The sequence below is a fragment of the Loxodonta africana genome, chromosome 17 (assembly GCF_030014295.1).
Source record: "Loxodonta africana isolate mLoxAfr1 chromosome 17, mLoxAfr1.hap2, whole genome shotgun sequence".
Classification (NCBI taxonomy): domain Eukaryota; kingdom Metazoa; phylum Chordata; class Mammalia; order Proboscidea; family Elephantidae; genus Loxodonta; species Loxodonta africana.
In genome coordinates, this window is record NC_087358.1 from 37,937,806 (window position 1) to 39,091,238 (window position 1,153,433).

General features: G+C 36.1%; 2 protein-coding genes across 3 annotated transcripts; one reads left to right on the forward strand and one right to left on the reverse strand.

The window, feature by feature from the left end:
• Positions 1-30,569: 30,569 nt before the first annotated feature.
• Positions 30,570-518,196, forward strand: KLHL1 (kelch like family member 1). Of its 2 annotated transcripts, XM_003409439.3 has the most exons (11): positions 30,570-31,060; positions 196,197-196,379; positions 220,425-220,561; positions 242,660-242,856; positions 315,549-315,761; positions 379,099-379,285; positions 429,794-430,018; positions 473,893-474,055; positions 493,245-493,457; positions 511,800-511,971; positions 518,137-518,196. In XM_003409439.3, the coding sequence occupies exons 1-11, from the start codon at positions 30,570-30,572 to the stop codon at positions 518,194-518,196; spliced, it is 2,241 nt and encodes a 746-aa protein (XP_003409487.2). The 2 variants fall into 2 exon arrangements, with proteins under 2 accessions (XP_003409487.2, XP_010587725.2); XM_010589423.3 differs by lacking the exon at positions 196,197-196,379.
• Positions 518,197-724,208: 206,012 nt separating this feature from the next.
• On the reverse strand, positions 724,209-766,595 carry LOC100667583 (coiled-coil domain-containing protein 70-like). The gene is made up of 2 exons (XM_003409337.2): positions 766,561-766,595; positions 724,209-725,354 (listed from the first exon to the last, which is right to left on the reverse strand). The coding sequence occupies exons 1-2, from the start codon at positions 766,593-766,595 to the stop codon at positions 724,580-724,582; spliced, it is 810 nt and encodes a 269-aa protein (XP_003409385.1). The 3' UTR covers positions 724,209-724,579.
• Between the last annotated feature and the right edge of the window lie 386,838 nt (positions 766,596-1,153,433).

The window sequence follows — 1,153,433 nt, forward strand, 5'->3', positions numbered from 1 at the left end:
GTTGTAGAAGCTAACAAACCCAAAACTTGCAAGTCAGGTGGCAGGCTGGAGGACTCTGCTGGCTCACAGGGTTATGGAGTTGGAGAATCCAAATTCTGCAGGTCAGGTGACAGCCTGGAGGCCTCTCTCAGCTTATGTCCTAAGAACAGAAGGTCAGAAACAAGGTTGAGAGGGAGCAAACGTTGCCAGAATATCCATTCATATACTGAACGCAGGCCACACTCCCAAGGAAACTCCCCTTCTGACTGGCTGCTCATATCAGATCACAAAATGAGAGGTGATTACATAGTATCTGCCAAACCACTGAGAATCACAGCCTAGCCAAGTTGACACATAACATTAACCATCATAGACTATAGAATTAAAGTGAAAAAATTAAGTTTTGGGGGGGAAAAATACCTAAAGTCCCTCAAGCGTGCACATACACACATTCAGACGACTGAGAGCACCAAGGTTATTTATATTTTTCTACTATGCTTGACATGGTACAATATGTATGGCTTACTTCATAATTTTATCCGATAAAGGATAAAAAATGAGCAAATGTAACAATCAACTACAAAAATAGACAAATGTCATGATAAATTCAAAAGAAGAAGAAAGATTAAAAATAGTCAAATTTCTTTTCACCCTTCAAATTTCATCAGGTTCAAATGGTTTTAACAGTAATTTTTTTTTTCAGTCTTTCCAAAAGTGTCAAGTTTCTATTTGAATTATTACCATTTCCTGAAGGGGGAAAGTAGTGGAGGAAATCTCTCTGAAAGAATACATTGCTGAAATAAAACAAGGAAAGAATAGCCCCAAAGTAAAAGTTATATATCAAGTTTACTGTAATATAGACATGGCATTAGCAAATCAAATCCTGCAGTATAAATAAGTAAAAAAATAAATTTGTTATAAATGTTGCTTGTCCTCAGAGGCGGTCATAAGGTTCCACGCAGCCACATGACTACTAGAATAAGAACCCTAACCAGCTGCATCAACACCTCTACAGTCCTATATCGGATCACATCACACACATAGACGAAGTGTTTGCAGATGAAAGCCATTTAATTATTCAGAGAAAACAGCATACAACAGAACAGTTCCATGGTGAGTGGTCCTCCCCACCCCCCGAAAGAAAAGCTGTCTGGGAGGAGACGGAGACACTTCTATTCATATCACTACTTTGTACCACAGGTTTTTACACTACAGGGGCTAAAAGAATCACTGCATGATGCACAATGTAGGTTTTCCAGCCTGACAACACAAGGAGAAGACAGCTGGGCATCAAGAGAATTTTATCTCTTATTTGGGCAGAACAACAGCCTTGGGGAGGAGAGGGGCAATGGCTGGTTCCTGAGGCCTAAAGATACTTGCAGTGGGAGAGGATTAAGCATGGGGAAGTGGGGGCAGCGGGGCATAATAGTTGGCTGTCTGAAGGACTACCTGTTCCCAATAACATATAACAAAATAGAAGTAATCCCAAGAATGAAAATGACATTGGCAAATCTATTAGCATAATGTGTCATATCAAGAAATTTTTAAAAAGTCACATTATCATCTCAACAGAATTCTAAAACAAATGTACAAAAACCAGCCAAATTTATCACTTACCAGAGATTAAGTGCAATAAGCAAACAAATAAATAAGCTATAATTTAGCTAGGGACAGCACACCCCATGAGAAAGGAAACTATATAGGGATCCTATAAGAACAGAGTCAACATTTCTAAAGCTGAAAGAACTAAATAAAAAGTTCAAGCCTCCAGTTGCAATTCTGAAGTATTCTGTGGGCAAAATATTGAAATACTTAGGAAGCAGCAAAAGAAGATGGAAGGAATACACAGAGTTACTATACCAAAAAGAGTCAGTTGATGTTCAATCATTTCAGGAAACAGCATACAGTCTAGAACTGAAGTCATTTTTCGTAGTCATCTAGTCCTGCTATAACAGAAATGCCACACATGGATGGGTTTGACAAAGAGAAATGTATTCTCTCCTAGTCTAGGAGTTTAGAAGTATGAATTTAGGGTGTCAGCTCCAGAGAAAGCTTTCTCCCTCTGTCTGCTCTGGGGAAGGTCCTTGTCATCAATATCCCCTGGTGGAGAAGCTTCTCAACACAAGGACCATGGGTTCAAAGGATGTGCTATTTCTCTGGTTCTTAATATTCTTGGTGGCATGAGATCCCCGTCTCTCTGCTAGCTTCTCTTTTTATATCTCAAAAGAGATTGACTTAAAACACAACATAATCTTGTAGATTGAGTCATGCCTCATTAACACAACTGCCACTAATCCCACCTAGTTAGCATCACAGAGGTGGGATTTACAACACATAAGAAAATCACTTCAGGTAACCAAATGGTGAACAATCCCACAGTACTGGGAATCATGGACTAGTCAAGTTGATACACATTTTTGGGGGGCACAATTCAATCCATGACAGCATTGAAGAAAGAAGTTCAAATTGCACTAAAGGCATTGGCAAGTCTCCAGAAATTGACAGATACCAATTGAGATGTTTCAACAAATGGATGCAGCACTGGAGGTTCTCACTGGTCTATGCTAAGGAATTTGGAAGACAACTGCTACCTGGCCAACCAACTGGGAGAGACCCATATTTGTGCATTCCAAAGAAAGGCGATCCAGTAGAATGTGGAAATTATTGAACAATATCATTAGTATCACAGGCAAGTAAAATTTTGCTGAAGATAATTCAAAGTGGTTGATCGGCACATCTGGAGGGAACTACCAGAGATTTAAGCCAGTTTCAGAAGAGGACATGGAATGAGGGATATCATTGCTAATGTCTTATGGATCTTCGTTGAAAGCAGAGAATACAGAAATATATCTACTTGCGTTTTACTGACTATGCAAAGGCATTTGGATCATAACAATTTATGGATAACATTGTGAAGAATGGGAATTTCAGAACACTCAATTGTACTCTCATGAGGAACTTGTATATAGACAAGGAGACAGCTGTCCAAACAGAACAAGGGGATACTTCATGGCTTAAAGTCAGGAAAGGTGTGCGTCAGGGTTATATCATTTCACCGTACTTATCCTGTCTTAATGCTGAGCAAATCGTCAGAGAAACTGGACTGTATGAAGAAGAATGCAACATTAGGATTGGTGGAAGACTCATTAACAACATGATATGCAGATGGTACAAACCTGCTTGCTGAAAGAGGAGAGGACTTGAAGCACTTACTGATGAATATCAAAGACTATAGCCTTCAGTATGGATGACAGCACAACATAAAGAAAACAAAATCCTAATAATTGGACCAATAAGCAATGTCATTATAAATGGAGAAAAAATATTGAAGTTGTCAAGCATTTCATTTTATTACATCCATAATCAACATCCTTGGAAGCAGCAGTCAAGAAATCAAAGGACATACAGCATTGGGCAAATTTGCTGCAAAAGACCTCTTTAAAGTGTTAAAAAGGGAAGATGTCACTTTGAGACTAAGGTGTACTTGACCCAAGCCATGTTATTTTCAGTCACTTTCTATGCGTGTGAAAGCTGGACAGTAAATAAGAAAGATCAAAGAAGAACTGATGCCTTTGAATTATGGTGTTGGCAAAGAATTTTGAATATAACTTTGACTGGCAAAGGATCAAACAAATATGTTTTGGAAGAAGTACAGCCAGAAAGCTCCTTAGAAGTGAGAATGGCGAGACTTCATCTCACGTAAATTGGACGTGTTATCAGGAGGGCCCGGTCCCTGGAGAAGGGCATCGTGGTTGGTAAGGTGGAGCATCAGCAAAAAAGGGGAATACCCTAGATGAGATAGATTGACAAAGTGGTTTGAACAATAGACTCAAGCACAGCAATGACTGAGAGGACTGTGCAGGACCGGACAGTGCTTCTCTCTGTTGTATAGAGAGTCCTCATAAGTCAGAACTGATTCGATGGCACCTAACAACAACATGTGAGACTATTTTTAAGGCAAAATATTAGATCATTCTTATGAAAGGCAGAGTCAGGAATGACAAAATACAGCTGCCGCTTAATTTCTGGTCTGTCCAGTTGTTAAATAAATGATATTATATATATATCTCTTCTTCATGTACTGTATTTTTACACAAACAGCATGTGCCCTCTATGTATGTTTGCCAAGGACACCCTCACCCTACAGGGTGTTTTCATAAGTGCCACTATGCCATTTTTTTTTACATGTCGTTATAAAAATAAATTAGCATAGCATACTTACGAGAATACCTCTTGGTGAGATGTCGTGTTGGCAAGCATGTAGAAGGTATGAGTTATTTGTTATAAATGTGGTATATAAGATTAGAGGGATAGAAGTATTACATTCATATGGTAGACTGCCTACTAGACTATAAAAGAAATTCAATGCCAAGAACACTCAGGTAAGCTTGCTGGATGTAAGGTTAAAATAATTACTTTCTGTAATATGGGAATAATCATTTACCACTGGTTAGCAAACTACAGTTCATGGGTCAAATGTATCCCAGTCCCATGGTCTGTTTTTGTACAACTCTTTAGTCAAGAATCATTTAAACATTTTTAATGTGTCATAAAATTAATAAATAAATGAAAAATAATTTGCCACAGAAGATTTATGCCATCCACAAATTTAAAGTATACCGTCTGAACATTTCTAGAAAAACTGTCAATCCCTAACTAGTGATTTAATAAAAAAAATTCTTTCACTATACAAATAAACACTCTGTTTTTAGTAAGTCTATGGCAGTTCCAACCCGCCAGGCGCTCCTTGGAAACTCCATGGGGGGCAGTTCTACTCTGTCCTATAGGGTCGCTATGAGTCGGAATCTACTCGACGGCACTGGGATGGGATGGGACGGGTTAACAAAAATATGTAAAACAAAATAACCCAAAAACAAAATAAATATAACTTAATATGAGTATTAAAGACTTAAAGGAGATTCAAATAAATAGAGATACGAAGAGATTCTTTGAAGGGAAGACAATACGTTGTAAATATATGGATAGACTGGCAAATCAGTTATAGTGAATTCAAAGCAGCTTCAAAGAAAATAATTGTAGGACTTTCATGTTGACTGATTAGTTAATCTCTAATATTATGTTAATGTTAGAAGGTCAGTGAAAAAGAGGAAGACCTTCAACCAGATGGACTGAAACAGTGGCTGCAACAATGGGCTCAAGTATAGCAAGGATTGTGAGGATTGTGGAGGACTGGGCAGTGTTTCCTTCCGTTGAGTATAGGGTCACTATGAGTCCGAATCCACTCGACAGCAGTGGGTTTTGTTGTTTTTTGTATGAGTAAGAACGGACTTGATGGCACCTTACAACAATAACAATGTCATGTAAATAATATAATGTGAAAATGTTGCCAGGACTTTAGAAAAATGGGAAAAAAAAATTGTCCTTAAGTATTTGCTAAAGATAGTATATTTTTGTACTTATTTAAAAGTGCTTTATTAATGCAGGTACGTGAAAGTGAATACACAAAATAAATAGGGGATTAAGAAAAAACATTCATATATAAAAAAAGCATATATAATTTCTAAGAGAGAGGACATTTTGAAACAGTATAAAAAATTTTTGTCAATAAGTATAAGGTCGCTATGAGTCAGAATCGATTTATCAGCAATGGGGTTTGTTGGGATAAGTGCTACGGCTGCTAGCCAAAGGATCAGCAGTTCAAATCTGCCAGGCTCTCCTTGGAAACTCTATGGGGCAGTTCTACTCTGTCTTATAGGGTTGCTATGAGTCGGAATCGACTCGACAGCGCTGGGTTTCTGGGGTTATGTTTTTTTAAAAACAAAACATCTTTTATTTTTACTTCACGCCATACAGAAAAATAAATAACAGATGAAATTAACATTTAAATGTTCAAAATGGAACTTTAGAAGTGAAACGAGAAAAAACAAAAATATTTCTTTTTAATTGGCAGAGAAGGGCTTCTCGGATAAGAAGGAAAAGACAATAAATAAGCAAAAATAGTGGTCTTTGAATACGTAAGAATTTTAAACTTCTGAAATGCAAATAAGATTATAACAAAATTAAAACACCACCATCTGGCTTTAGAATACATTTGCAACTTACATTACATATAAAGAAACATTAAGGACATTATGTGATGAGAAGCCACAAATCAGTTTCAAAGCAAGAGAAATTCGATAGAAGAAAAAAATTGAAAAACTTTTTTTTTTTTTTTTTTTACTGGCAAGAGAAAACAGATGTTTAATAATCATCTAAATAGACCCTCAATATAATTTGTAATCAGGGCAAAACAAATTTATGAAAGAGTGAGGCATATATGTATTTTATCCATCATCTTGGCAAAAGTTTCAAAAGCACCTTTTCACAGGTGGAAGTATTGTTCATTAAGCCTTTTTAGAAGGCAATTTGGCCATATACATCAACATGAAAAAAACATAAATATTTTGGTTCAGCAATTTTGTTTCCTGGTCTATATCTCAAAGAAACTTTCAAAGTATGTGTACTAAATAAAGGATTGTATATTGAAGCGTTGACTGTAATCTTGAATAACTGGAAACTGTCTAAATGCACATGTTGTTGTTGTTTAGGTGCCATGAAGTCAGTTTTGACTCATAGTGACCCCATGTGACAGAGTAGAATGGTCCCATAGAACTTCCTAGAACTTTACTGGAGCAGATCACAAAGGCTTTTTATCCGAGATTCCAAGGGTGCGTTCCAAACGCGAACCATTCTGCTACTAGACGAGCATTCAACCATTGTTCCACCAGGTTTCCTTAAATGCACAAAGGTAAACAAATTTTTAAATGTATTTTGATATTTCTGAAACATGGGAAAGTGTTCAGCTATCAAAAAGTAGTAATACATGTGTACATATATATGTGTTTGTGTGTATAATATATACGCATACATACCTACACACACACATTTATATCCTGAGATGAAAAGAGCACCATGCAAAAAGGAAATGTTAGAGACCAACACATAATGCATGATACTGTTAAAAAAAAAAATGTCTATTATATACCTGTATTATGTACATGATTGGAAAAAAATGGAAGAACACATTTCGGACAAATAACCACAGTTATCCTTTGGACAGGAATTGAAATTAGGAGGAAAAAAATATTTTTTATTACTTTTCTTTGTATTATTGTGCATAAAAAACAAATTCTGACTGATAGCAACCGCATAGGACAGAGTAGAACTTCCCCACAGAGTTTCCAAAGAGAGCCTGGTGGATTCGAACTGCTGACCCTTTGGTTAGCAGCCATAGCTCTTCACCACTATGCCACCACGGTTTCCATTACTATGTATACATGTAGTTTATTCTTTTAAAGGCAGTTATACTCATTCTTAAATATACTTAAAAATACAAATAATGTGATGGGTGGATCACAGCTATATATTTTCAGCCCGAAAATGGTTAAAAACACTGAAATGGGTTGGAGAGGCCTAGAGAGTGGCTATTCTAGGAGGGAAAAATACACACACACACACACACACACACACACGAGGACTTCCTGCTGAGATTTTCTACCACTAGAGATAACAGTTAATTGAGTCATCCATTTAATTATTTTTCTCTCTTCCATTTATTGTTTCTGTAACATGTCAAAACAATGCCTCAGAGACTTTCTACTTGCTTTCCTTCTGCCTAGATGACTATTGTCCTGGTAACCGCAGGGCTGCCTTTCCACCCTGCCCCCACTTTATTCAAGCTTCTGCTCAAATGTCACCGTTCTTGTTAGATACTCTCTAACCATATTATCTAAAATAACTGCCACAGCCCCCTCAGCATTCTTTAGCTCTTTGCTTGCTTTATTTTCTATATAATAATTAAATCCTCATGACATTATTTACTTGTTTGTTTGCCTGTCTTTTCTCACCAGGATGTAAGCGCTATTAAAGCATCTATAACAGTGTTTGACACTAATATGAAACAGGAAACATCAATTATTTAATGTCTTGGAAAGGAAAGAGCTAAGACTTGCCTCCAAGCTTCTCTGGGAAATGATGGTTACTTGGTAACTTACAAAGGAAGGAAATAATTCAGGAAAAAATATGTTCTATCTTCTTTAAATCATAAAGAAAGAAAGTGAACAAATATGACATATGGAATCAAATAGAAAATATTTTTTCCCTGGATTTAACACTGCATTTCTAAATCTATTACTTTTAAATTAAGAAAATAAATTTACTCACATTTATATTCCATCAAAGAAAATCTTATTTTTCAAAAGGTCTTCCTCTTGTACTTAACATACCCTGAAATGACATCTCTGCGGTTGAACTACAAATTATAAATAATAGCAAAATCATATATCATTTATATATAGTTATCTTAAATAAATTGATGAATTCCATAAAGTGGTATATTTTGTGACAACCTCAGGCACTGAATCAATTATTTATTATGAAAAGGATTTTTTTTTTTAATTTGCAAATAATTATTTTTTCCTCAGACTTCTGTTTTTCTTATGCATTTTCCATTATTCCACAGTAAATTCTTGCTGGTTTAACATATTTGGAATCTTTTCTACTATCCACATGGTTACCACTTGCTTTCTGTTGAGGGGCTGTATGTTGTTACCTACCAGTGGTATCTTCAGACCATCCCTAAATGCAGGGGAGTAACAGTGGTGTCACATCTGGCCACTACCCTCTCAAGGTAATGCTTGATGACTGGAATCTTGTAAAGGAAATATAAGGAAGTGGTTACTTCTGGTAGGGACTATGGGATGACTGGAAAATAGCACAAAGGAATGTTCTAGAGTTATGGAGATAGTCTATATATTGTTCTGGGTGGTTGTTACATGAATGAATGTATACAATTGTCAAAACCATTAAAAATCGGTAATATTTTCAATAGTGAATGGAACTTTGAATATTCTTTACAATCACTGTCAAGACTTAGTCACTTACTCAGATGACTATCATGGATGACCAAAATTTTGAGAACAAAATCTTGTCACACATCACCATTAATCAATGTAATATCTGAAATTATCATCAGAGAACTTACTGATTGCTGTTTAAGTCAACTTCAAAAAGTCCTCTTTTCCTTTACAATAAAAGGTCATGAATGCATTGGTCTAATATTTAAACAACAGTAATAATTTCTGTCTATAACATTCGTAAAATCTAAGAGTTTCATAATTTCACTTAATGGAATAGTAGTGCAGTTATCCTGAACCATTTCAATGTAGAGGCCGAATGAGACAGATACAGATTAGTATTTGCTGAGTACCTTCTCTATGCTGGGCCTCGTAATGAAAAGATACAATTTAATTTATTCTTCCCCAAACCCTTGTGAGGTATTATTACTTCTGTTTTACAGATTAGGAAACAATGTCTCTGAGAGGTTTTGAAATTATTTCAAATTCACACAGTTCATAAATAACACGGATGGAATTTAAATCCAGGTCTTGCTCCCCCCAAAATAAACTCATTTTAAGATTTTGGTAGATTTTGATAAAGCTTCTCTGGTTTATCCAAGATTAAAGACTTACTGTATCTCTCCTCTTGAGGCAGTTCCTTGCTCCCTTTATTATTTTAGCTTCTTTTTGGACTTCTCCCAATTCTGTTAATTTGCTATATATTTGTTTCAGAACAGTCTCAAAACATATGCACCACTGTTATAAAAATGTATAAAAGAATTTTTTTTCATTATAATCGTTCAGAGAAACGTCATGTTTGACTTACAGTTTCAATTTCTTTATTGCTCAGCAATTCCAGTTGCTTTATTAATCTTTTCTTCTCTGGGCTAATCTTGATGCAGATCTTTGTGTAAGAGAGAGAAGGTAATAGCATTAAATGTTTTACTCAGTTAATTTTCAAGAATTTGTGGGTATTTACAATCATGTTTTATTCAGAGCAGCGTAACTCTCTGAAGTTAAATCATAGAATAAAATGGACTACTAATAGTGTTCAAAAACTTGTGAACTTTTCATTCAAGAAGATTAAAATGCAGGTTAAGTGTAGAATACCAGATAAGATGAAATTGAATTAATTTTCAGGAACTTGGAGCTAGACTGGTGGAAAAGTAAAATTTTGGAGATTTCCCAAATATAATTTATGATATACATGCTAAATGGTCTCTGGCATTCAAAATTTAGGTATTGGTTTATCAATTATTCTTACTTGGGATACAGTGTTTTTCTTTATGAATATATTACCTCAATTTTTGCAAGAGGGATGTTAATCAAATGTAAATCCTAGTCCTGGTAATCCTGGTTGTTGTTGTTAAATACCATCAAGTTGTTTCTGACTCATCGCGACCCTAAGTACAGCAGAAGGAAACACCGCCCAGTCCTGTGTCACCCTCACAATCTTTGCTATGTTTGAGCCCACTGTTGCAGCCTTTGTAGCCACTGTGTCAACCCACCTTGTTAAGAGTTTTCCTCTTTTTCACTGACACTCTACCTTACCAAGCATGCTGTTTTTCTCCAGGAACTATTCCCTGCTGATAACATATCCAAAGTCTGTAAAACAAAGCCTCAGCATCCTGGCTTCCAAGGAGCTCTCTGGCTGTACTTCTTCCAAGACAGACTTACTCATTCTTCTGCAAAGCCATGGTAAATTCAGCATTCTTTACCAACAGCTTAATTCAAAGGTGTCAATTCTTCTTCCGTATTCCATATTCATTGTCCAGCATTTGCATGCATATGAAGAGACTGAAAGTATGGTTTGAGTCAGGAGCACCTTAGTCCTCAAAGTGGTATCTTTGCTTTTCAACACTTTAAAGATATCTTTTGCAGCAGATTTGCCTAATGTAATGCATCATTTGATTTTCTTGACTGCTGCCTCCGTGAGCATTGATGATGGATCCAAGTAAAATGAAATCCTTGACAACTTCAATATTTTCTCCATTTATCATGATGTTGTTTATTGATCCAGTTGTGAGGATTTTTGTTTTCTTTATGTTGAGGTGTAATCCATTCCAAAGGCTCTAGTCTTTGATCCTCATGAGTAAGAGCTTCAAGCCCTCTTCACTTTCAGCAAGGAAGATCGTCTCATCTGCATATCAGGTTGTTAATGAGTCTTCCACCAATCCTGATGCAGCGTTATTCTTCATATAGTCCAGCTTCTCAGATTATCTGCTCAGCATACAGATTGAATAAGTAGGGTGAAAGAACACAACCCTAACACACATTTTTCCTGATTTAAAACCACACAGTATCCCCTTGTTTCTGTTTGAATGACTGGCTCTTGGTCTATGTACAGGTTTCCATTTGAGCACAATTAAGTGTTCTGGAATTCCCATTCTTTGCAATGTTATCTGTATTTTGTTATGTATATCCATTCAAATGTCTTTGTATAGCCAATAAAATACAGTAAACATTTTTCTGGTTTTCTCTGATTTCAGCCAAGATCCATCTGACATCATCAATGATATACCTTGTTCCATGTCCTGGTCTGAATTCTTCTTGAATTTCTGGCAGTTCCCTATCAATGTACTGCTGCAATCATTTTTTTAAATTATTTTCAGTACAATTTTACTCATGTGTGATATTAATGACATTGTTCAATGATTTCCAGACTCTGTTGGATCAGCTTCCTTTGGAATGGGCACAAGTATGGATCTCTTCCAGTCGGTTGGCCAGGTAGCTCTCTTCCAAATTTCTTAGCATAGACAAGGGAGTACCTCCAGTGCTGCACTGGTTTGCTGAAATATCTCAATTGGTATCCTGTTAATTCCTGGAGCCTTGTTTTTCAATGCCTTCAGTGAAGCTTGGAATTCTTCCTTCAATAGCATTGGTCCTTGATCAATCCTGAAATGGTTGGAAGTCGACCAGTTCTTTTTGGTACAGTGACTCTGTATTCCTTTCATCTTCATTTGATGTTTCTTGGGTCCTTCAATATTTTCCCATAGAATTCTTAAAAATTGCAACTTGGGGCTTGAACTTTATCTTCAGTTCTTTCAGCCTGAGAAATGCTTAGCTTGTTCTTTTGGTTTTCTAATTCCAGGTCTTTGCACATTTCACTATAATACTTTATTTTGTCTTCTCGAGCCACTCTTCGAAATCTTCTGTTCAGCTCTCTTACTACATCATTTCTTCATTCACTGTAGCTACTCTACATTCAAGAGCAAATTTCAGAGTCTTTTCTGACATCCATTTTGGTCTTTTCTTTCTTTCATGTCTTTTTGATGACCTCTTTCTTCATGTATGATGTGCTTGATGTCATCCCATAACTTGTCAGGTCTTTGGTCATTAATGTTCAATGTGTCGAATCTATTATTGAGATGGTCTCTAAATTCAGGTTGGATGTACTCAAGGTCATATTTTGATTCTCATGGACTTGTTCTAATTTTCTTCAGCTTCAACTTGAACTTGCATAAGAGCAAATGATGGTCTGTTCCATGGTCGGCCCACGGCCTTGTTCTGACTGATGATATTGAGCTTTTCCATCGTCTCTCCACAGATGTAGCTGATTTGATTCCTGTGTTTTCCATAAGGTGAGGTCCAGGTGTATAATCTCAGTTTATGTTCTTGATAAAAGGTATTTGCAATGAATGAGTTATCGGTTTTACAAAATTCAATCACATGATCTCTGGAGTTGTTTCTATCACCAGGGCCATATTTTCCAACTACAGATACTTCTTTGTTTTCAACTTTCACATTCCAATCATCAGTAATTATTAATACACCTTGACTGCATGTCTGATCAATTTCAAACTACAGAAGTTGATAAAAATCTTCAACTTCCTCATCTTTGGCATTAGTGGTTGGTATGTAAACTTGAATAAAGGTAGTAATAACTGGGCTTCCAGTGTTGTATTTCAGGATAGATCTTAAAATATTCTTTTTGGCAATGAATGTGACACTATTCCTCTTCAATTTGTCATTCCTGGTATAGTAGACCATATGATTATCTGATTCAAAATGGCCAATACCAGTCCATTTCAGCTCATTAATGCCTAAGATATTGATCTTTATGTGTTCCATTTCATTTTTGATGACTTCCAATTTTTCTTGTTTCATTCTTCATATATTCTACATCCCATTAATGGGCATTTGCAGATGTTTCTTCTGAATTTTGAGCCATATCACTTCAGCAATGAAGGCCCTGAAAGCTTGAATCAATTCACAACATTAAAGTGGACTCTACTTTGAAGGGGGCCATGGTTGCACAGTGGATATACCCTCAGGCTGCTAAACAAAATGTCAGCAGTTCGAATCCATCAGCTACTCCTTGGAAACTTTGTGGGGCAGTTCTCCTCTGTCCTATAGGGTTGCTATGGGTCGAAACCTACTCGACAGCAATAGGTTTGGTTTGTTTTTTCCTACTTTGAGCAGGCAGCTATTCTCCAGTCATATTTTGAGTAAATTCCAGCCTGAAGGGCTCATCTTCTGGCACTATATCAGACAATGTTCCCCTGCTATTCATAAGATTTTCATTGGCCAATTTTTTCTGAAGTAGGCTGCTAGGCCCTTCTTCTTTGAATATCTTAGTCTGTAAGCTCCAGGTTCACCATAGATGACCCTGCTGGTATTTGAAATAACCGTGGCATAGCTTCTAGCATCAAATCAACATGAAAGCCACCACAATACCACAAACTGACAAATGGCGGGGTGGTAATCCTGGAGGCTAATATAAAAATGTCACTGGTTACGGCATTCTGTTTTTAAATTCTTCAGTTTAATCATCAAGAAAAGAATAATTACTGCCTCTCTTGTCTTTCAAAATTACTTCTTCCCACAAAATCTTTCAATTTATTCATTATGTCAAGCTCTTTCTTAAGCCAGGGTGCTTGCATACAGTGTTTCTTTTCTCTTCTTAACCCTTCTTGCTTTTCCTGCGGTTTTTTTCCTTCTCATCTCTCATCTATCACTTCTGTGAAGCCCAGTTTTTCCCTTAAGAGTTATTACAATTTATAAAGTGAGATAACATGTTAAAGTGCTTTGAAAATACAAATCCTACCCTGTAATTTTTATCTATTTATGAAATAAATCCTAATTCCTAAAGTAAATTAAGAGGGTAACTCTTAAAATCTTAAAACCACTGAGCTCTCATTTTCCCAACCTTATTACTGAATGAGCAGTGGCTACATTATTGAGTCTTTCTGTTGGAGAAGAAAATATTCCTAAATGAAGTAGTTTTTTTCTTTTGACTCTTGTATTCCCTCAATTCAATCCATGTAATATTAAAATCTATGTACTATTATCTTCTGGTTAAAACCCTTCACTAATGGTTCATTTTAGATAGAACTAAAATCTAAAAGTTCCATACTGTGAACTCTAATACTATCTCTAGCCCTCTCCTCCCCACACCCTCACTTCTAGGGGGTACCCTATTGAAAGCGGACAGATTAGAGATTGTATGTGTCAATGATGACCTAAAAATTGTGATTTTCTTAGTAACGATAATAAAATAACAACATTAAAAAACAAAAACAATCTACAATTGTATGGAATTCAATGGCTCCTACAAAAAATTTTTTTTTTTTTTAATAAATTGACTCTTCTCAAAGTATTGAAAATATTCTTAAATTATCTAACAAAGGTTATTTACCACGTAAGCTGATCCCCTCTGTCATAAAAAAAATAAATAAATGCCAAACTACTTGTTTTCACTTCAACACCTTTGATTATATTGTTCCATGTGATTGCCGTTTATTTCAAACTTGGCATGTATGTACCTGTATATATGTGTATATATATGTACTCACAATCTTACATACACAAACATACACACATAGTATGCCTTTGAATAAGAAACAATCAGTTCATGCTGTAATGAGTACTTCATTCTATAACTTTACTAGAGATCAACTACAACAGCAAAAGGAAAGAGGCTCTTAACTGACCCAGTGAAATACAACCTTAAATAGAGGGAAGTAGGCAACTTCAGTTGTTTTAGTTGTTATTATGTTACATATAAAAATTAAAAATTTAAAAATCTCTATAACAAGTGTTTGTCTCTAATAACAACACCAAAAAACCAGACTCATGCATGACTGACTAGAAGTCTGGAAAACTGATTCCTAATAAGTCTTTCTAAATTTTGTCTTTTGAACGTTTGACAAATGGGCAAGTGAAATAGTTATGCAAAATAGTTGCAAAGTGGTGTGTATATAAGAATTACACATCTTATTTTGTTGGCTAGTTATAATTTTAAAAATTCATTTTCCTTTTTCTGTGTCTTCTATCATGATTATATCCCCAAATACTTCACTGCACAAGACAGAGCACAAAGGCAACTCTCAACACTAATTTATTGATTATTGAGATATTGAGTGGTTTCAATTAGCTCAGCATGTCTAGACATTTTTTTTTCCTGAGTGTCAGAAATCCATAATCTTGGTTTGCAATACTAATATTGAAATATAGATTTGCAGCAATAGATTAGAAATAATGAATCTTCTGGTTTGCCAGTTCTATTGGATGGAAGTGTCAATCTGGAAAGTCAGAAGTATTTTAAGTCTATCCTATGATGCAAATTATTTTAGTAGCCTACTGTATTTATGCAAATAACATTAATAACTGTGGGAGTATTCATCTATAGGAAATTTTCTTCTTTAAAATAAATTAAGTTTTGTTGTTGTTGTTGTTAGGTCATGTCAAGTCAGTATGCTATGTACAACATACGGAAACACTGCCAGGTCCTGTGCCATCTTCACAACTGTTGCTATTTTGAGCCCATTGTTGTAGCTGCTTTGTCAACCCATGTCTTTGAGGTTCTCCCTCTTTTTCGCTGACCCTCTACTTTGTCTAGCATGATGTCCTTCTCCAAGGACTGGTCCCTCCTGATAACAAGTTCAAAGTGTGTGAGACAAAGCCTTGCCATCCTTGCTTCTAAGGAGCATTTTGATTGTACTTTTTTTCTTTCAAGACAGATGTGTTCGTTCTTCTGGCAGTCCATGGTATATTCAATATTCTTTACCAAAACCATAATTCAGAAACATCGATTCTTCTTCAGTCTTCCTAATTCAGTGTCCAGATTTCACATGTATATGAGGCAATTGAAAATACATGGCTTAGGTCAGGCACACCTTTGTCCACAAAATGACACTTCGCTTTTTAACACTTTAAAGAAATCTTTTGCAACAGACTTTCCCAATGCAATATGTCACTTGATTTCTTGATGGCTGCTTCCAAGGGCATTGACTGTGGATCCAAGCAAAATGAAATTTTTGACAACGTCACTATTTCCTGTTTATTACGATGTTGCTTATTGGTCCAGTTGTGAGGAATTTTGGTTTCTTTATGTTGAGGTGTAATCCTTACTGAAGGCTGTGGTCTTTGATCTTCATCAGTAAGTACTTCAAGCCCTCTTCTCTTTCTGCAAGCAAGGTTGTGTCATTTGCATATCACAGGATGTTACTGAGTCTTTCTCCAATCCCCATGGCACATTCTTCTTCAAATAATCTAGCTTTTGGAATTATTTGCTCAGCATACAAATTGAATATGTATAGTGAAAGGATACAACCCTGATGCACACCTTTCCCGATTTTAAACCAATTAAGTTTTATTTTCCATGAAATACAACTAAATTTTCAATGCAAAACCAACAGCTTGACTACCATATGTGTATTACCTTCTATCAGTGGACAAAGCAAGAAAATAAAAGGAGAAACAAGTTATCTTTGAGGAGAAAAAGATGGACAGCACTTTAAATTTCTAAACTGTAGCTACCCATCTAGAAAAGTAATAAAAAACCATGAGCTTTCTTATTTTCCCTAGGACTACTAAACCTTGCCACAGCTTCATGTATTTTTACAGATTATCTCCTCCTGGTTCAAGTTTACATCATGTTTTACATGCTTGGTTACAATAGTCTCCTAGCTAATTTACTTTTTCCTACTTTGTTTTCCTCTGTTTATTCTCAACATACCCAATAAAGTAACCTTAGAAAATGTAAGCTTGAAGTTATCATTCTAATGGTCAAAATTTTCCTTTGGTTTCTCATTTCATTCTGAATAAAAGCTGAAGTCTCTGCATTTGCCTGTAGGATCCTACAAATGATCGGGTGTCTGCTGCTTCCTGAGCTCATCTCCAGCTCCTTTTGTCTGCTTACTTTGCTCTCTTATATAAGCTAAAATGTACTATGCTTCAGGGCCATGCTTTTCTACTTCATCTGCCTGGGGGACTACCCCAGATACAGGCACCTCTCCTTCCAGTCACTGCTGAAATGTCACCTTATCAGTGGGACCTGACCATTCAGAGTACTTAAATGTCAACACCTCCCTTCAAAAATCCCTGTCTTTCTTCCTAAATTTATTATTTGTTGATTACCTGATACACTTACTTATTTACTTGGATTTTAATTCCTACCCCTACCCTTAAAAATGTAAACACAATGAGGGCACAGGTATTGGTGTAATTTTCTTTTCTTTCTTTCTTTTTTTTTTTTTTTAACAGCCACGTATCCATCGCTTTGACTATGCTGTTAGGCATCACTGAGTTGATTTTAGACTGATAGCCATCCCATGTGATAGGGTAGAACTGACCATAGGGTTATCTAGGCTGTAATCTTTACAGAAGCAGATATCCAGGCCTTTCTCCTGTGGAGCTGCTAAATGGGTTTGAACCTTTTACCTTTAGGTTAGTATACAAGCACTTATCCTATGCACCACCAGGGCACCTTACTTTGAATACATTAAGTGCTCAATAAAATTGCGTTTGAACAAATACAACGAAGCATGAAGAGATGGATGGATGGATGGCATTTTTAATGTTATTAAAACTCTTTCAAGACTTAATTTTTCCTTTGAATTTTTTGTTGATACCATGTGTATTCACTAATGGAAAGTATGCTGATTGAAGGGACAATTCAAAATTTTTATTATGATTTATGGATTTTGATACCCATTATGTGGGATCACATGTGTCCCAGCAGACCCTGAATATCATAAATCCTGCCAATATAAGTCAATGATAAAATCTTTTTTTAAATTTTATTTCTTGAAAATTTGTAAAACTTGAGCTAAAACATGAAGGCACCAGGCTATGACTGCACATACATTTTATTCTAGTCTCTGTCTTCTTAGCCTTTTATTATTTTTCATGAAACTCTTCAAAACACTGTACAATGCATTCTTCCTTATTGCAGAAGCAGTATGTACAGCCCAAATAAAGCCAGCAGATTATTTTATCTCAGGAAAATTAGAACTACAATGCATTCTTTATCACTGCAAAAGCAATACTAACAGGCCAAATGAATACAACTAAAGGAATTAGAATCTCAGGAAAATTACCACTACTATGTATTCTCCATTATTACAAAAGCAGTACTAACACCTAAGAAGCAGAAACACCCGCCCTGGAATACTGCAGAATTGGTGCATTCCACATGCTATACGTGGAAACAATCATTAGGACCTAAGATTGAATGTAGAGTAAGAATAACTTATAGAAGTTTGAGTCTTTTGAAAAGTACCACTGCAATACATTATTCTGTATTACAAAAAAACATTACTTAATATTTAGAAACTAGAAAAGCAGGGACAGTAATATCTGGAATCAATAAATGGCTTCAGGAAGAAAATGGCCACTATGACTGAACGAAGACAGGAAATAGCTTATTCTAATGACAGACAATTACATCCTTAAGAGATCATAGCAACTAGGAAACATAGTGAGGAGGCTTATCTCACAGAAATAAAGAAAACTTGTCTAAAGTTTAGAAAATTCACACATATAGGAAGCACCACTTAAGACAATGCTCCTTTTTTTCAACTCAGGGTTCTTGAGGCTCCAACTCAGGGTTCTTGAGTTTCAAACATTTCAAAAGGCTCTCATCTTGAGGCTAAATGTGTTAAAATCAGGCTCCCTCTTTCCCCAAAAAACTCCAGAGGCATAAAATTCAGTTGGGATCCTATATGTCTCACAAGTCACAAAAGGGTTTTAACAACCTTAGATATTCCTGAGTCACACAACTTACGAAAGTATATTGAGAACTACCACCTATAATAACGCTTTGCACTGGGCAAATCTGCTGCAAAAGACCCTTCTTTAAGTGTTAAAAAGCAAAGATGCCACCTTGAAGACTAAGGCATGCCTGACCCAAGCCATGGTATTTTCGATCGCCTTATATGCATGCAGAAGCTGAACAATGAATGAGGAAAACTTAAGAACAGTTTATGCCTCTGAATTATGGTGTTGGTGAAGGCTATTGATTATACCATGAACTGTCAAAAAAACGAACAAATCTGTCTTGGAAGAAATACAGCTAGAATACTCCTTAGAAGCAAGAATGGTGAGACTACGTCTCACACAGTTTGGACACGTTGTCGGCAGGGATCAGTACCTGGAGAAAGACGTCATGTTTGGTAAAGTAGAGGTCTGCAAAAAAAAAGGAAGGCCTTCAAGGAGATGGACTGACACAGTGGCTGCAACAATGGGCTCAAGCATAACAACGATTGTGAGGGTGATGCAGGATCAGGCAGTGTTTTGCTCTTTGTACATCGCTATGAGTTAGAACGGACTTGGCAGCACCTTACAACAACAACCTGTAATGAATGTGTTATTCTTTTTTTTTAATTTACTATTGTGTCTGATAGGAGGAAAAATAGAGCTATGGAAGTTGTTGTTTTTATTGGATGCTGTTCAGTCAGTTCCAACTCATAGCAATGTACAAAGAAACATTGCCGGGTCCTGCAGCATCTTCACAATAGTTATTATGCTCAATGTTGTAGTCACTGTGTCAATGCATCTCGTCGAGGGTCTTCCACTTTTTCACTTACCCTCTACCTCACCAAATATGGTGTTCTTCTCCAGGGACTGGGCCCTACCTATAACATGGCCAAAGTACATGAGATGAAGTCTCACCATCCTTGCTTCCAGAGAGCACTCTGGCTATAATTGTTCCAAGACAGACTTGTTCGTTCTTCTGGCATCCCATGATATATACAATATTCTTCACAAACACAATAATTCAAAGGCATCGATTCTTCTTCAGTGTTTCTTATCCATTGTCCAGCTTTCACATGCATATGAGGCAACTGAAAATATCATGCTTTGGTCAGGCATACCTTAGTCCTCAAAGTGACATCTTTGCTTTTCAACACTTTAAAGAGGTATTTTAAAAGCATCAGATTTATCCAGTGTAATAATAAAAAAAAAAATTCTTGACAGCTGCTTCCATGGACATTTACTATGGAGCCAAGTAAAATGAAATCCTTTACCACTTCAATATTTCCTCCATTTATCATGACGTTAATTATTGGTCCAGATGTGAAGATTTTTGTTTTCTTTATGTTGAAGTGCAATCCATACTGAAAGCTGTAGTCTTTGATATTCATCAGTAAGTGCTTCAAGTCCTCTTCACTTTCAGCAAGCAAGGCTGTGTCATCTGCATATGGCAGGTTGTTCATGAGGTTTCCTCCAATCCTAATGCCCCATTCTTCTTATAGTCCAGCTTCTGGAATTATTTGCTCATCATACTGATTGAATAAGAATGGTGAAAGGATTCAAGCTTGACACACACCGTTTCTGATTTTAAGTCACTCAGTGTACCCTTTTTCTGTTCGTATGACTGCCTCTTTGCCCATGTAAAAGTTCAGGATGAGCACAATTAAGTGTTCTGGAAATCACATACTTCAGAATGTGATCCATAACAGTGGAATGCCTTTGCATAGTTAATAAAACACAGGTAAACATCTTTCGGATAGTCTTTGCTTTCAGCCTCAATTCATCTGACATCAGCAATGATATCCCTCATTCCAAGTCCTCGTCTGAATCCAGCTTGAATTTCTGAGAGTTCCCTGTCGCTGCACTGCTGCAACCATTTTTGAATTATCTTCACCAAATTTTACTTGCGTGTGATATTAATGATACTGTTTGAAGATTTCTGCATTCTGTTGGAATGGGCACAAATATGGATCTCTTCCAGTCAGTTGGTCAGATAGCTATCTTCCAAATTTCTTTGTGTAGACTAGCGTGCACATCCAGTATTGCATTCGTTTGTTGAAACATCTCAATTTGTATTCTATCAATTCCTGGAACTTGTATTTTGCCAACGCCTTCAGTGCAGCTTGAATTTCCTACAATATCATCAATTCTCGATCTTATGCTGCCTCCTGAAATGGTTGAACATTGGCCAATTCTTTTTGATACAGTGACATCTTCTTTTGATGCTTCCTGGGTTGTTCAATATTTTCCCCACAGAATCCTTCAAAATTACAATTTGAGGATTAAATATTTTCTTCAGTTCTTTCAGCTTGGGAAATGTCTCAAGTGATCCTCCTTTTTGGTTTTTTAACTCTAGGTCTTTGCACATTTCATTATAGTACTTAACTTTGTCTTTTGGATCTGCCCTTTGAAATCTCCTATTCAGTGTTTTACTTCATTTCTTCCATTAGATTTAACTACACTACTTTCGAGAGCAAGTTTCATAGTCACTTTTCACATCTATTCTGGTCTTTTCTTTCTTATTCATCTTTTTAATGGCCTTTTCTTTCTTCATGAATGCTGTACTTTATGCCATCCCACAACTTGTCTGATCTTCAGTCATTAGTGTTCAATGCAAAAAATTTATTATTGATATGATCTCCAAATTCAGGTGGGATAAATTCAAGATCGTATTTTGGTTCTCATGAACTTGTTTTAATTTTCTTCAGCTTCAACTTCAACTTGCGTATGAGCAATTGATGGTTCTTTCGCCGGTGGCTCATGGTCTTGTTCTGACTGACAATATTGAACTTTTCCCTCATCTCTTTCCACAGATGTAGTTGATTTGATTCCTGTGTTTTCTATCCAGTGAGGTCCACCTCGCCATTTATGTTGTTGAAAAAAGATATTCACAATGAATATATGGTCGTTCTTGCATAATTCTATCATATGATCACCAGTGTTGTTTCTACCAGCAAGGCCATATTTTCCAACTACCAATCCTTTGTTTGCAACTTTTTTGCATTCCAATCGCCAGTAATTACCAAGGCATCTTGATTGCATGTTTGATCAATTTCAGACTGCAGAAGTTGGTAAACATCTTCAATTTCCTTATCTTTGGCATTAGCGTTTGGTGTGTAAATTTGAATAATAGTCATATTAACTGGTCTTCCTTGTAGATATATAGATATTATTGTGTCACTGACAGCATAGTACTTCAAGATAGATCTTGAAATTTTCTTTCTGACAATGAATGTGACATCATTCCTTTTCAATTTGTCATTTCTGGCATAGTAGACCATATGATTGCCTGATTCAAAATGACCAATACTAGTCCATTTCATCTCATTAATGCTTAGGGTTATCCATCTTTATGTTTTCTATTTCATTTTTTGAAGACATCCAATTTTCCTGGATCCATATTTGTACATTCCACCTTCAAATTATTAACGGATGTTTGCAGCTGTTTCTTCTCATTTTGAATTGTGCCAGGTCAACAAATGAAGGTCCTGAAAACTTTATTCTGTTCATGTCATTAAGGCCAACTCTACTGTGAGGAGGCTGCTCTTTCTCAGTCGTATTTTGTGTGCCTTCTAAACTGGGGGGTTCATCATTCAGCAGTATATCAGTCTATGTTCTGCTCATATTCATATGGTTTTTGCTGACCAATTTTTTCAGAAGTAGACTTCCAGTTCCTCTTCCTAGTCTGTTTTTGTCTGGAAACTCTGCTGAAACCTGTCCACCATGTGTGACTCTGCTGGTATTTGAAATACTGGTAACATTGCTTTCAGCATCACAGCAACACACAAGCCACCACTGTACAACAAACTGACAGATGCATGATTGAATTTTGGAGGACTGTCTAAAATAGATAATGAGATAAACTTTCCTGGGGCAAGTGGAGTTTTGAATTTATTTTTCTTATATTAGGTGTGTCTTATAATGTTTGACTACTGAGATTTTTATGAGGGTGAAATAAAATAGTTGCCTGGTACTTAGTAGGATACAATGAAATGGTAGTTTTCGTCTTAGTACCCTTGGATCATTATTTAAGAAAAAAAAGTTTTTAAAACAGAATGCTTTGTTTGTGTGTGTGTGTGTGTGTGTGTATGTGTATACACAAAAAGTATATCTATACATACTCTAAGGAACCTTAGTGGAGCAATAGTTAAGTGTTTGGCTGCTGATTGAAAGGTTGATATTCAAACTCACCCAGCTAATCTGCAAGAGAAAGACCTGGAAATCCACGCTTGTAAAGACTTCAGCCTAGAAAACACTAGAAACTGTATGGGGCAGATCTACCATGTCTAATGCAGTGGACTATGAGGGAAAATCAACTTGATGACACCTAACAACAACAAGAACTTATATAGTCTATATTTCATCTAAACTTTTTCAAGTGGAAAGAATTTTAAAGAGTGTCATATAATCTGCACATTCATCATGTATTTTGCCACTGTCATCTTAGATTATAATTTTGTCCTAGACCCGTACATTAAAACTTAACTAAGACCAAAAATTCGGGAACTATAAAAAACAAAAAACCAAACTCGGGAATTATATGTAGGATTATTTGAAGCAATCACCTGCTGATCAAAAGTTCTGCTGTCAGAATCCACCAGTGGCTCTGCACGAGAAAGATGTAGCAGTCTGCTTCTATAGAGATTTACAGCCTTGGAAGCCCTATGGGGTCATTATGAGTCGGAACTGACTTGATGGCAGTGGGTTTGTTTGGTTTATGTAGGGTTATGATTTTCAGATTTATCTCTCTATATTTTTTTAGACTTTACAATAGGCCTGGATGCAGTGTATGTCATAATTACTCTGCTGAATAGAATGTGAGAATTGCCATCTTTCAAGGTTAACAACTGTAGCCTCAGGGGAAAGGAGAGGACACCATAGACGCAGGAGATCAACTACATACAGGGCAGGAGGTCACACAGAACTGACAAATAATATTTCTTTGGACTAGAAGCCAATGGTCATTTTGAGTGAGAGTCAGAAAAATATCGTAAATGTCTTGGTGTTGTGATATTCAAATTAGAAATTAGAAGACAGTTTGCTTACAGTAAGAATGTTCAGATGGAATTTAATTTCTGAAAATAATCTCCTTAAAGCCCTTTGAATCATAAAATTTACTTGAAATAAAAATCATGATACTATTTCTAACACAGGATCTATAGAAAATAGTTTTTAGCTATTGTGAAGTCACATATGATTTACACATGAACTTCTGGGGAAAAAAGGAGCATTGGAAACTATTTTGTATTTTATGTCCTGTTCTAATCAGAAATGCGTTAAAGCAAATGCAACCTCAGATTCTAAGCCATGCTTTCTCACCTCTAGATTTTAAAAAGATTTGGTAATCTTGCAGATGAATATAGATATAAAGATTTGGCAGATGTGTCTCAAGATGGAAAGAAAAGTGTGAAATCAGACATGGAAAAATCTATTAAAGCTTTCAAAAGTCTATTTAGTTTTCCGTATGAGACATGAGACAATAAAATATCATCCACAAAGTTCATTCAGGAATAAATGAAAATCAGAGGGCATTTTCAGGTCTCCTCAGCAGGTCAAAAAATAAAAAATAAAAAAGCAGTCATTGTATCAAAAGTGAAGTAAACATTGTAAATTTTTGTTTTTTATCCAGGTTTACTCACATAACAAACTCTTGTTTATAACTTCCAAATGTGTGTTATATAAACTGTAATCTTACTGTTTTGTTTTAATAGTGATTAAAGTGTCACCTCACAGTGATCGGCAAATTAAAGTACTTCATGAAAAATAATGAGATTATTTTGTTTACATTATGCAAATCTGAATATAAAGTATCATCAAAGCAGTTTTTCCTTTAAAAAGATTCTGATGTTATATTACCAGAATAAGGTTTTGCCTCTCACTGGTCAAGAATGAGCAGGTAAGGCACGTAGTTTTCCACATGAGCAAAGCTTTATCGAAGAGGCTTGCAAGCAAAGATGAGGAGGGCCTAGAGCAATGCATACTCTCACCTCACAAAACAGAAGACAGGAGAGAGTTTTTAAAAGTTATTGAGCAGGAAGAGATTCATGTTTATTCACAGACACAGGTGGAGATATGCTAACTAAGGTGGTGGCGCAGTAGCTTTCCAAGATGGCTCCCACCTTGGAGGCCTCTGGAATTCGTAGCAGGACTTAGTATGGGGTGTCGCGCCTGCACAGTCTCCTGGCTGGGGCTGTAGCCCCTCACTGCTCCTGGTGGAAGGTTACACAGCGGTCACAGGTGGACGTTCTGCGCATATCCCTTGGCCCAGTTTTCTTCAGCTGCTTCTGGAAGGCATCTTCAAAGAAGTTTGCGGGCTATTTTTAGATATCCTGCCCCATTGTTCTGGGCAATGTCTTTGTTTCTGTGCCCTGACCCATTTGTTGTTACTTTGTTTGCAGATTTGGGCGCCCCACTGTTCCTTGTCTTACTAAGTCTCTAGGTTCCACACTCAACCCTCTATTACCTCCTTGATAGTATAGTCTATTTCTCTTTTACTTGCTTCTCCTGTAACCATAGCAGTCTCTTCGCTATTTCTCGAACTGGCACCCTCCCATCTCAGGGCCTTCGCTCCCTGTCTTAGTTAAACAAAATGAAGAAAATGATAAAATCTATGACAAAATCTATTCTATAATAGAAAATATTATTAAAAAATAACTATATATGTAACTATATATTTGTGCCTATATAAAACTACGGAGTCCTGGTGGTGCAGTGGTTAAGAGCTCAGATGCTAACCAAAAGGTTGGCAGTCTGAATCCATCAACAGCTTCTTGGAAACCCTATGGGGCAGTCCTACTCTGTTCTATAGGTTTGCTGTAAGTCAGAATTGACTAGATGGCAATGGGTTTTATATAAAACTGTGTACTTATTTTCACACTAGAAATGCTTTCATAAAGGGAGTAGGAGTTATCTTAATCATATCATACTGCCCAGAAAAATGTGATTTACTAAATGAGACCCAATACGGAAGTCAGAAAAATGGATTTTCACAAACTGTCTTCCACATTGTACCCACAATTTTGGGAAATAAAAAGACAAATAAAGAAGACCTAGTCATCATTAATATGAATGTATTCTTTTAATGTGATTTTGAATTCACACATTCATGCAATTATCTCAGCAATTGACATATGACAGTTTCTGAAGTATGCACATTTATTGCCAGAGCCAAAACAAAAGGTCAAATAAACCAAAGTGGTCGAGTGGATTTAAAATGGTCTCCGAGGACCAATTAACACCTTACAAATGTTTATTAAGCACTCACTTAATTGCTTCTAAACTACACTGTACTTATACTGTAATGAAGATTAATAAGCCTTGAACAGGTTACATTTACTTGTTTTAAGAAGAAATAGAAGCCCTCAATATCATACACGGGATAACTTAATAGTAGTACACTGTGGTATTACGTTTCAATCCTTATAGGCAAGAAAATGCCATTAAAAAGCTATCTCCATTTACTTTCCATGTTCAGAATGTTGTGCAGTTATGTTAAATGACATCCACTAGTTTTAAATGAAATTATTTTCTAACGTACATAAAAAAAATGTACATAACATAAAAAAATTTTTTTTTTCATAGATAAGGTTAATTAAACAAAATAAAGACAAAAAATAATACCACAGGAGCCCATTGTACGGCATGAACTTTTAAATTAGAGAATAATTAATCACTCAAATGCTTTTTTTTGATGTTATTATACAGAATGCAAATTGCTAGACACTGGGGAAAGCTGGCAGAAAGATTCAAGAGAATCAGAAGTCACTTTTTCTAGAGAAGCACACACTCAATTGAGTGTGTTTAGAACACAATTACTGAAGTACAGTAGTTTTAAGCCAAGAAACTGCTTGAGGCCAAATCCAGTTTTGACTGTCACTTAGATATTACAGCTATAAAAATTTTCAATGTGGCTTATTTACCACCTGTGTTGTAGTAAATGATTATGCGAAAAGTTTTTTTTTTTTTAATATCTGTATTACAGTAATTGCAAAAGCATTTGCCAACATTTCAGTACCCCGATTAGCTTGTACTGCTAAGACATTCGTGGAATTACAAGCTTGTGAATATCAACCATACGGTCATTCATGTGGGAGATCCTGTGTGATAGAAGGAACAGTTCGATTTAGTTAAACAATCGGGGTAGAATAACTGAATTCTTTTTGTCTTTAAAACAAAGTGTAAAGTGACCTTGTTAGAGTTCTTAAAAGTGATCTGTATTATGTCAATGCCTTCTTCCCTGTGACCTTAGATACATTAAAACTTAATTTAACCAATCATAAGTCAATTATAAATTATGATATGTTAAACATTGTAAACAATGGTCCCATGTTAGCTTTTCAATCAGGCTGTTTTTGACGGCAGAGAACCTAGCTCTATCATATTTGGCACTACTTGGAATTGGGCTCAATATATGGTATGTGCTCAATTAAATTTATATATACATATATATATATAAAGAAAAAAATAGCCCTGGTGGTGCAGTGGTTAAGAGCTCAGCTGCTAACCAAAAGGTCAACAGTTTGAATCCACCAGGCGCTCCTTGGAAACCCTATGGGGCAGTTCTACTCTGTCCTACAGTGTCACTATTAGTTGTAATTGACTTGACGACAATGGGTTTGATTTTTTAACTGGAGGGCTGCTATGGGATGGAATGGACTGGACAGCAATGAGTTTGGTTTTTTTGGTATATGATATATATAAGATGTATATGATTTTGATATACATATTTTTAAATATATATTTTAAGTATATATTTTTTAATTATTATAGACAAATGAATTCATGAAGCATTTCTTAAGAGACATTTTTTAAGGATTACATCTAATTTATAAAACTGATCTGATACCTAGGATAGTTCTTTTCTCTGTCTTTATTCCTTCTTTTCTTCCTTCCTTTCTCCCTCCCTCCCTTTCTTCCTTCCTTTCTTCTTTCCAGCCTTCCTTTTCCTTCCTTCCCTTCTCCCTTCCCCACAATAGAATGGTAACAATAAAGTTAAAAGAATATAATCATGTTTTTCAATTGTCATTTCACTTTCATTATCAGAATTTCATACAAAGTTTATTTTCCAAATCATAAATCTTTTCACTTAATAAATAAGATGAATTATATTTAAAAACTTCCTCAGCAAACAGTTTCTGTTTATGTGTTGTATGTAGGTTGATACTCTTAAATAATCAGTTGCAACAATATTATAATCATACCAAATATTGGCAAAAGACTAGCAAATACACATTTCTCAGCATCTGTTAAATGTATTTCAACAGTTTTAGTTAATTTTCCTTTATATCAAACCTTAATCTTGATTTCTTTTGGGTCATATTAAATACTGAGTTTTAAACATAACTTTTAAACTGTGCGTTAATAGTACTAATATTACAGAGTAACTAACAGGAGAATGTAGATGGAATTTCAAATAACAACAAAAGTGAATTTTGTATTACAATTTCTAATGGTGATAGATATTAATGAATAGACATTATATAGATAGAAATAACTTTTAAAATTAGTGTAAATTTTTTTTTAATAAATTATATCAAAGTAGACAGTCCATGAAGGAGCAATATCTATAGGAATCATTTAATTATATGCACTTCAAATATTCACATTACCTCTGATGCCAAGTTTTCTCTGTCCCGTTTGTGATGTGTAATTTCTTATGCCGTTTTCTTCCCTAAGGGAAACACTTACTTGATTCAGTTCTTGGATAAAAATGATCTGTCACTATTGTTTGCTTTAAAGGGTTTTTTGCTTTTTTTTTTTTAACACTGAATACTGAGAGAAAAATCAAGGCACAGGGGACTGCAGTCCAGCTGTTGTGGCATAAATCAATATTTAAAATGCACAATAGTGATTTTTCTTCCCAGAATGTAGGGCTTTTATGCACTTAATTTCCTGTTTTATAAAATCTCCAACTTTGCCTAGGAAGGACTTCAAATTGAGCTTTGGTTTCTGCTTTTTTTTTTTTTTTTTCTGCTTAAGCTTACTGCTCAATAACGGGATGCAGAACAGTATTATGACTGTGTTTTAAGTTTAATTCCTATGCCCTGTTGGGGGTTGTTGAAGCTGTGAATTTCATGAATGGACAATAACCATATTACTGGTTGAGTGAAGGAACCATTGCTTTCCTGCCCTCTTTGCCTTTAGCAAAGGTTACTGGGTTCTACTTTAATGGCCCATTAAAGCAAACCAGGAAACAATTCCAAGTGTTCATACCTAGAAAGGGCTCAGAAGCCCCATGATTCTAAATATAGGTGAAAGAGAAAAACATGTCTTCCCTTCTCCAAACTCCTATTTGCAGGATAGAAGCCTTTGGATATACTCCTTTGTTAACTAAACTCTCCCATACATTTTACATCATGATTTGTGGACTAGAATGTGATGTCTTTTATATAATAATATAATTGTCTTTTATTATTTCACTATAGTTCTTGGTTTATAGTGAGAACAGCTTTCATTCTGAAGCTACACAGCAGATGTACTGATTTTGCGAAGTCTGCCCTCTATGCTCCGATGCCCATCTTCAAATTTCTACCCTGCGCCTCTGGCCCCCAGAGTGAAGGGCTGCCTGGGTGCATTAATAGACAGAATCACAATGTCAGTGTCAGGCAGGTGGCAAACACAGCACTTTGACGCCAATATCCTTGTTTCTTCTGCCTCTCACTACAGAAAAACTAAGGCTAAAGGTTAAATTACGCGGTTTATTAAATAATTCAAGTCATTAACCTGCAACCTGCAAACCAATGGCACCCTATTAAGTTTCCACTGCCATGATTCATGGTCGGTGTTTACTAATGCTAAAATATAATGCCTGTTTGCTTTACTTTTATCGCTCCACAGTAATGCAGCGAGGAAGAAGGAGGAAAAAAAAAAAAAAGGTGACAGAGCCCACGCAAGGGGACAATAACAGCAGCAGACTCACTTGCATAAAGAAGATTGAAGCCTTCCCTCCCTCCCTCCATCTCTCTGTATAGGCCCCAGTGCACATCTGCGTCACTTACGGGGAAGGAGGAGGCGCTGAGGCAGAGAGAAAATTGTACTGTGAGGATCTTGACAGCTTCATGGGCGGGCTTTTCCTTTTGCCTCCCTATATTTTCTGGAATATATATTTTTCTCTTTTACAAACTGACTATATAAAACCGCCCCTTTTCTCCTTGCAGAAGGCATTTGACTTTCTCAGAGATACTCGGCAAGCTGTCAGGGTACCCTCAGAGAGGCCAGGGACAGGGGCGCAGGTGCACAGAGAAGGCTGAGGGGTGCGCTTCTCCGCGACTTGGGGCTCTTTCTCTCTGCGCTCTCCAGACACTGAACTCCGAGCTGCAAGGACAGGAGCGCCAACACCTTTTCGGCTGAGGCTCGGCCACGGGTGCATCCCAGTAAGGTGTATCCAGCTGCCGCCGCCTCCCGCTTCTGAGCGCGCAGATCTCACTCCCTCGAGCATCCCCAAACACCAGGGCGTTCCTCCCCGCCGTCACCACGGGGTCCCCGAGCTGGGCTCGCGGATTCTCAGCCCTCGGAGCCCCGCTGCTGCCTCAGCTCCCGGCCGGTCGGCTCCCCACGCCCAGGTCCTGAGGACCTGACCGCGGCTCAACTGCGCGGGTTTGCAGTCCGCGCTCGGGTCCTTGCCTGGCAGGGCGCGCAGCCCGCGGCGCCTCACGTCTGTCTCCCAGGGTGCAGAGTGCGCATCCCGCCTCCCTCTGTGCCCCCGCGCTCCTCTGGCCTCCCACAGTCTCCTCCTGCGTAAGCTGCCGTCCCTTTGCCTTTCTTGCGTAATAAAGCATGTCAGGCTCCGGGAGAAAAGACTTCGATGTGAAGCACATCCTGCGACTCCGCTGGAAACTCTTCAGCCACCCGTCGCCTTCCTCCGGTGGCCCGGCGGGGGGCGGCTGCCTGCAACCTGACAGCAGTGGCAGCTTCGAGCATTGGGGCCCCAGCCAAAGCCGCCTGCTCAAGAACCAAGAGAGAGGCGGCGTAAGCACTTTTTGGAAGAAGCCTTCCTCCTCCTCTTCTTCGTCGTCGTCCTCCTCCTCTTCCTCTTCTTTCAACCCGCTGAATGGCACCCTGCTGCCAGTGGCCACGAGGATGCAGCAAGGGGCGCCTGGGCAAGGCCCCCAGCAACCCACCAGGACACTCTTCTACGTGGAGTCCCTAGAGGAAGAGGTGGTGCCAGGCATGGACTTTTCTGGACAAGAAAAAGGGCTGGTCCTGCAAGAGCTCAAAGTGGAATCAGCCCACTCGAGTCAGGCAACAGGTGAAGGATGTGGACACAGGTACCGTAACTCCTCATGGGGCATTCAAGCATCTCCCAATTTCATGCATTTCCCCCATGTGCTCTTAGGGTTTCTGAATCTAAAACTTTCAGGTTGGAATTTTTGGTTAAGTGATGCCAGTCCTCTTTTTTATTACCCAAGTTGTAGTCTCATTAAAGTTTGCTCATTAATTTCTATTGGTTCATACATATTACTTTTCTTTTTTGCAAGTTTTCAGAGTTGTAACCACAGATTGAATATACATGGATTTTAGTAACACTTCAGGTGATGAAACTGTCATATTTCTGAGATGATAGGAATCTTCTGTCATTAAATTATATCAGTCTTCTAGTTACCTGGTGTAATGTGAAACTTGCTTTAAACACCATCAAAATTCATCTCATATCCTGGCCCTGCAACTGGCTTAACAAGTCGCCTAGGATCTCTTTAGCTTGAACCGATATATCCTAGGATTAATGAGGGGGACAAACGAGGCCACAGGACAGCAGCATAATCCTCCCTCTCTTCCATGAAATACAGTGTTACTGCTCTCCCTCCCAGTTTCCCTTTTAGCCCTTCTACTTTATGTTCATTTTTGCCTCATTCAGGCAGGGTAAGTCAGAATTAAACTGTTGCTGAGTCCCTTTGGAGCCATGGTGGTTAAAGCGGTGGGGCTGCTAACCAAAAGGTCGGCAGTTTGAAGCCACCAGCTGTCCCTGGAAACCCCATGGGGCAAGTCTACTGTGTGGGGCAAGTCTCCTCTGTCCTGTAGGGTCACTCTGAGTCAGAATCAACTCCACAGCAATGGGGTTGTTGTTGTTGAGTTCTTTTGCCCTCAGCAGTCGTGGTTTGTTGGTGTAGTATGGGGACTGGATATCCACAGCAGGCAGTTCATCCTTTAGTTCTAGTTTATTCCCGATATCACACCTCTTTGTGCATGGCTTTGCTATTTTCCAGACGTAGAGAAACATTCTTCACATAAATAAATCTCCTTCTGATTTTTACATTTTTAGAGAATCAACTAGTTATCATTCTGCACTTCACCATTACTAGTTTTTGCATATAGTGAGGATATGAAAAAGAAAAATTCATTTAAAGTCATATGATATCAGGATATATTACTGAACCAGAAACATCATAAAAATATAGGAAAATGATAATGAGTATGTTAATAAATTTTAAAGAACTCTCAATAAAAAATTACAAAAAGAAGCAACTTTTTAAACATTGGTTTGATTGAACCAGCTTTTTATGAAGCTAACTAAGCAACAAGAAGAGTGTATAAACATAAAATAATATGTATAGGGGTTCTTTAATTATGTTGACAAAGTGAATGAAGTTGGAACCACAACAAAATTATCCCTAAAAATTTTCACCTGACTACATGGATTTACATTGAGTTTTAAGAGCCTAGAAGATAAACTAATATGAAGTTTTAAGACATTCAATAAAATGTAAGAATCATTTTACTGACGGAGTAGTTTACAATTTCAAGTACGTTAGATATACCCCCCCCACCCACACGTATATAGGAGACTTAATATAAGTTTATCTGCTACTCAATTAGGTAAATTATTTTAGCAGAATGGTTATAATTTGAATCCAAGGAAGTTTTTGATTTAGGAGTTCATCAGTTACCTGTTATTTTATGCCTTTTTTTTCCTTACAAAATATGTTGGGCTTTACTCCTTTTGTTAGGTAAATTTAAAGCCTTTTTTTAATTTGGAAAAAGCATTCATGAACATTTAACAATTCACCTTATGTAACTAGAAGAAAACAAATTCAGTTAAATGTTTACAAACTACTACTTTATTGAAAATGATTTTTTGGTAACTCAGCTCAGAGAAAATATTGGATTGATAGTATTTTATTTCAGTTTTGTAAAGCCTTCAAAACAGTTTGACATATCTGATGTTCAGGGAATATTAATATAAGATGAGGACAGATTAAAAAAAAAAACACTATTTGCTTTATAACAAATACATTTTTAAGTAAATGACTTGTATTTGGCATGGGTAATTTCTTGAGACTTTCAGGTGAGTCGGAAAATTTGAAAATACTAACTTAAATTACAATGAACAAAACATCTTAAAAATAATACCAATTAATATTTCAGTTAGTGGGGGAAAAAAAAAAGCATTCAGTTTAAACTCCAAGTCTCTTACTTTTGAATATGTTTCAGTGTTTTTAGTCACAGAGTTGTAAGTGACAAGAATTCTGAAAATAAACAAATATCAACCAAAATCATCATTGGTGTTGGAAACCATGTATTCAATGAGATCTTGCATGTAGAAAATACTGAAAATCAGGTCTAATTTAATTTTAAAAGTCTTAATAATACTCAAATGCCTTAGATAACTCTGAATTTCTCACCAGACATGTCATTTAACACTGTTAGTATTTGATAGATGGTGTGTGTTCCTAAACTTTCATAGAACATTGGGTCTGTGCTCATGACTGATTGAAAACCATGCTATTAAACTCAGCAATTAATCTCTATTAAGATATATTATTTAATATGTGGTAAGAATAGGGTTCACTGCTTGGAAGAAGATATGGCACATCCAAAGTAAAATACTGAATGGAAACTTTATCACAGTTCAGAACTTTACTGAAAATAATCAGTAATATGGAATCGCCTTTTTTGTTGCCGTGCTGTCATGGCACATTTGAAAACTACTTGGTGCTTATAATGGTCAGACAGTAAACAGGCTGTAGAAAGCTGGCATGATAACTATGGCTGCATGCATCACTTATGTATCACCAAACTCTGGTGTCGCGGTTGATATTTAGCATTTGGTTCTATCAATTCTGACTTCTATGCTAAATTAATCTCCATGTATAAAATATGGGTTGGCCCGTCTTTATGTAAGAATCATTTTACATTTACAAATATCCATTTCTTATCTTTATTCACTTGGCCTCATATTAGTCCAGAATGTTGATTTTTATAAGTATCTCAGCTGTGTTAACTTGTTTTTACAACAGCAGCTAGAGGCACCTCGGGAGAAGGCTGTCCTTAATCTCTAGAAGGTCCAGTTAAAATGGATGGAAAAAGAAAGGTAGCAGGAGGACAGTGGTAAGCAGGTTTGTTGTCTGTACCCCAATTTTTTTTATCCTGCCGTATGAGCCATGCATAAGCAAATCTCAATACTCTACTCCCTTGACCATTACATCAGTAAGGTTTCTAACTTTCACAGCATTAAGCTGCAGACCGATACCGTAAATCACTTATTTTCTTCAATATTCTATACAGACTTAGTTGTTGGAAACTGTATAATTTCCTGTCTGTGTATAATTTCAGATCACTGTGCATTTTGTTGTGGATATTTTTCTCCAAAATCCCCTATGTAATTAGTTTTCTGAGTTCTTACATGGTGCAGTCATTCCTTCGCATGGCTTCAGTTATTCTGTATAAACTGTACTTCAAGGTTTGCATCTCTAAATTTGGACCTTCCCCTGAACTCCCATCCCATACTTTCACCTCTTGACTGGACACCTCTGGTGGATAGCAAAAAGACAACTTAAGTTCAACGTGTACAAAATTAAACTCATAATTGTTCTTTCTTGTTCAATCTTTCTTCCCTATATGAGAGGATAGCTCACTATACATTAGGTTGTTCAAGACAGAAATCTGTGACGATAATTGTCAACTTCCTCCCTTCTGGTGGAAACCCTGGTGGCTTAGTGGTTAAGTGCTATAGCTGCTAACCAAGAGTTCGGCAGTTCAAATCCGCCAGGTGCTCCTTGGAAACTCTATGGGGCAGTTCTACTCTGTCCTATAGGGTTGCTATGAGTTGGAATCGACTCGACGGCAGTGGCTTAGTGGCTTCCCTCCTGGTGATCCAATACTTCACTAAGCTCTGTCACTTTTACTCAGAAATTATCCTCTTGAATTTGTTCCACTTCGCTCCATCCCCATTGGCTGCAACTAATTTAAGCGCCTATCCTGTTTGTATAGGTGCTTATCCTGTTTGTAGTGAACTTCTGCAACTACTCTCTATGTCATTGCCCCCTCATTACTTTTGCCTGCTGCAATCAATTCTCCACACTGAAGCCAATGCAAACTGTAAAATGACAATTGATACAATTTTCCAAATCCTTTTCTCTCCATTTTTTTTTTCCCCCAGGAGATTTCCAAGATTCTCGAATCACAGGGTAATTCACAGGCCATTAGGTTCTGAATAATCTGACCCTTTGCTGTCTAGGGCCTTCATGTACCATCCTTTTGCTCACCCTCTACCTTCCAGAACCAAGTTCTGTCTCTCTGTTTCTTCACTGACTCTAGGCCTTAAATACTTGCTTGATTTCCTTATATACCTGCCCTTCTTCCCTCAACCCGCCCTTTGTCAAGTTAATTCCTATTCATCATTGAGAAGTCTTGGATGTAAGTCCTGTAACTTTGTCAGAGAAGCATTCCTTGATCTCTCAGACTAAATTATATTCCTCTGTTTTTATTTTCTTGTATAACTGCTGTCTATTTCTCAATTTCTTATCGTAGACTATATGATATTAATTTCTGTGTTGATTTGATTGCTTGTCTATAACTCTAACTCCCAACAGGACAGGGGTGTGTCTGTTTTGCTCACCATGTTATCCATTTCATAGAGCATGTAGTTACTCAATAAATACTGTTGAATGAATAAATATTTCTTGTAATCATAATGAGTCACATTAAGAACCTATTATTTGCCATAATAGTATATTGAGTATTTATATGTGTAAGTTTATATTCACAACAGCCCTATAAGTCTGGTACAATTATATATCTCTGATACTATGATTACACAGACAAGAAGACTAAGATTTAGGGAGGGTAGTTTATCTGCCAAGAATCAGAGGTTTTTCAGTAGTAGAGCTAGACTTTTAATCTTTGTTGTCTAAACCCAGACATCATACTTATAGCATAGGCCAATAAAAAAAAAAAAAAAAGGCCAATATGCTAACTTTAATTCTGCTCAAACAAACAGGAGTTTCCTACTAGAGGTGCAGAAGCAGTTCTCTTGTTCCCTATGTGAAAATTATGTTTGTATTTTAATGTTTAAGAAAGGCTTCTTAAGATGGCAGTACTGGAGAGAAGGCTCAATCAAAGAGGACTTCTTCACCCAAGTTAGCAAAGACACCATTATTTCCTGACTTAGGGTTCATTCAGTGCATTTTGCTTTATAATTGAGGTAATGTATGATGGAATAATCTAGATACGTGCAAAAAGAACTTAATTTTGGAGCTCATAAGAGAGCGTTGTGATACAAAATATGCTTGTGAAGGTCAGAACAGTTGATACAGAATAGTCAGGTAAAGAGACTAGGCACATTAAAATCTTACAGAGGTTTTCGGGAACAGAAACAGGCATTTGTTTAGAATGAAAGACAAGGAGCCCTGCTTCAGTCAAAGGAAAAACCAGCTTTAAACATGTTAAGAGATGATTTCTTCAGGAAATCTTTTCTTAAATTACACTTTCATGAAACACTAAAATAAAATAAGCTTTATTTTCCCCCTTTCTCCAATTGCAGAGTGAAAAATAGTGTAACGGAAGGACTTTATTGAACTTTTCATTTTTCTTTGCTAATTTATCCTAGGCTTGAGTGTTTTATAGTCTACTATTCATTTAAACCAGAACTAGCATAAGACGATAACTTGTTTGGGGTAAGCTTATGCTACTTATTTTATGATGAATTTATCAACATTACATGGTTTCTCTAAAGAAGCTCACAGTATGTAGGCACTCTCTTCTCTGAGGAAATTTGCTTCAGGAAAACTAAGAAGATCTTAAAGGAAAAAGATACAGGATCACGAGACTGGATTTAAAGGTATCCATAACCCCAGAACTTTCTGAGAGAAAGATGTGCTAGCAGTGTGAGATGAAATAGTAATTACAACTTTTAATTACAGAAAAAGAAATGCTAATGGAGAGATCATATTCTGGTACCAATTATAAATTTTTTTTTTTAATGAGCACTTTAAGAAACTGTTTTTAGCATATTCTTTTAACACATTTAAAAGATTAAAGAAGGCCTCCCTATTCAATCAAGTCAGCATTTGACTACCACAGAATGCAATATTGATCTTTGTCTTTTCATGCTTCAAAAGAGCAATTGTGTATCTGTAGATAAGTGATTTCTAGCAACTAAATCTTAAGTAAAATTTCATTGTTCTTAACCAAGTGCTCTCTAAAATTCACAGAACATTCATCCACAGGGTAGTTTAGAGTTAAATCAAGTTTCTGGACATGAAAATGTTTAATATTTTAAACAGAGTCTCAAAATAATGACCAAACACATCAGTTTATTGCTTTTATTGTGCTGTTGAAAATAACTGCAGGTACTTTTTTGGTGGCTGTTTAGAATAAAATGCTCTGGCAGTTACATATTAAAAAATTTAGAGCAGATAATAATTAGTTTACTATTTTGCATTACAAATAAACTAAGAAGGAAATGTCTGACGTAGATGCAGATAAACTGAACAGAATTAAAAGTAGTAGCAAAGATCTTTCAAGTCAAAGATGGGCAGAAATTTGGACTAAATTGGTTTGATGTTAACTACCTTTGCTGACTTTTTTAGCCAAGATCTGAAAACAAATAGATCTAAATGCTTATGGGAGCTCTATAAAGACAATCTAGACCAGAGACAATGGTGCACTATGACTTTAGGACTCTGAAAAACTGTTTGGAATGGTAAGCCTATGACGCAGATCATTTTGTTTGAAGATCGTCTCATGGCAATGGTGCTTTCTGAAAATGATCTGAGACTCTTCCATAACAGCAAAAAGTGGAATCAGTCTGTGCTAATTCTAAATTCAACCTCCCCCATTCTTCCGGTAGTCTTAAGCCAGTTTTGATAACTGATTAGCATAGGAAATCTCTCAGTTTGATTCCTTAATCCTCACACCCTTCTGCTTAGTAATGTTAATAGACACTTGCTTGTGAAAATTAGCATTTTCATCTCTACTTAAACAAGATGGAACAACTTAAAGAATGTGATTGAAAAAAAGGCAGGGTTTTCAGTATAAAGAAAAAAAGAATACAACTGTTTTATAGTTTTCAAGAGGGCAATGATGTTTCAGTGGTAAGATTCTTGCCTTCTCTTAGGGAGATCCTAGTTCCATTCCCCAGCCATGTATCTGTTGCACAGCCACCAGCCATCTGTCAATGGAGGCTTATTCCTATGTTGCTGAACAAGGTTTCAGCAGACCATTCAGACTAAGACTAGGAAGCAAAGCCTGGCAAGCTACTTCTGAAAATCAGTTCCTATGGATCACAAAGGCCCGATTTGCAAGCAATCATAGGGAGGTACAGGCCAGATAAGTGTTTTTTTTTTTTTTTTTCATTGTGCATTGGGTCACCATGAATCGGGCTGGCTATGTTGCAGCTATCAGCAACAACATAGTTTTCAAGAGGTACGTGTCAATATCTCTTTGTATCAACAAGAAAATATCTTTTTTTTTTTTTGTTTATTTAGTAGATTCTAATTAAAAATTAATTTTTCCCCCAAATATCCAGGAGATATTTTCAGTCCACGGTCTTCATATATCAGAGCTTCAGAGAAAATTAAAAAAAAAAAAAAAAAGCTTTGGGATTAAAATTGTTAACTTATTTTTTTGAATGAATTAATAAAACACCAATCTGATTTTATATCTTTGAGATTTTATTTTAAAATCTACATTGTTTGAAAATAAATTTAGAGCAGCTTTTATTAGTTGTAATAAAATTTAAGCATAATTTCTACTGTCTCAGTCACTTTTTCTTTTTTATGTTTTTATATGATTTCAATGGAGAATTTTATAGAAATTAGAACCTAGACATTTGATACTAGTTGATCCACTGATAATTTTTTAAACCTTCATATTTGATTATTTTCTCAAAAGCCATGTCATTGTGTGTTTGACAGTTCTGCTTTGCAGCCATTTTAGTTCAGTCAGTAAGTTTTTACTAGCAGTATGAATATGCCCATATTATCTGTCTAGAAAAATAAGAATTTGAAAAAGCTATTAAGGTGAAAAAAATCCTGGGTGAATTCATTAAGGTCAACATAAAAGAAGAAATGGAACTCTTGCTTCTGGATGAGAGAGAACACCACTGCTGACATTTACTTTCTTGCCTGAAACATCAACAACAATAGCATCTACCATGACAGAAAAACAATATGTAAAATAACATTTTTAAAGACACAGAATATCAGGCATTGAAGTGAAATGATTTCTGAGGTATGGAGAATAAAAGAGGTGAACCATATAATTGCCCCAGATGTCTCCTTGAAAGATACTCCAAACAATGATACACAAAGGGGAATATCAGGAGGGCCCCGACCGACATCCTGAATTGTAAAGATAAAAGTGAGAGGTCAAGGAGACCAAGGCAGCAAGACTTCACAGGACAGTGTCAGAAAAGAGAGCTACATAGAAAACATCAGAGATATGAGGAGAGACCCCTTGAGAATAATAACTGTTAGAGGAAACTATTCAAGGCTGGAGGAAGAACTCTTCTAGAAGATCAGAGGGAATAGTGTTTATTCCCACTAATTAGAAAGGAAAACATCATATTTCATGGGATTGGATGATATATAAGTGTCCATACTTACATGATACAGTAGAAAGAAGACTGGATGAGACATTAGAAGACCTATGTTCTAGCGTATATTCTGCCTATATAGGAAGATGTCACCATTATGTCATTTAAATTGTCTTAAACCATTTACTCATTGGAATATAGTGGGAGAGGACATGGAATGCATCACATCTAAAATCTTCCAGTTTTGGTCACAAAAGAAGATAGTAGAACTTGCCCTGTAGTTGACTCAGTTTAACATCTAGCACATCAGCATGAATTAGGCTGTTCTTTGTCTTCCTAAGGTATGAATTAAGCTCTATTTTTAATACTTAAATTATATCGTGAGCCAAGTGTACACAAAGGAAAAACTGAATTTTCTTTCCCTCAGTGAAGCCATGTTGTTGTTGTCAGTGTCATAGGTTCAATTCCAACTCATGGCAACCCCAAGTGTGCATAGTAGAACTGCACTTAATAGAGTTTTCAAGGTTGTGACCTTTCAGAATTAGATCACCAGTCCTTACTTACCTGTTGCCTCTGGATGGGTTTGAACTGCCAACCTTTCAGTTACTAGTCCAGTGCTTAACTATTTGTGCCACCCAAGGACTCCACCAATGAATACTATTTTTAATTTATTGTTTTTAGGACAATATGTGAGCCCCTGGGATACAAAATGTCATAGCACAAACATTTAGCAATAAAAATAAACAGATAAGTAATTATAGAAATTTAATTTGTGCTATACCGTAGATCTATGCTAAAAGGGTTTTTTAATAGGTATGAAAGAGGAAAGGCTTCCTAAGGGATTTAATAAAGTTTGTTGTTATTGTTGTTAGGTGCGATAGAGTCAGTTCTGACTCATAGCGAACCCATGTGCAACAGAACGAAACACTGCCTGGTCCTGTGAAATTCTCGCTATCATTGTTATACTTGAGCCCATTGTTGCAGCCCCTGTGCCAATCCATCTCACTGAGGGTCTTTCTATTTTTCATTGACCCTCTACTTTACCAATCATGTTGTCCTTCTCCAGGGAATGATCCCTTCTCATAACATGTCTAAAGTATGTGAGATGAAGTCTAGTGTCATCCTTGCTTCTAGGGAGCATTCTGGTTGTACTTCTTCCGAAATTTGTACATTCTTTTGGCAGTCCATAGTATATTCAGTATTCTTTGCCAACACCGTAATTCAAAGGCTAATAAAAGTTTAAACAAGCATTAATATGTATATTTGCTAAAAAAGACTAGAATGGCAAGTAATATAACTGTGCCTGGTTACAATGTCAGTTGATCTGGCTGGGCCTGTAGACCTTAGACGGAAAATGAAAGCCCTTTTATATCAAGGGCTTTATATTTTATTGTAGATGATTAGAAATGATTGAACCTGGCTGATGAGATACAAGCTTTAGAAAATCTTTCTGGTACTAAAGATGAAATGGGTGAAATTAAACATTAAAAAAATTACAAGTCTGAGACGACAGTCTTAATGATGAATTATTAGAAAGAAATGGATAGAAGAAAACAAATTTGGAAAAATTAGTGTTAGGGATTGAACCGTGTCACCCAAACATATGTGTTGTAAATCCTAACCTCTATGACTATGATTATAGTCCCATTTGGGAATAGGTTGTCTTTGTTATGTTAATGAGACAGGATTAGTGCAGTGTGTGTCCAGAGTCATTCTCTTACAAGATATAAAAAGAGCAGATTAGATAAGCAGAGATTGGGGGAGACAGATGTCAAGCCACAAGATCACCCAGGAGCAGAAGCTCAGAAGAGATAAGGACCTTCCCATAGAGCGGACATCCTGATTTCAGACATCTAGCGTCCTGAACAGTGAGAAGATAAATTTCTGTTTGTTAAAGCCATCCACTTTTGGTATTTCTGTTATAGCAGCACTAGATAACTAAGACAGAATTTGGTACCAGAAGGCTGGGGTGCTGCACTAACAGATACCTGAAGTGTGGAAGCGGTATTGGAATTGGATAATGGGTGGAGACAGGAAGAGTTTTAAGGTGGCTTGTAGTAAAAGCCTAGATTGCTTTGAAGAGACCGTTGATAGAATTATGGATGTCAAAGGCAATGCTGGAGAGGGCTCAGAAGGAAATGAGGACAGCTATAGAGAAAATCTCTATCATCTTAGAGAATACACATGGTGCCAGCAACAGAATGTTGCTAGAAATGTGGACGATAAATGATGAACATATGATTGGAGAATGGGAGAAGAGAGACACCAAACCACAAGAAATCACCTGGAAGCAGAAGCCCAAGAACACAAAAACCATCCCCCAGAAAGACAAAGCCTTCCCCTAGAGCTGGTACTCTGAATTCAGACTTCTCACCTCCTAAACTCTGAGAAAATAAATTTCTCTTTGTTAAAGCCATCCACTTGTGGTATTTCTGTTATAGCAGCGCTAGATAACTAAGACAATTAGAATGGTAAAATTATCCATCATTTGAAGGTTTAATTGTAAAGAAGAGGGAGAGGTAGGAAGATTCTAACAATTCTGAAAAGGCAGTTGAAGGGATTTTTGTCATTCTCATAGGGTAGTTTAGTGGGACAAAGAAATTAAATAAAAATTTGGGAAGTAGTAATTGGAAAATAGATTGAAATTTAAATTTTCACACGGGGAATAAACCTGGACAGTGACATCAGATATGTGCTCACCAGCATGGATTTGTAACTTGGGATGAGGATGAGGAATTCAAGGAACCACGAGTAAGTAGTAGGTTGTTTGATGAATCATACACAGGAAACTGAAGATGCCCAAGATCATAGTTGGATTTTGAAGAGTCTCAAAGTCCTTGATGATGAGAGGGTGTAACAATGGCAATGTGAGGTAAATTTAAAAAAAAAAAAAATTTTTTTTTGAGGTAAATTAGGGCAAACAAATTGCCTGAGTGCCCATAAGGGAAAGAACTTTTCTTTTTTGAGGATGAGAGGCTGATAATGTAGGTGTACAAAATCAGGGCTAAATGTTTGCAGACATTGCCTGCAGTTGCCATAGTACGTGATGAATATGAATACCTCCTTAGAAGAAGACTGCAGGGGAAGCAGTGTCATGTATGAAGCACTTTTGAGGGGACAATGCAAACTTCACACTGAGAATCTCAGGAAAGCAACTGAAATAAAAATACGAGGCTTTTTGTGTATGAGGTTATGGGAGGATAGAATGAGTAGTGAGGATGCTGTTTTGTGTGATTATCAAACGTGGTAAGAATGAAGAGAATGGGAGAAGTGAGTTGGATGTAGTTTGCTGTGGATCAATAGTGAAATGTTGGTAGAGAGAGTTCTGTATTTCAGGTGCTCTCAGAAAAGTTGATTATGACCAGTATATGTCTCACGAAGCTACTGAGAGATTGTTTCATGGATGGCAGGAGGGAAGTGAGTGCTATGATTATGAATAGACTCAGGACTGGTGCAGTAACCTTCAGGGACCATTAAAAAGTGAAAACATGACACCACTTCAAAAAACTTGAATAGATATTTCTCTAAAGAAGGTATATAAATGGTCAATAAGCATATGAAAAAATATTTAAAGTCATTAGTCATTAAGAAATTTCAAATCAAAACCATAAGATACCACCTCACACACACTAGGATAGCTATTATGAAACAAACGAGCAGAGAAACCATGGGAAATAGTAAGTGTTGGTGCAGATATGGGTAAATTAGAACTCTCATACATTACTGCATGAATGTATGTGGAACGGCCACTGTTGAAAACAGTTTGGCGATTTTGGAAAACATTAAATACAGAAGTACCATATGACCCAACAGTTCTACTTGGGATCACATATGGGGCTCTTCTGAGCACGGAGCCTTCCACAACTGCTCAACTCATAAGCCCATGAAGCTGGCCTTGGTAGACTTGTGACTCTAACATTCTATATACATGCTTACATAGATAACATATAATCTAAAGGGACCTGTTTTACACAATATTAGGAGCAAAATGCATATTGGAGTGCCAAGAAATGAAAAATCACTTCCAGATGAAACAGCTACATCTTCAAGTTTTTTTCATTAAATAAAGTTTATAAATGACATATAATTAGGAAGCTTACAAAATACTTCCTTATAAAAATTCTTTGTAATTCATTAATTTCAAGTAGTAAAATAACTGCCCAAAAGACTACAATGCTTCTGAAATATTCAACACATTAATTCACCTGAAGGAAAGGCTACTGGATGCAAGAAGATAATATTGTGAGCCTTAAAAACCCAGCCGTGTGGGCCTTGGGGGATGGGAAATCAGGAAGAAAACGGTGAGATCTTAATAGTGTCATGAAACTATGTGATTAGCTATGATGGTTAAGTTATGCAATAATGCTGGGTGTATTAAAACAGTGGTGTCGTCTAGGCAATGCCTACTCTAGTCGATGCTAAGATTCCCTGACAGTAATTATGATTAGGCTACATGTTGCAGGTTATTGTAACTATATCCTGATCTGAAAATACACTTCAGTTGTTTTAGAGGGTTCTTGTGGTTTTGTCTGCTGAGTATTATATTGACAGCTCCTTTTTGACCAAGGCGGATTCTTCAAAGTTGAACTTTCATCTATTTCGTATTTCCATAGTTTAATTTCAGACGGTACTTTCAGATCTTACCCCAATTCTGAAGATCCCTTGTATTCTTCTCTATGGCGATTATGGACTATGATATGTTATTATTTATAAACATTCATTTTACAAATATAAGTAAATATATATTTATTTTTCCTTATTTAGGGCTGACTAGTTTCCTAGTAAATAACAAATATTTTAAATTTATTTTTAAAATTCTTAAAAAAATACCTTTTAAAATATTTTTTTTAGTTTTCTAGTAAATAACAAATATTTTAAATTTATTTTTAAAATTCTTAAAAAAATACCTTTTAGTCAATAAATTTTTTAGAAATCTCAAATTTCTATGCTTACAGATATTAAAAAAAAGCAGAGCTTAAATGAAATGCTTTTATTTCCTCAATAACTTATGTATTTTTGACACAAGGCCAGTACTTACACTTAAGACTTAATTGAGAGCAGAAATACTTTTTTGCATTACTAGTTCAATTTTGTTGCTATATATAACACCTAAAATACCTTTTAATATGAGTCCTTTAAAACGATTTTGAGCTTTTTTAAAAGTATGCTGCATAAATCTATCTCCTGAGTACTGGGTTAAGCGTGTACATATCATAAGTAAGTATGTGTGTTGTCAGCTCTACTTCAAAATAGTTTTAATATTTAAACACACTTTCAACTGTGTTTAGTTGCCAATTCTGTGATTTTAGTATTCCATTTGGTTAATTTTATCCAACTTGGCAATATAATATATGTTGGTCATCTGTAGGAACACATAATTATTAAACAGGGAAAAATTTAGAGTAGAAAACTACTTTGGCTCAATGCAAGCAGGAGGTTTTTACCCACATCCAACATCCATAGGTTCTGTGACCATGGACAAAGCTCTTTAAAACTCCTCCACTGTAAGAGAAAGCAAACGCTCCTCTCCAGGTCCACTGATTGAAGAGCAGTGGTGATCACCAAATGTCCTCCCCTTACCGCACAATCTTTCTTCCCTCCTCATATGCTACTTATCTTTGGTAGGCTATAAAACAAACAAAATTGGCAAGGTATTGTCTCACTTTAGAAGTAGTTCAGGTCTCTGAGGGAGAGAACATAGATCCATAATAGTTTATTGTCTATTATACACTGGTTCATTAAACATTTCTATATTTTCTGTTGATTGAACTTAAAATTGGAATGAAATTATCTGCATTAACCATTAAAGGAGAAGCTGCATTAAACTTGTATTTCTCTGTACCAGTGAGAAATGGCGAGAGAGTCAGTGAGCGGGTAAAGTCGGGATGCACAGGATAGGAGAGTGACACTGTAGCAGAGATTTAACTAGCCAGAAGTCTAAAGGAGCTCAGGAAGAGCTATTAGCTAAATACTGTAGCTTTAGGACTCTGAAGTTAGTGCAGGCAAACCTACGTAGCCAACTTATTTACTACCACAGTGTTTGTATTACAGTCCAGTGTTTATAAACAACAACAACAAAACCCATTGCCTTGGACTCAACTCCAACTCATGGAGACCGAATGTTACAGAGTAGGACTGCTCCATAAGTTTTTCTTGGCTGTATCTTTACATAAGCAGATTGCCAGGAGTTTCTTCTGTAGTGTCACTGGGTGGATTTGAACCACTAACTTTTAAGTTAGTAGTCGAGTACAAACAGCTTGTGCTACCCAGGGACCTTTATTCATATTCTGCATTAAGAATCATGGTACCACAGAAAGAAGAATGTTCTGCCTCACTTCTGCCTTTAATTCTGTGAGTATGGGTAAATCAGTTAACCTTTCTAGGTTTGAATTTCCTCATTCTAGTTCACTGAAGCACAAAGATACACACACACACACACATATATAACTTTGTGATTGAATTAAGTAAGCACGTGTGACAGATATTTTATATCCTAATGAGTATTATGACCTTCAGATCAAACAATTTTAAAATGAAAGTGACATTGCCAGAACCACTGTTGGAACCTCTTATTTTGTCTAAGTTTATAACCTGGGAAACTTCTATTTTGGTTTTCTTACCTATAAATAGCCTTCAAGAGGTGAAAGAGAAATTGATTTGGAAAATAGTTGATGATTTTTTAGATTAGAAGTTTCTCAATGAAAAGAATGTTCTGGCTAAGTTCAACTTCTTATATCCCAGAAAGGTGGTTCCAAGCAGTATCCTTTTGCTACTAAAGTATGCAGTTTAAGAAATGCAGGATTTGTGTGTCCAAAAAATATATAAAGGTATTCACAAATGTGACTGAAGGTAATATCTATGTTTTCAAAATCTTGAGACAAGATATAAAAGTCAATTTTAGTACATATGACAAATTAAGAAAATAAAACACTCAATAAATGAGAAAGACAACCAAATATACTAGATATAAAATAGCAACAAATAATTTGTTACCTATTAAGAGACAAGACTGCAAAGTGAATCAAGTAAAGTATACCAAAACCCACTACCATTGAGTCGATTCCAACTCACAGCAACATTGTAAGACAGAGTAGAACTGCCCCATATGGTTTTCAAGGAGCAGCTGGTGGATTCGACCTGTTGTCATTTTGGTTAATAGATGAGCTCTTAACCACTGCACCACCAGGGCTCTTAAGTGTCCATGTTATTTCAGAAAACAAGGAGGAGTAATTCAAATCAGTCTCTAATCCCCCATTTTTTAAATATTACCAAAATTTACTTAATCTTTTTCCGAAAAAATAATAATAATAATAATTTTTTTTGGAGTTTCAATGAGTTAAGCGCTCAGCTGCTAGCCAAAAGTTTGGCAGCTCGAACTGAACAGCAGCTCTGAGGGAGAAAAGACCTGGTCATCTGCTCCCATAAAAGTACAGCCTAGGAAACCCTATGGAGCAGTTCTGCTCTGTTCTACCTGGTCCCTATAAATCGGAATTGACAGCACATGACAACAACAACAACAACAACCTTGCTGTTGTTTTTAGGTACCTTCGCATTGGTTCCAATCTTTAGCAACCCTATGTACAACAGAATGAAACGCTGCCCAGTCCTGCATCACCCTGAAAATTGTTGTTATGCCTGAGCCCATTGTTGCAGCCACTGTGTCAGTCCATCTCATTGAGAGTCTTCCTCTTTTTCATTGATCCTCTACTTCACCAAGCATGATGTCCCTCTCCACGAACTGGCACCTTCAGATAACTTGTCCAAAGCACATGAGAGGAAGCCTTGCCATCCTTGCTTCTAAGGAGCATCCTGGCTGTACTTCTTCCAAGACGGATTTATTCATTCTTCTTACAGCCCATTGTGTATTCAATATTCTTCTCTAACACCATATTTCAAAGTCATCAATTCTTCTTTGGTCTCCCTTATTCATTGTCCAGTCCTCACATGCATATGATGCAATTGAAAATAACATGGTTTGGGTCAGGAGCACCTTAGTTCTCAAAGTGTCATCTTTGTTTTTCAACACTTTAAAGAGGTCTTTTGCAGCAGATTTGCCCAATACAATGCATCATTTGATTTCTTGACTGCTGCTTCCATGTAGATCCAAGTAAAATGAAATCCTTGAAAACTTCATATTTTCTCTGTTTATCATGATGTTGCTTCTTGGTCCAGTTGTAAGGATTTTTGTTTTCTTTATGTTGATTTGCAATCCATACTGAAAGCTGCAGTCTTTGACCTTCATCAGTAAGTGCTTCAAGCCTTCTTTGCTTTCAGCAAGCATGGTTGTATCATCTGCATATCGCAGGTTGTTAATGAGTCTACCGCCGATCCTGATGTTTTCTTTTTCGTCATATAGTCCAGTTTCTCAGATTATTGACTCATCATACACACTGAACAAATGTGATGAAAGTATACAATGCTGATGCACATCTTTCCTGACTTTAAGCCATGAAGTATCACTTTGTTCTGTTCAAACCACTGAATCGTGGTCTGTGAACAGATTCCTCATGAATACAACCAAGTGTTCTGGTATTCCCACTCTTCATAATGTTGTCCATAATTTGTTATGATCCACATAGTTGAATGCCTTTGCATAGTCAATAAAACACAGCTAAACATTTTTCTGGTATTTTCTTTGTTCAGTCAAGATTTACCTGACATCAGCAATGAGATCCATCCTTCCAAGTCATATTCTGAATCTGGCTTGAATTTCTCACAGTTCCCTGTCAATATATAGCGGCAAAAGTTTTTGAATTATCTTTAGCAAAATTTTACTTCCGTGTGGTATTAACAATATTGTTCAATAATTCCTGCATTCTATTGCTTTACCTTTCTTTGGAATGGACATAAATATGGATCTCTTCCAGTCAGTTGGCCAGGTAGCTGTCTTCCAAATTTTGTGGCACAGATGAGTATGCATCTGTTTGTTGACATATCTCAATCTGAATTCTGTCAGTTCCTGGAGCCTTGTTTTTCACCAATGCCTTCAGTGCAGCTTGGACTTCTTCCTTCAGTACCATCAGTTCTTGATCATACGTTACCTCCTGAAATGGTTGAACATCCACCAATTTTTTTCGGTAAGATGACTCTGTGTGTTCTTTCCATCTTCTTTTGATGCTTCCTGCTTTGTTCAATATTTTTCCCATAGAATCCTTTAAAATTGCACCTTAAGGCTTGAGTTGTTTTTTTTTTTTTTTTTTTCCTTCAGTACTTTCAGCTTGAGAAATACTGAGTGTGTTCTTCCCTTTCAGTTTTCTAACTCCAGGTCTTTGCACATATCATCATAATACTTTACTTTGTTTTCTGGAGCCAGACTTTAAAATCAGACCTTTTACTTCATCATTTCTTCCTTTTGCTTTAGCAGTTCTATGTTCAAGAGCAAGTTTCAGAGTCTCTTCTGACATCCAGTTTGGCCTTTCTTTCTTTCCCATCTTTTTAATGACCTTTTGCTTTCTTCATGTATGTCGTCTCTGACATTATCCCACGACTCGTCTGGTCTTCAGTCATTAGTGTTCAATGCATCAGATCTGTTCTAGAGATGGTCTCCAAATTCAGGTGGGATGTTCACAAGATCATATGTTGGCTCTCATGAAATAAACAATTTTCTTAAGCTTTAACTTGAAATTGCATATGAGCAATTGATGGTCTATTCCACAGTCAGCCCTTGGCCTTGTTCTGACTGCTGACATTGAGCTTTTCCATAATCTTTTTCCACAAATGTAGTCGATTTGATTTCTGTGTATTCCTTCCAGTGAGGCCTGTGTATTTAGTTGCTGTTCATGTTGTTGAAAAAACGGTGTTTGCAGTAAAGAAGTCGTTGGTCTTGCAAAATTACGTCATGGGATTTCTCATCATTTTTATCACCAAGGCCATATTTTCCTACTATAGATCCTTCTTTCTTTCCAACTTTCACATTTCAATCACCAGTAGTTATCAATGCATCTTGATTTCATGTTCGATCAATTTCAGACTGCAGAAGTTAGTAAAAATCTTCAGTTTCCTCATTTTTGGCATTGGTGGTTGGTGCATAAATTTGAATAATAGTAGTATTAACTGGTCTTCCTTTTAGGTGTATGGATATTTTCCTATCACTGACAGTGTTGAATGTCAGCATAGATCTTGAAATGTTCTTTTTGATAATGAATATGACACCATTCTTCTTCAATTTGTCATTCCTAGCATAGCAGACCATACGATTTTCTGATTCAAAGTGGCCAGTACCAGTCCATTTCAGCTCACTAATGCCTAGAATATTGATCTTTATGCTTTCCATTTCATTTTTGATGATTTCCAGTGTTCTTAGATTCATACTGTATACATTTCACACTCTGGTTATTACTGAGTGTTTATAGCTGTTTTTTCTCATTTTGAGCCTTGCATATTAGCAAATGAAGGTCCCAAAAGCTTGACTCCATCCATATCATTAAGGTCAACTCTACTTTGGGGAATCAGCTCTTCTTCAGTCATCTCCTGGGTGCTTTCCAACCTGAGTGGCTCATCTTCTGGAGCTATATCAGACAATGTTCAGATAGATAAATAATATAAAATAACAATAGAAAAATGAAGCAAACAAACAAGCAAAAATCACAGGCCCTCTTTAGACTAATTCTTCAAAACTTTTTCTAATTATATTTCTGCAGTACAATGTGAAGACAGCTTTTGGTAGTCTAAATAAGCAGTGCATTTGCAGGTCTAACTTTTGCTATATATTTCAGAATATCACATTGCTCTGAAGCTGGCAATTTCAACTAGAGTTGTCTAATTTAGCTAATTGTTTCTTAAATAATTAGAATTAAATTATGTCCTTATTAAGATTAGATAATGTGGCAAGTGATTCTCTTCTTTACCCCTCTTCTTAAGGAAGACTCTCTAAACTGAAAATTTATGGGTAAATATACATCCCTATCTTACCTGGAACATGAGGTCAAATTATGGCACACAGAGTAAAGGATTTTTATCTTTTGAGGGATTTTTGCTGTTATTTTTAAAAGTATTCTTGCCACAGAAAATGCACTTTAAGAAAGACTTTCGCATATGTGAGATTTTCCTTGTTGAGTGCAAACCCTTGCCAATTCCCAAAATGGAGGTTTTCCAAAAAGTCATATTGAATTTTCTCATAAGGACAGTGGTGGAAAGTTATCAAGTCACATAATGTATGTTAATTATAGTAAAGCTGGATCATCACACTGCAAATGCTTTTAAAATTTCAACTTGGGGATTCTAAGATAATATTTTTTTCTCCCAGTGCCATACTTGGCATTGGAATTAGTTACTCATTTCACTAAACTTTAGAAACAGTATCTAATGTAGCTGCACACCAGCACTGGAGCCAGCTATTACCTGTAGAATCCAAATCATACTTGTCCTGTTTTTCCCAGGAGCCTGCAATTGGTGATTTTTTTCCACTTTCTCTTGCTACTTTCTCTTCCTAACAACATTTTCCCCATGCTTAACCTACAAAAAGAGGTAGCAACACATGTTGTGATTTCTCTCCATCAAGTCTATCTTTGAAAAGATGACAAAAGGATATATTTTAAGGGATATTATTGTTGGTAGCAAAAAAAAAAAAAAAATAAATAAATTAAGTCATGACATAAAAAGAAAGTTACAAAGTGTCAAGATTTCTCATAAAAAGATAAAATATTCCTAACAGGTCCAGTTCCGTGGGCATGAAATCAGCCCAATCTCACAGGGCTCAGTGCTTAGAAAGGTTCCATACTTGTTTTAATGCTCTGTGGTCACCCTATTGAAATTCTTAATAATGTTTGCACAAGGTGTTCTTCATTGTCCTTTGCATTGGGTTCCACAGTTATGTAGTTTGCTCCTAATAAGTAGAAAAAGTCCTTCTCTTTCTTAGGTTTTAACCAAAAACAAAACGAGTTGCCATGGAGTTGATTCCATGTGTATCAGAGTAGAACTGTGCTCCACAGAGTTTTCACTGGCTGATTTCTCAGAAGCAGATAGCCAAGCCTTTCGTCTGAAGTACCTCTGGGTAGATTTGAACTGCCAACCTTTTGGTTAGTAGTCTTAACCATTTGCAACACTAAAGGATCCTCTTAGATCCTACCAATAATTAATTTCCTCTTGAGAACTCTACCAATCACTGTAGAACTTCTTATTTTGAAATTGGTGCACCTATCACTCTCACAAAGGGGTCCAAAGGCCCATGATCTTTCTAAAATTAACTTGGATCCAGTTACTGATACCACCGATTTCATTGAGTAGACCGATGGCTGAAGCAATGTTCACTATTTACAGAAGTAATTAGACATCCAGTAACTTATCAGGCTGCATAAAACAAGGCTGTATCAGAGGCTTTGCCTATGTTGCTCAGAAAAGAGCGTGGTCCAAGCACAGGCAATGATGAAGAGTTTATTTTTAGAAGCAGTGGGACTGGGTAGAGGAGATGACCATTAAGATTTATTCAACTCCCACCTTTCCCACTTTTCTTGTCATTAATGCCATTGACTAACACAGTGTTCAAGTGAATTTAAAGACAAGGATAATTCTTTACTATTTTTGGAGAGATGTAAGAATATAAGCATATTGTTAGTTGCTGTTGAGTCAGCTTCAACACTTTGCAACACCATGAGCAATGGAACAAAATGTTACTTCGTCCTGCACCTTTAAGATTGTTGGTATGCTTGAGTCCATTGTTGTAGCCACTATGTATTTTGAGTGCTATCCAGCCTAGGGGCTCATCTTCCTGCACTATACAGGACAGTATTATGTTGCTATCCATAAGGTTTTCACTAGCTAATTATCAGAAGTAGGTAGCCAGATTTTTCTCCCTACTCTGGAATCTCTACTGAAGCCTGTTTACCATGGGTGATACTCCTGATATTTGAAATATTTGGTAGCATAGCTTCCAGCATCACAACAACATGCAAGTCACCACAGTACAACAAACTGACAGGTGGGTGATATAAGCAGAAAAACCAAAAAACCAAACCCATTGCCATGGAATCGACTCTGACTCATGATGACCCCATGTGTTGCAGAGTAGAACTGCTCCATAGGGTTTTCTTAGATGTAATCTTTATGGAAGCAGATCACCAGGCCTTTCTTCCACGGCAATGCTGGATGGGTTGGAGCCACCAACCTTAAGGTCAGCAGTGATGGTATTTACAATGGACAGGACAGAGAAAGAAGTGATAGGTATGAAAAAGATGTCCTACTCTTTCAAGACCAGCCAGGGAAACTACTCAAATTGATGTGTAAAAATGAAAATTCTGTAATTTTATCCCAAATAAGACAAAATACACCCAGAGTAGAATAGCCTGTACCGCATTAGTTGGGAGACTGCAGTGTGGTGTGTCATAACTTAATTCTAAACCTTTCTAAACACAATCCACTCAAAGGTTTACTGACTTCTAAGAATTGAAATTTTCTGTTTTAGGCCACTTGAACCTACATAATTTTACAAGGTAACCTTTTCGTTTTTCCACTAAAAGCCACATTTGTCCTCTACCTACATTCAATCCAGTCATCAATTAATGAATTAGTATACCCTGTTATACATTTTTAGGGACTGTATTTTCACATAAATCTTGAATGCATTTCTAGATGTTCTCTGACTGCCTTTCCGCCTCCTATAAGAGGGCCCATTCCACATAATATCTTGTTTAGAGAATCCAATTTTCTGATGTTAAAAAGAACTACTGGTAATTTAAAATGAGAATTGTTCTCATGGTTGGTAAAATTAAGCATAGTTCCTTATGGTTCAGTAAAATACATAATTTCATAAGCAGATATGAATGTTATTTCCAAATTATGTCACCAGAGAATTTTTTTCTTATTCAGTAAGTTATTGGAAACTATTTGTTAACTTTCTATGCCTATGATCTTGATAAAATGCATATGCCAATCACAGTATGAAGTTCAGTTCTGAGCTGCCTGGCTTTTATTACTTACCCTTCATACTCCACTTCTCGATCTCTCATTTGTAGCAAAGCTGCTAATCCAAACTTAAGTACGATATAGTTGGTTCAAAATGTCATAAGGAAAAAAAAATAGTCATAAAATACTTTGTTAAAAGCAGGTTGGTGCCAAATACAAACTTAAATTTGGAAATAAATAATTACTTAGACATCTGCCAAATACAGTAAAGCTTTCCTACTTTCTGTGTAAAACATTTTTCCTAACATATTTTTCTTGCAATGAGGGAGATATTTCAGGACATCAAGAGAAAGAGACTGGAAAAATTAGATATTTCTGCTCCTTTATTTTCTGTAAATACACTGCTAGGTGTACCTAGATTTTACCGCCACTGTTTCATCCCTCAGATGTCCCTGGGTAATGTAAGCAATTTGTGATCCACTGCTATCCCAATGATTTCTGGTTCAAACCCACCCAGTGGCTTTGCAGAAGAAAGATCTGGCAATCAGCTGCCCTAAAGATTACAGCCGAGAAAACGCTATGGAGCAATTTTACTCTGTAACACACGTGGTCTCCATGAGTCGGAATCAGTTTCATAACAACAGAGTTTTTTTTTGGGGGGGGGGTTCTGCCCCTCTATCTGTAGATGAGACTCTAGTTATGTAAGTGACCCAGGATTTCAGAACTAGTTCCCTTCATTTGATCTTTGAAGACAGATGCCACAGGAGGTATGCTTTCCTGTGGATTAGCCTCTTTCAGCAAGACAGACTAAGAGTCCACTCACTCCACAAGGACAGATACTCTAGGATCCTCTCTCACTCTCTCCCATCCTTTATCTCTCTCTCCCTCTCTTTCTTGTTCTCTTTCATCTCTCTCTCTCTCTCTTTCTCAATGTCCCATCTTATGTTAGACTTATCTAGGTATTGATTTCTAGACAATGACAGAATTTTTAAAAGAAGCATCATGTGGTCTATTTTATTGTACTATACCACTTTCTTCTGAAAAAAAGGCTCATACAACTTGGTACAAATTACTTGAGAAGTTTCTATAAGGAGAAGCATTTATGAATGATGTCATGAAATGGTATTTTGTCTTTTTTCCTCCAGGTGCACTGAAAAATCAGACTTTATTATTTTCAAAATTTTGTTTTATTTAATATTTATTCATAAATTTTGGATATAGACTCTTCTTTTTCTCCAATATAGAAATTCTGTAATGATGAAATTATTTTGTGCCTGCATTGTCCAATATTGTAGCCACTAGCTTCATGTGACACTTGAGCATTTCGAATGTGGTTAGCGTTACTGAGAAACTGATTTTTTATATTATTTTAGTTATTTTAACCCTAAAAGTAAACAGTCAAATGTAACTAGCTGATACCATATTCAACTAACACAATCTTATACTAAAAACATGAGCAATGTTTCTCTATTTTTAGGATAACATCACGACGGAATTAAGAATGAAAATTGGCTCATAAAGATGGTTATGATGATTATAAATTTTCAAATTTATGATCCATTGGATGCTTTACCCCATTGTCATCAAGTTAATTTGATTCATAGTGACAAATTATTATATTAACATGAAATACTATTTTCATTAAAGCTTTGTGTAAAAAGATAAAAGCTTTATGTTACAAATTATGATCAAAAAGTTTACTTATGTTACAAAATTAATGCTTTTACTTTTGATTACCATGCATAAGTGAAGATGAGAATGGTTAATATTTTATTTTCAAAAGGAGGGAAGATTTTGGGCAAGTTTGGAGGAGGGAATCAGACATTGTAAGTGGAGGAGGCAACATGAATCAAATCATATATTTTGGATACAGAATAAACCTAACCCCATGAGAGTTGACCAGGCAATTAGTAGATTTGGGCTGAAGAATAGATTAGAAAGCTGTATTAGTTTTTGAATGGTGCACAACCAATTACTACAAATTTATTGAATTAAAACAATACACATTCATTATTGCACAGCTTTCATCAGTCAAGGGTCAGAGCATGGCTTAGACTGGTCCTCTGTCCAGAGTCTTACAAGTTTGGAATCAAGGTGCTGGCTGGGCTGCATTCTCATCTGAAGGCTTGACGGGGGAAGACTCTGTTTGCACACTCACTCTGGTTGTTGCAAAAGTCATTTCCTTGTATGAATTAGGGCTTCAGCCTCTTAGTTTTTGCCAGCTGGAGGCCACCTCAGATTTTCAAGGTTGTCCACACTTCCCTGCCATGTGGCCCTCTCCATAGGGAGTTCACAACATAGCTTTTTATTTCTTCAGGGTAGTAGGATAATCTCTCTCTACAGTCCTCTGAGACAGAGTCTCAAGTAGTGTAAACTAATCAAGGGGATGACATCCCATTACCTTTCCCACATTATATGGTATGGTTAAAAGAGCATCACAGATTCCACCTGAATTCAAGGGAGGGGATTATACAAGGTTGTAATTTATGGGGGTCACTGTAGTGTGTGTCTGCCACAAAGAGCTATTTTAGAGCTTGGTCGCAGAATGTATTAGGCTTATCATTACCAATGACTGGTGACCCTCACACATTGTTATTGGATGCATATTAAAGGAGAAATATTTTGAGAACAGAAATTACAATGTGGGATGAAGAGGACAGGGATTCAAGTTATCTATTACAAGTCTTCACTCAAGTGTGTAAGTTAACGTTTTTCAATGTAATTAAAGTCGAAAGGATAAATAAAAACAAAAGCAAACCAAAAAATCCCTTGAAATACTGTAGATATGAGGTGAAGAAGCCCTATACTTTATTGTAGTGGCAGCTTCTATGTTTCAAAGAGCAAAAACAGTGATTAGAAAAAGAAAAGAGAACTCAGAATTCTGATTCTCTTAGAAATGTGAGCCGGAGGCACAGCTGTCAGCCATGTCAGTGATACTTCTCTAATTAGAGGAAAGCAAGATTAATAAAAGAAATATTGTTGTTGTGTGTCGTCAAGTTGATTCCAACTCATAGTGACACTATATGACAGAGTAGAACTGCCCCATAGGGTTTTCTAAGCTGTAATCATTACAGTAGCAAATCGCCAGGTTTTTGCTCCCCCAGAGCTGCTGTTGGGTTCAAACCACTTATCTTTCAGTTAGCAGCCTAGCAGTTAGCCCTTGTGCTACCTGAGCTCCTCAGCAAAGAAATGAAAGTAACAAAATAGAGAAGGAATATGTTCCCAGAAGTAGTAAGTGAAAATAAGAATAGTTCAATATTATTGAATTATAAAGGACTTTTCAAAAGAACTTTTCAAAGTAATAGTCTTATCAATAGTTCTGTGTTTAATAATTAGGAACAGATCATTGATAGTCTGGTAGGGAGTGAGGGGATGAAAGCGGGTATGATGTTTCTTTTTGGGGTGATGAAATTTTCTAAAATTGAATGTGGTAATGGTTGAACAACTCTGTCAATAAAACAAAAGCCATGGAATTCTACAGTTTAAATTGATAAATTCTATGGAGTGTGAATTAATATCTTAATAGAGCTGTTACATAAAAAATAAGAAACAAATTATTTTAAGGAAAGGAAATTGGCATTTATAAAATCTTTTCCTATATAGATATTTTGTATATCCACAAAACATTAGGAATTGAAATATTTTGACCTAATAGAACAATATGAGATCTGAGATATATAATTATAATTTTTTCAATATAACAGCCTTCCAACTCTATGTGTATAACTCTGTCAATTAACAAATTGTGCTGAAGTGTTCACATAAACCTCTCTAACTTTTGCATATTTAGCTCATGCTTCTACAAAAAGTTTATTTTTTAACTCAGAAAAATTAGGCATATGTCACAAAGGATCATTTGCTTGTCTCAGTGTTCTAAGTGATGGAAGTGAGGTAGATATCATTATCTAATGCTTTACTCATCTGTTGATTGAGATCCATGGAGGTGAAGTGATTTTTCCCAGGCAACCTTTAATGAGCGTTTCTTTGGAATCATACTTCCTTTTAGAAGCTGAAGATTCAGAGATAAATAAAAGTTAGCTCACTTGTTCTCACTGCCCCATTATTCCCACATCTTCACTCTGAACAGTTTGCACAAGGAGCTCCTGTAATATTACTTTGTCAGAAGAGCTTATTGCCAGAGTTCTAGTTGTTGTTCTCCACAGTTTTTAACTCCAGTGGCTAAAGCTTCAAACAATATCTGAAAAATGAGAGAGGACTTCGGGTTTGCTAGGCAAAACAAAGCATTTGGTTTGGGCACTGGGTTTACTAGGTCCTCATCACAACTAATTTTTTGTTTTTATTTTTCCAAAGTCTCTTTACGGTCTTTTCTTCACATGCGGTGTCCTCAGGGAAAGCGGAGAGTCTCTGTGTGAGATTCCTGATAATTACTGAGACATTGTAAGTGTTATGATAAGTGTCTAACCTTTCCATTTCTTTTCCTGTGGACTGACTCTGAGTTAACCTCAACCTACCACAGCGATGAGGCAGTGCTACTTGCCATGCATTCAAAATGTGACAGGTTGAAAATGGAATTTGTTATCTTTCCTTCAAATCTACTTTTTCTTCTTTACTCACAAATTTGTTATGTAGTCTAAACATTCATCCCTTGACCAAACCAGAAATTTAGGCACCATCTTTCAATCCTGACTTTCCATCTTCAATTTGGGGCTGATCTGTAATCAATTATGTCTCCTGCTTATAACCTCTTTACTTTCTTCTATCCTCAATGGGAACATCTTGGTAGGTTGAGGTAGTACCCTTTTTCACCTGTACTCCTCTGTAAATATGTCTCCGTGGTTCTAATCTTGTCCCACTTCAGTCAATTCTCCCCACAAATCAGGGTGATTTTCAAAAACTCAGAATTGATCATGCCATTCTGTACCGACAGTGCTTTACAAGACTCCTGATTTGAGTTCTGTGCTCATCCCATGCTACTCCTGTGGCTCCAACATACTTAGTGCTTACTGGCTCCTTGGCATTATTGGGACTTAGGAAAGATGAAGTCAAAATGATGTTTTATTTTTCATCAAAACTCATAAACTATCTCAAAGAATATTGGCACACTCGTCTCACGATCGTTCTACCTTATCTGAAGACATTTCCTGTAGGAGATAAAATCTGAAGAGATTGAAAACACAATCAGAGACTGTGATTAGAAACCAGAAAGAAAATACATAGCTAAATTCTCTCTTCTTTTGAAATTGTTGCTTGAAGCCCTTACTCTGGGCCCAAAACAAGGGCATAGAGACCAACCCCTTCACAACATATTTTTAGCCTAATCTTTTCAAGGCCCTGTGAAAGGCCAGTTTCCCTTTTCTGCTGCTGCTGCTTCTGTTTTTGTTTTTTTCTTTTTATCACTGGAGGCTTCTGCCTCTCAGTGTGTAGAGATTCAGCTACTATGTATGCATTTCTTTGGAGAGAAAGTAGGCATATTAGCATGGAATACTACTCACACTTATTTCTATTCCTAGTAATAGAAATCATTATGTAAATTATGTAATTGAAAAAAATATACATAGCTAAAAGTAGAGCAAATTATACTTAGCAATATAAAATGCCTGTCACCGTATATATAGGTAGCAAATTAACATAATCCTCTTCACTTAGTGTTTTTGAAATATTAATTAAGAATTTTATGATGGCTAAATATTGACAATAACAAATGTCAATATATAAAAAAATATAAAAGTTAAAAATAAGCACTGCCTTATTTTGTGTCAATCTTTGTTAATCTCTCCTGAACTTATACATTTCTTTACCAAAATACATTAAATCTCAGAACTATATGCTAATAAGACTTCATGAAAACCATTTGGAAGCTTTATACTATGTACTTGCAATGCCGAACTGCCGTTTAAATAATGCAATTTAAAATAATGATGTTAAATTTTAATCATGTAAGGGTTTATAACCTAGTTGTGAGAAGATATTCCTCAACTTGTTGTCTACTTCTTCCTCCCTCCCTCCTTCCTGCCTCCTGCCTATGTTCTGTCTCTCCCTTCCTTCCTTTCTCTCTCTCAATGTGTATATATTTCCTGCCTCCTGCCTATGTTCTGTCCCTCCCTTCCTTCCTTTCTCTTTCTCTCTCTCAATGTGTATATATACTTACACACACATAGGTACATAAAAATAAAAAACAAACCAGTTGCCATGAGACCATTCTGACTCATGGCAACCCCATGTGCTTCAAAGTAGAACAGTACTCCATCTACACTCATATATATATGTATATATATTTATTTATTATACACCATATTTATAATTATATATCCTAACATCACATATGTATGTATAATCTTAGTGTCTTCATTTGGACATTCAAAAGTTACCATATGTATGTCTTCAGTGGGTGATATAGTGCATCCATTAACCGAATTGAACTGTCCCACACTTTACTTTCTATTTGTATTTACTTACGGAAAATCTTCAAAAATAAGCATATAAACAGATATCAGATTATGTTCTCCTTTAAAAACATAACATTTTATTATAAGACGGTAAAATCCTGAGGAGGGAAAAAAATAAGCTCAGGGTGTTTTTTAGAATTTCTGTTATGATGTGAAGTACTTTAAAAAAATAAACTAAGAAATATCACTAAGAATGACAGTCATACAATAAAAATGATTGTTTATGGTTTTATTCGACATAAAGTCTCAGCTCAAAAAGGGTCAGCATGAAAGAAAAAGATTTAATGGTCCATTCATTTATCTTGATTAAGTACAGTTGTTAGGTACTTAACTACCAGGCATATTTCCAAGTTTTGGGATGCATTATCTCATTAAATTCTCACAAAAACTCTATGTGGTAAATGCTATTATCACTTTGCAATCAGTGTCACCCTGTCTCGTGCATACAATTCACCTATTCAGACACTAGGATGTTATTTAACAACCATTCACATTTTCACATAGCCCTTGAATGACCTTAATTTGACAGGAATAATACCTTTTCCTTTCATAAACTGTTTCATTTTGGAATCAAAGTGACTCATAAATTGAGTTGAGAGAAATTCCATACTTTTCTATTATTTTAAGAATCCATGTAACATTGAGCACATTATTCTTTGTTCTATTGTTGAACTCACTTGCAAAACCATCTGAGCCATGCTTTCTGATTTTGAGCTTTATTACCATGGGATTGGAAAGAGTAAGTTTTCCAATCATGATTTTATTCCTGCATTAGCTAATGGACTGTATTCTGCTTTGCTAAATTATATATTTTTTTGTTTATTTTTTTCTAATTCTAAAAATGTATTGAAAGCCATTCTAATATTTTTATCTCTACTATATATTTAGTTTTATTTTTATGCATTGCTAACCTTTTGCTTTTATTTTCTTGATAAATCTGCCAGAGCCATTTATGTTTTATTTGAATTTTGAAAGAACTAATTTTGCCTTAATTATCTTCTTTACTTTACCTTGGTTATCTCTTTCATTATTTTTGGCACTCATATCTAATTTATTTGGATATTTTTTTCTAATTCCTTGGCTTGTTTGTTTTTTAGTAGGAGGTTCTATGGATGAATATGGACTTAGAGCTACTACTTTAGCTGAATTTCATAAGTTTTGATAGGTAAATTTATTATTATTATTTAGTTTCTAATTTTTAATAATTTTATTTGATTCCTGACATAATTGATAGTATTATGCTTTTGTGTGCAATTTCCAAATAAGTATGTGTTTCTTGATTTTTCAGTATTTTTTCTAACATGTGCATGTGAACCAGAAAACGTGGTGTGTATGCCATTGATTTTCTGATGTTAGTACCTGTTTCGCACACTAGCATGTAGTCAGTTGTAAGTCCTTTAGGCATGCTGGAGAATGTATGGCTTCTCAAAATAATGCTTCTGTGATCTCTGAATATTTATCAAACCAGCTTATAAATTAGACTTTTCAAATAATCTATATACTTAATAATTTTTTTTTTATCTGATTGATTCATCAACTATTGAAAAAAATAGTTTCCAATCTTCTGCTCTCATGGTGGATTTGTCAGTAACTCCTTATAATCTTATCAGATTGTGCTTAGATATTTTGAGTATATTACTAAGTAAAAACGAGTTTAGATGTGAAATATTTTCTTCAGGATTTGAAATATGTAATTCTGAAGAGTCTTACTATATTAACATTAGCACTTTTAAAATTTTGCATTAAAATCTACTTTGATATTAATATTGCAACCTCGGCTTTTTTTTTTTTTTAATTATTTACTTCTCTAGAATACATCTTTCTATCCACTTACACTCTAATCTCTCTTTGGGTTTTGGCACAGTGTCCTGTAGAGAGTATACAATAGGATTTATTTTTAATCCAGACTGTTAATCTTTGTTAAGTGTTGTGGTGAGAGCAATAATATATTTATTGTGATTATTTGTTTATTTGGATATAATGTTAGTTTTTTTTAATGTATATTTACACAATGTTTTATACTTTATTTAGCATATTCTGCTGTTTCTTTGATTAAACTTTTTAAAATTGTTTCAGACAATATAGAAAAAATACACATTCTTTCTGATTTTTTAGTGGTTATCTTCATGACTGCAAGATTCATACAAGTATAAAATTTAGTAAGTACCTTTTTCTGCTTTAGAAATAAATAAGAATATATTACTACTTTAATTTTGATCATCTTTTCTTATCTTACATGATACTTGTATTGAATATTTTAGTTTCATTTAAATGACCTCTAAAATAATATAGGGTCACTAAACTGGACAGCGACGAGTAACGGATTAAAATAGTATTACTTATTTTTAAAAAATAAATAATCATATAGATTCATTTCTACGCTTACCAGTTTCTTTGATCACCATTACGTCTTTCATCTCAAACCATAAGTCTGGGATAAGTTTTCTTCTTTCTTTAAGTTCATTCTTTAGAAGTTTTTTTAGTAAGGAATCTGTTGACATAAATCAACTTGCCTTGTATTTTTTTCACGAAACCCTAGTGGTGAATCCACCAGGTGCTTCTTGGGAACCCTATGGGGCAGTTCTACTCTGTTCTGTAGTGTCTATAGGGTTGCTGTGAGTCAGAATCAACTTGACTGCAATGGGTTTTTTTTGTTGTTGTTTTTTTTTTGGTGTGTTTTTCAGGACATTGCCTATTTATCTCTTATTCTTGAATAATAGTTTCATGGGTTATAAAAATTTCCTCTCAGTATTTGCAAATGTTTTTCTTCTGTTTTGAGCTTCATTTTTTGGTGACGAAAGGTTTCTGTGGGTGTCTCAGCTCCATTTCCACCTACAGGTAAGCCTCAGGCTTAGTCCCCTGTTCCCTGCCCACATACCTCCTATTGTGGCTTTTTTCTTCTTTTTTTATTTGTGGCCCCTGGCTAAGCTGTAGGGTGGTGAATTGCATTAGTTTTCCGTTACTATGTAACCAATTACCACCAATTTCATAGCTTAAAGAAACAAACATTTATTATCTCACAGTTTCTATAGGCCAGAAATCTGGGGATAGCTTAACTGAGTTCTCTGCTTCAGAATCTCACCAGGCTGCAATCCAGGCATCATCTGGACCTGTGCTCTGAGCAAAGACTTGACTGGGAAAAATCTGCTTCTATTCTACATCAGGTCTCTTCCAAAAGTGATATCAGTGGAGGCTCTCTCTCCACTGCCAGATTTGGAGAAGTGAGGCTCACCATTGTGAGAATGCTTACGGAGAGATCATGGATCTGCTGGAGCCTCTAGAAGCTGAGAGCCACACCTAGTTGATATCAAGAAAGAAACGGGACTTTAGCCATGTAGAAACAATATAATTAATTATCTCAGAATGAGCTTGGGAGTGGATTCTTCTCTAGTTGAGCCTCTAGATGAAAATTGAGCCCAGCTAACATCTTGATTGTATTCTTGTGAGAACCTGAGCAGGGAATCATCTAAGCTGTGTATGGACTAAAACAAAAAAAAACCCGTTGCCAATTGAATCGACTCTGACTCATAGTGACCCTATAGGACAGAATAGAACTGCCCCACAGGGTTTCCAAGGAGCAGCTGGTGAATTCGAACTGCTGTAGCTTTCAACCACCTATAAAAACTCTGAAATAATAAATTATGTGTGTTTTAAGTTGCTTAATCTGTGATGATTTATTATGCAGCATAGGAAACTAATATTTTGAATCAGGGTAGTGTTGTAACAATACCTAAAAATGCAAGAGGGGCTCTGGAACTGGGCAGTAAGTAATGGCTAGAAGAATGTTGAGGCACAAGTCATAGAAAGACTAAGTCACCTTGAAGAGACTGCTATAGAAATCTGGACTTTAAGAACACTGCAAATGAGTGTCCAGAAGGAGTTAAGAACATGTTATTGGAAGTTTGAGGGAGGGAGATTTATTGCTATGGAGCGGCTGAAAGCTTAGAGAACTTATACATCATACGTTTATACAGAAAGCAAAACTTGTAAGCGATGAATTTGATCATGTACCTAAGGAGGTTTCCAGGCAATGTGTTGAAGATATTGGATAGTTTTTTGCTGTTTATAATAAAAATGCAGGAAAAAGGTGATAAATTGAGGGGAAAATCTGTTAAACAAAAGGGAAGCAAGGTCTGATGATTGTGAAAGTTCTCATCCTCTCCCAATATTAGAAAGATGCTAAAGTTGAGTCACTCTTAAGAAATAGTGCTCTAGAGTAAAAATCAAGGGTGTGACAGTACAATGTTTTGCTAAAACCTCAAAAAGATCAAAAGTTCAGAACATTCAGTCAATCTAGAGGCACTTTCAAGAGATTAAAGTTGTGCTTCACAGATCCCCTCAATCTCACCAGAATGCTTATGGATATTGTCCCTCTGCCATCTCAGCAGAAGGCCAAAGTAGAGATTTATCTCAAAAAGATGTGGGTTTCATCTAATGGAATGGACCCCACTGTAACACATGGAAGACCCACAAAATTCTTGAGAAAATTCTTTCAGCAGGAATACTGGCCAGTTTGACTAAAAGGGACAGAGTATAAAATGAGACAGGCTTTGAAAATTTTACAGGGAGGCAGTAGGCTAATAAAATTACTCATCTACAGATAGGAGCTACCTTCCATGACGAACAAAAAATGACCAAAGGGTAAAGTTGAAAGCCATGGAATGTTATTTCTAAGCCTTGAAATCTACATACAGGAACTTAAACTGGAGTATTCCTAGCTGGATTTCTGAACTGTCGTGGACCATTGCCTCCTTTTTGCATTTTATTTCTTCCGTTTTGAATAAGGATGATTATAGCTATCACCCAGTGCTTTCCCACTGTTATATGTTGCAATGCTGGGTGCACGTAATTTGTCTCCACTTTCACAGGTTCACGGGTGGATAGGAATATTGCTCTACTAGTTGTCCAGTGGAGTCTCTGCATGTTGCAAATGGTTAACTTACTTGGCTGCTAACTGAAAGGTTAGAGGTTTTAGTCCACCCCGAGGCACCTCAGAAGAAAGCCCTGGAGATCTACTTCCAAAACACCAGCCACTGAAAACCTTATGGAGCACAGTTCTACTCTGACACACATGGGGCCACCATGAGTCAGAATGGACTCCTCAGCAATATGATTTTAGCTGTACAGTAGGTTATTACCACCTGCCAGTTTATTTTACTGTGGTGGCTTTCCTGTTGCTATGATGCTGGAAGATATACCACTGGTATTTCAAATACCAGCAGGATCAGCCATGGTAGACAGTTTTAGCAGAATTTCCTGACTAAGGCAGACTAGGGAGAAAAGCCTGGTGATCTACTTCCTAAAATTAGCCAGTGAAAACCCTATGGATCACAACAGGCTATTGTCTGATATAATGCTGAAAGATGAGCCCCCTGGACTGGAAGGCACGCAAAATACATGGTGACTACGGCAATGGACTCAGAGATACTAACAGTGGTTGTGAGGATGGTGCAGAACAGGGCAATACTTTGTTCTGTTGTATGTGGGATCCCTATGAATTGGAGCTGACTCAGTGACAACTAACAATAACAAGCTGTGTTCATAGATTACAGCCAGAAGTCTCATCCATACCTGGAATTGATTTAGATTTAGATTATGAGATTTGTGGACTTTGAGTTGATCCTATAATGGGATGAGACTCTTGGGAACCTTGGGAGGTTCGTAAATGTATTTTGCATGTGGGAGGGACATGAATCCTTGGGGCCAAAGGGTAGATTGTGGACAGAATTTAGGTCATATCCCTCATATTTACATCCTTTATAATTCTCTCCTCCTGAGTATGAACAAGACCTGTAACTTGCTTTACTTGCTTCTAAGCAATAAAATGTGACAAAGATGATGGGATTTAACTCCTGTGATTAGTATTATTTGGCAAAGGTAACGGGATGACAGTCCCTTGATTTTGATACATGTGTTTATGTATCATATGTATATATTCTTGTTGACTTTGACAAAGTGAGATGACATGTTGAGAGGGAACCTATGGAGAGGTCTTCATGTCCTGGATATGCTAGTGGCCTCTAGGAACTGAGAGATGCCCCTGAATGAAAACCAGCAATAAAACGAAGACCTCAGTTGTATAAAAACCAAAAAACCAAATAACCAAATCCACTGCCATCGAGTCGATTCCGACATATCACAACATTGTAGGACGGAGTAGAATTGCCCCACAGGGTTTCAAAGGAGCCGCTGATGAATTCAAACTGCTGACCTTTTGATTAGCAGCTGAGCTCTTAACCATTACGCCACCAGGGCTCCTCAGTTGTACAGTGGCAAGGAAATGAATTCTGTCAACAATCTGTGTAAACTTAGTAACATATTCTTCCCCAATCAAGTCTCCAGATGAAAAAGTAGCCCCATCAAATTCTTGATCGTAGCTTTGTGAGACCCTGAGCAAAGCACTCAGTGCGACTAGACTCCTAAACTAAGAAAACTGTGCAATAATAAAGGCATGCATTGTTTTAATCCTTTAAGTGTGTAAAAATGTGCTATACAGTGATAAGAAGCTAATACACCAACCCTCCCAATTTACCTAGAACTGAAGTGGTTAATAGGACACAAACTCAGTTTTAAATCTGAGAAAGTCCTGGGAAAACTGGGACAAGTTGATTATCCTCAAGTGCCATTACCTTCTTATAAGCTCAGATGTGTTTTAAAGGACATTTGTTACGATTATCTGCAGAATTTCTAGGAGTTTTATACACAGAATTATGCTTTCTATAATATTTAGTTTATTATAATTTCCCAGAAGTTCCTGAAAGAGGCACTACGTGTATTACCTTCCTAAAGATAATATCAGAACCAAGCAATGATATTTTATAATGTCCGAACATTAAAAAACTGAATTTTACCATTATTTTAGCTGGTCAGTGTATCAGTCTGTCAGTATATTTATTAAACTAATATGAACAGATGCTGTAGTGACAAAAGGGGATACAACAAATTTAAGAGGCAATATCATGCCTCTAGGTTTCCTGGTAGATACAAAATGATATTGTTTTAAAAAATCATTACAAATGATTTAATTTTAAAGATCTTTCCTCCCATTATCATACCTCTTTTTTTATTATTTTCTTTTGGGAAATATAAATAATCCTGTGGTCACTAGGAGGCTGTACTAGCTGAGCCTTTGCCAAATGTTGACAGGTGTCTGAAATAAGAGCCAAGCTTCTGCTGGTGAGCATCTCAGACTCCTCCAATCAGCCAGCACTCAGACGAGCAGTCACACAAAGACTGTCTGAGGCCCATGCCAGCGTTCTTCCTCTCAGACTCTCCCAGATTCTTACACCAGGCTGCATGTCGGTTAATGAACAGCATGCTGTATGCGTTTCAGTAGGTGCCGCATGAAGACACATCTTGGTACCTGTCCACAAATCCCATCCTTCACTTACTGAACAAGAGATGGAATCAAGGATTATGAGACACACCATAGTGTTCAGATCTGAACCTGCGCTGGAGCTATCTTATGAAACCATTCTAAAAACACTCCCAAAGAATGAATTAATTAAAATAGCATGAGAAGGGAAACCCTGGTGGTGTAGTGGTTAAGTGCTATGGCTGCTAACCAAGAGGTCGGCAGTTCAAATCCCCCAGGCACTCCTTGGAAACTCTATGGGGCAATTCTACTCTGTCCTATAGGGTCACTATGAATTGCAATCAACTCAATGGCAGTGGGTTTTGGTTTTAGCACGAGAAGGTTATATAGCCTATGGGGTTAAGAGGACAAGTTCCTTAAGCTCAAATCCCAGCTCTAATACTTATTTAGCAGTGTGCCCACAAGAAATTACTTAACCGCTTTGTACCGCAGTTTCCTCAGCTATAAAATAGGGAAAATAACATCTACTTTATTAGGTCATTGTAAAAATTAAATGAGTTGATATTTTTAATGTACTTAAAATCTGGCACCTTGTACTCGCTATACATATGTTTGTTATTATTATTATTCCTCCTCTGAGAATGTTAAAACTGTAGGCTATGTAACCCAAAACCAAACCCCTTGCCCTGGAGTTGATTCTGACTCATAGCAACCCCATAGGACAGAGTAGAGCTTCCCAATAGGGATTCCAAGGAGCAGCTGGTGGATTTGAACTGCCGACTTTTTGGTTAACACTTAACCACTGTGCCACCGAGGCCCCATATAAGATACGTAAATAGCCTTAAAAAATAATACTTCTGTGCTTGCTATGCTTATGAGACAAAGATAAAACAAATAACCTTGTTCCTGTCCTTGATTCCATGGAACATTAAGAGCACAGATTACATAAACATCATGAAGAGACGCTTTAGAGAGTTATGGGTTTTGGTAATTTACTAAGCATCTACCGTAGCATACTTGTGAAGGATAAGAAACTTTTATGTACAGGAGAATTACTTGGGAAATTTTGAACAATACAGATTATTAATTCCTACCCTGGAAGATTCTGATTTGGTAAATCTGGAATGAGTTCTGGGAAACTTCAGTGATTCTCAGGGTAACGAGGTTTGCATTCCACTGACTGATTCTCATTTACAGAAGTTCTTAAGCCTGCTTTCATCCAAGTCTACATTCTAGAAGGCTTAGAGGGTCTATGTCAACTGTAGTATGTATACCATGTTATACAATTGTCTAGTTTACATTTCTGTCCAATACTGTAGAGAATTCTGTTATTAACTATTTGGAGTAAGTATGTTAAAATTATTACATTGCTTTTTCAGCCACCAAATTGTCCAGCTTATCAAATGTAAAAGCTGATAGTTTGATGTTAATGAGAGAACTAGTGTGCATATCTTGAGATAGAAGAACATTTTAGAGAACCAGTTGTTTAAATTGATTCATTTGAAACTAAATGCATTTCAATTTTTTGTTAAATATTAAATGATGTATATTAAATTAATTACTATGTATATTTATGTATTTATTTTTAATTTAGATGTAATAATTCTAGTTGAGGGAGCAGTGGTGGTTCAGGGGTAGAATTCTTATCTTCTGTGCTGGAGACCCAGGTTCTCTAACGCACCTCAAGCGTAGCCACCACTTCTCTGTTAGTGGAGGCTTTTATGCTGCTATGAAAGTGAACAGGTTTCAACAGAGCTTCCAGACTAAGATAAACTAGGACAAAAGACCTGGTGATATACTTTTAAAAAATTAGCTACTGGAAACAATATAGCTCATAACAATTAGATTCCGTTGTCTATGGGGACACCATGAGTAGGCGGCGGCTGACTCTGTGGCAGCTAGCAACAGCAATTCCAGTCGAAATGCATTTATACTTTCAAAGACAATGTTTATGCCAGTGCCCGGAATAAAGTGAGGGCATTAAGGGAACAGTAGAGCTGGTAGTGGTTTTATAGACGAGAAGGCAACGAGACTAAGGATCTGAAATGTTAATTGACCTTTACAAGGTCGCAGATCTCATTAGTAGCTTCCCCAGTTCTAGAAAACTGTCTGACTGCAAAGCCAGTAGCTTTCATTAAGCTCTGTGGCCTCCAGATAACTCCCAGTTTACTATTTTTTTTTCTTGTTTTCTTTTTATGAATTTTTAGAAAGAATATTTGGAAGTTATACAAATGAAAGTTTTTTTATGATTAAATTTGTCATTAAAAACCTAATGGGGTATTTACATAAATGTTCTTTGAATATCATTAATTTGACAGTCCCAATTAATTTAATTCTTGAAATGAAGAGCTTATTAATATGAACTTTTTAAAATAAGCTGATGTAACTGAAGCTAGTTTTCTCACTGTGAATGTTGTTAATAAGAAGGTCATTGCCTGGTGCTTAAGTAGTATAAGAATATTCTGTTCTATTTTTTTTTCTTCTTTTCCCAGACTGAATTAACTCCCTTCATTAAAGCATGCTAGACAGACATAGGGAGCTGAATTCTGCCAGCCCTGTAAATCCTCCATTTCTCAGATTAGAATAAACAGAACAGATGCTGAGATGCTGTCAGGTAAAGAGTGAGCCCCCTGGAATGGAACCTGCAGAGAACAGGTTAATAGAATCCTTTCCGAAACGGAATTCTTTAAAGAATAATAAATATGGGCTGAATTCTACTTGACCTTTTATTTAATGAGAAGAAAGGCTTTCAAAAGAACACAAAACCTAACAAGGTAAATATCACAGAAAGGGCACAGAGCATACACAGATATTTTGCATTAATTCTGTTTCATTGGATATTATTTTCTCTTAACTTCTTGTGCTTTTAATGCAATTCCTAATATTTTTAACTTCAAGTTTGTTATTTTTAGGTGTAGGAAAACACAGAGAGTATTAGCAAACAAAAAAACCTATTTAGATATTTACATGAATTTATTACTGAACATTTATTTCAGAATTTAAACAAATCCCTCAGATATTTAGTTCTTTCATAGATGAGCAAAAATATCTTTTCTATTTTCATTCAGAAAAAAAATGGCACATTCTTATACATTTGATATAGGCACTCACTGCACAAAATGACCCCCAAAACATCTTCTCTATTATCACTCAGAAAAAAAAAGGAGCATTTTTACACAATATAGTATAGGCACTCATTGCAAAAAATGACCCCGATTGTGATATCGTAAGTTTCTTCTAGGTGAGGTGACCTTTATGAAACTTAACTAGGGGTCCAAAATTCAAGTGTATGCCACTGTACAAAAGATAATGAGTTTAAAAAACAATTGACAATAGCCAATGCAATATGCAATATAGAAGACCTTAACATTCTTAATAAAATCATTATACCATTCACTGGTTTATATGTTCCTGTAAATGCAATGAAAAATCACATTATTTTTGCACTTATACCATGTCCAATGGTCAATGATGAAACTTTATGCATTGTATTAAATTTAAAATAGTTGAAACGTTTCTACCACTTTTTAAACATGTTCTAATTTTAATTGCAATAGCACCCTTTGCCACTGCCATCAGATTGGTTCTGACAAAAGAGACCTTATAGAACAGAATAGAACTGCTTCCATAGGGTTTCCAAGGCTATAATCTTTTCTGAAGCAGACTGCCACATCCTTCTCCCATGGAGCAGCTTATGGGTTCAAACCACTGACCTTTGGTTAGCAGCTGAGCGCTTAACCATTGTGCCACTCAGGCTCCAAATTGCAAAAATACTAAGTAATAAATACTTAGAAACACATATAATTTTCATAGGTCATAACTATCAAAGTGTCAACATTTAAAATTATTGTGACAATATTTGCATAACAATATTTAAAACTAACGAGCTTGGTTTTCATGTTATAATTAGGTGTTAGCACCTGCACTGGATGGATATTTACAAAAAACAAATGCAAACATTTTTTTTTTTAACATCGAAAGTAGTCTACTGAGTTATCAGAGTGAGTAATTCAGCCACACCTCGCCCACAAAGGCGTCTGAGGCATGATGATGGCCACTGTGACTGAGATGGTCTGAACTGGTCACTGTGCAGGCTTGCCAGTGTTTTTGGAGTGTTCCTTCTCGTTAGACTTCTTTGGGTAACAATCGTTGCTTCCTGTTTCTTATGTATGGAGCCCTGGTGGCATAGCGGTTAAGAACTTGGCTGCTAACCCAAAAGTTTGGTTTGAATCTACCAGTCATTCCTTGCAAACCCTATGGGGCAGTTCTACTCTTCCTATAGGGTTGCTCTGAGTCAGAATCAACTTGGCAGCAACAGTTATTATTTGTTTCTTATGTACCTTTTTCTTTGGCTCTAGGTTTGTGTAAAAATTTGCTCCACTGATTGGGCAGGTGGACTGAGAATATCGATGGTTGTAGTGCAAATAGTGGTACAGGATGGTGACTCTCACTGGTCCCTACTGGAATTATGGATTCCACAGCTCTTGGGAAGTCCCCCTCTTTGTGTGTCTTGGCTTCTTTATTGAGCCTCCACAAGTACCTTCTGTGTAGGTATGTGTCATCCTTGGTCCCTCCCCTAGCACTGCCTGCCCCTTTTTCCTCCTCTGAGAAGGCTGGATACCAGTCTGGGCAGCAAGTGATTTGGATGGCAGGTGGCCCCTCACTCCCCACAGCTAGGGTACAAATCTCTGGATAACCACTTAGTGGCTGTGTGAGATTGGAAGAGCCTCTCACCTCTCAGAACCTTAATCTTCTACTTAAAAAGTAGGAATAAAAGTAGTACCTACCTCACAAGGTGTTTTAAAAATTAAATGAAATAATGCTATTCACTCATTATATAACATGGTAAAAGCAGAATGGAGGGAATTGTCTTAGTTACTGAGTGCTGCTGAATAGAAATACCACAAACGAGTGGCTATAATGAAGAGAAACTTATTTTCTCACAGTCTAAAGGAAAAAAGTCCAAATCAGTGTCTCAGCCATCTTATTTCTGTGGGCCTCGCATAGTTTCTGATGTCTGCCAGGAATCCTTGATATTCCTTTCTTCATCCTCACATAGTGTCTCTCTTCCCCTGTGTAGGTCTCTGTGTCTCTTCTGCTGTTTTTATAATCCAGAAGTGATAGGGTTTAGGACCCACCCTACTCTGGGATGCCCTCATTAACATAACAAAGCAAAAGTCCTGTTTCCAAGCAGTATCACATCCACCCACAGGTACAGGGGCCAAGATTTCAATATATATTTTGAGGGGACATGCTTCAGTCCATAACAATAGTTAATCATATTTCATCGCTTTTCTTTCTAAAGTATAATGTGAAAATGCTTTACACATTTCCCCAGGTCTGATGAATGTGGTCTCTATTTAGATACTGAACATTTGTGCAGCCACTGTTTGGATGATCATATATAAAAGCTTTGTTCTGCAGAACCACCTTATAATGCTGAACTCAGGTAAACTAGAATGGCAGCATCATGAGCGCAGGGGCTTGGTTTTCTTAAGGTTAAATTTCCAGTTCCTTGGTGGAACCCTAGTATATAAAACTAAAAACAAAACAAACCTGTTGCCATTGAGTTGATTCCGACTCATTGCAACCTTGAAGACCTTATAGTGACCACATAGGACAGAGTAGAACTGCCCTAAGGTTTCCAGGGAATGGATGGTGGATTCAAACTGCTGATCTTTTGGCTAGCAGCAGAGCTCTTAACCATTGCACCACCAGGGCTCCGCCTAGAACATGGCGTGCAATAAATATTATTTTATCAGTTAAACACTGAAAACTATATTCTCAAAATCATAATGAAAATATGACTCTGAACAGGGGCAAACATGCCTAGGTAGGTGAATAGATAGATTACTATTCAAGGACTGTTATAAAGAATGAGTGTTGTTCATTGTGTTATATGTATTTGGCCACTTTCAGCAGAAGTATAACAGGTATTGTGGTTACACAGAATTTAATAACTTAGTAAGGCTGTGATTAAAAAAAAAAAAAAAATGTCAGCTGAATTATCCATTCTAAATCCCAACACTGACAGTGAAAAAGACTCCTTTGCAGTATGTGTTGTGAGGCCTGTGCATTATAACAAGAAGGCATTGTAGGAAACTTTGCCAGTATTACCAGGTTCTGGCAAAAAATCATTTTCTACTACCAAGGAAATATTATGAATCTGTGTCCAAAGCTGGGGTGATACTTGGAGTTTTTTTATTCCCAAACCTGGGCTCAATGTAGATCTAAAAAGAAATTCTTCTCATTTCTCTGATATAAGTAAGTACCCTGATTTTAAATCATTTATCAAAAAACTACTTCACAATGTGTTTTTTAAAAATTCAAGTCACACTCTTAATGCCTCATTTAAGGCTATATACTGATGCTTCATACAGTTCATGGCACATAGTAGGTACTCAATAAAGGCTTGTTAAACTTGTCTTCATAATGTTTTTAAAAAATAAATCTTTCATTACCAGATGATTTAAAGCAACTAAATTAGTAGTTTCATCCTTACTTAATAAGCTCCTAAAATGTACTTCAATTTTCCACCACCTCTTGAGAACTCAAAGCTTGAGTGTAAATTCACAGTGCAGACAGTAAAAAGCACAGCTGGTAAACCACAGGGCAAATTTACAAATCCTTGTGTTGCTTGATTTAGTTCAGTTAATTACTGTTTATTTTGAATAATTATGCTGTAGTCTGTAGTTTAAAAAAAACATTTTTGTCTGAGTAAATTGACAGAAATATTTATCAATGTCTTTAGTTAATGCTTTAATTTCCCCCTGATAATCACTGTGGAATGCAAAATTTAGCTCACTAGTCTCCATAATAGGAGTTGATATATGCTTAGCCTTCTCTTTTAAATATTTTTTGCTTTATCTCAATTTTGATGAAGCAATGAATGCTAGTAGTAAACCTGGGAATTCTGACTACCATCTGTCTGATCCACCTGCTAAGCCCTTAAGTCAACTAATGCTCAGGTGTCATTGAACAAAGGCATTGCTTCTGGTATTAAAGTAAATCAGTTAGAAGTTCCAGTTATCACAGGCCTACATTCCTCCTTTGCTTAGCTCATTGCCCCCACAGCACTTAGACTTAAAGAATAAAATTAAAATGAAAGATGTTTTGCCCTCTAAAATGTTCAGTTTTCCTTAAAGGTTTATTTTACATAGCAATTGCTGCTGCAGGGTATATTTCTTTCCCAGTGTTATAAAAGAGAAAATTAAAGAATGGCTGCTTTCTTGTCACGGGTAGCAATAAGAATAGGCCAAGTGCATCCATGTTCAGCCTTTCACTCTTCATCAGTTGCCTCCCACCTCTTCCCACCCTGTTGTCCTCTCTCTAATATGCAAGGCATAGGGTTGATTGACAAACGTAGCATAGTCTAAGGAGATTTGACCAAGAAGCTGGAGCTGCCAATGTTGCTTGGTAATTATCAGCCGAAACATTGGTGGTTCAAACCCACCAGCCTCTCCACAGGAGAAAAATCTGTCAGCCTGTTTCTATAAAGATTTATAGCCTTGGAAACCAGATGCTGCAGTCCTGCACTGTCCTATAAGGTCACTATGAGCCAAATGGCATTGCGTTTAAGACAGGCAATGGTACTCTACTGTGAGAGAAATTAGATCAGCCTTTTCCTAGCTGGGGCAAATGGATAATGGATATGAAATGTGATTAAGATAGAGTTGGTGGTTTCATACCACATTAGTCAAAATTAGTCAAACTGTACACTTAATATGTATGCTACTTGTTTTATGGAAATTATATCTCAATACAATTAATTTAAAAAAGTAAATGATCCAGGAATATGAAGAACTGAAAGCCTCTGGAAACAGTGTCAGGGAGACTTTATTTAGGAGTCAGTTTCTATCTCCCTGCTTTAGATCTAATTCCGACAGATGGGCATATCTCAGGCACTAATGGCCATTGCCAGGTGACCTAGGTAATTGCTCACTACCTTTTTTTCATTTTCTCAAGACATATTTACTATACCACACACTGTGTTACATACGACAGTTATAACAGTATGCCAAAGACAGTAGTCACTTATGAAGCAATTGAAAATATGGAACATAGCAACCATGACAAGGGCAATGAAGGCTATGGCAATAGGTGGAAGGCCCAAGGCTCAGGAACACCTTCTAAATGGCAAGGTATAACACCTCCGTAAATGCCAACCTGAAACAAATCGTGGAATGTGTGTGTATTTAATATTCATCTCTGAAAAGTTTCCTCTTACTGAACCAACCCATCCTAGCCCACCCCCAACTTACCACATAATGGTGAGCTAAATATAGAAGCATCCTTCACACGTATTTACGACACTTAACATATATTTTTAAAACTTTTATATGTTTTTTCTGACATTAAACTTTTGAAAGACATTGAATTCCTTGAAGGCAAGTACTGTATTATTCATCATTTTGCCCAAGAAGCCTAGCAAATTTTCTGTTACCAATTGGCCAAATTATATCACTGTTGCTTTGTTCAGTTTGTTCCCATGTCCTTTAATTAGTCCTCTAACTAAAGCTTGATAGCCAATTTTCAGGATAGAGTTTTTTTTATAACCTATGATTAGTATCTTAATTATTTCAGTGGATTTTTTTTTAAAGAAAACATTTCATAAGATTCATGTTTTAGGTTGTTTTGAATAAGCCCTGCTGAGTTTAAGAATGATTCACACCCTAGGAGGAAAAAGAAACTGTCCCGTTACATAAGCCCACCTATAAATATAATCTAAGCAGGAAATTTATATTTTCAAAGTTAGTTTTTTCAAGGCAGTAAATCTCAAATGCAGTGTAGCAAGACACCCATGCATCAAGGTCAGTTGTTGGGTGGCTTTAAGAATGCCATATTAGCAATGATGTGAAGATTTTTATTTTTATTTTTTTTCAAAATTAGAATGAATTTAGGTCTCTGTCAACAGTTTTTCTTTCTTTCTTGAGTTTCTTGGAAATAAAAAAGGTGAGCCTTACAACATTTTTTAAAACCAGAAATTTCACAAAACCAAACCCCTATTTTATTTGAAGTTTCTGGTGCACTATACTGTTAATTGGGGTGGTTTTAGCAATTATTTAAAACAAAACCAAGCCAGTTGCCATCTAGTCAGTTCTGACTCTTGGGAATCATGTGTGTTGCAGAGTAGAGCTGTGCTCCATAAGGTTTTCAAGGATGTGATTTTTCAGAAACAGATTGCCAGGGTTTTCTTTTGAGGTGACTCTGGGTGGGCTCAAATCACAACCTTTGTTTAGTACTCGAGTACTTACTCATCTGGGCCACCCAAGGACTCCCATAATAGTGCTAGTAGGTTTTTACTCTATCCAAAAAAAAAACCCAAAAAACCTGTTGCCTTTGAGTCAATTCTAACTTATAGTGACCCTATAGTCTCTTTATTTTTCATTTGCATTTTTTAAGGGATAGATTTTTAACAAAATATCATGGGAAAATGAAAGTATGAGTTGAAGTCATGATATAAATATTCCTGTAAATAACAGCTCATTAGTTATAATGATCAAATCAGGAGCCATTTGATGATGCCAGTAAAATTTTAGCAAATGCTTTATATTAAATTGTAATTGTACCTTTTAAAAAGAAAAAATTATGCTTCTGAGATGTAAAACAAAATATGTACTTATTAGTCATGCATTGGGAGTGCCTACCTGGAAAAACCAAGACTCTTAGAAAAATGGAATTATTGGGATAGAGGGAACAATTTTCTCTCTCAAGGGACTTGCACATTCCACTTAGGAGTCTTCTCAGGGGTGAACCTGAATGCTTAGAGGCTTAGGTGAAGATTTCAAATCACCAATGGATTATAGCTAAATTACATTCAGGGGAAACTAAATTGCCATTAGGCAGGTCAGAATCTGTGGCCAAATGTAACAGTACTGAGTATCTCTAGGAAGTAACCATGATGTGATTAAAAAAAAAAAAAAAAACTTTTTTTTTTTTTTTTTTTGTGATTGGGAGAGCTAAAATGAAAAACAAGCTTTAGAAGAGAAAATAAGTATTAATTAAGGAAAAAAGAAAATCAGGAAAAATATCATGTGCCTATGAACAGGAGAAAAAGCTGATAACTGAAAATGCAGATGTGTTTAATTTTTAAAATGTTCTTCTCTAACAAACTTCAACTGTGTTCATACAATTAGAGAACAACTCTTACACAAAAGTGATCCAGGAAGAAATTACTCAAGCTTGTAAGACAGGTCATTATGAGTCAGAATTGACTCAATGCCAACAGGTTTGGTTTTGGTTTTATAAGATAGCAAGCTTGTCTACAGATGAAAGTTTCAAATATTAAGAAAATTAAACAAAACAAATAAAGGTTTTGACAAAATAGGCATAGGTAGATGTTATATTTACTTAATTACCAATTCATTCATCTATACTCAATTTACTGAATATCCATTTTATATCTTGCACTGATTAAAATTGTACAATTAAACTTTACTGGAAAAGAATAGCAAGAAAATAAATAGTGCATCTTCTATTGAGAAGTTTTGATCTAGACTTCTAGTTTGATATATTTAAGAAATATAAATTATTTACCTTAACAGGTTTCATGCAATACAAATAAATTTAATAAAGACACATCTTATTTTTACATCTAAATTACTCCAATAGCTTATACTGCTAAATTCAGGTAAATAAACCTCAAATTTAAAATTTTCAGGTTTACTCCAAAATTTCTCAAAGGTCAAAATGTTCTGCCAGCTCTCAATTTTATTGCATGTAGAAGAACACAGTATGTATGGTTATGGCTATGTCATAGAAGCTGGACTCAGATTATCCCTTTAGCTGAGAATGAAAAAAGCTAGATTAAAAACAAGCAAGCACAGAGTCAAAAACAGAACAAGACAGAAAGGATTCAAGGACGCACAGTCCTGGAGTTTAGGTGAGTATTGCAATTGCAGACAATTTTGTTTTTACCTTCAAAGTCTTTGACATTCACAGGGAAGGGCATGAGAGCTTAAAAAAAAAAAAAAAAAAAGACATGAATTGGAAGCTTTGACCATAACCAAGCAATAAACATCTACTAAAACCAAACCCATTGCCGTCCAGTCAAATCATCTACTAGGGGCTAAAAACCAAAAGGAAATTTCAAGGCACTGGTCAGATAAATGTTACAATTTGGGCCTTTGAAGAAGGGAGGCCTGAGGAAAATACCCTAGGCTTTTAGCTGACATCTCTGAAAAGCTATGTTCTATGATTAAGTTCAAACTGGATTTAGATACTTCAATGTGGATAATGTCGTGAGTTGAATGGTGGCTACTCAAAATATATGTCCATGTCCTAATTTGTGAAACCTGTAAATGTTTCCTTATTAGAAGAAAAGATCTTTTGAAACCTGTAAATATTACCTTATTAGGAGAAAAGCTCTTTGAAGATATAATTAAGCTAATGATCTTCAATGAGGAGATCCTTTTGGATTACCTGAGTGAGCCCTAAATCCAATGACAAGTATCCTTATAAAAGATACACACAAAGGAGAAGACACACACAGAGGAGAAAGCAATGTGAAGACAGAGGCAGAGATCGAAGTGTTTTGGCCACAAACCGAGAAAGTTAAGGAAGGCTGACCATCACAAGGAGATGCAAGATTCAAGGGAGGATTATTCCAGAGCTTCCAGAAGGAGTTTGGCTCTGTTAACACCTTGGTTTTGGATTTCTGACCTCCAGAACTATAAGAAAGTAAATTTCTGTTATATCACCCACTTTGTGGTGATTTGTTGCGACAGTTACAGGAAACTAATACAGATTTTGGTACCGGGAGCTGAATGCTATAACAAATACCTGAAAATGTGAAAGAGGTTTTGGAATTGGGTAACGGGTGGAGGAAGGAATACATTTTGAGAACCTGTTGCCATTGGGCTAATTATAATTCATGGTGACTCCATGTGTTACAGAATAGAATCTTATGTGCTACAGGGTCTTCTGGGCTATAATTTTTATGAAAGCAGATTGCCAGCCCTTTCTTCTGTGATGTCACTGTGTGGGCTTGAATTCCCAGTCTTTATGTTAGTAACCAAATGCTTAACTATTTTTGTCACCCAGGAACCTTGATAGCAAAAGCCTGTGTTACTATGAAGAGACTCTTGTTAGATATGTGAGCCTAAAGGTGGCGTAGTGGTTAAGGCCTATGCCTGCTAATCAAAAGATCCGCAGTTCAAATCCCCCAAGTGCTCCTTGGAAACTCTTTGGGGCAGTTCTACTCTGTTCTGTAGGGTCGCTATGAGTCAGATTCAACTTGACAGCAATGGTAAGGGTAAAGGCAATTCTGTTGAGGGCTCAAAAAGAAAAGGGGAACATGGTGGAGAAAGTTTTTATTGTTTGAGAGGATACAAACATTTTCTTGAATAGAATGTTGATAGAGAGCTGAATGTTAAAGATACTTCTGGTGAAGATTTAGAAGGATCTAAGGAACATATCACTGAAAATTAGAAAGAAGGCAATTTTTGTTATATATTAATCAAAAACTTGGCCAAATTTGTCCTACTGCTGTGTGGAAAGTAGACCTTCTAATTAATGAACTTGGATATTTAGCTGAAGATATTTTAAAGTAATGTATTGAATGTGTGGCCTGGCTTGTCCTTGCTGCCTATTGTAAAATTTGAGAGGAAAAAGATAAATTGAGGAAGGAACTGTTAAGAAAAATGAATTAATGCTTTATGATTTGGGAAATGCTTAGCCTATCCAGCCCATATTTCAAAACATGCTAATATTAAGAGTTACACTATTAGAAGAGTATGCTTTAAAGAGAAGGCCAAAGGTGTTGCTGGATGACTTTTTGCTAAAGATATTAGGCATATGACTCATGGATCCACTAAGACATCTTAGCAGAAGGCAGAAGTAGAGATGGAGTTATCTAGGAAGAACCTGTAGATGAACTTCTTGTGTAATGGTCTGAATTCCCATGACATATATGGGAGACCCACAAGGCTTTTGAGAATGTTGTATCAGCCAAATACTGCTGGCTTTGACTAAAGAGAACAGGCCTATGTGAAAGAGGGCTGTCAGACTTCCAAAATCCTATAAGCAGTAAATGGGCTGATAGAGCTACTAGATGCAAACATTCGCTACTCTTTAAGAAAAGTAAAGAATAACTGAGGGAAGAGACTTGGACCCAGAGAGCAGAGTCATGAGCATTGAGGCAGAAGCTAGTAGTGCTGTGGGAACAGTGACAGAGGCTGGTAAAGTCATGGTGCAGAGGCAGAGTCTTGCAGTGCCATGGGCACAAAGCACAAAGCCATGGATGCAGAGGGCAGAGCTGTGGGCCCAGAGAATGGAGTTTCAAGTCACAGAAGATTATTCTCAAGGCTCAAAATCTATTGGAATTTACCCTGTTGGATTACAAAATTGCTTATGCCAAAAAGAGTTCATCCCTTTATTTCTTCCAATTTCTCCCTTTTGGAATGGAAATGTCTATACAAGATGTGTCCCATTATCGTACTTTGGATGCAGATAGAGTATGTTATGGATTGAAGTGTGTTCCCCCCAAAATGTATGTCAACTTGGCTAGGCCATGATTCCCAGTATTGTTTTGTTGTCCTCCATTAGTTGATCCAATGTAAGTATACTATGTGTTGTAAATTCTAACCTGTATAATGTTAATGAGGCAGGATTAGAGGCATTTATTTTATTGAGGCAAGACATAATCTACAGGATTAGGCTGTATCTTGAGTCAATCTCTTTTGAGATATAAAAGAGATAATTGAGCAGAGAGGAGAGGGATCTCATTACAATGAAGCAAGAAGAGCCAAGAGTGGAACACATTTTTGGACCCGGGGTCTCTGTGCTGAGAAGCTCCTAGACCAGAGGAAGACTGATGAAAAGGAGCTTCCCTCAGAGCTAACAGAGAGAGAAAACCTTCCTCTGGAGCTACCCCCTGAATTTAGACTTTTATCCTACTAAATTGTGAGAGAATTTCTATTTGTTAAAGTCATACACTTGTGGTTTCTATAATAGCAGCATTAGATAACTAAGAGTGTGTTTTCTACTTTCACAAGTGAACAAATAGAGAGGATTTTTTTCCCCAGGAAGCATCATCCCAAGAGCTTCACTCATACCTGATTTAGATGATGAGATTTGTGGCTTTTAAGCTAGCAATATTTGGATAAGATTTTGGACTTAGGGTTGATGCTTTAACAGGTTAAGACTTTTGAGAATGTTGCGTTTAGGGTGAATATATTTTTTGCATGAAATGGTTATGGATTTTGGAAGGTAAGAGGCGTGACTAGAGTCAATTGAATGGTGGTGTCCATAAAGATATGTCAACATCCTAATTGTCAAACCCTGGGAATGTTATCTTATCAGGAAAAAGGGTCTTTGCAGATAGATGTAATTAAGTTAAGGATCTGGAGATGAGATCACCTTGGATTATCTGAATGGGCCCCAAATCCAATGACAAGTATTCTTATAAGAGACACACAGAGGAGAAGACACACAAAAAAGAGAAGGTGATGTAAAAGATGAGGGCAGAGATAGGAGTGTTGTGGTCAAAAGCCAAGAAAGTCAGGGAATGCTGACAGCCACCAGTAGCTGAAGGAGCTAAGGAAGGATTCTCCCCTAGTTTTTCCAGAGGGAGTGTGCCCCTGATGAAACTTTTTTTCAAACTTGTTACCTCCAGAACTGTGAAAGAATAAATTTCTATTGTTTTCAGTAATTTATGTAAGTTTTTGTTAATTTGTTTTGTTAATTTTTTCTGCAGACATAGAAATCTAGTACACATAATACGGGAAAATTCCTTGAAAAATTTCTTACTGAACTAATACAAGAAAAAAATAAAAGGTCATAATTTTTATACAACTATAAGGAAATTGAATTTGTATTAATTTTTATCCAAAAATAAAATCCCTATACTAATGGTTTCACTGATAATTTCATATAAACTTTTAAGAAGGAAATAATACCACTTTTATACGAACTCTTCCAGAGACTGGAAAAAGTTGGAACACTTACAAATTCATTTCTGGAGTCTAACAAAATTTTGATATCAAAACCTGATATTACAAGAAAATAAAGTTAAAAACCATTTCATTCATCAAATCCAAAATAAAATCTTAGCAAATAAATATATGAAAAGAAGTGTATCATATACAAGTTCCCATGGGCCCAAGTTTTTTTAGCATTTGAGTACCAATCCCAGTAAACCCACATGCTAATATTTTAAAGAAGAAACTTTATTTGCTAATTATCTCAGTAGATACATAAAAAGATTTTGACAAAATCTAGCAGTCTTTCAAAATATTACCACTTAACAAAATAGGAATAAAAGAGAATTTTCTTAAAACTAAATTCAACACTCGTAATTATATATTTTTTTTCTATTTGAATTCAAAATTAAAACAGGGAAAGTAAAAGAGAAAGAAGGAAACTGAAGACTCAAAGAAGAAATTATAGGATTAATAGTCTACACAAACCACAGCCATGGGTCAGAATTGACTAGAAGTCAACGTTTTTTTTTGTTTGTTTTTTAACATTGTATATAAAGACTGGAAAGGAAGAGATTAATTTGTCACTATTTTCAGATAATGTGATTGTCACTGTAAAATTTTTTTTTTAAATCTGCCAAGAAAAGTTAAATTAATGAGCAAATTTAGTATGGTTGCTAGACACAAGGTCAATATATAAAATTCAGTTTTAATCTTCTAAATTAGAATAAACTACCAGAAAATAAATATGTAGAAGATACTTTTTATAAGAACATTAAAAAATTGATCAATTACCATGCTATAAATCTCACAAAACGTGAGAATTCTACACTCACATACACACACACACAAACACTACAAAGACAACTAAGAGGGAAAAAAGAAAAGCTAAATAAATGTAAAAAAAAAAAAATAATAAGGATACATCATATTTAGGATTGGGAGGACTCAGTATTATAAAGGTATCAATTCTTCCCAAATTATTTGTAGAATAAATTATATTCTTATTAAAATCTGTGCTTTTTGTAGAAATTATCTGATTCTATACTTTAAAAATTTTTTTTTTAATACTTTTTAAGAAATTAAGTCTTAAAAACAATTTAAACAACCTTGGAGAGTTACTCTACAAAATATTAAAGAATATTTTAAAACTAAAGGAATTAAAAAAAAAAAAGGAATTAGAGCACTGCATTATTGATACTGGGATAGATGAAAATTGATGTAGACAGCCAGAAACACAACTAGAAATATACAGTCATTTGATATATGGAAATCTCACAATGACAACGTAGTGAGGAAAAAATGGTGTGTTTAACAAATAATACCTGGTCAGTTGGGTATCTATAAGCAAAAAAATAAAATTAAAAAAAAAATCCTTGCTTTACACATTATTCTCTTAGACTTAACTATAAAAGGAAAACCAGCAAAACATCTGAAAGATAATTTAAGATTTTTTCATGAGTTGGCAGACAAAGATTTCTTACATAACATTCTCGAAGGTACTATCCATGAAGAAGAATGATTGATAAATTGGACTTTATTGGAATTTAAAACTTCTGTAATCAGAGATCACCATAATGAGAATGAAAAGATTAGCCACAGTAAAAAAAAAAAAAAAAAGTTATGTCTGGAGGATTAAAAAAAAATATTCCATAAGCAAGAAGACTTGATAGCACAGTGGTAAGCACTCGGCTGCTAACTGAAAGTTTGGCCATTCAAACCCACCAGCTGCTGCAAGGCAGCAAACACATGGCAACCTGCTCCCGTGTAAATTACAGTATAGGAAATCCTGTGCGGCTGTTCTACTCTGTCATATAGGGTTGCTATGAGTCAGAATAGACTCAACAGCACATAACAACAATAACATAAGCAAGAAAGATGCCAAACAAACAAAAAATTAAAATTTCATAAATCATGAAGGGCACTTCATAAAATAGTGCATCCAAATGGCCATCATCAAATGCAAATTAAAACCACCATGAGCTATAACTAAACACTCATTAGAAGGGTTAGTTTTTTTTTTTTTTAAAGAATAGTATATAATATTTTCAAAGATGCAGTGTAACTTCTGGTGTGAGTGAAAATTGGTACAACCACTCTGGAAAAATATTTGACAGAATATACCAAATATGAACAAATACATACCCTATGAACTAGTGATTACACTCCTTAGTATACACCCATACCAAAAGTAATTTCATATGTGAACCAAAACATACATAAAGGAATGTTCACATCAATGTTATTTCTAATAACTCAAAATAAAAGTAAGCCAATGTCCAACAATTCAATAGATAAAATGTGGAATATTCATACATTGGGCTACTATAAAGCAATAAAAATGAACTACTGCTCTAGGCAACAAGGATGGATCTCACAGCTTAACTTAGAGGAAATGAAGTCAGATACAAAATACTGTATGTTTACATCAATATAAATTTCTAAACACACATGGTTTAACATTTATAAATTGTATCTTTGTCATTGTAAATGATAGGTAAGTTATCTTTTCTGATAACCTTTTCCTTCTACATAACATGGAGATATTTATGTCTATCTCATTATTCTTTCATACAGTTCTCATGGGAAGTAAATGAGATGAAAAAAGTGGCAGTTTGTGACACACAGTAAGTGCCAGTGAAGATCCTCCGCAACTCTTTCACCTGAACCTATTCATTCCAGATATCTTGTGCACTGTTTTTTTTTTTTTTTTTTATCTTGTATTTCAGACTAGAAATCTTGGAGACAGTCCCTTTCTTTTGTGCTTGATTAAAGGTTGAAGGTTCAGACCCCCCTAGTAGCACAACTGAAGACAGGCCTGATGATCTGTTTCCATAAACAGTACAGCCAAGAAAACTATGGAGCAGTTCCACTCTGTAACACATGGAGTCACTCCATATTAAAATAATCATTAATCTCTTATCTCTCAAATATGTTTCCACCATTTTTCTTCTTTTTCCAATGCTTCTGCCATAAATACACTTTCCCAATAGTAATATAATTTGCCTGTCTTTAACCTCTTTCAGTACAGTCTTGACAAAATTCTCTGAATTAATTTTCTAAAATACATATCTTATTTTTACTTCTTTAAAAAGCTTCAAGTTTCTCCCACTGCTTACACCATAAAGAATAAAATTCTTATTGTTACATGTAATGTTCTTCCATATACTACATTGTCCATATTTCACATCTTATATTACCCACATGATATTTAAGGTTCCGCCAATCTGGATTTTCTTGGAAAATTCTTGTAGTTAAAAACTTCTTTCAATGTTTACTTTCAGGAAATCTAGAACACTATTTATCCCTTTGATATCATATCTTATTTTTTGAAATTCTGTATTTTCTTTAAGTCAAGTCAAATTTCACCATCTACAAGTAGGTTTTCTATCTCTTCCTGAATATAAGTTAATGATCTATTTCCTTGTGCACCCAAACGTTTTACTTTTTTTTTTTTTTAATCACTTTTTGCCTTGTATACATGTCTCTTCATTGTGTACTTACCTGGTTTTCCCATTCAAATGTATTTTCATGAAGGGTAAAATCCATGTCTAATTCAGCTTTTTATACTGTGTACATTCAAGAACAGTGCTTTGCACTTTGTTGGTGCTCCCACCCCCTCCACACTCCCTTGATGGTTTACTGAATTTATGCCTCATACATGTGCATGGGAGAAGGGTAAAGAGTCTATTTCAGAGAAAACAAAAAATTTGAATTGGATTTTTCTTTTCTATTGTTGTTGTTAGGTCCCATCAAGTCACTTCCACTCATAGTAACCCTGCATACAAGAGAATGAAACACTGCCTGGTTCAGCACCATCCTCACAATTGTCATTATGCTTGAGCCCATTGTTGCAGCTACTGTGTCAATTGTTGAGGGTCTTCCTCTTTTTCGTTGACCATCTACTTTTCCAAGCATGATGTCCTTATCCAGGGACTGGTCCCTCCTGATACCATGTCCAAATTATGTGAGACAAACTTTTGCCATCTTGCTTCTAAGGAGCATTCGCCCATACTTCTTCCAAGACAGATTTTTTTCACTCTTCTGACAGTCCGTGATATATTCAATATTCTTTGCAAACACCATAATTCAAAGACATCAATTCTTCTTCAGTCATCCTTTTTCATTGTCCAGCTTTCATATGCATATGAGGCAATTAAAAAATACCATGGCTTGGGGCAGATACACCTTAGTTCTCAAAGTGACATTTTTGCTTTTTAACACTTTAGAGAGGTTTTTTGCAGCACATTTGCCCAGTGCAATTTGTCCTTTGATTTCTTGACTGTTGCTTCCATGGGCATTGATTGTGGATCCGAGTGAAATGAAATCCTTGACAACTTCAATCTTTTCTCCGTTTATCATGATGTTGCTTATTGGTCCAGTTGTGAGGGTTTTTGTTTTCTTTATACTGAGGTGTAATCCATACTGAAGGCTATGGTCTTTGATCTTCATCAGTAAGTGCTTCAAGTCCTCCTCACTTTCAGCAAGCAAGGTTGTGTCATCTGCATAACGTAGGTTGTTAATGAGTATTCCTTTAATCCTGATGCCCTGTTCTTCTTCTTCATATAGCCCAGCTTCTCATATTATTTGATTGAATATACAGATTGAATAAATATGGTGAAAGGATACAACATTGATGCCCACCTTTTCTGATTTTAAACCAGTCAGTATCCCCTTGTTTTGTTGGAACGAATGCCTTTTAATCTATATGGAGGTTCCTCATGAACACAATTAAGTGTTCTGGAACTCCCAACCTTGGCAATGTTATCCATAATTTGTTGTGATCCACACAGTCGAATGCCTTTACATAGTCAATAAAACACAGGTAAACATCTTTCTGGTATTATCCACTTGCAACCAGGATTCATCTGACATCAGCAATGATATCCCAGGTTCAAAGCGCTTTCCTGAATTCAGTTTGAATTTCTGGCAATTCCCTGTTGATGTACTGCTGTAAAGGGGAATAAAGAAGAAAGATTTTTTAAAATATATATCTTTTAATAGTTTATACTACTAAATATTGACACACTAAGTTAGTTATTCAAAATGTATCAAGGAGTAACTAATATTAATATATGCCATGGTGTGTATAGGAATTTTATTCTTTTTAGCAAAAATATTTTTTATTAAATGCAAATTTTAAGTAATGGGTTCAAATTTGACACACTCTTGGTTTGATTGTGTCTTCTCAATTTGGAAGAAAAATATATTAAGTTTATTTCTTAGAGCTTAGCTGTCATCACAGAAGAGGTCTCCTCTTTTAATATACAGTTGCTTCAAAATACTCCTCACAGATACTGGATAGAAAAAAAAATATGAAAAATAACTTAAACATTCTGCAGAACTGGGTCTTTTTCTCACCAGTTCCCACAGGGCCAAAGTATTGGTTTTATCTTTATTTTAATGGTTAGGGGGATAATTTGTACCTTTAGAAGAAAGACACTCAATATACTACATCAACAGGAAACATAATTCGTATTTCATTAAAGCTTCATTAACTTGGAATTCCACTGAGCAAAGATATTTTTCGTGCATTAGGATTTTTCCTGCTTGTCCAGAATTTGGCTTCTAGTATGAACTGAATTGAATTTCAATGTCCTAGGCAGCTGCTAAGAAAGTAGAGAAAAAAGATAAACGATGTGAAATCTAGGCGTCTAAAATATTGGAAATATTTGTCATAAATGAGAATAAAATATAAGCTACAGACATGTAGCTTAATAGAGTTTGACAGATCAAGCATGGTTTCTACAAAACCAAGAAGGGACAAATGATTTTGATGCCTTTTCTTTTTTAAGCTAACATTTTTTTTGTTTGTTTGTTTTGGAGCACACAACAAAAACAGATGTAAGTTACCAAGAATTTCCCTAGTGATTTCCTACTATCTCTGAACAATAGGCAGAACAAATTGGCAGAGACTCCGTAATGTCAGCAAGGATAGATAGAATCATAAATCATAGCTGTTAAGGTTCCCCAAATCATCAAGCTTATCCACACATATTGTCCAAGAAACTCTTCTACAACATCTTTGTCACATTCCCCATTTGCCATTATTTAAACATTAAAATTAATATGTAATCCACTATCTTCTTTAGACGATGACAGTGGTGGAGATTTCTTCCTTTCATAGAATTAAATGCAATTTGTGGCGTTTCTCCTTAAAGTGCTTGGCCATTTTACAGGAAAGCCTCATGTGCTTCTCTCTGGTGAAATCAAGCATCTGTAACATTGTATTTTCCAAAGTATATGGTAATGACTAAGACTATGGTGTAGAAATGGCTCGAGTGTATTAGTTTACTATGGCTGCCATAACAAACTACCACACAATGGGTGCCTTTAAGTAACAGATTTATTGTCTCACAGTCAGGAGTCTAACCCAGAATTCAGGCTGTCAGCAGAGATATGCTCTCTTCTAAGTTTGGCTGTCTCTCCTCCTTTGGTCTGTCTGTCTGTGTCTCTTCTCTTTACAAGTCACCACTCAGATTCAATTGGGACTCACTGTGCTGTATTATGACCTCATGTTAACCGATAACATCATCAAAGACCCTTTTTCCAAAAAAGGTTATATCTGCAGGTACCAGGGGTTACTACTTCAACATAACTTTGGTGGGGAGTGATTCAATTTATAACAGTCCCCCTCTGGGCTCTCAAATTTTATGTTCTTTTCACATATGAAATGTATTTACCTCATCCTAGCATTTCCCAAAATATTAACCCATTCCAGCATAAATTCTAATTCCAAAATCTTCTAAATCAGGTATGGCGGAAACTCTAGCCATGGTCCATCCTGAGGCAAAATTTCTTTCAACCTGAGAAACTTAGAACACAAGTTATCTGCTTCCAAAATATAATGGTGGTACAGGGTAGACATTCCCATTCCAAAAGGAGAAGTTGGAGGGAAAGAAGGGACCATGGGTACAAAGCCTGAAATCCAGCAGGGCCAATCACATTTCTGGACTTGAAAATAAGTCTCTGTCCTCTGGCACACTTGCGTGGTGTCACTGATTCCTCTTTCCTGAACAGTAGCCTCAATCACCAGAACCAAGGAGGCAGAGGCCCTGACCCCTAAACCTATGCTAGCAGTCCTTCAGGCTGATCTGGTTTTGAGATACTCCTTTCTTTTTCTTTGAAAACAACAGCTGCTTAGGGCAGGGGTCTGGGGATCACAGTTTCAGGGGACATCTAAGTCAATTAGAATAACAAATTTTATTAAGAAAATGTTCTGCATCCCACTTTGATGAGTTGATTCTGGGGTCTTAAAATCTAGCAAGCGGCCATGAAGATACATCAATTGGTCCCAACCCACGTGGAACAAAGGAGAATGAAGAACAACAAAGACACAAGAAAAATACGAGCCCAAGAGACAGAAAGGGCCCCATAAACCAGAGACTCCATCAGCCTGAGATCTAAGGAATTAGATGGTACCTGGCTACCACAAGTGGCTGTCCTGACAGGGAAAAAAACAGAGAGTCCCTGATGGAGCAGGAGAAAGGTTGGGTGCAGAACTCAAATTCTAGTAAAAAGACCAAACTTAATGGTCTGACTGAGACTACAGGGACCTTAAAGAACATGGCCCTTGGACTCTCTGTTAGCCCAAAACTAAAACCATTCCCGAAGCCAACTCTTTAGGCAAAGATTAGACTGGATTATAAGACATAAAATGATCTGGGGAAGAATGTGCTTCTTAGCTCAAGTAGACACATAAGACTAAGTGGGCAGCTCCTGTTCAGAGACAAGATGAGAAGGCAGAGGGGGACAGGGGACAGGAGCTGGTTGAATGGACATGGGAAATACAGGGTGTGCTGGGGGGGAGTGTGCTGTGACATTATAGGGAGAACCACTAGGGTGGCATAACAATATGTTTAAGTTTTTGTATGAGAAACTGACTTGAATTATAAACTTTCATTTAAAACACAATAAAAAATAAATAATAGCTGCTTTTCTGAGCAGCCCCATTGTTCTACTTCATATCTGTTCAATCCCAATAGTCTCCCAGCTTTACTTGATTTCATCCCATCTCTGTCCCCTTCAATCTGAGTTGACAGAGTTTCTACAGAGATAGTTGTTGGGATACATAAGGCACATATCAAATTGTTTTAACAAGCTCTTGTCCAGTGACAACCTTTATGTCCTCTCCGGAGCAGACATTCTCAATTTTTACAGTAGGAACAGGCTAGCAACTTCCCAAATCTTCAAGTTCTATTTTCCGCAGAACATTTTAACATAATTAACCCAGATTCTTTGCCACTTTATAGGTTTTCCTTTTCTCCACGGTCCAATAATATGGTCATCATTTCCTTTTAATTACTCATCAGTTGCACATTCAGTGTCCACATTTTTAGAAACATTCTGCTCATGATGATAGAAGCCCTCCCTACAGCTCTACTCACTTCATTCTGAGCCCTCACTAGAATCACCTTCAATGTCCATAATTGTACCAACAATCTCTTCAAGCACTAAAAAATTCCTCCAGCCTCCATTCACTACCAGATTCCAAACCAACTTCTACATTTTTAGGTGTTTTTTTTTTTACAGTAGCACCCCACTTCTTTACACCAAAGTCCTTATTGGTTTCCTAGGGCTGCCACAACAAAGTACCACAAAGTGGGTAACTTTAAACAAACATTTATTGTCTCACAGTTCTGGAGGCTGATGTTGTTGATTGCCATCGAGTCAGTTCTGACTCATGGCAACCTCATGTGTGCAAAGTAGAACTGCTCATGGGGTTTTCAAGGCTGTGACCTTTTAGAATCAGATTGCCAGGGCTGTCTTCTGAAGAGCCTCTGAGTGGGTTCAAACTACCAACATATTAGCTAGTAATGGAGCATTTAACTGTTTGTTTGTTCACCCAGGGACTAGAATAAGAATTCAGAGTTCTGGCAGAGCCATGCTCTGTCTTTTCTAGGGGAACATTCTTCCTTTTCTCTTACAAGTTCTGGTAGACCCAGGTGTTTCTTGATGTTCTTTGACTTGGAGATGCATCTGCACATGACAGACTACCCCCATGTTGTGCTTCTATGTATCTTATCTTTTATGCATACATCAGTCATATAGGTATAGGATCCACTCTTTAGTATGACCTCATGTTAATTGATAACATCTTCAAAAATCCTATTTCCAAACAAGGTCACATTTACTGGTATCAAGGGTTAGGATGTCAACATACATTTTGGGGGGACACAGTTCAATCCATATCATCCAAGATAACACTAATGTCTTTTTCTCATCAAAAGCTGATAAGCCAAAGGCAACTATCAGTGAAGAGTGTGACCATCTGTCATTCATTTTAATTTGCTAATTATGGGCAGAAAGAAAATTGTTATCAAATGGTTATCTTGTTAGTGGTTAAAGCTCTCAGTTGCTCACCAAAAGGTCAGTGGTTCAAACACACCAGCCACTCTGTGGGAGAAAGACGTGGCAGTCTTGGAAAGATTTACAGCTTTGGAAAACCTGTGGGCAGTTCTACTCTGTCCTACAGGGTCACTGTGAGTTGGAATTGACTAGACGGTAGCAGGTTTCATTTTTGGTTTTTGATATAGTATTACTAGTTATGGTTAAATAAAGTAGTATAAGGTACTCTACCGAATACCAGAAGAATGTTTACCTGTGTTTTATTGACTATGCAAAGGCATTCGACTGTGTGGATCATAACAAATTATGGATAACATTGTGAAGCATGGGAATTCTGGAACACTTAATTATGCTCATGAGGAACCTGTACATAGATCAAGAAGCAGATGTTCAGACAGAACAAGGGGAGACTGAGTTGTTTAAATACGGGAAAGGTGTGCATCAGGGTTGCATTCTTCCACCATACTTATTCTATCTGTATGCTCAGCAAATAATCCAAGAAGCTGCACTATATGAAGAACAAAAGGGCGTCAGGATTGGAGGAAGACTTATTAACAACCTGCATTATGCAGATGACACAACCTTGCTTGCTGAAAGTAAAGAGGACTTGAAGCACTTACTAATGAAGATCAAAGACCGCAGCCTTCAGTATGGATTGCACGTCAACATAAAGAAAACAAAAATCCTCACAACTGGACCAATAAGCAACATCATCATAAACAGAGAAAAGATTAAAGTTGTCAAAGATTTCATTTCAGTTGGATCCACAATCAACACCCATGGAAGCAACAGTCAAGAAATCAAAAGACACATTGCATTGGGCAAATCTGCTGCAAAAGTGTTGAAAAGCAAAAGTGTTACCTTGAAGACTAAGGTGCACCTTACCCAATCCATGGTATTTTCAATTGCGTCATATGCATGTGAAAGCTGGACAATGGATAAGGAAGACCTAAGAAGAATTAATGCCTTTGAATTGTAGTGTTGGAGAAGAATATTGAATATACCATGGACTGCCAAAAGAATGAACAAATCTGTCTTGGAAGAAGTACAACCAGAATGCTCCTTGGAAGCAAGGAAGGCAAGACTATGTCTTACTTAATTTGGACATATTGTCAGGAGAGATCAGTCCCTGGAGAAGGACATCATGCTTGGTAAAGTACAGCAGTAGAGAGGAAGACTCTCAACAAGATGGACTGACACAGTGGCTGCAACAATGGGCTCAAGCATAACAATGATTGTACGGATGGCGCAGGACCAGGCAGTGTTTCATTCTGTTGTGCATAGTGTCTCTATGAGTCGGAACTGATTCGACAGCACCTAACAACAACAACAAAAAGTACACTACATAATATATTAAGAATTATCAGATCCTAAATTTTTGCATGAGAAAATATCTTAATAGTTGCTTAGAAGAACATTCTAATTCCCTAACCAGCATATCTATTTTATAGAAATCTGTAATCTAGACTCTTCTAATGTCTTTCCCATGTTATATAAAAAAAAAAAAAAATCATATTTCAAAGAACCCTGGGGTTGCAATGGCTGCTAACTGAAAGGTTGACAGTTTGACCCTGCACAGTGGCTCTGCGGGAGAAAGACATGATGATCTTTTCCCCTAAAGTTTAAACAAACAAAACAAATTTGTTGTCCTCAAATCGATTCTGACTCAGCGATGCTATAGGACAGAGTAGAACTGTCCCATAGGGTTTCCAAGGCTGTAAGTCTTTTACTGAAGAAGACCGCCACATCTTTCTCTCATGGAGCAGTTGGGGGGTTTGAACCATTGACCATTTGGTTAGCAGCAGAGCACTTAACCACTGCTCCACCAGCACTCCTTCCTGTAAAGATTATAGCCTTCAAAACACTGTGGGGACAGTGTTTCCGTCACATAGGAATGCTAAGAGTCAAAAATAACTCAAATGCATATAGCAACATGTCCTATTCCAAACAAGCCTGACATTGGAGCCTTATATTCACTTGTTGTTGTTACATGCCATCAAGTTGTTTCTGACTCAGAGCCACCCTATAGGGCAAAGTAGGACTTCCCCATAGGTTCTCTAAGGAGTGGCTGGTGGATTTGAACTGCCGACCTTTTGGTTAGCCGCCAAGCTCTTCACTAACATAGGTTTATCTTTACAATTCTATGGTAAGCATAATGTTAGAAAGTTACCTCTTTGTTACAATTGGCCATGGGAAATGTGTCAATTTCCTAGGATTAATAATAATCATTACAAAATCAGTTAATACATATAAAAAGTATGTTCAAAATGGCAAAATCCACACAGATGTTAGTGATCCTAAAAGGAAGATTATTGTGAAATTGCTCTCATAAAGACATGTGAATATGATATTTATTGTTTGATAGTTAACAATTACCAGGTTAATAATTGTCTCTTGAGCATGATCAAAAAGCTTTTTAGAATTTTGTATTGGCTTGAGAAGTGGAAGTTTGTATCACCGTAATGAATTGAAGCTCAGTGAAAAAAACATGTAAGTAATTAAATCACGGCAACAAATGGCCAGGTAATATTTATTTTCACCAACTCAGCATACCGGTTATGTCACATAAAAGAGAAATCAGTTAATCACCATTGTCCTTTAGGGAATTTCTGAAGTAGACTTTATCTCAGTTCTTAAGCTCTGTCTGAAGAAAAGAGTAAGAATGAAAAACAGGAAAGACTTGGCTTGCGTTAATTGAACACATCAGAACCTCAATCCTCATTTTAATATTTCATCATCTTAAACCTTATAAAACTTTAACTCTCCAGATAAAAGTTTAATACACCAGTAGAAGCTGGCTTCTGAAGAAGAATTTTATGGAACGGTTTCTTAAGGAGGAAGAAGCAAAGTCACCAGAATCGTATGTGAATATTTCATGCAACAAAAGCCAGTTTCAATTAAAAGAGTTCCTTCAAACCTTTGACATACAGAACATTAAAAAATGGCTTTTAAACTTTGGATGAGTTCTGTTACCAAGAGGAGGCCATTTCTTCTTTTATAATTTTAATCTGATCAATTAAAATGTTTAATTAATAGTGGCAATATTTTCACAGTAAAAAAGTTAAGGCAGTAAATTGTTATATAATTTTAATTCTATAGTTCACATTCTTGAATGATACTTTTTAAATTGCCCTTTTCAAATTAAATTATCTATTAGTTTGCTCTGTAACTCATTTTCTCTGCCAGTTTTATGTTGTGCAGTTTTAGATATGTCTATAGTCATTTATCTGTATTAATATTTTTTCCAAAAACTGTAAATAGGACAATTTTTTTGAATTTATTTTAGGATAAAAACCCCCCAAAAAACCCAAACCCAGTGCAGTAGAGTCCATTCTGACTCATAACCACCCTATAGGACAGAGTAGAATTGCCCCATAGAGTTTCCAGGGAGCACCTGGCGGATTCAAACTGCTGACCCTTTGGTTAGCAGCCGTAGCACTTAACCACTACATCAGGGTTTCCTATTTTGGGATAAGCCAACGTAAATTTAAACAACCCTAAAATTGAATTTCTAACTTGATGTACTGGGAACATCACAAAGTTTATCTTGACTTCATTTTTATCATACATAAAATGGAGAAAAAGTACTTCCTTTCTTATTTTTAAGTTTGTTATGGAGTTACAAAAGAATAATTTTTATAAAAACACATTGTAAATCATAAAATCTTGTGTAGATAGACTTATAAGTTCACAAGCCTTAATATGGAGTCAGTGATATTTAAAAAATTATAAATGTTTATGTTTATGACAAAGGTGATGATACTCTTCATCAGTTGGTAGGAACATCAGTAAAATAACTGCAATTCTTTCTGTTTGCTGAGTGAGGGGCTTGTTAAAGTTTATATTCAAACCAAGATCAAGCAGTAAGACTATTAGAACTCTGAAACTTAGTAAGTTTTTGCTAAACCAAAAAAAAAAAAAAAGTTTTTGTTAAGTATTTTAAATTTTAGGTAGACAATTTAAAAAGGAAAAATGTAGTTTAAACAATTACCAATTACATTTCTTTCATGTAGGTTTTTAAATAGAAAGAAATAAAAAAATTGGATACAGTAATAGATAGGATAATTGTTTTTGTCATTTACTAGGCCTCTAGTGGATATTCATTTAAGCCTCCTTGGACTCAAGATTTCACATGCATAAAATGAGTTTTAAAGTTCCAATTCTAGGAAAAAAAATTAAACAGTATAATGAACAAGAAAGTGCTTTTGAACCATAATCTGTGATCCAAGTATTTATTATTGGTAGTAGGAGGATTTCACTCAGTGAAATATAGTCAAGTTGTCATAAACGAAGTTTTTTTTTTTTTTTTAAAGTAAACCTATATCAATAATTTAGGCCATCTTCAAAGAGTATGAAACGATTTTTTTTTTTTTTCTAGCCTTACCACTATACCTGGCTCCTTTTTGCTTATTTTTGCCCATTTATTTTACCCTCTTTAGGTTTCAACCAGCTGGTTGCCCTGTCATATAAAGTTGAAGTAATGCTATCTGCCTATCATTACTGAGTAAACTCTCTGCTTATCAAAGAATATGAGTTGAATCAATCTGTTCTTAGTTATCCAAATAGGATTAAAAGCAAGCTTAGATATAAACACAAAATTTAAGCTGAATCTTATATTCTGTAGTATACATAGAAACTAGGCTATTGAACATTCTAAGTGACATCAACATTTGTAATAGATGAAAAATCACATAGCATGATGTTCAGGGTTTTCAAAGTTTCCATTTCTTGTCAAGCTAACCAGCCTTATTAAAAATCTAGAAAATATATATTTGAGCTAAATCCCAGGAGATAACAATTTTTTCAGTTTTCTAAGATTTGCCATGAGACAACATACCAAATTACTGGGAGATCTACACCAGAGATAAAGAGTTGAAGTCTCTCCCTCACCCCAAAAGGGCGATTTTGAAGTGGTTTCATCAATGATTTATTAGAACATTTACATTCTAATATAAGATAGCAGAGACAAAGTGGTATTAAGGGCCATGCCCAAGATTTTAAAGCTGACCACTGAAAACACCAAGACTGGACTCCTGGCTTACATGAAGTGCTTTTTCATGGCCCCTTTCCACATTGTTTCTATTGACTGCCTGAAAATATAGAAGCTGACAGAGAGGAAGAATCAGTAAGAAAAATGCCCACGAAGGAGAAAAATTGCTTATTTTGAGGTTCAAGGTTTAATTTTTTTTAATATGAATTTTCAATCATACACTCAGCCACATTTTTAAAGAAGTACATCCAGAATTTGTCCAGCTACAATGAAACCACTATAATGTGACATAATAAGACTAGTAGCTACAAGTGAGAAGAATTTACCCTTCCATGTGTTCAGAATTTTATGGTTAATGAAGAAGTTATTTACGTTATCAACAATAGTGAACAGAGGGAGAATATCACCTTCATAAACTCTACTACAAGAGGCCACCTTGGAGCTGAGATGGTTACTATATGTACATCAATGAACCGATTTCAATTTTAAGCTAGTCTTAGTTTCCTAGGGCTGTTGTAAAAAAAAAAAAAAAAAATCACAACTAGGTGACTTATAGAACAGAAATTAATTGTCTCAAGGTTGTGGAGGCTAGGAGCTTGAATTTAGAGCGTCTACATTGCCAAGTTCCCTTTCTGTTATTTTCTTCTACATTGCCAAGTTCCCTTTCTGTTAGCTCTAGAGGAAGATCCCTCCTTGCTCCCAGCTTCTGATAGCTTCAGGTGTTTATTGCCATTCCTTTGCTTGTAGATGCATCTTCACATGGCAGTCTTCCTCCTGTGTGTCTGTCTATGTCTATTATCCACTTTTATAAGCACAGCACTCAGATTGGATTAGGACACATGTTACTTGAGTATGTCTTAATGTTAACCTAACTAATAAATTGTTCAAACATTCCCTTTCCAAATAAGGACACTTCCACGAGCACTGGGCATTAGGACTTCAATATATCTTCTGGGAAACGCCGTTCAATCAATAACAAAGCTAATTTGGGTAATATGGATATTTATACACAATGAACTCATTTCTAGATTGGAAATTTCTTCAGTTAACCAAACTTTGTGTTCTTTCTTTTTTCTTTTAAATTCAAATGGATCAAGCTGAGTTTTATATGTTTTCCTATGAAACTTTGTTTTTAGAAAAAGATTTAGTGTAGCATAGACATTTCAGACCTGAGCTATTTTTATTTTCTTCCTTGGTCAGTCCATGTTAATACTACTGTGTTATAGTAGGTCGACAGTTTGGTTGCAAGCTTCATGAGGGCATAGCGTTCTATTGACCACAATATTCATTATCTCTAGCACAGGATAGTTTTTGTTGAATGAATTTATTAAAAGAAATCAAATAACCTGAGTATATTACTAGGGAGGGAAGATCTAGTGACAATAATCTCTAGAAAAGCAGCTGCCTTAATGTTTGGAATGAGAGGAGATAAAGAGAATTCAGGATTGTAGGTTGAGTGCTCAGTATGGTACCATATAAAAACCCTAGCTGGGAAGTCAAACAAACCTGGGTGTGACAGTAAAATTTGCCACTCTACCTGTGGGATCTTAGCGTGTGATTTATCCTCTCTGAACAGCACATTCTTCATTTGTAAGATCAGGACAATTATCCTTACTGTCCAGTGGTTTTGTACAGATCATATGTAATAATGAAGGTAAAACATCATAATAAAATCTGCCATTGTGATCCTCCTGATTATATTTTCCACCTTACACTTTGTGAACTTTTTGCTCACACTCAGGCCTCCACTGATAGAGACACGCACAATGTATTCAATTCTTTGCATGTCTTTTCACTGGCTGCTTCCTCTGCCTAGACTAGGATACTCTACTACTCTACTCTGTTGGCTTCCTGGTCAACATGAATCTTCTTTCTATAGCCAGCTCACCCTGCTATACAAAAGAGATTCAAAATTTTGCCTTCCTTTCATCCAAGAAAGTAAAGATTTTATAAAAGAACAATAAACAAAAAACATTTCTTTAAAGAGGCCCATTAAAATTTTGGTTGAATGAAAGATAGCTTTATGGTGATGAGAAAGTTTTTAGGCAGGAAGTTTAAAGTTGATTAAAAGTTTTGACAAACTAATAGAGGAAAATATCTTGGCTTCTCTGGAAAGCAAACATTGCTTCTTGTTTTTATAACAGAGTAAAGATAGAAAGAACTGCACACACTGCTTGCTTATCCACATGGCTATGTTCCAAAAACTAGGTCATTGTGCAAAAATCGACATCATGTGAAAATGGAGGATGACTACATCATCTCACAAATGAAGGATGACTACATCATTATGTAACTGCTAGATTACATCACTACATAACTGCTAAACTGCTGAGAATCATAGCTCAGCCAAATGGACACATATCCTTAAGCATCACAGCCAGGGTTACTCTTGCCTTGCAATTTGGCATGCATTACTGATAGATACATGTCGTTAATGTTCAAAATAGTTGGATTTTACTATTGCTGTAAATGCAAAATGTTGGATAAAAAGATAATTGATAAGCAAGGAGTAAGTATAATCTGAAGCATTTGATTTTGGCCAATAAGAAAACATATTAGGGGGATGTCTATTAGTTATTTAAGAAAGACACCTCTTTTTAATCTAGATAGGTATTTGTAAGAAGAAACCCAGCAATGGTTTTAAACTCTTTTTTGCCCAGTCACCTTTAGAAATCCAGTGGGTATCTTGATGTTTGTTTGTTTGTTTTGTTAAATGGAGTTCAAATTTTGATATATATTTATTGTCTTTCTCCCACACTTCATTGCTTTCAGGATATGAAACACTTCTGTAAATATCTCTCGCTCTTTGCAATCTATCTGACAAATGATAATTATTTCATAATTGTGTGATGAATGAATGAACAGTGGTTTTGTTTTTAGAACACAATAGGGGGAAAAACTATTTTTAGAGTATATTTGCTAAATGATTTCAAGAATTTTGCAATTGAGGAACTGTACTTAACAAGATTTAAGAATATAAAGATTAAGATAAAAGTATAAAAAGGTCATTTGTGTGCTTGTTTCTTGGATTTATCTTAGATTATGTTACTCCTAATGGCAATACATTTCACTTAATGGTTTAGAAGCAAATCCTGTTTTTCCCTGGGACAGGCCTTTCACCTTAGAGAAAGGCTTCACAGACTTTAGAAGATGGATGCATGAATCAAGGTCATATTCTTTGAGTTATGTGTTGACTTTGGTGTAATGGTTCAAATAGCAATTTGTTCTGTGTGTATGAAGGTCTTCAAAATTACTTCAGATATAACTTACTGTACATAACACCCATGAGAGATAAGTGTTGACGTTTCCTTTTTATACATAGGAAACATGGTAACAGAAAATTAAACGACTTTTCCAAGATTACCTAGCAAGTTACAATCTAAACTGGAAATAGTGCCCAGGAGCCCAATTTTGTTCTATGGCTCCTGATCCACTGACTATTTAAAAGATGGGAGGTTGACTGTATTTTGCGTAGAGGCTGAGTTATGTAGTAAAATTTTTTTTTAAATAATGATCAAGATAAATTGGTTAGTCTTACTTTAATCCTGAAATATACTTCTAAATTAGAAAATGCAAATTCGTAGCATTGCACATAATAACATCAAACTCATTTAAATTAGTGTTTAGAGCAGGGACTCATTTTCTTTCCCATTCAGACCAATCTAAAGACCACATATTTATACATTTGGAAATGTAAATACTATTTGTCAAAAGTGAAAATAAGGTAGCACACACCTAGGCATATATCTTGCTACCAGGCATTTTAAAGAGAAAATTTCCTAGAGAGAATTTTCTGATAAGGAAGGAAGAAAGAAAGAAAGAAATATAATACTCTATGATTTTTTTCATTTGAACTATTTAATTTTTTAAAAGTTTTGAATAGTTTAATTTAATTCAACTAATATTGATTGGCTGCATACTATTTTGGTAAAAAAATCAAACAAGGTAAAGAGATAGGGAGTGACTGGAGTAGTGCTGTTATTCTAGATAAGCTGAGTGATAAGTTGTTCTAGGAAATTTCCTTTGATCAGAGATCTAAATGCAGTGAAGGAATGAGCCTTGTCAATAACTGCGGAAGATGTGTTGAAGAGGAAAGGATGAGTGAGATGCCTTTAGGAAAGCGCAAATGCGAAATGGCTGGGAATACAAACAGACCCTAAAAGTCCACAGTAGACTGACCTATGGGACAAAATAATAAGAGAAAAGGGAAGAAGGGAGTCAGAATACAGAGGGACTTATGAATCCTAGTAAGGATATAGGATTTAATTCTAAGTGTGATAGGAAGCCATTGGGGAGTATTGAGAAGACGGCGGTCATGATCTTGCTTACTTTTGTATAAGATTGTTTCTGCTATAGGACAAGAATGTGTTAGAGGGTGAGTAAGAACTATAGTAAAGGCACCAGTTAGAAAATACTTGCAGGAAGGCAGACGAGAGATGGTGGATTAGTGTGGGAGTGTTGGAGGTTCTGAGAAACTGTTGCCTCAAAATAGAGTTAGGCTTTCAAGTTCAGTAATTCTTTTCTCTGAATTCTCCATTTTTCTGTTGAGCTATCAATTAAGATTTTACTTACATTATTGTATTTTTTAGTTCTAAAATTTCCATTGGAACTTCTTTGTATCTTCTATTTCTTTGATGAAATAGAAGACAGTAGATGTACTCTTCCCTATTACGCCTAGAAAATACAACTAAGAACCCAAAACAATATATATAAAAGGAACACAAAAAAATTGAAATGTAGAGAAGAGTCAGGCTGGTTAGGGATCTCAAGACCCAAGGAAAGACATAGTGATGAGTTCTACGGATTTTCTTTTTGACTCATATACCCCAGCCTGGGCTCTGGAGAAGCCCTCAACCTGAAAACAAAAAAAAAAGACACGAACAGAAAAGTCTCACATCTCTCCATCCAAAGGACCAGAAAGGGGCAGCCTAACAAGACAGAAATCTCTGAGGTAATAATCAATACAGTCCAGCCAAACAACACAGAAAAAAACTGCAGTCCCACCCCTACTCCCACCAGTAAAGGCTGAGTGGAAAATCTCGACACCCACCATTTCCAGGCTGTAAGGTAGAACCTTAAGTTCTTCGCTGTGGTGGTAGTTGAGAAATTTGAGTAGAAAACTTGGACTTTTATTCCTGCTTAGCACTGATAGGAACCCCACCCCTTACAGAGTCAAGGGAGACCATGTGAAGAGCCTGAACGTCTGTCTCCAATGAGTGGTAATAAGTCACTCTACCCACTCCTGCATGGGGTGGTGTCCAAGGAGGCCTAGAGGAGAGTTAGAATTTTTACTGCCACTCAGCAGTAACAAGCTTGCCCCTCCGTGGTGCCAGTGAAAGCCATGTGGGGAGCAATAATGAGGTCCCTCCTCCCCTTCTAGCCAGGGTTGTATCAGTCGACACCTAGTGGGGAGCCTAAGCTCCCGCTTCATGCTTGTGTAGCAGTAACAGAGAGCTACTTTCTCCTCCCTATCCTTCACCATCAAATGAGCCTCAGTGGAGAGGCTGGACCTAAAACCTGACCTGGAAATAATGTGGTAGTACACCCATACTCCACCCAACAGAGCAGTGTCAGAGGAGAGATGCTAAAGTAAAATATTTACATAAAATTCAGTCTTATAACATAAACCTCAAGATGTCCAAACCTCAACCCACAATCTCTCACTGTGCCAATAAAAAGGAAGATCTTAAACTGAATGCAAAATAGCAATCAACATATGCCAACACTGAGATGATGTCAGTGTTTGAATGAACTGACAGTCTTCCACAAGCATTACAAACATTTCTGATACAGAGAAAATGTAGAACGTTTCAGCAAAGAAATAGAAACTGTAAAGAAAAGCCAATGGAAATTATAGAACTAAAAAACACAGTAAGCGAAGTAAAAAAAAAAAAAATTGATGAGCTCAATGGAGAGGTCAGAGGAAAGAAACTAAACTTGAAGTAGATCAATAGAAATTACCCAACCTGAAAAACAGAGAATATATACTGGGGAAAAAAAGAAAAAAGAGCATTGCTTCAGGGATTTCGTACTATTAGAAAATACCAAACATTAATGCAATTGGAGTCCCACAAGGAAAAAAGAGAGGTGTGACTTAAAGAGTGTTCAAAGAAATAATGACAGAAAATTCCTCAAATTTGAATAAAAAGCAATATAAAATTTGATTCAGAATATACACTCTTGGACATTTGTGCAAGAGAAGCAAAAACTTATATCTGAACAAAAACCTACATGCAATCATTAATAGCAACTTAATCTGTAATAAGGAAAAACTGGAAAGAGTCCATATGTCGATTAAGAAATAAATGATAAACTGATATATCAATACCATGGAATGCTACTCATCAATAAAAAGGGACAAACCATTGACAACAGCAACTGGGATTGATCTCAAGGGCATGCTGCTAAGTAAAAAAAAAGTCAATCTCAAAAAGTCTGATGTTTTATGATTCAATTTATATAATGTTTCCATAATTAAATAATGATAAACAAAACTAACAAACAAAAACCAATCTTGTTTCTGTCAAGTCAATTTCAACATAGTGACCCTACAGAACAGGGTAGAACTGCCCCATAAGGTTTCCAAGGAGCAGCTGGTGGGTTCTAACTGCTGACCTTTTGGCTGGCAGCTAGCTCTTAAGACACTGACCCGGGCCCAGAATGGAAAAATACGTTAGTGTTTGCCAGGAGTTAGTAATAGCGAGTGTGAGGAAAAAGAGCTGTAACTGTAAAGGGGTAGCACAATGGAGCTTTTTATGGTAATGGAGTAGGACTGTTAATTGATTGTTGTATTGGTCATACAAATCTAGACTTGTAATAAAATTACATAGAACTGTATACACACATTGTAACTTTGTCAATTTTCTGGATTTTGTATTATACTATAATTAAGATGTAACCATTGAGCAACAACATGTAACAACTGGTGAAGGGTAAATGAGTCCTTTCCCGTACTTTCTTTTCTACTTCCTGTGAACCTTTAATTATTTCAAAATAAAATGTAAAACTAGGCACGCATATACAACTATAATAATATTAACCTGACCTAATTAACATGTTCTTAGGTGCTGTGGAGTTGGTTTCAATTCACAGCGACCCCACGTACAACAGAATAAAACAACATCTGGTCCTGCGCCGTTCTCACAACCTTTGCTATGTTTGAGTACATTGCTGCAGCCACTGTGTCCATCAGTCTCACTAATGATCATCTTTTTCTCTGACCCTCTACCTTACCAAGCATGATATCCTTCTCCAGAGACTGGTCCCTCCTAATAACATGTCCAAAGTACTTGAGATGATGTCTCACCATCCTTGCTTCTAAGGAGTATTCTGGCTGTGCTTCTTCAAAACAAAATTGGTTCATTCTTCTGGCAGTCCTTGGTACATTTGATATTCTTCACCAACGTCATAATTCAAAGCCATCAATTGATCTTTGGTCTTCCTTATTTACTGTCCAGCTTTCACATGTACATGAGGCAATTGAAAATTCCATGGCTTGGGCCAGACACACTTTAGCCTCCAAAGTGACATCTGTGCTTTTCACACTTTAAAGAGGTCTTTGAAGAACACTTGCCCAATGCAATACGTCCTTTGATTTGTTGACTGCTGCTTCCATGGGTGTTGATTGTGGATCCAAGTAAAATGCAATCCTTGACAACTTCAACATTTTCTCTGTTTATCATGCTATTGTTTATTGGTCCAGTTGTAAGGATTTTAGTTTTCTTTATGTTGAGGTATAACCCATACCGAGGGCTGTAGTCTTTGATCTTCATCAGTAAATGCTTCGAGTCCTCCTCACTTTCAGCAAGGATGGCTGTGTCATCTGCATATCTCAGGTTGTTAACGTGTTGTCCTCCGATCCTGATGCCATGTTCTTCTTCAGATAGTCCAGTTCTTCAGATTATTTGCTCAGCATACAGATGGAATAAGTATGATGAAAGGGTACAACCCTGACATGGAACTTTTTCAATTTTAAAACATGCAGTATACTATTGTTCTGTTCAAATAACTGCCTCTTGATCTATGTACAGGCTCCTCATGAGCACAATTAAGTGTTCTGGAACTCACATTCTTTACAATGTTATCCTTAATTTTTTTTAGGATCCACACAGTCTAATGCCTTGAATAGTCAATAAAACAAAGGTAGACATCTTTCTGGTATTCTCTGCTTTCAGGCAAGATCCATCTGATATCTGTAATGTTATCCCTCATCCCACATCATCTTCTGAATCCAGCTTAAATTTCTGGCATTTCCTGTTGATGTACTGCTGCAAATGTTTTTGAATTATCTTCAGTAAAATTTTACTTGCATGTGACATTAATGATATTGCTTAATAATTTCTGCATTCTGTTGGTCACCTTTCTTTGTAATTGGCATGTATATGGATCTCTTCCAGACAGTTGGCCAGGTAGCTGTCTTCAAAATTTCTTGGCATAGACCAGTGAGCTCTTCTAGTGTTGCATTCGTTTGTTGAAACATCTCAGCTGGTATTCTGCCACTTCCTGGGATCTTGTTTTTTGCCAATGCCTTCAGTGCATCTTGGACTTCTTCCTTCAGTACCACAGGTTCTTGATCATATGCTACCTCCTGAAATATTTGAATGCCAACCAATTCTTTCTGGCGTAGTAATTCTGTGTATTCTTTTCATCTTTTTGATGCTTCCTGCATCATTCAATTTGACCATAGAATCCTTCCATATTATAACTTGAAACTTGAATTTTTTCTTCATTTCTTTCAGCTTAAGGAATGCCAAGTGTGTTCTCCCCTTTTGTTTTTCTAACTCTAGGTCTTTGTACATTTCATTATGACTTTGTCTTCTGGATTCACCCTTTGAAATTTTCTGTTCAGCTCTTCTATTTCATTATTTCTTCAATTTGGTTTAGCTACTCTATGTTTAACAGTAAGTTTGAGTCTCTTCTGACATGCGTTTTGGTCTTTTCTTTCTTTTCTATCTTTTTAATGCTTTTTCTTTCTTTGTGATGCCGTTGCTGTCATCCCACAACTCTTCTGGTCTTTGGTCATTAGTGTTGAATGCATCAAAGCTATTCTTGAGATGTTCTCTAAATTCAGGTGGCATATATTCAAGATTGTGTTTTGGCTCTTATGGACTAGTTTTAATTTTCTTCAGCTTCAACTTGAACTTGCATAGGAGCAATTGATGTTCTGTTCCACGGTCAGTCCCTGGTCTTGTTCTGACTGATAATATTGAGCTTTTTCTTTGTCTCTTTCCACAGATGTAGTCAGTTTGATTCCAGTGTATTCCATCCAGTAAGATCTATGTGTATAGTCATTGTTTATATTTTTTAAAAAAGGGATTTCTGATGAATAAGTCTATCATGCAATCCCCGATGTCATTTTTATTACAGAGGCCATATTTTCCAACTGCTGATCCTTCTTCTTTGTTTCCAACTTTGGGGTTCCAATCACCAGTAATTATCAATACATTTTAATTGCATGTTTGTTCAAATTCAGACTGCAAAAGTTAGTAAAAATCTTCAATTTCTTCATTTTTGGCATTAGTTGCTGGTGTATACATTTGAATAATAACTGTATTAACTGGTCTTCCACGTAGGCATGTGGATATTATCCTATCACTGACAGTGTTGTACTTCAGCATAGATCTTGAAATGTTCTCTTTGATTATGAATGTGATGCTATTCCTCTTCAAATTGTCATTCCCGGCACAGTAGTCCATACGGTTATCCAACTGAAAATGGCCAATATCAGTTTATTTCAGCTCACTAAATTTTTAATGCCTAGGATATTGAATGTGTGTTCCATTTCATTTTTTATGACTTCCAATTTTCCTTGATTCATACTTTGTACATCCCACTCTGATTACAAATGGATGTTTGAACTCTTTCTTTTCATTTTAAGTGGATCTGCATCAGCTTTACTTCATCCATGTCATTAAGGTTGACTCCACTTTGAAGATACAGCTTTTCTCCAATCATATATTGAGTGCTTTCCAACCTGAGAGGCTCATCTTCCAACATTAAATCACACAAAAAGGAATCAAAATCAAAGTCAAGATAAAGAAGCAAAAAAAAAAAAAAAAACAGGATAAATAGAACCAGTAAAAATCTCAAAATTTGATTAGAAAAATGAATAAAAATTTAAACAAGGGAAAAGGAATATTTGATCTCAGTGAAAATGAATGGTATGCAGCTATATACTCATCAACATATGTAAACCTAAAATACGTTGAGCAAAAAGGCAGTTTATATACAAATAGGTTATATACACATATGCTGCAATATAGAGACTTAAACAATTCTTAGTACACACACCACATGCATACACATACAAGAATATATGTTGTGTGTTGTTAGTTGCTGTTGAATTGATTCCAACTTGTGGAGTGATACAGAGTAGAACTATGCTTCATAGGGTTTTCTTGACTGTAATCTTAATGGAAGCAGATCACCAGGCCTTTTCTTCTACAATACAGTTGGATAGGTTTGAACCACCAACCTTGCAGTTAGACCTTCAAAAACATATATATATATATATATATATATATATATATGCACTTACAATCCTAATTAGGGTAGTGGTGGTTTTATTTGAGTTAGTAGAGAGAAATGTAATATGAAAGAGACACAAAACACAATTTAAAGTTCTGAAATGTACTAATTTTAACCCTGTGTAGTGAGTATATATGAGCATTAACTCCTTATATTCTACCTATATAGTATATGCCCTATTTTATGTGTCTGTTATGCTTATTATAATAAAGCATTAAAGAATAAGTGGAGAGCATCATTCAAGTAAAGCTGGTAAGTACAGCAGCAAAGTTTGTAGAATCCCTAAATCCACTGACTTATAACTGCTGTGTGAAATTGCTAGCTGTAGTTTTATTGCATTATTATCAGACAAAATAACATTATGAAAGCAAAGTTAATGCTCAAAATAATTGTTTTCTAAAGGTGATTCTTATTTCCAAATATAAGATTCTATGTAATCAATAGAATTATTTAATATGTTGTTACCTATCATTGAAATTTTTATATATTAAGACATAATTATAAATAATATTTCATCACAGAATTGCTAAAGCAATAAACACCAAACCAAACCGAACCCAGTGCCATCGAGTCAATTCCTAGTCATAGCAACCCTATAGGACAGAGCAGAGTTACCCCATAGAGTTTCCAAGGGGCACCTGGCAAATTCGAACTGCCAACCTTTTGGTTAAGAGCCGTAGCACTTAACCACTATGCCACCAGGGTTTCCTGCTAAAGCAATAGCATTTTAAAATTATTTCCTTTAAGAATCTTTCTTTTTGACAAAGTCTTTCCCTGTTCCTAACATTTACAGATTAGAAACACTCCTGAGTAAAGTATTAGACATAGCTAGTTCTTTAGCATTATCCCTGGTTTAACTGCATAGCTAAGTCTTGGTTAAAGCCTCAGATTCATGTGATTTACCCCAAATAAAAATGCACATCAAAACTTTTGCCCTTTCTTCACTAAACTCAGGTTCACTTGCTCTTGCTTTTTATATTCTCAGAACTGTGCTTTTTTGGTTGCCTTAATTTTCTGAATCTCCTACGTTATTTACAGCTAAACAATGGATCAACCTCAGTCTCTCCAAACACTCATAAACAGACCTGCTAGTACACAAGGGACTCTTCATTTTCATTTAAGAGAAGAGATTCTCCATAAGAGATTTGTCTTAGTAATCTAATGATGCTATATATATATATATAAATACCACAAGTGGATGTCTCCAACAAACAGAAGTTTATCCTCTGACAATCTAGTAGGCTAGAAGTCCAAATTTAGGGCCTCAGCTTCAGGCAAAGTCTTTCTTTCTCTGTCAGTTCTAGAGGAAAGTCCTTGTTCTCAATCTTCCCCTGGTCCAGGAGCTTCTCTGCGCAGGAACCTTGGGTCCAAAGGACATGGTCTGCTCCTGGTGCTGCCTTCTTGGTGGTATGAGGTCCCCAGCTCTGTGCTCACTTCCCTTTCCTTTTGTCTCTTGAAAGATAAAAGGGGATGCAGGCCACACCCAGGGAAACTCCCTTTACATTGAATCAGGCATGTAACCTGAGTAAGGGTGTTACGTCCCGCCCTAACCCTCTTTAACATAATCTAATCTTACATCATTAACCACAGGAAGAGATTAAGATTTACAACACAGGAAAATTACTTTAATCACAAAGTGGAGGACAACCACACAATACTGGGAATCATGGCCTAACCAAGACATGTATTTTGGGGGACCCAATTCAATCCATGACAAGGTTACTGATAAAAGTGATTTTTTTTTTCTGTTTTTTTTTAATTTAATGTATGTATAATTTTAACTTATGTTATTTACAAATGTTATTTGTATTTTGCTACGGTCCCATTTTAAGAAGCGTGCTTCGTTATTCTGTTGTTGTTAGTTGCCATCTAATCGGCTCTGACTCACAGCAACCTTGTATATGAGAGAGAGAACAGAAGAAAAAGTTGCCCAGTCCTGGACCATCTTCATGATCATTGATAATGTTTGAGTCTATTTCTGTGGCTATTGTGTCAATTCATCTCATTGAGGATTACCTGCATTTTTGGCTGACCCACTACTTTACCATGCATGATGTTCTTTTCTAGCAATTGGTCCTTCCTATAACCAAAAACAAACAAACAAACCTATAGGACAGAACAGAGCTGCCCCATAGGGTCTCTAAGGCTGTAAGTCTTTATTGATGCAGACTGCCACATCTTTCCCCCATCTGATGGTTTCAAACTGTTGACATTTTGGTTAGCAGCCGAACACTTAACCACTGCAACACCAGGACTTCTTGTCTACCGTGTAAGTACTGTAAATATTTGTACTCATTGCTACACAAAATACTCAATTTTAAAATGAAAAATGGGATTTGGGCAAGACAAATCTCTTCATTCTAATTCCGTAACTTTCTTATAACACTGATATACAACTACACACAGAAAGATTAGAGGTATACTCAAATTGTTGGCTTATTTAGTAATCCGATTCAATTTCATGTAAGTCAATTAGGGTGTAAATATGTTGTTCTTATTTTAAACTTCATATAGCCAGTTAATGAAATTCAAATGTCTCTCAAAAAAGAACAATGGTTTATAATTTCCTAAAAGAATGCTACTTTTCCTCTTCCTCAAAACATACACATGTACACACACACATACACAAAGATATGTGCACACATTTTTTTTCCTCCTGATAAAAATGATTACAAAATTTTATTTTGTTTTCATTCCCTGTCTGACAAGGTAACTTTTTTCTAAGTCCTGCTCCTGATCCTATACAAGCAGTGATGTATAGAAATGCAGTTGCCATGACAACTGTTTCACAACCGTAAAGCAAACTCATATCCCCACTTAACTGCTGTGTTCTACTGGTCAGTGAACAGCTGAATGCTTAACAGAGAAATGGACATTCCAGGTTCGTATACTTTGGTTTTCTAACTCCTCTGACCTGAAGAATCTATTTTAGCTTAGGGAAAATATTCCTTTTTTTTTTTTTTTAATTCAAAGTCAGTACTAGTTTTTTTCATTCATATTTGTTAAAGTTTGTACTCTGTAACTTATTTTTTGCAATAAAGTGTTTGTACATATGTTCAATAAGTTTGTAACAATATCTCATTAGATTTAATACGCATTCATAGACTAAAACAGAGCAGTTAAAATTAAGAGTGATTTAAAAGACGTGGTGAATAGGTTCTGGAAAGTTTTTGAGATTTAGCTTGTATATATATTGGAACCCTGAATACTCAGGTAACAGAAACAGCATTATATTTGCCACTCTTTATTTTAGGGATGTGACATTATTTGTAGAAGTGTTCCAGAATGGGTCCGTATCAGGAGGGATTATTTCTGAGGATTTGATATTTAGTCTGTATTAGTGATGCTTGTTGTTATGTGCCATTGAATAGATTCTGACTCATAGGGTTTCCTAGGTTGTAATCTTTACGGGAGCAGACCTTTTCTCCCATGGAGCCACTGGTGGGTTCCAACTACCACCCTTTTGGTTAGCAGCCAAATGCTTTAACCATTGTCCCACCAGGGTTATTTTTGCATTGGGGCTTTATGGTTGGATTTTCTCAACCAAGATTTATTAAAAACTTAAGAGCAGATCTTTCTATAAGCCTTAAAGGTTATAAAGAGAAAACTCACAAACAAGGTTTTTCCCTCTTTGGTTATTTAGATCAATGAGGGTTAAATCTTTTTTTTTCTAATACAGATCAGTGAAAAACAAAATATTCCATTATTTCGAGAGAAATGGAAACAAACGGTTCAGAGGGAAAGTATTTGAGAAAAATCAACATAATTTAAAAAGAGTGAAGTACACATTTTAATGAATATACACTTTTTAAATTGTTTTTATATATTCAGATGGGTAAGGATTAATAGTCAGCAAGGAATACTATTAAATTCCAAATGTCAAATCATAATTTTTAAAAATTGATATTTCTCCATATGGTCTATGTTATACTCAAAAACTCAGAGCTATAACTGACATATAATGAAATTGAAAGAATCTCATGGTATTTAGTGTTCACATAAAAGAATGATAGTTATTTAAAAAATGAAATTTCAATTATGATGTGTGAAAAGTAATCTATTTTAGTCATTTTTGAGTGAAATGAGCAGATACATAATTTTTGCATGCACGTATTTGATACACACCCAAAACGCAAAAAACAATAAGAGTTCGTTCATGATCCATTGAATCTTTTGAAGATTGTTTTTACATATTTTAAATGAAGAAAATGTTAAACTGCATAGTGGCCCATAGAGCTTTAAGGAATCATTTTGATAGTATAATGTAAAAGAAAAGGATAATAAAGTTTTCACACTATAATTTAACGCAAACCTCTATGGCAGAACAACCTACAGATATTTCATGGCATTATAGGAGCTTCATTTTTTTAAAAAATAAAATTCGATTCTGTTCAGTTTACATTTTCTATCTTTTGCTCTGGTATTGTATCATCAACCAGGATTTATCCTGAAATAAGATGTAGCGAAATGGTGCAAGAATCCATTGGTTGATATTTAAGCACATTGGCTTCAAATCTTCCCTTCTTTGATAGTGAGGGGAAGAACAGCCTGCCTACCTATACATTTAGGTTCTTGGGATCTTGCCTATGCTGCAATTCACCACGATTATTTTCACTGTCAAATAAAAAAACAAATACAGACTTAGATAGGGAGAGGCTTTATTCAGAATAAAGGTCTATGGCGGGGAGATGGCAGGGAGGAAATATTACTGAAGGGTCCATTAAAATAGAGAAAATGCTGTCACTATAAGATCAGTATGCATCTCAAGAATTAGGCAAATGGGTTTTTCCTTCCTACAGAGGAGCATAAACAAGGCTGGAAGAATCAGGTGTGGAGAAGCGTAAAGCAAGTGGAATAGAATCACATAGTGAATCAGAGAATGTTTTATGCTGGGACCAGCTTTTCTGATAGAGGCCCTTAAGGAGAGGTTCAATGCTGGCTGAGGATGAGGGCTGGCCAAAGTTCAGGGACTCAGGGAAGGAGATAAGCTTAACCAAAGTTTAGTTAACAAGCATTTTGTTTCTAACTAATCGGGGGATTGAAAGGCAAGCAGTTCAGTGAATCATTTATGAGGCAAAGAATGGGAATGTGAAGGGTTTGTGTCAAACCTTGATATTGGTAAACAAAAGAGGCATCCATGAGCCTTAGATGTCTAAGTCATTTAGGGAAGGGTGTTTACATGCTATAAGCCATTTTCTGGAATGCAAAATGAGGGATTCTTTAAGCGTAATATACAGCACTTCTCACTGAGTTTCTTGAAGCTAAGATGTAGATGTTCTTGGTGGTGCTTTTCAGTCTTGGCTACCTTTCATAAGGGTGTGCATGACCTGAACATTTTACCAGACTTCTTTAGTGACCCAGACAGTGGCTTGTCCAGGAAGAAATCCACTCCATGCATGGTCTGCTGTGGTGATGTGTCCTTTGAGATATATTTCAAGTCATTGGACTTTAACACTGGGTGTTTCTTCAGATCCTGGGAGAAAAGGTCAACTATAAAACAAACAAATCTCAAAAAAGAACTGAGCATTCAGGTTACAAGTCTCAGTGATGCCAAGTCAGGCATGTGGGAAGAAAATTGGAAAGGTTAATTTGAAGTGGCCACATATTGAGGAAATTAGAAGAAATGAAAATTTATTATGGGTTGACAATGACAAGATCCAGTCAATTTACAGGTAGATAACACAAAAAGGTCAGCAGTTTGAACCCAACAGCCTCTCTGTGGGAGAAAGATGTGGCAGTCTGCTTCCATTGAGATTTACATCCTTGGAAACCTTATGGGGGCAGTTATACTCCGTGGTATAGGGTTGCTGTGAGCCAGAATTGACTCAATGGCAATGGGTTTGGTATTGGTTTTTAACAAAACCTTCCATTACCCATAACCTGTAGTTATAAAAAAAAAAAAGTGTAAAATACTTCAAAGACAATGATCACAACCAGAATCTGATAACCCACAATAGTGTGCTATAGTTTTCTATTTAAACAAAATTTCTCTATATATCATTTTCTCCATTAAGCTCTTTCTTACTTTTTTGTGTTGCCCCTCCATCGCTCCATTAAAAGAGCCATAGCATTCATACAGAATATTAGATCCTATGCTTAACAGTCAACATACATGATGCATTAAAAAACGCTTGTAATAACTCATTGATGCTGTGTTCTAATTTCACTGGTCCTTTTGCTTCTTATTATCCCCATATGTATTTCTTATTAGCCCATTCTAGATGGAGTCACCCAAACAGGTTTTTTATTATTATTAATCTTTTGCATTGCCTATCAAAATATTTTCTCATAGTATAATTTTCTATCACTAACAGAACAACTGGGGTAACCATAACCTCCAATCAAACAGCCTTTTATTCCTTTTTCTATCTGGTATAAGCTGAGCTGCTGTTAGATATATTGCTGCTCAGAGCAGCCAGTTAATTTCCAGCACATAATACCAATACCCCATGCCCATCTGCAAAGAGTGTAAAAGACTGCAACATTTTCATGGCTCATATTGGGTAACGCTGCATTAGATCTCATTGTTTCTTGAGCAGTGTCTTAGACCACGTCTAAGGGAAAATGAAAAAGTTTTTTTTTTTCCAGACTCTTTTACCTCATGTATATGAACTAGATTTTGCTCGAATAACTTTGAGTAACTGACAACCCCAAAATATTTGTTGTTTTCATCAACATTTTTTCTCATCTCCACAGACACCTGGGGGCCTGTTGATATGGCCCTGCCTGAGGTTGTGATTTGGCTTGTTTGTCCCCACATGTTTTCATATTCTGTGTCCCAAACTGAAAGAGTATCTCCTGTCTGAAATTTGACGTTCATATGGTGGAAAGAAGGAGTTTGGGAGAGCTGGCCAAAACTTGCAATACTTCTCACTCTATGCCTCTGTGTAGAACTCTAATGCTGTCACTTCTTCCTTATTTTTATTGGTCAAAGCAATTTACATAGACAAAACAAAACCAAACTCATTGCCATAGAGTCGATTCTGACTCATAGTGACCCTATAGGACAGGGTAGAGCTGCCCATAGGGTTTTCAAGGAGCAGCTGGTGGATTCCAACTGCTGATCTTTTGGTTAGCAGCTGAGCTCTTAACCACTGTGCCACCGGGGCTCCGTAGACAAATCACAGACCAAGAATTTCAAATATTTGACTCCACTTAACCCAGATTTGGTTATAAAATATACAGTTAATATTTGCTGGTCTATAATACATTCTACCATGGTCTGCATTTTTGGTTACAGGAATTCACTATTCCCGCCTCCTCTTTCTACACACGAAATACATTGAGCCTCCCTCCCCCAAGACAGATACCCTAAAATTCTCATCCAGTTATTGCATCAAACTCAAAGCCCAGAATCTTGTAATAATTTCAACCTAAGCCCTAATGTTACTCTTTTTGAATCAGAGGCCTAAGGAATATAAAAACAAATTACCTATCCCCACTTACCCACACATATACTTATACACTCAATATATAGTAAAAGAAGGCCAAAATAACTCCAATGAACACTTCCATTCAGAAGAGGAAAAATATCTCAGAGGACTTACTGATCATAGCAGTTCTGAGATACTCCTGGCAAAGTATTGCAACATCTTCCTACCCAGAAAGTAAGGAGTAATTGTTGATTATGTCCCACTATTGCTCTCTGGGAGTTACTCCCCACTCATGGCTCTTGGATGTTCCCTCTGAAACAATCTTCCTTTTCCATTATCCTCCTCGGCTACCTTTAATGTAAAATAGGAAGATATGTGTTCATTATCCCCAGAGCAGCATTCTTAGGCTGCTTCCTGCCTGTAGAAATTAAAAAAAAAAAGTGAGAATCATTTTAAATTTCACACTGCCAAGGTCTCTTTTAATGCAGGTTGGCACCCTTAAAAGTATTTTTAAAAAAATATTTCTGTCTAATCAGCTACATTACGCATAACCACACAACAATTCTTTCTTGGGCTTTGCAACTGTCTATACAAAACTCAATTACAAGTACTTTGAGAATTTCAATTTTCCATGCACCTCACCCTTGCCCACATTTCATTGAGTCATTTTGTCCAAACATAGAATTTACTAGCAGTCACATTAATCCAACCACAGTTATTTCACAAAGATCTTATGACTAAAAGCATATGTGGATTTTTTTTTTCCTCTCATGCGTAGGAGAGAAACAATGATTTCATTTTTTATCCCTCTAAATTCTGGACTTTCTGGATTCTCCCTCCTCTCCCCCTCCCCTTCACATCTTCACAAATAGATTTTTTTCTTTTTTTCTGAGCTCACCTTCTTATAGTACCTTATCTAATGCAATTAAGAGTACACAATTTCTTCTATTAATTTTCTTCTAGGAGTTTCTTTGGCCAGAGTTACAACTTCATTAAATATGTATTCTTGCTCCCAATGTATTTGAGAAATTAGTTTCAGCAAATGTTTTAATTCTATATTATATGACCGTTATTATTCCTGCCTCTAATAACAGTTTCCTCATTGTCCACCACCCAAAGCCTATTACACGTACTTCAGGTTAATTTTAGTCAAATGTTGCAGTGATGACACTGCTTATCAAATTCCCAAATCTCAGAGGCTTAATTTTTTTTTTTTTTTTGTAGTTTTCACTCTCAGGCTGCAAGTGGGAGGAAGAGATTGTGCTCCTAGCTAGTAAAACACATTGTTCTTCAGTTCAAAAAAATTTTTTTTAGTGTTGTGTACTTTGAAAATGCTCCCTGTTAGTTGAGATTAAAGGATATTTGAGGTTATCAACTGTTATAGTCAAATAGCAATATTTCCTTTTGAGATAGGCCCCCTCCTCAATCCAGCTCCATAAAATGCAATCACTCTGGACTCCTAGAATATAGAAGTTATATTTGTATTCATATCTTGCCTTGGTTTTGTGACTGCACGGTTCTATCCTGAAGAAATGTGGGCTTTGTAGGGAGCCACGGAGAAAGAGAAAGGAGTAACTTTGAACTGATTCTAAAAGAGATTTATACTCCTACTATTCTCCTTAGGCATTATCTGCACCAAAGCAGTCAACTGGATCTCTGTGCCTTCTTTTTTTGTCTCTCTTCTTCCTGACCAGCATTCAGAAGCATACTACCTGTAAGTGAGAAGGAATTCTAGTTTTCTACATTTCAAAAGTGGTTTCCTTGTGAAAACAATCAAATACCCACAAGAGTCTTTTTTTATGTAAACTTCCGATACCATTCTGCCTTATTTCTTCGTTTAATCTTTTATATTTACTCTTGCATTTGAAAATGTCCCTTTATGACATGACTCTGTAAACTGTCAACTCATTTACTCACCTGTCACATTAACCTATGACATGAACTTAATGTCATTACTTAGGACTCTATTACCGTAGAATTGAAGTGTATTGCATAGTTTAAAAAAAATACTGATAAATTATAAAAATCAAGTCCAACTACATTATTTTGTGTGATACTTTCCAAAAGCTCTACTTTCTCATTCCTCCGTAACTTTGTTGTGTTTTTCTTTTTATACCTTGCTTCCCCTTTTCAATAATCCATTCTGTACAAATCAATTCCTTCCTTCTTGTCATCCTTTGGTTTCTCTCTCCTTCAGCACACACACACACACATACACACTCACAGAACTCCAAGTTCCTAAATGATAGCAACTCTTCCTTATTCACCTTTGAATTTCCAGCAACTGCACAATTAGCACAATTCCTGGCCTTCATTAGGAGACTTGGAACAATTTTTTATATTATTTTTGTAAATGAGGAAATAAATGACCAGATGGTTAATTGATTTATTCAATATCACAATTAGTGGTGATAATAGGGTAGGAACTCAAATACATTAACTTTCAATACAGCGTTGCTTAATATGCAATACACGATTAAATGTAGCACATAAATACAAATTTGAACTTTGTAAAATCATATTTCTAAACTCATACAATTAAATTTCTGAAAAATGGCTTAAATATTTCAATTTAAATATACCTGTTACCTTGCTGTTGAGTTGATTCTGACTCATAGTGACCCTGTAGGACAGAGTTGAACTGCCACATAGGGTTCCCAAGGAGCAGCTGGTGGATTTGAACTGCCGATCATTTGGTTAGCAGCCTGAGCTTTTAACCACTCCACCAGGGCTGTTAAAATAGTCATATTTAAAAACAATGGATATAATTCTATCCATTTTGTATGAGCCAGGGAATCCTAGCTTTTTCCGTTTGTTAGTTTATGATTTGAATAATACATTTACCTTATTATAATATTCTGAAACAGTGATTTCTAAACTAATTTAAATCTCCATGCGTAACCTCTTTTGGAGATATCAAGTATTTATTTGTTTGTTTATTTATTGCTGATCCTTTTAGGCTTTAACAAAGAGTTCTTTTAACATAAAAAATGTACCAGCCAAAAGGATTTCCCCTTTGCCTTTAACTTCAGGATGTTTCTGCTGCGAGCAGGGCATTTTAGAGTGCCTCAAGCAGAAGGTCAATGGAGGAGACAGAGCTTGCTCTGCGTTTCCTGAAGCTTCAAAATATTTCACCTGAGTCAGTGCTTTCAGGATTGGTGCTTTATTAGCTTTAGAGTTTCTATTGAGACTGTTCTGTCTCTGTTATTTAGCAGCCTGGGCAGTCTGTGGAAACCCTGGTGGCATAATGGTTAAATGCTACGGCTGCTAACCAAGAGGTCAGCAGTTCAGATCCACCAGGTGCTCCTTGGAAACTGTATCGGGCAGTACTACTCTGTCCTATACGGTTGCTATGAGCTGGAATCGATTCGACGGCAGTGGGTTTGGTTTTTTTTTTGGGTTCGGGCGGTCTATGGCTAGCATATTATCAGAGAAGATTTACAGAATAGAAATTTAAGCACTCCAAATTGCTTTTAGATTAAAAAAGTATATATTTATGTATATATATGTGTGTGTATGTATAATAATTTGTGAAGTTCACATGCCTACGAACTGGGGTTATGTTTTGAAATAAAACATTTGCCAGTTGCCTTTTTCTTAACTCGTAAATATACAGTAGTTGGATCACAGCTTTTGGGATCAGTAATTTTCTCAAGGAACCCTGGTGACACAGTAAAGAGCTCTGCTGCTAACCAAACTGTTGCAAGTTCAAATCCACCATCTGCTTCTTGGAAGCCCTATGAGTCCATTCTACTCTATCCTATAGGGTCGCTGGGAGTTGGAACAGACTTGATGGCACCTAAGAAGAATGACAGTTTTCTCAAGATACATAATCAGTTACCCTGGAAGACACAACTTGAAGATTTCATGCAAATTTTTGTCCAGATGTCCTATTCAGCAGTCAGAGTGCATTTGCAGAGAAAAAAAGAAGATGGGACCCCAGGACATAGCATGTGTCAGAGTTCTTGAGGATAAGAAATAAACGAAAAATTAGCCAGAACATCTATAGTGACACATAGAAAAATTTCACTTCACAATGAGCTAAAGAAGATAATCACTTAGACTCACAGTCTCTGCTTTGAATAATTTGAGGCCGTGTTCCTCTTCACAGCACAGCACATTTATAAATTATATTTGAAACATCCATGAAAAACATTTGTTTAGCATTGTGTAAATCCTGAACCTCCTTTAGGAAAATGGATCAAAAGGCCTTTGATTTTCACGTATATAGCTGCAAAGAGTGGAGATAAAGTAGGCAGTGGAGTCTCCTGACCTGGCGAGATTTCTGCCATGAGTAATCCACTAATTCACGTGCATGCAAATCTTAAACACTTTAAATACCTTCTTGAAGGGAATGTTGTGAGGCTCGTTAAACTTTTTTAAAGTGTCTGTCATATATTAAGAACTCAAAAAATATTCCTAAGATTGTCCTTTAGACCAGGGTCACAAGAAGACCCTTCTGGAGGTAAAAAGCTTGGAATAGCTTTAGAGAAATCAGTTTGCAAACCCTCAAGTTTAGAAACTACTCCTTTCTAAAACTAATCTGTCTAAGAATGCATCTGTGTTGTGCAAATTCTCTTTTTTTTCAACTCTCTTTCACGTTGACATTCTCCTAAAAAAAAAATAAATACTCTTTCCCTTCCACAGTCTGACAATAGAGCATTGCTACAGGGTTAAAAAACCTCCTGGATGCTAATTAAAGACACAATTCTAGAATGCATTTCTTTTGAGGAAGACCACCAGAAAAGAGAGTTTTGGTAAGAAAAAATGAAAAGGCCATTCTATCAGTAGTGTCACTAGGGCTGGTCTCACCCAGTGCCATCATTCATTGTGCCAGCCCCCACCATGCTAATTACTGCAATATTTTGGCTAACATACCAGAAAATTTGACAAAATCAGCGACTGTAAAATCATTGGCAACCATGAATACAACATTGTGTGATTGTAGCACGTACAGACGAAGCCACGTAATTGAAAGCATCACTGTACATAGATGATAATGACAGCTCTGGCCAGAGTGCATTAGAATGTTCCAAAAAAAAAATTTTTTATGAAGTGTTAGCCTTGTAGGTATATTGGCACATGAAAACTGGACTTGTGGGGAAAAAAATTGTTGTTACTAACTACAAGGATATTTGTATTAAAAACAATAAATTTCTAATGAAACACTGCTCAACAATTTTATAGACTGTCATTTTGGGGTCACCCCTTCTGACAGTGTCACCTGGTGTGGTCCACACTCCCATACCTTCCTAGTGGTGCCACTGCTCTTTTCTTCATCCAGGTGACAAACTTATGACTAGTGTCCCTGCCTCTCTCGACCCCTTCCTTCTTCCTGCCTACTTATAAATTACACTTCTACGAATTTGGAAGTGGAACGATTATCACGGGAATATAAATTACCATGTTTCTTGGAATTTACATAAATAATAAATAAATAAATTCACACTTCTTAAATTAAATGAAGCCTGAGCTGAGTCATTTGCCAATTCTGTTAAATAGAGATATCTTCCATGCATTGAGTTAAATCTGAAGCTTGAAGGTTTCGAGAAAAAATATTTTTTAAAGCATGTCAATAATACTCAAAGCACTGGAACATACATCCTTTGCAACTACTAAATTCATGATAAACATTTTTGATGTCAACCTAAAATGTTTGATGTAGTTAATTACAAAAGAAAAATATGCATTTATAATGGAATTATTTGGTCATCATTAACTTAAGCAAGTCATTAAACTTTTCATAATTTAGAGTGGGCAACCTGACATTATGTGGCACACAACTGAGCCAGTTTATGACCTATACTGGAAAAATGTTTAAATTCCAGATCGAAATTTTCATTTACTGGCAATATAAAAGGTATAACAACAAGCTAAACAACACCAATTAACAAATACACATTGTGAAATTACCTACAGAGAACTTCCCTGGTTACTGTAAGAGTTAATGTCATCTAAAACAAAAAACAAGAAAGAGAGGTCTGGAGTACATAAAGGTGTGTCCTATGTTAAAAGATACCAAAGAGGTACACCAAACAAAAGAAATCTGTGAACTTGATTGGATCCTAGATTTAAATAATAACAGCATAAAAGATATTTAAGGGAATTAGAGAATTTGGATATGAACTTATGAATTACTGTTAATTTTCTAATGCCGAAAATGGTATAAGCAAAACAACTTATTGCCATCAAGTCAATTCCAACTTCTAGTGACCCTGTAGAACAGAGTAGGACTGCCCTGTAAGGTTTCCAAGGAGAGGCTGGTGGATTCAAACTGCAGACCTATTGTTTAGAAGCCATAGTAGCTCTACACCACTGAAACACCAGAGCTCTGAAAATGTTATAGTGGTTTTTAAAAAGAATCAAAACTCACTGAAACTTGAACATAAGGTTTATTCTGAACAGATATTCTATATGCATATAGGGAGGTCATTTTGATTCCAGAAAAAGGAGATGACTCCAAGAAGTTGGGTACGATGAGACTTAAAAAGAGAAAAGGAGGGAAAAAATATAGAAGAACAACCATTGGCTGATCCTAATATGATTGAATTGAACTCTGCCTTCCCACCTTTTACTGAGTGAGATCACCTGCTATCAGTTTGCTTCTGGCTTGGCTGCTAATAATTTGGCCCTTCACCTACATGGAGCCATGAGGCTTTTTGAGATTTAAATTAAGAGCTCATGGTTTGACAATTATCTTTTTCTAGCAGGATAAGACAAATTTAAGTTGCTATACAGCAGCTTCTGGGAGCTTTTGCAGTTTTGGTCAGGTTTTTTATGGTTAATATTTGGTTTCCTGGATAAGAAAAACCCTAAAATAAAACTAATATGTCTGGTCTTAATTTTTCTACTCAACAGTGGTTATGTCACAGGTCTTTATTCTTAGGAATTTCACGTCAAAGTATTTTGCTATGATATTCTTAACACACTACCCATTGTTTCAGAGAAAAACAGATGTGTGTGTGTGTGTACAGCAATGGAGCAATAAAGCATATGTGACAAAATTATAACAATGAGTCTGGTAAAAGGCATATGGATGTGGTATTCTTTCAACCTTTTGATAGATTCTAATATTTTCTATTAAAAAAAAAGAACTTTCGGAAATTGTCTTAGTCATTTAGTGTTGCTATAACAGAAATATCACCAGCGGATGACTTTAGCAAAGTGAAATTTATTTCTTCACAGTAAAGTAGGATAAAAGTCCAAATTCAGGGTGTCAACTCCAGGGAAAGGCTTTCTCTTGCTGTTGGCATTCTCATCAATGTTCCCCCAGGTTAGGAGCTTCTTGGCACAAGAACCCCCGGGGTTCAAAGGAAATGCTCTGCTCCTGGCACTACTTTCTTGGTATGAGGCCCCCAACTCTCTGCTTGCTTCTCTTTACTTTCATCTCTTGAGAGATAAAAGGTGGTGCAGGCCACACAACAGGGAAGCTCCCTTTACATTGGATCAGGGAGGTGACCTGAGTGAGGATGGTGTTACAATCCCACCCTAATCCTCTTAATGTAAAATTACAGTCACAAAATGGAGGACAACAACACAACACTGGGAATCATGACCTAACCAACTTGATACACACATTTTTGGGGGGGACGTAATTCAATCCATGACAGAAATGTTCTATATCCTCTCAGAAATATATGAAAGAAGACACACTTTTTCAAAATTCTGCCAGTATAGTGAAGACACTATGCAAACAAAAAATGTTGAAGACCACTCTTTAAACAGAGGAAACAAAAGGTGATAGACGATGTGCTATGAATGTGGAAAACACGATTTAACTTGCAGCATAAAAAAACCACAATGTCCCTCTGGGCTTTGTGATGTAGTTTACTCAGTGTAGATTTTGTCTTTCTTGAGAAGTCTTAATACAGTTACAGTTTGCCAGATTGCTTGCCTTATGAACTATGCATCAAAGAAAGCATGAGATTAAGGCATAAAAAGGCTTAAGCTTCAGCATATGCTTAGAGAATAACTTCACATCTGTCCATTTCAGATGGTTGCATATAAAATAACCAGCTCTTTGTTTTGCTAAATTCATCTAACCTCACTGTCTAGCTCACTAATTTGCGTATATAAAAAATCAAGGATTTTTACTCACATAATCATATCTGTAAAATTATGTGCATAGTGATTTTCAGGTATATCTTAAAATCTAAATGATGTTTTTATCAGTTTCTTATTTTTTTTTGTAGAAACTTTTGCATAATATGCTTGTTCAAATTTCATTACCGGTAAATTATTTTTTATTTCTTAATTAAGAAATATTTACAGTACAAAATAAAAATAATGCCAGAGAATATTTTGATGTGTTTTTAATATATAAAACTCTGTTTTAATTCCATCCTGAAAAGCAGATAAATGTCATTTGTCACAGCAAAGACAAGAAGAATATATATAGGAATCAGCTTAATCCATAACTAGGGTAAAATAATACCACACATACAAAAATAAAGCATTTCAGCCAATATACTACTGCTATATCAGAAGCATGATGTTAGTATATATAAAAAAGAATTTCCTATTAATGCATTTAGGAGACTTTCAATGAGTGCCTTCTATGTACCTTGCATGGTAGGTATGTAGAGAAAAAAGTTATAGCTCTTGCTATCCAGGCCATCTCAGGATAGAAAGGTAGACAGCAGAATTAACCAATGATGGGAATGCAATGAAGTGTAGTGATAGATCTACATCCATGGTGCTACATACTGAGAAAGATGTTTAACCTAGGACATAAGGACAAAGAAAAGGGATCATAACAGGTTTTTTAAGAAAATGGTGATTTTGTGAGTCTTGAAGGAATAATGTGAAATAGCTGCAGTAGAGGAAGAAGGACATTTCAGAAGGGAACTGAAAGCACTTACTTGAACCATATATGCTGAAGTACAAAGCTGTTAGTAATAGAAAAATATCCATAGCCTACAAGGAAGACCAATTTATATAACTATTATTCAAATTTATATAAAATCAAATTTAAATAAAAATCAACCACTAATTCCAAAGATAATAAAATTGAAGATTTTTACCAAGTTCTGTAGTCTGAAATTGATCAAACATGAAATCGAGATGCATTGATAATTACTGGTGATTGAAATGCAGAAGTTGGAAATGAAGAAGGATCAGTAGTTGGAGAGTGCCACCTTGGTGATAGAATCAATACTGGAGATTGCATGATAGATTTTTGCAAGTCCAACCATCTGTTCATTGGAAATACCTTTTTTCAACAACACAAACAATAACAATACACATGGACCTGGCCAGATGGAGTACACATGAATCAAATTGACTACATCTGTGGGAAGAGGGTGATGGAAATCTAAACACCATCCATCAGTCAGAACAAGGTCAGGGGCCAATTGTGGAACAGACCATCAAGTTCTCATATGCAAGTTCAACTTGAAATTGAAGAAAATTAAAACTAGTCCACAAGAGCTAAAATAAGACTGTGAGTAGCATATCTCACCTCAATTTAGAGACCATCTCTAGACCAGATTTGATGCACTGAACAAAAATGGACAAATATAATGTGAGTTGTGGGATGACATCAAGAACATTATACACAAGGAAAATAAAAGGTCATTAAAAAGACAAGAAAGGAAAAAAAGAGCAAAATGGATGTCTTGTTCTTGAATGTAGAGTAACTAAAGCTAATAGAAGGAATGAAGAAGTGAAAGAGCTGAACAGAAGATTTCAAACAGCAGCTCAAGAAGAAAAAGCAAATTATTTTAATGAAATGTGGAAAGATCTGGAGTTAGAAAACCAAAAGGAATTACTTGCTCGACATTTCTCAAGTTGAACAAACTGAAGAAAAAGTCAAGTCTTGAGTTGCAACATTGAATGAATATACAAGCAAAATATTGAATGACACAGAAACCATCAAAAGAAGATAAGAGGAATACACAGTCACCATACCAAAAAGAATTGGTCGACATTCAACCATTTCAGGAGGTAGCATGTGATCAAGAGCTGATGGTATTGTAGGAAGAAGTCTAAGCTGCACTGATGGCATTGGCGAAAAACAAGACTCCAGGATTTGAAGGAATACCAATTGAGATATTTCAACAAATAGATGAAGTGCTGGAGGTACTCATGCCTCTATGTCAGGAAATTTGAAAGACACTTAACAGACCAACAAACTGAAACAGATCCATATTTGTGCCCATCCAAAGAAAATTGATATAGGAGAATGTGGAAATTACCTAAAAATATCATTAATATTACACACTAGTAAAATTTTTCTGAAGATAATTCAAAAACAGTTGCAGCAATACATACACAGGGAACTGACAGAAATTCAAGCCAGATTTAGAAGAGATCGTGGAAAGGGGCATACCATTGCTGATGTCAGGTGGATCTTGGCTGAAATCAGAGAATACCAAACAAAGGCATTGGACTGAGTGAATCATAACAAATTATGGATAACGTTGTGAAGAATGGGAATTCTAGAACACTTAATTGTGCTCGTACAGAACCTGAAGCAGTTGCCGTAAAGAACAAGAGGATACTGTGTGGTTTAAAATCAGGAAAAGTCTGCATCAGGCTTATATCCCTTCACCACACTAATTCAGTCTCTATGCTGAGCAAATAATCTGAGAAACTGAGCTATATGAAGGAGAATGTGGCATCAGGATTGGAGAAAAATTCGTTAACAACTTGTGATATGCAGATGACACAACTTGCTTGCTGAAATTGCAAATGACTTGAAGCACTTACTGATGAAAATCAAACTACAGCCTTCAATATGGTTTATACTTTGACATAAGGAAAACAAATATACTCTTGACCAGACTAATATGCAACATCATAATAAACAAAGAAAATACTGAATTTGTCAAGGATTTCATTTTACTTGGATCCATAGTCAATGACCATGGAGGCAGCAGTCAAGAAATCAAAGGACATAATGTTTTGGGCAAATCTGCTCCAAAAGACCTCTTTAAAGTATTAAGAAGCAAAGATGTCACTTTGATGACTAAGGTGTACCTGACCCAAGCCATGGTATTTTCAATTGCCTCACATGCATGTGAAAGCTGAACAATAAATAAGACTGAAGTGATGAGTTTGAATTACGGTGCTGTCGAAGAATATTGAATATACCATGGACTGCCAGACGAATGAACAAATTTGTCTTGGGAGAAGTGCAGCGGAATGCTCCTTTAGAAGCAAGGATGGTAAGAGTTCCTCTCATGTACTGGGGACATGTTATCAGGATGGACCAGTCCGTGGAGAAGGACATCACGCTTGATAAAGTAGAGGGTCAGAAAAAGAGAAAGATCCTTAATGAGTAGGATTGACACAGTGGCTGCCATGATGGGCTCAATAACAGCAACAGCTGCGAGGATGTTGCAGGACAGGTCAGTGTTTTGTTTTGTTGTACATAGGGTTGCTATGAGTTGAAATTGACTCGACGGCACCCAACAACAAAAACCATAGGCTTGTGAACAGTTCTGAAGAGAAGTTCACCACCTTACTTGTTGATGCCAGTGCAGTTATTTAGCTTTAAACTCACCTTAGCTTTTGGTGCAACTAGGAAATCATTTGAAGTTTTTCTTAAATTGCTCTTTTGTTCCATTTAATATTTTAAATATTAAAAAGACAATATAGTATAGTAGTTAAAGGTGGTTAAATTGCCTGGATTCACATCAGCTTTATTTACAAAATATGTAATTTTGTGCAAGTTATTTACCTCTTTGAGCCTCAATTTCATCCTTTCTTAAATGGATATAAAAATATTACCTAACTTCTTAAGGTAGTTGTGGATATCAAAGGAGATAATACTTGTAAAATATTTACCACATAATCTGTCATATAGTTAACAGATGTTAAACGCTGTTATTCTTTCTCCAATCTCCTGATTCAACACTAACCCCTCACTCTTAGCACGTAGCCAAAAAAGTCAAGCCCATTACCCTTGAGTATATTCCAACTGAGTGGCACTATAGAATAGAGTAGAACTGCCTGCATGGAGCTTCCAAGGCTGTAATCTCTTTACAGAAGCCAACTGCCCCATCTTCTGCAGAATGGCGGGTGAACCACAGACCTTTCTGTTAGCAGTGGAGTGCTTAACCACTGTACAACCAGATCTCTTTTGGAAGGTTATGCAGCTTGTTAATTCACTGAGATAAGTGAGGCTGGGAGGGAAAACTTGCTCAACTTCCCTTCTTAGTTCTACACACTAGGTTTCCAAGCTCGAGGCCTTCTTCAACTGACTGGATTGCTCAGCTCTACAATCTTCCCTCCTCCCGAGTCTGGAGTCTATCCCTCGGTTTTATTCCTCCCCCTTCCCACCCCATTTTTACCTTCTTGAGGAACACACTTTTTTCCCCTGGTTCTTTCTTATAAACTTTTAAACCTCTCGTCTTAGTCTTCTAGTGCTGCTATGACAGAAGTACCATAAGTGGTTGGTTCTAATAAACTGAAGTTTATTCTCTCACAGTCTAGGAGGCTAGAAGTCTGAATTCAGGGTACCAGCTCCAGGGGAAGGCTTTCTCTCTCTGTCAGCTCTGGAGGAAGGTCATTCCCATCTAACTTACCCTGGTCTAGGAGTCTCTCAGTGCAGGAGCCACAGGTCCAAAGGATGCACTCTTCTCCCAGCTTGGCTTTCTTGGTGGCATGAGGTTTTCCCTGTCTCTCTGCTCACTTCTTATTTTTTATTGCAAAAGAGATTGATTTAAGACACAACCTGATCTTGTAGATTGAGCTCTGCCTCATTAACACTGTGGAGGTAAGATTCACAACATATGAGAAAATCACATCAGATCACAAAATGGTGGACCATCACACAATACGGGGAATCATGGCCTAGCCAAGTTGACACATATTTTTGGGAGACACAATTCATTCTATGACACCTCTGAAGCCTCTTCTGTATCAAAATGAAATAAACAAATAAAAATAATAACAATTTTCCCTGGATTAGATGCTGCCCTCTGGCTACTCCTCGGAGTATTTCTTTGTGTTCAAGAGCCTTGAGGAAGTAGTTTACACTCAAACTTTTCCTTTTCTGGAGTCTGGTTTCTGGTCATGACAGTCCATTGAATGAACTGCCACTATGTGGTTAAAAAAAAAAAAAAATTAAATCTAATGTACCTTTTTCTTTTCAAGTGTGACATCAATTTTATATAGCTCTGATCAGGCTGATATCTCCCTTCTTTTTGAAATCTGACCATCCTTTTGATTTGCTGGCACTGAGTTTCTCTGTTTCTCTCCTGCTTCTCTGGTTTTGATGCCTTCTCATCCCTTTAATATTGTTGCCCCTAAAGTCCCTCTAAAGGAGTCCTGGTGACTCAGTAATAGAGCACTTGGTTGTCAACTGAAAGATGGATAGTTTGAATCCACCAGCTGCTTCATGGGAGAAGGATATAGCAGCCTGTTTCTGTAAAGATTTCAGCCTAGGAAACTATATGGGGCAGTTCTCCACCGTCCTAAAAGGTTACTACGTGTCAGAATCGACTTGATGGCAATGGGATTTTTGGTTTTAAAGTCCCCCTATTTGTTTTCGCTTTACAAAATTTCCTGAGGTTACTTCATTCTAAACACTGATTTCAACTGCTAACTATGTACTACTGAGTCTCAGGTATCTTTCTATACAGACCTTAATCTTCAAATGCTTTATTTGACTTTCTGTTGGAAGTACTTATATGGATTATCTACATGTCCCTCAAACTCCACATTTTTAAAAATGAACTAAACATATTTTCCCAACTTTTTCTTTTTTCCTTTGCTTCCATTTTCATTAAATGGCACAGTCATCCAACAAGTCTCTGAGGCCCCAAACTTCAAAGTCACTCTTAACTGTTCTGTCTCTACCTCTCTCTAAAGTCAGACACTAATCTCCACGTATTTCCCCCCTTATTCTGCTTAAATGAAATCCTCATTACTTTTTGCCTGTACTCCTACAATAGCTACTTTATTAGCCCTGAAAAATGGACAACATAGTGGTTAAGAGGACTGACTCTAAATCTCTACAGTCCCTGTGTGATGCAAATGGTTAACACACTCAGCTACTAACCAAATGTTTGGAGGCTCCAGCCCACCCAGATGACCCTCAGAAGAAAGGCCTGGCAATTTACCTTTGAAAAATCAGCTGTTGAAAACCCTATGGGGTATGGTTCATCTCTATCACACTTGCAGTTGTCATTAATCAGAACTGGCTTGACGGTAACTGGTTACTTCCTTTTTCTAGCTCAATTCTTGCTTTGTCACTTATTTGCTGGCTGATACTGGAAAGTTACTTTATCTCCTATCTCTCAATATCTTAATTTACAAAATGTGTATAATAACATTACTTGTATCATAGGGTTGTTGTGAATAATAAATGTATTAACTTAAGCAAAAATCTACCTGACGTAGTAAATGCTGTATCATGGTTAACTGCTTACTGTTGCTGTCATTGTTAGTTACCATCAATTTGATTCCTACTCAAAGTTTTCAACATATATTTGAAACATTTTTTTTTTTTTGCCCTTAGGACATAATGCACTTTATGATTTCATGCCCAACTTTACCTTTCTAAAGTACTCAGCTTTAGCCACAGAATGAGATGTGAACTCTACATGTTTTCGCTCTTCTGTTTGGCTTTATTTCTACATCATAAGTTCTATTCCCTTTGCTTTTTTTAATATTAGGTTTTGCAGTTGTGTGTTTATGTCTTTCTTATTTCATAGATGACTTGGTTAACTTCAAGAAACTATTGAAGACTTTCTTCGGGTTAAATGGTACAGCCCTTTTAGAGGCTAGGAAAGGATCAGTAAAAAAAAAAAAAAAAATCAGTAGTGACCTGCATTTTCAAGGGTGTTCCTTTTGTATGAAGGCCACTACATGTTTGAGAAAATGTTAAGAGTTTAGAAATTGTTATTTTTATCAAAATGTGTAAGAAATCATTTAACCTCTTTATATCTTGTTTTTTTTTTTTTTTTTTAAATGGAAGTAATAAAAAAACTTAAGTTCTACCAGAAAGGAAAACATAAAAGTGAAATAATGTAATATATATGACAAAGTGTATTTTAGGAAATAAAAATATGTTCAGGTATGTTAAGAATATATACGTTTAGATATATCCATTGAGTTGAAATTAACTCTAAAGCAATGGATTTTTTTTCTTTTTTCTTTTTTCTTGCTATTTCCAGGATCCTAGCTCAATGAAGAAATATGACCATGTTTGTGAATCACTGCTAATTCGTAAAAAGCAATTTAAACTTCTTAAGTGTTTTTTTAAATTTTTCTTTGTTTTACTTAGATTTCTTTCCTAAATAGTACTACTTATGTTGTAATACTGTGTGTGCTGTTTGAAAATTGTTTAAAATACTCTGCAATAATATATACTACTTGAAACATGCTCCAATTAAGGGAAAAATGAGCTAGTATATCATTTTTACCAGCCTCTTTTTTCCCATTAAATATGTTCTGACTGTACCTTTATTGGTTCCTCTTCTATATTTCAGTCCCAGAAACTCAGTGAAAATGAGTAAATAACAACATCATCATCATTCATACTATATGTTGTTACAAGACTTTACAACACATTAAATACATTGATATTACATAGAGATCCCATAACAATTAGAATATTGTTTTGAATCTTGGAGATTATTATATACACATAGATGATAATGTGAAGAAATATGAAAAAACCCAGATTTTATTTAGTACTCCCTCATCTTTTTTACTAGTTGCCAATTTGACATACTGAGTGATGATTTTCTTAACTGTCACACTCAAAATATACCATTTCTATACTCTTCCCCCTCTACTTTTTTTTTTTTTTGGTATCATCTGATAAATGCTGTTTGAATTCTTATTAGGACTGCACTAGAAAAACCCTGACATTCTTCAAATAGAAAAACAATGACTTTTGTAGCCACATAGAGTAATTGCTTTTTAAAATTTTTATTTTGTTGTTTTTACTGAGAATATACACAGCAATTTAAGTTTCTACATGTACCATTTAGTGGCATTGATTACATTCTTTGAGTTGTGCAAACATTCTCATTCTACTTTTCCGAGTTGTTCTTCTTCAATTAACAGAAATTCACTGCCCTTAAGATTTCTATCTAATCTTTGGAGTTATTGTTGTCAGTTTGATCCCGTATAGATAGTTCTTAAAAGAGTACAATGCTCCAGGCAGGCATTTTTTACTAGTTGAGCTAAACTCTTATTTGGTTTTAAAAAGACTTCGAGGGACATCTTTGATTTAAGGTTTAAAGATGAGACTTGCGCATTTATTTTAGCTTCAGTATTCACTCTCTTTGATCTTACAAGCTTGTAATTAACTTTGGTTTATTATGAGACTAGAATATATTGTATTATTTGGAGAGAAATTGATATTAGCATTGGAAATACTAAAAGAATTTTAGCTCATTTTTTTCTCAGTTCTTCAGAAAAAAAAAATCTGTTGTTTTTCTCATTTATATTGATCCAGCTGAAATCTACATATATATTTTCTGTCTTTAAATTTGTGTCCCAGCACTGTTTATATTAGCAACCAAACAAACCCAACTTATTATGTAGAGATTTGTTTGTGTGTATGTGTATGTGTTTGTACTTATTTGGCAATTATAAATTTTAGAGTAATACCATTACCTCATATTAAATAACTGCTTTTGGTATCTATAACAGATAAGTGATCGAACGGGCTTGTTTTATAAAGTCTGGATTTTACCATATGGAAAAGCCCATATTTTATGGGTCTGGAATTTGTTCCATAATAGAGCTCAACCAGCATGTAGGCATGTGTGATAAAACAAGTTTCTGCTGTATTAGAGATAAAATAATACATCCAAGAATTTTTTTTAACAGCCTTCAAATATTTCATAGTACTTGAAATACAAATATGATATGATACTGAATTTCCATTGCTGTTAGTTGCCATCAGTCAACTCAGACCCATGGCAACCCCACATAAAACAGAAGGAAACATTGCCCAGTTTTGCAACATCTTCATGGTCATTGGAATGCTGCAGTACTTGATGCAATCACTGTATTTTGAGTGTCTTCCAACCTAAGGAGTTCATCTGCCAGCATTGTATTGGACGATATTCTATTAGGAAACTCTAATATGTAAAACGATTCATTTTGTGCATCAACTCAGGAAAAAAAAAGAAGAAATAAAAAAAAAATAGTCGCAGGCCACTAAAATACACAGAGTAATGCTTCAATTCCAGGAGGTATATTCCACCCTAGTATAATTAAGGTAGACGTTCCCAACTATTTTTACACTATAATCTGGCCCTTCCTTCCAGTTACCAGCAAGGAAGGCAATCTGTGGTGGGAGACCTATGGTTTTACTATCATCCGGTGTAATTAAAAGGGCCATATAAAACCACTTTACAGTCAAGCACAGTAATACTGTAATACTTCATCAGAATTGGCATTTGCTGATGGATTCTCCCATTTCTTTTTTCTCCTTTGGTCAGAAATATTTTTGAAAATATTATCTTTAAAGTTTAGAATTGCTTTCAGTTCTGTATTTTGACATGGAACTACCTTTCTGATGCTTTGATTCTTATGATGCTTTTGACTACTGCTATCTTTTCTTTGTATTATGAGTTTCTCTATATTTCTTTCCAAATTAGTAGAGCACCAGGATTTGGTGTAGTTAGCCTTTATTTTCTAACACTGTTTTGAAATATTTGGTTTCAGAGTCTAATCCAGAGTTTGTCATGGAAGAGAATTATAAACAATATACAAAAGCTTACATGCAATAATATTTGAAATGGAGACTAAAAAAGGCGTATGAAAAAATAAATATAGGATAAAAATATAAAAAGTGTGGTATAGGTTTGTTTTTTTTTTTTTAAGAAAAAAAAAAAGCTCTATGGGTTTCTAGCACAGTCACAAGTTGGTTGTTGATGTTAGTTGCCTTTGAGTCAAATCCGACTCATGACGGCTCCATGTGTACAGAGTAGAACTGCTCCATAGGGTTTTCAAGGCTGTAAACTTTCAGAAGCAGTTCACCAGGCATGTCTTCCAAGGCTCCTCTGAGTGGGTTTGAACTGCTAACTTTTGTTAGTATTCCAGCGCTTAACTATTGAGCTACCCAGGGCCTTCTTCATAAGTTGGTACTACCATTCAAATTATATGTTGAAGTTTTCACCCTCCCTATGGAGCAGTTTTACTATGTCTTATAAGGTTGCTGTGAGTTGGAATCAAATCAATGGCAAAAGGTTTTTGGTAGAAGAGAAATTAATGACAGCTATATTTTTTATTGCAGGCACCTTTTCATTAGGTTTCATGCAAAATCTCTGGTTTTCCAAATATGACACAGAAAAATCAAAACAAATCCAACAGGGCTCCCTAACTATCACACTGGAAAGTCATAATTATGCTTGCAAGCCTTATCTCACAGAAATAAAGGAAAAAGGTAAAAGTTTACAAAACTAACACATCCAGGAAGCATCGCTTAATAGAATGCTCAACCTACACAACAATGAGGCTCTAACTCCAGTCTGCTGCGCTTCATACATTTTAAAAAGGACTTACCTCAACACTAAATGTGTTAGAACCAGAATAACACTTTACACCTGAGGTCCAGAGACATAAAAAATGGCTGGTACACCGTTTACCCAATGGTAATGAAAAGGTAAGAACACTGCTCCTTCCCTGAAGGAGGCATAGTGGTACAGTGGTTAAGGGCATGGTTACTAACCAAAAGGTCAGCTGTTCAAGCCCACCAGCTGCTCTGCAGGAGAAAGATGCGGCAGTCTGCTTCCATAAAGTTTACAGCCTTGGAGACCCTATGGGGAAGTTCTACTCTGTCCTATAGGGTTACTGTGAATAGGAATCAACTCATTGGCAACTGACTTTCCTTCCCTGCCCTACGGCAATGTAACTCTTAGTGATCCTTAAAACACAGTTTATGAAATTTCTTTAGGAAATCTTATTTTATACCCAAATCCTGAACCCCAGAGACTGAACTGAATGGAATGCCACCTCGCTTACTCACGCCTTATTGTGTATTCCTTGTTCACATCATTGCGACACTCTGCTGTCCTTGGTTTACTTATCTGACTTCCCCAAAGATTTCTATTGGTGGTAGAAGCTGTGACTTACTTCTGTATATTTTTAAATATTATTACCCTCAGTACCTAAAAATTTTCATAATTATGGTATGAATAAATAGGATTTTTATCCTAAAAATAAAATAAATTTAAGAAAGATAATGAACGTTACAATCTTCATTTATTTGTTTTTAGCATGCTATAATTATGAACATAAATAAGCAACATCATGATAAATGGAGAAAATACTGAAGTTGTTGAAGATTTCATTTTACTTGGATTCACATGCCATACCGACAGAAACAGCAGTCAAAAAATCAAATGACATATTGCATTGGGCAAATCTGCTACAAAAGACCTCTTTAAAGTGTTAACAAGCAAAAATGTCACTTTGAGGACTAAGGTGTACCTGACCCAAGCCATGGTATTTTCAATAGCCTCATATGCATGTGAAAGCTGGACAATGAATAATGAATTTTAAAGAAGAATTGGTGCCTTTGAATTATGGCATTGGCCAAGAATATTGAATATACCACGGACTGCCAGTAGAACGAACAAGTCTGTCTTGGGAAAAGTACAGCCAGCATGCTTATTAGAAGCAAGGGTGATGATACTTTGTCTCACATACTTTGGACATGTTATCAGGAGGGACAAATCCCTGGAGAAGGATGTCGTGCTTAGTAAAGTAGAGGGTCAGTGAAAAAGAGAAAGATTCTCAGCAAGATGAATTGACAGAGGCTGAAGCAGTGGGTTCTAACATAGTAACAATTGTGAGGATGGCTCAGGACCAGGCAGTGTTTCATTCTGTTGTACATAGGGTAGCTATGAGTTGAAACTGACTCAATAGCACCTGACAACAACAACAATCATGAACATTAGTGACTAATTTAACCTCCAAAAAGAGAGAGAAGAAACGGTTCCTTTGCACTTTGAGAGTAACCATCTTACTGACCCACTTTTGAGGTTGTTTTCTATTGTAGGTTTACATTTTTCTAAATCAATGAAAAATAATTAATTTGATTACATTAAAATGGCAGATTTATAAGATGGATAATTAAATATATATATCTCTGTTTTTCAATATATATTCAGTGCAATTCAAATACTTGGTCGATTTGTCTTTAAGTAACTAAAAAAAGACAAATTATCAATTGCCATTATCAGCATTTGAGTGAGAGGTAAGCAAAAAGGGGTGTGAGGCCAAGAGTTGTATCTTAAATGAGAACAACACAATGAGGATGAGATGCAGGAAAGACAGTGGATATATTAGAATAAATGACCATTTTTATTGCCCCCAGGAGATTTTTAATGCTTATATCAGATTTTTTGTTGTTGCTGTTAACAGCCCTCAAGTCGACTCCCAATTCATGCTGACTCCATGCACAACAGAACTCCGTGAACCATTTTGATGCTAGGGTTTTCACTGGCTCATTTTCAGAAGTATATCATCAGGCTTTTCTTCCAAGTCCGTTATAGTTTGAAGCCCTGCTGAAATCTGTTCAGCATCACAGCAACACACAAGTCTCCCTTGAGAGACAAATGTTAGCTGTACTTGAGGGGTATTGTTCAGAAATTGAACCTCGGTCTACACCTCTTTATTAAGGTTATGACCAACCAAGCACATGATTGCACCCACATATGGGGGCCCATATCCCCAGACACATTAAATATATACACATTTGCTCTTTTGTCCACAGGATAACAAAAACCTGTGTGACTCTGGAAAGACAGGACACTAGACATGCAAGCTAACTATGAGACACAAGTCCATGCTTTCAAATAAATGAAAACAACTTAAGGTTTCTTATACAACCCATATTTCTAAGAGAATGAAGATTTTCTCTCTGAGTCAGAGATATCCGAAATTATTTATTTTTACATAAATTTTCAAAATGAAAACTGGAAATACTATCACAGCAGCCTTATTTTCACTGTAATAACTTTTGAATATGAATAAACTGTGTTAGAGACACTTCAGAAAATGATACTCTAAAATAAACACTTCCAAAGATTTAGAAATTGGAATATGTAAAACAAGAAAAGTATATCATGATACTCAGGAAAACAGAATAGTACTACAAACTCAACATGTACCGATATCTAGTATCTCAGAATATGTTATATAGGCAAACTACTGAACATATCAATGCCACACTACATTTATTTTCAATATGGAATCATAATTATATACTTTATATATCATCTAGCATCTTGGGAAATGTACTTATCCAATTTTTTCTAAGATTTACTGGCAATAAAAATACAAATTGTTTTATACCTTTTTTATTATGATGATTATATGAAATAAATAAAAACGTGTTGACTAAAATCAGTGATTTGGGGGCTTCTTGAATAATATTATTTATTGAGGAATATAAGAAGGAAAAATGTTATGGAAAATACAGGAGGTTGATGTCATATCTCACTACAAAGAAGGATGTTTTCATGATCCATTAAAATTTCATTTTAATGAGTGAGGGAAGTTGCAGCTTCTGTAATGGTAGGTTTTAAAGTTAACTGGTAATGTAAACATTGAATGCTTTATTGTTAAAAGCATGTTCAACATCATTTAGAAAGAAAGCACAACACTGGAGATCAATACACAATCTCTCAATTAGTTGAAAACATTCTGATTTTCCTTCAACACAGATGTAGCTTTCATTGTTATTGTTGCTGTTGTCGTTGAGCACAAGATTAATTACCTGATCTATAGTTTGGTGTCAGAAGGCAGAACAAGTATGTATTTCAGCCTGTAAAATTACCCTCAGCATGATAATATGGTCTCACTGAGAGAGATGTGTGGGAACTGAGACCACCTGAAGGACGAGATGTATATGCGTTCCAATTCCTATTCAGTACTTGAGTGAAATGGCACAATTGCTTATTTTATTCAAATTCTGTTTATTTTCCTTCCATTACTCTCTCTTTTATTCACCTCATTACTTGAACTGCAACATGATCAGAGCTTATACATTAGGTTTACTTGTTCAAGGCTAGAAAATTTATTTTCACAGTGCCTAAGAAAGAGTTGAGTGAGCAAATACAAGGCTGTACTAGAATACATTCAGAGAAGGAGAAATTCTATGAAGCCAATCAATGGCATCCCCACAGTCACCAAATTCTTATAATGAGCGTGTGCCTCTGTGTCTGTGTTTTTATTAGTTTTCTTGCCATGTGTTTTAGGGCATGGCTATTGTTTCTATTTGTCCTCTTTAAAAATTACTGCAATGTGTAAAGTGGGGAATTTCTATGGAAGTTGAAAACCTTTTCTATTTGATGATCCATCAAGAAAGCTTAAATAGATAAAGGTGGTTGTTGCTGATATACCATAGTCAGTTACAACTCATAGTGACCCTATGTACAAGAGAACGAAACACTGTCCTATCCTGCGCATCCTTACAATCATTAACTGAGCCCATTGTCGCAGCCATTGTGTCAGCCCATCTTGTTTAGGGTCTTCCTCTTTTTTGATGACCCTCTACTTTATCAAGCATGATATCCTTCTCCAGGGATTGTTCTCTCCTGATGACATGTGAGACAAGTCTCTCCATCCTTGCTTCTAAGGAGCATTCTGACTGTACTTCTCCCAAGACAAATTTGTTTGTTCTTCTGGCAGTCCATGTGGTATTCAATATTCTTAGCCAACACCATAATTCAAATGCATCAAATCTTCTTCAGCCTTCTTTGTTCATTGTTCAGCTTTCCCATGCATATGAGGCGATTGAAAATACCATGCCTTGGGTCAGGTGAGCCTTAGTCCTCAAAGAGATATCTTTGCCTTTTAATACTTTGTCTTAGTTATGTAGGTCTACTGTAACAGAAATACCACAAGTGAATTGCTTTAACAAACAAATTTATTCTCTCCCGGGCAAAGCTTTTTCTCTCTGTCAGTTCTGGGGGAAGGTCCTTGTCATCAATATTCCTATGGTATATGAACTTCTTAGCACAGGGGCACTGGGTCCAGAGGACGTGCTTTGCTACTGCCATTGTTTTCTTGGTGGCATGAGGTACCCTCCTCTCTGCTGGATTCTGTCTTTTATATCTCAAAACAGATTGACTAAACATAAAACCCAATCCTGTAGATTGAATCCTGCCTCATTAACATAACTGCCCCTATGATTGCCTCATTAACATCATAGAAGTTAGCATTTATGACACATAGAATAACCACAACAGATCACAAAATGGTAGACAACCACATAATACTGGAAATCATAGCCTAGCCAAATTGATACCCTTTTGACGCAATTCAATCCATAACACACTTTAAGGAGGACTTTTGAAGCAGATTTGCCCAATTAAATATGTGGTTTGATTTCTTGACTGCTGCTTCCATGGGCATTGATTGTAGATCCATGTAAAATGAAATCCTCAACAACTTCAATATTTTCTCTGATTTTCATAATTTTCCTTATCAGTCCAGTTGTGAGGATTTTTGTTTTATTTACCTTGAGGTGTAGTCCATACTGAAGACTGCAATCTTTGATCTTCATCAGTAAGTTCTTCAAATCTTCTTCACTTTCAGCAAGCAAGGTTGTGTCATCTGCATATCATAGGTTGTTAATTACTTGTCCTCCAATACTGATACAGATTGACTAAGTATGGTGAAAAGATACAACCCTGATACATTATGAGGACACTGTCTCTCTTTATATAAAGGAGCCTTGGTGACGCAGTGGTTAAAGCGATTGACTGATAACCAAAATGTCAGAGTTCTAAACCACCGGCAGCTCCCTGGGAGAAAGATGTGGCTGTCTGCTTCCATAAAGATTTATAGCCTTGGAAACTGTAACGGGTTACTATGAGTTGGAATCAACTCCATGGCAGTGATTTTTGTTTTTTTAATATATATATGGGTGTGTGAGTAAATGCATGTATCAAATACATACATTTGATATTTTCTTTTACTTTATTAAAAAAAATGGAAAACCTGGTGGCTTAGTGGTTAAGAGCTACGGCTGCTGACCGAAAGATCGGCAGTTTGAATCCACCAGTGGCTCCTTGGAAACCCTATGGGGCAGTTCTACTCTTAAGGTTGCTAGGAGTTGGAATCGACTCAACAGCAAAAGGTTTTGGGTTTTTTATTAAAAAATACATCAACTCAGGGCACATCATTATTGGTTCTAGGCTACATTCTGCTTTAAACTAGAAATTTTTCAAATATATGTTATGAGTTCAAAATTTAAGTTTCACTTAAATAATGGCCATATCAGTACATACATAAATAGATGTATATATGCTTGTGTGTGAGAGTGATTTCTGAGAATTGGATTTTTTTGAACACAACAAAATTATTGGAAGAAACTTATAATGAAGTCTAACTTCTATAATTTTATTGTGAGCCTTGAAAGTAGATATTTTCAATCAAATGCACATGATTGATCTATTGCAATATAAATTTCAAATATACTTTTTCCATTTCTGATTAGTATCCCAGAGTATTATTGATAAATTCTCATATTAGTTTCAGTTCAAATTGCCAAAGGCATTTCCCCTAATACCTATGATATATGAGAAAACACAGGATTCATAATTTAATCAAGTTGTTTTCTTACACCTAAATTTTGACAATAGTTTCATAGCTTTGATGATTATCATCCACAATGCCGACTGTAATAAAATACATTGGTAATATATTTTGATATTAAAAAAATAACAAAATAAAGTGAAATTTGTGTATATAAGGTTAACTTGGAAACATGATTTTTCATTTCATACTGATTAATTTTACTGATTAATGAAAGGAATATACATTCTCTGCAATTAATTCTTGTAACAATTCACCTTGTTTTAAGACTTCTTATTCTCCTCTAATTAAAATGGAATGAGATAATTTAAATTATTCTGTGAGACTTTTATATAATAAACTGTTTAAACTGATAATGTATTTAAATATTTCACTACAAACATCAATTTTTTTTAATCCGTAGAGAATGTTGTAACTTAAACATTCTTTGATTATGTACTTCACATTCTAATACAGTTCTTTTGTCACAAACAAAAGCACCTTTCAGAATAAAAGTAAATTGAACATAAATTAAAAAAAAAAAAAAAAAACTATATTGACCTTGTCATGGATCACCTATTATTTTTCTATTTCTACATATAGTTTTAGAAAAAGCATTGATGATAAAAGGCATCAATTCCTGGTGTGAGATGCCGTCTTTTAACATGTAGGTGATTTACTGATTGAAGCTAAACAATCATGCATTTTGAGTTCACACTGTCAAGCAGTAGAAACATTGGTAACTGCAGTTAATTACTAATTATTAACCTAATTATTAATACATATAATTTAAAAATACATAGAATATGAAATAGTTCTTAGACATGTAAGTCAAATTCTTTTATATCAATTTATTTGAAGATTTTTTTTGTGTTCTAATTAACTTTTGTATATGAGCTTGGCTGTGCTCTTAACTCAACTCTGCCAAATCATACACAATAGATTCTATAATTCTCTTGAAAATTAGTACGGTGGTCCACAATTTCTTTTTCCTGAATTTTAACAGGATTAGAATTCTTCAATTGGTCCCTGGTAGTGATAAACCAAAACTAAAAATTTACTTATGGGAAAACAGACCTTAAAGCTTATTTAAATGTTTGAATTAGATTAGTTTACATACACTGAAGTGTGTACTACTAGATTTACCACTTTACCTTATATATATCCATGTATGATAAACTTCTCCTTAAGATAGTGCCCCTTTGTGTGTGCACATATATATATATATTTCAAACCTCATTTACTAAAATCACTTAACAAAAGAGAATGGAAATACCCAACGTGCGACTTTTATACAGCCCACTCCCAGTGTGATCACTTTAAAACTGATAGATGTTTTCTCTTTGCCGAATTGACAGACTACATTTCCAATGGTAAGATGAACTTTTGAGATCCATCTGGAGACCATTCACTTACTGCTGTGACATACTTTAATCTTTTCCTGCCAAATGACAACTTTCATTAACCAGATAACAAGCAATAAATTTTCAGATACGTGATAAAAAATCTTGGGAAAATCGTATCCACATTTTACCATAGGGGAATAAAATTTCCCGCAGTTTTGCAATACTCATTTTAGTATGTTTTAATGTAAATGATGTTAAAATATTTTTTTTATTTGGAGAGCTATATTGTAAAAGCTAGAAAAAAGAATATATTGTTGTAATGAATCCAATAACATATTAACTAGTAAAACATAAATTTAAAGTAATTTAGATTATGAAGTATAAAAAACAAACAAAAAAAAAACCTTTGTCATTGAGACGATTCCAACTCATGAGGATACTATAGGACACAGTAGAACTGGCCCATAGGGTTTCCAAGGAGGTTTTGCTGAACTTTCAGTTAGCAGCTGCGTTCTTTAAGTACTGTTCCATCAGAGCTCCTTGCAAAGCATAAAGCCAAAACCATACCTGTGGGCGACGAGTTGATTCCGACTCATAGCGACCTTATAGAACAGAATGGAACTGCCCCATAGGGTTTCCAAGGAGGGGCTGGTAGATTCAAAGAACATACATTAGCATGCAGAAAATTCCATTACAGTTTTCATAATTCAAACACACATTAGACTATAAATTCCTTCTTGGTAATATGAAAATTTTAATATTGAATAATTCTCACTTGAGGGAAGGAAGGTGAAGTTTCTATATTCAAAACTGTATATTCTGATACTCACTATAAAAGAAATTGGGTTTTGTATGGTAGACATTGAGAAAGACTTGATTTATACCCTCAACAGTTGTTGTCGTTTTAGGCGCCATTCAGTTGGCTCTGAATCATAGAGACCCTGTGTATAACAGAAAGAATTGTCACCCAGTCCTGTGCCATCATCACAATAGTAGGTACATTTGATCCCATTATTGCAGATACTGTGTCAATCAATCTCCTTGAGGGTCTTCCCCTTTTTCACTGATCCTCCACTTTATCAAGCATAATGTCTTTCTCCAGGATTTGGCTCCTCCTGATAACATGTCCAAAGTAAGCTAGACAAAGTGTCACCATTTTCACTTTTAAGGAACATTCTGGTTGTACTTCTTCCAAGGCAGATTGGTTTGTTCTTCTGGCAGTCCATAGTATATTACTGACACCATAATTCAACAGTATTACTATAAAAATCTATTACTTTCCAAAATACTGTCCATAAAATGTCTTCTAATAAAAACTGAGAGGATAAATCTAAGATTCAATTGAAATAAATATCAAGTTGAATGAAACCAATTAAAGTCTTTCATTGAATTAGAAGTGGAGATATGTAATTTTAATGTAGCCAGTAAAAGTATTCATTTATTCAAAACTAGTGTATTAAAAACTTGACTAATGTCTAGGCGTATTGTCATGAGTAAAAGACAATTCCTGATTCTCAATGTTGACAAAAACGAGCCTAAAAACAAGTAAATAAATAAAATGTTGACATGCCATCATTCATGTCAATACTTTGAGAATACAAGGTAGAACCAAAAAGAGAGACAAAGAATGTGAAATGCAATAAAGCAAAACCCTAAACTCAGAGTTATGTACAAACTACACCAAAAACAAGAAAAGGATTTATACTTTGTTTTATCCAACTATGTTACCCTTGGGCTAGATATGGTGCAGAGAGGGGACAAAAATGAACTGACATAGGATTCCAATTCTGCTGGTTGGCATTGAGGTTACAGATTTTTACAGCAGTTTTAAATGGGGATTGAGAGCATTAAACCGTTGAATGGCTAAATTCATCTATATAATAGGTCATAGAGATAATGCCTTTTCATGATCTAAACCTTGCTTATCTTTCAGAACTTATTGTCTACAGTTCCCAATATATCAAATTAATTCCAATTCTACCTTAGAAGTTTTGCGATATTAATACTTTCCTGTCCCTGCTTATGGGTATTCCTCTACATGAAAAAACCATCTTACTACCTTTTCTACACATCTTTTGAATCTTAGTTCAAAATTCACATATTCCTTGAAAATTATCGTGAATCTTCAAGGCTTGATAAACCACTTCTTTTGTGGTTTTTTTTTTTACTCTTTTATTTTAATTATTATTATTTTTTTTAATTTTTATTGTGCTTTAAGTGAAACTTTACAAGTCAAGTCAGTCTCTCATACAAAATCTCATACACACCTTGGTATGTACTCCTAGTTGCTCTCCCCTAATGAGACAGCACACTTCTTCTCTCCACTCTGTATTCTTGTGTCCATTCAGCTAGCTTCTGTCCCTCTCTTCCTTTTCATCTCCCCTCCAGACAGGAGCTGCCCACATAGTCTCATGTGTCTACTTGAGCCAAGACGCTCACTCCTCACCAGTATCATTTTCTATCTTATAGTCCAGTCCAATCCCTGTCTGAAGAGTTGGCCTTGGGAATGGTCCCAGTCCTGGGCTAACAGAAGGTCTGGGGACCATGAACTCCAGGGTCTTTCTAGTCTCAGTCAGACCATTAAGTCTGGTCTTTTTTTTTAAAAAAAATTACTATTGTGCTTTAAGTGAAAGTTTACAAACTAAGTCTGTCTCTCATACAAAAACTTAAGTTGCTCTCCCTCTAATGAGACAGCAGACTCCTCTCCACTCTCTATTTTTGTGTCCATTTGGCCAGCTTCTGACCCCCTCTGCCCTCTTTTCTCCTTTCCAGACAGGAGCTGCCCACAAAGTCTCGTGTATCTACTTGATCCAAGAATCTCACTCTTCACCAGTATCATTTTCCATCCCATAGTCCAGTACAATCCCTGTCTGAAGAGTTGGCTTTGGGAATTGTTCCTGTCTTAGGTTAACAGAAAGCCTGGGGATCATGACCTCTGGGGTCCTAGTCTCAGCCAGACCATTAAGTCTGGTCTTTTTACGAGAATTTGAGGCCTGCATCCCATTGCTCTCCTACTCCCTCAAGGGTTCTCTGTAGTATTCCCTGTCATGGCAGTCATTTTTTGTAGCCAGGTACCACCTAGTTCTTCTGGCCTCAGGCTGATGTAGTCTCTGATTTATGCAACCCTTTCTGCCTCTTGGGCTCATAATTACCTTATATCTTTGGTATTCTTCATTCTCCTTTGTTCTTCTGTGTTTTGAGACAAATGATAGATATACAGATATCTATCATAGAACTTTAGTTAGAACTTTAGTTAGGTTATTTTCAAATTTTCAGAAATTATGGGTCTCCAAATATTTAATTTTTCTTTCATTTAATTCTAGTGTAAATTAAGTTAAATCAAAAATAACTCAAATTTCATGTTATCTTAGAAATATAGTATTGTGCTTATCTAAATTTTAATCTGAGCAATGTGTTTCTCCTAATACCTAATACCAGATAGTTTTATAGATACTTTGAAGCTGCGTCATTAGAATTACATTCGAGGTGGGAAATTGTCCACATTCATCTTTACTAAAGAACTTCACTATAAAAATTCAGTGTAGACTGATGAATCTTGATAATTCACAAAGGTGATTGGGATAAGTCATTTAGGAAGTTTTTACAAGTAGATGTAATTGATTTAATCTGATTTAATGTGTGTAACAAGGAGGAATACTAGTGCATAAATGAATTCTTAATTCTCCAGGTTGAAATTGCATTTAAAGTATAATGGGAAAAAAAAAAAAAAGGACATATTGAAGATTTTCATACACAATACTTAAAGGAATATTTACACCTATTAAGCAACTGAAAAAAATATTATAGCTATAAAACCAAAGCTGCTTTAGGAATAACTGCCAAAAATAATTTTCTATAATGTACTCAAAATTAAGTCTCATTCACATCAACAATTTTCCATTTTGGTCCTAATAAATTTTCTTCCGTGAGATAAATGCCAAAGGAGTTCTCATGACACAGCGTTAAGCACTCTGCTGCTAACAAAATGGTCAGCAGGTCAAACCTACCAGCTGCTCTGTGGGAGAAAGACGTGAAAGTCTGCTTCTATAAAGATTTACAGCCTTGGAAACCCTATGAGGCAGTTCTACTCTGTCCTATGAGGTCACTTTGAGTCAAAAGCAACTTGATGGCAATGAGGTTTGGGAAGATAAATAACCAGAAAATATGGTGGAAAACTTCATTTTCACTTTATATTATTAACTAACACAGTGAATTTTTCATACAAATTTAAAATATTTGTTTATTTTACAGCTAGTGCCCGTAGAAAATATTTTTATCAGAGAACAACTGAAATGTTTATGGAAATGTTGGGCCATGATCAAAGGTGACCTAGCTTTCCACCAAAATAAATAAAAATGTAGTCATTGAGGGAATATTTATCACCAAAATACTTATGCTAAGATTGTGACATCCCTCTCCTCAGACATTCCTTAAACTAATGCTCCCTTTATTTTATTCCTTAGCTTTTATCCTCTTAAAAATACCACACATTAGTCTTACTTCTTTCTTGTATGTTTGTACTCACTAGGCTGTAAGTATATAAAGGCATGCTCTGCTGTAACCACAAGATATTTTAATGCAATATCAGCAAATAAGAACTGAATGAATAGATTCATGATTTGCAGGCAAACTAAGGCTTTTGTGAAGTGAATGAAGTATAAATTTATCTGTAAAAATAATAATTTCACACTATTGTGTCTTGAATAGGAGTGACAAGAAGTGGAAAAGAATGTTTCTGTTGATACACCAAGTACCTAGCCCTGTATTCTGAAAACTATAGCCCAAGCCCAAGCCTGTTGCTGTCGAGTTAATTTTGACTTATAGCAACCTTCTAAGACAGTAGAACTGCCTCACATCATTTCAAAGGAGCTACTGGTGGATTTGAACTGCCAACCTTTTGGTTAGCAGCTGAGCTCTTAACCACTGAGCCACCAAGGCTCCTGAAAACCATAAGTACTCCATAAATGTTTGCTGAATTAACTCAAGCTGAAAAATGCCACGTGTTCCCTTTCCAAGTAATCAGGGCACACTGATCCTGACCATATTTACGACTAACAGTTTTTATCCATTAATAAGACTCATCTTTTCTAATTAATAGATTTTATCTTTTAGAGCGGTTTTAGGTTGACAGAAAAATTACACAGAAAATACAGTCTTCTCAAATATCCTCTCTCCCAATAGCCACATTTTTCCCCATTATTAATATCTTTCCTTTATGTGGTAGCTAGATAGATTGCTTCAGTCAAGTTGACTCAGACTCATGACAAATTTTATACAGAACCAAATGTTGCCTAGTCCGCTATCATCCTCACAACGGCCAACATGTTGTGGCTATTGTGCCAGTCTAACTCACTGAGGGTCCCCCTTACCCTTGCTGCCACTCTATTTCACCAAACATGATGTCCTCCTCCAATGGTTGATCCCTCCTGGTTACTTGTCCAAAGCAAGCAAGTCTGACAAGGTTATGTGGTGATCCATATGATTTTAATTGGCTTATTTTTGAAAGTAGATGACCAGAATTTTCTCCTCCTTTGTCTTAATTTGGAAGCTCTGTTGAAACTTGTCCACCATAGGTGACACTGCTGCTGTTTGAAATACTGGTGGCATAGCTCCTAGCATCGCAACAACATTCAAGCCAGCACAGTACAATAAACTGACAGACTGGTGTGGTGGATTATTGTGGTACATTTGTTACAATTGATGAACCAATATTGATATGATATTATTAACAAAAATCCATAGTTTCATTAGGGTTCACTCTTTGTATTATATAGTTCTATGGGCTTTGACAAATGTATGATGACATGTACCCACCATTACAGTATCATACAGGTTAGTTTTACTGCCTTTAAACTCTCCTGTGCTCCATCTATTTATCTTGCCCCCACCCTCAGAATTTTCCCCTGTTCCCTGGAAACCACTGATTATTTTACTCTTTCTATAGTTTTACCCTTTATATAAAGCCATATATTTGAATAATACAGTATTTAGCCTTTTCAAACTGACTTACTTACCAATGCACACTTAAGGTTCCCTCATATCTTTTGGTGACTTGATAGCTCATTTATTTTTATTTCTGAATGGTATTCCATTGTATGAATGCACCACAGCTTGTTTATCCATCCATATATTGAAGGACATTCTAATTTGTTCTACTTTTTGGCAATTATGAATAAAGCTGCTATAAACATTCCTACACAGGTTTGTATGTGATCATATGTTTTCACCTAATTTTTTAAATTTACCTAGGAGTGTGATTGCTGGATTTATGTGAAGACACTGTTCAGCTTTGTAAGAAACTGCTAGATTGTTTTCCAAAGTAGTTGCACAATTTTGTATTCTCACCAACAATGAATGAGAATTCCTGTGGCTCCACACCCTAACATTTAGTTGTTGTTTTGTAATTAAAACATTTTAATATGTATAGCAATATCTCATTGTTGTTTTAATTTGCTATTTTATAATGACATAAGATGTTAAGAACTCTTTATCTTTTAATCCTATTAATTTTGTAACTTTCCTCTGAGACAGCAACTTTACCTCATTAGGTCGTCTTCCAGTTGATTCCAACTCATTCAACCCCATGTGTGCCGAGTAGAACTGCTCCACAGGGTTTTCACCACTGTGACCTTTTGAAAACAGATCACTAGGCCTATCTTCTGAGACACCTCTGGGTGGGTTCAAAACACCAACCTTTCAGCTAGTTGTGGAGTACTTAACCATTTGCATCACCCAGGGATTCTAACCTTATTTACATTGGTAACCTCAAGTATATGTTTTTGCTGCCCCATAGCTCACCCTAAAGGAATTCCATTGCCTGTCATTGAGCAGGGGAATAGACATTTCCCTCATTATATCAATTATTTTCCTGAAATTGAAAATAGATTAATTTTCCAGTAGTGAATCTAAACCATACATACCTGATGTGTATATTTGATCATATTATGACCATTGTCATTTTTTTAAACTTTGTTTTTATTGCTATGTTGTTAGGTGCCATCAAGTTGGTTCTGACTCAGTAATTCTGTGTATGAAAGAATGAAACACTGCCCAGTCCTGTGCCATCCTCACAATCATTGCTATGTTTGTTTAAGCCCACTGTTGCAGTTCACTGTGTTAATACATCTCTTTGAGGGTCTTTCTGTTTTTCACTGACCCTCTACTTTACCAAGCATGATGCCCTTCTCCAAAAACTAGCGTCTCCAGACAACATGTTCCAAGTACCTAAGAGGAAGTCTCACTACCTTCACTTACAAGGAGCATTCTGGCTGTACTTTTTCCAAGAACATATTTGTTCGTTCTTCTGGTAAGTCCACAATATATTCAACAACGTTTGCCAACACCATAATTCAAATTCATCAGTGCTTTTTCATCTTCCTTATCATTTTTAAAATTATGAACCTTACTGTTGAAGAATGAGGATGCCATCCCATGGAAATTCAGTAGACTGGATAATAGTGTCCCAAGTGAGTGCTGTCTTCTTTCTTCCTGTTCTTCCATTTTCTCAACATCAAAGACCCTCTGTCATTTTAAGAACTTCCTTTCTCAACTTGTGATATGATAGCTTGATAGCTCCATTCTTTTTATACCTAAATAATATTATTGATTCCATTGCCCCCCCAAAATTAACAAGACACTCTGTTTATGTATCTTACTGTTATTGATACTTTTTTTGTCAGTTATGAATCAAAGATATCCTTTCTTGCTTTTCTCTACTTCTGGGAAGAGAAGAAACGAAGAGTCATTTCTTAAGAACTGAAATAGAGTTCATGTAATTCTTTGGTTTTTAAGTTTAATTTTTCTTCTGTCCCTAAGTTGTTATTGTGTTCACATAATGGAGACAAGAAGAAAAAAAAAAAAAAAAATCCGACTACATTTTGAAGTTGAAGATTTCTCTAAGTTTCCCGCCTCACCTCCAGTTGTGAAAACAAATCTTGCTCTTCGCTTTTAACTAGCATACATACATTATTTATAATAGGAAAAAAAAAATTAGAGGATTAAAAACTAAAAATAAATAGCTGAGGTTAGATCTTGGAGAGTGGAGGTCAAGGAATTAAAATAATTATGTCTTGGAAGAAGTAAGATGGTGCAGTGCGATAACGATTAAAAAACAAACAAACAAAAAGCTCAAGTGAGACATGCTCTTAAAGACAAAAAAAAAAAAAAAATTATAAGGGGATATGACTAAAGATTGTATTGTGAAATCCCAACTTATTTTTTGATATAAGGAAACTTGTTGCCTAACTACGGTCCCAGCCATCCCGATTCTTTACAAACTTTCCTTTTTTTAAATATAAAAAAAGGATTTATTAAACTAATTCTTGAGAGAAGAGATATGGTGCTATGACATGCTCCTAAAGCATGTTGCATGTGGGTGTTTCTTTGGGAGTACTCAGAGTGGTAAGTGGCATATAAATAGAATAGTGCTTTTCTCACTTTCTCAGCCACAAATGGCAGGTAATAGTGTTTTGTAATTTAGTGTTTAAGTAACGGCGAAAAGATCTGCCTGCAGAAAACATTAAGCTAAAGGAAAAATAATGCTGAGAGTCTTGCTGTGCCTTCCACTACTGCAACTAGAGGAGAGACACGGTCTGTGTGTATAAAAATGGAGATTATATTTTTGACATCCACTTGGATTTGTGGATATAAGCAGAGTTGACAGTTTTAAAAAATTTAATCATCAGGGGAGTATAAAGAGTAACTTTTCAGTGGAAAAATCCGACAAATGCTCCCTCAGCTAGGTGATCAAGTTTAACATCAACAGTGATAAGTCATGTTGATAGCATTTACCTTTGACAGATGTGATGGGAATGGCATTTTACTTCTGTGGTATTTCTCTCAAAAAACTCTTAACCCCAGTCTAGCCATTAGAAATACATCACAAAAATTCCAATCAAGGAACAACCTATAAAATGCTTGACCAATATTCCTCAAAACTGTCAAAGTCATTAAAAACAAGGGAAATAAGAGGAACTGTTATAGCCAGCAGAAGCCTAAAGAGACATGATGACTAAATGTAATCTGGTATCCTGGATGAGATCCTAGAACTGAAAATAACATTAGATAAAAGCTAAGAACACCTAATTAATATATAAAAGACTTCAGTTAATAATGGATCAATATTGGTTCACTAATTTTAATAAATGTACCATACTAATGTGAGACTTTAACAATAAGGGAAACTAAATATGGGGTATATGGGAACTCTCTGTACTGTATTTGCAACTATTCTATAAATCACAATCTGTTTTAAAATTTTAAAAAAAGCTTATTAAAAAAAAGCCCAGAAAAGAGCCAGGGATGTGCCATAACATTAGCCATTATGTTTTTTAATTGAATCAGCTAGGCAATTAATAATTATTGAGCTCCTATTTTACAGTATTTTTACAATACCACACACATACACACACCAGACAAGGCCCCAGCCTTCACTGATAAAAACCTAGTGGGAGGAGTCAAACACAGCCTGGAATAACACACAAATGATGGTAAATTACAAATGTGATAAATGTTATACAGAGCAGTACAGAGTGTTTTGAAATTGCAAAATAGCAGGAAGACATTCCATGATCAATTCCACTGTGAATAGAGTTCAGAATACAAGGGGTACAAGGTGGGGGGAGGGGCGTGTGCTGTGGGTAGATTCTGAAGAGATTAGGTAGAAGTCAGACAAGGCAAAGCAATGCACGTCAGTTAAGAATTTTGCTTGTTAAGTCAAGAGCAATGAAAAATCATTGCCTTTTAGAGTAGGAAGATGACCTTGCTAGATTGATGTCATCATTAGCAAGAATATCCACTAAAACAAAGATCCAGTCTTTAGCTCTCTGATCCCTACACAAAAAAAAAAAAAATTTTTTTTTTTTGAGAGCATTAAATAATCGAGTAAGGGAAAGACACTATACTAATAAAAAACCGACTGCTGTCGAAACTGTCCTGACTCATAGCGACCTTATTTAAAAAAAAAAAAAGTTGCTGTCGAGTCGATTCCAACTCACAGGGACACTATAGGACAGAGTAAAACTGTTGCATAGGGTTTCCAATGCTGTAAATCTTTTTACAGAAGCACACTGCCACATCTTTTTCCCTGCAGAGTAGCTGGTGGGTTTGAACCACCAACCTTCCTGTTAACAGTGGACACATTAACCACTGTGCCATCACGGCTCTTGGTACTCCAATACCAAAAAAAGCAAAGCAAACCTGTTGCTTTTGAGTGGATTGCAACTCATAGTAACCCTATAGGACAGGGTAGAACTGCCCCATAGAGTTTCCAAGGATCACCTGGTAGATTTGAACTCCCAACCTTTTGGTTAGCACCCGTAGCTCTTAACCACTATGCTACCAGGAGTCCAAAGTCTACTATCTAGTGCAGACAAGTACTTCTTCCATTTGTTTGTTTATTTTTTATGATATTTTTCCTATAGTACCTTCAGACTAAGGAAAATAACCTGAAACAGTGTTAACCATGGCAGTCAGTATGGTTTGACTGGCTCTGGATTGACCTACTAGCAATTACCTGATTATTTTTTATGATATGCAGATCTTCTCCAAAAGGCATGGAATGTTTTCCTGAAAGAAAACAGCTTCACATGAAGAGTCCAATATACCCACATCAATAGCAAAATATAGGTACATGTGTGTCCTGTATTTTAGTATTAATGAATATTTCTTATTCAGGGGTTGAGATTTGGGACTGACTACCCCTAAGACTTTGAATTCTGCCACAAATTTATCAACCAGCCTTCATGTGCCTTACTTGGGCTGAGGCCCACAATGCTATCTTAGGCATTTTTCCTACTCTTTAAACTTCCTTGGGAGTCCCTGGGAGGCTTGACTACCAGCCAAAATGTTGGCAGTTCAAACACACCCAAAAGTGCCTTGAAGACAGGCCTAACAATCAGCTTCTGAAAGGTCACAGCCTTGAAAGCCCTGAAGAACAGTTCTACTCTGACACATGGAGTCACCATGAGTCAGAATCAACTTGGTGACAACTAACAACAGCAAAGTTCTTTTAAATTACAATTTTTCCTCCTCTACCTTGAATGAACTTTTAATAGCAGTGAAACTTCTGGAGCTACCCGTGGCTTCTTTGGATGTGCTCATTGAGATTTATTCCAGATTCCTTGGCATGTTTACCCACCACCCTTGGCATCATTTACAAATCTTTACCATGTTTCCTTTATGGGTCATATGCATTTCTGCTCTCAGTCAGACTGGAAGTCAGAGAGAGGATGATTCTATTCCATTTCAGCTGACAAAACAATGTTGACGTTCTAGATACCCTAGGACTACAAGATAAATAAGAGAGATTCTAACGAAAAGGTGTATGCCAGAACATCACAGCTGTAGTTCAGTTGGGTGAAGTGTAAAGGGAACACCATTATCTGTGTTTCAGGGCTCTCATCTATTAGGGAGTGTCCAAAATATTGCTTATCAAATTTAAAAGTGCACACAAATCTTGCAGATTTTGTTAAAATGCAGAGTCTGAAATCACTACATTCCTGTGGGACCTGGGCTTTACATTCAGTGCTGTGTTGCTCTGAGACTCATACTTTGAGTATCAGGGCTTTAAAATTCCTGTCATGAAGGAATTTTTTAAGGAGATCATGTTGAATAGATGACTACTAATTAATAGCATTATATTCCTGTCGCAGACCTGTAGGCATACCCTTCCTAAAATTGCAGAGAAAAAAGACTAAATGGAACATGGGCAGATTATCATGCTGTCAATAAAGGCACATAAAACGATGTGGTTCTCCCAATGTGAAGTACCCTAGACTTCTCAGGAAAGGGGATGTCTAAGTATTGGATTTATAGAGTCATGATAAGCAAATACTTATTGCTGCTGAAGGCACTACAACTACTACTAATGATAGTGATAATAAAAATAATACTTGAATTCCTATTTTTCTAGTTATTATGGCAAATAATTAGTGCAGAATATGGCATTTAATCTTTGGTACAGTCCTACTAGATGGGCATTATTATCTTATTTTACAGAAGAAACTGGAACATAACGACTTGATGAGTAAGTGTGTGACTAATACTCACACTGGAGCAGTCTGACTTGAAATACTACTGTGTTCTAAGCATTACATATTAATTAAGCCAGTAAGTGAAAAAGAGGAAGACCCTCAAACAGATGAATCAATACAGTGGCACAACAATGGGCTCAAACATAACAACGATTGATTGCGAGGATGGTGCAGGACCAGGCAACATTTTTGTTTTGTTGTACATAGGTCGCTATGAGTTAAAACTGACTCTACATCACCTAACAACAGCAAGAAGCCAGTAAGAATTTTTTAATTAGAGAGGATTCTCAGAAATCACATTCCATTGACTGATTGAGAGAATAGTTGGAGATGCATTTGATTCCAGATGATGGAACTGTATTTGGAACTTTGGAACCTTGCAGCAGCACGAGCAAACTTATCAAAAAGGAGTTTGAAATTGTGCCTTAAAAATGAGGTCAATTTTCTCTTGCCAGAATAACATATGGGATCACATAATATCCCAGACAAGAGTACAGTGACACCTGGGGAGGATTTCAACCTTCACTGGTCTGGTACTAACAAGGAGGCACAACTATGAAGACACTGGTGATTTTCTGGATATTATTGGTGATTTATTAAAAATTGACAAATTAAGTCCTTCACTATATTGATTCGAGGTTAGGTTACTGGGACATTACCATAGACCTAATCTTGTGGACCCTTGAGTCAGGAGGCTAGCCTGACCTACTTCTTTCATTATTCAGTTTAGATTGCTATGGTTAAGTCTATTTAGCAGGCATGTAAAATATTTTTGGTGCTTGAAAACTCAAAAATCAAGCATTAAAAAAAAAAAAAAAAAAGAAGAAGCAGCCAGAGGAAAGACAGTATTTTGTGGTAAACTCTGGCAACCTAGAGAGCTTTATAAGATTATTCGCTACTCATGACATAAGTGAATACCAGTTCAGCATTATCAAATTTCCAGTTTTGGGTAGCAAGAAATTTTGTTTTTACACAGTCACATAATCTTTCCATGTTGTACATTTATTCAGATTCCCTTAAATCACAATGAGTATCATGAAAAACTCATCTACAAGTCGTTTTGATTTGGGGCTGCCAGTTTTGTATCTCTAATTTATTGTCTCAGCTAGCCAATGTTCCTGTATATTCAGTATCTGTATTCAGAAAGCCTTTTATTTTAAGATACTGATGTCAAGTTGGGGTGCTAGATGCTGTTCTGTATGTGAAGGATTTAGTGAAAGAAATATATAGAATTTCTTATTTGGAGACATATCATTGCAAAATGTAGTCTGTTTAAAGGTTTTATGGTTGAAGATGGTTCCCTTGCATCATGGGAAGAAAATAAAATTTAAAAAGATAGTTATAGAAATATAGCATTGAAAGGTTGTGATTTCTTTTTCCCTGTCACGGGAATGGCACCTTTTAGCAGTTCCTAATGACTGGTACATTGCCTCAGGAAAGGGCAATGAAAGTAACTTGCACTCATATACTATCCGCCACGCTGTCAGTTAAGTGTGGTTGAGTCACTTCTGACTCACAGTGAAACTTCCTAGTCCTGTGCCAGCCTCACAATCATTCCTATGATTGAAATCTTTGTTGTAGCCACTGCATCAGTCCACCTCATTAAGGGCCTTCCTCTTTTTTGCTGACCTATTTTACCAAGCATGAGGTCCTTCTTCAGCATCTGGTCCTTCTGATAACTTGCCCAAAGTAGGTGAGATGAAGTCTTGCCATCCTTACTTGTAAGGAGCATTCTGGATGAACTTTCAAGACAGATATGTTCGTTCTTCTGCAAGTCCATGGTTACCTTCAGCATTGTTCTCCAACACCGTAATTCAAATGCATCAATTCTTCTTTGTTGTTATTGGGAGCTGTTGAGTCGGTTCCGGCTCATAGTGACCCTATGTACAACAGAACGAAACACTGCCCTGTCCTGAGCCATCCTTACAATTGTTGTAATACTTGAGCTTATTGTTGCAGCCACTGCGTCAATCCACCTCGTTGAGGGTCTTCCTCTTTTCTGCTGACCCTGTACTCTGCCAAGCATGACATCCTTCTCCAGGGAATGATCCCTCCTGACAACATGTCCAAAGTATGTAGGACACAGTCTCGCCATCCTTGCCTCTAAGGAGCATTCTGCCTGTAATTCTTCTAAGACAGATTTGTTTGTTCTTTTGACAGTCCATGGTATATTCAATATTCTTCCCCAACACCACAATTCAAAGGGGTCAATTCTTCTTTGGTCTTCCTTATTCATTGTCCAGTTTTCACATACATATGATGCGGTTGGAAACACCACGGCTTGGGCTAGGCGCACCTTATTCTTCAAGGTGACATCTTTGTTCTTCAACACTTTAAAGAGGTCCTTTGCAGCAGATTTACCCAAGGCAATGCGTCTTTTGATTTCTTGACTGCTGCTTCCATGCCTATGGATTGTGGATCCAAGTAAAATGAAATCCTTGACAACTTCAATCTTTTCTCTATTTATCATGATGTTGCTCCTTGGTCCAGTTGTGAGGATTTTTGTTTTCTTTATCTTGAGGTGCAATCCATACTAAAGGCTGTGGTCTTCGACCTTCATTAGTAAGTGCTTCAAGTCCTCTTCACTTTCAGCAAGCAAGGTTGTGTCATCTGCATAACGCAGGTTGTTAATGAGTCTTCCTCCAACCCTGAGGCCCTGTTCTTCTTCATATAGTCCATCTTCTAGGATTATTTGCTCAGCATACAGATTGAATAGGTATGGTGAAAGAATACAACCCTGATGCACACCTTTTCCGACTTTAAACCAATCTGTTTCCTCTTGTTCTGTCGGAACAACTGCCCCTTGATCTATGTAAAGTTTTCTCATGACAGACACTGGAGAATTCTTCTTTGGCCTTCCTTATTCATTGTCCGTCTTTCTCATGCATATAAGGCAATTGAAAACACCAGGGCTTGGGGCAGGCACACCTCAGTCCTCAAAGTGACATCTTTGTTTTTTTAACACTTTAAAGAGGTATTTTTGCAGCAGATTTGTCCAATGCAATACGTGGTTTGATTTTTTGATTGCTTCTTCCAAGGGTGTTGATTGTGGATCCAGGTAAAATGAAATCCTTGACAACCAATTTTTTCCATTTACCGTATTGTTGCTTATCGGTCCAGTTGTGAAGTTTTGGTTTTCATTATGTTAAGGTGTAATCCATACCGAAGCTATAGTCTTTGATCTTCATCAATAAGAGATTCAAGTTCTCTTTACTTTCAGCAAGCATGGTTGTGTCATCTGCATATTACAGGTTGGTAGTTAGTCTTCTACTAAACCTCATGCCATGTTCTTCTTCATACAGTCCAGCTTCTCAGATTATTTGTTCAGCAAAAATTTTGAATAAGTATGGTGAAAAGATATAACCCTGACCCACAACTTTTCCAGTTTTAAACCATGCAGTATCCACTTGTTCTGTTTGAGCAACTGCCCTTTGGTCTATGTATGGGTTTCACATGAGCAAAATGAAGTGTTCTGACATTCTCATTTTTCATGATGTTATCCATAGTTTGTTATGATCCACACAGTTGTATGCCTTTGCATAGTCAGTAAAACACAGTAAACACCTTTCTGGTATTCTCTGCTTGTTCAGCCAAGATCTATGTGGCATCAGCAATGATATCCCTCATTCCACATCCTCTTCTGAATCAGGCTTGAATTTCTGGCAGTTTCCTCTCAATGTATAGCTGCAACTGTTTTTGATTTATCCTCAGCAAAATATTAATTGTGTGTAATAGTAATGATTTTGTTCTATAATTTCCACATCCTTTTGGATCCCCTTTCTTTCGAATGAGCACGTATATGGCTCTCTTCCAGTTGGTTGGCCAGATAGCTGTCTCCCAAATTTCTTGGCATAGATAAGCAAGCACTTCCAGCACTGTAACCCTTTCTTAAAACATCTCAATTGTTATTCTGTCAATTCCTGTAGATTTTCTTTTTTTTTCCAATCCTTTCAATGCAGGTTGAACTTCTTTCAATATCATCAGTTGTTGGTCGTATGCTACCTCCTGAAATGGCTGAATGTTGACCAATTCATTTTGGTACAGTGACTCTGTATTCCTTCTTTAGATGGTTCCTGCTTCGTTCAATATTTTGCCCATAGAATCTTTCAGTATGCATCTGGAGGCTTGGTTTTCTTCATTTCTCTCAGTTTGAGAAATGCTGAGAGTGTTCTTTTTTGGTTTGCTAACTCCAGGTTTTTCATTAAAATACTTTGTCTTTTCAAGTCACCCTTTCACATTTTCTGTTCAGCTGTTTTACTTCACCATTTCTTCTATTTGATTTGGCTACTTTATATTCAAGGGCAAGTTTCAGAGTATTTTCTGACATCCACTTTTGTCAGTTAGAAATTAAATAATAATTTGCACAATCTTGCTTTCTTAAGTCTTCAGTGACAGAGTGGGTATTGGGTGTGTTTTAAGTTAAAAAAGACTCTGGCAATGTGTAAGAATTTTCTTTCTCTTTAGAGTTTTCAGTCTTGATAATTGTCTCCCAGATCCTACATGTTTCATGTAGTTTTCTCAGTGTTCATAAGGATATGTTTTTCTTTAGATTCAACTCACCAAGAATATATTATCATGTATCATGTATATCATGTACCATTATGGAAACCCTGGTGGCACAGTAGTTAAGCTATGGCTGCTAACCAAAATGTAGGCAGTTTGAGTCCACCAGGTTCTCCTTGGAAACTCTATGGGACAGTTCTACTCTACCCCACAGGTCGCTATGAGTCGGAATCGACTTGAAGGCAGTGGGTATGTGTGTATAACTTACTATAGAGACCTTTGTTTATGTCTTCCAAGAGTACCATTTGTGCCTTGGGTAGTTAGTATATAATACTTTCATTTGTAAATTCTGAGATATTGGTAAATATTGATGTATATGTGAATTTCATTATTTTTTTACTAATCTATGCCAATACCATATTGATTTAATTTGGACAGATTGAGGGTATTTTTCTAATACAAATAAGGTAAAATTCATTTATACTTATTTTGTATCATTTTATTTGCTATTCTCACATATTTTCCATATGAAAGGTTAGATACTTTAATCAAATTAAGTAAAAACATTGGTTTTTAGTCAGTTAAACTTAACGATTATTTTACATGGTTAATAGCGGAGTAAAAAAAAACAAAAACCAAACCCAGTCCCCTCGAGTCGATTCTGACTCATAGCTACCCTATAGGACAGAGTAGAACTGCCCCACAGAGTTTCTGAGGAGCGCCTGGCAGATTCGGACTGCCAACCCTTTGCTTAGCAGCCGTAGCACTTAACCACTATACCACCAGGGTTTCCAAATAGTACAGTAACATGTATTTAAAATGAATCATTTTTCAGAATATTTTAAGCAATAGAAATATGTTAATTTTAATAAGTTTAACTATAGTGAAACAAATCTTTGCATTTTTCATGCAAATTCACCTTAAAATTAATTTCTAAATTAACCAGTTTGGTTATTTGTTTTGGAAATGAATGTTGAATTTTCTTTAAATCTATTCACAATCATCTAATTCACATGGATATTTATATTATGAAAATGTCTGTGTATTAAGTCATTTTTCATAGTTTTATTTGAGTTTGTGTGTTGTATGTGTGTGTGTTTCAGCTTTTCCGCATTATGCTGGAAACCAGGCACATATGCTTTTTTTTTTTAATAAAATGGATGTGAACACTGTTTAATTTGTCATTTCTTAAAAAAAAAAAATGAGCTCAAGTGAATTTTTAGCTTCAGTTATCGAGTGAATTTGTGTGTAAAATTCATTTCTCTGGGTTCATTCTGTCAGAGAATATATTGAAAATATGCATATGATACTCATGATATATGGATTTCTTAATTCATTTTGCACCTCCTTAAACAAGATACATTGCAGTCATATTAGTACATGGATATGCTTCTTAATTTTAAGGCCATTCACAACATATTAGCACTGTAGAAACCTGCACAGCAGGAAATTATTTTCTAAGGAAGACACTGCATTAACTGGCTTTATCTTTTTAACCAAAAATAACTAGTATTTTTATGGATATACATATATATCCACAAAAACAATAAGTTAAAATATATTTGTAGAAATTTTAATTACAAATATAATCATCAAAGAAATTATTCAAAGTTAATGTTTTTAGCTAGTAGTTTTTTACCTATAATAATAATTTTGTTTTTTTTTATACCTATATCACATTTTATTTCATATATTTGGGGATAATAAAAAGTGGAAAAAACAAAAGGATATTTAAATCTAAGCTATTTCACTTTTAAGAACCATTGGACAAGTTTTCAATATACCATGTCAATCCTTGGTACACAATAGAAATGTGATGCAGGAATAGGCTGATAACAGTAAACACATTATTTGCATTAAATCACCAAGATTAAAGCAGAGAGAAAAATATGAAATAATCAAGGAGAATGGCAGGGTAAAAAGCTAGCAATTATAGGATATTCAAATTAGATCATAATTACTATATAGTCAAGCTGTATCCCTCTGAGAATTCTTCCATGGACAAAGAAAGGGCCAGGAGGAAGATTAAAGTAACATAATTTTGGAGGTCTAGTATCGCATGGGTTAACTCTTGGATTACTAGTCAAATGGTTTTGTGTTGCTCCTTTTGTTTTCTTCTGTTATTTAGTTCTTTATTCTCTGATCCTACTGTTTCCTAGCTGACTATTTTAGCACAGTATTTGATACTTTTCTCATTCCCAAACTTTGTATCTATTGCCAAGAACCAATCATTAGATAATAGATTTCTCTTTAGAAAACCAGTCAAAACTTTCTCACATACACCCCCTATTATCAGCTGATCTTAAAGTGAGTTCCTGATAAATGTTATAACCTGTATGAATAAAGTAGTAATTATATGTAAGAATGGCTATATATGGTTTAAAAAGAGTCCCTGGGTGGTGCAAATGTTTAAATACTTGACTACTAGCTGAAAAGTTGTTCGTTCAAACCCACCTAGAGGTGCCTTGGGAGACAAGCCCAGTGATCTGCTTCAGAAATGTCACAGCCTTAAAATCCTATGGAGCAGTTCTCTGCACTCGTGTGGTCTCCAAGAGTCAGAATTTATTTGGTGACAACTAACAATGATAATCATATGACTTAAAACCAAAAAATATGTTCATGTACTAAGCTTTAAAAAAAAAGCTTTAGATTTTGTTAATTTTACCTAAACTATGCCCTTTCTCTTAACATTGTCACTATATTAATCCTGATCTAGCCCAGGTCTGCAACATCTCTTCCTTTGGTTAGTAAAGTAGCCTCCCAATATACCTCTCTGCCTTCAATCTCTTCTTCTGATCTATATATATTATCTCACTCTTCTGCTTTTAAATGGTTAAATGCTTAAAACAGCTTTTTCCAAAGTGTCCTGTGGTACACAAGACCCATGAAATATTAATAGGCGTTATCCTCTGTGTCACCCTCCTCTCTGAAAATAAACAAACATAACAAAAATTAAATATTGTTTTAATGATAAATGCATTTGGGACAAAGAGCTAAACAAAAACTCATTTCATATCTTTTATTATTTTCAAGCATATTAAGAACCTCTAAAGGGAGACAATGAATGTGACATTTTCCAAATTGGTAATCTTTCCATTTTATTCTCATGACACAATTATTCCATGAAACACATCTCATTTAATGCAGCGTAAAATTTAAAAGATAAATTGCAATCTCTGTATCATGCAATTCAAAATATTTTCAGCCTCTCCTCTCAACACACCTCTGTAGGCATCTTGGTGTATCTGATTGCTTCCTCCTCTCTTAAAATAGCATCCACTTTTCTCTGACTCTTTTATTTTGCTTTCTTAAAAATTTAATTAGTTTCCTTACCCACCAAACAAATTCTCATCATGCTTCAAGTCAAAGCTCGATTATTATTCAATTAACAGCCCTTTAAAATGTTTGAAATATTATGGGAAAAAAATCTTTATTATAATTTGCATGTTCAAACTTGCTGTTCAGTTTGAACATATTTTAGTATATTTATTGTTCATTTGTTTTTATCTTTATGAATGAGATGAAAATATCCTTTACTTTTCTATTTATCTTTTTCATTTTTTTTAAGTAACTTGTAAAATCTAGGAATTATTCTTTGAGTATTTTATAAGGTTAAAAAGTTTTTCAAGTATTCTGTGAAAAATAAGTGTAATGTTGTGAAATTCCATTTCAAATGTCTGTACCATTTTAAACTGCCCCAGCCATATATTTAAATGCTCACTTCATGCCTTTGTTATCATTGAGTACCATCAAAGGCGAAAACAACAAAATAACAACTAGCCAATTTGACAGATGAAAACAATATTTAACTTTTATATTCGGGAACTAGGAGTAGATCTCTATAGTCAGTTCTTTTATTGTGTGTGTGTGTGTGTGTGTGTGTGTTAAAATACAAGATGCATATATTTCTTGGTAGGTTTAATCCTAGTTATTGCAGGTATTCATTGATATTTGCAATAAGACAGTTTTACATTATACTTTGTTTCATTTTAAAATTTTATTTGATTTTTGAAATAGGTGAATTCTCTGTAATATTTCCTGGGCCGGAAATATTTGTGGAGAGTACCTTTTTGGAAAATTTCTCCATTTCTACAACGGAAATTGGTTTTCTAGAGACCTGTAAAAAAAAAAAAATTGTGGTTGAGTCAATTCCAACCCATAGAGACCCTATAGGACAGAGCAGAACTGCCCCAAAAAGTTTCGAAGGATCACCTGGTGGATTCCAGCTGCCAGCATTTTGATTAGCAGCCGTAGCACCTAACCACTATGCAACCAGGGTTTCCTTTCTAGAGACAGTGTAAATAAATCTGACAACTTGGATGAAAGAAAAATTTCCAAGAACATAAAAAAAGACAGTACTATCAGATTACATTATCCTCGAAAATTGTTCTTTTCATCCAACTGGTCACACTTATTTACATGCCCAAGCCCATTGCCTTTGAGTAGATTCTAACTCATATTGACCCTATAGGACAGAGTAGAACTGCCTAATAGGGTTTCCAAGGAGGGGCTAATGGATTTGAACTGCTGACCTTTTGGTTAGGAGTGGACCTCTTAACCACTATGCCACCAGGGCTCCATATTTAAAGCTTAGTTACATAGAGCTGGTTAAACTATTTACATATGATTGATTTCATTTTCAGTGTTTTTACTGTTTTTTTCTGCCTTGTGACTGCTCTCAGAAAGCACACATCTTTCCTTTGTTGCTGACTTCGGCTGTGGTTACGGATATTTAACTCTCAAGTATGTTTTCTGATAGTGGTAATCAAGTTAGTTTAATGAGCATTGCATTCTACCAAATAATATTTCTTTTCAGGATCTACTGAGATGGTTTTATAATATGCATTTTAAAATCTATTAATATTTTTAATATATATATTATATATATGGGTTCCACAATGATGAAACAAACATTCCTGTAGTCCTGGGATAAACCAACCTTGTCATGTTTTATTATTTTTTAAATACGTGATTATATAATTCAGTTTATAAGTGAGGGTTATCTTATACTTTCCTTCTTTGCTTCTATCCTTTTTCTGTTATTAGAATCCAATTGTACTAACCTCATAATAAGGTAGAAAGTTTTCCATAATTTTTCCTGTGCAAAAATAATTTGTGTAATATTAGAACTCTCTGTCCTTAAATGCTTACAGAATTCATAAGTTAAATTATATAGGACTGGCATCTTTTTTTTTTTTTAATTTTTGTTGTGCTTTAAGTGAAAGTTTACAAATAAAGTCAGTCTCTCACACAAAAACTTATATACACCTTGCTACATACTCCCAATTGCTCTCTCCCTGATGAGACGGCCCGCTTCCTCCTTCCACTCTCTTTTCGTGTCCATTTTGCCAGCTTCTAACCCTCTCTACCCTCTCATCTTCCCTCCAGGCAGGAGATGCCAACATAGTCTCAAGTGTTCACCTGATCCTAGAAGCTCAGTCCTCACCAGCATCCCTCTCCAACCCATTGTCCAGTCCTATCACTGTCTGAAGAGTTGGCTTCAGGAATGGTTCCTGTCCTGGGCCAACAGAAGGTCTGGGGGCCATGACCACTGAGGTCCTTCTAATCTCAGTCAGACCATTAAGTCTGGTCTTTTTATGAGAATATGAGAATTTGGGGTCTGCATCCCACTGCTTTCCTGCTCCCTCAGGGGCTCTCTGTTGAGTTCCCTGTCAGGGCAGTCCTCTGTTATAGCCAGGCACCATCTAGTTCTGGTTTCAGGCTGATGTAGTCTCTGGTTTATGTGGCCCTTTCTGTCCCTTGGGCTCATAAGTACCTTGTGTCCTTGGTATTCTTCATTCTTTGATCCAGATGGGTTGAGACCAATTGATGCATTTTAGATGGCCGCTTGCTATTTTTTAAGGCCCCAGACGCCACCCTCCAAAATGGGATGCAGAATATTTTCTTAATAGATTTTATTATGCCAATGTACTTAGATGTCCTACCCCTGCCCCTGCTTTGCTGGCCTTCAAAATGTTCAGTTTATTCCAGAAACTGCTTTCGGTTTAGTCCAGTTGTGCTGACCTCGTCTGTATTGTGTGTTGTCTTTCTCGTCACCTAAAGTAGTTTTTATCTACTATCTAATTAGTGAATACCCCTTTCCCACTCTCCCTCCTTCCCCCCTCTCATAACCATCAAAGAATATTTTCTTCTCTGTTTAAACTATTTCTCGAGTTCTTATTAATAGTGGTCTTATACAATATTTGTCCTTTTGCAACTGACTAATTTCACTCAGCATAATGTCTTCCAGATTCCTCCATGTTATGAAATGTTTCACAGATTCATCATTGTTCTTTATTGTATTCCATTGTGTGAATGTACCATAACTTATAGTGTATTTATCCATTCATAGGATGGACACCTTTTTAAGAGGTAAACATTTGCTCTATTTTCCTTAAATTATTCAGGTGTTCTTTTAAGTTATATTTCTTGTTTAATATGTTTTAGGAAATTATGCAACTCACCAAGATATTAGAATTTATTCGAATGATATTTTAGTAATCTCTAAAATGAAGAACTAAATAAAAAATAAATAACTACTGATAGTTACAAACCCAGTGCCGTCAGGTTGATTCCGACTCATAGCGACCCTATAGGACAGAGTAGAACTGCCCCATAGAGTTTCCAAGGAGCACCTGGCGGATTCGAACTGCCGACCCTTTGGTTAGCAGACGTAGCACTTAACCACTATGCCACCAGGGTTTCCTACTGGTAGTTAAGTGCCATTTATTCCTCTTCTCTCAAATGTCATCTATTTCTATGTTTTGTTTTATTTTGCTTAATCATGCTTGCTAATAGTTTTTCTATTTTGTTAGTCTTATATTTTGTTAGTATTATTAAGGTAAAAAAATTAATTAATTAAGGTACTGGCTTTTATTTACTTATTTTTACTGTGACTGTGATTTTATTGTGTGTATGTGTGTGTTTTTTTTATTTTGCTGTTGTTGAGAATATACACAACAACAAAAAAGCAAACCCATTGCTGTTGAGTCGATTCCAACTCACAGCAACCCAATAGGACGGAATAGAACTGCCCCATAGGGTTCCAAGGAGCGGCTGGTAGATTCAAGCTGCTGACCTTTTGGTTAGCAGCCATAGCTTGCCATAGCTCTTAGCCACTGTGCCACCAGGGCTCCATACACAACAACCATACACCAATTCAACCATTCACCAGTTTCTAAATGTACAATTCAGTGACATTGATTAATTCTTCAAGTTGTGCAACTGTATTCACACTCCTGAGTTGTTCCTACTCCATTAACATAAACTCACTGTCCTCTAAGGTTCCTGTCTAATCTTTTAAGTTGCAGTTGTCAGTTTGATTCCATATAAATAATTCTTGAAAAAGCATAAAGGGAATTTTTATTGATTAAATATTCTATTTTGTTATTTTTACTTTTCAAAGTTATGCTATTTTTTCCAATTGTTATTTTATTTTCTCAATCTTTTTCTAATTAATATTCTTCCTTGCTTTTTTCTGAATAACTGTATATAACAAAACCTAAAACAAATGTGTTGATTCTGACTCCCAGTGACCCTGTAGGACAGAGTAGAACTGCCCCATAGGGCTTCCGAGGCTGTAAATCCATATGGAAGCAGATTGCCACATAATTCTCCTGCAGAGCAGGTGACAGGTTCAAAACAGCGACCTTTTGGTTACCAGCCAAGGATTTAAGGCTCTTTATTTTCCTTAATGTAACATTTTAACTTCATTATACACGTACTTTAAATGCAATGCTGTTGCTTTTATTAACTTACAAGTAATTTTTATTGTCATCTGCAATTTCTTCTTAGTTCAAAAATTATTATTTTTAGAATTTTTTAGTGAATGAACATTTTACCTACAGTTTCTCCTTAATTTCTAGTGACTGTGCATTGTGGTCAGAGAATGTGCTTGGTGTCATTTATTTGTCATGTGACACAAAGTACTTTTCATGAATATTCCAAATGTGCATGCAAAGATTAGAGATACTAGGTTGGGAACAAAGTTCACTTAATACATTTTTAAAATCAAACTTATTAATAATATTATTCAGATGTTCTATGTAGGTATCTCTTTTGTTTTTTTCCATTTGGAGAAGAAATATTTTTAAACATCTCACTGTGGATTTGTCTTTATCTTTTTCTTTTTCTAGAAATTTTACATTATACATTTTAACATATTTTTATTTATGTTTATGATTTCTTCCTGATAGACTGTTTTAGTTTTCTCCTTTTTGTCTTTTTTGATGGTTATTACCATGACCTCTGTGTGTCTGATATTAGTGTTACCACCATCTCCTTATGTTGTTACCATGGGCCTCATAAATGCTTTTCCCGTTTTGTAATTTCAACTTTTCAGTGTCTTTTGCTTTAGATGTGTCTCAGTAACTGTATATAACTATGTACATGTGTTTGTGTAGCTATAGGTATTTGGTCTAGGTATAAATTTAGATGGTGGTCTTGGTGCAGGTGAATGTGCGTATCAGCTTCTAGCTTTATGTCTATGTCTGTATTCACTTCTGTTCCAATTATTGCAATTACCGTTACTACAATAGCTGACATTTTTTGTTACGCTTTTTTACTTACCATAAATATTTGTATTTTTAAAAAATCCCTTTTCCGCCTTTTGTTGGATTGAACAAATTTCCCTTGATTTTTTGGGGGGAGGGTATTTAGGTCCATCTATGTGTTTGGTTGCTAGGCATATCATATCTATTCTTCTAGTGATTTTAGATATAAATTTTAGCTTTTTTGCCACCTGTTTTTTTATCTTTTTCTGTCAAGGTATAGTTTTATAATTTTCTGTATCTTTCTTTAAGTTAAGGTAGTAACATTTGCCTAATTTCACTTTTCTTCTCTCTGTGCATCCCACAAATCCTATTAACAGGACTTCCAAGTGTGAATCTTATAAAATATCACTGTGTTTTATATTATGATTCAATTAACTATTGTGTCATTATTATACATTTTACAGGCATTTTAGTTATCACTTCTTATACTTTATATCTTATTCTTTATACATTTTGGTTATCACTTTTTTTTTCTTCTTAGATTATTTAAAATTTTGCTTGAATACATCCTAGTGTAATTCTTCCAGAGTGGTTCTCTCCGTCGTAGAGGTTTGGAAAACTTGAGCGCCCAAAAAGAGGTTTATTACGTCCTCCCCTTTGAAGGCTTTTTAGTTGACTATAGAACTCTAGTTTCAAAATCAGTTTCCACAAAATATATGCCTACTGCTCCACTGTCTGTATGATTTCTTAGCGCAGAGAAGTACGATGGAAGTAAGGTGCTCATTCTTTATAAAGATTCCACTCTATTACATATTTTAATGTATTTAGGAAATTATGTTTTACTTTAATATTCACAGATAACAACAGTATTTTTGAACTTTTTAAAAAATAATTCTTCTTGGAGATGTTTAGAGCCCTGATGGTGCAGTGATTAAGAGCTCGGCTGCTGACCAAAAGGTCGGCAGTTCAAATCCACCAGCCTCTCCTTGGAATCCCCAAGGGGAACTTTTACTCTTACCTATAGGATCACTATGAGTTGGAATCAACTTGATGGCAAGGGGTTTGACAACGGGTTTGGAGATGTTTCAATTTGATAACATTCATCTTTCTTCTCTTCAGGAAAATTTATCATTATTATTTAATTCCGTATATTTTGTCTTTTCTTACTTTTTTGAAGTTACATCAAATTTATTTGAAGCTTCCTGCAAAATTCTTAACTTCGGTTAATATTGCAATATTGCTAGTATCTCCCACTATTAATGGTACAGCTTGAGTGAATTCTTAAGCAAAAAATTTCTAGCTCTCTCGCTATTCTTTGTTTATCTTCTGTTATCCAGCTAAGTAATTTTTAAATGATTATTGTCATGATTTTAATTGAAATTTATCACTTTTAAAAGATTTTTTTTTTTTGGTTGGTACTGTATTTTTATTCCTTCTGAGGACATTACAGATGTGTATATATAATATATATATTATTATCTTATTTTAATATTATCGTTATATTATTATCTCATTTTCTGAGTATTCAGTATTGCATATGTAACATTTCATGATCTCTTCATGGAATTAGTTTTCCTCAAAATTTTGGAGGTTTTTAATTTTATGCTCATCTTTGTATGTGATAATCCCTGTTCACTCTTCATAGACTGTATTATAGCTAAGCATTTCCTGAGCACCTACCATATATCAAGTAGTGTGCTTGATGATATTACAGATTGTAGATGAATGATTATAGATGAATGATCATTCTCATTACTAGTGTTTATTCCAGGTTATTGGGAGGAGAAATGAAAATGCTATGCAGTAGTTGTTTTTCTGGTTGGGGGGACTCTCACTTCATCCTTGTCATTTAAGTGGGCATTTACATGTATATTTATCCCAGGAGAAAAATCTCTTGGTTATTTTGAAGTTAAAAATTTCTACTGCTTGCTATTCATCACAGGTTAGGAAGGGTGTAGCTGATCCCTGAAGAGTAAACAGTTATGTACTCATTAGCCTTAATCATACTATTTTGAGCTTCAGGGGAGATGTACCAGATCTTATTCCATTTTAAATCTCAATTACTTAGCATACTGATTGAGTCAATAAAAGTTAGTTGAATACATATTTTCTATTGAATAGTGACTTTATTTTCCTTTTTGACTTTTTCTATTACTTGAATCAGTAATGGATTATAGCAAGTGTTAAATATATTGTACATGTTGCACTTCTGTGTATAATTACAATTCTGGAAAGGCAATTTCTCACAAAACCCTACATCTAACCTAAGACTGTTGTCAAGTATTAATTCTTCTAGGCAAAATGAATATGGAGCTATTAATTGATTTTGATACTTTTTTGACTTTCATTTGTTTAGAAAGGTTTGTTGTTGCTGTTAGGTGCCATCGAGTCAGTTCCAACTCATAGTGACCCTATGCACAGCAGAACAAAACACTGCCTGGTCCTGCGCCATACTTACAATTGTTGTTATCCTTGAGCTCATTGTTGCAGCCACCATGTCAGTCCACCTCGTTGAGGGTCTTCCTCTTTTCTGCTGACCATGTACTCTGCCCAGCATGATGTCCTTCTGGATCTAAGTAAAATGAAATCCTTGACAACGTCGATCTTTTCTCCATTTATCATGATGTTGCTCACTGGTCCAGTTGTGAGGATTTTTGTTTTCTTTATGTTGAGGTGTAATCCATGCTGAAGGCTGTGGTCTTTGATCTTCCTTAGTAAGTGCTTCAAGTCTTCTTCACTTTCAGCAAGCAAGAGTGTGTCATCTGCATAATGCAGGTTGTTAATGAGTCTTCCTCCAAACTTGGTGCCCTGTTCTTCTTCATATAGTCCAGCTTCTCATATTATTTGTTCAGCATACAGATTAAATAGGCATGGTGAAAGAATACTACCCTGACACACACCTCTCCTGACTTTAAACCAATCAGTATCCCCTTATTCTGTGAACAACTGCCTCTTGATCTATGTAAAGGTTCCTCGTGAGCTCAGTTAAGTGTTCTGGAATTCCCATTCTTCGCAGTGTTATCCGTAGTTTATTATGATCCACACGGTCAAATGCCTTTGCATAATCAATAAAACACAGGTAAACATCCTTCTGGTATTCTCTGCTTTCAGCCAGGATCCATCTGACATCAGCAATGATATCCCTGGTTCCACGTCTTCTTCTGAAACCAGCCTGAATTTCTGGCAGTTCCCTGTCAATATACTGCTGCAGCCGTTTTTGAATGATCTTCAGCAAAATTTTACTTGTGTGTGATATTAATGATATTGTTCTATAATTTCCACATTCTGTTGGATCACCTTTCTTGGGGATAGGCATAAATATGGATCTCTTGCAATCAGTTGGCCAGGAAGCTATCTTCCATATTTCTTGGCATAGGCCCAAGTGAGCACCTCCAGCGCTGCATCTGTTTGTTGAAACATCTCAATTGATATTCCATGAATTCCTGGAGCCTTGCTTTTCACCACTGCCTTCAGAGCAGCTTGGACTTCTTCCTTCAGTACCATCGGTTCCTGATCATATGCCACCTCTTGAAATGGTTGAATATCGACTAATTCTTTTTGGTATAATGACTCTGTGTATTCCTTCCATCTTCTTTTGATGCTTCCTGCATCATTTAATATTTTCTCCATGGAATCCTTCACTATTGCAACTTGAGTCTTGAATTTTTTCTTCAGTTCTTTCAGCTTGAGAAATGCTGGGCGTGTTCTTCCCTTTTGGTTTTCCATCTCCAGCTCTTTGCACATGTCGTTATAATACCTTATTTTGTCTTCTCGAGAGGCCCTTTGAAATCTTCTGTTCAGTTCTTTTACTTCATCAATTCTTCCTTTTGCTTTAGCTGCTCGACGCTCAAGAGCAAGTTTCAGAGTCTCCTCTGACATCCACCTTGGTCTTTTCTTTCTTTCCTGTCTTTTCAGTGACCTCTTGCTTTCTTCATGGATGTCCTTGATGTCCTTCCACAACTCATCTGGTCTTCCATCACTAGTGTTCAATGCGTCAAATCTATTCTTGAGATGGTCTCTAAAATCAGATGGCATATACTCAAGGTCATATTCTGGCTCTCGTGGACTTGCTCTGATAGTTATCTTAATATTACATCATGTTTTTGTTAAAGAACCACTGTAGACTTGATACAGTTTAGTGATATTTATAATTCTGAAAATTTGTGATAGCGTAACTATCAAATAAGTTAGGTTCATTAAAATGATGGTATGTTACAAGTATATCCAATCACTTAAGATTGTTTTATAGTAGAAGAGTTATTAATAAGAAAACTATTCCTAAATCATTCATAAGTGAAAAAAGCAAATTGTGTAATATAAAAATTAGAGGTATAATATCTTCCTAATTTTCAAATGATAAATAATATACACATTTTCTCCATTATACATGCATTTATCTTCCTTAAGAAGAAAATTCTAAGCATTTGTTTTGAACATACCATTATCCAAACACAGAGCACTATATAGATTAAATTAATTGGAAACAGTACACGAGAGAATAAACCATTGATCATAGAATCACAGGACCTAGAGAGGCGCTTACCTAGAGAAAAAATCTCCAGGAACATAAGCAATGGAAATAAAGTGACTTCAGAAGTAAATGAAAAGGTGACAAACTTCTTTACCATGAAAAATACCTCTTTTGGGATTTATCATGTGCATTTGCATATACCGTCTGCTTCATCTAAAGTGGTCTCTTGCCCCTCCTCTATCTTGCAATTTTTATGTTATTGCTGGGTGCTAATGAGTCAGTTCTGCCTCATAGTGACCCTATGTACAACAGAACAAAACACACCTGGTCATCCTCACTATCATTGTTATGTTTGAGCCCACTGTTACAGCTGTTGTGTCAATCCATCTCATTGTCTTCCTGTTTTTCACTGACCCTCTACTTTACCAAACATGATGTCCTTCTCCAGGAAGTGGCCACTCCTGATAACACGTCAGAATTACCTGAGACAATGTCTTGCCATCCTCACTTCTAGGGAGCATTCTGGCTGTACTTTTTCCGAGACAGACTTGTTCATTTTTCTGCAATCCATGGTATCTTCAATATTCCTTGCAAGCATAATAATTTGAATGGATGAATTCTTCTTTGGTCTTCGTTATAAATTGTCTAGCTTTTGCATGCTTATAAGGTGGTGGGAAATACCGTGGCTTGGGTCAGCACAACTTAGTTCTTTAAGTGACGTCTTTGCTTTTTAACACTTTAAAGAGTTCTTTTGCAGCAGATTTGTCCAATGCGATATGTTGTTTGATTCCTTAACTGCTACATCCATGGGTGTAGATTGTGGATCCAAGTAAAATGAAACCTATGACAACTTCAATATTTTCTGTGTTTATAATGATGTTGCTTATTGCTCCATTTGTGAGGATTTTTATGCTTTCTTTATGCTGAGGTGTAATCTGTACTGAAGACTGTAGTCTTTGAACTTCATCAGTAAGTGTTTAAAGTCCTCTTCATTTTCAGCAAGCAAGACTGTGTCATCTCCATATCAAAGGTTGTTAATGAATCTTCCTCCAGTCCTGATGCCACATTCTTCTTCACATTGTCCAGTTTCTTAGACTGTTTGCTCAGCACACAGACTAAATAAATATAGTGAAAGGATGAAACCCTGATCCACATCTTTCCTGATTTAAACCATGCAGTATTTCCTTATTCTCCCTATTTTGTTCAAATGACTACCTCTTGGTCTAAGTACAGGTTCCTCATGAGTACTATTAAGTGTTCTGGAATTTTCATTCTTTGAAATGTTATCCATAATTTATTATGGTCTACACAGTTGAATGCCTTTGCATGGTCAATAAAACACAGGTAAACATCTTTCTTGTATTTTCTGCTTTCAGCCAAGATCCATGTGACATCATGATATCCCATTTTCCAAGCTCCATTCCTCCTGAAATGTTACCAATTCTTTTTGGTACAGTTAATCTGTATATTCGTTCCACCTTTCTTTGATGTGTCATTTAATATTTTCCCCTTAGAATCCTTCAATATTGCAATCAGAGGCTTGAATTTTTTCTTCAGTCCTTTCAGCTTGAGAAATGCCAAGTATATCCTTCCCTTTTGTTTTTCTAACTTCAGATCTTTGCACAGTTCATCATAATACTTTGTCTTCTTGAGCTGCCCTTTGAAATTTTCCATTCAGCTCTTTTTCTTCATCATTTCTTCCATTCACTTTACCTACTCATTTTTGAAGAACAAGTTTCAGAGTCTTTCTGACATTCATATTGGTCTTCTCTTCATTTACCGTCTTTTTTAATGAACTTCTGCTTTCTTCCTGTGTGATGTCCTTGATGTCATCCCACAACTTATCTGGTTTTTGGTCATTAGTGTTCAATGCGTCAAATTTAATCTTGAAATGGCTTCTAAATTCAGATGGAATATACTCAAGGTTGTACTTTGACTCTCTATACTCATTTAATTTTCTTCAACTTCAAATTGCATATGAGCACTTGATGATCTATTCTGCAGTTGGCCCTGGCCTTCTTCTGACTGATGATATTGAGCTTCTCCATCATCTGTTTCCACAGATGTAGTGTATGTGATTCCTGTGTATTCCATCTGGTAAGGTCCACGTGTATAGTCATAGTTTAGGTTCTTGAAAAAACATATTTTCAATGAATAGCTCGTTGGTCTTGTGAAATTCTATGATGAGATCTCCAGAGTCATTTCTACTACCAAGGCCAAATTTTCTAACTACTGATCCTTCTTCATTTTTCCAACTTTTACACTCTGATAATGAGTAATTATCAATGCATCTTGATTGCATGTTTGATCAATTTCAGACTGCAGAAGTTGGTAAAAATCTTCATTTTCTTCATCTTTAGCATTACTGGTTGGTGTGTAAATTTGAATATTAGTTATATTAACTGGGCTTCCTTGTAGGTGTATGGATATTATCCTATCATTGACATCATTGTACTTCAGGATAGATCTTGAAATATTCTTTTTGACAATGAATGCAATGCCATTCTTCTTTAACTTTTCATTCCCAGCATAGCAGACCATATGATTATCTGATTCAAAATGGCCAATACCAGTTAATTTCAGCTCACCAATGCCTAGAATATCAATCTTCAAGCATTTCATTTTATTTTTGACAACTTCCAATTTTCCTAGATTCATACTTCATACATTCCACACTCCAGTTATTAATGGATGTTTGCAGCTGTTTCTTCTGAATTTGAGTCTTGCCGCATCAGCAAATGAAAGTCTCAAATCTTGATTCCATCCAAGTCAGTAAGCTCACCTCTATTTTAAGGAGGCAGCTCTCCCCTAGTATTATTGTGAATACCTTCCAACCTGAAGGGCTCATCTTCTGGCACTATATCAAACAGTGTTCCACTGCCATTCGTAAGGTTTTCACTGGATAATTTTTTTAAAAAGTAGATCGCCAGGTCCTTCTTCGTAGTCTGTCTTAGTCTGGAATCTCTGAAAACTGTCCACCATGAGTGACTCTGCTGGTATTTATATTACCAGTGGCATAGCTTTCAGCAACATGCAAGCCATCACAGTACGACAAACTGGCAGATGAGAGGGGGGTGATATCTATATCGCTCTTCAAACAGCTCAAATGTTACATATATATATATATATGTAATAGCTAGAAAAATCTGAGTGAATATTTAGGTTAATCCTCTCTTCTCATTATATGGCAGATTAAACTGAGGTTAACAAATCTAGAAACATATTCAATTTATACATCAAATTATCAGCATTTGACAGACTGGTATTGAGTTTTCCCGATTTCTAGGCATTTATTCTATGTACTTTATCTAGTGCTTAAAGTAAGGTTGCAATCTTGGCCCCACCACTAACTAATTGTTCAAATTTGGGAAGTTAGTTTAACAATTTGGGTACTCAGTATTATGATATGTGTAGTCCCAAGGTGGTGCAAACCGTTAAGCACTTGCTTGTCAACTGAAAGTTTGGAGATTTCAATCCACCCAGAGGTGCCTCAGAGGAAAAGTTTGGTGACCTACTTCCAAAAAATCATCCATTGAAAATAAGAAGTCATAGCTCTTTATGGAGTACAGTTCCACTCTGATGCATATGGTATTGACTTGACAGCAACTGCTAGATCGTGATCTTTAACATGGAGATATTATTAGTATGTATTTCAAAATGCTACTGTGGAGAAGGAAGAAAGAGAGTTCAGTATCCTTCCTCTCTTAAGTAGTCATGCTCATAGTCTGTATGATGATTGAAGATCAGTTGTCCCTGTGCCAGTTTGTGTCCTATATATGAGCCCTGATAGTAAGCACTCAATAAATGTGTGCTGAGTTAGATGGTGAATAAATTATTAGAAAAAAAGGAATGTGGTAATGTGCATGACACAAAGCTTTTTAATTGTAAATAATATAGAAATTAGCAATACTTCATGAAAATTGAATGTTTAAATGAATCCAGGGTTCCTCTATAGGCCGTGCAGCAAGATTCTTGTGTCAGTGATTCTCAAACATGTGCATTACTCAGAACCATCTGGAGGGATTAATAAAGTGCCTGCTGTGTATCCCATCACCTAAGTTTCTGTTAAGTGCTAAACTGCTAACTGAGAGTTTGGTTGTTTGAACCCACTGAGTGGCTCCGCAGGAGAAAGACCTGGCAATCTGCTTCCGTACAGCCTAAGAAGCCCAGTGAGACCATCCTACTCTGTCGTGTGGAATTGCTATGAGTCAAGAATTGCCTCAACTGGACCCAACAACAAGATCTCAGGGTGCATAATAATTTGCATATCTTACAAGGTCACAGGTGCTCTTGTTTCTGCTGGTCCAGAGACCACACTTGTAGAACCACAGCTCTCCTAACAGCAAAACTTAAAGTACATTTTATGCAGCAAGCATCAAATAATTTATACGCACTACAGATTTTATAGCTATAGTATTAAATTATCCTGTGATGTATAGCTCTGTTCTCGCTCAAATACAGGGACAAATATATATCAACAGATGCATGAAGAAGGTAATGTTTCAGCTACAGTTCAAAGGCCTAGAAAGGACTGAGAAAACCTGGAGATTTTTTGTTTGTTTGTGGTTGCTGCAGCAGTTTTTCTTGCTGTGGTGCTGACCTACATTAAAGACTGGAAACCGAACTAAATTATTTTATTCTTATTATTTTGTGATTTATTTTCATTGAGAATTTTTTAAATGAAATTATTTGTTAGTTAAAGTATTTGGAATTGCAAATAAAACACTCATGGAACTTAAGTTTGTCAGTAGCAGATTTTGCTTTTAATGTATACCTCTATTCATTATAACCGTTTCTTTAGTCCTATTTTGTAACTTTTAGGGGAACATTGAGGGAGGAAAGTACCACTGGGCTGGTAATAATATTTCTTTTTTTTTTACCTAATTATTTATTTAGGCTGGGTTATGCCTCTTGGAAAGTAGCCCTGGTGACACAGAGGTTAAGTGCTCAGCTGCTAACCTAAAGATTGGCTATTTGAATCCACCAGCTGTGCCGAGGAAGAAAGATGTGGCAGTTTTCTTTCATAAGGTTTACAGTCTTAGAAACCTTATGGGGCGGTTCTACTCCATCCTACAGGGTTGCTATGAGTCAGAATGGACTCAAAGGCAATGGGTAGATGACTATTTAAACGTGTTTACTTTGTGATACTTCACAAGAAGACTGAAAAAAATAACTTTTTTTTTTTTTAATTCAATAGTTGAAAATGCAAATAAAACACATTTAATTCATGTTTTCTAGTATCAGCCTTTGAGGTCATGTCTAGTTTATCTCTCTAAATTAATTGCTACAAGAACATATTTTCCTTTTCTGTTATTGTATGAAAACAAATTAGTTAAGGTAATACAGCTCTAAGAGTTTCTGTTTTCCAAAGAAAGTTCTGTTTTACTCTAAATTAGTTTATTGAAGAAGATAAAAGATACCATAGGTTCGATTGCTAATTTTCTTGAAGTCAGACATGATTTGTCAATGGAGGATTTAAAAAGAGTGAATGTATTTAATTTTTAGTAATCATGGGATTTTAGAATGATATATAAATATTTTAACTTCACTCCATTGAGGTAAGAGAAAAACGCTTTGCATGATTTCAGTCTTTTTAAATTTATCAGGACTTGCTTTGCGACCTAAAGTGTGGTCTGTCCTAGAGAATGATCCACATGTACTGGAGTAGAATGTATATTGTGCTGTTTTTTGGGTGGAGCGTTCTATACACGTCTGTTAAGCCCAGTTGGTTTATAATGTCATTCAGGCCCTCTATTTCCTTACTGATTTCCTTTCTATATGTTATGTCCAATATTCACAGATTGAAGCCTTTAACTGTTATTGTAGTACTTTCTATTTCTTCCTTCAATTCCATCCGTGTTTCATTTTACATGGATCCACAATCAGCACCCATGGAAGCAGTAGTCAAAAAATAAAAAGACAAAATGCATTGAGCAAATCTGCTGCAAAGAGTTCTTTAAAGTGTTGAAAAGCGAAGATGTCATCTTGAAGACTAAGTGCACCTGACCTAAACCATGTTGTTTTCAATTTCCTCATATGCTTTCAAAACCTGGACAATGAGGAAAACCGAAGAAGAATTGATGCCTTTGAATTATGGTGTTGGTGAAGAATATAGACTATACCATGGATTGCCAAAAGAACAAACAACTCTGTTTTAGAAGAATTACAACCAGAATGCTCCTTAGAATCAAGAATGCTGAGGCTAAGCCTCACATACTTTGGACATGTTATCAAGAGGGGTCAGTCCATGGAAAAGGATATCATGTTTGCTAAAGTAGAGAGTCCATGAAAAAGAGAAGATCCTCAGTGAGACAGATTGAGGCAGTGGCTACAACAATGCATAACAGAATGAAACACTGCCCAGTCCTGGACCATCTTCACAATTGTTTTTATGTTTGAGCCCATTGTTGCACATTGGGTTGCTGTGGGTTGGAAATGGCTCAACAGCACCTAAGAACAACAATCTATTTCTCCCTTCAAGTCTATCAATGTTTGCTTTATATACATAAGTGCCAAGATAATGGGTGAATATATATTCGTGATAGTTAAATCTTCTTGATTAATTTATCCTTTTATCACTATATAATGTTCATATTCGTACCTTTTGACAGATTCTGTCTTAAAGTCTATTTTGTATGATATTAAGATTGCCACTTAGCTCTCTTTTGGTTATTATTTGCATGGAATATTTTTTTCCCCATCCTTTCACTTTCAATTTATTTGTGTTCTTGGGTTTAAAGTGTGTCTCTTGTAAACAGCATATAGTTGGATCATTTTTTTTTTTAATCCATTCTGTCACTCTCTGCCTTTTGATTGGAGTGTTTAGTCCATTTACATTTACTGTAATTACTGATAAGAAGTGACTTACTTCTGCCATATTGTTATTTATTTTTTTGTGTGTCTTAATCCTTTTTTGTCTTTGCCCTCTAGTACTGCTTGCTTTTGTGTTTTGTTGGTTTTATTGCACTGAACTATTTTGGTTCCCTTCTCCTTTCCTTTTGTGTATGATTTTTTTAATACATTTTCTTATTGGTTACCATAAATATTACATTTAAGAGCCTGTACTTATAACATTCTAAGTTGGTGCCAACTTAACTACAGTAACATACAGGAAATTCTATATCTATACCAATCCTTCCCCTTCTCTCTCCGTTTGATGTTATTGGGTCAAGGAAGATATATCAAAAGAGAAATCACAATTTTTTTAAAGTCAAATGAAAATGAAAGCACACATACCAAAACTAATGGAATGCAGCTAAGGTAGTTCTCAGAGGAAAACTTACAGCAGTAAATGTCTACATTAAAAGAAAGAAGAAATTTTTTTTAAATTAACAGCCTAACTCAACAACTCCAGGAACTAGAAAGAGAAGAGCAAGCTAAGCCTAAACTTACCATAGGAAAGGAAATAATAAAGATCAGAAAATAAACAAATAAAATTGAACACAGAAAAACAATAGAGAGAATCAAAAAACTAGAAGTTGGTTCTTTAAAAGATCAATACAATTTATAAACCTTTAGCTAGACTGAAAAATAAAGAAGAGAAGATACGGGAATAACCAAAATAAAATATGAACGAGGCATCATTACAACTGACCAGATTGAAAAAAAGAGAATTATGGCAAAATATTATGAACAACTAACTATATGGCAACGAACTGGATAGCCTAGATGAAATGGAAAAATTTTTAGAAGCACACAACCTACCCAAACTGACTCAAGAGGAAATAGAAAGTAACAACAGACTCATAATAAGTGAAGAGATCAAATCATAATCAGAAACCTCCCAACGAAAAATAATCCTGAACCACTGGATTCACTGGGGAATTCTACCAAATATTTAAAGAAGAATTGACACCAATACCATTTAAACTCTTCCAAAAGATAGAGAAGGAAGGGTTACTCCCTTATTCACTCTATAAGGAAAACATAGCCCTAATACTCAAACCAGAAAAAGACACCACAAAAAAAGAAAACTACAAGCCAATATCTCTTATAAATATAGAGGCAAAAATCCTCAAGAAAATTCTAGTAAATACAATCTAATAGCATATTAAAAGATTCAAACACCATGAGCAAGTAGGATTCATTTCATAAATGAAAGGATGTTTCAGCATTAGAAAATCAATCAACATAATACACCACATCAATAGAACAAAGAAAAATAGCTACGTGACCATATCTATGTATGAAGAAAAATCATTTGATAAAATCCAATACTCTTTCTTGATGAAAACTCTGAAGAAGATTGTAATAGAAGGGAAATTTGTCAATATGATTCAGGGTGTATATGAAAAGTCAACATTATACTTAATGGAAAAACACTGACAGTTTTCTCCTTGTAATCAGAACAAGACAAGGGTGCCTGTTCTCACCACGTCTATTCTATATTGTATTAGAAGTCCTAGCTAGAGCAATAAGACAAGAAATAGAAATAAAAGTTATCTAGATTAGAAAAAAAGCAGTAAAATTAGCTCTACTTGTGAATGATATGATCCAATATATATAGAAAATCTCAAAGGGTCTACAAGAAAACATCTAGAGCTAACAGGGGAAGTTAGTAAAGTTGCAAGGCACAAGGTAAACAAAGCAATCAGTTGGATTTCTATGCAGCAGCAATGAGAAATCTGAAAGGGAAATTAAGGAAACAGTTCTGTTTACAATAGCATCTAAGTGATTAAAATACCTATGGACAGCTATAACCAGGGATGTGATTGACTTATAAATGAAAACTATAAAATCCTGCTGAAAAAGATTAAAGAAGACTTTAATAAATGGAAAGATGTTCCAAGTTCATTGATTCGAAGACTTAATATTGTTAAAATACCAATACTACCCGAATCAATCTATAGATTCAATGCAAACCTGATCAAAATCCCAACAGAGCCTTCTTACAGAAATAGAAAAACAAATCCTCAACTTCATATGGAATGGTAAGAGATCCCAAATAATGCTGAAAGAACTAAGTTAGAGGACTTACACTTCCTGATTTTAAAGCATAATGCCACAGTAATCAAAACAGCTTGGTACTGGTATAACAGTAGACGCATAGGCTAATGGAATAGAATTGAGAGTCCAGAAATAAACCCAGCCATCTATTGTCAACTGATTTGGACAAGGATCCTAAGTACATTTCAATGGGGGAAAAAAGAGTCTCTTCAATAAATGGTGATGGGAAAATTGGAATTCCAAATGCAGAATAATGAAACAGGATCCATACCTTACACTATACAGAAAAAACAAATTCAAAGTGGAATTAAGGACTTAAGTGTGCAAGCAAAAACCGTAAAATTCTTAAAATAAGAAACAGGAGCAATGCTGTCAAGCCCAGCTTTTTACAAGAGATTATCTAGTGTGATAATAAAAGCACAAACTGCAAAAGACAGCATAAATAAATGCATTAAAAAAAAAAAAAAAAAAAAAAAAACTTTTGTTCATCAAAAGATTTTACCAAAAAGGCAAAAAGACAAGCTACTGACTGGGAGAATATCTTTGGAATCCATATATCCAACAAGAATCTAATAACCAAAATATATACAAAACAGTGACAATTAAACAACAAAAAGGTAAATAACCCAACGGGAAAATGGGCAAAGGATTTGAATAGACATTTCACCAAAGAGAACATTCAAATGGCCACCAATACATGAAAAGATGCTCAACATCATTAGCCATCAAAGAGAGGCAAATCAAAACCACAGTGAGATACTATTTCACTCCTACTAGGATGGCTAAGATTTAAAAAAAAAAAAAAAACCGAAAATAAAAAATGTTAGTGAAGATGTGAACCCTTATTGTTATTGGAAGGAATGCAAAATGATACAGCCGTTGTAGAAAACAGTGTGGTCGTTCCTCAAAAAAAACTAAAAGTAGAAATACATAAAAAAAAAACAAAAAACTACCATATGACGCAGCAATTTCACCCTTTAGGTATATACCCAAAAGACTTAAAAGCAGAGACTCAAAAAGAGACTTGCACAACAATGTTCATTGCAGTACTATTTACAATACCCAAAACATAGAAACAACCTAAATGCCCAATAACAGAATGGATAAACAAAATGTGGTGCATACATACAATGGAATACAACTTAGCCAGTAGGAGAAATGAAGTCTTCATACATGCGGCAGTATGAATGGACCTTGAAGACATTATGCCTAGCAAAATAAGCCAATCACAAAAGAACAAATATTATCAGACCTCCCTTATATAAATGGACAAGAAAAGACAAAAAATAAGTATTTTAAGTAGTTCATTGCACAGCTATATGTGTATGTGTGATTTAATAATTTAATAAAAAAGCTTTATTTAAAAGTTTAATTATGGAGGCGGAACCAAGATGGCAGACTAGGCAGACGCTACCTCGGATCCCTCTTACAACAAAGACACGGAAAAACAAGTGAATCGATAACATACATAACAATCTACGAACCCTGAACAACAATCACAGATTTAGAGACGGAGAACGAACTAATACGGGGAAGGAGCGATTGTTTCCAGAGCCTGGAGCCAGCATACCAGTCAGGTACGGCACAAGCACAGTGAGCTGCTCCACCCCCCTGAACTAACCCCGGGAGGGGGACCAGCCGGTTCCACGGGCGGCGTGGGACGCAGCCGGTAGGAGAAGTCCCCGGGAGGCAGTGACTGGTCTTGGAACGGGAAGAGCAGCGTCCCAGCAGGGGAACCGTCCCGCTGGGATTTGGACTGGACACAGGTACGGCATAAACACGGAGAGCTGCTCCACCCCCCTGAACTAACCCCGGGAAGGGGCCCAGCCGGGTCACGCAGGCGGCGTGGGACGCAGCCGGTAGGAGAAGTCCCCGGGAGGCAGCGACTGGTATTGGAGCGGGGAGAACAGCGTCCCAGCCGGGACACTCGGTCACGGCACAAGCAAGGGGAGCTGCTCCACCCACCTGAACTAACCCCAGGAGGGGGCCTAATTGGTTCGCAGGAGTGGCACGGCAACGCAGCTGGAGGAACGAGAAGTCCCAGGGAGGCAGCGACTGATTTTGGAGTCGAGAGTGCACCATCCCAGTAGGGGAGCCTTGACGCTGGGCGTGGGGCTGGAAGCGGAGGATCTGACCGTGACTCCAACGGGCCAGACCCCCCGGGGGCAATCTCCACACAGCCAGCACACATAGGCGACGCGCCCCACGGGAATCTCAGATATAATAGTCATTCCAAGCAAGACAAGCAACTCCGGCTATATTCTGAGGTGCTACTCTCCTATCTCTCTGTTCCCTCCCCCACCCTCCCCAGGTGGCTTCATTAACATCCGAATAGCCTGAGCCAGAGGGAGAACTCTGATAGGGATCTGACTGCATTTTTTTTTTAGCAGATTTTCTGGAAAAACTAGTTTCCCAGTGATGGCTAGGAGACAACAATGCGTATCAAACCACTTAAAGAAGCAGACCATGACAGCTTCTCCAACCCCCCAAACAAAAGAATCAAAATCTTTCCCAAATGAAGATACAATCCTGGAATTATCAGATACAGAATATAAAAAACTAATTTACAGAATGCTTAAAGACATCACAAATGAAATAAGGCTAACTGCAGAAAAAGCCAAGGAACACACTGATAAAACTGTTGAAGAACTCAAAAAGATTATTCAAGAACATAGTGGAAAAATTAATAAGTTGCAAGAATCCATAGAGAGACAGCATATAGAAATCCAAAAGATTAACGATAAAATTTCAGAATTAGACAACGCAATAGGAAGTCAGAGGAGCAGTCTCAGGCAATTAGAATGCAGACTGGGACATCTGGAGGACCAGGGAATCAACACCAACATAGCTGAAAAAAAATCTGATAAAAGAATTAAAAAAAATGAAGAAACCCTAAGAATCATGTGGGACTCTATCAAGAAGGATAACCTGCGGGTGATTGGAGTCCCAGAACAGGGAGGGGGGACAGAAAACACAGAGAAAATAGTTGAAGAACTCCTGACAGAAAACTTCCCTGACATCATGAAAGACGAAAGGATATCTATCCAAGATGCTCATCGAACCCCATTTAAGATTGATCCAAAAAGAAAAACACCCAGACATATTATCATCAAACTCACCAAAACCAAAGATAAACAGAAAATTTTAAAAGCAGCCAGGGAGAAAAGAAAGGTTTCCTTCAAGGGAGAATTAATAAGAATAAGTTCAGACTACTCAGCAGAAACCATGCAGGCAAGAAGGGAATGGGACGACATATACAGAGCAGTGAAGGAGAAAAACTGGCAGCCAAGGATCATATATCCAGCAAAACTCTCTCTGAAATATGAAGGAGAAATTAAGATATTTACAGATAAACACAAGTTTAGAGAATTTGCAAAAACCAAACCAAGGCTACAAGAAATACTAAAGGATATTGTTTGGTCAGAGAACCAATAATATCAGATACCAGCACAACACAAGGTCACAAAACAGAACGTCCTGATATCAACTCAAATAGGGAAATCACAAAAACAAACAAATTAAGATTAATTAAAAAAAAAATACACATAACAGGGAATCATTGAAGTCAATATGTAAAAGATCACAATAATCAAAAAGAGGGACTAAATACACGAGGCACTGAACTGCCATATGGAGAGTGATACAAGGCAATATAGAACAATACAAGTTAGGTTTTTACTTAGAAAAATAGGGGTAAATAATAAGGTAACCACAAAAAGGTATAACAACTCTATAACTCAAGATAAAAGCCAAGAAAAACGTAACGACTCAACTAACATAAAGTCAAACACTATGAAAAAGAGGATCTCACAATTTACTAAGAAAAACGCCTCAGCACAAAAAAGTATGTGGAAAAATGAAATTGTCAACAACACACATAAAAAGGCATCAAAATGACAGCACTAAAAACTTATTTATCTATAATTATGCTGAATGTAAATGGACTAAATGCACCAATAAAGAGACAGAGAGTCACAGACTGGATAAAGAAACACGATCCATCTATATGCTGCCTACAAGAGACACACCTTAGACTTAGAGCCACAAACAAACAAAAACTCAAAGGATGGAAAAAAATATATCAAGCAAACAATAAGCAAAAAAGAAGAGGAGTAGCAATATTAATTTCTGACAAAATAGACTTTAGACTTAAATCCACCACAAAGGATAAAGAAGGACACTATATAATGATAAAAGGGACAATTGATCAGGAAGACATAACCATATTAAATATTTATGCACCCAATGACAGGGCTGCAAGATACATGAATCAAATTTTAACAGAATTGAAAATTGAGATAGATACCTCCACAATTATAGTAGGAGATTTCAACACACCACTTTCGGAGAAGGACAGGACATCCAGTAAGAAGCTCAATAGAGACACGGAAGATCTAATTACGACAATCAACCAACTTGACCTCATAGACTTATACAGAACTCTCCACCCAACTGCTGCAAAATATACTTTTTTTTCTAGCGCACATGGAACATTCTCTAGAATAAACCACATATTAGGTCATAAAAGAAACCTTTGCAGAGTCCAAAACGTCGAAATATTACAAAGCATCTTCTCAGACCACAAGGCAATGAAACTAGAAATCAATAACAGAAAAACTAGGGAAAAGAAATCAAATACTTGGAAACTGAACAATACCCTCCTGAAAAAAGACTGGGTTCTAGAAGACATCAAGGAGGGAATAAGGAAATTCTTAGAAAGCAACGAGAATGAAAATACTTCCTATCAAAACCTCTGGGACACAGCAAAAGCAGTGCTCAGAGGCCAATTTATATCGATAAATGCACACATACAAAAAGAAGAAAGAGCCAAAATCAGAGAACTGTCCCTACAACTTGAACAAATAGAAAGTGAGCAACAAAAGAATCCATCAGGCACCAGAAGAAAACAAATAATAAAAATTAGAGCTGAACTAAATGAATTAGAGAACAGAAAAACAATTGAAAGAATTAACAAAGCCAAAACCTGGTTCTTTGAAAAAATTAACAAAATTGATAAACCATTGGCTGGACTGACTAAAGAAATACAGGAAAGGAAACAAATAACCCGAATAAGAAACGAGAAGGACCACATCACAACAGAACCAAATGAAATTAAAAGAATCATTTCAGATTATTATGAAAAATTGTACTCTAACAAATTTGCAAACCTAGAAGAAATGGATGAATTCCTGGAAAAATACTACTTACCTAAACTAACACATTCAGAAGTAGAACAACTAAATAGACCCATAACAAAAAAAGAGATTGAAACGGTAATCAAAAAACTCCCAACGAAAAAAAGCCCTGGCCCGGACGGCTTCACTGCAGAGTTTTACCAAACTTTCAGAGAAGAGTTAACACCACTACTTCTGAAGGTATTCCAAAGCATAGAAAAGGACGGAATACTACCCAACTCATTCTATGAAGCCACCATCTCCCTGATACCAAAACCAGGTAAAGACATTACAAAAAAAGAAAATTATAGACCTATATCCCTCATGAACATTGATGCAAAAATCCTCAACAAAATTCTAGCCAATAGAATCCAACGACACATCAAAAAAATAATTCACCCTGATCAAGTGGGATTTATACCAGGTATGCAAGGCTGGTTTAATATCAGAAAAACCATTAATGTAATCCATCACATAAATAAAACAAAAGACAAAAAACACATGATCTTATCAATTGATGCAGAAAAGGCATTTGACAAAGTCCAACACCCATTTATGATAAAAACTCTTACCAAAATAGGAATTGAAGGAAAATTCCTCAACATAATAAAGGGCATCTATGCAAAGCCAACAGCCAACATCACTCTAAATGGAGAGAACCTGAAAGCATTTGCCTTGAGAACGGGAACCGGACAAGGATGCCCTTTATCACCGCTCTTATTCAACATCGTGCTGGAAGTCCTAGCGAGGGCAATTAGGCTAGACAAAGAAATAAAGGGTATCCGGATTGGCAAGGAAGAAGTAAAGTTATCACTATTTGCAGATGACATGATTATATACACAGAAAACCCTAAGGAATCCTCCAGAAAACTACTGAAACTAATAGAAGAGTTTGGCAGAGTCTCAGGTTATAAAATAAACATACAAAAATCACTTGGATTCCTCTACATCAACAAAAAGAACACCGAAGAGGAAATAACCAAATCAATACCACTCACAGTAGCCCCCAAGAAGATAAGATACTTAGGAATAAATCTTACCAAGGATGTAAAAGACCTATACAAAGAAAACTACAAAGCTCTACTACAAGAAATTCAAAAGGACATACTTAAGTGGAAAAACATACCTTGCTCATGGATAGGAAGACTTAACATAGTAAAATGTCTATTCTACCAAAAGCCATCTATACATATAATGCACTTTCGATCCAAATTCCAATGTCATTTTTTAAGGTGATAGAGAAACAAATCACCAACTTCATATGGAAGGGAAAGAAGCCTCGGATAAGCAAAGCATTACTGAAAAAGAAGAAGAAAGTGGGAGGCCTCACTCTACCTGATTTCAGAAGCTATTATACAGCCACAGTAGTCAAAACAGCCTGGTACTGGTACAACAACAGGCACGTAGACCAATGGAACAGAATTGAGAACCCAGACATAGATCCATCCACGTACGAGCAGCTGATATTTGACAAAGGACCAGTGTCAATTAATTGGGGAAAAGATAGCCTTTTTAACAAATGGTGCTGGCATAACTGGATATCCATTTGCAAAAAAATGAATCAGGACCCATACCTTACACCATGCACAAAAACTAACTCCAAGTGGATCAAAGACCTAAACATAAAGACTAAAACGAAAAGATCATGGAAGAAAAAATTGGGACAACCCTAGGAGCCGTAATACAAGGCATAAACAGAATACAAAACATTACCAAAAATCATGAAGAGAAACCCGATAACTGGGAGCTCCTAAAAATCAAACACCTATGCTCATCTAAAGACTTCTCCAAAAGAGTAAAAAGACCACGTACAGACTGGGAAAGAATATTCAGCTATGACATCTCAGACTAGCGCCTGATCTCTAAAATCTACATGATTCTGTCAAAACTCAACCACAAAAAGACAAACAACCCAATCAAAAAGTGGGCAAAGGATATGAACACACATTTCACTAAAGAAGATATTCAGGCAGCCAACAGATACATGAGAAAATGCTCTCGATCATTAGCCATTAGAGAAATGCAAATTAAAACTACAATGAGATTCCATCTCACACCAACAAGGCTGGCATTAATCCAAAAAACACAAAATAATAAATGTTGGAGAGGCTGCGGAGAGATTGGAACTCTTATACACTGCTGGTGGGAATGTAAAATGGTACAACCACTTTGGAAATCTATCTGGCGTTATCTTAAACAGTTAGAAATAGAACTACCATACAACCCAGAAATCCCACTCCTGGGAATATACCCTAGAGATACAAGAGCCTTCATACAAACAGATATATGCACACCCATGTTTATTGCAGCTCTGTTTACAATAGCAAAAAGTTGGAAGCAACCACGGTGTCCATCAACGGATGAATGGGTAAATAAATTGTGGTATATTCACACAATGGAATACTACGCATCGATAAAGAACAGTGACGAATCTGTGAAACATTTCATAACATGGAGGAACCTGGAAGGCATTATGCTGAGTGAAATTAGTCAGAGGCAAAAGGACAAATATTGTATAAGACCACTATTATAAGATCTTGAGAAATAGTAAACCTGAGAAGAACACATACTTTTGTGGTTACGAGGGGGGGAGGGAGGGAGGGGGGGAGAGGGTTTTTTTATTGATTAATGAGTAGATAAGAACTGCTTTAGGTGAAGGGAAAGACAACATTCAATACATAGAAGGTCAGCTCAATTGGACTGGACCAAAAGCAAAGAAGTTTCCAGGATAAAATTAATGCTTCAAAGGTCAGCGGAGCAAGGGCGGGGGTCTGGGGAACATGGTTTAAGGGGACTTCTAAGTCAATTGGCAATATAATTCTATTATGAAATCATTCTGCATCCCACTTTGAAATGTGGCGTCTGGGGTCTTAAATGGTAACAAGCAGCCATCTAAGATGCATCAATTGGTCTCAACCCACCTGGAGCAAAGGAAAATGAAGAACACCAAGGCCACACGACAACTAAGAGCCCAACAGACAGAAAGGGCCACATGAACCAGAGACCTATATCATCCTGAGACCAGAAGAACTAGGTGGTGCCTGGCCACAATCGATGACTGCCCTGACAGGGAGCACAGCAGAGGACCCCTGAGGGAGCAGGAGATCAGTGGGATACAGACCCCAAATTCTCATAAAAAGACCATACTTAATGGTCTGACTGAGACTAGAGGAATCCCGGCAGCCATGGTCCCCAGACCTTCTATTGGCACAGGACAGGAACCATCCCCGAAGACAACTCATCAGACATGAAAGGGACTGGTCAGCGGGTGGGAGAGAGACGCTGATGAAGAGTGAGCTAATTATATCAGGTGGACACTTGAGATTGTGTTGGCAACTCTTGTCTGGAGGGGGGATGGGAGGATAGACAAAGAGGGAAGCTGGCAAAATTGTCACGAAAGGAGAGACTGAAAGGGCTGACTCAAGAGGGGGAGAGCAAGTGGGAGTAGGCAGTGAGATGTATGTAAACTTATATGTGACAGACTGATTGGATTTGTAAACGTTTACTTGAAGCCTAATAAAAGTTAATAAAAAAAAATTTAAAAAAAGTTTAATTATTTTTAAAGAGCTACATAACAAAAAATATATATGTGGGTATATAAATTTACATATAGGCATGTATGTGTATAGGCATGTATTTGTGTGTTTTTATGTAGGTGTATGCATATGTATGTGTATATACATCTATTTGACTGTATGCATATCTATTCATATATGTAATAAAGCACGTAGGGGACACAGTTATGGATACTTCTTAGACATAACCAAACATCTCAAGGGATTGGATTTCTGGGTTTAAAGGATTAGGACCACAGTCTCATGGAACATTTTGGTCAATTAGTATAATATAGCTCAGAAGGTTATATTCTACATCCTAGTTTGGTGAGCAGTATCTGGGGTCTTAGAACCATGTGAGCGACCATCTAAGATACAGCTGTTGGTGTCTACTCATCAGGTGAAAAAGAGAAAGAAGAAAACCAAAAACTCAAAGAAGAGACTAGCCTACAGGACAAATAGACTACATAAACGACGGCCTCATCTACCCTGAGACCAGGAAAGCTAGAGGGTGCCTAGCTACCACTACTGGCTGTTCTAATCAGGGCCACAATAGATGGATCCTGGTATAATGGGAGAAAAATATGGAACAGAACCTCAAATTGCTAAAGAAAACAAAACAAAAACCAGACCTGCTGTACTTGTTGAAACTGGACAACTCTCCAAGACTTTTTACCTGAGATAATATTCAAACCTTCAACTGAAACCAACCCCTGAGATCACTTTGTAGCTAAATAACAAATTGGCTCAGAAAATATCACCTGTAAGCATTGTGCTCCTTTACAAAATCACCTATATGAGAACAAATGGTCAGCCATTTATTTAAAACAAAGATGAGAACGGAAGGGAGCAGGAAAACAAGATTAATGGAAATGGAACAACCAGAGCAAAAACAATGAAATGTTCACCCACGTAACCAATATCAATAGACAACTTGTGTAGAAATTGTTGAATGGGAACCTAAACTGCTTTCTAAGCTTTCACCTAAATCACAATAAAATATTACTTAAAAATTCTAATTATACAGTAAAATTTTACCCAGAAACATTAGTGACTGTATTCATTCTTATTTTTCAGTGCTAGCACCTGGTGCTTGAACTTTATCCATTAATAATATTTCCTGGATCTGAACTTTCTCTCAAGGGTTCTGAAACAATTTGAACATGGATGTGTTTACCATACTATCTTATACAGCCACGGTCTTTTAACATCCACTATACCTTCCATGAAATAGGACATTATGTGATTTGGACATGGTGCAAACACCCTGGTCCACAGAGCTCTGGGGCCCATGGTCGCAGGGGCTGCTGTGTAGTGCACAGCCCACAACCCGGGCCCCTTCCACTGCAGACGTCTCAAACGAGAGCTGAGCCAGGTCCCACCTGGTGAGCAGCCCTGCAGCCCAGTGAAAGTCATGGTGGGGAGGCTCTGGCATGGGCCTAAGGTAGAAGTGAAAAGGCTTTGGTAACCCAGTGCGCCCTCCCCAGCCCAGCCTCCAGATGCCTGCTGAACTTGGGCGCTCAGGAGCAGGATCTGGTGTCCACTCCTCCCAGGGGTGCCTATTCCCGAAGGCGAGGGTCAATGGGGTGAGCTTGATACAGAGCTGGACTGTGGGCATCCAATGTATGTGTGGTTAGACGTTGCCCCAAGGGACGTTATGCACTGCATGACTGTATACGTTTATTTGGAACGTTGGTTTAGTCTTCCACACTGATACATGATGATGATGATTTGTTCACTACTAATATAATCCAGGAAACACTGGTGGCTAGTGGTTAAGAGCCACGGCTGCTAAACAAAATGTCGACAGTTGGAATCCACCAGGATCTCCTTGGAAACCTTACGACACAGTTCTACTCTGTCCTTTAGGGTTGCTAATGAGTGGGAATCGACTGGACCCCAACGGTTTTTTTTTTTTTTTAATTGTAATGCAAGAAGCCCTGGTGGCTCAGTGGTTGAGCATTTTGCTGCTAACCGAAAGGTCGGCAGTTGGAATCCCCCAGCCGCTCCTTGGAAACCCTATGGGCAGTTCTACTGTGTCCTGTACGGTTTCTTCGAGTCAGAATTGACTTCACGGCAACAGGTTTATTATCATGCAGAGGTACTATTTATATGTTTTAGTTTAATAAATTATAAACTCTAGGATTAAGGCTTTTGAGTTTAATTAAAACATGCAATGTACTTTTTAATCTCAAAATTTTTGGTCATTTTTTGAACTTTGATGTTGCCGGTAATAATGATTTCCAATAATGACTTTATGCTTTTTAAATTAAAATAATATGTTGGTTAGCAGCTCAGCTGTTAACCTGTGTCACCAGGGCTCCAAAATAATAGATGGTATAAAATATTTAAGCAACATAAAAAGTAGGCAAATAACCAAAATCCAGTATCTTATAAAGAATTTTGTTTTTAAGTTAAAATATATATTTCTCTGATGGAAACAAAATTGGGAGAAATGTACATTTCCTAAAATATACACCATATTACAGGACTAAACCAAATAGTTAAATTTTTTAATTAAATAAAATCATTTTACACTATAGTCAAGTCTTTCCCAAGAGCTTTTTTATGTATGAATAATTACTTTGATATTATTTAATTTTTTTCTTAAAAAAAAAGCTCATCCTTATCACTCAAGAGGAACAGAAAATGGCTTGCCATTATTTTGTCATTTTAGTTAGACTTTTAGTCATTCAGTTAATAAAAAAAAATAATATCTTTGGGATCTAGTCTTAGCCATAGATCCTTGTTATCTGTTAAAAGAATATTTCTTAGTATTTTCTTTAGTATATATAATGTATTTATTACTATTTTCACAACAAACATAAATATACTATGAGAGAAGTATGAGAGAGTTTTTATTCTGGGTAAATCAAGTATTTATGTTTTTTTTTCTTCTTGTGCTCTGGAAACTATTCAATATTCAACAATCACAATTTAGACAAACATTAACTATCATCTGTGTACAATTAATTGAGATATAAATGTATTTGCTTATTTTCTTAGTGCTAGATTTTTGTGACAGTGAAAAAATACAATGGAGTTCAAATTGGTACCTGGCCAAAGCCACCTTCTCCTAAAATATTCTTCAGTCATTAACCTACAAATAGTTATTGAACTCCTATAATATTTCACATGCCAGGAATGTATTTAAATTATAATAGGTTATTAACATGAAGCAGTAGCCCCTGTTCCTCCATATAAAGATTAAGATTTTTTTGGAAAAAGTAATATTTAAAGTGATTCCTGAAGGAGTAGTCAGAGTAAGCAGACGAATGCTAATATGTTATAAACGTTCCAGATAAAGAAAAATGTGTGTGTAGAGGCTACAGAAGAAAGAATGTGTGGCAGTGAAGAAAGAGTGTATGGCATATTGCAGAAACTGGGATTAATTGGTATGGTTAGAATTAAAGCTTGAAGTGGAAGGGTAGTAAAAGTTAAAGAAAGAATCAGGTCATATAGGACTTGGTCTAATGAGGCATTGAAGGCTGGGGAAATGCCAATAGATAAAGTTTATGACTTTATAGTTTGAAATTAGTGGGTAGATAGTTAGGGGTCTTAATATGAAAACTGAAGGGTCATCCATTGATTTTAATAAGTATGCTTCTTTTGGATAATTTACAGTCTAATTTTCCGGAAATAACTATTTCCTGATGTAAGTTTTATCTGCTTGATCCCAATATTTAGCACAAAAATAGGAAAAATATGCTTCATCTCTAAATTGTTTGTTACAAGGAAAGTGAGGATGTTTAATCCTGAATTGTTTATCAAAAGAACAGAAAAGTATGTTGGTCAGTTTTCAGCAATTAAGATAAGAATGAAAAATGAAAGTGAAATAAAGCCACTAGGAAAATGCTGGTACCCTTGGCACCATCAGTCTCATTAGAGCTGTGGTTGCGGAAGTCAGATGGCATTCAGGTGAGAAGTGTTTGGAGGATTAGGAAATGAAGATAATGAGTGCAGATCACTCTTTAAAGACATTTGGTTGTGAAAGGAATACAAAAGATAAAGCTATCGTTTGAGTAGTTCGTGAGATCAAGGGAAGTTTTTATTCCTTTTATTGTTATATTTTCAGGGTTGAGGGATGCTTAAACATGTTTAAATTCTGATGGGAAGAAATTATATTAGATTTTTTAATTGTATTTCTTGTACCTTAAAGCTTTATGTTGCTGGACCACAATACAGATAAAAAATAGTCTCAGATCATCGGATTTAAAATTCTTAGATTAGAAAGAAACTGTACAGTTGATTTAGGCTGAAGATGTGAGAGTTCAGACAAGAATAAGAAATTACCTAATGTCACATTTTCGTTTATCTAAAGATAAAACCTCTATTTTCCAAAATTTGACTGCCTTCCTTATTAAATTAGTACGGCTAGATATAGTGACGGAGGAAAGTAGGTTAAATAATGAACTTAAGTTTTTAAAATTACTGGGGTTCTGATATGGAAGGTCTTCTTTAAATTCCATCCTAAATCAAACATCTGGGACAAGGAGTCCTACCCCAGATCAGGAAATGATTTATGAGGAAATGTGTCAGCACCGTGACAATGACTTTACAGGAGAAAATCAAGTCAAACCTACCTAACCATTTCTCTGACAGATTGACCAACCTTTTGGAAAAATGGCTAGTGTTTAGATAGAACACAGAGAGAGTCCAAGCATGAGATGTCATAGGAAAAAAATCCAGGAATGATTTTAAACTTTGGAAAAAAAAAAAAAATCATAGAGCCTAGCTTCCAGCTTTCTGTTCTGAGACTTACTCTTTCAAATGACTTTCAAATTCTTCAGAAAATGCCCAGGTCTATTTTATATTGAGATAGGTTAAGTTACTTAAATTATGTAAAAGAAGATCTTGTCATGGCAGTGCTTAGCTTTTGGACTTTCAGTAAATCCTGTCAAATTCTATGCCCAAGTGCTATTTTATTTCTAAAGTATCGCCAAGTTCTAAAATTGTATTATTCCATTTCTTTCACTATTGACTCTAGCATTGTACGCATCAAAACCCGGGTGACTTCAAAATGAAGTATATTACATTATTTTCTTAGTAACTTTCCCAAGACTATGAAATTCTTAGTGAGGTGTGAAGTTTCTTGCCTTTAGTATTTTAATGAAAAATAGGATCTAAATGGAACCTTTATCCTCAAATCCCTTTAAACTCTTCTGGAGCTATTCTGTAGAATTTCCCCTAATATCTTTTCTTTTAGACCCTATTCAGGTAGACTGGGCAACAGACTAGAAACATCAGGGGCTCTTTCAGGGTAGTTTTATTAATCTGTTTGGCAACTTAAAGTCCTGGCTTGATTTTTCTTAGTTATCAGAGAGTCAGTAATAATAGCCCTGGAGGAATTTTGTGATTTTCTGTTCAGTGTGTTAATGTGTAGAAGAATTATGTTGCTCTTGCTACATATGCAGAAGTTTTAACTTCATATTCTGGGCTTGTAATTTGCAAACTTGTAAAAGGAAAAATTATAATAAAGCAAAAGTTGTATACATTTCAAATCATTAAAGAAAAACTTGTAAAGCCTAATGAAATCAGGCAGAGTGTATAGACAAATATAGATAACTGAGAACACACATAATTTAAATGGATTTTGATTTGTATGTTTGTAGATTCTTTTGGATTTTCTACGTACATAAGCACATCTAGAAATAATGAGAGATGCATTTTTTAAAAATATAAATCCAGTGGGTTCTGGTCACTTCCCCTTGGTTACATTACACTGGCTAGACTTTCCAGAAAAATGAATAGAAGTGGTAAAACAGATCTTATAGCTAATATCAAGGAGCCCTGGTGGTGCAGTGGTTAAAGTGCTTGACTGTCAACCAAAAGATTGGCAGTTCAAACCCCATCCACTCTGTGGGAGAAAGATGTAGTAGTCTGCTTCCACAAAGATTTACAGCCTTGGATACCCTATGGCTTGATTCTATTCTGTTGTAACAGTCACTGTGAGTCAGAATCGACTCAGTGGCAATGGGTTTTGGTTTTAGTTTATAATTAATATAAAGAAGGAAAATGTTTCTAGTAAATATGATGCTATTAGTTGTTTTAGGTCTCTGGGTGGCAGGAACATTTTGCCCTCAGCTGCTTATCTAAAAGTTGGCAGTTCTAACCTACCCACTGGCATCATGGAAGAAAGCCCTGATGATCTGGTTCCATAAAAGATAACAGCTGGTAACAAAAACAGCAAAAAAACAGACAGCCTAATCAAAAAATGTGGGTGAAGAATGTGAACAGATATTTCACCAAGGAAAATATTAAAATGTCCAACAAGCACATGAAAAAAAAGACCAAAGTCATTAGCCATTGTTGTTGTTGGGTGTTGTTGAGTCCACTCCAACTCAAAGGCAAATCAAAACTACAAAGAGATAACATTTCACCACCGTAAGAATAGCAATGATTAAAAAAGAAAAGAAATGGAAAACATTAGGTGTTGGTGAGGCTGTGGAGAAACAAGAACACTCATCCACTGCTGGTAGGAATGCAAACTGGTACACCCAATGTGGAAAACAGCATGGCAGTTTCTCAAAAAGTTGAACATAGTTCTAACACATGACCCAGCAATTCCACCCTTTGGTACATACACAAAAGACCTGAAAGCAGTAACGTGAACAGACGTAAGTACTCCAGTGTTCATCAGAGCACTATTCACAATAGCCAAAAGGTGGAAACAACCAAAATGTTCATCAACTGATGAATGGATAACCAAAATGTAATATATATATATATATATATATATATACACACACAATAGAACATTACTCATCCATAAGGAGGAATGAAGTCCTGATGCGTGCCACAACGTGGATAAACCTTGAGGACATTATGCTGAGTGAAATGTCAGTTATAAAAGGACACATATTGTATGATATTCCTTATATGAAACCAAAAGTAATTAGTAGTTACCAGAGGTGGAAGGGAGAGGGAAAGAAGGATTTTTTTTTTTTTTGGCTTTTTTTGCTTAGAATCTATTAAAGATATATTAAGGTGGTTGGGGTAATTTGGAAAAAGGAAAAGTTGCTGCATAACTTGAATAATATAATCAATGTTACTGAAGTGTGCTTGTAGAAACTGATAAATATCATATATGTTGTTGTGTGCGTATTACAATAATAAAAAGAAGTACACAGAAAATAACAACAGCAAAAAGATTACAGTCAAGAAAACCCCATAGGGGTTGCCAGGAGTAGGAATGGACTCAACAGCAGCGGGTTTGGTTTATTAGATGCTTTTATATGGTTAAATTGTGTTCCTGGAGCCCAAATTAGTTGTGACGCAGCATCCTTTTTATATATTCTATATTTGCTAGCATTTTGTTTTGAATTCTCGAAACAATATTTGGGGAAAAGAATGACCTATAATTTGTTTTTCTTGTGACATGCTTCTCAGGTTTTGTTTCAATGCTATCCTCTAGATATGATTTACCTATTTGCCTGGAGCCCTTCTGGCACAGTTTAAGAGCTCAGCTGTAACCAAAAGGTCAGCAGTTCAACCCATCAGGTGCTCCCTGGAAAACCCTATGGGCCAGATCTATTCTGTCCTATAGTGTCGCTATGAGTCATAACTGACTCATTGGCAATGGGTTTGGTTTGGTTTGTTTTAGATGTGAAAACCAAATTAATGCAGTTAAAGATGTTACTGATTCAAATCTATGTTTGGATATTCGTATTATCTTGGTGCTTTCCTGTTCCTGTTACACATAGGATATAGCTGTCACGGGGGGCAAATTGAGAGTCTGCGCATTTACCAGAGACCCATATACTTGAGTGATCCCTAAATTAAAAATTATGTGTCTTGAGTTCTACTTCACTTCTTAGCCTCCTACAAGCCATTTTCTTCTTGTTTAACGGCACTGGGTTTTTTGTTTTTGTTTTTTTTTTTAGTAATGCTCAAGAAACAGCAAATGACTCCAGGGTAAAAGAGGTACAGAATGATAATCTTACTTAGTTGAGTTTTCCTGCTTGTTGAGATCTTCATCTCTGAAATTCTGGTTGCTTCAAGCGTCCAGAATTCCAATATCCATCCTATATTATATTGGTGGTTTTAACTTCTCCTTTTTCAATAAAGGGCGGTATTAAAAAAAAAAAAAAACTCAGTGGTGAAACAGCCTATGACTTTTCAAAATCTCCAACTTCGTTACATGTGCCTATTAGTATTTAAAATATTTATAAATGCTGAACTAATACATTCTGTATACTTTTTGGTTTAACTAATTGAGTGCCAAATATGAAACAATAATTGTCTTTGAAATTTAATTGTCAACAAAAAAATTCCTCATTTTTTTAAATAATAAAACACCTACTTCTGTAAAGCAACATTACGTAAAACATCCCAAGAATCATAATTATCTAGAATGATATAATTAAATTAGCTCCTTCAATATCACGTGAAAAACTAATATTTCATTAGTAATTACTTTTAGAATAAGTATATTAATATATTACTATTTCAGTGATTTTTTTCAGACTTAATAACTACAGCATAATAATTATGGACATGTTTTAATTTTTTTTTTTCGTTAAGTCAAGATACAAAGAGATAATTTTCTATTCATTTATTGCTCACTAGTGTATAATCAGAAAACCTGGTGGCTTAGGGGTTAAGAGCTGTGGGCTCCCAACCAAAATGTCAGAAGTTCAAATCCACCAGGCACTTGTTGCAAACTCTATGGGGCAGTTCTACTGTGTCCTATAGGTTTGCTATGAGTAGGAATCGACTCCACAGCAACGGGTTTGGTTTGGCTTTGGTTTAGAGTATAACCATTTAATTTGAAATAAATTTTTCTGAATTGTGTTAAAAATGATAAAATAAGGACAGTAACATGAATTTTCGCTATGAAATTCTCAAAGTCTGTCTCTAGGTCTGGAGAATCGGTGGTACTTTATGAACACCGTCTTTCTTTTGTGGTTCACAGATTGTCAGCAAACTGCCATTCTCTGACACCTCAAAGTGATATGGACTCCAGTAGCTCTGAAGAATTCTACCAGGCCGTTCACCATGCAGAGCAAACCTTCAGAAAGATGGAAAGTTACTTGAAGCAACAGCAACTTTGTGATGTTATCTTGATTGTTGGGAACCGAAAGATACCTGCGCATCGGTACAGTAACCTTTATTTATTGAGCATATGTGTCATGTGTTTAGAAGTGATAGGATCTTATATGTAGATTGGAGAATATTCTACTATAATTGCAGACTTGAGGACACATTTCTAAGGGACTTTAGGTCTTTTTATTCTTTCAGGGAATAGGCCCTATTTATAACTACTATAATTTTTTATAATTGCTATTTTAAGTAGTTAATTTTATTTAATAAATAAAGCATGTGTAAATGATTTAAAAAATAAACTTTTTATAACAAGAGATAACTATGGAGAAAAAGTACTCATCTTTGTCTGACTCACATTTATACTAAGTGGAAATCAATTATAATCTAGGCGGATGTATATTTGCATAAGATCTGAAACGAGACATGCTTTTCTGTCATTTTTTAAAGAAAATCATGTTATATTGAAGACATTATTTGTTTCAACTAGGAAATTTAATGTGCTTCATATTTACTTCTTTATTTTGTTCTTATTGAAAATTACTTAATTTATGATAATGTTATTCCCAAGCCTCAATATATTTGAAAGCTAACCCACTTACTACCACCTTACTTATAAAAATTCATTAAATTTGATTTTGGTTTTATACTTTATTTTTCTAATTATTTCTTGAAATTTTAAGTGAGCAAAGCACTGTTATTTAAGTCAGATATGATTATTTCAAAGAGTTGAGTCCATGTGCAAGCAGCCTTAGACTATCTTGAAGTATGTCACATTTAATACTATTAATACTATGAATTTAATAAGAAGGGTAAATTATGCAAGTATACAAAAACATCTTAAATGCTTTCCCTATCCCATATTTTTAAAAGTAAGTGATATCATCTGGATAATATATGTTCACCTAAGCATGGATTACTAAAAATATAGCTATATTACTACCATGATAGCAGGATGAACATGTAAATACTGAATCCAAGTTTACACTGAGAACATTAAGATGTGGACATTGAATTTTCGGTATTGGAAACATATAAGAAGGAAAAAAATGACACTGAATAACTAATCAAGATCATTTAGACTTTCAATCTGCCAGCTAGCTATGCCACAAAGTCTAATAATATACTATTCACATTTATTTTTCAAATATTACTGTGAAATTTCATTATCATAGGTTAGAGAACAATTAACATAAATCATCACTATTATTGAAAGAAATATTCAATACTGTAATGTGTCTAGCAAAAATGCAATTATTCTGTTTTTATCTTGCTAGCATCCTTTGGTTTCAAAAGCAATTATAGCTTGAATTAATGATAGAAAATCTTAAGAGTAGTACCTTTATGATTATTTAAAATTCTTGATTATTAAATATCACACAGATAATGATTTACTCATTCTTAACCTTTACTTAGAATTTTGAATGATAAATAATTCCTCAAAGTAATTCTTAAACATAGTTGATTTAATTTTTATTGCTCTCATAACCTTGAAATTTAGTTATGACTAACAAAATATGTGACTTTAGATTTTTTGTTTTTGGGTTTTTCATACTTTTCAGTAATTAATCTATGCTGAGGTTGTGTGTAAAAGCAACCTTATTTCACTTTCTCAGGTAGGTTTAAAATTAATGAGCTATGGAAAATTAAAAGCATAATAACACAATATTATGAAATACAGATATTTTTTCTCTTTTTAACCCCAAATAAATTAAGCAATAACTAATCTTTTCTTTATTTCCAGTTAAAAATAAAAAAATAGAAATTCTATTACATTCTTCAGGCTAAGCGATAGTATTGCTAATTTGAGAGTATAACTAAATAATTTACTGTATTCAGTTTACAAATTAGTTAAGTGATTACTTTTCACATGTTGAACATACTTATTAAAAGATGGACTCGATCAACTCAAAAATACATTAAAACATAAGATGTTCATTATTTTTTAATGACAGTTGTGTTTCATTTAATTTATAGCATCTTATTTTATAATCTTTTATTGGTATTAATTGAACATTTTCTCTTCTGAAGCACATTTATCTAACTTATTGAACAATTCCTTGTACTTATAATACCAAAACCAAATAAACCAAATCCAGTGCTGTCGAGTTGATTCCGACTCATACTAAAAAAACCCATTGCCATCGAGTCGAATCTGACTCATAGCGACCCTATAGGACAGAGTAGAACTGCCCCATAGAGTTCCCAAGGAGCGCCTGGCGGATTCGAACTGCTGACCCTTTGGTTAGCAGCTGTAGTGCTTAACCACTACACCACCAGGGTTTCCTTCCAACTCATAGCAACCCTATAATACCCCACATTATTTTTCTTATTACTCTTTTATCTAGTTCTTAATATTATTTTATAAATGATTATGCAAGTAGCTTTATAATAATCTTAATGACTAAGAAATAATATCACTTTTTAATTTAGGTTACTCTAAAAAATCTCAGCAATTAATTACTTAAATATGAATTTACATGAATATTTAAATTTTATGCATTTAGAATATATTAAAACAAAGACATTATTGTCAATCAACTACACATTCCTTAAGAGTAATAAGAAAAATTTTATAGTTTTATTTTGTCATCATGTCTATATTAATTCAAATAAAGTTTCATATTTTCTTTACACTATGATTAAAAATGCTAACATTTTCTAGTTACAAGTAATTTATATCCTTACAATTCTAAGCCAAACAAATATGAACACACATGTGAAAAAGATATTTATGGGGAACCAAAAAAAAATTGTGTGAAAAATTACAGATATAATGTGTCCCCTAATTTATACTTTAACCCAATGAAACAATTGCAATTAATAGTGGACATTTTTAGCCCTTTGCTTAAAAGGAAAAATCATATTAGCAATAGTAAGCAAGTTGATGATTTTAAAATTATACTCATCTTTTTATTAGCACAGTTAAGTATTGTCTTTGGGCATAAAACATGGTGATGCAATAATAAAAACCAAATCCACTACCTTTGAATAGATTCCAACTCATAGCGACCGTATAGGACAGAGTAGAACTGCCCCCATAGAGTTTCCAAGGAGCACCTGGCAGATTCCAATCGCTGACCTTCTGGATAGCAGCCGTAGCACTTAACCACTACGCCACCAGAGTTTCTGATGTAATAATAGCATTGAAAAATGAGGGAATGGTATAACAATCTCAAACAATGAAAAAAGAAACAATGTGTGTTTAGATGTACTGCTTTTTCAGGAAAGGCGTTGCAAGCTAGTAACATAAGTACTCACTAAATATTGAGTCATAAGGATCATAAATATTTAAATTTCATATTAATTACCTCAAGTCATTCAAAACTTTCAAATATATTCTTATTTAAGTGAACAAAATTTTACCTTTTTAAAAAACACTCCATAAAATTATTTATATGCTGGTTATATTATGTCTAGGTTTTTATCCTGATGTAGGTTGCAATTATCAGTCCATTTATAAATGGCATGTCTGTTTAGATATGTTCAGGTACAGCTACCTACATTTTTTAGTAAGGTCTGAAAGGCCAGTAGAACATAAAGGTGATACATTGATATATTTTCTTTTGAAAAATAATCAAAATTATGAATTCATCTCTACTACAGGCTCCAACAGAAATCCGAAAAGAAATATGACCTTCTCACAAGTAGCCCGAAATAATTGATTAGCAACAAGTGAACTAAAACTTTTGCATGTAAATCCCTGAATACCAGACACAGAAGATTATTTGATAGGTAGGCTGCTTGTAATCAGGACTGTCAGATGCTGCAAATTAGACTGACAAAATCAATATTAATAATTGGGAGCTGAATATTCCAATGGTAGGAGAACTGCAGGCCTTGTCATTATAAGGTCGTGATATATATGTGGTACAATTCAGCTAGAGAAAGCTTTTTATTTTTCTTCTTTTTTTTCCTTTTTAGCCATTAGTAAGAGGAAGGGCCTTGGACAGAAATAAATGAGAAATCTATAAATATCTAAGATCATCTGATTTGTAAATAATGTTATTTATAATTTTTAAAATTATATGTTTATAAACAAATTAAATATTTATAAATTGACATTATAGAAACAGTCTGGAAAGATATACAATACACTGTCAGCAAAGCTTACTTTTCGGTAGTTGGGCTTAGGAAGCAGGATGAAGGAGTGGCTATTTTTTAAAAATGTATGAAAATATTGTATATATATATATAGTTTGAAATATTTAGAATGACGTGCAATAAATTAATGATTAAATGAAAAAGAAAATATCAACGTTTGACAAGGACAAAAAGGATCTTGCACTACTGATCAAAACACTGGACATTTCAAATGTGTAATATTTTCATTCTTTCTCCATCTTAATTAATTAATTTTAATAAAGTTTTATTATCTTAATATTCTTATACTAAACTAAAGGAGTCCTGGTGGCACAACAGTTGAGCACGGGACTGCTAACCAAAAGGATGGCAGTTCAAACCCACCCAGTGGCTCCACAGGATCAAGACCTAGGGGTATAATAAAGATTATAGCATAGAAAAGCCCATTTCTACTCTGTCACATGGGGTTGCTCTGAGTACAAAATTGACTCAGTGGCACCTAACAAGGACAACAACAAATGTCATGTAAACACTAGTTAAAGATAAAATTTACAATTGAAATGATACATTTCCCTTCACTTAAATTAGTACAGTAGAGAGTAATCATTTTTGTGAGTAACTTAGATATTATTACCTAGGAATAAGCAAGTAAAATTGCTTTTCTGTTTTGATAGAAAATTATTTACATAGATTATCTTTGATGGGAAAGGAATAATTCATTTCTACCATTTCATTAAACCCAACACTCACCTAAATCTCTCAATCAGCTTGATAGTTATAACAATTATTAGAATCAACTGCAAATTGATTCCAAGTGCAAGAGGTAATAACATTAAGGAACAAGTAGCACATATAAGAGTAGAAAGAAAAGATTTTCGGAGGACTTGAGTTTGAAGTCAACCTAGGAGAAAATAATAGGTATGCTATTTTAGGTAGTAAGAACAATATGGACAAAATAAGGAACTAAAGAATATATATATGTATATGTGAAAATGATGATGATAGTAGTTAGATGAATGTAGAAGGAGTTATAGTGGGAAATTACACTGTAAAAGTAGAGAAGTTTGAATTTGTGATTAGAAGTTAATGTAGATTCTTGAGGTAGGGAGAAACAAAATTAAATTGTTAGTAACCACGCAAACAATAAGAAACAGTCATAATGGTGCTGAGTCAGAATGGACTGGAGGGAATGGGTACTGTGTGAAATCCTTAAATGGAAGAAAGTCCTAATTTTTCCCCTCTTTTTTTAATAGAATAAAAAGCTGAGGTATGGAAAAAGTGAAGAATTTTGTCAAAGTTATGCATTTAGTAAGTGTTAGAAAACAGTTCAAATCCAGGAAGTTTGGCTACGATAGTAACGCCTTTAACCTCTATAATAGTTTGGCTATCAAAACTTACGAAGGAAGCTGTGAAAATGGTAGAGCTTTAAAAAGTGTACAAAGAATGGCCAGAGCAGAACCTAGTAAAATAATCTGGGAAGCTATTGCAGTTGATCCAGGCATGAAATAAGGACTATATGAATATAGAGAAAGATAAATTGAGAAATGTGCTGTCATAAGTCAGGTTCCCTAGAAGTAGAGCCTGAGACAGGAATTCAGGTATGTGTAATCTATTTAAAGGTGTCCTCAGGAGAAAGGAAAGCAGGATTGGACATAGGAAGGAGCAAACCAAGGGTGTGTTCCAGCTGGAGGCTTACTTTAGCCTGACCCCCTAATAAGCTCTGCAGGATGACTTGTTTCAGAGTTGGTACCATGCTCTGGCAAATGGGCAGCATTTCATAGCCTGGTTCTATTAGTCACTGGCATTAGATTCACCCTCAAGGTGAGGGTGAGGGTAAGGGGAGGTTATAGAGGTTGGGAATAAAATGAGGGAAGCAGGGGCACATACATTATCAGGGAGTGAGGCAGCTCTTTATTGGGCAATTCTCTGGGCAAGGGACAGCTTGGAACCAGTAGCTGCTAATATCATTGTTTCTGGGAGCACAGACGTGCCTTGCAAAGGGGTAGGGAACTAGCCAATCCAACGTAAAAGAAAGATGAATTTTGTGTCATATTGATATAAGCAATGAAGAAGAAGGATATTTAAACGATGATTTCATTATTTCTACTTTGCAAGTTTAACGTATTGGTGTACCTATTAGAAACAGAGAAGGGTAAAATGAGTTTATTTTAGTTTTTGAGTTTAGCTTAGGGCATACTGAAACACTATTGGGATATTTGAAGAGCAGTTGTTATAGGCCATATAAGGATTATTCTAAGGCATTGATTGCTAAGCCAAAAATTTAGAAGCCTAAAAAAAAAAGAAAGTGGAGCAATGAAAGGGTCAAGGAGTAGGAATGGAATGAGAAGTCAATAAGAGGTAAGCTAAGAAAATGTGTACTGCCTTAGCTAAGAAGGGGATTTAAAGGAGTGGGAGGTCAATAATATCAAACACTGCATCAAATTGGAGTGGAGCTTAGACAAGTTTTATAAATTTGGAAGGAAGTAAATTTGTGGCGACCTAAATAAAAGATTTTTCAGAGTGATTGCCTGCACACACACAAACTCATACACACATACTATACCCAAAACCAAACCCAAACCCAGTGGCCTTGAGTCGATTCCGACTCATAGCGACCCTACAGTACAGAGTAGAACTGCCCCATAGAGTTTCCAAGGAGCGCCTGGCAGATTCAAACTGCCGACCCTTTGGTTAGCAGCCATAGCACTTAACCACTATGCCACCAGGGTTTCCATATATACTATATGTATATATATATATATATATATATATATATATATATATATAAAATATACACATATAAAAACATACAGTATATATATATATATATTTGCTAGCTTTTAGAACCCCAGACACCACTCACAAAGCTGAATGAAGAACATTTTCTTAATGAATATTGTCGTGCCAATTGACCTAGATGTTCCCTGAAAGCCATTGTCCCTGGACCCCCCTCCCCCCACTCTATTCCTCACAGCGTTTGGTTGTTTTCAGAAAACTTCTTAGCTTTTGGTTTAGTCCACTTGTGCTGATTTCCCCTGTATTGTGTGTTGTCCTTCTCTTCACCTAAGATAATTCTTGTCTGCTATGGTTTTTTTATCTAGTTAGTGAATATCCCTCTCCCTCCCTCCTCACCTCGTAACCATCAAAGAATATTTTCTTCTCTATTTAAACCTTTTCTTGAGTTCTTATAATAGTGGTCTCATACAATATTTGTCCTTTTGCAACTGACTAAATCCAATCAGCATTGTTCCTTCCAGATTCATCCATGTTGTGAGTTGTTTCACAGACTCATCCTTGTTCTTTGTCATTGCATAATATTCCATTGTGTGAATATACCATAATTTGTTTATCCATTCATCCCTTGATGGGCACCTAGGTTGTTTCCATCTTTTTGCTATTGTAAACAGTGCTGTAATGAACATGGGTGTGCATATATCTACTTGTGTGAGTCCTCTTACTTTTCTAGGATATATTCCAAGGAGTGGGATTGCTGGATCATATGATAGTTCTATTTCTAGCTTTTTAAGGAAGCTCCAAATTGTTTTCCAAAGTGGTTGTACCACTTTACATTCCCACCAGCAGTGTATAAGTATTCTAGTCTCTTCACAACCTCTCCAGCATTTATTATTTTGTGGTTTTGGGATTACTGCTAGCCTTGTTAGGGTGAGATGATATCTCATTGTAGTTTTGATTTGCATTTCTCTAATGGCTAATGATCACTGATATTTTCTTATGTATCTGTTAGCCACCTGAATGTCTTCTTCGGTGAAGTGCCTGTTCATACCGTTTGTCCAATTTTTAATGGGGTTATTTGTCTTTTTGTTGTTGGAGCTTTGCAGTATATTGTACATTTTAGAGATCAGATGCTGATCAGATTTGTTGTATCCAAAAATTTTTTCCAGTGTATAGGTTGTCTTTTTACTCTTTTTGGTGAAGTCTTTGGATGCACATAAGTGTTTGATTTTTAGGAGCTTCCAGTTACCTAGTTTCTCTTCCGCTGTTTGTGCATGGAGAGCAATGCTTCGTATTCTGTTTTATGCCATGAATTAGGGCCCCTAACATTGTCCTTATATTTTCTTCCATGATCTTTATTCTTTTAGATTTTATATTTAGGTCTTTGAGCCACCTTGAGTTAGTCTTTGTGCATGGTGTGAAGTATGGGTCTTGTTTCATTTTTTTTCAGATTGATATCCAATTATGCCAGCACCATTTGTTAAAGAGAGTGTCTTTTCCCCAAGTAATGGACAGTGGGCCTTTGTCAAATATGAGCTGCTCATGAGTGGATGAATCTAGATTCTCAATTCTGTCCCACTGGTGTGTGTATCTGTTGTTGTACCAGTACCAGGCTGTTTTGACTACCATGGCGGAATAATATGTTCTAAAATCAGGTAGAGTGAGGCCTCTCACTCTTCAGTAATGCTTTACATATCCACAGCCTCTTCCCTTTCCGTATGAAGTTGGTGATTTTTTTCTCCATCTCATTAAAAATGCCATTGAAATTTGTATTGAGATTGCATTGTATATGTAGATCACTTTGGGTAGAAGAGACATTCTGACAATGTCGAATCTTCCCGTCCATGAGCAAGGTATGTTTTTCCACTTATGTAGGTTTCTGCAGTAGTGTCGTCTAGTTTTCTTGGTATAGGTCGTTTCCAGCTCTGGTTAGATTTATTCCTTAATATTTTATTTTCTTGGGGGCTATTGTAAATGGTATTGATTTGGTGATTTCCTCTTCGAAGCTTTTTTTGTTGGTGTAGAGGAATCCGAATGATTTTTGTATTTTTATCTTGTAGCCTGATACTTTGCTGAAATCTTCTATTAGTTCCAGGAGTTTTCTTGCGGATTCTATGGGGCTTTCTGTGTATAAGATCATATCTTCTGTAAATAGAGATATTTTTACTTCTTCCTTACCAATTTGGATGTCCTTTATTTCTTTATCTAGCCTAATTGCTCTGGCTAGGGCCTCCAGCACAATGCTGAATAAGAGCGGTGATAAAGAGCATCCTTGTCTGGTTCCTGTTCTCAAGAGGAATGCTTTCAGGCTCTCTCCATTTAGGATGATGTTGGCTGTTGGCTTTGTATAAATGACCTTTATTATGTTGAGGAATTTTCCTTGTATTCCTATTTTGCTGAGAGTTTTATCATCAATGGATGTGGACTTTGTCAACTACCTTTTCTGCATCAATTGATAAGATCATGTGGATCTTGTCTTTTGTTTTATTTATGTGAACATTTACATCGATTGTTTTTCTAATGTTGAACCATTCCTGCATACCTGGTATGAATTCCACTTGGTTATGGTGAATTATTTTTTCAGATGTTGATGAATTCTATCGGCTAAAATTTTGTTGAGGATTTTTGCACCTATGTTCATGAGGGATTTTGGTCTGTCATTTTATTTTTTGTGGTGTCTTTTTTTTTTTTTACCTAGTTTTGGTATTACGGCTATGCTGGCTTCATAGAATGAGTTCGGGAGTATTCCATCCTTTTCTATGCTCAGAAATGCCTTTAGTAGTAGTGTTATTAACTCTTCTCTGAAAGTGTGATAGAATTCTCCAGTAAAGCTGTCAGGACCAGGGCTTTTTTTTGGGGGGGGGGGTGGTTAATTACCTTTTCAATCTCTTGTTATAGGTTTATATAGTTGTTCTACCTCTGTTTGTGTTAGTTTAGGTAGGTAGTGTGTTTCTAGAAATTTGTCCATTTCCTCTAGGTTTTCAAATTTGTTAGGGTAAAATATTTCATAGTATTCTATTATGATTCTTTTAATTTCAGTTGGGTCTGTTGTGATAGCACCCATCTTATTTCTTATTTGGGTTATTTGCTTCCTCTCGAGTTTTTCTTTCGTCAGTTTGGCCAATGGTTTATTGATTTTGTTGATCTTTTCAAAGAACCAGCTTTTGGTATTGTTAATACTTTCCATTATTTTTCTATTCACCATTTCATTTAATTTGCTCTAATTTTTATTATTTTCTTTCTTCTGGTGCCTGAGGGATTCTTTTGTTGCTCTCATTCTATTTGTTCAAGTTGTAGAGTTATTGTTTTGATTTTGGTCCTTTCTTCTTTTGGGATGTATGTGTTTACTGCTATAAATTGACTTCTGAGTATTGTTTTTGCTGTGTCCCAAAGGTTCTGGTAAGATATGTTTTCATTCTTATTTAATTCTGTGAATTTCCTTATTCCGCCCTTAATTTCTTCTATAACCATTAGTTGTTGAGGAAGGTGTTGTTCCATATGTTTGATTTTTTTCCCTGCTTTTTCTGTGATTGATTTCTACTTTTATGACTTTATGGTCAGAAAATGCTTTGTAATATTTCAATGCTTTGGATTCTGTTAAGGCATGCTTTATGGCCCAATATGTAGTCTATTCTGGAGAATATTCCATGCACGTGGGAAAAAATATATACTAGGTTTCTTTTAGGTGGAGTGTTCTGTATATGTTTATGTCATGGATTGAATTATGTCCCCCCCAAAAACGTATCAGCTTGCTTAGGCCATGCGTGGTTGTCCTCAATTTTGTGATTTTCCTGTTTGTTATAAATCATAATCTTTGCCTGTGGTTTAAAGGATTAGTCTGGGATTGTAACACCACCCTTACCCAAGTCAGCTCCCTGATCCAAGGTAAAGGGAGTTTCTGTGGGGTGTGGCCTGTACCACCTTTTATCTCTCAAGAGATAAAAGGAAAGGGAAGCTAACAGAAAGTTGAGGAATTCATACCACCAAGAAAGCAGCATCAGGAGCAGAGTGCATTCTTTAGACATAGGGTCCCTGTGCATGAGAAGCTCCTCGACATGGGGAAGTTTGATGACAAGGAATCTTCCTCCAGAGCTGACAGAAAGAAAGCCTTCCTCTGGAGCCGACACCCTGAATGTGGACTTGTAACCTGCTAGACTGTAAGAAAATAAATTTGGGTTTTAGTTTGTTTGTGTCTTTAAGTCTAAGGTGTGTCTCTTGTATGCAGCATATAGATGGATCGTGGTTTTTTGTTTTTTTTTTTTATCCATTCCACTACTCTCTATCTCTTTATTGATGAATTTAGTCCATTTACACTCAGCATAATTATTGATAGGTTTGAGTTTAATGTTGTCATTTTGATGTCTTTTTTTGTGCATGTGTTTTTTATTGACAGTTTCTTTGTTCCCCTTAATTTTCTGTGCTGTGTCATTTTTCTTTGAGTATTTTCTTTTCATTTTTTCATTATTGTTGAGTTTGTATTTGCTGAGTCTTTATGTTTTTCTTCTTTTTTTATTTTGATGTGTAGAATTATTAGTTTCCTTTGTGGTTACCTTTATATTTACCCCTATTTTTCTAAGTTTAAACAAACCTTTTATTTTTTTATATCACCTTGACTTCCTCTCCACGTGAAAGATCTATGACTACATATTTTAGTCCCTCTTCTTTGTTTTAATGTTGTCATCTTTTACGTAATGATGTCTTTGTTTCCATATTTTTAGTGCTTTAGCTTTGACTAGGAAACTCTGGTGGTGTAGTGGTTAAGTGCTATGGCTGTTAACCAAGAGGATGGCAGTTCAAATCCACCAGGCACTCCTCGGAAACTCTATGGGACAGTTCTACTCTATTCTATAGGTTGACTATGAGTCAGAATCGACTCAACGGCAGTGGATAGATGAGCTTTGATTAGTTTTTGTTACTTCCCTATCTGGGTTAATATCTGGTTGTGCTGTCCTGTGTTCTAGTCTTGGGTTGTTATCTGATGTGGTTGATTTTCTAAATTAGGACTCCTTTTAGAATTTCTTGTAATTTTGCTTTGTTTTTTCAAATTCCCTAAACTTCTGTTTATCTGGAAATGCTCTAATTTCCCCATCATAATTCTTGGCTGACAATTTTTTTTCCTTCAAGGCTTCATATATGTCATCCCATTGTCTTCTTACCTGCATGGTTTCTGCTGAGTAGTCTGAGCTTAGTCTTACTGAGTCTCCTCTGTAGACAACTTTTTGTTTATCCCTAGCCACTCTTAAAATTTTCTCTTTATCACTGGTTTGGCAAGTTTGATTATAACATAATTATAAAATTGGTGACTTTCTTTTGGGATGTACATATGTGGGATTTGATGAGCTTCTTGGGTATCTTCTCATCTTTCATGACATCAGGGAAGTTTTCTGCCAACAAATCTTCAACAACTCTCCCTGTAGTCTCTATTATCCTCTTCCATTCTGATACTCCAATCACTTGTAAGCTATTCCTCTTGATAGAGTCCCACATAATTCTTAGGGCTTCTTCACTTTTTGAAATTATTTTATTTGACTTTTCCTCAAATAAGTTGTTGTGAAGTGTTTTATCTTCAGTCTTCCTAGTTCTGACTTCCATTGCCTCAATTCTGCTTCTATGACTTTCTATTGAGTTGTCTAATTCTGAACTTTTATTGTTAATATGCTGGATTTCCATTTGCTGTCTCTCTATGGATTCTTGCAACCTTTTAAATTTGTCATTATGCTATTCTATAATCTTCTTCAGTTCCTCTATTGCTTTATCTGTGTTCCTTATTTTGTTCTGCTTTTTGCCTGCTCTCCTTCTTGATCTTTTAAAGAGTTCTGTATATTATTTGTATTCTACCTCTGGTTATTCCAGGAAGTTCTCATCTTCTGGCAGATTTCTTAATATTTTGTTTTGAGAGCTTGCTGAAGCCATCATGGTCTGCCTCTTTGTGTGATTTCATATTGACATTTGTCTCCGAGCCATAAGTAAGTTATTGTATTTATTTATTTATTTATGTTTGCTTACAGTGTCCTGGCTTCTTTGTTTTGTTTTGCTATGCCCAAATAGTCTGCTTCTGTGAGCTAGTTTGATTATTGGTGCCTTTGAAGCTCTAATGTCCTGTCACTTGGTGGTTAGATCTGTTACTAGGTATGTGAGCACAGAAGTTCATTTACTTTTCTTATATGGATATAGCTTATGTGTCAGGTAGTTGATCACCACGTGTGTGGTCCAGGCTCTCACCTACAGCCCTAAACGTGTAGGGGTGATTGATCTAGGCACAGGTATCTGGCTGCAATAGGGGTAACGCTTTGAACAAGACAGGGGGCTGGCAGCTGCCCCTGACAGTCTGAGAGGAAAGCATGCCCCTGTCCCCTAGAGTGCATAGGTGGGTGGGTTTTGTAGCTAGGCTATAAGCACCCAATGCTGTTGGCTGTAATGGCTAGGAGGCACCACTTATTCTTGGACCCCCATCACAGAGTGGCTAGGTGGTATGGGTGGAGCCACCAGTCCTCAAGCCTTGATGTGGGTAGGTGAGGACTCTGCTTAATAGGCAGAGTGGTGTCAAATGTCACAAACCTGCCCCTCCACCACATAGCTGATACAGTCAAAGTTAGGCTTCAGGTATATACCCTGTTTTACTGGGCTAATGAAGGCCTACACTGTTGAAATGGGCCCACACAGGTCTACCCGGGGGGTGAAAGGCATTCAAAGTCCATGGACCTCTTATGCCTGTGACTAGGCAAAGGAGTTGTGCTTGCCCTGAGTTCCTGGTTTAGGGGAGCTGACAGATTATTTTTTCCTGTTTGTTAATTTGTTCCCTCTCCAAGGCTGGGAGAATGGCTCAGGACACTTGACGGGTCCTACTTTAGGCCCAGAGGATGTGGCAATCTCTGAAGCCAGCCCAGGACCTGATGCAGAGCAGGGAGGGGCCAGGTAAATGGGAGAGAAATTTTTCCCAAAGGGGTGTTTTTTGATTCGTGTGGTAGGTTAGACAGACCTTGTCTTTTGTCAGTTTAGCACCAGTTTTCACTGGCTCTGGAGGCTTGAGTTGACTCTCTGCCACTTGGTTTCTTCCGATGTAGATATAGTGTTCCAAGCGCCACTGTTTGTCTCACTGTGCACGCCAGCCTATCTGGCCTGCAAAGTGTCAGTTCCTGCTGGATAAGGTCTGGCAACTCCTCGCTACTTCTGAACTGTCTCTCCCTTCCCCTGCCACTCAGTTCAATTCCTCAGCTTTGCCTTTGATGTTCAGGGTTCCTAGATTGTCATATATAATCAATTCATTTGTTTTTTTCAGATATTTGCTGTAAGAGGGAACAAGGAAGCTTCTGACTACTCTACAATCTTGTCTCCGCCTCCCTTCCAAATTTCTTGGCATAGACGTGTGACCACTTCCAGCTCCACATCCATTTCTTGAAACATCTCAATTGGTGTTCTGCCAATTCCTGGGGCCTTGTTTTTTGACAATGCCTTCAGTAGAGCTTGGACCTCTTCCTTCAGTATCATCAGTTCCTGATCATATAGTACCTCCTGAAATGGTTGAATGTTGACCAACTTTTTTATTTTTTAATAGTGACTCCTTGGAAACCCTGGTCGTGTAGTGGTTAAGTGCTACGGCTGCTAACCAAGAGGTCAGCAGCTGGAATCCACCAGGCGCTCTTTGGAAGCTCTGTGGGGCAGTTCTACTCTGTCCTATAGGGTCGTTATGAGTCAGAATCGACTTGACGGCACTGGTTTTTTTTTTTCGCTGTGTATTCCTTCCATCTTCTTTTGATGTTTCTTGGATCTTTTAACATTTTCACTATAGAATCTTTCACTTTTGCAACTTGTGGCTTGAATTTTTTCTTCAGTATTTTCAGCTTGAGAAATGCAGAGTATGTTCTTCCCCTTTGCTTTTTTAACTCAAGGTCTTTGCACATGTTATAATAATACTTTACTTTGTCTTCTTGATCTGTCTTTGAAATCTTCTGTTTGGCTCTTTTACTTTATCATTTCTTCCATATGCTTTAGCTACCTGACATTCAAGAGCAAGTTTCAAAATTTCTGTTGACATCCATTTTGGTCTTTTCCTGACTTTTTAATGCCCTCTTGCTTTCTTCATATATGATGGCCTTGATGTCTTTCCACAAGTGGTCTGATCATTAGCATTCAATGTGTCAAATCTATTCATTAGATGGTGTCTAAACTCAGATGGAATATACTCAAGGTCGTACTTTGGCTCTTTTGGACTTGTTCTAATTTTCTTTAGCTTCACCTTTAACTTGCATGTAAGCAATAGGTTGTCTGTTCCGCAGTCAGTCCCTGGCCTTGTTCTGACTGATGATATTGAGCTTTTCCATCATCTCTTTCCACAGATGTAGTCTTTTTTGATTCCTGTGTATTCCACCTGTTGAGGTCCGTGTGTATATTTCCTGTTTCTGTTATTGAAAAAAAGGTATTTACAATAAAAAAGTCATTGGCCCTTCAAAATTTCATCATGAAATCTCCAGCATAGTTTGTAGCACAAAGGCCATATTTTCCAACTACTGATATTTCTTCATTTCTAACTTTTGCATTCCAATCACTAGTAATTCTCGGTGCATCCTGATTGCACGTCCAGTCAATTTCAGACTGCAGAAGTTGGTAAAAATATTCACTGTCTTCATCTTTGGCCTTAGTAGTTGATGAGTAAATTTGAACGATAGTCATATTAACTGGCCTTCCTTGTAGGCATATGGATATTTTCCTATCACTGACAGCATTGTACTTCAGGATAGATCTTGATTTTTTTTTTTTTTTTGTCAATAAATGCAACACCATTCCTCTTCAAGTTGTCATTCCCAGCATATTAGACCATATGATTGTCTGATTCAAAATGGCTAATACCAGTGTATTTCAGCTCACTAATGCCTAGGACATCAATCTTCAAGCATTCCATTTCAGTTTTGATGATTTCCAATTTTCCTAGATTCATACTTCCTACATTCCATGTTCCAGTTATTAATGGATGTTTGCAGCTGTTTCTTCTCATTTTGAGTCATGCCACATCAGCAAATGAAGGTCCTCAAAGCTTGACTCCATCCACATTATTAAGGTCAACTCTACTTTGAGGAGGCATCTCTTCCCCAGTGGTCTTTTGAGTGCTTTCCAATCTGAGAGGCTCATCTTTAGGCGCTAATTTTTTTAAGAAGTAGGTCCTTCTTCCTTGTTTGTCTTAGTCTGGAAGCTCAGCTGAAACCTGTCCACCATGGGTAACCCTGATGATATTTGAATACTGGTGGGATAGCTTCCAGCATCACAGCAACATGCAAGCCCCCACAATAAGACAAACCGACAGACACATGTTTAATTTTTCTTTCTTTATTTAAAGATATAATCCTGGAAACCACTCCATGTCAAGTTTTATAAATTTTGCTTTTATAAATGTATGGATGTACTCTAATTTATTCTACCAATATATGGGCTTTTTGTTTTGTTTTGTTTTCAATATTTTACAATTATAAGCAAAATTGCAACAAATATTTCTGTGTGTGTGTATTTCTGTATTGTTGGAAACATTCTCAGGCTTAATTCTCTAGAAGTATGATTGCAATGACAAAGGAAATTATTCCTGTATTTTAATTAGGTATTGTCAATTTCCATGTGTAATGGTTGTGACATTTTGCATTCCCATCAGAAATGTATGAGAAAATCTTTTCCCCTTTAGTTTCACTCAAGTCCAATTTACCCATTAAGTATAGTGCCTAAAGCCCAGAATACACTTGGGAGCCCACTTTTTTTTTTTTAATTTTCCTTTATAGTCAGAGAACAACAAAATATTGGCCTTTCAAATTAAAGAATATATTTTAATATATATTATATTTATGTATTTAGTATTAATCTTTAAACCAATGTAGACGTAATATTTATTGCTTATTTTCTATTTATTTATTCATTTGTTTTGTTTATTTAGAGAAAGGACTCAAAAGGCAAAAGTGCCAAGAGCCCAAAAGACTCATAATACAGCCCTGTTTTAGCCAACAGAGAAAGAATTGACCTTTTTTATTTATTAGATAGGAAGTGCTATCATAATTTAGTTTGAACTTGTAGTTCTCAATTTTGAACAAGTAGCCCTGGTGGTGCAGTGGTTAAGAATTATGGTTGCTAACCAAAAGGTTGGCAGTTCACATCCACCAGAAACTCCTTGGAAACCCTGTGGGGAAGTTCTACTCTACCCTTTAGTTCACCAGGGGTCAAAGTTGACTCAACAGCAATGGTTTTATTTTTTTTAACATGTTAATTTTGAACAAAGTTTAACGTTTTTTTAAAAATAAACAAGACCATTTGTATGGTTTTTTTTTCAGAATTATCTGTGTAGGTTGCTCATTTTTCTCTCTTTTTGGTGTTTTTGTCTCTCAAATCTGTTTGTATTACATATTAGTATTTTATCCCAAATATTTTTTATTAGATTTTTTTAAACATGCAAATATTAACGTGGCTAGAAAAATTCAAAATTATGCTGTATATTATACTCAGAGAATTTGTGTGTGTGTGTGTTGCTGACATTTTCTTTGTTCTTACTCTCCTGTGTTGGATTTCTTTTGTTTGTGTTTTTTCTTTTTTCATTTCTTTTCGTGTTCGTGGATCTTGTGTTTACTGAGACTTTGTTTTTTTCTTTATTTTGATGAATAGTTTTGTTAACTTTTTTCTGTTTACCTTGAAATTTACCCTTATCTTCATATGTTTGCACCAGTCTTTTATTACTTGATATCACCTTGCCTTCTTCTCCATTTGAAAGTTCTGTACCTACACCATTTATTTCCTCTTTTATTGTTCTGATGTTGTTCTCATTTACAGACTAACCTCTCTGGTTCTCTATTACAAATCTTTTAGTTTTGGATAATCCTTTAGAGTTCATTACCTAGATTGGTATCTGGCTGATTCAGCCTTGCATCCTAGATTCAGGCTGTCATCTGATTTTGTTTGTTCTCAAACTGAAGGGGTCACTTTAATAATGCTTTTGAATTTGGTTTGGTTTTTACATATTCCCTTAGTTTCTGTTTATCTGGAAATGTCCTAATTTCACCATCATATTTGAGTGAGAGTTTTGCAGGATATATTATTCTTGGTTGACAATTTTTTCTTTCAAGGTTTTATATATGTCATTCAATTGCCTTCTTGCCTTCATGGTTTCTACTGAGTAATCAGAACTTAGTCTTATTGTTTCCCTCTGTATGTGACTTTTTGTTTTTCTCAAGCTACTCTCAGGATTCTTTCTTCATGTTTGGTTTCAGTGAGTGTGATTATGATATGCCTTGGTGATTTTCTTTTGGGGTCTATCTATATGGGGCTTGTTGAGCTTCTTGGATGGTCAGCTTTTTACCCTTCATGATATTAGGAAAGTTTTCTGTCAGCAATTCTTCAATGATCCTCTCTGTGTTTTCCATTTTCTCCCCAGTTCTGGAACTCCAATCACTTGCAAATTTTTGCTTTTGATTGTATCCCACATCATTCACAGGGTTTCTTCATTTTTTTTTCTTTCATTCTTTTCTCTGATTTTTCCTCAATTAAAGTAGTAGACAAGAATTTGTCTTCAATTTTGCTGATCCTGCCTTCCATTGTTTCAAACATGCTCTTCAGACCTTCTATGACACTATCCCTTTCTGAAATATTGTTTATCTTTTTGATTTCTAGTTGCTTTTTTGTATGATTTCTACTGAATTTATTTTGACATTTTGTTCCTGTATTATTTTCCTGAACTCTTCCATTATTTTGTCTATCTTTCCCATGATTTTGCTTATGTTTTCCATGATTATGTCTATTTTTTCCCCATTTTTGTCTCCTTTCCTTCAATTCTTGAATAGCTCTGACTTGAATTTCCTATCGAGTAGTTTGGTGCCTTTTCTTCTACCAGAAGATTATCTGGTGTTTTATGTTGGATGCCTACTCGAATAGTCCTGTTTTTTTTTTTTTTTTTTTTTTTTTAACATGTTTTGATACTGTCTGCTGTCTTTGGGATGTTCAGTAGTTATTTTCTTTGCTTATTGATTGTAGATTTGTTTGTTTCATCCTGCTTTTTTCTTTATTTGATTACGTCTGAGTAGGGACGCTGTGCTTTCTTTGTTGTTTCCTCATCTGTAGACATGATATTCCGCACCACCTCATCCAATGAGCAGGACTAGTTGCTCAGCTATGGTGCAGCAGGGCAGGTCCAGCAGAAGGCGAGGGGCTGGGCTGGGTTGTTTGTGTCATGTACTGGAGCCAACAGGGCAGAGCTGATGGTGCAGGCAGGGCAGGTTCTGTTAGACCATGCATATGCTGCTCAGGGATGCAATGTTCATTGCATAGTGCAGATAGACAGGAAGGCAGGGGGAGGTTGTGATGTGTGGAGCTAAGTGGGTGTGAGAAAGAGAGAAACTAGAGCCAAAAACAAAAAAATAAACAGTGCTGAAGGAGCCTACTGTTGGAGCCACACAGACCCAGGGAAGCCATGTGCCAGTGGCTTTCTAGCCAGGTGATGAGACACAGCCAGTCAAGAACGGACAAATATAGCACATGCAGCTAGATAGCAGGGAGAAAAGAAAGGAATGAAGGGAGACAGAGAGATAAGAAACTAAATTTTAAGAAGAAGGAGGGAGAAAAGCACATGTAGGTAGGTGATCTGGAGAAAGGAATGGAAATAGTGTAGAGAGAGACAAGAAACTGAGAAAAAATGCCAAGTGGTTGGGAGGAAGGAAAGGAAGGGAGATAGAGAGAGAGAAAAGAAACTGAAAGAAAAAAAAAAAAGATTAAAAAATGCCCCAAGGGAGCTGACTGGAGCTGGGTCTCCAGCTGAGTGGCACTGCACAGCCCATCACAAAGAAGCAGAGATGACACATGGCACCAGGTGTTCAGTAGAAGGGTAAGGAATGAAAATGGAGGGAGACAAAAAGAAAATGAGAAGAGAAAAAGAAAAAAAAATGCCCTGAAGGGGCCACCTGATGTGGAGGGGCTGAGCAAGGAAGTGGCTCCCCAGTGGCATGACATTGCACAGCCCATCCAGAAGGAGCAAAGATGGCACACAGTGCCAGGTGTTCCGGAGCCAGGAAAGTAGGGAGAGATTAAAAACTGAGAAATAAAGAAAAACAAAGAGGAAAAATAATTTTAAAAAATTCTCTTAGGTATCTCACTGATGTGGCAGCCCAGGCCAGGGAAGTGGCTCCCTAGCCATGCAGCTCTGCAAAGACATTCTAGAAGGAGCAGAGATGGCACACATCATCAGGTGTTAAGGAGAAAAGAAGAGAAGGATGGTAGATAGAGATAAGAAATAGAAAGGAAAAAAAAAAAAAAAGGCAAAACAAAACAAGTGATCCCACTGGCTTGGCAGCACAGACTGGGAAAGTGGCTCCCAAGCCAGTAGGCACTGTGCAGCCTATCTGGAAGGTTTGGGATGCACACAGTGCCAAGTATTCAGGAGACAAGAAAAGAAGGAAAATAGAGAAAAATGAGAAATTGAGAAATGAAGAAAAACAAAAAAATAAATAAAATATTAAAAAAAAAATGCCCCCAGGGATCCCACTGGCATGGTGGCATGGACTGGGAAAGTGGCTCCCAAGCCATGTGGCACAGCCCATCTAGAAGGGGCAGAGATGGCACACAGTGGCAGGTATTTAGGAGACAGGAAAAGAAGGTAAGTAGAGAGAGATGAGAAACTGAGAAATGAAGAAAAGGAAAAAGAAAAAAAAAAAATGCCCCCAGGGATCCCACCAGCATAGTGGCACAAACTGGAGAAATGGTTCCCCAGTTGAGTAGCACTTCACAGCCTGTGAAGAAGAAGCAGAGATGGCACGTGGAGCCAGGTGTTTGAGATAAAGTAAAGGAAGGACGTGAGAGAGAGAAGAAACCAAAATAAGTTGAAAAAAGCAATACCAGCCACAAAAAAAATGGCACTGAAGGAGCTGACCAGTGTGGGCTGGATGAATCCAAGCAGCACAGAGCCAATGTCTCCCCGGCCAAGAGACTGCAGCAGAGACCAAGCTGGGGAAGAAGGGTGGGGGGTGAGAAAGCATGTATTGCTGGTTACCAGGTGCTCTATCTTCTGCTGGGAGCTCCATGAAGCTGCCTTCCCATACTCCCTGCGCATTGATCTCAGTGGCTGAGGAGTCCAAGATGGCAAATGCATGCTGCATTAGCTGATAGGGGAACTCCACTCAGTATCTCTCCCCGCTCCCTGTTCTAGTCAGTTTCTTATTCCACTCGGTGTTTACTTGAGTTCTTTATTTCTTCATTTGACACTTAGAGTTTCAGGATTGATGTTTGTCTCTATTTCACTTAGTTTTTCAGGTCTTTGCTATGGAGGGACAGCGTGGTACTTCTGTCTATAGTGCCATGGTGGCTCCACCTCTGCTTCCTTTTTTTCTTTGTCTTTTTCTTCTAGAAAGATCTCCCCTTTCCTTATGTCCAGGTCTTGCATACTTTTTTTTTTTTAAAAAAAAAACAAGAACGGGAAGAATCAGATTGATATCAGATTTCTCCAACTAGTCCTGAATACAAGAACATAACGGAGTAACATTTACAAATTGACTAGGAGCCAAACTTCTATATTCAACCAAATTTTCTTTTAAAGTGAAGAACCAAAACCAAACCCATTGCCGTCGAGTCAATTCTGACTCATAGTGAAAGTGTAATAAAAATATTCTCAGACATAGAAGACCAAAAGAGGCTTGCATTACAAAGCTCCTCATTAAAATTCTTTTGAAAAAAATAAGTAAATAAGAGAAATAAAGGAGATGCTGCAATAGAGGTAGGAGATAATTGTACCAATTGTTATTGCCATCTTAGAAAAAAATAAAAGGTGAAGAATAAAAAGACAAATATGTCCTTAATGTCCTAGAAATAAAAGATAAAACAATGTTAATATGAAAAAGAGATAGAGAGGCACGAAAGGACATGAATGTATGCTAAAGTACTCAACTCTTTAAGACACCTTGATCATAAAAAAATATGATTAAATAGCTTGGGCTATTAAATTTGTTTAGACCTTTACATACATCACTTAGAGGCTACACATTATTTTCATGTCAAATCTTTGCAAAATAGGCCATATATTATGCCATAGGGAAAAGCCTCAGTGGATTTATAAAATCTTTATCTGAAAGAATATATTTTGTGGCTGTATTGCAATAAAATTAGAAATTAGTAACATAGCTTACTATGTTACTTAAAAATCCAAATCTTTACCCTTGATTAGAAATCAATAAAAGGAGGTAATATAAATAAATGAATGTTAAAGAAAATTGTGCATTTGTGGAATAAAGCTAAATAGCACTTAGAATTTTGTGTTTTTATGCATATATCAAAAAATGAGAAGGGTTGAAAAAAACTGAACTAAAACTTCTGAGCAAAACATTGCACAAAAGAAAAACAGAATATACCCAAGGAATCAGAGAAATGTGAGATAATATAAATAAGCACATAATTTAATAAAACAGGTATTTTTTTTTTAATGAAACACTGGCAAGATTGATTAGGAAAAAAAATGAGGCCAGGAGAAAAAGTGAGCAAAACACTTCATGAGAAATAGCTATAGACTCAACAGAGATTTAAAATAGTAAGTTTTATGAACAATATATATTCATGAATTTTAGAACTTAGATAAAATAAATTCTTAAAAATATATGAAATGTAAAAGTTTGTACAAGAAGAGTTAGAACACATGAGAAAGCCACAAGTTATTGATTAATTGCTATGATTTTGAAAGACAACCCTTCCCCAAATAACAGGTTTTTCTGGTACGTTCTGTAACATTTTAAGGAAAGTATTAATTACTTTCTTCTACAATTTAAAAGAGTTAAAGCTGAAAGCACCTTTTACTAAGCCATTATAATCTTGATTTAAAAATGAGATAAGGGAAATACCAAAAAAGGGAATTATAGGTTCATTTCTATTACCATCATAAATACAAAAATTCTAAAGACAAATAACAAACCTCTAACACATGATTTGATACAGAAAAGAAAAAAAACTATTATGTATTTTAACATTTATATAAGAATGTTTAGCGAAGCTAAGAATTAAAGAGATCTTCCTGATTTGGGAAAGCTTATAGGGTCTCTATGAGTTGGAGTCGACTTGATGGCAGTGGGTTTGGTTTTTGATTTTTATGTACAAAATGCATTCAGCAAGCATCATACGGAGAAACTTCAGATCTGTGCCTTTTAAGACAGAGAAGAACACAAATACGCCTCCTTAATGCAGTCACTGATTAACGCAGCACAGGCAGTCCTAGATGAAGCTATAAGCAAGGAAAGAAAGAGTTGTAGGAAATGGTGATGTAGCAATGTAGCAATAGGTGAATGTTAAATTATTTGCAGATGATAAAATCATCTACCTATGGAGAAATAGAAGAATAAAAAGGTAAATTAGTAGAACTAATAAAATCATTCAGCAAGTATGCTACATACAAGTTGGACCAATGACAGGGTCACCAATGAATTCTAAACCAACAAAAACAAGAAGAAAATAGAATTAAAGGAGGAAGATTAAAAAAAACACTATACACAATAATAACAAAACTATAATGTAAATAAACAAAGACTACATGAGGCAACTCAACTGTGGGAATTTTTTTTTTTTTTTAAATTCTGGTAGAGGACAGAAAAGCTAACCAGAAAAGAATGAAGCAATATTCCATAATACTCTTAGATGGTATGACTTTATGTGACAAATATGCTAATCCTCCACAAATTAAATCAGAAAATCAACATATTGCTATTAAATTATGCTTGCACTAACTTGAAGAACTTAACAAACTTACTCTAAAATGTATTTGGAAGAGTAAAAGTCTATTAATAATTAAATTGAAAAAATATATGCCCCATTGGTTATAAAGGCATATTTAGAATTACAGCATATAAAAAAGTATTGTATTGGCACAAAAACAAGCAAATATAGTAAACAAAAAAATAGGAGAAATCTCCGAGTTATATTAATACACATTCAGGACTCAAACACATGATAAATGTAGCTCCATAATTAATTGAGGATAATCAGATTCTTTAGTAGATAAATACCCCCCAGTAGATAGTGCTGTTAAAAAGTGGGTCAGTATGTAGATAAAAATAAATTGAATTCTAAGGGGGAAAGGAAAAAAATTAAAAAGTATAGAAGAAAATATAGGAGAATGTTTTGTGACCAAAGGATGTAACAGAGCTTCCTAAATCAGTTTTTATAAATCCATAAAGCAATCCGTAAATAAATATATTGACTGATTGGTTGGTTTTGTCCTCTCTACTGTGTTCTAACTGGTACTTGTAATTTTTGTTATTACATACATGGGTGAAAGTAGATCCTGTGACTCTTTCAGGCTTGTTCTGAGTTCAGTCTCCGACTACTTTGCGGCCATGTTTACAAGTGACGTATGTGAAGCTAAGCAAGAGGAGATCAAGATGGAAGGCATAGACCCCAATGCCCTATGGGACCTTGTCCAATTTGCATATACAGGTACTGTAAATGAATTATACCGTAGCAGTGATGTTTTGTTGTGAATTTCAGCTCATTCCTTTGAATAAATGTTTTAAAGCCAAAAAAAAAAAAAAAAAAAATCATAATCCTAGCCTGTATTTTCCATTATGTCAGTTGAAAGACTATCTAATGGGTAAATAATAAGATTAACATTTCTTTTCATTTGTCACTGAAATCACAGAGAATATATATATTTATACATATACTCTATTTCCTTTCACAAGGGAAATAAATTGGTTCAGGAGAATAAATAAAATGAATAGTCAAGTGAATGATCTTGGGAGAGGATGAGGGAGGATATAAATAATTAAGAATTTTTTATGTCCATACTTAGAGCACTGGGAAGGGAAATGGACACTAATTTTGGAAATCATGAGTTTAAGTAACTCTTATTTCCCTGGAATGTGTGATTCCAATGATAAATGGTAACAGCAATTTTAATGTGGGATTTTCAGACTTAGTTGAACAGGAAAATGACTAGTTTTGAAGCTCTTATTTTCTAATCTACTGTATTGACATTTTCTACTTTAGCACTCTCAGATAATTTTGTCAATTTAACAAACATTTATTGAATGTGCTTCAATCTACACATATTAGCTATAGCTCTGGAGAATAAATTAACTGATAGGCTGAGTCACTTGCCCTCCAGTGGAGAGAGGAGTTAGACACAGGAATAAATATGATACAAGGCCAAATAAATGGGAGTTAGGAGGCATAAAATCTGTTGCTCAGTGCATCTTGGGTTAGATTCATTTGAAACATTTTACTTATTTTTCAAGATTAGAAAGAGTGGTATAACTCTCTTCTATATCGAAAAAGAGGAGACATAACAATAAAATATTGTGAGAGTAGTGAGGATGGATAGCATGGGTTGTTGACTGGTTTGCTATAACATTTTTTAGGAACAGCATGCGGTTCATATTGGCTGAACCCTGGACCATGGGTGAAATGAGGAGAGAATGGAAGATCAGGGCCTGTTGATCAAATCAGCATTTGCATTGTGAAGCATTTGCATGTTCTCAGCATTTCTGGTAACAGGGAAACAGGACGTGGTATTGTGAATGTCAGCCACTGGAACCAAAGGCCCTGGAACTGAGCTAAGATTAGGTTTAGCACAGAGAGGAGTTTGCTAACACTGAACAAATACCAAGTGAATTAAACCTCTTTGCAAAGGAAAATATCCTTGCTGAAATATTCAGCTGGGTGCTGAATCGCAAGGCAATGATAGTATGGAAAGATCTAAACATGTTTAGACTTCAGTAATCTTTAAATAATATTTCAATTTGGATATAAACTAAAAAACGAATATAAAGGGAACATTGGCTTCTGAGCCAAGAGACAGCAAACATAATCAATTTATTTTTTCCTGGACAGAGAAAAATCATGAATGAGCTAACATTTTAGGAAATCTTCTAGCAATGGAAAGGCTTAGAGCCTCCATGCCCTGGCAGGCTTGCATTCCTTGTGTGCAAAATTAGGTCAAAAGACTCAGCATCATGCTGCACAAAGTTAGAAGGTGTTTCAAAGGTCTCTGCTGAATATAATGACCCAGATTTGGGCTCTGCTTTTTAGAGGGCAGACAGGATCCAAAGCTACCTCAGCTGCCACTGTCCCTTTGGCCTTTGCTCCAATGCCCTTATCTCCCTGTTGCTTGATAATTTTCTAATTGTTAATTTATAGAAATGTGCTAGACCAGCAAATTAATTTTATTACTTTGTCTTTTGCTATATACAACGTAAGAAATTGTAACAAGAAATCAAATGAGCAATGCTATCAAAAACGGAAAAATAGGCCAGATAGCTGTATATTTGTCTACTTAGCTAGCTAGCTCATCTCTAAGAGTTTCCTTTCTAGAGGCTAAAAATAGAAGTATTCAGATAAGGGGCGGGGGAATGAATGAGTGGAAAGGTAGGTAGAGTGTTAGCCATTTGGGGATATTTGCCTAAGTTTTCAGGTTCAAAAGGTTTTGGAGAACCCAAGAAAGGTCAACTACGTCAATATTTGGCAGTTAACTAATAGTTGTAGAAGCAATGTATTCGATGGGTCAGAGTGCTTTAAAAATTTTAAAGAGGTATATTTCCATGAGTTCTGGAAAGATTGCCAGGTTTGAAAGAACCATGTTTAGCTAATTTATGTCATTAATTTAAGAAATTAAAGAAAAGAATAAGTGTATACAGTTTTTTGGAATGGATTTTTGATTAAAATAAGCTTCTATAATCACTTCATTGTTGTTGTGTGCTGTCAAGTCAATTCCTACTCATAGCGATGCTATAGGACAGAGTAGAACATTCCCATATGGTCCTCTAGGCTGTCATCTTTACAAAAGCAGATTGCTAGGTCTTTTCTCCCACAGAGCAGTGCATGTGTTCCAACCTGTGAATTTTTTCTGTTACCAGTCAAGCAGTTCACCATTGAACCATGAGGGCTTCTTCAATAATCAGAGAGATTAATAATCTTTGATATGAAGAAAGTTTCATCTTCTGATTTCATTTAGTACAAATGTGTAGTAAGACTTGGAAAACACCCTCCCTACTCACCTCTTCTTTTCCCTAGTCCAACAGATTTGAGTAAGGAGGAATGGGATCAGAAACCTGTTAGAATTTCCATAAGAACTAAAGCAAATATTTAGGTTTTTTTTTTTTTTTTTACTCACCTCTTCTTTTCCCTAGTCCAACAGATTTGAGTAAGGAGGAATGGGATCAGAAACCTGTTAGAATTTCCATAAGAACTAAAGCAAATATTTAGGTTTTTTTTTTTTTTTTCCTGGTAGGATGGATACAGATGAAGATGGCGTAAACCTTTAAGCCAAGTTGGTAATACATAGAATTATTGGACCAGGGCAAAGTAAAAAGGCTTTTTGTTTTCAAAAGTAGTGACAACTATGCACTGCTATCTGCTTGATGGTATTAGCTGTTGTATAGTGTTAAACTAACCTAAAATCAGCTTTTTAAACATTTGTAGCAGAGTCTCTGTACTGTAATTTACCTCACCGAGAAATAGAGACCCGGGATATCATTCTTTAAATTTGCAATAAAATCTTTGATTTGGCATCAATGAAGCAAAGCTGTCCTGGAGTGATTCTACAGAATATTATCAAAAGCAGAGAGTTGAAGACAAAAAAGAATAATGATGCTTTACAGTTTTGCAGCATTTTATTTTCTCAAATCATTTGGAAAGTTAGAGATGTGTAAAAGAAAACAAAACCCTTTGCCATCAAGTAAATTCTGATTCATAGCAACCCCAGAGGACAGAATAGGGCTGCCCCATAGGGTTTCCAAGGAGCAGCTGGTGGATTTGAACTGCTGACCTTTTTGGTTAGCAGCCATAGCTCTTAACCAGTGCACAAGCAGGGCTCCTACAGATGCGTAGAACTTTAGAAATTCCAACCTGAGCATTTTATATTTTACAGACAAACGTTTTATTATGGCTAAGTCTATAGTGAAAAACAGAAACACCAAAGATAGCTTTTTTTTTTTTAGAATTATGTGTCTCATATTTCAAGTAAGTACTAATAAGATCATGATGCAAATAAGGACCTTGTTGGTCTCCTTTGAAATAATATGAAGGGACAGATAATTTTTTTTCATTACTTAAGAGCAATCGCATTCCAGTGGTAGAAATCTTGCCTTCCATGCAAGAGACGTGAGTTCCATTCATGATCAAAGGTCGGAATCAACTTGACGGCACTGGTTTTTTTTTTTTTTTTTTATATACCTCATGTGCAGCTACCACCGACCTGTCAGTGGAAGCTTGCATGTTGCTCTGAGCTTCCAGACTATGACAGACTAGGATGAAAGCTCTGACAGAAGAAAGGTCTGGTAATCTACTTCCAAAATTCAGCCAGTGAAAACGCTATGAATCACAATGGTTTGTTCTACACCAGATCATGGGAATGGCACAGGTCTGGGCAGCATTTCCTTCTGTTGTGCACAAGGTTGCCATGAGTCAGGGCTGACTCCCTGGCAGCTAACAAGAACAAAGTTTCTAATCTAGCCCAGTCAGTGAAGTGAAATAATCTGAGAAAGGTGAGTATTAAAACCTTGAATCTGTTACTAGCATGTAAGAATATACTGGAATGTAAGAATGTAAAACACATGCTTTTTTATATACCATATCACTGCCCATTTGTAAAATATTAGTTATGACAGTTTATTAGAGTGACTTTTGACTCTTGCCTTCAAAATTGTTAGAGTAGCTAAAGTTGACTTCCATGTTGCTATAAAGTGGCTCCCTGCAGGTTTGGTTCATACATCCTTTCAATCTAATGCTAGTTCACTACAGGTAACAATGGTGCCTGATAATTTAAGCACATTAATGCCTAATTGCCCTTGTCTTGTGAATGTGCTAAATGACACTCAAGTCTTATTCCATGGCTGCTATGTGCTATGCCCTAAATAGGCTCTGGGAAACAACATGCTGAATTACACATAGTTCCTGATTTTAAGAAACACTCCAATTTAGGGTTTACGGTAACTACCTTTTGGTATTTTCTTATCGATATAAAAATAATATTTTTTGATCACAAAGCCTATTAATATTTCCTCATTAGAGAATGGTACAAAACACACTTTGAAAGCTAATATATTTATTTGGCTTATATATTGTGGGATTTCAGTTCTAGGCAAATATTGACAATCACATTGTGAAAATAAAAGAGGAAATATATTCAAAAAGGAAGCCCCGGGGACCGTTCTAATTTAAGGTTGCTTTCAGAATGATCAAAATTCCCTCCCAGTTTATCTCAAAGATGTGGAGGGAGGAGGAGAGAGGCACTTGCCCCCGGGTGCAAGTCCAAGGTGGCACCAGACAAGGCAGGCCTTAGAATCACAGCCCCCTACTCCTGGCCCATGGGGCGGGAGGGGAGGGGTACAAACTTCAAGATTGCCCCTCCCTGTGCCTCTGGCTTATCTCTTACATAGTCCCTAGTATCCTGACATTCTTGAAAATATGCTGTGTTCATTGATGCATAAGGAAATAAAGTTCTAACAAATATAGGAGATGGAATTGTAGGCTTACTAGTGAAATGTCAGGTCCTGTAGAGACCTGATAAGGATAAGATTTAAATAAAGGAAGCTGTCCATCTAGCCATGGTATTAAGAGGGGTAGAAAATTAAACTGTCAAATGGCAAACCTTAAATCATCATGAAGAGTTAACTCCCTTGTAAAAAAAAGGTTTGTGTGCCACTGAACTTAATTAAAGTCTTAGTACATGCTAGGGAACGTTAGGATAGCTTCTGCTTACAGCCAGATATTTGAATGAAATAGAAACACATACGTAAGAGCAGAGATGTTTAATGTCCTGCTTTGATATTAAAATGTATATCTCAATATATTCAGCCTGGACTTTATCATCTAAACTCCCTTTAGAATTTTTATGGTAATTAAAAGTAAATTTTTATTGTTTCATTTTTTATTACTGGTTTAATTCAAGTGGCATGAATTATGCAAGCACATTCGTAGAATATTAGTTTTAAACTTAGGGCTTTTACCAGATGGCAAAATTCTGTTTTCTTAGTTTAAGAAAATGAGCCATTAAAGACTGGTTTTATTTATTATTGTCACTCATTAATTAGAAATACTGATTTCAGCAATTTTTATAGGATGCTGAAACAACCTGTATAATCACTAAGGAAAAACAATAAAAATAAAATCAATAAAACCAGTTGGTTATTGCTACCATAGTCTTATATTTTCATTATTTTACCAAGAAAACTTGTGTGTATGTGAGGACTGAAAAACATCTTATGAAATTAATTTGTGAAAAAATGTTGTATCAAAACAGGCCATCAAAAATAATGTATATTTTGAAAATATTGTACAAATTTTTGGTTTCTGTTATTAGAAATAGGCTTTTTGTGCTGGAATTTCATAGAGGGACACTAAAAGAAATAGCTATGGAAATGATATTTATATCCGCAGAGGAATACTATAATCACGTTTACTTTCTGTGTTTCCATGTAAGGAAAGCCTCTCAGGTCTCATAAATATAAAAGCTTTGCTTCCTTAGAAACTATGCTTTTATTTTTATTTTATTGTTGCTCTCAATCTTATAATTGTTTATATTTTCATCTGCTTTGGGTGCCAGGAAGGCAGGAAACATATTACATACCACCATACCAACTGTGTAGGGCACACGTCATGTCGTTGTTGTTAGGTGCCATCCAGTTAGTTCCAATTTATAGCTACCCTACACAAAACAGACCAAAACACTGCCCAGTCCTGCGCCATCTTCATAATTGTTGTTAAGCTTGAGACCATTGTTGCAGCTGTTGTGTCAATCCATTTCGTCCAGGGCTTTCCTCTTTTTCCTTGACCCTCTACCTTACCAAGAGCGATATCCTTCTCCAGGGACTGGTGCCTCCTCATAACTTGTCCAAAGTATGTGTGATGAAGTCTTGCCAGTACTTCTTTGAAGATGGATTTGTTTGTTCTTCTGGCAGTCCATGGTATATTCAACATTCTTTGCCGACATCATAATCCGAAGTCATCAATTCTTCTTTGGTCTCCCTTATTCATTGTTCGCCTTTCTTATGTGTATGAAGTGATTGAAAACACTAAGGTTTGGGTCAGGTGCACCTTAGTCCTCAAAGTAACAACTTTGCTTTTTAACCTTTAAAAATGCTATTTTTCTTCAATTTTGACTATTTCTCAATAGTTTCCATTAAAATTTCATAGCTATAACATTATTTTCAAATAGTATAGGAGGAAAAACAAAACAAAAAACTAACAGAAAAAAAAACCCGTCACTGCAATGTTTTGAACCTCTAAAGCCTCCATAAATTAACATTTTATCTGGCTTTCCAACTTTATTGAGGAGTTTACTTCCCGTTCATGTTAGGAAAAGGGACTTTATATGCGTGTACTAAGCATTTTAATTTTAAATGCTTTGTCTATCTCAGATGAAAAGTGTAAGCCATATCCAAAAGGAAAACAGGTTTTGGTCATAAGTGGATAGCAGGCTCAAGATTTCCTGGAGGAATACCTTGATCCCTGACTCCTTTGGACTGTGTGATTGAAACTGCACTTTGTGACTGCTCTTGCATTCTTCTCATATTCCTCAGCTAGAGAAAATATTTTCACCAAATACCATTCAAACTAGTCTGATGTATTTTTTCAAACCCATCTCTTCTTCTCTGAAAAAATGAGTGGGAGGGGTGAAAGCAAGGTATAAAGCAAAATCAATAATTGAATTCAAAAAACTAATAGTGGAAGTTTAAATTTTTAAGGAGAAATGTAAACAACCCTTTACACTCATTTAATATTTTCATTTTTGATACCTTCATGCATGCAAAATGTAAACAATATTTTTAAACATATGTAATTACTCATATGTTTTTCTTGATAATGGAGTCTACTCTCTGATTAATGGTCATTTGTCATTTATGAGCAAATTCGATCCATTCAAAAAATGATAGAACATGTTGAAAAATATTGACAAATTATTATTTTATTTACCAAATAAGTTAAATGGAATTAAACATATTTAGGGGGTCAAGTATAAACTTCCTTTTTTTATACTTCTTAAATTTAAATTTTCCATTTCAGAAAGCATCTTAAAATGACTTCAAAGTAAAATATGTGAGAGAGAATAGGTATGAGAAATGTGATGTACCTGTGTATGCTAGGTTAGTCTTTTGGGAGATAATTTCACACTTGTTGGAGAATTTACTATATACTTCCCACCAACAAAATTCAGTTCATTTCTGTCTAAGAAATATTGATTATGAATATGAATTATTATATGTGAAGATTTCAAAAATATAAGAATTTTTATAATCAGGAAAAGGAAGTTGTAATCTCTGAAAATGACTATACTCATAGCAGAGAGGGGAAAGAAAAATATATTAAGAATAGTTCCAAAGTGAAGATAGTATGACAAAGAAAATTACCTGTTAAACAAAGGCATCCATTAACTTAGAATACCTCAGGTAAAGAGGGAGTGTAACCTAAGGCGTAGGTTGGGTGGTAGGACTCCCAATCAGGGCAGACTGTTGGGTAATAAAATATCAAAAGTACTGTTTTTTTTTTTCTTCTTCCGTATCACAGACACCCAGTTTAGTACATAAATCCACATGGGAATTATCTGTATCACAAAATTTTGCCTAAATTCATTTAAGAAATCCATTTTTACTCAGAGATTTTTTGGAAGATTTTTTAATAATGCTTTCATTTTTCTTTGACTATTGATTTATTCCTTTATTACTCTTCTACATTTATATAATTTAACCACACTTAGTCTTAATTATTAATAACCAGAAATAAGTAGCTATGTTCTCAGTTTAATTGGATAATTTTATGATTTTAGATTTTTTTAAATAATTTTTATTGTGCTTTAAGTGAAAGTTTACAAATCAAGTCAGTCTCTCACACAAAAACCCATATACACCTTGCTACACACTCCCAACTACTCTCCCCCTAATGAGACAGCCCGCTCTCTCCCTCCACTCTCTCTTTTTGTGTCCATTTCACCAGCTTCTAACCCCCTTTACCCTCTCATCTCCTCTCCAGGCAGGAGATGCCAACATAGTCTCAAGTGTCCACCTGACCCAAGAAGCTCACTCCTCACCAGCATCCCTCTCCAACCCATTGTCCAGCCCAATCCATGTCTGAAGAGTTGGCTTCAGGAATGGTTCCTGTCCTGGGCCAACAGAAGGTCTGGGAACCATGACCACCGGGGTCCTTCTAGTCTCATTCAGACCATTAAGTCTGGTCTTATGAGAACTTGGGGTCTGTATCCCACTGCTCTCCAGCTCCCTCAGGGGTTCTCTGTTGTGTTCCCTGTCAGGGCAGTCATCGGTTGTAGCTGGGCACCATCTGGTTCTTCTGGTCTCAGGATGATGTAGTCTCTGGTTCATGTGGCCCTTTCTGTCTCTTGGGCTTGTAATTGCCTTGTGTCCTTGGTGTTCTTCATTCTCCTTTGATCCAGGTCAGTTGAGACCAATTGATGCATCGTAGATGGCTGCTTGCTAGTGTTTAAGATCCCAGATGCCACTCTTCAAAGTGAGATGCAGAATGTTTTCTTAATAGATTTTATTATGCCAATTGACTTAGATGTCCCCTGAAACCATGATCCCCAGACCCCTGCCCCTGCTATGCTGGCCTTTGAAGCATCAAGTTTATTCAGGAAACTTCTTCGCTGTTGGTTTAGTCCAATTGTTCTGACCTCCCCTATATTTTGTGCTGTCTTTCCCTTCACCTAAAGTAGTATGATTTTAGATATTTTTTGAGAAAGGAATGTTCTGTTCACCTTTCTGAGTCTTCTAAATTTAACTAGAGTGAGTTTGAATTATCCAAGCTAGTTTTATATATGTATTTACCTGAGGAATACCTGAATTACATATATGTGTGTGTGTGTGTGCGGGTGTGTAGTATTTTAATTAATTAGTAAACTTGAAAAACATGCTGCACTAAATTTGAAACACAAATGTAAGACTACTGGAAAAAATATAATTCTGATTAATCTTCATTATTAACATGCTGTCCTTTCATTGAAATTTGTAAGCACATTCTGAAAGTAGAGAATACCAGAAAGATATTTACCTGTGTTTTATTGACTATGCAAAGGCATTCAACTGTGTGGGCCGTAACAAATTATGGATAACATTTCAAAGAATGGGAATTCCAGAACACATAACTGTGCTCAGTGGAACCTGTACATAGACCAAGAGGCATTTGTTCTAAGAAAACAAGGGGATAGTACGTGATTTAAAATCAGAAAAGGCATATATCAGGGTTGTACCCTTTCACTATACTTATTCAACCTGTTTGGTGAACAAATAATCCAAGAAGCTGGAGTATATGAAGAAGAGCACAGCTTCAGGACTGTAGGAAGACTCATTAACAACCAGCTATAGGTTGATGACACAACCTTGTTTGTTGACAGCAAAGAAGACCTGAGGCACTTACTGATGAAGATCAAATAATACAGGCTTTAGAGTGGATTACACCTTAACATAAAGAAAACAAAAGTCTTCACATCTGGACCAATAAGCAACATCATGATAAATGGAGAAAAGATTGATGTTGTCAAGGATTTCATTTTACTTAGATCTACAATCAACACCCACGGAAGCAACAGTCAAGAAGCCAAAAGACACATTGAATTGGGCAAATCTGCTGCTAAAGACCTCTTTAAAGTGTTACAAAGTGAAGATGTCACTTTGAGGACTAAAGTGCCCCTGACCCAAACCATGGTGTTTTCAATTGCTTCATGTGCATGTGGAAGCTGGAAAATGAATAAAGAAGATTGAAGAAGAATCAATGCCTTTGAATTATGGCGTTGGCGAAGAATATTGAATATACCATGCACTGCAAGAAGAACAAACAAATCTGTCTTGGAAGAAGTACAACCAGAATGCACCTTAGAAGCAAGGATGGCGAGACTTTGTCTCACATACTTTGGACATGTTATGCGGAGGGACCAGTCCCTGGAGAAAGACATCATGCTTGGTAGTATAGAGGGTCAGAGAAAAAGAGGAACACCCTTAAGCAGATGGTGTGACACAGTGGCTGAAACATTGGGCTCAAGCATAACAAAAATCGTGAGGATAGTTCAAGACTGGGCAGTGTTTCATTCTATCATACATAGGGTTGCTTTGAGTCAGAACTGACTCGACAACACCTAACAACAACAACAAAGTGCATTCTTGCCACCTCGGTTATATTTTCTACTTTGTGATGTTACTATCTACGAATTTTTCTTAAATTTATTGAAAATTCCTATTAATATATAGAAAAGTCGTCTATTTTCAAAAACCCAGCTTTAAGGATACAGTATTTTTAAAGAAATATCTTTACAAATGAATACCATTGTTTATTTTTCTCCACCAAATGTTTTATCTTAGAATTTTGTCTTAACCTGTAGAATTTGCAAAAATAGAATAATAAACACCCATATGCCCCTTATCTAGCTTTAACATGTGTCCCCATGTTGCTGTATTTATATATATGGTATATTATATGTAATATATATGACATATAATATACACATTGTATATTACATGCATATATGTTTACATGTTTATATTGTAGTTGCTGAACTATTTCAGGGTTACTTTTACCCATCGTGACAACTCACCCAAAATTCTTCAGCATGTATCATCTAAGAATAAGGGCATTCTCCTGCATAATCCTGATATAATATTCAGGAAATTGATACAATGATATTTGCTAATATACATATTTTTCCAAATGTCTAAATAATATGCTTTATGTATTTTTTCATTAAAATCTAATCAAGGATCACACATTACATTTATTTGTTATATCTTGTTTGTCTCCGTTAATCTAGAACAAGGAACCCTGGTTTACAGCGGTTAAGTACTCTGCCACTAACTGAAAGTTTGGTGGTTTGAACCCACAGAGATACTCTGCAGGAGAAAGACCTAGTGATCTCCTCCAGTAAAAATTACAACCTAGAAAACCCTATGTCTCAGTGCTACTTTGTTACGTGGGGTCTCTATGATTCAAAAATCGACTTGAAGGCACCCAACAACAACCACCTAGAATATACCATAGGCAGTTTTTCATTTACGACATTTATATTTGTGAAGATTCCAGGATAGTTATTTTGTAGAATTTCTTAATATGGATTTGTCCATTTCCTCATGATTAAATTTAAAAAAAAACCCTTTTGGCAGAGACACCATGTAGGTGGCATTGTACCCTTCTCAGTGCCATGTATCAGGAGGTACATAGTATCTGTCTGTCTCATCATTGGTAGCGCTAAGTTTACTAGTTTGTTTAAAGTGGTGTCTGCCAGATTTCTTCATCTTAAAGGAACGTTTTCCTTTGTAATTAATATATATATATATATTTGGGGGTGGTGAGGGATACTTTTGCTTTCAAGCCTGGCACTACATCCGTAACTTAACGCGTTTAGTAGATAAAGAGCACTATGTTTTATTTATGAGTTGCAATAAAAAAAGAAAAAAATCAGACAACTAAGGAATCTAAAGCTTTGATTTTAAGTGTAGTGGGGGAAAGAAAAAAGAAACTGATAATATGCAGATATTAAAATGAGGGGATCAATGGCCGAAAGCAAATTGCAAATTATTTTTAATTCTATATTGATTTTCAATGTCATTAGCTGTCTAAATATTAGTTTTGATGTACTCTTTATAATTGATTATGTTTAACAATTTTTAGTGTATATATATTGCGTTATTTCTACATTATTACATATATTATATTAAATAATATATATAATTATTCAATATATATACACTAAGGTGTATATATATATATACATATGCATATATGTATCTATATCTTTAAAATATTATCATGATTTAAAACCTTCAAAAGAATTTTATCTGAAATTGTTCGGTAATGTCATCAAGAAGATAGTTTCCTCCTTCTTCATAGATCTTGTGAAAATGAGATAAAAGAATAAATGCTGATAGTACAACTGTTAAAGATTTCAATTTACTTTCAGAGGACAACTTTCATTAATTTTAATTAACTATGTATTCTCATTACCAATGTAATCAGAACAGTTGGCAAGCTAGGTGAATGTACAAATATATGGTGTTCATTTTTTTTTTTTTATGTATTCTCATTACCAATGTAATCAGAACAGTTGGCAAGCTAGGTGAATGTACAAATATATTGTGTTCATTGGGTAGAAGATACAATATTATTGAGATTTCAAATATCCCAAATTGATTTATAGATTAATTACAATCACAATCAAAATGCTGGTGATTTTTTCTTTTTTAAGTCTTATTCAAAATTGTTATGAATTCTTGGAAATACATGAACTTAGAATAGCCCAAATCCCTTTGAAAAAGAACAAAATTGGATTAATAACACTACTTGATTTTAAGATTTATTATAAAGCTACAGTGATTAAAACTAATTGGTATTCGTCTAAACACAGACAAATAGATAAATGAAGCAGAATATAGAGTGCAGAGATAGACCCACACATATAAGAACAACTGATTTCTGCAAAGGTTCAAAGGCAACTCAGTTGAAAAAGGATAATTTTTCAACCAGTGGTGCTGGCGCAATCAGATATCCATGTGCGGAAAAAAAAAAAAAATTTCAATCCGTATCACATACAATATATAAAATTACTCAAAATGGATCATAGACCTAACTGTAAAAACAAAAATACAAATAATTCTTTAAGAAAAAATATCCTTGACCTTGGGTTAACCAAGTGTTTATTTGATACATCAAAATCATAATCCACAGAAGAGCCAATTGATAAATTGGGCTTCATAAAAAACACTGTAAGAGACACTATTGAAAAAAAAAAACAAAAATATGAGCCATAAACTAGAAAAATATTTACAAAACATGTATCTGATGAAAGACTTGTATCCAGAATATATAAAAGAAATCTTGAACTCAATAGTAAGAAAACAAGCAAGCCAATGAAAAGAAAAAAAAAAAAAAATGAGGAAAAGATTTAAACAGACATTTTACAAAAGAAGATTTGCAAATGTAAAATAAATCCAGGAAAATAAGATAGCCATCGTTAGCTTTTAGGATAAGGTTAGTTAAAAGCTCAATGAGATTATATTACACATCTATTAGAACTGCCAGTAGGAATGTGAAATGGTACTACTACTTAGGAAAAGAGTTTGGCAGTTTTACTAGGCATATGATCAACCATTCCACTCTGAGGTATTTGTCCAAGAAAAGTGAAAGAATATGATGATACAAAAACTTGTAGGTGGGTATTCGTAGTAACTTCGTTTGCATTGATCAAAAACTGGAAAGAACCCAAACGTTCACCGACAGATGAATGGATAAACAAATTGTAGTATATTCATACAATAGAATACTACTCACCAACAACAAGAAATGAACTATTAATAAATGCAAAATCATGCATAAATATGCTTAGTGAAAGCAACCAGATAAAAAAGAGCACAAAATGTGATTCCAGTTAATTAAAATTTTGGAAAATCCAAACTAATCTGTAGTGTCAGAAAGCAGATCATCGTCATTGGCACCTGGGTATGAGGTGGGTTCAATGAGGGCCAAAAGGATCAATACAAAAGGTCCTGAGCAAATGCTTGTGGTTGATTGGTTCTGTTCATTATTTTAATTGTAGTAATAATTTTATGGGTATATGAACATGTCAGAACATATTAAATATGTATATTTATTACATACTAATGATTAATCAATAAAGCTGTAAAAGTATTTGTTACAAAATTTGGTTTGAATCGGCTATTAGATACAAATATTATCTCAGAGCTTGGATTTGCACTAAAAAAACACAAAGGTCAGTATTAATAATTTAGAGAAATGGTAGATTACATGTTAATAATTTTTTGCTTAATGTTTTCAGTGTTTTGAACATATGCTATGATTATAATCATGGCAATTTCACATACACTATTATCATTTTAAAATACATGACAAAATATTGGTAAAATGATCTTACAGGTGTTGTTCTGTGCCATCAAGTTGATTCCGACTCATAGCAACCCTATAGAACAGAGCAGAACTGCCCCATTTGGTTTCCAAGGAGCAGCTGGTGGATTCAAACTGTCAACTTTTTGGTTAGCAGCCTAAGCTCTTAACTACTAGGTTAATATACAATTATATATATATACCTTGCTATATCAATGCTTGAAAAGAGAATCAAGGATAGTTCAGAGATAGTAAGTCAGGGCAATTAGTTATAAGATAAGTAAGATATTTGTTTGTAAGAACGAACAATTCTTTAGTCCAAATTCAAATTCTGAGTCTATCACTAAACTTCATAATAATTCTGACAAAATTTATCAGTGCATTCCCCCCACCTTGTCCCCACCATCCTTTTCCAGAAAAAGAAGAAAAATTGCTAATTTTCATAGGTTAAATGTAGAATATTTTTTAAAAACTACCTATCGATACAAGAATTATTTGTCTCATAGTTAAAAATGCTCTCCCCCCCTCAAATTGGACCATATCCAATGAAAGTATTCATTTGTAAAAGCCAAAAGGCACAAATGGAATATTAGCGAGTGTTGAGCTTGAATGCACACAAATTGAGCTACCTCATGCATGATGTACTTCTTTACATCTATAGCTTTTTTTTTTTTTTTTTTTTTTTTTATAGCTGGTTATTTCTCTGACAGACTTATATGGTAATAAGATAAAAATCTGCCAACTACCCTTTCATTCAAAGTTAATTTTTAAGTCATAAAGTTCACAAATACTTCTGGGTTTACTAAGAGGAAAACTCTACATTTTTTTTTTCTTGAATTGCCACAGAAAAATATCATATACTCAAATGAAACTTTAACTACAGAATGTACTGTATGACTTATATAACAGAAAACCCTGATTTGTTTTTCTAAAGTATTAAGAAAATATTTAAAATCTCTTTTAAGTCCAGAGAAAGATTTTCTTCAAAGATAATTAATTCAAAGTGTCTACACATCATCAAGAAAAGCCATCTATCTTCTCAAGTGATATGCTCAACTTTCCTCAAGATTACCATAATTCCAGGCTTCAGTTTCAGAACCGAAAATACTCATCAGAAGAGAAATTATCTCTTCATGAGTATTTCTCTTGCATCAGTGAAGACATCTTTGCCAAAGTCCTCTAGCAGTCTTTCCTCCGTGTTTCTTTGGAAAAAAATTGTGTCACATGACTCAGGAGCCCTGGTGGTACAGTGGTTATTGTGATCGACTGCTAACCTAAAGGTTGGCAGTTCGAAACCACCGTGGCTCCCTGGAAGAAAGATGTGACAGTCTGCTTCCATAGAGATTTACAGCCTTGGAAACCATGTGGGGTCACTATGAGTTAGAATTGACTCAACAGTAGTGGGTTAACTCAAGAGTTAGGAAAGGGGTAAAACCCAAAGGTTGGTTTCAATCCTATAAACTGGTTATGGAATTAGAGCCACTCTCCACTATGAAAAATGGGAGATTAAGAGGGGAATGGTTTTTTGAACCAGGTACCAACAATGTGGCTACATGTATCTACAACCTCACTTTTAGTAAATGCTAAAGCTTCTAAAAAAAAATGTTCCAAATTCTTATCATTAAAATCTGATTTTCTACAAAAGAGTATAGTTAAATTCACACCGTATTAGAATAAAACCATGTAAAATAGAATGGGAATGAAAAAGTGAATATTATAGAAGAATATGAATCTGTGCTCTTCTTTTTATTATTTTTAATTTAAAATAATATATTTTATTTTTGTGATGTTAAAAATATACACAGCAAAACATACAGCAATTAACAATTTCTACATATAAAATTCAGTGACATTGATATATTCTTCAAGTTGTGTAACCATGCTCACCTTTCTTCACTGAATTGTTCCTCCCTCATTAACTCACTGTCCCCTGAGCTTCTTATCTAACCTTTTGAGTTGTTATTGTCAGTTTGATTCCATATAGATAATTCTTTAAAAGAGCACAATATTCAAGGCAGACTTTCTTTGCTAATTAAACTAAACTAAACTTGTTTAGTTTTCAAAAGGTGTCAGGAGATATTTTTGTTTAAGGTTTAAAGATTATCTCAAGACAAAAGTTTTGGGGGTTCATTCCCCCTCATTGGCTCCAGAAAGAGTAATTTCCATGAGATTTTGAAAGTTTGCTTCCCATTTCCCCCTTTTTGAACAGGATCCTTTAACAGAATGTTAAAACATTCAGTAATGGTAGCCAGGCACTATCCATTTCTTCTGTTCTAATGGCAAAGAAGGTTGTTGCTCATGGAGGCAATTAGACGCACACCCCGCTTCTTCCTTCTATTTCTGACTCTTCATCCTCTGTTGCTCCAGGTGATTAGAAACCAATTGCTGTACCTTGGATGGCCACTTGCAGCCTTTTAAGATCCCAGGAATTATGCAATGAAGTAGGAGGTAGAATGTATGCTGTTCTACTTCTTAAGAGACAGATGGTCCTTTATTAGCAACTTTGCCATATTCCCAATTTCATCTCTAAAATCATTTAAATTGAAAAAAGAATACATGCTTCTAAAAATATTGTATTAGAAATGTTTATTTTACCAGATTAGTGTAAAAACTATGTATAAAATCTATGAAGTAAATTAAGAAAGTATTGCTGTACAAGATTTATTTTAAAAAATTAAAAAAAAACAATATTTTAGAAATTATTGAGCTTTCAAAATTTTTTAAAATATTAGAATAGTTTTAGATTTAAATGTTATGAAGATACTACAGAGATTTCACACATACCACACACCAGTTTTCACCTATTATTAACATTCTACACTAGTATGTTACATTTTTTTTAATTAATGAACAAATGTTGAATTATTATTAGCTGAAGTTCATTCTTTAAGGTTTCCTTAGTTTTTTCCTAATGTTCTTTTTCTGTTCAAGGGTCCAATCGAGGATAGCACTTTTTACTTATTCATCATGTCTCCTTACCCTCCCCTTGGCTGTGACAGTTTATTGTACTTTAATTTTTATGACTTTGACAGTTTTGAGGACTGCTGGGCAAGAATTTTGCATAATGCCCCTCCATTGGTACTTGTTTGATGTTTTCCTCATGATTAGACTGAGATTGTATGTTTTGGGGAGGAAGGTCACAGAGGTAATGTGTTCTTTCATCATATCATATCATATTGAGGGTACGTACTATCAGCCTTGCTTATCCCTGTTGATGTTAACCTTGAACGCCTGACTGAGGTAATGTTTGTCAGGTTTCTCTACTGTAAAATTTCTCTTTTCTTCTGAGTTTCCATACTGTACACTGGAAAAAAGATTCTATATACACAACATATACTTAAGAAGTGGGGAGTTGCACTTTTTTTTTTTTTTCTCCTTGAGAGTAGAACAACTACATAAATTATATGAACTTTTCTAAGTAGGACATTTTTCTATTATCTCTCCTTTATTTATTAAAAAAAATTACTTATATTACTAAATTCATAGGTTTTAATAAAATATTTGAATAAAGGCAGGAAACTTTAGGGAATTTTATTTTCCATCATTTTGCTACCATTAGAAGCTTACATGCCTTTTTAGCAGTTATCAAAAACAATTGATTTTTGCTACAAGTAATGCTTTCATCGCCATCAAGTTTTCCTTTTTGCCAATATGGGCCACATCACTTGCACTCTGGCCTCATCTCGGTCTGGAAGAAAATGATAGTTATGCTCTAAAATTGATAACAAAAGCATTTTAACAAACAGAATGAAAATCTTTACACGCCAAATTCTCTAATCCTAGAGAACCTAAATCAATAAACAGTATCTTATATGCCTTCTAGCCACAAGAAAAGCATGGATTCTGTTTTATAATTTCTAAATATATGTTAGAACGCAAAGGTTCACTTCTATAGAAGACATCAGGGAAAGCTGTACAAGGATGACTAGAGAAGTACCTGTGACACCAAAGGCCAACGGTTTTCCATTTCTCCCTGCCTGGCTAATCCCTTTGAAAGTCCACTAGGTTTCAGGTTATAAGCAAAAGGGTCAGTAGTTCTAATTTACTGAATTTTTTTTTAAATCTAGTCTGTTTACTTAGTCATCTTTTGGTAAGAGGAAGAAATTGTTTTCTGAGTAAAAATCTTGGTCTTATCTAAACTTATTCCCTTAACTCTCTCACACTCAGGGTTTTAACTTCTTCAGTTTTAATGTTGGAGTACACTGTTTGTCTTCCGCATGTCATAGTATTACTAACAGAAAGGTTGGCGATTCAAATCCACCCTACAGGTGCACTGAAGAAAGGCCTGGAGATGAGGCTCCAAAAGTCACAGCCTTGAATACTTTATTTTACAATATAACTGATTCTGTTATTGACTTTGTCTTCATGACTGAGAAGCCAAAATGAATTGGTATTCCATTTCTATAAATATAAACAGAGCCTTAAGACCTTTACTTATGGTGCAAATCATACCATGGGTGTTGTGGATTTGAATTTCAATGCCTTCTCCAAGACCTCTCATTTTATTTTATTTATTTTGTTGTTGTTGTTGAGAATATACACAGCAAAACATACACTAATTCAACAGTTTCTACATGTACAATTCAGTGGTATTGATTACATTCTTCCAGTTGTGCGACAACACTTACCCTCCTGTTTTGAGTTGGTCCTTCCCTGTTAACATAAACTCTCTGCCTCCTAAGGTTCCTATCTGATCTTTCAAGTTGTAGTTGCCCCTTTTATCTCATATAGATAGTTCTTGAAATAGCTTAGTGGCCAAGGCAGACATTTTTTACTAGCTAAGCTAAACTACTGTTTGGTTTTCAAAAGACATCAGGGGATATTTTTGGTTTAAGATTTAAAAATTATCTTACTGCAATAGTTTCAAGGGTTCATATAACCTTCATGGTTCCAGAAAGTCTTCGGTCTGTAAGAATTTGAAATTCTGTTCTACATTTCCCCCCTTTTGATAAGAATCCTTCTATAGGATCCTTGATGAAAATGTTCAATAATTGTAGCTGGACACCATCCAGTTCTTCTGGACTATGACAAAGGAGGCAGTTGCTCATGGAGGCAATTAGCCATACATTCCATATCCTCCTCTTATTCCTGACTCTCCTTCTTCCTTTGTTGCTCCAGGCAAATAGAGACCAATTGTTGTGCTTTAATATCAGCTTATAAACTTTTAAGATCACAGACACTATACAACAAACTAGGAGGTAAAAGAGAAGCACTAAACACATTATTAGGCCAGTTAACTAGGATGTACCATGAAACCATGACCTAAACCCCCAGTCTAAGGAACCAAATCCCAAGCTGTTTTTATTTAAATTCTGAAGCCGTACACTCCATGAATGCTTCAGGACAAACCAAGAAAAAGCCATAGTCTTGTAGCTCCTTAAATATTTTATTTTGTTGTTGTTTGTTCATTTTGTTTTGTTTTTAATTTTCTTTACTGTGTCTTATTTCAATCAGATAAATAGAAGGAAGAGAGAAAGGGGTGAGAATAAGACAAGATACCTTGCTAGATAGATTTGAACAAAATTAAGCAGGGGCATATGGTTATAGAAATGAGTTGAAGTTATCTGCAAATTTTTTCCACATGAGGCTTTAAATTTTTAGTGTCAGGATTAAACAGAATATGTATCAATGAAAGTATCTATAAATGTGAAGGTGGGTATGAAAATATTACAAACTTTGGTGGTACAAGTAATTTTCATGGGGATATTTTGAGATGGAAACATAAAGTGCTTACCAAAGTTTTAAAAATCAGGTTTAAAGAGAATATTAGATATCCTAAAGAGATAATTAGTGTATGTGAAGATCTGAAAAAATTAGACATGTGGGAGAGACTAAGATGATTTAACACATATCCTTAGGATTGGTCTTTAACAGAAGAGAGATGAAACAAAGGTGGGAGAGAAGAAATGTTTAAATAAGAATGAGCAATAATATTCCAGAATTAATAAAGCCATGCATCTTCGTATTCAGCAAGGACTAAATTCTAAACATGACTAATATAATTATACTCCTAAAAATACTAGATCTCTTATGACTACTGCATATTTTCCATTAACAAGAATCAAAGGAGGTGATTCTCTGAAAAGATTAATCAGTTAGGCTATCTACTTAAAAGACTGAGTAATTTGACAAAGTAGAAATGATAGAAGACAAAAATAAACAATATATAGCATGAAAAATTTTACATAATTACAGGTACAGGCTAATTAGAATAAAATAAAAAATTGAATTTAGAGTAGACTAGGCTGCAGACATCAATAAAAGAAAGTGTATATAATGCATCAAATATTAGTTTTTTACTAGCTTATGCAAGGTAAGAGTTGAAGCTCATATTCTCGGGGGCCATTCAGGAGCCTGGCTACTTACTTCTTGTGTACTCTCTGCCCACTAGGGTATTCTTGTCATCTCTAGTTAGCTAGTAGAAGAGAAAAGGGTTGGATAAGGCACATTCATTCATTTTTTAAAATGCCTTGATCTGATAGTAACACACATCTTTTCTGTTCATAGTCCATTAACAAGGACTTGCTATATGTTAGAGCTAGTTTAAGAGAAAATGTGGTCTAGCTCTGTGTACAGGAAAAGAGTAAATAGTTTTCTAGTGAAGAGCGAGTAATCTTTACAACAGAAATTAAGATGAAATAAGCCATTTTGGAGCATGTGTAACATACAAAATCTTACTTCAATACAATAGAAAATCTGAATGGCACTAAAACTGTTACAGATTGAATTCCTATTCAAAATCAAACTAACTCCAGATAGTTAGGCTCAGACAATTTCAGAGATGAGTTCTGTAAACATTCCAGAAACAGCTTCATTCTTTAATCAGTTATTCCGGAAATTAGGAAAAAAAGATGAAACATTCAAGAACTCAATTGATAAGGCTAAGGTAACTCTACAAAAAGGAAAGAAAAATTATAAACGTGTGTAAGTGAGAAATAACATGTTAGCAATCTACAACACAGATGTATATAAATATATATATTAATTATTCACACATCATATTTCATATTCTTTACTCACATGTATGCTTGGTCAGATGCTTTGTGAATTTCAGAATTCCTCAGAACTTCTATAGTATGGAAAAAATATTTAGATGCATAAATCAGCAGGTCTATTTGTCAATTTGATTTTCAATACCATCTAAGCTTACACATGTATATTCTGAACCTTGTTTCTCTCTTTTTTGAATTTTTTTCTTCCTTAATTCACAACCAAGGCAATAACAATAATTCCTGCTGAAATGGATGTTGTTGTTGTTGTTCTGTGTCGTCTAGTTGATTCTGACCTGTAGCGGCCCTGTAGGGGTCAGAATACCCCTACAGTACAGAGTACGACTGCTTCGTAGGGTTTCCAAGACTATAATCTTACTGAAGCAGACTAACACGTCTTTGCTTCACGGAATGGCTGGCAGCCCAGAGCTTAACTTTTCCCACCAAGACTCCTTTCTCAAATGGATACTGATACTGTAATTGAAACCGCTTTTGTGTGCAATGGATACATTTGAACATTATTACATCAAGTAAGAAATGAAAGATACTTCAAAAAGTTGCTCGCCTATGGTGACCTATTATATTTATCTTGATTCTCAATAACTAGGCTCAACGGATTTCGAGCAGACAGGCTTAATGATTTGATTAATAGAATGAGACACGTTATTTTATGCTTTAAACAGATGGTTTCATGATTCTCTTTACTTTTGTTTAGGTTGCTTGGAATTAAAGGAAGACACCATTGAAAACCTTCTTGCTGCAGCGTGCCTTCTTCAGCTTCCTCAAGTGGTAGAAGTGTGCTGCCACTTTCTCATGAAGCTTTTGCATCCATCTAACTGTTTAGGAATCCGAGCATTTGCAGATGCTCAAGGATGCATTGAATTAATGGAGGTGGCCCACAGCTACACAATGGTAAGGGCATTTAACATTCCGATAATAGAGCCATATAGAGGTTAGAACAATCATTCTCATGGCACTGAACTACTTCTTTTTTTTAAAATTAGCTTTGTTTGCTTGGCATATTTTTCATTATGGGTTACTGTGGGTCATATTTTATCAATCAAAGTACAAAAAACCTTATATAATAGACTTTATCATTGCTTTATGGTTGGAATTACATTTTATGGGACATACAGACATAGATATTGATTACGGGAATTTTAAAAGTTGTAAATACTAATTTAACTTCATTGCTCCCACCATGTCTCTCTTTTTATATTCGCTGTCAAGGCTTGCCTTTCTTCCTTTCTTCTGCGTTTTTCTCTCAACCTCCCCATTACAGGCTACTATGTTTGGTGTGGTTTGGTCTGCGTAATTCGTGGAGAAAACATTAAATTTTGTTATAGTAAATGTTGAATTTCAGAATTCCTCAGAACTTCTATAGTATGGAAAAAATATTTAGATGCATAAATCAGCAGGTCTATTTGTCAATTTGATTTTCAATACCATTTGCATAATGGTTTTAAACTAAGTAATTACCACTCAGTAAGTTTTTTAAGTATTCTTAAAATAATTTAAGCCTGTTTTATATTTTATCTTTGAATTTATATCTATCTAGCTAGCTAGGTATTTATTTGAACAGTTTTATTGAGATACTAAAAACCATTGAATTGTACACTTTTAAATGTATCAATTTTATGGTGTATTTTCATTTTATTCTTACACTATCTCTATTTTAGAAAATAATAACCAATTACAACAGTCTCATACTCCTCATATTTCATACCTGAGAGTTAATAAAATGTTTGATACCAAACCTGTTGTTATCAATTCTGACATATACTGACCCTCTAGGACAGAGTAGAATTATCCCGTAAGGTTTCCGATGAGTGGCTGGTGGAGTCAAAGTGCCAGCCTTTTGGTTAGCAGTGGAAAGCTCAACCAGTGTGCCACAAGGGTTCCACATTTAATGTAGTCCCTGGCAAATCGCAAGCTCTAGATAAATACTTGCTATTTTTGCTATTGTTATTATTAATGTTCTTGTTATCATTGAAAAAACCAATGGTCAAATATTACAGAACTTTCCCTTTCCAACTCATGGAAAGAATTTTAAAGACATATATCTGCATTAAGCTTTACAGTTGCTATTTATTACAAAGCTCGTATTGTGAAATTAAAAGTTTTCAAATCAGTAATGAGAATCAGCCATTTAAAGGTCTTCTAATTGTTATTCTTAGACAGATTTTCAATGTTATTTTCCTTTTCTTCTTTAATCTTTTAAGCAGATTAGTAAATTGAAATACAGAAATAAGAGATGCATGACATAATTCTATTGCCAAGTCCTTCTATAGAAATACGCCATCTCAAAGCTCAGTACTACTATTGAAATCATATGAACCACATAAAATCAATGTAAACAAATTTTTCATCAACTAAAATATCAAAGTCCAACTGCCGTGATTTAATTATGCATGCCTAATTACAATTAGCAGCTCCTGGCTTAGCTAACTTAAAGAACAATATGCCTCCGTGTCCAGAGGGGTAATTGTCCCTTCTGGTTTACTTTGAAATTACTAATTTAGTAATAAAAATGTTTTCCTTGCAGCTGCTTGGGTTGTTCTGCAATTTATTATACCATAGTAACAAATTCTTTTAGAGACAAAAAATATGTATTCTGTAGGAAAATATATTTAAACATAGAATGGTTCTAGCTAAGACAATCAACATTCTAAACAACTGTCTTAAATTATTTTTGAGACTTTGACTGTATTATATGTCCTGTCATGTTGACTGAAATTTAAGCGATTTTTTTTTTTTTAAACATGAAGCTCTAGTATTCTCCTGATGTTCATGGGTCACTATTTTACTCCAGAAAATTTACTGAGCAGTTGTCTTACAAGAATTCTATTTTTCCTCAGTTCATCACCCTAAAATGAGTGTTTTGATCTGATGTTATAATTCCTTGCTAATCAGGCACATATCTTCGTCTAATCTATTCAATATTTAACTTCCTTAGTTCTTTACTTGATTTTAAAAGTTCAGATCTTAATTTGCTGTTTATATGCCCTGACTGTTTATATGCTTTGCTATCTTTCCTTTGGAAATCTCACTCATTTATATGGCTTCAGCTACTGATTTTGTATGGATTATTCCAAAATTTATTCAGGAAAGGTGACCCAGCTAGACAGTGGTTCATGTGTAAGATACTGAAAAATTTTGATAATAAGCTCAATATGAGGCAGAATATATTCTAAAACTTTAACATGAATTTAGGCTGCAAAAATACATGGATGGTGTCCAAACAGTCCCATTCATGGAAACAGTCCCATTGTACTCCATTGGCATTATAAGGCTCATTCTTAATTCTGGGCATCAGATTTTAAATGCAGTAGAGAGTGACAAACAAATAGTTAAGAGCAATAAAAAAAAAATTTTTTTTTAAAGGAATAGGATGGTAAATCTCCTATAATCATGATATAAGAAGAAATGTTGAGAAAAAAAAAAACTGGTTGCTTATAAAAAAAAGTTGCTTACAGAGGAATAAAATTGGGGCATGACAATAGCTGTCTTCATGTATATGACAGAATGAATTTGTGTTTAAAGCAATAGCGTTTAATTGTTTCTAGCTCTCTTTTCTTATTTTTAGTAGTGTAATCTTCTATCAGAAGAAAGGCCTGGAATCTACTTCTGAAAATCAGCCAATAAAAATCCTAGGGATCACAAAGTTCTGAGGCACAAGCTATCATGGGGATGGCACAGAACTGGTCAGCATTTCATCCCTTTGTGTATGAGGTCAGCATGAGTCAAGGCCAACTTGATGACAGCTAATAACAGGAAAAATTCTCTGTTTAAGCATTGTATGAAAGCACAGCTTTAGATTTAATTTGCTTTAATTGAAAAAGGATGGAAAATCCAGCATGTTTTTCCTGTTTTCCTGATTCTCTTAGTTATCTAGTGCTGCTATAACAGAAACAACACAATGGATGGCTTTAACAAACAGAAATTTGTTTTCTCACAGTCTAAGAGGATAGAAGTCCAAATTCAAGGTGCCAGCTCCAGGAAAAGTCTTTCTTTCTCTGTAGGTTCTGGGGGAAGGTCCTTGTCATCAATCTTTCCCTAGTCTAGGATCTTCTCAGCTTGGGAATACTGGGTCTGAAGGACACTCTCTGCTCCCTGCTCTTCTTTCTTGGTGGTATGAGCTCATCTCTGCTCATTTCTTTCTTTCATACTCAAAAGAGATTGACTCAAGATACAACCTAATCCTGTAAATTGTATCCTGCCTCATTAACATAAGTGCCCCTAATCCTGACTCTTTAACATCATAGAGGTAGGATTTACAACACATGGGGAAATTATATCAGATTAAAAACGAAGGACAATCAATACTGGAAATCATTGCCTAGCCAAGCTGACACACAATTTTTGAGGGACACAATTCAATCCATAACACTGGTCTTTTTTTATTCTCAGATTGTCTATTTTGACTGAAAATCACTTCTACTCTTTTGTAAAGTGAGCTCTAATTCTCAAAGAAAATCCTGCCTAGAACTGCATTTCTCAGAAATCTGTATGGTTCTGTGTTGAAATTTGTCAATAAGGGATATTTATGTAAGATACTGAAAAAAAGGTGGCAAAAAAGAAGAAACCATTATTTCTCTTGTAGTTGTAGGCAGATATCTAGGCAAATGAAACGGTGAAAAATTATGCAAGAGAGCTCTTGACAACTATTTGCTTCACTTCTCTAGATTGAGAAGGTTGATTGGAGCTTTCTGGAAGTTCTTAAGGAATGCAGCAGCTTCCAAGAGTATTTTTGAGACTATATCACTTTAAACTGAAGGCTGTGATCATTATTAGAGACTTCCGTGATCTTCATTCTTAATGCCCCTTCAACAGTTTTTTAAGCCTCCAGTTCTCTCTCCACTAACTATGGTTCTGAGAACACAGGGAGCTTTCTTTTCCTGACCCAATCCTAACTTAAGCACCTACCAAAAGTAACAGGCTGCACATCCGTATTCTGATACACCCAGCCCTCCACATCCAGTTTCTAAACTGCTAGTTGATCAACACGATGAGAATAATTAATATCACTGAACTGTACATGTGAAAATTGTTAACATGTCAAAAATTTTATTGCAAATATATTCGTTGCTGTTTTTTTTTAAGTGCAGTTGAATTGGCCTGACCTACAGTGACCCCATGCACAACAGAATGAAACACTGCCCGGTCCTGTGCCATCCTCACAATTGCTGCTACTTATAAGCCCATCTTTGCAGCCACTGTGTCAATCCGTCTTAAAGAGGGACTTCCTCCTTTTCTACTTTACCCAGCTTGATGTCCTTCTCCAGGGCCTGGCCCCTCCTGATTGCATGTCCAGAGTTTATTAGACGAAGTGTCACCATCCTGGCTTCCAAGGAGCACTCTGGCTGTACTTCTTTTAAGACAGACTTATTCTTCTTTTGGCAGTCCATGGTATATTCAGGATTCTTTGCCAACACCGTGATTCAGATGCATCAGTTCTTCTTCTGTCTCCCCTATTCATTGTCCAGGTTTCCCATGCATATGAGGAGATTGAAAATACCATGACTTGGGTCAGGCATACCTTAGTCCTCAAATGATATCTATGGTTTAAAGAGGTATTTATCACAATTAAAAAAAAAAAAAAAAACGGGATTGATCTGCTTCTTTCTGAAGTTTTTTTTTTTTTTTTAATTTTTATTCAGCTTCAAGTGAACGTTTACAAATCAGGTCAGTCTGTCACATATAAGTTTATATACACCTTACTCCATACTCCCACTTTCACTCCCCCTAATGAGTCAGCCCTTCCAGTCTCTCCTTTCATGACAATTTTGCCAGCTTCCAACCCTCTCTACCATCCCATCCCCCCTCCAGACAGGAGATGCCAACACAGTCTCAAGTGTCCACCTGATACAAATAGCTCACTATTCATCAGCATCTCTCTCCTACCCACTGTCCAGTCCCTTCCATGTCTGATGAGTTGTCTTCGGGAATGGTTCCTGTCCTGGGCCCACAGAAAGTTTGGGGACCATGGCCGCCGGGATTCCTCTAGTCTCAGTCAGACCATTAAGTATGTTCTTTTTGTGAGAATTTGGGGTCTGCATCCCACTGATCTCCTGCTCCCTCAGGGGTTCTCTGTTGTGCTCCCTGTCAAGGCAGTCATCGATTGTGGCCGGGCACTAACTAGTTCTTCTGGTATCAGGATGATGTAAGTCTCTGGTTCATGGGGCCCTTTCTGTCTCTTGGGCTCATAGTTATCATGTGACCTTGGTGTTCTTCATTCTCCTTTGATCCAGGTGAGTTAAGTCTTATTGATGCATCTTAGATGGCCGCTTGTTAGTATTTAAGACCCCAGATGCCACATTTCAAAGTGGGATGCAGAATGTTTTCACAGTAGAATTATTTTGCCAATTGACTTAGAAGTCCCCTTAAACCATGGTCCCCAAACCTCCGCCCTTACTCCGCTGACCTTTGAAGCATTCAGTTTATCCCGGAAACTTCTTTGCTTTTGGTCCAGTCCAGTTGAGCTCACCTTCCATGTATTGAGTATTCTTCCCTTCACCTAAAGTAGTTCTTATCTACTAACTAATCAGTAAAAAACCCTCTCCCACCCTTCCTCCCTCGCCCCTCGTAACCACAGAAGTATGTGTTCTTCTCAGTTTATACTATTTCTCAAGATCTTATAATAATGGTCTTATACAATATTTGTCCTTTTGCATCTGACTAATTTCGCTCAGCATAATGCCTTCCAGGTTCCTCCATGTTATGAAATGTTTCACAGATTCGTCACTGTTCTTTATCGATGCGTAGTATTCCATTGTGTGAATATACCACAATTTATTTAGCCATTCATCCATTGATGGACACCTTGGTTGCTTCCAGCTTTTTGCTATTGTAAAAAAAAAAAAAAAAAAAATTTTTTTTTTTAAACAGAGCTGCAATAAACATGGGTGTGCATATATCTGTTTGGGTGAAGGCTCTTATTTCTCTAGTGTATATTCCGAGGAGTGGGATTTCTGAGTTGTATGGTAGTTCTACTTCTAACTGTATAAGATAACGCCAGATAGATTTCCAAAGTGGTTGTACCATTTTACATTCCCACCAGCAGTGTATAAGAGTTCCAATCTCTCCACAGTCTCTCCAACATTTATTATTTTGTGTTTTTTGGATTAATGCCAGCCTTGTTGGAGTGAGATGGAATCTCATCATAGTTTTAATTTGCATTTCTCTAATGGCTAATGATCGAGAGCATTTTCTCATGTATCTGTTAGCTGTCTGAATATCTTCTTTAGTGAAGTGTTTGTTCATATCCTTTGCCCACTTCTTGATTGGGTTGTTTGTCTTTTTGTGGTTGAGTTTTGACAGAATCATATAGATTTTAGAGATCAGGCGCTGGTCGGAGATGTCACAGCTGAAAATTCTTTCCCAGTCTGTAGGTGGTCTTTTTACTCTTTTGGTGAGGTCTTTAGATGAGCATAGGTGTTTGATTTTTAGGAGCTCCCAGTTATCTGGTTTCTCTTCATCATTTTTGGTAATGTTTTGTGTTCTGTTTATGCCTTGTATTAGGGCTCCTAAGGTTGTCCCTATTTCTTCTTCTGTGATCTTTATCATTTTAGTCTTTATGTTTAGGTCTTTGATCCACTTGGAGTTAGTTTTTGTGCATGGTGTGAGGTATGGGTCCTGATTCATTTTTTTGCAAATGGATATCCAGTTATGCCAGCACCATTTGTTAAAAAGACTATCTTTTCCCCAATTAACTGACACTGGTCCTTTGTCAAATATCAGCTGCTCATATGTGGATGGATTTATATCCGGGTTCTCAATTCTGTTCCACTGGTCTATGTGCCTGTTGTTGTACCAGTACCAGGCTGTTTTGGCTACTGTGGCTGTATAATAGCTTCTGAAATCAGGTAGAGTGAGGCCTCCCACTTTCTTCTTCTTTTTCAGTAATGCTTTACTTATCCGAGGCTTCTTTCCCTTCTGTATGAAGTTGGTGATTTGTTTCTCTATCACATTAAAAAATGACATTGGAATTTGAATCAGAAGTGCATTGTGTGTATAGATGGCTTTTGGTAGAATAGACATTTTTACTATGTTAAGTCTTCCTATCCATGAGCAAGGTATGTTTTTCCACTTAAGTATGTCTTTTTTAATTTCTTGCAGTAGAGCTTTGTAGTTTTTTTTGTATAGGTCTTTTACATCTTTGGTAAGATTTATTCCTAAGTATTTTATCTTCTTGGGGGCTACTGTGAATGGTATTGATTTGGTGATTTCCTCTTCGATGTTCTTTTTGTTGATGTAGAGGAATCCAAGTGATTTTTGCATGTTTATCTTATAACCTGAGACTCTTCCAAACTCTTCTATTAGTTTCAGTAGTTTTCTGGAGGATTCCTTAGGGTTGTCTGTGTATAAGATCATGTCCTCTGCAAATAGGGATAATTTTACTTCCTCCTTGCCAATCCGGATGCCCTTTATTTCTTTGTCTAGCCTAATTGCTCTGGCTAGGACTTCTAGCACAATGTTGAATAAGAGCGGTGATAAAGGGCATCATAGTCTCGTTCCCGTTCTTAAGGGAAATGCTTTCTGGCTCTCTCCATTTAGAGTGATGTTGGCTGTTGGCTTTGCATAGATGCCCTTTATTATGTTGAGGAATTTTCCTTCAATTCCTATTTTGATGAGAGTTTTTATCATAAATGGGTGTTGGACTTTGTCAAATGCCTTTTCTGCATCAATTGATAAGATCATGTGGTTTTTGTCTTTTGTTTTATTTATGTGGTGGATTACATTAATGGTTTTTCTAATATTAAACCAGCCTTGCATACCTGGTATAAATCCCACTTGATCGTGGTGAATTATTTTTTTGATATGTTGTTGAATTCTATTGGCTAGAATTTTGTTGAGGATTTTTGCATCTATGTTCATGAGGGATATAGGTCTGTAATTTTCTTTTTTGTGATGTCTTTACCTGGTTTTGGTATCAGGGAAATGGTGGCTTCATAGAATGAGTAAGGTAGTATTCCATCATTTTCTATGCTTTGAAATACCTTTAGTAGTAGTGGTGTTAACTCTTCTCTGAAAGTTTGGTAGAACTCTGCAGTGAAGCCATCCGGGCCAGGGCTTTTTTTTTTTTGTTGTTGGGATTTTTTGGATTACCGTTTCAATCTCTTTTTTTGTTATGGGTCTATTTAGTTGTTCTACTTCTGATTGTGTTAGTTTAGGTAGGTAGTGTTTTTCCAGGAAGTCATCCATTTCTTCTAGGTTTGCAAATTTGTTAGAGTACAATTTTTCGTAATAATCTGATATGATTCTTTTAATTTCAGTTGGGTCTGTTGTGATGTGGTCCTTCTCGTTTCTTATTCGGGTTATTTGTTTCCTTTCCTGTATTTCTTTAGTCAGTCAGGCCAATGATTTATCAATTTTGTTAATTTTTTCAAAGAACCAGCTTTTGGCTTTGTTAATTCTTTCAGTTGTTTTTCTGTTCTCTAATTCATTTAGTTCAGCTCTAATTTTTATTATTTGTTTTCTTCTGGTGCCTGATGGATTCTTTTGTTGCTCACTTTCTATTTGTTCAAGTTGTAGGGACAGTTCTCTGCTTTTGGCTCTTTCTTCTTTTTGTATGTGTGCATTTATCGATATAAATTGGCCTCTGAGTACTGCTTTTGCTGTGTCCCAGAGGTTTTGATAGGAAGTATTTTCATTCTCGTTGCATTCTATGAGTTTCTTTATTCCCTCCTTAATGTCTTCTATAACCCAGTCTTTTTTTAGGAGGGTATTGTTCAGTTTCCAAGTATTTGATTTCTTTTCCCTAATTTTTCTGTTATTGATTTCCACTTTTATGGCCTTGTGGTCTGAGAAGATGCTTTGTAATATTTCGATGTTTTGGATTCTGCAAAGGTTTGTTTTATGACCTAATATGTAGTCTATTCTAGAGAATGTTCCATGTGTGCTAGAACAAAAAGGATACTTTGCAGCAGTTGGGTGGAGAGTTCTGTATACGTCAATGAGGTCAAGTTGGTTGATTGTAGTAATTAGGTCTTCTGTGTCTCTATTGAGCTTCTTCCTGGATGTCCTGTCCTTCTCCGAAAGTGGTGTGTTGAAGTCTCCTACTATAATTGTGGAGGTGTCTATCTCACTTTTCAGTTCTGTTAAAATTTGTTTTATGTACTTGCAGCCCTGTCATTGGGTGCATAAATATTTAATATGGTTATATCTTCCTGGTCAATTGTCCCTTTTATCATCATGTAGTTTCCTTCTTTATCCTTTGTGGTGGATTTAACTTTAAAGTCTATTTTGTCAGAAATTAATATTGCTACTCCTCTTCTTTTTTGCTTATTGTTTGCTTGATATTTTTTTTTCCATCCTTTGAGTTTTAGTTTGTTTGTGTCTCTAAGTTTAAGGTGTATCTCTTGTAGGCAGCATATAGATGGATCATGTTTCGTTTTCCAGTCTGAGACTCTTTGTCTCTTTATTGGTGCATTTAGTCCATTTACATTCTGCGTAATTATAGATATGTAAATGTTTAGTGTTGTCATTTTGATGCCTTTTTATGTGTGTTGTTGACAATTTCATTTTTCCACTTACTTTTTTGTGCTGAGACGTTTTTCTTTGTAAATTGTGAGATCCTCATTTTCGTAGTGTTTGACTTTATGTTTGTTGAGTCGTTACGTTTTTCTTGGCTTTTATTTTGAGTTATGGAGTTTTTATACCTCTTTGTGGTTACCTTAATATTTACCCCTATTTTTCTAAGTAAAAACCTAACTTGTATCCTTCTATATCGCCTTGTATCCCTCTCCATATGGCAGTTCTATGCCACCTGTATTTAGTCCCTCTTTTTGATTATTGTGATCTTTTACATATTGACTTCAATGATTCCCTGTTATGAGCATTTTTTTCTTTTTAAAATGAATCTTAATTTGTTTTTGTGATTTTCCTATTTGAGTTGATTTCAGGATGTTCTGTCCTGTGACCTTGTGTTGTGCTGGTATCTGATATTATTGGTTTTCTGACCAAACAATTTCCTTTAGTATTTCTTGTAGCTTTGGTTTGGTTTTTGCAAATTCTCTAAGCTTGTGTTTATCTGTAAATGTCTTAATTTCACCGTCATATTTCAGAGAGAGTTTTGCTGGGTATATGATCCTTGGCTGGCAGTTTTTCTCCTTCAATGCTCTGTACATATCATCCTCCCATTTCCTTCTTGCCTGCATGGTTTCTGCTGAGTAGTCTGTACTTATTCTTATTGATTCTCCCTTGTAGGAGACCTTTCTTTTATCCCTGGCTGCTTTTAAAATTTTCTCTTTATCTTTGGTTTTGGCAAGTTTGATGATATGTCTTGGTGTTTTTCTTTTTGGATCAATCTTAAATGGGGTTCGATGAGCATCTTCGATAGATATCCTTTCATCTTTCATGATGTCAGGGAAGTTTTCTGCAAGCAGATCTTCAACTATTCTCTCTGTATTTTCTGTTTTCCCTCCCTGTTCTGGGACTCCAATCATATGCAAGTTATCCTTCTTGATAAAGTCCCACATGATTCTTAGTGTTTCTTCATTTTTTTTAATTCTTTTATCTGATTTTTTTTCAGCTATATTGGTGTTAATTCCCTGGTCCTCCAGATGTCCCAGTCTGCCTTCTAATTGCTCGATTCTGCTCCTCTGACTTCCTATTGAGTTGTCTAATTCTGTAATTTTATTGTTAATCATTTCTGAATGCTGTCTCTCTGTGGGTTCTTGGAACTTAATAATTTTTCCACTATGTTCTTGAATAATCTTTTTGAGTTCTTCAACTGTTTTATCAGTGTGTTCCTTGGCTTTTTCTGCAGTTTGCCTTATTTCATTTCTGAGGTCATCCCTGATGTCTTGAAGCATTTTGTAAATTAGTTTTTTATATTCTGTATCTGATAATTCCAGGATTGTATCTTCATTTGGGAAAGATTTTGATTCTTTTGTTTGGGGGGTTGTAGAAGCAGTCATGGTCTGCTTCTTTATGTGGTTTGATATCCACTGCTGTCTTCGAGCCATCACTAAGATATTGTAGTGATTTATTCTATATTTGCTCACTGAGTCTTATCTTGTTTTGTTTTCTTTCAATATATGTAGATGGGCTACTAGATTGAGCTGTCTTGATTTTTGTAGCCCTTGAGTCACTTATGACCTATTACCAGCTGGTTTGGGCTGTTACCAGATATATATGCCTGAGTCCATTCACTATTCTTGAGTAGAATCTGATTTTGGGTCATCAAGTGTGTGATGCATGCTGTCACCTATCCACCTTGAGAAGTAGTGGTGATAGTTGCGTGCACCAGATTCTAGTAGTAGCTGGGGTTCACACTCCGGAGGGGGGAAGGATGCTAACAGGCTTCCCCCAAGTGTCAGTGAGGTCGGTGTGTCTCTATTCCTAAAGCACCTTGGTGGGTGGGCTCTGCAGCTGTACCTTAGGCCCCCAGTGCAAGTACCTTTACAGATTGGTAGGTGTCACCCTCCTTAGACCCCTAAGGCAGGAGGCTAGGTGGTCTGGGGGGAGCTTCAGCCCTCAGTTCCCTGTTGTGGGTCAGTGAGGGCTCTGTTGAATGTGCAGAGATATCAGACCTGGGAAACTTGTCTTTCCAGTAAATCCGCTAAAACAAATGCAGTCAGATCCCTATCAGAAATGCTTTTACATTATAATAGCCACCTTGTTCCCTGTAGGGTTGAAAGCCGGAGACTGTGGATCACATATGCTTGGCTGGAGTTGGTTCTGTGTTTTTAGTCCAATTAGGGAAAAATTTTTGGTCCCTGGGTTTTTTTGTGGTTGTTTCTCTCAGGCCAGAAGAATGGGTTAGGAAAAGACCAAAAAAAAAGAAAAGAAAAGAGAAACTGCAGAGCAGTTCTCCCTCTGGCTCAGGAAATTCCAATGTTAATGAAGCTGCCTGGGAAGGGGAGGGGAGTGTTCAGAAAACTAGGAGAGAGTAGCACCCCGCAATATAGACAAAGTTACTTATCTTGGTTGGGATGACTGTTTTATCTGAGATTCCCCAGGGGCACGTCGCCTGTGTGCGCTGGCTGCGTAGAGATTGCCCCCGAAGGTCAGGCCCGCGTCCCGTGCTTGCGCTGTCTCAGAAGCCACTGTCAGTTCCTCTGCTGCTAGTCCAAAGCCCAGTGTCAAGGTTCCCCTGCTGGGACGCCGCACTCCCGGCTCCAAAACCAGTCACTGCCTTCCGGGGACTTCTCCTCCCACCAGCAGCGTCGCTGCGCCACCTGTGTGGACTGGCTGGGCCCCCTCCCAGGGTCAGTTCAGGGGGGTAGGGCTGTGCCCCGTGTTTACGCCGTCACAGGATGTTGTGTTCAACTCCCCTGCGCCCAATCCAAAGCCCGGCGCCAAGGTTGCCTGACTGGGACGCTGGTTCCAGGCTCTGAAAACAGTCTCTGCTTCCCCATAGTTGTTTGTTCTCGGTCTCTGTTACTCAGGTCAACTCTTTAAATCTGTGTTTGTTGGTCAGGGTTCGTAGATTGTCATGTATGTGATCGATTCACTTGTTTTTCCGAGTCTTTTTTGCAAGAGGGATCCGAGGTAGCGTCTACCTAGTCAACCATCTTGGCTCCCTCCTCTTTCTGAAGTTTTGCTGTGCACTCCATTCACTAGTATTTTACTTGTAATATTTGTATTATCTGAGATCTGTGTTATCTAAATCTAAATAACCTCTCAATTTCCAATTTAAGTTCATCCATGCCAAAGAAATACTTCAAAACTTTTCTGACTTTCTACCCCTCCTTAGGGCTATGTGATGTCATTATAAACTTCCTTATGTAACTTAATATCTTTTTACATCTTTGTGACTGGTCTTTACAATGATCTTACAAATTTTTTTATGACAGAGACCAAATCTTCTCCGTTAAATTTGTTTTGTACCAATAAAGTGTCTAGATCATTTCCTTGCATTCCACATGAGTTCACAATATGTAGTAATTAATTCTCATATTTCCCTTGAATGTTCTTTTAGAATTATTAGTCTCAGCACCTCTGCATTCACTGTTTCAACACTACTCCATATGGCTTGCCTTTGGCTTTCTTTCCAGTCTCATGTCCTGCCATTATTTTCTCTCTTCACACAGTTCCAGCCACACTGACCTTCTTGATGTCTTTTAACTAAACCAAAAATCAAACCCTGTGCTGTGGAGTCTATTTCAACTCACAGGAACCTATGGGACAGAGTAGAACTGCCCTGTAAGTTTTCCCAGGCTGTAAATCTTTATAGAAGCAGCCACATCTTTCTCCTTGGAGTGGCTGGTGGTTTCTAACCACTGGCCTTTTGATTAGCAGCCAAGCACTTTAACCACTGCACCACCAAGCATAATTCCAGCTAAGGACAGTTGCACTTGCTCTTTTTTCTCTCTGCCTAAAACTATAAAATCAAATAATTACATGCCTCTTCCCTTGCCTCATTTAGATTTCTGCTCAAGTCACTTCCACAGAGATTTATTCTCTCAACATTCGACATAAATTGGAACTATCTTCAAAACTCTCTATCCCCTTACACTGCTTTACGTTTTTAGAGTACTTAAAAGTTACTGACTTTATATTATATATTCTGTTGTTCTTCTTGTTGTTGTTGTCTATTTCTCCCATTAAAGTAGTAGTTCTTTAGTAGCTATATATATATTTAAGTTCTATATATTTATGTATATATTTAATTTCTGTATGTCAAATACCCTGATCAGTGTCTACACATAATGTTCATTATTGAATGATTGAGTGAGTGTTGACTACTGTTTACCAGAAGCTGTGCTAGGAACTGGAGCCCTGGTGGCACAGTGGTTAAGAGCTACAGCTGGTAACCAGAAGGTTGGCAGTTCGAATCCACCAGCCACTCCTTAGAAACCCTGTTGAGCAGTTCTACTCTGTCTTCTAGGTCAAAATGAGTTGGAATTGACTCAATGGCAAGGGGTTTGGTTTGGCACTAGGTATTGGGTATACAGTGGTGAACGAAATAGACATGAGATTATTTTTAGAGTTCAAGTGAATATGTTGAATGCAAATAAATGATCTTTATAAATCATCATTATATGTTATACATACATATATAAATTATACACACATGTATATATATATGTGTGTGTGTGTGTGTATGTGCAGGTATAGTAAATGCGAAAAAGAAAAAGAAAATTAGCAGATAATATGAAAGAGTAAGGGACCCTGTTGGCTCAGTGGTTAAGTGCTCTGCTGCTAACCAAAAGGTTGGTGGTTTGAACCTACCAGCTGTGCCATGAAAGAAAGATGTGACAGCCTGCTTTCCTAAAGATTACAGCTTTGGAAAACCAATGGGGCAGTTCTCTTCTTCCCTGTAGGGTCACTATGAGTCAGAATTGACTCCACAACAATGGGTTTTATTTTATGGGTTATGGAAGAGTAAGCCAGGGAAACCCTCTCTAAACAATTAATGCTTATACTGTGATATAAAGGATAAAGTGGAAATGGTTAGGTGAAAACTTGGGGAAAGAATGTTCATGACAGATGGAAATGGATGTGTCAATTATCTGAGATAGGAAAGAGCTTGTTCTGTTTATAAATATTCAGGTGTGATGGGTTGGTGGAGAAGGAAACAGAGTGGAGTAAGTAATGAGGCTGGAAATTTAGACAGAGCCAAATTATTCAGGGCTATGGAGATTTTGCTAACACTTTGGATTTTTATTTTGAGTGTAATGATATACCACTGAATGTTTTTGTATAAGTAGTAGCCAAGATTTGGCTTATTTTAAAAAGAAAAGGGGAAAAGAGGGACTGAAAATTGAGGCTAATACTTCACTTAGAGGCTGTTACAGTAGTCTGGGAAAGATAAAAAAGGCATCTTGAAGTAGGCTGATTTCAAAGGAGATGGAGAGAAATAGACTGACTCAAGATATATTCTTAAAGGCACAAAAAATAACATTTATTAATGAATTGGATATAGAAATGAGAGAGAAAATACTGTCTTTCGTGACTTGCAGATTTTTGTCCACTGAAAACCACATTACAGAGTTGGTTAAAATCAGAGCAAGATCACATAAAACTCATTTATTCTTTAACTATTTAATCATTGTTATTGAAACCCTCCTCACAATGTGTACCCAAGCTATACCACATTATATATGGTATGTTTTCCTAAATGAGGTCTTTTGTTCTTCCTCATCCTATGCTTCTCTTCTTGGTTAACAGTATTTGGTCTTTTCATAAGACATTACTGGGGCTCATCTCTAAGTACCACCAGGTTAGATTTCATATGTATTGCATATGAAAAATATAGCACAGCTGGCTGATTTTGATCTGTGAGTTTTTGTACCCTTAGCTCAACACAGGGTCCTGGATCACCTTCTCTAAGTCTGCAAAGCATGGAATTTAGAACTTGACCTAGATTTCTAGATAAGTAATAAAATGAAGAGTTCAGAGTTAGGTCTCTAAGCCTAAATGAAGAAATATAGTAAAAGGTAGTCAAGTCGATAAGTTAGAAAATAAAAATTTGAAAACTAAGAGAAGCTAAAGCCCAAGGAAGTTGAAAGAAGCTAAAATGAAAGACTGGAGAACTTTGATGAGCTGAGTTTCAGCATCCCCTGGAATAGGTGTAAATAAAGTGGCTAAAAGAAAGTCAAATTATAACAAACGATAGCATGAAAGAACCTTAAACCATACTAATGTTTTAAAATATTTGTTTCTTTCTAGATTTTGTGTCTTGAAGGCACATGATGATGATAGATACGTAGGTAGGTAGGCAGGTAGATAGATTGATAGACAGATATAGGGAGAGAAGCCTCTAGCTTCTGCAACTGTGTTTAAGTTTGACACCTAAGTAGCAGCTCTACTGATGGCAATGCTTATCACTGCTGGTGCCGGTAGTGCCATCAGATAAGTGTTTGGTGTATCATCATGCATTCAGCTAGGTGTTAAACATTATTATTTATTTATTTATTTTTCAAAATCACTAAAAAGTGTGAGTTATTATATCCATTCCACAAATTATAAAAATATGATTCAGGAATGTTAAATAATTTACGTAAGAACAAAAGATAGAACATTCTAGAATGGGGACTTTCTTGTTCCAAATTTCATGCCCTAACCAACATGCTAAATGAATTAACAGCGATTTTATTGTACCCAGTAAATAAATCCCAAGCCAGATTTCTGCTGTCATTAACACTTAGAGACATCCATTGTTATAAATCTAAAACATAGATGAGACCGAAGAACTCCACAAACACTTTGTTCCTCAGCTTTCATTTACCTGTTCATTTCACTCTCACCTTCTGCCAAATGCTTTGAGCCTGGCTTATAACATTTCACAATGTTTATGCTGGCGGCGGAAGTGGCAATAGGACTGGTTAGAGGCAGAGGTATTCAATCAGAGGCCTTGGAAAGCAGAAGACTCATAACAGGAGTATAAAGCCCTCTGGAGTCAGTGTTTGCTTTTAAGACTAGCTGCCCTTTCAGAGCCTGGTAGCACTAAAAATCCTGTGAGTTGTTCACCTGTCCTTCAGGTCCATTAAAACGATGCCTGAGAAAGAGACCAAGTTTTATTTATGTGGTTTCTGCTTATGGTCTTGAAATCCCTGATATTTCTCATGAATTCTAGCTAGGAGCATGTTTTTAATCTTTACCAATAACTCTTAAATAAACCCTAACTTAGAATTTGCTTTGAAGAAGAAATGGAATTTAACTTTAAATTCCTTTGTTTTTCCAAGTCATCACAGTAAAGTTTGCTTCACCGTATTTTTTTCAGGACTAGTAAGTGATAACTTAGCACTAAAATTTGTTTTGAATTTTACCTTATTTGTTTTCTTTTATTTATTACCCTGTGTGTTCCTTTTTTAAGTGTGTCAAATGTCATGGTCTGAATGATTAGTTTACTAAGTTAGTGTATAAAACAATGTCAAGTTGAAAATTAGTAAAATGTGGCCTTTCAGAAACTCTCTGTAAGTTGATAAGAAATGAAGGCATGAAGGTGGGTACGATGAGTGGTTTGGAGAACAACAGCTATTGATGGTTAATGACCAGAAGCATGTGGAAGCCTGGGTAGAAAGGAACCTCTTTTTTGTTGTTTATTTTTCCTCTTAATCTGCTCTGTTCCCCAAATTAGACTGATTACTCCTTGCAAACAGTTCTTGTTCTGTTCTAAATCATAGTCATTAGTAAAATTCTATACTGCCGACTAGCACTTGAAGTTGTTTTGAGGGAAGAGGTTAAAAAATTGACTTCCTTGTATTGAATATGATGCATAAATAGCATATTCAATATACACTGTGTACATTGATAGCAGTAAGCAACACACAGTAATGACTCTATGCACTGTGTAAGGTCCCTAGGTGGTGCCAAAGGTTTGCCCTTGACCACTAATCTCAAGGTTGGTGGCTTGTCCATAAAAGAAAAGGCTTGGTGATCTACTTTCTTTAAGAGTATAGCCAAGAAAACCCCATGCAGCAGCTTACTCTGTAACACATGGAATCTCCGTGAGCTGGAATTGACTGGACAGCAATTACTAATAACAGCATTCACTGTATATTAGTAATGTGACTTTGTAGAACATAGCAGTTGTCAGGTTTCTATAAAATCATCACAAATGTGTATTCATGACGATTTCAAAGACTAAATAAGCATAATCACAGAGTGTTCAGTGAAAATAATAGGTTTTTTAAGGATGTCTTTTAGACACAGGGGCCCTGGTGGTGCCCTGGTTAAGTAATCAGCTGCTAACCACAAGGTCGGCAGTTCGAATCCACCAGGCGCTCTTTGGAAACTCTATGGGGCAGTTCTACTTTGTCCTATAGGGTCGCTATGAGTTGGAATGGACTCGATGGCAAAGGGTTTTTATTTTATTTTTTAATTTTAGACAGTTTATTTCTTTTACTCTAACACTGTTCAAATATGCCTTGACTTCAGTTTCTTATACCTCTACTGGAGAATATTCGATTTTAAGGAATGCATCCTTCTTTTGTTTTAGTTGGTGAAGATGATGATGTTGTTCTAATTAAAAGCCATTGTGTTCATTTTAAAGGTTCTTTTATCTGCAAGGTTTAATTTCATTTTCATTTCCTCTGCTGTACTATAAAGAATGAAATATAACAAACAGCTGTATAAAGCTGTACCACTCATAAACACAAATCTGTTATTAAATCTGATGACTTTCTCTCCTATCTTCCAAGAGATTTCAGTTCTTTGTAGATGAACTGTACGTCACAAGTTGATGTTGTGGCAGCAACATTAGGAACAAAGTTATAAGGAGCACTAATGATGTAAACTATATTACTATACTATAAGCATATATTTAGATGATTTTCACAGTAATTTGTAAGTGGTTTCTGTTTAATGGTTTTAGTCATTTCATGGATAGAATTCCCTTCTGTGATAAGTAATGTTCCTACATTATTAGAATTGTTCAAAAAGTGCTTCTTACGTGATGTCAGCAGAAAGAAAAGCCAGGAACTTTCCGGTGACAGGGACTTTTTCAGTTTGCAAAGCACCGTACTTCAGCAAATGAAATCAATAATATGGTTTTATCCAAATAAGAAAATTTTCTGATATTTATGGGTATGAAAGTTTCACTTTTTCTTATGATAATTTTCATGCCATAAACTAATCCTACAAACGATTTATATTTGCTGATGAGATAATGACTCACATATTATGAAACTAATTTGTTTTTATGCTTTCCTTTTAGATATTTCTGAGATGACATTACTTCGTTAAGGACTGTACTTGTGCTTAAAGGTCTTTAACGGTGTTATTATTATCTTTTTTTTTTAGAGAAATAAAAGTGAAATCAATTATAGTTCAAAAGAGACATGATAAATCAGCCTTTGCCTGAGAGGAACACCAGTCTGCCCTTTGTGCACAGGGCAGAGTGAAAATGGGGCTGATAATCTCCTTAAAGGATTGCTTTCTTAAATCCATTGTGCAACCTTATAAATCTCAAGGAAAAAAAACTTGTAATAGGGCATCAGATGCCCCCCTCCCGATTTATTCTAAATACATTAAAATTATGCATAGAGCTAATTACGTGGTCTCTGAGGGAACAAACTACACCTGATTTATTCCCTGGTGCACTCTTAGTGCTTAGTACAGCACTTTTTCCCAGTTTAGGTATATAATAAATGATCATTGACAGAAGTATTAAATGAATAAATGCCTATAATATTAGTAATTTGAAGTACACTATTCAACAAGTTTAAATGAAATATTCCTAACATCAATAATTGGAAATAAAATGTTTTATCCATATCCCTCTGTATATGTAAGTAGATGGATATATAGTCTGCTTTTATTTGTCATAGCTCTTTATTAAAATGTAATTATAAATACCCATGAATCTATGATCTTAATAGTTTATTAACTTTCTTATCAGCTATATTAAAACTGTTTAACATGGTGTATTATATTCCATCTACTATGTATATATATATTTTTTAATTAAAATAGATTTTCAATGGAACTATTTCATATTGAGGATCTATATTTAATAATTTTGATTGTTTAAATGATAGTTAAAATTATTTATTTATTTACTCGTGGAAGGGCCTTCATCCTCCTATCAAGGTGTCAAACCTGGAGGCCCAACACAAAGGATGCATCCCAGTGGAAGAATTAATACTAGGCCAAAGGTATACTATTTCATACATGATTGAAAATTATATAAAATAACACATTGTAATTAAAAATTCCTGGATACAATAAACAGAAGAGAGCAAATATTTGAAGAATAGGTTTCAGCTACTGATAAGACAAAGGGGTTTTATTTCCATAAACTCTTATCACTCACTATTCAGCCTTCTTACTGTGTAAGATGGGGCTAATTAAAACAACAGGAAAAGACATTTTAATTTCATTAAAATTATATAATTTACAACAAGTAAAGTGATGATTTCTTGGGAGTAATGAAGAGTAAACACTTTTTTAAGCAAAATGCACAATTTCACCAATCTGAAACCTGTGTAGATTGACTTACGACTGAAGAGGTTCAAGCCAGTTATCATCCTAAGCATTTGTTAAAGACAATTTGGATTTTAATTGGATCTAAAGTTAAAGAATATGAAAAGGTTTCCAAGTATGTAGATAGGAATGGAATTCAGCTTCTATACCAGTTCTCTTTGAAAGAATAAGTTAGCTATCAGTTTAAAAAGTAATGTTTCTACTCCTATTTCTAGTCTATAAAAAAAAAAAAAAAATTTTTTTTTTTTTTTTTTATTTCTAGTCTATACGTATGTAAAAATGACTAAATGAAGTGGTGGTGGATAACAAAATATAGAAGAAACTTTGTATAAATAAGTGTATTACAGTTGAATTAGAAGAAAGTGGTGACGTCACATGTAAAAAAAAAAAAAAAAAAAAAAAAGAAATGATTGGCATCAAGTCAACCCTGCGTGAAGAAAGAAGAAACAGCTTGAAGTCCAAGCTGACTTCAGTCTTCTGTGACTCGTGGTGACCCATCTGTGTCAGAGTGGAACTGTGCTCCACAGGGCTTTTCAATGGCTGATCTTTATGAAGTAGATCACGAGGCCTTTCTTCCAAGTAGCCACTGGGTGGACGCCAACCTTTCAGTTAGCAGCAGAGTGCTCAACTGCTTGCACTGCCCCAGGATGCCTTTATTGTATATAGTCACTGATTAAGACATATATATATATACATAATTTATATAAACTCCTAACACAAATGGACATCTGTACCAGCTTTGACTGATGCTGAATACACAGAAAAGGCTGTATTTTAAAGTGGTAACCTTCACTTGCATTGTTTTAAAAATTCACGTTTTCTTTTTTTTTGTTATGCATATATACTTCTATGGTCATCATCTTATTAATTTTTATACTTAAAATGTGTTTGAGATTTGATACAGAACTAGAAAAAGAAAAAAAAAAAGCCAATGACAGGATATATCTTCATTAGTTAAGCTTGCTTTGTCATATGTACTGGCAGCTGTCACTTGAAGATGCAATGATGTACTTTCTTTCTCTTTGGTATGAGAATGTGGCAAGTTGTATTCTTGATTATTCAGAAAGACTATGGGGAAGAAAATCAGTTATATTTAAAACTTGAAAATCTCAGCTAGTCTCAAAGACTCTAAAGCTTGGCTTTAAGTGGCCAACGAAGTGTTATGCATTTGAATAGCCTGCTTCCATGGGTAAGAAACCTTTAGTGTTTTGCAAATGGTTTGGTTGTCAGTAGATTGAGGCATTACTGGGCACAGGGAGGAATATTGTTTTACTAGAGCATTTAGAATAAAAAATGGACACTTTGATGAACTCGAAATCTATCACAGTAAATTGACAGTTTTTAAAACTTTTCGAAGTTATAAATTGCTCTGAAAATTATTAGCCTATTTTATTTCAAGAAGATAGAAATATGAGTGATATATTCCAGCTTAATACAAAGAAAACTTGGCAATAGCTGTAAGTTGAACTAGAAATCTCTAGGATCTGTAATACACTTCTCAAAGTAAATGACTGATTAAATTGCAAAAACCAAAATGCATATAGTAATCAGAATTTTCCCTTAGAATGCTCAGAAAAGCCAATATGATGTATATCAGAATTATATTTTTAAAGGTACACAACCCTCTGCATGTATTATCATTGCTGTGTTTTAGCCCAGGCCTATTGCTAATACTTAGAATCTGTACAAATTTGATGTTAACACACCATATCCTTAACATTAGTTACTGTGACCTAGACTTCTAAATAATAAGACCTTAAAGTTTACAACATATTCATTGAAGGTTAGTTTTAAAACTATTACAGAGTAGAACACCACTGAAATTAAAAGAAAAAAAAAAAAAATCCTGGCATGGGTATTGTAGAAGTAATTAAAATAAGGAACCCTAAACCCTGTTGCCATAGGGGTTAAGAGCTACAGCTACTAACCAAAAGGTCAACAGTTTGAATCCACCAAGCAGTCCTTGGAAACCCTATGAGGCAGTTCTATTCTGTCCTATAGTAGGGTCACTGTGAGTCAGAATCAACTCCACTGCAGTAGGTTTGGTTTGTTTTTTTTTTGGTGGAGCAATGATTAAGCACTGGGTTGCTAACTGAAAGGTTGCTGGTTCTAACAGACCCAGCAGCCCTGTGGGAGAAAGATCTAATGATCTGCTCCCATAAGGATTACAGCTTAGAATACCCAATGGGGCAGTTCTACTCTGTCAAATGGAGCCAGTATGAGTGTTTGTCAACTTAATAGCACTTAACAACAACAATTCCAAATAGGCAGATAGACTAAACTTGATAATTTCTCAAGTTCTTCTTTAAAACATGGGCTGTAATCTAGCCTGAATTTACTTCTGTATTTATTTATTTAGTCCAGGATATGCTTCCAATTGCCACTGGCATAATTTTTGCCAACAGTTACTTTTTTTATTCTAGTTTGTTTTGAAAGTTTCCATTATCTTCTTATCTTCCTGATCCTTGAAGGTATTTGAGAATTCAACATTTACTTTGAACTGAAAAGGAAAGTTAAAAAAAAAAAACATACACACCTGTATTGAGAACTAAAAATATCAGCTTCTTAACTATGCTTAATGCAGTACGTGTCTTTGAACAATTCACTTGAGGTCTCTTTCAATAACTCTCTAATGATGAACTTTTGGAGTTTGTTTGAAATCATCGGTAAGGTCCCTTGTGTTCCCTTGCAGCATTATTATTTTTCAAATATCCCCTTAAATCTGAAATTCCATAACATGAAAATGAATAATGCTGATAAAACTGAACCAAACCCGTTGCCGTCGAGTCGATTCTGACTCATAGTGACCCTATAGGACAGAGTGGATCTGCCCCATAGGGTTTCCAAGAAGCACCTGGTAGATCTGAACTGTCAACCTTTTGGTTAGCAGCCATAGTTCTTAACTACTAGGCCATGAGGGTTTCCATAATGTTGACAGGTACCATTATGTCATTACATAATAAAATCTTAATTTTCCAGCTAGTAGAGTATTTATTACCTGACACATCCTAGGTGCTCAGCAAATGACTGTTGAAGAATCAATAAACTTCTTCCTGCTTCCAAATAAGACTTTTTAAAATTTTTTTATAATAGCTTTATTGAGATATAACTTACATACTATACAATTCACCAAATTAAATTGTACAATTCAGTGTTTTTTTTACCTTATTCAGAGTTATGTAACCACCACCGCAATCAATTTTAGAACATTTCCATCATCCTCTAAAAAATCCATTAATCTTTTAGCAATCACTCTCCATTTCTCCCTAATCCTCCTCCCCAGCCCTAGTCAATCACAGATCTGTCTATATTGAATTGTTAATTCTGGTCATTTATACAAGATCATATGTGGTTTTTTGTGACTGTTTTTTTTTTTTTTTTTCACTTAGCTTGATTTTTCGGTTCTAATCCCTCCTGTAGCTTTTATCAGTGTGTCATTTATTTCCATTGTACAGAGGTAACACATTTTATTTATTAAATCAGCATTTGATGGATTTTTGAGGTTCAAATTTTGACTATTTTGAACATCTAGGGGAAAAAGATCCCTGATTCAAATTTAGTAAAAAGAGATTTTTATTAAGCTAAGGCAAAGACAAAGGCAATCATTGGATTGAGGAAGACCGTCAGCATGTATCCAGTACAGGGCCAAAGGAATTCACCAAATGATGGTCATGGTGTCTATTGTATACTATAGAGGATAAAGAAAATCATCATAAGGTCATGATTGGTAGCAGGCCAATTCATCACTGTCGTAGGTGGGGCTTCAGAAGCAGGGAAGGGACTATGAATAGGACATGTACATAATAATAGGTTAAAAAGGTTATAGGATTGGTTCTGGGGTTTTAATTACCTGGCTATAGGGTGGCTATGTTGACTCATGATCATGCAATCGTGAGTCATAGTCACAAGGTAGTCATAAGACCATACCAGGATCCCAACCTTTAACTTAAACCAGATAACATGAGTCAGGGAGCATTTCCTTCTTGGTTTTACTTTACTCTCTGACATGGAGTTGATTGCGACTCCTAGTGTTACCATAATAAGGTTCTTGCCTCTCACTGGTCAAGAATGATCAGGTAAGGCAAGTAGTTTTCCACATGAGCAAAACTTTATTGAAGAGGCTTACAAGCAGAGATGAGGGCCTACAGCAACACATACCTTCTTCTCAGGGAACAAAAGACAGCCCCAAGTTTTTAAAAGTTCTTGGGTGGGAAAATACTCGTGTTTATTCATAGGCACAGGCTGGGATATAACTAAGGTGCGGGCACAGCAGCTTTCCAAGATGGCTTCTGACCCAGAGGCCTCTGGGATTCGTAACAGGACTTATTATGGAGTGTCGCGCCTGTGGAGTCTCCCACTCCCTGGGGTTCAATCCCCTGCCTAGGGCTATAGCCCCTTACTGCCCCTGGTGGAAGGTCACACAGTGGTCACAGGTGAATGTTCTGCACATGTCCCTGGGCCTGGTCTTCTCCAACTGCTTCTGAAAGGCAACTTTAAAGAAGTTTGTGGGCTATTTTTACATTCCCTGCCCCACTGTTCTGGGGAATGGCTTTGTTTCTGCACCTTGGCCCATTTCTTGTGACTTTGTTTGCAGATTTGGAGGCCCCTCTGTTCTCTGTCTTACTAAGTCTCTAGGTTCTCCACTCAACCCCCTATTACCTCCCTGATAGTATAGTCTATTTCTTTTTTACTTGCCTCTCCTCTAACCACACCAGTCTCTTCGCTATTTCTCAGTCACACTCCGATCTCAGGGCCTTTGCTCCCTGTTTTACTAGTGACCCTATAAGACAGAGTAGAGCTGCCCCATAGGGTTTCCAAGGAGTGGCTGGTGGATTCAAACTTGACCTTTTGGTTAGCAGCTGAACCCTTAACCACTATACCACCAGGGCTCCTTATTCAGCAGCAGAGAAAACTGTTATGTCAGTGTTTCTATCACGTAACTAGGGGAAAGGGAAGCTGAACCTTATCCTAACTTTCCTTACTCTGGTCAAGCCCTATAAGATTCCCCAGACAAAAACTTAGGGGTCTCCAATCTCCAGATTGGAGCCCTGGTGACCCAGTGGTTAAGCATTTGCCTGCTAACCAAAAGGTCGGCGCTTCGAATCCACCAGCTGCTCCTTGGAACCTATGCAGCAGTTCTACTCTGTCCTGTAGGGTTGCTATGAGTCGGAATCCACTGGACAGCAATGGGTTTGGTTTTTTTTGTTTTTTTTTTTAATCTCCAGATCGTGAGTAATGCTGCTAGGAAAATCCCATCAACTTCTAACTAGATAAATAAAATGTGTTATATAAGTGTTTGCATGGACTTTCTTTTTATTTACCCTGGAGTGGAATTGTTGGAAACTTTGTTTAACCTTTAAAATAACTGCCAGACTGTTTTCCAAAGCGACTGTATCATTTCACATTCCCACCAGCAATGTGTGAGGCTTTTGGTTTCTCTATATCCTTGCCAACAGTTTTACTTTGTTTTTTGACTATATGGAAACGGAAAGGTATCTCATTGTGGTTTTAACCTGCATTTCCCTGATGGCTAATGAAGTTGAGCATCTTGTCTTGTGCTTATCGGTAATTAGTACATGGTACGATGGTTAAGAGTTCGGCTGCTACCCAAAATATTGGCAGTTCCAATCTACCAGCTGCTCCTTGAAAACCCAATGGGGGCAGTTTTGCTCTGTGATATGGGCCTGCTATGAGTCAGAATCAACTTGAAAGCAATTTTTTTTTTTTTTTTAGTCCTTGAAGAATGTCTCTTCAGCTCTTTTGCCTGTTTTTTAATTGGGCTATTTGTCTTTTTATTATTGCGTTGTAAAATTTTGTTACATACTGGAGATACAACTCTTTTTTCAAATACATGATTTGTAAATATTTTGTTTGGATTGTAGATCTATATGATTTGCAAATTAATTCTATGGACTCTTTTTTCGCTTTCTTGATGGTGTTCTTTGAATTGCAATGTCTTAATTTTGCCTATATTATATCCATTTATCTCTTTATCCATTGCTCCTTATAGTGTTGTTGTCATATCTAAGAAAGCATTGCCTAATCCAAAGTCATGAAAATTTATTCCTATTTATTTTTTAAGACTTTTCTAGTTGTAGTTCTTATGCTAAAATCTTTGATCCATTTTGAGTTTTTTTTTTTATGATGTGATATAGAAGCCTAAGTTTTTTGTTTGAATGTAGATATCCACATTTCCCCACATTGTTTGTTGAAGACTATTCTTTTCCCATTGAGTTGTCTTGACACCCATGTCAAAATTCATTCGACTTTAAACATGAGGATTTATTTCTAGAATCTCAATTCTATTCCATTGATCTATATCTCTATCCTTACGCCAGTATCACATTGTTTTGATTCACTGTAGCTTGTAGTACTCATGGCAACCTTATATATTACAGAGCAAAATGTTGCCAGGTCCTGTGCCATATTCATGATCATCGGTATGTTTAAGACCATTGTTGCCACTATTGTGTCAATCCATCTCCTTGAGGGACTTCCTTATTTTCACTTACCTTCTGCTTTACCAAAAATGATGTTTTTTTTCTGTTTTTCTTTCCTGATGATGTGTCCAAAGTAACCGCAGTCTTGCCACCCTTGCTTTTAAGAAGCATTCTAGTTGCATACACATTTTTGGCATTAAAATAACTCATTTCAATTGTATATTTAGGACATAATAGATTTAATAATACAAGTCATTTTCTTTATTCCTTGGCTTCATCTAAAATTGTTGTATCTAATATCTTCAACTGTTATTCTACTCTAGAAAACAAGAGTATTAACACAATTAACACAAATGTCATGGTGCCTGATATAGAATAGTTTTAATTAAAAGTTATCATGGCCTTCCCATGTGTTTATCAAGATGCTTTCCACATTTCACACACTCCTCACTTATCACCATGATAAGTTCCAAAGACCAGGTCCTTATGCCAAAATGGGTGTTATGTGAGAGTCAGGGCAGCACCCTACCTTTGGTGCTGGTGTCCCCCTCACTGCTTACCACAGGTCCAGTGCCCCTGGCACCTCTAGGGATGTTTGTGTTGCAGCAGGCCCCCTTGCCCACCAGGCTTAGCCTACCACCACAGAGTCTGTAGGGGTTGAGAGTGGTGGTGGTTGCCCACCACTTTCAGAGCAGCAGAGGCCCACAATCACCTGGCCATGCTCCAGGCCTCTGCTCGGACCTCTCCACCTTCCCACTCCACTATCCCCAGAGACGCGCCTTAGCAACAGGCAGCTCTCAGGTCTGTGGGCAGGTGAGGCCTCTCCATCTGGGTCTTGGGAGGCCGCAGCGGTGACAGAGGTGCCTCTTTGGAAGAAAAGATTTCCAAGCCCCCCACCCGACTCCTGTGGCCCTGGTCCCATTGCCTCTTTGCAGCCAGGCAGCTTCCACCTCCTTCATGCCACCTGCTTTCCCCACGCTTGTGGTGAACCTGGCCTGGCTCCTCCACCCAGCCCGGACAATATGACCTGCCGGCAGCCCGGGAGGCCTTGCACCTTCTCATAAATCTCACCCTCTTCCTCCTCCCCCTCTTGCCTTGTCTCTTTGTTAATGTGCAAAATAGTCGGATAGCAGATTTTTACTACACCCACTCCTCACTTATCAGCATAGGTTTCACAGACCAGGACATTATTCGAAAATCAGCGTTATGTGAAAATGAATTTTTTTTTTTTTTTTCAGACTATCCATTTGTCCATTTTTTTTTTTTTTTTTAATTTAGAAAACAGGATCATAGGAATAATAACAGCTAAGGTTTACTGATGTACTCATCACTGTCAGGAGTCCAGTTATGGATTATTCCCTGGTGGAGGAGAATCAGAGGAGAGGAGTGGGATAAAACTAGGCTGTATGACTGGAAGGCCCAGGGCTTAACCACTTCACCTTCCTCCTGTGCTGGCCAGAGCTCCCTGTGGAGATCACTCCAGGGCTCCACTCCCACCCCTGCAAGCCCTACATTTACCATTCAGGAGCCTGCTCTGACCTCCAGATCTGGTGGCTTACCAAGGCTCAGGGCTTCCTATGAGGGTGCTGGGAACCTTGCCATGCACCCAGCCCCACCAAGGCATAGGCTATAGGCCCAGTTCCACTCACTTTGGGATGTCATTAAACTTGCATGCATTTGTTCCAAACACCCTCTCCCATTACCTCTTTCTTTCCTCCTTTCTCACCCCACAGCAATTTTGAGCTGCAGGGCCTCAGACCCCACAGGAAGTAGGAAGCAGAACAAGAGGCTGCTGGCTCAGTGCTGCCTGCACATTCCTCCAGCACAGGAGGTTCCTAGGCCTCCATATTTAGGAACAAAATAGAAAAGTAATGGTTGCCTGAGGGAATAGGGGCAGCTTGACTATTCCTAGGTTATGAAGAAACCAAAGGCTCTCAACGTATTATAACATTTCTATACCCAGAAAAGGATGTCATGATTCCAAGTACAGGTTTAATTTATATTAAGGCCTATGTTATATTGGCTCAATATTATACTTTTCAAATATGACATAAAAAGGAAATAGAATCATCCATTTGCCATTTTTACAGCTTTTTATAATATTTCTCAACAATATAGACAGCAGCAAGACAGGGCAAAGTCTTACCCAACATAGTGAAATCTGTGAGAGCCAGAACTCAATGAGACTTCCTTGTTTTTGTGAGTCTTGCAAGTTGCCCACCTTTGTCAGGGTGCACTCTTAGCATTTTTCTATTGCTCCTTTTAGAGGAAAATATTTGAGTTTTCCTTCTCTGCCAGGTTTCTGCCTTACACAGGCTCTGCCTTTCACAGGTTTTACAGTATCACTAAAATAATAATATTAGTGCTTTACATATGTTAACTAATTGAATCCCAACATTCTATGAACTAGGTAAAAAAAAAAAAAAAAAACGTTAAATTAAAGAACTGAGGAGCAGAAAACCAATTAACTTTCCCAACACCACTCAGTTAGAATGTGGTGTAGCAAGGATGAAAATTATTGAGACTAGCTCCAAGTCTGTAATTTTAACCATTGTACTATACTTTCTCTCACTAACTCTACATTTTAATTTTTCCTCAACTATATTAGTGTGGCGTAGTGGTTAAGAGCTACATCTGCTAACTAAAAGGTTGGCAGTTTGAATCCAGGAGACACTCCTTGGAAACTCTATGGGACAGCTGTACTCTGTCCTGTAGGGTTGCTATGAGTCAGAATCAACTCGACAGCAAGGTTTTTTTTTTTTCTTTTGGTTATATTACTGTATAAAGAGCTTCTTTTTACCCAGCTTATTAAGTTTGACTCAAAGGGATCTGTGGGTGTCTTAAATGGTCTGACAGGTGCTGCACGAGAAAGTAAGACTTACACAGGAAGGCTGGAAAGTGAATAGAATTCAGTACTCAAAACTCCCAGAGAGAAAACCACAGCCTGCCTAGACTCAGGGCTACACAAGGGATTCTACTGAGGTACAAGGTAACAATAGACTGAAATTATAGGAGGGGGCTTATGTATGGCAAGCAAGATATGACCCATGCTGAAGTCTTATTGGTCTGTTTAAACGTTTCCAGTGCCAACCATGAGATATCACTTGGATGGCTAAGATTAAAAAAAAAAAAAAAGGAAAAACAAAAAACGGTGGTGAGGATGTAGAGAAATTGGAACTCTTTATCTTTTGCTGGTAGAAATGCAAAATGGTACAACCTCTGAGGAAAATGTTTTGATGTTCCTTGAAAAGTTAAACATAGAAAAAAAAAAAAACATAGAACTACCATGTAATTCAGCAATTCCACTCCCAAGTATATACCCAGCAGGCTTGAAAGCAGGGATGCAAACAAGCACATGTACACCAATTTTCACTGTAGCATTATCCACAATAGCCAAAATGTGTAAACATCCTATATGTCCATCAATAGATAAATGGATTTAAAAAAAAAAAGTGGTACGTACATACAATGGAATATTACTCAGACATAAAGAGAAATGAAGTGCATGCTACAACATGGATGAACTTTGATAATGTTATGCTAAGTAAAATAAGTCAGTCTCAAAAGGATAAATATTGATCTTATATGAAATATCTAGAATAGGCAAAGGTGTAAAGACTAGTTTTATTAGTAATTATCAGGAGCTGGAGGGAGGCGGAGGGGGAGTCATTGTTTAGGAAGTAGTGAGTTTCTGTTTATGGTGATGGAAAATTTGGCAAGGATTTTTGTTGATGGTTGCACAACCTGATTAACTGGTATCACTAAATGGTATATGTGAAAAACACTGAATTTTCAAAATATTGTATTACACATGTCTTTTTTTGAAGAGGTGGGATAAAAGTTTCTAGTGCATTTATCACAAATACCCACATGGGACATGACCAGGAAGGGCAAGGAGTAACTACAGCCATTGAAAGGCTGAATTATAAGATAGCAATGAGTTTGTAGTACGTAACCCATGTGGGGCCCACCTGGAGAACCGTTAGAAACCACAAGTTGAAAGGCCCTGTGAAAACATATGAACGGCCATGTCAGGAACTGGGTTAAAGGGCAACTAGGAGGAATTAATAGATGCCAAGAAAAAAAAAAAAAAAACACTAGTTTTTTTTTTTTTTAAGGCAGCAAACTATGTAGGCTGTAAAATAGCTTTATGTCATCAGCCACCTAATAAGTACAGCAGCACCTTCTATAATCACCACAAAGATAAATCATCACCATCATGATTCTTATTCCAAATTGACACTTTAAAAAATTATGTATAATGGGTAAATAAATGAATATTTATAATGTAATTTTTTTTTTTTATTGTTGTGCAACAGACACACTTAAAAAAATATGCCTTTCTCTACAATTGCAACTTCAAAGCAAAATTCCTAACACTTGCCCTCCAAACCAGATCACCCTAAGCAACTCCAGTGTTGGAGTTCTTGAACCTTCATCACAACATGGCCGCTAAATCACTAACACTGCTGTAAAACTGACCAGTGACCTCAGAGCTTAAAAATCCAATTGTACGTTACTGTTCCAATTTTCTGCAATGTTTAAAACTAACGACCATTTTTTTTTTTTTTCCTTGAAAATCCCTCTGACCTTGGATTTTGGGGCAACCTTCATTCCTGTTCTCTTTTCTCCATCACCATTTACTGAACATCATGTCTTCCCTTTCAACCTGAAGTTCCTGCCCTGTTAAGTTCCTTATTCTTTCCCACCTGAGCTGTTGCATTAGATTCTATCTTCTTCTCCCTTCACATTTAGTTCATGTTAAATGTTTTATTATGTAGTATTTGAAATTCATTTTGAAAGCTTTCATCTTTTATTCTTAAATGTCTTATTAATTCATTTTCAATGTTTTATGATGTAATATTTGAAACTTAAAAAAAGAATAAAACTAGTATTATAAGGCTTAATATTAAAATAATCAACGATTAGAATATGACCCAGTTTAAGATATAGAACCTCTTCAGTACACTTCTCAAGTACTTCTACCTGTGTACTCTTTGAAATCCCATCTAACAGCCTCTTCCTCAAAGATAACAACTATCATTTGCTGATAATGAGAATTTATTTTGCATCTATAATATCTCTGTTTTTTAAATACATTTTTTACATGTCTGTATCTCTAAAAATACATAGTTTTACTGCTCTTGAGTTTTTTTTTTTTTAAATGGTATTACACCACAGTTTTCATTGGAGTAAAATACAAATTCATTATTTCCTTTTTTTAAGGCAGGTGATTACTTTCCTTAAATATAAATATGATCAAATTTATTCCAAATTTCAAATCTGTTAGTGGCTGGCTCCCTGTAAACTCTAATATAAAGCATAAACTGTATGTAACACCTTGTTACAATTTGGTGCCTACCTACTTCTCTGGAAACCCTGGTGGGGTAGTGGTTAAGACCTATAGCTACTAATCAAAAGGTCAGCAGTTCGAATCCACCAGGCACTCCTTGGAAACCCTATGGGGCAGTTCTACTCTGCCCTATAGGGTCGCTATAAGTCGGAATCGACTAAAAGGCAACGAGTTTGATTTCTCTTTTTATTTATTTATTTTTTTTGGTTTTACCTACTTCTCCAGGTATGTCCTTAGATTTCTAACACCTGCTCTTCTGTAGGATCAAACACTTGAAGCTCCCCACCATTCCACATCATTTTATCATTGTGTATCTTTACACATTATCCTACCATCTAAATGCTTTTTCCCTTCTCTTTTGAATGTCTTTGAAATTGTTATTTAATTTTCAGCCCTGAAACATAACTTTCTAGGTGAAGTCTTCCCTCACATATCCCCTATCCCCCAGCACTGCTCCTTTTACTATATTTTTGTGTAACTTTGTCTTTACTTCTGTGTGAGAACTTATTACATTTTATGTATATTATTTGTTCCCATTACATTTACATTATATTCCCTTAACTAATGTTACATTTTGGGGGCATTATTTGTTCCAAATGTGTTTTGGACATTACATGTTTTTAAGTTAAAGGCTATTGATCCAGCTCACCTAAAACTTGATAAAATTGTTTTGATTGACTGATGGAAGGAATGAATGAATGGATACTGAAGTACGCTCATGTTTGAAGGAAACAGCAGAAATGAAACCATTCATAGTGTTTAGACAGGGAGAGAAGAGTACTTGGGGCTTGCCTTCATCCTGATTTGGAAATGAGCAAGTTTAACAAGTAGGGAGGATACAATTTTAATAGACTCTCACTACAGAGATTCAGAACACTATAAAATAGTTTTAGGGATGATTATAAGCCAAGAATAATGAGACTATGCCAACTTTCAGTCCATAAACCATGACATTTGTGTAGCAAATGGTCACCATAAGCACCTAAACCGCTGCTGAGCAAGACTGAGACTGGCTGGATAGAACCCCATTATTGTACTTGCGGGGAAGGACAGGGATTATGTCTGCATTAATAGATCTTCTACAAGAGACATGCATTATAAATCATGTTGCAGACAATAGGAGTGACTTGACCTGCTGTGTAACCTTATTTTGTCGGGTTTCTAGTAAGGTGTTTGTTAATGTTTCTTTTTACTGAAAGAAGAGGTTTTTTAGTTTATGCCAAAGAAGATGCCATTGTAATTGCAAACTTATTTTAGTCTTTACCGGCCAGATTTTCTTATGGAGAAGAAATATATGTCCCCTGTTATTTGGTCAGTAAGGTCATTTACAGTTTAACGTACAGAAGCCCCCTCAGTATCTGCCAAGTTGGTGCTGAAACAGCCTGAGTGGGTTAATTGTTATGCAAAACAGACCTTATGGATATGCTGAAACAGGATAGGGGTTAACATTTATGACTTTTTATGTATTTGTATATTTAACATTGCTGCTTTTTTTCACACACAACCTTTACTTTATGAGTGCATATAGAGGAAAATTAATGTTTGTGAGCTGTTTTATGTCAGAGATAATATACGAACAAATATTTTTGCTAACCTCTCTTTTTCTCTTAAAAAATTGTGAATGAAAAATCCCAGTGAACAAGTCTTCTTCATTTATTCTTGTCGTATGTTCTTTGACTGTTTTAAATGTGAAAAGCGTATCCATATATGTGTCGATAACCTAAAAACATAAAATTTGCAGGAAATTCAATACTTTCCAAGGATATGTCAAAGCAACATAAATTACAATAATACTCATTTATATCTTATTATTTCCTTTTAACTTTCATCAATTAAACTTTAATTTTTCCAAAGATAATTTTATTATTATTATTTGATTTACCCCTTTTTACTTCCTGATATGTATGCAGCAACTTCACCAAATTCTTCATGGTAGGTTTGAATTAAGAATGTTGTTTTATTATATTGTTTTGTTGGGAACTGGGTACCTCCTACCTATCATAATTCTTCCTCTTGAGTGCTAACTTTATATCTGTTCCCACACCAGCTCTGCAGTTTCTTTTCTAGGCTGTAGACATGAGGCCTTCAAAGCACTTACTGAGGAGCACCCAGAACATAGTGCTAACTTTGCACATTTAAGCTTTTTGCCTCATTTTCAAATATATTTTATGAGAGAACTCTGAAGTGATTTTAATTTGACAATTGATTTATACATTATGTATATATATATATAACCAAAAAGTCAGCAGTTTGAATCCACCAATAGCTCCTTGGAAACCTTGTGGGGCAGTTCTACTCTGTCCTTTAGGGCCTCTATTAGTTGGAACCAACTGAACACCACATAATAACAACACAACATCATACATATATACAAATACATTATACATATTATAAGACCATCCTCTAATTGAAAGAGGAACTATACTAATATATAACATATTTTTTTATTGAGTATATATATACTCCTTACCATGCATCTGTCAGCATGTCATACCATGGTGGCTTGCATGTTGCTATGAAATTGGGAGGTTTGCAACTAGTATTTCAAATATATGCAGAGCCACACTTGGTGGACAGATTTCAGGGGAGTTTCCACACTAAGACAAGCTAGGAAGAAGGACTTGGCAGTCTACTTCTGAAAAAACTGGCCAGTAAAACTTTATGAGTAGCAGGAGAACATTGATATAGTGCTAGAAGGTGAGCCCCTCAGGTTGGAAGACGCTCAAAAGACAACTGGGAAAGGGCTGCCTCTTCAAATTGGAGTCGATCTTAACGACCTGGATGGAGTCAACTTTCGGGACCTTCGTTTGCTGATGTGGCATGACTCAAAATGAGAAGAAACATCTGCAAAAATCCATTAATAATTAAAAGGTGGAATGTATGAAGTTTGAACTTAAAAAAATTGAAAATTGTCAAAAATGAAATGGAATTCATAAAGATCTATATTCTAGGCATTAGTGAGCTGAAATGGACTAGTACTGGCCATTGTGAATTGGACAATAATATGGTCTGCTATGCCCCGAATGACAAATTAAGAGGAATGGTGTCAAGTTTATCGTCAAAAAGAACATTTCAAAATCTATCCTGAAGTATAATGCTGTCAGTGATAGGGTAATATCCATACGCCTACAAGGAAAAAAAATTTTTTTTTTTCCTTGTAGGGTATGGATATTACCCAGACCAGTTAATATGACTATTATTCAAATTTACACACCAATGACTAAGCCCAAAGATGAAGAAACTGAAGTTTTTACCAAATTCTGCTGTCTGAATTGATCAAACGTACAATCAGGATGCGTTGATGATTACTGGTGATTGGAATGCAAAAGTTGGAAATAAAGAAGAAGGAATGGTGATAGATGGTCTTGGTGATAGAAACAGCACTAGAGATTTCAGGATAGAATTTGCAAGTCTGAGGACTTCTTCATTGCAAATACCTTTTTTCAACAACATAAATGGCAACTATCCATGTGGACCTCACAGGACACAAAACATAAGAATCAAAATGACTACATCTGTGGAAAGAGAAGGTGGAAAAGCTCAATATCTTCAGTCAGAACAAGGCCAGGGGCTGACTGTGCAACTGGTCATCAATTGCTCCTATGCAAGTTCAAGTTGAAGCTGAAGAAAATTAGAACAAATCCATGAGAGCCAAAGTATGACCTTGAGCATATCCCACCTGAATTCAGAGACCATCTCAAGAATAGATTTGACACATTGAACACTAATGACCAAAGACCAGGCAAGTTGTTGAATGACATCAAGGACATCATACATAAAGAAAGAAAGGAAAGACCTAAATGGACATCAGAAAAGACTCTGAAACTTCTCTTGAAAGTAGTATGGCTAAAGCAATTGGAAGAAATTATGAAGTAAAAGACCTGAACAGAACATTTCGAAGTGCAGCTCAAGAAGACAAAGAAAACATTATAAGGAAATGTGCAAAGACCTGAAGTTAGAAAACCAAAAGGGAAGAAGACACTTAACATTTCTCAAGCTGAAAGAACTGAAGAAAAAAATCAAGCCTCAAGTTGCAATTCTAAAGGATTCTACAATCTCACGATGCTGAACAATACAGGAAGCATCAAAAGCAGATGGAAGGACTACACACTGTATCAAAAAGAACTGGTCAACGTTCAACCATTTCAGGAGGTCGCATATGATCAAGAACCAGGGTACTGAAGGAAGAAGTCCAAGCTGCACTGAAAGCTTTGGCAAAAACCAAGGCTCCATAAATTGACAGAATACCAATTGAGATGTTTCAATAAATGGATGCAGTGGTGGAGGTGTTCACTCATCTGTGCCAAGAAATTTGGAAGACAGCTGCTACCTGGCGAACGGTCTGGAAGAGAGCCATATTCCTGTCCAATCCAAAGAAAAGTGAGTCAACAGAATGCTGAAACCATTGTACAATATAATTAATATCACACGCAAGAAAAATTATGCTGAAAACCATTCAAAGGAGGTTGCAGCAGTACATTGACAGCGAACTTCTGGAAATTCAAGCTGGATTCAGAAGAGGGTGTGGAATGAGCGATGTCATTGGTGACATCAGAAGAATCTTGGCTGAAAACAGAGAATACCAGAAACATGTTTACCTGTGTTTTATTAGCTATGCAAAGGCATTGTGTGAATCATACAAGTTATGGATAACATTGCAAAAAAAAAAAAAAGGGAATTTTAGAATGCTTAATTGTGCTCATGAACCTTTACATAGACCCAGAGGCAGTTGTTTGAACAGAGCAAAGGGACACTGTATGGCTTAAAATCAACAAAGATGTGCATTAGTGTTACATCCTTTCACCATACTAATTCAATCTGTATGATGAGCAAATAATCCGAGAAGGTGGACTATAGGAAAAAGGATGTGATAACAGAATCTGTGGAAGACTTGTTAACAACCTGTGTTACACAGATGACACAACCTTGCTTGCTGAAAGTGAAGAGGACTTGAAGCACTTACTGATAAAAATTGAAGACTACAGCTTTCACTGTAGATTACACCTAAACACAAAGAAGGCAAAAATTCTACAACTGGATGAATAAGCAACATCATGATAAATGGAGAAAAGATTGACATTGTCAAGAATTTCATTTTCCTTGGATCCGCAGTCAAAGCCCATGGAAACAGCAGTCAGGAAATCAAAGACATATTGCACTGGGCAAATCTGTTGCAAAAGATCTTTTTAAAGTGTTAAAAACCAAGATGTCACTTTGAGAACTAAAATATACCTGGCTCAAGCCATGATATTTTCAGTTTTCATATGCATTGGAAAGCTAGGCGATGAATAAGGAAGACCGAAGAAGAAATGATGCCCTTGAATTACGGTGTTGGAGAAAACTGCCAAAAGCACAAACAAGTCTGTCTGGGAAGAAGTACAACCAGAATGCTCCTTGGAAGCAAGAATGGAGAGACTTTGTTTCACATCCTTAGGACATGTTATCAGGAGGGACCAGTCCCTGAAGAAGGACATCATACTTGGTCATTGAAAAAGAGGAAGACCCTCAGCGAGGCGAATTGACATAATAGCTGCAACAATGTACTCAAACATAACAATGATTGTGAGGATGGCACAGGACAGGAAAGTGTTTCTTTCTGTTGTACCTAGGATCACTCTAAGTCGGAACCTACTTGGTAGCACTTAACAACAACAAATACATATACTTTATGCATATATATATATATATATATATATACAATCTCCTACATATCTCTCTGTTTCTCTGTGTGTGTGTGTGTGTGTATCTGTATATATCTATTCTGTATCTCTCTCTCTGCAATTATAGGAAGATGCAGACCCTACCTGTAAGGAATTTATAGGACAGTGGCTTAGATGAATATGACAACACTATATGCAAAAATTCACGAACGTACAAAATGCTGGGAAAATTATGAATACTTTAGTATGTTTATCACAGGGCACATGAGAAGCCAGAACCCCTGTTGGAGTAGTGGTTAAGCACTTGATTGCTAACTGAAAGGTCAGTGGTTCGAACACACCAGCTGCTCACAGCAGGAAGATGTGGCAGTCGGCTCTCATAATAATTAGTCTTGGAAACTTTATGGGGCAGTTCTACTCTATCCTGTAAGGTCACTAAGAGTCAGAATCAACTCTATGGCAGTGGGTGTATTTTTTTTTTTTTTAAATGTGAGATACAATGTCAGGATAAAAAGTTAGAAAATTAGGAGATGATAAAATGTGAAAGCACTGGAGTATCCTAGTAAATAACTTGGATATTTCCTGTAACTGAATGGGAATCAAGGAAAGCTTTTCGATGCAAGAATTCCATGATCAGACTGTGTTTTACAAAGGCAATGGAGAGAAGAATGTCATTAACTGATTAGAGGAAGGACACACTACAAGCCAGAAAAATTGTTGTAGTTTCTTGCAATAATCTCCTTATGAGATGGTTGCATTTAGACTTTTACCAGGAAGGATTTGGGAGGTGTTACAGAGGCAGAAAACAACTGGTGAAAACTGGAAACTAAGTCTGTTAAGCCTGACCTTTAATTACATTGTGTAGTTTTGTTTGACATCAAACTATATTAGGTTTTTGGCTTGATGAAACAAGTCCAGTTATCGAAAACATCTGTTAACTGACCTAAGCTGACTGCAGCAGATATCCTTTCAAAAAGATCTAGCCAGGGAGCTAAGAAAAAATAAAGTCTTTGATTTTTCCACATCCAATAATTCAATTCCATGGAATAGATGGTGTTGGCCAGGGTGAAAAGAAACAATGCCCTTAAAATTACGTGCTACGTGAGATAAAATGCAAGTGACAGGTTAAGAGAAAATATGTAAAATATTTAATAGAGAAAAAGGGAGTCTGCACTCTGTTTCTCTTTATGTACATTTATGTGTTGCACACGCATACCTCTGAGATATTGCATGTTGTGTTCCAGACCACCAAGATAAAGCAAATATTGCAATAAAGCTAGTCTTAGGTATTCTTCTCAGTGCATGTAAGTTATCTTTATGCTACACTGTAGTCTATTGGGAACCCTGATGGTTAAGTGTTGGGCAGCTAATCAAAAGGTCAGCAGTAGAATCCTCCAACAGCTCCTTGGAAACCCTATGAGGCAGTTCTACTCAGACCCATAGGGTTGCTATGAGTTGGAAATGACTAGATGTCAATGAGTTTTTATCTAGTCTATTAAGTGTGCAATAGCATTACGTCTAAGAAAACAACATACATACTTTAAAAATACTTTATTGGTAAAAAAAAAACAAACTGAGCCTTCAGTGAGTCATAATCTTTTTGCTGGTGGAGGGTCTTGTCTCGATGTTGATGGCTGCAGTCTGATCAGGGTAGTGATTGCTGAAGGTTGGAGTGGCTGTGGTAATTTCTTAAAATAAGACGACAATGAAGTTTATTGCACCAGTTGACTTCCTCTCGCAAAGATTTCTCTGTAGCATCCCATCGTGTTGGATAACATTTTACCCTATTAGAGCTTCTTTCAAAACTGGCATCAATCCCCTCAAAACCTGCTTCTGCTTTATCAACTAAGTTTAGGTGATATTCTAAATCCTTTTTTTGTCGTTTCAACAATGTTCACAGCGTCTCCACCAGGTGTAGATTCCATCTCAATAAACCACTTTCTTTGCTCATCCGTAACAAGCAACTTCTCATCCATTAAAGTTTTATCATGAGATTGCAGCAATTCAGTCATAACTTTAGGCTCTACTTCTAATTCTAGTTCTCTTGCTATTTCCACCACATTTGCAGTTACTTCCTCCATTGAAGTCTTGAACCCCTCAAAGTCATCCATGAGGGTTGGAATGAACTTCTTCTAAACTTCTGTTAATATTGACATTCTAACCTCCTCCCATGAATCACAAATGTTCTTAATGGTGTCCAGACTGGTGGATCTTTCTGGAAGTTTTTCAATTTACTTACACAGATCCATTGGAGATATCACTATCTTTGGCAGCTATAAAAGCTATAGCCTTACAAAATGTATTCCTTAAATAATAACACTTGAAAGTTGAATTTACTCCTTGATCCATGAGCTACAAAATGGTTGCTGTATTAGAAGGCATGTAAACATTAATCTCCTTTTACATCTCCATCAGAGCTCCTGGGTGATCATGTGCATTGTTAATGAGCAGCAGTGTTTTGAAAGAAATCTTTTTTTTCTGAGCAGTAGGTCTCAACGGTGGGCTTAAAGTATTCAGTAAACCACGTTGTAAACAGACATGCTGTCATCCAGACTTTGTTTTTCCATTTATAGAGCACAGGCAGAGCAGATTTAGCAAAATTCTTAAGATCCCTTGGATTTTTACAACGGTAAATTAGCATTGGCTTCCCCTTAAAGCCACCACCTACAGAAGCCCATGACAAGAGAGTCAGATTGTCCTTTGAAGCTTTGAAGCCAGGCACTGACTTCTCCGTAGGTATGAAAGTCCTGGATGCCATCTTCTTCCAACATAAGGCTGTTTCATTTACATTGAAAATCTGTTGCTCAGTGTAGCCACCTTCATCAATTATCTTAGCAAGATCTTTTGGATAACTTACTGCAGCTTCTACGTACCACTTACTGCTTCACCTTGAACTTTTAAGTTATGGAGAGGGCTTCTTTCCTTAAACCTCGTAAACACTCACCTCTGCTAGCTTCGGATGTTTCTTCTGTGGCTCCCTCACCTTCCTCAGCCTTCAGAGAATTGGAAAGGGTTAGGGCCTTGATCTGTGTTAGGCTTTGGCTTAAGGGCATATTGTGGCTGTTTTGGTCTTCTATCCAGACCACTCAAGCTTCCTCCATATTGGTAATAAGCCTGTTTCACTTTCTTATCATCCACGTGTTCACTGGAATAGCACTTTTAATTTCCTTCAAGAACTTTTCCTTTGCACTCACAATTTGGCTGTCATAAGAGGCCTAGTTTTCTGCCTGTCTTGGCTTTCAACATGCCTTCCTCACCAAGCTTAATCATTTCTAGCTTTTGATTTAAAATGAGAGATGTGTGACACTTCCTTTCACTTGAACTATTAGAGGCCATTGTAAGGCTATTAATTGCCCTAATTTCAATATTGTGATGTCTCAGGGAATAGGGAGGCTCAAGCAGAAGGAGAGAGACAGGGAACTGCTGGTTGGCGGAACAGTCATAACACACACAACATTTACAGATTAAGATTATTGCCATCTTATATGGACACGGTTCTTAGTGCTCTAAACAATTACAATAGTAACATCCAAGGTCACTGATCACAGATCACTGTAACTGATACAATTAAAATGAAAAAAAATTTGAAATATTGTGAGAATTATCAAAACGTGACACAGAGACACAAAGGGAGCAAATGCTGTTGGAAAAATTGTGCCGATAGACTTGCTTGATGAAGGGTTGCCACAAACCTTCAATTTGTAAAAAACACAATATCTATGAGGAGCAATAAAGTGAATCACAATAAAATGAGATATGCCTGTATGCATTCTTCTGTACAATTTGAAATTAAGTTGTAGGTATTCTAAAATTTTACATTTTACATCTTTCAGCATTTCACTCCTAACCATAATGACGTTCTCTTACATAATCATATCATTATACTTTAAAAATACCATCTAGTAGAAATTCCATATTCAAATTTACCCAGTTGTTTGATAAATACTTTCCAAAGCTAATTTATTCCCACTTCAGGATAAAATCAGATTTATTCAGTATATTCGATTTTCAGATTTTGTTTCCTTTAATCCATCTTTGTATTTGTTTTGATATTGTCATTTTTTGTAGAGCCCAAGACATTTGTCTTGTAGAATGTCGTATATATGTAAGTGTGTGTGTATACACATGTATATATATATATATATATATTTTTTTTTTCCTTCATGAGTAGAGCCAGGTTAAAAATTTTGAGCAAGGATGCTAACTGAGTGAGGTTGTATTCCTCCCATTGTATTACACATAGAGACACATCTTGTCCTTTTGTCCAGTTATTGATAATCTAATTTAATTTCAAGATTTGGATATTATCTACCAGATCTCTCCATTGGAACATTTCTCTGTAAGTAATAAGTAATCTATTTTGAAATCATGGGAATATCGTATTTCCTGATGATTATCACCCATAATGAAACATTGATGATTATTGTCCAAATGGCTAAATTATATTAGAGTTTTCAAAATGATGATTTTTCTAATAATATATATATATGTAATAAGATATATAACTGGAATGTCCAGATGTCACAAATGTTTAAGTGCTAGATGACCAGCCAAAAGCTTGGTGGTTGAAACCCACTCAGAGGAGCCTGGCAATCTGCTTCCAAAAGGTCATAGCCTCGAAAAACTTACGGAGCACAGTTCTAGTCTGACACACATGGGGTCCACATGAGTAAGGATCAACTTAAAAGCAACTAACAACAACATAATATATAATATTTAAATGATATGTGAGTATAGTTTACATGTCTACTTACCTTATGTAAATGAGGCTAATTTTTTTTCTTACATTCAAAAGCGTTTGCACTTACATTTATATAAAAAGTATATTCACATATTTTACCCATTTTTCTGCCAGATGGTTGGTCTTTCTCTTGGCAATTCGTAGAAAGTCTTTATATTTTAGGAATATTAGTCATTTGTGATGCAAGTTGCTGTTTTTGTTTGTTTTGTTTTGTATTTTGTTACTCATCTTTTGCTTTAGTATTTTGTTTTAACAGCAACTTTTTTTCATTATTCATGTAGTTGATTTTTTTTTTTTTTTCCTCGTGCTTCTGGATTTTAAGTCATAAAACCTTTTGCCACTAACAGGTTAAAAGACATTTTTTTTTTTCTTAAATGATTTTTTTTTAAATAAGTATATATTTCATATATTTGGTTTCTCCAGTTGCACAGAAGAAGGTAAGAATGCAGCTTGTTTTTACCAAATTTCATCATCTTCCCAGTGATTTGGAGCCCTGGTGGTGCAGTGGTTAAGAGCTCAGCTGCTAGCCAGAAGGCGGGCAGTTCAAAATGATCCTTCAAAACCCTATGGGGCAGTTCTACTATGCCCTATAGGGTTGCTTTGAGTCAGAATCGACTCGACAGCAACTGTTTTTTGTTTTGTTTTGTTTTCCCCCTCAGTGATTTAAAATGCCACCTTTGTTATATACTACATTTCTGTATTTACTTGAGCTTGTCTCTGGACTTCCTATTCAATTTCTTTGGTTTGCCTATGTGTTCATATGACATTTGTACATTTTTTCAGTAACAGAAGCTTTATGGTATGTTTAAACATCTGTTAGGGCTATTCCTCCATCATTGCTCTTTTGTTTGAAAAATTTAAATTATGTAGTGTTGCTTGGTTACTTTTCCACATGAATTTTGGTATTAAGTTCTCTATCTCCAGGAATTTTTTAAATGTTTATTTTAAAACATGAATTGGGAAAAAAATTAAATGTACAAATTAACTTAGGGAGAATTTACATCTTTATAATATTGAGTCTCTGAATATGGTGTGACTTTTCTTTGGATAGTCTTAATTTTTTTCCCTTCAGTGAAAAACAAAAACGATGTTTTAGTGTTTTTTAATGTTCTCCCAAGTGTATCTGAAAAAGCCCTAACATATGTTTTAAGAGCAAGCTTAAATATCTCCTCCTCTGTGAAGCTTTCGCTCGTTCCCCTAGGCTGTCATTTTCTTCCTCCTTTGTGACACCATGGCACTCTGCTCGCATACCGCATTTGAGAATTTTAGTATGTTACTTCTCCATATCATTTTAGCATTCTGTTTATACCCTATTTCAGCATTATAAGGAACACTTATCTTTTTGGCATTATTAGCTGTTTGACATATACGCCTCTTCCACTATTTCCTGAACTTTAGGTTAGGGTTTTGAATATTTAACTCTAGATTCACAGGTTTTAATATAATGTTTGATAAATACATCTAAAATTAGTGGGTTATTAAGAGTAGTAAAATATTCAGTTAAGGAAATTAGTGAATAAATAAAAGATTCTTGATAAGCACCTTGCTCTATCTTGAAAACTAAATATCAGGTTTTCATTTTGAAGTTTTTTACCTCCAGGAACAATAAAACTCATTATGTCAATTTAGGATTAATTCTAAAATAGTGTAATAAAAGTGTGAGTTTCACATATTCCTTTGATAACACCATCAAACCTTATCTCCAGATAAGTTCATACACACTCTAATAGGTGACGTTAGAGGATTCATAGACTGCCTTACTCCATGACCCTAGATTTCAGATTAAGAATCCCTATCCTAATTTATTAGGAGCCCTGGTGGGTCAGTGGTTAAGAGCTATGGCTGCTAACCAAAAGGTTAGCAGTTCGAATCTACCAGCCGCTCTTTGGAAACTCTATGGGGCAGTTTTACTCTCTCCTGTATGGTTGCTATGAGTCAGAATCGAGTCCAAGGCAACAGGTATATAACTGAAAAAAAAAAAAAAACATTGCCATTGAGTTGATTCCAACTCATAGTGACCCTATACGACAGAGTAGAACTGCCTCATTGGATTTCCAAGGAGCACCTACTGGATTCGAACTGTTGACCTTTTGGTTAGCAGCCGTAGCTCTTAACCACTATGCTACCGGGGTTTCCAACAGGTATATAGGTATCCTAATTTACTGAATTATAACTGCCTCGTTTCTGGGAAAGGGAATGTGTGTTCATTTCTTGATATATATATGTAGATATATATATATACACACACGTGCACACGTATGTACACACATATGCAGTGAAACCTGTGAAAGTTGGAACTAAAAGGGACTGCCTTATTTTTCTGGGTCTTCCAAGTTTTCTGCCCTTGACAGGATGTAGTCCCCACTTTTCTGTTGCTTTCTGTTTAGTGGAAAATATGTGAGTTTTCCTTCTTAAACAGGTTTCCGCATTACACAGGTTCTGGCTTTCACAGGTTTCACTACATATACATAAAATTAATAAGTAGTTGCCATAGAGTCAGTTTTGACTCTATGGCAACCCCATGTGTTTTAGAGTAGAACTGTGTTTCACAGAGTTTTTATGGCTGTGACTTTTCAGCAAGCTCAGGGTAGGCTCAAACTGGTAACTTTTGGGTTTATAAATGAGCTCTTTAACCATTTCCACCACCCAGGGACTTCCATATGTATATATATTACACACTTATATAAATACACATTATGTTATTGTTGTGTGCAGTCAAGCTGATTCTGACTCATAGTGAGCCTATAGGACAGAGTAGAGCTGCCCAATAGGGTTTCCTAGGCTGTAATATTTACAGGAACAGAGCGCAAGATCTTTTCTCCCACCAAACCTCTGGTAAGTGTGAACCTCTGACATTTTGATTAGCAGCCAAGGGCTTAAGCACTGTATCACCAGGGCTCCTTTATATATATTATACATATATTTAATATACATAAATTTATGTGTATTTATATACATGCATGAAAATTCTGAATGAGTTAAATTACAGTGAGCTAGATAATAAGCTAAAGCACATAAATAAAATGCAGATTGGTTGTATTGATGCTGCTTGATCACTGCAGGTAGTAAGTTCTTTTTTTCAGTGTGGCATCTTTGATGAATAGTAAAATTAATAAATAATGATTACTTGGCTTTTAAATAAAAGAAAAAAAATTTTTTTTCTTTTATTTAGGACCACTCTATTTCACATTTCACCATTAAGTTATTTTCCCTAATCTCATTGTATTTTGTTACCTTAGTGGAAAATCCCCCGAATTATATCTCATATATCAGTAGAAAACCACTGAGTGAAAAGAAAATAAAAACTGATGGTTCTTGTGTGCCTATTCTGAGACAAACTAGAACCATGAAAATCACTAAGTGAATTATAATAATTGCGAAAAACAATAAACTATATACCATAATTTAGAACAATTTCATGATTTTTTTGGTATGTAGAACTCATATAAAAGTGCATAATATGAGTATGTATGATTTTATTGGATCAGTAATCCATTCCTGCCTAGTCCCAAATGTTTTGTCTATTCAAAATCATATTTCAAAAATTCCTTCCACCCTTCCTCAAGGGATCGTGTGTTTTCCAGAACATATGCAAAATCATCATTTCTGGTACAAAATGATATATTTTAGCAGTTTAAGTCATTGAAAGACAAAACTAAAAAGGTATAATTCAAAGCTGCACGCCTTATGAAAAAGTGAGTACGAGTCACATTTTTTGCCAAGGAGTTTGTACCTCCAACTTCAGAGTTAATGAGAAATAGCAAAATAGCATTTCAAGGAGAAAGTGGAATAAGCTATTAGCAAAAGTCCTTATCAAATGCAGCAGGTCATTCTCTGATGACCAGTGAGCAACGAACAAATAGAAAGTTGGTACATATACTAAAAAGGCCAACGGTAAGATTAGCTTTGGGCTTGGCCTAATAAAGCATTCAAAGAATTGGCTTCAGTCCCAAATTCTGCATGATTCATTTTGCCATTATTTCCTGTTCTGTGAAAAGCAAATCTACCTCCTTAGTAAATCAAATAATATCTTAAAACTCTATCTGATTGATCCAAATTGGTCTTTAAGACACATTCATCCCTAAACCTATCTCTGTGTCCAGACATATGCTGAGTTAGGCTAGGTCATGTGTACTTCTGCTGGTGCCAGACGTGCCATTAGCTTTTCAGGGAACAGCCAGTTTTTAGGATAGGGCAGATACAGTTCCTTCAAAGTAAAATAGATCTGCTCTTTTTTTTTTTAAAAAAAAGTGGAAACAATGTCAACTTTTCTCCATGTAAAATGACAAAGTTTTTTTACATGCCTGCGAAATAATGTGGGAGTGCAGTTGCCATCACAGACACATACCCCAGATATTTAACTTTAAATTTCAATGAAACAACTCATTTGCAGAGTATGGATCAGGTTTTGGCAGCTCTGTGACACACAGATGAGAGGCAAGTGCTCTAAAGTTTATCACTAAAATTCTTGCTGTAGCAGAGTCATCATCCATTTGCTTAATAATTACTTTGGATTAGTTACTAGATGGGAAAAGTTCATTCATATGAATTACTACTCTTGGAACATCTGCCACTTGCATACAGAGTTAAGTTTGTCACACAAATGAAGGAGGTTGGTTCTCGATGCCAAACCCTCACTATTTTATTGGCAAAAACAGCTGACTCGTGATTTTGCTTTCACAGAATGTTTGCTTTCTGATTTGATTCATTGCTGAAAGAAAACCATTGACGTTATGATTAAATAGCGTCTGTTGAGTTTGTTGTTTGGGAAGTTGTGCGAAGAAAAAACACCACCAAACACAAAAAAATTTTCCACACAGAAGTTTGCTAGCAGTTGAAGGAGTAGATGATAACACTGAGTTATTGAAATAAGAAGTAAAATAAAAAGTATGACTTCATTATATTTATACTGATAGTAATGATTAGTACTCTTTTTCTGGGGTTATTGATCAGAGAATAAGTCTATTGTATTAAAACAGAGAAATGTATTAAGCTTTATTAGTAGAAATTGACTATGTTCAATTAGTGCTTTTGGACAAGAGACTAGGTGAAACAGAAAAGAGGAAACAACTATTGACTGCTTTCACTCTTACAACATGATGGTAGGAATCTTTGAATGGATCCATACTTAAGAAGACCAATGACCAATCAGGCTGTACTTTGCTTTTTAATTTGCTGTAAAAAAGTAAAAGTATTGGTAGCTACTGAGGAAAACTCTATATTTAACACTGTGTGCTAAGAGCTTTAGTGCATATCAAGTAGATAAAGTAGCCCTTTATATAAAAAACTTGTTAAAAGACATATAATTTTTTATACAGATTGCATTATAGTGCATAAACTATACATACAGTAAGGCTGGACACACGATTAAGATTGTGTTTACGGCTGGTGTCCTTCAACATCACAGATTATTATCTACCATCTAATCGACTCTGACTCATGGTGACCTTATGTACAACAGAACAAAGTCTTTCCCTGTATTGCCTCATCCTCACCATTGTCAGCATTTTCCATCATTGCAGCTATTGGGCCAATCCTAACTGGGCCAAGCCACTTGGATAATGTTCTGTTGTGATCCATAAGGTTTTCATTGGCTAATTTTTGGACATAGATCTCCAGGCCTTTCTTCCTAGTCTGTCTTAGTCTGGAAACTCTGCTGAAACCTGTCTGCCATCAGTGACACTGCTTGTGTTTGAAATACCAGTGGCATAGCTTCCAGCATCACAACAGTGCACAAGCCAGCAAAGTACAACAGACTGACAGGTGGTGGACATAACAGCTAGAGGAAAACAAAACAAAATAAAGGAATACAATTTTAAGTATAAATGTATGGATTTGTGGGAGACCTATATACCTATAAAAAAAAAAATTAGACTACTACTTTTTAAGTAATGTTTCATCTTTTGATTCTAAGTAAATCAGTTGTCAATGCGGTACTACTTTTGAAGGATTCAAACTTGACTAGATGATAGCAACATACTATTGAGCAAATAACTAAATTTGCTTATCCACTTCTTCAATTTATAAAACCTCATAAATATATTGAGTTCCTTGAGGGAAAAAGCCAGATCTTTTCATCCTTATACTTACATTCCTTAATAAAGTGCTTAGCATGTTTAGATGTGTGGTAAAGTTTAGTTGAATGACTAAATCCTCTTGAGGCTTAGGCTTTATCCATCAACTTTGCCCATAAAGCCTTTGAGTAACAAACATGGAAAACTGATAAACTTAAAAGGCAGATCAACTGTGGTAGGCACAAGTCTAAAGATATCCCCTCCCCAGGTTCCCTGTTTATTCAATCAAACAATAGCTAGGTAATGCTGTGAAGGGACTTTACATATAGAATTAAGTTTACTAATTAGTTTAAAATAAAGATATTATTCTGAATTATCCAGGTACAATCACATGAATGCCTAAAAGCAGAAGAGGAAGTCAGAGGAGTTAGTCAGAGAGCTATAGTCAAAAAAGAAAGAGAGAGATGAAGCAGAAGGAGAGAGAGAGAGATTTGAAGCATGAGAGGAATTTGACCCACCATTTTGAAGAAAGGGGGCCACAAACAAAGCAATACAGAGGCCCTGTATACACTTAGTATGACCCCCAGCCAACAGTCTTGAAAGCAGATTGATTCTTAGAGCCTCAAAAAACAAGGAGCCTTCTCAGCACCTTGATTTTGGCCTTGTAAAATGCAGAGCAGAGAACCAGCTGAGTCACTCTCTCTGTCAAGATTTCCTATCTACAGAACTATGATATAATAAATGAGGGTTGTGTTAAATCATTACATTTGTGATGATTAGGTCCAATGTTATTGTATTTATTGGGTGCCATTGAGTCTATTCCGCCTCAGAAGGACCTCACATGACAGGGTAGGGCTGCCCCGTAAATTTCCTCGGCTGTTATCATTATGGAAGTTGCTCACCAACTCTTTCTCCGAGAAGCTGTTGGGTGCTTTCAAACCACCAACTTTTAGGTTAGCAGTCAAGGGCTTAATCATTGCGCCCCCCAGGGAACCTATTAGTTACAATAGCAATGCAAAACTAATAACAAAAACAAATATGTTTCAATTAAATATAAAAAACGCAATACTTATTTAATAGCTTCACAAACTGTATAAAACTATATTTGGAGTATTTTCTGAAATAATGAATAGCTTTTTTTCATGTCAGGAGCCCGAGTGGCACAAGTGGTTTGTGATCTGCTGCTAAGCTAAATTTTGGCTGTTCAAACCCACCCATGGACTCCACGGAAGAAAAGCCTGGCAAGCTGCTTCCATAAAGATTAATAGCCAAGAAAATCCTATAGGGCAGTTCTACTCTGTAACACATAAGGTTGCCATGAATCACAGGCTGACCAGAGGGCAGCTAACAATAACAACAGTATTTTCATATTGAAACTCTCTGGGATGGCAATGTATATATCATATGTGAGTTAAGAACTTCTATTTTTTTTCACAGTATTCCTTGATTCTTTCTATTCCTCATTCGTTTTATTTATTAAAAACATGATATGCATGGAATTATGTTTGGCACCAACTTTCACATGTAATGTATGTAATGATATATGTTATAATGCAACTAACTGGTCTTCTTTTGCTGAGAGATAAATTTTAGTGACATGCATTAAATTATTATTTGGAAAACTTGGGGAACATTTATTATATATATTATATTTCTGTGACTACCAGGATTTTCCCTCTTAAGCCATTTTTTATTTCATAGAGCAAAGTGTACTCCTCATTAATTCCCATCTTAGGTTTTTCTTGGGAGGAATTTTTATAGTTAGCTTTTGATCTTTAATTTTTGACAAGGATTACAATTATATCTCTGTTTTAAAGGTTTTAAAATAGATTAAATATAACAGACTATACCGTGCTGTGACTTTGTAAATGTTGGTTGTAAGCAACTAGTAAATTAGTCTAGCCCTGGAGGGAAATAGTCTAAGTCCTTTTATTAAGCAATAAATAAATGCAAAGTGATAATTAAAATTTTACATGCTTCTGTAGAGACTATTTAGATCTTAAGATTGCAAAACTGTTAAGTATCCTTTGTGGGGAAATGCTAATGCTGTTTTTCACTGCAAGATAATCAACGTGGTTATGGGAGCAATGTTCATACCCATTCCTTTATCTTCTACACATACTCTTACCTCAACTGTCTGGCTATTTCAGGTTGTGTGTATACCAGACTTCCCTGAAGGATCATTTATGCTTATAAACATAAGGACAAAAGGCAATATAAATCTAGGTTAACAAAACAACGCCTTTTGTCCGAAAAAAAAAAAAAAAGGTTTTCAGTTAAGGGATACACTTTCAATTTTCTGTAAGTATAGAATGAGCACTGCCTGGTAAAATACACCTTTTACAGATCAAAGGAGTTTCTTACAGTCAATTTTCTTCCAGATGTCCTTGTAGGGAAGACAGAAATACTGTCTTGCATTTAAATTGTTTTGTCTAGCTAGGTTGCCATTGAGTTGATTCCAACTCATAGTGACCCTATAGGACAGAGGAGAACTGCTCCATAGGGTTTCCAAGGAGTGGCTGGTGGATTCGAGCTGTGACCTTTTGTTCAGCAGGTTGTTGATCATTATTTTTATGCTTTCATCAAGCACTGTAACTCCTTTAAGGAAAAGGCTTACACGGTTGACTATCCTAGACACTTTGCTGCAATGTAAAAACACAACTTTGAATACATTGGTATGCTACTGTCTCATAGTTTAATTGGTGGTGGTGTCATTTCTGCTGTGGGCTGGCACAAACATATGGCTTTCATAAGGATTGTGCAGAAATTTTCATTTTCCCTCAACCTTCCTAGCTGCTGCCACTCTCAATCATTTCTATTTTTTTTTTTTTCCACTGCCATAAGACACCATAAAGAAACTTGGCAAATACTGATCTGTGGCAATTTATGAAAGAGAGATAGTGAGATAAGTTTTGACCCTACTAAGGAATTAATGTGCCTAATATGAACAATTTTAAAAACTAATACCACTAATCTAATAGTTGACACACTCATGGTATTACACAGTTTACAAAACAGTTACACATGTAAGAATAGCTAGCTACGTTTTGTTAACCAAAAGATGAAAGTAGAACTGTTTATCTGACTGGTCATTTTTTTTTTTTTTAATAATGGAGTTTATGAATAATTTCTGCATGTTCTTTTCTCCAGCTGCAATAGACAGCATGCACCATATATCAATACTTTTGAACAATGTATCTCCAGTATCAGAAGGAAGCCGTATTATTACAAAGGTTAAAGAATTCCCCCAGAATATTTGCATACGCTTTATACATCATTGTAAATTTTAGGCTTCTTTTCTTTCTTCCTTTTTTTTTTCTTTTATCTTAATTGAGTTTGAAAAGAAAAAAATCTTTTTTGGCTAGGCGTGGCTATGTAACCCATTTTGAAGGTGAGGTGTTGGTGTCAGAATGATTAAGTACCTTTCCCTGGGAAATCATGACTAGGACATATCAGAGTTAGGGCATTATTCCAATCATTTTCACTCAAAAGTTATTGCTCTTTCTACTGTAATATCTGTCTTTTCTTATCTCTTTAGTAACAGTTTGTCAGAAAACTCTTCCAGGCAAGGAATCATGTATTTTCAGAGGACTTAAAATAACAAATTTAGCTTTTCTCTCCTGTGATAACTTTAAAGATGGCCATCAGAGACTGTTGCTGGTACCAGATACAGCTTTGGAATTAAAAGAAAATGCTACTTTAATGAAGACTCCGGCATTTTGAAAAAAAAAAAAAAAAAGTTACTACCAATCTAGCCATAATTACTTAGTGGTGGTATCTTAGTTATCTAGTGCTGCTATAACAGAAATACAATAAATGGATGGGTTTAACAAATGGAAATTTAATTCTTCACAGTAAAGTATGCTAAAAGTCTAAATTCAAGGCGTCAGCTCCAGGGGAAGGTTTTTTTCTCTGTCTGCTTTCTCGTCAGTCTTCCATCGGACTAGGAGCTTCTCCGCGCAGGGACCCTGGGATCAAAGGGCACGCTCTGCTCCCAGCACTGCTTCTTTCTTGGTGGTATGAGGTCCCTGTCTCTCTGCTTGCTTCCTTTTCCTTTTATCTCTTGTAAGATAAAAAGTGGTGCAGGCTATACCCCATTGAAACTCCCTTTACATTGGATCAGGGATGTGACCTTAGTAAGGGTGTTACAATCCCAACCTAATCTTCTTCAACATAAAATTACAATCACAAAATGAAAGACAACCACACAATACTGGAAATCATGGCCCAGCCAAATTGATACACACATTTTGGGGGGGGGCATAATTCAATCCACGACAGATGGTAAACAACTAATAAAGAAAACAGGCAGTCTCATTCACATTTTTTTGTAGTAATATGACCTTGAGTCGATTACAACCCATAGCAACCCAATGTGACAGAGTAGAACTGCCCCACAGAGTTTCCTAAACTGTAATCTTTACAGGAGCAGAATGCTAGGTCTATTCTTCTGCATCACGGCTGGTGGGTTTGACTGACCTTTTGGTTAGCAGCCCAGTGCTTCACTATTCTGCCAGCAGGCCTACTTTCATTCATGTTAGTCTGGCAAATTTAGATCAAGGTAGTTTTACTGTAGCTGAGGGAAATTTGGAAGACTTCATATGTTTAGGTTCCTTAACCCACCCAGTGCCGTTGAGTAGATTCTGACTCATAGCGACCATTTGGTTAGCAGCCGTAGCACTTAACCACTGTGCCACCAGGGTTTCCTTGGGGAGTCTAATTTCCTAATAGCACTGTTCCAAAGCTAGATGGACCATGCAAAATGCAAGGTTTCGTATGTGTGTTAAATAACTTTTTCCAATCTAAGAAAATGTCATTATTTCCAGTTTAATAAAAGGGAGCCAAGAGAGTTTAATAAAAGGGTTTCCTTGGGGAGTCTAATTTCCTAGTAGCACTGTTCCAAAGCTAGATTGACCATGCAAAATGCAAGGTTTCATATGTGTGTTAAATAATTTTTTCCAGTCTAAGAAAATGTCATTATTTCCAGTTTAATAAAAGGGAGCCGAGAGAATAACTAGGTATTATGTACCTTCTGATGTGTCAAGAGAAATAAACCAAATCACAAAGAGTAGCAGAAGCAGCAAAAGGAAAAAAAAAAATGGTTCAGATATTTTTGTTTGTTTATTTATATTTAGACAGGCTCTTCATTCCATAAATGGAATTTGATCAAATGCAGAGGAATGAAATAATCTTCAGCAATTAGATTATGAAGGACATGGCTGGTTGCCCAGACAAACCAAATGGGGATAAGCAAGAAGAGAATGCAAGTTAGGATAAAGAAAAACAAAGAGAATCTTTGAGCAGGAGTTTGTGTCTAACCAATCACTCCTACCTACAGAGACACCACTAAGTATATTGTGTGGGCATGGTGAGGGACACAATAATCTTAGGATATTTAAGTCATGTTTGTCTAAATTATGTGCCAGCAAATTTATAGATTTTTAACCTGTGGAGTGATTTAGTTTCAACGCACTATCTCTTCATAATTTTAAAATCTCAACTACACACATGTGATAGTGTTATAATACCAAAACACAGATGGCCCTTATAGCTATCCATTCTGTATACTGCTATTAGTAAGGGAGGACTGGTCATATAGTTGGAATACTTAAAGAAATTCTATTCCATATTCATTTCCTAAAAACTAATGAGAAAGTTGACAAGAAACAGGGAACCAGTGTTAAATTAGTATACACTGATGACTTTTAGAACATTTGTTTTCTTTGTTTTATCTGAATAGTGTTAATTACATAGGTATATTTAGTGAAATGATTAAAATGAGGATTTTATACAGTGATTGCCTCTTATGTTTTTCTGCCCTTACTTGGAAAACACCTTTGGGAAATGTCTTAGTTAGCTAGTGCTGCTATAGCAGAAATACCACAAGTGGATGGCTTTAACAAAGACGAATATATTTTCTCACAATAAAGTAGGCTAGAAGTCCAAATTCAGGGCGTAAGCTCTAAGAAAAGACTTTCTCTGTTGGCTCTGGAAGAAAGTCCTTCTCATCAATCTTCTCCTGGACTAGGATCTTCTCCACACAGGAACCCTGGATCCAAATAATGCACTGTGCTCCTGGCTCTGCTTTCTTGATAGTATGAGATGTCTCCTACATCCCCCCCCCATCTCTCTGCTTGCTTTTCTTCTATATTCCAAAAGAAATTGGCTCAAGACACAATCCAATCTTGTAGATTGAGTCTTGCCTTTTTAACATAACTGCCGCCTATCCCCCCTCATTATCATAATAGAGGCAGGGTTTACAACACATAGGAAAGTAACATCAGATGACAAAATGGTGGACAATCACACAATACTGGGAATCAAGGCCTAGCAAAATTGTTGCACATATTTTTGAGGGACACAATTCAATCCATGAGAGGAAAGATAAAAGTGTATGTATTTGTTGGTTTATTTTGGCTTTATTTGTTTATATTTCTGTAGGAATAAGGAAAAAAATGCAGGTATTTCTGAGAAAACTCAGCAAACACTATATCTTCTATTCTAAAATTTTTCCCTGATTGTGAAGATTAACACACTTTAGAGAGATTAAAGAATGGTGGACCCATAGCCTTTAAAAGAGATGATGTAAGGGAGAAAAAATATTCATCTTCAAGTATTTGAAAAGCTGATGAATAAAATAGTAATTGATTTACCCAGAGATTAATGTGAAAATATTACACAAAGATAGATTTTATTTCAAAATGAAAAAAAAAAAAAAATTTTTTTTTTTTTTTTTTGGACAAAGCTATTCAGCAATGATATGAGAGTTTTTTTTTTTTTTTTTTTTAATAAGGTTAATAGTTTTTGCATCCTGGGCATTACACAGGAAAAAATATAAAGGATGTAACTTAAAATAAGTGACTCCTAAGGTCATTTCCAATTTTGGATTATGTTTACAAAGAGGACATAACCATTTTATATCCATTCAATTCTCTAGTGACATGAGAATTTGACCAGATGACATCAACCGTCCTTTGTTGTTGTTAAGTGCCATTGAATCCATTCTTACTCATAGTGACCCTACGTACAACAGAAGAAAACACTGTCCAGTCCTGAAACATACATGCAATCGTTATGTTTGATACCATTGTTGCAGGTACTGTGCTAATCCATCTGGTTGAAGGTCTTCCTCATTTTTGCTGACCCTCTACTTTACTGAGCAAAATGTCCATTTCCAGGAACTGGTCCTTCCTGATGACATGTCCAAAGCATGTGAGACAAAGTCTCACTGTCCTTGCTTCTAATGAGCATTCTGGCTGTACTTCTTCCATGACAAATTTGTTAGTTCTTTTGTCAATCCATGATATATTCAATATTCTTTGCCAACACCATAATTAAAAGGCATTAATTCTTCTTCCATCTTCCTTATTCACTGCCTAGCTTCCACATGCATATGAGATGATTGAAAACACCATGGCTTGAGTCAGGTGCACCTTAATCCTTAAAGTGACATCTTTGTTTTTAACAGCAAATTTGTTCAATGCAATGTGTCATTTGATTTCTCGACTGCTGCTTGCATGGGCATCTATTGTGAGTCCAAGTAAGATGAAATTCTTGACAACATCCTTCCTTTTGAAATCTACAAATTTATGATAAATATTGTCTTGGAAATTGTTATTTTAGAGAGAAAAGGTTAGTATCTCCTAACTTGAATCTCACTCTTGCCTGCTTTATTCCACTTCCATTCTCATTTCTTGAACTCATTAAGTTTCCCATTTTTTCTACCTTATCCTATAATATATCTCTCTCTCGTAGCATCATTATTGTTCTCCTTATTAGAGAGGGAACTTCTTAGGGGCAAGAAACTTTCTCTTTTTTTGTCTACATATTCCTAATATTAAGCACATACTAAGTGTACAGAAAGTACTCAAAAAAATTTTGTTGACTGAATGACCAGAAATTTAGGAAAAAAAACTAAGTAAAAGAACAAAACATGAAAGTACAATGTATAGATAGCAATAGGAGGCTGACATGAAGAGTAAGTGTGAGATGCAGAATAATAATAGCTAACACTTATATAATGTTCGCTATGTGCAAAACGCTTCTCTAAGCATTCTAAATTTATTTTTTTTCTTCATAAGAGTGCATTAAACTGGATACTCTTTGTATCCCCACTCACAGGTGAGAAAACAAGGCAACTTCCTAATGTCACACAGCCAGTGAGTAGCAGGGTTGGGATCTAAATCCTGGCCAACTATCCAAAGTCAGTGCTCCTAACCACCATGGTATACCTTGGAACTCAGAAATATCCATATCCAGGTTAAGAACAAGGATGCATACACATTGTATAGGTCAAAGCAAGACAGTAAGTCCAAACTAGACGGGCAGAGGTGAAGAAAAAGAAAATTAACCAAAGGACAGATAACTTAATGGGAAGAGTCAAAGATTTAAAGGCAAGAAACTGAATTCCTATTTAAAAATCCAGGCAAAGAAAATGATCAAAACCCCATGTCTTAGTTATCTAGTGTTGCTGTAACAGAAACAGGAAACCGTGGTGGCATAGTGGTTAAGAGCTACGGCTGCTAACTAAAAGATTGGCAGTTTGAATCCACCAGGTGCTCCGTGGAAACCCTGTGGGGCAGGTCTACATTGTCCTATAGGGTCGCTATGAGTCAGAATTGACTCAATCGCAGAGGGTTTGGTTTTTTTGCTTTATAACAGAAATACCACAAGTGGTCTTAACAGACAAATACATCCTCTCACAGTTAGAATGCCTAATTCAGGGTGCCAGCTCTAGGGGAAGGCTTTCTCCCTCTGTCAGCTCTGAGAGAAGGTCCTTGTCATTAATCTTCCCCTGGTCTAGGAGCTTCTCAGTACAAGGACCCCAGGTCCGAAGAACATGTTGTGCTCCTGGTGCTTCTTTCTTGGTGGAATGAAGTCTCTCATCTCTCTGCTTGCTTCTGTCTCCTTTTATCTCACACCCCAGAGAAACTCCCCTTAAATAGGATCAGGGCTGTGACCTGAATAAGGGTATTACATCCCACCCTAATTGCCTTTAACATAACCTATTCTTGCCTTATTAGCCACAGGCAGAGAGGAAGATTTATGATACATAGGAAAATTATACTGGATCACAAAATGGAGGACAAACACACAATACTGGGAATAATGGCTGAGCCAAGCAGGCATACATTTTTGGGGAGCACAATTCAATCCATAACACACAGGAAAACTGATTTGCAAACTGAGAGGGTTAGAATCTTAATAATATGTCAGTGAAGCTACTTGAAGATAACTGTTACAAGAAGCTGTTGAGAACTGGGGAGAAGCACCCCAGCCCCTGCCTTTTTAGGATGTTTAGTTTCTAAAGGCACTAGAAAAAAATATACATAAGCAGATTGATCGTGAGAATGGACCACTTTTTTCATGTCCCTGACATTCCTTTGGGTTATGAAAAACCTAATATTTCTTAAAGGTATTGTTCTTTAAAATAATCAGTTAAAAGATTGCAAATAATTACCATGTTTGCTTAGGTTTATGTGAGAGTTCTTAACAAAACTTCTTTTAATCCCTCTTATGATATAACAGAAAGGACACTGCTTCAGATGTCAGATATAAGCTTTAGTCTTGCTCCTGACAAGAGCAGGATCATTCATAAGTCATTAAACTCTTAAAACTGTACTTCAAAAAATGTTTAAGGACAAAACTTTAAAATTTTATGACTTTAGACCAATCGTTTCAATTTTTTACACTAACACAGTAAAAAGAATTAGCCGATGTTCAACCATTTCAAGAGATGGCATATGATTAGGAACTGATGGTACTGAAGGAAAAAGCCCAAGCTGCTCTGAAGACATTGGTGAAAAACAAGGCTCCAGGAATTGATGGAATATCAATTGAGATGTTTCCACAAACAGATGCAGCAGTGGAGGTGCTCATTCATCTATGCCAAGGAATATGGAAGACAGCTTTCTGGGCAACTGACTGGAAGAGATCCATATTTATGCCCATTCCCAAGAAAGATGATCCAACCGAATGCAGAAATTATAGAACAATATCATTAATATCACATACAAGCAAAATTTTGCTGAAGATCATTCAAAAATGGCTGCAGCAGTGTATCGACAGGGAACTGCCAGAAATTCAGGCCGGTTTCAGAAGAGGATGTGGACCCAGGGATATCATTGCTAATGTTAGATGGATCCTGGCTGAAAGCAGAGAATATCAGAAGGATGTTTACCTGTGTTTTATTGACTATACAAAGGCATTTGACTGTGCGGATCATAACAAATTATGGATAACATTGCAAAGAATGGGAATTCCAGAATACTTAATTGTGCTCATGAGGAACCTTTACATAGATAAAGAGGCAGTTGTTCAGGCAGAACAAGGGGGTACTGATTGGTTTAAAGTCAGGAAAGGTGTGCGTCAGGGTTGTATTCTTTCACCATACCTATTTAATCTGTATGCTGAACAAATAATCTGAGAAGCTGGACTATATGAAGAAGAACAGGGCATCAGGATTGGAGGATGACTCATTAACAATCTGCGTTATACAGATGACACAACTTTGCTTGCTGAAATTGAAGAAGACTTAATGAAGATTAAAGACCACAGCATTCAGTATGGATTGTGCCTCAACATAAAACAAAAATCCTCACAAGTGGACCAATGAGCAACATCATGATAAACGGAGAAAAGATTGAAGTTGTCAAAGATTTCGTTTTACTTGTATCCACAATCAACAGCCATGGAAGCAGCAGTCAAGAAATCAAAAGATGCATTGCATTGGGTAAATCTGCTGCAAAGGACCTCTTTAAAGTGTTGAAAAACAAAGATGTCACCTTGAAGACTAAGGTGTGCCTGACCCAAGCCATGGTATTTTCAGTTGTATCATATCCATGTGAAAGCTGGACAATGACTAAGGAAGACTGAAGAAGACTTGATGCCTATGAATTGTGGTGTTGGCAAAGAATATTGAATATACCATGGACTGCCAAAAAAACGAACAAATCTGTCTTGGAAGAAGTGCGGCCAGAATGCTCCTTAAAGGCAAGGATGGCGAGACTGCATCTTAAATACTTTGGACATGTTGTCAGGAGGGTTCAGCCCCTGGAGAAGGACATCATGCTTGCAGAGTACAGGGTCAGTGCAAAAGAGGAAGACTCTTAACGAGGTGGATTGACACAGTGGCTTCAACAATGAGCTCAAACATAATGATTGTGAGGATGGCTCAGGACCAGGCAGTGTTTCCTTCTGTTGTGCATAGGGTCGCTATGAGTCAGAACCTACTCGACGGCACCGAACAACTACAACATAGTAAACCCCAACCAGGGGGTGCCTGAGAAGCCAAATTTTAGGCTTTCCTTTTACTTTTCCATTTATTTATGGAGCCCTGGTCAAATGGTGGTTAAGAACTCAACTGCTAAATCAGCAGTACAAATCCACCAGCTGCCCCTTGGAAACCCTGTGGGACAGTTCTACTCTGTCCTTCCTATAAGGTGGTTATGATTAGAAGTCAACTCAGCAACCATGATTTTGGTTTTTGTTTGTGTTTTTACTGTTCCATGTACTTGGCATGTAAGCATTTTAAGAATTTATCATTCTAGCCAATAAACTTTTTAATGAATAATTAAGTAATTTTCATCTCACCGATAGCCTTTGGTGAATTAGGATCAAGCCAGAGATTCTATGGTGGTTGTGGCAAAGGATTAACCTACCCACCATAATGTTTAGGTAAGTGATTGAATGTCCCACAAAGTGACCACTGGTTATAAAGTACAAAATGATATGATGTCTGCTTTAACTTAGTGGGCTTTCATAGAAGAGAGGAATTCCTTGAGTTAATCATAATATTACATGGTTTGGTGTTGTGTTGGTAGTAGCTGGTAATGAAGTGCAGAAAATTAAAGTTTGTATTACTTATTTGCACATGAGTATAATATTAAATGTGGTTTAAACTAAATCAATAAGTAACATATGATAACTGAAGGGGATTTCCTTATAATCTTCTTGATCTGATGTGCCATTTAATTTTTAGTTAACTTTTTAAATAATATAGAAAAAAGGTATTTCTAATAGAATTTCAATTGAAGCAGTAATTATTGATAAGGAAATAACAATAATAGAGTTAAGGGACAGCAAGAAATGAATACTGGAAAGTGTACTTATTTTAAATTCAGGGAATAATTAAACACAAAAAAATGGTAAGAAGCTTCCATCTATTTTAGTATAAAAGTAAAACTGAATTGTTCATTGTTCATAATTACCAAAATTACTATAACATTTTATGAAGCAGCAAAAGTAGATAAAGTGGGGGTTTGTCTCGGTTATCTAGTGCTGCTTTAACAGAAATACCACAAGTGATGGGGCTTTAACAAAGAGAAGTTTATTCTCTCACAGTGGTGTAGGCTACAAGTCCAAATTCAGGGTGCCAGCTCCAGGGGAAGGCTTTCTTTCTCCATCGGCTCTGGAGGAAGGTCATTGTGATGCATCCGTCTTCCTTTAGTCTGGGAGCATCTTAGCACAGGAACTTCAAGTCTAAAGGAAACGCTCTGTTCCCGACATTGCTTTCTTGGTGGTATGAGGTTCCCCAACTCTCTGCTTGCTTCCCTTTGCTTTTAGCTCTTGAGACATAAAAGGCCACACCCTAGGGAAACTCCCTTTACTTTGGATCAGGGATGTGACCCCGGTAAGGGTGTTAAAATCTCACCCTAATCCCCTTTAACATAAAATTACAATCACAAAATGGAGGACACCTACACAATAGTGAGAATCCTGGCCTAACCAAGTTAATACACACATTTTTAGGGGGAGATAATTCAATCCATGACAGGGTTTTAGTCTGTATTTCTATAATTGATAAGGATTATTATATGTTAAGCACTGGCAACTTATATTTGGTGCCAAAATATTTCTTTATAATAAATGTTTCAACCTATATGTAGAAATATATATGTACGTGCATTTAATGTGAAGACCAGCACAGTTTTAGAGTAAAACTTCAGAACTCCATAATATGTAAAGAAAAAAACCCTTATATGTGGCCAAGAGTAAAGGACCCAGTTATATCTAATACTAGTTTCCTAATGTCCAGTTTTCTTATAGCAGTTTTTATGAACGAAATTATTTGCTCCTCAAAGATTTAAGTAAGATTCTCAAAGGATATAAGTTACAGGAATATACTGTAAATTAGATACAGAAATAAAAGAATCTAATGCAATGATATTAAATGAACTATTATCAGAGCTGTCTAAAAAAGAAATCAAACTATAAAAGTCTATAGACTTCATACCAGATGAATTTCAATTTGACTCTAAGTTTTCTAGTGTCCGAATAAAAAACGGAATTTGATCAATTTCATAATCTACAATATTCATAATAAAATAGCGAACCAGTTTACCCAGGAGAAGTTCAATTATTCCTGCTACTAAAACTTGAAAGAAATTTCTCCCAGGGGTCATCATAAATAGGACACTATAAAATATAATGAAATATGCCTTCAGCAATATATTTATGATAGATGCCACTAAGAGCTTCATAAGGCTTTTTTTTTAAATAATATTCTTCAATATACACTGACTGCCCAGCTATACAATTGTGTGTGTAGTTTAACAGAGGCATAGACTTTAATAACTGGAAAAATAGATGGACAAGAAAACCTTTAAAGCTTCATCAGAAGCATCTTTATCTTACTGTAGCTCTTTAGAGAAACTTGGCGGCAGTAGGTCTCAGAACACTTAATCTGTTCATTCAGTAAACAATTATTGGATATCCAGCCCCGGAGGTGCACTGGTTAAGCACTTGGCTGCTAACAAGAAAGTCGGCAGTTCACATCTGCCAGCCACTCTTTGGAAACCCTACGGAACAGTTCATCTCTGTCCAACAGGGTTGGCATGAGTTGGAATTGATTCGATGGCAATTTCTTTTTTTAATAATTAGCATGGAGTCCCTGGGTAGTGCAAATGGGTAACTTCCCAGCTACTAACCAAATGGTTGGTGGTTCAAACCCACCCAGAGACACCTAGGAAGAAAGGCCAAAAGGTCAAAGCCACTGAAAACGCTATGGGCCACAGTTCTACTCTGAAACGCACAGGGTTGCCTAGAGTCAGAATTGACTTGATGGTAACTGGTATACTTTATATAGTACTGTATTAGGCTCAGAGAATAAACAGAGAACAAAACAATTTCCCATAAGTCTGTTATTCTTTGATGTCAGTTAAGTATAAATAAACATGACAAATGACCTGAAAAAATGTTAATGTCCTCTTACAAAGGTAAGGGCATTTACTCCAAGGACACACTCACAATGTAGATCAGATTTTTTTCTCAGAATGTAGGTTTGAATCTGCTCTAACATACAGATTAACAGGCACTTGCAGGATGTTCTACTCTGCTTTAGTGTACAGGAAGTCCCCTGGTTATGAACATCAGAGTTACCGACAACTCCTACTTGCTGTTTAATGTCGGCAAAATATTGAATGGCACACGAAGCATCAGAAGCAGATGGAAGAAATATACAGAGTCACTGTACAAAAAAGAATCAGTCAACGTTCAGCTATTTCAAGAGGTAGCATATGATCAAGACCCAATGGTATTGAAGGAAGAAATCCAAGCTGCACTGAAAAACCAGAAAAACTAAACCCAGTGCCATCGAGTCGATTCCGATTCATAGCGACCCTATAGGACGGCGTAGAACTGCCCCATAGAGTTTCCAAGGAGTGCCTGGTGGATTTGAACTGGCGACCCTTTGGTTAGCAGCCATAGCACTTAACCAGTACACCACCAGGGTTTCTGCTGCACTGAAGGCACTGACATACAACAAGGCTCCAGGAACTGACAGAATACCAATTGAAATGCTTCAAAAGTGGATGCAGAGCTACAGGTGCTCATTTGTCTATGCCAAGAAATTTGGAAGACAGCTACCTGGCAAACCAACTAGAAGAGATCGATGTTTGTGCCCACTCCAAAGAAAGGTGATTCAACAGAATGTGGAAATTATCAAACAATGTCATTAATGTCACATGCAAGTAAAATTTTGCTGAAGATCATTGAAAAGCAGTTGCAGCAGTACATTGTCAGGGAACTGCCAGAAATTCAAGCCAGAATCAGAAGAGGACATAAAATGAGGGATATCATTGCTGATGTCCGATGGATCTTGGCTGAAAAGAGAGAATACCAGAAAGATGTTTACCTGTGTTTTACTGAATATGCAAATACATTTGACTGTGTGGATCATAACAAATTATGGATAACATTGTGAAGAATGGGAATTCCAAAACACTTAATTGTGCTCATGTGGAACCTGTAGATAAACCAAGGAATAGTTGTTTGAATAAAGCATAGAGATACTGTATGGTTTAAAATCAAAAAAAGGTGTGTGTCAGGGTTGGGTAGTTTCACCGTACTTATTTAATCTGTATGCTGAGCAAATAGTCTGAGTAGATGGACTATATGAAGCAGAATGGGGCATCGGGATTGGTGGAAGACTCATTAACAACCTTCGATATGCAAATGACACAACCTTGCTTGCTGAACGTGAACAGGATTTGAAGCACTTACTGATGAAGGTCAAAGACCACAGCCTTCAGTGTGTATTGCATCTCAACATAAAGAAAACACAAGTCCTTACAACTGGACCAATAAGCAACATCATGATAAATAAAGAAAACGTTTATGTTATCAAGGATTTCATTTTACTTGAATTCATGATCAACCCCCGTGAAAACAGCACTCAGGAAATCAAAGGACATATATCATTGGACAAATCTGCTGCCAAAGACCTCTTTAAAGTGTTAAAAAGCAAAGATGTCACTTTAAGGACTAAGATGAGCCTGACTCAAGCCATGATATTTTCAATCACCTCATATGCACGTGAAAGCTGGACAATGAATAAGGAAGATCAAAGAAGAATTCATGCCTTTGAATTATGGTGTTGGCAAAGAATATTGAATATACTGTGGTGTTATGGATTGAATTTTGTCCCCCAAAAATATGTGTATCAATTTAGCTAGACTCTGATCCCCAGTATTGTGTGATTGTCCACTCTTTTGTGATTTTCCTATGTGTTGTAAATCCTAACTCTATGATGTTAATGAGATGGGATTAGTGGCAGTTATGTTAATGAAGCAGGACTCAGCCTACAAGATTTGATTGTGCCTTAAGCCAATCTCTTTTGAGATGTAAAAGAGAGAAGTGAGCAGAAGGGCATGAGGACCACATACCACCAAAAAACAAGAGCCAAGAAAATAATGTGTCATTTGAACCTGAAGTCCCTACAATGAGAAGCTCCTCAACTGAAGATTGATGACAAGGAACTTCCCCAAGATCCCACAGACAGAGAAAGAAAAAGCCTTCTTCTGGATTTGACACCCTGAATTCAGACTTCTAGCCTCCTAAACTGTGAGAGAATAAATTCTTCTTTGTTAAAGTTATCCACTTGTGATGTTTCTGTTATAGCAACACTAGATAACTAAGACAGAATTTGGTACCAGGAGTGGGGTGTTGCTCAAACAGACACCTAAAATGTAGAAGTGGTTTTGAAACTGTGAATGCGTAGAAGCTGATTGAGTTTTAAAGTGCGAACAGTAAAAGCATAGATTGCCTTCAACAGACTGTTGATGGAATAATGGACGTCAGACAATTCTGATGAGGACGCAGAAGCAAATCAGGAGAGCTGGTACACTGGTGATGGTGAAGATAGTGAAATCGCACCAGCAGGACCAGGAGACCAGCTCAAGGCACAGGTGGAGCTAACCTAAAGAGCATAACAATGATCAAGAGAATGGCATAGGACGAGGCAGTATTTAGTTTTGTTATACATAGAGTTGCTATGATTTGGAACCAACTCAGTGGCACCTAATAACAACAACAAATTTGCCCTCACTTTGAAACAATTGAACCAACCCATACTCACAACAAATTCTTCATCACAGTCGCCTTCACTTGCTGCACGTGCTGCTTTTAAATCATTGAAAAACCTTCAAGCCTTTTATTGCACTAAGGTAAAGCTATTTAAGAACTGTATACAACTGTTCCAACTCACCTACAAATTCTACCTAAAGACTCAAAGACACAGTTTAAGGCCACCAGTAGTCACAATGCCTTAAATTTGGAAGAGTGCCACAGGTTTTATCCTAAAGCAATGGTCCTATTGGGAACTCTATCACAACTACGGCTTTAAAAGTATCATCCGAGAAGCACTAGATATATCTTCCTTGGGGTTGTCTCAAGGGGTAGAGCAGATCGAACAGCTGGATCTCTGCCTTCTCCAACCTTGCTTTAGCCACCGAAGACTTGCTGCTTAAAATGTAAATTATTTTCAGGTGTCCCAGCCATGATCTTTTCAATCACTTTTTTTTTAAAATAATTTTTATTGTGCTTTAAGTGAAAGTTTACAAATCAAGTCAGTCTGTCACATATAATCTTATATACACCTTACTCCATACTCCCACTTACTCTCCCCCTAATGAGTCAGCCCGTTCCCTCATTCCAGTCTCTCCTTTTGTGCCAGTTTTGCCAGTTTCTAATCCTCTCTACCCTCCTATCTCCCCTCCAGACAGGAGATGCCAACGCAGTCTCAAGTGTCCACCTGATACAAGTAGCTCACTCTTCATCAGCATCTCTCTCCAACCCATTGTCCAGTCCCTTCCATGTCTGATGAATTGTCTTCAGGACTGGTTCCTGTGTGGGCCAACAGAAGGTTTGGGGACCATGACCGCCGGGATTCTTCTAGTCTCAGTCAGACCATTAAGTCTGGTCTTTTTATGAGAATTTGGGATCTGCATCCCACTGTTCTCCTGCTCCCTCAGGGGTTCTCTGTTGTGCTCCCTGTCAGGGCAGTCATTGATTGTGGCTGGGCACCAACTAGTTCTTCTGGTCTCAGGATGATGTAAGTCTCTAGTTCATGTGGCCCTTTCTGTCTCTTGGGCTCTTAGTTATTGTGTGACCTTGGTGTTCTTCATTCTCCTTTGATCCAGGTGGGTTGAGACCAATTGATGCATCTTAGATGGCCGCTTGTTAGCATTTAAGACCCCAGACACCACACTTCAAAGTGGGATGCAGAATGTTTTCATAATAAAATTATTTTGCCAATTGACTTAGAAGCTCCCTTAAGCCATTTAAGCCATAGTTCCCAAACCCCTGCCCTTGCTCCGCTGACCTTTGAAGCATTCAGTTTATCCCATAAACTTCTTTGCTTTTGGTCCAGTCCAGTTGAGCTGACCTTTCGTATATTGAGTATTGTCCTTCCCTTCACCTAAAGTAGTTCTTATCTACTAACTAATCAGTAAATAACCCTTTTCCACCGCCCCCCTCCGCCCCATGTAACCACAAAAGTATGCGTTCTTCTCAGTTTATACTATTTCTCAAGATCTTATAATAGTGGTCTTATACAATATTTGTCCTTTTGCATCTGACTAATTTCACTCAGCATAATGCCTTCCAGTTTCCTCCATGTTATGAAATGTTTCAACAGATTCCTCACTGTTCTTTATCGATGAGTAGTATTCCATTGTGTGAATATACCATAATTTATTTAACCATTCATCCACTGATGGACACCTTGGTTGCTTCCAGCTTTTTGCTATTTTAAACAGAGCTGCAATAAACATGGGTGTGCATATATCTGTTCGTGTAAAGGCTCTTATTTCTCTAGGGTATATTCTGAGGAGTGGGATTTCTGGGTTGTATGGTAGTTCTATTTCTAACTTTTTAGAGAAAACACCAGATAGATTTCCAAAGTGGTAGTACCATTTTACATTCCCACCAGCAGTGTATAAGAGTTCCGATCTCTCCGCAGCCTCTCCAAGATGTATTATTTTGCGTTTTTTTTTGGATTAATGCCAGCCTTGTTGGAGTGAGACGGAATCTCATCGTAGTTTTAATTTGCATTTCTCTAATGGTTAATGATCGAGAGCATTTTCTCATGTGTCTGTTAGGTGCCTGAATATCTTCTTTAGTGAAGTACGTGTTCATATCTTTTAGCCACTTTTTGATTGGGTTGTTTGTCTTTTTGTGGTTGAGTTTAAACAGAATCATATAGATTTTAGAGATCAGGCACTGGACGGAGATGTCATAGCTGAAAATTCTTTCCCAATCTGTAGGTGGTCTTTTTACCCTTTTGGTGAAGTCTCTAGATGAGCATAGGTGTTTGATTTTTAGGAGCTCCCAGTTATCGGGTTTCTCTTCATCATTTTTGGTAATGTTTTGTATTCTGTTTGTGCCTTGTATTAGGGCTTCTAACATTGTCCCTATTTTTTCTTCCATGATCTTTATCGATTTAGTCTTTATGTTTAGGTCTTTGACCCACTTGGAGTTAGTTTTTGTGCTTGGTGTGAGGTATGGGTCCTGTTTCATTTTTTTGCAAATGGATATCCAGTTATGCCAGCACCATTTGTCAAAAAGACTATCTTTTCCCCAATTAACTGACACTGGTCCTTTGTCAAATATCAGCTGCTCATATGTGGATGGATTTATATCTGGATTCTCAATTCTGTTCCGTTGGTCTATGTGCCTGTTGTTGTACCAGTACCAGGCTGTTTTGACTACTGTAGCTGTATAATAGGTTCTAAAATCGGGTAGAGTGAGGCCTCCCACTTTCTTCTTCTTTTTCAGTAATGCTTTACTTATCTGGGGCTTCTTTCCCTTCCATATGAAGTTGGTGATTTGTTTCTCCATCACATTAAAAAAATGTCATTGGAATTTGGATTGGAAGTGCATTGTATGTATAGACGGCTTTTGGTAGAATAGATATTTTTACTATGCTTTGTCTTCCTATCCATGAGCAAGGTATGCTTTTCCACTTATATAGGTCCTTTTTAGTTTCTTGCACTAGTACTTTGTAGTTTTCTTTGTATAGGTCTTTTACATCTTTGGTAAGATCTATTCTTAAGTATTTTATCTTCTTGGGGACTACTGTGAATGGTATTGATTTGGTGATTTCCTCTTTGTAAATTTTGTGTTCCTCATTTTCATAGTAGTCAAATTTATGTTTGCTGAGTTGTTATGATTTTCTTGGTTTTTATTTTGAGTTATGGAATTGTCATACCTCTTTGTGATTACCTTAATATTTACACCTGTTTTTCTAAGTAAAAACCTAACTTGTATTTTCCTATATCACCTTGTTTTCCTCTCATATGGCAGTTCTATGCCTCCTGTATTTAGTCCCTCTTTTTAATTATTGTGATCTTTTACATATTGACTTCAATGATTCCCTGTTTTGGGCATTTTTTTCTTTTGAAAAATTAATCTTAATTTGTTTTTGTGATTTTCCTAATTGAGTTGATATCAGGATGTTCTGTTCTGTGACCTTGTGTTGTGCTGGTATCTGATATTATTGATTTTCTGACCAATTTCCTTTAGTATTTCTTGTAGCTTTGGTTTGGTTTTTGCAAATTGTCTAAGCTGTGTTTATCTGCAAATGTTTTAATTTCACCTTCATATTTGACAGAGAGTTTTGCTGGATATATGATCCTTGGCTGGCAGTTTTTCTCCTTCAGTGCTCTATATATGTCATCCCATTGCCTTCTTGACTGCATGGTTTCTGCTGAGTAGTCTGAACTTATTCTTAATGATTCTCCTTTGTAGGAGACCTTTCTTTTATCCCTGGCTGCTTTTAAAATTTTCTCTTTATCTTTGGTTTTGGCAAGTTTGATGGTAATATGTCTTGGTGATTTTCTTTTTGGATCAGTCTTAAATGGGGTTTGATAAGCATCTTGGATAGATATCCTTTCATCTTTCATGATGTCAGGGAAGTTTTCTGCCAAGAGATCTTCAACTATTCTCTCTGTATTTTCTGTTATCCCTCCCTGTTCTGGGACTCCAATCACACGCAAGTTATTCTTGATAGAGTCCCACATGATTCCTAGTGTTCCTTCATTTTTTTTAATTCTTTAATCTGATTTTTTTTCAGTTATAATGGTGTCAATTCTCTTATCCTCCAGGTCCCCCACTCTGCATTCCATTTGCTTGATTCTGCTCCTCTGACTTCCTATTGAGTTGTCTAATTTTGTAATTTTACTGTTAATCTTTTGGATTTCTGAATGCTATCTCTTTATGGATTCTTGCAACTTATTAATTTTTCCACTATGTTCTTGAATAATCTTTTTGATTTCTTCAACTGCGTTATCAGTGTGTTCCTTGTTTTTTTCTGTAGATTGCCTTATTTCATTTCTGAGGTCATCCCTGATGTCTTGAAGCATTCTGTAAATTAGTTTTTTATATTCTGCATCTGGCAATTCCAGGACTGTATCTTCATTTGGGAAAAATTTTGATTCTTTAGTTTGGGGAGTTGTAGAAGCCATCACGGTCTGCTTCTTTATGTGGTTTGATATTGACTGCTGTCTCTGAGCCATCTCTAAGATATTGTAGTGATTTATTCTATATTTGCTCACTGAGTCTTGTCTTGTTTTGTTTTCTTTCAATGTACGTAGATGAGCTACTAGATTGTGCTGTCTTTATTGTCGTAGCCCTTGAATCACTTATGTCCTATTACCAGCTGGTTTGGCCTGTTACCAGATATATAAGCCTAAGAGTCCATTCACTATTCTTGAACAGAATCTGATTTTGGGTCACCAAGTGTGCAGTGCAGACTGTCACCTATCCACCTAGAGGAGTAGTGGTGCTAGTTGTGTGCACCAGATTCTAGTAGCAGCAGGGGTCACACTCCGGGGGGGGGCAGGATGCTGACTGTCTTCCCCCAAGTGCCAGTGAGATAGGTGTGTCTCTATTCCTAAAGCACTTTGGTGGGTGGGCTCTGCAGCTGTACCTTAGGCACCCAATGCATGTACCTCTACAGACTGGTAGGTGTCATTATCCTCAGACCCCTAAGGCAGGAGGCTAGGTGGTCTGGGGGGAGCTTCAGCCCTCAGTTCCCTGTTGTGGGTCAGTGAGGGCTCTATTTAATATGCAGAGATATCAGACCTGAGAAACTTGTCTTTACAGTAATCCGCTAAAACAATTACAGCCAGATCCCTATCAGAATTGCCTTTACATTATAATAGCCACCTTGTTCCCTGTAGGGATGAAAGCCCAAGACTGTGGATCTCATATGCCTGGCTGGAGCTGGTTCTGTATTTTTAGTCCAATTTCGGGAACTCAGGGAAGGATTTTCGGGCCCTGGGTTTTTTGTAGCTGCCTCTCTCAGGCCAGGAGAATGGGTTAGGAAAAGACCAAAAAAAAACAAAAAAAGAAAAACAAAAACCACAGAGTACTTCACTCTCTGGCTCAGGAAATTCCAATGTTAATGAAGCTGCCTGGGAAGGGGAGGGGAGGGGTCAGATAGTTAGGAGAGAGTAGCACCCCGGAATATAGACAAAGTTACTTATCTTGTTTGGTGATGACTGTTTTATCTGAGATTCTGGAGGGGTGTGTAGCCTGTGCATGTTGGCTGGGTTCAGATTGTCCCCGAGGGTCAGGCCCCCATCCTGTGCTTGTGCTGTCTCAGAAGCCGTGGTCAGTTCCTCCACTCCCAGTCCAAAGCCCAGAGCCAAGGTTCCCCGGCTGGGATGCTGCACTCCAGGCTCCAAAGCCAGTCACTGCCTCTCAGTGACTTCTCATCCTGTGAGCCGTGTTGCTGTGCTTCCTGCATGCACTGCTTGGGCTTCCCCCTAGGTCACTTCTAGGGGCTAGGGCTGCATCCCATGTTTGCGCCATCTCAGGATGCCGTGGTCAGCTCCCCTGCACTCAGTCCAAAGCCCGGCACCAAGGTTTTCTGACTGGGACGCTGGCTCCAAGCTCCGAAAACTGTTATTGCTTCCCTGTGTTTGCTCGTTCTCAGTCTCTGTCACTCAGGTCAACTCTTTAGATCTGTATTTGATGGTCAGGGTTTGTAGACTGTCATGTATGTGATCGACTCACTTGTTTTTCTAAGTCTTTGTTGTAAGAGGGATCCGAGGAGCTTCTACCTAGTCAGCCATCTTGGCCCCCTCTCTCAATCACTTATGATGCTTGTAGAAACTATGGAATGAAAAAGGAAGACCAAAGAAGAAATGGTGCATCCAAATTGGGTGTTGGTGAAGAATATTGAATATACCATGGACTGCCAAAATAACAGCAACAACAAAAATCAATCTTAGAATACATTAACCGGCATACTCTTTAGAAGCAAGATGGTGAGATTTAGGCTTGCTTAATTTGGACATATCATCAGGAAAAGGACATCTTATTAGGAAAAGTAGAAGATCAGCAAAAATGAGGGAAATGCACCACTGAACATGAAGATGATGCAGGATGAGGCAACATTGTGTTCTGTATGCATGAATTGGAGCCAGAAATTGTTATGATAGCAACTAATAATAACAACTTTAAAAAATATGTATGAAAAACAGAATACTATACTATTTTTCTCCATAAAGATCATTAATGCATCTATTTAATAAATATATACTCTGTTCCTGCTGTCTTCCAGACTTTATGCCAGGGGCTAGATATACACAGTTAAATAAATCAGGGTCTTTGTCTTAAGTAGCTTACAGTTTGTAAAGAGACCTTCTGGGTGAACCAAAGTTTAAGCTCAGTTTGGTAACTGCTGTTTCAGGGGTATTCATACCACACACTGTGAAAGGACAGAGGAGGCATAGCCAGAGCAGCTGGGATTGAAGAGAGGGCTCAATATACAAGAGGTGGCCTTTGAATTGAATCTTGAAAAATAATAGGAATTAGGAAAAGAAGGTGGATAAAGCCATTTAAAGCACTGGAGTGGGTGAAGGAGTCCATGCCAAACAGCACTGTAAATTGAAAGAAAGGTGAGTAATATTCGTGACTGAAATTCAAATATGAGAGAAAATGAAGTATTAGAAGCAAGAAGAGGGCAGATCATGGAGAGCCAGAGAGCTTAACCTGCGAAGTTTGAACCAAAAGACAAGAGGACACCGGAACAAACAGAACAAATAAAGAAAACAAAACTTCAGAGTAATGCCATGATCACATTTCTGTTTGAGAAATATTACTCTGGTATCATTATAGAAGATACAGTCAAGAAGCTAAGGACAGAGACAGAGTAATTAGAGATTATGGCAGCAATGTGGAAGAGAAGAAATGGGAATCTGAATTAAGCTAGAGAAATTGTTATCAGAGGTGGAAGATACGAAGATAAGGGGGTGCAACATGTGAGATTTTGTGACTTCTGTGGCCTAAATGTCTTGTTTTCCCTTTTGAATTAACAATGTGTATTCTTATATTACTTTTCTCCATGTTATTTTACTCTCACCTTTTTATGCATGTATATGAAGCCGAACTTTCAAAACTTTGAAATGGTATTCCTTTCATATTCACCAAATCTTATATGACGGTCGACTTGAAACTTGAATATTTGATCACTTAGTACATTCTGCCTGTGTAACAAAGTTCATCGTTATAACCTTCCAGTTATTACAAGTTCTGTGCTCTCTCAAATACGTATACACTTCAATTACAATTGCAATGCTTTTATTTTAACAGATTCTAGTTTCTGAAGGACTGAGTTTCAAGGATTATGTTATAACGAGAACAAAGGTTATTGACTGCATTTCTCATTTCTTTCTGAGATACCTTACTAGCTAAATAAAACAGAATTTATGCCAAGATGTTTTCTCCCTGCAGGAAAACATAATGGAAGTTATCAGAAATCAAGAGTTTTTACTCCTTCCAGCTGAGGAGCTCCATAAACTCCTAGCCAGTGATGATGTCAATGTTCCTGATGAAGAGACCATCTTCCATGCATTAATGATGTGGGTCAAGTACGACACACAGAGGAGATGCAATGACCTAAGTATGCTTCTTGCCTTTATAAGACTGCCATTGCTGCCACCACAGGTAATTACGTGTGACTCTGTTTTAATAGCTATGACTTGCTCAAAAATTCTATATTGAAAGTAAGCATTACGATCCATTTTTTATTTTTACTCATATATTGTTTCTGTTTTAATCAAATACTATCTTTAAGGGAAATTTCATAGTGGAGACTTAAAGGATGATCCACTAATACTCTGAATCCCATCTCTGGCACTTTCTTGAATCATGGTCACTTATATGACTGTGAGAATATCACTCAACTTCTGTGATCATTAATTTCTTCATCTATACACCAGGGTACACTGACGCAAAAGTTTTGTGAGGACCAAATTAGATAATATACTTGAAACACTTTATTTCAACACAGTATCCAGGTGATTTTTTTAAAAAAATACCTTCTATGTATGTGTATGTGTATATATATATATATATATACACACACATATACATATATAGTCAAGAAAGTTGTGCGTCAGGATTGTATTCTTTCACCATACCTGTTCAATCTGTATGCTGAGCAAATAATATGAGAAGCTGGACTACATGAAGAAGAACGGGGCATCTGGATTGGAGGAAGACTCATTAACAGCCTGGGTTATGCAGATGACACAACCTTGCTTGCTGAAAGTGAAGAGGACTTGAAGCACTTACTAATGAAGATCAAAGACCACAGCCTTCAGTATGGATTACACCTCAACATAAAGAAAACAAAAATCCTCACAACTGGACCAATGAGCATCATCATGATAAACAGAGAAAAGATTGAAGTTGTCAAGGATTTCATTTTACTTGGATCCACAATCCATAGGCATGGAAGCAGCAGTCAAGAAATCAAAAGGTGCATTGCATTGGGTAAATCTGCTGCAAAGGATCTCTTTAAAGTGTTGAAGAGCAAAGATATCACCTTGAAGACTAAGGTGCGCCTGACCCAAACCATGGTATTTTCAATCGCATCATATGCATGTGAAAGCTGGACAATGAGTAAGGAAGACCAAAGAAGAATTGACACCTTTGAATTGTGGTGTTGGCGAAGAATATTGAATACACCATGGAATTCCAAAAGAATGAACAAATCTGTCTTAGAAGAAGTACAACCAGAATGCTTCTTAGAAGCAAGGCTGGTGAGACTGCATCTTACATACTTTGGCCATGTTGTCAGGAGGGATCAGTCCCCGGAGAAGGACATCATGCCTGGCAGAGTATAAGATCAGCAGAAAAGAGGAAGACCCTCAATGAGGTGGATTGACACTGTGGCTGCAACAATAAGCTCAAGCATAACAATGATTGTAAGGGTGGGTCAGGACTGGGCAGTGTTTCATTCTGTTGTGAGTAGGGTTGCTACGAGTCAGAACTGACTTGACGGCATCTGACAACAACAACAACAAATATATATATATATATATATATATATATATATATATATATATATATCTGCAGTAATTAGTTCCTAGCTTCCCCGTTTTTGAAAATAACAAGGAATAATTTATAACTAGTTTGACCTAAAATTCAATGTGTTCATTCTTTGGTCAAAATGCATATTATATGGTCATCTAAGGATACTTATTAAAAATCAGTTCATGCTATTTCAGACATTATAGAGAGATAGAACATTCTTACTCGATGGAGGTGAATTATGAATAGCACCTAGCAACTGGAATTATGGAATCTTTGATAATGGGAGCTAAGGGAAATACAGACACCACATGATCTAATCACCTCATTTTTAGAAGGTAGGTAGGGCACAGAGTAATTGAACAAGGACATTAAGTTCTCTCAACTAATGAGAGGAAGGATTACTTGTTCTCCCTGATTCTGATACTTGTGTCTTTAAACTAACTTGTAATGCAAATTTATCTATGTGCTTGTCATGCTATCCAAAAATTAACTTTAAGGATACTTTAATCTCTGAAATGACAGACAAAATTGTGTTTTTGTGTATTTTGTGACATGCGGAGATGTAAGTCTTGGAGAAGGGGACCTATAACATTAATTAAAGTCTTAATTTGGATCCAGACCACTGCCAAAAAATTTACTAATCCTTATACTACTAAGATTGTAAGTTAGAGAATTAGAAATTTGGGTAAGAACGGTAGTCAAGTATGAAGTGCTAATAACGTGAACAAATAATGTTGTATGTCAAGATTAGAAAGTTAAATAGGTCTATTACACAGCTTTTGCCAATTTAAGTTTTTTACATTGTATAGCTTATTGACAGCACTTAACAATATTAGGCTAAGCAAACCTTAAAAACTTACACAGTGATTTTTCCACCATTGTAAACCAAAACTCAATGATTCATAGAAATAGCCCCCCTTCCCCCTCACTCCTGCCCCTGGTAACTACTAGTAAACTTTGTTCTCTATACATTTGCCTTATCTTTTTATATAAATGAAGCCATACAATATTAGTCCTTTTGTGACTGACTTACTTCACTCAGCATAATGTCTTCAAGCTCCATCTATGTTGTGGCATGTACCAAGACTTCATTAATCTTATTGGCTGAGTAGCATTCCATTGTATGTATGTACCATTTTTTTGTTTATCCATCAATCCGTTGATGGGCATTTAAGTCATTTCCACTTTTTGTCTATCGTGACTAGTGCTGCAATGAACATTGGTGTACAGGTATCTAATGAATCTCTACTTTCAAATCTTTTGGATATATACTCCTCCCCAAAAAAAAACCAAACCCACTGCCATCGAGTCGATTCCGACTCATAGAGACCCTATAGGACAGAGTAGAACTGCCCCATAGAGTTTCCAAGGAACCCCTGGCGGACTCAAACTGCTGACCTCTTGGTTAGCAGCATATCACTTAACCACTATGCCACCGGGGTATATACACAGGAGTGAAATCGGGTCATATACTAGTTCTATTTTTAGTTTTTTGAGAAACCACTGTTCTGTTTTTCACAATGACTCGTAGTGCTTGGGATTTTAAAAGCTTTCAAGTGGCTATCCGTGGCACAAAAACTGGTCTCTATTTGCCTGGAGCAACAGAGGAAGAAGGAGAATCAAGAATAGGAGGAAGAAATGAATGTGTTGCTAATTACCTCCATGAATAACTGCCTTCTCTGCCATGAGACAATAAGAACTGGGTGGTGCCCAGCTACCATTACTGAACATGTTGATCAGGGATTATAGAAGAATCCTGATTAAAAGGGGGGAATATGAGACAGAATTTCAAATCTTAATGGAATCCAGACTTTCTGGAACCCTGAGGGATGGATGAACCCTAGAAACTATTGCTGTGAGATAATCTTTAATCTTTAAACTAAAAATATACTCTGAAGTCTTCTTAAAACCAAACCATAGTTAACTCAAAAAGAACATTTTCTGTGAGCATTATGCTCTTTTAAGATCTATCTATATGGGATCAAATTGAAAATAGCAACTCAAAAGATTAGATAGGAACCTTAGGAGGCAGTGAGTTTATGTTAATGGAGGAAGAAGAGCTCAGAAAAAGGGGGTGTGAATGATTGCACAACTGGAAGAAAGTAATCAATGTCATTGAATTGTACATGTAGAAATTATTGAATTGTGTACGTTCCACTGTGTACATTCTCAACAACAACAACAAAATAAAATAAATTAAAAAAAATATTAGGGATATTTAAAGCATGAAGGGTCTACATATTTCTGGTGATATAAGTGTTACATTTCAAAAGGAGATAGTACTTGAACTAATTTTTTAAGTAGACTTAAAAAGGAATATGGTTTGTTTTTGTAGGGTAATTCATGCAGACGTAAATGATAGGTTCGAGGTAGTAAAAGAACAATATTTGGGAGATCATTTGTGAGCTGCTTCCGTTATTGCTATAATGCTATACAAGACATCATAAAGCACTGACTAAGGCAACAGTAGAAAAGATAGAGAAGGCGGCATGGTTTAAAGAAATGTTTAAGACAAACATAAATATAGAGAAAATATATACTTTCAGGTTTAAGTTAAGCTAAATAGCCTGTATTAATTTTTACAGCTCTGAGTTTCTTTGATTCTATTTAATAAATACAAGAAAAAAATTTCTGGAATTAAAAAAAAAGTAGCCATAAGGACAGAAACTTCACAGACAAAGAAAATATTAGATTACAATAAATCTTTTGTTATATTTGTAAGGCAGTCGACCAACTTGACTTGGGAAAATTTCAGTTCAATCATTTCTCATTATGTGCACTCTACTGCTTTTTTTTTTAATTACTAGTTCCATTATGCGTATCTATGTTTAGTTATATCTTAAGCATGCAAGAGATAATCAATTCTGAGAGTTTCTATTATTTATGCATTAATATATCCCATTATGAAGTATAAATTATGGTAATTTGGAGTTACAAATATAATGAAGATGGAAAGATTAGTAGAGAATATGGATTTCAGATAAGAAGAGTGGTAGAGAAAGTAGGCTTCAGAAAAGAATAGGAAAAAAGATAAAAAGAAACAGAAGCAACAATGTCTGTTTTATTCTCTAGTGAAATACAATAGTTGGTACTAAATAAATTTAGTTATTTAACTTTGCTATTTTTTTTTTTTATGGAAAAGATCAGAGGAAAGACAAAAAGAAAGAAAAGATAATTGAATTATAGACTAAGAAATGGTAAATGACTTCTATTCCCTTTCTAAATAAGTGAGGGATAGATTTTTAACTAATAGTTTCCATATTTTTCTTGAACTTCCTGAAGTTAAAAATTTCAAAAGAATTGAGAAAAATCGTGGAAGTTTCAGTCATTTTAGAAAGAATGTTATATATATTACATTGCAAGGAGCATACCAAATTCGATTTAATCATCTTTGTTTCCTCTTTTCAGGAGGCAACAAAGAGCTGCCACTATGCAATAAACAACATGGTTTAATTTTTTCTTTTTTTTCTTTTATTTTTATTCCACTCCTTTTAACTGGCTTCATATGTTGCATCTTTTAATATGTGTTGTTGTTGTGTCTCATCTAGTCAATTTCCATTCATAGCGACCATATAGAGCAGAGTAGAACTGCCCCATAGGATTTTCTAGACAATTTTTTTTTTTTAATCTTAAAGGAGCGAATTGTCAGGTCTTTTCTCTCTCAGAACAGCTGTTGGATATGAACTGCCAAGCTTTCAGTTAGCATCTGAGTGCTTAGCCATTGCGCCACCAGGGCTCCTGTAATATATATACACATATTTACTTATTATATACATATTTTAAAATGATATGTAAGTATCAGAAATATGGTGTGTTCTCTTCTAGCGAATGATATATAAAGTAGGGGAATGCTGTTTTAAAAATCAAGCAAATGCATTTCTACATAAAACCAAGTCAATAAATACTCAGGAAAATTCAGTATCACAGCCAGAGATTATTTAGAAGGTTGAGATATAGAGATAACCTTTGCTTCATTTCTTAGGACCTGCATTACCTCTTTTGAGACAACAAGGAGAAATATTTCTCACAACAAACCCAGTGACTCGTAAGAGAAATATCCAGCAATGTGTGTGTGTTAGTGTGCCCACATACTTACTTTTATTTTCTGTAGCAAAAAGTAAGAGAAAAAAGTTTGAAATATTTTATTTTCTGTAGCAAAAAGTAAGAGAAAAAAGTTTGAAATATAACAAGAAAATATTGCCTAGGCTTAGAGAAATGTAGTTTAATCTCATGACCAAATAATAAAAGTAATAATAACAATGAGATTCAACTAAGTGCTTAAATTTGAAAAACAAATGTTAACTTTATGTAAAAAAAAAAAAAAAAGGGTTTACAGAAATTAACTCTTTCTATTCTAAGTTGTGGAGTAATAAATTCTTCACAAAAGATTATTTATGGTAGTAACGGAGCTGTGAAAAGGATGGGCAAGATCTTCAACCTTTTATCCACTGAAAAAATACGATGACTGACCTGATACTAGTGACATAAGGACTCTGTTGTCCATAAAAATTATAGCAACAACTAAGAAGCCTAATGAAAAGCAAGCAAAATGGCAAAGAGAAAATCAATATAAAAAGAGCATTCATGAATCATAGTGTAAGATACATAGAGTAGGGTAGACTCTTGAGTTGCTTATGTTTTGTTTGAGTTTACTTCCCCATAGCAAGCATTGGTAAACTACTCCCTGATAAATCCGACAGGTCTCAAAGTTTGCCAACATAAATGTTCACCGTTTAGTATGTTATATATCTTATCTTTACAAAGGAAAACAGAAAAACTCTTATAAACAAGTAAAGCAAAAAGAATCAAACACCTTAACAGAATCCATTACTAGTTTTGTTACTTCATCATTTTTTATTCTTTTTTTTTCTCCCTCTGATTTCCTTGCTGTTAAATTAATGGTTATACAAGGCTATCAGTGGATAGTTAGTATTCTGTACAAAACTAAGATGATAAAAATAAAATAAAAATAAAGAGATAGTGTTACTCTTCTCTAAATACACACACATTAAAATCATAAGTCTTTAAATGAGAAATATGTGACAACATATACTCCTAAAATCCTATAGATTTATGTTACATTACTATTTAGTTACATGGTCACTTAACACACTATGATGATTGCGGTACAAATTATAACATTAAAAAAACACAAAACCTTTTTTTATTTCAGCATGCTTATAAATCAACTAGAGTATCAATGTAACAAAAAATGTGTAAACACATTTACAAGCACAAAGTCATACATACATACATGACTCTCCTTTCTATAGCAAAGAGAGTAATGGGGAAGTTGGGGCCTAATCCAGAAGACTTTTTACTACAACAGATGAAGTGCCTCTGCTTTTATCGAGGGCCGATCCCACTACTTGTGATTCATATTCCATCTTCCTTGCCACTGGAACTTCACTACCATAATTATTGCTCCACTATTTTACACCATCAATTTTCACTCTTTATTAGATCATTCCAATCAGCTTACAAAGATGTGTTGTTTCAAGCTTATTAAAAAAAAAAAAAAAATTCTCATGTTCTTTTCTAACTAAACTGTTCCCATCCTCTACTTCCTTTTCCAGCAAAACATCCAATTATTTATATCTATTAAATACTTATTCATACCATCATTCTCTCTTCAAATCATTCAGATCAGTCCTTTGCAGTAATCAAGATTGTCAAAAGCCTCCTTTCCGTAATTTTTTTCTCCCATTCCACTTGTTTTTATTTTAGTAAGCTTCTCAGCAGTGTTGGACACCATTGATCTGGCCATTCTTTCTCCATTACATACTTTCTAATGTCGTAATGCCCCAGTCACCACATGTTCTGCATGGAAAATAGCATTTACTCTCATATTTTAAATACCTCATGGAAAAAAAAAAAAAGGGAAATCAACTATAAATTGTGAATTTACATCCCTAACAATACATTTTTCCTAAAAGGGTAGACTCAAATACCAAGTTAACTACCTAACATCTCCAGTTGGATATCCCAATCTCCAATTGGCATTCCAAACTGCACAAGTCCAAAATGGAAGATTTCAAAATCCCAAACCTTTTTTTTCCCCATTCTTAGTAAATGTCACTACCAACCATCTAGTTACACAGTCCTAAGTCCTAGAATCATTTTTAATTTTTCTCTTTGTATTACATTCAGCATTCAATCCTTTAGGGAGTCCTTTTGACTCTACTGCAACTCATATCCTGAATAGGCTCTTTTTTTTTTTTTTTAATTATTATTATCGTTAGCATCTCAACAGTCTCTTTCTAAAACAAGGCATCACCATGTTTCTCGTGCACTAATGGGAGACCCTCCTATCTACTCTTCTTATTTTTATTCTTGGCTACTCTAATAATTCTCCATTTTACAACAAGACAGGAATTTTTTGCAATATGAATCAGTTCATCTCAAAGTTTAGTTTTATCTTGTCCGTAGGACAAAATTCTAATGTCTACAAGGCCCTACATGAATTTTCCCTTGCCTACTTCTCTGACCCCATGTCCTACCATCACTCAGTGCCTTTCAGAAACACTGAGCTTCTTTCTTGTTCTTGAGCGTGTCAAGGCCATCCCTTCTGTGGTATACTTGTATCAGCTGATCCTAAGGACCAGAAGCAGTGGCATGCCAGGGGAAGAGGTTGGCAATGGTGGGAGCAGTCCATAGAGAATTAAGAAGAGTAATAAAACCAATGAAAAGTCTGATATGATTATTTACTATGTCTTGGCAATGATAACATAATCCGACCTGCTGAGATGAACTGCCCTAATGATATCCCCATTTTTGTTTTGTTTTGGTATTTTACTGCCTAGAAAGCTGTTTACCCTTGTCATAGCATGACTGACTCTTTCTTATTAGTCATGCCTCACCATAAAGGCTCCAGGTCCTTAGCATAGCATACTAGTATGCTACTTAGCATACTATTTGCTTGCATAGTTTTGGTTTATTTGTTTTTATCTCTTTCTCTGTAACTATATTTTTCAGAGCACCAGATGTGAGAGTCTTGTTTACCAGGTGACTGGCGTAATTAGTACTCAATATATATTTGCTGAATAAACAAATGAAAAATATATTCTAGGTCTTAGGAATTTTACTCTCACTTATTTTAACTATCTGCTGCTACATGATTTATCTGAAATGTGACAGAATTCTCTACAATGGTTTGTTATGATGAGGCTAACAGAGGGTGCTAGGAACACTATCATAAAGCAAGATAGGAGATTGTTGGTTCAGACTTAACTGAAAATCATTTATTAAATGGATTCAAATAGGATATAATCTCTCATCTTTTTTGCTTTATTAGCTATATTTCTAAAAAACACAAATTTACCAAAATTCCTCTACTTAAGCTAGCTGTGTATTTAATAACAGAGTAGCCTCAAGGTCTTTAATTCATTTTCCTAAGTCTGAAAAATAAAAACCATCCCAAAAGGAAAAAAAAAAAAAACAAACACTGAACTTAAAAATTAAATTGTTTCATAAACATATTTGCACATATTAAGTAATACTATACTTAGCATTTGCCAAAAGGTCACATGGTACAAGAACAATTACTCTTCTCAAGTAAACATTAAAGGAAAATTCATTTTTTATTCATGTCTACTTAATATAAGAATGATAAAATTAAAATAGAATATAATAATTTGTAAGAGGACTAAGAAAAATTGTGAAACATTTTCAACAAAGCAAATGCCATGTAAATCATCAAACCTGATAATTCCAGTGGTTTTAATTCAGGATTTTTGGAAAACTGAATTAACTCTTTGAAGCAAATTTAATATTATAGTAAATGGAAATAGTGGAAGTGAACATCAGAGGTCAAAATAGGATACTTAAACTAAAGAACACTCAAACTCTGGGCAAGTCTCAGAGCCAAAGCCTTAGAGTAAATTTATATCTATCTAATTATGGAATTTTTTAAAATTTAGTAAGTAATATATGTGGGATAGCTAAAATATATATGTTCCCACTAACTCTTCTCCAATTGCTATTTTTGTAACACATTTATGCTTGTTACTCTTTTAATTTGAGGAAAAATAAGGTGGTTGTATAACTGAAGCAGAGAGATACAAGGGGTCAGTTGTTGGAAGAATTCAGAGAAGTTATATAAACAATCACTGAACACCTTGTAAACCATTGTACAGATCTCGTGGGGTTTTTTTGGAGTGTAATGGGAGCCATTGCAGGATTTTGAGCAGAAGAGAAAGCTGATCTAACATATACTTTTAAAAGGAAACTCTTGCGTTACTGTGTTGACAAAACACTAAAGGGAAGCAATGGTAAAAACACGAAAATAAGTTAGGAAGTGATTACAATAGTAGAAGGGAAATATTTGGGGGAATAAGAGGAGAGCAATGTGGATAGTAGCAATGATGATAGGGAGGAACATGTACATTCTAGTTATACACCCACTTCTCACGTATCAACATAGTTAGGTTCCAGTGATCAAGTCATTATGCAAAAATCAGCATTATGCAAAAGTAGAGGATGGTCACATCAGATCACACAATGGAGGATGACTACATCATTACATAACTGCCAAACCACTGAGTATCATGGCCCAGCAAAGTTGACATATAACCTTAACCATCACATCCAGCATTACTCTCACCTCACGCCTTGGCGTTTGCTACCACCAAAGGTACATCATTAATGCACAAAATAGATTTTTTACTATTGTCGTAAAGGTGAAATGTTGGATAACAAGAGTGGAAAAGTGAGGGGTAGGTGTATTTTAAAATAGAGCTAGTTAGAAGGCAGATACCAGAGAAAGTGAGGGATCACAAATGAGACCGTGTTTCTTGGGTTGAACTCAGAAGAAAGATGGGGAAAGATTCTTTGGAGCACTGACTTCGAGATGTCTATTAGAACTCTACAGGAGTCCCTGGGTGGCACAAATGGTTACGCACTTGACTACTAAGTTAAAGATTGGCAGTTCCAGCACACCCAGAGACATCTCAGAAGAAAAGTCTGGCAATATGTGTCTGAAAGGTAACAGCCTTGAAAACCCTATCGAGTAAAGTTCTACCCTGTACACATGGAAAAAAAAAACAAAACAAAACACATGGAGTTGCCATAAATTGCAATAGACTCAATGGCAACTTTTTTTTTTTTTTAATTAGGCCTCTAAGTGGAGATGATTAGGGCATAATTGAATATCTCAATGTGAAGGTATGGAGATCTGACTGGGAGATAAAAATTTTGAAGATTGGCATATAATTTAAAGACACAATATGAGATAGTATCATAAATGTTGCTAATAGGTCAAGTAGAATGTGGCCTAATAATTGATTGTTAAATTTACTAAAATGGAGGTCATTAGTGACCTTGCCAAGAGGAGTTCTGTGGAATGCATCTAAGAGAAAATGGGAAGACAAAATTTTAAAACAGTAAATACATACAGTCTTTAAAAAAATATTATTAAGAAACTGAACAGAAAAAAAAAATGGTCTGCATTTAAATGGGTGTATTAGTCTGGATTCAGCGAGAAGAGAAAAACCACATTGTAATTTCAACAGGGAAAATTTTTATAAAGAATTATTAACTTATAACAAAGACTTGGAAACCCTGGTGGTGTAGTGGTTAAGTGCTACAGCTGCTAACCAAAGGATTGACAGTTAAAATCCACCAGGCGCTCTGTGGAAACTCTATGGGGCAGTTCTACTCTGTCCTATAGGGTCGCTATGAGTCAGAATCGACTCGACGGCACTGGGTTTGGTTTGGTTTGGTAACCAAGAATTGGAGTTAAGTATGGATTGGAAAGTAAACAGTTAAGAGAACTCTAAAAAATATAGAAATAGAAGATATAAGGAACAGCCACTTCCCATAGGGTAGAAAGAGAGCACCCAAGGAAGAGCACTCTTCACTCCCCCACTCCCTCCCCAGGATTGAAATCCAGACCTCCTTGCAATAGGCATAGCCCAGCCACGGCTCATGGGATGGAAGAGAAGTCATTGTGGTGATCCACTGGTGAAATTTTCTGGAAATAGCCCTCTAGGGTGCTAGGGAGATCTCTTCATGGAGATGTGTTCCTACTTGAGGCACTGTTCTACAAAATCACCTCAGGAAGGCCTGGGGGAATCTGGTGGGTGCTGCTAGCCACCAGACACTGTAGGAGTTAGGCACTGGAGAAGTTGAATTCACCGCAGGAGCTTGGTGAGTGAGCACGCTCAAGTTAGCAATCCAAATGTCTCCCCTACAATGGATCTCCAGATCCCGCTGTGGACAAAGCTTACTATAGTGCAGTTAGAAAATGAAAAATATTTAAAGGGCCCAGATCCATTTTCACATAAAAGGTAAAACAGTGTTTTTTTGGAGCTGAGAGTGTATAAATTGATAACCACCAAATTTGGGAAGTGGAGTCAATCATACTTGTATATCCATGGAATGATCCAGAAGAGAGAAAATTTAATAATGTCATAAAGAGAAATAAAGCATTCTATTTGAAATAGCTGGGCAAGATTTCCTGTACAAGTGGTATGATTGACTTTAGAAAAGAGAATTGAAAGAATGCATCAAAAGTTGAAAGGCAAAGACATGTATGTACATACAGATGTTGGTAGGAGGGTAGATATAATGGTAAAATTCTGTGTTTATTGGATTGTACTTTTGACTCTAACATTAATTCACTGTTTGATCATGAAAAGCTTGTTTTTTCTTTAGTCCTCAGTTTCCACACTAGGCCAAGGAGGACATCAGACCCATGACCTTAAAGGTTCTTCTGACAGTAATATCCTATGAGTCAAAGTAGGTTTTAAGTTCCTAAAAATTATACCTGTTCAAAATAATGTGACATAGAGAATTTTATAAAGAAATTATATATATCTCATCTATAAATATATATAATAATAATAATTTTCATTAAGTCTCAAACCTATCAAGTACATTTTATTCATTTCAAAATGTACTGAAAAAAATTAATTTCCTTTTGCTTATCAATTAAATTATCTTAGTGAAAATTGGATTCCTCCCTTTATAGTGAATTTTTAATTTTAGTCATCTTTCACAGATTTTAAGTGAAAGGGAATATTGTTACTTTAAAGATGAATAAACCATTTAAAATTAACTTTATAACTTCTGTAATTTAACAATATCCCTAAGCAGAAGAAAAGCAAACTCTAATCTATGGGAAGTAGCCTCAAGTGAATTGAATTTTATCACGTATGTGTGGAAACAACTACTAATGAGGTTTTAATTTCCAAGAGTGTCAGACAAATAAAATAGTTTATTTTTATAATGACTCTGAAAACTGAAAGAAAATAACCCCCTGAAGAAGAGAAAATTCAACATTAATGACCATCCAGAGAATCAAGCATACACTTTCTTTTCCTTTCTAATAAAGTGAAAAATACCTTCAGGTTACCAAAAATAAAAGTTGCTAGTAAAAATATTTTAAAAATTAGAGTGCACTGCTACTGTGAAGGAAACCTTGGTGGCACAGTGGTTAAGAGCTATGGCTGTTAACCAAAAGGTCAGCAGTTTGAATCCACCAGGCACTGCTTGGAAACTCTATGGGGCAGTTACACTCTGTCCTATAGGGTCGCAATGAGTTGGAATTGACTCGATGGCAATGCATTTAACCAGCTACTGTTAAAAAATGATAGATACATGTAAAGTTCTTTGTTATAAACATTCCAGATTCAAAGAATATTTTATATTCCTTTCAAAATATTTTCAAAATGTCTTTGAAAGAGATCCTGGAATAATCGTATTGATGCTGAGTATCATATGGTATAAAGCTTACTATTGAGCAAATGGTACACATATTAACTTAATATTTAGGATATATACTTCACATATTTCAATTCAATATTCCTGATAAATATGAAGAAATATCACGTTTGTTTCCATTAGATCATTTTAAAGTAAATGAAAGCAACTCAAGGTTTGTTGTTATTGGAAATTTGGGTGGCCTTCTGTCACTTGACTTCATCACGTAGAATTAATTGAGTCCATTACATTTTTCTCTGTTTTTTCCCCCTACTTTGATTCAGACAACAATTTAGAAAACATTAATGTGACCTTTGTTAGTTTACAATTATCTTTACTCCAATATTTTCTACCCACTCTTAATTTCCTTATCAGACCAATTTTATTACTGAAAGTTCAGGATTTATTCTTCCATAACAGGCAGGGAAAAGACACAAATCATCACACAATGTCATCATAAAACTTGCATTTACCTTACATTCATATATTATTATTCCGGAAGGGCTTTAAAATAAGCCTTTTAATATTTTAGAATAGGAACAACGGTGATTCAATGGTAGAATTCTCTTTTCCCTGAGGTAGACCAGGGTGCAGCCACCACCAGACCGTCAGCGGGGGCTTGCATGTTACTGTGATGATGAACACATTTCAACGAAGCTCCTAGACTAAGATGGAAGAGAAAGAAAAATCTACTGATCTACTTCTGAAAACTTGTTATTTTTGTTGTTAGGTGTTCCAACTCATAGCGACCCCATGCACAACAGAAAGAAACACTGCCTGGCCCTGCAACACCTCACAATCATTGCTATGCTTCAGAACATCGCTGCAGCCAATATGTCAATCCATCTCATTGAGGGTCTTCCTCTTTTTCACTGACCCTTTGATTTACCAAGGGGCTAGTGCCCCTTGATAACATGTCCAAAGTACGTGAGATGAAGTCTCTCCACCCTTGCTATTGAAGAGACAAGTTTGTTCATTCTTTGGCAGTCTATGGTATATTCAATATTCTTTGCCAACACCATAAGTCAGATGCATCAAATTCTTCTTCAGTTTTCTTCATTCACTGTCCAGCTTTCACATGCATGTAAGGTGATTGAAAATAACAATGGCTTGGATGGGGCACTCCTTATTCCTCAAGGTGACACTTTTTAACAGTTTAAAGAGGTCTTTTGCAGCAGATTTGCCCAAGGCAATATGTCATTTGATTTCTTGGCTGCTGCTTCCATGGGTATTGATTGTGGATCCAAATAAAATGAAATCCTTGACAACATTATTTTCTGTATTTATCATGATATTGCTTATTGGTCCAGTTGTGAGGATTTTTTGTTTTCCTTATGTTGAAGTTTAATCCATACTGAACGCCGTATTCTTCAATCTTCATCAGTGTTTCAAGTCCTCTTCACTTTCAGCAAGCAAGCTTGTATCATCTGCCTATCACAGATTGCTAATAAGTCTTCCACTAATCCTAATGCCTCATTCTACTTCATGTGGTCTGGCTTCTCAGATTATTTGCTCAGCATACAGATTGAATAGTTGAATGGTGAAAGGATACATACCTGACACACACATTTTCTGATTTTAAACCACACAGTATTCCCTTGTTCTGTTCGAACAACTGCCCCTGGTATATGTACAGTTTCTTCATGAGTACAACTAAGTGTTCTGGAATTCCGATTCTTCCAATGTTATATTTTGCATAGTCATTAAAACACAGGTAAACATCTTTCTGGTATTCTCTGCTTTCAGAAATTTTCTGACATCAGCAATATTTCTCATTCTATGTCCTCTTCCGAATCCAGCTTGAATTTCTGGCAGCTTCTACTGCTGCAGCCATTTTTTAATTATCTTCAGCAAAATTTTACATGTGTATGATCTTAATGATATTGTTTAATAACTTCCGCATTTCATTAGATCACCTTTCTTTGGTATGGGCGCTTATATGGGTCTTTTTCAGTTGGTAGCCGTCTTCCAACTTACTTGGCGTAGACGAATAAGCATTTCCAATTTTGCATCCACTTGTATTTTTTTTGTTATAGCATCTCAATTGGTATTCCATCAATCCTGGAGCCTTATTTTTCACCATTGCCTTCGGTGCAGCTTGGATTTCTTCCTTCAGTACCATCATACTGCTACGTTTGATCACATGCTACCCCTTGAAATGGTTGAACATCAACCCATCCTTTTTGAAACAGCAACTCTGTGTATTCCTTCCATCATCTTTTGATGCTTTCGGTATCATTGAACATTTGCCCATACAATCCTTCAATATTGCAAGTAGAGGCTTGCTTTTTTTTTTTTTTTTCAATTCTTTCAGCTTGAGAAATGTTGAGCGTGTTCTTCCTTTGTTTTTTTTTTTTTTTAATTCCAGGTCTTTGCATACTTCATTATAACATTTCACTTTGTCTTTTTGAGCCACCCTTTGAAATTTTCTGTTCAGCTCTATTCATTATTTCTTTCGTTCTCTTTATCTATTCTACATTCGAAAGCAAATTTCAGAGTCTCTTCTGACATCCATTTTGGTCTTTCCTTTCCTGCCTTTTTAATGACCTTTTGCTTTCTTCATTTATGATACCCTTGATATCATCCCACAACTCATCTGGTCTTCAGTCATCAGTGTTCAGTGCATGAAATCTGTTCTTGTTATTGTCTCTAAGTTCAGGTAGGGTACAGTCATGGTTGAGCTTTGTTTCTCATGGATTGGTTTTAATTTTCTTCAGCTTCTGCTTGAACTTGCAGATGAGCAACTGATGGTCTGTTCAATATTCGGCCCCTGACCTTGTTCTGACTTATGATTCTGAGCTCCTCCATTTTCTCTTTCCACAGATGTAAGTTGATTCAATTCCTGTGTATTCCATCCAGTGAGGTCTACTTCTATAGTCGCTGTTTATGTTGCTAAAAAAAAAGTAATTCCAATGAAAACTCTATGAAGCACAAAGGTCTGATACACAACCAATCATGGGGATAGCACAGTACCAGGCAGCTTTTCTTTCAGTTGTGTCTGGGGTCACACTGAGTCAAGTGTTGACTTTATGGCAGCAAATGACAATAATATTTTAGAAATTAAGATAGATATTGATTTTCTGAGCATTAAGGTAAAATACTTTAGGTAATGTTTTTAATCGACTAACTCACTAAAAAACGTGCAATGGAATTTAAGAATCCTAACTCACAAACATGGAATTTTTGAACCCATGAGACAAGTTTTCAAACAAACAAGAAAACATCTTTTGAATCTTAACTTTTAGTATGTAATACAAGCTGCATTGTAAGCTGTTATCACAATGGCCAGAGCAGAAACGAGGGCACAGATTCTGAAGAGCTCCATTTTTTGGGGTTTGACTCAGTAAACAGTCGGACTATTTAAACCACAAAGTATTATTTTGTTGTAATTGAAAGTACATTTTTTTACCTGAAAAATTAACTCACATTTACTTATCTATAAAAGTTTCCCTCAAGTTTATAATCACATAATTTTATTAACTGAGCCTCTCAAAGTTGATTAAAACCATCGTATACAACTGTATATACTCATATGCATATATATACAAATACAAAATATATATACATATATATATGTGGAGCCCTGGTGGCACAGTGGTTAAGAGTTTTGCTGCTAATGAAAAGGTCAGCAGTTCAAATCCACTAGCCACTTCTTGGAAACTCTGTGGGACAATTCTGCCCTGTCCTATAGGATCGCTATGAGTCAAAATTGACTAGATGGCGAAGGGTGGTTTTATATATAAAATATATAGAGACAGGTAGTCCTTGACTTACGACAGGGTTTGATTCCAACAACTCTTTCATAAGTTGGCTCTGATGTAAGTTGCATACCTCAGTTTTTTTCTAGTTTTCATTATCATTGCCTTTTATTATCAGAACCTTTACAAATCTGATATTTATTTGTCTTTGGTGGTTGGAAGCATTATAAATAAATATACAGATTATTTTAATAAATGCACACAAAAATACACAAATCATAAAAATTTACCCTGACGATGAAGAAGAGTTGGACGACATTGGCATTTTGTTAGATGCAGTAATAACTCCACTTGTGGAAAATTCTGGATCATCTGGATTATCCCTGGGAATGAGGAAGGCAGTTCTAACCAGAAAACTGGTGAGAGTTGTCTGTGTGTTCCTTTTCTTTTTTTCTCCAAGTATTTGGTGGTAACATCTCACTGCTTCCCGAATTTGCCTATCCACCTTAGCAGAGCAATCAGCCTTTAGGTCCATGTTTTTAAGCAACTGAAGCCCCTGATTTACTTTAGAAAACTAAATCTATATGACAGTATTTTGATCAGTAAATCATAAAATTGGACATCTGTGAGTGAATATCAGAGAATGATAGCATCTGCAAATTATTTGCCACAGCAACATGGTATGTAGTACATATTACTAACCATAAGATGTACAGAAAAAAAAAAAGTGCTTCTAAGTGCTGCTTTTCTAATTTGATTACATACAGCTTGAATACAGGAGCTGCCTGTATTCATATCATTAAGCCTGTTGCTGTCAAGTCAATTCTGACTCTTAGCCATCCTAGAGAACAGAGTACAATTGCCCCATAGGGTTTCCAAGGCTGTAAGTCTTTACGGGAACGAACTGCCACATCTTTCTCTTTCAGAATGGCTTGCGTTCAAACCACCAATCTTTCTGTTAGCAGTCAAGCACTTAGACACTGTATCATCAGGGCTCCATTTTCACGTCATTATTTACTCTGTTTTATAGTAATACTGTCTTTAAATATATTTAATTATATTATGGTGAGAATTAATAACATCATGTTTATATTTAATATATGTTCTAATATCTATGTATATTTATTAATATTATGAATAGTCTTAATATCTATGATTTATTTAGCAGTTAAAAATGCTCATATAATGCTGAGTTCTTTCTGCATATTATCTTATTTAAATGTTTTACTATGTACCTATTGTTTTTTCATGGATATTTAGTCTATAAATGAGAAAACTGAGAATTTGAGAAATTAATTTATCCAAAATCAAGTATTGTAGAAGAGAAATTAAAGAGGAAACAATACTTAAAATCTTTAATAAATTTTTGCACAATGCCCTTAACTTTGAGCATCACAGCCCTATCAATTTTCTTGTCAATTTACACATGCTCTTTATTTCATAATTATAAATGAATTATAGAACAATAACCTAAAATCACTGTCAAGATACTTTATAACATTTTAGGTATACTTCCAAGGACTCGTTCTTTTCACTGAAGAAAATCTGGCTTTATTTGGCATCGGATAATGATTTAATAAAGTTTAAGGAATCAAACTTAATTTTTATTTTAAGGTAAATTATTTTTCTTCTGAGGAAATGTAAAAGAAAAATATAAAGTGTCAACCAAGTGAAAAAATAGTTTTTAAGAAGAAAACTTATATAAATGATATTTTATGTTATATCAATATGTTATTATTGCTACCACAAAGTATTTGAGGTGTCATTGAAAGGTTTAATGGAGCTGCAATAACTAGCTTAAACAAATCATGATTATGACTGGGCAGAATTAATCAGTGATAAACGTAAAGTAAAAATAGAAGGGGTAGACTGAAAGGTACAATTTTTCTTAACTATTTTAATGTTGCTATGTATTTTTTTATGTATTTATGACCGGTAAATCTACATTTAAATGTTTTCTAAAAAAATTTAAAATTTTTCATATAACAGTATTACCTGATAGACAATCTAAGACCTTTGTTCTTTTTTTCACCTGGTGTTAATAAAATCATTTTATAAGGCTATACATTCCTATCGAGATATTTTTGCAAAATTCAAATTACTTACAATTTCTTGGTTTACCTCTACCTTCTTTTGGTACTTCAGGCCATCTAGAGTTATGTACTTGGGAGGTAAAAACCTATGTATAAGTATTAAATAGGTGATATTTAAAAGCAAAATACCCCATTTTTCCCACCTGATAAACTGACATATGTTGATGCTGAAATTATAAATTACTAAAACAAGCCAGCCTGTTTTTGTTACTAAACGACCTTATTGTTACTACATTTACTCTCTGACATATTCTCAATGATTTGCTCTAGACAAGTATTTCCCAGTGATTTATCCTTGGACAAATACTACTGGAAGGTATTCATCAAATAAGTGCTTCGTCTTAAAAAAAAAAAATTATGTATATATAACCCATTGCCATCAAGTTGATTCTGATTCATAGCGACCCTGTAGGACAGAGTAGAACCGCTCCATAGAGTTTCCAAGAAGTGCCTGGTGGATTCGAGCTGCTGACCTTATGGTTAGCAGCCGTAGTGCTTAACCACTACACCATCTGGGTTTCCATATATATATATATGTTTTATATATATATATATAAAACATTCCATATCACTTTTTTGAAAATTCACACAGCAGATTGTTACAGTAAAGTCCCCCAGATCTCTTAATAAAGTGAGATACTTATCTTTAACTCATGAAATTCCTGTCTTAACTGAAGAACATTTATTTCAAGTAATATCTATTATTGTCTCATGGGAAGAATGCTCTAGGAAACACACTAAGGAAGCACTGTCCAGAGTGGTTACATTTAATGAAGTGTCTGGAATTCTTAACCGTAAGTTTGATAAACAATGGATTTTCTTTCAGAGTAAATTATCCTAAATTATGAGTGGTTGAGGTGTGGTTATAGTTAAAGAAATTGGCTTTCTTCTATTTCTATGTCTTTCCAGCTCAAAGTAGCCTGCAAAATTGGCTTTGCTGAGCTGGAAAAGCAGTATATTCAGTGATTTCAATAAGCTGACCTATAAAGACCTGGAAATAAAGTCATAAATAATAATAAGTATGTTATTCCCTATTCAGTTAGCTGTGGGAGTTTTCCAAACCACTGAACAACTTCCCAATTTGCTACAATTCAGCATAAGTGCTGCACTCTTTTCAAAAAGAGCCTAAGAGTAAGAGATGTCAAATATATAGTAAGAATTCAGGGAGTGATGAATACTTAATCACAGTGAATATCTGAAATCTGGTCTCACTGAGTAGTTGCTTATAATACTCATGTATTGTAGAAATAAAAGACGGAATTTTATCCTGCCCATTAGATTTCACCTCACGCTAATATATATTTGTACTAATGTTCATCATTCTCATTATATATTAAAATATGAATAAAATTCGGCATATAAATATCTTACACCTGAAATTCAAAGTAAGAATCTATTTAAATGGTAAATGCCTACTTCATCTGATCGGTTAATTTTTTAGGAGAGTAGAATGACATTTAGCCTTGTTCCAAAGTCCAGAAACAAATGTACCTAGAAATTTGTTTTCTATGTACATAAAGTTCTTCTCAACTGTTACTGTCTTCTTACTCCAAGTGCCTACAAGTTTTGCTTTGTTTTAAATCTTCCCGTGCCATGTATACTTTTATCGTCCTTAGATCAAGCAGTATCCTTTTTTGTAATAGTTTTCAAGAGTAATTGCCAACTTCCAGTGACATCTTTCGCCATCTAAATCCATTCTTTAGAATGTCTCCAGAGTGAATTTTCTAAAACACAAAATTAATTATAATGTTCAATGGCTTTTAAATGCATAGAATATAGATATACAGACACACATACATATAGATATGCATAAAATATGCTTATAATATACATATAGTTTATATAGTATAGTATACCCAAGGATATAGTATGCCATATGCTTAGGATTATAAACATTGTTCTTCATTACAAATTCTTTCCTGCTATTATTAAATTTCTTATAAAATGCAGCATAGTTTTTTTATTTTTTATTTTGCACATGATGAGTCTTCCAAACTGAGCCTTTTCCCTGACACCCTGGCCCCCAGACCTAGACATGCACACACTGGGTTATCTGCCTGGTTCACCGTTAAAAACAATTCAAGATTGACATTCCAAGGAGGGACTTCCTGAACCACTCCTATCCATCGTCAGAGATGGGTGCTCCTCCTATATATATTCCCATAGCATTTTGCTTTAACTTTATTCATAGCACTGATAACATTTTATTTATTTAGAGATATGGGTCTACTTGCTGTAATAGGCTGTTAAGTTCCTGGGGATCTTATTTCTGTGCCTGTTACACAGTGGGCACCTAATACTGACAGCCTCTTGTAATGTTGTTGATGTTTGTGACTCATTGTTTTTCTCTATCCACTTTTTTCATACCTTTCAATGACTTTAAATATCATGTCTAGATGTAGAAATCCAGAGTCAGTGCCTTCATCCATGATTCTTTTTATATCTATTCTTATTGCAAGAAGTCATTACACAATATCTTTTATGGCCAGTATTTAAGCAGATCACTCTCATCTTTATTAGTCTTTTATCTTTTGATTATGACATTTTTCTTGAACCAGTAACTATATTTGAACTATTGAACTTAAGTGTTTATGTGGAGATGTGATAAAATGCTCAGAAAAAATACAAAATATAAGTGATACACAACTTAATTCTGAGTGATAAAGGCTGAAAGCCATTACATTATTTTGTCTTTTAAAACTCACATTATTTTGGAATATTTTGCAAAATTTCAAAAGTTTTCATTTATTGTCTGTGTATGTATGCATATATATGTATGTATTCATTATTCATATATGCATATAATATACATATATGCATATATATTTATATGCATATAAAGAGAATATATATTTAATTTTTTTTCCCTTATCATACTAACTTTTTAGTTTAGTGTTATTTTTCAGGATGAGTACCTTGATAGCACAGAATATCAAGCTTTATGATTCTTCATAGGAAACTAGAAGTAAAGCTATTTTACTCTTTGCTGTGATCATGACAGTTTTCTCACAGTAAAACAACCGTATTACTTCTTTCACTGTGTAACAAAGTAACAGAAAGATGCAGGAAAAACAATGCTATTGTTTCAGGAATTTTTTTCCCCCCCAGAGTATTATTGACTCAGGATGATATTTGAATGTTTCATGACTCTGTCCTGAGATTTAGGAAACAAATTTAACTATAAATAATTTTAACATTTATATTAATTGTATTTTGCATTTATATAATAATATATATGCTACATGGCTTAGTTTCCTGGGGTTGCCATAACAAAATTATAAAAGTAGATGGTTTTGTGGAACGGACATTTATTTTCTCACAGTTCTGAAGGCTAGAAGTCCAAATAGAGTATCAATCCTGTCAATTCCTTCTGGGGCTTTGAGAGAGCAACTGTTGCCTGTCTCTCTCCTAGTTTCTGGTGGCTGCCAGTAATCCTTGACTTTGCTTTACTGCTTATTTATGCGTCTTCCTCCATGGTATCTTTCTTCCCCTGTGTGGCCATGCTTCCATGTGTATTCTCCCCTTTTCTAAAACAACACTCAGAGAGGAATAGGGTTTGGATGTATCCTACTCCAATATAATCTCATTTAAGTTAACTGATAACAAAAGAAAAACCTTATTTCCAAACAAGCTAATATTCACAGGCACAGGGGTAAGGACTTCAGTGTACCTTTTGAATGCAACATGAGTTTTCCAACATCCCATCAATAACATCAATCAATAACAGTGGACGACATAAGACAAACTTTAGACAAGGTCCTCAGCTCAAGAAATAAAGAGAATACTGGCCAAAAGAAATTTTTAAAATAACACCGAGGATGGATTATGACTGAGTGTTAGGTTGAGGTGAGTGCAAAATATTCAAATAAAGATGCCCCGAGAGAAACGAGATTGGAAAATCGTCCGCTGTGTTGCAGGAAAACCGAATGTGGATTTTGGTTTGCATCATTCAATAGATACTGCGTGTGAGTACTTGTATCATTCGTGTGACAGTTGAAACAAAGAAAAACAGATAATTCATTCAAAATTTAAGTATTTAGACAATATTAAAGAATGTTTATATTCAAGGATCATGGAATGTGATAAATAACTTAAAATATAAATGCTGTCTTACACGTTGAGGTAGATTGTTTATCAAGAGATGAAAATGCATGTCAGGGAGCATAAAAATGTCATTTCTTAGGGTTTTATTTCCAGAATGTATTCAACCCCAATTTCTAACGAGGAAAAAGTAGAAGTGAATAAAATATATTCTATCCTTATTTTACTTGTGTCCCTCCTTCTTTCAGTACCATCTTTCCCAAAGCCCTGGCTCCCAAAGTCCTTCAAACTTAAAATATTCTATTCTTCTGTTTGCTTCCTATGCTGAGTCTCGGATTTAGGACTTTTCTTTTAATATTTCCTTATGCTTTGTTTTCACCAAAATGGCAATCTGAAGTGTTCCATCCTTTCAGTGTTTCTAAGGGTTGGTTAAAGTATATGAGAACCAATGGAAAGAAAACCAAAAACTAGCAGCAACACAATTGCATAATATCAAGTAATAGGTAAAAAATATATATATATAAATCTGATAGGATAGCATGTCTCTAAGAAATTTCAAAAGAATGGATAAAGACAGTTTAGCAATTCAATTTCAAAGCTGTGGAACAACTTGGGGGAAATGTATTAATCATTTTCTTAGACTCTTTTTGGAAATCAAGTATAAAATACTCACCTTGTATACCCGCTTTTATTTGCCTTATGCTTACCTTGATGAGTCTTGATAGTCCAATGATCATTGGGACCATTTAATGACAACAAAATTAACTGTTTTAAAACATGTCAATGCAACTATCAAAATAAAAATGTTAAAAATAAACAAACACCTTATTACTGAAAAGCCACATTTGAAGGAAAGGGCCTTGAGAGCGGTTCTCATATCTCTCAAGTGTAGGCATTAAAGCATATGCCCCACCAGGCTGGCATTGCCTAGAGCACATTGGGAGAATCCTATCTTGGAATTAGAAGTTGAGATTTTGTTCCTGGGTCTGCCTCTTTTCTGATACTTGGTTTATTTTGTGTAAAAACACTATAATTATTTATATTTATTCAGAATGAATACTGTATCTTCTGTTTACTTCAAGTTTTCTCTCTAATCACAAAGTATATATCATTCACTTCTCTATTAAGTACTTAATAACTAGCCTGTTTGTTGGGAACAAATCATTTTGTTTGGAACAAACAGCTACCAAATACATCCACACATGGACAGCTGAGCAGGGCAAGCCCCCAGCTGTGGAACAGTGGAGGTTATGGTCTCATTGACCAAAAAACACCTGAGCTGTCTGTTTTTTCCTCTCCCACCACAGAATGAACAAATCTGTCTTGGAAGAAGTACAACCAGAATGCTCCTTAGGATCAAAGTTGGTGAGACTATGTCTCACACACTTTGGACATGTTGTCAGGGGGAATCAGTCCCTAGAGAAGGACATCATGCTTTGTAAAGTAGAGGGTTAGTGAAGAGAGGGAAGCCCTCAAGGAGATGGAATGACACAGTGACCTTAAGCATAACAAGGATTGTGAGCATGGTGCAGGACCAGGCAGTGTTTTGTTCTGTTGTGCATAGAGTCACTGAGTGAGAGCGACTGGAAGGCACCTAACAACAACAACGACAATTAAGTTTCCTGGAAATCTTTATTATCTTATTATTTGACACTCACTTTTTAAAAGATACACTTCCTTTCCCTGAATCAAGTAAGTGGTACTTTGTAAAACAAAATAATATGATCGCTGCTAATTGTCTACTATTCTTTGCTCTCTTATTTTCTTTCCCCCCTTTAGTGGCACTATGAGACATTAGACCAACCAAATAAAACACAAATTTGTTCCTAAAATGTTGCATTAGTAGTAAATCATTGAAGCTATTTTTAAGACTGATAAAATTATGTCAACAGATAAATAGAAATATTAACAAAATGTGCATAATAGAAATGATTTTCGTATAACACTGTGAATCATAAAGAGGTAGGGAGATTAAGGAGAGAAAGGCTGAAGAGCAGAGGGTGACAAACCTCTGAAAACCCATCTGAGTGCTAGAGATTTAAAAACAATTCATTCTACTCTTGACCCATGATGCTACTTTACTTATTAGTTGACAAGGTAAAGTAAGACATTTTGAGTAGAGCACGTAGTATAACGTGTACAAACCAGGTTACTTGGGACATTTCTGAAATAATTCAGAGTTGCTACCAAAAAAAAAAAAAAAGGTCATGTCTTCCCTGTGGACTAGATTCTCATTATTCTCTGTGTGTATCAGAACTTTTCATATGGGATGAGACCACACAGGAGACATAAAAAGCTACTAGAATTTATAAAGTACACCCATATGAATATTGTAGAAGAAAAGGTAGCTTTTAGTTAGCCAAATTTCATCAACTTGTTTTTTTAATTAAGAATTCTATTGGTAAGTTTCTTTCAAACAATGGAATTGTAAAGACAATGTTCAACTAGAATTATGTAAGCATTAATAGATTTGGAAAAATCTGATAAAATTAAAATGCATGTTTTACAGTATATATCTTTTCCTTTACCTTAATTTTAGACTTACAGTTGAACAATACTTTTTTACATGGTGATAAATGATATAAATATGTGCAAATATTTTCATATACTTGATAACATTTTGATTTAATATTTTGAGATATGTGAAAGAGGCTTTATTATCAATACTTTTATATGAAGAAATTAAAAATCATTAGATTGAGTTGCTTGATCAAGTTCATAAATTCAAAAGTTAAACCCAGAACTCATATCCACATTTTTGGACTCCTAAATCTATTAACTTTTCATTAAATTCTTCCATTTTTAAATCTGTGATAAAATATTCTGTCATCTATACAAATACAGGTAAATTTGTTCACTATAAATGAAGCAAAAAGATGACCATGTCACCAGCATTTTTCTTCTGAGAATGTTGCCCATAGCAACTGAATAATTATACCTCATTAGATAAAAGGAAACTTGATATGTTCTTATATGTTTGTTTTCTACTTCTAATGTTAAGAATGTATGTTTTCCCAATTAGATATTCTATGTTGTACGGATAGAAATGATATCTTCTAACACTGCATGTCCTTAATAGTTTCCAGTATACACGAAAACCAAACTCCTTGCCATCAACTTGATTCCAACTCCTAGCAACCCTATAGGACAGAGGTTTCAAAGGAGAGGCTGGTGAATTCGAACTCCTGACCCTTTGGTTAGCAGCCATAGCTTTTACCCACTGCACCACAGTAATAAATATTAACAGATACTTAATAAACTTATTAATACATATTTTGGATCATATCTGCAGCTATTATTTGTGGCTGAGCCTCTCATTAATTTGAGTCAAAATTTCCATTTCATTTGTAAACACACTAAATAATTTCAAACTAGTGACTAGATTGCTTTTCTGCTCAAATAATTTGTCTCTTTAGAAAGTGAGTGAATCAGGGATGGCAACACACACTAAGTAGGTGCTGTTTAGCACTTGAGAGTGATAGTTTGAGCTTTGCTGTTATTTCTTCTCTTATTCCCAGAATCAACTGTTGCTTTTATACATATAGTATATTAATAGTCACTTATGATGAAGTTTCTTAAAATCAAAGCTAGATTTTCCACACAAAACAAATTTTACTGTTTCTTGGCATTTATAGGTATTTTGTTAAATCATATTTAGGAATTTATATATTATTTTTATTTGGAAAAATTTAGCTTAACTATTTTTTTTATCTCTGTTGCAAATTTAATCGATTGCTGTTTTTATTGTTTCTCAAAAAACCTGCAGTTATTAAAATGTAAAGACATCATTTTTAGATAGATCTATTGAGCATTGCTTTTATAAAATAATTCAATCGCATAGCAACGTGAAGCTACTTAGATCAAAATATAGATGATAAATAGGCAAATAGAAAGATAAGTTTTTTTAATAGTACATATTGCCACATAAAAGAATCATTATAATTATTTGCGAATATCAAATAAGTAAATTTTATTTAACAGAAAAAGACCAAAGGCATAGAGAGGTAAATTGGACTTATTTTCTCTTATAAGAGGACATTGCTGGTTTCTACATTTATTTCTCAAATATTCTATTTTTAAAACCACTAAATCCAGATTATCAGTGTACTCAATGGTCCATGAAGACTTTCTAAAGTCCAAATTAAATTACTCTAGTTATTTTTTTCTCCTCAAATTTTCTGCTACCTTTGTCGTTGTAGACCTACCTTCTTTAATATTTTCCTTCCTTCTCTTTGAGGTCTACCCAATTATATACCTCTCTATATATCTTTTTTTTCTGTATATCTATATCTTTCTCCATATCTTTATTTGTACACAGTTTCATGCTAGCTCAGGCTTCTTTACATTTTCCTTCTTTATTGCTCTTATAACTGTACCTGTTCACTTAGGTTGATGTTTGTGGCTCATTATTTTCCTCTATCCACATTCTTTCATACTTATCATCCCTTTCAAAGACTTTAAATATCATGTTTAGGTATGGAAATCCTTAGTCAATGTCTTCACCCATGGTTCTTCTGATATTTATTCCTATTGCAAAAAGTCATTACACAAACATATATTTTGCTTCATAGAAATATTTTTACATCAATAATTTAAAAAGGAAATTTATTTTTATCTTATGAATATGTTATGTTGGTTAAAATACAAACCAACTATAAATATACAACAGAGAAAGCAATAAAACTCCAAAATACTACTATCAATAAAATATCAGAATTAATCATTTTGTGAAATTCATCCCAGAAATCTCTTCATTCACCTGTTCCATTATTCACTCATTTCGCAAAGATTTACTGAGAGCTGCCTTCGTGCCAGAAACATGTGCTGTGGGTTTAGCATAGAATCAAACAGACCAGTCTCTACTCTGATGTAGCTTATGTTTTGGCAAGAGTGGGGGTGAGGTCTTGGCAAAAGGCATCAAACGAACCATGCATTTATTTTAATTTATATTATAAGAGTTATGAATTAAAGTAAATTAAACCAGGTGAAAGAGTGATTCCTTCATAGAAGAAAGGTCTCAATGATGATTTCAGCAAACAGAAAGTTATTCTCTCAGTCTAGTAGGCTAGAAGTCCAAATTCAAGGTGTCAGCTCCAGGAGTAGGCTTTCTGACTCTGTCAGCTCAGGAGGAAGGTCCTTATCATTAATCTTCCCCTGGTCTAGGACCTTCTCGGCTCAGGAACCCCAGGTGCAAAGGACATGCTCTGTTCCTGGCACTACTTTCTTGGTGGTATGAGGTCCCCATCTCCTGCTTACTTCCATCTTTTATATCTCAAAAAAGATTGACTTAAGATATAAACTAATGTCATAGATTGAGCCTTGTCTCATTAATATAACTGCCTTTGACCCCACCTCATTAACATCATAGAGGTAGGATTTACAACTCATAGGAAAATCACCTAAGATGACAAAATGGGGGACAACCATACAATACTGGAAATCATGGCCTAGCCAAGTTGACCCGTATATTTTGGGGACACAATTCAATCCATGACATACCTAATGTGTGAAAAATAAACTATATGGTGATGCAGTAACCAAGATCCCAGTAGGAAACAAAATTTATTAAAGATGGTTCAAATGAAGAGAATTCAATGCAGGTAGTACTTATAGAGTTGTGATTAGGATTAAGAAGACTAGCAAGGGATATGAAGGGCACAGATTCCCTGAACTAAAGACGAAGAAAGAAATATTATTACCACAACACTGGAAGATAAGAGCTGTGGCAGAGGGACTGTCCTATATGAGCTGTAGTCATAAAAAGATACTAATGCAACTATAATGTGAGGAGTAGGGATGAAATATTTTTAGCTTTGTCTGACCCTCTGACCTCCTGCTTGTAACCCTCGCTGTTTGGATCCAACCAGAAGCAAATCAGCAAAAGAGCCAGATGATACAGATTCAGAAGGTTCAGTCTTGGGAGGCACCAAACAAGAAAAAGGAGAGACATATGGAAAATAACCAGTACTGAGAGGAAAGAGTGGGATGACATATACCAGTTCAGAGGTGTTACACAATCCAGGTGATGATGTTAGCTTGTTCCATGTATTAGTAGTGTTGACCTTGCTCATATCTCTATTAAGAGTCAACACTACTAATAGTAGAGTTTTTCTTATTTGTTTTTACAGCTACATCTCTTTTTGTTAGTAAATTATGAAGCTTTACAGTTCAGAAAAATAGTTCAGTTTATGTATATGCTCCCAGGACCAAACCAAAACCAAACCCATTGCCACCGAGTCGATTTCTACTCATAACGACCCTATAGAACAGAGTAGAACTGCCCCATAGAGTTTCCAAGGAGTGTCTGGTGGATTTTAACTGCTGATCTTTTGGTTAGCAGCCTAACCACTATGCTGAAAAGGTTTCTGTTCCCAGAACAGTCCCATAAAATAGTAGGAATGTAAGAAATGTCTATTGTAACAATTAATTAAATGCCCTCTATTAGATGTTAGAATTCATCACTTAATTTCCACAAATAGAAAAGTAATTAAAATTTTAAAACTGATGTTATTTTGTTTTCAAGTTTTCATTCCTACTGATAAGGCCATGGCGGCCCGGTAGTTAAGCATATGGCTGCTAACCAAAACATCAACAGTTCGAAACCACCAGCCACTCCTTGGAAACTGTATGGGGCAGTTCTACTCTGTCCTATAGGGTGGTTATGAGTCGAAGTTGACTCAATGACAACAGGCTTAATGGCAAAACAGTTTATACTTAATAATTAGAGAACTTAGGAATAAGTCTATGTGGTTTATAACTATGTCTTTCACGTAAGTAGTCAATACACTAAAAGTTGAGAGGCAGTATTTGGGCTGTCTCTCCCCCTCAAGGGGTGTCACCCTAAGCACAAATCAACCTCCTCCCTAACATGGTGTCTGTCAGAGGAGGGTTATATATCTTTGCAGCGGTGGGAGGAGTGGCTTCTCTTCCTCAGGTAAGCATACATTGGAGATATTGTGGGTTTGATTCCAGAATAACAATAAAGCAGATAAGGCAATAAAACAAGTCCCACAAATTGTTTGGTTTCTGAGTGAAATAAAAGTTATGTTTATACTATACTGTAGTCTATTAAGTGTGCAATAGCATTATGTCTAAAAAAACGTACATACCTTAATTAAAAAATACTTTGTTGTTAAAAAATGCTAACAATCATCTGAGCCTTCAGCTAGTCATAATTTTTTTGCTGGTGGAAGGTCGTGCCTTGATGTTGATGGCTGTTGACTGATCGATGTGGTGGTTGCTGAATGTTAGATTGGCTGTGGCAATTTCTTAAAATAAAACAACAATGAAGTTTGCTGCATCGATTGACTTTTTCTTTCATGAAAGATTTCTTAGTAGCATGTGATGCTGTTGGATAGTTTTTTTTTTAAGGTTGTTGTAAGGTTTATTTATTTTATTGGCTTTAGGTGAAAGTTGACAGCTCAAGTCAGTTTCTTATACAAAAATCTATACACCCACTGTTATGTGACACTAGTTGTAATCCCCACAATGTGACAGCACACTCCCCCTTCCCAACCCAGGCTTCCCATATCCATCCAGCCAGCTCCTGTCCCTTCCTGCCTTCTCATCCTGCCTCTGGACAGAAGCCACCTGTTTGATAGCATTTTACCCACAGTAGAATTTCTTTTGAAATTGGAGTCAGTCCTCTCAAATATGTAATATTCTAAATATTTGTTGTCATTTCAACAATGTTCACAGCATCTTCACCAGGAGTAGATTCCATCTCAAGAAACCACTTTCTTTGCTCAACCATAAAAAGCAACTCCTCATCTGTTAAATTTTATCATGAGATTGCAGCAATTCAGTCACATCTTTAGGTTTCACTTCTAATTCTGGTTCTCTTGCTATTTCCACATCTACAGTTACTTCTTCCACTGAAGCCTTGAACCCCTCAAAGTCATTCATGAGGGTTGGAATCAACTTCTTCCAAACTCCTGTTAATGTTGATATTTTGACTCCCTCCCATGAATCACAAATGTTCTTAGTGGCATCTAGAATGGTGAATCGTTTCCAGAGGTTTTCAAATTCCTTTGCCCAGGTTCATCAGAGGAATCACCATCCATGGCACCTATAACCTTACAAAATGTGTTTCTTAAATAATAAAACTTGAAAGTCAAAATTACTCCTTGATCCATGGACTGAGGCAAGAATGCTGTGTTAGCAAGCATGATAACAGCATTAATCTCCTTACACGTCTCCATCAGAGCTCTTAGGTAACCAGGTGCATTGTCAATGAGCAGTAGTATTTTGAAAGTAATCTTTTTTTTTTCTAAGCAGTAGGTCTCATAACAGGCTTAAAATATTCAGTAATCTATGTTGTAAATAGATGTGCTGTCATCCAGGCTTTGTTGTTCCATTTATAGAGCACCAGCAGAGTAAATTTAGCAAAATGCTTAAGGTCCCTCAGATTTTCAGAATGGTAAATGAGCACTGGATTCAACTTGAAGTCACCAGCTGCATTAGTCCCTAACAAGAGAATCAGTCTGCCTTCTCAAGCTTTGAAGCCAGATAATGATTTCTCTCTAACTGTGAAAGTCCTAGACGGCATCTTCTTTCAATATAAGTCTGTTTTGTCCACACTGAGAATCTGTTGTTTAGCGTAGCCATCTTCGTTAACTACTTTAGCTAGATCTTCTGTCCAACTTCCTGCAGCTTCTACATCAGCACTTGCTACTTCCTCTTGCACTATTTTGTTATGGAGATGGCTTCTTTGCTTAAACTTCATGAACCAACCTCTGCTACCTTCAAACGTTTCTTCTGCAGCTTCCTCACCTCTCTCAGCCTTCACAGAATTGAAGAGAGTTAGATCCTTGCTCTGGGTTAGGCTTTGGTTTAAGAGAACGTTGTGATTTGTTTGCTCTTCTATCCAGACTACTAAAATTTTCTCCACATCAGCAACAAGGCTGTTTCCATTTCTTATCATCCATGTCTTCATAGAAGTAGCACATTTGATTTCCTTCAAGAGCTTTTCCTTTGCATTCACAACCTAGCTAATTATTTGACACAAAAGGCCTAGCTTTTGGCCTATCTCGACTCTTGACATGCCTTCTGTCATGGATTGAATTGTGTCCACCAAAAAATGTGTGTGTCAATTTGGCTGGGCCATGATTCTCAGTATTGTGTGGTTGTCCTCCATTTTATGATTGTGATTTTATGTTAAAGAGGATTAGGGTGGGATTGTAATACCACCCTTACCCAGGTCACATCCCTGATCCAATGTAAAGGGAGTTTCCCTGGGGTGTGGCCTGTACCACCTTTTATCTCTTATGAGATAAAAAGGAAAGGGAAGCAAGCAGAGAGTGGGGGACCTCATACCACCGAGAAAGAAGCACAGGGAACAGAGTGTGTCCTTTGAACCTGGAGTTCCTGTGCAGAGAAGCTCCTAGTCCAGGGGAAGATTGACAAGGAATTTTTCTCCAGAGCCAGCAGAGAGAAAGCTGTCCCCTGAAGCTAACACCCTGAATCTGGACTTTAACCCACTAGACTGTGAGACGTTAAATTTCTCTTTGTTAAAACCATCCATTTGTGATATTTCTGTTATAGCAGCACTAGATGACTAAGACACCTTCCTCACCAAATTAATCATTTTTAGATTTTGGTTTCAAGTGAGAAATGTGCAACTCCTCCTTTCATTTGAACACAGAGGCTGTTGTAGGGTTATTGATTTGCCTAATTTCAACACTGTTGTGTCTCAAGGAATAGGGAGACCTGAGGAGAGGGAGAGAGACAGGAGCAGTTAGAATATACATATTTATCAATTAAGTTTGCCATCTTATGTGGGCACCCCAAAACAATCACAATAGTAGCATCAAAGATCACTGATCACGGATCGCCATAACAGGTACAATAATAATGAAAAAGTTTGAAATATTGCAAGCATTATCAAAATGTGATATAGAGACACAAAGTGAGCACGTGTTGTTGGAAAAATGGTGCTGGACACAGGGTTGCCACAAACCTTCAATTTGTAAAAAACATAATATCTGCAAAATGCAATAAAGCTATGCCCCATAAAATGAGGCATGGTTGTACTGCTCACTGGGTCCTGATGAACCCAGCTGAAATGTCTCTCAGTATCACCTATGATAGTTGCTGATGTTAATTGATGTCTAAATTGAATTCATCATGCTGATCTCAGGGCATCGGCCTCAGCTGATGCAGTCAGTTGGGCAATTATTTATTGTCCAAGTTCAGGATACATAGCATTTCTTCATTATTATCCTTTTAATTCCTACAAAGTTTTTCATAAAATATTTATTTTTGTCAACAGGAATCAACCACCCACTTTAGGAGAATATATTTTTTATACTAGATGAATTTCATTTTTAAAGCACAATTTATCCTAATCATTCCCTAGCCAAGGATATCAACAAGTCTTTTTCTCTGAACATTTGAATGTTAATAATTATTTTTCTATTGCATATTTAGTTATATCAGTGTGCACTGAATCTAACACTGAAATACTTAGGAGAATAAGTATTTCTGTAGTGGCTTCTAAACAAAATACTGTACTAAATATTCACTATCCTTTTGTGACTTCAAACATAAAATGAATGGAAAATTTAAATCTAATATATAGCTCATTCTTGGGGAAGAAACATCTTTGCAAGTAAATTATTCAGTCAATAATGGGTCTTAAATGTATCGTTTATTGCTAGGCCCTTTGCTAGTCATGGGGAGTATAAAGATGAATAATAACACTAAGGGGAGAGAGACACAGAAATAAATGTGTGCAACTACATGTTGTAGGTGAATATGATGCCAATAAGTAGCAGGAATACTAGATGGCACAAAGTAGAGTGGTAGTGGACATCCTCTGGATGCCAGGGAAGGATTCAAAAGGGAGGCAATATGCACTGAGTCTTGAAAAAGAAGTAGATGTTTGCCTGGGACGCAGGAGAACATGAGCTTTGCAGTTTTTTGTTGTTAGTGCTTTTCCAGTCTCTCTCACTCATAGCATTCTTATGTGTAATACAACGAAATGTTGCCCAGTCCTATGCCATCTTCACAATTTTTTGTATGTTTGAGCTCACTGTTGCAGCCATTGCGTCAATCCATCTCATTGAGGGTCTCCCTCTTCTTCACTGGCCCTCTACTTTACTATGCGTGATGTCCTTCTCTGGTCCTTCCTAATGGTGTGTCCGAAATAAGAGAGAAAAAGCTTCTGCATCCTCACTTCTAAAGAGCATTCTGGCTGTAATTATCCGAGACTGACTCTTTTGTTGTTCTGACAGTCCACGGTATATTCGATATTCTTCACCAATATATGACAGTTTAAATGCATCAATTATTCTTCAGTCTTCTTTTATCATTGTCCAGCTTTTGCATGTGTATAAGAAAATTGAAAATATCATAGCTTGCGTCCGGCACACCTTAGTCATCAAAGTGACTTTGTTATTTTTTTTTTTGCAATGATGTCTTTGCATCTTTTGCAGCAGATTTGTCCAATCGAATAAAAATAAATAAATAAATCCAATACTTAGTTTAATTTCTTGACTGCTACTTCCATGGGCATTGATTATTAATCCAAGTAGAATAGAATACTTGACAACATCTGCTTCTGCCCATTTATCATGATGTTGTTTTTTGGCCCAGTTGTGAAGATTTTCATTTTTTTCATGCTTAGGTATAATCCTGAAATGTAGTCTTTTTACCTTCATCAGTAAGTGCTTCAAGTCATCTTTGTTTCCAGCAACCAAGATGTGTCATCTGCATATATCAGATTGTTAATGAGACTTCTTCCAATTCTGATACTGAGTTCTTCATATAGTGTAGCTTCCAGGATTATTTGCTGAGTGTACAGATTGAATAAGCAAGGCAATGTGAGGTAAATGTCATGGTCACTTTATTACAAAGACTTTGGCAAATCAGAAGCCTAAGAAGTCAAGCAAGCACAATGATAGTGGCATTGGAAAAAATGATCAAGAGCCAGAAAATTCAGAGCTTTCTGTATTGTATCATCAGGTCTGAAATTTACTTTTAGTCAGTAGAGGAACCATTGAAGGTACTAACCAAAGTAATGGCATGATCAGATTTGTGTTTTTGAAAGAGGTAGAACTGGGGCAGCAGAATGAAGGAGGGAATGAACAGAAGACAAGTTTGGTGATTTTGTCAACATGCTGGATATTACTGAACTAAGGCAGCAGCGTGTGTTTTGTTTTGTTTTTCCAAAAGAGTCTTTGATGAACTCTCAGTACAAATTATATGTATTTTGCCCAAAAAATAAGACTTGATTATACACATTAAAAAAAAAAATTAGTAATTCAATGTCAGATTATCTGCTATTCCCTATTAATCTAGTGATTACTATTTATATTTGTTTATATTTATGTATATACATGAAATTATAGGTTACATATTGAGAAATAACAATAAAAACTTATCAATTGCTATTGAAGTATGAAAGCAAACATATCAATTTGTGAAAGATGGCAGTATTCTAATAAAATGTTACTTATAAAAATAGGCAGTGGGCTGGATTTGCCCTGGAGGGCATAGGTTGCTGACCCATAATTCCACATAAGAAATTACCTTATTTGCAAATGTAATTTGTAACTGAAGGGAGGATTTCAGATCCTATTTTAAATGACTTATTGAGGCTAGGAGAAATCAACCCATTGAGATTAGCAAAAAGGCAACCAGAGGAAAAGGCCTTGGCAGTGCCCTGACAAGCGTACACTGCTACATACATGGCTGGCTTACCTATGCCAGGGGAGTCCCAGCACACAGGGGACATCGAGGGGTGTATCACAAGGAAGCTACCTCAGCCAGGTCCCAGAATGTGTGAGGTGCTCCTGTGGGACATTTACCCAGAGGTATATCTAAGGAAGAAGCGTGACTAAGCCGGTAGTAAATTCTGGCCTTTTGCAATTGTCAGACATGAATGAAATGGTCCTAAATTTTTATTAATTTTGATTTTTTCTTTTACTTTCGTGATGATGTAAACTTGCATAGCAAATGCTGAGTCAGGACTGTAGCCCAAGTGTTATATATGTAACTATAGGTTCCACGTTGGTGAATAAAAAAACAAAAGCCAAACCCATTGCCATCAAGTCGATTCTGACCATAGCAAGCCTATAGGACAGAGTAGAATGTTGATAAATGGCGTAATAGAAACACCAACATCGCTTAGAAAATTGCACCTTGAACTTGGGTTTATGTGAATGCCATCAGGATGAAGGGTTCAGTGAAGGTAATTTCCAAAAGAGTTGTAAAATAAATATGTGGATTGAGTTTTAAAACAATTCTAGGACTTAAAAAGCATGATGCTAAAAGTATCTGTCATGGATTGCCTGGGATATTGAACACAAACTTCAAATACAACAACACAATTAGAGTATTTGCAAATCAATAAGCCTCAGAAAATGTGTAGTTTTAAATATTTTAAAAATCTGAATTAACTTTTGAAGCAGTTTAGGGGAAAATGTATAAGACCTCTGTTTTTGTTGATGTCTTTTATAACGTCATAGGAAAAAAATAGGAAAAAAATCCTTGTTTCCTGTGGTGATTCAGAAAAAAAAAAAAAAAGTCTCCAAGAACATTTTAGTAATAGCATAATTTGATGTAGATAAAAAACACATTCCCAAAAGCTACTAATCATAATCACTGCTAGAACCAGGAATCAGTGTATCTAGCCTATGATATAGATAAATTAACAGATAGATAGATAAATATGAAAATCACAAAAAGGTACCAGGAATCCTTGTTTCAGCATGAAATTTAACTGATTTATTCCAGGTCTATTATCAAAACAAAGTAAGAAACATGTTATTATTTTTATGATGGCATTTGAACAACACCAAAATACTAGAGTAGATTTTTTTTTCATAATTACCCTAAGATGATATCTGTGGGAAAATCACAATAATGAAGACTTTTCTAGAATATTTTAATTAATCATGCATTAATATTTTAGATTCCTTCAGGATGCAAGATCCAGAAATATACTTAGATATTATCAGATTATATGAGGTCACTTTAAGACCATATTGAGAAGTAAGAAAAAACTGAATCCTATCTCATTAGCCTAACCAAAGAGAAAGTAGTTGTATATTTTGCTAAAGCAATTCTTGTGTCTGACTCAATGACAATAGTTTATCATAACATAACACAGGTCTTCATTTTTTGCATTTTTCTTTACCAGTTTCTTTCTGGTTTGCTATCAACAATTTTCTCCTTATTTCATGGTTTCTCCTTACTCAATTCTTCCAATACCTCTTGGTATCTGATTCCTGCTGTCTGTGTGTTTTTCTGTGCTTGTTCACTAATTATTTGGAATGTATTTCCTTCAAATCAATTACCTTTTCTGAGACTGTGTTCCTACTCTGTGAAAAAGGGAAACAATATTAAGCTCTATCTAATAAGATTGCTATGAGATTAAATAAATTAATACATATAAAGACGTTCTATAAACTCTAAAGAGCTGTCATTGCTGTTAGTTATTTTCAAGTTAATTCTGAATCATGTTACAGAGTAGAACTGCTCCTTAGGGTTTTCTTGGCTGTAATCTTAACAGAAGCAGATTGCCAGGTCTATCACCCTCGGTACCACTGAGTAGGTTTGAAGAGCCAAACTTTAGTTTAACAGTTGAGCATAAACCATATTTTTCAACATTTAATTAGTAGATAAAGTTTTTTGAAGAGTAAAACCCAAATGATGGCATAGATTTGGAGATATTAAATTCAATTGTATAGATAAGAGCAGATTTAAAGTTTACATACATGAGATTAAAATACACAGACCAGATCAAAACTCAAAGAAAAACTCTAAAAACAGTTTATTTTTTATTCAAGGAATTGTAAATTATCTTCATGTACTAATTTTTGATTGCTTACAAATAAGAAGTAGTTATCTAACTTAAATTATTAAGATTTAGAAGTTGTATTCAATTGAACAAAATTTAATCAATAAATAAATGTTCTTTTACTTTGTATTTTAGAAGCTAACTTTATATCAAGATAGAACAAAAATAAGCAGAGATAGAACATTGATATTTTCAAAGTGTATTTATTGTCCTTCTCTTCTTTACCAGTTTGGACCTGAAGATAACATAAAACATGAGAGAAGAAAGTAGGAAAATATGCAAAAAAATATATGATCCTCTTTGACTGATAGACAAGTCCAGGCAACTAGAAGATGAACGTTCTGTCTTAACATAGCGTACTCAAAGCTGTTATCTACTTCAGACAATGTAAAAATTGTTAAGGGACTAAGGGTCTTGATTACTTTCAAGTTAATGATTATTCTGCAACTATTTCATGGCAGGAAGTGTGAAAGGACAGTCCTCCTTCAGAAGTCTCAGATTTTGTTCTTAAGGGCTTCAACTGCCTGTGTATGTCCCAACCACATTATGGAAGGTAATCGGCTTTACTTAAGGCCAACTAACTGCAATGCTAAGCACACACAAATGCTTCATAGCAGCATCATGACTAATGTTTGACCAAACAACTGGGCACCATAACCCAAGAAGTAATCCTCTTTGGTTTCACCTGGAATAGGATTTATAAATCAATATGAGAAGACAAAATGGAGGAAAGAGGGAAGGATTCAGGAATAATTTTGGTTAAGTAATTTCTCTGTTAAAAGCTTTATGCTAGGCAAACCCCTCCCCCACTCTGCTATTCCCTCTCGTATTTTGAAGTGTTGTAAAGTCTTCATTTTATACATAAAACACAGATACAAAAACAAACAAAAAAATGAATCCAAGCATATTTAGAGAAAATAAACTGGGTTATCTAGAATGATATTGTTTATGGCAAAATAAGAATATGGCTAGTTCCCATGTTAAGAAACTATAATATTTCCACATTCACTGGTGAGCGCCTCTGTAAACAACTCTCTGTCAACACTAGTCTACTTCTTAAATTGATTAATACAGATGTTTGCATTGACTTTCAATTGTCATGCAAGCCCAGGAGGATCATGTAAAGAACAGACAAATAGTGGACAATTTAATGATGCCTGTTTTGAAAAAGACAACCAACTGAAAACAGGTTGTTTCTAACACAGCTTATTATAGTCCTGGTTAACTCTACCAACCAACCAACCCAGTGCCGTCGAGTTGATTCAGACTCATAGCAACCCTATAGGACAGAGTAGAACTGCCCCATAGAGTTTCCAAGGAGCACCTGGCGGATTCACACTGCCATCCCTTTGGTTAGCAGCCGTAGCACTTAACCACTACACCACTAGGGTTTCCTGCTCAACTCTAAGTGCTGAGAAATAATAACCATATATTGTATTAGATGATAAATCTCTTTAAGTGAGGGACTAAGGCATTACTTTTGTATGTTCCACAGCATTTGGCACATTCCAAATGCTCATTAATATTCATGGTATTTATATTAATAAACTTTTATTTTACCTTATCCCTAAAGTTTTTTCAGTAAAGTTGTTTGAACAACTTATCTTTGTAGCCCAACTTTAGAAACTCTACAGGCAGAGTGTATACCCAATGGAATTAGCTTTTCTTGGGTGAATTATTTTAATCCCTTATTGACTTGCAAGATGCATCCACCTTGATGTTTTCACAGGAACTTATTTCACTGATGATGATCAAAAGAGGCATGTTGGGCTTTGATCAGAGTAAATCTAAAGAAAGCTGGAAATCTGCAAATATGCAGTGATTAAAATTCTTTCCCTAACATCCCTTGGTGAAATGTGGAAAGCAAAATACTGACGGATGCCTTATAATTAGTGCAAGACAAATGAAAAGATTTTTATTTAAAGATGATTGAGACAGGACTAGAGCAAAATGAAATATTAAGACTAGGTCTGCATTATTATTGAAATTGAGGACTCCTAATTTCAATAACAATAAATAGTAAACTGAATGGAGTCTCTTTGGTCACTTTTTTGAAGATTCATTCTTAAGAACTTCCAGGAGCATCTTCTGCTTCATACCAGCAGAATTAACTCTTCTGACATAAAATATTCAAGAAGTAGAGGAAGGATTCTCACTCTTGTAGTACCAGGTGCTTCTCACAGGCTTACAACTATTACCTATCCTGGATATAGTGTTAGGCCACTGGCGGATTCATGCCTTTCAAAGTGAGTATGACCACTACACTTATCACATTACGCTTGTTAGCTATGGTCAGTCTAAGGCTAAATGGTGTTTAGTCTTATCTCTTGACTCAGAGCAATTTCTCATAAAAACAGAAATCCATTATAGTACTGAGCATCACAATGGAATTTTATTCTTTCAGCAGTATTTTATTCATCGCAAGATATTTGAAATTGGGTTATGATTTGAGTACCTTATATGGCTATTAAAATTTTCATTAATTTCAGGTAATGATAGCTACTAGAGAAATATAGTTATTCCTACAAGATGTTAGTAACATTGTCTGACTAACAAAAATTAAATCTTTTGAAGGTTTTTTTTTTTTTTTTTCTTTATGAGATTGATTCTTTAGTCTTGGTTACTAGCAAATATATGAGTTTTGCAAGAAAGGACGGTTCAGAAAGTTAGCATAAATTCTATCTAGGGAGCCTGGTAGTGGTTAAGTACTACAGCTGCTAACCAAGAGGTCGGCAGTTCAAATCTGCCAGGCACTCCTTGGAAACTCTGTGGGGCAATTCTACTCTGTCCTATAGGGTTGCTATGAGTTGAAATCAGCTCGACGCCAGTGGATTTGGTTTGGTTTTGGCTTAAGAAGCTAGTTCAGGCCAGGAAATTCTATAATAGGGTCTAGGCACATAGGGGCATGATAAGCATATTTAGAAAGCAGGGTGAGGGGGGAAGTTTTAGAAAAGTGAGCAGAAAGTTAAATACAAATATCTATTAACAATTTTGTTCTAGGCAAAAATATTTTTATTGACATATTCAAAGAATATTTAGCAAGTAAAAAAAAAAATGATAATGTTCTTATGTGTAATATCTGTGAAAGTAAAGACCTGGTCTTAGACATTACTCTATCATGCTGGGTATAACAGAGACACAGCCAATAAATACTTAACATATTGAAGGGTAACACTTTATGCAACTTGAAGGTCAAGAATACCTTCAATTCTGCTGCAGAATTAGCACATCTCTCTAATATAAGCCCCATTGTGTCCTCAAAAAGTACAAGTGTGCAAGTTACATATTTTCGATTTGAGCCTGAGTTTGACTGAGATGTCAAAGATGCAGTTCCAATTCCTACAATCTGGGCTGCCGAATCATAAACTTTTGGTTGAAAGACCTAATGGAAGCATAACCAAACCAAAGAAAACCAAACCCAGTGTCGTCGAGTCAATTCCGACTCCTAGCAACCCCATAGGACAGAGTAGAACTGCCCCATAGAGTTTCCAAGGAGTGCCTGGTGGATTCGAACTGCCAACCCTTTGGTTAGCAGCTGTAGCACTTAACCACTGTGCCACCAGGGTTAGGCAAGAATAATGGTTCCCCATTAACACATTATTTTCCAATTATCCTCTTGCAAAATAAGATTACATATAATAGAGTTTTATAAAGATAAACTACTCCCGATCTGATTTTTAAATTTTAAGTAAATAGAGTTAATCTGTAAGGATAAGACCAAACCAAAAACCCCAAACCCAGTGCCGTCAAGTCGATTCTAACTCATGATGACCCTATAGAACAGAGTAGAACTGACCCATCAAGTTTCCAAGGAGCCCCTGGTGGATTCGAACTACCAACCCTTTGGTTAGCAGCCATTGCACTTAACCGTTACTCCACCAGGGTTTCCAAGAATGAGACAGCTACACAAAAAATCACATAAACAAGAAAAAACAGTGTATTTTTATATTGGTGACTACTAAGTATAGGCAACACAGTACAGAATCATAAACTAAGGGGATTACAGATCTAGTATAAGATAACACCTAGTCCTAAGGAGATTCATTTATAGGTGAGGAGAAAGATAAACTTAGAAAAAGTTCAATACAAACACAGAGTAAAATAAGTACATTCAGCTAGGAGTCGGACAGATCAAAAGTTGACAATATCAAAGTAAAGATGCATTAAAGGAATAGTTTCTGTGGGGGATAATAAATACAATAGCCTTGTGAAAGTAGGAACTTGATCTGGAGGTACGGTGAGAAATGAGCCAGAAGTAGATGTTTTACATTAAATTAGGAGAAGCTTTCCATCATAGTTCAAAGAGTTTGAACAAGACAGCAAGGCAGTGAATGACGAATATTTGTGTTTTAGGACATATCTGGGAATAGTCTGGGTTTCATATATGATTGCTTCTACCCAAGACAAAAATTCAAACTATTATTTTTCCTAAAAACTTCAGAAAAGAGCTCGTGAGGACGTCAAACAGTAGAGACGCGTTTGTAAAGGGCAGGAGATGGTGACACAGGGTGTGAGGTTTACAAGGAGATAAAAAACTTAGCGTAACAAAATTTTCAGCAGATCATGGAGGTCAGAAAAGAGAACAAATTTTGGGAATAGTTATATATTCATACAGAACTTTTTTCCAAAATATTGTGAAGCAGCCTAGAATAAAAGCTCTTTAAAATAGGAATACATTAAACCATCAATAAAAAATGGAGGACATTAAGTCAAGTAGATGAGGGAGAATTATAATGCGAAAGAATGCATTTAGATTTAAATGTGTGAACTTGAATTGGCAATGGAACACTCTGAGTATAATGTTTCCTAGCTAAGAGTCTAAGCATCTTACAGTGATGCCCAAGGTCTGCCAAGCTCTTTCTGTTACGGATTTTTGCTATTGACTATGACTAGAGATAAGCATACTATCAGCTAGATCTCAGAGAATTTGTTTAGAATATAGACATTTGGTTGATCACGAACCAAAAGTACTTCTGAAGCAGCATAAATATTTATGAGGATGATGAATTTATAGCTTAGGTTGAGGTGTGATATTGAATGTATATCTGCCTCTATACTGTCTATTTTCTGGCTTCATACTAAATACATTATTTAAAATAAATTTATAGAATTCTTAAGAGCCTTTAACCCTGTTAATGGTGCCCAAAAAGAGTTTTCAGACATTTTCCCTGATATCTACAAGTTTATAATTTAGCATGCACATGAAGGCTTTAAGTGATTTCTTAGAATGTAACTGATTAAAATCCAGTTTTTTTTAACTGATTAAAATCTAATATGGCTGATAAATACAAATGATGTTGACAGTGGCGTGAGCATATTTAAGTAATAGGACTTAAATGAGACTCTGAAGACTGGGTCATATTTGAATAGGAGCTCCAGAGAGAAAAGGCTTTACAGATATTAGTTTATTAAAAAAAAAAAAAAAAGAGGCTTGGATTGATAGCACGATCCATTCAGATTAAAGAGATCAGAAAGCTAAGACGTAGAATAATGTACAGTAGAGTGCTGGGGAAAGTGGCTGTATATATACAATGCATCTGTATTATAAGATTTTTAGAAAACTGGTATGAGGATGAGGGACAGTGGGGGTTCAGTGGTAGAATTCTTGCCTTTCATACTGGAGACCCTTGCTCAATTCCTGGCCAGTCCCTTTCATTTTTAGTCACCACTGTCTGTTGATGGTGGTTTGCATGTTGCTATGATGCTAACCAGGTTTCAGCAGAGCTTCCAGACTAAGACAGACTACAAAGAAAGGCCTGGCAATCTATTTCAATAAATCGGCCAACAAAAATCCTAAGGATTACAAAGCTCAGATCCACAACTACAAGACTGGGCAACATTATGTTACGTTGTCCATGGGGTCACCACGAGCTGGGGACTGATTCCAACAGTTACCAACAACAAAAACAAAGTTTGAGGACATCAAATAATGTCTTACAAACAGTAAGAAACAAATGCATGCTTGTGGATATAGCCTAAAAACAAAAACCAAACACATTATTGTCAAACTGATTCCGAGTCATGGCAACCTCACATGTGTTAGCGTAGAACTGTACTCCATAGGGTTTTCAATGGATGATGATTTTTTCAGAAGTAGATTGCCAGGCCTTTCTATCAAGGAATTCCTGAGTGGACTTTTCCAACCTTCCGGTTAGGTATGAGTACACTTTAACAGTTTGCTTCATCAAAGGACCCCAGATATAGTCTGTTGTTTTTGTTGTTAGGAGCCATGGAGTCACCTCTGACTCATAGTGACCCTGTGGACAACAGAAAGAAACACTGCACAGTCCTGCACCATTCTCACAATCGTTGTCAGGCCGGAGCCCATTGTTGTAGCCACTGTGTCAATCCATTTCCTTGAGGGTCTTCTTTTTTGCTGAGTCTCTGCTCTTCCAAACATGATGTGTCCTTCTCCAGGAACTGCTCCCTCCAGATAACATGTCCAACATATGTGAGATGAAGTCTCATCATTCTTGTTTCTAAGGAGCATTCTGGCTGTACTCCTTCCAAGGTAGAATTGTTTGTTCTTCTGGCAGTCAATGGTATATTCAGTATTCTTCACAAACACCATAATTCAAAGGCATCAATTCTTCTTCGGTCTTCCTTATTCATTGTCCAGATTTCACACTCATATGATGTGATTGAAAACACCACAGCTTGGGTCAGGCGCACCTTAGTCTTCAAGGTGACATCTTTGCCTTTCAACACTTTAGAGAGGTCCTTTGCAGCAAATTTGCGCAAAGCAATGCATCTTTTGATTTCTTGACTGCTGCTTCCATAGGCGTTGATTGTGGACCTAAGTAAAATGAAATCCTTTATAACCTCAATATTTTCTCTGTTTACTGTGATGTTGCTTATTGGTCCAGTTGTGAGGATTTTTGTTTTCTTTATGTAACCCATACTGAAGACTGTGGTCCAATAGCCTAGACATGTGTAAATTAAGGTGTTCTTGGGGTGAACGATGCAGGAGAGCTTGAATAGAATAGATTAGTGTTGAGAGAGACTGCAGGTATTCAGGACTTAGCATATTACCTGGCACAAAATAGGTGCTAACTAAATGTTTGTAGAATGAATGAATTAAAGAAAAGTCCAGAGCCTACTTATGAGGCAATGGAACTGCTCAGGTGAAAGTAATGCTCGTGCAGGGCACAAAATCATTTATTTTTGTTTTAGGAATTCTGAACTTTCAAACTATCTGTGGGACAGGAAGTCCAATTAAAATAAGTAAAAGTTAATTAGAAATTACAGCAGTGTAGAACCCACTTCACTTGACACTTATAAGGACTATTATTTGGGTTAATTTTATGAACTCTACTTGTTTTGATAATGCCATTCTTCTTCTCTATTTGTATTGTTATCTTAGCCTATTATTTTTCATTTTAAGGTAATGAAATAATTCTATATTTAGAATAAAATTAATGAACCTATTCCTTATTTCATACAGTATTTCTCCTCATTTTCTGAAATACCTGAACAGGAATCACTCAGATATACCTGATATAAGTTTTATTATGACATTAATTCATGTTTTTCTTTTAAAATGAGAGCACCAAAAGAGAATATAGAAAGATCTATTTAATTTACTTTTCTTATTTATTTGAAATATAAATATCATTCTCATATTAGTTTAGCTAGAATAGTGGTTATGCCAGGAGAATGGATTGGAAGATATTTCATTCTCTTAAAATTTCATGATTCTATCCTTTGTCAAAACTCTTTTCAATTGAAGCTAACGGGATTCTGATGTGTAACATGACAATCCAGCTGCTGAAGCTTGATGTACTCCTTTCAGACTGCAGGTTGATATTCTGGCTACAGTTGAGCTGGCTCCTCTTGAAGTTTAGGCTGTGCCAGCCATAGCCAACACTCAAGTAGTCACTGATGAAGTGCTGCAAGTAGTGATGATCCAACTAATTAATATTGCCAAGCTTTTCAGCATTTTTTTTTTCAGCATTATTCTTCTTTTCCTTCTCTGTCTTTGAAAATCTGAAAGGGAAGAAATATTCAGAAAACCTTTTTAGTCATGAGGCAACTGCTATTTACCCGTATAAAATGGGACAAGCCTACTTTTTAGCCCACTGTTTATTTTGTTGCTACAAAGTTCCATGATAACTAAACTTTCTCCTTTCTCTGGCATTTTCTACTGACCAACATCATAGAGCATAATCACTAAATCATCGTTTTCCCAAAGAACATTTTAAAAGCTGCTTAATTTGAATGCCTGAAAGTATTTCATTTGTAGGAGACCTATTGATAAGACACTGAATTAGAATAAGGCCCACTTGCAGCATATGGTATATGATAAGATTTTATAATTCATCTTATTCATTTTTTGAAGCAGAAAACTTGAGAGACTATATATGACATTGTCACAGATCTCTACGGACTGCCAGTTCTAATAAGAGTCAATTATGTTTTATAGATTTAAATTCTGTGACTTGATTTTTTTTTTTTTTTTTTTTTTAGCACAACACCTAGTAACAAAACCAAAGTTTGAAACATTGTGAAATGATATGCTATGGTATTATTTTTCTGAGGTTTGGTTTTTTTAATAAATGTAGGAATGTTTTCATAACCTGAGTAGCCCAAGGAGATAATGTGAGAAGAGTTGATGCTTCTTTTGGTCTGTAGTAATTATAAGTTTATTTTATTCAATATCACATGCTGTTTTGCAATGGACTCCTTGTCCCGTTGAAAAGTATAAATGTGCTTGTTGTGCATTGTAGATTCTGTTACCTGGTTTTTCAAAGTTTCTGTGTGTATAGTATTACTGTCATTTAAAGAATAGCTTACTTACAATATAAATGTTCTTGTTTCCAGCCAGTAAAACTATGGAGATGTGTTGCTGTAACTTAAATTTCCTTAATAACATTGCTTTACAATATTTTGTGAAAAGCTGTCTATAATGCAAATTTTTATAATGTAAATATTTTTTATTTTTACTATAACATTAGAGTTGTATACCCCTTATCTAACAAGAATAAGCTGTGCTGCAAAAATCATTGTATTTGATTCTTTTAGGATAACAGAAGGTATTATTTCAATGTTAAAGCAGTATTTTCATAAGCAACTCTATGCCAATTTTTTTTACATGTTGCCCTTATGAAAATACCTCTCATTGGGAGCGTGAATTTGGCAAACAAACATAGAAGGCATGCAATATTTTCATAAAAATACGGTAGTTAATGATAAAGCCAAACTTTAAAAAAGATTATGTTAAAAGAGAATAATTCTTTAATACCACTGCAGAGAATACATTTATTCTAATCAAAAGATAAGGACATTTCTGACAACTAGAATGTTTTGTCAAAGTTATTGTCAAAACTTCTAGCAATTTATGGTTACCTTATTCTGATTTTTTATATCAGTAAATTCTGAAGATCACACATGGGATTCTCATGTATGTTTCATGGCTATATACTATTCCACAGCTACAGGTTGACCTAATGTATAACTCATTGGTCATTATTTAGTCACAAGAAAAACTTAGTAAAGTTGTAGCAAGAGAAGGCATATTTTTAAAGTGATGGTCTGACAGAATTTTTAATGAAAAAAAGCATTGCTGACAGTAAAGTACTATGTATTATGTGCCCTAGATATTCTAGCGTCTGCATGTAAATGGATAACAATACTGGAAATTTTTCTTAACAAGTTGCAATAGGTGATAGATTTTTTTTCTTTTTTTTTTATTAACTTTTATTGAGCTTCCAGGGAACGTTTACAAATCAAGTCAGTCTGTCACATAAAAGTTTACATACATCTCACTCCGTACTCCCACTTGCTCTCCCCCTAATGAGTCAATCCTTCCAGTCTCTCCTTTTGTGACAATTTTGCCAGCTTCCCACTCTCTCTATCCTCCCATCCCACCTCCAGACATGAGATGCCAACACAATCTCAAGTGTCCACCTGATATAATTAGCTCACTCTTCATCAGCATCTCTCTCCCACCCACTGTCCAGTCCCTTTCATGTCTGATGAGTTGTCTTTGGGGATGGTACCTGTCCTGTGCCAACAGAAGGTCTGGGGACCATGGCCGCTGGGATTCCTCTAGTCTCAGTCAGACCATTAAGTATGGTCTTTTTATGAGAATTTGGGGTCTGCATCCCACTGATCTCCTGCTCCCTCAGGGGTTCTCTGTTGTGCTCCCTGTCAGGGCAGTCATCGATTGGGGCCGGGCACCAACTAGTTCTTCTGGTCTCAGGATGATGTAGGTCTCTGGTTCATGTGGCCCTTTCTGTCTCTTGGGCTCTTAGTTGTCGTGTGATCTTGGTGTTCTTCATTCTCCTTTGCTCCAGGTGGGTTGAGACCAATTGATGCATCTTAGATGGCCGCTTGTTAGCCTTTAAGACCCCAGATGCCACATTTCAAAGTGGGATGCAGAATGTGTTCATGATAGAATTATTTTGCCAATTGACTTAGAAGTCCCCTTAAACCATGGTCCCCAAACCCCCGCCCTTGCTCCGCTGACCTTTGAAGTATTTAGTTTATCCCGGAAACTTCTTTGCTTTTGGTCCAGTCCAATTGAGCTGACCTTCCATCTATTGAGTGTTGTCCTTCCCTTCACCTGAAGCAGTTCTTATCTACTAATTAATCAATAAAAAACCCTCTCTCTCCCTCCCTCCCTCCCCCCCTCGTAACCACAAAAGTATGTGTTCTTCTCAGTTTTTACTATTTCTCAAGATCTTATAATAGTGGTCTTATACAATGTTTGTCCTTATTGCCTCTGACTAATTTCGCTCAGCATAATGCCTTCCAGGTTCCTCCATGTTATGAAATGTTTCAGAGATTCATCACTGTTCTTTATCGATGCGTAGTATTCCATTGTGTGAATATACCACAATTTATTTACCCATTCATCCGTTGATGGACACCGTGGTTGCTTTCAACTTTTTGCTATTGTAAACAGAGCTGCAATAAACATGGGTGTGCATATATCTGTTTGTGTGAAGGCTCTTGTTTCTCTAGGGTATATTCCGAGGAGTGGGATTTCTGGGTTGTATGGTAGTTCTATTTCTAACTGTTTAAGATAACTGCCGGATAGATTTCCAAAGTGGTTGTACCATTTTACATTCCCACCAGCCGTGTATAAGAGTTCCAATCTCTCCGCAGCCCCTCCAACATTTATTATTTTGTGTTTTTTGGATTAATGCCAGCCTTGTTGGAGTGAGATGGAATCTCATCGTAGTTTTAATTTGCATTTCTCTAATGACTAATGATCGAGAGCATTTTCTCATGTATCTGTTGGCTGCCTGAATATCTTCTTTAGTGAAGTGTGTGTTCATATCCTTTGCCCACTTCTTGATTGGGTTGTTTGTCTTTTTGTGGTTGAGTTTTGACAGAATCATATAGATTTTGGAGATCAGGTGCTGGTCTGAGATGTCATAGCTGAAAATTCTTTCCCAGTCTGTAGGTGGTCTTTTTACTCTTTTGGTGAAGTCTTTAGATGAGCATAGGTGTTTGATTTTTTTCTATTAACTTTTATTAAGCTTCAAGTGAACGTTTACAAATCCAATCAGTCTGTCACATATAAGTTTACATACATCTTACTCCGTATTCCCACCTGTTCTTCCCCTGTTGAGTCAGCCCTTTCAGTCTCTCCTTTCGTGACAATTTTGCCAGCTTCCCTCTCTCTCTATCCTCCCATCCACGCTCCAGACAAGAGCTGCCAACACACTCGCAAGTGTCCACCTGATATAATTAGCTCACTCTTCATCAGCGTCTCTCTCCCACCCGCTGACCAGTCCCTTGCATGTCTGATGAGTTGTCTTCGGGGATGGTTCCTGTCCTGTGCCGACAGAAGGTCTGGGGCCCGTGGCTGCCGGGATTCCTCTAGTCTCAGTCAGACCATTAAGTTTGGTCTTTTTATGAGAATTTGGGGTCTGCATCCCACTGATCTCCTGTTCCCTCAGGAGTTCTCTGTTGTGCTCCCTGTCAGGGCAGTCATCGATTGTGGCCGGGCATCAACTAGTTCTTCTGGTCTCAGAATGATGTAGGTCTCTGGTTCATGTGGCTGTTTCTGTCTCTTGAGCTCCTAGTTGTCGTGTGACCTTGGTGTTCTTCATTTTCCTTTGCTCCAGGTGGGTTGAGACCAATTGATGCATCTTAGATGGCCGCTTGTTAGCCTTTAAGACCCCAGACACCACATTTCAAAGTGGGATGCAGAATGTTTTCATAATAGAATTATTTTGCCAATTGACTTAGAAGTCCCCTCAAACCATTTTCCCCAGACCCCCGCCCCTGCACTGCTGACCTTTGAAGCATTTGTTTTATCCCAGAAACTTCTTTGCTTTTGGTCCAGTCCAATTGAGCTGACCTTCCATGTATTGAGTGTTGTCTTTCCCTTCACCCAAAGCAGTTCTTATCTAGTGATTAATTAGTAAAAAACCCTATCCCTCCCTCCCTCCCGCCCCCCTTCGTAAACACAAAAGTATGTGTTCTCAGTTTTTACTATTTCTCAAGATCTTATAATAGTGGTCTTATACAATATTTGTCCTTTTGCCTCTGACTAATTTCGCTCAGCATAATGCCTTCCAGGTTCCTCCATGTTATGAAATGTTTCAGAGATTCGTCACTGTTCTTTATCGATGCGTAGTATTCCATTGTGTGAATATACCACAATTTATTTACCCATTCATCCATTGATGGACACCTTGGTTGCTTCCAAATTTTTGCTATTGTAAAAAGAGCTGCAATAAACATGGGTGTGCATATATCTGTTTGTGTGAAGGCTCTTGTATCTCTAGGGTATATTCCGAGGAGTGGGATTTCTGGGTTGTATGGTAGTTTTATTTCTAACTGTTTAAGATAACGCCAGATAGATTTCCAAAGTGGTTGTACCATTTTACATTCCCACCAGCCATGTATAAGCGTTCCAATCTCTCCACAGTCTCTCCAACATTTATTATTTTGTGTTTTTTTGGATTAATGCCAGCCTTGTTGGAGTGAGATGGAAACTCATCGTAGTTTTAATTTGCATTTCTCTAATGGCTAATGATCGAGAGCAGTTTCTCATGTATCTGTTGGCTGCCTGAATATCTTCTTTAGTGAAGTGTGTGTTCATATCCTTTGCCCACTTCTTGATTGGGTTGTTTGTCTTTTTGTGGTTGGGTTTTGACAGAATCATGTAGATTTTAGAGATCAGGCGCTGGTCTGAGATGTCATAGCTGAAAATTCTTTCCCAGTCTGTAGGTGGTCTTTTTACTCTTTTGGTGAAGTCTTTAGATGAGCATAGATGTTTGATTTTTAGGAGCTCCCAGTTATCGGGTTTCTGTTCGTCATTTTTGGTAATGTTTTGTATTCTGTTTATGCCTTGTATTAGGGCTCCTAAGGTTGTCCCTATTTTTTCTTCCATGATCTTTATCGTTTTAGTCTTTATGTTTAGGTCTTCAATCCACTTGGAGTTAGTTTTTGTGCATGATGTGAGGTATGGGTCCTGTTTCATTTTTTTTGCAAATGGATATCCAGTTATGCCAGCACCATTTGTTAAAAAGACTATCTTTTCCCCAATTAACTGACACTGGTCCTTTGTCAAATATCAGCTGCTCATACGTGGATGGATTTATATCTGGGTTCTCAATTCTGTTCCATTGGTCTATGTGCCTGTTGTTGTACCAGTACCAGGCTGTTTTGACTACTGTGGCTGTATAATAGGTTCTGAAATCAGGTAGAGTGAGGCCTCCCACTTTCTTCTTCTTTTTCAGTAATGCTTTGCTTAACCAAGGCTTCTTTCCCTTCCATATGAAGTTGGTGATTTGTTTCTCTATCACCTTAAAAAATGACATTGGAATTTGGATCGGAAGTGCATTGTATGTATAGATGGCTTTTGGTAGAATAGACATTTTTACTATGTTAAGTCTTCCTATCCATGAACAAGGTATGTTTTTCCGCTTAAGTATGTCCTTTTTAATTTCTTGTAGTAGAGCTTTGTAGTTTTCTTTGTATAGGTCTTTTACATCCTTGGTAAGATTTATTCCTAAGTATTTTATCTTCTTGGGGGCTACTGTGAATGGTATTGATTTAGTTATTTCCTCTTCGGTGTTGTTTTTGTTGATGTAGAGGAATCCAAGTGATTTTTGTATGTTTATTTTATAACCTGAGACTCTGCCAAACTCTTCCATTAGTTTCAGTAGTTTTCTGGAGGATTCCTTAGGGTTGTCTGTGTATAAGATCATGTCATCTGCAAATAGAGATAATTTTACTTCCTCCTTGCCAATCCGGATACCCTTTATTTCTTTGTCTAGCCTAATTGCCCTGGCTAGGACTTCAAGTACGATGTTTAATAAAAGCGGTGATAAAGGGCATCCTTGTCTGGTTCCCGTTCTCAAGGGAAATGCTTTCAGCTTCTCTCTATTTAGAGTGATATTGGCTGTTGGCTTTGCATAGATGCCCTTTATTATGTTGAGGAATTTTCCTTCAATTCCTATTTTGGTGAGAGTTTTTATCATAAATGGGTGTTGGACTTTGTCAAATGCCTTTTCTGCATCAATTGATAAGATCATGTGGTTTTTGTCTTTTGTTTTATTTATGTGATGGATTACATTAATGGTTTTTCTAATATTAAACCAGCTGCATACCTGGTATAAATCCCACTTGATCGTGGTGAATTATTTTTTTGATATGTTGTTGAATTCTATTGGCTAGAATTTTGTTGAGGATTTTTGCATCTATGTTCATGAGGGATATAGGTCTATAATTTTCTTTTTTTGTGATGTCTTTACCTGGTTTTGGTATCAGGGAGATGGTGGCTTCATAGAATGAGTTGGGTAGTATTCCGTCATTTTCTATGCTTTGAAATACTTTCAGTAGTAGTGGTGTTAACTCTTCTCTGAAAGTTTGGTAGAACTCTGCAGTGAAGCCATCCGGGCCAGGGCTTTTTTTTGTTGGGAGTTTTTGGATTACCGTTTCAATCTCTTTTTTTGTTATGGGTCTATTTAGTTGTTCTACTTCTGAATGTGTTAGTTCAGGTAGGCAGTGTTTTTCCAGGAATTCATCTATTTCTTCTAGGTTTGCAAATTTGTTAGAGTACAATTTTTCATAATAATCTGATATGATTCTTTTAATTTCAGTTGGGTCTGTTGTGATGTGGTCCTTCTCGTTTCTTATTCGGGTTATTTGTTTCCTTTCCTGTATTTCTTTAGTCAGTCTAGCCAATGGTTTATCAATTTTGTTAATTTTTTCAAAGAACCAGCTTTTGGCTTTGTTAATTCTTTCAATTGTTTTTCTGTTCTCTAATTCATTTAGTTCAGCTCTAATTTTTATTATTTGTTTTCTTCTGGTGCCTGATGGATTCTTTTGTTGCTCACTTTCTATTTGTTCAAGTTGTAGGGACAGTTCTGTGCTTTTGGCTCTTTCTTCTTTTTGTATGTGTGCATTTATCAATATCAATTGGCCTCTGAGCACTGCTTTTGCTGTGTCCCAGAGGTTTTGATAGGAAGTATTTTCATTCTCGTTGCATTCTATAAATTTCCTTATTCCCTCCTTGATGTCTTCTATAACCCAGTCTTTTTTCAGGAGGCTATTGTTCATTTTCCAAGTATTTGATTTCTTTTCCCTAGTTTTTCTGTTATTGATCTCTAGTTTTATTGCCTTGTGGTCTGAGAAGATGCTTTGTAATATTTCGATGTTTTGGACTCTGCAAAGGTTTATTTTATGATCTAATATGTGGTCTATTCTAGAGAATGTTCCATGTGTGCTAGAAAAAAAAGTATACTTTGCAGCAGTTGGGTGGAGAGTTCTGTATAAGTCAATGAGGTCAAGTTGGTTGATTGTTGTAATTAGGTCTTCCGTGTCTCTATTGAGCTTCTTACTGGATGTCCTGTCCTTCTCCGAAAGTGGTGTGTTGAAGTCTCCTACTATAATTGTGGAGGTGTCTATCTCACTTTTCAATTTTGTTAAAATTTGATTTATGTATCTTGCAGCCCTGTCATTGGGTGCATAAATATTTAATATGGTTATGTCTTCCTGATAAATTGTCCCTTTTATCATTATGTAGTGTCCTTCTTTATCCTTTGTGGTGAATTTAAGTCTAAAGTCTATTTTGTCAGAAATTAATATTGCTACTCCTCTTCTTTTTTGTTTATTGTTTGCTTGATATATTTTTTTCCATCCTTTGAGTTTTAGTTTGTTTTTGTCTGTAAGTCTAAGGTGTGTCTCTTGTAGGCAGCATATAGATGGATCGTGTTTCTTTATCCAGTTCGAGACTCTCTGTCTCTTTATTGGTGCATTTAGTCCATTTACGTTCAGCGTAATTATAGATTAATAAGTGTTTAGTGTTGTCATTTTGATGCCTTTTTATGTGTGTTGTTGACAATTTCATTTTTCCACATACTTTTTTGTGCTGAGACTTTTTTCTTAGTAAATTGTGAGATCCTCGTTTTCATAGTGTTTGACTTTATGTTTGTTGAGTCGTTACGTTTTTCTTGGCTTTTATCTTGAGTTATGGAGTTGTTATACCTTTTTGTGGTTACCTTATTATTTACCCCTATTTTTCTAAGTAAAAACCTAACTTGTATTGTTCTATATCGCCTTGTATCACTCTCCATATGGCAGTTCTATGCCTTCTGTATTTAGTCCCTCTTTTTATTATTGTGATCTTTTACATATTGACTTCTGTGATTCCCTGTTATGAGTATTTTTTTTTAATTAATCTTAATTTGTTTTTGTGATTTCCCTGTTTGAGTTGATATCAGGATGTTCTGTTTTGTGATCTTGTGTTGTGCTGGTATCTGATATTATTGGTTTTCTGACCAAACAATATCCTTTAGTGTTTCTTATAGCTTTGGTTTGGTTTTTGCAAATTGTCTAAACTTGTGTTTATCTGTAAATATCTTAATTTTGCCTTCATTTTTCAGAGAGAGTTTTGCTGGATATATGATCCTTGGCTGGCAGTTTTTCTCCTTCACTGCTCTGTATATGTCGTCCCATTCCCTTCTTGCCTGCATGGTTTCTGCTGAGTAGTCTGAACTTATTCTTATTGATTCTCCCTTGAAGGAAACCTTTCTTTTCTCCCTGGCTGCTTTTAAAATTTTCTGTTTGTCTTTGCTTTTGGTGAGTTTGATGATAATATGCCTTGGTGTTTTTCTTTTTGGATCAATCTTAAATGGGGTTTGATGAGCATCTTGGATAGATATCCTTTCGTCTTTCATGATGTCAGGGAAGTTTTGTGTCAGGAGTTCTTCAACTATTTTCTCTGTGTTTTCTGTCCTCCATCCCTGTTCTGGGACTCCAATCACCCACAGGTTATCCTTCTTGATAGAGTCCCACATGATTCTTAGGGTTTCTTCATTTTTTTTTAATTCTTTTATCTGATTTTTTTTTCAGCTATGTTGGTGTTAATTCCCTGGTCCCCCAGATGTCCCAGTCTGCATTCTAATTGCTCGAGTCTGCTCCTCTGACTTCCTATTGTGTTGTCTAATGCTGTAGTTTTATTGTTAATCTTTTGGATTTCTGAATGCTGTCTCTCTATGGATTCTTGCAACTTATTAATTTTTCCAGTATGTTCTTGAATAATCTTTTTGAGTTCTTCAACAGTTTTATCAGTGTGTTCCTTGGCTTTTTCTGCAGTTTGACTTATTTCGTTTCTGATGTCTTGAAGCATTCTGTAAATTAGTTTTTTATATTCTGTATCTGATAATTCCAGGATTGTATCTTCATTTGGGAAAGATTTTGATTCTTTTGTTTGGGGGGTTGTAGAAGCTGTCATGGTCTGCTTCTTTATGTGGTTTGATATGGACTGCTGTCTCCGAGCCATCACTGGGAAACTAGTTTTTCCCGAAAATCTGCTAAAAAAAATGCAGTCAGATCCCTAACAGAATTGTCTTTGGATTATAACTGCCACCTTGTTCCTTGTAAGGATGAAAGTCTGAGATTTGGATCATATATGCTTGACTGTAGCTGGTTCTGTGTTTTTAGTCTAATTAGGGGTGGATTTTTGGTCCCTCGGTTTTTTTTTTGTTGTTGTTGTTCCTTCTTTCAGGCCGAAAGAGTGGGTTAGGAAAAGACCAAAAGAAAAAAAAAGGGGGGAAAGCAAAGCCGCTGCGGAACCAGAGCCGTTCTCCCTCTGGCTCAGGGAATTCCAATGTTAATGAAGCTGCCTGGGGAGGGTGGGGGAGGGATCAGAGAGATAGGAGAGTAGCACCTCGGAATATAGCCAGAGTTGCTTGTCTTGCTTGGAATGACTATTATATCTGAGATTCCCGTGGGGCATGTCGCCTATGTGTTGGCTGTGTGGAGATTGCCCCCGGGCGTCTGGCCCTCTGAAGCCACCCGCTGCCAGTGCAAATCCTGGCGTCAAGGTTCCCCTGCTGGGACGCTTTACTCCCGGCTCCAAAATCAGTCGCTGCCTCCCGGGGACTTCTCGTCCCGCCAGCCGCGTCACCGCGCCGCCTCCACGAACAGACTGGGCCCCCTCCTGGGGTTAGTTCAAGGGAGTGGAGCAGCTCCCTGTGCTTGCACCGTGCCAGCGCCCAGTCAAAATCCCGGGAGGACGATTCCCCGGCTGGGACACTGCTCTCCCAGCCCCAAGACCAGTCACTGCTTCCCGGGGACTTCTCCCACCGGCTGCGTCGCTACGCTGCCTGCGCGAACCGGCTGGCCCCCTCCTGGGGTGAGTTCGGGGGGTAGGGCTGGGCCCCTTGTTTGCGCCGTCAGCTCCCCTGGGCTCTGCCCTAGATCAGGCGCCAAAGGTTACCTGACTGGGACGCTGGCTCCCGGCTCTGAAAACAATTGCTGCTTCCCCGTATTTGTTCGTTTTCCGTCTCTAAATCTGTGTTTGTTGTTCAGGGTTCGTAGATTGTTATGTACGTGATCGATTCACTTGTTTTTCCGAGTCTTTGTTGCAAGAGGGATCCGAGGTAGTGTCTACCTAGTCCGCCATCTTGGCCCCGCTCCTTCATGATAGCTTTTTTTTACTCCAGTTTACCTAATTAAGTTATAAAACATCTTATTAAAGATTTTATTTTCCTTGGAAAGTGCCATTTTCTTACAACTACTAGAGTTTATTTTCTTTGACAGAGTATTCTTCAAATTCTGTATTTTGAAGATATTTAAATTTTGTCTCCAAATTATGGCTGCCTCTCGGTACACAAGATCTGGAAGCAGTGATATATGAAATATGTATTGATAACAGAAATATAGTATCTTATCATAAGGCCCACTTAATGGTTCATTCCTCTCTATTCTCTATACAATTTTGTTATTTTATTAATAGCTTTCTTAGAGATGTTCATATTAGTGTTAAATTTTAATGTAATATTACAAAGCATAAGCTTAAATAAGTTCTAGAAAAAGAGTATCAGTAATTTTTGTGTTTGCTAAGTGTACTTAAGTTGTCTGGTTTTTATCAAAAACAATATACATGAAATCTCTTAGTGGGTACTTTCATTCAGCAACACATACAGTTAAATACAATTTCAGCTATTTAACATTGTTCCTTATTTAAATTGAAATTGCCCACAGGGTAAACCATACCAAAAACTAGTTAACTTCTACTGCCACTTAAATTCTTACATGCTATAAATAGTAAATAGTGAAGTGTAAAGTAGAATGGTCAAAAGGATAAGCTCTCAGTCTACTTGATTTTATTCTTTGAACAGTACATTTACCTAATTTGCAATTTATCATCATTATTGGTGAGATATATATTGTGTTGACGTCCCATAAGAACACAAAATAACTTTTTTTTTTTTTTTTAAATCAAGCTAGTGACTTTTTCAGACTTATTCCAGTCTAAACAGAGTCCTAATAATGCATCAGTGGAGAAAATCCAGGTGTGGATGTTTACAGATTCTAGAATACAGGTTATTTTAAAGCAGCCTTTGCAAGGTGATAAAATGATTTCACAATAACTTTGGATTGGTGGGTACAGTGAGGTAAGGATCTCGAAGCAAGTAATGATGGGTAACCTTAGCAATTTTTGTGGATTTGTAATCCTATCCTTCAGGAGTAAATATTTACTAAGTCAAACAGTTATTTTGTTTGTCATATTGCTTTACATAGGGAAAGGAAACCAAATGTTATCCTAATTCCTAGATGTTTGCCATGAAGACAGAATCTCCTTTATAGCTATGAAGTCAGGGGATTTTAGATTTCTGCCTCTTGTCTATTAAGATGCTTGCTATCTAAATAGACAGATTTCAAGTCTTAGTTACTATAAATAAAGCTGTGTGAATAGCCTGTACAAATATTTTTGTGGCCAATACACATCTATGTTCAAGAAAAACATAAGGCGGTGTTATAGAATATATACCTGTGAAAAAGAGTATGCGTAAAAGTCATTGTGGAAAATATCGCTTTATTTCTTGAAAACTGTATGTCACTAAGTAAATCACAAAGAAATTGCTGTTTTCCCTATGTTTAATTATCAGCGAACCCATTCACATTTTCAGGTTGTCCTCTACCCCCTTTTTTTCTTTCTTTTTAATAGCATTTCATGTGTTGGATAACAACCTGGGTTTTTTTTGTTCGTTTGTTTTTTGGCATTTTATTTTTAGCTTGCAAAATGTTATAGAATGCATTTCTATGTAATGTCAAAGCTTTTGAAGATGTTAGCTCTGTTTCACATTCAGGCAGTCTTGATGCCTGGGTTTGAAAGAGTGCTTTAAAAACAGGCATCATTAAAGTGGCTCATAAATATAAACAGAGACTTGTAGATAATGATGTATGCACATAATGATATACCCACCAAGAGATCAGTTAATAGCTGGAACAAAATTCATGAATAAATACCTAGAAAACTAACAAGTTATTATAATGAATTGGCCACATGAAATCACATTGCATCCCAAGGTAGTTGTAGAGTTTAGCCAATTTTACCAAATTGTAGTTAGATATTAAAATCTTAAATGGGTGACTAAAAAAACCCAAAAACAAATGCACTGCCGTCGAGTCGATTCCAGCTCATAGCGACCCTATAGGACAGAGTAGAACTGCCCCACAGAGTTTCCAAGGAGCACCTGGCAGATTCGAACTGCTGACCTTTTGGTTAGCAGCCATAGCACTCAACCACTATGCCACCAGGGTTTCCAATGGGTGACTAAGGACACAAAAAAGCACGAGTAAGTTTAAAGAATTATAGTTAAAAGATAGCAAAAGGGGAAGAAAAATATCTAGGAAAATAGTAGAAACATAGAGATTAAAACATCTTAATGAGCCCCTGAGTATCTGAAAATTATCATATGGCATTGTTGGGTAGAAGCTATCTGTGTCATACACTCCACTATTTGATCAAAGGGCCTTTAGTTCTGGCTGGCTCTTACAGAAAATTATCTGCTTGGGGAGAGTTCTTATCTTCAGGTTTATGGCTGAGACAGGTCTTCGATAATTTATCGATGATGTATTTGTCCTTAATTTAAACCCACAGATACAAGGATCAACACCCTAGAAGTTTACGTAATTTTAATTGTTAACATTCCTCCACCATGTCCTTTATATTGAGGCTCAAGATCTTTTCTCTTCTTTTTTTTTTTGTTGCTCTGACAGCTGTCATGTAAGAGAAAATATTCTTAAACACTATTAGATTGTAAATAGTGGGATCCTTTCTTGACATTTAATAAACAATTTATAGAAAGTAATCAATGATTATTCTAGGAGTGGTGGTTTTTTTTTATTGTTGTTAGTTTTCATTGAGTCTTTGTGTCATTCTAGAAGTAGAAAGATATAAACAGTGATGATATTGGGGAATTCCAAGGGATTTCACTTACACCGTAAGTATAGGTTGTCTATCTGTAATTGTCAAGAGTACTGGTATCTTGTATCCTTAGAAAAAATTCTAATTTATACCTTTATCATCAGTGTATATTATATTATTGAATTATTATAAACTTTAACAATCCCTTTAAGAAACAGATAAACAAATTTTTGCTTTCACACATATCCCTACTTCTTTATAATCTTTTGTATTAATTGCACCCTTTAACCAAAGTAGCCAACTTTGTTTTTCAAAACCAAAAACCCATTGCTCTTGAGTCAATTCCAACTCATAGTGACCCTATAGGACAGAGTAGAACTGCCCCATAGGGTTTCCAAGGAGCAGCTGGTGGATTCAACTGCCAACCTTTTAGTTAGCAGCCGAACTCTTAACCAGAGTTAACAAGAAAACAAGACCTGTCTTGTTCATCTCTCCCACCTCCACCAAAGGGCAGGCATATTTTATCAAATTTAATCACAAAATATAATTTAAAATATTTTGTACATTCTGTTTATCTCCTGCCATTTTCTGTGTAAAATAAAGAACTAGAAAAATTTAAAACTATTTCAATGTCCAAGATTCATAACTTTTTCTTAGAAATTGAAAAAGGCAAATAAGTTTCCCATTAATTAATTCAATTTAATGTTTGTCTAGTCTCTTAAAGTTCCCCAAAGAAATAAAAATTATAATGTAAGTGAACACATCCTTTTATGATTTGTGGCACTACAAGAATTCAAAAAAATTCAAACCCTTTAAAAGATATCACTGTTGCAATTTTTTTTTTAATTAAACAAATTTATATTTTGGTAATCCGAATACACATGGTCTCCAGGAGTAAAAATGTACTCAACAGCAACCGGTTAAATAGTTTATGAAGTAAATGATAACTTACCAGACTGCTACCACTAATGTAAAGTTTAAAATATGAGAAATTAAACTCTTCATGTATTCACTAGAGTATTGTGCTAACGTTGCTTTAACATGGTGGCAAATCAAGAAGGCATAGAGTTCATTTAAACTAAAAAGAAACCACTCTAATTGGTCTAAAGATTTGTCTAAATATGAAGAATAGTATGTAAACTCTTTTTGATAGAAACGACTCTGTTTTCATGTGTCAAAATTTTAAAGACTTTTGAGTACGTGACATGAAACTACTTATCTAAAATCTAAGATAATATCCAAAATTATAGTTAAGCTGTTTTTGTCTCAGTTATAGTTTGGCAAAGAAAAACATATAAAAGAAGGGCATACGTTTTGTTTATTTATTTTTTTTCTTTTTTATTTGGGATATTTTAACTGTTGATCTAGATATGACATTTCTTGTGTGTATGCCTAATGACGGAACAGTACTTTTTTATTTTATTTTTATAATTATCAACTAGTCCTTAAATTTTTTCAAGAGAGATAAAAAATAAGGGATGGAAAGTGTTTGAAAAAATAGAATTGAGAACGAGCCAGCTTCAGACATATATAAATTTATCCCTATAAAACCTAATTTATTTTTCCTTTATAAGAAAAGGGAAAGGTTTAGGTGTAGGAACATTTTTTCACTTACATAGATATTAAAAGATATCTCTTGTTTAGTTTCTAAAGACCACTGATATCTTGTTAGAAATAGATATTCTATTTGGTTTTTAAAAACAAACTTTTTACTGAAAAAGTAAAATAGTAGTCCTCTTAAAACTTCCTTTTGGAGATTCCCTATCCTATTCCATACCATTTTTATCTTTATGTATTTACTTATCTTATTTAGTGTTCAGGATGAAAGTGGGTAGTAGGAACACAGGCAAGGCTATATTATACAAGAAAGGGAACAGGGCCAAGAATTTAATTAAATATCTTCATTTTCATAATTCCAAGTCATCTGGTAACTAATATACCAGACTGCTTATCAGCCTTAGAGCTCTAGTGTTATCTTTCTCACGTTATATATGAGTGTTTTATATCTTTTTATGTTCTTCATGATGTCTCCTCCAGTAATTTATGTATTAGAGTGGCTAAATAAATATATTTAAGATTAAAAATTATACCCTTAAAATTAATTACTTAATTACGTACTGCCATTATGTATTAATTTATTTATTCAATAAACTTTTGTGCGTAGATGTGGCATTTTTTCGCACTAATGTAGATTAAAAAGTCAGTGAGTCAATGTTAAATTTTCTACTTATTACGTTTCGAAATTTATGCAAGAGATTTAACAGCCACTGCAAATGCAACAGGTTCCATTCTAAAAGAGAAAGCAAGACTGAAAGAATGAAGGAAAAATGGAACTCAAAGAGGGACTAAAAAAACCAAAAATAAAAGATACATTGGATGTGTTGAAAGAAATGTACACAGAGGAATTTAAGGGGACATAAACGTGTTATTAGGTGCCTTCAAGTCAGTTCCGACTCATAGCAACCCCGTGTACAACAGAACAAAACACTGCTTAATCCTGAGCCATCCTCGTGATCATTGTTATGCTTCAGCCCATTGCTGCAGCCGCTGTGTCCATCCATCTCATTGAGGATCTTCCTCTTTTTCCCCGACCTCTACTCTACCAAACATGATGTCCTTCTCCAAGTACTGATCCCTCCTAAGAACATGTCTAAAGTATGTGTGGTGAAGCCTCACCACCTTGCTTCTAAGGAGCATTCTGGCTATACTATCTGAATACCAGCGGCATAGCTTCCAGCATCACAGCAACACTCAAGCCCCTACAGTAGGACAAACTGACAGATGTGTGAGGGACATAAACCTGGTGTAGCAAAAAAAGAAAGAGCAAGGTAGAAACATAATACAGCCTACAGGTTCTGTCACACTGTTTTATTCCATCAAGTTTTGGATTTTTTGTATACAATTTCTTAGTTTTCCCTATTAGAAAATATACTTTACCTGATATAAAGCTTTAAAAATGCTTGTATCCTTGAAGAAATGTTAGGAAGATAGGTTTTTTATTTTTTTTTTTTTCATTTTCTTTGAGGTTCTTGAATTTGAAAGTGGTTGAAATTATACCCGGAACATCTTAAATATATACATACTTAGGATAGGCTTGCTATGACCTAATATATTGAAGGTTATTTTTCAGTTTCCTTCATCAGATAAGTTTATGACCAACACAGACAATTATACTTGATTTATAATCAGTCTTTCTAAGAAGAAATGGAATGAAAAAAAGGGATGCCTTAGAAGTCTCTTTAAACTCTGTGTAGTGTAATGATACCAAATGTTATGGTATGAACTGTGTACCCCAAAAATGTGTGTCAGCTTGGCTAGGCCATGATTTCCAGTGTTGTGTGATTGTCTACCATTTTGTCATCTGATGTGACTTTCCTATGTGTCTTAAATCCTGCCTCTATGATGCTAAAGAGGCAGGATTAGAGGCAGTTATTGAGGCAAGGCTCAATCTATAAGTTTAGGTTGTTTCTTAGGTCAATCACTTTTAAGATATAAAAGAGAGAAGTGAGCAGAGAGGAAAGGGACCTCACACCACTGAGAAAGTAGTCACAGAAGCATAGTGCTTCCTTTGGCCCTGGTGCCCCTGTGCAGAGAAGCTCCTAGACCAGGGGAAGATTGATGACAAAAACCTTTCTCTAGAGCCGACAGAGAAAGAAAGCCTTCCCTTGAAGCTGGCACCCTGAATTTGGACTTCTAGCCTACTAGACTGTGAGAGAATACACTTCTGTTTGTTAAAGCCATCCACTGGTGGTAGCTCTGTTGTAGCAGTACTACATAACTAAGACACCAAATAATATTGGATCAAAAGAATTACCATTCTGTTTCTTTGGAAGCCATGAATTTTAATCATATTTATTTGTCAATGTAATGAATTCATATTACATTCTGCCTCTTTCTTTGTATGGAGTGATATCATCGGAACTCAGCTTCTAATTTTATCTACTGATATCATATGTACATTCCTTTAAAAATATTATTAACAGTGATTGTATATTATTCACAGATATTGGCTGATCTAGAAAACCATGCATTATTTAAGAATGATCTGGAATGTCAAAAGCTGATTCTAGAAGCAATGAAATACCATCTATTGCCAGAAAGAAGAACTTTAATGCAAAGTCCAAGAACTAAACCTAGAAAATCTACAGTTGGAACTCTGTATGCTGTAGGAGGAATGGATAACAACAAAGGTAAATTATTCTTGATCTGTGTGTAATACACATTGTATGTCATACCGCAGAACAATTTTAGTATTGTAATTGGTTTGACACCAACAAACCTCATATAAACTTAGCTTTATCCATTATGATTTAAGATTCAAGGGAACATTACATGGGCTTCTCTTATTTTCAGTATGTATTTCCTGTTTCTGTTTGTTATCTGTCTTTAAATCCTTACCCATTTCTTGTGTACTATGTACATGAGGACACTTCATATGAAATTAAAAGGGGATTTGAAATGCTTAGAAAACACAGGCCAAATAATTTGTTGGCTGTATTGAGAACTAACTTTCATTTCTAGCGGAAAGTGATATTATGTGCCAGGCACATGCTTGCTGAGAGTTCAATTAAGAAGAAAAGAGATTCTGATTTTGAGGAGCTTAGAGTCACACTTAGAAACCAGACAAGTAAATAGTGTGACTTGTCTGGTTTTACAAATTTAATTTTGCTTACCAATTTATTCCTTCAAAAAGGGAGTGGTTTGTTTAAAAACTAAATGTATTCATTCGAAGGTTGTATTCTTACTTTTATATAGTTATTGGAAAAATCTCCATGAATATTTATTCTTTTTTGCCTTCTTATGTGTATCTTAATTTCCTTGAATAAGTGCACAAATTATATTAAAAAAATGAATTTGCATATTTTGTTTTTAATAAATGATACAATTAGATATAATATATTTAGAGTACATGTAAAAATATAATTAAAAATAATAGAGGCTAATAAAGCACTGAAGCTTTTTTAAAGGAACTTGGTTATTAAAGAAGTAACATAAAGTAATTGGAAAACCTGGTGGTGTGGTGGTTAAGAATTCAGCTGCTAACCTAAAGGATGGCAGTTCGAATCCACCAGGCACTCCCGGAAAACTCTATAGGGCAGTTCTACCCTGTCATATAGGGTCTCTGTTAGTTGGATTTGACTTGTAGGCAACAGGTTTTATTTTTTGTTTATAGAGTAATTAAACTTACTTTACAGTGAGTTGAGATCCCAAAATGGTAACTAAAGGGAAACTATGTAATCAATTGAGAAAGATATATAATTGCATTTATTGTCTGTCAAAGAGATGTCTAGTGGCTTTTAGATGGTTTTCACTAGCTTGTTTCAGAAATTTAGTTCCTATTCACTGGGAAGTTGCTTTTTCAGTAATGTATTATGAGTCAGAACAGACTTGAGGCTAATGGGCTTAGAGTGTTAACATATGAAAATTAAAGAAGTGTAAAGAAACTAGAATCCCTTTACAAGTACATAGAAAATCGAAAGATTAAAAGGGTAAACATCACCACATGAGGTGGACAGAGTTAAATGTAAGAAAGAATATGATAATAAGATGTTGATGAAGATGTAGGAAAACTGTTTTGGAGCCCTGGTGGCGCAGTGACTAAGAGCTACAGCAAGCTACAGCTGCTAGCCAAAAGGTCAGCAGTTCGAATCCACCAGCTGCTCCTTGGAAACCCTATGGAGCAGTTGTATTCTGCCCTATAGGGTCACTATGTGTCAGAATCGACTTGACGACAATAGGTATGGGTATGGTATGCAAGTCTCAGATTTCACAAATGAGTAGTGATTTCATACAGGTGGCACAAATAGTTAAGTGCTCGGCTACCAACAAAAAGATTGGCAGCTCAAATATAGCCAGAGGTGTCTTGAGGGAAAGACCTGGCAATCTGCTTCCAAAGGTGAAAATACTGTGTAGTAAAGTTCTACTCTGCACACAGGGGTCACCATAAGTAGGAGTTGACTAGATGTCAACTGGTACTGGTATCAAATGTTAAGATCAAATAAGTGGCTATGTTTTTTAAGAAAACTGCATTCTACAGAAAGAATGTCTATGTAAGATTAATTCCACTTGGAAATCTGCACATGATAGTATTTTCTTTTAGTATTCTAGCCTGTGACTAGGATTTAACATTACTCTATAAACTAATATTAGTACAAGAATTACAATGCCTTTAAGGAACAAAGGACATTAGTTTTTACCTGTTTAATATACATCATTAACTGATCTTCCTAGAGTGCTTAAAATTAAGGCAAAGTTCTCCATGAATAAACTGACACATGACTCAGTAAAATACTTGTCTAATTGCACAAATGTTCAAGCAGGAATTAAAATTTATAGAAGCTGTACTCTTTGAATTCTATTTTAGTGTTAGTAAATTGATTCAATAATGCTGTATTTTTATAAAAATAATGCATGATTTTTCCTTTTGTTTATTGTCTGTGCCTCCCCCAACCCCCACAAGGTATTTTCTTAAGTGTGCTATGCTAATTTCTTTATAACAACTTGTGGAAGAGGATTGATTGGCATGGTGGCAAATTGAGGGTGCCTTTTTTGGCTGGCAAACAAACACAGAGAGCACATGTTATTTGCTTAAAAATATGATATCCTCTAACTTATTAAGTGGTGAAACTATGGTAACTAAAAAGTAATTGCTATAGCATAAAAGAGCAATATATTATGGAGTCTATCAAGTTAACAGTTTGTCAGAAACTTGAATTTCTCTAATCTTACTTAGAGTCTTGTGAGACTGAAAAAAATTATTTAAAAGTTGAACTTTCTTAGGGATACTTAATCTCTTCATTTTGGAATTGGATAATACTAATAACTTACTGCTACAGTTTTGCGGTAAGATAGAGGCTTAATAGAATCTAAAATACAGAGGAATTTAAAGACAGCAATAAAAACAGGAAAAAATAACTTGCTTGATGGAACTCAGAGGAGTTCTTACCACATTCTAATTGCCTCCATGAACAACTGCCTTCTTTGCCATGAGACCAGAAGAACTGATTGGTGCCCAGCTATCATTATTGAACATTTTGATGGAAGATTCCATAGAAGAATGAAGATAAAAAAGGGAAAAAATGCAGAACAGGATTTTGAATTCTCACGGCATCTAGGCTTTCTGGAGACATGGAGGGTGAATGAACCCCTAAAATTATCACCCTGAGACAATATTTAAACCTTAAACCAAAAATATCCCTTAAAGTTATCTTAAAACCAAACAACAGTTTAGCTTAACTAGTAAAAAATGTCTGCTTTGAGCATTATGTTTTTTTAAGAACTATACAGGATCAAATTGACAACAGCAACTAGAAAGATTAGATAGCAACCTTAGGGGACAGTGAGTTTCTGTTAGTGGGGGAGGAACAACTCAGAAAAAGAGGGTGAGAATGGTTGCACAATTCAAAGAATGTAATCAATGCCAATATATTGTATATGTAAGAAATTGTTGAATTGATGTATGTTTTGCCGTGTGTATTATCAGCAACAAAAACAAAACATATAAAATTTAGAAGGAAAAAAGAAAGTATATGATAATTAGGGTCAGTACTACTTTAGAATACAGTATTATTGAAGTAGGAATGCCTTCTAAAATTCTGTAAAACAAAATGGAATCTTATCTTTTTGGGTTAGTTTCCATCCGAAGAGGAAAAATCTGAGTGGCTAATATCCCCAAGGAGCCCTGATGGCGTGGTGGTTAAGAGCTATGATTTGGAATCAACTAGATGGCAACAGGTTTTGGATCATCCTCAAAATTAGAAACCATCTCAAAATATATTCTAACTTTTTCTGTTCAAAGTTATAATGATTTCCCCATAGGAAGCTATTAAGCATCTTTTCTATTTTTGTTTCTTTCAAAATATATTCTGTGGTTGACACTCTTCTGGGCTCAGATTTAATTTTAAAATTGATTTTCCACTTGAAGGAGTAATATCTTAAGCTGTCCTAACACATTATAACCAAAGAATTATTGGACAAAAAAATAAGAACTAACATTTCTCTAAGCAATGAGCTCATCCTTTTTTAATCACAATGAGTTGTAGCTATGAAGTCATTATTTTATTAATATTTATAGTCATTGATTTATTTATTTAAGACACACCCACTTAGTACCTATTTGTGACTTGTCCTCAGCATTAGGAACCTGTTATTTTTATTATTTAATTCACGAGCAGTTAGCATTGCATTTGTCAAATAAAATCATCACTAACATGGAAAAAAGAAAAAAAATGCATGATTAAAAAAATATATGAATTATTTATTTATTTTTTTATCAACTAAAAATTATAAATAACTTGTTGCTTTAAGAACTAGGGCATGACATTAATATATATCTCTCTGCCTTCCTCCCCCTCTCCTTTTTTTTTTTATTATTATTAACTTTTATTAAGCTTCAAGTGAACTTTTACAAATCCAATCAGTCTGTCACATATAAGTTTACATACATCTTACTCCGTACTCCCACCTGCTCTTCCCCTATTGAGTCAGCCCTTTCAGTCTCTCCTTTCTTGACAATTTTGCCAGCTTCCTTCTCTCTCTATCCTCCCATCCCCCCTCCAGACAAGAGATGCCAGCACAATCTCAAGTGTCCACCTGATATAATTAGCTCACTCTTCATCAGCATCTCTCTCCCACCCGCTGACCAGTCCCTTGCATGTCTGATGAGTTGTCTTCGGGGATGGTTCCTGTCCTGTGCCAACAGAAGGTCTGGGGACCATGGCTCCATCTGTTTTTTTTTTTTTTTTTTTAACATAAGAGAGGTTTATTCTGGGTTCACATCACACTTGACATAGCATGTATTTGTATGTGGTAGGGGTGGAAAGAATGAAGAATGGGCAGGGCTGTGTTCTACTTAGTCATTCAAAGGGCCTCTTCCATTAAGTTTCTGCTTTCTCTAGGGCCTCAAAGCCCTCTACTGGATCTCTTGTATCTGGCCAACTGGCAAACCAAGAGAGAGAACATGGAGGGTCACACTACCTCTGCCCATATTCCATTGGCTAGAGTGAGTCACATGACTCCACCCAATTGCAAAGGGGCTGAGAAATGTAGTTCGGTTGGTTGTCAAGAAAGAAGAAATTGACCTAGAGAGTCTCTGCTATTGAGGCTTCTTTTTTTTTTAATAACTTTTATTAAGCTTCAAGTGAACATTTATAAATCCAATCAGTCTGTCACATATAAGTTTACATACATCTCACTCCCTACTCCCACTTGCTCTCCCCCTCTTGAGTCTGCCCTTTCAGTCTCTTCTTTCTTGACAATTTTGCCGGCTTCCCTCTCTCTCTATCCTCCCATCCCCCCTCCAGACAAGAGTTGCCAACACACTCTCCAGTGTCCACCTGATATAATTAGCTCACTCTTCATCAGCGTCTCTCTCCCACCCGCTGACCAGTCCCTTTCATTTTTGATGAGTTGTCTTCGGGGATGGTTCCTGTCCTGTGTCAACTGAAGGTCTGGGGAGCATGGCCGCCGGGATTCCTCCAGTCTCAGTCAGACCATTAAGTTTGGTCTTTTTATGAGAATTTGGGGTCTGTATCCCACTGATCTCCTGCTCCCTCAGGGGTCCTCTGCTGTGCTCCCTGTCAGGGCAGTCATCGATTGTGGCCGGGCACCAACTAGTTCTTCTGGTCTCAGGATGATGTAGGTCTCTGGTTCATGTGGCCCTTTCTGGCTCTTGGGCTCTTAGTTGTCGTGTGGCCTTGGTGTTCTTCATTTTCCTTTGCTCCAGGTTGGTTGAGACCAATTGCTGCATCTTAGATGGCCGCTTGTTAGCATTTAAGACCCCAGACGCCACATTTCAAAGTGGGATGCAGAATGATTTCATAATAGAATTATTTTGCCAATTGACTTAGAAGTCCCTGCAAACCGTGTTCCCCAGACCCCCGCACTTGCTCCGCTGACCTTTGAAGCATTCATTTTATCCTGGAAACTTCTTTGTTTTTGGTCCAGTCCAATTGAGCTGACCTTCCATGTATTGAGTGTTGTCTTTCCCTTCACCTAAAGCAGTTCTTATCTACTGATTAATCAATAAAAAACCCTCTCCCACCCGCCCTCCCTCCCCCCCTCGTAACCACAAAAGTATGTGTTCTTCTCAGGTTTACTATTTCTCAAGATCTTATAATAGTGGTCTTATACAATATTTGTCCTTTTGCCTCTGACTCATTTCTCTCAACATAATGCCTTCCAGGTTCCTCCATGTTATGAAATGTTTCACAGATTCGTCACTGTTCTTTATCGATGCGTAGTATTCCATTGTGTGAATATACCACAATTTATTTACCCATTCATCCGTTGATGGACACCGTGGTTGCTTCCAACTTTTTGCTATTGTAAACAGAGCTGCAATAAACATGGGTGTGCATGTATCTGTTTGTATGAAGGCTCTTGTATCTCTAGGGTATATTCCTAGGAGTGGGATTTCTGGGTTGTATGGTAGTTCTATTTCTAACTGTTTAAGATAACGCCAGATAGATTTCCAAAGTGGTTGTACCATTTTACATTCCCACCAGCAGTGTATGAGAGTTCCAATCTCTCTGCAGCCTCTCCAGCATTTATTATTTTGTGTTTTTTGGATTAATGCCAGCCTTGCTGGTGTGAGATGGAATCTCATTGTAATTTTAATTTGCATTTCTCTAATGGCTAATGATCGAGAGCATTTTCTCATGTATCTGTTGGCTGCCTGAGTATCTTCTTTAGTGAAATGTGTGTTCATATCCTTTGCCCACTTCTTGATTGGGTTGTTTGTCTTTTTGTGGTTGAGTTTTGACAGAATCATGTAGATTTTAGAGATCAGGCGCTGGTCGGAGATGTCATAGCTGAAAATTCTTTCCCAGTCTGTAGGTGGTCTTTTTACTCTTTTGGAGAAGTCTTTAGATGAGCATAGGTGTTTGATTTTTAGGAGCTCCCAGTTATCGGGTTTCTCTTCATCATTTTTGGTAATGTTTTCTATTCTGTTTATATCTTGTATTACGGCTCCTAGGGTTGTCCCAATTTTTTCTTCCATGATCTTTATCGTTTTAGTCTTTATGTTTAGGTCTTTGATCCACTTGGAGTTAGTTTTTGTGCATGGTGTGAGGTATGGGTCCTGTTTCATTTTTTTGCAAATGGATATCCAGTTATGCCAGCACCATTTGTTAAAAAGGCTATTTTTTCCCCAGTTAATTGACACTCGTCCTTTGTCAAATATCAGCTGCTCATACGTGGATGGATCTATGTCTGGGTTCTCAATTCTGTTCCATTGGTCTATGTGTCTGTTGTTGTACCAATACCAGGCTGTTTTGACTACTGTGGCTGTATAATAGGTTCTGAAGTCAGGTAAGGTGAGGCCTCCCACTTTCTTCTTCTTTTTCAGTAGTGCTTTGCTTATCCGGGGCTTCTTTCCCTTCCATATGAAATTGGTGATTTGTTTCTCTATCCCCTTAAAATATGACATTGGAATTTGGATCGGAAGTGCGTTAAATGTATAGATGGCTTTTGGTAGAATAGACATTTTTACTATGTTAAGTCTTCCTATCCATGAGCAGGGTATGCTTTTCCACTTAAGTATGTCCTTTTGAATTTGTTGTAGTAGAGCTTTGTAGTTTTCTTTGTATAGGTCTTTTACATCCTTGGTAAGATTTATTCCTAAGTATCTTATCTTCTTGGGGGCTACTGTGAATGGTATTGATTTGGTGATTTCCTCTTCGGTGTTCTTTTTGTTGATGTAGAGGAATCCAAGTGATTTTTGTATGTTTATTTTATAACCTGAGACTCTGCCACACTCTTCTATTAGTTTCAGTAGTTTTCTGGAGGATTCCTTAGGGTTTTCTGTGTATATAATCATGTCATCTGCAAATAGTGATAACTTTACTTCTTCCTTGCCAATCCGGATACCTTTTATTTCTTTGTCTAGCCTAATTGCCCTGGCTAAGACTTCCAACACGATGTTGAATAAGAGCGGTGATAAAGGGCATCCTTGTCTGGTTCCCGTTCTCAAGGGAAATGCTTTCAGGTTCTCTCCATTTAGAGTGATATTGGCTGTTGGCTTTGCATAGATGCCCTTTATTATGTTGAGGAATTTTCCTTCAATTCCTATTTTGGTAAGAGTTTTTATCATAAATGGGTGTTGGACTTTGTCAAATGCCTTTTCTGCATCAATTGATAAGATCATGTGGTTTTTGTGTTTTGTTTTATGTATGTGATGGATTACATTAATGGTTTTTCTGATATTAAACCAGCCTTGCATACCTGGTATAAATCCCACTTGATCAGGGTGAATTATTTTTTTGATGTGTTGTTGGATTCTATTGGCTAGAATTTTGTTGAGGATTTTTGCATCAATGTTCATGAGGGATATAGGTCTATAATTTTCTTTCTTTGTAATGTCTTTACCTGGTTTTGGTATCAGGGAGATGGTGGCTTCATAGAATGAGTTGGGTAGTATTCCGTCATTTTCTATGCTTTGGAATACCTTTAGTAGTAGTGGTGTTAACTCTTCTCTGAAAGTTTGGTAGAACTCTGCAGTGAAGCCATCCGGGCCAGGGCTTTTTTTTGTTGGGAGTTTTTTGATTACCGTTTCAATCTCTTTTTTTGTTATGGGTCTATTTAGTTGTTCTACTTCTGAATGTGTTAGTTTAGGTAGGTAGTGTTTTTCCAGGAATTCATCCATTTCTTCTAGGTTTGCAAATTTGTTAGAGTACAATTTTTCATAATAATCTGAAATGATTCTTTTAATTTCATTTGGTTCTGTTGTGATGTGGTCCTTCTCATTTCTTATTTGGGTTATTTGTTTCCTTTCTTGTATTTCTTTTGTCAGTCTAGCCAATGGTTTATCAATTTTGTTAATTTTTTCAAAGAACCAGCTTTTGGCTTTGTTAATTCTTTCAATTGTTTTTCTATTCTCTAATTCATTTAGTTCAGCTCTAATTTTTATTATTTGTTTTCTTCTGGTGCCTGATGGATTCTTTTGTTGCTCAGTTTCTATTTGTTCAAGTTGTAGGGACAGTTCTCTGCTTTTGGCTCTTTCTTCTTTTTGTATGTGTGCATTTATTGATATAAATTGGCCTCTGAGCACTGCTTTTGCTGTGTCCCAGAGGTTTTGATAGGAAGTATTTTCATTCTTGTTGCTTTCTATGAATTTCCTTATTCCCTCCTTAATGTCTTCTATAACCCAGTCTTTTTTCAGAAGGGTGTTGTTCAGTTTCCAAGTATTTGATTTCTTTTCCCTAGTTTTTCTGTTATTGATCTCTAGTTTTATTGCCTTGTGGTCTGAGAAGATGCTTTGTAATATTTCGATGTTTTGGACTCTGCAAAGGTTTGTTTTATGACCTAATATGTGGTCTATTCTAGAGAATGTTCCATGTGCGCTAGAAAAAAAAGTATACTTTGCAGCAGTTGGGTGGAGAGTTCTGTATAAGTCAATGAGGTCAAGTTGGTTGATTGTTGTAATTAGATCTTCCGTGTCTCTGTTGAGCTTCTTACTGGATGTCCTGTCCTTCTCCGAAAGTGGTGTGTTGAAGTCTCCTACTATAATTGTGGAGGTATCTATCTCGCTTTTCAATTCTGTTAAAATTTGATTTATGTATCTTGCAGCCCTGTCATTGGGTGCATAAATATTTAATATGGTTATGTCTTCCTGATCAATTGTCCCTTTTATCATTATATAGTGTCCTTCTTTATCCTTTGTGGTGGATTTAAGTCTAAAGTCTATTTTGTCAGAAATTAATATTGCGACTCCTCTTCTTTTTTGCTTATTGTTTGCTTGATATACTTTTTTCCATCCTTTGAGTTTTAGTTTGTTTGTGTCTCTAAGTCTAAGGTGTGTCTCTTGTAGACAGCATATAGATGGATCGTGTTTCTTTATCCAGTCTGTGACTCTCTGTCTCTTTATTGGTGCATTTAGTCCATTTACATTCAGGGTAATTATAGATAAATAAGTTTTTAGTGCTGTCATTTTGATGCCTTTTTATGTGTGTTGTTGACAATTTCATTTTTCCACATACTTTTTTGTGCTGAGGCGTTTTTCTTAGTAAATTGTGAGATCCTCATTTTCATAGTGCTTGACTTTATGTTAGTTGAGTCGTTACGTTTTTCTTGGTTTTTATCTTGAGTTATAGAGTTGTTATACCTTTTTGTGGTTACCTTATTATTTACCCCTATTTTTCTAAGTAAAAACCTAACTTGTATTGTTCTATATCGCCTTGTATCACTCTTCATATGGCCGTTCAATGCTTCCTATATTTAGTCCCTCTTTTTGATTATTGTGATCTTTTACCTATTGACTTCCATGATTCCCTGTTATGTGTATTTTTTTTTTAATTAATCTTAATTTGTTTTTGTGATTTCCCTATTTGAGTTGATATCAGGACGTTCTGTTTTGTGACCTTGTGTTGTGCTGATATCTGATATTATTGGTTCTCTGACCAAACAATATCCTTTAGTATTTCTTGTAGCTTTGGTTTGGTTTTTGCAAATTCTCTAAACTTGTGTTTGTCTGTAAATATCTTAATTTCGCCTTCATATTTCAGAGAGAGTTTTGCTGGATATATGATCCTTGGCTGGCAGTTTTTCTTCTTCAGTGTTCTGTATATGTCGTCCCATTCTCTTCTTGCCTGCATGGTTTCTGCTGAGTAGTCAGAACATATTCTTACTGATTCTCCCTTGAAGGAAACCTTTCTTTTCTCCCTGGCTGCTTTTAAAATTTTCTGTTTATCTTTGGTTTTGGTGAGTTTGATGATAATATGTCTTGGTGTTTTTCTTTTTGTATCAATCTTAAATGGGGTTCGATGAGCATCTTGGATAGATATCCTTTCGTCTTTCATGATGTCAGGGAAGTTTTCTGTCAGGAGTTCTTCAACTATTTTCTCTGTGTTTTCTGTCCCCCCTCCCTGTTCTGGGACTCCAATCACCTGCAGGTTATCCTTCTTGATAGAGTCCCACATAATTCTTAGGGTTTCTTCATTTTTTTTAATTCTTTTATCTGATTTTTTTTTCAGCTATGTTGGTGTCGATTCCCTGGTCCTCCAGATGTCCTAGTGTGCATTCTAATTGCTCGAGTCTGCTCCTCTGACTTCCTAGTGTGTTGTCTAATTCTGTTATTTTATTGTTAATCTTTTGGATTTCTACATGTTGTCTCTCTATGGATTCTTGCAACTTATTAATTTTTCCACTATGTTCTTGAATAATCTTTTTGAGTTCTTCAACAGTTTTATCAGTGTGTTCCTTGGCTTTTTCTGCAGTTATCCTAATTTCATTTGTGATATCATTAAGCATTCTGTAAATTAGTTTTTTATATTCTGTATCTGATAATTCCAAGATTGTATCTTCATTTGGGAAAGATTTTGATTCTTTTGTTTGGGGGGTTGGAGAAGCTGTCATGGTCTGCTTCTTTAAGTGGTTTGATATGGATTGTTGTCTCCGAGCCATCACTGGGAAACTAGTTTTTCCAGAAAATCCGCTAAAAAAAAATGCAGTCAGATCCCTATCAGAGTTCTCCCTCTGGCTCAGGCTATTCAGATGTTAATGAAGCCGCCTGGGGAGGGTGGGGGAGGGAACAGAGAGATAGGAGAGTAGCACCTCAGAATATAGCCAGAGTTGCTTGTCTTGCTTGGAATGAGTATTATATCTGAGATTCCCGCGGGCTCGTCACCTATGTGTGCTGGCTGTGTGGAGATTGCCCCCGGGGGGTCTGGCCCGCTGGAGTCACGGTCAGATCCTCCGCTTCCAGCCCCACGCCCAGCGTCAAGGCTCCCCTACTGGGACAGTGCACTCTCGACTCCAAAATCAGTCGCTGCCTCCCGGGGACTTCTCGTCCCTCCAGCCGCGTGGCCTTGCCGCCCCCGAGAACCAGTTGGGCCTCCTCCCAGGGTTAGTTCAGATGGGTGGAGCAGGTCCCCGTGCTTGTGCCGTGACCGAGTGTCCCGGCTGGGACGCTGTTCTCCCCGCTCCAATACCAGTCACTGCCTCCCAGGGACTTCTCCTACCGGCTGCGTCCCACGCCGCCCGCGCGACCCGGCTGGTCTCCTTCCCGGGGTTAGTTCAGGGGGTGGAGCAACTCTCCGTGTTTATGCCGTACCTGCATCCAGTCCAAATCCCTGCGGGACGGTTCCCAGGCTCGGACGCTGCTCTTTCTGCTCCAAGACCAGTCACTGCCTCCCGGGGACTTCCGCTACCAGCTGCGTCCCACGCCGCCCGTGGAACCGGCTGGTCCCCCTCCCGGGGTTAGTTCACGGGGGTGGAGCCGCTCTCTGTGCTTGTGCCGTACCTGACTGGTACGCTGGCTCCAGGCTCTGGAAACAATCGCTGCTTCCCCGTATTAGTTCGTTCTCCGTCTCTAAATCTATGTTTGTTGTTCAGGGTTCGTAGATTGTTATGTATGTGATCGATTCACTTGTTTTTCCATGTCTTTGTTGTAAGAGGGATCCGAGGTAGCGTCTGCCTAGTCCGCCATCTTGGCTCCGCCCCCGAGGTCCATCTGTTTTTAATGTATGACATTACTTAAGAAAACATTTCAGAATTTTTCCCTGGAAAAGATGATTTAAAACCTTTTTTTCTTAATATGAGGAAACCAGAAACATTTTATTGGAAACAAGTCTGGACAAAAAATACAATCAGAAATTATAAATAATGTCAAGTAAATTTGTTGAAACTAAGAAAAAAATATATATATATTAAGCTGTATCCATGTTGTCTTTGTGAGAGGATAAATACCAAATAACATCCACCACATTTGTTTAATTCCTGAAGGACATATTAGTCATTTCTTGGGACATATTAGTCATTTCATGAAGCAATGAAACCTTTATTACAATATCATGAAAGATTTATTTTATCTGTAACAGAAAATACAGTGATTTTCAGTGACTTTCAGTGAATACATTTAAGTTTCTATTCTCAGCGTTATAGGAATTGGTCATTAGCTATATCCCATAAACTCTAATAAAAATCTAACACATAATATCAAATCTCAGAGAAAATATTCTTTCTGATGAAGCAGGAACTTATAGAAGCCCAATGCTTCAAAAGATTTAAAGTGCAGCTAGGGCATTTTCAAGATAATTCCTTTTATTTGTGTTATGCTTTTACTGCTTAAAATACATTTCCTACAACATAATAACTAGTGTTATCTGTAAATAGGCATTAAGATTTTATCTTAAAATTGTTTTCTCTTTTCTTAATAGTGTGGCAAAAGAAAAAAAAAATCCTTAGGAAGAAACAGAGAGAAATTAAAAGCAAAACAAATTTAATAAAAATACAATTTATTTTGCATGACTAATTTGAAGAACTATGCAATACTCAGAAACCGAGGGCACTGGGTGGGTTATGCAATACCCTGGGCTATCTTTTGGAATTATTGCCATATTTATACCATGCCTTATAAAGAGCTATGTTAATAGTTAATTGGGGTCCTCTTCAGCTCCATAAAGGAGTCCTGGTGGCACAGTGGTTAAGCTCTCCCCTGCTAGACGAAAGATCAGCAATTCAAACCCACTCCCACTCCATGGGAGAAAAGATGTGGCAGTCGGCTTCCGTAAAGATTAACAAAAAAAGCCTTTGCCGCTGAGTGATTCCGACTCATAGTGACCCTATAGGACAGAGTAGAACTGCCCCATAGAGTTTCCAAGGAGCACTTGGTGGATTTGGACTGCCGACTTTTTGCTTAACAGCCTTGCACTTAACCACTACACCATGAGGGTTTCCTCTGTAAAGATTACAGCCTTGGAAATTCTAGCAGGCACTTCTACTCTGTCCTGTAGGATTGCTATGAGTCAGAATTGAGTGAAGGGCAATGGGTTTCGTTTGTTGTTATGCACCTTCATAATTGGTTGGATTCAGATATTTCATGGAATTGATAAGCTATGAGCACAACTCTTGCAGATGTTCCATACATATTATGAAAAATTCTGAGCATTATTCTCTTCTCTTTTCTTTCCTTCCTTTTCCTTGCCTTCCCTTCACTTGTCTTCTGCTCTCTTCTATTCCCTGCACACACCCCCACCCCGGGCCACTCCCTTCACTTTCCCTCCCCTCTCCTCTCCTCTCTTCTCTTTATTCTTACATTCATATAGGGATGCATTCGTTAATGATCTTTTGCACATCTATTTTGTGTCAAAATGTGTACTAACAGTTGGTATACAGTAGTGAACGTCAAAAATATTACCTTTGTCTCACAGAGCTGCTAAATTAATCTGGGAAAACAATATCAAACTAAATATTTATGAATAAAATTAATGTTACAAGAGAGGAATCATAAGTGTGTATGTATAATGTGTGGGGACCAAGCCAAGACTAATCTGGAAAATTATAAAAGTCCAGATAAAAAGTTTTTGTTGTCTGCCTTTCCCCCGCTCTGATCGAAATCTAAAGAATTAATAGGCATTAGTTAATAAATTACTTGGCCTGGGAGGGGGGTGGTAAATTTCACACTGTAGCTTCATCAAATATGAAGGCTTACAATTAGAGAAATGACATCTTCAAAAAATGGAGAGAAATCTGTTACATCTTCTACATAACCAGCAAGAAAAAGAAAGCCTGGTAATGGGAGGATAGGCTCAATAGGAAATTAGTGAAAACTTACAAGATCGATTCTGCAATATAACTCCAGAGGCCTTGGAAAACAGATGGAATTCCTAGTGTAAAAAGCAGTCTTTAAATCAGAGATAAAGCCATCCAGTCAATTCCAACTAACAGTGATCCTGTAGAACAGAGTAGAACTGCCTCATAGGGTTTCCAAGGAGCGCCTGGTGAATTTGAACGGCCAGCTTTTTGGTTAGCAGCCAAACTCTTAACCACTATGCCGTCAGGGTTTCCAAATCAGAGATACACCTATTCAAATTCCAGGAATGTCACTTAAAATCTTTAGTCCACTGGAATCTTTCTAAGTATTATACTCTGTTTCTGTAAAAATGATGATGATTGAATAAGAGAGTATTTGAAGAGGCTAATCTAATAAACAAGTCATTCCAGCATGTTTGTTTGGTACTACAGGGAGACCAGGGGACTCAGCAGTAACCCTGGCTGGCCTTCTTAACCTCGTTATGGACTAAGCCTAAGTAGTCTAGAAACTTTGGAGGCATTTGCCCTTTGCACCCTAAAGTCAATTTAATCGAATAGCACAGTTTTCAGGGATGATGATCTTAACACAAAGATTAAATATAAAATGTGTGTGTTGACTTCAACTTTTATTCTATGTTTGTCTATTTCTTCAGATTTCTTATTATATACCATTGATATACGGGCATCAAAGTCCATGCGCATGATAGTTTTTGATATACTCTTTTTACTGGTTCTTTTTTTTGTTTCACCTTTTATGTCTTTAAATCTTTCATACATTATTATTTTATACCATGTGTCTGATAATTCCAATATCTAAATCCTTGGTAGTCTAACTCTGTTGTTTACTGTTTCTGACAACTCCCATTCATGTTAGCTTCATTCTCTGAGAGCTAGGCAATATTATTTTGAGGTTGTAGGTAATTTCCTTTTAGTCTGTGGAACTTTTGGAACCTAAGTTGTGGAAGCTTCCCTCCAGAGAAGGTGAGTCTGTTTCACCAAGAACTAGGAAGAATATCGACATAGGGGCACACAAACGTTCTTCACTGGTCTCTCATTTATTCTCCCCACCTTGCATTAAGCTCAAGGAGTTTGTTCCAGAATTCATTGTGGTAAAGACATCTGTCCCAAGGAAACATTGGGTTCCATATTTGCCTAGCTTTCTACCATATTTCACCTCATAGTTCTTTCAGATGTTTGGTTGTGCCCTTGAGGATCTAACTTATTTTCTTTTGTTGCAATTTGCCTAGGTGCAATAGTATTATTGCTAGAGGGCATTTTAACATAAGTCTGCTATTCTCTGGCAATCAGAAGTCTACCATTTCTTTTCTATTATGAATTTTTCTCCATAGATTATATTACTTGTTTTATGTTCTATAATTATTGGAAAGTTGGTATTTTTTGTATAATTATTGTTAACAACCTAATTTTCTTTACTCCTTTTTTAATATATTTTAAAGTAATCCATTGACATTTCCATGGTCAAATAATCTTTAATTATTGGCAAATTTGATAAAACTATATTCATATCTAATTTCTTCATCTCTAAAATGGGGATAATAGTTCCTATCTCAAAATATTAAATTATATCCTGTATTGAATTACAGCAATACATCTAATTGCTATGTAGAGATTATTCACTAACAATTTGACCACGTTATATACAATCTTCTAGTTGCAAATATAATTCAAACTCATACCTGAGCCTAAATAGAAATTGATAGAGTCTTAGATCTGTGGGATCAATTATTAGGAAATATTCATATTAACAAGTATAAATTCATGAGCATATCTATTCTGCTGTAATAGATCTTTTCCATTTTCTATATTACAAGCAACATGGAGACAAGAGCTATATGTTTCTAATTTTGGAAACACTTTTAATTTATAATGTGTTACCAATAAATACCTGCTTATTTAATTGACCTTTCTGGATGTCTAAAAGGGATAAATCTCATATATACTATTCATGAAACATTAGCTTTGAAGTATAACAAATTGTTTATCAATATAAACTTGTTCTTAATATGAAATCATCTTTATTTTTAATGTTTTGAAAATTTAAAAGTCAAATGGCAAATAGAAGATTGCAATTACCTAATTTTTCTCCAGAAGCCCATTCAAGCAGGAAAAAAAAAAAAAAACTATTCCATTTGACCTCAGTAGCTGATCATTTCAGAATGATGCAATTACTTCATCAACAACATATTTATAAATTCCTGCTTCTAAGCATCTCCATACATAATTTCATTTACTATATCCAGAAAATTTAGGATGAAAGTATTTTCCTGCTCCTTTTAATTTTGACAGAGATAAAGAAACTTGCTTAATTTTTCCTGTTTAGTATAGGTATGCTCCTTGAATCTAGATGTATAATTCCAAGATTCATGCATTTTTTTAGCCTTTTTTCACACATTAAGCCTATTAATGCTAAAATATGCTTAAAAAGATTTTTTTTTTTAAGGCCAACATAAAAGCATGAAATACTTTTGTTGGCATTTTTATCATGTTGTCTTTCTTTTTTACAGAGTAGAAGTAGTTTTCTATGTAGTGGGTAAACAAAAAATCATGTGGCCAGATAAATAAACTTTATTTTATGAATTTAGAAGATGCTTTAGGAATATAAGAAAGTAGGTAATTGAAGATATTGAATATTCTTCATTATATTTATTTCTCTTTCATGTATTATGAATTAATTTTATCCACACAGAACTATAAATATTTTAACTATTTCCTCTTAATTTCGAGTTCCTTGTTTGATCAATTTCTGATGAGCTTTAGCTTTTAATGACATGTCTTCAATATGTAAAATAACTGACATTGCATAAAATTGAGCCTACATATAAAATTTTTATTCTAAGGATAATTATGAAGAAATACTAAATTATTATGTTCAAATGCCCTAGAAATGTATATATTTAAATGTTCAGATAAATTATGTCCAAGAATGTGGACACTAAAAAGGTTATATGTAGTATATTCTCAATATATAAAAACTTCACTACAAATGCTATAATACACTCAAAAAAGTATTTTTTTTTTTTATTTAACTGTCATGGGAATATTATTTCCTCAAGAACGAATTATCAACGACTAAAAAGTAACTTTAAGATGTGAGAAAAGTATAGTATTATAATGAAATGTGCAAATACTAAAGTTAGAAACACAAAAGGGAAGAACATGCTTGGCATTTCTCAAACTGAAAGAACCAAGGGAAAAATTCAAGCCTCGAGTTGCAATATTGAAGGATTCTATGGGCAAAAAAATGAATGAGGCAAGAAGCATAAAAAGAAGATGGGAGTAATACACAGAGTCACTGTACCAAAAACGATTGGTCAGCATTCAACCATTTCAGGAGGTAGCAAATGATCTAGAACCAAAGTTACCAAAGGAAGAAATCAAAAGTGCATATGAGGCAATGGCGTAAAACAAGGGCCCAGATATTGATGGAATACAAACTAAGATGCTTCAACAAATGAATGCAACCTTGGAAGTGCTCACACAGCTATGCCAAGAAATTTGGAAGACAGCTACTGGCCAACTGGCTGAAAGGGATTGATATGTGCCCATTCCAAAGAAAGGTGATCTACAGACAAAACCCAGATAAAGCCAAGGAATACACAGACAAAGGAATAGAAGAATTTAAGACGATCATAGAAGAGCAGAATGACAAATTTAACAGACTGCAAGAATCCATAGAAAGACAGCAAGCAAAAATCCAGATTAACAGAAGAATTTCAGAATTAGACAACTCCATAGAAAGTCATAGGTACAGAAATGAGGAAATGGAAGTCAGAGTTAGTGAGGTTGAAAATAAAGCACTTGACACCAACTTATTTGAGGGAAAATCAGATAAAAAAATTAAAAAAAATGAAGAAACCCTAAGAATTATGTGGGACTCTATCAAGAGGAATAACCTATGAATGACTGGAGTACTAGAACAAGGGGGGATAACAGAAAATACAGAGAATATTTGTTGGCAGAAAATTTCCCTGATATCGTGAAAGATTAGAAGATAGCTATCCAAGATACTAATTGAACCTCACACAAGATAGGTCCCAACAGAAAGCCACCAAGACATATTATACTCAATCTTGCCAAAACTAAAGATAAAGAGAATTTTAAGAGCAGCTAGGGATAAACAAAAAGTCATCTACAAAGGAGAGTCAATAAGACTAAGCTTGAACTACTCAGCAGAAACCGTGCAGGCAAGAAGGTAATGGAATGACATATATAAAGCTTTGAAGGAGAAAAAAAAAAAAATCTGCCAGCCAAGAATTACAAATCCAACAAAACTCTCTCTCAAATATGATGGCAAAATTAGGGCATTTCCAGATAAAGAGAAGACTAGGGAATTTGCAAAAACCAAACCAAAATTACAAGAAATACTAAAAAGAGTCCTCCAGTTAGAAAATCAATAACAGTAGATAATAATACAAGACTAGAACACAGGACAGAGCAACAAGATATAAACACAGATAAAGGGAACTCATAAAAATAAATCAAAGCTAAAACACTGAAAATAGGGAAACAGACATCAATATGTAAAAGATGACAACATTGAAACAAAAAAGAGGGACTGAAAAATGTAGTCATAGATCTTTCATATGGAGAGGGAGTCAAGGCAATATAAAGAAATAAAAGGTTGGTTTAAACTTAGAAAAATAGGGGTAAATATTAAGGTAACCACAAAGGAAACTAACAACTCTACACATCAAAATAAAATGCAAGAAAAACAAAAACTCAGCAAATACAAAATTGACAACAATGAAAAATAGGAAAAGGAAATATATAAAGAAAATTGACTCAGCACAGAAAATTAAGTGGAACAAAGAAACTGTCAACAACACACACAAAAAAAGATAGCAAAATGACAACACTAAACTCCTACCTACCCATAATTACGCTGAATGTAAATGGAATAAATGCACCAATAAAGAGACAGTGACAGAATGGATTAAAAACCATGATCCATCTATATGCAACCTACAAGAGACACACCTTAGACTTAAAAATAAAAACAAACTAAAACTCAGAGGAAGGAAAAAAAATATCAAGTGAACAACAATCAAAAAAGAGCAGGAGTGGCAATGTTAATTTCTGACAAAATAGACTTTAAAATCCACCACAAAGGATATGGAAGGACACTATATAATGATTAAGTGGTCAATATACCAGGAGGACATAACCATAATAAATATTTACACACCCAATGACAGGGCTCCAAAATACACAAAACAAACACTGTTGAAAAGAGAGACAGACAGCTCCACAATAATAACAGGAGACTTCAACACACCACTTTCGTTGAAGGACAAAACATCCAGAAAGAAGCTGAATAAAGATATGGAAGATCTAAATGCCACAATCGACAAACTTGACCTCGTAGACATATACAGAACAGTCCACCTAAGAGCAGCCAAGTATGCTTGCTTTTCCAACTCACATGGAATATTCTTCAGATTAGACCACATATTAGGCCATAAAGCAAACGTTAACAGAATCTAAAACACTGAAATATTATAAAGCATCTTTTCTGACCATTAAGCCATAAAAGTAGAAATCAAAAACAGAAAAAGCAAGGAAAAAAGAAATCAAATACATGGAAACGGAATAACACCTTATCATTCTTTTTACATCAATCAGTTACAATGAAAAACATATTTATATGTAAATTTTTCATCATATAAAAAAGTCAAAAGAATCATACAATGAACATCCATATACTTATCTAGACTTTATAATTAATACTATGCTAAATGTGCTTTATCACATACCTACCCACTATTTCTCTACCCATCCATCAAATTTTTAATTCATTTAAAAGCTGCAGACATGAATGCACTTCACCCTAAAAACATCAGTATGCACGTTATTAACTAGGTTTAAAGCATTAAGTATTAACTAGGCTTAAAATTTGCATTTTAGCAAAATTTACATACAGTGACACATATAAATCTTAAGTATAAATTTTAATGACTTGTGACAAATAAAAAATAGATACACCTATGTAACTCAAACCCCTAACAAGATATAACAAAAAAAACCAAACCCACTGCTGTTGAGTGGATTCTGACTCATAGCGGCCCTATAAAAAAAAAAAAAAAAAATTTTTTTTTTTTGAATGTTATAATTATCCCAAGAAAGTTCCCTCATGTCCCTTCTCAGTCAATCCTTCCCTCCACGCTCCGAAAGACAACCACTCTTCTGAATTTTTTTCAACATCGGTTAGTTTGCCTGTTCCTGAACTTCATATGAGTGAAATCGAACATTCTGTACTGTTTTTTTTTAATCACATTTTATTGATTTTTGGGTGAAAGTTTCACAGCAAGTTAGATTCCCGTTTGACAATGTCCACACAAATTCTTCTGTGACATTAGTTATATTTATCACAGTATGTCAACATTCTTTTTCAAAGTGTTCTGTTTATTTCATTTCCAGTACTCTAATTTCCCTGCTACCTTATCTTCTTATCTTTGCTTTTGAGTAATTGTCAACCTTTTGGTCTTATATTGATGGTTTTTAAGTATAGCACCAATCTGATGGGTAATATCTTTTGTGTGTCACTCTGCTATTTTACTAAAAGGATAAGTTCAGTTTTAGGTTTAAAGAATGTCTTAGGGAGTCCTTCGTTCTCTACTGTTTCAGTTTGTCTGGCTTTTTTATTTTTTTTTAAGTAATAATTTGGGTATTGCTCCACATTTTTCTCTCATTCTATCCATGGCCCACTATTGTGATCCCAGTCAGAATGTCCAGTGGTGGTTGCAGGGTACCATCTAGTTCTTCTGGTCTCAGGGTAGATGAGTTTGTGGCTCATGCAAATTTGTTTCTTCTCTGAATATTTGGTTACCTTTTTACTGTTTTGCTTCAGACAAGCAGTGACCTCTGGTTGTTCCTTAGATGACTGCGTACAAGTTTTTAAGTCCCCAATTTACTACGTACTTCACTAGGATGCAGATCATGTTTTTGTGAACTATGTTATGGCAATTGACTGAGTTGTCCCATGGTCCTAAGTTTTCACACCCAGAAAAACAATCTTGGAAGGTGTTTTGTTTTGCCTATGGAGTATCCATATTTGTGTCCTCAATGAATATATGTGCCTGCATCCACATATTTGTATATACATGTACCCACAGATACTTTCATCTGTTCTCACCTTTGTACACACCTGTCCTTACTCATATACCAATATTCCTATACCTATTTATATGTGCTCAAACACTCACTTTTACTTTGGTGGTGCTCACTACATCCATATTCAGTGCTGCTTTTCCCATCACCAAAAATAAAAGTCTCTACAATCTAAAGTGTACTTTACCCATCCCCCCAGGTAAGCAACATTGAACATTGGCCTATCATCCATCCATCTATCTATCTATCATCTACCTATCTATCTATCATTTATCTCCCTCTCTCTATCATCTATCTATCCATCTATCATCTATCTTTCATCTACCTATGTATCTATCATCTATCTATTCTTGTCTTCTTATAAAAGAGATATACAATATTTGTCCTTACATGCTTGACTTACTTCTCTTAGTGTTATGTCCTCCAGATCTATTCATATTATAATATGTTTTGCAGACTCATCATTGTTCTTTATGGTTGCATAGTATTCCATTGTATGTATTACCACAATTTGCTTATCCATTCACTTTGGTCGTTTCCATTTATTCGCTATTGTGAATAAAGCAGCAATGAACACAGGTAGGCATATGTCTGTTTATTTTATTATTTTGAGGTCTTTAGGGTATACACCTTGGAGTGGAATGGCTGGATTATAGTTTTATTTCTAGTTTTTTGAGAAAGTGCCATTACCTTTTTCCATAGTGGTTGTATCATTTCACAATCCCACCAGCAATGGATAAGGCTTCCTATTTCCCCACATCGTTACCCACATTTGTTATTATCTTTAAAAAAAAAAAAAAATCAGTGTGCTTTTAGCTGGGATAAGATGCTATCTCGCTGTAGTTTTGATTTGCATCTCTAACAACTAATGATTGTAAACATCTGTTCATAAGCTCGTTGGCTGCTTGAACATCCTCTTTGGTGAAGGTTCTATTCACATCCTTTACCCATTTCGTGATTGGGTTTTTTTGTCTTTTTATCGTTGAGTTGTTGTAGTTTTCTATAGATTTTAGAGATTAGACCCTTATCAGATAAGTTCTTTGCAAAGATTTTTTTTTTCCTAGTCTGTGTGTGTTGTAGGTTGTATATATTCAGTCTTTTAATAAAGTCTTTTGATGAGCATAAATTTTTAATTTTTATGAGGTCCCATCTGTCTAGTTTGTCTTCTTCTATTCATGTATTTGTAGTTATTTTTTTAATCCTATTTAAAAAAAACAAGTTTTAGGTACCACACTTTTCTTCCAGGAATTTTATGCTTTTACGTTTTAACATTTAAGTCTTTGATCCATTTTGAGTTAGTTTTTGAATATGGTGTGAGGTATGGGTCCTGTTTCATTTTTCTGCAGGTGATATCCAGTTTTGCCAGCACCGTTTATTAAAGAGGCTCTTTCTGCCCCACTGAGTGAACTTTGCCCTCTTGTCAGAAAATCCATAGATGACTTGATTTAGTTTTGAGTTCTCATTTCTATTACCAGTCTGTGCGTCTATCATTGAACCAATACCAGGCTGTTTTGATTACAGTGGCTGTGTAGTATGTTTTGATAGTGGGGAGTATGAGGCCACCTGCTTTATTCTTTCTCTTCAATATTTCTTTGGCTATTTGGGGATTCTTTCTTTCCATTTGAAGTTGGTCATTAATTTTTCCATTTCAGTAAAGAATGTTGTTGGGATTTGTATCAGGATTCCATTGTATCTGTAGATACAATTTTAGGTAGAATTGACACTTTCACTATATTAAGCCTTTGGTCTTCTACATATAGGATCGGGTCATTTGCTGATAGTTCCACTTCTTTGTTTTTAATCTGGATACCTTTTATTTCTCTTTCCAGTCTGGTTGCTCTGGCTAGGATTTCCAGTACAGTTTTGAATAAGAGCAGTGATAATGGGCACCCTTGCCTCATTCCCATTCTCAAAGGGAAGACTCTCAGTCTTTCTCTATAAAGTGTAATGTGGGCTGTTGGTTTTGCATATATGCCCTTAATTGTGTCGAGAAGTTTCCCATCTACTCCTATGTTGCTGAGAATTTTTATCAGCAAAGGATTTTGAATTTTATGAATTGCCTTTTTCTGCATCAATGGATATGATTATATGGTTCTTTTTCCTTTGTTTTATTTATGTAGTGGATTACATCAATGGATTTTCTAATGTTGGACCGCCTGTGTAATCCTGGTGTGAATCCCAGCTTATTATGGTAACTGATTTTTTTAATATATTGCTAAATCCTGTTGGAAACCCTGGTGGCGTAGTGGTTAAGTGCTACGGCTGCTAACCAAAAGGTCGGCAGTTCGAATCTGCCAGGTGATCCTTGGAAACACTATGGAGCAGTTCTGCTCTGTCCTATAAGGTTGCTATGAGTCGGAATCAACTCGATGGTAGTGGGTTTTGGTTTGGTAAATCCTGTTGGCTAGAATTTTGTTGAAAATTTTTGCATCTTGGTTCTTAAAGGATATTGTTCTGCAATTTTCTTTGTTTTGTGATGTCTTTGCCTGGTTTAGATATCAGGGTTAGGCTGACTGCATAGAAGGAGTTTGATAGTGTTCCTCCCTCTTCTATGTTTTTGAAGGGATTGAGTAGGATTAGTGTCAACTCTTCTCTGCATGTTTGGTGGAATTCTCCAGGGTAGCCATCTGGTCCTGGGCTTCGTTGTTGTTGGCAGATTTTTGATGACATCTTCAATATCTTTTTTCCTAATAGGTTTGTTTAAGTTTTTAACTCCGTTTGTGTTAGTTTGGGTTGGTAGTGTATTTCTAGGAATTTGTCCATTTCATCTAGATTTTCAAATTTGTTAGAGTATAATTTTTCATAGTAATTAGTTATGATTTTCTTTATCTCTTTTGTATTCGTTGTAATGTCACCAATTTCATTTCTTAATTTGGTTTTTGGCCTTTTTTTTTTTTTCTTTTGTCAGTCTAGCCAATGGTTTGTCTATTTTATTGATCTTTTCATATAACCAATTTTGGTTTTCTATTTTCTATTTCGTTTATTTCTGCCCTGGTCTTTATTATTTTCTTTTTTCTGGTAGCTTTTGGCTTCTTTTGCTTTCCCATTTCTATTTCTTCAAGTTGCCAGTTAATGATTTTGGATCTTTCTTCTGTTTTAAGATAGGCATTTATTGCTATGAATTTCCTTCTTAGTACTGCTTTTGCTGCGTTCCAAAAGTTCTGATATATTGTTTTCATTTTTGTTTCATTCTAGAAATTCTTTAATTTCATTTTGATTTCTTCTATGACCAAAAAGTTTCTTAGTAGTGTATTATTTTGTTTCCACGTATTTTTTTTCCCCTTATTTTTCCTGTTGTTGATTTCTGGCTTCATACCATAATGGACAGAGAAGATGCTTAGTATGATTTTAATCTTTTCAAATTTGATGAGACTTGTTTTGTGTCCTAACATATGGTATATTCTGGAAAGTGACCCATGTGCATTGGAGAAGAATGTGTGTTGTTCCAATGCTGAGTAGAGTGTTCTTTATATGTCTGTTAAATCCAATTTTCTTATGATTTTATTTAAGTGATCTATAGGGTCACTATGAGTTGGAAACAACTCGATGGCAATGGGTTTGGTTTGGATTTTTGGGTATGTCTTTAGCGATCTTCTTTTTGGATGTTCTGTCTATAGTTAAAAATGGTACGTTAAGGTCCCCTACTACTATTGTGGAGTTGTCTACTTCTTTTTTTGTATTAGTCAGTATTTGTTTCATGTACTTTTACCCATTGCTGTGAGTTGCATATATGTTACAATTGTTACATCTTTTTGCAGGATTGATCCTTTTATTATCATGTAATGTACTTTTCTGTTTCATGTAATAGATTTTGATTTAAAGTCTATTTTATCTGAAATCACTGTGTCCACCCTGCTCTTTTTTGTGTACTGGTTATGTGGAATAGTTTTTTCTATCCTTTTATTTTCAGTCTGTGTCCTTATGTTTAAAGTGTGTTTCCTGTGGACAGCAAAAGAACGGATCTTTTTTTTAATATACATACATTCTGCCACTCTCTGCCTTTTTCATGGTGTGTTTAGACCATTTATATTTAAGGTTATTGCTGAAAATGAAGTTTATATCTCACTCATTAATTTGGTATTTGTTTTTTAAGTGTTTTGCATGTTTTGGTTTTCTTATTCTGATTTTTCTATTTTTGTTTGTATTTGGCTGCTTTCTTATGATAAGCCTTTTTGCTTTCTTCTTCTGAATGTTTTTTTATTGGTGATTTCTTAGTGATTACCGTGTATATTACATTACACAACTGACAATTGCAACAATGTTTAACATATGAACAACAGTTAAAATTTTAACATAATAAATCTATTCCTGGTATGCTCCTCTCTCCCCCATTTCTGTTGGTGTGTCTCCATTAATGTAAATATATAATCTATATTCAATAAGTTTATTTTGTGTTTATTTCTTACAAACTTGATGTTGTATTATTTGTGGGATTTAATTATTGAGTTTTTTCCCTGAAAATACCATATACTTGGTCTTTATGATTGCCTGTGTTGTTGCATTTTCTGGAGGTCTCTCTTTTTATTTGTTTGCTTATTTTTCTCCTGAAGAAATACCAGTATTTCTTTAAAGCTGTTACCTTCCCATTCGGTACTCCCTTGAGTAATACTTGCAAAGTTGGTCTGGTAGTGGTAAATTCCCAGAGCCTCAGTTTCTTTGGGAATTGTCTTGATTTCCCCCTTATTTTTGAATGACAACTTTGCTGGATAAAGAACTGTTGATTGGCAATTGTTTTCATTCAGTATTTTGTATATGTTACTGCATTGTTTTCTTGCCTCTAGAGTTTCTGGAGAGAAATCCACACTGATTTTATGCAAGACTGTAGGTATATTTTATTTTTCTCTTACTGCTCTCAGAACTCTCCCCTTGTCTTTAATTTTCAAGAACTTTATTAGGATATGGCATGTAGTTGACCTTTCTATGTTTCTTCTAATTGGGGTTCATATAGCTTCCTGTATTTTCTGCCTTTATTCCCTGTTCAAGTCTGGTAATTCTCTCTGATTTTCTCTTGGAAAATTGTTCCTTTGTTTTCATCATGGTAATCTGGAATTCCAATAATTCTAATATTAGATTTCTTAATTGAATCCCATGTTTCCTTTTGGGTTTGTTTGCTTTTCTTTATTCTTTTCTCTTACTTCTCTCAAGACTTGATAAGTTCTATTATTTTGTCTTCTAGTTCATTTGTTCTTGCTTTTTCTAAGTCATTTGGTTTATTCTTCAGTTTCGGTAGTCATCTTTTTTTTTATTTTTTGTTTTCAGTTTCCTTGTTGATTCTCTTATTTCGTTCCTCTATTTGTTTAATGATCTCCAATGAAAAAAATCCAAGCCAGTTGCCGTCAAGTCTATTCCAACTCATAGTGATCTTATAGTATACAGTAGAACTGCCCCATAGGGTTTCCAAGGAACAGCTGGGGGATTTGAACCACAGAACTTTTGGTTAGCAACCAAGCTCTTAACTACTGCGCCACCAGAGCTCCTTCTGATCCCAACTAGTTTGTTTTTTCTGTGCTCTTTACTTTCATTAAACATATCTAGCACCACAGTCTGAAAATTATCAATTCTTTGTGCTAGTCTGTCCTCCATAAGAGGAATGTCCTCTTCTTCATGTTTTGCATCTGATAGGTTCTTATTCTTTTGTGATTTTTTGTGTTTTACTATTTTTTGTTGAATTTGGTACATTTTGGTTTTTTTAATTTAAATTTTGTATTCTACTTTTTGTGGGAATATTTTCTGATTGGACACCTTGGTGGTGCAGTGGCCAAGCACCTTGCTACCAACCTAAAAGCCAGGACCTGCACCCACCAGCCACTCCATGGGGAAAGATGTTAACAGCATGCCTCCACAAACATTCATGGCCCTGGGAACCCCATGGAGCAGCTCCATTTCTCCCCTACCACAGGGTCTTTATGAGTCAGAATCAAACCACAGGCAGTGGGGCTTGGTATCTTTTCCTGAGAACCACCAGAGGGCACTCTTATCCTTAGAGATTTTATTTTATTTTTTTCTGTGCTGTTTCAGGACTTCTGCATGCTTGATTTCTGGAATTGAATATGCATACACAGGCATAGGGGTGTTAACTAGTTGCAGGCTCTGATATAAGCGGTGGGGCTCTACTTTCCTACAGTGCAGCTGAGGGTGTCTCTATGTCCTTCCTTCCCTCACACAAGTCCTTGCACAGGCTCTCCCACGAGGTCACACTGTGGCAGAGAGCCAGCCATTTCCCTTGGTTTCACCCATCAGTCTGAAGTATTCCCCTCGCCCTGCTGCCCTTGTAGCTTCTCCCAGTCCTAATGTCCGCTTGTCTCAGGTTCAACAACAAGATTCAACAACACTCTCTGGAAGTGCCACAGTCTCTCTTCACCCCCTCCCAATTGTGTGACCCACAAACTCCCACAGACAATTTGCACCACTTTAAAAAATTTGGCTACAGCTTCCTCAGATTATCTCCCTTTTTGTGTTCCCTGCTTGAGGTGTTGCCAGCCCCTTCTCAAAATGGTGCAATGAGTGAGTGCTCCCGATGTTAGCAGGTAGGTTCCCTCAGATTCTGTGCTGTCTCTGTTCCTTCTCTCCCCTGCTCCTGGATTCACTCGACTCTCCAATACCTCAGCTGCTGTCCAGAGTTCTGAGATTTCAGTCGATGCTTGTTTTTATTCATTGTTCAGTGAGTTAGTTGCTGGGGAAGTAAATGGGAGCAGCCACTCACTTTGCCATCTTGCTGCACCCCATTTTGTACTCTTTTATCTAAGATTTCCTTTACTCGGCGTAATGATTTGAGATTCGTTCGCGTTGTTTTATCTATCAGTAGTTCTTTCATTTAAACTGCTTAATAGTGTTCTGTTTATTCATTTTTGGGCACCTGAGCTATTTCCAGACTTAGCTACTATAGGTAAGCTGTGCAACTTGCCTGTACAAATATATTTGTGGTGACTGCACATCCATGTTCAAAAGGAACTTAAGGTGATGTTATATGATATATATACCTGCAAAAAGAGTGTGCGTGAAAATCATTATGGAAAATATTTCTTTACTTCTTGAACACTACATAAGTATGTCACTAAAAAAATCACAAAGAAAATGCTATTTTCACTATGGCTAATTATTAGCCAACTGATTTACATTTTCAAATCCTCTCCCTTTCTTTTTAATAGAATTTTATTTGTTGGCTAACAACCTGGTTTTTAATTTTTTTGACATTTTATTTTTAGTGTGTAAAATACTATAGGATGCATTTCTATTTAATGTCAAAGCTTTTGAAGATGTTAGTTCTGTTTCGTACTCAGGTAGTCTTGATGCCTGGCTTTGAAAGAGTGCTTTAAAAACAGGCATCATTAATGTGGTTTATAAATACAGACATACACTCGTAGATAATGATGTATGTACACAATGATATACCCACCAAGAGATAACTTAATACCTGGGGCAAAATTCATGAATAAATACCCAATGGATAAGCATATTTAATTTACTCTATTACTCTGGAGTCACATTAACCCAAGGGATTCGTCTATACCTGCTGAGGGAGAGCGATAACAATTTCAATAGTTATGAGGATGTTATTCCTCCATTTTTCTGCAAGAAGAAAGAAACAGGGTAAGCAAAAAGGCTAATGCCTCAGAAAGCCCCAGAATTCGTGCGGTATGCGAAGTACAGATGTACTTTTAATTCTTTATTGTTTTACTTTATACAAAAGAAAACAACAATAAAAATTAAATTAAATTCTTAAAAAAAATCACTGAAAAAAATTTTTATAAACAGCAACAAAATGCCACGGCAACAATAAGTTTCCGTACTATATTTAAACCGACTTTTTAAAATATAGCTATATATGTATTATTTAAGTTCATGTTAATGTATATTTATTAGAAATGTAAAGAATATTTCAACAATAATTTTTATTATTTTAGGACTTTCGCTTATACACATATCTTAGAATCTGTCTCCTCATAACCAATAATTCAAAATATCTTGTGCTGCATTGTTTTTCTAATTAGTTAACACTGAAACACTTGCAATCTTTAGCAAGATAATTAAATGTTCCAAATTTTCATGTTCTTTATCTGTAAAATTGGAAAAATACTATTACTTTTCTTTTTCAGAAATAACACACATACACACAAAATTACAAACTCAACTGAATGGCAATTCAGTAAATGATGATGCGAGTAATAGTTTGAAATTTTATGGTATGTATTATTCATCATAGCCGGCAATTTTTGTTCATACTTAAGCCTCTGCTTATTGAGATTGTGGCTTCTAAGGCTTCACAAAACAAACTTAGCTAAGAAAAAAGGTCTTCATTCTAAGCATTTGACTTCTAGATAAAGCTTCTCTTGAAAGAAAGTTTTGAACAAGGTAAGTTCAGTTATTAAACAGAGTTATTCTTTTGCATATTTGCTTTTCATGTACATGATTCAATCTCATTATTTAACCATTGTTCTTTAAAAAAATTTTATGTTTCAAAATTTTAATATATCAGTATCAATTTAGTCTTTATCAAGTATTTTAAATGAGCTAGCATTCTTTATCATGAGAATAATTAAATTTATTTTATAGCAAATATACAAATTAATTATTTTCACATATATTATTGTTAGAGTTCCCTGAGTAGTGCAAATGATTTGTTCTTGGCTACTAATTGTAAAATTGACTGTTCAAACACACCCAGCAGCATTGTGGAATAAAGACCTGGCAATTACATCCAAGGAAACCCTATGGAGCTTAGCTCTACTATGTAACACATGGGGTTGTCATGAGCCATTATCAACTCCATGACAATAAATTTGATTTTTGATTTGTTGTTGTTGGCTGCCTTCCAGTGGACCTGGACTTATGGTAAGCCCTTTTACAACAGAACAAATGCTGCCCAGTCCTACACCATCCCCCTATCAGTTTTGAATTGGACTGCTGTGATCCATAGGGTTTTTATTGGCTGATTTTTGGAAGTAGATTCCCAGGCTTTTCTTCCTAGTCTGTAAACTCCATTAAAATCTGATAAACATCACAAGAACGTTCAAGCCTCCACTGATAGATAGCTGCATGTGAGGTACATGGGCGGTGAGAATTCTACCACTGAACCACCATTACAATCTTCACATGTATTATACTTTTTTTTTTTTAATTTTGGTGAAAATATACAAAGCGTGACATACACCCATTCAACAATTTCTACATGTACAATTCAATAACATTGGTTATATTCTTCACATTGTGTAACCATTCTATCTCAACCAATATTGTTTCACCATTATTGACTTAGACTCACTACCACCTAAATTTCTCATGCATGCTTTAGAGTTACTGTTGTTACTTTGATCTCATGTAGATAATTCTTTAATAGAGCATGATGCTCATGACAAATGTTCTTTACTAATTTAGCTAAACTACTGTAGAGTTTAAAAATGACTTTGCAGGATAATTTCAATTTATGGTTTGAAGACTTTCTTAGAGAGATAGATTTGGGAGTTCCTCCAGTCTCAATAGGTCCAGTACGTCTGCATTCTGTAAGAATTTTAAATTCTATTCTACATGTTTTCCTCTTTTGGTCAGAATTCATATATAGATTCTTTGACCAAAACTTTCAGTAATGGTAGCCATGCAGTTCTTCCGATTTCATGGCAAGGGAAGCAGTAGTTCATGGAGGCAGTTAGACCTACAGTCAAGTCCTTCTCCAATTCCCCTAGGTCTTCTCCTTCCTCTACTGCTCCAGGTGAACAAAGATGAGTTGTTGTATCTTGGATGAGTTCTGATAAGCTTTTAAGACCCTAGACACTACTCACTGAACTAGGGAGTGAAATGGAAACCCTAAAAACAGTGTTAGGTTAATTGACTGCACAGTTTTACAAAGCCATAGCCCTATACCTTCAAACCAATAGAACTAATTCATGAGAAGCATGGACGTACCCAAGTAGTATCAGCAACTTTAGCCTTTTTTTTTTGGTTGCTGTTGTAAAATTTTGCCCTTTTCCTGTTGTACAACTTAGAGATATCAGTTATATTCATCAAATTGTTTAAACATAACACATAATTTATGCCAATTTCCCCACTACCATAAACATAATCCCACAACATGCCAGAGAATGATTCCCTCTCTTCCTCCCTCCTCCCATCCCAGAGAAATACTAATAGCCATTGGTCTCTATGTATTCAGTAATTTTTGTCTTTTCATATAAGTGAAGTCATGTAGTATTTGTCTTTTTGCAATTGATTTATTTCACTCAGCATAATGTCTTCGAGGTCTATTCATCTTGTCTCATGTATCAGGACTTCATGCCTTTTTACAGCTGAGTAGTATTCCATTGTATGTATGTACCACGTTTTTTTTAATCCACTCCTCTGTTGATGGGCGTTTAGGTTGTTTGTAATTTTTGCTATTGTGAATAAATACTGGTGTAATGAACATAGGTTTGTATATGTCTGTTTGTGTCACTAGTTTTAGGTTCCTATGGTATATAACCGAGGTGCCTGGTAGTGCAGCGGTTAAGTGCTTGGCTGCTAACCAAAAGGTTGGCAGTTTGAACCCACCAGCCACTCTACAGGAGAAAGATGTGGCAGTGTGCTTCCATAAAGATTACAGCCTTGGAAACCCTATGGAGCAGTTCTACCCTGTCCTATGGAGTCACTATGAATCAGAATCGGCTTGATGACAATGGGTTTTAATGGGATGATAGGAGTGGAATCACTGGGTCATGGGCCATGCTGTCCTATAGGGCTGCTCTGAGTCGGAATTGACTTGATGGCAATGGGCTTGGGTTTTTTGTTTGTTTGATGGTAGTTCTTGGAGCCCCATTGAAGCGGAGGTTAAGAGCTTGGCTGCTAACAAAAAGCTCATCATTTTGTATTTATCAGCCACTTCTTGGAAACGCTGTAGGGCAGTTATACTCTGTCTTATAGGGTCTCTATGAGTTGGAATCAACTCAAAGGCAGCAGGTTATGGTAGCTATATTTTTAATTTTTTGAGGAATCACCATCTTGTTTTTCACAATGCTTGAACCATTTTACATTCCTACCAGCAATGGATAAGGGTTCTGAACTCCCATGTCCTCACCAACATTTCTTATTTTCTTTAATCATTGGCATTCTAGAAGAAATGACATGCTATCTCATTGTAGTTTCGATTTGCATCTATCTAATGATATGAGCCCTGGTGACACAGTATTTAAGAGCTTGGCTGCTAACCAAAAGGTCAGCAATTCAAATCTACCAGCCACTCCTTGGAAACCCTACGGGGCAGTTTACTCCATCTTATAGAATCTCTAGATAGGAATCAACTTGACAGCAACAGGTTTAATGACCATGAGCATCTTTTTATGTGTTTGTTGGTCTTTGAAATATCCTTTTTGGTGAAGTGTCTGTTCATGTCTTTTGCCCATTTTTGATTGGGTTATTTGACTTTTGTTGTTAAGTTGTAGTTTTATGAATATTTTGAATTTTTCCCAGTCTATTATATATTTCTTTATCTTAACTTGGTCATTTATCGTAAGGTTCTATTAGAAATATTTTTGTTTTATATAATTTACAATTTCCTTTTATGTAACTTTTTTACAGGTATTCTACTTGTGACCATTGCCAATGCCTACCTCTGAAACATGGGCGGGAATTCATAATAGTTTTGTATATTTGGCAGTCTTACTAATTATAATTCTATTACATTAAAATAATTTTGTAGGCACTCACATTTTGAACAGAAAATAGGACTTTCTGACAGTTCTTCTAATATTTTTTTCTCTCAAATTAGGAAAAGTAGACTTTATTTTCTTATCTCTCGTCACTCTTTTCTCAAAAATTAGAAAGTATAAATTATGAAACAAGGTTATAATTTTACCATTCTAATGCATATTCCTCAGATATTTCTTGAGTTCACAGATCATAAAATCACTTTTTTGAGATTATCTAGTTCTGCTTCAAATATTTATTAGCCAGGGTTGTCAGTGTTGGTGAACAAAATAGAAAAATTCTCTAACCTATTGTAGCTTAAATTATATCCAGGGACAATAAACAAACAAATAGGTTAGTATAACATAGGTCATGTTGTGATCAGTAATGGAGAAATAAGGAATAAAGAGAAGGGAATGAGATTATAGGAGTGGGGTGTAGTGCTATTATCTTATATATGTTGATTGGGGAAAGCCACTTTGATTAGTTAAATCTGGCGTATACAAATTGCTTTCTGGAATTCCATAAATTTCATTTTAAAAATGAAGATATTCTGATTTTCTATGATAAACAAACACCTTTTAAGTACCATTTTCTGCCAATATTTATATTTTATGGGTATTTTGTATAACAGCAGTTGGCAAACTATGACCCACAGGCCAAATGTAACCCACCAGTTGTTTTGTATGTCTCCTGCACTAAGCATGGTTTTTACATTTAAATGGTTGAAAACAATCAAAATAATAATGATATTTCATGACAAGATTTGAACTTTGTGTTAATTCAAATTTTGGTATACATAAATTTTATTGAGCATTGCTCACTTTTTATCTATTACCTCTGGCTACTTTCACTCTATAATAGCAAAGTAGCTGCAACAAAAAGACCCATAAAAAGACTCATAAAACCTAAATTTCTATTATCTTGTCCTTTATAGAAAGTTTGGCAGCTCCTATTATAGAATAAAATAAGCATCTACTCCCAGTTTCTAGGAGACATTGTGGCATCAAATGCCACACCCTTTTTACCCACATTTAATTTGAGGTTTGCCTGTATGGATCATAACAAATTGTGGGTAACATTATGAAATAGGAATTTCAGAACACTTATTGTATTCATGCCTTTGGATAAAGCAGTCATTTGAAAAGAACAAGAAGATAATGAATACTTTAAAATTGGAAAAGCTGTGTAGCGTTGTTGTATCCTTTCACCTTTTTGAATGTGTACTTCAGGTAAAAAATCTGAGAAACTGGATTATATGAAGAAAAATGTGGCATTAAGATTGGAGGAACTCTCAATAACAACGTGCAATATGCAGATGACACAAACTTGCTTTCTGGAAATGAAGACGACAGGAAGCACTTACTGATGAGGGTCAAAGACTACAGCCTTCAGCATGTATAATGCCTGAATGTGAAGAAAACAGAAATTCTCAAACTGGACTGATAAACAATATCATGATAAATGGAAAGAAAATTGAAGTTGTCAGTGACTTCATTCTACTTCAATCAATCAATGTCCATAGATGCAGAAGTCAAGAAATCAAATGAGGTATTGCACTGGACAAATTGGCTGCAAAAGAACTTTTGAAAGTTTTAAAAAGCAAAGGTATCACTTTGATGGCTAAGGTGCACCTGACCCAAGCCATGGTTTTTTCAGTTGCTTCATTTGCAAGGAGAGCTGGACAATGAAAAAGGAAGACAGAAATAAAAATGATGAAATTGAATTGTAGTGTTGGCAAAGATTATTGAATAACTTGTGGACTGTTACAAGAATGAATAAATCCCAGTCTTAGAAAAAATATCACCCAGATGCTGCTTAAAAGTGAGAATGGTGAGACTTCATTTTACTTGCTGTGGACATGTAATCAGGAATGACTAATTGCTAGAAAAGAATATCATGGTTGGTAAAGTGAAGGGTCATTAAAAGTGAGGGAAATCCTAATAAGATGGATTGACACAATGGCCTCAACAATGGACTTAAACATACCAGTGATCACAAAGACAGTGTAGGACTGGGAAATGTTTCATACTGTTGTACATAAGGTACCATGAATCAGAGCTGACTTGATACAAACTAACAACAAGAACAATTTATTGACAGCTTCTGTGTATGTTTACAATGTTCTGTCACAAGCAACCTCCTGGTCTATCTGCTCATCAGCCTAAGAGTTCTCTCTGAGGTAGTGAGAGCAAACTCAGCCTGCATGGCCCTTTCACAGGAAGCCCAGTGGTACAGGGAGAGGATGGCACTAAATCTCCAGAGGCAATCTCCAAGTAGCTGTGGATAAATGCTCCAGAATCCCCTCCCTAAGATGAACAATTCTGACTCATTTTCTACATGATTCCTCAAAAAGTCCTCAGCAAAAAGGCACTCCTGTTGGCCATAGTAGTAATCATCTTAGTACTGCACCCTTTTTTCCCTCTTCCTTCTTCATATTTCACTCTTCCTGCTTCCTCACTTTTGTTTCCTGAGATCGCCTTCCAAATAAACTTCCTGCTTCCTAGTCTGGATCTCAGACACCTCTTTCAGGGCAATCCAAAGTAAGATAGCGTAAAAGACAATTTTTCACAAGCAATATTTTAAGGGAGGTAAACAACGTTAGAAAGGCACAAGTGAGTATAAAACAGGAACGTTCCATTGAGAGAGGCCCAAATCTAGTAAGTATATACAGGCAATCCTCACTTTCCACGGTAGTACGGGACTACAACAATGACCATGCAAGCTGAAACTGAGCGATCTTCTAATCAATAGGAAAATTATAATTGCTCAGTGGCCTTGAAAAATACTTGTCAAAACATTATATACTCTCTTAATATTAGTTATAAATATTTAAGGAAATGAAAAAATAATAAAATTAATATTTATTTAGTATATTGTAATTTCAAAATTAGTTGCACTGAAGTTGATTAATCGAAGTGTTTTATTTCTTTGCTTGCCTGTCTTTCTACTTATATAACTTATGATACTGTGGTACAGAGTGTGAATCTTTCTATGCCTTGGCAAATTATCATACTCTTTTTCTATGTTTGGATCAGCTTCCAATATCATGTGATTTGTTTTTTCAGTGCCATGAACTATTTCCAAGAATTCCTCTAACGTGAAGGGTTTGCCAGCATCACTTTGTCTGGGATATCTTCATCCTTTTCATCATGACTACCTCTTTTTGGTTACATATTTAGAGTCTTTTGAACAGTGGCAGTGTCAGCATGTTCCCTGCCAATTATATCTTCTATAAATCCATTTTCATCCAATTCTAATGTCACTTACAACAGTATCACTTTTCAATTTGTTGATCAATTCTCTCTTTCAATTACCCTGTTTAAAAAATTTCGGTAAGCTTATTACCGAGAGAAACAAGGCAACACGAGAGATACACAATAACTAATTATCTACAGTTAGTGACATGATCCATCATTGGGCATGATATACATCTGTTATTTACGTAGTGATTTGTGGACTGAAGAGCTAGCAGCAGAACGTGTACTTCATGGAATTACTTACTGCCAATATATTGCAGTAACTAAAATTTGAACTAAACTTTGGTAGCTCAGAAGTATACATTTTGGAACCATGCAAAGTGAGTAATGTCTTTATTCTTGGAGAATAGAAATATGCTGCCTGAAATGCAAAAATAGGAGGAGTGGAATGGCAGGGTATGTGCAATCCTATTTCGTACCAAAGAATGAATAAACGGAGTTAAAATCTCCGTTAAAAGTTTGAATCGATATTCTTTGGCAGTAAAGTGAAGAAAATAATAAGTGTATTGCATTATTACATTGTTCTGGTATCACCTTAAGCACGATGCTTTTGAATTTCAAATGGAACCTAGTTAGAGAAATATCAAATATGCTGATGGTCTGCCAATACCACGCTAGCAGTGACTATTTTCTTAGACAGTGATTAACCACGTGGACAAGTGAAGAAGAATCAAAGCCATTCTTTATTGCTACATATTTTGTTTTGGCTTCTAGTCGATAGTCCCAGTTGCAGGTACGGATCAATTATTTATTTTGATTAATAGCTAGTGTCTGATTAGACAGCTTTATCTCTTTTATACGAACTGAAAACAAATCTTCTATGATTTCTGGGATATGTGGCTTATAATCATAAGCATGTTGTCAGAAAAATATGAAGGATAGGATAGCTTCTGCTCTTAACGATAAAATAAGTATTTTATTACATGAAGATTTCTTATATTAAGCCATTTTATTACAGAACATGTATTATATTTTAATATTTAACACATGCTTTGGATTTGCATATATTTAAAACAAAGAAATTGCCTAGCTTTAGGAAAACTTTTCTTATTTTTCTCTTTCTACTCTAAGGACTAAGCTGGATCATTTTATCTTGAATTTGTCTCTTTACTGTTCATGCCATTATCAGTCTTGTTAAAGGCAAAAATGAAAAGTGAAATAGGTAAGTAGTGTTAGCCATCTTGACCTGATTTTTACTTCCTTGGCTGCACTATCAAGAACGTGTAAAGTACAAATTTTCATACAGCAGTTCAATGACTGGATAATTTTTAAAGCATTTAACTCGATAGAAATCACCATATGACTTTGAGAAATTATTCACTTGCAATTCTGTGTCAGAGAAACCAGATCATTTACAATTAAGTAGGGGAAAATAACTTTAAAATACTGTGTGACTTTTCTAAAGAAAAGCAGTATTAAAAAGAGAGAGAGAGAGAAAGCTTATTCTTTCATCTTTGGCCGTACAAATACTGCTCTACTTGATGTTTGCCTCAGTAACTCTATTCAGTCACTTTGGTTCCACTTCAGCACCTTTTCTTTGAACTTGAAGTATATCGTTGGAGATTACCAGTTCAAGGTCATCAGTTTGCACAAAGTTATAGAAGCAACTCCAAACCCCAAATAACATGTCAGCCAAAGCTCAATTTGCTTTTCAGACACCGAGAACCGTCTTCTGGAATATTGGCTGCTAAGGGGCATTTTGGGAGAGAACCATATTTCCCCAAAGGTACTAAGCAAAGCCGTGGTATTTGCATCCTTAATAATCTTTAGAATCAGGAACGATGCTCATGTGTGAAGCTGAATTCTTGTTGTTTACACAGTCCCCAGTGAGTCTGCAGAGGAGGGACTCCAGTTCCTGGCTGCCATATTCCTTAGCGAAGAGTGAAAGAAGGGCTCTCTCAAGTGAAAAGTCAATCACCTGTCAGGAAAGTTTCCTTTCATTGCCTTATCCTCCCTAGAAAGAGACAATGCCTAGTTACTATCTTAGCTGAAATCATTCCTAGTATCTTTTCTACAAATGGATCAAGAAAAATATAGATCAATTCTTCTAAATTTAGCCTACTAATCACTTCAGCTTGCTTTTGAGTAGTCAGACTTTTTGGGCCACATCATTGTAGATTCTACAAATCTTTCTGTGAATGCAGACTGGATAAGATTGTGTTTTTAAATAAAATGCCCAGCATAATTATACGCTCTTTTGTAGACAGTATATTCTTTTTGATCAATCTCCTGATGAATGTGCAGTTAATGTGGGTAAGCACATATTTCCTCCGCATTAAGTCTCTTTTTGCAGACCCAGAAGAGAAGTAGTGTGTGTGCAAGTGTGTTTCATCATACCTAATCTTAGCCCTCCAATGTATGGCTATACTCTGGCAAAGAAAAAGAGGCTCCTTAGTGCTACCTTAAATTACTTCTAGGGTAGAAATTTACAGATGGTAAAAGGTAAAAGATTTACCTTCGCTCCTAATGTTACACAAATGTTAACCTTAATTTTGAAATGAGTAAAGACCAGTGAATCACAGATAGCCTTCAATTAATGTGTCTTTGCAGAGGTGGTACTCATTTATGAAAACAGCAAAATACTCTTCCCAGAAGTTTATAGATTAGGTAGAGATCAATGGGACTGCATATTCTTCTACTAAATTTCTGGAAAGATATTTCAATGACTTGGATTTCTGCCACGCAGTCAGAAATACTAGATCATGTGTGCTATCTTTTTCTTTTCATCATCAGTGCCCACATTTTTCAATGAAGGGTAAAAAAAAAAAATTGAAGAAATAATAAATGAATGATGTTTATTGGCAGCTGGGGCATTTTAATAGCAATATTAACAACAATAGCTTCTTTGATTCTTGGAAAATTATATCAGTTATGAAAATAAATATTTTGAAAATGTCAATAAGCATTAGCTTATGTTCAGAGACCATTTATTAAGGAGACAGAAAAATGAAATGTGCTTGCAATAGTACTTTTTAACGTGTGTTCTTTGCTGTAAAACTATTTTAGTATGTGAATTTGTTGCTGTAGAAACAGTAGTTAAGTAGCAATGATAAAAATAATAACTACAAGCCTTCACTCACTTTTTCTGTAGACTTTTGTCTGGGACATCGTTAGCATAGCACCAACATGATGGAGCTACTACTATAGAATAAAGCATTACTGTTTGGAACCAACTTGATGACAAACTAACAACAACATCATTTTAATTATGATCTAATATAAGATCTACATGATGTTAGCAAAATATATTTTTAAGTATTTTTTGGTAAAATATTAAAAATAGACAAACTTACACATTAGAAATTAAACTCCCCCATTTCCTAAATTTATTACATATTTACACACACACACATACACACACATCCCCCCCAAAAATGTACTGATTTAGGGTCAATCAGTTGGTAATGAAAGTATACCAGAATTACTTGTTTTCTGATTTTTTTGGCAATTTAGTAAGATTATTAGCAGGCAAGCTTAAGTAATTTTTCTGATGACTACATTCTATTCATATTACATTCCTCTTAAATGCCTGTTAACATCATTAGCATGTTTTTCTCTTTCAATATCTATTTTTTCTTGTTGATTTATACAAGTTTTTATCTATCAAGAAATTATACCCTTTGTTGGCTTTATTAAAAGGTTTGTTGCATATGTTCTCGGTTCTTAGGGTTTTTTCTTGGTTCTTTTTTTTTTTTTTTAGTATGTTTTTTGTCATAAATATATTTTATATTTAGGTCATCAGTTGTCAAATATTGATTAATATTTACTTTTATAACTTCTGGGTTTTGTGTTTTCTTCATGTTCTCATGGTCTTAGGCTCTTGTAGATGTAAAAAATAATCATCTAATTTTTTATCTTCTAGTACATTTAGATTTTTGTATAGTGTGACTTTGGGCAAATTACTTAAAGTTTCAGTTATTATATTTGGAGCCCTGAGAGGAGAATCAATTAGTGAGTTACATGGCCATGTGAACTATGTTTGAGTCTTTGATTCATCTAAAATACATTCAGATGTAAGGACTGAGACAGGGATCCAAGTTTATTTATTTACCTCAAAAGGATAATTAGTTTTCTTAACACTAATAATTTGATAATGAAATTGTTTCTCAGTGATGTGAACAGACACTTTTATTATATTAAAAACATCCATATTCACTGGGGTTATTTCTGGATTTCTTTTCAAATATATTTATCTATCTGGTTTCCTTCGTCAGTTAGAGAAAAAATGTTTTCATCTATATAGCTATACATTGCATTACCTGGTAGGGCATTTTACCCATATCCAGACCCAGTGCAATCGAGTCAATTCCGATTCTGGAAATTCAAATATAAAATATTAAGAAACACATTTTTAAAAGCCAGAAAAAACTATAATATAAATTTTACCCATAGGACTCCTTTATATTATAGTTTTTTTCTGGCTTTTAAAAATGTGTTTCTTAATATTTTATATTTGAATTTCCAGAGAAACAGAAGTAATGTTTTATAAAAACCTGTACAAACATCATTATTATATTGTGACTATATGATAATTGTTACTTCTGCAATAATGAGGAATCTCATTCAAAATCAATATAGCTCATTCCATTCGTTCAAGTCAACATCCCTCAAAACAGTTCTTTTTTTTTTTTTTCCTTCATCTGGAACTGGCATGGATATTGTTACATTTATTTTTGATCATTCATTTTTTGGTATTGCTATTTTTAATAACTTCTCTTCTCTATACAATAGTAGTAATTTTTATCTTTATAACGAAATTGTTGTTGTTGTTAGGTGCTGTTGAGTCGGTTCCGACTCAGAGTGACCCTATCCACAACAGAACGAAACACTACCCGGTCCTGAGCCATCCTTACAATTGTTGCTATGCTTGAGCTCATTGTTGCAGCCACTATGTCAATCCACTTCATTGAGGGTCGTCCTCTTTTCTGCTGACCCTGTACTCTGCCAAGCAGGATGTTCTTCTCCAGAGACTGATCCCTCCTGACAACATGTCCAAAGTGTGCAAGACGCAGTCTCGCCATCCTTGCTTCTAAGGAGCATTCTGGTTGTACTTCTAAGACAGATTTGCTCATTCTTTTGGCAGACTATGGTATATTCAATATTCTTTGTGAACACCACAATTCAAAGGCGTAAATTCTTTTTCAGTATTCCTTATTCATTGTTCAGCTTTCATATGCATATGATGCAATTGAAAATACCATGGCTTGGGTCAGGCACACCTTAGTCTTCAAGGTGACATCTTTGCTTTTCAACACTTTTAAGAGGTCCTTTGCAGCATATTTACCCAATGCAATGTATCTTTTGATTTCTTGACTTCTGCTTCCATGGCCGTTGATTGTGGATCCAAGTAAAATGAAATCCTTGACAACTTCAATCTTTTCTCCGTTTATCATGATGTTGCTTATTGCCCCAGTTCTGAGGATTTTTGTTTTCTTTATATTGAGGTGCAATCCATACTGAAGGCCGTGGTCTTTGATCTTCATCAGTCAGCGCTTCAAGTCCTCTTCACTTTCAGCAAGCAAGGTTGTGTCATCTGCATAACGTAAATTGTTAATGAGTCTTCCTCCAGTCCTGAGGCCCCATTCTTCTTCATATAGTCGAGCTTCTTGTATTATTTGCTCAGCATACAGATTGAATAGATATAGTGAAAGAATACAACTCTGACGCACACCTTTCCTGACTTTAAACCAATCAGTATCCCCTTGTTCTGTCCAAAAAACTGCCTCTTGATCTATGTAAAGGTTCCTCATGAGCAAAATTAAGTGTTCTGCAATTCCCATTCTTCACACTGTTATCCATAATTTGTTATGATCGGCACAGTCCAATGCCTTTGCATAGTCAATAAAACACAGGTAAACATCCTTCCATTATTCTCTGCTTTCAGCCAGGATCCATCTGATAACAGCAATGATATCCCTGGTTCCACGTCCTCTTCTGAAACCAGCCTGGATTTCTGGCAGTTCCCTGTCGATATACTGCTGTAGCCGTTTTTGAATGATCTTCAGCAAAATTTTGCTTCCATGTGATATTAATGACATTGTTCTATAATTTCCACATTCAGTTGGATCACCTTTCTTGGGAACAGGCATAAATATGGATTTCTTCCAGTCAGTTGGCCAGGAAGCTGTCTTCCATATCTCTTGGCATAGACGAGTGAACACCTCCAGCGCTGCATGTGTTTGTTGAAACATCTCAATTGATATTCCATCAATTCCTGGAGCCTTGTTTTTCACCAATGCCTTCAGAGCAGCTTGGACTCCTTCCTTCAATACCATCAGTTCCTGATCATATGCCACCTCTTGAAATGGTTGAACATGGACTATTTCTTTTTGGTATAATGGCTCTGTATTCCTTCCATCTTTTTTTAATGCTTCCTGTGTCTTTTAATATTTTCCCCACAGAATCCTTCACTATCGCACCTTGAGGCCTGAATTTTTTCTTCAGTTCTTTCAGTTTGAGAAACACCAAGCATGTTCTTCCCTTCTGGTCTTCCATCTCTAGTGCTTTGCACGTCATTATAACACTTTACTTTGTCTTCTCGAGATGCCCTTTGAAATCTTCTGTTCAATTCTTTTACTTCATCAGTTCTTCCTTTTGCTTTAGCTGCTTGACGTTAGAGAGCAAGTTTCAGTCTCCTCTGACATCCATCTTTCTTTCCTGTCTTTTCAATGACCTCTTGCCTTCTTCATGTATGATGTCCTTAATGTCATTCCACAACTCATCTGGTCTTCAGTCACTAGTGTTCAATGCATCAAATCTATTCTTCAGATGGTCTCTAAATTCAGGTGGGATATATTCAAGGTCATATTTTGGCTCTCGTGGACTTCCTCTGATTTTCTTCAGTTTCAGCTTGAACTTGCATGTGAGCAGTTTATGGTCTGTTCCCTGGCCTTGTTCTGACTGATGATATTGAGCTTTTCCATCGTCTCTTTCCACACAGATGTAGTCAATTTGATTTCTGTATCTTCCATCTGGCAAGGTCCATGTGTATAGTCGCCATTTATGTTGGTGAAACAAGGTATTTGCAACGAAGAAGTCTTTGGTCTTGCAAAATTCTATCATTCAATCTCTGGCATTTTTTCTATCACCAAGGCCATATTTTCCAACTACTGATCCTTCTTCTTTGTTTCCAACTTTTGCATTCCAATCATCCGTAATTATCAATGCACCTTGATTGCATGTTTGATCAATTTCAGACTGCAGCAGCTGATAAAAATCTTCTGTTTCTTCATCTTTGGCCCTAGTGTTTGGTGCAAAAATTTGAATAATAGTCCTATTAACTGGTCTTCCTTGTAGACATATGGATATTATCCTATCACTGACAGCATTGTACTTCAGGATAGGTCTTGAAACGTTCTTTTTGACGATGAACACGACAGCATTCCTCTTCAGTGCATTGTCATTCACTGCATGGTAGACTATATGATTATCCAATTCAAAATGGCCAATACCAGTCCATTTCAACTCACTAATGCCTAGGATATCGAGGTTTATGTGTTCCATTTCATTTTTGACAATTTCCAATGTTCCTAGATTCATACTTCGTACATTCCAGGTTCCAATTATTAACAGATGTTTGCAGCTGTTTCTTCCCATTTTGAGCCATGCCACATCAGCAAATGAAGGTCCCAAAAGCTTTGCTCCATCCATGTCATTAAGGTGGATTCTACTTTGAGGAGGCAGCTCTTCCCTAGCTGTCTTTTGAGTGCCTTCCAACCTGGGGGGCTCATCTTCCAGCAGTATATCAGACAATGTTCCGCTGCTATTCATAAGGTTTTCACAGGCTAATGTGTTTCCGAAGTAGACTGCCGGGTCCTTCTTCCTAGTGTGTCTTAGTATGGAAGCTGAGCTGAAACCTGTCCTCCATGGGTGACCCTGCTGTTATCTGAATACTGGTAGCATAGCTTCCAGCATCACAGCAACATGCAAGCCCCCACAGTATGACAAATTGACAGACACGTGGGGGAGAAAGAAATTGCATGGATTTTTATATATTGCTTTTCTGATTTGCCATCTTGCAGAAACATTTTATATTTTTCTAATAATTTAAGGTTTTACTTCCTTAGTTCCTTGGGTGTACTATTACGTGAACTATAGCAGTGACAATTGAACCTCATACTTTTCTTTTCCTTGACTGTGAGCCAAAAAATGGGAATCATTTTATATTTCCTAATTTTAAGGAGATTATTTTGACATTAACCACACTACTGGATTTTGGAGATTTACATATCTACTTCAAAATCCAGCATGAAGTGTAATAGTATATTTACATTTTTATCTCTATACACGATCACACAGACATCCATTAGTATTTTTCAAATGGCTTATATCAGGGATTGGTATGAAATTTTGTCAATTGTTTATTAGGCACCTATGGAATTATCACGATGATTATGAAATGCTTACAAGAATATCCTTATAAAATAGAATTACCTAGAAAATAAAGGCTTATTTGCATAGAAAAATATTTTTTCTGCAATAATACCTTTTATATAAGTGTAAGGATGCTATTCCAAAGCTATCTTTTTCATAAATATTTGGATATGTGGAAGTCAATGGAATGCTTATTCTAGGAAAAATTCAAGAAATAAGTCATTCTTTTAAATCATATTTTCCTTTAAGAGTAAGGTCTAATACTTCATGCAGTATGAAAAGTAACTTCTGTTTTAAAATTTTCCAAAATGTTTCTGATATTTGCTGCGTTCTTAAAGAGAAGAAAACATAGTTTAACTTTCTCCTAATGATTTCATGGCATTGGGATCACCATCGTTCATGGGCCAAGATGCTCTTTACGCATTATATAATTTCTTTTCTCTTTAAAAAAAAAAAAATTCTCTTTAGGTAGCTTTAAATGACTGTTTCATTTGAGTTAAATCAATGGAATTTTTTTTTTTTTTTTTTCTGGCTACTCTCTTACAATCAGCTAGTCCTCCTTTCAGCTGCCCCATATCACCCTAATTTATGGACTTCTAAAAAGCTTGGAAGTCAAGTAACTGAGCTTATTAATATTGCGTTAAAGTTGTAGTAAAAAGACTGTGCGAAGACCTCAGGGCCTTTCTGGTGAGTTGAATAAAAGGGTTTTATCTTCTTTATAGAAGCTTTTTGTGACATCTGTATCGTCAGTTCAGACAACTTTTATCACTTAATTCTGTGCTGTGGTCAAGATGAGTAAAGTTGCTTACAATTTAATTATGGATACTGAAGTAAGCTCTGCTAACGCCAAAAGAGACTGTACACACATTCATTCTTATTGTGTCTCCTAAAAGACAGCCATATTTTACTTCATGGATCAGCAACCCCAAAGGGTCCCCGAACCACACTTTGATAACACCTTGGTTACTTTTTTGTTTTAGATTTTGAGTAAGGAACCTGTTGTTTCTTTTATCAGGAGGAAAATACAAAATGTACATAATACCTTGTAATTATTTTCTTGAACTTAGAAAACAAATATGTCATAAATTTTAAAAATGCAAATTAAAATGAGCTAGAATGTATGGCTTCCCTAACAAATTACCACAGACTTAGTGACTTAAATCAACAGCTCACAGTTCTGTAGGTCAGAAGTCTGGGATGGCATGGTTAGATTCTCTGCTTAGGTTCTTGAAAGGATTAAGTCAAGGTATTGGCTAGGCTGCACTGTCATTTAGAGCTCAGAATTCTCTTCAAAGCTCATTCAGGTAAACTCAGTTCCTTGTGGTTATGAAACTCAGTCCCTGTTTTCTTGCTGGCTATCCACTGAGGAATTCTGCTCCTGGAGGTGGCTCCTGTATTCCTTCTCATGTGGGCCCACCCCTTCATCTTTAAACCAGGTACAAGTCCAATCCTGTTATTGCGATTGTTGGGTTGTCCAATTGACTCTGACTCATAGTGACCCTATGTGACAGATTAGAACTGCCCCATAGGGTTTTCTTGGCTGTAATGTTTATGGAAATAGATCACCAGGTCTCTCTCCCGCAAAGCCACTGGGTACTTTGAACTGCCAACTTTTTGGTTAGCAGCCAAGCACGTAATTGTTGTGCCATCAGTGCTCAAATCCTACCAAGCTTCTAATCTCTCTGACCTCCCCTTCTACCACTAGCCAGATCATGCTCTGTATTTTTAAGAGCTTGTGTGATCACCCTGGTGGTCTAGTGTTTAAGACCTACGGCTGCTAACCAAGAGGTCGGCAGTTCAAATCCATCAGGTGTTCCTTGGAAACCCTATGAGGCAGTTCTACTCTATCCTATAGGGTTGCTATGAGTTGGAATTGACTCAATGGCAACAGGTATGTGATCTGCATTACCCAGTTAATCTCCCCATATTAAGATCAACTGTGCCATATAACACATCCCTGGATGGTACAAGTGATTTGCAATTGACTGATAACCCAATGGTTGGTGGTTGAACCTACCAAGTGGCTCCAGAGAGGCTTGCTTCCATAAAGATTATATTCAAGAAAACTCTATGGAGCAGTTCTACTCTGTAACACATGGGGTCGCCATGAGTTGGAATCAACTCGAAGACAACCGGTTTGTTTTTTTTGTTTGGTGCCATATAACATAGCAATCAAAGGGTGTAATATCTAATTATATCCACAGTTTCCAGGGATTAGGTCATGGAATCTTGAGAGGGGGCATTTTAAAGATTCTGCCTACCACATATCTATTAATTGCAATTAACTCTTTTTATAATCGGGAAAAGAGGTGGTAAAGGGATAGACAGGGTGTGTTCTAGAAACAGGCTCTCTTAGTTCTATTATTTGAGAGACATTGAGAAAATTATTTAAGCTTTCTGTGATTTGGTTTCTGTTCTGTAAAATTGACATCGTAATAATAGCTAACTCATCACATTTTCATGGAAATTAAATGCATTAATACCTGTAAACCTCTTAGAATTTAAGACCCATTGCTGTTGAGTAAATTCTGACTCATAGCAACCCCGTGTGTTACAGAATAGAACTGCTCCATAGAGTTTTCTTGGCTATAATCTGTTCAGTTTGCAGACGAGCGCTTACCTATTTGCACCACCAGGGCTCCTCTAAATAAAAATTCAAACCCAAACCAAACCCACTGCTGTCAGGTAGAATCTGACTCATATCTACCCTATAGGACAGTGTAGAACTGCCCCATAAAGGGTTTCCAAATCTGTAATCTTTATGGAAGCAAACTGCCACACCTTTCCTCCAGGTAGCAGCTGGTGGGTTCAAACCACCAACCTTTCAGTTAGCAGCTTAACACTTAACCACTGTGACACCAGGGCAAAACCCCTTACCATCGAGTTGATTCCAACTCATAGTGACCCTACAGGACAGAGTAGAGCTACCCCATAGAGTTTCCAAGGAGAGGCTGATGGATTTGAATGGTTGACCTTTTGGTTAGCAGCCTCAGCTCTTAACCACTGTGCCACGACAGCTTCGACACCAGGACAAGGGGGTATTCATGTTGTAGACAGAATCAAGGTAGCTAATCAACTGATCTTAACATAAGGATGTTATTCTGGATCAAATCAGAGTGGGCCCAGTGTAACCATAAGGGTCAAGGATCAGAGAGATGCAATGATGCTGACTTTGGGTAAATGTACTACAAGCCAAGGAATATGATTGGCCTCTATGAGATGAAAAAATGCAAGGAAACTGATTTCCTCTAGAACTTCTAAAAGGAATGCATTTCTGCCAGTACCTCCGATTGTAGTGCAGTGAGACTTCTGATCTCCAGAACTGTAAGACAATAAATTTGTGTTGTTTAAGCCACCAAATTTGTAATAATTTTTTATGGCAGCAGTAGGAGATTAATACAGCATCTAACTTGAAAATAAAAAAGATAGGAACGAGTTACTATTTACCATGTAGCAATACTAACCCATTGCCAACTAGTCGACTGTGACTCATAGAGTAGAACTGCCTCATAGTTTCCCAGGGAGTGCCTGGTGGATTCAAACTGCAGCCCTTTTGGTTACTAGCCGTAGTTCTTATACACTATGGCACCATGGTTTCAGTAGCAACCTTAGGATCAGTAAATATGTCACATCTGAGGACTGAAATTCAAGGAAAAACATTGTAAAAGTCACAAATTCTGTCATGTATTGAGATTGAAGACACATCTAGCTTGTTGGAAGAGGCTTTGAAACCCAAATGAAATCCTCAGTTTCTCCTTTTAATAACAACTTCCTTGATCGCTCAGACGTGGTTAATTTTCACCCATTGCAAACTATTTCCTCTGAGGAGGGTAACTGGATCTCAGATTTTCTATCAAGGTTTTGACCAAGGTTTTGGAGATTAACAGAAATGCAGTTGTTCAAATACTTACTTCTTCCCACTTATATCTAAAAATTGTGGGTCTCATGGCAGTGAGTTATCTATAATCAGGTTAAGCTGTTTCTTCTGACAATCATTTCTCAAGAATTAGCCACAGGAGATAGGCAACTGCACTTAATTCTTAATTTTTAGTAGGCATTTATGAAATACCAGTGCTACCAAACTTTTAGAAAGCAAATTACCTTGAAATTATTCAGCAATGTACCTCACTTTGGAATTTTGATTTATACACAGTTAAATTAACCATTCAGTATAAAATGTAAAAAGCATATTAAAACACAAAACAAGTCCTTTTGTTTAAAATAACATAGGTATTATGGTAATAGTCAGATAACTTTTCTAAATATTAATAATTTTATAATACCTCAAATTTAAGTGAGTGTGGAAATTAGCTCATTTATCTTCATTAACATCAGAAAAAAAGGATTTAATTCATCTAATTCAGTATCTACATTATTACTACTCTGTTAACTTTGAGTATAGGTTGAACATAATTTATACAATTTTTACTTCGATTATCAAAATGATAATTTTGTTTTTGTTTTAGTTCATTGCTGGTTAGGTTCCAAAGAGTAAATGAGTCCCCGGAGGAGTGTTTTCCCTACATTTGCAAGCTTTTATTATAATACAAATAAAAGAGATTGTCAATGCTTAAGTGAAAGCACACAAGAGAGCTGAATCCCTCTGCAGGGATGTTTAATCATTAAAGAGGAAACGTTGGTGAACGTGAGTCTGAACATTAAGATCAAACACTGAAGCAACATCAGTGATGGTTAGCATATATTTTATCACATAAACATTTATGAACTTGCTGTAGGAAGGCATTTTCGACATAGAATGTGTAATCGAATCCATCAAAACAAAACTCACCAGCAATTTATGTTTCTTTTTTCTTTTTTTTCAATATCCACTTTAATAGAATTATTGTATTTCCAAAATTCATATACAAAAATATTTTAGGAAAGATGAGCCATTTTATGTAGAGAGTGTAACCTGTTTGGTGAAGGATAGAAGATAATTCTATGCCTCTGAATTCTATTAAGCTATTCTCCAGAGAAGGAATGGTGGTGGCACAGTCATTAAGCCCTCAGCTGTTAACTGAAACGGTGGTGGTTTGAACCCACCAGCTGCTCTGTGGGAGAAAGACAAGGCAGTCTGCTCCGATAAAAATCACAGACATGGAAACCCTATGGGGCAGTTCTACTCTATCCTATAGGGTCGCTGTAAGTCAGAGTTGACTGGACTGCACACAACAATGATAATTTTCCAGAGGCATATACATAGATGTATATTTTTTAAGGGAGGTTAAAAAAAGAAAAGCATAGCAGTTATTTGCTTATATGTCTTTAACTGACTTTTATAACCTTCTGGTTAAATCATCAAACAAATGTTAATGGGAAACACGGTAAAGATTTTATTCAATCAACTTCTCTTAAATTTATACAGATAAATTTCTTTGTTATTCAAAAGGTTTTATGTGTTTTTTTTCAAACCAGGATAATGCTACTTTTTTTTTGATGGGAAAGAATGTTAAAGAGAAGTTGTAAAATCTACTGGGAGCACTGTGTCATGCCCAATGATGCGTCTATTCAATCAATAATTTATCATGAGACTTTTATGCAATTCAAGCAAACCTAACATTTTGTCTATTTTGATCATTAGCGTCTGCCAAGAAGAGAAAAGAAAATAGTTGAATTACTGCCTTTGTTTTTCTGGTACTTTTCTTAAGAAAAATGAATGTGACAAGAGTGTTTTCACATCCTCATTTGTACACTGTCTTGAGCAGGCTGTAGTTTGGATCAGTAGCAATTGGTGACTTTGATTTTGTGTTTTAGCAGGAGCTACAACCATAGAGAAATACGATCTCAGAACAAATTTGTGGATCCAGGCAGGAATAATGAATGGCAGGAGGTTGCAGTTTGGAGTGGCTGTTATTGATGACAAACTCTTTGTAATTGGAGGTCGAGATGGCTTAAAGACTCTGAACACTGTTGAATGTTACAATCCGAAAACCAAGACTTGGACAGTCTTACCCCCAATGTCAACACATAGACATGGTCTAGGTAAGATATCTTACTTTATTGATGTTGTTTTGGAAACATTTTATTGATAATGCAAAATGTTTAAAATATAGTATTATGATCATCAATTCCTATTAACTTTAGATAAATTATGGAATATTTGAAGTATTTTTCTTAAATTCTTGATATTTTCATGTGTTGACCAAAGTGTGTTAAACTAATAAAGGTGATGATGAAGATCCCAAAATGAGTTGGACCCAGTCTATCCTCTAAATTGTCACAATATAGTATTCATACAATAAGCATAATTTAAAAAATGTAGAACTATCAGGGAGAGGTCAGAGTAATGCATCCCAGAAGAAGGAATAGCTAATATGGAATGAGGAACACTTAACTGAGATGGCTTATTCCCAAATTACTGGATATTGTTGTTGTTAGGTGCCATCGAGTCAATTCCGACTCGTAACGACCCTATGTACAATAAAATGAAACACTGCCTGGGCCTGCACCATCCTCACAATAGTTGCTATGTTTGAGCCTATTGTTGCAGCCACTGACAATCCATCTCATTTAGGATCTTCTTTCATTGCTGACTGTCTGCTTTACTAACCATGATGTCCTTCTCCAGGTCTGGTCCCTCCTGGTACCATGTCCAAGGTATGTGAGGTGAAGTCTCCCCATCTTTGCTTCTAATGAGCATTCTGGCTGTACTTCTTTCAAGGCAGATTTATTTGTTCTTCTGGCAGTTTGTGGTATACTTGATATTCTTTGCCAAATCATAATTCAAGGCATCGAATCTTTTTTTTTTTTTTTGATTTTACCTAAATGAAGGTTTAAAGAAGCTTCTCATTAAACAATTAGTAAGTATATTGTTTTGAGACTTTGGTTGCTAACCCCACGACATGTCGACACTCTCCCCTTCTTGACTTTGGGCTTCCTATTAGCAGCTTTCCTCTCCCCTCCTGCTTTTTCGTCCTTGCCCCTGGGCTGGTGTGCCCATTTAGTCTTGTTTTGTTTTATGGGCCTGTCTAATCTTTGGCTGAAGGGTGAACCTCAGGAGTGACTTCATTACTGAGCTAAAAGGGTGTCTGGGGGCCATACTCTCGGAGTTTCTCCAGCCTCTATCAGATCAGTAAGTCGGGTCCTTTGTGTGTGTGTGTGTGTGTGTGTGTGTGTGTGTGTGTGTGTGTGTGTTAGAATTTTGGTCTACATTTTTTTCAGCTCTGTTCGGAATCCTGTATTGTGATTCCTGTCAGGGCAGTCAGTGGTAATAGCTGGGCACTATCTAGTTGTGCTGGACTAAGTCTAGCGGAGGCTGTAGTACTTGTGGTCCATTAGTCATTTGGACTAATCTTTCCCTCGTGTCTTTGGTTTTCTTCATTCTCCCTTGCTATAGAGGGGCCAAGGCCAGCAGACTATCTTAGATGGCTGCTCACAAGCTTTTAAGACACCAGATGCTACCCACCAAAGTAGAATATAGAACATTTTATTTGTGAACTACGTTATACCAATTGAGCTGGATGTTCCCCAAGACTATGGTCTCCACAGCCCTCAGCAAAGACATCATTTCTTCTTCAGTCTTCCTTATTCATTGTCCAGGTCTCACATGCATATGAGGTGATTAAAAAACCCATGGCTTTGGTCAGATGCTTCTCAGTCCTTAAGGTGACATCTTTGCTTTTTACACTTTAAAGAGGTCTTTTGCAGCAGATTTGCCCAATGCAACGTGTCTTTTGATTTCTTGACTGCTCCTTCCATGGGCATTGATTGTGGATCCAAGTGAAATGAAATCCTCGACAGCTTCAATCTTTTCCCGTTTATCATGATGTTGCTTCTTGGTCCAGTTGTAAGGATTTTTGTTTTCTTTATGTTGAGGTGTAATCCATACTGAAGGCTCTTCATAAATAAGTGCTTCAATTCTTCTTCACTTTCAGCAAGCAGTGTTTTGTCATCTGTCTAATGCAGGTTCTTAATGAGTCTTCCTCCAGTCCTGATGCTATGTTCTTCTTCATATAGTCCATCTTTTCAGGTTATTTGCTCAGCATTCAGAATGAATAAGTATAGACAAAGGATATAACCCTGACACACACATTTCCTGACTTTAAACAATGCAGCAAAATTACTGGATAGGCAACCCTATCTAAAGCATTGCACTTAATTAATTCCACTTTGAAAAATCCAGGAGAAAAAGTGAGACTTCAGCTAGCACTCTAGGTCAATATGGTATGATTTTAATTGATCCTGCCCGTAAAGTAAGCATATAGGATTGCTATGAGTTGGAATTGACTCAATGGCAACAAGTATTTGTTTTTTGTTTTGGGTAGAGTAAACAGTAGAATAGGGAGAGCTGTATTCGGATTCAGATGAGCAGCTCAATCTACTACTTTCTATTTGGATGACTCGGGCCAGCACTTAAATGCTAAGCCTTAGAATACTGATTTGCAATGAATAGATTTAAAAAAATCAAATAATGATAATATATATAATATTACTTTGTAAATTGCAAAGCACTATACAAATATTTGTAAAAAGAGAAATTTAATAAAGATTTACGCTTCCTCTTTGTATTATGAAGAATGTAAAGTAAAATGCAAATTACTTTTTTTGAAGACCTGCAATATATCATATGGTGCCCTTGTGCCACAGTGGTTAAACATTTGTCTGCTAACCAAAATGTTGGCATTTTGAATCCAACAGCTGCTCCTTGGAAACCCTGTGAGGCAGTTCTACTCGGACCTATAGGGTTGCAATGAGTTGGAATGGATTTGACGCAACAAGTTTTTTTTCTTTAATATACCACATAGTAGACTAAGTGCTTGTTCATATATTTAGAATATACACATTAAGGGGATATCATGGTTTAATTGTTTATTTCTATTATAACTCTACATATTTAGACAGGCAAAATTATACAACATTTCAAAAACAAATATTAATGATGATTCAACTTCAAGGTCACCAGTATTGTTATTCTCGTTCATTTATATTCCATCATGAAACAAAGTAAAAATAAATAAAAATAACTCTGACCTAAAGGAAACTACCTTTTTGGTCTCTTCTAGGCTGGTTTACCCCCAGTTTCTTCAGTTTGCTTATTAGTAATGCAGTATTTTAAATAGTCAAGAAGTGTTTTACCATTCTGCTGAGTAAAATCATCACGACCTAGTACGGAAAGAGTCCTGATGATTTCAATGCTCAGCAGGTTAGTAAAGGTGATTCTTGAATAGTCTCTTTCACTTCAGCTCAGATAACCAGTTTTAATTTTGAGGGGATTGACAAGAATAAATCAGTAGAAAACTTAGTATTTTAAATGATCTTATAAAATTACCTCTTCTTTTTTGAACCACAATCATTTTTCTTCTCTCGGTTTACATTTTTCTAATAAAAATTGCCTCTTTTCCTTCCAATTTCTCACAAAACCGTATGTTGCCTTTCTAATACTTTGTAACAAAGGAATAGATATAACATGATAATATGATAAGACAGGATTTCTTGTCCTAAGAACTGTATTTTATTTTGCATAACGTATTACTTTACTTTTTTTGCTTTTCTTAATACCTTAGCCTGTTTATTATTATTCAAATATATAAAATGTTGCAATTTAATATAATTTTAATGATAGGGATTGATATGATTTTGCCATATTCACACTAAGAGATTGGGCTTTCTTATTCACATTTTTAAGATGTGGGAAGTTAAAGAAGTTTGTAAGCCAAATATGAGGTTGGATTTAAGGCATCCATGTGGAATAAGCCTGAAGGTGATTTTTTATTTCAGCTACACCGTGTATGATTTATTGAAAAGATATATTGAATTCCCTTTATCATAAAACTGTTTTTGCTTTGCACAAAGCTATTGCTACTTCAATCCTATTGATTCATTACATTGTAGATTAAGGAACAATGCAATACGAAAATATTCTTCATTTTTCTGAATGCCTAAACATTTCCTGGTAGTGAATTAGGCAATTATGAGTGCATTCTCACATCCGTAGAACATGACATAAACAAGTTGACAATAAATTAAAGGTCAATTAGCTAATTAGTCCACGCACTATTAAAAAATGACCAATTTATTTTACCAAAAAGATTGCTTTCCATGTTTTTGTAGCCATAATCTAACTTTTAACTGCTAATATTATATTGTTTTCATAATATGCTAAATAGACCTCAGGAAGCATGCATTAAATGTTGTTTTAATGTTATCGATCAAGAATAATTAATAAGTGAATGATATTGGAATGATATGATGTGCCCTAGATAGGAAATCCAAATTGTGGCTACTTCTTTGGGTTCTGATACTACTTTTCTTCATGACATGAGGCAATTATTTGTTGAACACCTGCCATTTTCTTAAAGTAAGTCGTCATTTCTTCATCTCTAAACTAAAGTTAGAAACCCTGGTTGTGTAGTGGCTAAGTGCTACAGCTGCTATCCAAAAGGTCGGCAGTTCGAATCCACCAGGTGCTCCTTGGAAACACTATAGGGCAGTTCTGCTCTGTCCTATAGGGTCGCTAGGAGTTAGGAACCAACTCGACGGCAAAGGGTTTACAGGTAAACTAAAGTTAATGGTACACTTTCTATATAAGTTGAGAAAATTAAGTAAAATCAATTATTTGAAAACACTTTTTAATTTTAAAGCATTGTTTTAAAAGTCTAAGGATTTCATTGTAAGATGAAATTGTAAACTATATAAACTTCAAATTTGTTAATGTATAGCCTACATTTGAATAGGTTTTGAAGTGTAATATACATTGGTAATTCCATAATTTATAAATGATTTTACTGAATTTGTCATTCTAAATTTATTTCCTTTACTAGTCATTCAATTTTACTGTAAGAGACTATAATAAATTTTCTGATGGCATATATTATTACTCAGAATTTCCTCTTAAATGTTCTTGATTTGATTTTTTTAACCTTTTATTTTAATGGAAAGGTTATTTTTTTCTCCTATGAAACCCTGGTGGTGTAGTGGTTAAGTGCTACCTCTGCTAACCAAAAAAAGTTGTCAGTTGAAATCCGCCAGGGGCTCTTTGGAAACTCTGTGGCACAGTTCTACTGTGTCTTATAGCATAGCTATGAGTTGGAATCTACTAGATGACATTTTTTTTTAATGCATGTAATACTAGTGAAAAAAAATTAGTGTGAAATATTATACCCAGAAACTCTCAAATTAAAACATAGGTTCAATGGAGTTTAAAATTTCATTGAATGTTTTCTATCATTACCATAATATATACAAGTGATTTTAAACATCATCTAAAAATACATATGTTTGAGATCACCTAAGAAAATGTTGATAAAAAGTAAGAGAAATTTTTATTCTATTAATAGTTTCAAAATTATGTTAGCATTTTTTATGGGGAAGTAGGATCAACTGTAAATTAGTATAGTGAAATTGCATATTTCATTGCATATTCCTACAAAGAATAAGCTATACATTATCTTTTCAAACATTATTTTCATCTCTCAGTTATTCTTTTTTTTTTTGTATAGTATCTTTATAATTATTTTGAAGATTTTTCCCCAGATAATCTATATTACAAATGCATTGTTATTAAAAGTGGACTTTTTTCCATATTATGCCAATGATGATTATTAGATCAATATTTTTTGAAACTTTACTAAAATCTTATTATTCCTAATCTTTTAAAAATTATTCTTTTGAGTTTTCTACTCTCTAATTTTACATTATGATAACTACTGTTTTCCTTTTATCATTTCATTTGTTGATATATATACCCACTAATTCATAACACAGTGTGGTACTGTCAAATTGACAATCAAAGAACAGAATGGAGAATTGAGATTCAATCAGACTATTGAAATGTTTTATATCTGTTTATTGTTTTCCTGCTGTATCTTCTCAACTGAATAAGATGTGTGAAAAAAATCTCTAACCAAAATGATATATTTATCTTTTTCTGTATAAGATTTATCAGTAATTACTTTGAGTTTTCTGGTTACATTAATTTTATACATGTGCCTAATTAGATCTTTCTGTTATACATCAATCTGTAAATTTTGAAGTTTTTATCCCTACTTGGTAATTTATTGTAATGTCTGCTCCTTCTTTGTGGTATTAATATCGTCCCTTGTTTCTTTGAGGCTCTTTATTACGCTTATTTTCAAATTCTTATCTGACTTTTTTGTTGATTTCTTTCTCTTTTTTTAAATAGGTAACAATTTTCCTCCTATTCCTTTTTTAGATTCCATTCCTCTAAATTCTCCTGCTGGCTTTCCCCCCCCCTTACCCCTTTTTCTTTCTCTTTCCCTCTTCTTCTTCGTCATTCTGGTCTTCATCCCTCTTCCTCATCTCCCTCCTCTTCTTCTTCCTTTTCTTTTTTTTCTTCTGCTTCTAATTCTATTTAACAGTAGTTACGGTGACTGAAATGTGTAGTTATTCTGTATCTGTGCACTCACAAGGCCATGTCAGGTGCTTGGCTAACTGTATGATGGTTAAGGTGTTTTTCCTACATTGCAGGAGGGGTACGGGAACTTATACCTGCACATGGAGATCTGACCCTGCAAGCTGACTTTGCCCATCCTGTTTTCTGTCACCCCTAATATGTAACCCCCAAGAACACATTTAACTCCATTTGCACATTACTCCTCAAAGACTTTATTCCTTTGCTTCCTTTGTGATGCCCTAGCCTTAGGGCTGGGAACTAAAATAAGAAATGTTCTGGACCAGCAACTCAATTAGCTTCTGCACTCTGATGATATCCCCCTGTTATTTCACCAAATTTGGCAAGCTCTGCACTGGTGCTGCTGTTGCAGTATCTAACAATGTGGAAGATGCAGTAACTCTTCTTAAGAGAACAATATAAAAAGAACAATACAGGGTAGCAAAAAGAGAAAAAATGAAAAGTTTTTCTCTGAGATATTCCCTGATGACTGTGCCCTGTATTTGTTTGTTTGTTTGTGTTTAACAGCCTTGATATTAGTATTCAATTCCATACATTGTCTGTCTTTTCAGTGTAATTGCCGAGATTGGATTTGAGTCTACGTCAGCAGTCTGTGCTAATTTTCATATTTGTTCAGAAGCTAGAATTTCCTATTTTGTTTGTTTCATAGTTAATCAGTACCTACTCTGCAGCATGCAATGACATTACAAAAATGAATATGTAATCCTATATTACATAATTAGAAGGAGTCCTGTGGGTCAACAGTTAAGCATTCTGTAGCTAACCAAAAATTGGCCCTTCAAACCCACGCAGAGGCTCAGCTGAAGAAAGAACTGGCTATGTGTTTCCATAAAGATTACAGCCAAGAAAACCCTATGGGACGTTTCTACTCTGTCACTTTTGTTCTCTATGAGTCAGACATTATATAATTAAAAAACAGTGAATTAGAATCTAATGTAAAATTGGAAAAAAAATTATTAAAATTCTTTTCTCTGACCTATATAGCTTCTCATAAAGCCCTGTTGGCACAGTGGTTAAGCACTCAGCTACCAACCAAAAAGTCAATGGTTTGAACCCACCAGCTCAGCAGGAAAAAGATATGCAGCTTACTTCCATAATGATTACAACCTTGGAAACTGTATGGGGCAGTTCTAATCTGTCCTAGAAGGTCCCTATGAGTCTCAATTGACTCAATGGCAATGGGTTTGATGTTTGTTTGTATAGCTTCTTGCTTCTTGATTTGTGTGGAAAAAAAGTTCTGACATAATTTCCTAAGTTTATGCGTTGCTAAAGATAATTATGTGATCAAAATGTTTCATAGCTGACAATAAATGAAGAAAGCTCTTTCTTCTGTGGTTAATATAATGGGCAGGTAATCTTAAACTTACAATGGGGTTCTGTTCCTATGACTCCGTTTTAAGTCAGTTCTGACATCTCTTTTTCTGTTGTTTGTTTTCATTATCGTTGCCTTTCATTTTTAATATCTTTTTTATAAATCCAATCTTTATTTGCCTTTGGGAGTGGAAATATTACATAGAAACTTACAGGTACATTTTAATATATACATACATTAAAAAGTATGCAAATCATAAAAATTTACTCTAACAATGAAGAAGAGCTGGACAACTTTGGCATACTGTCAGTTGCATTAATAACTTCACTTGTGGAAGGTTCTGGATTGTCTTGATTATCCCTAAGAATGGGGATGGCATTTCTAGTCAGAAAATTAGTGAGAGTTGTCTATAAGTTCCTTTTCTTTTTTTCTTCATGTATTTCACAGTAACATCTCACTGCTTCCTGAATCAGTCTCGAACACATGTGATAAGATACCATTGAAACGAGCAGTTATAAAAATGAGAAAAGTTTGAAAAAAATGACACTTCAAATTTAAAACCTTTGCTGAAATTAAGAGTTAATGAAAGTTTTGGAGGAAAAAAATAAAATTGGGGCAGTCTCTTAAAATTAATAACAGGAAAAATATTAAAATTATGGAACAACAGAGAAGTGACCAAAAAATCAATAATCAAGAAGCCTGATGTTCCTCTCACTCATGGTAGTTTTAGAAGTAGTGAACCAAGAAAGTGGAAAAGACAAATAGCAATAATATGAGAGAATTTCCCTGAGGTATGGCACATGGTCTCTAAAATGAGGCACCTAAAAATCACTAGAAAAATGAGTGAAGAAAGAGCAAGTTTAGTCTGTCTGTATCAAACTTCAGAATATCAAGGATAAAGAGATTATTACGTTTCCTTACGTACAGGAAAAGAACAAGCTAAGCTTAATAAGAAAAATAAAACAGCAATGAAATATCCAAGCCAACTACGAAGGTAGGAGAATCAGATCATATCAGAATTTTTATTATCAATCTTAGCTGCTAGAAAATAATGAAAGCATACTTCAAACTTTCGAGGGCCAAAGGTTTTTAATCTATTCATGTCAAGGCAAACTATCTCTCAAGTAGGGAGGGAGAAAAAAGGACATCTGTAGAAGCTGCTGATTCTGCTGATTTCAGCAAGGATACGAACCTCAAAATCCCTTGTCACAAATTTGAGAAAAGAAAAAAAAAGGATCTTGAAATTGGAAAACCAGGAGCTTCTCAAAAAGAAGAAATATTTTGCTGTTAGGATTTAAAGATTTCCTCTCATAGCCGGAAAAGGTAGAGGACACAATTTTGTACATACAGAGAATTCTTGGCCTCACAAAAGAAATAGGCTATTAGATACATACCTTGACGAAAACAAACACAGGATAGTCTCCCACCTGCAAGGATTTGGGCAGTCCTAATGAGTCAGAGCCCTGGTAGTGCAGTGGTTAAGAACTCGGCTGCTAGCCAAAAAGGTCAGCAGTTTGAATCCACCAGCTGCTCCTTGGAAGCCATATGGGGCAGTTCTACTCTGTCTTACAGCATCGCTATGAGGTGAAATTGACTCGATGGCAATGGGTTTAATGTGCCATTAGGGAGCTGTGGTGGTGCAATGGTTAAGCACTTGGCTGCTAACTGAGATGTCTGTGTTTGGAATCCACTTGCAGCTCTATAGTAGAAAGATATAGCAGTCTGCTCCCATAAAGATTGCAGCTTTGGAAACCCTATGAGGCAATTCTACTCTGTCCTATAGGGTAGCAGTGAGTCGGAATCGACTCCACAGCAATGGAGTGGATAGTACGCCATTGATGAAGTTCTTAGGCAGTGCAAATGATTAAGTGTTCAACTACTAACCAAAGATGGCGGTTCAGGCACATCCAGAGCTGCCTCAGAAGAAAGGCCTGACAGTCTGCTTCTGAAAGGTCACCAAACCTTGAAAAACCTTTGGAGCACAGTTCTTCTCTACAGCACATGAGATGCCTGTGAGTCAGAAGTGATTCGGCAACTGCTTTGATTTGTTCCTTGGTTGTAATGTGCTACTGAATTGCCCTCCTTGTTGCTTATAAGGAGTCCGATTCCACGTCTGGTCCATTATGCTAGACTGAAGAAAATTACTAAAGCCATGTGGGATGCTCCTGTCTGCATAGGGGACGGGGAAGGGCCTGTGCCTCTGTGTGCTTCTGTATATCTTGAAATGCTCACATGGCAGGGGAATAAAGGAAATGAGCTTTTACAAGCTGCATGAGAAAAAAAAATATGTTGTTAAAATTAACATATCAAAGGGTATTTTCAAAACAATATTCAGTATTTAAATGAACAAAACTTCTTGAAAATATGTATAAAGAAAAAGAACCCAAAGTGATGTTTATGATCATTCTTCCCCTGGCTTTTAGGAACCTTACAGATAACAACAAATAATGAGTGGACTAAAGAAAATATCAGCATAAAAAAGTCCTTGTATTACTCTGTGATATAACCCATTAGACTAGAAAATCTCATTTTAGGCTGTCAGTTTTCATTGCCTCAAAAGGGACCCTTGTTTCGGCTTAGCCACTGTTTCTCTAATTATATCAGTATATGTTTGTCCTCTTCATGTCTCTTTTACTTAAAAAATACCATTTCTCACTAGATCAAGATAACCTACATTTCCTTAAAGGGGTTCTCCCATCAATAGTTTTCAAATGGAAATCAAATTCAGATGTGTTCATTCAGTGTTATGTACCAAATGTCAAAAACTGTGATATATTGAAAAACAAAATAAAAGGATGGGTTGGGGATGCAAGAAAAGGTTTAAACTTTTGATGATATATACTCAGATACACACTCTCAAATACACATACCTAAACTCGGATACACAGTTTTCAGTGTGTGTGTATTTTATATATATATATATCTATCTGAATTAGTCCATAAATGTGTTTTATCTGTCTCCATGGTGCTCTATTAAGGAACACAGAGCCATGTATTCTGCAATGATGTTAAGGTTTGGAGGACTGAGAGAAAAAAAAAATCCTTTTACTTTACTATGCTGTGATAAAAGCCCAACACCCATGAAAACCTTCAAAGAAACTGGCCCTGAAAACGAGGACATGATTCCAAATAACCTAACCTAACCAATTGTCATGGAGTCGATTTCAACTCATGGCGTTCTTATGTATGTCAGAGCAGAACTGTGCTTTGTGGATTTTTCAATGGCTGATTTTTTGGAAGTAGATCACTAGGTCTTTCTTCCAAGGCACCTTTGGGTGGACTCAAATCTCCGACCTTTCGGTTAACAATTGGACACGTTAACCGTTAACCATATGCACCACTCAGGAACTCCCCAAATACTAATGGTTTCCTCTTCATGAGACACAAGAGTCTCAGCACTAATTTTCTCTTCCTGAGAAATTTTCAGTTTTTAAACATTGTAAATGATTTAACTATCTAGGTCTTCCTATGTGAGTGAAAGGATTAAAATCAAATGCAGAGTCTGATATTAGCAAATATGCCTGCATATTTTGTAGCAGTCTCCCAGTGGTTCCATTTTATATCTTTTGGCTTGTTTTGCTCTTTTCTCTGTCTCCTTTTTTCTTAATCAAATGTATCTATCTCTCTAAATTCTTTGTTACCTTAAATTTTTCAATAATAACGTGAGTTAAAAATATTACTAAGCTAAGGAGAAGTTAGCAAACTTAGTCAAGTTAAATATGAGGAAGATTCATGCAAGGATATTCATTAGTTAAATTCTTATTCATACAATTAAAATTTCACGTATTTCATACTACAGTACTCCTGCTAGAATAAAAGACAATAAATAAAGTTTCTTCTCCATGGACATTACAGCCAGAAAATAAATAGAAAATTAAAATTAAGTGCTACAAGTATAATGTATAAGGGTGCTATGATAGCACTGTTTTAAGTCAGAATGGAAATTTAGGAGCGGTATCTAGAAGGAGGTATGCCTAAACTGAATCATAAAGGATAAGCAGTCAAGAAAATTAAGGAAAGTACATTTCAGCCAAAGAAGCAAACTGTGTGAAAACATAAATGTGAGACTGTAGCTAGTGTATTTGCATAGCAAACTATAAGTTACTGGTAAAACTTAGTTTCAACGATATAGATTATCTCCTGAAAATATTTTAAAATATGAGAACTATCCTTTGTCACGTTTAATATGAGATGTGCCAGGACGTTGGATAGTAAGATCTTTATAATGCCATACTATGAAAGTATTTCAGTATTTTAAAACTGGTATTTAATAATGAAATATTTATTTTGGCATAATTGTTTTATCCATATAACACTGCATACTTGAGTTTAGCCTAACTTAAAAATAATCAAGATGTAAGGCCACTTGATAGCCTTTTCTTATTGAATAGGATGTTTTGAGAGTCTATTTTTAGAAAACGTGAGGACAATCTGGTCATTCCTGTGAATCACTCAGAAAGAATTACTAATGGAGGAAGAAAAATACTAATTCACAGCTACAGAAATCTCACAACTTCAGTTTCTGTTATTCAGGTTCCAATTGCTAAATTATTGCCTGCTTTTTGCTTTTGTAGTCTTTTCTGTGAAAAAAAAAAAGTATTTTAACTTTATTCATAAATAAATTTAACTTGCATGACCATGAAAATTTTCTATGGCTCAATTTAAAATGCATGTTAACTTTTTTTTTTTTTAATTCCTACAGTAGTTTCCAGCTCAGTGTGTAAGTGTTAATGAAACGCTAAAGCAATCAAACCAAAAAATTATGTAGACTAATAGATATTTAGACAGAAACGGTACTTAAGAGAATATTTGCTTCAGAATCTTAATTTTACAAATAAGAAAACTGAGATTCAGAAAGATTGCAGAGCTTGTTGAAGTTCATACAGCTCATTAGTGGAAAATCTAGGTCTAAAATTCTCCATGGAGTTGGCAGATATTCTTTGTTATGCTTTGCTTTTTTTTTTTAGAATTATTTTTTTACCTCATTCTGATCATTTGTGTAATACTGCTTCTAGCAATATATCAAGTTCCTTTTTCAAAGTGTATGGTGAGCCCAGTGGCAGAACGAGGGTTTGTGGGAATTAAGGAGAGGCTCTATTTTAAGAACATACACAATTACTATTTGAACACATTGTTAGGGCCCCTTCCTAGGTGAATAAGGAAGCCTGAGATTTCAGCTTTACCTGTATCACAATAAATCTCTCCACGAGCAGATTTTGTGTTAGAGGTAAAAAAAAATTACATAATTTAACATGCTTTTCAATTTGTTGAGGATTTCTGAATGGATTAGAGTCGAAATAAATTTATATGACATTAAAGCTTGTTTTCTTTTTTATGTGTAAGAAAAATATAAACATCATGGTCTATATCTTAAGATTATAAATTTGTTTAGGCTTAAAATAAATTTGAAAAATATTTTATTTATGTATATGTTGTTATATGCCTTCAATTTGATTCCAACTCATAGAGACCCTATATGACAAAGTAGAACTGTCCCATAGGGTTTCCTAAGCTGTCATCTTTACAGATACAGATTGCCAGATCTTTTCCCCTCAGAGTAGCTGATGAGTTCAAACCCCCTACCTTTTGATTAACAGCTGAGAGCTTAACCATTGCTCCACCAAGGCTTCTAATTTATATATATATATATATATGGTTTTTTTTGGTTGGGTTATAGTTTTTTGGGGGGTTGGGTTTTATATATACATATATATAAAATTATTTATAACCACATATAAATTGTTACTATTCTTTTGGATTTTTGTTTTTTCATTAGTTAATGTAGACTCCTTGAACAAAAGTTAAGATCATTTTTGTTAATTTTGTAATATAACTAGTTGCCACATTTGTATCTGTATTAGCTATGAATATTGATTTGTTTTAGCACTTACAGATAAATCAAACCTGTTGTATTATTATACTAGATTTAACCTTTGAAGCTAATTTTTATTCATGCAACAAATATATTGCTAAGGACAACTCAAGGAGCCAGAGAGACAATTGTGAAAAATTAAGCATAACACCTGTCTTCATAATGCTTTGGGATTACCATGAAAGATGTGGCAGTCTGCTTCTGTAAAGATTACAGCCTTGGAAGCCCTGTGGGGCACTTCTACTTTGTCCTATTAGAGCAGGTGTGAGTTCAAATCAACTTGACAGCAATGGGTTTGGTTTGGTTTTTTGTTTATCCTAGTTAGAATACAATACTTCTTTTGTTTTTCCTCTGTAGTGATGGAATGATAATATGTCTAGGATTACAAATTTGCAATGTAATTTCCTTTTTCTTTTTTATGATAATTAAAACTATAGGGATATCCCTGTTTTGAGTTGTGGAGCAAAGAACCAAATATAGTAAATGATATTTTACAACTGAATTTAATACATTTACTTTATATATCCAGTATTCACAGTGAATAGCTGTTGAATAAATATTTTTGATTTTTGACTCAGAGCAACCCTGCATAGAACCCAGCTCTCAGAGTAGAACTGCCCCATAGGGTTTTCTAGGTTGTAATCTCTATGGAAACAGATCATTAGGTCTTTCTCCTGCAGAGCCACTGGGTAGACTCAAACCACCAGCCTTTCGGTTAGCGCCAAGTGCGTAACTGTTGTGCGACCAGGGCTCCTTTAGTTATATATAGCATCATCCAAATAACTGAGATAGATTTTTTTTTTCTGTTTTAAACCCCAAAAATATAAATGGTTGCATAATCCTTAAATCATTATGAATAAAATACTGGTTATTCAACATTCTCAACTTGAATATGATGCTGGATCTCAATAGCTGCTAAGCATTAAGAATAAGTTTAAGATATCATTATTATTAAACTTTGATGTTGAGTCAATTCCCACTCATGGCAATCCCTTCTATTACAGAGTAAACGGCTCCATAGGATTTTCTTGTCTGTAATCTTTTCAGAAGCAGATCACTAGGCCTTTTGTCCTTAGAGCTGCTGGGTAGATTTGAACCACCAACCTTAGTAATTGAGTGCAAACCATTTGCCCTACCATTTGCAAACCATTTATAACTAAAAAGAATGTCAAGAGGGCAACAGTAAGAAAAATGGTATAACAAACAACTGGTTTTAAATGAATCCAGATCATTTGTTTGGTCCTAGCTAGACAAAGTTTTTACCTTAGCCTTTTCTTTTTCCTCAGTACATTTAATCACATTAAACTAAGAATTACTTTTTATTACTAGAAATATTCTGCACAGGTTCTGGCTTAGGAAACACCTGCTTGTCAATCAATTACTCCCAGGTAACGGGCAAACCCCTAAAACTTTTTAATGGAATAGTGTATATCCAGGCAGAATGAAGGGGAAAAGGGGTAAGAAGGGACATTTCAGGGACTTGTGAGCAGTTATTTTAAACTTCGAGCAGTTACCTGTTTTGTTTAGGTTTATTTTAACTTGCTTCAGTTTAATTAAATAGAGCTGACCATATTTAGCAGGCCTAGGATTAGTAACTCCCATGTGTGTGTCAGTTTCTTGTACTGTGGGGTCTTGCGTATTGCTGTGATGCTGGAAGCTATGCCACTGGTATTCAGATACCAGCAGGGTCACCCATGGCAGGAAGGTTTCAGCTGAGCTTACAGACTAAAACAGACTAGGAAGAAGGACCTGGCAGTCTACTTCTGAAAGGAATTAGCCAGTGAAAACATTATGAATAGCAGTAGAAAATTGTCTGATATAGTGTTAGAAGATGAGCCCCTAAGGTTGGAAGGCATTGAAGAGATGACTGGGGAAGAGCTACCTCCTCAAAGTAGAGTTGACCTTAATGATGTGGATGGAGTCAAACTTTCTGGACCTTCATTTGCTGCTCTGACACAACTCAAAATGAGAAGAAACAGCTGCACACATCCATTAATAACAGGAATCTGGAATGTATGAAGTATGAATCTAGGAAAATTGGAAATCATCAAAAATAAAATGGAATACATAAACACCGATATCCTAAGCATAAGTGAGCTAAATGGACTGGTATTGGCCATTTTAATTCAGACAATGGCATGGTCTACTATGCTGGGAATGACAACTTGAAGAGGAATGGCATGGCATTCATCATCAAAAAGAACATTTCATGAACTGTACTGAAGTACAACACTGTCAGTGATAGGATAATATCCATACGCCTACAAGGAAGACTATTTAATATGACTGTTATTCAAAGTTACGTACCAACCACTAAGGCCAAAGATGAAGAAATTGAAGATTTTTACCAACTTCTGCAGTCTGACATTGACTGAACATGCAATCAGTATGCATTGATAATTACTGAAGATTGGAATGGGAAAGTTGGAAACGAAGAAGGATTGGTAGTTGGAAAATATGGCCTTGGTAATAGAAACAATGCCTGAGATTGCATGATAGAATTTTGCAAGATCGTGGCTATACACATGAACTTCGCCAGGTGGAATACACAGGAATCATTTGTGGAAAGAGACAATGGAAAAGCTCAATCTCGTCAGTCAGAACAAGGCCAGGGGCTGGGTATGGAAGAGAACATCAATTGCTTATACGCAACTTCAAGTCGAAACTGAAGAAAATTAGAACAAATGCAGGAGAACCAAAGTATGACCTTGAGTATATCCCACCTGGATTTAGAGACCATCTCAGGAATAGATTTGATGGACTGAACACTAATGAATGAAGACCGAATAAGTTGTGGAATGACACAAGAGCATCATACATGAAGAAAGCAAGAGGTCATTAAACACACAGGAAAGAAAGTAAAGATCAAAATGGATGTCAGAAGAGACTCTGAAACTTGCTCTTGAATATTGAGCAGCTAAAGAAAAAGGAAGAAACGATGAAGTAAAAGAACTGAACAGAAGAATTCGAAGGGTGGCTCAAGAAGACAAAGTAAAATATTATAATGACATGTGCAAAGAGCTGGAAATACAAGACCAGAAGGGAAGAACACGCTCTGCATTTCTCAAACTGAAGGAACTGAAGAAAAAATTCAAGCCTTGGTTGCGATACTGAAAGATTGTATGGGAAAAATATTAAACAACACAGGAAGCATCAAAAGAAGATGGAAGGAATACTCAGAGTCATTATACCAAAAAGAATTGGTAGATGTTCAACTATTTCAAGAGGTAGCATACGATCAGAAGCTAATGGTATTGAAGGAAGTTCAAGGTGCACTGAAGGCATTGACAAAAACAAGTTTCCAGGAATTGACAGAATACCAATTGAGATGTTTCAACAAATGCATGCAGCCCTGGAAGTGGTCACTCATCTATGCCAAGAAATTTGGAAGACTGATAGCTGGCCAACTGACTAGAAGAGATCTATATTTATGCCTATTCCCAAGAAAGGTGATCCAACTGAATGCAGATATCATCACACAATATCATTAATATTCCATGCAAGTAAAATTTTGCTGAAGATCATTCAAAAGGACCTGCAGCAATACATCAACAGGGAACTGCCAGAAATTCAAGCCAAATTCAGAAGAGGACATGGAACTGGGGATATCTTTGCTGATGTCAGACAGATCTAGTTGAAAGCAGAGAATACCAGAAGGATGTTTAGCTGCGTTTTATTGACTATGCAAAGGCATTCGACTGCATGGATCATAACAAATTAAGGAAAACTTTGCAAAGAAAGGGAATTCCAGAACACTTAATTGTGCTCATGAGGAATCTTTACATAGACCAAGAGGCAGTTGCCCAGATAGAACAAGAGGATACTTCGTGGTTTAATATCAGGAAAGGTATGCATCAGGGTTGTATCCGTTCACCATACCTATCCAATCTGTATGCTGAGCAATAATCTAAGAACCTGGACTATATAAAAAAGAATCGCGGATCAGGATTGGAGGAAGACTAATTAACAACCTGCATTATGCAAATGACACAACCATGTTTGCTAAAAGTGAAGAGGACTGAAAGTACTTACTGATGAAGATCAAAAACCACAGCCTTCAGGATGGATTGCACCTCAATATAAAGAAAACAAAAATCCTCACAACAGGACCAATAAGGAACACCATGATAAATGCAGAAAAGATTGAATTTTTCAAGGGTTTCTTCTTACTTAGATCCACAATCAACACCCATGGCAACAGCAGTCAAGAAATCAAAAGATGCATTGCACTGGGCAAATCTGCTCCAAAAGACCTCTTTGAAGTGTTAAAAAGCAAAGATGTCACTTTGAAGACTAAGGTGCACCTGACCCAAGCCATGGTATTTTCAGTGGCATCATATGCATGCAAAAGCTGGACAGTGAGTAAGGAAGACAGAAGAAGAATTGTTACCTTTGAATTGTGTTGTTGGCAAAGAATATTGAATACACCATGGAGAGCCAGAAGAACGAACAAATTTGTCTTGGAAAAGGTACAACCAGAATGTTCCTTAGAAGCAAGGAAGGTTAGATTATTTCTTACATACTTTGGACATGTTGTTGGGAGAGTTCAGTCCCTGGGGAAGGACATCATGCTTGGTAGAGTATAGGCTCAATGAAAAAGAGGAAGACCCTCAACAAGACGGATTGACAAAGTAGCTGCAACAATGGTCTCAAGCATAAGAGTGATTATGGGCATGGCACAGGAAATGGCAGTGTTTCTTTCTATTGTATAAGGGGTCGCTATGAGTCCTAACTAACTCGATGGCACCTAATAACTACCGGATTAGTAAATCAACATACTTTTCTCTGATGGCTCTTAGACCAATATTTCCTAGTCTCAGCTAAAACAATACAAGTTAATTATGATAAAATGAAAATGTCCTCAGATCAAAATCTTAATTTTTTTTTAATCAAATTAACACCATTTATTGATAAGTTTTGCTGTACCACAGAAGATATAAGTCAGGAACATAGCTTAGTGGAATTATCTGCTTTGGAGTCATGTCTCTACATTTTGGTTTCTATGTCTCTTCATGTTGGTCATTTTATCAAGGGATAAAAGATACGAATGTTACAGCATTTTCATTTTTAAATAAAATTTATTTTAAAAATATGTAATCCCTGTATCTTAGAACTTCGGAGTCCCTGAAATTTAAAGTTATACACCCAAAGCCTTTCACCATTAGCCCCTCTTGATAAAGAAAGAATGTCTGGTTCTTATTTTGCATTTTCACAACTGCTTTTGACAAGAAACAGTTTTAGTGAATACATGTTAACAAAGGTCAATTGTTGCTCAAATGTAAGTAAGAATGAAATGACAGCAAAGAGCTGTTACTTGGAAAGTCTGTAGAAGTGGTCTCTAACCTTGATCCTCAAATCTAGAAATTTATAGAAAGTATACTAACCTGTCAGCACACACCTAAAAGATTTAACATGGGGAGATAAGGATAAGTAGCTCATTAAAAGTAAATTGGGGCAGTTAATTTTACTGCTTAAGACAGTTTTGAAGACAATGGATAAAAATGTATTATCAATATTACAAGATATCAAGGATTAGGATAGTCAGTCTCTTTTTTTGTTGTTTTGGGTTTTTATTTGAAATTTTATAAAAGAACCCAATGTTAAATGCTTGTTTAGACAGACAGAACATGCTAGAATGAACAAATATGCAACACAGAACAGGAGTCTTCAGGATGTTGGAATGTCAGTAGACTCAGATTAAGATGTGGACAGTGGTGGTTAGGTAGGAGGACTCTTGATGTAGAGAAATATAAGGCCAACAGAATCAGGTTGGTAAAGCCAGAAAGCATATATGCCAATAGACTACCATTTTCTTGATGACCAACTATTACAATTTTGAGATAATTCAAACACAGCTTCCCAAAGAGCACCCTGAAAATTATTTGTTTGTTTCACATTTGGTTATGCCATCTTACTTTAATATATAAACAACAAACTTAGACTATGATCTAGGAATAATAAGCAAATGATTAGAATCATATTGTCATTCTGTTGTATAAGAGATTAGTAGTTTATTCCCTTAGTTTCTCCCCTTTACTCATTTGCCCTGTTAGCAAAGTTTACTTACTAAAGCAAACCTGTTCATTTATTTATCTGTCTAGAAGTACAAACACCTTAACATGACATTTGTAACTTGTCAATATTTATCTTTTTTCTCTTATCATAGCCTAATCTCTGTGACTTTCATCTCCTACTATAACCTGAGCTTTATCACACTAAATATTATACCAAACTCAAAACACACAAAGCTCTTCTATAGCTGGTTTTACACAAGCTGTTGTTGCCTCTCCTATTCCTTACCTGGATAAGCTCTATCCATCCCTTAACATTTGTGTCTTCTTTTCATTTCCTCTGTAGTCTTCCTTCACCACCCTTTGCACACCAGTTGTCCTCTCTTCTCCCAGTTACCAGTTGCCAACAAGTCAATTCCAACTCATGATGATCCCATGTGTAAAAGAGTAGAACTATGCTCCATAGAGTTTTCAATGGCTAATTTTTTTAAAGTAGATCACCAGTCCTTTCACTGAAGGTTTCTCTGGGTGAACTTGAACATCCAACCTTTCAGTTAGCAGCCAAACTTGTTAACTATTTACATCACCCTGGGACTCCTGTCCTTTCCTCTAGGTTCCTGGTATATAATGACTATATTATAGTATCCATGATTGTAGATTATAATTATTTTTCCGTATATCAGTTTATTACCTTCTATAATGAAAGACTATGACATGTTCATTTTTAATTATTTGTCCATAAGGGCCCAAAACACTGCTAGCTCTTAGAGAAACTATGTTAAATGAATGTAAGACTTCAATTGCAGAAAATTGTTAATGGAAATCTTTTTTTAAAAAAAGTCAGTTCCTTATAAAGATAGGGACCATACTTGTTCAATTTGTGTATATACCTAATGTTCAAGCATAACTTTTTTTTCTTTTAGCCTATAGAACCTAGCATGAACTCATGAATGCTTAATTTAATCAATAATAATTAGTAAAGGCATTAACAGAATCTTAATTAAGTTTTTAATAATTTCTAGAATCTTACTCATATCAGTTCAAGGTCAATGTATGAAAGAAATAAAAAATATGGGAAAAATTATTCTTTAAGAGAGAGTCAAACTGAAAATGATTTTTAGCATTAAAGTGTGTTTGATTGCTGGAAATCACTTGATGTGTGTAGCCTTAGACTTGATAAAATAGGTCCTTTAAACCTTTAAACACTTGTTTTAGTCCAGACACCAGTACAATTTTCTTTTCATTTGCAGTTCATGGATAAAGTTAAAAAAAAAAAGAGAAACACTTATATTTTACTTTTTTTTATCTTTTGATAACTCAGAAAAAAAGAACATATAAGATTCAAGTATAATTCAAAATATGCTGACTTAAAAACATTGACATCCTATTTCAATTTCCAATGTGAAAATCACTCTTTTCCTATGAAAATTAGATGGTAAGTCACATTATTCTATCAGTGATAATGGGCAAAAAAAGAAAGCTTATAGCCTAAACAGTATTATTTCCCTTAAATAAAATATCTAATATCTTTTTTGTAATTACTTAATGATTTAGAAATTCACTCTGTAAGCATTTATTAAATAATTACTATTAACTCAAACTGTGCTAGACCCTGAAAATTAAAATGACCCAGAAACAGTATAATTTTCTTATGAAGAAATTTTCTCAAAGCTTTATCTTTTAATTTTTCTTTTAGACTACTCACCAACACTTTGACATTTTTAAAGATTCTATAACATTATGTATTTCATTTCAAACCGCTGAGGGAGACTAATTTGTGATAATAGGTTTTAGTTTATCTAATTAATCAGTTTCATTTCTTCATTTTTCTCCATATTTCTGCCCATTCATGCCTCTAGTGAACACCCATTTATTGATTGTCCACTAGTTCCAAAGCACAGTTGTAAATGCTTTTAAGGATGAAATAATTAAGTAAAAAAAAAAAAAAAATCCGACTTTCGAGGAGCCTGCAGTCTCTTGGGAGACACAGACTCTAAATTACCTTAATACCCTCTAAGAAGAAATACAAGCTTTACACACACACACACACACACAAAGTCAAAGCATGTTTGCATTCTTTGTAGCTTGGTAAGTAGAGAACGTTTGATCTAGTAGAGACTTGAGTGGAGATTTGAATGATGGGTAGAATTTAAATATGTTACCATAGTGAAGGAGCCCTGGTGGCTCAGTGGTTAAGAGCTCAGTTGCCAAACAAAATATCGGTAGTTCAAATCCACCAGCCACTCCTTGGAAACGTTATGGGACAGTTCTAGTCTCTCCCATAGGGCCGCTATGAGTCAGAATCGACTCAAGGGAATCAGTTTTGATTTTTGGTTTATCATAGTAAAAGGATATCTGGGTGATGCAAACGTTATGTGCTCCACTACCAGCCTAAGCGCTGGTGGTTTGAACCCATCCAGAGGCGTCTCAGAAGACAGACCAAACTCTCTGCTTCCAAAGGGTCACAGCCTTGAAAATCCTATGGAGCAGTTCTACTATGCACTCATTGGGTCACTACAAATGCAATTGACTTGATGGGAACTAACAACAACCATAACCAAACCAAAACCAAATCCATTGCCGTTGAGTCAATTCTGACTCACAGCAACCCTATAGCGACCTTGTAATGAAAGGTTTGTCCTAGCATAGCATGCAACAAGAGAAATGTTATGAAACATAGGATACATGAAACATAGATGAAACACAGAACATCGTATTTTACTGAACTGAATAATTAATGAATAAACTAGTGCCATATAAAATGAAAAAAGGAGTTTGGGACCAGATATTGAGCAACATTTTACATAGGTTATGACATTTTATCTTTAACGTCTTCTAAGCAGTGGGAAATCTGTGAAGATTTTCAGTAGGGATAATATGTACCACTGTGAGATTAATTTTGTAGAAGCATCTACAGCTTCTTGAAGAACATAGGGGCAGTAAGTGGTGAATAGAAGGCTATTGAAATATATGAGGTTATTTGTTGTCATTGTTGTTAGATGGTTTTGAGTTGGTTCTGACTCACAGCAACCTTATGTACAACAGAGCAAAACACAGCCCGGTCCTGTGCCATCCTCATAATTGTTATGCTTGAGCTCATTGTGGCAGCCACTGTGTCAATCCATTTCATTGAGGGTCTTCCTCTTTTACGACGACCCTCTGCTTTACCAAGCATGATGTCTTTCTCTAGGGACTGATCCCTCCCGATAACATATTCAAAGTGTGTGAGACAAAGTCTCGTCAGCCTTGCTTTCAAGGAGCATTCTGCCTGTATTTCTTCCAAGACAGATTTGTTTGTTCTTTTTGCCATCCATGATATATTCAGTATTCTTCACGAAAGCCATAATTTGAAGGCATCAATTCTTGTTTGGTTTTCCTTATTCATTGTCTAGCTTTCACATGCATATGAGGCTATTGAAAACACCAAGGCGTGGGTTAGGCTTACCTTAGTCCCCAAGGTAACATCTTTGCTTTTGAACACCTTAAAGAGGTCTTTTGCTACAGATTTGTCCAATGCAACGCATCATTTGATTTCTTGACTGCTGCTTCCATGGGCGTTGATTGTGGATCCAAGTAAAATGAAATCCTTGACAATTTCAGTATTTTCTCCATTTACGACAATGCTCCTTATTGTTCCATTTGCGAGCATTTCTTTTTCTTTGTATTGAGGTGTATTCTATACTGAAGGCTTTAGTCTTTGATCTTCATCAGTAAGTGCTTCAGGTATCTTCGCTTTCAGCAAGTAAGGTTTTGTCATCTGCATAACACAGGTTGTTAATGAGTCTTCCTCCAATCCTGATGTCGTGTTCTTTTTCATATAGTCTAGCTTCTTGGATTATGTGCTCAGCATACAGATTGAATAGGTATGGTGAAAGAATATAACCCTGATGCACACCTGTCCTGACTTTAAACCACATAGTATCTCCTTATTCTGTTCAAATGACTGCCTCTCAGTCTATGTACAGGTTCCTCATTAGCACAATTGTGTGTTCTGGAATTTCCATTTTGCCCAATGTTATCCATAATTTATTATGATTCACACAGTCTAAAGACTTTGCACAGTCAATAAAAGACAAGAAAACATCTTTCTGGTACTTTATGCTTTCGTCCAGGATCAGTCTGACATTAGCAATGATAACTCTTGTTCCAAGTCCTCTTCTGAATCTGGCTTGAATTTCTGGCAGTTTCCTGCTGATGTATTGCTGCAACTGCTTTGGAATGATCTTCAGCAAAATTTTACTTGTGTGTCATATTAATGACATTGTTTGATAATTTCTGCAGTCTGTTGGATCACCTTTCTTTGGAATAGGCATAGATACGGATCTCTTCCAGTCACTTGGCCAGGTAGCTGTCTTCCAAATTTCTTAGCATAGATGAGTAAGAACTTCCAGTGCTACATCCATTTGTTGAAACATTTCAGTTGGTATTCGGTCAATCCTGGAGCCCTATTTTTCAACAATGTCTTCAGTACACCTTGAACTTCTTCCTTCAGTACCATCCATTCTTGGTCATATGCTACCCCCTGAAATGATTGAACTTTGACCAATTCTTTTTGGGACTATGACTCTGTGTATTCCTTCCATCTTCCTTGGATTCTCCTGAGTTGTTCAATATTTTGCCCATAGAATTTTTCAGTATTACAGCTCAAGGCTTGAATTTTTTTTCTCTAGTTTTTCAGCTAAGCATGTTCTTCCCTTTTGGTTTTCAAACTCTAGTTCTTTCCATGTCATTATAATATTTTACTTTGTCTTCTTGAGCCACCCTTTGAAATCTTCTGTCCAGATTTTTACTTCATCATTCCTTCCATTAGCTTTAGCTGCTTGATGTTCAATAGCAAGTTTCGGATTATCTTCTGACGTCCATTTTGGTCTTTTTGTTCTTTCCTGTCTGTTTAATGACTTTTGCTTTCTTCGTATATGATATCCTTGATGTCATTGCACAGCTCATCTGGTCTTTGGCCATTAGTGTTCTATGTGTCAAATCTATTCTCGAGTTGGTCTCTAAATTCGGGTGGGATATCCTCAAGATCCTACTTTGGCTCTTATCAACTTGTTCTAATTTACTTCAGCTTCAACTTGAACTTGCGCATGAATAATTGATGGTTTGATCAGCAGTTGGCCCCTGGCCTTGTTCTGACTGACGATATTGAGCTTTTCCATTGTCTCTTTCCACAGATATAGTTGATTTAATTCCTGTGTATTCCATCTGGCGAGGTCCAAGTGTATAGTCACCGTTTATGTTGTTGAAAAAAGGTATTTTCAATGAAGAAATCAGTGGCCTTGCAAATTTCTATCATGTGGTCTCCCAACTCGTTTTTGTCACCAAGGCCATATTTTCCAACTATTGACCCTTCTTTGTTTCCAACAATAGGCTCCAGCATAACAATGATTGTGAGGATGATGCAGGACTGGGCAGTGTTCTGATCTGTTGTACATAGGGAAGCTATGAATCAGAACCGACAGCACCTAACAACAATAATAACAATGGTAGAATTCCAACAGATAGTGAAAAGTGCAAAGTGGGTTTAAACCCCATGGGTTTATGATGAAAAACAGTGAAAATATCAGTTTCTGTTAAGGCTCTGGACAGACAGATGCTCTCTGTTCTGCAGATCCCCTGTACTTTCTCAACCTCAGAAGGTTGAAACAATATATTCAGCTTGTTTTTGCCTTCTTTGGGGTCAGGGAAATCCAAAGAGTCATTTGAAGTAAATTTCAATCTTCTCTTTGGTGACCAATGTCTATGAAGTGAACTTTTTCTTGAATTTACTTTTTTCTGATTCTTATCTCTGGGTCCTAGAGCTGTCTCCCAGAAATTTATCCAGCCAACAAGGTGGAAGCCCTGTACTAAAACTCTCCAAGGAAATGGTGTAACCTCATTTCTACATTGAAGCCTGAAAATCCCACTCTCTGTTTATCTTAGGGTAGCAAATAATTTGGAGTTGGAAGTAAAAAGGAAAGGAGTTGTGTTCAAGTGGCTATTGTCCAAAAGTACCTGCTTGAATTTCATGAATACTGTGAAATGAATCTCCAAGTGAGCCTGACACTTAGGTGTAAATATATCTAGATTGACAATATTTTATTTTATGTTTTAGGGCTTCATATTATTATTATTATATATATTTATATATTATATTATTATAATATATTCATATTATATTCTATTATACCTAGAATTGAAAATTGATACTCACTACAAGCAACAACTCACTTAGACAGTTGGTCTCAATATTTAATGAATGGGTAATAATACAACAAACAATAATTAATCCTTCAGATTTTTGCCACATGTGTTATGAGGTTTAAAAACACATTGTAAATTATTGCTTAAAACAACCCAAGAAGAAATGCTCACATTCCCATTTTAAATATTAGTAAAGTGAGAATCAGAGTTTAAGTGACTTGCACAAAATCACACAGCTATTAAATGATTAGGTTGAATACAACCAACCTGCCTTCAAAACCTGTGATTTTTCTACTCACCTGCTTCATTTTCACTTAGCATAAAGATAGAATTATTTCCCCAATTGCATCTAATTTAGTATTTATTAAAATCTAATAAAATTATAATCAACAAAGTGCATTAAGTGAATTTTAGAATTGAGTACTTCCACAGTGCTATTCTTTTAAATTACTTTTGAAATTAATATAAATACAGAGAATTATTTAAATTACATTTAAAACTATTTCTCCAGATTGACATCTATCATATTTAAAATAAATGATAGTAGTATAAAATGAATATAAACAGCAGATATGTTTATTGCTACTTTATAAATAATTGGAATATCACATAGCTCCAAAATATTCAGCAGGAAGTTACCTGACCCAATTTGTGTTACAGTGATTGCGCTGGTTGCAATGTGAAGAGTGGATTGTAAGTAAACAACCTAGTGGCATACTCTGGCAATATTACCTTATATTAGGTGCTTAGGGGAGTACATAGTACAAAGTATAGACCTTGTCTTTAAAGAGTTTACAATCCAGTTAGGGAGGCAAAATACTAGCTTTTGAGAAGATATATAATACTAGAAATTTTCATATAAAACTCACCAAATTTGTGAACTCATTCATTCACCAAAATGTCTTGAACTTCTTATATTTGTCTGCTGTTTGATTAAACGTGGATATGTGTGTATACAAAAGAGACATATACTTGGTCACTGTTGAATAACAAACAATAAGAAAAAGGTATAACTACATTTAATTCACTTTGGATTACACATTTTATTTTTCACATCCTTGTATAACATGTAGTATGTCACATATCATTGACAATATTTGTGACAACTCAGGGAGAAATCGGTTGTTCTGAAAACTCTATTGAGTATCATTTATTTTTCTAAACATCCTGCCATTCCTTAAAAGGGAGAAGTTACTGGAAAATATAAAGAATATTTATTTTAAATTTTGTCTATGCCATTTAATGACAGTGAGCATGGAACCTCAAGATGCTGATATTGGCATATGTAGAAACTTTTGTATTTCTGTAGAGCACAGCTCTGATACGGTAGATAACAATCTTCAAGTCTAAGTAGCCAGTGAAAACCTTATGGATCACAACACAACAGTGTCTGACTCACTTCCTTTGCATATGTCATCATTAGGGATCAATTGCTAGAGGAGGACATCATGTTTGGTAAAGTAGAGGAACAGCGAGGGACACCCTTGGTGAGATGGATTGGCACAATAGCCACAGCAGTGGACTCAAACATACTGGCAATTGTGAGGAAGACGCAGGACTGGGCAATGTTTTATGGCAGCTAAAAGCAAATATACATATATAAATATATATGGGATATATATACATATTAGCATTCCCCGTAATGCCAGTTATTTTTGTTTAGTTCTCTGCTCAGAACAACTAAAAGATAATATTTTTTACTACCTATTAGTTATTTTTTGCTTCTGAAGTATAAGTATTTAATTACACTGGAATTAAGTCATCCGATTATTTTTCTTTATTTTTTTTTTATTATTAGTTATAATTATTTACTGGGTTCTATTTTTTTATGATACCCCTGGTGCATAGTGGTTAAGAGCTTGGCTCCTAACTAAAAGGTCAGCAGTTCGAATCCACCAACTGCTTGTCGGAAACCCTATGGGGCAGTTCTATCCCATTCTATAGGGTCCTCGTAAGTTGGAATCCACATTATGGCCATGGGTTTGGTTTTTAGTTTATTATACCCTTGATGATTATGTTTTAAAAATAGTTTAAGAAAGAAGAAAGAAAAGTTATATGTTAAGGGTCATATATTTATATATATATATATATATGATGAAGTCATTGATAATTTTCATATACTTTGTGATTTGTAAGAATTATTAATATAATGATAGTTCATTTAACAGTTATTAAAAGAAGTTTTAATGTATTTTTATTATTTTCAAAAGAAACTTTCTCTTCCTTAATAGAATCTAATTTTTCATACTCTTGCTTTTCAAATCAAGATGTAATTAATAGGTTATAAATTAATAGCTTATATGCAAACATTAAAGCTATACTGAAAATTAGCTTTATCATTATTTTACGAAATTAAAACATATATTCTCCTTCAATTGGAACAGTTTTGAAGTTAGAATAAAATAATATTTTGAGTGAAGAATATTAATATGCATAAAGAGAAATAACTTAGTTTTCAGAAGAACATTAACTCTCTCAATGCATTTATGTAGAAATAATACAACAAAAATTTTGATGTAAATTTTGCAACCTCTAAATTTTATTGGAAACCCTGGTGATGTTGTGGTTAAGTGCTACGGCTGCTAACCAAAGGGTTGGCAGTTCGAATCCACCAGGCGCGCCTTGGAAACTCTATGGGGCAGTTCTACTCTGTCCCGTAGGGTTGCTACGAGTCGGAATCCACTCAGCGGTACTAAAAAAAGTTTTAAACTTTGCTATTACATAAGCATATTTTGGGGAATGACCTGTACAGACAGTCCAACCCCGTTCATCATACTCCATTAGTCAAAAACCTAAGTCTTCATTGCATTTATTTGTGCTCTATAATTAGTGGAGAATTTCTCAACTTTAACCTGGGCTGTAATTCTATCTGAAAAATTAAGGATGGTTTGCTTTTTTACTGAACTATCTTGAAGTAAAGTTCTGTGGTATAATACTGATAAATATTTAACTGCACAATTCTCAAGAGGAATAATGTATGCAAGGAGTTATATTTTAAAAATAAGTATAAATATTGAAAAAGTACATTTTGATTATATAAAATATCAAAATAGGCATTTTATCGTAAGTAATAATGGATTTAGTAAAATTCTGCATTTTAAAATGACTTTAGATGTTTGCATTCTAGCCATTAGATTATTATATTTTGAATGCAGAGTTAATATTGAGACTGAACGGAGTGCAGAAAAAACATTTTTTTAGACTTTTAAAATTGATTTTCTGCATCTGCAAGTATATTTTTAGTAAACATCAGGAATAAGTTGAATATATCATTCTGATTTTGAAATTATTTTGGTTCAATTATTCACTCAAGTTAATGAGACCTTTCTGCAAGGAGCTCATAACAGCTGCAAAACATGTGCAAACCAAATGATAAGAGAGCTAAAGTTCAGAAATGGTGCACCAGTCTACAAGATAAAAAAGCATAAAGTATGAATATGTTAAAAAAATATATGGATACATTAAAAACCCAAAACCAACCCAACCATTGCCATCGAGTCAATTCCGACTCATAGCAAACAGATAGGACAGGGTAGAACTCCCCGTAGGGTTTCCAAGAAGGACCTGGTGGATTCAAACTGCCAAACTTTTGGTTAGCAGCCATAGCTCTTAATCACTATTCCACCAGGGTTTCCACATTAAAAACCATAGTTATTAAACAAAGCCCTGTGAATGTATTACTCGATCATAATAATTATAGTTACAGATGTTTGGGCGGGCAAACTTAAGTTTTAAGGGTCATTACAAATCTCGCTATTGCTCTGTCATTGCTGCTTCCATTGTTAACATCTTAGCTTCAATGACTACTTGTACAAGTGACCGTCCTGACCATTGTATTTAAATAATAATTAAATTAAGAGCTTATGATTTCATAAACAATGTCCTAAACATTGTTTTTATATTTATCCTTACATAAATTCCATAGGCAGGTAGTCTTTTAAGAATGAATATACTGAGATAGATATTTAAGTTTAAGTATTTGTCCATTGTCATCCAGCTGGTAATAATGGATTGGTATTTGACCTCAGGTAAATACATTTTTATTTTTTTTTAAATACATGGCAAAGCCAGAGCAATTAACTACACAACACTCTCCTGCTTTTTTGCCCTGCCGTCAGTCCTCATATAAAAAAACAAACAAAAAAACCTATGTCAGGTCGACTCTGACTCATAGTGACCCTCTAGGAAAGGGTTTCCAAGACTGTAGTCTTTAGAGGAGCAGGCTGCCGCACCTTTCTCTCACAGAGCAGCTGGTGGGTTCAAACCTCCTATCTTTTGATTCACATCTGAGTGTTTTAACCACCTTACAACCAGGGCTGCTTTATATTTGCCCTGAGCATTGCTAAATTTCTTTCCAAAATAGTGTTACTAAGTTATAATTCCCAATCAATATAAGAATTCTTATTTTCTATTTTTCTTAATAACATTTGATATTGTCTTAATTATGAAATTTTTTCTGGTTGTCAAAAACATTCCAATTTTTTTATGTGAATGTCTCTGGTTATGCTGATCACTAGTTATACGGTGCATTTTATACATTTATAGGGTTTTTACATGTCTTCCTCTGTAAATTTTATATTCTCCCTGTGATTTGAGTATGAAAATAATAATAACAATTATGAGAACTTACAAAACTTGAGTGTCTGATTACTGGCATGAATTAAAAAAAAAAAACAGAAAATAACAAATTCTGGAAAGTTTGAGGGAGATTGGAACACTTATGCACTGCTGGTGGGAATGTAAAATGGCACCACCACTATGGGAGATGATATGACAACTCCTTAAAAATCTAGAAATAGAAATACCATACGATCCAGCAATCCCACTCTTAGGAATATATCCTAGAGAAATAAGAGCCATCACACAAATAGACATACACACAGCCATGTTCATTGCAGCATTATTCACAATAGCAAAAAGATGGAAACAATCTACGAGCCCATCAACAGGTAAACGGATAAACAAATTACCATAGATACACACAATGGAATAGTATGTGACGATAAAGAACAATGATGAATCTGTGAAACATCTCACAACAAGGATGAACCTGGAGGGCACTATGCTGAGTGAAATAAGTCAATCACAAAAGGACAAATATTGTATGAGACCACTATTATAAAAACACAGTAAAATGTTTACACAGAAAAAAACAATTTTTCATGGTTACAAGGTAGGGGCGGGTTGGGGAGGAGGAATCGCTAACTAGATAATAGATGAGTGTTAACACTGGTGAAAGGAAAGACAACACACAATATAGGGGAAATCAGCACAACTTGATCAAGGCAAAGCCATAGAAGCTTCCTAGACACATCTGTACACATAGAGGCACCAAATTACTAGGGCTGAGGGCTAGAGACCCTAGTCTTGGGGGACATCTAGTTCAATTTCATGACATAGTTCATGAAGAAAAACTTCTACATCCTACTTTGGTGGGTAGCTGCTGGGGTCTTAAATGCTTGTGAGTGGCCGTCTAAAGTATTGGTCCCATCACCTTCAGCACAAAGGAGAATGAAGAAAACCAAAGACACAAGGAAAATATCAGTCCAAAGGACTAATGGATCACATGAACTACAGCCTCCACCAGCCTGATCCCAGAAGAACTAGATGGTGCCCACCTACCACCACTGACTGCTCTGAAAGGGATCACATTAGAAGGTCTCAGACAGAGCTGGAGAAAAATGTAGAACAAAATTCAGGATAAAAAAAAAAAAAAAATTACTGGTCTGACAGAGACAGGAGAGACTCCAGGACTGTGGCCCCCAGATACCCTACTAACACAAAACTGAAGCCATTCCCCAAATCCACCTTTCAGCCAAAGATTAGACAGGCCTATGAAACAAACATGAGGAATGTCCTTCTTAGTTTAATCGAGTACTCGAGACCAAATGGGCAACATCTGCCCCAAATCAAAGATAAGAAGTTTTGAAAGGACAGAAAAGCTGGAAAAATGGACACAGGGACCTCGGAATGAAAAGGGAAAGGGGGAGAGTGGTGACAAATTGTGATGGTTGCAAGTAATGTCACAAAACAATCTGTATGGAAATTTTTGAATGAGAAAGTAATTTGCACTGTAAACTTTCACTTAAAACACACACACACACACAAGAGTGTCTGTGATGAATGAGATTCTATGCTAAGTGTTTTATGTACATTTTTTCATGTAATCCTCACCTTACACCACGGAGTCACTATTATGTTTATGTCCACTTTATTATGAGAATGATGCAACATAGAAAGATTAAGAAACTTGCCTATCTAAGTGATAAAGCTGAAGCCAAATCTTAAATACACAAATATAATTAGAAAGCTAAAATATTAATGACAGATTGATATATTTGATTACATTATGTTATTAAACTTCCGCATTAAGAAAACAAAGTAAAAAATAATACACATATTTAACTCAGGCCTTGAAGAAATAGCTGGTATCAGAGTGACCCTTTTACAAAAAATAAACTTTAAAATCTGAATAAAATAAATAAATAAAAATTTTCAAGGCTTCAGAAGGCACCAGGGGAGCCAGACCTTGAGAACAAATTCCCCAGTTGGAAGAGAAGAGTACTGGGGTAAGCTCCACATATACCTTTACTCTTTCCAGGGAATTTGGATTTAAAATTGGGCAGTGCTACAATAGAACCTATTTTAAAGTCAACAATGACTCCCATCTTTCCAAATATGAGTGCACTTGTTCACTCAGCTTATACAAAGTAAATTATTATCTATTACCCCACTTTCCTAGAATCATTCTCTATTCTTAGTTTCTAGATACTGAAAGCTAATAATTCTCTCCCAACTTATTGGGCCAATTCTTCTCTGTCTCCTTTGTTCTGTCCTCATGTAATCATGTTGGAGTTACTCAGGTTTTGAATTATTGTCTCCATTACCTTCACTATTTACATAATTTTCCTAATTGACCTTATCTAGTAAAAAAAAAAAAGAAAAAAAAAATTTTTTTTTTTAGTTCCAAAATGTGTATGTATCGCTAGAGCTCTGAATTGAATTTCATATTTATATATTTAAATGCCTATTTTAAAGCTTCACTTGATGTGTTGTTGTTAGGTGCCATTGAGTTGGTTGCCACTCATAGCGACCTTGTGTACAACAGAACAAAACACTGCCTGATCCTGCGCCATCCTCATAGTCATTGTTATGCTCGAGTCCATTGTTGCACCTACTGTGTCAATTCATCTTGTTGAGAGTTTTCCTCTTTTTCACTGACCCTTTACTTTGCCAAACGATGACTAGTCCCTCTTGATAATATGTCAAAAGTATGTGAGATGTAGCCTTGCCATCAGTGATTCTAAGGAGCACTCTGGTTATACTTCTTTCAAGACAGATTTGTTCATTCCTTTGGCAGTCCAGAGTATATTCAATATTCTTCACCAACACCACAGTTCAAAGGTGCCAATTCTCCTTCGGTCTTCCTTATTCATTGTCCAGCTTTCACACGCTTATGAGGTGATTGAAAACACTACGGCTTGGGTCAGGCACACCTTAGCCTTTTCTACACTTTAGAGAGGTCTTTTGCAGCAGATTTGCCCAATGCAATGCATCTTTTGATTTCTTGACTCCTGCTTCCATTGGTGTTGATCGCGAATCCAAGTCAAATGAAATCCTTGACAACTTCAGTCTACTCTCTGTTTATCATGATGTTACTTATTGGTCCAGTTGTAAGGATTTTTATTTTCTTTGTGTTGAGGTGTAATCCATACTGAAGGCTGTGATTTTTGATCTTTGTCAGTAAATGCTTCAAATCCTCTTCACTTTCAGAAAGCAAGGTTGTGTCTTCTGCATAATGCAGGCTGTTAATGAGCATTCCTCCAACGCTGATGCCCCATTCTTCTTCATATAGTCCAGCTTCTTGGATTATTTGCTCAACATACAGATTGAATAAATATGATGAAAGGATACAACCCTGACACAAAAGTTTCCTGACTTTAAACCATGCAGTATCTCCTTGTTTTGTTTGAACAACTGCCTCTTGATATATGTACAGGTTCCTCATGAGCACAATTAAGTGTCCTGGAATTGCCATTCTTCTCAATGTTATCCATAATTTGTTGTGATGCACACAGTCGAACGCCTTTGCATAGTCAATAAAACACAGGTAAACATCTTTCTGGTATTCTCTGCTTTCAGCCAGGATTCAGATGACATCAGCAATGATATCCCTGGTTCCATGTCCTCTTCTGAATTTGGCTTGAAGTTCTGGCAGATCCCTGCTGATATATTGCTGCAGCCCCTTTTGAATGATATTCAGCAAAATTTTACTTGCTTGTGATATTAATGATATTGTTTGATAATTTCTGCACTCATTTGGATCACCTTTCTTGGAAATAGGCATAAAAAAAATTAAGTATGGGTAAATAAGCATAAATTGGCCAAGTAGCTATCTTCCAAATTTCTTGGCATAGATGAGTGAGCACCTCCAGTGCTGCATCTGTTTGTTGAAACACCTCAATTCGTATTCCATGAATTCCTGGAGACTTGTTTTTTGCCAATGCCTTCAATGCAACTTGAACTTCTTCCTTCCATACCGTCAATTCCTGATCATATGCCACCTCTTGAAATGGTTGGACATCGACTAAATCTTTTTGGTATAATGACTGTGTGTCTTCCTTTCATCTTCTTTTGATGCTTCCTGCATCATTTAATATTTTCCTTTTAGAATTCTTCAATATTGCAACTCGAGGCTTGAATTTTTTCTTTAGTTCTTTCAGCTTGAGAAACACTGAGCATGCTCTTCCCTCTTGGTTTTCCATCTCCAGATCTTTGCACACGTCATTAGTTTGTCTTCTCGGGCTGCCCTTTAAAACTTCTGTTCACTCTTTTACTTTATCTCTGCTCCTTTTGCTTGCTTGTTTAATCTCTCTTATATCTCAAAAGAGATTGATTTAAGACACACCCTACACTAATCCTGTCTCGTTAAGATAACAAAGACAATCCGTTCTCAAATGGGATTATAACACAGACGTAGAGGTTGAATTCACAACACATATGTTTAGGGGACACAACTCTATTCATAACAATACCTATTTACTGGTATGTGTAAAATAGCATCTCCTATTTTGATTGCGGAGCCCTGGTGGTGCAGTGGTTAAGTGTTCCACTGCTCACTGAAAGGTCAGAGATTTAAAAGCACCATCAGCTCCATGGCAGAAAGATATGGCTGTCTGCTTCCTTAAAGTTTATAGCCTTGGAAACTGTGTGTGGCCGTTCTAGTCTACCCTCTAGGGTTACTATGAGTTGACATCAACTCTACCATAATGTTTTGTTTTGTTAATGTTGAATGTATGTATAAGAATAATTTAGTATTCTAATCAGCTACTTTATCCTTTATAAAACTACCTTCAAGTAATATGGGAGAAGCAGATTTGCTCATTGTGAATAGTGCACTTATTCCACTTTAGTTAAATGCTCACTGACTAATATAAAAGAGCTACATGAGGGCAAAACCTTTGTTTGAAACTGTGGCCTTAGTGATTAGAACAATTCCTGACATGTAATAAAAATTTAATAAATGGTAGTTGAATAAATGAATGAAGTACCATTTTACCTTTACATCAGTGCTGGGAGATGGTTCTCCATGAGTCTCTCATGTTTCTTCATGACTTGGGAACAAGGCATTATCTTTTGTTCTGGACTATCTTTAAAAGTGTACTTTTATAATGGGCAACCTAGGGAGATAGACATAGTGCTTTTCTCCAAAATAAAAGGCAAGTATGCTTAAAGGCATAAAGATCAGATCTCTCTTCGGAGCAATGGGTAGATAAGTTTACTGCACATTATAAAATGGGTTCCTTTTCTGTAACACAACCCATTGAATGTACAGGTCTAATGTGGCCCTCTTCGTATTACCTGTGGAAACTGGGACTTGGAGTACGGGTACAAACTGCCAATACTCTTGACTATTGTGACACACAGCCAAGGAGTCTTAAATTTTCTATCAATATGAATAAACCTGCATCAGGCTAACTTGTCAGCTTGCAAGTAGGGTAAAACCCTAGACCTTTCAGAGTTCTTGACAATCAGACATCGAATTTTGAACTTTGTGTAGGAAAAAAATCATTGGAATATCTCTACATATAAAGGCTTTAAATTAGGCATAGGATATTTAAATACATATCAACTCTTTAACTTTGAAGAAAATTCATTTACGATGAAGGCAATTTACTGGAAAAGCAGTATATAGGAGTTGCATATATTCTCTTATTGACAACTCACTAGTAATTTTATTTGTTTTAATTGCTTGTGTTTAGTGATTTCAGTTAAGAATATTAGAGAAGGTGTCAAGTTTCCTGAACAGGAAGCTTTAGGAAAATTTATTGTTATGAAATTATGTGGGAAGCCAAAACACAGAGAACATTATCTTGAAATTCAATTTGGTAACATTACATTGCTTAATAAATGTGTCACAAGTGCTTTAAAATGCAGTGTAGAAATACTTTTCAAAAGCAGAGGCACAGGGGAGTCGGAGCCAAGATGGCGGACTAGGCAGACGTTACCTCGGATCCCTCTTACAACAAAGACACGGAAAAACAAGTGAATGGATCACATACATAATAATCTACGACCCTGAACAACAAACACAGATTTAGAGACGGAGAACGAACTAATACGGGGAAGCAGCGATAGTTTCCAGAGCCTGGAGCCAGCGTACCAGTCAGGTACGGCACAAGCACAGAGACCTGCTCCACCCCCCTGAACTAACCCCGGGAGGGGGACCAGCCGGTTCCACGGGCGGCGTGGGACGCAGCCGGTAGGAGAAGTCCCCGGAAGGCAGTGACTGATCTTGGAGCAGAAAGAGCAGCATCCGAGCCGGGGAACCGTCCTGCAGGGATTTCGACTGCACGCAGGTACGCCATAAACACGGAGAGTTGCTCCACCCCCTGAACTAACCCCGGGAAGGGGACCAGCCAGGTCGCACGGGCGGCGTGGGACGCAGCCGGTAGGAGAAGTCCCCGGGAGGCAGCGACTGGTATTGGAGCGGGGAGAACAGCGTTCCAGCCGGGACACTCGGTCGCGGCACAAGCACAGGGAGCTACTCCACCCATCTGAACTAACCCCGGGAGGGGGCCCACCTGGTTCACGGAGGCGGCACGGCCACGCGGCTGGAGGGACGAGAAGTCCCCGGGAGGCAGCGACTGATTTTGGAGTCGAGAGTGCACCGTCCCAGTAGGGGAGCCTTGACGCTGGGTGTGGGGCTGGAAGCAGAGGATCGGACCGTGACTCCAGCGGGCCAGACCCCCTGGGGGCAATCTCCACACAGCCAGCACACATAGGCGACGCGCCCGCGGGAATCTCAGATATAACAGTCATTCCAAGCAAGACAAGCAACTCTGGCTATATTCTGAGGTGCTACTCTCCTATCTCTCTGTTCCCTCCCCCACCCTCCCCAGGTGGCTTCATTAACATCTGAATAGCCTGAGCCAGAGGGAGAACTCTGATAGGGATCTGACTGCATTTTTTTTTAGAGGATTTTCTGGAAAAACTAGTTTCCCAGTGATGGCTCGGAGACAACAATCCATATCAAACCACTTAAAGAAGCAGACCGTGACAGCTTCTCCAACCCCCCAAACAAAAGAATCAAAATCTTTCCCAAATGAAGATACAATTTTGGAATTATCAGATACAGAATATAAAAAACTAATTTACAGAATGCTTAATGATATCACAAATGAAATTAGGATATCTGCAGAAAAAGCCAAGGAACACACTGATAAAACTGTTGAAGAACTCAAAAAGATTATTCAAGAACATACTGGAAAAATTAATAAGTTGCAAGAATCCATAGAGAGACAACATGTAGAAATCCAAAAGATTAACAATAAAATAACAGAATTAGACAACACACTAGGAAGTCAGAGGAGCAGACTCGAGCAATTAGAATGCAGACTGGGACATCTGGAGGACCAGGGAATCAACACCAACATAGCTGAAAAAAAATCAGATAAAAGAATTAAAAAAAATGAAGAAACCCTAAGAATTATGTGGGATTCTATCAAGAAGGATAACCTGCGGGTGATTGGAGTCCCAGAACAGGGAGGGGGGACAGAAAACACAGAGAAAATAGTTGAAGAACTCCTGACAGAAAACTTCCCTGACATCATGAAAGACGAAAGGATATCTATCCAAGATGCTCATCGAACCCCATTTAAGATTGATACAAAAAGAAAAACACCAAGACATATTATCATCAAACTCACCAAAACCAAAGATAAACAGAAAATTTTAAAAGCAGCCAGGGAGAAAAGAAAGGTTTCCTTCAAGGGAGAATCAATAAGAATATGTTCTGACTACTCAGCAGAAACCATGCAGGCAAGAAGGGAATGGGACGACATATACAGAACACTGAAGGAGAAAAACTGCCAACCAAGGATCATATATCCAGCAAAACTCTCTCTCAAATATGAAGGCGAAATTAAGATATTTACAGACAAACACAAGTTTAGAGAATTTGCAAAAACCAAACCAAAGCTACAAGAAATACTAAAGGATATTGTTTGGTCAGAGAACCAATAATATCAGATATCAGCACAACACAAGGTCACAAAACAGAACGTCCTGATATCAACTCAAATAGGGAAATCACAAAAACAAACAAATTAAGATTAATTAAAAAAAAAATACACATAACAGGGAATCATGGAAGTCAATAGGTAAAAGATCACAATAATCAAAAAGAGGGACTAAATACAGGAGGCATTGAACTGCCATATGGAGAGTGATACAAGGCGATATAGAACAATACAAGTTAGGTTTTTACTTAGAAAAATAGGGGTATATAATGAGGTAACCACAAAAAGGTATAACAACTCTATAACTCAAGACAAAAACCAAGAAAAACGTAACGACTCAACTAACATAAAGTCAAACACTATGAAAATGAGGATCTCACAATTTACTAAGAAAAACGCCTCAGCACAAAAAAGTATGTGGAAAAATGAAACTGTCAACAACACACATAAAAAGGCATCAAAATGACAGCACTAAAAACTTATTTATCTATAATTACCCTGAATGTAAATGGACTAAATGCACCAATAAAGAGACAGAGAGTCACAGACTGGATAAAGAAACACGATCCATCTATATGCTGCCTACAAGAGACACACCTTAGACTTAGAGACACAAACAAACTAAAACTCAAAGGATGGAAAAAAGTATATCAAGCAAACAATAAGCAAAAAAGAAGAGGAGTAGCAATATTAATTTCTGACAAAATAGACTTTAGACTTAAATCCACCACAAAGGATAAAGAAGGACACTATATAATGATAAAAGGGACAATTGATCAGGAAGACATAACCATATTAAATATTTACGCACCCAATGACAGGGCTGCAAGATACATAAATCAAATTTTAACAGAACTGAAAAGCGAGATAGATACCTCCACAATTATAGTAGGAGACTTCAACACACCACTTTCGGAGAAGGACAGGACATCCAGTAAGAAGCTCAACAGAGACACGGAAGATCTAATTACAACAATCAACCAACTTGACCTCATTGACTTATACAGAACTCTCCACCCAACTGCTACAAACTATACTTTTTTTTCTAGCGCACATGGAACATTCTCTAGAATAGACCACATATTAGGTCATAAAACAAACCTTTGCAGAGTCCAAAACATCGAAATATTACAAAGCATCTTCTCAGACCACAAGGCAATAAAACTAGAGATCAATAACAGAAAAACTAGGGAAAAGAAATCAAATACTTGGAAAATGAACAATACCCTCCTGAAAAAAGACTGGGTTATAGAAGACATCAAGGAGGGAATAAGGAAATTCATAGAAAGCAACGAGAATGAAAATACTTCCTATCAAAACCTCTGGGACACAGCAAAAGCAGTGCTCAGAGGCCAATTTATATCAATAAATGCACACATACAAAAAGAAGAAAGAGCCAAAATCAGAGAACTGTCCCTACAACTTGAACAAATAGAAAGTGAGCAACAAAAGAATCCATCAGGCATCAGAAGAAAACAAATAATAAAAATTAGAGCTGAACTAAATGAATTACAGAACAGAAAAACAATCGAAAGAATTAACAAAGCCAAAAGCTGGTTCTTTGAAAAAATTAACAAAATTGATAAACCATTGGCTAGACTGACTAAAGAAATACAGGAAAGGAAACAAATAACCCGAATAAGAAACGAGAAGGACCACATCACAACAGAACCAAATGAAATTAAAAGAATCATTTCAGATTATTATGAAAAATTGTACTCTAACAAATTTGAAAACCTAGAAGAAATGGATGAATTCCTGGAAAAACACTACCTACCTAAACTAACACATTCAGAAGTAGAACAACTAAATAGACCCATAACAAAAAAAGAGATTGAAACGGTAATCAAAAAACTTCCAACAAAAAAAAGCCCTGGCCCGGACGGCTTCACTGCAGAGTTCTACCAAATTTTCAGAGAAGAGTTAACACCACTACTACTAAAGGTATTCCAAAGCATAGAAAATGACGGAATACTACCCAACTCATTCTATGAAGCCACCATCTCCCTGATACCAAAACCAGGTAAAGACATTACAAAAAAAGAAAATTATAGACCTATATCCCTCATGAACATTGATGCAAAAATCCTCAACAAAATTCTAGCCAATAGAATCCAACGACACATCAAAAAAATAATTCACCCTGATCAAGTGGGATTTATACCAGGTATGCAAGGCTGGTTTAATATCAGAAAAACCATTAATGTAATCCATCACATAAATAAAACAAAAGACAAAAACCACATGATCTTATCAATTGATGCAGAAAAGGCATTTGACAAAGTCCAACACCCATTCATGATAAAAACTCTTACCAAAATAGGAATTGAAGGAAAATTCCTCAACATAATAAAGGGCATCTATGCAAAGCCAACAGCCAATATCACTCTAAATGGAGAGAACCTGAAAGCATTTCCCTTGAGAACGGGAACCAGACAAGGATGCCCTTTATCACCACTCTTATTCAACATCGTGTTGGAAGTCTTAGCCAGGGCAATCAGGCTAGACAAAGAAATAAAAGGTATCCGGATTGGCAAGGAAGAAGTAAAGTTATCACTATTTGCAGATGACATGATTATATACACAGAAAACCCTAAGGAATCCTCCAGAAAACTACTGAAACTAATAGAAGAGTTTGGCAGAGTCTCAGGTTATAAAATAAACATACAAAAATCACTTGGATTCCTCTACATCAACAAAAAGAACACCGAAGAGGAAATCACCAAATCAATACCATTCACAGTAGCCCCCAAGAAGATAAGATACTTAGGAATAAATCTTACCAAGGATGTAAAAGACCTATACAAAGAAAACTACAAAGCTCTACTACAAGAAATTCAAAAGGACATACTTAAGTGGAAAAACATACCTTGCTCATGGATAGGAAGACTTAACATAGTAAAAATGTCTATTCTACCAAAAGCCATCTATACATTTAACGCACTTCCGATCCAAATTCCAATGTCATATTTTAAGGGGATAGAGAAACAAATCACCAATTTCATATGGAAGGGAAAGAAGCCCCGGATAAGCAAAGCACTACTGAAAAAGAAGAAGAAAGTGGGAGGCCTCACCTTACCTGACTTCAGAACCTATTATACAGCCACAGTAGTCAAAACAGCCTGGTATTGGTACAACAACAGACACATAGACCAATGGAACAGAATTGAGAACCCAGACATAGATCCATCCACGTATGAGCAGCTGATATTTGACAAAGGACGAGTGTCAATTAACTGGGGAAAAGATAGCCTTTTTAACAAATGGTGCTGGCATAACTGGATATCCATTTGCAAAAAAATGAAACAGGACCCATACCTCACACCATGCACAAAAACTAACTCCAAGTGGATCAAAGACCTAAACATAAAGACTAAAACGATAAAGATCATGGAAGAAAAAATTGGGACAACCCTAGGAGCCCTAATACAAGGCATAAACAGAATACAAAACATTACTAAAAATGATGAAGAGAAACCCGATAACTGGGAGCTCCTAAAAATCAAACACCTATGCTCATCTAAAGACTTCACCAAAAGAGTAAAAAGACCACCTACAGATTGGCAAAGAATTTTCAGCTATGACATCTCCGACCAGCGCCTGATCTCTAAAATCTACATGATTCTGTCAAAACTCAACCACAAAAAGACAAACAACCCAATCAAGAAGTGGGCAAAGGATATGAACACACATTTCTCTAAAGAAGATATTCAGGCAGCCAACAGATACATGAGAAAATGCTCTCGATCATTAGCCATTAGAGAAATGCAAATTAAAACTACGATGAGATTCCATCTCACACCAGCAAGGCTGGCATTAATCCAAAAAACACAAAATAATAAATGTTGGAGAGGCTGCGGAGAGATTGGAACTCTCATACACTGCTGGTGGGAATGTAAAATGGTACAACCACTTTGGAAATCTATCTGGCGTTATCTTAAACAGTTAGAAATAGAACTACCATACAACCCAGAAATCCCACTCCTAGGAATATACCCTAGAGATACAAGAGCCTTCATACAAACAGATATATGCACACCCATGTTTATTGCAGCTCTGTTTACAATAGCAAAAAGTTGGAAGCAACCAAGGTGTCCATCAACGGATGAATGGTTAAATAAATTGTGGTATATTCACACAATGGAATACTACGCATCGATAAAGAACAGTGACGAATCTCTGAAACATTTCATAACATGGAGGAACCTGGAAGGCATTATGCTGAGCGAAATTAGTCAGAGGCAAAAGGACAAATATTGTATAAGACCACTATTATAAGATCTTGAGAAATAGTAAAAACTGAGAAGAACACATACTTTTGTGGTTACGAGGGGGGGAGGGAGGGAGGGTGGGAGAGGGTTTTTTATTGATTAATCAGTAGATAAGAAATGCTTTAGGTGAAGGGAAAGACAACACTCAATACATGGAAGGTCAGCTCAATTGGACTGGACCAAAAGCAAAGAAGTTTCCGGGATAAAATGAATGCTTCAAAGCTCAGCGGAGCAAGCGCGGGGGTCTGGGGAACATGGTTTGCGGGGACTTCTAAGTCAATTGGCAAAATAATTCTATTATGAAATCATTCTGCATCCCACTTTGAAATGTGGCGTCTGGGGTCTTAGATGCTAACAAGCAGCCATCTAAGATGCAGCAATTGGTCTCAACCCACCTGGAGCAAAGGAAAATGAAGAACACCAAGCCCACATGACAACTAAGAGCCCAAGAGACAGGGCCACATGAACCAGAGACCTACATCATCCTGAGACCAGAAGAACTAGTTGGTGCCCGGCCACAATCGATGACTGCCCTGACAGGGAGCTCAGCAGAGGACCCCTGAGGGAGCAGGAGATCAGTGGGATGCAGACCCCAAATTCTCATAAGAAGACCAGACTTAATGGTCTGACTGAGACTGGAGGAATCCCAGCGGCCATGGTCCCCAGACCTTCAGTTGACACAGGACAGGAACCATCCCCGAAGACAACTCATCAGAATTGAAAGGGACTGGTCAGCGGGTGGGAGAGAGACGCTGATGAAGAGTGAGCTAATTATATCAGGTGGACACTTGAGATTGTGTTGGCAACTCTTGTCTGGAGGGGGGATGGGAAGATAGAGAGAGGGAAGCCGGCAAAATTGTCAAGAAAGGAGAGACTGAAAGGGCTGACTCAAGACGGGGAGAGTAAGTGGGAGTAGGGAGTGAGATGTATGTAAACTTATATGTGACAGACTGATTGGATTTGTAAACGTTCACTTGAAGCTTAATAAAAGTTATTATAAAAAAAAAAAAAAGCAGAGGCACAATATGTATCATTTCTGATTTTCAGAATTTGCCTATTCATATGATAACATGTATTTGAGGAAATAAATTAATTTTCTTTTATAATTCATCTAATTTATACTGTTTATTTTTTGGTTCTAAATTTTGTTTCCTCTTTAATGAAACGATTCAATTAATAGTATAGAGTTTCTTCATCATTGCAACTCTTTCTTCACAACCAGTGCCTGTACTGAATGAAGGGTACCTGAATTTTTACTGTTGAAGTATCTCACTGTGAAATAAGCACATTCATTTATCATTTCTCCAATGTTTCAGGTGTGACAGTACTTGAAGGCCCTATCTATGCTGTAGGAGGCCATGATGGTTGGAGTTATCTGAATACAGTGGAGAGGTGGGATCCACAGAGTCAGCAATGGACATTCGTAGCCAGTATGTCAATTGCCCGAAGCACAGTCGGGGTAGCAGCATTAAATGGCAAGTGAGTAGGCTTTTCTTTCTTTACCTGAAAAAAAGTTTATTGAATGAATATTCTTTTATTAAAAAAAATTACTAAGCTGATTCAATAAAACATTTTTTCAATATTTTAAGTTTTTGATGTTTTTCAATTTAACCTTTAAGGGTCATTGACAAATTAGGACTTTGCATTTTTCTTTCTTTCTTTCCTTTTCCATTTCTCCATCTAAAACAGAAATGAAAACTTCTTCACATTAATTGCTGATTAAGGAAGTATCAAAATATTTCACAAGAATTTGTACACTAAAAGCCTTTATATTTATGTCATCTCTGGCTAGTCTGAGTAGCTTTCAAAAGAAGAATAAAAATTTGGTGCTCATTATATATACATTTTGGCAGGAATTGCCAATTTGTATTTTTCACCATTTCCATTCATTTCACCCTAAATCAGGGTCCTCAACCTCAGCATTATTAACATTTTAGGGTGGGAAATTCTTTGTTGGTGGAATGGGGGGCTGGACTGTCTTGTGTGGCCTTGAGCAGCATTCCCAGGCTTCTGCTCGCTAGATGTAACTAGAGACACTCCCCCACCCCACAAACACAAGTTATGACAAATAAAAAAAATGAGAATGTTTCCAGACAGTGTCTAATGTCTCCTGGAGAACAGAATAACCACCGCCACCACTCCCTGCCCCACACCCCCGCCCAACACACACACCCCTGAGAAAACCAATGCCCTAAGCAAAATTAATACTTTAAAAGCCTCCAATCCGATCCCCTTTTTTCTTATCTTTCCCTTACTGTTCATTTGCTAAAGCAAATTGCCAGAGCAAGGCTTTCACAAGTGTACGTATGTCAGTCTTCTTCAAATGCTCCTCTTGCAACTCCAATACAACGCAAATCTTTACTTACCAGGACCCACTGGATCTTGTCTCAGCCTACTCTACTTTCTTCACCGTGCATTAACCAAATTGCCCTTCTTTCTATTCCTCAAATATGGCAAGCTCTATTCCAACTCAATGCCTTAGAATTTATTCTTTGCTTTTCCTGAGATTCTGTTCCCGTCGATCCGCATGTTCCTGAGTACTTATTGTTCAGATTTCGTCTGAAAATTTGTCAGACAGAGTTATTTACTGTCCCTCCTGTTTAAAATAGATCACCCTCCACACTATTCCAAACTGTGTTTACTCATTGCTTTTGAAACTGCAAGTTTATTTTCTCTTTTCACCAGCACAGATGTTCAATAAATGTTGAGATTTTGTCTGCTTCACTTATTGTTATATTGCTGGGCATACTGCATATTTTACTAAATCTGCTGAGTAGATGGTTAATGAATTACTCTATCCAATTTAATTAACCTTTGATAATCTGTTTTTGTTTTGTTCTGTTTTTATATGTGTGTATTTGCATGTGTGCATATTCAAAGTTACTTTTTAAACTACCTTTCTCACTTAAATGAGCACTTTTCCATGTCATTAAATGTTCTTAGAAATTCGGTGTTTAATGGCTATAGTTCTCTTTATGCAAAAAATAAAAACTAAATGTAAATAACTCATTTTAGACTTTTGACATTGGAAATATTTCCCAGATTTTGATATTATAAACAGACCTACAAAAGCATTATTAGATGTAAATCTTTTGCCACATGTCCGATTATTTTCTTTGGTGGTAGGGTGATTGACTGGAAAGGAGCAGGACAGAAATTTCTGGGGTAATGGAAATGTTCTATATCTGGATGTAGGTGTTGGTCAGAAGAGTGCTCGGCTGCTAATGAAAACTTTGACTGGCTCAAAACTACCAGCTGCTCTGGGGGAGAAAAGATGTGGCAATGTGCTCCCATAAAGGTTTACAGCCTTGGAAACTCCCTATAGGGTTGCAATTCGTCAGCATCAACTCCACAGCAGTGGTTTTGTAACTAAAGTAAAATTTCCTTGGTCATGTTACATTATTCCTTCAGTGTTTTGCTATATTCCATTGGCTAGAATTTTAGCTATGTTTTTACATCGGTATTGGTCTATGTATTTTTTTGAGAAAACATTCTGCAACATTTTGCCTTATGATATAAAACTCATCTTAGCATAATAGCAGCATAATGTGAATTGAGAAGCTTTACCTTCCTACAATTTGTCTGATGTAAAAGGGTCTATAGATGTGAAAGTATTTTTTCCTTGAATATGAGAAAGAAATGATGATAAAATTATACGTACTTGCAAATGTATTCTCTTTAAAATTGTGATTTTACTGAGATCCTAAAATTTAGTAGAAGGAAATCAGCAGAGGGAAGTTGTACCTTTGCAAATTTATTTCTCACTATCGTAATGAAAGATGTATCCTCTGGACTAGGTTGGGCGGGTAAGCAGGTCTTACATGACAAATTTACTACCATTCCAATCTCCTTAAACCAAATTCAGCCACCCCAGGATTAGACTCTGAGTTTGAGTTTTAGAAATCTCAATTCTGTGGATACAGGACATTTTGGTTCCTTTTTGGTTTCAAGACAGATGTAGAAACATTTAAGTCACTTAAGCAAGGCTTGAGCTGAGTGTTTGAAGCCATGAGCTTATCCTTTTCTTTCCCAACTCTCCAGTGCACTGAGGAGCAATCAGATAATCTCATTATAAAAATTGGTTAGCTTGACAAAAATTTTCCTAAGTATCAAATATATGGTCATCCAGAGGCTTGTCTTTTATACATATTTGATTAGAAATAGGCAATGGTGATACTTTTACATGTCTCTATTGCCACATATTGCTCCTTGGAAACTCTATGGGGCAGTTCTAATCTGGCCTATAGGGTCGCTATGAGTTGGAATCGACGGCATTGGGTGATTGGGTTATTGCCACATTATACCATGGACTATCAATGTCCTCTTTAGCCCTGGAAATAGGGTCATTAGTACCTCAAAATCTAATCAGATTAAAAAAAAAAAAAAATCCAGAAACTCCAGGACCAATTCAGAAACTCATCCTTAAGATTACATTCTTCTAGAACCACTCTTGGTACAAAATTCTTTGTCAGTCAGGTTTATCCACAGAAATAGTCAGCAATAAGTATTAAGGAGTTGTCTCATGTGGTTCTCAGGGCGGGCAAGTCTGAAATCTTGGTGTGGTTGACCAGCAGGCTGGAAACTAAGGCAGGCGCTGACACTATAATCTTGAGGCAGACATTCTTCTCTAGGAAACTCAGAGTTTGCTCTTAAGGACTTCGACTGATTGAATGAAGTCTGTCCATATTATTAAGTGTGATCTCCTTTACTTAAAATCAGCTGATTGTAGATGTTAACCACCTAAAAAATACCTTCACAGCAATACCTTTGATTAAATATCTGGGTACTACAGCAAATTTCAGACATAAAATTAACCATCACACCAGGATACAATCTGATGCCTACTTTTTATTCTTTCAAGTTAATACTTGAAAGTTAATTTAAAAATCTCAAATACTGTGTTCCTCTGCTTGGGAACTTTTTTTTCTATTGAGATTTTTTTAAATTGTTCTTTTTTCTGTTACTGTGGTCGTTTGATTTGGGATGTATAGTTTAGTATGTATACGTTAGTGGTTTCTTTTGTGTTTGACCACTGTTTTCTTGTCTATAAATGCCTCCTTCCCTCAGTGTTTTTCTTTCTTTTCCTCTTAACCTGGGAGAAGTTTTGTTCTACCTCATAGTTTCAGTCACTGCCAGTCAGTTTATGATCTTTATTATTTACAGTGTATATTTTTTACTGGATTTTAATACTTCCAACATAATATCCTTATTTCAGACACCTCTTTTTCAATGTTTTATATCTATTCTACTTAATTTTAAAGTGTCATCTTTTCTACTCATCTTAAAAATCTCTGGCATTACCAAATCCAAGTTTTCCTTAATTTTATTGGGAATGTAATTTATTTTTCCTATAAAACACATTTTGAAGCATACACCTTCTCTGCTTTAAGAGTAGTATCTTTTTATGTTATAAAAAGAATTTTACCCATGCTTTGTAGTATTTTGTTTTGTTTCCTGTCTCCGGGCAGTATACAGGTTACAAACATCTGACTTACATACAATCCTGGTTACAAACCAACCGTTGTAAAATTTGAAGTACATACAATGGTTCGTAATACCAAACGGGAGCTACTTTGCCATGCACATCAAAATATTATTATTATTTCTGTATTATTATGTTAGAGATGTTTTAGTGCATCTGGAAGTGTTTCTTTAATATTTTTTAATGCAAGTAAGTACATTATGTACTATATACTAAAACAAACATTCGACCAACTGATGTTAGATACGAACTTTATCTGACCTGACTTACATACAAATTTGACTAAAAGAAAGACTTCGGAATGAAACTTGTTCCTAATATGGGCACTGTCTGTACCTATCCTTGTGATTTTTTTCTGTCACATAATCTTTGAGTTCCTTCATTTCTGTTATGACACATCTAATTGCTCCCAAAATACTAATCAAATATTCTAAAAGTTTTATTTAATGTCAATATGCATTATTATTTCAAAAAAGCTAACAGATGAGAGAAGAAAGGTTGAATAGAATCATGGAAAAACAAAGTGAATAACTACCTGTCAACATAATTTTTATGTGCTTGGTAAAGCTATTTTTCTGCAACATAGTTTTCTCTATAAACTTTCTATTACTTCCAACCTTAATATCAAATAATATTTGTAGACATTCAGGCTGGATTCCTTTTGGCTGCCATTATTGAGAAGAAACAAGAATCCTACTAGCCCTGCAGCTTTGAAATCTGATGTGTAGGAATGAAAGGGATTTGAAACTGTATAAACAATATTGATCCCATAGAGCACGCTTTATAAAAAGTAGGGTGTTCTTGCAGTAATATCCAGGGATGCTGGAATTTTTTGGAAGAGGGATTTGAAATTTGGCCTAATAAACAATTTTCTATCTGCTCCCATATACAAGTTATCTAAAAGAAATTTCTTGGAATTATTTCTATATGAATTAAGTACATGCTACCTCTAATCCCCTTTTAATAAAATTTTTCATTCTGTTGTACCTTTTAATATCAATCATAGAAAAATATTTTCATTTGTGTTAACATTATTTTCTTACTTAGTAGCGAATACATATATTGTTAGTATCACTTTTCCATCTACATTTCAGTCCTCTTGAAGTAGTAGCTATTTTTCTTAAGTATTAAAATAATATTTTTGTAGAGAAAAAAATCACTTAATTTAGAAATTAAGTAAAAATTTCACATCCTTCTGTATCATATTTTATTTTATTTTAAATTCTTCTCCAGGAAATGTCGATTCATGGATGATAAAACGTACGATAAAAGAATGGATGTTTCTCTTGGATGCTAATTTTCATAACTCCTATAGAAGAAGAAAGTATATCCCTTTTCTGACTCCTTATTTTTTCTAATGTTTACAAATAAGTACCAATTCATCTGTTTATTTAGAGACTTTTTTTTACCTTTCATTCTGATGCAAAATATTCATATCCTGCTTTGTTCAGAGAATTGGTATCTTATTGAATAGCCTACGCAGCAGATTTGCTCACATGGATGAGAATTATTCTCACTACTTTATTATCTTTATTTTCTATATTATACTCAGATGAGATATACACACACAGGCATACAGATGCACACACACTATATAATATAATGAATGAAAATGTACATTATTATTTCAAGAACCTATCCGATGACGGAAGAGAAGTGGACCAGAATCATGCAAAGACAAAGCAAATAACTACCTGTAAATTTATTTTGTGTGTGAGTTTGGTAAATCTGTTTTTCAGCAGCATATATATACTGATAATTATTTTCCCCTTGCCTTACTCCTTTTCTTCCTTATGATTTTTTTTAAAAGATCTTAATAAAAATGACACTGGCAAGAAGTGAACTTCTTGGATCAAGTAGACACATGAGACTATGTGGGCAGCTCCTGTCTGGAGGGGAGGTGAGAGGGCAGAGAGGGTCAGAAGCCGGCTGAATGGACATGAAAATACAGGGTGGAGAGAAGGAGTGTGCTGTCTCATTAGAGGGAGGGCAACTAGGAGTATATAAAAACCAAAAACAAGCCCACTGCCGTCGAGTCGACTGGGACTCATGGCGACCCTAAAGGACAGAATAAAACTGCCCCATAGAGTTGCCAAGGAGCACCTGGCAGATTTGAACTGCTGACCCTTTGGTTAGCAGCCATAGCACTTAACCACTATGCCACCAGGGTTTCCAAGAGTATATAGTAAAGTGTATATAAATTTTTGTATGAGAGACTGACTTGATTTGTAAACTTTCACTTAAAGCACAATAAAAAATGAAAAAAAGATCTTAATATGTGTATAAAAAAATGTGTATAGTTCATTATATATATTCTCCAATCTTAATTTGAAATAAATGGGATAAGAGTTTAATAAATAAAATAATCAAAGGACAGTCTTGTTGCCAATTTTCACATATTGTTATAACTGAATTGTCCATCCAGTTCCTTCTAATATCCTCTTTAAATTGACTATAAACCAAAGCAAACCAAATCTGTTGCTCTCAAGCCATTTCAAACTCCTAGTGACCTTATAGGACAGAGTAGAACTGCCCCCGAGGGTTTTCAAGTAGTGGCTGGTGAATTTGAACTGCAGATCTTTTGGTTAGCAGCCTTAGCTAAACTGACTATAAAAAAAAATAAAAATTTATTTTTTTTACATGCAATTAATTATCCAAGTTGTTTTTCTAATCCTTGTATTTTTGGTCAGCTAGAAAATTTTTTTTTTTTTTAGAATATGCAGTATCTCAAGAAATCCTGTTTTACTCTGTCTTAAGAGGAAAAAAAAATCCTGTTTTACTTTAGTACCACTCTTCATAAAAAGTATCCGAGTGTGATCTTAGCATAACAGCATTTCAGGTTTTTATTTTTAAAATTGTTTGCATTTTAAATATATATATTTCCCAATTGTTAATCCTATTTTATGAAAATGTTTAGAATGATTTCATTTTTTGCATCAAATAATCTTTCCTTCAAAATATTACAGCTCTCATTTGGACACCTTTTATTTTTTCCTGAATGTTGTTCAAAAGATCTCAAAACTCTGTGGTTGATGACTATTAGCATCTGGCTGTGTTTCTCAGAGGGAAACGTAATCACTAGTCAGTGACCTTTCACTCCAGACCCATAGCAGAAAATTGTTTTATTAACACCCTCTGACAGTTGTTTATTTTTTTTTCCCACCTTTATAAATGTGATGTTTTCTCCTGGTATTCTTTTTACAAATCACTAATGTGTCATCCTACCCTGGCTGTTGCTTTCCTGAAAACTATTTTGAATAATTTTCCCAATTAAGATTAATAAAACTCCAGTGAACAGCCCTCTGGATCATAGGTTATCCATGACACCATTTGTTGTAGAAAAGCAAAACAACAACAACAACAAAAACGGCTCATGGCTTAAAATTAACGAGTGTGCTCAGATGGATTGAAGAGCAAAATTATATCAATTTCATGATGCATTTTGATTGATTTTCCAGTAAAGAGTAGCTGTATCATCCCACGTTAGTATAGTCAGAGTCTTATTTGGTGAATAAAGGGAATATAAGAAAACAGGAAATAGACATTCTTAAAATAATATTTGCATGAGTGATTCCTTTCCTTATTGCTCTCAGCCTTGGCTTGATTCTTTTAAATTTTAGGTTGTAGCTAAATGACTTTCTGTTTTATTTATCTTCATTTCCTGAGTTAGTTCACAAAGGGGACTGACACTGCCTGAACACATCCACAAGTAGTCTTGAGTTTTAATCAATGTATAGTATGGCCACTAGGGAATCTGCAAAACACACTGAAACAGTGAATTCTTTCATGATTCACCATGCCACAACTTATTCACATATTTATTCAAAACCTCATGTTAACCCACCTGGAGCAAAGGAAAATGAAGAACACCAAGGTCACACGACAACTAGGAGCCCAAGAGACAGAAAGGGCCACATGAACCAGAAACCTACATCATCCTGAGACCAGAAGAACTAGTTGGTGCCCAGCCCCAATCGATGACTGCCCTGACAGGGAGCACAACAGAGAACTCCTGCGGGAGCAGGAGATCAGTGGGATGCAGACCCCAAATTCTCATAAAAAGACCATACTTAATGGTCTGACTGAGACTAGAGGAATCCCGGCGGCTATGCTCCCCAGACCTTCTGTCGGCACAGGACAGGAACCATCCCCGAAGACAACTCATCAGACATGAAAGGGACTGGTCAGCGGGTGGGAGAGAGATGCTGATGAAGAGTGAGCTAATTATATCAGGTGGACACTTGAGATTGTGTTGGCAGCTCTTGTCTGGAGGGGGGATGGGAGGATAGAGAGAGAGGGAAGCTGGCAAAATTGTCACGAAAGGAGAGACTGAAAGGGCTGACTCAATAGGGGGAGAGCAAGTGGGAGTACGGAGTAAGATGTATGTAAACTTATATGTGACAGACTGATTGGATTTGTAAACGTTCACTTGAAGCTTAATAAAAGTTAATAAAAAAAAAAAACCTCATGTTAATGAAACCCACATGGCAGTTGCAATTTTTGTGCAGCCCAAAGTTTATACAGCTAAAAGTATCATGAGAACACGAGCCAATGTCTGTCATTTTTTCCATTACATCCAATTACCTCGTACAATGTCTTTCGTTTCAAGACCCCTCACTTGCATGGCCCATTCTAAGACCTTATTTCTATTTTCAAATGTTATATTCTTTTCCATAAAGATTACACCCAAAATTGCATAACTTTTAGTCTATCTTGGAATCACAAAGAGACAGAGAGAGGGAGGGAGAGAGAAAAAGAAAGAAAAAAGAGAAAGAAAAGAAAGGTAGAAAGAAAAAGAAAGGAATTGCTTGGGGCTACTAATAGGGTCAGCAGGTTTGTAAAATGCCTTTTGAAGGAAATGATTTTTAAGCTGGAACTTGATTGATTTATCAGATTTCAGGAATGTATGGAAGCATTGCAATGAGAAGGAACAATTTGTGTCAAGTGCCTGAGTATGCCATGCAAACAAAAAGAGAAAAAATTAAGACATACCCAAATCTAATGAGAAAGAGTGGCCAAATGACTAGATAAAAAGAAAGGTCTTCGGTCATATAGCAACTTAGCAAAAGTGAGGACATTGTCCATTCTTAAACAGGGCACCGATATTGCTGTATTTTGATTTTATAATATTTACTCTGGCTGTAGAATATTTTATATAAGTTGAAGGAAACTATAAAACTATTGGAATCCCATCTGGACTACTGAATGTACCTGCTAAGACATTACAGTGGTTCAAAGAGATTGCTTCATATATCACGTGTCAAAATAAGAATGTATAGCACCAGCAGGCAAGGTGTTGTGACTCCCTATTTGAGCATAAAACCAAACCAAATCCATTGCTGTCGAGTGGGTTCTGACTCATAGTGACCCTATACAACAGAGTAGAACTGTCCCCATAGGGTTTCCAAGAAGCAGCTGGTGTATTCAGACTACCAACCTAAGCAAATGCAGCTCTTAACCACTGCTCCACCAAGGCTCCTATTTGAGCACAGTTCCTGGGGAACACCTCAGTCTGGAATACAGTGACTTTAATGATTTAGACTCCACCTTTTTTCCTCTTTTCACTGTAACCAATTGCCTTAAATGAAGCCCTGGTGGCTAGGTGGTTAAGAGCTTGGCTGCCAAGCAAAAGGTGGGCAGTTTGAATCCAATACCCGTTTCTTGGAAACCATATGAGGCAGTTCTACTGTGTCCTATAGGGCCTCTACGAGTTGGAATGTTGAGGCCGACAGTTTTTTTTTTTTTTTTTTTTAGTTGCCTTAAAGCCATCCTGTTTCCCTTTCCAAGTCGTTTGAATCACTCACCCTTTCAGAGCATGCCTATATTGTTGACACTCCCACTCCTTTGCCTTTGCAAAGGGGAGGAGCCCAGGCGGTGCAGTGGTTAAAGCACTTGACCGCTAACCGAAAGGTCAGCGGTTTGAAACCACAAGTGGCTGTACGGTGAAAGGTGTAGCGGTTTGCTTCCTCAAATATTACAGCTTTGGAAACCATATGCAGTCGCTGTAAGTCAGAATCCACTAACGGCAGTAGATTTGGTTTGGTTTGGTGTTTTGCCTCTGCACATATTCGTCTTTGATTCCCTTTCCGTTGCTTTTTTTTTTTTTTTTTGGTAACTTGTGACTGACCACCGGTGACTGTCCACATAATTTCTCTGATTGCCACCCGACCTTTGGATACATTTGAAAGCTTTCTTTAGTGATAGCCTAAGACAACTCCATTTCCCTTTGTGCGTTTTCTTGTGGCAGGATCAACAATTATAGGATTCCGCTTATTGTACTGGAGAATAGTGTCAGGGAGTATTAAAAAGATGTTAAGAGTCTGTTTGCCTAAAATCTAAATAAGATAATTTGTAGTATTTTCTGTCATGCGAAGTCTTGTTTAATTTGTACCTTTCCCTTGAAACCTTTTCTTAATGCACCCAGTTAAAATTAATCTTTCCATCTTTTGTGTTCTCGAGACACATTTTTTTTCCCCCTGCCACTTGTTAAAGTCTTGTTTCAGTGGGCCTTAAACAGAGACTTTTTTGTGACAAGTTTTCACAGATGAATCGCCTTTTCTTTAAAGTTGAAAACCAATGATTTATTCTTTTTTGTTTTTTGTAATCTCACACTCATTTACTGACCACGGTGATATATCAAAATCAAATCTACCCTCAGAAAGCTCACATCATATTGAAAGGAAATAGGTGTGGAAGGATTTCTGGGTTCCCCTGGTGGCCTAGTGGTTAAGTGCTATGGCTGCTAACCGAAGGGTCGGCAGTTCAAATCCACCACGCGTTCCTCGGAAACTCTATGGGGCAGTTGTGCTCTGTCCCATGGGGCCGCAATGAGTCGGAATCAACTCCACAGCACGTGGTTTGTTTTTTTTTAGGTTTGGAAGAAGTAGCTATTGGCTTGTAATGGTGTAGAACGAAGGTTGGCAAGGAATCATGGAGAAACTGACCATTTCTGCCAGGTTTTGGCTGGTGATTTTTACCAAGTTTTGGGGTATGGTGAATTAACCTAAATTCATTTATCTTTTTACAATTGTAAGGTTCTATTAGTAAACATAGATTGTTGCTGTTAGTTGCCAAAGAGCTGGCGCCAACTAATGGCAACTTTATGTATAATAGAATACAACACCGCCGAGTCCTGTGTCCTCTCCATGGTCATTACTATATTTGAGTCCATTTTGGTAACTACTAGATTTTGACAATTAAAGATATATGGGATCAGTCACATACATTTTGATTACCATCTTGATTATACCACGACTTTGATTACCATGTCATAAGTTATCATGCAAGTGAGTCTCAGTCTGAATTTGCCGCATGTATAAAATTTTATTACGTCTCTGGGTGGCCCGAACAGTTTGCACTTGGCTACTAACCAAAAGTTAGTGGTTTGAATCCACCCAGCTGTGCTGCAGAAGAAAGGCCTAGAGATATACTTCCATAAGACATTGCCGTGAAAACCCCGTGGAGCACAATTCTGTTTTGACACACATGGTATGTCTGGAATTGACTGGATGGCGGTGGTCTTATTTTTGGTTTGCCAACATTTATTAGTAAGTAGGAACAAAAGCAGTCAGACGTTTATTGGTGTAAGCTTGGTGAACTCACCCTCACCGTACTGTTTGGTAACAAGAATTCGAACAAGTACCTCTCATGAAAAGACAAATCCAAGAGTATTCTGACAGCAGGATCAACAAACCTTCTCCTGGGATTAGATGAAAGAGTTCTGCACTAATTGGGAAACAAAGGACCAGTTTTCTGGATCTCGGGTATTGCTTTGAAGATGTTACAATGCTGGGCTTGTGGAATTCTCATGCATAGACTATGCGGGGGCAGTGATGCTTGAAAAGTGTTCTTCAGTTAGCACAAAAAATAAAAATTATGATACTTTTATTTAATATCTCATGCTAATTAATAAAAACCTTCCAATATTTAAATAATGATACTGGAAACACTTGCCTCAGCCATTCCTGAAGTATGCACTATATACAGGTAAAGTAGGGCAAATATTAAATGATCTGACCCAGAAAACGGATTAATTTATTAAAAAAAGTTAAATTTCAGGGAACAAGACAGAGGGTTATCGGGAAAGACTGCCTACTAAAAAGGCACATGAATTGATTAAGGGAAGATGAGTTAATGTAATGGCATAGTTAATAATAGTTACCTAGGGTAGAGTGAACACAAATGCGTGATGGCAGAAAGGGCTGGAAATGGTCTAGTGTCATGACAGAAACCTCGAATTGTCCCCTAATACCCATTTCCCCCTTTTTATATGACAATATAAACACCAATTTTTAGCTGGGCATATGACCATTTGAAATGAAGACAACTTTATCAGTTTGGTATTGCCAGGTGTTAAGTTCTGGCATGTGAGAACTGACATGATATCTTACAAAAATGACTCTTAAAGAAGTTATACTCCTCCCATCTTTCCTTCATCTTGCTGTTTGGAATATGACTGTGATAGCTAGGAGTCCATCTTGGAACACCAGGACAAGAGGGTTAGCTGACAATTCTCCATGGACCTTTAGTTCTACTGCATATTTTCTGATTAAGAAGTACAGACAGCTTTATTTCACTATCTTGTCAAGGATGTTTGTAAATCAAACAGTCTTGGAAGCTGGAGATAGTCTGTCCCTCTGAAGTAGAGAGGAGATTTGTTCCTTGACCAGTAGAATAAAGCTAATATCTCCCTCCAGGGCAACGTGTGGGCAGGTTTGCCATAGAGTCAGTCCCAAACTCATAGTGATCCCATGCATAATGCAACAAAATTCTGCATGGTTTGGAACCATCCCCTGTTTGGTTGTAGATCAGATCTTCGTGATCCGTAGGGTTTTCATTGGCTAATTTTCAGAAGTAGATCTCCAGGCCTTTCTTCCTAGTCCACCGTAGTCTAGAAGCTTCACTAAAATCTGTTCAGTATTAGCAACACACAAGCCTCTACTGACAGACGGGTGGTAACTGCGCATGAGGTGTGTTGGCAGAGAATCAAACCGGGGTCTCCTGCATAGAAGGCGAGACTTCTACCACTGAACCACCACTTGCTAATAAACCGAAAAATCAAACCCATTGCCGTTTAGTTGATTTCAACACATAGCGACCCTATAGGACAGAGTAGGACTGCCTTATACTTTCCAAAGGGTGCCTAGTGGATTCGAGCTGCCAACCTTTTGGTTAGCAGCCATAGCTCTTACCCGCTATGTCACCAGGGCCCCTTTTTAAAGGATTGGTGTTCCCTAAACTCAGGTTTCGTCAGCTATAGAACAAATCCTCTGTGTGTGCAGCATACACCTGAGTCACTCTAATCACCCTGGGGGAACATGGGAAGAAAAGGGAATCAATACAAAAATGAAGCTTATGCTGCCTGTTGTCATGTCATGACAAAAGTCATGTCTCTTTGACCCAGAAGTCTTGTGTCTTCTGCTAGCGCTTATGAAACTGTAGCAGACTAATTTTAGTTTGCAAGCAGAGTGAATTTTCAGACCCTTCACAGTTCTTGACAAAGGGTCATACTCTAGAGTTGATGCAGTAAAAAGAGGGATGCAAGCTGCGTCTCAACATTTGCAAAGCTACTCTTAACGCACATCTAAATGTAAATGCTAGCTAATGTAGATGTGTTTCTTAGAAATGGTACATTGTGTGTAATAGGGTATAAAATGTGGCACTAACTTAAGCAGACACTTGACAACAAAGTCTGAAGACACTGAAGGTTAAGTAAAACTCATCTACATGCCAATTAAATATACAGATTAGGGAAAATTCACAATGTTGTTGGCATTGTAAAATTATTGCCATTTTCTGCAAAGTTTTAGAAAAGTCAAATATGTTCAGGAATACTACTGGATCTGCTGCCAATTCTTCGCATTCAAGGAATATACTGGACAATACTATAAAGGGTAACCTCCTTATGATCCTAAAGAATATTCTTTTTTTTTCCTATTCTTTTCTCATTGCTTCAGAGTGAAATTCCAATTCCACAACACCCTTCATTCACAGTGGGTCTTTCCATCCTACCAGCCGCATCTCTTCCTCCTCTCCTTCGCTACCACCCATTCCATCATCAGGACACACTTGACACTCTATTTATCACCAAAAAAAAAAAAAAAAATTTTTTTTTTATGACCTTTCATGGAAACCCTGGTAGTATAGTGGTTAAGTGCTTCGGCTGCTAACCAACAGGTCGGCAGTTCAAATCCACCAGGTGCTCCTTGGAAACCCTATGAGGCAGTTCCACTTTGTCCTTTAGGGTCTCTATGAGTTGGAATCAACTCAAAGGCAAAGGGTTTTTTTTTTTTTTTTAGATGACCTTTCACGCACCTTGTCTTTACACATGATACTTTCCCTGTAATGCTTTCCCCTTACTTCTTCATCTTGCAAATTTCTACTCATCTTTCAACTCTAACTTAAAATGTTACGCCTCCTTTCTTGCTGTGAAGCTGTCAGCTGTCACTTCCTATGTTGTCAGTGTGCATTTACCTCCAGCATCAGCTTCTCTGTCCTTCAGATTCTTGACATCTCATTTGTCATTGTAGTGAAACAAAGAGGGTGATTGGTATCAAGTACGAATAAATAGGTTGTGAAGGGAGATCTGAGAAGATTATCTGTGATGATTGTTCATGAAGTTTTGTACATTCATTATAGCATTTATTCTAACTTCTTAGAGTTTATTGTTTCTATCCCGAAGTTATTTTTGTAACTTTAACAAAACAAAAGTAACTATGTTATCATCATCCTCTATTTTTACATTCTAGTTCTTAGTCACTTAATTTATGTTTCCAAATAAATGGATTATAGATAATATTGATAGCATATATTCATATACTATATTATATTCAAAATCTTTGTTAATATTGAAATGTGTCTGCTGGTTTTAGTAGTGGATACACGAATCAGACTAAAAGAACACTATTATCTCTTTGATGCAAATTATAAATTACAAAAATATGCAATTTTTTTTCCAAAGCTTTTTGGAGGAAAAATTCATAGTGAATTTTTCCACCTAGTTATACTTTAATATTAATCACTTTTTATATTATTAAAATTATAATAACTTTTTTTTTTTTTAATCTGCAGAGCATCTCACACTGTGAAGGGCATGAAAAAGGGCACAATATAGGTCAAATGAAGAAGCCACTAAAAAGGAAAGAAACCATCACCTAGCCTAGATTTTAGGAAGTCATTTATAAAATAACATCTACCAGATATCAAACATTTATTTTACAAAAGGAACGATCAAGTATTATCTCATTTTTATCCAAGCACTGCTTACATTTCTTGCTGGTATAAGTCCCTGAGCTCTTGGGTTTTATCATGGGAAGGGCCATGCTGAAGGAGGAGAGACTGAATGAATAGTGGTTTATAATAAATGCAATTATATAAGTCATAACCTGTGAACTTAGAAGGAATATTTTATTTCCAAATAAAAGACAATGCTAAAAAGTTTAATATTCTTCTATAAGTAGTGTGTTTAATAATCATATTATTTCCAATAATCCGAGAGAGGTTAAATGTGGAATATTCATAACTTACTTATTCCTCTTGCATAATAAGTAGATTTTTTATTGGGCAAATTTCCTTTAACCTATAACATTCTAATTATTTACCACAGCTTTTTATAAACATTTAAGTTTTCAATTTGAGTATATGATCAATTGCAAATAATTTTAGAATGAAAATGAGTATATTATTGATTAGAAATATTGATTAGAAATATTTTTCTTATCAGAGATACAAGGTTCAAGTAAATCAATAATGTAATCTATCAGAGGAATGTGTATGAATAAATACAGCAGCTTAAAGTAAATATTTCCATTAAAACAATAGAAGAAAGACAGTGTATCTACTTTTGTATAAACTGTGTACCAGGGACTGAGCTAGGTTTCTTGTATAAAGTTACTTAACCAATAAGTGAAATCCCTGCAAACATGTTTGTGTTAAATCTTAATATTAAAATCGAAAGATTATAAGATACTTCGTTTAAGTTACATCTTCAATTTAAATGAGACAGAGAAATCAATGCAGTTCGGATTTCATGAAGTGTTTAAAATGATAAAAAGCTTCTGACTGAATAATTATTTCACTTCTGGGTGCTGTTGCAAGCTAAATTGTCCAATACATTCCCTTTAAAACTCTTCTCTTGGTTAATCTTAACATTTTGCGAGATTGAGGGTTGCAGATAACTTGTGTACAATGAAGCAAAGGAGCATTATATCCATAAAGGAGCCCTTGGGCAGTCAGAAATATTTTATCATGGTAGGCATTATAAGAAACATAAACAGGCTTTTTTTTTTTTCTTCTTTTTTAACATGTGTCCAGAATTTATGATTTGGTTAAACAGTGTATTTTAAAGTTACACATATTACAATTTGTAAATCTAAAATCTTATATAAGGGTCCCTAGTTTTTTTAGTGGCACAATGGTTAAGCACTCGCTAACTCAAAGGTCAGGGTTCGAAACCATCAGCCGCTCCATGAGAGAAAAAACTTGGGATCTGCACCTGTAAATATTTCAGCCTAGGAAACCCTATGGGGCTGTTCTACTCTGTCCTATGGGGTCACTATGAGTCAATTGACTGGGCCCCACCTAATAACAGCAACAATGTCTTATATAAAAAAAGCCCACACCAATAAAAATAATAATAATAATGGCCTCTGTGCATTTATTTAGAAACTGAAAAGTAGGAAATTAAATATCTTAAACAATTAAACAATATATTAAGCATAATGTCCACTAGTAAAGGAGAAATTTCTATAATCTCTAATGTTATTCATGAATTAGTCATTTACCTCTCGACTCAAAAATTGCCAAAAAAAAAAAAAAAATGCTTGTGACTTCCTGTTACTCCCAGGGTAAAGTGTCTGTAAGCACCAGGGTAAGCTGTCACCCCCTACCCCCATCACCTCTCACCTCACCTGCCACATACCCATCAATCGCTCTGCTTCAGACTTTCTAGCTTTCCTGCTACTCCTGAATCTTTGCACTCACTATTCCAATTGCCTTGAATCCTTTTCCCCTAGATATGCCAAAATCCACATCCCCTAGCATCCTTCTTTAAGTTTTTGCACAAACATCACCTTTATGGCAAGGCATTCCTCAAATTATGTAGTTAAAATTGCAGCCACAACCCCTACACTCACTAGCTACACTCCTAATCCTTCTTCCCTGCTCTCTCTGTAGCACCTAGCACCTTCTAAAGTACTGTGTAATATATGCGTTTATATGGGGTTATTTGTGCACTCCCACTAGAAATAAGTACAGGGATTTTTTTTTTTCCCCCCATTTTGTCGATGGATATATCCATAAATGTGGAGCCCTGGTGGCACAGTGGTTAAGAGCTATGGCTGGTAACCAAAAGGTCAGCAGTTCGAATCCACCAACCACTCCTTGGAAACCCTGTGGGGAAGTTCTTCTTTGTCCTCTAGGGTCACTTCATGACAATGGTTTTGGTTTTATATCCATAAACTTAAGATAGAGTGTGATACATACTAGGGTCTCAAAAATGTTTGTTGAATGATGGAGTGCATGAATAAGCACACTGAGTAACTTTCAGACTTTATGCCTCATATGATCAAATCTTCCTGACGACAACCAAATAGGCAAAAAAAAGAGCTATTTTATTAGGAAAACACAGTGTATTTCTTGTCATTTAAATATTATTATACTTTTTTACTGTTTCCTGGGTTCCTATCACACTTCTCATTAATAACATAATTATAACAAAATGAGTGTATCAAGTGAATTTTAGCATTATTCTCTTGGTTAGAGTAACATTATTGCACTGTTTTGCATTGTTTTTTCCTATAAATTCTTGCCCATCTCCATACATAGAGTACAGGCACTGATTAAGGAAGCTGTTGTTGGAGAAGCACTCATTTAGATTATCAAACCAAAACAAACCAAACCCACAGCCATCGAGTCGATTCCGACTCATAGTGACCCTATAGGACAGAGTAGAACTACCCCATAGAGTTTCCAAGGAGCGCCTGTGGTTTCAAACTGCCGACATCTTGGTTAGCAGCCGTAGCACTTAACCACTACGGCACCAGGGTTTCCTTTAGATTATTACATTTATTTATTTACTTACCTACTTACTATCTTTTTTTTAATTGTGCTTCAGATGAAGGTTTACAGAGCATATTAGTTTCTCATTAAACAATTCATACACATATTGTTTTGTGATATTGGTTGCCAACCCCACGATGTGTCAACACTCTCCCCTCCTCGACCTTGGGTTCCCCACTGCCAGTTTTCCTGTCCCCTCCTACCTTCTCATCCTTGCCCCAGGACTGGTGTGCCATTTAGTCTCATTTTGTTTTATGGGCCTGTCTAATCTTTGGCTGAAGGAGTGATTTCAGTACTGAATTGAGTGTCCAGAGGCCATACTCTATGGTTTTTCCAGTTCTGTCAGGCCAGTAGGTTTGGTCTTTTTTTGTGAGTTAGAATTTTGTTCAACATTTTTCTCCAGCTCTGGCCAGAACCCTCTATTGTGATCCCTGTCAGAGCAGTTGGTCATGGTAGAGAGGCACCATGTAGTTGTGTTGGACTCGGTCTGGTGGAGGCTGTGGTAGCTGTGGTCCATTAGTTCCTTGAACTAATCCTTTCTTTTTGACTGGTTTTCTTCATTCTCCTTTACTCCAGACACTTTGGGACCAGTGGAGTGTCTTAGGTGGATGCTATTACATTGATTTATTGTTCTAAGTTGTGAGGTGAGAACATATGGGGTAGACATGACTTACACACTGGCAAATAATTGCTGATCAACAAATAATATCATTAATTTTTTTCTGATTTCATTTTCAAGAAAAGAATGGAGGTAAATTCATTTTTTTCTATAGCTTAAATTGAAATTCCTAAACATTTATTAAAATTAATATTATTGATATTCACAATAAACAATTTAAATCTATATAATTTCTAGAAACAATGGAGGTTAGAAAAATATAGTTGTTACCAAATTCTATTCCATAATTCCGCTTACTCTAGTATCCTGCATATTGGAATAATGAAAACTCTATGTATATTTAATAATTTGAAGATTACCTTTTCAAAAATCTCCATGTGGAGTAATATATTTCCAAAGCATTTTAGATTCATACTGTGATTGAGATTTGTATTTAAAAAACATGTCCTTATTTACATTTTTGTCATCTTAATTCCAGTATTAAATTATGTTTTTCCAACTGTTTTTAGGTTATATTCAGTTGGAGGCCGTGATGGAAGTTCCTGTTTGAGTTCAATGGAATATTATGACCCTCATACTAACAAGTGGAACATGTGTGCTCCAATGTGTAAGAGGCGAGGAGGTGTTGGAGTGGCCACATGTGATGGTTTTCTTTATGCAGTAGGAGGCCATGATGCTCCAGCTTCAAATCACTGTTCCCGGCTACTAGATTATGTAGAGAGGTAAGACCCCAAGAGCACTGTGAGAGTGAAAAAGACAATGCAGATGACACCATGGCCTAATTCAAATAATTGTAAAAACTGCACAGTTTAGGAAAGGTAAATTCAACTCTTAGAGCTACCTTTTTCCTCCCTTCCCTCCTCCCTCTCTTCTTCCATCTCTCCTTTCCTTCCTTCCTTCCTTCCTTCCTTCCTTCCTTCCTTCCTTCCTTCCTTCCTTCCTTCCTTCCTTCCTTCCTTCCTTCCTTCCTTCCTTCCTTCCTTCCTTCCTTCCTTCCTTCCTTCCTTCCTTCTTTCCTTCCTTCCTTCCTACCTTCCTGCCTACCTTTCTTCTTCTTTTTTTTTAAATTAATATTTACTTAAAGCTGTACAATGTTTCTCACAAGTACTCTTTAGATTTTTCCTTGATTTATTTTAAAGATTGATTAAATCAAATCTTTGAGTAATTTACTAAATATGTATGTTTGTTAATTCTTTTTATGAAGATTGACATTTTATTTATTTGCTCTCTTCATCCTGTCTTGCTTGTTCTACTACCTCTTCAATAGAGAGTTATGGACTTCTTAGTTTTATGGCAGACCTTTCTCAATGTAGGACAGAATTATTAAAACTACGTTTATTATCTATAATCCTGATATATGTAGAAAATATATATCATCTCTCACTTCTTCTTAACTATGATATGCACAGAGACTGAAGTAGAAAGGCACCTTAGCTTCAGGCTTAGTCTAACAACCTGGACCCTTCCCAGCATGGTTCTAGCTCAGCTGTCTCTAAAGGCTGGCCATCATTTGGAAATGTTATGTAGTGTGCAGTGAGGTACAGTCAGTGAGAAGACTTTGGTGATTTTCCTGTTACATAATAATTGCCCATGCTCAATATGGGTAAATGGGAATAGAGATTATTGGAATAAATTATTTTATCAATTAAGGTAGGTTGAGTTATTCTGTGAAGCCCTGGTGCCACAGCAGTTAAACATTTGGCTGTTTATTTTGTGGTAACAACCTCAAAACTCTCTGTGGCTTTATTCCAAATGCTTATTTATTATTTCTGCTACATAGCCATGATAGCTCCATGATATTACCACTCTGGGACCCAGAGTGACATAGAAGCTACAATCTTGAGCACTGTTGAGCTGCATGTTCAAGGGAAAAAAATCCCAAGAGTGGTGAATTGTTCACTAGCTAAGTAACACAATGCTCCTCTGTTCACATTTTAATGAACAGGTTTGGCTGCTCACATAGCCACCCAAAACTTCATGGATGTTGGAATGACACTATCCTACCTTGCACCGTTTAAGGACCATTATAATTTTCATTTTGACATTAAGAAATCACAACCTTTATAATCATGCTTGTAAGTGGTAGAGTTACTGGAAGAAAAAGGCTCGTTTTTACTTCTGATTATTTTTTCTGAGGAAATGCGATTATTTTATTCTGTGGATAGACCATTAGCAAGCGATGGGTTTTGGTAAACAGGCTCTTCTCAGACTTAAGCCACTTCACAGATAAAACACAGAACCATGCTTATTAGTATTGCTATTCTGTGAGATGTACTATAGCCTTATGGCTGTATATGCATAGAAAAGGGCATTAAACAACACATTTTCATATCGACAGGTGTAACATGACAGTGATCAGAGTTAAAATAAACAAGATGCATACAAAGGAAAATGCAATCATATATTTAAAGCATATTGTGATCAGACTGACAACTTACACTTTCCTCTCCTAAATTCTTGTGAGAAATGATTTAAAAAAGAATATGATGAGGCTCCTACATTTACCTTGAATATCTAATATAAATGCTGCTAACAAAATGGTATTTTACTCACATATTCTCTTCTAACTTTACTGTATAATATATTGAAATGTTGTTTGTGAGAAGCATAAATAATTCAGTCTAGGATACATTTATGATGCAAAATTAGATTCAAATAAGTGTACCTATTTTAAGTACCGTGGGGATGAGCAGCTTAAGTAATGCGGAAGCACACAACATTAACATGATTCTTATCCTAGCTCTTAGTCCATGTCAGGTTAATACCATTTTTGTACTTTCTGTAATTTATATTCTATATTAAATGTTTTACATGTAAATCATCAATAAATCAAGACACAATGATGTATTTACAGGACAATTTTATACATATAATGTGAAGAATATTTTTAATATGTAGTCATAGGCAATCTGATCATTAGAAATAGCAAGAGATAGTTTACAATCCTACGTTTTACTATATATATACATATAATATATACGACAATTTTCTTATATCACAACCACTTTTTAATTGTACTTTAGATGAAGGTTTACAGAACAAACTAGTTTCTTACTGAACAGTTAGTACCCCTGTTGTTTTATGACATTGGTTAATGACCCCAGGATATGTCAACACGCTCCCTTCCCAATCTTGCACTCCCTGTTACCAGCTTTCCTATCTCCTCGTGCCTTCTAGTCTGGTGCGCCCCTTTAGTCTCATTTCATTTCATGGGCCTGTTCAATCTTTCGCTGAAGGGTGAGCCTCAGGAGTGACTTCATTACTAAGCTAAAAAGGTGTCTAGGGCCATACTCTCGGGGTTTCTCCAGTCTCTATCAGGACAGTTAAGTCTCGTCTTTTTTTTGTGAATTAGAATTTTGTTCTACAGCTTTTTCTAGCTCTGTCTGGGACCCTTTATTGTGATCCCTGTCAGAGTAGTCAGTGGTGGTATCCAGGCACAGTCTAGCTGTACTGGACTCAGTCTGGTGGAGGCCATGGTAGATGTGGTCCATTAGTCCTTTGGACTAATCTTTCCCTTGTATCTTTAGTTTTCTTCATTCTTCCTTGCTCCTGAAGAGGTGAGACCAGTGGAGTATCTTAGATGGCCACTCACAGGCTTTTAAGACCCCAGACACTACTCGACTCGCCAAAGTAGAATGTAGAACATTTTCTTTATAAACTATGTTATCCAATTGACCTAGATGTTCCCAAGACCATGGTCCCCATGTATCACAATTATTTTTTATGGAAATGTGAAGGTATTATATATTGCTAGTATTAAGGTACGGTCATCTAATGCTTAAATATATTATTCAGATTCAGGCTCTCTTGAGCATAAAGAACATGGGCACTTCATATCAGAGCAGGTAAGAAAGCAAGGATTGGGCCAGAAATGGAAGGAAACCTAGAATAGTTGATGAAACAAATGTAAAATACTTTTGTGGCCCAGCCTCACCCTAGTGGAAACATCTTGGTAAATCAAATCAGTGTCAGAAAGGTACAGTAAGTTCTGGCAGAATTCAGGTGACTTCATGAGTGTCAGAATACAATTGTGCTCCATAGAGTTTTCAATGACTGATTTTTCACAAGTAGATTGCTAGGCGTTTCTTCCAAGTCACCTCTGGCTATACTCAAACCATCAACCTTTCAGTTAGAAGCTGAGCACATTAAGCCTTTGCACTACCCAGGTACTCCATCCACATACTAAGAACTTCCTAATCCCACCTTTGCAATATCCAGTCTTGTCCTCAATCTATTTTTCATACAGCAGATGGAAGTATCTTTTCATAATGCTAGTAGCACAAGGGAGTTTTCCTTTGTAAAAATTATCAGTATTATAATTAAAAAATATATTTAAGTCATGTTTTCCACTAATTAAGGTTCCATGTGCTAGTAATGACCAAGATTATCTTGTCTACCTCTATATTCTATATTCTAGCACCTTGCAAATTCCTGACGCAGAATACGTACTCAAGGGTTGCTCAATTAGTTATGCACTAAGAAAATCAGACGTCAAGTTTTCCCCAAGGAAAAGCACCTTGGGGGAAACTGCAAATACGTACTCACTAAAATAGGTAGATGATGGACAGATTTTTATTTGTTGTTTCTAATTTACATGTTAGTGTTCATTTTCATAATTATAGACTGTGTATCAACAATTTATATGTATTATAGGTGTTTACTCAATAGAAAATTTTAGACCTAGGTGGGAGCCTACAACAGTTCAAATATTTATTTAAAAGATATTGATTTATATCTTATCCAAACGCTATTAACAATTAAGTGTCAAAAATACCTTTACATAACTACAATAAACAGAAAAATCTTTGTTCACTATTTAGCAAAATCTACCCCAGTCATATCAAAAAATGAATCTAAAATAAGAATTTTTAATATAGTTCTGCCAAAGTAGAATAGATAGAAATACTGTCATATTTTGACAGAACTGTATTAAATATTCTTATTTTAGATGACTTTTTCTGAGGTAGATTTATGTCAGGTATATAAGGATGGATATATTTTTCACTTAAATTAAAATCTTTTTAAAAATAACTGTAACCATTCAGATATTAGGTAAAAATGGAAATTTGGATTATTTCATTTCTCTACAATTTCATCCTTTTGGTTTACACATAATCCAAAAGTTGCAGCAATTCTAAACAATGAAGAGAGATATTAAAGGAAAGACTTTAATTTAAATTATGGATACATAAAAAAAATTTTTTTTTTTATCCTATGCTTTAACTACGCTCCCCTCCCCTTTGCCATCAAGTCGATTCCAACTACTACCCTCCCCATTGCCATCAAGTCTATACTGACTCATAGAAACACTATAGGACCGAGTAGAACCAGCCCATAGTTGTTCCAAAGCTGTAATCTTTACAGAAGCAAACTTGCACACCTTTCTCTAGCAGAGCAGCTGGTGGGTTTGAACCTTGGAACTTTCAGTTAGTAGCTGAGTGCTTAACCACTGTGCCACTAAGGCACCAGGCCTTAACTAGCATGTACATATATAACTGTAACTCATGTTTTGATATATTTGAGCTTCTTAAGTTTTTACAAACCAGTATTGTTTAAAGTTAAAAAGTTAGTTAAGAGCTTTTGACTTTTTTCAAAGGTAAGTGTCTTCTTAAGATCTTATTGCTGGAGCCAGCTGAATAGGTATAGCAAGACTACCTAGTTTGTTGTTATTTTTGTTTTTCTATTACTGTGCTTGCATAATCTTTGCCATTTCTTTGTCAGTAAATTATATTTAATTTCCTGGTAGCTATATAAAAAAGATGGAGATTCTGCGACAGCCTTCAGACTTAGAAAAAAAAAAAAACCATTGGCATCAAGTTGATCCCTACTCATAATGACCCTGTAGGACAGAGTGGAGCTGCCCCATAGAGTTTCTAAGGCTGTAAGTCTTTATGGAAGCCGACTACCCCTTATTTCTCCCATTCATATGTAGAAGCCCTGCTTTTTAAGTGGATGCAACCGTTGTTAACTGACACCACCTCTAAACTAGTCTGCAGTAGGATTAGATGTTTGCTCCAATGGCTTACGAGCTAGGTGCCATTTTTCTAAGTGCCCAGTTAGAGACAAGGAGTGACAGAATAACCTGTTGTCTTTGGAGAAATATGGAGAGCTGGTAAAGTGGTAATTTACCTACGAGTTTTAAGGGAGAAGTACAATTCTGTGGAAAGGTAGATAGGCATAGGTGACATTTCCTGTATAGATGGAAGGATATAATCCTGTATCAAACTTCAAAATTCCTTTTCCTGCTGGGAAAGGTTGTTTAAAAATGCATAATTTGGGCTCACAGTGTTAACAATAGCCAGATATTTGTCATATTAGTAGACAAGGTGATTATATAATATATTGCTACTTAGTTTTGAGCTGTTAAAAAGTATTTTTAAGTGAATTTTAGCCAATATTAAGATCCCTTGAGTATGCTCTATGTTCTATTGATTGACAATAGTTCGTCATTCTTAAAGCTGTAATTAAAGAACTCTGTCTGAGAAGAGTCAGCATAGCTTGCCCTTGCTTTCTTTCTGCTCAGTTAACAACTCATTTCCTCTCCTCAAACATGAATAATGGATATAATGAAATATGACCTAAGTCAAAATAGGATTCTTCGTATACCTTCACAGAGAAGATAAATCTAATTAACTTTTTAAAACACTTTTATCTAAAAATGAGCAAAGGATATTCAGTAGGGAAAGAGAAATCTAGTTCTTCCATCTTCTTAATTTTTCTGTGTCCATGATATTTTTAAGGGAATCATAAAGGAAGATAGCAAGAATATGGTATCAACAAATGCATCCCCAAAACTACTATATTTTTTTTTTAAATCAAGGTTAAGCACATAACAATAAGTCTGGAATACACTGAGAATGTTAAGAAAAGTATTTATTTTTTAACACTGCTCTAACTTCTTCCTACTTTATTATAGAGTTGAAATTGACAGGTAATCTCCTGACAGTGAACTCCAAACCATTTCATTTGACCCAAAGTAACAAGACTGCCGCAGCTGAATAGAAACAGGGAATACTCTCTTAGAGTTTATGTGGAAAATTCTATGTCGAGGAATATACTTTGATAAGAGAATAATTTATATCTTGAAATGTGAATTTGAAACCAGAAAGTCCTGTCTTATTTGGCTGCACCCTGATCTTTCAACCATTTTCCAGTGTGTATTTTTTTTTAGAATTAATAAGTGTTTATTGCAGATGACATGAAAATTTTTGGGAAAAATTAATAAGGGAAATCAAATTCAACTGTAACTTTGCCACCCAAAATTACTCGTTAACACTCAGATGTTTTTGATTCTCTTTCTGTCTTTTAATATACACATTCTAGCAAAAATTAAATTCTAGCAAACTTTTATTCTATTTCTTGGTCATTTTCTACTAACGCAGACCCTTTTTGTGAGAAATACATCATATAATGAGTATTGAAAATATTAGCTGAATAAATAAATAGATGATGGACGTGCATTGTCTAATGGTCTGAGTCTTTTGATCTTAAATCCTACTGAAGTTTATGCCATTTTTTTAAAGTGATTTTGATCAACAAGACATTCTCACTAGGACCAAACCCTTAGTTTCTTTATTTTAAAATAAAACCTATTAGATATAGACGTCATTAATCATTTATCACTTTTTTACAGTTTTTTTCAAGATTGTTCTTGTAATATATGCAGATATTTTACACTTTTTAAAAATAAATGTATTTTCTTCATGAGCTTATTGATTACCTAATTTGACTAACAAACTTCCCAAAATCTTGTTGTTGGTAGGTGCTGTCAAGACAGTTCCAAATCATAGTGACCCCGTGTACAACAAAATGAAACACTGCCCAGTCCTGTGCCATCCTCACAATCATTGCAATGTTCAAGACCATTGCTATAGCCACTGTATCAATCCATCTCATTAAGGGTCTTCCTCTTTTTCGCTCACCCTCTGCTTTACCAAGCATGATGTCCTTCTCCAGAAAATAGTCCCTCCTGATAACACGTCCAAAGTACACAAGATGAAGTCTCCCCATCCTTGCTGCCAAGGAGTACTCTGGCTTACTTCTTCCAAGACAGATTTGTTCTTTCTTCTGACAGTCCATGGTATAGTTAACATTCTTTGCTAACACTATAATTCAAAGGTAGAATTCATTGACCACCTTTCATGTGCATGTGAGGTGACTGAAAATATCATAGCTAGGGTAAAAAAATTTTTTTTTTTTTAGGGTGGGGTACACCTTAGTCCTTAAAGTGACATCTTTGCTTTTTAATACTTTAAGGAGATCTTTTGCAGCAGATTTGCCCAGTGCAATATGTCATTTGATTTCCTAACTGCTGCTTCTATGGGTGTTGATTGTGGATTCAAGTGAAATAAAATCCTCGCCAACTTCAATTTTTTTCTTTGTTTATTGTAATGTTGCTTATTGGTCCAGTTGCGAGGATTTTTGTTTTCTTTATGTTGAGGAGAAACCCTGGTGGCGTAGTGGTTAAGTGCTAAGGCTGCTAACCAAAGGGTCGGCAGTTTGAATCTGCCAGGCGCTCCTTGGAATCTCTATGGGGCAGTTCTACTCTATCCTATAGGGTCGCTGTGAGTCAGAATTGACTCAACGGCACCGGGTTTGGTTTGTTTTTTGGTTGTGTTGAGGTATAATCTATACTGAAGGCTGTAGTTGTTGATCTTCATCAGTAAGTGCTTTATGTCCCCTTCACTTTCATCAAGCAAGCTTTTGTCATCTGCATATCACAGGGTGTTAATGAGTCTTCCTCCAAGCCTGATGGTCCATTCTTCTTCATATAGTCCAGCTTCTCAGGCTTTTTGCTCAGCATACAGATTGAATGAGTATGATGAAATAATATAAACCTGATGCACACCCTTCCACATTGTAAACCACACAGTATCCCCTTGTTCTTTTCCAATGACTGCCCCTTAGTCTATGTACAGGTTCCACATGAGCACAATTAAGTATTCTGGAATTCCCATTATTAGCGGTGTTATCCACAATTTGTTATAATCCACAGAATTGAAAGCCTTTACACAGTCAATAAAACACAGGTAAACATCTTTCTGGTATTCTCTGCTTTCAGCCAAGATCCCTCTGACATGAGCAATGATATCTCTTGTTCCTTGCCCTCTTCTGAATTCATGAATTCTAGCAGTTCCCTATCAATTTACTGCTGCAACAGCTTTTGAATGATCTTCAGCAAAATTTTACTTGCATGTGATATTAATGATATTGGTCGGTAATTTCTAAATTCTGTTGGATCACCTTTCTTTGAAATAGCCATACATATGGATCTCTTCCAGTGGATTGGCCAGGTAGCTGTCTTCCAAATTGGTATAGACGAGGAAACACTTCCAGTGCTGCATCCATTTGTTTAAACATCACAATTGGTATTCCATCAGTTCCTGGATCCTTGTTTTTCACTAATGCCTTCAGTGCAGCTTGGAATTCTTCCTTCAGTGCCATCAGTTCTTAATTATATGCTACCTCCTGAAATGATTGAATGTTGACCAATTCTTTTCGATACAGTGACTCCTTCCACCTTCTTTTAATGCTTCTTGAGTCATTCAATATTTTGCCCATAGAGTCCTTCAAAGTTTTGTCTTCAGGTCATTCAGCTTGAGAAATGCCAAGCATGTTCTTCCCTTTTGGTTCTCTAACTCCAGGCCTTTGCACATTTTGTCTTCTCAAGCCACCCTTTGAAATCTTCCATTCGGTTCTTTTACTTCATCATTTCTTCCATTTGCTTTAGCTACTCTAAGTTCAAGAGCAAGTTTCAGAGTCTCTTCTGAAATCCATTTTGGTCTTTTCCTTCTTTCCTGTCTTTTTAATTACTTTTTGCTTAGTGGCTTCAAACAACTATTTTAGCATCTTTCATGATTCTATGACTGGACTCAGCTAGACTCTTCTACTGTACTTGATAATGGCTGATGCGTCACTTATTTAGGGGCTAAACAGGGCTGGATCGTTCAAGACAGTTCTTTTACAGGGCTGACATTTGGTATTGGCTATCATCTGAGAGCTCAGTGAGGTCTGCCAACCAGAGCATCTTGGTTCTACTCCGCATGGCCTCTTCTTTTACTTAGGCTTCTCATAGTGTAGTGGCTAGGGTCAAAAGAGATGGTTCCAAAAGAACGAGGCTCTAAGAAGACAAGCACCCAATGGGCTACAAAAAAAAAAAAAAAAGGGCTAAGTCTCATTAATTCTCTGCTCGCATTACATTTGCTAATGTCCCATTGACCAACACTTTTAACAGTGATGTAGAAGTAGATGGGAATACCCAGAGGGATGGCTAATTAGGGAACAACAAAGTAAACATAAAATGCAATTATGTTTACATATTAAAAATAAATTTCCCCCCTAAAATCAGATACATATGCATCTACATTTTATACTCCCCTTATAGTTTCTATGAGTCAGAATCCATTCAAAAGCAATGGGTTTGGTTTGTTTCTTTTTTTAAATGTTTGGACCTGGAACTGGGTTCTGCATTCATCCCCATTTACTATTTTCTTCCAAGTAAGTCACTACTCATTGAAAAATTATTTTAATTTTACCCTAATTTATTATAGACTAAGTTTTATATTAACTAGCTTTCTTTCTGATCTACCTGTTTATATGATTTTATCAAATGTTTATCCACATTGTCTAAGCTATGTAATTATAATCATCCTATATACATTTTTGCTTTACAAATCTCTTTAATGTCAAGCTTTCTGTATCACGTTGTGTGTGTATGGATTTTTTTATATATAATTTTAACATAATTATTAGTGGTGCACAAACTCTGCCACCAGTATTATTCTTTAAAATGACTATTCTATCCAATTTATTCATTAAAACTAAAGTTGGAAAAACAGGTGAGAATGAATAAAATTTCCCTAAGATAATAATAAAAGTTCTTTCAGGCTATAGCAGCAATTTTCCAACAACATGTAAATTTAACTTAAAAAAATCTAAGGATTTTTTTTTTCTCTCCAATTAAATAAGAGAAAGAGAAATAGAGAAAAAGTAACTGCATCGGAAATAAAAAATTGGGCCTCACTATATATTGTGTAGACTATAAAAATAGAGTATTTTGAATATATTCATACCAATAAGTTGAAATTTTAGTTGAAATAGAAAATCCATTTTAAAAGTCACAACTTAACAAAACCTATACAAGAAGAAAGAAAAATCTCTTATGAACATATATGCAAATATCCAAAAGAAATATTACCATACATATAAAATATCTCTCAATAAATTTGTGTTCATTTCAGAAATACAAATTTGTTTTAAAAAAAAGTCCAATCCCTGTAACTCAAAACAATTCAATCACCCCATATGCATGTGAGAGCTAGGTGATGAAAAAGGAAGATGAAGAAGATTTGATACCTTTTAATTATGGTGTTGGAAAAGAATATTAAATATGCCATGGGCTGCCAGAAAAATGAACAAGTCTGTCTTGGAAGAAGTATAGCCAGTGTGCTCCTTGGAAATAAGGATGACGAGACTTTGTCTTACATATTTTCATGCGTTATCAGGAGCGACCAGTCCCTGGAGAAGCACATCAGGCTTGGTAAAGCAGAGGGTCAGCGAAAAATAGAAAGACCCTCAAGGAGATGGACTGACACAGTGCCTGCAACAATGAGTTCAAGCACAGCAACAATTGTGAAGATGGTGCAGGAGCAGATAGTGTTTTGTTCAGTTGTACAAAGGGTTACTAGGAGTCAGAACCAACTTAAAGGTACCTAGTAACAACAACAAAGTAAATAAAAGGAAATATCTCTGTTAAATTACCTAAATTAATAAATTAAAATACCTTTAATATATTAGGAAACTGGATATTATAAAAACATGACTTCTCCTCTGAAGTAATTTATAGATTCAATGTAATTCTAATTAAATTGTAAATGCTCTGTGTGGTGTGATTTTGAATATATGTAAATTGAAAGACTGATCTTAAAATTTAAATAAAATTGCAAAAGGCCCCAAATCCCAAGACAACCTTGAAGAAGAATTAGATATTAAGACTTATTAAAAAGTTTTAGTAATTAAGAAATTGTGCAATGGCACACTATAAACAACTTGATAAATGGAAAGATTATTGTCCAGAAACACAATACAGGTCTACGGACATTTGATTATAAGACCACCCCCAGTTTTGATGCTGTGCTAGGGATTCTCAAAAGTCTGAGCACGTAGTCAAACTCACAACTATGACATATTACAGTGAAACAAACACAGCACAATCAGCAAATGGTAGAGGTACACAGGGCAAAGCCCAGGGGAAAACCCAGGCACTAGCTCCCAAGATTTCCCTCCCAGTGGAGTCACATAGGACAGGAATAATTCCCCAGAAAACAAATGTGAAATGTTGTCTACCAGAGATTCTTGTTAAAGACTAAGTGCCCAGGGTTTTTCTTGGGGGCTGGTCACATAGGCTCTGTTTGCCTAGCACTTACCTGAATTCTGAAATCTCAGAAATGATGCAGGTGTTCAGCATAAACCATATGATCTGCGCAAACAGTTTAGATACAGTGAACCATTCTTATTAGGGAATGGAAAAAAAAAAAAAAAAGGCCAACAAGTCGATTCTGACTTACAGCAATCCCATATGATTTCCAAGGCTGTAAACCTCTATGGAAGCAGATTGCCACCTCTTTCTCCCTCAGAGCTACTGGTGGTTTCCAACTGCCAGTCTCTCAGTTAGCAGTCGATCGCTTTAACCACTGTGCCACCAGCGCTTCTTGGAATGGGGAAAACATTCCTGAAATCCAGGTTCTCATACTCTTGCCAAGGGTGAGCATTTCAATTACACCTTTATGAGCATGTCAGTCTCAGGTTTGCTATGCTAACACCCTTCTGTACTATGACAAAGGTAGAAGTGAAGAATACTGAGAAAAGGCCAATCTTTGTAACAAATGGGGTAGAGTCATTTGGATATCTCATGCAGAAAAAAATAAGTCTCAGCTTCTATATCACACCATACCAAACCAAACCAAACAAACCCATTGCCATGGAGTTGATTCCGACTCATAGAGACCCTATAGGACAGAGTAGAACTCCCTTATAGGATTTCTAAGGCTGTAAGATTTTTTTGTTTGTTTTTAATCTTTGCAGAAGTAAACTGCCATGTCTTTTTCCCATGAAGCAGCTGGTGGGTTTGAACAACTGACCTTTTGGTTAGCAACCAAGTGATTAATCACTTCTCCACCTGGACTTCTTATCTCTCGCCGTACTAAAGATCAATTCAAGAAGAATTTTAGATCTAGATGTGAAATACAAAACAATAAAGCCATAAAGAAAAATATTTCTCTTAAAATTAGAAACTTCAGTTCTTCAACATACATCATTAAGAGGGAAAACATTTAAAGAAGAGAGTAGGAGAAGTACTTGCAGACATATTACCACAAAGACATAGTTTCCAGAAATATAAAGAAATTTTTAAAATCATTAAGAGAATCGCAGAAAAACATGAGAAACATAGGCAAAAGACTTAAACAGGATCTCTTCAGCAGAGGATATCCAAATGGCAAATGAATAAATGGAAAAAGTGCTTGACACCATGGATCATCAGAGAAATGCAAATGAAAATCACAATATCATACTACTACCTACCCACCAGAAAGGCTAAAATGAATATAGCAGATAATATCAATTGTTGGAGAGGGTTTAGAGCAAATTAAACTCTCATGACACTCTTTGGCTGATAAATTGGTACAACCTCTTTGTAATACCATTTGGCAGAATCTACTCCATTTCAAAATATTCTTTCTCTTTGACCAATGAATTCCTTTTCTAAATACCAAACGGAGTTGCACGGAGATGAGAACAACTGAACAAGAATTTCATAGGAACCTTATCACAGTTTTTATAAAGTTTTTTTTTTTTTAATTTTATTTATTTTGTTGTTGTTGTTGATAATATACACAGTAAAACATGCACCAATTCAACAGTTTCTATGTGTACAATTCAGGGACATCGATTACATTCTTCGAGTTGTGCAACCATTTTTACCCTTTTCTGAGTTTTTCCTCCTCCATTAACATAAACCACTGCACCCTAAGGTTTCTATCTAATCTTTAGAGTTGCTGTTGTCAGTTTGGTCCCATATAGATAGTTCTTAAAAGAACATGATGTTCAAGGCAGACATTCTTCACTAGTTAAGCTAAACTATTGTTTGGTTTTAAGAAGACTTCAGGATATATTTTTGGTTTAAGGTTTAAAGATTATCTCAGGGCAACAGTTTCAGGGATTCATCCAGCTTCTATGGCTCCAGAAATTCTGGAGCCCATGAGTATTTGTAATTTTGTTCTGCTTTTTGCCCCTTTTGATCAGTATTCTTCTGTAGAATGTTTGATCAAAATGTTCAGAATTCTATGGAATTTGTGATCAAAACATCTCAAGGAAAAGGAGGCAGTTGTTCATGGATGCAATTAACCACACATTCCATACCCTTCTTCTCTTTCTGGCACTCCTTACTCCATTGCTCCAGATGAATAGAAGCCAATTGTGTCTTGGATGGCCACTCGAAAGCTTTTAAGACCCCAGGAACTATGCGATGAATTAGGAGGTAGAACAGAAGCACTAAACATGTTATTAGGCGAATTAACTGAGATGTTCCATGAAACCATGACCCTAAACCTCCAAACCAAGGAATTAAATCACATGAGGTATTTGGTTGTACATAAAAAGCCTCAGCAGCTGCTCATTTTTTTGTCATTGTTGTAAATATGTTTATCACACATCTTTTACCAATTCAACCTACTGACAGCACTTACAATAATTGGTGGCACAGCCCTACCATTAATCAATGCTACTTTTCCATCACCACAAACGGGAACTCACTCCTACCCCTGATAACCATTAATAAACTTTAGAATTAATTTACTTTACATTTCCCTCACATAAGTACTTCTAAAGCCATATGTATATATATTTTTATAATCTCATTAGGCCTGGTAGCAGTTGGCTTTCTTTACAAGAAGCTAAAATCAATTGTTTTGTTAATAACAGCGCTATTTTCACTCTTAATTGCTCAATTCACAAATAACTTATTAAGATCACTTCCAGTATAGAATGTATAATTCATTTATCTGAAATCTGTAAGCCGCTCTTTGTTGTTGATGTTTGCTGCACTGGAGGAATCCCTGACTCATGGGGACCCCATGTATAATGAAACAAAAAGCCGAATTGCAGACAGGGCCATCGTGATCCATAGGCTCTTCATTGTCTGATTTTCAGAAGTAAATCATCAGGCCCCTCCATCTGTCTTAACCTGGAACTCTAAAACCTGTTCAGCATCATAGCAACACAAACATCTGCTGCTACATGGGTGCTATCTGCTCATGAAATGTATTGGCTGGGAACAGAACATGGGTCTCTGCATGGAAGGCAAAAATTCTTCTACCAACGCCCCATAAGTCTCTCTTTAAAAGCCGTTTATCCATGCTCATTGCAAGGATTTTCACTTTTATTTTTCTTGTTTCTTTGTTTTCTAACTTGTTTTATTTTGTGTTACAGGCAAACATACCTGAGTGCTAATCACTTTTCTATTATTTAATTTGCTCTCTGGCTGAATATTGCCTCCACAAATTTTTGAAAACAGACATTCCCAATTCTGTTACCACAGTAATACTTTTATATTAAAAAAAAAAAAACTTTTATGTATTTTAAGTTGAATTTTAGTCCTTAAAGTTTGGGAAAACAATAATGCTTGCAAAATTAATGGTACCTCAAAAATTTTAATAGGAATTTCAAAGAAAAACTAACTTTTGTTCTCTTACCATATGCCTCCAGCAAGTTTGCATTTTACAGCCAATTTTAGCCACTATACACTGGTGCTTCTCTTGCCTGAGGGCTATCAACTTTAATAGAGTCTCTGAAACATTGCTCATATTCTGACTATGAAGGCCAAGGTGAGACATTGGAAAGGCAGACAGCCTAAATGCAAAAAAAACCTCCCCCTTTTATTTTTATAAACAGACAACCAGAGGCCAAAGAGAGAAGGCTTAGAATTGAATCTGTCAACAATGTGGAACTAGCAATGATAGAATTCATTCTTAGTAATTGTTTGGAAACTGTTTATACATCTGCCTATCATCTCCTAAGCTAAAACGGCTGTTTATTTCATTTTGGGGATAATAACTTTTTATGTCCCCAGGCTGAGAGGTGAATCCACCAGAGTTCCTGAATACAGAAAAATCCATTTAGAGTCATTAATGTGAGAACAAAGGAAAAAGCCACTGGGTACCACTGGGTAGTTTTGAAGTTATGTGGTCCTCCACCAAATATCTAAGAATGAGGGAAAAAGCAGCCTCAGTTTTGTCATTTTTTTTTTTTTTTTTTGCTGGTAACATATAAATTTAAATATTGTCATCATTATCATATATGTATTAAAAGGTCCTTATTATACATTAAAAATGTATTACTTACCACTAAAGATAAAAAAAAAAGATAGGCACATCAAATTTTAAGATTTAATGTATAAGAAGAATCCATCAGAACTTTGTATTTTAATATATTTATTTTTTATTATTAAAATATAAGACAATAGTCCTAAATGTCTAAAGTATTTTCTTACTTTCCTATGCAATATGAGTAGTTGAGAATTGTGTCAACACTAGAGTTTCACTTGAAGAACCAAGCTTTCAGAAATTCACTTATTATTGCCTAGCTTGCTAGAGTTAACTGTTTTCTCAGTTCTTCTGCCCTTTTTTGTTTCCTTATTTTTGGAATGTGATAGATAAAGTCTGCTTTGCAGACAGTGCTTGAAAAACAGTTCTGTAGAGCTGAAAAACAATTAAATGAGGACAAAAATATGACCAGGAAAAGCTGTTTAAATGAACGGATTGTGACAAAAGCACAACAGGATTCTACTGAGGAATGAATAAAATGAAAAGAAATTTAACTTATCACTGAAATTTACAATGTATACATATATTCTTCCTTTTTAAGTTATCTTTACTATAAAATTTCTAACAAACACAAAAGTAAACAATAGACAACTCCCTTGTATTCATTACTTGCTTACAGAAATGGATTATTTTAAAGAAATTCTTAAACAAGTCATTTCAGTCTGAAATATTTTTAAATTTATCCCAGAAACAAACTAATGTGATTAGGATCTTTTTTTTTTTTTTTTTAACATAGTTGTAATGCTATTATTCCGACTAATAAAAGCTATAATAATTATTTATTGTAATTTCATGTCCAGTTGATTTTAAAATTTTCTTAAATGTCTTTAACTTCTTTTATCAGCTTGTTTGCTTGAATTAGACTCCAAGTAACATTTACTTATTTATTTTTTGTTATGTTTCTAAGTCACATTTCATTTAGGAAAAGTTATTTCTTTTCATTTATTTATTTTTTCACTGAGTGATTGGAAATTTAGTTTGTTTTCCTGTAGAATGTTCCACATTCAAGTTTGCAGTGTGCTGGCTTCATTGGGGTCTTTTCTTTTACATTTTTTTGTATTCGTATTTTATCTTTGTATATTTCAAGAAATGCTCTTTAAAAAGTTTAAATATTTTATAGAAGATTTTGATGACACAGATTTTGTATATGTTCTGTGTGTGAGGTCTCATATTTATTAACTAAATTCTTATGTGCTAACCAACCTAGGCATTAAGATGCTCCTGGTTTTGCAGGCATTCAACCAATCTGTCGTTTCACACATGCCATTTGTACCAGCCCTCCAATCATGCTGTGCATATGCGTATAATATCTTCTACGGAATGAATATTCACTGTGAATTATAAATTCCAGATTGTTAGGATTCTCCAAACCGTTTCTTCGGTAACAGCCTTCTTTATTTTCAATTACCTGTAAGCTTTGTTTTTATGTTTTCTTTTTGCTTGTTTGTTTTAATAATCTGTGTGCTGAAATTTTCAGCTGGTGACAAAAAGAATTTGGAGCAGTAAAACAAAGAATGTATTTGCTGCGTTTATCAGTTTTTTTTTTCCAGTCTTATATTTACTCTATAGAGTTCTCATTGGCTTTTTCCTGTTGGTATCTGAACCTGCAATTGCAGATTAAAGGCAAAGGGAGTGGTTTATTCATTAATTTCTAGCTGAAATAAAGTACTGTAATCAAAATATTCTTTAGGTTTCTGTCAACCAAGTATAAAATAACCATTTGTAATATATGGTAATTAGCTTTTTTGAAAATAAAATCACTTTTGGTTTAAATTAAATAGTGGTAATGTGTGCTCCCTGGCTTTAGTCTCTTGATTCACCAATCTTTCCCAAAATCATCACTAACAGTTCTCTTCCTGTTGCAGTTCTTTTCTCAAGTTTCAAAGGTTCCCTAAAAAAAAAAAAAATTTACTACTAAGTAAACTCAAAGCACCTCTGCTTGGGAGTCAAATCCATGAGCTTATCAAAAACCATCTTGTCAGTCACGCTTCCCCCACGTACTTACTTGAGCCTAGTCACACAATACACATTTGCCTCCTTTGAAACTGGTCTTTTTTTTTTAACTCTAGTTTTTTGGTTCTTCTCCTCTTTCTAGCAGAGTTAGACTAGCCTTTCAGACACAGTTTAAAGAGACTTCATCTGTGAAATATCCCATGCTTCTCCTACATTTTTAACCATGCTTTCTATTTCTTCACCATAACACTTTGCTTAGGTCTGTTTTAAAGACATCACTCTATTTTTGAGAACCAATTATTTACATATCTGACTTTTCCTTGTGGAAAAAAATCATGACAATCATTTTTGTGTTTTTGTTAAATGACTCAGCTTGCTTCTAAATAACAGTCTGGGTGTGTTTTTAAAATACCTGAACATTGTGGCTATTAGCTTCGAACACCTGATCAAATGATTGAGACTTAAAAGAAACTTAGTCTTCCTTGTCATGATATGTGTATTCTCTGCTGCGATAGACATGATTTTGACTCATAGCTACCTTATAAAAAAAAATATAAGACAGAGTAGAACTACCCCATAGGATTTCCAAGGAGCAGCTGATGGATTCGAACTGCCGATCTTTGGTTAGCAGCTGAGTTCTTAACCAGTATGCCACCAGGGCTCCATGATATGTGTATAAGGGAAGTCCAATGTGATTATAATATTTGATGTTCTATTATCTTTGCATTTTAGATATGATCCCAAAACAGACACATGGACCATGGTGGCTCCTTTGAGTATGCCCAGAGATGCTGTTGGGGTCTGTCTCCTTGGTGACAGATTATACGCTGTTGGTGGCTATGACGGGCAGACATACCTCAACACTATGGAATCCTATGATCCACAAACTAATGAGTGGACACAGGTAAGATTGTCTCCAGAATAATTAGTAATTTACTTTCTTATGGGGAGGAGGGGGAACAGATTACAAATAATCTATGGAGTCAAATTTCCCTGACCCAAAAATAATTGATTTACCCAATGGAGGTGTTCATTTAGTAGAAAAAAAAAAAAATCATTAAATAGCATGCTTTTTGATTTATATACTTTTATGTATATTATACTTTAATAGAATTTATATTTAAAAAATGACATTCATACTTCAATGGATTTCCATGTCTTTATAAATAGTAACAATTAGCAGGCACTGAATTTGAATTTGTTGAAGCAAAAAAAGTAAAAGTGGAGTTTATTGGTGCACAAAATCCTAACTTTAGCATATTTAGTTTTAGAGATAGGTGGAACAAAGAAATTGAAGGCTGCAGAAATCCATCTCTCTGCCTCTCATTTTTGCCCGACTCTGTGAGGTCCATTTTTAAGTCCCAAAGAGAAATGGGACTTTTGGAAGCTCCAAATAGAAATCCACAGAGCAATAAACTGAAAGTAAAAAATTATTTGCCACAGTTCAAATATATAACAAATAGCAAAGGGTTTCAACTGATTCGTCATGTATCAAATCCTCATTCCTGGATAATCACTGTGGCCAGGCAGATGGTGTGGAATGATTGAAGAGCTTAGGTGAAGTGTTAACCCCTTGAATAAACACTGCAGTTAAGAAACTCAAGGTTTGGCTAGAATAAAACTGCTCCCATTGTGATCACTTAGCTAGAGGATGTGCGTTGGTATATGTGAGTGGGGACAGAGGGCATGATGGGTGATAAGGCCAAGGCAAAATTAATTATACTGAAAAACACTTTTTGTTGTGTAGATATTATCGCCTTGCTTATAATAGAGGGCATGGATCTATTCTTAGAGCTTTGTTCTTATATTCCATATTTCCTTATTTTCCTTCTCTTTTCTCTCTCGATATTTTTATTTTCTCTCCTTTATCAGAAGCTTAAAAGTAAGACACCTTGTGAAAAAATAAAATGTAGTTTCTATCAGTGAGTACAGTGAAATTCCAAAGCTTTACTTAGTTAAGAGAATAATAACCACATCTCTTCATATTTCTCAATGAGTGGAGGGTTCTCTTTTTCATCACAGGCATTGATTAAAGTTGTCTGAAGAACCTAAACACCGATTAAGGTAAATTTCTTTTACAGATACTTAATATGTTTGGAGGTGACTGAACTCATCCATATAACTTCCTTGATCGTGCAAGTTCTGACGGTGTGTGTTCAACAGCAATGCTTAGATAGACTGACTGCAGTACCAACCCAAATTCCTAATGGCTAGGCTAAGGGTTCTCCATTATGAATCGTCCTCGTCCTTTAAGGAACACTCTTTGAAGTCAATCTGGATACATGAATTTGGCTAAGGAGGAAACAAAAAAAGGGAAATGAGAAAGAAGAAGGGGGGAGTACTTGATGAAATAAAGCCAAAAACCAAACCAAACCTGTTGCCGTCAAGTCAATTGATTTTCTGTGTTTTACTATAATTGTGAGAGAAGAAACATTTTATCTAAAGGGCAGAAAATATAAAAACAAGCTATAATGATTGCTTTTTGCATTATTGCAGCAAAATCTTAGAGAATATATTTTAACTTCTTGCCTTTCTGATTCCCTAGCCATCCCATAGTGTGCACTGCATGGATTGGTTGTTGATTTGCTAAGAAACATGCCTCCTCAATGGTATATATTTTAAATGTGCCACTTATACAAATAAACATTAAATAAAGGAAATTTACAGGCATATAAATGATATAATGTCTTCATTACATATTTATAATAACTAGTCATTATGCTTATCGTTCCTCTAAAATTGAAATGAAAATAATGTATGTGGTAATAATAAGTAAAAGCTTCCTAAAAACCATTTCCCCTTATCTGTGTTTTATTACACTCTTTTGCATCATATAGTATCTTACAAACAGCAAAAAGGTATTTAAAATGTTTTACAACTTTATTTTAGTAATATAAACATTAATTTATTAATTTTAAAAATCTTAAATTACAATTTTACTCCCATATCTTTTCACTATTTATGTTTTTAAGACTCTTGAGGGACCATTAGCCGTCCCACATAAAATCCCTTTGAAAACTCTCAGGATTCCAGCCCACTAGACAGAATTTCCATGTTTGCAGAGTCATTTCTGTCACTTTTTCTCAATGGAGTCCATAAGTGGACAAATTCACCTGTTATCCCATTGCTTATTGGCATCCCAAATGACTGATTATTAGAATAAATTAGCAAACTATATAATAATGTGCAAGGTCATGCATTTTTGGACATAATGATGGGAAATAATGAACATGGATTATGGAACAGATGCCAGCTTTGTGGTTTTCCTGGCTTGTTTTAAAGAGGATACATACTTTTTCTTAAAAAAATGTATATATATATATATAAACTTGATTTTTTTGTTTCTTGCATTTGATCAGGAAAAAAAAATAGCTTGTGTTTCAAGACACAGAAAGAAAAATTTATCCCATCCCTCCTTTTGTTGTAGTTGTTGTGTGCTGTCCAGTAGATTCGGACTTATAGCAACCCTCCATGGCAGAGCAGAACTGTCCCTTAGGGTTGGTGTTCTCGGCTGTTAGCTTTATTAGAGCAGATCTCCAAGTCTTCTCTCCCATGGAGCAGCTGGTGGGTTGGAACCACCAACATTTCTTTTAGTAGCCAGTACTTTAACCATTGTGCTGTTACCCTAGGTAAAATGGCTCTTTTATGTTTTTCATGACACACTGTCATAGTGCTGTCATACTGCACCCATGTGCTGGCTATAAGGAAAAAAGACCTGTGTCTCACTTACTGTCATGTCTCCAAACATTCACATGGTCATTTGCAAGATATAGGAGGTGCCTAATCATTTCTGAAATAAGTAATTGGAGAAGTAGTCTTGCACTACTCTTATAGCAGTTGTGCCAAGGCTTAATTTATTTGCACACTATACATATATAGGAAATTGATACTGAGTTCCAGAAGCCTGGTGATATATCTACAACCTCAGTTGTTTTAATCTAATTTGTTTTACTACTTATCTTTTCAGGTTAACATACCATTCAGGCTGAAAGGCATAGCTCACTGTAGAGAGACCAAGGGCAGATATGAAAACAAACAAAAAAAAGGAAATAAAATTGAATTATGAGGAAGAGAGGGTAAACCTGACGTAACTATTTCAAACATACTTACCTAGAATATATCGAATACTTAAAAAATACTGATATATTCTGTGGTAAGAGAAATACTTGGCATTGTGATGACAACGAAGTATGTCGGGTAGAGAAATCTTCCTGCAGGAAATGATATGTAGGGTAAGGCCATAAAGATTGGTAAGGGTTAATCAGATGATAATATGGAAGTGTTACAACTATGAGTAGGAATTGACTCGATGGCAATGGGTAGTATATGACTTAAGGAACAGCATTTGTAAAGAGCTATAGGAAAGAAAGGAAATGGCATGTTTCATTGGACAAGAAAGGAAATATTGGGGAAAGTTTTAGGAGAGATGATCAGGCTCTATATTTCGTAGGGAGTTCCCCAGTGTTGTAAACTGTTGATGATCTTGGCTGCTAACTGAAAGCTTAGCACTTCAAGTCTGCCCAGAGGTGCCCCTGAAGAAAGGCCTGGAAATCTGCTCCCAAAAAATCAGCCTTGGAAAACCCTGTAGAGCACAGTTCTACTCTAGCACACATGAGGTCACCATGAGGCCATGTTAAGAAGCTTTGATATTACTATAAGAACAAAGTAGAGTTAATGAAGGGTATTAAGAGGGGAAAGTAAATGATAAGAATTTTTTTTTTTTAAGATCATACTTTTTAGGATGTGGAAAATGGTCAGGAGATTGCAAGCTTGAAGTCAGAGAAACCTATTAGCATGATATTTTAATAATCCACTCAAGCCAACATTGCAGCCTGAATTAGGATGAAGACAATAAGGACTGACAGAATTAAACTGGTTGGAGAGATATTTAGAGGGCTGGATGATTATTTATATGTTGGGTTGGGTGAAGCAAAAGAAGAGGCATAGTTGTGCTCTAGGATTCTGTCTTGAGCAACTAAGTAGAAGTTGGTGTCATTTGCTGACATATGTAATACACTGGTAATAGCACATTTTCGGGAAAAGGAGATGGGATTATTTTTTGCACACATATACATGAACACATAGGTCCTTGGGTGGTGCCAACAATTTCCTCTCGACTGGTAATCTAAAAGCTGGAGGTTTAAACCCACCCAGAAGCAACATGGAAGAAAGACCTGGTGAGCTGCTTCAATAAAGATTACAGCAAAAAAAAAAATCCTGCAGAGCAGTTGTACTCCAACAAATGGGGCGACTAGTTCAAATTCAGTTTATACATGAACACTTACAGATATAGTTATAAACCAAACCAAACCCATTGCTACTGAGTCAGTTCTGACTCATAGCGACACTATAGGACAGAGTAGAACTGTCCTGTAGGTTTTCCAAAGCTGTAATCTTTATGGAAGCAGACTGCCACATCTTTCTGCCACAAATTGGGTAGTGGGCTCACACCACTGACCTTTCAGTTAGTAGCTGAGCACTTAACCACTGCAGCACCAGGGCTCCATGATATAGATGACAAAAAGTAGAGCTACTCACTCAATGATTAGATTAGAATACATACAGAGAAAGTCTCAGTATTGGATGAACATCGTAAAGCATCTGGGAAACTTCTTAAAATTCCTCCTAACAAGCCCTCATTCCATTCCTACTGACTGGTGGGAATTGAGTACATATACTTTGTAAAATCTCCTTGGCTGACTCTGATGTCGAACAACGTTTGAAAATTATTGAATAATAAAAGGGAGACATTAGAAAGTGTATGTTTTTGGGAGTCACATACCTTGGGTTTGTATACACTGATGGCTTGGGATTTACTTATTGTCTCTGAAACAGTATGCCCTTACCTGTTAGTAGGAGATAACAATATATGATGTGACTATGTAGGTGTCTATGGTGATCTACAAAAATGTTTTTTAACACACAATATGCTATCAAACATTAACATCTCAATATATTTCCATCTCTCATTTTAAGACAAGAAACTTCACATTAAATTAGCTTTTACAAATAATGTGTTTAATGAAAGGAAAAATAAATGGCATACAGAAAGTTTTTTTGTTTCCTTTTTTATTAAAACTACAGTGGAATGAAGGGTAATAATAAATACATTTAAAAGAGCTGGTGTATAATGGAGCCAGTTTTCATATTTGGAGAGCAAAGGCATGTCCCTTCTCAATCAATAAAATAATCTATGTGATTGGAGGTTATTTTGCTCTTCGCTATTTTCTTACACTTTATTCACTTTCCTTTCATTTGACATAATATTGTTTTTTAATATCTAGTCTTCTCTTATATTTTTATGTGCATAAATTATTCCTACAAAACTGTAATAAAGAATCATTGATATGAAAAAGCTCAAACTGTTAAAATATTGGCTTACCTCCAAGGAATAAATTTTCATTGCAAACTCTATCAAAAATATTGTTTTTAATATATTCCTAGACAATATTATAGTCAGTATTATTAAAAAAGAAACTCAGTTCTCATTTCAATGACTGTCGTAAGGAGGAATTTTTTTTTTTTTAATAAGCCCTGTAGCAATTGTAATTATGGCCTATTTCTGACAAAATATTAAAGTTACTTCATTGTATGTCTCTGTCTAGAATGAATGAATAACACATTTAATTCAGCATAATATCTGGGGAAATAACTTCAGAAAAATTTCAATAAGTGTTATAGATCTTTCATCTAAAATATGCCCCAAGGTATCAAGATGAAATATCATCACAAATGTGCCCATACATAGTCCAGATCGAAACTTTGCTGGAACTTTTTCTATAGCAGCTTTATTTAACTGAAAATAAGTAAACACTGATACTGCATTTAAAATAAAGTCAATGAGTGCTAGTTTTTAAAATTTCAATATACAAACGATTTGCTTTTTTTGTAAAAATGCTATTTTTAATATTTTCATCTTTATTGCATTATTTGTGGCTAACATTAAAAAAATCTAAGCACATTTATTTTTGGTTTTCATATATACGAGCCTTTTAAATATATCATAATTAGTGTATTCTTTCCATGACAATAAAATTTGCCTTAAGTTGTTTTCATCTTTTTTCCACAGATGGCTTCTTTGAATATTGGAAGAGCAGGTGCTTGTGTGGTAGTCATCAAGCAACCTTGACTTACTCTTATTTGGCAGGATTTTATGTGCTGAAGTGATTATTTTTATATCAGAAGGCAAGAATGAGAACATCATGGGAAGAAAACTCTTCAAGAACAGTGGTTTCAGTAGATTCACCTACTGATGTCAAAAAGGTAGAAAATCAAATAGAACTGTAGGAAACAAGAAAACATCAAACCATTAGAGGAACGTCTGGCCATTTGGTAGTTAGTTCAGGAATGGTTATTGGTAATTTGTTTTGTATTGTAGCATACAATAACTTGAGTTACCAAAGGCTTGTTTTTCTTGATCAATTAAAAAGAAAGCCTGATATTTGTGACATGGTTGATTTCTCGACTACAACTCATTCAATCACTTTATAATATGTGGCCAAATCTATGAGGTTGCCAAGAGTAGAAGACATGCTATTTCCCTGGACAGAATCTGAGTTACTGTTCTCCTAATCAGATATGGTCATACAAGGAAGCAGAATGATGTTTTATTAAAACAAAGATGCTTCTTCCTCATTTCCCTAAGCTACAAGGACAAGGACGATTAGAGAAACAGATTCATGCTTGTCTCTTGCATTAAGAAAACAAATTGTCCTGCTAATCGAAGCTGCATACTTCACCCGAGGTGGTGGTTGATTTTATTGCAACCATGTTAGCAATCTGAAGCTGGCAAACACAAAGGATTGTTTTAGTTAGCCTGTCACATTGCTTTGCTTTGTAAACACACTGAGCCAAAGAATCAGTAGAATAATGGGCTTTTGCCTTATGTTGAGTTCAGTGTAAGCATGGGAGCTAGTCCTTCTGAATGTTATATATATCCACTGCATGTTGAAGTCCTTTAGAAAGTCATTTTATTTAGAAATAAAAAAAACTTAGAATTGAGAGAAAAAAATATCCATTAAGTTGGAGTGTTTATGATCATTGTTAGAAAGAAGGCATTTCCTGCTTTTCAAAGTTGTTACTCTGATATGCACATTATTTTAAGACAAATGTTTGTAATTGTTTAAAACATCAAATAAAAACATTAAAAACATCTTTAATAGAACCATGTGAATTTTAAATACAATTAATAAATGATAGAAAATTTGCTTTTATTAGTGTATTTTTTAATAATTTTAATTCAGATCTATACTGCTGAGACAAAATTTTATTGCCTGACTTTTCAAAATTTAAGAAGTATACCTACAGCAACATGTAAGTCCGTTTCCTCCAAAATGTAATAACACACTGACACCAAATGCAATCTTTAATTATTGTTTTCTCCTGCAGTCGCTCAGTTGAGACGGCTAGTGTTAGTGCCTAGAAAACACACATCACGTAATAACAGTGCTGAGAATTGTGGAGGAACTAGAAAAGGCAAGAAAAATCCTCCTGTAAAGGTCAATGAAATCCATGCAATTGAGCTTAATTACTGGGTGCTGACACAAGTCTGAAATAATTGCTAAATGAATTTGTCATTTGCTGCAAATTTTGAACAACTAAGGAAAATAGTGATGAAGAGTTTTTATCCAGGAAATAGAAAATCTGAGGTTTCTCAAGATGCACTCTGAATTAAATGTATTAGTCACATTTTATTTCAGGAAAATCACGTCATCATAACTATAATATGCTGAGAAGGTATCCTTGATTTTGAAAGTCAGTTATCATTAATGCATCTTCTATTTCCTATTCTCATAAACACATCATTACACTTGTGAGAAATACTCCAAAGTTAAATAAAAGCACAATTAATAAGCAATTAGTGGTTAAGTCGTTAAGAGCTCAGCTGCTAACCAAAAGGTCAGCAGTTCGAATCCACTGGCCACTCTTTGGAAACCTTATGGGGCAGTTCTGCTCTGTCCTATACAGTCACTGTGAGTCCAAACCAACTAGACAGCAGCTTTTTTTTTTTTTTTTTTTTAACCAAGAAAGGAAGATGTGTTACTATAGGTGCAAAGAAACACTTTTATTTTTGATTATTTCTTGAAATTTTGTGAATAGCCAATTATGTGATTATTTTCTATTTCAAATTCTTAGGATACAAATGGTCCATTAGAAACAGACCAATAAAATCTATTGAAATATTCATGCTAAAAAGATTTTCAACATAAAACATAAAAACTAGTAGGTTCTACTGCTTCAGCCTATAGTTTTTAGAAATATTCAAATAGTTTTTTTTTCTTGAAAGTATTAATATTGCTAGGAGTATTCTAAATAAAGTTTGCAAAGTAACTACATAGTTTTAATCTAAATATGGTTTAGGGTTAGTGTAATTTTAATAATTTTTTTTTTTCTTATAAGAAATAAGCTCAGTGTCATTGTGGGAGAAGTATTTTTTTTTTCTAAATTTCATTCATTTTGTTGTTGAGAGCACATGCCAAAGAATACACCAATTCAACAGGTTTTACATGTACAATTTAGTGACATTGTTTACATTATTTGAGTTATGCAACCATTCTTACTGTCTTTTTCTGAGTTGTTCCTCATTAACATCACTCGCTGCCCCCTAAGGTTCCTATTTAGTCTTTCAAGTTGCTGTTGTCAATTTGATCCCATATAGACAGTTCTTAAACAAGCACAATGCTCAATACAGGCCTTTTTTACTGGTTAAGATGAATTATCATCCAGTTTCAAGATGACTTCAGGGAACATTATTGGTTTAATGTTTAAAGATTATGTCAGGGCAATAGTTTCAGCAGTTCATCTACTCTCCATGGCTCCGGAAAGTCTAGAGTCCATGAGAATTTGAAATTCTGTTCTGCATTTTCTCACTTTTTATCAGGATTCTTCTACGGAGTCTTTGATCAAAATGTTCAGTAATGTTAGCTGGGCACCATTCAGTTGTTCTGGTCTCATGGCAAAGGAGACGCTTGTTCTCGGAGGCAATTAGCCACACATTCCATATTCTCCTCCTATTCCTCACTCTCCTTCTTCCTCTGTTGCTACGGGTGAATACAGACCAATTGTTGTGCCTTGGAGGACTACTTGCAAGCTTTTAAGACTGCAGGCACTGTGCAATGAGCCAGGAGGTAGAACAGAAACACTAAACATATTAGACCAGTTTGCTGAGATGGCCCATGAAACCATGATCCTAAATCTCCAAACCAAGGAGCCAAATGTCATGAGGTATATGGCTGTACATAAGCATCCTCAGTAGCTACTCGAATTTTTAACTGTTTTTTTTTTTCCAACTTTTAGTTTGCAAAATGTCTGTTACCTATGTGATGTTTAAAGTTGTGTGTCACCTTGGCTGGACCATGATTCTCAGTGGTTTGGCAGTTATGATGTAGTTTAACAGTCATGTAATGATGTAATCACCTCCATGATGAGATCTGATATAATGTAATCATCTCCATGATGAAATATGCTATGAGCATTCAATCGGTTGAAAAAGAGAATCCTTGGGGATGTGGCCTACATCCAATTATCTATGGACTTTCTGGCAAAGCTCCTTGGCTTTTGCTCTGCTCTGGATCCTGCATTTGGCTTGTCATTAACTGACCTCTGGTTCTTGAGGCTTGAATAAGCAGCCTCCGTCTGATCTGCCAGTCTTGGGTTCATCAGCCTCATAGTTACATGGATTAGGAGAAGCTTCCAGCCTGATGCCTGACTCATGGACTTGGGACTTCCCAGCCTCTACAACAGTGTGAGGTATTTCCTTGGCATACATCTCTCTCTCTCTCTCTCTTTCTCTATACCATGCTTCACTGGTTTTGTTTCTCTAGAGAACCGAGCCTAAGCCACCTGTGCTCTAATATAAATTAAAAGATGGCCAGTATAAATACACATGATTTAAAATTAAAAATAAAACTAAACAATCAAAAATTCTCTAAATGAACTTAAGCATTTCTTTGATTTAAAATTCAGATAAAAGTGATTTTTTAGCATTTAATTTCATTGAAATAACCTAAAAAGAAAAAAAGAAATTATAAGCTTTTATAAAAGAAAACAAAACAACTTAATAAATTTATTCATTGCATTTCTATCCTACAAAGTATAATACATTCAAAATAGTACTGAGGCCATTTATAATATTGCAGATATTCCCAAAAAATGTTTATTTTAAATATAACTAAGGAATTACTTCTGTCATTTTATTTTATATTAAAACTACTTCTTACATCGATTCAATTTGCAATTAACATTTATAGTTAACAATAATAAAGACTACTAAAGGTCAAAATGGTTAACTTCATAGTTGCTCTCCGAACGAATGGGAGTTCAAACCCACCAGCATCTCTACAGAAGAAAAGTCCTGGATCTGTTTACTTAAAGATTAAAAAAAAAAAAAAAAAACAGCCTAGAAAACCCTGTGGAGCAGTTCTACTCTGTCATATAGGGTGCTATGAGTCAGAATTGACTCAACGGCACACAACAACAACAAAGGTCAAAATGACAGAGTATAAAGTAGTTCATATTACATTCTTGATTATAGGTGCCCAATACTTCAATTAGTACAAGTAGCCATTATTAAACTCACTTTTATATCTAGTCCTTTATATTGTAGAGGGCTGTGGTTTCTTCTAGTTGCTTCAGATACCCTTTGCTTGCTTTACTACACACTGTTTTCCCAGTGTGCACAACTTCTTTTGCCCACATATTTTCCCCAACACGTAGATATATAGATAATATTAGCTAACTGGAGTGGACGCCTTAATTTTGGAACATTTAAAGAATAGAGAAGAAAATAAAGTCACCTGTCTGTATCTGTTTTTTAACCAGATTGAAAACTTTGTTAGGGAACTCATCAATGTTTTAACAAATAAGTTTTTTTTGTTTTCTTTTTCCTGAGAGAAAATGTTCCTCCAAAGAAATTTGCTACATTCAACCAAATCGATTGTCTATATAGCTCAAATTAACCTACTACTGCTTCTATTGCAAACAAAAATTGTGTGTACCCAATTTATTACGTGGAAACATTGAAGAGCAGTTTGGACAATGGACTCTGAACCTGTATGAGATATTTTCATGTGACAAAATAGATTAAACTGAAGGTTTAGTTTAAGCTATCTACATTATCTTTAATTGGTAAGTTTATTTTAAAACTAATACAATGTATACATGTTAGACATTATATTTTTCTTTCAGGTAAATTTGACTGATCTAATGATGCAATGACAACTTGCTTATTCCTTTTTTTCTTCTCATGTGTTGTTTAACTTATTTTTTAATAGATAAATGTGCATTCTCATAATTAAATACTCTGACTAACTAGGAGTTACTTCATCTGCCAAAATAAAATTAGCATTTTGGAGAGAACTGGATTACACCAAAATATATTCTTAAAATCATTGCCTTATAAGCACACTTTCTTCTATTTTTGATTATTCCAAAGCCTCCTAATACATATATTGCATTGTACTAAGTTCGAATATTTTCCTGGTGGTTCATGAGCACTGAGGACATTAGTTTCTATTTTACCACGTGATAGAAACAGAATATGAAAACTACTTGGCTCATTCTTGTTTAATCCCAGGACATCCTTGGTGTCAGTGTGTTATTACATTTTGGAGGAAACGGACTTACATGTTGCTGTAGGTGTACTTCTTAAATTTTGAAAAGTCAGGCACAGAACTCTAGTTGAGTTTTGTGGTGTTCATGTGGGAGAGTCAGAATCTTAGATCTGCTCACACAGCCATTTTCCCAGCATTCTCTATATTTATGTTAAATGAGATTACCATGGAGAACAATGTGAGAATTTGATATAGGTATTATAAAGGCATTACAGTCTAACGTATAATAAAGTGAGAAAAGATTGAAGTTGTCAAGAATTTCATTTTATTTGGATTCACAATCAATGCCCATTGAAGCAGGAGTCAAGAAATGAAATGACATATTGCATTGGGCAAATTTGCTGCAAAAGACCTCTTTAAAGTGTTAAAAAAAAAAAAAAAAAAAAAAGCTGTCACTTTGAGGACTAATGTGCACCTGACCCAAGCCATAGTATTTTCAGTCGCCTCATATGCATGTGAAAGCTGGACAATGAATAAGGACAATTGAAGAAGAATTGATGCCTCTGACTTATGGTGTTGGAAAAGAATATCGAATATACCATGGACTGCCAGAAGAATGAACAAGCCTGTCTCAGTAGAAGTACAGCCAGAATGCTCCTCCTTAGAATTAAGACTTCATCTCATATACCTTGGACGTTATCAGAAGGGACTTGTCCCTGGAGAAAGGCATCATGCTTGGTAAAGTAGAGGGTCAGAGAAAAAGAGGAAGATCCTTGATGAGATGGACTGATACGGTAGCTGCAACAGTGGACTCCAACATAACAATGATTGTGAGGATGGTGCAGGACTGGGCAGTGTTTCATTCTGTTGTACACAGGGTCACTATGAGTCAGAACTAATTGGACTACACCTAACAACAACACCTAACATTGTCTAACACAGTACCAGTATTGATTCATAGTATCAAAGTTGTAGCCTTAAATGACAGTTCACTAGTCACAGTGTAAGAAATAGTTATATTTTTACTGAGTCACTGTTACATTTTTATGGTCATTGTGAATTATTCAAGGGCTGTAACACTGAAGAAGGGAAAAGTGGGCTGGCCGGCCCACAGAGAAAGATGGCTATGATGGGCTTGCTGGCCTATGGAGAGAGAGATGGGCACCTCTCTGCAGGAGGTTTGTGTGCTGCTAGAGAGCTATAACACCTGCTTGTGCAGGGCAGAGGCCCAAGTGTGCCCTGTGCACACGGCCTCTCTCACCCCACCCCAGGCAGCAGGGCAGGAGCAGTGCAGACCTGGATAGAGTGGCAGCAAGAGAGAAACCCAGGCCTGGGGAGTATGACAGGGGCTAGTCACAGGCTTAGAATGGCCCAGTGGCAGAAGCTAGGGAGGTCCTGTGCAGGTGACTTCCCATCAGAAAACTTCCCCCCAAAGTCAGGTCCTTTACCTCCAAATATTCAGAATGCCATAATATTCACTTTGTGAGCTAATTAAAACTTCATTTTATCTTTCTGACTACAGAGATTTTTATTCTTCACATATTTTCTGAAGTCCTAAGAGAACAAGGCATACATTAAAATGTATAGTGAATTGAATCCATTCCTAAAGAAAATAAACTTAAATTGTAACAGAAAATCACAGGTAAACATATATAGTTTACATGAACTACAAAATAAATAAAGACAGTGCTATCAGGCAAACTTATACACAAGGAAACTGTTATGATATTGGTTAAGCACTTTACAGTTAGCCAAAAGTTTGATGGTCGAAACCCACATAAAGGTACCTCAGAAGACAGGTCTAGCCATCAGCTGATCTGTTTCCAAATGATCACAGCCTTGAAAACCCCATAGAACATTCTACTCTACACACGTGGGGATGCCACGAGTGGAAATCAAATCTACGGCAGCTAACAACAATAAAGTACAATACCACAAAATAGAATAAAAACAGTCATTCACCATGCAATGAATACTGTAGTTATTTATTTGTAAGTTCATTATCCCACTGCACCCAGGAGAATGTAAAACTCTGTACAGGCATCCTGCCTGCCTTCTTTGCAGCTGTATCTCTGTTATACTGAACAGTATTTGAGAAAATTGTGCTGAATAAATGATTGATTGGACATCTTTAACAAAATATATAGAATTGGAAAAAAAAACCACAGCATCCTAAAATACAGTTAAGTAGCATCAATTTAAAGAATTAAGACCTTTGCAACTTACCAAAGAAGAAAATATTTTTATCTTTAGCTTTTATGGCCCACTTGTACAATAAGATCAAAATAAAATTTAATAAATGGCACAAAAACCCATGAGTAGTACATGCAAAATGCATGAGCAATTAATACATGTTATTTATGGAAGGATAAATGAAAAAAAGATGCATATATTCAATACGTAGTCGAAATAATGTTGTAAATAAGAGGAGAAAAGTAAGGTTTACAGGAATAAGCTTTTAAATATTCCAAAAAATTAAAATATTAATTTAAGTTCATGACATGTGCCAAAAGGAGCATCATAATGATGGAAAAGTTAATGTAAAACAAAAGGAAAGAAAATAATGTATAGCTCACAAAGGAAAAAAATCAACAGGACCCTGGGAATAATCATAGAACTTCTGTTGGTTTAAATAAATAAGTAATAATTAAAGATTGAAAATAAGTTAAAAATTCCTCTTTGGAGTGGTACACATTTTTCTGTCTGGGGTGAGCAGCGAGGGGCCGAAGTCCTCCTCAGTCTGGCCTTGGTCTTCTCTCTCATCTGGCATCCTTCTGCTGGGGAGGAGGAGGCCAAATTTGTCCTGCCTGAAGAAGAGGTAACATCAGAACAGCTCAGGAGGCCAAAGGCACTCCACACAGAGCAGAACCCTGTCTCTATGATAATGATTTTGAAGTGAATACAGTTTCAATAACTAAATAAGGAAATACACAGAGAAAAACATTTCTGCAAATAGCTAAAAAAAAAAAAAAGATGCAACTATTTATATATATAAGGAATCTAGACAATGACAGTATATTATTTTGTTTTAACTAACATATTAATTTTCTTACTCAGACTTATCTTAGTTCAAATACAAGTTCAGTGCCTATCTAAGAAGTTATTTAAACCCTATGGGCCTTAATTTCCTTATCTGCTAAATGGGGAATTTTTGACTAAGAAAGATGGAAATTTTAAGGGATTGCAGATTGGGTTATAGAAGACATATGATGTTCAATCTTTCTCTGATTTCCACAAAACTATCACTCACAAGGCATTTGCAGCACTTTTTTTTTTTTTTTTTTTTTGCCACAGCCTTGATCGGACAGGTTTTTAACATTACAATCGTGTAAACAATTAAAACTTATGTTAGGAACTCCCATTTTCAGAACTTCCTTGCTTTCCCAGACAAGAGGAACCCTATCTTTCCACAGGGCTGCGGGGTCCCCGCCCTTTTCCATTTCCTCTTTTCTTTCACCTTTGCCTTATCTGGGCCTTCTCTTTTCAAGTTGCCTTCAACCACAACCAGACATAGGCAGAAAAGCTTAGTTCTTAATTTCCTTGTTTCTTTCTAACCTATACTCCCCAGGTTTCAACTTGGAACCCAAAAGATTTCACAGTGCTTTTCTAAACAAAGACAGTTCACCTTTAGGAGCTTATTTTCTCAATTTCAGAACTACACCTTTAAAGCAAAATTGGCTGCTATCATTGATAGACTTTAAAATCTTGAATTTCAACTTTGAAAGAAGAGTCATAACTTACTGAACTTATGCCCGACTCAGTATCTTAATTTAGTCACTCAATATCTGTTGCTCATATAACCATAAAAAAAATGAAATGAAGAAAAAAGCAGAGAAATGAAGGAAACTCTGAGAGCATAAAGTATAGCATACATGTGTATATACTCACACATAAATAGATTATGATTTATTCACAAAATATGTAAAACATTAAAATATATCTAACATAATTAAAGGAGTATTCACATTTTAAAAGAGTAGAAAATAGATACATTGTATCCTTTGTGAAGAATAATTTTATTTTACAATTAATAATTAAATACACGTCTTCCTATATTTAAATATTGTGGAGAAATTAATATGGTGCTTCTAATCTATAAGATAAAGTTATTTTTTTATTTCAGTAACACCATGATATTATTGGCATAATATTAAAACATAATTTTATACTTTATTATGTAATACATATATTCTATTATCTGTATATATGTATGTATATACATATTGTATGTATGTATATATATTATATACTTAAATATGCACATGTATATATATGGTTCAATTTAATGCTGACAATAATATCTTTGGAAGGTCAGTTATCTTACCATAGGTATTTAATTACTTCCAGAAATAGAGTGTTCTGAGGAAATCATAAAATATAAACTATTTTCTACATATCACTTTTTTTTCACATTTTATTTTACTGGCATTTGACTAATTGTATTCTAAATTTTATAAAATTTTGGTTGACATTTGCCTGTGTATTTGTCATGAAATTTGGATGCCACAAAGTTCACAACCATCCCAACTCTTAATTTTTTCCTTAGAGACAGATTACTTTAGCTAAGGAAGTTTTCCCTTATCTTTAATAATTGTCTTCAATAGTTCTTACTGTGAAAACATTACCATGACTACCATGGAATAAAAAATGACGTAGTTTAAGATGAAATGATATTGTCCCCATATAAATCTGGTTTAGGCCATAAGGAACTAGGATAAACACACACGTTCTTCCAGTAAGCTAAGGCAGTGCTGTCTGCAAAGGTGTTGTTTGCACTTGTGATGACCCTCATAGCTATGCTGTGAGATAGGGAGTGTGGATACCACTGTCTCTTTATTAAAAGGACACTGATTCATGAAGATCACATACTGAGTGAGTACTAGGCCTTACAGCCAAGTCCGCTAACTCTAGCCATGACTTCAATCCAGGATTTCTGAAACTTGATTATCTCAACTGATAACTCATTTACAAACTCTAAGGATCTCACCAAAACAAAATCCCTGCAGTGGAGCTGGTTCCAACTCATAGTGACCCTGAAGGACAAAGTAGAACTGCCCCAGAGGGTTTCCAAGGTTGTAATCTTTACGGAAAAAACACTGCCACATCTTTCTCCCACGGAGGTGATGATGGGTTCAAACCACCAACCTTTTGGTTAGCAGCCAAATGCTTAAGCACTGAGCCACCGGAAATCCCACAGTGAGGTAAAATTTCTGCTAAAGGCAGAGGTATCACTGTTACAGCTCTTTAACTAGTGACCTGTAACCCATTGCCATCAACTCCATTTCAGCTCATAGCTACCCTACCCTATAGGACAGAGTAGAACTGCCCCACAGTTTCCAAGGAGCACCTGGTGGATTGGAACTGCCGACCTTTTGGTTAGCAGCGGTAGCACTTAACCACTATGCCACTAAGGTTTAACTAATTAAAAAAAAAGAAAATTTTTTTTTTTTTTTAGTAAGACATGTCTACATATATAGAAAATGCTATCAATTTGGCTAGTTTTTGCAATTGTTCAGTTTGTATTACATTGCTATTTCTGGAGGAAAAGTTTTTTTATTAATAACCAATGAAATCTTAGAATATATTGCATGTATTTTCAATTTTAATGATTACTATTAATACAGGATAGAGTTGAACTGCCCCCATAGAATTTTCAAGGAGTGGCTGGTGGATTCAAACTGCCAGCCTTTTGGTTAGCAGCTGAGTTCTTAACCACTGAGCTACCAGGGCTCCATAGACATGCATAATATAGCTCAAAAGTGTTTATGAAGTATATAATTATTTCCAAACTTACACTGCATTTGGTCACATTATGTTTGCAGATCAATCTACATTAAAAGCAAATAAAGTCAATCTTAAAATATAAATAAAATCAAGGAGAAAATACTTGTAAGTTTTTTCTGGGTCCTGGAACAATAAACTCAGTAAAAACAGAATCGTTACTGCAATCTACAGAGAGATACTGGTTACCCAAAAAGACCCCAAGGAGTTTAAATTAATTGCATCATGTATGATTGGAAGAAACAGAAAGCCTACTTAGAGAAGAAAAAATTGCAGGTGACTAGGTAAAACCTGTGATAAAATGTCAAAATAAACAAAATATAAAACAGCTCTAAAAAAACCTGACATTTAAATATAAGATAAAACATAATATGCACATATAATTTTGGCAATTGCTATTTTTAAAATATTCATGTCACTTGTTAAAACCATGTATAGTATCTTAAAAAGATAAAATTTGTGGTATAATTAACAAGAGGAATGAGAATTAAAATTAACCTTCTAATCAACTTTATAATTTATTCTCTACAAAGGTCTTAACCAAATCAAAATCCAAACCCATTGCCATTGAGTCAATTTCCAACTCACAGCAACCCTATAGGACAGAGTAGAACTGCCCCATAGAGTTTCCAAGGAGCACCTGGTGTATTAAAACTGCCAACCTTTTGCCAACTTAACTGCTATGCCACCAAGGTTTCCAAATTGTCTTCTACCACGTCTATGAGCTACTTGGGTGCAGATCATGTGTCTTCTTCAGAGTGTACCCTCAGAACAGAACACAGTGCCTGGCACATGTACGGTTCAATTTCTGTCTATAGAATTAATGAGTAAATATAATAAATGCAATTTTTTTTACAATGAGTTTTTCATCTATTTGAATATGTGAGTATTCTTGTGTGTATTAGCTTATTTTTATTACCATTCATTTTCAAGCGTAAGAAACTTAAATATCAATTATTTGTCAACTACCAAAGTTCACAATTTAATCTAAAAAAAAGGGCGTGATATATAAACGCATATGTCTTTCCATATTAAAATATTTGTATATATTAAATATGTAATTATTGTGAATATTAGATCACAGGAATATACAGCAATAAAAAATTTACCTAATCTCATGACATTAATTTTTCCAATGAAACTACTACAGTCCACAGAAGTTTGGAATGTTAAGCTTTTTTAAAATTATCTAGTACATAAATAGTGATCTTCTTTTTCTTTTTAAGTCCTGTTAAGACTTTTATGTTGTTAAGAATTTATTCTCTACAAATGTTTTTACAGGATTTTTTTTAAAAAACTAAATTTTTCACTATTTCTATACTAGATAATTTCAAGAGGCTTAACATTCCAAACTTAAATTGTAGACTTTTGTAGTTGACAATTAATTGATATTTAGATTTGTTTTGTTTGAAAATGAATGGAAGTAAAAATAAGCTAATATACACAAGAATACTGTACATATGTGTGTGTGTATGTGTGTATATATATATATATATATATTTCCCAATTGTTTTTGTGTCTAAGCTTCAGGATACCTGTTCTTTCTCTCCTTCCCTCTCAACCAGGGTCAGCATGAGGCAGTGACCTGGGTCAGGGGTCTGCAAACAGCAATCTGGAGGTCAAATGCAGCCTGCTGCTTATTTTCTTACAGCCTATGAACTAAGAATCCATTACAAAATTTTAAATGGTTGGAAAAAATCCAAAGAAGAATATTTTATGGCACAGGAAAAGTACATAAATTTCACATTTCAGTGTTCATAAATGTGTGTTATTTAAACACAACCATGCCCATTAGTTTACATTGTCCGCGGTTGCTCTTGAGCTACCTCAGCAGAGCTGAATAGTTAGTTGCAACAGAGACCACATGGCCCACAGTCTGAAATATTTACTATCTGACTTTTTACCTAAGAAGTTTGCTGATCTCTAGTCTAAGTCCCTGGAAACCCTAAGGGGCAATTCTACTCTGTTCTATAGCTTGTCTATGAGTTGAAATCAATTTGACGACAACAGGTTCCTCTATAAACTCTACTTAGCTCTCTGGTTTTCTCAAGAAAGGCATTCTGAATTATGGAGTTAATAATTTTGTTTGGCTGTCTTACATAAACCATGTATCCAAATATCATCTTTGTCAGGAATAGCAAATTACCGTGAGTTGTTTCTGTCTGTGTGTCAGAGTGGAACTATGATCCCAAGCATTTTCAGTGGCTGATTTTTTGGAAGTTTAGAAAGCCAGTCAAGGTGCCTCTGGTGAATGTGAACTTCCAACCTTTTCGTTAGCAGCTGAGTGCATTAAATGTTTGCAGCACCGGTGACTCTTACTAACTTAGTTCTCTTTACGTGATAAGGTCAGTTTGCTTGGGAATTAAATCTTAGCTTGTTTAGAAGAGCAAACCTGTTCCCCTGCCTAATGGAGAAATAGAAGAACTCTCACCTGAGAACAAAAAGGCTATCTAGAGCTTGCTATAGCAAAGCAGTCAGCCACCATCTCTTCATCTGGCAGAAACTCAAAGGCAGGCAGGAAAGTGGCAAAGCTTTATAATGGAAAAAGAGAAGGCTTCTGTTTGGTATGCTCTCATTGGAGACTGTTGGCATAGGGAAGGTGTAAGCAGGTTGTTATGAATTGAATTATGTCTCCCAAAAAAATATATGTTGTAAATCCTAACCCCTGTAGTAATTATAATCCCATTAATAATAACCCATTGCTGTAGAGTTGATTTCAACTCATAGAGACCCTATAAGAAAAGTAGAACTGCCCCATACAGTTTCCAAGGAGCAGCTGGTGGATTCCAACTACCAGCCTCTTGGTTAACAGCCAAGCTTCTAACCACTGCCCCACCAGGGCTCCATAGTCCTATTAGGGAATAGGTTTTGTTTGTTATGTTAGGGAGACAGTATTAGTGTAGGGTGTGTCTTAAGTCAATCTCTTTTGAGATGTAAAAGAGATTAAATCAGCAAGTTGTGAAGCAGAGACAGGGGAAGAGAGATGCCATGACATATGCACATCACTGAGGAGCCAAGGAATACAAGTTAAAGAGACAAGGACCTTCCCCTCAGAGCCTACAGAGAAAGGAAGCCTTCCCCTAGAGCCGGCACACTGAATTTAGACTTCTAGCCTCCTAACTGTGAGAAAATAAACTTCTGTTTGTTAACGCCACCCACTTGTTGTACTTCTGTTACACCAGTACTAGGTAACTAAGAGAGAATTTGGTACCGAGAAGTAGAAGTGCTGCTCTAACAAATACCTACAAAATGAAAGCAGTTTTGGAATTAGATAATGTGTGCAGGCTGGTTTGGTAAAAGCCTAGTTTGCCTTGAAGAGACTGTTGGTAGAATTATGGACGTCAAAGGCAATTCTGGTGAGGATTCAGAAGGAAGTGAGGAGAGCCATAGAGAAAATCTCTGTTGTCTTGGAGAATACAAGTAGCCTCCGACTTATGACAGGGTTCCATTCCGAAGTCAGTTCTGACATAAGTCAAATGCCTTTTTTTTTTTTTTTAGTTTTAATTATTATTGCCTTTTATTATCTGTATCTTTATAAATTCAGTCTGTATTTGTCTTTGGGGGTTGGAAACGTTATATCTGAGAATTATAACATCAGCAAACTATGTGCTGCAATGTTGTATGTATTACAGATTGCTAACGATAAGAAGTACAAAAAAAAATGTGGTTCGTTGCAACTCGAATTCATCATCAGTCAGGGACTACATAAGGCACCATCAATGGAATTCTTCTAGACATGTGGATATTAAATGTGCTTCTGGGAAAGCTTAAAAAAATGATAAACGTGATTGGACAATAGAGGAAGGGTGATACCTTTATGCAGTGGCAAAAAAAAAAAATCTGAATTACGTTCAAATGTTTGATAAAAGGTAGAACTAGTAAGTGATGAGTGTGGATATTTGGCTAAGAGATTTCTAAGCAAGATCTTAAAGGGACTACCTGGTTTCTCCTTGTAAAATGTGAGAGGACAGAGATAGGCAAAAAAATAAACTGTGCAAAATGAAAACAAAACTTAAAGTTTTGGAAAATTCTGTTATACAAACTAAGGACACATGTCCTAGAATTTTCATCAAAGACGTGGCAACACAATCTTTTGTTAAAGAGACTAAGCCTGTGACTGATGAATCTAACCAACTACCACAACAGAAAACCCATCAGCTGAGACCGAAGGAGACAGAGACAGGAAGAAAGGAAAGAAAGCTATCTGCCTCTTGGAACTCTACTTACAGAAAATAGACAAAAGGGCATACATCTCCTGTCCTCCAAGAAAAGAAAATCTACTTATAGAAAATAGACAAAAAGACATACATCTCCTGTCCTCCAAGAAAAGAAAAAAACCATCTCTTGCGCATTTTGGAGCAGAACTGTTGGAAGGAACACAGGAAGCAGAGCTGCCTCAATTTCAAAGGGTGGCGTCACCACCTCCTAGGTCTCAGAGGGTGTAGACACAGACTCCTAGTTTGCAAAGAGTCAGATCTGCACCAGATCTGGGCCTAGAAGGTGGGACTGAAGTCCAGAGCATGTATTAATAAAGGAATCTCTTAAAAGGATTGTCAACATTTGCTAGATTTAAAACTAGAATACTAAAGCTTTGAAAGTTAGATTTAGAAGCTTAAGGAAAAATTGTTTTTGATATAATTACTTTAGAAATGTCTTTTTTATTCTATGAAAAACCTAACAACTAATCTTTCCCTTGAACACAAAATATTCTCACTCATAAACATAAAAATCTCTTTGATAATTATGAGGTTTTTTAACATGTATTATTAATAAATTACCTTCATGTTCAAAATACAAATTTCTTCAAAGTTGCACTCTGTCCTTCATAGAACAGAATGCAGAACTGCCCATTTTGTTAAATATAATTGAGAAAAATACGTCATATCAGCTCAAATTATCAAACTAACTTATAGAACCTAGGTTACTAACAATAAAATTATAAAATCTTTTTTCTTTATTTTAAATAGAGCTACTCATTATAATTTCATATTTTTGCTGAGTATATTTGTATTGTACTTCATATATATGTAGGTAATATATGTAGGTAAGTATGTACAAATACACATATATACACTTGGGGCCCTGATGGCACAGCGGTTAAGAGTTCGGCTGCTAAACAAAAGGTTGGTAGTTCGGATTCACTAGGGGCTCCTTGGAAACGCTATGGGGCAGTTCTACTTTGTCCTATAGAGTCGTTATGAGTCAGAATCGACCCCACGACAATGGGTTTGGGTATGTATATATGCATATATATGTATGCATATGAATATATATACACACACACATAAACACACACACACATATATACACGCACACATACACATATATATACATACACAGACACGTATATACATACACCTGCACATATATATACACACACACACATATATATATACATACACACACACATACACAGGTAGTCCCAATTTATAATGGGGTTCCGCTCCTACTACTCTGTCTTAAGTAGGTTCTAATATGTGTTCGCATTATTACTGCCTTTTATTATCAGTACCTTTGTAAATACAGTAATGTTTTGAACATTAAATCTGAGAATAACATCAGTAACTTATGTGCTGCAGCATATTACTAACAATAAGACGTACAGAACAAAAAGTGGGCTGTCGTAAGTGCATTGTAGCTCAAGTACTTTATATTTTTTCTATTTAGAGTGGATCATATTTGTTAGTTATAATAGGTGAAAATAATTTTAAATAAGTCTATTTCTGCTTAGTAGTGATTCAAACCCATTGCTATCAAGTAGATTCCAATGCACAGCAAATAGTGGTGCAGTGGTTAAGAGCTCAGGCTGCTAACCAAAAGGCTGGCAGTTTGAATCCACCAGCTGCTACTTGGAAACCCTATGGAGCAATTTTACTCTGTCCTATAAGTTCGCAATGAGTCAGAATCAACTTTAAGGCAACAGGTTTACTTTTTTCTTTAGTAATTTAAAAAGCAGAGATATGACTGTTAGAATCTCATAATGGATGTATCCTCTGTCTCCACCCACTCCCCACAAAAATTGCATCACGTTTAGAAAAAGAATTTATTCGAAACTGTATGTATCTCCATAACATCCAAAAGCCTTTTTCTTTCCCTCTCTTCCCAGATGAGATATAAATGATGTGCAATAATTAGGTGGTATTCATGACATATTCACATATTAACTGGTATAGAAGATGCTCAGACAGAGTTTATTTTCAAATTACATCTTTGGAAAGAAGAATTCTGTTAAGGGTAGATTAAAGTCAGTTTAAAAATTAAAAGCATCCATAAAGGACTCTAAAAAACAGGACCTTAAATGTATACATTATGGACAATAGCTAAATTGTGTGTCTAAACTCGATTGATTTTTACTGTGATCTTCTCAACAAATTACATTTACAAAAGTAACCATGGAGACTAAAAGCTTGACTACTGAATCGAACTAGCAAAGTAGTGCCAAAGAATATAGTAAAAGGAAAAAAAAGGAAAGCTAAGGTGATTTCAGAGTCAAAGAGGTACCTCATTTTAACATATAAATATGTCACATTAACATGTCTAAGACCTAGGAATTCAATAGCATCTGCCTATGATGAAGAAGGAAGCCCTGGTGGCTTAGTGGTTAAGAGTTAAGGCTGCTAACCTAAAGGCTGGCAGTTCAAATTCACCAGGCGCTCCTTGGAAACTCTATGGGGCAGTTCTACTCTGTCCTATAGGGTCGTTACAAGTAGGAATCGACTTGTCAGCAGTGGGTTGGTTGTTGGTTGGTACTATGAAGAAGAATAGGAACAGATAAGTAGATTAACAGGTCAGTAAGATGCCCTATTATTATTATTTTTTTTAAATGCCCTAGTGGTACCATGGTTAAGAGCTCTGCTGCTAACCTAATGGTCAGTGATTGGAACCCATCAGCCCATTTGAGGGAGAAAAGACCTGGTGATCTGCTGCCATAGAGATTACAGCATAGGAAACACTATGGGGGCAGTTCTACACTGTCACATGAGGTAACTATGAGTTGGAATCGACTCAACAGCACACAGCAACAACAACAAAATGCCTATGTGTTGATTTGTCTTTAATTTTCTATGCATTTGTTGCTTGTCAAGCAGTGTAGCTTATATAACCATGTTTTTTTAATATATCACTTTCCTAGATACAACTTCACAACCTGAATTAATCACATGTTTATGGCCATAAGTTAATCATATTTATGGACATAAAAGACATTTTCATGATGGAAAAAATTCTCAGGCTAATGCTATTTTTCAGATATCATATTATTAATTTAAACGGAGTATCTATCATAACAACTCAGAAATTTAGAGACAATCCGATTCTTCAATTGTTTTTGTAATTGTGTTAGCATACAGAAATTACAGATCCCAATCAAAGTGGACATATGATTGTCTATAAATTATAAGCTAAAGATAAATACAATAAATTCATCAGGCAAAATTCACTGAATACCTTGCGTAATGCCAGGATTTCAAATTGGTAGCATAATTTTAAACTATGCATGCTTATTTATATACATGAGAAGAGTGGGAAGGAAGACACTTGTAAGCATTTGATCTTTGTACCCTGTGTAAGTGCTGCAATAGATTTAAGAGTCAGATATAAAAGGAGTTGATGAGGGAACATGAAATTGCTTGGGGAGATGAAGAAGGGTTTACCAAGGAAACTCATATTTGTAAGAATAGAAAGGCCTGGAGGAGGAATCTGATTTGGGTAGAGAAATAGAGAGCAATTATATTCTTCTTTCTCTAACCACCTCTCCACTGCCCCTGCAAGCTCACCACTGTAAATCTTCGCAGAAGGAAGGCACTTGTGTAAGGTCCTTTCTTAGAGACTCAGAAACAAATCTCAAACTTCTGATGAAGGCCTAGCAAATGTCAACAAATTAATATCCTTGAATTCTTATTAACAGTGACAAATTGGCTCTGATTTTGAAAATTTTATGTTGCCTTTTCTGTCATCTGTTCAGGTCTTCAGAAAAAAAGAAATATTACAAGTATTTATTGATCGACTTGTTTGTAATAGAGTCAGAGAAAAAAAATAATGTTTGATAGTTGAAAAAAGGAAAAGCTTCCTTTCCTAAAAGAGTAAAAGTAAATGGGCAAAAGTTAAAATAAGGATATAAATATTTAAAATTATCTCTCTGTGTCATACCCAAAACCTACAAAACATCCAAGCAATTACTAAATTCTATTAATTTATTACTAAACAGGTCTTGTGAAAGACAAAATGCACCAGTTAATTTTTTTTTAATTATTTTATTCAGGCTATTGAGGTAAGTAGAACATTAAATAATGAGACTATGTAAAAGAAGAGGAAGAAAATCTATGTATGATTTTATAGAATCAGGTAAACAAGGAAGTTACGAGGAAGAATGACAAAGTCTTATTTGAAGTGTGAGGATGAGCAGTTCTTAGAATATGCAAGGGAAGATGATCTTTTGCCATTAGCCATTCCTCAGAACACAAAAAGTGTAGGTTGCGGGGAGGTGTTTCTCATTCATTTCTGCCTTCCACAAGTCAAGATAAAGTTCAACATTGCCAGTTCCCCCTTTAGTCGAAGACAAATGTCATTCATTGTTGAACAATTCAGAGACTGTTCTAAAGTGTAGAGTGGAATAAATCAGAATCTGAGGAAGTCTATCAAAGATTCTTATTAGTGTTTGTCTTAGTTATGTAGTGTCGCTATAACAGAAATACCGTAAGTGGATGGATGGCTTTAACAAACAGAGATTTACTCTCTCACAGTTTAGGAGACTAGAAGTCTGAAATCAGAGTACCAGTTCTAGGGAAAGTCTTTCTCACTCTGTTGGCTCTGGGGGAAGGTCCTTGTCATCAAACTTCTCATGGTCTAGAAGCTTCTCAGTGGGTGGATCCTGGGTCCAAAGGACTTACTCCACTCCTGGCTCTTCTTTTTTGGTTGTAATGAGGTCCCTCTCCTCTCTACTGGCTTCTCTCTTTTATATCTCAAAGGAGATTGACTCAAGATACAACCTAATCCAGTAGATTGTGTCCTGGCTCATTAACGTAACTGCCTCTAATCCTTCCTCATTAACATCATAGAGGTTAGGATTTACAACACATGGGATAATTACGTCAAATCACAAAATTAAGGACAACCATACAATACTGGGAATCATAGCCTAGCCAAGTTGACACACATTTTGGGGGGACACAATTCAATACATAACAGTTTTGTTTCTGTAAAACCAGTGGAGCCATCTGTTAAGAGGTGGTGACAATGGTTAGTTTATTTAGGGTCCTGGATATCAGACATCTTAAGAAACAGATGTTAAAATGTAAAAGAAATATTAATATAAACATTTGTATTACTTTCAGGAATGGAACCCTGAAGGTAAATAGTTCAGTGGATTCTAAGAAGTCGGTGGAAGAAAATCTTTAACTGGATGAGTCAGTAGAATACCAGGTAGTCAGCAAATATCTACATTAACATTTCAAGTGTGATTTTTATCAAAAAGATACCAGAGGAGTTTGGGGGAACAATTGTATAGGAGTTATTACTGGTCACTGCACATGTATTTCCTCTGGAGGCCAGAATCATGTTCAATGTCAGCTGGTTAAACAGCATAGTTCTTTGAGTTTCTTGAAGGTCTAGAGGTAGAATGTTGATGCTGTTGGTGATGTTGTGCACAATCTTGATTTCCTCTCTTATAAAAGAATCCAAGACTAGAACATTTTGCCTGGCTTCTTTAGTGGCTTTCTTAGGCTGGATTTTCTAGAGGAACAAAACCAATGAAGCAGATATATATAAATATACAAAAAGATTTACTTCAAGGAGCTGACTCACACAATTGTGGAGACTGACAAGTCCCTGATCTATGGACTGAGTGGCAGGCTGGAGGTTTTCCCTGACTCATGTGTTTGCAAGGGCTGACAAAACCAAAATCTACAATCAAGTGTCAGGATGTTGGCTTGTGGGGTTGCGGGAGATGCCAAATCCAAAATCTGAAGGTCAGGCAGCAGGCTGAAGACTCCTCAAGCCCTAAAAACCAGAGGTTAGAAGTTGACAAGATGAATGCGGCATCGAGAGAGAGAGAGATTTGCCAGAATATTTGCTTATATCAGGAATGCAGGCCATCTCCCTGCCTCCAAGGTAACACATCTTCCAACTGATTGGCTGCTCACATGAGATCACAAAATGTCTGTCAATCCACTAACAATTCTAGCCTAGCCAAGTTGACAAATGACATTATCCATCACAATGGCTTAGATAGCAGATCGGCCAGGGAAAAATCTAGCCTATGCAAGATTTGCTGTGGTGGTGTCTTTTAAGGTTCTTATCAAATTGTCAGCTTTCAGCTTACAGGGTTTCGGATCTCACAGAAAAAAACCAGCTGCTGTGCAAATGATAAGCCTATAGGGATTTGAGGCATTAGATTTTAATACTCATTGACTCTGAATCCGTTGGGCTGGAGAAAAACTAGAAACATTAGTTTGGAGGGTTATAGAGAGATATTATAGGAAACTGGAGGAATTTAATTTTGGGGCAAGGTAACAAATCCAGTCCAATTTGTAGGTAGGTATTCATACTGGTTTTTTTCATAAAGAAGAGGACATCAATTAATTATTCACCAGACAAAATAAGAGTTTGCAACCAAAGAGGAGCAAAACAGCACAAAGACACCTTACAGATCACAGTCTGAGAACCTAGAGGGGTGTGTTACAGGGAATGCATAGTTTTTCATTGAAACACAAAATCTTTCTCTTTGGGTGTATCTATTTTTGTTAAAACAAAACAAAAACAACAAAAAACCCAAAGAAAGATTATTCTTTATAAATAAATATTTATAAATTTTATAAAGAAAAGCTTTGCAAAATAAGGCTGGACTCATTAGATTTGTTCTGATTATTTTCATAGGTGCAGGAAGGATGATAATTTACCATGTAAAAATCCATTGCTGTCCAGTGGATTCTGACTCATAGTGATCCTGTAGTAGACTTCCCCATAGGGTTTCCAAGAAGCAGCTGGTGGACTTGAACTGCCAATGTTTTGTTTGGCAGCTGAGTTGTTGACTACTGCACCACTGGGGCTCCTATTATACGTATAAACAAAAACAAATAAACAAAAAACACCCAAACCTGTTGCTGTCAAGTCAATTTCGACTCATAGTGACACTATAGGACAGAGGAGAACTGCCACATAGGGTTTCCAAGGAAAGCCTGGTGGATTTGAACTGCTGACCTTTTGGTTAGCAGCCAAGCTCTTAACCACTGTGCCCCCAGGGCTCCAATTTACCATATAGGCCCCTTAAATTTACTTAAGAATCTCAGGTTGTACTTTTAAAATCCATTTCAGACTATGAAGCAAAACTAAGAGCTAGGACTCAGAGTTTAGTAGCTACTAATTTGGGCAAATTCTTCCCACCTTGATGTTCCCAAACTTCTGGACTCACCAGGACGTGAACTCCCTTATTCACCTGTAAGGCTGGGAACACTGAAACCCAGGTAACAGACTAGAAATTTTCCCAGGAGGTAATCATTGGTTCCATAAAGCCAACCTCAGATTCTTAAAAGTATCTAGTCATATCTGATTAAATAGACGTCACTCTCAAATATGACATTACAGACAAGGACTTGATTGCACAACCAACATTTCTGATATTGTCCTGGTAACAAAAAAGACAAATTCTTATTGTACCTGTGGAAACAAATGAAGACAACCACTCAAATGAGAATAAGCAAAAGCTGTTTACTGAGAGCTTCCTGTAGCAAAGGAGTCAGCCACCATCACTTGCATTTGACAGAGGCTCAAAAGCAGGTAGAAAAATGGGAAAGTTTTGTAGTAGGGGGAAAAAAAGAAGGCTCTACGTGCGTTCTGTTTGGAGCGTCTTGACCTCCAGCCTGACTGAGGAGCCTGGAGGCAGGCTAACAGGAAAGCAGAGCATCCCGTGTGATTAATTTAGGGGAGCATATCTGGCTTTTTCTAGTTGGTCCTAATGTGAAAGTGGGGGCCAAAAAAAAAAAAAAAAAGAAACGTAAGTATAGTAAGACCAGTTCTCTTACACATCACAATGCTGACTATATACTCAGCTAAATTTAAAATCACAAATTAAAAGCCAGTTCATCATTTTAGATCAGAATTTTGGGAACTAGGCTGTATCAGTACGATGATGCGCAATGCTTAGTTTCTTTCTGATAGATAATGATAGCAACATAGAAATTTGAGGCAGGGGAGTGTTAACTAGTCTGCCATAGTTATGGTGATATAAGGGAAACAATACTCAAACTAAATTCTCCAATGCATCAGACATTTCTTAAGCAAATATTTAAGTCTAAGCGAGCACAAAACAGTTTACCCAATGTTGTTGCTTTTGTTAGCTGCCATTGAGTTGGCCCCAGCCAATGGGAGCCCTATGCACAACAGGGGAAACACTTCTATCCTGCACCATCGCCATGATTGGTTGCGCATCAGGCTATTGTGATCCATAAGGTTTTCACTGGCTGATTTTTGGAAGTAAATCACCAGGCCTTTCTTCCTAGTCTGGAAACTCCTCTGAAATCTGTTCAGCATTATAACAACATGTAAGCCTCCATGGACAAACTGGTAGTGGCTGTGCTTGAAGGGCATTGGCCAAGAATCAAACCCGGGTCACATGCATGGAAGGTGAGAATTGTATCACTGAACTGCCAATATCCCCTTCACTCAACATAAACCAAAGAAAGCCCAGCTCTCTGTCCCTTATGTGGGACTGACCATCCCCTTGAACAAAAGGTTCACATGTTGGGCAAGACAATCTTCTAGAGGCAGGGATCTAGTACTTTTAGAGTCACTATCAGGAAACTGGAAACTCTGGTGGAGTAGCGGTTAAGTGTTATGGCTGCTAACCAAAAGGTAAGCAGTTCAAATTCACCAGGTACTCCTTGGAAACTCTGCAGGGCAATTCTATCCTGTCCTGTGGGGTCACTATAAGTCAGAATCGACTTGACAACAATAGATTTGTTTGTTCTGGTATGAGAAAACCAGGACTATTCCTGCAGCAAAGGTTGGATACTGGATTATATAATGTGCCAACTTTAAGGTACAGGCCACAGGTCTTGGTAGGTTCTTTCCTGTTCAGGGATGGGCATTGTCTCTAAAATATCTTAGCTAATCCACAAAATTTAAAGACATTGAATTCCACCAGTGAAAGCCCCTACCTAACACTAACTTGTTAATTTTTGCCAATAAACCAGCAAACTAAATTCATTCCTTTAGAGTTTTTCTCCTAGTATTGAACCCTCAATAAAATTTCCTTCTATTCAAATCACTTCATTTTTAAATTAAAATGAAGGGAAGAAAATGTCAAGATGATTTTTCTAAATCATTAAGCCATAAAACAACATCATATATTTTAAACTCTACCAGTAGTGTATATGGAAGCAACAATTACAGACTCATTATAGTATGATTTTCTAAAATTTTACTTTCTGAATAGTATTAAAAAAAAAAATGCCGTTGAGTTGATTCCAACTCATAGCAACCCTATAGGATGGAGTAGAACTGCCCCATAATTTCCAGGGAGAGACTGGTAGATTCAAACTAACCAGCTTTTTGATTAGCAGCCGAGCTCTTCACCAGTGTGTCACCATATGTTCGATATCATCATCTTAATAGGAAACCCTGGTGGCATAGTGGTTATGAGATATGGCTGCTAACCAAAAGGTCAGCAGTTTGAATCCACCAAGCACTCCTTGGAAACCCTATGGAGCAGTTCTACACTGCCCTATAGGGTCGCTATGAGTTGGAATCGACTTGACGGCAACGGGTTTGGGTTCTTGGGGTTTTAAAAGGAGGAACATACTCTAATCCCCATGACAATCTGCCTTGTTGCTGTTTAAAGGAGGTGCATTACCATTTTCAGTTTGTTAAAGTGTAATTTATTGGTATTATTTTTCTTATTTTTCACAAGAGCCAAAATATGACCTTCAGTATATCCTACCTGAATTTAGAGACCATCTGAAGAATAAAGTTGATGCATTGAACACTAATGACCCAAGACCAGACGAGTTGTGGAATGACATCAAGGACATCATCCATGAAGAAAGCAAGAGGTCACTGAAAAGATAGGAAAGAAAGAAAAGACCAAGATGGATGTCAGAGGAGACTCTGAAACATGCTTTCAAATGTCAAGCAGCTAAAGCAAAAGGAAGAATTGATGAAGTAAAAGAACTGAACAGAAGATTTCAAAGGGCCTCTCGAGAAGACAAAATAAAGTATTATAATGACTTGTGCAAAGTGCTGGAGATGGAAAACCAAAAGGGAAGAACACGCTCAGAGTTTCTCAAGCAGAAAGAACTGAAGAAAAAATTCAAGCCTCGAGTTGCAATAGTGAAGGATTCCATTGGGAAAAAATTAAACGATGCAGGAAGCATCAAAAGAAGGTGGAAGGAATACACAGAGTCATTATACCAAAAAGAATTAGTTGATATTCAACCATTTCAAGAGGTGGCATATGATCAGGAACCGATAGTCTGAAGGAAGAAGTCCAAGCTGCTCTGAAGGCATAGGTGAAAAACAAGGCTCCAGGAATTGATGGAATATCAATTGAGATGTTTCAACAAACAGATGCAGCCCTGGAGGTGCTCACTCGTCTATGCCAAGAAATATGGAAGACAGCTTCCTGGCCAACTGACTGGAAGAGATCCATATTTATGCCTATTCCCAAGAAAGGTGATCCAACCGAATGTGGAAGTTATAGAACAATATCATTAATATTACACGCAAGCAAAATTTTGCTGAAGATTATTCAAAAATGGCTGCAGCAGTATATGCATAGGGAACTGCCAGAAATTCAGGCTGGTTTCAGAAGAGGACGTGGAACCAGGGATATGATTGCTGATGTCAGATGGATCCTGGCTGAAAGCAAAGAATACCAGAAGGATGTTTACATGTGTTTTATTGACTATGCAAAGGCATCCGACTGTGTGGATCATAACAAATTATGGATAACATTGTGAAGAATGGGAATTCCAGAACACTTAATTGTGCTCCTAAGGAATCTTTACATAGGTCAAGAGGCAGTTCTTGGGACAGAACAAGGCGATACTGATTTGGTTAAAGTCAGTAAAGGTGTATGTCAGGATCATGTTTTTTACCATGTCTATTCAATCCGTATGCTGAGCAAATAATATGAGAAGCTGGACTATATGAAGAAGAACAGGGCATCAGGATTGGAGGAAGACTCATTAACAACCTGCATTATGCAGATGACACAACATTGCTTGCTGAAAGTGAAGCAGACTTGAAGCACTTAGTAATGAAGATCAAAGACCACAGCCTTCAGTATGGATTGCACCTCAACATAAAGAAAACAAAATTCTCATAACTGGACCAATGAGCAACATCATGATAAACAGAGAAAAGACTGAAGTTGTCAAGGATTTCATTTTACTTGGATCCACAATCAACAGCCATGGAAGCAGCAGTCGAGAAATCAAAAGATGCATTGCATTGGGTAAATCTGCTACAAAAGACCTCTTTAAAGTGTTGAAAAGCAAAGATGTCCCCTTGAAGACTAAGGTGTACCTGACCCAAGCCATGGTATTTTCAATTGTATCATATGCATGTGAAAGTTCAACAATGAATAAGGAAGACTGAAGAAGAATTGATGCCTTTGAATTATGGTATTGGGAAAGAATATTGAATATACCATGGACTGCCGAAAGAGCGAACAAATCTGTCTTAGAAGAACTACAACCAGAATCCTCCTTAGAAGCAAGGGTGGAGAGACTGGGTCTTACATACTATGGACATGCTTTCAGGGGGGATCAGTCCCTGGAGAAGGACGTCATGCTTGGCAGAGTACAGGGTCAGGGAAAAAGAGGAAGACCCTCAACAAGGTGAATTGACACAGTGGCAGCAACAATGAGCTCAAGCATAACAACAATTGTGAGGTTGGCTCAGGACCCGGCAGTGTTTAGTTCTGTTGTGCATAGGGTCACTATGAGTCAAAACCGAGTTGACAGCACCTAACAACAACAACATTTTTCTTATTAGAAAACTTTGATAATTCTTTCAGATTTCTAGAACTCTTTTTGAGGAGTATAATTGCTTGAGATGGTTATTGAAGTTTTAATGACCACCAACACTGTAACTGTATTTAAGCTAAGAAAAAATAAATTCACTATTACCACTCCCAGTGTTTATCATCTTCCCAATACTAGGAAAGATACATCTTTCATTTTTGATTCTTAAAATAATTTTTTTTATTTTTGTTTCTCTTATCATCATTATAATAATTTTTATTAAAGCAATTTTGTTCTATTTTCCTTTTCTGTGTAGTCTAAAAAATATTTAGCCTTTTCAAGCCATATAAAATTAGATGCAAGCTCCTATCTGTGAAGGAAGTTCTTGTCTTTTATTATGATTTAATAAAGTACCTGCATAAAACCCAAAAACCAAACCCAGTGCCATCAAGTCGATTCCTACTCATAGCGACCTTATAGAATGGAGTAGAACTGCCCCATAGAGTTTCCAAGGAGCGCCTGGTGGATTAGAACTGCCAACCCTTTGGTTAGCAGCCATAGCACTTAACCACTATGCCACCAGGGTTTCCATACCTGCATAAAGTGAGCATATAATAAAAACTAGCCATTATATGTGGTAGACGTATATAATAATTACAATATGTAGGTTATTTAATTTTTAATGAAATTTGATTTTTCTTTTTACTCTTTATAAAATATCTCAACTACATTTTACTACTGTTTCAATATGTTTCTATTTTGTTTAAAGGAGAAACATCACTGGTTGTTTTATTTGTTTTGAGAATAGTACTTTATTTATATTTGTACCTCTGTCTTTGTTAAATATTATTTACCCTCATAAACTATAAACTTTCCATATCTGATTGGAAAAGTCATCCAATTCCTCCTAATAACAGAGCCATGGTTTATCTTTAAGTGGCAGTACAATAATAATGAAGCAGTCTCAGTGTGTGTGTGTGTTTTCCTGCATTGTTCATAGTTGGCAATAAAAAGAAAAATTGAAATACTCATTAAATTGTATATCTGATAGATTTTATAAAACAATCTTCAGTAGCAAATAAGAAAGAAATGAAATTGAGCAGTAAATTAAGCAACCAAATGGAAATGAATTGCTCATTGCCTGGAAAATCATGAAGGCAAAGAATAAGAAAAAAAATGTTTGTGAAACAAACATTCCTTACTACTCTTTTTTTGTTTTGTAAAGGTTATTTGGGAAAAAATAGTTTTCTTTTGTTTTGTTTTTTATAGGTCAATTATAATAATTACCTTTAAGCCTTCTTTCCCTCTTTGCCAGGGTATGATATATTCACTTAGTAATTTGACCAATGCCCCATTTTAACTCTTCCTGTATACCATCCTACTACTACCACTTATGTATGTACTGATGTTGTTGGAAACACAACACTGCTCAGTCTCTCTCTCTCTCTTATTCAGTTATAGAACTCCACTTCTTCTAAGAAAAATATTCCTGCATTTCACCACATCCGTTGCTGAGTTATTCAAGAGCTGTCATGTTAAATAGTATAGTATTAGTTACTTGACCATATTTGGGCCTATCATTTACTCGAATATCATGAAATTAGGTGATAACAGCACCAGAGTTTTAGCAGATAACCTATTATCACCTCTTGTAGAGTTTAAAATAATCCCTAGTGGCACAAGTGTTAAGTGGCCAGCTGCTAATCAAAAGGTGGGCAGTTCAAACCCAACAGCCACTCAGCTGAAGAAAGATGTAGCAGCCTGCTTCTGTAAAAAAGTACAGCCTTGGAAACTCTGTGGGGGAAATTCTACATAGGATTGCTATGAGTTGGAATCAACTCATTGGCACACAGCAACAACAACAGTAAAGTTTAACATAGATACTTGGAACACTTATCGTATTTGAGTGTGACCCTAATACCTCGCAGCATGTTTTCTCCTTTTCAAAATGGGCAATAGAAAGCTTGACATAACTAAACCCATAATGGTACTCTAAGTAACCTATAAGTTTTTTTTTTTTTTTTTTCTTGTCATTTCGTACACTCTCACTTTCAATGTCCTTTTTTATTATACCAGCTGCACTGGTCTCTTTCCAAAGGTGTGCAGGCCTTCCTCAGCTCTTGTGGCCTTGGTTACCTTCCTTTTCTTTGTTCTCTTGGGAGATGGCCTCAGCCTGCAAGGCAGCAGCTAGGAAGGCTGCCTGGCGCTTTTGGTCTAACTTTCTTCTTGCTCCTTATTTCCATTAGAGTAAACTTGGCAGGCTAGTTCCAGATGTCCAGCATGCATACATTTAGTTTGATAAAGAGTTTCTTGTAATTGTCTTGTGACATATACTCATCAGACCACCTTGAAAACACTATATAACCCTTGCAAAAATGATATATAAGCTCTGATGTTGAAATTGCCTTTTGGGACTCCCTAGAGACAGCCTGTGTTGTGTCAGGCTACCCATTGGTGTCACCTCCTAATAAACTTTCTCTCCCTTTCTGACTTGGAGTATGTTTCATTGGCTCAACTGCTCCAGGGCATGGACCCCAATGAGGTAACATGAGTTTTACAGTATCTTTTGTGCTAGAAATAAAATTCCAGGGGTAGCTAAAGTAGATTCTTTGATTGTATCTCAAGGCCACTCTAAATGGAGAGCAGGTGCAGAATGCTGTTCCATATCTGTTTGACAATTTTCAGATCTCCACATAAAGATAATTACACACACAAACAGACACATGATACATGTTGCCTAATCAGTACTTTTCAAATTATCTATGACAAGTTCCCATTTAAAAAAAATAAAAAAAAAGAATCTAATTTGGTGTAAATCAATTCTTCTGTAAAAAAAAACAAAAACAAAAACAAAAAAAGAATATGCTATAAAAGTTTCTAAATCTTTTTCTACATTTGTACTTACTTTGTCAAAGTCCTATGACAAAGGACTCATGTCAGATCACACTTTGAGAAGCACTGGTCAGAATATGTTATTCCCATGGAAATGACACTATCTCTTTAGGAAATAAGTCTTAATGCAAGGATCAAAATAAAAATGTCTCAAGGAAGACAATAGGGCTATATTTCTATTTAATGCATGGTCTGAAGGTATGCAGACCAGGGCTGGTATGGCAGCTATTCCTCATGAAGTTTTCAAACGTCTATGCCCCTTCCACTCCATTGTTGTGATATTCTTTGACTGTATCTTTTGTCCCTATGATGCAAGATGGTGATTCAAGGTCTTACCATTGTATCTATATAAAGGCAGCAGGAGGAAAGGAAAGAAAATAAAGAGGAAACAGATTAGTGTTAAGTGTCTTGTGAAGAAATTCCAAGCAGCCAACTTATGACACTCCATTTTTATTACATTAACCAGGAATTAGTTACATGGCCACACCTCAGGAGAAGATGTGTGAAATGTAATCTTTATTGTGTGGTAGGCTTGATTATATTAGATGACTTAGAAAAAACAAAAAACCAAAACCCATTGCCATTGAGTCGATTCCAACTCATAGTGATCCTCTGTAACAGGGTGGAACTGTCCTGCAGAGTTTCCAAGGGGTGCCTGGTGGATTTGAACTTCCAACCTTTTGGTTAACAGCTGTAGCACTTAACCACTATGCCACCAGGGTTTCCTCTTAAATGAATAGAAGAAGAAATTGCAAATAATCCCTGATACATTATTAGGTACAATTTAGTGTTTAAAAGAGCTTCCAACCATCATGCATTTGATTTATTATTTTAAAATTCTATCTAAAGCTCAAAACTTTTAGAAATCGTAGAGAAATACCTATTTTTTTCCAAAATTGAAATTACTGGAGCTCAGTTTCTGATTATATTCTACCCATTCCAAGAAATAAAATGTAGATTTAACTTTAATGCAGTTCAGTGGCTTACTCTATGAGATATGAGTGATAAAGTTCATTTCATTGCCTCACTGACTTCGATATCACTGGACAATTATTTCCCCAACAGTGTCATTTACTGAAGAGACAAAAGGATGATGCAATATTACCATTTTAACTTGCCAAAAGCATTTGACTTCTGGGATGCATTAAGTACTGCCATGGCAAATTTCATGGTTACTTGTGATATTTCAGAACGAACTTTTATAACATATGCCCTATAAAGACCTAATACAAAAGGATGGTGCTTAAAGACACCTAGAGGACTTACTTTTTGCGTAATAAAATTTAAAAAATTCACAATTGCCTAAAGCTTTTATCAATGGAACTTGCTAATCAAAATCACCACTATAAGGGTATAATTATCTTGTATTTGTTTTAAAATATTAAAAGATTACAATGATTTAAAGAACAGAGATTAGCTCTCTTGTAGTCCTGGAAAAGGCTCATCATTTTTTTTTTTTTTCTTTTTTTGCCTTCTTAACAGCTCTCCTGTCCTGCCCTCACCCCTAAGAAGGAGTCCAGATCAAGGAAAACCTGATCCCTTAGAAAGAAAGAATGGTAGCGAGAATAGAAGAAATTGGAGGGTACTATTTAAATGACCACCAAGAGCCTGTCAGTTTGTAATAATGTGGGGGCTTACATACTGCTATGACACCAGTATTTCAAATGCCAGCAGGGCCACCTATGGTGACAGGTTTTGGTAGAGCTTCAAGACTAAGATGGACTGGGAAAAAAGGCCTAGAGATTTATTTCTGAACATTAGCCAATAAAAACTTTATGAATAACAACAGAACACTGTTTAACTAGCTTTGTTTTGGACACATCATCAGGAGGGGTCATTTGCAAAAGGAAAATATGTTTGGTGAAATGTAGAGGGCCAACAAGGCGTGAAAGGCCCTCAGTGAGATAGGTTGGCACAATTGCCACAGTGATAGACTGGAACATGCTGGTGATTGTGAGAATGACACAGAACCAGACGGTTTTGTTCTGTTGTACTTCAGATCATCATGAGTCAGAGCTGACTTGCAGGTAGACAACAACAACAGCTTTAAAACACAGTTATCAGGGGTGCATACGTGGTGGTGTAAATGTTCATGTACTAGATTGAATGAGTCTCTATAGTACTCTCATCTTTCTAAGATTGGCTAAATGTTTTAAGTAGACATCTTTTCATATTGTAGCCCTAAGACCTGAATCAAATTTGGGGTTCAGAGAGAAACAGTTCAGTAGGTAAGAGATGATTATATCTTAGATGAGATTAACGAGAGTAAAGATGAAGAGATTTAGGGTTATTCTTTGGAGCTTACAACAAAGGACTTAGAAGATGGATTGAATATAGAGGAAAAAGAGGTAAAAAGAGTCATGCCTGGGGTTGCTGGTTTACAGAACTAAATAGATATTGGTGCCATTAACTGAAATAGGAAGAACTACAAGAGGTTCAAATTTTGAGTCATGCGTTGAGCACAATTTTGGGACGTAACAAATAGCATTAGTATATCGCACAATACCAAAATAATAAATTATTAGTATATAAAATGTGTTAGGAGTTATCTAATCCACAACTTTAACCCATGACAGCTATACTGCCTCTGTTTGGATATGTCACTAATATTCTCACAACTTAACACACATACACACACACACATAAAATTTTTTACTCTAGGCATGTTCTAATATTTTGCTTTAAGATGGGACATCTGCCTTTTTGAAGATGATAGCAACAACTTTCAATGTAAAATAGACTTGTATAGAACTTGTTCTACATCATCAAGAAGATATTGGTATTTCTTAATGAAATATTTGTGAAATATATTTATAACAAAACATTTATTTATTTCATTTTGCTTTTTATCACACAATATACACTGTAATATAAATTCCTATGCATGCATCAAATGAAGCATCAAAAGAAGAAGGAAGAAATATACAGAGTCATTATACCAAAAATAATTGGTAAACATTCAACCATTTCAAAAGGTAGCATATGATCAGTAATTGATGGTACTGAAGGAAGATGTCCAAGCTGCACTGAAGGCACTGGCAAAAAACAAGGCTCCAAGAGTTAATGGGATACCAGTTGAGATGTTTCAACAAACGGATGCAGCAGTGGAAGTGCTCAGTCATCTATGCCAACAAATTCAGAAGACCTGGTCAACCGACTGGAAGAGATCCATATTTATGCCTATTCCAAGAAAAGAGATGGAACCAAATGCACAAATTATTGACGAATATCATTAATGTCACATCCAAAGAAAATTTTGCTGAAGATCATTCAAAAGCTGCTAAAACAGTATATCAACAGGGAACTGCCAGAAATTCAAGCTAGATTTGAAAGAGGATGTGGAACCGGACATATCATTACTGATGTCAGGTGGATCCTGGCTGAAAGCAGAAAATACCAGAAAGATGTTTATCTGTGTTTTATTGACTATACTAAGGCATTTGACTCTGGGGACCATAACAAATTATGGATAACATTGCTAAGAATGGGAATTATGGAACACTTAATTGTGCTCATGAGGAATTGGTACATAGACCAAGAAGCAGTTGTTCGAACAGAACAAGGGAATACTGCATGTTTTAAAATCAGGAAAGGTGTGCATCAGGGTTGTAGCCTTTCACCAAACCTATTTAAGCTGTATGCTGAGCAAATAATCAGAGAAGCTGGGCTATATGAAAAAGAATGCAACATCAGGATTGGAGGAAGACTTATTAATTAACTGCCTGATACAGTTGATACAATCTTGCTAGCTGAAAGTGAAGGTGACTTAAAACACTAATGAAGATCAAAGTCCACAGCCTTCAGTATGGATTACACCTTGACTTAAAGAGAACATATATCCTCACAACTGGACCAATAATCAACCTCATGATAAAAGGAGAAAAGATTGAGGTTGTCAAGGATTTCATTTTACTTGGATCCACAATCAACACCCATGGAAGCAGAAGTCAAGAAATCAAAAGATACATAGAATTGGGCAAATCTGCTGCAAAAGACCTCTTTAACGTGTTGGAAAGCAAAGATGCCACCTTGAGGACTAAGGTTCCCCTGACCCAAGCCATGGTGTTTTCGATCACCTCATATGCATGCAAAAGCTGGACAATGAATAAGGAAGACCAAAGAAGAATTGATGCCATTGAATTGTGGTATTGGCAAAGAACATTGAATATACCACGGGCTGCCAAAAGAATGAACAAATCTGTCTTGGAAGAAGTACAACCAGAAAGCTCCTTAGAAGCAAGGATGGCGAGACTATGTCTCACACACTTTTGACATGTTATCAGAAGGTATCAGTCCCTGGAGAAGGACATCATCCTTAGTAAAATAGACAGTCAGCAAAAAAGAGGAAGACTCTCAATGAGATGGATTGACACACTGGCTGCAACAATGCGCTCAAGCGTAGCAACAGTTGTGAGGATGGCACAGGACCAGGCAGTGCTTCGTTCTGTTATGCTTAGGGTCGTTATGAATCAGAACCAATTCAAAAGCACTAACAACAACAACAACATGCATGCATGTATGTAAATATACATATGTGTGTATACTTACGTATGGAAAGATAGGTAGATACATAGATGATAGATAGATAGATAGATAGATAGATAGATAGATAGATAGATAGATAGATGATTGATAGATAGATGATAGATATATAGATTAGATAGATGATACATACGTAGATACATAGACAGATAGGTAGATAGGTAGATGATAGACAGATAGATAGATGATAGACAGACAGGTAGATAGATGATAGATAGATAGATGATAGATAGATAGATAGATAGATAGATAGATAGATAGATAGATAGATAGATAGATAGATAGATAGATAGATAGATAGATAGGTCTCCTAAGTTATGCCCTTTCCATTTAATTGCAATTTGTTGATTTTTACACCATCCATAAAAATAAAAATAATTTTTTTTTTAATAAATGCTTGTTTTTTGGGCAGTATCATAACCTAAACTCATACACACCTGGAGCATGAAAAATATTAGCTTTAGGATATTATTCACAGTAATGTTAATTAATTCTGTTTTGAGAAAAGGTACTTTTTTTTTTTTGAGGGGGAAGGTAGATTATCCTACATATCATGTGTTAGGAAACCCTGGTAACATGGTGGTTAAGAGCCACGGCTTTTAACCAAAAGGTCAGCAGTTCAAATCCACCAGGCGCTCCTTGGAAACTGTATGGGGCAGTTCTACTCTGTCCTATAGGGTCGCTATGAGTCCAAATCAACTTGAAGGCAACGAGTTTGGTTTTGGGTTTATCATGTGCTAAGTCAGAAACTGTGAAGGGTCTGAGATTTTATTGTACTTACAAAGTAACAAGTTAGTATACCACAGTCTTATATGTATGCTGACTGAAGAAAACAGATCATTGGATCAGAGAAATAGACCAACAGCAAAAAGACCAGCCAAATTAGCATCTTAGTGCTAGGTCCCTGAGCTCCAATCCTCATAGTGAGAGCCAGATCTGGGCATACAGTGGATTTCCATCACATGAAAGAAATCCCAAAATTACTAGACTCAGAGATTATATTGGGACAGCTGATATGTCTTTCCATTCTCTCATCGGGTGAAAGAAACCTTATGTTTAATATGGAATGCCAAAGTATCTTCTATAGTAAAGAGAGGGAAATGCCTCTAGGTTTATTACCCTGAAATGTAAGCAACTGTATCAGGGTGGTGGCGTGGTCTCTAGGCTTACTACTCTAGAATATAAGCAAATCTTCTCTAGGAAGAGAATGTATCCTGGAATGTCTTTAGGGAGGGCAATATTCTCTATCTTTATAATAGCATGCTTAGCTTTGCTAAGAAGGCATGGAATATGCAGAAATACTGAGACATCCAGGGAGAATTGTCCCCCAATATTATATTGATACTAGAATCAATTATATTTTGAAAATTATAAACTTGTACTTTTCCAGTGAAGATTTTTTGAGACCCTAAAATTTCTCAATTTTCTATATTATTTTATGCATCTATCCTCACTAATTTAAAATATTATTAAGCTCTGGTAAAATAATAATGAGCATAATTATAAAGGGCTGATTTACTCTTGAAGCTTACCATCAAGTGGTAAAGTCTAATATATATATAATCACATAAATTAATGGAAAAATCACAAATGTGACATGTTCTTCCTGTAGGCTTTGACAGTCACAAAACCAGATAAAGATTCCCTGAAGCATAAGCAGAATTTATGACAATTATGAGATATTACTCCCATAATTAAGTTATTAATTAGTTGAACTTGAGTTAATCTAAAGAGAGATTATCAGGGTGGGCCTGACCTAATCAGGAAAATTTTTAAAGAGACAAGGCCACCCCTGCATTTAGAGAATTAGAATGTGCGAGAGGGCCTATGGAGGGGCTGACATAGACAGTATCTCAGAGTGGCCCCTAGGAGCTGAGAACAGTCCTAGATTGATAGCTAGCTTGAAAGCGGGGACTTCAACCCTACAAGAGGTAGAAACTAAATTCTGCCAATAACCTGAATGAGCTAAGAGGAGCTGTAGATGAGAATCACAGCTCCCGTTGATACTTAATTTCAGTCTGGTAAGAATTGAGAAGCGGATCCAGCTAGGCAGTGCCTAGACTCCTAACCCATGGAAAATGTGAGATATCAAATGGATCCTCTTTTAAAGACTTCTTGTAAGACCCAAAGCTTGTGGCCACTTTTTATGCAGCAATAGAAAACTTCGTGTGTGTGCTCTAATTCATATATGTCTGTATTATAAGAGCTAATAGAGATTATTTTCCCAATGATTTTTGTATTTTGTATTCAGCTGAACAATTTCTGTGTTCGATGAACCCGTATTTAAATATATGTTAATACATTCATTTATTCATGTGTATGTACACACACACACTTCTGCACATATAATGTATTAAGGATGTACTTGCATAGAGATAGAACTATATGTACACATGGTTGGATATATATATATTCATACATATATTTTTTTTAATCTCTGTAAAAACTCACATGGTCAAGGATTGTAAACATACTAGGTGTACAACAAATGTTAGTTGACTGAATGAAAAGAAAAATTTATGAAATGAATGTAACTAATATGTATCTCTAGTTCAAGACATTTATTACATTCCCCAAGAATAATATCTATTTTTATGATAGAAAATAATTATTTTTATTTTATCTTTTAAGTAGTTTTAAAATACTGTTAGTTTTGCAGAGAAAAATAGTGGTCCTCTGTTTAATCTTAGCAGATTTTGCCAAAGGAAAGTTTTATACTGACAAAGAAAGTAATAATTTTCACTTCTCTCTGAGGAAGAAAAATACTACTAGGTGAACATCTGAACATTGAGCTTTTTGTTAGTGTATTGCATATGGAAACTTTTTTCCCTGAAGATACTGAGGGTTTACAATTACGTGTTAATGATTATGTCAGTCCCTTTGATGAGTTAGAGCATAAAACAATCCATGAAAGGAAAAAAAAGAAAGGTGATTCAGAATACTAGATTGTTCTGAAACCTAATACTGTATTTTTAAGTAAATAATGTGCACCTTCTATGTTTGTTTGCCAACCGTTGCCTCCTCCAGCAAGGCATTTTTATAAGCTCCACTATGCCAATTTTATTTTTACATGTCACTGCAAAAAAAATTAGCATAGCACACTTACAAAAATAATTTGCAGGGAGAGGGAGTGGTCATACAGCCATTAAGCAGCCAGATCTGTTCAGAATTCAGGGCTCGGTTCCTGTAACTACCCTAACAGTAAATCAGCCCATGTAATCAATGCACTTGAACTTTTGACATATGAGGAAGTGTTGATGGGAAATATTTTTATCATTTAAAAAATAATTGATTGACTTTGAAATCTTTAAGCTCATTGCAATTTTTAAAAAGGATTCAATAGGAGGGAAAACAAAGCAATAGACTAAAAAAAAGGAGGCATGAGTTAATTTGTCCATGTGCAAATCGTTTTACGGTGCATAAAGTGTTTGCAAAGTAGCTGTAAAATGTTAAGCCTTCTCTCAGAACAAACTGAAGAACTGACAGATAAATAGTGCAGCTCTAATTTTTTAAGTGGATTGGATTTTCTGAGGGCTTGAAGTTTTGTCGCCATAGAATCAATGATTCACCCTTTTTTCTAGGTGGAAACAGTTGAATTAGAAATTGTGCCTCCATTCCCAGTCCATTATAAAGCCTAACAGAGTACCCAATCGATGTCAATTTGTGTGTAACGTTTCCAGTTGAGTTCCCAGGAATCAGAAAAAAAGAACAGTGTGGAATCTAGGAGCCAAAAGCTGCTCTTTAAATGATGTTAAAGAAGAAAACTATGTGGTTCTTACTAGCTGTTTTGAGAGTAGTAAGCAGAGGAGAAGCCTTTGTCAAGCTAAATATTAAATGAATATTAACGGATCTTTTTGTAGAAGCAGGAACAACATTTCTAGAAAGGGGGACAATCAAGCAATTAATTATGGGTAAATGAGTTGAGATCAGAAATGCAAAAATTCAGACTAGCGTGTCAGTTTAAAGTAGGGATGACAGGAAAGCAATCAGAAAGAAGCAAATCATTTCATCTATCTTTTCATATTGAGTTTTCAGGGTTATAAAATGATACAATAAAATGTAGTTATACTGTGGTTGAAATTTGGCATCATAAACAACAGAAACCACCGAAAACTTAATGTTTCTAAAAATATTCTATTTCAGTCAATTTGATGACACAGTATTGATTTATGCAAATCCTTTTGGTTTTTCAAAATGTAGTCATTAGAATGTAATTTCCAATTAATTTTTAAAAGCATTGATTGTTTCTGCAGGAAATTAAGTATAAAAAAGATAAAACCATTTTATTTGAATCAAAAAATCTGAGATCCTTTAATATAATAATTAATCTACTAAACCATAGATTCAGTGCCTTCTTTTATCCTTCAGGAAACCCTGGTGGCAGAATGGTTAAGAGTTCTGCTGTTAATCGAAAGGTTGGAAATTTGAATTCACCTGGGGCTCCTTGGAAACCCTGTGGAGCAGTTCTATTCTGTCCCATAGGGTCACTATGAGTCAGAATTGACTCAAGGGCAAAGGGCTCATCCTTCATGTCTAAAATTGTAGATTAATGTTTCTTGCTTTGGCTTTTTATCATTTAAATGAAATGAAGGCTCAGATGGGGACTCCTAGATCTTAGTTGTTAGGAATCCTGTTTTATAGTGCTTTGATAGCATCCTCTTCACCATTGTTACCAGTAAACCACTTGCCATCAAGCCAGTTCTGACTCATAGCAACCCCATGTGTATCAGAGAGTACTGTGTCCCTAGGGTTTTCAGTGTCTGCTTGTTCTGAAATAGATCACCCGGCCTTTTTCCCAATTGCCTCTCGGTGGACTTGAACCTTTTATATTTCAGATAGCATCTGAGTACATTAACCTTTGCACTGCCCAGGGGCTCTTCCCCATTTTTCTTTCTTTTCTTTTAATGACATGACCCTCTTTTTTAATTATACTGGATTAATTATATATACAAATATGCAATGTTGTTGTGTGCTGTCAAATAATAGTTTTAATTAATCCACAGGGATTAATTATATATGCAAATATGCAATTACAGTTTTATTTTTAGGAGAGTTCTTTTTATTCTAGAATGTTATTTGTGTGGTGCTATAGAGAAAATAGTTTTCTATTTCTGCATAGTTAGAGCTTTGTCAGCACAGAAACCTGGGACCTGGGCCAATGCACAGGCCTTGGAAGTTACTAAATAGTATGATAGTTACTTCCCTGGAGCTACACGTTTACACTTTTACTGGGAGTTGGAGGGGAGGATAACCATTCTAGGGGTTGGAAATCTGGAGATACTTGTCATCTTTGCCATGGAAATATATAAATACGTTTAAATGATTTCAAGTGACTAATAGCCATGCATTCATGCATTCTTTTATTGTTCATTTACTCATTTATTATCAAATACATATTGAATATCTGCTCTGATTGCACTGTGCTAAATCCTAGAGATAGGAAGGAAATTAGGACAAGTTTTTATTCTTAAGGATCCTATTGATGAGACAGTAGAGTCAGGCTTGAAACTGTCTCAAACGTATTTAAATATTCTTTGTCCCAGGATAGAAGTTTGTATATTATACACATTATAAGGGGCAAAGTAGACTTATCTACTGATAAGAACTAGGAGAGAAATAAGGTTAAGATACAGAAGGGAGAAACAAGGGTACGTGCTAAAGCAGAAATATTTCATTGGTTAAAATAGGTAAAATAAATTTAAGATTATAGGATAAGCTGTTAAGTAGAAAATATCGTTTGATATTTTATTCCATGGTCTTCAATTTATTTTTAAATATTGCTTTATCTCATAAAAATCTTTGTGCTTACTATAAAAAATGTTAAGAAATTAAAAAAAAATCCTAAAGAAATGGTTCTTCATTTAAAAATTAAAGGCTATATGATTTTGAAAATTCATGATTAAGCACAAGATGTGGGTGGTTGTGGTGTTGTTAGGTGCTGTCGAGTTGGTTCCAACTCATAGTAACCCCATGTACAACAGATGTGATATAAAAAATCATTAATAAAAGGCATTCTCCATAGCCATCTTAAAAGGAGATCGTCTGGCATTCCACAAGTTACATTTTATAATGCTAGTTATTCTATATTCCTTAACACATATACCAAACCTGTTGCCGTCGAGTGGGTTTCAACTCATAGCAGCCCTACAGGACATAGCAGAATTGCTCCACAGGGTGGATTAGAACTTCTGACCTTTTGGCTAGCCACCAAGCTCTTAATCATTGTGCTACCAGGTCTTCTAACAGATATAGGTCCAAGAAATAATGTTACGCAAAAACAGAATTATTAAAACAGAAGAAAGAATAATAAATATAACTGACATTTGAGAAGTTAGACAAATTGAATAAAGAGAGGGTAAGAAAAAATATGCCAATTTCATTGTGAGAGTTATAATTGCAAATTGAAAGAATTGGTTAACTTAAAATTTTAGGGCATTAGTAACAGGATTTTGACTTCTTTCTAATAGAAGATAGTCTAATTGCAAAGAGATAATCACTTCAACTTAACCACAAACCACCTCACAGCTTGGAACCCAAGAATGCCAGTGGTTGGCATTACCATCTGAAAAGACCATTTACCAGAAGTAAAATTATTGTCCAGTGGTGTCATTCAGCATGACAGTAGAACCCAGAGGATGTAGTGATGCTCAATGGAAGCAGCAATAGTATATACCGCATGTGATGACACTCTGAGAACATGGCTCAGAATCCAATAACTTTACCAAGTGGCATCATGCAGAAGCTATCATAAGGAATCTGATTAGGAAATATTTGTGACCCATTCAAGATAGGTCTTCACAGATTTTGACCATTTGATCACTTGAAATCTCAACCACCAAAAATGTAGTTACTAATGCTCACAGTGATTTACAATTGTTATTTAATTGTTGCTTAATAATAGTAAGCTGCCATGTTTTTGAGGGTCATTTATGTACTGGCACTTCTCAAATCACTTCATTTAGCATTTACAGCAATCTGGAAAATGAGTTATTACTGTCTTTCTTTTGTAGGACAATAGACAGAGATGTATGGAAGTTAAACAACAGACAAATTTTATACAGGGATTCTGTCTTGGATTGAATTGTGTCCCCCCAAAATATGTGCTGACTTGGTTAGGCCATGATTACCAGTATTGTGTGGTTGTCCTCCATTTTATGATTGTAATTTTATGATAAAGAGGATTAGGGTGGGATTGTAACACCCATATCAGTTCACATCCCTGATCCAATGTACAGGGAGTTTCCCTGGAGTGTGGCCTGCACCACGTTTTATCTTAACAAGAGATAAAATGAAAGAGAAGCAAGCAGAGAATGGGGACTTTGTACCAGTAAGAAAGCAGTGCCAGGAGCAGAGCGAGTCCTTTTGGCTTGGAGTTCCTGTATGGAGGAGTTCCTAGTCCAGGGGAAGATTGATGACAAAGACCTTCCTCCAGAGCCAACCGAGAAAGACTTCTGCTGGAGCTGACACCCTGAATTTGGGCTTGTAGCCTATTAGACTGTGAGAAAATAAATTTCTCTTTTTAAAGGCATCCACTTGTGATATTTCTGTTATCGCAGCACTAGATGACTAAGATTCTGATATTTGAAATCTGATCTATTAGAGACCAAAGACAGAACTAGTTTCATTCTTCTCTGCTTTTTACTCAGCCATTAGTTCTTTAAGATAGTTAAAAACGGTGTTCTCAACATCAAGCACCGTTTGCTGTCAAGTCTATTCCAACTCATAGCAACCCTATAGAACAGAATAGAACTTACTCATAGGTCCTAGGCTGCAATCTTTCAGCAAACAGATCAACATGTCTTTTCTCTTGTAGAGCAGCTGGTGGGTTGTAACCGCTAACCTTTTGCCACTGGTTAACAGAGGAGCACTTAACCATTACACCACCAGGGCTGCTTACATCTAGAACCAAAACCCATTGTAGATTCTGACTCATAGTGACATCTAGCACAGTGCCCAACAAATAGAACGTACTCAATAAATATTTGTGTAAATTATTTTATGATATGAATAGAATATGAATAAAATAGAATCAGGCTAGTCTTTACTCTCATTTACAAAGGAATGGATTCCAAACTAAGATTGAATATAAAGGTGATAGTCTACACAACTCCTACCAAGCAACAGGAAGTAATAGGTCCTCCTTATAAATTTCTTTTGAAATTCCACTTTTGAGGCTATTTTCTACTATTCTCCACTCTACTCCTCTAAACTTATTTCGATATACAAAATGACTCTTTGAAAATATGCTCCTCAATTTAAATAATTCAATTTTATTAGAAAATAAAATCAGTAGTTAAATTACTTATTGCATTTTTATTTTATTTTGTTTTTGCCAACACAATGCATGACTTAAAGAAATACAACTTTGATTTTTACAAACATCCCCTCATTTCACATACTTGGAATAAAGTGCAATCAACTCTATTAGCCATCTGGCATTTCTATTAATCAATACCATTGATCACAATCAGAGTTAGTTATTCAGGTAGAGGAAACATAAATTATAGTAATAACATTTATTTTTTATGATAATAAATTAAAACTCTAATTAGCGACTCTTTTATGTGATGGTTTTCATTTGTGAGGATCAGGTCATTGTTATTTAGAGCCCTTATATGCAATCAATACTCTATTAAGGCCTCAAGCTAATAGTTTATATGAATCAAAAATTCAAAAGCTCTCCTCAATGAAGAAAATCATTACCATTATTATCTTGTTGTTTAATATTTACTGTGGACCATATTTCTTCACTGAGCTTTGCCATTATTTATTTTGGTTATAAAAATTTCAGTAAAGTACCTATTGTAAAAATGAGAAAATATCCTATTTTCATGAGCTTGAAAGATCCCACCCTTTTCTTTTTTTAAAAAACTTCAAGCTTTCTATATTTTGAATTAGCTGGAATCTTGTTTGAAAGTAGGAAGTCAGAAAATTTGAGCTTAATAACTTCAGAGATTTTTAAAGTATGAAAAGTATTTTTGTGTCTGTTTTGTCTTTTGCTTTGGCTTTATTCCAAATCACTCAATAAGCAACACCGTTAGCAGTAGATATTGTCCTCTATTCTCTCATTTCAGGTAGTGTTTTGATCTTACTGTTTAGGGTATTATAGAACAAAGATAATCACAGGTTAACAAACTGCATTTTTTGATACAATTCCAATAAAAAAAAATTAGAAGTTCTACAACATTTTGAAATGCAGTGTATGCAAGGATGCAAGGGGACTTGAGACAGAGTTGTCTCTGTTGCTGGGCTGCCTACTGTCTCCCTGAGTCAAAGGCAAGTAAAGCAAAAGATAAATTCTTCTTTTTCTTAGTTTTATTCCTTCAATCATTAATGAGATTTAAATTGTTTTGTGTCGCAGTGAGTCATTTGTACTGTTCCATTTTGAAATTTCCTCTCTTCCCCAGTACTAAGAACAAAAGTCTATGACTGACTAACAAGTCCAAATCATGTGTAGCAGTAAAAAAAACCACTCAGACCTTAAATGAAAATTCAGAGAAATTATTCAGTGTAAATAGCCATTAAAATGGGAGAATCACCAGCTCAAATAATTGAAAACATGATGATTCTGAGGAGATGGTCTCAGGTAACAGTGATTACAGGGCTGAAAGATGAAGTTACAACAAAAATCACTGAATGGTTAAACATTCATCGAAGTCAAAAAAGAGGGGGCTCTCGTTGGATCCATATGCTTAGGGATGCTCAGGTGGGCTACAGAGATTGGTTACAAAGGCTGATGGCAGGAGTACATGGTACACAGAGATTTAGAATCATTATCACAGGATGTTTACAATGCGTACTTTCCAGAGTAGGTTATAAAAATGTCTGATTTGATGTGAAACATTTCTTGGGGATGCTTAATACCTGGGACCAGTAATAAGATGTTGGCATCAACGTCCCTTCCTTAGACACTACTTGCTCAAGCAAGGCTTATCTGGTGGCCTGGGGAATTTAGATATTGGGTTGGTACCCAAGGTCTTTTGTCTAAGATTTTGTTTCTACATCCCTATCATGAAAATAATATCCCTCAAGGCCATCTTACACAAATGCACCTGTGTTAAAACTTCCTTTTTGGGATTCATTCCTTCTACATCCTGACTTGTCCACAAGGGAAATAACTCCCATGGTTGCTAGTCAGGCAAAGAACCTGAAAAGCAGGCATTGTTAACTTTAGTTCCAATTTTGCTGAATACATCAGAAACATGGATTTAGTTTTCAATATTTCACTTTGGTCAAAGGTTTAGGAAAATTTCTCATTTACATGTGTCATGTGTTTATCTCTGCTGAATTACTGTTGTTAAAGGGATGAAAAGTAATGATTTTCTTAAGGTCTGGTCACACCTTCAAACCCTTCTCCCGTTCCCAACTCCCACACCTTGGGATGGCTATTTCACCAAATCAATTTAGAACTTACTCAAGAAATTAAGGGTCACGTTACCAAAACAAGGAACTCTGGTTTTAGTGGTACAGAGCTCAGCTGCTAACCGAAAAGCCGACAGTTTGAATCCACTAGCCACTTCTTGGAAACCCTAGAGGGCAGTTCTACTCTGTCCTACAGTGTTGCTATGAGTAATAGTTAACTCAATAGCAATGGGTTTTTGGTACCAAAACAATGGGAAATGGACAGTCAGAAACAAGTGGTCTTATAAAACTATGTTTTGGAAGTGTTTTTTTTTTTTTTTTTTTCATCTAATATGTATTATAAAACTTTTTGTTGGAAGGAATTTTACTGTCATTTATCTTTAGCGGAGTTCATTAAGAGCCTCAACTGTTGAACTGAATGTTTTTTTCTATTTGAAAATGATCTTTAATGTTAAAGTCTGTTTTAGAATTCTTTTTTCTTCCTTTTTGGTCCCTCTCTCTCTTACCGCTTACAACTGAACTGTTACTTGATTATTAAACCTTTAATAAAGCATTTTACTGTACCTCAAAGAAAGTCTATCTATATTACCTCTTAATTTCAATGTAGACATACAGATAAACTTTTTATTAAACTACTTTGAATGGGTTCTAAACAAATGCAACACAGTTGTGCTCTTTTTAAGAGGAGAAACAATGTCATTTTATTTACTAATGCATGCCTAGCACTGAGTGGGATGTTAATTTTTGTTTGCTGAATACAAGTTTGACTTGGGAAGACAAAGGGAAAAATAGTTTTGACAGTGAATACCACTGAATTCTGGGATTGTGTGTAATTTTTAATGGCAAGTATGAGAATTTTTTTCTTTAATTTATACAACTTAATTTTCTGATGTTTGTTTTTGAATAATTATATGTATGGTTGTTTAGTAACGATCCTTGCTCAGAACAAACTCCACTAAAAATTACAGTTTTCAGTAAGCATGAATTTATAAAAACTATTTTTTTTTTATCAAGAATATTCTTTTTTCCAGTAGTAAACACCTATGGCTGCAGCCATATAAAGCAACAATCCGAACTAATTACTCAAGGTTTAAGAGAATTTGGATTACAAAATTAGAATGTTTCAGCCTTATCTGGCTCCCCATCTTGAGAATGTTTGTAACGTAAAACTATGTAGAGCTTTGAAGTTTGTTATCATACAGCTTATTTCATGTCCTGAGTTGCTGACTTGCATTTCCTCTGCTTCTAAAACAGATTTTAATCTTGCTATTGCATGTTTATTAACCTTAAAAGTTTCCTTTTTTATCCTACCCTCTTCTCATCACAAACTGCATTCTACCCAACTTATTTTTAAATATAATCTTATTTCTTTATTTAAAGTTTATTTTATTACCTAGTATTCTCCTGATTCTTTTCTTTTTACTGAATGATTTCTTATTTTGGGCTAAGTACTCATTGCCTAACATTTCACTCTCTGTCTCATTCATATATTACAGCTCCCCTAGTTTTGCTTCTGTGTTTATTTGCTTCCCTGGGCTGCCCTAGAACCTATTTTAACAGTTCTTGTTTAGAAAAGAGTTGAATGAATAGAAATAAACAATAATTAAAATAACAAATGTTTTAGTTATTTTAGAAAAGCAGAAAAAGTACTGGAAATTGCTTAATAACAAGAATAGGAAAGGCTCCAGGGGAAGGGGAAGACAATGTATAAAAAAGTAAGATAGAAATCAGAATTTATTATTTAACAAAGAATAATCAAATAAGGACATATAGAAACATAATGCCAGGTGAATGATGCTGGTTAATGAAACCCGAATGCTGATCAGAAGTTCTGAGATATGATTTAGAATTTTAGGGTGTCCTTTTAAATTTCCAACTAAATAAAACAGTAAATGGTTTTATTCAATCAACCAAAAATATATTTATTCATCGAACCAATACATATGAATGCCCAATTATGGCATAAATTGATAGGAAGTTTTCTTTCTTTTTTTTTTTTCCTTTGTTTTTTTTTTAAGAAGAGACCAATCCAAAAGTAGTACAAGAGATAGCATTGTCTGCTAGTTACAAACTTAGTGACATTTGCTAATAGCTTAATCAATGTGAGTCCTTGGAAAAAATTCTAAATCATAAAAAGAGGAAAAATATAAAATCTATAGATAAGGTTGCTGAAAGGATGAGATGAGATCACTACGAATTGGAATCTACTTGATGGCAACTAATAACAACAATGTATATTGTAATTTGTCATTACTTTTCTTATTTGCTTGAGATTTACTTTGTGACTGAGGGCCTGTCTCTCTAATACAAATCATTACCACCTCACATGTTGCCAAGTAAAGCAGTATTATTTGATGGCTCCTCTTCTTCTTCCTGGAGGCTCTGGTGTTTAAGAGTTCAGGCTGCTAATCAAAAGGTTGGCAGTTTAAATCCACCAGCAGCTCCTTGGAAGCCCTATGGGGTAGTTCTACTCTGTCCTAGAGGGTCGCTATGAGTAGAAAGTAACTAGACGGCAAAAGGTTTGTTCTTTTTTGTTTGCTTGTTTTGGTCTCTTCTCCCTCACATCTTAATAGTAAAGTGCCCTAGGACAACTTTTCTATTTACATTATCTCTTTACATAATCAATTAAGTACTAGTTGTAAGCTTAAAACACCACCCATTTGTTTGTCCTACTGTGGTGACATGCATGTTGCTATGATGTGGAAAGCTATGCCACTTGTATTTCAAATACCAGCAGGGCCACCCATGGTGGATCAATTTCAGTGGAGCTTCCACACTAAGACAGATTAGAAAGAAAGGCCTGGTAATTGACTCCTGAAAATTAGCCTATGAAAACCTTTTGGATCACAAAAGAACATTTTGTGATTTGCTTGATTTGGACATGTCATCAAGAAGAATCAATCACTAGAGGAGGACATCATGTTTGATAAAGTAGAGGGCCCTCTGTGAGATGATTTGGCGCAGTGGCCTCAACAATGGACTCAAACTTACAGACTATCACAGGGATGGCACAGGTCTGGGCAACATTTATTTCTGTTATAATAAGGTCACCATAAGTGGGAGTTGACTGGATAGCAGCTAACAACAACATATGCTTAATTCACATTTTTCTCTCTGGCCCATATTTTTCTTTAGTCCTGGCAGACTTCTATTTTCAACTTTCTTCAGAGTGCCTCCAACTGGATATCTAACCACCACCTTAAACTTACCAGGTCTGCAACTGAACTCTTGAACTTCTCCTTCAAAAGCCAAGCCATTCTTAGCATTTCATAGCTCATTTAATGGTGGCCCATCACTTTAGTTACTCAGGCAAAAAAACTCAGCACTATCTTTGACTTCACCCTTCCTCCCTCAGCTCTTATTCAATTCACCTGGAAATCCTGTTGGTTCTTCTTTCAAAATATGTCCTGACACCGATGACTGTTTACCACCTTTATGAATTCTGGTCAAAGCCATCACTTCTTTTCTGGATTGTAGTAACAGCCTCTTATATGTATATATGGCTTCCACACTTGTACCTCTACAGTCTATTTTCTAAAGAGTCACAGAAGTAATTCTCTCCAAATACAAGTCATACCATGCCACTCATCTGCTCAAACTCAGAGTGAAAGCTAAATATCATTATTATTCTGACATCATCTTTTGTTCATCTCTGTGTCACTGTACTCTTAAAATACCTTACCAATTCTAATTTTATTTTTTGTAGAACTTACTATATTCCTAAATGCTAGACAATTTATACAGTGAAAGCCAGAACCTGTTTGAGGTGGGAACCTGTTTGAGGTGGAAACCTGTTAGAGAAGGAAAACTCAAATATTTTCTACTAAAAGAGAGCAATACAAAAGTGATAAGGCTGCACCCTGTTGAGGGTGGTAAATTTTTGAGACTTAGCATAACAAAGCATTTCCATTGAGTTCTACCTCTCTCAGGTTTCACAATATAATTAATTCTACTTCGTGCCTCAGATAACTGAGACTCCTTATAATACACTCTTCCCCCCAGCTTCTAATATATCAAAATCCCTGCTTCTCTGGACACTTTTCCACTTTTATCTCATATCTTCATCTTGACTTTCATTCCTAACCTCTCTTCCCTTTTCTTTTTCTGCACTATTTTCTTAGGTACCATCAACCATTGACATGGATTTCAATGCCATATACCTGGTGACAACACAAATTTATACATGTATTTCCATCAAAAACCTTGATGTTGTGCTCCAAATGTATCCAACTTTCTGCTTGACATCTTGATTTGGATAGCTCACTCATCATTTTTGACTTATCAGAATGTCCCAACTGAATATTCCTTCTTAAAACACATTTGTCTTGGATTGAATTCCGTCCCCTAAAAATATGTGTTGACTTGGTTAGGCCGTGATTCCCAGTATTGTGTGGTTGTCCTCCATTTTTTTTAATTGTAATTTTATGTTAAAGAAGATTAGGGTGGGATTGTAACACCACCCTTACCCAGGTCACACCCCTGATCCAATGCAAAAGGAGTCTCCCTGGTGTGTGGCATATACCACTTTTATCTCTCAAGAGAGAAAAAACGAAAGAGAAATGAGCCCGGTGGGGGATATCATACCACCAAGAAAGCAGCGCCAGAAGCAAAGCGCGTCCTTTGGACCTGGAGTCCCTGCACAGAGAAGCTCCTAGTCAGGGGGAAGATTGATGAGAAGGCAGTCAGAGAGAGCAAGCCTTCCCCTGGAGCTAACTCCCTGAATTTGGACTTCGAGCCACTTTACTGTGAAGAAATAAATTTCCCTTTGTTAAAGCCATACACTTGTGGTATTTCTGGTATAGCAGCACCAGATAACCAAGACAACATTCATACTGACCTCAATAAATGACAGCACCAGATGCAAAGGAAAGTTAAAAACTCTGAATTTTATTGAATATCTTTATTTCATTTTTAATAAACTTTAAATATGGATTTGTGCATGTGCTTACCAGTTTATTGTTGATTTAATCTCATTACAGTAAATTCTATTAGTACAAAAAAAGTTCATTTCCATTACCACTCTGTATAGAACTGTATTCATACATTTTATATTGGCATTTGATAAACATTGTGACTCAACTATTTTTATTTTTCTGATCATTATACTTGATGTAAAACATGACTACTAAATACTCTAAGAAGACTACAACACAAGTGAGCAAAAATCAATGCACAATGATAATCATTGTTAATATAAGTCATGGTATTTTATGAAACTCTGGGGAAATTAAACAAGCATTCTCATTTCACAGATAATTTAAAACCCCTAAAAGTTGGAAAAATTAACAATGCTTATACATAAATAATGACAGAATGTAACCTAGAGCCCAATTAGTCTTGCTGTTTTTGTTTTTGTTTTTTTCCTTTTCATTTGATTTTTACTATGGAGATTGAAAGCAATAAAAGCAAATGGAAGAAATGATGAAGTAAAAGAGTTGAACAGGAGATTTCAAAAGACAGTTTGAGATGATAAAGTCAATTATTATAATGAAACGTGCAAAGACCTGGAGCTGGAAAACCAAAAGGGAAGGACACGCTTAGCATTTCTCAAGCTGAAAGAACTAAAGAAAAACAAAATCAAGCCTCTAGTTGCAATATTGAAGGATTCTTTGGGTCAAATATTGAATGACACAGGAAACATTAAAAGAAGTTGGAAGGAAAACACACAGTCACTGTCCCAAAAATAATTAGTCGAGCCTCAACCATTTCAGGATGTAGCATATGATCAAGAACCAATGGTATTGAAGGAAGAAGTCCAAACCGCACTGAAGGCATTGGTAAAAAACAAGGCTCCAGGAATTGACAGAATACCAATTGAGATCTTTCAACAAATGGAGGCAGCACTGAAAGAGCTCACTTGTCTACACCAAGAAATTTGGAAGACAGGGACCTGGCCAAATGGCTGGAAGGGATACAAGAAAGATGGTCCAATAGAATGTGGAAATTATCTAACAATTTCATTAATACTACACACATGTAAAATTTTGTAGACGATAATTCAAATACAGTTGCAACAGTACATCAACAGCAAATTTCCAGAAATTCAAGCCAGGCTCAGAAGAGGATGCAGAGTGAGGGATATCGTTGCTGATGTCAGATGGATCTTTGGCTGAAAGCAGAGAATACCAAAAAGATGTTTACCTATGTTTTATTGACTATACAAAGGCATTCAACTGTGTGGATCATAACAAAGTACAGATAACATTCTGAAAAAGAAATTCAAGAACATATAGTTGCGCTCATGAGGAAACTGCACATAGACCAAGAGGTAGTCATTTGAACAGATCAAGGGAAAACTGGATGCTTTAAAATCAGGAAAGGTGAGTGTCAAGGTTGTATATTTTCACCATACTTATTCAGTCTGTATGCTGAGCAAATCATCTGAGAAGTTGGACTATTTGAAGAAAAACAAGGCATCAGGATTGGAGGGAGAATCATTAACAATCTGTGATATGCAGATGATACAACTTTGCTTACTGAAAATGAGGACTTGAAGCACTTACTGATGAAGATCAAAAGTCCCAGCCTTCGGTATGGATTACACGTCAACATAAAGGAAAAAAAAATCCTCATAACTAGACCAATAAGCTGCATCATGATAAATGGTGAAAAGATTGAAGTTGTCAAGAATTTCATTTTACTTGGATCCACAAACAACACCCATGGAAGTAGCAGTCAAGAAATCAAAAGATGCATTGCTTTGGGGGAAATCTTCTCCAAAAAGCCTCATTAAAATGTTAAAAAGCACTAAGGTACACCAGACCCAAGCCATGGTATTTTCAACCACCTCATATGGATGTGAAAGCTGGACAATGAATAAGGAAGACGGAAGAAGAACTGATGCCTTTGAGTTATGGTGTTGGTGAAGAATATTGAATATACCATGGAATGCCAAAAGAACAAACAAATCTGCCTTGGAAGAAGTGAAATAGGCTGCTCGGCCATATTGAAAACCCCAACCGACACCCCTTCCCCCCTCTCTTTGCCTTGCTAACCACAAGCTTGCTTTGAGCAGGAAGTCACAGCAGGTAGTAGCTCCATCCACTGACTAGCCCTAGTTACACCTTTAAGCATGCAGAGATTGAAATTGCATCCGTCAACTAACCCCCCCCCCCAGCCCCCAAATATAGGCATGGGAGGGCTAAAGGCAGAAAATTCTGGGTACCAAACCCAACCCCCTGACGCCACTGGAAACAAAAAGCTCCCCAGCCCCCTTAGTCAACGAGCACTTGGCCTTAAGGTCACTAGACCCCACTCGCTCCTTGTATACCCAGACAATAAACTTGCCACTTTTTGTTTCCATTGCAATCAGTGTCCGTCTTATTTCACTCAGCTAGTAAGACAGGACAAGAATCCTAGTGGCATTTGGTTACAGAAGTACAACCAGAATGCCCCTTAGAAGCAAGGATGGCAAGACTTCGTCTTACATACTTTGGACATATTACCAGGAAGGACCAGTCCCTGGAGAAGGAACATCATGCTTGGTAAAGTAGAGGGTCAGCAAAAAAGAGGAAGACCCTCAACAAGATGATTGATACAGTGGCTGCAACAATGGGCTCAAACATTGCAAAATTGTGAAGATTGTGCAGGACCTTCTGTTGTATGTAGGGGTTGCTATGAGTTGGTAAAACTCAATAGCACCTAACAATGATGATACCTATATAAACCTAAACCAAACCCATTGCTGTTGATTGTAGCTAGTGGGTTCAAGCCACCAACCTTTCAGTTAGCAGCCGAGCATTTAACCACTGCACCACCAGGGCTCCTAAATGACTGATAATTCTGATATGGCATATTTGGTATAGTATAAAATATAGATAGTAATAATAACTTCAGAAAATAGATGACATCTTTGATGACTGAACTGGAAGAAAAATGCCAGAAAGCATGACTGACTGTGTCTTTAAAAGGACTATATAATTTGCATTTTTTTCAGACTTCCTGTACTTTAATGTGATAATGATTAAATTACTTTCATCCTCTTATTATAGGTAACTTTGAAATTAATATGCATACCTACTTTTTTAAATCAGTTCTTTGAAATTAAGTAAATTCATTTAGAGCTCTCTTTGCTTTCCCCTTCTTATGAATTAGCTAATAATAGGAAAAAAAAAAAACCTGTAAATGATGGAATTGAAATTAAATGAGCAACATATTTCCTGCTTTTTAGAAGTATAATAATCACTGTAGTTAGTAGCAATATACAGGCCTAATTTTGGATTTCTATATGGACAAAATTCAAGTCTGCCAAAATGCTGTAGTGTTCCCTAGTGTCAGTGAAGTTATAAAAGATGTATTTCCCTTAATCCAAAACACTCTGTTCTGTATATGTTAAATTTTCACATGAGGAAGGGGATTGAATGAAATGTTAGTTCTCAGTATCAGTGGATAATCAAATTTTGTAAAGATAAAACTAACGATTACAATGTAGATAAGATGTTAAAACAAATGGTATATAAAAATAAATTATATTTTAGTCACAGTCTCCGTAGGTTTTTTATTTTCTTTCTTTCCTTTTTTTTTTTTTTCATGATATATTTTATACCATAGAGGGTAATGAGAGAAAAGATGTAGATGTCAGCATCTTTTTAATTCATAATTAAATTGCATAATATCTGAGTCATTTTCTAACATCTTTCATTCCATTGTGGATGGTTTTAAGTGTTTGAAGTAAAGTAAATACAAGAAGTACAGAAATCTGAACAGGTTACATAGAAAGGACTCTTTTGTTAACGCTGGCATAAGCTGTAGGCCAGTCAATTTTTCTGCCTCCAGACCTCAGAAGTAAGGTTTTATTCCAATTCTAATGCATTTAGCATTAAGGTGGGTATCTTTTGAAATGCATGAAGCTAAGCAGACCAGAGTTGAAGCCTCATTGTTGTGTAGGTTGAGTATTCTCTTAGGTGATGCTTCCTGAATGTTTTAGTTTTGTAAACCTTTGCCTTTTTTTCCTTTATTTCTGTGAGATAAGGCTTGCAAGTATAACTATGATTTCCTGTTTGATTGCTAGGGAGCCTAGTGAATTTGTTTTGGTTTTTCTGTGTCATGTTTGGAAAACCATAGTTTCCCCACATAACCTAATAACAATAAATTATTTATCTAGCTGTCATTGGTATATTGTCATACCACGTATTGGTGGTGCCAGTGTGCCTTTCGCCTCATTGTGCCTTGTATTACCAGAGCATATTTCTCAAAATGTGTATTACTAAACAAAAGTTTAAACACACTTAATTGTATAGCATGCATTCCAACACAGAAGACAGGTGCCATCCAAAAAAAAAAAAAAATTAAGGAGAAAAAAATGTAGTAACAGAAGTGCTAATAAGTATGTTACCATTCAACACAGTAACTCACTAGTAAAGTTCTTTTTTAATTTCGTAGAAAACCTTTTTAAATTTTAAGTTATGTGGCTGTTAAAGTGCCAGTATAAAGGACTTCTATAGAATCATTAATGAAACTGTTATTAATTTGAACAGTGGCTAATAAACCTCTGAGTCTTCTGCATAAACCTTGGCAGGTGTTAGACAACATGATAGGTTCTGGAAGTCTGCCAGATGTCAATGATAATAACTACTTGACAGTGATAAGTATAAAATGTCAGCAGAGAGAATCACTTCAAGTAGATTATTCCTGTCACGCCTCAGCTGGCTGTAACCAGGAGTCAATGGAACAGTTGCTTTGATGTCCCCTAGGGTATGCTCTAGGAGAAAATGTGGGTAGATAGTGGAAACTTTTCCTCTAATTTCTATGAAATCTGTGTTCTGCACTAAAGAAAATTGAGAATAACTTAAAACATTGTAACATTCTATTATTTTGAGATAATATGGACTGTTAGTGTGTCGTGCTGCCTTGACTTTAACAACAATAGAATAAGCTCTTCTCAACATCCTTCAATGTGAAAGTATGCCTAAATTGCCAATTTTCACTATTGCCATCTTTATCAAACCAAAACCAAACCCACTACCATCAAGTCGATTCTGACTCATGGAGACCCTATAGGAAAGAGTAGGGCTGCCCCATAGAGTTTCCAAGGAGTACCTGGTGGATTCAAACTGCCAACCTTTTGATTAGCAGCTGTAGCACTTAACAGCTATGCCACCAGGGTTTCCTTGCAATCTTTAGTGTTCTGGAAAACACTAAGAATTGCATTAATACCATTCAGTCTGTAATTACATTGAAAACTATAATCAAATATTTGAGAAAACCTGTCCAATACATTATTATTTTTTTTTCTTTTCTCCTCCCATGCAGCCTTCAGATACCTTCAGTGATAACAGAGTAAAGGCTTTAAACTCAGGGTAAATCAAAGATTGATCTAGAAAATGACTAGTTCAGATTAAATTTGTGTCCAAACTATTGACAACAAGGGAAAAGGTCCAGTGCTAAATAAAAAAAATAAAAATAATAATTATTTGTTAATTTCAATAACCTTGAAAATTACATGAAAAGAAAAAAATATAACTATTCTAGACTTAGTTAACAGTTTCATTGGCCAAAGCATAGGAACAAAAGGAAGGGTCATGCAATAGTTCTGCCTATGATATATAAAGCCTTGCAGGACTTTCATTTTTTTAATAGCTCTTCATAGAGTGCTATTTAAAACTGAGCAATTTGCCCTCCCCCCTCTCCAATACAATGGAGTCTCAGAACTTTTTATTTTTTGGATGTTTTTAGATGCTTGTTGGTGGATTTTGCAATTTTGTAGATATTGAAACAACAGGCAACACACTGAGGACCATAAAAACTCAGTGAGCTTTACTCTTTGGCAGTAATTCTCATTTTTTCCATCAGAGCAGAGCAATAAAAATGCTGAGAGAAAAATCTTAATAGGATATATGGCAATTTCCAGCCCCAAAGGCTGAGTTTTTATCTTCTCTATAAGCTGAACCTGCCACTATTATATTCCTCTGAGTGTAAGCCTCTGTATGTGTGTATATGTGTGTTTGATAGCCTCCATGACTCATAGTGGAGTTTTGGATTTTAAATTTTTATTATTATATAAAAGAACTGGAAAAGAATCACTTGATAAAGATAATTAACATACAAAATAGAGACTATTGGATCAAAATTAATATGTTGTTAATTATTTCATTTTTATTTCAAGAGCAGGAGGAACTATATCTCTTAATGACTTATTTATTATATGAAATAATCAAAAGAGCTTTGGGCAATGAAGTATCAGTTTTATAAAGTGAAACCTGAATGCATTAAAGTCATTATTCAAGTATTATAGCACATCAAACTTTTATAGTATTTAGAAATCACCACTGTAAAAAGTAAACCCTCTGGAATCAGAAATTGCCTAGAAAAAAAGATACATAGCTTGATCTCTTTCAATGCTATACAAGAGACGGCACTTTACTCTCTACATGGAGAAGCTATTTAGGCAAGGATAATTTAATTAACCTGTAAAGTAAGAAAGAACAAACAGTCAAAAACTAACAATAAGTCTGATATTGACCACTGCATTTAGTACTCACTACCTTGCTTGGTCATGTGTATGTGTAGGTATATTACAGAACTAATTTCCTTACATAAGATTCTAAATTGAACTGAACTTTTACAGATGTGGCAAGGTATAAGTGAGTAATCTGAGAGTGCTACATTTTGTTAAAGTAGATCCTTAGTTTTTCATTTGTGCAGAGAATAAATGTATTCATGTTTCTGTGTTCGTGTAAAAAAAAAACTTTATATTAATGTTACCATATACTATACTGCTCAGTAACAAGGGAAAAAGCAAGTCAGCATTACTATCAAAATGATTTTTAATGTACCTGAAGTTTTGTTGTATAGTGGGTATGAATCATCTATTAATTTAAACATTGCATATTGTGATAATAAATGTATGGCATATTGTTTCCATATTGCAGTGGCTTGTACAAATGTTGCTATATGTACTAAACTACGAGATCTCTAACCATATATACCTACTCCTCACTTATCGGCTGCCTCATCTGATATTTCACGTATATAAGAATAGTAAAAAATCTACTCTCTATTTTGTGCATTAATGACATACATCTGATAGGCATTAACAAATGCCAAGGTGCTAAATAAATTTTTTTTTTTTTAAGAATAATACTGGTTTTGGTGGTAAAGGTTATGTATCAGCTCGGCTGGGTCATGATTCTCAGTAGTTTAGCAGTTATGTAATAAAGCAATTTGGCAGTTATGAAATGATGTAGTCATCCTCCATTTTGTAGTCCCATGTGATCATCCTCCATTTTTGCATAATGCCAATTTCCACATAATGACCTGCTCTTTGGAATCCAATCATGTCAATAAGTAAGCGTAAGCAGTGGGTGTATTATAAAGATAAGTAAATCATTAACAGAATAAAGTAGTCCTTTTTAGAAAACAAGAAATATAAAAAATAAATATTTTGAAGTTAAAGTGAGCACAATTTTATATAAAAAAAATTAAATCTCTATGTATTGTTTTGCTTTTGTTCATTGTAGACCCTCTTATTCTATTTTCCATTTATGTTATATGTTGTTTGCTGACTTGTTCAGTAACCTATCCTTTCTATGCTCCATTCACATCTTCAATGATACATCTATGTCTTTATACAGTAAAACCTGCAAAACCAGAAGCTGTTTAACTTGGAAACCTGTCAGAGAAGGAAAACTCAAATATTTTCCTTCAGTAGAGAGTGATAGAAAAGTGCACCCTGTCAAAGTCCACTCATTGGAGTTCTAGCTCTCACAGATTTCACTGTATAACAGAAGAGCTCATATTACCAGTGATTAAGGAGCCCTGGTTGGCACAGTGGTTAAGTGCTTGTCTGCTAAACCTAAAAGTTGGAAGTTTCAACACACCAGCCATTCCAGGGGAGAAAGATGAAGCGGTCTGCTTCTGAAAGATTTACAGCCTTGTAAACCCTGTGGGACAGTTCTAATCTATTCTATATTGTTGCTATGAGTCCAAATCAACTCGATGGCAATGGGTTTGGTTTTTGTGTTTACGTATTCATTTATTCGTTTTATCTTTCATGTCTTTATCTAGAATACAAAGAATCTAGTCAGCTATTAAATTTTATTAAAATGTCCTCATGTGCCAGGCATTGTCCTAGACTTTGGAATAAAGTAAGGAAAATACAGAGGAAGATCCGTATATCCATGGTTTTCTTTAGAGGGATAACAAAAACAGACTATAAATTTACAGCATAGGTCATCACTACTCAACAGTCAGTAGCTTGATATTGTTAAAGATATCAATTTAACACAACTTGAGTTTTTCAAAATGCTAACTATGAATACGATGAGTGTGTGTGTGTGTATAGTGGCTTACCCAAACCCAGCACCGCCGAGTTGATTCCGACTCACAGCGACCCTATAGGACAGAGTAGAACTGCCCCATTGAGTTTCCAAGGAGCGCCTGGCGGATTCGAACTGCCGACCGTTTGGTTAGCAGCTGTAGTGCTTAACCACTATGCAACCAGGGTTTCCGTGTAGTGGATTAGGGACAAGAAATATGCCTGCAGCTTCCCCTATTTTGTCTTTGGTTATTAGATGTTGTCAGTTTGTGTCAGCATAGTTCAGGCAGTTGGCATAGGTATGCAGATCCTTAAAAACACCATGTACCTCTGACAATCACTTCAAATGCTCCTTATGTCTTCCTATCTGTATGTCTGAATCTAATACTCTTCCTGGCATTCAATTCCATTTCTTGATTATAATATACCTTGTGTCTTTTAAAAATTCTCCCTTGAATCCATCTTGCCTGATACTTGAGTCCTTTCTCAAGAATTTGGTTAGAACACCTTTTCCAGCATCCCTAGCCTTGGCTCACTTTATCTAGCAAACTTACATATATCTAAACTCTTAGAATTTCTCCTGTGATGTTCTAGATGACTATGTGTTTGGAGCAACTGATCTTCCAAAGGATTTCAATATAAATCTCTCCTTTCTAAGCACTCCCTTCTGCTTTCTGTGATTCTACCAAAGCAGTTGTGGCAGGGCTTTGTGCCTTGGTCCTTTCCATTCTCATAATGAACCCTCCATGGCTCAAAAATAAGGACATATAGATAATTTCTATGTATCATCAAATACTCCTATGGTCATTGTACCTTTTTAAGTTTTATTAATTCACCATTTCATATATATTACCTTTTTTACTATTATTTAATATTGTATTTACCCATATGGATGACCATTTATGAGGGTTCTCAACCAATGAAAGAAAAGTATTTGCATGTTATTTCAGAAAATCATTGAGATATAATAATTTATATGTATATGATCGATGTATGTTCATTGTACCATCAAATATAATAACATTTTAAAAGACCAGATTCCCATAAAAAGTAGGATTTGGATTTGGATAAACTGTGGTATATTCACACAATAGCATGTAATAGTTTATTTTTGAATTGCAGAAATCATTACCATATTTTTTCACAAATCAGCTCAGCCATGTCAATCCTTGTCCACACGTTCCTGTAAAGAAAAAAAAAAATAGCATAGCACAGTTACAAAGACACATATTAGGGGAAGGGTGCAGCTGGCAAACAAACGCTGAAGACATGCATTATTTTTGTAAAAACACTGCAGTCTTAAAATAATTCTTCAGTTAGAATTATTTTCTATATTATAAATACAGAGCTCTAGGGAATTCCAAATGCATCATTTGGAAATTTGCAATCTTCTATTATAACTACTATAGTTTGTTAAGCCTGCTTAATGAAGATCAGTCTTTATCTAGTCTCTTGTCTCCTTTTTATTTGTTAACTTTGCTAGACGCATCTGAATTGCCTACTTTAATCCAGAGCTTCTTTTCCTCAGATGCTTCTATCTGCAGAAAAAATCTTTCACAGTGTCCATACAGCACTATAAATTATTGATATAATATAGATCCTACAGCTGGCAGTCTGAATCCACCAGGCACTCCTTGGATACTCTCTGGGGCATTCTACTCTGTCCTATAGGGTTGCTATGAGTTGGGATCTATTCCATGGCAATAGGTTTGGTTTTAGTATGATACTATACAAAGTACTTATCTAGGCCTTGAACATATATCAATTTTAATAATGTGTTCTCTTGAAGGAAGAGTTGGCTAATGGAGATGCCATGGAGTAATACTCACTGGAATTCAAGATGACTGAATATGGATGGGGAAACTCTGGTGGCATAGTGGGTTAAGAGCTACAGCTGCTAACCAAAAGGTTGGCAGTTTGAATCCACCTAGGCACTCCTTGAAAACCCTAATGGGGCAGTTCTACTCTGTCCTATAGGGTCCATATGAGTTGGAATCTACTGGATGGCAATGGATTTGTTTGGTTTTTGGGGGAGATATGGATGGTGTAGGAGGATGAGGTCCTCACTTTTGTGAGTGTGAAGATGTGCTGCTATTCGTTAAATACAGAAATATCAAGGTTAGAACAGGTTTCCAGGAAATGATAAATTTCAGTTTTTTGAGTATCTACATTGTGATAACACAGTGGTTAAGGGTTACTGCTACTAACCAAAAGTTGGCAGTTCGAAACCATCAGTCCTTGGAAACTAGATGGACCAGTTCTACCCTGTCCTATATAGGGTCATTATGAGTTGGAATCAACTCAATAGCAACTGGTTTGGTTTTCTGGTTTTGAGCTTGTGGTGTTTGTGAGATATTTGAATAAGCCAGAAAAAGAAGAAAACAAACCCATTGCCGTCCAGTTGATTCCGACACATAGTGACTCTATAAGACAGAGTAGAACTGCTCTACAGAGTTTTCAACGAGTGCCTGGTGGACTCTAAATGCCTGCCTTTTGGTTAGCAACCATAGCTTTCAACCACTACATCGCCAGGGTTTCTGATATTTGACTAGATATCCCATAAATCAATGGATATACAGGGCCAGAGCTCAATTTTGAAGTTGTTATCTATCACACAAGGAGGATATTGAAGATTCCAAGAATGGAATCACTAACATATGGAAAAGATTCTACACTGTGAGAATTACCATTGAGTCTTGAAGAATATTAAATTCAAAACATAAATAAAAGAAAATGAACTATAAGAGAATGATAAGATATGATCAGAGAGTAGGAGTGTGAAGAAGAGATAGGATTACCCTGTAGATCACATTAGTCTGATCTTATTGTTCATGGGGCCACAATAAGTCAGGGAATGATTTGATGGCACTAACAATGATACCAGGAGACCAGATGACAAAAGAGGAGTCACTAAACTAGCAGAGGGAATTGAACACACTACTGTATAATGAACAGTGAACAGAATATCTGGAACTCATGGGATTGGTATATCGAAGCCTAGTGGTAACTATAAGTGGGAAATTATATCAACAATGGCCTGACAAAGGCATGGTCACCAGGGGCTCAAATCACATTATACAAGTAACTTAGACCAGCAAAACTGTATTCTTGGATGAGGGGAATCTAACATGGGTGTTAAAGAAGGGCACGATGAATGTTGTTGCCTTTGGACCAACTGAAGGAGTGCGTATTGAGGACATACCAATAATCCTCTTATCCTTTTTTTTTTTTTCCTACCAGCTACAATCTTGGAGAATTGTGAGAAGACAGAGTAAAATTAACTTGAGATACAAGTAGATTTAAGTGGTACAAGTGGCCTTCTGTAGCAAAAGGTACAGGTGACCCATCTAGATTCTCTTCACCTTTACAATTTTAATGCAAGATGGCTTAACTTCCATGTGTTAACACCTAGGTCTCTTTGTGTACAGACTGCATTTAGTTTCCAGATTCTACTCAGTCTAGAAACTCTGGGGAGTCAATACCTCTCTCTTCCCTCAAACAGTTATTGACAGGAGTTTGTGGATGAATAGTCCAGCTCCTGGCTCATAGGATTTTACTGGTTGAATTAAGATCTAGTTATCCACAGTGGTTACTTGATTCGGTGGCTTCCTTCTCTTTTCTTTCTCACTTCCCAGATCTTCTACAGGGATTTACTGGGATTAACTCTTATATAAATTACTTACATTTGTTGTCTTGAGAGAAGACAACCTTCAACCAGTAATGCAGGTCATGCCAGTTGCATAGATAAGTCTTCAGTATCATTACTTTTACTGGTATGATAACCAATATGTTGTCCTGTGTGACCTGTTATACTGTGCTTTGATGTTTAGACAAGCAACTCATTGATTTAAAAAATATAAGTTCAGTGGATATAAATATACGTAATTTGCTTTAATTTTTATTTATCTTTTCATTTTTTATTTATTCTCAATGGCTAATATGGAATCTCCCTTTTATTATGATTAGCAAATTTCTTAAGGATAAGAATATTTGACTTTCTGGATATCTTCTAGACACTTTTTACTGTTAATCTCAATGTGAACAAAAACAAAACCCATTGCCGTCAAATCGATTTTGACCCATAACTACCAGTTAAAACCTCCAACTAAAATTCAATTCAAATTATACCTACTTTTTCATCCACCAGTGTCTATGGTTTTAGCCCCAGTGATTTTGACTGGGAACCATGCAGAATCTTTTCTGTAATTCTTTCATCTCTTTAAATGGAGATAAATCTATGTCATTTTCCTGTACTATTCCCTTCCCTCTCCCTCTTCTGAGTCTAGCTTCTTCTTCTGGTATGAGAGGAGAAAACAAAAGACATGACTAGAGTCTTCTTTAAAACAGAGCACATGTCTGTCGTGGAATGATCCAGGTATATATCTGATTTGGTCTGGCTCTATTTGCCACTTGTCACTACCCTGGAGAAGTATTCTACAGAGATAGAGGTGATTATTTCCCTTAGAACTTCACAAAGCCCCCTTTGCTGCCAATATTCTTAGAAAACTGCTAATACTTGTTCTGCAGCCACTGAACACTGTGGGAAATTGACAGAACATCTCTCTCTCATTTTTCTATAAATGCCATTGTGCACGTCCTGTTGTAAGCTTTTCCAGCAAGGCTTCAGCCTTCAGAAATCTTAAATACAGATGTGGGCATAAATTTCTATATCTACGTCTATTCCCAATCTCCAAGAGATAATGACAATGTTATAGTCAGGTTCCCCTTTTTACACCCCAAATGCAATAAATACCATGATACTACCACATTTCCATATATTTGGAAGTGTGTAACTAGAAATTGAGATATGTCACTGCTTCTTGATAATCCACCCCCCCCCAAAAAAAACCCATTGCCATGGAGTTGATTCATAGTGACCCTACAGGGCAGAATAGCACTGCCCCATAGGGTTTCCAAGGAGCGCCTGGTGGATTCGAACTGCCGTAGACCAATTGGTTAGCAGCAGTAGCTCTTAACAACTACACCACAAGGGTTCTTGTTTCTTGTTTAAAAAAAAAAAAACTCATTGCCATCAAGTCGATTCCGACTCATAGGGACCCTATAGGATAGAGTAGAACTGCCCCATAAAGTTTCCAAGGAGTGCCTGGTGGATTTGAACTGCCAATCTTTTGGTTAGCAGCTGTAGCATTTAAACATTATGCCACCAGGTTTTCCAGTTTCTTGACAGGCGCTGAAAAATGATAAGCTTTATACCCCTCCCTTACTCCCCATCTTCTACTTAGCATACAGAGGAATAGAGTCAGTTCTTTAAAACTCTAAGGCCTCTCTCTTCTCTATGTTTTCCGTAGTCTTTTTTTTTTTTTTTAATATAGGCAGGAGAGGTACCGGAGTTATGGTCGGGCTAGCAGAACCAATAAGGCTACCTCTACCTATTATTGTGTAGCAGCCCACCCCAAAACTTATTGGCCTATAACTGAAGAATTATTTCTTAACAACAAAAAGACAAACAACCCAATCTAAAAATTGGCAAATGACTTGAGCAGACATTTCACTAAAGAAGACGTTGAAATACTCAACAATCATATTAAAATTTGTTCACCATCATTAGCTATTACCTGTTACCCATTGCTGTTGAGCCCATTCAGACTAAATACGAACCTATAGGACAGAGTAGAACTGCTCCACAGGGTTTCCAAGGAGTGCCTAGTGGATTAGAGCTGCTGACCTTTATGGTTAGCAGCAGAGTTCTTAACCATTAGCCATTAGAGAAATGAAATTCAAAACTACAATGAGATATCACTTTACCTCTATATTAGAATAAAAAAAATAAGAAAGAATAGCAAAGATTAAAAAAAAAAAAAGTGTTGGCAAGGTTGTAGAGAAATTGGAACCCTCACCCATTGCTGCTTTGAATGTAAAATGGTACAGCCACTGTGGAAAACAGTTTGATGTCTTCTCAAAAAGTTGGATGTAGAACTATCATATGATCCAGCAACCTCAACCATAAGTATATACTTTCCCCCAAAAAATGCAAAGAGAAACTTGTAAAACAGCTTTTAATTGCAGCATTTTTTACAATAGCTAGGTGGAAACAACGGAAATGTCCATCAACAGGTTAATGAATAAACAAAATGTGGTATGTAGACACAATAGAATATAGCTATAAAGAAAAATGAAGTCCTGATGCACGCCACGACGTGAATGAATCTTGAAAACATCATCCTGAGTTAAATAAGTCAATCACAAAAGGACAAATATTATACGATCTCAAGTATAAGAAGTAAGCAAGGATTATCAGTGATTACCAGAGATGGGAGGGAGAGGCTGCTGCCACAAGCTATCAGCTGCTAAAACAAAGGGTGGTGGTTTGAACTCAACAAGCAGCTTCACAGAAGATAGGTCTGGCCAACTGCTTGGGTAAGGTTTACAGCCAAGAAAACCTTATGGAACAGGTCTGCTCTGTAACACACAGGGTTATCATGAGTCAGGACCCTACTCAGAGACAGCCAATGACATCAGGGGTGGTAGGGAGGGAAAAAGGGGAGTTTTTGCTTAGGAGGCCTTGAATCTATTTTAATGGTGATGAAATGATTTGAAAAAGATAGTGAGAATGGATGTATAACTTGAAGAAAGTAATCAATACAACTGAATTGGGTATGTAGAAATTGTTGAGATGCCATATGTTTTGTTATACATTTTTTCACCAGGATAAAATTAAAAAAAAAAAAGGATTTTTTTTTTCCTCACAAATCTGCAGTTTGGTCAGGGCTTTATGGGGAGGCTTGTGGGCTTCATGTGGAATCATTTGCTAGAGCGGCTGGACTAGGACTGGAGTATCTACTTCCAAAGAGAGCTTAATCAACATGACTGGAAGCTGGTGCTGATAACTGACTGGGTGCTCATCTAGAGCTGTTGGCTAAGGTCCCATGCCACATTCTATTGGTGAAAGTAGCCACAGTACCCTGGAATACTCAAGATAAAAAAAAAAAAAAGAAAAAAATTAGGGGATGTTAAACCCACCTCTTTAAGAAAGGAGTAAAAAGAATCTTGACACTGCCACCAGTTTTAAGGTAAATTCCCAGTTATGTGCGACCCTCTTTAAGAAGAAACCAGGTCTTCCTCCTTAGTCTTAGTACTGGAACATAGCAGGAGTCTTAATCAACATTTGGTTAACAACTGTTTGAATTTATTTGCCCTAATTTAAAGATGACAGCCATTTCATTTAATGTCTTGAGAATTCTTTAAATTCCTTTTGTATGTTTTTACCAACTGCAAATCCCTACTGCCCACATTAGATTTATTGTTTTATGAAGTGAATACTTTTCAGAATCCTTTTATCTATAGGCAATATAAATAAATAAGAGAAGTAGAAGGAAATATCTTTAAAATAAGTTTTCAGTACATAGCTTCAACAAATCAAAGTATTGCTTTGTGATGCAGTTGTCCGCTAAATCAATCCTATCAGATTGAATTTCTTAAGGCCAGGTTCTTTTCCCTGTCACACTGTTTTCATATCACTACTGATCACTTTCACCTTCTTGTTCTTTACCTTTTGTACTGATAAGGCTTGAGCCTACTATTAAACCTAGATATAACCAGGGAGACACTCAGATATTTTTGGCTAGATAATTGTCCTGAAAACAAGCTTTCTTGTCTGAGTGCTGAAATGTCTTTGGAGTTAGACAGTTTTCCTTCAACAAACCTGTTTTCTTCCTAGAGAGAGAAATGATCTTGTGGAACAAGGATCTGAGTCTGCCTAAAAACAAGATTTAACTGTAGGGGGAAATTATTTGTGTGCTGAAATAAATTCCTCTCTGTGGCTTTCTTTTAAGCAATATTACCAATATTCCTCATGAATACAAAATTGGACACTGAATTTGCTATTATTCTGATGAAATGATAAGTTCTTTAGGGGCTACCACTAGTGCTTAGAGTCTCCAAGAAAGGAGAGCTTGTGCTTATTTTAAAGAATTATCAGATAAAAACAAAAGACAATATAAATTTCAAACAGGCAAACTGATTTCATGTTTGCCTCAGGCAAACTAAATGCTCCATGTTGATTTACTGTTGAATTGGAGGAGCTAAGGGCTTTGAAAGCAAAAACAATCTTTGTTCTTTTTTTTTTTTTTTTTCATTGTGTTTCCTTGGTACCATAACATGATTTGCTATGGATGTGAAGAAGGGTTGGCTAGACTTATGGTTCTGGAAACTTTCAAATGTTTTAACATTGTGGACACAGAGTGTTAAAAATCGAACAATATCTGTGAGAAAAGTTAGCAATATTGTTACAAACAAGGATAGGGGAATTGAGTCTCAGTGATCTTTTTCTACCTTAGTGTCATCGCAAAAGCTATGAATATGATGTAAAGAGAAAACAACACAAAATGTTCTTTCTGGTGTCCTTGAATTTTTTTTAAAGTATCAAGGACTAAGAACGTGCACTCTGTCAAAAATGAAAGCAAAGAAACTTATTGAAGGTTCAAAATAGTTTGAACTGGGACACACCTGATCTCACAAAGAGAAACCAAACACCCAAAAAGGTGAAGTCACAGGGACGTATTTATGAGGTAAAATACAACATTCTTTTTGGACGTTGCAAGTTTAAGTAAGCAGAAGGTAGGACAATTCAAAGTAAGAGAGAAGAGCTTTGCAGTGATTGACTGTAATCACAAATGTGGGCTCTTTGGGTTGGTTAGTCTAAATACATGACTAAGGTGGCTTTTACAAGATGGTCACAAGGTAATTATCTTAAAACACTGATTGGCTGTAATCGCAAATGTGAGGTATTTGGGTTGGTTAGTCTACTACATGACTAAGGGTACTTTTACAGGATTGTCATAAGTTAATCATCTTAAAACATTTCCTGAGGGCTCTTGAGGGGATTCCTGACAGGGGTCTTGTGTCAAGACCCTGCCAAAGGAACGTGTCTTCCATCTTTAGTTTAACCGCAGAGAAAAATGTTTCATTGTTATGTACTTAAGTCTGACTAGGAGTTTGACAATTCCAGGGGAAATCTTTTGTTATTTACTTAAGTTTGACTAAGATTTTGACTGTTGCAGGGGAAATAAGCAAAAGGTAAGATGGAGTCAGGGCTCAGACCTGTGTAACGTTTTGATGTGAATCGAGAGTCTCAATTTTGGAACTCTCACAAAAGGTAGTACAGGCTTATAAAACATTAACTATAATGATATAGAAGTAAGTGGTATTCAAATATTATCTTCTATGAGAAAAGAACGTTTGTCATCAGAAAATATCTTGCCCAGCATAAAATATCATTTCCCAGCTGATTGAGTATATAAGTTATCAGTTAACATAAATTATTAAGAGTCAAAATTTTAAAAGGAGCATTTCTTTTCCTCCAGGTTAATAACAAGACCTTTAATTTCCTTAAAAAAAAAAAAAAATAGGAAGGTGTGTAAGATTTTATCTTAGAAAATTAATAGAGAGATACTCAGGCGTGTCATGCATAAGCTCATTTAGTTTATTGCAAAGTAGTCATGGCAAGGCAAGGAAGTAAGACCTCACAACATTGATTTAGAACTGGAGAATCAGAATTAACAATTACAATTACAATGTTAATTCAATGGTTATCATCCAAATCTTTAGACTTCAGGCTTCTAACTTTTATGAGAGGTCTCAGAAGGAAGGCTTAACCACAGCTCAAGTTCAGGCTAGGTCCCTCCTAGCTAGGGAGTAAGGTTGGTGGTGGTGGGCAAAGTCTCAGCTCCATCTCTGCCTTATCTCAGTGAGTAAGCAGAAATTTAGGGTTTACATGCGAATTTGTCACCTTGGCTCCAAATGACAGAGACTAGAATGTTATGTTTTTCTCCAGAGTTAGAAAGTAGTCGAATGATGCATCTTTTCTTTAAAGTTAGAAACTAGGGAGGTTGCTTTTAGCATGCCAAATCAAAGTGATCTTAAAGGTTGTGTATGTTCCTTACATACTTCACATATTTCTATGTTTAAGTTCAAAATTTTCTGAATGAATTTTACAGGTTTCTAATTTTTTTTTTAATGACTAATAGTTAATGATAGACAGCCTCACAAAGATAGACTATTTCTAATTGTTAAAAATAATTAAAACTCAAAGAAACTGAAACATAAGATTTATTCCGAGAAGTTATTCAGTATGCATAAAGGGAGGACATTTTGATTCCAGAAAAAGTAAATGGCTGGAAATTTGCTAGTTACAATGGAGTTTATAAAGAGAAGAAGAGAGAGAAGAATAGAAGATCAACCATTGGCTAATCTTAATATGATTGATTGAAAACCTGCCCTCCCTCTTTTACGGAGATAACTAAAATCAGGCCACAAGGTGGTTTCACTCCCTCCACGGCCTGCAGCCACACCTTTTGAAATTCAAATTCAGTAAGCCTGGCTTCAAACAGGAAAAAAAGATTTGCAACTTTGGGTGGAAGAAAAGCCACTGGCAGGATTAGTTTTGGTCAGGAATTTCTTTAAAGTGATTATTTGGTTTCATGGGTTGTTGTTATATGCCAATCAAGTTGTTTCAGTCTCAAGGAGACTCTACAGGACAGAGCAGAATTGCCTCCATAAGATTTCCAAGGAGCAGCTGGAGGATTCAAACTGCCAACCTTTCGGTTAGCAGCCAAGTTCTTAACCACTGCACTACTAGATTTCATGGGTAAGAAAATCTGAAAATCAAAATAAGAGACTTGTTATTATTTTTTCTATTTGCCATTAAGCTTGTATTATGAGTGTTTATACATATGTATTTTGAAAGCACGGTAGTGTTTTATACCGTATGGGATTGGAGATCATTATAGAAATATACAGAAGGAAAAAATCATAATGCTTTGATAGGAAATCTGATATCACTTAACCTGTCAAAAATACCATGAGCCATATGAGGAGCAGGACACTGAGAAGAGTGGAAATTCAGACTATTTCCATAATTTGGTGTGCATTTCTTTCCTCTTCCTAGCCTACAAATAGTTTACCAATTTTCAGATTCTTGGCTAAAGATTTATGTACAAGAAGTTTTTTTTTAAGTTGTTTTTGGGGCTTGTAAATTTTTTTTTTCTAAAAAGTTTCTCAGAATGCTCTGGTCTTTAAATTTAAATCTAATTTTAAGATAAATTTAAGTATTTATTGTCTTCTTTTTTTTCATGCAAGCAACTGATCAATCTTGTCTTGAGTAATTTTATCATGAATAATTATTGTCATCTTGAAACTGTGTTTTAATCTTACAGTATTTAACCCTCGGTTCCTTAAAATGTTATAAACTTCCTGGGACACATATTATATAGCCAATTTATACAATAAATTTGTATATATATATATGTATACACACACACGTATAAATCCATTTTCACCAAATTGCTAAAATTAGTTTAGTAATTACAAGTGTTTATTAGAGATTATAAAATATGAAATGTAAGTCTGAAAGCAACTTGATAGTATTGACATCAAGATCTTCATTGTAGTTTTATGGCACAGTGAGTTAACTACCCAAGGCCAAGAAGCTATTCAGCGGCAAAGTCAGAATCAAATCTTTAGGTCAGCACCAATATTTTTAAAAATTGAAACATTTTTCTAATATTTTTAAAAGATTCTTACCTATTATGCTCAAAGCACCCCTCCTTTTACAGCAAAATATGTCGGCTAATCTGTTTAGATTTCCCATCTTCCTATTCTGCTCATGCAATTTTATTTGTGTATCAGTTATTCATTTTCTAGGGGTCTGGTCTATGCTTGCCTAGAGATTTGAAGGTCATTCTGAAACCTGATTATTTGATTTATTTTCTTTATATAGTTTGTTCTTCCATACTATTTCTTGGATGCCCTAAAAACTTGCCAGCTGTTTTTGGTTTAGAAACGTGATTAGTGTGGTAAAGAGTACCCATGGTATCTATCTCTATTGGTATAAATGTGCTGGTCTTGGCTTTTATGTGACATACACATTCCAGATCAAGCATAGCAGTAGGCGGTAATTATTAATCTTTTTTCTCCCCTTTCAGGTCAGAAGGAGCCTTGGTGGTCCAGTGGTTAAGAGTTGCCTGCTAACCGAAAGTTCAGTGGTTAGAACCCAGTTGAAGTTCTACAGGAGATAGATGTGGCAGTCAGCTTCCATAAAGATTTACAGCTTTGGAAACCCTATGTGTCAGTTCTACTCTGTCCTATAGGGTCACTGTGAGTCAGAATCAACTGGACTGCAGTAGGTCCAGGTCAGAAGGTAACTACTTAAATGTAGTACTAAATTTGGAGGAAAGAATTATTAGCTCTGTGACCCATATTCCTCCTTTAATCTGAACTAAGCTTATTGCTCAGTGAACTAGAATTACAGCCCAGTGAACGAGGGAACACTGAAGCAGTCACATAGCCCACAAGGTGAACGTTGCAATGAACAGTGGCGATTGGAGTCACCTGACTCATGGCAAACCTATGTGTGCAGATTAGAACTGCTCCATAGGGTTTTTCAAAGCTGTGACCTTTCAGAAACAGATCTCCAGGCCAGTCTTCTGAAACAAAGTTAAATAAGGTTCCTTAATTTAGAATTTCTTGAGGTCCCGAACATGATAGTGTGTACCGTGAGTCACTGAAACTGGGATTTGCAGTGTTCTTTTTTAAAAAAAAATTTTTTTTTTTTCAAACTCTGTAGATGTCTACTTTTCTCTGAACAGCTCAGGGGACTTTAGTTCCACAGACTTCACTTTATGAAATGATAACCTGGAAAAAATCCTTTTCGACCTTTGTGAGAATGACATTTAAACATACAAAAAAAAAAAAAATTGTGTTGTCTCGTATATGATGATGTCTGGAATTCAGTATAATTTGATTGAGAAAATTTAAAAAAATATATAAAAACCTATAAATTTAGAACATTGAGGAGGAAATTATTACTTTATTAATCTGAAAAAAAAACAATTTTTTTTTTTTTTTTTTTTTTTTTTTACAGTTGAGAGCATTTGCCTACAGGTTAAAAATAAACTAACAATTCTTGTTGAGCCTGAATGAAAATTAAAGCTATCTTATTTCGACATTGGGGTGAACTACTTGGAAAAATTTGTGTTCTTCCCCTATAAACAAAAGACATTTATTTTGAATTATCTTGAAATAGTTATTTTGAATTAAGAGCTTATAACCATTGCTACTACCTCAGTAAGACCATATAGGACAGAGTGGAACTGCTCCATAGGGTTTCCAAGGCTGTAATCCTTATGGAAGGTGAATGCCACATCTTTCTCCCACGGAGCCACTGCTGGGTTTGAACCATCAAATTCTGGTTAGCAGCCAACTAACTAAATTTAATATTCTGAAGTATTAGAGTGCTAGAAACTAAAATCATACACTTTAATTGTCTTCATCAATAAGATTCACTATATAGTTGTTATGGAAACGCTGGTGGCATAGTGGTTAAGAGTTATGACTGCTAAACAAAAGATCGGCAGTTTGAATCCACCAGGTGCTCTTTGAAGCTCTATGGGGCAGTTCTACTCTGTCTTCTAGGATGGCTATGAGTTGGAATTGACTTGACAGCAGCAGGTTTTTTTTTTTTTTTTTTTCCATATAGTCGTTCAAATTTCCCTTTGATATTTTTATTACCTAGATACAATTTATATGAGACTAACTGAACTTAAAACAACACACCTAATACTTTATATAATAAAAGTATAGTTTCAAAAATATATAGGTTCTTATTCCAATTCTGAGTATAATTTTGGGAAATTATTCCGTAATTCCTAATGGAGCAATTATAAACAGTACTTTATAGTGGTTAAAGAGCAGGTTTTGAAACCAGATCTGCTCAGTCTGACTTTTGTATCTGCAACTTAGTAGGTATGAGAACTTGAGTGACTTCAATTTTTGTGTTTCAATGTCCCCATGTTTAAAATGGGAACATTAGTAATGCCTGACATACACCATTTTAGTGAGGTAAAAGCATATGCAAAGAGCTTAGGACAATGTCTGACACATAGTAAGCTCTTAACCCACATTATCAGTTATTATTGTTCATAGCCATGATTGTAGTAGCAGGAAGAAGAGGAAAAGGAGCAGTAGTGGTAAAACATAATAAACATTTTATGTTTCCATCTTTTGTGTTGAGCATTTTATATATACTATCACATTGTAAAGGAGCCCAGATTGTGTAACGGGTTAAAGTGCTTGGCTACTAACCAAAAAGTCGGTGGTTCGAGCCCACCACCCGCTTCGTGGGAGAAAGATGTTGCAGTCTGCTCACATAAGGACTTGCAGCCTTGGAAACCTTACGGGGCAGTTCTACTCTGTCCTTACAGGGCCCCTGGAGTCCTTGAGTAGTGCAAATGGTTAATAATCTTGGCTGCTAACTGAAAGATTGAAGGTTCAAGTCCACCAAGAGGCACCTCGGATTTTAAAGGCTTGGCTATCTAATTCAGAAAATCAGCCATTGAAAACCCTACGGAGCACAGTTCTACAATAATACACATGGAGTAGCTATGAATCAGAGATGATTCCAAAGCAACTGGCTCACAGTACAAGAACAATCCTATAAAATGGGTATAAATATTTCATTTTCTAGATGAATCTCTGGGTGGTACAAATGGTTAACCTGCTCTGCTGCTAACCGAAAAGTTGGAAGTTCAAGACAACCTAAAGGTCCCTCAAAAGAGAGGGCTGGAGATCTCTTTCAGAAAAATCAGCTACTGAGAACTCTGTGGATAGCAACAACACCAACAATAACCAAAAAACGAGTGTACGGTCACATATGTAGATATATAGGTATAGATGTGTGTAGGTAGGTACAGGTGAGTACATATGTGTGCACAGATAAAAATATCTGTATGTACATGTACATACAGACATGTGTATGCACACACATACATTCATAGAGACACAGTTACCGATACTTCTCAGACATAACCAAACACCTTGCAAGAAATGTTTTCTGGGTTTGAAGGCTTAGAACCTTAGTCTCATGGGATCACTCAGTATCATAAAATTTGGTATGACAAAATTTATGTCTGTGTCCTAGTGAGGTGAGTAGCATCTTGGTTCTTAAAAGCTTGTGATCAACCATCTAAGATACAACTATTGATCTTATCAGGAGCAAAAGAGAGAGAACAAAACCAAAGTCTCAAAGAAGAAACCAGCCTACAGGGCCAATACCCTATACAAGCCATGGCCTCATCTACCCTGGGACCAGAACTAGATGGTACTTGTCTAGCACTGCCAACCATTCTGATTAAGCTCACAACATACGGACCCTGACAGAATAAGAGAAAAACATGGAACAGAACTCAAATTCTTAAAAAATCCAGACTTACTGGACAAGTTGAGAAGAGGGAACTCTGAGACTATCGCCTTGAGATACTCTTTAAACCTTGAACCAAAACTATCTCATGAGGTCCCCTTTAAATGAAATAAGTGATTGGCACACAAAATCAAGGATATTATCCATGAGAATGTTGCTCCATTACAAAGCTGTCTATATGAGACCAAAAGGTCAATAATTAAAGCAAAGATGAGAAGATCAGGGAGCAGGGAAGTTAGAGTACTGGAAATGGAACAAGAACACACCTAAAAAGTATGCTGACACATTGTGAAAAATATAACTAATGCCACTGAAAAATTTGTGTAGAATTTGTCAAATGGGAATTAATTTGCTGTGAACACTTTCACTGAAAACACAGTAAAATATTAAAAAAGAAAGAAAAAAGCTTACAGGCACAGTTCTACTCTGGCGCACATGGGATCAACTTGATAGCTACTGGTTTTATAGGTAAGGAATTTGAAGTTATTTTTTTGAATCATCGGTTCAAGGCCAGATGTGGCAAAGCCCAGATTAAAATCCTAATTTGTCAAATACCACATTATCATTCCTAAACAACCACACTACAATTTTAATTAGGCTAAAAAAGGGCAAGTGATATACAAATCCAGTTTTGTATAGGAAGGCCACACCGTTGCTCTGACAAAAGGGAAAGGAAGGCTCTTAATCCATCTCCTTTCCTTCACTGATTAAAATAATTAGTACTGCGCTGCTTGTAATGTGCTGGTGTTGTGCTGGGAGTCAGACTTGAAAAGTATAGTATTTGCATGTAAGACTCTTATGGTCTTTTGGGACTTTGACCTCAGAGAGCATTTAGGGAATGCTACTGAGAGTAAAAAGAAGAAAAGGGAAGCTAAAAATGCTGAAGCAATACTTAATCAAAAGCACATTTTTCCCATGGTCTGAACTTATTTTCATCTCTACAAGAATAAATAGTATGTTGCACCTTTAGGAGATTTTGATTATTAATATTATGGAGAAACCAGAGACCCTAATGGCTTTCTCACTTGATGCCCTTTACACAAAAAGCTCTGAGACACTCAGCTCAGAGTAATGAGAGATCAGAAGGCTATCTCCTTACCGTGAAGCACCTTAGGGGCCAACAAAGTCTTTTGAAGAGGCTAACTGCCCTCCTGCTGCCTTTATGTATGGTGCAGAAGGCAGACTTGCTTGGGGCTTTGACATTCAGGTATCAGCTCTCATGGAGGACTGATGACATTTCAGTTTTGTCCATGAGCTGAACTTTGGTGAACTAGAGAGATGATTTGTAGGCTGCAGTAAAGTTTTTACGTACATAGAAAATTCAAAGCAGCAACTATACACACACACATATATATACGTATGTACGTATATACAAATGCTATATAAGGCCACCACAAGTCAGAATAGACTCAACAACACCTAACAACAAAATGCATATATAATTAATAAATAAAAATACATCTATTACCCATACTTCTCCAAAACACTTTTACAAAGGACTTAAGATAATAGCAACTTAACTTGAATTGCTTTTCAATCCAATATAGAGTCATTATTTCCTCATGATTGCTTAATTCTAGATTACAAATTGGTCTTTGTATGTAAGTATAATCTCATAAATTTCTTTCACAAATGAAGCATCAAGTTGATTGTGTAAAGCCTGTATAAAATATCAACAATTTATACTTCCAAGTGTCTATTCTTTCAGTTAATTATGATTTTAAACTGTGTACCGGATATTACTTCAATGGTAAAACAAAATCCTGTATAATCTCCAAAAGAATAGAAACTATGTAATAACATTTAGCATGTGAGCTTTGGTGCTAGAATGTCTGGGTTGGAATTCTGGATTTATTTCTTACTAGGTGTGCGGCATTGGGAAAGCATTTTACCTCTTGTGTCTCAGTTACTTTGTCAGACAAGGCATACTTTCTTCCTTGGCTTGTTGTGGTTTGTTAAAATATGTAAAGAGACACTGTCTGAAGTTTAGCACAGTCTACCTGTCATGTATTCAGCATTTAATAAACATTATTTTTTATCCATTCCATTCCCAGAGAAGAATTTGGGGAGGAGGTAGTTCTTATGGTGCAGTGAGGTACCTAGTTTTATTTTTCCTACTGCAAGAAATAGGGATATAAGGCAAGTATGATGCCAAAATCAGCTTCTACTGGGAGACCTGATTGTGCAATTTTCAAGTTGGAGTATTGCAAATTGGTTGGCATCATGTCAGTAGCTTGAAATTGTTCATAGTGGGGATAGTCATATCACTCAAGGACTTCTCTCCCAGTTGTTAAACATTTACCAAGATGACATTGGAGTTGACTTTATTAACCCCCAACCCTTCAACTTAGCCATTTTCTCCTACTCTTGTCTACTGGTCAACTGTAAAAGCTGTAAGGATATTCATGTACTCACCCAGGCTCCTGTGCCTGAGAGAGACAGTACAGTAGCAGATAGAATTCACAATTATATATATATATATATATAAATACATGTATATATATAACATATATGTATTATATATATTTGTCTAAATTATATATATGTATAAAACAAACAAAACCTGTTGCCGTTGAGTCGGTTGTGACTCAAAGCAACCCTATAGGGCAGAGTAGAACTGCCCCATAGAGTTTCCAAGGAGCAGCTGGTAGATTTGAGCTACTGACCTTTTGGTTACCAGCTGAGCTCTTAACCATTGTCTCACTGTGTGTGTGTGTATGTGTGTGTGTGTGTGTGCATATATATAATTTGGGGGGGGGAAGTACCTTAGACTGGGTTCTTTAGAGAAGCAAAATCAGTATAGTATATAAATACATATATTCAGAGAGGTTTATATCAGCGAAATGGCTCACTCAGTTGTAGAGGCTAGACAGTCCCAAGTCCATGGGTCAGAATAGAGGCTTCTTCTCATTTGTGTAGCTGCAGGGGCTGGCGAAATCAAGATCGCCAGATCTGAGAGCAAAGCTCTTGCTGACAGACTCGCTTAAAGATCAAAGATGGTTCAATCCCAAGATTGGCAGGCAAGACTGCAGGTAAACTGCTACCTCAAATCCCAAGAACCAGAGGTCAGGCAAACAGGAGCCAGCTGCAGGATTTGGTACAAGCAAAAGCCCAGGAGCTCTGCCAGAAAGTCCACTTATATTCGATGCAGGCCACACACTCAAGAAAAAAATCTCTTTTAACTGATTGCCTACTCACAGTAGATCCCATCATAGAGGTGATCACATTATATCAAATCTCATCATGGAAGTGAGAATCATGGCCTAGTCAGGTTGACACACAACCCTAACCATCAAGGGAAGTGAATGCCTTTTTTTAACATATAAATTCATTTTCCTGCTAATGACATTTAATTTTCAGTAACATTTTCAATGACAGGTTACACGCAAAAATAGGACACCACCTGTCAACCAAAGTCAATGAGGAAATTAGTCTTCTATGACTAGTATCTTCATGTATAATATACCATCCTGTTTTTGTTTGCCTTGATTACACAAAACCCTTCTTCACCTTTAAAGAATTAATATTCTGTGTACAGTTTTCCATTATTCTGATGAATGTTTCCCCTCTCCCTGCCAGGTAAAGCTCATGTTTAAGTAGAAAGCTTCCAGAATCATCCTTTCACTGCAACAAGATGTCTAGGCAGCCTACAAAACTTTATAAAAATAAGAATAATGCGACTAAAAGCATGGTATTTACCCACCAGGTAAGTCATAAAAGGTTGGAAAAGCTTGGAGACATTTGTACACTTGTCTGATTTCTCTGTGTTAGTTGATAGAATAAATTAAATGATTTTGTCCCACCCCTAAATTTCTGGGCCATCCTTTTGTCATGCCCTAGAAGGAAATGATATTGAGCTTCTGTGTTTATTTGCTTGTTTTCTGAACCACCATGGCGTTTAGTCTGTTGTATTTTAGAGTATTTTCATTTGTCTATTAGTTTTCCTAGTTTTGGAACTTGTGAAAGTTGAGTACTAAAATATAGATTTATGAAGCACTTACTATTTGTCAAGCTCTCTTCTTTAATCTTTTCTGAAAATAAGTCTATTTTTTTCTTTATAACAACATTTGAAATAAAGCCTATATTTACCATTATTTTGTACAGAAAGAAACTGTTGAATAGGAAAATAAGTGGTAGCTTTCCTAAAATCACAGAACGATTAAATTGCATACAAATGTCAGTGCCATGGCTGGTAATCTTAAACCCTATACTCTCCATTCTGTATAAGATTAAGAAATTAAAGTACTTAGAGTGTCTGTGTTTCTAGGAGAAAATACATTGTCAGGTGTCATTTGATTAACTATCATAGATGTATTAAAATGCTCATCAACTTGCAGAATGCATGTGAACATTAAGATATTGACTCTTCTGACTTTACTGAGTTGTAATAATTTTATTATTTTGCCATTACAAACTTCAACTGATCAGATAGAAAATGCATCCTGATACACAATCTAGTTAGAATCCTTAAAGATATTTTAGATCATGAATTTGCATAAAAAAAAGAAATTGAAAATTTGTAGTTTCTTATAATGTTAAATTATCACCTACAATATGACCTTGACCTGGAAATTCCAATTCTAGTTATTCATCCAAAGAGAAATAATGTCACATTGCCCACAAGAAAAATTGTTCAACAACACTATTTGTAATAGGCAAAAGCACAGATCTCTAAATAGGAGAGTGTATAAATTGTGGTATATTCACACAAGTGAATATTACATTCTCAAAAAGAAATAAACTGATGCATTAAACAAAGTGAAAGAATCAAACAGACATAGAACTGAGCAAAAGAAGCCAGACAAAATGGGTACATACTATATGCTTTTATTCATATACAACTTAATCAGACAAAAGTAACCCGTGATGAGAGAAACCTCAACAACTGTTGTTTTGGTGGTTGGGTGATTGATTGTAAAGGAGCAAGACAGAAAATTCTAGGGTAATGGAAATGTTCTATATCTGGATGTAGGTATTGGTTAGAAGAGTATATACATTTGTCAAATTTTATACTAAAGATCAGGAACCCTGGAGGCACAGTAGTTAAAGTGCTTAGCTGCTAACCAGAAGTTCAGAGATTCGAACCCGTCTGATGTTCCACTGAAGAAAGGAGTCAGTCTGCTTCCATAAAGATTTAAAGCCTTGTAAACCCTATGGGAAGCCCTGGTGGTGCAGTGGTTAAAAGCTTGGCTTCTAACCAAAAGAGCAGCAGTTCGAATCCAACAGCTGCTCTTTGGAAATCCTATGGGACAATTCTACTCTGTCCTACAAAGTTCCAATAGTTGGAATCAACTTGGCAGCAGTGGGTGATACTAAAGATCTACACATTTTATTCTATATACATTACATTTCAGTAACAAAAAAGACATTTCAGTGCTCATTCACAATGGATATTGATGAAGATCAAACTTGATAACCAGAAAATAAAATCTGGAATATTATGTATACATGTACATTCACGTATATATGTATGTACATGTACACATACACACACACACATATATTGTGAGCCCTGGTGGTACAGTGGTTAAAGCACTGGGCTGATAACTGAAAGGTTGACTGTTTGAAGCCAAAAGCCACTCTGTGAAAAAAAGGCCTGGCAATCTTTTCCCAAAAAATTGCAGCCTAGAAAACCCTAGGGGGCACTACTACTCTGTCCCATAGAATCCTTGTGAGTTGGAATAGACTGGGTGGCTCACAACAACGATACACGCACAACACACTCTCTATATATAGTGAGAGAGTTACGGGTTTTTTTTTTTTTTTTTGGTACATCTTTTCATTAGTAGTATGTACTACATACAATGTTGCAGCATGTATTTTGCTGATATTATCATTCTCTTATCAACCTCCAAAGAAAAATAAAGACCAGATTTATAAAGATACTGACAATAAAAGGCAATAATGAAGTTTTCCACTTATGTCAGACCTGATTCATGGATTCATTGGAAAGGAACCCATTCTAATTAGGAAAAAGTTAATTGGTAAATGTACAATCTATTTTTTCAGTTACTGTAATTTTTAAATTATGCTACCTTGAACGACTGACTTAACTTTTTTAATGTTCTGATTTCTAATCTCCTAAAATGGTTTTAAATATAATATCTATAAATTAATGCAGAAATACAGTTTGCAGTAAATCAAATATATAGTAAGTTGGGGACTACCGGTATTTCAAAAAATGGATACATTGCTGTAAGAACTTACTGTATTTTTACACAAAAAACACAAACCCTCTGCATTTGTTTGCTAGCCATACCCTCCTCCCACGAGGCACCTTCACAAGCTCAGACATGCCAGCCCTCTTCCACATGTTGGTTTCAAAAAAAATTAATATTACCCATATAGGAAAATACTTGATGAGGGGAGAGTGTGGTAGGCAAACGAATGCAGAGGGTGCGCTTTATTTGTGTAAAATTACAATAATCATTTACGAGGAGAAATTTGGAACACAGCTACTTGGCCAATTGACTGGAAGATAATCATTTTTTTGCCCATTCTAAAGAAAGGTAATTAAACAAATGTAGAAATCATTCAACAGTGTCATTAATATCACATGCTACCATAGTTAAAAAAAAAAAAAAAGTTTAGCTGAACGTAATTCAAAAATGACTGCAGCTGTACATCAACGGGGAACTACTACAAGTTCTAACTGGATTCAGAAGAGGATGTGGAATGAGAGAGATCATTGTTGATGTCATATGGGTCTTGGCCAAAAGCAGAGAATACCAGAAAGATGTTTGCCTCTCTTTTATTGACTACACAAGGGCGTTCGACTGCGTGGACCATAGCAAATTATGGATATCATTGCGAAGAATGGGAATTCTAGAACACTTAATTTTGCTCATGAGGAATCTGTATATAGACCAAGAGACAAACTTTTGACCAGAAAAACAGAATACTGTGTGGTTTAAAACTGGAAAAGTTGTATGACAGGAATGTATACTTTCACATTACTTATTCATTCTGTATGCTGAGCAAATAATTTGAGAAGCTGGTTAACTGAAGAAGAATATGGTGTCAGGATGGGAGGAATGGTTATTAACAACCTATGATACTCAGAAGAAGTACCTTATTTGCTGAAAATGGAGACAACTTGAAATACTGATAAATGCCCTAAACTACAGTCTGCAGTATGGATCATGCCTGAAAGTGAGAAAAACGAAAATCTTCACAACTGGAATAGTATTATGATATATGGAGGAAAAAAAATGAAGTTTTCAAATATTTCATTCTATTTGGACAAAAAAACCAATGCCCACGTGTCTTAGTCACCTAAAAAAAATAGAAAACACCACAAGTGAATGGCTTCAACAAAGAGAAATTTATTTTCTCACAGTCCAGTAGGCTAGAAGTCAGAAATTAGAGCATCAGCTCCAATGGAAGGCTTTCTCTCTCTGTCGACTCTGGAGAAAGGTCCTTGTGATGCATTAGTCTTCTGTTATTCTGGGAGCATCTCAGTGCAGGAACCTCAGGTCCAAAGGAGGTACTCTGCTCCTGGCACTGCTTTCTTGGTGGTATGAGGTCCCCAACTCTCTACTTGCTTCCCTTTCCTTTTACTTCTTAAGAGATAAAAGTTGGTGTGGGCCACACCCCAGAGAAACTCCCTTTGCATTGGATCAGGGATGTAACGTGAGCAAGGGCGTTATATCCCACCCTAATCCTCTTTAACCACAAGCAGAGATTATGATTATGATTTATAATATATAGGAAAATCACAAAATGGAGGACAACCACACAGGCTAACCAAGTTGACATATATTTTTGGGGGACACAGCTCAATCTCTTATACCATGGAAGCAGCAGTTAATAAATCAAATTGGGAAAATCTGTGTAAAATACCTCTTTAAAGTTTTAAAAAACAAAGATAGGCCTTTGATGATTATAGTGTACCTAATTCAGGCCACATTCTTTTAATTGCCTCATTTGCATGTGAAAGCTGGACACTGAAAAAGGACAGCAGAAGAATTGATGCGCTCAAATTGTGGTGTTGGTGCAGATTATTGAATATATGATGACTGTCAGAAAAATGTCCAAATCAGTCTTTGAAGAAATACAATCAGAATATTCCTTAGATGCTAGGATGGTGAGATTTCAGCTAGCTTAGCTTGGACACTTCATTGAGAAAGACCAATCAAAAGGAAAGAATATCATGTTAGAGGGTAAAATAGTAGAGGGTCAGTGAAAACAAAAGAAACCCTCAGTGAAATGGATTGACACAATGGCCACAATAACGGACTCAAACATACCAACAATCTTGAAGATGGTACAGGACCAGGCAGTGTTTTGCTCTGTTATACATAAGGTCACCACTCAAGGAAAATATTTTTAAATCTAGACACAGCTGTAGGGATAGAATTAAAAAAAAAGTCACAACCATGTAATCACTCAGAAATTAGCTTCTGCCACAACTTTTATATGAAAGGAAAACTCTGGAGCATGTAGTTGAGCAAAGACAGTAATGGGCTTTAACAAAATTCTGGATACCGGTTATGGATTGAATTGTGTCTCCCCAAAATGTGTGTCAACTTGGCTAGGCCATGATTCCCAGTACTGTGTGATTGTACATCATTTTGTCATCTGATGTGATTTTCCTATGTGTTGCAAATCCTACCTCTATGATGCTAATGAGGCAGGATTAGAGGCAATTATGTTAATGAGGCAGGACTCAATCTAAAAGATTAGGTTTTATCTTGAGTCATTCTCTTTTGAGATATAAAAGAGAGCTGCAAGCAGGGAGAAAGGACCTCCTACCACCAAGAATTAAGAACCAGGAGGGGAGCATCATCCTTTGGACCCAGGTATCTGAGCTGAGAAACCCCTAAACCAGGGGAAGATTGGTGACAAGGACCTCACCTCAGAGCCAAGAGAGAGACAAGCCTTCCCCAGGAGCTGGCACCCAGAATTCAGACTTCTGGCCTCCTAGACTGTGAGAGAAAAAATTTCTGTTTATTAAAACCATGCTTTTGTGGTATTTCTGTTATAGCAGCACTAGGTGACGAAGATAGCAGTTGAGCATAAATCCTAGAGTGTAGCCATTACAAAGAAGAGAGGAAGTCAGGGAGTTTCACAAGGCATACCTTCACAGAGAAAGAAGATGCCTTTGTATACTCTATATGCTTGGTGAAGGGGACCTACTTCAAGGGAAGATAAAATCATGTCTTTCTCCGAAGAAAAAGGAGAAAGGATATTAAGAAAACTTGCAAAAAGTTTTAATGAATTTATGATCAAAATATGAGGTAACCTTCAATGTTGTATGGCTTTGGGCAATTGATCAAAATTTGAAAAATAGCTATTTAAGCTTAATCCTTCAAATATTCTGCAAACTGCATGGTTTTAATACTGTTTTTGAGGAGTCCAATGCTATCCCTTATTCCAAATTTTGTAAATTATATTTAAAGGTTTTTACATTTAAAAAGAACAAAACTTTTATATAATACATACAGGGCTTAATTATAATAAAAAAAAAAACAGAATAAAATGTGATAAACCTTGAATATTTAAAGCAGTCATGTAGTTGGAGGATGTGAGAAATTTCAGAGTAGAGGAAAGGGGAGGAGGGGTATGTAACTGCCCTAATTTATTTTACCTCACATATTTCCGCAATAGATGTCTAAATTGGATAGACCAAAGTTTTTAATGTCCAAAAGCAAGCACTGGAAGAACAGAACAACATAACCAACAAAAAGTGGAAACGTTTTTAGTGAATGCATAGAGATTTGAAACTGTGTGTGACAATATTTCTCTTTTATAATAAGGAATTAATAGATACTATTTAAAGTTCCGACTCATAGCGAGCTGTAGGGCAGAGTGGAACTGCCCCATATGAGTCAGAATCAACTCGACGGCACTGCATGGGTTTAAAGTTCGTGACTCTAGAAATAAAGGGTAAAATAGTATTTAGTATTGTATATTATTTAGCACTAGCAAAAAATGGAGATGAAAGTGAAATGAGCTCTGGGGAGGGTTATTTATTTATTTTTTAGGGAATTATAATTCACTGTATATTTTTCTGTTCTTATTAGAATAAAAAAATTCATATTACTTTTATAATTTCAGATAGGTGGATGAAATAAAGGTCTCATATATTCTATATATCAATACCATTTCACCTATTTTCATAAACTAAGTGCATAAATTTTTTTTTCTTTTTATCATGAGGAACATGATTCACCATTTTGGTGTTTCTGCTGTATTTTACATGCATATTTTAATGGAGGTAAAATTACTATATAATAAAATTCACTGGTTTTAGGGGGAGCCCTGGTGGCACAGTGGTTAAGAGCTGTGGCTGCTAACCAAAAGTTTGGCAGTCCAAATCCACCAGCTGCTCCTTGGAAACTCTATGGGACAGTTCTGCCTTCTCCTATAGCGTGACTATGAGTTGGAACCTGTTCAATGGCAACAGGTCTGAATCGAGTTTGGTCTTAGGTATTCAGTTCCATTTTTTTTTTTTTTTTTTCTGACTCTTGCAGACACCTCTGTACCTATTATGCAAAACAAAATATTAAAAAAAAAAAAACTTCCTGTATATTTTCATTAAATCCCACCCCACAACACTCCACTGCCTGCAATTTTTCTGGTTACTTGGATTTCACGTACAAAATCATACATACAGTATGTGCTCTTTTGCATCTGGCATCATGGACTTTTTTATTTTTATCCAGTTAGTTTCATGTGTCAATAATATGTTCTTTTTTACAGCCCAGTAATATTCCATTGTATACATATGCTGCAATTTGTTTATTCGTTCTCCCATTGATGGGCATTTGGGTTGTTTCAATTTTTGGTAGAGCCCTTGGGTGGCACAAAGGGTTAAGCACTCAACTACTAGAGGACAGACTGGCAGTTAAAACCCACCCAGAGTCATCTCAGAAGACAGGCCTGGTGATCCACCTTCAACAGGTCACACCCTTGAGAAAGCGATGGAGCAGTTCTACCCTGACACATGTGGTCTCTATGAGTTGGACTCGACTAGACAACGATGGGTTTGATTTTTTGGTTTCATCAGTGTAAAATGGTAGCTCATTGTGACTTTAATTTGTGTTATTCTGAAGATGTTGAGAACATTTTCATGTGTTTATTGGTAATTTGTATATTTTCAATTATGAGAGTGTTTATTCAAGTTTTATCCTAAAAAAAGAAAAAAAAACTTTCATTTTGTATTGTTAATTTGTAGGAATCTTGTATATATTGTGGATAAGTATTCTAAATATAAGTCCTTTGCCAAATACATGTAAGGTAAATGCAGTTTATTTTCTATTCTCTGTTGTCTACTATTCCTTTCCTTGTGGTATTCTTAAAATTTACTGAAATTTTAAATTTCGATGCAGTTCAGTTTTTTTTTTTTCTTATGTTAGTACTTTTGTGACCTGTCTAATAAATCTGCAGTCTTATTTCTTAAACCTTGGTCCTAAGGAGGAAATATTCTACCACTTTAATTATTGTTTTACTCTTTACTGATTGTCACTTCTGTGTTCTGAGTAGGAGAATGAGATATGACAAAATAATTAAAGGAAGTGGCCTACTTGGCAGCTGCTAAACAAGTCTGAGTACTCAAAAAGGTTTATTAAAATTCCAAAGCACAGCCATGATATTTGAGCAAGTTATGTTATTGTGGTGACATCATAGACATATTTTTTTCTCCTCAGAGAAGAAGAGGAAAAAAAAAATCACAATTTAAATTAAATTTTATACAAACCATTTTATATGGGTGTAAAACCCAAAATACAATCTGGTCTGCTGGGAAACACTTTCGACTTAACAGTCTAATGATATAATGAAAAGTCACAGAAATTTTCATCTAGAAAGTGTTTTAAGACAATGATTATACAAATACAAACTTCTATTTTGAAGTCTAAGTAGGGTACCTATAACCCGCCAACCCATTGCCGGCGAGTCATTCCGACTAGAGGGATTGAAATCCATAATAAAATTTAAAAGAACAGAGCTATTTGGCAATGCTGCTTTTTTCTACAAACTGAAGTTAGGTAATTATGTCTAGTCATAAGCATCTTTACAGGAAAACATTCCACACTTTCAAAGCAATGTTTGATTGTGGAACACAGACACAGCAACATTCGAATTCTTAATTGAATGTAGAATTCCTGTTTAGAACATTCTTATGTTTCAACGGTAGTCAGGTCATGCTAATGAGATTTTAAAAGAGTTACAAGTTTTCAAAACTTAAGGAAACTTTTGTCCAGATGGTGCTTATCTTTCTTATAATTCAAAAGTATGGAAATAAAATACCAACTGACCTCCAATATTACATGGATTTGTAATATACATAAACTCACATGCAGCATAAATATTTACTATATTTCAAAGTATGTGTGAAGAGAGACAATGATGGACAGCCACGGTTTATTGTTCTAACCTTCATTTTTGATAAGTAACCAAGTAGCATGAGACTTCATCATTGGGATTATTAAGCTAATATTGTGTCCCCGAAGGAACTAAAATCTGTATTTATTGGTGTATAAGTTGGCTCGCAGGGGTCCCAAAGGGTCTATGTTGTCTCCAGTCAGTTTCTGATCTTATTTCATCGTAAAATTCAGTTTTATTTATACTTTACTTGTTTAAATTGCTTTTTATAGTTACTTATTGAAAATGTCTATTCACTAGATGCATTCATGTTTTCATATTTGGAAAAAGGATTCAAGACCTTACAAATGGTCAGTATATCCATTCCAAAGCTTGGGTGGTAAATAGGGATAGACTTTGAGAAAGGACTCTTATATTAAGCAAATAATGTACACTAATAAGAGTAAAGAAAATAAACACAGTTGCAGGAATGACTCTTATTTATGAGGTAGGTGAAATAATTATGCCTTTAAAATTCCTATATTGTAGGCCAGAAAGGGCATATGCTTCCACTTGGCACAAGAGACACCACAAAACCTTTTGCAGTTCCCTGTAGGCTCTGCAAATATCCATTTTCAATATTCCTTTGCCTTTGAGTATGAAATGTTCAATATTCAAAAGTATTTTCAGAGTACAATTTTGCCCACAACAAAGCAAGAAAGAATGTTAGAAACCACCTTAATTTCCAGATATGCATAGCAGGTGATAGACTACATAGGATTACTCAGTTAGGATGTTTCCACACTTGTTCTACAAATAAGAATTTAAACTAGAAATGCAGATCAAAGATTAAATTTATTTTATTAATTAATGCCAAGTTGGGAATGATATGGCAAGGTTTAATACTTATTCACCAGTTTCAAAAAATAAATTCTACATGCATTGTTATTGTTATAAATATATATAACACAATTGCCAATTGAACATTTTTTACATGTGTAAGACAATCACACCAGTTATCAATCATGTTGTGTAACCATCACCAATATCCATTGCCGAATTTTCCATTACCATAAACAGAATCACTGTGCTTTGGTTACTACTTCACTTTATCATCCAGTAGAACCAAATCCATTGCTGTCAAGTCGATTCTGACTCATAGAGACCCTATAGGACAGAGTAGAACTGCCCCACAGGGTTTCTAAGGAGCGGATGGTGGATTCAAACAGCCAGCCTTTTGGTTAACAGCCACGTCTCTTAACCACTGTGCCACCAGGGCTCCTCACTTTATCATAGTCCATTCTTTTTCATCTTTTGGAGCATAGGGGAGAAATAGCGAACACTATATAAATTGAACACTCATGCGAGGAAGAAAACAAAGAGTGCCTAGGGAAATTAGAGGAGAATTCACAGAGCCTTGAGTTATGACCAGAAGGACAGTAGGATTTTTCCAGGTGGACAATGCGGTTTTAATTATTTTTATACTCTTCCCTCCAGCTCTTTTGTTTGTGAGCTTTGTTTAAAGTATTGATTTAATTTTTTTCCCTTCCTACACACTGTTCACTTGGGAAAATATTTACTCCAACAGTTGTACATTGGTTACTCCAGATGTCCAAAGAGTGTAGGCTGCTGAATTTATGGAAACTTAGCCATGACGCAGGAAAGTTTATTCTGTGTTATCTCATATCCCATTTGGCAAAACATCTCTCTCTCTCTCTCATTCTCCTTCTCTCCCTCTTTGTTTTTAAATCTCCAGTGAACATTTGTAGCACAGGAAATAAGGGTGAAAAGGAAATACACCTCTCTCATTTCGTTTACATTTGGTCTAGTTAATCTTTTTTCTAAAAAGAATAACTTCTTATATTTGTTTCTCCAACCCTAAGCAGAAAGACAAAGATTCCCTAATATATCCTTTTGGGGGAAGGCCTAAAGTACACTAATAAGTAGCTGAATCGTCACCCCACCACTTATTTTATGCACTTATTCAGCTGCCAATGTAATCTGATTTAACTCTTCTTGGACCCTTAATACTACCTTTTTCATGGATTAAGCCATATTTTAAAATTTTGCTGTTTCTAATGAACTGCCCAGAAAGAGAACTGTTTTCTATTTTTTATTACTATTTCAGAAAAAAAGGGAACATTTCCTAAATATTAATACGGAGGAGTACATATTAAATACTTGTTCAATGTATATTAAATATAACCTTCCCATAGCATGTAGGCAACTCAATTTCAGCAAGTCATGTTCATGGAAAAAGTAAAATGAGATTTTTTATAGCATGTAGGCAACTCAATTTCAGCAAGTCATGTTCATGGAAAAAGTAAGATGAGATACACAAGATGAAATAGGACTACTAAATTGCAACTCATTTATGTGTGTTCTATGTTATGCACTTTTTTGCGAGGAGGTTTAATCACAGAGCTTATAAAATTATTTCTAACCAACTGACAATGATTCTAAAGTTTGAGTTAGAAGAATGAATTTTCACTTAATGGATTTGCAATTGAGATTATTGTCTTTGCTAAGAAGGGCATTATCCTTCACCATCTGATTTATATGCTAATTTTTCAGATCAGATGCATATTTTTATGTTTTTGCAAATTGTCTGTAGAAGAAAAAGTGAACTAAGAAAAGTTATTCCATTTTTGATCTTATGGTACTTAATAATTACTTGTGCACTGATTGCATTGAATGCAATTCACCTCATAAAATTACTGATTCTGTTTAAGCACTCTAATTTTCCAGTTAAGGGTATAAATCAACTTAATATTTTGTATTAGTTGACTCCCCATTTCTATTTGCCTAGCTTTTCTCCTGATAATGTTGAACTTTGCCTTGTACTCCTGGAAAACAAGGACAATTAAGGAATTCTCCCTACCCTTTTGAATTTCAGGTAATGGCTTATGCAATAAAGTGTGACTTAGATAAGACTCCTGGATGACCCCCTTGTCTACCTACAACAAGGCCAGATACAGACTTCTACATTCTTATTATTTGTCTCTTACCTTATTAGCTGAATGGCTTACCCCTACTTACCAATATGTACAGTGTGTCTGCAAATTTGACTTGATCAAATTTTAGTAAAGCTTCTCTCCTTCTCTATGTCCCTGAATTTTGTCCCAACATTAGGCCCTGGACCTTGAAAAAAGCCTTCCATTCCAAAGAACCCTCTGACCTCAGGAGAAGACATTTTTCATCAACTGTCTGATTAGTGGCAACTGCTAATCCCATTCTCCTACACCAGGTTTTTCTAGCCTTGGTTACTATACCCTATTAAAAAAAAAAAAAAAAAAATCTCTTTTTACTTGAGCTTAAAGCAATTTACAGGCTATTGTAACAGCTTCACTCACCTTATTACAACAGTTTCTTGTTTGTCTTTTAATAAAGCCTCTCCTTATTTAAGTTTAGGTTCCTGAGTGGCAAAACTGGTTTGGCTCAACTACTCTCCTGGGAGTTGTTCATTCAAACTTAGCCAGTGATGATGCAGAAGAAAGTCCTGGAGATCTGTTTCCATAAAGATTACAGCCAAGAAAACCCTACAGAGCAGCTCTACTCAGTAACATATGAATTCACCATGCGTCGAAATCAGCGTGGTGGCAATAGATTTGTTTAAGTCTTCTTTTTAATACCTGAGTCTCAATTTATTTTTTAATTGACACTGCTTTTTTAAATTTGGTCAGTTTCTGGTTTAAGTTGAGAAAAAATGTTACAAAGAATTATTCTTGCAAACTCACCTCTTTACCTAATTAATAGATTTTGAATCACTTCCAAATTTTGAAAGTTTGACTTCCACTGTTGTTTGGACAACTCTGACTATAAGAATCAACACCAAGCTGGCTCCTGTGAGGTGGAGGTCAACTTTACCCCCATTCTCCAACTTCTTCACCATTCCTGGCACCAGCTATTCCTCCCATGGCATTCTTTATCAAGTCTGATAATTCATTGGAATGGTCACAGAAAACTCCTGGAAACAACATAACTGCAATAACAACTTTAGTAACAGAGAAGGACATAAAGGATAAAAACAAATCAAATTTATGCAAAAGAGTGAGGTTCAGGATGGGTCTTAGCATGAAGTCTCAACATTTCAAAGGAGACCTACTTACCCTTCCCAAAATACAATGCTCATTCTTATCTATCAGGAAACTTTCAAACAGGAAACTCAGTGAAATTACCTGGCAGGCTCAGCTCTTAGTTGTTCCTCTCAGCTCTTAGCTGGGGTTTGGTCTTTACGCTCTGCTGCACTGTCTGAGTCTGACCATTGTCTCCACTTTTTCTGGTACCATCGCAATAGCTGCCTCCACTGCTGTCGCAGATTTATGGGAGAGCTGTAGGGAGGGTCCTAGTGCAGAGACCCAACCCACACCTCTCCTGACTGTGTCAATCAGGAAACCCCATCTGAGGCTCCATTTCTAGGGTTTTTGTAGGCTAGCCCAGCCCTAGTGGTGTGGAAGTTAAGAGCTCAACTGCTAACCAAAGGGTGGGTAGTTCGCAGCCACCAGCCACTCATTGGAAGCCATATGGAGCAGTTACATTCTGTCCTATAGGGCCACTATGAGTCAGAATCCACTAGATGGCAATGCTTTTTGTTTGTTTGTTTGATGTAATCCTTGTTAATTATAAGATGGGCTCCCTAACCACTCTTGGCAAAGGTCAGATATGGCGGGAGGGAAAGGGAGGGGGTCCAGCCAGTCCTGGTAAAAGTCAACTAGAGGGTGGGTCATAAACCAACCAATCACTTTGGGAGAATTATAAACCCAGGGCCAGAGAGGTCATAGCAAGGAACCCATTGCACTGAAGCAATTTCAGGAGAAAGAATTGAAATAATAATATTGTCTTTATTTTAATAATGACTTAAGTTTCAAAACATTCTGTTATATCTAATTCTCTGTTTGAAAAAGCCAGTCAAGTACTACACAACTGAAGTAGAAAGAGAAACATGCTCAAGTCTTTCACTGTGCATGTTAGGGTAGCATTCTGCATTAAATATATACTTTGGAAACCGCATGTGCTTACTTCTAGAAGGAAAAGGTTTAGCCTACCTTTGGGTAGGATGTGGCAAGGCAAGGAAGAAGACAGGCAGCCATGGATTATATCTAGGCAATGTTATTCCATATTATATTTCAAGTGCCTATCCCAGTGCTTGGTACATAGTACACACTCATGCAGTATTTATGGAATAAATTAATAATATCTTCTTTGACTTAAGCAGATTTTATTCTTCATTTTACTTAGAAACCAAGGCATCAGTTCCTGGTATAAGATTGGTAAAAGAGAGAATTTGTTTATTGAAGGGAGGCAAGGAATGTTATGGATATAAGGAAGGGACAGATATATATCTTTTTATCAGCTTGTTTTCAAATTAAGCAGCTCCAAATTTTATGCTTAATCATGTTGAGTTGAAGTTTTGAATAGGATTATTTATTTCTCAATCATTTATATTTTCATTTTGAATTTATAAACTGGTTTTATGATATAATTTAATACATTTATAAACTGATATTATAATAATGTTTTGTGTGTTAGTAAGCACAAATTAGTTTCCAAAAGTCCCAGAGTATAAAGACTGAGAACCACAAACTTGACCCTGATAAAGTTTCCATAGCAAATATAATGTAATAAGATCACTGCTAACTGTGATACTGGCCACCCTTATTGTCCTCATCTCAACGTTCACCTTTTGTTTAAATTTATTTTTTATAGAATATCTGCACTGTCTTAGTTTCTAGTGCTACCATAACAAAAAAATGCCATAAGTGGTTGAGTTTAAAGAATGGAAATTTATTGTATCACAGTTTTGGAAGCTAGAAATCTGAATTCTGGTTATTGGCAGGCCTAGGCTCTTTCTGTCTGCTCTAAGAAATAATTCCTTGTCTTTTTCAGCTTTTGTAGCCCTGGGCATTCCTTGGTGTTCCTTGGCTTGTAGATGTATCCTTATATGGTGTCTTCCCCTGTGTGTGTGTCTCTTCAAGACTGTTTTCCCTTTTTATAAGATTCCATTCAGAAGGGATTAGGTTTAGGGCCCACCTTACTTCTGTATAATCTCATTAACATAACAAAAGAAAACTCCTTTCTCTTAAACAGGATTACATTCACAGGTAAAAGTATTAGGATGTCAGCATGTATTTTTTTGGTAAAATGATTCAATCCATAACTGGCACTTTTATGATACTATGCACTTGCTTATACTACAAAGCTCTCTCCCTCTTCATGCTTTCTTATCCCTCCAACCCCATACCCAAAAGAGCCCTTGTGTGGGGACAGGTGGTTAGGAAAGTGATTTTCTCAAGGTGAGTATAAAGGAGAGAGTTCTAGGAATTCTCATCACTGAGGGAGTGCCATACACTTCTATGCACTGGCAGTGAAGGGTGGCATCATTGATTCCTTCTATTAAAAAGGAACAAAGCCTTCTTATTTGCTTGATAGTTTTTGTATTAGTTAAGGTAACAATGGCTGCTACAGCATATCCAACAACATATAAAACTTTAAGTGTTGTCTGTGTGTGTGTGTGTGTGTTTCATGTAACTGTCCAAAGCAGATGCTTCTGAATGTCAACCAATTCTCTTCTCAATGGAGATTCAGAAACCCAGGGCCCTTTCTTTGTTTAGCTTCAACATCTTCAACAAATGGCTTCAAAATCACCATGGAAGGGGAAAGTGTGACTGAATGGGATGCTTATAACTGGTCACATCAGAAAGTGGTACACATGGCTTCTATACATATTCCATGGTGGGAACTTGGCCACAACTAGGGATCTGGGTAGAGATATCTCAGGAAGAAGAGAATGTGGGTTTGGAGGATGACTACCAGTCTCTGCCATGAAATTTTACTAGTGTGAAAAATAAATGATTAGTGGCTGGAATATAATGTTGAAATTAATCTCATGGAGAACTTTGTAAAAAAAAAAAAAATGTGTTATAGTTCAGAAAACTAAGTTATTTTTATCATAGTTCCTCATTCTTTAGTAACATTTTTATGTTATTCCTGTTTTATATTTCCAGTCCAAAGATGGCATGTTGGTATAAGCTACCCATTGCCTAGGAGTCATTATTTTTACTTTTCTAGAAGTCATTTCTCACTACTTTTGTCTTTCATTTTCTACATCATATCCATTCATTAAGAAATGTTGATTTAACCTCAAACTCATGCTGCCACCATAGGCCAAGCTACTTTTTGCCTATATAACTGCAGTGTTTCTGATCTGGTTTCTCTACATTCAGCCTTTGCCTTAACACAAATTATTTATTCATCTTCCATCCAGACATGTTAACTTATTAAAATGGAAGTAATTCTGTTGTTATTGTTAGCGACCATTGAGTGGGCCCCCGACTCATGGAGATTCCAAAAGTTACAGAGTTGAACTGTTTCATAAGCGTTTTTCTTTATTGGTTCTAATCTTTATGGAAGCAGTTTTCCAGGTCTTTCTTCTGTGGAGCAGCTGGGTGAGTTAGAACCTCCAGCTTTCAGGTTAGCAGCCAATTGCAAAAAACTTCCACAACCCAGACTCCAAAAAGAAAACAGTAGAAGCAGGCATATAATATTAATTTTTAAAAAACAGAAAGATTGTCATCAAGTTGGTTCTGACTCATAGCTACCTATAGGACAGAGTAGAACTGCCCCATAGGATTTCTGAGAAGCAGCTTGTGGATTTGAACTGCTGTAGATTCGAACCACTGACCTTTTGGTTAGCAGCCATAGCTCTTAACCACTGAGCCACCAGGGCTCCATTAAAAAGTGTAAAAAGTAATAGTTCTTTCTTCTTTTCTCCACTTTTCCATCATCTTACCCAAGTATACATTCCAGATTCTATCAGACATGTATTTTCAAGTTTGAGAGACAATATACAACAACATCTAGACCATATATGACAGTCAAATTCTTATCCACACTTTGATCCTCTGCAGCAATTAGCTCAATAGTCCAAACCACAACCTCTGCAGCCGTCAACCCAGAAAGCCAGGACTTGGTCAATAACTGCCAGGTTGCCTGTTTTTTTTTTTTGTCCCCAGTCCAACTCAGGATCAACTAGAGAAAGTAAAATATGCTCCCCAAACCAATCGTATAGGATGTCCCACTTCTATTTAGCCAGCCTCCAGCTTCCCTGTGCCAACACTCCCCAATCAGAGAACGCCTGAAGCCTTCCCTTTTTTAATAAAAAGCTTTCCCACTCTCTGTCTGTGAGTCTTTGCCAACTACAAGTGATGATGGCTGACTCCAGCATAGTCCTGACTGATTTACTTTTCTAATTTGGACGGTTGCTTTATATTTAGACCTTAATGACTTCTATTGTGCTTCCCCTACACCCCGTGGCGTCTTTTTCTTTCTTTTTTTTTGGTAAATTTGCTGTTTTTATAGCATTATTTCCATCAAATTCTCAGTCCTACATCTTGTACATAAAACCTTTTTATCAAGTTCCCTCTTTCCTGGAAAAATCAATCCTACAACTCCAAAATGGACCTGCGGTTCACTAAGTCTGCTATACAGATTAACACTCAATCACCTTTCACTGTTATTTTTAGTTTGATTCACTGATTTTTGACTTCCTAGTCATTTTTACCAATTTTTTATTTTTACCAATTTTTGATGAACAACCTAATAATGTACACAATATTTTTTCCTACTTTTTTATCATATGGAATCAACTATCTTTTTCTTTTATATACAACTCTTCTTCTGGAAAAAATTGCCTCCCGCTCTCAATACAAGCGCTTTAGGTGAGAGTGTCTCCTCCTCTCTCCTCTTCCTTCCCCAACTCGGGGTTCTAGAACATTGCTTGTGAACAAGGCCTAAGCTTCATTTCCTTGGGTATGGGATTCAGAGTATAGGAAAATTTTATTCCTCTAGAATTTCTGAGAAAGAACATTTTATATTGGAAGTGACCCTGTGAGTAGGTAAGAACCACCTAAGGCTGTTTCTTCCATCTATAAATCAGGAAATCAGAGCCAAGAGATGAAAAGAATTAAGCAGGTATTAATGACTCGTATGAGGTTCCAGATCAAATTAAAGCCACTTATTTCCCTGAGCTTTTCAGTTACTTTACTTTGGCTAGCTATCTTTAGAAACAAAGCAGTTGAAATTTAGTATCATTATTTGAACACACAAGTGGCAGACACTAAATTTGGAATTGCTTAGGGAAAAGTTGTTTGAGATAATGAAGGCCACAATAATCCCAAGTTGGTATGTTGCCTATTCTTGTAAAATGTTATCAAACAAATGGATAAAATGTTTCTTGTACTTGACAATGTAAACCATGTATCTAACATGGCTGTGCATTAAAAATTCAATAGAGAAAATTTAGGATGTTAAAGAGGGTTGTTAGCATTTTTTTCTCCATTTAGAACCAATAACATAAGAAAGATACAGGCTTAGGCTGAAACTGGTTCATCTAAAAGAAAAGCCACACTTTGCCTCTGGCTAACCTGGATCCTTGTAGGGATGAAACATATACATTATTTAAGAAAAGTTTGTTAGGAGTTAAGGAGGTAAGAACCAATAACACTAGGATATAGAAGAAGCCTCATTCTCACAGGAAATTTCCATCCAATCTCTTCTCATAGGTTACCAGATAGACACAAGACAATCACCCTTATTGTATGAGTATAGGTAACAGAGACAGGAGTAGATTAATTATGCCTCCCCATCCCAAGCCATTTTCTCAAATTGTCCAAAGGCAGATCCCTCTGTGGAGGTCATTAAATTGAGAACTAGAGGAGAGAGCATACCACTGAGAACTGTTGCTAGGAAACAGATACTTCAGGTTCCAGCTCTAGAATCAGGAAACATGATTCAACACAATCCCTGGCTTTAAGGGAGTTGTTTTACCGGTGAAACTCTAAGTATAAGAATAAAAGTTTATTATTGTTTTTCCAGTTAAGCAATTCCAACACGCGCTTTCCATTCATTCTCCCCACACACAAACGAACAAAAGCATGCACACACATCAGCTTGAAGTGGAATGATAGTTAGAATGCTCATTTTCTCCAACTCCCATCTCAGATGTGGTCTTGTTGTTGTTGTTGTTGTTGTGTGCCATCAATTACATTCCAACTTGTGGCAATTCTATAGGACTGAATAGAACTGCCCCCATACAGCTTCCTAGGCCATTTTCTTTACTGAAGTACATCGCCAGTCCTTTTCTCCAGCAGCCCTGGTGAGTTTGAACTCCCAGTGTTTCAGTTAACTGACAAGTGCTTAACGGTTGTACCACCAGGGCTCCTCAGATGTGGTCATAGATAACAATAAATAAGTGACTCTTCCAGAGAAAAGACACGAAGGCATGGAGAGGAGGAGCTAATGGACAAAGAAAACCCTTCCAGAATATTACCTAGGATTTTTTCTCCACCAGGGCAAATAGTTTATACTATTCTTTTGAACAGGATATGAGGTATAAAGCAATGCTCCCCTTGCTGTATTTTCAAATAATTCCTTTCCCCAATGGGTTGCTCTATTTTTTTTTTTATTCTCCATTTTATGTTATGTTTGTTGAGAGTGATTAACATGTAACAAAAGGTGTCCAGACCAACTAAAGATGCATCCTGAGAAGATTTAAAAAGACCACACCGTATTTAGAGAAGGTAATGGAAGCAGTGACAAGATGAGACTTTGGGGAGGGGATGAGTGATTTCTACACATCAGGGGCATTTTTGGTAATGTAAGTACAGAGAGAAGAATTCATGTGGATGTTGTTGCTAAAGAATAATTTTAAAAAAATCTACTGAAAATGTAACAGTAACCTACATCAGAAATTTATTCAACATATCAACTTATAAGGGAATAGTGTGATATTAAGATTGGTTTAAAGAGCACATTAGGTATTAATGGGCATTTGGATTAAGGAATACTAGATAAGATTGTTCAGTTTGGTATAAAATTGGTCAATGGCCTAAAAGGTAATAATAAACCATGACTTTTGGGGTTATCTTTTGCTACCAAACAGGAGTTATTTGCATCTCTACTGGACGAAAATCTACAACTTAACATTTAATTTTACTAAGTCCCAAGATATTTGATCTCTAATGGTCAGATGAACACAGTGCGTTCCCTCTAAGACTTAAATGGGTTGGGGCCTCTATATCATGTTGAAAGAACAGACTATACTTCTTCTTTTTTTTTTTTTTTTCTCTCTTTCCTTATTTATTGCAGCTTTTGGATAATTCTTTTCCTTGAGCATATCAAATGTTTTTGATTTGTAGCTTTTAGCCAAATTCCATTTTTTTACCCTTATTTTAATAATGATATTCTGATTTTCCGTATTAGAATCAAACTTCAGCCTTTCCACGCACGTGCTTAGCCAGCATAAACCAACCGGGGGGAGGACCAGAGTAGCCCTAAATCTAACAGAGAAAGATCAGCATGTTCCCTTGGGCAAAGTGTCATGTCGAGAGGTATGAAATCCAGCTAAATCTTATCTGAATTGGCCATCTGGAGAGGCGTAGTTGTTGTTATAATTATAAATATTAAAATTACTTGTCCTGGATTTAGAGTTTGTGGAATTTCTGCAGCCATAATGCTACCATGAGAGATGAGCCTCTCTAAAAATAGAATCTTGTCAAGGAAGTAGAACTGAGCATTAAAGAACTAAAACTGCTTTGTGGTGACATTATTAGAGTCCAGCATCAAACAATGCCTGAATCCAGAAAGACCTGCAGTACTGGAAAAGCTATGTGAAATAAAATATTTCCTTGTATTTTATCCAGGAGGGCTGGATTTTCTTTTAACTGATATTAAACACTTCTTAAAGTGAATACATAGAAATTATACTTTCTGATCTTTGTGTTAGAAAACGTCTGTTTCTTCTTCTGACTTAATTGATAGTTTAGCAATATTCTCTGACCAAAATAATTTTGTTCCTAAATTAAAAAAAACACTTATATTTTGTTTAGAATTCAAGGGGGGTATCAGATTTAAATTTGATTTTTGTTCCATCGTAGATGACCTATTTAAAAAAAAAAATCTGGAAACCTTTTGGATCTATTTTTTTTTTTTCCTCCTGAAGTTCTGAAATAAATTTCTGAGTGATTGTTTATACTCATCCTGCCTGGCCTTCTATATGTCTCCTGAAATTAAAGTTTCCTATCTTCAGTTCTGAAGAATTTTTCTTGATTTTTTAAAAAAAATTTCCCTTTTTTTTTTTTTTAACCAGGCTTTGCTCTCAATTTCTGAAGTCATATATTGTAATTTCTGATTTATTTCCCTCCTTTTCTTTTCTTTTTTTTTTTTTTTTGCTCCCTTTCCCATTTTTATTTTTGTAATATATTCTGGGAGATTTCTCTGATTTTGCAGTCCAAAACCCTCTAAGGACTACTTTATTTACAAGAATTATTTCTTTCCTGATTCTCCCTCGCCCCTGTAGGATTTTTTTTTTTTTTTCTTTTACAAATGCAAAATCTCCTTCAGTCTCTCCTAGGATGGTGATTAAACATTTTTATATTCTCTTAAAATGCACTGTATTCCAGCCAGAGTCCCCTGTGGGACAACTTATCTAACATCTTCCCAAAACAAGATTTGGCCCTTGCACCAAAGGCTCTTCTCCCTGTTTTTACATAAACCATCCATCTCCCCACTATTACTCATCCATCATATTTCACATCATGTACCACAGAGGATTCTTTTCTAATTTCCAAGATGTCATACGTGCCATTAAAGCTATTATTTTACTTTTATGGTGTGTTTATTTAAATAATTATTTTTCTACCAAAAAAAAAAAAAAAGTTATGCTTCAGAACATGTTTGATTGCAGATCATTGTAATCCTTGTGGAAAATAGCATAAATATGTGTGGAATTGATAGGTTCACAAATTGTTACATGGGAAAGAAAATTCCCTTTTTTTTTTTCCAGTTTCTTGTCTAGTTCCTGTTCTCCTTAAAATGAAAGACTGTGTAGGGATCTCTGTCTTCATCATGATTAGTGATTGATTTATTCAGCCCCTAGCCCCATAGTCTCCATCAATGGAATACTGAGACATATATAAATGCTGAGATATTGTCTCAGCAACTATTAAAATATTATATGAATTTTCTTTGTGTCCAAACCTGTGATCACAGTGTTATTCGTTTTTATTTCTCTCCCTTTTCTCTTAGTAAGCCTAATCATATTTCCACGACTGTACCAAAGAATTCTTCATGGGGCTGTCCTGTGGTGGCTTTATCAGAAAACAATTAAAATTCCAACCCGAGAACATCCTCTTGTCATCCGTTATGAAACTTGTAGTAGCACATCTCATGTTTAGAACATGCAACTGCTATTTTCACATTTCTGAATTCTGACTGTATCTTCTAATTAGCATGTGCATTTATTGATTCCAAGTATTATTGATCAAGAAACACTGCTATAGTATCAATCTAAAAATCTGGGAGAACTTATAATAAATAAATAGTTGCTTTAATTGAGAAAGTTAAACTTTATTAAAATTCTATATCTCATATAAGCCTCTCTGCAGTTAAAAATCTGAAATTCAGAGAAATTAAGTAAACTTCTTAAGATCTGTCAGTTAATAAGTGACTGAGCCAGTTTACTTGTGCAAGACTCTTTTGCCTGGAGACTTATTTAAAATGAAGATTTGCCCATGCTACTCTCTCCCCAGGTTAAATTCTTCAATTGTCCCCTTTCACTTAGAAGATTAAATCTAAATTCTTAAGCGGGATACATAAGCTCTTCAATGAATTGGTCCCTTTTTATAGGTCCTGCTTTACACCAAGAACTTCTTTCAAAGTGCCTCATGCACTATATCATTTCGTAGTTCTATTCTTTTATTCATCAGTTTCTTTTGACAGAAAAGCCAGCACTCCACATTTTTCTTTAGCCTTTACAGTTCTCTTTCTTCAAGTCTCACTTCATGACTGCTCTTGGTGCTGTCTAAGAATACCTAGGTGGTTTAAGTACTCCTCTTCTATGCTGTAAAGTACTCTGTGAATATTTGCCATTTGGTGTATTCTATATGACATAAAAATCAGCAATTTTTTTTATCATTGTCTTCTCCACCAGGGTGCAAATTATTTGGGAGAAGGACTTGCATTCTATTTGTTTTTATTATCTCAGCAACCTTCATCATACCTACCATGTGATTAAGGAGCTGTGGTTGCACAATGGTTAAGCACTATGAGTTGGTATTAACTTTTGGCACACAATAACATTATTATGTAATTGGTGTAAAACAGTATATACAACGGAACACTTTAATTAAACCTAAGGCAAGGAATGGTGGATCTGACCTGTCTGTGGAAAAAAGGGCCTGGATTATACTGAATATTTTGGCATTATGTGCGGTCTAGATGATTCCAACTCATAGTGGCCCTATAGGACAGTGTAGAACTATCCCATAGGATTTTTTAGACTGTAATCTTTATGGGAACAGATTACCAGGTCTTGTCTCCCATGGAGCAGCTGGTGAATTTGAACTGTCAACTTCCTGGTTAGAAGTTGAACACTAAAGGATTGTGCTACCAGGCTCCTATAATTAACATAAATATAGTTAGTTTATATGTTAACCGGTTGTGAAGAAGTCTTACTTGTGGTGAGGAAATCCTATTTTCAGTTTTTTTTTTTTTATTTATTTTAAAGAAAATGGCCCATTTTAAAGTGATATAATATGGATTATTAATAATACCCTGTATTGAACACTTTCTCTGCTCTAAGTTAACCTTGGTAAATTTATTGAATCATGTATTCTGTCTAACAGCCATATGACAGAGGCATAATGAATATCCCAATTTTCAAGTGAGAAAATTGAAGAAGAGAAAAGTCAAGAAACTAGCCAAAAGATGAACATTTAATAAGTGATGAAAATGAAAGTCATAGTACTGCATCTGACCCCAGGTTCCATGAGCATAACCACAACACTGGCGCTTAAGTGTCCAAGTTTATGTATTAGATCAACTTTAACACAAACTCACAGTATCGTGACAATAAGATGAAAAAGTCAGGTAAGAAGTGTGTTCCAGTGATCAAAAGAATACTGAAATAAACGGTTACAGAAGTTCTAAACTTTATGTTCAAAAAATTATCACAACTTAGGAGTAGGTGCCTTTTTTAAATATTAAAATAATTAGTTATAACAAATATAAACACAACAGGGCACTTTAATAATCCAATGAAGTAGTTGGATAATAGACTTAGTTTTGGAAGTCAGTGGGAAGGAAGAGGTGAGTGCCCTAGTCATTATTTTGTTGCTTAGCAATTGAACCCTCTTAGAATTGGTGAATTCCCATTTTCTAAATCTTGCCAAGTGACATCACCTCCTACTCTTAAGGCTGAAAATGGCTGCCCTTCTGGGAGCTAAGACATGGACTAATGACATTGACTTGGCAAATCAGATATAGCCATGTGTGCAGAGTAGAACTAACTGCTACATAGGGTTTTCAAGGCTCTGAACTTTTGGATGCAGATCTTTTGAATGATCTTCCAAGGTGTCTCTGAGTGGGTTTGAATTGTCAACTTTTCAGCTAATAGTTAATTGCTTCACCATTTGCATCACCCAAGAACCCTTAGCAAAACTACTAGTACCAGAAAAAAAAAAAAAAATCTTCCTGAAATTATTCCGTCACTGTTACCTTTGTGGAAAACAGTGTGGCAGTTCCTTGAAATACTAAAAATAGAAATACTATACAGCCTAGAAATTCCACTCCTAGGAATATGCCCAAAAGACTTGAAAGCAGAGACTCAGAGACTTATACAACATTGTTCATTGCAGCACTCTTCACAACAGCCAAAAGGTGGAAACAACCTAAATGTCCATGGACTGGTGAGTGGATAAACAAAATGTGGTTCATACACACATACAATGGAATACTACTCAGTCACCAGGAGAAACAAAGTCTTAATAGATGCTACAATATGGATGAAGCTTGAAGACATTATGCTGAGCGGTGTAAGTCAATCCCAAAACAACAAATATTGTATGACTTCACTTATATAAAAAGACAAAAACAAGCAAATGTATAGTCATCAAAGTTTATTAGTGGTTACCAGTGTTGGCAAGGTGGGGGAAAGGAAGGGTTGACAATGATAGAAATCCTATCGATTAAGGATAGGGTTGCACAGTCATTTATTGTAATTGATGTCAATAAGTTGTACACCTATAAAAAGTTGAATTGGCAAAAGTTGTGTGATAGATATATTTACAGCAGTGACAAAAAAAAAAACCAAAACCAGTAGCTGCTGGGACTGTTTATGTACAACCTTAAACCTCACAAAATTTGGTTCCTTAGTGTGAAGGTTTAGGGTCATATTTTCATGGGACATACCAGTTAATTGGTCTAATAACAAATTTAGTAATTCTGTTCTATCTCCTGGTTCGGTGCATAGTGCCTGGCGTCTTAAAAGCTTGTAAGCAGCCATCCAAGTCATAACAGTAGGTCCCTATTTGCCTGGAGCAACAGAGGAGGAAGAGAGTCAAGTATAGAAGGAGCTTATGGAATATGTGGCTAATTGCCTCTATGAACAACTGCTTCCTTTGCCATGGGACCAGAAGAACTGGATGGTGCCCATCTACCATTACTGAACATTTTGATCAAAGATTCTATAAAATTGTCATAGGCCCCAGACTTTCTGGAGCCATGGGTATCTTAATGAACCCCTGAAACTATTCTTCTGAGGTAATCTTTAAACCTTAAACCAAAAATATCCCCTGAAGTCTTCTTAAAACCAAGCAATAGTTCGGCTGAATTAGTAAAAAAAAAAAAGTCTGCCTTGAGCATTATGCTTTTTTAAGAACTATCTATATGAAATTTAAGTGACAACAGCAACTTGAAAGATTAGATGGGAAACTTAGGGGGCAGTAAGTTTATGTTAAAGGGTGAAGAACAACTCAGAAAAGGAGGAGGGGAATGGTTGCACACCTTGAAGAATATAATCAATGTCACTGAATTGTACATGTAGAAACAGTTGAATTTGTTTATTTTTGCTGAACATAAACAAATACATTTGTTTAACAATAACAACAGTAATCTTGAATTTATGTGTAGCAGTAAGTGTGATACCAGCCATGGAATCGGTGCTGCTGTAGGCTACATCATCTAGCTTTTAGCAGTAGCACCTCACTGGTTTGGTTCTATTCTGTGATTTGAGCTATGATTCTGTTTCTTGCTCATATTCTGAATCTGTTTTTCTACTCTATCTTGATATATGTTGAAAGAAGATTATTTTAATTAATTCATATTATTTGAAAATCAGTTCAAATTCATATCATTAGTACTGAGCAAGCACCCTGACTGATATAGACACCGAAAGTAACAGATCTTCTGAAAAATGGATGAATCAGAGATTGATTTTTCTGGCATGTACAAGGATAAAGAAAGTGAAATTCTAGTCAATAATAGACTGAGACTATGGCAACCCTTGGTGTGCACTGACAAAGTGCATAGTTAAAATATAACTTCTGATTGGGTGTGAAATAAAGACTTTGAGGAACTGAGTTGCTACTGGCATAAAAGTGTATGAAAGGCACAGAGAAAGGAGACTGCTTCTAGGGGCACAAGATGACTAAAAGAATGGCGAAGATAAACACAAATCCATGACTATATACCTTAGGGCATGGACTGACTTTCAGGGATTTCATGATTGTGCTCAAAAACTGTGGGTCTCTTGTAACGATTTGGCTGAGATAACTAGGGCTAAAAATATTAAGTAAAACAGATGGAAAGAAATCTTCAAAATTTGATCCTAGAGATTGATTGATATGTCTGCCTGGGTCCTTGGGCCCAGTCAGGAAAAGGGAAGCCATTCCTTTTTACTTTTCAGATAACACTTATTATATGAATTAATAAGCAGGTATTGAAAAGTAAAAAAAAAAAAAAAAAGCAAGCTCCTGAATTTTTGTGGAACTAATAACTGCCAGAAGGAGTTACCACCAGTAGGGTTGGAGAAACAGAGAAGTTGTCCTCATTACAACCCAGAAAAGCCTGAAAAAGGAGCCCTTACAAAGGGTTACATGTCTTGCCGAGGAGGAGATTCTGCCTTACTCGGTGATCATACCTCAGAAGATTAGAAGAGTCTTTGAAGCTAAGGTTAAGACATTTAAAAAGTCTGACTGAGGCAATTATTCTTGAGGACGTCCTGTGAAGCTGCTGCTAGGAGAGCAGCAAACGACTAGAAACTGAGACCACTTGCAGCTGTCAGCTGAACAGATGCCAGATGACGCTGGCAGGAACATTTAGCAAGGAGGAAGGAACAAGTCTCTTCAACTATCTTCTTCTGTTTTCTTTCTAGTTTTGTACCCCATATTGGTGAAAGCTACCACAGAATCAGTGGGAGAGTGGGGGAATGTGGTTTTAGGTTCCTGTACCACAAACCACAAGGAGCACTGGTGGCTCAGTGGTAAAGCGTTGGGCTGATAATCAAAAGGTCAGTGGTTCGAACCTACCAGCTCACTCCGTAGGACAAGACTTGGCGACCATCTGCTCCGGTAAAGATTATAGGCTTGGAAACTCTGTGGGGCAGTTCTACTCTGTCATATAGGGTTGCTATGAGTTGGAATCTACTCAGTTGCACTCAACAACAACTACCATAAGGGTTGGTGTGGAATTGTGAGATAATAGATTAATAGCCAACACATATGATTATTTCCAATACCAGTTGAATTTGCTAGTTCTTTTATGTGAAAGTTAAGTAATCAGTAAAGAACCTAAGAATTAGAATGTAGAAAATGTGTGGATTTAAAGGACTCCTCCCACTGTTTTTGGCCTTTTTGGATTTGGAAGGCAAAATATAAAACATTTAAATATAATCTTTTAACGTATCGGGCCCTGGTGGCCCAGTGGTTGAGAGCTCAGCTGCTACTCAAAAGGTCAGCAGTTCAAATCCACCAGCCGCTCCTTGGAAATTCTATGGAGGAATTTTACTCTGTCACTATGAGTAAGACTTAACTTGGAGGTAACAGGTTTATTAGCCTATTAGTTGGCATCAGCTCAAAGACAAACAATAACACTAACCTATTAGGGGACTCAAAAGTCTACTATCTTTAGGTATTTCCAAGTACAAGAAAACAAGCTCTACCTGGTCTAACGGTCCAGACTTTTTAACTCTAGATTTACAGATGTTGGAACGGTATAATACAAAAACCTATGAAGTGACTGAAAATACCATGACTTGAGTCAGGCTTACCTTAGTCCTTAAAGTAACATCTTTGTTTTTTATCACTTTAAAGAGGTCTTTTACAGCAGATTTGCCCAATGCAATATATCATTTGATTTCTTGAAAGCTGCTTCCACAGGCATTGATTGTGGATCCAAGTAAAATGAAATCCTTGACAACTTCAATCTTTTCTCCATTTACCATGATGTTGACATTTATTATGAGGTTCTTTATGTTGAGGTGTAACCTATACTAAAGGCTGTAGTCTTTGATATTTATCAGTAAGTGCTTCCAGTCCTCTTCATTTTCAGCAAGCAAGGTTGTGTCATCTGTATATCACAGGTTGTTAATGAGACTTCTTCCAACCCTGAGGCCTTTTGCTTCTTCATATACTCCAGCTTCTTGTATTATTTGCTCAGCATACAGATTGAATAAGTATAGTGAAAGGATACAACCCTGCAACACACATTTCCTGATTTTAATTCATGCAGTATCCCCTCGTTCTGTTCGAAAGACTGCCTCATGGCCTGTGTACACATTCATCATGAGCATAATTATATGTCCTAGATTCCCATTTTTAGCAATGCTGTCCATAATTTGTTATGATCCACTAAGTCAAATGTCTTTACATCGTCAATAAAACACAGATAAACATCTTTCTGGTATTCTTTTTCAGCCAAGGTCCATCTGATATCAGTAATGATATCCTTTGTTTTAAGTCCTATTCACAGTGGAGAAATATTTTAAATTAATCTTAAAACAATTAGCCCTGCAAATAATAATTAAAAACAAATTTAAAAAAAATACCGCAACTTTTGATAGATCTCAATCTTTCCGTCTGAATGCATCCAGATACTGTGGTAAGATTAAATTGCCTTAGTTAAATTTAAACTATGTTACAGTTTTAGAACGGACTTCTGTTTCTATCATCTCCATACCCTTCTTTGATGATTCTCCTTTCAACACTCAGACTTTTTCCCATTCTTAGTCCCTGTGATTCGGGCTTCCTTCACTCCATGTTTATGAGTTGAATGTATAACTCAGGCCTGGATGATCAGAAAAATCTATCCCCTCACCATAATTACTGAGTAACAGTCGTGGTCATAAAATGTTAGCCAGGGGCTTTGTTCGGAACTCTTGGGAAAGAAGCATTCACCAAGGTTGCCAGCTGGGAGGCAGTTAGCCTGCATTTGATGGAGAGCATCTCTGTCATTTCTGGAGGTAGCCTGAGAACCAAGCCAACACAAAGGAATCAGACTTGTGATATAGAGTCAGACTTCTGACGATATTTTTAAATATTTAGATCAGGTGTGCATTAAGTTGACTAGCATTCTCTTTTCAATTGTGCAAGCCAATGAATTTCCTTCTTTGTTTATGCCAGTTGGATTGAAGGAGATACTTTTTACTAATACTGATTTGTAGGAAATGCTCCATCACTTATAAAATCTAACCATCTCTCCTTCCTCAGTTTTTCAAAATGGCCCCAATTGTATTGTAATAATTTTAATGGGTGTGTTAAATTTATCCACTGAATATATACCCTAGATACTTTTTGTAGCATAAAAATTGAACCAAAAATTTGTTTAACTCATCAGCTTCTTTTCATGGATAGGCTAGTAGGGTTATTTTGAGGATTAACATAATAAAGCATTTATCAGTCTGATGGTCTGACAAATAACAGTTAAGATTCTCACTTAGCTGCTAACCAAAAGTTTAGAGGTTTGAGTCTACCCAGAAGTGCCTTGGAAGAAAGGTCTAGAGATCTACTTCCAAAAAATTAGCCATTAAAAACTCTATGGAGTACAGTTTTACTCTGACACACATGGGGTAGCCATACATTGGAACCTAATTATGGGCAATTTTTTTTTTTTAAGTTAATGCTAGGTATTGTGGTTCCTTCAGTAACCATCAGTTCCTGATCATATGCTACCTCTTGAAATGGTTGAATGTCAACTAGTTCTTTTTGGTATAATGACTGTGTGTATTCCTTCCATCTTCTTTTGATGCTTCCTGTGTCGTTTAATATTTTTCCCCATAGAATCCTTCACTATTGCCACTCAAGGCTTGAAGTTTTTCTTCAGTTCTTTCGACTTGAGAAATGCCGAGCGTGTTCTTCCCTTTTGGTTTTCTATCTCCATCTCTTTGCACATGTCATTGTAATACTTTACTTTTTCTTCTCAAGCTGCCCTTTGAAATCTTCTCTTCAGTCTATTTAGTTCATCATTTCTTCCTTTTGCTTTAGCTGCTTGACCTTCAAGAACAAATTTCAAAGTCTCCTCTGATATTCCTCTTGTTCTTTCCTGTCTTTTCAATGACCTCTTGCTTTCTTCACGTATGATGTCCTTGATGTCATTCCACAAGTCATCTGGTCTTAGTTCATTAGTGGTCAATGCATCAAATCTATTCTTGAGAGGGCTCTAAATTCAGACAGGAAATACTCAAGGTCATATTTTGGCTCTTGTGGACTTGCTCAGATTTTCTTCAGTTTCAGCTTGAACTTGCATATGAGCAATTGATGGCTTGTTCCACAGTCAGCCCCTAGTCTTGTTCTGACTGATGATATTGAGCTTTTTTATCATCACTGTGCATAGATGTTGTCAATTTGATTCATGTGCATTCCTTCTGTCAAGGTCCATGTGTACAGTCGCCAATTATGTTGGTGAAAAAAGGTATTTGCAATGAAGAAGTCGTTGATCTTAAAAAATTCTACCATTCAATCTCCCCCATTGTTTCTATCATGAGGGACATATTTTCCAACCACTGATCCTTCCTTGTTTCTGACTTTCACCTTCCAATCACCAGTATTTATCAATGTATCATGATTGTATGTTCGATCAAATTCAGACTGCAGAAGGTGATAAAAATCTTCTATTTCTACATCTTTGGCCTTAGTGGTTGGTGCATAAGTTTGAATAATATTCATATTAACTGGTCTTACTAATGAAGATCAAAGACCACAGCCTTCAGTATGGATTATACCTCAACATAAAGAAAGCAAAAATCCTCACAGCTGGACCAACAAGCAACATCACGATAAACGGAGAAAAGATTGAAGTTGCCAAGGATTTCATTTTACTTGGATCCACAATCAACAGCCATGGAAGCAGCAGTCAAGAAACCAAAAGATGGGCAAATCTGCTGCAAAGGACCTCTTTAAAGTGTTGAAGAGCAAAGATATCACCCTGAAGACTAAGGTGCGCCTGACCCAAGACATGGTATTTTCAATAGCATCATGTGCATGTGAAAACTGGACAATTAATAAGGAAGAGCGAAGAAGAGCTGATGCCTTTGTATTGTGGTGTTGGCAAAGAACATATCAAATGGACTGCCAAGGAATGAACACATCTGCCTTGGAATGTTCCTTAGAAGTAAGGATGGTGAGGCTGCATCTTATATACTTTGGACATGTTGTCAGGAGGGATCAATCCCTGGAGAAGGACATCATGCTTGGTAAAGTATAGGATCAACAGAAAAGAGGAAGACCCTGAATGAAATGGATTGACACAGTGGCTGAAACAATGGGCTCAAGCATAACAATGATTGTCAGGATGGCACAGGACCAGGCAGTGTTTCGTTCCATTGTGCATAGGATTGCTATGAGTCGGAAATGACTTGAGGGCACCTAACAACAACAATAATGCTAGCTCTATCAAAAATAAAATATATTTATATTCCAAGTTCCTCAATTTAGCCCTGATGTTAACACATGGATTACCCTCTACCACAACAACATTATTTCTGATCTATGTCCCTCTGTCTGTATTTCAGCTACTATGGTCATATATAGATAGGATGGCTCACTTAAGTTATTAACAGGCAATGGAACCAAGCCCCACTTTAACTTGTACTTTTTTTATATTATACATTGGACTGCTGTAGCCTCAATATCTGAGTCAATGTCCCAACACTCTATTTCATTTTTATCATATGTATCTATTGCCTCCATCAAACTGCCTTCTTTTTCTTAAATCTTGGCATATTTCTTTCCACAGACTTCACTATTTATTATACTGAGAACAGAGGAGATTTAACATGGATAAAGAAAGCATACAGCAAGGGAGCCAGTGGGTATAGAGCATGGCCACCAAATTACTGAACCATAATATTTTAGCAAACAAACAGCAAAAACAGGTATTAGGAAGAATAAGACAGAGCAGAGGGATAAGGAGAAATGTTTACCTGATAATATAAAAAAGACTGTTTTGTGTAAGTACAGAAAGAGACCCCTGATTAGGAAATATTGCCATCTAGTGTGAATTAATTTCCCAGGCAACCCTGTTGCTATGGAGTATTGCTAGTAAACCTAATTAAGGAATTAGGGACCTGGATCTATGGAATATAGATTTATCATTAAATATTGTATGATTTGGGGGAAAAGATATAATCTTTAATATAATTCCATGTTATTTTAGCTCAGCTGAATATTTCTGCACAATGCCATGAACCAAAAAACAGCATGAAATGCAATAGTTTAGTAATTAAAAAATAAAATACATTCACCCACAGACTCACTTTATTGCTCTTTTCCTCTCGAAAGTTTCCTATTTTCTCCATTTAATGATATAGGTATAAAGACTGCTATGATTTTTTAATGTTACATTCTTAAAAAAATGTCTTTGACTGCAATGAAAAAAAAAAGCTGTGTGTTTTATTTATATAGTTTTCTATCATTCTGCCAAATAGAATAAAATAAATATTTCAAAAAAGGGATTTTTTTGCAATCTATCCCATAAAGAAAAAAAATCAATGGTTTTTCTCTAAAAGTTAAGTGAAGAATAGAATGCTAAAATATTGTTCGTGACTGACATTCCAGCAGATGGTATAGATCAATATTTCTTTGTTTTAAGATGTTTCTTTGGAAGTAGAGAGATATATGGTATGAATAAAAAAAGATTTCATTGTTTTTCCTAGTCTAAGACTTGTAAATATTTCACATTTCTCAATTACTTAATTATATTGATTTAAGATGTACTACTTTTCATACCAAGCTAGCTGATCACATTTTAGGTGTATTTACAAAATAATTATAACATTTTCAAAACCTATACAAACACTGTTTTGAACAAAAAATAATGAGGTGACAGCCTTGCTCCTTGCATTTTCGTCTTTCCTTTTGTATTTAATTTCTTCTGGAACTATATATATATATATATATATATATATATATAGTGATGACTTCTACTTTTTAAAAATAATTTTTATTGTGCTTTAAGTGAAAGTTTACAAATCAAGTCAGTCTGTCACATATAAGCTTATATACACCTTACTCCATAATCCCACTTGCTCTCCCCCTAATGAGTCAGCCCGCTCCGTCCTTCCAGTCTCTCCTTTCCCAACGGTTTTCCCAGTTTCTAACCCTCTCTACCCTCCCGTCTCCCCTCCAGACAGGAGATGCCAACACAGTCTCGAGTGTCAACCTGATACAAGTAGCTCACTCTTCATCAGCATCTCTCTCCAACCCATTGTCCAGTCCTTTCCACATCTGTTGCTTTGTCTTCTGGAATGGCTCCTGTCCTGGGCCAACAGAAGGTATACGGACCATGACCTCCGGGATTCTTCTAGTCTCAGTCAGACCATTAAGTCTGGTCTTTTTATGAGAATTTGGGGTCTGCATCCCACTGATCTCCTGCTCCCTCAGGGGTTCTCTGTTGTGCTCCCTGTCAGGGCTATTCATTGGTTGTGGCCGGGCACCATCTCATTCTTCTGGTCTCAAGATGATGTAAGTCTCTGGTTCACGTGGCCCTTTCTGTCTCTTGGGCTCATAGTTATCCTGTGACCTTGGTGTTCTTCATTCTCCTTTGATCCAGGTGGGTTGAGACCAACTGATGCATCTTAGTTGGTCGCTTGTTAGCATTTAAGACCCAACACACCACAAATCAAAGTGGGATGCAGAATGTTTTCATAATAGAATTATTTTGCCAATTGACTTAGAAGTCCCCTTAAGCCATAGTCCCCAAACCCCCGCCCTTGCTCTGCTGACCTTTGAAGCCTTCAGTTTATCCTGGAAACTTCTTTGCTTTTGGTCCAGTCCAGTTGAGCTGACCTTCCCTGTATTGAGTATTGTCCTTCCCTTCACCTAAAGTAGTTCTTTTCTACTAACTAATCAGTAAATAACCCTCTCCCACCCTCCCTCCCTCCCCCGGTCATAACCACAAAAGAATGTGTTCTTCTCAGTTTATACCATTTCTCAAGATCTTATAATAGTGGTCTTATACAATATTTGTCCTTTTGCCTCTGACTCATTTCGCTCAGCATAATGCCTTCCAGGTTCCCCCATGTTATGAAATGTTTCACAGATTCGTCACTGTTCTTTATCGATGAGTAGTATTCCATTGCGTGAATATACCATAATTTATTTAACCATTCATCTGTTGATGGACATCTTGGTTGCTTCCAGCTTTTTGCTATTGTAAACAGAGCTGCAATAAACGTGGGTGTGCATATATCTGTTCATGTAAAGTCTCTTATTTCTCCAGGGTATATTCCGAGGAGTGGGATTTCTGGGTTGTATAATAGTTCTATTTCTAACTTCTTAAGAAAATGCCAGATAGATTTCCAAAGTGGTTGTACCATTTTACATTCCCACCAGCAGTGTATAAGAGTTCCAATCTCTCCACAGCCTCTCCAACATTTATTCTTTTGTGTTCTTTGGATTAATGCCAGCCTTGTTGGAGTGAGATGGAATCTCACCGTAGTTTTAATTTGCATTTCTCTAATGACTAATGATCGAGAGCATTTTCTCATGTATCTGTTGGCTGCCTGAATATCTTATTTAGTGAAGTGCGTGTTCATATCCTTTGCCCACTTCTTGATTGGGTTGTTTGTCTTTTTGTGGTTGAATTTTAACAGAATCATGTAGATTTTAGAGATCAGGCGCTGGTCGGAGATGTCATAGCTGAGAATTTTTTCCCAATCTGTAGGTGGTCTTTTTACTCTTTTGGTAAAGTCTTTAGACGAGCATAGGTGTTTGAGTTTTAGTAGCTCTCAGTTAGTTTTTGTGCATGGTGTGAGGTCTGAGTCCTGTCTCATTTTTTTTTGAAAATGGATATCCAGTTACACCGGCACCATTTGTTAAATAGACTATCTTTTCCCCAATTAACTGACACTGGGCCTTTGTCAAATATCAGCTGCTCATATGTGGATGGATTTATATATGGGTTCTCAATTTTGTTCCATTAGTTTATGTGCCTGTTGTCGTAGCAGTACCAGGCTGTTTTGACTACTGTGGCTGTATAATAGCTTCTGAAATCAGGTAGAGTGAGGCCTCCCACTTTCTTCTTCTTTTTCAGTAATGCTTTACTTATCCGGGGCTTCTTTCCCTTCCATATGAAGTTGGTGATTTGTTTCTCCATCACTTTAAAAAATGACATTGGAATTTGGATCGGAAGTGCATTGTATGTATAGGTGGCTTTTGGTAGAATAGACATTTTTAGTATGTTAAGCCTTCCTATCCATGAGCAAGGTATGTTTTTCCACTTATGTAGGTCTTTTTTAGTTTCTTGCACTAGTACTTTGTAGTTTTCTTTGTATAGGTCTTTTACATCCTTGGTAAGATTTATTCCTAAGTATTTGATCTTCTTGGGGGCTACTGTGAATGGTATTGATTTGGTGATTCTTTTTGTTGATGTAGAGGAATCCAAGTGATTTTTGTATGTTTATCTTATAGCCTGAGACTCTGCCGAACTCTTCTATTAGTTTCAGTAGTTTTCTGGAGGATTCCTTAGGGTTTTCTGTGTGTAAGATCACGTCATCTGCAAATAGAGATAATTTTACTTCTTCCTTGCCAATCCGAATGCCCTTTATTTCTTTGTCTAGCCTAATTGCTCTGGCTAGGACCTCTAGCACAATGTTGAATAAGAGCGATGATAAAGGGCATCCTTGTTTGATTCCTGTTCTCAAGGGAAATGTTTTCAGGCTCTCTCCATTTAGAGTGATGTTGGCTGTTGGCTTTGTATAGATGCCCTTTATTATGCTGAGGAATTTTCCTTCAATTCCTATTTTGCTGAGAGTTTTTATCATGAATGGATGTTGGACTTTGTCAAATGCCTTTTCTGCATCAATTGATAAGATCCTGTGGTTTTTGTGTTTTGTTTTATTTATATGGTGGATTACATTAATGGTTTTTCTGATATTAAACCAGCCTTGCATACCTGGTATAAATCCCACTTGGTCGTGGTGGATTAATTTTTTGATATGTTGTTGAATTCTATTGGCTATAATTTTGTTGAAGATTTTTGCATCTATGTTCATGAGGGATATAGGTCTGTAAATTTCTTTTTTTGTGATGTCTTTACCTGGTTTTGGTATCAGGGCTATGATGGCTTCATAGAATGAGTTAGGTAGTATTCCATCATTTTCCATGCTTTCAAATACCTTTAGTAGTAGTGGTGTTAACTCTTCTCTGAAAGTTTGGTAGAACTCTACAGTGAAGACGTCCGGGCCAGGGCTTTTTTTTTGTTGGGAGTTTTTTGATTACTGTTTCAATCTCTTTTTTGTTATGGGTCTATATAGTTGTTCTACTTCTGAATGTGTTAGTTTAGGTAGGTAGTGTTTTTCTAGGAATTCATCCATTTCTTCTAGGTTTGCAAATTTGTTAGAGTACAATTTTTCGTAATAATCTGATATGACTCTTTTAATTTCAGTTGGGTCTGTTGCGATATGGCCCATTTCGTTTCTTATTCCGGTTATTTGTTTCCTTTCCTGTATTTCTTTAGTCAGTCTGGCCAATGGTTTATCAATTTTGTTAATTTTTTCAAAGAACCAGCTTTTGGTTTTGTTAATTTTCAATTGTTTTTCTGTTCTCTAATTCATTTAGTTCAGCTCTAATTTTTATTATTTGTTTTTTTCTGGTGCCTGATGGATTCTTTTGTTGCTCACTTTCTATTTGTTCAAGTTGTCGGGACAGTTCTCTGATTTTGGCTGTCTCTTCTTTATGTATGTGTCCATTTATCGATATAAATTGACCTCTGAGCACTGTTTTTGTTGTGTCCCAGAGGTTTTGATAGGAAATGTTTTCATTCTCATTGCATTCTATGAATTTCTTTATTCCCTCCTTGATGTCTTCTATAACCCAGTCTTTTTTGAGCAGGGTATTGTTCAGTTTCCAAGTATTTGATTTCTTTTCCCTGATTTTTCTGTTATTGATTTCCACTTTTATGGCCTTGTGGTCTGAGAAGATGCTTTGCAATATTTCGAAATTTGGATTCTGAAAAGGTTTGTTTTATTTCCTAATAAGTGGTCTCTTCTAGAGAATGTTCCATGTGCCCTAGAAAAAAAAGTATACTTTGCAGCTGTTGGGTGGAGTGTTCTGTATAAGTCTATGAGGTCAAGTTGGTTGATTGTAGAAATTAGGTCTTCTGTGTCTCTATTGAGCTTCTTACTGGATGTCCTGTCCTTCTCCGAAAGTGGTGTGTTGAATTCTCCTACTATAATTGTGTGAGGTGTCTACCTCACTTTTCAGTTCTGTTAAAGTTTATTTTATGTATCTTGCAGCGCTGTCATTGGATGCATAAATATTTAATATGGTTGTATCTTTCTGGTCAATTGTCCCTTTAATCATTATGTAGTGTCCTTCTTTATCCTTTGTGGTGGATTTAACTTTGAAGTCTATTTTGTCAGAAATTTTTAATATTGCTACTCCTGCTCTGTTTTGCTTGATATTTTTTTTTTCCATCCTTTGAGTTTTAGTTTGTTTGTGTCTCTAAGTCTAAGGTGTGTCTCTTGTAGGCAGCATATAGACGGATCATGTTCTTCATCCAATCTGAGACTCTCTGTCTCTTTATTGGTGCATTTAGTCCTCTTACATTCAGCATAATTATAGATAATTATGCATTTAGTGCTGTCATTTTGATGCCTTTTTGTGTGTGTTGTTGACAATTTCTTTTTTCCACTTTTTTGTGCTGAGACGTTTTTCTTCGTAAATTGTGTGTTCCTCCTTTTCATAGTAGTTGAATTTATGTTTGCTGAGTCATTACGTTTTTCTTGGTTTTTATTTTGAGTTATGGAGTTGTTATACCTCTTTGTGGTTACCTTAATATTTACCCCTATTTTTCTAAGTAAAAACCTAACTTGTTTTGTCCTATATTGCCTTGTTTCACTCCCCATGTGGCAGTTCTATGCCTCCTGTATTTAGTCCCTCTTTTTGATTATTGCGATCTTTTACATAATGACTTCAATGATTCCCTGTTATGAGCATTTTTTTCTTTTTAAAATTAATCTTAATTTGTTTCTGTGATTTCCCTATTTGAGTTGATATCAGGATGTTCTCTTCTGTGACCTTGTGTTTTGCTGGTATCTGATATTATTGATTTTCTGACCAAACAATTTCCTTTAGTATTTCTTGTAGCTTTGGTTTGGTTTTTGCAAATTCTCTAAACTTGTGTTTATCTGTAAATGTTTTAATTTCACCTTCATATTTTAGAGAGAGTTTTGCTGGATATATGATCCTTGGCTGGCAGTTTTTCTCCTTCAGTGCTCTATATATATCATCCCATTTCCTTCTTGCCTGCGTGGTTTCTGCTGAGTAGTCTGAACTTATTCTTATTGATTCTCCCTTGAAGGAAACCTTTCTTTTCTCCCTGGCTGCTTTTAAAATTTTCTCTTTATCTTTGGTTTTGGCAATTTGATGATAATATGTCTTGGTGATTTTCTTTTTGTATCAGTCTTAAACGGGGTTTGATGAACATCTTGGATAGATATCCTTTCTTCTTTCATGATGTCAGGGAAGTTTTCTGCCAACAGATCTTCAACTATTCTGTCTGTATTTTCTGTTATCCCTCCCTGTTCTGGGAGTCCAATCACATGCAAGTTATTCTTCTTGATAGAGTCCCACATGATTCTTAGGGTTTCTTCATTTTTTTTTTTTAATTCTTTATTCTGATTTTTTTTCAGTTATATTGGTATCAATTTCCTTATCCTCCAGCTCCCCCATTCTGCATTCCAATTGCTCGATTCTGCTTCTCTGAATTCCTATCGCGTTGTCTAAATCTGTAATTTTACTGTTAATCTTTTGGATTTCTGAATGCTGTCTCTCTATGGATTCTTGAAGCTTATTAATTTTTCCACTAAATTCTTGAATAATCTTTTTGATTTCTTCAACTGCTTTATCAGTGTGTTCCTTGGCTTTTTCTGTAGATTGCCTTATTTCATTTCTGAGGTCATCCTGATGTCTTGAAGCATTCTGTAAATTAGTTTTTTATATTCTGGATCTGGCAATTCCAGGATTGTATCTTCATTTGGGAAAGATTTTGATTCTTTAGTTTGGGGAGTTGTAGAAGCAATCATGGCCTGCTTCTTTATGTGGTTTGATATCAACTGCTGTCTCTGAGCCGCCTATAAGATATTGTAGTGATTTATTTTATATTTCCTCACTGAGTCTTATCTTGTTTTGTTTTCTTTCAATATATGTAGATGGGCTACTAGATTGTGCTGTCTTGATTGTTGTAGCCCTTGAATCACTTATGTCCTATTACCAGCTGCTTTGGGCCGTTACCAGATATATAAGTCTAAGAGTCCGTTCACTATTCTTGAGTAGAATCTGATTTTGGGTCATCAAGTGTGTGGTGCAGACTGTCACCTATCCACCTAGAGGAGTAGTCGTGACAGTTATGTGCACCAGATTCTAGTAGCAGCAGGGGGTCACACTCCAGCGGGGCAGAATGCTGACAGACTTCCCCCAAGTGCCAGTGAGGTAGGTGTGTCTCTATTCCTAGAGTGCTTTGGTGGGTGGGCTCTGTACATGTACCTTGGGCACCCAATGCAAGTACCTCTACAGATTGGCAGGTGTCACCATCCTCAGACCCCTAAGGCAGGAGGCTAGGTGGTCTGGGGAGAGCTTCAGCCCTCTGTTCCCCATTGTGGGTCAGTGAGGGCTCTGTTTATTACGCAGAGATATCAGACCTGGGAAACTTTTCTTTCCAGTAATCTGCTAAAACAATTACAGTCAGATCCCTATCAGAATTGCCTTTGCTTTATAATAGCCACCTTGTTCCCTGTAGGGATGAAAGCTCAAGACTGTGGATCTCATATGCTTGGCTGGAGCTGGTTCTGTATTTTTAGTCCAATTTCAGGAAGTCAGGGAAGGATTTTTGGTCCCTGGGTTTTTTGTAGCTGCTTCTCTCAGGCCAGGAGAATGGGTTAGGAAAATACCAAAAAAAAAAAAACCACAGAGCACTTCACTCTCTGGCTCAGGAAATTCCAATGTTAATGAAGCCACCTGGGAAGGGGAGGGGAGGGATCAGATAGATAGGAGAGAGTAGCACACAGGAATATAGACAAAGTTACTTATCTTGCTTGGCAATGACTGTTTTATTTGAGACTCCCGAGGAGTGTGTAGCCTTTGTGCCTTGGCTGGGTCAGTATTGCCCCTGAGGGTCAGGCCCTCGTCCTGTGCTTGTGCTGTCTCAGAAGCCGTGGTCAATTCCTCCACTCCCAGTCCAAAGCCCAGCACCAAGTTTCCCGGGCTGGGACGCCACACTCCAGGCTGCAAAACTGGTCACTGCCTCCCGGTGACTTCTCCTCCTGTCAGCCATGTCGCTGCGCTGCCTGCGTGCACTGGCTGGGTTTCCCCCGAGGTCACTTCTGGGGGCTAGGGCTGCATCCCATGTTTGCGCCGTCTCAGGATGCCGTGCTCAGCCCCCCTGCACCCAGTCCAGTGCCCGGCTCTAAGGTTTTCTGAGTGGGACACTGGTTCCAGGCTCCAAAAGCAGTCATTGCTTCCCCATGGTTGCTCTTTCTCAGTCTCTGTCACTCAGGTCAACTCTTTAGATCTGTGTTTGATGGTTTGTAGATTGTCATGTATGTGAGCGATTCACTTGTTTTTCCGAGTCTTTGTTGCAAGAGGGATCCAAGGTAGCTTCTACCTAGTCAGCCATCTTGGCCCTGCCTGAGGAAGTATATTTTTAAGTGATTTTTTTTAGAGGATTTTTAAGAACAATTTATTGCAAATATTTATATTTCATTCTTTATTTTGAAAAAGAATTTACCAAGAAATACAACTTATAACTAAAAATATTAGCACATTGAAAATAGTTTCTTTGTTTCTTCTAAGAAGTACACTTGTAGTCAAGTTGTTGATCTGTTTTGGGAACTAGGTCTCTTCATTCTGATACCTTGTAAGATTTGCTCTTCATCTTTGGTATTCTGCAGTTTCATTATCCCATGAGCAAAAATTGATTTTTTTCAAAAATTTATCCTGATCAGAACTCTTTGTGATACTTAAATTTCTGCAACAAGTATTAATGGCTGAGGATAACATGATGCATTGGCTTACTCATCCTAGAATCACCCCACTCCCATCTCACACAGCACACACAGAAGATAAAGACCTTAGAAAACTTCCCTATGAAATTTATGTTTCAATATCAAATGCAATTGTGAGATATTTGCAAGATAGTAGTGAAGTGGAGATTACCTTGCTGCCCACTTTTGGCTTTTTCTACTAATGAACATGAACAACAAAATGTTATTTAATATTAAAATATTTGTAAAAGTGGTGAAGTGGGGGGCATCATCTGACCTCCTGTAACTTCACAAAGAGGTAGGAGAATCAAGATCAACAGCCCGAGGTGATTCCTGTGAGGTGGAGGTCAGAGGTACATCCTCTTGCCAGACCTTTTTACTAATTCTGATGCCAACTGTCCCTCCCACGGCACTCTTTACTTCTCTGCCAAGTTCAATAGTTCATTGCATGACTGCACAGAACTCACAGATAATACAATTATTAGGGTGTTTATTGGGGAAGCAACAGGTAACAATTCAGTTTCAGGAATGCTCAGGATACAGTTCTTGGACCAGGACGGACTCTTCTCCACTGTGCCTGTGACTCTTCACCTCTCTCTGGCCTCTAGGCCTCTGGTCCCCTCAGCCTGCCCTCTGCTCTGCTCAAGCAAGTGTTACAAAGCTCTTCTAGCTCTGCTGGTAAGTGCCCAGAGGCACCTCTCTCCATCAGTAAGCCTCAGCCCAAAGGCACTCAGCTCTAGTTTCATCAATTGGCAAGCCTAACTCCACTAAGTTCCTGGAGGCACCGTACTCCACCAACAAGCTTCTTATCCAAAGGGATTCAGGTTTCTCACGTCCCAGCCTACTGAACCATCTTCTACTGTTCTCCTGCTTCTGCTGTCTCCATTTCTCTACTCTGGCATCTCTGGTGTTACAGCTCTCCCTTTTTGTCCTCTGTGTTACAGCTCCTACTCTCTCTCTCACAGTCTCTATTTAAGCCTAGCAGGATGGCAAAGCTGATCAATCCCATAGTTGATGTTCCATATACCTTATTTTCATGGCCCCACCCAACCCCCTTTATGTGCCACAAGCACCTAATTTGCATATTCCCACTCAGTCATTTGGTGAAAGTTACAAAAACTATGGCTAGAAGGGCTCTGATAAGTCATTCACTGCATGGCAATATTATTCTAGTGTCTGTTCCTAGCTTTCTCAGTGTCAAGAGGCAGTTACTTTAAGGCACTGTTGGTAACTGCAATATCTGAATTTTGACTTCCTTATTCCACAATTTCCACTACTTGGTGTTCTTCCATAACTCAACCCACTACTTAAGAAGAGTCAGCTGTTTTTTGTTTGCTTGCTTGTTTTTTTTTATTTGTTTGCTTTTTATGTCACCTACGGGAATTGAGGCTTAGGGAATGTGCAAAATGCTGATGCCCTGGTTACTGCTCTGCTGTGACTAATAAAGTTGTCTCTGACTCATGATGCTTGCATCTCCTCCCACAATCCAAGGAATTGGCAGGCTAATTTGTTAGCTTGAGAGTAGAGTAAAATCACAGCCCTTTCATATTTCTTTACATGTAGGTGTGTCCCGGCCTCAAGGTTTCCAGTGCTGATCTCAGACTGTAGGGTTAGTCCCTGCTTTCTAGTTTTTAAATATGTTCTATTTTTTGCCTTTTATTCTAACTGATTCAGCATCTTTACCAATTCTGGAAATTTTTCACTAAAATATTCATTTGAATATTCTTTGTTCCACCCTCCCTATTATTTCCTTCTGGGTCTCTTTATCTATCTATCTATCATTTATCTATCTATCTGTCTATCTATCTATCTATCTATCTATCTATCTATCTATCTATCATCTATCTATCTATCATCTATCTAATCTACCTACCTACCTACCTACCTACCTACCTACCTACCTATCTACCTATCTATCATCTATCATCTATCTATCCAATCTGTCTACCTATCTATATCTATCATCTACCTATCTACCTCTCTATCTATCTGTCTGTCTATCATCTATCTATCTATCATCTATCTAATCTACCTACCTATCTATCTATCTATAGACATGTTTATTCTATTTTGCAGTTCTTCTAATCTCTATTCATTATATTCATTAAATTCTCCACTTTATATTTTATAATGTCACCTGTTCTATCTCCCAGTATATCAATTCTCTCTTCCTCTGTATCTATTTTTAAATTAACCTGCTACAATGGACTTTACATTTGGAACTGTACATTTTTTTTTTTTTATTATTGTACTTCAGGTGAAGTTTTACAGACCAAACTAGCTTTTCATTAAATAATTAGTTTTAGTGCACATATTGTTTTGTGACATTGGTTATCAACCCCACTACATGTCAACACTTTTCCTTCTTGACCTTGGACTCCCTATTACCAGCTTTATTGTCCCCTCTTGCCTTCTAGTCTTTGCTCCTGGGCTGGTGTGGCTCTTTAGTCTTGTTTTGTTTTATGTGCCTGTCTAATCTTTGGCTGAAGGGTGGACCTCAGGAGTGACTTCATTACTGAGCTAAAAGGGTGTCTGGAATCCATATTCTTGGAGTTTCTCCAGTCTCTGTCAGGCCAGTAAGTCTGGTCTTTTTTTGTGAGTTAGAATTTTGTCCTACGTTTTGCTCCAGTCTGTTTAGGACTCTCTATTATGATCCCTGTCAGAGCAGTTGGTGGTGGTACCCAGGTACCATCTAGTTGTACTAGACTCAGTCTGGTGGAGGCTGTGGTAGTTGTGGGAACTGTACATTTTTCATTTATAGAAATAAAATTTTGATTCCATTTCAAATTAACTTAGCTTTTCATATTATCTCCTTTTTTATCTTCAATTATTTTTTTAAGGTTATAATCATTTTAAAAACACTTATTTTTATGTATTCTTTCAGGTTGTAACACAAATAGCTCAAAATCTTGGGTTCCTGATAGTGTTTGTTGTATCTGTTTATTCTAAATTATTGTTGAACTTTTCTGCATGTATTTTGTAATTTGGAATTATTTTACTGTATCTGTGGCTTTATTCATCATCCTTCTTTAAGGAATCTCCTTGTGAAATACTTATGTAGATTATTCTTCTGTCCCTGTATGAGCATGCGATTCTAACCCCTTGTTTTAGAGATCCAACACCTCTCCCATAGCAGCCACATCCTGTATTTCCCGTAGGTGCCAGAGAAGTAGCTCACCTGCTGCTTTGAGGGTCCTTGGTTTTGACAGTGAGTTTTAGATACCACATCAAAAGCAAAATCCATAAAAGCAAATAATACAAAACAATAAGTTGGACTCAATTAAAATTAAAAATTCGCTCTGCAAAAGACAGTAGGAAGAGAATGAGAAGACAATCTACAGACTAGGAAAAAATTTCTACAAAATATGTATCTGATTAGGACATCTATCTAACATGTACAAAGAATACGTAAAACTTAACACTAAAACAATGAACAATGCAATTAAAACATGGGCTAAAGGTCTCAACAGATACCTAACAAAGAATTCTAACGGCAAATAAACATGTAAAAGATGTTCAACATCATGTATCATTAGGTGATTGCCAATTAAAATAGCAATCATCTACCACTACACATGTATTTGAATGGTTAAAATTCAAAACACTAGCAACACACTAAATCCCAGTGAGGATGTGGAGCAACAGAATTCCTTATTCATTGTGGGTGGAAAGATAAAATCGTACAGCCACTTGGAGGAGGGTTTGGCAGTCTCTTATAAAGCTAAACATAGGTTTAACATACAATACAGCAATTATACTCCTAGATATTTACCCAGATGAGTTGATAACTTATTTCCACATAAAAATCTGCACAGAAAGTTCATAGCTTATGATTTGTATTTGCCAAAAATTGGAAGCAACCAGGATGCCTTTCAATAGGTAAAGGAATAAACAAACTATAGTATGCTCATACAATGGAGTATTATTAAGCAACAAAAAGAAATTAATTATCAAGCCATAAAAGGATATGGAGGAAATTTAAATTCAAATTATTTACCATGAAAAAAGTCAGTCTGAAAAAGCTACATGCTGCATGATTCCAACCATATGATATTCTAGAAAGAAAAACTGTAGAGAAATTTTAAAAAAGGTCAGGGGTTCAGGGTAAGGTAGGGAGTGGAAAGAGAGATGAATAGCTGAAGAATAGGATATTTTAAGCACAATGAAACTATCCTGCATTACACTGTAATGGCGAACGCATGACACTTTTGCATTTGTCAAAATCTATAGGATGATACAACACAAAGTATGAACCCTGATGTAAACTATGGACTTTAGTTAATAATGATGTGTCAATATTGGCTCATCAATTTTTACAAACGTAACACACTAATACAAGATAATAGGAGCAACTGTGTACTAGTGGTATATGGGAATTCTATAATTTTTGTGCAATTTTTCTGGAAAATGAAAGTTGTTCTAAAAAATAAAACCTATTAAATTTTTTAAATGCTACCACTTATTTTATAATTGTAATAGCAATACACATTATTCAAATTCCAAATTAAATATCAGTTGAGTTAAACAAAAACTTGAAAATAAGCACTCAAGTAAGTAATACAATAACGTGCTATATTTTTGGGAAAAAAAAAAAATCTACCAAAGGTAGGGTTCATGATGTCTGAGAAACCTATTTATGGCCTACACACTCCCTTCCATGAAAAAAAAAAAGGCAGCATGGACGACTGCAAAAAGGATATAAAATATATTTTACTCATTCTGCTGCTTCTCTACAAAATCTGTTCACTACAATGCAGCTCCAACCTCCTACTGTTGCCAAAGGCAACGTGATTTCTTCTATCATTGGGCTCTTATTTTTATGCACTTATCACAGAGTACAACGAGTATGTAATATGATGGAGATAGAGGAAAATGGACAGTGCCAATTCTGTACTGTCATGTACAGTTATTTATTAAGAAGCGTTCTGTATGGAGTGGTGCAGTCAATATGACCACGGTGACAAACAATGGTCATTTATTCTTTCTTATACTGCACTAAAAAAAAAAAAATCATTTTTAAGCACTCCCATACCCATAGAACCTGGCAGCAGAATGACCCAACATCTTGTTTGAGAGGACCTGCATTAGATGAATGCCTGCCAGAACCTGAAAATTGCTAGGGAGTGTGCACATCCCAGTCTAGAGAAATGCCACTAGAGAAGAGTGGAATATATGTGTCTAAGTAACATCCATGTATCCTGCTTTATGGTAGACACTGTTCTAGAAAGATTCTTTGCAAGTAGCATTATATAAGATCTGTGTGGTTCGTGCAAATCGTAGAGCTAATCTAGGACTTAAAATTATGTGCTCCTTAGTAATGGCTAGGGAGTAAATTCCTCATTTTATGAAAGGGTTAATAAAATGTTGCTCTGTTTTTGTGTGTGTGTGTGTGTGTATGATAAACAAAGTATACATTTTTAAGTCTATTAGACAGAATAAACAGAGAAAGGAATTAATTGTGACTTGTTTTCACCTCTGTAAGCTTCGTATAATATAGTTAGAGGAAACATGCATTCATTCACCATTTCCAAAAAATAACAAGAGAGTTTAAAGGTTCCTGGATCCCACTGCTTAAGAGGCATTTGTTCTTGAAATTCGTAAATTAATCACGCTTTGACAGCCAAGAGATCACATGTGGCCCCCAAATTTATTTTATTTGGTCTACATAATGAAAAAAAAAAATTCTGCCAATGTTTTGATATCAGAAGACAATCAATAAAAATTCACATTAATGATTTCTCTTTCAGAATTTGTTTCTGAAGCAATACTGATCCCATATTTCTGCATGGCAACACGAGATGGAAGTAAGAAGTCCAGACCCCTGTAGGTTTGGCAGGGATTTTTTCTCACAGGTTGCTTCAATGATTTATATTACCTGAATTGGAATCGACTCAATGACAACAGGTTTGGTTTGGTTTTGGTTTTTGGACCATGTAGAAGCGTAGATGAATATTAAAACACTAAATTTAAAACGGAGAAAAAAGAATGGAATGAGGTGAGGTTAGAATATCCTAAAAGCACACATTATATGGATAGTTTGATTAGGGGGGTAATTTTTTAAGAAGTTTAGTACATTATATGTGGGAGTATAATATTAATGAAATTTGGCTATGTGTCATCTGGGACACAAAATTCTGTTCCACAGAGCTGAAACACAACATGTGATCTGTCTTACTTGTTCTCTTTTTCTGTGTGTATATTTGTACGGAGGTTGTTATTTTCAGCTATTCTGCCATTGAGATGCGTTTATCATATGCATCTCTATATAAAGTTCTTAGTCTTTATTTCTTCAGACAATATGAGTTTTCTACTAGGAACAGTAATCACATAAATATATATTCTTGTTCCTTTCACCTGTCTCTCAGTTGTCCTTTGATTTTATGAAAAAGATTACTCTTATTATTACCTTTATACTATGTACATAAAAAAAATAGATCTATATAAATATATACGTGTATATATGTATATATAAATATATATGTATATGTATGTATAACCATCGTTCTAATTAAAAAATATATATGTATATATCACCTTTGAAAGTTTTCTTGAGCCACCTTTCTGTTAACCATCCTCATACCTTTTCTAATTTTTATGCTCTTTGATTTGTTCTACTTGTTTTTGAACTTAATATAAAGTATATTATGTCATATGCACTCTTGGGCCTAGTTTATTAACAGTATTTTTGAGATTTATACAATTTGTTGCTTGTATCAGTTCATTATTTTTTGTTGACGAGTGGTATCCCAGTGCACCAAAATACCACAATTTGTTTATTTATTCTTTCATTGACAAACATCTCAGTTTTTTTCCAGCTTTGAGCTATTATGAAAATAGTTGTATGAACATTGTGTTACACATATATTTGTGGATGTCTGTCTTCTTTTGTCTTTAGTAAATTTCTGCGTGGAAATTGGAGCATCCCAGGACAAAGATACAAGGTTATTAGAAAATCTGCAAGTTTTCCAAAGTAGTTGTATTATTTCACACTCTCACTTGCATGCATGGGAGTTCCAGTTGCTCCACATACTCCAAGAACACATTTTGATGTTGTCAGTTTTAGTAATTTTACTCATTCTGTTGTTTGCATAATTGTATATCATTGCCGATTTTTATTTGCACTTTCATGATAGCATATGAAGTTAATCAAAATTGTGATGTATTCCCCTATGTTTTCCTTATAAGCTTCAGTTTTAGCTTTTACATTTAAGTCTACGGTCCATTTTGGTGGTGTGAGACAGAGATCAATATTAATTTTCCTCCATAGATTAATCTAATTGTTCCAATATCATTTATTAGAAATACACTTCTTTCTCTTTGTTGACATAAATTTGTTCATATTATGTCGAATTGCCTTTGTAGGTGCAAAATTTTGCTCTAAATAGTGCTTTATCTGATTCCAAAAAATCTTGAAGTGTGTTTTCATTTTCTTTTATTTTGAAGTATTTTATACTACCTGTCTTCTTTTAAACCCCAGTGGCATAGTGGTTAAGTGCTATGGCTGTTAACCAACAGGTCAGCAATTCAAATCTGCCAGGCGCTCCTTGGAAACTCTATGGGGCAGTTCTACTCTGTCCTATAGGGTCACTATGAGTTGGAATCGACTCAACGGCAGTGTTTTTTTTTTTTTTTTTTTTTAATGTTCTTTTACCTATAGGCTTAAAAAGTTGTGATTTAATTTGCATAGACTGTTATCAATAACAGTAATATTATTGACTTTCAATTTAAATTCCCTGTCATCACAAAACTTACTCTATAGCATTTTAGTCTTTGAAATGTTTTGAAACTCATTTTATGGCCCAGCATATTGCATATTTGGATAATTTCTATGTATACTCTGCATTTTTGTTGTAATATCCTATAAATATCAATTACGTCAAGGTGGTTGGTAGCATTGTTCAAATCTTCTGTATCCTATCTGAAAATTTTGTTCATTTATTTCATCTTGATTATGTATCTCTCTTCTGTTTTTTCCTACCTTTGTATGCCTATTATTTTTTTATGTTATACTCTGGTTTCGGAGGGGGTAATTTCTATAGACTCCAGATCTATTATGCTGTTTGGCAGAGCTATAAATTTTGTTCCAGCAGGAAAATTAATTACTGACCAAACATCAATAAGTGTTTGGTTTTATACATAATAAGTAGGGTGAGGGTATATGAGTTTTCCCCTGACCATTAGGTAAGTTATTAATAATTTCTATAGCCTTTTTGTTTTTTGCCTTCAGGTGTATCCTTCGTCCTTTACATTTTCTGTATTTCTAAAATGTGACATTTTGATGTTTCAATGGAAAGCCTATGATGACTAATAATATTCTCTTATTTGTGAGGTTTAGACTATAAAATCTGTCTTTCTGTGATAGGTAAGCAGTTCTAATCACTGCTTAGATTTTGTATTTAATAATCTTAATTTAATTTTATTCTTACATCTTCAGTGAGGTATATTTTCTTGCCTGGGGTCCAAAGACAACACTTAAGCTCAACAATTTCCTAGACAAAGCCAAAGAACTCACTAAAGCAGTTATACTCATGATTACAGCTTATCATAGTGAAAGGATACAGTCTAAAATCAGCAAATGGAAAAGACATATGAAATAATGTCCAGAAGAAACCAGGCATAAGCTTCCAGGAGTTTCCTCTTCCAGTGCACTCATGCAGATGTATTTAATTCACCCAGCAATGATATGCAATAGCATTTAGAAAGTTGTCAACTGGGGAAGTTTACCTGAGGCTTGGTGCCCAAGGTTTTTATTGAATGCCCTCCACATAGACATGCATAACTGACCTCAGCTACTTAGACTCCACCCCCCCTTTTCAAGAAGAAAATAGACACTCATAAATCACCTTGTTATAATCTGATCAAGCTGGTACAGTGTGGCCTAATCCCTCAGACATAAAAACAGATGTTTGCCATAAAACGCATGGTTAGCAAAAAATGCTTGATCAAACTGGACGATATGGCCAAGGCTTAGGCAAAGAAATACACTATTATCAAGCACAATATTCTAAGAGTTCAGAGCTCATTTCTTAGGAGTTGAATAAGAGCCAATCCTGAAGGCAGACATTTCCTGGAAATTTGTAGGGTCTGAGCAACCCAGGCCTTCTGAGTTAATTCTTCCCTGTACATATTTACATACCATAAAATTCACTCATTTAACAAGTACACAACACAGTAGTCTTAAGTACAATAAAATCCACAAAAGCCAGAGCTAGTATAAGGTGGAAACTTGTCAGAGAAGGAAAACTCAAAACATTTTCCACTGACCGAGAGTGATAGAAAAGTGGTGAACTGCACCCTCTTAAAGGCAGAAAACTTGTGAGGCCCAGGAAAATAAAGCAGTCACATTGAGATTCAGCTCTCACAGGTTTTACTGTACATTTACAGAGTTGTACAAATATTACCACTACCTAATTTTACAATATTACACCCGCAGAAAAAAACTCCATGCCATTAACAGTGGTTCCTCATTCCAGCTTCCCACCCTCCTACTCAACTCCTCACTACTAACCTAATTTCTGTTTCTATGAATTAATAAGAGTTTATATATTCTGGATACTAGCAGAGGGTCAGCAAAAAAGAGAAAGACCCTCAAAGAGATGGACTGACACAGTGGCTGCAACAATAGGCTCAAACGGCAAGGATTGTGAGGACAGCACAGGACTGGCAGTGTTTCGTTCTGTTGTACAAAGGGTCACTATGAGTTAGAACCTAACAACAGTCCCTTAGTAGATTCATGATTTGCAAATAATTTCTCCTGTGGATTATTTTTTCATTTTTTATATGGTGTCCTTTGATGCACACATGCTTTTAATTTTGATGAAGTTCAATTTATGTTTTTTTTTTTTTTTTTTTACAATTTACAATTTTGATCTGATATCTAAGAAACCATTACGTAATCCAAGGGAATGAAGAATTACACCTATGTTTCCTTCCAGGAGTTTTATAATTTTTTAAATCTTACATTAGGTATATGATCTATTTTAAGTTAAATTTTTTATATGATATGAATTGGGCCACATTCATTATTTTGCATGTAGATATCCAGTTGTCCTAGTACCATTTGTTGAAAGACCATCTGTCTTCAATTGAATTGTCTTGGCAATTGTTAAAAATAAATTGACTTTAAACGTGAAGATTTATTTGTAGATTTTCTGTTTAATTCCACTGATATGTAATAGACTACTGCCTAATCCAAGGTTAGAATACCTACCTACACTTTTTTTTTTTCTTTTACTTGTGTCATTTTAACACTTTCATTTAGGTTTTTGGTCCATTTTTGATTTTTTGTTTTAAAGTATGTTGTGTGATCATGGTCCACCTTTATCTTTTTGCATGTGTATATCAAGTTGCCCCACCACCAATGGCTGAACAGACTAATATTTTTTCTATTGAATTGTTAATCTTGTCAAACTATGTAACATTTAAAATTATTGTCTTAGGAAGTTGCCTTTTAATACAGATGGGAGAAGAAAAGAGTTAAAAAAGGAAATAGGCTTCTATTTTCTTTTGTAATACCTTTACTGGTGGTCTTTGTTTCTTTTTGTGTATTCAACTTATTCTCTAGTGTCCTTTCATTTCAGTTTTAAGGACCCTCTTTAGCATTTCTTGTAGAGAAGATCTGTTTTTGTGTGTCTTGGGATTGGTTATTTTCTTTATTTTTGACAGATAATTTAGCTGGATACAGAATTCTTAATTGACCTTTCTCATTCAAATTTAAGAAGATGCCACTGTCAACTGTCCTGCATGATTTCTAATGAGAAGTCAACTGTTTATCAACTGTTTATCTTAATGAGGATCTATCCTACATGGTAACCCCTTTTTATCGCACTATTTTAAAGATTTTCTCTTTGTCTTTGACTTTTATCATTTTGATAATGATGTGTCTAGACATGGATCTTTTTGATATTTTGTAGGTATTATATTACTGCCTTATTCATTAAGTGTTATAAGTGTTGGACAGGTGAAAAATATGTCTATCCTACTTTTATTCCATTGTAAGAGATTGGGACTACTTGCCTAATAATACCTGTAAAAGAAGAACATACCAAAGTGTAGATTCATGTACAACTAAATAGATTCATTTCTTTACCTCCAAATAAGGTAGCCTTTATTATTCCTGACAGAGCACCCTGAATTCAGCCTGCTGGACTGTGAGAGAATCAACTTCTCTTTGTTAAAGCCATCCACTTGTGGTATTTCTATTATAGCAGCACTAGATGACTAAGACAGTCAAATAATGAAATTTTGACCTTCCAGACTCCACAGAGGTTCTCAGATCATACTCTGAGAAACTTTACTATAGGATATCTTATCCTCTGGTTTTCTTCCTTCAATTACATATTCCCTCCTATGTCATTTTTCACTTCTTTCTGTAACTATTATCTTCAGAATTTCCTTTCTTATTTCCCATCTGATATATCTAGATCAGGTTGGCCATCTCAGTGTTGAAATTAAGATTCATACTTCTGTCACACCTTTCCCTAATAAACTGCATGGAAAATATTTATCCAATACTTAAAATAAACCTGCAATATAATTCTCATTGAAAACTCTGCTCTGCATTTGAAGGGTCTGAAGAAGTTTTATTGTGAGATTTCCATGACAGAAATATTCTTTAGATGAATAGCTTATACTAAAATTTTAAAAAAGAATTGTTATTTGTAGATGCCTATGTATTTCTAGTTAACTACTACTTAAATTTAAAAAGCAGCATGAAAAAAATATACTAAAGCAAGATACATTTTACTAACATTTTATATGAAGCATCTTTAAACTAGGTTTATGCAAGTCATCTCATTAATTCATTAAAAGAAAACTATGTGATTGTCTCAATAGAGACAGGAAAAACATTGAATTTTTTCAGTAAACTAGACGTTTAAAGTAGATGCCTTGGGTGGCACAAATGGTTATTGCTCTACTACTAGCTGAAAGGCTGACAGTTCAAAACGACAGGACTGGTGATCTGCTTCTGAAATGTCAAAATCTTGGAAACCCTATGGAGAAGTCCCACTCTTCACAGATAAGGTCACCATGAATTCAAATCAACTCAATGGCAACTACCAATAGATGTTAAAAATATTTCAACTCAAGAAAAGATTCTTATCAAAACCTATAGACATTTTAATATAATTGGGAAACATCTTGCTTTATTTCTACCTTCTAAAGCTTTCTACTGATTGCGAGGAAAGTATCTGCTGTGGACAGTAATGGGCAAATACTGTTTTTGCCTCCATGGGAATAAAAATGGTTCATAAGAAGACATTAAACAATTGACTCTGAAGCCTTACTTTACAATGGGCTGACAATGTCTTCTTTCTGGTTCCATTTGTCATCTTTAATTATCCCAACATGTTTCCTGCCACAGCTCTCAGGAGGTTTTTCAAATGTATAAATTGCATTTTAAAAATACCCGATTATAAAACATTAGCAATATTAGATATAAATAATACATATCCTCTTATAGAACAAACTCCCAGAATGAAGTAAAATCTAGAGTTCAAGTATCATTCTCTCTATATTATCTCTAGATATTAAATCCAACGTTAGTCTCCAATTTTTTTATTCTGTTTACCTCAACCAGAGGATCTCATTTAGTCATGTGCTGATGTTTGGCATTTATTTATCATGTGCTGAAGTTTGGCATTTATTTATCAGAATCAAATAGGACTGTGTTCTGCCACAGTGGGAACGATTCTTAACATTAGTGATTGCCATGTGAAAGGAGGATGGGTTGCTATCCACCAATATATACTATAAGTGGCATTTTAGGTATTCTTACCTACTTGACAACTTTATCTTATTTGTGATTTGCCTAAGTCATCAGATCACATTTTAGACTGTTTTATTCTTCATCCAACATATTTAATATCTCATAATTTCCATTATCCTCCAGCCCTGAGTCCTTGACACCAAGTTCTGAATTGATTATGAGCTCCTTCTTGTGAAACTTCCTTTCTTTCCTGTAAACTTGTACCATACAACTGCAGTAGGCTGTCCACAGAGCAAACTTGTGTTCTCAGTGATGCCAGGCTCATGTCCAACATGCCCCTAAGGCATTTTAATCTTGTGTCACATTGACTGCTGTCTGAGTCTATTGTTCTGCCCTTTTTTCAACTTAACAAATGAGCTTAAAACACGCACACACACACGAAAAAAACTCATGTCTTCACATTTGTTTTAAAGGATCACTTAACACAGATATCTGACTGAAACAATTATTTATGTTTACAGAGACAATGTTCATGAGACCTAGGGAGAGCTAATACCTCTGTTGTATAATCTTTGCCCAAACATTCCTTTCCAGAGAATTTGAATTTTTCTGGGTGTGGGTAACGGTTACTTCAGTGACAGTACCTGTATTTCCTCCTAAGGATCCTTTTTCTGCAATGGCAAGATGTGATTAAAGGATTTCAATTCCATATGATTATGCATTCCATACTGAAACAATTATTAACTACATACTATGTTCAAGAACTCTTCAGGCAATTGAGGTTCATCAGTGAACAAAGTACAACCAGATCCCTACCGTCATGGAGCTCTTCAAGTTCCTTCTTTGGTTGCTTTTCATTTCCAACACATGTGCATTTTTGAGAACAATGGAAAAACAAAAATATTTTTAAAAAACAAACAAAAGCAGCAACACAATTTTACTCCAGGAAGCATGGAAAACATCAGAGAAGAAAGGTCTAAGGTACAAGAAAGAATGGTGAGCATAAACATTGATTAAAGAAAATAGGTAATGTAAAAATTTATACATATAAGATTAAAAACTGATAATAATGGAAATAAAAATGTGTAATATGAAAGGATGGAAAATCTTAAAAGCAAAACATTGGACAATACTGGCATGTAAAACAACAAAAGATTGATTGACATTAAAGTTCTATAAGGTATTTGCACTTGTACGGAAAAGAGTGAATTTAGTTAATATTAAATTTTAAAGTGAAAATGGTAGATTTTCAAGGGTAACCATTAAAAGAAGAAACCAGAAGAAAAAAAAATATCTACAGACACTATGAGCCGGAATCAACTTGATAGCAGTGTATAAGGTTGAAAATAAGAGAATGGAAAAAGTCATAACAATAAAGCAATAATTTAAAGGAAGCGCATAGAGTACTTGACAAAAAAAATCCTGGTGGTGTAGTGGTTAAGAGTCATGGCTGCTAATAAAAAGGTCAGCAGTTCAAATCCACCAGGTGCTCCTTGGAAACACTATTGGGCAGTTCTCCTCTGTCCTATAGGGCATCTATGAGTCAAAATTGACTCGACAGCAACAGGTGAATGGCTAATATGTAGAAAGATATATACATATAAATATATATAATATACCCACACATACACACACACGAATTTAAACTCACCAGGACAATTAAAAAAAAAAATCTAAATATGTGGGTCTAATCAACTAAATTCAAGCATATAAAGCAAAATTTGATAGAACTACAGGGAGAATCTGACAATTCCACCATTGTATTGTAAGATTTTAATATGCCTCTCTTTTTTATTGAAAGATAAAGCAAATAAAACTAACAATATTAATCAAAATGTGAAAGATTTGAACAGAATATGCAAGATTGATTTAATGAAAATATAGAGAATTCTGCTCTAGCATTATCAGACTAAATATTTTTATCTCCCAGGTTCTGTTGTGTAGAATCATGCAGGCAACCTTTTTTTTTTTTTTGTACTTTAGATGACGTTTACAGAGCAAATTAGTTTCTCATTAAGCAATTAATATATACATTGATTGTGACCTTGGCTGCCAACCCCACGACCTGTCAACACTGTCCACCTCTTGACTTTGGGTTCCCCTTTACCAGCTTCCATGTCCCCTCCTGGCTTCTCATCCCTGCCCCTGAGCTAATCTGCCCATTTAGTCTCATTTTGTTTTATGGGCCTGCCTTATCTTTGGCTGAAGCGTGAACCTCAGAAGTGATTTCACTGCTGAGTTAAAAGGGTATCCAGGAGCCATATTGTAAGGGTTTCTTCAATCTCTGTCAGACCTGTATCTCTGGGCCTTTTTTGTGAGTTAGAATATTCTACATTTTTCTACAGCTCTGTCTGGGACCCTCTATTGTGATCCCTGTCAGAGCAGCCAGTGGTGATAGCCAAGCACGATCCAGCCATGCTGGACTAAGTCTGGTGGATGCTATGGTAGTTGTGGCTCATTAGTCCTTTAGTCTAACTTTTCACTTTGTCTTTGGTTTTTTCATTCTCCCTTGCTCCAGATGGGGTGGGACCAGTGGAGTACCTTAGATGGCCACTCACAAGCTTTTAAGACCCTAGACACTGCTCACCAAAGTGGAATGCAGAACATCTTCTTTATAAACTGTGTTATACCAATTGAGTTTGACGTCCCCTAAAACCTTGGTTCCCAGTCCTTGGCCCAGTAATTTGGTCCCTCAGGGAGTTTGGATATATCTATGAAGCTTCCATGAGAGTGGTACAGGCATCCTAATCACACTCTTAACAAGAACATGATAGCCAATTGTATTTACAAATTTAGTATTACACTCTTGGTACTGACCAAATGCAAGACAATTAATGGTTAAATAAATATTAAAAAAGAAGAAACTAACCTTCCATTATCTACAAACTATATAATCTGACACATAGAAAACTGAAATTAATTTATAGACACTGTATCACGTATCACATTCAATAAGAGAATTTAACATAGTTACTGGATAAAGCATCAATTAACAAAAATCAGTTTTATTTTTGTGCTCCCACAACAAAAGAAAATTTAATAAATAAAAAAGGACTACTTCCAGTGGCAGCAAAGTCTATGCAGTTCTTAGGAATAAATCTAACAAAAGCAGTGGAAGATTCTAATAGTTGAAATTATACAAATGTATCCAAGACTTTAAGGAAATGGGGACTCATTCCACATTGATTTTAGAAATAAAAATACCAGTTTTCAACATTACCCAAAATATCATTCCAATCAAAATTCAAAAGTGGTTTTCTAAGTAACTTGATAAAGCTGATACTACATAAAAATGCAATGTTCCAAAAGAACCTGAGAAGACTCCTTACAAGAAAACAACGTGAAGGAACATGTATTGCTGGGTATCAGTATGTGCTACAAAGCCACGGTATAGGACTGTGTGAATTAGCAAAAGAAAGGGAACATTGAACCAACGGTCCAGAACAAGGAGCCACAAAACAGAGCATACAATTAGAATTTAAATAATATAGAGTTTATATTGAAGATCATTAAAAAAAAACACAAAAACCAAACCCGCTGCCGTTAAGTCAATTCCAACTCACAGTGATCCTATAGGACAGAGTAGAACTGCCCCATAGAGTTTCCAAGGAGCACCTGTTGGATTTAAACTGCTGACCTTTTGGTTAGCACCCATAGCTCTTAACCACTACGCCACCAGGGTCTCCTTGAAGATCATTAAGGAAATAAAATTCACATCAATCAAAGTCACTAAGACAACTGGTTATCTATATGGAGGTGGGGGGAGATTGACACATGAAGAATTCCAATACTAGAGTTAAAGTATTTAAAAAAATCCTCAATTCTTTAATAATCTCTAAAATGGACCTTAAAGTATCAGTGATGTGGGATTTTACATCCAACATCAAAAGTTAAGAAATTAAAAAATATAAATTAGTGGGATTATGGAACATGAAAAACTTTTATGTTGCTGGAGAGTAATCTGCTATACTTCAAAAAATAATTAACCATTATCTTATATATTTCAACACATATTCTCTTTCAGTAGAGCAATTCCATTCCTAGGTACAAAATCTTACACATGGGCCGCAAGAGAACTACTCCAGAATCAACATAAACAATGTTATCCATAATAACGATGCATTAAAAAAAAAAAATACACTGTGCTATATTCACAAACAAGAACATTGTAATGATAACAAATAAACGCCTTGGAGTATGAGGATGACATGGATTAATTTTCAAAATAATAGTGTAAAAAACAAGTCACAAAATATTACTTTCTGTGTGATGTTATTTTTTAAGGCTCACAAACAAGGAAAATGATGTATTAGTTAGATTGCTTGTATACGTACATGCTCACTACTGTAAAATATTGAAAGAAAGAAAGGGAATTAAGTTGGCAAAATTGTAGCAGGGAGATGAGATTAATAAAAAAAAAATTGCAATGTTTTGTTCTGAAGTACTTGGGAAATTCATGGGCGTTCTTTTTAGTATCACGTGTCATAACTTGCATGTTTATTACATATATTATTTTTGTGGTACATGTATTACATAATGGAATATTCCATAACACAGCTTTTAAAGTAAGGTGAAAAAGAATAGAATTTGAGGAAGGTGATCTTAGCCACTCCTGACAATAGTAACAGAAAGACCAAATGTGGCTTAAGAATGTTTTGCTGCCTGTACTTTCTTTAGCTGCCTTTTTGATTTTAATGCAAGACTGTGGCTAATTAAAAAATGAAAGAAGTCAACTTGTGCAACTTACCAATGCCTGAAGTTCCCGTAGACTGAAATTTTGTCACTTTTGAGGTGATCCTTACCTTGCATTACAGCCTCTTTTTTCAGATCATCAAAATGCTTCTTTTTCCATTCCCTCATCCCTCCAATACCAGCTGTGGCCCAGTGCCGAGACTCTGTGGACATAGATGTCTGCAGCCTGTTCACCAAAGCCATGCAGCTTTCATTACTCAAACCTGCACCTGTTACAAATGTTCACCTGCCTGCACGCACCTGCTGCGACAGCTGCACCAAAAGGCTAGTTCTCATCATGGGGTATTGTGGTTCCCAAATGCCATTCTCTTTGCCCCTTTCTCCAAGTTTTCTTGCCAAGGCCTCCTGTGTTAGAGTCTGAAGGTGGTCATTTTTCAAATACGCCTAACATCTAGGTTTTGAAATCATTGAGGAGCAGATACTGAATGAGATGCAGATCAAAATATAAATATTATTGTTATGTTTATATTGTGATAGGAGAATTCAGCTTGTGCCTGAAGCCAAAAGGTCTTTTTAATACTTCCTTCACCATCATTTTATTACAGTCCAGGTCTGAGGGCCCAGTGGAGGGAACAGTTTCCCAGTCGGTATAACAAAGGCTTGCATTTGTTCTTAGATAATATTGGCAGGAATGTGGATCAAAAGAAAATCTTATATTTTATTGGTGATAATATAAATTGCTAGAACCATTTTGAAATATTATTTGGTATTATCTTGCAAGCTTAATCATGCATACTCCTAGCATTATGTGAGGGTGTTTATAACAACATTTTATGTACATACACACACACACGCACGATCATGTATACATAAGCAGATACACGCATACATCCATACCCCCACTACATATGTATATATATAATCTCTATAGGAATATGTATAAATAATATCTGCCATAGCCACATAGATAAAATATACTAAATAAAATCTAACAAATTCCAGTTGTACCACAAAAGCCGAAGAATATTAGAAACTTAGGAGATGAGACATAGTAAGGCTAACTGTGTCTGTCTATAACTTTACCCTCCCCAGTGGAACTCTATGGGCAAATAATAATGAAGTTTTCCCACAAAGCCTATAAAGTAAATAACTATTTCACATGAGAGCAAGTAGGTAGAGTGAAGAGCAGAGATTTTGGAAAAACTACTTTCTGGAGTTAGATAAAGCTGGATTGATCACGGTGTTATTCGCTAACATAGGTAACAGAGAAGAAAGGGTGTACTTGGTGAGAAAGATGATCAGTGAGTTTTGGCGATACAGAGTTTAAAGTAACTCAAGACCTATAGGGAATCCCTGCGTGATGCAAATGGTTAAGCACTTGACTACAAACCAAAAGGTTGGCAGTTCGAATCCACTCAGAAGTGCCTCCGAAGAAACCCTTGGAGATCTGCTTCTGAAAGTTCACAGCAATTGAAAGCTTGTGAGGTGCATTTTTACTCTGACACACATAAGGTCTCCGTGAGTTGGAGTTAACTGGGGGCAACTGGTTTTTATGGAGGGTGGTGCTGCTCAGTAAGCCATGTATATATGCGACTGCAGATTAGGAGAGGTGTCCTAGCTAGAGATATCAATTTGTGAACCAGCTACACATAAGTAGTATTTGAGCTATTGTCGTGGCTAAAATGCTTAGAGAGAGGTTAAGGGAAAATGTTCATGGGGAGAGTTGGGCAAAACAGGCTTTTAAACACTGACGTGCAAAAGAGAATGAAAAGGAGGAAATACAGAGTAAGGTAAATAAGCAGAGACACTGATGTCATGAAACCTAAGGGATGAAATTATTGGAGAAGATTCATTTTACATTTTTATGTCAGAGAAACCAGGTTTGAGTTGGGGTTCTTCCTCTTAATAACTACAGGAAATTGGAAACTTATTCAACTTCTTGAAACTCCACTTTCCTCACAATACCAACCTCCTAGTTTGTTGTGAACATAAGTTACACACTGCATATAAAGAACTTAGCACTGTTCTAGAACATGCCAAGTGTATTAAACATGGTAGTTATTATAATTATTATTCTTACTTTCAGAGCAATATGAACAACAGTGTCAAATGCCATAACCAAGTGATTAATATGAGGAATAAAATGAGCTCAACAGATTTAATAATTCGAAAGTTTTCAGTTGAATGATACAGCACACAAAAAAAAGGTATTGATTTTTCACATAAATAGGACGTGAAGGACTGAAGATAGGGATTGTGGTGTTTGTTCATATGGCTGTTGGTTTATTTGTTTTCCAAGAAGCTAGAACATAAGCAGTCCAAAGTATGTAAGACACAGTCTCGCCGCCCTTGCCTCTAAGAAGCATTCTGGCCACACTTCTTTCAAGACAGATTTGTTCGTTCTTTTGGAAGTCCATGGTATATTCAATATTCTTTGCCAACACCGCAATTCAAAGGCATCATCTCTTCTTCGGTCTTATTCATTGTCCAGCTTTCACATGCATATGATGCGATTGAAAATACCATGGCTTGGGTCAGGCACACCTTAGTCTTCAGGGTGACATCTTTGCTCTTCAACGCTTTGAAGAGGCCCTTTGCAGCTGATTTACCCAGTGCAATGCGTGTTTTGATTTCTTGACTGCTGCTTCCATGGCTGTTGATTGTGGATCCAAGTAAAATGAAATCCTTGACAACTTCAATCTTTTCTCCATTTATCATGATGTTGCTCATTGGTCCAGTTGTGAGGACTTTTTTTTCTTTATGTTGAGGTGTAATCCATACTGAAGGCTGTGGTCTTTGATCATCATTAGTAAGTGCTTCAAGTCCTCTTCACTTTCAGCAAGCAAGGTTGTGTCACCTGCATAACGCAGGATGTTAATGAGTCTTCCTCCAATTCTGATACCCCGTTCTTCTTCATATAGTCTAGCTTCTCATATTATTTGTTCAGCATACAGATTAAATAGGTATGGTGAAAGAATACAACCCTAATGCACACTTCTTCTGACTTTAAACCAATCAGTATCCCCTTGTTCTGTCTGAACAACTGCCTCTTGATCTATGTAAAGATTCCTCATAAGCACAATTAAGCGTTCTGGAATTCCCATTCTTCGCAGTGTTATCCACAGTTTGTTATGATCCACACAGTCGAATGTCTTTGCATAGTCAATAAAACACAGGCAAACATCCTTCTGATATTCTCTGCTTTCAACTAGGATCCATCTGACATCAGCAATGATATCTCTGGTTCCACAACCTCTTCTGAAACCGGCCTGAATTTCTGGCAGTTCACTGTCAACGTACTGCTGCAGCCGTTTTTGAATGATCTTCAGCAAAATTTTGCTTGCGTGTGATTTTAATGATATTGTTCTATAATTTCCACATACTCTGGACATGTTGCCAGGAAGGATCAGTCCCTGGAGAAGGACATCATGCTTGGCAAACTACAGGGTCAGCAGAAAAGAGGAAGACCCTCAACGAGGTGGATTGACACAGTGGCTGCAACAATGAGCTCAAACATAACGATTGTAAGGATGGCGCAGGACCGGGCAGTGTTTCGTTCTGTTGTGCATATGGTCGCCATGAGTCGGAACTGACTCGATGGTACCTAACAACAAGAACATAAGCGGAAGGAAGGGTGAAGGAAAATTGTGTTGGTGTCTATTTTGTTAAGTAATGTATACTAAGGCTTGTATTTAAGGCAGATTAAAAATATGGAACCAAAAGTAATCCACATTACGAAACCAAGTGTTTGCAAGTCAATACCACGACCTTTCATAACTTAGTTTCGTCTGAATCCATATGCTGATGCTACTTAAAGGTGGACAAAAAAGAACAACAAAAAAAACATTGATTTAAGTTTTCTTTTCTTTCAAATTTAATCATTATTATTCCACAATTAATATGTGTATGACTTCAGTGCCAACTATAAATAATAGCCATAACCTATGCAGGTCCAAAGAAGAAAAGGAATTTCTGTGCTAAATAATTGTTTTTTAGGTATGACTTCCAATTTGAATCTACTTACTTCATGTGGCTATGATATTTTTTGTCAATCCATAAAATATAATTTCTACACAAACTTCAGTTGTTAGTGCACTATGTAACAAAATCTTGCCATTAACAGAATGTTTCAATGGAATTATTTTTGTCTATTAAAAAAAGTCTCTAGCTTTTTAAATAACAGATCAGTGTTTGATATACAGACTGCATTTAATCTATTGGACAATTGCCCATACTTAGAAGAATTTTTTTAAAGGTGGAAAATATTTACAAATTCTTAAAAATCTGTTCTTATTACTACATAAACAAAACAAAACAAACCTGCTGTCATTGAGTCAATTCCGACTCATAGCGACCCTAAAGGACAGAGTAGAACTGCCCCATAGGGTTTCCAAGAAGCATCTGGTGGATTCAAACTGCTGACCTTTTGGTTAGCAGCCATGACTCTTAACCACTATGTCACCAGGGTTTCCTATTACTATATACAGATAGTAAATTATTTCTAAACATTGTAGTTCTTACTAAGGCATATTTTGTAGTATATGGATAAATAAAAACCTTCAAAATTTAAGTCGTGGCCCATATTGTGTTATCCAATTTTGAATAGTAAAAATGTTTCTAATAATCTCTGAGATTAAATTAGTAGAAAATATCATAGAAAATAGTCTTCAATATTCATGATATTGCTCCTTAGAAGCAAGGATGGTGAGATTTAGTCTCACATACATTGGACAAGTTATCAGCAGGGACCAGTCCCTGAGAAGGATGTTATGCTTGGTAAAGTAGAAGGTCAGCAAAAAGAGGAAGACTTCCAGCAAGATGGATTGTCACAGTGGCTGCAGCAATGGGCTCAAACATAGCAATGATTGTGAGAATGGCTCAGGACCAGGCAGTGTTTCCTTCTGTTGTACACAAGGTCTCTCTGAGTCAGAAGCAACTCGATGGAACCTAACAACTTTCATGATAAACTGAGAGCTGAGTTTCAAGATAGAAGAAAATAGCATTGTGGCAGTGTTATGGAGTGAATTGTGTCCCCCCAAAAAATGTGTGTCAACTTGGCTAGTACATGATTCTCAGTATTGTGTGATTGTCCAATATTTTGTCATTTGATGTGAATTTCCTATGATGTTAATGAGGTGGGATTAACAACAGTTATGTTATTGAGGAAGGACTCAATCTACAAGGTTAAGTTGTGTTTTAAATCAATCTCTTTTGAGATATAAGAGAGAAGTAAGCAGAGAGGCATGATATTTCATATCACAAAGAAACAAAAGCCAAGAGAATAGTGCATCCTTTGGACCTGAGGTCCTTGTCCTGAGAAGATCCTCAATCAGGGAAGACTGATGACAAAGACCTTCCCCCAGAGCAGACAGAGAAAGCCTTCCCTTGGACCTGACACCCTGAATTTGGACTTCTAACTTCCTAAACTGTGAGAAAACAAATTTATCCTTGCAGAAGCCATCCACTTGCAGTATTTCTGTTGTAGCATCGCTAGATAAGTAAGACAGGCAGTGTGGTAGGCAGGGGAGGCTTTACTCATAGCAGGCTATTGCATGGTGTGAGGTCAGGGTCCAAGTACACGTTAAATGCTTGCCTAGTTATGAGCTTCATTTGACTAACAGTTTATTTGGGAGTGAGAAAAAGTAGGAAGAAACAAATAAATACAAGAAAATATGTGTGATCTAATAAAGGTATGAATAAAATGCCATGGTTGTAAAGAAAAAAAGAGTTTTCTTGGACAGCAGAATTAGAAATCATCCCATGCAAAAGTTTAAAAATTGACCTTGATTTTAAAAGATAAACTGAAATTAGCAGACGAGAAAGCATTGAAAAATTTGGAAAGATGTAATGGATTAGACTGTGTCCCTCAAAATGATATGATAAAGTCTTAAACCCTGCTACCTGTGAATAAAACCTTACTTCGAATTAGGGTCTTTGAAGATGTTATAAGTTAACATGAAGTTATACTGGAATAAGATGGGTCCTAATCCAATATGCTTGGTGTCTTTCTGAAAGAGGAGACATACACAGAGAACAGATGACAATATGAAAATGGAGGCTGAGATTGGCATGATCTCTAAGCCAAGTAATGCCAAGGATGGCTGGTCATCACCTGAAGCTAAGAATGAGGCATGGAACACATTCTCCCTCAGAGCCCTCGGAAGGAACAAAGAGGACTGTATTTTGATTTCGAATTCCTAGGCTCCAGAAATATGAGACAAATTTTTCTGTCCTTTAAAACCAAAAAAATAAACTCATTGCCGCTACATTGATTCTGACTCATGGCGACCCTATAGGACAGAGTAGAACAGCCCCATAGGGTTTCTAAGGAGTGCCTGACGGATTCAAACTGCTGACCTTTTGGTTGTCAGCTGAACTCTTAACCACTACACCACCAGGGTTTCCTTTCTGTCCTTTAAGTCATCCAATTTGTGGTACTTTGTTACAGTAGCCTTTGGAAACCTATACAGATGCCTGCCAAGTAAATTTTAAATGACTAGAGCTTAGTGGTTGTGATAAGAAAGCCAAATATAAAGCTAGAGAAATAAGTATGGATATAGTAATGAATGGCCTTCTATGCCATTCTGTGCTTTTCTTAGGAGTTTGGCTACTACTCTCTATGGGAAGAGATTATTTGGCAGGCTTGTCACCGCCACTAATTTTTTGCCCATGACAAACATTATTAAGAGGTCCTAGCATTCATTACTGCCGTACCCAGATGCTATCTCTGAACCCTTCTCAAAACATTGTTTCAGGAAACATCTAACAATCTACTGGGGAAAGCAGACAAGGTGTTTACCATTCTAAGTATTACGGACAATCACTGATGTATTTTAAACTTAGAATTGCAATGGTTACAAAATTTGGCTCTTAAAATCTAAAAGTTCTATTCCATTCCATTAAATTGCTTGTGGAGATCCATTCATAATAAGTTCAGAACAAAACAAAAATTATCATTTGACTCACTAAGTTTTCAAAGCATTTACCAAAATACTTTTCTCTGCACAAAAAAATGCCAATGCACAATGCTGTAAAAGGAAGCCAGTATATTTTCCAGAATTAGGAAAGTATAGTACTACCTTCAAAAACAACAAAAAAAAAAAATGGGAGAAAAACACTTTTTTTTTTTTTTTAACATCTAAAATACCAGCATGTTTCGGGGAAGAAAGCGAATGCTCGCTTTGCTGCATTTTTATAACTTATGGGAATTAGTTAGATATTGATCACAGAATCCTCTAAACCCATTGCCGTCGAGTCAATTCCTACTCATAGCGACCCTATAGGACAGAGTAGAACTGCCCCATAGAGTTTCCAAGAAGCACCTGGTGGATTTGAACTGCCAACCTTTTGGTTAGCAGATGTAGCTCTTAACCACTATGCCACCAGGGTTTCCAAAGAATCCTCTAGAAAATTTAAAAAATCCCTGACGGGTATACAGCTGGAAAGACAAAAGTGTTTCACCACTGAGTTATCTCTGAGGACAAAAAATGAGATGTACAGCCAAGTAATTCACATTCCCTTAATATCATAGGGTAAAAGGCATAGGACAGAAAAGTGGCTTTATCTGAACTTCACATGGAATGATTTAAAATGTTAACGCTTAGAAGTGATCAGCAAATTAATAGATTTCTATTTTAGGAATGTGATGTTAGACGCATAATCTGGGGTATTTTATTATTTGATTATGAGAGAAAAATCTTATAATTTTATATGCTTTTAAAAGAATATCTTTCATCCTAACTTTCAAAACCCCTTTCAATTTTATTCATTCTAAGTTGCAAACTTTTAACATTGTGATATTACAGGCATAATGCCTGTAATATCATAATTGAGGAAAAACTTGGCACTCTACAGCAAAACCATTCCTTTTTAGCGTATCTAACGACCTTCCCAAGTAAACAGCTCATTTTTGGGGGAACACATAGCATTGGGATATTAATATAAATATTGAAAGAGAAGTGATTCATGTTTTATCTACATATCGACAGTTTCAGAATAAAAGAGCTGGCAATTTATACTTTTAAGTTGAAGGGAGAAAACATAATTTCATATACAACAACTCTCTACTTATTGTGCAGTAGCACTTCAGTCTCCACATAAACATAATACAGAGAACAATAATAGGATATTTGAGCAGGAAGGAAAATAGGTCTCACAAAGCCCATATACTTCACTCAGGAGTGTTTCCTTTTCATCTAGCAGTTGTGTAATATTTATAAAGCTTCTTGCAGAATACAAATATTCCTGGCTCTCATTTGCCTCACATGGTGCATCTCTTGTAAAGCTACCAATTGAGAGTGAGTATAGGGGCTGTGAGATGTATCAGTTGTGAGACATGACCAGAAATACTGAGAAGAAATACTCTAAAAAAGAAATTCAACCAAGTTGTAGTAAAGAGTTAAACCATGAATGTTGCTTCAACTATAACAATCCTAAAGCGTGAGAGTAGTTGCATTGTATTAAAAATTTAGTGTTTGCTAAAGAAATGCATTAAGAAAGCACTCCAACTCATTAATTTATTTTTCAAATTGCAACTGGAATAATCTTTTCAAAAACAAAGATCAATTATGCTACTTCACTGCTTAAAATTTTTCAATAACTTTCCATTGTTCTTAGGAATTAATCTCTCATTCAGATACTTTTAATATCTGGAACACTTTGCCTCTATGCTACGTAAATCACACCAATCTCACTCCCTCAAGGATATTTTTCCTGAATCTTCTAAACTATATATTTTCCTCTATCATATAATCTCACAGTATCTGTTTTCCCCTTATGAAATGCTCATCAATTACAGATTCCTGCTTAACGATGGTCTTCTCATTAAGAATGTCAAAACCATGAGGTCAGAAACAGTGATTGTTTTAGTCAACATAATATCCAAAAGGAAAGAATTACACATCATTATCCAATGAATGAATTAGCATATAACTTATGAAATAAAGAATATTGATACTTTTGGTTTAAAACATCATCAGATCAGAAATTTATAACATGTGTCTAGGAATTTATGAAAACAAAAAATAACTACTCTAAGGACTAAAATGAAGCATCAAACAAAACAAAACAAATTAATTTGGGTCGTAGGCAGTTAAATTTTTGCTAAACTCTGTAAGGCTAATGGAACTGGTTCTAAACAACAAATTGGCTTAACCATGCTTGAAAGAAGCGTGGTGAGCCTTCACATCAGAAAATGCACTCACAGATATTTAACATATTTCCCAGTATTTGTCAGCTTGTTTATAACTCTAAGATCAAGGCAATAGAAAAAAAAATTTGCGGAGTCTCAAAACATCTACCCAAAATAAAACTTTTTAAATTAGAAATCAAAAGACAGTCATTTTACAGTGGAAAGCCTGGGACACTAGATCCTCAATAAGTATTGGGAGTATGAAATAGTAATTATATATTAAGAAAAAATGAAATATATAACTGATAGCATTCAAAAATTATTTTTTCTGTTTAATTGGAAATCTGAATGATGTTCTGTCCCCCATTTTTCTTTGGATAATAAATTGTGTTGCTTGAGTATAGAAACATCTAATAAAAAAAAATAGCATATATATTCATGTAAGGAATGAGAGAACGGTGAAAGACTTGTATGATGTCTTCACTAAGTGGTGGCATACTGAAAGGAGGGGCTGCATGTTTAAATCTGATTTGATAAGCTTATGGCAAACAAAAGAAATAAGTAAGGGTAAAGCACTTTACATAAAACCAAAAAATCCTGTTGCGGTCGAGTCAATTCTGACTCATAGCAACTCTGTATGACAGAGTGGAACTGTCCCGTAGGGTTTCCAAGGAGCGCCTGGTGGATTTGAACTGCCAGCCTTTTCAGTTAGTAGCCGTAGCTCTTAAGCACTACACCACCAGGGTTTCCATACTTTCTATAGTGGTGGATGGACATTGGACAGCCATTATGTCAAAATACCTTGTTGTTGTTGTTAGCTGTAATGGAATTGGCTCCTGTTTCATGGGGATCCCATGCATAAGGGAACAAATGAAATGCTGTGGGACCCTGTGCCTTCCCATGATTGGTTGCAGATAAGACTGTTGTGATCCATACGGTCTTCATTAGCTGATTTTTGGAAATAGATAACCAGACCTTTCTTCCTGGTTTATCTTAGTTTGGAAGTTCCACTGAAAACTATTCACCATTATAGCAACACATGAGTGGTGGCTACACATGAGGGACATTGGCCAGGAATAGAACAAGGGTCTACCACATGGAGGATGAGAATTCTACCACTGATCCATCACCTACCCCATGCCAAGATGTAGCTGAATTTAAGGTTTTGAGTTTAAAAAAATATCATTTTCATCCATAAATATTACTTACATAAATCATATCAAATTATATAATTTAAAGTTGATGTTAAACCACATGGAAACACTGGTGGCATAGTGTTTAAGAGCTACAGCTGCTAACCAAAAGGTCCACAGTTTGAATCCACCAGGTGCTCCTTGGAAACCGTATGGGGCAGTTCTACTCTGTCCGACTGGGTTGCTATAAGTTGGAATCGACTGGATGGCAATGGGTATTAAAGGCCATATGCATAATTATTGATTACACAGGACACCTTTTGTTACCAATTGAAAAAAAAAAAAAAAAACAGAAAGAAAGAACTCTGAAATGCCATAACACAGTCCTGGATTTAAAGCCTGAATTAACCTCTTTCGGCATGTAAAATCTTTTCTATTTTCTTTAAACTCTCTGAGCATCCATTTCCTCAACTGTTAAAACTGAAATGTTGTGCCTACTTATAGCTACAAATCCATGAGTGTGATGTATGTTAAATATGCAGTATAACTATTGGATTTAAAACAAAAAATATATTTTAGTGTTGCTTTATATTATAAAAGCCACAAGTTTAACATTATAGACATTAGAATAATTACTTTAAACTAATACTTCCAATTCCTATGGTGATATGTAACTAATATTCCTATCTTGGTAAAATTAGATTTATAGTATTAGAACATAGATACAAACAATAATTTTTTAAAATGTGTTTTATAAAAGCATTATTTACAAGATGACAATTCCTATGTATTAGCTGGCAGCAAAATAATAAGGTTTTATATCAGTAATAGCCTACCCTCCATTCAAAGAATTTACAATTAAGACCAAAACATCTTTTTAATAGTGTTACTTCAAAATGTTGTCAGATAATATTTAGAGAGACCTACATTTAAATCCAGCTTTTCAACTTGAATTCACAATAAATATAATTTCAATTAACGTAAAACATATATAGGGAAATTGAAAAATCCAACCAAACTTTAAAACATACAAGCATATCTCTTTTTATTGGACTTTTTGTATTTTTTACAAGTTGAGGATTTGTGGGAACCCTGCGTTGAAAAAGTTTATTGGCTCAATTTTTCCAACAGCATGTCCTCACTTTGTATGCCTGTGTCACATTTTGGTAATTGTTACAATATTTCAAACTATTTCATTATTATTATATCTGTTATGGTGATCTGTAAAGGGTGATCTTTGATATTACTATTGTAATCGTTTTGGGACACCATGAACAGCACCAAAATAAGACAGAGAACTTAATACATGTGTGTTCTGACTGCTCCATTAACTGTCTGTTCCCTGTCTCTCTCCCTCTCCTCGGGCCTCCCCATTCCCTGAGACACAACATTGAAATTAGGACAATTAATAACCCTACAATGGCCTCTAAGTGTTAAACTTTAAGGAAGAGTTGCATATCTCTCACTTTAAATCAAAAGCTAGAGAAATGATCAAGCTTAGTGAGGAAGGAGTGCCAAAAGCTGATATAGGCTGAAAGCTAGGCCTCTTGTGACAAACAGCCAATCTGTGAATGCAAAGAAAAAGTTCTTGAAAGAAATTAAAAGTACTACTCCAATGAACACATGGATGGTAAGAAAGTAAAGCAGTCTTTTTGCTGATATGGAGAAACTTTTAGTGGTCTGGAGAGATGATCAAACCAGCTACAAGATTTCATTAAGCCAAAGCATAATCAAGAGCAAGGCCCTAATTCTCCTCAATACCATGAAGGCTCAGAGGGTTGAGGAAGCTGCAGAAGTAAAGTTTGAAGCTCCTAGATGTTGGTTCGTGAAGTTTAAGGAAAGAAGCCATCTCCATAATATAAAAGTGCAAGGTGAAGCACCAAGCACTGATGTGAAGCTGCAGCAAATTATTCAGAAGGTTTGTCTAAGATAATCAACTAAGGCCGCTACACTAAACAATAGATTTTCAGTGTGGACGAAACAGCCTTATACTGGAAGAAGGTTCCATCCAGGACTTTCACAGAGAGGAGAAGTCAGTGCTTGACTTTAAAGCTTCAGAGGACAAGCTGACTCCCTTGTTAGGGGCTAAAGTAGCTGGTGACTTAAGTGGAAATCAATGCTCATTTACCATTTCCAAAGTCCGAGAAATCTTAAGAATAATGCTAAATCCACTTTGCCTCTGATCTATGTATGGAACAACAAAGCCTGAATGACAGCACATCTGTTTACAACATGGTTTACTGAATATTTAACACCCACCGTTGAGATCTATTGCTCAGAGAAAAAGATTCCTTTCATAATATTACTGCTCACTGACAATGCACATGATCACCCATGAGTTCTAATGGCTATGTACAATGAGGTTAATGTTGTTTTCATGCCTGCTAACACAACATCCATGGATCAAGGTGTAATTTTGACTTCCAAGCCTTATTATTTAAGAAAAACATTTCTTAAGGGTATAGCTGCCATAGATAGTGATTCCTCTGATGGATCTGGGGAAAGTAAATTGAGAACCTTCTGGAAATGGTTCACCATTCTAGATGCCATTAAGAACATTCATGATGCATGGGAGGAGGTAAAAATATCAACATTAGCAGGAGTTTGGAAGAAGTTGATTCCAACCTTCATGGATGACTTCGAGGGCTTCAAGACTTCAGTAGAGGAAGTAATTGCAGATGTGGTGGAAATTGCAAGAGAACTAGAATTAGAAGTGAAGCCTGAATGTGTGACTGAATTGCTGCCATCTCATGATAAAAGTTTAATGGATGAGGAATTGCATCTTATGGATGACCAAAGAATGTGGTTTCTTGAGAAGGTAATTACCCCTGGTGAAGATGTGGTGAACATCATTGAAATGACAACAACGGATTTAGGATATTACTTAAACTTAGTTCATAAAGCAGCAATTTTGAGAAAACTGGCTCCAATTTCGAAAGTTCTACTGTGGGTAAAATGATTTCAACAGGATCACTTGCTACAGAGCAATCTTTCGTGAAAAGAAGTCAATCAATGTAGCAAACTTCATTGTTGTCTTATTTTACGAAATTGCCACAGCCAGCCCAGCCTTCAGCAACTACCACCCTGATCAGTCAGCAGCCACCAAATCAAGACAAGACCCCTATCAGTGAAAGATTATGACTAGCTAAAGGCTCAGATGATGGTTAACATTTTTTAACAATAAAATATTTTTAATTAAGGTATTGTCATGGATTGAATTGTGTCCCCCCAAAAATATGTCAACTTAGTTAGGCCATGTGTGGTTGTCCTCCATTTTGTGATTATAATTTTATGTTGAGGGGATTAGGGTGGGATTGTAACACCACTCTTACTCAGGTCACCTCCCTGATCCAAGGTAAAGGGAGTTTCCCTGGAATGTGGCCTGCAGCACCTTTTATCTTTCAAAAGATAAAAGGAAAGGGAAGCAAGCAGAAAGTTGGGGACCTCATACCATCAAGAAAGCAGCACCAGGAGCAGAGCACATCCTTTGGACACGGGGTCCCTGTGCCTGAGAAGCTCCTCGACCATGGGAAGATTGAGGACAAGAACCTTTCTCCAGAGCCGACAGAGAGAGAAAGCTTTCCCCTGGAGCCGATGCCCTGAATTTGGACATTTGACCTACTAGACTGTGAGAGAATAAATTCCTCTTTGTTAAAGCCATCTACTTGTGGTATTTCTGTTATGGCAGCACTAGGTGACTAAGACAGGTATGTAGACTTTTTTCGATACAATGCTATTGCACACTTAATAGACTACAGTGTGGTGTCTACATACTCTTTATATGCACTGGGAGGCCAAAAAACTCATGCAATCCTTCGTTGCAATACTTGCTTTACTGGGTGTCTTGAATAGAACCCGCAATATTGCTGAGGTATGCTTGTAAACCTATACAGCCAGTGAGAAACTCCAAAATACTTGACAAGAGTACTTTGTTTTGTGGAGCAAGTGGTAACTTTGGGACTCAAATCCTTGCATAGCTCCACTAACCAATATTGATATTTTTAAATTTCTACTGACAAATATTTATGTCTTCAATTTCCACACTTTATCATTTCTTGTAATCTGGGCAGTAAATCCTAGAAGTCCTTGTTGAAATGCAAATATGTTGTACTTGTTAAATGCAGTTTCCAGTCTATAATCCAAGGTTTTAGTCCTAGGTTCAATCATTTTCCTACATTTCTCATTTGGAAAATGATGAAATTGACCATGAAAAGTGCTGAGATTAATTCTGCTTTAGAATGCTATGGTGATGATCTTTATTCAGTTGAAAAGGGAATAGAAGAACTGTAGCAAAAGGAAACACACTGTGCTTTTAACAAGATGGAAACCCTGGTGGTGTAGTGGTTAAGTGCCATGGCTGCTAACCAAGAGGTCAGCAGTTCAAAACCGCCAGGAGCTCCTTGGAAACTGTACTGGGCAGTTCCTCTTTCCTATAGGGTTGCTATGAGTCAGAATCGACTCAACGGCAGTGGGGTTTTGGTTTTGGTTATTTAAAAAAGACAAGAAGCCTAGAAAAAGAGCAGGCTCTGTGGAGACAGCCTGAACTACAGTGGTAACAACTGAGTGTTTTCCTGGTGCGTGGGATGTAGGTGGTAAAGAGAAAAAAAAAAAAAAAAAGGATGTAAATTTCATCTATTTAATCAATTAGAAAGATGCTTGGGAAACATTGAACTCTTGGCACCTCCTTCCTTTCCTTTCTTGCTTGGAATTCTGGAATCTCTCCATGTTTCTTTAAGTAAACATGTATTACCTATAAAGTATAAGAAGACATTCAAATTAAAATAAATGATTTATATTTGGCTAGAATAAAAACTTTTTTAAAAGATGATTTTCCCTAATTTATGTATGTAAATATGTATGGAATGTGGATGACTAAACGATTTTTCTGAAAAAGGCACTCACTTTGTATTTCTCCTGAGAGTACCATTTTATTTTACAAAATGACAGCTCTGCTCTCACTTCTTTTTGAAAGTAAAACATTTGTATGCATATACTGACATCTGGTGGATATTTAGTTTTTGGTCTCTGGATATTCAGTTTATAGTATCTAATATAAACTGAAAGTGAATAAAATATACCAAAATAAAACCAAAATTCTATTTATAAAGATCCTAATAAAACCTACTTTTGCTTTTTTTTTTAAAGAACCCAAATATAGAAAAATGTAAGTAGTTCTATTAGACTCTATGTTAATTTATTCTGAAGTATGTTTTCAACCTGTAGTATGTGTGGAAGGAGAACATATTTAACTTCTCAGATCCTAGCATCTCTCACAATGATTTTCACATTGGAGATGACTATTGTTTGTGGTATTTACACAAATTGTACCCTATATCTCAAGATACCTAAAATTGTTATAGGCTTGAAACCTTTTTTATACAGGAGAACTGACTAAAAAAATGGGGATGTTACAGGTTCGTTGTATGATGCGGAGTCATTCTGACTCATAGCGACCCTATAGGACAATTTAGAACTGCCCTCTGGAAACCCTGGTGGCACAGTGGTTAACAGTTCAGCAGTTAACAAAAAGGTCAGCAGTTTTAATTCACCAGTTTCTCCTTGGAAACCCTGTACGGCAATTCTACTCTGTCCTATAGGGTCACTAGGAGTCAAAATCCACCTGATGGCAATGGGTTTGGTTTTATTAAATTAGTAAAACCTTTAAAGGAGGAAAGAAATTTGTCATGGAGTTTCACTAAAGCACAATATTGCAGAATGAAGGATACCACTTTTTAACTTTGAAGAAGTAGGCTATGTGAAACTAAATACTTCATTTTTGGAAGGCTAGTTCTGCTGCATGAAGACTTCAAGTAAGCCCAAGACCTTAACAAGCAGCCACTTGAGGCAATGCACTTAAAATGGCGTATAACTCAGTTTTAGAAGTGTGGTGCAACAAGGATCTCTTAGACTCAAGTTTGGATGTTAAACTCAGAAGACAGGGTTTAATTACACCCTTTTTTGATAATAATAAACCAAAGAGGGTGGGGAAGTTGTCATTGAATAAATTTCAAATCTTAGTGACCCAAAGGACAAAGTAGAACTGATTCATAGGTTTTCAAAGGCTGTAATCTCTACAGAACCAGAAAGCAGCTGGTGGGTTCAAACCACTGACATTTGGGTTAGTAGACAAGCATTTAACCACTGTGCCATCAGGGTTCCTATGATAATAATAATAATAAAATAATACAGACACTTAAATACTAACTGACCCCTCCCCATCCTATAGAGGAATAACTCTGAAGTCCTAGCCTCTCCAAGGAGCCTCTAGGTGGCGCAAATGGTGGGCACGCTTTTCCTCGAACTTAAAGACTGGAAGTTCAACTCCACCCAGGGATGCCTGAGAAGAAAGGTCGATTATCTACTTCTGAAAAATCAACCACTGAAAACCCTGTGAAGCAGTTATACTCTGACACACATGAGTCACCACTAGTCTGAACTGACCTGCCAGCAACTAGTGCTGGTACCAGCAATGTCTCCAAACTTGAAGTTCTCTCATTCTCCAGGGGATGATGAATGAGACTCTGGACCTTCCAGTTTACCCAAATCATCATATTTTTTTTATCTTGTGTGCTTGTCACATGGCTTGTTTGTAGTTCTGAAGAAAAATATCCTCAAATTCAAGTCTTAATTCCTGTCTGTTTTCAAATATGAACTGATCATTTGTCCTGATCTATTTTCCACATTTGACACTGATTATTATATACGTAAATTCTCCAGGCCCAAGATTCAACACGGTTTAAAAATACAAGCAAATTTAAGAAATATTTTTATAAACACACCTATGTGTTATGCCTCAACTTCATCCTCTCTAGGAAGAAGGGGTTACGTCAATATAATAATTACATGTTCTTAAATATGTCTTTCCAAAATACCAGTTCAGATTAATTTCTTACTCTTTAAAAGCCACTTAAAATATATTTTCTTATTCTTTATCCAATTTCCTTTTGAATATTTTGAACTAATCTCTTCACTCTCTCTTGGTTTTCTTCCTTGTCTTTCTGTCTCCCTTCCTATGCCTAATCTCTGTCCATCTTTGATTTTACCCCTACTCTTCCTTTTCGTTTTCCCATGCTGCTCTTTTTTCTTCCTTTTCATTTTCCCATGCTGCTCTAGGTGGCAGGCAGCAAGGCCAAGAAAGAGACCGTGGTCATTGCTGCAATTTCAAAATAATTTACCTCAGAACAGAAAATCATCATAAAGGTTATCTAATTCTACTTTCTTATTTTATGTATTGATGAAGAAATTAGATGCATAAAAATCAAGTAATTTGTCCAAAGTCATTTAGAACATCTTCCACAGGACTGGATATTTTTCACCTAATTTATTTGTTCTACAATCTTTCTAATTTTCTACCCTAATTTTCCAGTCAGTTCAGGCTAGTACAGCCATAATCCAACCATTTTTACTTTGGAAAAATATTTTATTCACAATCCAATGTGAGATTTGTTGTTGTCATGATGGATTCTTATTTTAAAGAATGTGAATTTGAATTCTCCTTTGTATTAATTTCCTTGATCTGAAATTTTAAATTACTTGAACCAATGCATTTCTAAGCGTGAAAACAAGATAAGTATTTGAGTAAGGCCTTACCATTTTAATTTTTGCATTTTTCCAAAAGATTTTTTTTATTTTTCTGCTTTGTAATTCTGCAAAAAGATTTAGGGGTTAAGGGAATTGCGGAATGGATGGAATGCAGACAAGATATGTAAACCCTCAAAATTGTCTTAACTTGTTTGTTGTAGTGACAACACAGTTTCCAAAATCTTAGACTCCAAATCTTCTTCAGTTATTAAATTCAGGTGTCCTTTTGTTTGAAAAATTTAACCTAAATTTTTACCTTTCTTTTATAGCTTGTCTTCTCATTTATTCTACCATCTTTGTACTGAGTGTTTACTATGTTCCAGGCTGAGTGCTAGGACCTGGCAGAACAGAAGCAAAGGGAACAATCTTTGCTCATAAGAAACCCACACTCTAGAAGATTTCCACTTCCTTGGAATTGCCCACTCTCCCAACTGTCCTAATGTAGAACACTCTTCACTATTTTTTGCCTTTCTGAGACTTCCTTGTTTCAGTCCTTAAGAATTTCTCTCTGTCCTACGGTTTGGTTCCTTGCACACTGCTTCCTTTCTCCATGACTCATTGTTTTAACTACTACTTAAATGCATCTTTCTTCCAAATGTGTTTGTCCTTCTGACCTCTCTTTGCAGTCTTTTTGTTGTTAGACACCATAGATTCAGTTCCTACTCATAGTGACCCTATGTACATCAGAATGAAACAAGCATGGTGTCCTTCTCCAGGGACTGGTCCCCCTGATAACATGTCCAAAGTAGCATTACGGTTGTACTTCTTCCAAGACAGGCTTGTTTGTTCTTTTGGCAGGTCATGGTATATTTAATAGTCTTCACCAACCTCATAATTCAAAGGTGTCAATTCTTCTTTATTCACTGCCTAGCTTTCGCATGTGTATGAAGTGATTGAAAACATCATGACTTGGTTCAGGCACAACTTAGTCCTTAGAGTGATAGCTTTTTTAATGCCTTAAAAATCTTTTGCAGCAGATTTGCCCAATGTAATGGGTCGTTTGATTTCTTGACTGCTGCTGAGTGTTGATTGTGGATCTAAGTAAAATGGAATCTTTTACAACTTCAATCTTTTCTCTATTTATCATGATATTGCTTATTGGTCCTGTTTTGAGGATTTTTATTTTCTTTATGTTGAGTTGTAATCCATACTGAAGGCTGTGCTCTTTGAGCTTTATCAGTAAGTGCTTCAAGTCCTCTTCACTTTCAGCAAGCAAGGTTGTGTGATCTGCGTTACTGAAGGTTGTTAATGAGTCTTCCTTCCATCTCAATGTCATGTTCTTCTTCATACAGTCCAGCTTCTTGGATTATTTGATCAACTTACAGATTGAATATGTATGATGAAAGGATAGGACCCTGACTCACACCTTTCCTGACTTCAAACCACGCACTATTCCCTTGTTCTGTTTGAATGACTGCTTTTTCATCTATGTACAGGTTCCTCATAAGCACAAGTAACTGTTCTGGGATTTCCATTCTTCAAAATGTTATCCATAATTTGTTATGGCCCACACAGTGGAATGCTTTTGCGTAGTCAATAAAACACAGATGAAAATCTTCCTTGTGTTCTCTGTTTTCAGACAGGATCCATACGACATCTGCAATGATATCCCTGGTTCCATGTCCTCATCTGAATCTGGCTTGAATTTCTGGCAGTTCCCTGCAGAGGTACTGCTGCAATCACTTTTGAATGATCTTCAGCAAAATTTTACTTGGGTGTGATATTAATGATAATGTTTGACAATTTCTGGATTCTTTTGGATCACCTTTCTTTGGGATAGCCATAAATACGGATCTCTTCCAGTCAGTTGGCCAGGTAACTCTCTTCCAAATTTCTTGGCATACATGAGCACTTCCAGCTCTGCACCTGTTTGTTGAAACATCTCAGTTGGTCGGTCAATTCCTTCAGTGCAGCTTGGACTTTTTCCTTCAGTACCACTGGTTTTCAATCATATGCAACCTCCTGGAATGACTGAATGTTGACCGATTCTTTTTGGTACAGTGACTCTGTGCATTCCTTCTACCTTCTTTTGGTGCTTCCTGTGTTCAGTATTTTGCCCATAGAATCCTTTAATATTGCAACCAGAGGCTTGAAATTTCTTTAGTTCTTTCAGCTTGAGAAATGCCAAGCATGTTTTTACCTTTTGGTTATGGCTTTCTAACTCCAGGTCTTTGCACATGTCATTATAATACTTTACTTTGTCTTCTCCAGCTGCCCTTTGACATCTTCTGCTCAGCTCTTTTACTTCATCATTTCTTCCATTTGCTTTAGCTACTCAACTTTCAAGAGAAAGTTTGAGTGTCTCTTCAGACACCCATTTTGGTCTTTCCTTTCTTCTTGTCTTTTTTAAGACCTCTTGTTTTCTTCATGTATGATATCCTTCCACAACTCATCTGGTCTACCATCACTAGTTTCCAATACATCAAATCTATTCTTGAGATGGTCTCCAAATTCAAGTGGGATATAGTCAAGGTTGTACTTTGGCTCTTCTGGACTTGTTCTAATTTTCTTCAGCTTCAACTTGAACTTGCATAAGAGCAATTGATGGTCTGTTCTGCAATCAGCCCTGGATGTTTTTCTGACTGATGATATTGAGCTTTTCCATCAGCTCTTTCCCCACATGTAGGTGATTTGATCCCTGTGTACTCCATCTAGAGCGGTCCACCTGTAGAGTCACTGTTTACATTGGTGAAAAGGTAGTTGCAATGAAGAAGTCATAGGTTTTATAAAATTCTATCATGCAACCTCTGGCACTGTTTCTATTACCAAGGTCATATTTTCTAACTACTGATACTTCTTGTTTCCAGCTTTTGTATTACAATCACCAATAATTGTCAATGCATCTTGATTGCATGTTTGATCAATTTCAGACTGCAAATGTTGGTAAAAGTCTTCAATTTCTTCATCTTTGACCTTAGTTGGTGTGTAAATTTGAATAATAGTCTTGTTAAATGATCTTTCTTGTAGGCATATGGATATTATCCTATCACTGACAGTGTTGTACTTCAGAATAGATCTTGAAATTTTCTTTCTGATGATGAATGCAATGCCATTCCTCTTTGTCATTCCTGGCATAGTAGACCATATGATTGTCTGGTTCAAAATTGTCAATACCAGTCAATTTCAGCTCATTAATGCCTAGGATAAAGATGCTTATGAGTTCCATTTCATTTTTTATGATTTCCAATTTTCCTAGATTCATATTTCATACTTTCCACATTCCTATTATTAATGGATGTTTGTAGCTGCTTCTTCTCATTTTGAGTTGTGCCACATCAGCAAATGAAGGTCCCGAAAGCTTGACTCCATCCATGTCATTAAGATCGGCTCTAATTCAAAGAGGCAGCTTTTCCTGGGTCATCTTTTGAATGACTTCCAACCTGAGGGGCTCATGTTCTGGCACTATATCAGACAACATTCCACTGTTATTCATACAGTTTTCACCAGCTTTTTTTTTTTTTTTTTTCAGAAATAGACAGGTCCTTCTTCCTAGTCTTAGTCTGGAAACTCAGCTGAAGCATGTCCACCATGAGTGACCCAGCTCGTGTTCAAATACTGGCAGCATAGCTTCCAGCATTACAGCAAAATGCAAGCCCTCACAATACGACAAATTGACAGACACATGGGAGAGTCAAAAAAAAAAAGGGGGGGGATGATATTGCTTCAAACCAATGAAAGTACTAGTTTGAAGTAGATCACCTCCAGATCCTTCTTCTGGAAATTATTTTCTTGTTCCCCAAGATCACATATACAAAATAATGAAGTAAAATCAGTATCAACAGAGATTTAAAGAAAGGGTGAATCTCTAAAACAATAAGACACAAATTTATTATCAGTTAAAAAACAAGATTGAAATTAGCCCATTATCAGCCCTCATCTGTTATTTGATATTTGTATGTGTATAATGAACCATTGATTATATATAAACTAATATCAATGTCCATAGAATCAGTTAGTAAAATAATAATAATAATGCCAATGTTTATTCCAATTCTTTCCCTAGATGCTTGTGAATTATAGATAAATTGATTGGCATTCTGTCCAAGGACATGTGAAATAATCTTAATTGAAACTTTTTTGACATAGTACATAGTTGAGGAAATGAGATATAATTATGCATAAAACCTCTTCAGTCGTTAAAAATAGGTCATTTGCCATAGGCGTAAATAGCTTAGGGGACACTGAGGTTAGGTTAAGAGTGATGGTATAATTTGGGAATGTATAATGGTAATCGTTGAACAACACAGTGATCATAATTAATGTCACTGAACTGTACATGTGAAGATTGCTGAAATGTAAATGTTTTATTATGTATATATTTACTACAATAAAAATAATTTAAGAAATAGGTATAATGCCATTTTAGAGAAGATATAATATTGCTTTCTTATTTGAGGAAGAGTAGTCTGAAATAACTCACAAAGTTTGGAGCATTCCACGTCCAGTAGCTATATTAATGAAGTACTTATTAGGGTAGCTCTTCAGAATGTTTGCTTATTATTTAAAGATTAGTTTCAGAGTCAATGCAATTATTCCTAGGTATATTTTCCTAAAGACAACATTTTATCTTTAAGAAATCTTTGTATTATTCAGTGCATGTAAGCCTTCCCCCTGTTATATTGTCTACCAACGCCTGATATTGGAGTGGTCATATGAAGAAAACTTCTCTTCGTCCCTGAAGAGTAGCTCCTTTTTAGAAAACAGGGTTGACATTATGAATGAAACATTTTCATTGTCCAGCAAACACAGATTCCTGGAATTCCTTTGGTTGAAAGTTTTATGACCAGATTCAAAGCTGATAGGCAGGGTTGCTTAGATATTGATAATGCCTCATTAGAGAAGGACAATTTGAATACCCTCACTCGTTTGTGAGTGCCATTATGTCATCATTGTGGCTGCCATTTCACTGTCGTTGCTGCCAATGCACGTGCGGTGATGTGGAATTGTAAACTGAGTCTTTAGCTGAGGTGCAGATAAACAATGAGTGTAGAGGATGACTGCAGTAGAGATGAGTGCCTAAAATTACTGTTATGCTAAAAATTCGTTCTAATTGTTATGGAATAGGAAGGCAAATACAGTGGAGGTGGCAAAGTGGGTAAGCAGCTTACACTTGGAAATGGGGTTTGATAAATGTCCTATACTTGGAGCCCATGATCAACTGGATTAATGAGTCACTGAAGAAATGACTCGGCACACTTTACTACAGCACATCTGCATATATTTGCATTTTGAAATGGGCTGAAATTCTACAACCCGCAGGAACGTTCTTCTCTTGGTTTTTCCCCACAATTCATCTCTGCTTAAGGATTCTAAATAGCTATTACTGGGATTAATGTAGTTCTTCTCTAGTCAGTCACCCATCCCATGTCCAGCTGTTTCAGCAGAATGATCAATTTTGCATGGAAGCTACACAATCAAAACAACCAAATTTCAGTTATTTTTGGCTCTTTGAAATGCAATGCAGTTAATTTGTTCGATTGTAGAAAAATAAATTGTTAATATGACTCCGAAATCCCAATTATCCAAGTTGTTGGTGACTTGGCTCTGTCAGTATGAGGTATGAATACTGGTTTCTTTGCAGAGAACTAAATGAACATTTTAACATTGTGTTTACAATGAAAAGAAAGTTGCCTCAATTATCATCTACTATTTATATTATGTTTCAGGTGAGGTCAGTTTAACATAAATTCTAAGTTGATTTTCAGTAAACAACTTCACGGAAGAAAAAACAAAGCATTCGCTATTTTTTAGAGCAGAAGTTAACTTATCAGTGATTAAATAAATGTGCCTGTATAGACCAGTAAAAACCCAGTGCCGTCGAGTCAATTCCAACTCATGGAGACCCTATAAGACAGAGTAGAACTGCCCCACAGAGTTTCCAAGGATCGTCTTGCGGATTCGAACTGCCGACCTTTTGGTTAGCAGCCGTAGCACTTGAAGTAAAATTTTAGATGAGGAAGCTGTGGCTCAGAAACACAAAAGTGGTTTATTTCTTATTAGAGGGGGAAAAAAATCATAAAATGATGTTAAGCCTTCCTATTAGAAAGTTTTATTTGCTATGTGTGCCAAATATTATATGCAAGGTTATACAAGATTTGGGAAAAGGAGTTATTGTTTTAGGCATGACATTTCACAAATTATGTAACTGGGTGGAGCTATCCTAAGAAAAGGAACTTTCCTATAACAACAGAAAACAAAATAAACTGGACTCTATGGGATCTCTCCTATTAGCTAATCTCAGATACATAACGGGAGATTAAAACTCTAAAGTCAACTAATCAAGTAGTATCTGATGCTAGAAAAACTTGTTTGAATTCATCAACCCACATGCCATGTCGCTGTTGTGCCATATTAATAACCTGGCTCTCAGCATATACATCCCAAACCCTTAATCTATTTACTCAAATCTATTTAGTAAGGCATTTAAAAAAATAATTTGGAGAATTTAGCAATTTTTTTGGCCTTCTTCACCTGCATGTCTATGATAACACAAAACAGATTACATTTTTTTTTTTTATGTATTCTCAAACAAGCACATTACACTACCTTCCTAATTGTTTAGATCTTGAGTAATCTTATCACCACCTACACAGCCACTTAGGCTAAAACACTGAGAATTGGACTTAACCATTCCCTTTCTCATTCCTTCATTTGATTCATTATCTAATTCTCCAATTAGTCTTTCAGAATACTTGATAAATCCATTTTCTCTTCTATCGCCCCCTCCCAAAGTTGCTGGTGTTAATGGATACCCATTCATCACTGCCCTAGGGTCATATATCTTCCATGTTTTGTGTGTAATTGGCGTAGTTGTTGAGTCTTAAGCACACATCTGATGATGTCTCATCACTAAATACACAAACAACAACAACAACAAAAATATCAGGATAGCTCAGAGGTCAGCTGAGCATCCCCAGGTCCACAGCCAAGGCTGAAGGAAACTCCGGGGGCTCAGACAGAAAAATCAAAGCCACTGAGGATTATTTTCAAGGATCAAAATCTAATGAAATTTGTCCTACTGGCTTGCGGACTTGTTTAAACGGGGCCAGTGCCTCTTTTATTCCTTCAATATCCCCATATTGTAAAAAAAGTGTCTAGCCTATGCCTGTCCCACCATTGCATTTTGGAAGCAGATGACCTGTTTTCTAGATTTCAGAGGTCCACAGGTACAGAAAGGAATTTTGCCCCAGTGTAGACCATCCCCAGAGTCTTATCCATTTATGATTTAAATGATTTCAAAAATAAAATCTGAGAATTTAAAGGTTGATTATATTTAGATGGGATTTTGAACTTAGACTTAATGCTAGAATAGGTGAACATTTTTGGAGATGTTGGGATGAGGTCAGTGCATTTTGCCTGTAGAAAGGCTGTGAATTTTGGTGGGCCAGGAGGTGAACTGTTATCAGTTGACTTTTTTCTCCCAAAAGGATGCATTCAAATTCTAATCCCTGGTATTTGTGAATGTGGCTTTATTCGGAAATAGAGTCTTTGCAGATGAAATTCTTTTATTGGAGGTCACACTGGAGTAGGATTGGACCTTATGCAACATGTCTGATGTCTTTATAAAAAGAGAAGAGACATCAGGAGAGACACAGAGGGAAAACAGTCATGTGAAGATGGAGGCAGAGTTATACTACCACAAGTGAAGAGATGCCTGGGGCTACCAGAAGCTGAAAGAGGAAAAGACCCTCCCCTAGAGCCTCCAGAGAAAGTTTGCCAATACCCATAATTCAGACCTCTGTTCTAGTCTCCAGAACTGTGACAGAATAAATTTCTGTTATTTTAAGCCCCCCAGTTTGTTTTGCTTTGTTAAGACAGTTTTAGGAAGCTAATAAACCTCTAAGAAAAAAAAAAAAAGTTGCCTTCGAGTTAATTACAACTCATATCAGCCCTATAGCACAGAGTAGAACTGCCCCATAGGATTTCCAATAAGTGGCTGGTGGATTTGAACTGCCAACCTTTTGGTTAGCAGCGAGATGCTTAACCACTGCACCACCAGGGCTCCAATATACATCTATACTATGTACCAAGTACTTTTCTAGATGCAAGGCATACAGCCATAAATGAAGCGATGGCTAAGATTGTGTGTCAACTAGGTTGGGCCATGATTCTCGGTGGTTTCCCAGTCATATGATTTTGTGATCATCCCCATGATGAGATTAGATATAATGTAATCACCCCCTTGGTGGGAACTGCTGTGAGTAGCCAATCAGTTGAAATGGAGTTTCCTTGGCTTGCAGCCTGCATTGAATATAAGTGAACATCCTGGTAAGGCTCTTGCTTTTGCTCACTCTGGGTCCTGTAGCTGACTCCTGTTCCTCTGACCTCTGATTCTTGGGACTTGAGTAGCAACTTATTTGCAGTCTTTCCTGCTCATCTTGGAATTAATTGATCTTTGCAGCCTGTGAGCAATAGCCCTGCTCTCTGACCTGCTAATTTTGGGTTTGCTAGCCCCTGTGGCTTTGTGAATCAGGGGAAGCCTCTATTCTGATTTACAGACTAGGGACCCTCTAGTCTCTACAACTGGGTGAGCCAATTTCTTGACATAAATATTTCTCTCTCTCTCTCTATTTATACTGTTCTCTGGTTTTGCTTCTCTAGACATCCCAGCCTAAAACATTTGGTACTGAGAGTGGTTCTAGAGAAACAAAACTGTAAGAATGAGTTTTCTAAATAGGTTTTAGTCTTAAAGCTGTTGATGACTTTGCTTCCGGTAAAGAGGTCATGGCTAATCTATGGTGTGAGGTGGCAATACAAATACGCAAAGTATCACCACGAATAGATCAGGTATTGATGAAAGGCAAGATTCTGGGTGATTGCATGTGTGATACCTTCCTACAATTTTGACAAAATAGGAATATAAAGAAGCTGATTGGTTAGCCCTAATTTTTCTAGACAAACTGGTGAAAAGAGATAAGCTCAGGACTTCAGAGTCAAAGTTCAAGTGCTGCGTAAACAACCTCAAAGTTTCCACTTGTGCCTTGAAAGAAAGCCTGATTTCCTGTAGTAACAGAGCTGATATTGCCAAAAACCAAACCCAAAGTCTTATCGTAAGAGTGGCTGAATTACAACACCAACTCAACTGGCAACATTGACAAGTGTCTGAAGTTAATGTGAGGGCATTGATTGGGAAGAAATGGGATCCTGAAACTTGGGATGAGGACACATGGGCAGATAATCAAGAAGCTGGAGACAATGAACCCCTAAATTCTGTTGAATCACTTCCGCCACCAGAACCAGACTTCTCACTTCCATCTGAAGAAATGCTAAACCACCCTCCCCAGTAGAGCCATTAACCAAAAACCAAACCCAGTGTCATCGAGTCGATTCCAACTCATGGCCACCCTATAGGACAGAGTAGAACTGCCTCATAGAGTTTCCAAGGAGCACTAGAGCCATTAGCCTCTCCAATCCCATCTAATGAGATTAACGCAGCTTCATCTAAAGTGCTTTTGTGTGAGTAATTGCCTGGAGCATCTCCTGAGGCAAGTGTTTTACAAGACAAGGTTGAATGGTCTCAAAATGCTTCCCAACTGATTTTGGCTTCTAGACTTAAATCCCAGAGAGATCTAAAAGGCGAAGTTCAAAGTGTGACCCAGAAGAAGGTATGCTACACTCCAAAAGAACTGGTTGACTTTTCTAATATGTACAGACAGAAACCTGGGTAATATGTGTGGGAATGGCTATTAAGAATGTGTGATAATTGTGCAAGAAACATAAAGATGGATCAGTCTGAGTTTATTAACATGAGCCCCTAAGCACAGATTCTTCATTTGATTTTTTAGTTAGAGAAGTTAGGAAAGGATCTAATAGTTTATTTGGTTGGGTCACTGAAGCGTGGATTACCCAGTGACCTACACTAAATCAAGCGGAAGTACCAGACCTGCCTTGGTGTGCTGTAGAAGAAGGTATCCAAAGTCTTAGGGAATTTAGCATGCTAGAGTGGATTTATTAGGTTAGGCCCACGGACTCACATATGGAGGGCCCAGAGGACATACCTGTTATCACACCTGTGAGGAGATTTGTGACGGGAGCTCCAGCATCCTTGAAGACTGCTGTGATTGCTATTTTATGTAAGTAGATTTGACAATGGGAACTGTCCTAACTGAATTAAGATACCTAACTACAATGGGAGTGATTGGGCCCTGTGGTAGTAGGAGCCAAGTGGTGGCACTCAATCAACAAAGACAAGATGGGCGTGTTACCATAATAGGCAGTGGAGTCAAAATAGTAATCAGAATAGTCCGGCAACCCCTTAAATGAAGGGGAGGCTCGGTCCCCTTGACAAAGGACTCCAAAACATTGCCAAAAACTTACACTGTTAATTTTTTTCCAAACTTCCCTAAAAGGATCTATGGCCTTTAACAAGAGTGACTATTCATTGGGGAAAGGAAATAATCAGATTTTTCTCATGGGGAGTCCCTAACTAGATACTGGCTTTGAACTGACATTAATTCCCGGAGATACAAAATATCACTGTGGCACACCAGTCAGAGTGGGGCATGGGGCATATGGAAGTCAGGTTATTAATGAAGTCTTGACTCTTGTCCGTCTCATAGTAGGTCGAGGGGTTCCCTGAACCCATCCTATAGTGATTTACCCAGTTCAGAAGTGGATGATTGGGATAGATATACTCAGCAACTGGCAGAGCCCTCACACTGAATTTCTAACAAATGGAGTAAGGGCTATTATGGTAGGAAAAGCCAAGTGGAAGCCATTAGAACTCCCCTGCCTAGGAAAATAGTAAACCAAAAGCAATACCACGTTCCTGGAGGGGTTATGGAGACTACTATCACCATCAAGGACTTGTAGGGTGCAGGAGTAGTAATTCCCAACATATCCCCATTCGATTCGTCTCTCTGGTCTGTGCAAAAAACAGATGAATCTTGGAGAATGACAGTGGATTATGGAAAACAACCAGGTGGTGACTCCAATTGCAACTGCTCTTCCAGATGTAGTTTCATTGCTTGAGCAAATTAATACATCTCCTGGCACCTGGTACACAGCTATTGATTTGGCTAGTGTCTTTTTCTCCATACCTGTTTTGAGAGATCATCAGAATCAGTTTGGCTTTAGCTGGCAAAGCACCTTTAGTTGCCTGCCTCCGGGCTACATCAAATCTCCAGGCCTATGTTGTAATTTTGGAAACCCTGGTGGAGTAGTGGTTAAGTGCTACGGCTGCTAACCGAAAGGTCGGCGGTTTGAATCCACCAGGTGCTCCTTGGAAACTCTATGGGGCAGTTCTACTCTGTCCTATAGGGTCTCTATGAGTCGGAATCGACTCGACGGCACTGGGTTTTTTTTTTTTTTGTAATAATTTAGCCCACAGTAAACTTGATCACCTTTTCCTTCCACAAGACGTCACACTGATCCATTACATCGATGACATCATGCTGATTGGACTTAGCGAGAAAGAAGTGTCAATGACTCTGGACTTATTGATAAAACATTTGTGTGCTAAAGAGTGGGTGGGAAATTAGCCCCACTGAGGCCTTCCACCTCAGTGAAATTTCTAGGGGTTCTGTGGTGTGGAGCATGTCAATATATTCCTTCTAAAGTAAAGGATTAGTTATTGCATCTGGCTTCTCCCCCAACTAAAAAAAAAGCACAATGAGTAGTGGACCTCTTTGGATTTTGGAGGCAACATATTCCTCATTTGAGTGTGCTACTTCAGGTTACTTATCAAGTGACTTGAAAGGCTACTAGTTTTGAGAGAGTCCCAGAACAAAAGAAGACTCTGCAATGGGTTCAGACTGCCATGTAAGCCACTCCGCTCCTTGGGCTATATGATTTGGCTGATCCAAAGGTGCTTGAAGTGTCCGTGGCAAATAGAGATGCTATTTGGAGTCTTTGGCAGACACCTATTGGTGAATCACAGCACAGACCCTTAGAATTTGGGGGCAAAGCCCTGCCATCCTCTGCAGATAACTACTCTCCAAGACAGCTTCTGTCTTGTTACTGGGCCTTAGTGCAGACTGAATGCTTAACCATGGGACACCAAGTCACCATGCAGCCTGAGCTGCCCATCATGAACTGGGTGCTGTCTGATCCACATACTCATAAATTTGGAGGTGCATAGTACCACTCCATCATAAAATTAAAGTGGTATATATGGTATAGGGCCTGAGCTGGACCTGAGGTACAAGTTGCATGAGGAAATGGCCCAAATGCCCATGGTCTCTACTCCTATCACATTACCTTCCATCTCCCAGTCTACATCTATGGCCTCATGAGGAGTTCCTTATGATCAGTTGGACTGAGGAAGATAGTTCTGCATGATATGTAGGCACCACTCAAAAGTAGACAGCGGCAGCACTACAGCTCTTTTCTGGGATCTCCTTGAAGGACAGTGGTGAAGGGAAATCCTCCCAATAGGTAGAACTTTGAGCAGTGTACCTGGTTGTTCACTTTGCTTGGAAGGAGAAATGGCCAGATGCACAATTGTATACTGATTCAATGATTTGGCTGTATGGCCAGGGAATTGGGAGGAACATGATTGGAAAATTGGAGTCAAGTGGGTATGGGGAAGATGTATAAGCATAAACCTCTCTGAATGGGCCAAAGAAGTGAAAATAATTGTTTCTCAAATCCTCACTAAAGGGTGACCATAGCAGGGGAGGATTTTAACAGTCACTTGGATAGGTTAATGGGAAACCAATGAAATCATGAACAAAATGGCCATGGTGGCAGGGATGGAGGTTATGTATGGAATCAGCAACATGGACTTGCACTCACGAAGGCCAACTTGGCTACAGCGACTCTTGAGTGCCCAATCTGCCAGCAGCAGAGAGCAGATTGATATGCTCTGTCCCTGATATGGCATCACCCCTCGAGGTGATCAGCCAGCAACCTGGTGACAAGTTGATTACATTGGACCACTTCCGTCGTGCAAAGGGTAGCGTTTTGTTCTTACTGGAATAGACATTTACTCTAGATATGGATTTACCTTCCCTGCATACAACTCTTCTGCCAAAACTACCATCCATGTACTCACAGAACACCTTATCCACCATCATGGTATCCCACACGGCATTGGCTTGGATCAAAGAACTCACTTCACAGCAAATGAAGTGTGGCAATTGGCCCATGCTCATGGAACTCACTGGTCTTACCATGTTCCCCATCATTCGGAAGCAGCTGGCTTGATAGAAGAATGGGATGGCCTTCTAAAAATGCAACTACAGTGCCAGCTAGGTGGCAATTCCTTGCAATGTTAGAGCAGTGTTCTCCGGGAGGCTGTACAGGCTCTAAACCAGCATCCAATGTTTGGTGCTGATTTTCCCATAGCAAGGATTTATGGGTCCAGGAATCAAGAGGTGGAAATGGGAGTGGCACCACTCACTATTACCCCTAGTGACCCACTCACAAGATTTTTGCTTCCTGCCATCATGACCTTATGCTCTTCAGGTCTAGAGGTGTTAGTTCCAAAGAGAGGAATGCTTCCACATGGAGACACATTACAGATTTCATTGAACTAGAAGCTAATAATGTCATGCAGTCACTTTGGGTTCATTACGCCTCTGGATCAAGAGGCAAAGGAAGGAGTTACCATATTGGCTGGTGTGATTGATCATGATTACTAAGAGGAAATCAGATTAACATTACATGATGGCGGTAAAGAAGAGTTTGTCTGGAATGTAGGAGATCCCTTAGGACATCTCTTAGTACCAGCATGCCTTGTGATTAAAGTCAATGGCAAACCTCAGCAACTCAATTTCAACATGATTTTATTAATGACCCAACCCTTCAGGAATGATAGTTCCAGTCACCCCACCAGGCAAAGAACCATGACCAGCTGAGGTGCTTGCTGAGGGCAAAGAGAATATGGAACGGGTCGTGGAAGAAGGTAGTTCTAAAGCCCAGTTATGACCAAGTGACCAGTTGCAGAAACGAGGACTGTAATTGTTATGAGTATTTCTGCTTTGTATGTGTGCATCAGATATTTTTGTTTTCTTCACTTATAAAACGTAAGATGTAAACAGGGCTATTGCATTTTTGTTTGTATATGTTTGTTGTGTCATGTTTGGTGCAAGTATGACTTTATAATTGTCTCTATTCAGAGAATATGTCGGTTTAAGAGGATGTGTACAGGTGCCAAGGTGACGAGAATTTGATTGTGATGGTTCAGATTGTGTGTCAACTTGACTAGACCGTGACTCTCAGTGATTTGGCTGTAGTATGATGTTGTGATCCCTTCCATGTTGAAATTTGATATAATGTGATCACCTTCATGATGTGATCTGCTGTGAGTAGTCAGTCAGTTGAAAGGGAGTTTCCTTGGGTGTGTGGCCTACCTCGAATATAAGTGAACGTTCTGGAGAGGTTCATAGACTTTTGCTCACTCTGAATCCTGCAGATATGTGCAAAAGGAATATAGGACTTTACATAGTCATTGAAGAGAATGTTCTTGGATGGGACAAAATTAAAGGGTATATTTGGTGAACATTTTTCTAGTCCATTTGTCTTAGGCTGGGTTCTCTAAAGAAGCAAAATCAGTAAAGCATATATAAAAAATCTGTTGCTGCCGAGTTGATTTCGACTCATAGCGACCCTTTAGGACAGAGTAGAACTGCCCTATACAGTTTCCAAGGATTGCCTGGTGGATTTGAACTGCTGACCTTTTGGTTAGCAGCCGTAGCTCTTAACCACTATGCTACCAGGGTTTCCTAAAGCATATATATATATATATATATAATTTTATATATATGTTACATATATATACGTAAAGAATATATACTTACAGAGATTTATATCAAGGAAATGGCTCATGTGGTTGTAGAGAATAGAACGTCCCAAGTCCGTGGGTCAGGCTGGAGACTTCCTAGTTCATGCAGCCACAGGGGCTGGCGAACCCAAAGTTAGCAGGTCATAGAGTAGGGCTGTTGCTCACAGGCTGTGAAGATTGCAGAATCCCAAGATCAGGCAGGCAAGACTGCAGAGTGACCAAAAGCCCACAAAACTTGCAAAAATGTCCACTTATATTCAAGGTGTTATGAACTCTTCTTTGTTTATTTCCTGGCAAATTTCCCCTTGAGCTTCTATATTCAGAGCATATGTTATCATTCCCTGGAAACCTTCCCTATCCTTCAAGAGATAGTTACTATCGTATTATTTTGTTTATGCTGGTATTTTCTAATATTAAATGTCATGTTGTTTGTAATTATTGCTGTGTCACTCAGTTACTCTTAAGTTCTGGTGTGTTGAAAACTCTGAGTATCTGAAGAAAGCTATGAACCCTCTCTCCCCAAATCTGAGCATATGCATAAAATCATGACAAGAGATTCCAAATTCACCAAAACCCATTAATGTAGCTCAAGTTTAGCACCATACCACACAATTCTTGAGAGCACTGACCATGCTGAATTTCTTTTGAATAGTCATTGCATAGCAAATGTTACTTGAAGAAATGGAAGGACTTATCATGTAAAAGCTACTGGTACGTTATCTATACAGCATTCTTCTTGGGAAAAATTACTCCCACCAATCTTTTCACTTAGGTTTTTCTGAAACTGTATAAAATTAAATGTAATGATCAAAGCATACTAGTAAATATGCAAGAGTGATATGAGCACATATTTTAAACACACTTTTGGTACATCATTATTGAGCCCTTGCAGTGCAATGCATCACTTTTGTGTGGCCTTTCTAACTATGGCCTTGTAACTCCCACCCAGGTGATTGGGCAGGACTGTGTGATAGGGTAACTGTGACCCACCAAAGGGATTGGTCAGTTTTGCCATTCTGGTCGGTTTGAAATGAGCCAGCCCAGAGGTGAGAAAGAGAGGATCCTACCACCACCAAGGAAGAAGAGCCAGGAGCAGAGAGTACATCCTTTGGACCTGGGATTTCTGTGCTGAGATGTTCCTGGAACCAGGAGAGAGAGAGAGAAGACAGCAGGAAGTGGCAGCAGAGACCCAGTAGCAGAAACCCAGCAGCAGGATATGGCATGGTGGGCTTCTGGGCCCATGAAGCAAAAAAGCTAAGTACCTTCGGACAGAGTTCAAGGGCCAGGGAGGGGCGTGCCTGCGAGCAAGTCTGGGAAGAGGCTGTCCTCATGGAAGATCTGTATCCTGAGTGTTCCTTAGCCTGAATTGTAACTGTTACTTCCCTTGTAAACCCCATAATCATGAGTATTGTTTGTGAGTTCTGCGTGGCCACTGCAATGAATTACCAAACCCAGCAGAAAAGCTGTGAGTGCCATATGGAAGATGGTTTGTGTCAGAATTGATAAAGATAGCAAAAAGAGGAGGTTTTTCTGACCTCTGCTTCATAGGCATCAGCCTTGGGCTGTTGATCTTGATTCTCTTTCCCTCTTGTGAAGAGAGAAGAGGGGTGACACAGCCCTCATGTCAGTTTTACAGCCCTGGCGGCACAATGGTTAAGTGCTCGGCTGCTAACCAAAAGGTCAGTGGTTCCAACTGTGAGAGAAAGATGTGACAGTCTGCTTCCATAAAGATTATAGACCTGGAAACTCCATGAGGCAGTTCTATTCTGTCATATAGAGTCACTATGAGTTGGAATAGACCAGAAGGGCAAAGGTTTTTTTTTAATTTTTGCACAGAGTTGCACAGTAAGCATTTAATCTGTCTCATTTATGAGTATTTCTGTATGTGCTTCATTGTCTTCAGTCAGGTTTGAAAATTTGTGAGGAAAAGTTAAGTTCTGAGTGGGCATTGCATGGAACTTAGTTCTCACCTCTATTTTCAGGTGCATAGGTAAATCTGCATTTGGAAGCTTGCATTCCTTCTGTATGAGCTCAGTCTCTTTTGTGAATGACAGCATTTGCAATTTAAGTCCATCTGGAGCACCTCAAGCATTCAGTTCACTTATTAACTTATTACCAAGCTTGGCATATGAATCCTCAGACTATCAGTGAGGCAGAAAACGTAAATGGAATTAGATAAACAGACTTTAATAGAACAGTATGTGTATTAGAGATATTGAAAAGAGTTTCCTTTTTTCATATTTATAAATGTCCTTCTATTTACCTTTTTGATGCCAGATTAGTATGAATTAGGTTCACCCAAACATTGCAGCAGATTTTAAGACCACCGTAGATTAAAACTCAACAGCTACGGGTTTAATGGGTAGATTAAAAAAAAAAAAAAGAGGAAAAAAGAAAAAAATTACTCTTGTGGCCAGAAGAGGGAGATCTTGTAAAAATATTTGGAGCACAAGTTTAAAAGAATTTTGAGATTTTCACTTAGATCAGTAAAAGAAACAATTAAAATTTCAGAAGTTAATGTTTTCTGTAATTAGATCTTTCATTTTGTAAAATACTTTTTGGGAAAATGTGTTACAGAAATGCAATTTATTCAAACTTTTATATATAAAGTTTATATTATTAAAATCTTGGTTAATAATAAAAAACTATTAAAAAGAAAACATGAGAACATCATTAACAAATATCATTGTTTTTATTTATGGGGCTTGATTTTATTTTCCTTAAATTAAATCATTTAAATTTAAACTGTCTATATTATTAAATTGTTATAAAAAAACTAAAGCTGGCACAATGGCATATTACAAGAGCATTTTTGATATACATTTTTTCGTTTATCATCTAATACATTTAAATGTCAAGTGAGTGTAGAGTGACTAAATACAGGCACACAGGCCTGTTTGGACACCTATTTGACCTACTACACATATTTTCTTTCTCTCTCTCTCTCTAACACACACAATGCACACATGTATACACATATATAAAACCAAAACCAAACCTGTTGCCATCAAGTCGATTCCAACTCATTGTGACCCTATAGGACCAAGGAGAACTGACCCATAGGGTTTCCAAGGCGGCCACATTTTTCTTCCCCAGAGCTGCTTATGCGTTGGAACCCCCAACCTTTCAGTTAGGAGCCAAGGACTTAATTATTGCTTGTACACACACACACACACACACACACACACATAAATATTTATATTAAAGTATCAAAACCGTGTATCTTTGGCTCTCCTTGATAGTTATAAAATATCTGAAAACAATCACAGATGGAGCATTGATTGTACCACCTGGAGGACTTCATTGAAATTTATGTTATGATATGAGGAGAAATTTGCCACTGATTATTATTAATCTCCCACAATCAATTCACGTAACCTAGAAATTGACAATTCTTTTGTTTTGAGTACCACGAGTTACACTCAATGATCATGAAGATGACACAGGATCGGGCAATGTTTTGTCCTATTATACATAAGGTCACTATGAGTCAAAGCCAATTCCATCACAACTAACTGCAGTAACATTTTGAAATTTGCTTAGTTACTACCTAAATGTATGTCCCTCACTTTTGTAAAAGTCCCAATGTGAAAGAATATTAATATTATCATCAAATACACATTTGGTTATTGCCACGTGCATATGAGAACATTCAACAAATTTAATGATCTATTACTTTGCCTGAGTTAGTAGATCCAGCACTTACGGACTCTTTCAAAGCTAGCGTGCTCGATTCCAATTTAGTACCTGGAACTTCAGAGCAAACTCAGCAACACTGCTGCCATGATCAATCTTCTTTACACTCATGCAAACTGAAGACAGCCGCAAATATTTCTTTGCTTGTTTTGCTGGAATACTTTGAATACCTGGCACAGGGGACCCATTTTCAGAAATAGTAAATGGGATATTGATTAGAGTCCAGGTAGTTCTGGAATCTCTTTGGCTATGTGCCCTATCCACCAAAAGTCAGTCTTTTCTAATGAGAACCAATGCCTTGAAATCTTCCCAACAGGGCTCCTAGGTGCTGACAATAGACTTTTCTTTCAAACAGTTTAATTTAGTCTTCACTGAATCATCCTAAAACACACATCTGTACCTCATTAAAACATTTTGCAAACTTCCTCTAAAAAACGATTTGTGTATTTTCTTGTCATTGAGCATCACTGAATGTGAAGGACTCTCATTATTTTCAATGCCACACATTTATTTTTCAAGGTAAAGCAATATGTGCTTATTTCTGTAGAAAGAAATCTCCAGAATGCTGAACAGAAAAATAAGAATGAGGGTGATTTGACTAAAGTCTATGGCTCCCTGTGGTGTGAGGGAAAGCAAATAGCAGAAGTATGTAGTTGTACGCTATTGATAAAATATTACCATATGTAAAAAAAATACAGTACCTTGTTTAGGGATAAATGTAAAGAAAATATAAAAACATACATGGTATGTCCCATATCTAGGATAATAGCCATCAAATGAGAAGCAGAGAATTACAATTCCATTTGCAAGATTTAATTTTTTTTTAAGGTAGTGATACCATCATTACGTCCAGAAAGAGTCTAGTTTACACAAAGCTTGCTAAGAACAAAGCAGGAAAACTCCCTGTTAAACTTTCAGAACGATAAGCACAAGAGCCCAACTGTCAAATATTAACCCCTTTTTTTATTTTTTGACATTTAGCCCAAAAGTCAGGGAAGGGCTCATTAACGTAGTAAAAAATCACTCCCCTAGGTAGAGACTTAACAGGATAACGAGGCATACTAGCATTATAATTAGATTAGGACTATAAGACTTTCCGTAGTATGTCAGAAAAAGTAAAAACCTGTAGTTGCATTATTTAAGGACTTCCTCCTTCCTCAGAGTAAAGAAGATTTGACCCACATAACCCAAGACAGGCAGGATCTGAGGACTGTGTTCCTTTCTGCCCCAGTCTGTGCACAAGCTCAGAATAAACCCTCTCTTTGTTCCTCACCCTGGTGTTGTCTTTACTGGCGAAAGTCTCAAGGGCCTGAACCCTGAACTTGAGTTGGGAAACAGTAGGCGGTAGATATCGTGGTATGTCATTAAGGGTGCTTTGTCCCTAGTTTGTGTCTTAAATACTCCACAATAAATATAATCAGGGTTTTTATGTAGAATTTTGATACATTATCTTCTGTTTCTTGCAATTGCCTTAAATACACGTCTCAAATTTGTTTTAATATTTTAAAGGCCCATTTGAATGGGTCCCAGTACAAAGTAAGGGAAACCCTTCTGCAGATTAATGGAACAGGAATCCCATTTTCTTGTCCAGATGGTTATAAAAAAAAGAAAAATAACAATGCAAAGAATAGAAGAGCAACAGAGTTTTTATCATTCTATTGTGGAGGAACAAAAGCAATGTTACTTTTATTTTTTTTAATAGACTTTCCTTAACTATGTACATTTAAAAAAATCTTGATACAGAAGAATTAATCTCATTGATCCACCTGTATTGATGCCTTGGTTTAGCATTGTCAGAATAAAATTAACTACTCCGTAGCTCTTGAAAGCATGTTATGACCTCGTTGATTTAACAAAAATAATATTAATATCGTGAAGATTCCAAGGCTTTAGGAGAATACCTGATTAACCATGGCCTTTTCTACTTAAGAAACATTCTTTCTGTTGCTACATCTGCCAGTCATACTAATTATGATTCCAAATGCCAAAACAGTGGCAACTGGTTAAGAAACATGCATGTTAGTTCTAGAATCTGGTGGCTTGTAAACTACTGTGTGAGCATGTGTGTGTATGCGTGTGTATGTGTAACTCAGATTTATACTTCTGTTGAAGTAAATTCCTCTTTCCAATGGCCCTGCCCTTTTTCAATCGGCCACTTTTGGCAAGCACTGCCATTTTCATCCTCCACTAACTAGAAATCTGGGATACGATAGTGAAGTTCAGGTAAATTCCAAACAGCATCAAGAATGGGAATACATGACACAATATTTGTAATTATAAACTTAGTATTACAATCAGACTTGCTGAGGGGAGAGGGAGTAATTCAGTCAGCTACAGAAGTACAGAGAAAACATCACATTTAACATACTCCTTGCTTTATCTCACCCACCAGCTGAAAGTCAAGACCAATTTCTTTAAGGAGCAGGACCTAGTTTCTAGATGAAACAGTAGGGTGTGTGGCAATTATTCAATAAATAAAAGCCTCAATGGCAGACAAAGTGTGTGTGTATGTGTGTGTGTTTGTCTGTGTGTCTGTGTATTTCAGTTAGCCTTAGCTGATAACTGGGTTGCTTTCTAAGAGAGGGATCCCTGGTGGCACAGTGGTTAAGCACTACAGTTGCTAACCAAAAGGATGGCATTTTGAATCCACCAGCTGCTCCCTGGAAACCCTATGGGGCAGTTAGGGTTTCTATGAGTCAGAATCGACTCAATGGCAACTGTTTCTAAGAAACAGCAAGAGATAAAATTTATATTGGGTAAGAGAAAAGTATCTTTCATTTATACATTTTCAGCAGTAATTTTCTAGATTAGGGAAATTTTGACAGTGAATTATTTAATCTCCTAGGTTATAACAAGTTAGTTCAATATGCAACTTTAAATTCCTGCTTGTAAGTGATACCATCATATTATTCTCCACACTAATTTATTAAGTGTGGGTTTCACTAGGATTTCCAAATAGTCTCCCCACCCCTCAGGGCTATGCGGTCCTACCACTTCTAGCAAAAAAAAAACAAATGAAACACAATGTTGTCCAGTCAATTTCAACTCATAGCAACTCTATAGGACAGAGTAGAGCTGCCTCATAGGGTTTCCATGGAGTTGCTGTGGACTCAAACTGCAAACCTTTTGGTTAGCAGCCAAGCTCTTAACCAATGTTCAACCAGGGCTCCAACATCCTCTAGGTTTGCCACTAAAGACAAGATGCTAAGGTTCAGTGAAAACAGAAATATTCTAAGAGAAACTGACCTCTGTACTAAATCCAGATTTGCTATCTACTAGTCATCAAGGTGCTCCCTCATCTGTGCCAAGAAATATGGAAGACAGCTTTCTGGCCAACTGACTAGAAGAGATCCATATTTATGCCTATTCCCAAGAACGGTGATCCAACCAAATGTGGAAATTACAGAACAATATCATTAATATCACACACAAGCAAAATTTTGCTGAAGATCATTCAAAAATGTCCGCAGCAGTATATGGACAGGGAACTTCCAGAAATTCAGGCTGGTTTCAGAAGAGGACCTGGAACCAGGGATATCATTGCTGATGTCACGTGGATCCTGGCTGAAAGCAGAGAATACCAGAAGGATGTTTACCTGTGTTTTATTGACTATGCAAAGGCATTCAGCTGTGTGGATCATAACAAATTGTGGATAACATTAAGAAGAATAGGAATTTCAGGACACTTAATTGTGCTCAGGAGGAACATTTACATGGATCAAACGGCAGTTGTTCAGACAGAACAAGGGGATACTGAGTGGTTAAAGTCAGGAATTGTGTGCTCAGGGTTATATCCTTTCACCATACCTATTCAATATGTATGCTGAGCAAATAAAATGAGAAGCTGGACTATATGAAGAAGAACAGGGCATCAAGATTGGAGGACAACTCATTAACAACCTGCGATATGCAGATGACATAACCTTGCTTGCTGAAGGTGAAATGGACTTGAAGCACTTACTAATGTAAGATCAGAGACCACAGCCTTCAGTATGGATTGTACCTCAACATAAAGAAAACAAAAATCCTCACAAGTGGACCAATGAGCAGCATCATGATAAATGGAGAAGAAATTGAAGTTGTCAAGGATTTCATTTTACTTGGATCCACAATCAACAGCCATGGAAGCTGCAGTCAAGAAATCAAACGATGCATTCTATTGGGTAAATCTGCTGTAAAGGACCTCTTTAAAGTAAAGTGTTGAAAAGCAAAAATGTCCCCTTGAAGACTAAGATGCACCTGACCCAAGCCATGGTATTTTCAATCGCATCATATACATCTGAAAGATCGACAATGAATTAGGAAGACCAAGGAATTGATGCCTTTGAATTGTGGTCTTGGCACAGAATATTGAATACACCACGGACTGCCAAAAGAACAAACAAATCCATCTTGAAAAAAGTGCAACCAGTATGCTCCTTAGAAGCAAGGATGGCGAGACTGCATCTTACATACTTTGGACGTGTTGTCAGGAGGGGCCAGTCCCCGGAGAAAGGCATCATGCTTGGCAAAGTACAGGGTCAGCAGAAAAGAGGAAGACGCTCAATGAGGTGGATTGACACGGTGGCTACAACAATGAGCTCAAGCATAGCAACAATTGTAAGGATTGCGCAGGACCGGGCAGTGTTTTGTTCTGTTGTGTATAGGGTCGCTATGAGTTGGAACCAACTGAATGGCACCTAACAACAAGAACAACAGTCACCGAGGTTTTAAGGAATCCATATATTCTTTGTACTTTTAGTCCATCATCAGAACAAGAAGGCTAGTATTGACCATGGCTTCTATTCTAAATTATTAAATGTCAAAGTATACATGCAAGCACATTAAAAACAAAACAAAAGAAAACAAAAATGTATATAAATGTGCACTGGATGCTCCAAAACAATAATGAGTTTCCTAAGGCAACTTAAGAGCTTCAGTGTAAACCAAACCAATTGCCATGGAATTGATTCTGACCCATCCAAACCCTGGTGGTGTGGTGGTTAAGCGCTTGGCTGCTAACTGAAAGGTCCGCCCTTGGAACCCATCAGGTGCTCCACGGAAGAAAGATGTGGTAGTCTGCTTGACACATTGCCATTGAGTCAATTCTGACTGACAGCGATCCTATAGGACAGAGTAGAACTGCCCCGTTGGATTTCCAAGGAGTGGCTGGTAGATTCAAACTTTGACATTTTGGTTAGCGGCCAAACTCTTAACCTCTGTGCCAGCATGGATTCTTCATAAAGATTACAGCCTTGGAAACCCTCTGAGGGCCATTCTACATTGTCCTATAGGGTCACTATGAGTTGGAATCAATTTGATGGCATTGGGTAAGGCTTTAGTGTGGGAAGTTTTAACTACATAGACAGAGTGTGGACATTTCTTCATCACTTACAGAAGTGGAAAAAAAAAAAAAGAGAGAGAGACAGAGAAAGAAAATGCCAGTGAGTTCCCTAATGAGCTTCATAAGGTTCAAAAACTTTATGAGGTGAAAAAAAAAAAGAAAAAAACAGGACAGTGAGTTTGCCTGGTGAAGATGATTATTACATCTTCTCATTCCCACCACAACTTCTTATACTTCACTTCTGCTGTTGTAGCTGTTATTTGATTGGTTTATCTTCTCAATTTTAAGCTCTCTCCTTTTGCTACGTACAGATAATACAAAGAAAGCATCAATTTTTTTAGCTTGCTTGATTATATTTTAAATTTATTGCTATTAATTTAATTACCTTAGATTTAAAAATAATAGTGAAAACTGTAATGCACCTAACCATGTAATCTACTGTTACTTCATTTCACCATTGTGTGTATTTATGAAAGTGTATTGTTAATGATTAAGCTTCATTCTTACATTCATTATCTTTAATAAAAAAAATTTTATAGGTGGTATTTATGCATCTATGGAAATTACCCATAAATTCTTATTTTTAAACTGATATACCATGAAAGGCATTTCAGAGGAGAAAATACATAACAAAATTGTCAACAGGGTTTATCATTATCTTCCATTTTTCTTCTCTGTCAATTTTCTGTTTTTTGAATAGGACTGCATAAATTGGGATCATTTAATTGTTTCATTGCTATTTAATGTTTGCATGATTGATATCATTTAATTGCAAGTTACTGGGAAGGAATAAAATTTAAATCAACATTACAAATATATATGCCCAATGCTGCAGTTCAAGTGTTAGTGTTAAGCTACAATGCTAGTTTCTTGTAATGGTGATAGACCAAATATCTATCTATATCTATACTAACAGATATACCTCTGCCTGTACCTGTGGTGGTTAAGGTTGTGTGCCAACTTCGCTAGGCCATGATTCTCAATTTTTCTGGCAGTTGTATAATGTTGTGATCACTTCCCTGTCAAAATTTGATATATGATCACCCCCATGATGGAATCTGCTGAGTGCTACAGATGGGGGTGGGGCCTGTGGTGGCTCACTGCTCCCTCAGCCTTTATCTCTCCGCCTTCTGCCACCTACTTCCTTTCTGCTTGCCTTGCAAAGGTTGTTGGCTTGTTTTGGATCCAACAGCTGTCACTTGTCTTACCTCTGGTTCTCGGGATTTGAGCTAGCGGCTTACGAGTCCTTCTTGGGATTTGCCTGTCTTCACGGTCTGCGAGCAAGAGTCCTGCTCCCCAACCTGCCTATCTTGGGTTAGCCAGCCCCTGCAGCTAGTAACTCAGGAGAAACCTTGTGGTCTGGCCTCCTGACCATGGGGATTCCTGGACTGTCACAGCCTGTGAGAGGGATCCCCCTCTCTCTGACCTGCTCATCTTGGGTTCACCAGCTTCTGCAGCCCTGTGAATTGGGAAAGGCCTCTATCCTGATCCAAGGACTTGGGACGTTCCAACCTCTACAATCAAGTGAGCTGTTTCCTTAATATAAACCTCTCTCTGTATATTTATATGCTTTACTGGTTTTGCTTCTCTAAAGAACCCAGCCTAAGACAATACCTAATATATATATACCCATGCCCATATTCATATCTAGAGCTACATCCACAGAGATATCGAAATCTACACCTATATCTACACCTGGCCTAAGGTACAACCTAACAGGAAACAAGATGACAAAGGAGAAACATGGTTTGCAGAGTCTCAGACTCAAAATCACAACCTGAGTTTAGAAGGGAGGATTTGAAATTGAAAGTTCATTTTTTTTTTCCATCCATGGAAATATTCAAATATGAGGAAAGTGCTTAAAGTTTATTTTTGGTCTTGTTAACAAATAATTTTCAGTAAATATATGATGTACATCTCTGCAGAACTTTAAAAGGAAAATTATCAATATTTAGATTAAATGGTATGACTTAGACTCAGGGAATAAAACCGTCATTATAACAAGAAGTTGCTGAATCTTTTGAGAAATAAGAACTTGCTCAGTTATTTTTGATTCTTTAAGAATATATAAAGATAAACCAATTGAAAAATGTATGTGATAATGTTTGTAACTGCTACAAAAAATAACTTTGTAAGAAAAGTTATAAACACTAAGAGAAAATTTTATATGGCCTATTAGACACAAACTGAGTTGGTCACTACTAAGTAGTCAGATGCTAACAAAGTGCCCTGAACAGGACAAATGTGCCTGAAATGATTTTTTGAATGCAAAGATCCTCTACCAAATACATAAGATAAAACTTTTGTACAATTGGCAATACCCCGCAGGAACAATCTTGTGAAGTAAATGCAAACATTTTGGAGGTAAAGTCCCAATACCCAGGCTGCCCTGGATAAGGCTTAACTGAAGATAATCTCAGGATAGGTGGTTATGAATCACTGAGAAACAATCCACCTCAAGTGAAAGTCACAAGACAAAAACAAAAGTAGCATCAAACCACACAAAGTATCACATCATTTCATTACTGTAGGGAATTTCTAAAATAAATATGTGTAAAATTAAAGACATAAAAGAAGAAATAAAAGCCAAAGAAAAGAATAGCCTATAAAGAAAGATAAATTCTAAAAATGAAACGAATTGAAGGGAATGTTGAGGAATATACTAATGGATTTAAAAACTCATGAAGAGGATAAAAGAGTAGAATAAATGCAGATGAAGCTAGTATTTCATATTCTTCAGGGCATTTTTTGTTTTATAGATTTTCAAAGTGAGGGTAGAATTCTTTTAAATTCTAATCTCTTATAATTCATTATCTCTTATAAGAAAACTTCTTTTATTTTACGCCAGGTGCTCTTTGGAAACTCTATGGGGCAGTTCTACTCTTTCCTATAGGGTCTCTGTAAGTAGGAATCGAGTCGACGGCAACAGGTTTTTTATGTAATATTGCACTCACCCATACAACAGTTGCTAAGATTTTTGAGGCTTTCATAAACATGTCCTAGGTTCTTAAGGAAAAGGCCATTCAATTGTTCACAAAATACGTTTACTAGTTATGTGAGAGGGGAAAAATTGGTTCATTTTCAATAATTGAAGAATATTCATGATTTCCTGTTTACTTTCTTTTTTAAAAAATCACAGTTGAATCAATTTAAGCTCCAAAAGGCAATTGACAATATATACACAGATTGTTTTTGTGCTCACAGTTATTAACCTAAATAAATTGATAGTCATGTTAATCAACATTCAGTTACGAGAAAGTTATGTACCTAAATATTACTATGAAATACAGGATGCTATGGTAACCACCATGTAGTTGTTGCTCTTAGGGGCTATTAAGTCAATTCTGATTCATAGCAACCCAGTGTACAACAGAATGAAACACACTGCCAACTCCTGTGCCATCCTCACAATCATTGCTATGTTTGAGCCCATTGTTGCAGCCCAATCCATCTCATTGAGTCTTCCTCTTTTTCACTGTCCCTCCACTGTAACCAGCATGATGTCCTTCTCCAGGAAATGGTCCCTCCTGATAACACATCCAACGTATGTGAGATAAAGTCTCATCATCCTGACTTCTAAGGAACATTCTGGTTGTACTTCTTCCAAGGCAGATTTGCTCATTCTTTTGGCAGCCCATGGTAAGTTCAATATTCTTTCCAACACTATAATTCAAAAGTATCAATTCTTATTTGGTCTTCCTTATTCACTGCCCAGCTTTCACATGCATATGAGGCAATTGAAAATAGCATGGCTTGGGTCAGGTGCACCTTAGTGACCAAAGTGACATCTTTACTTTTTAACACTTTAAAGAGGTCTTTTGCAGCAGATTCGTCCAATGCAAACCATCATGGTATATTGAATTTCAAGTATTTATTTAGCTGACAGAAATTATAGCTTGTTTAAAACTGATAGCCTGAATAAAAAATATATAAAGGACTGAATGAGGAAATTTTAAATCAAGTTAATAAATGCAAAAAAATGTAAAATTTATTAACTGCTGATATTTTTAAGAAAAAAAAAAGAACCTGTTAACATCATACTTTCAGCATCAAAAAGAATCTTAAATTTCTTCTATTTCAAACTCTACACCAAATAATAAACATTATTCTAATAAGAATGTTAATTAATTAATGGTTCAAGTTATGGACTAACTTGCTATAATTATCTCAGTCCTTCCGAGATGAAAAATAATGCTCATTTTGAAACCAGAATATTTATAAATCTAAAACAGTCTTAAGTAAATTAAAGCACTTATAAATATATCAAATCAAATTCCAAATGCACTTAAAAGTATCCATATGAGGGTGTACATAGCAGCAAGGAGCCAGATTGGCTTCACGTCGAATTGCGGAACAGCTCTCTATTTCTGGTTAAGCTGCAATGCTGATTTTGGATCCTGTAAAATTACTTTTTCACAATAGGAAATTATTACAATATATTTGGGTGAATAATTCAATCCTAAAAAATTTTTTTTTTAATCCAAAAGCCAAAAGTATTTATTTCAAGTAAGAACTGAATATTATCTTTTTTCTCCTCTTCAACTTACTTTCCATTGTGAATAACTGACCCAAAATCATGATTTAAAATTTAGATATAATAATATTAATTTTCAAAATATTTTTGAGGGTTTCTTCTTTACCCAAAATAGTGTAGGGAGTTAAAAAGAGAGTGCACAATGAAGAAGGGAAGGAAGTATTGTCAGGTTTGGGAAATTGGGGAACAGAAGAGATTAATTAAGAAAGTTAGGATAATTAAGGGATTTAGAAAGTAAATGAAAGGCTGGAAGAGGAAGGAGGAGTATTTCTCTCTGTTTGATTCTTATTTTTGATTTTCCTTCCTGTTTCTGTCAGTGTTAAGGACCCCCAGTGGTGTAGTGGTTAAGAGCTTGGCTGATAACTGAAAGATCGGCAGTTCAAATCCACAAACAACTCCAAGGGAGAAAGATGTGGCAGCTTGCTTCCAAAAAGATTACAGCATTTCAAATCCTACAGGGCAGTTCTACTCTGTCCTACAGGGTCGCTATGAGTGGGAGTTGACCTTATGGCAGCAGGTTTTGTTGTATGGTCCTGTCATTATCACCAGTGTGGAACTGGAAAATTAATAACAGACATCTTACTTTGATTTTAAGATTTTTCTTATCCACAAAACCAAATATTAATTGTTAAAAGCCTTCCAGGAACTGCTCTATAGCAAATGCATCCTGCTAGAAAAGGGTAGTTGTCAAACCATTACTTCTTAATTTAAAATCTCAAAAAGTTTCTTGGCTACAGGTGGGTAGACAGCCAAATTGTTAGCAGACATGACAGAAGTAAACCAATATCAGTTGATCTCAGTAAAGGGGGAAGACAGGGTTCAATCAATCATGTTGAGATTAGCCAATGGTTGATCTTCAATATCTCTCTCTCCTCTTCTCTTTATAAATCCCAATATACCTAAGACAGAGGTCCGTAGGCTGCAGAAAGTTCCACTGCCTAAAGCAGCTCCCTTGGCATGTCCTGTAATTTATATTAACATCCTGGTTCCTCTTTTCTTAACTGTTGCCCAGAACTAGAGGAATTTGGTGGAAACCGGTTTAGGAGCTATGTTGACATTCTGGATAACCTTTTAGATCATTAAGTACCTCTTACAAAGTAACTTCCCCACCTCTAGTTGGAATTTAATGTGATGCATGAAGTTATATGTAAACCCCATTGCACCTTTGTAGTATGATTAAGAATATTGATGATATAACTTGTGTATGATTTATTGGCTGAGATGAGTCACACTGAGCAAAACCTGGGATTTCCACCAAGCAACATACCTAGCTTCTTTGAACCTTTTGCCTTTTCTGGAATCAAAATGGCCTCCCTATACGCATATGGAATAACTGTTCAGAATAAACCTAATGTTCACATTTTGGTGATTTTTAATTATTTTTAACATCAGTCTTGCTTCTTCACCCCAGAACCAGCAGTTTTTTTCCAGTTTGCAGTTTTGCCACCTCTCCCAGAACTGGCTTTGTTGTGTCCTCTCAGAGACGGCAGCATCAGACGACTAGAGTCCCATTCTCAGAGGTTTGGTCCCAACTGCATGGGGCCCTCCTCCCAGCTCACAGGCAGGAACAAAACCAAGCAACGCCATTTTCTAAAACATATGAGGTTCAGCTCCTCAGGCCTCCTTCCGCAGTCCTCTAAGTTTTCATAATCAGAACCTATTCCCTTTCTTTGTCAGTCTTAGGATTGGTGGCTGCTTCCTGTATCTGCTACTTCTGTGATACCTCAGTGTTCTCTTTTCCTTTCGGTTCTTCAATATTTAGAATATTTTAAAGTAAATTCTGTTAAATTAACTAAGGCAGTTTTTATCTTATTCTGAAGGAGTTCAATATTGTGCATCTTATGATAAGAATTTGATGAACAATATTCGGTAAGGTCTGAATATATATATATGTATAATTATTATTTTTATTAGTACTAGAGTCATAAGACCTGTCCTAGTTAGCTAGTGCTGCTATAACAGAAATACCACAAACGAATGGCTTTAACAATCAGAAATCTATTTTCTTACAGTTTAGGAGGCTAGAAGTCCAATTCAGGAAGCCTGCTCTAGGGGGAGGCTTTTTCTTTTTCTGTTGGCTCTGGGAGAAGGTCCTTGTCTCCTCAGCTATGGTTTCTTTGTTCTTTTGAGATCTCCATGTGGCTTGGCATCTATTTCCCCCCATCTCTGCTCGGTTGTTTTTTTAATCTCTTTTACATCTCAAAAAAGATAAATTTAAGACAATTTACACTAACACTGTCTCATTAACATAACAAAGAAAACCCTTTCCTGGCCGGATTATAACCACAGTTATTATAAGGATTAGGATTTACAACACATTTTGGGGGGACACAATTCAATCCTTAAGAAGACCCAACCCCGAATGACCTTCTTTTGGTATACTCTAAGATAAAATGTGATTGATAAAGTGAAAAGATGAAAAATGCATGTAGTGGGAGTGAAGAATAGGAAGATCTTATTTTTGGTTGGAAAGTTTCATCTGATAAATTTTGTTTCATGGCTAGAATATCTTTGAGCAGAGATTCTGGAAGGATGGAAAGATATTCAAATAAGAAGAAACAGGACGAATAAAAATATACAGATATGAAAGACATCAATAAAGACATTTTGATTACAGAATGTAGAAAATAAAAAACATGGGATGTAAGCCTATGTCAATTGTAAAATCATAGCATTTATAAAAGCACAGAAGTAAAACAGTGAGAAACCATTTATAGATGATTTTTGGTGGTTTTAAAACAAATTGGTTATTAAATACATAATCAAAAATGTCAAGAACCTATATAGATAAACATGGAGTAAAGGTTTGAAAACAGGTCTGAGATTATTCTTTCGAGAATCATCAGCAAAAATTTTAATCTTAAATAAAGCTTTTGTTTTGTCGAGTTCTATGATGTACAATCAGTGACATTTGAAGGAATGGTCTAAGCCAACATATGTCTCTCCCACTTACTTATAGCTTCTTATCTTGTTCTCTGGTACTTATGAGATCTGCCATAGAAGAATATTCCTGGATAGCAGCTGAAGAAATGTGGAATAGACATGAACTTAACTCAAAGACTAGAGCCAAAAAAAGCGGATATGTAACCTGAAATAGATCCATTCCTGTAGACTTGCACTCTACTGAGCAAGAAAAATAAATACTTATTGTAGGCCACTTAGCCCTGGGATTATATATTAAAAAGCATTCTTATAGCAATAATTAACAATACATCTAATATTTTACAATTGTGTGGTGAAAACAATCAAGGGGAATTGTATGCAAACTCTACCTTCTTTCACCTTGGGTGTTTGTTGTTGTTAGGTGCCCTTGAGTCATCTCCAACTCTTAGCAACACATGTAAAACAGAAAGAAATGTTCCAAGTCCTGTGCCATCCTCACAAATGTAGCTGTGTTAGAGACCATATTTGTAGCCACTGCATCAATCCTCTTCATTGAGTGTCTTCCTTTTTTCCTCTGACCCTCTACTTTACTATGTGAAAGCTGGCCAATGAAGAAGGAACACCAAAGAATTAATGCCTTTGAATTATAGTGTTGGAGAAGAATATTGAATATACCACGGACTGCCAGAAGAATAAACAAATCTGTCTTGGAAAAAGTATAGCCAGAATGCTTCTTAGAAGTCAGGATGCTGAGACTTCATCTCACCTTCTTTGGACATGATATTAGGAGGGACCAGTCCCTAGAGAAGGGCGTCATGCTTGGTAGAGGACCAGTGAAAAATGAGGAGATCCTCAATGAGATAGATTGACATTTTGGTTGCAACAATGGGCTCAGATATTCCAACAATTGTGAGGATGGCACAGGACCAGGCAGTGTTCCATTCTGTTGTGCATACTGAAATCAAAAAATCAATCCCTTTTCTGTTGACCTGATTTCAACTCACAGTGACCCTATAGGACAAAGCAGAACTGCCCCATTGAGTTTCCAAGGAATAGCAGAGAGATTCAAACTGATGACTTTAGTTAGCAGCTGAACTTTTTTTTTTATTATAATTTTTATTGTGCTTTAAGTGAAAGTTTACAAATCAAGTCAGTCTCTCACACAAAAACCCATATACACCTTGCTACACACTCCCAATTACTCTCCCCCTAATGAGACAGTCTGCTCTCTCCCTCCACTCTCTCTTTTTGTGTCCATTTCGCCAGCTTCTAACCCCCTCCACCCTCTCATCTCCCCTCCAGGCAGGAGATGCCAACATAGTCTGAAGTGTCCACCTGATCCAAGAAGCTCACTCCTCACCAGCATCCCTTTCCAACCCATTGTCCAGTTCAATCCATGCCTGAAGAGTTGGCTTCAGGAATGGTTCCTGTTCTGGGCCAACAGAAGGTCTGGGGGTCATGACCACCAGGGTTCTTCTAGTCTCAGTCAGACCATTAAGTCTGGTCTTAAGAGATTTTGGGGTCTGCATCCCACTGCCCTCCTGCTCCCTCAGAGGTTCTCTGTTGTGTTCCCTGTCAGGGCAGTCATAGGTTGTAGCCTGGCACCATCTAGTTCTTCTGGTCTCAGAATGATGTAGTCTCTGGTTCACATGGCCCTTTCTGTCTCTTCGGCTGATAATCGCCTTGTATCCTTGGTCTTCTTCATGCTTCTTTTATCCAGGTGGGTTGAGACCAATCGATGCATCTTAGATGGCTACTTGCTAGCAGCTGAACTTTTAACCACTGCACCACCAAGGCAACTCTGTTCTACATAGGGTCCCTGTAAATCAGAATCATTTCTTCATTCATTTTAGCTTCTCTACATTCAAGAGTGTAAAAATGGCTTGGCAGCAGCATCTGACCTACTCTAACTTCACAAGTGGAAGAAGAATCAAGATCCATAGCCCAAGGCTGCTTTCAAGGAGGTAGAGGTCAGACATACCTCCTGTCTCCCCCATCTTTATCAATTCTGACCAACTGTCCCTCCCATGGCACTGTTTACTTCTCTGCTGTGGTTGACAATTCATTGCAATGGCCATGGAGAGCTCACAGATAATACTCAAGATTATGGAATTTTTTTAGGGAATTAACTCTCAACCAGTACACCACCAGGGCTCCAACGGATGTTTATTGTGTTTAATTAACTATACAGAGGCATTCAGCTGTGGAGATCATAACAAATTATGGCTAACTTTGCAAAGAATGGGTTTTCTAGTACACTTAATTGTGCTCATGCAGAACCTGTACATAGGCGAACAGGAAGTTGTTTGAACAGAACAAGGGGACGCTGCGTAATTTAAAATCAGGAAAGGTATGTGTCAGTGTTGTATCCTTTCACCATATTTATTCAATCTGTATGCTGAGTAAATAATCCCAGGAGCTGGGCTATAAGAAGAATGTGGTGTCAAGACTCAAGGGAGACTCATTAACAACCTGTGATATGCAGATGACACAACTTTGCTTGCTGAAAGCTAAGAGAGCTTGAAGCACTTACTAGTGTGGATGAAAGATCACAGCCTTCAGTATGGGTTATACCTCAATATAAAGAAAACAAAAATCCTCATGAATGGACCGATAAATAACATCATGATTAATGGCAAGAAAATGAAGTGGTCAAGGATTTCATTCTTCTTGGATCAACAATCAATGCTCATGGAATCAGCAGTGGAGAAATAAAATGACATATTGCATTGGGCAAATCTGTTGCAAAAGACCTCTTTAAAGTACTAAAAACAAAAATGTAACTTTGAAGACTAAGGTCTATCTGACCCAAGTCATGATATTTTCAATTGCCTCATATGCATGTGAAACTTGGATAATGAAAAAGGAAGACTAAAGAATTGGTGCATTTGAATTACGGTTTTGGCAAAGAATATTGAATTTACGATGGACTACTAGAAGAACTAAGAACAAGCAGATCTGTCTTGGAGGAAGTACAGCCAGAATGCTACTTAGAAGACAGGATGAAGTGACTTCGTCACTTTGGCCTTTAGACATATCAGGAGGAACCTGTCCTTGGAGAAAGACAACATGCTTGGTAAAGTAGCTGTTGTTAGGTGCCTTGGAGTTGATTCTGATCTTTAGGGACCCTATGTACAACAGAGGAGGCCTGGTGGCACAGCGGTTAAGAGCTCAGGCTGGAAACCAAAAGGTCAGCAGTTGGAATCCATCAGCCACTCCTTGGAAACGCCCGGGGCAGATCTACTCTGTCCTATAGAATCCTGCGAGTTGCAACTGAGTCTTCGGCAATGGGTTTGTTTTTGTGAGTTTTTTTTTTTTTTTTTTTGGTTAAACATCTTTGTGGTACTCTTGGCTTACAGCCATCTGCCATCAGCAATGATATTCCTTGTTCATAACTTCTTATGAATCCACTTGAATTTCTGCTGGCAGTTGCCTGTCAATATATGGCTGCTGCTGTTTTTGAATTATCTTCTGCAAAACTTTGCTTGCATGTGATATTAACAGGAGACTTGGTGGTGCAGTGGTTAAGCACTGAGCAGCTAACCTAAAAGTTGGGCATTTAAACCCATCAGAAAGATATGGCAGTCTGCTTTCTTAAAGATTACAACCTTGGAAACCTTATGGGGCAATTCTATTCTGTCGTATAGGGTCACTAGGAGTCAGAATCAAGTTGATGGCAGTGGGTTTTGTTTGGTGATATTTAGTGAAGTTGTTTGATAATTTCCACACAATTTACTGGATCACATTTCTTTGGAATGGGCATGTAGATGTTGGAAAATAAGTTCCTCAATTTGGAAGGCACTAAAAACATGACTAGGGAAGTGCTGCCTTCTCAAAGTAAAGTCATCGTTAATGATGTTTGTAGAGTAAAGCTTTCAGGACCTTCATTTGTTGATGTGGCACACTCAGAATGAGAAAGAACAGCTGCAAACATCCATTAGTAACCCTAATGTGGAAACCACAAAGTATGAATCAAGGAAAATTGGAGGTTGTGAAAAATGAAATGGTATGTTTGAAGATTGATAGCCTAGGCATTAGTGAGCTGAAATGGATTGATATTGGCTGTTTTGAATCTGACATTCACATAATTTATTACTCCAGGGATGACAAATTGAAACTGAAAAGGAATGGCAAGGCATTCCTCATCAAAAGGAACATTTCAAGGTCTATGCTGAATCACAACACTGTCAGTGATAGTATAAAATTCATACTTCTACAAGGACAACCAGTTAGTCGAGGTACTGTTGCAACTGCTTTTGAATTATCTTCAGCAAAATTTTACTTGTGTGTGATACTAATGATAATGTTCAATAATTTCCACATTCTGTTGGATCACCTTTCAAATTTCTTGGCATAGATAGACAAGTGAACACTTCCGGCATTGCATCTGTTTGTTGAAACATCTCGGTTGGTGTTCTGCCAATTGCTTGTTTTTTGCCGACGCCTTCAGTGCAGCTTGGACCTCTTTCTTCAGTACCACTGGGTACGGAGCATATGCTACCTCCTGGGATGGTTGAACATCAGCAAATTCTTTTTGGTAAAGTGACTCTGTGTATTCCTTTCATCTCCTTTTTATGTTTCCTGCATTATTCAGTATTTTGCCCACAGGATCTTTCAATATTGCCACTTGAGGCTTGAATGTTTTCTTTAGTTCTTTCAGCTTGAGAAATGCTGAGCATGTTCTTGTCTTTTGGTTCCCTTGGTGGTTCAAAATTACCTTATTTGCATAGCCCCAACCAATCACTTTTTTGAGGATCTGTTATTAGGTGCATATTTGCTTTTTTCCCCCTGTGCACGAGCCACATTTTCCTATTTTAAACAGAATTCTGTATAAAAGAAGAGGGATAAGAGCAATGTAGAAGAAGGAGCAATACGTTATCGGACAAAGTAAGTTAAAAATATTAAAATAATTTAAAAATAGTAAAAATAAAAAGTATTAATATATTTAAAAATAAAACACCAATACAAACTGTATTATCCAATAGCTGTTTAAATTTAGTGTTCTGAAATTCTTACTATGTTCCCAGTTCTATGCTTAAACATGAATAACTTATTCTTGCTGCTATCACTTAGAAAAGTGAACCATATTTTTCAATGTCGAATACTTTTCCTTTCTAAAAATTAATTTTCTTTCACATTAACACTATGGAAATTGGATTTTTTAATTTCTTCAGAGAAAGGTTTTCCAAAATTCTGAAGATTTAATTTCACACAGTACCAATGAGGAAGAAAGTAATTATTGAAACTCACATTGTATGATTTTATTTGTGCTAATGATCATTTTTTAAAGTTTAATCTATATGCTAATATTTCTGTTTATTTCAGAAACCCTCATATAATGTACAGCGTATCCATTAAGCTGCTTTATGAAACATCTAGCTTTTGGTTTTTTTTCAGCCTGATGTGAAGAAACTACTTTGTTGAGCTCTGTCATAGAACTAGGGCTTCAAAGATGAGGGATTACCACTAAAGAAGAAAACAGCCATGTAAATAAGTCGATTTCTTTTTTTTAGTGATCAAATAGGATTATATACTAAGTCCTAAAAGGATTCACAGAATAACCTACTAAGATCTCCTTAAGACATGATATCTCAAAACAATTCAAAAAATGAGTAGTATAATGAGAAGTCTGACTCAAAATTTTGATACCTGACAACTGACAGCTTTTAAGCCTATTCTTTCTTCTCTTGTGCCCCACATCTGAACAACCTGATACAAAAGACTCAGTACTCCCTCCTTTGGCACTGGCAGGAGATTCCAAGCACTCCTGCCCACTCATGGGAACACTCTCACTGGCTCCAACTCAAAACCACAATCAAAACCCCAACGTAGTTCCCCTTTCCTTGTTCTCTCAAGTCATTTGTTTTGCTTGAGGGTCTTGCCCTGTTCGCAGACCTCAATTATCTAAGTAATCAAAACCTTTTCATAACCATTTGTTGTGAGTAATGTCATCGGTCTCGATATTTGATTTTGGGTCAGGACTCACTTTTAGATGCAGGCAACCATAATAGTAGATATTTGTAAGGCAATCGAAGTAGTTAAAAAAAGCAAAACAAAACAACTATGTTGACAGATTTTCTTGTAACAATTTGGAAAATCTTTCTTGCTATAATTTGGAAAAAGATAAATTGCAATACAAAATAAAACTGATAATTTCCCCTTTATCAAGGGTACACGGAGGCTTAGGAACTACTTTTATTTACATAATGAGGGACAAAGGGAAAGAGAGTTGCAGGCTCACCAGGTAGTTCTAGTTGACAGAACCTGAAAACAAACATGACTTTACGTCACCCGATACTGTCCTAGTGCTCCTTGCTATAGTGATATGGTGTTATTCAATACTTAATTATGAATTTAAATCTGCATATTTAGCAATGAAGAGCCTACCGAATTTTTATATAGTGTCGTTGCGCTATTTTCAAGTGGGGAACCAGAATGCGGAGATGTTGGGGCTAAGTAAGAATATTCTTCAGTCTATGTCATGCTCACTGTTCTGAGAGGGAATACAATTCAGAAAATAACATGGAAACATAACGGTCAAGCCTGTGTCTTTGTGTTTGCAGTTTGGGCAAATGACTAAAATAAAATTCCCACCAGATGGGTGTTTTAGGAATGTTGATATCTATTTCATTCTCCCGCAGAATTTTCTCAACATTTGTTGTGGACAAAGCTAAACATTTGTAACCTCAATGGGTTCAGATATAAACATTTATGGAAAGCAGAAGTAAAGATAAATATGACCAGTATGAATGAGTGTACATGCATGTGTATACATGTGACTTAATGTAGGTGATAAAAAAGGAGGAGGCATGATAGTACATTTTTGCATTTTTGTTGGGGTTAGAGAACTTTTTTTTTTTTTAAATAATTCTTACTATGGAAGTGGTAAAGAAAGGTTTTTTTTTTTTTTTTTTTTTCTTTTCTTTCTTTCTTATAATGGGAATTGCAAAGCCCTTGTTTATAACCTGCAGAACAGCAGGAACGACTCCGTGAGATTATGCAATAATAATAAGATCAAATCCAGCTCTTTATTATTTTAATATGTTTTCCATACTAAGAAGAATGAGACAAATTCATTACTTGGCTTCCGAGAGCTAATATTCAGGGCCTATGGCTCTGTTCTTTTACAGAGAAGGCAATTAGCTGAAGATATGTGGCTTGCCCAAGATCACCCAGCAAGTTATTGGCATGGTAGGATGTGAACACATGGGCTCTCAGTTTCCCATCTGTTGCCTGGTTCATTTGGCTGCTCTGTTAGGATTGTATGTTTGTATGTATATTTATGTGATTTTCAGGAATGAGCAAAAGAAAGTGGGAAAGTTTGTGCATTGTTTCAGATAGACGCAAGGATGGGGGATGATATCAAATTTTTTTTGATCTACTCATTTAAAAAGCTATAGAAGGTGGTTCTAAAATTCTGAAATAGAAATAGGATAGCATTGTAAGTCATCTTGCTCTATTTCAAGAATTTGGATATATTCTTCTGTATTATTTTAAATATATTAAATTGATTTTATTTCCATAATTTCAGTTCTTAGGAATATTGCAGACATGTAGATTTTCAAGATGTAGAAAAGTAAACTAAACTATGAACCAGTCTTTTCCTACTATGCTAATTTTAATTTACCAAAGCCTTGAGAATTTTTTGAAGTCCCTGGGTGGTGCAAATGATTAAGTGCTTGACTACTAATGCAAAGGCTGGTGATTTAAATTCACCCAGCAGCACTGTGGAAGAAAGGTCTGGCTACTGTTTCCATAAAGATTACAGCCAAGAAAAGCTAGGGAACAGTTTTAGTCTATAATATATGGGGTGGCCATGGTCAGATTCGACAGGAATGGGTTTGGTTTTTGGTTTCGAGATATGTTATATCTACAATCTGTGTTGTAAAACAGGTGAAAATACTGACTTTAGTATAATGGGTAGTTAATACTTTTAAGTACAGTAAAAAGAGGAAATAATTTGTTCTGGATGGGGAGAAGGTTGAAGACAGAATTACTTTATTCAAAAACTACAGAAAGCCTTGTACTAAACAAAACCAGACATAAAAAAGAACAGATAAGTGGAAAACAGGTAAACTGTAAGAAGTAATTACATTCAATAACTTCTCCTGGGAAGACAGAATTATACATTAAAGTGAAATAAGAATTACAAGACTAAATTACATGACTATTGGTGACATAGACTTCAATTGGAGCCCTGGTGGCAGCTCAGTAGAAAGCAGCTTGTCTGTTAACCAAAAGATCAGCAGTTCACATCCACCAGTCACTCCTTGGAAATGCTAAAGGGCAGTTTTACTTTTTCCTTTAGGGTCTTGATGAGTCGAAATCGACTCGATAGCAACTGGTTTAGTCTTCGGTTGGGAACCTGGTGGCACAATGGTTAAGAAGAGGAATATCTGGTAATAGCATTTATGAAGAATGTTCTTCTACCACTCCAAGTGATATCTCTCTGCCTTCAACAACATGAAGACCACAACTGGGAGAATTATAATTGTATTATGTATAGATATATATTTTTTATATTGTATAAAGTAGGAAAACATGATCTAAAACCAGAAGAACCTTAAAAATACGTTATAAACAGTGCCATTCTTATACTTTTAAGAAATATTATGTTCATTTTCCAACTACTTTCATTAGTGGGAAAAAAAAAAAAAAAAACACTCTATGATGGAGCCATTAAGATAGAATAAAAAACCAAATCATATAAAATGATTCTAGTTACACGCTCAGTATAAAGTAAAATGTTCTTTCTACCTTCAAATATCCCAAAGTAGGAAGTTTAAAGTAAGAAAATTTGGAAGTTATTTATTCTAATTTTCCAGAATATATCCCATATTTTCTATTTAATCTGCCAATGTATTTTAATTTAAAAAAATTATTTAATTAGGTATGCTTTATTTAGTCAGAATGCTTTATTTTAGAAGTGAATTTAAGAGGGCAGCACTAAGTTGTAAGTCAGTTTGAAGCTTACTGGGAATTCCATAGTTAATTTTCATTTACTAATGGTCAATAAAGACTAGATGTAAAATCATAAATGTCTGAATAAAAATAAGCTTAATAAGTGACAATTAAAATTGAAGAATTTTCTTGATAACTTAAAACTCTTATATCTCAGTTGATAATGCTAAAATTATATTGTTCTCTATAGAGACCCTTGATAATCTACAGAATAGAATAAACCAAAAACCCATTGCCATCAAGTTGACTCCAACTCATAGCTATCCTATAGGACGGAGTAGAACTGCCCTAAAGGGTTTCCAAAGCTGTAATCTTTACAGAAGCAGACTGCCACATTTTTCTCCCACAGAAGCTGGTAGATTGAAACTACTGACCTTTTGATTAGCAGCCCTTAACCACTGCTTCACCAAGGCGCCTTTAATCAACAGAATACTAGGTTTAAGAAAATAATCTGTAGCTGTAGCTGTCTTGTGAATCTGTTTTTACTGAATAAAAAGCAAAATAGAAAGGTTATTATGAAATTTACATCTCTCTAATTACTTTTTTTTTAATTACTTAATGAGTCCATTATTATGCCCATAATAAAGATTAAAATTTTTTTTAACTAAACCGAAAACATAATTGTGGAAATATGGTATACCAAACAGATATAAGGAATCAGGAAAAATTCAACACAACAATATAACTTCAAAATTTAATATTTCCTATTAGATTCCTAAAGCATTTATTTCATACAAAGAACTAAATTTATTTGATTTAAGAATCCAGACTAATTTGTTGAAGGCCTTCGGTGTGACCTGTGTCTTCTCTGGGCCAAACTTTTCATTGATATGTATTCTAGAGAGTGTCAACTAGTTAAGGTACTATTTAACAATCTCCTTGTTATTTCGTATAGTTTCTATTTTTACAACGCATGTATCAACTTCCAGAATTTTAAGGTGATTCACAAAACTTTAAATTAACCTGGTGATATAAATTTCAAAAATATGCCAAAGGGTAGAAATGAGCACCTATTTTTGTTGAGTTGTAGGACTGTGCACACAACAGTGACTTGGCAGCACTGATAAGTGACTTGGCAAAGTTATCTTTGAGAACAGATAGCTTCCAGGATGAGTAGGATTCCAGTTTTTTTGTTGCTAGGTTGGGGGCTATGGTGCCTCAGATAAATGACTTTCAAGCCCCAGGCAGATAGTACTCAAGGAAATAGAAGACAAGTGGTCTTGGCAATGATACCAGACGAAAGTGTACAGTTGGACTCACGGAAGCTTATTTTTATCTTTCGCACTGTCTGCTATTCCTCCCCGGAGATCTACATTCTTTTTTGTACCATTTTCTATCCAAGAGTGCTAATGGAACAAGTACCATCAATAAAATAAGTAACCTGTGAGGTAGACATGAAAAGTCTCTTCCAACACTGAGATCCAGAAGTAAAAGCACTGCAAAGTAGCTGAAGGTATAGGTTTCAGCCCTAACTATGTTATCTTGGGTAAGTCAGTTAAATTCTAGATATCATTTATTTATTTCATAAAATGAGAGATTTGCTGCACTTGATATACATGATCACTTTGAACTCTACATTTCTATTTATCTCCTTTATTTTGTCATAATTTTCTACAGCTTTTGTCATTACATATGTCACCACGTGTTTCACTCTTCTTCACCATCAGCTGTCATCTTTTACTTTAGATCTTCTTTTAGATATAACACAGCCCCAAATTATACTCTGTATTCCTACACATTCTGGAACTGCAGACTTCTTTGCACATAACAAGTTCTGCCCTGCATGAATCACTTCGAGCCTCACATGTGAAATTTAAATCATGGCACATCCTATTTCCTGGTGAAAAAACCCAGAAGTGTAGAATGCCCAGACATATCCATGTTTAATCCAAACTTTGTGATTTCCTGGATTCTTTAAATTATTAGCAAAATTTGGTACTGATAAAAACTATGATTTCCATACATGTGACTTGGAAATTTGACTCATTGTATTGTCAAAAGCTTTTAAAGACTGCCTGAATAAAAGGCAAAACTTAATATATTCATAAATGTGCAAACTGAATTTTAAATATGTCAACTTTATGGAAATTTGTCTGTGTACTTAATGGAATTTCAATAGAATTCTAGGAGAAACTTTTGGAAATGAAGTTTATTATTTTTTTTCTATAATTTACACAGCAGGACAAAGTAAAGAATATCTATTTTAATTCTAAATTGGAGACCAAATATACATACAGGGTATTATTAGACATTTAGACACTTAACAAAGGCACAGTAATAAAAAATGTAGTCTTTGTACTGGAAATGCCATTGATCAAAGATGGTCCAGAAATAGGTCTGTGTGTATATGATTATTTTGCGTATAATAATAGATAGTATCCTGGGGAATTGGGGAGAATGATACACTTTTTAGTTTAGTGAATGATACAGAACAATTAGCTCAGTATATGGATTTTAAAAAATTAAATCCTAAAACTGGATTAAAAAATTACTTCCTGTAGATTTATATATGTGTGTGTATACATACATTTCTGTGTGTGTAGTAAATGGTGCACATGTAAAAATAGTGATATTTATTACATGAACATAGGAATTATAATATTTGAAAATAGAAATTAGTGTTTTGTGAAAAACTGCAATTAAAATAAAAGTAGTCCAAAATGCAAGAACTTTTAACATATAAACTTGTTAATTATCTGTTATTTAGAGCACTTATATTTATATTTGGCTTATCAAAATAAAATCATTATATATTTAATATATCAATTTCTCTTGTTTATTTTTTTAATAAATTGAGTCAATATTTTTAAATAAGCTCTTACATTTATATTAAATTTAATAGCAGATACCTGTACAACCATTTGAAACTGTATATATACATATATAAAAGAGCTGCATTCTTTAACATACGTCAACTTAGCATTTTTACCCTAAGGCTGTTAAAGTACTGGTCTCCCTTTAATAAGCATACTCATGAAGCATTCACTTATTTAAAAATGTATGTAGCAAATTTTTATTCAATTAATCAAGAAAAAAATGTGTTAAAGGAAATAATTTCTAAATGAGGAGGTTTTTCACAGGTAAAGATACAAATATCATTACAATATATCTAAAGTCTTGGCATTTTAATATAAGACACTCTAAAAATGAAATATTGTAATAGTCATGGTTTTAATTTAATTGATTTTATAACTAATTTTTCATTTTAATGACAACTGAATGTAAACAGAATGAGAGTCTTTAATCCCTGACATTTCCTCTTGAGAGTTTTCCTTGATTTCAGACATAATGTGAACGCTGGATGATGCATTCAATATGATTCAGTGCCCTTGAGGAAGGTTGAATAGAATAGCTCGAATAGGGAAGATGAATTCCCTATAGGATCTCAGAATGTAGCACTTTTAAAAGCCAGAAATATTTTTTCCACACAATTAGCACAAAATCACATTGTCAGAGATTTGCCTTCAGGTCATTAACTAATGTGTTCACTAACAACTTGCACAAAGTGGGCTGGAAAAAAAAAGATTTTTCTCTCTGAGTCAGAACTGTGGCTGATTTGGAATTAAACCATTCTTCCTAGAATTCTATCACTACATTTTCGCTTTTAGTATTTCTGTTTAACCTTGCAATGACGTTCAAAAAACTCTATTTTCTACCTCATATATATTTTTTATATCTAAATATTTTAAACATTTGTTTAATTCTTTATTATTTGATTTTGCCTGCCTTACTAAGAAATGTGGCATTCATTACAGAAATTAGAAAAACATGTGTGCTACTTTTTTAAAGTTTTGCATCTATTAATGTTGTGTTATTTGTACTGAGTACAGAAAGATCATAAATACAAAATATTGTGAAAAATACTAAAAATAAAGAAAATAATAATATTCTCTTTATGAAGAATATTGCCTATAATCCAAGTTAAAAAATGAAAAATATTTAACAAATACCATAAAGTTTGAAAAAAAAAAACTAAGAATGATTTTGGGTGTTATTATGTAAATACATCTTGAGTAAGGTGAAAAATTCTCTAAAATCAAGCCTAAAAAAGGCTTATCAATAGTCTTTGAATGAACATGACCTATCAGTATAGGTAGGACACGGAACAATTTGGAAAGCATCCATACAGAGGCACAATTCCATGCTGCCAGAATAGTAAACCAGTTCTTAATGTCAAGGTATATGACTGGAGATTTTGCATATGCCCAAACTAGAATATAACATGTCCCCAACTCATGGTGCTTATGAGAATTAAAGAAGACACACATTCGTTAAGAAAGGCAAAATCATGTAGACATTGCATGCAAAGGGTCTGCTAGATTCATTCCCTGGCAAAGTAACTAAGTCCAATCATTCAACCTTGGAGCTTTGGGAGATTTAAAATTGTACCTCAGCAAAATTATAAATCACTCTAAATAGTCAAAAGTATGACAGCTCATAGATGGCTCAGGAGCACTGCTCACAGCACCACTGATATCCCACAGATAGTATGCTCATGCCCTTGAGTTCGTTGGGGGCTTGAACACCCATCCCACTTTCCTCTTTCCTTGGCTTGTTCATGTAATTCACAGACACTACTACTGCAGATACCTGAATTGGTAGGAATAATGGCAACAAGCAGAAAGTCCTCATTTCCTAGAAGTGAGCTGGAGTAACTGATTACCCTAAGAGCTCGGGTAGTGCTGTCAGCCATCTTGAAGATGCCAGAGGAAACCTATAGAAGTTTAAACCCTTGGATAATTTTTATCTTCCTTGGTTGTAAATATAAAATCTGCTGCTCACTGAAGCACAAGATCTGATTATTTCTTTACATCCTAATACTGTGTTTATTATATACAGGCAGTCCCTGGGTTACCAATGTTTGACTTATGAACAACTCATACTTGCCTTTCATTACTGTGTAAATTTGCTCTCACTTTGAAACAATTGAACCAACCCCTACTCAAAACAAATTCTTCATCACAATTGCCGTCACTTGCTGCATGTGTAGCTTTTAAATCATTGAAAATATTTTGACATTTTCTTGCACTAACGCAAGGCTAAATAAGAACCCTATGCACCTGTTCTGACTTACCTGCAAATTCAAATTAAAGACGGAGTTAGGAACAGATCACATTCATAACTCAGGGACTACACGTAACTTGTTATGTTTTGAATTATGTCTCTAAAATACGTGTGTTGTAAATCCTAACCCCTATACTTGTGTATGTAATTGTATCTGGGAATAGGGTTTTCTTCGTTATGTTAATCAGGTTGTATCAGTGTAGGGTGTTTCTTAAGTCAATCGCTTTTGAAATAAAAAGAAGTAGCTTAGGCACAAAAGCAAACACAAATGGAGGAGAAGGTACACATCACATGAAGATAACCAAGGAACCAAGGGCCAGAAGCTGAAAAGAGACAAGGACCTTCCCCAGAGAACAGAGAGAAAAAAACCTTCCTCTAATGCTGATACCTTGAATTTGTACTTCAGCCACTTCAGGAGGTAGCACATGATCAAGAACCCATGTTATTGAAGGAAGAAGTCTAAACTGCACTGACGGTATTGGTGAAAAACAAGGCTCCAAGAATTGACAAAATACCAATTGAGATGTTTCAACAAACAGATGCAGCACTGGAATTGCTCACTCATCTATACAAGAAATTTGGAAGATAGCTACCTGACCAACCAAGTGGAACAGATCCATGTTTGTGCCCATTCCAAAGAAAGTCATCAAAAAGAATGCGGGAATTATTGAAGTTTATCGTTAATATCACATGCAAGTAATATTTCACTGAAGGTAATTCAAAAGAGTTGCAGTAGTATATCAACAAGGAACTGCTAGAAATTCAAGCCAGATTCAGAAGAGAATGTAGACTGAGGATATCATTGCTGATGTCAGATGCATCTTGGTTGAAAGCAAAGAACACCAGAAAGACATTTAACTGTGTTTTATTGACTATGCAAAGACATTAGACTGTGTGTATCATAACAAAATTATGGATAACATTGTGAATGATGGGAATTCCAGAACACTTAATTGTGCTCATGAGGAACCTGTACATAGATCAAGAGGCAGTTGTTCAAACAGAACAAAGGGATACTGTGTGGTGCAAAATCAGGTAAGGTGTGTGTCAGGGTTTTATCCTTTCATCATACTTATTCAATGAATATACTGAGCAAATAATCCTAGAAGCTGGACTATATGAAGAAGAACAGGGCGTCAGGATTAGAGGAATAATCTTTAACAACCTGCAATATGCAGCTAACTCAACCTTGTTTGCGGAAAGGGAAGAGAACTTGAAGCACTTACTGGTGAACACCAATGACTACAGCCTTCACTATGGGTTACACCTCATCATAAAGAAAACAAAACTCCTCACAACTGGACCAACAAGCACACCATGATAAACAGATTGTAGTTGTCAAGGATTTCATTTTACTTGGCTTCACAATCAACACCCATGGAAGCATCAGTCAAGAGTTCAATCTGCTGCAAAAAATTTCTGTAAAGTGTTAAAAAGCAAAGATGTCACTTTGAAGACTAAGTTGTGCCTGACCTAAACCATGGCATTTTTAATCACTTCGTATGCATGTGAAAGATGGACAATGAATAAGGAAGACTGAAGTATTGATGCCTTTGAATTACGATATTCACAAAGAATATTGAATATACCATGGACAGCCAGAAGAAGGAACAAATCTGTCTTGGAAGAAGTACAACCAGAGTGCTACTTGGAAGCTAGGTTGACAAGACTTCATCTCAAGTACTTTGGACATGTTATCAGGAGGGACCAGTCCCTGGAGAAGAAAGTCATACACGGTAATACAGAGGGTCAGCAAAAGAGAGGAAGATCTGTAAGGGTATGGATTGACACAGTGGCTGCAACAATGGGCTCAAGCATAACAACTATTGTAAGAATGGCTCCGGACTGGGCAGTGGTCCACTCTGTTATACATGGGATCACTATGAGTAGGAAGTGACTCAATGGCACCTAACAACAAAAGCTTCCTAAACTGAGAGAAAATGAATTTCTCTTTGTTAACGCCGGCCATTTTTGGTATTTCTATTATAGCAGTGCTAAGATCAAGAAAAAAAAAAAAAAGATCAAGAAGTACATTTAAATGGCTTTCTCAATTGAGAGCCGTGAATTTTAAGTTCCCAGAACTTTTTGAAAATTTTCCAGTATGTCACCTTATAACACTTAAACCACAATGCTAATTCTCAAATTTAGATTTTTCCTGTATTACTATCTTTGATGTAGTACATGATGTAGTGTAGGTGTTATTCTAATATAACCTCTGTTCAAAACTTTCACCTCAATTATTTAGTCTGGTATATGCATGAGGAAGAGTTTTTCTCTGTGGAAATGTAAAATATTGAACCTTCTCACAGATATGTTTGTGGTAAACAAAGGCTTAAGATTTAAGATTATTTTCTTTCAAAATTTAGCCATATCAGGCAAAATAAAGTTTACTATGTGTTGCAGGCAGACTTTCATGTACTCCATGAACCCCATCTCTTGGTGTTCACACATTCATATAAGTTCCTCCCTTTGGGTATACGCAGACCCTGTTACCTGCTTCTAACAAATAGAATATGAGAATTGTAATGGGAAGTCATTCCCATGGTTATATTACATTGTGTAAGAGTCCACCTTGCTAGTCGATTGTCTAGAGTCTTATTCTCCTTAATAACTTTGGAAAAGCAAGCTGGCATGAATTCTACAGCTGCAAGGAAATGAAATCTACCAAGAACCTGAATGAACTTAGCAGTTCACCCGCCCCCGGTCAAGTCCCCAGATGAGAAACCAGCCCTGGCAGACACTTTGATTGCAGATTTGAAAAGGACCTAAGTATCTCATGCCAGAACTGACCCACAGAATCTGTGAGATAGTAAGTATGTGTTGTTTTAAGTTGCTTAATTTGTGATGTACATAAAAATACCAGTGCATTGCATTTCTTTTTTATTTACTTGTATATGAAGTATTTTTAATTAAAAAGAAAACTTTAGGATGTTTGGCTTGCAATATAAAATGCACATTTTAAAACAAGTGGCTTCATTTTGTGACCAATTAACTGGTAGACTTTGAAAATCAACCTGTGATATTCAGCCACACACAGTTGTCATGAATTTTTGGCTTCTTGATTCTAATCTATTCCAGTGGCTCCCCAGATTGTAATCTTTAAGATTGGTCCCCCTATTACTGGACCTGCATTCATATCTAGGGTTTCTGGATGCAATTGCCTGATTTGGATCTTCGGTGTTTTTGAAAAGGCTTTCATCAGGTGCCTCTGCTGAAGCTTCCTTATTAGAGGGGAAGAGAAAGAAGCTTGAAGACACTTTTCTCTACTCTGACTCAGTGTTCAATGTTTTTCCACTCCTATCCCTTCTCTCTCTCTCCCCTGGACTTTGGGTCCATAAAACTGTAGAATCCTTTTGTTTGGGGCTCCCTCCTCAGTGAGGCAAACCCCATGTCTGCACTGAACCTCCTGACCTTGCCCACTGGTCTGTTCCTGGTGAAATATGAAACAGGTAGGAGTTGGTAGCTTCTACAGGTATAACCTCTTGCTTATACCATCCCAGTAAACTACTAAAGGTTTGACAGTTACTTTCACTTTGGCTCTTTGTTTTAATTGGCTACTGTGACACCTGACAGCTCAACTCAGCTCTCTCCAGCTCAGCTAGCTCTCTGACACTGATATATATTGAAGTATACTATGTTTTACATATAATTATAGATGCATAGATATTACACATACCCATATACAAATTCTCCATGCGTTGGAATAGACTAGATGGCAACTAACATACACAAATTGGTTGTATTTTGGTGGTAACATCACCACGAAGTGGAGAATGTACCTAACTTCATTTCCTCTAAGATAATAACCTAATCTTTTATCCACTGTATTAAGTGACACATCATTTATTAAGTTCCTGTATTTACCTGGGTTTGATTCTGAAACCTATCCTGCACTATATAAGAGACTATGTGGAGGCTTGTCTCTGGAAAAACAAATTTTTTAGACACGTTAGCAGTAAAGGAGATTTGGAAACAGTTATTGTGGTTTACTCTAGGATCTAAGATCTATAGTTGAATTCTAATGTTTATACCGTGAGTAAATGAAGGTGGGTGCTGATGTACTCCGTACCTTGGTCAGGATTCATTCAGAAAATATGAGACACATGACTAGATGCTGCTGTAGCAGACAATGGCAGAACATGACAGACATCCAAGGAGGGGCTCCTTGCTGAGTAAGAGACAGAGTGTCTCTGATCTATCAATACCTGACCACCTCTACTAGGAAAAAAATGAAGCTGGTCTGGAATAACCCAATTTTAGTAATACTACACTGACTCATTTGATCACTTATTTATTTTATGAGTTTGAAAATCATTTTTCAGAATTTTTTTTAGTTTCAATAGAGATAAGCAGTATGATTTAAATGTATTTTTATTTATTGTTTCTTAGAATTCATTTGAAGTACTTGCATTTCTTTCTTGTCATAGGCATGCAACTAGTAATACATGTCATTTTGTCTTCAGTTTAAATTAATATATATTGTTCTGAAATTTCATCATCTGATAATAGCAAGGTTGCTTTTATTCTTTCATACAAATTTAACAGTCTATTAATAAAGTTTTAAACAACATTAATTATCACTGTAGTTGCCAGTTAACCATGATATTTTGCTAATGACATGATAAAATCTATTTATATTAAAAATTAACTTCTGACTGTAAATAAATTATTTTTATTTTTGTAAATGTACAGAAAGATTTAGCTCACAGGACTATCATTTGGTGATTTAGCCTGGTCTCTTCTTTTTTTTTTTTCTTCAAGTTGTTCGGGTCTAGGCTGGGCTCATGCATATGTCTCTGGGTCAGATGGCAGTTGGTTACCGATGAGATGGCTGGTGGGAACTGGATCTGCTCAACATGTCTCCTAACTTATAGCAAGCTAGCCCAGGAATGCTCTAAAGGCAACGGTAGAGGTGTTATTGCCCAAGTGGAAATATATACATTCCCTTTTGAAGTTCTGATTGAGTAACCTGCTAATAAATATATCCTTGGTCAAATTAAGTTTGTGGCTTAGCGCAGATTCACTGTTAGAAACCAATTGGAGTGAGAAAAAAATGGGTTGCCACCAAAAAAAAAAAAGAAGATAATTCTTTGCAAACTATCACACTTGAGAAGCTGAATTCCTAGTGCTCATTGAGAAGGTTGCTGAAGGCCCTATTAAGTCTTATGTGTTATGATATTCAAATTTCATCTGTTTATATTCTAATCAGCCTTAATCAGGAAGGTTTAAATAAATGTTATCACAGATATTCACTTTTCCCTCTATGTAATGATAATAATGACAGTTTCTATAAACTGAATTGTTCTCTGTATTTTTAGGAGGTGGTCAAGACATCTATATACCTGTAACTTCACTGCCACAGAAATATATCCTGGGATTTTGGAGTTTGAAAATTAAAGATTAGAGCAGGATCGTAGAAAATACCATATGTTCCACTTTGTTACCATTGAGGAAATTCTTATTTCTTTGGTAATTGTTTTCAGAATGGTATGAATATTAAAATTATATGAATCAAAATTATTTGATAAAATTTTTTGATTCAATGAAATAACCTAAAAACTTTTCCTTTGTTCATCCAATTATTTCTTTTTTTGGATTTTTCATTCTGAATTTAACTTAGTTATCTTAACTCCCTCGCTACAAAATCTATAACTTCTGACAGCTCTAATATTTTCCTAGCATCCCTAACTGCATAATGATTTCCCTTTGGAGATTCCCTAATGGGCCATTTTCTCAAGATTGCTGTCTGGGCTATTACAGTCTCTGAACAGATGGTATAGTGTTCTGAACATAAAATAATTTGTGATCCATTATCAATTTCTTCTTGAACTTACTTGTATTATTTTTCAGTTACTTTTATTATTTTCAGTTCCTACATACCAAATCTTGTTATTGTTGTTCTTAGGTACTGTCTTTCACTGTCCTATCTTGGGGATATATCAACTCTCTAATCTTATAATTTAGTCTGCAAGGCCCTTGATAACCTTTCTTTTCTATAAGACCTCACGCTGGTTCATTGCATTCATGGCATCATGATGACTGGACCTAGAGAGCAAGAAGTACTAACTGCTCTAGACTTGGGAAGATATTTGTGTGCCAGAGGGTGGGAGACAATCCTGATAAAAATTCAGGGTCTTCCACTTCAACAAAGTTTCTAGGGGTCCATGTCAAGATATTCTTTCTAAGGTAAGGATAAGTTGTTGTATCTGGCCCTCTTACAGCTGAAAAGGAGGCAGAAGGCCTATTGAACGTGTCTGGATTATAAAGAAAAACACTCCTTATTTGGATGTAATACTCCACTCCATTTACCAAGTAACCAAAAAGCTGCTAGTTTTGAGAAGATCTTAGAACAAGAGAAGGTTCTACAAAAGATCCAGGCTGCTATGCAAGCTGCTCTGCCACTTGGGCAATATGATTTAGCAGATTCAACAGTGCTTGATGTGTCAGAGAGAGATTCTGCTTGGAGTCTTTGGCAGGCCCCTGTTGGTGAGCTACAGGACATATCCTTAGGATTTTACAACAAAGCCTGCTGTACTCTGCGGATTACCACTGTCCTTTTTTTTTGAAGAAATAGCTTTTGGCTTGGTATTAGGCCTTAGTGGAGACTGAACACTTAACCATAGGCCACCAAGCTACCATGTGACTTGAGCTATTCATTACAAACTGGGTGTAATCTGACCTGCAAAGTCATAAAATTAGGTGTACACACCAGTATTTTATTGTCACCTGGAAGTGGTGTATAGAGATTAGGGTTTAGCAAGCCCTGAATGTTTAAGAAGATGTATTTGGGTGCCAAGTTGACAAAGGGTGGGCTGTGATGATTAACTTTATGTGTCAACTTGACTCGGCTGTTGTGCCTAATTATTTGGTCTTATATTCCTTTTCACTAACACCAGAATCAGAATGAGATATAGCTTCAGTTACATTAAAAAAAAAAAAAAGTATCATTTATCTGGTATTAACTGCTTAAAATATATAATGATGAAAAATAGAGTATGACACCAGCCAGTTAGTAATCTTGTGTTCTGCAACCACATATGTGACCCTAATATATCCATGAGTTCGTGTGACTTAGTTATTGCAGGATCATTTCTAAAGAACATTTAATTAGATCAATTAACAGCATTACCACTTCTAAACAATCCTTTTCTTCCTTCCCCAATTTCCATTGAATACGAAGTGTTCCAAAGATTCACACTTTAAGCTTTAAACCCCCTAGTCTAGTTTTAGAGACGTTTTATCCTCCAGTCTTTCTTCTTTCTCTTTAGTACATTTAGCAAGATGAAAAACCCTCCTGCTAGCAAGCAAAAGGGGGAGAAAAATAACTGAGAGGAAACATAGAAAGAGGGGTAGCCTGGAACACTCATTCGTTACTAATTTTTGTACATCATCTTTAACTTATTAGTTTATTTCTTCTCTTCAACTTGATCATTGGAGTAAGCATAAGAAAGAGGCAGAAGAGATATTCTACGAAATCTTTGTTCATGATACATATAAACCAATTATGCAAAACTTTATGTTGTACTATATTGTTCATAGTTCTAAGAGCAAGCTTAAAATGTGTATTTACTTTTTGCTCTTATTTTCTTACAAGAGGAATCTCTAATGTTTAATGACTCTGAAAGTAAACGGCAAGCCTAGCTCGCCCAAGTGGTACCACATGTTTTGATTGGTACATTTTTTGTTCGCATTCTAAAACAGTATTTTCTACCAATAGTTATCTAAAATCTAAGTAACCTTAAAGAACCATTTTCTGCTAGACATTTCAGGATTTTATTTTGTTTCAGGACCAAATACTGAGCACTTCAAATTTCCAGGCCTTCGAATCCAATCACAACAATGGTATTTTACCTTCATGAGCTTTTTTTTTTTTTTTCTGGAATGTCAATGATCTTCATCGTTGGCTGATTATATCTTCAAGCCATATGTCTCCTGCTCTATTTCATTATTGTGCATTTTCTCAGCAAGCATGTTTGCTGTCATTTCCTGAAGGATTTTATTCCAATACTCAAGGACTTTTGTTTCCTCCTGAAGGGATTTTTCTTCTTCTTGAAGAGCACTGTTTTCTTCTCTGAGAGGCTTGTTCTCCTCACGAAGGGCCTGCTCCTCTTTCCACAGGGCCTGTTTTTCCATCTCCAGTGATATCCCCTCCTTCAACAGGGCCTGCTCCTCCAACCTGAGTGCTTTCTCCTGATGTTGCAAGGCCCAGATTTCCTCCTGAAGAGACCTGATTTCTCCTTGAAGAGCTTTTGCCTCATTCTGGAAGGCTTTCTCCTGCTTTTTGAGAGCCTTGATCTGGGCCTCCAGGGTTAGGTTCTGTTGCCAATAAGACTTTTCTTCTGTGTTTAAAGCATTGCTTTTTTCCCCAGATACTTTTTGGCTCTTGAAAATCACACTTTTACACTTCCAAAGGACCTGATTTTGCTGTCTCAGGATGAGGTTCTTTTCCCGGATTAACTGGTTGTCCATTCGGAAAACTTTATTTTCTTGTAGAAAAGCTTTGTTTTCATCCCAGAGGGACTTGTTTTCTTTTCTAAGAGCCTTATTCTCATCTCCAGACATCTTATTGTATCTCTGAAGATTTCTTTCCACTTCATGAGATTCACGTTTGAAATTATTTATATCTTGGGTACAAGAGAAAAAAAAAAGAAACCAAGCACAATATCTTCCCTTTATTTGTTCACTTTGATTCAAAGATAATCATTGTTTCTTAGTGTTTTATCTGAGCAAATATATACTACACTTTTCACGTGTGCTGGGTTTAACCAAAGATGAAATAATGATATTTATAACCAGAAAATGTTCTATTCTAAACTTCTTGAGATTTTTTTTTTTTCATATAGATTTAACTGTTGTGTTGATTTCCACAAAGCATAACATGGCAAAGGTGTAAATAATGCTCAATCAGGCCCACTGCAGGAAAAAAAATGAAATTATGAATAGAAGTCAGGAAGTTAACTCTTAGGAAGATATAACTGAAATGAAATGAATTTAAAAATTAACACATATAAATTACAAATTAATAACCATATTCTAGATTACATTTTGAAATTGATTAAGTGTAATACATTATATTATTTACTGTGTGTCTGTGAGCTAAACTATATCTACTAAACTATCAATTGTCTGATAATCTATTACGTTTCTATAACCTAATCACCTGTTGTTGATGTGGAATTATTATATCATGTATTTAGAAAACATTTCTGGCTTTGTAAGAATTAGAATACACTTTTTAAAGATGTTATAAACTGGTTTTTTTAATGATATTTATTTAAGTTATTAGTAGCAATATCAAATATATAAATAGACCTTCACACTTATATGTGTGTGGGCTCTGAATTTCCTGCAAGCCTGATTACTTTTAGCACTAAAAGGCAACTAGGCAACACTTTTATGTCATCTATAGTGATGTCATTTAGTATTGACATTAATGATACAATGGGTGCTTTTTGTAGTATTTGATTTTTTTTTTTTTACCATGTGTTTTAGGGGAAAAATGTATTTAAAAAAATGCTTGATGTTATATTGAATATTTTTATCTGTTATTAAATAAATAATGTGCAGTCTGCATCCATCTAACTTATTAACATTGATTGATTTTTGTTATTAATAAAATAACTTCCAATTAGTCTATCTTTGGAATTGACATAAGCTAATAAATATTAAAGCCGAAACGTTACACAATCAAAGGTGAAACTATTAAAAATTATTTTAAGATCACTGGTAAATAATCAATCAATAACAAATAAATTTGCTTATTATAACAAGGAAAAAGCACTATCCGATTTTTAATTTTGGTAATCCTAAGAAAAAATTTATATTATCCAATATATATCCACTGCTAGTATATAAAACAACAGAGCACTGATTTTATAAGTAAAAAGACAGTGTAGTTTTGCCAAGGTATTAAAATAATTGCATATCAAATAGACTCCACAATGTATTAACTATTTATTATTACACATTTCTGATTGGTTTAAGGTATAAACTTGAAAACTGAATAAGAAATAGCGTGTATAAACCAAAACCACTCACCCCTGAGTAAAGGTTTGTCAATTTATTCTTCCTACCAGGTTTCTTAGCAGCTGTTTACATTAAACTTGTTTAACTAGGTTCAAAAAATAAGTATGTTTATTATTTGTATATTCGTACACTCTGTCTTAATAAATACAGTAAAAGAAAATCATAATGGCAAGAAAACGAGTTCATATAAAACCAAGAAGATCCATGTAAAACATTTTCATTTTCTTTTTTTTTTACTCGATGAAAGTGAAATAGACATTCAGTCATCTTCATCTATTAACTGAATTGAAAAAGCATTTTATTTAAATAGGTTCCAGCTTCTTCTTTATACGAAGTGTTTTTGCTCTTGTGTTACTGCTACCATGGTAGCTAAAGACTCAAAGAGTTTTAAAACAAAGAATTCTGGGTATTTTGTATTGGAATGTTGTGATTCCTGATGCTTGCGGGTAAATTGGAAAGTAAAGGAAAAAAAAAAAAAAAAACTTCTGTTACCCTTGATCTATTGAATACATTGAATTTATTATTTAGAACTTTCTGCCAAATAAACAACAGGCCCAGATGGCTTCATTAGTGAATTCTTTGAATTATTATAGACAGAAACACTACTAGTCATCGTATGTGTTCTTTTAAGTGATAGAAAAAGGATGAACAACTTGTTGTTTTGAGGTCACATTACTGTAACATAGAAATCTGACAATGACATTACAAAAAAAGAAAATGATAGCTTGAGCTACCTCATGAACACAGGATGCAAACATCCTAAACAAAAGATTAGCAGAACAAATTCAACAATTCCTAAAATAAATGATATATCATCACCAAACTGGGTTTGATTCCTGAATGCAAGACTGAGTTAACAACAGGAAATCAATTAATGTAATTCACTACATTAACAGAAAAAAGGAGAAAAATCTCATCTCTTGTTGAGACAAGAAAAATCATTTCAGTAGATTCAGAAATAGTATTTGATTTTAAAAAGAAAATCACTTGCATGATTATGAACCTAAGCCAAACCACCACCATCACCAAAAACAACATCTTTTTTGCCTCATAGGACAGAAAGGAACTTAAAAAAAAAAAAAAAAAAACTGTAGAAACATACATGATTATGAAATATTTATGGACCAGAAATATATAAGGAAGCCCGCTATGATCACTTTCATACTTTGTTCTATTGGAATTCCTCGCTGCTGCAATAAAGCACAATAAAAAATAAAGTATGTAAGAACTGAGAATAAAAAAAAAGTGTCTTATTATTTGTAAAAGATATTATGAGCATTTAAAATCAAAACTAACCTACAGTTAAACTATTAAAATTAAACGTGGTTTGACAGGCTTATTGGATACAAGGACAATTTAAAATTCATCTTTATGTATTCAAATAATAAGCAATTAGAAAATGCATTTTATTAGTGCATATCATTTACATCGTCAGTAAAAATAAGACTGCTGTCATTAGGTGCTGTGCAGTCAGATCCCACTCTTAGCGACCCTTTTTGCAGCAGAGGGAAATGCTGCCCAGTTTTGAGCCACCCTCACAATTCTTATTGTGCTTGTCCCCATTGTCACAGAGCCACTGTGTCAATCCATCTCATTGAGGGTCTTCCTCTTTTTCGATGACACTCTACCAAGCATACTATCTTTCTCTAGGGACTGGTCCCTCCTGATAACATGTACAAAATACATGAGACATCAGTTTAAATACAGCGCTTCTAAGGACCATTCTGGCTGTATTTCTTCCAAGACAGATTTGTTCATTCTTCAGACAGTCCATTTGTATATTCAGTATTCTTTCCCAACACCGTAATTCATTTGTAGCACTTCTTCACTCTTCCTTACTCATTATCCAGCTTTCACATGCATATTAGGCAAGTGGAAATGCCATGGTTTGGGTAAGGATCACCTTAGTCCTCAAGGTGACATCTTTGCTTTTTAACACGTTAAAAAGTTCTTTTGCAGTAGATTTCCCAATGTGACATGTTGTTTGATTTCTTGGTGTTGCTTCCATAAGCACTGATTGTGGATTCAAGTAAAATGAAATCCTCTGCAACATCAATATTTTCTCTTTTTACCATGACTGCTTATTGATTGGTACAGTTGTGAGGTTAAGACACCTGGAAATAAATCTGTGCAAGATCTCTACACAGAAAAAATACAATCATTATTGAGAGAAATTACAGAGCTCAAATTAACAGAAAGAACAGACTATGTTTATGGATTGGAAGACTTAACATTAGAAATACGTTAAGCGTCCCCAAATTGATTTGTGTGTTCAATGGTTTGCCCCAAAAGTGATCTCTGCTGTCTGTGTGTGTGCACGTGCATATGTATGCATGTAAGCTAAAAAGTAGATTCTAACATTTTTATTGAAATGATCTTGAAAAGATCAACTTATTAAGAAGCTGTAGTAAATCAAATAGTGTCGAGTTAATTCAAGGTTAGATATGTATATCAATGAATCAAGACAGGAAGCTCAGAAGCAAAACCGCATATTCACGGACACTTGATTTAGGGTAAAGCTGGCGCTGAATAGCTATGGGAAAAAGAAGAGATTTCAACATAGTATTCTATGTCAATTGCATATCCATCTGGAAAAAAACAAATCTTGACTTTCCCTTCTACCTCATGCAAAAATCAATTTCTGCTGGACTGTAAGTTTCAGTGTGGAAGCTAAAACAATAACGATTCTGGAAAGGAACAGAAGAAAATATACTTATGTCCCTGGAATAAGCGAAAGTGTTTTTGGAGAGAAACTCAAATGCAGTAACCATAAAGGGAAGATTAAAAAATTACACCAGAATTAGGAGCATCTCTTTATCAAAAGATATCATTAAGCAAGTGGAACAAAAAGCCACAATTTGATAGGAATTATTTGCAAACAATATAGTTGACAAAAGGTTTATATGCAGAATACAGAAATAATTCATAATAGGAATTTTTATAAGATAGACAAAAAAGAAAAAAAAAGCAGAAAAATTGAGGAGTTACCTCCCAAATGAAGATTTTAAAATATAAACCTGTGATTCTGTGCTAAATTTCATTAAAGCAGGGAAATGTTAACTACCACTTGTTAAGCCCACACATACAAGACAAGGCAAGGCATGATTTGACCAATAAAGATTCAACAAACCACTTTTAGGCTTAGTTTATTTTCCAATAGACAGAGAAAGGAACCTGGGAGTCTTTAAGACACTGTCTCTTGATAGCCTCCCAGGGGATACTGAGGGGAGAATGGGAGATAGCCTTGTAACATCTCCTTACAAGTCTCCCATATTCCAGGAGAATCACAGGGTGTTCTACCATGACTCAGATAAGCTGTGGTTCAGCCTTTGATTACATGGATATGTACAAGGTTGCCAGAGTGTCATGTGGAATCATTCTGTCATATTACTGCATATTCAGAAAAATAGCTAAAATTTAAAAGACTGATTATATAATACTAAGAGAAAGAAAAGTTCTTAACCTGCCCAATATGAAATTCTTGGCAAAGGCATGGAGAAGCCCAAATCTTATGTGAATGCAAACTGGTATAACCACTATGGAAAACTGTTAAGCAGTATTGACTAAAGCAAAATTAATGTATACCCTAGGATCTAGAAATATGTACATGTGTAAAATAAATACTTGGAAAGTGAGATCAATGCGACGTTATCTGAAATAACCCCAATCTGGAAACAACATAAATGTTTACTAAAGGTAAAGAAGATGAATAAATTGATGTATATTCACACAAGAAAATATTATAAAATTGTGTAAACGGATGATATACTGCTACAGAGAACAGCATTGATTTTTCTCACAAGCAATAGTGGTAAGAGAAATAAGCAATACCTCCAAACGCATGCAAATAATCTACAAAATTACAAGTCAGAGTAGAAGTTACTTCTGAGCGGTAAGGATGTGCTGATGATTAGGATGTTGGTTGTGTTTTTAGTTCCGGGTGATGGTTCCATGAGTTTGCTTTGTGATAATCCATAGAGAAACACACTTCATTTGTGTGCTTTGTGTGTAAGCTTTATGCCACCAGAAACATTGATTTAAAAAGGAAACAAAAGAATGTGTTTATGTGAACATGGATGTTACTATGGGGTGAGGACTTTTAGAGAAGACTGCCACTTAATAGCAGGATTTTCTTGGTCAAATTATTAACTTTTTTCTGTCAGTTACATCAATTTTATAATGGGGAATACTTGATCTTTTCCTATGAGGATACTATGGGTTAAAATACATGTAAAGGATTTAGAAGACTGCCTGGCCCATAATAATTTTGAGTCATCATCATCATCATCTTATTATTATGACAAGAACTTAGAAGATTGCCTATCCCATGATAAGTTTAAGGACTCTTCTTCTTATTATTATTTAAAAAAATTTTTTTTTCAAATCATTATTTTATTGCTTGCAGTAAGAAGAACTTTCTAGAATATCTTTACAATTGCATCCAATGTCACTGGCATTATTGCTTCAGTACCTTGCCCCACAAAATTTACTGTGTTTCCAGATTTTCTAAAATCCCTGGTCAAATTACTGCTTCCATTGTTAGTAAATACGTTATTTCAGAATCATTCAGATAAATTAAAAATTGCAGAGTGTTCTTGCATTTGGTGTCATTTAAACAAGTTAATAGAAAAAAGGGAGACAAATAAAGGAACTCCTTGGTTCTTTATAAGTTAGTAATATTTTAAGGTGAAGACTAGATTAAAGGAAAATAAATTCCATGTTTAAGAGCACAATTTTACAAAGAAAATTTTCCAACCACATGCTATTGTGCACCATCAAACCGCATATAGGTTTGAACCACTGACCTTTCAGTTAGTAGCCAAGCTCTTAACCATTGTGCCACCACAGTTCTTTTCTAACCACACAGACATTTCTAAGTATCTGTTTGTCAACCTGTATTACCTGGTTTCAGACTTTTTAATTTAGTTTAGCCAGTTGACTAGTGCCATGTTCTATATTATACTGGGGAGTAGTGTTCCACAAAATTGTACAATATTGGGTAGAACAGAATAGTGAAGAATCAAAATCATGTCCTCAGGCAAGTTCCTGCGATGTTCACGAATCATACAATAACATTTTACTTACATTTTATAGTAAACATGATTTATTTTATGTGCTTTTTATAGTTGATATCTTAGTGTATTAATTTCCTAGAGCTGCCATAACCAAATAACATAAATTGGCTTATAATTACAGAGTTTATAGTCTCATAGTTCTGGAAGCTAGAAGTCTAAATCAGGTTATTGACTGTGTTAATGTCTTCTGAGGGCTCTAAGAGGCTGTCCCAGGTGTTTCTTGACTTAAGCTGCAGTGTTATATGGCATCCTTCCTCTGTCTGCCTATCTCTGTGTGTCTTCTATTTTATAAGGATATCTGTCATATAGGGTTAGGATGCACCCTATTTCAGTATGACCTTTTGTTGAGAAACTGATAAAATCTTTAAAGACTATTTTCAAACAGGGTCACATTCACAGTGAGAGATTGAATGAAAAAATGAACAATGACTAGACCACGAATGAAACATAGAACTCAGACCCATAGTCTGCAGTATCCAGCCCAAGAAGTGAAACCATTGTCTGCAGCTACCATCTAGGAAATCAAACAACAATCCTTATAACAGCGGGCCCCAAATGGCCAGGACTTGGCTAATCACTGATAGCTACCCTAATTTCTGCTCCTGCTTCCACCGTAGGCACAACCAGAGAAAACTAAACATCTTTCCCTAAACAATTACATAGAATGCCTTGTTTCTGGTAAACCTAACTCCAGCTTTCCCAAGCCAACAACCTCTCATCACGATATTCCTGAAGCACTCCCTTTTTTCCATTGTAAGCGTTTCCCATTCTTCTGTCCGTGCGTGAGGCACTAGTGTTATCAAATGTGCAGGATGCTGGCTAACTCCCTTGCTATAGCAAGCTCTGAATAAATAACTTTCATTCTTATTTGGGAATTCTTTGTCTAGTTTTACAAAAGGTACAGGGGTTAGGATTAAAACATCTATTTGGGGGACACAATTCAATCCATAATATTTAGCATGTATTGATTGTCATCAAATACATTGTGAATGGGTAAACATATTTTGTGGTGTTAAAAAAAAATACATTCTAGAATTAAACTACCTAAAGATCGAAATCATGACAGTTTGTTGTTGGCTCTGTTCCTCCCCACCTCTATGACCCTCATTAGCCTCTCTTACAGAGTAAGCTGTCTGTTCTATAAAAAGTCAGCTTCAATGACTCTTACCTAAGCTAGTTCAGGTCATTGCAAGATGAACAACCTCAGAAAGGTGAGAATCAATAGGCCAGAAAGACCAGGGGAGTAGGGGAATGAAGCCTTAAAATCTTCAGTTTTCATTAGTTCTTCAATATGTTTTACAAATTATTTGAACTCTAATGCTGGAGCATTAGGCCAGAGGACTAAAAGAAATCAAATATGATAAATATAATACTATTGGGATCTTGAGGAATCTTTCATATGCATTTGGTCTTGAAGAGTGCTGCAGGCCACCAAGTGGTCCCTTGTGAGCTTTTGCTGAGTTGCCAATCCTAGAGATGCCCAGAATGCAGGGCTGGAGATGCTCACTCTCTATGCCAAGAAATTTGAGAGACAGCTTCCTGGCCAACCGACTGGAAGCGATCTATATTTGTGCCCATTCCAAAGCAAGATGATCCAACAGAATGTGGAAATAATCAAACAGTATCATTAATATTACAGACAAGTAAAATTTTGATGAAGATCATTCAAAAGTGATTATAGCAGTACATTGACAGGGAATAACCAGAAATTCATTTCAAGTTCAAGTTCAAGCCTGATTCAGACAAGGAAGTGAGACAAAGGATATCATTTTTGGTGTCAGATGGATCTTGGCTGAAAACAGAGAATATCAGAGTTTACCTGTGTTTTATTGATTATGCAAAGGCATTCAACTGTATGGATCATAAAAAATTATGGGTAACATTGTCAAGAATGGAAATTTCAGAACACTTAATTGTGCCCATGAAAAATCTGTACATAGACCAAGAGGCAGTCATTCTAACAGAACAAGGGGATACTGCATGCTTTAAGTCAGGAAAGGCATGTGTCGGGGTTGTATCTTTTCACTGTACTTATTCAATCTGTATGCTGAGGGAATAATTCGAGAAGGTGGACTATATAAAGAAGAATGTGGCATCAGGGTCGAAGAAAGACTCATTAACAACCTGAGATATGCAGATGGCACAACTTTGCTTGCTGAAAGTGAAGAGGACTTGAAGCACTTACTGATGAAGATCAAAAACTATAGTCTTCAGTATGGATTACACCTTAACATAAAGAAAATAAAAATCCTCACAACTGGACCAATAAGCAACATCATGATAAATGGAGAAAATATTTAAGTTATCAAGGATTTCATTTTACTTGGATCCACAATCAATGCCCATGGAAGCAGCAGTCAAGAAATCATAGAACGCATTGCATTGGGCAAATCTGCTGCAAAAGACCTCTTTCAAGTGTTATAAAGCAAAGATGTCACTTTGAGGAATAAGGTGTGCCTGACCCAAGCCATGATGTTTTCAATTCCCTCATATGCATGTGAAAGCTGGGCAGTGAATAAAGGAGACTGAAGGAGAATTGATCCCTTTGAGTTGTGGTGTTGGTGAAGAATATTGAATATAACATGGACTCCCAGAAGAAGGAGCAAATCTGTCTTGGAAGAAGTACAGCCAGAATGCTCCTTAGAAGCAAGGATGACAAGACTTTGTCTCAATTACTTTGGACATGTTATCAGGCGGGACCAGTCCCTAGAGAAGGACATCATGCTTCGTAAAGTGGAGGGTCAGTGAAAAAGATGAAGACCCTCAACAAAATGGACTGACACAGTGGCTGCAACAATGGGCTCAAACATAACCATGATTGTGAGAATGTCTCAAGACCAGGCAGTGTTTCGTTCTCTTGTACCTAGAGTCAGTATGAGTTGTAACTGACTAGATTGCACCTAACAACAACAGAGATGCCTACCACCTTTCCTGAAGCCTAGGCATATTTCCTTAGTGATGACTTTGTTTAAGTCTCTGTAATTACCATGTAGCTTGGTTGAACAACTTGCAGAAATCTTAGGAGTTAAAAGCAAAATGTCCAGGATAAAAATCTCACTTGAATTAACATAAGCATTACATTAGCATTAAAATACCTTATTCACAAGCTAAAACCAAAGGCCCATATCTTGCACTCTTGGGTAGCCTTAATCATTCTCCCAAATTACTTTTTTTTTTTTTAATTTTCATTTTTTAGAATATTTAACCAGCATACCACATTTTAGGATCTTTGAAGTTATTCACTTAAATCTACCAATTCCTTTGTAAAAGTACATTATGGAGGAAATTAATTAAGAGCAGGCACTCTCTGTAAGTAAGAAGAGTAGAAAAAAATATAAATTTATGAGATAAATGAGTCAAACTTTCTAAGACTGAACGTGTAAAGTAGTGTAGAGAGGCCAGTGAGTAGTAATTGAAAGCCTTCTAAAAAGAGGTAAAAAAAAAAAATGCTTCCCCTCCCCCCTCCCCAAGAAGAAGCAATGAGTAGAGAACCTGCTATTGTGATGATGGAGCTCTGATGGCTCAGTGATTAAGAGCTCAGCTGCTAGCCAAAAGGTGTCGGTTTGAATCCACCAGCTGCTCCTTGGAGACCCAATGGGGCAGTTCTACCTTATTATATGGTTGCTAGATGTCAGAAACGACTGACCGCAACGGGATTTTTTTTTTTTTTTTTGGTTTATTGGGATAACTCTTTGTGATGGATTCAATTGCGTCTCCCTTAAAATATGTGTAAACTTGGTTAGGCCATGATTCCCAGTGTTCTGTGGTTGTCCTCCATTTTGTGGTTGTAATTTTATGTTGAGAAGATTAGGGTGGGATTGTTACACCACCTTTAACTCAGGTCACCTCCCTGATTCAAGGTAAAGAGAGTTTCCCTAAGGTGCGGCCCGCACCACCTTTTATCTCTCAAGAGATGAAAGGGAAGCAAGCAGAGAGTTGGGGACCTCAAACCACCAAGAAAGCAGCACCAGGAGCAGAGCGTGTCCTTTGGGGCCAGGGTCTCTGTCCCTGAGAAGCTCCTCGACCATGGGAAGGTTGAAGACAAGGACCTTCTTCCAGAGCTGACAGAGAGAGAAAGCCTTCCCCTGGAAATGAGGCCTTGAATTTGGACTTTTAGCCTACTTTACCGTAAGGAAATAAATTTCTCTTTGTTAAGGCCATCCACTTGTGATATTTCTGTTATTGAAGCACTAGATGACTAAGATATTCCTGTTGGAAGAAGATTCAGAAACAGGTATGAGAGCTTCCAGTCCTCTAAGAATAGGGGATTAAGAATAAATAAAATTCCATTATTATCTCACGAAGGCAAAATAAAAACAACAAAATTAAAAAACAAACTTCTTACTTCTAGCTTACTTTAAGGAATATTTCCCAAATTAAAGAAAACAAAATTTCATTACCAGAATGGTTTGTTTGAGTTAAGCAACTAATTATAGAAAATTACCTTTTTCCTTAAAATGGTGTGAGGCTGCCAAATTGACTCTTGTAGTGAGGAGCCTCATGCTTTTTGGCTTCTGGACTCCATCTGCGTTTGTCTGCATCTGCTTTCATGCTCCTCAAGCCCCCCCTCAAAAGGAGACCAAGAATCTGCAATTCATGGCAGGGCACCCAGCCAGATAAGAAGCTGCCAAATATCAACATTAGATTTTGTGAGAAGAATTAAGTTACTTAAGCCCTCTCTCTAGCACAGCAATGCTGTTGTTGGATTTAAGGTTTGCAATTTGAATCTCTATTTCCACCCTGCTGGGAGAAGATAATTTGGAAGGGAGAGTGTGAGGTTATGATGTGATTTGGACATTTTAAGGTGACCTATTCAAGGGCAAGTCATACTGTGTCTGGTTTTGTTGTTAGTTTTTTTTTTTTCTTTCTCACTGTTTGTCTGCAGCTGTCACACTACAACATGGAGGGTTGAATGTGAATAACTTCAGATATTACAATTGTTAAGAGTTTTGTGATTATGTAAACATCGCCAATATTTCATTGTCCTGTGCAACAAAAGTACTGTTATGCATGTGTTTTTCTTCATGAACACTCTGGGAGTTTCCTTCTGATCAGTGATTTTGGACTGATGTATGACAAAAGGAATGATGTATGACAATTTGAGAATGAAGGCAATGAGAAATCTCTCAGGGCTAGATACTGAACGGGATGTTGTTGTTGTGTGCAGTCAAATCAATTCTGATTCATAACGACCCTATATGACAGAGAACTGCCTCATAGGGTTTCCTAGGCTGTAATTTTTATGGGAGCAGATCTCGAGATCTTTCTCCTACAGAGCTTCTGGTGGGTTTGAACTGCTGAGCACTTAACAGTTGCACCAGCTGGGCTCCTTGAGTAGAACTTTAAATCCAAAAACCAAGCCCATTGCCATGGAGTCGATTCTGACTTATAGGGACCCTGTCCGACAGAGTAGAACTGTTCCATAGAGGTTCCAAGTTGCACCTGGTAGAGTCAAACTGCCGACCTTTTTGTTAGCAGCAGTAGCTGTTAACCACTATGCCACCAGGGTTTCCAGTGGGACTTTAGACTCTTAGAATTCATGGGCAAATTATTTCTGACTACACTGTGTCAAGAAGCAAGTTTTTTTATTTGTTTGTTTGTTTTTGTTTTTTCCTGCTTGGACACTGGATAAGTTTGATTTCATCATTGTATATTTGAGTATACACCTGCATTTTCAGAATTTTCCAGAAAAGATGACAGGCATAGAGTTTGAAATGGAATAGAATCAGAGAAGAGAGATACAGAAATACTGTAAACCAAGAAGCTTAATCTTAGGAGGAAAATAAAATTAAAGCTTTCTTTTATCCCTGAGAGTAAAAAAAAAGAGTGTAAGCAATACATTATTTGGGGCAATGAGAATTCTGTCATTCAGGGTATACCTTAAGCCCTTAATTGTGTGTCTGAGTGAATATGTGTGTGTGTGTTTTCATTTTATTTTATTTTTTCATACACACTGACTACTAGCACAGTATTCTTTTTGCATTTCCTTTTAAATACATTTTCTAAAATTTTCAGGGGGCATCACTTTAAGTAACTTTCATTCATTCAGGTTTCTTTAAAAATATTTAACTAAGAAGAGATTCTAAAGTATTTCTAGCATGTCAAAATTGTCAGAATTAATATATCTCCTCATTTTATTAGCCGTGGACCACAGATCCTTTATGGTTCATGGGATTAAAGGATCTGAGACTCTAGAACGGGTCTCTTTCAAAGTCTTATTCAAAAGAGAGAAGAGACATACATTTCCTGAGATAAAATATTGCAAACCTTTCTCCATATTCTTTCTAAATCATTTTTTATCCCACAATTTCATTTGGCAAAAAAGGCAGAAAGACAGGGTCATTGAGGTATCTTGTCTGGGTCCCTGGTCTCCATTAGTACTTCATAATGGTCAGCTCCACCAATTGCTTCTGCATTGTGCTTTTAAGGAATCAAGTTTTCATATTTACATTTCAATGAAGCCATAGCCTAAAAGTGAGATGCACAAAATGACTCTTATTCTAAAGCCATTGGTTAGGGCAATTTAAACAATAAAGGAAATTAATTATGTAAATGTCCAGCTATTCTCAGCCATTCAACCTTGATGAGCTTCAGCAGAGAATAGGGGATAGGATTCATCCTTAGCTTTTTACTTCCATCATCTGTGAGAGGGATAAACTTCTGATATATAAATATACTCCTGGAACATGTGTTGTAGGGAAAAGAACACACAAGTCTAATGTATTTACAAAAACAAATGTTAAGAGTTGAACGAAGAGAGGTGCAATTTTATAGATAGAGGAATAGTTTATTATCTATAGTAATAATGTTCTTGTGTGCTGTCAAGTTGATTCTGACTTAACAACCCTGTATGATAGAGTAGAACTGCCACATAGGGTTGCCTAGGCTGCAATCTTTACGGGAGCAGATTGCCAGGTCTTTCTACCCCAGAGCTGCCAGTGGGTTGGAACAACCCATCTTTCAGTTAGCTGTGGAGTGCATACCAGAGCTCTTTCCAGTAATAATAAAAAATTGTGTTTTAACAGTGTAACCAAAAGGCGGTTCTTGTCCTGTCTCATTTGCTGATAGAAATAAGACAGATGCCACACCACTAGTCGCAAGGAGAGGAGGAAGTGGAAATTTATTGTTTGCATAGACAAGGAGCAAGGCAGAGTCTAGCGACCATAAGGCCATGTGCTCCCTGCCGGAGGTTGGGGAGCTTTTTATTTTCCATGGCGCCTGGGGGTTGGGTTTCCTGCGGCAACTCTCCGCCCTTAGCCCTCCCATGTCCACATTTGGAGGTTCTGATGTTGAATTACTTCTGTGATGTTCAGATCCAAGGACAGATTGAGGACACAGCACATGTGTAGGACTCTGGTACCAAATTCAAACCGTGGTTAGGGCAGCAGCATGGTAGGGCCAAGCCGCCGTTAGGAGCTGTGGCTTGGCAGGCTGCCGGGGGGGGGGGGTGAGGGGGGAGGGGAACCGTGGCTAGAGGGGGAGTCTCAGTAGAGGCTTCAATAGCATCTACTACAGCTTGATAGGAGCCCTGGTGGTACAGTGGTTAAAGCGATCGACTGCTAACAGAACGGTCAGCAGGTCAAAACTACCAGCTGCTCCATGGGAGAAAGATATGGCAGTCTACTTTTGCAGAGATTAACAGCCTAAGAAACCCAACGAAGTCGCTATGAGTCAGAATCAACTGCAAGGCAGTGTGTACTATAGCTAGAAGGGAATTTAGCAATAATTGAATTCCACATCTTTATTTCAGATGGAGTTGCTGACATAGAGAAAAGACTAAGTGTTTTGCCTAAGGCCATATAACTAGTTAACAACAAAGACTTGACCAGATTCGTGTCATTTGAAGCAGAGATTAGGTCACTTTTCAGCATGCCATACCTGACTTAAAGGTGAATAATAAAATTGTTTTATTTCTTCGAAATAGTGAAAAATTTGCTTCGAATTTTTATTTTATAATTTAACAAGACATTTTCTGGTTCCTAGATTTTCATGATTTTGAAAAAGGAAGGCCTATTTTGGCATAGGCAATCCATGAATATGTTTCTCTGTATATTTTATGCATTGGTACTTGTTTGTGTTTCTAAGGCCCCTGTACTAATCATTAGCTACGACTTGTACACTCTCGTATTTCTCTGAGAGAAGGAGAGAAATAAATGAGGTAGTAATTTCGAGCAGACCCATACCTGACAGTGACAGCAACAGTAGATGCGGGAGAGGAATAGAGACAGTTTAATTTTCCTTTATGAAAAAAGAAAATCTATTTCTCTTCAGGAACTTCAAATGCATTTAACAAATACATACTGCACTTAGACCAAAAGAACAGAATATTCTGAAACCAATCAGATGTGATCCCTTCCCTTAAGTTTTTTACAATTAATCAGTAGTCATAAGCTCTACTGATAAAAAAACATCAGCAGTTTGAATCTACCAGCTGCTCCCTGGAAACCCCGTTGGGCAGTTCTACTCTGTCCTATAGGGTTGTTATGAGTCAGAATTGACTGGATGGCAATGGGTTTGTTTTTTTTTTTTTGGTTTACCAGGTGCTAATCAAACAGGGAAACGTGAAGCAGGATGTCAACTGAGAACCCACTAGAATGCGTTTACGGAGCACATGGCACATAAAAATGAATAGATATTTTCAGAAATTAAATCAGAATGCGATAAACACTGTGATAATGCTTGTAGGCTAACGAGAGAGAAATTTGAGGTAAGATTTGACTAAATAGATAGTATTTTCACTAACTTGACTTAACAGAGAAAGAACAAACGAATGAAGCAGTGTGAGGAAAATTAAGGTGGCAGAAAAAAAAAGTAGGCACTTCAGTAACCCAGATTAAATGAAACTCTGAAAAGATCTGCTCCTTCATGATGATGGTAAACACTCATGCAAAGACTGTAAGCATGTCATCTCTTACTTAAAATAAGCAATAAATTGGCCCAGGTTTTTTAATGTTTGTTTTCATTTTTTCTATAAATTGTCTTCCTTTCAGAATTGTGTTTTTTTGATAATACAGGCCTAACATCTTAATACAGATAATTTATTCATACATAGTTTTTTGCTTTTCTCCCTCACATTTCTTGTTCTTATTATATGTATATTACTAGGCAGTGGGTACTGGCATTTGCATTATTTATGTCTTTGGAGACTAACCATGACCTATAAATTTCCATGTTTTTTTGTGACAGCCTGCTGAACAATAAAAAAATAGTAGGCTTAATATTAGCTAAGAAAATCAATGACTTCTTACCAAACTACAGATTTACTTAAGTAGAATAACAGGAAAAATGAAAAACAAACCAACAAATAAAAGCCCCTACTTAACAGCTGATGTTGCTGTTTCTGCCAATTATAGCGGTGCCTCTAAGGCCCATTTCTGGAAAAGCGTGTAAGTTAATTGGCGATATAGAATTTTATTTGTAAAGTTCACATAGACAATCTCATTTAGTGCAATGTAAATTCTTGGACACCACATCGTTGGTATACTTTAAGCAATGTCTTGAATTAAATCGTTTGTATACTTTAAGCAATGTTACTTGAAAATGAAACGCTTTATAAAAACACAGGTTTCTTTTTTTTCATTCTTTAATTAAATTGATTGCAATATTTTGTCATCATTCTATAGTTTTTCTCGAATAGACTTAAGAGTTATTTGATACTGCTGGCCCCTTTCATAAAAGAATTTTCACAGGCCCTACTTAAACTTGCATTTCACTTATAAACTTGTGAAACTTACCCATTATAGATATAACCCGTTATTGGTGAATCAATTCTGACTCATAGCAACCCTATGGGACACAGTAGAACTATTCCATAGGGTTTCCAAGGCTATAGTTGTTGCCGGCACCTCTATACCTTTAATTAAATAAGGTTCTTGCCTCTCACTGGTCAAGAATGAAGGGGTAAAGCCCAGAGAATTTTCCACACAAGCAAAGCTTTATTAAAAGAGGCTTACATGTAGAGACGAGAAAGGCCTAGGCAATGCTTACCCCCGCCTCTCGGAACAAAAGATTTGCATAGGTTTTTAAAGGTTTTTGAATGGGAAAAGATTTATGTTTATTCATAGGTATAGATGGGGTTTTCCAGCAAGTGGCCTGTCTGGGTGGGGATATGGTAACAAAGGTGAGTGCAACGGTTTTCTAAGATGGCTTTAAGAGGGTTCCTGTCCCGGAGGCTTCTGGGATTCATAGCAGCACTTATTATGGGGTATTGCTCCTGTGCAGTCTCTCCTGTGGTGCCGGTTTGATTCCTGTCTTGGGTACTTGCACCAGGATGAAGCCATCCGTCACCTTGCGGATGTCTGTGCATGCTTCAGGGACCAGATAGGGTGAGTCCTTCCAAAAAACATCTTAGAAGGGAGTACACTGTTTGTTCTTTCCTTACGGCACATTCCAGGCCGGGGGTTTTGCATTAGCCTAACACATAGTTTTGTAAGTTGCAAGTTGCTGGTATTACAGGGCTCCTTGGCTAAGGACTCAGTCCCTGCTTCTTTCCTATCTCATAATGTTTATGGAAGTAGACTGCCACATCTTTTCCCAGAGTGGCTTGTGTGCTTAAACAGGCTATCTTCAGCCAGCAGCCCAGTGCTTAACTCCTTCACCACCAGGGCTCCTATTGTAGATAAAAAAAAAAAAAAAAAAAAAAATTTTTTTTTTTTTTTTTAAATACGTTGCTGTTATTGCTGTTAGGCACCCTTGAGTCAGTTCCAACTTCTATTGACCCTATATACAACAGAAGGAAACACCGCCATGTTCTGCACCCCCCTCACAATCGTTGCTATGCTTGAGCCCATTGTTGCAACCACTGTGTCAATCCTTCTTGTTGAGAGGCTTCCTCTTTTTCACTGATTCTCTATTTTACCCAGTATAATGTTCTTCTCCAGGGACTGGTTCCTCCTGATAACATACCCAAAGCACATGAGAAGTCTCATCGTCCTTGCTTCTAAGGAATCTTCTGGCTGTACTTCTTCTAAGACAGATTTGTTTGTTCTAGCAGTGCACGGTATATTCAATATTCTTTGCCAACACCATACTTCAAAGGCAACGATTCTTCTCTGGTCTTCCTGATTAATTTTCCAGCTTTCAGATGAATATGAAGCAACTGAAATCACCATGGCTTTGTCCTCAAAGTGATATCATTAAGTTATAGAAATTCTTTCAAAGTTTTACTATTCACAAAGGCAACTCAGCTAAACTTGCGTGACATAAAGATCTTCTACAGGAAAAGGGTATATTCCTTAAACTGAAATTATTTAATCTCTTTCCCTCTCAAATGACTCAGGTGCATCAAGTGAATGTGATTTTTGTCAAATGACAGATTCATAACCATAAGGGAGAGTCCTTCAACAACCATTCATTGCATCTACCATGTGTCATGATTGTACTAACAATCACGAATATGGACAAATCAGACATTTCCCCTATACTCGAGGAGTCACAACCTTGTAATTAAGGAGGGTCAGTGCTGCAATGGTACTATGTACAATGTACAGTGAGATCATAATGACTAGAGTGGGGAATTTTATGAGGGTGTGGGGCAGTTATTAAGTAGGCTTTTGGAAATAGGTCATGTTTTATGTAAGTCTAGAAAAAATATGGGCCTAGACACCAGGAAGATTAAAGACGTTTAAAGATATTACTATTGTTCATACTGAGGGTTATCATGAGCAAATTTTCATACATTTAAAGAACTGCAATATATATATATGTATATATACACATACATATATACATATATAGAGTTAAGAGCTATGCCTGTTAATCTAAAAGTTGGCAGTTCAAATCTACCAGGAGTCCTTGGAAACCCTATGGAGCAGTTCTACTCTGTCCTATGGGTTGTTATGAGTCAGAATCAACTTGATGGCAATAGATTTTTTTTGATACATATATATGTATATATATGGTTTGATAAAGGGGAAAATGAATTTGCAAAAGAAAAGTGGATTATATCATGCCATACTAAAAAAATTGGAAATGCTTTTTTTTCAATGGGAAATAATTGAATATTCTAACGTAGTGGTTAAGTGCTATGGCTGCTAAGCAAGAGGTCGGCAGTTCAAAACCGCCAGGCGCTCCTTGGAAACTCTATGGGGCAGTTCTACTCTGTCCTATAGGGTGGCAATGAGTTGGAATTGACTCGACAGCACTGGGTTTTTTTCTGGGTTAACATTGAACAAAAGAAATTCAGCTTTTTAAATATTCCAGGATTTGGGATATATTAGGAATAAATTCTGAATAGTCTTGCTTGCTTGGCTTAGTCTACATTCATGGAGCTTAAATACTAATAAAGAATACAAACATTAAGCAAGAAATTAAAATCCAAATTCTGCCAACACCAAATGCTGGCACAGATGTAGAGCATTAAGAACTCTCTTCCATTGTGAGTGGGAATGCATACTGATATAATTAATTCAGAAGATAGTTTGGTAGTTTCTTACAAAACTAAACATAATCTTAGTATAAAAAACCCTAAACCATCTGCATCCCACTTTGGTGAGTGGCATCTGGGGGTCTTAAAAGCTTGCAAGAGATCATCTAAGCTACATCAATTGATCCCAACCAACCGGGAGCAAAGGAGAATGAAGAACACCAAAGACACAAAGAAAATATTAGCCCAAGAGACAAAATGACCACACAAACGAGAGCCTCCATCAGCCTGAGACCAGAAGAACTAGATGGTACCCGGCTCCCACCAATGACCACCCTGACAGGGAACACAACAGAGAGTCCCTGATTGAGCAGGAGATAATTGTGGTGCAGAACTCAAATTCACATAAAAAGACCAGACTTAATGGTCTAACTGAGACTACAGGAACCCCAGAAGACATGGCCCAGACTCTCTGTTAACCCAGAGCTAAAACCTGTCCTGAAGCCAGCTCTTCAGGCAAAGATTAGACTGGACTATTAGACATAAAATAATACTCATGAAGAGTGTGTTTCTTAGTTCAGGTACATACAGGAGACTAAATGGGCAGCTCCTGTCTGAAGGTGGAATGAGAAGGCAGAAAGATTAGGAGCTGGGTGAATGGGCACAGGACACCCAGGGTGGAAAAGGGGAGTGTGCTGTAGCACATTACAGGGATTGCAACTAGGATCACATAACAATGCATATATAAATTTTTGTATGAGAAATTAACTTCAACTGTAAACTTTCATCTAAAGCACAATAAAAAAACAAATAAACAAAAACAAACCCTTTGCCTTTCAGTCAATTCTGACTCATAGTGACCCTATAGGAGAGAGTAGAACTGTCCCATAGAGTTTCCAAGGAGTGCCTGGTGGATTCGAACTGCCGACATTTTGGTTAGCAGCCATAACACTTAACTAGTATACCACCATGGTTTCCCAATCTTAGTATATGATCAAGTAATTCTGCTCCTAGGCATTTACTGAGGTGAAAACTGTTCCCTAATCGCAAAACCTGCACACAAATATTTATAACACCTTATTCATAATTACCAATAATTGGAAGCAATCAAGATATCCTTCAATAGGTGGATGGATAAACAAATGGTGGTACTCTGTACAATGGAATATTATTCAACAATAAAAAGAAATGAGCTCTCAAAAAATGAAAAGTCATGCACAAATTTTAAACGCTTCTTGCTAAGTGGAAGAAGTCAGTCTGTATAATCCCAACTCTCTGACGTTCTGAAAAAAACAAAACTATGGATACGATAAAAAGATCGGTGATTGCCAGGGCTCAGAAGGTGGATGAATGAATCAAGCACAGAATATTTTTAAGGGCATGAAGCTATTCCATATGACTGTAGTGGTGGGTAAAGGACATTACACATTTGTAAAGACCCATAGAACTATCCAACACAAAGAATGAACCAAAGGGCAATAGTAGATTTTTGTTAATAATAACGTATCAGTGTTAGTTCATCAATTGTAACAAATGTATCATGCCAATGCAAGATGCTAGTAATAGGGAAAGTAAGGAAGGGGAATTTATATAGAAACTCTGTGCTTCTTTTCAATTTTTCTGGAAACCTAAAAGTGCTTTAAAAAGTAAAGTCTATTACTACAAAAAAAAAAAAAAAAACAGAAATTCAGGTTATTTATTCACACAGTCTTCATTCATTCACAAAACAAGCTTCATTCTCTAACAGTCTAACATGGCATTTCTCGGGTGTTTCCTGTAGGATTCCCCAGACCAGTTTCTTCTAATATACTCTGTGAATATCAGGGGAGATATGGGCACAGTGGTTTCAGACTTCCTTGACCATGGGCTATTTTTTCTCAAGACATCATGAGGCACTGGTATGCTAGACCTGAACACAGGTTGGGAAAAGCTGGTGCAACAAAAGGATAGTGCCACAGTGATTCTGGAAGCCAGTCTTGCTGTGGATGTTAACATGTGGAGGGTTCTCCAGATATCCCTGGTGCCTGTGCTCAAAGCAGACCTAGGGCCAGTTCTGGAAACTTGTCCATTCTTTCCTCAACAATGCTCTCAGAAAACCACCTGCTAAAGTGGGACCAACTTCACTTTCATTGAGAGTCCTGGGATGCTGTGAACACTAAAATCAAGTTAGTTTTTGCTTTTTAAGATGTGTGTATAGAATGCAGTCTGTCCCCAAAGCAGTCTTAATGTAAATGTTGTAAGATTACTGAAATTATTATTTCTTACATACTGTATTAACCTTGCTATTCTATTGTCTAATTAAAGAATTCTAATACACTAAAAATACAAAAAATGTGTGTAGACCACCTGGAGTAAATAAGATTGTCCAGGGTGAATATAGACCAAGGTACAGTGAGAGCAATTTTGTGCAAAGCAACATATAAAAAGCAAATACATGAAGATAATCCCACAAAGCAGGACTGAAAAGTAAGGTCAGAGAGTTAGGGGGAAAATTAAAGAAGAGAGAAAAGAGTTTCAAGAAGAAAGATTATGAGGTGAGAACTTGGGAACTAATTTGTTAGTGCTTTTTTTTTTAGTGTAATTTCAGTAAAATACTATAGAAAATAATAGTATGGCTGGCTGAAAAGTGAATGGAACCTTAAAAAATTGAAATTAGAATTGTACAGAATAATTTTGAAGAGCTTGACTTTGGAGGGAAAAGGGTATTGGTAAGTTACTGGTGGGTGATATTGAGTCAAGGAACTTATTTTTATTTTATTGTTTTTAATTTTATTTTTAAATGCTTGAGCTTCTCCATAAAATAATCTTTTGGGGAAGAAAAGAATGTATAACATGCAAGTGAATGTGTGTGTGTGTTTCTACATAGAAATATGTAGAAACGATTCCAGGAAACTCAATTTCGTTATTTGAATATGTATTGGAGCAACTACATGATGTCTATTACTTTTCTAGACCTCATTTTCCTAAACACCCTTCTACCCTATTTGTCGGAGGATTAAAAATATTTGTGACTTCTATGTCTTTTTTCTATCCTTCGAGTTTGGCCAATGCAAAGGTGCACAATCCAAGCCACTCTGCCATTGGGACAATATGACCCAGCTGATCCAATGGTGCTTGAAGTGTCAGAGTCAGATAGAGATGCCGTTTGGAGTCTTTGACAGGCTCTTACTGGCGAATCACAGTGCAGACCCTTAAGATTTTGGAGCAAAGCCCTGCCATACTCTGTAGATAACTTCTCTCCTTCTGAGAAACAGCTTTTGGCTTGTTAATGGATTTTAGTAGAGAATGAACGCCTAACCATGGGTCACCAAGTCACTATGTGGCCTGGGCTGTCTATCATGAACTGCGTGTTGACTGTCTATCATGAACTGTGTGTTGACTGACCCATAGAGTCATAAAGTCGGACGTGCACAACAGCACTTCATCATTAAATGAAAATGGTATATAGGAGATCAGGCTGGAGCAGGATGTGAAGGAACAAGTAAGTTGCGTGAGGAAGTGGCTCAAATGTGCATGGTCCCACTCCTGTCACACAATCTTCTTCTTCCCAATCTGCACCTATGGCCTCATGGAGAGTTGGTTCGGCTGAATGGTCAGGGACTTGGAAGGAACATAACTAGAAAATTGGTGACAAGGAGGTATGTGGAAGAGGTATGTGGATAGATGTCTCTGAATGGGCCAAAGAAGTGAAGATGTTTGTGTTTAATGTGAATGCTCATCAAATGGTGAATATGGCAGAGAAGGATATTAACAATCAAGTGGAAAGGATGACACTTTCCATGGAAAGCAGTCATCCTCTTTCCCTAGCCATTCCTGCCATTGCCCAACAGACTCATGAACAAAGTGATCATGGTGACAGAGATAGAGGTTGTGTTAGTCATCCAGTCTGCTATAACAGAAATATCACAAGTGGATGGCTTTAACAAAGAGAAGTTTATTCTTTCACAGTTCAGTAGGCTACAAGTCCAAATTCAGGTTATCAGCTCCAGGGGAAGGTTTTCTCTCTCTGGAGGAATGCCCTTGTGATGCATCAGTCTTTTCTTGGTCTGGAAGCATCTCAGCACAGGAACCTCAAGTCCAAAGGACGAGCTCTGCTCCTGGAGCTGCTTTCTTGGTGGCATGAGGTCCCCAACTCTCTGCTGCTTCCCTTTCCTTTTATCTCTTGAGAGATAAAAGATGGTACAGGCCACACCCCAGGGAAGCTCCTTTTACATCGGATCAGGGATGTGAAAAGGGTGTTAAAATCCCACCCTAACCTCCTTAACATAAAATTACAATCACAAAATGGAGGACAACCACAGAATACTGGGAATCATGCCTAACCAACTTAATACACACATTTTTGAGGGAAATAATTCAATCCATGGCAGAGGTTATGCATGGGCTCAGCAACATAGACTTCCAATCACCAAGGTTGACTTGGCTACAGCCACTTCTGAGTGCCCAATTTGAATCGACAGCAATGGGTGGGTAATCTGCCAGCAAGAGGGGACAACACTGAGTCCCTAATAGGTACCATTCCTCAAGATGATCAGCCAGCAACCTGGTAGCAGGTTGATTACATTGGATTTCTTCTATTCTGGGAAAGAAAACATTCCATCCTTACAGGGATAGACACTTAACTCTGGATACCAATTTTCCTTTCCTACACACAATGCTTCTGCCCAAACTACCAGCTGTGTACTCACAGAATGCCTTATCCACGGTCATGTTATCCCATACAGTATTGCTTCAGATCCAGGGACTCACTTCACAGCAAAGGAAGTGCAACAATTGCCCATGCTCATGGAATTCGCTGGTGATACCATATTCTCCATCATCCTGAAACAGCTGGCTTGGTAGAACAATGTAATGGTGTCCTAAAGACAGAATTACAGCATCAGCTGGGTGGCAATACTTTGCAATGTTGCAGCGATATTCTCCAAACCAAAAAAACCAAACCCACTTCGGTGGAGTGGATTCCAACTCATAGCGACCCTGTAGGACAGAGTAGAACTGCACCATAGAGTTTCCAAGGAGCGCCTGGTGGATTTGAACTGCTGACCTCTTGGTTAGCAGCCGTAGCGCTTAACCACTATGGCACCGGGGTTTCCGATGTTCTCCAGGAAGTTGTAAATGCTTTAAAGCAGCATCCAGTACATGGTGTCTTTCTCTCATATGTAGGATTCATGGGTCCAGGAAACAAGGAGTGGAAATGGGAAAGGCACCACTCACTATTACCCCTAATGACCAATCCACACAGCTTTTTCTTCCTGTTTCTGCAACCCTGTGCTCTGAAGGTCTAGAGGTCTTAGTTCCAAAGGGAAGAATAACCCTCTTCCAGGAGACACAACACTGATTCCTTTGAACTGGACGTTAAGAATGCCGCCTGGCCACTTTGGACTCCTCATGCCTCTGGATCAACAAGCAAAGAAGGGAGTTACCATACTGGCTGGTATGACTGATCATGATTAGTGCGAGGAAATTAGACTGATATTACATAATGGAGGTAAAGAAGAGTATGTCTGGAATAAAGGAGATCTCTTAGGGCATCTCGAAGGGCTACCATGTTTTGTGATTAACATCAATGGAATACTACAACAATGCAGTTCTGATATGACCACTAATGGCCCTGACCCTTCAGGAGAGAAGTTTTAGTTACCCCGCAAAGCATAAAACCAATACTACCTGAGATACTTGCTGAAGATAAAGGGAATATGGAATGGCTGGTGGAAGAAAGTAGCTTTAAATACCAATTTCAATCACTGGTCAGTTGCAGAAAAGAGGACTGGAATTGTTATGAATATTCTTTCTAGTTTTATCATACGTGTATATGTGTATGTACATATATATATAAACCAAAATCAAACCCACTGCTGTCCAGTTGATTTTGACTTCATAGAGACCCTGTAGGACAGAGTAGAACTGCCCCATAGGGTTTCCAAGGAGTGGCTGGTGGATTTGAACTGCCAGCCTTTTGTTTAGCAGCCTGAGCTCTTAACCACTGTGCCTCCAGGATTCCATATATATATATATATATATATATATATATACACATACAACTAAAAAAATGACACATACATACATACATATATATATACACACACGTACATGTATACACATATATATGTGTATGTGTGTGTGTGTATATATATATGCATATACATATATATGTTGTTATTAGGTGCCATCTAGGTGATTCTAACTCATAGCAACCCCATGTACAGCAGATTCAAACACTGCCTAGTCCTACACCATGATCACAAGAGTTTCCATGCTATAGATGCTGTGTGAATCCATACCCTTCAGGGTCTTTCTCTTTTTTACTGATCCTCTACTTTACTAAGCATGATGTTCTTCTCCAGGGACTTATCCCTCCTGACAATGTGTCCAAAGTATGTGAGATATAGCCTCACCATCTTTGCTTCTAAGGAGCATACTAGCTGCACTTCTTCCAAGACAGACTTCTTTGTTCTCTGGCAGTCCATGGTATATTCAATATTCTTTGCCAACACCATAATTTAAACATATCAATTCTTCCCAGTCTTCCTTATTCATTGTCCAGTTTTCACATGCCTATGAGGTGATTGAAAATACCATTGCTTAGGTCAGGAGCACCTGAGTCTTCAAGGTGACATATTTGCTTTTTAACACTTTAAAGAGCTCTTTTGCAGCAGATTTGCCCAATACAATACAATACATTATTCAATTTCTTTACTCCACCTTCCATGGGCTTTGACTGTGCATCCAAGTAAAACAAAATTCTTTACAACTTCGAACATTTCTCCATTTATTATGATGTTGCTTATTGGTTCAGTTACGAGTATCTTTGTTTTCTTTATGTTGAGGCGCAATCCATGGGTAAGACTGTGGTCTTTGATTTTCATCAGTAAGTTCTTCAAGACCTCTTTCAGCAAGAAATGTTGTGCAATCTGCATATTACAGGTTGTGAATGAGTCTTCCTCAAATTCTGATGTCCTGTTCTTTTTCATATAGTCAGTCTTTTCAGATTGTTTATTCAGCATACAGATTGAGTAAGTGTGGTGAATGGATACAACCCTGATGTACATCTTTCCTGACTCTAAACCACACAGTATCCCTTTGTTCTGTTAGAACCACTACCTCTTAGTCTATGTACAGGTTCCTCATTAAGTGTTCCGGAATTCCCATTCTTAACAATGTTATCCATAATTTGTAATGATCCACATAGTCGAATGCATTTGCATAGTCAATAAAACACAGGTTAACCTGTTTCTGGTATTCTCTGCTTTCAGCCGAGATCCATCTGACATCAGCAATGATATTTTTCATTCCATGTCCTTTTCTGAATCCAGCTTCAATTTCTGGCAGTTCCCTGTTGAGGTACTGCTACAACCTTTTTTTTTTTATTATTATCTTCAGAAAAATTTTACTTTCTAGTTACATTGATATTGTCCTATAATTTCCACATTCCATTGGATCACCTCTTTTTGGAATGGGCACAAAAATGGAACTCTTCCAGTTGGTTAGCCAGGTAGCTCTCTTCCAAATTTCTTGGCATAGATGAGTGAACACCTTCAGCTCTGCATCTGTTGGTTGAACCATCTCAACTGGTATTCTGTCAATTCCTGAAGCCTTGCTTTCTGCCAAAGCCTTTAGTGCAGCTTGGACTTCTTTCTTCAGTACCACTGGTTATTGATAATATGCTACTTCCTGAAGTGGTTGAAGGTCCACTGATTTTTTTGATACCATGGCTCTGTGTATGGCAACTGAAGGCTTGAATTTTCTCTTCAGTTCTTTCAACTAGAAAAATGCCAAGTTTGTACTTCCCATTTGGTTTTCTAACTCCAGGTCTTTACACATTTTATTATAATACTTTGTCTTCTTGGGCCACAGTTTAAAATCTTCTGTTCAGCTCTTTTACTTCATCATTTCTTTTGCTTGTTTTAGGTACTTTCCATTCAGGAGCAAGTTTCAATCTCTTCTGACATCGACTTTGGTCTTTTCTTTCTTTCCTGTCCTTTTAATGACTTTTTGTTTTCTTCACATGTGATATCCTTGATGTTATTTCACAACTCATCTGGTCTTTGGTCATTTGTGTTCAATGTCTCAAACCTATTCTTGAAATGCTCTCTAAATTCAAGTGCAATATATTCAAGGTCGTATTTTAGCTCTCATGGACTTGCTCTAATTTCCTTCAGCTTCAACTTGAACTTGCATATGAGCAATAGATGGCCTGTTGGGCAGTCGGCCCCTAGGCTTGTTCTGATTGATGGTATTGAGATTCTCTATCTTCTCTTTTCTCAGATGTAGTTGATTTGATTACTGTGTATTCCATCTAGAGAGGCCCTCTTGTATAGTCACAGTTAACGTTGTTGAAAAAAAGGTATTTGCAATGAAGAAGTTGGTCTTGCAAAATTCCATCATGTAGTCTCCAGCATTATTTCTTTCACCAAGGCCATGTTTTCCAACTATCAATATATCTTTGTTTCCAACTTTTGCATTCCAGTCACCAGTAATTATCAATGCATCTTAATTGCATGTTTGATCAATTTCAGACTGCAGAAGTTGGTTAAAATCTTCAATTTCTTCACCTTTGGCCTTAGTTATTGGTGCATAAATTTGAATAATAGTCATATTACCTTGTCTTCCTTGTAACCTTATGGATATTATTCTATCATTAACAGCATTGTACTTCAGGACAGATCTTGAAATGTTCTTTTTGACCACGAATGTGATGTCATTCATCTTCAATTTGTCATTCCAGGCATAATAGATCTTATGATTACCTGATTCAAAATGGCCAGTAGTATTCCATTTCAGCTCACTAATGCCTAGGATGGAACCTTGGTGGTGTAGTCGTTAAGAGCTCAGTTGCTAACCAAAATGACAGCAGTTCAAATCCACCAGCCACTCCTTGGAAATCCTATGGGTGGTTCTACTCTGTCCTATAGGGCCCCTATGAGTTGGAATCAACTCAACAGCAATGGGTTGGTTGGTTGGTTGGTTGTTTGGACTACCTAGGATATCTATTTTTATGTGTTCCATTTTGTTTTTGATGCCTTATAATTTTCCTATATTTGTACTTTGCAAATTCCATTTTCTGATTATTAATGGACGTTTGCAGCTATTTTGTCTCATTTTGAGTCATGACACATCAAAAAATGAAGGTCTTGAAAGCTTGACTTCATCCACTTCGTTAATATCTAGCCTACTTTGAGGAGGCAGTTCTTTCCCAGTTGTATTTTGAGTGCCTTCCAACCTGAGTGGTTCATCTTCTAGCACTATATCAACGTTTCACTGCTATTCAAAAGATTTTCACTGACTAATTTTTCCTGAAGAAGACCACCAGGTCCTTCTTCCTAGTCTGTCTTAGTCTGGAAGCTCTTCAGAAACCCATCTACCACATACATGGTTTGGCTTTCTTCCCTCCCTTATCCCATCATTTATAAGATATAAGAAGTAAACAAGGCTAGTGCATTTTCAGTTGTACACATGCTAGTTACATCATGTTAGGTACAACAATTCTATAATTGTCTTTGTTTAGAGATTTTGTAAGGTTTAAGGAGATGCATTGTATACAAGTGCCAAATTGACATGAGGTGGACTGTGATAGTTAAGATTGTGTGTCAGCTTGGATAGGGCATGATTTTTAGTTTTGTGCAGTTATCTTCTATTTTTGTGACCTGTTGTAATTATTCTCCATTTTGTAACACAGTCACCTCCAAGATGTGATCTTATGTGATCAGCCAACCAGTCGTAGGTGGAGTTTCCTTGAGGGATGTTATCTGCACCCAATATATGTATGAACATTCTAGCAGAGTTTGGTTGCTTGCTCTGGATCCTATATCTGGCTCATTGTCATCTGATCTCCAGTTCTTGGAACTTGAGTCAGCAGCCTGTCTCCTGATCTGCCAACTTTGGGATTTGCCATCTCCCCAGCCCTGTGAGCCAAAAGGCTGACATCTGATCAGTTGACTTTGGGATTTCCCAGCTTCTACAACCCTGTGATCCAGAAGTCTACCATCTGACTTGTCAATTCTGGGTGCATCAGCCCCTGCAGCCACATGAGTCAGGAGAAGCATACAGTAGATGACTGACCCATGGACTTTGGAAATTTACCAGCCTTCACAACAGACTGACACATTTCTGTAAAATAATTCTCTCTCTCTCTCTCTCTCTCTATCTATCTATTTAGAAGCAAAGCCAGTGAATCTTATGTATAGAGAGAGAACCCAGCCTAAGACAATCCTCATCTATACAATGGGAAGCTTAATAGTTCATACTTTATAGAAGGTGATATTGATGGCGATGACTGTTGATATTTGTACAATGCATACTTTATGTTAAATATTGAAAAATGGCTTTTCTTGCTTTATCTCAATCTATTTCATAATACTATGTTAACACTTTTATTACAAGTGAAGAAATGTCTAATTTGTGGCAGATACTGGGTTTGAGTTTTTTTTTTTTTTTTTTCTGGCTCCAGGTATTTAGTGTTCAGTCAATTCACCACACAGACCATCTGCATATCAGAAATAAAATAGGTCAAGCACAGCCCATGCTCCCTATTCACGGCAAGCATTTTCCACTATTATTCCCTAGCACTTGCTGTCGCCTTGCTTGCTCCTTGATCAGCAATGATCTTCCCACCATTTTTTAGACTTTTTTCTCATTTTATTTAAGTCTCTACTCAAATTTACCTCCTCATAGACTTCTTCCCAACTTCACCATGTAAAATGACAGCTTCAATATTTCCATCTCTGTCTTAGTTATTTACTGCTGCTATAACAGAAATACCACTAGTGGATGGCTTTAACAAACAGGAATTTATTCTCTTAAAGTTTATGAGAGAGGCTAGAAGTCCAAATTCAGGATGCCAGCTGTTGGTGAAGGGTTGCTTTCTCTGTTGGCTGTGGGAGACGGTCCTTGTTATCAGCCTTCCCCTGGGTCTAGGAGTTTTTCAGCACAGGGACTCTGGGTCCGAAGGACACACTATGCTTCCAGCTCTTTCTTGGTGGTAGGAAGTCCCTCTCCTCTCTGCTCACTTCTGTCTTTTATATCTCAAAAGAGATTGGCTCGAAATACAATCTAATCGTGTCGATTGTGTCCTGCCTCATTAACATAACTGCCTTTAATCCTGCCTCATTCACATCATAGAGGTTAGGATTTATAACATAGGATAATCACATCAGATTACAAAATGAGGGACAACCACACACTACTGGAAATCATGGCCTAGCCAAGTTGACACATTTTTAGGCCACACAATTCAATTCATAACAATCTTCTGGTCTTGCTTACTTTTCTCTCATCACTTGTAATTATTTAATTTTATTATTGTCTAACAATATACAAATAAAAAATAAATATAAGAAGTGTCTCACTCACACATTAGCTTTACAAGGGTAGAAGTATTTTCTCTTTTATTCAAGGTTCTATGTCTATTACTTAGGATACTGCCTGACACGTAGTAAGCATTCAAAATATTCACCAACTTTGTTAAATTGATAGTAGATTTTGTTATAGCCTGCCATCTATCTGTCAGTTTGTTGTATTGTGGGGCTTGCATGTTGCTATAATGTTGGAAGTTATACCAATAATATTTCAAACACTTGCAGGGGCACCCATGGTGGAGCGGTTTCAGCAGAGCTTCCAGACTAAGACTGACTATGAAGAAAGTCCTCACTGCTTCCAAAAATTAGACAATAAAAACCCTATGAATCACAGAATATTTTCCAAGATTTTGACTTTCTTACTTTGCGTGCACCATCAGGGGGATCAATTGCTGGAGATGGACATCATGTTTTATAAAGTGGAGGGCAAAGGCAAGAGAAACATTCAGTGAGATGGACTGACACATAGCCACAACAATGGACTCAAACATGCCAATGATGAAGATGACCAGGTAACTTTTTATTCTGTTACACACAAGGCTACCATGAGTTGGAGCCTAGAAAATGTCAACTAACCACCACAGAATTATTATTTTGTTGAATTATTATAAGTCAAATCAAGAACTGATAAATAATGCATAGCATAAAATAATGAAAACACTATGAAGTACAGTGGTAATACCATGAAATATGAGAAAACATTCATAACTCAATATCTACAAATGAGTATAGAAAACACTGATGTTAAAAACAATCTCATTCCTTTAGGTTTATGGGTTATTTTATTGTTTGTTTCTTTTTTATTTGTTTCATCTCGAATTGAGTAATTAGGTCATCATTTTTCTTATAATTCATTATAAACAAAACCAAATTATTGACAATACCCGTAAATTTACAAAAGAGACTGGGGTTTTAATTAACTAAAGTACTATTATGCTTTGAAAGATCTAACCAAAATCAAGTTTGTACCAATGTTATGAGTCTGAAAACCTCTTTAATTTTGAAAACCTCAATTAAAAACGGTAGTTTCATCTACGGAGTACTTTATCTAAATATTCTATGGCTGAAGTACTTATTGATTTTTTATTAATTTGTGTTTAGATTTTTGTTATGAGCCTGATATGTATCATGCTATGAGATATTCAAGACGTTGTGCGGATAGAGCTGGTTATTACGGTATCTAACACGAGCATTTTCTCTCTCCTGTGGTTACAAAATGTAGATTGTTCTTAAAGGGGACAAAAACCTGGGATCAAGCCACAGAGGCGTTTTACCTGCCACTGGCTAAGAGCATACCACAGAGAGCAAAACTGATGGTGCTGTGCATCTGTGCATTCAACACTTCATGGCTCAAAGCCATTAGAATCTTTTCTGCATGACCAACTAACTAATTGCTGTACTTGGCCTTTTCTATTCTCTTCAATTAATGCAATGCACAATTGCACATACCAACAGAGTCACCCATACAGAACAAAATCTGGGCCAGAATTAGGCTCTAAATCCCAGAAGCACCTGTTACAAATATAAAGTGTCCAGATGGTCCAGTCTTTGTGGGAAAGTGTCAAGCATTGACTTATCTGTCTTTCTTACTTTTGGTTTAAGGTCAAAAACATGATATGTTGGAAGAAGGAGCCAAATAAAAATCAAAAAAAAAAAAAAAAACCTAGGATTAGTGCAGAAACTTCTCAATTTGTTTATCTAAATCTTTATTGCCCAGTGGAGCTCATTGTTATCATTTCTAAGCATGCAAATGGGATTAGTCCATGATTACATGGCAGGCTTCAGTATAATTAGATAGATTTATTTAAACACAGCTGTAAATCATAAAAAGTGAAATATCCAGTGATTGTAAATTCAGCAGTTTATATACTCAAACTTTAGTCTTCAATCAGCTGCATTGTTCTGTTTTTTTTTCTTTTGAAATGCTAGAAAATATAAAATATTACCTTAGCCTAGCTCAGCTTTTTATTGTTTTCGTTTATTTCACACATATAGCAATAGAAATGGTGTTATTTTATGTTTCCAGTGAACCCCAAAAATAGATATCATTTTTGTTTTCTATTTTCCTTCCAAATAATATTTAAATTGTACTTTTGTCACATGCATAACCCTTAGCAATAACAATTAAAATTTTAGTGAACCAGCTATATATTTTGTGAGTTTATAAAAGAAGTTAATGGGATACATGAAATTTTGCTCCTTCCTATTCTGAAATTTGACATGGCTTGGTATAAACTTCTCTTGAAATTAATATTTTATGTAATTTATCTACAAGTGAAGGGAATTGTTATTTTTGAAAACAAGCACTTGTCCATTTTTGAAGACTGAGACATTCTCACATTTGCAATGAGCAGGAAATCAGGTATTTATTTGGCTGTATGTTTTTGGCTTATATCAGAGATCTAAGGACTTTTACTACCATAATGATAACTCCGACTGCCTCTTATTTCAGACTTTTGGAATGGACTTGACACACTATATTTTTCAGCTTTTGTTATTCTAGGTCGTAATTATCAATTGACGTCAGTTTTTTTGTTTTCTTCTCTGTTTTTTAAAGAGGTTCATATAAAGACGTTAAGATCTGTATCTTTATTTTCTTACCAAGATTGAGTGATACTATTATTTAGTTGTCGCACAATATTTAGATTCCAAACAGATGTGCTTAATCAACATTTTGAAATATTACATATTCTGCTGATACATAATTTTAAGCAGTATTTCACTGTTATGGACTTGTTCAGATTAATGCTCTTTCTTTTTTTACTTTATAAAATTGCCATCTAAGAGATCAAAAGATTAAAAAGTAGTTTACTTAAACATATAAAATTCACACATATGTACAAACATGTTAAATATGTGTAAATGTATATACCAAACCCCAAAAGCAAACTCGCTGCTGTAGAGTCAATTCTGACTCATAGCGGCCCTATAGGACAGGGTAAAACTGTCCCATAGAGTTTCCAACGAGTGCCTGGTGGATTCAAACTGCCAACCTTTTGGTCAGCAGCCATAGCTCTTAACCACTATACCACCAGGGTTTCCATAAATCTATATATTCTTATGCAAAAGGGAAATTATTGTTCTGAGCACTTAATATTCTTGAATGAACACATATGAGATGTTCAAAATTGAAACTGACTTCTCTCTAGCTGCAATATCTTGTTTAGGAATTGCTTACAGGGTAGGTGACATTACATTATTGTAACTGTTTAGTGTGTGTGTGTTAATTATATTCATAGTGAGCCTCTATCTTAATGTATAGCAAGGCTTGTAGGGATTCTATACTGAAAGGCCAGGTTAAAACCTCCACTCCAGTAAAACCAAGAGTCTTTTCATTTTACTCTATTAACATACGGGAGGCCTGATGGCACAGTGGTTAAGAACTCTGAGGGTAACCAAAAGACTGGCAGCTCAAATCCACCAGCCACTCCTTGAAAACTCTATGGAGCAGTTCTGCTTTGTCCTACAGGGTCGTTATGAGTTGGAATCGACTCAACTACCCACAACAACAACAATAGCATATAAATACTACTTATTTATGAGCTAGGTATATACTATTACCTCATTGTAAGATAACACGAAAAGAAATATTCTCTTAGGTATATAGCTAGATATTTTTATAAAGTATAAAGTATAATGGCAGAACAGAACTTTGTCCTACCCACCAAAAGGAGGGATGCAGTCAAATGCCACTTCCTGCAATGGGAGACAAAGTTTTTCTGTTTAAAATCTCTACTGAAAATAACTATAAAAGCTAGACAAAATTTATTAAAGTATGTTTGAAGGCATCAAAAAGCTAGACTGAAGAAAGAATGGCAGAAGCAAAATCTGGGAAAAGAGGGAAGCTAGACAGGTAAGTCAGGCATTTAGTGCATTTACTTATTCGGAAAGCCTTGCTAAAAATTTGCGAAGCTGAACAAATCTTTAAATAGTCTCAAGAGGCTAGAATGACAAACAATAGATTTTAGTACCCACCAAAAAGTGAGTCATTGGAAAAACCCAAGCTTTGGATTGAGACAGTGAAGTATTGCACCCAAGGTGTACTACAAACTGTACATAAACCAATCTTTTCAGGGACCGAAGACTAGTTTTGACTCATCCCACATCCTCATTGGATTAATGTGAACTGGTATTGCTAGTGCTCATAGTTTAGTAATCTCCTAGAATCCAGTGAAACCAGTTCTGGATAAGGTTCACATCACATTCTTTGTTGCTTATTTTTCTAATAAACAACAAAGAATATGAAATTACATTTGCCAATATCTGAATAAAAGAAGTCATAGAATGACAGAACATTTGAAGTAATAATAAAAATAAATTTACTAGAACAATGAATAAGGAACACGAAAGAATTGATTTTTTCAATTATGGTGTTGGAGAAGAATACTGATTATACCAAACCTGTCTTGGAAATACAGTCAGATTGTTCCTTAGGAGCCAAGATGGCAAGACTTCATCTTATATACTTTGGACATATTATCAGGAGGGACTAGTCCCTGGAAAAGGACATCATGGCTGGTAAAGTAGAGGGTCAGGAAAAAGAGGAAGACCCTCAGTGAGGTGGATTGGTATAGTGGCTCAACAATGGACTCAAACATAGCAATGATTGTGAGGATGGCACAGAACCAGGCAGTGTTTTGTTCTGTTGTTCATAGGATTGTTCAGAGTAGAAATCGACTTGATGGCACCTAACAACAACAAAGTTGGTAGAAGGAAATCTAGTAATGAAGTGATTAACGTTCAGATGCTAACCCAAAGGCCAGTGGTTTGAACCTACTAGACATTTTGTGGGAGAAATATGTGGCAGTCTCTTTCCGTAAAGATTACAGCCTTTAAAATCCTATAAGGCAGTTCTCCTCTGTCCTGTAGTGTCTCTAGGAGTTGGAATCGACTGGATGACAGTGGTTTTAAAGGTTATAGTTGACAGCTATACATATACAATAAAGGTATCCTTTTATTTCTCTAAATTCTGGTAAAGGTTATCAAATCCTTCTATTTTCATGATACCGCAAGTAATGTTGTATGAAGAAGTTAATACTTCACTGTGACTATTTTTCTTTGTGGACTCTAGTACTTTTTGAAATGTTATCAGGACTCCAAACTCATTTCTGAGCATCTTTATTTCTGAAATTTCACAGTAAATTGTAAATAGTGGCCATCTGAATAAATATTAAATTTGTTATTAATTTTGAAAAAGCCCTTTTGACCTCAATAAAACAGACACAGTCAAAATTGAAAATCCAGATGTCTGGTAAGATCATTAAAAAGAAAATAATTGCAAGGATAAATTATTTAAATTTTAATTATGATATAGACTTAAAGGTACAGGGTCAGCGGAAGAGAGGAAGGCCCTCAATGATATGGACTCACACAGTGGCTGCAACAATGGACTCAAGCATAGCAATGATTTTGAGGATGGCTCAGGACTGGGCAGCGTCTCGTTCTGTGGTAGATAGGGTCGCTATGAGTCGGAACCAACTCCACGGCACCTAACAACAACAAAAACAACACGACTTAAAGAGAGGTCCAGAGATCGTGTTTGGATGACTTGGCTGTCGTATTTCTTTCCTAATATTTGTTTTTAATGATGTGTTTGTTTATTACATGCTTTTTTATTTTCCAACAAAATATTAGATTAGTACATCTAACCACCACCATCATTCTTTCCCTGACAGAGTTTTCAAATAGAGAATTTGAGGCCGAACAATACATACTTTCCTGGTATTGGAAGCGAGAAAAGTTAGGAAACTGTAGAAAGAACATACCAAATATAAACAGTACAAATATGATTTTAAATGTACCTTAAATAGATTTTGGTTATGAATAATTTGTTAACTCATTTAATTTATAAAAAATAAATAATTAGGTTCCCTGAGTATATTTCAAAAGGAACACAGGAAAAGAACACAGAATTGATATCTAGCAAGATCAGGCTCTTTGAGTAATGGAATATTTCAGGACAGTGTCTGGCTATGATAATACAGTAACTATGGGAATATGACGACAGCAAACAACAACAAATGTAGATATATATATTTGTACGTGGGGAGATTGTTGAAAAGCTGTTGGTATTGAATTCAACTTTATTTAAAATTTCATGCTTTTGAATATCACACTTGCAACCAGTTTTCATATTAACACTTTCATATGGCATTAATAGAAATCATTTAAAGTCATTTTAATATTTCAGTAATTCATTGGTAAACTTATTGAAAAAAAATTACAATAAAGCCAAGAAAATTGTAAGTAATTTATGAGAGCACCATAAGACCATATAGCTAAAATCATTAGAAAAAAAATCATTGGTTCGTGTTATATATATTAATGTTATCTACTTGCTGTACTTGCTAATTTATGATCTGAGATAAGGATAAGGATAATTTTGGCTTAATTATTCATTTCAGTTAATTCAGAAAGATGCAGCAAATATCCTTGATAATGAATATCCAATCTACATGTATTGTACCTCATAATAGCAGAACATATGTAACATTTTCAAATATGATTTGCACATAAAATTGGCAGCAACAGCCTGATATAGTGAAAGTGTTCTCTTTTATGTTTCTCCCGAAAATGAAACCCAATCCCTAAATTCACAGATGTGTTTTTTTTTCTTCTTGTTTCATTTATGCTATTGAATTTTATGTTCTTTTCAGTGTGTAGTCAGATGATTAGAATGGTATATGCTATTTCAGACTATCGCATGAAAACTGGTTGTGTGGCTGAATGTCAGTGCTCTTAGAACAGGTGGCTCCTATTGTTCAGAGTGAGAATATCAATTATGGTTATTTATAGATGTTGTGCAAAGGAAGCCATCTCTCTGCAATGTGAAATGAGAGGTTAAATGCAAATATTTAATTAAAATGGTTAGTACTTTATGTGAGTATAAAAATACTCAGGTTGCTTTCTTGTTACGTTTAAGGTTGCACATTGCAGTGCAAATGCTCACAATTTAAGGAAGATTCCGTTTAGCTTTAATTTTTAAGTAAACCATGAAATGTAAATCACATATGCATTGATGTATTTGCCTAATATTTCAAGCACCTAATTATGTCTGGAAACCCTGGTGGCATACTGCTTAAGTGCTATGGCTGCCAGCCAAAACGTTAGCAGTTCGAATCCACCAGATGCTCCTTGGAAACTATGGGGCAGTTCTATTCTGTCCTATAGGGTTGCTGTGAGTCGGAATCGACTCGACGGCAATAGGTTTGTTTTTTTGGTTTTAATTATGTTTAGCTCTACATATTTTTTTTCTATAGTATGAAAGGATTTAATAGTCAGGAGAAAAAAATGGCCAGAGTGACCCCGAACTATACTGATATACTTGTATAATTCTAATATACCTTTCGTAACTACTATGATTAGCACATGTTACAGACTTAATAAATGAAATAATTAACTTAATAATAGTATTATTTACAATCCTTAGACTTTTTTTTAAGATTGATTTAAACTGTTAACATCATTTCCTTTAAAGAGAAATGAAATATTCATTGCATAAAATTTATGGTACTACAGACAAAGAGCAAAGAAAAAAAAAAAAGGGAAAATCATTTATAATCTTTCCACAGAAATGACTTTTTGGTATTCAGCTTGGTTTTTAAATAATTCATATAGACATGTTACTTGGCTTCATGGAAATTAAAATATTCTGGAGGAGACAGATAAAAAAGAGACAAATACAATAATTGTGATTTGTCATAAAATATATGAGGAAAATAAACTGCTAAGTTCATGTGGAAAGGGGAACCTGCATTTAAACCAGACAGTCAGGGAAAGCTTTTCTAGGAAGGCCGTATTCAAGCTCACACATACGTGATGAAGAAATAATAGCCAGTCAAACAGAAGGAAGAGAGGAAAACACTGCAGCTTGCAAATGTCTTGTTGTATGAAATATCCTTGCATATTTGTGCAAGAAAATCTAAGCATCAGTGTTTTGGGGAGTAATCTTTACAGAAACAGATTGCTACATCTTTCTCCCACGGAGCAACTGGTAGGTTTGAACCACAGACCTTGCAGTTAACAGCCAAGCTCTTAATCACTGTGCCACCAGGGCTCCTTGGTAGGAAAGGTAGGGGAGACATATTATGGAATTCATTCTAGGCTGTGTTAAATGAAGATTTTATTCTACTGAAACAGAGCACCAGTAAATTGTTGTGGGGAAGACAGTAGGTTCACTAAGTCAGGATCAAGTTGATTATGGCTGGAACTATGGTGGAAATGGATCTGATTTACTTTGGAGAAGGCACTGATAGGATGTAGTAATGTATTGGAAGGTGGTCAATAAGTGAGAGGGGAGAACTATGGCTCTTCCAAATGTTTGGTATGAGTAAGTGAATGGGTGTTCATGCTCTTGAGAGAGATGAGGAAGTCTATACCAGAAGATTTGTGCTAATGAGTGAGGGGGCTGGGCAAGCTAGAGGGATCACCTCATGGCCTGATATTAGCTGATCTCAGGGATGGAAAGGGGCATGATTCAATGGTGTTTATGCAATGAGGCCAGTAAAGACTCTGGACAGGGAAACTCCAGCAGGTTTCTGGTTAGTAAAAGACATCAATACAAGTGGAAGAGTAGGACGATCATTTTGAAACACTGAAGCTCTGCATTGGGAACGCTTTCGCACTTTGCCACATGAGTCTCTTCTTTATCTTGATCCTGATTTATATCCCTCTGCTATAATAAATCAGTTATTGTAATTAACTCACAGAATCTGTGAGTCATTCCAGTGAATTATTGAACCTAAAGGAGTCGTGGGAGTGGGAGTTGGCAGGTACAAGTGAGGGAGCCCAGGGGAGGCCCCTGAGCTTGCAGGTAGTATCTTGAAGGGGAAGTAGGAAAGTCCTGAATTTGAAGCCAACAGATCAGAAGCAAGAGTGTTCTGTGAATTCCTGAGCTTGTGGCTGGTGTCTATTTATTTGGCTGTCTGCAGGACCATGTCTTTTTTTTTTTAATTTGTGAGATTTGACCTAGCTCTCATTGGCTAGGATTAGAGAGAGACGTGTCAGGCAGGCAGCTGGTATCAGAGATGACTGAAAAGTGAGAAAGTTGGGTTTACTTAATCCTCACATCTTGGGGATTGGATTTATGTTGATTTTTATTTACAAACATCCAAATGGAGATGGCAATAGGAAAGTTGGACATACATGTTAGGGGAGAAGTTCGACCTGGAGATATAAATTTGTGAATCATCAGCATAAATACGCTATTTGTATGTTATGAAGTGTAATAGGAATCTTACCTAGGGAGACCGTGTTGAGAAGAAAATGTACTGAGTTTGTTGACATGAGGAAACCCAGTATTTAGTGAAGGATAATTCCTAGGCAACAATGCTGGTATGGAACAGCCTCTTAGTTATAATGTTTAAAGGAATAGGGGGAGAGAAAACAAGCCGAGACCAATGTATAACAAGCCGCAATTTGTTTAAAACTTTTTAAAAATTTTTGCTTTCGAAAATACTTGAAATAACTTTAGACAGGTAAACTTAGACAATTTAGGCTTATAATAACTAACACGCTTAGTGTAAGTTCTGTGATTTTATATGATAACCAAACCAAACCCATTGCCATCGAGTCAGTTCTGACTCATAGTGACCCTATAGTCTCATGTTTTCCTTTTCCTATATTTTTAAAATATTTTGAAGAGTTTCTCAGAAATAATGGATTTCTCTCTGTCCAAGTTCGTACTTCTGGCTCCTTTGCTAGAACCATTTCCCTAATGCTAAATAGAGCTCCCAAGGCTTAGTCAAGGAAGAGATAAAGACATACTCTTAGAATCAATAAATTGTCTGTCAACATGGTCAGATGTTCTCAATTTCAATTTCTTTTTCTCTACATTAAGGAATATTATTATATTCCCCAAAATGGAGGAAAACTGCATAATTGTTAAAAAAAAAAGCAAAAAATACTTTTATTTTGTCTATAATTTTACTATTTGAATTTTATAATACAACTCTTTCAAAAATAATATAAATTATTTTTAAAAAATTTGGAAAACTCAAAGTTTTATTTTTTAAATTTGGAACAGCATTATTTATTTTAGGGTTAAGGATGCTATTACTTATGATGAGTTTGACACATATGCAGAGCCTACATCTGGCTAACTGCACAGCTCACTGGAATTGTGGACAATTCATTGGATATGTTTCCAATGAGAATGTGACCCAAGTTTTGATTCTGAGGACTCTAGAAAGGCATCAATTGAATGTCCAGAGTAAAACACAAGTTAAATAACCATGACAATTTTTCCGGAAAGGTTTTTTTAAAGTGTTGTATTTCACACTGTCAGCTGACCTGGTGAGAAGTAAAGGACCTGTGGGCGTAAAAAAGATAGACATGAACCTGGAAAGATATGAAAGGAAATCCCTCAAATAAAGTCTGGGAGATTGTTTATAAAATTGGTCAAATTACTGCATCAGAAGTCTTAAGATGAAATGGCAAGAGAGGGAGACTCCCTGACTTCTAATGCTAATTTAGATTATTTAAAATTTTATCTTTTCTTAAAAGATTGCTTTCGTATGTGACAATTTGTTACTTAAAGCTTTTCTTAGGTTTTTCTTGAGAGCATATGCAGATGAAGAACACAAATTTGTATGTTTGGGGTGACCATACAAGTTGTCACATTTGGGGTATTTTTGAGAATACAATCAAGTACCATTAATATTCATGTAAGGCCAAATGGCAGTAACAGGAGCATCCTGGAAAATAGCCATCTGAGTATGATTTACCTTCTGTCTTAGGCTGGGTTCTCTAGAGAAGCAAAACCAGTGAAGCACATATATATATTTCTGTTAAGGAAATGGCTCCCCTGGTTGTAAAGGCTGGAATGTCCCCAGTCTTTGGGTCAGGCTGGGGACTTCTCCTGATTCACATAGCTGCAGGGTCTGGCAAACCCAAGATCAGCAAGTCAGACAGCAGGGCTCTGGCTCGCAGACTTCGAAGACCAATGAATCCTAAGAACTGGAAGTCAGATGAACAGGAGCCAGCTGCAGGATCCAGAGTGAGCAAAAGCCCACATGCCATGCCAAGAAGTCTACTTATATTGGATGCAACCCACACTTCCAAGGAAATTACCTTTCAACTGATTGGCTACTCATGGCAGAGTCCATCGCGGAGGTGATCACATTCTATCAAAACTCATCACAGAGGTGATCACATCATTACATGGCTGCCAGACTATATCATAACTGCCAAACCACTGAGAATCACGGACCAACTAAGTTGACAGAAAACCTTAATATTCACACTTTTTCAGGTGTTCTGAGTAGAGGGTAGGCTTCTAGATATTCCTCAAAACAATGATCTAAATCTTCCTTGTAAGGTGTCAGCATGTACCAAAAAAGAAAGAAAGAAAATCTACTGTTTTTTTTTTTTTTAAATGAGAAAGATTTCATTTAAACCTTGAAAATTGGTAAAGAACTTATTTCTTAAATTAAGGGGTCTTAATCAATTTTTTTTAATCAATAGCTTACTAGAACAGCTCAATTGTGTGGCTATAACTATAAATTGTAAACGGGCACTTTTCTGCAAATGCTAAAATCTGCTACTGGTACAGAGAATTTCCGTGGAAGTAAATAAATAATACAATCTGTTTTAAACATCTGCAGTTTCTAGGCACCAACCAGTTTATCATTACTCTGTCATGATAATTTTGCCAGCCACACCAGGCAGCCTCGAGGTCAAGTCAGGGCACAAGATAATTATAAGCCTATTTCTTTATAGGCCAACTCCATGGACTACTTTTCTGAATATCTAGTTTCCATCCAAATTTTTTTTTCTTTTTTTGCTCAAGAATAGGAGGATAATGTGATCTTTGAGGTGTTTAAAGAACTGCTATTTCTTCTCTGCTCCATGTGACTGAGAATTATCTCACTCTGTAGTACTCCCTATTTGCTTTCCAAACTCCTTTCCGGAAGCCATCGTTAGAAGCATTGTCTAGTACCAGTAATGCTAGGTCTTAAGCTAACAAGCTGAGACCTGGGCATTGATATTTAGTCTGTAAAATGGACATTTCATCAACCAGCAGTAACCATGACCATTTTTACACAATGGGCATCAGTCTTTTTCCAACTTTCATGTTATCGCACAGTGAATGCCCACCCCGAAAAGTCACAATCAGCTTAGGGGTGATGCCTATTTTTTTTTTTTCTTAATTAGATAAATTAATCCTACTTTTTCCTCTCTGTACCACAGCATATTGTGCCTAAAACTGTTCTCCTGCTTTATTGACCTCTGTATGACTTTTCTGGTTCCCTCTGCTCTCGACTGAAAAACATTTTTTTCCTCATCTACCAGTAGAAATCTCCCCCATTACACCCTCTAGGCTAATTAACAAATCCAGCTAAATCTGTTACTTCTTTTTAAAAATGTCATGTTGCATTCTACTCATAAGCAAGCAAACAGTAGAAGAAAAGTGTTGTAGAATTAAACTACATCTTCAAGTACAGATCAGTATGGTATGACTTACCCTCTGGGTGTTTGGAAAACATTTTAAAAATTAAAAAAAGTATATTATTTGGCTGACTTCCTCTAAATTAGTGTTAAGTATGCATTAATTGTGAAATAAATGATATGTCATGAAAATGTAATTAAATGTGAGATAAAACCCAAAAAACCAAACCCATTGCCGTCGAGTCAATTCTGACTCATAGCGACCCTATATATATGTCATTAATTAGTATGTGAAAACAATAAAGGGTTGCTTGATAGGAGATGCAAAACTCAAAAATAACTATAGATATACATTGGGTTGCTGACACTGGGTCTTGAAGGAAGGATATTCCAGCACATGGAGTTGTATTACTAATCCAGATTAAAGTTAATCCTTGATTACTTATTTCATTACCTAATGAAGTTATTAGGTAATGGATTAGTTAATGAAGTGAGGCAATGAAATTACCTAATTACAAAATTAAGGTTTATTTAGTTTTTAGGTTATCAAGATACTAAATGGATTATTTCAGGTTAATTAGTCCATATATAAAGGCAGTTCTCTGATATTAAATTTTAGCACTTACCTTATCAATTGCAGTTACATTATAAAAATAACATATGTTCTGACCTCAATCAAGTATTTACTAACTTCGAGAAAAATAATACAGAAGAAGGAACACAACATTGAGATTTAAAAGATTTAAGTTTTGGTTATGTCATTATACGGTAAGGATATTGAAAAATTAGATGTTTTTCTTAGCTCTAAACACTATGAAATGATTAGTACCCTATCATTACATAAATAATGTGTACCTCCTACACATTCTCCTGAGGTATTTTCATATAAAACCAAACCACTGCTGTCAAGTCAATTCTAACTTATAGTGACCCTATAGGACAGAGTAGAACTGCCCCATAGAGTTTCTAAGGAGCACCTGGAGGATTCAAACTGCTAATCTCTTGGTTAGCAGCTCTGGCACTTAACCACTAGGCCACCAGTGTTTCCATTTTCATATAAAAATAAATCCTCACAACAAAAATCCTCACCACTGGACCAGTAAGCCACATCATGATAAACAGAGAAAAGACTCAAGCTCTCAAGGATTTCATTTTATTTGGAACCACAATCAACACCCATAGAAGCATCAGTTGAGAAATCAAAAGACACATTGAATTGGGCAAATCTGCTGCAAAGGACCTCTTCAAAGTGTTGAAAAGCAAAGATGTCACCTTAAAGACTTAGGTGTGCCTGACCCAAGCCATGGTGTTTTCAATCACATCATATGCATGTGAAAGCTGGACATTGAATAAGGAAGACCAAAGAAGAATTGATGTCTTTGAATTGTGGTGTTGGTGAAGAATACTGAATATACCACGGACTGCCAAAAGAACGAACAAATCTGTCTTGGAAGAAGTACAAGAATGTTCCTTAGAAACAAGGATGGCGAGACTGCGTCTTAAATTCTTTGGATATATTGTCTGGGGGATCAGTCCCTGGAGGATAATTTCATGCATGGCAAAGTACATGGTCAGCAGAAAAGAGGAAGACCCTGAACAAAATGGAGTGACACAGTGGCTGCAACAACGGGCTCAAGCATAACAACGATTGTAAGGATGGTGCAGGACCGGGCAGTGTTTTGTTCCGTGTTTTGTTAGCTGTGTCCTCTAGGGCTGCTATGAGTTGGAACTGACTCGATGGCACCTAGCAACAACAAATTTTTTTTAACAGCAACATGTATAAAAAATTGAGATAGCAGTGCTAATAAAAATATCTTGATGGGTAAGGAGGGAGTGGTTGGCAAACAAATGTAGAAGGTGGTCGGTATTTGCTTCAAAATATGGTAAACATGAAAGAGGGATATAAAAAAATATATAAGACTGAGGAACAATAGGAACATTCTTAACCTATAATGAGGATAAGGCCAAAGAGGAAAATCCATTGTAACAACTAAGAGTTCCTATTCCAATGGAATTTACATTACCGGAGGTTTTGAGTATGTAGGTATACAATTATAATTTAATGTCATAAATGCTATCATGTGGGAACCAGATGGCTATACTGGCACACACACCATCAAATTACCATCATAAAATTAATACATAAGACTCAAAGGATAAATAGAACTCTACTAGGTGTTGCAGGTTGGGGAGCCACAGGTATTGACCAGGGATTGAGTGGTTTAGCAACTGAGTATTCTTTGGAATGGGTGGCAATAGCAGAGGTGATCTATCTGGGAGCCTTGCTGGTAAGAAAAGTATCAATCGAAGTGGAAGTCATGCTGGCATTTTACAATTGCTTCCTGATCTTGACAGGGACAATGTTTTCTTCTCATTTTGTAGCAGGCGTTATCTCCTTTCATCCTGATTAATGTCAGAGCTACTTTTTTTCTTTTTCAGTCTGAGCTGATTTTCACTTTTTCATTCCTAACCAATTTTTATTCTCTCTCTGCTATCTCCCAATTAGATGACCCCATCCCACTTTTTTGATTCAGGAACCACAGATTCATGTAGCGGAGAGGAGGTCTGTGGAGAGTCATTCCTGTGGTAGACCAGAGCAGCAGTGGCAGCAACACACATGTGGAACGTGGTCTTGGAGGCAGCTCAGTCTGTGAAGGCCCTTGGCAGCAGCAGTGGTAACAGTTCTCAGAAGAAAGGATTTATGCCATGATTTGGGCTATCAGAGCAGCTTCAACCTAACCCACACTCTTGTTCCTGACCACGTCCTAGCCATGGATCTGAAGCTTTCTCCACAATTCTGAATTTCCTAATGAACTATTAACAACCATTTTCTCTTGCCTCTTTTGTAATATTTTTCATCAAGATAAAGGCCACAAAAGGAGGAGCAAATTTATGGCTTGTTGTTATTCCTAGGTAGTGGGAAAGGTTAAGCATTCTGCTACTAACTGAAACGGTGGTTCGAACCCACCCAGGCCACCCAGAAGAAAGGACTGTTGATCTGCTTCCGAAAGGTCAAAGCCCTGAAAACCCTGTGGAGCACATTTCTACTCTGCAACAGAAAGGATCACCATGAGTCACAGTCAACTCAGTGCAACTGGTTGGTTGTTGTTAGTGCTGTTGAATCATCCCAAGACTCATGGTGATCCTATGCACAACTATCCCATGATCCACTGCATTTTGAACCATTATGACCCATAGGTTTTTTTCTGTTTTTTAATAATATTTTATTGCCTTTTTGGTGAAAGTTTACACAGCAAATTAGGTTTCCATTTGACAATTTCTATATAAACCCTTCCATGACATTAGGTACATTTTTCACATTGAGTCAACATTCTCTTTAATTTCATTCTGGTGGTTCCATTTCCAGTGCTCTTGTTTCCCTGCCCCCTTATCTTCTCATCTTTGCTTTACAGCAATTGTTGACCTTTCATTCTCAAAAATATATATATATATATACATATATATATATATATGCATATACATATTTAATGAAGCCCTGTACTCACTTGTGATACTCTTTATGTGCCAATCTGTTATTTCACTCATGAATAGTTTTGGTTCAAGGTTTAGAGGCCATAGTCTTAGGGAGTCCTCTAGTCTCAATTGGTCCAGTAAGTCTGGACTTTTTAAGAATTTGAGTTCTTTCTTGCATTTTTCTCCCGTTCTATCAGGGTCCATCTATTGTGGCCCTGATCAGAGTTGACAGTAGTGGTAGCTGGGTACTGTCTAGTTCTTCTGGTCTCAGGGTAGATGAGACCATGGCTTGTATAGGCTGTCAGCATGTGGACTAGTTTCTTTTCTGAGATTTGTTTTCCTTCTTTCTCTTGCTAGTGATGAGTACAGACCCATAGTTATATGGCTACTTGCAAGCTTTTAAGACCCCAGGCCCTACTCACCTCACTGGGATGTATAACATGAACTTTGTGAACTATAATATGCCAACTGACTGAGTTGTCCCATGAGATTAAGGTCCTAAGTCTTCAAGCCCAGAAAATCAATCTCACAAGGTGCTTGGTTATGTCTGAGAAGTATCTGTAGCTGTGTCCTCTATGAATAGATATGCATGCACACACATATTTCTATATATACTGTTATGATTGAATTGTGTCCCCCAAAAATGTGTTTCAACTTGGCTAGGCCATGATTCCCAGTATTGCATTGTTGTTCTACATTTTGTGAACTGAAGTGATTATTTTTAACTTCTGGGATGTTAATGAGGCAGGATTAGAGGCAGCTAATGAGGTAGGACTCAATCTACATGATTAGATTGTATCTTGAGTCAATCTCTTTTGAGATAAAAAGAGAATTGAACAGAGAAGAGAGAGACCTCGTAACACCAAGAAAGAAGAGCCAGGAGAAGTATGTGTCATTTGGACTCGGGATCCATGCTCTGAGAAATTCCTAGATCTATGGAAGATTGATGACAAGGACATTCCTCCAGAGCCAACAGAGAGAGAGAGCTTTCCCCTTGAGCCAGCACCTGAATATGAACTTCTAGTCTCCTAAACTGTGAAGTAATAAATTTCTGTTTGTTAAAGCCATCCACATTTGCTATTTCTGTTGTAGCAACACTAGGATACTTCTATCTGTGGACACATATGTACACACACCTGTACCTACCCATTACACATATGCCTATACACATATATGTCTTTTTTATCAGACCCCTAGGGTATATAACTAGGAGTGGGATTACTGAATCATAAGGTATTACTATGTCTAGTATTTTGAGTAAGCACCATACTATTTTCTATAGTGGTTGTATTATTTTACAGTTCCACTATCAAAGGATAAGAGTTCCAATCTCCCCATATCCTTAGCGACATTTTTTGTTATTTGTTCTTTTCATCAATGTCATTTTAGCCGGCATGAGATGGTACTCTATGTGGTTTAGATTTGCATCTCTCTAATGGCTAATGATTATCAGCATGTTTTCATGTCTTTGTTGGTCACCTGAATGCCTTTGGAGAAGTGTCTGTATATGTCCTTTGGCCATCTTATAATTGGGTTGTTGGTCTTTTTGTTGTTCAATTGTAGAAGCTTTCTATATATTTTAGAGATAGACTCTTATAGGATATGTCATTTCTGAAGATTTTTCTCCAGTCTGTAGTTTGTCTTTTTACTCTTTTGATAAAGTCTTTCAATAAGCGTAAGTATTTAATTTTTATGAGGTCCCAATTATTTAATTTGTCTTCTGTTATTCACGTATTTTTAGTTAAGTTTGTTAGAATATTTTTAGAAAGATTAGGCTCCATAATTTTCTCCCTATGTTTTCTTACATGAACTTTATGATTTTAAGATTAATATTTAATTCTTTGATCCGTTTTGAACTAATTTTTGTGTATGGTGTGAGGTATGGGTCCTATTTCAACTTTCTGCAAGTGAATATCCAGTTTTCCCAGCACCATTTATTAAAGAGGCTGTTTCTTCTCCATTGAATGGATTTTGATCCCTTGTTGAAAATCAGTTGTCCATAAATGGATGGATTTATTTCTGGGTCCTCAATTCTATCCTACTGGCCTATATGTCTATTATTGAACCAATACCAGGCTGTTTTGATTTCAGCAGCTGTAAAGTATGTTTTGATATTGGGGAGTGTGAGGCCTCCTACTTTGTTCTTCTTTTTCAATATTGTTTAGCTATTTGAGGCCTCTTTCCTTTTATATAAAGTTGGTTATTAGTTTTGTCATTTCAGTAAAGAATGTTGTTGGAATTGATCCACAGTATTTTCATTGGCTGATTTTTGGAAGTGGATTGCCAGGCCTCTCTTCCTAGTCTTTCTTAGCCTGAAGTTTTGCTTAAACCTGTTAAGCGTCATAGCAAAGCACAAGCCTCCACAGACAGAAATGTGGTGAAATTCATTGGCCAGGAATCCAACCAAAGTCTCACTTGTGGATGATGAAAATTCTACCTCTGAGATCTAGCATTTGTGTGACGTGACATTTACAAAGTTTTTTTTTTTTTGTCCAGTTTTTTGTTTGTTTGTTTTATTTAAAAAAAATACAAAACCATTTTAGCCTTTCAAATTTTACAAAATGGTATGATCATGTGAAGACACTTCTAGGATTCTACCCAGAGCCTTGGAACATACCCTTACAAGTGAAAAGTTCTGACTCTTAAGCATTATTAACTGCAGAGTAAATCCACCCTTCATGCAGTTTGGAGATTTAGAAAATGTACTCTATCTCTCCTCAACTCTTGAAGACTTTCTTGTAATTTCCCTTTGCGTCTGTCATGCACTTTCCCATGTTTCCTCTCTTCCAGTCCCAGTATACTCTATAGTTAAGAGTAATCTAGCCCAGGCCTGGATTTCATCATAGTAAATTCCCTATAAGATGAGGGTAAAGAGTTTATGAGCTATCTCCCCTTCTAAGTGTTTTAAAAATATCTGTTATAAAAATCAATGTACAAATGAATGACGAAAAATGTGAGTGAATGACGAGTGTGAAGAACAGTAGAAAAGTTGTTTATGGGTGGGACTTTCTTACAGATCATAAATCAAGAATTGTTTACAAATGCATTTGCTTCCAGAGTTCAGATAAGACAACATAATATCTATTTTAATCATATAATTTTGGATTGCGATCATTTGATAGACATATTGATGTTAGTTTAAATAGTTTCAGTAACTCTGTTTAATGAGAATATGTATATCCAAACTAAAACAGTTGCCAAAACATAAAAAAGGATTATCAGAGACTCAGGTGTACTAGATAAACTTAACTCCAGTGTCCACAAGAAATAGTCAAATTAATGTTGAAAATAATGATAAAGGCATCATAGAAAAAGTTATAAATCTATTATCATTTGTGATAGTATTAGAATTGTCTTCTGCTTTGGCTAATACAGTATTAATAAGGTTTCAAGGTTAAGCCAACTGGAATTCTTATTTCATGAAAAAAGTAAATTCAGATTTCATAGAGTCCCAGATTTGGGTATATTTAAATAATCATAGTGAAATATTTGTATATGGCTGATACTGAGCTATAGCATAAGGTAGACAGGGGCAAAGTGGAGAGTCTTCCACATCTGCTTTCTCTTTCTTCCTCGCTTGCAGTTTCCCCTCAGTTGTCCGTGCTCTCTGCTACCATATTCACCAAATCTTTATCACAGGATGGCCCCCTCACCTTTGTTAACTATTTATGTAATCAATTTTCAGGCATCTGATTTTAACCTACAAAGCAATCCCAAGGCTTCGTCTCTCAGCTGTCATTTTGAAATATTTGAATAGTACATTGTCTTGCACATACATTTGGTCCCTTCAACTGTATGGAGTTCATGGGAAAATGCTATCGCTAATTAGTCATGTGTAATGATGATTTTTCCCCCAAAAATTAAGTGGTTTACTCATCATTTACTCCTTATACAAAGAGTTGTTGTTGTTAGGTGGTGTCCAGTCGGTTCTAACTCATAGTGACCCTATGCACAACAGAATGAAACACTGCCCAGTCCTGAGCCATCCTCACAATCATTGTTATGCTTGAGCTCATTGTTGCAGCCACTGTGTCAATCCACCTCGTTAAGGGTCTTCCTTTTTTCCGCTGACCCTGTACTCTGCCAAGCATGATATCCTTCTCCAGGGACTGATCCATCCGGACAACATGTCCAAAGTATGTAAGACGCAGTCTCACCATCCTTGCCTCTAAGGGGCATTCTGGCCACACTTCTTCCAAGACAGATTTGTTCATTCTTTTGGAAGTCCATGGAATATTCAATATTCTTTGCCAACACCACAATTCAAAGGCATCAACTCTTCTTTGGTCTTCCTTATTCATTGTGCAGCTTTCACATGCATATGATGTGATTGAAAATACTATGGCTTGGGTCAGGCGCACCTTAGTCTTCAAGGTGACATCTTAGCTCTTCAACACTTTAAAGAGGTCCTTCGGAGCAGATTTACCCAATGCAATGAATCTTTTGACTTCTTGACTGCTGCTTCCATGGCTGTTGATTGTGGATCCAAGTAAAATGAAATCCTTGACAACTTCAATCTTTTCTCCATTTATCATGATGTTGTACATCGGTCCAGTTGTGAGGATTTTTGTTTTCTTTATGTTGAGGTGCAATCCATACTCAAGGCCGTGGTCTTTGATCTTCATCAGTAAGTGCTTCAAGTCCTCTTCACTTCCAGCAAGCAAGGTTGTATCATCTACATAATGCAGGTTGTTAATGAGTCTTCCTCCAATCCTGATGCCCCGTTCTTCTTCATATAGTCCAGCTTCTTCGATTATTTGCTCAGCATACAGATTGAATAGGTATGGTGAAAGAATACAACCCTGACGCACACCTTTCTTGACTTTAAACCAGTCAGTATCCCCTCGTCCTGTCCAAATAACTGCCTCTTGATCTATGTAAAGGTTCCTTATAAGCACAATTAAGTGTTCTGGAATTCCCATTCTTCAGAATGTTATCCATAATTTGTTATGATCCACACAGTGGAATGCCTTTGCATAGTCAATAAAACACAGGTAAACATCCTTCTGGTACTCTCTGCTTTCAGCCAGGATCCACCTGACATCAGCAATGATACCCCTGGCTCCACGCCTTCTTGTGAAACCAGCCTGAATTTCTGCCAGTTCCCTGTCGATATACTGCTGCAGCTGTTTTTGAATGATCTTCAGCAGAATTTTGCTTGTGTGTGATATTAATGATATTGTATAATTTCCACATTCGGTTGGATCACCTTTCTTGGGAATAGGCATAAATATGGATCTCTTCCAGTCAGATGGCCAGGAAGCTGTCTTCCATATTTCCTGGCAAAGATGAGTGAGCACCTCCAGTGGTGAATCTGTTTGTTCAAATATCTCGATTGATATTCCATCAATTCCTGGAGCCTTGTTTCTCGCCAATGCCTTCAGAGCAGCTTGGGCTTCTTTCTTCAGTACTATCTCTTCCTGATCATATGCCACCTTGACTAATTCTTTTGGGTATAATAAACTTGTGTTTGCAAGTTTGTCGTACTGTGGGGGCTTGCAAGTTGCTGTGATGCTGGAAGCTATGCCACCGCTATTCAGATACCAGCAGGGTCACCCATGGAGGAGAGGTTTCAGCTGAGCTTACAGACTAAGACAGACTAAGAAGAAGGACCCAGCAGTCTGCTTTTGAAAAACATTAGCCAGTGAAAACCTTATGAATAGCAGCAGAACACCATCTGATATAGCGCTGGAAGATAAGACCCCCAGGTTGGAAGGCATGCAAAAGATGACCGGGGAAGAGCTGCCTCCTCAGAGTCAACCTTAATGATGAGGATGGAGTAAAGCTTTCAGCACCTTCATTTGCTGATGTAGCATGACTCAAAATGAGAAGAAGCAGCTGCAAACATCCTTTAATAATCGGAACCTGGAATGTACAAAGTATGAATCTTGGAAAATTGGAAATCATCAAAAATGAAATGGAATGCATGAACACTGATATCCTAGGCATTAATGAGCTGAAACGCCATGTTGTTGGCCATTTTGAATCAGACAATCATATAGTCTACTATGGTGGGAATGACAACTTGAAGAGGAGTGGTGTTGCATTCATTGTCAAGAAGAACATTTTAAGATCTATCCTGAAGTACACTGTCAGTGATAGGATAATATCCATACGCCTACAAGGAAGACCAGTTAATACGACTATTGTTCAAATTTACACACCAACCACTAAGGCCAAAGATGAAGAAATAGAAGTTTTTTATCAGCTGCTGCAGTCTGAAATTGATCGAACATGCAATCAAGATGTACTGATAATTACTGGCGACTGGAATGGGAAAATTGGAAACAAAGAAGGATCAGTGTTTGGAAATATGGCCTTGGTGATAGAAACAATGTCAGAGATGGAATGACAGAATTCTGCAAAACCAACAACTTCTTCATTGCAAATACCTTCTTTCACCAACATAAACGGCGACTATACACATGGACCTTGCTAGATGGAACACACAGAAATCAAATTGACTACATCTGTGGAAAGAGACGATGGAAAAGCTCAATATCATCAGTCAGAACAAGGCCAGGGCCGACTGTGGAACAGACCATCAATTGCTCATATGCAAGTTCAAGCTGAAACTGAAGAAAATCAGAGCAAACCCACAAGAGCCAAAATATGACCTTGAATCCATCCCGCCTGAATTTAGAGACCATGTGAAGAATAGATTTGATCCATTGAATGCTAGTGACCAAAGACCAGACGAGTTGTGGAATGACATCAAGGAAATCATACATGAAGAAAGTAAGGGGTCATTGAAAAGACAGGAAAGAAAGAAAAGACCAAGACAGATGTCAGAGGAGACTCTGAAACTTGCTCCCAAATGTCGAGCAGCTAAAGTAAAAGGAAGAATTGATGAAGTAAAAGAACTGAACAGAAGATTTCAAAGGGTGGCTCAATAAGGCAAAGTAAAGTATTATAATGAGATGTACAAAGACCTGGAGATGGAAAACCAAAAGGGAAGAACACACTTTGCGTTTCTCAAGCTGAAAGAACTGAAGAAAAAATTCAAGCCTCGTGTTGCAATAGTGAAGGATTCTATGGGGAAAATATTAAACAACGCAGGAAGCATCAAAAGAAGATGGAAGGAATACACAGAGTCGTTATACCAAAAAGAATTAGTCGATTATACACAGAGAGGAGTAAAATACTTGAAACACCAATGTACAAATATATACTAAATAGAAGAAATATAAGTAGAGCAACTGTGAATACCCATGAGAATTGCATTTCCGTAGTCATGAGCAGACATATAACAGAAGAAAAATTATGTGTTATTCAGGTTATGTGTTTACTCATGGATCTGTAAAATGGATAAGCAAGTAGAGCTTACGTAGGCACTTTCAATCATCACAATAAGAAAGAAAGATTACATTAAAACAAAAAAGGATTAAAAAAATTAGAACTTCATTATTCACAGTTGAGTGAAAATGAAATGTTTTTCTACCCGTGGTTACATATTTCATTTTGTTACTGAGAAAATGTGCAACATAAATGCTATAAATTATATTAAGAGGTATATTATGAAATCCAATGTATTCGATTTAATGCTTTTAAAAGTAAAAGGAAAATGAGTTAATAACTTTTAAGAAGAATATTTTGAAAATGTAAATGCTTTAACTATCATTGTGCATCACTTTTAGTTTAGTAGTCTAGGTGAAGTGCAATGCAGGGAGTCACATTTTAAAATAATTACTTTAAAAATATATCTTAATATATCTGAAATAGTTTTGTCATTTTTAAACGACAAAGCGTAGATTTTCTATTTAATTAAGCTTATTCTTTCTCTGTGACCTATTTATCCTTCTGTGAAAATAGCTATTTATAATCTCATGATTTTAAGGAATACTGAAGGACTAATTGTCCAACCACTATTCTTTGTTTTAATAATAATAATTGGCTAATGGTTGTTCTCTGTCCAACAGGAACGCTATGAGTTGGAATCGACTCGATGGCACTGGTTTTTTTTTAATGGTTGTACAGATTGTGATCAAATATCTCCACTGACAGTCATTCATTACCACCTAAAAAAAGCCATTCCATTTCTGAAGAATTCAGACTGTTAGAAATATTTTCTTAATACTTCTTAATAGATCCATGAGTAAACACATAACCTGAATAACACATAATTTTTCTTCTGTTATATGTCTGCTCATGACTACGGATATGCAATTCTCATGGGTATTCACAGTTGCTCTACTTATATTTCTTCTATTTAGTATATATTTGTACATTGGTGTTTCAAGTATTTTACTCCTCTCTGTGAGTATTCATTTTCTTAGCATAAAGCTTAAACTTTTTTTCCAGCAAGTTCATCCATTTTAGATAATCTCTCCAAAGCGAATCTCTCTTCTATGTGGTAGATCTTAAAACATTCAAAAACTGATGCAAGTTTGCTCTTTGTGAGAATAAATGTTCCTCTATTTTCAACAATTCATCATACATTTTTGAAAACTTCCTCAAATCCTTATTGTTATTTCCTGAATAGGATTTGTTTTGCTTTAACATTTTTTAAGAGGCAATAATTACAACTGCAAGCAATGTTATGTTATAAGCAGAAAGTACACTGTGCTTTGGCATCCTAGAGAAAATGGTTAAAAGAAAAAAAAGCAACATATCGCTCTTGTTATTTTCTTGGCATGAAAGTGGTTACTCAATTTCAGATTTAGTCAAAACAAGACATGTGAATATGAGGGACATAATTTGGTTGGCTGATATGGAGATATTGAAAAGATATATATATATATAGAAGCACTGGTGGCATAGTGGTTAAGTGTCAAGGCTGCTAACCAAGAGGTCAGCAGTTCGAATCCACCAGGCACTCCTTGGAAACTCTATGGGGCAGTTCTACTCTGTCCTATAGGGTCCGTATGAGTCAGAATTCACTGGATGGCAGCAGTACATATATATATATATATATATATATATATGGAAAATCTCAAAGAAAAGAAATAGGACCTGGGGTTTCAGGGAAGCAAATGAATAGTGGAGACACCATGAGTCTGTGAGAGTCATCAGGATAGATGAAGAGGGATCTTATCTTAGAATATGTGAAGGCAGAATTGTCCTTGGTGATTATTCACTTCTTGAATGGGAAGATTTCTTAACCATTGCTGTTTTCCAAGAGTGCAGGGCTCAGGAAAAGTTTGACATAGTTACTGCTATAATATAAAATGAAAAATAAACTGCAGAGTCAGGGGTTGATCCTTTACAGTAACTGGTCCAGTGGATTCCAAGAAGTCAATGAAGAAAAATCTCTTATTTATGCAGTACAGATCATCGAGTTGCTTAAAGCTAGGATGCCAGTGCTCTTGGTGATGTCCACAGTCTCGGTGACTTCTGGAATGAGGGCATTTATAACCAGAACATTCTCCTAGAGCTTTTTAGTGGCCCAGAGGGTGGCTTTTCCTGGTAGAAATCTAGCCCATATAAGATTGGCTGCAGTGATGAGCTCTTCAAGGTTTATATACAGTTGTCAGGCTTTAGTTTACAGGCCTCCTCAGCCAGCTCCGAGGCAAACTAGAGTCCTAACAGAGATCTGGGCAGTAGTAAGACTATAGTCCTCCATGATGTCAAATCAGGCAAAAGGAAAAAAATTGGAAACATTGGTTTTGGAGGTTGTAGTTAGATGTTGAAAGCTTATATGTAATGAGGAATATCCCAAAGACAAGAAAGAGGACTTGGAGTTTCAGGGAAGCAAATAAATAATAAAGACATTGTGAGTCTCCATTTTTTATGGAAAATTATTCCCACCAGGGTTTCCAAAAATTTGATAAGAATTACAATTCATACAAAGTGACAGGGTCCAATCCAATATACATTTATTTAACAAAAATTTATTTATTTATATTTAACAGAAGGGAGAGGTACTCAATTAAATATCTAGCAGACAAGACACAAGTTTTCATGTCCACCAGTTACTGCACTTTGTTAAGAGCTGCAAAATAGCTCAAGGACAATCAACGGACTCAAAATCCAGAAAGCTGTACTATAATTTTCTGTTGCAAAACAATTTTTTTTTTCCACAGTCCTCCACACATTTTAATTAAATATAATCTCAAAGTAAACTTATTCTTGGTCACAAAATAAGGTTGGTTTCATTAAATTTGGTTTAATTATTTTACCAGTAAGAATGGTAATTTACCATGTAAGCCTTTTAAGATGCCATTGTTGGAAGTTTCCATAAGGAATCTCAAATATTTGAAAGCCTCTCGGGCTTAGAAATCCATGCCAAGAAACTGCTGTCAGATTTTACTTGTATATTCCTCTCTTCTTGAGGTTCCCAAAATATCCCAGGTTTCCTCGGCCTGCCTGCAAAGGACCTTCTTTGCTTACCACATTTATTTTTCTGTTTGGGTTTCTTGAACACATTGCATCTAATAACAGGCCAGATTCGAGACCAAGCCACTTATCAATGGACCCAGTCATGGGGCATATGATGGATTCTCTATGCTTCATTTCATCTCCATGGCTGCAGACTTTTAATGGACAATTAAAGGACAGGCTTAAATGACAGATGTGAGCAGACAAGGTAACCTCAGCCTGGACTACACAGCTCTGGAGAGCAGTCTGAGATCTCAATACAACAAATCCTCTGAAGGACACTTCTCATTTGGGCCGTGTGTTTAATCATGTTATCTGACTCCTCCATTGAATTGTATACCCTCTTTTATAGTTTTTGACATGTTGATCTCCCAGGAGGGATCTATAATGACCTTCCAACTTCTTCTGTTTCCTTTGAAGATTCCAATACATGAAAAATTAAGATGACTCTTAAATAGCAAGGGGTGGGTATGGAAACCCATTTTGATATCTTCTACAAATTTAAAATTTTATGCTAACCATTTCTTGAACATGCTATGGCTTTCTGGCTATATTATGTAAAAATGTTTTTCTATAAAAATAACTTTGCCTGTTTTACATGCAACCATCTCAGATGAAAGGTCTGGATAAAAATGGGGAAGGGGTGATTTAAAAAAATATAGAGTTCGATTGCTAAATGTAAGACATCAAAATAGAAAAACAGAGACCAAAATCCCATTACTTGGCTAGCTGGGAGGGAAGGAAGGAATGCATTAAAGATCCTTGTTCTTCAGAACTGTTCTTAAAAGCTTTTTTGTCTTGAAATACACATGCCTTCCTCAGGCTGCCTTTCCAAGCTTCTATAAATGCTTATAGATTAAAACTGACTGCTGAGCTTGCAATCTTACCTGACAGCAGTGACTATGTGATAACAGGAGATAACCTCAGCTCCTGCACTTCCTGTGCACGATACCTCCAGATGTCATCCACACTCATGAGGGTGATAAACTGATGTCATGGACAAATAAAACTGCTTGACACTGACTGCCTCAGGCAGTCCCTCTAAAACCAAGGACTAAACTAAATTATTTGAACTGGACTGGAAACCCCAGGGCGGGAGGCTAAAAAACAGATGTGTGATTTTTAAAGCCTCACTGTCGCCAGTTCCAGAGGTTTCTCCTGGCAGGCCTCAAAGGGGAAAGCTGTGTCCCCACACCAGTCTTAGCTCACAGTCAATGCATTGCAGCCTCTGAAGGGAGCTGTAGTCAAAGACTCAGGCCCCTCTGGCCAGCCATAACCTTTCACATATCTTCATTCCTAGCTCAAGCACATCTGTTCAGATGTCTCCTTATGGGGCTGGCGGAGTGAGGGTATGCTTTTACAAAGATCCTTCTAGGCACATTTTCTGAGATCTCTTTAACAGAAGGAGAGGAAAATATTTAAGACACTTTTCATTACTCTGGCTGAGTACTTTTCCACTCCTAGCCCTTTCCTTCTTCTCCACCCCATGCCCATGTCCATTAGACATGGAGATTTTTGTTTGGCGCTCGCTTGGCAGTGAGACCAAGCCCCACATCTGTGCAAATGCACCTGAACTTCACATGATGACATTGCATGGGGAAAACTGGAACAGTGTGGCAGTTGGCACTTTCTCTGGGTTAGCCTCTTGCTCATACTATTGCAGAAAGTGATTAAGGCTTGAGTTTTACTTCATTTTGGCTCTTTTTCTTAATTGACTACTCTGATACCTGGCAGCTCCGCTCTCAGGTCAGCTCCTCTTGTTACAAAGGGCAGGCTGATAATCCAAGAAAATTGTGCCATTTGAACAGAGAGAAAATGAAATTCTAGCTTTGCATCAATATCATATTAGATACTAAAGCTTTTTTTGAAAATTTTATAACTAAAACTATCAAATCTTTGCTTATTTTCACCATGGTAAATAAAATTCCCTTTCGATGAAACTGTTACAAATTTCTATACACATATATGTATTGTCCTGCACTTTTTTCCTTCTCATCTGGGACAACCAGTCATATTTTCTTTGAGACAAAATTACTTTTTTTCTTATTAAAAAATACATCTGTTTACTTTGCATACAATGTGGATACTCTGCTGCTATTGCTCACTGCAGCATCTCGTTACTGCTTCCTTATTTTCCTGGAATTTTAGGGATGCTTTAAATATTTTAGGAATATTGAATTTGCATAAGTAGTTATTTGTGCCTAAACCAAGCACAGTAGATCTCCTTTAAAAGATTTTGTAGTCCATATATGGATAGGAAAATATCACAAACATAACCAGTTAACCAGTTGCCACCAAGTCAATTCCAACTTATGGAGACTCCATGTAAGTCAGAGTAGAACTGCGCTTCATAGGTGTAAATGTACATATAAATGAAGAGAGATTGTAGCTTCAATTCTAAAATTTAAAACAGAGGCTAATAAAAAAATATTGAAGCACAGAAACATACATATAACCAAGGAACTATAGCTTCAATTCTAAAACCTCAACCATAGGCTAAGAATACGCAGAGAAATACAAAACTCCCAGTGGGTGCAAGTTCTTAATTGATTTGAGCTCAAAAGATAAATAGACGCAAACCAGGTTCTCTGTTATCTTTCACCCAACAGAGACTACAAGATGATCAGCAAATGATCAGGCCATAAATCCTAATTTAGCTGGCACCACAAATCATAATTAATTATTGCCATATCTGGCCTGCCTTTTTGAGTACTCAGAAGCATCAAAATCTAACACTCATTGCTCTACTGATGCACAGAATTCTGGAATAGGACTAGGAACTCACCTTTGGGTCTCTCATCTCCAGTTAGAAACAGAGCACCGAGAGTATCTGATGAAGTGTTGTTATCTGATAAAGTGAATGGGCATCTAAAGGCGAGATACAATTCTACCTAAGTTATGGCACCAAAGTGTTGAAGATAAAATGTAATGGACAATTAAGGCGATGATTTTATTCAAGCTATTGCAATAGGGAGGTTGTTCATTAATCTGAAATATTTCAAAGGAAATAAAGTGGGCATGGTGGGTAGAGAAGCAGGTAAAACCACAGAGTCGTTCTCAAGTTATATGAATATCCTGAGAAAGGGTGGAGACTGTACTTACCCTGGAATATGTGAGGATAGACTGGTCCTTTGTGGGTAGCCATGTCCCAGAACATAAAAATGTGGGAATAAAAGGGTAGGAGAATATTGGAAAACAAAAGGGTGAGGCAACCTCTTAACCATCACTGTTTTTCTGGATTTCTGGGTCCAAGAAAAGTTCAACATTGTCAACACAATGAAAACTGTTGAACACTTTCTTACATAGTTAACAATATACTAGCTGTATGATCCAGGAATTACTCTCCTAGATATTAACACAGAAGTAATTGAAATCTATAGCTACAAAAGACTTGCATATAAATGTGTGTAAGTACTTTATTTATAGTAGCATTCAATAGCTGTAGGGTCCCTATGAGTTGGAATTGACTCGACGGCTCTGGATTTGGTTTTTTTTTTTTTGGTTAACGTGAAAGGATGTACAAATTGTGGCATTTTCATAGAAGAGAAAACTACTCAGCAGTAAAGAGGAACAGAGTATTGATGCTTGCAAAGGTGAATATTGTGTAGGATTTTAAAAAATTTAAATAAGAGACACTCAGGTTTGTCATGCATAAACCGATTTAGTTTATTGCAAGGTAGTCAATGGTAAGTCACACAAGTAAGACCTCAAGACATTCATTTAGAACAAGAGAATCAGAATTACAGTTACAATGTTAATTCAATGATTAGAATCCCAATCTTTAGACTTAAGGTTTTTACCTTTTATGAGTGGTATTAGGAAAAAGCTCCATGAGTTCCTTTGTAGCTAGAATCTGAAGTTGCCAGTTGCAGACCGAATCTAAGTTCACAGACTCAGTCTTCAGTCAGAATTTCTAGTTGAGGTTCCATCTCTGCATTCTCTTACTGAGTGTGCAAAAATTCAGGGTTTATATTTAATTTTCTCACCTTGGCCTCAAACAGAAAGGGCCAGTGTGATGTCATGGATCAGATTGTTACATGTTTTCTCTAGGAACCCAGCCTGAGGTGCCTGAGAAGATAGGCCAGGTGATATGCTTCTGAAAAGTCACAGCTGTTAAAACCCTATAGATCGGTTCCACTCTGCAAGTATGAGGTTACATGGTATTACAGTGAGTCAGAATCAACACAATGGCAACTAACAACAACAACCACAGACGTTAGCAGAATGTTGCATCTTTTTTTCAAGGCTAGAGTGGGGGCAGTTTACTACTTATGTCTCAAGGCTAGTTTGCAAAGATTAACTTTATTATGTTTTCTTTTAGCACAGCATGCTGGAGTTAAATTACAAGGTTGTTTACCACGTTCTTCACATACTTCTATGTTTCTGTGTCTGAGTTCAGAAATCTTCTAAATAATTTTCTAATAATTTACAGCTTTTTAAGGACTTATATTTGATGGTTAGAGAGCCTTACAAAGGTGGACATATTTCTAATTTTGTATTATTCATATGTTTCATATGTATTTTGAAAGCATAATAGTGACATACTTTATGTGATTTTAGAGCATTATAGAAACATACAAAACAATGACTCACTCTCAAAAACATACTGGGAGAAAGAAGGTAGAAACAAAATAGTGGATATTGTATGATTTCACTAACGTGAAGTCTAAAACAAGTAAAACTAAGCAATAGTGATAGAAATCAGACCAGTGGTTGTCTTGGGGTAGAGTTGAGAAGATTAACTACAAAAAAGTACAAGGAAATTTCTTATGTGCTAGGATTGACTAGGGTGGTTGTAAAAAAGTGTGCACATTTATTAAATGTCATAAAACTACAAATTTGTATGAAAATTATACCTGAATAAATTGATTTAAAATACATATTTGAAAAAAATTAATATATTTTACTGTATTTAAAAAAAAAGAAACTTGAAGTTCCTTCAAAAGATAAGTTTTTTCTGGTATTAAATACTGACAAAATAAAACCCTCCCTGATACATTTTCCTACAATAACCATCCTTTTTTTCAAATGCTTTTATTTTTTCCGATAAATATTGGTACTTTTTATAATGAGATGTCAGGGAGGCCATAGGCAGAGTGGTAAAGAGCAGAAGTTTGAAGCTAAATTGCCTACCCTTCTACCTCTTACTGGATGTAAGACTTAAGCAAATCTCTTAGATTCTCTGTAAATGACAATGATAGTAGTATAATCTATCACATAGTATTAGGATTAAATGTTACAATATATGAAAAACACTTATTTATGTACCTGGCAAACACTAAGTTATATTTGTGTTAGTCCTTCTTTTTGTCCCTCTTCTTCTTCCTACTATTATTGGAATTGGCAAAGACACTGCAGCTTTACATTACATATTGTGAGCTATACAAAGAAAAAAATAATACAAAAGCTTGCTCTCTAAGCATATTTTAAATTATAGAGCAAATACTTGAAAACAAAACAAAAAGGTATAGCTAATAAGCTAATAGAGAAAAAAAATCCAACAGAAATAATTTGATACAACTATCACACTACTAGATATTTACCAAATAGAAATAAAAATATATGTTGCCAAAAGATTGGAAGAAAGCCAGATGTCCATTGACAGAATTTGTCTAAGCAAACTCTGGCACGTGTATGTAATACCTTTTTAAACAGTAATAAAACAGGAACAAACTACTGATACTGATGAAACAAAACGGATTAATCTCAAAAATGTTATGCTGGGTGAACAAAACCAGACACGAAAGAGTGTAAGGTGTATTATTGAATTTATATGAATTTCTAGAACAGGTAAAACTAATCTATTGTGATATAAACAGATCAGTGTAGAGTTGGGGTGGGAGTTGGGAAAGGTTGACTAAAAATTAATATGAGGGGATTTTTTGTTGGTCATATAGGTACATACATTTGGCAAAATTCACCGAACTAAGTTGTGAATGTATGCATTTTCTTTTGTAACATATGCTTCAATACAGTTCATTAAAAGAAGCAACAAGTACAGGAGACAGAGATTGTACAAAAGACTTAGATTAAGGTTTCATCAGTGTATACAAGAAACAGTAAAACCCACACTTAGGGGTGATATTTATCAAGGTTTTATTATCTAAAGAGTAGACAATATATTGATTTTGGACCTCATGAGACATTCAGGGTACAAGAGTGAAGAGAAATCAAGATTCAACAGAAGCTAGAGATCTAGTAGAAAACCAAGAAAACAGTCTTTCAAAATGAAAAGGAAAATACAACAAGGTGGTACACACCTTGCAAAAATGTTGCAGTAAGGCCAGTGTTACAGGATACAGCGACTAAATCATTTGTTTAAATATTGCAGAGAGGTCCGCGTTTATTGGATAGGGCAACTAAATCACTGGCTGTCATGGAGAAGGTAGTAATGGGTGGTAGGTGAAGAAGTCAAACTTCTTTGGCTTGAAATGTAAATGAGAAGATTGAACAATAAGATACAGACTGAAGACAACTCTTAAAAAACAAAAAGCAACTCTGTAGCTAGAGAACTAACAGGTCAAAAAAAAAAATCAGGTCAAGGGAGGATAAAAATTAGATTTGAGACAATCAAGCATATTTATAAACTGAGTGGGAAAAAAAAAGAGTGGGAGGACCTCAATAAAATACGTGAGGCTAAAGGTACAGAAGAGACAGGTAAAGATTTTAGCACTTAAGCTGGTGGTTAGAGGTAATATCTAGGTCAAAATGGAAAAAACTGAACCCTGGATCAGAGGAGTGACAATTTATTAGATGAGATAGAAAGAAGGAAACAAGTTGAAAGGCAAAAGCTTTTCATGTATTTTTATGCAGGGATATGTATCAGGTATGTAAAGAAATATGTTTATCATCTATTTTTGGTGAATTAATTTTTGCTTCAAAATTTTCTTAACTCAAAAGATCAAAGTTAATGGCAGACACATTTCTTCTCTGTTTATTGCAGGTAATGACTTATTTAGTACCCTAAATTCACCAAGGTGGTTATTAGTCATAAAAATGCCTAATTTAGTAGATTTCAATAGTTTTTACTGAAATCCTATACTTTTAAATGAGTTAAGTAACACAGTGGTGGTCTCGAGCAACATTTATGTAGCAATGATCATAAATACCCAAGCAGATATTGTTAATACCAGGTTGGGGTGAATGTCAAGTATAGTTAGGGGAAGTTGCAGCAGGGTAAGCATTGCAAGTACTCTCTAAATAAACGTGAAAAGAGACTTTATGGGAATAGATGATATTGTTAAAAGATTAGTAGGAAGTCAAAGGCACAAATGGAAAGAGAGAGAGAGAAAGAAAAATGCCTTTCAAGATCAACAGTATAGAAACAGAAATTATAGAACTGTAAGAATAGTAATAGAAAGTCACAGGCATTGTTTTAAGACCAAATCTGCTATGAATCCTACTACTTATATAACTGTATAAATTACCTACCATTTTGGAGTTTTCAGTTTCCTTTCTAGAGACAAATTTACAACACCTAACATACATATAGGAGCCCTGGTAGCACAGTGGTTAAGAGCCCGTTTGCTAACCAAAAGGTTGGCGATCCACCAGCTGCTCCTTGGGAAACCCTGTGGGACAGTTCTACTCTGTCCTATAGGGTTGCTATGCTCAGAACTGACCCCACGGCAACAGGTTTGGTTTTTGGTTAACATACATATGAGGAACGCTGACGGTGCATCGGTTAAGGCTTCTGCCGATCAAACTCACCAGTTGCTCCAAGGCAGAAAGATGTGGCAATCTGCTTCCTTAAAGATTTACAGCCTTGGAAACCCTATGGGAGAGGACTACTCTGGCCTGTAGGGTCACTATGAGTGGGAATGGACTGGACAGCAGTGGGTAACATACATATGGGTACTGTAAGATATTGCATATAAACAGTCCACCACAGCCCCCCAAATGTTGTCTGCAACCCAGGCTAATTATAGGGAAAGGTTTGTTATTAAGACTGGAATATTGTACTCTCGAGTGAATGTTGATTTGGGAAAGGAATTGGGAGTTTGTGTATAGCAGCAGACGTAATTGAAAAGGCTTTTCAGAGATCTTAAATGAGAAGTAAAACCACCACCTTCCCCTTCTCCCAAATAATCGATCAGTCATTAGAGTAAAATTATTTATGTTAATGTTAGAATATATTTTTACTTTATTCAGTAGTAAGCCTGACAGAATATCACTTCTTGTCTTATGCAAAGAATTTCTTGAAATCAGTATGTCTTAGTGTGACAGAGAATCATGATGAGTTATACCCAAATAACACAGCCCTATTGATTAGGAAATGGCATCACTTCTGGCAAAGCCTCGTGGTCATGGGAATGTCTATGATATCCTATTCACTTATAATCACTCCTGAAGTGCAAGATTATGCTGCCTTTCAATTGGTAAGAACGGTGAGTAAGTGGCTTTGAAGGCATTGTGTCCACCTATCCTATTAACTGAGATACTGATATATTTAACAGGGACAGGGCAAATATATATACTTCTATTTTAATTTACTAGGAAACCCTGGTGGCGCAGTGGTTAAGAGCTATGGCTGCTAACCAAAAGGTCGGCAGTTCAAATCCACCAGGTGCTCCTTGGAAACCCTATGGGGCAGTTCTACTCTGTCCTATAGGGTCTCTACTAAACGGAATCAACTCGATGGCACTGGGTTTTTTGTTTTTTTTTTTTTTGGTTATTGAGCTGAAAGTCACATTTGAGAATTTTTGGTAATGTTAACGTCATCCTCTTAGTAGCTATCTCTTCCTGTAAAGTGAATAATAGAACATGCTCCTTGTAGAAATCCTCCTTAAAGCCCTTAAGAACTAATATATATATATATATATACATAATTTCACTTTTAACCTAATTTTATTTCAATCTGTACTTCCTCTGTCAAAAAAAGTTATCAAAAAGTTTATACTTCACCATTTGACAAATATATTATGGATAATGTCTCAGAACACTCAGTGTTTGCTTTCACAAGATGAATGTATTAAAAGGTGTCTGTTTCCCAAACTTTCAACAGGATATATATATGACAAAAGGAAAAGCTTACCGATCCTTAGCTTCTGAGAAAGTTATTTTCATGGAGGTAGACTAATGTATAAGAAACCCTGGTGGCACAATAGTGAAGCATTTGGCTGCTAAGCAAAAGGTCAACTGTTAAAACCCACCAGCAGCTCTGTAGGAAATAAGGCTTGGCAAACTCCCCCTGTAAAAATAACAGCCTCGGAAACTCTGGGTCACTATGAGTCAGAATTGACTCGACAGCACACAGCAACAACAGATTAATGCATTCAAAATACTTTTTATTAACTTTGCATTTACATTATGTGTACTCAACAAAGGAAATAAAAAATATTTATTCATTCCATTCTCTTCTCTAACAAGGTATACTTATTTCCCAGAATGGGCAGAGACTGTAACATGGCAGAGCTAGCCAGGATGTTGGTCTCTTTCCTGTCTCAAACATATCTACTGGCCTGCCCCTAACAACCAGGTATAATTGTAATTTGTGGTTTACATGTCTGTTTAAACTCCTTCTATTTGAATCTTAGAGCCTCTGGGAGATAAAAATGGCTAACGTGCTCAGGTGTTTACTGAAAGGATGGAGGTTTGAGTCCACTCATTTGTACCTCAGAAAAAAGGCCTGGTGATTTTCTTCTGAAAAATCAGCCATTGTATACCCTGTAGGACACAGTTCTACTCTAACACATATGGGGTCACCATGAATTGGAATCAACCAGTTGACACTGCTTAGTTATTTGAATCCTAAGTAAGCTATTATGCAAGTGGTAAGGAATAAAAAATATTTTATAAAAACAACTTAAGAATCAATATTCACTCATGTTCATTTACATAAATCTCTGAATAGATACTTGATTCTTACTGTATTGAGCAAATGAGGGTCGATTAACAGATGATATGCTTTATCATGAGAAACTATACATGTTAATACTTGCATGTTACTTATGTAAATGTTTGCCTTTCTTAATTGCTTCCCCACGAAGTATTTTCAAGAATGACTTATAGAAAAACTAAGACTCTACTTCTAGTTGCAGTCTACACATAATATGTGATTACAAACATAAGAAAATTTAGTTAAATTTAATCATCACTTATTACCAGAAATTTATTAGTTCAATCATATAAACATGTCGTAAGTGGCTGAAAATTATACTGTATTTTGAGGAACTACATAGTACAGATTGATCACTATATAACAGTTGCCTCAATAAGGTAGCCAGTCTACTATTGCTGAGCTTAATAATAAACATGTCTGTTCTATATTTATGTTGCCTCCTAGTCTGTCTAGTTTATGGAAAAATAGGTCTGTAGAAATGTTTGCATTAGTGCCTTAACATTTTGTATAATTTTATACCATGAATAAATTTAGATATACCTTGTGGACTTACTCTGAATGATAGTGTAGGATATTTTAAACTCTTTCTCTGACACTGTAAGTTTCAGTCTGATGTCACCAATCACAAATATTTACTATGTAAGTGCCTAAGGCCCTTTGCCTGCCAGAAATAACAGTGGATTAGTTTACTGCTTTTATAGGCTTGCAGTTTATCGCCTCGTAATTTTTCCTGAGTTACAGATAGATATGACAACTATGGAGTGATGGCAAACCACTTAAGTTTTTCATTGTAAAATAAGGAATCATTAGTTATGTGTCCTAGTTTAATATGCATTAAAACCTTGAATATGCTTACTTCTTAAGTTCTAATATCTTTATAAATACAGATCATGTACCTACTAGCAAAATTTATTTTTGCCAGAGATAGATATAATATGAAAGGATTCTCTTTTGTTTAAAATAGAGAACTGAGGAATTGAAATATTAAGTTTATTATGCTGAAAATGTGAAAAAATAAAAAACAAAAAATCATTTAATATAAATTTTAAACTTCAATATAAAAAGGATCTACATTACATAAGAAAAAAATTGTAGAGCTAGATATTCCTTCTACGAGGTTATCCGCTTTTGTCCAACATATCTATCTTAAATTACTCTTTTAGTCAGGTTTCTCCAGAAAAATAGGATCAGGATGATCTATAACATCTATATCTAGATCTATGTCTATGCGTATGCTTATACCTAAGGGAACTTTGTGGCACAACCATTAAGCGCTCAGCTACTAACTGAAATATCAGTGGTTCCACCCATCAACAGCTTTGTGGGAGAAAAGACCTGGCAATCTGCTCTTGTAAACATTACAGCCTAGGAAACCATATAGGGCAGTTATGCTCTGGTCATATGGGGTTGCTCTGAATCATAGTCTACTAGACGGCACACAACAATAACCTAACTATATCTATTTCTGTCATCTCAGGGCTCTCAGAGAGAGAGAGGCAGAGAAAGAGAGAGAAGAGAGACTAAAGAATTGGCTCATACAACTGTGAGGGTGAGCAAGTACAAAATACATAGAACAGGTGGCAGGTTGGAAATTTCAGAAGGATTTCTATGTTATAGTCTTGAGACAAAATTTCTCCTCCCACAGGAAACCTCAGTTTTTGCTCTTAGGGTTCTCAACTGATTGGATGAGGCCTACTTACATTATGGAACATAATTTCTGTTCCTTAACGTCAACTGTTTAGTGAATATTAATCATATCTACCAAATGTCTTCACAGCAATTTCTAGACTAGTGTTTGACCAAATTATTGGGAACCATAGCCTAGCCACACACAAAATTAACAATTGCAGCCCACTCTTGTCAAATCACCACCCATACACATCTCTTAAATATACTTAATCTGAAAATAAAGACAATAACAAAGTCATGCCTTCACATCGCATGATACAACTATCCCGCATTCAAACAAAAATTCACTAACCTTTTCCCAAGAAGACAATGCAAAGTCTTTGAGTGACATTCACTCTCATCTTTGATATCCTGTAACATAAATATTATGTGAAGTTAATAGATTTTATATTATGTGACAGGTAAGGGGTCAAGAGAGGTAATAAAACAAAGATATGTATTGAGATACACAGACACACACAAACACATACAACTATATTTTTAATGACATAGGAAGAGCTGCTGATCAAAATTAAACTCCTTCTTTCTGCAGTTGGTCACTGTTCATAGTTGGAATTTATGACCACATTCTTCCACTTGTTGTTGTTGTTGTTAGTTGCTGTCAAATAATAGCCAATTCATGGCCACCTTATATATACAAGAACAAAATATTGTCCAGTCCTATGCATTCTCCCTGATCACTGGTACATTTGAGTCTATTATTGTGGTTATTGTATCAATCCATGTCATTGAAGATTTCCCTCTTTTTTGCTGACTTTTTGCTTTATCACTCCTTTTCTAGCAATTAGCCTTTCCTGATGATGTTTCTAAAGTAAACTAATCCAAATCTCACCATCCTTGCTTCTACAGAGAATTCTGGTTGTATTTCTTCTAAGACTGATTCACTTGGTCTTCCAGCAGTCCACAGCACATTCAATAATCCTCGCCAACACCACAGTTCAAATGCATTAATTCTTATGTCTTTCTTTTTCATTCCTCTGCCCTTAGCAAGCACCTCAGCTGGTCATGGTTCTTTGCCTGGTACAGTGACAAAAGCCTTCATTCCTGAAGAGACTGGGACATTAGTAATCCAGTCCAATTTTCCCTTGGTAGTTACGATCAATCACCACAACTAATACAGTAACCCTTTCTCTTCTTGTTGATTCAGAGGCATGAGAAAGCCAAAGTGGTCTGTTGGCACTCTTAATTTCCAGTTGAATGGAATCCTTGTTTCCCCTGGTGGAAGCATTTCTCCTTTAGAATTAATACCTCTAGACAAGCAGAGCATAGCATAAAATGTGGACAGGAGGCAAAATTTTTACTAGTGGATCTCTAGGGGTAATAGTGGTGCCATTTCCAAATCTTGGTTCATGGACTCGTAAATCTTAGTCGTAGTAGAGATAATGTCGTATGTTGGAACTTAATTTAGGGTCTATACAGCCTCCTGGAGAACATTGCCTCAGCACTGCAAGATATTGGCATTTAGCTGGCACTGTAATTAAATCTTCAAAGGCCATTCCACTGCCTATCAAATAAGCTGCTTCACGATGATAGGCAACATGGAAAAAAATGACTCCCATGAGCATTGGACCCATTGCCACACTTAATTGCTGTATAGTGAGTTATTTGATCAGAGGCAATGCTGTGTGGAATGCCATGACAGTGGATGTGGTACTCAATAAGCCAACGGATGGTTATTTTGCCAGAAGCACTGCAAGCAGTTCACTAATGCCTAGGATATCGATGTTTATGTGTTCCATTTCATTTTTGACGATTTCTAATTTTCCTAGATTCATACTTCATACTTTCCAGGTTCTGATTATTAATGGATGTTTGAAGCTGTTTCTTCCCATTTTAAGTCATGCCACATCAGCAAACGAAGGCCCCCAAAACTTTACTCTATCCAGGTCATTAAGGTCGACTCCATTTTGAGGAGGCAGCTCTTCCCCAGTAGTCTTTTGAGTGCCTTCCAACCTGGAGGGCTTATCTTACGGCTCTATATCAGACTATGTTCAGCTGCTATTCATAAGGTTTTCACAGGCTAATACTTTTCAGAAGTAGACTGCCGGGTCCTTCTTCCTAGTCTGTCTTAGTCTGGAAGCTCAGCTGAAACCTGTCCTCCATGGGTGACCCTGCTGGTATCTGAATACCGGTGGCATAGCTTCCAGCATCGCAGCAACATGCAAGCCCCCACAGTAGGACAAACTGACAGACATGCGGTGGAGGATGGCAAAACTGCATCTTACATACTTTGGACATGTTGTCAGGAGGGATCAGTCTCTGGAGAAGGACATCATGCTTGGCAAAGTACACGGTCAGCGGAAAAGAGGAAGACCCTCATCAAGGTGGATTGACACAGTGGCTGCAACAACAGGCTCGAGCATAACAATGATTGTGAGGATGGCACAGGACCGGGCAGTGTGTCGTTCTGTTGTTCATAGGGTCACTATGAGTCGGAACCAATTCGATGGCACCTAACAACAACAACAACATTGCAAGCAGGGAAGGAAAATCTTTATCCAGGGTAGGTGTCTGTTCTGATAAGGATAAAACACAGTCCTTTTCATGGTGGAAGTGGTCAAAAATAATTAAACTGCCTCAGGTATCTAGCTGATCACCCAGGCAAATGTACATCATTCTCTATAAAAAGTTAAAATCGATACATATTTATTAAGCAGTACACTACACTAACTACTATAAGTGATCCACATATTTTTGTTCCTAGTTTAATAACAGTCATCACCTTTCTAACATGTGATTTTTACCACAGTATATGGTTTTTATAGCCATAAGTTATACGGATCAAATGACAGGTTTAATTAAAGAAAACACTACCAAATATATAGTATCTAGGAAATTACTTCATATAAATAATTTCAAGTGACAATTTTTTGCATTTAAATTTCTGAGTTCTGAAATTTATATTTCTAGGGCATTAAAACTATTGGAAAGTTTATTTCATAGACAATGGATTAGGAACCAAACCTTGTCCCAATTCACTTTGATAACTTAATGACTTTTCTTTCTCACCGATAGTACTACGCCAATGTCAAAAATGTCTTATAATTAGCAAAGTAATTACTATGGGCAAAAACACTTTTTTTTTAATTTGCTTCCTTTGGAAAGGTCTGTCTCAAATGAAAACGAACAATTAATAGAAAGGGGAAAAAAGGAAAATATTTTTGTTGTACTTTTCTGAGGAATGACTTTTTATTTTATTAAACACGCATGGTTAAATATAAGCTTATTTTTTTATCCAAAAAATAAGCAATTTCGGGAGCTTTAGGCATGATGGCAGACTAGCCAGACACACCACGCCATCCTTCTACTTCAAAGACCCAAGAAACCAAGTGAAATAGATACAGATTATAAGCCTGGAACCCTGAGCATCAAATGAATGGGTAAAGAATTAGATCAAACACCAACTGGAAGAAGAAACTAAACAAAAACAGCAAACCGGGGGAGATATGGAGTGGAGGTGCCCTGCCAGCCAGCCTAGTACAGCTGGGCCATCTTGAGACAAAGCAAGAAGAATTCCTGGGTGAGGAGCACAGGAAGGCATCCTCATGGAGCCCCTCACAGACAAGGTGTAAACAAATCCAGAGTGAAGCAAGTTGAGCAGAACATGAACAAGATTTAAAAAAGGAAAGTACGAGAAGGTGAGCGAGAGCTCCAGGGATACAGGTGACTACAGAGCAGGGAGGGAGCCAGAAAATAGAGCAACTCACTAGCAGGGGTTCCTAGTTGTCTGGATTGAAGACCCACGTGGAGGGGAGAGTCCATGGAGTGGTGGCTGAGACACTGGAATCCATACATCCTCTGCCACGCATTGGGTCATATAGGTCCCTGATTGTTGGCTACACTATACTCACTGGCATCCATGCCAGTAACCACCAGCCATGGAAGCATGCTTTCCCTGCTCCCAGTGAACAGAGGTGTGGTCCCCCATACCTGGACCACCCAGGAACTAGTGGTGCCCCACTACCATCCCACCTCTGCCTAGTAGTCCACAGTGCCAGTCCCCACACTGTCAGATGGTCTTTTGGTGACGTGTGTGACCAGCCTGCCCTACAACAACGTGCTTTAATGAGATGGAAAAAAAAAATCACTAACTTTATATGGAAAGAAAAAAGGCCCTGGTTGAGTAAAGCACTATTAGAGAAGAAAAACAAGGTAGGAGTCCTCACAGTCCCTGATCTCAGAACCTACAACACAGTCGCAGTGGTCAAAACAGCCTGGTACTGGTACAGTGACAGACACAAAGACCAATGGGACAGAATTGAGAAACCAGAAGTAAATCCATCCATCTATGGGCAGCTGATCATCGACAAAGGGTCGAAGTCAGTTAAATGAGGAAGAGAAAGTCTCTTTAAAAAATGGTACTGGGCCTGATATTTGACAAAGGCCCAGTGTCAGTTAATTGGGAAAAAGTCTTTTTAACAAATGGTGCTGGCATAATTGGATATCCATTTGCAAAAAAATGAAACAGGACCCATACCTCACACCAAGCACAAAAACTAACTCCAAGTGGATCAAAGACCTAAACATAAAGACTAAAACGATAAAGAACATGGAAGAAAAAATAGGGACAACCCTAGGAGCCCTAATACAAGGCATAAACAGAATACAAGACATTACCAAAAATGACGAAGAGAAACCCGATAACTGGGAGCTCCTAAAAATCAAACACCTATGCTCATCTAAAGACTTCACCAAAAGAGTAAAAACACCACCTACAGACTGGGAAAGAATTTTCAGCTATGACATCTCCGACCAGCGCCTGATCTCTAAAATCTACATGATTCTGTCAAAACTCAACCACAAAAAGACAAACAACCCAATCAAGAAGTGGTCAAAGGAAATGAACACACACTTCACTAAAGAAGATATTCAGGCAGCTAACAGACACATGAGAAAATGCTCTCGATCATTAGCCATTAGAGAAATGCAAATTAAAACTACGATGAGATTCCATCTCACTCCAACAAGGCCGGCATTAATCCAAAAAACACAAAATAATAAATGTTGGAGAGGCTGCGGAGAGCTTGGAACTCTTATACACTGTTGGTGGGAATGTAAAATGGTACAACCACTTTGGAAATCTATCTGGCTTTATCTTAAATAGTTAGAAATAGAACTACCATACAACCCAGAAATCCCACTCCTCGGAATATACCCTAGAGAAATAAGAGCCTTCACACAAACAGATATATGCACACCCATGTTTATTGCAGCACTGTTTACAATAGCAAAAAGCTGGAAGCAACCAAGGTGTCCATCAACGGATGAATGGGTAAATAAACTGTGGTATATTCACACAATGGAATACTACGCATCAATAAAGAACAGTGATGAATCTGTGAAACATTTCATAACATGGAGGAACCTGGAAGGCATTATGCTGAGTGAAATCAGTCAGAGGCAAAAGGACAAATATTGTATAAGACCACTATTATAAGATCCTGAGAAATAGTAAAAACTGAGAAGAACACATACTTTTGTGGTTACAAGGGGGGGAGGGAGGGAAGGAGGGAGAGGGTTTTTTACTGATTAATCAGTAGATAAGAACTGCTTTAGGTGAAGGGAAGGACAACACTCAATACATGGAAGGTCAGCCCAATTGGACAGGACCAAAAGCAAAGAAGTTCCCGGGATAAAATGAATGCTTCAAAGGTCAGTGGAGCAAGGGCGGGGGTTTGGGAATCATGCTCTAAGGGGACTTCTAAGTCAATTGGCAAAATAATTCTGTTATGAAAACATTCTGCATTCCACTTTGAAATGTGGCATCTGGGGTCTTAAATGCTAACAAGCGGCCATCTAAGATGCATCAATTGGTCTCAACCCACCTGGAGCAAAGGAGAATGAAGAACACCAAGGTCACACGACAACTAAGAGCCCAAGAGACAGAAAGCGCCACAAGAACCAGAGACCTACATTATCCTGAGACCAGAAGAACTAGTTGGTGCCCGGCCACAATTGATGACTGCCCTGACAGGGAGCACAATAGAGAACCCCTGAGGGAGCAGGAGATCAGTGGGATGCAGACCTCAAATTCTCATAAAAAGACCATACTTAATGGTCTGACTGTGACTAGAGGAATCCCGGCAGACATGGTCCCCAAACCTTCTGTTGGCCCAGGACAGGAGCCATTCCCGAAGACAACTCATCAGACATGAAAAGGACTGGACAGTGGGTAGGAGAGAGATGCTGAAGAAGAGTGAGCTAATTATATCAGGTGGACACTTGAGACTGTGTTGGCATCTCCTGTCTGGAGGGGGGATGGGAGGATAGAGAGAGTTGGAAGCTGGCAAAATTGTCACGAAAGGAGAGACTGCAAGGGCTGACTCATTAGGGGGAGAGCAAGTGGGAGTAAGGAGTAAGATGTATATAAACTTATATGTGACAGACTGACTTGATTTATAAACGTTCACTTGAAGCTCAATAAAAGTTAATAAAAAAAATGGTGCTGGAAAAACTGGATATCCATTTGCAGAAAAATGAAACAAGATCCATATCTCACAACATACACAAAAACTAACTCAAAATGGGTCAAAGATCTAAATGTAAAATCTAAAAGTATGAAGATTATGGAAGAAAATACAAGGATAATGCTATGGACCCTAATATATGGCATAAGTAGAATACTGAATATAGCTAAAAACATACAAACAGTAAAAGATAAACTGGGTAACTGGGAGCTCCTAAAAATTAAACACTTATACCCACCAAAAGCGTAAAAAAAGAACCTACAAACTAGGAAAAATAATTTTGGCTATGACATATCCAACAAGGGTCTAATCTCTAAAATTTGTAGAAAACTTCAACACCTCAACTACATAAAGACAAACAATCCAATTAAAAAATGGGCAAAGGACATGAACAAATGCTTCACCGAAGAAGACAATTGGGCAGCTAACAAACACATGAAAAGATGCTTAGAATCATTAGGCATTGATGCAAATCAAAAGTACAGTGAGATACCACCTCACCCCAGCAATAATGGTGCTAATAAAAAAAATGGAGAACAACAAATGCTGAGGAGCTGTGGGAAGATTTGAACTCTTATACACTGTTGGTGGGACTGCAAAATGGTGCAACCACTATAGAAAACAGTATGGTGCTTCCTTAAAACCTAGAAATAGAAATACCACATTGTTCTGCAATCCCACTTCCAGGTATGTATCCCAGAGAAATAAGAGCTGTGACCTGAATAGACATATGCATGCCCATCTTCATAGCAGCATTATTCACAATAGCAAAAAGATAGAAATAATGTAAGTGTCCATCAACAGAAGAATGAATCAACAAAGTGTGGTGTGTAAAATGGAATACCACACAATGACAAAGAATAATGACTAACCTGTGGAATATCTCACAACGGATGAATTGAGAGGACATTATGCTGAGTGAAATAAGTCAAACACAAAAGGACAAATATTGTATAAGATTACTCTTATAAAAAGCCAAGAATAGGTTTACACATAGAAAAATATTCTTTGATGATTATGAGAGATGGGAGGGTGAGAGAGGGAGAATCACTAATTAGACAGTAGACAAGAGTTAATTCTGTTGAAGGAAAAGGCAATACTAATATGGGGAAGTCAGCCCAACATGACAAAGGCAAAGAAAGAGCAGAGAGGTACACAAGAACAAAGCACAACTACGGTAAATGCTGTAACATATATAATCCTGCAACAGCAGTAATAACAATAATTTGTGAGTAGATACATAGGTAAATATGTATGCTAAATGAGGGAGGTCACAGGGGAGTATACTGCGTACATATACATAGCTATGGTGGTGGATGTTTCTACAAACATATTTGTAAATGCTGCATGTATAGTTATACGTATAATAGAACACACAGTGGGCATAGTTATAGAAACTACTTAGATATCAGGACTGAACCACTGGATTTGAAGGCTAAGAACCATAGTCTCAGGGACATCTAGGTCAATTGGCAAAACACAATTCACTAAAACAATGTTCTATGTCCTATTATGGTGAGTAGTGTCTGGGGTCTTTAAAGCTTGTACATGGTCATCTAAGAAGCAACTATTGGTTTCTTTACACCTAAAGCAAAGAATGAAAATAACCAAAGACTCACGGAAGCAAATAGCGCAAAGGATTATTGGGCCACAAGAACCACAGCCTTCGCTAGCCTGAGACCAGAAGAGCTAGATGGTGCCTGGCTATTACTACTGACCACTCTAACCAAGACCACAATAAAAGGTCCCAGTGTAGAATAAAATTTATATTACACACACACACACACACACACACACACAAATCAGACTTACTGGTCTGAAAGAGCGTAGAGGAACACCTGAGATGACTGTGTTGAGATAACCTTCTAACTTGAAACTGAAAACTCTCCCAGAAGCCATCTTTTAGCCAAATAATAGACGGGACTATATAAAAAAAATAAATAAATAACACCCAGAAAGAATGTGCTTGTTTCTTAGAACAATCAACTATACTATACCAAAAGGGCAACATTTGTCTGAAACCAAACATGAGAATGCAGGGAAGGATGGGGAAATCGAATGAATGAAAATGAGAAAACAAGAAAATGAGGGAGGAAACGGGGAGAGTTCTGACACATTGTGGGGATTGCCACTAATGTCACTGAACAATTTGTGCATGAACTTTTGATAGGAAAACTAATTTTTTATGTAAAATTTTCACCTAAAGCACAATAAAATGTTCAAAAAAAGGAGAAGCAATTTTAAGAAATGGAAATTTACTTTGTAAACACCCACTGCAGTTGAGTCAATTCTGACTCATAGCAACCCCCTAGGACAAAAAAGAACTGCTCTCATGGAGTTTCCAAGGAGTGGCTGGTTGATCTGAACTGCTGACCTTTAGGTTAGCAGCTGAGCTCTTAACCACTGTGCTATCAGGTCTCCAGTTACTTAGTAGTGATACGAAATTTCTTTCTTCTTCTTTTCTTTCTTTATTTTTTTTTTACTACCAAACATGTATATTCTTCTTTAGTCATCAATTCCATCAAATAATCTGGATGAGTTCCTTCCATATGCCAGACACTCTGTTAAAAAACAACAAAAACCCACTGCCATCAAGTCCATTCCGATTCGTAGCAACCATATAGGACAGAGTAGAACTGCCTCACGAGGTTTCCTAGGTTGTAATCTTTACAGGAGCAGACTGCCACATCTTTCTCCTGAGGAGTAGCTGGTGGGTTCAAACCAGCGATCTTTTGGTTAGGAGCTGAGCATTTAACCACTGCCCCACAAGGGCTCCTGATACCCTGCTATCCATCAGAAAACAATGGTCATCAAAAGAGATATGGTGACTAATTATCACTTCCAATCATGTGAATTCCTACTGAAATATTTTCAAATTTATGAATGGTTTAGATTACATCATTAAAGTATAGAGTAGGAATTATTAAAGAATGAAACTGAATTTATGAATCGAATATTTCATTCAAGTTCATAAAACATCAAGCAGGACACTTTGATAATATCCTGCTGAGTTTGGATATAATTAATCAAAACAAATAATTAAATTGTTTCTTAGTACTTTGAATAAATCATTAATGAATTTTCTAACTACTCCTCCCCACTGACATCGAGATACAAGGTGGGAGCCATTAGGACTGTTTTTCTGCTCCAGTGCATCAAGGTGATGCAAGTGATGATAGTGGTTTTGGTCAGTGAAGTGTCTTAGAAATACAGTCTGCCAGGAATTAAGGTTTTATTGACAAAAAATCCTCCAAAAGGAATGACCTTGCTGAACATTTATATAACTTTCGAAGGAAATTTCAGAGAACTACTTACATTTTTATCCAAAGAAATTAGACTAGCCAAATAGGATGAATGAAGTCTTGGCTGACTTTTTTTGGCAGTGAATAAATCAAATTCGAGAAGTTGCTATTAAGTGATTGTAGCTGCTAAAATGCCTCTAAGGTTTTATACAAAAAGGGCAAGCTACTATTCAGTCATTTTGCAGTACAACAAGCTACTAAATGTGAAGATGCCTGTAGGGTTTTGTAGAAACAAAATCATTGAAACAATGAAATGATCAGAGTCTCCTTGTATGCCAGGGTCTAATGACACAGCCAAGTTGTGTGTGTGTGTGTATGTGTGTGTATAAAATTTAATAAATTGAACATTAAATGCAAAAGTACATACAGATGGTAGGTTTAATTGGAAGTCTGTAAAATATTCAGAGGGAAATATCTTTTGGGAGAAAGCTTTGCTTTTTCCAGCTTTATAATTTTTGACATAAAAATAAAATAAAACAAAAACAGCCAAAACTTAGCAAAAGCTGTAATGCATTTACCCAGAATCCTGAAAATTTTCTGGGGAACTTTTTTTTTTTTTTAACTCTACTATCTTGGTCCCATCTTTGCATAATCAGACTGTTCTTTAGTCCTTAAAACGGTTGAACTCTGTTTTCTGAAATGCACTCAAGAAACTGACAGGTTTCTTGCTGTCATTTCTGTAGAACTCTTATTTCCTCAAGAGACAGTCCACAGTCATGTATATTTTGAATTTCTAGGCAAAATTAAACCTCTGGTTACCATTCTTCAAAATTCTTAACTTTGGAGCTACTTTTTAACATTTCTCCTATTTGATGTACTATCTCAGTTAAGGACATTTTCAGCGAATTCCTTTTGATTTCAGCCCTCAATGCTTTCAAAAAATCAAATAATCAACTTCTCTTGAGTGTTTGCAGACACAGTGGAAAGAATGGTAAGCTGTAACTAGTCTGGATTTTTGTACCAGATGTGATACCTATTGACTTCCTAATCTTTCACTGGACACTTAAGCACTTTGCTCTTCAACAGTTTAAGGGATTTATAATTGGTTATCTGAAGAACACTACCAAAAAAACCAAACCCAGTGCCATCAAGTCGATTCCGACTCATAGCGACCCTATAGGACAGAGTAGAGCTGCCCCATAGAGAGTTTCCAAGGAGCACCTGGTAGATTCGAACTGCAGACCCTTTGGTTAGCAGCCATAGCACTTAACCACTATGCCACCAGGGTTTTCTGAAGAACATTAGAACCTCAAATTGTATAATCCATGCATTTGTGATTGTAACTGGATTTTGATTTATAAATGAGAATCATACTTACCATATTTATGAAAATAACAACTAGGTCTTACCTCAGTGTTTTAGTGCGGGTCAATGGGGCTATACAAACTGAAAACTATATGACAAAAATTAAATCACAATTTAATTTGGTTAATAAATGAAACCTGTAAAGGCTGCCAGTTACCTTTCTTTGCTTACTGTGTACAGCACATGTAATTCTAATAGTCACCTCCACCACTGTGACAGCCTGGTTCTATGCATCTTTATGGAGTTTTAAAGAAGGTCTTTCATTAAGAACATCATGAAAACCAAAGAATAAACTTTTGTAGAACAAATTAATGCATAACCTATAATAGTTATTACAAGAAATTTACTCTGAGTACAAAATTATAGTGAATTAGGTTTGGATATAAGCCTTTACTCTTCCTTACTAAAAAAACAATATGAAATCTTAACCAGCTAGGATAAAAATGTGATCCTCAGAAATACTCCACAGTTTTACTTGAAAACAAAATAGTTTCAGGCTAAATAAGCATGGAACATACTTGGAAAACATATTTTGCACCTTTTAGGACTTTCCAAAGCTCCCAAAATGAAGCTGTGAATTGTCACTCTCTAAAAGGGTATGATATGCAGTATATCCCAGAGAACTATCCAATCTAAGGAGAAAAAGCATTTAATTTTTCATTCTTAAATATGGAGCCCTGGTGGTACAGTGGTTAAGACCTTGGCTGCTAGTCAAAATGTCAGCAATTCGAATCCACCAGCATCTCTTTGGAAACTCTATGGGCAGTTCTACTCTGTCCTTTTTTAAATGGGTTTAAGTATGAAGTTAACTCTAGATTTTTTTATAAAAGAGCAATATCAAGTTGGGGAAATTCTTTGTAATTCCGGTTTGTTAAGTTTCTTCTTCTTCTTTTATTCATGAATCGGTGCTGTGGTAGATACGTGTCAATTGGCTACTCTATGACTCTCAGTGGTTTGGCAGACACTGGACTGGTTGCTGTTCCGTAATGTAATATAATGTAATCACCCTCCGTGATGTGATCAATCAATCAGTTGCAAGGGGAGTTTCCTTGTGGGCGTGACCTGCATCAAATATTTAAATGCATGCTGTGGAAAAGCTTTCTCTTTGTGTGTGTGTGTGTGTGTGTGTGTGTGTGTAATGTATATATTGATTTAGATTTAGATATACCTCACTGATTTTGCTCCTCTGGAAAAACAAAACTAAGACAGGTGCTGAGTTTTGTCCAGCGATTTTTCTCTATCTACTAAAAGTATTATGCTGTTACTACTCTTTATTTTAAACAGATGTAGAAGAAGCATTTGACAAAATTATTTATATTAATCCTTCTTGGGGTTTTCTGAGCTTCTTCAATCCGTAAGCTGATGTTCTTCAAATAATTTGGGAAATGTTTGCCACTTTCTTGAAGCATTTTTTTCTGCCCTGACCTACTACTTTCCTTCTGCTAGTTCAATTGTTAGGCTGTTTGATATTGCCCCACAGATCACGTGCAGCTCTGTTCATTTTTCTTCAATAATTTTCACTGCTTTTTCAACAATTTGTAATATTTAGTGTTTTCATCATTGAAAATCTCTCCCTTCATCTTCAGTCTTCTCTTTAATCAACTCTGTGATTTTTCGTTTTAGTTTTTGTGCTTTTCAGAGCTACTGTTTCTACTTCTTCACTGAGATTCTTCTTTCTCTTCACTTATTAATATTATATTTTATTTTCAGTTCAAAACGTATTTAAAATAAAAAACCCAGAAATAGCTTATTTAATATCTTTGCCAAATCCAACATTGGTGTCATATCTGGTTTGTTTTACACTGACTGCTTTATTTTCCTTTCATGGGTCAAGCGTTTCATGTCTCTTTTCATGTCTAACAGCTTCCCATTTTATCTTGGCTGATGAACGATGCCTTGTAGAGATTTGAATCTTGGTATCTTTCTCTTGGAGAGCTGATTTCCTTCTCTCATCCTTACGTAGTTAAATTGTGGATTGAAAAACTTGAACTTATGTAACTTGATTTTATGATTTTGACCAGCAAATCTGAAAAGTTTGAGATGTCTTACAAGTCCCTCTAGAATAATGGGACTTAAACTTCACAATCTTTCTCTTCTGTGGATCTGCTCAGGGCATGGCTGTCAGCTTTGTTACAATGGCTGTAGAGTATGATTTATTCTAGGTGTCTCAGCTAGATGTCCAGGATGTTAGCTTGAGTGGTAATGAGGTTAGTTCCCTAAGTCACTCTGTGGTAAACCTCATATAGTCTCACTTTGCACATGTGTAGCCCTGTCCCATTGAGACTTCTGCCACCCCCATCAATGCCATAGTCTATGATGTCTTACCTATGCTTTCCTGTTGCTCCAATAGCCCAGAATTCTGATTTCTGCCTCCTCAGCTCAGCAGGACCACCATGTTTTTCTTGGGAGACACCTCCTTAGCTCACTGAAAGCCAAGGTGAATGAGGAAAACTTCAAAATCTTCACTTCTCCCTGAATACTGTCTAATGCAAAAAAGTTTTCTCTTTTATTTCATACTCCATTCTATACTTGTTCACACAGTCATGACCCACCACAAAAATCTCCTGTGGTCATTTTTTTCACTGATGGTTTTCCAGAGACTGGTGAATTGTTTTGTTTAGGGGATCTCCAATCTCTGTCTATCTGACCGTTACTAATGGGTAGCCCATCCCCTAAAGATCTGGGCACTGTTTTTTGAAATAATTCTAGTTAGTCCTTCAATGTCTAATCACTCACAAAATTGCACTAAGTTAACCTCTGCAGAAGAGGGGTCCCGATGCTCCCCACCAAGGGAAAACCTGAGACAACATGATCTGTACTCAGACTGTACTAACGTTGCTTCATCCTGGAGCCTGCTGACGGAAAGTCTCTTCCTAACCGTACCTGACAAGAGATCACTATTCGGGCAATAGTGGGTTGCTCCTTATGCCATCATAGTGCAATAATATCTACCTGGAGTAGAGACTTTTAAGTCACCTCTTTAGCAAGGAGGAGCCCTGGTGGAGCAGAGGTTAAGCACTTGGCTGCTAACTCCAAAGTCAGCAGTTCAAACCCACCAGCTGCTCCGTGGAAGAAAGATGTGGCAATATGAGTCCCCAAAGATCATAGCCTTGGAAACCCTGTGGGGCAGTTCTACTCTGTCCTATAGGGTTGCTATGTGTTGGAATCTACTTGATGAAAACATTAGCATTTCTAGATTGTAGAACACCTGATCTTATTATGGATAGGTTTTGGTAAATTTAAAAAGAGATGCACATATTTAACACTAAGTTTTAACTATTTCATAAAAATGTAATGCTCAGTTTATGTATCATGCATTTGCTGAAAGATAGGCAAGTAAATGTAAGTAATTGTTTCCAAAACTCAACTTTTAATTTTAGAAGTTGTTTTAACTATTTATGAAAGGACCACAATACTGTAAATTTCAAAGGATCAAAATATTTTTTTCTCATTTTCTTTCATAATTTTAATTTTTTCTCAAGAAGTAAAAGTGTCTTGTTACCACGGAAGCATTTGCATTTTTCTTTTAAAAGTATTCTGTAGCTATCACAGTATTGTTTATGCTTTTAAGAAGCAAATAATTGTACCGAAATAGTATTCCTGATAACAACATTATTCATCCAAAACATATGCTAATACATAAGACGGTTTGATTTTATGTTTTATGCACCTACTTTTTTTTAACCTGTTATATACTGAGTGAAAAGTGTGCGATTATATTTCCTGTAGAGTTAGATTATTACAGGGAACAGTACCTCCATAAAGATACGTTACCTTTAAAATTAGAATATATTTCCCCCCAAAAAAAAGTAATCCATGTATTATTGAATTTAATTACAATAAACACAATTTTCCTTTGTGTATGGAGAGCCAGCAAAAAGAAAGGACAGAAGAGAAATTTGGGTCATGATAAGATCAAAGATGCAGTCATGGTTGGGTGAGGTGGAAATGAGAAAGTCATGGTCCTGGAAGGACAGCATGCTAAGTGGTTAATTTATTCGAAAGTTACCATCCCTGAGGAAGATGGTGGGCCTTGGAATTAATATGATAACTTTACTTCCAGGTGTTGAAATCTTCAATTTATCATGGAAAGTTACTAAGAGTGCAAATGCTGTAAAGAGAGTTATATAGGCTTAGCTGATGTAATTTGAAATCAGAGTATTCTGTCTTTCATGGGAGTAGGAGAGTAAAGACATGCAAATTTTAAATAATTTAAGAAGATAAATTTCAATAATTACCTTGTAGTTGAGGATGGTAATTTTGGGGGCACAACTTCTGTTTTAAACATTTAAGATTTGCAAAATATATTATGTATTTCCATACATTTTAAATGATATGTTATCACAATTATATGTAATATACACTATATAGTATACAAAATTATATTTCGTGTCATTACATTACATTTATTAAATATAATTACACTGCATATGATATAATTTCATTAGCAATGTTGGATATGAGTCTGGAACTCAGGGTTGAAGTTGAAAAGAATTATATATTTAGAATCACTATTATATATATATATATATCATGCAAAGCAGAAGGCTTTGAGATTATGTAGAAAACAAGTGTATATGCACAAGAAGGATATGAATTAAACCAATGTACTTTTCAGAATCTAGAGTTTTGAATGAAAAGGGGAATCAGGGAAAGAGACTGAGAAGATACAGAGGTAGAGAGAGGGAATGAAAAGTCACTGGAATCAAAATTAAAAGGTATTTTAAGGAGAGTGATACTTCTGTGAAGTCAAGTAATATGGGAATTAAATTGTGCTTACTGACCATGACACAAAAGAGATAATTGGTGACCTTACCAAATATCAGTAAGGTTGTGTAGCATAGGCGGTGTGGACAAGAGCCTAGTGAGAGCTGGTTCAGAATAAAATGGGAGCCTTAAAAAAGCAGCTCTAGAGAGACCTTGGAAACCCTGGTGGCACAGTGGTTAAGTGCTATGGCTGCTAACCAAAGGGTCAGCGGTTCGAATCCACCAGGTGTTCCTTGGAAACTCTATGGGGGCAGTTCTACTCTGTCCTATAGGGTTGCTGTGAGTCGGAATTGACTCCATGGCACTGGCTTTGGTTTTTGGTTTGGTTACAGAGGCCTTTGGAGGAATTTCTCCATAAGAACACTAGAGAGATGGCTGGATGGTAGAGGGAGATACAAGAGCTTGGCTGCTAACCAAAAAGTCAGTAGTTCAAATCCACCACCCATTCCTTGGAAACCCTATGGGGTGGTTCTAACTGACCCTATAGGTTTTGCCATGAGGCAGGATTGACTTAATAGCAACATGTTTTTATAAAAAGATTGTTAGTATTCCAGCATGTTTATATGAAGATAGATATGAACTAGTGGAAGGGAATATGACCCTGCAGGAGAGAGCAGGCAAGAGAGGATGGAATAAAAGCACAAGTGGACCGTCTGATCTTAGAGGAGAGAAGGCAACTAGAAGGAGCACATTATATATATTCCAGATAGTGGTAGGCTGGTAGAATGCATAGGAGGTAATTTTATTCTCCTCTGAATGCTCTCTTTTATTTCATTGACACAAAATAATTTGGTTATCAACTGCGTTTGAAGAGAAAGTAAGATTTTCAGGTTGAGAGAAGGGAAAGTGTGGAATAGGTGTGGCAGCCACATAAACGTGCCTCTCAGATCTCTGACTGCAAGGAGTATAGTTGACAGGCTACAAATGCTGCACTTTAAAACCCAGCACCACATTTGCATGAAAGACCACTAGTCACACAACTACTTCCTGCCAAAGGCTGTTTGATGTTAAGGCTGACCTATTTTGGTGAGATAGGGAATTTGTCTGATGAATGCCCTGTTTTAAGATTTCCCCAACATCTTTGCTATATATTCCTGAGGACTGCAATAAAGCCTACAGTTTTTTCTATCCAAGCCCCCTTCTTCTCTTCCTTCCTTCCTTCCCTCTTTCCTTTACAAAGGTTAAACATGCATTGAGTTCGATGGCTGTCCAGTCTCCCTCAAGTTCCTTCCCATTGTCACACACCAGTGTTTTCCCCGATAAATCTCTTATATGCTCAATACTGTGTTGATGCCTATTTCTTACAGAAGCTGACAATAGTCATGTGGAGAGACAGGAAATACAGTTAATAAGAAAACAGGATTGTCAGGCAGTTCTCAGATCATGGTCATCAACCCAATGTGTTATTCCACACTAAGACTAGTGTGTAAATTATGTGGCTTTCTTCTCATTGTTAGGTGCCATCGAGTGGGTTTCAACTCATAGTGACACTACGGACAACAGAGCTAAGAGCTATCCAGTCTTGCACCATCCTCACAATCGTTGTTATGTTTGAGGCCAATGTTGCAGCCACTGTGTCAATCCTTCTCATTGAGGGCCTTTCTCTTTTTCATTGATCCTCTATTTTACCATGCATGATGTCCTTCTCCAGGGACTGATCCCTCCTAATAATATGTCCAAAGTATGAGAGATGAAGTCTCACCATCCTTGCTTCTAATGAATGTTCTGGCTGTATTTCTTCGACGACAGATTTGTTCACTCTTCTGGCAGTCCATGGTATATTCAGTATTCTTTGCCAAAACCATAACTCAAAGGTATCAATTTGTCTTCAGCCTTCCTTATTCATCGTTCAGCTTTCACGTGCATATGAGATGATTGAAAACACCATGGCTTGGGTCAGGCATACATTAGTCCTCAGACTGACATCTTTGCTTTTGAACATTTTAAAGAGGTCTTTTGCAGCAGATTTGCCCAATGCAGTGCGTCCTTTGATTTCTCAACTGCTGCTTCCATGGGCATTGATTGTGAGCCCAAGTAAAACAAAATCCTTGACAAATTAAAAATTGTCTATTTATTGTGATGTTGCTTATTGGTCCAGTTGTGAGGATTTTTTTTTTTTTTTTTTTTTTTATGTTGAGGTGTAATCCATACTGAAGGCTGTGGTCTTTGATCTTCACCAGTAAACACTTCAAGACCTCTTCACTGTCAGCAAGCAAGATGTGTCAGCTGCATATTGCAGGTTGTTAATGAGCCTTCCTCCAATCCTGATGCCCCATTCTTCTCCATATAGTTCAGCTTCTTGGATTATTTGCTCATCATACAGGTTGAATAAGTATGGTAAAAGGATACAACCCTGCCACACAACATTGCAGACTTTAAACCCTGCATTATCCCCTTGTTCTGTTTGAATGACTGCCTCTTGGTCTAAGTACAAGTTCCTTATGTAAACAATTAAGTGTTCTGGAATTCCCATTCTTCCCAATGTTATCCAAAATTTGTTATGATCCACACAGTTGAATGTCTTTGCTTAGTCAGTAAAACACAGGTAAACATCTTTCTGGTATACTCTGCTTTCAGCCATGACCCATCTGACATAAGCAATGATATCCCTTATTCTACCTCCTATTCTGTATCTGTCTTAAATTTCTGGCAGTTCCCTGTCGATGTACTGCTGTAGCCACTTATGAATGATCTTCAGCAAAATTTTACTTGTGCTTGATATTAATTATATTGCTTGATAATTTCCCCATTCTGTTGGATCATCTTTCTTTGGAAAGGATACAAATATGGATCTCTTCCAGTCAGTTGGCCGGGTAGCTGTTTTCCAAATTTCTTGGCATAGGCTAGTGAGCGTTACTAGTGCTGCATCTGTTTGTTGAAACATCTTAATTGGTATCTCATCAGTTCCTGAAGCCTTGTTTTTCCCCAATGCCTTCAGTGCAGCTTGGACCTCTCTTCCTTCAGCATCAGTGGTTTTTGAATCATATGCAATCTCCTGAAATGGTGGCACTTCAACCAAATTTTTTTCTTCTTTTGTTACAGTGACTGTTTATTCCTTCCATCCTCTTTTGATGCCTCCTGCATCATTTAACATTTTCCCACAGAGTCCTTCAATATTTCTACTCAAGGATTGAATTTTTTCTTCAGTTCTTTCAGCTTGAGAAATGGTGACCGTATTCTTCCGTTTTGGTTTTCTATCTCCAGGTCTTTGCATATTTCACTATAATACCTTACTTTGTCTTCTTGAGTCGCCCTTAGAAATCTTCTGTTCAGTTCTTTCGCTTCATCATTTCTTCCGTTTGCTTTAGCTACTCTAAATTCAAGAGCAAGTTTCAGAGTCTCTTCTGACATCCATTTTGGTCTTTTCTTTCTTTCCTGTCTTTTTAATGACCTCTTGCTTTCTTCATGTTTGATATCCTTGATGTCATTCCACAACTCGTCTGGTTTTTGGTCATTAGTGTTCAGTGTGTCAAATTTATTCATGAGATGGCTTCTAAATTTAGGTGATATAAACTCGAGGTTGTACTTTGGCTCTATATGAATTTACTTGTGTATAAATTATGTGGATATAGGTATGGAAGAGACAGAGATTAACAAAACCTAATCATGATTCAGGTTTTGCTAAGTGAGTATGACAGAAGAAATGAGAAGCAGAAGGCTGAGGGGATATGCAGCATAGCGATTAAGTGAATGGATCGTATCTACTCTGGGTACTGAGGAAAGTGAGAATAAGTGGAGGGTGATATAAAGTGAACTAATCGTTGGGCCAATGAATTGGAGGGTCTGATGGAGTGGAAGAATTTTAAAGAAGTAACTCTAAAGGAGCTTGAAAATAAAAAAAGTGGCTCCAGAATGGGATGGTATTTGACGTAGAGCATTTACTGATAACGACTACCTTGTGTAAGAGTGAGTGGCTGTAGCAACGTGGAACACAAGGTCATTTGAGGGGAATTTTCCCAAAATAAGTTAAAGTTTTGCTGATTTTCTTTCTTTTCATTATTCCATTACATACTAACATTTTTCATCTCTTATTTTTTCCTTAAAATTCCTCTACGAGTTTAAAACATGTGTTTTTTTTTTTTTTTTCTAAATATCTAAAAGAAAGAGAGAGAGAAAGAAGCAAACAAAGAAAGGGGAGAACTCACAGGTACGAAGAACATCTCTGGTGGAATCATTCAGAAATACGCAGTCTGCTTTAAATGACTGATTTCCTTGGGTGCAGATAGTAGTGGAAGGCACCATAAAATGCCAGAAATGGAAAGATGTCTGAGCAATTTTTTCAATCTGATTAAAAAAAATAAAAAGAGGTATGAAAGTTTTGAAAAAGAGAATAAAACAAGAAAAGGTGTAAGCATGTAGTGCAGAAATAAAATGGTGAGTACATGCCAAGCAAGACAATAATTTATAAAGAGAAATATGAAACAATTAATATGGAAACTGCACAAGGGGCTTTGAACTTTAGGACAATTTTATATTGTTTAAAATATATGTCTTAAAAAATATTGTATCTAGTATGGTCAAATCTGGCTGACTCTTCAAAATCAAGAATGCAGAAGAGATTCAGATATTACCCTAACAATCAAGGCATAAAACAGCTGCTAGAATTTCAATTTAGAAAGAACAACCAAAATATTTTATTTTCCTTATTTGTAATTATTCATAAATATTTAACTTAACTGCTTTTCGTTCTTATAACTTCACATGTTTGATTCTTATGATTATTTTCAAAATAAAATATTATGCAGCAAATATAAGTAGAAATTTCTAAGTCTGCACGACATTGAATTATATTTTACTGTTATGCTAGTGCTCAGGAAGACAAAAAACTCCACTTAGATTTACAAAGCAGATGACCAGAAAATATATTTATTTTTTGTAAATGCTTTTTTTGTTTGCTTGTTTTTTTTGTTGTTGTTGTTGTTGTTGTGCTTTAGCTGAAATTTTGTAGCTGAAGTTAATTTCTCATTCAAAAATTTATACAAGCACGGTTTTGTGACATTAGTTGCAATCCCCACAATGTGACAGCACATTTTCTCTTTCCACCCATGTTCCCTGTGTCCATTTGGCCAGTTCCTGTGTCTTCCTGCCTTCTCATGCTGCTTTTGGACAGGAGCTGCCCATTTGGTCTTGTATATCGGATTGAACTAAGAGGCATATTCTTTACGTGTATTATTTTTTGTTTTATAGTCCTATCTAATCTTTGTCTGAAGAGTGGATTTCGGGAATGGTATTTTTTTACCGAAGTTCTAATTTATAATAAGCACTCACACTTTTCTGATAATCAGAGAGGTCAGGGGAAGGGGAAAGCTATTATTCTAGATTGGATATTTTAAAAATTGATGGATATTTTAAAATTGTTTTAATATGTCTCTTTTTTTAAACACACCAATTTCAGTTTTCAAATTCATAAAAATGCAGACCTGTCATATTTCTTAATAGTATTTAAAATGTATTTCCTCTCATCATCTTCAGTAGTCTTACTTGAACAATTTCAAAAATAAATTTACCCAAACATCATCTGAAACTTTACCTCCTCCCATTTTCTGAAAATTTGGATTATTTCTCCCTTGTCTTTCAACAGCACTCCTAATAGAAAACTAAAATTGGATTCAGAGAATTATATCACATAAAAGTATTAGCCGTAAAATCTTGTTCATCCATTTAATTAGAAAGCAATTATCCAGCATAATCCTCTGCCTTCCAATGTCACCCTTACTCCCCATCTGGCCTTTTAATATGGTCATCTAAACAAACGACCTTGAGTTAAACTAAAAAAAAAAGACAGAGAATTAAAGATAATATTTCTAAGAAGTCCTAATGTCTTAATAAGAAAAGTACTTCAGTGCTTGAAAAGATGGTCTCATTTCAGTTTGTTTCTTTTCCTGATAGAAATTGTGTTTAGTTTCTCACCCAATAACAGAGTAGGCATTATCTAGAGGGAAGTTTCCATGCTGTCCCTTTACAATATTGTGAGATGGTGTTCTGTTAATACTCTCATTGAAATAAAATATTTTGAAATAAAAATGTATTAACCAAAGGCAATTTAAACTAAATTGAAAATATGATTGTTTATGATGATATCATTATAATTTAATATATATTTTCAAAAAGCACTTATGTTTTCAAAAATCACTTTTATTAAGCCTCGTCTTCGTAAAAAGGATGGAATGAAGAGATATAATTTACTAGAATTTTTTTTCAAATATCTTTATTTCCTTACAGTTTACAGAAGATTGTTTCAAAATACACAGGCTTAATCATAATTTTTATGTTGAATTTAGTGTTCAATAGAGTATTTTATGAAAATATTTATATTATTTGATTGACGAAAAACTGCTTTCTTAATTTTTTTGTATTTTTTCATTGCTAATTATGTTGAATACTTGATCATAAATTCATGAATAAATTGCATTTCTTTTTCTTTGAACTGGATTTGCATAGTTTGGGCATGTATTTCTTCTTGTTATTGACTCACAATTGTGACAAGAAAAAAGATTTTTTAGGTTTTTGGGTTTTTTTATGCTTTCCATCTTCTGTTTATATTTTTTGATACAAAGACTTTCATCTTGTCATTATATTGTATTAAGGCCAAATATTGTCATTTTTATTTAATATTTATTTGTTAGGTATTTTTATGTTTTGAAATAACTAATACCACTATATGCAATATGGAATGAGTCAACTGTTGAAAGGTTTGTATCATACAATAACCAGTATTTCCCAATGAGAGTCTGGATGTGAAAAAAATCATGCATGGGTAAACAATGCATTCTGTGTACAAGATAGATCAATAAATTATAATAGATTATGAAAGTTTGTTGTTATACTTTCAGATTCACATTTAAACATTAAGAAACTATCACTTGTCAACTATTTTTTTTTGTATGTCAAAGAATAGCCATAATTTTCTAAAAGACTACTAAAACACTCCTTCCTTTCCAATTACATATCTATGTCAACATTAATTTTCTTCATCTCCTTCAATCAAAACAACATATAACAGTTGGAACGGAAAAGCAGATATGAGAATCCAGCTATTACCTGTGAAAGCAGGCACTAACCGTATGTGAAAAAAACATAAAATAATGCAGTTCCTCTCACTATAGTTTTTATTTTGGGAAATATTGTTAGTTTCATAAAAATTATCTTACTGATGTTAACATGTAATTAGATCATTGCTGAGTTTTCATTAAGTGATAATAGGTTTAAAATTTCTTAGTTTTAATTTCTGATAGAGTAAATATCAATAGATAAAATTAACATAAATACTATAAAAAGTTTTTGATATCTTTGATGATTTAAAGAATGTACACAAAAACCAAACCAAACCCACTGCCATGGAGTTGAATTCCAACTCATAACTACCCTATAGAACAGAGTAGAATTGCCCCCATAGGGCCTTCAAGGCTATAAAGCTTTACAGAAGCAGACTGAGACATCTTTCTCCCACAGAGCTATTGGGGGGTTCAACTGCTGAGTTTTCAGTTAGCAGCTGAGCATGTTAACCACTGTACCACCAAAGCTCCTTAAAGGGTACACAGTGTTTCCAAAATTAAAATGTTTAAGACTTTGCCTTATGTGTACCTTCTGCTGATAAATTCTCATAATGTTTTAAGTTCATCTTTTGGATTTTTTTTTTTTTTTTTTTGCTGTATTTGGATTTCAATTAGAATATATTTTTTTCAACATTGAAGATGGCTTTGTATCTCAGACTGATTTCATTTGTTTCTGTTGAGAAGTCATGTATCAAATTAACTGCTGCCCACTAAAGAAAACTTATTTCTCATTTCTACATATTATCGATATTTTCTCTTTTATTTTTCAGCTGATGTAATACGATATACTAGGTGTGAATTTATTTTCACTTGCTTTACTTTGGGTTCACAGGTTTTTAAGAATCTCTGGTATAACCCTTTTAATAGTTTTGAAAAACTTTCAGCTTTGTTATCTTCAAATATATGTAATGCATGCATATATGTATGTGTATAACACGTATATGCTTATAAGTGGACTTACTATATAAATGCTCATTGCAGTCGAGATGTCCCATAGAGTTTCCAAGGAGCAGCTGGTGGATTCAAACCACCAACCATTTGGTTAGCAGCCAAATGCTTGAACCACTTCACCATGAGGACTCCCAACTTTAGGTTAACAACCTGAGCTCTCAACCACTGTGCATAGTGAGCATATTTACTGTATACATATGTTTTATCCGCCATAGTGTTTCACAATTTTTTATTTTCTATATTCAGTATTTCTTTCTCTTCTTAATTTCCTTCTTTAAAAAAAAAAAAAAAAAACTAGTTATCCCCTCTTTATCATTTGGAAGTTATATATTTTGATTCTTCTTTGTTAAAGATTAGTCTAGAAATTACAACATGTATAGTTTAACATGCTTTCAGCCAAGATGAATTTGACATAAGCAATGATATCCCACCTTCCCCATTCTTTTCTGAACCCGGCTTGAATTTCTGGCAATTCCCTGTCAATGTACTGCTGCAACTGCTTTTGAATGATCTTCAGCAAAATTTTACTTGCATGTGATATTGTTGATATTGTTTGATAATTTCCACATTCTACTGGATCACTTTTCTTTGGAATGGGCATAAATATGGATCTCTTCCAGTCAGTTGCCCAAGTAGTTGTCTTCAAAATTTCTTGGAATAGATGAGTGAGAGGTTCCACCATTACATCCACGTGTTGAAACATCTCAACCAATATTCGGTCAATTCCTGGAGCTTTGTTTTTTTGCCAATGCCTCAGTGCAGCTTGGAATTCTTCCTTCAGTACCTTCTATTCTTGATCATATGCTACCTCCTGAAATGGTTGAACCTCAACAAATTTGTTTTGGTACAGTGCTTCTGTATAATCCTTCCATCTTCTTTTTATGCTTCCTGTGTCATTTAATATTTTCTCCATAGAATCCTTCAATATTGCACCTAGAGACTTGAATTTTCTCTTCAGTTTTTTCAGCTTGAGAAATGCTGAGCGTGTTCTTCCCTTCATCATTTACCAATAAAAACCAAAACCAAACCGGTGCTGTCGAGTCGATTCCGACTCATAGCGACCCTATAGAACAGAGTAGAACTGCCCCAGAGAGTTTCCAAGGAGCGCCTGTGGATTCGAACTGCCGACCTCTTGGTTAGTAGCCGTAGCACTTAAGCACTGTGCCACCAGGGTTTCCCATTTACCAATATTTCTAGTTATTTCCAGTGGGATTGTTTATCTGAAAGATATAGCTTTCCACATTACTAAAATTAAAGACATTACTCATTCCTTTATGTGTTTTAAACAAATTATTGTCATATGGTATGTAAGATCATTCTTTATCTAAAATTTACTATAAATTCAAAATCTGCCAATTGTTGTTCATACATACTGTTCTGGATTGAATGGTGTATGCCAAAAATATGTGTTGCATTCCTAACCTCTGTAGTTGCAGAAGTCATCCCACTTGAGAATAGCGATTTCTTTGTTACGTTAATGAAGCTATATCATTGTAAGAGGTGTCTTAATGCTACTCGCTTTTGGGATATAAAAAGAGATGATTAGACACACAGAAGAAAGCACAAATAGAGTGGAAGATAGATGCTATGTAAAGTTCACTAAGGAATCAAGGAATGTCAGCTCTACAGAAACTGAAGGAGATCTTCCCCAGAGATGACAGAGAGAGAGAGCCTTCCCTTAGACTCTGTGCCCAGTCTCCTAACCATCAGAAAATAAATTTCTGAGCTTTAATATCACTCACTGGTGGAATCTCAGTTACAGCAGCATTAAGAAACTAAGCTGTATAGTCTCACTTGTTTATATTTTCTTCTGTTTTGCTTAAAAGCTTTTTAGTCGTATGCTATGTTTGACCAGATTTATCTGGAGCCCTACTATAAAATTACAATTTTGGGGAGGTGGGGAGATTATATTTGCTTATTTTGTGGACACTTAGAAGTTTCCAGTTTAGGTCTATCATAAAGAACATTCCTCTGAATATACGTGAGCATAATTTCTACAAATATATTTACACATTCACGTTGTGAATATACCTACAGAATAAAATTATTTTGTTGCTACAGAACATAATTATTTTGTTGCAACCCTGATACCCAATCATCCATAAGTATTTCAGAGTATATTTCCTGTAAACATGGGCGTTCTCCTACATGTTGTTGTTGTTAGGTGCTGTTGAGTCGGCTCCAACTCATAGCAGCCCTACGCACAACAGAACGAGACACTGCCCAGTCCTGCGCCATCCTTACAATCGTTATTAGGCTTGAGCTCATTGTTGCAGCCACTGTGTCGTACCACTTCATGGAGGGTCTTCCTCTTTTCCGCTGACTCTGTACTTTCCCAACCATGATGTGCTTCTCCAGGGACTGACCCTTCCTAACAACATGTCCAAAGTATGTAAGCTGCAGTCTTGCCATCCTTGTTTTTAAGGAGCATTCTGGTTGTACTTCTTCCAAGACAGATTTGTTTGTTCTTTTGGCAGTCCATGGTATATTCAATATTCTTCGCCAACACCACAATTCAAAGGTGTCAATTCTTCTTCGGTCTTCCTTATTCATTGTCCAGCTTTCACATGCATATGTTGCAGTTGAAAATACCATGGCTTGGGTAGGGTGCACCTTAGTCTTCAAGGTGACATCTTTGCTCTTCAACACTTTAAAGAGGTCCTTTGCAGCAGATTTACCCAATGCAGTGCATCTTTTGATTTTTTTACTGCTGCTTCCATGGCTGTTGATTGTGAATCCAAGTAAAATGAAATCCTTGACAACTTCAATCTTTTCTCCATTTATTATAATGTTGTCCATGGGTCCAGTTGTGAGGAGTTTTGTTTTCTTTATGTTGAGTTGCAATCCATACTGAAGGCTGTGGTCTTTGATCTTCATTAGTAACTGCTTCAAGTCCTCTTCACTTTCAGCAAGCAAGGTAGTATCATCTGCATAATGCAGGTTTGTTAATGAGTCTTCCTCCAATCCTGATGCCCCGTTCTTCTTCATATAGTCCAGCTTCTTGGACTATTTCTCAGCATACAGATTGAATAGGTATGGTGAAAGAATACAACCCTGATGCACACCTTTCCTGACTTTAAACCAATCAGTATCCCCTTGTTCTGTCCGAACAACTGCCTCTCGATCTATGTAAAGGTTCCCCATGAGCACAATTAAGTGTTCTGGAATTCCCTTTTTCACAATATTATTTATAATTTATTATGATCCACACAGTCAAATGCCTTTGCATAGTCAATAAAACACAGGTAAACATCCTTCTGGTATTCTCTGCTTTCCGCCAGGATCCATCTGACATCAGCAATGATATCTCTGGTTCCACGTTCTCTTCTGAAACTGGCCTGAATTTCTGGAATTTCCCTGTCCATATACTGCTGCAGCCGTTTTTAAATAATCTTCAGCAAAATTTTGCTTGCATGTAATATTAATGATATTATTCTATAATTTCCATATTCAGTTGGATCACCTTTCTTGGGAATAGGCATAAATATGGATCTCTTCCAGTCAGGTGGCCAGGAAGCTGTGGTCCATATTTCTTGATGTAGATGAGGGAGCACTTCCAGGGTTGCATCTGTTTGGTTAAACATCCCAACTGATATTCTGTCAATTCCTGGAGCCTTGTTTTTCACCAATGCCTTCACAGCAGCTTGGGCTTCTTCCTTCAGTATCATCGGTTCCTGATCATATGCTTCCTCTTGAAATGGTTGAACACCAACAAATTCTTTTCGGTACAATGACTCTGTGTATTTGTTCCATCTTCTTTTGATGCTTTCTGCATCTTTTAAAATCTTCCCCATAGAATCTTTCACTATTGCAACTGGAGGCTTGAATTATTTCTTCAGTCCTTTCAGCTTGAGAAATGCTGAGTGTGTTCTTCCCTTTTGGTTTTCCATCTCCAGCTCTTTGCACGTGTCATAATACTTTATCTTCTCAAGTAGCCCTTTGAAATCTTCTGTTCAGTTCTTTTACTTCATCAATTTTTCCTTTTGCTTTAGCTGCTCCATGTTCAAGAGCAAGTTTCAGAGTCTCTTCTGACACCTATCGTGGTCTTTTCTTTCTTTCCTGTCTTTTCAATGACCTCTTGCTTTCTTCATGGATGATATCCTTGATTTCATTCCACAACTCGTTTGGTCTTCAGTCACTAGTGTTCAATGTGTCAAATCTATTCTTCAAATGGTCTCCAAATTCAGGTGGGATGCACTCAAGGTCATATTTTGGCTCTCATGGAATTTTTCTGATTTTCTTCAGTTTCAGTTTGAACTTGCATATGAACAATTAATTGATGGTCTGTTCTACAGACGGCCCCTGGCCTCGATTTGACTGATGATATTGAGCTTTTCCATCGTCTCTTTCCACAGATGTAGTCAATTTGATTTCTGTGTTCCATCTGGCGAGGTTCATGTGTATAGTTGCTGTTTATGTTGGTGAAAGAAGGTATTTGCAATCAAGAAGTCATTGGTCTTGCAAAATTCTATTATTCGATCTCCGGCATTGTATCTGTTACCAGTGCCATATTTTCTAACTACTGATCCTTCTCCTTCGTTTCCAACTTTCACATTCCAATTGCCAGTAATTATCAATGCATCTTGATTGCATGTTCGATCAATTTCAGATTGCAGCAGCTGGTAAAAATCTTCTATTTCTTCATTTTGGCCCTAGTGGTTAGTACGTAAATTTGAATAATAGTTGTATTAACTGGTCTTCCTTATTTTTTTTTCCTTATAGCCGTATGGATATTATCCTATCACTGATAGCGTTGTACTTCAGGATAATCTTGAAATGTTCTTTCTGTTGATGAATGCAACACCGTTCCTTTCCAAGTTGTCATTCCCAGCATAGTAGACTATATGATTGTCCATTTCAAAATGGCCAATACCAGTCCATTTCAGCTCACTAATGCCTAGAATATTGATGTTTATGCGTTCCATTTCATTTTTGATGATTTCCAATATTCCTAGGTTTATACATTGACATTTCAGGTTCCAATTATTAATGGATGCTTGCAACTCTGTCTTCTCATTTAGAGTCGTGCCAGATTAGCAAATGAAGGCCCTGAAAGCTTTACTCCATCCATGTCATTAAGGTCAACTCTACTTTGAGGAGGCAGCTCTTCTCCAGTCATCTTTTGAGTGCCTTCCAACCTGGGGGGCTCACCTTCCAGCATTATATCAGACAATGTTCCGCTGCTATTCATAAAGTTTTCACTGGCTAATACTTTTCAGAAGTAGACTGCCAGGTTCTTCTTCCTAGTCTGTCATAGTCTGGAAGCTTAGCTGAAACCTGTTATCCATGGGTTGACTATCCTAGAATCTGAATGCAGGTGGCATAGCTTTGAGCATCACGGCAACAAGCAAGCCCTCACAGTACGACAAACTGACAGACACGTGGGTGTTTCTCCTACATAGCAACAATATAATCAACAACAAAAAAGAAGTTAACGTTAATACATTACCAATACCTAATTTTCAAATTCCATTTATAATATGCCAGTTTCCCAACAATGCCTTTTATAGCCAAAGAGTACAGTTCAGAATCATATGTTTCATGCAGTTTTCATGTCTCTTTGGTCTCCTTCAGTCTGGGACTGTTCCTCAGTCTTTCTTTAACTTTCCTGACCTTGAAACTTTTGAAGAAGGTAGGGCTGTTGATTTGTGCAATGTCCCTCATTTTGAGTTTGCCTAATATTTCCTGTGTTTATGTGCAGGTTTTGCATGGTTGGGCAAATTAACATACAGGTAATGTTGTGTTCTTCTCATATAATTCTATCAGTTTGCCCAGGATTTAAAATTTTCAAATTAATAACAGTATATACTCTCACCACTTAAGGTGGTGCCTACCAAATTTCATCTTAAAATTACCCTTCTCTTCATTATAAAATATTTTGAGGGGTGGTACTTGGAAAATATGTAAATTACCCATTTCTTATAAAATTTTATTTATTAAATTTGTTTATATTCATCAACATGCAGTCACAATTTTCATTTGATGTGAGAATTATTGTTTATTATCATTATTTATATGAAGACTTAAATTTTCTTTGATTTGTCTAGTGAGAGCTCTTTCAAACTGCCTTTTGAATCTCTTGATACCTTTTCATTATTTTTTAATATTCTTTGCTTTCTGGCTCAAAATAATTTTCAGGTTTATCTTGTACCTTCCCTGTCCCAGTGCTGGAATCAATCATTTTCCAAAGATTTCGTGTTCCTTTCAGTGGAGAAAGCTATTTAGAAATCATGATTGGGTTCTCATCGTGCTCATTGATATGAAAAGCACTTCTTACAGGCCTCCTGAAATTCAGTACTTAGAAACAAATATAAACTATATATATTTTTATACACACACACATATATACTATATATATTATACATAGACACATCATGTATATTATATACACACACATACTGTATATATATTTGAAATTCCCTGAGGTTATCAGGCAATATACACATTCTTCCAACTTGTAAAGGAGAGGGCAGTTTTCCTTCTTTTAAATTCATTTTACAAAGGCCTGTGATTCATGCCACTGCCTTCCCTTGTCTTTTTTTTTTTGGTTTTTGGTAGGTGTGTGTATGTTTTAATTTTCGGTGTCATATCTATTCTAGGGAATGTCCTTACTCTGACTGATGTTATTAAGTTATTCTGTAACCTATTTTTCAAAAACAGATACACATGTTTTTCCACTCAACCAAGTTAAATATATCACATCCGCATATTTTCCTCTTACCACTCTGTACGTCTGGCAGATTGAAAACATTTTTCCATAACACATGTAGCTTCTGTCAGGGAAACAGATATAACATTTCTCATAAACTTGTGCCTTGCTATCCCTCATTTCTACAGTTATCACCAATTATGTCTGCTCTTTTGCATCTAAAAAAATTTTAGTTACGTTTGTTTGTTGCTGCTAGTATGGGAATCATTCATAAATAATTAAGGCCTGAATTTACTTTCACTTACAGAGCTGGAGAAATCCATACTCCACAAGAAACATTTACGTATCTTTTGTTGTTATTGTTGTTGTTTTTGGGGGCATGTTGATTATAAATTTATATTCAGGACATTCTCTGAAATTTATAACTAAACACTGCAGTAGACTCAATTGAAGAAAAGACTTCTTTTGATAGTCTTTGTTTTTATAATGGGAAACCCTGGTGGTGCAGTGCTTAAGTGCTACGGCTGCTAACCAAAAGGTCAGTAGTTCAAATCCATCAGGTGCTCCTTGGAAGCTCTATGGGACAGTTCTACTGTGTCCTATAAGGTCGCTACGAGTCGGAATTGACTTGATGGCAATGGGTTTTGGTTTTATTTTTACAACGTTTTCATTTTCTTTTGGCAATAACTAGATAAAAGATATACTGTTGACAAAACAGAGATGGGTTAACAACCATGTAAAATATTTTCTGCTACCAAAGCATTTAACATTTTGGCAATACAAAATTATTTTGTGGTAGTCAATAAAACAGAGGTCAAAGTGTCTGCACTAATATGCCTTAAGCATACATTGCTGTAATTATACTAATTATACTAAAAATTATAAAACAAATATTACTGTACATCTCTGGTATTACATGACACTAAGACATTCAACTTAATTTTCTGAAGTCAACAACGTCCAAAGGAAAGCTAACGCCTTTCATTGTTTACTTATGCCTAATTTATGAATGAAACAAAAATAGTATTTTTCACTTTATTTTATTTATAATTTGGTTTACCTGGACTGGTTAACAAAATATAAATAAAACAAATATATATATGTGTATATATATACATACATACAAACCAAAAAACCAAACCCAGTGCCATCGAGTCGATTCCAACTCATAGCAACCCCATAGGACAGAGTAGAGCTGCCCTATAGAGTTTCCAAGGAGCACCTGGCGGATTCAAACTGCCGACCTTTTGGTTAGCAGCCATGGCACTTAACCACTATGCCACCAGGGTTTCCATATATGTATATATATACAGATGTATATAGTACGATACCAACTTATGAATGTATTTTAGAGTACAACATACCCTTTTTACTTAAAATTTACATAATATGGCTAATGAAGGTGTATTTAGGCAAATTTGATCTTGCCATGTGTTATGAATTGAATCATATCTCCCAAAAAATGTGTGTCAGCTTGGCTAGGCCATGGTTCCCAATATTGTGTGATTGTTCAACATTTTGTCATCTGAATGTGTTTTTTCTGTAAGCTGTAAACCCTACCTCTATGATGTTAATGAGACAGGAATAGTGACAGTTATGTTAATAGGCAGGACTCAATCTACAAGATTAAATTGTGTCTTAAATCAATCTCTTTTGAGATATAAAAGAGGGAGGTGAGCAAAGAGACATGGGGACCTCACACCACCAAGAAAGGAGCACTGGAAGCAGAGCCAGTCCTTCAGATGAGGGGTTCCTGCACTGAGATAGATGCTCTTAGATTAGGGGAAGATTGATAACAAGCACTTTCCTCCAGAACATTTCCCTGGAGTTGGCACCCTGGATATGGGCTTCTAGCCTCCTGAATTGTGGGAGAATAAATTTCTCTTTGTTAAAGCCATTCACTTGTGGTATTTCTGTTACAGAAGCGCTAGATAACTAAGACACTATGTCAGTGTATTGATACTGTTTTATATACAGTAGAACACTGTGTTTTCTCATGGAATATCATATCTTTTCACTTTTTTACATCTTGTCACATCCCTCTTTCAATTATAAGAATAGTTAAAAGAAACATGCACAACATAATCTCTCACTAGTCTGATGTACAGAAGAGCATTAGAGATCAAATAGGGATAAGGAATATAGGTGAAAGTGTTTGAAATGCATTGAACTACAATAAATTGATTTAACAAGTCATTATTCATAATTTAGTATACTTCTTTTCACTCTCTTGGTGATTCTCTTTTATGTAAACAATAACATCACATTTCTATGATTTTAATAACAGATTTTCAAAAAGTATTGAGGACTAAGGTGTGCCTGATCAAAGACATGGTATTTTCAAACACCTCATATGCATGAAAAGTGGAATAATTAATAAGGAAAGCTGAAGAATTGATGCCTTTGAAGTATGGTGTTGGTAAAGAATATTGAATATACCATGGGCTGCCAGAAGAATGAACAAATCTGTCTCAGAAAAAGTACAGCCAGAGGGCTCCTTGGAAGCAAGGACGGCAAGACTTTGTCTCACATACTTTGAACATGTTATCAGGAAGGTCCAGTCCCCGGAGAGGACATCATGTTTGGTAAATAAGAGGTCAAAGAAAAAGAGGAAGACTCTCAATGAGATGGATTAGAACAGTGGCTACAAAAATGGGCTCAAATATAGCAATGATTGTGAGGACGAAGCAGGGTCAGTAGCATTTCATTCTGTTGTACATAGGGTGTTATGAATAAGAGCTGACTCGATGACATAAAAAAAAAAATTTGAAAATTGTCAGCACATTAGATACTGTTGTTGACTCAATATGGAATTTCCTGGATGCCATTGTAGTTCTGTGGCTATGTAGGGCAATGTTTTTTGTCTTAAAACTCAAAAAAACTCAAAACCATTGCTGTTGAGTCAATTCCAACTCATAGTGACCCTGTGGACAGAGTAGAACTGCCCCACAGAGTTTTCAAGGAGGGCCTGGTGGACTGGAACTGCTGACCTTTCAGTTGGCAGATGTAGCTCTTAACCATTACACCAGCAGAGTTTCTCATGCGTATTGATATATTTAAGGATTAAATATCCTAGTATCCTAATGCCTGAAGCTTATTTTCCTTTTCAGAAAAAAACAAACAAAAAAATTAAAGAAATGTATTATCTAGATTCACTTTGTGTATGTATGCATGTGGAGAGAAAAAAAGATGTTAACAATTGCAAATAAAAGTAAAATGCTAACAATTAGCTAATAATTTAAATGCAGGCTATACAATATTATTTATACTTTCTACTTTTGTTAAGTTTGTAAATTAAAAAAAATTTTAATGGAAAAAAATAAGCTTGGGAAAATCTAGTTGCAAATGTTTTAAGAAACATATAGTTTATTTTGGAAACTCTGGTGGGATAGTGGCTGAGAGCTACAGCTGCTAATCAAAAGGTCAGCAGTTCAAATCCACCATGCGCTCCTTGGAAACACTATGGGGCAGTTCTACTCTGTCCTATAGGGTCATTATGAGTTGGAATCGACTCGACGGCAGTGGGTTTGGGTTATATTTTATTTTACTTTTCAGGCACATAACATTTTAAATGGCTTAGATTATTGTCAACCCCAAGATATTTTTTAAGAACAGTAGCTTGTATCAATCTTTTATTATCATGCTACTACAATCTTATCTGTCCACCATAAGATGATTAATTCTCTGGTCCACAAACCAGCAGGACTTTTTTAGAAAAGCAAATCCTTAGGACTCAATCCCAGACCTATTGATCAAAAATTCTAGGAGTGGGGTCAAGCAATCTTTGTTTTAACAATCCTTGGGTGATTATAATGTACATTAAAGGATGAGTTCTAATGTCTTAAATGATTGATTTAATAATTTAGACTTTTGTGCATTCATTTAAGCATCATTCATACACACATTTTCTTATTTTTTTTAATTAGCGAGTATTAATGGAACCTCTGATATGCTCAAGTTAATACATAGAATAAACAGAGATGAATAGAGCAAAGACCCTTATTTTAAAGAGTTATAACACTATAGAGTTTACCCCCAAATGGTCTAATAATTACATTAATACAAGTTACTATGTGTTGCTTAGTCAATTTTGACTCGTGCTTTAGAGTAGAACTGTGCTCCATGTTCTCAAAGCCTCTGAGTATTGATGGAATCATGAAAGTGCTCGAGAGTTAAATGCCATGGTTTTTCCCAGTCATAGTTAACCATGTGAGTAAAGACACAGATAAAAGACAAATTCAGATCTAATCAGTGTTAGGGTTAAAGCACAACTAGTATAATGCCGTGGATTTAATTGTATACCCCCAAAATATCTGTCAAGTTGGCTAAGTTATGATTCACTTGTATGACTATATGATTGTCTGCCATTTTATCATAGAAGTGATTTCCCTATAACAGTGACGATTAGCAGCAGTTATATTGGTGAGATCTATGAGGTTACATAATGTCTTAAGCCAATATCTTTTGAAATATACAAGAGAGAAGCAAGCAGAGAGACAGAGGAAACTCATACCACCAAGAAAGCAGTGCCGGAAGCAGAGTGCATCCTTTCGACCTGAGGTTCCTGTGCTGAGATGCTCCCAGACTAAGGGAGGAATGATGACAAGGACCTTCTTCCAGGGCCAACAAAGAGAGAAACACTTCCCCTGGAGCTGGTGCCCTGAGTTTGTACTTCTAGCCTACTGGACTGTAAGAGAATAAATTTCTCTTTGTTAAAGCCATCCACTTGTGGTATTTTTGTCATAGCAGAACTAGATGACTAAGACATATGACTATCCAAGAGAGGGGTAAACATTTTGCAAGTAGACATAATGATAAACTTAAGCCAGGGAAGAAAGAAAAAGAGAGATAATGGGAGTGCAAACCTTAAGGACGGAGTAGAGTAATAGTAGAATCAATGGATTGAAGGTCACAGAGAGCTAAACAATCATTGAAAATACAGTACTATTAGTGGCGAACAGCAAAGATAGGAAATGGTGACAAAAATGTGAGACATTTAAGCTTGAATATAGGAGTTGCTACAGAATTTGAGTTAAATTAAATATCTAAGGTATAACTATGGAAATGAGTGAAATTAAAAAACAAAAAAGTGAAGATTTCAAAGGGTAGCTCAAGAAGAAAAGTATTACAAAACGTGCAAAAACCTGAAGTTAAAAAACCAAAAGGGAAAAGTATGCTTAGAATTTATCAACCTGAAAGAACTAATGAAAAAATTCAAGCTTCAGTTTGCAATATTGAAGTAGTCTATGGCCAAAATATTGAACGACACAGGAAGCATGAAGGGAAGATGGAAGGAATGTACAGAATCACTATACCCAAAAGAATAGGTTGATGTTCAACCATCTCAAGAGGTGGCATATGATCAAGAATCGATGGTACTGAAGGAAGAAGTCCAAACAGCACTGAAGGAAATGGCAAAAAAACAAGGCTTCAGAATTGATGGAATAACAATTGAGATGCTTCCAACAAACGGATGCAATGCTGGAAGCTCTCATTCATCTATGTCAAGAAATTTGAAAGACAGCTCCTTGACCAACTGACTGGAAGAGATCCATATTTGTGTCCATTCCAAAGAAAGGTGATCCAACAGAATGTGGAAATTATCAAACAATATCATTAATATCACACTACTAAATTTTGCTGAAGATAATTCAAAAATGGTTGAAGCAGTACATCAACAGGGAACTTCCAGAAATTCAAGCCAGATTCAGAAGAGAACTTGGAACAAGGGATACCACTGTTGATGTCAGATTGATGATGGCTGAAAGCAGAGAATACCAGAAAGATATTTACCTGTGCTTTATTGACTATGCAAAGGCATTCGACTGTATGTATACTAACACATTATGGACAATTTTTTGAAGAATGAGAATTCCAGGACACTTAATTGCGTTCATGCAGAACCTGTACATAGCCAAGAGGCAGCCATTTGAACAGAACAAGGGAATATTGTCTAGTTTAAAATAAGGAGGTGTGTGTGTCAGGGATGCATCCTTTCACCGTAATTATTCAATCTGTATGCTGAGCAAATAAGCCAATAAACCAAACTGTAAGAAGCAAGATGTGACATCAGGATTGGAGGACAACTCCATAACAACCTACCATATGCAACTGATGCAGCCTTGCTTGCAGAAAAATGAAGAGGACTTGAAGCACTTACTGATGAAGATCAAAGACTACAGCCTTCAGTGTGGATAATACCTAGACATAAAGAGAACAAAAATCCTCACAATTGGCCCAATAAGCAACATCATGATAAACGGAGAAAAGAGTGAAGTTGCCAAGGATTTCATTTTACTTGGATTCATAATCAGCATCCATGGAAGCAGCAGTCAAAAAATCAAAAGACGAACATGCATTGGGCAAATCTGCCACAAAAGAACTCTTTAAAGTGTTAAAAAGCAAAGATGTCACTTTGAGGGCTAAAGTGTGCCTGTCCCAAGCCATGGTGTTTTCAATTGCCTCATATACATGGGAAAGCTGGACAATGTATAAGGAAGACTAAAGAAGAATTGATGCCTTTGAATTACGGGGAGTATTGAATATACCATGAACTGCCAGAATGCCAAAAAATCTATCTTGTAACAAGTATAACCAGAATTCTCCTCAGAAGCAAGAATGGTATGACTTTGCTCATGTACTTTGGACATGTTATCAGGAGGAACCAGTCCCTGGAGAAAAACACTATGCTTGGTAAAGTAGAGGGTCAATGAAAAGAGGAAGGCCCTCAATAAGACGGATTGACATAGTGGCTGCAATAATGGGCTCAATCAAACAGCAATGATTGTGAGGATGTTGCAGGACTGGGCAGAATTTTGTTCTGTTGTACATAGGGTTGCTACAAGTAGGAACTAACTCCATGGCACCTAACAGCAAGAAAAACATATATATAAAATGATGTGTATGAATATATGGGCTTCTTTTATTTTTGTGCATGTGTGTGTGTGTATATTGGAAACCCTGGTGGTGTAGTGGTTAAGTGCTACAGCTGCTAACCAAGGGTTCGGCAGTTCAGATCCACCAGGTGCTCCTTGGAAACTCTATGGGGCAGTTCTATTCTGTCCTATAGGGTCGCTATGAGTCAGAATCGACTCAACAGCAGTGGGTTTGGTGGGTTGGTGTGCATATTTACTCAATTTTGGATTTACTTATGTCATTGACTCTGAAAATACACACCTCTTCAATTTGGGAAGTTTTCAGCCATTATTATGCCTTTTTTTTTCTTCCACTCCTTTTGGAACATCAGTGACTTTAATGTTAGACCTTTTGATGTTTCCCACCAATTCTAAAGTCTGTTTATTTGATTTGAATCCTTTATTGTTTATCTCCATTCTTTGTGTTAGATAATTTCTGTTGATATATCTTACAGTTTACTGACACTTTACTCTGTTATTTCCATTCTGATATTGAGTCCATCCAAGGATTTTTAAAAAATATTTTATTTTTTAATTTTTTAACTGTACTCGAGTTCTTTTTATAGTTACAGTCCTTTGATAAAAACATCTATCTTCTATTCCAAATTTTTATTTTATTTATTTCTTCATTTTTCCTCAAGGAGCATAGTTTTAGTAGATGCCTTAAAGTCTTTGTCTAATAACTCTGCCATCTGAGTTATCTCATGGTTGATGTATGTTGATCGTCTTTCCTCTTGAGATGTGTTCTTTTTTTTTTCCAGTTCCCAAAAACATGCTCCATAAAGTTTAACTCTTGATAAAAAATTACTTTGGCTGATGTTACTTTTGTTGTTATCGTGACTGTTTGGTTTGGTTTGGTTTAGTAGGCAATAAGCCTAGTTAGGATCTGACCTCAGTTCTATCTCATTTTCTCTGAGCAGCAGCTCTACAGTCAGTGTTTCTCTATAAGATTTTACAATGCTGTTTTGGATTTGTCCCACAAATGTGTCACTAAGGTATTGATTTTGAATCTGAGCAGTGTTTATATCATAATTCAGTCCTCAAAACTTTTGCTAGGCTCTTTTGGATCCCTTTGTGGGGACTTGTATGTTTTCATAGACTAATTATACAATTTCTTCTCACTTCTCTCTTTTCTGGGGTACTACCCGTGTACTAGCCCATGTAAGCTTTTTGTATAGAGGTTACTTAAACCAGAAATTATGGTTTGTTACCATCTTAGCTGCTGCCACTTCTGTACAGTTCTACCATTAGGGCCCATCCTCGGATCAAAGCCATGAGAGACAAGCAAGGAACCTGTTCTTCAAATTTGACTTCTCCCACCCCGTTGCCAAGAGTCCATTCTCTTTTGGTTATTTTTCAGGCAGTAGTAGCATTTCATATTTTCTCAAGTATTTTTAATTGTAATCAGTGAAAAAGACAGGCTGAAGTGGGATTCCTCCATTTTTGTTGGATGGGAAAAAATGATTTTTTTTAGAGTTATAGTTAACTTTTAAAATAAAAGCTTTTACTTTGTTTCTGCTGCTGCTTGTAAATGATACTAGAAAATCTTGATATCTTTTTACTGGTGTTCAACTCCAAGAAGTAGACTATCCTCAATATCTAATTTGTTTAAAACTATACGCATTATTGATAATCTCACAATTCAACTTACATTCATTTTCTTCTCTTGCAAGTCACCAATTGTCAGTATTGAAGATGTTTATAAACTTTTTTAAATCTTCCTAAACTCTCAGCACATGTATCACCATGGATGATCCCATTTTTCTTAAAATCTTTCCACATTTGTCCCAAAACCTTCCTGCTCTGATTCTACCCGTTTCCTCTAAACTGCTGATCACCACCCAATAATTTATTTATGCTTCTAAAGCTAAAAATAAATAGATACCATTGTCTTTGTCATCTCTTGATATTTATGCTCTAAATCTCATCACGTATCAAGAATGGAAACAATCTGTCATTATGTTATATCTTTTCCTGGCTATATAGCCATATGAACGTCGGCACTCCTCTATTCTCCATAGTTGTAGACACTTCAATATGCTGCCAGGAAGACAATAGTTGGCCAGTGCTTTCTTAAATATATTAAGGGGTGGAAACATGTACTGGTACAATATATTACTCCCACTGAACAAAGACTTTACTTCTTTGTTCTTGAATATATTTACTTGTGAAGTATTTAAAATGTTACACCGGTGCCACATATTGAGTTTGTAGTCAATTAAGATTTCCAGTCTTTGTATATTCTTCTGACTTGCAAAGTTCCCCTCATTCTGTACTGATTGGATTAACTTTTAAAAGTGAATATTCTACTTAATAGAATCCTTTCTAAATTTTCCTATATAAGTACGGGCTTGTTTTCTCATAATATTTTGTTTCCTGATTTTATGTCCTGTATGTATTTAACACCGCCTTCCATCTTGCTATTTGATTTCTGAGGATTATGGCAGATACATATTTGATAAGCATGCCTTTTAAGTCTTCTTGTGAGCACAGTCAGAAATACTTATCATGTCAGGCCAAAGATACGGACACATTTCTTTTTGTGAATTCAGATGTTTAGCTACTGATGAATGCCCTTCTAAATATATTGTAGTGTCTGGTAGGAAAAAAAAAAGAAACATAAAAATATAACTTTACTTTCAATTTCTTGCCATCTATTTAAATATGTGTTGCAACTGCCTATCATTATTTCCACATATATTCTGATAAAAGTGCTTTTTCTGAAAATAAGAAACCTCTTCCGTAGGCCAGATGCATAAACTACTTGACAGATGTTGTATCCCTGCTTTAGCTTCCCAATCACTCTTTTAGATGGATTTACTGCTTTTCTGTGCAAGAAGTGCTGGGTTTCAGTTAAGATGCCAATAATTTCATATGCAGTGACCTTGGCATGAAATAACTTTTCCAAAATTGTGAAACGGCAGCTGTGCAGAACTTATTTATCTGCTTTATACAAAATATACTTGCTTTAATTTATATATAAATATATATAAAATTGTGTATATATATATATATATATTCAGCAGTTTGGTTACCTTGAAGCTGTACATAAAGAAAATATGTAAGAGCCCATAGCACTGAAGGATTTTTAACTCATCAGAATTCTAAGGGCAAGCATTTGCTTTGGAGAAATGCTTAAGCATCCTTGTTAATGGGCAGAATAATCATAAAAGGCCTATTGTAATGTGTTCCTTACATCCCTTTATATTGCCTTAGGGAATGGACAGCAAGTCATAAAAAATGCCGTTTCATTTAAGGGTCTAACAGCTTTTGTATCAGGAAAATCACGAGCATTAATGCGTGCCCCACAAAATACTCACATAACGATCATTTCAAATAACCTTTCTTAAGAAAAACATGTATCTGAGATACCTTTATAAATTCACAGCTATGCGTTAAAAAATAATAATTCTAATACTTTCTTCTCAAAATATATGATATGTTAAGCTTGACATCATTGATGCTAAATGGTTTCCTAGTTAACTATACAATTGAAAAAAATAATATTCATTTCTGATGTGATACCTTGTGTAAACTAAAGAAAATATATTGCAAATACAATGAGAATTCAGTATGAATTCCCAGCGTTTTTATTGGTGGCAGCCGTGTGATCTTTATTTATTTATTTTTTTAAGATTATTTTACTTTTCTAAAGGTATATTTGGTTTTTTCAAACAATTCTATTCAGTGAGTTTTGTGAGATAATCTTATATGTTGAGATCATTCAAAATTGAGAAAATCTTTTTTAATAACTAGTTTTCTAAGAATTTTTTATCATTATGTGCCAAGATAACCTTTTTCAGGCAAAAATTAAGAGCAGTATTTTCATTTTACAGATATAAAAAACTTTAATAACATAAATTTTCTTAATCCCCAGACCCTACCACAATGATCACATTTTTATAGACACTTTTTTCTTGTTATTAAATAACAGAACACAATAAAATATAGCAATAAATATCAGTCTTCATAACAATACAGTAGGTCTTTGTGTCACTGACATTTTTATTTTACTTTTAATGATGAACCATCACTACTTCTTTTTATATTTGATTGTATTATGTTAATAAAAAATTTTAAACCTTTAGTTGTATATTGTCTTAGAATAAGTATAGTAATGAGAAGATCTTAGAGTCATCTAAAAATGATCTAAGGAAATTAATTTTATCCTACTTAGCAATATAAATGTTATGTTTCTTAGAAAGACTTTGAAAAGTTTTCTTCTCTATCCATTCCCTGGGACAATTTGTGCCACAAAAGATTATGGGGACTTTGAAGATTTGATTAGCATTTCCCTGTTCAACCACCATGATTTGATGCTTTTCTGTGGTGTGGTCCTTTAATAACTTCTGCTATTTCTTCTAAGAAAATTGGCCTGTTTAAGCTTTTTTCTATTGAAAGTTTTGTTTTCTTAGGAAATTTTACATTTCATACAAGCTTTAGAATTCACTTCCTTAGAGTTTTACATAACAATCTATTATTATATCTGTTTATTTTTCTGACTTAATGGTTATTTTTTTCTTGACATATTTTGCCTTGTGTATTTTTGGCTTCTCCAATTTTTAATTATAAGGTTACTTAGTGGTTTCATATTTTCTTGATCTTTTTAATAATAAGCATTCAAATTCACTTATTCACTTTTACCCTTACTAAATTCTGCTTTTATCTTTGTTATTTTATTTTTACTACTTGGTTTTGGATTATTGTCTGTCCTTTTTTCTGGATGTTTTGTTATGGATTAAATCAATTTATTTCCATTTTTATGTTATTGTTTGATATTCGAATAATAGCTGCTGACCTTCTACCTATCCACTCCCTTCTGACTCTTAACTACCTCTCCACCTCCACCCCACCCACCCAAAAATAAAGGAGTCAGGAGACATGATATAATTTCCTTGTAAACTGGACCTCCAGATAAAGAGATGGATGACATTTTCAGGGAGAAAGGGAAATTGTTCACAGAATATCTTTTGCTGAATGAACCTGGCTAAAGGATTACTTATGGTAAATAAGCCCAGCATCTATGGATTTATGAAATGTGGTTCCCTGGAGAATGTCACATAAACTATTAAGTTTTCTGTGGCCTAAAATATGAAGATATTTTGAAGGTATCAGATAATTTGTAACTTAGATGCTCCCAGCTCTGTGACACAGTCCCACAAACTTTGCTTAAAGAATGGAATAATTATTATATACTGGAGTTTCATTTCTAATATGGGACGGAAAGCTGTATACCTACACATGGGATGTCACAGATCTTTCTTGCATCATCTGTGCCTGTATATTTGAAATTATTACTAAAACTTGATGCTGGGTAAGTTGTTTGATTTGCATAAGTAATACATAACAACCCTATCCTGTGTGATATCTACATAAAAAAACATAGCCTTTATAATTATCATTCAGTTTACCAGTTTCTTTATTATTTGTTCTTGAAATATCTGTGTTTAGTATATTTATATTTATTTTGTCTGTTGATATGTTGCTTTATTTCTACTAGTTATTTTTTGGACTTTTTCTCCACCCAGCTTTGTCTTTAATCCTTTATTTTTCCTTTCTTGCTCTTTTATGTTTTTCTTTCCATTCTCTTTTCTTTCTTTCCTTTGTCTTTCATTTCTATGTTTTTGTAAGTTATGTATTCCTTTTTTTAATACAAATTTGGAGATTACCTATAAATTTTTACAAGAAAATGTTATCTAACAAAGAGTAAAATTAAACAATATCTCTACCCTCTAACCATGCCATGAACAATGAAAAACCTTATTGTGATTTAACTCTAATTTACCATCTTATCTTGCATACTATTCTTTCACTGTTTTGGGGCAACCTTGTTTATTTATTTATTTATTTATTTTTTGTTTAACCTCAATATTAGTTAGCATTAGTTTGATACATTATATTTCTTTATATATACTTACATGTTTTTATTTATTTTATTATGTTTTCTTATGTTTATCATTTGAACTCACAACTCTCCATTTCCTTATGGGATTATTTTTTTTCTTTCTGAGATGTATATTTTAGATTATGTTCTCTTAGTAAGTGGAGGTTGATGGTAATTTATCTCATATTTATCTGAGAATTTATTTGCCATCATTTTCATTGTTCTATCAAACCCACTAATGTCAAGTCAATTATGACTCCCAGTAACCCTATAAGGAGGAGTAGCACTACCCCATAGGGTTTGCAAGGCCGTAACCTTCATGGAAGCAGACTGCCATGTCTGTCTTCTGATGAGCAGCTGGTGGGTTCAGACCATAGGCCTTTTGCTTAGCAGCCTAGCTCTTAACCACGGGGCCACCAGAGCTCCTTATTGTTTTATTAGCACTCATTTATCTTCACCATACTGAAGACAGTACCACACTCTTTTATATTTACGTGTCTGCCATTGTCTGGGTTTTCCTTTGAAGATATGTGATACGTTTCTCATTTCCAATATGAAAAACTCAAGTTTTCAAAGCCATCAGGCTTCACTGTAATAACCACGGGTATGGATCTCCTTTTATATCCTTCCTGGTATTTGTTATGGATGCCCAATATGAGGGTTCATATATTGAATGAATTCTAACCAGTGTGCTTTAAATAATTTTAGACTCTTTTTGAATACTGCATTGACTCATTCTATATTCTCTCTTCTCTACTATTTTAGTTAGAAGTATTGGTCCTTGCAGTTTTTTTTTTTTTTTTTCCTCCACATATCTTAACTCTTCTTTGACAGCTTTTACTTCTTGCTATTTCTATCCTGCAGTTTGGATAATAGCTTGGATTTGCCTTCCGGTTGAATAATTCTTTCTTCGGCAGTGCCTAATCTGCAATTTACTACATTGATTGAGCTATGAATTTCATTGATTTTATTTTCCATCTCTAGAAATATCATTTGGCTCTTTCATACCTCTTGACATTTTTGAAAGTATTTTTGCTCCACTTATTCTTTAAATACTCTAAACACAATTTTGTAGTCTGTATATAAAAACTCCATTATATGAAGTTTTAAGGGGTAACTTATGTTGTTGTTTGTTTCATTTATTTATATTTTACTCTTTTTTCATTTCAATTTCTTTCCCTCTCTTTTTTCTTTCTCTCACATTTGCTTCTGAGGAGTACATACTCTGTTAATTTTGTCAGAAGTTTTAAGTACAACCATGTAGTAAGCATTTCAGTTTGCTTCTATGAGGCATCCTTTACTCCCGGCCTAATCAGTCCTACTTAAAATTTCTAAGATTTGAATTCTCTAAACAATAAAGGTAGTCTATACATGTACTTCCTACTTAATGTGAATCAACTAGTGCTATAAGTCGGAATTTTTATACGATAGGGCTTATCAAGGGATTATTCCAATTCTTTAATAACTTTATTTTGGCTTTCTAAATTAAACTTTCAAATATACAGAAAATTGGAAAGAAATGTACCAGGAACACTCACATTCTTACCACTTAGATTTAACAAGTAATCTTTCAGTTTATTCTTTATCATCTATCCGCACATATACCCATTCATCCATCCATCTATGAATCCACCCATCCACCCACCTATCCATCTCTCAATCTTTGATTTTGATGTATTTCAAAGTAAGTTGCAGATAATAGTATACTTCACCCCTCAGCATTATAGCACACATATAATTAAGTTAAATATTTTAAAATAATTTTTAGGTAAAATTTTATATATATATGTATATATATAACATACCCAAAAACACACACACACACATATATATATATATATGGCATGTTTAGGTTCTAAAAACCAGGTCATTTCTAAAAAATCGGCATTATGTGAAAATGGATGATTTTTTTTTTTTCTGTTTTCAATCCATCCATTTTTCTGATCTTTTTTATTTAGAAATATGATTACAGAAATAATAACAGCTAAGATTTACTAATGTGTTCATCACACTGTCAGGAGTCTCTTGGGGAGAAGGAGGATTGGAGGAGAAAAAGCTGGATAAAGCCAGACTGTGTGACTAGAGGGCCCATGGCTTAACCACTTCACCTTCCTCCTGTGCTGGGTCAGAGCTTTGTTCCCAGAGCCGCCTCCAGAGCCCCACTGCCCCCCTGAAAGCCCTGCACGATCCTCCAGCCTGTTCTGCCCTCGGACCTGGCGAGTCACCAGGCTCCTGGCTTCCTGAGAGGGTACTGGGAGCCTGGCCCTGCACCCCGCCCCACAAGATGTCATTAAACTCTTGTATTTCTTCCAAACACCCTCTCCCATGCCTCTTTCTTTTCTCCCTTCCCACCCACCCCACAGCAATTTCGGGTTGCAGGGCCTTAAAAAAAAAACAGGGAACTCAGAACAGTTGCAGGCTGGCTTTAAGCTGCCTATGTGTCGGCCTGGAGGCGGTAGCCACGGAGGAGGCCGGCCCCACGTGGCAGCTAGACTTGGCATCTGCTGGCAGGAGGGAGCAGCAGGTGCTGGCCAGCAAGGCCTAACTTGGTGGAGGCTGCCCAGAGACCCTCCTCGAGGAAGGGGGTGATCTGCAGCAGTTGCCGCCCTGTCCGCTGCCTCGTTAATGCACAAAATTGTCAGATAGTGCATTCTTTTATTATTATCTTTTAAATGAGAAATGTCGGCTAGTGAGACAGTCAATAACCAAGGAGTAGGTGTATACCATTCAATGTGTTTTCAGAATTTGAGCCCTGGTGACACAGTGGTTAAAATCCACCAGCTGCTCCTTGGAAACCCTGTGGGTGGTTCTATTCTGTCCTACACGGTCACTATAAATAATAATCCGCTCCACTGCAAAGGGTTTTTTTTCCTCTGGTAGGCCAAGCCTCTATCAAAATGTAGATCATTACCATAAAACCAAAAAAAAAAAAAAAAACCCACTGCAGTCAAGTTGAATCTGACTCATAGTAACCCTACAGAATAGAGAACTGCCCCAGACGTTTCCAAGGCTGAGCAGACTGCTCCATCTTTATCCTGCAGAGAGGCTGGTGGGTTCCAACTACTGACCTTTCAGTTAATAGCTGAGTGCTTTAATCACTCTGCCACCAGCGTTCCCTATTCTCACCACAACATCAGATAATTTCTTTGTATCCCTTTCTTTTCAATCTCTGATTTTGTTTTTCACGATAGATTACTTTTCTTGCCTTGGAACTTCATAGACTTCAAATTATGAGTTCTATACTCTTGCGTAAGACTTCTTTCACTCACTGTGATGTTTTTGAGATTCATCTATATTATTATTACATGATTTTACATTATTTTTTTAAATAATTTTTATTATGCTTTAAGTCAAAGTTTACAAATCAAGTCAGTCTGTCACATATAAGCTTATATACACCTTACTCCATACTTCCATTTAATCTCCCCCTAATGAGTCAGCCCACTCCCTCCTTCCAGTCTCTCCTTTCATGACCATTTTGCCGGTTTCTAACCCTCCCTACCCTCCCATCCCCCCTCCAGACAGGAGATGCCAACACAGTCTCAAGTGTCCACATGATACAAGTAGCTCACTCTTCATCAGCATCTCTCTCCAACCCATTGTCCAGTCCCTTCCATGTCTGATGAGTTGTCTTCTGGAATGGCTCCTGTCCTGGGCCAACAGAAGGTATACGGACCATGACCTCCAGGATTCTTCTAGTCTCAGTCAGACCATTAAGTCTGGTCTTTTTATGAGAATTTGGGGTCTGCATCCCACTGATCTCCTGCTCCCTCAGGGGTTCTCTGTTGTGCTCCCTGTCAGGGCAGTCATTGGTTGTGGCCAGGCACCATCTAGTTCTTCTGGTCTCAGTATGATGTAAGTCTCTAGTTCATGTGGCCCTTTCTATCTCTTGGGCTTACCATGTGACCTTGGTGTTCTTCATTCTCCTTTGATCCAGGTGGGTTGAGACCAATTGATGCATCTTAGATGGCCGCTTGTTAGCATTTAAGACCCTACACACCACACTTCAAAGTGGAATGCAGAATGTTTTCATAATAGAATTTATTTTGCCAATAGACTTAGAAGTCCCCTTAAGCCATAGCCCCCAAACCCCTGTCCTTGCTCTGCTGACCTTCCAAGCATTCTTTTTATCCCAGAAACTTCTTTGCTTTTGGTCCAGTCCAGTTGAGCTGACCTTCCCTGTATTGAATATTGTCCTTCCCTTCACCTAAAGTAGTTCTTATCTACTAACTAATCAGTAAATAACCCTCTCCCACCCTCCCTCCCTCCCCCCTCTGGTAACCACAAAAGAATGTGTTCTTCTCAATTTATACTATTTCTCAAGATCTTATAATAGTGGTCTTATACAATATTCGTCCTTTTGCATCTGACTAATTTCACTCAGCATAATGCCTTCCAGGTTCCTCCATGTTATGAAATGTTTCACAGATTCATCACTGTTCTTTATCGATGCATAGTATTCCATTGTGTGAATATACCATAATTTATTCAACCATTCATCCGTTGATGGACCCCTTGGTTGCTTCCAGCTTTTTGCTATTGTAAACCGCGCTGCAATAAACACGGGTGTGCATATATCTGTTCATGTAAAGGCTCTTATTTCTTTAGGGTATATTCCGAGGAGTGGGATTTCTGTGTTGTATGGTAGTTCTATTTCTAACTTTTTAAGAAAACGCCATATAGATTTCCAAGTGGTTGTACCATTTTACATTCCCACCAGCAGTGTATAAGAGTTCCAAGCTCTCCGCGGCCTTTCCAACACTTATTATTTTGTGTTTTTTGAATTAATGCTAGCCTTGTTGGAGATGGAATCTCATCGTAGTTTTAATTTGCATTTCTCTAATGGCTAATGGCTCGACGGCACTGGGTTTACTGGGTTTAATGGCTAATGATCGAAAGCATTTTCTCATATATCTGTTAGCTGCCTGAATATCTTCTTTAGTAAAGTGCGTGTTCATATCCTTTGCCCACTTTTTGATTGGGTTGTTTGTCTTTTTGTGGTTGAGTTTTAACAGAATCATATAGATTTTAGAGATCAGGCACTGGTCGGAGATGTCATAGCTGAAAATTCTTTCCCAGTCTGTAGGTGGTCTTTTTACTCTTTTGGTGAAGTCTTTAGATGAGCATAGGTGTTTGATTTTTAGGAGCTCCCAGTTATCTGGTTTCTCTTCGTCATTTTTGGTAATGTTTTGTATTCTGTTTATGCCTTGTATTAGGGCTCCTAAGGTTGTCCCTATTTTTTTTTCCATGATCTTTATCGTTTTAGTCTTTATGTTTAGGTCTTTGATCCACTTGGAGTTAGTTTTGTGCATGGTGTGGGGTATGGGTCCTGTTTCATTTTTTTGCAAATGGATATCCAATTATGCCAGCACCATTTGTTTAAAAGACTATCTTTTCCCCAATTAACTGACACTGGGCCTTGTCAAATATCAGCTGCTCATATGTGGATGGATTTATATCTGGGTTCTCAATTCTATTCCATTGGTCTATGTGCCTGTTGTTGTACCAGTACCAGGCTGTTTTGACTACTGTGGCTGTATAATAGGTTCTAAAATCAGGTAGAGTGAGGCCTTCCACTTTCTTCTTCTTTTTCAGTAATGTTTTACTTATCTGAGGCTTCTTTCCCTTCCATATGAAATTGGCGATTTGTATCTCCATCACTTTAAAAAATGTCATTGGAATTTGGATTGGAAGTGCATTGTATGTATAGATGGCTTTTGGTAGGATAGACATTTTTACTATGTTAAGTCTTCCTATCCACGAGCAAGGTATGTTTTTCCACTTATGTAGGACCCTTTTAGTTTCTTGCACTAGTACTTTGTAGTTTTCTTTGTATAGGTCTTTTCCATCTTTGGTAAGATTTATTCCTAATTATTTTATCTTCTTGGGGGCTACTGTGATTGGTATTGATTTGGTGATTTCCTCTTCGAAGTTCTTTTTGTTAATGTAGAGGAATCCAAGTGACTTTTGTATGTTTATCTTGTAACCTGAGACTCTGCCAAACTCTTCGATTAGTTTCAGTAGTTTTCTGGAGGATTCCTTAGGGTTTTCTGTGTATAAGATCATGTCATCTGCAAATAGAGATACTTTGACTTCTTCGTTGCCAATTCGAATGCCCTTTATTTCATTGTCTAGCCTAATTGCTCTGGCTAGGACCCCTAGCACAATGTTGAATAAGAGTGGTGATAAAGGGCATCCTTGTCTGGTTCCTATTCTCAAGGGAAATGCTTTCGGGCTCTCTCCATTTAGAGTGATGTTGGCTGTTGGTGTCCTTTATTGTGTTGAGGAATTTTCCTTCAATTCCTATTTTGCTGAGAGTTTTTATCATGAATGGATGTTGGACTTTGTCAAATGCCTTTTCTGCATCAATTGATAAGATCATGAGGTTTTTGTCTTTTGTTTTATTTATATGGTGGATTACATTAAGAGTTTTTCTAATATTAAACCAGCTTTGCATACCTGGTATAAATCCCACTTGGTCGTGGTGGATTTTTTTTTTTTTATATACTTTGTTGAATTCTATTGGCTAGAATTTAGTTGAGGATTTTTGCATCTATGTTCATGAGGGATATAGGTCTGTAATTTTCTTTTTTTGTGGTGTCTTTACCTGGTTTTGGTATCAGGGAGATGGTGGCTTCACAGAATGAGTTAGGTAGTATTCCATCATTTTCTATGCTTTGAAATACCTTTAGTAGTAGTGGTGTTAACTCTTCTCTGAAAGTTTGGTAGAACTCTGCAGTGAAGCTGTCCGGGCCAGGGCTTTTTTTTGTTGGGAATTTTTTGATTACCTTTTCAACCTCTTTTTTTGTTATGAGTCTATTTAGTTGTTCTACCTCTGATTGTGTTAGTTTAGGTGGGTGGTATTTTTCTAGGAATTCATCCATTTCTTCTAGGTTTGCAAATTTGTTAGAGTACAATTTTTCATAATAATCTGAAATGATTCTTTTAATTTCAGTTGGGTCTGTTGTGATGTGGCCCATCTTGTTTCTTATTCGGGTTATTTGTTTCCTTTCCTGTATTTCTTTAGTCACTCTGGCCAATGGTTTATGAATTTTGTTAATTTTTTTCAAAAGAACCCGCTTTTGGCTTTGTTAATTCTTTCAATTGTTTTTCTGTTCTCTAATTCATTTAGTTCAGCTCTAACTTTTCTTCTGGTGCCTGATGGATTCTTTTGTTCCTTGCTTTCTATTTGTTCAAGTTGTAAGGACAGTTCTCTGATTTTGGCTCTTTTCTTTATGTGTGTGTGCATTTATCAATATAAATTGACCTCTGAGCACTGCTTTTGCTGTGTCCCAGAGGTTTTGATAGGAAGTGTTTTCATTCTCGTTTTATTCTATGAATTTCTTTATTCCCTTCTTAATGTCTTCTATAACCCAGTCTTTTTTGGGCAGGGTATTGTTCAGTTTCCAAGTATTTGATTTCTTTTCCCTGATTTTTCTGGTATTGATTTCCACTTTTATGGCCTTGTCATCTGAGAATATGCTTTGTAATATTGGGATGTTTTCGATTCTGCAAAGGTTTGTTTTATGACCTAATATGTGGTCTATTCTAGAGAATGTTCCATGTGCACTAGAAAAAAAAGTATACTTTGCAGCTGTTGGGTGGAGTGTTCTGTATAAGTCTATGAGGTCAATTTGTTTGCTTGTAGCAATTAAGTCCTCCATGTCTCTATTGAGCTTCTTACTGGAAGTCCTATCCTTCTCTGAAAGTGGTGTGTTGTAGTCTCCTACTATAATTGTGGAGGTGTCTATCTCACTTTTCAGTTCTGTTAAAGTTTGTTTTATATATCTTGCAGCCCTGTCATTGGGTGCATAAATATTTAATATGGTTATATCTTCCTGGTCAATTGTCCCTTTAATCATTATGTAGTGTTCTTCTTTATCCTTTGTGGTGGATTTAATTTTGAAGTCTATTTTTTCGGAAATTAATATTGGTACTCCTGCTCTTTTTTCATTGTTGTTTGCTTGATATATTTTTTTCCATCCTTTGAGTTTTAGTTTGTTTGTGTCTCTAAGTCTAAGGCGTGTCTCTTGTAGGCAGCATGTAGACGGATAGTGTTTCTTTATCCAGTATGAGACTCTCTGTCTCTTTATTGGTGCATGTAGTCCATTTACATTCAGTGTAATTACAGATAAGTATGTGTTTAGTGCTGTCATTTTGATGCCTTTTTCTGTGTGTTGTTGACAATTTCATTTTTCCACTTACTTTTTTGTGCTGAGACGTTTTTCTTTGTAAATTGTGTGCTCCTCATTTTCATAGTAGTCGAATTTATGTTTGCTGAGTCATTACGTTTTTCTTGGTTTTTATTTTGAGTTATGGAATTGTTATACCTCTTTGTGGTTACCTTAATATTTACTCCTATTTTTCTAAGTAAAAACCTGACTTGTTTTGTCCTATATCGCCTTGTTTCACTCTCCATATGGCAGTTCTATGCCTCCTGTATTTAGTTCCTCTTTTTGATTATTGTGATCTTTTACATAATGGCTTCAATGATTCCCTCTTTTGAGCATTTTTTTTTTCCTTTTTAAAATTAATCTTAATTTGCTTTTGTGATTTCCTTATTTGAGTTGATATCAGGATGTTCTCTTCTGTGACCTTGTGTTGTGTTGTTATCTGATGTTATTGATTTCCTGACCAAACAATTTCCTTTAGTATTTCTTGTAGCTTTGGTTTGGTTTTTGCAAATTCTCTAAGCTTGTGTTTATCGGTAAATGTTTTAATTTTGCCTTCATATTTTAGAGAGAGTTTTGCTGGATAAATGATCCTTGGCTGGCAGTTTTTCTCCTTCGGTGCTCTATATATGTCATCCCATTGCCTTCTTGACTGCATGGTTTCTGCTGAGTAGTCTGAACTTATTCTTATTGATTCTCCTTTGTAGGAGACCTTTCTTTTTTCCCTGGCTGCTTTTAAAATTTTCTCTTTATCTTTCGTTTTGGCAAGTTTGATGATAATATGTCTTGGTGATTTTGTTTTTGAATCAATCTTATGTGGGGTTCGATGAGTATCTTGGACAGATATCCTTTCGTCTTTCATGATGTTAGGGAAGTTTTCTGCCATCAGACCTTCAGCTATTCTCTCTGTATTTTCTCTTATTCCTCCTTGTTCTGGAACTCCAATCACACGCAAGTTATTCTTCTTGACAGAGTCCCACATGATTTTTAAATTATTTTATCTGATTTTTCTTCAGCTGTATTGGTGTCAATTGCCTTATGCTACACCTCCCCCACTCTGCATTCCAATTGCTCGATTCTGCTCCTCTGGCTTCTATTGAGTTGCCTAATTCTGTAATTTTACTGTTAATCTTTTGGGTTTCTGAATGCTGTCTCTCTATGGATTCTTGCAGCTTATTAATTTTTCCACTATGTTCTTGAATAATCTTTGTGATTTCTTCAACTGCTTTATCAGTGTGTTCCTTGGCTTTTTCTGTAGATTGCCTTATTTCATTTCTGAGGTCATCCCTGATGTCTTGAAGCATTCTGTAAATTAGTTTTTTATATTCTGCATCTGGCAATTCCAGGGTTGTATCTTCATTTGGGCAAAATTTTGATTCTTTATTTTGGGGAGTTGTAGAAGCAATCATGGCCTGCTTCTTTATGTGGTTTGATATCAGCTGCTGTCTCTGAGCCATCTATAAGATATTGTAACGGTTTATTTTCTATTTGCTCACTGAGTCTTATCTTGTTTTGTTTTTTTTCAATGTACATAGATGGGCTACTAGATTGCACTGTCTTGATTGTTGTAGCCTTTGAATCACTTATGTCCTATTACCAGCTGGTTTAGGCTGTTAGCAGATACAAAAACCTAACAGTCCATTCACTTTTCTTGAGTAGAACCTGATTTTGGGTTACCAAGTGTGGGGTGTAGACTGTCACCTATTCACTTAGAGGAGTAGTGGTGATAGTTGTGTGCACCAGATTCTAGTAGCAGCAGGGGGTCACACTCCGGGGGGGCAGGATGCTGACAGGCTTCTCCCAAGTGCCAGTGAGGTAGGTGTGTCCCTATTCCTAAAGCACTTTGGTGGGTGGGCTCTGCAGCTGTACCTTAGGCACCCAATGCATGTACCTCTACAGACTGGTAGGTGTCACTATCCTCAGACCCCTATGGCAGGTTTGGGTGGAGCTTCAGCCCTCAGTTCCCTGTTGTGGGTGAGTGAGGGCTCTGTTGAATATGCAGAAATATCAGACCTGGGAAACTTGTCTTTTCAGTAATCTGCTAAAACAATTACAGTCAGATCCCTATCAGAAATACCTTTGCATTATAATAGCCATCTTGTTCCCTGTAGGGATGAAAGCCCAAGACTGTGGGTCTCATATGCTTGGCTGGAGCTGGTTCTGTATTTTTAGTCCCATTTCGGGAAGTCAGGGAAGGATTTTTGGTCCCTGGGTTTTTTGTAGCTGCTTCTCTCAGGCCAGGAGAATGGGTTGGGAAAAGACAAAACAAAACAAAACCAGAAAAAACCACAGAACACTTCGCTCTCTGGCCCAGGAAATTCCAATGTTAATGAAGCCACCTGGGAAGGGGAGGGGAGGGGAGGGATCAGATAGATAGGAGAGAGTAGCACCCAGGAATATAGACAAAGTTACTTATCTTGCTTGGTGATGATTTTTTTATCTGAGATTCCTGAGGGGTGTGTAGCCTGTGTGTGTTGGCTGGGTCGAGATTGTCCCTGAGGGTCAGACCTGCATCCTGTGTTTGTGCTGTCTCAGAAGCCGTGGTCAGTTCCTCTGCTCCCAGTCCAAAGCCCAGCGCCTAGGTTCCCCTGCTGGGATGCTGCACTCCAGGCTCCAAACCAGTCGCTGCCTCCTGGTGACTTCTCCTCCTGTCAGCCAGGTGGCTGAGCTGCCTGCATGCATTGGCTGGGCTTCCCCCAAGTTCATTTCTGGGGGCTAGGGCTGCGTCCTGTGCGCCTTCTCAGGATGCCGTGCTCAGCACCCCTGCGCCCAGTCCAAAGCCGGGTGCCAAGGTTTTCTGACTGGGATGCTGGCTCCAGGCTCCTAAAACAGTCGCTGCTTCCCCGTGGTTGCTCATCCATTCTCTCCTTAGCCGCATCAGTGTGCAGCCTGCTTGCCCTGAGTCTCTACGGAGGCTACCCCAGGAGGCGAGGGGTTAGGGCTGTGAACCATGCCTGCCCCGCCTCAGCAAGCCGCTATCAGCCCCGCCACTCGGCACCAGGTAACCGCTAGAGCTCAAGGCTGTGGAGTGGATGGCGGGTTCCAGAAGCAGTTGCTGGTTCAGGGCGCAGCTTTTCGCTCACCTGTCACTAAGATCAACTCTTTAGATCTGTGTTTGATGGTCAGGGTTAGTACATTGTCAAGTATGTGATCGTTTCACTTGTTTTTATGAGTCTTTGCTGCAAGAGGGATCTGAGGTAGCTTCCACCTAGTCAGCCATCTTGGCCCCACCTCGATTTTACATTCTTTTAAAAATTAAAATATATGACAAGTCAATACAAGAGCTCCAAGCACTTTTTGAAAAGCACAACCAAAAGAGTTAAAGGCCTATATATAAGAAATAAGCTACCATGTTCAGATGAAAATAGTCTTCAACAATTTCTGAGTAGCAAGCTATTTATATAATTGCTAAGGGAGTAGTTCCTTTGTCTATAGTAACCCAAGCTCATTGTTTAATTCCACAAGGCAACTATTTCTTCATCAGCAACTTACTACTGTTTTTCATATCTTAAATTATAGTTATGTTGTTGTCCATTGAATATTTCTTTCACTTGTGAGATCAGCTATGTAAATTATGAAGGTTTTCTTATTAATCATTTCTAACACTATGAGTCGGAGTCGACTCGACGACACTGGGTTTGATTTTTGGGCTTTTGAACTGTGTTGAATCAAAGTTCTTTTTAAGATATTTTGTTAGCAATATTACAACATACAAAAGTTTGATATCGACATCCTTTTTTTTAAAGTTTATAGGAGACTTTTTCCTTCTATCTCTCTATCTGTCTAGCTATCTATCTGTCTGTCTACCTGTCTCTCTGTCTGACTGTCTGTCTGTCTATCTGTCTATCTAGCTATCATCTATCTATTTTACTGTATGTTAGATGAAGGTTTACAGAACAAACTAGTTTCTCATTAAATAGTACACATATTGTTTTATGACATTGGTTAACAACCCCATGACCTGTCAACACTTTCCCTTCTCGACCTTGGGTCCCTTATTACCAGCATTCCTGTCTCCTCCTGCCTTCTAGTCCTTGCCCTTGGGCTTTTGTGCCCCTTTAGTCTCATTTCATTTTATGGGCCTGTCTAATTTTTGGCTGAAGAGTGAACCTTGGGAGTGACTTCATTACTGAGCTTAAAGCGACCCCAGGGGCCGTACTCTTGGGGTTTCCCCAGTCTCTGTCAGGCCAGTAAATCTGTTCTCTTTTTTTTTTCTGTGAGTTAGAATTTTGTTCTACTTTTTTCTCCAGCTCTGGTCGGGGCCCTTTATTGTGATCCCTGACAGAGCAGGCCTCGTCTAGTTGTACTGGACTCAATCTGGTGGAGGCCTTGGTAGATGTGGTCCATTTTTCCTTTGGACTAGTCTTTCTCCTGAAGAGTTGAGACCAGTGGAGTATCTTAGATGGGCACTTACAGGCATTTAAGACCCTGGACGCTAATTATAGAAGTAGAATGTAGAACATTTTCTTTATAAACTATGTTATGCCAGTTGAGCTAGATGTTCTGTGAGACCATGGCCCCCAGAGCCCACAGCCAGGAGTTCGGTCCCTCAGGGAGTTGGGATGTGTCTATGGAGCTTCCATGACTTTTATAGCAGAAAATTTTAAGCACATTTGCTTATTTGGTAATATTGTTTTGTTAGGATTTGTTTATTAAGCATTGAACAAAAGAGATTCTGCGATGGAATTAGATTCTACTGTATTTACCTCCAATTCTGATTATTTTTTTTAATGAGGGTTTATTGTTTTATTTTTGACACATAATCATTTTCTATTTAGTTTTCAATTTTTGTATGGTTTACATAGCAACATATTAACTACTAGTACAAATTACTATCTGAATTCTTGCCTGGTATTGCTGATTTCTGAATATTTGAATAATTTCATAATCTCATTATCCCAAATACTAGAGAATAGTATAAATAATTTTTCAAAACTTCCTTTAGCATTTGTAAATCAAATATTTTTATTAATAAAATTAGTACTTGTTCTCATGCAGCAATAAAAATTTTGGGTAAATCCAGGCTTGTACGTTTTAGTCTGGAAAATCGGTGAATACCTACAAGGCTTACAAATACTGACCTAATGCATTCACCCTTATATGGCAGGCATTATGTCACCCAACAGGGGCACTAGAATTGAGCAAATGAGGACCTCTGATGGGCTGTTCAATTCTAGTGCCCACATTGTGTAACAGAGTGCCTGGCACATAATAAATGCCTGGCTCGTTAAGTACTTGGTGAATGGATTACTGTGCTAGTATGATTTTCTGACTCTCATGTAACATTCAGCAATTCAGGGAAAGCAGTCAGGGTTACCACAGTTGGGGACCAAAATACTGAAATGACCTGAGGAGATCAGTTAGGGGTATATTGTATTCTTAAAATGGCTGAAAACTTTATACAGGATAATAAGTTGTTTGAAGTTGATTTGAGAGTCCTAAACTAAGGAGGAGAGATGGAAAACAAATGTGGCAAAGGAGTGGACAATATGAAATGACAGGAGATTGTATTCATAAATAAGTATATAATGAATATTAAAAATACGATTGCTTCATGGGACTTATTTTTTTGTCTTATATAACACATCTTTCATTTGTATGTAAAGATGCTTATAGAGAGACTACAGTATTGCTATGAATCAGAATTGACTTGCTAGCAACGAGTTTGGTTTGGTTTTGATATAAAGCTGCCAAAGGCTTCGATAGATTTTGTCGACGTAGTCAAGTCCACTGAGTCTCATCATGTATAACATCTTGGAAAAGGCAAACCTTTTTTATCAATATTTCCTCTTGAAATAATCTTTTCTATAGGATTTTGGAATATCAGATTATTCTGTTGTTCTTTTTCCTTTTTGTCTGATTTCAGTATCCTTTAATTAACAAGCCTTTTAATTAACCAGGGAATTAAATGTATTCCCTTTTTTCTAATATTTTACATTTTACTTCCAGTTCTTAGTCTTTTTTTTTTTTAGCCAATAACTTCTCTGAAAAGGACTTCCATCCTTCAATTCTAATTATCACTTAGAAAGGCACTTCAGAACTGTCCTTGAAGTACCAGTCCCATTTATCTGCCTGTTTGATATTTCTACTAGGATGTCTTAAAAACAATTAAAACTCTAGGTATCAAAAACTGAATTCACCTTCAGTGCCCCTTTTGTTCCTCACTCCTGACTTGCTGGTGTTCTTGGTGAGTGAAATGACCCTCTACCTAGTCATGTAATGAATCCTGGAAGTCAGTTCTTACTTATCCTTTTCTCTAACTTCCTGTTATGTATTCAATTGTGTTCCCCCAAAATATATGTAGAATCCTAATTCTTATACTCGTTACTGTAATTCCCTTTAGAAGTAGGATTTTCTTTGTTATGTTAACAAGCTCATATCCCCGCATGGTGTGCCTTAAACTTACTCCCTTTTGAGCTATAAAAGAAAAGAGTAGACACTGAGAACTAAGCACAAAGGGAGGGAAGGATACTTGCGATGTGGAGAAGTCCACGGAATGCCGGGAAGAACACTAAAGAGGCTGAACAAGAAATTTTCCTCAGTCAAGTCAGAGACAGCCTTCCTCTAGAGCCAGCACCATGAATTTGACTTCTAGCCACCTACACTCTGAGAAAATATATTTTTGTCCTTTAAAACCACCCACCTGTGGTATTTCCGTTATAACAGCTCTAGATAACTGAGACTCTCCCATATCCATGCAAGAATTTCTATAAATTTAGCTCCTAAATATACCTCAAATCCATCGCCTTGATGTCATCTTAAATTACTAATTCCTTATCAAGGACAGAAGCCTTCTTATATTGACTATTATAATTTATTGTTCAAATTAGGACACACTTAATTGTGAAAAGGCTAATGTATGTAAGCACATCAGGACTATAATAAGCAAATACTTTCATTTCTTCTGCTGTACCATTATAATATGGGAAGTGTCATACTGTCTTAAGCAGCCGTGTTTGCTCTCTGCATAATCCCTTCTTACTGTTGACCCTAATGTTAATATTTCCCTAAGTGTGTATAATCCATATGGTGCTTGTAGGATCAATATTATGTAGGAATATAGGTTCAATTTCCATTAAACCTTGCAGATTGTTTTACCTGGATATTCTTTTCCTCCAGTTATCTCTGCTTTTGTTTTTCCTGCTTTTTGACATGGGCTTGCATTTCTTAGATTTCATTTTGCTTAATTTTGGTTATATCTGAGATGTCGTTAAAACAAACTTACTACTGTGTTTCATTCACCCTGTTGCTCTTTATTACATATACAGAAGGTAGTCACAAACTACACTTTTAAAATGCTAATTAATCTGCCAGCAACCCTGGTTGTGTAATGGTTAAGCATTCGGCTGCTAATCAAATGGCATCTACTTCCATAAAGACAGAAGCCACAAAAACCACATTGGAGAGCTCTACTCTGTCACATGGGGTCTCTGTGAGTTGGAATCAACTTGATGACACCCAACAACAATAAAAATGCTTCTTCACAGACTGCCATCAATATGTATGGCTGATGATAAAACATGGTTTTTGTTTCAGCCCAACTGTAAGTAGAAAATACAGATTTTGAATTGAAGAATAAGTACGGTTAGAAATAGAGATTCGAGAGTCATTTTCATGGAGGCAGTGACTGACACAAAGGAAATGGATAAGGTAGAAAGTGTCAAGTGAGATATAAGGACCAAGAATAAATTTATCTCTCTAGCTTTGACCTTTGGAGGTTTCATCCTTGATAAATTCTTGCACAGTATACATGCCTGTCATTTCTCCCACGGTTATGGTTGTTGTCAGTATAAATAAATCAGCTGTCACCCCACTCTACTGGTCATCTCAGCTTCAAGAATGAGTTCTTTAGGCTTGAAAAATAAAACAAAGCTTATTCTGAGTTAGAGTTGTAGTGATTTTGGCAGCCAGCTGCCTCAACTGCTCTCCTTGACCCTTGTCACTGTCACAGCACACTGAGATTGCCGTTGTAGGGGCTAGAGACATAGATGCCAATCACATTTCTCGAAATGTTTCTTCCATACTGCTTCCTCTAACATCACTGCACCATGACATCAATCATCTTATACCAGTAATTATATCTAAGTATATTTAAAATCAAATAAAACATGTTTTTACTTTTCTTAGAGGACAACAGATGTAGCTCCTTTGGCCTGTTTCCTGTTGTAAGAATTTCAAGAGGCAGACAGTGTTCTTTCCTTCTTTCTCTGTCTCCTTCAATCTAAGCTGATGGGTTATCTGCTGTGGTAGTTGGTTAGATCCTTCAATCATAAGCTTAATCTTTTTAGCCAAAGTTTGTTTTTAACCACATTCTTGGTGAATATTCTAGGACTCATGTCCTTGGTTTGTACAACAGAATTTTCCAAATCTTTAAGTTCTGTTTTCATTTGCACAGTCCGTTTTTAAGTCCACCTCTTTCCTCTTGCATTTTGCTATAAGCAGCAAGAAGAAACCACATGGCCCCTTTAAGAACTTGTTTGAAATCTCATCAGCCAGATATACCAGTTCATCATTTACAAGTTCTACCTTCCACTATGCATTTGAATGTAAACGAGACAAGTTCTTTGCCACAGCATAAAAAGTATCACCTTTCTTCCATTGTCCAATTACATTGTTCATCATTTTCTTTTAAAGCCTCACCAGAAAACACATTTAATGTCCATATTTCTAGCAACATTTTGTTTCTGGCACCATGCATATTCTCTAAGATGATAAAGACGTTCCCTATAGTTCTCCTCGCTTCCTTCTGAGCCCTCAACAGAGTTGCCTTTAACACCTGTAATTCTATCAATAGCCTCTTCAAGGTCTGTTAGTCGCCTAAAAAGTCACTGACAACATAATTCAAAGGAGTCAATTCTTATTTGGTCTCCCTATTCATTGTCCAGCTTTCTCATGAATATGAGGCAATTGAAGACGTAACACTACGGCTTGGGTCAGGCACAGCTTAGTTCTCAAAGTGAAATTTTTGCTTTTTAACACTTTAAGGTTTTTTGCAGCATATTTGCCCAATGCAATGGGTCATTTGATTTCTTGACTGCTGCTTCCATAGGTGTTAATTGGGGATCCAAGTAAAATGAAATCCTTGACAACTTCAACCTTTTCTCTGTTTATTGTGATGTTGCTTGTTGGTGCACTTGTGAGGATTTTGTTTTCTTTATGTTGAGATGTAATCCATACTGAAGGCTGCGGTCTTTGACCCTCATCAGTAAGTGCTTCAAGTGCTCTTCGCTTTCAGCAAGCAACATTGAGTCATCTGCATATCAAAGGTTGTTAATGAGTCTTCCTCCAATCTTGATGCCTGTTCTGTAATCCAGCTTCTTGGATTATTTGCACAGCATACAGATTGAATAAGTATGGTGGAAGGATACAACCCTGATGCACACCTTCCTTGACTTTAAACTATTCACTTACCCCCTTGTCCTGTTCGAACTAGTGTCTTTTGGTCTACTTAGACAGGTTCTTCATAAGCACAATTAAGTGTCCTGGAATTCCCATTCTATGCAATCTTATCCATAATATATTATGATCCACACACTCAAATGCCTTTGCATAGTCAATAAAACACAGGTAAACATCTTTTTGGTATTCTCTGCTTTCAGCCACAATCCATCTGATATAAGCAATGACATCCCTTGTTTCATTTCCTCTTCTGAATCTGGCTTGAATTTCTGGCAGTTCCCTGTTGATGTACTGCTGCAACAGCTGTTTAATATTCTTTGGCAATAATTTTACTTTGGTGTATATTAATGATATTGTTCAATAATTTCCACATTCAGCTAGATCACCTTTCCTTGGAATGGACACAAATATGGATGAATTCCAGGCAGTTGACTAGGTAGCTCTCTTCCAAATTTCTTGGCATGGATGAGTGAGCACCTCCAGTGCTGCATCCCTTTGTTGAGACATCTCAATTGGTATTCTCTCAATTCCTGGAGCCTTGTGTTTCACCAGTGCCTTCAGTGCAGCTTAGACTTCTTCCTTCAGCACCATCAGTTCCTGATCATATGCTACCTCCTGAAATGGTTGAACATCAACTAATTGTCTTTGGTACAGTGACTATGTATTCCGTCCATCTTCTTTTGATGTTTCCTGTGTCATTTAATATTTTCCCTGTAGAATCCTTCAATATTGCAACTGAAGGCTTGAATATTTTCTTCAGTTTTTTCAGCTTGAGAAATGCCAGGCATGTTTTCCCTTTTGGTTTTCTATCTCCAGGTCTTTCCACATTTCATTGTAATATTTTACTTTGTCTTCTTGAGCTGCCCTTTGAAATCTGTTCAGCTCTTTTACTTCATCATTTCTCCCTTTCGTTTTAGCTATTCTACATTCAAGAGCAAGTTCCTGAGTCTCTTCTGACATCCATTTTGGACACTGTGAAATGAAATGCATGCTTTCTTCAATTTTCTTGAAAGTGTTTCTTGTTTCTCAAATACGTTTTATTAAAATGTCACAGTTTGATATTTGATTGTTTTTAATGCTTTCAATTATTTCTCATTGTCTTCATATTTTTAATGACTATAACAAAAATAAAAGAACAGTATTTCTTTATAGAATGGATTTATAAAGATTAAATGGTACTTATTCTGTAATTTTTTTACAGCTTAAACTAAGATAATTCTTAATTTAATGATTCCTCATCATGCAATCACTCATTTAAAATGATTTGATCCATCTATGGGTTACTGAGGAGTTTCTGGTAGTGCAAACGGTTAAGTACTGGACTACTAACCCACCCAGAGTGCATCAGAGTTAAGGCCTAGTGATCTGTTTTTGGAAGGTCACAGCCTTGAAAACCCTATAGCATGCAGTTCTACTCTGCACACTTGGAGTTTCCATTGGACGAAATTGACTTTAAGGCAACTAATAGCAATGACAATGAGATTGCTGAAAATAAGTCATTTCTAAAACATTTGTTTTATGTTTGAAGGAATAATTAATAATGGAAAGGTATGGTTTCTGTGTAAACAACAGAATATTTTTGTATAGCTAAAAAAATCTGAAGAGATTTTTAAATAAATGAGTTACCAAGGATTATATAGTTTGAGTTCTACACAGACAAAGCAAGTTCAACCAGGAAATCATTAAGGAAGTAACATGGAGAGAGGACATCAATATATTAAAATCCAGAATGAAGATTTCACCTTCTGTGAAAGTACACTTTAGAGGAATTTGTATGACTGTGAGTTAATCGAAGATGTAACTGAAATAGTATAAGATACTTTAGAAGGGATTTTGAAAGGGATAATTAATTACAGCAGAAGCCGTTCTGTAGCCTGTATATTAAATGCCAAAGAGACTGAAAGAAATTTAAAGGTTGTTATGATTTTATTTTTTTAGTTCATGAACTAGTAGAACGTGGTATAGAAAATAACTATAAAAATTAGAGGTATGTTAAATACATTTAAGACAAAGAAAATATCATATCTAATTATGTTTCTATTACTCTCATATTTTAAAAATTTATAGCTAATTTGTCATTTTGGTGTTGTAATAACCTAATGGATTAGAAAGCAAGGACTTGTCATTTACCATTTTATGGGGAAAATGGACACATTTACTAGTAAAATTGGAGCTAGGCCTCCAGGCTCCATCACGCTTCCTATCCTGAGTATTTTCTTCTAGGTATAGAGAAAAAATGAAGAAGACATTTTGAGATGATAAAGATAAAATGGAATTGTAAACATCATTGATACAATTTTGAATACTTCCTCTCTGCTAAGCATTCCCCTTAATGTTTTACTTTAAACATCCCTAAGTGCTAATCTTCAAACATCCCAATTGGTTAAACCTAGTTATTATCTATAATTATTAGATAAGTAAAATGAAAAACAGAGGGCTTGTAAAGGTCACACAGTTGCTAAGTTGCAGAACTGGGATTCATATCCTACAATCTGCTACCAAATGGGTTTAACCACATCACCATATATATGATAGATGAAGTGGTATTTACTTTTTATTAGACAAACAGCGAGAACTGTGTTAGAAGAAAACATTCATGAAAAAACCTTGGAGCAGAAATTTCCAGGAAGAGAAAACAGCAAAGGTTAAGACTTCAGCAAAAATGAGCAAGGCATTTTCTGGAAACAAGAAAAATAAAAATGGTGTCTATGCCTGGAAGAGAGAGCAAGTGCTATGAAGTTAAAGAGGCCTTGGTAAGTGTTTGGAATTTTATCCCACGTGCAAAGTTACATTTAGAGAAAGGATGTAAACTTCCCTTTTAAAATGCTCACTCAGTCATTGTTTGAAAAATTTTTTGAGAGAGGAAGGCAGGAGGAGTGTGCATAGAGAATTAAGTCAGGAGGCCAGTGAAGTACTCACTGTTTTATCTAGGATGGTGACTGTAGAGATAGCAGACACACAATATGTTTTGAAAGTAGATCCAAAATGACCTCATTGATTGATTGATTATTGGGCCTTGGGGATGATAAGTTAAAAATAAGGTTTGTTTATAAGTCTTAGTTTTAACGAAGACATATGTAAAATTATTGTCACAGCACACATGCCTAGTGATTGTTGAGTCCTATTTTAAGAAATCTGCCTACTTTCAAAGTCCTGAATTTATTTTATTCATTCCTAAAAGTTTTATTATTTTTAATTTTAGACAAATAATCCACTTGAAATCTATTTTTTGTACTTTGTGTAAAATAAGAGTATTATGTTTTCCACATAAATACAAATTTGACTCAGTAATATTTATTAAAAAGTTCATTCTTAATTCATTGCAGTTTTTCAAATAAATCAAGTCATTTAGATGTGAATCTGCTTTTGATCTCAATTTTGTTCCATTTGTCTATTTTTTAATTTTTGTACAAATGCACAGTTTCAATTACCGTAGCTTTATAAGTCTGACATATCTAGTGTATATCTTTCTGTAGTGTATGCCCACCTTTTTATTCAACTACTGTTTTAGTAATTTTTACCACTTGCATGCCCATATGCGTTTTAAAATCTACTTGTCAATTTTTATGCACGCACACACACACACACTCACACACAACACACACACACACTTGCCACAATTTTGACTAGGACTGTATGGAGTAAATTGGAAGGCTCAAAATCTTTACAATATTAAATCTTTTAAACCATTCATAGTGAGAACTTGGCTAAGCAGAATACTCCAGTAATTGTGTTACATATAAGTTCCCATTCTTACATGGAAACTCACTGAATCTTATATGTATAAAGAAAAGTTTATAATATTGAAATTATCTTTTTAAATTGAGAGTACTCTAGGGTGGGTAACCACATGCTTTACCATCTCAATTGGAATAAATTTTTAATAAGAAAAAAAAAATTTTTTTCTTATTAAATTTTTAATAGGCCATTAATATTCATGTTAAAACTAAAAAAAAAATTTTTTTTTTTTTTTTTTACATTCATGTTGGGGGGGAGTAAATAGGTCGTAAACTGAGATTTATAGTCACCTTATTTCTGTTTGAATAACTTTTAAGTACTTATGCAAGTAAAGTATTATAGGTCAAATGGGTAGACCAACATATTTAGAAATGGTTGTGATAAAGACTAAACAGGAAGTTTGCTTGAGGAATTTGTCACAAGTGATGAATTTGAAAGATTAATATAATAAATATTTTAATGAATATAAAATGTAGAAATTGAAATGGATTGTTTTGGAACTGTTTGAGCATTTGAATTTCATTTAGATTGTGTTGTTGTTGTTGTTAGGTGCCGTCGAGTCAGTTTCTACTCATAGAGACCCGATGTACAAAAGAACAAAACAATGCCCGGTCCTGCGCCTTCTTCACAATCATTGTGATGATTGAGCTCATCCTTGCAGCCAGTGTGTCAATCCATCTTGTTGAGAGTCTCCCTCTTTTTTGCTGACCCTCTATTTTACCAAGCATGATATCCTTCTGCAGGGAGTGCTCCCTCCTGATAACATATTCAAAGTATGTAAGAAGTAGTCTCACCATCCTTGCTTCTAAGGAGCATTCTGGTTGTACTTCTCCCAACAGAGATTTGTTCATTCTTTTGGCAGTCCATGGTATATTCAATATTCTTCGCCAACACCACAATTCAAAGGCATCAATTCTTTAGTTTTCCTTTTTCATCATCCAGCTCTTGCATGCATATGAGGCAAGTGAAAACACCAAGGCTTGGATCATGCACCTTAGTCTTCAAGGTGACATCTTTTCTTTTCCATACTTTAAAGGGGCTCTTTATAGCCAATTTGTCCAATGCAATTCGCCTTTGGGTTTACCGACTTCTGTTTCCATGAGTGTTGATTGTGGATGCAAGTAAAATGAAATCCTTGACAATTTTGATTTTTTCTTGATTTATCATGATGTTGCTTATTGGCCCACTTGTGAGGATTTTTGTTTCCTTTTTGTTGAGGTACAATCCATACTGAAGGCTATGGTCTTTGATCTTTATTAGTAAGTGCTTCAAGTCCTCTTCACTTTCAGCAAGCAAGAGAATGTGTCATCTGCCTAACACAGGTTGTTAATGAGTCTTCCTCCAATCTTGATGCCCCATTCTTCTTCATAGAGTCCAGCTTCTCTGATTATTTGCTCGTACGTATAGTGAAAAGACAGGACACTCACACACCTTTCCTGACTTTATATCACACAGTATCACCTTATTCTGTTCAAACTACTGCCTCTTGATCTATATACACATTCTCCATGAACCTAGTTAAGTGTTCTGGAATTCCCATTCTTAACCATGTTATCCATAATTTGTTATGATCCATACAGTCCAAGACCTTTACATAGTCAATAAAGCACAGATAAACATCTTTCTGGTATTATTTGCTTTTAGCCAGAATTCATCTGACATCAGCAATGATATCCCTGGTTCCACATTCTGTTTTGAATGCAGCTTGAATTTCTGGCAGTTCCCTGTCTATATACTGCTACATCTACTTTTGAATGAAAAAGCTGAACAGAAGGTTTCAAAGGGCAGTTCGAGACAAAGTCAAGTATTACAATGACAAGTGCAAAGAGATGGAGATAGAAAACCAAAAGGGAAGAGCAAGCTCAGCATTTCTCAAGCTGAAAGAACTGAAGAAAAAAATTCAAGCCTCAAGTTGCAATAGTGAAGGGTTCTTCAGGGAAAATATTAAATGATGTAGGAAATATCAAAAGAAGGTATAAGGAATACAAAGAATCACTATACTGAAAAGAATTGGTTGACGTTCAACCATTTCAGATGGTAGCATATGATCAGGAGCCTATGGTACTGAAGGAAGAAGTCCAAGCTGCACTGAAGGCATTGGTGAAAGACAAGGCTTCAGGAATTGACAGAATATCAATTGAGATGTTTCAACAAATTGTTGCAGCACTGAAGTGCTTATACATCTTTGTTAAGAAATTTGGAAGACAGCTACCTGGCCAACCAACTGGAAGAGATCCATATTTATGTCTATTCCCAAGAAAGATGATCCAACCGAATGTGGAAATTATCAAATGATATCATTAATATCACACACAAGTAAAATTTAGATATATAAATACTAACTGGACTTTAAGGCCATGCAACAATAGTCAGTCTTTATTAAGCACTTTCCATGTGCCACTCCCTAAATACTTTTAATAGGCTTTCATTTATACCTCTCAATTCTTTATCGTTGCCTAAAATTATAGCTAAAGCAAGAGCAAAAAGAGAGATAGAGATGTTAAGGGTGTACCCACGTCAAATGCTAGTAGATCGTATACTTAAGGCATTTAGCCTACACAAACTGAACCCAGAGCCCAAATGGTTGCATTTTTGCAAAGCAGGCAAAAATCGATCATTTGGGCCTTAGCCACAATAAACTGATAACTAGCCCAGTCTACTGTTATATAAATGAGCCAAAGATGGCCTCTGCCTATTGGCTCTCAGGTTGTTGGTGTTTTTATAGCAAGCTGGGATCTGTTAGCCCAAAAATTTGCTGGACTCAAGCTAAATTTTTTACATATCCAATTACTTTAAAAATAGCCCAAATAAGCTGATCTTAAGCTATTTAGAGCCTGCTTGTTTTTCATACCTCACAAAACGGTGCCCGCCATCTGCAAGCCATAAATAAGAGAAACCTTGTAGTTGTAAAGACCCCAATCTGCTGATGCCCTTCATAGCTCTCTGACCTAGAGATACCTCCTCTTACTGCCGAGAGCCATTTCTTAAATACGTAATTCCTCTGTCTGCTTCCCCTCTCCCCAGGAGTTCCCGTTCTCTTCCCATTCTGGTGTCTCCCCCCTCCCCCCACACAACACGCACACACACACACACACACACTGCACCACTTGCCTCTGGAGTGTCTTCTGCTGTGAGTGACTGCTCTTGCATACATCATCTTTCAATGCATTGATTCCAATAAATAGCTTCTTTTGCAACACTGCCATTCATGGCCAAATTTTTTTCTTTGATCACTCCTGAAATAACTTGAACTTACTATATGTACTCCTTTAGACACTTAGTTCCCATATGAACCCTTCTACAGACATATATAGGAGGATCCCTGGTGGTACAGTGGTTAGGGCCTTTGTTGCTGACCAAAATGTCAGCAGTTCAAGTTGGAAACCCTATGGGGCAGTTCTACTCTGTCCTATAGGGTTGCTGTGAGTTGGAATTATCTTGATGGCAAAGTGGTTTAATTTTTGGTTTGGACAGACATATAAACTCCTGTGTTGCAGCAAAACAAGCCTATATTCTTACCTAAAAATATACAGCTCTTCTTCCTACACATGGGTCACCATGAGTTGGAATTGACTCAATGGCAACAAACAACAATAACTTCTTCCTACAAGTGAAGACATTTTTAATTTTTCCATACAATGAGGAAAATCATAGTCCCAAAACTTATTATATCCATTTTTAGACCTGCCCCAGGTACCAATTCCACACCAGTATAAGCATAATTGAGGGACAGAAATCACACCGTAATTTGATCAGGGAACATTTCATATAAAGATTTCTGAACTGTAACAAGGGACGGGAGTAACTAAGAATTGCTAATGAGAAGTAAAGAAAATGCACTCTAAAGAATATAGGAATTGCCGCTATCAGAAGGAGCCATCGTCTTGGGCAAGGTGAGATAACTTACCTAAAAAAAAAAAGGATCTTAGAAAAAGCTGTTTACAGGGAGGTGTCTTACTGAAGTACAACAAAAAGTGCAACAAAAAGACCTGGAGAGCTGCGGGAAGCTGCTGGTCACCTACCTTGCAGTAGCCAGATGTTAGAGAAGCAACACACACTGAAGGAGCCTGCAAAGTGAGCACCAGAGGCAGGAAGCACAACTCTTCTACGATGTCTCACTAGTGCCTTCTGCTGACAAACCTTAACATCATTCCAGCTGACAAAGAAAAATCTCTAAAGGGCCCTGATCAATTTTCATAGGCCAAGCAAAAAGAGTAAAATTAAATCTGAGGTAATATTATTAAACCACACAGACTGTTGTTGTCGTTGTTAGGTGCCGTTCAGTTGGTTCTGACTCATAGCGACCCTGTAGACAACAGAATGAAACACTGCTCGGTCCTGCACCATCCTTACAATCTTTGTTATGCTTGAGCTCATTGTTGCAGCCACTGTGTCAATCCACCTTATTGAGGGTCTTCCTCTTTTCCGTTGACCCTGTACTCTGCCAAGCATGATGTCCTTCTCCAGGGACTGAGCCCTGCTGACAACATGTCTAAAGTATGTAAGACGTGGTCTCGCCATCCTTGCCTCTAAGGAGCATTCTTCCAAGACAGATTTATTCGTTCTTTTGGCAGTCCATGGTATATTCAATACTCTTCACCAACACCACAATTCAAAGGCGTCAACTCTTCTTCCGTCTTCCTTATTCATTGTCCGGCTTTCACATGCATATGATGTGATTGAAAACACCATGTCTTGGGTCAGGCGCACCTTAGTCTTCAGGGTGATATCTTTGCTCTTCAACACTTTGAAGAGGTCGTTGGCAGCAGATTTGCCCAATGCAATGCATCTTTTGGTTTCTTGACTGCTGCTTCCATGGCTGTTGATTGTGGATCCAAGTAAAATGAAATCCTTGACAACTTCAATCTTTTCTCTGTTTATCATGATGTTGCTCAGTGGTCCAGTTGTGAGGATTTTTGTTTTCTTTATGTTGAGGTGTAATCCATACTGAAGGCTGTGGTCTTTGATCTTCATTAGTAAGTGCTTCAAGTCCTCTTCACTTTCAGCAAGCAAGGTTGTGTCATCTGCATAATGCAGGTTGTTAATGAGTCTTCCTCCAATCCTGATGCCCCGTTCTTCTTCATATAGTCCAGCTTCTTGGATTATTGTTCAGTATACAGATTAAATAGGTATGGTGAAAGAATACAACACTGACGCACACCTTTCCTAACTTTAAACCAATCAGTATCCCCTTGTTCTGTCCGAACAACTGCCTGTTGATCTATGTAAAGGTTCCTCATGAGCACAATTAAGTGTTCTGGAATTTCCATTCTTCGCAGTGTTATCCATAGTTTGTTATGATCCACACAGTCAAATGCCTTTGCATAGTCAATAAAACACAGGTAAACATCCTTCCGGTATTCTCTGCTTTCCCCCAGGATCCATCTGACATCAGCAATGGTATCTCTGGTTCCACATCGTCTTCTGAAACTGGCCTGAATTTCTGGCAGTTCCCTGTCCATATACTGCTGCAGCCGCTTTTAAATGATCTTCAGCAAAATTTTGCTTGCATATAATATTAATGATATTGTTCTATAATTTCCACAATCGGTTGGATCACCTTTCTTGGGAATAGGCATAAATATGGATCTCTTCCAATCAGTTGGCCAGGAAGCTGTCTTCCATATTTCTTGGCATAGACGAGTGAGCACCTCCAACACTACATCTGTTTGTTGAAACATCTCTATTGATATTCCATCAATTCCGGGAGCCTTGTTTTTCACCAATGCCTTCAGAGCAGCTTGGACTTCTTCCTCCAGTACCATCACTTACTGATCATATGCTGCCTCTTGAAATGGTTGAATATCAACTAATTCTTTTTGGTATAATGACTCTGTGTATTTATTCCATCTTTTTTTGATGCTTCCTGCATCATTTAATATTTTCCCCATGGAATCCTTCACTATTGCAACTTGAGGCTTGCATTTTTCCTTCAGTTATTTCAGTTTGAGAAACGCCAAGCGTGTTCTTCCCTTTTGGTTTTCCACCTCCAGCTCTTTGTACATGTCATTATAATACTTTGCTTTGTCTTTTTGAGAGGCCCTTTGACTGTAGTGGGCCTAAAATCCTGACAATAGGGCTCCATTGAGCACATTTTCCTACTATCTATGATCAGTTTGATCACATTTGAAAAATGAGGGTAATTAAGAGCAAAATAGAAGGATCTTAGTTGCTAGATGATTTATGAAATTTTAACATAATGGATTCCACAGCTCCATCTAGTCTTTTCTTTTCCTTACTTGGCCATAAAATACTTGAAGTATTTGCAAGCAATACCAGCGAAATAACTGATGATTACTCTATACAGAGTTTGCACTTTTTTTTAATAAATGTTTAATGTCACTTTTCAATTTTTATTATGTGCTTTAAATTTTTAACATATATATAACTGTATATTTATACCAAACTATGTATGCCCTTATGTATAAACCTTATTGCTCTTTTTTATGGTATTTATTATTATAAAAAAGGAAACAAAATTCTAAAAAGAACTGAATAATTTCCCCCAACATTATACCATTACTGACAGACCAAAACTTTGAATTCGGTTCTCTCTGAGTCTGGCATTCACCATGTTCCATTTGAGGTGAGTAAACAGAGAAAACATAGCTCATGTTAGGTTAGAAAAAATAACACGTTGTAGAAGAAAGTGAGCAATGCAATGAGCAATCAGACAATGAGCAACCCAGTCTTAGTTTCCTAGGACTGCTATAATAAAATACCATAAATTAGATGGCTTTACAGAACAGAAATTTATTTTCTCACAGTTCTGAAGGTTAGAAGTCCAAATCTAGTTATCACTTGTGTCAATTTCTCCTATGGATAGGAACTGTTTCATGTCTTTCTCCTTGTTTTTGGTGACTGTTGGCAATCCTTGGTGCTCCTTTGCTGCTTGAAGAGAAATCTTCACATGGTGTCTTCCCCAAGTATGTGACTTTTTTCTGTGTCTATTTTCCCCTTTATAAGGGGATTAGGAGTAGGACCCACCCTACCATGTTATGACTTCCTTTAATTTAACTGGTAACAAAAGAAAAACCCTGTTTCCAAAGTCACATTCACATGTATAGGGGTTAGGCCTTCAAGGCATCTTTTTGGGGGGCAGAATTCAATCCATAACATACTCCTTTCCTTGCCTCGAAGGAAACATGTTTGTGTCTTATTTAGAAATATATATAGGAAAACGTTTTCTATATGCAATATAAAATAACAAATATAAGAATGAAATTTACAAAATAAAAATAGCTCCTGGCAATAATAACATTTTAATGGCTACCATTTACTGAAAGTTTGCTATGTGCTAATGTCTATATATTTATCATCTTTTTTAATCCTTATACAATCTCTGAAGAGGTGCCACATTTAACTTTGAAGGAAGAGTAGGCTTATGGAAAGTAATTACCTTTTCATTGTTTTCCCAATAGTAATTCACATATCTGAGACTTAAAGGCTGATTTGTCTAACTCCAGAATCCATGAAGTCCTATGAAAAATTAAAAAGTCAACCCCTGGAATTGCATGATCCTTAGGATTTGGGAAAAAAAAAAAAAGAAGAAGATTTGCAAAACAAAGGTACGAAATATTCTTGAAATACACAGAGTAGGGGACATCAATAAAAATGATAAAATGAGTTCTATGGAGAACAAAGAATGTAGATCAAACATAGATCAATGAAAGAATACTGAAGAATAAATGAGACTACTTAGTCAAATAAACAAGTATTCAACCAATATTTATTGGTCACCATTTTATTATGGAAGAAACTAAGATGGCTGCCTGTTACATTTAATTGTGAGCGGGATCAGAAAGGATCTCTCATCTAAGGAAATGTTCATTCCAGATAGAAGAATTTGAAAATGGAAAAGGCATATAAAATTATAGTAAACATTACTAGAATCCTGGCAATATTTATCAGTTTGCAGCTATTTAAAACAAACCCATTGCCATAGAGTTGATTCTGACTCATAAAAAAAACCAGTGCTGTCGTATAGTAAAAATAAATAAATAGGAAAAAATGGTATCTCAAAATGAAAAAAAATCAGATTTCCACCTCTGTTACAAAACCAATCAAAAAAAATAATAATAATTATCTTTTCCAAAGTTGCATTTTCATTGATTTTTGAGAATAACAAAATTGATAATTCTCTCTTATGAAGTATTACCTTTATTAAACACCACCAATAACAAGTTAAAAGAAAATATTCTACAGACTAATAGATTCATTAAAGGTACAACACAAGAACAGAAAAAAAAGTTGTGGTAGAAAATATTGGTTAAGGACATAAAAAAAAGTAAGTCTAATTAATGAAATTAAGATATGTGTCGAACTGACAAGAAAGTAAAATCATTTTTTAAAAATAGTTATTTTGTAATAACTGCAAAACAGTAGCTAAACCAATTGTCATTGAGTCAATTTCGACTCATGGAGGGTCCATGTGTTGGAGAGTAGAACTACGCTCTATAGGGTTTTTAATAGCTGTGAACTTTCAGAAGTAGATCATTAGGTCTTTCTTGGGAGGCTCTTGTAGGCAGAATGGGTAGATTCGAACCAGCAACCTTTCATTTAGTAGCTGAGTGCTTAACCATTTGTGCTTCCCAGGTCCCTAAAATAGAAGCTACACCTAGTTTATAGATACATAAACTCTGTGAAAGAATGCACGGAAGAAACATGAGGGCAAAACTTGTTATCCTGAATTTAAATGTCATATAACGCTCTCCTCTTTCCCTTGATTTTGCTTATTAACAGCAAGGAATATAGTATAGCTTATTGATTACATGATCATGTTCCTGAGATATTCTCCCAGAGTTATATGTTACTGGCCATGTAATGATTGACCATTTATTTAATCAGTCTCTCTTTTTGTTAGGAGCTTTATATCATTCACATATCATATATTTCACCCATTTAAAGTGTACAATTCAATGATTTTTAATATATTCACGGAGTTGTACAATCATTACCACAATCAATTTTTACATATTTTTGTCACCATAAAATGAAATCCCATACTGATTAGCCATCACCCCCAATCTCCTCTGTCCCAATGCTAGAGATTTACTAATTTAAGTTCTGTCTCTATAGATTTGCCTATTCTGGATATTTCATAAAGATGAACACATGCAAAGTACACAGGGCAAAATGTTTTCATTCAGTGGTATTTCTTTTAGTAAAACCAAGAAAAAAAAGACAAATTATACTTAACATATCTATATATATTTTACCACAATTATTTATCATAATGAAAAACTTAAAATCTGATACAAATATTCTTATTAAAACACTCTATGTTCACTGGCGTTTCTACTGATTGTTACAACTTCTGTATTAATTTATAAGTTGGTATATATGAAAATATTTATTTATTTTTTTTTTTTATATATGAGTGCCTGGAGCACATGGTGATATGAGCTAGTATGTTAGTATTTTTGAGCTAGTATGTGAGCTATTTTTTTTATAATAAGTAAAGTGAGTTTTGTGTAAGGCCATCACATTAAACAAAGTAGAAATTTAATTATTTAGAAATGAAAATCTATCTAAATAATTATAAATGTTTACCACTAGTTTTTAGTGGAGCAGTGATTCCAATAAAAATCATAATGATAGCCTTTATATGATAATTTTTAAAAGATAAACCTTAAGCTTGAGAAAGATTATCTTAAGGGAACTGTAAGTTACTATATGAAAATAAAATAAGAATATTTTGTTAAATATTATAAAAAATATTTTTTATCTGTATGTGAATTATATTTGATACCATTTGGAAATAATAATGAATAAGGACAACACTGGGGTGGGGAAGGTAAAGATTAAAATTTATCTTTTGATTAAGTCCCGTCTTTAGCAAACAAATAATATTTTTTTAAATTTTATATAAAAATAAACAAAGATCCTAGGAAAACACCCAAGTACAGAGGTACAGTTTCCCATAGAGCTGGAATTCTATGTCTTCGATATACGTGACTATTCACAATGTTCTATTTTGTAACTGGCACTGTAATTATTCAAAAAAAAAATTATCATTTGTCCCTTTACAGCTGTTCAGGAAGACCGACATAGAAAAGAGTGCAAGGCACTTTTATGTCTCCTTGATTTCACTACCATCTGGCTCCCACCTGACGCTAAGACTATTCAGAATAAATTATATATCTATATATTAAAAGCTTGATGATGAGGCCTTGACCAAGAAATACCAGATACTGAATGAAGGATTTTCTCTTTTCCCTTCTCTTAAAATTTGCTTTCATGTTCCAGCTGCTCATCTAAACTTACTTCAGACAAACTTGTTGCCGTCGAGTCAATTCCAACTCACAGTGAATTGACTCATATACTTACTTACTTAGCTTTCCAAATTTTTTTAGCTACTTTTCAATTTTTTTTTCCCCTTTCCTACTGCATGCTAATTTTTTACAATCTGCATTGAATTACACGTACTGTTAGATGATCACAAAATTTATTCTCTTCAAGGAACATAATTCTAAGATACTAGCAAGAGATGCAGCTCTTTCATTTTTCTTTAGAACCTCATTAGAACACTCTGTGTTCACTGCAGTAATCTCTTTTAATATTTACTAACTCTAACAAATAATATTTGAACTCCTTAGCCATTTCTGTTTATAAAGGAGTATACAATAGTGGTTTATTCACTTATTTTATTGTGCAATATTACTCATCAAGGAAATAGAAGAGATGAATATATTTATTCATGCACATATGAGGATAGAATGAGCCAGCTTATGCAGGGTGAATACATTCTGGTAGCAGTTAAATTCTCCTTCCAACTGGCTGTGATTCTTGATCTAGTCCCATTTTGCAGGGAAAAATAGAAACTTCAAGAGGGGTGATTATACTAATTCTAGGTATGGAATTCTTGCTTCATGTTTCCTGCCTTGTAGATCTTTATATATCGAAATGACGTAAAACTATCTAGCACCATCAAAAACACTGTGTACGTGTGCATGCAAGAGATAACAAGAGCGTCAGATAAGTTGAAAAATTGCCAAATTGGGAAGCAAGAAAATCATATTGGTGGGTGACTAAAAATCATCACCTGAATGGTGATATATATGACTAATTATAACAATAAAGGTAACAGTCAATTCAATAGTTAAACTCCATTATAGGACCGTTTGCATGCCCTACTTCTGCCTTCCTGTGGTGTGCCTGGGTGTAGGGAGATACAGCGGTTATTGTGTCAGAGGAAGACTGTCCTCTCTGTGTGCACTTTCTTGGTCTTTACTAGTCTTTGCTGAGATATCTCATCCAACTTGTTCTGTGTGTGTTGTCTTCTCTTCATTCCTATTAGATTATTCAGGATTCTGTGCCAAGGGCGGTACATAGTTGTTACTCTTGAAAAGATTAGCCTTCTTCCTCACTAACTTGGTTACCTTTTCCACTTTCTTTTTTCTGTAGCTTCTGTGAGGCACATTCATGTTTTTACCCAACTTTCAGCTTTGACCCTGAATTTTCTGCCATGCAAATTTTGCTCTAAGATGGAATGACTGTTTTTCTTGCTTCTCTGAAGAGTGCAGAGAGAAATTTTGCAAATATTCTTTATGCCATGCTACAGTTTAAAGAGCAGTGGGGGCTATAGGAGAGGAACGGCTGTCTCAGGCTTAGGCAAACTTCACCTGGTTGTTTCCTCCACTGACCCATGCTGTTGCAGGGTGCGGTCACCCCCCAGACTACTAAGAGTGACTTGGGACGCAAGATAACTTATATTTTTGGATCTCTCCTCAGGTGACCTGGGCGTTCTATTTTTTCAGTAGCTCCACTCTTTGGACCTCTGGCTTCTTCAAATGAGCCCTGATAGCATAAAAGGGGTAGACAATTTTCAACAGATCCTTTCAAAACCCTTAACCCAGACTAGGAAGAATTTTAATTACTTACTGGGTGATGAGAAAATGATTTTTTGTAATGCACTCCAATCTATCCAACTTGGTAGCTAACTTTTAGAAATTTTAGACCTCTAGTTCTGCTGGCAAAACGGTCAAAGTGCTCTGCTGCTAATTGAATGGTTGGCAGTTGGAACCCACCCAGCGGCTCCATGGGAGAGAGATCTGATGATCTCCTCCCATAAAGATTACTGTGTAGAAAACATTATGGGGCAGTTCTGATCTGTCACTTGGGGTGACTATGAGTCAAAATTGACTCGAAGGCACCTAACAACAACAGCTTTGGCTCAGTACTCCATGCAAATTCTTTAAGAATTTAAAGCAAACAACTTCTTTCCCAAGTGTCTCCAAAGAAAACATTGAGTAAATTGTGTCTTAGATACAAACACACCTGGATGACTGGATTTATACCCATTTACTTATTTATGATACTCAACACGCTCTAACAACACTACTATGTTTCCCTAATGATTTTCTTTTCCAAAACTTGAAGATGACTGCTGCAAACATTTTTCAATATCCTCTTGCTGATGTCATTGCTTACTCTTTTTCCTATGATTATTCTGCTTCTAACTTCATGAGAAAATAGAAAACTTTAAGTGTGAACCTCCCTTATCTTTCCAATTTCATATCTCAGTCTTTCACCCCCATATCAGTAGCCTCTGTCTCCTTCTTCTCATCTGTTTACCTGTATGATTTGTACCTTGTTCTATCAATAGCCAACCCTCTGTCTTGTGTTCTATGTTCTTCCCTTTCCCTTATCAAGGGCAAGTTTTCTTCATGTATTTCACTTCATTTTTATATTATTGAGTTCTGCTTCTTTCCTGACTAATCCCACAAGGATACACGCAAACTCTGAAATTTTCCTTGTAAAATAAAAACAACGAAGTAAAAAAATAAATAAATAACTTTTTCTTCATCCTTCTTCCTTCTGCAGTTGTTCTTTCATGCTCTGTTTCTTTGTTTTTTTTCTTTTTCCTGAACTTCAATTCTCAAGGGTGTGATTTCCTCTGGCTTTTTCTAATTTTTTGACATCCATTCACTATGAAGCTACTCTGATCTTGTTTAATTGCTCTCTGTTCCAACCAGTCCACAAAAATAGCTTTTGTTAAAGACACTAAAGTCTTTCATTTTGAAAAATCTAATGGATATTTTCCTGACCTCATTTTATTCTACCATTTCACAGCTTTCCACAGAGTTGACCTCTACGTTGTTCAGGAAATTCTCATCTCTCAATTTCAATGAAGCCTCACCCATCTATTAATCTGTGTTCTTTACTATTTCCTGTTAAATCTTTCTTCTTCGTTCCAACTTTTCCACTATTCTATTTCGTTAAAGATACATTGTCTTCAGTTATGAAATGAAACTCTTCACTACCACCACCTACCTTCTTTTCTTTTCCCACATTAAAAAAATGCCTTACATATTCTGACTACTTTCATACTTGACTCCCTAGTTTAGATCTCTCCAATGAACTGAATGCTAATGTATCCTACTGCCCACTTGACATCTCTGACTTCAGGGGTCACAGATATCTCTAATTTAATGTTTGCTAAGTGCAATTTTTAATACATTCTAACCTATTTCATACTTATGGCCCCTTAGCTTTAGTAAAACTCTCAAGTTGCTTAGCCCGTAAATAACAACCCTAAATTTTCCTGCATTCTGCCCTATATTCAATCCATCAGCAAGTCGTCAGTTTCTACTTTTAGAATGAATATTTTACCCGTTTCTTTACCTTTCTTCACTATCACCATTTTTGTCCAAGTCACCACCCTTTATCCCTGAATTCTTTCACTACATTAGCTTCCTTATGTGTATTTCTATTTTCACTCTAACCTACTGCCAAACCATTCCACACTGAGTAACCATAATAATCTTATAGCATTCTAAATTAGATCATATTCCTTTGTGCTTAACTCTCTAAAATATTACACAATTGTATTTAGAATAAAATTTGTCCTTTTTGCCATGGCTTACAAGGGTCCTTTTCCCAATCCAGTTATCCAACCTCATTTTATGCCCCAGCTACATTGATCACTCTAGCCCAGCCACACTGGCTTTCTGTTAGCTCTTATAATATGCTAAACTCTTTTACAATTTAAAGACTGTACACCTACTCTTTCTCCATGTCTAGAACTATTTTTCATTATCATTTCAAATGGCTGGTTCCTCCACATATTTATATTTGATAAAATACCCAAGGAGTGATATTATCAGAGAATCCTATGACAACATACATTTTTTTTCTATTTACTTGTTTATATTTTACTTGTTCATATTCTAATTATATCCTTTATAACACAGATTGAAATAATATGTGTGCCCACTTATCTGACTAAAATATTTCCTTTCTGAGTGCAGGGGTGGGATTTTATTCTCTCCTTTGTAAAAAAAAAAAAAAATTACTAGCACCCAGCAAAATGCTTTGCACTTGGTAGGTGTAATGATAAGATCAAATACTAGGGTGGTTTGATAAGAGCCTGGCTGTGTAGTTTGGTATAAAAATATGACACACACAATTCCAGGATATGGTCTGATTATCAGTTTTCCATTTGTTTGAGTGCATCAGCAGGGAAGCTGGTACACAGAATACTTTCTCACTCTTTCTCCTTTACCTTCTGAATTTAGATTTTTGGTTTCTTTTCTTGAAATTCCTTATTATCCTTAAGATCTACCTCTTTGTCTCAAAATACTTGGTCTCCTGACATGCTCTTGCCTAGAAAGTTTCTACTAAATTTAGCATTCCCTATGGTCTTTCTTTTTTACCTAGATCTTGCAGGGTCCTAGTGACCATACCTGCTCCTACATATTTGCTGGGTTTAGAGGAATGTTTCTTTCTTTCCTTTCTTCATTTGGCAAAAATTAGTGTTTATTATATCAAGAACTGTCATAAGATCTGGAGATAACGGAATAAACAAGATAGATGAAGACCATTTAGAATGTTAGATATGGATATTTGTTGTTGTTATTAGTTGTTGTAGAGTCGGTTCTGACTTATGGTGACTCCATGTGGAAGATAATAGTAAAAATAAAAAAATAAGTTATGAGAAACCCATTATAAATGGTAATACATTTTGAAAGAGAAATAAAAAAGTGATTTGAGGAGAAAAATATATTTAACTGATACCAGTATTAAAATAAGCAACTAGTCATATGATGATTTGAAAAAAGACTGCATCTTTTAGAGGGAATTAGTAGTATGAAAGTGGTAAGAACAGATACTACACTTGATCTTAGCCAAAAGAGGAACATGCTAGATATGCAATATTTTAGGCCCCACCCTGACCTGTGTATCAGAAAGTCTGTGGTGGGGCCCAGCAATCTCTTAACAAGCTCTCCAGTTCGTTCCAGCATGTTAAGGTTTGAAAGCCAATTCTAGTTTTTCAATTGCATCATATGCATTTGAAACCTGGACAGTGAATAAGGAAGACCAAAGAAGAATTGATGTCTTTGAATTGTGGTGTTGGTGAAGACTATTGGATATACGTACCATGTACTGCCAGAAGAACGAGCAAATCTGTCTTGTAAGAAGTACAACCAGAATGCTCCTTAGAAGCAAGGATGGGGAGACTAATGTCTCACATACTTTGGAAATGTTATCAAGAGGGATCAGTCCCTGGCGAAGGACCTTATGCTTGGTAAAGTAGAGGGTCAGAGAAAAAGAGGTAGCCCCTCAACTAGATGGATTGACACAGTGGCTGCAACAATGGGCTCAAGCATAATAATGATTGTGAGGATAGCGCAGAACCGGTCAGTGTTTCTTTCTGTTGTACATAGGAGTGCTATGAGTCAGGACCAACTCAAGGGCACTTAACAACAATGGTAGTATGAAAGTCACTAGATATAAGAGAACTTGTCATTTCAGGGGTCAGAAAAAAACAATGAGGTGGAGCTTAGTATTTGAGGATAAAAGTGATGAGTAGGTGACATTTTTTGTAGTAGGCAGGGGACATATCAAGAAGAGACCTGGAGGCCAGTGTAAGAAGTTTGAAGCTTATTCTGAATGTGTGAAAACTACGGTATAATTCTGTTCAGATAAAGGCTATAATGTGATTCACACTTTTAAAGAATTATTTTGCCTGTACTTTAGAGACATTAGAGTTCTATGTCATATGGTGATGTCTGTGTGGCAGTCAGAAAGGTCTGAAACTATAAAAGAGCAGGGTCAAAATACAAAGAAGTGATGTATGAATCGCTCTTTATTAGGAAATTGATAAAGTACAAATTCAGTTTTGACTAAATGAAACATTTTTGCCCTGGAATTGTCAATGGCTCTTTTATTTTTTCTTTTGAGTTCTCAACCTAACAAAGCCCTTTTATTCATGTCTTATGCCAACATCAGTTGAACAGTGACTTTTTATCTCAGGTCATTTTATATTAATTGTAGAAATCATTTTCAGTCTTTCTGAAATTATTTAAAGTATAGAGAAAGTAAGTTATATCCACCAACTCCATTCTCTTTTTTGGTTCACTATTACACAAATGCATAATTCACAAATTTAAATTGCCCTCTTTAAATAAGTCTCTATAATAAACCCCAAAATCATCTTTCCCTTTTTATACCGGGCAGATGTTTTTGATTCTATGACTTTCATTTATGTCATGCAGCTATGGGAAGTATATCTCTTATTTTATTGGTTGGTAGTAAATGTACATGAAAGCTTGACTTGGCAACTTTTCTCAAACTTGAGCAGCTGTCATTGATCTTTGTAGCATTCCTTTTAATGGCTGCTCTGTACTGGCAGTGGTTAGTAATTTCACTTGTTAAAAAAAAAAAAAATCATATATCAGGGATCTGCAAACTGGCCACACTAACAGTTTTTGTAAATGAAGATTTCTTAGAACATAGTTGTATCCATTCCTTCACATGTCGTCATTGGCTGCCTTAGCGTTACATGGCAGAAGGCACTAGTAGTATGAAGGGCACTAGATATAAATGAACTTGTCATTTCAAGAGTCAAAAAGAACAATGAGGGGGAGCTTAGTGACTGAAGATAAAGCAGGTGAGTATGTGACTTTTTTTGTAGTAGGCAGCGAGACATAAAAGGGAGAGTCTTGGAGACCAGCATAAGAAGTTTGAAGTTTATTCTGAATGTGTGAATATTACTGCATAATACTTGTCAGATAAAGAATATGATGTGAGCTTAATGCTCTACATATATTAGGATCATATATATTTACATATTTTTATATATGTACACTATAATTATGTGTTACCTGTGTCTAGAACATTGGGATTTGAAAATAATTTTAATAAAATTCATCTTTATTTTTTCTGCGATTCTGTAAGTTTCACTTCATTATCCCTTTCATAGATGAAAAATACAAGCACCTAAGAGCTTAAGTAATATGTCTAAGATGTATATTTTAAAATTGTCAGTCTTTGAATTCCAGTTTAAATGAAGTCATGTGTAGATTGATGCCTGCAATCTCTACCAGTAAAAACAGAAATTGGATCATTTGTAGTTGGAACATGTCATATATAACTAGTCAAAAGAAACCCGTTCATCATAATTTAAAAAGTTGATAAAATATTAAAAATCAACATTTTATTTTTCCTGAGTACAAAAATCATCAGTTCAAAACCAATAATGTTCATCAAACATACTCACTGACTAAAGTTAATTAAAGCATTGAAATTAATTTTAAATTGCCTTTTATTTAGTTTATGAAATAATACTGATTAAGATGATTGTTTTTAATCTCCAATCATGTTCTTCACACTACTCAAATTTGTGGTAATTCATCAGCAATACTTACATATATTGAAGATAGTTGTCTATTTGTATATTTGGAGATAAACAGATTTGTGATTTGGCCAATTACTACCTGAAAGTTTTGTTTTCTATTCACTTTGTACTGATTTCCACTTTGATGAAAACAAATTGCAGCATATTATAGTAATAAAAAAATCTTCCATTTAATTCTATTTTTTCCAAATGCAATACAAAAAGAGATGATCCAATATCAACTATTCTTAAATTGTTGGAAATTTAAAATCATATTTAATGCTTTTCATATTATTGGAATCTTTGATAAGAGTGACAATTTTTTAAGCTTTATTTATTTATTTATTTCCTTTTCTTAGCATCCATCAGAGCCCTGGTGGTGGAGTTATTAACAGCTCAGCTGCTAACCAAAAGATCAGCAGTTTGAATTCACCAGATGCTCCTTGGAAACCCTGTGGGGCAGTTCTACTCAGTCCTATAGGGTCACTATGAGTCGGAATTGACTCAATAGTAATGGGTTTGATTTTTGGTTTTGGTTATCATAGACCTAACACATAGTACATATTTAAGAAATGACATTGGAGCAATCAGATGATTAAAGGGATAAAAATCAATTTTCCTAAAATAGAAAAGGATAATGATCACTTACAAATAGCAATAGTTCATTTATATTCGGAAAGGTATTCTTAAAAATATATTGCAGGTTATACAATAGGCATTGCAGGCCCACTGCTATTAACTGCACTCCATTTTCTGATTACTTTAGGTTTGTCCTAAAGGTCAAAATATATGCAATTAAGCATTCCAATACGTGTTGAGGGAAAATTTCTTTAACAGAAAGTATTTATAAAAATTAATGGGAAAAAAAAAGAGAGATTAGAGATTAGAGAGACATAAGCTATAAGTTATTTTCCATTCCAAAGCAAGAACATTTTTCATACATACTTTGGACATTTTTGATTAGATGGCAACATTGGAGTAGTGCAGATTGTTAGTTATTGGATATAATTCTGGAGAATATTCTAGAGAGTTTTTTCTCTTTTTGACTAAAAAAAAATGTAGGTTCATTTGCAAAAGCCAACAAATGAGTTTGGGGAAACTGAAATGACAGAATTCAATAATTCTTGATATGTTATGGGCAGACAGGGTTTGTGTAATTGGGAATCATAGTTATATATCTATAATGATGGCACAGTGTGTCTTAATCCAACTAGATTGTCTCATTTTGTTTTTGTGTTGCTTATTGTTTGGTTTTTGAAATCCATTCGGTGTAGATTTCACATGACCACATTTTACTATCTGTAAATATTTGGCACTAACTTTTATAAGACCTAAATAAAATGCATTTATGCTAATATTTCAAAAACTAATGGGAGTGTATTACTAATCGGTACATAACGTGTGACAGTAATTATGGTTTTAGGGCATGCTCTACATAATTTTTTTTTCTACATAAGTACTGGAGTGTAGTTACTTCTTACAGCTGGTAGAGAAAAACTGACGCCAATTTGGAATTCTATGAGGAATATCCTATTTAAAAAAGAACTTCTTGTAGTTCAGCCTGTTATTCAGCTTGTCGATGTTAATAATTTTCATTTAAAAGTTTCAATGCTTACTAAGAAATCATCATTTGGCAAGAGCTACATATTAAATTAATTCAAACATTTAATATGCTAAAGAACAACTGCCAAAGCCCAATTGCCATTTCTTTAAAATCTTGGCAATTTACTAATAAATGAACTTATTTTCATAGAAATATAGTTTAATTAATTGTTACACCTGCAGTAAAATAGTTATTAAGAAGATTTGTTTGGTATGAGAAAAATATTTGCAGAGAGAGGCAGTCATTCCAGAGGAAATGAAGATCATAACTTAAATTAATATTGACAGCACTACTATTACTACCAGTGATGTTAATGATAAATTTCTGAAGTTTAAAACATACGTAGAATTAAAATATATGACATCATTAGTAAAAAAAAAAAAAAAAATAAGGATGAGGATGAAAGGAGTTAAAGTATCTATATTTTTGTGATGTTTGGGGAGCAATGAAATAAACATGAAAAAACAAAAGAGGTTGAAGTTCAATTATATTAACATTAAGATTGAAATCGTATGAAAGGGTAGGAAATAAATAAAGCTAAAATGCATATGTCAATAAAGTAGAAAGGAATATACAATAAAGAATATTTTAAAAGCCCAAGAATTGGATCTTTGAGGAGATTTTAAAAATGATAAATAGCAAGATTAAGCAATAAAAAGATAAAGCACAAATGACTAATACCAGAAATAAAAGAGGTTCCTATAGATATCAAAATAATAAGGATTTATAAAATATTTTTAATTTTAAATATTTAATTCTTAAAAATAAAAAACTTAATTTTTAAATATTTTAATAAATTTGATAATTTTGATAAAATACATAAATTTCTTAGAAATCATGATTTATAAAACTGACACATAAAGTTACAGAAAATTTGCACAGTTCTATGCTTTTGAAGAAACTGGATACATAATTAAAAACTTTGCCATAAAAGTCATGGTCAAATCTACTGAATTTACTTGTAAATTCTTCTAGATATTTAAGTAATAATTATTACCAATATCACACAAAATGTTTCAGAGATTAAATGAAGGGAGATTTATCAACTTAATTTATGAAATTTTGATATCAAAATTTGTCAAGAATATTACAAGAAAGGAAAAGAGACAGTAAACTTGAGTTAATATTTGAGAAATAGCACATTACACATTAAAAGAATAAGGAAAAAACTATAATCATCTTGATTATGGGAAAAAGGATTAAATTTTATACTCATCAATGGTGAAGATTCTTCAAAAAATAGAATAGAATTTCTTTAACTATATACTGAATATCTTTTTAAAAAAAGAAGAAAAAATAAATAAAGGGAGAAAAACAACATATGCATAAAACCATATTTACTTGTAAAATATCGAATGTTTCTCTAGCTGAGTTTGGGAACAAGATAAGAATACTTTCTATTGCCATTTCTATTTTATATTGTGCTTCATGTCCTTGACAATCAATAAAATATTATAGAGAAATAAAATGTATAAAGAATTGAAAGGGAAATATAAATGTGTCATCGCAGATAACATGACTTTTGTAAGATGAAAATTTAATAGAATCTAGAATTTGAATTAATAATATTTGTAAATGTAAGTAAATAAATGTAGCCTCACCTGCCCTAAATAAATGTAGCATGAGCCACAGCCTCACCTGCCCTAAGACCAGAAAAATACATGGTGCCTGGATACTATCACCAACCATTCTGACGAGGGCCACAATAGATGGACCCCGATAGAACAGGAGAAAAATGCAGAACAGAACTCAAATTCTTAAAGTTCAGACTTCTGGACCAGTTGACATTAGAGGAGTCCCTGAGACCATTACCCTGAGATACTCATTAAACCTTGAACTGAAACTATCCCCCAATGTCACCATTTAGCAAAATAATAGATTGGCACACAAAATAAAGGCTATTATCTGTGAGTACGATGCTCCATTAAGAAACCATCCCTATGTGGTTGAAAGGTCAACAATCGCTCTAAAGCAAAGAAGGGAAGACAAGGGGCAGGGAAACTAGAGTACTTGAAATAGAACAACCAGAACACAATTAAAGAGAATGTTGACATATTGCGAAATGTTCCTGAACAGTTTGTGTAGAGATAGTTAAATGCAAACCTGGTTTGCTGTGTAAACTTTCACTAAAAACACCATAAAAATTTATTAAAAAAAATCAGTAAATATAGCAACATCTTTTTTTTTTTAGATACAACGTCAATATAACATATGAATTCTGTTTCTATGTACCATTTAAAATGAAATAACAATATAATCTTCAAAACATCAAAATTATAGAAATAAGTCTCACTATAGATACAAAAGGAGTCCTAGTAGCACAGTGGTTAAGTGCTCGGATGTTAACTGAAAGGCCACTGGTTTGAAACCACCAGTCACTCCATGGGTGAAAGATGTGACAGTCTGTTTCTTGAAAGAGTTACAGCCTTAGAAATACTATGGGGCAGTTCTACTCTGTGCTAAAGGGTAGCTATGAGTTGGAATCAATTGAACAGCAAGAGGCTTGGTTTACAGGGTTTGTAGATATGAAAACATATACATTTAAAATTTAAAACATTACAGCGAGAAATTAATTTTCACAACTAATCAAATAGAAGGCTACATAATGTTTTTGGAGTGGAAAGCTGAATATTGTCAAAAATCTCTGACTCTACAATTTAATCTGTAATTTCAATGCAATTCCAGGTAAATCTCAGAATCCCAAATTATTTTTTTCCTTCCTTCCTCCCTGTCTCTCTTGAGACTGATAAACTGATTCTTAAATACATACGGAATTACAAAGATCCTAAAATAGCCAAGATAATCTTGAAGAAAACCAACAAAAAAATTCTGGCAGATTTATATTCGCAGAAAGCAAGACTTTAAAGCCATAATACCTAAAAGAGTAATAACATTGGCGCAAGGATAAAAAGATACAGTTATGGAATTGACAGCATACCTGGACACCTAAATTCCAACAAATGTACCACTACTAATAGAATTATAAAGGATGTTCTTTTGACTAAATGATGCTTCATCAGTTGATTAATCTTATGGGAAAAATTGCTTTCGAGTCCTAATTTACAGCTTTTACAAAATCTAATTAAAGTTAACTCATTGAGCAAACACAAAGAATTTCATCTTAAAATTAGACTCATGCAAATTAGAGATCTTAACAAGTATCAGAGGATCCCCGGTGCCACAAATGTTTAAGCACTTGGCTGCTAACTGAAAGGGACATTCTACCGAGAGGATCCCAAAAAAAGAGAGACCATACTAATAGTAAATATCTCTATTCCACTTATATTAGGGTCTAGGCTATCCCATTAAGTAGATATTAGACAGGTCATATTTTAATTTTTTTATTTATGTATCTATTTATCTAGGAGTGCTGGTGGTATAGTGGTTAAGAGCTTGACTGCTAACCAAAAGGTCAGGAGTTCCAATCTACCAGCCACTCCTTGGAAACCCTATAGGCAGTTCTACTCTGTCCTATAGGGTTGCTATGAGTTGGAATCAACTTGATGGAAATGGGTTTACAGATTTTATCTATTTATCTACCTGTCTATCTACTTATTTTTTCATTTTTCCTGTGACATTTTTCTGATAATTTTAAGAAAAAAATGATCATAGAACAGCTACTTTAACTCCTTTGTCCTCAGGAGAAACTCATTGTAAAATATAAAACAATAAGGCTCATATAGCAGAATATTTTTGTGAACTGGGGATAAGGAGATTTCTTAAACAGGACAACAATCCACTAAAGATACAATAAATATTTATTAGATTATATTAACATTAAGAGCTCCGCTTCTTCAAAAGACACCTTAAGAGAGTGAATAAGCAAGACAGTGTGGAAGAAAATATCTACAATTTATTTACCTCTAAAAGATCTACCTATCTATCTAGAATTTCTACAGTCATTAACAAGGAAAGGTAATTAACTTATGAGCTAAGGACTTCAAAAGTAACTTCTTATATCAATTATCGTATTTGGCAGTAAAATATTTTTAAAAATGTTCTCTTGAGGTGTAAGAAGAAAAGGATACCCACTATTACCATTAAGGTGAATATCTGTTTAGTACAAAAGGTGTGAGGAAGGAAACAAGAATTACTTGAACTAAGAAGCACACTCTTCATGAGTATCATCTTATGTCTTATAGTCCAGTCTACTCTTTGTCTGAAGAGTTGGCTTCGGTAATGGTTTTAGTTCTGGGTTTACAGAGAGTCCAGGGTTCCTCCAGCCTCAGTCAGACCATTAAGTCTGGTCTTTTTACTAGAATTTGAGTTCTTCACCCCACTTTTCTCCTGCTCTATCAGGGACTCTCTATTGTGTTCCCTGTCAGGGCAGTCATCGGTGGTAGTCCAGCGCCATCTAGTTCTTCTGGCCTCTGGCTTATGTGGCCCTTTCTGTCTCTTGGGCTAATATTTTCCTTGTGTCTTTGGTGTTCTTCATTCTCCTTTGCTCCAGGTGGGTTGGAACCAATTGATGCATCTTTGAAGGCCACTGGCTAGTTTTTAAGACCCCAGACACCACTCACTAAAGCGGGATGCAGAACATTTTCTTAATAAACTTTGTTATGCCATTTGACCTAGATGTCCCCTGAAACAATGGTCCCTAGACACTCACCCCTGCTACTCGGACCTCCAGAGTGTTTGGTTGTGTTCAGGAAACCTCTTAGCTTTTAGTTCTTCAGTTTTCTGGACTCCTTTCAAAGGCACAAAAGGAATCACAATAAAGAAAAATTTAAAGAATGCAAAGAATGTCGGAAAGCCTTCAAGTGGCCTTCACTTTTTAAAAAGACGTGAGAATGCACTGTTGAGAGAAACCCTATGAATGTAAGCAATGTGGGAAAGTATTCAAATGGTCCATAACTTTACAAACACATTTGAGAACATACACTAAAGGAAAATCTTACAAATGTAAGGAATGTTGAAAAGCCTTCAAGAGTCCCTCATCTTTACAGATACATATGAGACTACACACTGAAGAGAAACCATATGAATGTAAGAAATATGGGAAAGGTTTTAAGCCTTCTTCCACTTAAAAAATATCATTTGAGAACACATACTTAGTTGTTGTTAGATACCATTGATCGGTTCCGACTCACAAAGACCCTGTGTACAACAGAATGAAAAACTATCTAGTCCTGTGCCATTCTCACAATCATTGTTATACTTGAGCCCAGTGTTACAGCCCCTGTGTCAATCCATCTTCTTGACAATCTTGCTCTTTTTCACTGACGGCCTGTTTTACTAAGCATGTTATCCTTTTCCAGGGACTGGTCCCTCCTGATAACACATCCAATGTAAATTAGGCGAAGTCTCCCCATTCTCGTTTCTAAGGAGCATTCTGGCTGTCCATCTTCCAAGACGGATTAGTTCATTCTTTGGGCAGTCCATAGTATATTCACTATTCTTAGCCAGTATCATAATTCAAAGGTGTCAATTCTTCTTCAGTCTTCCTTATTTATTGTCCAGGTTTTGAATGTCTATAAGTGAATTAAAACTACTATGGCTGAGTCTTTGCTTTTTATCACTTTAAAGAGTTCTTTTGCAGCAGATTTGTCAAACACATCATTTGTTATCTTGACTGCTGCTTCCATGGGCATTGATTGAGGATTAAAGTAAAATGGAATCCTTGACAACTTCAATCTTTTCTCCATTTATCATGATGTTGCTTATTGGTCCAGTTGTGAGGATTTTTGTTTTCTTTTTGGTGAGGCGCAATCCATAATGAAGGCTGTAGTTTTTGATCTTCAACAGTAAGTGCTTCAAGTCCTTTTCACTTTCAGCAAGCAAGGTTGTGTCATCTGCATAAAAACCAAAAACCAAACCAGTTTCCACTGAGCCTATTTCAACTCATAGCACCTATCTTAGCTATCTACAGCTACAACAGAATACAAGTGGATGGCTTTACCAAACAGAAGTTTATTCTCTCATAGTTTAGTAGGCTAGAAGTCCAAATTCAGGGCTCAAGCTCCAGGGGGAAGCTTTCTCTCTCTGTCAGCTCTGGAGGAAACTCCTTGTCATCAATCTTCTCCTGATCTGGGAGCTTCACTGAGAAGGGGCCACAGGACCAAAGAACACACTCTGCTCCTGGCACTACTTTCTGGGTGGCAGGAGGTCCCTCTTTTCTCTCTGCTGGATTCTCTCTTTTATATCTCAAAAGAGATTGACTTAAGACACTACCTAATCTTTTTTATTGAGTCCCACCTCAGTGACGTCAGAGAGGTAGGATTTACAACACATAGGAAAATCACGTCAGGTGACAAAATGGTGGACAACCACACAATGTCGGGAGTCATGGACTAGCCAATTTGACACACATTTTTTGGGAGGGAGGGGGCACAATTCAGTCCATAACAGCAACCTATTGCAGGTTGTTAATGAGTGTCCTCCAATCCTGATGTCCCCTTCTTCTTTACATAGTCCAGCTTCTCAGATTATTTGCTCAGCATACAGAATGAATATGTATGGTGAAAATATACAACCCTGATGCACAACTTTCCTGACTTTAAACTATGAAGTATCTGCTTGTTCTGTTGGAACAACTGCCTCCTAGTCTATGTACAAGTTCCTCATGAACACAATACAGTATTCTGGAAATTCTCATTCTTTGCAATGTTATACATAATTTGTTATGATCCACAGAGCTGAATGACTTTGTGTAGTCAGTAAAACACCTATAAACATCTTTTTGGTATTCTCTACTTTCAGCCAGGATTCAACTGACAGCAACAATGATATCTCTGGTTCCATGTCCCCTTCTGAACCTGGCTTGAATTTCTGGCAGTTTCCTGTCAATGTACTTCTGCAACCCTTTTTGAACGACCTTCAAAAAAATTTTACTTGTATGTGATGCTAATGATAGTGTTAGGTAATTTTTGCATTCTGCTGGATCACCTGCCTTTGGAATTGGCACAAATATGGATCAATTCCAGGCAACAGTAGCAGTCTTCTAAATGTGTTGGCATAGACGATTGGGCACTTCTAGTGCTGCATCCATTTGTTGAAACAACTCAGTTGGTATTCTGTCAGTTCCTAGAGCTTTGTTTTTTGTCAAAGCCTTCAGTGCAGCTTGGACTTTTTCATTCAATACCGCTAATTCTTGATCATATGCAACCTCCTGAAACGGTTGAACCTCAACACATTCTTTTTGGTACAATGACTCTGTGTACTCCTTCCATCTTCTTTTCATGCTTCCTGGGTCATTTAATATTTTCCCCGTAAAATCCTTCAATATTGCAGCTGGAGTCTTGAATTTTCTCTTCAGTTTTTTTCAGCTTGTGTAATGCTGAGTGTGTTCTTCCCTCAGGGTTTTCTAACTCCAGGTTTTTGCACACTTTATTATAATACTTTACTGTCTTTTCAAATTATCCTTTGAAATCTTCTGTTCAGCTCTTTTACTTCATCGTTTCTTCCATTCACTTTAAAAAGGTACTCTATATTCAAGAGCAAGTTTCAGAGTCTCTTCTGACATCCATTTTAGTCTTTTTCTTTCTTTCCTGTCTTTTTAATGTCCTTTTGCTTTCTTTGTATATGATATCCTTTATGTCATTCCACAAGTTGTCTGCTCTTCAGTCATTAGTGTTTAATGTGTCAAATCTATTCTTGAGATGGTCTCTAAATTCAGATGGGATGTATTCAAAGTTATAGTTTGTCTCTCATGGACTTCTAATTTTCTTCAGCTTTACCTTAAACTTGCCTTTTTCTGATGGATGATATTGAGCTTTTCCATTGTCCCTTTCCACAAATGTAGTCGACTTAATTCCTATGTATAGTCACCGTTTATGTTGGTGAAGAAAGGTATTTGTGATGAAGAAAGCATTTGCCTTGCAAAATTCTACCATACAATCTCCGAAGTTATTTCTATCACCAAGGCCATATTTTCCAATTACTGAGCCTTCTTCTTTGTTTCCAATCACCAATAATTATCAGTGCACTTTTGTTCAATTTCAGACTACGAAAGTTGGTAAAAACCTTCAACTTCTTCACCTTTGGTAACAGCAGTTGGTGCATAAATTTGAATAATTGTCCTATTAACTGGCCTTCTTTGTAGGTGTATGGATATTATCCTATCACTGACAGTGTTGTACTTCAGGATAGATCTTGAAATGTTCTTTTTCATGATAAATGAGATACCATTCCTCTTCAATTTGGCATTCCCGGCATAGTAGACCATATGATTGCCCAATTCAAAATGGCCAGTACAAGTCCATTTTAGATCAGTAATGCCTAGTATATGAATGTTTATGCATTCCATTTCATTTTCAATGACTTCCATTTTTCCTAGGTTCATAATTCATACATTCTACTTTTTAATTATTAAAGTATATTTGCAACAATTTCTTTTTATTATGAGACATGCCACATCAGCAAATGAATTTCTGGAATGCTTGCCTCCATCTACATTATTAAGGTGGACTCTATTTTAAGAAGGCAGTTCTTCCCCATTCATGTTTTTAGTGCCTTCCCACATGAGGGACTCATCTTCTGGCACTATACCAGACAATGTTCCGCTGCTACTCATAAGGCTTTCAAAGGCCAGTTTTTCAGAAGTAGACCATCAGGTCCTTCTTCCTAGTCTATAGTAGTCTGGAAGCTCACCTCTAACCTGTCCACCATGGGTGATACTGCTGGTGTTTGAAATATCAGTGGCATAGTTTCCAGCATCACAGCAGCTCTCAAGCCACCACACTATGACAAACTGACTTACAAGTGGTGGGAACACATATTAGAGAGGGATATTGTAAATGTAAAGGGAAAAGCCTCCTGAAAAGTAGTTCATATATCATGCTCTAGACAAATCATGCCAAGAGGAAAATCTTATAAAAGTTATAAGAGTGGCATTGCCTTTACTAGTACCTCATCCTTAAAGTGGACTGATTGGTTGGGTATCTCTATTGCTACTTTTCAGCTTTCAAAAGCAGTTGCAGAGGTACATCCACAGGGAACTGTCAGAAATTCAAGCCAGATTCAGAAGAGGATTTGGAAAAAGGGATAGCATTGTTGATGTCAGATGGATCATGGCTGAAAGCAGAGGATACCAGAAAGATGTTTACTTGTGTTTTATCGGCTGTGCAAAGGCATTTGACTGTGTTGATCATAATAAATTATTAATAACATTGTGAAGAATGAGAATTCCAGAACACTTAACTGTGCTCATGAGGAACCTGTCTAAGTAGATCAAGAGGCACTAATTTGAACAGAACAAGGGAATACTGCATGGTTTAAAGTCAGCAAAGGTGTGTGTCAGCATTGTATCCTTTCAGCATACTTCTGAATGCTGAGTGAATAATCCAAGAAACTGGACAATATGAAGAAGAATATGGCAACAGGTTTGAAGGAAGACTCATTAACAACCTGTGATATACAGATGACACATTCATGTTTGCTGAAAGATGAGGACTTAAAGCACTTACTGATGAAGATCAAAGACCACAGCTTTCAGTATGAATTATACCTCAACATCAAGAAAACAAAAATTCTCACAACTGGGCCAATAAGCAACATCATGATAAACAGAGAAAAGATTGAAGTTGTCAAGAATTTCATTTTACTGGATCCACAATCAAGCCTTATGGAAGGAGCAGTCAAAAAATCAAAAGATGTATTGCATTGGGTAGATCTGCTGCAAAAGACCATTTTTAATTGTTAAAAAGCAAAGATGTCACTTTGAGAACTATGGAGCACCTGACCCAAGCCATGGTGTTTTAAATTGCTTTGTATGAATGTGAACCTGGACAATGAATAGAAAGACTGAAGATGAATTGAAGCCTTAGTATAATGGTGCTGGCAAAGAATATTGAATACACCATGGATTGCCAAGAGAATGAACAAATCTGTCTTGGAAGAAGTACAGCCAGAATGCTTACTGGCAGCAAGGATGGCAAAACTTCATCTCACAAACTTTGAACATGTTACTGGGAGGGGCCAGTCCCTGGAGAAAGACATCATGCTTGATAGAGTACAGGGTCTTCAAAAAAGAGGAAGACCCTCAATGAGATGGACTGACATAGCGTCTGCAACAACCGGCTCAAACATAACAACGATTGTAAGGCTGGTGCAGGACTAGACAGTATTTTATTCCATTGTACATAGGGTCTTTATAAGTTGGAACTGACTCAATGGCACCTAACAATTTTTCAGCAATAAATATTTATGGGGGAAGATTTCTGTAAGTTCTCTTTTAACTACTTTTAATTATAGGGCACAAATTTTGACCAAAAGAAAAAGCCAAACTCGCCTTCAAGTTGATTCTGACTCATGGTGACCTTGTAGGATGGAGCGGAACTGTCCTATAGGGTTTTCAAGGCTGTGTATCTTTGTGGAGGTAGACTGCACATTTTTCTTCTGCAGAGTAGCTGGTGGGTTCCAGCCACTGACCTTTGGACTGGTAGCCAAGCACTTTAACTACTGCACCACCAAAGCTCCTCAAGTTTTGACAGGTAGCTTTTTTTCTTATTATTTAGTAAGTAAAAGTTTTTCTAGTTCAAAATCCATAGGCTCATTGATGTTTTAAGGTAAATATTTAATGTGAACGTAGGCTTGACTTTTATGTAATTTTTATGGAGTTCTGTGAGTAATGATTATTAGAACAACATCTAACGTGGTATTTGTTGGGATTTTTTGATAGGCTTAGTGGCAGATACTGTATATCAATTACCCATTACATATAGTCTACTTCCCTTTTAAATTGCCAGTTTCCTGATTCCATTTTCATTTCCAATAAATAGTAGGTAGAAATTTGTAATTATGCAAACTTCTTCCAAAAGTAAGTAATAATAATAATAACTAGTTACCTTACTTCTCTGTATCTAATTTTTTTTTTAAATCTGTAAAATGAAAATAATGGTGCATTATAGGATTGTCACTATTAAATGAGTTAAAACAAGAAGAGTGCTTAGAAGAATGCTTAATTAGCACAGTAAGCACTCAATATGTTAATTAGAAAAAAATTAACTTTGACCTAAATTTATCCTTTTTTTCTTATTAATGCCTTATTATTACATTCCTATCTTAGTCCCATAGTTTTATGTCAAGATCAAAAACCAAAACCCATTGTTGAAGAGTTGATTCCAACTCATAGCAACCATATAGAACAGAGTGAAACTGCCCCATGGGGTTTTCAAGACTGTAAACTTTATGGAAGTAGATTGCCACATCTTTCTCCCATGGAGTGGCTGGTAGGTTCAAACTGTCAACCTTTTGATTAGCAACAGAGTGCTTAACCGCTGTGCACCAGGGCTCTTGCAATTCTTTCCTACGTCAGAGTGTACACCCCCCTAGAGCATGCAGGGATACAACTCTGGTTTTGGAATGGATGCCACTTTTGAGTCTTCTGTTGCCAATGAAGCTTTAGTAGGCTTTGTTTGATTTGGTGGAGGTGGGTGAAGAAATTCAGCATCATCTAAATTTTAGGTCACTCACTGCTCTTTCCTAGTCATTAGTCTAACTTTAACATAAAAAAAAGTGGTGGAATGTTTTTAACCTAAATAATAATTCATCAACTTTCATAATTAGACTCTTCTTCTGATTCTCAGCTGGGTTAGCTCTGCTACTACAAGATATGAGACAGATACTGGCTTTTAGATATGAAATTTTCAGGTATAAAGTTTTTTGGATGATTCAGCATCATCCAAATATCTGTTCTAAAATTTAGGTCACCCACCACACTTTCCTGGTCAATATTCTAACTTTAACATAAGAAATCTGGTGAAACATTTTCAGTCTAAATAATAATTTATCAACTTGTATGATTAGACTCTGCTTCTGATTTACAACTAGGTTAGTTCTACTGCCATAAGATATAAGAGACGAATTTCCCAGGCATCCAATTGTACCTTGAGCTAAACATTTAAAACTCTGAGCTTGTCATTTTTTTCCTGTAATTTTCCCAGTGCACTTAGAAGCAGCCATTCTATTTGAAACTTTTGTAATCTTAATTTTTGCCATGCACCTCTGCATTTGAAAGAGCTTTGCCTTCAAAAGACATGTTGTTTCAGTAGCCACACATTGCAGTTAAAGTAATGGTTTGGCCACTACTTGTCATTGTGTGTTCCGTTTTCTTATACTAGTGGGATCATCTCTGCCTTCGAAACCAATCTGATGAGATAATCAGTCTCAAACTCCTTTCTCTTTAAAATCTGTGCCTATAATCGGTCCTGGGCCTAATTATTTTGTGGGTTGACTATGGCACTTAATTGTGCTCATGAGGAATCTGTACATAGATCAAGAGGCAGTCGTCTGAACATAACAAGGGGATACCGCCTGTTTAAAGTCAGGAAGGGTATGCGCCAGGGTTGTATCCTTTCACCTATTAGGTTGTATCCCAATACCTAATAGGTGTATCAGGGTTGTATCCTAATACCTATTAAATCTGTTTGCTGAGCAAATAGGTATCCTAATACCTATTAAATCTGTATGCTAAACAAATAATCCAAGAAGCTTGACTGTATGAAGAAGGATGGGGCCTCAGGATTGCAGGAAGACTCCTTAAGAATCTGCATTATGCAGATGGCACAACCTTGCTTGCTGAAAGTGAAGAGGACTTGAAGCACTTAGTGATGAAGATCGAAGACCACAGCCTTCAGTATGGATTACACCTCAACATAAAGAAAACAAAAATACTCACAACTGGACCAATGGAGATAAACAGAGAAAAAATTGAAGTTGTGAAGAATTTCATTTTTCTTAGATCTATAATCAACACCCGTGGAAGCAGCAGTCATTAAATCCAAAGATGCATTGCATTGGGCAAATCTGCTGCAAAAGAACTCTTTAAAGTGTTGAAAAGCATAGATGTCGCCTTGAACACTAAGGTGCACCTGACCCAAACCATGGTGTTTTCAATCACCCCACATGCATGAGAAAGCTGGATGATAAATGAGGAAGATCTAAGAAAAATTGATGCCTTTGAACTGTGGCGTTGACAAAAGAACGAACAAATCGATCTTGGAAGTAGTACAACCAGAATGCTTCTTAGAAGTAAGGATGATGAGAGTAAGTCTCACACACTTTGGACATGTTATAAGGAGGGTTCAGTCCCTGGAGAAAGACATCATGTTTGGTAAAATATTGGGTCAGTGAAAAGGAGGAAGACCTTCAACAAGATGAACTGACACAGTGACTGCAACAAAGGGCTCCAAACATAACAATGTTTGTGAGGATGGCTCAGGACTAGGCAGTGTTTCCTTCTATTGTACATAGTATCAACACCAGTCAGAACCAACTCTATGGCATCTAACTGCAACAATAACATGGCTGCAGAGAACAAAATCTATCCTTGCTAGTTTAAAAAAGAAGCAGTTTTTATTTATGCATTTATTTTTTCAGAATGCTAAATGGCCTAAAGAAGAGTGGGATGTCTGTGGAAATTAAGTCTAAATTAGACTTTCAGGAATGACATCAATGCTGTATCATATATCTAGATCATCAATAAAATACCTGTTCCAGAACCACATTGAAACTGTCGTGATTAGAAAGCCTCCATAATCAGAAAGCCCTTGGTGTTATTGCAGACTCCCAAAAACACGAAGTGACTATCATGACCCACGTGGGTAGAATGGATGTTTATATTCTGACTCTTGATAACCTCAAAATTGTATTTTTGATTGGACACTGGGTCCTTTGACGAATTACTAGGTGGGATGGGGCAGGGCCTCTGTGACTGGTTTTGCTAGTAAAAATAGCAGAAATAGTAAAAGTAGCAATGAATGTTACAGCACAAAATCTTCCAGGTTTAAAAGTGTCCGATTCTCTGAACTAAAATCACAATCATAACTACAAGGAAATATAGTTTTCAGCTTTCCTGATTCCGTGATTCATAGGCAGACTAAGAATGTGTTGAATGGCATTTGAATGCAATCCAACATTTCAAAAAATGTGGAGTGGGGATTACCCAAATTTTGATATGTGGGCAGAAGTATCACTTACAGCATCCTAGTTATAAGACAATGAAAGTGGTTAATGAAACAGAGCATGCCTGCTATATTATACTCAAGTACGCATTGTATTTTTAGACCTGATACACAAAAACCAGAATTCGTATGGATTAAGGCAAGTCAGAAATTCCACTAAATGAGATTCATATACAATTATTTTGAGTTTTCTTTTGTGTAATCTGTATACTAAATGTAGATACGAAGTCTAATTGGTCTGTAAAGTGCCAGCTTTTAAACTCTTGTTAAGACACAGAAATATTACCCTGGAATATGACACCCTGGGTCCTAGCTCTAAATCTGCCTTGTGCAGCTTCTGTTATGTGGCCCCACTACAACATAGTTCCATCATGCATAAAATAGGCAGCTTAGGAAATCTCACGTGTTGAGTGTGAGGAGGTCAGTGAAACGAAGTGCTATTTTACATATGCATTCGTAATAAAATAAAATAAGAAATAGACTCTAACCTTAGAAAGACAGATTAGTAGGTGATAGAAGAAAAAAATGAAAAGTTTGGATATTTTTAGTCATTTTCCACTTCTTAGAGTTAATATAGTTTGGCATTGAAGAAAATTAGTGTCAAACTGTTAGTCAGGATTTAAAGGCTTAGATGCAGCCTGACATCTGGACAGAATGTTCCTATTAGCTGAAGGATATAACTTGTTTTAGCATTTTTATCTTAAATAGTCATTATCAGTCCATCCCATTCAAAAGATATTTTGTATGTTAATGTTACACAAAGATGACAAACTGGAGTTTTGGGAAAATAACTGTTGTAGGTACAATTCCAGAAATTCTGTATTTTTTCACCCTTTTTTTTTTATGTGTGCCTTTCTATTCACAGATTTAAATGTAAAATAAAGAGATTTGGCTAAGGTACTCATTAGCTCAAGTATTATGTAAATCACTAAGTATTCTAATATTTTATTAATTTTTTCAAAAAATTTAATATTTAAATATTTTAATTCAGATCTCCCAAGTGTTTATGTAAAGGCTGATGATATGTTAAATATTGCTCTCCAATGTATTCATTTCAGATTTTCCACAGACTTTTCTTCCTGACCATGGAAACTAAGTGAATTGATTTCTAAACAGTTCGTTTTGACCCCTATATTTTACCATGTTTTTATTATAAACTTAACACCTTATAGAATGGCGATTTACTTTAAATATATTTAAAATCTTACTGTCAACGTGTGTTTTATTTTCAGTAGGTGGGAAAGTTTATGAGCTTGAAGCTCTCATTAAGTTTAAAACCCACCAGAACTGTTGCTGTAGAGTCGATTCCAACTTACAGTGACCCAATAAGATGAAGTAGAACTTCCCCATAGGGTTTCCAAAGAGTGGCTGGTAGATGTGAACCACTGACCTTTTTGGTTAGCAGTTGAGTACTTAACCACTGCACTACCAGGCCTCCTTCGTTAGGATTGGGATATCTCAGAGCTGCATTCTATTCCTCTCCTTCAGTGCTTTTCATAATTTTAGAAAATTAGTTGTGGAATCTTTTATTATATTGTTACTTTCCATTGCTACATTTTTAGCTCATAGAGAACAAGGTATATGTTCTGAATATTCTTCTCTGTAACATCTACTTATGATTAACAGATTACTTGATATATAGTCCTATTCAGTACTATTTGTGGAATGAATACATGAATGAATGAACAGATGAATGAATGAGATTCCTTTTGTTTTTAGAACTCAAGTTGCAAGTGTTGCTTCTAGTTTTGTAGCCAGCTTCCTATACAGGTAATTTCTGGCATAAAAGGGTATAGGACTTCATTTGTGGGATCTCAAGAATTTTGTTTCAGATTTCAAATTGTAAAAGTAATAAGGTTTATATGGGCAAGGATGAGCTCACTCAATAAACCTCAGCTTGCCTGTGTGATTTATTTAGGCTTTTGAGTCCTTAATTCCAGGTGCTTTCATTGCCATTATATTGACGGTCACAAATCTTCTCTCTTTATTTTGCTTAGAATAACATTCAGTGTCACAAAGGGAACCATTACGTGATGAATTTCTGTGAAATCGAATGACCTACTGGCAATTTCTCTCACAGTCTCAATTTGGATTTGGTTTGTTGATTAGATAATCATTGATCATGGTTATATATTTTAGAGCCACTGAGCACAGGTTCAAGTCCAGTGCTATAGTTGACTACATCAATGCATAAAGAGAAATGGGGTCTTTACAGTCCAGGAGTTATCTCCCTGATTAAGAAGGAAGGAAAAAAAATAATCAATCAAAGTGTGGCAAACAGTGGCTAACCGGAAAGTGTAAACTGTGTAGGACAGAAATATCCTGGCTGTAGGAATCATATTTGCTCAGAGTTAGAGTAAAATTGCAATGTGAAGTAAGGATGCCTCAAAGTCGGTTGAGTTAACAACAGAGTTTGGAGATTTCAAAAGAAAACAAAAATTCAAAGAAAACCGTGCCCAGCTTAAAGATTCATTTTTGTCTCTTATAAAAGTCAAAAAAGAAAAAAATAAATAAATAAGGAAAAAGATGCCTTAATTGAGCAAACAGTATTTCTCCTTAATATGTTACAGAGGGGATAAAGCTAATGCTTTAAAAATGCATCCTACACTAGACAGATGTCAAAAGAAAAAATAGCAAAAAAAAAAAAAGGAATATGACAGGAATTTCAGTCAAGTTTTCCTGATGAAGAGGGAAAAAAAGGTGACTCTTTTTTTACAATAGAAGTGGTCAAAGTTATTCAAGGCTTGAAAAGCAAAAGGCTGAGAACTAGAAACATTTGATAAAGAATAAATATTGAATAGAGGCCAAAAAAAAAGCATCAACACAAATAGTTTCAGTTGAATGATCTCTTTGAGGACATTTCCCACTTGCAAGAGATGGAGGCACCTATGGACCACATTCCTGAGAGGTAAGAGAGAAAGTGGTGGACCCTCTCCCCTAACATTGACAATCCTCATAAAATTCAATTCAACATTAACTACCAGAATCACAGGAGTAAAAGAAAATGAGTAAGAAAGGCCCAGACAATTTCTCAAAAATAAAAGTGTTTCAGAAGTTGTAGTCAGAAACAAAATCCCCATCTGCCCTACTGTCCTAAAATAATCACTTGAGAAACCCAAAACCAGTGCTGTCAAGCTGATTCCGACTCATAGTGACCCTATAGGACAGAGTAGAACTGCCCCATAGAGTTTCCAAGGAGCGCCTGGCGGATTTGAACCGCCAACCCTTTCGTTAGCAGCCGTAGCACTTAACCACTACGCCACCAGGGTTTCCAATAATCACTTGAGAGTTCTATCAATTAAAATTTTCGTTCACGTATTTGAGACTCTGAACACTGCCACAAAGAAGCAATTTCCTTGTAATTATGAGCGTCAAAAAATACTTTGATAGTTTTTCTCTACTTGTGTTTCTCTACTCCTTTCCCCTAAGGAATTAATTTCTACTGTGGTCTGTGGTGGAAACCCTGGAGGCATAGTGGTTAAGTCATATGGCTGCTAACCAAAAGGTCGGCAGTTCGAATCCGCCAGGTGCTCCTTGGAAATGCTATGGGACAGTTCTACTCTGTCCTTTGGGGTCTCTATAAGTCAGAATCAACTTGATGGCAATGGGTTTGGTTTGGTGGTCTGTGGCTAACAAGTGCAGGCTTCTCAGCTGTAGATGCACATGTAAGAATCACCTGTTGAGCTTTTAAAAAACACAAAATGTCAAGTTCAGCTACCATCCCTCAACCCAGGTATATTGGAATAAATATGTTGGGATTAGGTCTGCCTTGTTTTTTTTGTATGTTTATCCTCCAAAAGTGATTTCTGTGTGACTTCTGACTTTATCCCTTAAGACTGGCTTGTCATATATATTGTTTTTGAGCATTTTAATTTTGCTCCTGGAACACAATTTTCTAAGGAAATTTATATCTAGATAACAAAAAGGTATAGATGTTTGCATTGTTTTTCCAGAAAATGGATTGTATTTCTTAAATATCCTAGAAGTTCTGCTTATGCTAAAATATCCTTGTGTGTTTTGTTGACCAGTTGGAACTTCAGAAAAGTAGGGACACAAAACTGGCTAAAGTTAAGAAAATCAGTTTTGAAGATGCTAAATGAAGGGATGAGACTGACTGCTGCAGAGAATGACTCAAATCCCTACAGATCTAAAAAAAAAAAAATGGAAAGACAAATTCGCTCTCTTCTTAGGCATGTAAGTTTGAGTAATATGATAGCTAGGTCTAAGTGGGGGAAAAAAAGATAGTGGAGCAAATATTTTTGGAACTAAATTTGTTTGAAAGGGAGATGAAATTTAATTTAGGCGACTTTAATTTCCCTGTAGGAATAACAAGTTTGCTTAGGAATGAGTGTTGTTGTTTATATTTTGTGCATTGTTAAATTGCTGCCAAGATATTACAGTAAAAGCTTTCATAATTTACTTCCACATAAGACATGAACGGTTAACCAAAGCTCCATACACTCTCTGTCATGAAAATCAGACAGTTTTATTTATTTATTTTATTTGTATGCTTGCCAAGAACGTGCTCTATTGGTCACCTGACTGTTTATGCTGATTTCAGCAGGTGTTACTGTATTATGTGATTTCGTTAAATAATATGCAAAATTATAATGCATGAGTGTGGGGAAATAGGTTTATTTCTTTCTATATGCAATAATTTGAATACTTTTGAGAAACTCTCTAAAGGGAAATCATTAAAAATAAGTTGCTGTCAAATTGGTTTTTGATAAGGCACTTTGGTTTAGTGGAGTTTATTCATCTGATCACTATTATTCAGCATTTTCTGACTTTGTTCATTCTCTTCCTTTCTTTGTTATCTTTCTGTAGCAAGTGTGGACAAGTACCGCTGAATTGAGAAATGTACCAACTTACACATTTGCTAGGAATTTCTAAGTGACACCAGCAGTTAAGAGCTACACTACTAGCCGAAAGGTTGGTGGTTGGAACGCATCCAAAGGCACTTTAGAAGATAGATCTAGTGATATGCTTCTGAAAGTTCACAGCCTTGAAGACTCTAAAAAGTAGGTCTAGGTCTATTCTGTACACATGGAGTAGGCATGGGGTCAGCATGGATCAGAATCAACTGGATGACAACAAACAGCAACAGCAACTTGTAAGGCCAAAAGAGGTCCAGAAAATTCATAACATGTTTTGACCCCTCAGGCCAACTTTCTTTGTTTATCTGAGCAAAGTAGTGATTTTGTTACTAGTCTTAGAATGGTAAGGATATAAACCATCACTTTGTTTTGCTTCTAGCTTCTAATCTAAACCCACTAAACCTACTGTCTAGGAATTAAAAATTCAAACTCAAATTTGGTTTATCTATCAAATTTTTGATCATTTGTTTCATCACCTAGAATATTCCCACATTATCAATATTGAATCTAATAGCAAGTGAGTAAAAAAAAAAAAAAAATAACGAGTGAGTAGTCACTAAGAATTTATTTAGCCAGAATTTTGAACTCACTTTCTTAAGAGACCAGAGGGGATGTTTACAATTGTGTTTGTAGGTCTGACCTTAGTTAATATTGGAACAATTATCGTCTTTTCTCCAGGGAAAGGGACCAGAACAGAAAGAGATCTTTAGTCATCAGTCTTGCTCTACTATATTCTAGTAACTTCAAAATTTTCGTGGCGGTTCTGTGTACATTTAAAAAGAGCTTACTATACGTTTTTGAAATTGCATATTATTGGGCTCAAAAATTTCTAAGCTCTTATATATAAAAAGTAAAGTATTATTCTTTACAAAGCTGCAAATCCCTGATGTACAAGTTGTACTCATTTTATATTTAGGACAGATGTGGACGTCATTGGGAGCTATCTGACAGAAACTAGCACAGGAGCCTCAAGGTATGTCCCTGTTGCTGAGACATTTGCTGTATTAACAGAATGGGAGAGTTTTCTTCCACAATACCTTAATTATTTGAACTACTTATACATCTCTAAATCATAAGCATTGAAACTTCTCTTCTATTATCATGAATTGTTTCATTATTCACTTTCATTTTGGCACAGTACACTCTATATTCCCATTAGCTGAATATACTTAAAAAGTTATCATTTGGGGATTCTAGAGTGAATGAATAATCCTTGAAGGGTAAAAAATCTGGACAAGGTTATTAACCGTGTTCAAAATAATGTCTTATCAGAATTTTACATAGATAATGGAGAAACATCATGATTTTTGAACTCCCTATCCTCCTGAAAAGCAGAAATAATTAGTTCTCTAGGCGACCTTTAGAAAATAGGTTACATAAAATTAACATTAATATTAAAGTGGCTAAGAAAATTTACATTATATTATAAAATATGTCTACCATAAAAACTAGTATATCTCCTTTGGTATATTTAAGGTTCTAATGTGAACATGATATAGTTATATGCAGAGTTACTCTTATTCATATGCAAAGCAGAAAGTTTCCAAATCTTTATAGGCTCAGGAAAATCTCCATGCATCCCACACACCCAAAAAGAGGGGGCGAAAAGGAAGGAAGGAAAGACAGGCAAAAGAAAAATAAGACAACTTGTCTCCAACACTGCTACCTATCATACCCCTCCCAAACACCTTGATATTTCTTTAATAGAAAAAATATCAACAACATTTAGTGTTTAATTAAAATTAACATTTAAAATTGAATACTATTTTGTGAGATAATAGACTGGCTAAAATGATTGATCTGATTTTAACGCGAGAGAATTGTCTGATTATAATATGTGACATCTTAAATGAGAAAGGACATCAAGATTCAGTTCCCTGATGGGTCAGACAACCTGTGCCAAGGGAGAAAAGGGGTATATTCAACAGCTGTAAATCCAAGACATGATTGCTCACTCCACACAATGTCTGATTATTGCTGAAAATGCAGATGTACCTTTATATTATTGATCTGCTTAATTTTGAATTTTTTAAATTAATTTTACTACTTTTGATAGGGGATTTAAGTGTTTATTAACTTAGGGTATCAAACCAGTGAAATCTAGCAGAAAAAAGATGCTTTGTCATTCTATTTTGTATGAAGTATTGCAAACTTCTATTGCAAATTTCTGTTTATATTTTATTTAATAATTACAACAGTTAGAAAATGAATGCATTAAATGACTTCTTATTAAATATGTATTTTGATCACCTTGTTTTCATTTTCATTTGATATTGGTAGTATTTCCATTATAAAACCAAAAAAGAAAAAACAAGCCCATTGCCATAGAGTCGATTCTGACTCATAGTGACCTTGTAGGACAGAGTAGAACTGTCACATAAGGTTTTCTAGGAACAGCTGGTGGATTTGAACTACCGACCTTTTGGTTAGCAGTTGAGCTCTTTAACCAGTGTGATTACTATATCTGGAGTAAATTTTGGAACCTGTTACACTATCTAGAAAATCTTTGTGCACATAAAATTAATTTCAAATGATCTTAAGAGACTAGTAACACTAAAAACAATTTTTAAAAACAATGACTAGTGAAATACAGGTAATACTAACAAGAAACATCATTAATCTTAAATACTTTTTGGGAGCCAGAGCCATATAAAAGCATATTGAAAAGCCATATAAAAGCAGAGCCATTATAAAAGCAGTCACTGGATTTACTAAATCCAGAAGGTGGCACTCTTGTACTGTTCATTGCAACTTGTAACATTTTTGGTATTTCTCCCTCTGTCTTTACACACACACACATTTAGATGTATGTATGCATATTTACAGGTATATAAACACATAAAGCTACATGAATTTGTATAGCTAATACTTATCCATATGGCAACATTATAATACAATGTTATATTCAGCAAATTAATATTTTGCCAGCTATGTGGTGGTAATAATATAGTTCAGAAATTCATTTGGGACCTTTAAAAAAATTTATCAAGTAATATTTTTTGTTGCAAAATTTGTATACAAATGCAGTATTAATTATTTTATTACATCAATTATACAATGCAATATTAAGACAAAATAATCTTTGGTATAGAGAATTAATGTTTAAAATTAAATGAAAATCTATATATACCAATTGTTTTATGATTTTATTTGAGTTGTTTGGAGTGGAGCACAAACATGTCAGATACGACAGCAAGTCAATTCTAATGGTTTAAATTCATTGTCTGATTGAAATCCGAAGTTTAACATATACAGTAAAATGCAATTTAGATTACGGAAAAGCAATATGGGTATGTCAATTATATGACTAAGATTTTGATAACCAAATAATTTATTCTTCATTAAATAAACCCCTCTAATAAATGACATCTCCAGCAATATGCAACATTGCAGTAGAAATAGTGTCTGCGAAATGGTTACAGTCAAAACGTGTGGTTTGAAGAATTTAGACTAAAGAGAAAACACAAAATTTTTAAATAGTTGTGAAATGCAAATAAAATATGAAAGGTTATCCAACAGACATGAAAGTATTTGACTTGTGACAAAGCAAAATCGATTTTTTCCTAGGTCACGCAGCCTAGTTCATTCATTTATTTACCAATTTCCTGGATTGTTTTTCTCTTTGGTTCTGTGGAGACAACACGACAGAGCAGAGCAAACATGGGGTTTAGATTAAAGCCAGGCTTGATGCATGCTCTCACCTGCTGCATGCTAGTGGGGAGACCTCGAGCAAATTACTTAACCTGTCTGAGAAAACGTCATTCTCCTGGGAAAATAAGAGCAATGATACTTAGCTTACAGAGCTGTCGAGATAGATTTGTACTTAATAAAGGTTAGTTTCTTTTATTCTTCCAAGTTTTGTTCTTGAAGTAGGATTTATATACTAGGTAGGGAATTGAGAAATAGTTTCACTTTTTTGATTTTAGAATGTCTCTTATATACTTGACTATAATGGATATGTCTGCTCTAACTGCCCTGTGTTTTATTTTCCCCCAAGAAAACATGTAAATTAATGCACTTGTAAAATTCTATTTTTTGAAACACCCAATTTTTACAAAATTTAGGATCATCCTTTCTTCCTGTGTAAAAATGGTTAGAATTTGTCATTTTTATTTTTGCTGTACTGCTAAAGAAATCTGACAAAATATATGTTTCTATTTCTAGGAAAGGTACTTCCAATTGGGTTGACAATATGTTATACGGTTGGGTTACTCTCTAGAAGCTTTATGGTTGGATTTGTGGTTTAGTTTTTCAGACTATGAATGCATGTTCAAATTGTATACTTGAGCATAAATGAAACACTTCAAAAACTGGATTAGAGATAAATCCTACAAAAGTACATAGTGGTGACATTGTTCTATATAGGGTTTCTGCATAATTGATTAGTTCGATCAATAGGAATATTTAATTGCGCAGAACAAAAACCTTATAAAAGTAAGAATGGGAATGGAGAAAAGAATCATGAGCCACGAGATTGAAAATGACAAGACTTGTCTAAATTTTTATTTTCTGCAATTTCTCTGAGTAAGGAAAAAACAAAATTAAAGGTAATACGCTGTTCTGTAGCTTTATAAAGTAACAAAGACATTTTAAATTACTTTCAAGTAAATTAAATTGTGTTACTTTGATGTTTAAATACAAACTATACCTTAGTAACTGTAACAATTTCATGCAGAGATAACACAAGAATGATAAAAAAAAAATAGATTGGGTAGTTTTTCTTTTTTCTTTTTTTCTCTTAGTAGAATGTATTTTTACATGAAAAATCAAGAATTTTTTTTTAAATCTTCAGAGCTTGCATCTATGAACTCTTGCCTTTTTATGGTCTTTAACCAGTCCCCTTTTTTAAATTGCATATGAAATTAGGCTTTGTTGTAAATAACATGATCTTGAACTATTAAAGAAATCTGAATTAAGTCTGATTTAACACTTACCCTTATATTCTATACCACATTTTGTTAGCCATAAATCAAGTGTATGGCATAAAGTTTAGGTAATTAAAAATTAATGTTTAATAATATTTTCTTAAACTATTATGCATTCTTGATACTTCTGAATTAGTATGGTCATGGTTTTTATTTTTAGAACTCCAATCTACCTTTATTCTTGATAAAGAATGCACTAAGGTATATCTTAATATTATCATGCTGTTGTTATTTACTCTCCAGTGGAATCGGACTAATCGCTACCCTGTACGAGAGAAGAGAACTGCCCCATAGAGTTTCCTAGGCTATAAATCTTAGTGGGATAAAATTTCCAGATTTTTTCTTGTGTGGAGCCGCTGGTGGTTTCAAACCATCAATCTTTTGGTTAGCAGATGAGTGCTGAGCCATTGGGCCACCAGAGCTCCTACTATTAGTGTAAGCCAACCAAAAACCAAGTCCATGGCTGTTGAGTGGATTCTGACTCCTAGTGGCTCTATAGGACAGAGTAGAACTGCCCCAAAGGGTTTTCAAGGCTGTGAATTTTTATGGAAGTAGACTGCCACATATTTCTCCCATAGGGCAGCTGCTGGGTTCAAACTACCCACCTTTCATTTGGCAACTAAATGCTATACCACCAGGTCTCTTCCACTATTAACACACAGAAACCCTGGTTTTATAGTGGTTAAGTGGTAGAGTAAAACAAAATGATGTCCCAGCTTTTTTTACTAAACCATAATGTATAGGAACAGTCATTTTAGCACAGTCTTGAACAGTGATTGTGAAAGCTCTGCTGCTTTAAATGTAATCTATAGTTTGATCGAAATGTGCCACGTATAGTTAAGTTTCCTAAGGGGTGAGAGAAAAGTTATATATACAAGGATAATACTGTAGCATTATTTCTAATCCCAAAGAATTAATAACAACAGTCAATAATGTTGGAGTGACTTATTATACAGTGAAACCAGATAACAGACTATCATGAAGCCATTCAAAATATGATTTTGAAAAACACTTCATGGTATACAGGAGTACTTATGGTAATGCTTCATTCATCATTTTACAAACATTTATTCGGTATTACCATGGGCCAGGTACCCTACTAAGTTTTGGGGTTGATGCTTTGCACATGGTTGATACACTAAAGTGGAGAACCAAACACAAAAATCTTCCCCTTAGGGGCTCCTTCCTTCAGTATGCATGACAGAAAACACATGCATATTCAGTCTCTATAATTATCATATGATCTATAATTAGAATCTCTAGTGAGGTGAACTTGGATGATTTTAACATTCCGTCTTTTTTATAACAAAAAAAAATAATAGGCATATATTATTGGGTAAATAAAACAGAATAGATAAACATAAGTGTACACACACACACACACAAGTATATAACCCCGAAATAAAAATAACAACAAAACAACAGAGCACTACATATATATATATATATGTATACACATATATATTCATTGCAAATACCTCCTTTCACCAACAAAAATGGAGACCATACACATGGATCTTGCCAGATGGAACACACAGAAATCAAATTGACTACATCTGTGGAAAGAGACGATGGAAAAGCTCAATATCATCAGCGAGAACAAGGCCAGGGGCCGACTGTGGAACAGACCATCAATTGCTCACATGGAAGTTCAAGCTGAAACTGAAGAAAATCAGAGCAAGTCCACGAGAGCAAAAATATGACCTTGAGTAGATCCCACCTGAATTTAGAGACCATCTGAAGAATAGATTTGATGCGTTGAACACTAGTGACAGCAGACCAGACGAGTTGTGGAATGACATCAAGGACATCATCCATAAAGAAAGCATGAGGTCACTGAAAAGACAGGAAAGAGAGAAAAGACCAAGATGGATGTCAGAGGAGACTCTGAAACTTGCTCTTGAGCTTCGAGCAGGTAAAGAAAAAGGAAGAATTGATGAAATAAAAGAACTGAACAGATTTCAAAGGGTGTCTTCAGAAGACAAAGTATTACAATGACATGTACAAAGAGCTGGAGATGGAAAACCAAAAAGGAAGAACACGCCCAGCGTTTCTCAAGCTGAAAGACCTGAAGAAAAAATTCAAGTCTCGAGTTGCAATAGTGAAGGATTCCATGGGGAAAATATTAAACGACACAAGAAACATCAAAAGAAGATGGAAGAAATACACAGAGTCATTATACCAAAAAGAAATAGTTGATATTCAACCATTTCAAGAGGTGGCATATGATCAGGAACCTATGGTACCGAAGGAAGAAGTCTAAGCTGCTCTGAAGGCGTTGGAGAAAAACAAGGCTCCAGGAATTGATGGAATATCAATTGAGATGTTTCAACAAACAGATGCAGCCCTGGAGGTGCTCACTTGTCTATACCAAGAAATATGGAAGACAGCTTCCTGGCCAACTGATTGGAAGAGATCCATATTTATGCCTATTCTTAAGAAAGGTGATCCAACTGAATGTGCAAATGATAGGACAATATCATTAATATCACGTACAAGCAAAATTTTGCTGAAGATCATACAAAAACAGCTGTAACAGTATATCGACAGGGAACTGCCAGAAATTCAGGCCAGTTTCAGAAGAGGATGTGGAACCAGGGATATCATTGCTGATGTCAGATGGATTCTTGCTGAAAGCAGAGAATACCAGAAGCATGTTTACCTGTGTTTTATTGACTATGCAAAGGCATTCGACTGTGTGGATCATAACAAACTATGGATAACACTGTGAAGAATGGGAATTCCAGAAGACTTAATTGTGCTCATGAGGAACCTTTACATAGATCTAGAGGCAGTTGTTCAGACAGAGCAAGGGGATAAAGATTTGGTTAAAGTCAGGAAAGGTGTGCGTCAGGGTTGTATTCTTTCACCATACCTATTCAATCTGTATGCTGAGCAAATGATATGAGAAGCTGGACTATATGAAGAAGAACGGGGCATCAGGATTGGAGGAAGACTCATTAACAACCTGTGTTATGCAGAGGACACAACCTTGCTTGCTGAAAGTGAAGAGGACTTGAAACACTTACTAATGAAGATCAAAGACCACAGCCTTCAGTATGGATTACACCTCAACATGAAGAAAACAAAAATTCTCACAACTGGACGAACGAGCAACATCATGATAAATGGAGAAAAGATTAAAGTTGTCAAGGATTTCATTTTACTTGGATCCACAATCAACAGTCGTGGAAGCAGCAGTCAAAAAATCAAACGACGCATTGTATTGGGCAAATCTGCTGCAAAGGACCTCCTTAAACTGCTGAAGAGCAAAGATGTCACCCTGAAGACTAAGGTGCACCTGACCCAAGCCATAGTATTTTCAATCACATCATATGCATGTGAAAGCTGGACAATGAATAAGGAAGACCAAAGAAGAGTTGATGCCTTTGAATTGTGGTGTTGGCAAAGAATACTGAATATACCATGGACTGCCAAAAGAACGAACAAATCTGTCTTGGAAGAAGTGCGGCCAGAATGCTCCTTACAGGCAAGGATGGCAAGACTGTGTCTTACATAGTTTGGACATGTTGTCAGGAGAGATCAGTCCCTGCAGAAGGACATCATTCTTGGCAGAGTACAGGGTCAGCGCAAAAGAAGAAGACCCTCAACAAGGTGGATTGACACAGTGGCTGCAGCAATGAGCTCAAGCACAGCAACGATTGTAAGGATGGTGCAGGACTGGGCAGTGTTTCATTCTGTTGTGCATAGGGTCGCTATGAGTCGGAACTGACTTGATGGCACCTAGCAACAATAACAATATATATATATATACCATAGATTTATTGACAGAATACTTGAGGTAAAAAGGATCCAAGTGAGGAAAATACCCTCCTACAGTAACTTTAGGGTACACTATAAAAATATATATATATATATATATATATCACAAAACATATTCAAGTCCAACTACAAAATTTTTCTAATGATGTCTGACATTAGCAAAAAAATAAATAAATAAATCCAGTGACCTTGTTAATCATGTAATACTGCTTTTCATTTGAATCTTCCCTCTTCCTTATAGTTTTTTCTTACGTCTGAGTCAGCCTTGATATATTCTTTAATCTACTGTCATTTCCTTGTCAATGACAATATCTGCCGTATCAGGATCTAAAGTGTTTTGATTTCCAGTTTGAATGAATACAATTTAATACAAATGCTTGAGGTGAAGCATGCAAAGACAATTTCACATCAGTACTTTCAATATTCCCTGTTTTGAATAATGTAATGTATGCAACATTTTTTGGTAGAGGATTTTATTATGAGAAGAATGACATACATACCACCACAATGCACTGTTATTTTTAAACATTTTATTTTATCTAAAATTGATTTAGCTAAATGTCATGGTAAGCATTTAGTGCAAATAATGCAGGTTGTGCTCAATCAGTTTTTCTTTTAATTTTTTAAAATTTTTGAACAGACTTGTCTTTCTTCCTTAAGTCTGCCTACAATATTACTTACAGAATAACATGACAAGCAGCATAGACAATTTTTTCCACCCGATTTCCAAAGCAGTTTTATACTCAAGTTTTAAGCTGGCTATTTAGAAAAACCTTTGATGTGCTATGTGTACTAAGGCTTAGAATCCATATCCAGGCCCTTATGAATGAAAGATTAAAAAAAAAAATGAGAATCATAAGTTCAGAACCTTATGTCTCCACTTGGGAATTTCCTTAGAAGTTTTGTTCAGACATGCCTTCTACTGCTGTGTTTTCCCAGTGGATGATGGTGAACCCACTGCACCATCAAGGCTTCTAATGCACACTATTGAAATACTACTAATGCCATGTTCTAAAAAATGCATGTCATATGTTCTCACTGAGAAAGGAAATGGCCCATAAGTCTTTGATCGGATGTTGTTACCTATTGTACTGGCGCATTATAAAATCAATATGCTACTTATCATTACCATTATTATCTATTATCATTATTGTTTTTAGTAGTAATCGCAGCACTGTGTTGAGTACCTGCTCTGGGTAAGGCTTTGCTGGCACGGTTATACGCATGTTTACAAACCCCACGGAAGTTGCTATACTGAAGGAAAAACATGCTTGTAACACTTGGCCTTGCAGGTACTCAGAAGGTGAGCAATACCTACATAATAATTAATGGATATGTGTACATATGCAAATCACAAATATTTTAGAATATACACAATGTGCCACTTCAACCTCACAAAGGAGTCACTTTTCTTGTAATGTACTTCAATAATGCACTAATAATTACCTTTAATAAACAATAGCTGCTATTATTAATTATTGTGAGTGTCATTATTATTAGCTGACATGAAAACAAGACCTATCAAACTTCATACTAATCAGCTCCTACAGCTTTTCTTTAATCATTCTTTTAGAAAGAGCCTATGCTGTCATTATGTTGAACTAGTCAACTGTTTTGGCTTTGTTTTCATTCTCTTTCCTTTCTCTTTCTCTACCATAAATATTCATTTATCCAAGTATTTAACAAATAACATTTGAGCTCCTACCATGTGACAAAGAAGGCCTGGTGGTGCAAAGGTTAAGTGCTGAGCTCCTAATAGAAAGGTCGGAGGTTGAAACCCACCATCTACTATGCGTTGGAGAAAAAATATGGTGATCTGCTCCCATAAAGATTACAGCCTAGGAAGCTCTATGGTGTAGTTCTACCTTATCCTACAGAGTCGCTAAGAGTGAGAATCGACTTGATGGCACACAACAACAACATCATGTGACAGTCTTTCGGCAATGGGAATATGGCCATGAACAAAACAGAAAAATTCCCTGCCCTCAGGGAGTTTGAACTCCAGTGGGGAGATACAAATAGGTAACAAAATAAATGAGTTACATAACATTTAGGAGGTAATACGTGTTGTTGAAAGTACCTGCAAATAGTTAAGGTGCTCGGCTGTTAACCGAAACGTTGACAGTTCGATCCATTCAGAGCTGCCTCAGACGAAAGGCATGACAATCTACTTCCAAAAAAATCAGCCTGTGGCCATGCTACAGAATACAGTTTCTACTCTGATGCACATGGGTTATTAAAAGAAGAATAACCATATGTTGGCTCCATGGCAACATTTTTTTTGGGGGGGGGTGGAGTGTTGTTGAGAAAAAAATAAATACGACCATGAAAATGGGAAAAGAGTATAGATGGAGTGGGAGTCAGAAGGAGCCATCTGTGAAAGAATGACATTCTTGCAGAGACCTAAAGGAGGTGAGGTAGTGGACCTAGAGAAAATCGGGAAGAACGACATTCTTGGCAGAGGAAACAGGAAGTGCAAAAGTATCACAGGTTATTATCTCTACAACTAAAACTTTAGTACAACAGATATATTCAAAGTAAAATATATAGCAAATAATCTGATTTTATTTGCATGGACTATAATCTGAAAAAATTTAAGCAGTTGCCTGGATTATTAAATATTAATAAACACTCATAGATGGTTGGAAGAGAGATTAATTGTTAAATAGGGATCAGAAAATTTTCAGAAAAACATGTATATTCAAATGTGACCTTGTACAAGGCCAAACATATTCAAAGAAAAGTAGAAGAGAAGTAAGAAAATAAAGGAAACAAAAAATATTGTTCAACATAATTTCAGCATATACTCTTCTGGGGAGAGTGATTAAAAAGATTCTGTAAGAGTTGACTATTATGAGTTAGTGAGAGATTTTGTTTCCCTGTCATCTAATTATAACAGTCATAACACCAAAAGATAGCAGCTTGTATTGACTGAACAACATAAGCTCTATGTGCAAAAAGCTTATCATAAATTATAACTGTTATTCCTCAGAGCATCTCTATGATATAGGTACTATTTCTATCTCCATTTTAGAGGACAGAGTTTAGACCAGGTAATCTGTCAAAGGTCAAGAGTACCTGGCTGAGCTAGGATTTAACTGACTCAGTCTTTATCATATGTAAGGGAACCCAAAATCGAAGCACTTGGCATGATTAAAATGGCTGCCCTAGATCTAAATTAAACTCCATTTTTAATCAAACTGCAGCTTGGACTAAAATTTCAGCTTCTACTACCCTAAAGAGACAATTCAGTTTCTTGTAAAAGTTTAACTGCTTATAACCCAAAGGTAGCAAAGGTCAAGATAATTAGCTTGTGCAAGGAATTGTCAGTTAACAGATGTTTGTCCAGAGTGTTTGCCCAGCGTAAACTAAGAAGACTACCTTGATCAACATGTTCCAGGAAGCTAGAAAATAGAAATGATATTGGTAAGAAGGACTGTAATTTAACAGCCCCCTTATAACTTTTTTTCTTGCACCCCTAGTGCCTGTGAGCATATAGTCCTTTGTTCACTCTGCCCAATAAAAACTTTACCCTCTTCTCGAAATCTGGGACACCAGTAGTACTCTGCTTGAGTGCTAGTGGGTTTCCCAACTGGTGATTCTTTCTGTCTTTCAGTACGAGTCTTTGCTTTCACTTCTAACAGAATTTGCTACAACAATCATAAAACCAAACTCTTAAGTCTTTCTTATTACAGGCAATGGGGAACTGAGTCACCGAGCTGAAGGACGTTATGGATTATTTTGTCCTATCAGTTGGCAAATGAAGCACAGTGATTTTGTGACTACTCCCAAATTACAAATACAAAGGCAGACTTGGAATACAGCTGTTGTCCCTTTGTTTGGTGTTTGATATAAGGCAAGATTTAAAAAACAAAACAAAACGCTGTGCCAATATGGAAACAGGATCTCATTCCCTTCCTGCCTGTCACCACACATTGAGAATTTGCCTGCTCAGTATCTCCTGATGGGCTATTTTTGAAGACAACAAAGACTGATAATTTAAGGGACTTTTCCAAAAATCTCGAAATCCAGTCTTTTTTAGACCTTGGGTACATTTATCTCTCTGGCTATGAGTTCTTCATTTGTGTAAAATAGAAAGTGGAAATGAATATTATAAACTATATTATTTTTTATCTCTTAAAATCCATGGCCTATACTGATATTTTTCATTTTGTTAATTGTGCACATGCGTATTTTTGAAGCACCAGCTACCATTGAAAATAATATTTTACATCTGTACAACTGAGGCACTCATACAAATTAACGCATTTGTTCCTCACAAGAAGTCTGCAGGTGTAGTTATTTTTAAATTCCCTGTACAGTGGAGAAAGAGGAGATTGAAGAGGTTAATTTCAACACTACTTATCTAGTAAGTGGTAAAATGGAATTTCATCCACAGTTCTACTGATTCAAAGCTGATTAAATTCTTTGCTAAGTTCAGTGGTCTTTTGAATAAAGCACAGTTTTATGACCTATAATGTGACTAAATGAGAAATCAGAGCCATGAAACACGGACTAAAATTGAAAAAAAAAAAAAAAAAAGCAGGATCTGCAATCAATGTGGGATAGAAATTAAAAGTAAAATAACCACCAAAGGAAGGATTTGAAATGGCTGGGAGGAAAAAAAAAAAGGAAGTTCATATTTCCTAATTAATCCTGGGATAGTTGGAGACTTGATTTAAAAAGACAAGTGATTGACTTCTGAATTTGGAAAGCTGTCATTAAAATTTAGTCATTTAGAGTGTTTTAGCATTATTTGATTCAAGGTTATTAGTTCACCTTTAAACATAACTTCAATGCTTTCCCTTCATTTGTCAGTTATTAGCTCATACACTGGGTTGGATTTTAATTGCATTCAGTTTCTTTGTCATTAGATGTGATTTGCTAGGTCATTCTGTCCCTTCAAAAATCAGTTGATGAGACAGTTGATGTAATTAATAAACTTTAGTGATGATTTCATGTGAAATTACCCATGTGCTAAAAAAAGAGTTTATTTCTTGTCATACCTCGCACATTCAGTACATAAAAATCAATATGCTGTGTCTGAAAGAAAGGATGCATAGAATATGAGAATATTTTGACTGTCATAATATCATTCTACCAAGAAAATTTACTACGGTGAGGGTACTATACAAAGAAGACCTCTATTTCATTGCTAGTCATGCTATAATAAACAATTTTACTTAAATATTGTTAGAGATTTTAATCTAAAGACAATATGTACTTTTTCCTATAAATCTTTCCCTATGAAAGTTTTTGAATATTTACTCATTTATCAGCTAAGCTATTTGAAATGTATGTGTATAACGCATACCCATGCATATCAAATATTTATCCTCTAGGGTTCTGGTGCTATTTTACGTCTGTATGCAGGTATGAATGTATGGTTGCGGCATATTAAAGGACATGTAAGGGTTTTTTTTTTTTTTTTTAAGGGTAGTGGAATGCAGTATAAGAGTTGAGTGTGTTCTCCACAGGCACTAAGCAGATACATTGTAGAAAACATATGGGAAAAAGATGACACAGCCATGTTATAAGGCAGTGTGGTGCAGATTCTGGAATACAACTTCAAACTTTTGTACTTAAATCAGACTAAATTTCTCTGTGTTTTAATTTCCTAATCTATAGGGTAGAGATTATTTTGCAGATGAAGGGATATTTTTGTGAGTAGTAATTGACTCGGGGGCACCCAACAAGAGTAATATGTTTGATAAAGATCTCCAGGTATTGAAAGCTGTTTGTGCTCGACTACTGTCAAAACAAAAAATCATATTAAGCCAATACTAGAAATTGATTAATATTTTTTTAATATACAATTTGCAAGTCAAGAATGTTCTAAAGATGAAAAGAACTTCCAAAAATGTTTAAACCACATCTTATCGACATTGCCATGGAAAAGAGTTGGGGAATAGTGTTTACATAATAACAATTTACTCCAAAACACAGCTTCTAGTCCTACCCCAAAGTTTGTTTCCTGAAACTGCCTGAATTCTTCAAAAAAGCCCAACGTCCAAGGCAAAATGGTTTTTGCTAATTAGCAAGAGGATTGTTTGACTTGGAGCCCTCGTGGCACAGTGGTTAACAGCTTGGCTGCTAACCAAAAAAGTCAGGAGTTAGAATCCACCAGCTGCTCCTTGGAAGCCCTACAGGGCAGTTCTATTCTGTCTTACAGGGTCGCTATGAGTCACCCAACAGCAATGGGTTTGGTTAGTGTTTGACTTAAAGGTGACTGTTAGGAGTCCAGTCTATTCAAGGCTCAAGGTTCCAATGATCACCTTCAGAACAATGGCCTCAGTGGCTCACTCCAACTCCATGGACTCCAGAAATCTGGATTCTGGGAAAATTAAAAACTATTTCTCACTATAAATTTAAAGGCTGATAGTTCAAACTCACCCAGAAGAACCATGGAAAAAAGGCCTGGCAATCTGTTTTTATAAATATTACAAAGAAAACCCTATGGAATAATGTTACCTTGTAACACATGGGGTCACTGTGAGTTGTAATCAACTCAAAGGCAACTTTTTTTTTTAATATGTTTGATGCAAATATTAACTTTGTTCATATATATAAATCATTTAGAATCATGCCTGGAAAAAGTTAATCACTCCATAAATGTGAGCTCTTATTGTTATTAAGTAAACCAAAAACCAAACTTGTTGTCCTCCAGTCGATTCTGACTCATGCCGACCCTATGGGATAGAGTAGAACTGCACCATCGGGTTCCCAAGGAGAGACTGGTGGATTTGAACTACCGACCTTTTGGTTAGCAGCCGTATCACTTAACCTCTGTGCCACCAGAGCTCCCTTATTAAATAGCAACATTTATTTTATTACCCTATTTTTCCTCACCAGGGTCCATTCATATGAGAAACCAAGCTTACCTGCTAAAATGGCTGTGATTCTTTAAGTATTTTTCCTGATTTTGTCTCTGCCTCCTACTTATACTCTATCTAGAATGCCCTTAGGATGCATCTGGTGTAACAACTCCCTTGAGGTCAACAGTACAGTCTCTGGCTTAGATAATCTGTGAGAGGTGCAAGAGGGAGCAAGGACCATTAAGGTCTAACAAAGTGCTCTCTGTGTATCCTGAAACAGCAACACCTTGAGAGGAGCAATATATGTGGATCTGATAATTCACTTTAGGCTGGTAAGTATTTATAGAAACCAAAGCAGATATGAAGGATGGTCTTTAACATATACCATTTCACATTCCCTCTTTTGTAGCACTTGTTCAGTATTAGTAAAACCTGCCTGGTTCCCAGAGGGTAGGAGATGAATTCTCAGCAGAATTCAGTCCTCTTGTTTTGTACCTGGATATTGGATACTCATAATGCCATTGACAGACATTCAAAGTGTAATTTTTTTCTTCTGCTTGGCTCTGGGTCAGCTTTTCAAATGACCATGAATTTATACTGAGTAAGAGGTGCTGGAGAAAGCTTCATTACTGGTGGATAAACTGCCGCACCATCACTCATTTTTTAATTTAGGCTCTGCTTAAAGTGTCGGGGGTTGTAATCAATTACATGAACACATGATGCAACTTGACTCATTTGAGCAATTTCAATCAGGATTTCATCCGCATCACAGTGCTGAGATTGCTGTATTGAAACAAAATAATGACCTTTTGATTGCAACAACGGTTGTTGTCTTTCACGATTTCGTTGGACCTTTTGGCAGCATTTGACGCGGTTGATCATGACATTTTATTGGCTAGTTTATAGATTTTGGTAGGGTTTTCTCAAATAAATGTAAAACCAGTTCAATGTGCTATCTCTCAGTGATCTATTTAAATGTCTGTTCAGTAAGGTCATTTGATCTCTAATGTAGTGTCTTCCAGGACTGAGTGCTTTTTTTTTCCTGCTTTTCTGTTTATATTTTGTACAAATGTACTTTCTTATCAATAAATCTTTCATAGATATGCAACATTCTATTCTATGATGCCTTGCCTAGTTTTTGAACATCTCAGTTGTATTTTTTTTTTTTTTTTGGAGGGAGAGGGTTAAAAAAATTAGAGGACTGTGTTCTACAAAAACATTTTATTGCTGGCCAATTATTTATTATTATAGTCCATCACTGGGGTATCTATTTATATACTTCTGGCTTCCAATTCCGTTACTTCAGAGGGAGTAAGCTTACACAGCACATACAGACACTTGCACAGACATGCACACACACACACTCATGTTAGTAGATTAGGAAATAGAAAACAAAGTAGCCTTCTCTTATGCAAGCCATTTTCAGAGGTGGCACAGAAGTAAAAGTCACACGACTATCAGTAAGGTCATTCTTGACATTATCCACAATTTTGTTTACCTGAAGATCCTAACTGAATGGATGCTGGAGTTGCAAATATGGAGAAAGCAGATGGAATCTACCTGCTATTATTGTTTGGCTAATGGACACACAGCAAAAACACTGACGCGTTTGGGTTTCGTAATTCCCTGTGTGTGAAAATGGTAATTTAAATGAATATGGGAGGATCAGAAATTTCCAAATATAAAAATATGTTTCTGGGAAGAAAATGGTTAACAGTTGGCCTGAAAAAGGATTCCTTTCACTAATAGAATGTCCTCAGGAAAGAAAGAAAGACGACCTGGTCAAACCTCCTCCTAAGCAGCCTAATGACAAACCCTTTGCAATCCTATTACTGGTATTTGCAAGTGGAAGAGCCCTTATCTATGGACTGCTCTTGGCAGAAGGTATCTGAGTGAATTGCTTAATATAAACACTCCGAGAGTCTCCAGAGTTAATAGCACAGCTCTTTGGGAAAGGTCTTGTACACTATGTAAATATTAGCATGTGAAATGGAGACATTCAAGACTGAAACAGCTCCATTCGTTTGTAGCCCAAGCAGCTGCAAACACTCTTTTAGTTGTCTTATATACAAATCTAGAGTAGCACACACCCTTAAACCAAACCAAACCCGCTGCCTTCGAGATGATTCAACTCATGGTGACCCTATAGGAGAAAGTAGAACTGCCCCATGGGATTTCCAAGGTTGTGAGTTTTTAAGGCAGTAGACTAGCACATCTTTCTCCTGCAAAGCAGCTGGTGGTTTCCAACCACTCCCCTTTTGGCTGGCAGCCGAGTGCTTTAATCACTGTGCCACCAGGGCTCCTTGAGTACAGTCTTATGTTGCAAAAAAGCACATCTGCAGTGGCAATCCCAGACTTCTCTCTGCTTTGCATGTACATGCTGACTGTTCCCACCTTTGAAATTGTTCATAAAGCTCAATCTCTGATGGAGTAAATCTGATTTGGCGATCCAATTTTTTTTGTTATCGCAGTTTCTGAGAGAATTGTTTAAGAAATTACGCTTTGATCTATTTTGTATACTTTTTGGAAATAAGTGGAACGTTTATTCCTTAAGAATAAGACATTAGATACTAAATGTGATTCATAGGAGATTCTAAAATGGGTTTTAAATGAGCACAAACATGGGCACAAAGACGCATGAATAATTTGATTCCTTTAATGATAGCAACACTAGCATAAGCTACTATACCTATGAAGAGACTGCATATTACGTTTAAGCATTAGCTTATCTTTCGATAAGTATTTCTGGATATTTACCCAGATATTTGTAATTTTCAGAATACATTTCTCCAAAGCAATCCCTTTCTGAAAATAGTTTTATTTTTTGAAATGTTCTCTTATGTAATCATTAACCACTTCACTTTTTAATTATTAGCCACTTCAATTCCCTAACCTAAATATTGTTTAAACCAAACTTCTACATTTTCCAATCTTACTTCTGAATGCCACTCAAGAAAACCACTTGACCTTGATCTCTACACTTATAAATATTCTCAGCGCTATAGAGCAGTCCTTCTAGGTCTTTTAATCATGTCCCTCCTTGATTCTAAACCTTCACCACTCCTCTGAGTCTGACTTCAAAGCCCTCTTCTCACACAGCAGACAGTCTTGCCTCCTAATTCACAAATTGCCGTATTTAATGAGATGGAAACGTCATCATTTTACCCTCTGGGCTTAGAAATATGCCTGCATTGTAATCCCTCCTCTACCATAACCTCCCATCCAAGATGAAGGTGTTTTGTTAACCTGGCTGAAGGTAATTTCTCTATTTTTTTCTCTGGGAGTTATACCTACATGCTTATTTGAACCTTGCCCCATCAGATTGTCTTTCTTAAGTGTTACTGCCATCATCTGGCTCCCTTCTTACTCTTTCAGTCTTACTCATTCCACTCCATTTTAAATAAAATAAAATAAAGAACACTGGTAAAAATATCAATCATTAAACATTGCCATTTTATTCTAACCCATCTTGTGCAGCTACTGAAGTATTTGTCTTTCACTTCAGACAGTAAGAGTTCTTCAAAGAGTATTCGACAAAAAAAAAAAAAAAACTTAAAATAGTATTCGATAGTCTCCATTAATCTCCAATCTCATGTTTATTCTTGAACGTATTACCCAACATTCTACTTCTACTGCTTTCCCCATTGTTACCAGAGAAATCATGTCCAATTTTAATTATATAATTTTTACTACCTGAATTCTCTGGGACATTTAATGTTATTGGACATTCATCTTTCTCCTCCCTTTTGTGGCAAAACTATTGGTCTTTCCTCTAACTGCTCTACATTATTGTCTATCTTCCTTGAAGCCTCATCTCAATCTGGCACCTGAACTAGTATTTCCCGGATTCTTTCACTGATCTACTCTCAGGCTATTAATTTATTTTCTGTACTATCTTAAGCACGTTGTTGTTGTTAGGTGCCATCCAGTCGGTTCTGATTCGTTGTGACCCTATGTACGACAGCACGAAACACTGCCTGGCCCTGCACCATCCTCAAAATTGTTATATTTGAGCCCATTGTTGCACCCATCCAGTTGAGAGTCTTCCTCTTTTTTTTTTTGCTGATCCTCTACTTTACCAAACATGATGTCCTTCTCTAGGGATGGATTCCTCCTGATAACATGTCCAAAGTAAGTGTGAGAAAGTCTCACCATCCTCACTTCTAAGGGGCATTCAAGCATACCCTTGGCTTTTTACTGGTAACTACATATTGACAATACCTTCCCACTACTGCCATCTACTGAAGTGCAGATGAACATTTCCAATTACATGCTGACTCTCAGAACTTTGATTTATTTAACTTGACCAAAATATCATTTATCAGTGATGCTGCCCTTAAAACCTGCCGTTCATACTGCTATCTTTCATTCACTCAGTTATTTATGCAGAAACCTAGAAATAATCTGCAGAAGTTCTGATGATAGTATGCATCAAATTTGCTGCAGGTGTGACTGGATATTGTTCTCTGCCCTGTTTATGAGTGGTTGTCTCTGGCCAAAGATAAGTTTATTTGTTTAACTAATATGCTGAAGGAAACCCTGGTGGTGTGGTAGTTAAGCATTGGGCTGCTATCCAAAAGGTTGGAAGTTCGAATCTACCAGATGCTCCTTGGAAACCCTGTGGGGCGGTTCTACTCGGCCTTATAGGGTCACTATGAGTCAGAATCGACTCCACAGCAACGAGTTTGTGTTTTTTGGTAATGTGCTGAAAATATTACTTTGTGTTTCATAGTGTAAAAAAAGGCCTAGACTTCTTTTTACCCTCATTCCTGATAGCAGCACGTTAAATTTGTTCATATCAATACCTTAAAAACCTCTCAAAAACTCTTCTCTGTTCGCCACAACTCCACCCATTCCTTTGTTAATGGCCATTTCATATCTATCCTGAATTACAGCTAGAGCCATTGGATTAACCTTCATGAATCTAATCTACTTCCAACGTTTATCGAATCTCCATAGTGCTGCTCAAGTGCTCTATAACATCTAGCATGCCATTTGTTTGTTTAAAAAAAAAAAAATCCCCCAAATCTACCATCAGCTTTTCAAAGACCAAACTACTAGGGCAGATATGAAACACCTCTGTGTATGGCAGCTGGCTGTCTCTGCAGCCTGATTCCAATACACAAATAGAGAGCATCTTTCAAAATCTGGTTCATAACCCTTCTCTTCAGGGAAGACTTCACCAATGTCCTCAAACTGTGAGATGCAACATAGCATCCTTGTATAATTTTGTATAACTTATATCGCAGTAATATCCATGCTGTAGCCTTTATACATATAAATATATAGTTTTTTGTCCATGATCCAAATAAACTGTGATACTTCCAAGATTTTCGAACTTGTATAAATGAATGAGTATATAAGCATTAAAAATAATCCTCTATTTATAAACTCGTATTACTTAAAACATGTATATATGTAAACCATTTATTTTCTATGTTTACTTCCTTTCTGCCACTTTAGTTATTTTATCACTTATCTCAATTTATTCTCCTACGAAAAATGCCGGAGCATGCTCATTCCCCTAACATCTGTTACATGCATTTTCTGTTTTGTTTGTTTGTTTCTGCATTACAAACTACTATAGAAATCATCAGATTCCCAGGGAGACTGAAACATAATTTTCAACATGAGATTTGAGCATAGACTTTGAGCCTGGAAACTGAGATGAGTTTTTGTCGAAAGGTTAAAATCAATAGATGTCATAATAGAGAAGTTTTTCAAGCAGAGATAGAACAGGGGCACGGCTTTGAAAAATGAGTAAATGCTGGATAGAAATGAAGAAGGATGTCATTTCGGATAGGGGGAAAGGACAAAATATAAACAGCAAACACGAATTAAAATGAGGGTTATTAGAAACAGTAAATTGATAAGCCCTAGTGGATTTTTTATTGTTATAAAATAGAAGTCAAAATAAATAAATCTTAATATTCATATGTAAAATTTTGTCACAGAATGTCCAGTCTGGTTTTAACCCAGGGATAATTTATATACTTCCCCTCGACCTGTATGTTAAAATCCTTCATCTTACAATTCCAACCCATTTTCGATTTAAATCCATCTTCTTATATAATAAGGAGCCCTGGTTTGCAGTGGTTAAGCGTTTGGCTGCTTTGAATCAACCAGCCGCTCCATGGGAGCATGCTGTGGCACTCAGCTTCCTTTAAGACTTAAACAGCCTAGGAAAGCCCATGGGGCAGTCCTACTCTGTCCTGTAGGGTTGCTATGAGTAGGAATCGACTCAATGGCAGTGCGTTTGCTCAGTTAATATTGCCCCCCATGAAATAGAATTGTGATTTCTCAATGATAATAAACTTAAAACATTTAAAGTTTAGATGTTTATTTCACTGTTATTAAAAATAGCTAATGCTCATGATAGGAAATTAAAAAAAAAAACAAGCAATAAGAAATAAATCAATCACATATAGTTTCTTCAGTCTAGAGTAATCATTGCTAGCATTTAGTGTATTTCTTTTCGGCCTTTTTAATTAACTGAGTTTTGAAATCAGTAGTTTTAAATGATATAGAGTTAATTTAAACCTTTACTGAGCTCTTTGTTTAATTTTATAAGCAGTAAATTTCAAGGAAAAAAACCCTGGTAGAAAAAGGAACTAGTTCTGTTGACATTTGTGTGATAAATAAGTTATGTAACTCACCTTCCTTCGGAAATTGTGAGTAAGAGAATGCTGACTTAACATTCTCAAGGCTGTGAAAGATTTTCCATTGAAAAGTTCTTAGTAATTAGAATTATCCCTATAAAACTTTTGTAATATTTTAATGTGTTCTAGTTATATTTTAGTTATAATACCTCAAGGGTATAAATCCATGTAAAAAATAAGTAACTCAAGGTGTCTGGGGTCTTAAATGTTAGTAAGCAGCCATCTAAGATGCATCAATTGGTCTCAACCCACCTGGATCAGAGGAGAATGAAGAACACTAAGGACACAAGGCAATTATGAGCCCAAGAGACAGAAAGGGTCACATGAAACAGAGATTACATCATCCTGAGACCAGAAGAGCTAGATGGTGCCTGGCTACAGCAAATTACTGCCCTGACAGGGAACACAACAGAGAACCCCTGAGGGAGCAGGAAGAGTAGTGGGATGAAGACCCCAGATGCTCATATGACCAGACTTAATGGTCTGACTGAGACTGGAAGGACCCCGGTGGTCATGGCCCCCAGACCTTCTGTTGGCCCAGGACAGGAACCATTCCCGAAGCCAACTCTTCAGACATGGATTGGATTGGACAATGGGTTGGAGAGGGATGCTGGTGAGGAGTGAGCTTCTTGGATCAGGCGAATGCTTGAGACTATGTAGGCATCTCCTGCCTGGAGAGCAGATGAGAGGGAAAAGGGGGTTAGAAACTGGCGAAATGGACACGAAAAGAGAAAGTGGAGGGAAAGAGTGGGCTGTCTAGGGGGAGAGTAATTGGGAGTGTGTAGCAAGGTGTATATGGGTTTTTGTGTGAGAGACTGACTTGATTTGTAAACTTTCACTTAAAGCACAATAAAAATTATAAAAAAAAGTAACTCGAAATAAAATTTGAACCAGCATTTATTTAATGCCACTTCACTTTATCTGAAACAAGAAACAATTATTCCTAAAGGTAATGATCTATTTGACATTTTTGATACTCAAATTCTGATGAAGACAGTGTTTACCACATAAACCAGTATTCGAGTATAATGATATGAATTATCGGTAGATTTTTACTTTATAACAACTTATCTCTTTAAACATTTAGTCTGTGAACTGCATGTATTTCTACACACAGAACCACAATTTGTTTGGCTCAGTGTTTTCAATTTTGAAATTCTGTCAAAACAAACAAACAAGCAAAACGTGGCCTTACATCTGCATTCGCCACCTCATGCTATCTTTGTCGAGTTACTTAAACTTCAGGAGGTTCAGTGTATTTATGTATAAAATTAGTGTAATAATCAAATCAGTTAATGAATGTAATACTCTATCATTAGGCTAATGCACTTTAAAAGTAACAATTAAATTTAAATATCTTCTCCCAAAAGCATTCAGTAAGGGGCCTAGGTGGTGCAAGAGTTAAGTACTTGGCTGATAAATGAAAGATTGAGTTTCAAACCCACCCCGGGGCTCTCAGGAAGAAAGACCTGGTGATCTGCTTCTGTAAAGATTTCGGCCAAGAAACCCTTTGAGGTAGTTCTAATCATTGTGTGGGTCAGATTGACTTGCGGGGACTCAACAACAACAACGAAGCATTCATTACAATTAAGCTTTATCAAACCATAAAGGAAATTAGTGGCAAGTTTTAAAGCATATTTTTTAAAGATGAAAAGTTACATCTGATGTTTTCTCCCTGTTTTTTGTTTGTTTTCTTTGTTTTGGATGGAGTTTGTTTACATAGAAGGCAGTGTTTACATGTTTCTGACTTCTCTACTTTGTAGCAGTCTACTGCCTGGGGCTCTATTAGAGGTGGATTCTTCAGGAGCAAATTCTGGAAGATTTGAAAATAACTAAATACCAGTAGTGGCCCCAGGCTCATAATGCCTCTAGTGGAGTTAGGAAGACCACCAAATTTGAAGGAATTATTGGCAGGCATTCTGGGCATACGTTGAAGCTAAGGAGTTAATACAGGCAGTCCTTGACTGACTGCAAACTGAAATCACACAAACTGTATTTATGACTGTCTTTTTTTTTTTGGCTTACCTAATGTATGCATAATTGGACAAGCAGGAAGCATTGGTGTTGAAGCTGCAAGTTTATATGTAATGTTTTCAATCCCCAAAGACAAATAAAGATCGGATATATGAAAATACTGATAATAAAAGGAAATAATAATTAAAACAAACAAACAAAAAGAGGTATTCGACTTACTGCCTAACCAACTCACAAGGAGGTCATCGAAACTAAATCCCACCGTAATTTGGGGACTGCCTGTAGTAGATCGTGAGTAATTATCTATCTTGCTATGAAAAGAGCAAGTAATATCTGTTACTTTTTTATATGGGTGGACTGAAGCATCACATGAGGATATAATAACCCAAAGTAAAGATGCCTGGGATGCAGCAAAAGACAGCCTATTAAAGCTATATTCATGAAAGTATTGCTACCCTTCCAACATAACCATTGTCTAAGTTTCTTCCTTCTTTTAGGACCATTTTTTTCTATCTTCCTCTTTGGATATTCTTTCTCTACGACACTTCAAAATATAGGAAATCCTTTATTTTTCTTTTTAAATTCTATCCTCACTGTATTTCCTATTCCTGTGTTGTTCAAAAGTGATACAAATCTACAGTTTTCTGCTGAAAATTAAAATTTCTAAATTTGATTCAATAAGGACACTTATTTTCCTGAATGTCTTGTTTTGTTTAACATTACACTTGAAATATTAGTAAATTTCAGTTTTTCCAACATATATATGTCATTAATGCACACACACACACACACACTCACACCCTGTATATATATGTGTATTTTGAGATTTCTAAGATCCAGACTCCCAACCTGTGTGTTCTTTCATTTTGATATATTTTACCAGCTTCCTCTTTTTTTTTTTTAGAGGATGAACCCATATACAATGCTTCAAATTGATTTTGAAATGATCAAATAAGGAAGATAATTAATAAAAATAAAATAATTAAACAAACACCAGAACAAAGAAAAACTATCTCCAAAGATTCTACTTTCTCTGCAGGTAAAAAAAAAAAAAAAAAAAAAAAACCCTAGTAAAATACCTTAATATTTAAAGACTAATCAATTTTATTTCAATTAAGATTAACTTTTTATTCCTCATCTCCCTCTGCTCCTGCAAAAATGAATTTTCATTCTCTTCATAACCACCTTGGAATATACAATTCTTGCCATATAATAATCTTATTATCCATCCTTCTTCTTCTATAATTCATTTGAAGGTTTCAGGGAGCCAGGCTTTTCCATTCACTTTTCTATTCAAATAATAACTTATCCTTTTGAATTCCAATGTCACAGCTTCCCTGAACTACTCATTTAGTCTTCCGTATACTGTTCTTCATTGACAGTTTTTTCATTAGTGCTTTTTGTTTAATTCCACTTCACAAAGTCAGTAAGTACATCTTATTTATTTTGGCAACTGAGCTATGCAGGTATTTTCATTTTACAAACTCTTTGCCAAGAGAAACAGTATAGTAGTGTATGGAAAAACGTATATTCAGCTAATACGAGTTTTGAAAACTGAATGGAATCTCATTGATCTTGTAATAATGCAACTACCTCTTTCAGTTTACATTTTGATAAAATATTATTACATGTAATCAAATATTATTTTATCAAGAAGGTAGCTACATATAATATTTACTACATAACAATTATGGTATATGATATTGGTTTTACAGTCATGTATGTTATTCAATTATTCAATCATGTTTATAAAGCTATTCTGGAAGCAAGTTCCAATTTAATTTGAGAGCAAAGAAGTGGCTGCCTCATAGAGTGACACATCCTCTAATCAACACCTAGGATGGGTGAAGTCATACCTGAGAGTATGACCAATAAACTATCACAGAAAATCGTATTGTAGCAGATATTGAAAAAGCAACTAATTCATGCTTTGATCATAAGAAGTATAACACTATTTTTTTTATATAAAAAAGGTTTTGTCACAAAAAAAAAAAACAAACTATATGTTTTACATGGAATGTGATGTGATTCTCTCTCTTACAGACCTCACGGTATTATGCATTTATGATACATTGTTGTTATTGGGTGTCACTGCCTTGATTTCAGACTCACAGCAACCGCATGTTGTAGAGTATGAATGCCCCATAGGATACTGTAGGCTAAATCTTGACAGGAACATATCACCAGGTCTTTCTCCTGTAGAGGGGCTGGGTAGGTTTGAACCCCCAGCCTTTCGGTTAGAAGCAGTGGACTTAACTGTTTCACCACCAGGGCTTCTTATGATACATTAAAATAGTTTAAGTAAAGGTTTTAAGTAAAGCATGTCATCACTTAAAAGCAATTTTCTGAAAATCTTTGCACTATGTTTACATTATAAATTAAGCAATGTTCTATTGTTTGGAATTAAACCTTTAAGTGATTTGTTTATAATTTCACAGGACTATTGTGACAAGACAGAGATACTTTACTGAAGCTCTATAACCAGCAAGTATATAAGTATAAATAATCACCACTTATAACCAGCACTAAGCAAGAACCTTAAATATATGCCTTCTCCTAGTAAGGAGTCAAGGTCTTGGTGGCGAAGTGGTTAAGAGCTTGGCTGCTAACCAAAAAGGTCAGCAGTTCAAATTTACCGACTGCTTCTTGGAAACCCTATGGGGGCAGTTCTACTCTGTCCTTCAAGGTTGTTATGAGCTGGAATCGACTCAATGACAACACGTTTGGTTTTGGTTTTTAATAAGAAGTCAGCACCATAACTTCAAATGTATTAGTTAGTCTTCAAATTACATCTTTGATGGGTATTTTCTAAGCAAATATTTAATGATATTAAAGGGTCTTTGGTAAATAATTTCCTATAGAAAATCCAACCATTTTAATTTTTTCATGCATTGATCAAATTCAAAAGGACTAAAGAAATCTGTTTTAATATATAAATACATTTTATAACAAAAGCAATAAACATAGACAGGGTAGTACTGCTAAAGTTATCTTGAAGATTTAGCTTTGGGATTAATTCATGAAATAGAAATTTCAATTTTCTTCTGCTAAACTATAACAGTATTAGGTTCTCCAGGTATAATTAACCTATAAAGGTTGTTGCTCATTCAACTACATAGGTCAGTTAAGTTTATGTTAATCTTGCCGAAGAACAAACAATTATTTATAATTTTTTTAGTTATTTGTAATTCTTTGACACCTCAGAGTTGTACTTTTAATAATGTTATTGAATAGGCTAAGAGATAGTATACTTACTTAGAAATAAGCATGGATCTTTATTATTCACACAACTAACCATGGGGTTTTCTGCCATCAGAAAATTCTCCTAGAAGATGTCAATGCAAGGCTGTAAGAAATTACATTCCTTATAAAAAAAAAAAAAAAACTAAACCAAATCAATAAAATTCTGTTGGGACACTGAAGATATGGTTGCAATATCAATACAAAAATAACACGATCCTAGAGAATGTCTGCAGAGAAACTTTGTTAGGTCAAAACAAAATAATTTTAAAATGTCAATTACATATCTTTAAAAATATATGAGTGAAAATTAACATCATCATATTGCTGAAAATGAAAATGATGCTGTATATGAAGATCTGCTAAGACAAATCCATAAATAATATTTACTTTTAAATATATAAGTAACTTTAAAGTTGTGAAACTAAGAGGATTGCTGGAATAATGATTTGAAAAAGAGATGGTTGAAGAGAATTTCTATTTCTCAAAGTAAATATAACAATTTTAATTTCCTTTTGAATTTCTATTTATATTGCTGATATAAATAGCATAATATGTCTTTAAAAAAAAAATGAAGCTCTGTTTTACGGCAGAGAGACACAGTGACCCAACCTGGTCCTTTATACAGCCACCTAGTGAGCTCACAGGGCCATTTCTACAGACCCTGGTCCCCAGGGAGAGCCCTGGATCTAGAATGGATCATGTTCAATACTTATCTGCCCCGGCCCTTCTGAAATCTCTTCCAGACCTTCCTAACCTATTTACCATAAAAAAAAAAAAAATAGCATAAATGAATTGTGGCAGAGAGAATGCAACTCAAGTCTTCTATAAAGAAAAAGATCCTGTAAACTTACTAGACACTGACAAGTTTACAACCAGATAATATCCTAAAAATATAAGTAAAAGGAAGAATTATTAGAAAGATACAGATTCTCCTTAGCTATGCACTTTAGGAAAAACTCCAAATAGGCTTATAAATCTCTGAATAAAACCAAAATAGATATATATCTGGAAGGCAGCCAGGAGTAATAAAGTTACTCCAATAGAACTCCAGTGTATTCCAAACTTGAGAAATGGGGGCATGCAATGTGTTATTTCCAATCCTTTGTAAATATTTGATTTTATGTTTGTATATGTGTGTAGAAAAAAAATTTTCAATTTTCTCAATAAAAAAGAAAACATGGTTACTCGATAATTCATTCTTAGATTCCTGATTATGTGTGAGATTGAGTTCACATTTCTGAGTTATGGATGTCACAGAACTGCCAAAATGTGCTCACATAGTGTAAAGAAGGTGATTATCACTACTAAGCCTCCTAGCAGTTTAGCAAATGTGCAGAAGTATTGCTGAAACAAAAATCATCAACACAGGAGGCCATTTGGTCAGCGCAGAACGGGTAAATATTTTGACTGCTGATGAATACTGTTAACAAAATTACAAAGTTACAAAGTATGAAGAAACATACTTTGAAAAAACAGCTAAGTTTTCACTGGTACAATTACTTCTGAAAATACTTGCTTCCTAATCTATTTCTTTCGGTGCTAATCAGATCCTTGCTTAGGGGTTTAACTCCATGGATCTAGTAGGTTTACCATATCCTCAGAACCTCAGCAATACCCGGCACATAGCTGATACATCAATAAAGATTTATAGAATAAACTATCAAACTGACCTGTCACCATTAATGTTTAGAGTTTTTAATACTTCATTATTAGCTTTTTTGTATATTCTGATATCATAGTGTATTTCACACATAATTATGATACATAGTGCTTTTTGATCATCACGCTACCCACTTTACTCCCTAATTGTGAATTTTTTTACACATTGAATTTGAGGACAATTACTTTATTTGTTACAAATTCGGTATTTCCAATCATTTAAGTGGATTTGAGGTAAGGATAAACACTTTAAATTTTACAGTTTGGTATTCTTTCATCTTATGTTTATGTCCCATTTTCTCAGATAATCTATGCTTCCAGACTCTTATTTTGAGCACCATCTTTATGGTATCAAATATATGTGAATAAAAAATCACTGAACTGAGGGCTTTGAAACACACTGGCCTGGAAGACTCAATAATGTAGAAACCCTCCAATACAATTTTGTTTAATTGGGGATCATTTTCAGTGAATAATATGCTCATAAAAACAACTAAATGAGTATATAAATTTGTATTCTCAAAGCATTTTACTGGCTCAAACATTTTACACTTTGTTCCCACCATACCTTTGTCCCTGGAATTGAACCAAAGAAATATTAAATCAGAGAGAGCAGCCAATAAAAGATCAAGTTAAGAGATAGAAAAACAATAATAATGACGATAACTAAATAACAATGCCCCTAGAGTAGTTTACTTACTGGAAAGTGTTATGAATTGAATTATGTCTCCCCGAAACATGTGTTGGAATTCTAATTCCTACTCCTATGGATGTAATTCTATTTGAAAATAGGGTTTCTTTGTTATGTTATTGAGCTGTATCAGTATAGGGCGTGTTCTAAACCTAATCACTTCTGAATTACAAAAAGTAGATTAGATACAGAAGTGCCCACAGATGGAAAAAGACAGGTGCCATGTGAGTACATTCTACAAGTTAAGGAACTAAGGGAATGTCAAGTGGTATCAGCAAAGAAGGAGTCAACATGGCCAAGATCAGATCTGGACTTTTACATTTCTGAGCTGTGAAGAAAATAAATTTATATTCTTTGTTGTGATTGTTTTAGGTGTCCAAGTTGATTCTGACTCATACGGACCCCACGTGACAGAGTAGAACTGTCCCATAGGACTTCCTAGACTATTGCTCCTATAAAGATTATAAAAATCACCCAAGCAACGGGTGATTTTTATAATCTTTATAGGAGCAGATTGCCATGTCCTTTTCCGGTAGAGCTGCTGGGGGAGTTCAAACCGCCAACCTTTTGGTTCACAGCCAAGAGCTTAACCATCATGCCACTAGGGCTCCTTTTCTCTTCTTTAACCCCACCCGTTTGTTGTTTCCGATACAGAATCCTAAGGAGCTAAGAGAATATCTTTGGTATGATGGACAATTTCCCCTTACATCCCTCTACTTCATCTGGTTTTTGAACAGATTTTGTCATCAGCTATACATTTATTAATGCTCTACCTGCCCCCAGAAAATAATTTTAAGTAATTTACAATTAAAAAGAGATATAAAACTACCAGAGATCTTAAAGAGAAGATAATTAATGCTGACCGAAGTTCTAATTTGCTACTGGTATTGTCGATGGCACTAGAAAAAAAAAAAAATTGTACACACATTATTTTATTTTATTATCTAAACGGAAAAAGGATAGAGAAAAACCTTCTGAGGTACATTTATTTTTTTTTTTATTGTGCTTTAAGTCAGTCTCTCACATAAAAACTTATATACACCTTGCTACATTCTCCCAATTACTCTCCCCCTTATGAGACAACCTGCTCCCTCCCTCCACTCTCTCTTTTTGTGTCCATTTTGCCAGCTTCAACCCCTTTACCTTCTCATCGTCCCTCCAGGCAGGAGATGCCAACAGAGTCTCAAGTGTCCAGCTGACCCAAGAAGCTCACTCCTCACCAGCATCCCTCTCCAACCGATTGTCCAGTCCAATCCATGCCTGACGAGTTGGCTTTGGGAATGGTTCCTGTCCGGGGCCAACAGAAGGTCTGGGGGCCATGACCACCGGGGTCCTTCTAGTCTCAGCCCGACCATTAAGTCTGATTTTTATGAGAATTTGGGGTCTGCATCCCACTGTTCTCCTGCTCCCTCAGGGTTCCTCTGCTGTGCTCCCTGTCAGGGCAGTCATCGGTTGTAAGGGGTACATATTTTTCCATTTAAAAAGCTGAAAAAAGAGTCATACTAGATTAAGTAACTTAATCATAAGGCATCCTTGTACACTCACATTCAAATGCAGAGTTCTCTGATGTAAAAGTCTGTGTTCTTACCACTACTTCATAATCCTTCCAAAACAATAAAGCTACAAACCAAATAATAAAGTGGTAAAAAAATAGAGAGAGGGAAAAGTCTGCTTGATGGGCCCTTTAATAATAAAGTGCAAAAACTCAGCTCTGAGCGTCTACCACAATTGGTTATATATTTCTCTTTTTAGAAATTCTTCTAGTTCTAGTTAGTACACACCTACCTTTCAAACATTCATTTTTTCAGCTACACTTTTGAAAGGAGTAGCTTGAAAAAAATTTGATAAATCCTTCATAAAAATATATACACGAATTATTTTGTTGATTTTGGTTTAAAAAGATTTATGTCCTCTAAATACCACATATACAGACAACAGAAGGGATGTTTTGTTGGAAAAAAAACTGATCTATATTCATCTATATGCATATATGCATCTGAGCTATATTTTGTCCTTAAAGGAGAGAACGGGAGATCCATATGAACAGGGATATCAGCAAAACGAATTGACCTTTTCTTTTAAAACAGAGACCAGATAAGCTCAAGCACCCAAACGGTTGCTGGGTTAATATGTTGCACCATGAGGCCTTAACCTGGAATCCCGAAAGGGCTCTACTGTGATGGTACTTGAGGATGTTTCCTTCTTTATTTGAGGTTAAAAGAATCTGAAACAGTTTCAAAGAGCAACATGAAAGTGACAGAAGGTGTTCAATCCAAAGGTTCTAAAAGATTATTTTATGAAAATATCAACGTTGCTCTTTTTGCAAATTAAACTATTGAAAGCACTAATTTGGAATCAGGATAAGGTCACAATATAGATTGCTATCTCAGAATGAATGCAAGCTATAGGTAAAACTCTATTAAATAGAATATCATTGCAATGAAACCATGTAGAACGCACGTGTAAATCCTAACCAGAGTATAGTTTTTCCTGGTTTTGCAGAGAGACTTTTCTGTATAGGAGGCAGTTCAAAATAGAAATCATTTGCAACTTATTTTAGAACAATAAAATCTGTCAAAAAGGTAAATATTTATACGTGTAACAGGCTGTTTGATATTTATGTTTTTAATACCTGCTTATATATAAGAGCCCTGGTGGTGCAGTGGTTAAGAATACGGTTGCTAACTGAAAGGTCAACGGATCAATTCACCAGCCACTCTGGCGGAAAAAGACGTGGCAGTTTGCTGACTCTGCTTCTGCAAAGATTTACAGCCTTGGAGTTTTACTCTGTCCTGTAGTGTCCCTATGAGTCAGAATCAACTTCACTGTACAGGGTTTGTTTGTTTGTTTTCTTGTGTACACTATATTTGAAATTCAGAAAGTGTGACTTGTCTAAAATCATAGGTAGACAAGTTGTTGTTCATTGAACCTTGCTCTCCAGTTCCCATCTCTACACCATACTGTTACTAAGCACAATAAGAAACAACACTTGTAAGTTAAATGATTTGTAGAAAACACACATTTACTGATTTAATATTTGTAATATATGTTTGAGGTACATACCCTATTTTATGGATAAAAATCTGTTGCCATCCTGTCAATTCCAACTCACAGAGACCCTAGTGTCTCCAAGGAGAGGCTGGTGGATTCAAAGTGCTGACTTTTTGGTTGCCAGCTGAGCAAGTAGCCACTATGCCATCAGGATTCCATCTTATGGATAACCCAAAATCAAGAACCAAACCCACAGCTGTCGAGTCAATTCTGACTCATAGCGACACTATAGGACAGAGTAGAACTGCCCCATTTGGTTTCCGAGGAGCACCTGGTAGATTTGAACTGTCAGCCTTTTGATTAGCAGCTGTAGCTCTTAACCGCTACACCACCAAGGTTCCCTCTTATGGATAAGGAAATTAAAGTTCAAAGTCCAATAATATTCACCAGACTCAGTCCTGTAATTTAAGTCTTATAAATTCAGGTCATATGTTCTTTCTACCATGTCAAATTCCTAGACTGCATTTAATAAATAAATCATCCCAATAACTTTAGCACAATAAAGCAAGTTTGTAGATAAGAATCAAACCAAATCAAAACAAACCAAACCAAACTTGTTGCTGTCAAGCCAATTCTGTCTCATGGCAACCAAAATGTACTAAAGAGTGGAACTGAGCTCCATAGGGTTTTCTTGGCTGTAATCTTTATGGAAGCAGAGTGCCAGGCCTTTCTTCCATGGTGTGTGTGACCTGCTAATCTTTAGATTTGAGGCCAAGCACAAACCATTTGTGTCACCCAGGGACCTAAGAGTTTCATAAAACTCTTTTTGTAAACAAACGTATTTTTTCAAATGATCCAAGGGAGGAAAAAAAAAAATGAGGAAAACTCTCTTCATCCAGTCACAACCAAATATACTCAGTCCTTAATCTTCCTTTATTATCCTCGTTTCTACACATTCCACAGTCCATTTGGATCTTGCTCCCTGTCTTCTAGTCTATGAAAAATATTTTCATTTAGGTCTCTTAACAACCTTCTAATTACCAAACACAATGACCTACTTTCAACATACATGATTTCTTTTTTACCATTTTCAATGTTTACAATCTACTTTTTTGAAACTCTTAAATTACTTTTTTTTTTTTTGGCTTTTGGCTCACCATTTTGTTTCTTTCTTATAATTTTAGGCTGATTTTGTTCAAACATGTTAGATCATTCCTCTTTCTCCATATTCCCAATCTGCTTCTCAGCTCCAGAAAAAAACTTTCATTAGCTCAGTGGACATTTCCCTGGGATTTTCTTCAGGAAACTCAAATAAGTCCAAAATCCAACTCAAAATCTTATTCGTAGAGTCAGGATAAACTTCTAGCTCCTGCAACTCTATTAACAACAGTAATGATTTGGCATAGAAACCTATGAATCACATTGGTCAGACCAGCAACCAATAATGGGGATGGTGCAGTACCAGGCACTGTTTCTTTCCATTGTGCATGGGGTCGTCTTGAGTTGAGAGCCAGGTAACAACAGGCACTATTCCTATACATCCATCTCCTTTCTGCCTAATTTTCCTCCATGGTACTCATCATTTTTCATGCTATTTATTTTGAACATTTTTTTAATTCATGTCTCCCCCCTCACTAGAATTTAAGCATTATATGATCAAGGATTTTTGATGCTTTTGTTTGTCAGTCTAGCCATAGAATATTGCACTTTGCTTGGTAAATTCAACTCACCATTGAATAAATGAATGCACGGTTATTCAACTCCTTTCACATACTTTGCCCGTGAAGCACTAAATATCATTTGTGTTATATTATTTTCCAACACGACCTAACTCAAGCTTATGGAATCATAGTTTATTCTTAGGTGATGTTGCTGCCTAAATAGTATTATTGACTCTTTGCTCTTTCTTCTCAGATCCAGCTTCACTGTGACACCAGTGCTAACTTTCTAAAACAAAAATGTGATTCTTTTAATCTCTCATAATCAAAGTATTTAACAGAGGATGAAGTACAATTATGTTGTTTTAAAGCAAATTCCTCATAATCATAGCCTAATATCAGTTTCATCTCCTCAATCATTCCTTATCTGAATTATTTGCTTAGTGTAACCATAGAAAACTAATTATTTTTTACCTGAACCTACTTTTTTCTCATGTCTCTGTCCTTGCTGAGAGTTTTTCCTTAGAATGAAGTTAACTACAACTCTCTTATCCAAAGTTCCTATTTTTTCTTCAAAATTTAGAAAGATTATATCTTTCTTAGACACAATTATCACACATTCTTGTGTCCCAAAATTGAGTCTTGTTATGATGTTGAACAGGTTTCAGCAGAGCTGTCAAATTAAGATGGACTAGGGAGAAAGGCCTGGAGTGCTAGTTCAGAAAATTAGTCAACAAAAATTCTATGGATCACAATGGCCTGATCTGTAATCAATCATAGGGATGACGCCAGATTGGGCAGTGTTTCATTCCATTGTGTATGGGGTCACCACGAGTCAGGGGCTGACTGGACGACAGCTAACAACAGCAACAACAATATTTAGTTTTTTAGAGAAAGAAAGCGAGCATAGGGAGGTACACAGAGCTAAAATTGGGTTTTTTTTTAATTAATTTTTATTTTGCTTTAAGTGAAAGTTTACAAATCAGGTCAGTCCCTTATATAAAAATTTATACACACCTTGCTATACACTCCTAACTGCTCTCCCTCTAATGAAATAGCACAGTTCTTCCCTCCACTCTCTCTCCTCGTGTCCATTTGGGTAGTTTCTGACCCCCTCTGCCTTCTCATCTCCCCTCCAGGCAGGAGATGCCAACATAGTCTCATGTGTCTACTTGATCCAAGAATTTCTTTCTTTACCAGTATCATTTTCCATCCCATATTCCAGTCCACTCCCCGTCTGAAGAGTTGGTTTTGGGAATGGTTCTGCCTTGGGCTAACAAAAGTCTGGGGACCGTGGCCTCTAGGGTCCTTCTAGTCCCAGTCTGACCATTAAGTCTGGTCTTTTTATGAGAATTTGGGGTCTGCATTCCACTGTTCTCCTGCTCCCTCAAGGTTCTCTGTTGTGTTCCCTGTCAGGGCAGTCATCGGTTGAGGCCAGGAACTATCTGGTTCTTCTGGTCTCAGGCTGATGTTGTCTGTGGTTTATGTGGTCTTTTCTGTCTCTCAGGTTCATAATTACCTTGTGTCTCTGGTGTTCTTCATTCTTCCTTGCTCCTGTTGGGTTGAGACCAATTGATACATCTTAGATGGCCACTTGCTAGTGTTTAAGACCCCACACACCACTCTTGAAATTGGATTAGTTTTTGATATAGAGAAAAATCAGAAAAACACTGAAATAATGTCAAGTATGGAAAACAAGTGTCTGACAGGCTGGTGTACTGTAAAGTGTTATAACGATATGCAACTGAGGTCTGGACAAACATCCCAGACCGCAAGGGGATGAACCAAAGTGAAGTGACACAATTTCCAAATAGGTTCAGGAGATATCAAGAAAGTAATATTTCTAAGATTCCATTAATTCACTCATTAGTTTAATAAAGAAATATCAAGCGTTTACTTTTTGCTAAACCTATGCTAAATTCTGGAGCTGCAAAGAATAATGACATGTACTTCTTTTTTTGAAAGAGCCCACAGGTTGAACAGAATTTCAAAATCAGCAAATAAGGAGACTGATACATTTTAGTAAGTCCCAGTCACTTTGCTAGGTAAGAAAGCAAAGCTCTAGTACACCAGCAAAGGGAAGGGTAAAACTAACTCTTGCAGGGGCAGGTTACCAGCACAGGAACTCATTATGTAGTGTCAAGTTACAAGTCCGGTTCAATAGCTGAAATCTATCAGAAGGACTAGAAATCAGGAGCAAGGGGTGAGCTCGATGTCTAAAACGACTGCTAGGATCAATTCTGACTAGTAGAAAGAGCAACACAATATGAACCCTTTGTTAATGCTTTCCTAATTCACCTCTGGGTTACTCCTAAGAACTGACACACTGCAGGGAGTTACCAAGGGCCCCCATGATTGAAAGAAGGATGAATGAAAAGGTCAGAAAGGTACAGGCATCTGCTTTATTCCTCCTCTGGACTGTGGACTTCCTCTGTGTTAGAAACAGTCCTATTTATCTTTGCATTCCTGGGATTTAAAACAACTGATAGTACATATTAAATGAACAAAACTTAAACTATTGAAATGGTTAAAGTGAATTAGACCCTTAGTTACTGTGTTTTGCTGAATTTTACTATGGGGAATAGGTGGTAGGCTATCAAACAGTACGATAAAAGCTGTCAAGAGAGGGTTTCCCAAAGTAAGAAGTGGAAAAAGAGAAAACAAAATACTTAAACCTTATATTCCTTTTTCCTGACCTTATGGGAAGTAACAAAAACCTCAGTTTTTGATTACGTAATTGTAATATGACAAAGATTCCAGGCTTGAGAACATAACTTGGTGGGCGAAATATAAATTAGGAAATAATATGCCCAAGGAAATTACAAAATCATATTTTAATGATGTCATTTATTTTGAAATCTACACTTTAAAACTAAAAAGGGAAAAGGATTATGGTATTTATGCAATTAAAGGGTGATGTACACTTAGTGATATAAAATATAGAGTGAATTGATAATGGCACCACACTGAAATTTTACTATTGAAAATTATTTTTGACAAAATTTGAATTTTGAAGAGATTTCCAATGTTTATCAAAAATTTTAAGTTTCTTAATGGATGATTTTTCAAAATTTCAGACTTTAAATTTCAGTTTTTATCAACTGTATTTAAAAATAGTCACTTTCTTCCTGGGCTAAAATTTCATGTTTGTTCCTATTGACTAGGAGGTTTTTTTACTGTACTAGCACATTCCTATAATTCTCTTTCCATCTGAACTCTTTTCTATGATTTCTGTATTGTGTATTGTGTCACAGGACATATAATATACTCCTTGTAACTTCAAGCTTTAATCACAGCTAAAAATGAATTTTTGATACTTTTATATAAAAGTAGAGAAACGTATCGTGCTTTGGCAACTTAGTGGTGATAGTTAACACTTTCACGGCAATAGTCATGTACGCTACCTTATTATACTCTAACTATGAGGGCACTGGGTTATAAGGAACAATGCAGCACGGGTGGTTCAATGGTTAAGAGCCAAACTATTGCTATGAACCAAAGGTCGGCAGTTTAAAACCACGAGTTGCTCCTTGGAAACCCTATGGGGCAGTTCTACTCTGTCTTATAGGGCTACTATGACTCAGAATTGACTCAACACCACATAATAACAACAACAACATAAGGAACAGTATTCATAAAATTGGATTGATCAGGTAATAAAGTGCATTATAAAATATGTTAATGGAATGTGTGTTTGGTCATGCATGGAATGCGACCTAGGCAGACCACAAAAGGATGGACAGAGATGGAAGATTGCTACGAGGGTGTAGTTGTTTCACTTAGGTTTGCTGTAGACCAGATTGCTTACAGCTGCATTAAAAAGGCCTTACTGGAGAGGACACTTTCAGGCAAAGTGACCATGTGAAAAAGCCACTCTGTGTGGTATACCATAAAAGGCAGGAACAGAGGAGGAGTATTAAGAAATTAGCTTTAGAGACCATTGCCATCTCCAAGAATAGTGCCAACAACAACACATCATGGGGGATTCTTAAAAAATTCATAAAAGCAAACAAAGCAACAAAAAGCTAGAGTATTCACATCTACAACACAAACACACCAACATCATATATCACAAGCACTGATTCAGGAAGCTATTTTAACCCTCTTACTTCTTCTCCCACCCTAACCCTACGATAACCACAGAAGTAGCATAGTATTAGAGAACGTAGAGAAGAAAAAGGAGAGGAAGGAGACAGAGGGAGAAAGAAAAAGGGCAAGAAGGCAGTGAGAGAAATATTATTAGAAAAAAAAACTATTAAATTACTTGTCAAGTGTCCATTAAATGTTAAAATATTTTCATTGAATAAAAATGAATACATGTTTCCAAACTCCAACTCTAAAGCTGACTTAGAAATATCTGAAAGAGAAACAATTTGTATTTCACTTGCTGTATTTTTTAAAAAATATTCTCATTTTTTCTTTTACCATTTCTGGATGTTTCTGGAAAAAAAAAAAAAAGATATAATGATTTCCAGAATCTGATGGTCATTTTCTATTACATTACTTGTTAGAGAACAAAATATAATCACTTCAAAATAATCGGTTCCATCAGAGAAAATGAAATACTTCCAATGAAAAGCATCTTCAGAATGTTGTCAGGTCTGAGAGCCAACAATAGGCAAAGTGAAATCAAAAAGCAAGGTAGAGTGAACACAGTAATTTATTCAGGTAATTAGAAAGAAAATTATGTAAAATTGAGTACCATAATTGTTATGAGGTTGGTAACTCAAATTTGTAATTAAACATGCTGTATTTAGTACATAAATAATATTCACTCCTTTATCTAATGGATGTCAGGGAAATGCTGAGTAAAATAAAGCAAATTATTAAACAATACCTTTTTTTTTTTAAGCTTGGCAGTCAAATACTCAAAATGTCTTAACATTTAGTGAGAGACTGAAATTCAGTGTTTATAATCTAACACCATGAATTCATCTAGTAGGTTGCATTGACACATATCAATTATTTGCTGGGTGAAGAAAGGCAGTTACTCTTAAGTGCACTTCCCCCCTCCCCACCAATGATTTGGTGTTCTTATATTTCCTATTTTTCAAGTCATTTCTGTAAAAAATGGTATGAACCCTGGCTTTGCCTGAACTTTACCATCCTCAAATCTATAGAATTCTACAAATCTTGTAAAAACCTGGGAAAGAAAGCTAGCAAGGTTATATTCTATTCACTACATTTAAGGTATTCACTATTTTTCTATTGATGTTACAGCCAGCTGACTTATAGACTGTTCATTAGTGAATGCAGGAAACTTTGTGGCTTAAAATTTCCCAAACACTTAGTTTCTATTTTAAGGGTTACCTGCACCCTTTTACTTCTGATAATTATAAAGCTCATTTGGTGGATTAGAAGGTTATCAGTCTTAGGGACCAAACAAAATTGAGACTATCACTGACATATGGGAAGATTTTAGGTGTCTGGAAAACTCTAAAGTGGGTTATAGGGTTAGTAATAGATACTCTCTCTTATAAGCAAAGAAACAGAGTCTGTAATCCCAAACGCCAAAGACATATAAAAAGTAGTGTTATTTACAAGTGGCTATATCACTTCGAAAGGATTCTCTCACTTATGCATCCTTTCAATAGGCATCTACTAAGCGGCATTAGATATAGCATTGATAAACCTTTTCCTGCTTTCAAAAGGCATGGTGTCATGTAGAAGGCATATAAGAGAACTAGTAATGAATATAAATTCATCACTGGTGGTATCCCAATTCCTAGACAAAGCTTGGCACTTTATAGGCATTGGCATTCAATACATATTTGTTGAATTACTTCAATATATATTATTTCACTTACTCATTTATATATTATATGGACTTCTCTTTCTTTTAGTTCACGGAGTTGATTCAAAGGTCAGTACTCTATAATCTGTCTTCCTAAGGCCAATCGGTATCAAGGTTTTTGTAATAAGATTTAATAAATGTTATTGCAGATTTATGACCAAGATGCTACAGAAGAGCAACACACGTAGGCTGAAGTGCAGGGGAGGCAGAAATGCTTTCAAGCAGAAGGAATTTTCCGACTGAGACCCTGGTAGGGAATGTGGGTGTAGTTATATAGCAAAGGAAGAACTTGGCAAACTCAAGAAGCAGCGTATATGAAGGGCTGGGCATAAATCATTTGAGGGACTCAAGATATTTCAATATGGCCAAAGTGGAAGTCATGCAAAAGCAAACAGCAGAGAACGTAACAGGATAAGGAGAGTCCAAAAGCCCTATCATGTTACTCTCAAAGGCTAAGGAATTTGAAGTTGATAGTATATACTTACTACAGCTAATGGAGAAAGTTAAATGAGTGGTTAGTTATATTTATGTTTCACAAATGTCATTCAGGTAGCAATAGCAAAAACGGATTAGAGGAAGACGAGAGTAACACAGAGGGATTACACAACACAGTTTGGAGTAATCCACAGGATGAAATAAGTCATTGGTAGAAAGAAAGAAAATAAATGGCTGGCTCTTTTAAATATTAAGGAGATACAATAAACAGGATTCAGTGATAAATTTGTGTGGGTGATATAAGTCATGGAACTGTTGATTGAATGTTTGGTCTTTTGAGCTAAGAAAATGGTGATACTGTTCATTTAGAAATGAGAAGTATTAAGATGGTAAGAGTTGGAGAAACTCAATAACAAGTTGCATTTGTGTCAAGCAATATTTCCGGGACATGGGTATGGTTTATGTATGGAAAGCTATTTGATACGTGAAATTGGAATTCAATGCCTGGAAATAAAGCTTTAGTTATCTCTTTCATAGAATAGTTGAAGACACAAGACAGGATGGAATTTCTTGGACGAGTACTCTGAGTGGGAAATACTTATGGTGTGAACAGAACCTAGAGGAAAACATGAGAAGAATTACCAACAAACACAGAAGAAAGAACAGTGGCGTGTCTTCTTAGAGACCACAGAAGAAACTTTCAAAAGCAAGAGATTGGACTACAGTATAAAAAGTCATAATATCATACTGTGATCAGTAAAATATAAAATGAGATAATTGGTATACTCTTTCCCAATGTAGTTTCAATGCAGTAGTGGATATGACTAGAATACTATTTGTACTGATAGTGGGGATGAAAAGAAGCAGTGAGAAGGTGGAGAATGTGGGGCTGGACAAAACTTTTAATAAGTGCATTTGAGTGGAAATAGAGAGGAGTATAATTAAGTAAAATCTTAGGGAAAAATACAGTTTTTAAGATAATTTCAAGTATTTATATGAAGATGGGAACCACGGTAGAGGAAAAGATTAAAGTAAAGATGTCGGGAGCCCATAATTGATGAAGTGAAGTCTCTGAGGAGAAAGAAATTCTGGTACACAGATCAGAAATGATGGGGTTAATAATCTTAGACAAAAAGAGCAACATATTTTCCATTGTCATAGAAGGCAATTAAGCAAGGTAGGGATGGGTGAGATATATTTGTAGGAATTTCTTAAAATGAGTGATTTACTTCCTGAATGACTGCTTTGTTTGCTTGTTTGTTTTTGTCTTAGCAAGCAGGAATATATGTGGAGATTGAGCAGGAAAAGGGAGTTGTATGGGGACTATAGGAGTAGAGTAAAGGTTAGGTACAAGTAAAGATCAAATTGACATATAGTAAGACACGCTTGCATTTGAAAAGTTGACAAAGTTTTATATCAGGAAAAACAATCTACACACACACACATATATTGCATCCATGATCCAAAAAGTCCCTTTATGTCAACATTATAAATTAATGTCTATTGCTGTACCTGTTATATCTCTGTTGACCCTCAGCTTGCTTCCTACTTGTCTGAACTTGCCTCTGGATTGCACAGCATATGGAAGCATGAAAAGTACATTTCTTAACCAAACATGGCACTTAGAGAATGCCCATGGGAGCCTGGGGCTGGAGGGTGATTGAAACAAAGAGGGAGCGGCCTCAAAGCAGCCCCACACCAATGCAGGCTCCCTGTTCAGTAGCAGCCACAAAAGGTTTCAAGGCAGCATGTCAGCATCTGGCATAACCTCCCTTCTGCAGACTCTCCCAGAACTGGGACAGTCTCCTAAACCGAAAACTCAAAGCAAAGCCATTGCCATCGAGTAGATTCCAACTCTTAGAGACCCTACAGGAGAGAATAGAACTGCCTCATAGGGTTTCCAAGGCTGAAATCTTTATGGAAGCAGGCTGCCACTTATTTCTCCCACAGAGTGGCTGGTGGGTTCAAACCACCACCCTTTCGGTTAGCCTTAGAACGTCTTAACCACTGAGCCACCAGGGTTCCTTCAGCAGCCTACTGCGTGTTGATAAATCCCTTTGCCTTTTGTTCCTGTGGCTCTTCTAAAACATTCTAAAGGATTTCCTGCATTAAATTTCTCTCTGTTTGAAAACACCACAGTGATTTCTATATTTTAGATTTGACGCTGACTGATCCAATTGCCAAGAAGTAAATTAGAATTTCATAGAACTTAGTAACAGTCTAAATCCAGTATAATTCAAAGATAATTAATGTATTTTTTTCTGCCTAGTTATGAGCAATTTACCAAAAAAAGTATCTAAGATCTAGTTCCAAGTCAGTTTAACTGAACCATATATAAATATGGAGTGAACATCTTGCCTCATGAATTAAGCCATCAGAATTGCATCATTTAAAAAAGAAATAATTATTTTAGAACGCTTAATGAAGACTTTAAAAAATACTATCTAAATTTAATGAAAGGTGAAATGTATGTCTTAATTTATTTCTTTCTCTGAATTTATGATTGCTAGTTCATCTATTTCTCACCTCTGCTGTTACTAACAACTTGTATTGGCACTTTTATACTGATCTCACCTATTTTCTAAGATAAGGTATCTCTAAGTTTAACTTGCTTAACATTTTACTTCTTAGGCTTCAGATTGCATATTAATAGGTCTGCAATGAAATATGACATACCTCAACATAATTATCTGAGCTGTTTTGAGCATTGGTGCTAATGAGAATTCTCATATGAGCTTGGTAAAGCCCTACAGAGAAAACTCTATTGTGTGATTTAAACAAGCAGTTTCTAGCCCAGTCCACAGTCTAATAAAAAATACCTCTAATAGTTATCTATCATTATCTTACACATTTTCCAAATGTCAAGAATCTAAGACTGGCTAAGCTATGTGGTTATGGTTCAGGGTTTCTCACGAGGTAGCAGTTGTCATTTGGGGATGTTGTCTCTAAACTGTTGGCGCAGAAAGCTTTAGTTATTCACTTCTCCATGAAAAAAAAAAGCTCTCCATAAAGTGCTCAGCACACAGCTTCGCTCAGAATGAGAAATCTGGTACAGACAGAGACAGAGAGTGATCACGTCCAGTATCAAAACTACAGTGTTTTATAACCTGACCTTGAAAGTCATATACTATCACTCTACTATATGCTACTGGTCACACAGACTAACCCAGGTACAACTTAGGAGAGGACTACACAAGAGTATAAATACCAGGAGCTACAAATCATTGTGAACAATTTTGGAAAATGTCTACTAAAATGTCCCTACTTAGCATTAGTCTGATTAGGATACAATTATTTGGGGGAATTGGAATTGGTTAAATGTACACTTTTGGAAATAAACACAAATTTTCAGCATGAATACCATATTTTTACACAAATAATGCACATCTTCTATATTTGTTTACCAACTGCTCCCTCCCCCCATGAAGTGTTTTTGTAAGTGCTGCTACACCAGTTTTGTTTTCTTTTTTTTTAAAAAACATGCTGCTGTAAAAAAAAAAAAAAAAAAAAATTAGCATGGCATGCTAAGGAAAATGCCCCAAGGAAGGATGGAGCGGTTGGCAAACATAGAAGGTGTGAGTTATTTGCATAAAAATACAGTGCTCTTCTACAATTTCATCAGCAGCATCATTTTTACTTACGAAAAACAGTATTCTGTACACACCAAAAATTGTTCCTGGAAGTAATTTTTTTTTCGTGGAAGAAAGGAATATTTCTAATTTTGCAAGGGAAAGTTAAAAAAAAAAAAAGAATGGAGTACTGACTTATGCAGTGGCCCTGATTGCACAGTGGTTAAGTGTTCAGCTGCTGACCAAAATATTGGTGGTTAGAACCTGCCAGCCACTCTGAGGGAGAAAGATGTGGCAGTCTGCTCTCATAAAGATTCCAAAAAAAAAAAAAAAAAAAACCCAAACCCAGTGCCATCGAGTTGATTCCGACTCTCATAAAGATTACATCCTTGAAAACCCTATGGGGGCAGTTCTACTCTGTCCTATAGGGTCTCTGTAAGTCAAAATCAAATCAAGGGCTAAGGGTTTTGCTAACTTATAACTTAACTATTTTTAGAATTACTAGCAGTGCTAGTTTAAGTTCAAAATTTTCTTTCTATAGTTGTTATGTTGTATGGTAGTAGCTCATTCCGTTCTATAAAATATATTTCCAAATAAGTAAAATGGAATACATGATCTTGCATATTCATTAATTATGTAAAACCAATCAATGCAAAAAGATGCATAATGTATAAATACATATAAATATGTATAAATGTATATAAATAGGGAGTTCTGTTGTTTTGAGTTTCTTAAAATGAGATTAAAATACAGTTTGAAATAAAAATATCTTGTTTTTTATTAACTATCCTATAAAAAGCATAGACATACATCACTCCAGTAGCTTTTTATACCATTCATATTTGTTCTTTTGTATTCTTCTCTTTCTATATTACAAATTAAAAATGTAATTCATTTACTTTCAATCTTTATTTTTTTTAAGTAAATGTCTTCAAGGTTGGAAACTTGATCAGGCCTCACTTTATATTTAAAACACAAGTTGGGCATGTGTTGTTCTATTTTTAAATTTCATTAAGAATACCTTGTTTGGCACAGGAGATATTTGGGAGATATTTATGAAGTTTTACTTTAATTGTAGTAAATGTGAATACAAAAAAAAAAAATTTGTCATCTCAGCATTCCTCCTATGTACAATTCAGTGACATTAATCATTATTTTTTTCTTTAATGGTTTACTTCAAAGTTAACTCTACTGATTTAAGAAACTCATATTTGAAGAACTATTTATACCTTTGGCAAGAGCTCAATATACTTTATTAAACGTACATCATGTTATTTATTTATTTGTGCATCCTTGTTTATTACATATCACACCACTCCCTTGGCTTCATTTGTATTCTTTCTGGAGTACATGCTTTTACTGGTATTTAAATGATGGTATGAAAATATATCTATTATTTTTTCACTTTGGAATGATCTTCTAAGCACTGGGGATAAAACAATAGATGAAACATATAAAGCCTGTGTCTTGATGGAGCTTGTGTTCCAGTTGGAGTGATTAATGATAACTTAAAAGAAATAGAATAGGAAGTAGAGTGGAATAGGACAGAAAAAAAAAAAAAAAGAGTAGAATATCAAGTAAGGACAAATTCTCTAAAGCAAAATGCAAGTGAGAATTAGATAAACAAACAAACAAAAAACATTGTCATTGGGTTGATTCCTACTCATAGCAACCCTATAGGACAGAGTAGACCTGCTCTATAGGGTTTCCAAGGAGTGGCTCGTGGATTTGAACTGCTGACCTTTTTGGTTAGCAGCCATAACACACTGTAGCTCTTAATCACTATGCCACCAGGGCTTCAGATAAACTGAACAGGTATGTTATTTTAGATATTGTGTCAGAGAAGGCCTTCCTGAGGGGCTTTACGAGGAGAGCACTGACTGAAAAGTAGAAGAAAAAAATTTGGATGAGAAAACAGCAAATTGAAAAATGATAGAATCAATATGACTAGAAGTTGGATCTTAGAAAGGATCAATAAAATTGACAAAACACTAGCCAAATGGACAAAGAAGGAGAAGATGCAAATAACCCAAATAAGTAATGAATGGGTGACATTACAACAGAATCAACTGAAATAAAAAGGATCATAACAGAACATTATGAAAACTTGTACTCCAACAAATTCAAAAACATAGAAGAAATGGACAAATTTCTAGAAACACATTACTACCCAAACTAACACAACTGAGGTAGAAAATCTGAACAGATCCATAACAAAAGAAGAAATTGAAGAGGTCTTAAAAAAAAAAAAAAAAACCCAGCCCAGATGGCTTCACTTAAGAATTCTACCATACATTCAGAGAAAAGTTAACATCAATTCTACTCAAACTATTCCAAAACATAGAAAAGGAAGGAATACTCCTGAATTCATTCCATGAAGCCAGCATAACTTGATACTAAAGCCAGGCAAAGACACCACTATAAAGAAAATTGTAGACCTATATCCTTCGTGAATATAGATGCAAAATTATGAACAAAATTTTAGCCAATACTATTCAACAGCATCTCAAAATAATAATACATCATGTTTTAGTAGAATTCAAACTGGTTATGCAAAGATAGTTCAACAATAGAAAGTCAATCAAAGTAATTCACCACATAAATAAAACAAAGGAGATGAATCACATGATCATCTAAATTGATGCAGAAAAGGCTTTTGATAAATTCCAACACCCTTCCCTGATAAAAACTCTCAGCAAAATAGGGATAGAAGGAAAATTCCTCAACATAATTAAGGGCGTGTCTTAGACATCTAGTGCTCCTATAACAGAAATACCACAAGTGGATGGCTTTAACAAAGAGAAGTTTGTTTTCTCACAGCTCAGTAAGCTACGAGTCCAAATTCAGGGCATCAGCTCCAGGGGAAGGCTTTCACTCTTCTACCTCTCCTTGGTCTGGGAGTATCTCAGTGTAGGAACCTCAGGGTCAAAGGATGCGCTCTGCTCCCAACACTGCTTTCTTGGTGGTATGAGGTCCCCTGTCTCTCTGCTCGCTTCTCTCTTTTATAATTCAAAATAGATTGGCATAAGACACTACCTAATCTTGTTGAGCTCATCAATAGAATTGCTGCTAATCCATTTTATTACATCATAGTGCTAGGATTTACAACATACAAGAAAACCACATAAAATGATGGACAATCACATAGCACTGGGACCCACGGCCCAGCCAAGTCGACAGACATTTCTGGGGGCACAATTCAATCCATGACAGGGCATATATACAAAACCAACAGCAAACATTACTGTGAATGGAGAGATACTGAAAGTATTCCCCTTGAGAACAGTAGCCAAATGAGGATGCTCTCTATCACCACTTTTACTCAATATTGTACTGGAAGTCCCAGCTAGAGCAGTAAAGCAAGAAAGGGAAATAAATGGTATCCAAATTGGTAAAGAAGAAGTAAAACTACACTTATTTGCAGATGATATGATCCTATATGTAGAAAATCCCAGAGATTCCACAAGAAAGTAACTGAAGCTAATAGAAAGATTAGCAAAGTGGCATGGTACAAGATCAGCATACAAAACTCAGTTAGATTCCTCTACACTAAAAGAACTCCAAAAAGGACATCAGGAAAACAATTTTATTTACAATAGCCCCTCAAACATAAAAATATTTAGGAATAAATGTATTGGGGACATAAAAAACTTATTCAGAGAAAACTATAAAACCCTACTTCAAGAAACCAAAAGAAAACCAAAAGAGACCTATGCAAATGGAAAAACATACCATGCTCATGGATAGGAAGACTTAACATTGTGAAAATGTCAATACTATCCAAAACAATCTATAAATATAATGAAATCTAAATCCAAATCCCCAAAATATTCTTTAATGAGATGGAAAATGCATCATCAACTTTATATGGAAAGAAAACAGGCCCTAGATAAGTAAAACATTATTGAAGAAGAAGAACAAAGTAGAAGGCTCACACTTCCTGGTCTCACAACCTACCACACAGCCAGGGTAGTCAAAACAGCCTGGTACTGGTACAATGACAGACACACAGACCAATGGAATAGAATTGAGAATGCAGAAGTAAACCCATTTACCTGTAGACAGCTGATATCAACAAAGGGTCAAAGTCCATTAAATGGTGAAGAGATAGTCTCGTTAATAAATGGTGTGGAAAAACTGGATATCCTTTTGCATAAAACAGAATTGATACCTCACACCAGTCACAAAGACTAACACAAAATGGATCAAAGACCTAAATGTAAAACCTAAAACTATACAGTTCATAGAGGAAAACATATAAAAAAAAAAACTAGAGACCCTAACTTACGGCATAAATAGACTACCAAACAGGTCGAAAAATGCAACAAAAACAGAATATAAACTAAATAACTGGGGCCTCCTAAAAATTAAATATTTATGCTCAACAAAACTTCACCAAAAGAGTAGAAAGAGAACATAGAGATTGGTAAAAAAAATTTGTACCTGACAAGGGTCTAATACCTAAAACTTATTGAAAACTCCAAAGCCTCAACAACAAAAAGACAATCCTATTAACAACGGGCAAAGGACACGAACAGATGCTTCACCAAAGAAGACATATAGGCAGCTAACAAATGTATGAAAAGATGCTCTCGATCGTTAGCCATTAGAGAATGCCATTAGCCTTCAGCCATAGCCATGCAATCAAAACTACAATGAAATACCATCTCACTCTGGCAATAATGGCACAGATCAAAAAAATAGAGAACAACAAATTCTGGAGAGGCTGTAGGGAGAATGGGACTCTTATACACTGCTGGTGGGATGCTAAAATGATACGACCACTATGAAAAATGGTATGGCACTTCCATTAAAAGCTAAAAACAGAAATACCATACAATCCAGAAGTCCTCCTCCTAGGCATATATCCTAGAGAAAGAAGAGCTGTGACACGAATAAACATATGCATTCCCATGTTCATCGCAGCATTATTCACAATAGTAAAAAAGATGGAAACAACCTAAGTGTCCATCAATGGATGAATGGATAAACAAACATACAATGGAATACTACTCAATGATTAAGAATAATGATGAAACCATGAAATATCTCACAACATGGATGAATGTGGAGGCCTTGATGTTTAATGATCACAAAAGGACAAATATTTCATGAGACCTTTATTATAAAAATTCAAGAATAGGTTTACACCCAAAAAGAAACTTTCTTTGATTGTTACCAGGGATGGGATGGGGAGGGAGGAAGAATTACTAACTAGATAGAAGACAAGTGTTAATTCTGATGAAGGGAAAGATAATACACAATATGGGGGAAGTCAGCACAACATGACCAAGGCAAAGGAAGACACTGAGAGGTAGGGAAGAATAAAGAGCAACTACAGTAAATGCTATAACATATACAATAACAGTGATAACAAACAATAACTTGTGAGTAGACACATAGGTAAATATGTATGCTAAATAAGTGAGAGAAGTTATATAGGAGCTCATCCACATACTAATATAGGTATGGTTGTGGATATTTCTACATACACATTTGTAAATGCTACATGTATACTCATAGTAGCCCACATAGGGGGCACAGTTATGGAAATTACTTAGACTTCAGGAGTAAACTAATACACTGAAGGCTAAGAACCATAGTCTCAGGGATAGATGAGTCAATTGGCAAAACACAGTTCATGAAGACAATGTTCTATGTCCTAGTCTGGTGAGTAGTGTCTGGGGTCTTAAAAGCTTGCAAGGGGCCATCTAAGAAGCAACTATTGGTCTCTTCCTGCCTGAAGCAAAGGAGAATGAAGAAAATTGAAGACTGAAGAAAGCAATTAGTCCAAAGGATTAATGGCCCACGTAAAACACATCCTCCTCTAACCTGAGACCAGAAGAGCTAGACAGTGCCCAGCTACGTTACTGACCATTCTGACTGGGACCACAGTAGAATGTCCTAGTTAGAATGGTTAAAAATATAGGGGGAAAAAAAAAAACAGACTTACTGGTCTGAAAGTGGCTGGAGGAGTCTCCAAGACTATTGTCCTAAGACAACCTTTAAACTTGAAACTGAGGACACTCCCGGAGGCTGCCTTTCAGCCAAATAATAGACGGAGCTTAAAATAAGCAATAACACCTGTGAAGAACGTGTTACCTACAACAATCAACTATACTACACTAAAAGGGCAACATTTGAGAAGGCAGGGAGGGACAGGAGACCTGGATGAATGTGAATGGTGAGCTCAGGGGGGAAATGAGGAGAGGCTGAAACATTGTGGGGATTGCAACCAATGTCACAAACATGTAAACGTTCACCTAAAGCATGATAAAATGTAAAAAAAAAAAAAAAATCTGGGGGCAGAATGTTGCAAGCAAAGGGAATGTGTTCTCTATTATCAGCTTTCTCCTAAGTAGGAATAAGAATTAATAGGATCATCATGGACATCAGATTAAAATATTTTGTAAAACTTAAAGTATTATACAAACGGAAAATAGCACCTAAATGCCATGGTATAGCATATAGATATGGTAGAGCATATAGACAGATGATAGGTAGATAGATGGATAGACAGATTTTTTTTTTTTTTTTTATAGATATACTTATTTTTCCTTTGGAGTAAGGATTCAGTGCTCATTATTATATGAGGAGTACTGGATAGATTAAGAGTCAACAAGTGTTAAAGTGCTTTTTACATCGTAAAGCAGTACTCAAGTGAATACATATATATATTTGGATCAGGGAATATGTACAGAGAATTAAAAAATAATAGCTATTTAAGATTTAACGGGTTATGTAATCCAAAAATCTAAGTTAGTGGTTCTCAAATCTTCTTGTGCATCGGATTAATCTGGGCTGATTTTTATTTCATGGGATTTCTTTTCATAGTTTCCTTTTTGCATGGAAGTCATATTCACATGGTGAAAAAAAACAAAATAATATTTCAAAGAGTAGAGTGAAAGCTTTGGCTCTCCCCAGCCTAACTACCTGACTTCCTCCCCTAAGCAAATAATCACTATTCTTAGTTTTCATGTGTCTTTTCTGATTACTTTTATCCCTTTGGTGACCCAATTATTTTCAACTTTGAATTTTTTGTTGATACCATGTGTTTTTATTAATGGAAGTATACTGAATCATTGAGTGTGTCCAAATTTTTGGTAGGCAGTATGGATTGTTTTTGTTGCTTCCTCCCATAAGCCTCCCTGATGTGTTTAGTGGTACGTATGAAGTACCACTAATTATACCCCAGAGTCCCCACTGGGGTCTATTGGTATATATGTGTAACAAATGTTTTCAAAATTTCTATTTTATTCTACCAAAAATTCAGACACCTCATACAATATCCTGTGAATACAGTAATTTGTGGCACATATCATTTTCTTCTGTTTCAAATAGTCGTAAATGCCCCTGCCTTGTGGAATCACGCACTGTCAGTGGTGCAGCAGCTTCCCAATGAACTCCAGAGGCTGAAAAGTTCATGGTCACCCTATGTGCTGCCAGGCACGAAAGAGTTAATTTAATAAAATATATTTATAAATTATTACCTTCACTTTCTTATAGAATACATCATCTTTAATATACACTGTTGTGCCTTCTGACATATTTTTAATTAATATATATTTTGGATATATAGGGTCACTGTGAGTCAGAATTGACTCAACTGCAACAGGTTTGGTTTGGTTTTTCGGTCTGGATATATTAGAAGGAGCCCTGGTAGTGTGGTGGTTACGTGCTCGGCTGCTAACCTAATGGTTGACAGTTCAAACCCACCAGCTGCTCTGCGGAAGAAAGACACGGCATTCTGCTTCCTTAAAGACTACAGCCTTAAAGCCCTATGGGGCAGTTCTACTCTGTCCTACAATGTCACCGTGAACTGGAATTCGACATGGCAAAGGTAATGGATTTGGGATATATTAGGTGATAGAGTACTTCCTCTGTCTTTAAAGGGGCACGGCAATATAGTTAATGAATGTCTCATATTCAATTTATCTAGGACCCTAGTAAGGAACAGTTTGCTTGTTTCTAATTTTTTTATCTGACTGACCACAATTCTGATTTGTTAAAAAAAAAACTTATTCAAATGTTATTTTTTTCAAGTCGAAGTATATACACAAGACCAATTCCCACAAGTCAAATTATACTAAATAGATAAATGCTTTTGCAATTTTATTTATACATTGCTGAGTCACTCTCAAGCAATAGAAATGCGCACTTGCACAAGCGATTCTGTTTCTTTTTTCTCTTTTTTATGTTGTGCTTTAGATGAAGGTTTACAGAACAAGCTAGTTTCTCAGCAAACAGTACACATGTTGTTCTATGACACTGGTTAACAACCCCACGACATGTCAACACTCTCCCTTCTCAACCCTTGTTTCCCTATCACCAGCTGTCCTGTTCCTTCCTGCCTTCCAGTCCCTGCCCCAGGGCAGGTGCACCCCTTTAGTCTTTTTTTTTTCCATGGGCCTGTTCAATTTTTGGCTGAAGGGTGAACTTCAGGAGTGACCTCATTACTGAGCTGAAAGGGTATCGGGGGCCATACTCTAAGGGTTTCTCCCGCCTCTGTCAGGCCAGCAAGTCTGGTCTTTCTTTTTGAGTTAGAATTTTGTTCTACACTTTTCTCCAGCCCTGTCTGGGACCCTGTATTGTGATCCTTGTCAGAGCAGTCAGAGGTGGTAGCTGGGCATCATCTCATCGTTCTGAGCTCAGTCTGGTAGAGGCAGTGGTAGATGTGGCCCATTAGTCCTTTGGGCTAATCTTTCCCTTGTATATTTAGTTTTCTTCATTCTCTCTTGCTCCCAAAGGGATGAGACCAGTGGAGTATCCTAGATGGCTGCTCACAAGCTTTTAAGACCCCAGATGCTAGTCACCAAAGTAGAATGTAGAACATATTCTTTATTAACTATGTTATGACAATTAGTTAGATGTTCCCCGAGATCATGCTCCCCACAGCCCTCAGACCAGCAATTCCGTCCCTTAGGGAGTTTGAGTATGTCTATGGAGCTACCATGACCTTGCCTTGTACAGGTTGTGCTGGCTTCCCCAGTCTTGTCACCAAAGTTTCCACTTATCTATTGTCTATTAAGTGTTTTGTGATTCTGTTTCTTCATATCCTCACTTAAAGAGTCAATTTACCAAAACAGTTAGATTAAAAGTTTAGCTCTTGTATTTAACTTCCATTGCTCTTACGAAAGGGGTTCAATACCTTTTTATATAAAGACCATTGTTATTTCCTTCACTCGAGCGAAATACTGATAGGCTTTGAAATGTTCTTTCGTTATTGGTCTCACCCTTATGATTTCTATGAGTTTTCACATACCTTTTTATATAAGCTGCAGCTATTTTGTTATCACTTGATAATTTATCATCTGATTTTATTTAATATATTTTTATGATACAGAAGGTTTTATTTTTCACATAGTCACATTTACTAACCTCTCTTTTTTTTTTTTTTTAATTTCAAGGCTTCTTGTATTTTCAGGCTGAAATATTTCTCCCTCCACCAAGAAAAATGAATCTACCTGTGATACTTACGTCTAGTGTTACACGCAGGTTGTCCCTGGTCTACTACGTCTTAGGTCCCTCAGCAACTCTGGCTCTCGTCAGATCTTTTAGTATTTCTGAAACCTGGGCTGGAATATGCATGTATTAATTAAGCCATAAGTACACTTATGGCTTAATATTTTTCATATCCAAATATTTAATCCACTTGGAGTTTACCCTCATATAAGGGATGTATTTCATAAATACAAATTTCTGTACCTTATTCCAAATTTAGTGAGTCAAAATCTCTGGGAAACAGAACGAGTTTTTCCAGTTCATTGAACATCAGAGCTCAGAGACAATCTAAGTGCAGGTGGCCTGCAGACCACATTTTGAGGTCATTTAACCTATCAGTTTCTTCCATAACATTCTCAATATGTCAGGCCTTGAATCATTCCAGTGACACAGAACACACTAACTCCTGAGAGAGTCCAGTACAACAAGAAAAGAGTAAGACCGGACAACACACACACACACATTTTCTCTCTCTGTCTCTCTCTCATTACTTAATTGAATAACAAGGCAAAATCACTTTATTCTTTGAATTTCTAGAACTGTGTAAGTCAAGGTTACATCAAAGAACTCCTAAGAGTGATATAAACTAAGGGTTCTATTGTAAGCATTTTACTTTATGCAATTGTGAGACCTGGTTAAACAGTTTATGTTCTTCCTTTTGTGTCTGAGTCTAGTTCTGTAGTCAGCAGGACAGATAGTTAGGGGACAGAGGGTTTAAAGTGGGGAGGAGCATAAACAAACTAGGACCTGAGATGATAAATTGGAACCTGCATTGCTCTCTGACCAAGACTTGCAGGAGAAGCTGATGCCCTTCCTCACACACTTGAGCAAGAAGTTGGAGAAGCTCAAGCTGCTGTGGACACAACTGCTCTTGAAGGGCTGCATATTCCAGCTCAGGTTTCAATCTAGATAGAGTTAGAGAGTTGCTGACATCCGTAAGTTGCAGTAAATCAGAGACAACCTTCATGTAACAGCACCTGGTGCCCTGTGCCCAGTTTCCAAGCATAAAAAGTATATGGCAACTGCTTTTTAGAGGCTTGACTTCTGATATCCAAAACGGGTGCAAAGTATCTCCCATGGCCCACGTGAACCTGCAACTATACAAGGAAGGGCATTCTGGGAAATGTAGTCCTATCTAACTAAGCTGGCATACCACTAAGATGGTATGTCAGTTTAGCATCAATACACACCGCTTAATCATGCTTAAGTTTCAAATAAAGCCAATACCAAAATCAAGCTTCACTTAGCATGGTGTAATCAGTCTTGCAAAATTGGAAACATACTAAGACTCTCTCTAAAAGAGGATTCACCATATCTGTACCCATCTTGATTGATGTTCATTCTTCTTGCTAAGTCGCATTCCCCTTTTGATATTCTCAGGAACGCATTTACTGAGATACACAATTAGCTACTATCAAGACATTTGTGTCAGATTCAGGGAATTGAAGGAGAAAAGAAAAAAAAGTGTGTGTGTGCATATGTGTGTGTGTACACATACACAAATATATTCACATTAAAATAAGGAACAAGTACCATAAACATTACAGCCCTTGATTCTAGGAGAAGTATAGCCAGAGCTGTTATTTATAATTACTCTCTTCCACTTCACATTTCCTAATCCCTTTGCCATCAATAAGCTTCTCAGCAGTTCATGGTTGTTTGCTTGGTGAGGTGACTCGAACTTAGAATCTGTAGATATTTCAGGTGCAGGTGGCTGACAGACCAGACACTGAGGGTACCTGATTTATGAATTCCCTCTACCTCATTCCTAATAAATCAGGCCTCTAAACCTAGGGAATGCAGTACTTACTGAGGGAGCCCAGAAAAATAAAAAAAAATCATGAAACAATAAGAATATTCCACGTGTGTGTGTATGAATATGACTTCTTCATCGATTGAATTCTAGAATGTTGCACTTTTGTCTAATGTCACTTTCACCTGATAACTAAACTATTGCCTTCCTCAGAGAATTAAATTATTCATTTGCATGTCCCATGACATGTAGAAGGCTATAGCACAACTTCAACATTTCTTTTGTATCTCTACTGTTTGGGGGATAAATTCCCAAAGAAAATTATCATCTACCGTTAGTGTGTAAACAAGGGCAAAGCAAGATCTGTTAGGCCATACTGACAAGGTGGATTTCAGTCACTGTATAAGTTTCACTTTTATACACTAGTCTCCTTTCAACAGTTAAATTTATGTGTCACAAAACTATAAATTCAATGTCATGGTTGTTTCCAAGTAGTAGAACCTCAATTTTGCACATTGGACTATCTTACTAATTTAAAAACTAAATAAACAAATAAATCTTACCTGATAAATGCTATAGAAGTTTAAGGAGAAAGAAAGTGATAGGAATCGAGAAAGCCAAGGGCAGGCACTTTTCCCAGCAAATAAATGATACAAGTCTATTTTTCCTGGCATGTGTTGCTGCTGTTAAGAAATCTGTCGTCTGTCAAATATTCTTTTTTTGTACGTAATCCGCTTTTCTTTTCCTAGTAGCCATTAAGATTTAAGATTTTCTCTTTATCTTTGATGCTTCATACTTTCTACGATTTGTCTGGCAGGAATTTATTTTTTTACTTATTGTTCTTGGTATTTGGCATGCAAGTATTGACTGGTGGAGTCCACTGGAAAATCAAAGTAATGACTTAACTCCACCATTGTTTCTTATCTTTTCTTCCAGAATTATAGATTTGAGTTTACATATCTCAATCCTGTCAAATATATGAGGACAGAAAGTTCTTTCAACTTCTTTTGCCTTGGCAATAGTCCAGTTATAGTGTAATATTTTTAACCCCCTCTAACTTGTACCCGTAGCCATCAAGTTGATTCTGACTCATCGTGAACCTGTAAGACAGAGTAGAACTGCCCCATAGGCTTTCCAAGGAGCAGCTTGTGGATTTGAACTGATGACCTTTTGGTTAGCAGCTGAGCTCTTAACCACTGTGCCACCATGGCAGTTTGAATCCACCAGCTGCTCCTTGGAAACCCTATGGGGGCAGTTCTACTCTGTCCTTCCAGGGTAGCTATGAGTCAGAATCGACTCGGCGACAACAGGTTTGGGTTTGGTTTAACTCTCAGAACCAGACCGCGAACATCATTGCCTGCCAAACAGTAGAGAGCATGACAGTCTGGTGGTCTTAACTCTACATATCATTTAAGGTTTCTTTTTAAATTTCTGGCCAAAAGAGATAATTACTGTGTATTTCAGAGAATCTATTATTTCTTGTTTTTACTTCTATGTTTTCATTATCATTATGTGTTGTGGACGGAGAAAAGACATCAGAGAGAGAACTTACTCTACCCTTATAGCCAAAAGTCTATTAAATCATCATCTAACCCTGAATTTACTATTATTTTTCTTCCTTTTAAAATACATGTTCCTTCTTTTTAGTTTTCTAAAATTTTTAATTTTTCATTTTTTGTCTTCTTTTTTTGGAAACTTTCTCATTATAAGGTGAGTCTTTGCATATTTTAAACATACATGCATATTTTCTTTTTACATGCATTTTCTATATATTATGGAATAATTCTCTGTACATGTAATAGTTGGGGATAATATATATTATGTTTAATGCCAGGTATGGTAGTATATTTGCTTACAGTAGATATGAGAGTGTTTGGGAAAAAAAGTAGACAACTTTTAAAGTTTATGGCTATAAAGATGTTTACAAAATGGAGCAAAGAGAGCAGTATAAATCATAAATATTAAAAATGGCACAACATCCTTTGGTCAAATCATAACCATGTCCTCTCTGAGGAGTCTTTGTAAAACCCAAAATTAAAAAAAAAAAAAAAAAAAGCCATCAAAGAAAATGCTGTTTTGAACAATTAAGTAGCTAATGGCAGAATTATATAAACATAAATTTAAAAAGAATCAAAAATAGGTGAAGAAGTGGAGCAAACAGAAAACCTGAGAAAAATTAATTCCCAGGACAAGAATGTTCAAACACGATAATAGTATTAGGCAGGCAAAGAGAAATGTGTGTCATCCTGGACAAGAAAAGAAATATGCAAATGTAATCTTCACGGAAGGGTTTGCATGTTAACAAGCACAGCCTAGCAACTAATCAGTCTCCAATATCCAAATGCATTGTCTCCTGCTGTAGTAGCAATGACCTACATCGAGCTGCTTTACTGAGGTATAAATAAGTAAATGGAAAAATTTGGGACAATTGTTTTAGGACGCTGGCTTTTTAAAAGGTAAAGAGTGGTAAATAATGGCTAAGAAGGGATCTGGGCTCTAATCTTTTCTTGTTTGCTCTTAAATTAATGATCACTTTGTTTTTACCATTCTTCACACCCCCACCAACACACACAGTACTCACATGAACAATGGAGACTACACTAATTAATGTGTTCACTAATACAGAATACTGTAATGTCTTTTCGGGAAATTCACCTCTCTATAGGGAGAAGAAAAGCAAACAAACAAGAATGTTTAGCCACAGATCATGCCAACCCAGATGGAAGATAAAAATCACCATCTTTTTACATAAACTAAAAAAAAAAAAAAAGTACTCAAAGTTTCTTGGGAAAACAGAGAAATGAAGTGAAGCCAAGTTAAGTTGGCAGATGTTTATTGAGTATCTCGTTTGTGCCAGCTATTTGGGATAAATAAGCAAAGTAGATAAAGACATCTCTCTTCAGGGAGCTTCCATTTTGGTAAGAGAAGACAAATTAACAATAAACATGGTAAGTGTATTAAGTATGTTAGAAAATGTCAAGGGCTAGGAAAAGATTAAGAAGGTAGACCACAGAAGGCAGATTGGAAATGTCAGGGCTTGTGGACAGTCTTTTAATTTTAAGGATGATGTCATGTTAGCCTAACTGAGATAGCATTTGAACAAAGATTTGAAGATGTGGAAATTGGATACTTGGACATCTGGGTTATACGGGTTGTAAACAGAGACAAAACCTGGTATAATGGCCTAAATGCAAGGACATGCCCAGGCTGTTAGAGGAAACAGAGGAGTCTAGAGTGGCTTCGTAGACTGAGTGAGTAGTGGGGTAAGGAATTAGTGGGAAATAAAATCTGAAAGGAAATATGTGTCCCTGTTATGCAGCCAGGGTTCTCTACTTCAACAATATTGGACTGGATGATTCTTTGTTGTGCAATACTGCCCGGTACATTTAAAGATATTTAGTAGCATTCCTGGTTTCTACCCATTGCATGCCAGTAGAACACACCCCTACCCATCATGTAACAATCAAAAATGTCCCCAAACATTACTGACTGTGCCTTGAGGGATGAAATCACCCTTGTTTGAGAACCCACTAACGTAGGCCCTCAAGGATCATTGCATGAATATAATAAGTAAAATGGGGAATTACTGGAGAATTCTGAGATCAAGGCTTACATTTTTTTAAATTCCAAGCATACTGAACTGCTGAGGTTCTCAATGTCATGTTGTCTGTAACATCCACATTTCCCCTATTTGACAAAGTTCAATGTACAGCTCTCTTCCTCATCTTTCCACTGTCTTCTACTGAGACCTTACTGTATGAAACACTTATCTAGTTTTTTTAAATTTACTGGTCTTCAGTTTTCTGCTTTGGGTCTATCTTTCTGTTCTAGAGGCTTACAGGATAGGATTGTTTGCCTCCCTGCTGCTCTTCCACGAGCCAGTAAACTTGTGAGGCATTCATGGTGTTTCCTAATGGTAACTACATAGATTGTTTAAAACAGATATTTTCAATGAAAACTCTCTGACTGGCTGCTTGGAGGAGTCTTGGATATTATAACATGATGTAGCAGATCGTAGAAGGCATGCAAATAGTGTTAATGAAGTTACTTTCAGCTCCAAGTATACGTTTTTACAGTATGTCAGCCCAGCATTTACTCATCAGAAGATGGTTTCACTCTGAACTTCATGTAAGAAAGTAGTTGTGTGTTTGTTTTGACAGTTGATTTGGTCTTTTTGTGTGGCCTTCATTGGTCAGGATTTCTGAATGAAAGTAATCTGGTCATTAAGATATTTCTTCACAGAGCAAATAACTGTTTTTGCTTAGTTACAGACTTTATTTCATTCCCAAATCTTGCAGTCAATGATGACTCACTTGCTTGCACACTACTCTGATAAAGGTCAGTTTCTAGTTCAATTTTTGCCTTCTGCTGTCTCTAGTAATTAAAAGTGTCAGTGTAAGCTAATTTAGCTAGCTGAAAAGAAGTCTTTGACTTTACAGAACAATAAACACACGACCATGGGTTGCTGATGCATGCAGCTTGCTCAACAGCTTCTGGCAACTTTGTAGAAAGAAATACCATTGGCACTAGAGATTTTAAGAGAAAGTTCTCAGAGGTAGTTAAACTGTGTCAATTTAGAAACTGACCTGGACATTTTCACTTTCAATTCACCAGATGGCAGAGCTGGTTTTGAGTGGTCATCTTTCTGCAGGATTTCTAGCCACAATAATTAAGCAACTGAATTATCCAGTCACACTCCCATTATTCAGCTTTCTCAGGGGAGAAGCTAGCACAGCTTCTGCTTCCCTGATCATGCTATATACCAACGTGTCTCTAAATATCTATTCGTGGAAAGTAATCTACTCATCTTTATAATCACTGCTTCCTCAAATGAATTCCTTTTTAATCTTTCCATTCAAAATAATTATTCTCTTTTGTAATCATTAAAAAAAAAAAATGGTCTTTCTACTGAAGCACTTACCAACCTAGCCATAGCAGTTTAGTGAGTTGCTCACATTTCTGCCTGTTCTATTAGTTTGTAAGTACCGTGATGCTCTGTAAAATGCATAGGTTTGGAACAAAGCACACACTGTCTATGTGACTCTATGAATATAAGTTTCAGCATTTGTTTCTTCATTTGAAAAAGCCTTGATGATTTTTCCTTTATTTGAATATGATAACATAAATGATAATAGCATACTGCTTAGCAATATCTTCAGTTTTCTTTGCTTACACTTCCCAGAACATTTGCAAATGCCAGCTACATGCTAGGTACTTAATACCTTTTGGTTGAACTAAAGAATTAATTTCATTTTCTTTCCATTCTGTTGCCATGAATACAGTGCTGTTGTTGTTAGGTGCCAATGAGTCAGTTCCGACTCACAGCGACCCTATGCACAACAGAATGAAACACTGCCCAGTCCCACACCAGCCCCCAAATCATTGCTATGCTTCAGCCCATTGCTGCAGCCACCACGTCAACCCATCTTTTGGAGGGTCTTCTTCTTTTTCGCTGACCCTCTACCAAAGATGAAGTCCTTCTCCAGGGACTGATCCATCCTGACAACATGTCCAAAGTAAGGTGTGATCTCTTCATCCTTGCTTCTAAGGAGTCTTTTGGTTGTACTTCTTCCAAGACAGATTTGTCATTGTTTTGGCAGTTCATGTATATTCAATATTCTTTGCCAACACCACAATTCAAAGGCATCAGTTCTTCAGTCTTCCTTATTCATTGTTCAGCTTTTGCATGCGTACGAGGTGATTGAAAACACCATGGCTTGGGACAGGTGCACCTTAGTCCTCAAGGTGATATCTTTGCTTTTTAATACTTTAGAGAGGTCTTTTGCAGCAGATTTACCCAATGCAATGGGTCTTTTGATTTCTTGACTGCTGCTTCCATGGGTGTTGGTTGTGGATCCAAGTAAAATGAAATTCTTGACAAAGTCAGTCTTTTCTCTGTTTATCATGATATTGCTTATTGATCCAGTTGTGAGGATTTTTGCTTTCTATATGTAGAGGTAGGATCCATACTGAAGGCTTAGTCTTTGATCTTCATCAGTAAGTGCTTCAAGTCCTCTTCACTTTCAGCAAGCAAGGTTGTGTCATCTGCATAATGCAAGTTGTTAATGAGTCTTTCTCCAATCTTCTATCATGTGATCTCTGGCATTGTTTCTATCACCAAGACCGTATTTTCCGACTACTGATCCTACTTTATTTCCAACTTTCACATTCCAATCACCAGTAATTATCAATACATCCTAATTGCATGTTCAGTCAATTTCAGACTGAAGAAGATGGTAAAAATCTTCAATTTCCTCATCTTTGCCTTAGTGGTTGGTGCATAAATTTGAATAGTAGTCATATTAACTGATCTTCCTTGTAGGCATATGAATATTATCCTATCACTGACTGCGTTGTACTTCAGGATAGATCTTGAAATGCTCTTTTTGTCAATGAATCCAAAGCCATTCCTCTTCAAGTTGTCATTCTTGGCATAGTAGACCATATGATTATCCAATTCAAAATGACCAATACCAGTCCATTTCAGTTCACTAATGCCTGGTATATCAATCTTTATGCATTCCATTTCATTTTTGACCATTTCTAATTTTTCTAGATTCATACTTTGTATATTCCACATTCCTATTATTAATGCATGTTTGCAGCTGTTTCTTCTCATTTTGAATTGTGCCATATTAGCAAATGAAGATACCAAAAGCTTGACTCCATTCATGTCACTAAGGGCAACTCTACTTTGAGGAAGCAGCTCTTCCCCTGTCATCTTTGAGTGCCTTCCAACGTGAGGGGCTCACCTTCTGGCACTATATCAGACAATGTTCTGCTGTTATTCATAAGGTTTTCACTGGCTCATTCTTTTCAGAAGTAGACCGCCGTGTCTTTCTTCCTAGTCTGGAGTTCAGCTGAAACCTGCCTGCCACGGGTGACCCTGCTGGTATTTGAATACTGTTTACATAGCTTCCAGCATCACAGCAACACACAAGCCCCCACAGTACAACAAACTGACAGACACATTTCCATGAACATAGTGACCAAATTGTTTTTTCATATGATTGGTGTCATTCTTTGTAGCACAATATCCCATGAAGAAAACACTCAGTAATTCTCCGATGAATCATAAATAAAAAAAAAAAAAGTTTTTCCTGACAAAATTAACAAAATCAGTTGACTTCTGTAGTCATTGAACTGAAAATTACTTTCCTTTTTTTTTTTTTTTAGATCATCTTTTAAGAATTCTGTTCATAGCTCTAAGGCCAGATAAAAATCATTAGCATTTATTGACCTTTTGCAGTGGTAATTTAATCTTTTGGGGGACAAAGTTGATTAATCACAGCTTGACATATTGAAATTTGGCTAATTCTTTCCCAAAGTGCTTTTAGGATAATGAGTTCTAGGGCATTCAGTGAAATAACTAAGGCATCTCATACAAATAAAATGTGCTAAAAAAATTATCCAAAAAATTTAAGGTCACCAGGTTTGGCAAAGCTTTCAATCCAGGAATGGGTATTCAAAGTGTCTGGTGAGCTATGAATATGCTTTAACCTCACCTCTTTCTAGAAAATTCAGGAAAATCATGCTTAATATTTTAAATTAAAGAAAAAGGATGAATGCATAATAATAGTGGGAAATCAAGTAACACTCTAGGTGGTGAGAGCTTTTAAAGATATGGCCAATGTTGATGATTTTTTCATTTAAAAACATTCAATATTACCTCCTAACAGGCTTGAACACTAAAAACTTTATTCTTCAGACCCACTGAAGAAACTTATGAGTTTTCTTCAATAAGATATTCTGACAGTAAACTCAAATTTGGAGCTGAGACAAAGGCAGAAAAAGGGACAGTGCTGGGCATTCAAAGTGAGCATTGTGTCAGAGATGATGAGGTTCTGGCAACTTTCCAATTCAGCACATAATTTTCTAATTGTTGTTGTTGTTAGTAGTCATCAATTCAAAGGCCATCAGCCTAGAATCTAGCTATAGCAGGAACCTCTAACTGGCAGGCTAACTCCCGATTCTACAGTTTCTGACTGTGCCAGGCAGGAGCTGTGGTTGTAGAAGTTAGAAGATCAGCCTAGAGTAAGATCCCACGGCCACCTGAATGATTCAGCAAGCTATTTAATGTTGTTGTTAGTTGCCATCGAGTGGCTGCCAAAACTTATAGCTGCCTCATGTACGATGGGCCATTGTGATTCACAGGGTTTTTTCTGGTTGCTTTTCGGAGGTAGATCACTAGGCCTTTCTTCCTAGTCCGTCTTAGTCTGAAGGCTCTTTTGAAACCTGTTCTACATCATAGCAACACACATGCCTCCACTGATAGACATGTAATGGCTGCACATTGGATCCATTGGCCAGGAATTGAACTCTGGTCTTGTCTTAGTTATCTCGTGCTACCACAACAGAAACACCACAAATGGATGACTTTGACAAAGAGAAACCTATTCTCTCACAGTCTAGGGGGCTAGAATTCAGGGTGCCAGCTCCAGGGGAAAGGTTTCTCACTCTGTCAGCTCTGGAGGAAAGTCCTTATCATCAATCTTCCCTGTTCAAGGAGATTTTCAGTGTAGGGTTCCCAAGTCCAAAGGGCAAACTCTGCTCCTGGTACTACTTTCTTGATGACAGGAGTTCCCCACATCTCTCTGTTCACTTCTCTCCTTTATACCTCAAAAGAGATTGATTTAAGGTACAACTGAATCTTGTTCCTGCCTCATTAACATAACTACCACTAATCCCATTGCATTAACATCATAGAGGTAGGATTTACAACACGTAGGAAAATCACATCTAATGGCAGAATGATGGACAATTACACAATACTGGGAATCATGGCCTAGACAAGTTGACAGACATTTTGGGGGGATACAATTCAATCCATGACGGGTTTCCCACATGGAAGGTGAGAATCCTACCACTGAAACATCACTGCCTACTTAATTCCCCCACCCCACCCTAAATCTCCCATTCTTATGTTAACTGAAGCAGATCTTGTCGTCATCTCTATCCTATTCAGTAGAATAATTGTACCAACAATATGGAAATTGAGGTTTATTTATGAGGAATGGCTATCTAGGTTTGAGGTGATTCTAGCATGTATTTGCTTGGTGTATGGGCTGTTGCCCACTCATACAGTAACAAGAGAATTACTCACCTTAGGCACTGAAAATTGTTCTCATCGAAGCCCAGCCTCTGACAGATATGGTAGCTGCTGGGATAAAACTTTATAGTGAAAATGAGGCAGGTAAGGATATGTAAATAAACTATTTCTTATAGTTTTCTTAAAGAGTTTTTTAAAAATTAAAAGATCAAGAGTTAAAATTATTAGCTTCTATGTTCAGATGATCAGGCTGACTTAAAATAACACATTATTTCATGTAACGCCGAGATTTATGTGGACAAAATCAGAGTCCATTCCTGCAGGTCATTAAACTGTAATGCATTTTTTGAGTCTGTCTTCTAAAAAATGTGTTGGGAAAGAGCTGGACCCTGTGAAATGTAATGAGGACATTTGGATAGAATTGAATGACACTGAATTTCCCAAGCCCCGAAAGCCTCTGGACCTCCATTGCCAGTATAATGTGCCTCTCTGCCTTCGCTTTGTAAGGTGGTCCCTACTTATATTATAATGGCTTCACTTAGGGTTAAGGCTTTTACCCAAACACCTGCAAGAGGTGCCAGTTATACCCATCCCTGACTTCTATAACTTTTCACTGCTTCCAAACTTCAAACTGCTACTCAGGCAAGAAATACCTGACCAGAAGAAATGTTAACAGAATAAATGAAATTTATTTTCTGTTCTTCAGAAAAACGGAAAATTTATGTGGCAATGAATGTAAAATCAGTGAGAAAAGAACGAGAAAGCTAGATTGAGCTGCCCCATAGAAATAAGAGCTTGAGAGATATTAGCAGAGATTATGGCTTCTATATTCTAATTTATGCAGCTGAGAGTGGTTTCATGTCTTTGCTTGGTTATTAGATTGAACTACAGGTTCAAACTTAATCTATGATTATTGAGATTGTGATGCAATCCCTACTAGGATAAAGCAGTAGAAACTCCAAACTTTGGGGTGACATAAGTATTTGAATAAATGAATTTTATGTGACGGATTTTACTAGCCCATAATTATTTGCCTTGCAGACCAAAAATGTGCTTTATTTATGATGGTGTTAAAAATATATTGTACTAATTGGACTAAACCAAAAGCAAAGAAGTTTCCTGAATAAACTGAATGCTTCGAAGGCCAGCGTAGCAGGGGCAGGGATCTGGGGACCAGGGCTTCAGGGGACATCTAAGTCAATTGGCATAATAAAATCTATTAAGAAAACATTCTGCATCCCACTTTGAAGTGTGGTGTCTGGGGTCTTAAACGCTAGCAAGCAGCCATCTAAGATGCATCAATTGGTCTCAACCCACCTGGATCAAAGGAGAATGAAGAATACCAAGGACTCAAGGCAATTACGAGCCCAAGAGACAGAAAGGGCCACATGAACCAGAGACTACATCATCCTGAGACCAGAAGAACTAGATGGTGCCTGTCTACAACTGATGACTGCCCTGACAGGGAACACAACAGAGAACCCCTGAGGGAGCAGGAGAGCACTGGGGTACAGACCCCAAATTCTTATAAGACCAGACTTAATGGTCTGACTGAGACTAGAAGGACCCCAGTGGTCACGGCCCCCAGACCTTCTGTTGGCCCAGGACAGGAATCATTCCTGAAGTCAATTCTTCAGACACGGATTGGATTGGACAATGGGTGGGAGAGGGATGCTGGTGATGAGTGAGCTTCATGGATCAGGTGAACACTTGAGACTATGTTGGCATCTCCTGCCTGGAGGGGAGATGAGAGGGTGGAGGGGGTTAGAAGCTGACAAAATGGACCGAAAAGAGAGAGTGGAAGGAAAGAGTGGGCTGTCTCATTAGGGGGAGAGTAATTGGGAGTGTGTAGCAAAAAAAAAAAAAAAAAAGAAATTTTCTTTTTTAGCAAGGTGTATATGGGTTTCTGTGTGAGAGACTGACTTGGTTTCCAAACTTTCACTTAAAGCACAATAAAAATTATTTAAAAAATGTATTAGTATCCTTGAAAACATTATAATGGTTTTATTCTCTTTAGAACAAGAATGACATGGGAGTTGTGTAATGACGTCATTGATTTGAATGAGGATGATGAAATCCCAGAGTGTTAGAGGCCAAGAAACACACCTAACATCTATAGGAAAGTTGGATAAGCTTACTGTAGGAGGCATAGGACTGGAATCATGGTTGTAATTATTTGACAAATTGGGCTATTGTTAGTAATTAATACTCTTAGAGTTTCCAGTTTAGGAAGAAATGGCCAGTCATGTAAGAATACGCTCTTATCTTTTTACATAATTAAAATATAAATCAAAGGCTAATAAAAAAGAGAGCAGGAATGAGTCATCTAAAGGGAGACTCATGACCCTTCACTCAGTTCCCAGACCTGGTTAAGTTTGGAGAGCCAGCATCACTTGAAGGAAGGATAAGAAGGCTGGCATTTAAGATTTAAGGAAAGATTCTGTGTTAAACTGTAAATATGTACCTTAAACATTCTCCTAGGCTTCCAATTCAAAAAGACACTTTGTCATTCCCTGGGTAAATATCTATTCAGTAAATCAAAATTTCCAGATATTTGATTGATTACTAAACATTGTTGCTGAGCTAACAGTAATACCTTGTGATTTAGAAGTGGGCCACTGATCCTGTAGTTAAAGTCGATTTTGAAACTTACTCCATCTCATTATGTGAGTCTCTATATTCATCAGCCTAATAAATTCTGTATATATTATTGATATAGATGTACTCAGAAATTAACAAAGATATCACCTTGGTTCCCTGACCATAAAAGTATGATTTACTACTGTCAAGGGTATAGTGAGGGTAAGAAGTGCCCAGGGGCATTCTTTAAATTGAGTCCCCCAGCCACCCACCAATTTTAGGTGAATAGACTTTGATTGCAGCTACCATCAGCAGAAACACCTTCCCCCCTCTTGTTCAGTTGCCTCAGTCAGACGCCTTTCACATTTGTGGCTCCTTAGAATGTCATTTTGTGCCTCGTCTAGCACGCCCTTGAACTTGCTTTTGGGAGCAAGTGTTACCCTCTGCCCATCCTCTCTACACCTCTGTGTTGTTGCTGTTAGGTGCCCTCAAGTCATTTCTGACTCATAGAGACCCTATGTACAACAGAACAAAACACTGCCCAGTCCCATGCCATCCTGATAATCATTGCCGTGTTTAAGGCCATTTGTTGTAGCCACTGTGTCAGTCCATCTCATTGAGGGTCTTCCTCTTTTTTGTTGACCCACTGTTTTACCAAACATGACGCCTTTCTCCAGGAACTGGTCCCGACTGATAACATATCCAAAGTACTTCAGACAAAGTCTCACCACCCTTGCTTCTTAGGAGCATTCTGGCTGTACTTCTTCCAAGACAGATTTGTTCGTTGTTCTAGCACTTCATAGTATATTCAATATTCTTCACCAACACCATAATTCAAGTGGAGAATTTGAACCTTTAAGAATAAAACATTCTTACCAAAATAGCAAAGTGATAGCAAGATAACTACATCCCCTGGTGAATGGCATAAACATGTGATGCTATTGAACATTTGAAAGGTAGAGAGAACATATCTGTATTTAACTCACCTGATTGGTCTGTAAAAGGGACAAATTTTGAAAGACAATAGTAGAGAAAATTAAAGCTTGTATAAAGCTATCCATCTGATAAATTCTTTTTCTCCATTCTTCAAAGAGAAAAGACCACATACAATTTGATTCAATCAGGAAACTGGGGTACACCCTCATTTTTCTACCCAGTATTACATAAATTCCTCTGATAAAGGTCCTAATTAACCCACAGGGACCTTGATCATTTCACTACCATACAAAATAGCATAGTGGTCTATTACATTTATAATGTTAAGACCTGGTGAGAAGCAAGAAGCAGGCCTCCTGCATACTTTGGTAAGACATGTGAGTTCCGAATGCCAAGAGAGAAGCCTTCCGAAAGTCAAGGGCCTGCCTCCTAACCAAAGTTTCTGAGAGTCCCTTGGGGTGTGCATGTGTGTGTGTGTGTGTGTGTGTGTGTGTGTGTGTGTGTGTGTGTTGGAGGGAAGGGGTATGTAAGGATATCCCTTCCAGAGTGAAATGCAGATTGTAGCTCCATTTGCCACTATGACTAAAAGAGAAGCACACTGCTGGCTGAAACTTTTTGGATTTTGGAAACAAAATATATCATATATGTTTCTAATTTTCTGACTCACTTTACTGAATATGTGAAAGACTATCAGCTTTTATGATTGGCCAAAGCAAGAGGAGCTTCTTGAGGCTTCACTGCCAGCAACTCATCACTGGGTCCTTAGGACCTAGTAGGACAGGCAGCCAAAAAAAAAGAAAAAAAAACAAGAGGATACACATATCCATTAGGCTGCACAGCAAACCCACAGAATTCTATTTAATTGAAAATGCAATTTTAAATACTCAGCAATTGTATGTATAATTAAAACAAAGAATCAAAGTGATATTGATTTCTTTGGTAGAACTTGGTGGTAATTTGAAAATGGGTTTTTTTGATTAAAAATGTAGAAATAACCCATTACTGATACGAACAGAATGTGTTTTTTTTTTTTTTTTGAATGAGGGAATAAATGAGTGGTACAAGAATTGTGTTGGGTCTTTTCTAAGATAAACAGCAGGTGAGAAAAGAGCATGAAAGTTTCTTCAGATAGGTCTTGTGACAGCCACTAAGTGGTGTTGTTAGTAAATGAGGGCTCCGACGTTATAATTACCTGTGAGTGTGGATAAAAGAATTTGAAACAGGGATGGTATGCAACATGCAACACATTGTTGAAATAGGTTACTGTAAAACAAAAAACCAAAACCAAACCCATTGTGGTCAAGCCCATTATGACTCATAGCAACCCTATAGGACAGAGTAGAAATGTCCCATATGGTTTCCAAGGAATACCTGGTGGATTCGAACTGCTGACCTTTTGGTTAACAGCTGTAGCTCTTAACCACTAGGGCACCAGAGTTTCCACTGTAAAATAGTGCTTACAAATAAGCTATACACCTGCTGTGATTCCGACTCACAGCAACACTATAGGACAGAGTAGAAATGCCCCATATGGTTTCCAAGGCCGTAAATCTTTATGGAAGCAGGCTGCCATAACTTTATCCTATGGAGCTGCAGGTGGGTTCAAACTATTGGCCTTTAGGTTAGCAGCAGAGTGCTTTAACCCACCCTTTCATCAGAGCTCCCTCAATTAAGTTATAATACTCATTAAAGCTCCTCAAATGAGTGGGTAAAAAGGGAGCATGTTCATGAATTAAACTTATAAAATGGAGACATTAGTCTTATTTTAAAAAACAGAAGCACAAAAATTGAAATAAATGTTCTTTTTTTTTGTCTGCTTTATATAAAATAAGCCAAAACTAAGCAAGGTAAAAATAAATGAATAAATAAGGTATCATCTTATACTTTACATCAACTATGCGGTTCAGGCTATCCAATTTATCTATGTATGTATATGTGTTTATGTGCACATAGGCATATGCGTGTATATATGTGCACACACATATCTGTATATATAAACACATGTGTATCTGATCAGCCATTTGTCTTAGTATACTGACTGAAGTAGTTGCTTAGACTTTAGCATTTTGCTAAATCAATTGGTTTTGAAGTTTTCTTGGCATGGTTTCTGGGCATTCATATTTTGAAGTAGATTTTTTTTGCATCCTGAGCATATTCTGTATCTTGATTTCAAATAGTAAAGGGCTGCTTGCATAGAATTATTTCAGACAATGCACTAATCAAATCTTTTTGTGGAGGTGCTAATTAGTCATTAACTTTGAGCGGACTGTGTATGAAATGCCCCTGAAGGGATGATTAACAGGTGTCTTTGAGATATACAATTTATGGCATTAATGTGCAGATTGTTTGCTGACATCTTTATATTCTTTTGGGTGATTTTGTTATTCCCTTACAATTATTTAACAGTAAGCTTTTGTTTTTTTGTTCCTTGTGTTTCTCTGAAGCAATACCTTCTTCATGACATCTGTCTTAGGGCACCGATAAAATACATCTCTTTATTTATTGTTGTATATTTCACAAAATAAGCTATTACCTTTGAATACATGCATTTTTCTTACTTCTCTGATCTCTTAATCATTTATCCATATTTCTAATTAATGTGTTTCACTTTATTATTAATGAGGTTCACAAGGTGTGAGAAAACTGTAAAATATATTCTGCTTTACATGATAACCTATTTTATGCTCATTAAAATTTGAAGTAAATATTACTTTCCAAACTTACAAATGAAAACTATCTTTCCTTTACTTCCTCTTCCACTATAGACACAAGTGGGCACAATGATTAAGTGCTCGGCTGCTAACTAAACAGTTGGTTGTTCAAACCCACTCAGTGATTCTGTGGGAGAAAGACCTGGCCATCAGCTCCTTTTGAAGATTACAGAGTAGAAAACCCTCTGGGCAAGTTCTACCGTGTCACATTGGGTTGCTATGAGTCAGAATCGACTTGATGGTACCTAACAACAACAACAGCTTCACATGTTAACACACAACAGTATTCAGTGTGGAGGAGAACTAAAGATCCTGGTAGACAAAGTGACTTGGTCAGTTGATGGTTCTGTTCCACCAGCTTCTGTTATTGGCCACCCTATAATCAGCAAAAAGGCACGAGAATGAAATAACTACGGTGGAAGAGATGGCAGCTAGTCATTGGCTTAACAGCATGGAGTCCTATTTACCAAACATGGTAAAGCTACTTTACTTCATATGTTTATATGCCAGCAACAAACACAAACTCTGAGTCTCCAATCACTGAGGAGACCATCCAGGCACTTGTTGGCAGATTGACTACCTTAGACAGATAACATATTTGGGGTATATGGACCATCTTTCTACAGAGTCTCAGGCAATACCACTCTCCGAAGCCTTACAGAATGCTTGATCCACTTGCAAAAGATTCTACATAAGGTCTCAGACCATGGGACACATTTTACACAAAGAATGTGTAGGGGTGAGTCCAAGATCCATCGGTTGTCTGAATACCACAAGACTAGAATCTAGAGGCCTGGAAGAGCAATAGAATGGACAGACAAATACACACTCGATGCAACAGCTCAGTGGTCATTCTTTATAAAAGTTAGGTGCCATCTTCAGGACGCACTATATTAAAGACCTTTATATGTTAATGTGTCCCAGTAGGAAGAAAAAATGTTTCAGAATCCAGAAGTTGGAAGCATGAGTAACCCAACTTACCATTATCCTAAGGAATGCTCTTGGAGTCAGTATCTGTGATTTGGGCAGAGGGAAAAGCTGAGCTGTGGTGCACATTCAACAATAGCTTTTGGCTGGCCCAATAGAAAAATCCTTGCAGAAGTTCTCACTGGGAGTGAGGTGACTTTATACCCTATATTGATTGACTGTAAGATGTGGGCTTCCTAGAGAACGAGGCATGGTCCTGGATGAGGTAATTCAGGGACTCATTTGAGGAATCTGTGCTTCAGGTCCCTGCAGCTCTTGGTTATGTGTGTTTGGGGATTCTATATCCCAGCGGGGAACATTTCCACAATAGGACATATAATAAAACCCATTGAATCATAAGAATGTTGCCACTTGGGTGCTTCAAGGACTTTGTGCCAAAAGTCATTAGGCGAAAAAAGTATTGATAATCTTGTCAGGGACAATTGGAACTGATTATAGAGGGAGAAAAAGAGGTAGAGAGGAATTTACCAGGTGGGCCACTTTGGTGTCTCTTGGTACTCCATTGTCCAATATGGATATTTACTGGATAAATCTAGCAAGCCTGAGCTAAAAAACCTCATGTGACCCAGGAACCACGTCTCCCTATGTCATACCACCAGGTCAACCACCAACACCATCAGATGTTCTCACTGAATATAAGGGGAATCAAGAATAGATGATAGATGCAAGAGACTATGAGTAGTGATTGTATCCCCCAAGTTCAACTGCAAGGACATGGGCTCTAGTTCATCACATAATCTTTTTTTTTTTTTTTTTTAAGTTTTCTTCAAGAAGAGTGGTCCATAATAATGTTGAATGAACTTTTCCTGGAACCTATTTGAATAATTGAATCTGATCAGTGCAAGGAGTGTGTTGTGGAGAAAGCTACGATGTGCTTGTTACTCAAGCTACTGGCAAAGCTAAAGGAAAACTGCTCTCATATGTCAGTCCTCTTTTGGATTTATTCTGCTGATGAAGATTGCATCAGCCAGAGCCATGCCTCTTTCCCTGGGCAGCTTACATTCAGTGACTAATTACCATAAAGTATAAAGTCTCGATTTCCTCTTCCCAAACTGGAACAACTCTGAAGAGATTTCCCCATTGGACCAACCACCTTTATTATTGAATAAGCACCACACCTCAGATGTCTAATCCTGCTTGCTCACTCTTTCTTTCAGATATTGATCCCAAGAGGACTGCTTAGTGAACATCCTGAGTACTTATTTCCATCTCGTAATTTGTTCCCTTAAAAACCCAACTTAGGAAATTTAGAATAAATGTATTATGTGCCAAGCAACGTTCTAAATATTTTAATATATTAATTAATTTAGTTAATAGAGGTATGTATATGAACACATTATATGAACACATTATTTAATAGACACCAATGAGATAAGAACAAAGAAGTACACATACCAGTTGATCAGGTAACCAATATGACTAAAATGAAATAGAAAAAAAAATATTACATATATGTACAAATATAATATGTTGTTAGGTGCCGTCGAGTCAGTTCCGACTCATAGCAACTCTATGCACAACAGAAGGAAACACTGCCTGGTCCTGAGCCATCCTTACAATCGTTGTTATGCTTGAGCTCATTGTTGCAGCCACTGTGTCAATCCACCTCGTTGAGGGTCTTCCTCTTTTCCGCTGACCCTGTACTCTGCCAAGCATGATGTCCTTCTCCAGGGACTGAGCCTTCCTGACCACATGTCCAAAGTATGTAAGACACAGTCTTGCCATTCTTGCTTCTAAGTAGCATTTTTGTTGTACTTCTTCCAAGACAGATTTATTCGTTCTTTTGGCAGCCCATGGTATATTCAATATTCTTCGCCAACACCATAATTCAAAGGCATCAATTTCTTTTTGGTCTTCCTTATTCATTGTCCAGCTTTCACATGCATATGATGCGACTGAAAATACCATGGCTTGGGTCAGACGCACCTTAGTCTCCAAGGTGACATCTTAGCTCTTCAACACTTTAAAGAGGTCCTTTGCAGCAGCAGATTTACCCAATGCGTCTTTTGATTTCTTGACTGTTGCTTCCATGGCTATTGGTTGTGGATCCAAGTAAAATGAAATCCTTGACAACTTCCATCTTTTCTCCGTTTATCAAGATGTTGCTCATTGGTCCAGTTGTGAGGATTTTTGTTTTCTTTATGTTGAGGTGCAATCCATACTCAAGGCTGTGGTCTTTGATCTTCATTAGTAAGTGCTTCAAGTCCTTTTCACTTTCAGCAAGCAAGGTTGTGTCATCTGCATAATGCAGGTTGTTAATAAGTCTTTCTCCAATCCTGATGCCCCGTTCTTCTTCATACAGTCCAGCTTCTCATATTATTTGCTCAGCATACAGATTGTATAGGTATGGTGAAAGAATACAACCCTGACGCACACCTTTCCTGATGTTAAACCAATCAGCATTCCCTTGTTCTGTTCGAACAACTGCCTTTTGATCTATGTAAAGGTTCCTCATGAGCACAATTAAGTGTTCTGGAATTCCCATTCTTCGCAATGTTATCCATAATTTGTTATGATCCACACAGTCGAATGCCTTTGTATAGTCAATAAAACACTGGTAAACATCCTTCTGGTATTCTCTGCCCTCAGCCAGGATCCATCTGACATCAACAGTGATATCCCTGATTCCACATCCTCTTCTGAAACCGGCCTGAATTTCTGCCAGTTCCCTGTCGATATACTGCTGCAGCCTTTTTTGAATGATCTTCAGCAAAATTTTGCTTGCGTGTGATACTGTTGTATAATTTCCACATTTGATTGGATCACCTTTCTTTGGAAATATATATAATACACATATGTATATATGTAATAGATAATCTATATGGATATATATAATATATATGGAGTGCTAATGACGTAGGGGTTAAGTGCTCAGTTGCTAACTAGAAGGTCAGTGGTTCAAACTCAGGGGCCTCCGTGGGAGAAAGATACGGCAGTCTATTCCATAAAGATTTACAGGCTTGGAAATCCTATGAGGCAGTTCTACTCTGTCCTGTATAGCCTCTAGCAGTCGGAATCTAGTAACTCAAGGGTAACAGGTTTAGTTTGATATATATATATATATCAAACCAATACACGCATACACACACATATATATATATAAAACCAGTAGTATTATGCGTGTGAGTGTGAAGCCCTGGTTGTGTAGTGGTTAAGTCCTATGTCTGCTAACCAAGAGGGCAGCAGTTCAAATCCACTAGGCACTCCTTGGAATCTCTAGGGGGCAGTTCTACTCAGTCCTATAGGGTTGCTCTGAGTCGGAATTGAATTGATGGCAAAGGGTATATATATATGAAAAACACTATTGGAATGAAAGTATTCTCTAAAATATAGATGTTATGTTTTTAAAGTTACTAAGAATATTCATTATCACACACTGTCTAATCATAATCATGCAATATAATGAAACTTTGTTTTGACCATATTTGACAGACATTCATCTGGGTGGAATTTAAAAATGTATATGAAATAATTTTATTCTTTCAGTAGTTAAGAGATCTTTTGTATGTGTGGAACTTATCGCTTATAATATCAGTTCAGTTGCCAACATGTATCATAGAAAATAAAGCTGAGTATCAAGCAATATGCTGTTAAGGCTCACCAGGTCTTTCCATTTTTCACTCTAAATCAGAGTTGCTAATATTGACTTTTCTATTTCCATCAAGGAAAACTTTGTTTTAAACAAGTGAATGAGACTTTTTAATGGAGTGCTAATTTAGACTAACATGAAAGTGAAAATAAGCTAGGAGAGAAGCTCATTAACGATTCTTCCAAGGGGATAAAGAAACTGTAGAAGCTAACGCAGCTTTATTTTAAAATTAAAATACACTCAATTTAGACACTTTGAGAAAAAAAAAAAAAACTACTTTGCTTCAATAGCAATTTCTCAGAATAAAATGTTCCAATTTACAACTTTCTTTTGTTATGACAGCAAGTAGAGGGAATGGCCAAGGGTGACAACATGCAGGAACCTTAGAAAAGATCACTGCTTTTCTGTTTAACCTCTCCTCCCCTCTTCAGGTGATGTACAATGGTTTGTTTTACTTAGAAGATTGCAGGCGAAAATAACTTCCCACCAAAGAAAAATATATCTGATTTCTAAGATTTCTATTCTTTTGGTCTGTATACAACTAAAATTTTACTTTTATATACTGTGATGATAAGATTGTGTGTTAACCTGTCTGGGCCATGATTCTCAGTGCTTTTATGTGATCACCCTCATGATGGAATCTGCTGTGATTAGTCAATCAGTTGAAAGGGAGTTTCCCTGGGCGTGTGACCTGCATCTGAATATAAGTGGACATTCTGGCTTTTGCCTTCTCTGGATCCTGCAGCTGCCTCCTGTTCATCTGACCTCTAGTTTTTGGGACTTGAGCTAGAAGCTTACCTGCTGATCTTGGGATTCTGTGATCTTCATAGCCTGTGAGCAAGAGCCCTGCTCTCTAACCTGCAGATCTTGGGTTCGCCAGTCTCTGTGGCTACATAAATCAGGAAAACCCTCTACCCTGGCTCACGGACTTGGTACGTCCCAGACTCTACAATCACGTGAGCCATTTCCTTGATATAAATCTCTCTCTCTATATATATTTATATGCTTTACTGGTTTTGCTTCTTTAGAGAATCTATCCTAAGACATATAGGTTCACCTCAAAATGAGCTAACCACATTTTAATTTTTTCCCAAAATTATAAAGCAATAGCCCTAAGGTACTTGATTGATGTAACAGTGACTTAAATGAAAGACATAATTTGTTAATGAGAAACAACATCAAGAAGTACTTTTGTCAACTTCCTTAAATTTGGAATATATAAAAGTATTCTCAAAACATTCCTCTTTATAGTATGGGGAACCAAAAAGAAAGTATACACAGATTTCCATTATTTAGTTGAAGTGCATGCAGTTATATATAATCATGTATATAAACTGCCTTTTGCTCACTGACCTCCAGATGAAGAGAAATTTACTTGAATTTAAGTGTATCTTATCCCTGGGAAGGAAATATCTTTGGGCAGAATATAGTAAGATTTCTGTCACTTTGATATCAGTGTGAAAGAGTAAACCTAGGAGAAGCCATAGGGAATACTAGGGCATTTCAAAATATATCTTCCCGTTGTGTATTCAACGAACACTTAACTCAGTATCTCATACAATTAAAAAAAAAAAAAAAAGCTGCTGTTGAGTCAATTCTGACTCACGGTGATCTTATAGGATGGGGTAGAACTGCCCCATAGGGTTTCCAAGGAGTGCCTCATGGATTTGAAATGCTGACCTTTCGGTAGCAGCCGTAGCTCTTAACCACTATACCACCAGAGTTTCCATCTTATACAACAGGCAATGCAAATTAGCATCATCGACTTCTTTAAATTTGATTTCTCTTCTACAATGTATTATACTACTCATTTCAGTCACTGAAGAGTAAATAAGCTGGAAATACATATGTATCCTCACAAGTCATCCAGCTTTTTTTTTATAAGTATTTTGTGTTTATTTTTGTTTCAACTATGAACACAGTTTATTTATATATGTCTTTTTTTTTTTTTTTTTTAATGATAGATGGGCTATGCAGTTCTTAGGAAGGAGAATAAAAAAGTCAATTATACAATGCTTGTGGGAGGGCTAGTTGTTTTGCCATATGTGCATTTCATATAGCAATTTGCATAGTGCTTTGTACAGATAATGGAAGTGATAGATAATATTTGTTTTTTTTAAAAGAGGACACTGATTTTTTCAGGTAGTTGTATAATTACATGAATCAGAAATATATTCCACACCTGAAGTAATGTATCCACAAAACAGCAAAGAAGAATAGGAAAACAAGAGACTGGAAGGAGGGAGTGGGCTGTCTCATTGGGGGGAGAGTAATTGGGAGTATGTAGTAAGGTGTATATACGTTTTTATGTGAGAGACTGATTTGATTTGTAAACTTTCACTTAAAGCACAATAAAGATTATTAAAAAAAAAAAAAAGGAAAGGAAAACATACATGTCAATTGAATTAATCAATTTTTGAACTTTAAATTGAAAGGTGAAGAATAACGCCTACCAGTAAGGACTTTGTGGATATGCTGGTATGCAATTAAAATGTCTAGTATCAGCACATATTAGGCCTTCTACAAATGTGAATCTATTTTTATTGTCATTTTTTTTATTGCATAAATGTGGAAATGAATGTGTGAATTGCTTGGTGACTATGTATATTTGGCACAGTAGTTAAGCGCTTGGCTGCTAACCAAAAAGTCAGCAGTTCAAATCCACCAGCTGCTTCTTGGAAACCCTACAAGAGAATTCTACTCTCTCCTATAAAGTCACTATGAGCCAGAATTGGCTCAATAGCAATGAGTTGGTTTTGGTTTAGTATGTACATCTAGAGTAGAAATCAAATATAGCTTAATGTAAATGAAATTAGAAACACCAAATTCATAATCAACAGATTCATGAAGCCATTTTTCTTATTATTTAGTTGCTTTGATAATTCTTGAATGTGTTATTATTAGCTTGTGACCTCAAACCAAGGTGTTACTAAGCAAAATGATAGTTATTAGTTCCTGTGTTAAAAATAGTAGGACAGGTTCATATACACTAGACAATCTATTCTGACACTGAATATTTCCCATGGAGACACAGAATGTTCTACCTTCATGTTGACGTGACTCCTGGATTACAGGTGAGCTACAGAAAGGTCCACAAAGGCTGAGGGAAACAACTTGATTTATAACTTTGTTTATCAAAAAACTTTATTGCAGAATATGGATTAATTTTTTTTAATGTTTTCTTGCTGCATTAGTGTGTGCAGAATTATGCAACACTTGTATTTTAATGAGGAGTTAACCAAAGTGTCTCAGGTGTTTTGGTAGGAAAGGTCTGGTACTTTTGCTTTTATAACTTCTGGACAAGTGAGGTGTTGAGGGTACTATTGGTTTTTATTCCACTGAAAATTTAACAGACATTTCTCCTATCCACTAAAACAATCCCTTAATGACAAAAAGAAAACCCATTATCAAATATCAAATATAGCAAGCAATTCATTGGCAATACAATCTGATTTATAAAACGTTATTATCTTAGTACAACCACATACAAAAAAAAAAAAAAAAAAAAAAAACCCATTGCAGTGGAGTGGGTTCCAACTTATAGTGACAACCACATAGGATATTTTAATTTTTACAAGCATGTACAAATGACAATTATCTAGCATTTATAAACAAAATATCTCAGCTAACATTTTCATAAGTTGATAATTCATCAGAAGCTCAGGAATTGCTCCTATTAAATGAAAGTTATCTTCCTACAGATTTACAATTATAGAACCTAATTAATTTGTTATTAGCCATTCTTTACCTCAGATATATAGTATTGCCATTATGAGACTAGGTAAGTTGCATAAAAAGTTGCATAGGTTATTATAATTAATAATGTAGCTAACCAGTTTCAAAGGTCAGTTGTCATGTCTCTGGGTACAAAAAGTTCATTTATTTAACATTTTATAAAATGTGTTCTTGGTCTTCAGAGCTGCCAAGTCATAGACTATAAGAACTTCAAACAATCCTAACATCCATATAAAAAACTAAATATAAAGCAGCAACTACCAAATGCTTAGTATTATCCTTTATATGTTTGCATGAAAGTGCATTGAAATGTTGGATATATACAGGTGATCAACACACACACACAAATGTAAAATAATATTACCTGGCAAGTGTATTTAATATGTTTTTGTTGCATCCTATGCCCTATGGAAAGTGCTACAATATCATTCTGAAAATTGAGGGCTTGGGGGAAAAAATATGAAGAAATATTTCTTGTTTTTGGTAAACAAACAAAAATATGATTAATAGAATACTGAAATAATATTAAAAATGTGAAATCTTATGCACAGTATCTCACTGATAGTAAGAATCAACACATATTTGATTAGCTCATTTGGATGTGGTGCAAATTTTCTGGGAATTAGAAGACTATTTGTATTAAAATTCGCTAAATTGGCTCTGTAGAATATAAGACCTAGTGCTTAAAATTTGTTGGAAATTGTGCAAGCTTCGTCTCTTATTATCTCATAGGACAAACACTGAAAGGATGGGTGAAGTTGGCGAATTAGGCAAGAGGGAAAGTTGGGAATTGTAAGAGAGGAGTCTTAAATCAATATGTATGAGAACAGGTTGTTGTTAGGTACTATCTAGTAGGTTCCTACTGGCAGTGACCCCATGTATAACAGAAAGAAACATGGCCGGGTTCTGTGCCATCCTCACAATCGTTGCTGTGTTTAAGCCCATTGTTGCAGTCACTTTGTCAATTCATATTGTTGAAGGTTTTCTTCTCTTTCACTGAATGTGTACTTTACCAACCATAATGTCTTTCTCTAGGTATTGGTCCCTCAAAATAACATGTTCAGAGTAAGAGAGACAAAGTCTAGCTGTCTTTATTTCTAAGGAATATTCTGGCTCTACTTCTTCCAAAACAAATTTGTTCATTCTTCTGGCAGTCCATGGTATATTCAATATTCTTTGCCAACACACAGTTCAGATGTGTCAATTCTTCTTCATTCTTCCTTATTCATTGTTCAGCTTTCATATGTATATGAGTGGATTGAAAATAACATTGCTTGGGTCAGACGTACCTTAGCCTTCAGAGTCACATATTTGCTTTTAAACACTTTAAACAGATATTTTCCAGCAGATTTGCTCAACACAATATGTCCTTTGATTTCTAGTTTTAAATGGAACAGTAGAGAGAGAAGTAAAATTCTAAAGATTTGTTGGAATCAATTATGAAGGGCTATGAATGTTTATGAATGTTAAGAGAAATATTGCTATTTTAGCAGCTATGTTTTATTAAGTAGTAGCTATGTACTTTATCAGAAACCTTAGTGGTGTAGTGGTTAAGTGCTACGGCTGCGAACCAAAAGGCTGGCTGATTGAATCCACCAGATGCTCCTTGGAAACTCTGTGGGATAGTTCTACTCTGTCCTAGAGGGTCACTATGAGTCAGAATCTACTCGACGGCAATGGGTTTGGTTTTTTTTTTTTTTTAGTTATGTACTTTATCATTAATCGATTATTAGTATTATAATTTTCCCCATATTATAAAAAATAATATTAAGGATAAATTGAATAAATTAACTTGCCTATGGTCTGACAACCATGAACTTTTGTAAATGAGTTCATGCTCAAGAAATTAAAAAACAGAGCATCTATTCTTTGGGTTCTCTGGGGAAACAGAACCAACAGGAGATAGATGAGAGACAGAGAGAAAGAGAGATTGCTCTAAAAATCCAAAATCTGTAGGCCAGTCAGGTTGGAAACTATGGTAGTCTTTGGTTAGAAAATCTACAGGCTAGGAAGGCGGGGAAGTCCATCAGGTTATCTATGGTATTGTCTTGAGGCCGAATCATTCTTCTCTAGAAAATCTCAGTTTTTGTTCTTAAAGCCTTTGATTGGTTGGATCCGGTCTACCCACATTATTAAGAATAATCTTCTTAGAGTTTAATGATTGTCAAATGTTAAACACATCAACAAAATACTTTCCCAGCAACATCTAGACTAGGGTTTGAGCACACAGCTGGATATCATAACCCAGGCAAACTGATACTTAAAATTAACCATCACAGATGGTCATTTAGCTTGCAATCACATGCATTTAGTATGCTGCATGTGTGAGATTACAAAATATAACTTTTTGGTAAATGTGCATACAATTTCTCTTGTAATAGCTACTGTAAAAATTGCCCTTACTAATCAGTAATATTTCCATCAGTTGACCTTGCACATACTGTATGATATCAAACAAGTTTTTGTCAATACAACCTTCCATTGTGTAAAAAAGTAAAGATAAATAAGTAAAAAGACACAATCAGAAAATATCTACAATATATATTGCTGACAAGAATTTAATATCAATAATATATAAAGAGACCTTTGAATCAAATAATATAAGTCAAGTAACCCAGTACTGCCAGAGGCAAATAATATGAAAATACTATTCAGAAAAGAATAAACACAAATGACAATTTATATATATGGAAAGCTATTTATATTGCAACTAATCGGAGAAATATAAATCAATACACATACGCATTTTAACTTAATCTGCAGTCTCACTTACTGAAAAAACAAAAAAAAAGTTTGTTCTCTCTCTTATGGTATCTTTCTCTCCCATTATTTAGTATTCTGATAGCCACTTTTAACCAAAGTATACTTATTAGAAACCTGCAAGAAATAAGCTCTACATTTTGCAAAAATTCCAGGAGAGAATATCAGCATGGCAAGTTTTACACAAGTTTTAAGACATCTTGACAGTCTCATAAAGAAAAGATTTAGGAATTGGGAAATTAAAATATATAAATTTATTCCAGAAAACTTGTTCAACATTTGCTTAAATAAAACCTAAAAATAAACAATGGTGGCAATTTCATCAATAAGAAGATGTGGTTTTGGTGAAGCCAAGATAGCATCCTAGACAGTTGCATTATGCTGTCCCTCTGTGGCAAAGAGCCAAAAAACTAAAACAGGTAAAAATGTGAATCCTAGAACCCTGAGCATCAAATGAAAGGATAAAGAACTAGATCAAAAACTGAAGAACTGATGGAAAACAGAATGAAGAGATATGGAGTGGAGGACCCCTACCAATTAACACAACACAGGGTGGCCATCTCCAAGCACAGTCAGCAACAACCTCAGACAGGGAGTATGGGAAGGCAACTTAATGGAGTTCTCAACAGAAGACAGAGGACCCAGTAACCATAGAAACACGCTTTCCCACCCCTAACCATTTTTCTGCCCTGTATCTACCTCCCCTCTCCGGAGTGTCACCAGTCCTCCACCACCCCAGGTCCATCCTGCATTCTCCTGTCAGCTCCTACCATACTGTCATTTTTCTCTTTCTTCTTTTTTATTCTCCCTCCCACCTAGCCCTCTATACCACCTATCCCCTTTTCTGCTGGCCCCTGCCGTGTTGCTGTGGTTAGAGAATCAATGGCCTGCTATGGTCCTGGGTCTGCCCTCCCCACACTCTGGATCCCACTGTGCCACAATTTTTTTTTTTTTTTCTTTCTCATTCCCTTCTAGGTCCATATGCCACCTCTCCCCTTCCCAGTGGTCGCCAGGTTCACCCTGCACCCACTGGCCAGCCCCTATTGTGCCACCATATTTTTCCTTTTCTATTTTTCTTTCTCCCGCCTGCTCTACATCCCACCTCAACCTATTCCCACTGGTCCCCACCACACCAAGATGGATAGAGTTTCACTGGCCACCACTGCCCAGGGTCTGTTCCAGACCCCCCAATGCAGCCATTTATTTGTTTTCTTATGCTTTCTTCCTTTTCTTTCTCCCTTCCACCTAAGCATTATATGCCACTTCCCCCACTTCCCATTGACCCTCAGCTCCACTCTACCCTCACCCACTAACTGCCTCTGCACCACTCCACTTTTTCCTTTTTCTCTGAATTTTCCCTTTTTATCTATTCTTTTTACTTTCTTTATCTTTTCATTTCTTTCTCCCTCCCACCTAGCCACATATGCCACCTCTCTGCCTTCTTGCTGGTCCCCACCATGCCACTGTGGCTAGAACATCCCTATTACTCAGGCCTGCTCCTGCACTGGCCCCATACCACGACTCCTCTACTGCCACTCGACCAGCTGCTGAGTAATGGGAAGTGGGCCTGAACCATTCCCTGTCTAACAAACTTGGCTGTCTTGCAAGGGGCTATGAATACTCCCATACCTCACCAAACCAGTGTACAGAAAAGTGGGTTCACCCTGCCTACTGATGTTCTGCCCACCCAGACAAGGTGGTGAGAGCCATCATGCCCACAGACAGGAAAGCAGCAAAGTATGCCCAGCTAGCCAGCCATAATGTATCAAAATAAAACAAAGACTTAACTTGAAAAAAAATAACCTACAATCAACAAATGAAGAAAATAATACCTTAATGTCTCAGAGACAGAAGACAATATCAAAATATATAAAAAAGAACAAGATGGCTCCAACAAGTAACCAAAATTTTCAGATAACCTTCCAGTAGAAGAAAAGGCAGTGGAACCACTTGATATGGAATTCAAAACACTAATATTTAGGGCTTTCCAAGAGATTAGGAAAGAGAATAAGAAAACAGACAAAACCAATGAGAACATAGCCAAAACCAAGGAAAGCACAGACAAAACAATAGAAGAATTCAGGGAAATAATACAACAATAAAACTTCAAAATAAATAGAAATCATACAAAAACATCAGCTAGAAATCCAGAAGATAAACAACAAAATTTCAGAAATGGATAATTCAATAAAAGCAAATTTGAAGCAATAGAATCAACAAGATTGATGACAAATTCATGGAACATAATAAAGGGGATGTGTCGAAAACCAATGGCCAACATCATTCTCAATGGAGAGAGGCTGAAAGCATTCCCCCTGAGAATGTGAACAAGAAAAGGATACCCTCTATCACCACTCCTATTTAACATTGTGCTGAAGTCCTAGCTAGAGCAACAAAGCAAGGAAAAGAAATAAAGTGTATTCAAACTGTAAAGGAAGAGGTAAAACTATCCCTATTCACAGATGATAAGATCTTCTACAAAAAGAACCCCAAAGATACCACAAGAAAACCACTGAAACTAATAAAATGACTCAGCAGAGTAGAGGGATAGAACATTAACATAAAAAAAAAATCAGCTGGATTCCTATACTCCAATAAACAGGACTTTGAAAACAAAAGCAAAAAAAAAAAAAAAAAATACCTTTTAAAACAGCCCCTGAAAATGTCAATTCTACCCAACGTGGTCTACAGCTATAATTCGATCATAACGCAAATACCAACAGCGTTCTTTAATGAGAAGGAAGAACTAATCACCAACTTTATAAACCATAAAAAAAAACTAACTCAAAATTAATCAAAGACCTAGATATAAAACCTAAAGCCGTAAAGATCAAGGAAGAAAAAATAGGAACAAGCTAGGGGCCTGAATATATGGCTTAAATACCATACAAACCATAATTAACAATGCACAAACACCGGAGGAGAAACTAGATAACGGGAAGCTCTTAAAAATTAAACACTTATGATCATCAAAAGACTTTACCAAAAGAGTAAAAAGAGAACCTATAGACTGGGGAAGATTTTGTGCCTACAACATATCCAACAACAGTCTAATCTCTAAAATCTGTAGAATATTTTAATACCTCAACAACAAAAAGACAAATAATCCAATTAAATAAGAAATAAGAGCCATCACACAAATAGACATATGCACACTTATGTTCATCATAGCCTTACTCACAATAGCAGGAGGATGAAAACAACTTAAGTGTACATCAGCAGATGAATGGATAAAGAAATTATGATACATACACACAATGGAATGATACTTAATGAAAGGACAATGATGAGTCTGGGAAACGTCTTACAACATGAATGAATCTGGATAGTATTATGCTGAGTGAAATAATCACAAAAGGACAAACATTGTATGAGACCACTATTATGAAAACCAAAGAAAAAGTTTAAACACAGAAAAAACTATATGGGATGGTTACGGGGCAGGGGGAGGGGAAATCACTAATTAGACAGTAGACAACTGTTAACTTTGGTGAAGGGAAAGACACAAAATACAGGGGAAGTCAGCACAACTTGACAGAGGCAGAGTCATAGAATCTTCCTAGACATATCCAAACATCTTCAGGATCGAGTTACTGGGGCTGAGAGCTGGGGACCATGGTTTCAGGGGACAGCTAGGTCAATTGGTATAACATAGTTTATAAAGAAAATTTCTACATCCTACTTTGGTGAGTAGCAACTGAGGTCTTAAAAGTTTGCGAGTGGCCATTTGAAGAAAACCAAAAACACAAAGAAAATATTAGTTCAAAAGACTAATAGACCACATGAACAACAGCCTCCAACATCCTATGCCCAGAAGAACTAGACAGATCCTGGCCATACCACTTTCCACTGTGACAGGGCTCACAATAGAGGGTCCCAGACATGGTGAGAGAAAAATGTAGAACAAAATTCAAATTCCCAAAAAAAGACCAGACTTACTAATCTGACAAAGACTGGAGGAACCCTTGAGACTATGATCCCCAGATACCATGCTAGCTCAGAAGTGAAGCCACTTCTAAAGTTTAAATTTCAGTCAAATATTAGGTGTATAAAACAAACAATAATATACCTGAGAAACATGCTTCTTAGTTGAATCAAGTATACAAGAACAAATGGACAATCGCTGCCCCAAAGCAAAGATGAGAAGGCAATAAGGGACAGGAAAACTGGATGAATGGACACAGGGAACCGTGGGCATAAAGGGAAAGGGGGAGAGTGCTCACATTGTATGGATTGTAACCCAGGCCACAAAAGAGTTTGTGTATGTATTTTTGAATGAGAAAACAATTTGCACTATAAAATTTTATCTAAAGCACAATAAAATTAAAATAAATAAATAAGGACATGTGAAGCATTGTGACACCAGCAGAAATACATGACCTGAGAAGTTATGAGCATTTCTTATTTAGTCATCTAATAGGTATTATCTTTTTTTTTTTTTTTCAGGTAGTACCCTTTAATTATTAGACAGAAGTTTAAAGTTATATGAGAAATATCTTTTTCTGTGAGTTCTGCCGGTTCTTATACATCACAGTATGCTTGCACTCATTTGGAGATCATAACAGAAGTCAAAATGAAGCCCTCTGTGATTGGAAAGATTGTTCTAACATCACCTGCCACCACTCCACTCCTCCAATTCCATCTTTTTACTTTGTGCTGGTGATCTTCATCTTTAATGTGTAGATGAGATTATGAACCTGGCCTCCTTTGCTTCTTCTTTTTTTTTAATAAATTTATTTATTTTGTTGTTGCTATTGATAAAATGGAGCCCTGGCTGCTAACCAAAAGGTCAGGTGTTCACCTCTACCAGCCACTCCCTAAAAAACCTATGGGGCAGTTCTACTCTGTCCTATATGGTTTCCTATGAGTTGAAATTAACTCGATGGCAATGGGTTTGATGTTTTTGGTTTGGCTTTGTTGATAAAACACACAGCAAACGTACACCAGTATAATAGTTTCTACATGTACCATTTAGTGAAATTAATTATATTCTGAGTTGCGTAACCCTTCTTACCCTCCTTTTCTGAATTTTCCCTCCTCTATTAACATGAATTCACTGCCCCCAAAGGTTCTTATGTAATCTTCTGAGTTGCTGTTGTCAATTTGATCTCATGTAGATAGCTCTTAAAAGAGCATAATGCTCAAGTCAGGCATTTTTTACTAGTTAAGGTAAATGGTTTAGTTTTAAAAAGACTTCAGGGGATAGTTTTGGTTTGCGGTTTAAAGATTACCTCAGGGCAATAGTTTCAGGAGTTCATCCAACCTTCGTATATCCAGAATGTTTGGAGTCCATGAGATTTGAAGTTCTGTTCTACATTTTCCTCCTTAGAATCAGGATTCTTCTAGTCAATCTTTGATCAAAATGTTCAGTAATGATTGTGGGCACCATCGAGTTCTAGGTCTCATGGCGAAAGAGGCAATTGTTCATGGAGGTAATTAGCCACACATTCCAAATCCTCGTATTCCTCACTCTCTTTCTTTCTCTTTTGTTCAGGCAAATAGAGACGGATTGTTATGCCCTGGATGGCTGCTTGCAAGCTTTGAAGGCCCCTGGCACTACTCAGTAGACTAGGAGGTAGAACAGAAACACTAAATGTTATTAGGCAAATTAACTGGAATGTCCCATGAAAAACAGTCCAAGCCATGAAACAAAATTCCATGAGGTGTTTGGTTGTACATAAGAAGACTCAGCAGCTACTTTTTTTTTCTTTTTTGACATTGTTATAAATATATCTATCACATAACTTTTGCCAACTCAACTTTTTCCAGGTGTACAACTTATTGCCAGCTATTGTTATTAGTTGCTGTCAAGTCAGTTCTGACTTTTAGTGACCCCATGTACAACAGAACAAAACACTGCCCAGTCCTCCGGCATCCTCACAATCTGTTATGCTTGAGCCCATTGTTGCAGCCACTGTGTCAATCCATCTCATCGAGGGCCTTCTCCTTTTTCACTGATCCTCTGCTTTACCAAGCGTGATGTCTGTCTCCAGGGGCTGATTCCTCCTGATAACATGTCCAAAGTATGTGATATGTAATTGACAGCAAATACTATAAGTGGCTCTGCAACCCTATCTTTAATCAATGTGATATTTCCAGTACAGTTAACCCCCTTTTTCCCCTCCTCATGCCCCTGCTAACCACTAGTAAACTTTGTTCTCTATGCATTTGCCTTTTCTTTTCTTTTGTATAAATTAGGTCATACAATATTTGTCTTTTTGTGATTGACTTATTTCCCTCCGCATAATGTCTTCCAGCTCCATTCTGTATTGTCGCGTGTATCAAGGCTTCATTTCTTCATTTGGCTGAGAAATATTGCATTATATGTACGTACAATGTTCTGTTTATCCATACATCTGCTGATGAGCATTTAAATTGTTTCCACCTTTTTGCTGTTGTGAATAGGGCTGCAATGAACGCTGGTGTACAATTCTCTGAGTCTCTGCTTTCAAGTCTTTTGAGTATATACTTAGAAGTGGAATTGCTGGATCATATGGTAGTTCTATTTTTAGTTTTTGGAAGAAATGTCACACTTTTTTCACAATGACTCTGTCATATTTTCATTTCCATCAGCAATGGTTAAGCATTCCGATTCCCCCCCATCTTAAACAACATTTGTTATTTTCTGTTTTTTTAACATATTAGCCATCCTAGTGGGAGTGAAATGGTATCTCATTATGGTTTTGATTTGCACCTTTCTGGTAGCTAAATGACTCTGCTCATCTTTTCATGTGTTTGGTGGCCGTTTGAATGTCTTCTTTGTTGAAATGTCTATTCAGGTCCTTTGCTCATTTTATGATTGAGTTGTCTTTTTTGTTGTTAAATTGTCAGAGTTGTATGTATATTTTGGTTATTAGATTCTTTTCATGTATATGGCTTCCAAAGATATTCTCCTAGTCAGGAGCTGCCTTTTCACTTTTTTATTAAAGTCTTTTGATGAACAAAAACGTTTAATTCTTTAGAGGTCTCATTTATTTATTTTGTCTTTTGCTGTTTGTGCTTTCATTATTAGACAACACAGTGTTAAAAGCTAGGCCAGACAGCATCGCCCTTGCTTTTTCTTTTCAGAATTTTACATTTAGGTCCTTAATCAGTTTTGAATTTATTTTTGTATATGACATGAGGAATGGATCCTATTTCATTTTTCTGCCTGTAGAAATCCAATTTTCCCAGCACTATTTATTGAAGAAACTCTTCTTTCCCCATCGAATGGACTGTCCACCCTTGGCAAAAATCAGTTGACCATATGTGTGTGGGTTTATTTCTGAACTGTCAATTCTATTCCATTGGTCTACATATTTATTATGATACCAGTACCAGGCTGTTTTGATTACTGAAGCTCTATAGCGCATTTTAAAATCAGAATGTATGAAGCTTCCTACTTTGTTCTTCTCTTTCAACATTGCTTTAGGTATTTGGGGCCTTTTGTTATTCCATGTAAAGTTGAGGATTGCTTTTTCTATTTCTGTAAAGAAAAGTGTTGGAATTTTAATTGGGATTGTGTTGAATCTGTAGACTGCTTTGGGCAGTATTGACACTTTACCAATATTGCCTTCCAAACCAAAAACTTGGAATATCTTTTCATTTATTTAAGTCTGTAACCTCTTTCAGCAGTGTTTTATAATTTTCATTGTATAAGTGTTTCACACCCCTAGTTAGATTTATTCCTAGGTGCTTTATTCTCTTAGCTGCAATTGTAAATGGAATTGTTTCTCTAATTTCCCTTAAAGATTTCTTATTGCTGGTGTATAGAAACCCAACTGATTTTTGTTTGTTGACCTTGTATCCTGCAACTTTGCTAAATTCTTCTATTAGCTCTAGAAGTTTTCTTGTGGCCTCTGGGATTTTCTATATATAGGACTGTATTATCTACGAATAGAGAAAATTTTACTTTTTTTCCCATATGGATATCTTTTATTTCTTTTCTTGTCTTATTGCTCTGGCTAGAACTTCTAATAAAATATCAAACAGAAGTGGTGAGAGTGGGCATCCTTGTCTTGTTCTTGATTTCAAGGGAAAGCTCTCAGTCTTTCTCCATTAAATATAATGTTGGCTACTGGCTTTTCATATGTTCCCTGTAACATACTGAAGAATTTTCCTTTGATTCCAATCTTCCTTAGGGTTTTTATTTATAGGTATTATCTTGTTGGAAATAAAAATATTTCTTTCATTATAGGTCCTACCTAGTAAGTGGTATAGATAGAAAATAAACTGTTTTTGTATATTAATATTTTGTATAGTAACCATATGGTTTGTAATAAATTTTTGATTGATTTTCTTTTGAATTTTTCACATATGTAAGAACATAGTGATGATTTTGAATCTTCTTTGAAAAATTAAGCTTCTTAATTTCTCTTATCACAATAATTGGTAAAATAATTGTTGAATAATAATAGCCCTGCTATTGTTAGGTGTTGTGAAGTCATTTTCAACTCATAGTGACCCCATGTGATAGAGTAGAACTGTCCCATAGAGTTTTCTTGGCAGTAATCTTTACAGGAGTAGATCTCCAGGTCTTTATACAGTGATGTAGGTTTAAACTGACAACCATTCAGTTAGTATTCAAGGACGTTTACCACCAAAACCAACTTGTTGTCATGGAGTCAAATCTGACTCATAGCGACCCTATAGAATAGAGTGGAACTGCCCCATAGGATTTCCAAGGCTGTAATCTTTATGGAAGTGGACTAACATATCTTTCTCCCACAGGGCTGCTGATGGATTACAACCAGAAACCTTTTTGTTTAGCAACTAAGCTCTTAACCACTGAGTCAAGTCCAACTCACAGTGACCCAAAGTAACAGAGTAAAAAAAAAAGAGTAGAACTCCCTATATGGTTTTCTAGGCTGTAATCTTTACAAGCAGCCACATCTTTCTCCCATGAAGCTGTTGATAGGTTAGAACAATCAGCCTTTTAGTTAGCAGCTGAGTTCTTAACCACTGTACCACCAGGGATAGTTATATTTTTGAGTATTGCACCTTTAAATTTGCTTCTGATTTTCATTTTGACATGTATTTACCTATCTATATATTTTAATACATATATTTATACTATAGCAAATCAAATATGAAAATCATATTTTTTACATAGACTCATTAGTACATTGAAATACAGAAGCAGATTTCTTATTATTGAACCATGAAATAAAGTGCTATTTGCTATACTGCATAAACCTTTAAAAGTCTTCTGGCTTCTACTTTCTAACATTTTATTTAAGCTATTTGTTTTTAGTATTCACAAGTGAGATTGTTCGGTACTTTTAGGTTTTGGCATCAATATCTTACTGGCTATGTTACAAATTTCAAAGTGTCTCTTTTCTTGCTGGGTTCTGGAACAATTTAAATAACATTTGGTATTATCCATTCCTTGAAGTTTTAAAGAATTGGCTTTGGAATTTGATGCTTCCCGGGGAAAATAATTTGACAACATTCTTGACTACCTCCAGGGGTATTGGTCTGTTTGGATTTTCTATCTCTTCTGCCTATCAATACTACTAATTAGAATAAATAAAATAATTTAGTAAAGTGAGTTTATTCTAGGATATTCTACTTATATAAAGGCTTTACTGAGAATCAGCAGTTATTAATTAGAAAAGAGTAATAATATAAGTTCCACCAGGGGCCAAGGTAAGCATAGTGCTTAGATTGCTTACCAGATCATCTGTAGTTAAAAATTGCACACTTTTTCACCACCTCAAAGATTCTGCTTCTAGGTATGGCTGGCATCTATCTCTCTTCCAACCCATAGCACCTTCCTACAGAATCAAAGCCTCTTTTCAAATTCACAATCTCTGACAGGGATGGATGACTGAGTAAACAAGGTAAGCATGGACTTACTTGTGCTTACTTACTAATCTGGAGTGAACAAACATCTGTGGTGAAAAATGTGAAATTGTTCACTCCAGATTAGTAAGTAAGCATAAGTAAGCCCGTGCTTACCTTGCTTACTGGGTAATTCGCCCCTGATTTCCACCCACAAATAAAAATAGCATCTTAGAATAATTTTAAGAAAAATTGTACAGTTCCTATATAAAGAAAACTAGTAAGCAGTAATAAGAAACAAAGTAATATGTAGAAATTAGGAAGATATACCATTTTTCTGTATGAAAATACTCAACATGGCAAAAAAATCAATTCTTCCAAAATTAATTTAAATATTTCAATGTAATCCCTATTAAAATTCCAAATAGTTTTATTTAGAATATCACAAAATTATTCTAAAGCATATCTGAAAAGGATTATGTGTGGGGATAACCAACACTGTCTGGAAAAAAAAAATGAGGAAGAACTCCCCCTATAGAATATCAAGATGTTTTCTACACAAAAATTAACTAAAATAATATGAGATTAAAAGATGAATCATCTCATAGGTCAATGATGTAGAGCAGTACTAAAAAATCGGCATATTTTGCATTCAGGATAATATTTCAATCAGTGGATACTGAGTGTTCTGCTCATTCAAAGAACATGTATTTAAAATATGACAATATTAGAAAAATAGCAGTAGATACACGTGTTAGTAGTCAGGATTCTTCAGAGAAATGGAAGAGATAGTATATAGATATGGATATGAATATGGAGATAGAAATAGATATAGGTGATATAGATATAAATGCTAAAGATGGCATAGATGACATAGATATAGATACAGATGCAGATACTGATACAGATACAGACACAGACATAGATACAGATATAGATATATAAGGAGGCAGGGAAGGAAAGAGAAAGATTTTAAGGGGTTGTCTTACACAATTGTGAGGATTGGAAAATGCAAAATCTGTAAGTCAGGTGACAGGTTGGAAATTACAGCATGGTGTCTGTGTTAAAATCATGAGTCAGAATTATTCCCCAAGGGGAAACCTAAGTTTTTTTCTCTCAAGATCTTTAATTGGTAGGATGAGAGCAACTCATATTATTTATGATAATCCCCTTTGTTTATAGCCAACTGATTAAAAATATCAGGCAGATTTACAAAATTCCTTCACATTAATATCTAGACTCATGTTGGTCCAAACAACTGGGCATCATAGATAGCCAAGTTGACAGCATAAAATTAACCATCTCAATGCATAATACATCCTTTGAAAATAAATAACAATGTTTTAAAAGATAGGATGAAATAATCACAGAAAAAAATTAATATCTAAAAAAAAAAAAATTTTTTTTTTTAATGTTATTGTTGCCAGCCATAAGAGGATAGGCACTTGTCAATCAGACATAGAGAACAGGCAATAAGGCACAGTTGCCGTGCTTACAGAAGAGACACTGCTAGTCAGTAACTATTCTGGTTTCTGTGTGGTCATTGTCTAAATAGGTCCATATATAAGCTTGTTTGGTGGTTTACATTTTCTGGACTGTGTTTAATTTTGTATCATTTTTATTCCAGTATCATAATGAGCTGAAGTTTTTAAACGATTTCCTGATTTCTGAAAATGTTTAAGTAATAAAATAATTATTCTGTAGTTTAATAAAATTCACCTATAAACTCTCTGCAATTTACCTTGTAGCTTGTTTAGTATTCATTAAGATATTATAGGTAACCTTTTTAACTAATTTCCCAGTAAAATACTTATTTTTATTTAGCTTTTCAATAAATTCTGAATAGACTTCTGATTCAGTTTAGAGTTTGAAATTTGCAGGGCCATTTTTATTCCTACCATAACAATGTAAAAACATTAGACAAGCTTTTCAGAAATATAAATGAAATAATTGCCAGAAGAAAAACTCTTACTAGGAACAACAAAACAAAACAAAACACAGAGTCGCTATACCAAAAAGAGGTGGTTAACCTTCAACCATTTAAGGAGGTAGTGTATGATAAGGAACCGAGTTTACTGAAGGAAGAATTCCAAGCTGTACTGAAGGCATTGATGAAAAATAATGCTCCAGGAATTGATGGAATACCAACTGAGATGTTTCTACAAACGAATGCAGCACTGGAAGTACTCTTCTATGTTAAGAAATTTGTAAGACAGCTACATTGGTATACTGGATGACCTTTCTTGGCAATAGACATAAATATGGATCTTTTTCAATCAGTTGGCCAACTGATTGAAAAAGATCCATATTTATGTCTATTGCCAAGAAAGGTCATCCAACCAAATGTGGGTCTAGTCTGTCTTAGTCTGGACGCTCAGCTGAAACCTCTCCACCATGGATGACCCTGCTGGTATTTGAATACCAGTAATATAGCTTCCAGCATCACAACAGCACACATACCGCTACAATATGACAAAGTGACAGACACATACAAACTGATAGAAATGTATACTTATTACACACACATATTTATTCAGGTGGCACCACTAAAAAAAAGAAAGACCCAGAAACTGGAAGCAAATTAAAAATCCATCAAGAAAAAAATTTTGAATAAAAAGTGCTATAGCCAAAATACAAAATGCTATTCAGGTGTAAACAAGAGGGTTGAGGAAATACCAGTATACCAATGAGGAGTGGCAGAGGCACCAAAATTATGGATAACATTGAGAAGAATGAGAATTCCAGAACACTTAATTGTGCTCACAAGGAACCTTAACATAGAACAAAAGGCAGTTGTTCAGACAGAACAAGGGGATACTGATTGACTTAAAGACAGGAAAGGTGTGCATCAGGTTTGTATCCATTCACCATACCTATTCAATCTGTATGCTGAGAAAATAATCCCGAGAAGCTGGACTATGAAGAAGAATGGGGCATCAGGATTGGAGGAAGACTCATTAACAACCTGCATTATGCAGATAACACAACCTTGCTTGCTGAAAGTGAAAAGGACTTGAAGCAAGTGCTAATGAAGATCAAAGACCACAGCCTTCAGTATGGCTTGCACCTCAACATAAAGAAAACAAAAATCCTCGCAACTGGACCAATGAGCAACATCATGATGAATGGAGAAAGGAATGAAGTTGTCAAGGATTTCATTTTACTTGGATCTACAGTCAACACCCATGGAAGCAGCAATCAAGAAATCAAATGACACATTGCATTGGGTAAATCCGCTCAAAACACCTCTTTAAAGTGTTGAAAAACACGGATGTCACCTTGAAGACTAAGGTGCACTTGACCCAAGCCATGGTATTTTCAATTGCATTATATGCATGTGAAAGCTGGACAATGAATAAGGAAGATCGAAGAAGAATTGATGCCTTTGAGTTGTGGTGTTGATGAAGAATATTGAATATAGCATGGATTGCCAAAAGAATGAACAAATCTGTCTTACAAGAAGTATGACCAGAATGCTCCTTAGAAGCAAGGATGGTGAGACTGGGTCTTACATACTTTGAAAGTGTTGTCAGGAAGGATCAGTCCCTGGAGAAGGACATCATGCTTGGCAAAGTACAGGGTCAGCGGAAAAGAGGAAGACCCTAAAGAGGTGGACTGACACAGTGGCTGCAACAATAAGCTCAAACATAACAATGATTGTAAGGAAGGCTCAGGACAGGACAGTGTTTTGTTCTGTTGTGCATAGGGTTGCTATGAGTCGGAACCAACTCTACCACACCTAACGATAACAACAATAAGCAGTGATTTCAAGATGATATTGTTAGCCAAAATACACAGGTTGTTGAACAATATTTATAACATTATTTTTAATGAAAACAAGGAAAGATGAATAACTATATAGTTGCTTGCATTTATAAAAACAATGCAAATATAATCTAAAAAGTAATTTGTTGCAGAGGGAGGTGGTGAAATTAGAGGAAGGGTTAGGGATGGAAATAAGAGTTCATATAAACATACTGAATTTTTTGAGGTTTTGAGTTTTTGAACCAAGCAATATGTTGGCACAATTTAATAGAATAGAGTAAAATTAAAATAAATAAAATAAATGAAGCAATCCCTAAATATTAAAACAAATGAACTCAATTTGTTTCAAGATGTTGGTATAACCATACCGAGAAAATTATTACTTAGTGTGATATAAAAGGATGGTATTTTGAATGTACATCCTTACTGATATGTTTTCCAAAGGCAGAAAAACTATAAGAAATACTGAATTTCTCAATAATCTTATTAATAATATTCACAGTGAATAGTTATGGTTTATTTTGAAACTAGTATAGGTATGTTGTAGAATGAAGTCAATAGGTAACTCTATTAATAATTACCCCCACACATCTGTCAGTCTGTCATATTGTGGGGGCTTGTGATGCTGGAAGCTATGCCACTGGTATTCAAGTACCAGCAGGGTCACCCATGGTGGACATGTTTCAGTTGTGCATCCAGACTAAGGCAGGCTATAAAGAAGGACCCGGTGGTCTACTTCTGAAAAGAATCATCCAGTGAAAACCTTGTGAATAGCAGCAGAATATTGTCTGATACAGTGCTAGAAGATAAACCCCTCAGGTTGAAAGGCACTCAGAGATGACTGGGGAAGAGCTGCTTCCTCAAAGTAGAGTCGACCTTAATGATGTGGGGATGGAGTAAACTTTGGGGACCTTCATTTGCTGTTGTGGCACTACTCAAAATGAGAAAAAACAGTTGCAAACATCCATTAATAATCAGAATGTGGGATGTACAAAGTATGAATCTAGGAAGTTGACAATCTTCAAAAATGAAATGAAAGGCATAAAGATCAATATCCTAGGCATTAGTGAGCGGAAATGGACTGATATTGGTCATTTTGAACTGGACAATCATATGGTCTACTACGCCGGGAATAGCAACTTGAAGAGGAATGGTGTTGCATTTATCATCAAAAAGATCATTCCAAGATCCATCCTGACGTGTATAATGTTGTCAGTGATAGGATAATGTCCATATGCCTACAAGGAAGACCACTTAATATGACTATAATTCAAATTTATGTACCAATCACTAAAGCCAAAGATGAAGAAATTGAAGGTTTTTACCAGCTTCTGCAGTCTGAAATTGATCAGATATGCAATCAATAGGGGCTGATAATTACTGGAGAGTGAAACGTGAAAGTTGGAAACAATGAAGAAGGCTCCGTAGTTGGAAAATATGGCCTTGGTGATAGGCCAGACCAGAAACCAAACCCAGTGCCATCTAGTCGATTCCGACTCATAGCGACCCTATAGGACAGAGTAGAACTGACCCATAGAGTTCCCAAGGAGTGCCTGGCAGAGTTGAACTGAGGACCACTTGGTTAGCAGCCGTAGAACTTAACCACTACACCACCAGGGTTTCCTGGTGATAGACACGATGTCAGAAAACCAACGATTGAATTTTACAAGACTAACGGACTCTTCATTGCAAATACTTTTTTTCACCAAAGTAAATGACAACTGTACACATGGACCTTGCCAGATGGAATACACAGGATTCAGATCGACTACATCTGTGAAAAAAGACTATGGACATGTTCAAAATCATCACCGAGAACAAGGCCAGGGGCTGACTGCGTATCAGACAACCAGTTGCTCACATGCAAATTCACAAGTTGAAACTGAAGAAACTTAGAGCAAGTCCACCAGAGCCAAAGTATGACTTGAATAAATTCCACCTGAATTTAGACACCATCTCAAAAATAGACTTGGCTCGTTGAACAGTACTGACTGAAGACCAGACAAGTTGTGGAATGATATCAAGGACATCATACACAAAGAAAGCAAAGGGTCATTAATAAGACAGGAGAGAAAGGAAAGACCAATATGGATGTCAGAACAACTCTGAAACATGCTCTTGAATGTCGAGTTGCTAAAGTGAAAGGAAGAAATTCTGAAGTAAAAGAACTGAACAAAAGATTTCAAAGGGCAGCTTGAGAAAACAAAGTATTATGATGACATGTGCAAAGAGCTGGAGATAGAAAAACCTAAAGGGAAGAATATGCTCAGCATTTCTGAAGCTGAAAGAACTGGAGAAAAAACTCATGCCTCAAGTTGCAATGCTGAAGGATTGTACGGGGAAAATATTATACAACACAGGTAGCATCAAAAAAAGATGGAAGGAATACATGGACTCACTACACCAAAAAGAATTGGTCGATGTTCAGCCATTTCTGGAGGTAGCATATGATCAGGAACCCATGGTACTGAAGGCAGAAGTCCAGGCTTCACAGCAGGCATTGGTGAAAAACAAGCCTTTGGGAATTGACCGAATACCCATTCAGATGTTTCAACAAAAGGATGCAACACTGGAAGTGTTCACTTGTCTATGCCAAGAAACATGGAAGACAGCCACCTGGCCAACTGACTGGAAGAGATCCATATTTATGCCTATTCCCAAGAAAGGTGATCCAAACAAATGTGGAAATTATAGATGAATATCATTACTTTCACATGCAAGCAAAATTTTGGTGAAGATCATTCAAAAGTGGCTGCAGCAGTATATCAACAGGGAACTGTCAGAAATTCAAGCCAGATTTGGAAGAGGACATGGAACCAGGGATATTATTGCTGATATAAGATGGATCCTGGCTGAAAGCAGAGAATACCAGAAAGATGTTTACATGTGTTTTATTGGCTTTGCTAAGGCATTCAACTGTGTAGATCATAACAAGTTATGGATAACATTGTGAAGAATGGGAATTCCAGAATACTTTACCATGCTCATGAGAAAACTGTACATAAAAGAAGAGGCAGTCATTCAAACAGAACAAGGGGATACTGCATGGCTTAAAGTCAAGAAAGATGTGCATCAGGGTTGTATCCTTTCACCATATTTATTCAATCATCTAAGTGCTCAGCAAATAATCCACGAAGCTGGACTGTATGAAGATGAACATGACATCAGGCTTGGAGAACAGAGGATGAGTGGTTTCCACGCAATGTGTCATTCTATCCACTTGATTGTTAAAATCATCTTCTGCTGAGGTCACCCTTTGGTGAGCATTCACATGAGACACAAATATCTTTACTTCTTTGACGCATTCAGAGAGATCTATCCACATACCACTTCCCCATAAATCCTTGTCTCCAATATTCCAATCATGTTCTTTCCAAGTTCCCAAATTACATCAGTTGACAAAATGGCAGATTCAGCCAAACTATTGGCCACAGCCCACGAACCAGTATACAATGGCACATCTGGCCATTTCTCTTTCCAAGCCAAGTGACCAACCAGGTGCACTGCTCGAAGTTCTGCCCTTTGGGAGGATTTCCCTTCACCAGTGTTCTTCAGGGAGGTCCCAGAAAGGGACTGTAGCACTGCTGCTGTCCACTTTTGAGTGTTGCCTGCATATTGTGCAGAATCACCTATAAACCATACATGAGTTTTCTCTTCTTCAGGTCAACTGATCATAAGAAACTCCCCATAAGGCCACAGGTGCAGACTGGGAGATGGAAGGTAATGTGACAGGAGTGTAGACCATTGGCATTTGGGCTATTTCCTCATGCAACTTACTTGTGCCTTCAGGTCCTGTTCAGGCCTGATCTCTTATATGTCACTTCCATTTAATGATGGAGTGCTGCTCTGCAAGTCCAACTTTATGACTCTGGATCAGACAGGACTCAGTTCATGATGGGCAGTTCAGGCAGCACGGTGATTTTGTATCCCAAGGTTGAGTGTTTAGTCTCTACTAAAGCCCAGTAACAAGCCAAAAGCTCTTTCTCAAAAGAAGAGTAGTTATCTGCCGAGGATGGCAGCACTTTGCTCCAAAATCCTAAGGGTCTATGCTGTAATTCACCAAGAGGGGCCTGACAAAGACTCCAAACAGCATCTGTATCTGCCATGGACACTTCAAGCACTATTGTTTCAGCTGGATCATATGACCCAAGTGGCAGAGCAGCTTGTACAGCAGCCTGAAACTGTTGCAGAGCCTTGTCTTATTCTCAGCCCCACTCAAAACTAGAAGCTTCTCTAGTCACTTGATAATAGGCTGGAGTAGCACACCCAAATAAAGACTATTTTGCCTCCAAAATCCAGAGTCTCTGTCTTAGTCATTTAGTGCTGCTATAACAGAAATATCACAAGTGGATGGCTTTAACAAGGAGAAATTTATTTTCTCACAGTCAGGTAGGCTAGAAGTCCAAATTCAGGGTGTCAGCTCCAGGGGAAGGCTTTCTCTCTCTGTTGGCTCTGGAGGAAGGTCCTTCTCTTCAGTCTTCCCTGGACTAGGAGATTCTCTGCTCAGAGACCCAAGGTCCAAAGGATGAGCTCTGCTCCTGGTATTTCTTTCTTGGTGGTATGAGGTCCCCATGTCTCTCTGCTTGCTACTCTCTTTTATATCTCAAAAAAGATTGGCTTAAGACACTATCTAATCTTATAGATCTCATCAATATAACTGCCACTAATCCACCTCATTATATCATAGTGATAGGATTTACAAGACGTAGGGAAATCACATCAGTTGACAAAATGGTAGATAATCATACAATACTGAGAATCATGACATAGCCAAGTTAACAGATATTTTGGGGGGACACAATTCAATCCATTACAGGTCCACTAGGTGTTGCACTTCATTTTTACCTGTGGAAGCAGACAGATGCAATAACTGACCCTTTACTTTAGAAGGAATACCTTGACATACCCCAAGCCACTGAACCCCTAGAAATTTCACTGAGGTGGAAAGTGCCTGAATTTTTGTCAGATTAATTTCCCACCTTCCAGCATGCAAATGTTTTATAAGTCCAGAGTCAATGACACTTATTCCTTACTATGTCCAATCAACATAATGTCATCAATGTAATGTATCAGTGTGATGTCTTGCGAAAGGAAAAATCGATCAAGTTCCCTGCAGACTAAATTATGACATACGGCTGAAGAGCTGATGTAGCCTTAAGGTAGGCAATGAAGGTGTATTGCTGGCCTTGCCAGCTGAAGGCAAACTACTTTTGATGGTTTTTCAAAACAGGTTTGGAGAAAAAGGCATTAGCCAGATCAATAACTGCATACCAGGTACCAGGAGATGTGTTAACTTGCTCAAGCAATGAGACTACATCTGGAACAGCAGATGCAATTGGAGTCACCAACTGGTTAAGTTTTTGATAATCTACTGTCATTCTCCAAGATCCATCTGTTTTTTGCACAGGCCAAACAGGTGAGTTGAATGAGGATGTCGTGGGAATCACCACCCCTGCATCCTTCAAGTCCTTGATGGTGGCAGTAATCTCTGCAATCCCTCCAGGAATGCAGTATTGCTTTTGGTTTACTTTCTTCCTAGATAGTGGCAGTTATAAGGGCTTCCACTTGGCTCTTTCTACCATAATAGCCCATACTCTATTTGTCAGCCATCCAATGTGGGGATGCTCTGAGTTGCTGAGTATATCTATTCCAATTATGCATTCTGAAACTGGGAAAATCACTAAAAGATGTGTTTGGGGACCTACTGGACTTACTGTGAGATGGACATGAGCCAAGACTCCATTAATTACCTGACCTCCACATGTCCCCACTCTGAGTGATGGGCCAAAGTGACATTTTGGGTCTCCTGGAATTAGTGTCAGTTCAGAGCCAGTATCCAATAATCCCCCAAAAGTCTGATTATTTTCTTTTCCCCAGTGAAGAGTCACTCTCATAAAAAGCCATAGATCCCTTTGGGGGAGGTTAAGAAAAAGATTAACAGTAAAAATTTCTGGCAGTGTATTGGAGTCCTTCCTCAAGTGTTCCCGGCCTTCTCTTCATTCAAGGTGTTGTGGGTCTTTAAACTCACTCAAATCTGCAAATTGATTGAGGGACCGTGACTCTCTATTCTGGCGATTCAAGTTATAGACTGCTGTTCACCTGATCTAGAATTCACCCCTTTGTACAGATCGAATAAATATTTAGTAGGTTTCCTATTTCCCTCCTAGGGACACCATGATGAAGTAGCCAATGCCGTAAGTCCATGTGAGTCACAATATTCTGATTACTGCTTTGACTCCAGTGTCCATTATTGTAACCATACCCACCTTGTTTTGTCTATTGAGTGCTGCCACTTGGCCTCTACTACCACGGGGTTCTGATCAGCCCTATTGCAGTTAGGTGTCTTAATTCAGTTAGGACAGTTCCCACTGTCAAATCTGATTAACATAAAACAGCAATCACAGCAGTCTTCAAGGATGCTGGAATTCCCTTCACAAATTTGTCCCTCACAGTTGTGGTAAAAGATTTGTCCTCTAAGCACTCTATGTGTGGGTCTGTGGATCTAACCTGATAAATCCACTCAAACATTCCAATTTCTCTAAGCCTTTGGATTCCTTCTACAGTATACCAAGGCAAGTCTGGTACTTTAACTTGAGTTGGTGTAAGCCACCTCGTAATCCATGCTTCAGCAAACCAACCAAATAAACTATTAGATCCTTTCCTAACTTCTCAAGATGAAACACTGAATGAAGAATCTGTGCTTAGTGGACCCATATCAGTAAAGTCGGACTGATTCATCTTTGTGTTCCTTGCACCATTATCCCACACCCTTAATAGCCATTCCCACACATATCCCCCAGGTTTCTGTTTATATATATTAGAAAAGTCAAGCAATTCTTTCAAAGTGTAGTGTAACTCCTCCTGGGTCACACTTTCTACTTCACCTCTTGAGTCTCGCCTGTACTTAAGACTAGTTATAGGTCTAGAAACCAGAATCAGTAGTGTGGCATTGTTTTGTGACCATTCAGCATTGTCTTGTAAAGCATCTGCTTCAGGCAATGCCCAGACAATGACTCAGGCAAGGGCTCTTTAGAGGCAACTGGGCAAGGGCTAATCTTATTAGATGGGAGTGGAGGGGCTAATGGTTTTTCTGGGCAGGGTGGTTTAGCAGACAAATACAAAGTAATCTCTTCAGATGGGAATGGTTCTGTTGGCAGGAATGATTCAATGGAATTTAGGGGCTCATTGTCCCTAGCTCCCTGTTTATCTGCCCATACATCTCCATCTCAAGTTTCAGGATCCCATTTCTTCCAAATCAATGTCCTTACTTTAACTTCACACACCTCTAGAGGTTGGCAATTGAGCTGGCATTGTAGTTCAGCTACTCTTACAATAAGACTCTGGGTTTGGTTTTTGGTAATTTCAGCTCTGTTACTACAAGAAATAAGGCTTTCTTTCAAAGCACAAGTGGAAGCCTTGAGGTCATTTTTGCAGCACTTGAGCTTTGACTCTGAAGACCTGAGCACATCTCTCTCTTTTGCCAGTTTATCTAGCAAAAGTAGGACCAACCAACCAGCTTTCTTATACTTCTCATTTTAACAAAACTGTAGAAAGATATCACACATGTGTTCACCCACAGCCTAGCCTTTCATCAATATCTAATCTTCTGGAGGTGATATTTTGCATAGTTGTGTCACTACTCCACGCCATGGATTAGCTGTGGCCTCTTTACCACTGAAAGCAGGGTTATTAATATCTTTAAGACTAACCAGACTTGAGAGCCAATTTAGAAAACTCATCCTTGCAATTTTGTTTCTCTAGAACCACTCTCAGTACCAAATGTCTTAGGCTGGGTTCTCTAGAGAAGCAAAAACAGTAAAGCATATAAATATACATAGAGAGAGATTTATATCAAGGAAAAGGCTCAAGCAATTGTAGAGGCTGGAACGTCCCAAGTCCATGGATCAGGATAGAGCCTTCTTTAGATTCACATAGCCACAGGGCCTGGCAAACCCAGGATCAGCAGGTTGGAAAGCAGGGTTCTTGCTTACAGGCACTGAAGATCAATAAATCCCAAGATCGGCAGATAAACCAATAGCTCAACTACCAAGAATCAGAGGTCAGATGAACGGGAGGCAGCTGCAGGCAGCTGCAGGATCCAGAGGGAGCAAAAAAGCCAGAACATCTGCTTACATATATTCCAATGCAGGCCACACCCTCAAGGAAACTTCCTTTCAACTGATTGGCCACTCACAGAAAATTCTGTCATAGGAATGATCACATATAAACACTGAGAATCATGGCCAGGCAAGTTGACACACAATCTTAATCATCATACTGATATTTAATCTTTCTATTACTCTTATTATTTCAGTATTTATATTTATCCTATTCTAATATATTTTTTGTTAACCTATATTGTGTATTCCTTGATCATGTTCTTTGGAAGTTTTTGTTGTTGTTTTTGCTGTTAATTGCCATCAAGTTGTTGTTGTTGTTAAGTGCCGTCGAGTCAGTTCCCATTCATAGAGACCCTATGCACAACAGAATGAAACACTGCCCAGTTCTGTGCCATCCTTACAATCATTGTTCTGCTTGAGCTCATTGTTGCAGCCACTGTGTCAATCCACCTCATTGAGGGTCTTCCTTTTTTTCTGCTGACCCTGTAATTTGTCAAGCATGATGTCACTCTCCAGGGACTGACCCCCCTTGACAACATGTCCAAAGTATGTAAGATGCAGTCTCGCCATCCTTGCTTAGGAGCATTCTTCCAAGACAGGTTTGTTCACTCTTTTGGCAGCCCATGCTATAGTCAATGCTCTTCACCAACACCACAATTCAAAGGCATCAATTCTTCTTCTGTTTTCCTTATTCATTGTTCAGCTTTCACATACATAAGGTGCGATTAAAAATACCATGGCTTGGATCAGATGCATCTTATTCTTCAAGGTGACATCTTTGCTCTTCAACACTTTAAAAAGATCCTTTGCGGCAGATTTACCCAATGCAATGCGTCGTTTGATTTCTTGAATGCTGCTTCCATGGGTGTTGATTGTGGAGCCAAGTAAAATGCCATCAAGTTAGTTCTGACTAATGGCAAGCTTATGTATAACAGAAGAAAACATTGCCCAGTCCTGTACCATCTTCATGACCATCGCTATGTTTGATACTGTTGTTGTGGTGATTGTGTCAATCCATCTCATTGAGAGTTTCACTCATTTTCACTGACCCTCTAGTAAATTTGATGTCCTTTTCTAGTGACTGGTCTTTCCTGATAACTTGTTCAAGTAAACAAGCCAAAGTCTCTCCATCCTAACTTCAAAGATACATTCTGGTTGTGTTTCTTCTAAGACCGAATGGCTCATTCTTTTGGCAGTTCACAATACATTCAATATTCTTAGTTAACACTACAAATCCCTATCTTTCATTAATGTCCCATGAAGATCTCTCTATTAATGTTATGCCTTTCCATTGATAAATTATAGGTATTATAGGCCCTGGGATAACTGCTTCCTCAAGCCAATAAGTGTAATTTTTGTCCTTCCCTCATTGATGAGAAAGAACTAATAGGACAACTGGGACCAGCAATGATGACAGCTGCTTCAAATTCTGTTCACTGCCATGGCTTTAAATTCTTCTTGCCATTGAGGCTTTTGGGGGTTTACATTTCTTTTTTTTTTTTGATCTCAGCTATGTATTCCAAGATTCTCATGTATTTGATAAAATGAGGTTAGACATGTGGAGTGTAGAGCTTAATAAACTACCTTGACCTCAGAGGGACTTTCAAGGGTAATTTTGACTATGTGTGTGTTTGTGTGTGTCTATGTGTTTTTGTGTATTAATTAAATCTGCCATTAGCAGATAAACACAGGTGGGACTTCATTCTAGTGTATAAAATATCCATGTTTAAAAGCTTCAATAATTCTACATTTTTTAACAGAGATTTCATGATATATTTCAAGGAGCCCAAATTAATTTATCCAGGATCCCCAACGAGCTCTCTGACAAGCATCAATAAGAAAAATAATAGTAGATGGTGAGAAAACAACATATATTTTCTCATTAGCACTGGAGCAGAGACAGATCCTAATAAGCATAATAAACACAGAGATGTTAGCTTGTGCGGTAAAAGGTTGTTAAGTGTTCTTAAGTATGTTCTTAGCATACAATATTGATTAATTAAAGGCTCTTCTATTCACATCTTGCTAAGAAACTTGGTATCATCTCTTCTTAATTACGAATAAAATGTATTTTTCTCATTTTCAGAAAAACAAGTTAACAACATAGTTAGGGTTTAATAAGGTGTGTTAAGTTTGATGGTTAAAAAAATGGATGAAATCACTTCTGTTCCTTGTATCCCTTTTCTGCATATTTAGGCAACATTCTGGAAGAGATCAAGTTTTATTTTTCTATCATTTCCAGATATAAAAATAATTTCCTGTGCAATATTTAAGATTAAATTTCATATTTATAAAAAACGACTGGTGTAGTCTCAATTAAAAATTAAATATTATATCCAACATAAGGATTAGCTAATGTTTTTGATCACTAAGGGGCTAAAGAAGGGCCATTTCTTTTACAATCTTTTGTTTTTCCATTCTTCTTGTCATTCTTAGCACACATTTGAGTCTTGTGCAAGGAGACAGGACAGAAGAATGTGGAAAAAAAATGCAATCTATTTTCAGCTACTGTTTCTTGGTCAACACCGACTTGGTATTATGACGAGTGTGCAAATGCTGCAGTGCCCATGGGACATGTTTGTGTTCCACAAGGCTCCTCCATGTGTTCGATTTTAGTTCCCCCATTCAGGAGATACACACTTTGACTTTAGCAAAATACCTCACTTCTTTTTTTTTTTGTTAGTTTTTATTGTGCTTTAAGTGAAAGTTTACAAATCAAGTCAGTCTCTCATATAAAAATTTATACACACCTCTCTATATACTTCTAGTTGCTCTCCCCCAAATGAGACAGCACTCCTTCCCTCCACTCTCTATTTTCGTGTCCATTCACCCAGCTTCTGACCCCCTCTGCCCTCTCATCACCCCTCCAGACAGGAGCTGCCCACATAGTCTCGTGTGTCTACTTGATCCAAGAAGCTCAGTCTTCACCAGTATCATTTCCTACCCCATAGTCCAGTCCAATCCCTGACTGAAGACTCGGCTTTGGGAATAGTTCCTGTAGTGGGCTAACAGAAGGTCTGGGGACCATGACCTCCGTGATCCATATAGTCTCAGTCAGATCTTAAGTCTGGTCTTTTTATAAGAATTTGGGGTCTGCATCCCACTGCTCTCCTGCTCCCTCAGGGATTCTCATTGGTTGTAGCCGGGCACCATCTAGTTCTTCTGGTCTCAGGCTGATGTAGTCTCTGGTTTATGTGACCCTTTCTGTCTCTTTGTCTCATAATTTCCTTGTGTCTTTCGTGTTCTTCATTCTTCTTTGCTCCAGGTGGGTTGAGACCAATTGATGCATCTTAGATGGCCTCTTGGTAGCATTTAAGACCACAGATGCCCTTTACCAAAGTGGGATGCAGAATGTTTTCTTAATAGATTTTATTATGCCAATTGACCTAGATGTCCCCTGAAACCATGGCCCCCAAACCCTTGCCCCTGCTCTGCTGGACTTTGAAGTGTTCAGTTTATTCAGGAAACTTCTTTGCTTTTGCTTTAGTCCAGTTGTGCTGACCTCTCCTGTATTGTGTGTTGTCTTTCCCCTCGCCTAAAATATTTTTTATCTACTATCTAATTTTTTTTTACTATCTAATTAGTGAAAACCTCTCTCCCTCTCCCCCCAACTCTCATAACCATAAAGAATATTTTCTTCTCTGTTTAAACTATTTTTTGAGTTCTTATAATAGTATTCTTATACAATATTTGTCCTTTTGCAACTAATTTCACTCAGCATAATGCCTTCCAAGATTCCTCCATGTTATGAAGTGTTTCATGGATTCATCATTGTTCTTTAACTATGTGTAGTATTCCATTGAATACCTCACTTCTTGCCCCTCAGGAATCCTGCCTAATGTCCCCAATAACTGTGGTCCCCTCATTCCAAATAACTGTCATCTTAGACAAAGTCTCGCCAAGAAACCACAAATCTATTTTATATTCCATGGCATAAAGAAAAAAACAAGGAAGATCCATCCTACTTAGAAACACAGTGAAGGTAAAGCAGTGAATTAAAAATGTTATGTGTCAGGGCAGAGAAAAGGGCTTGGAATTGAAATTTGGAGAAATTCTCTGAACCATGGGTATGCTACTATACATTCTGGCCTTGTCAAATAAAAGCAAACTGTTTTCAGTGTTTTTTTCTAATAGGTATTGAGAGAAAATTTAGCTTATCAATAGCTCTGTGCCAGGTTTCAGGAGTTGTGTTAATTAGCTCAACCAGTGAAACCACCTATAGAACAACAGCTGCAACTGGAGTCAACACCAGGTTAAGTTTAAAATAATCCACTGTCATTCACTAAAATTTATCTGTTTTCTGCACAGCACAAATAGGTGAGTTTAATGGGAATGTGGTAGAAATCACCACCTCTGGATCCTTCAGGTCCTTGATGGTGGCACTTATCTCCACAATATCACCAGGAATGCAGATTTGCTTTTTATGTACTATTTTCCTAGGTAATTCTAGAGGCTTCCACTCTGTAAAATCCCTATTAAATAGCCCTCACTCCAAAGTGCAGGAAAACGGTGTGGGTACTCTGTCAGTTTCTGAGCATTTATATTCCAATTATACATTCCAGAAGTGGGGAAATAACCAAAGAATGGGTTTGGGGACCTGCTGGAGAGAGGCCTGAGTTAAAACTCCATTGATCACCTGGCCACTATAAGATCTGACTGACTGATCAACTACATTGATATTTTGGGTCTCTTGCAGTTCAGAATCAGTGTTGAGAAATCTGAATTAAGGCTGATTATCTTCATTTCCCCAGTGTGCCATCAGTCTAGTAAAAGGCTGGATGTATGTTTGAGGAAAAAGATTAGCAGTATAAATTTTGGCAGTGGTGTGGATTCCTTCCTCAAGGGCATTCTTTTATTCAGGGAGTTTTGATTCCATAAACTGGCTCAAATTTGGGAGTTGATTGAGGGGTCTTGACTCTGTTTTTGTTATTCAAATTAGAAATATGTTCTTTCGACCCAGAACCCTTCTGCCTATACAGACCAAGTAACTTAGTAATTTAGTAGACTTCCCAGCTATTTCTTTTCTAGATATACTGTAACCAACTAGCCAATGTCATAAGTCTATGCATGTCAGACAAGTATGATTATTGCTTTGACTTTGCTGTCCATTATGGTAACCATGCCCACTTTGTCTGTGGTGATTAAAAGCTGCCACTTGGTCCCTGCCATTCCAGAACACAGTTATAGTATTGTGCTTAGGTTTCCCAATACAGGAGCAGAATTTTCCACTGTAATTTCTGATCTACAGAGAAGTGCCATCCCCGAGCTCTTTAAGGATGCTGGGGTTCCTCTCACAAATTTATCCCTCACAGTCATGGTGAAATGTGTATCCTCCGAACATTCCCATGGTGGGTGGGTGGATCTTACATGATAAATCCATTCTGGCATTCCAATATCCTTAAGCATTTGGATACCTTATGAGGGTAGATTGTAGTTTTGAAAAGAGAAATCACACTAGAACTAATTGAAAAGGTGATATTTGAACTAAGACCTGAAAAGATTAGGTAATTAACCAAACAGAGATGTGCAGAGGAGCTTTTCCAATAAAGAAAAATGTTACAGCAAAGAGATTGAGAGGGAATCATACAAAGTATATTTTAGAAATAGCAAGGAGGTGCAGGAGAAGAATATGAATGGGAGAATAATTGTGGGCAAGTCAAAGGGATAACAATGGTACATGATTCACTGTAAGCACATTAGTTTTTTACTTTGAGTGAAGAGGAGATATTGCAGAGTTTTAAGCAAAGAGGCAATGGGATCTAACTTGTCTTTTACTTTTCAAAGAACCACTCCGGACACTGTGCTGAGTGAGAATAGTCAGTAGGGAAGCAATGGTGGGAAAAGGGCATATGTTGGAGATGATTATTGTAATTTCCATGAGAGATCATGGCGGTTCATCCTGGATGGTAACAGAAGAGACAATATTAATGGTCAGATTCTAGATATATATTCTTCTGCTTTATCATATGAACACCACAACTTCTACATCTCCTAAAACTCATAGAACATTTTGTCTAACTTGCTACTGATTTTATTTGAAGAGGATTGAAGGGCTAGTTATCTGTACATGTACATCTGAGTTACGATAAGCAGCCTAACTTTCTACATTCCTTCATAAACTAAATATTAGCATTTTAAGGACAAAAAATATTATTTTAATTGTGTTAATATGATTTTTTTGAGGCAAATTTTGTGGCATAGAATGGAGATAGCTACATAACTTACAGGGACAATTTTCTAGGCATATATATTATTAGTGTAAGGGTGGAAAAAAAACAGAAGGCCAAAAATGCATATTTTTTATACTGAATTGAAATTGTTGAGACATTACAGGTTCACCCATTAATGTTATCAAGTTAGACATATTTTTAAATAAAAGTAGAAAAACGTTAAGGAATTTCCTATATCTTATTCTCATAATCGGCAAGCACTTGATTAACTTAATAATAGACAAGACATAAAATCTAGTGGACTGATTTGGGTGTAACTTGATTCATTAATGTATTTTAAATAAATATCTAATGGGACATTTATACCCACATGCTCATTATCTTCCTTATTCTTCATATTGACCCCAAAATAATTTTCCTTTGTAAAAAGACGAAGCACACACGCAACCAAGCTCTACCTGTGTTAGAGACAATCTGGAGAGCAGGTTAAGAGTGAGAAGAGTGAGATTAAAAATTCAAGGAATTCTTTGAACTGGTACCCAAAATTTATAGTTGTCTGTGAAAATTTTGGAAAGTTAATAGGTACGCTTATCATTAAAATTGTTTACATTTCTCATTTCTTTTAGAGGATCCAAAAAGCAACTTTTAAAATGTTTGACTGCAGTTATAGACACATCATGTTAGGCAATAAATGCAGTTTTCTTTTTTTGTCAGTCATCACAGCTGCTAGAGGGAAAGGTGGCAGGCAGAAGCAGCAGGGCAGGCAGTAGGAAAGCCATCTGCTTCACAGACAGCAATATGCAATTCTTTGGGATTGTTGATTAAACAAGTCAATTTAACTTTTCTTTTTGAGGAAGATCTTCTGAGGTCATAAATTCAGTTAGGAGGCCATTCATTATCAAGAAAATATTTAATTATACATTTTCTCCCATGTTAAGTTACTGTCTGTCCATGGTTCCCTTTAACCTTATTGGATTAAAAGATTGTGCTAATTTATTTGCATAATGACTATGGAACCAATTATGGATGTTACACCTCATGTTTTCACTCATTTTACATAGACAATTACAAATTAACTATAATTTATTAGATGTTATTAAAACACATAAAGTAATCATGAAAATACCTGGCTTTAATTATAAATTATTTACATGGGATCTAATCTGTGTTACATGATTTCCTTAGTGATTATTTTATCACTTGACCAAGAAGATGAGAAAAAGTATAAAAACTGCTAAACTCACATTGGTCAACTTGTGTGGAAAATAGATTAACATCTAGTTAAAATACTTGTGGATGCTTTCCGCAGTCTTCTCTCCATTACCAATGAATAGGACAGAATTGGCCCTTTATCATCTATCCTTTAAAAATCGTTTAAACTTAATCATTGATAAAAATGGAGGAAAGAATGGTCTAGGTAATTGAAACATAACTTTGAACCTGAGCCTAGCCAAAGGATTCATTATCCTTCTTCAAATATATTTTACAAGAGTAGCAAGCAAGTAACTTGACTGGAATGTGATCAATTTTTCTTCCACTCTTCTCAGCTCTCTTTATTTTGCCCAAAGCAGAGGTAATTAATTAAGATAAAAATAATTTGAGATCAGATGCAATTAAATTGGTATAAATTCTCCTTAATTAAGTCTCTCAACTTGGCAGTTTATCATTTTGGCACTTGTTTCAGATGTTGCTGAACAAATTGTCAGATTTCCTAAGGAGAATATACAAATATCTCATATATTTGTACATATACTTTAGATATACACCTTTTCATAGTATCGAATGACTTGCTTTTTTTTTAATGTTACTAAGTTAACTCATTAAAAAAACAATACAAGCAAAAAAGAAAGTGTTGTTTTTCAAAAAGAAAACAAGTATGAATCTAGTTTTGCCTGCAGTGTTGAAACCCTCAATGTTTGTCATTATTTGTATCCTCATCCAAACAGATGGCATGCTTAAATTCTCCAAGTGCTATCACCTCTCTGCCTTTCCCAGTTCTCTGTCAAAGCAAACAACAGTGACTCTAGATAGAAAAAATATAAAGCAGCACAATGAATAGTACAAATTAAATTATAAACTTATCTTGTTTGAGTTGAAATCATGCACTAACAAATTAAACTATTAAGAGATTTATAAGCTAGTATTATAAAAATTAAGGTAAGCGAACTTGGTCAAGAGATTTGGCCTTTTTGTCTCTCATCTCAATTTGGAAATTATGGGTTAGGAAATATTCCTTAATGATAGTAGTTCTTAAAGTGAGTTAGATCTTGGATCTCCTTGAGAATGGGATGAAAGTAGGTACAGGAACATCAAAATATCAATTGATTACACATGAGATTTTTTTTTTTTTCTTTTCCTCTCTCTCTCTCTTACACCCCCCGGCTCATACACAGACCCCACACACAGCTGCTTACAGTTTCAGGAAGTTTCATAGACCTCCTAGATCTTATATTAGTTACTGATCAGAATTACAATTTAGATTAAAGATCATTGTCTTAAATAATGCTTTTTAGTCACCCTCCCCTATCACATCCTAACCTGCCATCAAATGGTTTTGTTCTTCTCACCATTCAAGTCTCAGATGGAACACCATCAACTCAGAGGCCTAAAGTGAGTAGCCAACTTCCATCACCGCACACTCTTTATTTCATTTTCCTTTTCTCTTGGTCCAAGGCATTTATTGTCATTTGAGATCATGTTTATCATTTATTGGATTACTTGTTTGTTTTCTACCTACCCTTCCCAGTTGAGAGAATGAAATTATGTTTATCTTGTTAATTGCTAAATCAATACTACCTCTAGGAATGTCAAACTCAAGGAAGGATTCGGTAAATTCTGATAGAAAACAAGAAGTATATAAATGAATACTGTTTCTTCAAAAACATTAAATAAAATTACTAAGCACATAGATGAAACAATTTAACCCATGGCTAAAGTAAAAAAAAAAAAAATTTCTTAAGTAAAAAAATAAGCATTTTATTAAATAAATGAATCTTCCCACTCTATATTAATCATATAGATATATTGCACAGCTTTTTCTTAACTATGGTGAACCTGGTGGATTTTTGTTTTTTAAATCAGCCTTGACAATACAATTTCAATATTACAAATAGGCTGTGTTTAATGTGATGGGGTATTGGCCATCAATGGGCAGCAAACAAGTATTACAGTGAAACTAAAACAGTTGAGTGGTTTAAATTGACAAATATCAAATATGCAACATCTCTGCCTGAATAAGTATTTCCTTATCCTCTCTTAGAACTCTGTACCTATTTTTTATCTCTAATTATAAGGTACTGCAATAACCATTTTTAATTACTTTAGCTAAGATGAGGGCAGAAGCTATGTCTTTTCTCCCACTTGTCACACCTAACAAAGAGTCAGGGATCTGGTGATTACTCAAGGAGTATATGTTAGGGTAGAAATATCTCTGCATGCTATCACTTGACACCAAAGATCTTAGGCTTAGAAAACAGCAGGCCACAAATTGAAAACCATAAAGTAAATTAACGAAGATAGAAATAAACATTAGTATACATATTCCCAAATCACACATGAAAAACTTAATTTCATTATTTTGAATCACAAAAAATTCTACATAGGATTTACTCTTAGTAAATGTTAGTCCTCATGGTGTCTTCTAATTTGATATTTAATATATGACATTATAATTTGTTTACCTAATATGCACATTTTGTGTATTTTTGCAAAGGAGTTCAAGATAAATTATCAAAAAATATTAATTGTATAATTTATAGGATTTAGACTTTTTAAATCTTTTGAAAAAATTACAGAATATTGTACTCATTCTTCTTCAGTATTCAAGATTTTAATATCAGTAAGCCAACAAATATTTAATGAAGTTTTATATGCAACTTGCATACTGGCATTGCTTCTTACCATCAAAAGGAAATATGTAGCTAAAACTAACTTGAACAGAAAATAAGATAATTGATTTGGACTTATTGAGTTTGTATAAAATATTAAAATTTATCTTTGTCCTTGAAGTTACAATCTGGCACATTTCGAAGCTTAAATATTAAACTCACTTCATAAATGACTTACATTTATATAAATATAAAATCATTACAAACTATAAGTCAGCTTTTTTGAGTTAACAAATAGGATTCAGTTCACAAAAATCTATTTTTATAAATGCTAAGTATGTTTATACTTAGAACTTTAAAAAATTTTTGGACACCTGATTCTGAATTATGAGTAGATATTTATTTTAAATTTATCTAAGAAATATATTCTAGGATACACATGTAACCAAGCAAAAATTGAAAAATGCCCCAAAACAATTACTACTTTTACTCTGCTACTACTGCTGTAACCACTACTACTAACATCAATGATAATAATCACATATATTGCATAGTTTCTTTATGCTGAGCAGAGCTCTACTTCAAAAATCAAACCCACTGCCACTGGCTTGATCCCAACTCCTAGCCATCCATCCCATGTGTTACCAAGTAGAACTGAGCTCACTTGGTTTTTCTTGGCTATATTCTTTACAAAAGCTGATTACCAGGATTTTCTTCCATGTAACCACTGGATGGGTTTGAACTGCCAACATTTTAGTTAGTAGCCAAGTACAAACCATTTGTTCCACCCAGGGACGTAGTAAATCTATTGGTAACTTTTATTAGCTCCTTTTTAAGATGAGAAAACCTAGTTTAAAGAACCGAAGCAACTAACTTAAGGTCATACATTTTAGAACTAGAAATCTAACCCAGGCATTTTGGTACAACAAACCCATATTTTGTATTAACATGAACACATTAATTTGTACCTCCAATTATGTTCATTTATTTTATTACATGTTTGCCTTTATGTGTGTATTTTATTTGAAAAAAAATATGAGTCTGTAGGCTGTTATTGTTAGGATCTGAGAAAACCTTAGGGAGTTTCTTTAACATCTAAGAATTAGGAGCCTGCAACTAAGGTGCTCTGAGATTAAGCAAATGTTTGTCCCTACAGACTGCATACCAATTAAATAAAACACCTCACTTTATCAGAATCTATTTGGGTCCTTTATTTGATATATAAGAATTTTTGGTATTTATGTGGATAAGAGTAAGAGGGCTAAGCTTAAAATTTTAGCAAAAGATATAACTTTCTGGATTTATGGGTTATATTTTTATGGTCATACATCACAATAGGAAGACACAGAATTTCTGTTAAGAAAAATGGCTACAATGTTGTACTGACAAGATTATTTGTTCTTATTTGTCATTATTATGTTTCTTCTACACTTTCAGTCTTTCTCCATCATATTTTGTGCGTGGTTGTGTTATGCTGAAAGACGTGAGGGACTGGAGGAAAGTGTTTTCTATGAATGACCTAAAATAAACATTTAGAAAATAGACAGCCTTTAATACTTTACTGTCAATTTTCTCTGGCTTATTTAACTTATAAGGATAAAATTTCAGAGAGTTTATATATATGTATATATATATATAGTTTTTCTGTTACCTTGAGTTACCAACCAACTTAAAAAAGTAGAAAACTATTGTGACATATATTTCTAAAATTTAAATTTTTTAGTTAATTGATTTTCTTAAATTATAAGCTTTATTGAAGTCCGTTCACAAGAAAGATAAAAATAAAATTCTATTTTTTAATTTACCACTATCTAAGTGCTTTTTTTAAGTGCTTATCTGCTCACTGAATGATTGGCAGTTCCAACACACCCAGCTGTTCCACAGGAGAATGACCTGGCAATCTGCTCAAGTAAAGCTTACTGCCTAAAACACTCAATGGGACAGTTCTACTCTGTCACATGGGGTTGTTAGGGGCCAAAATTGATTTCACACCACCTAACAACAACAACAACAAACCCCACATGGACACAATTCTGTATTATTTAGAATTATGCTATCTACTATAATAAAGAAACCTTTGTATTTCTGTGGATGAATTGGCTTGATACAAATAGAAGTTTATTTCTAACTTCTAGTTAGACATTTATATTTTAACTCTAGTAATACTTAAATGTTTGTTTTCCTTCTAAGACAATGAGATGTTTCTGCTCTATGAAATCATTCATGCACCAGTGATGCCCCAAGAGATTGAAACCATTAAAAAAAAAAATAAAAAGAGATTTTGACAGGTCCTCACTGGCCAGGATAGAAGTGTCACACTGCAACTCTTCTCACATGCCATGAACTGTGACACAGTGAGGCTGGGAGGGAAGACAAGTTGTGGGCATAGAACAGGAGGATCCCAAAAATCTATAGCAGCAACTTAAGCTCGTGCCAATCCATCATCACCTTATGGGACACAAGAAACCAAACTTTCAGAAATCAATTACAGCACTACTGCTACAAGGAGGAAGTAACATTGCCCTGCAATCTGGCAAGCCCAAACACCCTGTGGAAGACATCAGAAAATCACATTTGAGTTACGACACCTGGCAATTTAATGACTGCAAGGGTAGCCAGGAAAACTGATCAGGACAAGCCGTGATGTCTCTGGATACATTGAGGTTGACTCACTCACAAGTGAGAAAAACAGATGGATGGTGTTAAGCTGTTCTGTTAAATATTATAACCATAACAATTATTTTTCTCCAAGAAAAATACTTTCATGATTAATTCCAAAGTACCTCACATCACTGTTCATCGTAGTGTTGTAGAGAACAAAAACCACTCAGTTCTTGACATAAGCTTATGAGGATTTGTTCAGGAAAAATAGAAAGGCACATTCAAATGCAGAGAGATGCCAGTTCACATAAGTGAAAACTGATGACTCCAGTGAGAGAGCTAATGGGAATAGATACAGTCCAAAGAACAAAGAAATTAGAATACAACCCTTTTATTGGTTACTCTTTGGTTGAGGTAACAAAAAGTGTGGGTTAGGAGGTGGAGGATGGGTTTCTATTGGATAATTGTGTACAGAGGCTTACAGTGATTGATTTCAGGGATTAATTATAGAGGTTTTCAATCGTAGTCACATATCCTTCAGCAGGGGTCCTAAAAACATTACTGATTAATGTTAAAGTAGCTCTCACCAGATGTTGCAGAGATTTGTGATTGTCATTCAGTACCAGTACCTCATTTCCCAGAAACAGCTTGTTAAAACAAAACCCTTTAAAATTGTCTGGGAAAATTTAGGAAAGGACAGCTCTAATACACTTTGAAAACAAATTTTTATTACAACCTTGTCATAAATATTTATTAGGCCTGCTTCACACAAAAAGACACCTGTGTCAGGATTCCCTTGCTTAGAGTTATTTCTTTTACATCCTAACTTGACTGCAGAGAAAAACACTCCCTCAGTTCCCATGACTACATGCAATTAAGGAGCCAAATAGCAGATGACTGTGAAAAGTCTGGGTTGACTCTTTTGAATGTAGCTGGGCAAATAAAGAGCCCGGGCAGGCACATAAAAAGGACCAGTTTAACTCAGCAAAAACTGAGTTTAATTAAATCATTTAGTCCTGGTCAAAAAAGGTTTCATGAACTCCTCTACAATAGTAGGTAACAGAATTCCAAAATCCCATTTCACCTAACATGGAGTCTTTTCTCATAATGTTTTGTATATTTTACACTGTAGCTAAATATTCACCCTCTCTATCTTCTCATGTCTTTCCATTGTATGCTCTAAAATTGTTCTTCGCTAAATAAGTTTTTACCCTCTGACACTTATTAAAGTCTAGCTTTCCTCTGAAATTACCATAACACGGCACTCCTTTGAAGAAAAGCCTACTTTTTCTTACACTGCAGGAACACACTTCAGGCAGACTTAAAGACTGAGACGGTTAAAGGTGAGGCTGGTGAACCTGTAAAATCTGCTTTCAGTTTACCATCTTTGCACCATTCAGAAACCTGTGATTTTTCTGGTTATTTGCAGCATCATGGGCAAGTAGGCATGTAGTCAAATTTTCCTCAAATGACAAAAGAGTCCAAGAAGTTACATGAAAATACCTTGAAAGTGGCAATATAAGCTTCTTAAATGATCTGTCAACTTCTTAACGCCTATCATGCAGTATCATTAATATCAAGGGTCCCTGTTTTGAGGACTTAAAGGTCAGGGAAATTTGCTACTCTAACCAAAAGGATACTATTAGATCTCATGTTTTTAACAAACTTTTTCACACAGTTAATTACTTGTGTCAATAACTTAGACTAAATAAACATGTATTTTTCTTGTGTCTTTCTCAGTGTTTGAAAGCAAAATCTGTGACAAGAACTTGGGTATAGGTAATTTATTTGGAGGTGGTTATAGAAAGTTATTGGACAGTTAGAAGGAATGTGAGACAGGGAAAATGAAGCAGCCACAAAGAGATGCTTTGCTTGTGTGTTTACTGCTTTAGGCTATTGGGACTCAACTCACCTGAGTACTCTGAGCCCAGAACAGTCTGCCCAAAGGACAAGAGTTTCTGACCTTTGTTCCCCAGAATTTGTCCACCACCTCCCATCCCCCATTGGTTGAGGGTTGTTCCTAAGGGTTTTAAAACCCACCCAAACCCACTGCAGTTGAGTCGATTCCCACTCATAGTGACTCTATAGGACAAAGTAGAGCTGCCCCGTAGAGTTTCCAAGGAGCACCTGGCGGATTCGAACTGCCGACCTTTTGGTGAACAGGCATAGCACTTAACCACTATGCCACCACGGTTTCCAAGGGTGTTAATTACCCCATATTTCACAAAGACCCCTAAGGAAGAAAAGCAGAAAGCTGAGAGTGTTGAAGGACATTTGAGGTTAGACTCTGGTTAGATGGTATGCATGTAAAATGAACTATTACTCAGCAATGAAGAGAAATGAAATCTTGCTATGTGCTATGACACAAATGAAACTTGAAAAAAATTATGCTAAATGGATTAAGTCAATCACAAAAAGACACATATTTCATTAGGTCACTTATAAGAAATACATACAATAGACAAAATATAGAGAGACTTAAGTTTATTAGCGACTACCTGGGGTAAAATAGGTTGGGAGGAAGAGAAAAAGGAGGAAGCATTGTTTAGGAATCATCGAGTTTATGTTTACAGTGACGAAAAATTTGGCAATGAATACTGGCAGTGTTTGCACAACATGATTAATGTCATTTGTGTGACTAATTTGTACATGTGAAAAATCTGGAATTGGCAAATGTTTTATATACATACATGTATTTATAACAATAAAAATAATATTGCATTACCCCATTTGTTTATCACTTTATTACAGGCAATTTATATTTTTAAATTATGGTTTCATTATTAAAAGGATATCAGAATGGTAAACACTTAAAAACACAATAATTTTAACTACTGTCTTAAAATTAAAATGGTAATGTTTCTTTTTTTTATTAGCTATTTATTTCCCAAATAATGAAAAAATTTCCTAGTTGTTTTGGAAATCTATTTTAAATGTATCAGAACAGAACATCTTTTCCTCTTTATCTTCTAAAGTGAGTTATGAAAGTTGTTGTATGCCATTAAGTTGATATAATAGCTAACCAAAAGTCAGAGGTTTGAATCCACCAGTCACTTCTTGGAAACCCTATAGGGTAGTTCTACTCTGTCCTACTGGGTCCCTATGAGTCAGAATCTACTTGATGGCAATGAGTTTGGTTTTGGTTTTGCACCATCTAGTAGATTCAAAATATTTATAACATCATCCTAGATTTTAATTTGTGTTCTTCGATAACTGGAGGAACATTCATGTTTTCCTTGTCCAGATAAATCAGTGTAAGGGTAAATATTACAAAGCGTCTGTGGCAGAATTTGTTATACTATACATACACATCTAGTAAAATTTCTTAAAATAAAATACAGCATAGTTTTCAAAAATGATTATATGAAAAACTTAGAAACACATGATATTGATATTTTATGTCATATATATTTTCTTTAATAGCAGATTTAATTCTTTTCAAAAGATAGATCATTAAAGATTTCACAGAAAAAATATTGCTACAGTGATTTTATTCATTTTCTTAAAATTATGGGACTTATGCAATAAAAGTTGAATAATGAGTACCTATCTTTTTTTTTTTTATCTTTTGAAGCATCAGGTATAAATTTACTTAATTGCTTAAAATATGTATCATTATCGAATTGTGAAAGTTTACACACCTTTATAACCTACAGAAACCATTCGATATCACATTTTAGAAAATTGTGTGGGAGATGGTGAAGTGACATTCTTTGAAGCAACATTTAAAATCCCATATTTTAAAACCTCACAGAATGCACTCTGGCATTTTGAATTTTATATGTTGATAATACTGACATACACAACATTTTTATCCCTTTTGGTTTAGACTGTTCAAATAACATGAATTTCAAATAATCTCTGGCATAAGGATACAATGTTAAATGATCTAGCTGCCATCAGAATGAGAAAAGACGCAAACATGTGAACATGCTGATAGCGACTTTCCACCGTCTGATCCTTTATGGATGAGCCAGTTCTTTGCCAGACTGATTACCCTGTCATTCATGGAAGCCTATCTTGTCTGGGGCTGTCACGCTAGGTCTTTGACATTAACAATAAGATTAGGGACAGCACTGACTGTCACAACATCAGCCGGAGCCTAGAAAAATAGGACGGAGCTCGTTCTGAAACAATTACATTTAAAGGGGGTCTTCCAGATGATCATTTTCCAGCCATGCCCGGGGAAAAAGATAGCTGAATTTTTACAGACATAAGTTCACAATGTAGAAGAGGTTAAAAAATGTAGTCTAATAATTATTAGATTATTAATTAATATTGTTAATGCATCATTGTTTAGGTGATGAAAACCTTTGTAGACAATTTTATGTAACCAGTACTAGGTTAAAAAAAAAAAAAATTGAGCTTAACTATTCCCTTTGTTCTTGACAACCCACACTCCAAGCATAAGCTCTTCCTATCCTGCCTCATGCTGTCATTCATTTGACTATTGGACTATTGTCTATATCACAGAAGGGCTTACCTTCTGAAAGCCAACAATATGGAAGACCTTCTGCTTTAATAAAATATATTTTGCCTTTATTTTTTATCTCAAAATCACAAAAAAAATTAGATTTAGTGGCTTTTTTACTTTTTTACTTGGCATAGCTCTATCTATCATCTATCTATCTATCCATTTATCTATCTAAGGAGGACTTATGGCACAACAGTTAAGTGCTCAGCTTCTAACCAAAAGGTCGGTGTTTGAACCAACCAAGCAGCTCTGTTGGAGAAAAACTTGGCTATCTGCTTCAGTTATCTATCTAAATTATAGCCTAGAACACCCTATGGGGCAGTTCTACTCTGTCACGTGGGGTCAATATGGGTGAGAATGGCTCAGTGGAACCCAACAACATTTATCTAAATATCTACTTATCTACCTACCTATCTACCCCCATATTTTATACTAATAAAAGAAACTGTCCTTCTAGTGCATATCTTAACTTGCACAAATTGTATTGCTTAATGTTATTTTCTGATAAAAAATATGAATTATAGGGGAAAATAGCATGAAGATAAATGAGGGATTAGTGATAATACATGATTACCTGAGATCTTTGTAAATAATAGTATTGGTTCCCTATCCTCTGTAACAAATTACCACAAACTTAGAGGCATAAACCAGCTCATATTTATTATCTTCTGGTTTCTGTGATTTAGGAGCCCAGGGACAGCTTAACTGGATCCTCTGCTCAGGACTTATGAGGCTTCAATCAAGGTGTTGACAGGGCTGCCTTCTCATCTGGAGGTTTGGCTGGTGAGAATCGACTTCCAAGATCATTCAGGTAAGTGGAAGAGTTTATACTCTTGCAGCTATTAAAGCCGTTTCCGCATTGTTTGCTGGCTATTAGCCACTGATCACTCTTCTCTCTTAGAAGCTACTCATGATTCCTTGTCATATGGTCCTCTCACAGGCCCTCTCACAATATGACAGTGTACTTCTTCAGAGCCATCAAGAGAGTGTCTTAGTCCAGTCTGCTAAAACTGAGTTCTATGTACTGTAAACTGATGAAGGAAGTAACATTGCATCCCCTTTGCCATATTCTTAGTTAGAAGGAAGTTACAGGATCTACCCTCATTCAAGGCTATAACTAATTGGGAATCACCCTAGAGTGTCTACTGCATCATAGTCATGACACAGTCTGGTTTTAAAGAAACTATGATTTGGAAACCCTGGTGGCGTAGTTGTTAAGAGCTATGGCTGCTAACAAAAAGCTCTGCAGTTCAAATCCACCAGGCACTCCTTGGAAATTCTATGGGGTAGTTCTACTCTGTCCTATAGGGTTGCTATGGGTCAGAATCGAATCAATGTCAGTGGGGGACTGTTATTTATATAATAGGAAGAAAGATATACTAACAGGTCTGACAGTTTGTATGTACTCAGGAAAAGAATGAGTGTTTAGAACAAAAGAATGTGTGGTTCAGGGAATTTCTAAGGATGAAGTTCAGCTACACCTTATAACTGAAGCTTATGGGCTTAATAAAAGAGTATTTTAAACATAAAATGTGATATTTAAGGATAAGAACTGTGCCTTATTTCTTTTCTTAACCACGGGGCATCTCTGAGGTGAAACCTTAAGTTTATAGGGTTATTAATTCCTGGCTCTTGGATTGAAGAGAAAATGAAATTTGGGAAATTTCAAGCAGCTCTTAAATAGAACTGAAAAAAATGAAACAGAAAATACTGGAAATATGGAACTGATGACATGGTCTTTAAATTCAGGAATGTAGTTCTAGAGAGTGAAATATTTGTCTAATTAAACCCAACCTACAAGTGATTTTCTTCAAAGCTATCAGAAAAAGATATAAGAAAAAATTCCAGACTTTTGTTTATAATTTGTTAATTATATACACAAACATATTTATGGCAATGCTATTTTTTCTTTGGTTTTGACCAACTTAATATCTGCTCAAGATGTGATAACTGTATTCATCAGTTTTTCCCCAAAATGTTGATGGTTCTTGTAGTATTTATAAACACAGGTAAGGTAAATGCATATTCATTTAATTCAGTTATATTATTAGAATACCATCTGAAGAAAAGTAGAACACATTATTGGAAAATATCAGTTTTTTAACAAATTAAAATTAATATTAGTCATAAGATTATTTCTATACATTAGATACTTGTTACAGATTAAGCTCATCATTAACTATAGTGAAATCATCCTAAATTATATTGACAAACCAAATACTTCTGGCTTTGTGCCCCAAAATGTGCTGATTTCTTTCAACAACCTTATAATGTAACAGTATTACTGTCCTTAAGTACCTTGTACAATGTCACAGTTATGACATTTGATATTTTCCCTTTACTCATTCAGATTGGATCTTCACTCTACTCCACCCTAGCCTGTGCTTTAACATACTAGTCTCTATGAACTACATCAGTGGGCTCCTTTGCTCTCTGGTTTCCTTGTGATTTGACCAAAGGGAGGCATCTGTGATAGATGAGAAGGAAGAAAGTGAAATGAAAGTAATGATTGCTTCCTCTGATCCCGAAGTTACAAATTGTCAGTAACTACTCTTACTGTTTTCCAGTTACCAATCCCTCTTTCTGTCTTTACAGGCATAGCATAATCATTTCAACTGATATAGAAAAGGATTTTGACAAAATTCAACACTCTTTCATGATAAAAATCACTCAAACTGGAATAGAAAGGAAATTCCTCCCAATGATAAAGAACATTAATGAAAGACATACAACTAACATCATACTCATTGGTGAAATAGTCCAAACTTTCCCCCTAAGGTTATAACAAAACAAAGATACCTGCTTCCACCACTCCTATTGAACATTGCACTGGAAGTCCTAGACAAAGCAATTAAGCAAGAAAAGTAAATTAAAAAGCATCCAAATCAGAAAGGAAAAACATGAAACTATATTTGCAAATGGCATGATCCTGTATATAGAAAATCCTAAAGAATGCACATGAAATCTATCAGCACTGTATTAGAATCATTTCAGTCTGTTATAGAATGTTACATTATATAACATTATATTGCATTACATCACATCATATTTTACTATGTCATATCACATAATACAATATTGAATCATAGTATATGTGAAATAATCTTTCCTTTATCTCAATTGTACATCACATTATTTATACATACTTTAAGAATCACTCTCTTATATTTTTAGGAGCAATCATCAATTTGATTAGTGTCTATTTTACAACTATATAATTTATTGGATTGTCTTCTCAGAGATCATTTACTAATAAATGACTCTTTATCAAAAAATGTTAGAACTGGAAAACTTCCATCTCGCTTCTACTTAATTTTGAAAATGCAGTACAAGTTGATTGTTAATAAATAATTTCTAACCTCTCTTTAATATCTCCTTTTAGAAATATAACTGTAAAATACCTGATACATTTAAACATAATTCAAACATACAGCTATGAATAGTTGTGGTCTCTTTATTCCTGCTTTATTTTCTAAATATTTTAGAACAATCAAAAAAAAAAAAAAAAGAAGGAGTCAATGGTGACAAGCTCTGCAAAATGCTGGTTGTTCTGAGGCATGCATATACAAATTTAGAAAAAATTTCCTTGGCTTTTAAAAAAATTATACATTCAGAAGATATTTTTCCATATTTGCCAGAGAGAAGCACTTCTTCAATTATAAAGACATTAGTATATTTAAATTGCAGTTTTTTTCCATTCATCTTGTAGCCACTTTCATATGCTATTACTGCTTCTCCTACCATTATTATTTTTCTTTTCCATCAAACAGATAAGGAGAGTATTTAGAAGAGTGATTTGAATGGGGGCAGCATACATGGTAAGGACAATGGATTTGAGATCCTGTTAGAATCCAAAAACTGTTAAACTGGGGTTCTATAGAGAATGAGTTGAAAAGGTAAGATGTATTCTAAATGTTAATTGCTTGAAATTGAAATTTTGAAGAGTGTGCAGATAGCAAGGTCAACTAGTATATGATTTTGGAAGATGGCTGAGATTGATCCAAAGGTAAGATTTTGAATATAAAACTAGGATATTGATTGAAGCATCTGTGGGCAATGGATTCAGTAACAATCTCAGGAAAAATGCATGAGAATGAAATGTGTCCCCAGTCCTACAATCTCCCAAAAATGAGTGTTGAATACCTGACACAATGAAGGTTGGCTGGTAGAATAGTTTGATTTGAATGTACTTCAAATTGGCTAAGGAAATAAGAAATCAGGAGAAACAAACTTTGAAACAGCAATGCAATGGAAGGATGACTATTCTTAATATCCAGGCTCAATGATATGTTAAATGTGGGAGAGAAAAAATAATTAAATGAAACAACTTGTGGGGTTGTAGAGGACGCAACAACATTACATGACAACCAGGCTTTGGGGAGACAAACTGAGAAAGTGAGAGGTACATAAGGGGAATAGGTTGAAGATATAGGGAATTTTGTTGCTTACAAAATTCTGGAGGGGACAAGAAGGTTTGGCATTAAAGCTGTAGAATGTGACCTTGGACCAAATTAAGAGGTGTACAAAACTGTATAGAGATGAGGCTCATTGAAGTCTTGTTTTTCCTATGGAAACTAAGGTAAATTAAGATATCAGGCATCACAGGGTTGATACTGATGACCTTTAGGAGGAAAATGGGTAATCAGTTAACTTCATGGCTTCTTTCTTGGTACAAGTCTCTCAGGCAGCTTTTGGTAATGAGACAGGCAGATTATGGGCAAAGGTGAACGGTATGCCCAGAGAATGTTGGTCTCTCAGGGCCCATTCTTCAATCTCAATAAGCATGATGGTGATGAGATTGCTGTCCAAAACAAAAAGCAAAAAAATAAATTAAGTTTTGAAAAAATTGAAAAGAATTAATTTTAGAAAACTAGTGAGTAGTGAGGGGTTGATGAAACAAGAATAATTATGCATATTATGTATTCAAAACTAATGCAAAATTAATTTGACTTGTTTTGCTTTATGGTGTTAGTTTGTAATAACTCCAAAATGAAGGTCTATGTATTTCTATTTTTCTCTCTTGCTATCCTTCTCTGTCTTACCTGTTCCATTAACATCTGATCTCCTATTATGTGGTAGGCCTATGAGGAGTACAAAATCAAAATATTTCTTTTTCTTTTTTTGAAGATATTATTATTATTATATTATTCTCCTAAAGAAGGGATGTATGAACCTAAAATGTAGTTATAGGTAACTTATAATAACTTATGGAGGATGGGGATTCCAATATTATTTTGAACTGAGGAAACCATACAACTTCATCTGGCTGGGCAATCATAGATAGGTCTTATCTAAACAGATTTATATTCAGTGTTTAAAGGCAAAACATGTCAGCTTAAACAAATGGGAGAAAGCAATTTGTCCAAATTTTCCATAGCAAAACACATTTCTGTTTTATAAAGGAATCATTTAAAAAAGATTTATTTGTGAGAAATAAATTTACAGAAAATAGTCATTTAACTTTTCTCCCTTTATGATTCTGCTTTCTCATGGGATAGTATGCTTTTTTTTTAGTATGCTTACTAATATTAAATAAGGCAGGAAACATCAAAAGAAGATGGAAGGAATACGTAGAGTCACCACACCAAAAAGAATTGGTCGACATTCAGGCACTTCAGGAGGTAACGTATGATTAGGAACGGTTAGCACTGAAGGAAGAAGTCCAAGCTGCACTGAAGGCACTGGCGAAAAACAAACTTCCAGGAATTGACAGGATACCAAGTGAGATGTTGCAACAAATGGATGCTCACTTATCTATGCCAAGAAATTTAGAAGCTGGCTACCTGGCCAACCAACTGGAAGAGATTCATATTTATGCCTATCCCCAAGAAAGGTGATCCAATTGAATGTGGAAATTAGAGAACAATAACATTAACATCACACACAAGTAAAATTTTGCTGAAAATAATTCAAAAGCAGTTGCAGCAGTACATTGTCAGGGAGCTGCCAGAAATTCAAGCCAGGTTCAGAAGCGGACATTGGAACCTGGGATATCATTGCTGATGTCAGATGGATCCTGACTGAAAGCAGAGAATACCAGAAAGATGTTTACTTGTGTTTTATTGACTATGCAAAGGCATTGAGCTGTGGATCATAACAAATTATGGATAACAGTGCAAAGAATGGGAATTCCAGAATAAATTGTGCTCATGAGGAACCTGTACATTGATCAAAAGGCAATTGTTCCAACTGAACAGGGGAATACTGCATGATATAAGGTCAGGAACTGTGTGCTTAAGGGCTGCATCGTTTCATTATACCTATTTAATCTGAGCAAACAATCTGCAAAGCTGGTCTATACGATGAAGAACTGGAGGAAGGCTCATTAACAACCTGCATTATGCAGATGACACAACCTTGCTTGCTGAAAGTGAAGAGGACTTGAAGCACTTACTGATGAAGATCAAAGACCACTGCTTTCAGTATGGATTACACCTCAACATAAAGAAAACAAAAATCCTCACATCTGGACCAATGAGCAACATCATGATAAATGGAGAAAAGATTGAAGCTGTGAAGGACTTCATTTTACTTGGATCCACAATCAACGCCCATCAAAGATGCAGTCGAGAAATCAAAAGACATTCGAAAACTAGACAATGAATACGGAAGATGGAAGAAGAATTGATGCCTTTGAATTATGGCGTTGCCAATTATATCATGGACTGCCAAAAGAACAAAGAAATCTTTCTTGTACAACCAGAATGCGCCTTAGAAGCAAGGATGGCGAGGCTACGTCTCACATACTTTGGACATGTTATCAGGAGGGCTCAGTATGTGGAGAAGTACCTCATGCTTGGTAGTAGAGAAAGATGCTCGGTGAGATGGATTGACCCAGTGGCTGAGACAATGGGCTGAAGCATAACTATAATTGTGAGGATCGCACAGGACTGTGCAGTGTTTTGTTCTGTTGTACATAGTGTTGGTATGAGTGAGAACCAGCTCCATGGCGCCTAACAACAACAGCACACTTACATAATGAGTCTTTCTCAAATGTGTTCCTACAGATAATTCTGCAAAATTAGCACAATTTTATTGGAGACTTGGAATATGGGAAATAAAAAAAATAACTCCCTTGCCCCAAAATTCAGAATAATGTGGTTTGGTGCAGCTAGATGCAAAAGAAAAATAGATAGATCCCAACAAAAAAACCCATGATAGATAGGTAAATAAATAAATAATAACCAAACAAATAACTGGCAAGCCTATACTTTAATTTTAAAATCTAAAATTCATCAAGGGTCATTATATCAGCTCTTGCTTTTCAGTTTCCTGGTGAGGAAATTGAGGCTCAAAAACATTAAATAAGTCACCGATATAAGCACACATTTTTAGAACCAAATCGTCATGAAGATTATAAAACCTAACATTACTATGTTACTATGTGCCAGTTACTGAGGTCTATATAAGTTACCATTTAAGTGTTCTTTTGCCTTCCATTAAACTACACTAACAAACAAAATGGATACATGTAGATATGCTTTAATATAATAGAACTGAACTAAATATCATTCATTTAAAAATGACTTCAGAGTATCAGAATACTAGGAAGAAACATCAGGAATTCCTTTCTCTTTTAATACATAATAATCTACAGGAGCAATTAATTTTAAAATTTTGATTTAGAAAGTTCTAGAAGATTTTGAAAAGTCAACATAAAAGTCACCAAAATTATATCTTATGCTTTATTTTTAAATGTTGTTTATCATGTTAATTAATATATATATATTTTGGATAATATAATTTTTGGATAACTCCATTTTCCACAATTCCAAATTACATTGGAGAAGAAAGAAAAACTTAACCAATACTCCAATGTTATAATGCCTCCTGAAAAATCATTTTATCTCCCAACACTAAACTGAGTTCTGTAACAGATTTTGTTAAATTCTTTTAATTCCAGGAATATCTAATTTGCATATATTATTTTTATCTTTTCTAAACAGCAACCGAGAAACACAGCCAGAATTAATACATTTGCCCTTTATTGGATTAACAGTTTAGATTCTATTTTTTCTCTTTGCTAAATCATACTTCTGCACAAAATATTGAATGTCAGTTATTTCTCAACTAACACAAAGTTCTAGGTTTCCATTATCCAAGACAAGAAGATATGGAAGTCATTTTCTATAATAGAGTCATAGTGTTTTCTGTAGTGAAAGGAAATAAACACTAAAAATCAAGTAGAAAATATTCTGCAAGGCATGGGAACAGATAATTTTTGCAGAAAACTTCACACGTATAGCATGCATTTTTAAGAGCTGTAATCATAAAAATAGAAAAGTGCTTTCAATACTGCATAAAATATGACGAAGGAATTAATTCACTTCAACACAGAATTTAGAAATGGATTAGGAAGTGGGGCAGACCAAGGATAACCAAAGAAGCATATATAAAGGGAAAAAATATGTAAGAAGGCTGATGCTGGTGAATGAGTTTGGATCTCATTTTCATTTCCTTTATTGTTTTTGAATAGTACAAGTTTTCTATTTTCTCTTGCTCCAGTTTTGCCACTTGTATTTTTTTCCAGAAATGTACCATTTCATCTTGTTTTCCAAAGTTTAATGGCATAAGATTTTAAATGTTTTATTTTATTATTTTTAAAAATATCTACTCTATCTCTATTTCCCATTTTCATTATATACTTACTTATTTTTGTTCCCTTCCTTGAATATTTTTGTTCTTGTGTTTATCATTTCCTTTCATCTTATTTTGTTTTTTCTCTGTTACTCAAGCTTCTTGAGATGAGTACATAGCCCTTTTTTTTCCTGATTTTTTCAAAATATAGTAAAGCCTTAATAAAGTGACACTGCGCCAAACAACTTATTTTGTAGTGTTCGTCTCTTTTCGTTTTAATTTATTTTGTAATTCCTTATGTTCTTGTATTTAGTACAAGGAATATTCAATATTATACTTTTAATATCATGATTAAATTTTTAAAATAATCATTTGTTTATTGACTTCTAATTTAATGGGATTTATCAGGGATTATAAAATTCTATGGACTTTATTGAGGCTTACCTTAGGACCAAGTACTTGTCTGACTTTTTAAATAGTCCTTGTGTGATTGAAGTCTTGTTTTTGTTTTGTTTTATGCTTTTTGGGGGGTTACATACTACAGCATAGATAAATCTTACAAAACAGGGTTGAGTAAATCCATGAAACAATATTTTAGAAAAATAATTTCGTATACATATAAACACATATTTCAAAACTCCATAATTAAACATTTTTGTGATACATATGTTTCTCTAGAAACATCTACCACAGAAGTATGCAAAATGAAGACACTATTCTAATATGCGTGAATATCTGTTAACATAGTATCATGCAAACGTAAGACTGCTCCCCCATGTCTGTCTACCTATCTACCTACGTATCGTCCCCGTCCGTCCGTCTCTCTCTATCTAATCATCTTTTTATCTATCTCTATCATCTTTCTACTTATATACACAAACGCTCACATTAGGATGAGTTCATATTATGTGCATAAAAATACATAAGTGTAGCAAATAGAGATAGAATACAATATAAATAATTACAGGAACGGAGCATTGGATGAGTGATCAGAATCTGTCAAGAAGTCACATACATTATTTAACTTAATCTTCAGAAAAAAATACTTCAAAAAATCATAATCCTCTTTATCCTCTCCATTTTTACAAATAAGGAAATAAGAACTCAGAGATGTAAAATAAATTGAGGCCTACAACCGGCAATAGTTAAGCAAACCAGGAATCTAATTTCGGTCCTTTCTGGTCACACCATGTTTCAGGGGATGCAGTAATATTTAAACAACACTGGATTGTAGATTTTGGTATAAATAGATGAGGTTGTTCTTATAGATTTTTGCATAAACATATTATAAATTCACTGCTCAGAAATTTTACCTTTTATTCCATAATGGAAATTCATATACTTTTCTACTGACATTTCTATTAAGCTAAAACTCATTCACTTTTCTACGGACAATTTCTATTAAATGAATGAATTCCCATTAAGTAAAAGAACCTTTAGATATTGTGAGCCTGGACCAAAGGGAAACATTTGACAACAGTAGTCAAGATTTTTTTTTTTTTTTCCAAAATGTATGATGACCTTAGCTTCTCAGCATAATCCCTAAAAGAGATAAAGAAATGCCAAATATCAGGTCCTTGGAAACAGGGATACTTAGTAACATTTTAGATTTTTATTGGAGACCCTGACCCTTGGAAACGATAGAGCTGGTTACTGTTCATATCAAATTATACGTAACAAGAATTTAAAAGATGGACTGGATCTCAGCCTATCCACCCATCTCCATATTATTCAGAAGGATCTGAGGACAATGAAAGCTCACGTAATTGCGCAATGTCTCGAAACTAGGTTGTAGTACAATGGTTCCTTTAGGTAGCCTTTCTAGCTCTGGGTTTGCAATCCAGTTAGAGGCCTGGTCAGTTTACGATCCATTCAGTGATTGATGGGGCTGCAAGCCTGCTAGGAAAGCCTTGTTTTTAAGTTAACGAGGAGTTTTCCCATATAAACAGTAAATCACATAGAGTTTTGGGAACCTCCTGATCAACAAGAGTCTAGAAATAAGTGCCTCCGTTGGACATAGGGTCCCTGCGCTGAGAATTTCCTAGAGCTCGGTACATGAAGCTGTACATAGATAAAGGGCTGTATCACCAAGCCAGTTACACTGGTGACCAAGGGAGGCCCAGAGAGGCACAGGAACAGAGCAGACCAAAGTGGTAGGAGAGGCCAGCAGAAGCTTTGCAGACCTGGTACAGGGTTTCCCTGGAGATGCTTGGGAGATCCGTGCCTGATACTGCCCACAGCAGGACAGAGCCAGTGGAGCGAGGCCCGGTAGCAAACTGGCAGGAGACTTGTAGCCCTGGCAGTGCTGCAGTGATAGATATAGAGGCAGTGACCATGTGAACCCAGCACAAGAACCATGGTGCACCTGCTGACACCTAAGGCACAGCACGCTCACTCAGTGACATAAAAATGGACATCATTTTTTGTAAAGGGTAAGTGGGTCGCTTTGAGACATAAGTAGGTCCCCTTTGAGACCCCTACAAAGTGGGTCACCTGTGAGAGGGGAAATTCACCATAAGTTTGTTTCTATTGTATACTGTTCGCTTTCTATAAATAATTATGGTTTTCATTTGCCAACACTACGCAAGTGTCTCGTGTGTAAGGCTCTATTATACTGGATGAACATAGCAAGCAAAGAGTGGTTGACGCCACTGAGTGGGATCCTTAGCCTAGCAGTCTTACTGTGGTATGGAATTTTGAGGCGACCTGAGCTTGCAGTACATAGTGGCAAGGCGATTAAAAAAAAAGTTTTTGTACCACTGAGACTGATGTTCAGTGATTATTTATGACATATTCTGGCACAACTAATAGTTACCTTTGAACATTTTAGATACCTTTCTACACAGAACTCAACTACTTAGTCTTAATATATGTTGTCTAGTAGTCAAGTGCCAGTTGCCTTCAAGTCAATTCCAACTCTTCCCTGAGTAATGTGAAGAGTTAACCTACTTAGCTGCTAATTGAAACTTTGGAGATTTGACTCCTCCCAGAGGTACCTCAGAAGAAAGTCCTGGAAATCTACTTCCAAAAAAATCACCCATTGAAAACTCTATAGAGCACAGTTCTGCTATGGGGTAATCACACGTGGGGTCACCATGAGTTGGAATTGACTTGACAGCAAATGCTTTAATTGTCAAGTGAATTCCTTTCCAAAATTAAATATTTTAGATTATTTCAATTTATTTCAGTGAATGTTAAGAGCTGTGTTAGAAATTGATGTAGAAAAGATAGGTAGAGGCAATTTATAGATTTTTATTTGAAATTTCTTTCCATGCATATGTTAGAATTCCAATAGCTCTTTGAAATTCACAGTCTTTAATTAACAATTCAATCTGTTTAAACGGTGATCGAACCATTTATGTTGATTTTAATACTTTACATTGAGTGTTGGTTTATGGCTTTTCATTCAATATGTTACATGGCTTAATATCATATGGCTTCATCTTAAGACCAATCTTTTTTGGATTTCTTTCCTACGTTATTGTTGATCTTTATTAATACAAATAAATGAACTTAAAAAAAACTCTTTCTTGGCTTAATGGATCTATGGCCTGAAATGAGACATAAAATTAATAACTATAATGAATGAGGGACATGTCCCTATGAGGAACAAATGGGGCACTTTTTCATTTTGAAATTGTATTTTGTTAAGCAATATAGACAATCTTCTGCTTATAGAAATATTACTGCCCATATTTAATAAAATATCAGTTCTTGCTTGGAAATGTGACAAAATACCACTTTATAGTCAGTAGCGGATAAACAAATGGTAGCGGGTTTTATTTGCGTGTGTCTATGGCTAAACTTAATGCATAGCAATATTTTTGTCTCTCTGTACACATACTGTATTGAATATAACATAAACATCTTTTTTTTTTCAAAATGGCTAAAGGAAATTATGAATGCTAATATTTCAAACCTATTTCACTTACCTTCTAAGTGCCCTCTCCCTGTTAATTATTATAGGCAAGGAAACTTTCCCTTACTTTATTTCTGCTGGGTTCAGTTTTTCCATCTGATTTGAACAAACCCTGCTCTTGCTCATTTTTAGATAACCAGAAAGCTAAATATATATATATATATATATATACATTTTTTTTTTTTAAACCTCTAATAAGCCCAAATTTAATAGGATTTTTTTTTGGAGGAAGAGCTGTTTTTATTTGTTTTTTCTTAAGTACTCACAGGCTTTGAAACTTTGGAAAGAAAGAGGTTGGAAGGGAGACTAAGCCCATGCTGATTATACGGTCTAGTTGTGTGAAGGGATGGTGACTATAAACAGTGACATCTGGAGATTTTAGTACAAGAAAATAAAAGAACAAAAAATATGTCACCTCCCTTCTTCCACACCTGTGATATGATGTTGCAAGTTTATTTGGGAGGTGTGGGGGCAGGCTATATAATGTAGCTCACAATGTCTCCATTAGTCTCCCATTTTCTGATATGAACAATTGCACTTGGCATTATCTTAATAAACTTCAATACGAAAGCAGTTTCTAGACAATTCTTCAAATCATTCCCCTTCCCACCCCCACTTCCAACATGATTGCTAATTTTAAACTTTTCTTTTGTAGAAATCTGGATCTAAAAAACAGGCTTTAGGTTGCAGCTGGTCAGTTTGAAGCCACAGGATCTGCTAGTTGACCTTTTTGTCAAACACGTCAATGTTCATATATTCTTTTTAAGGAAATTTTGTTAGACCATGCTATATAGCATGCCTGCTGCTCAGATACTTTGACTAAGATGCTTCATATGCCACTGAACTAATCTGCTATTTCCGAGGACAGTATAAACCTTAAAGAAGACTGGGTCAGACAACTCAATACAGGACAGACTCACAAATCTATCTAAAAATTATTGAATACACACTAGGATTCTCAACTCTCAGGCAACAGGCAACTGGAGAGTAGTGCTTTTTGCTTGCAAATAACATAAAAGCATTAATTTTTAATCATTTATCTAGATTTCTTTACTCATTTTTTTTTTTGACTTAAGGTCATCATATCAACTTCAACAGTTAAAATACAGTATATTAAATGTAATTTTTCCAATTGCAATAAAAGAATTCTAATTCCAAGAAATAAATACATGAAGTTTTTGCTCTGTGGGCTCTTCATGTCAGTTTTTATGCATTAATTTAAAAAAAGGCATATTAGTGTTGGTTTCTAAAGTTTTATAATGGTTTCCTGGGTGTTATAAACATAACTTATATTTCAAAAGCGTATTTTTCAAATTTATTTTACTCAACATTTACAATCAATAGATAACTGCATAACTTCTATTAGCTATCCAGAATCAATTAAATAAACAATAACAACTACCAATACCCAGACCCATTGCCATTGAGCCGATTCTGACTCATAGCCACCATATAGGACAGATTAGAACTGCCCCACAGGGTTCCCAAGGTTGTAACCTTTACCAAAGCAGACAGCAACATCTTTCTCTAAGAAAGTGCCTGCCGCAGGTTCAGGTAGCAGTCATGTGCTTACCCACTGTGTCACCACCAGGGCTCCTTGGCTGTCATTAGTGTGATTAAAAGTTTTCCTGCCTAGCCTTGCTTGGGGGAATAATTAGTCTTAAACAAATAAATACTTACTGCTACTTACCTTGAGGAACACTGTACTTAGTTATTTCCAGCGAGCAGCTTTTTAATTCCTAGATAGACCTAAATTTTGAAAAGTTTGCTCTTGGGATCTCTGTTTTTGAAAGCACTATTTGATTGTTTTTCACATGGAATTTAAATATGTGAAAAAAATGAATATACAAAAAAATTTACACAGCATACTTTTCCTGATCACTGGTAATCCTATTGAATCTAGTTATATTTTAGTAATCTACTGTGGCACAATGGTTAAGAGCTCAGCAATTACCTAAAAGATCAGTAGTTGGAACCCACCAGCCATTTCAGGACAGAAAGATGCCGCAGTCTGCTTCCATGAAGATTCACAGCCTTGGAAACTCTATGGGACAATTCTATCGTGTCCTATGGGATCGACTCAATGGCAATGGGTTTGGTTTTTTGGAATCTACTTGAAGGATAACTACTTATCAGTTTGATTTTTCCCATGGCCCAGGATATTACTAATTTAATATGTCTGTGCAATATAACCCATACTACAAGTCAAAGGAGTTTGGCAGAACATTGGTTAAATTAAGCACTTGTCTGCTTCCTGAAAGTCAGCAGTTCAAACCCACCAGCTGCTCCATGAAAGAAAGATGTGACAATATGCTTCTGTGAGGGTTTAGAGCCTTGGAAATCCTATGAGGCTGTTCTGCCTTGTCCTATAGGTCTGCTATGAGTTCTGAATTGACTCGATGGCAGTGAGTTTTGGTTTGGGTTTGGTGCAATATAATCCGTATTATAAGTCAATCATATTCATATCTACCACTAACATGTTTATATGTCATGAAATATGACAGTTATTCCCCTAAAAAGTAAATATTAATGTATTGCGTGTCTGTAAATTACATTCATATCACACCATAAGAAAGCATATGCATAATATATATAAAATTAACAAAAACTAAACAGCATCTACTTTAAAGATCAATATATATATGGTGTCTTAGTTATATAGTGCTAACCCCCCCCCCAAAAAAAACGGAAATACCACAAGTGGATGGTTTTAACAAAAAGAAATTTATTCTTTCACAGTAAAGTAGGCTAAAAGTCCAAATTTAGGTTGTGTCAGCTCCAGGGGAAGGCTTTCTCCTGTTGGCTATGGAGGAATGTCCTTGTCATCAAGTTCCCCCTGGACTCAAGCTTCTCGGCACAGGGACCCCAGGTCCAAAGGATGCACTGTTCTCCTGACTCTAGTTTCTTGGTGGTTTGAGGTCCCCGTACCTCTCTCTTTGCTTCTCTTTCTTATATCTCAAAAGAGATTAGCTTAAAACAAAACCTAATCTTGTCGATTGAGTCCTCCTCATTAACATAACAGCCACTAATCCCACCTCATCAATATCACAGAGGTAGGATTTACAACACACAAGAAAATCACATCAGATGACTAAATGAAGTACAATCACACAATACTGGGAATCATGGCCTAGCCAAGTTGACATACATTTTTGGGGGACACAACTCAATCAATGACAATCCACCTGTTGGCCCCCAAATTAATGTCTTTGCCACACATAAAACATATTTATTCCATCATAGCAAAAGTCTTAACTCAGCTCCAAGTCCAAAATCTAAAAATTCCTCTTCGTATGTGAAATCTAGAATACAAGTTATCTTCTTCCAAAGTAAAATAGTGGGACAGGCACAAGCTAGACATTTCCTTTTCAAATGGAAGAAATTGGAGGGAAAGAGGGAATAGTAGGCACCAAGCAAGTCAGCAGAACACATTAGATTATCCCTTAAGGCTTGAAAATAATCCTTTGTTCTCTAGGACCATTTAGACAATGGCCCTGCCCTCCACATCTTTGGTGTTGACCACAGTGCCTAGATTCTGGGTGGAGGCTCCTGGGCCCTGGGCTTCAGCTCCACCTTCCAGGCCTACTGGTAGGACAACCCTGTTGCCTCGGCTTTGGATGCACCATTCTCCTAGTTCCTCTGAGTGGCGACTCCACCCTTTGAGACCTAGGCAGCTCTGCTTCTGATGTCCCTTTTCTCTTTGGCTTCTGTTTCACAGTTCCTTGGCCTTTCAGCCCCTTGAGCTTCTCCATCCAAGTCTGCCCTGCTGGGGCTTGTGTTCCAAAGCTCTTTAACTCCACCAATAAGTGCCTGGAGGCACAACCCCACTCTGCCAGTAACTTCAGCCAGAAGTCACTCAACTCTCTTGCTGCCTGGGTCAGCAAGCCTAGCTTCACTGATAAGTACCCGGGGGCATCCCACTCCTCCAGGAAGCCTCCTGTGCAAAGACACTCAGCTCTCTTGCTCAGTGGGTGAGCTCCAGTGCTGTCTCACACTGATCTCCTGGTTCCGCTGTTGCTTCTCACTGTCTGTGCTGTCTCCAGTATAACAGCTCTCCTCATTTCCTTCTGAGTCCTCACCAGAATTGTCTGATGTCCATAATTCCATCAACAGTCCCTTCAGGACAATCTAGGCTTTTTACCATTAAGTGGTTTAAAACTTTTCCAACCTCTATCCATTCATAATTTCAAAACCGCTTCCACATTTTATGTATCTGTTAGAGCAACACCTCACTCTCGGTACCAAATTCTGCCTTAGTTATCTAGTGCTGCCGTAACAGAAATACTACACGTGGATGGCTTTAACAAAAAGAAATTTATTCTCTCACAGTCTAGTAGGATGGAAGTCTGAATTCAGGGCGTCAGCTCCAGGGTACACAATTCAATCCATGACATATGGTAAAACAATAAAGCAAAGTATAAAGTTGGTGAAGAAATAAGATCACCAGAGTGATATTCAAAAAGCTTCTGCTTCATACCTTACTTGTTTTCCCAATAAAATCCCATTCCCTTTAAAAGAAGTCCATTTTAGGGAACTGCTTCATAACTAGAAATCATGAATAATTTCTTAATACATAAATCATGAATTATTTCTTAATATAAAATAGCAAATACAACAAAAAAGTGTTAATAAATTTCACGTATTATGTGTGTATTTTGGTTTAAATAGGTAGATTATTTCCAAGCCATTTTTTCTTTTTCTTGCTCTTTTTCTTTTCCCTTCTCTTCGCTGTGTTTTTTTTTCCTGAAGCTGCTGGATATAGATAGATGATAGGTAGATAGATAGACAGATTATAGATATAGATATATAGACACAGATATAGATATTTGTTGTCCTATTATTTGCTCTTGTGGTTTTTTTGAATCAATTAGAATTAATTGGTGAGAACCAAGTCATTTTCTAAAACATTTCATGCAATTTCTCAAAGCAGAGCTTTTAAGTTTTAAGCAAGAGCTGAGCTGCCAGGTGTCAAGAGAGTTGATTAAAAGAATGAATCAAAAGGGAAGTAACTGTCAAGCCTTTATTCACTTACTGCCAATGTATAAGCAAGGGGTCAGAAAGAATTAGCCTGCTCCCCTGTTTCATTTTTCCCCATGGAACAGCATCAGTGCAAGGGTTGGAAGGAGCAGTGCACACTTCAGAAACATATCACTAATGAGGGAGTGCCAAACAAAATGTTGGGGGAGGAGAGGGTACAGAGGAAGGATTGGAAATGACTTGGAATGGAACACTGGCTACTGAGAGTAGAGAACAATGTCTTCAAGTTCCCCTAATAAGGCAGTCATGGTAGAGGTGCCTAAGCAAGCTCAGATGAAGGCCCTTTGATAAGGAGGCCTCTGAATGAAGACGCCTGGGATAAGAACACAGGTGTGGGTTAAGAGCCTAACTGGCCAGGGCAGGCTTAGTACTTGATTGTAACTCCTTTCAAAGATCGAGAGGGGAGCTTCCCCTCTTTGTTGCCTATTGTTGGACCTAAAAGGTCACACATAGAATTTTAGTCAGAACTGGAACCCTCACTGTTAAATTCCACAGTTTCTATTATTTATGAAGCTATCTCAATCTCTGTCTCCTAGATACCAAACCCGTTGCCATCAAGTTGATTCCAACTCATAGCAACCCTATAGGACAGAGTAGAACTGCCCCATAGGGTTTCCAAGGAACACCTGATGGATTCAAAGTACTGACCTTTGGGTTAGCGGCCACAGCTCTTAACCACTACACCACCAGGGTTTCCTAGATGGTCCAAAAAGGCTTCATTCACAAGTCTGGTTCATGATGTAGATGACTAGGCTCAGCTTAGCTGTTTACCCCCTCCTTTATTCTCTGGAGCTCTCCATGTGGTTTCACCAGCAGGGCAGTCAAACTTTTTACATGGCAGCTTAGGCTGTAAAAGTGTTTCATCAGCGAGGAAAATGAAGCTCCCTCCAATCCTACAAGGCTCAGGCCTGGAAAGTGCAATGGCATCGCTTCTGCCACATTGCATTGGTAAAAGCAGACCCAGAGCCTGACCACACTCAAGAGGGGGACGGGGGCAGCGGGGAGAGAACCACCTCTCGATGTGTGTTACATAAAATTATATGTAGCTATCTTTAATCCACAAAAATAAAACATAAAACAAGAAACTGATTTGAGACAGAACACTTAGAGTGCTGTATTCTTTACCCGGCCTCCTCCCATACAGTGTGGTATTGAAAAATCGTTTCCTTTGCTGGGCCCCACTCCCCGCCCCCGCTCCCAGCTTTGCATTTCTATCCTGCTTTGCTTAGATGTTATATATAAACCCCATTACGCCTGCATTGTATGATTAAGACTGTTGTTGATGTAACTTGTATGAACGCCCCACTTGCAAACCCCTTTAAAAGTAACTTGCCCACCCCCTCCCCCTTGGCAAGCAGTCTTGGCAGCAGCAGCTCCAACCGACTCCTTTTCCTTATACAACAAAATCAGGGTGCCATTCCTGTTCTCCCAACTTGGACTCTCATTTTTTGGCCAATACAGGTTATGCCAGCAAGAACCTGGGGTTTCCACCAGGTAACACATTTACAGTGATTATATATATTCTATTTTTTGATTGGCTATATTTGTCTTGTTTTTACTCAAAAGATTCTGAGCATGTGGATATATATAGATAGATAGACATACACACACATATATATCATTATATTTAGAAATATAAACTTTCCTTAATTATATTAAATATCTTCATTACCTAGAAAAAGATGGCATTTTTGTCATTGTACATTTGAGCAATTTCATTTTTACATCATTTTTAAAAGCATGGGTTGTATTTAATATTTTTCATCTTATATATTTCTACTAGGAAAAATTACATTTATACACCTACTCAGTTATTTACTTTTTAAAAATGTAATTTTATTTAGATTAAGTTCCTGTACCTATGTTTTTGTAAATTAAGAGAAGAGTTTTTTTTAAACATATCTGTGTATGCGTAATAATCGAATTTTTGACTCCAGCAACAATACTTTGCATTCTTTTTAAAACCTTCTGAAGATCTTTAGTGCAGTCATTTGTAATAGCTTAAATAAATACTGCTCTATGCTTCTTCCTCTAATTTTGTGAAGGAAGGAAATTATTTGGTTATCAACCAAAAAGCAATGGAAGCTTCTGTAAATCACTTCAATTTGTAGGCATCTTTTGACATTATAAAGCAAAAATATCTGCTGACAGCAGACCAGAACTGCTTTATTCTGAGTGGTGAAATTAACATGCAGATCAGTCAATGAAAAATTTTAGTTACAATTCATTAATGTGTTGTTAAGCATTTTTTTTTTTTGAGAACTATCTGTGTACGAGAGAGAGAGCATCAGCGCCTGACAGCTGTCCCCTATATGTTTTCTGTAAACAGAAAGCGAAGCTACATCCCATTTATTCTCTCCAGAAAGGCAGCTTTCGAGCTTTATGCAAATAACGTGACCCTCTAGCTGTGGCACATTCTTCAAAAAGACACCTACCTTCAAAAGTGACAGCAAGTAATAATGTGACAAACGAGCATGCAGCCTGCACATGTGCCACATATTTCACCTAGAATCCTTGGATGTGATCAAATTAACGTGACCTCTATCGCCAAGGACATTATAATCAAAGAAGCAGAGCCGTGCGAGAGAAACAAAATAGTGGGTGCTGTGTCCTCATTTAGTAGGCATTTAGTTAAAGTGTCTTTTAATCAATTTGCCTTTTTTATGTTTCCCCTGAAATCCACTCACTTATAGAATTTCTATTGTCTTCATTACAAGAAGGAAACATACTTGCTGATAGTTGGAAAGGAAAAAGAGAGGTCAAATATGATATACTCTAGTAATTAGGCAGTAGCTAGGTAATATAAAACTTTAATGAATATCGATATTAGAATTAAAGATCTTGGTTTATTGTTAGTATAGCCTGCTATACATTTAGCTTTGTTTGGCCATCGATTTCCCCCTTTTAAAGATAGAAGACAAATGACACAACTTTTTCTTTTTTATTGATGAAAGAATTATGCAAAGAAGTACAATGAAATATTTACAATTGACTTTGCAAAATAGGTAAAGTATAAATGAATTGTTTTCAGTGTACCCACACACATAAATGCAATAAAAACCCCACGAAAGCTTTATTGTCTCTTAATTGTAGTCATCGAGTGTAAGAAAAAACATAGGGCACTTTTTCAATCCATCTTGACAGACTTTGGGCAAAAATAAAAATTCCTGAACAAAAATAGAACTTTGCAGCATCAAGCTGAGATCTAAGCCACCAACTGGTCTGGACATCAAGGTAGATTTAGATGTTTGCTTATAATTATTTCAAAGCTACTGAATAGAATTATATTTTTTAAATAATGTATATTAAGTGTTTTTATTGATTTAAGATATTCAGAATAATGAATAATAGCTAACAAAAAAATGATTAAATTTTTCCTAATGGGATTGAGGAAAAATGTAGGTTGAGTTCCTCATAACATAAAAATGCATTCAAAACACAAAGAAAAATTATTGTTTGATGCCAGGTTCAAAACATTATTTTTCAGTTCTAGCCACTTGTTTTTCATATTTGTTGAATATACGTGCGTGTGTATCTGTATGTGTGTGCATTAATTAGAAAAAGCACAGGTTTTACCTATTAGTCAAATATGACATCTCATGTTGGAAGAGATCATATATATATACATCAAGGAAACAAAAACAAGTAGATTAAAAGTGAATTTTTAATATTGGTTTTAAAGGCCAAATGGTATTTGAAATAATTATTTTAAAAAAAGTAGACATAAAGCTCTCATCCCTATTTCAGGAGGAAGCTATTGAAATCATGAATTTCTAATTTCACATGAAAGGAGTGGACATAGTAAGGTGGTGTGATGATAAATGCTATATGTCAATTTGGCTAGGCTGATTCTCAGTGGTTTGGCAGACACTATGTAATCAACTTCCATTTTGTGATCTGATGTGAGCAGCTAATCAGTTGAAAGGGAAGTTTCCTTGGGGATGTGGCTTGCCTTCATCATATAAATGGACGTTCTGAAAAAGTTTGCTCTCTCTTTTGATCCTGCAAGCTTCTTGTCGCATGACCTCCAATTCTTCTTGGAAAGCTGGTCAGCAGAAGCCTTCAGCCAGCCACCTGACCTATGAATTTGGGACTTGCCAGCTTCCACCATTGTGTGAGCCATTTCTTTGAAGTAAATATCTCTCTCTGTATTAAAATGCTTCACTGGTTTTGCTGCTCTAGAGAACCCAGATTAAGACACGTGGTTTTGTCACTTTTTAATTTTAGGTTTTCAGAAGCCTATAAAAATACAGCTGTTTTCTAGCTATGGAAACCCTGGTGGCGTAGTGGTTAAGTGCTATGGCTGCTAATCAAGAGGTTGGCAGTTCAAATCTGCCAGGTGCTCCTTGGAAACTCTATGGGGCAGTTCTACCCTGTCCTATATAGGGTCACTATGAGAATGTACTCAACGGGAGCAGGTTTTTTGGTTTTTCTTGTTATTAAATTTGACAGATATTGAATGCTATATTTTATTTACTTATTAATTTCTATTTATTTTTATAAAAGTTTTGCGTGCAAAACTATTAAAGATGAATAATTTTTCATAGCTTACTTGTGAAAAGGAAATTCTCCGCTTCCTTTCAGCCACATTCTCCATTCCAAAAGCAGACACTTTTAACTACTTCAGCAATTTAATTTGGCATTCACTTTCATGTTTTTAAGTGAAGTGTTTATATTTTTACTTCTTTATATTTCAGTTACAGGCAATTTCGAAATATTTTAAGTATGGAAAATCCCTGAGAACATGGTCATATCTTCTGAGCTTGAGGCAGCTCTGCTTCCTGTGTTCTTTATCTCTTCAGCTTCTGCTTCCTGGTTTTTGGGCTCTTGGATCCTTGGGCCTCAGGCCTGGATCTGCCCTGCTGGGGCAAGTGTCCCAAAGCTCTGTAGCTCCACCAATAAGTGGCTGGAGGTACCCTCCTCCATACTGGTCTCCTGGTTCTGCTTCTGCTGGTCCTCTGTCACTGCCGCCTCTCTGCCACTGCAGCTTCTCTGCTGCTGCTGGTCCTCTGTCACTGTTGCTCATCTACCCACTCACAGTTGCAAAACCTCTTCCACATTTTAGGTGTCTGTTAGAGCAGCACCCCACTCTCTGGGTACCAAATTCTGTTTTAGTCATCTAGTGCTGCTTTAACAGAAATACCACAAGTGGATGGCTTTAACAAAGAGAAATTCATTCTCTCGCAGTTTAGTAGGTTACAAGTCCAAATTCAGGGTGTCAGCTCCAGGGGAAGGCTTTCTTTCTGTCAGTGCTGGATCAAGTTTCCTCGTCATTAATCTTCCCCTGGTCGAGGAGCTCCTCAGGCAGATGGACCCCAGGTCCAAAGCACATGCTCTGCTCCTGGTGCTGCTTTCTTGGTGGTATGAGGTCCTCAACTCTCTGCTTGCTTCTCTTTCCTTTTATCTCTTGAGGGATAAAAGGTGGTACTGACCACACCCCGGGAAATACCTTTACCTTGGATCAGGGAAGTGATCTGAGTAAGGGTGGTGTTACAATTCCACCCTAATCCTCTCAACATAAAATTACAATCACAAAATGGAAGACAACCACACAATACTGGGAATCATGCTCTAACAAAGTTGATAGACACATTTTTGGGGGGACATAATTCAATCCATGATAATGGGATAAGAGGAGTTGGAGCAGGTTAATTTATAACACCACAAACCCTACTGTTCTTACCAAGATTCAGCATTGCTTTGGAATAAATGTTTCTCAGATTTTTGTTTTTTGAATGTTGACTTTGACAAATTTTGCCAGTGATTTCATTGTTTTTATACAGGAATGAATTTGTGAAAGACCTCACTTCACCATCCTGGAAGCCTCATGACAATATTTTAATTATTCTTATTTTATGAGCAATGTTTTTCACTATTTCTTAAACAATGGAATAAAGAGACATGTTTTATTTTTTACCTCTCTGCCAGTAGATGACTTTTTTTCTTCTTAGTCTCCTCTTCCTTGTGTAGCTCCTTCAAGCTTGACTTAGTAAAGAGGGTTTCAGATTTGGTGATAACTATAACTAGAGCATAATTCAAGTTAGATTAAATGTAAAAATACATAGGTTTAATTTCTCTCCTTTTTAAAGAACTGAGCCCATTCCAAAGAAAGGTGATCTAAAAGAATAGGGAAATTATCCAACAATGTCATTAATATCACACACAAGTAAAATTTTGCAGAAGATAATTCAAGAGCAGTTGCAGCAGTACATTGATAGGTAACCAAACCAAAACCAAACCCAGCGCCGTCGAGTCAATCCCGGCTCACAGCAACCGTATAGGACAGAGTAGAACTGTCCCATGGAGTTTCCAAGGAGCGCCTGGTGGATTCGAGCTGCCAACCCTTTGGTTAGCAGCCATAGCGCTTAACCACTACACCATCAGGGTAACTGCCAGAAAATCAAGCTGGATTCAGAGGAGGATGAGGAACAAGGGATATCATTGCTGATGTCGGATGTGTCTTGGCTGAAAACAGAGAATATCAGACAGATTTTTACCTGCATTTTATTGACTATGCAAAGGCATTCAACTGTGTGGATCACAACAAATTATGGATAACATTACGAAGAATGAGAATCCTAGAATACTTAAATGTGCTCATGGGGCAACTCTACATAGATCAAGAGGCAGATGTTCCAACTGAGCAAGGGGATATTGCATGGTTTACAATCAGGAAAGTCGTGCATCAGGGTTATATCCTTTCAGTATACTTATTTAATCTGTATGCTGAGCAAATAATCTGAGACCAGACTATATGAAGAACATGGCATCAGAATTAGAGGAAGACTCATTAACAACCTGCAATATGCAGATGACAAAACCTTGGTTGCTGAAAATGAAGAGAACTTGAAGCACTTGCAGATCAAAGACTACAGCCTTCAGAATGGCTTATACCTCAACATAAAGAAAACAAAAATCTTCACAATTGAACCAATAAGCAACATCATGATAAATGACGAAAAGACTAAAGTTTTCAAGGACTTCATTTTACTTGGATCCACAATCAACGCCCATGGAAGCAGTAGTCATTTAAATCAAATGACACATTGCATTGGGCAAATCTGGTGCAAAAGACTTCTTTAAAGTGTTAAAAAGCAAAAATGTCACCTTGAAGACTAAGGTGCACCTGACCCAAGTCTTGGCGTTTTCAATCATCTCGTATGCATGCGAAAGCTGGACGATGGATAAGGAAGACCTAAGAATTGATGTATTTGAATTACAGTGTTGGTGGAGAATATTGAATATACCATGGACTGCCAGAAGAAGTAACAAACCTGTCTTGAAAGAAGTACAGCCGAACCGCTCCATGGAAGCGTGGATGGCAAGCAAGACTTTGTGTTGCTTACTTTGGACAAGTTATCAGGAGGGGCCAATCGTTGGAGAAGGATATCATGTTTGCTAACCTAGAGGGTCAGCGAAAAAGAGGAATACCGTCAACTAGAAGAATTGTCACAGTGGCTGCAACAATGGGCTCAAACATACCTACTGTTGTGGGAAAAGCACAGGACCAAGCCACGTTTTGTTCTGCTGTATGTTGGGTTGCTGAGATTTGGAACTAACTGGACAGCACCTGACAACTACAACAAAAAGTCTGTGGTAAAGACAAGATTTCTTAATACTCCCCATATAAAACTGGGCATTATAGGTAGTGGTTTTTTTTTTAGTCTTCTTTTGTAAAAAGGCTCATGTTTACTCAGGAATCTTGTAATTAAACCTCTTCCCTTATGCAGGGGTAAATGTCATTTCTACTGATAATTAATAACATTTTTGGCTATTAAGTCCCAGATCATAGCCCTTAGTATTTAAATCTTACTTGAAAATTTATGACGCCATCATGTCCTCTTAACTTTGGTGATTTTTGTTTTCATTTTCTCTCTTTTTTAACTCAGATACATGTTCAAATTATTATTAAAATATTTATTTTTATATTTAATATTTATTTATATCCAACATATGAGGCACCTGTATAACCATAGTCTTCCTTGTTCCAGACTTCTTTTTTTTCTTTTTTAGTTGCAGATATAATCATGTCATTTTCCTGTTCAAATTCATTATAGTAATCCTCCATTGTTAGTGTATATTTAGTTATGCTTTTCTGTAAGAAGACTTATCCATGGCATGAATCCAGACAGTCTCTTCAACTTCATTCCTTAGAAATCGCTCTTTGGCATATGTACTCTTCAATTCTGTTTCATAGGTCTGGGTTACACATTTGCCATTCCTTTTGAATTCTAAGAACACTTCTTGCTTTTTCAACCTTCTCTCACTCTTCACAAGCCTACTACTTTTATGGAGTTTTAAAAAACTGTATATAATGTTTTTATTATGTGTGCAAAGAATATAAATGTTCTTATCTCTTATTCAGGTAAGTACTATGCTTAATTTATATTTTTTCGAGTATTTATCACAGTTTCTGATCCATTTAACACACTGAAAATACACATTGGCCAAATAAAGGAATCAATGAATCATATAGTATATGATTCAGAAAACTTAATAATGACAATGTAATTGTTCACCTATAGTTTGCTTTCACTATTTACAGGGTAAATTTATTAGCTTTATTGAAATTTATTGCATCTCATTCATTTTCCGATATATTGGACAGGCTGAAAATTTCAGTCAAATTGTATTCAGATTTGAGATGGTCAAAAAACATTCTCTGTAGTATTTTACCTATTTCAATAAATCTCAGCTTCTTGAATAAAATGAGTGTCTATGCACATTAAACAATAACTTCTCAATATTGTCAGTAATTTTTTAGGAAAACAATGATCAGATATTTCAGAGAGGAGAAAAATTTTCAGATGAGGTATGTAACTTGGGGTAACAGCTAACTTTCCAATGTATTGAGAGCCAGGTAAACAACTAATGAAAAGATTAGACTTAGAATTATAGTCAACAAGAGCAGAAAAAGTATACCCATTTTGCCTTATTTACTTTTTCTATAATTTAAAAAAAATAACACATATGCCATAACATATTGTAGAAAATAAATATTTTATAAAACACCACCTGTATTTTCAACCTTGTACCTAATAATTTCTATTATTTTGGCATATATTTATCCAGATTGTAAATTATACTGTATTTGTATCTATCTACATTCTAATCAAATGGTACTATGTAATATTTTAATTTTTCTCTTAAAATGTTATTAATATTTATGCAAATTATTTTCATTATGCTATAGTATTACACTAAATTCTTATTACACTCTATGTATGCATTACCTTATATTTAGTTTATATTTTATTATTACATAATTAAGTTATTTCAAATTTTTAATTGATATAAATGGCAGTACTCTCAATGGAAGGCATCAAAGAAGTAATGAAAATGAATATTTTATTTTATTCTAGTTAGAGTTATGAGTTCTAAGTTACACAGTATTTCCATAATAAAAATGGATTTGAACATGTTAATTTGGCAAAGAAATTCAAATTATTTAAGTTATTAATGATGAGTTTTATTTCATGATAATGCTCTGAATTTACAATTTAAAGTCATTAACACTGTATCTTGATGTATATACATAATATATATGTATGTGTATGTGATTTTTTTTTATATCTCTATCTGGAAACCCTGGGGGCGTAGTGGTTAAGTGTTACAGCTGCTAAACAAAAAGATAGGCAGTTCAAATTTGCCAGGCTCTCTTTGGAAACTCTATGGGGCAGTTCTACTCTGTCCTATGAGGTCGTTATGAGTCGGGTTCGGCTCCGCGGCAATTGGTTTGGTTTGGTTTGATATCTCTATCTATATATAAACTGACATGTAATTTCTTCTACGTTTTAGAGTTAAATAACATATGTGACCCTCAGTAGGGGATTTTTTTATACAAAATGCTAATTTACTTATGTTGTAATGTAACAGAGGTAGAGTCACAGAAACAACACTATAGTCAGTCAGGGCAGGTAACCACTTAGATGGGACTCATCATTTGAAGGTTAATGTGCTCCTTTGGGAAGTTATGTTGTATTTTTCTTCTTTTACTATATAGTAGTTCACTTAAAAAAATAGTAACTAGTCTTGTTCTGCCAACTATAGGTTTTACTCAGTTGAAAATAATTTTTGTGACAGTTTAATTCATGACAAAATGAATATTGCACATTCAGTATAACTCAAATTCTCAAGAATTTTCTAAGGGTCCGTTTACTGTTCCATTGAGGTGAACATTTAACTGCAGGAAAGCTGGCAGCCATAATTAACAAAGCAAGCTGTCCAAGTTGACAGTAGCTACTTTATTTCAAGAAAGAATTCTAGTAAATTTTTCCATTTGTAAATTGGACACCAAAATTCCATGAAATTATATAGCCTCAGAGCTAAGAATGAAATTGCCTGTTATAATATAGGTGGTAAGACCAATGTCATTCCTGAAGTTTTAATGATACACTTCGATAGAATGGTTTGAAGTAGAGGTGTAAAAGGATGAATACGTAGTACCATTGTTGCTGTCAGCAGGAATTTGGATTTAAGTAATGTTTTATTTTCCGCATTTTGCAACAAATTAACTATTTCTTTCATACTCATTTAGTAAAAGCATTTGTTTGACTATAAAATACAAGGAGTAATAAAATGTTAGTTAATAGTAATAGAATGTTGATAATAGTAGTGAAAGCAAGACTGAACATAAGTGGTGTAAAATGACTGCTTCCCGATCATTCTCAGTTGGCTCCTTCATTGTCATTCTTGTTTCCAGGGTATGACTTTTTTTTTTTTGCTAAAAGATATTTTAAAACATTCACCCTGTTTTTCCCACAATGTTAGAAATTCAGTTGTTTGTGTAGTTTTATGGGCTTGTGTCTTGTGTAAGCTTCAGTATCTACCACAGTGTTAATCCAAACAAGAAAATTACAATGACCTTCTGACCATAGGTTCAACCAGATAATTGAAATAGCACTACTTACCCATTTTTGTTGTTGTATGCTGTTGAGTCAATTCCAACTCATAGCTACCCTGTAGAACAGAGTAGAACTGCCCCATGGGATTTCCTAGGCTGTAATCTTTATGGAAGCATATTGCCAGGTCTTTTCTCCTATGAAGCAGCTGGTGGGTTCCAACCACAGACCTTTTGGTTAGTAGCAACACTTAATCATTACACCACCAAGGCTCCTTACTCACATGACCACCAGTACCCAGTATGGCTAAAATTTAAAGAGACGAATGGTACCAAATGTGAACAAGGGTATGCAACAAATAGAACTGTCACAAATTGATGGTAAAAATGTAGACTGGTATGACCACTTTGGAAAGTTCTATAATTTCCTTATAAAGTTAACCATATATCTACCATATTATCCATCAGTTCCACCATTATGTTTATATCTAAGGAAATGAAAAATATATATACATATATACAAGATTAATGTACACACACATATATGTATAAGATTAATCATAGTAACTTTATTTAAAATTGTCAAAATCTACAAACATCCTAGGTATCCATCATTTTTATTAGAATGTCCAAACTGAAATATTCTTACAATAAGATAGTACTCAACAATAAAAAGGAACACATTGATACACACAATAACATGTACAAATTTGGCAAACATAATCTGAGTGATATAGACTTTTACAAAAGAGAAGATGACACATGATACCAGGAGTTGGCAACACCAATCTGTGGGAGAAAAAAAAATCAGAACCATCGTTTCAGAGCAATGAGGAATAGGAATTGATTGAGGAAGCCTGAGGAAATTTTCTGAAGTGATGATAACATTCTATTTCTTGTTAAAGGTTTGAGGTACAAAGGTGTATGCGTTTGTGAACATGGACGGTCCTCTTAGATCTGTGCATTCCTTGTTTGTAAATTTTACCCTAAATACACAAGAACAAATAAAAACAAACATGACTATATATTGAATGGTATCTGTATGCACGCCGAAGAATTCAGGGGAAAATGAACTGACTTATGCAACTTACTTTGTAATCAGTCAAAAAATATGATGGATTGATGAATGGATAGAGGGTTAAATAGGTAGATGAGCTGAGTGTGATAAAGTAATCACTGTTGAACTCTACTTGTAGATTGTAGAATCTAGGTGGTGAATATATGGGTGTTCACTGTATTGGTAAGATGAAAAAAAAATGAATTCCTAGTACAACCTGAATGTCATTATTGCCTTTATTTTAGATTTATAGCCTAAAGGTATAATCATAAAAGCATGAAAAATATTAGGTGAGGGGAAAGTCCCTAAAGGAGTTTGTCAATACTACACAGACTGATACTTGTATTTTATTCATTGTCAGTTTCTCATAATTCAAAATCTACTTTGCACTTTTAAATTCTTTGCTTCTTATTAATTTTGTTTAATGTTCCTTTTCCCCCCTCTAGTTCTCTTAAAGTATTACCTGATGTTTTTATTAATTCTTGTCTTCGTTCTGGTTATGTTAACGTTATTTTTTTCCTTGCCTTCACTTGTTTGTTTCTATTTTTTTCCTGCATTCTAAAACTTTATTTGAAGATTTATCATTAAAAAAAAAACATTTTCTTACTTTCTTAGAGCTAATTTTGAAATATTAAGCTGTATTTTATTTCTGTTTCTTGGGCATGCTTTTTGGCATTTTTAGTGTGTCTGAAATGACACTATTCTACTCCGTATTCTTTATTTTCTCATAAGTATTTTACATTAGATTTTATAATGATCCTTTTCTGTTTCTCATTTTCATGGGAAATCTTGTATTCCCCCCCCAAAGTTTTTGAAAGGATGGTTTCCAATACCTTTTAGAAATTCATGGCTTTAGAATATCTTCTTCAGACGTTTTTAAAAAATTTCAAAATTTTGTGGCCTTTTCTCCCTCGGAGACCTCCTCACTCTCTTCACCACCCTTCCCCCCCATGGAATGGCTATTTTCTTTACTCTTTTTTATACTTTTATGGCTCAAACTGAGATATATTCTAGAAGTTTCTCCACAGCGTGATGTAGGATGTGTTGCTCTGAAAATCTATAGATAACTGGTTTTAAGACTTTACAGGACTTAGACTTTATCAGCCCTTTTCATTTGGGTATCCATAGGGATAGCTTTTCATGACCTTCTGTTGTACCTACCGTCCTTGAATTTTTGGTTTTGCTATTTACATTGCTCTCACATTTCATTTTACTGGGGGAGTCAGAAATATTTAAAAACTATATTTAAAACAGCAGCTGCCACCACTGTCCTTCAAGCATTACACCACTCTTTTTATAAAAGCATATTTTTTTCACTTTTTTATTTTAAAAATTTATTTCAATGCTTTTATTTTTATGTTTAATTAATTAATTTATATGTAGTGTATTAATATAAAATTATTTATTTACTTAAATTGTATTTAGCTTAATATATAATTTATCTTTTACTGAAACATTTCTTTACATGTAAAATTCTACATAATTTTGCATGTATTAATGAGAAATCATTAAATATAGCTCTACACCAAACACATACTGTACAACAGATATAATCTCCCAGGCTATTTATTTCTTATTTTTAATGAATTTTATTATTTTAGCACTAAGTGAATTTATTTCGGAACCCTAGTTAAATTGACCACCTACAGTTACAAAAGAAAAAAACAAACAAAAACACTACCAAAAAACAAAAGTTTAATTGTGTGGCTTATAAATCTGCATAGGTTAGTCCAAAATTATGAATTACACATTCAGTTTTGCTTTGCACTGTAACTAATTAATATTCAGTTTTAGCTGTTAACATAAATGTGTTTATTCTTTTATTGAACAAACACTGAGAATCTAGAATATTTTCAAAAGTGCATTCATGTTTGTGTTTAGTTCTTTTGATTTTTTTGTACTGTTTATAAAATGTATCCCTTAATTATTAAGGTAAAGCAGCATCTGCAACACTTTTAAGCAATCCATATAAAATTTAACAACAAAGAAAATCTACATGTTTAATGAGTATTAATTGTATTAATAAAAGCCATTTGTTATTTTATTGCATATATATGTATACATACATATATGTGTGTACAATGAAGAAGCGCAAGGACATCAATCAGAAAAAGGCCTGGGGCTGACTACAGAACAGACCATCAATTACTTATATGTAGGCTCAAGTTGAACTTGAAGAATATTAAAAGAGCCAAAGTAAGAGCTTACGTACGTTCCACCTGGATTTAGAGGCCATCTCAAATAAAGGTTTGATGTATTGAACACTAATAGCTGAATACTGGAAGAGTTAAAGGATGACATCAAGGATATCATACAAGAAGAAAGTAAAAGGGCAGCTGGAGAAGACAAAGATTATAGTGAAATGTGCAAATACTAGAGTTAGAAAACCAAAATGAGGAACACACTCAGCATTTCCCAAGCTGAAAGAGCTGAAGAAAAATCTAAGCTTCAAATATTAATATTGAAGAATTCTATGGGCAAAAAATTGAATGATGTAGGAAACATCCAAAGAAAATGGAAGGAATACATAGAGTCACTGCACCAAAAAAAAAAAAAATCAGTTGATGTTCAACCATTTCAGAAGGTAATATATGGTCAAGAACTAATGATATCGAAGGAAGAATCCCAAACTGCACTGAAGGAAATGGCGAAAAACGAGGCTCCAGGAATTGCTGGAATACCAACTGAGAGTCTTAAAGAAACGGATACAACACTGGAAGAGATCGCTTGTCTATGCCAAGAAATTTGAGAGACCACTACCTGGCCAACCAACCAGAAAAGATCCATATCTGTGCCCATTGCAAAGAAAGGTGATACAAGGGAATGAAGAAATTGTCAAAAATTATCATTAATATCACATGTAAGCAAAATTTTGCTGACGATAACTCAAAAATTGCTGCAGAAGTACATGGACAGGGAATTACCAGAAATTCAAGGCAAATTCGGAAGAGGCTATGGAATGAGGGATATCATTACTGACATCAGGTGGATCTTACTAGAAGCATAGAATGCCAGAAAGATGTTTACCTATCTTGTACTAACTATGCAAAGACATTTCGCTGTGAGGATCACAAGTAATGGATAATGGAAATTTCAGAAAACTTAATTGTGCTTATGTTGGACCTATACATTGACCAAAGGCAGTCATACCAAGAAAACAAGAGAATATCAACTTTGTTGCTGTCAAGTTGATTCCAACTCATAGTGACCCCATAAGACAAAGTAGAACTGCCCTATAGGGTTTCCAAGGAGCAGCTGGTGGATTCAAACTGCTGACCTTTTGTTTAGCAGCTAAGCTCTTAACCACTATGCCACCAGGGCTCCAAGGGGATACTACTTGGATTAAAATCAGGAAAGTTTGCTCCAGGATTGTATCCTTAAACCATACTTATTCAATCTTTATGCTGAGCAAATAATCTGAGAAACTGAATTATATGAAGAAGAAAAAGGCATCAGAATTGGAGGAAGATATAATAACCTGAGATATGCAGATGACACAACCTTGCTTACTGAAAGTGAAGAGGACTTGTGGCAGTTATTGATGAAGACCAAAGACTACAGATTTCAGTACTGATTACAGTTCAACATAAAGAAAACAAAAATCCTCACAATTGGACCACTAAGAAACACTACATTAAATAGAGAAAATATTGAAATGGTCAAGGATTTCATTTTACTTGGATCCACAACCAATGCTCATGGAATTTGCAGCCAAGAAATCAGTGTATTGCATGGAGCAGATCTACTGCAAACACCTCTTTAAAGTGTTAAAAAGCAAAGATGTCACTTTGATGGCTAAGGTGCAGCTGACCCAATCAAGAAACCAAACCCACTGCCATTCAGTCGATTTGGACTCATAGTGACTCTATAGGACACAGTAGAACTCCCCCTTAGGGCTTCCAAGACTGTAAATCTTATGGAAACGACTGCCACATCAGTGTCCCACAGAATGTTTAGTGGGTTCATACCACTGACCTTTCATTTACCAACCAAGCACTTTAACCCCATGTACCACGAGGGCTTGCATTTGACTGAAACCATGGTACATTCAGTCACCTCATATATGTATACTTGACTCTCAGAAGAACAAATACAACTGTCTTGAAAAAAGTATAGCCAGAAACCCCCTTAGAAGTGAGGATGTCAAAACGCCACCTCAATTACTTTGGACATGTTATCAGGAGGGACAAATCCCTGGAGATGACATAATGTATGGTAAATTAGAAGGTCAGCAAAAGAAAGGAAAACCAGCAAGGTAATGAAATGTCACAGTGGCTACATCAGTGTGCTCAAGCATAGCAACAATTGTGGGGATTTGCAATAGGGCAACTTTTTGCTCTGTTATACAGGGTCACTATGAGTCAGAAACAACATAGCCAGCACCTAACTACAAATGTATATATAATATATATGTTATACGTATATATGTTAGGATTGGAGGAAGACTCATTAACAATCTGCGTTATGCAGATGACACAACTTTGCTTGCTGAAAGTGAAGAGGACTTGAAGCACTTACTAATGAAGATCAAAGACCACAGCCTTCAGTATGGACTACATCTCTACATGAAGAAAACAAAAATCCTCACAACTGGACCAATGAGCAACATCATGATAAATGGAGAAAACATTGAAGTTGTCAAGGATTTCATTTTACTTGGATCCACAATCAACAGCCATGGAAGCAGTAGTCAAGGAATCAAAAGACACATTGTGTTGGGCAAATCTGCTGCAAAGGACCTCTTCAAAGTGTTGAAGAGCAAAGATGTCACCCTGAAGGTTAAGGTGCACCTGACCCAAGCCATGGTATTTTCAATCACATCATATGCATGTGAAAGCTGGACAATGAATAAGGAAGATCGAAGAAGAGTTGACACCTTTGAATTGTGGTGTTGGTGAAGAATATTGAATATACCATGGACTGCCAAAGAACGAACAAATCTGTCTTGGAAGACGTGCAGCCAGAATGCTCCTTAGAAGCAAGGATGGCGAGACTTCGTCTTACATACTTTGGGCATGCTGTCAGGAGGGATCAGTCCCTGGAGAAGGACATCTTGCTTTGCAGAGTACAGGGTCAGCAGAAAAGAGGAAGACTCTCAAGTGGTGGATTGACACAGTGGCTGCAACAATGAGCTCAAGCATAACAACGATTGTAAAGATGGCTCAGAACCGGGCAGTGTTTCGTTCTGTTGTGCATGGGGTCACTATGAGTTGGAACTGACTCGTCAGCACCTAACAACAACACATATATATGTATGTATACAATACATATATGTGTGTTTATATACATATACATATATGTATTCATACATACATACATATATATATATATACCCAAACCCAATGCCGTCGAGTCGATTCCGACTCATAGCAACCCTATAGGACAGAGTAGAACTGCCCCATAAAGTTTCCAAGGAGCACCTGGCAGATTTGAACTGCCAACCCTTTGGTTAGCAGCCATAGCACTTAACCACAATGCCACCAGGGTTTCTCTCTCTCTCTCTGTAGGCACTCCTTGGAAACTTATGGGGCAGTTCTACTCTGTCCTATATGATCTCTATGAGTTGGATTCAACTTGATGGCTGTGGGTTTGGTTTTGGCTTTATATATATATACATATATATATACATATATACACATATATATACACACATATATATACATATATATACATATATATATACGTATATATATACATATATATTTTTATACATATACGCATTTCTTTGTATGCCTGGTGGTGCAGTGGTTAAGAGCTGTGGCTGTTAACCAAAAGATTGGCAGTTCGAATCCATCAGCCACTCCTTGGAAACCTTATGGGGCAGTTCTACTCTATCTTATAGTGTTGCTACATTTCTGAATTGACAGTAACGGGTTTAGATTTTCTTATATTTCTTTAGCTGACACTATAAATATGTATGTTGTTGTTGTTAGGTGCTATTGAGTAGGGTACGATTCATATCAACCTTATGTAAAGCAGAATGAAACACCGCCTGGTCCTCAGTCAATCTCGTTGATGGTCTTCCTCTCTTTTGCTGACCCTCTACTTTACCAAGCATGATGTCCTTTTCCAGGGACTGGTCCCTCCTGATAACTTGTCCAAAGTAAGTGAGAGGAAGGGGCATTTTGGTTGTGCTTCTTCCAAGACAGATTTGTTCCTTCTTCTGTTAATCTATGTTATAGTCAATATTCTTTACCAACACCATAATTCAAAGTTGCCAATTCTTCTTCAATCTTTCTTATTCATTGTCCAGCTTTCCCACGCATATGAGGTGATTGAATATACCATGGCTTGGGTCAGGTGCACCTTAGTACTCAAAGTGACATTTTTGCTTTTGAACACTTCAAAAAGGCCTTTTGCAGGAGATTTGCCAAATGTAATGGATCATTTGATTTCTTGACTACTGCTTCTGTGGGCATTGATTGTGGATCCAAGCAAAATGAAATATTTGACAACTTCCATTTTCTCTCCATTTATCATGATGTTGCTTATTGTCCCAGTTGTGAGGATTTTTGTTTTCTTTATGTTGAGGTTTAATCCATACTGAAGGCTATAGTCCTTGATCTTCATCAAGTCCTCTTTGCTTTCAACAAGCAAAGTTGTGTCATCTGCATATCACAGATTGTTAACGAGTCTTCCTTCAATCCTGATGCTGCATTCTTCTTCATATAGTCTAGCTTGTCAGATTATTTGCTCAGCATACAGATTGAATAAGTATGGTGAATGGATGCAACCCTGCCCACACTTTTCCTGACTTAAGGCAAACAGTATCCCCTTGTCCTGTTTGAATGACTGCCTCTTTGTCTATGTACAGATTCCATATGAGCAGAACTAAGTGTTTTGGAATTCTAGTCTTTGCAATGCTATCCATAATTTGTTATCACCCACGAAGTCGAACACCTTTGCATAGCCAATAAAACACAGGTAAGCATCTTTCTGGTATTCTCTGCTTTCAGCCAAGCTCCATCTGGTATCAGTGATGATATCCCTCATTCCACGTCCTCTTCTGATTCTGGCTTGAATTTTCGGTAGTTCCCTGTTAATATATAGCTGCAAATGTTTTTGAATTATTTATCTTTAGCAAAATTTTACTTATGCATCATATTAATAAGGGTGTTTGATAATTTCCAAATTATATTGGATCATCTTTCTTTGAAATGAGAACAAATATGGCTCTCTTCCAATCAGTTGGCCAGGTAGCTGTCTTTCAATTTCCTGACATAGACAAGTAAGCCTCTCGATGTTGCAACTGTTTGCTGAAACATCTCGATAGGTATTCTGTCAGTTCCTGGAGCCTTGTTTTTGTGAATACCTTCAGTGCATATTTGAGTTCTTCCTTTAATACCATCAGTTCTTAGTCCTATGCTACCTCCTGAAATGGCTGAAAGTAGACCAATTCTTTTTGGTACAGTGAATCTGTGTATTCTTTCCATCTCCTTTCGATGCTTCCTGCATCATTTGATATTTTGCCTATAGAATTCTTCAACATTGCTACTCAAGGCTTGAAATTTTCTTCAGCTTTTCCAGTTTGAGAAATGTCAAGTGTGTTTTTCCCTTTTGGCTTTCTACCTCCCTGTCTTTACATAATTCATTATAATACTTCTCTTTGTCTTCTCAAGCTGCCCTTTAAAATCTCCTCTACAGTTCTTCCTTTCTTCCATTCACTTCAGCTACTCTATTTTCAAGAGCAAGTTTCAGAGTCTCTTCTGACATGCATTTTGATCTTTTCTTTCTTTGTCTTTTTAATGACCTCTTTCTTTCTTATATGATGTTCTCCAACAACTCATATGGCCTTGGGTCATTAGTGTTCAGTGTGTCAAATCTATTCTTGAGATGGTCTCTAAATTCAGGTGGAATATGCTCAAGGTCTTACTTTGGCTCTCGTGGGCTTGTTTTACTCTTCCTGAGCTTCAATCTGAACTTGCATATGAGCAATTGATTGTCTGTTCCACAGTTGGCCCTTGGCCTTGTTCTGACTGATGGTATTGGGCTTCTCCATCATCTTTTTTCACAGACATAGTCTATTTGAATACTGTATATTCCATCTGGTATGGTCCACCTGTATAGCCACTGTTTAAGTTGTTAAAGAAAAAGTATTTCCAACAGGTAGGTCATTGATCATGCAAAATTTTATCATGTGATCTCCAGCATCTTTTTTTTATCACGAAGGACGTATTTTCCAACTACTCATCCTTCTTCTTTTTTCCAACTTTTGCATTTCAATCACCAGTAATTATCAATGTATCTCAATCGCATGTTTGATCAATTTCAGACTGCAGAATTTGGTAAAAATCTTCAGTTTCTTCATTTTTGTCCTTAGTAATAGGTATGTAAATTTGAATAATAGTCATAATAACAGATCTTCTTTGTAGGCGTATTGATATCCTATCAATTACAGCATTGTACTCCAGGATAGATCATGACATTTTTTTTTTTTTGACCATGAATATGACCATTTTCCTCTTCAATTTGTCATTCCTGGAATAGTAGAGTATATGATCGTACCATTCAAAATGGCCAATACCAGTGTTTTTTTAGCTCACTAATTCCTGGGATACCTCTCTTCAAGCATTCCATTTCGTTTGTGACAATATCCAATTTTCCTAGATTCACACTTCATACATGCTACATTTAATTAATAATGGGTGTTTGCAGCTGTTTTTTCTTATTTTGAGTTTGTATCATGTCAGCAAATGAAGGTCCAGAGAGCTTTACTACATTTAAGTCATTAAGGTCGACTCTACTTTGAGGAGGCAGCTGTTTCCCAGTCGTATTTTGAGTGCCTTCCAACCTGAGGGGCTCATCTTCTGGCGTTATACCAGACAATATTCTGCTGCTATTCTAAGATTTTCTCTGGCCAATTTTATTTAGAAGTAGATCACCAGGTCCTTCTTCCTAACCTGTCTTAATCTGGAAGCTCCACTGAAATCAGTCCACCATGGGTGACCCTGCTGGTATTTGAAATACAGGTGGCATAGCTTCCAGCATCACAGTAACACACAAACCACCACAGTATCACAAACTGACAGGCAAGCATTGGATCATAAATATAAACTACCATAAGCACTGCTCTGCAAAAAACAATTAAAACCATTTTCAAATGTATAAAATGAATCAGTGCATTGAAATCTTTGCTGGAAACTTAGGCAACTTTCATTTTTTCTTTCTACAGTCCGTATTATTTTATTTTTATAAATTACAGAGCCCAGCAATGAAAATGAAAAAATACATCAATAAAATTAAAAGGGTTTAAAATTGCAAATTAGATTATATTTTATTAACTAAATATTGCCTAATTCTGCATATCAAATTGTTAATTTAAAAGGCATTATTTCTTCCTAGTGTACAAATGATGCTTCTATTTGTGAAATGGTATCTTAGAGAATTCCCTCAATCATGGGCAACATTAATACTACATTAAAAAAAAATTGTTTATCAGAGTAATAGTTTTCAGAATTCAAATATCACTGTTGTTTAAATGTGATATTCTGCAATTTTGCAAGTTCATTGGCATTTTAATGTTACAGGGATCCATAATACGGTAGAATAAGATTCATTTTATAATTAAAATTATGTTTACTTCAGTTTAGTACTAGAGATATAGTAAAATAATGAGAGATAAATCACTTTAAATTATACATCTTCTTACACATTTGTGCTTGATTACTTTTTAATATGTCACAGTTTTCTTCAGCAGCTCTTGCTTCCTCATTAGTGTATTCAAATTTGATGTTTCCTTTATTGAGCATGTGTGCAATTTATTTAGTACTAGGTTATAAATTTTAGAAAATTAGGTTTCATGTTTATTAAATTTGAACATTATGATAAATGAAGTATAACTTTTGGGTCTTTAATGATATATGAACTAACCAACAAAGAGCTTTTGTTGTTTAATTTTGTACAGTGTTATATAGAAAAAGAAATCATTGCCATTGTTTTTGTGATATTCCTTCTTTAACACTCAGAATATCCCTACATAAAAGTCTATGCCATATACGCCATATAGACATATATAAATATATGTAACATTTATAGTTATAAATGAATAAGTGATATGAATACATATTTTGATGTGAATATGTAGGAAAAAAGGAAACTGATATAGAATAAATGGTCAGGATTTTCTTTTCTGAGATAGCTTTACTGAAACAAGACTGAAGGTGTACAATTGTGAATTTTGATTGTCTTGTCAATTACAAGACATTTTACGAATTTGCAAGTAGAGATGATTCAGGGACAGCTCAAATGTGTGTCTGGAGCTCATAGAATAATTCTCATCAGTAATGTGTTTATATTATTAGTTTTTACATGAACATTAAAGATGTCTACATGGCTGAGAGAGGATTCTTGGGGAGAAAACAGAAACAAAGAAGATAAGATTACAACATTTGATGGATAGTGATCATTGGCTTTCAAAAGGACAGAGATTGGGCCATCACAGAAGTTAAGAGAATAAGCTATGAAGAATAGCGGTAAGATTCATTCATTAAGTCTTTGAATTGTTCAAGAGGTAATTTCTTCTATGACCTGGAGATAGAGCAATTCATAAAACAAAGTCTGTGCCCTCATGGGTGTCATAGTCTCATTAAGGAAGAATGACAATAAAGAAATCAGCTAACGCATACTGTGTTAGATAATGCCACGGAGAAAATATAAAGTGAATTAGTGCATCTTTGGGTAAGGGGAACACACTCTTCTGGATAGAGAGGAGAAGAAATGGCTTATTACTGAGGTATATTTGGGCAGCAACCTGAAGGAAGTAAAAATAGAGCAAGGCACATTCAAGAATAGAAACATACTGTTAATGAGCTCAACTGCTCACCGAAAGGTTGGTGGTTCAAGTCCACCCAGAGGTGCCTCAGAAGAAAAACCTGATGATCTAATTCCAAAAAATCAGCCATTTAAAACCCTGTGGAGCACAATTCTAATCTGACACACATGCAGTTGCCACCAGTTAGTATCAACTCTGTGGCAACTAGTATGTATGTGAACACATACTCACACATATCAATGCATACATTTTTGAGCTTAATAGAATATACTAAAAATAAAGTAAGAATTTAATGATTTTAGAGCCTACAGGATAGACTCTAGACAGATATCCAGGATATGTGCTAAAGCCAGGCTCCAGTTAGAGTGTTGAATCCTATGATTTCAATTCTGGGCACTTCCTCAATTTCTGTCTTCTGTTTTATAAATTTCCGTCACAGCAAACTAGAAAGATAGTTTGAGAAACCAGTGAGATTACACAGTATTTGGAGAGTCTTTAATGTATGGCTGCTACTCTTTCCTTCTGGTAATCTAAATTCTTTAATGAAATGATTGCTTACAGGCAACAACTGAAGCCACTGGCTCCGCAGGTTAATCATTTTTCTTGGAATTTTTTGTTAGCATTTGTGACAGTTTTTAGCTGTCCATTCTTACATCAGTTCATCCATCTATTTATCTATCAACAATCGATTCATCCACCCATCTGTCTATTCATCAATACATCCATTCATCTACTCTTTTATAGATTGAATTGTGGTGCAAAAAATGTGTGTCAACTTGGCTAGGCCATGATTCCCAGTATTGTGAGGTTGTCCTCCATTTTGTGATCTGACGTAATTATCTTATGTGTTGTAAATCCTAACATCTATGATGTTAATAAGGCAGGGTTAGAGGAAGTTATTTCATTGAGGCAGGACAGACTCTATGGGAATAATCATATCTTGAGTCAATCTCTTTTGAGGTATAAAAGAGAAGTGAGCAGAGAGGAAAGAGGCCCTCTTATCATTGAGAAAGAAATGCCAGGATTACAGGGCATCCTTTGGACTTGGGGTCTCTGACCTGAGAAAATCCTAGACCAGGGGATATTTGATGACAAAGACCTACCCCCAGAACCGATGTAGAAAGAAATCCTTCCGCTGGAGCTGGCACCCTGAATTCCGACTTCCAGCCTCTTAGGCTGTGAGAGAATAAATTTCTGTTTGTCAAAGACATCCACTTGTGGTACTTCTGTTATAGCAGCACTAGATGACTAAGACATACTCCCAAATTATATCTTATGCCTAATGGGCAATCTCAACCTTGTTTTCATGAAAACTACCCTTTTTGCCAGGTTTCCATCATGCTCACATAAATACCCACATTAAGTATTTTATAATAAAATATGATATGCATACCTGTGTCTTAGTTTCCTAGGGCCTCCATTTAAAAAAAAATCACAACGTGGGTGGTGTTAAAAAACACAAATTTATTTTCTCACAGTTCTGGGGACTACAAGTCCAAATCAGTGCATTAGCCATTTCTAATTACTTCTGAGGACTTTGAGACAAGACATTTTCCAAGCTTCTCTCCTACTTTGGATGCCAGCAATACTTGGTGTTCCTTTGTAGATGGACATTTATGGATGCTACTGCTGTAACTGTATCTTCACAAGGTGTCATCCCGTTGTGTGTGACTCTGTTCCCTTGTCTGTTCTCTTTTATAAAGCACTATTCAAAATGCATTAGGATTTGGACCTTCATTACTCAGATATGACTTCCTTTAATTTAACTGATAACAAAAGAAAAACTATTTCCAAACAAGGTCTTATTCACAAATCAGAGGTTTGAACCTCAATATACCTTTTTGGGGGGCACAATTCAATCCATAACACCAATGTAACTGTGTATGCTAACAGTTATAAATGGACTAAGGTACATATCAGTTTATAGGTTAGATTACCTTTTAGAAGTACAATGTTTGAATGAGAATGAAATTGACCATTTTCTTTCATATTTTAATTAAGATCCTTCCATTTCAATTGCACTTATCATATAATGTATATACACAGTTTTTCTTAGGCAAAGATGTATTACATATTCCTTAAAATATAGGCTATTTGCCTGGCCAGTACTGTATGAAAGAAAGTAAAAGTGGAAACAATCTAAATGAATTTAGTCAGCATACTTTATTTTTCTCCTTGCAGTCACTAAGTTAAATTAATATTGTCAGTAATATTTTATCAGCATCCATGATTTCTGAATTGTGGAGCAATTAGAATTTTTTAGAAATTTGATTAGATTTTTCCCACTTCAAAGTTATCATTTCACTATGTGTATGTGGGATTTGTGCTAAAGATATTATCCTATCATTAAACAAAAAAAATGAGGGGTTTACTTTGGAACTAGAATATACAGAAATGATGTCTTTTATAATTTTTCCAACTTCATTAAAACATGTCTTTTGTTTACTTTTGACATATAGTAATGCTTTACTTGAGCTTTAATGGGATATTGTTAGAAGGAATGCCGTTGTCATAATAGCTGTTGGATTCAATCCATTAAAACTGGTATAAAAGTAAACATGTTTTTGTTGCATAATTTCATATCCACTTACCAAAATTGGGCATGAAAATTGGTCTCCTTCAGCCACATGTCCATCAATTTCAAAACGAAAACAATATTCAAATTTATTAGAGCATGGAGTAAAAGGAAATAGTAGAATATAAGGACAGCTTAGCTTAGCTTACCGTATAGGAAAGGACCAAAACAAAATAGAACGTAATATTGAGTAGAAATGCAACTAAAAGTCATTAGCTTTCAATCGTACAGATACACAAATGTCTGTATGGTCATTTTTCTGTTAACAAATATTTTGTGCTCTCCTAAGGCAAAAAAAAAAAAAAAAGACAGGTCTACTTAGACAAAATCAGTTTGACCTCATATAAAATTTTTCAGTTAGTGTAAGATATAAGGGGTTTGCAAGTTTAATAAAGTAGTTAAAAAATAACTTATTTTCTCCTTTAAGAATTCTCTTTCTACCCTGAACATTTGGCTAACAGATATTATTTGCTAATATGGGCTGACAACACATGCTGAGCAACATTTTTTCAGCTTTTTGCTTTTATTGGGATAAAATATAATGTAGTCAAAAAAGCTTTTGCTGAAGAAATATTGACTAAAGAGTATATTTTAAGTATAGCATTTTAAAGGTTAAAAAATAATCTGGCAAAAGAAAGAGAATAATTGTTTTTTTCTGGACAATAATGTGAAAAGTAAGCATAGAGAACTGTAAAATGTATAAAAAGTTTAAAGTGTATAAAATGTTTAGAAGTAATTGTGTAAAGAAGGAAATGTAAATATATAAAAAATCTTTCAAAGGAATATGTATATATTAATATTTTGTATTAATGTAATATTTTTCAATTGATTTTAATATTAAATATGAATTAAAATTAATATAAATATTTTTACTGATATCTTAAAGATATAATTATAATAATTTAACTTAAAATGTATGATTTTGAATTATAAGTAATATATATACACACAAATGAGAACAATCTGATACTTAAGTAAACTTTTTTTTGTAATCTTGTGATTTTGGAGACTCAGGAAAAAAAAACTTTCTTCTTCCTCACCTGATTTTGGAACTAATTGCAATAGTAAAAAGATGAATGAAAATCAAATGGTGACCTTATGAATGAAAATGTTTATTGGAAAATGTAACTTTAGGTATAAGGCCAAATACCCCTTACCAATAATTTCTGTCCCTTCTTTGTCAGTTATTAGTCTCAATATCCTCTTTCAGAGGAGTAACGGGGTGCGTCAGAGCGGAACACTTCCCTTCTAGGTGCAAGAAAGACTCCTGAGAGAAGCAGCTGAACAGGAGGCGGGAAGGTGTTTCTGCTGAAGTGTCGCTCCTATCAATGTCTATTCATCTTGAAATTGGGAGTGGGCACAACCTGGAGATTGCCCCTGTGCGCTTGAATTGGAGGGCTCAATTTAGAGATTACCCCTGGGCTCTCCTTACCCTCCCAAAGCCCCTACTATTTATAAGAAATATGGTGCCTTTTTATGGCATATGTATGGAGGTTTGTACCGCAATGGTGATGATGATGGGAGTAGTAGGTGGGTGGATTATGGGGAAGAAACAGTGAGCCAGTCCTAAGAGGGATTTCAGATGTGGTATTAAGAAAACGGAAGAAAGCTCAAATAAGGTATACAGGATTAAGATTTAACTGAACTACTGATAAACTGAAGATTAATTTAGAGACACCAAACAAAATTTTTCAGCTATTTTTGTTAAATAAAATGTGTACATAAGGCAAAGGAAATATATCCCTTGTGATGGGCGATTTGTAATTTTCATGATTTATATTAGTAACTATTTACAATAGATTATTTTTTTAGATCATGAATTATTAATACCTTGCAGTGTATATACCACATACAATCAGAGATTATAACGTAGTGCACTATCACTGGCAATATGTTTTCACCCATTTTTGAGATATAACATAAATATTTTATGCTTGGTGCTAAAAAAAAAAAAAAAAGCTTATTACTACCTTATAAAAAACTAATGAAGAAGGAAAAACAAAAATGTTGCTATGAATGTGTTGCATTCCAGAAAATTGTTTTGTATTTAAAAACAACAGGATCTGTTTGAGGAATCAGCACTAAAACAGAAATAGAAATAATCATCAGCACCAGACATATGAATTATTCACTGGCAAGTCAAACACTGGTCTGGAGGGTTGTATCTTCCCCAGTTGTTATTAGTAAAACTGAGCATTGCAGAATGCTAAGACTTGCTAATGCAGAACGTAGTTTGGTAGCCTACTGCACGAAGTTGTATAGGCATGTGGTCTATGAAACTGGCTAACTGCATGGGAATTCTGGGATTTTAACTCTCTTTATACTCTTTCTCATCCCTTAGGAAAAGGTAGAGCCATTGCATAAAAATTTACCTCACTTTTCTGACTTTATCATGACTCCAAATACATTTTGAAAATTCAAATGATGAAAACTCTTGTTGGATGCCACCTCCAACTAAAATGGATATACAAAGTAAGAAGCCAACACTGAAAATGCACATTTGCCGTGTCAAAAATATGATTTTTATCCTCCTTCTCCATCTTCACACCCCCATCCCTCAAACTGCTCACTTTCCTGAAACCATATCTCAGTGCCACAATAGACACAATAGTCCCTCATACAAGCTAGCTATAAGACTTCATTCTATGAATACTCCTTCTCTCAGCATCCTCAGTTAGAATTACACATTTCTAAATAATTTTTTAGTCAAAACTTTTCAAATTAAGCCGTTTAACTCCATCGCTATCTCCTAGTAGATTTCACATACACAAGCAACAAATTGAGGAGAGTAATCGGGCTGCATTTGAATATTCACACTGTTAAATCCCAAGACTGAATTTACAAGTTACTTATTTAAATCATAAATTCATTGGCCCCATCCAAGACCTATCGAATCATATATCTACCACCATCTGTTGCTGTCAACTCCAACTCATGGAGACCCCATGTGTATCAGTGTAGAACTGTGCACCATAGTGTCTTCTATGGCTAATTTTTCAGAAGTAGGTGGCCAGGCCTTTCTTCTGAATTGCTTTTGGGTGGATTGGAACCTCCAACATTTTGGATAGCAGCTGAGCATGTTAACCATTTGCACCACTGAGGGACTCCTGAATCACATATAATCATATGTAATTAGATATAATTATCATAAGAGATAATCATATATATCTTTACTCATTAATTATTTATTTCTGAAAAGCTCTTGCAATTCTTGCAACCTGTTCTCTAAAAAAGATCATCTATTTGTTCAGACCAATAGAACAATTGCTTAAGGATAGAATAAGTAAATATATAGTTTGCATCTGAGAGTTAAAATATCTGTCTTACAACTCTTTTTAATTTCCTTTAATATCCAATTTCCCCTTTAACGCTTTTCTATTTATATTGTTTAAATACCTTGTAAGTATTAATGGCCATCTTTAATTACTTCTCAAACTTATTTAGTAACAACATGCTCAATACTCTTAATATTTAAAAATTAATATAATTTCTCAATGTAACAGTTTGCATTTCTATGTGGAAAATTGTCCTATTGTAGAGAGAATGTTTGCAAAATATTTGTACTTATAACCAGTGTGACGCAATTAGGTTATCTGTAGCATATGAGCCATCAATATTGTCATACCGTAGAATCTCAGAGGAAAATTAATGCCAAGAATTATGTAGTTCAACTTCATTTTCGTGGAATAAATTTTCTCTTGAAAATTCCCCATAAGTAGGACCAAAATTCCCCTTAAACGTTTCTAGGGAAAGTACTGTTGTACAGTGAAAGAAATCTAGCTTTAGAGTCAGTCCACTTTTCCTTCAATCTTGGGTCTCTCACTTACTGTTTGGAAGCCTCAGGGACTTTACTCAAACTCTCTTTTGAGATTCCTCATTATTCTGATGGTGATAATAAATTTCAAATAACAGGATCGCGGTGATATTAAATGAGAAAAAGGGGATAAAGATTTGATACCTGAGTGTATTAACTGCTGCCTTCCTTTATTTCCCAACAATTGAATAATAATCAAAAAAACACCATCTTATTAAGTATCCTACACATATTTCTATTGGTTGCTGCCAACATGTATCTGTCAGTTCGTCATACTGTGGTGGCTTGTGTGTTGCTGTAATACTGGAAGCTATGCCACTGCTATTTCAAATACCAGCAGGGTCACTGTCTTAGGAGGGACCGGTCCCTCCTGATAACATGTCCAAAGTATGTGAGACTTCGTCTCGCCTCCTTGCTTCTAAGGACCATTCTGGTTGTACTTCTTCCAAGACAGGTTTGTTCCTTATTTTGGCAGTCCATGGATTATTCAATATTCTTCACCAACATCACAATTCAAAGGCATCACTTTTTCTTCTGTCTTCCTTATTCATTGTCCACCTTTCACATGCATATGAGGTGATTGAAAACATCACAGCTTGAGTTAAGCCTCAAGGTGACATCTTTGCTTTTCATCACTTTAAAGAGGTCTTTTGCAGCAGATTTGCCCAATGCAATGAGTCTTTTGATTTCTTAACTGCTGGTTCGGTGGGTGTTGATTGTGGGTCCAAGGAAAATGAAGCTCTTGACAACCTCAATCTTTTCTCCATTTTTCATGATATTGCTTATTGGGTCAGTTGTGAGGATTTTTGTTTTCTTTATGTTGAAGTGTAATCCATACTGAAGGCTGTGGTCTTTGATCTTCATCAGTAAGTGCTTCAAGTCCTCTACACTTTCAGCAAGCAAGGTTGTGTCATCTGCATAACATAGGTTGTTAATGACTCTTCCTCCAATTCTGATGCCTGTTCTTCATATAGTCCAGCTTCTCGGATTATTTGCTCAGCATACAGATTGAATAGGTATGGTGAATGGATACAAATCTGACACACACCATTCCTGACTTTAAACCGTGAAGTATCTGCTTATTGTTTTTGGATGACAAGTAGGCTAGAAGTCCAAATTCAGGGTGTCAGCTCCAAGGGAAGACTTTCTCTCTCTGTTGGCTCTGGAGGAAGGTCTTTGTCATTAGTCTTCCCCTGGACTAGGAGCTTTTCTGCATAGGAACTGCAGGTACAAAGGATGCGTTCTGCTCCTGGCACTGCTTTTTTGTGGTATGAGGTCCTCTTGTCTCCCTGTTCACTTCTCTCTTTTATATCTCAAGAGACTGGCTTAAGACACAATCTAATCTTGTAGATCTCATCAATATAATGCTTTTGATCTATCTCATTAACATCATAGTGATAGGATTTACAACACATAGGATCACTCAGAAGACAAAATGGTGGACAATTGTACAGTACTGGGAGTCATGACCTAGCGAAGTGGACAGATATTATAAGGGGACAAAATTCAATCTATGACAGTGTCCTGGGAGAACATTCCTCTCTTGGAACTAAGACCTCTAGACCCACAGAACATAGGGCTGTGGGGATAGGAAGAAAATCTTTTGTCAGTGGGTTACTGGGGATAATAGTGAGTGGTGCCACTCCCGTTTCCACCCCTTGATTCCTGGACGCATGAATCCTGACTATGGGGGAAAAAACACTGTATATTGGACACTGGATTGGAACTTATACAGCCTCCTGGAGGATATAGCCCCAACACTGCAAGGTATTACCATCTAGTTGGCACTGTAGTTGTGTGTTAGAAGGCCAATAGATCATTCTATCAAACCAGCTGCTTCAGGATGATGGGGAACATGTGAAGACCAGTGAATTTCATGAACATGGGCCCATTGCCAAAATTCATTTGCTGGGAAGTGGGTCCCTTCATTAGAGGTGATGCTGTGTAGGATGCCATGATGGTGGATAAGGCATCCCGTAAGTCCAGAGATGGTAGTTTTAGCAGAATTACAAGCAAGAAGGGTAATCTGTAATCAGAGTAAGTGCCATTCCAGTAAGAAAAACAAAAAGCTGCCCTTTCCATGATGGAAGTGGTCCAATATAACCCACCTGCCATATGGCTGCTAGCTTATCACCTTCATGAATGGTGCCATACTGGGGACTCAGAGTTGGTCTCTGCTGCTGGCAGAATGGGTACTCAGCAGTGGCTGTAGACAAGTCAGCCTTGGTAAGTGGAAGCCCATGTTACTGAGCTCATGCATCACCTCCATCCCTGCCACCCTGGCCACTTCGTTCATGACACTATTGGGTAATGATAGGAGTGGCTGGAGAAAGAGAATGACCGTTTTCCACAAAATGCATTATCCTATCCACTTGAGTGCCAAAATATTCCTCTGCTGAGGTCACCCTTTGGTGACCATTCACATGAGACAATTATCTTCATTTCTTTGGCCCATTTAAAGAGGTCTGTCCATCTACTTCTTTCCCATACCTCTTTGTTACCAATTTTTCAATTATGTTCCTTCTACTTCTTTCCTATACCTCTTTGTTACCAAATTTCCAATTATGTTCCTTGCAAGCCCCTGACCATCCAGCCAAACCATTGGCCACAGCCCATGAATCAGTATACAATCACACATCTGGCCATTTCTCCTTCCAAGCAAAGTGAACAACCAAGTGTACTTCTTGAAGTCCTGGCCATTAGAGGAATTTTCCTTCGTCACTGTCCTTCAGGTAGGTCCCAAAAAGGTCTGTCTGTAGTACTGTCCCTGTCCACTTTCGAGTGGTCCCTGCATATCATGTAGAACCACATGTAAACCAGGCAAAATTTTCTCTTCCTCAGTCAGCTAATCATAAGAAACTTTACATGGGGCCATAGGTGAAGACTAGGAGAGGGCAGATAATATAACAGGAGTGGAGGCCTTGGGCCTTTGGACCACTTCTTCATGCAACTTACTTGTGCCTTCAGGTCCTGCTTGGGCCTGATCTCACATATACCACTTCCGTTTAATGATGGAATGGTGCTGTGCACAGCCAACTTTATGATTCTGTGGGACAGACAATACTTAGTTCATGATAGACAGCTCAGTCTGCGTGGTGACTTGGTGGCCCATGGCTAAACATTCAGTGTCTACTAAGGCCCAGTAATAAAAGCTGTTTCTCAAAAGGACAATAGTTATCTTCAGAGAATGGCAGGGCTTTGCTTCAAAATCCTAAGGGTCTGCACTGTGATTCACCAATGGGGGCCTGTCAAAGACTCCAAACAGCACATCTATCTGCTTCTGGCAGCTCAAGCATCATTGGATCAGCTGGATCATATGGCCCAAGTGGCAGAATGGCTTGCATGGCAGTTTGAACCTGTTGCAGAGCCTTCTTTTGGTCTGGGTCCCACTCAAAACTAGCAGCTTTTCAAGTCACTTGATAAATAGGTCAGAATAGCACACCCAAATGAGGGATATGTTGCCTCCAAAATTAAAAAGGCCTACCAGGCATTATGCCTCATTTTTAGTTGCCAGAGAGGCCAGATGCAATAACTTATCCTTCACTTTAGAATGAATATCTCAACATACCCCACACCACTCTACCCCTAAAATTTCAGTGAGGTGGAAGGTGTCTGAATTTTTGTCAGGTTAAATTCCCACCATGTAGCATGCAAATGTTTTACCAATAAGTCCAGTATTGTTAACACTTCTTCTTTACTATGTTCAATCAACATAATGTCATCAGTGTAATGGACCAGTGTGATGACTTCTGGAAGAGAAAGGCAATCGAGGTCCCTTTGGTCTAAATAATGACATAGGGCTGGACAGTTGATATACCTCTGAGGTAGGACAGTGAAGGTATATTTTTGGCCTTGCAGCTGAAGGCAGACTTTTTCTGATGGTCTTTCAAAACAGGTATGGAGAAAAAGGCATTAGCCAGATCAATGGTTGCGTGCTAGGTACCAGAAGATGTATTAATTTCCTCAAGAAACAAAACCGCATCTGGAACAGCTACTGCAATTGGAGTCACCACTGGTTAAGTTTTCAATAAACCACTTTCATTTTCCAAGATCCATCTGTACTTTGAACAGGCCAGAGTGGCAAGTTGAATGGAGATGTGGTCCGGGTCATCACCCCTGCAGCCTTCAAGTCCTTGATTAAAAAATAAAAAGAACAAAACCCACCACTGTGGAGTTGATTCTGACTCATAGCGACTCTATAAGTTTACAGTAGAACTGCCCCATAAGGTTTACAAAGAGTAGCTGGTATATTTGAACTGCTGACCTTTTGGTTGCAGTCTGAGCTCTTAGCCACTGTGCCACCAGGGCTCCAAAGTACTTGACAATGGCAGTAAATTCTGCCATCCCTCCAGGAATGCAGTATTGCTTTTGGTTTACTATTTTCCTAGATACAGGCAGTTCTAATGGCTTTCACCTGGCTTTTCCTACCATAATAGTTTTTACTCCACTTGTAAGGGATCTAGTGTGGGCCTTATGCCAGTTACTGAGTATATCTATTCCAATTTCACATTCTGGAACTGGGGAAATTACTACGGGATGGGTTTGGGGACCCACTGGACCCATTGTGAGCCAAACCTGAGCTAAGCCTCAGTTAATAACCTGACCACCATATGTCCCCACTCTGACTGGTGGACCTCAGTGACATTTTGGGTCCCCTAGAATTGGTGTCAGTTCAGAGCTAGTATCCAATAATCCGTGAAAAGTCTGATTTTTCCTTTTCCCCAATAAACAGTCCCTCCCATAAAAGCCATAGATTTCTTTGGGGAAGGCTGGGTAAAATTTAATAGTATAAATTATTGGCAGTGTAGTGGGGTTCTTCCTCAAGGAGACCCAGCCTTCCCTTCATTTAAGGGGTTGTGTGTCTATAAACTCACTCAAATCTGGGAATTGATTGAGGAGTTGTGACTCTATTCTGGTGATTTGAGTTAGACTACTATTCACTTGACCTAGAATTCTTCTGCTTGTGTGAATCAAGTAAATATTTAGTAGGCTTCTGACTTATTTCACTCTTAGGGACACCATGACTAAGTAGCCAATGCCATAATTCTATACAACCCAGATTGTTCTGATTACTGCTTTGACTCTGCTCTCCATTATGGTAACCATGCCCACCTTGTATCTGACAATTGAGTGGCGCTATTGGCCCCTATCACTATGGGGTCAAATCAACCCCATTGAAATTATGTGTGTTAATTCAGTTAGGTAAATTACCTGTCAATTCTGAAATATATAAAATTGCAATCACAGCAGTTTTCAAGGATGCTGGGGCTCCCTTCACAAATTTTGTTCTTCACTGTTGTAGTAAAAGTCGTGTTCCCTGGGCACTCCATGTGTGGGTATGTGGGTTTAACCTGATAAATCCACCATAACATGGCAACTTCCCTAAGCCTTTGGATTCATTCTTCGGCGTACTAAGGAAGGTCTACTAAGGAAAATCTGGCACTTCAACTTGGTTTACTATAGGCCATTGTGTAATCAATTCTACAGCAACTCAACCAAATAAAGTATTGGATCTTTTCCTGACTTCTCAAGCTGAAACACTGAATGAAGAATCTGTGCTTAGTAGGCCCATGTCAATAAACTCAGACTCATCCAACTTTATGTTCCTTTCACCATTATCCCACACCCTTAATGTCATTCCCACACATATTCTCCACATTTCTGTTTGTACGTATTAGAAAATTCAAGCAGTTATTTTGTAGTGTAGCATATCCCTGGATCACACTTTGTACTTCACTTTTTGGGGCTTACTGGGGCTTAAGTCTAGTTCTAGGTCTAAAAGCAAAAATGAGTTATGGGATGTGTTCTGAGAACATTCACAAACATCTTGTAAAGCATCTGTTTCAGGTGATGCCCTACACAATGAATCAGATGCTTCCCCAGGGGATGATACAGACAATGACTCTTCAGACAGAGCTGGGTTAATCTCATCTTATGGGGGTTGAGAGGCTAATGGTTTTACTGGAGAGGGTCGCTTAGCAGACAAACATGGAGTAATCACTTCAGATGGGAGTGAGAGGGCTGGTTCTGTTTGCAGGAGTGATTCAATGGAATTTAGGGGCTCAGTGACTCCAGCTTCCTGATTATCTGCACGTATGTCCCCATCCTGTGTTTCAGAATTCCATTTTTTTTTTTTTTCCAAATTAATGCCCTTACTTTAACTTCAGATACGACTTGAGGTTGGGAGCTCAATTCGAGTTATAATTCAGCTACTCTTTTGATTAGAGTCTGGGTTTGGTTTTCGGCAATATCCGCTCTGTTACCACAAGAAAAAAAAAAAAGCCTTCTTTCAAGGCACAAGTGGAAACTTTGAGGTTGTTTATGCAGAGCTTGAGCTGTGATTCTGAAGCCCTGAAGTCATCTTTTGTTTAACCACTTTGTTTAGCAAAAGTAGGACCAACCAACCAGCTTCCTTATGCTTCTCGTTCTGACAAAATTGCAGAAAGGTAACAAACATTTAGTCATTTAGAGCCTTGCCTCTCACCAATACCTAACCTATTATTGGTGATATTTTGTGTATTTGTATTGCTACCTGATACCACGGATAGTCAGTACCATCTTCACTACTATTAGAAGCAAAGTTATCAAAATCTTTCAGACCAATCAGACTTGAGAACAAATTTAGAAAACTCATCCTTACAATTCTATTTCTCTAGAACTACTCCCATTACCAATTGTCTTAGGGTGGGTTCTCTAGAGAAGTAAATTCAGTGAAGTGTATATATATTTATATCAAGAAAATAGCTCCTGCAGTTGTAGAGGCTGGAAAGTTCCAAGTCCATGTGTCAGGGTGGAGGCTTTTGCTGACTCACATAGCTTCAGAGGTTGAAGAACCCAAGATCAGTGAGCTATTGGCTCACAGACTGTGGAGACTGATGAATTCCCAAGGTTAGGAGGTAAGGTGCTAGCTCAAGTCCCAAGAACCAGAGGTTAGGTGAGGAGTCATCTGTAGGATACAGAGCAAGCAAAAGCCAGCAAGGTTTTCCAGAAAGTCCACATATTTTGAATGGAGGCTACACCCCCATAGAAACTCTCTTTAAACTGATTGGCTGCTCATAGCAGATCTCATCATGGAGGTGACTACATTATATAGATCTCATTATGGAGGTGATTACATCACTACACAGCTGTGAAATTACATCATAACTTCCAGATTACTGAGAATCATGGCCCAGGTAAGTTGACACACAACCTTAACCATCATAGGCACCCGTGGTAGATAGGTTTCAGTAGAGTTTCCAGACTCAGATGGACTAGGAAGAAGGACTTGGCACTCCAATTCCAAAAAATTAGCAATAGTTTGATATAGTGCTAGATGAGGCCCTCAGATTGGAAGGCACTCAAAGTGTGACTAAAGAAGAGCTGTGTCCTCAAAGTAGAGAAGGCCTTAATGATGTAGATGGTGTAAAGCTTTTGGGACCTTTATTTGCTGATGTGGTGTGACTCAAAATGAGAAGAAACAGCTGCAGACATCCATTAATAACTGGAACATGGGATGTATAAATATGAATCTAGGAAAATTCAAAGGCAAGAAAAATAAAATGGAATGAATAAAGATCAATATTTTAGGCTCTTATGAGCCAAAATGGACTGGTATTGGTCATTTTGAATCAGACAATCATATGGTCTACTATGCTGGGAATGACAAATGGAAGAGGATTGGTGTTGCATTCATTGTCAAAAAGAACATTTCAGGATCTACCCTGCAGTAAAATACTGTCAGTGATATGCTAATATCCGTATGCCTACAAGACAGATCAGTTAATATGACTATTATTCAAGTTTAAGTACCAATCACTAATGCCAAAGATAAAGAAATTGAAGATTTTTACCAAAGTCAACAATCTGAAATTGATCAAACATGCAATCAAGATGCATTGATAATTATTGGTGTTTGTAATGCTAAAGTTGGAAACAAAGAAGGATCTGTTGTTGGAAAACATGGTCATGGTGGTAGAAACGACACAGGAGATTCTGTGGTAGATTTTTGCAAGACCAATGACTTAATGATTGCCAATCCTTTTTTTAATAACATAAATGGCTACTGTACATGTGGGCCTAACCAGATGGGAAACATGGGAATCGAATTTACTACATTCGTGGAAAGAGATGATGAAAAAACTCAGTATTACCAGTCAGAACAAGGCCAGAGGCTGACTGCAGAATAGACCATCAATAGCTCATGTGCAAGTTTAAGTAGAAGCTGAAGAGAATTAAAACACATACACAAGAATCAAAATACAACCTTAAGTATTTTTAACAATACATTTAACAATAATGACTGAGGATAAGATGAGTTGTGGAACGACATCAAGGACATCAGACATGAAGAAAGCAAAAGGTCATTGAAAAGAAAGAAAAGAACAACATGAATGTTAGAAGAGACTCTGAAACTTGAGCTTGAGGTAGAGTAGCTAAAGGAAATGGAAAAAATGATGAAGTTAAAGAGCTGAACAGAAGATTTCAAAGGATGTCTCGAGAAAACAAAGTAAAGTGTTATAATGACATGCACAAAGACCTGGAGTTAGAAAACCAAAAGGAAAGAACACATTTGGTACTTCTGAAGCTGAAAGAACTGAAAAAAAAAAAAAAAAAACAATTTCAAGCCTTGAGTAGCAATTTTGTAGGATTCTATGGAGCCCTGATGGTGCAGTGGTTAAGAGCTACACCAGCCGCTCCTTGGATACTCTATGGGGCAGTTCCGCTCTGTCTTACTGGGTTCCTATGAGTAGGAATTGACTTGAAGGCTGCTATTTTGTTTTGTTTTTTTAAATGGGCAAAATACTGAATGACACAGGAAGCATCAAAATAAGGTGGAAGGAATACACAGTCATCATCCCCCAAAGAAATGATCAAGGTTCAACTATTTTAGCATATAATTAAGAACTGATGACATTGAATGAAGAAGTCCAAGCTGTACTGAACACATTGGTGAAAAATAAGGCTCAAGAAATTGATGAAATACCAGTACAGATGTTTCAACAAATTAATGCAGTGCTATTTTTTTTTTTTTACCCTCTATTATAGACTGCTATGAAAACAACATAGAGTTGCTAAGCATTTTATGCATGTGTTATAGGTCCTGTGGATACAAAGCTGAATAAGAATCCTTAATTGTAGATGTGGACAATGTTTAAATGGCAAATGTTTCATTAAATACGTATTTCCCACACTTAAAAAAAAAAAAAAAAAACTATCCAGCCAACTGAGATAGAAAGATATAATTCTAATGCCAAGTGATTTGTTTTATACTGGAAGCATGTATAACATGATGTGGAGGAAGAGAGTCATGAGAGACTGCCTGATGAACTGAGGAAATCTTTGCAAACGACGACATTTAAGAAAGGTTTTGAAGTATGACTATAAGTTCATCATAAGAAGGTAGGGGGCACGACAATCGGTATAAAAGGAATTGCATGAAAAAAACACAAAGAAAGAAAAGAGAATGATCTTTGGCCCCCCAAAAGAAAGACCCTCTGATTGTAATATCAGATTATAGAGAAGCAAGGGAGAAACATGCTCAGGTTTTGAAGCCTAGAACCAAATGATACACGGTCACTTTGGCTTATATGTCTTTATCATGAATGTAGTCACACAGAGCCACATTTAATCAGGGCTGGCTCCATGGACATATGACTTATGTAGTTGCACAAGGCCCATGCTTAGAATGATCTCATGGTTGGATTAATACTCTGTTCTAATTATCTTAAAATGTTCAGTGATTTTGGACTAGCGGGCCCTCATTTTCATTTTGCACAGATCCTGCATATTATGTACCTGGTTCTGCACATAATGGCAAAGAACAACTTAGTCTAGCCATTTGCCAGTAGGAAAGATATTACTGGTTTTGGTAGACATCTCTTAGGCTTTGTGACAGTGAATAACACAAAGCAGTTCCATAGGCCCAGTTTATCAGTGAAATGTTAAATGACATGCTTTTCATTATGAACTTGGTTCCCTGACTCTATGTGAATTGGTTTTTCCCTTTTAAAAATTGAATTTGTGTAACATATTCCATAGAGATAAATATGGGACTCGAAAAACCCACCACAGAAACATAGTAATTATTTTTGTTTACTTTTGTTGTTACATTTTCCCTGCACAAATTTTACAAAAAAAGATATGTAAAGCAAAAATTAAAAAGTTTTCTAATCTAGAAACAGTTCATTAGACAGCTTTATCAAAATTGAAATAAGTAAAAATTTAACTTTTGTTCAAAAAGTCAACTAATTCAATCACATAACAACACATAGGAAAATGGATATTATCTCCAGATTTTGGTAGATAAGAAGCAAATTGGAAAAGAGAACTGTTACTCTGTGTTTACATGTAAGAGTATTGGAAAGAGATTATCATCAACTTGAGCTGATCAGGAGGTTTAATGGAAAGTCAGATCTTAAGTAAACATTGCCATTGATTCGATCCCTACTCATAGCGACCTTATGGTACAGAGTAGAAATGCTCCATTGTTTTTCAAAGGCTGTAATCTTTGCTGAGCAGAGTGACATATCTTTCTCCCATGGAGCGGCTGGGCTCGAACCAGTGACCTTTTGGTTAGTGGTAGAGTGCCTAATCACTGCACCACAAGGGCTCAAGAAACATTACAAAGAAAAAAAAAAAGGAAAAGAATAAAAATGTGATTAAGAAGCCCAAACAAATTAATAAGGTTAAGACTTTAGTTACAGAATATTTTTGTTATGCAAAGTTAGAGCTGTTATTTTTGAAAATAGCCAATGTAGCGTAGGACAAATATGTGATACAGATCGTGATAAATTTATGATTTAAAGATGAAGGCCAGAAAAAGAAAAGAAGGAAGAAAGAAGAAGAGGAGATTGGGAAGAGAAAAAAAAAAAGATCAGCTATTTTTAGTTTTGAAAAATTGTTTTTTCAGTGTGCCATGACTTCTTAAAATCCTAGAATCCTGAATTTGTGATCATCTCGTACTAAAAAGAAACTGGGTATATATGCACATATATATAAAAATGAACATATGTCCAAAAGTTTATACATTGACCAGCAAACCCAAATTTTACAGAGCTGCCCTTGTGGCACAGTGGTTAAGAGCTCGACACCTAGCCAAAAGTCAGCAGTTCGAATCTACCAGCTGTTCCTTGGAAACCCCCTGGAACAGTTCTACTCTGTGTTGCTATGAGTCAGATTGACTGGATGGGAGGGGGTTGGTGAGCTAAAGAATGCTGATTTCCTCTCTGTCCATTTAGGTCAATGTCCTGGAATGGAAAGAGCAAGGGGGAAGTGGAAGGAGATAAGGTCAGGTATGGAGACAGGTTTTAGATCATTTAGGGCAGTTGGGAAAGGTAAGGAGTTTAACTTTTTTCTATGTATATGATGAAGCTACTAAAAGTTCTGAACAGAGATGTAATTTATATTTATTTATGTATCAAAAATCTTATTCTTCTTCATGTGAGAGAATGCAGAGTGGCAGAAGATTAGTTAGATGCTCTTTCATTAGTCCAGGTGAAAGAGTAATGTGGTTAGGGCTAGCTGTGGTATTCCTAAGGATTGATTAGATTGAGGCTATATTTGAAAGAAACAAGAGGATTTGTATAAGGATAAGCTATCAAAAATAAGGAAAGACAGGAAACAAGCATAAATTTTAGGTTTTGAATGAAATATTGAATGATGATTCTACTTAAGAGGGTGATAGTGGGAGCTAAAGAAAAAACAGGAGAAAATAACAAGAGCTCAGTTTTGAGTAGCTTAATATACTTTTTTCAACTTTTCTATATTTGAACCAAAACCAAAAGCAGTTGCCACTGAGTCAATTTGACTTCTGTTGACCCCGTGTGTGTCAGAGTAGAAATGTGCTCCATATCGTTTCAATGGCTAATTTTTTTGGAAGGAAGCCTCCAGGGCTTTGTTCCAAGGTGCCATTGAGTGAACTCCAACCTCAAGCCTTCTGGTTAGCAGCTGAGTGCATTAATGTTTGCGTTACCCAGGGGCTCCTTCATCCAGCAGGATAGTAGTAAAGTTTTCTCCATCTTGACTCTAACTTCATAACATTTTAATCTCACAGGGCATTACACTTATTCAAAAAATAATGATTTTACTTTTATAAAAACTGTAGGACACAAAGCATGATTTGGAAAAGGAAATTCTATGAGATTCCATGGAAACTTATGCAGCTTTTCCATTCATTGAATATTTTTGGAAGCCCAGGGATCTGGATATATTTCAATATCCCCTCAAAAATAAAAATAAATTGTTATACCTGGAATCTTCTATTCAGAAAGAAGCATAGTACAATTAAGGCCACTTGATTTTAGATACAATAAGTCACATTTGAATGTATTATGGTGATCATATTTCTGAACACCCTTTCATCCTTCACCCATAAAAAGAGAAGTTTCAGCTGATGGTCCAAAATGGAAGTAGGCAAATCTTCTACATGGCCTTAAGAAACAAAGGATCAAATGTTGCAAGTTTTGTGCAGATCACTATGCTTCAAAGAACAGCTAGGAGAATCAAAAGGGTGATCCCTAGGTTTTTATGTTGTTGTTGTTAGGTGACATCGAGTCGGTTCCGGCTCATAGCGACCTTATGCACAACAGAAAGAAACACTGCCCGGTCCTGTGTCATCCTTACAATCGTTGCTATGTCTGAGCTCATTGTTGCAGTCACTGTGTCAATCCACCCCATAGAGGATCATCCTCTTTTTCCGCTGACCCTATGCTTCGCTAAGCATGATGTCCTTCTCCAGGGACTGATCCCTCCTGACAACATGTCCAAAGTATGTAAGATGCAGTCTCGCCATCCTTGCTTCTAAGGAGCATTCTGGCCGCACTTCTTCCAAGACAGATTTGTTCGTTCTTTTGGCAGTCCATGGTATATTCAATATTCTTCACCAACGCCACAATTCAAAGGCATCAATTCTTCTTCGGTCTTCCTTATTCATTGTACAGCTTTCACATGCATATGATGTGATTGAAAATACCATGGCTTGGGTCAGGTGCACCTTAGTCTTCAAGGTGACATCTTTGCTTTCAACACTTTGAAGAGGTCCTTTGCAACAGATTTACCCAAAGCAATGCGTCATTTGATTTCTTGACTGCTGCTTCCATGGCTGTTGATTGTGGATCCAAGTAAAATGAAATCCTTGACAACTTCAATCTTTTCTCTGTTTTTCATGATGTTGCTCATTGGTCCAATTGTGAGGATTTTGTTTCCTTTTTGTTGAGGTGCAATCCATACTCAAGGCTGTGGTCTTTGCTCTTCATTAGTAAGTGCTTCAAGTTCTCTTCACTTTCAGCCGGCAAGTTTGTTTCATCTGCACAATGCACGTTATTAATGAGTTTTTCTCCAATCCTGATGCCTTGTTCTTCTTCATGTAGTCCAGCTCTTGGATTATTTGCTCAGCATACAGATTGAATAGACATGGTGAGAGAATACAACCCTTATGCACACCTTTCCTGACTTTAAACCAGTCAGAATCTCCTTATTCTGTCCGAACAAATGCCTCTTGATCTATGTAAAGGTTCCTCATGAGCACAATTAAGTGTTCTGCGATTTCCATTCTTTGCAATGTTATCCACAATTTGTTATGATCCACACAGTCGAATGTCTTTGCATAGTCAATAAAACACAGGTAAACATCCTTCTGGTATTCTCTGCTTTCAGCCAGGATCCATCTGACATCAGCAATGATATCCCTGGTTCCACGTCCTCTTCTGAAACCGGCCTGAATTTCTGGCAGTTCCCTGTCGATATACTGCTGCAGCTGCTTTTTGAATGATCTTTAGCACAATAAGGTTTCACTTGCTAATGCTTTTCAGAAGTAGATTGCTGGGCCCTTCTCCCTAGGCTACTTAGTCTGGAACCTCAGCTAAAACCTGTCCTCCATGAGTGACTCTGCTGGTATCTGAATACCAGTAGCATAGCTTCTAGCATCACAGCAACACACACGTCCCCATAGTACACAAAGTGACAGACACATGGGGGAGGTTTTTATAGCAAAGGCATAATAAAAACACTCCCACTTTTGAAAAACAATCTTTAGCACACAGTGGTCACAGAGAAAGACCAAAAGCCTAATCACAGGATCTATCAAGTGTCAATGTGTCCTGAGTTGCCAATAATTATGATACATTAATTCACGTATGTAGTCCTGTTATTGATGTTGTTGGGTGCCATCATACTGGTTCTGACTCTAGCAACCTTATGTGAAAAAGTAGAAGTGTTGCATAGGGTTTTCTTGGCTGTAATCTTTACTGAAGTAGATCACAAGGCCTTCCTCCCCAGAGTGGATCAGTGGGTTCGAACTGCCAGCCTTTTGGTTAGCAGCTAAGCACCTATTGTCAAAAAAAGTACTATATTCAGAATTATCCCAAGCAAATTTTTTAAGGCAAAAATAAGTTGGATGAGTGAAAAGCTCAGCCTGGGACTCAAGGAATCCAGTGAGGTAATTCATAATACATATAACAGTGATAATGAGGCAGACAATTCAGAGCCCAGCCCTTCTGCATTATCCTCCACACTGAGTAGAATTAGCTGCACATTCTTCTAAAATTGTCCTTGACAAAATAACCACAGAGCATCCATAGCAGGCCTCAACCAGTTTCAGCAGGTTTTCAACGCCATCTTGGCACTTTAAGTGACCTTTTAGCTCATAAAGTGAAAAATACGTATAAACGCCCTGCCTGTGACTGGAGACTTAACATCCTATTGAAGGAAAATTGACCTCTTCCTCCATCCTGGAAAATCAAACCCTTGTCTAGAGAAAATGCATAGTCATCCCCAAGCTCTGAGTGCCTACATGAAGGTCAACACTAAATATTTGTGATGAATTTGCATTTCCTTGTCTGCTTCCTGTAAAAGCCACCTTCCCAAGTTGCCTGCAAGCAGTCTTAGAGGAGCAGCCCTCCTTGCTCCTTTCCTTGCGCGAGGAAATAAAGGCTACTTTCTGGTCGTCCACCTTGGCCTCTTGTTTATTGGCTGAAATAAGTCACACTGACCAAAACCTGGGGTTTCCACCCAGCAACAGCGATGCTTAGTAAATGTTTACATAAAACCTATTGATGCAAGATTCTCAAGGGCTCAGATTTGCCAGGAATGAAGATTTTGGCTGCATCAAGAGGTAAAGTGAAGGCCAAGTGGTATGGAAGAGGAAAATTGTGAATGCTAAATATGTCTTAGGACCATTTGGAGAAATTATTACTGAAGTATTTAAACAATCTTTCTTGATATAGTTGAGTGTACACACACACACACATACACACACGCACATATACATACATACATATATATATACACGTATGATAAGAATGATGAAAGTAATCTCAAAAATGGGCCTTTCCATACAATTTTATATATTGTGTGATTTTGGTAGTTAACATTAATTAGCCCAAAACTTAAGTAAAAATGAAGACGGGACCATGGAAAAAAAAAAGTAATTGATATGACCCAGAAAGGGTGGATTTCGAGCTGCATATAATAACTGCTAAAGCTTTTAAATGCGTCCCCACAAACTTTGAAGAGAAGATGAGCCTGTTTTTCTGTACACAGATTATTGTTTCATTAATTACGGGGGCATCCACCATCACCTAATTTATGATTGAAGTTTTGTTTTTACTTGTGACCAAAAAGTATGCCCGTGTTGGACAGCCAAGAAGTAGATTTTATTTGTCTCGTTCTACAGCTGCCTAGCGATTATTAATACCATTTCTGTATTGGAGAATGTCTTGCCCTCTAAGCACATGGATTCCCAAGGTAGAGTCCAGAACTCTACCGTACACTCTTGTATTTCCCATCCTCACTTGTACCTAGACAATAGGTAAATGAGTGAAAATATTTGCTTGACTGATAAAAAAAAAAATCAAATGAGTCTTCTCAAACGGTAGAATCCCTTCTGAAAAGAAAGTAACAGAAACATTTAGCTTCTTCTAAGGAAATACTGGCAGAAATTTCGGTGATGGCATCCAGTAGGGAATGTTAGTTTTGAGAATTTATATGCCTAAACCAACAAGGTTGGGGTACTATGGAAAATTATTCCTAGATGTTATTCTTTGTTATTCAGTCTCCAGAGTTTAGTATCATTCTGTCCAGAGATTCAGTGGACCATCTAAATTTCTTTAAGAAACTATGTGTTTAAAATCACTTGAATTTTGTTGCTATTTGCAACTATGAATCATTAGTGACTTAGCTTAAAATGTACCCACAGACAGGCAATTTTAGAGTAGCAGATATACACATCGAAATACTTGCTAATCCCTTATCCAAAGCCGTTGAGGCCAAACCCTTGCAAAGTTTCTAGATTATTAAAAACAAACAAAAAAATAAGTAGCATATACTCTATAAGGCAAGATAGAAGGATTTGTAGCAGTACTATAAAACTAAAAAAAAAAAAAATCTGCAGGAAATATATGAATTAAGGGAAAAAATGAAACAACAAAAGCCATCTGTAGATTTTTCTGACATAAGTGTTTAGGTTAGGTTGGGTTTTTCTTTCCAAATTAGTTATGAAAGGTTTTCACTTTATAGGCCTTTATGGACTTCAGAATTTGTGTTTAGGAGTTGTGGATCCATATTTCTGCTTGAATGTATATAGTAGATACACATTCATACATTTTCAACTTATGAATTTTTTTGAAAGAAATTACTTCTGATCAATAGCACATAAATATTTCAGTTCAAATTCAGAGGAAATAAAAACCATGAAAATTGGAATTTGAAATCTAAAATAATGTTAAACATGCTTGGAAATTAAGTCCACAGTCAAGTATGTTTCAGTGCTTAAAGATTTCAACCAATAAGTAGTGAGTGACACACTAAGATTTTGCCTTACTGTTTAGTCAAAGAGGTTCCCAATTATATGGACAAAGATTTTGCCTGTAGAATATCTAATGGATGTATTATTTTTCCAGAACACTTAATTGTGGTCATGAAGAACCTGTACATAGACCAAGAGGCAGTTGTTTAAACACAACAAGGGGATACCAAATGGTTTAAAAACAGAAAAGGTGTGCTTCAGGGTTGTACACTTTCACCAAACGTATTCAATCTATATGCTGAGCAAATAATCCGAGAAGTTGGACTACGTGAATAAGAATACAGCATCAAGATTGGAGGAAGACTCATTAATCTACGATAAGCAAATGACTCAACCTTGCTTGTTGAAAGTGAAGGGGACTTGAACCTCTTAATGATGAAGATCAAAGGCTACAGCCTTCAGGATGGATTACACTTCAACATCAAGGAAACAAAAATCCTCACAACTGGACCAATAAACAATATTATGATAAACAGAGAAAATATTGAAGTTATCAAGGATTTCATTTTACTTGTATCCACAAACAATGCCCATGGAAGTGGCAGCAACAAATCAAGCAGTGTATTTATTACATTGGGCAAACTTGCTGCAAAAGATCTCTTTAAAATGTTGAAAAGTAAAGATGTCACCCTGAGGACGAAGGTGTGCCTGACTTAAGTGATCGTATTTTCGATTACCTCATATGCATGGGAAAGCTAAACAATGAATAAGGAAGACTGAAGATTAATTGATGTCTTTAAATTATAGTGTTTCTGAAGAATGTTGAATATGCCATGGACTGCCAGAAGAACGAACAAGTCTGTCTTGGAGGGAATACAGCCATAGTGCTCCTTGGAGGTGAGGATTGCGAGACTTCATCTCACATTCTTTGTACATGTTGTCAGGAGGGACCAGTCCCTGGAGAAGGACATCATGCTTGGAAAAGTAGAGGGTAGAAAAAAGAGGAAGACTCTCAACGAGATGGATTGACAGTGGCTATAACAATGGACTCAAACATAGCAATGACTATGAGAATGGCACAGGCCTGGGCAATATTTAGTTCTATTGTAGTTAGGGTTGCTATGAGTTGGAACCTACTCAATGGCACCCAACAACAACAAGGAGGCGCAACATGGCTAGCTATATGAGTTTGAGTAAAAAGAAAACTATGTAACCAAGTGATTGATGGACTTTTGAAATGTTCCATACGCAAAAGTATGCACTTTTTGAGATGACTAAGATAAATAATATTCAGAGGAAAAAAAAATGTGGTTAAAAAGAACAGGCCATTACAAGTGCTACCTAAAAATATATCACCTTATACAAATCTATATTAAGTGTTCACTATGTGCTGGGAACTGTATCAAGTGCTACAAATAATGTGATAAACTGAACAGACAGACCTATCTACCTTGATGGAGTTCCAAGTGGCTTCTAGAATACAGAATTATCTGTCATAATAAAGGGTAATGTAGTTGAATCAGACCACTAGGAAATGTTCACAAAAAAGCCAAACCTCACTGTCATCAAGTTGATTCATACTCATAGCGACCCTATAGGAGAGAGTAAAACTGCCCCATAGGATTTCTAAGGTTATAAATCTTTATATTTAGTCTCATAATTTGTCCCAGGAGACAAAGCTTTAGACTTCTACTTGGCCCATGAAGAGTTCAGACAGCTTTGGATAGTACTAATTAAAGTACAAACTGCCATACCCTTTGTCTCACCTTCCATAGGAATCAATAGACCAGTTGGCAAGGGATGAAAGTGGGGAAAGGAGAAATAGCCATTAGAGAATTATGGGAGCTAACCATGCTCTTTTCCACTTCAGACACTCAGCCTGAATCTGCCTGAATTAGGGGAGGTCATAAACTTCTCTCTGGGTCAATTCAGAATTTTGATTAATATCTTGGCCTCGCTTTCTAGTAATCACATTGAGTCTGTGTTTTAAGCTGTTATGAAACACTGTTTGTTGCATAAAATTAAAAAAAACACAACTGGGGCCTGCCAGAATTCTTACCTACATCAAACAGGACTTTCATTTCTTATCTAGGTAGGACAAGGGAACATTGTTTCACCCAATGACCAAAAGGATGGTGAGAGCCTATATAAAATACGCTGTAAACTCAGCTAGCTTCTTCAATATACTTTACTCATCTTTACTATAATTTATTATGGGTTGCGTGATATTTCTTCCACATTATGTATCTCTACTAATTTATCCTCTATCACCTATCATCTATCAATCTGCCTACCAATCTATCCATCCATCCAACTATGTTTAGATTAATGCAAATTCAGAAGACATAGAAGCATAGAATATTAAGATCTGAAAGACCTTTTTTTTTAAGGATCTAATCAACCATTCAAATTAATCTTTTCATGAATCCCCCACTCTTCTGAACTGATAACTGCCCTGGCTTTGAACATTTTTAATGAGAGGGAACAGATTATTCTTTGAGGCAATTAAGCCAGAGGTAAGATTCTTAGCAGGTTCATCCTTATATTCTTCTGAATTGGTCTTCATGCATAGTCCACCATTTTTTTTTTTCTACCAAACACTATAGATCTGTCCTCTGGAACAGTACATCCAAACCAACCAAACCCCCTGCTGTTGAGTTGATTCTGACTCTTAGTGATTCCATAAGGTTTCCGAGGCTTTAAATCCCTATGGAAGCAGACTGCACATCTTTCTCCCCAGGAACCACTGGAGGTTTTGAACCATTGATTTTTCAGTAAGCAGTCGATGGCTTTAACCACTGCACCACCAGGGCTTCTTAAGAAATATTTAACACAAAAAATTAAAAACATCTGAACTCTGATATCACGTCCTCATACCTCTTTGCAAACCCCATCATCCTAAATTCTTCCTAAGTCCTGCTTTCAGACACCATGTGATATATTTCTGACAGTTTTCTTATCTACTTGAATCTTACATTATGGCAAATGGAAATAGTCAAATATTTCAAAGAGAATTTTGGATAATTTTACATAAATGTGTATGTCTATTAATTTTAATTAACTTTGTTTTTATTCTATCAAACATTGGGCCAGTGTTGAGGTTCATATTGAGTTCATGAACTTCTGTAACAGCAGATACTACTTAAATAAGCTATTATTCCATATTCATGTCATGTTATATCTTATAAACTGACGTAGAGGTTTTTCAGTTTTGTCTTTAAACACTATAAATTCAGCTTGCAGGATTTAGCCCACCATTCTAATATTGTGAAATAATTTTAAATTGCAATTATATTATCTAACCCATTTGTCACCCTTTCAATTTTTCAATACAGTTTTGAAGGTAACATTTTATATTTCAATTTAAGCAGGTATTGGCCTATTAGTATAATAAAACATCAGATACCTCGCTTAACTTCAACCTTGAGATTTTGGGTTATTTTACAGAAATGATTGTGGTCTAGTATAGTTAAAATTTTTTAACACTATCATAGGGATATTACAAGAGATTTTTGTACAGTAATTTGCTAAAATAAATCCATTCTATCCACAACTGATATGGGTCCTGCCCTATTTCGTGCCAAATTCAAATGGAAATTACAACCGATGTATTATTTAACTTAACTGCGGAATTGGGTACTATTTGATTACTTAAGATTTTGTTTTTATTGGAATTGACAAACACCCAATTTCACACTAACTTAGGTCAAAGGAAGAGTTCATTGGCTTTTAAATTTTTTATCTCTGTTCATGCTTCTAGGTCAAACCACTATCATTTCTTGACTGGAATGCTAAAACAGATTTCTACTTTCTGCCATACCCCTTGTCCATTCATGACTAATGAGATTTTTGTCAAAATCAGATAATTCTACTCTAGTAATACAAATCCTCCAATGACCTTTGATTGCCTATAAGCTCCCACGTGATTTTGAACATGCTGTACTCCTTGTACATTCATCTTCTTTACTCCCTGAATTCTAGCACACAGACCATTGTTATCTCTCTTGAATGCATTGAGACCTTCCCATCCCCTGCTCCTGGATGAGTTATTTCCTCTGTTTGGAATGCTGTGCTCCGTTGATGTCATTCATTTAACTTTTATTTGTTGTTCAGACCTTGACTCAAGCATTTATTTTCTGACTGCCCAATCTAAATTATCCTACCAACAGTTTCCTCTCTATCACTTTACTCTGCTTTATGTTTTCATGGCATACATTACTCTCCACTATCAGATCATCATTTTATTTATTTTTTTTCTTATTTTTTTTTAATTAATTTTTATTAAGCTTCAAGTGAACATTTACCATTACAATCAGTCTGTCACATGTAGGTTTACATACATCATACTCCCTTCTCCCACTTGCTCTCCCCCTATTGAGTCAGCCCTTTCAGTCTCTCGTTTCGTGCCAATTTTGCCATCTTCCCTCTCTCTCTATCTTCCCATCCCCCCTCCAGTCCAGAGTTGCCAACACACTCTCCAGTGTCCACCTAATTTAATTGGCTCACTCTTCATCAGCATCTCTCTCCCCCCGCCTCGCTGACCAGTCCTTTTCATGCCTGATGAGTTGTCTTCGGGGATGGTTCCTGTCCTGTGCCATCAGAAGTTCTGGGGAGCATTGTCTCTGGGATTCCTCTAGTCGCATTCATATCATTAAAAAAAGGTATGGTCTTTTTATGAGAATTTGGGGTCTGTATCCCATTGGCCTCCTGCTCCCTCAGGAGTTGTCTGTTGTGCTCCCTAGCAGGGCAGACATCGATTGTGGCCGGGCACCAACCAGTTCTTCTGGTCTCAGGATAATGTAGGTCTCTGGTTCATGTGGCCCTTTCTGTCTCTTGGGCTCTTAGTTGTCGTGTGACCTTGGTGTTCTTCCTTTGCCTTTGCTCCAGGTGGGTTGAGACCAATTGATGTATCTTAGATGGCCACTTGTTGGCATTTAGGACCCCAGGCTCCACAATTCAAAGTGGGATGCAGAACGTTTTCGTAATAGAATTATTTTGCCCGTTGACTTAGAAGTCTCCTCAAACCATGTTCCCCAGACCCCAGCCCCTGCTCCGCTGACCTTTGAAGCTTTCATTTTATCCCGGAAACCTCTTTGCTTTTAGTCCGGTCCAATTAGGCTGACCTTCCTTGTATTGTGTGTTGTCTTTCCCTTCACCCAAAGCAGTTCTTATCTACTCATTGATCAATAAAAAACCCTCTCCCTCCCTCCCTCCCTCCCCCCTTTGTAACCACAAAAGTATGTGTTCTTCTCAGTTTTTTCTATTTCTCAAGATCTTATAATAGTGGTCTTATACAATATTTGTCCTTTTGCCTCTGACTCATTTCGCTCAGCATAATGCCTTCCAGATTCCTCCATGTTATGAAATGTTTCAGAGATTCGTCACTGTTCTTTATCGATGCATAGTATTCCATTGTGTGAATATACCACAATTTATTTACCCATTCATCCGCTGACGGACACCTTGGTTGCTTCCAGCTTTTTCCTATTGTAAACAGAGCTGCAATAAACATGGGTGTGCATATGTCTGTTTGTGTGAAGGCTCTTGTATCTCTAGGGTATATTCCCAGGAGTGGGATTTCTGGGTTGTATGGTAGTTCTATTTCTAACTGTTTAAGATAACGCCAGATAGATTTCCAAAGTGGTTGTACCATTTTACAATCCCACCAGCAGTGTATGAGAGTTCCAATCTCTCTGCAGCCTCTCCAACATTTATTATTTTGTGTTTTTTGGATTAATGCCAGTCTAGTTGGTGTGAGATGGAGTCTCATCGTAGTTTTAATTTGCATTTCTCTAATGGCTAATGATCGGGAGCATTTTCTCATGTATCTGTTGGCTGCCTGAATATCTTCTTTAGTGAAATGTGTGTTCATATCCTTTGCCCACTTCTTGATTGGGTTGCTTGTCTTTTTGTGGTTGAGTTTTGACAGAATCATGTAGATTTTAGAGATCAGGCGCTGGTCTGAGATGTCATAGCTGAATATTCTTTCCCAGTCTGTAGGTGGTCTTTTTACTCTTTTGGTGAAGTCTTTAGATGAGCATAGCTGTTTGATTTTTAGAAGCTCCCAGTTATCTGGTTTCTCTTCATCATTTTTGGTAATGTTTTGTATTCTGTTTATGTCCTGTATTAGGGCTCCTAGGGTTGTCCCTATTTTTTCTTCCATGATCTTTATCATTTTAGTCTTTATGTTTAGGTCTTTGATCCACTTGGAGTTAGTTTTTGTGCATGGTGTAAGGTATGGGTCCTGTTTCATTCTTTTGCAAATGGATATCCAGTTATGCCAGCACCATTTGTTAAAAAGACTATCATTTCCCCAATTGACTGACACTGGTCCTTTGTCAAATATCAGCTGCTCATACATGGATGGATTTATATCTGGGTTCTCAATTCTGTTCCATTGGTCTATGTGCCTGTTGTTGTACCAGTACCAGGCTGTTTTGACTACTGTGGCTGTATAATAGGTTCTGAAATCAGGTAGAGTGAGGCCTCCCACTTTCTTCTTCTTTTTCAGTAATGCTTTGCTTATCCGGGGCTTCTTTCCCTTCCATATGAAATTAGTGATTTGTTTCTCTGTCCCCTTAAAATATGACATTGGTATTTGGATTGGAAGTGTGTTATATGTATAGATGGCTTTTGGTAGAATAGACATTTTTACTATGTTAAGTCTTCCTATCCATGAGCAGGGTATGTTCTTCCACTTAAGTATGTCCTTTTGAATTTCTTGTAGCAGAGTTTTATAGTTTTCTTTGTATAGGTCTTTTACATCCTTGGTAAGATTTATTCCTAAGTATTTTATCTTCTTGGGGGCTACTGTGAATGGTATTGATTTGGTTATTTCCTCTTCGGTGTTCTTTTTGTTGATGTAGAGGAATCCAAGTGATTTTTGTATGTTTATTTTATAACCTGAGACTCTTCCAAACTCTTCTATTAGTTTCAGTAGTTTTCTGGAGGATTCCTTAGGGTTTTCCATGTATACGATCATGTCATCTGCTAATAGTGATAGCTTTACTTCCTCCTTGCCGATCTGGATACCCTTTATTTCTTTGTCTAGCCTAATTGCCCTGGCTAGGACTTCAAGTACGATGTTGAATAAGAGTGGTGATAAAGGGCATCCTTGTCTGGTTCCCGTTCTCAGGGGAAATGCTTTCAGGTTCTCTCCATTTAGAGTGATATTGGCTGTTGGCTTTGCATAGATGCCCTTTATTATGTTGAGGAATTTGCCTTCAATTCCTATTTTGGTAAGAGTTTTTATCATAAATGGGTGTTGAACTTTGTCAAATGCCTTTTCTGCATCTATTGATAAGATCATGTGGTTTTTATCTTTTGTTTTATGTATGTGATGGATTACATTAATGGTTTTTCTGATATTAAACCAGCCTTGCATACCTGGTATAAATCCCACTTGATCAGGGTGAATTATTTTTTTGATGTGTTGTTGGATTCTATTGGCTAGAATTTTGTTGAGGATTTTTGCATCTATGTTCATGAGGGATATAGGTCTAAAATTTTCTTTTTTTGTAATGTCTTTACCTGGTTTTGGTATCAGGGAGATGGTAGCTTCATAGAATGAGTTAGGTAGTATTCCATCATTTTCCATGCTTTCAAATACCTTCAGTAGTAGTGGTGTTAAGTCTTCTCTGAAGGTTTGGTAGAACTCTGCAGTGAAGCCGTCTGGGCCAGGACTTTTTTTTGTTGGAAGTTTTTTGGTTACCGTTTCAATCTCTTTTTTTGTTATGGGTCTATTTAGTTGTTCTACTTCTGAATGTGTTAGTTTAGGTAGGTAGTATTTTTCTAAGAATTTATCCATTTCTTCTAGGTTTTCAAATTTGTTAGAGTACAATTTTTCGTAGTAATCTGAAATGATTCTTTTAATTTCTTTTGGCTCTGTTGTGATGTGGTCCTTCTCGTTTCTTATTCGGGTTATTTGTTTCCTTTCCTGTTTTTCTTTAGTCAGTCTAGCCAATGGTTTATCAATTTTGTTAATTTTTTCAGAGAACCAGCTTTTGGCTTTGTTAATTCTTTCAATTGTTTTTCTGTTCTCTAATTCATTTAGTTCAGCTCTAATTTTTATTCTTTGTTTTCTTCTGGTGCCTGATGGGTTCTTTTGTTGATCACTTTCTATTTGTTCAAGTTGTCAGGACAGTTCTCTGATTTTGGCTCTTTCTTCTTTTTGTATGTGTGCATTTATCGATATAAATTGGCCTCTGAGCACTGCTTTTGCTGTGTCCCAGAGGTTTTGATAGGAAGTATTTTCATTCTCGTTGCTTTCTAAGAATTTCCTTATTCCCTCCTTGATGTCTTCTATAACCCAGTCTTTTTTCAGGAGGGTATTGTTCATTTTCCAAGTATTTGATTTCTTTTCCCTAGTTTTTCTGTTATCGATTTCTAGCTTCATTGCCTTGTGGTCTGAGAAGATGCTTTGTAATATTTCGATGTTTTGGATTCTACCAAGATTTGTTTTGTGACCTAATATGCGGTCTATTCTAGAGAATGTTCCATGTGCACTAGAAAAAAAAGTATATTTTGCAGCAGTTGGGTGGGGAGTTCTGTATAAGTCTATGAGGTCAAGTTGGTTGATTGTTGTAATTAGGTCTTCCGTGTCTCTATTGAGCTTCTTACTGGATGTCCTGTCCTTCTCCAAAAGTGGTGTGTTGAAGTCCCCTACTATAAATGTGGAGGTGTCTATCTCACTTTTCAATTCTGTTAAAATTTGATTTATGTATCTTGCAGCCCTGTCATTGGGTGCGTAAATATTTAATATGGTTATGTCTTCCTGATCAATTGTCCCTTTTATCATTATATAGTGTCCTTCTTTATCCTTTGTGGTGGATTTAAGTCTAAAGTCTATTTTGTCAGAAATTAATATTGCTACTCCTCTTCTTTTTTGCTTATTATTTGCTTGATATTTTTTTTTCCGCCCTTTGAGTTTTAGTTTGTTTGTGTCTCTAAGTCTAAGGTGTGTCTCTTGTAGGCAGCATATAGATGGATCGTGTTTCTTTATCCAGTCCGTGACTCTCTGTCTCTTTCTTGGTGCATTTAGTCCATTTACCTTCAGCGTAATTATAGATAAATAAGTTTTTAGTGCTGTCATTTTCTGCCTTTTCATGTGTGTTGTTGGCCTTTTTATTTTTTCACATACTTTTTTGGGCTGAGACGTTTTTCTTAGTAGATTGTGAGATCCTCATTTTCATAATGTTTAACTTTATGTTTGTTGAGGCATTACGTTTTTCTTGAGTTATGGAATTGATATTTCTTTTTGTGGTTACCTTATTATTTACCCCTATTTTTCTAAGTAAAAACCTAACTTGTATCGTTCTATATCGCCTTGTATCACTCTCCATCTGGCAGTTCAATGCCTCCTATATTTAGTCCTTCTTTTTGATTATTGTGGTCTTTTACCTATTGACTTCCATGATTCCCTGTTATGTGTATTTTTTTTTTTTAATTAATCTTAATTTGTTTGTTTTTGTGATTTCCCTATTTGAGTTGCGTTGATATCAAGACGTTCTGTTTTGTGACCTTGTATTGTGCTGGTACCTGATATTATTGGTCATCAGGCCAAACAATCTCCTTAAGCATTTCTTGCAGTCTTGGTTTAGTTTTTGCAAATTCTCTAAACTTGTGCTTATCTGTAAATATCTTAATTTCTCCTTCATATTTCAGAGAGAGTTTTGCTGGATATATGATCCTTGGTTGGCAGTTTTTCTCCTTCAGTGCTCTGTATACGTCGTCCCATTCCCTTCTTGCTTGCATAGTTTCTGCTGAGTAGTCTGAACTTATTCTTATTGATTCTCCCTTGAAGGAAACCTTTCTTTTCTCCCTGGCTGCTTTTAAAATTTTCTGTTTGTCTTTGGTTTTGGCAAGTTTGATGATAATATGTCTTGGTGTTTTTCTTTTTGGATCAATCTTAAGTGGGGTTCGATGAGCATCTTGGATAGATATCCTTTCGTCTTTCATGATGTCAGGGAAGTTTTGTGTCAGGAGTTCTTCAACTATTTTCTCTGTGTTTTCTGTCCTCCCTCCCTGTTCTGGGACTCCAATCACTCGCAAGTTATCCTTCTTGATAGAGTCCCACATGATTCTTAGGGTTTCTTCATTTTTTTAAATTCTTTTATCTGATTTTTTTTCAGCTATGTTGGAGTTGATTCCCTGGTCCTCCAGAAGTCCCAGTATACCTTCTAATTGCTCGAGTCTGCTCCTCTGACTTTCTATTGTGTTGTCAAATTCTGTAATTTTATTGTTAATCTTTTGGATTTTTGCATGCTGTCTCTCTATGGATTCTTGCAACTTATTAATTTTTCCACTATGTTCTTGAATAATCTTTTTGAGTTCTTCAACAGTTTTATCAGTGTGTTCCTTGGCTTTTTCTGCAGTTATCCTAATTTCATTTGTGATATCTTTAAGCATTCTGTAAATTAGTTTTTTATATTCTGTATCTGATAATTCCAGGATTGTATCTTCATTTGGGAAAGATTTTGATTGTTTTGTTTGGGAGGTTGGAGAAGCTGTCATGGTCTGTTTCTTTATGTGGTTTGATATGGACTGCTGTCTCCGAGCCATCACTGGGAAACTAGATTTTCCAGGTAATCAGCTAAAAAAAAATGCAGTCAGATCCTTATCTGAATTCTCCTTCTGGCTCAGGGTATTCGGATGTTAATAGAGCCGCCTGGGCAGGGTGGGGGAGGGATCAGAGAGCTAGGCATGTAGCACCACAGAATATAGAGCTGATCCCAGCGTTTACGCTCCGCCCCCGTCCACCAGAATCCTGGCAGGATGGCTCCCCAGCTGGGACGCTACTCTCCCCGCTCCAAGATCTGTCACTTCCTCCCGGGGATTTCTCCCTCCGGTGCGCCGCACCGCTCACGCGAACTGGGTGGACGTGGCCCTCACCAACATCTGGGCGCCCCCCCCGGGGTCGCTTTAGGGAAATATAGGTGATCCCCATGCTCACTCCTGGCCCGCCTCCCGCCAAACTCCCGACGGGACGGCTCCCCGGCTGGGACGCTGCTCTCCCCACTCCAAGATCAGTCACTGCCTCCCGGGTGTTTCTCCCACCGGCTGCGCCACTACGCCGCCTGGGCCAACCAGCTAGACTTCCTCCCGGGATGGGTTCGGGGGCGTAGGGCTGGGCCCCTTGTCTGTGCCGTCTGCCCCCCTGGGCTCTGCCCCAGCCCGGGCTCCGAAGGTCACCTGCCTGGTACGCTGGCTCGTAGTTCTGAAAACGATCGCTGTCTGCCCGTATTTGTTCATTCTCTGTCTCTAAGTCTGTGTTTGTTGTTCAGAGTTCGTAGATTGTTATATATGTGATTGATTCACTTGTTTTTCCGAGTCTTTGTTGCAAGAGGGATCCGCGGTAGTGTCCACCTAGTCCGCCATCTTGGCCCCGCCTCCCTTTTTATTTATTTTTATACTTATTTATTTCATGGGTCTCAACATAAGAATATAAGCCAGATTAGGGAAGATGCCTTGTTTATTCACAGCAGCATCCCCAGCACTGAGAATAGTACTTGGCAATTGGTTGATACTCATTAAATATCAATGACTAAAATGAATGTAAATACCCTGGATGAAGAAGAGAGAAGAAGGAATCAAGGATATAAAATCTCTCATTACTAAATCTCCTTCTTATGTCTTAACTTATCTCTTGGTGTCCATTTCTTTCTCTCAACTAGCCTGCTCCAGAAGGCTAGAAATAAAGTTCCCATCAACTCTAAGCTTACATCTTTACCTTGTTTCTTAATATGAATTGGTTTCTCCATTTCAGTTGTAAATTAGAAAATTTTAGGGAATAAACTATGATTGGTCTCACTTAGATCACACATCCAACTCCTGGACTAATCACAGTAATAAACAACTTCAATCTACTGTGACAGACTGCTGGTTTCCATCAGATCTGCTATCCTCCTCTTTCTGAAACATTTGTAGTTGAATTGATTCCCACTCGTGGCAAACCCATGTGTGTCAGTGCGGAACTGTGTTCCAAACGTCGATTTTTCAAAAATAGTTCACCAGTACTTTCTTCCAAGACCACCAACTTTTTGATTAGCAGCTGAACTCACTAACCGTTTGCACATCACAAATTGTTTCCTAGGTCCCTTGGTTTTGAAGTAATTCTCATGAGTGGAATATGAGAAAAAGTGGATGAAACTTCATCATGTTCTTTGTCTTCATTTGTCAGCCAAATAGAGGATTTGATAGAGGGATTGAAGGTTTAGGGTATTGTGGAGTCAATAAGTGGAAGGGGTCTGGGTTCCAGAATGATTGCAGAGAGCAAATCCATTGACCTCTATTGAACCGGATCTTCAGTTAGAATTAAACTCCTACTCTGGTAAACAACTGAAATTTTAGTATTGTTTTTTTACAATAGTTAGCATACGTAACAGATATGTATACCTCATTTTTCCAATTTTCTGATGTAAGTATATCATACTTGTGTATGATAAGCAATTTGAGTACCTAATTTACATAAAACATAAAATACACCAAGGGAGCCCCTTTGACTTCTATTATTTTAGATTCTTTCTATCTGGAGTGAAAAATTACAGATACTTGAAAATAAATCTGACTGAAGAAGACTTCTCAATTTTTGCCTTTGACAATTTTTCATTTATTTTTTATTCTTATCACCCAATTTTTTTAATCAATTTGCATTGACATAGACTTTTCAACTTTCACTGTACTTATTTTTTAAAAAAGTGTAGTCCCTATTCTTTCACTAGCCATATTTCATATTACTTTTATTGAATTAATAAATAGCAAAATTATTAAAACTGGCATGAAGCAATTTTAAAAATGAGTATGACTGACTCTTGGTAAGAGCACAACTCAGCATGAAGATGGAGAAGTTTACAAACATGTTAGTGAGCAGTCTGTTAGCAGCTAGTATTCAAACTACATGCATCAATTATGATGTTTCACAAAATGACTTCAGAGCATTTAAACCAGGGTGCTGATTAAGAGAAGGTTGGTTAAGATTGCTTATTATTTCTACCACCACCACCCAGCAGAGCCCATGGTACTGAAGGAAGAGCTCCAAGCTGCACTGAAGGCATTGGTGAAAAACAAGGTCCCAGGAATTGACAGAATACCAGTTGAGATGTTTCAACAAACAGATGCAATGCTGGAAGTGCTCACTTATCTATGCCAAGAAATCTGGAAGATGGGTACCTGGCCAACTGACTGGAAGAGATCCATATTTACGCCTTTTTCAAAGAAAGGTTATCCAACAGAATGTGGAAATTTTTGAAGAAAATCATTAATATCGTGTAATTGAATGGGATGGAATTGTCTCCACCAAAAATGTATCTCATTTTTGTGATTTTGCTATGTATTATAAATCATAATCTCTGCCTGTGGTTAAAAAGGATTAGGGTGGGATGTGACACCCTTGATCCAGCCATATCCCTGATCCAATGTAAAAAGATTTTCCCTGGGGTGTGCCCTGCACCACCTTTTATCTCTCAAGAGATAAAAGGAAAGGGAAGCAAGAAAAGAGTTGGGGACCTCATGCCACCAAGAAAGCAGCACCAGGAACAGAGCCATCCTTTAGACCAGGGGTCCCTGTGCATGAGAAGCTCCTTTAGCAGGGGAAGATTGAGGACAAGGGCCTGTCTCCAGAGCCGACGGTGAGAGAGAGGCTTCCCCTGGAGCTGATGCCCTGACTTTGACTTTTACCCTAATTTACTGTGAGGAAATAAGTTTCTCTTTGTTAAAGCTATCTTCTTGTGGTATTTCTATTATAGAAGCACTAGATAACTAAGACATATCACGTGCAAGTAAAATTTTACTGAAGATCATTGAAAACCAACTGTAGCAGTACATCAACAGGGAACTGCCAAAAATTGAAGACGGATTCAGAAGAGGACATGGAACCAGGAATATCATCATTAATGTGAGATTGATCCTGGCTGAAAATGGGGAATACCAGAAAGATGTTTACTGGTGCTTTTTTGACTATGCCGAAGTATTCGTCATAGTCATCTAGTGCTGCTATAATAGAAAGACCACAAGAGGATGGCTTTAACAAAGAGAAATTTATTTTATCACGATCTAGTAGGTTAGAAGTCCAAATTCAGGGCATCGTTTTCAGGGAAGACTTTCTCTGTTGACTGTAGAAGGTTTTTCTCATCAATCTTCCCCTGGAATAAGGGCTCCTCTGCACAGGAACCCTGGGTCTAAAGGACTCATTCTGCTCCCAGTGCTTCTTTCTTGGTGATATGAGGTCCCCAACTCTCTGTTTGCTTCTCTTTTATCTCTTGAGAGATAGTAGGTGGTACAGGCCACACCCCAGGGAAACTCCTTTTACATTGGATGAGGGAAGTGACCTGGTAAGGGTGTTACAATCCCACCCTGATCCTCTTAACATAAAATTACAATCATAAAATGGAGGACAACCACACAATACTGGGAATCATGGCCTAACCAAGTTGATACACACATTTTTGGGGAGACATAATTCAATCCATGACATTCTACTGTGTGGATCATAACAAATTATAAATAATATTTTGAAGAATGGGAATTCCAGAACACCTAATTGTGCTCATGAGAAACTTGTACGTAGACCAAGAGGCAGTCATTCCAACAGAACAAGGGGATTGAAGTCAGAAAACGTGTGCATCAGGGCTGTATCCTTTCACCATACTTATTCAATCTGTATGTTCAGCAAATAATCTGAGAAGCTGGACTATATGAAGAAACATGGGGCATCAGATTTGGAGGAAGACTCATTAACAACCTGCATTATGCAGATGACACAACCTTGCTTGCTGAAAGTGAAGAAGACTTGAAGCACTTACTGATGAAGATCAAAGACCACAGCCTTCAGTATGGATTACACCTCAACATCAAGAAAACGAAAATTCTGTCAATTGGGCAGATAAGCAACAACATGATAAATGGAGAAAAGATTGAAGTTGTCAAGGATTTCATTTTATCCAAGGATTTCACTGTATTCACAATCAGTGCCCATGGAAGCAGCAGTCAAGAAATCAAACAACATTGCATTGGGCAAATTTGCTGCAAAATTTTTCTTTAAAGTGTTAAAAAGCAAAAATGTTACCTTGAAGACGAAGGTACATCTGACCCAAGCCATGGTGTTCTCATTCACCTCATACGTATGTGAAAGCTGGGCAATGAATAAGAAAATGAAGAATTGATGCCTTTGAATTATGGTATTAGCAAAGAATATTGAATATAGCATGGACTGCCAAAGAGCAAACAAATCTGCCTTGGAAGAAGTACAGCCAGAATGCTCCTTAGAAGCAAGGATGGCGAGACTATATCTCACATACTTTGAACATATTAGCAGGAGAGGTCAGTCCCTGTAGAAGGACATCGTGCTTGGTAAGGTAGAGGGTCAGGGAAGAAGAGGAAGACCCTCAAGGAGATGGAATGACACATTGGCTGTACCATGGGCTCAAGCATAATGATTGTGAGGATAGTGGAGGACCAGTGTTTTGTTCCCTTGTACATAGGGTCTCTATGACTAGGAATCCACTGGATAGCCCCTAACAACAAAACCACATAACACCACCATATCTGTTCACAAATCTGTGTTTATTTCAATACAGCACTTCTAAATGTGGAACTTTATTTAGTATTTCTACCTCAAACCAGTCTCTAGAGACAAAACCAAGGAAATCTTTCTCAGGTACCGTTTTCCTACATAATTATAATTTCAGACTTGATTCAAAGCTCTGATCTGAGAAATATTAAATTATTTAATGATGTCACACTGCTCTGTAGAGGGTGTTGCTCTTCTTTATTTTGTTTAATAGTGGAGCAAAAACTTGTATTGAAAAACTATATATTGCAATGATTGTTTATCTGTAGTTTCTACTACAGCACAGCAATATAGACCGTGAGGTACTCAAAAGCAGAAACAATGTTTATTCATGTTTTAAAATTATTCAGTTTTGAGTAGGGAATGTAACAGGTATTCAATAACAAGTCAGCATGTTTTGACTACTTACTATGTACAAGGCACTCTGCTAAATGTTTTTTAGGAATTATATTGTTATCCATCTAAAGAAAACAATGAAACGCATACTATTAGAATTTCAGTTTTGTAGATGAGGTCTTGAAAATGAGAGCAGTTACAATTTTACTCAAGGAGTGTCTCGTAGCTAGTAAGCATTTGAGAACAAGTTTACTTGGGCAAATAATGGCAAATAATGGTGAAAAGTTAAAGATAACATCTTTCTCTGCTTACAGATAGTGGGGAGGCCATGCATATGTCAAAGGGTTACAACAGTGAGTGCATAATTATACACTAAAACAAACACATTCAATCAAAGAAAATATTATGTATGATCATATCTTGAATTCACCTCTTGAATTTACCACATAGATTATATTTTTTTGTTGTAAAACACCGTCAGACATACATTTGCAATCATGTTTTATGCTACTTAGCAGATGACAAATACTATCAACTATAGATTGATTTTATTTGTCTCAGATTCAAATTTATTTAAAAGTATAAGGATTATCACCATGTGTTACTTTCCAGGAGAAATGCTTTGTGTCTAGGGTTTCATATTTGTTACCATGTTATGATGTCCCTAAGGTTCATTGGGTCTTTTCTCATGTTAGTCTTCGTGCTTCAAGAAACATGTCATTCATGTATTCAAATGTTTCTCTTAGAGTTGCTGGAAATCAGATTTCCTTTCTGATAACCCTTTATGAAGAGCGTGCTCAGTTAACTTTAGAATAGAAATATCCTTGTAAACTTGTCACTGTACCGTTATGAACGAGAGTTTTGTCTCACCATTTAACTTCACACTTATCTACTTTCTTCTTTATATAAACCACTGCAGGGGAAAACTGGTAAATACATTTTGCTGTTATCAGTGTGTCTGATTATTGCAGTTGTCCCTTAATCCTATTGATCTTACTCTTGAGTCATACTTACTGGGTAGAAATCAATAGTAATTGATTAAAACTGTCACCAGTGAAAGTAACAGACTGGTTTTGCTGTTCAGAGTTAATTTTTTGGATAAGTCTCTTTTTTTTTATGTCACCAATGTTTGTAATAGTAACTATAGGACAATGTAGCATAGTTTAAAAATTTTACATACTGTATGCCAATAGAGTTCACAATCAGTGACTGAATATATTTAAAAAAAAGAAAAAAGTATATCCACAAAAGGAAATTGAATAGAAATGGTAACTTTCAAAGAATAATAATAAATATTGATATGAATTAAAGGATTATTGAAAAAGAAGAGCATTTGTCTTAGCTGTTTTATAAATATTATTATTTTGTAATTGCAACCAAACAGTAAGATGTTGCTAAATAGATACAAACATACACCAGAGGAGTAGATTTACCATCGAGAAGTATAGTCATGTGTATTGGGGACCTAATATACGACAACGTCAAGTTTGTAATTCTCTGAGTTAGGGTTGTTTCACTTGATAAACAAAAGTGGTGTGAGTAATTTTCTATTGGAAGAAAAGCAAAGATAGATCCATACTTCACATCATATACTAAATTGATCTCCAATGTATTAAAGAAATATATGAAAAATAATAACATTAAAATATTAATAAAATACTTAAGAGAATACTTGTAAGATCTTGTTGTAGGGGTGATGTTTTGAAGTATGCCTATCCTTTATTCCTCCATCGCCTTGCCTCCCCAAAAAACTTAGAAGCAGACTAGAATCTTAGGAGATCTTAGATTATCCATGCCCTGGAAGTTACTTGTAAGTAAACTTAGTAGGTATAATAAAGTTTCAGTTAATGGCTGTAAATGATTGATATGGTTTACCTTAGCTTTTGTAGGAAATCATCAATGAACAAGTTATCAGGGAAATTATGAACACTGGAAACTTATTAAAGTAAAAATATTCACTCAAATTTTATAATAAGTTTAAATAGTTGTACTTAAAATTTTCAAGGAAAACTTTATGTCATAGACATAATCATTAGTTTTTTTAATTCTTGTTGAATAGCCCTATTTTAATCACCCTTACTGATAATTTTCAGAAAAACAAAACAAAACAATACTTTTAATTCATTAATTAGCTTACCAGTACTTGTTGGAATACATAAAGAAAAAGATGAAGATAGTGGACTATATAATTTTTTAAAAATTTGTATAGCAAAATATACCATTAAGAGATAAACTGGTAAAACAAACAATAAAATAAGAAAAGAGGAGTTCACTTGTATTTAGGAAAATGCAAATTAAAGCAACAATCAGATAACATTTTAAAACCAAACATCAAAGTTGGTAGCCACTGGTAATAACAGGATAATTTTAAGTTAAAGATCTGCTTCTGTAACTATGCATAATGAAACATGTCAACATAAAGAAAAAAATGTAATGTACCTCAAGAAAATGTTTGGTGTGGCTTAAAGCAAAGCTAAAAATTGTGTTCTTACTCAGAGAATTTTTCTTCATGAATTCCTTCTAAAATATTTTTCTAATATTTCTTCTAAAATAAAGAGGTGGAAGTTGTAATTCTCATTAGAGACCAAAATTTTGAGTTGCTTTTGTGAGACTTGTTAACTCATTCACCAAATACAGGATTTAATTAGTCTGGTTTGTCATCCACCTATCTTTGATCATACTGGCATTATGAAATGTTTTCTCTAAACTCGAAAACTTTAAAACAGTTATGTTGAATAAACTAATAAGAAAAGTTAATTTATTAACACCTTCTTTCTTGGTTTCCTTTAAAGAAAAAAATGTATATTTTTGGTTATCAAAAGTTTTTTTTTTTTATTGTGCTTTAAGTGAAAGTTGACAAATCAAGTCAGTCTCTCATGCAAAAATTTATATATGCCTTACTATATACTCCTAATTACTCTCTCTCTAATGAGACAGCCCACTCCTTCTCTCCCTATCTCTTTTCGTGTTCATTCCGCCAGCTTCTGCCCTCTCATCTCCCCTTCAGACAGGAGCTGCCCCCATAGTCTCATGTGTCTACTTGATCCAAGAAGCTTGTTCTTTGCCAGCATCTTTTTCTATCCCATTGTTCAGTTCAATCCCTGTCTGAAGAGTTGACTTTGGGAATGGTTCCTGTTTTGGGCTAACACAAGATCTGGGGGCCATGATCATCGGGGTCCTTCTAGCCTCAGTCAGACCATTAAGTCTGGTCTTTTTACGAGACTTTGGGGCCTGCATTGCACTGCTCTCCTGCTCCCTCAGGGGTTCTCTGTTGTGTTCCCTGTCCGGACAGTCATTGGTTGTAGCTGGGCACCATCTAGTTCTTCTGGTCTCAGGCTGATGTAGTCTCTGGTTTATGTGCCCTTTCTGTCTCTTGGGCTCATAATTGCCTTCTGTCCTTGGTGCTTTTCATTCTCCTTTGCTCCAGGTGGGTTGAGACCAATTGATGCATCTTAGATGGCCACTTGCTAGAGTTTAAGACCCCAGACACCAAAAGATTTATTTGAACATTTTAGCCATAGCTTGGTCCTAAATTTTAAAGAAGCAAATATTTCAACTCTTTTCTTCGCATGGCAGGAAAAAAAAAAATCACTTGACTCTTGATAAGAAGAAAAAAAGCAGCATTATTACTAAGAACCAGTCCAATAAACGAGTTAAACATTTTAAAACTTAAGTAAACAATTCCTTGCTAAAAAATTCTCTATTATATTATTTACTATAATTCCAGCTGGACAATATGTAGTTTATATCCATAACATTTTTCAGAAGTAATTTCTGAATAACAACTGATATATACATTTTATTCCCTCTAAAATTAAAGTAAAATCACTCAACATGGCTATTATTTACATTAGACTGTTTCCCACCTTCTCTGAAGGTACATGAACAACATCAAAAAGTGTTACACTGCCTTTAATTCATAATTCCTTTAATTTTCTACCTTTTTTTATGACCTTTCTTAATACATTAGCCATTCTTTCTGCTTTAGAATTTTTTTTAACTTCTAAAAGATAATCTAATCATATTTACATAACTTTTTTGTCATGCATAAAATTATCATTGAAAATTGACAATGCCTTTGGTCTGTATGTGTACAAAATATCATATATTTGCATTTCTTCAAGGATTATAAAATTTTTCCACCACTCCTCAAATAGAAACATTGATGTACAAAAGAAGATATAAATGTTCTAATAAGGGACTAGTTATCATTTAATTCTAATTCATGTATGGCATTATCAACTATATTAAATTTAATACATTTGAGGCAATTTAATATAAACATCAGTTTGTTTTTTTTTAAGTGAGGTAAAAAAAAAAAAGAGCGTAACTATAGGAAAATTGACAACATTTTATAAAGTTACTCATTTCTTATCATCTTCCCATAGCTTTGACCTAAAAAGATAAAAACAAAGTTTAGGCACCAGTCTGGTATACTTTTGTTATAGATTATTTTTTAAAGAAACCCAGTGAGCATGGACAATGAATAGAATATATAATGTATGGGAAGATGAACAGTGAATAATAAATCTTTAGCTTAAACAAGAACCTATTTCTCTCGAGGCTGAAGAGTTTGATCAACGCACTGTGTTTTAGAATGCAGCTTATCGCCCACCATACAGAAATAGGTAGGAAATGTGTTTCCGTTAAAATGTGAATTAAGAAATCTATCCTCTGATTATATGTCACAGGGAGTTGGGCTTTTTCCTTTAATAAATATTTCAATCTGAAGAGAGACGCCTCAGTAAAATGAAAACAAATGACAGTGTTATCTCCAAAGGGACAGTGTATTATTTTAAAATGGATGAAATGGTCCATGCTCTGCCCTATGATGGATAAATGCTTAAAATAAGAGCAAAAATAGAGTTTACTCATTCTCACGGACATAGAATCAAGTTTTCTTTTTTGTTCTGATTTGAGATGAAGAAAGGAGGAGCAGAAAGAACGGCAAACCTAAAGAATGTCCTTACAAGATTATATGTAACAATAACCATAAATAATGTCATTGTAATTTAGAGCTAACCTTATCAATTTTGTTGTTGCTAGATGTCATTGAATGGGCTCTGACTCGTGATGATCTTATGTATAACAGAGAGAAACAGAAAATCTTATTGACTCCCACCCTAACATTTACTATTACAGGTATTTAAAAAATAGGAAACAACTGTTAAGTAGTTATTAAATATTAAGAGCTTACTTTCTGGGCCTTTAGATCTGAATTTGAAATTCTTCTTAGACAGTAAACTGGGAACTGAATGTAAAACAGATACAATGTCATCGCTTCATATACACACTTGAAATCATGCAGGTTCAGTGTGTGACACATCTGAGAAATTCTCACAGCATCAAAGTTAGGAATGTCACATATTTTGTCAAGAGCAAATCTCAAAACCTTGTAAAATCTATCACAAAGTGTTCTTCAACTTGCTCATTAGTCATGACATATTGAAAGAAGTGTTGTCGAAAGTATATTAATATATGTAGATATTTGATGATAGGATTTTTCCCCTCCTCTTTATTCCCTTTCCACCTTGTTGAGAAAGAGTTTTTTAAAGCATAAAAATGCAGTCAAATTAGGTTATAGCAAGTGATTAATATTCTGAAACAAAGTTTATTTTTCACATGTTCTTCTTTGAAAAATGGGAAATTTGGATACAACAAAATTTATTGACAAATTTTATACTTGACCCCGAGGAGTTTAGAATCTAGTAGGATTTACAGAAAACTGACATTAGAGTGAGCAAAATTACAACAAAGTGTGTTTAATCCCTTCTCGGGAAAAGTAAAATAGGCTGTGAAAGGTAAAATAAACTATTTTTTTTAATATAATCAATGCATTCTCTGATATCAATGAAATATTTCTTAAGGATGAGTACAAATGACTCAAGTGAAGAATTTTCCAAGCAAAAGGAGCAATTGTGGTTGTGGGAAGACCTAGAAGGAAAAACAGGCATTGTGTTTTGAAGGAGGATGTGTAATTCATTACCTTTTGAGAGACAAGTGGGTAGAGGAACACACAACCCAGGAAATGAAGAGCTTTTTGTCCTGTGAGGGAATTTGGGTTTTATTGGGAAGACAGCAGAGAGTCATTGGAGATTTGTACTCCAATCAGTCCTGCTTCACTGTGAACCATAGATCTGAGTAGGGTAGCTGAGGTGGTGGAGTGGGGAGGGTTGCCAAAACCAGAGACAAGGAGACACATAAGAAATTAATTTTCTTGTAAAGTTCACAGTCTTTCCTTTATATAAATGGTCCTCAAACCATGACTCTAAGATTCCTGTGTTGTCCATGAGATAAGCTCAGGGGTCCACAATGCTCTCTTCATAACACTAAAACATCATGTTCTTTTTTTCATTGTGTTGACATTGGATTGATTGTGAAATGAATGGTGGAGGAAATTGCTAGCAAATTAGCACAAATCAAGTTTTTGTTGTTGTTAAAAAAATTTGTTGTTGTTAGACACCATCAACTTGGTTCCAACTCTTGGCAACCCTATGTATAGCAGTATGAAAACACTGCCCAGTTCTGTGCCATCTTCACAATCATTGCTGTGTTTGAGCCCATTTTTGCAGCCACTGTGTCAATCCATTTCCTTGAGGGCCTTCCTCTTTTTCACTGACACTGTACCTTACCAAGCATGACGTCCTTCTCCCAGGAACTGATTCTCCCTGATAACATGTCTGAAGTATGTGAAACAAAGTCTCCCCATCCTTGCAATCTGCCCGTGCTCTGTCTTCCAAGGCAGATTTGCCCATTCTTCTGTCATTCCATCATTCCATGATATATTCAATATTATTTACCAACACCATAATTCAAAGGCATCAGTCCTTCTTCATTCTTGCTTATTCATTGCCCAGCTTTCACATGCATATGAGGCAATAGAAAATACCATGGCTTGGGTCAGGCACATCTTAGTCTTCAAGGTGACATCTTTGCTTTTTATCACTTGAAAGAGGTCTTTTGCAGCAGATTTGCCCAATGCAATACGTCTTTTGTCTTTTGATTTCTTGACTGCTACTTCCATGGTCATTTTCTTACTTCCATGGTTATTGATTGTGGATCCAAGAAAAAGAAATCCTTGACTACTTCAAATCAAGTTAGTAACACCAAACTCTAAAGTAGTCATACTCTTCATCATGATGCAATCACAGGGGAAATAAGTTTCAATTAAGAATTTCCTTGATAAAATAATAAAAATATTTTAATTTTATTAAATCTCTATCTTTGAGTTCAATTTATACACTGTGCCCCCAAATGTAAGTGGCATTCAGCTGAGTACCAAAATTCCAGGTTCTTAGGTATATCACTTGTACAACTGAGCTGTGAACTAAACCTGAACCTTTTGTTTTCAGGGGCTATCTCATTTACATGAAAGAATGATTGACAGACAAATGATGATTTTACAGATTTGCTTTATTTCTACACATTTTCTCAAAAATGATAATAATTGAAAGTATTTGTTGCATCTAAAACATGTTTGTTATGGATTGAATTGTGCCTCCCCAAAATATATTGGAACCCTAACCCCTGTATCTATGGATATAATCCCATTTGGGAATAAGGTTTTCTTTGTTAGGTTACAGGGCCATGTCTGTGTAGGATGTGTACTTAACCTAATTACTTCTGAGTTACAAGAAGCAGCAGAGACAAAAGAACATAAAACAGCAGGAAGATAGAGGCCATGTGAACATTTCCAAGGAACCAAGGAAAGCCAATGCTATAGAAGCTGAGACAAGAATCTTTACCCAAAGCAGAAAGAGTGAGAGAGACTTCCCCCAAAACTGGTGTTCTGAATTCAGACTTCTAGCTTCTTGACCTGTAAGAAAATAAATTTCTGTGCTTTAAAGTCATCCACTTGTGGTACTTTTGTTACAGTAGCATTAGTTAACTAAGGAAATGTTAAAAGAAAAATCTTTTTTTTTAGTTCTCCATTCCCAGTTCTTCTCAGGATCAAAGTTCAAGTAATTTTTCCTCAAATTACATAACTAGCACATATATTTTGAAGCTTTAGTCTCTCATAATTTTCTGTAAAATGCATAATTTGAGAAGAGAAAATTGATGTTCTATAGCTCTTAAAATTTCCAGAATTACACAGGTGTTGAGTTTCAGGTGTCAGAATAAGAATGATAAAGTAAATTAGACAGCACTTTTCTTTCCCAGAAAATATAGATGCCCATTTTTTTTTTTTTCAAGGCCCATGGTCTTACAGTCAGAATTTGTTAGTATGAGTTGATTTTTTAAATGTCCCAGGTGATTGTGATATAGTCATGACTGAAAAACATTGGACCAGATTGTGTTTTACCTGCAATTTGATTATGCTGTGTAAAGTGAGAATAATAAAATCTTTGTCAAATTTTATTAGACCTAATATGCATCTCATATCCCTACATACTTCATGTTTTTCCTTGCTTTGTCACTATTAAAATTTCATGGTCTTACTAATGTAGCTTTATACAGTTGTGAGTAAATTTCTACTTCCAGAATCTAACTTCCTTTGAATATGATAAGCTTCCAAATGTAGAAAGAAGCACGGATACTAGGCTAGTTCCAAAGGAGGAATGAAGGTGATTAAGAATGTACGATTGCAAGTCACTAGTCCCAATTATGTCACTTACCAATTTGTGGATCTTAACTGCAAACTGTAAATTGCAGACAAACACTCAACTTAGATTGACTGGAATGTATTACGGTTATAATAGCCTTAGAAGAAAAACAAATCTGTGGCTTAGCATAGAATTGTCATACTTTTTTAGCAATGATACTAACAGAATAATCTCCCTGCTGTTAAAAAGAAACAAAGTAAAATATTTCAACTTTTGATTAGTTATTTAAGCTTTGAAATGCATAAGTTATTTCCTATTCTGCACCATTTTAACGTGAAATGCTTGTACTTGTGCTGCTGTAGGATACGCATAATGTAAATTCATGAATATATTGCACATTATTTAAGTGCATCAATAAACAACAGTTTCACGTTATACAGCATACGAATATTCATTTACTGATACTTTGTTGATTCATTTGCAATTCTTCCACTGTTTATTTAGACCTGATTTCCATATTCTTCCGGATATGTAAACATGCTACTCTATTAATTTAACTTCAGGATTCCAGCTCACTAGACAGCTTAATGCTCTTGTTACACAATTGCTCTTGTTCTCTGTACTAAAACTGCAATTTTATGAAATCATGTAGTAAGTATGAATATAGATTTACTAATGAAGTAAAGCTATTAATGTATGAACGCATTCAGCTCCTCAGAGTGCATACTTAATGGAACATACAGTTAACTAATATAGTAGAAAAACTTCGAGAATTAGATTAACTGTGTGCAACTTAAGCTTTTGCTTGGCAAATATACATTTATGACATATTAGATGAGTCTTCTTTTGAAATGGGTACACAAATTCAAATTTCAATAGGTAGGAATTTAAGAAAGAGATGTAGATTTCAACCACACTAAATTAAAGTGAGGCACTTCTGACATTACAATTTATCTTAGTTTGCAAAACGTGAAAATTTGAGACAGTTGTTTACTGAGTATAGTGTGCATGTGACAGACTTCATGGATGTGTATCATTCAGTGGTTAAATGGCTGGCATGAAAAATGACTATATACATGATGAATGCATTTCTTTAACATAGGAAAACTCGTTGTTTTCAAGAGGAAAAGTTTAACTTAAAAATCACAACTACAATTTAAACAAGTGTATATATGTTCATGAACCCCCTGGGTAATGCAAATAATTAACACACTCAGTTGCTAACTGAATGGTTGAAGGTTCCAGTCTGCCTAGAGGTGTCTTGGAAGAAAGGACTGGAAATCTACTTCCATAAAATCAGCCATTGAAAACACAATTCTACTCTGACATACATGAGGTTGCATGAATAGAAATTCACTTGATGGCAATTAGTAATATATGTTCATAGAAATTTTTGTTCAGGAATTATTTCAAATAAATTTTAGTAATGTCTTAATTTACCTGCGTGGGGTGAAAACATTACTGGGGTTTTATTTGTTGTTGTTACTTACCATCAAATCTAGTAGAACCGCTCCATAGGGTTTTCAGGCCTGTGACTTTTCAGAAGCAGGTCATTAGGCCTGTATTTCGAGGTGCCTGTGGTTGGGCTCAAATTGCCACCTTTTAAGCTGGTAGTCTAGCACTTAACTGTTTGTTCCACCTTTAAATCTGTCTGTCATTTGGTGGCTTAAATGATGCTATGATGCTGGAAGCTGTATGACCAGTATTTCAAATACCAGCAGGGTCACCCATGGTGAACAGGTTATAGTAGAGCTTCCATTCTAAGACAGGCTAAGAAAAAAGGCCTAGCAATTGACTTTGAAAATTAGCAAATGAAGACCTCATGGATCACAATAGAATATTGTCTAATATAGAGCTGGAAGATGAGCCCCTTAGTTTGGAAGGCACTCAAAATACACAGTGGCTGCAACAGTGGACTCAAATATACCAACAATTGTGATGATGGTGCAGCACTGGGCAATATTTTGTTTGTTATACATAAGGTTGGTATGAGTTGGAGCCCACTTGATGGCAACTTATAGCAACAACGATTCTTAAAGAACTGGTTTATCTGGTAAATTGATTTTCTATTTCAACATGTCTTATGGGAGGCAGAAATTACATTCTTGATACTTTTATCTGTACTACTGTATGTAAGATATCAGGATATCCATTGAGCAATTTAAAATAATAATTTAAAACAGAAACCCTCTTTCTGATTAGTTACTATGTTTTTCGTTCAATATCTGCTTTTGAATTATTGGTACTTATTACCTTTATTTTGCAGTGGAAAATAAGAATGAATAAATCTTTGTAACCATCTCCTTTCATTTTCAACATGTAAAATATTGAAAACCATCACTCCCATCCTTACAACACAAAAAAGCTAGACAAACTGAAGAGCAGGAATTTTCATGGTCTCATCACAGATGGGTTGTAGAGGAAAACACCACCCTGAAAAGGGGAAGAAACAGTTGAATCCAGAGAGCCACAGCTGAGAGCATTTTTCTGGAAGAGAAGCCAGGAGAGTTATAAATTGGTAGGAACACATAAATGGTAATTTTGACAGGCTATGGAGGCTGAATGAGGACAAGCCAGAGATGTGAGAAACTCCGAGAGGATATAGCCTTAAGGGTGACCTCTCACATTTTTGTGAATTTGACCTTCAGGAACACCACCTGTATGATCCTGGTAGAGAGTGTAGTAAGTGAGTAATCATTGTGAAATATGCCCCAGTGTTTCATAAAAAAAGACCAATTTCCCAAAAGCAAATACTGTTCCAGAGCCTTATCCAAGATAGGGGAAGTGCGTTTCTCACATTCTAGTCTCCTGTAGCCTTCCCCTTTCCAGATATATGCATGAGTATATGTGCGAGGAAGGTAAGGGGAGGGCTTCAAGGGAAGGTATTGGTAATTCTGCAGCCAATAAAGGGAGTAAAGGGAAATAGAAAAATTTATACCATGGGAGAAAAATTCATGAAAGTCATAACCCTGAGACACAGGCCCACTAAAGGACTGAAATTTATTTGGAAGATTATAAAATGTTTTCCTTCATCCAGACCTTACCAGCACACCCACAGGGCTCCAGTATAATAACAGTGGGTTATATCTGAGCAAACAGTGTGACACGTATTATTTCTAAGAAGTACTAAAAGAAGCCAAAAGTCAAGAAGGAAGGCAAAAATAAGGATTTTATTCTCTATTGGAATAGTAAACATTAAACAGCTCAACTTCTAGCCAGAATAATGTAATTCTTATGTTTAAGACTTATTGATAGCAGTTTATATTACCTAATAAAACATGACTGGTTTTCAAAAATTCTTAAACAAGTTAAAAAAACAAGGAAAAAAGTAATCGAAGATACAAAGTAATCATCAGAATCAGTGTGAGATACGACATGGCTGTTGAAAGCAGGAAATTTAAAACAATTATTATTTATATATTAAGAACACTAATACTATAGGGTCACCATGAGTCAAAATCGACTCAACTGCAACTGGTTTGGTTTTAGTTTGGTTTTAATGAAATATGGTGGAAACCCTGGTGGCGTAGTGGTTAAGAGCTACAGCTGCTAACCAAAAGCTTAGTGATTCGAATCCTCCAGACACTCCTTGGAAACCTTACGGGGCAGTTCTACTGTTATATAGGGTCACTATGAGTCAGAACTGATTCAATGGCAGTGGGTTTGGTTTGGTTTGGTTTAATGAAATATGGAGATGAATAGCAAGAAAGGATAGATAATGTAAGGATGGAGATTGAAACTAAGAAAGAATAATAAGAAAACTATAGCAACCAAAAACACAGTGATAGAAAATAATTTCTTTGATGATAATGTCTTAGTTATCTAGTACTGCTGTAACAGAAATATCATAAGTGAGTGGTTTTAATTAAAAAACAGAAATTTATTTACTTACAGTTCAGGAAGGAAGGAAGAAAGAACATTTAGATGAAAAAAGAGGAGAAACTGAAGAAAATGTTAGTAGTTGCTTCAAGTCAAGTCAGCAACCTTATGTATAATGGAATGAAACACTGTCAGATCCTGTTCTGTCTTCACAATTATTGATATATTTGAGCCCATTTTTGCAGCTATTGTGTCAATCTATCTCTAGGAGAATTTCCCTCATTTTCCATGACCCTTTGTTTTACCAAACGTGATATCCCTTCATAGGGATTGATCTTAGCTGATGACACCCTCAAAGGTGAAGTCTTGCCATACTTGCTCCTAAGGAGCATTCAAGGACCGGCGATCTTCTTCTGAAAAATAACAAATGAAAGGTGCATAGTATATTGTAAAAAGATAGTAATCAAAGGTTATGATTCTAGCTTTAGACTCCAAAGGATGTTTACAGAAAGTCTTGTTACCTTTAATGTGTTCTGTGAAAGAGATGATAGATCTCTATTCCTGATAGAGCTCATTTGAATTAATATGGCAAGCTAAGACACTGTAAGTAATTAAAAAACATATTTTTCCCCATCTTAATGACTCCGAGATCTGGTTTCATTTTATAATCAATGTCATCCTAAAATTATAATTGGCAGCATTTCTTTCTTCTTTAATTATAAAAAAAGTACCTTTTTATATTCAATAACATATTTGAGTCTTTAAAAGATAGCATGCCAATGTACAAGTATGTATCATGAGTTTTGGAAAATATGATAAATGATGCATGCTATAGCCAGGACAAAAATAATTTTCATGTAAGAAAAGTAATATCCTTCAGAAAAAACATATAAATGAATAATAAGATAAACTATATGATGTTTAAAAAATATATATATATGATGTTTATGTACTACTTTGTTGTGAATTTCAGAATTTGATTCCCTTACTCCGGATAGTAAAAAGCATGCAATAATCAGTAATAGTTTACAATAATCCTAAAATATTTTCCCCCTTTGAGTCATCATATAATATTTAGGCAGAAAATAAAGAGACTCACATACCCATGAAACGGGTATATTGCATATACAGGATCAAAGAGATAAGTACACAAAATCTACTTTGTATTTCCTCATTGCTTTATCTTCTTAAATTTTCACAGTAAAGGCATTTCTTCCTTACTTCTGGGAGCACAAAAAAGTAAACAAATGAACAAACAAAAAACCTCAAAGAGTTGCATTACATTTCCATTCACCCCTGTTGTTGTTATTAGGTGCCCTCGAGTTGGTTCCAACCCACAACAACCCCATGTACAACAGAACAGGACTGTCCAGTCCTGCACCATCCTCACAATCATTGCTCTGCTTCAGCCCATTGTTGCAGCCACTGAGTCAATCCATGTTATTGAGTCTTCCTCTTTTTCACTGACCCTCTACTTTTTTCTACTTTACCAAGCATGATGTCCTTCTCCAGGAAATGGTTCCTCCTGATATTATGTACAAAGCACTTAAGATGAAGTCTCCCCATCCTCCCTTCTAAGGAACATTCTGGCTGTACTTCTTCCAAGACAGATTTGTTTGTTCTTTTGGCAGTCTATGGTAGATTCAATATTCTTCACCAACACCACAATTCAAAGGCGTCAACTCTTTTTTGGTCTCCCTTATTCATTGTCCAGCTTTCACATGCATATGATGAGACTGAAAATACCATGGCTTGGATCAGGCACACCTTAATCTTCAGGGTGACATCTTTGCTCTTCAACACTTTGAAGAGGTCCTTTGCAGCAGATTTGCCCAATGCAATACATCTTTTGATTTCTTGACTGCTGCTTCTGTGGCTGTTGATTGTGGATCCAAGTAATCCTTGACAACTTCAATCTTTTCTCCATTTATCATGATGTTGCTCATTGGTCCAGTAGTGAGGATTTTTGTTTTCTTTATGTTGAGGTGTAATCCATACCGAAGGCTGTGGTCTTGTTAGTGCTTAAAGCCCTCTTTACTTTCAGCAAGCAAGGTTGTGTCATCTGCATAACGCAGGTTGTTAATGACTCTTCCTTCAATCCTGATGCCCCGTTCTTCTTCATGTAGTCCAGCCTTTCGGATTATTTGTTCAGCATGCAGATTAAATAGGTATGGTGAAAGAATACAACCCTGACGCACACCTTTCCTGACTTTACACCAATCAGTATCCCCTTGCTCTGTCCGAACAACTGCCTCTCGATTTATGTAAAGGTTCCTCATGAGAACAATTAAGTGTTCTAGAATTCCTATTCTTCGCAGTGTTATCTATAGTTTGTTATGATCCACACAGTCGAATGCCTTTGCATAATCAATAAAACACAGGTCAACATCCTTCTGGTATTCTGTGCTTTCAGCCAGGATCCATCTGACATCAGCAATGATATCCCTGGTTCCACGTCCTCTTCTGAAACCGGCCTGAATTTCTGGCAGTTCCCTGTTGATACACTGCTGCGGCCACTTTTGAAGGATCTTCAGCAAAATTTTGCTTGCATGTGGTGTTAATGATATTGTTCTATAATTTCCAAATTCGGCTGGATCACCTTTCTTGGGAATAGGCATAAATATGGATCTCTTCCAGCCAGTTGGCCAGGAAGCTGTCTTCCATATTTCTTGGCATAGATGAGCGAGCACCTCCAGCGTTGCATCTCTTTGTTGAAACATCTCAATTGATATTCCTTCAATTCCTGGAGTCTTGTTTTTTGCCAATGCCTTCAGAGCAGCTTGGACTTTTTCCTTCAGTACCATCGGTTCCTGATCATATGCCACCTCTTGAAATACATCTAGAAATACATCTAGAGAAAGAAAATATATATTCCCATAAGATTTCCTAAATTTACTATAGTGGGTTGTTAAGGAAGCCTGGAGGCAAAGTGGTTAAAACATTTGACTGCTAACTGACAGTTCAGAGGTTTGAAACTACCAGCGGCTCCATGGGAGAAAGATGTGGCAGTCTGCTTTTGTAAAGAGTTAAAGCCTTGAAAATCCTATGGGGTCATTGTGAGTTGGAATTGACTCCATGGCAGTGGTGGTAGTGGATTGAATGGAGGTTGTCAAAAATATGCCCAGAGCTTAATCTCTGGAGCTTGTGAATGTGATATTATTTAGAAAAAAAGTTCTTTGCAGTTGAGATCATTCTGGGTTGTCTGGTGAGCCCTAAATCAAATGACAAGTGTCCATATATAAGATTCACAAAGGAGGGACACAAGAAGTAGAGGTGAGAGCATGTGAAGACAGAAACAGAGACTTGAGTGAAATAGGAATAAAGATTAACTACGGCCACTGGAAGCTGGAAGAGGTCAGGAAGGATTCTCCCATAGAACTTCCAGAGCGAGTATGGCCCTGCTGACACCTGACTTCTGGCCTCCAGATCTGTGAGAACGTAAACATCTGCTGTTTTAAGCCACCTACATCCTGGTGATTAGTTACAGCAGCCTCGGGAAACTAATAAAGATACTTTCTCATGAAATTAGTTAGATTAAACTACAGTAAAAAATAATCATTCCTAGTGTATTGTAAGTACATGAAACAATAAGATTATGTCACCATCCTTTTATTAAAATATTAAATAAGATAAAAGTTATAGATGTACCTTAAATTAATTATAAAATATTTCCAACAAAGATCAGAAATAGACAAAACATTGAGAAATCTCTTTTAGCGTCAGTAGCTATGAAATTGACTTAGCTTCTAAAAAAGAAAACAGTGACTTCTGACAGAAAAATGAGAAATATATAACTTGCTTTTTACCTTTGTAGCTAATTAAATTTCTTTATGTGTGAATTTTAATAGTGTTCAGTTTCTTCCACAAAAAATGATATATATTGTTTCAAGACTCCATGACATGCCATATTTAGCTAAATAGCTAGTTTACATGTTTCAGTAGCATTATAAATTATTTAAATTGTTCATTTTTAATGTTTAACAAGCAAAGCAATGTTGTTAGAGTGGATGAAAGCAACATAGAAGACAATATAAAAGAATATCTTTATAAAGTTAGAGCAGGGTAAGATTTCTTCAGTGGAATAAACAAATATTCCAAACAAGAAAAAAAAACTGTGATAAATTTGACTACTTTAAAATAAAAATTTTTGCCCCCGAGACACCATAAAATATAAAAATTCAAGCTACAAAATGAGATAGTAGAATTATAAGTACACGTTTTAAAAAATTGTTTACATTTTATATAAAAATATTCTAAGAATAATGCTTAACCTCACTATAAATTAGGGAAATTCAGGCAATGCAAATCATTGTTTTTAATACCACTATTTAGCAAAACTTTAAATCTCAAATCTACATGTTGATGAAATTCTAGAGCTAAAATTATTATAATATCTTAGCAGGAATGTAAATTGGCAACACTTTTCTGGAAAGTGTATTGAAATTATAGATTTGAATAGATAGGTACCTGTAATGGATTGAATTATGTCCCCCAAAATATCGGTCAACTTGGTTGGCCACATGTGGTCCTCCACCATTTTGTGATTGTAATTTTATGTTGAGAGGATTAGGGTGGGATTGTAACACCACCCTTACTCAGGTTACCTCCCTGATCCAATGTAAAGGGAGTTTCCCTGGTGCATGGCCTGAAAAAAAACAAAAAAAACCCAGTGCCATGGAGTCAATTCCGACTCATAGCAACCCTATAGGACAGAGTAGAACTGCTCCACAGAGCTTCCAAGGAGTCCCTGGCAGATTCAAAATGCCAACCCTTTGGTTAACAGCCATAACGCTTAAGCACTACTCCACTGGGTGTGGCCTGCACCACCTTTAATCTCTCAAGAGATAAAAGGAAAGGGAAGCAAGCAGAGAGTTGGGAACCTCATACCACCAAGAAAGCAACACTGAGAGCAGTGCGTGTCCTTTGGACCTGAGGCTCCTGTGCTGAGATGTTCCCAGACCAAGGGAAGACAGAGGCAACAGAGAGAGAGACTTCCCCTGGAGCTGGCACCTGAATTCAGACTTCTAGACTACTGGAAGGTGAGAGAATAAACTTCTTTTTGTTAAAGACATTCACTTGAGGTATTTCTGCTATAGCAGCACTAGATAACGAAGACAGTGTCTGTGGTATGACTCAAGATACACATAACTAGACATATACTCATGAGAAATTTTTCCATAAGTAAAATTGAAACTATGATATTTTTCCTAGCATTAATATTTGTATGCCACAAAAAATGGCAAAATGCAAATGCTATCAATAAAAGAATGGATGTATGGATCGTGGTAAGGAGTACCATTTTGCAGTGAAAATAAAGGAAATTCTGCTGTAAAGACCAACATGGATAAGACTTGCCCATATAACATGTAGGGGGAAAAAAGGTACAAAATGCTACGTATAGTAACATATGTTTTCTGTGCTGTCCAGTATGCATATTCTTATTATTCAAAAATTAAAATTTAACAACATTGTATTTGGAGGCTCATACAAATGAAGGAAAGCAAAACAAGTACAAGAGGATACTCATCCAATCAGGTCAACTCACACAATTAGGAAAGAACACACAGGGAAAATAAACATATATGTAACGTTATAAGTTTCTTTAAGAGCTAACAGATTATACTACAAGGTAGAGCAATTTAATTTGCTGACTAAACCGTATTTTTTGTGGCAAATGTAACAGCAAAAGAGGTGCTGAGGAATTTACAAGAGGTTTTTATTTATTTTTTCCTGTTAAAAATGTTTCAAGAATTAGTTAAACATAGACAGATCTTTAAAAGATATGTGGAATTTAGAATCAAACAGTGTGATTCTAAACAAATAATTTCATTTGTCAGATCTCATTTTTTTCTGATTTGTAACATTAATTGGATTATACCAAAGTATCTCTATGACACATCTGTTGTAACGTTCTAGAATTCACTTGTTTTATAGTGGCTTTCAAGGTAGGGGTGGGAATGGGTGAATGAGTGGATACTGAATTGAAGGAGTGATCATTGACAGGATAGTTTCATGTTGTGTAGAAGGAAGAAATGACTACATATAGAAAACTGAAAGACAAGATTTTAATGAATATTTTAGTCACATTGTTATATAGTCCACATACTTTTCATTTTTAAGTAAACACTGTGATATCTTTTCATATTGCCTATAAAAATAAGAAAAATGCTTTGTTCAATTAATGTCAAAAAATATTTTAATGCCTAAGCATGTCGATCTCAATTTTTCCCTTCCCCACATCTCAACTTCTTTTTAAAATAAAGTTATTCCCATAACTGATGCACCTAATTTTATATATATAGGCACCTTTTGGTGCTTTTGCAAGCTTCATCTTTTATAATCTATATTGTACATCTATACCAAATAAGCTTTCTTGATAAAAACAGATTACCCTTTGACATTCTTTTGTATCTACTTATAAATTTCTATTTAGTGATGTCATTTTTTTTTTCCAGTTTAATAATAATCTATTTCCAAATGATTTATGATTGGGATTTTTTTCAAATTTTTAAGTTGGTCTTAAAATTAAGTGTGTCCTACACATTCTAAATCTTTGTATATCAGTAATCTCTTCCTTGTATATTTAATTATATTTTCCCAAATTGAAAGCTATAGTAATTTTCTAATCCAATCTATGCCTGAAAAGTAGCTTACTGTAATTTATATTAATTTATTTAGTTTCACGTTATTAGAGCTTTCTGCAGCATTCAATTGTTTTTCCCTTTTTGAATGTGCACATTTTACCTCTAATGACACTGTGCATTTAAACCCGGCTTTTTTTTTCTACCATCTTCTCCATGCTATTAGTATGCAAATTTTTAGCACAGTGGGTAAAAATGTTCATTATTTGCTAAATACATTCAAAATAATAAAAAGATATTCAATGTAATATGATATTTCATCTTAAAGGAAAAAAATATGCTTCACGTAAGTTTTATTCTAATAAAAAAAACCATTGTTTTTCATTATGCAGTATTTCACCTAAAATATTAAACTAATTCTCCCTCCTTCTCAAAGCACAATACCTTTAATCATCAGGTAGCTTCACGGGTTAAAAGCCAGAGTCTTTCTCATTTCCCTCCTTTCCTTGAAGTGGCTTGCTTAGCTAGAATCTTCCTTATCTTGCCTCCCCTAAGGCAATGCTGTAACAGATTCTGGGAGAGACTCAGTAATTGCTATGAGGTGCTTGATTCTCTCCTGCTGATTGTCACTGAAAACAATTGAACATCATTTCCTTGAATATGTTAGTGCTACAAATTAGCTCTTTACTTTGACAGCACTCTGTTCCAAATCTGTGACTTTTTCAATTATTCTTATTCCTTCCATTTTTAATTCTCTTCTGCTTGAGAAGATTGCTTTTGGTGTCTCAATTGGTGTTCAACTTTTCCATAATGTAGGCGAACTTATTTTGAAGAGTATTTTAGAGAAAACACTCTCCTTGACTATGTTATGGCTTCCTTGTCATTCTGAATATGTATATTTGATTAAAAAGAATAAGCGTTTCAGTCAATGTTCTCTTTATAAGAAGATGAACGTCAAACACTGGCTGTAGTTACTTTAAAATGTACAATGCAGTGTCACATATTCAAATATCTGAGAAAATCTTCATTATGGAAAACTATTTGTTTAACCAACATTTCACAGATTTATTGATTTATTATTTATTAGCTATGAACATACTATATAATTTGTGTGGTAGGCTGTATAAAATACATGGAAATAGGAGTTTAGTAACTCTGTGTTCTGCCAGCCATCTCACTAAAATTGAGACAGAATTAATAATATCCTAACTACTAAGAATTATACTCTCATCTGTTGGAGTAGGCTGTAGTATTCCACAAGAAGACATAGCTATGAAATGCTAATGGCAGAAAGCTCAGGAGAAATATGGAAGAAATGGTAAACAAACCGAAGGCCTCCTTTCAAGAAAGAAGGCCCTAAAACAGACACAATTAAGTGCTAGTAGTCTAGATGGGAAGAGTAGAGTTGGTAAGCATACAGAATACAGTGTGCAGAATATCAAGATTTTAATGTAAATCAAGATGTAAGTACAAGTAAAAAATCTATGCCTAATTCAATCTTCACGAAAGAAAATATGCATAGCGTGAAATGCAGCAAAAAAAAAAAAAAAAAGAAGAAGCATGATTATGGATAATCTAAGGAGCCCTGGTGGTGCAGTAGTTAAGCTCTTGGTTGCTAACTGCAAGGTCGGTGGTTCGAATGCACCAGCAGCTCTGCTGGAGAAAGATATGACAATTTGCTTCCATAAAGATTTACAGCCTTGGAAACCCTTCGGGGGCAGTTCTACTCTGTCCTATAGGGTCAATATGAACTGGAGTTGACTCAACAGCACTTTTTTTTTTTAGTTTCATTGGACAAGAAACAAGCCACGATGATGACAGAAAGACAACTATACATTAGAAAATGTCGAATGATATAACTATGGCTTAATAAAAGCTAGACATGTTCTAAATTGAAGGAAGTTATATCCCTCTAAGTAGAGAACATCTGAGGAATTACAGAGAGGAATGCAAACATAGGCTACCATTTATTGAGAAACTGGCTGCCTAAAAACTTTTTGACTATTAAGAGATAATAAGGGAAACATGCAAGATGTTTGTTGTGTTACATTTTCTTGGGGCTAAAAAAAAATAGACACTTAAAGCAGTTTTGTTTAATATTTTGTATGAGGTTTTTTGTTTAGTTTTGTTTTGTTTTCCTGGTATCACCATCCAGCTTGTTGGACATACTCTGGGGGAAATTACATATATACTGTTTTTTGGTAAAAAATATGAACACAGTGCTTCTATGAAAATACCTCATGGAGGGAGGGCATGGTTGGCAAACATGTAGAAGGTGCACATTCCTTGTATAAAAATCATGAAAATGATGATAATGATAAAGTACCTAATGACTATAAATTTTTCCCTTTTTCATTTTTTTCAGATATTTAAATTCTGTACTACTTGCCCATGTAGATGATTATTAAGAAGTAAACATCACTGACTTGATAGAAAATCCCAGAAAATATTGATCCCTAATGCACTCGATAGTACAGAGAGAAGCACAGAAATTGACTTTCGTAGTGATTCTGAAGAGTCCAATTCTGAATGTGAAGAAGTTAAATTTATTTATTATTTTTATGCCTACATTAGAGAAATACAGGAGCAAAAAATAATAATTTAAATTATATGCCTAAAACCTATTTTTAAAAAGTCTGAAAAGAGCTTTTTGATTAAGCAAAACATTCTAAGTTTAAAAGATTTTTGATGTACTTTAACTGCAAGTATTTTTTTTCTTCCTACTGAAATACAAAATAAGGCTGCATCATGAAATCAATGGCATTAGAATCGATGAAATAAATATTTGAGAGATAGTCATTGAATTAAATCTCAATCTGACACATCCCTGACCTGTTCCTTAGTTGTATGTCAAGTTCTTTGGTTTATGCAAATACAAGTATTGTGGGTAAAAGGCATTTGTGCATAAAATTCTTTATTCCACTTCATTTAAATTTTTTGTGGTACAAATCTATACAGCAAAACATTTCCCATTTCAACATGTTTTAGTTGTTCCATTCAGTAACAATTACGTTCAACAGACTGGGCAACTATTAACACTACAGGTTTCCAAATTTTTTCCATTACTCTTAACGGAACCTCAGTATCCTCTAAGCAATGATTCCCCTTTCCCACCTCCCTCCGCTGTAACCTCTAACGAACTTTGAGCTCTGTACTATTGCCTATTCTAGGTATTTCATACAAATGAAATCGTACAATATTTGTATTTTTTGTGCTCAGCTGTTTCACTGAACATAATATCTTCAAGTTTAATAATTGTTATAGCATGTATCAGGACTTCATTTCTATTTATGGCCATTCTATGTATATACCACATTTCGTTTATATAATGATGATGGACATTCAGTTGATTCCACCTTTTGGGCTATTGTGAATAGTGCTGCAATGAAAATTGGTATAAAAATATTTGTTTGCATTCTTGCTTTCAACTCTTTGGAATGTACTTAGGAGTAGAATTGCTGGATGGTATTTCAAGAGCATACATTAAATTTTTGAAGAATAGTCCGAAAGTTTTCCAAAGCAGCTGAGCCATGTTACATTAGATGAGTGTTCCAATTTCTCTACTTCCTAGCCAAGAACTGTTTCTTTCTTTCTTTTTTTTTTTTTTAATCATAGCCATTGTATTGACGATAAACTAGTATTTTATTATGGTTTTTATTTATATTTCACTAATACATTATGCATCTTTTCATGTGCTTTTTGGCGATTTCTATATCTTCTCTGGTGAAATGTCTGTTCAAGACCTTTGCTCATTTATTGATTGGGCTGTTTGTATTTTTTTTTTTTTGGTTGTTGTTAAATTGCATGAGTTCTTTACATATTCTGGATTATAAGCTTGTATATGTGGTTCCCCAAATATTTTCTCCCAGCCTGTATGTTGTCTTTTCAGTTTATTGGGAAAGTCCTTTGATGCACAGAAGATTTTAATATTGATGAAGTTCCATTTATCTATTTTATCTTTTGTTACTCATGCTTTTGTAGTCATATCTGAGAAGCCATTGTCAAAAATGATATCCCAAAGCATTGTCCCTACGTTTTCTTCTAAGAGTTTTATGGTTTTAATTTTTAAATTTAGGTTCTTAATCAATTTTGTTTTAATTTTCATATATTGGCCCAGCTTCATTACTCTGATGTAAAATTCCAGTTGTCCCAGCACCATTTATTATAGAGATGATTCTTTATTGAATAGACTTAGCATCTTTGTCAAAAATCAATTGATCATAGATGTAAGAGTTTACTTATGGACTCTCAATTCTATTTCATTTTTTTTTTATATATCCATTATTATACCAGTACCAGGTAGTTTTGATTACTATAGCTTCATAATACATTTTCAGGTCAGGAAGTGTGAGTCTTACTACTTTGTTCTTCTTTTTGAAGATCATTTTGGTTATTCAGGGCCCCTTGCAGTTTCACATAAATATGAGAATTGGATTTTCCTTTTCTGCAAGAAAGGCTATTGGAATTTGCTTTGAATCTATAGATTGTTTTGGGTATTATTAACATCTTACAATAATGCCTTTCAATTCAGGAACAAACACAAAATGTCCTCCCATTTATTCAGGTATTCTTTAATTTCTTTCAGTAATGATTTATAATTTTTAGTGTACAAATCTTTCACTTTGGTTAAATGTATTCCCAGGCATTTTATTAAATTAGAGGCTATTGCAAATTCATTTTTTCCTAAATTTCCTTTTCAGAATGATCATTGCTGATAAACAGAAACCAGACTGATTTTTGTTTGTTGATCTTGTACCCTACCATTGTGCTAAATTCATTTATTGGCACTGGTAGCTTCGTTACGGGTTTTTTGAGATTTTCATATGTAGGATTATGTTATCTGCTAATAGTTTTACTTCTTCCTTTTCAATTTGGATGCCTTTCTTTTTTTTTTACTGCCTAATTTTTCTGGCTATTCCTTCCATTAAATATTTATTTCCAGTAAAATACTAAATAGAAGTGGTGAGAGCATGTATCCTTGTCTTGTTCCTGATCTTACAGGGAGAGTGCTCTGTCTTTTTTAACTGAGAATGATGTGAACTGTGGGTTTTTTATTAATGCCCTTTATAATATCAATAAATTTCCTTCCATTTCTAGCTTGTTAAGTGTTTTGATCATGAAACGGTGTTGGATTTTGTCAAACGCCTTTTCTGTATCAATTGAGATAATTATGTTGTTATCTTCCTTAGCTCTATTAATGTTTTATGTTACATTGATCAATTTTTCTAATGTTGAATCACTCTTGTATTCCTGGGATAAATTCCACTTAATCATGCTGTATAATATTTTTAATATGGTGTTGGATTTGTTTTTCCACTATTTTCTTTATATTTTTGTGTTTTTTTTTTAAATTTATATTCATAAGGGACATTGATCTGCAGTTTTCTTGTGTTTTGTTGTCTGCCTTTGGTAGCAGGGTAACCCTAGCCCAAAACCAAACCAAACCCAGGGCCATGGAGTCGATTCTGACTCATAGCGACCCTATAGGACGAGTAGAACTGCCCCATAGAGTTTCCAAGGAGTGCCTGGCGGATTTGCACTGCCGACCCTTTGGTTAGCAGCTGTAGCACTTAACCACTATGGCACCAGGGTTTCCAGGGTAACCCTAGCCTAGTAAAATTACTGAGGAGGTGTTTCCTTGTCTTCTACTTCTTGGAAAATTTTAAGAAAAGATTAGATTCACATGTTCTATAAATGTTTTACTCTGTCCTATATGGTTGCTATGAATCGGAGTCGGCTCGAAGGCAATGAATTTGTTATTTTTGGCTTTGGGTTGGCTAGTTGGAATCTATCATTCAAGAAGTCCTGATCACCCTGCTGAGAACAGTCCTACTAGTTAGTAAGTGTTGCCTAAAATATTGAGTAAATGGTATGCAGACATAACATCTGTCAAAGTTGTTCACCTAACCATGGACATACATCTTGTTCTTCAAAAAGGGCAATGGACATACCAGGGCTTCGTACTGCTAGCTTCTTTTTCTGGTACCGTGGCGGGAGTCAGGGGGTGAATTTTCAGGGGAACAGTCTGCCTCCCATCGAGGCACCCTAAGTAAAGAAAGGCCTCAGGCCCGGAACATCTCTGATGAGGAGGCTGGGAATTGGGTGGCCTTTTCTCCCCCAGCACCTTTTCCTTACTGGAGAGATCTATCCTCTACGCTGGGCACACAGTAACTTTCTCTGTTTCTTGAACGTGTGAGCACTATAGGAGACCTGGACAGCTCCACCGTTCTCCCCAGCCTAGAGGGAATGGGGTGTCTTGACTACAGCACTAGAGGGGTGAACACAGAACCTCTGCCTTGCACTAGCTGTATGTAGGGACAATCCTGCAGGCTATGGGAGACTGGCGCCCACTAGGAAAGCTCATCTTGCTTTATCTCTTTTCTATGTGAGTAAAGCATTTACCCATACCTTAATAGATTGTGTGTGGTCAGTGTTTTTTGTTTGTGACCTCAAACCCTGGTACAACACCAGGAAATTGTCCATTTCATCAAAGCTATTTACTTTGTCAGCAGCAATTTTTTTAGTATTCTCCTAAGATCATTTTTATACCTCCAGTAATGTCAACATTAGTATTTTTTGTTTGTTTTCTGTAGCAAAATATTTTAAGCCCTCGTTTTTTTCTTTTGTATTTTGGTATGTTCTTTGTCGTTACCATGAAGATTACATTTAACACCTCACAATTATGACTTGTGCTGAATTGATATCAACTCAACTTGAGTAACCACAAAAACTCTATTCCTATACTTCTTCCCTGACATTTACTTTATCACCAATAACATCATATGCTTTGTGGCATAAATTTATGTTTATAATTTTGTATTTATCATTAAAACATGAAGGACTTAACAACTAGAATTACTTGTCAAAATTTTCTTAACACTGGCCTTTATACTTGCTCATGAAATTAACTTTAATGGAAATCTATTTTTCTGTGCACAGCTTCAAGTTATTGTCAGACATCCTTTCCTTTACAACTGAAGTACTCCCTTTAGCATTTCTTGTAGGGCACTTCAGTTGTTGTTAGTTACAGTACAGTTGGTTTCAACTCATAGCAACACTATACACAATAGAACAAAACACTGCCTGGTCATGGGCCATTCTTTCAATCATTGTGATGTTTGAGCCAGTCATTGCAGCCCCTGTGTCAATATGTCTCATGAGGGCCTTCCTCTTTTTTGCTGACCCTTACTTTACCAAGCATGTTGCCCTGTCCAGGGACTGGACCCTCCTGATAACATGTTTAAAGTATGTGGGACAAAGTCTTTCCAGCCTCACTTCTAAGGAAAATTATGGCTGTACCTCCTTTAAGACAGATTTTTTGTTCTTCTGGCAGTCCATGGTATATTCAGTATTCTTCACCAACACCATAATTCAAAGGCATTGATTCTTCTTCAGTCTCCCTTATTCATTGTTCAGCTTTCCCACACATGTGAGGTGGTTGAAAATATCATGGCTTGGGTCAGGCTCACCTTAGTCCTCAAGGTGACATCTTTGCTTTTTAACACTTTAAAGAGGTCTTTTGCAGCAATTTGCCCAATGCAATGTGTCACTTGATTTCTAGACTATTGCTTCCATGGGCATTGATTGTGAATCCAAATAATCAGTGAAATCCTTGACAATTTCAGTATTTCCCCATTTATTATGATGCTGCTTATTGGTCCATTTGTGAAGATTTTTGTTTTCTTTGTGTTGAGGTACAATCCGTACTGAAGGCTGTAGTCTTTGATCTTCATCAGTAAGTGCTTCAAGCCCCCTTCACTTTCAGCAAGCAAGGGTGTGTCATCTGCATATCACAGGTTGTTAATGAGTCTTCCTCTAATCATGATGCCTCGTTCTTCTTCATATAGTCCAGCTTCTCAGATCATTTCCTCAACATACAGACAGAATAAGAATAGTAAAATGAAACAACCCTGACCCACAATTTTCCTGACTTTAAAACACACACTATCCTCCTGTTCTGTTTGAAAGGCTGCCTCTTGGTATATGTACAGGTTCCTCATGAGCACAATTAAGTGTTCTGGAATTCCCCTTCTCAAAATTTTATCCATAATTTGTTATGATCCACACAGTCAAATGCTATTGTGTAGTCAGTAAGACACAGGTAAACATCTTTCTGGTATTCTCTGCTTTCAGCCAAAATCCATCTGACATCAGCAATGACATCCCTCTTTCCATGTCCTCTTCTGATGTGGCCTGAACTTCTGGCAATTTCCTGTCCATGTACTGCCAAATTACTTATGAATTATCTTCAGAAAAATTTTACTTGTGAATGATATTAATGATATCATTTAATAATTTTTGCATTTTGTTGGACCACCTTTCTTTGAAATGGGCACAAATATGGATTTCTTCCAGTCAGTTGGCCAGAAAACTCTCTTCCAAATTTCTTGACATAGATAAGTGAGCATCTGAAGCACTGCATCCATTTGCTGAAACATCTCAATTGGTACTTCGTCAATTCCTGGAGCCTTTTTCTTCTGCCACTCCCTTTAGCACAGCTTGGGCTTCTTCTTTCAGTATGATCAGTTCTTGATCATCACCTATCTCCTAAAATGGTTGAACATCAACCAATTCTTTTTGGTACAGTGACTCTGTAGTCCTTCCATCTTCTTTTGATGCTTTCTGCATTGTTCAATATTTTCCCCATAGAATCCTTCAATATTGCTACTTGAGGCTTAGATTTTTCTTCAGTTCTTTCAGCTTGAGATATACTGAGTGTGTTCTTCCCTTTGGTTTTCTAACTCCAGGTCTTTGCACACTTCATTTTGATACATACTTACATAAAGTAAAAAAAGCTGAAGAAGTTTATCACCACTAGGGAAGACCTAGTGGTAACAACCTCCCTCAGCTTTTTAACTTTAATTTATTCAATGCAGTAATGTCTTAATTTTGTCTTGATTCTTGAAAGACAGTTTTGCTGGTTATAGTATTCTTTGTTGACCGTCCTTTTCTTTTAGCACTTTAAATGTGCCATTTACTGCCTCTAAATAATGTGTTTTGGTTTGAGTCTATTTGGGTATAGCCTACTTGGAGTTTTTGGAGCTTCTTGGGTTTGTAGATTCATGTCCTTTGTCAGATTTGGAAAGTTTTCTGCCATTATTTCTTCAAATATTCTTTCAGTCCCTTTTTCTCCCTCATCTCCTTCTGGAATTCTCATGATGTGTGTGTTAGTTCATATGATGTTGTTGTTGTTTTTGTTTGTGTCACTGAGTAAATTCAAACTCATAGCAACCCTATAGGGTAGAGCAGATCTGCCCCATAGTGTTTACTAGACTGCAATTTGATAGTGTCCCATATTTCCATTATTCTATGCCAGCAGTCTTTAGCCTTCTCTAATGTTGCTCTTCAAACTTCATTATTTTGATTACCTTATATTCTAGTTCACTGATTTATACTCTACCAGGTCTGGGTAAATGATTATGAATATAACTTCAGTTTTTATCCATATACCACTGGTTTTGTTTTATAAATCATAGCATTTTGAATACACTTTATTTGTAAATTTCTTGTTTAACTAAATAATCCGTATCCATTTTAGGGATGATATTTAAAATGTAGAATAAACACTAAAATAGGCTGGTCAGCAAACATCCACTATCAATTATATTAGTAAATATCATTGGCAATAAGGGGGACAGCTAACCTTCCAAGGATGATTTTAGAAGAAAAACAATATATTTAATTGCTTTCCAGAACAACACTGATGAGGTTGTTTTAGACTTTCTTAATTTTTAATGGGATTTTAATTTTTAAAGGAACAATGCCAAGGTTTAATTATACTTCGCTGCCCTTACGGATAGTTTTTATCCATGAGTATATAGCAGTATCTACAACAAGTGTTGTTCTTTTTTTATACACAGGAAGGAAATTAAGCCCAGAGAAGTGTTAAGTGACTTGCTAGAGGTCATAGAATTCATCAGTGGAATAGCTGGACATGTAATAGAATCACAGATGTCTTTCCTAATCTCATTTATCAACCCAAACATTTTTCTATTCTTAAGCTCCTTAGTTGTCCTGTAACAATAAGAACAAGCATTGGAGACATTCATGGGTTAGAAAGAAAACTTATGTTTTGGAGATTATTATTTTTTGAAAAATCTTATTCTTTATCAAGCTAGATTAGAAATAGGGAAAGAGAAAGCTTGAAAAGTTGCTATTTGATTGAATAAATAATACTTTATGGTAACAAACATTTAAATATTTTTTTCTCTAAATTAAAAACTAATTAATATGTTTCCAAATGTATTTTCTAAAATTAAGTTCTGATATATTTAGAATTCTATCAACTCAGAAGTACTATAATACCTGGACATTCAGTATCGATTCTCTTTAGACTGAATTGTGCAGACATTGCCCTGCCATATGTCCTTGAATCAGTATTGCAGAAATCCAATTGCCCTATCCTTAACCTCTTTCATGACTGCTGGTTTTAGTTATTGTGTATATGAGGCCTGCAAAATAGCAATGTCCCCCTGGGTATCATGATAATGGAAATTAAACAAACACAGGTACTGAAGCAAGCTTAACAATTCAATGTCACAAGCAGGAAAATATATGCAGCTCTAAATTTTATCACAATTAAATCCTCCTGTCGGTTTGTTATACCCTTCAACTCTCAATGTGAAAATTGTAATTATCTATTTACTTTAAAAAATTGTTAATGATGTATTATATACTTGCAATGGAAACTATGTAATATTGATTGGAGTCTCTTGACAGAAAAAGGCATGTAAGCTAATATGTCAGAAAAGCATTGCATGAGCAACTAATGCTTTTTCTATTGATTTCTTGACCTTGGAAAAAGACAATGAGTTTCCAAACATGCTCTGAGTGATATTCCTCAGAGACAAAGTATATCTGTATTCGTATTATTACAAAAATGTTATTATAATGATTTTGAGCTCTGTATTTCTATAAGTTTATTTCAAATCTTTGCAAATAAGAAGATGGTAGTCTTTGTCGGGAGAAAAAAACAAACAAAACAGACCTTACTTAGATTCGATGTGTCTTAGTCATCTGGTGCTGCCGTAACAGTGGATGGCTTTAACAAAGAGAAATTTATTTCCTCACAGTAAAGTAGGCTAAACGCCCAAATTCAAGGCGTCAGCTCCAGGGAAAGGCTTTCTGTCTCTGTCAGCTCTGGAAGAAGGTCCTTGTCCTCAATCTTCTCATGGTCAAGGAGCTTGTCAGGCACAGGGACCCTGGGTCCAAAGGATGTGCTCTGCTCCTGGTGCTGCTTTCTTGGTGGTATGAGGTCCCCAACTCTCTGGTTGCTTCCCTTTCCAATTATCTCTTGAGAGATAAAAGGTGGTATAGACCACACCCCAGGGAACCTCCCTTTACACTGGAACAGGGAGGTGACCTCAGTAAGGGTAGTATTACAATCCTACCTTAATTCTCAACATAAAATTACAATCACAGAATGGAGGACAACCACACAATACTGGGAATCATGGCCTAATCAAATTGACACATATTTTTGGGGGGACACAATTCAATGCATGACAGTGTATATATTTTGATACCTCAGAATATAATCAAGAATTTATGTAAAAGAAATGTGTTGCACATGTAGTTTGCTCTAAAGGTTGTCCCAGACTCCAAGTACCCACTAGAGTACTGGTATGAAAATTTCATCAAGTGGTACCAACCACTCCATAGGTGCCGTGTGCATTTACCCTGATAAAGTCATACAAACAAGGCATATACAGGGTGTCGGCAATATTGAAAGCCATTGTAATTACCCACAGACAACAGATAGTGGACACAGGAAAAGTCTCATCATGGGTGATCCTCCCTGGCTCAAAAACTGACTGGGCAGGGTGAAAAATTTCCACGAGCACCTCCTCTCTTTACATGACGGACAAAGGACCCCAAGTATCTTCCTCCACCTGGTTTTATATTCCAGGGTTGTATATTTCAGTGCACAGAGTGCAATGCAAATTTTCTGACCTGATCACCTGAAGAGAGGGGTAGTTAGATACGGGGACTCCAGCCTGGAATTTTTAGCCTGAAATTTTCTCTCTTTAGTCCTGCTGTTTATTTAGACAAACCATTAGGCTTCACAGGGGATATGCAATGTTTTTTCCAAAGCCCAAAGATGCTAATAGTGAGGCAAGGAACAAGAGGAGTAATTATACCTGTTTGGGCCATTGGAAAGACTTCCGTCTCTCAGGAATGCCTTGCTACTTTTGCCTTCCCTTTGTGTAGTCTTTCTGGTGTTTATTTTTTCAAGATATAAAATTGTTTTTATCTTCTAATATGTTTGGCTTCTGCTGTAGATGTAGTGGAGCAGCTTGTAAGAGTTTAAAAGTCTTATGAAAAACTACAGACTCATGAAATGGGGGAAAAAAACTTTTTGACGTTGAATTGACATTGGGCAGTTAGGTCCTAGAACAAAGGGAAGTAACAGGTGATTCCATCTTCTCTTTTCTTGTGTTCTGCTTTTCCTCTCAAATTGCTGAGCACAGAGAGACTGCTAAGAGTCAGAAAAGTTGGCAGAGCTTTGGGTATTCTCACAGGGCTTAGGAGATAAAAATGAGACAAAACAAAAATTTTGGAATTTAGTATAACAAGATAGTGAGGATTCAAGGATTCAAGATTCCTAATAGAACAGAGGTGCAGAAAAATGAGACTGAAACTCAGAGCAGTTTTCCCCTCAATGAATTTGCCCTTTATTCTATACAAGGCAAGAAGGTCAAGTGTCAAGTGGAAGGTAGCTGAAAAGCAGAGCAGAGTGTTCAGAAGTCTAACAGTCCTAAGGAGTTGGAAGTTAGAGTTTAGGATTAAATAAGAGGGCTAGGAAATGATAAACCCTGGCACTCACTTGGGATCAGTAATGGCTATAGCCTGAGAGGATAGCTTGTCATGGTAGACTGAGGCTTACAAACATTAATAAAAATCATCCTCACTCCCTGATTGGATTGAAATAACTTATCCCACCCCTAAGCATGACAAAGGATAATTTGAATTTTTTCAGAGAGAGATAACATCAACTTAGGGGGTGCTGTCAGTTCCTGACCAACGCCCTGCAATTTACTATTTTACTTCAAGCCCATCGAATTTCCAAATACCAGAATCTGCATCTCTTTATCTGGTTGCTTTTTTTTTTTGGCTGGCAAAGCCCGCTGATGTATGGCAAGTCTGCAATGGAGGGAAATTAATAACTCCAAACTTACCACAAGGTGGCCTCACCTCATGACAAACACGTCAGTTCCCTTGCCCTTTGAGTGGGATATCTCTAGGCGTAAGCTCTGCTCTATTTCCTAAATGTCCTCAGTGTGACTAAGCGTCATTTTTTTTACAGTGGTGGCTGGTTTGTTAAGGCATCTTTTATATGCTCCCTTCTCTTGCATTCCCTTCCCTCTCTGATTTCTCACTACTCTATACCTGTATCCTCCAAATCTGTTGCCATGGAGGTGATTCTTCCAAATAACCTGCTTGCACTCAAACCCTTGTCTCAAGTTTTGCTTATGGAGGAATCTAAACCAAAAAAAAAATTACCCAATGCTTCTATACTTTATATAATGTCTGGTTTTCAATTCAAAAAAGATATACTAAGAAACTGAACCAAGAAAAAACAAAAGTTGAAACAGACCTTCATTCTGAATATCTAAGCACAATCTTTAATATAACTGTGATATTTAATTATCTTTCATAATTCCATAAAACATAGGTTTACAAGAGTTTTAATAATACACAATCTATTCAATATCCTACAGTTTTCTTGCTGTTGGTAACAAAACTCATACAGATAGAGACTTATAATTTCATAATGACAGGTTTTTATTTATGAAACAGCAAGCTTTCTTAGTATTGAGTCTGACTGCTGCTTAGTTTTCTTGCTGTCACACCTATTCATCTTATTTGCACTTTTACTAAATGCATCTAAAATTAGAATAAGCAGCACACGGACTACCCAACTATTCCTTCTCTGATTGAAATCTGCGTTGGAGCTTTATCCTCTTAGTGCTCCTCTCACTGTAGGACCCTCTCCCCCTTATTTTCCAGTTTTGTTGAAGAGCACCTATGCCTGAAACTGAAGCCCTTCTAATTTATAATATCAATAGTATGATTTTAATTTAGGAATTTCCTATTTTGAGAATTCTCAAAGTCCCTACTCTCATCTTATTCTGTTGAGTGATTTATAAGCATTTGATAAATCTTTTATTGAGTCACATAAAAACCTCTCATTGGCTAGCAATCTATTTGCTCTATATTTTCACTATAGTTTTTTTTCACATAAAAATAAATAAACCTGTGATAAACCACACAGCTTACAAATGGGTATGTGTGTGTGTGTGTGTTTATGTGTGTGTGTGTGTGTGTAGAGATAAGTGAAGGCCTCTCCCCTTGTACATGTCATAAGACAGGCTGGTTTGAACAACTCTCATACTGAGGTGGTGGATATCAGAGGTTATTCTGATACATATTTTCAATACTAACAGTATTTTCCTCTGAAACTAAATTGCAAAGATAAAATAATTTAAAGTATATTTATTTTTTATGTACCCACCCTTCTACACAAAGTTCAATTTTGAGCAGAATGGATTTGGAATACATGGCCCAAACAGTTTTTCGACAAAACATTTAGTCAGACTATTTCTCACAAAATACTTAGTGAATTCCTAAAAGTTACATTTCATTAACCATTAATTAGGAAAAAAAAAAAAAACCTGATACTATATCATATTTAAAGTAACTTGATATCTGGATAAATTTAATAATTTGTTTTCCATATAGGCAGTATATACAAAACAGTATCATAATTAATTCTCCTTCCACTACATCTTATGACTTCTTTCTATCTTGATTTATGGTATATTCAAATGGCTAGGTTCAGCTGAGGCTCTATGAGTATGTTTTCAGGAATGAGAAAGAGAAGCACATTATAGGATCTTTATTTCTGAAATCTTCTACCAAGACTCTTACTTTCTCTAGAAACAATGCTGGACTACATCCCCAGGCCTGGGAACAGGTTGAATTAGCAAAGAATTCAATCATTCCAATTCTGGGTACCTCAAGCCTGAGTTTATTGCAAATACTAAAATTACCCCCTCCCCAAAAAAGGAAAAAAAAAAAGATGACTAAATGAAAACTTTTGAGAGAAGAAATAGGAGATGTTACAACTTGTTTCGCGATTGATTAAAATTTACAACTGTATATGTTTTTTTAAATGTGGTCTTGTGACTACTTCAAACTACTAAGCTGATAGGATCTAGGAACACATCTGTTTGACTAACTCCTTTTCTTCTCCTTCACTTCATAGTACAGTGCCCTGTACACCGTGTGAGCTCTAATAAATATTTGATGGAGAAAGATATGGTAGCAAGAAAACCAGTCTGAAAGAAATAGAGTCAAATCTGTGGAACGGTAATTAGGGAGAAACTCCTTGTGAAATGTATACCCAGGCAAAACCCTGAGGAAAAAGCTTCAAAGTTATTTGAAGCAAACTCTCCCAGATAACCAACAGTGACCTAGATAAGACTGTAAACAATGATATAAAATTGGCCCTGAAGTAAGCATCACTTCATCTCCCAAAAATGTTATCTGCAACCAGTAACAGTGTATGGAAAATTATGAAGTAAAATAATTTTATTTGAGATACCTCTTTCATTTTATGTGTATTTTCTCCCTTAAAATGAAGGTTTTCCTTTTTTTCTTGTTAATATCTATTCCACGTTATTTCACTCCCATCAATTTTTATGTCCTCACCCATGCTCAAAAAACATACTATACCCCAAACATATCATTCTACCTTTACTACATCATAATTTACCAAACACATGTCATTCCATCTAGGCACAGTTCAGTGGATTCATTTGTCTATTTCTGATAAACTAATTCTTTCAATGTTTCTTTGATGGGGAATCTCTGAGTCTGGGATCTCTAGGGGAGAAAAACCAATAAAGAGCATATAAATACATACAGAGAGAAATTTACTTCAAGAAAATGTCTCATACAACTGTGAGGAAACGGTTGATGCATTTATAGTGCTGGCAAGTCCCAAATCTGTGAGTCAGACAACAGGCTGAAGACCTCTTGCTCATGCAGTTACAGGGGCTGAGGAATCCAAATCTGCAGGTCAGGTGATAGGCCAGAGACATTTGCAGGTCTACAACCCAAAAACCAGAAGTCAGGGGATGAGAAGAGTACAGGGTCGAGAGAGCAAGCTTTGTCAGAACATCCATTTATATACTGGAGGCAGGTCATGCCCCCTAGGTAACTCCCCTTTCAACTGATTGGTTGCTTAGAGCAGATCGGAAAATGGAAGGTCATTACATAGCGTCTGCTAAACGACTAAGAATCATAGCCTAGCCAAGTTGACACACAACATTAACCATCACACGACTCATCTTTCTCAACTCCCATATTCCTTTCCATATGGAGAGAGTTTCATTAATTCAACAAGTACATATCTTTTCTCTGTCCCCTCAGGAAGAGTAGGGTTGAATAGCTTGAAAAAAAAGGAGTTTCGAGGAGAAACTAGGTCTATGTATGCCAGATGCTTCCTCTTCTCTAAAGAACAATATTTCTGCCTAGAGTACATATTTTCTTCTGTTCCTTCATGCCAGAAATCCTTATCTGGGTTTAAGTCTACTTAATTCAGTGTTTCAGGAATGGGAGAACACTTGCCCACGTATGTAAATTAATGCCTCTAATTTAGCCTTTCTTAGGAAGAAAATTATATTCTGGCCTCCATATGCTCAAATCTTTGTTTCTCAGCAGGTTCAAAAGTTATGTGGCATATGAGCCCTAATTATAGGGTGTTCCCTTAAACCTGCACTTGTGAATGATATTTCCTATTAGAAAATGGTTCTGCATGACCAATATTACTATTAGTCTCAGAAAAAGTGGCCTGCAAAGAAAGCTGTTTTCCTCACTAAAGTAAATATGTTGTACTAGTCAATTTTTATGCTTATTCAAAGACTCCATTTCTTTTTTAATGTTGTTCTCCTACCCTACTCAGAATACTTTCTACTGTCTCCTCTTCGAATAATGGACAAATAAAAAAATAGAGAATATGATGCAAAACCACAAAACCAAAAATCTGTTGAAACTGGTGGATTGAAACTGGTGCAAATTGTTCCAATATCTTCTTTCAAGCAAATGGTCAAGAGTCAATCCCCCAAAGAACACCTCAACATTGGTTCTGTAGGGGAGAACCTGTAACTGTGGTCAGCAATGTGTCAGTACTTACCTCTACTGGACATAACTGCCTTCAAGGCCTGCTCTGCATACACAAGACCCCAGAATTCACCAATATGATATACTATTGCTCTAGGTCCTATACAAGGTAAGGTCAGATCTTTAATGATGTCCAAAAATAAATAAGTAAACCAGATGAAGAAGTTAAAGAGATTTTTTTTGAATAATTTGGTTTTTAACAGAAGAGAGCACTTAATACAATGCTTGTGCCTTGTCAGAATGTCATATAACTGGAATCATATAGTATATAACTTTTTCAGACTGGCTGTTTTCACTTAGCAACATTTAGTAAAGGTTCGTCCATATCTATTCATCACTGGAGGGTGCATTTCTTTTTATCACTGAATAATAATCCACTGTGTGGATGTAGCACAGGTTTTTATCCATTCAACTAGTAAAGGACATCTTGGTTGCTTCCAGTTTTTCATGATTATGAATAAAATTGCATATAAACTTTAGCATGCAGGTTTTTGTATGGACATAAGCTTTCAATTCATTTGGGTAATTAGCTGTAAGTAAAATCACAGGATTGTATGGTAAGTCTACATTTAGGATTGTAAGAAATTGTCAAGTTATTGTCCAAATTGTGTGATTTTCATTCCCACCAGCAATGAATAAGATTCCCCATAGCTCCGCATACTCATGAACATTTGTTATTGTCAGTTTCTTGGAATTTAGAAATTATAATCAGTATGTACTGATACTCCATTGCTGCTTTAATTTATAATTGCCTAATGACAAGAGCATCTCTTCATCTGCTTATTTGTCATCTGTGTATCTTATTTGGTGAGATGTCTGCTGAGATATTTTGCCTTTTTTTAGTTTGTTTTTTCCTTTATGTGAATTTTTAAAGAGTTCTTTGTATATTTTAGTTACAAGTCCTTCATCGGATACATGTTTTGCAAGTATTTTCTCCTTGTCTGTTGATTATCTTTTCATTCTCTTAATAACGTCTTTTGCAGAGCAGTTGTTATTTAATAAAATCCAACTTATTGATTTTTTTTCCTTTGACCAATTGTACTGTTGGTGTTGCATCTAAAAGCTCATTACCAAACACAAAGTCACTTAGATTTTCTCTAAGTTATCTTCTGGAGTTTTATAATTATGAATTTTACATTTATGTTTATGATGTATTTTAAATTAATTTTTGTGAGAGGTGTAAGGTCTATATCTAGATGAGTCTTCTTTTCACTTTTTTTTTGTATATGGGTGTCCTGTTGTTGCTGGGCCATTAGTTAAAAAGACTACCCTTTTCCCATTGAATTACCTTTGCTCATTGTCAAATATCAGTTGACTATATTTGTGTGGGTCTATTTCTAGCCCCTTATTCTATTACTTTTAATTTTTTTTTATTTTATTCTATTACTTTGGACTTTTTGCAAATTATTTTGCCAATACTATACTCTCTTGAATGTTGTAGTTTTATAGTATGTCTTAAAATTAAGTATGTTAGTCCTACAACTTGTTGTATCTGTATCGTGTTGACTATTTTGTTGACTATTTTGTGTCTTTTGCCTTTCTGTATGAACCTAGTGTCAGTTTGTTATTATTTACATTGCTTGAGTTGATGTATAGATCAAGTTGGGAAGAATTTACATCTGAAGAATATTGAGATTTCCAATCTATGAATACAGACTATCTCTCCAGTTTTTAAAAATATCCTTTGATTTCTTTCATTGGATACTTGTAGTTGTCTGCACATATATCCTGAACATATTTTTTTAGATTCATACCTAAGTATTTCATATTTTTGTACTACTCTAAGTTGTATTTTTTGTTTCAAATTCCAATTATTTATTGCTGATGTATAAGTAATTGACATTTGTATATAAACTTTGTATCCTGAGACTTAGTGATAAAACTCACATATTATTTCCAGAAATATTTGTGTTGTGAGTTGAGATTTTCTAAATAGATAATCATGCCATCTTCGAATAAAGGCAACTTTATCCTTGCCAATTTGTGTATCATTCACCCTACTCATTGCCCCCCCCTTTTTTTTTTAATCTCATTGCATTACCTAGGACTTTCATTACCTTGTGAAATAGGAGTGGTAAATGAAAACATATTTTTCTTGTTGGTAATCTCAGAAGGGGTTTCTCAACAGTATGATGTTAGCTCTAGGTTTTCTGAATTTTTTTTTTTTTTTGTCATTTTGAAGATGTTCCCTTTTGTTTTCTTTTGTTTTTTCTCTAATCATAAATGGATTTGTCATTTTTGTTTTGCATTAATTGATTTAATTGATACAATGAAATGATTTTTCTTCTTTAGCCTATTGTTGTAGTGGATTAGATTGAGTGATTTTCAAATATGGAACAAGACTTGCATGCTTGCTCATGATGTATAATTATTTTATGCATTGCAGGATTTAATTTACTACTATTATGTTGAGATTTTACATCTGTGTTCACAAGAATTATTGGTCTGCTGTTTCATTTTTGTGATAATTTTATTTGATTTTGGTACTTGGGTAATTCTAGTCTCATGGAATGAGGTAAGACGTGTTCCCTCTGCTTCTATTAAAATTTAGAGAGTTAGTATTTTTTCTTCCTTAATTGGTAGAATTAACCAGTGGAAATCTGTGGGTCTGATGATGTCTTCATTGAAAGGGCATAAATTATTAATTAGACTTACTTAATAGATATAAAACTGTTCAGATTTTCTCTCTCTAGTGAACGTCGATAGTGTGTGTCTTTCAGGGAATTGATTCATTTCAACAAAGTTATCAAATTTGTGGGCATAGATTTGTTCATAGCTGTTCTTTATAATTCTTTTAATGGCTATATGATCAGTTAGTGTCGACCCCTCTTACATTTATGATATTGATAATTTGTGTTTTCTCTTTCTTTTGCTGGTTAGTTTTGCTAGAGCTTATGACTTTCATTGATTTTTTTAAATAAACAAGCATTGGTCTCCTTTATTTTCTTAACATTTTTACACTTTAGATTTTATTTTTTAAAATGTTTTATTGTGTTTTAAGTGAAAGTATACAAATCAAGTCAGTCTCTCATACAAAACCTTATATACACCTTGCTATACACTCCTAGTTGCTCTCTCCCTAATTAGACAACACACTCCTTCTTTCCACGTTGTATTTCCATGTCCATTCAGCCAGCTTTTGTCCCCCTTGGCCTTCACATCTCCCCTCCAGACTGGGGCTACACACAGTCTCATCTGTCTGCTTGATCCAAGAAGCCCTATCCTCACCAGCATCATTTTCTGTCCCATATTCCAGTCCAATCCCTGTCTGAAGAGTTAGCTTTAGGAATGGTTCCTATCTTAGGCTAGCAGAAGGTCAGGGGACCATGATCTCTGGGCTCCCTCCAGTCTCAGTCAGACCATTAAGTCTGGTCTTTTTATGAGAATTTGAAGTCTGCATCTCACTGCTTCTCTGTTCCTTCAGGGATTCTCTGTTGTGCTCCCTGTCATGGCAGTCATCAGTTGTAGCCAGGCACCATCTAATTATTCTGGTCTCAGGCTGATGTAGTCTCTGATTTACATGTCCCATTCTGACTCTTGGGTTCATACTTACCTTGTGTCTTTGGTGTTCTTCATTCTTCTTTGCTCCATGTGTGTTGAGACCAATTGTTGCAACTTAGATGGCTGCTTGCTAGCATTTAAGACCCCAGATACCACTCTCCATAATGGGATGCAGAATATTTTCTTAACAGATTTTATTATGCCAGTTGACCTAGATGTCACCTGAAACCATGGTCCCCAAACCCCTACCCATGCTACGCTGACCTTTGAAGCGTTCGGTTTATTCAGGAAACTTATTTGTTTTTGGTTTAGTCCAGTTGTGCTGACCCCTCCTGTACTGTGTGTTGTCCATGCCTTCACCTAAATTAGTTCTTGTCTACTATCTAATTAGTGAATCACCCTCTTCCTCTCTCCCTCCCTCCTCCTCTGGTAACCATCAAAGAATATTTTCTTCTCTGTTTAAACTATTTCTTGAGTTCTTATAATAAACACTTTCAATTTTATTGATTTTGCTCTGATTTTATAAAAATTCCTTTCTTTTGCTTGTTTGAGTTTTAAATAGCTCTTCTGTCTATAGTTTCCTGGAGTGGAAACTTACACATACCACTTCATGAGTAGCACTAGTAACTTATACAGAGTTTTCTCAAGTACTTTCTATTACACCTTTATAAAATTGCTAACATTCATGTCACTTAGCCATATGCTATACTTACCAAATACATTTCTACTACTATTATCCTAAGTAAATAATTATCTATTAGGTAAATTAAAAATAAGAAAAAGAAAAAAGATGGTATGTTACCTTCACTTATTTCTTTTCCTCAGATTTTTTTTTTTTTTTTCTGGAACTAAAATTCTAGATGATTGCTGTTGTTTTAACACTTTTAATATTTTACTCCACTACCTTCTTGCTTGTATTTTTGTTCTTATGATGTCGACCGACTGACCCCTTGCCATGGAGTCGATTCTGACTCATAACGACCCTACAAGACAGGGTAGAACTGCCCGTAGGTTTTCCGAGGAGGGACTGGTGGATTTGAACTGCTGACCTTTTGGTTAGCAGTCATAGCTCTTAACTGCTACACCACCAGGGTTTGTAGTCTGCTGTGATTCTTATTGTTATTCCTCCATAGGTAATTTACTCCCTTCCTCTGACATCTTTGAAAATTTTGTCTTTTTCTTTAGTTTGCGCTTTTAACATGATATGCTTTGGTATTTATTCTGCTTTCTGTTTTATTAGATCTGTGGTGTGTTGTCTGCCATTAGTTTCAGAACTTTTTCAATCATTATAATTTATCCATTTGCTTATTCTTCTGTTTGTTACATTTTAATATGCCTGACTGTTAGAACTTTTGAAATCGTCCTACCTTTATTAGTTATTCTGTTATTTTCTTTCATTCATTTGTTCTTTCCTTTTTTTTCTTGTTACATTAGAGTTTAAAAATTATCTCTTCACCTGTCTGCATTCTCACTGATTCTTTGATTGGCCATGTCCAGTCTACTGAGGAACCCATCAAAGGTATTTTTCAATTTTGTGCATTGCTTTTTCTTTTATTTTATCATTTCCTTTTGCTTCTTTCTTAGAGTTTCCATCTCTCTGCTTACATTACTCATCTGTTCTTGCATGTTGTCCACTTTTTATTGTCTTTGTCATTGTTAACTGCCGTCCAGTCATCCCCCTATTCACAATCATAGCTATTTTAAATTTCCTCTATGGTAATTCCAAACTCTGTGTCTTATCTGAATTTGGTTCTGATGCTTTCATTTCTAGACAGTGTTTTTCTTGCTTTTTTAGGATGCCTTATCTCCCCCTGCCCCCTGCCACCGAGAAGCACATGAAATATTGTATAATAGAAACTGAGGTCAGTAGGCCTTTACTGTGAGATTTTATATTATTCTGGCTAGAAGCTGGGCTGAGTTTAATGCTTGTTTTAGCTGTAGGTGCCAGAGGCTTCAAAAGGTTCTATGGTCTTTGTTTTTGTCTCCCCTGTTATCATTAGATTTCTCAAAGAACTCCTTCTTAAGTAGTATCTGTGTCTTCTAGCTCTTTTGGCTTTAATCACTGTTATTATACCGGAACCTTCTTTAGTGGTGAGAATTTGTGGGGAAAGGGAAGCATAGCTAATGATTAAATCTCAGTCTTTTAATGGATCTATATCCCTGGCCAATGACGTTCACAAGCATTTCTTATCTCTTTTTCCCACCCTTAACAACAACAACAAAAATATTGCCTTCAAGTCGATGCCAACTCATAGTGACCCTATAGGACAGAGTGGAACTGTCCGATAGACTTACCAAGGAATGCCTGGTGGATTCAAACTGCCAAACCTTTGTTTAGCAGCCATAGCACTTAACCACTATGCCACCAGGGTTTCCTTCCCACCCTTAGGTGAGACAAAAAAGCTACAGGGGGCTGGAATTGGTTAATTATCCTCCCTCTATTTGCAATAAGCTTTTTATGGTTAAGTCTTGTTTTTTTCAGAGTAGGCCTTTATTAGAGAGAACTCTCTGAGCATATTTCAAAATATTTCCTTTTCTCCTCTTTAGATACACAAGAAAATTTGTTTTGGCTCTTAACTGTGAGTAGCTGCTGGGATTCTTGTAGGTAAAATCCATAAAAAGTGTGGAGTTCCCCCCGAAGAGTATACCCTTAGGATTTTCTTTTCTATAATGCTGGCCCAGACTCTGCCTCCATCAATTCATCTCAATTATCATTTGTGTTTCTAAGACAGGGAGCAAAGGCCCTGAGATCGGAAGGTGCCTGTTTGAGAAATAGCGAAGAGACTGGAGTGGTTAGAGGAGAAGCATGTAAAAGAGAAATAGGCTATACTATCAGGGAGGTAATAGGGGGTTGGGTGCAGAACCTAGGGACTTCGTAAGACAGGGAACAGAGGGGCCCCCAAATCTGCAAATAAAGTAACAAGAAATGGGCCAGGGCACAGAAACAAAGCCATTCCCCAGAACAATAGGACAGGGTATCTAAAAATAGCCCTTAAAATTCTTTAAAATTGCCCTTCAGAAGCAGCTAGAGAAAACCAGGACCAGGGAAATGTGCAGAACATCCACCTGTGACAGCTATGTGACTTTCCATCAGGGCCAGTGAGGCGCTACAGCCCCAGCCGGGGAATCGAACCAGGGTAACGAGAGACTGTGCAGGCGCTACACCCCATAATAAGTCCTGCTATGAACCCCAGAGGCCTCCAGGACAGAAGCCATCTTGGAAAGCTGCTGCACGCACCTTAGTTAACATATCCCCACCTGTGTCTATGAATAAACGTTAATCTTTTCCCACCCAAGAACTTTTAAAAACTCAGGCCCATGTTGTGTTCTGTGAGACTGGGGTATACGTTGCTCTAGGGCCTCCTAGTTTCCACTTGCAAGCCTCTTCAATAAAGCTTTGCAAACTCTACATGCCTTACCTGCTCATTCTTGACCAGTGAGAGGCAAGAACCTTATTCCGGCAATATTTCTACCAGTTTGTGTCTCAAGCAACTTTTGTTCTACACAACCTGTTCTTCACTGTTTTACTCTGTATTTGTTGCATCTCCACATTTCAGGGTGGCAGTTTTCCTGTGATGTCAATTCTTTAATGATTCTAAAAAAAGTCATTGATTCCTAGTCTATTCAGCTTTTTTTCTAGTGGTAAGCATAGGAGTGATAACTGTCAACCTCTTTACATGCTGGAGCTGTGGGTCTGCCTTTTCATATATTTTATTTAGATCACATTTCCAATTTCTTGATAGATTTCCTATTATCTATTCTATACTTATAAATCTAAAACTTATTGCATACAATTATTAAAAAAAAAAGTTTTACCTCCTCTTCTTGATTTTCATGTTCCTTTATAAATCTAAACAATATTTCATTATGTGTTTAATCATACACATTCAAACATTAGCAAATTTTTTCCCCCTCTTGTGTTTGTCACCTTAGTCTGTCACCAGCTAAACCTTATATATTACACTTTTCCATTAGATGCTATGTTCTGTTTCCTTTGATTTCACTCGGGTTTAGTTCCTCATTGCTTTTCACAATTGTGTAGGCCAGACATTCACTGCTCTCTATAACGGTGGCAAAGTGATTAAGAGCTACAGCTGCTAACCAAAAGGTCTTCAGTTCAAATCCACCAGCCACTGTTTGGAAACCATATGGGACAATTCTACTCTGTCCTATAGGGTTGCTAGGAGTTGGAACCGGCTCCATGGCAAAGGGTTATGGGTTATACCTTGGAGGAACTACTGGAGTAAGGAGAGGGTAGGATAAATCAGTGAATTCTAAAACATTTTCAAAGGCCACAGGTGGTCTGAAATGGCAGTGTAGAATCCTACAGAGCTATAGACAGCAAATTTCCACCTACGCAGCAACATTTTTCATGGCTTATCACCAAAACTAAAGATAACCCAACAAACCTGAGGATCAGAGAAGGAGAGCTGAGAGAGAAGTCTCTGCCAAGATGCTTGAACTCCCCAGTCTCTAGCCAAATGAAAGATTCATGTCTGAACAGGGATAATGAAAGTAAGCCTGAAATATCTTACTCTACCAGAAAATAAAGAAGAACTCAACAAATGATCTGGGCATATCAAAAGAACACAAGGGTCAGAATGAAGGAGCTCCCACTGGTCAAGGCTGGGGACAATTTAAGCATCAAATAAATAATGATAGTAATGGAATATACCACACTACTTAAAACATATCCTTGAGTCTATACTGATATATTTAAGTAAGTAAATAACATATACATTGGTAAGAATATAAAGCTTTTCAGTCAAATGTCAACTAATAAATATTGATGAAATTAGAAAATCAATGAATGCTAAATCTTGTTCATGAATATGTGATGAAGAATTATTTATTTACATTATCTCAAATATTCCCTCATAAATTTCTGTTTAATTACACTGACAAAACATTAATTTTACTGTGGATAAACTTGTAGACTTCTTAATCAAGTGATCTAAACTAATATCACTGGTACTAAAACAGTCTGACATGTGCTTAATGATATGATTTATTGGCAGGAACACAGCATCACATCTGTAGTATTCCTGATAAAATGATTAGCTCATATCTAATACTGAGGAAGCACCAGATAAAATAAATTGAGGAATGGTATGCAAAATAACTGACCTGTATTCTTCTAAAAGTATCAAGTTTAAAAAGAAAAAGAGAGGCTAACTCTTTCAGGTAAACTAAAGAATCATGATGAGATAATGAAATTTGTGATCCTAGATTGAATTCTGAACTGAGGGAAAAAATCATATAAAAACATCATTGGTATGATTTACAAAATTTGAATATGAACTGTGCCTTAGTTAATAGTTTTGTATCAATGTTAAATTTCTTGATTTTGATAACTGCACAGTAATTACATAAGAAAGTATCTTTTCTCTAGGAATTACATGTAGTTATTTAAGGCCAAAACTCCCATCTGATTCTCAAATGCTTCAGAAAAAAATGTATGTATATATGCACATTATTCCTCTGAAATTATATCAAAGTTTAAAATTATTCAAAAAATAGCTTAGGGAGCCCAAAAATAAATTTTATTATTCTACATGAAATTTTCCTATTCTACATTTGTCTATATGACAAATTTTATTTTCTAACACAGTTACTTAATTTTTACATTTGTCTATATGACAAATTTTATTTTCTAACACAGTTACTTAGCATAAAAAGGGGGCCAAATATTATGATAGCCATAAAAAATTAAGCTAGATGATTTGGGAAACATCTATGATAAAAATTTAATGGACATTAAATCTGACAAAAATATTGTAATCATATTTACGCAGCACTTTACCTTCTATTTAACTTTACTCCATATTGATGTTTCTTATTTTTAAACTATATCTTATACAATTTCATGCATTTCAAATGACTGCAGATGTCTGGAAGATTTATTTATCCATGTATTTATTAACTTTTTTTACTTATGTAGTCACATTGACTCCATAATTCAATTTATAATAAGAACCATACATGTATTCTATGGTTCTCTGCTATTCTCAAATTTGATTTATTAAATACCTATGCATTTTTTAAAATAATTATATATTCATTTGTTCATCAGCACAAAGTTCATGCTAGTAAGTATTGAGTTTTATCAAAAATTACTCATATACCTCCTCTCTCAGTGAGGTACATACCAGTAAAATGAACTGATCTTGACTAGAAATTTGAAAATAGTAGACATATACTGTGAAAAAGACTAAAATGCTACGGACATAGGATGCAGGCATGCATAGTCACTTTCTAGACTGAACACAATGACCAAATTACCTACATGAATTACCAAAGAAACCAGCTATTAATATGATTGAATTATCTGTCTCAAAACAAAGTTTATGTTGGTCTTCTTATTAACTGCTGTCGAGTTAGACCCAAATCATGGCGACCTCGTGCACAGTGGTTCAGTTGGGGATACACATTATTTAGTGGAAGAGCTGCTTTGATTTCCTTGGCATTTCTGGCTAAACAAAACCACTTATTTGAGAAATAATAAAATTGAAAAATTGGTTTTATTTAAATAGTTAATATAATTTTTGAACTATTGATTTTTACACTTTGAATCTCAGCAATCCAATTTCATAATTGGAATCCAGAGTTTAAGTGTAGGATCAAATTTTTCCCCTAAGTAAATTTCTTCCCTTAACTCTTCTCAGGTGACAGATACTAGACTTTTCAATAATATCAAAAGAGGTGCTGACTATTTATCATAAAAAGAAAAAAAAGTAGAAACACATTCATTTTTATCATATACTACATGCTGAAATGGTTGAATGTGGACCAATTATTTTTGGTACAGTGACTGTATTCCTTCCACCTTCTTTTGATGCTTCTGAGTCATTCAATATTTTGCCCATAGAATCCTTCAATATTGCAACTTGAGGTTTGAATCATTTCAGGTTTTTCAGCTTGAGAAATACTGGGTGTGTTCTTCTGCTTTGGTTTTCTAACTCCAAGATCTTTGCACATTTCAATATAACACTTGACTTTGTCTTCTCACCACCTTTTGAAAGTTTCTGTTCAGCTCTTTTACTTCATCTTACTTTCTGTTTGTTTTAGATACTCTGCTTTCAAGGGCAAGTTTCAGAGTCTCTTCTGACATCCATTTTGTTCTTTTTTTTTCTTTCTTTCTGTCTTTAATGATCTTTTCCTTTCTCCTTGTGTGATGCCCTTGATGACATCCCACAACTCGTCTGGTAAGTTAGCATGGTAAATGTATGTAATATACCTATCTAATTTACACAAGATAACAGCAACTCCACTCCTGTATCTTTTCAAAATATTGAGTATCTTGTCTGATAGAGGCTAATTAATAACACAGATTATTGTGCTTAAGGTTTTCTATTAAAGCTGAAGTTATATTAAGGTCACTATGAGTTGGAATCAACTCATTGGCAACAGGTTTGTTTTGTTTTGTTTTATTGTCCTTTGGTGTGTGCTTATATATATATACATATATATGTGTATGTGTGTATTCACCCCAATAATAATTTTGGTTTTCATTTTATATTGAGTGCACAGACTACTCTGAAAATTTGATAAAAACTGTGATATGATCTCTTACCCCTGGAATGTAGACACATTTACATATATATATTCTTTTTACATAAATTCAAATACTATCCTAATCCCTGAGGACTATCTATGGATACCAGCTTGAGAAACCATCATCTCTAGTATGTTTATGCGGTATTAAAAATATACACTGCTGACTAAAACAATCTAAAGCAGATATTTCCCTGCAAAATATGAAAACATCTCTTAGAATAAATGGCATACTCTTGATTATTATAACCTTGTATTTAAGAAAAGCAATTACAAAAAATAAGTGCTTTTTTCTCAGAGGTGGGACTATTTTATGCACAAATCTGCAAGGCTCAGCTATTCAGATATTAATTCCCACAGCAGAAAAAAAATATCATTTATTAAAAAACCACTAATACATTACTGCAGATGATGAAAGATCAAAGAAGAAAAATAGATTAAGGAAATCAAATGGAATTTGACTGTGAACAATTAGAAATCCCAAGTGTTTATATTGAAATATACATATTTGATCTGTTATAATAATGGCAGTGAATTATTCATTCAAATTTTAATTCCATAGAGGTTGTTCTGCTTTGTAAAGTCTTCCATTTAATGGCATGTGTCTGTCCTAATCTGTATAATGCTTCTTATCATGAAAGTTCACTGAATGCAATTTTTGGTAAAATATTCAAAAATAAATTTATTTAAATAAAATACAATTAGTACTGAAATAATGGGAATATAAAAAATGGGAATATAGTCATCATAAATAGAGCGATCTAATTTTAGTAGCAGAAAATTTTTATATAATTTAGAAGTCATTTTAAAATCCCACAAAGGAAGAACTTAAAGAATATAAACTTATTTTTTTGTCAATATCTAATCTACTATTATGCCACTGGAAAAAGAAATTAAAATGTAAACAATTGACCTAATTGTTTACTTTTTTTTGCCTTATCATTACCATTTTAACTCTTTTTAAAAGGCATTCAGATTGAGTTATTTTATATGTCAGTCTAACAAAGTCCCTATCCATTGATTATATTTTGCCTGTCCTTTTAAGCAGACTTTAGAAAAAATATATATATTTATCATATAAGTGATCCTGTAGGCATAGTTTTCTTTAATTCTTTGAACATATTTATAATTGATGTTTTGAGCCTTTTCCTGATAAGCCAATATCTGGGTCCACTCAATGTGTTTCCATTCACTGAGTGTGGATTACGTGACCTTTTATTTTTAATTTTTTCCCAATAATTTACTTGAACTTAAAGTTTGGACTGTCTTTTTCCCTTTTATGCATAGAAACCAATGTCTCTGCTTGATACTTTTATTCTTCTCCTTTTTTTTTTTTTTTTACTTTTTAGCTTAATCTTCAAATGGACCTAAAGTATTGTGTCAGGGCTATAGAAATCAACCAGAATTAGACATTAAGTTTAGAAGCATAGAAAACTAAAAGACTTTCATCAAAGAACATCACCCGTCTGGGGGCTCCTTGCCTGAGGCTGCTCCCGTTTCCCTATATATGGCACCACTATGGTTTTTATAATGGTGTGGGTGGCAACCCAAATACACAGCTTTTTCCCAAGAAGGGGTAAAATGTATTTGGGATCAGGGGCAAAAATCCACAGTTTTGTCATTTAATAGCAATGAACTCCATACGAAAAAGAATGTGTAAAAATTATATCATTCGTAGACTGCGGTCACGGTCCTAGTAGGTGGCAGTGCAGACGGACAAATAATTTAATCAAGAGATCCTGCAAATGCATCATAGACAGGCTCCACGCATACCTGGTTACTGAGTAACTACACACATGTCCAAGGGAGACCCAACAGAGCCTGGTGGAAAGCAAAACCACAGAAGTCTTGACAAATGGCTGGAATTTGAATATGCCTCTTACCTACTCAGGGATCAATTAGCAAAGAACGGAAGTGCTGCAAGTTTGAGGCGTTTGAGTTCTCCCTCTGCCCAAATTGTCAGCTGATCACTAAATAATACGTGCTTCTCAACTTTCTGTCTACTTCTGGTTGATTGGTTGATTTCTACAGCCCTAAAATGGTACTTCTGGTCAATTTGATCCAGTTTTTTGTTTTTGTTTTTTTTCAGTGAAGATTCACTAACCTCCTCACTTTGGGATTTTCAATAGACATGCTACCTGCTACACCTCCATGCCATTTATACCACAATGTGAAGCCCAGGAACCATGAAGACAAGGGAAAGTGACCCAAAGCACGATGGCAAATTAGACCACTGGCTTGTGTAAATCTTTGGTCTAAACTGATGATTCTTGAGACTACCAGGTAAAGCCCATGCTATAGGTGCACAGGCACAAACCCTAATAATCTTTAATTATGCTCAGGTTACTGGAAGGCATCATAATGAATATCTCTTCGAGAAGAGTTTACAGTCATCTCTTCCTACAAAAATAATTTATTGTGGCCATTGTGGAAGAAGCACCCACTCTTCAGTCAAGATGAGGCTATTAACTCATTTTCTCTTGATTTCTAAGTCTTTGGAAAAGTTATGTCACCCCTGTGCAAATGAGGGGGCCAAGCACGGGAGGCATGCTCATCACAACTTGTCAAACTCTCACAGTTCCTTCCACCTCCACCGTGTCTTGTCATAATCACTGCCAGTGTTGCTGAAGCTGAGGTCCAGTCTCCTCAATTTCTCTCAGTAATAATGTTATTTCACACACACCCCACACATAGTGGTGACAGCAAAGGATCCGAAAATAGATTAAAAAAAAAAAAAGTAAAAATTTAGTATTTTGCCTATCACAAATTTTGGCATTAATTTTTATTTTTAAAAATACTGTGTTAAAAAATCATTTATCTTGATGATTGCATTTTTATCTACCCTTAAATTTTGTATCTTCAACAAGTGCCTTGCTCGCCTCACCCTAGTCAAGAGCCTTTGATAAGAGCAAAGAATCCACTTTGTATTGTGGTGTTGGCAAATAATATTGCTCACACCATGGAACGATAGAAGAATAAATAAATCTGTCTTGGAGAAAGTAGAGTCAGACTGTTCATTAGAAGTGACTATGGTGAGACTTTGTCTTGCTTACTTTGGACATGTTATCAGGAGGGACCAATTCCTGGAGAAGGACATCATGATTGGCAAAGTAGAAGGTCAATGAAAAAGATGAAGACTCTCAGTAAGATGAATTGACTCAATGGCTGCAACAATGGGCTCAGATATACCTACTGCTGTGAGGATGGTACAGGATCAGGCAAGATTTTGTTCTTTTATACATATATAAGTTTTCCTTCTGTTGCTATGAGTCGGAGCCAACTTGACAGCACCTAACAATTTGATGACATTTTACCATGCCCCGTTTTACTAATCTGATGAATGATATTTTATTTATATTGATATGACATCTTTTTTGTTTTTCATTTCTTGCCTCTTTTAAATTTCAAGATGCAAAAGACAAATTTCATGAACAATTCCAATAGTAAATGCACAATAACTTTCATAAAGAAAATTTCAAACTTTATATATCTTTTATACAAAATTTCATCTTCAAAAATTTGATGACTATCATCTCTTAACGTTTCTTCTGCTATTCTCTTTGCACTTGTGTATGTTTCTTTTGTACTTTTAGCCTCTTTTTAGCAGTATTTACAGAAGGAATAGAACTAAATTTTTTCTGCTCAATCAGCCATATCTAAATGAAAGTCCTCGGAAGTCAATCTAGTGGACATTTTGTTAATGTTGTTGTTAGGTGCCATCGAGTTGGTTCCAACACATAGGGATCCCTTAGTACAACAGAACTAAACACTGCCCAGTCCTGTACCACTTTGTTAATAGACTTATAATTTTCTTGTTTATTCTTTTGCTCATTCATTTATTCATTCATTGATATAAGAAATAATGGAAAGTCATATTTTAGGAGCATAGATTTTCACAGTCCCTGTATATAGCTTATAATGTCAGTACGGTATTACCTTATTTGGTGGAAAGATTTTAAATTCTCAACCATGACCTGCTGGTAAGAGAAGACAAGTTTTTTTTTTTTTTTTTCCTATTGTAAAGGCTATAGTAATGTCAGTAGTTGTGGTGGGGGTATTGGGTTCAAAGAGTGGGATTATTAGTCACTCTCTGGAAAAGTCATAAATAAAAACTCCAGGAGGACAATATCAGTTCAAAATATGGGGAAGAAGATTAAAAATACAAGTTTTATTGTTGTTGACAGGTACTGTCAATTTGGCTCCAACTCCTAGCGACCTTGTATATAACAGAACAAAATTTTGCTGAGTCCTGTGTCATCCTCAAAGCTGTTGCTATGTTTGAGTGCATTGCTGCAGCCATGGTGTCAATCCATCTCATTCAGGGTCTTCTTCTTTTTCACAGACCTGCTACTTTACCAAGCATGATGTCCTTGTACAGGGATTGGCCCCTCCTGATAACACATCCAAAATAGGCCAGACAATGTTTTACAATTCTCACTTCTAAGGAGAATGTGGGTAGGAAATAGAAAGAAAGAGAAAAAGAGAGAGAGAAAGACAGGGAGCCAGAGCAAGGGTGAGAGTGAGAAACAGAAAAGAGAAAAATAGTGAGAGAAAGAGTGAGGTAGAGGAAGGGAGGAAAGGAGAAAGGGAGTGTCTTAGTCATCTAGTGCTGCTATAACAGAAATACCACAAGTGGTTGGTATTAACAAAGAGAAATGTATTCTCTTATAGTCTAGTAGGCTGTAAGTTCAAATTCAGGGTGTCAGCTCCAGGGGAAACAAAATCAACAACAATAAATATAAGGAAAGGGCAATATATAAAGATAAACTACAAAACTACACAGCACATAAAATTAAGTGGGAAAAAGAAACTGTCAACAACACACACAAAAAAGACATCAAAATGATAGCACTAAATTCATAGCTATCCATAATTATGCTGAATGTAAATGGACTAAATGCCCCAATAAAGAGAGAGAGGGGCAGAATGGATTAAAAAACAGGATCTGTCTATATGCTGCTTACAAGAGACACGCCTTAGACTTAAAAGACACAAAGAAACTAAAACTCAAAGTATGGAAAAAAATATATCAAGCAAACAACAATCAAAACAGAGCAGAAGTGGCAATATTAATTTCTGACAAAATAGACTTTAAAGTTAAATCCATCATAAAGGATAAGGAAGGACACTGTATAATGATGAAAGGAACAATACACCAAGAAGATATAACCATATTAAATATCCATGCACCCAGTGACAGGGCTGGAAGATACGTAAAACAAACTCTATCAGCACTGAAAAGTGAGATAACTCCACAATAATATTAGGAGACTTCAACACACCACTTTCAGTGAAGGACAGGACTTCCAGAAAAAAGCTCAATAAAGATACAGAAGATCTAAATGCCACAATAAACCAACTGGAACTCATAGACATATACAGAACACTCCACCTAAGAGCAACTGAGCATACTTTCTTTTCTAGTGCACATGGAACATTCTCAAGAGTAGACCAAATATTAGGTCATAAAGCAAGCCTTAGCAGAATCCAAAACACTGAAATATTGCAAAGCATCTTCTCTGACCATAAGGCCATAAAAGTAGAAATCAATAACAGAAAAAGCAGGGAAAAGAAAACAAACACTTGGAAACTGAACAATACCCTGCTCAAAAACACTAGATTAGAGAATACATTAAGAATGGAATAAAGAAATTCATAGAATCCAATGAGAATGAAAACACTTCCTATCAGAACCTTTGGGACACAGCGAAAGCAGTGCTCAGAAGTCAATTTATGTCAATGAATGCACACATCCAAAAAGAAGAAAGGGCCAAAATCAAAGAATTATCCCTACAATTTGAACAAATAGAAAGAGAGCAACAAAAGAAACCCTCAGGGAACAAAAGAAAACAAATAAGAATTAGAGCAGAACTAAATTAAATAGAAAACAGAAAAGCAATTGAAAGAATTAACAAGACCAAAAGCTGGTTCTGTGAAAAAAATCAACAAAATTGATAAACCATTGCCCAAACTGACAAAAGAAAAACAGGAGAGGAAGCAAATAACCCAAATAAGAAATGAGATGGGTGACAGTACAACAGACCCAACTGCAATTAAAAGAATCATATCAGATTACCATGAAAAATTGTACTCTAACAAATTTGAAAACCTAGAAGAAATGATTTCCTACCTAAACTACCTACCTAAACTAACACAAACAGAGGTAGAACAACTAAAGAGACCCATACCAAAAAAGAGACTAAAGGTAATCAAAAAACTCCCAAGAAGAAAAAGCCCTAGCCTCTATGGCTTCACTGCAGAGTTCTACCAAACTTTCAGAGAAGAGTTAACACCACTACTACTAAAGGTATTTCAGAGCATAGAAAAGGATGGAATACTCCCAAACTCGTTCTATGAAGCCAACATATCCCTGAGGCCAAAACCAGGCAAAGACACCACAAAAAAAGAAAATTACAGACCTATATCCCTCATGAACTTAGATGCAAAAATCCTCAACAAAATTTTAGCCGATAGAATTCAACAACATATCAAAAAAATAATTCACGATGACCAAGTGGTTTCATACCAGCTATGCAGGGATATTTCAACATTAGAAAAATAATCAATGCAATCCATCACATAAATAAAACAAAAGACAAGAATCACATGATTTTATCAATTGATGCAGAAAAGGCATTTGATAAAGTTCAAACCCATTCATGATAAAAACTCTCAGCAAAATAGGAACAGAGGAAAATTCCTCAACATAATAAAGGGCATTTATACAAAGCCAGCAGCCAACATCACCCTAAATGGAGAGAGCCTGAAAGCATTCCCCTTGAGAACCAGAACCAGACAAGGATGCCCTTTATCACCACTCTTATTCAACACTGTGCTGGAGGTCCTAGCCAGAGCAATTAGGCTAGACAAAGAAAGAAAGGGCATCCAAATTGGCAAGGAAGAAGTAAAATTATCTCTGTTTGCAGATGACATGCTCTTATACACAGAAAACCCTAAGGAATCCTCAAGAAAACTACTGAAACTAATAGAAGAGTTCAGCAGAGTATTGGAGATACAATATAAACATACAAAAATCAGTTGGATTCCTCTACACCAGCAAAAAGAACATCGAAGAGAAAACCTCCAAATCAATACCATTTACAGTAGCCCCCCAAAAGATAAAATACTTAGGAATAAGTCTTACCAGAGATGTAAAAGTCTTACAAAAAGAAAACTACAATACACTTCTGCAAGAAACCAAAAGAGACCTACATAAGGAGAAAAACATACCTTGCTCATGGATAGAAAGACTTAACAGTATAAAAATGTCTGTTCTACCAAAAGCGATCTATACATTTAATGCAATTCCAATCCAAATTCCAATGACATCGTTTAATGAGATGGAGAAATAAATCACCAACCTCATATGGAAGGGAAAGAGGCCCCGGATAAGTAAAGCGTTACTGAAAAAGAAGAACAAAGTGGGAGGCCTCACTGTGCCTGATTTTAAAACCTATTATACCGCCATAGTAGTCAAAACAGCCTGGTACTGATATGACAACAGACACACAGACCACTAGAACAGAATTGAAAATCCAGACAGAAATCCATCCATATACGGGGAACTGATACTTGCCAAAGGCCCCAAAACAGTTAAATGGGAAAAAGACAGTCTTTTTAACAAATGGTGCTGGCATAACGGGATATCCATCTGTAAAAAAATGAACAAGACCCATACCTCACAACATGCACAAAAAAGAGCTCAAAATGGATCAAAGACCTAAATATAAAATCTAAAACAATAAAGATCATGGAAGAAAAAATACGGACAATGTTAGGAGCCCTAATACATGGCATAAACTGTATACAAAATATTACTAACAATACAGAAGAAAAACTAGAGAATTGGGAGCTCCTAAAAATCAAACACCTATGCTCATCAAAAGAGTTCACCAAAAGAGTAAAAAGATTACCTACAGACTGGGAAAGACTTTTTGGCTATGACATTTCTGATCAGTGCCTCATCTCTAAAATCTACATGATACTGCAAAAACTCAACTACAAAAAGACAAATAACCTATGAAAAAATAGCCAAGAGATATGAACAGACACTTCACTAAAGAAGACATTCAGGTAGCTAACAGATACATGAGGAAATGCTCATGATCATTAGCCATTAGAGAAATGCAAATCAAAACTACAGTGAAATTTCATCTCACTCCAACAAGGCTGGTATTAATCCAAAAAACACAAAATAATAAATGTTGGAGAGGTTGTGGAGAGATTGGAACACTTATTACACTGCTGGTGGGAATGTCAAATGGTACAACCATTTTGGAAATCTATTTGCCACTTCCTTAAAAAGCTAGAACTAGGAGGGGGCCAAGATGGCTGACTAGATAGACGCTACCTCGGATCCCTCTTGCAACAAAGACTCAGAAAAACAAGTGAATGGATCACATACATGACAATCTACGAACCCTGAACAACAAACACAGATTTAAAGAGTTGACCTGAGCGACAGAGATGGAGAACGAACAACTACAGGGAAGCAGTGACTGTTTTCGGAGCCTGGAGCCAGCGTCCCACTCAGGTAACCTTGGCGCCGGACTTAGGACTGGGCGTAGGGGAGCTGAACACGACATCTGTGACGGTGGAAACACGGGGCGCAGACCTAGCCCCCTGAACTAACCCCGGGAGGGGGCCCAGCCGGTCCGTGAGGGTGGCACAGCCATGCGGCTGGTGGGAGGAGAAGTCCCTGGGAGGCAGTGACTGGTTTTGGAGCCGGGAGTGCAGCGTCCCAGCCAGGGAACCTTGGCACCGGGCTTTGGACTGGGCACAGAGGAGCTGAATGCTGCATCTGGTCACGGCGTAAACACGGGGCGCAGCCCTACTCCCCTGAACTAACCCCGGGAGGGGGCCCAGCCAGTACGCGGAGGCGGCGCGGCGACACGGCTGGTAGGACGAGATGTCCCCGGGAGGCAACGACTGATTTTGGAGCCGGGAGTGCAGCGTCCCAGCAGGGGAACCTTGATGCTGGGCGTTGGATTGGCAGCGGAGGATCTGACCGCGGCTTCAGCGGGCCAGACCCTCAGGGACAATCTCCACACAGCCAGCACACATAGGCGACACGCCCCTCGGGAATCTCAGATAAAATAATCATCCCAAGCAAGATAAGCAACTTTGGCTATATTCCGGGGTGCTTCTCTCTGCTGTTTTTCTGAACCCTCCCCTCCCCTTCCCAGGTGGCTTCATTAACGTTGGAATTTCCTGAGCCAGATGGAGAACGGCTCCGGCTCCGCGGCTTTGCTTTTCCCTTTTTTGGTCTTTTCCTAACCCATTCTTCCGGCCTGAGAGAAGCAACCACAAAAAACCCAGGGACCAAAAATCCTTCCCTAATTGGACTAAAAACACAGAACCAGCTACAGCCAAGCATATATGATCCAAATCTCGGGCTTTCATCCTTACGGGGAACAAGGTGGCTGTTATAATGCAAAGAGAGTTCTGATAGGGATCTGACTGCATTTTTTTCAGCGGATTTACTGGAAAAACAAGTTTCCCAGGTCTGATATCTCTGCTTATTCAACAGAGCCCTAACTGACCCACAACAGGGAACTGAGGGCTGAAGCTCCCCCCAGACCACCTAGCCTCTTGCCTTATGGGTCTAAGGAGGGTGACACCTACCAATCAGTAGAGGTACTTGCATTGGGGGCCTAAGGTACAGCTACAGAGCCCTCCCACCAAGGTGCTATAGGAATAGAGACACACCTACACCACTGACACTTGGGGGAAGTCTGTCAGCATCCTGCCCCCCCGGAGGGTGAACCCCAGCTGCTACTAGAATCTGGTGCACACAACTATCACCACTACTTCTCGAGGTGGATAGGTGTTAGGGTGCAGCACACACTTGATGACCCAAAATCAGATTCTACTCAAGAATAGTGAATAGACTCAGGCATATATCTCTGGCAACAGCCCAAACCACCTGGTAATAGGTCATAAGTAAGTCAAGGGCGACAACAAACAAGACAGCACAATCTAGTAGTCCATCCAAGTATACTGAAAGAAAACAAAACAAGATAAGACTCAGTGAGCAAATATAGAATAAATCCAAAATTTTTTTTTTTTTTATCTTAGTGATGGCTTGGAGACAGCAGTCAATATAAAACCACATAAAGAAGCAGACCATGACAGCTTCTACAAACCCCCAAACAAAAGAATCAAAATCTTTCCCAAATGAAGATACAATCCTGGAATTATCAGATACAGAATATAGAAAACTAATTTACAGAATGCTTCAAGACATCAGGGATGACCTCAGAAATGAAATAAGGCAAACTGCAGAAAAAGCCAAGGAACACACTGATAAAACAGTTGAAGAACTCAAAAAGATTATTCAAGAACATAGTGGAAAAATTTATAAGTTGCAAGAATCCATAGAGAGACAGCATGCAGAAATCCAAAAGATTAACAATAAAATTACACAATTAGACAACGCAATAGGAAGTCAGAGGAGCAGACTCGAGCAATTAGAATGCAGACTGGGACATCTGGAGGACCAGGGAATTAACACCAACATAGCTGAAAAAAAATCAGATAAAAGAATTAAAAAAAAATGAAGAAACCCTAAGAATCATGTGGGACTCTATCAAGAAGGGTAACTTGCGTGTGATTGGAGTCCCAGAACAGGGAGGGAGGACAGAGAAAATAGTTGAAGATCTGCTGACAGAAAACTTCCCTGACATCATGAAAGATGAAAGGATATCTATCCAAGATG

Coding starts and splice junctions, on each gene's coding strand:
- KLHL1 (XM_003409439.3), top strand. CDS start 30,570: ATGTCAGGCTCCGGGAGAAAAGACTTCGATGTGAAGCACATCCTGCGA. Junction 196,380..220,424: donor CGAAAGATACCTGCGCATCG/GTACAGTAACCT, acceptor TGACTCTTTCAG/GCTTGTTCTGAGTTCAGTCT. Junction 493,458..511,799: donor CTACTAGATTATGTAGAGAG/GTAAGACCCCAA, acceptor TTTGCATTTTAG/ATATGATCCCAAAACAGACA.
- LOC100667583 (XM_003409337.2), bottom strand. CDS start 766,595: ATGGACTCTGCCATGAGTAGCCAATCAGTTGAAAG. Junction 725,355..766,560: donor AGTAGCCAATCAGTTGAAAG/GTAATTTCCTTG, acceptor TTTGAATCAAAG/TGAACAAATAAAGGGAAGAT.